The sequence below is a fragment of the Caretta caretta genome, chromosome 9 (genome assembly GCF_965140235.1).
Source record: "Caretta caretta isolate rCarCar2 chromosome 9, rCarCar1.hap1, whole genome shotgun sequence".
Classification (NCBI taxonomy): domain Eukaryota; kingdom Metazoa; phylum Chordata; order Testudines; family Cheloniidae; genus Caretta; species Caretta caretta.
The window spans coordinates 44,184,244-45,128,201 of record NC_134214.1 but is presented as its reverse complement, the minus strand read 5'-3'; the positions used below and the strand labels follow the sequence as shown (position 1 = coordinate 45,128,201).

The following is a 943,958-nucleotide window of genomic DNA, read 5'->3' as shown; positions in this document are numbered from 1 at the left end:
GGGGGAGTGAGGGATGCTCCCTGGGTGAGGATGATCCTCCAGCAGAGAAGTGGTGGGGGATTCTGGCTGGGAAGAGCTGGGTTTCATCCAGCTGGCTGTCCTGGCAGAGGGACAGAAGAAGACTGAAAAGAGCGTAATTGTGGCAGAAGACACTGGAATATGGTATGGAAAGACTCCCAGCAGAGAACCTTTGGGAGAAATGGGGGGTAATTCTGCTGGGAAGAGTGGGGTTTCAAGGACCACATGTACTTGGTATGGGCTGTATTTGGGATTTTTGTTGGGGGTTATTTTAACTACATTTGGTAATAAACCAACCGTAAGGAGGGGTGTTATTTAAGCAAGAGAGTTTGAAGTGAAGTTGCTGGTGATTCTGAAAGGGGAAACTGGGGCCAGCAGGCCTGTTCTTCTGCACGAGGGTGCTCCAGGAAGGAGCCAAAGTTGTTTTCACAATTACAGTAAATAAGCAAAAAGAAAAGGAGTACTTGTGGCACCTTAGAGACTAACCAATTTATTTGAGCATGAGAAGTGAGCTGTAGCTCACGAAAGCTCATGCTCAAATAAATTGGTTAGTCTCTAAGGTGCCACAAGTACTCCTTTTCTTTTTGCGAATACAGACTAACACGGCTGTTCCTCTGAAACCAGTAAATAAGCAGTGATGCTGAAGTCACTGAGCTTGCTAAGAGACATTTGGTTAATGTATCATGGTTATTGACAATGTCAAGGTCAGCACTGGGGTTGGAGCTACAGTAGTTATCAGCAGGTATTAACATACAGTATTTTATGAGCCTTCCAGCTGGCAGGCCATTTAGACTGGGGTGATGTGCTGAGCATTGCTATCTGTACCCAGTCACAGCCTTGCAGGCTCCAAGGTACTGTGTAATAATGACAAACTCCTCTCTCCCTGGGTTTCTGATTTTTGGACAGGTGATTATTAATGCTTTCAGACCATCTGTTCTGGCTTAGTGGTGCTGAGCCTATACTACGATGTTATAGATGACTTTTCTTAACATGCAGCCTCTTCTCATGAATAGCAGAAGCATCAATGATACATGTGATAGTGTGGTCGCTGGGAGACAGGAGAGAATGCTGGAAGTACATTGAAAGCTGAACTCACCTGGGGATGGGAAAGTGGCAATATATTACTCTGGTGTTGGCTGTATGTCCTTCCTGCTTTTGTTAAGAGATGTAATGTGCCACTACAACAAGATATATGTTTTATTTAAGATAGCTTTATTTAAGAAAATAATAATTATTTAAGATAGCTTTATTTAAGAAAATCACTTAGAAATGGGTTTTGGAGCTTGAAATACATTGATCCTGGGACTTCTTGCCCTACAGATAATGTACTGTGGCCAAAGTAGTCAAATGTGTGTTTTGAGTACCTCAGTTTCTGGGTATCCAATTTAAGATACACTTATGACATTGCACTCTATACGATTTTATTAATATATGCTGATGAGTATGACTATAATGTAACTGGAATAGGCTTCATGCAAAAGGTCTCTTGTAAGGTATCATTACAAAGCTTATAATCTACTGAGTGTGATCATTCTATTTGTATAAATGTATCACTCTTGTATCTGAAACTGGAAATATAACTCTGAGGGCCTATTATAATTATGCAAAGTGTGGGCCATTTAATGGTGTTTTGGAATCTTGATGCTTCCCATCAGCCAGGACAACTGATTGTGGATGACTCTGTTTGCAGGCAGGCCTTCCTGTGAGTCAGGCTGGGAGGAACGAAGACTTGGGGCATGGCTACACTTACAGCTGTAGAGCACTGTGAGTTAAACCAGCCCTCGGAGAGCACAGTAGAGAAAGCACTGCAGTGTGCCCACACTGTCAAATTCAAGTGCACTGGCATGGCCACATTAGCAGCTCTTGCAACGGCCACAGAGAGCAGTGCATTGTGGTAGCTATCCCAGCATGAAAGTGGCTGCAACATGCTTTTCACATGGGGGGTGGAGTGTGACAGGGAGTGTGTTGTGTGTATGTGAGGGGAGAGTGGGTTTTGGGGGGCTGAGAGCATGTCAGCACGCTGTCTTGTAAATTCAGACAGCAACAGACCCCCCCTCCCCCTGCCTCTCAAGCAACATTCCACACTAATGCTTGCTTTGTCCCGGAGCAGATAAGCATGCCGGCTGTAAGAAACAGATCTTTGAAAGGGCATATCCACATTCCTCCAGCCAATTCCAAACAATGACAAGAGTGGCCACTTGACTTAAGGGGATTATGGGACGTTTCCTGAGGCCGATCAGAGGGCAGTAATGCAACACCTTATGCACACTGATGCTGGGGCCTTTCAGGCGAGACGCACCAAGCATTATGCTTCTGGTGGAGGTGGATTACCAGGAGCACTCCCGCTGCAGAGTCCAGGCTCTCTAAGTGCCTTGCCAGTGTGGACAGGTTGTGAGTTAGGGTACCCGGGGCTGCTTTAATGAGCTGTTACGCGCAAGTGTAGCCAAGCCCTTGGAGTCTCACAGAAAATGTGACCAGTGACCTGGAACTGAGATCCATCTTAAACCTGGTGCTTTTCCATTGAGAAGGAGGGGTGGGGACCCAGAGAAACAAAAGATTCCTGCCTTGTACCAAAGCCATGTAAGGGTGTGGAACAGAACAAAGGGGGCTGAAGTCATGAGAAATCCCCTAGCTACAGCTACTGAGCTGGAACAAGGGCTGTACCAGGGGAAAGGATTGTGCCCAGACTAGGAAGGCATCCAGTCTGTGAAAGAAACTTATTGAAACATCTCTGAGGGTGAGATTTTATCTGTATTCAGTTTTATTACTGTATTAGGCTTAGACTTGAGTGTTTTGTTTTATTTTACTTGGTAATTCACTTTGTTCTGTCTGTTACTACTTGGAATCACTTAAATCCTACTTTCTGTATTTTAATAAAATCACTTTTTACTTATTATTTAACCCAGAGTATGTATTAATACCGGGAGGGGGGCCGCAAACAGCTGTGCATATCTCTCTATCAGCATTATAGAGGGCAAGCAATTTATGAGTTTACCCTGTATAAGTTTTATATAGGGTAAAACAGATTTATTTGGGGGTTTGGACCCCATTGGGAGTTGGGCATCTGAGTATTAAAAACAGGAACACTTCTTAAGCTGCTTTCAATTAAGCTTGCTGATTGTGGACGTGGTTCAGACCTGGGTCTGTGTTTGTGGCTGGCAAATGTATCTGGCACAGCCAGGTAGGGCTCTGGAGTCCCAAGCTGGCAGGGAAAGCAGGGGCAGAGGAAGTCTTGGCACATCAGTTGGGGGTTCCTGTGATCCAACCTGTCACAACCCTAAAGAGGTGCAGTTTTTCAGAAGGCTGGGAGCCCAGCACTTTCTAAAAATCAGGCCCCTTTAAGATATGTCAGGCTGGACCCCAAATATTACTAGCTGGTTTTGAAAATCAGGCCTTGGATGCATGGCTTTGTACTTCAGCAATGTTTTTCATACTCCAAGAGCTCACAAATCCCTGAGCTAGAGTGGTCATATATGGACTGCGTAGTCAATAGCTGCAGACATTATGCACTCAATATTTCACACAGAGCCTACACCATTTGAACCTGACTGAGGGTATGTCTACACTACGAAATTAGGTCGAATTTATAGTAGTCGGTTTTGTAGAAAGCATTTTTATGTAGTTGATTGTGTGTGTGTCCACACAAATGCTCTAAGTGCATGTAGTCGGCGGAGTGTGTCCACAGTACCGAGGCAAAAGTCGACTTTCGGAGCGTTGCACTGTGGGTGGCTATCCCACAGTTCCTGCATTCTCCGCTGCCCATTTGAATTCTGTGTAGAAATCCCAGTGCCTGATGGGGCTAAAACATTGTCGCGGGTGGTTCTGGGTACATATCGTCAGGCCCCCGTTCCCTCCCTCCCTCCGTGAAAGCAAGGGCAGACAATTGTTTTGCGCCTTTTTTCCTGAGTTACCTTTGCAGACGCCATACCACGGCAAGCATGGAGCCCGCTCAGCTAACCGTCACCATATGTCTCCTGGGTGCTGGCAGACGTGGTACTGCATTGCTACACAGCAGAAGTTTATTGCCCTTTGGCAGCAGACAGTGCAGAATGACTGGTAGCCATCATCGACGTAGTCCTGGGTGCTCTTTTAACCGGGCGCCTGGGCAAACATGGGAGTGACTCAGCCAGGTCATTTCCCTTGTTTCTTCTTGTGGCGATTCAGTCCTGCACTGTCTTTTAATCTGCAGCTAGCAGGAGATGATGGCCAGCAGTCATACTGCACCGTCTTCTGCCGAGCACCCAGGTGTTGACGATGGCTAGCAGTCTGCTGCCAGCAAGATGCATAAAGATAGATAAGGTGGCTCAAAACAAGAAATAGACCAGATTTGTTTTGTATTCATTTCTCCTCTCTCCCTCCCTCCGTGAAATCAACGGCCTGCTAAACCCAGTTTTGAGTTCTATCCTTGAGGTTTTGAGTTCTATCCTTGAGGGGGCCATTCAGTTTCTCGCAAAGCCACCCCCTTTGTTGATTTTAATTCCCTGTAAGCCAACCCTGTAAGCCATGTTGTCAGTCACCCATCCCTCCATCAGGGCAATGGCAGACAATTGTTCCGCGCCTTTTTTCTGTGCAGATGCCATACCACAGCAAGCATGGAGCCCGCTCAGATCACTTTGGCAATTAGGAGCACATTAAACACCACACGCATTATCCAGCAGTATATGCAGCACCAGAACCTGGCAAACCAATACCGGGCGAGTAGGCGATGTCAGCGCGGTGATGTGAGTGATGAGGACATGGACACAGACTTCTCCCAAAGCACGGGCCCTGGCAATGTGGGCATCATGGTGCTAATGGGGCAGGTTCATGCAGTGGAAGGCCGATTCTGGGCTCGGGAAACAAGCACAGATTGGTGGGACCACATAGTGTTGCATGTCTGGGACGATTCCCAGTGGCTGCGAAACTTTCGCATGCGTAAGGACACTTTCTTGGAACTTTGTGACTTGCTTTCCCCTGCCCTGAGGCGCAAGAATACCAAGATGAGAGTAGCCCTCACAGTTGAGAAGCGAGTGGCAATAGCCCTGTGGAAGCTTGCAATGCCAGACAGCTACCGGTCAGTTGGGAATCAATTTGGAGTGGGCAAATCTACTGTGGGGGCTGCTGTGATGCAAGTAGCCAACGCAATCAAAGATCTGCTGCTATCAAGGGTAGTGACCCTGGGAAATGTGCAGGTCCTAGTGGATGGCTTTGCTGCAATGGGATTCCCTAACTGTAGTGGGGCCATAGACGGAACCCATATCCCTATCTTGGCACCAGAGCACCAAGCCAGTGAGTACATAAACTGCAAGGGGTACTTTTCAATAGTGCTGCAAGCACTGGTGGATCACAAGGGATGTTTCACCAACATCAACGTGGGATGGCCGGGAAAGGTGCATGACGCTCGCATCTTCAGGAACTCTGGTCTGTTTCAAAAGCTGCAGGAAGGGACTTTGTTTCCAGACCAGAAAATAACAGTTGGGGATGTTGAAATGCCTATAGTTATCCTTGGGGACCCAGCCTACAACTTAATGCCATGGCTCGTGAAGCCGTGCACAGGCAGCTTGGACAGTAGTCAGGAGCTGTTCAACTATAGGCTGAGCAAGTGCAGAATGGTGGTAGAATGTGCATTTGGACGTTTAAAAGTGCACTGGCGCAGTTTACTGACTCGGTCCAGATGATGAAGATGTCATCAATATAGCGCAAGTAGAGTAGGGGCGTTAGGGGACGAGAGCTGAGGAAGCATTGTTCTAAATCAGCCATAAAAATGTTGGTATACTGTGGGGCCATGCGGGTACCCATAGCTGTGCTGCTGATTTGGAGGTATACATTGTCCCCAAATGTAAAATAGTTATGGGTAAGATAGTTATGGGTTTTATGGCTGATTTAGAACAACGCTTCCTCAGCTCTCATCCCCTAACACCCCTACCCTACTTGCGCTATATTTATGACATCTTCATCATCTGGACCCATGGAAAAGAAGCCCTTGAGGAATTCCACCATGATTTCAACAATTTCCATCCCACCATCAACCTCAGCCTGGTCCAGTCCACACAAGAGATCCACTTCCTGGACACCACAGTGCTAATAAACAATGGTCACATAAACACCACCCTATACCGGAAACCTACTGACCGCTATTCCTACCTACATGCCTCCAGCTTTCATCCTGACCACACCACACGATCCATCGTCTACAGCCAAGCTCTGCGATACAACCGCATTGGCTCCAACCCCTCAGACAGAGACAAACACCTACAAAATCTCTATCAAGCATTCTTACAACTACAATACCCACCTGCGGAACTGAAGAAACAGATTGATAGAGCCAGAAGAGTTCCCAGAAGTCACCTACTACAGGACAGGCCTAACAAAGAAAATAACAGAACGCCACTAGCCGTCACCTCCAGTCCCCAACTAAAACCCCTCCAACGCATTATTAAGGATCTACAACCTATCCTGAAGGATGACCCAACACTCTCACAAATCTTGGGAGACAGGCCAGTCCTAGCCTACAGACAGCCCCCCAACCTGAAGCAAATACTCACCAACAACCACATACCACACAACAGAACCACTAACCCAGGAACCTATCCTTGCAACAAAGCCCGTTGTCAACTGTGCCCACATATCTATTCAGGGGACACCATCACAGGGCCTAATCACATCAGCCATACTATCAGAGGCTCGTTCACCTGCATATCCACCAATGTGATATGTGCCAGCAATGCCCCTCTGCCATGTACATTGGTCAAACTGGACAGTCTCTACGTAAAAGAATAAATGGACACAAATCAGATGTCAAGAATTATAACATTCATAAACCAGTCGGAGAACACTTCAATCTCTCTGGTCACGCAATTACAGACATGAAGGTCGATATCTTACAACAAAAAAACTTCAAATCCAGACTCCAGCGAGAAACTGCTGAATTGGAATTCATTTGCAAATTGGATACTATTAATTTAGGCTTAAATAGAGACTGGGAGTGGCTAAGTCATTATGCAAGGTAGCCTATTTCCCCTTGTTTTTTCCTACCCCCCCACCCCCCACCCCAGACGTTCTGGTTAAACTTGGATTTATGCTGGAAATGGCCCAACTTGATTATCATACACATTGTAAGGAGAGTGGTCAGTTTGGATGAGCTATTACCAGCAGGAGAGTGAGTTTGTGTGTGTGGTCTTTTTTTTGGGGGGGGGGGTGAGAAAACCTGGATTTGTGCTGGAAATGGCCCACCTTGATTATCATACACATTGTAAAGAGAGTGGTCACTTTGGATGGGCTATTACCAGCAGGAGAGTGAGTTTGTGGCGGGGGGGCGGAGGGTGAGAGAACCTGGATTTGTGCTGGAAATGGCCCAACTTGATTATCATACACATTGTAAGGAGAGTGATCACTTTAGATAAGCTATTACCAGCAGGAGAGTGGGGTGGGAGGAGGTATTGTTTCATGCTCTCTGTGTATATAATGTCTTCTGCAGTTTCCACAGTATGCATCCGATGAAGTGAGCTGTAGCTCACGAAAGCTTATGCTCAAATAAATTGGTTAGTCTCTAAGGTGCCACAAGTACTCCTTTTCTTTTTCCACCAGATGGCGCTCAAAATTAAAGATTGTTTTCAGTGTCACCTTTAAATATAACAATCATGTCATGGATTTGAATATCACTTAGTGGCTTAGCTTTTATCTGTACTCTGAAAATGCGCACTTAAAAGTTCTGTTTTGCTGTTAATTATTGTACTGGAAGCTGTTGGGAGGCTTATAGATATATGTGACTTACAGATGATCTTGTAGCTCACGAAAGCTTATGCTCAAATAAATTGGTTAGTCTCTAAGGTGCCAAAAGTACTCCTTTTCTTTTTTTGATAAAACTGGTACACGTAATAAAAGCTATTCTGGAACATGTACTAAATAAAGTGCAATAAGTTCAGAAGCAATGTTGGCTCTTCTTGCTAGCCAACAAGATGGCTTCTGATCTGTTGCAGAAGTGTTTTAACAGGTTTTTTTAAGTCTAAACTAGAATGATCAGGTTGCTTATTGCTAGGTTAACATATTCTCTGAGAGCAAATGTAATAAATTGGTTAATAGCCCAGAGCTGTGTTTGCTGTTTGTGCTGCTAGGAAGTAGGCCTTGAACATGCAGGCATTATCAAAGAAGCTGTTCTGGCAAAACTATTATATTAATTTAACACCTGAAGTGCTAAAAAAGCAGAACACAAGGAAAGCCCCCAAGGGTTTCAATGTGATAGGAAAGGACCCCACAAAATGTTTTTTTTAAAAAATCTATAGCATTGTGTGCCAGCGTAGAGTCCTTCTCTATTCTGGATCTGGCACACAGAGAGAGTGTTAACTGGTGGCTCAAGTCCCTTGCAGTTGACACGCATGCAGGAAGAAAGGATTGGCTTAATGATCATGGTACATCTCTCCCCGCCCCCTCAACTGAGGATGATCAGAGACTGATTACCCCTAGGACCTCTATATGTATTGCAGTAAGGGAAAGAACTTGAGGTTCAGTGAGCTGGCTGACCTGGCAATCTTGCCAGTTGACAGCTTGGTGTGGGAGCGGCAGCGGCAGCCCTCTCAGAAGACCCTCCAGTACCCTCTGTTCTTTATGTTCATGTTGTCAAGTCTCCTTCTCCGCAGGGGCTCAGCACTGCATTTGCTATGCTTCTAGTTCCCAGTACCATGAGGGTGAAGGACTCATTCTGAGAGTTGAGCCCTGACCTCACAATATGCTACTGCTAGATCAGCTAACGTGAATAGTATGTGACTTACAAAATGTCCAGATGGTGTGCACAGCTTGAGCTAGCTGATGCTCTGTACTGGGGTCACACAATGGAAGTACAGAAGCTACCCCTTGTTTTGAATCTCCAGTTGCTTGATACAATGACAGGCTTGACTGTAGCTCACGAAAGCTGATGCTCAAATAAATTGCTTAGCCTCTAAGGTGCCACAAGTCCTCCTTTCCTTTTTGCATAATTGTGAATGTTACACCAAAGCTGTCAGCATGATCGTCGGCAGCAGATAAAGAGACATAGACGGGAAAGGCTGAGCTATATCTTTAGGGACAGGGCGGGTAATTCCGCAGCCATTGTTCTAGTACCATAGCCAGCACTAATGAATGGTGGTGATTTGAATGCTGTGGTGGAGAGCGGACATTTCCCAGTGGAACTAAGCATGTCAAGAGAGGAGAAATTGAGGAGCAGGTGGCATTAGTATGAGCAGTTCAATCTGAATGCAAAGAGCCCTCGTGGCAGTGCTCAGAGACCGGAGCCACAAAAGAGGGACAGAACCTGCAGAAGAGTGTGCACCTCTGAAACCGTATTGAATTGACCAGTAAGGACTGTCCCCTCTCCCCTCAGTGTTTCACAGATCATGGAAATTGAGACGAATAAAAGAGTTTTAAATTCTCTTTATTTGCAAGAATGTTTGCAATTGTTCTCATTTCTGTTGGATTTGGCACAGGGAACATTAGCTCCAGCACTTTCTCATCAGAGTAAGGGACTGCTGGATTGTTGATGGAGAAGGCTACTCTAGTACATGAATTTTGAAATCAGCGAGACTGTTTGGAGAAGCAGATACCAAAAATTGTAAAATTAGCCCCTGGTGTTAGTGGGTACTGACAACTCTTACGGCATTGCCTTTACAATCCTGAGTCAGATCGTGTGATGGGGGCCAGGAAACAGATTATTTCTAACAAGTATTTCTATGCATGTCACACCCTTATTACAAGTATCAAGTTGTAAAGAGACTGAAATGGAAATAAGATGGTTTTGTGATTAAGAACCTGGCTTGGGACTCAGAGGTGAGTTCAGTTCCCAGCTCTGTCACAGACTTTCTCTGTGACGGTAGACAATCTCTCTGTGCCTCAGTTCCCTAGCTGCAAAATGGAGATGATACTTCTTGTCCGTCTTGTCCCTGATACAGGCTATTTAGATTACAAACTGTATGTTGTCTGAAGCACCTGACACATCAGGGTCCCACTTGTTGTGGGCCACTAGGTATAAATGTGATACAAACAATAAGTAGCAAAGGAAGAGGGAAGCGAAGAGAGAGGAGGTGTTTGTGTATCCGGATCCAAACAAGCCCATGGTGCCTTTTTTTAATCAGAATAAATCACCAAGTAAAGTAAAAATAAAAACAAATCCATTTAGCACATGTCCATGTTTGTGAGCTGCTTTCAGCAACACTGTACTTGGGCTCAGTCTCCATCTGTCACCAGCTACAATTTCACCAACAGACAAGAAATGCAGTAAATGACTGACATAAGCTGCACTGGTGTAGGCAGGACCTGGTTGGTGGGAGAGCAGATCATTCAAGTAGTTACACCTGGGTGGACTTATTTTGCCAAGAAATCTTCTGTATTTCTTTGGCTACTATGGGAACATTTGCATTTGAATAAGTTTCTTCCCTCACAACCCTAGCATCCACTTCTGCTGCTCCTGCAATGAAATCAAAATCTCCTGGTTGACAGTACCTATGGGGCAGTGGCACAGATGCTACATTCAGAGGCCAATGGGACGACGGGTTTTGTGATTGGAAAAAAATCCCATTTCTAAATACACAAGCAGTGGAAAACTCGCCAGGAAACATTGGGAACAGCAGTTACTGTATGTTTGTGGGCAATACTAGATATTCTAAAGGTTCCCACAGTGTGGAGTCTTTCTTGATGTTAATGTAGGTTGTGATTCTCAGCACACTCTGTCCATTAATTTTTCACACCATATGTGCTGCCATACCTAGCACCTGCTTCAGCAGCATGAGGCCAGGTCATTGTCAGCCAATGGGTGTAGATCATTTGGAGCATCAACGGGGTTTCAGATTGTTGTCCAGGGACCATGGAAGTCCTCAGGCACAGTGCTGTGAGCTAGAAATCAGCATGTTGGCTGTAGCAGTGAAACGCCATCCGTAACTTGATGGTGCTCCGCCTGTATCTCACTCGTGCTGTGAAGGGAGGCAGAGCACACTGAACTGATCTGATGACAATCCATCATGTGAAAGGGCTTGACAAGAAGATTCTGCACAGTCGGAATCTTTCCTGTGCTTTCACTGATGCATCCCCTGGTTTTGTTTCCCCCTTGTTGCCGCTGAGCCTTAAAGAGACATTACTATATTACTGCAACGGTGTCTCAGAGCAATGGGACTGTTCCCTCCCAGTCTTGTAGTGCCTGGATATTGGATATAAGACTGGGGCTGCGCATAGATGGTACTCCATCAGCAACTGTGAGGTGGTACTTCCCCATTCCCTAATCACCATGCCCACAGCTCCAAGGGAGCGAGCTTTGCTCACACAAGGGGCCTTCTGCATCCTGTTAACCTTCATGGGTCTGCATATAGAAACCCCCTCTCCACACTACAATCCATTGAAGAGGATCAGCAAGATGCTGTCTGAAGTCCAGCATCACTCCTTCACTGGATGGAGGTGTCACCATGGAGTAGTTCTTCCCTTACCTCTGGGCACTCACTGCAGTGCTGCCTTACGACCCCGTTATCTTAGAGAGTGAAAAACCAGGTCTGGAAATGGAACCTTCTAACCAGCCTTCCCTCCCCTTTGAAAAGGGAAACCTTATATCATTTGTCTCTTTAATCAGTCTCTATTTTCCTGCCCTTAGGTGAGCCTCCCCAGGACAACTCCAAGCCACTGCATTGACTCTTCTGGTGGCGGCACTTTCTGTCCTACAGACCCTGTGCTGCTTTGGATTCTTCTCTCCCATTCTCCAGTATTTTCTTTCCCTCCATTTCTTCCGCTCACTTTCTCTCTCCTCTCCCCATTTTTGTCTGCTCCTGGGACCCCATCTACTGTAGTAGCTGAGCATCTCACAGTCATCAATGGATTTTATCCTCTCAACAACCCTGTAAGGGAGGGAAGTGGTATCCTTATTTTACACATGGGGCATGGAGACACAGGGTAGATTAAGTGAGTTGCCCAAGGTCAGCCAGGAAATCTGTGTCTGAGTCAGAAGCCTCAGTCAGGTGACCTGGCCACTAAACCACCACTACTACTCAACCTTTCCTTCTACACATTAATCCTATCCTTTCTCACCCAGGCTATTTCATCCATCTTCCAGTCACCCATCCCACTTGCCAAGCCTTCATCCTGCTGGGAAATCTTATCCCTGACAACCCCAACCCTTGCAGCACATCTTGTCTTGCATTACAAGAGAGACAAAACAGGCCAATGCTAGGCTGCACGGGATCCTTCTTCTGTCTGGAGCCTTCCTGTAACAATCCCATGCTTCCCTTCCAGTGGATGCTGGAGATTACCCCCACTGTGTGTGAGGCAGGGCTGAGCTGGAATAGCTCAGGTGCTAGCCATCTGCATAATGAAAGGGCCTGTGAGGAAAAGCGCTGTAATGGCATAGCTGTATGCATACACCAGCTTAGATCAAACTCTCGCTGGAAGGAAGAGCATTATCAACTAGTGATTAGAGCAGTAGACAGGAACCTCCTGATCCCATCGCTGTCACTGACTCACTGTGTGATCTTGGCAAAGCATTCAACCATATAAAATGGGTGATAATCTTCCACTATGGACAAATTGATGTTGTCATCTCTACAAAGCATATTGTTAGGGCCAGGCCATGGGCAGCCTGTGTGCACCGGTTAGCTACTAAGTTGCAGTCTGGAGATGAGTAGCAGGGTCAGGATACCAGGAAATCAGGGTCATGCACCAGCTTTGTAGGTGGCAAGCAAATAGCAGAGTCAGAGTTGGGCCAGCTCAGGATACCAGGAACTCAGGTTCAGGCATCAAGTTGCAAACAGCAGAGTTGGAGCCAAGTCAGGTCAGGATACCAGGAAGTCAGTCAGGCACCAGGTTATAGACACCACGCAAACAGCAAAGTTGAGGACAAACCAGGGTCAGAAGCCAGATTCTAGGGTCTATAGTGGTCTGGAGTACCACTCCAGGGTCTATAAGGTCTATAGGGTCTATAAGGTCTGGAGCAGATGCAAGGAAGCAAGCCGCACTGTGGCTCAGACCACTCCCGGTGATGGCTTTATGGTTTATATGCCAGCATAAGCCAGTCAATGGGCAGTGGGGGCTGTCACTCAGATCCCACGGGACAGTACTTCCTGCAGTGCCTACCTTCACAGGCTCCCCCAGCAGAAACCTAACTGAAGCTTCCAGTCAGAAGGCACAAGCATCATCAGCCCATAATCCCAGGTTCTAGTCCCACAGTTCTTGTGTATGTAGGATTTATACAGGTGCTTCCTATTAGCACTAACATGGGATTGATTGATTTTTGCAGTGCCATTAGAAACCTAAAAACATAAATAATTTCTTTATACAAATTAAGCTGCTTTAGAAAAGAGAGCTAATATTTTAAAAGGTTTCAGAGTAACAGCCGTGTTAGTCTGTATTCGCAAAAAGAAAAGGAGTACTTGTGGCACTTTAGAGACTAACCAATTTATTTGAGCATAAGCTTTCGTGAGCTACAGCTCACTTCATCGGATGCATGCTGTGGAAAGTGTAGAAGATCTTATTATATACACACAAAAAGCATGAAGAAATACCTCCTCCCACCCCACTCTCCTGCTGGTAATAGCTTATCTAAAGTGACCACTCTCCTTACAGTGTGTATGATAATCAAGGTGGGCCATTTCCAGCACAAATCCAGGGTTTAACAAGAACGTCTGGGGGCGGGTAGGAAAAAACAAGGGGAAATAGGCTACCTTGCATAATGACTAAGCCACTCCCAGTCTCTATTCAAGCCTAAGTTAATTGTATCCAATTTGCAAATGAATTCCAATTCAGCAGTTTCTCGCTGGAGTCTGGATTTGAAGTTTTTTTGTTGTAAAATAGCGACTTTCATGTCTGTAATCGCGTGACCAGAGAGATTGAAGTGTGCTCCGACTGGTTTATGAATGTTATAATTCTTGACATCTGATTTGTGTCCATTTACTCTTTTACGTAGAGACTGTCCAGTCTGACCAACGTACATGGCAGAGGGGCATTGCTGGCACATGATGGCATATATCACATTGGTGGATGTGCAGGTGAACGAGCCTCTGATAGTGTGGCTGATGTGATTAGGCCCTGTGATGGTGTCCCCTGAATAGATATGTGGGCACAGTTGACAACGGGCTTTGTTGCAAGGATAGGTTCCTGGGTTAGTAGTTCTGTTGTGTGGTATGTGGTTGTTGGTGAGTATTTGCTTCAGGTTGTGGGGCTGTCTGTAGGCAAGGACTGGCCTGTCTCCCAAGATTTGTGAGAGAGTGTTGGGTCATCCTTCAGGATAGGTTGTAGATCCTTAATAATGCGTTGGAGGGGTTTTAGTTGGGGGCTGAAGGTGACGGCTAGTGGCGTTCTGTTATTTTCTTTGTTAGGCCTGTCCTGTAGTAGGTGATTTCTAGGAACTTTTCTGGCTCTATCAATCTGTTTCTTCAGTTCCGCAGGTGGGTATTGTAGTTGTAAGAATGCTTGATAGAGATCTTGTAGGTGTTTGTCTCTGTCTGAGGGGTTGGAGCCAATGCGGTTGTATCGCAGAGCTTGGCTGTAGACGATGGATCGTGTGGTGTGGTCAGGGTGAAAGCTGGAGGCATGTAGGTAGGAATAGCGGTCAGTAGGTTTCCGGTACAGGGTGGTGTTTATGTGACCATCGTTTATTAGCACTGTGGTGTCCAGGAAGTGGATCTCTTGTGTGGACTGGACCCCCACCTTGATTATCATACACATTGTAAGGAGAGTGGTCACTTTAGATAAGCTATTACCAGCAGGAGAGTGGGGTGGGAGGAGGTATTTTTTCATGCTTTTTCTGTGTACATAATAAGATCTTCTACACTTTCCACAACATGCATCCGATGAAGTGAGCTGTAGCTCACGAAAGCTTATGCTCAAATAAATTGGTTAGTCTCTAAGGTGCCACAAGTACTACTTTTCTTTTTGTGAATATTTTAAAAGTTGGCATTATTTACCCAAGTCATTCCTGGCTGTTGCATAAATACCTCATTATAGGAGGCAGGAGGGAAGGAAAGATTATTAAATCAAAGCAGGAAAAAATCCAGAATGATTTCTCATAAGGCACTGTAATTACTTGTGTAAAAAATATGACCACATAAATCTGCTTGTTTTTGTACACCTCTAGAAGTATCTGAAGCCTGACTCATAATAAAGCATTGCTGGTTGAATCATGTAAGTCATTTCACACTGAAGGAAGCACAAAGATAGGAGAGGAAACCAGGTTTGCTTTTCATTGTGTGGGGCAGGAAATGAAGTTGTTTACATGGCTGCAGCTCCTAGCAGTGACCCTGCAGTAGGAGGGTAAACTGTTTGGAACCAAATGTGTTCCTTTTTTCCCCTCAAGTTACGATTATTTCTCTGACCCCATTGTTTCTTCCTTTATATAAATCTTTTTGAAAGACTTCAAAATATTCTTGTTCGTTCTGCTACCCAGATATCCCGTTTAACCTTGAATCTTGCACCTGCAGAGTCTATCTTCCACAAGACCTACCTTCACTTTCTGACTCACAATAACATGTTCTATTATGGCCCCGTGGCATTTGGAATTTAAAAATTATTCAGAGGCTTCTCTCTGAATCATCCTCTCTTCCTTATGCTGTCTCCCATTTCATTTTGGAGCCTCATCAAAACATCTTCAAGCCAGTCCTCCCCACCTTTTCTCTTTCTTTGTTCCAAGTTCCTTGACCTTTAAAATCATTGCAACCTGGACCCACTTTTCACACCTCTTTCTTTGCTGCTTTATTTTTAGCAGCAATTGTACCTGGTTTCTGGACTTTGTACAGCTGCAGGAAAAACTTGTGGGCCACTGTAGATTTAAGATCTTCTCACCACAGAACGACAAATGAGACACTGAACAGCTTTCAGTACCTCTGGGTGCAACAGGAGACAGAGCTAGCTAAAAGGTGGCGATCACTGGCAATAGTCCATTTCTTATTGTTCTTGGTAGTATAGTAACACCTAGAGACCTCCACTGAGATTGGGACCCTATTAAACGTACCAAGAGACAGTCCAGCCACCAAAGAGCATATAGCCCTGCTGCCCTCAACCTTTTCGCAAGCAAAATCCTCCCTCAAGCTACCAGGAACTTTGCCTCAGTGAGCACTGAGTGAAACCTAGAGAGCAGGTCCCAAAGTTCTTCCAGGGGAAATCTCATACCGTTGAAAACAAATTTGGAACCTAGCAGAAGTGTAGTTCTGTTCAGGTTAATTCTTTGTCTCAGCATTCTAATGGAACTGGCATTTAATTGCTGTTTGAGTCCTCCATGTTCCTCTCTCAACCTTGCAAGGGGCTGAGAGTCTTCAGTTGGACCAGATTCTGCAACTCTAGTAACTTCAGTGGGACTGGTCACCATAGAAAGACTCTGCCTCTTGATTTCAATTGTAATGGAGAGTTCTGAGCATGTTTTACCCAGTACCTCAACGGACTGGGCCCAGACTAAGCACAAAAGCTCAAGGCATTGCTTTGTGTTTAATGTTCCATTCAATCCTACAGCCAGCTTCCCTTTCCCCAGACTCTTGGAACCAAGGAGACTCTGGCAGCCCTGACATTGTTCTGATTAACTTCCCTTCCTCAGGGGAAAGGTAGCCAGTCAGAGGAAGATTTACCCCTAAATTAGGGTGTTCCCCCACTGACCTATTGGAAGCTCTGTAAACTTTAGTGTATGGGGACTGGGGGAGTCAGCATTGGTAGGTTTCCTGCAAGGTGGCAGCATAACCACCCTTGACATACACCTCGCCCAAAGAGGCTATCATCCCTCCAACACCCAAACACTCCTATATAATAGTCATCTCACAATGTCCCCCCAAAACTAACTAGCCTCTCAGGCCCTTATAACATTGTTACTTATACTGCGGTAGCACCTAGAGACCATGGCACCATTGCGCTAGGCACTGTACAAACACATAAAAGAGAAGGGCCCCGCCCCCAAAAGCTTGCAATCTAAGCACGTAACCACTGAACATGTGACTTCCCTGATTCACACCACTGGATTATGATGTTAGTCCAGTTTGTTCCTTCATTCTGCATGTAGAATACGTTTTGATATATGGCAGTGTGGATGTTTTGAATCAGAAGCTGTCATGGTAATTCTCAGGGTACCCAGGACCATGAGTCACTTTGTTAGCCCCCTGCCTCCACCTTGAGGGAGACTGGCTTGTGCTTAACTGGGTGTCAGATCCCTGACGCCACCAGCTTATTAGCCACTCATGCATTCTCCTTTGCTTTCTGCCAGCCCTTATTGTGCCTTACAGGTTAACAATCGGTGCATCCCAGTTCCCAAGCTCCTTTGAAGCATTCCCCTGTAGTGTCCAGCACCTTCTCCACTGAACACTCACGGAAATACCAGGTCTGCTGTCCCCAGGGGAACAGTGTACACACCAGCTTGTAGGATTCAACTCAGGATCACCACTTGGCTTAATACCCCAGCACTGAGATATATTTATAGTGAAAACAAGCATAAGTTTATCAAAGATTCAAGGGATAACGAGTGAGGAAAACAGGTTACATATAAAAACAAAATTGTACTATGCTTTCTAGAGACTAAACTTAACAGGCTAACCTCCTGTCTAAAGAAGTTTTATCTCACCCCAGGTATCCTCTGCAGCATTGAGATCACATTTTCATGAACATTAACACACTGTCCACTTACTTCCTAGGTGCAGGATAATGGGTATCTTTGTTGCCATCTACTTATATCCCCAAAATTCATCGTATTCAGATAATTTAAAAAAAAAAAACCTGTGATGGGCTATACCCCCGGGGTGAATCCTGGAAGCAGTTGGAACCACTGTGCCCCCTAACTATTCAGCTGGGTTGGGCTCTCCCTCTGCTCTGCTGGTGACACATAGTCAGCCCCTTCAGGCCCTGTTATAATCCAACATGACAGCGGGTTTGAAATACAAATACATAGTCAATATTCATAACTCCAGACACAAAAATGATACCTACATACAACTAGGATAATCATATTCAGCAAATTATAACTTTTCCATAGACACCTTACATCAGTGGTTCCCAACCAGAGGTACTTAGAGGTCTTCCAGGGGTACATCAACTCATCTAGATATTTACCTAGTTTTACAACAGGCTACATAAAAAGCCCTTGTGAAGTTGGTACAAATTAAAATGGCATACAATGACTTCTTTACAGTGCTGCATATAGTATACACTGAAATATAAGTACAATATTTATATTCCAGTTGATTTATTTTATTATATGGTAAAGTCAGCAATTTTTCAGTACTAGTGTGCTGTGACACTTCTGTATTTTATGTCTGATTTTTGTAAGCAAGTAGTTTTTAAATGAGGTGAAACTTGGGGGTACGCAAGACAAATCAGACTCCTGAAAGGGGTACAGTAGACTGAAAAGGTTGAGAGCCACTGCCTTACGTGACACACTTTGCTCAAAATGCATCATAATTATGTCATAATGCAGGCCGCCCGGGGGGGGGGGGGAGTGGGGCAATTTGCCCCGGGCCCCGCAGGGGCACCCACGAGAGTTTTCAGGGGCCCCCATGAGAGTTTTCGGTGGTACTTCGGCGGCAGGGGGTCCTTCAGTGCCGCCGAACACACCCAGAGTGAATGGCCGGCCGCTGCTTCTTCCGCTCTGGGTCTTCTGCGGCAATTCGGCGGCGGGGGGTCCTTCTGCTCCATGTCTTCAGTGAAGTGCCCCGAAGACCCGGAGTGGAAGGACCCCCGCCGCCAGAATTATCCCCAGGTCCCCTGAATCCTCCAGGCGGCCCTGTCATAATCATATTATAATCATACCACTGTGATGAATATGGGGCAGAGTGTCAGACACTTCCCCCCCTCCCGTCACTTGTTTTTCCTGTATCCTCCTCCTTCCCTGTTGAGTTCACATCCTTCTGCTGACATTATATGTAAATGTGCCTCCCTTGTGTTGCTTAACAGTGCTTAATGCAAAAGTGAATAAACCTCTTTTGTCTGACAGAAAATCTGTTTCTCCACCTCTGCTGTGACCCACAACCTAAGAACATATTTTCAATATACATAAATAACTGCTACATAGTATCTATATGCATAATTTCACAATGATATTAACAACCAGCATGATCCTGGCTTTCATTTTAAGACCTCACACAACATTCTTTGGTGAACTAGAATCTACATACCAGAATTAGGACATTCTTGCAACTCCCTTGCCAGTTGGCACTGAGGGGTTCTTGAGTCACAGAAGCCTTGAATTCAAACTAGTGTAGTGCTACCAGTGTTAATTTTTAGGCAGTGAACCAAAATACACTGGAACTGTGATGCATTTATTGCATCATAGTTGAGAAACTGGTTGAACAGGTGTGAAAAGAGAGTGCTTATTTGTCTCGTTCACTCAAATTAGCTGTTCCTGGGGCAGGGGACTATCTTGCGTTTGTCCAGTGCCTAGAACAATAGGGCTTCAATCTCCGATAGGGCTTCAATCTCTAAGCACTATTGTACTACAAAGAATAATAATGGATAGCTCTTTGTATTCTATGTAGCAGCATCTTATTACATGGCAACAGCATATAAATATACTGCACTGTCTCCAGTACTTGAATTATAGTATTGCTCATCATACACTTTACTTTGCACGGGCCTCCTGAATTCAACCCTATTGATTAGCTCCTGACTTGAAAATGCAAGAACGATGCAAAAGCACAGTTCACCTTGGCTTTCTACTGGAGACTCAGGTAAGATTACCAATAAATAAAGTAATTAATGGTGTGTGCAATTCAATACAGATTGTAAAATAGGAGCCAGAAGGGGAAGAATCTTTAATACTGGTTGTTCTGAACAAGGCAGAGACATAGGAAGTGCTTCTGCATAACATAAATTTACCGGAGAGTAACACAGATGAATCAATAACTAGAACATTGAGGCCAGGATTGCAGGAAATGGGGAGAATCATTCAGGTCGGCATCACAAAATATTGAGCATTCAATCACAAGCAGTACGTATGGTATTTTGGGACACAATGGCAAGGCAGCCTCCAAAATTCATTATCTTCTACAGGAACAGTCTTCAGTGCCTCTGTGTCCTTGGTCTGTCAAGCAACATACTGCAATAACATCTAAGCTTAAGGAAATCCACTGATGGTCAAAGAGGCTCAGGTACCAGCTAAGATATCTGCAGACCTGTATGTCAAGGCACACAAGGTTTTAAAAATCCAGCAGTCATGCATTGGGCAATTGTAGGACTCCTGTTAAAACTTGAGTTACATGACTTGGGCTAAGACCTGAGTCTGATTGTTCAAGTTATTTGCTATTTCCCAATTTTGCAAAACTTAGGCCTTGTCTAAACACACAAGTTGTGCCATTTTAACTACGTTGGCTTAGTTAAAGCACTACAGCCTTTCACAGATGTGGGCAACTGCACCTGTATTCCCCCTCTATGGTCCACCGAGGGCACCCACTGCCAGGCTTCCAGTTCCCCAGCCATTACCTATCTTGGGTGGAGACATGCGTCTCTCCCCTTCCTGACCAGGATTTTTCCAGGCTGCTCTGTTCCGTGCTTATACTGTGAGTTCCCCAGCAGGTCAAAGTGCATAAGTAGGCCTGCTTTGCTTTTTCTCCTCAGAACCTATAAACAGTGCAATTTCGCACAGTTAAATTACCACACAGCTCTTTCTAAGCAAGCACATTTATTCTGAAGGTAAAAGCATGATAGAGAACACAGATTAAGAACAATAAAAGGACCTACGCACATGCTAATAAGCTTACCGGAGATCACCTCAACCCCAACAAGGGCTCTGGCAAGTGAACAGTCCTTCAAACCCCACACAGGGGTTTTCTCTGGTTCTTGGTTCATAGTTCATAAAGCCTTCAAAAGATGAGCCCGGGAGCTTAAATTAATAACTTTGCTTGACATTAAAAATCTTGCTCTCACAGACACTGGATTTATGGCTTATTGCAACCATCTGTAACCCACTAACCCTCCTTTTTTTTTTTTTTTTGTCCTTTGACTTCAGGGTTGCTACTGAACCACTTCACCTTGAATGGTCCCTTAGAATATATGTTAACTACTTATGCTAAACAGTCTGTTCCACCTTGTATTTAGCTGTAACACTCTGAGTACCTTTCCCAGACCTGAAGAAGAGCTCTGTGTAGCTCGAAAGCTTGTTTCTCTCAACAACAGAAGTTGGTCCAACAAAGAATATTCCTTCACCCACTTTTTCTTCCCTGCTTTGACAGTCTGGTGGAAGCAGCCTCCTGTCTCAGCATATATTTAAGCCAGTAGAGCTCCCTTCCACAAGACGAACTCTGTTTGCTCTTTACAACCTGATTCTAGCCACTTTGCATCACCTGAGTGGCATAAAGTGGCCAGATAATGCAGAGCATCTAGCCCATAACATATACAGCTTTTTACACTGGGGAGAGGAACAGGTCTTCTACATGGATGCCATCTTCAAGGGTCAGGTGAAAAACCAGCTAGGCTCAGAAGGCCGAACTGTGCATTTACAGGAAAAATAAGGGCTTTCAGTGTATGGGTCTTAGAGCCCTGGATGTCAAGTAATAAGACTGGAGAGAGAGAAGTTAGTCCAAGGAATATCTTTTATTGGACCAACTTCTGTTCGTAAAATAGACAAGCTTTCAAGCTTACACAGAGCTCTTCTTCAGGTCTGTGTACAAGCTCAAAGGCTTGTCTCTCTCACCAACAGAAATTGGTTGAATAAAAGATACTACCTCCCCTGCCTTGTCTCTCTAATATCTTGGGACCAACAAGGTACAACAACACTGCATACAAGTAATAATATTGTGGTGTTACTCCCCAAGATGTAACTTTTTTTAATGTGATATGTACCATCAATCCGTGACGCACTAGGCTGATAAAGGCAGCCCTGTAAATGTGTGCATGTGCAACAGCTCAACTTATTTCAAATTTGTGTTGTTTTTTCCATCAGCTAAAAATGTGCAGCTGAGATGACAATGAGCAGCTAGCAGTTTTCACTGGCTACTTATCTCGGTGCCTAAATGTCGATTAAAAACCCTACATTTGGGTACCCATTTTTCTAAATATTGCCCATGTTCTTTTCACATTCACAATTAATTAAGTCTTATCTTTACCCTTTAATCTTGTCACACACAGGGCACTGAGTCCAATGTCTCAGGTTGCCCCTGCTCACCATAGACACATTGGGTTAAAATGAATCACCAGGAAATTCAAGGTTTTAAGAGAAGCTAGGCACCGTGCTTCTCCCCTGTCTTGTACATTCTGCAGTCACTTATGCCTGTGCAGAGCAGGTGTATTATATCGTTCTGATTTAGTACCATTTGGTCCTACTTTGCATAGGTGTAAATGACTGCATGGCAGTGGTGAGTCAGGCCACTAGTCCAAATAAAACATACCAATGGCCCTAATAAATAGCGCATATCAGCCAGTAGCATGTACCCTACTAATAGACATAATACTGGGGAGGCTTTTTTCTCTCCCCAACTATTTTAATCCCTCTTCCCCACTTAACTTTCCTTCCCAGAGTTGTCTCATCCAGCCACCTGCATCCTCTTTGCTATTCCCAGTTCTCCTCCCAAAATGGAAAGTTGAGACTGTGTATTTAAGGCCGCCAGACTCCACCTCTTTCCCTGCATGCTCTGTGGTTTACTCAAGCTGAGAGACAACCAGACCTTCACTTTCTATACCCTGTCAGAGTGGCTAGACACTCTGAAGTCCCTCTCATACCAGTCTGAACTGGGAAGCCATTCTGCTCTATGGGGCAAGAGCTGTCTTTGTTCTGTGTTTGTACAGAGCCTAGCACAATGGGATCTTGCCCCATGATTGGGGCTCCTAGGCACTGCCACAGTTCATTGTCAGGTAACAAGGTAAGCTGCCTTATTGAGACCCTTTGTTCAGTCTTCTCCGAAAGTTGGGAGGTCTCCAAACACTGGCGTGAAAAGGAGACTCTGACTCGCCTTTCTCTGAGCTCTGGGTCCTAGTGAGACAAGATTTTTAACAAGTACACTCTTTTCTTTCTGACATTTTCCATCCCCATTGACATCTTGCCCTGTCATAACAATACATGGGGTTTTTTTTATGACTGTTTACTGCCACTTAGGGCATCTGAATATAAAATACAGTGTACACACACTCACACACACACACACACACACACAATTTTCCTTTAGGAGATGAAGAACTTCTATGCTCAAAGGACAGCCTGCCCCCACCAGGCCTGTCCCCGCTTTACACTGCACAACCTGAAACAGCACCTATCAGCTGCAGTCTTTCTGACAGAGGAGAGATGACTGAACAATGCTCCACTCAGACCTCATGGATGCTTTTGCTCTTTCAGCCAGGTGAGGCCCTCTTGGAAAAAACATGAGGGGTTCCCTTCTCACAAACCAAGGGCCATATGCTCTGCTTTCATTGCACTCCAAGACCATATAAATGAGATTGAGATCAGTAATAGTACTTCTGCCCTACAAATGGCAGTGCAATGCTCTGTGGGGCAAAAACAAACAGGAATTAGCATCCAAATGGACTTTGGGATTGCATGCTGCAGTGATGTCCGTATATTGTATGGCACGTGAGCATGTGACACTGCTTATTTATAAAACTACACATCTAATCAACCATACACACTGGTTGAAAGTTTGTGATAACTGAAAAGGACGCAGTCTTTGTATCATGCTTAACAAAAACATGTCTGAGGAGCTGCCAGTCAAAAATGTGTACCATCTATAAATAAGATGATTTCATTAAACACACCCATCTTGACGCTATTTTACAACAGGAGCTAAGAGAGACGTTTTTACTGATCCCCTCAAATCAGTCAATTGTGCTGTTCCCTGTGAATTGATACAAAATATCATCTGATCACTTTTATGACTTTAGTACATCAGTACACTTGGAATGTCACTATCACATCTGTTTAATCAAGCTCTAGTCCATCTGTCTCTCTGGTGTGGTAATAGAATGAGAACAAACTCCAGTTGCTAATAACAAGCAACCCGTATATTTCCTGATCAAAGAGCTCACAGAGGGTTTGAAGTTTAAAGCACGGGAAAGTTTGTTTTGTTTCCTTACGCACCATTACTTTTTGCAGAAAGAAAAGAAAATATTCCACTTTGTGGAAGCACCTTTGGGCACTACAGAATTTCAGCAATCTGTCCTTGGGTCTTACCAGGGGATGCTGGTATTGAGTTGTCTACAAAAGGTTTTTTGCTTTTCCGGGCTCATTACATCCACTGCATCAGCTTTTGCAAGGTTAGATTCAACGCAGAGCTTGTTTTGTCCAAGTTGATCAGTCCTCCAAAAAATCCTAAGGAAATGAACTTCTTAGCCTGCGTCTCTGCAAAGATTCTGAATGCAACCCTGAGGGAGATTGATTCCAACAGGACCTTGGATTTGGATGAGCCTTCCACATACATGTTGCAAGAATGGATTATCTCCCCTCCATATATAGACATGAAAATGTTCCTGATCCCACCAGTTGTCTGCCTTGTGGCAGCCATCCTGGTAATTCCCTCCATCTTGTTTGTGATTTTCTCCAGCTTCAGCATCCGCCAGGAAACAAGGTACCTGCTGCTGGGGAATACTTTACTTTGTGATCTGATGTACCTAATCTTCTACACCCTCTCCGCCGTTCTCAATGGCGAGAACCTTACACTCCCCAAGTATGCTTGTGTGCTTCTGTTGTTTTTGCTGGCGGTGACTTACTGCGGGGGATTGCTCACAGCTGCTGCCATGGTACTGGATATATTTTTGGCCATTTTGTTTCCTTTGCGCTACGTTGCCATTTTGCCGCCTTCACGAACGAAAAAACTGATCATACTCATATGGCTCTCTTCTGGGGTTTTCCCAGGGATCATCTACTTGGTGCTGATGGTGACTCAAAAGCCCACACCGTGTCCCATGAACACATGCTCTGTGCCAATAATACTGGTCATGACTCTGAATGGAGACGATGCTGTGAAGCTCTGTTATGTGCTTTCAGTTGCTGTCCTCTTTCTCTGCTTGGCTTTAATACATGGTTGTTATATTATCCTGTATCTTAAAACAAGACAATCGGGCATATGGGAAAGCATTTTCTCTAGAGCTAGCGTGACATTCTTGATGCATCACACTATATTATTCTTTTACTTCTCTCCACTTCTGGCCCTTGTGGTGGAAACATTACTTTACATCAATGCTGTCATTGGACTACGGACAGGAATATGGATGTCTCTAACAATCTGCAATGTCCTGATTGTTCTGCCAAAAGCTTTGTTGCCTTATCTATATGGGCTTCGATATAGGGAGATATCGTCCTCTCTGAAATTCATTTTCAGAATGAAGCGCCTTAGTCTTGTGTCACCTGTTGCATCGCCATAAAGTGAGGCAGAATGTACCTACACGAGAGTAAGTTGAAAGGGGCTGTATTTGCCCTCTCGCAATAGGTAAGCATCTCACCAGCTACCTAGATCTTTATTTGCAGGTGTCAAAGGCTTTGCTGTGGTGGGGTAGTCCTACTGTCTCCTCACTATCAGAAGGTTGCACATCTTGACTACACCACAACATGGGACCATACTCAGTGCACTGCATGTAGAACTAGAGCTTGCTCCATTGCTGGAAGTGACATTCTTTGGAGGAGACATTAAACAGGGGTCATTTCTGCCCATCTGTATTGGAGGGGTCAAAGTTAAAAATAAAAAGCCAATGCAACAAAGACCAATGGCTAATCTTGGCTGGCTTGGCCAACATTGCCCCTCAATAAAGTGAGTGCCCAAGTGTGTGCCTGAAGGAACATGTACACTGCAACATAATATGATGTAGACACTCAAGCACAGGGTTTCCTAACACGGGTCAGCTGACTCAAGTCCCACTAAACATGGGCTTCCATTGCAGTGTAGACATACCCTGTGCTGGTGCTGTGTGCATAATGACTATTGCATTCACCTTCAGAGGAGTTACTGCAAGACTGGTATCCAGTTGACTGTTTTGTAAAGCACATTAAAATACCTTGGGTATGACAAATGCTCTATTCAATGACATCCTATGCTACTTCTCGTATGTCAATGCATTATCAGTCAAATGGATTAAGTCTAACAATGTACAAAACAATGGCTTTTCATCAAATGTCGTACAGAAGTGGAATGGTCTTGGATCAGCATCTAGCAGACAGTAATCAATGTGCAATGATGTTCTACAATAGTCAGTCTGTCTGTCTTTTAATTCTTTTCTCATCAGAGAAGTGCACAGGTGACTGACTACTGGATAAAATAAATGGATGGTATTTCAGATCTCAAGGGAAGCCAAGTCCTCTTAAGCAGACAAGCATTGGAGGCAGTGTGGGGAAGCTCTGTTTATCGAACTCTGTGAAAAGCTTCCAGTATTTCAAAAGATTATATTGTTTGAGCTTTTTAAATTTTATGTACACCACAATTTTTTGATTGGCTTTTAAAACACTGTACCTTGATTACACTCTGTGTGTCACTTGTCTCTGTATCAGTATACAGATTCTCCACTTTCTGTAGTTCTGTAGACCCTAATGCAAAAAGAGTGCAGCGTGGTAGCATTTTACAGCCAGAGACTCCAGCTGCTAGAGTAGCAGCAGCCCAAGCAGGGACTTCTGGACCTTCAAAGAACTTTCAATAGTTTTGACTGGACTTCCTCTGCCCTGTGCAGATTGCCTATTTGCTCCAACCTTCTCCCTTTCCCTGCCCCCTCCTTGACAGTCTATTCACTTCAGACCTGTCCCTCCTACCCTCTCCTCCCATTTCCTTTTCTTTCCATTTAGTTGAATCTCTTCTATCTAAACTCACACCAAACAAACAAACAATGTTTACCATCACATTGTTCACTCTACTTGTGTGTTCAGCGTCTGTTTGATTGCAAGTTCTTCAGACAGGCGCCATCTACTACTCTGTGTTTGTAGGGTGCCTAGCACCATGCAGTCCCATTCTTAGTTTCTAAGGGCTAATCCCTGGAATAAACATGACTAATATGTACTTTGCACTCACTTGACACAGCTGTAAAGGACTACACCAAGGGTGAGGCAGTGGAAAATCAGGCCCAAAGTATTCTGAAGTGAATAAACTCTAAGATATAGCAGAGTTTCTTTTATTGATGGCTGCATGTTTCTCTGGGTATCTTGTCCAAAACTGAACTTTAAAATCGCAAGTACTGGTCCACTGCAAATATCTGTTTGCGTAAGCTTTTCAATAAAAAAATTGCCTATCATATGCTCTGTGCTGAATGCTTTTATTTTTCCTTAGTTATAGATCCCATAGACGTTTATTGTACTAGCCACATTTGTAGAAAGACTGTCATTTAAATATGGAACCAAGTTCTTCAATAATGTGAGCAGTAAGGGTGGAACACATATTTTAAATCAGAATCTCCTGAACACTAAATATTAACAGAATCCAGGAGAGACCCTAATAAGAGGGTGGTAGTGTGAAGGTTTTACTATGTATCTGGGGAGAAGTGTTTTTCTCTCTAGCTACACATTGTTTTGCTCCAGGGTTGTCTGGCTTTTTATAGGGGATTTTTATAGTGGTCTATTAGCGTCCCAAGGGGGAAATTTAACTTTTTCATTAGGTTCTCTTGGGTTTTGCTGTACATTATAAAGAGGCTTGCCAGGCTTTGATTCTTGTGATTCTGACAGATAAGGTCAGTGCTTATTTTTTAGCATTTTTAATGGATTTCAATATTCAGAGTTGTGGGAAATTGGTCGGGGGGGGGGGTGTCAGACAATTATTTATTGACAGTAGACACTGAGATTCAAAGATTTAAAGCTTTATAGCAATTAAAATACAAATTATCATCATCCCAGGTCAAAATATACGAAGTAAATACCCTTAAATCAAACTTTACTAAGTTCTCAGGCAGCATTTTTCTTTCTTTGCCTCGCTGTGAATTGTGATTATCGATGGAGATGTTCTTTCACCTCTTTGTGCGTGTGTACAGTCAAATCAACGTTCACAGACACCTTCCAGTAAAAAGCCAATCCTTCCAAGACTAATGATAAATAAAGAACAGGCCTTTTAAATAAAAACCTCACCAACCAACCCCCCAAAACAGCTTGGAAATAGGTTTTGCATAGTTGGTCCACTTTCCAAACTGGTATGAGCACGATCAGTTTTACTGGGTTTTATTCCTGGCTTTGCCAGAGATGTAAGATGTGATTCTGCACTGCTCTGCACCATGTGCAATCATTTTCACCCATGCACAGTGGGTGTAAAATGCTACCAAATCACTTTGAGCTGGTGTAAATGACTACATGAGGTGGGAGAAAAGAATCAGGCCCTTCCTAGGCATGTAATTTTGGGCAAATAACTGCATTTCTCTGATCAGTCTCCTGTTTGGGACATGAGGAAATCCCTATCTACCATACAAATGTTAGGAGACCTAATTCATGACATGATTGTAAAGAGCTTAGAGATCTTCAGATTAAAAATATAAACTTTGTCTTCTGAGATTTCCAAACAACCTACCTCTTCTGTGAGGAGCTAGGCTCTACCCTGGTAAACAAGCCACACCAGGCTGGTGAGGATGGGAGTGCCAGGAGGTTAGGTTCCTGGAGGACCAACTGGCAGAAGATGACAGTGGTGAGGGGGGCCAAGTTAAGAGCAGATGAAGAGCCTTCACACTGGGTATTGAACTCTGTGTGTTAGCTCCTTTGTTTTACTGTGCAAGTATTGGTGGAGGTGACTTTGCAATAGGGCCACAATGGGATCAGAAGAAGTTAAAGGAGCTAGGACTGGGCCCAATTTATGTTAGCTGAAGAGTGCTTTATGTGATTTTTTTTTTCCTACCATGGAGATGGCTCTACCACTCAGTGTTCCTGCTGTCATGGGATGATAAAAGAAAGCCAGTCATCCCACTGTTTCACACTAGTCAATTAATTCAAATAATTTGCTATAGCTGGATGCAATTCACATAACATTACTGTGCTTTTCAGTAATAAAGCCAAAGTTTCCAGGACACCTAAAACAATACATCTGAATATTTTTACTTGAGAGATTTTTCTTCCTAAATTTATATTGCAGTTGACTATTATCTATATATAATGTGGAAATTTTGAATGAGGTCAGACTTGAATTCCTAGAGGTCATCTTGTGTCATCCATTACTTGAAAAATAATCCAATTAGTATTTGGAGTAATGTCTCAAATTTAGATCAATTTCAATGTCATGCGGTGTTAATAATAGCCATATAGGTAAACAATCATATAGTATTTTAAAAAATACACTTGTTAAAATTTTGCTAATTGCTCCGTTAAACTAATTAAACTCCTGCAGGTTTGATACTTTACATTAAGTGTGACTGTTCCTTGAATGGCTAACTCCATCTGCTGTCTAACTTCTGAAGGGAGATTTAACATAACACACCTCACGTTGACTCTGTCTGTGTGAACATAGTGTAGGTAATCTGTTTCTATCTAGCTGTATAGTTGCTGCCCACAAAATAAAACTCTCTAGGTTTTTAAATTAGAAAAAAATTAGATTTTCAGCTAAGGTAAGTACCTGTGTTCATCAGCGTCACACACAAATGGACAAATATTACTTTAAGGGCCTGCTTCTACTGAGATTGTAAGCTCCTTGCGGCATTTATACAGCTCCTGGCACAAAAGGGTCCTGCTCCAGGACTAGTGTTTCTAGGTGCTGTGAAACCACTAATAATATTAAAATCAAAACGAAAATCTCAATGACTTCAGTGGGAGCAGAACTGAGCCCTACACTTGCACCAAAGAAAATGTACATCCGAATGAAAGGATTACTTACTGTATCGCTTCGAAGAATCCTTTCAAGGCAATAACAAAAATATCGTCCATTAGTGGGAAGGAGAAAAATAAATAGCCAGTTCATCCTCTAATCCTTTGTAAAATAGTTTAGTTTCCTCAACCACATTAAGAATCAAACTGCAGCGCAGGAAGGGTAAATCATTTTTGGTCAATCCATTTCAGTCAGTGGTGCATATGTGAGTTTATAATGTTCTGTTGACACACACAGCTAAGCTAATAGCAAACTCATAAACCAGATTGTGGCAGGGTCTATATTAATACAGGGATGTTTCCCCATGGCAACCTGTCTGTCATTATACCAGTGAGGAACAGAAGAATCATTAACTAAACAGGTTTCAGAGTAACAGCTGTGTTAGTCTGTATTCGCAAAAAGAAAAGGAGTACTTGTGGCACCTCAGAGACTAACCAATTTATTTGACCATAACCTTTCGTGAAGTGAGCTGTAGCTCACGAAAGCTTATGCTCAAATAAATTGGTTAGTCTCTAAGGTGCCACAAATACTGCTTTTCTTTTAACTAAACAGGCTACAGCTTGCTAAAAATAGTGTTTTGTGGGGATTGTTTTGTTCTTGTCTGCTAAACAGAGCGAGAAATGAATGTGTTTTGGGATTTGTCTGGAAGCTTCTTTCTACACAACCAAATGTTGCTGCTGTTAGCAGAATGGCACAGTGTGAGCTAAACAGAGACACTTCACAGCTTCTGAACTAAGGGGTGCTATGGAAGGAGACCCAAAAAGGAGCACAGACTGGTGTCTGTTGTTGTAGGTCTCAGCCTCATGTGATGACATGTAGTTGCATCATCTTGTGGTGAAGGGATGCAACACACTGAGATTAGATGTTCCCATTCTCTTATCTTATCTATACTTTTATACCAGGACAATCAGTGCAGAGTGTAAATGGACCAGAGAGTGTATCTGAAAGGAACTTAAATTCCTCAGCACAGATCAGCTGCCAGTCAAGCAACGTCAGTGCGGGTGGGTGGCTGGGTGTGACTGTGCATCATTCCTAGCCCAGTTCTATAAACTCCAACATTTTAGCCTTGATCAGGATGAGAGGATCTGTACTGAAGTCAATAGAAATGAAAATGGCATCTGGGTAGGGTGGAGGCTACCTGGGAAAGTGTAATGCCCAGTGCAGTTTCCTGCACTGTAGCAGATTTTATGAGCTTCAATGTATGAAAAGTTTTAATTTTTGGTCTTCCCCCTGGAGGGGAGGGTGAGCCAAGGGGCAGCTGGGGAGCTCCCAGCAGGGGTACCATGTCACTTGTCAGATGCTAATGCTGCTCCACCTGCAAGCAGACTCCAGCTTATCCTGCCTCTTCCCACGTCAGGTCCCCCTGCCTAGTGAGGTTTCCCTTAACCAGCTAAGAAGTTTGGAGAAATTGAGCTACCCCTAGCCCACGCAGGATTCGGGGAAAGCTCTCTTGGCACTTAGCGGAGGACTGGGAGCAGTAATGGAAAAGTCCCCACCAGAGGGAGACTTCCCACACATTTCAGAGTAGCAGCCGTGTTAGTCTGTATTCGCAAAAAGAAAGCTGTAGCTCACGAAAGCTTATGCTCAAATAAATTGGTTAATCGCTAAGGAGCCACTAGTACTCCTTTTCTTTTCCCACACATTGAACCACTTACTCCTATAAAAATACCCTTTGCCTGGGGGAAGGAGTGATAGGCTGGCAGCCAGGAGTCCTAATGGCACCTCGGTCACCAAGCAGCATTAAGAACCCTCTGTACTTCAGAGCCTGTGTTATCGAGCAAGGCCTCATGCCCCTGCCCTCAGAGAGAGGGACGTATCGTTCCCAGCCTCTTGCTGCAAGGATAAGTGAGGACTACAGAAGTCCCACAAGGTCACTTCTGGTATAGCTGGGAATGGAGCCCAGCGCCAATATGGGAGACTCATGTTTTAGCCACACTGCCTACACTAAGGTAAGACCAAGGCCGTGTGCTTGGCTATGGTGTCGTCAAGCTCACTAAAGAACAGGCAGCCCCCACTCCCGACTGGATCCTGGGCCATATGGGTGAGGGGGTTGAGAGGGTTTACCATATGCAGGTTGGTGCTGCTACCTCTTCCCTGCAGAGAGCACAGTGCCTGGCAGAGGAGACAGGAACAGTGGGAGGAAGGAGTGAAGAGGGAAGAGAGCTCCCATGGACACTGGAGAAAGAAAGGGACCAGAGGAAGTAGGGATGCGGGGAGAGAGAGTGGAATAGAAAAGAAAGAAGAGAGCATTAAGGGTGAAAATACTGGGGGAGAGTTGGGATTGCAGAAAGGGAGTCTTGAGGGGAGGAGGGGGATTTTAGGAAGAAAATGAACATTTCTAACAGACTTTGAGGGGAAATACTGTAGTGAACTGGCCTGTGTGTGTGCTTGTGCGCGCTGCTGCCTTCCCTGGGACAGAGCTAACTGCTCAGCTGGGGCCAGGCTGTGCTGCTCACACCAGAAGAGGCTGTGTCTCCTTTAGCTCCAGGGTGAGGCCTGCCTCTTTGGAGCAAGAGGATTCCCCTGCTGTGACTGCGAGGTTCCAAGCAAGCTTCCAGCACAGTGACATCTCTGCATCCTTGGCAGCTACGGGTTTACCAGACAAACGGGCAGAAATAAACAAAAGGGCACAGCACTGTTTAGGGGGGACAGGGAGAGAAGACATTTAATCCGGAGGATGGTGGCTATCAGTGTAGTTGCTAATATAGTGTTTCACAGAATGTTTGCTTTGTTCCATGTTTGTATCTTTTTGATTTGTGACTTGGCTGTTTCCAGCAGGGGAAAAAACAATCTGAAAATGTTCCCAGCCTTTGGCTAGGAGCCAACCCAGCCCTGACCCCTTCCATAGTTGTTTTTGTTTCTGAACTGGCCGGCATGCTGTGCCTGAGAGATTCTGGCCCACCTGCCAGTGCTGCCTGTTGCCTTTTGTGTGCATGATCTCTCCATCTCCTGGAAATCGCATCCAGATCTGTAGAATTGTTTTCCTTCTCAACAGATTGTTCTGTTCCTTTGCATTCCAGGAAATAAAAACCTACAGAGAAGCAAAAGCCTGGTGTAATGCTGCCACCTACTGGGGAAAATGTGGAGATGGAAGCCGCTCAGAGACTGAAAATCCAAATGTACAGGAGTGGGCGACTACAGTGGAGGGAACAATCCATTTTGGAGAAGCCAGGATCCCCATGTTAACATGTTGCAAATATTTGCCCATTCATTTGGAAGTTAAAGTCATACCTATGAGTGCAATCATAGGGGAAGACCGGAGTTGAGGAAATGGTTCCTGTCCCCTAGCTTCCAGCCAGTCGGGAAAGGGAACAATGCCACTGTCCCTGCCAGCAGCATCCTGCCCCCTCTGAATGTCTCTCCAGCGAAGTCCCAGTGCCTACCCCTTCTATTCGCCCTGCTCTGCGACCTGCAAGGGGAGAGGAAACCTTGCACTAAGCCCAGCTGGTGCATTTCTTTCTCTTCCTGCTTAGGTGGTGCTGTGAGCAAACAGCACTAGTGGAATGTGGGAGGCAGGGTGTGGGAAGACAAGGACATTTGGGCAAGGGGGAGAAACAGCACTCAGGAGAAAGATGGGGGAGTTTTTGCAAGCAAGTTTTTGCACAGAGCGGAAGGTAAACAAAGACGAGGGGGGGTTGTTTTGCATTCAAGGATATTAACATAGCTTTTTATCTGAGTATATAATCTTGCTTCCTCCCCATGCAGTGCTCCATCCCTAAAACATACTGTCCTTTGGGGCCTGCAACTCTTGATGCCACGCAGCCAATTTAAATAGAAAAACCGGGATAATGCCCCCAAACAGAATTAAACACAGCCAGCCTGCCTGGCCAGTAACCTCTAGATCAAAAACAAAAGCCCATGAAAAACAACCAACCTCCCGTTGAATGCCATCAGCATTCAGTGCCCTTGGCAAAATGATGGTCATAGAAAGGTAAGTCTTGAAGTTTAACAAATGTAGACTCTGTTGTGGGAGTGAGTGAATTACAGATACAATCCTTCTGCCAGGTGGGGTCGGGGGCAGCAAGGGCCAGCTTCAGTATCTAGGAGTCTCTCTTAACCTTCCAAGATAGTACTGTCTTGAGCCCCCAGCCAGAAATCTGAGAAAACTAAGCACCATCCCTGGGCACCTCGACGAGCCAATGTTTCCCTACTCGCAAGCAATGAGTCTGTGTATAACAAAAGAAAACTTTTATTAAAAGGAGAGGGAACACAGCATCAGTTTGGGAAAACATCCTGACAACGATTCAAAAGTATGCAAACAATAAGTAAACACCTGCCCCACAATAGCTTGGGCAGTGGTCTTTTGTCTGTTTCCCACGTTGCAGTGTGAAAGTCTGACGGAGGAACATCCCCTTAACATGCCACTCCCCTTTCCCTTCACTGCACCCCAATCTCAGTGGGTTATCTGAGGCCAGTGAAGTCCCCGAATTTAGGAGTGCCATCATGGGGGTTCAGCACCCACCCCTGAAAGCAGGAGGCGAGCAATGCCAATGCCAATGCCCACCGCTATCACTGTTATCTCTGCAGTTTCAGCCTCTAGTGGCGATGCTGTACTCTGAGGTTCTGCTGCTGAGCCCGGTTCTTAGTGATTTCAGCTCTTAGTGAAGAGTGGAGAAACTCACTGCTGTTTCATCTGCCACACCCTCTGCATTGTCTTTTGTCACAACTCTCCCTGCACCTGGTCTAAGGTTCAACCCCCTAGACCAGCTTATTAGTGAATTCCTCTCTAGCAATCACTGAACAGCAACAAGGGTTTTAGACTGAATCTGATCAAATCTGTCTTTAAACACTGGTGGGGAAGGATCAAATGATATCTCGCACTTTTTAAACGCAGTCCATACCATCGGGTAGGAACACCTGTCCTGTCTTGTGCCCTTCTACCTGACGGGATCATTGCTGTTACTGTTATCCATGCTAGGTCTGTTTATTAGTTGCCATTCTGGGTTGTTTGTGGCCTGTTTTTTATGTACTTTCTAATTTTGTTGGGATTTTTTTTAGCTAGAAGAGTAAACAAATCCAGAGGTGAAATACATTGTTGTGGCTTTTATTGGTATCTCAGCTGGGATTGTCAGCCAGGGATGTCAGCTGGGTTTGATTTTTTTGGTGATGTGAAATGAAAGGATATCTGTTTCTAAAATGACATCCTTTTGCTGCATGTAACGTGCCATCCATCAAAAAGAAGTGTAACTTACAAGGAAGCCACATGAGTTTTGCTTGTGATGTAACTCTTCCATTCCATACACAACTTCTCCTTTTCTTTGGGTGATGCTGCAAGTCCAGTAGTCTGAGGCTAATAGTAATAAATAATATAGCAACATCAGGCCAGAGGTGGGCTGAAATTTGGCATGACTATCCTACTTGCAGTAGGATAAAAGGCAGGCATACACCTACCGATCATGTTTCCGTGTATGCCTGGAGGTTCTGTACATTAAGAGTAAACACCAGATTATCCCATCATTTTTTGGGTGGGGAAGGAATTAAGATAATTTAAGGCATGTCCTGTACAGAGGAAATGAGATTTCCTCCTGATTTCAAGGAGGCCGAGGACATATACAGCTATTTCCTGAAAGGACCCTAGTAGCAGTAGTTCCACCCAACACTCTTTGCATTTAAAATTATCTTTTCAATGCAGTTTATTCAGCCATTGTCTCCTTAGGGGAACTGAGGTATTTGGATATCATCTGTGGTTCTCTTTTCTCTCCCAAAGTCAGACAGAAACTGCTCCAGGCACTATCCTGCGGATGTGTGTGTAGGACTTCCTCAGGGTGACGCTGCCATGATGGGACACCCCACGAGGTAGGACGCACTCCTCTGTTAACCTCTGGATCTCGGGGTCCCAGCACAGCACCGTGGCGATGACTTCGTTCTTCTCATCCCGGCCCCCTGTGATGAACAACTTGTTGTTGCAAGGGGAAATCCCGCAACTTGCTCTCTCATGAGTGAACTGAGTCACTAGGCACCATGTGTCCTGAAGGGGGCTGTACGAGTACAGTGCTTTCATTGCTCCACCTGCAACAGAAACAGAAATTGGTTTGCTCCTGCCATTAGTTCCTCTAGTTCCTATCCAAATTAGACATTTCAACAGAGTTCCATCACTGACACTTATGAGAACACTTTACCCCCAAGGTAAAGTCAAAACAAGACTACAGGGCAAAACAAGACTGCTCTGAAAGACCTACAAAGGGCCACTTATTTTTCATAGCTCCATCAATTTTATGGGACCATTGTGATCATCCAGTCTGACCTTTTGCATAACACAGGCCAGTGAGACAATCTACCATGTCCCTAGGAAAGTTTTACTAATGGTTAATTAGCCACGCTGTAAATTTTTTTTTTTTTTTTGGTCTTATTTCTAGTCAGAATTTCTCTAACTTCAGCTTCCAACCACTGGATCTTGTTACATCTTTTTCTGCTAAATTAACGACTTGTGTACTATCATACTCTTGTGTACATATCGTACTCTTCCTTCATATAGGTATTTGATAGACCATGATCAAGTCACCTCTTAATCGTCTCTCGAAGAAACAAAACAGATTGAGCTGCTGTAGACTGTCAATGTAAGGCAGGTTTTCCAAACCGCTAATCATTCCTGTAGCTCTTTTCTGAACCCTTTCTCATTTTTCAACCCCTTTTTGAAAGGATTCTGACAACTAATCTCCAAGTATCCAAGGCAGGCCCTGGAGCAGAGGTGGGCACACTACAGCCCGCGGGCCACATCCGGCCTCCAGGACTGTCCTGCCCGGCCCCTGAGCTCCTGGCCCGGGAGGCTAGCCCCCGGCCCCTCCCCTGTTGTCCCCCTCCCCCGCAGCCTCAGCTCACTGCACCGCCAGTGCAATGCTCTGGGCGGCAGGGCTGTGAGCTCCTGGGGCAGCGCACTGCAGAGCCCGGCCTGACCCGCTGCTCTGTGCTGCACGGCGGCGCGGCTGTCTGTCCTGGTGCAGCGCACCACCAGCTACCGATGCTCCAGGCAGCACAGTAAGTGGGGAGTGAGGGGGGGTTGGATAGAAGGCAGGGGAGTTCGGAAGTGGTCAGGGGCCGGGGGTGTGGATAGGGGTCGGGGCAGTCAAAGGGTGGGGAACAGGGGGGTTGAATGGGGGCAGGGGTCCTGGACGGGCAGTCAGGAAGGAGAGGGGGTGTTGGATGGGGCGGTGGGGGGCAGTTAGGGGTGGGGGCCTGGGGGCGGTCAGGGAGAAGGGGTGATTGGATGAGGAAGGGGTTCCGGGGGACAGTCAGGAAGTGGGGGAGTTGGATTGGGCGGTGGGGGGCAGTCTGGGGCGGGGGTTCTGGGGGTGGTCAGGGGACCGAGAGCAGGGGGTGTGGATAGGTCATGGGTCCCCGGGGGGGGTGGCCGTCAGGGGGCGAGAAGCAGGGGGGTCTGATAGGGGGTGGGGGCTGGGCCACGGCTGGCTGTTTGGGGAGGCACAGCCTCCCCTAACCAGCCTTCCATACAATTTCAGAAACCCAATGCGGCCCTCAGGCCAAAAAGTTTTCCGGCCCTTGCTCTGGAGCCATATTTCCTCTCAAGACAATGGTACCATTCCATTTAAAAGGCACTGGGGGTCCTGCCTTGCTGTTTTCAGGAATGGTGCGCTTTCTCCAGAACTGCTCTATATGGAAGTGGTAGGTAGACCTGATAGTCTGGGTTTTATTGTCCTGCAATGTCCTGAACCCTTCATGTAGGGGAAAGGGTGAGAGAGGTATTTATAAACAGTTCTATTGTATGACAACATGATTTTGGTTGTGACAAAATCAGCCTAACAGACAACGTGCCTCCCGAATCCCTCAGTGTTGGCTGATTTCTGTCCCAAATAAAAACTCTACTGGGTTTCTGATTTAATTGGTGCTGCGGAAGGTTAGTGGGGGAGGGAGGTTCTTTTGCAAGTGCTTGCTGCTTTTCTTATTTAGCCAATTTTCCACAAAAGCCTGGGAGGGCAGGGGGGTTGATCTGTCACATGGCTTTTCACTTCAGAGCCTGTGGTACTTTGGGGACTTTCTGTGATGTAATTAGCATGCTATAACAGGTTGAAACAGTTGGTTTGTGGGCAAGATCCTATGCTACTTGGCGTTGAATTTTAACTCAGAGGCACAAAGACGTCAACTCATCACAAACTGGTGAGACCCGCTGTCTGTCTCTCTCACCCCTCCTGCTCATAGAGGGTGAATTGCATACTGGTGCATAGGCACAGCCCAAAGCTCTATATGCACCTCTGAAATCCTACTTAGGACCACAAAATAGGGCTTCAGTGATGCCGCAGGCTTTGTGCTAGGCCTCTGTATGGGGCGAATTTCACGCTGATTCAGTAGCGCTCTGTTCTGCGTACCCATGCTAGAAGAGGTAGCTGGAGACTGCCCAGAAAAGCAGTCACATTATTTTTAAGTATCCCCCTTTCCTACTCTCCTGCTTCCCTGTGTTCCACTGACAGCTCCCCCATCCTCTACCGACTTTGCCCAGAAGGGAGCAATCTCTGTAATGAGCTAGATGCAGCAGCGCTTCCTCATCTCCTGCAGTGGGATGGCTGTCACAGGAGACTGGTCAGTGCTCTGGGGTAACCCATCTTCCCATAGATATGCCCAGATGTCTGCGTACTGAACTCTTTGGCTGCTAGTGAAGTTGCAATATGAGTTTGGAGTGTTCCCACTGACATTTAAGGATGATATACAGTTTAGCTGATCCTCTTTCAACTTACATCGCAAATCTGCTAATTAGTGTAATCAACCCGGAATGTAATCTTGTGATGGAAGCTGGAGCATTGGGTCCTCCTGGCTCTGACCCCATTGAAGTCCATAGCAAAATTCACAGCCCAATATGCACCTCCTGCGCAATACATTTCCTATAACCAACTGTCTGCATCTATATTGAACTGTAGACTAGAGTAGGAGTAACAGTGTCTGAGTGTTCTGGGTTCCCATCTCCCATCTAGAATCTTAAAGAAGAGCACAGGGTAATGATCATTTGCTTATGCTTCTCTGTAGGGTTCCAGGAATTAGTCAAAAATAAGCTGAACTCAGTCTAGAGAAAAAAGAACATCACTGGTTTACCTACCCACAACATAGATGTGGTCACGGAAACTCACAGCATTGATGCATTTTGCTTCAACTGGCATGGGTGATTTCAAGCTCCAGTTGTTCGTAGCTGGGTCATAACATTGCGTTTTGTCTGTAGCTAGTTTTCCATTGGGTCCTCCCCCAATCACATAGAGCTTCTTCTTGTAGCTGGCTGCAGCAAATGAGCTCACATTGACCATGAGGGGAGCTGCCTGGGTCACCATTAAAAAACAAATAATTAACAATCCACTGAATAGTCATTTGGATTTCATGTCCTATAGGCTGGTGATTTCTTTTCTTTTGAATGTAGATAGTCATGCATTGCTCTGTATTCTCTCGGAGCCCACCATGCATTGGTGTTCCTAGAAGCTGCCATGCATTCGTCCTGAGAGGAACTCACACCACTGAGCTGCGTGTCTGTACTGCTGTCAGAGAGAAGAGGGGCAATAGGGAGCTCCAACTAGGGCACTCCCTGGAAGTCTGACTTTTGGGCCACTAGCTCTGGCTGGGGTCCAGACTGGGTCTGAAACATTCCATTCCTTCCCAGTGTATCAAGAAGCTACTAACTTTAAAACAGTATCACCCTGGGGAGCAGAATTGCGGTGCCAAGACCTTGTATGTTAGCAGGAATGGAGAGGGAGCAAACAGAATGGGAGGGGCGTCCTGATGAGCACATGCTTTGCCTAAAACCTAACACAAAAGAGAAAGATCTGATTTTAGGCCCGTCAACCTGGATGGTGTCCCTTTTGCAAAGGGTACACTTTGTTCAGATATGAAAAGTTAGGGTGCCAAAGTCTATAACGTGCAGCTTCAGCATTTGGGATTGCATTGCAATGGTGCGTGGACATGCTGCCCCATTGTGGTGTGGAGGGAGCAGAGGAGCATGGCTAAGCAGCTGGAGATGCACTGATCTGGCGCATCCCTACTGTAGCGGCTGGACCCACCCTTAGCCCAGTTGATTTCCTGGGATGTATCAGCATCCAGCTCCCCGTGTAGATGCACTCTCTGAAAGGGGAACCCCTGAGACGGCAATAGTGGACACATTACCTGTCCTCCCCCTGGGGAGCTGTGGCCCATGCTGACTTGGAGAGGTGCAGTTTGTAAAAAGTGCCTTATAGGTGCATCTCCAGTTACATAATGTACCATGTGCAATGGCAGGGGAATTTCCTCTGCTCTCTTGAACAGAAATACTGTAGCTGTCTGCGTGGATTATTGTGTTCTTGTTTTAAACTGACGTCAGTAAACGTTTTCCTTTTAAACCTGTTAGAAAATGAGTGAACTCCACTGGGACCCTAGCTGGAGGGACTATTAAGCTGGTGCAGTATGTGTAAAGTAATTGTTTTCAGAGGTTGAAACTGTTTCATCCTCCGTCGTCATCCTCAGTGCAGTGTCATACTTGCCCCATGCCCTGGGAATGGAAAGTAGGTGGCGGGAGAAGAGCTTAGCTGCATGGGGAAGCAGCACGGGAACATATTTCTGGAGAGCAGAGCTCCTCTGGAGCCATGTCACACTGGGATGATGATGCAATGCCGGCATGGAAGCACATGAACTGCCAGCTGGGGGAGGCTAGCCCCCAGCCCTGTCCCTTCTGCCCACGGCCCCACTGGAGCCCAGAACCCCCCGCCACGGCTGCCAGCCCCTGCCCCAGGCTAGCACCTGCCGATCGCCGGGAGGGCAGGCGGCACGGCCCTGGCCCCTCCAGGCTGCACAGCCCGAGCCGGGGCCACTGCATGGGGGAGCCGTGGAGGGGAGTCTGGGGGCGAAGTGTAGGCGGGGCCATGCCTGGTTGTTTGGGGAGGCACAGCCTCCACCAGCCTATAATATCCACCGCCCATGGATGCAAGCTACTGTGGTGCAAGGTAACTGCTTTGATTTCATCAAGTTTGAATTTGTCATGCTGAGTTCAGTTTAGTCTGTGGTCTTCAAGCCATTAGCCCAGCCTTACCCTCAGCTCTCTTTGACCGACAGTGGAGTATCAGCAGGTTTCAGGAGGCCAGCTACCACATGAAATAACCTGATTGCCTGTGTTTTCGCTGTGCAAAAGAGCCAGGTTACACAAATGGCCAGTTCCCAATCTGTGTGGGAAGTGGTTGGGTGTGATTTACTGGGCCTGTTAATTCATCTCCTCAAATATACTAATGGTATGAACAGCAAAACCGGAGCACTCACAGATTTCCTTAAATAGAAAACATTTTTCTTTCATCCCTTAAGGAGTAGCACGAAAGAAGAAAAGTAGAACAAGTGACCATTTCTGAGCGTCAAGGGACTTGACACTTATAGCAGTTTCTTTTTCAAGGAAATTTAACATCTGTTCTGGCCCTTTGAGATACAGTCCTAAAATACAACCCCATCCTACCAACTGCCCACAGTCAGTTGCAACCACTACTTACAGGGCAGCGTACATTTACATAAGTGAAGTGGTCACTCTATCTAAGGGGACTTCTTGAAAGCTCTTGTCCCACAGCTCCTCTGCTTCAGCTTGGACTTGGTCAGAGCAGCGTGTGCTGCACATGTTCTGGGTTGAAAGGCCCAGCACAAATTTGCTTTATCTTCTGCTTCTTTTCCCTTTTGTCTTCTGAGTGCTTTGGCTTTACCCTGGGTTATGTCCACCCTCATCTTTATCACCTTGAAAATTTTAGTCCTGTCCCATTATCCGTCTCTGCTTTCCTAAGTAGCCACAGATCTGACTCCCTTTCTATTCAGCTGAACCCGCTGGCCTTCCTTGTCTCTTTGGACTCTTACCACCATCTCAATGTTTAACCAAAACTCCGTGCTATCCATCCTGTGTGGGTGCAAAAATGGGGGACAGGCAGTAGAGGAGAGTGCAAGGAGGCTTCCTCCACCTTTGCATCTCTCTGCAAGGGTCAGGCACAAGCCCATAGGAGAGCAAAGGCCCTGACCCTGACTCAAAAGAGGGCTTGGTGCCCACTCAGCAGATTTGGGCTGCTGTAGGGGATGCATATCCAGCATCCGTTGAAACGGTGGCAGAGCTGTGGCTACAATGTGTGCTCCCTCGGAAGCTCAAGAGGAATTCTAAATGAGTCAGCCAGAATTCTTCCAGGTGGCTCCCTCTACAATGCAATATGCTCCTTTCCCCTCTCCAGCACAAGCCATGGCTTTAACACAATCAGGTCCTTTACATTTGTAAAGTGCTTTGAGATTCTCAGATGAAAGCACAATAAAAATGCAAAGCACTAGTAATTTTCCACGTAGTCAAATACTGAGGTCCCCAGCAAGTCATACATAAAAACAACTGGATTCTTCTGGTCTCTCTCCTAAACTTACACTGGACAGTGCAGCTGTAATGCACCTTCCTGCTATGATTTCCTGGGTCTGTGTTTCACCACTACCAGCAACTCCTCCTTGTTCCGATATCTCCTTAGTTGACCCATATAATGTTTATCCTCTGAGATTATTTCTAATCCCCAAGCCTGTTTTACACTTGTGTTGAAATGTATGAGATGCTGGTCTGCATATACCCTTCTAGAGCTAACCGATTAGTAGTTTCCTTTACACCTGCTTGGTGTCTTCCACAGATGTAGGGCTAATTCTGCCACCTTGATGCCTTCTGAGTATTATTTTATTCTGTGAGTAATCCCATTGGCTTCAAGGAAATGGTTGTAGTATAAGAAACTGTTCAGCAGGAGTCAGGATGGCAGAACTGATTCTTTCTTTGATCCTCCTTCCCTTGAAGTCTGCATTTTCAACTTGAATGAGCAACTACTAGATTCCGGGGGGAGGTATGTAGTAGAATTTAGCTCATTTATTTTGAGGTACAATAAATACCTAATAAAACTCCCTGATTTCAATTTGTTTCATTAGTGTTGCATGAAACAGAAAAGTGTGACTGTATTTTACCTCTGACCAGCAGTTATGGAAAGGATCGTATGTTTCTACGCTGTTGATTCTCTGTATGCCATCAAAACCTCCAACCACGTACACTTTGCCGCCTAGCACAGCCATTTTGTGCCTCCATCGCCCGATGTTTAAATATTCAATTTGGATCCATTTGTTGATGGAGGAATTGTATTTCCAGACATCATGTTGTGTTTCTTTCCCACCTGCGAGGTACACAATATATGTAAGTGACATAATTGGCATGACCTGTGTTTGCTCAGAACTTCTAGTATGTTCTATTTGTCATACAAGAAACAAAAACCATTGGTTCATGGCATTTGCTCTGGAAGCACATCTTCAGCAGAATAGTACTTGCTTTAAAGGAAGACAACTTGCAAGCTTAAAGTTCCTCTGGTTAAATTTGCATTACTATACTTTGGAGAGGGCAGAGAAATTCCTGGGGGTTATTTTACAAGTCATCTCTTTCCCAGACATGAATCACTATTCATGTTTCAGCTGTCCTACCACCTTTTCTTTCACATTTGTAACTTTAATATAGTCAGTGGCCGATGGCTTGTAATGATGTGCAGAAGAATCTCAGGAATGAGACTTGTTCCTGATTGTAGAATGTTAGACATAGAGTTTAAAGCCAGACGGGACCACCAGATTATCTAGTCTGACCTCCTGTATGTTGCAGGCCAGCAAGACCGCCCCACCCCGAGCACCTGCACACTAAATCCAACAACTCAACTGAGACCCACAAGAGACTAGACTATTTTATGCCACAGGCAGAGAATAGGGACCAATGTGCACCACTGCTGAGGCCCCCTCAGTGGCAGGAAATGTATTAAGTAAACCATAGCCAAATAATCCTGGCAAGTGGCCCACACCCACACGTTGCAGAAGAAGGCAAAAAACCCACAACGTCACTGCCAATCTGATCTGGAGGAAAGTCCCTTCCCCACCCTAAATATGGCAATGAGTTAGACCCTGAGCATGTGATCAAGAACCAGCCAGCCAAGCACCTGAGAGAGAGAATGGTCAGTACCAGCTCAGAAATCTGGCCTTCACCATCCTATGTCCCATCTCCAGCCATGGCCATCACTGATGCTTCAGAGGAAGGAAATTTGAGGAAAACAAAGAAAGCATAATAAATGGGAAGAGGGGGAGCCTTTCCTGACCACTTTCAAGGGGCCAGCTGAAACCCTGAAGCATTAGCTTTAGGAACATAAGACATCAACCAGAAGCGAGTCCCCCTGCACCACCACCATCACCATCTCAAGCAACTCTGTCATACAATTGCATTCATAAATGTGTCCAGCTCTCTTAAAACTAATTAAGTTGTTTACCCCTACAACTCCCACTTGGAGGCTATTCCAGAATCTCACCCCCCTGATGGTTAGAAAACTTCCTCTAATTTTTACCCTGAATTTGTTGATGGCAAGTTTATACTCATTTGCTTTTGTGCCAACACTTTCCTTTGTCTTAAATAACTCTTCACCTTCCCTGCTATTTACCCCTTAACGTATTTATAGAGAACAATCATATCCCCTCTCAGCCTTGTTTTTTTTAAGAATTGGTGAATAAACAAACATGATATCAATTAAAAAACTAAAGCTCTGCATCACATAGTCAGCCACTTGAGAATCCCCCTGGGCCAAGAAGGTCCTGCTGGGGACAGGTAAACCAGATTTGCACTGGTGGAGCTGCTATTACATAGGGATGATCTAGCCAGCTGGTCCACTGACTTCCAAAATACGAACAGGGGGCCTGATCCTGTACTCCATGAAATTCTCTCACTGAAGTCTTCCAGGAAGTTTTTCCAGAGTGAAAAATTCAGCATTGGATCCATTGTTTCTTGAACATGAAGGGGCCTGGCTGTGATCTCACGTCTCTTCATCTGACTCTGGGGCTGGCTACGCTGCAAAAAAAAAAAATAACTCGCAGCAGCGAGCCTCAGAGCTCAGGTCAAGTAACTCGGACTTGCACTTCAGGACTACAAATAGGAGCGTAGACATAGCCCGGGCTCTGACACCTGGCAAGAGGGGAGGGTCTCAGAGCCCTGGCTTCACTAGTATTAGGCGTAGAATGATTTCGGTGAAATTGCTCCTTATTTACACCAGGAGATCAGAATCAAGCCCAGTAGTTTAATCCCCAGAGTAGGTTTGCAAATGAGTCTCACTCATTCAAAAAGCCTAGCAGCATTTTCGCCAGTACGTTAGTTTCCGTGTCATTTTTATTCATAACCGGAATACAAACAGAACTAGTTGAGTGTGAAACCCATTGCACAGTCTGAGAAGCTTCACTGCATAACCTACAGTCCAGCTATGCAATCATTTCACAAGGAGGATTCATATTCTATTACAGAATTGTCTGCACTCATTTGTATGCTGTACCATAGCCAGATCACTGCAAATTGATGGAACTCATCTCTGGGCCAAATAACAGATTGAATAGGAGATAATTAGCATGCTAGAAAGATTCGTTGGTAATGCCTTTGTGTCTATGAATTTTTCATATATCTATGTTGTTTTTTTTGCGCTCAAGCAGGTGAAGTGTATGAATGCGGAATGCCAGAATTCTTATCTGCAGTAGTCTTCAGAGACAGCAGGTGTTCCAACCACACATTGTCGCAACCTTCCCATTTACATTACAGTTTGTTCTCTCCTGCATTAGAAAACAGCCCTGACAGGAATCTGAACTAAACCATGCTTTTGAATTCTGTCTACATCATGGGGGAGGGTGAGATTTTTGAGAGAACTGTAGGTATTTAAACGCCTTGTTCTAAACTTTATGGGAAATGGTGCATTGATATTCTCTCTTCATTAAGAGCAGTAACTGCAGTAAATGTGGAGATTGAGACCTCCAACCGTGCCCTGAGGGAAACCAGCAGGTAGAGGGATGAGGATGCAGAGATACTGAAGAAGTGGATAGCAAGGTAGAAAAGAACCAAGTCACAGAAGCCAAGAGAAGGAAGAATATAGAGAAGTAGAAAGTGATAAATGGTGTCAGAGACAGCAGGCTGATCAGGAAGAATAAGCATAGATAAGTGCCCCCCTTTGATTTAGCTAGGAGGAAACAATTAATAACCTTGGCCAGTGCAGCCTGGTTGGAGTAGAAAGGGTGAAAAGCAGATTTGAGGGGATCAAGGAGGTGAAGAGGTCAAGGAAGTGAGTAGATGAAGGGGAGGAAGGATGCTAGTTAGAGTGCCAGTCTGATCAAAGTAAGCAGTTCTTTCATAGTAGGGCATCTATAGGCATGTCTAGAGAAAGTTCAGTTTAGGAGATAGAAAGAATGAGAGAAGAAGCCAGAGATGATGGGAGGCAAAAGGCCTGGGGCTAAGGGGACAGACTGAGAGATTAAAGGCAGCCAGTAATGAGCTCTCTGAGTGCAACAGGTGCAAAGAATTGGGGGGACGTGTTTGTTAAACATTCCCAGTTGGAATGTTGGCGTTGATGCCCCCGCTAAGGACTACTGAACAAAGGGAGAAGCTCTGAAGAAATAAAGAGCAGAATGTAATGGTAGGATGAAAAGAGAACTTCCTTTCCTTAAACTAATGGGGAGTGAAGGAGAATGAATCCTGGCCCCAGAACAAGGAGATTTAATAAAGACTAAGGGCTTGGCTACATTTGCAAGTTAGAGAGCATTAAAGCAGGCCTGGGTGCCCTAACTCCTGAAGTGTCCACACTGCAAGGCACTTTGAGCGCCTAGACTCTGCAGCTGGAGCGCTCCTGGTAATCCACCTACACAAGAAGCATAAAGCTTGCTGTGCCCTGGCTGAAATGCCCAGGTGTCAGTATGGATGACATGTTGCACTACTGCGCTGTGATTGGCCTCTGGAAACATCCCATAATCCCCTGAAGTCAAGTGGCCACTCTGGTCATTGTTTTGAACTCGGCTGCAGGCATGCGGATATCCCCTTTCAAAGCTCTGCTTCTGACAGCCGTCATGCTTATCTGCTCTGGGACAAAGCAAACCATTACTGTGGAATGCTGCTGCTGTGAGTGTGTGTGAGAGAGAAAGGCGGGGGGAGGGGGGTCTGCTGCTGTCTGAATTTACAAGACCGGATGCTGATACACTCTCTGTCCCCCAAAACACACTGTCTTTCCCCACACACACACACACAACACTCCCTGTCACACTCCATCCCCCCCATTTGAAAAGCACGCTGCAGCCACTTGCACACTGGGATAGCTACCACAATGCACTGCTCTCTGTGGCGTTACAAGAGCTGCTAATGTGGCCACGCCAGTGTGCTTGCAGCTGACAGTGTAAACACACGGCAGCGTTTTCCCTGCTGCGGTCTCCGAAGGCTGGTTTAACTCCCGGCACTCTACATCTGCAAGTGTAGCCAAGCCCTTAGTTGGAGCGAGCTTGTTAAAATCCAGGTAGTCCTAAATGCAGACTGCAATGGGAGATATTTTAGACCAGCATCATCTTCTAGGCAGAATGTTCCCATTTGACACCCCAACCCTCCCCCACTCTCTCCCCCCATTCTACTTCACTCATTTTTGAAGTAAAGGTTGTGTTTGGGAAAGCTGCCTGATTGAGAACTCTGCAGAATGATGTCTCCTACCCACAGCACCAGGACAGTATTGGCATTGGCTGCTCAACTTTCCCCGCACAGCCCCACCCTTCATCTCACGTTGTGGAAACCTGTAGCCTCCATTCACTCGGTAACCTCTCCACTTGGACTGGCAACTAGGATGTGGCCGTTGTGAGGGTGGCTTTGAGCCAGTGGGCACCTTTCCCCTAGGAAATGGAATGAGATCACCAAATTCATTTCCAATAGGTCATCAAAATAGCTGCCAGCCGGTAACGAGTCACTACCAAGCTGACCTGCCTTTGAACCTGTGAGTTTGAAATACAAGGTTCTGTATTCCATTGCCAATCCCCTAAGCAAGCCAGAGTCTTCCTTGTCTTCATAGGGGTTAGTATGGAGCAGGTATTTATAGAAGTTACATTTCTCTTCTGAATCCATTCAAACTGTGATCCACAATCACACATTCACACTGCTGCCTTGTTCAAGGACTCTTGGGCCTCACGGCGGTAATGCCAATTAACTTTGCTTTCAGTAAACGATTGTTTTTTAGAGTCTCACCTTCTGCACTATTGAAGTGCTCCTGAAAATAGGATTTTCAATCCCAAGCAACACAATTACCATTACTGTTTGCAAACTATCAACTGTTGCTTATTCATGCAGAACTCCTCTTGGGGGTCTTCCAGAAAAGCTTTGCGGTAGCTACTGTTGATTGTATGCTGCATATGCAGCTGTAAGAGGCCTTTCTGTAACTATCATTCCTGACACTTTGGTATGACAACACTGGGCATGCACACCAATCCAGTCAAATATAGTTTTGCATTTGTTTGAAAACTGAACCCATGTTAATATTCTAAGAGGCTCAGCACTGCCACTACTCAGCCCAGTGCTTCTCAGTAGCCTGTCCCTCAACCATGGCAATGTATGTGAGGAGCCCCTTTCAAAGGCAATCCCTGAAATGCTCTAACGCTAGCTGTTTATGTCAATTTACAAAGCATAGTATATGTTCTGCATCCCTGGTTCTCAACCAAGGGCACATGTACCCCTGGGGGTACGCAGAGGTCTTCCAGGGGCTACGTTAACTCGTCTCAATATTTGCCTAGTTTTACAACAGGCTACATAAAAAGCACTAGTGAAGGCAGTAAAAACAAAAATTTTATACAGATAATTACTTGTTTATACTGCTCTATATACTATACACTGAAATGTAAGTACGTTTATATTCCAATTGATGTATTTTATACCAATATGGTAAAAATGAGAAATTTTTCAGTAACAGTGTGGCTATGACACTTTTGTATTTGTATATCTGATTTTGTAAGCAAATAATATTTTAAGTGAGGTGAAATTTGGGGTACACAAGACAAATCAGCCTCCTGAAAGGAGTACAGTCGTCTGGACAGGTTGAGAGCTGCTGGTCTTCATAAAAGCTGTACCTATTTCCCCTCCCTTGTTTATGAGACTCCTGTGTTCTCTTCTCTTAGTTCCATTGGCATTATCTTGCTCCTTACCTGATATGTAGACTTCATTTTTTAGCGTAATACATGCAAACTCCACCCATTTTTTATTCTCGCTCTCCATTTCCTGTTCTGTGATTGGTAATTTTGCCACCTCCAAACGGCTCCGCCTCAAAGGATCCAGGCAAGTTACTTCTGCGACAAATTTTTCATCTTTTGTGCAACCACCTATGATCATAAACACCTCGGACTGGAACTCATGCATCCGGGGCTTGGTTCTTTCTGAAATAATCTAGACACAAGCAATATAGAATGAATACTCAGGGTGTGTCACATGTGTGGTTAAAAACAGCATTATACCCTGTGGCATGAGGAGCTCACGAATTTAGCTCCCATTGGTTCAGTTCTTTGGCCAGATTTTGCCTATAGCACATTGAAAAGAGCTTCCTCTCACACGGTATTAGCCAGCCCCAGGAGCACAGCGCTCTATCCATAGGTGCTGACTCCGGGGGTGCTCCGGAGCTGGAGCACCCATGCAAAAAATTTGTTGGTGCTCAGCACCCACCAGCCACAGCGGTTTGGCGACTCACCTATCAGCTGTTCAGGGACTGGCAGGATTTGGGGGGAGAGGGCAGGAAGAGGTGGCGTGTGGGTGGGGCCTCAGGGGAGGGGACAGAGCAGGGTCAGGAAGTGGTGAAGAGAAGGTGGGGCCTGGGGTGGAGTGGGGGCAGGACATCAGGGCAGAGCAGAGGTGGACCACCCACCTGAAAAAATTAGTCAGTGCCTATCTTAGGTATTTATATGGCCCCTATTGCTGTGATACCTGAGCACCTCCCAGTCTTTAATGGATCTGTTCTCTCAACGCTTCTGTGAGGTAGGGGTGTACTATTATTCTTATTTTACAGGTGGAGAACTGGGGCACAGAGAGACCAAATGACTTGCCCAAGGTCACGCAGGAAGTATGCTGCAGTTCGGGGAATCGAACCCAAGGCTCCCAAGTCCTAGGCTAGAGCACTAACCACTCTGCTTCTCTACAGCCAGTGCACAAATCTAAAATGCTGTGTTGCAGTTGCAGAGTGATCCTGGTTCTAGTAAACTGTTCCTGTGTCAACGATAAAAGTGTCAAAGCTCTCTGCTGTTCCTAGGAGAATATTTACAAGGGGAGTTAGTCACGATTCTAAGTTGAGAAGTGTTATTGATAAGCTGCGTCTCACTGAAGTGCAGGTGGCATGACTTCCTTTGCTCCTAGTAGATACACCATTAGTCATATTGGAATGAATGCAGTGGAAATTTCAAGGAAAGCTTTTTATAGCATACAGGAATTTATCATTTATTTGAAATTTCTGCCCTGTCAAACAACACTCGATGTTTTTCTTGGACTTTTAAAACTAATTTACGGTGTGTTTCTATAAACTGGCATAAACAATCTAAATTAAAAAGCAGGGTCATGCAGATGTAAAATTCCTTTCTGTGTTTGCTCAGTATAATTTACTAAACTGTCAGCAAGTCTCAGCATCTGAGTCAGAGCTCTGCGGATGCCTCATAATCCCTATTTTAACCCCTCTGCCAGCCTCGCAGTCCTTCATCTTAGCCATCAGCATTGGACGGGACTTTCAAGAGCACACACATTCTGCCCCTTCAGCGTCCAGGGAAATACCTGTTGAGCGATGGGTGCCACTCTCTTTGCACAACCCCACTGGCCCAACAGCACTGCCATCGACTGCTGGCTCAGACAGCCAGACACTGGGACTGAAGACTGAACCCAGATCTCTAGCAAGGCAGTACAAGGCACTGCCATTGGGTCACCTGCTGGCTGGCCTGAATTGCTAATCACATTTATAGTCAGGGCCTGCCTGTGTTTTGCAATGCCCTATGCAGGCTCCTAGCCAGGGAGCCTATCTAGCCCCTTCCCCTCCAAACACAGGGTTCCACCAATATCTTTGCACCTGTGACAGACCTCTGACAGCCTGCTGCCCTCTCCTGACACTCCTCAGGCTGTGGGGAATCACAAGCACACTGTCTCTCTCATTCTCGACTGTGAAATTTTGACAGCTGATGACCCCTTTTTGTGGGCCAGGAAATAGGACTGAAGCGTAACTTTCCAAGTTGGGGAGGGATCAATTAGGAAATTCCTTTTCCACCTTTGCCTGTTACACCTGGGCTGAGGTGGGATCATGGCTGGAACAGGGTATGGGACTGTGGCTTGCAGGTTAGGCACAAGCGTATGTCACATCCTGTGCTAATGAATAGGCTATACAGACTTCTGTTTAGGATTCTGTCCCTGAGATCAAACCTGTGTTTTTCAGAGCTGGTTTTTCCTTTCCTTAAAAGGTTCCCTGGTAACTAATAAAGGTAGACACTGCATCTTCTCACACCCACACTGAAATTCTTGAGTGCCTCTGTCTAGCTGGCCCTGCGCAGGATCATTTCAGAGCAAATTTGAATAGCGGCCCTACACTTGAGCCTTTTTTGTACTATAAAGACAGCTAGCACTGCTTGAGCTGATGTGCTACACACTCTAATCAGTACAAGGATATACAATACATACACGGACAGCAGCAGGTTTTTAAAAAGTAACCAGAATCATACTTGATTTATACAGCCCCCATCCCAAGTATACAGGCAGAGTACAGCATGCTTCGAAAGGGAATCACGTCACCCAACACTAAGCAAAGCCATCTTTGAGGTGGAGCACACGTGTCAGCCTGCATCCATAACATCACACAACAGTTATTTAGGAGGGGATGTGAAGAATAACATACTCAAGAGGTTCCGTCTGGATAGAGGGTATGAGCGAAGGCATCGGCAGACGGTCATTCTCAAGAACACAGGGAATGCTTTAACAAACCTAGCTCATACGTATTTCCAGTCAGGCTGTTCCTCCTCTCTTATATTTTAATAGCTCCTACATTCTAAGGCCAGAGGGGACCATTATTATCATCTAGTCTGACCTACTGCATAACCCAGACCAGATCATTTCACCCAGGAACTGCTGCATCAAACCCATAACAATTTTATTGGCAATTGAACCTTTAGGCTCAACAGTACAACTATAAAGAGAGTAAATTTTAGCAGGGAAAGTAGACATAGATAACTGTTTATGTAAGTATGGTACTGCTTACCCTAAGTGATCCATTGGAATGCTTAGCAATATTTGATGTTATAGATGACTATTTTAATTGGGATACCAATATTAAATAAGAAACCAATGTCCAAAGTAATACCTTTGATTTGCCTTTTTACTAGGGAACACATCAAGGAATATTGATTAACCTTAGTTTGGTATCGGACAGAATTGTGTGTGAGAGGTTCTCTCTCCTTTCAGAGATTCATGAACATTTTCTGAAATGCTTTTATGTTAAAATAAGCTGTCTGGAAACCTCTCAGATTTCACAATTAAATCTCCACGGTAACTGATCGTGATTATCTTATAGTTCAGAAGTAGTAATTTGTGAACCTATCTTGTAAATATCTTTTTCCACCTCCAAAATCCATACTGAGTTCTGTGATTGCCAATCTGAAATATTCCTTAATTAGAATTGGTTCAGTTCCCCCCAACTCCCGTTTACTAAGTATTTTCATTTGTTACTTACCTCATTGCCTGACAGATGGTACATTCTTGCTTCTTGAAGCAGAGGGAAGACATCAGGACACTGTCTAATGAGTTGATCGGCTTCAACTGTCTCTACAAAATACCAAGGGTCCAGAAGCGGTAGCCGGACATTCTCAAGAACGTAGGGTAGGAGAGGAAACCGTTCAGACTCTTTGTATCGAACCCAGTTCATAACAGTCTCAAAAACCTGTGCCTCTTCAGTGACATAGAGGTCATCGCTCTTTAGCGTGTTGTAGAGAACGTCACTGGGGATCTCCAGAAATTCCTCACAGTGCAGCACTTGAGCGAAGTTCTGGATAATGTAGCTCTGGACTTGCTGCTTCAGATTCTCCAGAGAATGAGTGTCGGCCAGCCTCAGAATCCCAACACAGTTTTCCGGATGGAGGGCTTCGGTGAGGAAACTGGCACAAGCATCCACCATCCGCAGAAACTACAGACACAAGAGGCATGTAAGGTACTGTGCAGTTATTTTATATTTGTATTGTGGTAGCATGGGGGAGCCCCAGTTAAGGGCCAGGCCCCCCTTGTGATAGACACTGGACAAACACAAAACAAAGAGAGATCCTTGCCCTCAAGAGCTTACAATCTGAGTATAAAACACTAGATAATATCCAGATACAGACAGACCGATGAGCACAAGGAAAGAATGAGACAATACAGTAGGACAAGCAGCGGTCTCAGGGAGCGCACCAGCAGCCTAACCAATGTCCAGTTTTTTTTGTAGGTATCATAACAAAGGAGACTTTTAAGGAGGATAATCAAAGGTAGCATATATGGCCCTCAGCACCACAGAATTTGAGCACCTAATAGTCATGAGTGGAGTTTATTCCCACAACACTTTTGTGATGTAGGGAAGTATTTATCCCTACATTTATATTGTATACCCCAATTTATATTGTGGATGGGGAACTGAGGCACAGAGTAGATTAAATGACTTGCCCAAGTCACACAGGGAGTCTGTGGCTCACCCAGGAATTAAACCTGAGTCTCATGAGTGCCAGTCCAGGGCCCTATCCATTAGACCATTCTTCCTGCCCTTATCATTGTTTATTTACTTGGTGAGAATGCTTGGTAAGCAGCTAATGATTTAAATCAGGCGCAGACAATACAGCTTGGACCTATGAGATACAAAAATTGGTGTTTAGGGACTAGTGTTCTGAAGTGCTGAGTGCAGACAATGCCAGTTAAAGCTGGTGGGAACTGCTGGTGCTCACCACCTCTGAAAATCCAGGCCCATCACGTATGTAAGGCCTTACCAAAGGAAGTGAGTTTGAAGGGAGATTTAAATGGACAGAAGGTGACCAACTGGCTCACAAGGAGAGGGAGAGAACTCTAGGCACTGGTAGTGGCATAAGAGAAGGATATAAATGGGGCTTCTGAATCGGGGAGGTGCAGATGGACCTGTGAGAGTAACACATCCTGTGCTGATCCAGTTCTGTCACTTTTGTGGTGGTTTGGTGATGAGGCCATCAAATTAAACGTCCCTTCGGACTACAGCCAGGATCTGGGTGGAGGAAGCCATACAGTCTTTGAACTTTATTTGACAGTGTTTCATGAGACATTAAAAAAATGTCTGCAGTGGGACTGATTCTGATCTCAGTTACACCCATGGAGTACATAAAAACATAAAGAACGGCCATATTGGGTCCGACTAAAGGTCCATCTAGCCCAGTATCCTGTCCTCTGACAGTGGCAAGTGCCAGGTGCCCCAGAGGAATGAACAGACAGGTTATCATCAAGTGATCCATCCCCTGTCACCCATTCCCAGCTTCTGGCAAACAGAGGCTAGGGCCACCATCCCTGCCCATCCTGGCTAATAGCCATTGATGGACCTATCTATAAATGTATCTAGTTCTTTTTTGAACCCTGTTATAGTCTTGGCCGTCACAACATCCTCTGGCAAAGAGTTCCACAGGTTGACTGTGCGTTGTGTGAAGAAATACTTCCTTTTATTTGTTTTTAACCTGCTGCCTATTCATTTCATTTGGTGACCCCGAGTTGGTCTGTTATGAAGAAGTAAATAACACTTTCTTATTTACCACCATCTGACCCATTATTCTGAAACTGCTGTTTGTTTTACAGCAGTACTTTCATATGGGCTTCCTCTCCTACCTGGCTTCAGCTCTGTTTTAACCATGCAAGAATCACTGTAATTTAAAGGGACACTGTCAAATTGAAGAGTAAATCCCAGGTTCCGAGAGATCGCCCATTAAATAATATGCCCTGAATTTTTTTTTAATTTAAAAAAATGTGTCGGGGGTTTCTCTGCTCCCCTGCTGATGTCCCGAAGGGTCTTTTCAGGGAGGCAAAAATAGATGGGGCCAAAGAGCAACCCTAGCAGATGTTCCTCAGGCCCCCACCTTCCCCAGCACAACTTGTGCTTGCCTGATCAACAGCAGCACCACCATCACTGAAGGCATGTCTACACCTAAAATGCTACAGTTTGTCACTGTAGACACCACAGTGACGGGAGGGGTTCTCCCACTGCTGTAGTGAATCCACCTCCCTGAGAGGTGGCAACTAGGTTGACAGAAGAATTCTTCCATCAACTGAGCGCTGTCTACACCGGGGGTTAAGCTGCGTCTCTCAGGGGGTGTGGATTTTTCAGTGTACGTTTTCAGTGTAGACCAGCTCTGAGTTCCTCCTAGGATCTTCACAGTCTTAGAGAGTGGAAACATTTGTCTTGCGCTGCCCCAGCCCCACACGCCGGTTGCTCCCTTTGCAGGAGGCTGGGGGAAGAAGAGCGGGTCTCCTCATCTCCCCCACCACCCCCAAATTTTAATTGCTTCCTCTCCCCATCCAGGAATAAAGAAGGCTCCCTGCTCCACCCTGTCTCCACTGCTCTCCAGCCACAAGCAGAGGTCTGGGAAGTAAAGAAGGGGGTTCTCCCAGTCACCACCTTCCCTGGCTCCTGTTGCTCCATGCAACGGTCTCAAGAGAAGGAGTCACCTTCCTGATCCTAAGCTCAGAAATAGTAGCAGCTCTGCTGCTTTGTTACTGGCAAAAACCTCCACTTGGGCTGTGTTTACACTAGACTTTTGTGAGAGATTCTCCACGATTGCTGCCACCAGTTCCTCTCCGCCTGTTGGAGAGTTAGTGTGGTCGAGCTTCCCAGGGCTGCAGGCATTTCTAGCCCCTTGGCTCAGAGCAGGTCTAGATGACGTGGGGGTGGAAATGCAGGTGGCCACCAACACCCTGCCTACATTAGTACTCCCACCATTGCTGCCTTGCAGGGAAACTTTTGTCTAATAGTTCTAGTGGGGGGGAGGTCTTGCTAGGCCAGTGGAAGAGCAAGCTTGTGAACTCCCTTCTCAGCCCCGAGTGAGCATGATGTCATCTTGCTGGTGGATGAGACAGGAAGCGAGACTAAACATCAGCAAAACAGTGACCTTGACTTACAAAATGGGCTGTCAAAGGCACAGAGTAGACGCCCTGAGGAAAACACTAACCTCTAAGCGTTGTCATTTCAACAGATTTAAAAAACATCAGACAGAAATACGATTTTCTAGTTGACATTTTAAATGTCCCTTTAAATCAAAAAGATGATTCAGTAAATAAAGCATCAGAACTGCTATGACGGATGCCTTTTGACTTTTGCTAATTACCATTACATTAGGGCCCCAATCCTGTTAATCTCCGTATCCACTGACTATGATGTGAGCAAGATTAGTCTCCAGGTGATTAGCTCAACAAATGGACAACCCTTTCTGAGCACAAGTGATTGCAAATAACCCTCATGCTTTGCTTTTTCTTGCCTAGCTGATTTAAAAGGGAAGTAGCACCCTGGTATTTAACATCGTTCTGATAAAGAATGAGTGCAGAAAAGATAAATAAAAGGAGATACTATGAATAATTCAAAGTAGTGTCCTCATTTTTTTTCTATTTAATGGCAATAGATTGGCCATTTTAACTTTATTGTTCTCCATTGTAGGGAGCGTTTTATAACTGCAATTGAAAGAGAAAGAGAAGTGAAACACAGTAAACCCACCTTTAAATGCCATCATATTTAGATTTGTTTAAGTAATCAGGGCAGAATTTTCTGGGCAGACCTGTATCCTGTTGACATATGTAGACTGTTTACTAAAGTTGAAAAATTACAGGCATTGGTCACAGATATCTGGTTCCTGTTTTGCATTTACATGTGGTCAAGAGATTGGAGAAACGCAACTGACTAATGAACAGGGCTACATTAAAAATCAAAATACTGTGGTTGTTGCTACAGCTTTTGTTCTAAAAATGTCAGCAGTGTGCCATGACGCCACTCTAGAGGTCTATAGCTTCAGTGTTACCTTGTCTGTCCCAGGGCTATTGAATTTCTCCATTGGCCTATCACTGTCTATTAATACTAATACTTTCCACTTACAGTAGTGCTTTCCTCCAAAGATCTCAAAGCACTTTGCAAATACTGATTAACCCTCACAGCCTCCCCTGCTTTCTACCTCCCAACGGGCAGGTAAGTATTATCCCCATTTTACAGATGGGAGAAACCGAGGTACAAAGAGGATGAGTGACTTGCCCAAGATTACTCATCAAGTCACTCATACGGCTGGGAAAGAACCTAGAACTCCTGACTCCCCAGCCTGTGGGCTAACCACTGAACTATGCTCAGTCTATTTATACATAGCCTATTAAGTGTAACGTACATATGCACACAAGTGCACAAAAGCGATGTCAATAGGACGGTCTATATTTTGGGCCTAAAAGGCTCATGTGTGGGTGGAGAGCACTGTTAATTATACAGTGTGGTTGCATCTATTGACAGAAGGTTGCAGAAGTGTGTGGTGCATATAGGGAAAGCAAATCACACACAAGGAATGGAGAAAACTGTAAATCTTCAACAGGTCAAAATTATTTCAACCAGGATTGCCTCCTCCCCATTGCTCCAAACCCTGCCATCTGGATTTTGCACCTTCACTTAAGCCTTAATTTAAAAGAAAAATCCCACAAAACATCAATTTCCACCTTCTTGGGGACACTGTAGTTCCCCAAGGCTAAGTGGGTACCCAGGGTAATCAGGAGGACCACCCTCAGCCACCTCTGCCCTCGGAGATAAGGTTGTTTTCTTTGCTTCTGCACAGCAGCAGCTTCTCTGACAGCTCCCTGACCACCTCTTAGCTGTTCTGTTGGGAGCAGAAAGGACACCTGCTCCCAGCCCTTCTAACAGAGAGGTGTGATGCCTGCTGGGTACAGTGAGGGGCAGGGAGAGGCTGGCAGGAGCCCTAAGATCAATGCTCAGGGAGATTGGGTGACGAGGAGCTTTCTATCACAGCACAGAGGGGCAGCCGAGGCTCTGACAGCAACACGCAGATAAAACTACCAGCTGCTCATAGTCCTGTACATTGCGGTGAGATAAGGGGTAGGGCCTGGGACAGACTTGGAGGGCGAAGAGGCTGTTGGGGGGCTGGGACAATACCAAAAGAGAGACAAAAGCAACACATTGTGTTAACTCTTATACAGAACTGGAGTATTCTCCAGTCCAGCACCCATCAGTGTACATTAGTGCTGCAGCAGATTTGCAGGATGTAGCAGAATTTCTTCTAAAGGCCAGTGCCAGGACTGATTCTGTCCGTTAAACATTCTAGTTTGGAACTGAGGATATTACAGCGTTGTCAATTCTCAGGATTTTACCACAAGTCTCAGGATATTTGGTGTTTTACTTAAAGCCCCTTAAACTTTCATTTAAAAAAAAAGTGTCCTCAAGGTTTCAGATTAAAGCCTGAAAACTGACCCTGAGAGGTCAAAAAAACAGAAGAAGAATAAAAATAGCCCAGAATTTTTTTTTAAATGTTCTGAGTTTGTAATGCTTGGGGTTTGCAATACTGGAATGCTGAAAACATCTATGGGCCATTCCACTCAGGCCATGGGGTTGCGGGGAAGAGAGAGAGGGATGAGAAGTAAAAATTGCCTTTTACTAAAATTAAATTACCTTTTGCTGTGTGGAGGTACTTTCCTAACAAGCACGCCTCTCCAGAGTAAATACCAGCTCCTATTATTCTAAAGGTAATTGGTTAATCTCAGGACACATTTGTGAGATTCATAGATTTGAAGGACAGAAGGGACCATTTTGATCATCTAGACTGACCTGCTGAATAATGCAGCCCGTTTATAGATCCATCTGCATCATGATTAGAATGTAGTCCCACTAAGGCAGGGCAAACTTTTTGGCCTGACCACACATCGGGTTTCTAAAATTGTATGGAGAGCCGGTTAGGGGAGGCTGTGTCTCCCCATACAGCCAGGCGTGGCCCGACCCCCGCCTGCTATCTGACACTCTCCTCCCCCCCCACCCCACCCACTGGCCACTTCTCATGCCCTGACAGCTCCCCTGGGACTCCTGCCCCATCCAACTCCACCTGTCCCCTGACGGCCCCCAGGGTCTCCTACCCCATCCATCACCCCCTGCTCCCTTTCCCCTGACCACTCCTGGACCCCCCACCCGTGCCTGCCCCCTGCCGCCCCATCCAACCTCCTCTCATTCCTGACTTGCCCCCCGGGACCCTTGCCCCATCCAACCACACCTTCTCGCTGTCCCCTGACAGCCCCCGGAACCCCTGCCCCGATTGCCCCCTGCCGCCCCATCCAACCCCCCCTCTCCTTCCTGACTGCCCCCCGGGACCCCTGCCCCGCCCAACCCCCCTGTTCTCCTGCCCTCTGACCACTCCGACCCCTATCCACACCCCTGCCCCCTGACCACCCCCTCGAACTCCCCTGCCCTCTATCCACCCTACCCCCTTACCGCGCTGCCTGGAGCACCGGTGGGTGGCGGGCGACACTACACCCACACCACCCAGAGCACCGGGTCAGGCCGCAGCTCTGCAACTGCACTGCCCGGCCGCCCAGAACGTTGCGCCGGCGCCAGGACACCGAGGCTGCGGGGAAGGGGGGACAGTGGGGGAGGCGCCGCAGGTGAGCCTCCTGGGCCAGGAGCTCAGGGCCCACGGGCCGTAGTTTGCCCACCTCTGCACTAAGGGTATAATACCATGAGCTTTCAGGCAGCAAAATGGTCCATTAGTACAGAGCCCAGCACAATGGTCCTGGTCCATGGCTGGGGCTCCTAGATGTGACCGTAATACAAATAAATAATATGAAAGCCGAAGATCTCTAACGGGTGTGACAAATCAAAGAAGTATGTAGCGCTTTGATCATGTGTGCTGAATTGTAGCGTCCTGGAAGCAATGACTGAAACAACGTGTTTCCATTAGTCCATGTGCTGAAGGTGCTTTTTCACTAACCTGAAAAAGGCTGGCAGCTTCTAAGACTTTCTGTACGTTTTGCTTTGTGATCAGCACCTGGCTTGTGTAAGTGTAGTCCAACAGCATCTGCATGGTTGTTGCATCAACTCCTTGAATGATGATTTTTTCTTCATACTTCTCTTTTAAATCATTGCAGAACATGGCCCTGAAACAACAGCTGTTCATTGGTTACCCAAGAAGGATCACACATTCTGAAAAAAATATAGCTACCAGGTTTGAACCTACCAGTATCAATATGTTCTATCAATGCAGGATCCTTCTGATTGCTTTGTATGTACACAATTAATATTGTAGCAAAACTACAAAGAAAATTCTTTGTCAATTATTTTCATACCATTGTAGTGCTAGATTTTAAAATATATATTTGCCTGGTTATTATACAATGGAGCCCAGTTCAGAGAATATCTGATGATAAAAGCATAGAGCTGCTAAAGGGTCACACTCTCTATTCTGTAAAATGAAACATACAGTCTGCAGAAATAGACTGAAGCTTTTTTAAATAGACACTTGATTCAGGAGTAAACTTCTTAAAATAATGGCCTGCCAGTGCATCAGAAGATGAAATGAAATAGGCAGAATAGATCTGTTAAATCATAATGGTAATGATGATAATTCTTTATCTACGCTCACCAAAACACTTCACAAACATCAAGGGCTAAATTGTGCCTGGTCCAGAAGGAGGAGAGGACACAAGGAACTTCGTCATCTTCCATCCCTGGGAGAGGGACAGGCAACGAGTTAAAGGGCTGGGGAATGGAGGTGGGCCCATGGAACTAAGGAGGCAGGTTTGTCATTGGGCCAGTGAACTGGCCTCTGCACTAGAGGTGTGGACTCAGTGGGCAGCAGGTGTCAGGTGGGAGCCCCATTGATAGCTGCTGTAATCAGCCTCACTCTCCAGCACTAAACCTCAGTCTCATTGATAACTCTGCCTCACTCTAACTTCCCATCATATAGTTCCAAACACATATACTGTTACCCCCCCAGGGAGTAACAATCATGGAGTTTGTTGTGGAGTTGAGAAGTCTGTGTGTTTGGATATAAGGGTATGTGGACAGTAATGAATCTGAATTGTGGCTGGCTTGGCTATTAGTATTGCCTTAAATGGCAATTTCCTTAGGTCACTGATGTTATGTTTGAAGGGAAAGACACTTGTACAATCTCAATCCTTAGAGTATTTTGTGAGGGATATAAGCCACAGAATTACCTAAGAGCCATCTAGATGCGCTTTGCTTCCTCATCACTGTTTGATGATACATTTATCTTCCTTTAATTTTTTAATCCATCTTTTATTTTTGAGCCTCTCCTCCAGCAATTTTCTTCTGTAGCGTGAATTTACTACCAGTGAATGGTTTCTCACTCCCGTGTAATTCTGGTTTATGGACCTTAAATACCTGCTGATTATCCTGATCTTGATCACTGAGTTCAGATATCATTTAGAGGCCATGTGCCAGATTCCAAAGAAGATGCAATAAGTAGAAGATATGAAGATGCAGTAAGATTAGAAGTACCAGAGCCTGCTTTTGCCTAGAGCCAGAGGAAAACATGTGTGAGTCTCAAATGTAATTCTATCTGCTGTTAACCCTGAATGCCAAATCTTTCTAGATTAGTGAGGACTACAGACAGTGCAATGTTAGGAGGACAGTGTGTCATGAGAAGTGAGTAATTGTCTTGCGGGCCAAAGTCTTCAAGCCAGAAAAGGTGTATGTTTCCAGGGGCATAACGAACATAGATTATCTATCGCTCTGTAAAACCCTAGTGGAGACAAGGCACTGTAGTTTTTACCTCAAAGTACCTAGGTGAGGTGAGCCACAGGCAGGGCCTATGCTGTTGACCTCTCCTAGATACATTGCAGTAAAAGTGACTAGCACCTTGTCTCCACTGGGATTTTACAGCAAGGTAGTCAACCCACGTTAGTTATTCTGCTGTGTATGGCAGGGAAGACACAGCCTTTGAGCAGAAGGCTTGGGCAGATATGATATTGTAAGGAATGGCCACGTTCTCATTTTCACTGCACCGACATCACAGCTATTTAGCATTTTTCTGTTCACTGATTTCTACTATGGTCCAATCTTTCTCCCATTGAAGTCAATGGCAAAACAGCCATTAATGTCAACAGGAGCTGGAATTAGGCTCTCATTACATCTATATTTTTCACTCTGTCATTCTATAGCAGGGTGCTGCACTCTGATGAGACTAAATCTGGGGTGTTCCAAGCAGGCAGGCATTTGAGAACAAAAGCACCCAGCACACACTACAGAGAGAGGAGTTCTGTACAAAAAGGTAAAGAATTAAGGGGCACATACTGCACGTGTGGGTGGTGGAAATGCTTCTCATGTGAGTGAGAAACTGGCTGTTGTCCTTGGATGCAGCTGTTCTGTGCCCTCACTCCTTTATCTCATAGATCTGTGACTGCGGTCTTGTGGTAAGTTCATGGCCCTGATAGTCAGGGGAGACACAGCTCTGATCTCACGTACATCATCATAATGAAACTGGAGTAACTCAGTGGAGTTACAGTGGCTTTCCACTCCCATAGGTGAGTTCAGGATCTTGCTTTTGGATTCTTGCCCCAGCTGTGACACTGACTCACTGATCTTGGACAAGTTGCTGCACCTTTCTAATCTTTAAAATGGAGGTGATAATACTTCCCCCATCTGCCTCATGAGGGAGGTGGGCAGGAGACTTGTTCACTGTGTATGATGTGTGCTGAGACCCTGAGCTGAAAGGCACTGGGCAAAACCACATCACTCCTCCCTGAAAGTCATGGCCGGAGGGGGAGGGGGCGGGGAGGAAGGGATGTAACTAAAGGACTGCTGGCCTTTCCTACAGCACTCCTACTGTGGCCAGTCTCTCCCTGCTTGACTGACAGGAAGGGAGATATATTCCCAGGCAACTCTGCCTCCCCCTCACTTCCAGGGTCCATTGTAGCCCCAGGGCAGTAACTTCCACTGGGCCTGGGTAGGGATGAAGAGAGGAAGTTCAGGATCCATAGATAGTTTGAGATTCCTGTCTGCTTTGGAGGTTCCAGCTGCGGAGCTCCTGCTCCTCACCCCCTTCCATACCATCGTCTTCAGGCTCTTCAGCATGGGTCAGGCTGGTGCAGAACTCCCCTCTGTGGGATTGAAGGGCTAACTTATACCTCAGGATTTGCCTCATAATTACATGGCGGGGGGGGCATGATTGTAGGTATTTGTATATCTGTGTGCATGTATAGATACCGCAGATGTACATATGCAGGAGAAGCGGCACTTTCATTGATTGAGCACATGATTTAAAATCAGAACACCTGGATTCTAACCCCCACCATGGTCCTGATTTTCTGTGTCCTTGGCCAAGTCACTTAACACCAAATTTTCAGAAGTGGCCACTAAGGAAGGATGCCTCTCTTTTCTGGTGCCCAACCCAGTGAGCCATCAGAGGCCTGACTTCCAGAGGTGCTGAGCCCCTCTCAGAAGTAAATGGAGCCGTAGGACTAGTGACATGCTGTGACAGTTACAGGAAGGCATGCAGCAATTCACTTGCATGCCTGAGGCTGTCCAAAATGGCATCCTCCATGTGGCATGGCCTCACGCGAATACGGTGCGTGCTAGGTCATGTGATGCAAAGGATGCCATTTTGTTCTACAAAATGGTGTCCTCCATGGGGGCCAGACAGAAACATCCTGCAGGCTACCAGCTAGAGAATGCACTCCTGACTGGGAATGCAGGGCATACCTGACAGACATGGACAGCACGCCACTGCTTCGGACTCAAATTGTCAAAAATGGGTGTCTAAAGTAAAGCTTCCAAGTCCAAATTTAAATACCCAGGAAATGGGAACTGCAGTCTGCCCAGCAATTTTGAATATCAAACCACTTAGGTGCCTAAATTTGGATTTGCAAGTGTAAGATTAAGCACCCATGTTCAAAAACTTTGGCAAATTTTGGGCTCCCCCAACTACTGAGTGCTTCTGAAAATGTTGACCTTAACCTCTGTGGACCTCTTTCTTCACTACCACGTGCAAATCAGGTGTAAAATGCTACTCTTCTGATTTGGTGCCCTCTTTGCATCATTAACTTTGCGCAGCAGTAGTGCAGAATTAAGGCATGTTTCAGGATACAGGACTCCATCAGAAGCATTATGTTATGTATGCTCTTCAATAATAACTGAGGAAGGACTGAAGGTTGATACCTCTGCCTGGCCTCTGCTCAACTCCTGTTTAAAGTGTGAATTTAGCATTAATTATTTATATTATGTTAGCACCCAAAATGTGCTAGGCCCTGTACAGACCTAAAGACCCCAATTCAGCATGACAAATCAGTGAAATCCCAGCATAGGAATAATTCTGGGATCTATTTGTTCCCTGCAGACATTCAACATCCAATGAACCCTTGTGAGATACATCAACAAAGGCCTCATGGGCTTTTAGTTTCTTTGGGTATTTGTCTCTGCTCTTAACATGACAGCACCCAGTCAGTATCCACCCTCTTTTCATTGGGTCATCTTGTGAAATGTCCCAAAGGGGTGAGGGGGCATCATAGACCCAAGGGGCATTTCATCCTCCCAGAGTCCTTGGCCAACAGCAGGTGACTGGTTGACAGCAATCAGCTGTGTTCTATGCTGACAGCCGCTCGTGTTGCACTGGGGATCCCTCTGGCTGGAGGGATCTGTTGTCCCCCGATAACACATAATACTTCTTAACAGTTAACCATTTTTTCAGTTACATTATTTTAATTCATATTTTAATTCTTTGTTTATTTTCCCTTTTCCATATGGCCCTACTGTGAGAAACACTGGGGCACTGCTTTTAGCTGCATGAGTTTCACATGTAAATATTATTTTGTATTAGCTTTAGTATCAGATCCCTAAAATAGCACTTCTGTTATGATCTCTGTGAGTAAAATTTACTAAGCCTCCATGAAACTGGCACTTCCTACTCATATCACAAATGATCGTAGATTTGTTTCCCTCCAGTTTCCATTGTAGTCAGTCAAGAGGCCATCTCAACAGTTTAAAAAAAAAATTCTCAGTCATGCAAATGTGAAGGTCTAAATGATGATGGAAAAGGTGTGATATCCAATACTATGTTTCTCCACAGGTCTCAAATTTGTTTCTTTCAGTGAGTAGCGTAAAGTGGGCAATTCACTGTGGTTTTAAAAGAACTAAAGGTGGAGTCTTTGTTTTTTTAAAAATTCTTCCACATAGGGGGTTTCCATCTCTCAATTGATTTTACAGTAATCCTGGAAAAGACAGGATATAGGACACACATCTTCTTTCCTTCTCAATGGGTTTACAGAATGTGTGCTCTACTGCATAGTAATAGTGGGGTGGGGGGAAAAGACAACTTCCAGAAATGAAGTCACACTAAAATAAAACTACCCCATGATCGCAGTGAATCTTCCTCTTTGCCTGATACATGGCCACATTCAATGAGGGGTAACCACCAACAATGGTCAGAATATATGGCTGATTTTATTTTTCCATCGCTTCACCTGCCAACTGTTTTCTTTCCGTCTGTCTGTCTCAAGTACACGTGACAAATGTTGATACATAAAAATCCAATGTTTGACACTGTTGCTTTCCTAGTTTAAAGCTCCAACTATCAAAGGAGGTAAAGGAGTTAGGGGTCCAAAACCCACTGAAAGTCAGTAGGAGCTGGGCACCCAACGTTAGGCTCCTTGGAAATTCCCAGCCTAAATGTATTGAGTGAAAAAGGCTTTTGTTTTTAAAACTGCCTTACCTGAAATAATTGCTTGCTGCAGCAAGGACCACACGGTGGCAAGAGAATTCCATGCTGTCCACACACAGGATGACGTCTGTAAGAGAGTTTTCCAGCCTGAGGTTCTCCAGGCCATTCTGAAGCACCATAGAGAGCCCAGTGTCATCAAACTTAACCTTGTCACCACTTGAGACTTCCACAAGTTCCCCCATCTTCCTGGAGCACTCATTGTCCAAAGAGACCAAAGGTTCTTCAGAACTTTTCTCCACCATGTCCCCCATGTTTAAACCAGCACCGTGTCATTCCGTTGGGGCTTCGCTCTAAAAGAGTTCCTAAGCTTCAGATGAGTTACACTGCCGAAGTTAAGCGGATTTCCTGTCCAGGGCTCTCCGCTTATCTACAGCTGTCACACACACATAACAGGAAGCCTTGCACTTTCTCATCCTGTTAACACAAACAAAGGCTGTGGAGGGGGGAAGGTTCTGTGAATTTCAGGCAATATCGACATGCTTAGAAAAGACTTAAGATGCTTCTGAATGTGAGAAGATTACAAGTGATGGGGAAGACCTCTCTCCATCCTGAAACTGGCCCTTTATTATTATCCGGATCTACTTATCCAAAATGAAAGATGCACTTTATGGATACAAGGTCCCATCCACTGGCAGTGAGTGCTGTCAGTGTGAAACTTCTGTTGTCAGACCGAAATTCTCACTTTTACAATTATACAATTTATCATTTTAAATGCTAATACCTGAGCTGCCATCTATAACATGTTTACTTTATACTCACATATTCAAAAATACCAGCTGATGGGTACTGCTGCCCCTCATTAGGTAATAGATGCTGTACATCAGCAATATTTCATTTTTAGTTTCAATGTGAAGAAGCATTTGAATAAACGAGATATATGGAGCTAGATCCTCAGTTGATATAAATTGGCATAGCTCTCTCAAAGTCAATGGACAGTGTCAAATAGCACATATCTGATGATCTTCAAGGTAAACTGTGTCTTATCTCTTTTTTTTTTCCCTTCAGCTATCTGAAAATGGGGGCTGGGGGTGGAGAACTGCAGTTGTAGGGATAAGGAACTCTCTGAGGGAGAGCTAAGGTAGGTTATCTTAAATGGCTGCACTTAGGAGGAATTTTTAAACTATATCTACAGTGTCTAAAGCAGTGGTCCCCACACTTTTCAGGGTCATGTCCCCCACACCCGAACTGGGATTGGGAGCAGGGCTGCAGTTCTTGGGGGGGCACGGACAGGGGTAAGGGTGCTGAGGTTGGGGCCTCAGCTGGGCGTGGGTCTGGGCCCGGGAACAGAGCCATGGCCAAGTCAGGGGCCGTGGCTGGGGGCATGGGGCGTGCCGGGCACAGGGCTGGGAGCTGGGACCGTGGCTGGGAGCAGAGCCGGAGCAGAGCTGGGAGCAGAGTGGAGCTGTGTGGCACTCCCTCCACACCCCCTAAATGCTTTTTTTAGCATTTTTATAAATCTAAATAAATCAGTGGAACTGGGTGAACTGAAGAGCTGGCCCATAAAGCACAAGAAAATCTCAATAAAGGGTTACCCCCAGTATTTTTACACTTTATAGATTCCTCACTTTACATTTTGCTATTATGAAGCTGCGGGGCTGGGCCATGGAATAGCTGTTTAGTTTCATTGTGATACAATCTTTAAATTCTTATTCAGCTGTCCTCCTTCACTGTAGACTCATACCCTTGGATAAGAGACACTTAACTCAAATCTCTGAAGAATGATGATAAATCTACAAAAAGAAGTAAAGAAAAGAATTGGAACTTGTAGATTCTATTCCCAACCCTACCACTAACATGCCATTAGATCTTGAGCAAGTTAGTTAACCTGTCTGTGCCTCAGTTTCTCCATCGGTAACATGAGTATAATACCTAACTTTCATGGCTGTTGAAGCTTAATATTTTGCAAAGTACTTGAAGAGTTTACACACAAATATTGTTGTTTCATTGTGTTCCCTCATCTGCCTATACTCACCTATTGTCTCCTGCTTTATACCCAGATTACAAGCTCCTTGGGGCAGGGACCATCTTTTGGTTCTGTGTTTGTACAGCAGCTAGCACAGGGGGGTCCTGGTCCATGACTGGGGCTCACACGTGCTATGGTGATACCAATAATTGTATATATAGATACACACACACAGTGTTATTATTTCACTATAAATAGTGGTATTGGTTTCAAATCATCATTTATTAAAGGACTGCCAAAAGAACTACCCCTCAACCCCTCCAAAAGGAAGTATTCACACTACACTATCTTCTAGGTACATAGAAACCCCAAGTCTTTTTTCCTTTTCAGAGTCACACAGGAGATAATACACTGGCAGCTTTACTGAGGGTCCATAGTACAATTGCACCCACAGAAATCAGTCCTGGATTAACCAATGTGCAGAGGGTGCATTTCCATGGGGCTCCCATCTCATGCTTGGCCCAGCTGCCCCTCCATCATGATGGAGAGCTGGCCGGGCCAAATTTGAGTGAGTGGTGTTGTGGCTCTGGAGTAAGGAGCTGGGTCTAGCTTCACAGGACAGAAGGCACAGCTGTGGAGTGAGTGCAGGGCAGGTTCAATCTCTCCTTCCCCGGGCCCTCCCCTCCCCACTGGGCTGGGATTAGGGGTGCTCTGTCAGAGCATAGGCTACTGCTGCAGGTGGTTGGTTCCCCTTTAGCAAGGCAAGAGGAGACGTGCACCCGCTGAATTGGGAGGCTACATCCACCCATAGGATAATGCAGGAATGATAGATACTTGGATGCATTTTGAGCATGGAACTAGTTGAGCAGTAAATCACTACATCCTAGAGTCCCAGTCTTAGTCAAGCTGTCAGGCAAGTGATGGAATAGATTAATACATTCAGTGTGTCTTCTTGCTTTAGCATATCATGGGACACCAGAGGAGCCCAGAAGTCCAGCCAAGAGGGAACAAGAACCAGATAAGTAAAGTTGGCTGAAGTTTTTCATTTACAGCATTTTTTGATGAAAAAGAGACTTTTTTCCAAAACTGAAAACTTTTCTGAAAAGCTTTGTTGGTGGGTTTTGGGGTGCTTTTGTTTGTTTGTCTGTTTGTTTGTTTTTGGTTTGTTTTTTTTTTTTAGTTTTTTAATTCTTTTGTCAAAACCAATAAATTTTAGAATTTGACATTTTGAAATTTCAAATTTTTGAAATTTTAGTATTTTGTTTTTTCACCTTCCTCCCCCTTGTTTCCTTTTTTCTTTATTCCTTTTTGTCACTGAATGCAATAGGATGAATGGTGTCTAGGGGGTTTTCTATTTTTTCCTTTTCTCTTTTGCCACAGTAGCTTTTCCAAAGTGGAGGAAGGTTTGAAAAGTTACACAGTACCAGAGTTAGTTTCCATTTTCCAGGTGCTGTTTGAAGAGTCATCATCATTTAATACATTCTCTGATTCAGTAAATACACCAGAAGTTCACTAATTTCCTCTAGCAACGGAGGAGTCTCATTGAGAATTATTTTATTTTGAGTTACCAAGTAAGAGACAAATTCTTTTCCTGCCTCTGTAGCACCTGACAGCAATATGGGTGTGGCCTCCCCCTTACCCCCCAGGAGAGGATAGGATTATGGGGTGCACACCAGGAGCTGAACTGTATGCAACTCTGTGCCCCACAGGACACAAGGGGTTTTGGGCAGGATAGAAAAAAGCTGAGGAAGAAAGGAGTCAGAAGACTCACTGCTACACAGATCCCCTCTGTGTTCTTCACTTGTCCTTCTATCCAAAGTCTGTGCTAAGGTCAAAGATAGAGTTGGCTGGGAAAGGAAAATTTTTCCCTTTTTCCACTGAATACAATAAAGTGAGCGATGTCCAGGGCTTTTGGTTGGGATTTTTTTTTCTTCCATTTTTCCTTCTGCTACTTAAGCTTTTCCAAAGTTGAGGAAGCATCACAAACAGTAGCAAACTGAAAAAAATGAAAAATCCAACCCTATACATAATTTATTCTGCTGGTGCCAGGAAGGGGGAGAATTAAAATGGGAAACTTTTTTGAAACTTTTGAGGAAAAAATGTTTAGTTTTGAACCCTGCAAAATGGAAACAATTTCAAAAATGTTTGGATTTTTTCCCCCCTACTTTTTTGTTCAGCTCTAAAGAGAAGGCCTGAAGATGCTTAGACATTAGAATCCCTAATGGGAAGAACTTTAAGAATGGCATTTCTTTTTGGAGGCCTTCATGAACAAGGAGATGAAGACTGGTAAGGGTGATAGGTTGAGAAACCTACTTTGTTTGTAAGACTTCTGCTATAAAAATCTGCTTTTTAATTCTGTGCTTTTAATTGAAACTGAACTGCATTGCTTTGATTATCTGACCAGCACTCTGTCCACCAATCCATCTCTGCCAGAGTTACTACTAAAATTCCAAACCTCTGAGCCTCTTTAAGCAGACTCCAAAGAGATGTTTCATTCTTTCCTCTCCAATGTGGAATAGATTCCCCCAAAAATTACTGCTTTGAGATGCAGGACAGGCAATATTAGGCCTTAGACTTTGACAGGTTTAAGATCCAACGACTAGGAACAGAAAGAAAGATTTTGAAAGCTAGCTAGAGGATTTAGCCACAGCATCCAGTTGAAAGTAATGGGAGCTGGGTGGCTAAATCCTGTCATTGGCTTTGGAAAATCTCAGCTAGGAACTTTATAGCCACGGGGAACTGGGAAATCCTCCATTTTAATGTTTCTAACCGTGATAAGCACACCTTGAATCTGTGACAATGTTATTTACAGAAATGGTGTTTTAGAGCTTTAAGAGTTTAGAGTTTTAGGTTTCCAAAATGCATTAGTTGTTTTTCTCTCTCCTTTCAAGGTCTGGAGAATTGGGCCCATGCTATTAAAGGAGCCTGACTTTACAAATGGAGGGAAACGAACAGTAGTGCTGAGATAGGGCTAGATTTTGAGTGGCCCTTGTGCAGGCTGCAAGGGTGGAGAGAAAGGAAGCCAGAAATCTCCCTCCTCTTCTCCCCTGTCTGCTGCATTCATCGTCTGTCATTTCTACATAATTCTACTCATTCTTTATTTGCTCCTTCATGATCTCAGAGCAGAAATGCAGAGGTTGGTGTTGCTGTTGCTACTTCTTGTGGCTGTGAATTCCTCTCCACTTAGGCCCCATCCGTGTCACTAATACGCAGTATTGCCAGCTCCATATGTTCAAAAACCATGAGTCAGTCCCATAAAAATGATATTTTAACCATAATAAATGTTAGATTCTTTTTATTTACCTTCTGGTTTCTGACCCTTTCGGGTTCTCATTATCATGCTTTTCTCTATACCATGAGGGCTAGAAACTTTATTTTCTTTTAAAATGAAAGCTGATATTCTCATGTAAGCACCTGAGCCCAGGAGCTGGAGCTTTAAGAAAAACAGTAAACTTGGAGTTAAATTGCCAGGATGGGCAACAGTGAATACGACCTTTGGGTTAGGGTCCCATTAACACTACAAAATGAAACGATGCCATAGCTATAGGTCAGTGGAGAACAGTGATGTTACTAGCTCACCAAGGAGTATGGGTGACACGGGGAAGGCTCCAGCAGCTTTGGCGGTGTTGAATTGCACTAACATTGATTGGTATCTCTATACCAGTCTTATCTCCATCTATGCCATTGCCAACACATGTGCTGTATCTTCAACTGTTACAAATCTTATCTTTTCTACCAAGCAGCTCTCCTCTATTTCCTCATCACAGTAAGAGTCTGCCTTTGTAGGAATGCTTAATAGTGCCAGAATCCCTTGGTCCATGAGGAAAGATTCACACCAAATTAAGTGATTGGTTGTTCGTGGTTTGTGATTACTTGCATGGGCAGTAGCATCATCAGGCAGTTACACAGTAACAGATTACTGTAGATTAACGGAACAAAATAATCAAAGAACCATTTTTAAGATATCTGAAGCCATCCAGACACTTGGTTTTGCTTTGATCTCGTTAAAACAGGCTGGTTTTTAATGGTTTAACAGATCACCTGTAATTTCAATGAATGAGACCCTGTTATGTGACCTAGACCACTACAATGATCTATTCCTTAATCCTGGCCCATTCTTTCTGTGTTTACTTTCTAGTAATGGCTTCCAAAAAGAGCGCTCTCTTTTTGGCCTTCATAACTTGCTCTGGCTGCAGTCCTTCTTTTCTCATGAATTAACTAATTGCCATTTAAATGAACCTGTTAATTTGGTGGAAACTAAGATGATCTTGTCAATACTCAAGAACTGCTGAGTTCCTTGCCTGTGTTTTCAGTAGGTTTGACCCAACATCCACTAGCTGAAAATAGGTTTCAGAGTAACAGCCGTGTTAGTCTGTATTCGCAAAAAGAAAAGGAGTACTTGTGGCACCTTAGAGACTAACCAATTTATTTGAGCATGAGCTTTCATGAGAAAAAGATCTTCTACACTTTCCACAGTATGCATCCGATGAAGTGAGCTGTAGCTCACGAAAGCTTATGCTCAAATAAATTGGTTAGTCTCTAAGGTGCCACAAGTACTCCTTTTCTTTTAGCTGAAAATAGGAAGTCTCCATTTTAACCAGGGGGACACATGGGATTTTTGTAGGGGAATTGTTTTTAAAATTACACTTGACACTTGTGGATCTAGCTTTATACAAACTTCTAGTAATTGGCTTGTCTGAGTCATCTTGGAGTCCTTTCATAGTTTACTCTTTCTAACCTGGAGTCACTGTCCATTTTATGACCCCATCCTTGAGCCTTGTATTGAGATAGTGTCTGCACCATTCCTCTGGTCATTGTCTGAAGTTGTCAGGCAATTGTTCTTTTGTTGGTACGGGCCCTAACTCGCTCTGCCCCAAATTGCACCTCATTTTTGGCCCCCCTCCTCACTTTTGAAAAGCACACAACTTTTTTTTTTTTAGTATAATTAGCATTCCCAGCCGTACCTGTATTCCCTTTCCTTCCCATCTGTTTGCTTATGCTTGTATTTCAAGAGGTTCTTATTTCACAGTGTTTGTTTTATTCAGTTGCATGGCACCCAGAGCACTTTGGGTGGGGAGAAATACTGCTATAGAAATAAAATATATTGTTTTCACATTTAAAGAAGCAGAATAGCATTATTAATTGTTGTACTTGTAGCACAGTAGCTCCCACAAGCCACATTCAGAACCAGGAATCATAGAATCATAGAACATCAGAGTTGGAAGGGACCTCTGGAGGTCATCTAGTCCAACCCCCTGCTCAAAGCAGGACCAATCCCCAACTAAATCATCCCAGCCAGGGCTTTCTCAAGCCTGACCTTAAAAACTTCAAAGGAAGAAGATTCCACGACCTCCCTAGGTAACGCATTCCAGTGCTTCACCACCCTCCTGGTGAAAAAGATTTTCCTAATATCCAACCTAAACCTCCCCCACTGCAACTTGAGACCATTACTCCTCGTTCTGTCATCTGCTACCACTGAGAACAGTCTAGATCCATTCTCTTTGGAACCCCCTTTCAGGTAGTTGAAAGCAGCTATCAAATCCACACTCATTCTTCTCTTCCACAGACTAAACAATCCCAATTCCCTCAGCCTCTCCTCATAAGTCATGTGTTCCAGTCCCCTAATCATTTTTGTTGCCCTCCTCTGGACGCTTTCCAATTTTTTCACATCTTTCTTGCAGTGTGGGGCCCACAACTGGACACAGTACTCCAGATGCGGCCTCACCAATGTCGAATAGAGGGGAACGATCACGTCCCTCGATCTGCTGGCAATGCCCCTACTTATACAGCCCAAAATGCCGTTAGCCTTCTTGGCAACAAGGGCATACTGTTGACTCATATCCAGCTTCTTGTCCTCTGTAACCCCTAGGTCCTTTTCTGTGGAACTGCTGCCTAGCTGGTCGGTCCCTAGTCTGTAGCAGTGCGTGGGATTCTTCTGTCCTAAGTGCAGGACTCTGCACTTGTCCTTGTTAAACCTCATCAGATTTCTTTTGGCCCAATCCTCTAATTTGTCTAGGTCCCTCTGTATCCTAGCCCTACCCTCCAGCGTATTTACCTCTCCTCCCAGGTTAGTGTCATATGCAAACTTGCTGAGGGTGCAATCCACACCATCCTCCACAACATTAATGAAAGGTTTCAGAGGAACAGCCGTGTTAGTCTGTATTCGCAAAAAGAAAAGGAGTACGTGTGGCACCTTAGAGACTAACCAATTTATTTGAGCATGAGCTTTCGTGAGCTACAGCTCACTTCATCAGATGTTTACCGTGGAAACTGCAGCAGACTTTATATACACACAGAGAATATGAAACAATACCTCCTCCCACCCCACTGCTACAGTGCTAATAAACAATGGCCACATAAACACCACCCTATACCGGAAACCTACTGACCGCTATTCCTACCTGCATGCCTCCAGCTTTCACCCTGACCACACCACATGATCCATCGTCTACAGCCAAGCTCTGCGATACAACCGCATTTGCTCCAACCCCTCAGACAGAGACAAACACCTACAAGATCTCTGTCAAGCTTTCTTACAACTACAATACCCACCTGCAGAAGTAAAGAAACAGATTGATAGAGCCAGAAGAGTTCCCAGAAGTTACCTACTACAGGACAGGCCTAACAAAGAAAATAACAGAACGCCACTAGCCGTCACCTTCAGCCCCCAACTAAAACCCCTCCAACGCATTATTAAGGATCTACAACCTATCCTAAAGGATGACCCAACACTCTCACAAGTCTTGGGAGACAGGCCAGTCCTTGCCTACAGACAGCCCCGCAACCTGAAGCAAATACTCACCAACAACCACATACCACACAACAGAACCACTAACCCAGGAACTTATCCTTGCAATAAAGCCCGTTGCCAATTGTGCCCACATATCTATTCAGGGGACACCATCACAGGGCCTAATAACATCAGCCACACTATCAGAGGCTCGTTCACCTGCACATCCACCAATGTGATATATGCCATCATGTGCCAGCAATGCCCCTCTGCCATGTACATTGGTCAAACTGGACAGTCTCTACGTAAAAGAATAAATGGACACAAATCAGATGTCAAGAATTATAACATTGATAAACCAGTCGGAGAACACTTCAATCTCTCTGGTCACGCAATCACAGACATGAAGGTCGCTATCTTAAAACAAAAAAACTTCAGATCCAGACTCCAGCGAGAAACTGCTGAATTGGAATTCATTTGCAAATTGGATACTATTAATTTAGGCTTAAATAGAGACTGGGAGTGGCTAAGTCATTATGCAAGGTAGCCTGTTTCCTCTTGTTTTTTCCTACCCCCCCCCAGATGTTCTGGTTTAACTTGGATTTAAACTTGGAGAGTGGTCAGTTTAGATGAGCTATTACCAGCAGGAGAGTGAGTTTGTGTGTGTATGGGGGTGGGGGGGATGTGAGAAAACCTGGATCTATGCAGGAAATAGCCCGACTTGATTATGTAAAGAGTTGTCACTTTGGATGGGCTAGCACCAGCAGGAGAGTGAATTTGTGTGGGGGGGTGGAGGGTGAGAAAACCTGGATTTGTGCTGGAAATGGCCCACCTGTTGATCACTTTAGATAAGCTATTACCAGCAGGACAGTGGGGTGGGAGGAGGTATTGTTTCATATTCTCTGTGTGTATATAAAGTCTGCTGCAGTTTCCACGGTAAACATCTGATGAAGTGAGCTGTAGCTCACGAAAGCTCATGCTCAAATAAATTGGTTAGTCTCTAAGGTGCCACACGTACTCCTTTTCTTTTTGCGAACATTAATGAAGATATTGAACAAAACTGGCCCCAGGATTGACCCTTAGGGCACTCTGCTTGATACCAGCTGCCAACTAGACATGGAGCCATTGATCACTACCTGTTGAGCCCGACGATCTAGCCAGCTTTCTATCCACCTTATAGTCCATTCATCCAGCCCATACTTCTTTAACTTGCTGGCAAGAATACTGTGGGAGACAGTGTCAAAAGCTTTGCTAAAGTCAAGGAATAACACGTCCACAGCTTTCCCCTCATCCACAGAGCCAGTTATCTCATCATGGAAGGTAATTAGATTAGTCAGGCATGACTTGCCCTTGGTGAATCCATGCTGACTGTTCCTGATCACTTTCCTCTCATGTAAGTGCTTCAGAATTGATTCCTTGAGGACCTGCTCCAGGATTTTTCCAGGGACTGAGGTGAAGCTGACTGGCCTGTAGTTCCCCAGATCCTCCTCCTTCCCTTTTTTAAAGATGGGCACTACATTAGCCTTTTTCCAGTCGTCCGGGACCTCCCCCGATCGCTATGAGTTTTCAAAGATAATGGCCAATGTCTCTGCAATCACATACACCAACTCCTTTAGCACTCTTGATGCAGCGCATCCAGCCCCATGGACGTGTGCTTGTCCAGCTTTTCTAAATTGTCCCGAACCACTTCTTTCTCCACAGAGGGTTGGTCACCTCCTCCCCTTGCTGTGCTGCCCAGTGCAGCAGTCTGGGAGCTGACCTTGTTCGTGAAGACAGAGGCAAAAAAAGCATTGAGTACATTAGCTTTTTCAACATCCTCTGTCACTAGGTTGCCCCCCTAATTCAGTAAGAGGCCCACACTTTCCTTGACTTTCTTCTTGTTGCTAACATGCCTGAAGAAACACTTCTTGTTACTCTTAACATCTCTTGCTAGCTGCAACTCCAGGTGTGACTTGGCCGTCCTGATTTCACTCCTGTATGCCTGAACAATATTTTTATACTCTTCCCTGGTCATTTGTCCAATCTTCCACTTCTTGTAAGCTTCTTTTTTGTGTTTAAGATCAGCAAGGATTTCACTGTTAAGCCAAGCTGGTCGCCTGCCGTATTTACTATTCTTTCTACACATCGGGATGGTTTGTCCCTGTAACCTCAATAAGAATTCTTTAAAATACAGCCAGCTCTCCTGGGCTCCTTTCCCCCTCATGTTATTCTCCCAGAGGATCCTGCCCATCAGTTCCCTGAGGGAGTCAAAGTCTGCTTTTCTGAAGTCTAGGGTCCATATTCTACTGCTCTCCTTTCTTCCTTGTGTCAGATCCTGAACTCCACCATCTCATGGTCACTGCCTCCCAGGTTTCCATCCACTTTTGCTTCCCCTACTAATTCTTCCCAGTTTGTGAGCAGAAAGTCAAGAAGAGCTCTGCCCCTATTTGGTTCCTCCAGCACTTGCACCAGGAAATTGTCCCTGAGGACCATTGTGCTGATTGCTGTACAGTCAAAGTCTTTTACTCTGTGTTTGAAGAGTTTACCATCTAAGAGAAGATGCAACAAGTTGGTGGAAAGAACAGGGGTATGCGGAGGTAGATCAGGGAAACCGTAATAAGAAACATAGGCCAACTATATGACTGCAGATGTCCCTACCTACCAGCCTTCCCCACAGAGTGGTCTGTCCCTTCTCCTGGGAGGAGGAGGTTCTTTCCTCTATTCCTTTGACTTGCTACAGATCCTTGAGGAGGAGACATAGATGCTCCCCTTCCCTCGGTCTTTTAGGGCACTGGGTCTTCAAAAGAGAAAGAGCAGCAGTGGCGTCCCCGTCGCCCTGTGATAGGACAGTCTAATTGTGTGGGCCTTGTACTTGAAAACAGGAAGAGAAATGAGACCCTTAAAGTGAGGGCCACTTTTAAAAAAAGAGTGCAGCCATCTTTTGTTTTAAACTAGTCCTCAACGTGAAGGTGGCTCTTCAAACAATTTCTGCACTATGTGAGTCACAAACAGGCTCTCTCTTTAATATATGGCTCCCTCCTGCTTTAATTTATTTAAATACATAAATAACAAGCTGTCCCGGACACTTGTAGGGGTCCCAGCTCTCCAGGATTGTCCTGAAGGGTCCAGGAATTAAAGATTAATCTTTAATTAAAGATTATGTCATGTGATGAAACCTCCAGGAATATAGCCAACCAAAATTGGCAATCCGAGATGCTTTTCTAGTGCTAGCTGCCATGGCATCTATTTGGATTTGAAAGCAGCTGTTTCTCTCCCGGTTGCTGGAGCATGGCCACTTATGTTTGAATACTTCTTCCTCCAAATAAATGACACCTCTGATCTCTATAAGTGGACAGGAAGAGTTGAGGCCACACTGGGAAAAAAGAGGACGGTTGTCCTCAAGAATGGTTTGATTTTGTATTCCTTGTGCACCTCAAACTTTCATTGAAGTCTGGTTCTGGCCCCAAGAGTGAAATGTCAGAAAGGTAGCTCCAATAAGGAAAGTAAGTACAGCTTTGCCACCAGTTTAGTGATTGAGTAGACCACGCTCACCAGAACAGGAACCGCAGCTCTTCTGATGTAGGATGACCATATTTCCCTATATTAAATATGAGACACCTGGTAAAATTACTTGTATTCATGCAAGTTCAACAGCAATCAATCAGAACTATGCAGTGCAAACGTTCAAATTAACATCAAGTTGGCTGAGCCCCTGTTAAAAATAAATACTGCGTAGTTGGATTCTTTTTATTTACCTTCTTATCTTTAAGGCTTTCGGTTTCACACGGGGAGGAGGGGGGAAGGGAGGACCTGGCCCGTGTCTTTGCAGAGCTCATCTCTTCCCCCACTTCTCCCTCCCCCCCCCATCTCCTGTGGCTGGAAGCAGCTTGTCCCTTCCTGCCCACACATGTTGAAAGGCAGCTAACACCTCCAGGCTGCTGCTGACCACTGACATAACCCAGCCGCCTCCTGTCCCCCAACTACAGCGCAGGCAGGAAGGGGTGAAGCCCTATGGATGTGGTGTGCACTAGGGCCCAGGGAACTTGACTGCAGGGGCTTCAGGGAACCTGGCCAGAGACGTGGCTCAGCTTCTCCTCTCCCCACCACGCCACCCCTCCCCCACCATGCCGCCACTCCAGAACTTAGCTGAGGGGCAGAGAGGCTGCCCCACGCCAGCGCTGTGCAGGGGTTTGGCACGTGTAGGACTCGGCTCCTCCTGACCAGCGCCCCAGGCCACAGGGTCTTGGGCTTTCCCGGGGTACCTGCCCAGCCAGAGGCAGTGGGGGAAGGAAGGAGCCTGCCGGCCAGGCTGTTGGTGAGCTGAGCGCTCCAACCAGAGGCTGGTTCTCTGCACAGTGCTGGGAGCAGGGCATGCCCTGCTGGGGGGGATCTGTAGGAGCAGCAGGGTTGGAGGGCAGAGGAGCAAAGCAGGGAGAGGATAGTGAGAGGCAGAACACATAAAGGGCTGATGAGTGGGTAGCAGAGGTGAAATGTAACTGGCTGCTGACTGGCGCCTGCCCACACTCACCAGTCACCAAAGCTCACAGCCAGTGCCATCCGGAAATGGGATGGGGGGAAGGGCCCTGATGGCCGAGAGCTGGCATGCAGTGGGGGCTGAGCTGACAGACCAGCAAGAGGAGTGGCTGGCCATGTGCGCGGCATTTTCGCCCCACCACCAGCCTTGCACACCCACCCCCATCGTCAGCTACTGGACACCCCCACTCACTGCTGCTGGAATGGCAGCTGGCAAGCAGGGATCCAGCCAGCAGCAGTACCCACCAGTACTGATGGGGCGGTGGGGAGACAGAAAATAGGGATATTTGGCCCGTTTTAAGAAAAAGTCAGGACACCTGCTGGAGAGCTTAAATACGGGACTGTCCCTTCAAAAACAGGACATCTGGTCACCCTATTCAGATGAATAAAAGGTGGTATGTGTAGAAAGCTGTACAATGGAGGTGCTTGCAGTTTGTGATGAAGTATATGAATGTTTGACATTTCAAGAGGGAGTGTGATGTAAATGAGGGGAACTTGAACCCCAAACCACAGGAAACGCACCTGGTTTCAGATTTTATGGCAGAGCTGCAGATCAATCCTATGCTGAGTTTTAAGTTTAATTACTGTTTGTAAACCTCAGCCAGTTCTGAGCAAACTTACCTGTGTATCACTCTGTACCTCGTAGCAGCACTTTGGAACCCCCATATTCACCCCTGTAATATAATTATGATATATTTCATACAAAGCATGCCATGTAAGATATATGGAAGGTCATGATCTGCTGACACCCATTGTTCTGTCCAAATATGTATATCGTTAGTGTGTATGAAGTTATGAGATTTTGCTGTATGGTTGTTACTAATATATGTTGTAAGTTTGAGAGTCTCTACTGCTAGGTGGTGATCCACTCCCAGGAGGATGTTAAGTGACCACTAATCAGCAGGGGAGTTGTAAACAAGGGCTTTAAAATACTGTAATAGGGCTGCCCAAGCATCACACAATGGAGGATTGCTCAACCCTGTGACTCAGCAAAGCCCACCAGGACATGTCTGGGCTAGTGTTTTCCAGGCACATGGACTGAGGATATAAAATAGGGGACAATGGCATCATGCTTTGGCCTTTCTTTGCCCCCCCTCCCCGGCCCCCATACCTATGCTGGAAGCAGCAAGAATGCTGGGAAGACAAAGACAAACTGAGGAGACTGGTCCCAAGCTAAAAGGGGAAGCCTGTGTATGAAGAACTATAACCTACCTGCAACATCCAGTGGGGTGAGAAAAACTGCTTGATCTAAATACTGCCTAGTGTAATAAGGTTTAAGTTTTAGACTGTGCACTTACCTTTTATTTTCTTTGGTAACTACCTCTAACCTTTTGTGCCTACCACTTAAAATCACTTAAAATCTATCTTTCTGTAGTTAATAAATCAGTTTTATATTTTACCTAAAACCGTGTGTTTTGCTTGAAGTGCTAGGGAAATCTCAGCTAAGTTTTTTTTTGTTTTTTTTTTTTACAAAGGCTAGTGTGCCTCCTTGCCACATTGAGGGAGGGTTGGATGGGGTAATAAATTTATACTGGTCGGGTTTCTGAGCAGGGCAAGATGGTATATTCCAGGTGTGCAAGGCTCAGGGCTTGGGAGATTTGCTGGTGATTTGCTTTCTCTGTGTGATTCATGAGTGGCTCAGGGAGCATTTGTGCAATCTAGCTGGGTATGGGGCTTCACATGCAGTTGTGCAATGGAACCCCAAACCACAGGAAACATACCCAGTTTCAGATTTCATGGCAGACCTGCAGATCAATCCTGTGCTGAGTTTCAAGTTTTATTACTGTTCGTAAATCTCAGCCAGTTCTGAGTAAACCTACTTGACAGATGAGTTCACATCAAAAGTAAAACTCAGAAGTTTTGCCTATACGTTGCTTTGATTTTGGGGGTTCATTTGGCCCAAAGGTGTGACCACAGGCTTAAATGGTGTCACAGAAATGCTGGGTCTGTCATTGCCAGCTGATAGAATTTCATTAGTTTATAACAAAAGTTTCCAACTCCGACAGGCTATTTAGACACATTTACAATTACCTTGATTTGCTGAGGAGGCAAGAAGAAGGGAGGCCAATGCAATGCTCCATTTGCTATCAGAATATCACACTTACCAACATCCAGGCCGTGTATGCTTGAATCTGCCTTGGTGCAAACACACATGGACCAAAACCAAAGAAAAGGATCACATAGAGCCCAATCCCACATGACTGAAGCCAAATGGAAGTTTTCCTATTCAACAAGAATAGCATCAGGCCCATGAGCCCCTGTGACTAATGATAACGTACAATTTCATCATCATTAATTATATTTAATTGCTGTCTCCAGTAGGAGTAAAGTTAACTTGTGGTGCTAGCTAACTCGGGGTCACTTACATAGTTCCAGCCTCATTCTCTGAGAAACAAGACTAGCTCTACAGATATTAACATGCTTGGTCAGGTTTTTTTTAGTTGGACAATCAAATCTTTGGCTATTTAATGCTTCTGGCTTCCCTTTTTGATTTAATAAAAAGTGAAAACTGCAAGCTTCATAATTGTGGTGACTGGCTGTTGAAAGCTGCAGCAGTGTCATTGCTGGGGGAAAGTACAGGAGCAAAGAGGGGAAGGGGTGCATGTCCAGCCATGAAGCCTAAAATATTTAAAACAATAAACAGATAATTCTTGGTAGAAGTGCTGTTTTTAATTTGTGTGTCTGTCTGATTCTCTATTTATGGCATATTTCCCTTTATTTTTGCCTGTAGAGCTATTTTATTTAGCACTACATTATGCATTAAAGATCTTCAACTCGACAGTGAAGAGAATGGTCCAGTGACAAGGGCTCCTAGGCACTAGGAAAATACAAATAATCATAATAACTTAATACAATGAAAACAGATTATCATTCTTGGATAATTGTGGATTTTGGGTGTTTGGGTTATATGACTTCCAAAAAGAAACAAGTTCCAGAAAGTTTATAATACCTGTTGCAAAATAAATGTTTTTGCTGAAGAGGGTCTCCTTTGTTTTTGTCCCCCTTTTGCAAGGAATCTAACACACTTTCGGACTTGACCGTGGGTTACATTGTTACTCCTCATGTGCTCATTACTGGAATATCATCATACATCCATAGTATCTATGGCTCCTAATTTCCATTAAATCCTGACATACCTTTGTGGATTTGAGCCTATAACCCTAACTCTGACTCTACACTAAGAAAACAGTGCAACAAAGGACAGAGTAAATGCAGTACTTCACAACTTCCTAAAGTTTTTGGAGAAATGTAAGTACCATAATTAAACCAAAATACACACACACACATATATATATATATATTAGGGCTGTCAAGTTATTAAAAAAATAATCATAATTAATCGCACAATTAAAAAAATTAATCACGATTAATCGTGCGATTAATCACACTGTTAATAATAGAATACCATTTATTTGAATATTTTTGGATGTTTTCTACATTTTTAAATATATTATTTCAATTACAACACAGAATACAAAGTGAAGGACGTCCCATCACTCTCACAGATCTTCAGAGACAGGCCAGTCCTTGCTTACAGACAGCCCCCCAACCGGAAGCAAATACTCACCAGCAACCACACACCACACAACAAAAACACTAACCCAGGAACCTATCCTTGCAATAAAGCCCGTTGCCAACTGTGTCCCCATATCTATTCAGGGGACACCATCATAGGGCCTAATCACATCAGCCACACTATTAGAGGCTCGTTCACCTGCACATCTACCAATATGATATATGCCATCATGTGCCAGCAATGCCCCTCTGCCATGTACATTGGCCAAACCGGACAGTCTCTACGTAAAAGAATAAATGGACACAAATCAGACATCAAGAATTATAACATTCAAAAACCAGTGGGAGAACACTTCAATCTTTCTGGTCACTCAATTGCAGACTTAAAAGTCGCAATTCTCAACAAAAAAGCTTCAAAAACAGACTCCAATGAGAGATTGCTGAATTGGAATTAATTTGCAAACTGGACACCATTAAATTAGGTTTGAATAAAGACTGGGAGTGGATGGGTCATTACACAAAGTAAAACTATTTCCCCATGTTTATTCCCCCCCATTCCCCACTGTTCATCACACGTTCTTGTCCACTGCTGGAAATGGTCCACCTTGATTATCACTACAAAAGGTTTTTTTTCTCTCCTGCTGGTAATCGCTAACCTTACCTGATCACTCTCATTACAGTGTGTATGGTAACACCCATTGTTTCATGTTCTCTGTGTATATAAAATCTCCCCACTGTATTTTCCACTGTATGCAGCCGATGAAGTGAGGTGTAGCTCACGAAAGCTTATGCTCAGATAAATTTGTTAGTCTCTAAGGTGCCACAAATACTCCTTTTCTTTTTTTAAAGTGTACACTGCTCATTTTATATTTATTTTTATTACAATTATTTGCACTGTAAAAAACCAAAAGAAATAGCATTTTTCAATTCACCTAATACAAGTACTATAGTGCAATCTCTTTATCATGAAAGTAGAACTTACAAATGTAGAATTATATACAAAAAAACTGCATTCAAAAATAAAACAATGTAAACTTTTAGAGCCTGCAAGTCCAATCGCTCAGACAAACAAGTTTGGTTACAATTTGCAGGAGATAATGCTCCCCGCTTCTTGTTTACAATGTCACCTGAAAGCGAGAACAGATGTTCACATGGGACTGTTGTAGCCGGTGCCACAAGATATTTACGTGCCAGATGCGCTAAAGATTCATATGTCCCTTCATGTTTCAACCACCATTCCAGAGGACACATCCATGCTGATGACGGGTTCTGCTCGATAACGATCCAAAGCAGTGCAAACTGATGCATGTTCATTTTTATCATCTGAGTCAGATGCCACCAGCAGAAGGTTGATTTTCTTTTTTGGTGGTTCGGGTTCTGTAGTTTCCACATCTGAGTGTTGCTCTTTTAAATCTTCTGAAAGCATGCTCCACACCTCGTCCATCTCAGATTTTGGATGGCACTTCAGATTCTTAAACCTTGGGTCGAATGCTGTAGTTATTTTTAGAAATCTCACATCGGTACATTCTTTGCGTTTTGTCAAATCTGCAGTGAAAGTGTTCTTAAAACGAACATGTGCTGGCTGTGTCATTCTCCAAGACTGCTATGACATGAAATATATGGCAGAATGCAGGTAAAACAGAACAGGAGACATACAATTATCCCGCAAGCAGTTCAGTCACAAATATAATTAACGCATTATTTTTTTTAACAAGCATCGTCAGCAGGGAAGCATCTCCTCTGGAATGGTTAGGCATACGAATGTTTAGCATATCTGACATGTAAATACCTTGCAATGCCAGCTACAAAAGTGCCATGCGAATGCCTGTTCTCACTTTCAGGTGACATTGTAAACAAGAAGCGGGCAGTATTATCCCCTGCAAATTTTAACCAAACTTGTTTGTCTGAGCGATTGGCTGAAGTAGGACTGAGTGGACTTGTAGGCTCGAAAGTTTTACATTGTATTACTTTTGAATGCAGTTATTTTTTTGTACATAATTCTACATTTGTAAGTTCAACTTTCCTGATAAAGAGATTGCACTACAGTACTTGGATGAGTTGAATTGAAAAATACTATTTCTTTTACCATTTTTACAGTGAAAATATTTGTACTAAAATATAAAATGAGCACTGTACACTTTGTATTCTATGTTGTAATTGAAATCAATACATTTGAAAATGTAGAAAACATCCAAAAATATTGAATAAATGTCAATTGGTATTCTATTGTTTAACAGTGCAATTAATCACAATTAATTTTTTTGAGTTAATCGTGTGAGTTAACTGCAATTAATTGACAGCCCTAATATATATACATACACTCATTTTTATATTATTCTGTGTGGGGGATACACTGTGGAAATGTAAATCTTACCAATTATCAAAATAATAGAAATATTACTATCTTGATTATACATAATTCTGACTTATTGTTGGAAATATATTGTAATTCAGTAGTTAGTATCATTAAAGGAAGTGTACCGATACAAAAATGAAAGATAGAATTGCTGAAAAAGATTGAAATATTTCTGGACATAGAAAGGACATTTTTTGAGAATTCCTTAACTTTATATTTCTCAGATTGTAAGGCATTATTTATATGTTTTAATTTGATTAGAGTAACCTAAGTTGAGCATAAATGTAGGCTTTTATTCTATGGATATTATAGATTCATAGATTCCAAGACCAGAAGAGACCATGATCATCTAGTCTGACCTCCTGCATAACACAAGCTATAGGATTTCATACAATATATGAGAATGCCTGCCCACAAGTGCCACGGCTTAATTCCTGTTCTTCCTCCCTCCCACCTTGGCTTCCCTGTGGACCTACTGAAGTCCACAGGTTTTCAGCAGAATCTTAGTAGGTCAGCAGGAACTATGGACCTGATGGGGACTCCACTAAAGATTTTGTGGATCAAGAAGCCTGTAGGGAAGTAAACAGGGGCACTAGGACAGCTGCAGAAGTCAAGGAAAGACTATGGAGTTTAGGAGCTCTGCAAGTACTCTGAATTTTTAAACTAGTGATCGGCAACCTTTGGCACACGGCCCGCCAGTGTAAGCCCCCTGGCGGGCTGGGCTGGTTTGTTTACCTGCCGCGTCCACAGGTTTGGCCAACCATGGCTCCCCCTGGCCGCGTTTCGCCATTCCAGGACAATGGGGGCTGCGGGAATGGCATGGGCGAAGGGATGTGCTGGCCACTGCTTCCCACAGACCCCATTGGCCTGGAACGGCGAACCGCGACCAGTGGGAGCCATGATCAGCCAAACCTGCAGACACCAGCCGGTAAACAAACCTGCCCGGCCCACCGGGGGCTTACCCTGGCGGGCCGTGTGCCAAAGGTTGCCGGTCCCTGTTTTAAACTTAGGATCTCTCCAGGAGTACATGAAAGTGGAGCCCAGCTGGCTATGTTGAGAGTTGCTGATGCTCTGAAGTGATCAGCGGTGTTTCTGAGTAGGTGTGATTTTGAGGAGTTTCATTCCAGAGAGAATGGTGACCGAAAAGTCATGAGAGGCTTGAAAATGCTTATAAAATCTAAGGGCTCATCACTTCTAATCCATGTGTCCCATACTTAAAAAATGCTAAAAACATTCTCCTCCTAACTTAAATTGATTTTTAAAAAAGTAATACTTTTCCTGTTGAAAAGTAAGAGGGAGAGCTTTTTTTTTAAAAAAAAAAAAAAGTCTTCTAGTGGACGTTCCGTTTCTATGATAGCTGTCTCCAATGAGAGATTGGAAAGTCTGAGAATTTTATCCAGGCTGATAGATTCCCACCCTGTTTACCCTTCCTCATTGGAGAAGAGATGGACATTATTAGATTTTTTTATATTTTGTTTGTTCAAAAATATGTTTGTAGAAATAACAAAAATAAAACTACAACCATCTAAAGAAAGAAGACATAACAAAGCCATGTACTTGCCTTTTTATTGCTTCCTGTCTACAGTAATGACCTGTTCTTCATTTCACTTCCCCTATCCTTCTAAAACTACTAAAAACTCCTCTTTCACATGTACATAAAAGTTAATATTCTATAGCTTAAACAGCCAAGGAGTTCTATGCACCTAGTGATAACAATTTTTTATCTTCCGTTTCCTTCTATAGATTCAGCAACATAGTGATCAGATTTATATTGGAAAAGCCATACAGTGAACAATGAGCTAGCACAAAGTAGTGTTTTTTGTCAGAAATCCATACTGTCTCACAAATACTATTTTTAAAATTTTTCTGCCAAATTAGGCTGCTTTTGTATTGGATAGATCTGAGAAAAGAGTAGAATCAGACAGTAAAACACAAATTCTGTCTATTAAAAGCAGCAAAATTCCCACTTTTGTTAAATGTGTTTTTCTAGGATCAGTGTAGCTGCTATTTTCTTTCCTTTCTTCATATTACAAAGCTTTATTCAAGAGTGAAGTCCAGAAGTGACTAGGATCTGGCCCTGCATTTTGAAGGGAACTGAGGGAAGCAGAGTATTATTTTCCTTGGAAATATTTTGCACTCAGGAATCATTCAGATTAAGGCCCCAATTCAGCAAAACAGGTGCTTAAATCCCATTACTTCAATGCATTTCTGGACCCTAACTGTACCCTCAAACTGGGTCAGGTTGAGAATTTTGTTTGATTTGGAATTACCTGTTTATTATGATTGCATAAATCAACCAATTATACTGTTGTGCAAAAGCAGGTAAGTATTGGTTTCAGTAATTAACCAGAAAAAAAATTGCTAAAGGAGTATCATTACTGTGCTTTGATTTTTGTTGTTTTCATATCCAGCTGTCTCAAGTTGGCCAGCCACAAAATCAGTGGTAACTTCTGAAAATGTTGGCCTACGTGCTTAGCACCTACTTAGATCTTTGAAAAATAATAATTAATGAAGCTATTATAGAAATGAGTAATTATTAATCGTTGACTTCAACTTCTTAGGCAACATACAAATACTTATTTTGAGAGAAATGCTAAGGACAGCTTGAGAAATGCCAAACAAGCTTGGTAATGCAATAATAAAGGCTAACAGCAGCTAATAGCAACCCAACAAGATATTTAACGCAGGACAAGCAGCTGTAATTTCTGACAGGGGTGTGTGTGTGTGTATGTGAAGAGAGAGAGAGATGACATGAAAATCACCTTTATTCATATAAAATCACATTGAAAACTATTTTAAAATGTTATAAAATCACAATATTGTTTGTCTTTCTCCCACAGGACAGAAGTGACTTTGTCTGTACAAAGTGCAAGCTGTTCTCCATATTGGAAGAGAAGGTTCAAGGTCTGGAAAAACAAGTATCGACCCTGCGTTGCATAAGAGAAACTGAAGATTTCCTGGACAGATGTCAGGATACGCTTCTATGGGCACAATGTTCTGAAGATTCAGAGCAGGCTGTGCAGCGGGGACAGGAGGACGGTGAAGAAAATTGACAGCATGTGACCTCCAGAAGAAGAAAGGGGAGCATCCATGTACCAGCAGCGCAGATACAGGTAAGCAACCGTTTTCATGTTCTCTCCACAGGTATTAATGCAGAGAGTGGACTAGATGATACATCTGAGGGAAGGGAACAGAAGCAGACTCCGCCGATTGGAAGGCATGAGATGCACTGTCCTAGGGATGGGGGTTCCACGACCACCGCTCCCAAGAGGAGGAGGTGGGTGGTGGTGATCAGGGACTCTCTCCTCAGGGGGACTGAGTCATCTATCTGCCGCCCTGACTGGGAAAACCGAGAAGTCTGCCGCTTGCCAGGAGCTAGGATTCACGATGTGATGGAGAGTCTGCCGACACTCATCAAGCGCTCGGGTCGCTACCCCTTCCTGCTTCTCCACGTGGGCACCAATGATACTGCCAAGAATGATCTTGAGCTGATCACTGAGGACTACGTGGCTCTGGGAAGAAGGATAAAGGAGTTTGAGGCGCAAGTGGTGTTTTTGTCCATCCTCCCCGTAGAAGGAAAAGGCCTGGGTAGAGACCGTCGAATCGTGGAAGTCAACGAATGGCTACACAGGTGGTGTCGAAGAGAAGGCTTTGGATTCTTTGACCATGGGATGGTGTTCCAAGAAGGAGGAGTGCTAGGCAGAGACAGGCTCCACCTAAGAAAGAGAGGGAAGAGCATCTCTGCAAGCAGGCTGGCTGACCTAGTGAGGAGGGCTTTAAACTAGGTTCACCGGGGGAAGGAGACCAAAGCCCTGAGGTAAGTGGGGACGTGGGATACCGGGAGGAAGCAAGAGCAGGAGAACGTGAAAGGGGAGGGCTTCTGCCTCATACTAAGAAAGCAGGACAAACAGCAAGTTATCTCAAGTGCCTGTACACAAATGCAAGAAGCCTGGGAAACAAGCAGGGAGAACTAGAAGTTCTGGCACAGTCAAGGAATTATGATGTGATTGGAATAACAGAGACTTGATAGGATAACTCACATGACTGGAGTACTGAACTGGAGTACTGTTCAGGAAAGACAGGCAGGGCAGAAAAGGTGGGGGAGTTGCATTGTATGTAAGAGAGCAGTATGACTGCTCAGAGGTCGGTATTAAACTGCAGAAAAACCTGAGTGTCTCTTGATTAAGTTTAGAAGCATGAGCAACAGGGTGATGTCGTGGTGGGAGTCTGCTATAGGCCACCGGACCAGGGGGATGAGGTGGACAAGGCTTTCTTCCGGCAACTAACGAAAGTTACTAGATAGCAGGCCCTGGTTCTTATGGGAGACTTCAATCACCCTGATATCTGCTGGGAGAGCAATACAGCGGTGCACGGACAATCCAGGAAGTTTTTGGAAAGTGTAGGGGACAATTTCCTGGTGCAAGTGATGGAGGAACCAACTAGGGGCAGAGCTCTTCTTGACCTGCTGCTCACAAACCGGGAAGAATAAGTAGGGAAAGCAAAAGTGGATGGGAACCTGGGAGGCAGTGACCATGAGATGGTCAAGTTCAGGATCCTGACACAAGGAAGAAAGGAGAGCAGCAGAATATGGACCCTAGACTTCAGAAAAGCAGACTTTGACAACCTCAGGGAACTGATGGGCAGGATCCCCTGGGAGAATAACATGAGGGGGAAAAGAATCCACGAGAGCTGGCTATATTTTAAAGAATCCTTATTGAGGTTACAGGGACAAACCATCCCGATGTGTAGAAAGAATAGTAAATATGGCAGGCGACCAGCTTGGCTTATCAGTGAAATCCTTGCTGATCTTAAACACAAAAAAGAAGCTTACAAGAAGTGGAAGATTGGACAAATGACCAGGGAAGAATATAAAAATATTGCTTGGGCATGCAGGAGTGAAATCAGGAAGACCAAGTCACACCTGGAGTTGCAGCTAGCAAGAGATGTTAAGAGTAACAAGAAGGGTTTCTTCAGGCATGTTAGCAAAAAGAAGAAAGTCAAGGAAAGTGTGGGCCCCTTACTGAATGAGGGAGGCAACCTAGTGACAGGGGATGTTGAAAAAGCTAATGTATTCAATGCTTTTTTTGCCTCTGTCTTCACGAACAAGGTCAGCTCCCAGACTGCTGCACTGGGCAGCACAGCATGGGGAGGAGGTGACCAGCCCTCTGTGAAGAAAGAAGTGGTTCGGGACTATTTAGAAAAGCTGGATGAGCACAAGTCCATGGGGCCGGATGCACTGCATCCAAGAGTGCTAAAGGAGTTGGCGGATGTGATTGCAGAGCCATTGGCCGTTATCTTTGAAAACTCATGGTGATTGGGGAAGGTCCCAGATGACTGGAAAAAGGCTAATGTAGTGCCCATCTTTAAAAAACTGAAGGAGGAGGATCTGGCGAGCTACAGGCCAGTCAGCCTCACCTCAGTCCCTAGAAAAATCATGGAGCAGGTCCTCAAGGAATCAATTCTGAAGCACTTACATGAGAGGAAAGTGATCAGGAACAGTCAGCATGGATTCACTAAGGGCAAGTCATGCCTGACTAATCTAATTGCCTTCTATGACAAGATAACTGGCTCTGTGGATAAGGGGAATGCAGTGGACGTGTTGTTCCTTGACTTTAGCAAAGCTTTTGACACTGTCTCCCACAGTATTCTTGCCAGCAAGTTAAAGAAGTATGGGCTGGATGAATGGACGATAAGGTGGATAGAAAGCTGGCTAGATTGTCAGGCTCAGCGGTTAGTGATCAATGGCTCCATGTCTAGTTGGCAGCCAGTATCAAGTGGAGTGCCCCAAGGGTCGGTTCGGCCGGTTTTGTTCAATATCTTCATTAATGTTGTGGAGGATGGTGTGGATTGCACCCTCAGCAAGTTTGCATATGACACTAAACTGGGAGGAGTGGTAGATATGTTGGAGGGTAGGGATAGGATACAGAGGGACCTAGATAAATTAGAAGATTGGGCCAAAAGAAATCTGATGAGGTTCAACAAGGACAAGGGCAGAGTCCTGCACTTAGGACGGAAGAATACCATGCACCGCTACAGACTAGGGACCGAATGGCTAGGCAGCAGTTCTGCAGAAAAGGACCTAGGGGTTACAGTGGACAAGAAGCTGGATATGAGTCAACAGTGTGCCCTTGTTGCCAAGAAGGCCAATGGCATTTTGGGCTGTATAAGTAGGGGCATTGCCAGCAGATTGAGAGACGTGATTGTTCCCCTCTATTCGACATTGGTGAGGCCTCATCTGGAGTACTGTGTGGAAAAATTGGAAAGTGTTCAGCGGAGGGCAACAAAAATTATTAGGGGACTGGAACACATGACTTATGAGGAGAGGCTGAGGGAACTGGGATTGTTTAGTTTGCGGAAGAGAAGAATGAGTGGGGATTTGATAGCTGCTTTCAACTACCTGAAAGGGGGTTCCAAAGAGGATGGATCTAGACTGTTCTCAGTGGTAGCAGATGACAGAACGAGGAGTAATGGTCTCAAGTTGCAGTGGGGGAGGTTTAGGTTGGATATTAGGAAAATCTTTTTCACTAGGAGGGTGGTGAAACTCTGGAATGCGTTACCTAGGGAGGTCGTGGAATCTCATTCCTTAGAAGCTTTTAATGTCAGGCTTGAGAAAGCCCTGGCTGGGATGATTTGGTTGGGGATTGGTCCTGTTTTGAGCAGGGGGTTGGACTAGATGACCTCCTGAGGTCCCTTCCAACCCTGATATTCTATGATTCTATGATTCTATGAATTGTGACGGGGCAAGGCCAGATGGCTATGGAAAAGTAGGGGGAGATAGATATATTAGCTCCAAGCTAAACAAATCCCTGGTACTAGGATAAGTGAAATGGCAGCTGCTCCAGGTCAGTTAAGACACCTGGGGCTAATTAAGAACTTTCCAGAAGGCAGGTAGAAGGCTAGGTTGATTGGGACACCTGAAACCAATCAGGGGCTGGCTGAAACTAGTTAAAAGCCTCCCAGTTAGTCAGGTGGGTGTGCATGTCAGGAGCTGTGGGAGGAAGTTGTGCTGTTGGAAAGGCTGAGTAGTACACACCATATCAGGCACAAGGAAGGAGGCCCTGAGGTAAGGGTGAAGTGGAGCTTGAGGAAGTGAGGACTGCTGTGGAGGAAGTAGCCCAGGGAATTGTACATGTTATGTTTCTAAAAGGTCAGCTACCATAGCTGATACTATTAGGGTCCCTGGGCTGGAGCCCCGAGTAGAGGGTGGGCCCAGGCTCCCCCCCCACACACCTTTGCCCCCTGATTAATCACTGAGACTGGGAGGCAACAGAGACTGTGCAAGGAAGGATAACTTCTCCTCACCTCCCTCACTGGCTTATGATGAAAATGGCCCAGTAGACTGTGACCCTTGCCTCTAGAGAGAGAAGGGTTACATGGAGGGTCACAGTGAGCCTCTGAGGCTAGCAAAATCCGCCAGGAAATGTGGGACCCACGGAGGCAAGGACAGAGCTTTGTCACAGAATATACATAAAGAAAGATATGAATGAAATAAAACAAAACACATCTTAAGCAAACATTGAATATGGATCACTAAACCACTATCATCACTCATCTTACTCAAAATATTGTTAAGATGTCAAGTCAACTGAAAAGTGTACAGGTTATAAGTCAATTTATAAAAGGTGTAATCAATTCACAGCCGGGCCACCATCAGTGCATGGAATAGCCCTAGCACGTCACACCCTTCTATCTCAGTCACTCTGTTCTGGTGAGATTTCAGAACAATTAGTTTTGCCTGATCTAGCAGAAAGTTAGCCAGACAGGAAACCAGCTGAACACCAGCACTGTATCTCGCTCCCAGAACAAACAGACTGCTGCAAAGCTGGGCAAAAAATCAACAAGAGGAATCAAATGTGGGTAATGAAGGAAAAAATGAAACATCGTTTCTGAAGCTGGACGGAAAAGGCACTGTGCAGACACTATGGGGTGATATGGTTCACAAAACAATTGGTTGCTACAATGCTGTGCAGGACCCTCCACTGCAAGTCACTCCGAGTGCTTAGACAAAAGGAGGTTTATTACAGCATCCTTCAAGCCAGGGCCATAGAATCACTCAGGGACAGAGCCATCCTCCAGGTTGTATTGGGGAGATCACAGATGATGGCATAATGCTGCACCTTGCACACACACCGTAAAGCTGCTGCTTGGTCATGGCTACAAAAGGAACATTTACCAGACCCTTCCAGGACAATAATCTGGCTGGCTGCACAAGGATCTCCTCAGTGGAAGGGGAAACAATCAGTGAGGGGAACAGAGGATTCCCCGCAAAAGGACAGTCCTTGCAAAAACTCCCTGCAACTACCAGAGCAGCCCATTGAGGGAGCGCCGCCTGGAATTTAGTGAGAACCTTATCCAAAATACACACAGTCCAGATTCTGGTCTGAGCAGCAAGAGCTGCTGCCAATTTCCAGCATGACCCACGTGGAACAATCAGGTGGGACAGCTTGGTCAAGCCACCTTGAGTAAAGAAAGAAAAAGCAGCCTCCTGGAGGAAAGAGCTTCAGAGTGGGGAAAGTGGATTAAAAACAGTGTCTCTTCCAAGAGCCACAGGCTAAAAAAAGAATGGAAGCAAATCTAGACTCTGTACTTGACCAGGTGCTAACAAAAACAAGTAAAGGTCAAAACCCATTCCCCCAGCACGGTGGAGGAGAGAGGGCAAGGGAGTCAGAGCACAGCAGCTGTGGAACAGACCCCCAAAAAAGTGATTCATATGCTTCTGAATCTGGTCCAGGAGACCTGGGGGAGGTGTCAAGGCTGTTAGCAATCAAAACCCATCCCTGAAAAGAGAGTCCAGGAAGGAACCAATGCTATCTCTGCAGGTAGCCCTGCATCTTCTCCTCTGCACCTTCCCATGTATTGTTCAGATCAAAACAAAATCCCCAACACCTTAATCCCAGAGGTGCCCCATTGTAATTGTTGGGGCAGCAGTCAGGGACTGCTGTATTGCCAAGAGCTCCATAAAATCTAATTACTCTTACTCCAGGTAATTCAAACAGAGGACACTTGTTTGTATATTTGTGAACAAGCACAAAGCGCCTGCATGTTACCTTCAGACATGATGAAAACTGAGATGTCGTCTGCACAGGCCAACAGATAAACCAGGAAATCATCAGCATCCCTGGCATAGATCAAGCCAGTCAAACAGCTTCTAAGGAGGTGCAGAAATGGCTCCAGACACCGGGAATATAACTTCTCAGACAGAGGGCACCTTGACATATGACCCTCCAGACTGGGGAGCAGCAGCTAAGACCCCCATTAATCATTAAAACACTAAAAAAAGTCATGGTACAATAAAAATATGACATGAACACTAGCCCAATCCCTAAAGCGTCTAACATTTTTAAAAGATAACTATGGTTAACTATCAAAGACCTCCTCCTGGTCCACTGAAACAAGCCCTACATCCAGATTAGAAAGTTTGCTAACAATAAAAACATCATGAATTAAGAACAAATTATCAAAAATACAGCTGTTAGGAATAGGATATATTTGATCAGGGTGTATCAAAGAGTCCAGGCAGTCCTTCAGTCAGTTGACTACGACCCTGGATATAATCTTATAATCAGAGCAGAGAAGGGAAAATAGGTCTCCAATTCTGTAAATCACAGAGGTTCCCTTTTCTGTGCAACAGGAAATCACTGCTCTGGGGCAACTGAGAGGCAGCTCTTTCTCCTGGATACACTCCAGCACCAGTGGAAAAAAGTCAGGATCAATAAGATGTCGGAAATATTTGTAGAATTCAGATGGCAGCCCATAAATACCTGGGGCCTTGCCTGTAGAGAGCTGTTGGAGCTCTACCAGTACCAGCATATCACAGGTTTCGGACGAATACAGAGTACTGTAAAAGGAAACAGTTGCTTTCTGGATCTCAGCAGGGTCAGTCATCAAATGACCATCCAGCAGCCAAGGACAAGAGATCTGCTGATGGTCTGTTGTCTTTTTTTCTTCAACCTGTAAAAAAAACCTTCTGGGAACATGAGTATCATGTAGCTGGATAAAATGGGCCCATCTTAGGACCCCCTGCACCTTCTCTTCCAACAACTATCTCAGGAGTCAGTACATCTCATTTAGAGTTTGGTGAATCTGTTCCAAGGTCACCATGGTTGCCATCTGCAAGGTTGTCATGAAGGTCCAAGATATCTCATTCCAGGGCACTCATGGCCTGATGCAAGGACCATGTGGAGGCCTGGATATGCTGCTGGCAGAACAGTTGTATCTGGACCTTCTCGACACCCCACGGCTGTCTTAGGGGTTCGTACAGGGGCTTTTGCTGCCGCCAAGCTCCCAAACCACAGTGAATATCTGGGTGAAATTCAAGTCCTTTAATAATTTACTGTTAAAGCACCACTGAGAAGCACAGGCAGGAAGAGAGAGAAATACACTGATCAGACAAGTGAGTGGGAAATACCAAGGACCAAACAAACATTCACACTGTCCTTCATAGTATAAAAGTGATCTAATCTAGCACCTGAGTTGTGTTTGGGAGTAGCCTTCACCCAAGAGTACTGCCTAACAGTGAGGTGAGAGAACCTCCAAACATCTACTAGCCCAAAGGTCTGCAGGAGACAAGACACTTCCCTGGTTGCCTCAGGGTGTGGTTCCTCACGGTTCCTATCTAAAACATAATCTACATAGCAATTGAAATCCCCTCCCAGGACAATAATAGTATCGGGTTCACAGCCAAGCCTGGAATGGGCAAGTGTCTGCAGAAAGGAGAGACAATCTCACTCCACAGTAGGGACATACACAGTAAAAAGATTAAAAACAATGCTAGTATGTCTCCCCAGCTGGAGAAACCAGCCCTGCACAATCTTCTCTACAGACAGGATCTGCGCCCCTGCTCCCCAGGAAAAGAGAACAGCTACCACAGCAGTGAAATTAGAGTCATGGCTCAAGAAAACTTCCCCTTTCCATTCCTTCAACCAGTTCCCCTGATTATCAGGGTCTGAGTGGGTCTCTTGCAAAAGGACCAGATCAGCCCATTTTTGTCTGAGAAATTCAAAGAGTTGTGCCCTTTTATGACCCCCTGCAACCATTAATATTTAGAGAGCCAAGGTAGAGCAGCACCATGAAGACTGGATGGAGAGAGTCAAAGAGCAGAGAGAAACATTGGAAAGTGGAAGTATCTGGGAAAAAATGAACCACTGGGAGGCCAATATATCTTGAACAATCCCAGCATACTTCCTCACCTTGCTCAACAACTTTTTGAGAAGAAAACATTTCCTGCGATCAACAGAGGTATCTTTCAAGACAAGGGCAGCTAAGTGAACAAAGTACTGTAAATCGTAAGAACATAAGAATGGCCATACTGCGTCAGACCAGAAGTCCATCTAGCCCAGTATCCTGTCTTCTGACGGTAGCCAATGCCAGGTGCCCCAGAGGGAATGAACAGAACAGGTAATCATTAAGTCAAGGATTGACAACCTTTGGCATGGGGCCTGCCAGGGTAAGCCCCCTGGCGGGCTGGGCTGGTTTGTTTACCTGCCGCGTCCGGAGGTTTGGCCAATTGCAGCTCCCACTTGCCGTGGTTCGCCATTCTAGGCCAATGGGGGCTATGGGAAGTGGTGGCTAGCACATCCCTCGGCCACACTGCTTCCCGCAGCCTCCATTGGCCTATAATGGCGAACCATGGCCAGTGGAAGCTTCTGGCAAACAGAGGCTAGGGAAATCAGGGAAATAGGCCTCAACCTCAAATCTCCACTTTCCTTTAGTGCTATCCAAAAGGTCACTAATCTCTTGCATACTCTACGCACCCTTCCTAGGTAGCTGACTGGCTAGGGCATCAGGAACCAGTGACGAGTCAAATAGATCATCAACAATCTCTTCTATCTCCCTCAGACTCTGCCAGCTCAGAAGAACATTGAGCTAATATTGTAAAATTCTCATTTGCGAAGGAGAGAGATTCAGTAGGAGCATCTGGCGTATCCATTTTCCCAAGAGTGAAAGGCAGTACAGTCCCAGGCTGGAACATAGTGTCATCTCTGCAGTACGCATGATCGTGGACTTGAGGACATACCATCTGAGGGGAAGACAGCACCCCACTGAGAACTCTAGGCATGGAGCTATCCCCTAGCACAATGCTATCCTCCTTCTCAGGGCACACAGCTCCACCCTCAATCGCTATCAGAATCTCTTGTTCCTCCAAAGTCTTAGCCCAGAGGTGGGCAACATACAGCCCACGGGACCGTCCTACCCGGCCCCTGAGCTCCCGGCCCAGGAGGCTCGCCCCCGGCCCCTCCCCCATTGTTCCCCCTCCCCCATAGCCATGCTGCCACACGAGCAGCGTGGCTTGCACCCACCCACCTCCCAGGCTTTCCAACAAGCCAGTCCTCCTGCTCTGAGCGGCCGATAAGGGGGCGGGGAGAGGGAGGGGCAGGAGATCCCGGGGGGCAGTCAGGGGACAGGGGGTGGTCGGATGGGGCAGAGGTTCAGGAAGGGGGGCAGTCAGGAGACAGGGAGCAGGGGGCGTTGGATAGGGGGTGGGATCCTGGGGAGGGCAGTTAGGGACAGGGGTCCTGGGAGGGGACGGTCAGGGGACAAGAAGTGGGGGGTGGATGGGTCAGGGGTCCTGGGGGGCCTGTCGGGGGAAGGGGTGTGGATAGGGGTCAGGGCAGTCAGGGGACAAGGAGCAGGGGGGCTTAGATAGGGTGGGGGTCCTCGGAGGCGGTGGTCAGGGGACAAGGAGCAGGAGGGTTGGATGGGTCGGGGGTTCTGAGGGAGGTAGTCAGGGGGTGGGAAATGGGAGGGGGCGGATAGGGCACGGGGGCCAGGCTGTTTGGGGAGGCACAGCCTTCCCTACCCAGCACTCCATACTGTTTCACAACTCTGATGTGGCCCTCGGGCCAGAAAGTTTGCCCACCCACCTTAGCCCCTTTAGAAACAGTCCCACATAAATCCATCTCATCGGTGTACTCTTCACCCCCATCTCTAGAACCTGTCTCTGCCTCCTCTGCAGGGAGGTGCTCCTCGACCTCCAGGATTTGCTTCTTTCCAGGCACAAGTGATGGGATCACAACAGAGGCTTCCTCTGGGGAGGCTGCTCCCTAGACAACAGCAGATCACATATGGCGCGTGGGAGGATAGAATCTGGCGGTACAGATGCAGGCTCTGTCTCCTGCTGGTTTCTTGATATCCCAACCTCTTCTCCACTACCCCGGGATCCCACATTCTTACCAGGGGCCCCCAAGCCGGCAGTGCATGGGCAGGAACCTCTCAAATGACCAGGGTCTCCACGCAGGAAACATTTAATATTTTCAGAGGTAGCAAACACTGTATAATCTGTCCCATCTATGTGGTCCTTTAACACCAGGTTCAAGGGTGGTTCACAGTTACTTAGAACCAAATAATCCTGGCATTGGAATGACATATCATGCCTCCCATTTGGGTTCTTGCAGCCCAGCAGAATCATCCTGACAGCAGAAACTATGTTCCCATAATGGGAGAGATCAGGCACTAGGGTCACTGTGAAGGAAGGGCAGGGGGGCACTGGAAAAGCTACTTTAGTAGCAGAAGGAAACAAGAGGAAAACTAGAACAAAAGACTCCTTCATCCAGAGTCCTTCCTGTCTCAAATCATTCACAAACTGTTCGTGGGCCAGGAAAATCACTATAGATTTATTCATTCAAGAGGCAGATTTTATATTAGCACAGCCAATAACCTTACCTACACTCAGCAACACTTCCCTTCACTGTGCAGGAGACAGCAGGCACACCTCAAACCCCTTGCTTGTGGGTCCTGTGATTTCTGAAATTAGGGAGAAGCATCACTTGATCTGCCGTGTGTGTGATTCAGGTTGAATTCAGTCCCCTTTTATTCCTGTTGAGAAGGAGAATCTACTTTGCTTCTCTCTCTCTCTCTCCCCAGGAGAATGGGGCAAGAGAAAGATGTCAGCCTGCCCTCTTGCCACACTCCAGATACCCTCCATACTGTAACGTGTTTTTGTATTTGAAATAGAGATTATAAATTGTTTGTGCTTTAGAATAAGTTATACTTTATGCCTTTACATTTGGTTAAGGTATTTGACCATGTATTAGATATGGAGCCTAAAATTCAAAATGGCGTGCCTGCCAAACAACAGCTCGACTCCATCTTTGTTTAGCTTCTTGTTGAAGTTTTGCACCCTTTTGGAACTTTGGCAGGAACGGCAGCCAACGGTCAGCATAGAACTGGTTCAAACAGGTTCCAGCAGGAGAGCTGCCAGTTTTACCTCAGAACTTTGGCGCGCTTGTGGACCTGCTGCCTAGCTGCTGTCCGTCCTAGAGACAGCCATGGTATTGTTGTATTTGCGCAGCAACGTGGACCAGAAGATCAGCATCTGAAGACATCAGCATTAAGAACTGAGACTGTGCTTACCAATCTCTGAACTCCACATCATTTTCAGAGAAAGGTACAGAGGTCCTGTTGATCGCTCACCCTCGAGTGATCACAGAGCCAGGCCTCTCTTCAGCATCAGCACATCCTGTTGATCTCCCGCTAAGAAGTGGTTGAGACCCAGGATTCATCAATTGCCTGTGATAACGGTTTAGTACCATCTACTGCCTATCGACACCTAGAAACACTGCAGTATCTGGGGTATTTTATTTTAGGTTTATTTGTTTATTGCCAAGGTACCTATTTGGTTGGGCCTGGGTTTTAGACCCAAACTGTCAAACCACAACTCACTGTTATCTTTTATTAAGTTATTTGTTTGAAATAAAGCTGTTATCTGTTTACTTTATTCTTTTCTCTTCTTTATCCACTGGCATCATGGGATAGGGAAGTACACTATCTTTCCCTTCTAAGCCCCAGATGATAGATACCAGATAAGGATCCAAGATCCTGCTAATTGGCTGCAAGGTATAGCTAGCCCAGGGATCTGCAACCTTTAGCATGCAACCTGCCAGGGTAAGCTCCCTGGCGGGCCGGGCAGGATTGTTTACCTGCCGCGTCCGCAGGTTCGGCTGATCATGGCTCCCGCTGGCCACAGTTTGCCTTTCCAGGCCAAAGGAGGCTGCGGGAAGCCGCAGCCAGCACATCTCTCGGCTGTTACTGGTTCACTAGCACTGGTAGGAGGTGAGGACATGGCAGATTGTGAAGAGATGAGCATGAAAAGAAACTACTACCTATATATGACCAGGAATTATACTATTTCCTCTTCTCCCCATCTCTACAGAGTGGGAGGGAGAGTCTGAGTAACACCTTGGCCCCTGTTTTCCTCATGCAGTGAACTAGCTATGCACTCAGGTACCTTAGAAATCCAACAGTATCAGGGCAGTGTTGTTCTCACACTGTCCTTGGAGCCAACCTTGCCAAAATTACAGCTTTTCCTGAAGTGATCAAGAAAGAAAAATCCTGAAATTTGTGTTAAACACAAGTAAATCGACCCTACTGACAACACTTTGTATATTGGAGAACAGAGAGGAATTAGGGGAGACTGTAGCTGGAGTAGATGAAGTAAAGATCCTCTCTCTCTTTTCAGAGTAACAGCCGTGTTAGTCTGTAAATTCGCAAAAAGAAAAGGAGTACTTGTGGCACCTTAGAGACTAACCAATTTATTTGAGCATGAGCTTTCGTGAGCTACAGCTCACTTCATCGGATGCATACCGTGGAAACTTCCACGGTATGCATCCGATGAAGTGAGCTGTAGCTCACGAAAGCTCATGCTCAAATAAATTGGTTAGTCTCTAAGGTGCCACAAGTACTCCTTTTCTCTCTCTTTTGTTTTTTATTAAATATTTCCTGTTTGGGGGCCTATTTATGAGAGGATAGTTGCATGGACATTGCCATATTCATTAGTCAGATGTGTATTTTCCTAATATGTACTGGGTAGGCCCCAAAAGTAAATGTGTAGATTTCAGGGGACACAAAAGCATCACATAGAAAATGCAACAGCTGAAGAGAAAACAGTGCTTTAATTTGAAAGATACAGTACTGTCATATTTCAAAATTGTACTTGGGGTGAAGGCTAATTTTTTTTGTCAGAGGAGTAAAATATAAGTTGTTGGGTTTTTTCATTATAATCTTGATAAAGGGAGTTGAGTAAATTTTGAATTTAGGCTGCTATAATTACACGATAATTTTGTAAGGCTGCTACACTGTATATCAGTGGCTGTTGGAGAATATTTTTCACTGAGCCTCTCATTTTCTTCTTGCCTGTTCTGTTTCCAATTTCCTCTTCACTAGTTTTTTCTTCTTTCAACTAAATCAGTATTGAAACATTAACTATCAAACAAGAAATCTAGTTTAAAAATTTCACATATCAATCATTTCCCAATATATAATGTCCTAAACAGTCAGTAGTCTTTTAACAGTCAGAAAAAGCCAAACTACTGAAGGTCTCCTCCACATGTTAAAAGTTTGAATAAATGAAAAAGGGCCCAGGGGCATAAATCAGAACTTTTGTGAGCATTGATGGTTGCACTCACCAAGATTGTGGGCTCATTTTTGGAAGTGGCCTTCTGAAAATATTACCTCAAGTTACAACTAAGGACTAAATTCTCACTGCAGTTAGGACTATTCAGTTCTGGTTCCATTCAGAAAATTAATGTGTAAATTATACATGCCAACAAGTGCCTGGGTGTATCTATCTTTTAGGTGGGTGGTGCAATTATTTTCGGGAAGTTGGCCCCTTGATAGTTGCTAATGGTTTAAAATAGCAACTTCAACTCTGACCATGGACTAAAATGGGCAGGCAAACGACGTGACACGGATGTTTGCACCGCTGTGGTCTCTTTGAACTACATCTCCCAAGTACTTCTGCCGCTGTGATCCCACTGGCTGGCGTGTCACTGACATCATGTGTTTTGGCTTTGGCAGGTCACATGTTTCTCAGGGTCTCCTTTGTTTTGAGTTGAGCTGGAGCTAGAGACACAGATCTAAAACAAAAAAGGCAAAGCAAGAGCGCAAGCAGCAGCCCCACTTCCCAGCACCAGGAAATCTGCGGGAGGCAGGACTGAGAGGTAACGGGTGTCTGTGCGTGGCTGTCAGCAAATCACAGCGGCAGTCACCCTGTGTGTTGGGGGGGCTCTAGGGGATGGGGCCAGGAGCCCTGTCACAGCACACCAGGTTGCCTGCTGCCAGCGGGGACGGGTGTAAAGCAGCCTGGGGCAGGGACCGTAGACTTTAGGCCCAGAAGGAACCATCATGCTCATCTTGTCTGACCTCCTGCCCATGGCAGGCCACGGAGCCTCGCCCATCCACTGCTGTAACAGACCCCTAACCCCACAGATCATGGCCAAGGTAGCAGGAGGCTGAGCCGGCCGCTCTCTGGGAGCCTAGTAACGTCCCCCCTTCTCCACAGGTGGGTGTCAAGCTCCCCTCCCCCAGCATCCGGTGTCTAGGTACGGAGCGGTCCCCAGCCTGACGGGGAGGGGGCGCGGGGCTCGGCCGCACGGGGACACGCCTGACCCCAGGCGCGGGGCCACAGAGAACCGGGCTCCACGCCCGGTGCCACCTTGCGCCGGCTGTGTCAGCCGCGGCGGGACAGCGGCCGGGAACGGTGGGGGATTCGTTGTGGTTGAGCCAATCACAGGGGGGTGACCCTTTCTCTGGGGGAAGGGTGCTGTCCCCCCATCACATTAACCCCTCCGGGCCCGGCCAGGGTAGTGCAGGGCCTAGAGAGGGCAGTAACGTTTTTTCTTCCCCTCCCCTGGGTGTATGTGGACTGGGGCAAACCACAACGGAGGGAAGGGGTGGCGCTGCCTCCCCTGGTATTTAGTACTTTGGATCCTTCCTTCCTTGTCCTCCTCCTCTTAATAACAATAGTGTTGCGGGGGATTAAAGGTACTGGCGATTGGATAAAAAGGGAACAGGAGGCGGGACTTTGGTGCTGCCTCGGTCTGATTGGGCAGAAATATTCGGGAGGGGAGGTGGCTTGTCGCTAAGGCTGCCCCGGGTGAAGGTGAGCTGGAGGGCGCGCGCGTGCGCATACGTGGCAGCCCGTGATGCTGGTGGTGCCTTGAGGGAGCCCGTTGTGGTAATACGCATGCGCACACCATGCGGTGGCCTGCGGAGGTCGGGATGGTTATCGTCTCTGGCGCCAGTCTGAGGCGCCCCCTCCCCCACCCCTTGGTTCGCCGCCGGACGGTCTCCACCCGGAGCCTGAGGGAAGGGGGCGGGCGGGCCAGGCAGTAGCCCCCCCCCCCCAAACCGCCTAGAGTAGTTGTGTGGAGCGGACTTCGGCCGGGAAGTGCCAGCTGTGGAGGCCGTCTCAAGTAGGGGGGCCCGGGGCTGCTGTCCCCTTTGTGCCTCCCCCCTGTGGCCCCGGCAGTGGTACGCGCACAGCGCCTGTAGCTGCAAGCGCCCCTGTGTTCTGATTCCAGGTAACAGATTGCCAGTTACCTAGCTCGAGGTAAATACTAGAAACTCCGCAAACCTGGCTTTCTTTGACCTGGAACAACTCTTTGTGGAGAATCTAGGGTACGTCTTCCCTAGCAACGTTAAAGCTCTCCTGGTGCTATTAAAAAAACACCACCAGGAGGGGAACAGCTACCAGCACTGTGCTGCACTAGCTCTCTCCCAGCGCTGTGTCACGACTACACAAGCCACTTTAAAGCGCTTTAACGTTGCTGGTAAAGACGTGCCCTAGGTAAAACCTTGACTCTCTTTTGCAGAACAGAATCTCTCCGATATAGACAGACCCTGAATTGCATGTTAGTCTGAACTAGTTTGGAAATGCATTTGTTAGGTCTGAAATGCCATTTAAACCATTTTAAAAACGTATACAACTGTGCCTATTTAAAAAAGGGTTTTTTAAATTTCTAGTATAGACAAGTCCAAAGTGGGATTAAAAGAGTACTAAAGTGAGATATTTGGCAGTTCTTCTCAAAGCAGTTAAATGATTTCTGTCCCACACTGATTGTCCTAAATAATTCCAAATCACAGAGATTAGAACAGAGGGGTCACTTAGTTGACAGTGACACAGCAACACAACTGTGTCTCTTTAATATATATTGTTTCTATTGCAAATAATCTAGAGCCTGGTAAATCAAGCACTGGGAAGACTGGTACCAGACTTCTATTTTTGTAGTATTATTCATACTGACAGTACATAGAGTAAACAAGTTATGAGTATATTGCCTCAGCCTGGGAATATTGCCATATGGGCCTCACAACTCACTTAGGCAAAACTCCAGTTGACCTCGGTAGGCCTTTATGTTGCAATCCTTTGTAGCATTTTTTGACATTTCACTCGTGTGCGTGTCTGTGTGTGTGAGTATGGGGAAAGGGGGTGGGGAACAACAACCTTAAAGCACTTTTCGATTGTAACTGCTAGTAAGCAGTTAGCCCTCAGGGCACAAAGTATAAATAGAATCCTTCTGACAATACCTGATGAAATAGCACACAAGTTTCAGGAAATACATTTATAACATATGCAAAATATGTATTTAAATAACATTAGGGCTGTGATGCAATCAGACAAAAGCCAGGTTTCAGAGTAGCAGCTGTGTTAGTCTTTATTCGCAAAAAGAAAAGGAGTACTTGTGGCATCTTAATGACAGGTTTCAGAGTAACAGCCGTGTTAGTCTGTATTCACAAAAAGAGTACTTGTGGCACCTTAGAGACTAACCAATTTATTTGAGCATGAGCTTTCGTGAGCTAGTGAGCTGTAGCTCACGAAAGCTCATGCTCAAATAAATTGGTTAGTCTCTAAGGTGCCACAAGTACTCCTTTTCTTTTTGTGGCACCTTAGGGACTAACAAATTTATTTGAGCATAAGCTTTTGTGAGCTAGTGAGCTGTAGCTCATGAAAGCTTATGCTCAAATAAATTTGTGAGTCTCTAAGGTGCCACAAGTACTCCTTTAGACAAAAGCCAGTAACACAAGTTCCCCCATTGACTCAAGTGGCTGTAAACAGGAAAAAGTCAACAGTGTAAATTTAGGACCATATCAGCCTTCAATTTCCTGGCGTTTCTCCATTATTTTTACAGCCTTGATGGTACAGTGCATCTTTTTTCTATTTCTTTGTTTTTATGGGATCTTTTTAACAAAGAAATATTTAAGTGTATAAACATATGTATAAAACCAATCTTCCCATTGTTACACGCTCAAAACTACCACATAAGGATGTGACATAAGGAAATCCCATTGAACTAAGGCATTAGGAGTGGTTTTAGTGTACTGCACGTCAGTTCTTCAGTCACAGTTTTCAAGAGCATGCAAGACCTGAATTTCTAGTGTAAAATAACAAGCAGAAAAAAACTCTTAAAAATCCCTGAAACTTTTTAGACCTTTCTTATGTCACACAGAAACAAAAAAAAAGAAACATTTCCCCCCTTTTGCACATCACTTTTTAAAAGTAGACCCAACAAAAGTTAGAGAATATACTGCAGGGACAATCCTATTTGGTCAGAAGGATGGACTAGATGAACTGTCTTTTCTGTATGTGATTTATGATGTCCAACAATGTGGAATAAAGCACATCCACTGGATGTGTTTGTTAAAATAATCATTAAAATAATTAGAATGTGAATTAAAATGCAGTTATTAGGCTTCAGCATAAACACGGGTGGTTTTATTATTTATTTATTTGTATTACAATAGAGGCCAACCCAGGTCATTATACTGGGACGGTGCTACACAAACACATAAGCTTTATCTTGACTAGGATTAAAGGTGTGTTATTAGAAGAGGTTATATAACACCTAGTACTACACATGTTCCAAAACTCCTAGGGTGCAGCCAGACTATGGATTTGGATTTTGTTTGTTTTTACCATGTGATAGTAATGTGGTAAAAAAACACCTGTTTTCTTGGTAAGGACAAGGCTTCAGGCCATGTTTACATTAGATTACATTACATTAAACATTACATTTACACCTTGATTATCATGCACATTGTAGGGAGAGTGGTCACTTTGGATGAGCTATTACCAGCAGGATAGTGAGTTTGTGTGTGTGGTTTTTGGGAGGGGGGTGAGGGGATGAGAGAACCTGGATTTGTGCAGGAAATGGCCCAACTTGATTATCATGCACATTGTGTAAAGAGTTGTCACTTTGGATGGGCTATCATCAGCAGGAGAGTGAATTTGTGTGTGTGGGGGGGGGGGGGGGGTGGAGGGTGAGAAAACCTGGATTTGTGCTGGAAATGGCCCAACCTGATGATTATTTTAGATAAGCTATTACCAGCAGGACAGTGGGGTGGGAGGAGGTATTGTTTCATATTCTCTGTGTGTATATAAAGTCTGCTGCAGTTTCCACGGTATGCATCCGATGAAGTGAGCTGTAGCTCACGAAAGCTCATGCTCAAATAAATTGGTTAGTCTCTAAGGTGCCACAAGTACTCCTTTTCTTTTTGCGAATACAGACTAACACGGCTGTTACTCTGAAACCTGTCATTAGCTAGGGTGACAACATAGCAAGTGTAAAAAATCGGGACGGCGGTAGGGGGTAATAGGTGTCTATATAAGAAAAACCCACAAATACTGGAACTATCCCTATAAAATTGGGACATCTGATCACCCTAACATTAGCAACTTTTGCCAATGTAGTAATGTTGGTAGGGATATGATCTTTTTCTTATGACATTTCTATGCTGGCAAAAGCCCTAGTGTAGATGCAGTTATATTGGCATAAAAGTGCTTTTGCCCATGTGTCTTATTTTGCTCAGGGAACCAGTATAAGCTATTCTGACAAAAGCAATTTTTGCCAGGGCAAGCTGTATGTACACTAAATGGGTTTGCCAGTAGAGGTATACTGACCGTAGTCTTTCATTAATTTGGGTTGCAGATTATACAAGTCACTAATGACAGGTTCTTTAGTCAGATGGCTACTTTAAATTATTAATTACGAGATTGGTAGGTCACAATAGAAACTTGAATTATCCAAATAAATCCAAGTATAATCATTAGGGCTATCAAGCGATTAAAAAAAATAATCGCAATTAATTGCTCTGTTAATAATAGAATACCATTTATTTAAATATTTTTGGATATTTTCTACGTTTTCAAATATATTATTTCAATTACAATGCAGAATACAAAGTGTACAGTGCTCACTTTATATTTATTTTTAGTACAAATATTTGCATTGTAAAAATGATAAAAGAAATAGAATTTTTCAGTTCACCTCATACAAGAACTGTAGTGCAATCTCTTTATCAGGAAAGTTGAACTTACAAATGTAGAATTATGTACCAAAAAAAAACCTGCACTCAAAACTAGAATAATGTAAAACTTTAGCGCTACAAGTCCACTCAGTCCTACTTCTTATTCAGCCAATTGCTACAGACAATCAAATTTGGTTACAATTTGCAGGAGATAATGCTGCCCGCTTCTTGTTTACAATGTCACCTGAAAGTGAGAACAGGCATTCACATGGGACTGTTGTAGCCAGCGCCACAAGATATTTGTGTGCCAGATGCGCTAAAGATTCATATGTCCCTTCATGCTTCAAGCACCATTTCAGAGGACATGTCCATGACAGGTTCTGCTCAATAACGATCCAAAACAGAGCGGATCGACACATGTTCATTTTCATCATCTGAGTCAGATGCCACCAGCAGAAGGTTGATTTTCTTTTTTGGTGGTTCGGGTTCTGTAGTTTCCTCATCGGAGTGTTGCTCTTTTAAGACTTCTGAAAACATGCTCTACACCTCGTCCCTCTCAGTTTTTGGACTGCACTTCAAATTCTTAAACCTTGTGACAAGTGCTGTACCTATCTTTAGAAATCTCACGTTGGTACCTTCTTTGCATATTGTCAGATCTGCAGTGAAAGTGTTCTTAAATCGAATAACATGTGCTGGGTCATCATCCAAGTCTGCCATAACATGAAATATATGGAAGAATGCAGGTAAAAGAGAACAGGAGACATACAATTCTCCTGCAAGGAGTTCAGTCACAAACTTAATAAACGTATTATTTTTTTAACAAGCATCATCGGCATGGAAGCGTGTCCTCTGGAGTGGTGGCCAAAGCATGAAGGCATTTATGAATGTTTAGCACATCTTGCACTTAAATACCTAGCAATGCTGACTACCATAGTGCCATGTGAACACCTATTCTCATTGTCAGGTGATATAAATAAGAAGCAGGCAGTATTATCTCCCGTAAATGTAAACAAACGTGTTTGTCTTAGTGTGTGGCTGAACAAGAAGTAGGCCTGAGTGGACTTGTTTTATTTTTGAGTGCAGGGGTTTTTTTGTACATAATTGTATATTTGTAAGTTCAACTTTCCTAATTAAGAGATTGCACTACAGTACTTGTATGAGGTGAATTGAAAAATACTATTTCTTTTTATGATCATTTTTACACTGCAAATATTCGTAATAAAAAATAAAGTGAGCACTGTACAATTTGTATTCTGTGTTGTAAATTGAAATCAAATATTTGAAAATGTAGAAGAAACATCCAAAATACGAAATAATTTTAAATTGGTATTCTGTTGTTTAACAGTGTGATTAAAACGGTGATTAATCACGATTAATGTTATTAATCGTGATTAATTTTTAATTGCGTGAGTTAACTGCCATTAATCAACAGCCCTAATAAGCATTAATACATAGAAAACACATATAAAGAATAAAGTAGTCTCTGCTGACATACTCACAATATAACAGGTTTCAGAGTAGCAGCCGTGTTAGTCCGTATTCGCAAAAAGAAAAGGAGTACTTGTGGCACCTTAGAGACTAACCTTAGTCTCTAAGGTGCCACAAGTACTCCTTTTCTTTTCACAATATAACAGAGACTGGTGAAGATAGCAGAAACAGTCAGTGCAGAACATCATAAGTGGGGTGTAATGCTCCCGGCTTCCACCATCTGATCACCCTGATGCACACACCAGAGGTTGGCCATACATCTTTTTTTATACTCCTTTTCCTTGAGCACCCACACATGTAGGAACCATATTTAGATTGTTTTCCAGCCTAAGGTTCATGTAGAGCTATCCAGAAAACCATAACTGGGGTTCTGATTGTTGACACAAGCCATATGCCTCAGTACATTTCCTAATATTTCTAATGCATGAATGCAGTTAACTTTATGACTACACATACTAAAAGTCCCCCTAGTTTTTGTTCTTTTGCGGTTTACTTATTTATTACAAGATCTGTATTGCAAAAGTCCTTATAACCTAAACCAAACACTCAAGCTAACTTACGTCAACTGTTTATGCTAACTGCTAGGTCTCAGTAGGTCTACTGCTGATAGCAAAGCCTATTTGAAAGAATTCCTTATAGTGTGTGTCCCCTACCTTTATAAAAACTATTCTTAAGCAGCTTCGTTTATTTTAACATATGAATAACAATACAGAAACTCCTATACAATGACTTCCAAGATCAGGTCGGGCTTAGTGGTCAACCTGGCAAACCTTTTATAATGTAGACCTGGCCTTAGGGCTCGTCTACACATGGGCCAAGTCTACATTACAAAGTTTTGCCTGCACAACTTACGTCAGTTAGAATATGAAAAAATCATCCCCCTAGCCAACATGCTGGCAAAAAAACCCCATGTAGATGCAGTTTATCCTGCAAAAGAATCTTCATATGGTGTAGCTTACACCATTTAGGGAGGGTATATATAGCTATGGACACTTACTACAGCAACAAACAGGTTCTTCTGTTGATCTAGCACTGTCTATACTGGGCTTAGGTTGTTTTAACTACATCTTTGAGGGTGTGGCTTTTTCACAATCCTGATGAATGTAGCTAGGTCAACCTGTTTCTAGTGTAGACCAGCCCTAATACCACCACCCCGAACAACATCAGCTGTGCTGACAGAAGTACTCTTTGGTTGGAATAATTGGGTTTACACTGGACTGTTTTTTTTTCCAGCATAGCTGTATTGGCTATAGGTATGATTTTTTACACTCTTAGCCAATATAATTATGCTGGCGTAAATTTGTAGTAGAGATCAGGCCTACCCCATGGAGTTATTCAGGAACAGTTGTTCCTAAATCAGGCCACGTGTAACATAGCCCTTAGACAGCACAGACTTTAATATGTGCTAATGTAGTGAAATCGAAGCTTATGGGGGAGCTGTATGAGATGGTCCCTGCCCCAAAGAGTTTAGACGAATGGGGAAATTCACATCTCTCCAATCTATTGTTTCAGGTTGTCTGCAGACTCAGGAAAAGAGAAGCACAGTGGTTCACATTCCAGAAGTTTTCTTCACAACTGTAAGGCTAAACATTTACAGTATTTATTTTTTACAGAAAATGGTAGGGCCACCAGAAAAATGCCAGCTACAACAGTGATTGGTACTATATGAATACCAAAGATGAATAGATAAAAACAAGTTGGAACAGCTTTTTGCCTTTTTCAGTTAACCTTTGGCTAGGCTTAAGTAAAACTTTTTTTATTATGAAGTACCTGGGGTTTTCAAGGTTTTAGGTCCCCTTGTGCAATACAAGTAATTAAGATTATGTTAGGGAGCAACTTTCTTGCCAGTTTTAGTTACAGAAGCACAAAAAGTATGTCACATCTGTCAAACTTTTCCTTTCATATAATTTTAAACGTATCCAAATTATGGATTAAAATGTGGTTTAAAAAAATTAACCCACTACACAAATCTTATAAACCAAAGCAGCGTTTTACAGTTGATGTATAGTGCACTTCATAACACGGGATTATAAAAGTGACATGAAAGACTGCTGTACTGGAACAGTGAAAATTTATGAGCTGGGTTCTCCAGTGAGCTCTGCCTGGCTCCGGGGTTTGCCTACACATAGCTTATTGCAGGATCAGGCCTAAATATTAAAGTGACCTCAAAATTGATTGTTCTTTCTGATTCAGTAAATGAACATACCTTCTTTGTGCTGGTTTAAGGCCCAGTCTCGCCAAACCTTCCTCATGCAAGTCATCTTTACTCTCACAAGTAGTCCAGTTACCTCCATGTGACGCTCCATGTAAATAAAGATTTACACAAGGTTTTGCCATTATTTTCTTCTCTGCATAATGTCATTTTGGAGATGTAGGGGCTGCTTAGAAACTTCACTCTTTGTGGGATTGTTCTTTTCTGTCTCTTTAGCTTTAGTTAAAATTTGTTGCAGAGAACCTGAAACTCAACACTTAGGGTTTGTGTACACATGGAGATATTCAGGAATAGTGTGGTCACTCTTAAGCCATGTCTACACTACAGGCGCTACAGTGATAGAAGGGCTTTTTTACTATCACTGAAGTTAGTCCACTTCTCTGAGCAGCGTAGATAGGTCAGTGGACCTAGCTGCACGTACATCAGGGGTTAGGTCATCTTAACTTTGGCACTCAGATGTGGGAATTTTTCACAACCCTGAAAGATGTAGCTAGGTCGATCTAAATTTTAAGTGTAGACCTAGGTTTATTCAGGAACAATAGTGCCTTGTTCCTGTTTAGTTTAATCCACTTTGAATCCAGTAACATGGAGTTAGTCAGGAACAGCTGTTGCACTTCACATTCACACCCTAATTTACCTATGTTAACTTTCAAGTGTAGACAAGCCTTAGGGCCCACCCCCATTCTCCCTGTTAACACTAATGCAACTGAATGGGTGGTAGCACCAATGGGAGTATTTTTCTGATATTACCTAAACAAGGCCATAGAAAGGACAGTACGTATGGATTCTAGGAACTAATTCCTGTTCCCACTGCAGTCAGTGGAAATATAGCCTTTTAATTCAGCAGGACAAGGATTGCAATCTAATACATTTAAAAGCAGTGAATTCTAATATTTGTTTGTTGTAATTTGCTTTTCTCCCTAATTTCTTCCCCCCTTTGGTATAATTTGTGTGATATACTTTGTTAGTAATAATAATGTGATAAATAATAAAATACGGTTCATAAAAGTGTATGGTACTTTAAAAAAATGAAAGAAGTCTGGTAGCTCTTGAGAACATGTCTTTAAAGTACCATGCACTTTTATGAAGCTGTATTTTATTATTTATCACATTATTATTATTTTACTAATTGATTGCTGACTTTTGTCCTCATCCCTGTACAAAGTATAGAAGAGACACATTGCCTTCCTCAAGGATCGAACATTTTTGGTCAGGGGTTTTCAAACTGTGTTTCGGGACTCCAAAGTGGGTTGCTTCGGTCCCCATTCCTGGGGTCGTATAGTAATTTTTGTTGTCAGAAGGGAGTTGCGATGCAATGAAGTTTGAGAACTGTTGGTTGAGGTATATGGCTTGAAAACACAATGCCCCTTATTAAGCAATTAACGAGTGTTATGAATTACACGGCATATTGCATGCTAAAACTTAACATTGTCAATTTAACAAGAACCAAATCCTGCTTTCTTTACTTATGTGAATAATTCCATTGAAATCAATAAGATTGCTCACGGGAATAAGATGAACAGAATTTTACCCTGTTATGCTATACACGAAGGCCATGATTCTGTTTACATGCTAGTTTTACCTTGGTATAACTCTACCAGCTTCTTTGAAGTTATTTCTTATTTACATCAGTTATATCAAAATCAGGCCTTTAGGTTTATAGTTATATTCTCACAGTTGCACTTTCCTTTTTTACTGCTGATGTAAATCCCAATTCTGCCACACTTTCTTATGCTGAGTAGCCTGAATTTACTGTACAATTAGTCCCAATATGAGTAAATGTAGCAGGATTAGGCCCTCAATATAAGAACATAAGAATAACCTTACTGATTCAGACCAATGGTCCTTTTAGCCCAGTATCCTGTCATCTGACATTGGCTGGTGCGAGATCCTTCAAGTGAATTTAGCAAGTGATCCATCTCTGTCATCCAGTCCCAGTTTCTGGCCGTCAGAGATTTAAGGACACTCAGACCACAGAGTTGCATCCCTGACTATCTTGGCTAATAGCCATTGATGGACTTATCCTTCATGGACTTATCTAATTTTTTTTAACCTAGTTATCCTTTTAACCTTCACAACATTCCACAAGTTGACTGTGTGATGTGTGTAGAAGTACTTCCTTTTTGTTTGTTGTAAACCTGCTGTCTATTAATTTCATCAGGTGACCCCTGATTCTTGTGTTATGTGAGGGAGTAAATAACATTTCCCTACTCACTTTCTGCACACTAATCATGATTTTATAGACTTCTATCACGTTCCCCCCTTTAGTCATCTCTTTTCTAAGATGAACACTGTCTTTTTAATCTCACCTTATCTGAAAACTCTTCCATTATTCCTAATCATTTTTGTTGCCCTTCTCTGTAATTTTTACAATTCTAATATATCTTTTTGAGATAGGGCAACCAGAACCGCATGCAATATTCCAGGTGTAGGCATACAATAGATTTATATAATGGCATTATGGTATTTTCTATCTTATTATCTATCCCTTTCCTAATACTCTCTTAGCTTTTTAGACTGCTGCTGCACTTTGAACAGATTTTTTAAGAGGACTATCCACAGTGATTCCAAGATTTTTCTTGACTGCTAGCAGCTATTTAGACCCCATCATTTTGTAAGTACAGTTGGGATTATGTTTTCCAATTCACAAGAGTTTATCAACATTCAATTTCATCTGACATTAGGTTACCCATTGGTAGTTGTAGCCATGTCGGTGCCAGGATATTAGAGAGACAAGATGAGTGAGGTAATATCTTCTATTGGATCAATTTCTGTTGGTGAGAGACAAGCTTTCAAGCCACACAGAGCTCTTCTTGAGGTCTGGGAAAGATATGTCGAGTGTCCAAACTAAACTAAATGGGAAAAGATTGTTTAGCATAAGTAGTTAGCACATATTGTAAGGGACCATTGAAGGTACAGTGGCCAGTTAAAACTTCTGCAGTCATTGGACAAAATGAGGGGATTACTGGGTTACAGATTGTTGTAATAAGGCTACGTTTTAGTCACAGGTATTTTTAGTAAAAGTCACGGACAGGTCACAGGCAGTAAACAAAAATTCACTGCCCGTGACCTGTCCATGACTTTTACTAAAAATACCCGTGACTAAAACTGGGGGAGGGTGGCCTGGGTGCTGGAGTGGGGCAGACAGCGGCACACAGCTTGGGACCCCCGCTAGTGCTGCAGGGGGTGGGAGGGTTACGAGTTGCCTCCGCCCAGCGTGCTGGCTTTGTGGCTCCCGTTGGCCAGGAACCGTGGCCAGTGGGAGTTGCGGAGGTGGTGCCTGCAGGCAGAGTCAGGGTGCAAAGCTTCCTGGCCACGCCTCCGCGTAGCAGCTGAGTGATGGGGATGTTGCCGCTTCCAGGGAACCCCCCAGGTAAGCACTGCCCAGAGCCTGGCTCACCCTGTCCTGTGCCCCTGCCCCCTCCCACACCCAAACTCTGCTGCTGGTGGGTGGGGGCGGGGGCGGGGGGAGGCACAGTGGCCCAAGACTGCCTGAGCACCAGCTGGTACGGCTGGCGCAGGGGCTGCCTGAGCTGCCCTGAGCCAGGTGCATCGGCCACTGCAGAGGTCATGGAAAGTCATGGAATCCGTGACCTCCGTGACAAACTTGAAGCCTTAGCCATAAATCCAGTGTCCAGTTACCCAGTCATCCAGTTTTTTGAGATCCCTTTGTAACTCTTCGCAGTCAGCTTTGGATTTAATTATCTTTAGTAATTTTGAATTGTTTGCAAACTTTGCTACCACAATGTTTACCCCCTTGTCCAGATCATTTATGAATATCTCGAAAATCACTGGTCCCAGTACAGATCTTTGGGGGACCCCGCTTTTTGCCTTTCTCCACTGTGAAAACTGACATTTATGCCGACCCTTTATTACCTATCTTTTAACCTATTACTAATACATGAGGAGTTTCCCTCTTATTCCATAACTGCTTACTTTGCTAAAGAGTCTTTGGTAAGGGATCTTGTCAAAGGCTTTCTGAAAGTTCAGGATTATCAATGAACTGGATTATCCTTGTTTACATGTTTGTTGACACCCTCAAAGAATCCTAGTATATTGGTGGGCCATGATTTCCCTTTACAAACGTCATATTGACTCTTCCTCAACAAATCACATTCCTCTATGCATCTGATAATTCTGTTCTTTATTATAGTTTCAACCAGTTTGCGTGCTACTGAAGTTAGGCTTATTGGACTGTAATTGCCAGGATTGCCTCTGGAGCCTTTTTTAAAAATCAGTGTTACATTAGCTATCTGCCAGTCATCTGGTACAGATGCTGATTTAAGCAATAGGTTACATACCACAGTTAGTAGTTCTGCAATTTCATATTTTAGTTCCTTAGAAAACAGTATAACTGGTGAGTTTAATATTTTCATCTGGCCCAGGAGATGTCATTACTGGGTAAAACGTGCAAAATAAATTGGATAGACTATAGAGATACAGATTAGAATATCAAGTGACACAATATTAACTGCGTGCTTTAGCAGGCTTTATTGAAAATGTTACATTGAATTCAACAGTATTCTTTAGGCAATAAATTGACATGTAATCCATGTGTTAATCCAAATTAAGGATAATTATTTTGTAGCCTTGATATGACTTTATCAAAAGTATTTTCTACCTTGTAAATAATTTCTAAAGGTTTTCATTAAATTCTGTCTGAAATAGATTTGAGCCCTATGTAAAAGCAACAGTATGACATGTTTGGTATATTTATAGTGTTCCTTTTTAAAATTGTCTGAGTGAGGAAACTGTACTACAGAATACAGTCAAGAATAGTATCTTCTAAAAAGGCTTTATAAAAAGCCTGTTTAAAAAAAAGTAGGGTTCATTTTGTTCTATATTAAGAGATGGTGTAGCCAGACTTTGGTCCAGTAATATGCAGTTCTGAAGATGCTGGGCAGTCAGGAAATAAAATTAGTGTTAGAAACAGCATTTACTGTCTCTGTACTGTCTCTGGGGAATGAGAGGAAATTAACATAATCTCTTAGAATCCTTTTTTTTTTTAAAGAACCTTTTGCACAAGTTTTAAAATAATTTGAGACACATCTTCCTGGAAGTTTAAAAATAAATCCATGCACTTAGAATTATGGAAGTTAGTGCAGGAGTGCTTCCCAGTGGGGCGTGGGGTTTTTTGTTTTGTTTTGTTTGTTTTTTGGGTTTTTTTGGTAGGGCTTTAGTCCAGTTGGTTTTAAAAATCGGGAATCAAAAGATATACCAACTGAGCTATGCTTATAGGGATGATCATCACATATACTTTCACCATGTCTAGGCAAATTAATCGTATTATGTTCACAGGCTACCTTAATTCATTTCCTAACCTTTGAGTGTTTGACTTTGCAATCTTAATAATGTTCTTTCAACATAATTTGCGTTTGAGTGAGAGAGCTGTATATATTGATGATGATACAATGCTTTCGACTATAGTCTTTGCTTATAAATTTTAGATAGGAGTTAACTAAGGTCAGAAAACAGAAATTCTCCTTTAACTCACTAGGTAGCCCCCACTTCTTACTTCCAGATGCAAAGACTCCTTATTCATTTGCTTGCATAATGGATTTCTCACAAATATACATAATTATTATTTGATACTTATTCACGTGGTTGCCGTTTTTCTGCGGTATCTACATTATGCTTCAACATGAATTTTAAGTATTTTTTCCAAAATGCACATTAGCAACCTGTATTAATTTTTAATTTCACCTTAGCATATTGATTAACTGATTGTTTTGCTGATAAGAAAGAAGAGCTAAGACATTTGCATTTGCTGATCAAGAATGGTCACTTGGAAAACAAAATCATTAAACTCCATAGATTGCATTGTGGTACTGATGTATACTGAAGATGGAGATGTGATTTGTAGCCTCCCTCTGCAATTTTTCTAGTTTAAAATTTTCAGTCTTCTTTAATATTACTTTTATTAGCAGTATTACAGGAGCACCTGGAGGCCCTGAGATCAGAGTTACATTGTGCTAGGGGCTGTGTAAACACATAGTAAGAAGCAGTTTAAAAATCTGTATAGCAAAATCCGGAGGTCTTTACTTGGGCAAACTCCTGCTGATATCAACCGAGAGATTTGCTTGAGTAAGGAATTCAGGATTTAGCCTCTTGACATTTTTAAGCTTGATATAAGGGTGATACTTCAAGTAAACAAAGGCTAGGGTATTCATAATTATGGTTCCCACAGCAGCCTTAACTCTGTTCTTTGCGTGTATGCATGACAGTAGGATATATTTCACTGCATTGCATGATGTCACATATCATTTGTCAAATAACAACTTTTGACCTTTACTAGAGTAGTGTAAGTTACACTGATTTTAGACTGATCAGGCTATTTGTTTTGTATTATGTAAGTTTCATAAATTTCATAATTCTTTCATGGCATTAACTGTCAGAATTGATTGGTTGGATACTAAAATGTTTTAATTCTTCTAGCCATAGCACCGTAAAGAAGACACTCAGAAATCTTTTCTCAATGATTCTATAGTCAACGGATGTAACAATGGTACTAATACTGGGTCGCAGACTGAATAGAGAGGATAGCGGGGTCCGTGATTCCCCTGCAACCAAACGTAAAGTTTTTGAAATGGACCCAAAGTCCTTATCAAGTCATGAGTTTTTTGACTTCTCTTCAGGATCATCCCATGCTGAAAGCATACTCCAGATTTTCAATGAGTTTAGAGACAGCCGCTTGTTCACAGATGTAATTATCTGTGTGGAAGGAAGAGAGTTTCCCTGCCATCGAGCTGTTCTCTCAGCCTGCAGTAGCTACTTCAGAGCTATGTTTTGCAATGATCACAGAGAAAGCAGAGAAATGTTGGTGGAGATCAATGGCATTTTTGCTGAAGCTATGGATTGCTTTTTACAGTACGTGTACACTGGCAAGGTGAAAATCACGACAGAAAATGTGCAATATATCTTTGAAACATCAAGTCTCTTTCAAATTAGTGTTCTGCGTGATGCTTGTGCCAAGTTCCTGGAAGAGCAGCTGGATCCTTGTAACTGCCTGGGAATCCAGCGTTTTGCTGATACACACTCACTAAAGACACTCTTCACCAAATGCAGAAATTTTGCACTGCAGACATTTGAGGATGTTTCTCAGCATGAAGAATTTCTCGAGCTTGGGAAAGATGAGCTTATTGATTATATTTGTAGTGATGAGTTGGTGATTAGTAAAGAAGAGATGGTTTTTGAAGCAGTTATGCGCTGGGTTTACCGTGCTGTTGATCTGAGAAGGCCAGTGTTACAGGAACTTCTGACGCATGTGAGACTCCCTTTATTACATCCTAACTATTTTGTACAGACAGTGGAAGTGGAACAGCTGATTCAGAATTCTCCAGAGTGTTATCAGCTGCTGCATGAAGCAAGAAGATACCACATACTTGGAAATGAAATGATGTCCCCAAGAACTAGACCACGCAGGTGAGAGGTTTTTTTTACTGTTTTTCTGATATGCCCTAGAAGAACATTATGTTTGTATGCAGATTTTTTTACCTGTTTGTCTAGTGGATATGAACTGTAACCAAGACTGCAGCATAGAGAAGAAAAATTTGAAAGTGTCTTTTATTTTGTGTTACTGAGTTCTGCATTTTTACTGCCTTATCCACACAAAAGCCTGGTCACCTCACATTCTTAACTTTAAGTAGGCCGTTGAGTAATCTTATTCACACATATATGTAACTTTACTGATGAGTAGTCCCCTAGAATTCAGTAGGAGGGACTTTTACATCAGTAAGTTACTCACAGGTGTAGATGTTGGCAGGATGAGATCCTAAGCCCTTTCCACTAGTTGCCCAGTTAAGCCACTTGCAGCAGCTTTCATTCCAGCTCATTACAATGCAGCCATTAATCCACTACATTTCATAATTATTTCATTTTTACAGTGTAAAATAATAATGTATTGTACACTTATCAAGGAGCTGGGTGGTATTTTTCAGTCAGGGCAACAGCGACTGCTTTGAAAATCCCATTGTTACACCACAAAACACTTTACAGGTTTAATAAAACACTTTACAGGATTAGTAATACAGTTCTAGAATTATATAACAGATTTAGAGATGAAATAACAAAACAAATATATATATTTACAGAATTATATAGTAGCTACAGAAAATATTTTAAGTTTAAATATTGTAACCTGTTTTTTTTAAATTCGAAAACATTACTTCTTACTATCCCATAATAAAACTGGAAATTGCTGCTGTAAGCTACAGGAGGAAATGAGAAAAAATGCCAATGGTGGTATTTTGGGAACTGTTGGTTATGGAGATTTCTTTTGGATTCTGCCATATACCTTCCCAGGTAATTGCTAAAAACATTACATTCTTGAAAGAATGGTAAAGAAGGAAAACTAAAATGTTTAAGCCTGGAAATTCTGCCAAACATAACATAGGTACTTGAGAAGATTAGTTGGCTACCTGTAATGCTGCACTGGAGAACTGAAAAAGGAGACACCCACCTCCACTCCACTACTTATGTTTAACAGAGACATTTTCTGAGCAGGGTTTTTGTTACTAAATTTAAGACGAAAATAAACACTGAATCATGAATGCAGCAACAAGAGGAGTAATTTATAAAGAGAGAAGCTGTCTGGTCTCCCAGCAATGATTTTTCTCTGTATCTATTATTAAATTCAAGAGATAGTTCCTTGTCAAGGGATAGTTCCTTGTCATTTGATTCTGTTGCAAAAATGGATAAAGTTTTGTAAAAGTTACCAGATTCCTCCCAGCCTCCTCCATGCTTTCCCCTTCTATTTCTTCTAAAATGGGGTTTTGGTAGCTCCTTTCCCCATTCCCTCCCTATGTTCCATGTATTGCTGCCTCTTCTTTCTCCTGCTTTGCTTTTATGTAAACTTTGTTAGTGAGGAAAAAGCATAGAACCGACTGAAAGTTTTATATACCAGAATTAATGTTTCTACTCAAACTTTTCTGGCGAACTTTTCTGGGGATTGTGTGTGCATATGTATCAGTATGTTTCTATACTTAAACTGGTTTCTGACTAGCTGTTCAAAAACGGTGGGATTCTGGTCTGAGTTCTTTTGAAGCAAGAAAAATTTGAAAAATTGTCTGATGTCACTGCACGTTTAAAACTTGGTGTCATAAATATAAAGGGAAGGGTAGCCACCTTTCTGCATACAGTGCTATAAAATCCCTCCTGGCCAGAGGCAACCTCCTGTTACCTATAAAGGCTTAAGAAGCTCAGCTAATCTGGTTGGCACCTGACCCAAAGGACCAATAAGGGAACAAGATACTTTTAAATCTTGGGGCGAGAGGCTTTTGCTTGTGCTCTTTGTTTAGTGTTTGTTCTCTCTTGGGACTGAGAGAGGCCAGACAGAAATCCATCTTCTCCAACCCATCCTAATCCAAGTCTCCAATATTGCAACCGGCATAGGTAAGCCAGGCAAGGCAGATTAGTTTATCTTTTGTTTTATGTGAATTTTCCCTGTGTTAAGAGGGAGGTTTTTTCCTGTTTTCTGTAACTTTATAAGGTTTTGCCCAGAGGGGGATCCTCTGTGTTTTGAATCTGAATACCCTGTAAAGTATTTTCCATCCTAATTTTACAGAGGTGATTCTTTTACCTTTTCTTTAATTAAAATTATTCTTTTAAGAACCTGATTGATTTTTCATTGTTCTTAAAATCCAAGGGTTTGGGTCTGTGTTCACGTGTACAAATTGGTGAGGATTATTATCAAGCCTTCCCCAGGAAAGGGGGTGTAGGGCTGTCTCCAGGTGGTCTCTTTCCCTGTTCTTTGTTTAAAACGCTTGGTGGTGGCAGCATACTGTTCAAGGCCAAGGCAAAGTTTGTACCTTGGGGAAGTTTTTAACCTAAGCTCTTAAGAATAAGCTTAGGGGGGTCTTTCATGCGGGTCCCCACATCTGTACCTCGAGTTCAGAGTGGGGAAGGAACCCTGACATGGTGGCAGAGCGGTGGGATCATTTTGAACTAGAGATCATTTTGAACCAAAAGCACAGACCTGAAGAGGTTGTTTTTTTACGCTGAGAGCAGCTAGAGGGTTTTCTGTCTATTTGCCTGGAGACAGAGGTGTTAGTTTTTTTACAAAGGGATTTTTCTTTTTGAGCTGGAGTTTTCTCTACCTAAAGGCAGGGTAGTTAACCACCTGCAGGGAAATTCACAAGTTTTTTTTTTTTTTTCCCCCTAACTCTCGGGTATAGCTAGAGTTAAGTACAGAAAACAGGAATAAACCTCCCTCTTAACACAGGGAAAATTAACATAAAACAAAAGATAAACTAATCCGCCATGCCTGGCTTACCTATACTGGTTGCAATATTGGAGACTTGGATTAGGATGGGTTGGAGAAGATGGATTTCTGTCCGGCCTCTCTCAGTCCCAAGAGAGAACAAACACTAAACAAAGAGGACAAACAAAAGCCCTTCCCCGCCCAAGATTTGAAAGTATCTTGTTCCCTTATTGGTCCTTTGGGTCAGGTGCCAGCCAGGTTAGCTGAGCTTCTTAAGCCTTTACAGGTAACAGGATGTTGCCTCTGGCCAGGAGGGATTTTATAGCACTGTATACAGAAAGGTGGTTACCCTTCCCTTTATGTTTATGACACTTGGGTTGACAGCTGTTGATCCTCCCTTCTTGTCCTTTATGCCCCCTAAGCCAGGGGTGGTCAATTTTTTTTTCTCAAGGCCCAAATTTCTTGGTCAAGGTATAGTGAAGGTCCAGACTCCAGGGAAGAAAAATAATAAAAATAACTACAATAATGATAATAATAAGTAAATAAAGATTTTGGATTCTGTTCAAAAGTGTCTGATTGTCAGGATTTGGCCTGCGGTTGGCCTATTGACTACTCCTGCCCTAAGATTTCTTCGTAGAACAAAGTGGGGATGTGGGAGCCAGATAACTGAATACAGTTGCACTGACATCTTGAGGTTGTCTCTCATATTTCCATTAAGCTTCTCAGTGACATCTAGTGATTATGTTGCAGGGGTGGGCAAACTACGGCCCTCAGGCTGCTTCCGGCCCGTCAGATGTTCTTATCTGGTCCTCAAGCTCCCGCCAGGGAGCATGGTCATGGACTTGGCCCACTCGGGCACTCCAACCGAGGGTTGGGGGCATGCCCCGTTCCACCCACCCGGCGCTCCCCAGCCCCTGACTCACTATTCCATTAATGAGCACCATCTTCCAACACGCAGAGCCACACTGTGCAGGTGTGACTTCACTATGCTGTTTCCGGTATCAGAACCCCGCCCCTACGCGGCAGCCCCCCCCAATGCAGCAGAACGCCCAATCCCCTCCCGGTCTTCAGCAGCCCCACCCATCTCAGCTAGGGTGCCTCCACCCATGGCAAGGCCTGGTATGGCCGCCTTGGTGCCGCTGCTGGCAGGGCCCCTAGGAATCTCTGGTACGACACCACATAAGTCCCTCCTCCCCCCACCTCGGTAACATCCCTTATAGAGCCCTCCCCCACGTTACACCCCATAGAGTCCCCCTCCCCCACTAGACATTCATGGTCCACCATACAATTTCCATACCCAGATGCGGTCCTCAGGCCAAAGAAGTTTGTCCACCCCTGTTCTAGTGGGTGGACTCCTGTGTATTCAAAACAAAATATGAGTTGCATACCATAAGCTTTGAATATCTTTAGACTGTCTTACAGTTGTTGCTTATTTCAGTTCACAGACCCACTAGACCTGTCTAATAAAAATATATCCAGATGTACTTTTAATGGTTATTATCATATTATCCATTTCAACCAGTTCTTCTCAACTACTTTTTTTTTTTAAAGTAAGAATTCAGTAATTTTTTGCTCTTAAGTGAATTACTTTGTATTTAACTACTGCACTGCTGGCTATTATTTTTTATGCAGCACCCAAATATGGCGGATGCTTTAACAGACAAAATTCCTGATTTTTCAAAATCCCTCAGAATTTCTGTCTGTGGAAATTTTTAATTTTTTTTTTAACAGATTTTCTTTGAACTGATTAAAGGACTGCTACCCAGGCAGCCATTTGTTGGTCTATATTGTTTAATTCAGCTTCTTCAAATAATGTCATGAGAGCTGTATAGTTTCCTGTGTGAAGTACATCAGAAATCTGATTTTTAATTTCTTCTGTGAAAGCACTGGATTTAATTCTTTCCTGGGAATCGGCTGGTGAATCTTGCCCATGTGCTCAGGGTTTAGCTGATCGCCATATTTGGGGTCGGGAAGGAATTTTACTCCAGGGCAGATTCGAGGAGGCCCTGGAGTTTTTTCGCCTTCCTCTGTAGCATGGGGCACGGGGTCACTTGCTGGAGGATTCTCTGCTCCTTGAAGTCTTTAAACCACGATTTGAGGACTTCAGTAGCTCAGACATAGGTGAGAGGTTTTTCGCAGGAGTGGGTGGGTGAGATTCCGTGGCCTGCGTTGTGCAGGAGGTCGGACTAGATGATCATAATGGTCCCTTCTGACCTTAGTATCTATGAATGTTACTTTAGTAATGTGGTTCTCCATTTTTTCTATTTTGGGGACCACGTAATGACAGAGATCTCATGGACCACCTTCCATGCCATCTCCTGGGCCCACCCTTCTTGCTTCTCACAATATTTCATTTTCTAGACTGCCAGAAGAAATCTTTGGACTACTGCTGGTCCATAGGCCACAGTTTGAGAACCACAGCTCTAATTACCTCCATTTGCATTTTGTTTCAATAGTTAACTGTTACTATTAACAGCCTATGCCTAATTGTATTTTGTGCCTGCCTCTTTATTTTTGAATGTGATCCCTATTATCTTTATTCACAACACACTGTCCTACTTGCAAAAAATTCTAAGGTCTGGTCTACACTAGAAAATTAAGTTGTCTTAAGTACGTAGCTCGGGGTGGATTTGGGTATGAAAAATCCACCCTCTGTGTAGTGTGGTTAAGCTGACCTAACACCTAGTGTAGACAGTACTGTGTCAATGGATAAATTCTTCTGTCGACCTAGCTACTGCCTCTTGGGACTTGTCTGCATTTGAAATGCTACAGCAGCAGCACTTCAGTGTTGAGACTGAATATGCCAACAGGAGGCATTGTCCTTTTGATATAGGTAATCCACCTCTCTGAGAGGTGGTAGCTCGGTCAACGGAAGAAATCTTTCATTGACCTAGCTTAGAGCTGTCTATACAGACGCCTGGTCTGCACTAGATAATTAAGTTGGCAGGGGTGTGGATTTTTCATACCCCTAAATGACGTACTTATGTTAACCTAATTTTCTTGTGTAGATCAGACCCTAATCTCCACATGTGTGACCATCCAGAGGTGTGGTTTGTTTATTTTTAAATCCAGTTCTGGATTTAAAATATTTTAGTAAATCAGTTCTCCTTCAGAGAGAGCAAAACTATGCATCACCACTCTCAGGCAGTATTTTCGATCCACGGATATTGGCTCATTTATTTCTTAATTTAAAAAAGATTTGCAATCCTGTATAAGGATGCGAGTTGTCACGGAAGTCACTGATTCCATGACCTCTGTGACTTCTGCAGTGGCTGGTGCACTTAGCCCCGGGCAACTCAGGCAGCCCCTGCATTGATGTAATTACATGGGTGCAAATTTCCCTAAACTAGAGAAGCTTAAATGGAGAGAGGTTTTTATAGGTGGCTCATGAGCAAAAGTGAATTTGAGGGAGGGACTAATGATTTGGTAGGCTCATATATAGTAGCTGGTTGGTCCTTTCTATCCATTCATATATGGAATGAGATATTGTAGTGAGGTGTGTTTATTTTATATTATAACTATAGAAGTATAATCTGCAGGTACCAGGTTTTCTTAAGAATTTGACTGGAAAGTGAGCAGGAATATGGAGAAGAGTTAATGTCTAAGCTTCTTTAACTCTGCATTTCCATATTTTCAAATGTTTGGATTTGATATTGGATTTTATTTTGTTTTTTGGATAAGTGTAACATTAACTTTGAATTTGCTGGCTTTGGTACTTGGTTTTATTATTTCAACCTTCTTTAAAGTTTCCCTCCATTACCACACCCACTTTCACATTACTGATACGTATTTGCAACCATACATCCTGTCTAATAACGTTTTTATCTGATCCATAAGTTTAAAACTTTTTTAAAAATAAATTTTCTGTAACACTTGGAAGATATTTAGTTCTAAATTTGTGAAATATTAATGTGGTGTAAACTGTCATAGGAGTCTTTGTGATATTTGTAATTTTGCAGAAGACTGTTTTCAATATGATGGATTTTATATGAAACTTCCAAAACTGCATATATAAATTTCTCACACATGGCTTCAGCTTTACCTCTGATATTTCTGCATTTTCAGTCAGAGGAGGAAAACAATCTTCAAGTTTAAGGGCTTTCTTTTTTAAAAATTGATTTTTTCATGGAACAATCATACAATATAACTCCACCATTTATTAAAAAAAAAAAAAAAAGGTTACTTATTGGCATGGTTACCTGGCACACAGAACTACGGCTGGAAATACAGTGAAAACGCTTAACCATTTTGTAAGGAAATAATTATTGCTGTAGAAGTCAGTATCACATTAAATAATAGATTTTCAGATTTTAAAACTGTATGACCTTGGTTTTTCAAGCTGATATTGTTTGCTACATATGCTTTAATAAACATCTATTTTGTCTTTCTGTTTTCATTCTTTTAGATCAACTGGTTATTCTGAGGTGATAGTCATTGTCGGAGGCTGTGAACGAGTTGGGGGGTTTAATCTGCCATACACTGAATGCTACGATCCTGTGACAGGAGAATGGAAGTCACTGGCTAAGCTCCCAGAATTTACCAAGTCTGAATATGCAGTGTGTGCTTTACGGAACGATATTCTTGTTTCAGGTAAATAATTCCAGGAAGCTTAGTATCGTGATGACAGCAGGAACGTCCTTGGATAGTTTACAGTTCTTTAGGAGATCGTTGTGCTTTGAATTTCCAGAAGCTGCTGAAATGAAAATTTCACGAATTTCACCCCCTCTAGCCTATGTGTTGCTTACCAAATCATCTCCCTCCGTATGTCTTGAGCATAAACCCTGTGCCTATATTTGGTAGCCACAGATATTTTTCTCTTATTGTTTTGTTTTTAATCATTAATCATTACAGCCACGGCTGAAGTTTCATCAAGGAGATCTGGGGATATAATATTGATATGAGTGGAGCTTAGAGCTAAATGAGTATATGAACTGACCCACAATCCAATATGTTCTCCTCCATACCAGTTAAGTATGCAGTTTTTAAATATTAGTGCTCAGATTCTGCAGTGAAAACAGATCAAACCTTTTTTCAGCATAGAAATGCAGAGTAGAGGCAAATACCTCACCCTTCTTAAATACTGACCTGGAGATGCTGAGCACCTGCATCTCCCAGTGAAGTCAGTGGCAGTTGTAGATGCTCAGCACCTCTGAAGTTCAGACAAAAAATAGTTATTTGGGTCCATGTCTGTCATCTGGACCAATGGTGACAGACTTAACTGGATACTAACTCCTGTCCTGGAACTATCTATTTCCCCCATTATAGACAGTGAAACTGAGAGGGGGACATATGCATGAACGCTGTAGAGGAAAACAGCCAGTATTATGTACATGCCTCATAGCATATACATCTTAAAGATTTCCTTTCCAGTGGTTCATCCATGCAGTGGTGCTCAAAGAAGTCTAAAGAGTGTGGAGAAAGTCATTGAAATATTACCCAACATTAAAAAATCTGTTTGTGTGATGTCTTATCACCAAAAAATGCATGTATTTTGCTCAGCATATTATTTTGAAAGGTTTGCACAATGGGATGTATTTCTCATGTATTTTCATGTTTGAAAATATTTATTAATATTAACATTTCATAGAATCACAGAACTGGAAGGGACCTCAAGAGGTCATCTAGTCCAGTCCCCCGCACTCATGGCAGGACTAAGTATTATCTAGACCTTCCCTGACATGTTTGTCTAACCTGCTCTGAAAAGTCTCCAGTGATTGAGATTCTGCAACCTCCCTTGCTGCAATTTAAGCCCAGTGCTTCTTGTCCTATCCTCAGAGGTTAAGAAGAACAATTCTTCTCCCTCCTCCTTGTAACAACCTTTTATGTACTTAAAAACTGTTATCATGTCCCCTCTCGGTCTTCTTTTTCCAAACTAAACAAACCCAATATTTTCAATCTTCCCTCATAGGTCATGTTTTCTAGACCTTTAATCATTTTTGTTGCTCTTCTCTGGACTTTCTCCAATTTGTCCACAACTTTCCTGAAATGTGGCTCCCAGAACTGGACACAATACTCCTTTTGAGGCCTAATCAGCGCGGAGTGGAGTGGAAGAATTACTTCTCGTGTCTTGCTTACAACACTCCTGCTAATACATCTCAGAATGATGTTTGCTGAGTCTACCTCTCAGTCTACTTCTGAACAACTGCCTTATTGAAATGTAATGTTTTATGACACAGCAAAATGAGATCCAGTGTCAAAAATAGCTGATAATATCCTTCTCAATACTGACTTAACAATTAAGATAAAAGCGTTACTTTTTAGTATTAATTATCTGTGAGAGACTTATTAGAATTGTTTGTCTAAGTTATAATTAACAAAGGATCTGTTGTCTTAAAGTGGAGGACAGTGGTTATTTAGATTAAAATGCAGGCCTTGCCTCTTTGTTAGACTTTTCTCCAGCAGTGACATCTTCTAAGGAACCACCAACAACTAGCAAATAGAAGGCAAGAGCAAACAAACATGCACATCAGAAACAAAGGAGGCTTTGAGAATTGCCATCTAGGAAACAGATCTCTCCAATTTCTGTACAGCATGAAGATACCACGGTGATAGGTGCCTTATTTGAGATAGATCATGGGAGATTGTACTTTGTAGCGGGTGGGGAGAAGAATGGTGTAGATCATTATGGTAGATGGTATTTTGGGGGAAGGGGTTGGAAGAGATTATTGTTTTGGGAGACTTCACTTCATAAGAGATGCACTTCCTTTACACAGTGACCAAGAACATCTGAAAACCTTTATCTACTGAAATTTATATAATTACAGATGAGTCTACATCAGATGTATAGGATGTGACATTTTCCATGGTCTACTGCAGAGGAATATGTCAGTATCCAGCATCTCTTATTTAATAACTTCCTTAGTCAAAGATACATTGTTTTTTTCCTGTCTTTTTTCATAATTTTAAAGGTGGAAGAATTAACAGCCGTGATGTGTGGATTTATAACTCTCAGCTTAACATTTGGATCAGAGTTGCTTCCCTAAACAAAGGCAGATGGCGTCATAAAATGGCTGTCCTTCTTGGTAAAGTAAGAGAAAAAGTTTATTACTTATTGTAGCTAATACATTTCCCAAATATAAGCAAAACTTAAATGTAAAACGATGTGTAACTATTACAGTTAGACTGCATTCCCCATCAACTTCTATTGCTTTTAATAACCAGTGAATTATGGGCTCAGTCAGGTTGGCTGTGTCCATAGAAGTTAAACTGATGTTTCCCGAACTTTTGATTCTTCTTCGAGTGCTTGTTCATGTCAGTTCCAATCAGGTGTGTGTGCACCGCATGCACAGTCGTGGGAAAGTTTTCCCTTAGCAGCTCCCGTTGGGTCGGCTGTAGAGCCCCCTGGAGTGGCACCTTCATGGCGCTCAATATATGACCCTGCCAACCCAGCCCCTCCTCAGTTCCTTCTTACCACCAGTGACCGTTGCTGAAACTGCGATCACTTGCTTAGCAAGTGCTTCCCTTAGCGTTCTTTCGTAGAGTTAGCTTAGCCTAGTTTAGTTGTAGTTAGTCTTAGTTGTTAGTGTATATATTGTATATAGTGAGATTTGGGAGCGGGGTTTCCCCAAAACTCCTCCCCCCCCTTGGGCTCCAGGGCATGCCGCGAGCCCAAGGCTTTAAACCCTGCAGAACCTGCAGCAAGCCTGTTCCAGCAAGCGACCCCCATAACTCATGTCTGAAGTGTCTGGGGGAGGCACACCAGACAGAAAGTTGCAAAATCTGTAGGGTTTTCCACCTCAGAACTGAAAAGGAGTGAGAATTCCAATCGAAGCAGTTGCTTATGGAACTGCCCTTCATCCCCAGTCTGCTGCGGACTGCCAGGACCCCGCACCGAGTGCATCCATACGGAGTGCCCCAGAATCAGTACGTGACACAATTTCAAGGAAGGACTCTCGTCTAAGAGCTCTCCAGCACCTCAGGATGCACAGACAACCCGGCACTTCTCACATTCACCAATGCCACACAAGCGGCATAGAAAAGCTGACAGAGGATGCTCCCCAGAGCAGAAAACAGCGGGACCTGCAGGCACAGTACCAGGGCGTCCCGTGAAGCTCTCGTTATACAGACAGCAAGAGTGGGTGCCATCGACTTCAGTTCCCATGAGGGGACTGTCGAGTCTGGCACACAGCGACTCCTGGGATGGGCAGTGCCAGGTGGAGGAGTTGGAGTTACCCTCCACCCCGGACATTTTTGAAGCCTCCAGAGACTTACTAGTGATGACGGCTCCTCAGCCCCTGGTGCTCAGAGATAAGCCCCCGGCATCACCACGACAGTTGCCATCTAGAGGCAAGCCGGCCATGATACAGTGGTCACCCTCTCCTGCCCGGCACTGTTCGCCTCGGCACGGCTCCAGATCGCCATCCTCAAGGCACCGCTCTCCGGCACCAGACTCCATGAGGGGTTCCCCAGCACCAGCGGCACAACGCTCCCCGGCACCAACAAGGGAGCAGCAGCAATCTCCGGCTCCGAGAGAAAATCGGCACTGGACTCTCGGCACTGGTCCCTCAGCACTGGACCCCCCGACACTGGATTCCTGGTTTCGGTTCCCAGCCTGGGAATCTCGACACCTGTCCCTTGCATCATTAGCACAGGTCCCCAGCGCAGTACCATGCAGCACCACGCTGGTCATCTCAGTCGAGATCCATGTCTTTGGACTCAGATGGTGACTCGTACTATTCCCATCGCAGTAGGCATAGATTTGACAAGCGTTGGAGGGAGGCACCAATGGGAGGCCTCCGGCGCAATGGCCTTTTTGGACCCCCTGGGCTTACCATCAGGCACAGGGCTCCTTTTCCAGGGGCTTCCGTTTGGTGGCCTCGGAGCCCAGACCACCCCAGACAGGCAAAGGTTGGCCTATGCTCCGTGGTTCCGAGGCGACCTTGGCGCAAGCCCCACAGCTGGCCCAGGTCGCCACCAAGGCAACTCTGAGGCACAACCCATTGCAAGGCCAGGCTACAGTCGCCACAGACGCCCCAGATGCTGAAGAGGAGGAGGTCAGGGAGCCGGAGAGTCAGGAGGATCCCGTATCACCTCTGGTCTCCTCATCTTCATCCCCAGATGAAGCGGTGGCGGGATCTTCAACCTCGGGCCCTTCTCCAATTGACCACAGGGCCCACCAGGACCTTCGATGAAGGATTGCCCGTAACATGGGGTTACAGGTGGAGGAGGTGGTCGAACCCGAAGTCCCCATGGTCGACATCCTTGCGCCAGAGGGACCGTCCAGGGTAGGTCTGCCACTAATAAAATCTATCCAGAGCAATATTAAGATTCTGTGGCAGACTCCTTCCTCAATCCCACCCACCAGTGGGGGGGGTAGAGCACAAGTACTTCGTTCCCTCCAAGGGATACGAATACCTGTTCTCTCACCCATAATCATACTCCCTTGTAGTATTGGCGGTCAATGAGAAAGAGAGACGGGGCAGCAAGAGCCGGCCCCTAAATCTAAGGAGCCGAAAAGGATGGACCTTTTCGGCAGGAAAATCTACGCAACTGGGGTCCTGCAGCTGAGGATAGCTAACCAGCAAGCTATCCTCAGCAGGTACAACTTGGTCCTCCATGTTGAAGCTTAAGGAGCTGATTCCACCAGACTCCAGAGCTGAGTTCTCGGCTATCATTGATGAAGAGAAGGCAGTGGTACAAACCTCCCTCCAGGCTTCATTGGACTCAGCTGCCTGCACCCTTTCCTCAGGAGTAGCCATGAGGAGGAACTCATGGCTACAGGCAACCGAGTTGCCCCTGGAGCTGCAGCAAACCCTCCAGGACCTACCAATCGAAGGCACAGGGTTATTTTCAGAGCAGAATCCAAGCTGCACCGTCTCAAAGACTCCCGGACGACTATGAAGTCATTGGGTATGCACACCCCGGCAACCCAACGACAGCATTTCAAGCCCCAACTACTACAACATAGCCCATATCCTCCTCGGCCGAGTCAGGATTTTCATTGGCATAGGGGCAGGAACAACAGGCACAAACCTTCCAGTCCCACTTCAGGGCAGGGCCAAAGCCCAACCAAACCTTTATCTGGCTCTAAAAAGGCCTTTTGCAGGGATGCCTGAGGATGGCTTACTCACCATGACATTGGATCCTTCCCCCTGTTTTATGAATCGTCTATCCTACTTTTACCGTGTGTGGTCCCAAATAACATCGGACTGCTGGGTTCTTCACACGGTAGAAGTGGGATATTCTCTCCAATTCTGCTCCTCCCTCCCAACCCCCTTCCCCATCCCTCTTCAGGAACCTTTTACACGAGCAACTCCTTATCCAGGAGGTGCAAGTGCTCCTTGCAACAGGAGCAATGGAGAAGGTTCCTCAGGAGCTAAGGGGCAAGAGATTCTATTCCCATTATTTCCTAATCCCCAAAGCCAAGGGATGTCTCAGACCTATCCTAGACCTGCTAGGACTCAACAAATTAATGATAAAGTTGAAGTTCCGCCTAGTCTCCCTAAGTACAATTATCCCTTCTCTAGATCTGGGGGACTGGTACACTGCTCTAGACATGAAAGTTGCCTATTTTCACATAGCCATTCGACCGGCACACAGACGATTTCTCTGGTTTGTGGTCGACCAAAAACATTATCAGTTCACAGTTGTCCCCTTTGGCCTGTTAGCAGCCCCTGAATGTTCACTAAGTGCATGTCCGTCGTAGCAGCCTTCCTTCAAAGGAGGCAGGTGCAGGTATACCCAAACCTCGATGACTGGCTGCTCAGGGGCCACATCAGTGAGAAGGTGAAGTCTCAAGTCCAATTAGTCAGATCTACTTTCAACAGACTGGGTCTTCTCCTCAACGTGAACAAGTCAACCTTGTCACCGACCCAAGGAGTAGAGTTCATCGGGGCGCTGCTGGACTCAGTATGGGCAAGAGCATTTTTGCTAGAGACCCGATTCCAGGTCATGACAGACATTATTCAAGGCCTCAGGCAATTCCCGACCACCACAGCAAGGGGATGCCTGAGTCTCCTCTGCCACATAACAGCCTGCACTTACATGATCCACCATGCCAGATTAAGGCTCAGGCCACTCCAGGCGTGGCTCGCTTCGGCCTACTGCCTGGGACGCAACAGTCTGGATGTAGTGTTCATGATGCCAGGGCAAGTACTCAAGTCCCTCCAATGGTGGTTCGACCCCCGGGCAGTCTGTAAGGACCATTCATTCAACAGCCCCCAGCCCTCCTTGTCCCTTGTAACGGACGCATTGGCTCTGGGATGGGGCGCGCATTTGGGAGACCTACAAACACAGGGCCTATGGTCATGGGAGCAGCTTCCCCTTTATATCAACATCAAGAAGCTCAGGACAGTATGGTTAGCATGCCAAACCTTGCAGGCCCAGCTACGAGGTCAGTGCATGGCGGACAACACCACTGCCATGTTTTACCTCAACAAGCAGGGTGGATCCCATTCTTCCCCCCATGTCAAGAAGCCCTCCAGCTGTCAGAGTTCTGCATAGCCCACTCCATTCACCTGGAGGCGTCCTATTTCCCAGGAGTGCAGAACAAACTAGCAGATCACCTCAGCAGATCGTTCCAAAATCATGAGTGGTCCATCCATCCAGATGTCATACACTCCATCTTCCAAGGGTGGGGGTTTCCCCAGTTCGACCTGTTTGCCACCAGGAACAACAGGAAGTGTCCAATGTTCTGCTCCTTCCAGCATCACAGTCCTGGTTCAATCACGGACGCATTTCTGCTTCCCTGGGGAGGCCGCCTGTTGTATGCCTTTCCCCCGATTCCTCTCATGCACAAGATACTTCTCAAGGTCTGCAGGGATAGAGCAGGGGTATTTCTGGTGGCCCTGACAACAATGGTACACCACCCTCCTGGAACTGGAACTGTATCTATCCCATTGAGTTATCTCTGAATCCCGATCTGATCATTCAGGACCACGGTTGCCTTCACCACCTGGACCTCCAGTCCCTCCATCTCACAGCCTGGAAGCTTCATGGTTAAACCCCATGGAGCTTCTGTGCTCAGAACCAGTAAGGCAGGTCCTACCTGGCAGTAGGAAAACCATCTACTAGAGCCACATATCTAGCTAAGTGGAAAAGGTTCACTTGCTGGTGTGCCCAGCAGCATACACCACTACAGGCATCTATACCACTCATTCTAGAGTATCTTCTGTACCTGAAACAAGAATTACTGGCAGCGTCATCCATCAAAGTACATCTCGCTGCTGTCTCAGCGTTCAACCCGGGAGCGTCCAGTCGATTGGTATTTGCTAACCCCATGGTAGACCGTTTCCTCAAGGGTTTGGAACACCTACATCCTCAGACCAGACAGCCTGTCCCAGTATGGGACCTCAATCTTGTCCTCTCCAAATTAATGGGGCCCCCTTTTGAGCCAGTAGCGACTTGCTCCCTTCTCTATCTATCGTGGAAGGTAGTCTTCCTGGTGACCATCACATCAGCTAGAAGGATGTCAGAGCTAAAGGCCCTTACCTCCAATCCACCCTACACAATCTTCCACAAGGATAAGGTGCAGCTCAGGCCTCACCCAACCTTTCTTCCCAAGGTAGTGTCACTCTTTCATACTAGCCAAGACATTTTTCTACCTGTCTTCTATCCTAAGCCTCATGCCAGTAGTCGAGAGCGGAGGCTACACTCATTGGGTGTTTGGCAAGCGCTAGCATTCTACATCAAGCACACTAAGCCGTTCAGGAAGTTGAACTAGCTGTTCGTAATGGTAGCAGACCAGATGAAAGGGCTCCCTATCTCATCTCAAAGAGTATCTTCCTGGATCATGTCCTGCATCCACACATGCTACAAGCTGGCTAAGGTCCCAGCCCTTGCACTTACAGCACATTGCAGGAGGGCACAGGCCTCGTCAACAGCGTTCCTGGCCCAGGTCCCGATAACAAGAAATTTGCAGGGAAGCAACGTGGTCCTCAGTGCATACATTCACCACTCATTATACTATTACCCAGCACACTAGAGATGATGCAGCATTTGGCAGAGCCGTGCTCCAATCAGCATTTCCTTAACTCCGACCCCATCTCCGGGGTGGAGCTTGGGAGTCACCTGATTGGAATTGACATGAACAAGCACTCGAAGAAGTGCTTCTCATAACTGTTCTTCAAGATGTGTTGTTCTTGTCCATTCTACACATCTGATTGGAATGGACATGAACAACACGTCTCAAAGAACAACAGTTAGGAGAAGGTGAGTAACTGTTTTTGTTTGTTTGTTTTGCAATGGAGCACTGTTCTGGTACATTGTGGAAGAACTAAAAGGAGATTAAATGTTATGGGTACAAATGAGCAGCAAATTACACCTCTTCATAAACACAGAGGTTAAGCATGTGTCCAACAATGATTTGATACATAAAATAAAACTGGACCTCAGACATTTTTATCTGTAAATCCTTCACTTATGCAGCCACTAATTCAAATTGATCATGACTTTAGCAGAATATCAGGGCCTTTTTATTTAATATTCTGCATGTATATTGAACATTTAAATCAAAATATAAATCAATAAAGAAACTCTTATTCTTGCTGCATTTCCAAAGGCCTATTTTATTTATGAACAGGTTTCATTCATGAGTGTGAGTGGTGATATATACGCTTATCAGTTAAGTGTAGTATGTAACTTCTTAAAGATAACAGCACCTGCTTCAAGTTGGGATTGACCTGAGGTGAACAAATTGAGCAGAGACAGTATATTTGTCAATATGATAATGTTAATATATTTATGAATCAAGATAGTTAAGACCAAAGCAGACTGTGAAGAACTTCAAAAAGATCTCACAAAACTAAGTAATTGGGCAACAAAATGGCAAATGAAATTTAATGTGGATAAATGTAAAGTAATGCACATTGGAAAAAATAACCCCAACTATACATACAATATGATGGGGACTAATTTAGCTACAACTAATCAGGAATGAGATCTTGGAGTCATCATGGATAGTTCTCTGAAGACGTCCACGCAGTGTGCAGTGGCAGTCAAAAAAGCAAACAGGATGTTAGGAATCATTTAAAAAGGAATAGAGAATAAGACGGAGAATATCTTATTGTCCTTGGTACACCCACATCTTGAATACTGCATACAGATGTGGTCTCCTCATCTCAAAAAAGATATACTGGCATTAGAAAAGGTTCAGAGAAGGGCAACTAAAATGAAAAGGGGTTTGGAACGGGGCCCATATGAGGAGAGATTAAAGAGGCTAGGACTTTTCATCTTGGAAAAGAGGAGACTAAGGGGGGATATGACAGTGGTATATAAAATCATGAGTGGTGTGGAGAAAGTGAATAAGGAAAAGTTATTTACTTATTTCCATAATATAAGAACTAGGGGCCACCAAATGAAATTAATGGGCAGCAGGTTTAAAATAAAAGGAAGTTCTTCTTCACACAGCGCAAGGAACTTGCCTGAGGAGGTTGTGAAGGCTAGGACTATAACAGGGTTTAAAAGAGAACTAGATAAATTCATGGAGGTTAAGTCCATTAATGGCTATTAGCCAGGATGGGTAAGGAATGGAGTCCATAGCCTCTGTTTGTCAGAGGGGGAAATGGATGGCAGGAGAGAGATCACTTGATCATTATCTGTTAGGGTTTACTCCCTCTGGGGAACCTGGCATTGGCCACTGTCGGCAGACAGGATACTGGGCTGGATGGACCTTTGATCTGACCCAGTATGGCCATTCTTACTTTCTTATGAGTCTCTTTTTCTTAAACTTATGTGATAGGCAGCCAGGTAAGAAAATATGTGATCAAAAAGTAAATCAGAGGAAAGAATGTCATTTTAGACAGTAGGAAAGTAAGAAGTAAAAAATTGAGGAGAAAAGCGTTAAGTTAACATGGAGTTTTTTTTATTTCTGAATATAATTTGTAATATCAGTGAAGATAATCATAGAGATTTCTTATAGAGCATGTTCAAGTAAGAATCTAATGTCCATATTTGTAACATATGTTCAGGTGTCCATTGGCTCCAGTATCCCTACATACCAATGTATGGCTGCTCTCTTGAGATTCTTTAGCTCAGTATCTTAAAAGGCAATATTCCTGTTCTTCTGCATAGAAGTTTTCTGGGGGAAAAACCTATGCATTCAAAAATACAGCAAAACAGAACTGAGGCACTGAAGCTTTGAATGAGTTTAATCCTATACTTGATTAATTAAAACTGGAGATAAAGATAAAGAAGATGCTATTTTCTCTTTGTTTTGCATAGGTGTATGTAGTTGGAGGGTATGATGGGCAAAGTCGACTCAGCAGTGTAGAATGTTACGATTCATTTTCCAATCGATGGACAGAGGTAGCTCCACTTAAAGAAGCAGTGAGTTCTCCAGCAGTAACCAGCTGTGTAGGCAAATTGTTTGTGATTGGTGGAGGTCCTGATGACAACACGTGCTCTGACAAAGTTAGTTATTTCCTTTCTATGTATCTTAATAATACTGCTAAAAATGTAAATTATACAGAGAGATTTTTCAACTGAATTACAAATCTCCCGGCCCAGTCTATTGTCTGAATGCAAAGTATATATCTCACAGTAGAAAAAGCTAATTAAATAAAGCATAGTTATGCCATTAATACAGTCTTTGTCATAGTCACATCATCTTTCGCTTTGTGTATTAAGAGCTATTCAAGTTCTTAATGAAACTGCATATTTAAGTAAATAATGTAATATACTATATAATTTATTATGTAAGCTACTGCTGTTTAATATTTTTTGTTTTTAATGTTGTAGATGTACAGTAGGAACAAGGTGTATGTTTTTGACATAGCAATATCTTGAGTTACTTTGGGTTTTTTGTGAAGCACTCCAAATAGATAGTTACCTTTAATCTCTTTGAATCAAAACTTCTGTGTGTACTTCAGATAATAAGTTTGATTTTTGTTCAGTTGCGGTGTTAAACCTAAAATGTGTTTACTTGTTTTCAGGTTCAATCATATGATCCTGATACTAATTCTTGGTTGCTCCGTGCAACTATCCCCATTGCAAAGAGATGCATAACAGCTGTATCTCTAAACAATCTAATCTATGTTGCGGGAGGGCTCACCAAGGCAATTTACTGCTATGATCCAGTTGAGGATTATTGGATGCATGTACAGAATACATTCAGCAGACAGGTAATAAACACTAAAAATACTTGGAAACGTCTAAAAAATGTATTTTATCTTCCTTGTATTAATAATTTAATATGAAATGAGTTTGATATGAAACTCTGTTAAATTACATCTCTCAGATTCACTAGTTTTAGCTTTTCATTTATTAAGGTTAAGATTTTGTCATGGGTATTTTTAGTAAAAGTCACGGACAGGTCGTGGGCAATAAACAAAAAGTTGTGGAAGCCCACAACCTGTCCCTGACTTTCCAGCCCTGGCCACTGCTCCGGCCCCTGGCGGCTGAAACCAGCCCCCGGGTGGCTGCCCCAGCCGTTACCATTGCTCCAGCCCCAGCCACTGCTCCAGCCCCAAGGGGCTGAACCAGCCCTGGCCACTGCTGTAGTCTGGGCGGTGCTCCAGCCCCAGCTGCTACTCCAGCCCAGGCAACTGCTCCAGCCCAGGACCCAGTCCTGGCCTCTGCTCCACACCCAGCCCCCAGCTACTGCTCCAGCCCCCAACTGCTACTCCAGCCCAGCCCCTGTGGTTGCTCCAGCCCTGAAGTCCACCCTGGATGCTGCTGCTCCAGCCCTGGCGCTGTTCGTGCAGCAGGGCCAGATGGCTGCTTCAGCCCTGCTGCTCTGGTGGGGGCTGAAGCCAAAGAAGTCATGGAGGTCTGTTAAAGTCACAGAATTCATGACCTCCATGACAAAATTACTCATTATAGGCTAGACACTCAAACAAACCGTGAAACATCTAAAAGTAACACTTCAGGTGAGTGCCAGTATGTTAGAATGGGCAGTCTACTGATTGGAAACCACTACCCCAATTTAACACATCCAAACATGGATTTATACTAAATTAAATTGGATCCTTTTGCTTAGTCAAAATATTGTTTCCTTGAAATTGATCAGAACTACAAAATGTTGTAGGAAAATGTTTTAAAGAGAGCATAAAACTGGTCTGTTTAGATCTAAAAGCAGCAGAGAGCAGTGTCACAGCAATGTGTGAATGAGCCTTCTGAACAGAATTTCAGTGTGTGTCCTTCCCCTTGGGATACTATTTGTATGTCATGCTTTAGCAATAAATTTCATCATATTTTTTGAAAAGCTGCTAATGAAAAATGGAGGGGAAAATGCCCTCAAAGAGATCTGCTTCTGCCCGTTCCCCCCACTTTCCATCTCTTCCTTTTACCATTTTCTGCATAGTGTTTTTGCTTTGACTCCCTCTTTCTGTCTCTCCTTTAGGAAAAAATAACTCCTAGCCTCCCTTTTTTCCTCTAGAGCCCAGCATCTCCTTTCTTTGTCTCTTATTTACTCTATCCCTGGGTCTGTCTTCCTTTCCCTTTTTCTAACCACTAATTGTTACCTACTTCTGTTCCTTTAACCTCTCTCCCTGTTCCCATTCCACATTTGCTACATTTAGTCTTTCCACTTTTCTCTCTTCTTTCAATCCCTCCATTCTCTCCACTGTTTTCTTATCTTAGCTGCTTAATTGTACTATCCCCAAATGCTGGATATCTCATGTACAGAGTCTGAATCAGCCACACTTAGCTGCTTCAACCCTTCATAGGCCTGATGCCTGAATAGCCCAAGTCTTCAGGATTATCATGCTGCTACTTCCCCCAGAAGAGCAAAGGTCCTGCTTTCTCCAGTGGGCAGTAACAGAAGGAAATAATATAGCACCAAGCTATCTCCTTTTGGTAGCCAAAATGCTGTACCATCTCTCCAACCTTGAATAGGGTTTGGGTTTTGTAAATAGTCATGCATTTGTTTGTGTATTTGATAAACAGGAAAACTGTGGCATGTCTGTGTGTAATGGCAAAATCTATATCCTTGGTGGAAGACGAGAAAATGGAGAAGCCACAGACACCATTCTTTGTTATGATCCTGCAACAGGCATCATCACGGGAGTAGCAGCCATGCCCAGGCCAGTATCGTATCATGGCTGTGTGACTATTCATAGATACAATGAAAAAGGCTTTAAACTGTAAAGAAAGGAAATCTTATGAAAGAATGCAGTGCCTTGGTACAGGACAGGATTTCAAAGATTCCTAAAATGGGAAACTGGCTTTTCCCTCAGTGCCATATGAAACTAAATATCCATGTGCCTTTTAAAACAAAATGTTTTCAATTAATTAAAAGGTAAAAAAAATCTACAAACATATCCATGAACTGTTCAGCCATTTCTCGCATGATAGCCGTGAACTAATATTTACATTGTTTTCCCCTTCTTTGTGATCAGTAATTAAAATCTTGTATGTTGTGTAGGGAATGTGCCTTCACAAGTAGCTGTGCCTATATCTTAAGGATTGATGTCTGTATTATTTTTTCAGTTATTTCAGAGTCTATTAACTGAAAATATTTAACCAAGTCGACCTACAAAAAATGTGCTAGTTTAAAAGAGTGCATATCATTCTGATTCACAGGCATGATGCAGTGTTGTTGTAGCCATGTTGGTCCCAGGATATTAGAGAGACAGGGTGGGTAAAGGTAATATCTTTTATTGGGCCAACTTCTGTTGGTGTGTAAGTTCAAAAGCTTGTCTCTCGCCAGGAGAAGTTGGCCCAATAGAAGAAGATAATAGAAGATATTATCTCACCCACCTTGATGTTCTTTTATCAGAAAATTGCTTGGCTTACCAAATAGACTTTATTTCATGATCACCCACTACTATAGAATTTTTTTAATGTAATGCTTCATAGGAAATAAATATTAAAACCTTTGAGAAATAATTTTCCTCTGTAAATGGATAGGGAATACAGTGGCATCATGGTTGTTCATTGAGCTACTGCAAAAAGTTTCAGTAACTATCGTTTTCATAGTAACAGACCTTAGTGTTGCTAATAATTTATTAGAAGTCCTACAAATACTGGACTACATGCATATGGAAAAAATAATGACCCTTGCAGCATAGGCACACTTTTGTGAAGCAGTTTTATATCCCAGTTCTGACCTCCTTAAATTGTAGAGCTGAAGTCAGCTAATTCCTGGTATCGTTCTTCGCTAACTGCAAGGTACCTTTCATCATTCTTCTGCATGAATAGACCCCTAGTCAAGGGGATATTCTAACTTCATGAATTCTACAGTGTAAACTCTGTGTTGATAGGCCTGTAGTCCCTGGGTCTTTCTAACTCTGTTGTTTTATAAATTGATCTTTGTGGTACCTCATTTATGCAAAGTTCCAGGATATCTGCCAACTCTGTTTCTACAGATTTTTCAGACAATCACCTTTTCCAGCGCTATTGAGCTCCTGTAAACCCTATAGGGGGCATGTGTGGACCTGACAGTTCCCCCACATCACCAGAACACTACCCAGGGACCTGTCCATTTAGCCAAATGACTGTGTAAAGTAGCATATTTTTACTTGTTTTAATTTTGAAGGCTTAGAGACTTCCAAAATATCCTCCCAAATTTTGGCCCATTGCTTTTCAATGAAGCTGAAAATCTTGCTGAAGATATTCCTCCAATTCCTACTTAGATCTCTGTAACAGAACTATATGCTTGTATAGTTGGGGCACAAATTCATGAATCTGTACATAGCGCTTTGGAGTTTGCATGTGGAAGGGGCGCTTGCTCCATGCACCAATTTCCTACCAGAAGGCAGGGAGTGACACCATATCCTCTATCCCCGTAAAGCCTCTCCTTACCTTGAACTCCCTTTATGAGGAATTGTGAGGATAGCTGCCAGCTGGGAAAACAGACAATACTGGAGCAGATGAACACAAAGGGCCTCTTCAAGGACAACCCTAATCTCTAGCAGACCCAGGAGATTTATAGGTTCTGAACTCTTTGTTCAGTCTGTAGGAAATAGGAGCAAACCACATGTCTGGAACATAATCTGTTCTCCTTGGAATTTCTTCTCCATCTCCTTCCCACACGTTTTTCCATTAAATGGGTATTCTGGCTCTTGGTGTGGATATGTCTCCTTTAGAGAGTCATCATTTTCAGTACTGAGTTAGTGGTGACATTATAAAGGAGCACTGAGCGGTTAACTGCGCATTGTGCCATTTCTTTTGTAACCTCAGGAATGTATGCAGACTTCAATTGCTAGCAAAATACCAAACACTGATAGTGTATATTAGGTATATTGATTAAATAAAATTATATGCATATGTAACAATGCTGATTCTGGCAGGACCCAACTGAGAGTGCCAATTCAGGACAAATTGCTTAAAGCAGGGCAGTTACAGCCCAAGGCTGGGGTTTCTGTGCACACCAAGGCAAACCAAATCAGCCAAACAGAGAAGACTTTAGTTTTACTCCACTGGCTAACCACAAGTCACACAAGCAATTCCTTTAGACATCCCATTTCCCAGTATCACCACCAGTGCCACTCATTATGGGGACAAATGGATATGAAAACCAATACCCCAGTAAAAGAAAAAAGGTTCTCTCGATCCCAAAGGACCAAGCCCCAGACCCAGGTCAATATACAAATCAGATCTTACCCACAAATCACGCTGTTGCCAATCCTTTAGAATCTAAAATCTAAAAGTTTATTCATAAAAGGAAAATATGTAGATGAGAGCTAGAATTGGTTAGATGGAATCAATTACATACAGTAATGGCAAAGTTCTTGGTTCAAGCTTGCAGCAGTGATAGAATAAACTTCAGGTTCAAATCAAGTCTCTGGAGTACATCCACAGCTGGGATGGGTCTTTCAGTCCTTGGTTCAAATCTTCAGTGTAGCAAAGTTCCTCCAGAGGTATGAAGCAGGATTGAAGACAAGATGGAGGAGCTGCAGCAGCTTTTTATAGTCTCTTGCCAAAAACCTCAGAGTTCAGTCGATAGGCATGTCCCTGCTTACATTGCTGAGTCCCATGGCATGTCTGCCTTCTCTCAGTGGGTCAGTTGTATATCTGATGGTCCTTAATGGGCCATCAAACAGGCTAGGCAGAGCTGACACCAACTTGTCTGAGATATCACCCAGAAGCAGAGCACAAGTTTGAAATACAGACAGTATAGAGCCAATACTTATAACTTTAAATACAAAAATGATACATGCATATAGATCACATAATCATAACCAGCAAACCATAACCTTGTTTTAGACACCTCATTTGACCCCCTTTATACAATATTTGGTGCCACTACAGGACCTTGGTTGCAACAATGATCTATACGGTCCCAGTTTATGTCAGTAACGTCACAGCATATTACTGAGGTAACTAGCGAATCAGTCCATAAGTATATACACCCAGGTGGTCCTAAATTGGAGGAAATGGAGTAGTGTAAGAAAAGTGAATCAGATAAATTAATCCTTTTCTGGGTTTCTTGGCTCCCGGTTCACCAAGCCTGACTTTGAAAATATAATTCCAGCACCCGTGAATAAGGTCCATTGACAGCAATGGTAGTTGCACAGTAACTGTTTTGTAGTAACATGGTAAATAGTTTGTGCATCATTGTAAGTGAAAATGTAATTATGGAAGGAGCACTTGATTAGAAATAAGATAGATTTCCATTTCCCCCAACTTCCTTCCTTTTTGTATTAAGATACTGAATGTTGATCCTTATAGTAAGCTGTTCTGAAATGTTTTTTATTTTGTAGATATATAATGTTATTTGTGTGGCGATTACTTTTGATTTGTGTTCAGAAGACTCTGTAAATACAAACACATTGCTTTCCATGTGTATGAAGATTCAGTGTATAGTCTAGAATGTTGTCTTTTCTATGTTAACTGTTTACATGTATCTTGTTACTGTTACATATTAATTTTGAAAGTAGCTGTTTACTGTACCAGTAAATGCAGACATTTAGATGTAGAAGAAACTTTTTTGCATGCAGCTTTTAGACCCTGTACCAGTAATGGAAGAATTAGTGTGTTGAGTATAGCTGAAATGGCAGAAGTTATTTTTGCAGTAATTTCTTTTAAGTGAACAGTCAATATTTTATATTTTTGACTCAGTACAAATATAGTTGAAGTTATCACCCATTCTGTCAAAATAATAATTTTTAAAATGTAAAAGAAAACTACTTGTTATTGAAAATCTAACATGTTCTAGAGGGATCTATTATATATGGAACCACTTTCCTGGGTCACTTGTTCTCCAAGATATTTCATTTAGGGACAGATGGATTCAAAGATTCACCATGATGCAAACCCATTGGATTGGATCTTATGTGCCCTGATGGACAAAAAAAAAATCGATTTGCATTCCTTGAGAGAAAATACTGAAGTGCCTTTCAGTGTAATCAAAAGCTCTTCATGATGAAAAGTCACAACTTGTGCTAGCTCCCAGGGAATGAGATCTGCTCAAGGATATAACTTCAAAATAGCTATGCTTGGGAAGCAGGGCAAAATCTTTTCTAGCTGTTCCAGCTATTTAAAAACTCACTGTTAAGAGTTTACCTAATAGTTAGCTAACAGAGATAAGTAATTTCCTTAAATTCTCATAGCTTTAAAAGAAGCTAGATTAAATATTTTCCTTCTGAGTTTTGATGTTCATGAGCTTTGTCACGCCAATCTTCAGAATCTTGGCATTGACTGAAAAGAACATTGGTACTTAATTGCAACTTGACTGTCAAGAAGGTACCATCTAAATAATTTGAGTAGTGCATCCTAGAGAGGTCTACAACCTTTTGCTTTTAAACACACCATGCATGACATCAGTTTTATAGTCATCAGCACGTTACATTTCCTAGAGTCTAGCAGTTTCTCGTGTTCTGGTCGGTTCCTTCATACCCCATATGCCTTCAGGGTTGGCTGAATGTGTGGGACCTCTTCCATTTGTACCATCTGATAGTTCATCTTGCAGTGTATGCATCCTATATGATCTAAGGATTAAGCACTATGTTTTCTCTTCTAACAGTGGGAGTTCAACATATTACTGATTTTTGACTCATCCACTAATACAACAGCATTAAAAATTGCTTTGATATTCTTAGTCCTTGGCACACAGATGCCTTTAACTCAGGAGAGGTTGATATGGACTCCTCCTATATTAATTCACCCAGAATTTTTATAGGATTTTCAACACTCTGCAGCTTCGGGGAAAGGCTGACGATTGAGGAAAAGGAAGTGTTCATCTTCACAGAGGAGAAGTTCAAAGAGGAAACTTTGGACATCTGTGCTTGAAAGCAGGAGACACTGATGATTGTTAGCTATTCTAGAAGACAGACTGAGTTCACTGCCTTATCTTGTGTGATTAGTCAGGTTATCCTGCTTAAATGGATAAGTGCAAGGACACAAGATGAGAAATAATCAATTTCTTACTATTTAAGACTCTTCTCCTCCTCCACAATGAGTTGATGGTGCACTGGGCCTTCATTGTTCCCTACCATAAAGGGGAGGTGATGGAGTTATAAACTAATTCTCTTTCCAGTTCAGAAGAAAATTAATAGAATCTGAATAGATGGGTGGGAGAGGTAACAGATAAATTCCAGTGCATTCATTTGGTAGTTGAGGTTGCTCTAACCAGGACTTTCTAGACATTCTTACAGTTCATGATCTCAGATACTGACTCATTTAACAAAATGGCATCATGTTTAGCTGTTCATTATCTTCAGCTTCGGAGAAAAAGATGCACATGTTCATATACTTGTGATCCTTGTAGTGATGAAGCTCAGGAAAGACAGAAGGGTTGAGTTTTCTTACTTGCTCAATTTTGACAACATTTTCTTTACTGTTGAAGATGGCAATAGCCAATTCAAGAGGATTATAAAACTTGCTAGACTTTGTCATTCAGAAGCAAAGCAGATGTTTTCATTTGAACTTAGACTCTTTTGCACATGAGAAGGTACAAATTAAATTGGCTGGTGTGTCTGATTAAAAAGTCTCTGTCCTATGTACTGAAAGAGAATCTGTTAGGCAAGGTATAATTTTATGTAGAAGTTTGATATCTGGCATGGAGCCAAATATTTATAGTCATGTCTTACATACAAGTTTGGGGGTTTTTTTACATAGACTAGACTTCAGGTAGCCTCTATAAAAATCCACTGCAATCTTAGCTTTTTCTGAATGTCTAGATTCAATCAATACTAATGCAAAAATAGTAGCCAGCCTCCCATTGTCCCTCCAGGTCAGATTTGTCAGTCACAAGTTCTTAAGGCACTAACAACACATGGCAGCAGTTTTTCATAACTGATGTTACATACAAGAGTCCAGGTAACTTAGGAGTGTGTATCCATAGATAACATTGCCTGAGAGTTTTATTTACAGGAAATTCTCCTCTTTATCATATCATAATGCTTCAGTCAATATTTTTAATGATTTGTGTGTTTGTATTATGTGTGTGTGATTACATTTTCTGATCATTTTATGATACTGCTTATGACGATCTTTTACAAAAATGATAAATAGGTAAAGTCACTGTGTTGAGCATGTAAGTAGCTGTACTTAAGTGATGGTGGCAGATATGTAATTGCAGCTTCTTTTGTACTACTGGTTCCAAAGAAAAGAGTGTGTTTAAAGTTACCAAAATATGTGTGCCTTGAACTCACTAATATTTCATCTACTTTCAGTCTGAGCTTATATTGTTCCTGCTGAATATTTTGTGACTGTCAGTTTTACTGCCCAGAATAGTAATGTCCTTGTCAATGACAGCAATCTATACATTCATTAATTTAAAGCACAATTAAATCAGTTTATGCAGAATATGTAAACTTTGTTTTTTTAAAAAGTGATGGGGGATTTAATTGATGGGGGGATGTAATAGTGTGCTTTTTCCATTCTCTATTTTCTGTTTCCAGAACTCCCACTGTGACAAAGGAGAGTAATGTTGCTGTTTTTAGCCAACTGTCCTTAATGTGTACAGTGCATTTTTTATTAGTATCTTAGTTCAGGACATTGGCTGAAATTTCTGTCAGAAATATCTTGTTTAGGACAACACAATTCCCTCCCCTCTCCCCCCCAAAGAATGTAATATGAAGCAACTGTATAATGCAGCATGGCAATAAGTGAGACCAAGAGACTTGAATAAGATGTATTGGTATGCATTTCATATGGGTGAGCACATGACATAAGGGTCTATTCTCCTTTCAGTGCACACCCACATAATAACTCTGAGTCACATTAATAGGCATTACCTCTCCAGGGAAAGAGAATACACCCATTAAACAACAGATATATTTTCCTCACCTGGGGTTATGTTTTGTGTTTTCCTTTTTGGAAGCAGTTCATTGTTGTTTTGTTTTCGGTTGGGTTGGGTTGGTTGTTTTTTTTTCTTTTTTTGGTGTGGGGGGGGGAGTTTGGCCAGTTTCCTTATGTACAGAACAGTAAAACATTTTGTTCCTCCAAGAGCTAATGTCGTTTTCAGGAACAAATTGGTACAGCACAAATCAGATCTGAACAAAAGTACAGACCACTTAACATGTACCAGAATCAGCTGAATATTACCTTGCACAAACCCAATTTTAGAGATCTTCATATTATGTTGGCAGTGGAAAAAGATGCCTTTTTGTAATGTAGCAAAGAATTTCAATAACATGTTATGTACTTGTTATATTTAAATGTATTTCTTGCATAATTCTCTTTTTTTTAAATTAAGTTCTGTGTATCTAATAAACATTTGTCTTTTGAATATTGCTTTGTGCGTTGTGCTTAACCCATGGAAGAATCTACAGGAGGGGCTTCGTTGGGGAGGGAGGAAACTGCAGATCCCCCTTGCGGAGTTTTCCCCAGATGATTTAGTTTGGTGGTGAGTTCCCTCCACCTCTTGAATTGCAAACTGGACACCATTAACTTAGGCTTGAATAAAGACTGGGAGAGGATGTGTCAGTACTCAAAGTAAAACTATTTCCCCGTGTTTATTCTCCTCCCCGCCCCCCCCCCCCCCCCGCCTCCCCGTTCTCAGACGTTCTTGTCAACTCCTGGAAATGGCCCACGTTGATTATCACTACAAAAGGTTTTTTTTCTCTCCTGCTGGTAATAGCTCACCTTACCTGATCACTCTCATTACAGTGTGTATGGTAACACCCATTGTTTCATGTTCTCTGTGTATATAAAATCTCCCCACTGTGTTTTCCACTGCATGCATCTGATGAAGTGAGCTGTAGTTCACAAAAGCTTATGCTCAAATAAATGTGTTTAGTCTCTAAGGTGCCACAAGTCCTCCTTTTCTTTTTGCGGATACAGACTAACACGGCTGCTACTCTGAAACTCCTCCCCTCTGTCTGGCAGGATGACTTTCCCTGCAGTGTGCATGCTTGTGTGCAAATACACACTCTCTCTAAAAGGGAAGGAGCACAGAACACTTAATGCAGCCTCAGTCCACACACACACACACACTTAGGGTATGTCTACACTATGAAATTAGGTCGAATTTATAGAAGTCGGTTTTTTAGAAATCGGTTTTATATATTCGAGTGTGTGTGTCCCCACAGAAAATGCTCTCAGTGCATTAAGTGCATTAACTTGGTGGAGTGCTTCCACAGTACCGAGGCTAGAGTCGACTTCCGGAGCGTTGCACTGTGGGTAGCTATCCCACAGTTCCCGCAGTCTCCGCTGCCCATTGGAATTCTGGGTTGAGATCCCAATGCCTGATGGGGCTAAAACATTGTCTCAGGTGGTTCTGGGTACATATCGTCAGGCCCCCGTTCCTTCCCTCCCTCCGTGAAAGCAAGGGCAGACAATTGTTTCGTGCCTTTTTTCCTGAGTTACCTGTGCAGACGCCATACCATGGCAAGCATGGAGCCCGCTCAGCTCACTGTCACGGTATGTCTCCTGGGTGCTGGCAGACGCGGTACTGCATTGCTACACAGTAGCAGCAACCCATTGCCTTGTGGCAGCAGACGGTGCAATAGGACTGGTAGCTGTCATCGTCATGTCCGAGGTGCTCCTGGGCAGACATGGGCACAGGGACTAAATTTGGAGTGACTTGATCAAGTCATTCTCTTTAGTCCTGCAGTGAGTCCTATTGAACCATCTTATGGTGAGCAGGCAGGCGATATGGATTGCTAGCAGTCCTATTGCATCATCTTCTGCCGGGCAGGCAAGAGATGAGGATGGCTAGCAGTCCTATTGTACCATCTTCTGCCGAGCAGCCATGAGATGTGGATGGCATGCAGTCCTTCTGCACCGTCTGCTGCCAGCCAAAGATGTAAAAGATAGATGGAGTGGATCAAAACAAGAAATAGACCAGATTTGTTTTGTATTCATTTGCTTCCACCCCCTCCCCCATCTAGGGTACTCATTCCTCTAGGTCACACTGCAGTCACAGAGAAGGTGCAGCGAGGTAAATCTAGCCAGGTATCAATCAGAGGCCAGACTAACCTCCTTGTTCCAATAAGAACGATAACTTAGGTGCACCATTTCTTATTGGAACCCTCCATGAAGTCCTACCTGAAATACTCCTTGATGTAAAGCCACCCCCTTTGTTGACTTTAGCTCCCTGAAGCCAACCCTGTAAGCCATGTCGTCAGTCGCCCCTCCCTCCGTCAGAGCAATGGCAGACAATCGTTCCGCGCCTTTTTTCTGTGCGGACACCATACCAAGGCAAGCATGGAGGCCGCTCAGCTCACTTTGGCAATTAGGAGCACATTAAACACCACACGCATTATCCAGCGGTATATGCAGCACCAGAACCTGGCAGAGCGATACCGGGCGAGGAGGCGACGTCAGCGCAGTCACGTGAGTGATCAGGACATGGACACAGATTTTTCTGAAAGCATGGGCCCTGGCAATGCATGCATCATGGTGCTAATGGGGCAGGTTCATGCTGTGGAACGCGGATTCTGGGCTTGGGAAACAAGCACAGACTAGTGGGACCGCATAGTGTTGCAGGTCTGGGACGATTCCCAGTGGCTGCGAAACTTTCGCATGTGTAAGGGCACTTTCATGGAACTTTGTGACTTGCTTTCCCCTGCCCTGAAGCGCATGAATACCAAGATGAGAGCAGCCCTCACAGTTGAGAAGCGAGTGGCGATAGCCCTGTGGAAGCTTGCAACGCCAGACAGCTACCGGTCAGTTGGGAATCAATTTGGAGTGGGCAAATCTACTGTGGAGGCTGCTGTGATGCAAGTAGCCCACGCAATCAAAGATCTGCTGATATCAAGGGTAGTGACCCTGGGAAATGTGCAGGTCCTAGTGGATGGCTTTGCTGTAATGGGATTCCCTAACTGTGGTGGGGCCATAGACGGAACCCATATCCCTAGCTTGGCACCGGAGCACCAAGCCGCCGAGTACATAAACCGCAAGGGGTACTTTTCAATAGTGCTGCAAGCTCTGGTGGATCACAAGAGACATTTCACCAACATCAACGTGGGATGGCCAGGAAAGGTACATGACGCTCGCATCTTCAGGAACTCTGGTCTGTTTCAAAAGCTGCAGGAAGGGACTTTATTCGCAGACCAGAAAATAACTGTTGGGGATGTTGAAATGCCTATATGTATCCTTGGGGACCCAGCCTACCCCTTAATGCCATGGCTCATGAAGCCGTACACAGGCAGCCTGGACAGTAGTCAGGAGCTGTTCAACTACAGGCTGAGCAAGTGCAGAATGGTGGTAGAATGTGCATTTGGACGTTTAAAGGCGCGCTGGCGCAGTTTACTGACTCGCTTAGACCTCAGCGAAACCAATCTTCCCACTGTTATTACTGCTTGCTGTGTGCTCCACAATCTCTGTGAGAGTAAGGGGGAGACGTTTATGGCGGGGTGGGAGGTTGAGGCAAATCGCCTGGCTGCTGGTTACGCGCAGCCAGACACCAGGGCGGTTAGAAGAGCACAGGAGGGCGCGGTGCGCATCAGAGAAACTTTGAAAAACAGTTTCATGACTGGCCAGGCTACGGTGTGAAAGTTCTGTTTGTTTCTCCTTGATGAAACCCCCCGCCCCTTGGTTCACTGTACTTCCCTGTAAGCTAACCACCCTCCCCACCTCCCTTCGATCACCGCTTGCAGAGGCAATAAAGTCATTGTTGCTTCACATTCATACATTCTTTATTCATTCATCACACAAATAGGGGGATGACTGCCAAGGTAGCCCAGGAGGGGTGGTGGAGGAGGGAAGGAAAATGCCACACAGCACTTTAAAAGTTTACAACTTTAAAATTTATGGAATGCCAGCCTTCTGTTTTTTGGGCAATCCTCTGTGGTGGAGTGGCTGGTTGGCCGGTGGCCCCCCCACCGCGTTCTTGGGCGTCTGGGTGTGGAGGCTATGGAACTTGGGGAGGAGGGCGGTTGGTTACACAGGGGCTGTAGTGGCAGTCTGTGCTCCAGCTGCCTTTGCTGTAGCTCAACCATACACTGGAGCGTACTGGTTTGATCCTCCAGCAGCCTCAGCATTGAATCCTGTCTCCTCTCATCACGCTGCCGCCACATTTGAGCTTCAGCCCTGTCTTCAGCCCGCCACTTACTCTCTTCAGCCCGCCACTTACTCTCTTCAGCCCGCCACTTACTCTCTTCAGCCCGCCACCTCTCCAGTGTGGGAGGACAGCATGAGCTCAGAGAACATTTCATCACGAGTGCGTTTTTTTTTTCTAATCTTCACTAGCCTCTGGGAAGGAGAAGATCCTGTGATCACTGAAACACATGCAGCTGGTGGAGAAAAAAAAAAGGGACAGCGGTATTTAAAAAGACACATTTTATAAAACAGTGGCTACACTTTTTCAGGGTAAACCTTGCTGCTAACATTACATACATAGCACATGTGCTTTCGTTACAAGGTTGCATTTTGCCTCCCCCCACCACGTGGCTACCCCTTCAACCCTCCCCCCTCCCCGTGGCTAACAGCGGGGAACATTTCTGTTCAGCCATAGGCAAACAGCCCAGCAGGAACGGGCTCCTCTGAGTGTCCCCTGAAGAAAAGCACCCTGTTTCAACCAGGTGACTATGAATGATATCTCACTCTCCTGAGGATAACACAGAGAGATACAGAACGGATGTTGTTTGAACGCTAGCAAACATACACTGCAATGCTTTGTTGTACAATTATTCCCGAGTACATGTTACTGGCCTGGAGTGGTAAAGTGTCCTACCATGGAGGACGCAATAAGGCTGCCCTCCCCAGAAACCTTTTGCAAAGGCTTTGGGAGTACATCCAGGAGAACCGCGAATGCCAGGGCAAATTAATCCTTTCACATGCTTGCTTTTAAACCATGTATAGTATTTTAAAAGGTACACTCACCGGAGGTCCCTTCTCCGCCTGCCGGGTCCAGGAGGCGGCCTTGGGTGGGTTCGGGGGGTACTGGCTCCAGGTCCAGGGTGAGAAACAGTTCCTCGCTGTCGGGAAAAGCGGTTTCTCTGCTTGCTTGCTGTGAGCTATCTACAACCTCATCATCATCATCATCTTCTTCGTCCCCAAAACCTGCTTCCGTGTTGCCTCCATCTCCATTGAAGGAGTCAAAAAACATGGCTGGGGTAGTGGTGGCTGAACCCCCTAAAATGGCATGCAGCTCATCATAGAAGCGGCATGTTTGGGGCTCTGACCCGGAGCGGCCGTTCGCCTCTCTGGTTTTCTGGTAGGCTTGCCTCAGCTCCTTAAGTTTCATGTGGCACTGCTTCGGGTCCCTGTTATGGCCTCTGTCCTTCATGCCCTGGGAGATTTTGACAAAGGTTTTGGCATTTCGAAAACTGGAACGGAGTTCTGATAGCACGGATTCCTCTCCCCATACAGCGATCAGATCCCGTACCTCCCATTCAGTCCATGCTGGAGCTCTTTTGCGATTCTGGGACTCCATCATGGTCACCTCTGCTGATGAGCTCTGCATAGTCACCTGCAGCTTGCCACGCTGGCCAAACAGGAAATGAGATTCAAAAGTTCGCGGTTTTTTTCCTGTCTACCTGACCAGTGCATCTGAGTTGAGAGTGCTGTCCAGAGCGGTCACAATGGAGCACTCTGGGATAGCTCCCGGAGGCCAATACCGTCAAATTGTGTCCACAGTACTCCAAATTCAACACGGCAAGGCCAATTTAAGCGCTAATCCACTTGTCAGGGGTGGAGTAAGGAAATCGATTTTAAGAGCCCTTTAAGTCAAAATAAAGGGCTTCATCATGTGGACGGGTGCAGGTTTACATCGATTTAATGCTGCTAAATTCAACCTAAAGTCCTAGTGTAGACCAGGGCTAAAAGAGAAGGAGCATAGAACAGTTAATGCAGCACAGACCCCATCCCCTCAGAGTTCAGGATGCAAATGCAGTTGACTCCCTGTGTCTGAGTGGGCAAGAGGAGATCTGCGACCAACCCCTTAACGCCTTATTGCAAACTTCTTATAGGTTTGATTCAGACTAAGATATCTCCAGTGTGGGCATCCATAAATAGAAGATGTTGCCTTAAGAACTGCTGATTCCAGGATCAAAGAGTAAGTGGATTATATTACTAAAGTTGAACGAAGGTAGAAAAACTATGAAAAATAAAAACACAAGAGCTGTTTGTCTAAACACAATTTTTATAAATTACTGAACTTCATTGAGACCCAAGCAGCCATCATTACCTTCTCCTCCCTTATTTAATATATTTCAAGAGGTGGATTTACAGTGCTTGTAGTTCCAAAGATACCATTCCATCACTGCTTGGGACCTGACACTCAGTATAGTCCAAGTCATATCTAAAGCTAATACAGTCAATTATTGCAGAATTGATAATAGACACCATTTATATTGCAATGAGAGTAATTTAAATGCTGGTGCTGCTCTCAACCAAGAGCAGATGAAGGGCCTGATTCAAACTTACATCAGAAAATTTAAGTATTCCCATTTGTTTCTGTGGAGGTGAGTCAGGCCCGCTAGTGATATATGAGACTAAGTATTTTACCCGTCAGTTATATAGCATTTTTAAATAAATGTTTGGTAATGGGAACTATCAAGTTTGCCATGCCAGCAGTGTATCTGCTACCTCAGTGTTTCACAATGGGGCCAGAGTGTTTCCAGCATCATTTGTGAGAGCCAAATTAATCTTACTCAGACACTAAAGATGAATTAAAACACTCAGAAAATGAGTGAGCTCTGCACTGGCAGAAGTAATCTCACATGAAAGAGCAGACTGCTGACTACAAAGCGATGAAAATAAATACATTTATAGGTATCTGGGAACTGTTCTTAGAACACATTAAATCTTGAAAACAGCAGGCTCACAATGTTAATCATTTCAACAGCTCCCCGTATATCCCCCTCCTTTATCCTTTAAGCAGAGACTAGAAAGAAAATAAAACCAAACTAAAACAGGTTGATAACATTATTGAGGAAAAGGGTATAAACTAAAAAACCTGTCCTGGGAACATTTGTTCATTTGAATTGTTCCATTGCCCTTGATTGACTTCACTGGAACTAATCACAGAAATGATTGTGGGATCAGAGCCTGAGGGGCAGAACCTAAAAACATTTTTTGCCTGACTACTGAAGCTAAGTAGAGATTAAAGGGTTTGCAGGATCAGGCCCTAAATATCATATAATACAGCAGAATCTTTGCTGATCCCCTTTGCAAATTAGAAAATAAGGGCCCAATTCTCATATCTTTAATGCTGTTGGGTAACAGTTTATTCCGGAGTCAATGGGACTATTTGTGGAGCAAGGTACTGTTTGACATGATTATTGGTATCTGAATCTGGCTCTAAATGAAAGAAGGAAAAAAGAAAGAAGAGGACATCGCAAAATTAATCTTGCTGATTTATTCTGACAATTTAAGTTCTCATTTAGTATATTGTGAAGTACTATAAACAGTAAACAAAGTGTAGTATATTTTATAAGGAAAAAAATCTTTGTAATATGAGTTTGCTGCAATTCACTGCTAATAAGTCTTTGCAGACAAGCGAAGAGTACTACTTTTTGTGCAAATTACAGTGTGTGAAATAACAAGATTTTACTTTCATTTCCTGAGTAGATTTATGTCATGCACCTTGATCTGTATATACTTTATTTCCTATGTTATGTACTTTTTTAAATAATCATGTTTTTTTAATAATGATGCTCTTTCACTATTTCCTGTTTAAAAAAAAATTGACAATGTTGCTTTGAAATTACACTGATATGTAAAATACCTGAACCAAATATGACAAGGAGTCCGGTGGCACCTTAAAGACTAACAGATTTATTAGGGTATAAGCTCTGTTAGTCTTGAAGGTGCCGCTGGACTCCTTGTTGTTTTTGTGGATACAGGCTAACATGGCTACCCCCTGATACTTAAACCAAATATGCTTATTTTTTTTCCTTTCCTTTTTCTGGTCTTGAAGGATATTTATGCTACATAACTACTAGTCTTTACCTGCCTTTCACAAGTAATGGTGGACAATATGTATGCTACAAAGGCATTAAAACAATGAAGTCTGAATACTATGCAAAATTATCCTTTAATTTGGGATAATAGGTCCTGAATTACCTTTGTAATTATAAAGGAATCTTTTTATATATGTTTTTTTTCTATTTTCCAAACACTGATTAAAAAAGCAACACCAAACCAAATTCCAAAACAAAGAGGAAATTTAAATGTATTTAATTTGATACTTATATTGTGATGCTGGTAAATGAGGTGCCTGTTCTTGTCAAGGCTGTAGGTGTTAGCTGAGCACTGACAAATTCATAGCTGGAAACCAGAGAAGCTCACCTGTGTTAATATTGTTCAAGATAGGCATTAGACTTGTAAAAATGTGTGTAGTCTCTATAAAACATTATAAGTTGCTGCATGCATTAATCTTACTTGTAATGTCTGTATCCCATGCTATAAGGTAATATCAATGTTTTGCTTTATAATTGTAAAAATGCCTACTCTGAGCTTGTGAACCTAGGCAGGAAGAGTGGTTCTCCCCCTCCCATCCCACCCATCAAGAAGGACTATCAAGACTAAATGGGCAATTGTAGGACGAAAACTTTGTTGATTGCCCCATTCACCCATGAAAAAGTTATGGGCAGGAGCTCTCCTTCCATCCGTTTGAACTCTGGGGGAAGGGCATATAGAGATGCTCACAGAAGAAATGGTTCTCTCTTTGCTGTTTGGACTCTCGCAAGGGCTGGAGCAAAGAAACAAAAGAAGAGTTCTCGAGGATCAACCTGGGTTAGCCCTAAAAGACATTCAGAGGACAAAAAGAAAAGGAGTACTTGTGGCACCTTAGAGACTAACCAATTTATTTGAGCATGAGCTTTTGTGAGCTACAACTCACCGCTCACGAAAGCTCATGCTCAAATAAATTGGTTAGTCTCTAAGGTGCCACAAGTACTCCTTTTCTTTTTGCGAATACAGACTAACACGGCTGTTCCTCTGAAACCATTCAGAGGACAGACTACTACATCTCTGTCACTTTTTGGAACATAAGACTGTGACTCATCTGTGTTTATATGTTGTTTGCTTTAACCTATAAATAACTCTCTCATTTCTTTTTCCTAGTTAATAAATTGTTTACTATAGAATTGGCTACCAGCATTGTCTTTGATGTGAGATCTCAGGTACAAATTGATCTGGGGAAAGTGACTGGTCTCCTGAGACTGGGAGCAACCCAAGTATTTTCTGATTTTTGGAGTAAGTGACCATTTATCATTATGTCCATCTTGCCTGCGTGGCAAGATATACTGCAGTGTTCAAGGGGACCGTCTCTGACTCGATGGTAAAGCTGTTACAGTGATTCAGGAGTTACAGGTGCCAACATTTCCCAGCACTGGTGGGTGCTCGTGCCCCCCCCCGACCCCCCCCTGACTCCACCCCTGCCCTGCCCCCATTCCAACCCCTTCCCCAAAGTCCCCACCCCAACTCCGCTCCCTCCATGCCCCTATCGGACCCCTCCCCAAATCCCTGCCCCAGCCCCACCTCCTCCCCTGAGCATGCTGCGTTGCCCCTCATCCCCCTCCCTCCCAGCACTTGCTGCCGCAAAAACAGCGCAACCACTGGGAGCCAGGGGAGAAGCAGGACGTGGCAGTGCGCTCAGGGGAGGAGGCGGAGCGGAGGCAGAGGTGAGCTGGGGTGGGGCGGGGAGCTGCCAGTGGTACCCACCAATTTTTTCCCATGGGTGCTCCAGCCCCAGAGCACCCACAGAGTCGGCACCTATGCCAGGAGTTAACATTTGTTACTGGGTTGGTGAAATCTAATAATAGAACACACCACCAGTGTGGGGTGTCTGCCCTGCTTTTTGACAGTCTGCCCTCAAGTTGGCACTCATGATCTTGAACCACTCCAGACAGCATGACATATTATGAGGTGAATACCATTTCTTTAGTACAGATATTTATTCTTAATGTTGGCAAGAGGCTACTAGATACATCAGTGGCACATTTTGGTTATGTTAAAATTTGTTCATACTTATCATTTGCATTGTGATTGCACCGATGGGCCCTATTGTGGATCATGGCCCCACAGTGCAGTATAAACACAGAATAAAGAGACTATTCCTGACCTAAAGAGACAACAAGTGGTTACAACAAATAGACAAGTGCCACAAAATGAGACAATACTGGTCAGCAATGGAAAACAGTCGTCACACAGCACAGCGGATGCCTAACCACTGTCCTGTTTTTGTATGCATCATGTCAGAAGACAGTTTAAGGAGGGACTGGAAGGACAATGAGATGCTTTGCAGATGTTTACAGGGAGCTCCTCCCATGGGTGAAGGACAGCATGGGAGAAAGCAGAAAGGTGTACAGTTTTTCTTTGGGAAGAACTCGCAGTGCAGAAATACAAGCCTTATCTAATTTGATCAGGTCTGGAATAGATACATACATTTTCCAGAATGGTGAAAACCTTTGTGCTGCCTGGTGTCTCCACCAACCCCCCTCTTGACAAGAAAACATAAATTATTATCCTTATTTGAAATGTATCATCTGTCTCCCCTACTTCCCAATAAATCAGTTCCAAAGATTCCAGTATATGCTGCTGATCCTTTTAGAGAAAACATATTCCATGCTGTCAGTCCTAAACTCTTTTAACCAGCTTCTCAAAATGACTTCTCTTTATCTGTTCCCTTTTCGCAGTTGGACCCAGTGTCTCTCAAAGCCTTAGTATGAAGGTAACCTATGTCAGGAGAGATTTCAGAGTAGCAGCCACGTTAGTGTTACTTTTATGTGAATTAAACTAAAACATGCAACTAACTGTGGGGGTGAAAGATAGATTGTGGAGAGCAATGGTACTTAGCAAAAGTCATGTGAGGCCAGGAAAACCTTGAGAGAAGGCTGTGGAGGTCTGTCAACCAGTGGAGTTACAGGCCAGCAGCAAAACCTGGGGAAAGTGTAGGGCAAGACGAGGCAGAGTGAGACCTCAGAGCTGCAGAAACCAAGGGCTGGTCTACGCTACAAAGTTAGGTCAGATTAACTACATTGAACAGGGTGTGAAATTTTTCACGGCACTCAACGTCTAGTTAAGTTGACCAAAGCCCCGTGTTGACATCGCTAGGTCAATGGAAGAATTCTTCTACTGCCTCGTAGAGAGGTGAATTTACTACAGCAAGCACTGCAGCTGCAGCATTTCTAGTGTGGACATAGTCTGAGTGGCTGACATACTTGCATAGACATCCCTCAGAGGAGTATTGGGCACTTTGGGAGGGTCAGGGTCCGTATATGCTAGAAACTCTACAGCGGCACAATTGCAGCGCTGCAGCTATGATGCTGTGCAGACATATACTATGGTGACAGAAGGGTTCTTCGCTGCAGTAAATCCATCCCCCCAGAAGCTGTAGTTATGTTGATGGAATAATTCTTCCATCAGTTTAGCCCTGTCTACACTGGGTTTAGGTCAGCTTAACTACATCTCTCAGGGATGTGAATTTTTCACACCCCTGAGCAACATAGTTAGGTTGACCTCACTGTCTAGAGTAGACCAGCCCTCAGTTTATATTTGTGTCAGTTTCAGAATTGCCAGCCCTTAAACATCAACGAATCAGGCCTCAAAAAATAATGCATTACTTTGATTTGCCTTCTGGTCCAGCCATGCTGCAGCCTATATGGGGGGGTTTATGGCTGCTACTACAATTGTCACTGCTCACCATTGACTCTAATGTGAGCCCAACAATACAAAGCAGGATTAGACATGCAACAGGCCAAAATCAGATGTCTGGCAGTTGGCAGCCCTGCTTATAAGTCAAAGGTCTCTTTTCTGAGCAAAATATTTACTAGTTCCCACTCTGCCTTTCAGACAAACAACAAATCCCCAAGTCTCCTAACCCCTCCAGCCTGTTCCAGCAGAGTTCCTCTTGCTCTCCCACAATGGCAGTATTGATAGCTTTTAGAGGAAAAAAACTGTATGCGAGTGCAGCCATTATTTTTAAAGGAGCATTTCATGTGATCATTGTGTCCCTTGGTTGTTTTGTACTAGTAGAAGGTCAACCAGAGTGAACGAGGTAGAGTTAAAAAGGGATAAGCCAGGCTGCCAATGGCTCGTTGATTCACGGAGCAAGATGTTTATTCCCCAGAGAGAGAAACTTTAACAGTTCCCTTAAAATCAGTCTCCTGTGTGACAAGGGCGCTTTGCCATCCAGGCGCCGTGCAGAGCCGCGTTACCCCTTGCAGGGCCCTTCCTATCCTAACAAAGAGACTGGGGCTCAAACTCTACACTGGCCACGGCCGGCCGGTGTGTGTCTGGGGGCTTTTCCTGACCCGTTCCGGGGCTCTCCAGCAGGGCAACCCAGGAGCAGCGGCCCGGCTGGAGAACTCCTGGCTTCGGCCCAGGCCCCAGCGGGTCACGGGGGAGCTGGGGCCGGCCTCGATCTGCCCTGAGCCGCAGGCGAGGTGGGGCTGGCCGCGGCTCCGCTACGCCCGACCCAGGCGCCACGGCTCCCATTGGCGCCCCGCGGCGGCCGCCGGGCGGCTCGCCCCGCCCCGCCCCTTCGCCGCCGTCCGCCTGCGCGGCTCCCGCCCCTCGCAGTGACTGGCAGCCGGAGCCGAGCAGGGCGCGGGGCCGATGGCGGCGCTCGCTGCGGCGGCTGCTGCACTGGGCGGCCGGGGGCCGCGCTGAGCGCTCGGGGCCGGCGGCCGGGCGGGGCGAGCAGCGGAGGCCGGTAGGCGGCGAGGCTGCGGCGCGGGGCTGCGGTAGCACGGCGAGGGGACGGCGCGGGGGCGGCCGCATGGCTCGGGGGCAGCAGGCGGGGCCTGCCCGGCGCCCTGCCCCCGGTGTAGGCTCTGCAGGGGCAATCGCCCCCGGGCCCCTGCCCTGCACCAGGGGGCGCCCTGGCTCTCCTCCCCACCCCCCTCGCCCTGGGACTGCGGCCTGGGACGGGGCTAGCTCCCCCCTGAGGCTGGGTCGGGCGCCGGTCGGGTCCCCGAACGGGCAGGGGGGTTGCGGTACGTGCAGCTGCGGGGATGTGCGAGCCCATGGGCACCCCATGCCCAGGGCGCGCTGCTGCCCCCGCAGCCAGGAGACACAAAGGTGGCACATTTGCCTCCTCAGCGGGCGACGTGAGTGGCGGGGGAGGGTCATGCCCTGTTTGCAAGCAGCCATGTTCTCCCCAAATCCAGGGGTACGGGTAACCTCGTGGGGCCCTCCCTCTTTCTCTCCACATAAAGATCATCTAAGAATTTTTTTTCCCTTTCTCATTTCAAATTCAGGTCTTGTCTACCCCGCAAACTGTAAAGGCACCTGGAAGACTAGTGGTAACACACATCACAGTTGAAAGCTGAGTAATTGAAAGAAAGTAACTTCTATTCTGACTCTTTAAAACGGCTTTTGTTAATGTCCGTTTAACTTCGGCAATAAAGGGGACATCTGTTCGAGATTCAACACTCCACTCCTTGGAAAAGGGCAGAGAGTTTAAAATCCACATTGGACACCTCCCACACGTTCCCTAGCAAAGGCAGGGGAAACCAGACTTTACGTTGCTGATATCTCAAAGGTAAAAAATAAAAGCACATGCAAAATGTTTATTGTAGCATGTGGCCGAACTATGCAGCTAGAGATCAGCCATGTTTCTCGACTGTACCTGATTGTGAAAGGGCACTCATTTTAAACCTAGTTACAGTTGACACAAGCATACATGCTGTCATATAATTTTTTACTGTAGATTATTGAAATGAAAAATGCAGAGTTTTATGTTAAAGCAAATCCTTATGTAATTTCAGCTCTCTAATGGCTTGTCTACATGGGGAACTTTTCTAGTTATACAAGTATAACTCACCTTGTGAACTCTCTTATTCTGGAATAAGAATGACTTTTTTGGGCTTAGTTTAAACCCCATCCAGAGCAACATAAATGAAACTGGAAAAAGGCACTCTCATTTTGGAATAAAAGTATCAAATCGGAGCCTTATACTGGTATATCTACAGTGGCTTAAATTCACACCCTACCTCATACCTGTATAACTTTCCTAGCTTTTTCTACTGGTGTTGCTTTTTTAAAAATCTTTTTTGCTTATTTGGACCTCAGCAGATTCACAATTATACTTGCCCAGTTTGTTGATACCAAAGAATGAATCAATTTGCATTGAACAAATTACTGTATAATAATTAGGTGAGAAAGAAAGGGGATGACAACTGACATGCTGATGAGAATCCTAGCTTTATTAGAATTGGCTTGACAAAGCCCTGGCTGGGATGATTTAACTGGGAATTGGTCCTGCTTCGAGCAGGGGGTTGGACTAGATGACCTTCTGGGGTCCCTTCCAACCCTGATATTCTATGATTCTATGATTAATCAGTTAATCCCGACAAATTTGGATGTTCTCTAAACACTGAAGAAGCACAGACACTCCAGTAATAAGAGAGGATTAGATTCAGAGGATTAGAAACAGGATTTGGTGCCTTCACTTCAGTTGGTAACGAACATCCCTCACTAGTTTGTGGGAGAAAAGTTGGTGGTCTCTGATTACTTCTGACTGGCCAAATGTGCCTATTGCAAGTCCATGACAACTGGCTTCTTTGTTAGAAGTCTTGGCAAAGGGGCCAAGAAAAAAAAAGGTATGGAAAGTGAGCTCCTGTAAAGATGTTCCCTCCAGGTGAGGGATGAGATATCTTGCATTGCTGTAACTGTTCAGTGGCAAGATAGATAACGTCTGCTTTCTGGCCTGCCATCTCAGTAAAAAATTTACTTTAAAAAGGTACCACTGCCTGTGTTTGTAGAGAGAAACAAACCTGGATGTGGAGCTGCACTCTTGGATTGTATAGTAGTGTGTAACAAAATCAGAACAGGAACGATGTAGAGTTTTGAGCAGTTTGATAAATCACAGCTAGGAGCAATAAGGGAAACAGCCATTCAAAACATAGGCTTTCCTCTCTTACCAGTTGGAGGGCAGACTTCCCCTATTAAATCATGTGGCTTTAGAGGCCTGAAGTCAGTTCGATTGTCAATGTGGGTAATAACATGGATTTCTTTTTTTCTCCTCTCAGTGAAGCAGTCAAACTACCATGTCTGGAATCAAGAGAGTGATTGAGGAGAAGGACCCAGACTATGAGGAGATTTCAGTCACACATCCAAATAAACGTCACAAAGCAGCAGAACAGTCAGGTAGGAACTGTGTGTCATGGAATCTTATGGAACATAAAACTCTCCATGTACTGTACCCTATGGAAGACTGCAGGTATTGAGCTCTATTAGCTGAGCAGACAAACCAGCGTTATATTAGAGTTACAGTGAGTACTGATAAGGAAGCAAATAATGCATAAAAATTGGGAGAATTCTTCTGTCAACCTAGTGCTATCTGTACTAGGGTTTATGGCAGTTTTGCTACATCTCTGAGGGGTGTATATTTTTTGCACCACTGAGTGATGTAGCTAGATTGACCTAAGTTTTAGGTGTAGACCAGACCTAAGTAAAGAAACAAGACAGTGCTGACAGACAATGCATAGGCTCACACGATATAATTGGGTGGCAAACCATAGCTGGGAAGAGAAGGCTGTTGCTAATGTTTAGAGGTCTGAATCTTGCAGAAGCGGAGACAAATGATCATAATTTTGGCAGGTGAGGCCAATGAAGTGAAACTTGGAGAAGCAGCATAGGGGAGAGAGACTTGGGAGAAAGAGGCAGACAGGGAAGGTAAAATTGATGGAGGAAAGCTGGATGGATGGAAGAATACAGTGGAGAGTAGAGAAGAAGCAGCAGGGTGAATGGGTTTTCATTCAGCACAATGGAAAATGCTAAATTTGGGAACAATCCTATCGCCTGGCAGCTCTAGACAAGTTGAAGTGTTCTCTGAGCAAGTGAATGTTGCAGGACGTGGAGTGGGCTGAGCGACAACAGGCATAGCAGCTCTGAGCTGCTAGTGGGAGGGGAGGGGATGAGTGGAAGTAGAGCTGAAGGAACAGAATTGTCTGGGATCTGAGGAAGCTAAGGAGCTGGAGCAGAACAAAAGAACTGAGCTGCCAGGAGCGGGGAAGATGTTGACAACTATATAAGTAACTTGGACGTGAGACTAGGGGGAAGTGCACTAGTAGGCATGCCTGAGGCAGAGCTTTAGTTTGAATGTACTTGTCAGGTCTGGTTTACTTTGTTAAACTGGTGCAAACCCCTGTGTGGACAGTCTCCTAAATCTATTTAAACCTGGCTTATATCGATTTTTAGCTTAATTTGGTAAGCAATCCGAGTCAGTTGAAGTCAGTTTAAGAATGTTTGTTTGCACTGGTTTAACTAAGTCGGGTTTTAAATGGATTTACGTTAAACTAGTGCAGCTTTGAATGTAGACAAAGCTTAAATGTTCTTATCCGAGGTTTGGGTGAGTGGGAGGAGGAGAGATTGACCTGGACTTTCAGCTACAGTCAGTTAACTTGAACCCAGTTACTTTTCCCGGAAAGGCAGTTTAATTTTCCAGCCAGGCCAGAGTGCCGTGTTCCATTTGTAACATATTGCAGAAACTGAGTTGTGGGCTGATGTAGCGGGAATTAAGGGCACCCATAAGGAGATCACAACAGCCCAATTTGTGGGCACTGTATTTCCTTGATGGACTCAGTCACCGTTGTGGCTGAAGTCTCTAACTTTCAGTTTCAAGGAGAGTAACTCTTAGTATTTGAGGCTTTGCAAAAATTAGATGATGCTATGCTGGGACTTGCATTAATGAAAGACTACCCTGCCCTTTTATATTCAAAGTTAAATTACTTTGACATGCGGGTGTCTTACTGTGGTACCGAGCATCTGATGCCATACTAGAGATTAAGGTGTTTGAGTGGGTCTCTGGCTTCGCAGTGAACTATTGTTCTAATTGATCATTGGGCAACAGTGAGTAAAACTCCACTAGTTTCTTTTTATGAAACGTGTTCGTTAAATTGCAGTTCAATCAGCTCCATTTGCAGAGAGGCAGGGATATTATCCACTTTAGCAACAAAAGGATTTTTCAACAGTCAAACGTCACTTGTGTGTGACTTGAATTCAGAAAATTTGACCTCAAAATTCTCACCCAGGAAGTCCAGTAATTTTACCATTTGGGCTTATGGAACCGGAATGCTAATGTTTTCATCCCGACTGAGTTTTTCACAGGAAGGAAAGTGAGATAGTGTTCCTCTCTCTGGGTGTTGTCGCAAGAGTTTTGGGTTTGCTTGAAAGGCTTTTGCATCTGAGTATAATGGGAAACAAGCCTTTTTTTACCTTGCAATTTCAAATTGAGATAATTCAAATGGCTTGTTAAATCTGTTAGAGTTGCCAAATCCTACAACTACACTGGATCTAAGAGTTCAGATACATTTTTAGACTTCTCATTCGTGAAAATACTGATTTCATTCCGCAAGGTGAAGAAAAGTTTGAGCACATTTCCACGATTAAGCCAGCATACCTCACTAGAGTACAGCACATCCTCGTATTCTGAATCAGTTTTCTTGAGGAATGTTTGAAATGAGCAGTGATTCAACCCAGGTGCTCTAATCGAGTTTACAGTGGCCACCATGGTTGTCATTACATTTTCCAAGTTTAGAAGTTTTCCACACAGAGCATGTTGGTGAATAATACAATGCAAGGCCATTGGCCTTTCAGCGTTACATGAATCACCAGCCTTGTACACCAGTCCAATCTTGTGGCCTACCATGTTCTTAGTGCTGTTCATGTTACCGTGGCAAGTTGATTTCAAGACGGACGGAGTTCCCTAATAGTATGGGTAAATATCCAAAACAAGTCTTCACCAGTAGTTTTCCCATGAAGTGTCTGGAGCACCACAAACTCCTCAGTGTCTTGAAATGCCTTGTTTATTCCACGAATGACAATTAGCACCATCAGTAATGTCATTGCTTTCATCCAAAGCCATTGAAAAAATCTCACAATTTTGGATTTTTTCACAGAGCTGTTCTTTTAAATCTTCACCGATATCTTCTATTCTTCAAGTAAAAGTCTGGTGAGACAGACTTACTGCTTCAATAAGGTTCCTTTTGTTAGTACACGTTTCCTCCATAACCACATTCAGACACCTTTTTATGAACTCCCTGTCAGAAAAAGATCAACATTTAGTGCCCAGTAAATACACAATACAGTAGTTTGCCTTCACTTCTGTTGCATTTTCTTCTTGTTTTCTTAGCATTTGCTGTAAACTTCCAATTTCTTTTTTCAAAGACATGATCTTTGCAGTTTGTTATGCATCATACTTTTTCCTGTGTTTTGTGTCATAGTGTCTCTTGATGTTATATTCCTTCCACACTGCAACTGTTTATTTCTAAATGAGACATAATGATTGGCCTTGATGAGGACAAAAAAGAATTGATCGGTCCACTTACCTTGAAAAACATGACATTCAACGCTCAATTTTCATTTTTTTTTTTGTTGGAGGCATTTTTGTGCGTCATCTGCTTTTACCTGCCAATCAAAAGTATTGCATCTAGGGCAGACTACAGCTAATCTGTGCATGTCCAAAGATGTCTTCCTGAATTTTTATAGCAACAATCACTAAAGAAGTATATGTTTAATTGGTCTGGTTAGTCTGCAGCTGAGCTGCGAATGCAGAGAGTTATTTACAGGCTTGTTTTATATGAAACATGACACTTCAATTAAACAACCCATTCTTTATCGCATTTTTTTATACTTCCTTGTGTAAACTAAAATGATATAAATATGACAAGAAATACTAATGAATCAGCCATTAGTGTATTATGTTGAAGCGGGCCATGGGCCTTATGAAATGTTCTGGTGGGTCGAAGGTTGGGCACCACTGCTTTATATCATAGTAGGATACAGCCTTCCCGTACCCATCTGTAGACTTCCTCTTTGGTGCGTGTGTGGTTCTGCCCCGTCATCCTCTTTGTATTGTGTTTGCATATTGATGCATATGTTTGTTACAGTCTAACGGCTATGTTGTAGTGTGTGTGGCATTTTTTTCTCTTTTAATATTTACTACTTTTCAGATCTAATAGTAAACAGTGTCTCGTGACTGGTCTCCCACCTCAGTGCTTACAAGAAAAAAAAATCCTTGTAAAAACCAACTTACGTACATATTTTAAGAGAAATTATGTTCTGGTGCAGACCAGAAATAAAAAGAAATTGGCACTCAGTGCTAGAGATCCCTTTCATTGTGTTGTGCTCAGTTACTGTAAACTTTATTTTTCCTTCTATAACATTTCTTTTCACTTAGAACCTTTAGGATTGAACTATAAATCCTTGCCTCTGAAAACTTCCCTTTTACTTTAATGTGCTTTTTTGAACAGCTCGAGATGCTGCTGTACAGAAGATTGAGACAATTATTAAAGAGCAGTTTGCTGTTGAAATGAAGAATAAGGAACATGAGATTGAAGTCATAGATCAGGTATAAAGGTCTCTCTCTTAAAAGGAGATAAGTTAGAGGATCAGGAAGTATTGAAAAGTGCTGCAATAGCAGTACTTTATAATACAGTTTCTCTTCTTTTTATAGCGCCTGCTTGAGGCAAGGAGGATGATGGATAAGCTTCGTGCCTGCATTGTGGCTAACTATTATGCTTCTGCTGGTCTCCTTAAAGTTGGAGAGGTAAAAATTTATTTTTGGAACAGTAAAACTTCAGAATATTTGCAAAGTTAGACTGCATAGTTTAGCCGCTGTGTAGCTTTCCTGTTTTGCTTTTGTGGTACAATCGTAAATGCTTGAAAGCTGAACTGTAAAACAAACGTGGTAACTGAATTGCGCACAACTTGTGCTGCCACAAAACAGGCTGCAGGGGCATTCAGCAGAGACCGATTTTAACTACGCTGTTAAATTATTTTATCCCAGAAACACTGTTCCCTCCTCTCCGTGAAAAACCATCACCACCCATGTTTTGTTTTCTGAAATGTAGTGTCTTTTCTACAGTGCTCATCACGGTATTAGTACACAGGACTTCACAACTATTAGTGAATTTATCTATGCAACACTCTTTAGAGTAGGACAGTATTATCCCATTTTACAGATTAGAACTGAGATAGAAGAGGGATTAATGATTTATCCAAGGTCACACAGGGAATCTGGCAGATTTGGGAACAGAAACCCAGATCTCCTGAGTCCCAGTTAGTGCCTTAACTTCAAAACCATCCTTACTTTTACACATGGAGCCCACTGTATTTATGACTTCACAGAATAATACCTGCAGTGAACCAGGGAGTACCAAGGAGATGTAATAAATGGGAGAAAGTGAATTTAGAAACAGCTAGCTAAAACTTACTTCCATGCTATGTGCCCCTGTGGTCTAGCAAGTTGGACTGTCAGGACATGTGCTGTGTCTGGGTTTAACTGAAGTTTTGTTTTTGACTTGCAGTTCACCTTTAAATTGCTAATGTTTGGATTGAGGGTAATGTTTTATCTGTGTTCTAATAAAGGATGGAACTGCTGTGTCAAACTTTGGGTGTGTGGATGGAAACCATGGGTTTGCCTTACCTGCCTAGAGAATACCCAGATGCGTGGTTCTACTCAGCAGGGGTTGCTTTTGTTACACTAGTATCCTATTAGCACTTCCAGGTGGCTTTTTACAATTTTATTTTTTAAAATCCTACTCGCTTTTTGCCTCTTCAAACACATGTTGGTGAATTGGTATGGACAGAGAATTTGGTGGTGATGGGAGGAAAGTTTTTTCTGGATTTCTGTGTTGACTATTCTGGATGACTGAGCTACTTCTGATCTTCAAGTGCTCCCTCTAGTACCACGGGGAAGGCACATTAACAATGGGTTTGTACTGCCCCCTCCTGCTTTCTGTATCTGTTCTATCAGATGGAGAGTTTGTTTCCCCAATTTATCTGTGAGTCTGATGTGCTTCACAAATATTACATTCACTTCAGAAGTTGCTTAAGAAATCTTTACAAAAGTACAGCCATTGCCCCTGTTTTTTTCTACAGCTTTTGAGGTATGTGCTGGGTGCTGAAGTTCAGATGCATTTCTGATTGAATGTGAGTTTCACTCAAAGGGTCTAACTTGCATGTTGGCCAGACCAAAGCTCCTTTCATTTTACAAGGCTGGTAGATTTTTTGCCATCTATGCAATGTTTTTAAGTAAGGGTTTGGTTTTATCGGCAGCTACCATAGTTTTGCTTTACTGTCTAGTAAAGTGTGTCAGTCTGTTGTAGTTTAATTCATTGTGTTCCCTTTTTAAATACCTGTGACCTTCCAGCAAGTTGTGTTTACAACAGTCTTGATCTGCTGTAATTTAAAAATAAAAACCAGCTTTTCTGACCATGTGAACTTACTGCAGTACAGATGGGTTTTGAGATTTATAATTAAATATGGTTTCAGTTATTAACTTTTTTCCTGACATTTAGTAAGTCTCTTTGCTTAGAGGAGTATAAACAAAATGAGTTTTTGGTTATTTGCTCCTTTGATGCACAGAGAAGGCTGAAAGGTTTTTCATGGAATATTTTATGGGTAACTGGAGAATTAGTAGGATGATTACATCACAAATACCAAGGAAGTCAAAGCTCAGGATTCAGGAGGGGAAGAGAGAGCCTCTGACTGGCAATGTCTACACTAGCACTTTTGTCACTGTAACTTATGTTGCTCAGGGGTGTGGGAGAAAACCACACTCTTCTGAGTTTCAGAGGAACAGCCGTGTTAGTCTGTATTCGCAAAAAGAAAAGGAGTACTTGTGGCACCTTAGAGACTAACCAATTTATTTGAGCATGAGCTTTCGTGAGCTACAGCTCACTTCATCAGATGTTTACCGTGGAAACTGCAACAGACTTTATATACACACAGAAATCATGAAACAATACCTCCTCCCACCCCACTGTCCTGCTGGTAATAGCTTATCTAAAGTGATCAACAGGTGGGCCATTTCCAGCACAAATCCAGGTTTTCTCACCCTCCACCCCCCCACACAAATTCACTCTCCTGCTGGTGCTAGCCCATCCAAAGTGACAACTCTTTACATAATCAAGTCGGGCTATTTCCTGCATAGATCCAGGTTTTCTCACATCCCCCCCCACCCCCATACACACACAAACTCACTCTCCTGCTGGTAATAGCTCATCTAAACTGACCATTCTCCAGGTTTAAATCCAAGTTAAACCAGAACATCTGGGGGGGGGGGGGGTAGGAAAAAACAAGAGGAAACAGGCTACCTTGCATAAGGTAGGATATTAGGTTGGATATTAGGTTGGATATTAGGAAACACTATTTCACTAGGAGGGTGGTGAAGCACTGAAATGGGTTACCTAGGGAAGTGGTGGAATCTCCATCTTTAGAGGTTTTTAAGGCCCAGCTTCACAAAGTCCTGGCTGGGATGATTTAGTTCGTGTTGGTCGTGCTTTGAGTAGGGGGTTGGACTAGATGACCTCCTGAGGTCTCTTCCAACCCTAATCTTCTATGATTCTATTGAATGCAATTGCCTAACAAACAGTTGGGAGGAAAGAGCTTTATTACCCATGGGATTTTTCGAAACACTGAAGTGCTTCTCACTGCCCTTAAGCACTGTTGAAAATTCCATCCCCCAAAGATTCAGAACCCCCACCTCCTACCTCTTCAGTTCAGGGCTGAGAAAGTTATTGCTCCAGGTCTCTCTCTCTCTTCCAAGGAGAGCTCCTTGATGAGGCAGATTTATATGCTTAAGGTTAAACTGGCAAGCAAGAAAAAGCCTCCTAGGCTTCCTTTATACATAATAAAAAAGCCAAAAGAGGGGCATTAACCCATTGTTGTCCTTTGCAGGTCACTTATAAAGGGACTCTGTTAAGGAAGGTAGGTCTAAGATGAGATCTAGTATGCCTGGTTTGGTTTGCAGGCATGAGCAAGCATGTGACTCTTGACCCTCTGGTTACCTTCTGTGAGCAGGCAGGGCACTGATGCATGCAGCTTATCTCTTAGTCTTTTGCAGAATGCCAGTTGTATGAAGAATAAGAGTCTAATGCATTTAAATACCCTGCCTGACCACAGGAATAGAGCAGCATACACGGTGTGACGTTACCACCTGTGTTATGGGAAAGTACATGCCGGCAAGCCTAAAGAAGCCAGTCTTGGTTTAATGTCATCCTGCAAAGTAGTCTGGGTGTGTTGCAATGGAGATTTTTTTTTGGACCAAGGCATCTTTAGTGTTGGAGTAGGTTATTTGGCCCTCTTTTCTTGAGCAGTAGTCAGTTTTTCAATCATCATTTACCTATGATTAAATATTGGTTCTTTGTTTCTGTATGCTGATACTCTTCTCTTCATTTTCTGGCCAATTTTATTTGAGCTGGAAAAAATAATGGATCTGCCTGAACTTTATTATTGCAGGGAGCTAAGACATGCGACTCTATGGTTTTTAATCATCCTTCAGTCAAGAAGTTCTTGGAATCGCCATCCAGATCCTCATCTCCTGCTAATCATGGATCAGAAACTCCATCTGCTAACCATTCAGAAAGTGACTCATTATCTCAGCACAATGACTTCCTCCTGGAGAAAGACAATGGCAGTCTGGACATGGAAGAGCGATTGGCAAACAACCTGGATCAGAGACCAAGCAGAAATACCGGACGGGTAACGTAAAGCTGTGAAAAGGGGGTGGGCAGAAGGACAGAAGGTGTGTGTGGTCCCAGAAATTCCTTCCCAACTACCTGGAGGGCCTGTGCCAGCGTTGGCAGGGGACTAGGGTGCGGAGTATATTTTTCTCAACCCTGCTCTCTGGGAATATGTCTACATTGCAATAATAACCTGTGGCTGGCTTGGTCAGCTGACTCAGGTTGGCAGGCTGCAGGGCTATAAACTTGCAGTGTAGATGCTCAGATTGGAGCCCAGGCTCTGAGACCCCAGGTCTCGGGGCCCAGACTTCTCCCCGAATGTCTGTACTGCAATTTTATAGCCCTGCAGCTCAAGCCTTGTGAGCCTGCATCAGCTGACCTGAGCTCTGAGACTCAGTATGGAAGATTTTTTTTATCATGGTGTAGACATACTGTGGGGGTCCTTCCATGCCCCACCAGCAGGTTGTTCTGTTGCCTTTCGCTGATTGTGCAGACTTACTGAGGATAGGTCTTCACTACAGAATTAACTCAAGTTAACTCCTCTCAAGTTAGTTCCAGTGAGAGCGGCCTTGCTGTGAAATAATGCTTGAACTGCAGAGTGATCGGGTTGGCAGCTAATAAGTTAGACCAGTGGTTTTCAACTGGGGTACATTTGCCCCTGGGAGTGCTCAAAGATCTTCCATGGGGTACTCAACTCATCTAGATAATGTTTCTCAACCTGCGGGTTACAGCCCCCATAGGGGTCGAGGGATGGGTTTAAGGGAGGTCACAAGTGCAGGGCCAGCATTAGGGGTTGGCAAGCAGGGCAGTTGTCCAGGGCTGCACTCCAGAGGGGGTCCCCTAAAGCTAAATCACATGCTTCAGCCCCGCTGCCTGGGTTCAGGCTTCAGACAAGGCTCACAAGTGAAAAACAGGCTCAAGTATCACACTGAAATGTAAGTACAATATTCATATTCCAAATCAATTTATTTTGTAATTATATGGTAAAAATGGGAAAGTCAGCAATTTTTCAGTAAGTGTGCTGTGATGCTTTTGTACTTTTATGTCTGATTTTTATAAGGAAGTAGTTTTTAATTGAGGTGAAACTTGGGGTATGCAAGACAAATCAGCTTCCTTGAAGGGGTACAGTCATCTGGAAAGGTTGAAAACCACTGAGTTAGGCTACAGATCCAGTTAGCACACAGGTCCTTTAAGGCAGAGGTTCTCAACCTTTTTCTTTCTGAGACCCCCGCACAACATGCTATTAAAAACTCCAGGGCCCAGCAGGGAACGGGGGACCTGGGGCTCTGGGCCGGGGGGGTGGGGAGCTCGGGCGTAGGTCTAGTTTGACTTTTATTTTGGGTGGGCACAGGTGAGCAGGGATCGAGCCAGCTCTGCATGGCAGGGTATGTGGAGGGAGCGCCATCTCCACTCCCTGACTCACCTCAGCAGGCCACCTACCAGTCTGGGTTTGGGGTGGGGCTGCAACCAAAATTTTGAGCTGAGCCCCCATTTTTGAGTTATAAAAGTTTGAACACAGCTGAGGGTGCAGGCACAGGGGTACCTCAGGGAGTAGGGAGGGGATAGCTAGCGGCTGTGTGCGGGCAGGGAGTAGCTCAGGGTGCAGGGAGGGGAGTCAGCCAATTTGATTTAAAAGCACCACCACACTCGAGCTAAGAGGTTTGTTTGTGAACGGAACTCAAGTTAGTGGCAACGCTTGAGTTAACTGTGCAGTGAAGAAAAGCCCTGAGAGAGGGGGGGAAGTTTGTGGCTCCCAGCAGTGTTGTATCCAAGTGAGCATCCAAGTTGTCTTGCCAGATGGTGGCTTTCTGCTGGCACGTGCTGGAACGCTCATTGTTTTGGATGTGTCTCTCAGTGGTGCAGCTGCCTGACTGCTAGTTGCTATGGGAATTGCATCACTTACAGCAATTCTGAAGACTTCGTCTACTGTATCTGAGGTTTGATCTGCTCAGCACCCCTTTAGATAATATGATACTAACTGGCAGGGTGTCTTCATTGATTAAATCATCCTGACGGTGTTAAAGCAAAAACCATCTCCTTCCCTCAGAAAGGGAAGGAAGAGAAAGAAAGTTCCCTTTCCTACAACAAACACCAACTGTTCCCTGTTTTCAATGTGGTCAGTTGTCAGCTCATTTCCTTCAGAGGAATAGAAACAAATTAATTCACTTGCTCCTGGGGGTTGCAAGTTAACAAATTAACTCTTCTCTGAACAGTAGCAAATGGTGTCTTCTCCGGAGAAACAGATTCCTCGTAAGCAGCCCCAGTTAACAACCCTACACAGGAGAAAGGGGAATCTTCTCATCTGTACCCAGCTGCTTCTCTGGGAAATCATAATTAGCCTAACTTGGTATCCATTTCCTTTCTGGCTGCAGCCAGAATGCTGCCAGCAAGGTGGGATCTGTTTTTTTTCCACTGTTCCCAGGGAAGTGTTCAACTCTTTTATAAAATTCCCAGACTTAAGCTTATGAAGAATCAATAGCATCTTTTCACCTGAGGATCTCGGAGCCCTTTTTCAAATAAGAACTAAGACTTACACCATACCTGCGAGGCAGGCGGTAATTATTACTGCACCCATTTTACAGAAGGAAGTTCTCAGATTTGCTCGGGGTCTCTCAATGAATTGGTTGCATAGCTGGCAGAGAAACTTAGGAGTCTTGATTCCTGGTACCGTCCCCCACCCCCCCCCCCGGCCCTAATCATTACACAGCATTGCCTAAACCAAGGCATGATTGTTTAATAACATACAGACTAATAGAAATGATCCAGATCTGCCAGAAGAGTCCTGTAAAGAGTCTCTCCATTTCCAGCAGGAAAAAAATCAGAGCCCTGTAGTTACTATTATAGCAGAACCTCGTTAATCCATACCGGTGATGGGTTGACCCATTGAAGATAATTGAATTCCACAGTTTGGCAAGTAGCAGTAACCAGTGATGGAAATAACTGATTCTGTGTGGCACGTGAAGTTGAATAATGCCCAGCGGAATGGAGTAGTATGCTGAGCAAGCAGGGAGGCAGCCCAGAACCACCAGTCAAGTAGCAGGGCCCCAGCCCTGTTTTGGAGAGTTACTGACTGCCAGAGTGTAGCCAGATGGTGACTGAGTGCCCCCCAGTTAGCCTGCAGTAAGCCCCTTACTTTCCATGACAGGATTTCACTCGTCTGTTCTCCAATAAACTCAACACAGAATCCATTTTTATTGTAGACATGTGGATTGTCAGATTACTGAAGACCCTACCACAGCGGTTCTCAACAGTGGGGCCCACAAACCTTTTCAGGGGGGCCGTGGGGTCCTGCAGCTAGAACCCAGAGTCCAAGCCCCAGTACCTCCTGCATGGCTGAAGCCAGGATCCGCGGGGTTGATGACCACCCCCCTCCAGGGCTGAAGCCAGGAGCAGTGGGGCTGGAACCTCAGTGCTCCCCACAGAGCAGAAGCTCTGAGCCCATGGGCAGAGTTGGGAGGCAAGGGGATATTCTTCCACCCCCTCCAAAAAAACAAACAAAAAAAACAAAAACAAAAACAAAAACGCCTACACTGCAAGAGCAGGGCAGCTCCACACACATTTCCCACCCCCTGGCCAAGTCGGAAGCGGGAAGCCAGAGCTGGGCAGTAGTTGTTGCTGTGGCCGGGTGCCATGGAGCAGGCATCTGCAGCATTCCCTTGTCTCCTGTTGCTGCTAGTGCAGGGGCTTGAAGCTGTTCCTCAGCTCCCAGCCCCATTTTCTCTCACACCCGGTAAGAGCCTGTGGAGGACCTGTGGCTGGCAGAGCCCTCCGGGAGCAGAGACCACAGGAGAGCCCTCCCGGCACACAGCCCCTAGCTACCCCTCTCCCTGCACCCTGAGCTAATCCCCAGCTCTTACACAGCCCCTAGCTACCCCTCTCACTGCACCCTGAGCTACCCCCTGCCTGCCCACAGCCCCTAGCTACCTCCTTCCCTGCACCCTGAGCTACTCCTCTGTCTGCACACAGTCCCAAGCTACTCCCTGAGCTACCCCCATGCCCGCACACAGCCCTTAGGTACCCTTCTACCTGCACCCTGAACTGTTCTCAAACTTTTTGAGCTGAGTCCCCCACCTTTGAGTTATAAATTTTGGTGCGCTTTCCTTCCCTCCTCCCCCAAACCTAGACTGGTAGGTGGCCTGCTGAGGTGAGTCAGGGAGTGGAGGTGTCGCTCCCTCCACATACCCTGCCATGCGGAGCTGGCTCGATCCCCACTGGCCTGTGCCCACCCAAAATAAAAGTCAAACTACACCTATGCCCAAGTTCCCCACCCTGGTGCAGAGCCCCGAGTCCCCTCTCCCCCGCTGGGCCCTGGAATTTTTATAGCATGTTGTGGGGGGGTCTTAGAAAGGGCAGGGGTTCTTAACCTTTTTCTACTGTATTCTCAGGGCAACATTTTCAGCCAGTCAAGAGCCCAGAAAAGTATCTCTAGTCCCCTTGCAAATGACACTGAAGCACATACTGGTCCTGGACCTGATTACAATCTTACCTTCTCCTGTAGATTTGTCCTTCAGTTAATAAGTGATCGCTACAAGGTCACTTGGGTTGTTTGTGTTATACCTGATGATTGCTGCCTATTCACTGGCTTTATCTGGATGTTGGTGCTCTGTTGTTATCCATCATTCTTACTGGAGTAGGGCCATATTTTTCCTCCAGACACATATCTGGCACTTCCATTGAAGTAATTATAGAGGCCCTGGGGGGCAGAATTTGGTTCTAGAGATCAGGGCTAAGATTTTAAAAAAACAGCTACTGATTTTTGGATGCCCAAGTTGAGACTCCTGAAAGGGGCTTGATTTTCAGACACCAGGTGCTCAGCACTTTCTGAAAATCAAGTATCTTGAGGTGGCCATCCAAATTAATTAATTGCTATTGTAAAATATTGGCCCAGACCAATTGTGTATGTCAGATAACTGGACCCCGGCTTTGCCATATAGTGTTTATTTGCTGTATACATAAATTACTTGAAAATGGGCAGTTAGCAATTTGTGTGTGTCTGTTTTAGAATGTTTTTTTTTATTGGTCTACAGCAGCTTACTTTCTAGTACCAAAGAAGTCTGTGTTTGCGAAGTTGATTTTTGCTTTTTTTTTTTTTTTTTTTCTTTTCTTTTCTGCCCCTCAGGACACTTCTGGTGTTACAAGCTCTCACAAAACAGGCCAGCGAAAGGCCGGTCTGTTAAATGATGAAACTTCACGGCTTTATGTGAAGAAAACAATCGTGGTTGGCAACGTCTCCAAGTTAGTATCTAAGGTCTTACTAATTGTCTTAGTTGCTAGCCATCTAGTTGAATTGTGGATTAAAGTTAGGAAGTAACTAAAATTGAGGCACACTCCAAACAATAGCTATACCAGCACTCCTAGTCCAGTCCTTCCTTATTGGCCATGGGGTGTGAGCAATAGCTGTTGTGGGACCCAGGGCTAGTGCTCATCGTAATAACAGTTGTGGAGTTTGATTCTGCACTTGCTTCAAAACTAAGGTTTTTAGAAATTATTTTGAGCCATTCAGTTCTTCCAGCCCTACCACCTGCAGCACTGGGCCCTGATCCTGCAATAGGATCTGCCTGGGAAGCCCCTGAGACCCCACAGGGCTCCAGTTGCAGGAACAGAACCCTGCTTTGGTGAAGGTAGGAGTTAGTATTTGATGGGATGTGGTTCAATGAAGCCAGGATAGTCAGAGCTGGAGTAAGACCGTAGCACTGAGCTACTACGTGATTCCCACCATGGTAAGAGATGCAGGCTTAGTTAGTACCATAGTGCTGTATGGTAATTTTTGGAAATGTCATTGAATTAAGGTGAAAACAAATTAAGGAAATGTCATTTCATGTTTTTTGTGTCAGATTGAGCAGCATTTCTGTCAAAACCCTTGCAAAGCCACTTAATTTTGTCATTAAAGTTCTGGAAATGGGTGTGGCTAGCATAGTGCGGGCATGCACTGTGCGAATTCCCTTGCATCCTGTTGCTAGTGCAGCTCACCTCTAGCAAAAGCTAGTTAAAAAAACAAACACGGAGTCACAGAAATTTTGACAACCCAAAACTTGTTTTTAATTCCATTGTTTTCCAAAACCATTCCATTTTTCATTTTCCAGAACGTTTTAAATGTTTTTTTCCAAAATCAGAAATTTTTAAAAATGGGATTCCTTTATTCTGGATTAGCAAATCCCCCCCCGTGTGACTAAAATGACCAATCAAAAATTGACAGTATAAAAAGGAGGAAACCAGCCCCAAAATGTGGAAGGGGAGAGAATATACCTCATTTAGCAGAATCACCAAAAGTCTCCTTTTTTTTTTTTTTAATCTAGAGTTTCTGGAGAAATTTTTCAGAAAATGGGGAATTTTAAAAAAGAAATTGAATGTTTTCTCAAAGTTGAAGGCTAAGTTGTGGTGAGAAAAAAATTTTCATTTTGGAAAGCTTTGAACAGCTCTACTTCTGGCCATCAGCCCCAGCTGCAGCACTACTCATGTCCGGTTTTTTTCCCACAGAGTGTAAAGTATCAAATTGGTGGTGAATGTTGGATGTTGTTTTTCTTGCCATTAGAGATGGGTCCTAAAAACACCCATAAACACTGAGAAATCTGGGTCCAGATCTTGACTTTGTGGGTCAAGCCCTGTAGTTTATTATAAGTTAAGATTTATGTATATATTATGCTTGACTCTTACCATTCTTCAAGGTGATTTGTCTCCAAAACTGTCTGAAGAGGATTTGATAAGTAAATTTCTCTCACTCGTGAAGGGTTAAAATTAAACCCCCTAATTAGGAAACAAGGATTAGATGGTGGAAATTTACACAGAGCTATTTCACAGGAAGGGTAGCATGTATATATTGAGATACCAAGGAGTGCAGTTAAAGCAAAGAGTATAAATGTACATAAAAGCCATTCAGATTTGTTCCTGGATAAGGGGGTTTGAAGGGTTTGGTGAAATGTTGGACGATGCAGTTAAGATGCTCCAAATATGGCCAGTAGTATAGGCCTAAATTAGCCTTTTACTGTTCCTAAAACTCTTGCCAAATTGATCCAAAACCAGCATAGCAAAATCTTTTATATGTAAATTTATTTATTTATTTTTTACTTTTTCTGCTAGGTATATTCCTCCTGACAAGAGAGAGGAGAACGATCAGTCAACCCATAAATGGATGGTGTATGTACGAGGCTCTCGGAGAGAACCCAGCATAAATCATTTTGTCAAGAAAGTCTGGTTCTTCCTTCATCCCAGTTACAAACCTAACGACCTGGTGGAAGTCAGGTAATCAAGAATTACTTGAGTCTTTGAGCTTGTCAGGATTGAAATACTGAAATTCTCACCTTCTTTTTATGGCTGCATTGTTGGTATTTTAGCTTAACTTCTAACTTGGCTTAACTATAGCTAATTCTCCAGGTGTTTGTCAGCACTTGCTAGTTGTTATGCCACAGTCTTGTGAAACACATACCAAGTTGTTTTAACAGATTAAAGAGAGCCTTTCCTACCGGAGAGAAACTTGAAATGCTGTATTTCATATGAGCAGTATGGACTTGTGTATCTGTTATTTTCATTACATCACTTACATTGCAAGTTTGGCTGTACGCCAGACGAAACAGATGTTCTCTCCCACCCAGTCCAATGTGAAAAGTTCATTTTATTTGCCAGAGTTTTTAGAATTCCCATTTGTTTAAAGATACTCGTGTGTTTCAGTAAGGAGCTTTTTCCTGAAATGCCTTCCTCCTGCTCTCTCCTGTGGGCAACTCATAGTCTTGGGTTTAACCTCACGCTTTGCGGAATGACTACAATAGCGGTGTGGCTGTGTTGACACTAGAGAGAAGCAGTGCCAAATGTAGAAGTGTCAACATTCCCTCTCCAAAGCCATTGCTGAAAAATATTTCCCCACTGAGGTCAACAGAGTAAACGACAGGATTTTTCCCCCACAGTAGATTTCCACTCTTCTTTCTGCCACTAAGATAAGGGCATAACACACTCAGACTGATTAGGAAAGTAACTCCTATGTACATTGGCCTCACTCCCTCCGCAGGACTTGTCCAAGCATCTTTTAAAACACTGGCGTGAAACCACTGTAGATGGGGGTTTTTATAGGATCTGTTCCTCCCCCTGTCCCTTCTCTCCCTCTCTTGGGCTGTGTCTGCACTATTACGGTAAGTCGACCTACACTACGCAACTCCAGCTATGTGAATAAGTCGACGTACCTTAGTTTGAGTTACCGTGGGGTCGATGGGAGAAAATCTCCTTTCGTCTGACCTTACTCTTCCGTCTACCTTACTCTTTACTAGACCTTCTAAATCGATCGTGTAGACTTGCCCTTAGAAAGAACTATCTGACACCTATTTTCACCTTTTTCACACTCCCGCAATGAGAGTGTTGAGAAAATGAGGTTTGGGCAAATAACATGCACTATTCATTCCCTGCATTCCTTCCCTACTAATAAATTAACAACCCTTATTCCCTTCATTGATTTATGACCTGGAAATGTGTATACATGGCCAGTGTCCTTGAGACTGCATTGCTCTTGGGCAGTCAGGATTGAAAGGGTGGGGGAGGCAGGGCTAGCTATCTGTCCCAACCTCAGGAACTGATATAAGTTAAATAAAATCCCAGGCTACTATAAATTTCTGTGGTTTCCTTTTTTATAATAATCTCTCTAACATGCATCCCTTCAGCTGGGACATACTTATAAACTTACATATGTATACTTACATATACATATAAAAGGACAAACCTGCACTGGCAAGAGTGAGGGTCCAGAAGTATTCAGGGAAGGTGGTGCTCAAAATGAGGTTGCTTTGGTCTTGTCTACCAACACTATAATAATGTCTTTTGTGACTAGATAGATGGTAGGAGGGAAAGAATAGTAACTCTGCATTGGAAATTCAGCTTGCGACAGTGTCAGATGGTACTGATTTTCACTGTACTGACCATCTGACATCATGCAGCCATTTATTAAGGAACTGACTCTACTACTTTCTCTTCTGGCACAATGTTCACCATTTTGGCATCATTTTCTTTTACCTTCCCCCATGCACAATGAAGATGTGACTGTCTACATAGACTGCATGTTCTCTCTCTGGTGGAGAGTGGGATTGAGGATAATTAGCAGCCAATCAGGAAAGCATTCTTTTGTTTGAAGAGATGAATGTGGAAGTTGTAGTAGGGGTATCTGTAATGTGAATTTCTGTTTGTTTCCAGAGAGCCTCCATTTCATTTAACCAGACGAGGCTGGGGAGAATTTCCAGTGAGGGTTCAGATTCACTTTAAGGACAGCCAGAACAAGAGGATCGATATCATACACAATCTGAAGGTACTTCAATAGAATGGCTGGTACAGAGGGCGATAGAGTCAGCAAGAGAACCTATGGAATGTGCTGTGTTTGTGGCCTTCCTCTCTTGTGTTTGTGTACTGCTGCCCTCTGACATCTGACTAGGGGACATATGAGATGAAGATGGAAAATACAGCAAAGTAAGTGACATCAGCCATATAAGAGGTGATGATCCATTGGGGGCATCCAATGTCTAAGAAGTTGGAATTGACTCTGGTCAGAAAAGTAAAGTGTTTAGCTGCTCTCCCCTGTGATTTTGGATTTTTATCATCTTCTCATCAATTTTAACTTTCTAGGCTTTTACTAGGGGCATCTTTCTCTACATAAGGAGTGGTGTTCTATTGAGTTCCTTCCCGTGGTTTTACCTGCAGCTACCAAGGATCTGCAGCCTGACAATTCGACTTACCCTGTTCTTGAAGGGGTGAAGAGGGAAAACCCAGAATCCTCATTTGTTTCTTATGGGCCTGACTCTTCCAAAGGCTCTGGAATGCAGAGGATTAATGGGTGCACAGCACTTCTGAAAATGGCCATTACTTTTATTTTCTTTTTAATTACTTGAGCCCAACCCCAGCAGAATTCACTTATTACCCTTTCTTTTTCACTATTCTTAGTTGTCCTCAGAACTTTGTCACTGCACTATTATAGTTTGACTTGGGTCTTGTCTGTGTTAAGGAAAGTCTCACCAGTGTGACTACATCGATGCATGCTCATGGTTTAGGCATTAGGGCTGGTTGAAAACTTTCCATCCAGACTGGCTTTTGGTGGAAAATTTGTTTTTTGACTAAATGAAACTTTTCACTGAAATCCTGGAAAACTGAAATAATCCAATTCTGAATGGCCACAGCTGTGCCACGTGGGAGTTATAGAAGGGATGCCCCATACTCCCCTTCTCTGTGGGTGGGCCCCCCAGGTGCACTGCATCACCATGGGTCCTGGCCAAGTGACTGCCCTGATGCACCGCATCCCTTTACCTTGGGGAGAGACCCTGGTGCATTCCGGAAGACGACATCTGGCCAGTGAGCCTGGCCTGTAGAAGTGAATGGGAGCCTGAAGCAACTGAACTACGACTCCCTTGAGGCACCATTGCGATATTTCAGAATTGAAATATTTCTGGCTTTGTCCAAAATATTCTTGATTTGACTTTTCAACAAAATCTCATCTCCACCTAGCTCTAGTAGACTTGCAGTTTACTGTGGTGCAGCTTAATCTGGTAAATGAACCAGTTAATCTGCATCAGTGTAAACCCTGCTTTGTGCTAGTAGATCATGTCTATGTTAAGAGTTTGCACACTGGTGTATATGTCCTTAATGTAGACAGGGCCTTAGTCTGCTAGCATGAGTTCTTCTGAAATTTGTATGGCTCAGGCAGTCTCTGCTACTGGGTTCTTCTGTCGGCTGGTGTCACAGTTTTCATTGAAACTTCCTGTCTCTTATCTACTGATGGGGCACTGGGTAAGGTGACCTCAGTCGGTTAGTTGGCCTGAGGGTAAACTAGCTAAGCAGTAACAAAAATTCCATGTAATGATGCTGTTGCATTTAATTGAAATTGTTTCATATTTGTTTGGGTTTATGCAAAGAATAAAAAGGACACTTGTCCGAGGATAGAGTCACTTGTACCTTAAATTATTTTTATGTAATTAATTTAAATTAATTAGAATTTATTCTAGTTAATGCAGAATGCCAGTCTTCCCTCCCCCTACAGATTTATACGACGCGCACCCTACCTTCCTCCCCTCCTAGCAACAGCATGGTTTTTCTGCTGACTACAAAGTGCAAACGATGCTACTTGCCAAAGAAAATGTGATCTCTAGCTTTGGTAAATTTGATATATCACTGCTCTGCTATGGAATCACAGTTTATAGTAGTTAGGAGCTTGCTGCTGTTTTACTATTTCAGAAAAGATTAGTTGTAAACTTTAGCTAAAATATTAATATTTTAACATGTTACAATGTACTCACTCATCTAATCGTTTTCCACAGTTGGACAGAACCTATACTGGCTTGCAGACACTTGGTGCAGAAACGGTGAGTTACTGAGCTGTAGAATGGAAATGCTAGCTGTTATATAAAATCTTTCATGGACTGTATATCCCAGAACACTTAGCAAAGTAAGAAGTTTAGTACTGGAATTGTAGTGACTGTAGCCAAGTAAAATTTTACCATAGTTTTAACTTTTCATAATAAAAGCATGGAAACTCTTTTTAAAAATGGCTGCATGAGAAGAAATATTATGCTTGTAGTAAACCCACAAACTCTGTTCCACCTTTTATTTAGTTGTGACACTTGGAGCACGTTTTCCAGACCTAAAGAAGCGCTCTGTGTAGCTCAAAAGCTTGTCTCTTTTTCAGCAACAGAAATTGGTCCAATAAAAGACATCAGTTCACCCGCCTTGTCTCTCTAATATCCTGGAACAAACACAGCTACAACAACCCTCCAAACTACCTTTTCTTGTAACAATAGATTAGATTTGTATTACAACATGAAATGATAAAGTAATTCTGGAAAGTGACTTGGCTTGATGCAGTGCCCTTAAGTCGCTGATGTTTCATCTTCGTTATTTTCAAGAGAAATGAATTCAGATATTTTTAAGAGAAGCAAACTTTCAAGATATAAATAGTGTATGTGTATATTTGTTAGAAGATCAGTTGAATGAGCTTAACATAAAAATAACACACAGAAAATCTAGCACACAAGTGAAAAATGAGTTAAAGAACGGAATGAATTTAGAGCTAATAGTCAAAATAGAGAATAGTGAAGCCAGTGGCCAGCAAATGAACTATCCTCTTGATTCACAGTGATTTTATGACTTGTTCACTTTTAGCCATAGTTGGGTGAACTCCTTCCTGTTGTGCTTAGATGACTGTTTTCTGCAGTATAGGCGGCACTGTAATCTAGTGGTTAGAGCTCAGGACTGTGGGATTAAAGACAAGATTCTATTTTAGACTTGGGATAAGTCACTTAACTTCAGTCATAGTTTATCATCTCTGATTTTGATTTTTCTCCTCTATTTTACTAAATTGAAGGATTTTCTGTGCAGTTGCATAATCTCAGCTTTTCAGTGAAGTAGATTTTAATATGGGCTTCCTCAAGATAGTGAGGAACATTTTTGAAGAGTAAACAAATGCTGTAGTGTATGCTTCAAGGGATTTCCAAACCAAGCATACAAGGTTAGCCCTTAATCCTGCTTTGAGATCTGAAAAACACATACCCCTGCACCTATGTGGAATCCCACTGACTTTAATGGGACATCACACAGATTAGTTGTTCAGGATCTGGTCCTGAGTTTGTGGGAACTTTGACTGATGATGTTCACTGTTCAGAATTCTGTAGGGGTAGATATGTGCTATTTTGTTGTGGTATTTAATATCACAAATCATTGTATTTTTCTAGGTTTTGTTGTAGGCCTGATCCTGCGAGACATTTGCCCATGCAGCCTCTTTTGAAATCAGTGGTAGTTCCATGTGCGGAGGGCTTGCAGGCTTTGGCCAAATTAAGGCGTTGTAACTCACAATATTTGGGCTGCCAAGTGCATAATTTATCATAATCCTTTCACCTCTTTCTGGAAGGTAGTGGATGTTGAGCTACATCGGCATTCTCTTGGCGAGGATTATCTCTTTTCCCAGTCTTCTGAATCTGACCTTTCTGATGTCCCCACGTCTTTACCATTACCACTAAGTATACCAGCGCCAGTGAAAGCTTCTTCACCAATTAAACAGTTACTTGAGTCCATTCCAGATGCTTCTGTGGAAAAAGGTAAAGCAAACTGGTATTCGTGTATTCTCTTTTTGTTTAGAATATGTGGCTAGTACTGATACTGTCACTTTTAATGGGTTTTTGGTTTACAAGTTACCACACTCTTACTTCAAGCTATATTGAAATAGCCCATAAATCATCTGACTGGCACCTGGCTGCTAAGTGTATTGAGGAAGCAACAGGCTTGTGACAGAAATTGAATTCAGAGAAGTATTATTTATCAAGAGTTCATTGAGTAGGTCATTCTGCAAAACTCAGGAACAGAAAAAGCCTTCTGCAGCACATACACTTGGAAAGGGTGACTTGGCGAATAGTGCTTTCAGTTATGCTCTGTGCATTTCAGGTAACTTAGACAGGTGATCTTCTCAGCCTGTTTAAATGTGTGAGCCTTTCAGGCATAAATGTACATTTATGAGTACTGGGATTGTACTGAAGATTCTGTGTTGGCTGCAGAAAAGGACTGCCTATGAAGGTGTTAGGGAAATGGGAAGGCTGCAGTATTTGTGTCCCCTCTTGTTTCGGTATCTGAGCATCTCCCATCTTTAATGGCTTTTATCCTCACAATATCCCTGTGAAATAAGGAAGTGATGCTATCCCCGTTTTACAGATGGGGGGCTGGGGCACAGCGAGACTAAGTGACTTTGCACAAGGTTCCCAAGGAAGTCAGTAGTGGAACAGGGGAATTGAAACCAGGATTCCTGATTTCCTGGCTAGTGCCTAACCGCTGGACCATCCTCTAGTGCAGTGGTTCCCAAACTTTTTCATGCTATGATACCCTTTGGGGCTCACCTCTGTTAACACAACCCCCAGTGGTTACAAAAAGGAGGGGGGTTGTTAGAGAACGAGCTTACCCTGCACTCACCCCACAGCAGCAGCTCCTGTCCCGCAGGGCTGGGCCCAACTCTCTACTCTAGGTGTTGCATCCTAGCCAGGTTAGGCACATACATCTCTCCATAGATGGAGACAGAGGGGCTGATGTCCCAAACCCAAGTGGCATTGCGATCCTATGTGGTAGGTCACAGTGCCAATCAAATGTGGCCCTCTGCCTCCGAATTTGATTGGTGTTGCAACCTAGCGCATGGTGATTCAATGCCACCGGGTTTGGGACATCCGCCCCACTCTGTCTATCAAGGGGCAGATGTGTCAAGCGTCAGGGGTGTTTTCTTCCCCTCCCCCTGCCCTCAAATGTATGATCACCTCTCCTCAATCTGGGGGTCGTAATCCACAGTTTGAGAAACACTGATCTGGGGCCTTCTATCCTGGGATGTTGAAACACTTCACAAACATTAATTTTGCCCCATTATACCCCTGTGAGTCAGGGAATTATCTTTATTTTACAAAGGTTAAGGGAGTTGTCCAAGGAAATGTGTCAGAACTGGGAATATAACTCAGATTTCCTGACTTTCTGTCTGAGCCTTAACCAGAAGTTCCTCACCATTTGAAGCAAATGCCTTCACTAGGCTTAAATAGAGCAGTTTTTGCCATACCCCTCCATGCTGTCTGCACCTTCTGTGTCAGTCATGATTCTGTCACTGTTGATAGCATATTTCAAAGCCAGGACCTATACTTCTCTTACTGCTTAAGCAGGAACATAATTCCCACTTTCAGGGGCTGTTCCTCTGGGATAATCTTTTAAGTGTCCTGGGCACTGTCAAAAATAGCTGCCACTTTTTCTTTGAACATTTGAGCAATCTTTACTTCGGTGTATCTTACAGAAACTTTCATTGTCCAAATAGCCTAAATTAAAACATTCTTCCTTAAGCACGGTTTAGTCTTATTTAAACACCCAACTTTTTGCATCATTAAAGCAAGTTATTTTCTGTTATATAACAAAAGCTACCATGATCCTGCCCTACATTCAGACTCAGATTTATAAAGCCAGAGGGGACCATCATGATAGTCTAGTCTGACCTTCCCGCCCATCGCAGGCCAGAGAACCTCATTCATCCACTCCTGTAATAGGCCCATAATCTCTGGCTGAGTTACTGAAGTCCTCAAATCTTGATTTAAAGACTTTGAGTTACAGAGAATCCACCATTTATACAGTAGTTCAAACCAGCAAGTGACCCGTGCCCCATGCTGCAGAGGAAGGCAAAAGAACCACATGGTGTCTGCCAGCCTAATCTAGGGGGGGAATTCCTTCCTGACCCCAAATATGGTGATCAGTTAGACTCTGAGCATGTGGACAAGATCCACCAGCCAAATGCCTGGGAAAGAATTCTGTGCGATCTACCTTTTGTAAAATCATGGTGTATTTTATCCCAGTTACCATTTACCTCTGTCCTTAACTACTGTATTTCAAAATTTGTTTTAACACCATGTATACAATTGAATTGAAACTAACAGGCCTGTAGTTTCCTGGATCACTTTTTTTCCCTTTCTTAAATATAGGTACTGTATTTGCAATTCTCTAATCATAGGGCGTGACTCTAGAGTTTACGGATTCATTGAAAATCTATGCTATTGGGCTTGTAATTTCATGTGCCAATTCCTTTAATATTCATGGTCCCATTAGCCACCTTGCCACTGCCCCCAAGCTCTTCGTTACCCTGAGTAAAACTGAGGCAAAGTATTTGTTTAGGTGTTGGGCTATACCTTGATTATTTTTAATCTCTACCCCATCCTCTATGTTTAGCACTCCCACTTCTTCTTTCCTTGTTTTCTTTTTATTTATATAGCTAAAGAACCTTTTATTTTGTATTTAATTTCATTTGCAAGATCCAACTCTGCTTGGCTTTTGGCAGCTCTCACTTTTTCCCTACACTTTCTGACCTCCAAGGGTATGTGTACACTGCAGTTAGGCACCCACAACTGGCCTGTCCCAGCTGACTTAGGCTGCGGGGCTGTTTAATTGTGATGCAGATGTTTGAGCTCAGGCTGCAGTCTGAGCTCTGGGACCCTCCCTGAGCCTGAATGTCTGCACGAGGGACCCAGAGCTCAGGCTGCAGCCTGATCCCAAATGTCTGCACTGCAGTTAAACAGCTCCTTAGCCTGAGCCCTGCATGCCCTAGTCAGCTGGCATGGGCCAGCCGTGGGTTTTTAATTGCAGTGTAGAAATACTCCAAGAGAGAGCCTACAAGTAATGGATCAGCAAGGAAAGCTTTCTACTTTCTCCCAATAACCTGTTTGAGATGCTTGTTCATCCATTTTGGTCAGCAACTCTTCCCTATAAATTTTTTCCTGTTGCTTGGGATGCAGGCTGCACCTAGTTTCTTCAACTTTAGCCTTGTCTATACTTACATCTAGATCGGCAGTGCTGCGATCGATGCAGCGGTGTCGATTTAGTGGGTCTGGTGAAATCAATGGCTGAGCGCTCTCCCGTCGACGCCTGTACTCCAGCTCCCGGGCAGTTGGCAGGAGAGCATCTCCCGTCAACACAGCGCAGGGTAGACACTGCAGTAAGTGGACCTAAGTTGCATCGACTTCAGTGACGTAACTGAAGTAGTGTAACTTAGGTTGACTTACACCTGTACTGTAGACCAGCCCTTAGACTTAAAGTAATTCCAAGCCACCTCCACATTCAGATCCTTGAGTTCTTCAGTCCAGACCACTTCCCCTAACTAATTCCCTTAATTTTTTTAAGTTTGCCCTTTTGAAATCAAGGACATTAGTTGCAGACCATTTTTGTTTTTCCTTCCATTTAGTTTAAACTGGAGTAGGCCGCTCCTGATCCCTCAAACCAAACCTGTCCTCTACAACCAGCTCTTCTATGAGGTCCTTGCTACCTGCCAATACTAAATCTAAAATGGCATCACCTCTTGGTGCTTCAGTGACTGTTTGGTGAAGAAATCTGTCTGCTATCACATCCAGGAATATCTGAGTCCTACCATTATTAGTAGCACTTGTCCTCCACTCTATATCTGGGAAATTAAAGTATCCCATGATCACACAATTCCACTAGTATTTACTTCATTAAAAATATGAAAGAGGTCTCTATCCTTATCCACGTCAGATCCTGAGGGTCTGTGGCAGACCCTGAGCACTATCTTGGTGTGGAGCCTCTGTTGCCTTTCTTTCCCACTCTGATTTTGACCCAGATTCAGTTTTATCCATTCCATCACTTCTAATTTCTTTACACTCTACCCTGTCATTAACATAGTGTCTTTTCTGATCAGCACACCTTTCAATATCTGTACTTCAGTCATGAATACTATTCTATCATGAAAAGTAAAGGAGTACTCTGAAACCTATTCCATCATGTTTTTCTTATCCCTATAATACCTAGTTTCACTTCCTGCACCAGTAGTTTTAGTTCCTCCATTTTGTTACCCAGGCTCCTTGCACTGGCGTACAGACATTTTAGTTGTTCCTGTATGGCTTCTCCTAGATTCTTTGCTTGCGTAGACATAGTCATTTTACTGTGAGTATTGCCTACCTGACAGTTACTGTTAATGATATTGACATTGTCTTTTCTTCTTATCCATTCTCCTGCACTCCGTTATTCCTTTCTCCATCACTGTATCCTCTTTTACTTGATTTTACTCCCACTCGGGTTTTAGAATCAGACCTGGAGATTAGATGAGCGTCTCCCAACGGTCTCCCCCGAATTCCTAATTTAAAGCTCTTTTAATCAGTTTTGCCAGCCTCCAACCCATAAGTCTGTCCCTCCCTGCTCAGGTGAAGTCCATCCCATGAGGACAGTCCTGTGTCCCTGAATGCCTCCTAGTGGTCAAATATCCCGAAGCCCTCCTTATAGCACTACTGCCTGAGCCATCTGTTGATCATTCTAATCTTGTCTCGCCTTCGCTGTCTTCCTTTAGGGACAGGTAGAATCCCACTGAGCCTCCATTCTTTTAAACATCTTCCTATAATTGTCATGTGTGCCTTTGCAATGTTCCAACAATTGAGATTTTAAAATCATTTGAACTGGGGGCAACAAACCATTCTGAGGCTATCTGAGCCCAGCAGTCTGGTCTTCAGATTGCATAGCAAAACAAAGGCCGACCCTGTTGCCGTTTTACTTTTTCATGGGTGTTGTGGTATCTGGTCTTGTGGGACAATTATTTTTCTTAGCTGGGATGAAAAGAGTGAGAAACCCTTTGCTTTCCTGGTTAGCATCTGTATTCCAGTGCGCAGAAGTGTGTAATGAGAGGGAGCGATTTATGCCCCACAAAATGCTCAAACATGGAGTGTTGGCTTGGCTCTGGTGGCTGTAGCTCTGAGGCCTTATTTACCCTGACATCTCTGGTAAAATCTCCTGATGCAGCTCTTCCAGTTGTGGGAGTGCTTGTGTTTGTGGCACAGCTGTCCTTTCCACCCATGTCATCTACTCCTGCAGTGTGCTGTGGCAGTGGTTCTGAGTTAGGGGGATGGGGAAGGCGAAGGGGAGAAGGTTCAAGGTTTCAGTGAGTGCTTCTGATGGTCTCACACCAAAAAAGGAAAATGCAGGCCTTTGAACTATCAATACACTAGCATTTTTCAGACTTGAGCAAAGACACTAAATACATCTGGAGGGACAGCCCATAAAGCAAATTGAAAATAGGAAACCTACTTTTCATCCCCTGGGACCTCTACACTGGCGTCTCTGTTAGTGGCCCATTATCCATGAGTAACTGAGCTCCTTAGTAATGCGGCTTCTGCCACACCAGAGTAGACTATGGGCCAATATAAGAGGGCAGTAGTCAGCTCTCTTACCCCTAGGTAATTATTCCTAAATATGCAGGGACAGGGATTTTCTTCAGGGGAAACTTCCCCTCCGCTACATTGATCTATCTGTCTTATGAACACTCAAAACTTAATAGTTTTAGGTAAGTCGATGTGACTTTGAAAAATATGCCAAAAGCGAATGTGCATGACTGCATATTGGGTAAAACAGTATATGGTTAGTCTGGGTCTTAATTTTTTGTTCAGGATGTATCCAGCAAAATAACAAATGAAAATGCAAAAAATCATAACCAAACCCCCACTTTCTTATGCTTTATATTTGTGGACATGTTTGTCATATCTTAATTTTTGTCTGTGTAGAGAAACGCAACAAGGAATTTGATGAGTCAGCCTGAGAAACATTTCTCTTTTCCATATTTTAATCAGGATTCCCTGTGAATGCTGAAACTGAAAGACATACCACTTTTTATTCCCTGCCATCTTCAATAGAACGGACTCCCACCAAATTGGCAACACAGAAAGTAACCTTTGGCTCTCATGGAAATTCAGCTTTTCAGCCAATTGCAGCTAGTTGCAAAATAGTACCTCAGGGTCAGATCCCGAGCCCCGCAGAATCTCCAGGAAAATCCTTCCAGCCCATCACCATGAGCTGCAAGATTGTATCAGGTACATTTTAGTTTCAGTATCATACTTTATACTGAACGATGAGATTGAACTAGTTGGTCTTGCTTTGTGTCCTTTCCCGTTTTTCATGCTAAGATTACACGTTAGGCAATTGGGAGATCCAGTGTAATGCACTAAACAAGATTCCATCTTTTAAAAAAAAAAAAAAAAAAACTTATACAAAATGATTAATTTGTGAATTCAAGATTAAAAGCAGGATGGGAACTAGTTTTAGTCTCTCATTGGGCATAAATACGACCAGCAACCCACTTGAGATCACTCTTCAGTAAGGCTGCTACTGCTGCTAATGGGCTCAGGCGTGAAAATTGTTAGTTCAAAACATAATATTGAAATGCATCTTGCATGTAAGGGTGTGTGCATGGGAAGAAGGGCTTCTTCCCTTTGCAAATTGCCAAACAACTGGGCTGGGTAAAGTGGGCGAAGGTGTTTCCTTTTATGTTATCAGGGAAATTACAGGGTTTAAACTTGTATATAAATTATTTTCCTAGTAACAAAGTCCCCTCCTTAGAATCAAACTGCTTCCTCTCTTCCCCATTGACAGTAATTCCCTGTTTGTTTAGATAAACAGCTGATTGCAGTTGGCAAAATGATTTCCTTTTAGTAACTTCTCAACCAGACAGTCATGCTACATTTGCCTGTACTGTTAACTCTTTTCACCTCTAGTCCCTCGTCTGCCAAACATAATGTGCATTCTCTTCATTGACGCAATGCCTTACACCGGGCTGTATTGTTGCATCAAAAATTTTTAATGGCCAACCCTGCTGGGTCACTTGGGAAATTGGGAGCCTTGTCTGTAAAGCTCCACCTTCATCTGAAGTTCATATAGAGAATGAAGAACCAGGGTACCAAGCAGGGTGCTACTGATGATCTCTTCCCAACTTGGCTTCTCCTGTGTGTGGTTGTATTTTCTCTTCTGCCAGTAGTCGTCCTTGCCATCTTAAAGTAGTACCCAGGGCACCAGCAGCTTATGTTTGAATGTGTGCCAACTATTCTTATCATCCTAAAGTACTGTCCCACTGCTCTTCTTTTCTTTGTCGCATGAGTGAGACTCTGATGCTTTCCAGTGGGTGAGAGTTACAGAGCTGTCTTGCCTTCCTTGAAACCCTTCAGCTTTTCTATATCAAGCTTTGCTGTTCCAGATGTTCCCCTGCTTAAACATTTCTTAGGCTCTGCTAATTTTTTCATGCTAAGACCCCAGACCCCTTTCGGTTTGTGATAGTCATGATAAATCATCAGGGTCTTCCTGGATTGAGTGTTTCTGCTCCTTGTTAGCTGGCAGTCCTCCTGCCCTCTCTCCCAAGAGAGCAGATTATTGGAGGATTGCCTTCTCCCACACACAGCCCCCTTGCTCTGTTCCCTGATGCAGTGGCTGCCCTCTCTTTTCCGTCTATGATCTCACTCTTCCATCTTTTTTTCTCTGCTCCCCTTTTAACTCATCTGTTTTTTTGTCTCCTCCTTCCTCCACCCCCAGTTTAATCCCCTTTCCACTTACCAAGAATCCACATGGTGGTACTGTAATGGCTCTTGGGGGCTCTTACATTTGAACTGAGTGTAGGATAGAATAGAGGCTTGGCCTAGTGGTTGACTGCCTGAGCCTACAGCCCTTTATTCATGAGCTGTTCCTGTGGTGGGCTGTAAAAGGGGGCACTCTAGGTGAAGGAAGATGAATGGCTTCACGGAGCTGTTCAGCACCCTCATCTACAGGAGCATATTGACAGTGCGAGAGGGGAGGTCTGGAATCATGCAGCTTTACCTACCCCTGCAGCCCTGGCACCCCGCTCAGGCTGGAAGTGCACCGTGAGCTAAATGTCCGAACTACAAGTCATTTTTTATTATTGCGTTTTTTTGTCCTTACGAAATTTGAGATGGGAAGTGTTGGACTCTCTTCCTTAAGGTTCTCCAATATCGACCCCAAGCCCGTCTCCACTACCTCGTACCCCAACCTCCACTCCAGTGCACATGAAGCTGGGGTCTGCTAGTTCAGTCATTAATAACCCATACGTTATTGTGGACAAGCCGGCACAGATGGTCGGAGCAGCAACCCCAAGCACAGGTGCGTAATTTGATCTGTAGAAGGTAGCAGGTTAGTTTTAAACATTCAAGCTTATCTTCACTTAGATCTGTGAAGATCTGAAAGCCTTTTACAAAGGAAGAGCAGTATCATTGGTTTGTATAATTAATGTACAGAATGTGTCTGTTTAACGTCAAAGGAATTTGCTTTCAGCCGTGACAGAAAAAGTAAGGCCAAATAGAAATCACACATTCTTTTCCCCAGGGAGTGTACACATTTCATAGATGAGAAGCGAGGAATGTGAGGCTCTGCTACACACTGATAAAAAGCAAGGACGCTTAAAGCTGTGCCTTTGCCATGGCCAAAGTGCTCTCCCCGCCAGCTCCCCATCTTTAACCCAGAAGTGTGACCTGCAAGTACTAGAGATTCCAGCATGCGTTTCTCTAACTGTATCGAAACAATAGGTCAATTGGATTAAGATGGTCTGGAGAAGAGATGTATCAACCTTTGTGCAACTGTGAACTTTCATTCAGCTGCTTCTAGCTGGTTGGCTTCAGGATCACCCCAGACTCATTTAACTGGATTCCCACGGTGCTTCAGAGGTGACGCTAGGGCAGGGGTGGGAAATCTTGACCCGAGGGCCACATCAGGGTGCGAAATTGTATGGGTAGGGAAGGCTGTGCCTCCCCAAACAGCCTGGCCCCCTATCCGCTCCCTCCCACTTTCTGCCCTCTGACTGCCCCCCTCAGAATCCCCAACCCATCCAACCCCCCCCCCCCCGCTCCTTGTCCCCTGACGACCACCTCCTGGGACCCCACACCCCTAACTGCCCCCCCCGGGACCCTCTCCATCCAACACCCCTCCCTCCTCCCCGGTCCCCTGACTGCCATGCCCCCTATCCACCCCCCAGCCCCCTGACAGTCCCGCTGGGACTCCCACACCTATCCAACCACCCCCTCTCCCTGTCCTCTGACCATCCCCTGCCCCATCCAACAGTTCCCTGTCCCCTGACTGCCCCCCCCCTTATCCAACACACACACACCGCCCCCTTACCATGCAGCTCAGAGCAGCAGGAGCTCACAGCCCTGCCGCCCAGCCAGAGCCAACTGTGCTGTCCATGAGATCACGTGGCTGCGGAGGAGGGGAACAGCAGGGGAGGGGCAGGGGGCTAGCCTCCCTGGCCAGGAGCTCAAGGGCTGGGCAGGACTGTCCTGCGGGCCGGATGTGGCCCGTGGGCCGTAGTTTGCCCACCTCTACGCTAGGGGAACCTATGCAGTGAATGTCTGTCGGTCTGGGGTACAGACTGCAGGAGACAGATCGAAGGCAATAGGAGCCAGTTGGAAACCCTTGCTTGCATGCTGAAGGAAAAATAACTGTTTGTGAGTCCATTATTAGAAACAGACCAAGAACTTCCTATCTAAATGCACGTATAGGTAATTATATATAGGTGTGTATAATAGCTTCTCAAAATGACACTTGGAGCTGACATAGTATGTTCATCCTGGTTACAGTGATCTATGTAGTATGTGTTTTTCACTAGACATAGCTGAAAAAGGGGGAAGATCTTCATTAAAATGTGTCCCTTTTCTTTGTCAGAAAATCGCATTTTTTTCAGTGAGCACCCCCGTACAACTGTGTGGGAGGAAAACTGAGTGGTGGAAAACCACTGTATGTTTTGCAGTAGCTGAATTTCTTTTAATCTCTGTTTTTGAGTTCTCTTGGGTAAATCCGATGCAATTTGATAACGAGTGGAATTTTCAAAAGCACCTAAGTGGCTTAGGGGCACGAGTTCCATTCGAAGTCAGTGAGGACTTGTATGTCAGAGTCACATAGGTAGTTTTCAAATTCCCACCCAGTATCTTAATTTTTTTAAAAGAGGGTAAAACAAAGGGACACTACGAAGTCAGGTGAAGTCTGAAACAAAGGTTTTGTAGAAGCCAGCTTTCACAAAACCTACCCTCAATAGAAATATCTGTATAGTTTTGTTTTTAATATAAATCTAAACAGTTTATAAATAAACACTGCAAGGGGATATATTATATGTGCAACCCACGTGTTGCAGAACTGTACCATTGATTGAGAATCAGAAAGTGAAACTAGTTTTGTTGAGTGGAGTACAAATGTAAACTCTTCAAACAGGGAAGAAGCAGATTTTAAAAATGTGTGTTTTAATATTCAAAAGTACTTGAAGAAGAAAAGAGATTTTTAGCATTATGTTTAGAGAGGTCTTGTTCCTTTAAAGAAGGGATGTTTAGTTTGTGTTGCTTTTGACTATACATTGTCTTCTGTAACAGAACACTAATGTAACTTGTCCCCATCCTGATCTCCCCGATCATGTCTTCCTTGTTTGATGAAAAGCTGTATTTATTCAATGGTACCAAGGACTGAACCCTTATGCTGAAATCTGCCTTATCTTCCAATAGAGAGACAAAGTGGGTGAGGTAATATCTTTTGTTGGATCAGCTTCTGTTGGTGAGAGAGACACGCTTTTGAGCTTCTGGGTAAGCTTGAAAGCTTGTCTCTCACCAACAAAAGTTGGTCCAACAAAAGACGTTACCCCACCCCCCTCATATTCTGTGACCGACATGGCTACTACAACACTGCATAAAACTTATCTTCCAATACACAGGAAGCCCAACAAGCAAACAGACAAGTGTCTCTCAAGCCTCTCATGGAGCCGGATCTCCAGTCTCAAAGATCCATGGAAGCAGCTTGGTAACATCAGCTGTCAAGGTAATATTCTTGTTAGGTTGTCTGTTTCCATAAAGAAATAGCTTCATGTGGAGCAGGCTTTTTTAGCATCATAAATGTTGATTCCAGACAACTTCATGTTTTCTCATTAGTGCATTTGAACGTTTACTCTGTCTAGCCGCCCTAGCACAATTGTTTATATGGTATGATAGTGTAATTCCATGCAGCTCTAATTAGAGTTGTGAGTACTTCTCTGAAAAGTGCCAGTCTTTTGTTAGCATATAAGGAAATCATTGGAAGGCACAGTTATCGGTACTGTCAAAATACCTCATCTTTCAAAGACTCTGTTCTGTAAAAGACTCTGATCTTTTTTGGCTTGGTTGGTGGTGATATCAGATTTAACGAGAGGTGCATATTTTTAAAATCTCAGTTCCAAATTTTCTGCATGACTGATACATTCATATTAGACCAATAGCTGACATTCGGTGACTTTACAGCTACCTCCATCAAAAAAATGTTCATGTCAACAACTGGGAGATAAAAAGAGCGCCAATGCGCTAGCGACATTGGAAGCTTTAGCTACAAAAAAGTATTTGCCCCAGACAAATGTGGAGTCACTGACGGTAAATTGAGAATGAATAGGGTCTGTGCTTTACAGCTGGAAAGCTCTAAAGGTATGGAGCTGGGTTAGTTCAGACAAAATCTTTCCCATTTTCTTTACAGAGAAGGGTATTTTGGCAGATTAATGGCATCAATGACACCCCCTTTTGAAAGTAGTTGGTGGAGCCTGGGGTGTGCTGGAGCTTTGTCAGCATTAGCCTGTTCAGCACATGCAAGAATAATTGATTTTAGGCTGCCTGGATAATTGCCATTCAGTCTACAGAGAAGAGCCTCTTGGTTTTTTTAATTGAGATTCAGAACGTTCCTTTCCAACCAGGTCTGTCTCTGAGAATCTTTAGAATAGGAATTTTGTCACGTGTGTACATATGACAAGATTTACTCCGTAAAATGAAGCATGTATTCCCATCTTGTATTTTTATCATAGTGAGAGATCCAATCCATAGACTTTGTCCCAGAGTGATCGTATCACTTCTCTTAGGAAACAAGTTTTTACATATTTGAGGGAGCAAACGTGGAGCAGCTTTTTTAACTGTGATTTTTGCACCCCCTTATTCTATTTTAAAAACAAACAAAAAAAGTCTGTTCACAGTGACTGCCATTAACAAGGCTAAGATTAACTCTTTATTTCACTGGTTCGGAGCAGTTACTTCTCTGTAGTGTCAAACAAATCAGAGTAGATCCAAAGATGCACACCACCCATACTGAATGAATTACATATTTTCAAGGTGACGCTGTTTAGAAATCGGAAGTTAATTAGAAAAATAAGTGGAAGTCTGTTCCCTGTAAATCTCAATGTGTCTTCCACTGGGTTGGGAACACGTAATTTTGGACAGGTAGAAACAAATTCTGTTGTATTAAAACAGTCCAGTGTAACATTTCAAAGCATCGTCTGTTCAGCATTTTTCTTCATCTCTTCAATAGTTTTCTGGCACAATGACTGAAAGTAAGAATTTATGTTTATTGAAAAGAGTATGGAACGAGTCAAAAAAAAATTTGACTCATCTACCAACCTCCACAGCTGGAATGAAAGAAACAAAATTTTGCAGATCTAGGTGTGTGACATACATAATGTAGGTAGAAAATATCGCTACTTCTGCACAAGCCTGCCAGTTCTACTATGAAGTTTACGTGCCATCGGAATTTTTTACTTAAAGGAAAGAAAAATGTATCTGAAACAGAACTTTGTTTTGTTTGCAACTTTAAATCAGCAAATGGTTTTCCAATTTTTTTTCTTTTAAAATGTGCTCCCAACTCTTAGATTGTGTGTGCCAGTTTTTAGCCTAATTTAAATTTAGAACGTTTAAAGAATGGAAAAATCTAGGCTTATTATAAAAACACTTGAGCATGCCTGTGACTATAGCGATCAGTCCATTTCTATCCGCTAATTACCATACAATAATAAACATTGTTTTAGTTGCTGGTGATATAACTTGCAACAAAAAAGTATTTGATGTTTGCAGGTGCTTATATTGTTTGGCAGGATTCCATTGTGTTGGTCAGTGCTGGGCAACCTGCGGTCCACAGGCCACACGCAGCCCGTCAGGGTAATCCGCTGGCTGGCCATGAGACAGGTTGTTTACATTATGACAGGTTTCAGAGTAACAGCCGTGTTAGTCTGTATTCGCAAAAAGAAAAGGAGTACTTGTGGCACCTTAGAGACTAACCAATTTATTTGAGCATGAAGTGAGCTGTAGCTCACGAAAGCTCATGCTCAAATAAATTGGTTAGTCTCTGAGGTGTCACAAATACTCCTTTTCTTTTTGTTTACATTGACCATCAGCAGGCACGGCCGCCCACAGCTCCCAGTGGCCGAGATAATATCTTTTACTGGAACAGCTGCTATTGGTGGAAAGAACAAGCTTTAGAGCTTCACGAGCTCTTCCTGAGGTCTGTAGAGGGTAACCAGAGTGTCTAAGCTAAACACAAGGTGGGACTGATTGTTAAGCATAAGGGGTTCAAACACACTGTAGGAGATCACTTAAATGAAGTGGGTAATTAAGGGTTCTGCAGGTGGTAGGGTGGGTTACAAATTGGTGTTGTAATGAGCCATAAAACCAGTTGTAATGAGCCATTAAAACCTTAGCTACCTTGTGTCTCTCATATCCTGGGATCAATATGGCTACAACAACAGTGCAGATAAGGAATTCAGGGCACTCTGTGTTATCAGTAATGTGACTACAGGAAGTCATTGCTTTATGTTTTATATTGTATGTTCCACCTAATTGTGTGTCATATGTATTCATCCGTAGCAAGAGGATTCTCTATTTGCAACCATGCCGCCCCTTTGTCCAATTGGGAGTCATTCTAAGGCGCAAAGCCCTAAATCTGTGACAGGCGGACTTGGAGCTTTTACAAAGGTATTTGATTTATGTTCTTGGCTTTGTATAGGGCTGCATGTTCTGGTAGTATCACTGCACACTGGGTTTCGTCACAAAGCGTGTAACTTTTCTAGTGCATGTCATGGTACCATTGGGAGTGAGTTCTTGGGGCCTGACTGCCCTTTCCCTTGTTACGTGAGTAGGGAAATGAAAACTTTTGCAACTGTCAGTAGATTAGTCTTCATTTCCATTCTGTTCTGTTGGCTTGATTGTTCCTCTGCCCTCTTTCCCTTTTCTGTCTCCCTTGTTCCATCTCATTCATCCTTTTCCTTGATGAACCGCTGCCATATTCTAACAAATCTTAAATTGCTTTTATTATTATTACTTTTATTGCATAATACAGTAGAACCTCAGAGTTACAGACCCCTTGGGGAATGGAGGTTGTTCATAACTATGAAATGTTCATAACTCTGAACAAAGTGTTATGGTGGTTCTTTCATAACCTTACAAAGCTTACAACTGAACATTGACTTAATACAGTTTGAAACTTTACTTTGCAGAAGTAAAATGCTGCTTTCCCTTTATTTTTTAGTAATTTACATTTAACCCAATACTGTCCTGTATTTGCTTTTTTTCCTGTCTGTGTTGTCTCTGTTGCTGCCTGATCGCGTACCTCTGGTTCCAGATGAGGTGTGTGGTCGCCTGGTCAGTTCGTACCTCTGTTGTTCATAACTCTGAGTTTCTGCTGTACATGAAAAATAAACTGTGGTGGTCTGAGACTCTAGGCTATTTTCCCTGCCGCCTAGTACTTTACCAGGGTTTCTGACTGTCCAATATTGGTGTTTAAGTGCATTTCCCTAGGTGTCACTTGTCCAGATTTCCTTTTAACCAACTGTAGTATCACTTGTCGTCTTGTGAGCCAGTACTCTGCCCACTCCTTGCAGAGGAATGAATAGGATGATCTAATAGAAGAGGATTTCCATTTCTAACTACTGGCCCTGGCATCCAAAGTTACATGTTTATCCCAGAGCTCTGAGCGGCTGCCTTACATTCTTTTACATTGTGAGTTAATTTGGATGAGAGAGGAAGGGTGGTGAAGTGTTTACGGTGCTAGTCCGGGACGCAGTCTTGCTCCGCAAGACTTCCCGCGTAACTGTGACAAGTCACTCCAGTCTCTGAGCCTCAGTTCCCCAGATGGGGATAATAACAGTTAGGGGGATAATACATTCAAGTTGCTGAGACCCTGTGGTAATAGGGGTCGAAACTGAAATGAATAAGGCACACCTTTTACATAATGTAGCAGGATAGAAAAGGATTTATCAACATTTGGAGTTTTTTCTTGGGTACAGGCCATATTTGGGGCAGGATCCTGGATGGGAATTAAAAGCCCAGAGTACTGCTCAGCCCTGAGCAGACAAATGCATAGTTGAAGCTTCCAAACAGAACAAACACATAGTTAATATTAATAATGACACTTCGCACTTGTGGCTTTCCTATCACTTTGCAAACACTAACTAAGCCTCATAAGGCCCCTTGAAAGTTGGCAAGTATTTGCCCAATTTGACAAAACAGGAAGTGAAGTCAGAGTGGTTCAGAGGCTGTGCGGTGGGAGTTGGTGTCAGAGCTCCAGAGCTTTTGGCTCTCTGTGTCGTTCTCAGCCCGGCAGCTCCTGCCTCTCTCTGAAGACTGATGCTTGCAGATGATGATTTCTTTTGGAGCACAAAGCAGTTTGTTTACTCCAATTTTCCTTATGAAAAGGTGATAATAAAGCAGGAGCCTGGAGAGCTGCCCCAGCAACCACAGCTACCGGTGACTGGGACAACCTCACAGGCCTCAGGGCAGCAGTATGTCACTGTGAAGGGGAGTCACATGATAGCTTTGTCACCTCAGAAGCAGATCGTGAGCACGGGAGAGGGGACCGCCCAATCGAAGGTATTGAATGTTTTGATATCTTAAACTGCCTGGACTCACTGCAGTTTCACTGTCGCATCCCTACCCTGCTGCTAGCACAGAACTGGGGGGAGAGCAGGCAGCAGTCAGTGCTGCTTCTCTTACAGCCATTGAGTTTGGGGGAGGTCATAGGAAATCAGCTACCTCTGTGCTGCTGCCTTAGAATGCTGGAGGTACTATGTGTAAGGGAGTGCTAGGCCACAGGTTCAAGTCCAGCTCTAGAGGTAGATTTTATTCTCTTATTTTTCATAGGTAATTTTACTTACATGGGGAAGTTAAGGGGGTGGAAACAGCTGCACATTGTTGCCTGCAGGGAACAACCTCCTGCTTCCTATTTACTCCTCCGTTGCAAAGGTTTAAGAGAGAGAGAATCAGGAAGAACTAGCCCAGAATGGAAACTTTATTTTGCATCAGTGGAACGAGAACGACAGTAGATTTCAGCGTGATGTGTCAGTGAGAGAGAAGCAAAGCAGCTGGGGCACGCTTGGCACTTAGCAGCTCCATGTGTAATGGCTCAACAATCCAGGCATCAAAAGGGTTACTTCCTGCCTTTCTACCCACTCTGGTAGAATAGGTGTATACAGTGAAATCTACCTGCCAAGCACATGGACCAATGTATGCAAAATATATTTTCGTATATAAATATATATTAATATTTACAAATCAGGTAATTGTTCTTTAAACTACCTTTTTGCCTAGTCTGGCAGGTGCACAAATGTGATACTTCCCTGGATGTGTTGTCCGTGTACAAAACTGAGGCTGTTTGTTAGTTCAACATTGGGGCCAAAGTTTCCAGAGTTTATTTTCATGAGTCAGTTGAAACTTAAGTTTCTTCAGAACCGTAGGTCAGCATGTTATCCCCCTGCCTCAGCGAGAGAGACTTGCTGGTGCCAACCTGTGTCAGTTCCTGGACACTCAGCTAGCTACCCCAACAAACTCATCAGAACCCTGCCAGCCCGCATTTTACTTTGCAGATTAACACCAAGTGTATCCCAGGCCCAGAACTCCTCAGAAGCATCCCCCTGTGATGTCTAGCCCCTGTCACTGGACACTCTCCGTAATTGCCAGGTATGCTGTCCCCAAAGAGACAGTGTGCACACAGCTGGAAGGTTACAATTTAGGATTGGGTCCTTTGTAATAACACAGCACTGTAATCTATTTATAGTGAAAACAAAGAGAAGTTGTTTAACAAAGAGCAGAGAGTTATAGATTCAGGTGAGTGTTGAACAAGAATAATGGAAACAGAAATGGTTACCAACAAAAGTATAACGCTTTCTAGAGATTAAAACTTAGGCTACAGTCCTTGTCTAATACAGTCTCTCACCAAAGCTTTTCTGCAGAGCTTACTGGCTTCCAGTCATCACCACAACCCAGACTTTTGTGAATACCCCTATGCCCTCAAAGGGGTTTTCTCAGCAAATGGATAACAAAGAGGTTCTTTTTCCTTCCTCTTATGGTTCAGTAGACCTTTGAAATGCATCATTTTGAAGTGCACTAACAGATAAGACTCTTCGCCCCTGTTGATTGCTCTCCTGTGTGCTGTGGCCCATGCTGAGTCCAAATTCTCCACTACACCACCCTGTCGTCAACCTGTTTTTTTCCTGTTGACTACATGCGGATTGGGTCAGCTTTACTGTACTTAATTTATATTTGATAGAGAGCTAACTACCTTCCCTCCTGGTTCTCCCTTTGCTTGGTTACAGACTTTAAGGCATAATATCAATAGGTATACATAACTCCTTCTATAGTGTTAGTATAGACATTTTACAATGATATTAATGACCAGGGTGTCACTGGCTTTCATTTGATACCTCACAAGACACTTTTTGGATAAATACTATGAAAGTAGTGTGTTTGTTTGTCAGGCCTGATAAGAGTTTACTGATATAATAGTGAACCCTTTGCCAGTAGGCATTGAGGGCTTCCTTGGGTCTCATGGCTCTCTGCACTTCACTAAGGCAAACTTCAGGTTCCTTCTGAATGAAGCAGTTTCCTGTGTTGGGGAATATTGAGGGTCCTTGGATAAGTGTGTCACACTCAAATTTTTAATGGGCATTCTGAAATCATGGTTGGTTTTATAGTTATTTTCTCACCAGTGGACTGAACAGGAATGGTTGCGAGTTGATCAGTTTTTTTAATAGTCTCTGACTCTGTTGGTCTTAGTTACATTTTAATGTGTTTGAGTCCCCATTACGTTAAGTTTGTTGTTTCAGAATGGGTAACCTGGTAGCTTGTTTAACCTCTGAAATGCCCTGAAATAGATACTAACTTCTTGGGTAGCCCACCAGGTGGAATGTTAATTCTCTCCAGGTGCTGTACCATAGAAACCCTGCATGAAGAGTGTCATCGGTTGCTTATTTATTACAGGTCGTTGGGGTTCCAGTCGGTTCTGCTTTACAGTCAACGGTGAAACAAGCTGTGGCTATCAGTGGTGGTCAGATACTTGTGGCAAAATCCAGCTCTTCAGTAGCAAAAGCTGTTGGTCCAAAGCAGGTTGTAACCCAAGGAGTAGCAAAAGCCATTGTGAGTGGAGGTGGTGGAACAATTGTTGCCCAACCTGTGCAAACTTTAACAAAGGCTCAGGTGACTTCGGCAGGGGTTCAGAAAAGTGGATCTCAAGGTTCAGGTAAAGTTTCTTTACAACTTGGATTACAAAATTCAGATTTCAGAGTAGCAGCCATGTTAGTCTGTATCCGCAAAAAGAAAAGGAGAACTTATGGCACCTTAGAGACTAACCAGTTTATTTGAGCATGAGCTTTCGTGAGCTACAGCTCACTTCATCGGATGATTCATTTTGGAACTTTGTCATGCTCCAGTATTATTCCAAACACAACTATATTTCAGAATGAGATGGAAACACCTAGTCAAAACAACATGCTAAGAGATCTGTAGTAAAAATTTATTAAAATTACTAGTGTAGTGTAGTTATATGTAAACTGTCTTCAACAGAAGAGATACCTAGTGCTGTGAGCACAGCATTCTCATGGTTATGCACAGGTTTCAGAGGAGCAGCCGTGTCAGTCTGTATCTGCAAAAAGACCAGGAGGACTTGTGGCACCTTAGAGACTAACCAATTTATTTGAGCATAAGCTTTCATGCATCCGATGAAGAGGGCTGTAGCCCACGAAAGCTTATGCTCAAATAAATTGGTTAGTCTCTAAGGTGCCACAAGTACTTCTGGTCTTTTCATTGTTATGCACAGTCTTCATTGGTTAGCCACTATTTTGTTCTGACTTTATTTCAGTTGCCCAGGTTTTATTATGAATCCTACTCTGCAAAACTGAATTTTTAACATGGTTTTCTGTTTTTTATTTCGTTTCTAGTGATGGCTACGCTGCAGTTGCCAGCCACAAACCTGGCAAACTTGGCTAATTTACCACCAGGCACCAAACTGTACCTTACCACCAACAGCAAGAATCCTTCGGGAAAAGGAAAACTGCTTCTGATACCCCAAGGAGCCATACTGCGAGCCACAAACAATGCTAGTTAGTCTTGCAGGGAAATCTAATGAGTTAAATAATGTAATCATTTTGTAATTAATGTGTTAAGCATTTTTCCTTTTATTCTGGTACTTTGGGAGTTAGTAATAGACAAGTTTCTTCACTAAAAAAAGAGAAAAAAAGGCATGGTACTGTTCAGTGAGGGGACCCTTGAGAGCTTTCATATAAGTCATCCCTTGACCCCCAGGTTTTTTTAAAGCAAAAACTGCAAATAGTGATCAAGTAAGAAGAAGATTCCAGCCAGTCAGCATGCTTTTTTTAACCCTTCATTGGTAATCCGGGAAAGGGAATGTACAGCACATTCCTGAAACCTGCAGCTGACATTAAATTGAAAGCAGTTGTGAAAACTCGTGACCAATATTAAAAAGGGACTGAGAGAAGCTGGTAACATGAGCAAAAAATAAGAAAAAGAAGATTCATCTTGGAAAAGGGCAGGCTGTTCTGGCTGAGGGGGAAATAATCTAAAACACAAATGCTCATATAGGATCTGATCCAAAGTCCAGTGAAGTTGATAGAAAGACTCCCATTGAGTTGAGTGGACTTTGGATCAGGGCCATAGTGAAAAAGCTGGGAAGCAGTACTGCTAAGAGTATTAGGTTGATGATTAAGTAGATATTAGTTTGCAGTGTGTCGTGGCTACTATAGAAAAGCCCAGTGCTCTCTTAGGCTTCTTATGCAAAGATGTTGCATAATGTATATGACGGGGCTGGTTCAGTTTTGCCTAGAATACTCCTTTCGTTTTTGAACACAAAAATTAACAGAGAGAGAACAGCTAGAGGGAATTGGCAACAGGCAACAAAAATGGCCAAGGAGCTCAAGGGACCAAATTATACAGAAAGCTCAAAGGGATGACAGGGGTATCTTAGCTTTGCAACACCTGAGAGAGCCTGGTGTCAGGGGAGGGGGGAGATCACCTTGACAAGTTTATGAACGATATTGACTGGAGCTGGTCAAAACTTTTTTAATGGAAAATGGGGGTTTTGACTAAATGAAATTTTTTTTTGCAGAAAAGTGCCTGTTTTCCTTGATAGTTTTCAAATTTTCATTGGGAAACCCAAAAAAATCAAAATTGCCAGAGGGGTGTTTGCCCATTTTCTGATCAACTTTGGTATTGACACCATGAAGGCAGAGGAGGAGTTTGAGTGCAGTACACGAGGCTATAACCAGAAACAGTGGGATGAAGTGTTTTAAGATAAATGTCAGTGCTGAAATAGACCTTCCTAACTGAGGTGTTTTGGTCTGTGATATATTGCTGGGAGCCCCATTGCTTGGGACTCTCAGAGCTAGGTTGGGCACAATCCTGCACTAGCAGGGAAATGGACAGTATAACCTCATAAGTAAAGCAAACGTCTGATTCTTTGGAAAAACAGTAACCATTTTGCCCACTTTAAGAGACTGAAAATAGGACTGAGTTCACGCTGCTCTCAGTATAAGCTCAGTAAGCGTATCCAAATGCAGCCTTAGATTATCGCTCTTTGCAAAGTAATCATTGGTGAGTGCTCTGTAACGACTCTGAAATTATATTCAAACACTGGTGAAGTGTATCTGATGTAAAAGCAAACTCAGTAGCATGCAGGGTCATTGGTAGGATTTCACATATGCATAATCTATAAGAGGCTTTTGAAAGAGCTAGTAAATTGCTGGTTTGCATCTGCCTCTGACTGTAGAGACGGCAGAGCAAAACAAAAAAGACTTCCGTGCACCCACAAGCAGCCTCAGTCCCTTTCAGTTTGTTCCCAGAGTCTGCTGAGGTGGAAGAGCACAGTACTACCCCCAGAATCATGCTGTGCCCGCTGCATTGGAAAATCAGTGCATAGATGCTGCTCACTTACGAAGCGCATGGCAGCCTGCGTCACACAAGGCCTTTAAAGTTATATGCACATAGATACCTCAGCTGCTGTCTCTGTGTACCTGTTGAAGAGCTATCATAGAACCCACCCATCTGAGGACAGACATGTATAAGAGAGGAATGCGGTGTCGTTGGAGAGAAGCGAATTTCTGTGTAGTTTCACTGTTGAAATGGTGTGGCTGCTCAGCCTCTGATGCCGAACTCTGCAGAGTCATTGTTTCGATTTTTGTTACAGGTCTCCAGTCAGGCTCTTCTACAAGTGCAGGGGGAGGAGGAGGAGGAGCAGCAGCAGCAGCCCCTGCCCAAAGCACAAGTAGTGGTTTATCCCAGCATCTCACCTACACGTCCTACATCCTCAAACAGACACCACAGGTCAGAGTTGTACTGCATTTTAATTGATCCAGGGGTGCCCAGACCTTGTGCTAGCATCCGTGGTCCTGTAATAGTTGAGTTTCAAATTGAGGGGGAGCCAGACCCTTCTGGAGGGCATGGCCACCTCTCTGCCCTGCTGGCCATTCCCTCTCTCTTCTCATCTCTGCTGCAGCTGACAGTATGCTCTGTGCCACTCTCCCGCCTGTGAGTTGTGTGGTGCAGTTTTCTGCTCCCTGCGGGCTATTGCATGATGCAGAGAGCATTGTTGTTTGTTGTAGCACAAGGGAGTAGTAGGAGGAGAGAGAACATGCACCAGTGAATGACTGCAGGGAGCAAGGGTATTCCCCAAAAATGGGACAGGAGGGGTAGAAGCAACCTCCAAAACAGAGGTGGGAAAGGGGGGTGTTGAGATGGACACACCAGAAGAGCTAGAGATCAGGGAGGCAGCCCCAAGGGGGAAGAGAGAGCACTAGAAATCGAAAGATGGAGGAGGGAGGTATTGGGGAGAAAAAGCAAGAGTGAGCCATGGGAAGCAAAGCTAGAAAAGGGGTGGGGGGGGCGGCTGGCGAAGAGGCCAATGAAAAGAGCTAACAGAGAGAATGGACAAACAAAACAGGTGAGAGGTGGCAATTAAGTCATGGTATGTGGGGAAGGACTCTGGGGTCCACAGGCTAGTCTGTTAGAGTGGGGTCTCCAGCTGCTGTTGGGTCTAGCATGGCTTCAACTCTGTTCTAGGTGTGACCTTTGTGGAATTAATTAGGCTTCAGAGCTGAAAGGAAGACTGCCCCCGGTCCTTTTCTCTCCGCCCAGCTGTCTCTGAACATTCAGAAGGGAAATTGTATTTGTCACAATGAATAAACTGTGAAGTATGTGAGGCTTATTAAATTACAGTGGATGTGTCTGAGCAGATTGGAACCTGGCTTGTGACCTTTTCTTCTGAGGTTCTCTCACTTCCAGTGTTTCACATAATGTCGCTTTACAGTGAGATGAGAGTGCTGCCTCTAGCAAGAACATCCACTGTAATTAATTGCAAAATGTTTTTTTTTTAAATAATCTTTGTGGTAGGAAGTGCTTTGAGCCCTGTGTACTCTCACTGCTGCGGAGAGTGAAGATTTCCTCTAAGACCCTTTGAGGTCAGCAAACAAGATATATGGGCTTTCATATTTCTGTTAACTCCAAACAGTAGCAAATCTGATTAGTCTGTGCAACCTGAAGGACAAGAAATCTTTGTTTAAAATAAAATCTCAGATCAGAGAAAGCCGTTACAAATGTCACTGTCACGTTACTGGTGCAGAATTCAATTTTTTTCATACCATTTGATTTCCACTCAGAGAGCCTAACCTAGGTAACTTTTTTATTTTTGACCAGGGCACGTTTTTAGTTGGTCAGCCATCTCCCCAGCATTCTGGAAAGCAGTTGACACCAGCCTCAGTTGTTCAGGGCAGCGTAGGAGTCGGAGCATCTTCCACTCAAGGACAGCAGGCATTAAAAGTAATAACTGGACAGAAGACTGCTTTATTTGCCCAGGTAACTTTCAAATATCTTGTTTGTCTCTATAGTTCAAACTATATGTATTGTCTCATGATGAGGGGAAATAATGTAACACTTTTACAAAAAGTTTAGCCCTCTTTTGGTTTAGGTAGGCAAGCAACAGGTTTTGTATTTATTCCATAGTTTCATTGCAACAGATTGGTTTTCAAAAAAAAAAAATCTAACTAGAAGAAAAAACCTCCAACTTTAGGCTTAGCCTTTTAAAAAAAACAGAAAGCATGCTTGTACTGTATGTGAAATATTGGGCCAGATTTTCAGACAGTGACCCCTGCATATGCATAGTGCAAATAACTGGACACAATATTGCACCTTGTTTTATTTGGATCCACAGGTTGAGTCTTGCAAATGTCCCATGTCCCTGCATTGTAGACCTGCTTAGAGACTTCTTAGTAACTTAAATTGCAGGTGCAAATAAATTCAGGTTCTCTCTGAAAAGTAGGTTCTTTTAAGGTGTCTCATGTTGGGGACCCAAAAATTGAGAGACCCATAATCATTGGGTCACTTCTGAAAAAGTAGACTCTAATGTAGACAATGAGCAGCTTATAAACAATTGTCTCAAAGTTAAGCTTAGTGATCTGGCTTCAAAAACACCTCTTCTTCCCTCAGAAATATTCTGATTTTTTCTGCTCTAGTACAAAAAGCAGCTGTTTTAAAAATTACTTCATTGGAATGCTTTCTCTTAAACTGAACTCTCTCTTTTGAAGGCGGCTCCTGGTGGACAAACATCGCTGATGAAAATATCAGATGGTTCGTTGAAATCAGTGCCTGCTTCCTCACAGCTCTCCAAACCCGGCACCACCGTGCTGAGAGTATCAGGAGGGGTGATCACTGCAGCCACGACCCCAGCCATGTCCCTCCCGGCAAACGGAGTTGCACAGGTGAGAAGAAGCATTGCTAGTACATGGTCACAGGAACCTAGAAGTCAAAAACAAAGCATCCAGGAGACGCATACGTACAAGACATGAGCACAGGAAAGGGGCTAGCATGATGCTTGGAGACACTTCTGCTCTAATCATCTTTATCTGTGTGCTTGCATGAGTAGAGCATGAATTTGGCATGGAGTATGCTATGCATGTGGACTCCTCCTAGTTCAGTTGCTCATGACCTCTAACGGGAGGAGGAACAAACTTGGTGCTTTGTCGACATGTGTGCACTGACGTACATGCCTAACCAACTTTATGTTGGTACAAAGATAAAAACTTTACACTCAGGTCTCTGCTGACGCAGGTGTCTGTAACGATATGCAATGTTTGGTTCCTAACCAATGTAATCTTAAAGAAATAATTTGCTGTTTTTTCCCCGTCAGTAACCTTTTTTCTTCAACATTATTAGTTCTCTTGTGTTTTCTGACATCTGCTTGTGTTCTTGCCCAATTTTATGCTTGACAGGAAACTCAACTAATTTCTGTTGTATTTTTTGCCATTTGGGCATATTTTATCATTTTACCTGTGGACAGCAGAAGAGGAATAAAACAGCACAAAGATGGACAGAAATCATTGTAACTAATGCAGCTTCTGTTAAAACTGCCTCTTCTTTGAGTGTTCCAGTGCTAATCATCATCTGTTATCTGTTGTGGGGTTTTCTATAATACCCATCATTGTAGTATCTGAGCACCACACTGGTAAATTAGAGCAGCACAGTGAGGTCCCCAAAAGACTGATATGGAGTGATTTGTTCTCTTCATTTTGCAGGTTCAAGGGGTATATGGGTTATATGTATCTCTTTTTGAAATATAGAATAAATCCAGTCATGATGGAAAGGGTTTGTGAAAAAGAAGGATCTTGCAGCATGCCCTGAAAGAGGTCAGACTTTGGGTTACTCTCCTTTCAAATACACATACTGACTTTGGCTGAGAGAAGACCAGAAGTTGCAAAGTGCTTAAAAGTCTCTATACAACAGGGCAACAAATAACCAGCAGCTGTTACTTAAGTATTGGACATTTGAGATCCTTGACTCTCTATGAGCTTTTTGGTCTCTACTCTGCTGTGAACAGATCTCTTTGAGGGTGGAAGCCTGCAAGGTTTGTGGTCCTGTGAATTTTCAGCATTCGAAGTTTGACCCTTCTGTTTGTCCCTAAATAAAGTGATGATAATGCAGTCCCTGTCAAGAGAGGCATTCCAGAGTGGCAGAGTGAGCCTGAAATAAGGCATTTAAATTCCAAAAGTGTTGGGAAAAAGGAGAGCCAAACATTTTGGGGTTCCCTCTAGGCTTTCTTAAGTAGCGGTGGACCACTGCCAGTTATATTCTAATTTATGTAATTTAAATAAAATCTACTGGTAAAAATTTCAAAAACACTTAAGTTCTATTTTCAAAAATGAATGAGGCATTTAGGAACCTAGATCTCATTGAAAATCTTTGGGACTTAGGTTTCTGAGTGTGTAAGTCATTTTTGAAAATGAGACTTAGCCACTTAAATCACTTAGGTGCTTCTGAAAATTTTACTCTACCTCTTTTTTTATTCTTCTTTCAGTCCTGCTGAAATTGTAGTACTTGTGCTATGAAGGACACGTAAAGCTGTCCTAATATGGTCCTGTCAGGAAAATAAACTTTAACCCCTCTATTGACTTGTCCCTTACACTGCCATTCCCATTGTGTACTACATGATGTTACAGCTGAGTGAGTGGAACAGCAACATCAAATCTGAAGCAAAAATTGGCAGTGATAACTCCAACAGGGGAAAGAATAGCGAGATATTTGGCAAGCTTAGTGGACACAATCAATTTGCAATCAAGTCAGTTTAAAAAAAAAAAAAAAAAAAGTTGAGTAGTTACTCCTCACCTGCCACTGAGCTGAGTCCCCTGCCATTTTATAGTTTAATTGTGTGTGTGTGTGGTTTGAATCTCATTTTCCTATTTTTTTAAAAGGATTTCTCTCTTCCCTCTTGCTGTGTGAAAGATCCACACAAACAAATGCACAAAGAAAAAGTTATATGTTTTTCCTCTAATCTTTCAGTTATAATAATCTGAGGTGTCACTTTCCACCTTTGCTAGACACTCATTCACAACACCACCCACCCACAGTTTGTCTCCAAAAGGGAGAAGAGTCAGAGACTCTATGAAGTCCGCTAAGGACGTTGATGTTGCCTGTCTATTTTACGCTGAAGCTGCTCAGATACTATGGTGAATGGTGGCAGTACAAAACCCTAAAATCACAAAAGGAACAAGTCACACTTCTGTCTAAATTTCTTTACCTACTATTAAGTTACCAGTGTCCCTTTTTAAATGAGTCACCTGACTGAACAATGTACTGTCGCTAAGATGTGGATAAAGCATTAACAAAACCATTATCTGTCAGTGGAGGCATCTATAAGATGAAACTGACAAAATGTTTTCCCTTTTTCTGCTGATGGCTCTAGAGCAGTGGCTCTCAACCTTTCCAGACTACTGTACCCCTTTCAGGAGGCTAATTTGTCTTGCGTACTCCAAGTTTCACCTCACTTAAAAACTGAAATAAACTCTGAAATAAGATAACACACTGTGAAATAAAATAACAAAAGTTTCACAGCATGCTATTACTGAAAAATGGCTGACTTTCTCATTTTTACCGTATAATTATAAAATAAATTGCGACCCCCAGGTTGAGAAACACTGATATAGTACATAGAGCAATATAAAGTCGTCTGCATGAAATTCTAGTTTGTACTGACTTTGCTAGTGCCTTTCATGTAGCCTGCTATAAATCTAGGCAAATACTTAGATGAGTTGATGTACCCCCAGATGACCTCTGCGTGCCTCCAGTGGTACGCATACCCCTGGTTGAGAACCACTGCTCTAGAGTTCTGACCAGCCTTGAAATATTCAAGATTCTTGTAAACTTTTGTGCTGTGCTAACCTCAACAAGGAGGTAAGCCTCCTGTGTGAATAGGGGACTTGGTTCCTGAGAACGTTGTTCGTGAAGTTTCAGTAGCAGCACAATAGTTCTTACATGTATGGTCTGTTTCATTCCTGCTCAGAACTCCAGGGTAGTTGCAGGGAAACTGACCCAAAATGTGTATGTTTTGGAAATATTTTTAAGAGCTTTGCTTTGCATGATAGTATTCCCTAAAGACAGACAGTAGGACTGTGGATAGATCTAGATGCAGTTGCTTTTATTTCTTTTAAATGCTTCTCTCTAGCAGTATGACAAATTATTTTAAATGCTCAGTAAAATAAAACCGCATTTGACACTGCCATGTCTCTCTCTTTAATATAGCAAGCGGATGGTGCAGGTTCCAGTTCATCTTCCACTGTGGGTCCTGTGGCAAAGACATCAGGACAGCAACACCAAATTTGTATAAACCAGGGGCAGACTGGTGCATCAGGAGCTAGTAAAACTGCTGCTTCTACTGTTGTAAGTGTTGCTTCCTTGATGACTACACCAACCCCTGTTTCTGGCAAAGCTGCTGTATCAGGTAATAAACTTCCTTTCTGCCTTTTGTTACTGGAATTTAGACTTGGACTATAACTCCTTCAGATACCTTGTACAGTAAACAGTAAAATTCAGAGCACTTGCATTTTTGAGCTCTTATCAGAAATTAACTGTAGATTTAGCAATTTCCTCTAGTTTCTAAAATCTGTCTTAGTAAAATGACTTTTTGATTAACAGAAAGAAGGTTGCGAAAAGAACAATGAAAAGAACAATTTGAAATTTGACTTCCTAGGTTATTTGCATATTGAGTGTTTCTGGTTAGAGTAATGACTTTAGCTTTCCTTCCATTAGTGGTTAGTGAGGAATCTCTGTTTTGATGCCAAGTTTACTTTCTTTTTACAAAGATGCATCCCACTTGTCCAAGTACATGGTTGTATCAAAGGGAAAACACCAAAGAGATTTGAACACTAATACTGCAGACATAGGACAGTTTGTACCCAAACCATCAGTTCACTAACGATGGCTCGTATTTCCTTGGTTTAATAATTCAGTTAGTCCTAAATGCATAACATTTTAAGAAACAATTTTTTTCTTATGCATCCCAGCACATTTAAGGTAGTTTCATTTTATTTAAAAAAAAATGAAAACTGACAGTTTTTTGCATTCTTAATTGAATTCCAATTACCATCCAAATGCATCTTGACGCAAATCCTAATTAGAGAACTGTCATCTAGTAAATAAGGAAGGAGTCATTCACCATTTTCTAACATTAAAAAATAATGTAAAAATTAAGAATTGGAATAAATGTGTTCTAAGCTAGATAATTGCTTAAAAAAACATGTATAGATATATTTCAGAGGAACAGCCGTGTTAGTCTGTATTCGCAAAAAGAAAAGGAGTACTTGTGGCACCTTAGAGACTAACCAATTTATTTGAGCATGAGCTTTCGTGAGCTACAGCTCACTTCATCAGATGTATACCGTGGAAACTGCAGCAGACTTTATATACACACAGAGAATATTCTCTGTGTGTATATAAAGTCTGCTGCAGTTTCCACGGTATACATCTGATGAAGTGAGCTGTAGCTCACGAAAGCTCATGCTCAAATAAATTGGTTAGTCTCTAAGGTGCCACAAGTACTCCTTTTCTTTTTATGTATAGATATAGTGTATTCTCCTGGTTAGAAGACAGAAATACCGACTTTTTAGTGTAAAAGCTATACTTAGTTGCAAATCAACATGTTTTAATAATTATACCAACCAATGAGAATGGACTTCTCTTTAGGAAAATTCAAATGAAAAACAAGATTAAAATTATTACTTAAATCAAGGTTTCCTGCCCGCTTACTTAAATCATGATAAAAATGATTATTGAAATCAATCCCCCTTGTAAATATGCTATATGCTCCTATTAGCTTTGTTTCTCAAGGCAGTCAGTATTTATTATAAAAGGGCTTGGGAGACCCAGGTTCAGGTCCATTCACCACAAACTTCCTGCATGACCCTGGGCAAGTCACTTAGTTTCTCTGTGTCTTAGTTCCCCATCTGTATAATGGGGATAATAGCATGGCCCTGCCACACAGGGATGTTTTGAGGAAGACTGTGATGTGCTCAGATCTACTGTAATAGGAGCTATATTGGTAGAATATAATTTACTTCATTTACAGGTTATGTTTATCAGATCCCTAAGAATAAGTTCAGGAAAAATATCAGGGGGTACCTGTGTTACTCTGTATCCACAAAAACAACAAGGAGTCCGGTGGCACCTTAAAGACTAATAGATTTATTGGAGCATAAGCACCACTGGACTCCTTGTTGTTTCAGGAAAAATGTAAGTCAAGACTTTTGTCTTATTCTGACAAGAGTCCTTTGTGCTGAATATCTTGCCGTGTTCTTTTAAAACTCTATAGGTATTAACACAACACCTCAGTCTCTGTTTAAGATTACTGTATTATTTATAGGTTTCATAGTAGCAGCCGTGTTAGTCTGTATCCGCAAAAAGAAAAGGAGGACTTGTGGCATCCGATGAAGTGAGCTATAGCTCATGAAAGCTTATGCTCAAATAAATTTGTTAGTCTCTAAGGTGCCACAAGTCCTCCTTTTCTTTTTGTGTATTATAAATCTCACCTCACAAATATCAAAGCCCTGTGCAGTATAGTTATATAATGTGTCTGAGTGTGTTGGCAACTATCCAACTCAGCAAAAAACTTGTTTAACAATTCAGTGTGAGCATGGGCTTGCTAAGAGGTTAGCAAAGCATAACTTATACCATCCTGTTTCATGCAGAAAGAGGGAGAAATATTAGGGGATAGACTGAACTAAGCATTGTCTAAAATGTCTCTTTCCCCCTTCTTTTAGGGTTGCTAAAGATCCACTCAAACCAGTCGAGTCCCCAGCAGGCTGTGCTGACGGTACCCAGCCAGATCAAACAGCTCAGCGTAAATACAGCATCTGGAGGTGTTCAGACTATACTGATGCCTGTGAACAAAGGTAAATGCAGTGGAGGGCACTAGATGGTGTTTGACATAGCAAAGAGCTCAGCCATTCTTGCCATACAGCAATACAAGGCTTACACACACCCAGGAAGAAAGCATGTAGTGGGTTTCAGTTGTTCCCAAGCTTTCATGTTGCACACACAATATAACTTGCTATCAAGGGTTAATAAAACTATCCACCTAAAACAAGGGTGAAGCACGAGCTGGGAAGAGTATCTAGAAGTATGCAACACATCATTTTTATTCTTTTCCTGTTGTCCTTCAGTGATACAGTCGCTGTCTACCAGCAAAGCGTCTGCTGCAACTGCTGTAACTGCAGCTAGTACGGTTGTACCCATCCCCTCTACAACATCTGTCACTAAAGGTAAAAAAATGAATTTGTCACTTGTCAATAGCACTCTCAAAGAAACTGTTTGTGCCTGAATGAACATGGCTGCCTTATGGAAGTGTTCTGACCCCGTTAGTAGATCCCAATGCCTTTGGTTCTGTTTTCCGCTATGTCCATCAATTAGGCTGTAATAGGAATAGAATCTAGGGGTTGGAAAAGTGAACAAAGACACTATGCCCACAACATAGGCCATGGGATAGACATGTACAGAAGAGGATAAAAGAACTTAAAGGAGGATACTTTGAAAGGTTCCCATAGGTAGTAAAACTTGCATGGTGCCAACCCACCACTGTGGAAATGTATGCAATGCTACACTATTCATAGCAGTGTGTGTTAATCAAAGCATGAGCACTACCCTAAGAATGGTAATTCAGTGGTGTAATCATTTGGCAGTGCTTCCCAGCAACACTAAATGTCAATGATTGTGCCATCCCAGATCTTGCAATTGACAGAAAACCAAGGGATGCTTGCAAGCAGTTCCATTGAAATTGGATCATCCTACACAAAACCCACAAGCTCCTGATGCTGCAGACATGAATATTTCTTACAAGAAGACAACTAAGTGTTTTTGGGTATAGAGTGAAGCTGTATTTCAGTCTCTCTCTCTCCACTGGATGAAGGATGAATGGCCAGCAGGGCAGGGTTGGCTTGTGCTGAAAGTGTAGAATACACACACAAGGTGGGGTTGCATTGCCAGATGTGTGGGGAGAGATCATCCACACATGCAGGTTGACAATATTCCCTGTTCAGTACCGGTCTTTGGAATGTGGATGTGGGTATTCCAGGTGGTTTTAATCATTCTTCCCCACCTCCCTCCTGCTCCCAAATAGAGCCGGTCTGATCAAATGCATAGCTCTAGTTTTACTGCACTCTCAGTTTTATCAGGCTTTTCCCAGCTGACTATCAATGACGCTGTCATTTTAAAAATTTGTTCTGTTTTTCTCTGAAGTTAAGATGGAGCCTGATTCAGCGGGACAGAACTGCAACTCTCTGGTCTCCCAAGATGGTCAAGCAGCAGTAAAAACAGAAGAGAGCTCAGAACTTGGAAATTACGTTATCAAGTAATTGTTCTTTCCTGTCAAAAGAGCTATATGGCTTAGTCTTTGGGCAGGTTATAAGACAGTACACAACAGTATCAGAACACTGGCTGAGGAGTCAAGTGATTAAAATCGGACAGCCACCGATACATTCTGTAGCGTACTATAATCTAGGTAGTCTGTTGGTTGACATTCATTTTCAGACCTCAGTTACATCCATATGTGCAGGATATAGTATTAAAATACTGATTTTTATGAATGGTCTTGTACTCGGAACAGCTAAAAATTAAGCTGTTTAATGGTGCTTAATCATTTTTGGGATTTGCTATGAATATAATCTATTCACTCATAATTCCCACTGCAATTGCGTGTTCTGATCAATGCTGGGCTATGATCCTTGGAATACAACTGAAACTAATTGGGAAGTGATAATTTGATCCTCCCTCAATTTCTTTTTCTTTAGAAAACCCTGTTCATGTGTGTTACCTCTCTCAATGTTTGTCTGGTTGTGAATGTTATTATTCACATATTGCTGTAATTGTCAAGAGATCTTTCCACATTCTAACTTGGGAGTAGGCCTGGGGATGTGATATCTGATTCATTGTGTCTTAAAAGCATCTGCACTTCTGATGTCGTGGAAGAATCTGGGGACTTCTTTGTGATGCCATCACAAGTGCTTTTTTGAAGCTCTTCACCCAGAGCTTGACTGGCAAAATAACTTTCTGTAGAAATCCCTGAATGTAGGAGATCTCCCCTCTGCTCGCAATCCTGCCAATAACTTACATTTTCCTGTTACCATTTTTTAAAATGTCATAGTACTCTCTACTCTGGTGGAGACTTCCATGGGAATGCTAATATGTAAATCAATCAGAAGCCAATATGCTCTTTAAATTTCACTAGTTGGTCTTATATAACTTCAAGGAAATTCTAGGGAAAGGTCATATTTTTTAAAAATATGGTTACTGGTTAAGTTTGTACCTAAACTTCTACATGTTCTGCTACCAATCAGTTGTCATGTCCTAGTGTTTATCAGACGTGCTATTATGTGCCCGATGTTCCCTTGTCTTTCACTGTAATAAAGCAGCGTAGGAGAGGGATACGAGGACCAGCAGCATCAAAGAGTTTGGTGAAGTATAAATCTTGCAATACTGTGAGCACGTTCCTACTGTGAGAACTTACAGAAATAGCGTCTTGCTGTCAGACCTGTTTGACGCAGTGGTGTCATACAGCGACTGTACTGTTAGTAGACATTGCTTAGGCATTACTGCAAGGCCTGTTCCTGAGATTACATCCCAGCAGGATGCAAACCAAAAAGAGACGACGACTGCTTTGAGTCCTGATCCTGGTGGGTGGAACTTTATGCCCACATCGAGAACCCATTCGTTAATTTCAGTGGGGCTGCATATAGGACTAAGGAGCCGTCTATGTGCATACCACTGTAAAATCAGGGACTGGCATGGAAATATTTATTCAAACCAGTGTTGATGTTAACGCATTTTTTCAGGATTTTTTTTAAATTGATAGTGATGTTAGAATCCTGTATATCTGATTTATCTCTTCTAAAAAGTAATTACTCTTCACTGTGGTCTTTCTCTTTGCAGCATAGAACATTTGGAGAATGTCCAGCAACTTTTAACAGCAATAGTGAAGAAAGTTCCATTAATTGCTGAGAAAAGTAAGATCTGTATGAAAACAATCAGTTCGTCGTTCTTATAGCAGCAAAGGTGTGCATGGCACTTTGCAGCTGGGAAAATTACACATAATGGAATGAAGTGAGACCACTGCCTCAGAACACTTACTTTTGGGTTTTGTTGCTTGCAAAATACTTAGGAATCTAAATCAGTCAAATCCTGCCAACAAAACATGGCCTGTTTTTGGCAGTTACTGAGAGCTAGTCTACACTACAGCTGTAAGTTGACCTAAGTTATGCTACTTCAGTGACGTAAATTACTGTAACTGAAGTCAACTTAACTTAGGTCAACTTACTGCGGTGTCTACACCGTGTTGTGTCAATGGGAGATGCTCTCCCGCTGACTTCCCTAACGCTTCTTGGGGAGTTGGCGTACTGAGTCAACGGGAGAGCGCTCTGTCATCAACTTAGTGGGTCTTCACCTTCCCCGCTAAATCGACAGCGCTGCATCAGTCGCAGCACTGCCGATCTAGCCGTAAGTATAGACAAGCCCTAATATTTCTTGTCTTGCCTGTATGAGAGAGACAGGGTAGTTCACACTAGAATATTGGTACGTATCTAACCAATGATGGCAACTTTTAGGCAACCATCAGTCCGTTTCCTTTGTCATTGATCAGGAAAAGGTCCTTTTTAATTGCACACCCACACACCACTCGTGATTGGGAAACATACTACTAATGAGGTTTCCCTAGTAATGAATTTACTTCAGTGAGGAGAAGCTGCTGGAGACTGGAAAGGACAGACTGAATAAAATCAGTAACATGAGCAAAATGGTGGTAGTGGGTTGTGCAGTAAAGCTTTCATTGCTTCTTATTTTAGGAGTCCTATATAACACTCATGGATCTGCTGATAGGGAGTTAATACCCTCCTCCTAAATTTGTGCCAGTAAAAACTTCTTGAGATGTCCTTTGCTTTATTGTTGCATTTTCTATTTTGTGTTTATATTTCTAATTGTTAGCCAAATAAGTGTTTTCAGAAGGAAATTACTTCTGACAATAGCAAAGCACCACTGAACTTCTTCAGTCGCGTTTTGTCTTATGGGAGTTTAAAATATGGTTGGTCTCACATGTATCAGCCTAACTTGACAAAGAGAGAGAGTGATTGTACAACTAAGAACGTACGTGCTGTGTGCAGGGAATGCGCCCACTCTTTATAAGAGCATAGAATTCTTTGTGCTGTGGGGACTGCACACAGAGAGCCCATTTTTCCCATTCTCCCCACCAAGCACAATGTATCCAACGAAAACCTATTTGGGGTTTTCAGAAATTGCCAGCAGCAAAGTAGATTAGATTTCAGAGTTATTAAAATTTAACTCCAGTTTTTTGGCTGTGCTCTCTTTAGGTGAAGATGTCAGTTCTTTCCGTGCCAGTTCGGTGGAACAGTATTACAGCTGGAATATTGGAAAACGAAGGGCAGCTGAGGTAATCCGCTCTTCACATGTTTGATAAGCACTGGGGAAGCTTCTGCATAGGGAAATCTGGAGCTATTCCAAAGTTCTTAGCTATGACAAAAAACACTCTCTGATATATTGGAAATGGAGGCATGTTTCACAATAATTTGCACGGGCTTCTTTCCATGTAGTACCCCAATTTACTGTTACAGAATTAATTAAATGTAAATAACCTTAAAGGTCAATTTTCAGTTGCTTCAACTTAAAATCTTTTTGGAATATTTTTAAATTGCTGGGCTGTACAATATAATGCAGTGTTTGCATAGCCTCCTTCTTAAACATTGTCTCCATATGCCATCATTGTGTGGCATAATATTGTCTCTAATTTCTCCAAATATATTTTCACTATATTCTCAAAAAGAACAGGAGTACTTGTGGCACCTTAGAGACTAACAAATTTATTAGAGCATAAGCTTTCGTGGGCTACAGCCCACTTCATCGGATGCATAGAATGGAACACATAGTAAGAAGATCTATATATACATACAGATAAGTTGGAAGTTGCCATACAAACTGTGAGAGGCTAATTAGTTAAGATGAGCTATATAATTAATATTATTCTCCTGCTGATAATAGCTCATCTTAACTAATTAGCCTCTCACAGTTTGTATGGCAACTTCCAACTTATCTGTATGTATATATAGATCTTCTTACAATATGTTCCATTCTATGCATCCGATGAAGTGGGCTGTAGCCCACGAAAGCTTATGCTCTAATAAATTTGTTAGTCTCTAAGGTGCCACAAGTACTCCTGTTCTTTTTGCAGATACAGACTAACACGGCTGCTACTCTGAAACCTGTCACTATATTCTCTATCCCTGCCTGTGCCTTTCTATTATAATTGCTCTGTATCATGTTCGCTCTTTGTAGGAGGACTGAGTGAGTTCTGTTCTCAGGCAGAGCCATTATTGAACTAGATTCTTAATTCATTGTGGAGAAATATTTTGCATAATTGTTTTGGAGCTATTTTTATGGTGTTGCAGTTGCATTTTCCTATTGTTTACATAATTTTTCTCCCTTTGTTGCTATGTGAAGGACCTGTGTAGGAAACAATGCGGCTGACTAGATGCAGCACGGTTCTGGTGCACAGAATTAAACAGGCTGCAAAACAATAGAGATACTTATTTCCCTCTAATGGCTTTCAGTTATTGTGATCATAGGTGTTGCTTATAACAATAGAAGGCTGAAGTTCAGCCAGAAGTGTGATTGATTATGTTGACTATGTACCTAACTTATCCGCTGTGAGGTAGGGATCTTTCAGTTTGACACAGATGGTGGGAACAGAAACAGAGTTCAAATTACCTGTCCAAGGCTACAGAATGACTCAGGATCAGGACCACCAATCCATGCTCATTCTTTCAGGTCATGCTGCTTTCTGAGGAAGTACCTAGTGTAGTCACAGTCTCCATATTCTTAGGACCCTAAATTACTGCACTTTGCCATGTTCTGGTCTCCTAGAACTCGAACGTAAAACACCTCGGCTAAACAAAGCACTCACTTTGATTTCCCACAGTGGCAACGAGCAATGACAGTGAGAAAAATCCTACAAGAAATCATAGAGAAGCATCCCAGATTTCACAGCATCAGCCCCCTGAAAACCAAGCATGTGGTGCATTGGTGTCGATGCCACGGCTACACTCCGCCTGACCCTGAAGCCCTAAGGAACGAGGAAGATTCAATAGAAGATGTGCTGACTCAAATCGACAGCGAGCCAGGTGAGCATTTGAGGGAGGCCAGCTCCAGTGCCCTTTACCCCCAAAAGACATTGCCTGGTAAACACCCCACATCTCTCTCCCACTTTATTCTCCAGTATATTCCTGAAGCTATTTTCACTCTGTTGGAATTGCAGAAATTAGAGATCAGAAAGGCCTAATAGTACATCTGCCCCTTCCTCCTACCAAACCAAATTGTTCCTTACTGTTTGTTTTCAATGCTCTGTGCAGCCTAGTTGTTGACATTACAGTAGCATAGAGAGGCCCCAACCAATGTCAGGATTCCATTGGACTAGACACTGTACCAGCACAAGGTGAAAGACAGCCCCTTCCCTGAGGAGTTTACGGTCTAAGACAAAGAGTGGTGGAATGCTGGGGTTTCCATCGCTGCCTTGTGGATAGTATTGCACAGCTGAACACATTTCACTGTCAGGAATCTTCTCCCTACAACATTCCCCTTTCTCCCTACAATCTTCTCCCTACAAAATTTCCCCTTTCTGAATTTCATACCACTCTTTCCTGTGCTGCTCCTTTGTATCACTTTCAAATAATCCCTCTCAAAACCAGATCCCTCTCCTAAAGCTGGATTCCTCCCCGGTCTGATCTCACAACGATTTTATTGATCTGTGAAAAGACTGATCCTGGGTTGCGCCCCTGGCAGTGTATTGTGCTGGATCGGGTATGCCTGGCTAAGTGCAGCTGAGACCCCTGGCCTCCTGCATGATTAGGCATGTTACAGAAGTGATGTGCTTGTGAAATAAAGGGAGTAGAGACTGAAGGGTCGTCAGATTGATCTTTGCTTTCCGATCACTTCCTGTTGGCCAGCATGATTCTGGGACAGTAGTCTGAGGACATTAGACCTTACTGGTTTTGCCTTCCAGAATGGAGCATGCTTTCCCAACATGGAGTGAGTGAGACACAGTTAAAGTGGGCCAGGGAAGAAGAAGCAGTCCAAAAATCAGTGAAACAGTAGTCAATTATTTAACATTAAGAGCAAGGACGCAACCAATGGTGGCAAGACAAATAATGAAATTGAGTGTTAATAAATCTTTATAGTCTTCTTCCCCAGCAGACTGCAAGCGTGCATATAGAGCCAGCTCTCTTGGTTTAAAGAAACTCCATGGAGGGTTTAATTTGCCTAATTAGACTGTGTGTCTTTGAAAGGAAATTTGTTCAGAGCATGGGAGGCTGTTCTGCTGCTGGAAAATAAACCCAGGGTGAGAACATGAAACTGGCCTAACTCATGGGAGGCCTGGGGGAGAGGCACTGCTTACACCTACACAGAAATGAGCCTTCCACCTCTCTGCCACCAGGCCGTCCATAACCACGGGACGGCTCCCTAGTGGGACTTAACAGCTTTGATTTTACACCACAAATGCCACTTGTGAAGATAAAATATCAGCTGTCATGGGCACAGGGGTAACTGCACATCTGTCCTTTTCCTGAACTCTGAGCGCAGCCCCTCTGGTGTCAGGCCTCAGGCCTTTACCTCTCTAGCATGGAATTCTGCAGTTATCCCACTCTCAGCCCTGGGGTACAGTACTCTGTGTATCAGCTGTGCTTGCCTGGCAGATCCAACTGGGATCAGACACCATGGTTCTTCCCTTTGGGAGTCTGTGACCAGTGGTATACAGTGACCAGGACAGCCTTCTCAAAACCAGCAAATTATTTTAACGGTAGGACAAAGCATTAGAGAGAGGGTGTTCAGAGTCCACATGTATCTATCTTACCTCATGGCTTACCATCCCCAGTAGTAGCTTGGGCAGGCCTAACTTCTTCAGACACCCCCACAGGGCCTGCATGTCAGTCTAGTCCCCCAGAACAACTCCCTAGCAGCTGCCTCTTCTCTTGAGAGTGAGTCCCTTTTAATCCAGCCAGAGTTCCTTTGCGCTTGTCAGCTCCCAGGTTTTGGTCCTGCTTGTCAAAACCAGTTTGGTAGGCTCAGCAGGAGGTCAAGACAGACTCCTCAGAGAAGGGGTAGTCAATTGGCAAACCACGGGCCAAATCTGGACCAACCGTTGCTTTTGAACAGACCGCAAAATTTTTTTATTTACTTACTCTTACTTTCATTATTATTGTGGTATGAAAAATGTTTCTGTAGAGTCTGGACCTTGACAATACCTTGACCAAGAAATTTGGATCTTGACAAAAAATAATTTGACTATGCCTACCTCAAAGACTGGCTCTGCCATTGTCCTATAACAAACAATCCTCAAGCGTTAGCGGGAGGGGGTTGTTATCTTGAGCAATTCTTCTGCCCATCCTGCTTGTTTTTCCTTACAGCCTGCTGTTCAGCTAAACCAACATATTCATACAGTAAACATCCCAATAACCACGTCAGCGTACAGTATTCATCATTTACTACAGAGTAGCTCCATGGCCGTCACAGAATTTAGCCACTACTGCCTATCTTAGTCACGTAAATATTTGTACTGTGACTCCTGTCTTCGCTCATCAGTAAGGCTGCGTGTCTGTCACAGAGGTCACGGCCCCTGAGAAGATCAGGCAGCCCCGGGGCCAGCCACACCAGCTGCTGCTGGGACAGTTTGGGTGTGGGAGGGGGCTCAGGGCTGGAGCAGGGGATTGGGGTGTGGGGTGGCGTCTACCTCAGGGGAGGAAAAGCGGGGCTCCCTGGAAGCGGCCAGCATGTCCCTGCAGCTCCTAGGTGGAGGGGCCAGGGGGTTCTCTGCCCTGCCCCGCCCAGAGGCACTGCCCCCGCAGTTCCCATTGGCTGCAGTTCCTGGCCAATGGGAGCTGCAGAGCCAGAGCTCGTGGCAGGGCAGTACCTGGTGCCCACCTGGCCTTCCCTCCCACTAGGAGCTGCTGGGCCACATGGAGCTGGGTAGGGAGTTTGCCCCTTCCCCTCAAGAGCGACTGCGCCACCGCCCCCTCCCCCCCGGCCCAAGTTTAGTTAGTTTTTGTTTACTGCTCGTGACCTGTTCATGTCTTACTAAAAATACTTGTGTTCATGGAGCTAATAAAAGAGCATGATTGTACTTTTCTATTTCTCACTCTGAAGCAAGTCACAGTTCAGCCAGCTTTGGCATCCACAACTTGATGTTTTGTAAAATTTGTGCCTGTGGAAATAAACATGTTGTGCTTGAGCTGGAAAATGGGGTGGTTCTTTGAGTGCTTGCTCCTGTCGATTCCAATTAGGTGTGTGCACGCCGCGTGCACGGCTGTCGGAGAATTTTTACCCTAGCAACACCCGGTGGGTAGGCTGTGGAGCCCCCTGGAGTGGCGCCTTCATGGCGCTTGATATATACCCCAGCCGACCCAGTGCCTCCTCAGTTCCTTCTTACCGCCCGTGACAGTCGTTGGAACTGTGGAGCTCGGCTTTGCTGCTCTCCACTCTCCCTAATGTATTCCTCATAGTTTAATAGTTAATACTTATAGTGGTAGTTATCGTGTTAATAGTTATAGTTGTTAGTGTTAGTGGGGTTGGAGGGGTTTTCCCTCTTTCCTGTTCTTCTCTTGGACTCATGCCCAAGGCTCCAGGCTTTAAGCCCTGTGGTTCCTGCTCTAAGCCCATGCCAACAGGCGACCCCCATGACTCTTGCCTGAAGTGTCTGGGGGAATCTCATCAAGCTGAGAAGTGCAGGATCTGTAAAGGGTTTCATCCCCGGACTAAGAAGGAGCGGGACTTCCGTTCTAAGACAGCTCCTCATGGAGGCGGCTCTTAGCCCTCAGTCTCTAGCGGCACGCCAAGATCTGGCACCGAGTGCCTTGGTGCGCAGCTCCCCGGCAGCAGCGGTAGGAATGGCACCACAGTTGGACTCTGATAGAGACCTGTGGCACCAACGTTCCCCAGCACCACAGCCGACATCATCGGTCCAGCACCGCTCACGCTCTTCTGGCCAGAAGCGGCACCGGAAACCAGAAAAGGCTGACCCACCTCAGCAAGCTCCAGCATCCCTGGAATCGCCCACAGAGTCGCATCCCATAGCGGAGTGCTATGGGGCACAACTAGCGGCTTCAGCACCGTTGACTCCGACCCCAAGGGCGGAGCCGTTGAGTCTGGTGCGACTGGACTCCCCGACTCGCAACGTGGTTGAGGTCCAGTTGCCGTCTACTCCAGATACCTTCACGGCTGCAAGGGATCTGATTGCCATGACCGTGTCGGCATCCCCTCAGTAGACCAAGGCACCAGCACCGGTTCATGTGGCACCGTCCCGGGGCAAACCGGCACTTACCCACCCGCCAGCACCATCGGTCGAGCCACGGCACCGATCCCATTCTCGGAACCATTCCCGCTCCCAACACCGTTCACAGTCTCAGCACCACTCTCCATCACGGCGCCGGCCGTACTTGCGGTGCCACTCCGACTCCCGGCACTGGTCTCGACACCGCTCCAGTCGCTGTGAAGGAGTAGATCCCAGACCCAACGCTGCTCTCAACGCCAGTCATCGTCACGGCCTAGATCCAGATCCCGGCACTGATCCAGGTCCCGGCACCACTCCCCAGCGTGGCAGCACCGCTCTCCATCATCTCGTCAATGGGACTCGGTGCAGACCCACTCAGCACCACCGTGTCCATCACGTTTCACCTCTCGTTCGTCAGGGTTGGAGGCAGAGTCGCACTTGTCAGACTGCCGCCATTTGGAACTCAGCCGCCTCGATTCAGGGGCTGGATATTGGCAGGCGTAGGAGCAAGGTCCCGCTCAAGGGTCTACTCAATGGCCATTTTGGACGCCTTGGGCATACCACCAAGCCCAAGGTGATCCATCTGGGGCTTCTCGATCAGCCCCATCCGAGCCGTGAGTACCAGAGGCTACCATGGAGACGGTGGTGTCTTCCCTCCCGGCTTCAGGCCCTCCTCCAACTCCAATTCCTGGTACTGGCACCAAGATTGCTGGCACAGGGCTCTGCAAGAGGCTCCAGATGACCCTCTTCCTCCCGTGGCCGGCTCCTCATCCTCACCCGATGAGGTGGTGGCGGGCACTGCAGTATCGGGTCCCCCTCCAGTAGACCTCCATGCCCACCAGGACCTCTTGTACAGGATGGCGCAGAATGTGAACCTTCAAGCGGAGGCGGTGATAGAGGTGAAGGACCCTGTGGTCAATATTTTGTCCGCTGAGGCTCCATCTAGGGTGGTCCTACCCCTTGTTCGGACCATCCAGACCACCGCCAGAACAATCTGGCAAATGCTCGCATCCATTCCCTGACTGCTAGGGGAGTGGAGCGGAAATGCTTTGTCCCCTCTAAGGGGGACTATCTCTATACGCATCCACAGCCCTGTCAACTGGTCGTGGCCTCAGTGAATGAAAAGGAGCGGCATGGTCAGCAAGCCCTGGCACCCAAGTCAAAAGAGGCCAAGCACCTTGATCTGTTTGAGTGCAAGGTTTATTCCTCGGGGGGACTTCAGCTCAGGAGTACAAACCAGCAGGCGCTCCTGAGCCGATACAATGTTAACTCTTGGAACTCCATGCTGAAGTTCAAGGAGTTAGTACCTCCGGAGTCCAGAGAGGAGTTTGGGGCTTTGGCGGAAGAGAGCAAAACAGTGGCACGGACCTCATTGCAGGCCTCATTGGATGCCGCGGACTCTGCTGCTTGTACCTTATCTTCACGAATCGCAATGAGGCATATCTCTTGACTGCAAGCTTCTGGCTTGCCACCTGAGCTTCAGCAAACATTGCAGGACCTCCCCTTTGATGGAGAGGGTCTGTTTTTGGACAAGACCAATTCAAGGTTGCAACGCCTTAAAGACTCAAGTGCTATAATGAGGTCACTGGGCATGCACACACCAGCTACCCAGCAGAAGCCCTTTAAACTTCAGCAGCCTCCACAATGCTCCTATCCCCCTCTTCAGCCGAGGCAGGATTTTTATAGGAGATGGGGGCATAACGGCAGGAGGAAACCCTCCAACCACCAGTCTGGGCAGGGCCAGGGCCCGTCCAAACCCTCAGCAGGTTCTAAACAAACCTTTTGAAGGGACACTCGAGGACGATGTACCAGACCTCGTTCAGGATCCTACCCCACCCTTCTTGAATCTTTTATCCCGTTTCCACTGCTTGGTCCTCATAACCACGGACCATTGGGTCCTTTGCACGGTGGAAAGGGGATACTCTCTCCAATTTTCTTCCCTCCCTCTCACAGACACCTTCCTGCTCCCCTGGACAAGTAGTCTATTCTACGCCTTTCCTCCATTCCCCCTTGTGCACAGGGTCTTGCACAAAGTGCGCAGAGACAGGGCGCAAGTGATTCTGGTGGCTCCGGCGTGGCCCAGGCAGCACTGGTACACGATGCTGTTGGAGCTGTCTGTGGATGCCCCAGTCCCATTGCCTCTTCTTCCAGATCTCCTCATCGAGGATCACGGTCACCTCTGTCATCCCGACTCGCGATCGCTCCACCTCACGGCATGGATGCTGCATGGCTGAACCCTTCAGAACTTCTCTGTTCAGAATCTGTGCAGCAGGTATTGATGGGCAGTAGAAAGCCCTCCACTCAAGCCACATCTACAGCTAAGTGGAAGAGGTTTTCATGCTGGTGCACTTAGCACATCGCGTCCCCCCTCCAGGCATCCGTGCCTCTCATTTTGGAGCATCTCCTGGACCTAAAGCAGCAGGGCCTGGCAGCATCCTCAGTCAGAGTTCACCTGGCGGCTATCTCGGCTTTTCACCCAGGTGCGAATGGCCACTCTGTCTTTGCCAATCCCATGGTTGGCAGGTTCCTCAAAGGCCTGGACTGTCTCTTCCCACAAGTTCGACAGCCAGTCCCCACATGGGACCTTACCCTGTTCCTCTCCAGACTTATGGGGCCCCCATTCAAGCCGCTGGCCACCTGATCTCTTCTCTACCTCTCCTGGAAAACGGCTTTCCTGGTCGCTATCGCGTTGGGGTTGCGTGTTTCCAAGCTGAGAGCCCTTACCTCGGAACCACCTTCCATGATCTTCCATGAAGATAAGGTGCAGCTTTGGCCTCACCTGGCCTTTCTTCCCAAGGTTGTATCGGCTTTCCTTATCCGCCAGGACATTTTTCTTCTGGTTTTTTATCCAAAACCATGCACCAGTCGCCAGGAACAGTGGCTGCACTCCCTCGATGTCCGTAGGACCCTTGCTTTCTACATTGAGCATACAAAGCCCTTCAGGAAGATGACCCAGCTCTTCGTTGCGGTGGCGGACCGAATGAAAGGCTTCCCGGTCTCCTCTCAGCAGATCTCTTTGTGGATCGCATCCTGCATCCGCGCTTGCTATGATCTGGCCAGTGTACCGATCCCGCCCCTCACTGCTCAGTCGACAAGGGCCCAGGCTTTGGCAGCGGCATTCCTGGCCCAGGTGTTGATCCATGAGATCTGCAGAATCGTGACTTGGTTCTCGGTACACACTTTCGCTTTGCACTATGCCATTGTCCAGCATGCCAGAGACGATGCGACGTTTGGTAGAGGGGTCCTACAATCCATGTTGCTTCACTCCGATCCCACCGCCTAGGTAAGGTTTGGGAGTCACCTAATTGGAATCAATATGAGCAAGCACTGTAAGAAAAAAAAAAAAACAGTTACTCACCTTTGTAACTGTTGTTCTTCGAGATGTGTTGCTCATATCCATTCCAAACCCGCCCCCCCTTCTCCTCTGTCAGAGTAGCCGGCAGGAAGGAACTGAGGAGGCACTGGGTCGGCTGGGGTATGTATCAAGCACCATGAAGGCGCCACTCCAGGGAGCTCCACAGCCTACCCACTGGGTGTTGCTAGGGTAAAAATTCTCCGACAGCCATGCACGCGGCGCGCACACACCTAATTTGAATGGATATGAGCAACGCATTTCGAAGAACAGCAGTTACAACGGTGAGTAACCTTTTTTTTTCTTACCACAATCCTATGATGGGGCTTTTTTTGTCCGTTCCACGTGTAATTATGAATTGAGTTCTGTTTGGATGTCTCATTGCTTTCAGAAAATTTGTACATTTTACAGTTAATATAATGACAAGTTTGTGACGCTTTTGAGGGTTTATTGGAAGTGTCAGGCTTTTAAGAGGTAGAAGGGCAGTGGGATTAAAGAATGGAATGAAGATATGGATTTTCCCAAAGAGAGAGAGGCAGCTGTGGAACAGTGCGTGATTTCCAATCTCTCCAGACAAATATCAAAGCAGCAGTTGTAAGCAGTGTCGAGTAGGGCTGGAAAGCATCTGATAAGTACAAAAGGAAAGGTCAAAAATGTATGCAACCTTTTCAGTTACTAATGACTGGCTGTTAGGGGGAATAATACATGCAGGAAGGAGACAGGATAGTTCAGAGGAATGATAATTGTCATCTTTTGGCAGGGCTGTGGCTAGATTCTCATACAGAGAAAATAGAGCTATGCACATTTACACCAATTGAGAATCTGCCCCTCTGTTTTTTTTTTTAATTAGATCATTACATTTAGCAACATGATTAGTATTCAGAGCTGTGTGCATTTCTATTTCTCAAAGTGGTGAGGGGGGAGTATCCTCTAGTTTACCAGACTTTTCTACAAAAGAACTGCTGGAAGACTTCTAGTAAATCCACATTAGTCTGGTAATGTTTGAAGTGCAGCCTCTTTAAGTGGCATGATTAGCAGGAACTGGTGAGTGAAAACACTTTGTACTGTAAACTTGCACTTGTCATTAAAGAGAAGAATCTCAGGTAGTATTTGTTCTTTCTTCAGCCTTGTGTTCTTAAGCATGGAGTACCAACATGTGCCCTTTAATTACCTGAATTTCTCACTAGACCTTGGGCATGTATCCATTTTTAAATGCTTTTCCCATCATGTCTTAAGTAAGGTTGAATGCTTCTCTTTTAGAGTGCCCATCTTCTTACACCAGTGGCGAAGAACTCTGCCAAAAACTGGAGGAGCTGCAGCAGTTTCTGAAACAAGAACCAGAGAATGATGAGGAAGTGGATATCCTCAGCTTTACTGAGCCACTGAAAATAAACATTAAGAAGGAACAGGAAGAGAAACAAGAGGAGATGAAATTCTACTTGGCCTCCCTGCCTGCATCAGAGTTTGTGAGGGACATGGCACAGAAGGTATTGAAACATGATTCACAAAGCTAATGAACTGCTACTGAGCTAGTAATTACCTTATATTTATAATAGTGTATTTTGTCCAGATGGATCCTGTGGTGCTTAGTTGATGAAGAGCAAGCGATGTATTTCTTCATAGTAGTGGATTGGGGAGAAAGGGGAGATCCTCTGTGTAGCAGCAGGGGAGAAGAGAGAGCTTTTCTCCTTCCAGTCCCATCAGCCAGAGGGGAAGAGGGTAAAACTTTTCCTTCTTGCCAGTATCTGAGCAGAACTCCATATGCAGACCATGTGCAAGTCATGGCCAGCACAAAAGGCAGGACGTTGGGGGCTGAAATAAAACTATTTAGTACAGATTCAATCTTCACAACCAGGAGAGGACAGAACGTGAAACTAGTCTAAACCTAGGCTAAATATAGGTACAAATTTAACAAGGGCTGGGGGGCTTTTGCTCCCCAAGTGCCCCCAAATCAAAATTGATTTAACTTTTTCTGCGTTTTAGATATGTCCCCACAGCCATTTGTCTGATCGGGTTTCACCTGCACTGGATATTCAGATCTAAACCCTGAAATTATATTGTACTAAAACTTTACAGTGTTTATTTGTTTTTTCATTGTAACTAGTTATTCCCGAAACACATTGTTCACTGTCATCTTATCCGTAACAAAGCGTTATCTGTTATTGGTTATTTTATTTGACGTTGTAATCTGTCAGATTAAAAATTCTCTCTCTCTCTCTCTCTCATTTTATAGATAGGGATTTCTTTTCAGCCTGTTGAGCTGCACAAGAACGTTTATGCATCAGTAATAGAAGATATGGTTTTAAAGGTAAGCTATTATCTGACAGCGATTACATGTCTGTAATTGTATTAGACCCAGTAATATAGATTAATGATCAGTTCAGAAGACTTGCACAGAATCAAGTGTTCAGTCTGTGTGCGTGCGTGTGTTTAAAACCTCCTAACTGTAGTCTGTTGGGAGGGAGACAGTACTATGATCTAGAAACACCTAAACTCTAATCCTCTGATATTTATTCTGACACTGAATCACTCTGTAACCTTGAACATGTCACTTTGAGTTTCCCAATCTGTAAAAAGAAGATACCTACCTACCCTATAGAGATGTTGAGGATTAATTAGTGTTCGAAAGGGGCTAAGTATTTTTTCCCCAAGTATTGCTGTCCCTTTTTCGACTGTGATGTTAGGCCATCTGGATGTTAGGCTGCTGGATACCTGAAATGAGTGGTAGTTCTCCTTCATACAAGAGTATGATACCAGTATATGTCATTTGCAACTTCGGATAAAGCAAAGAATATACTATTTATCACCAGAGCCCTTTAACAACTTGAAACTGGGAAGTCCTAGTGGTATTATATTTAGGGCTCATACAAATCACTTTTAGCAGGGCTTTGTTGGTCTTAGGACAACAGAATCTTTTTCAGGTTGTTGGTACAGTTTATAGTCTATTGGCTGATCAATTTTATAAAAGCTAACTGATTCCGGAGTTTAAAAAAATAAAAACCAAACTTTTGACTGAGCTGCTGCTTATTTATGAAATTGAAGTCAGATAAAAATAATATCCATTGCTTAGTCTTTTCACATGTCGTCCCCTAACACTGCCTTTGTTTTAGGCCACTGAACAACTTGTGAATGATATCCTAAGGCAAGCACTGGCTGTTGGGTACCAGACAGCTCCTCACAACAGGTACAGTGACTGACCTCCTTTTTATCATTTATGCCATTTACACACAAGTTTTACCTGCTTTAAGAAATGGTTAAAACTTCACATAGTTCATTGTGAGCAATGAACCCTCAGTGTATAGAATCACAGAAATGTAGACCTGGAAGGGATCTTGGGCAGTCAAGTCCAGCCCCCTTGCTGAGGCAGGACCAGTTAAGCCTAGACCATTCCTGACAGGTATTTGTCCAACCTGTTCTTAATGCTCTCCAATGATGAGGATTCCACAACCTCCCTTGGAAGCCTTTTCCAGAGCTTAACTATCCTTACAGTTAGGAAGTTGTTTCTAATAGCTAACTTAAATCTCCTTGCTGCAGATTAAGCCCATTACATCTTGTCCTACCTTCAGTGGACATGGAGAACATTTGATGACTATCCTCTGTATATCAGCCCTTAACATATTTTAAGGCTGTCATCAGGTCCCGCCTCAGTCTTCTTTTCGCAAGACTAAACCTGACTAGTTTTGTTTTTGTTTTTTAATTTTCTCAAAGGTCAGATTTTCTAAACCCTTTATCGTTTTTGTTGCTCTCCTCTAAACTCTTTCCAGTTAGTCCCCATCTTTCCTGAAGTGTGGTGCCCAGAATTGGACATACTCCAGCTGAGACCTCATCAGTGCCAAATATAGCGGGATAGTTACCTGCTATGTCTTACATATTACATTCCTGTTAACATACCCCAGAATGATATTCACTTTTTGTGCAACTGCATCGCACTGTTGATTCATTCAATTTGTGATCTACTATAACTTCAAGTTCCTTTTCAGCAATCCAGCTGTCTCGGAGATCATTGCTAACTGTTCCGAGATTGCTTCAGCTAGTTCCTTCAGTACCTTGGATTAATTTCTTCAGGCCCTGCCAACTTGAATACATCTAACTTATCTAAATATTCTTTAACCTGTTCTTTCCCTATTTTGACTTGTGTTCCTTCTTCTATGCTGTTAATATTAATTGTGTTGAGTAACAGGTCACCATTAAGCTTTTTAGACTGAAGTAAAATAGGCATGAAATACCTCATCCTTCTTTATGTCATCACTTATTAGCTCTCCTTCCCCGCTACGTAGAGGACCTACACTTTCCTTTGTCTTATAGCATGCACACTTTTGGTCTTTGCAGGATGTCTGTTACCTTTGTTAAATTGTTTATAATTTTATTTTATTGTTACTACAAGAATTACTGAACAAAAATCTTCACTCCGTTGCTGGCTTGTGTAAGGGGTCCCACTTTCATTGAAGGCTGTCTTCCTTTAAAGATGACCAGTACACATGAGGGTGTAAAGTTATTGGTCGCCTGAAAACTAACTTTAAAGTGATCAGCTTAGACTGTAAGTGTGGGCCCAGTATTTTCACCAGAAGAACTTCAGTTTTACAACTGTTTGCATTCCATTCTTATGATTCCTGGGCTGGCAGGGGCTCGAGTTTTCTGTAGAAGCAGCAAACTCATCCTCAGTCAGTCAGGGAGGGAGAATTAGCGAAGTGCTACTTTTCGCCCTTGAGCAAGTGAGGGGCCATGCAAGGACTTACAGATGAAAATTAAGGGGGAGGCGGCTGTCTTCAGGATTCTGGGATGGATGTGGAATATTTGATCTACCCTGATCAAAACAAGTTGACCTACAAATGATCTGCCAGTGGCCTGACAAGACCCCAGTAGCCTATGTAGTAGCACGGGAATCAAGTAGTTCTTACAGTAACTCCTGATCCAAACACTATTCTCCTTTTGTTTAGTTGATTTAGGGAGTCCTTCACCCTGTCTTCATAGTGTTCTAGCAGAACTTGAAATTGGGGAAAAAAAAAAAAAAAAAAACCCTTAGTGTTTAATATGTGCAAGCAAATGGCTTAATTAAAATACTGCCTGTTCCACAAAACTGATACTTCAGCACTTCCCTTTAATTTTCGTATGCTTATGCCTAAGGAGTATTCCTCCAAATTTTCTGATTAGCATATATTTTGTGCTAGGGCATTTTAATACATTTTCTCTGAAGCTGTAACACTATTATCCTTTTTTGCTTTTTCCCCCCATTAGTAAATTTATTGGCCTGGCACTTCAGAGTCAGTTGGCTTTTTGCATACTGTAATAGTTTCTTTGATTCGTTCTTTGCAGGATTCCAAGAGAGATCACGGTGATGAATATTCACCAAGCCATCTGCAATATTCCCTTTCTTGATTTCCTCACAAACAAACATATGAGGATATTAAATGAAGAACAGTGAAATAACCTGAAGATGCTGTAGTAACAATGGATTGAAGAGTGAAGTATTTAATGACAATTCCACTGTCTCTGTGGGACACTATTATATACATTTTATAATGTTGGGCTATTAGATCGTTACCTCCAATTAAAGATGCACCTTAATGCAACAAAATGATGCTCTGTTCCAAATCAAGTTGTTAGATTGCAGTGTTGTTTAGTCAGTAAGTGGATGAGCAGACTTCGTCAGTTTGCATTCAGTTGCTAGCTGAAAAAGACTTGGCAGCGAAATAAGCCTTCTCCAACTGATGACTGGATAGCTTGCTGAGGTGATGCATTTTTAAGATGGAGATGATTCTTTGGCACTTCAGCTGCCTTTGAGGCAATCCACAGACCAGTACAGGTTTTGCTCTGAGCTGGGGGGCCATTGGAGACCATTTTCCCGAGGTACTGCGAATACATGCAAAGCAATAGGCAGCTTTGGAAGCTGGTTTGTTTGGAGGCTGATGTTGTGGTGAGCGATTTGTGAAGATATAGTTGAACACCGTGAACGTGGCTTCTGTTACATAGCAGGATCAACCATACAGCTAACTGTACGGTAACAAATATTTCCTTCCTTTAGGAGGGACTGAGTGAGCACCTCAGACATCCCAGTGATGGTAGGTTGGGGGCATGGCCAAGATGAATAACTAACGTCAAATTTAAAGAGACTAACTGAGCATGTGATCTATGTGAGGGGAAAAGTAAAGTGACTTGGATGCATGGTTCATTTTACAGAGAACTCTGTGTCAAGATTTCTGGGCATTGATTGGCGAGATCCTTTGCTTTCCTAGCAAGTATTGACCTTTGGTGCTGGAAGAATCCTAGTTAGTGAGCTGGAGAGCAAGCCACTAGCTCTGTAATACTTGTTTAAATCTTTGGAGAACATTAGTCAATGATCAGCACAGATTGTGAGGAACTGACAGCAACAAAGCTTTGGTTTAAACTCTGTATAGCAGAAAGATGCCCAGTAGGATTGGGGAAAACATGGGTACTTTGGACATGGGAGCATCTGATGCCATGGCTGTGGATAGAACTTTTACTTCCGGTCCCACCACTCACGTACATTAGGTATTACCATGTTCTCCTTCTTGTGAATGCCACATCTGACAGGTACACCTGCAGCCTTGTGAATGCTAATTGTCGTAAGAAGGTCTAACCGGGAATATAAAAATCTTCCCAGTATGTATTTGGCAATATTGTAAACATACTGTCAAGGTTGAAGGGTCCAAAATTTGACTATTACTTTACCAAGCTTTCAAAGTCCTTGTCTTTTTGAGGCAGTACCACATAATAGATTGAATGAGGGCCTGGGAACTGGGGACTCCTGAGTTCTGGTCCCACCTGGGTCACTGATTTGCTGCTTGGGCTGGAGGAAGTTGTGTCACTGCTCAGTGCCTCAGTTTCCCCACATTCAAAATTAGGAATAAGGATATCTATCTCATAGGGGTGTTCTGAGGCCTAATTAATATTTGTGCAGCAATTTCAAATTGTAAAGCATTTTAGAAGTGCTAAATAAGCTTATTTTGTTGGGGAACAGGGTGTATTTCAAAACTAATACTTGAGTGCTTTTTTCAGTAGAAAGCTTAATAAACTTGATGCCAGGAGCTCTGCAGTTAAACACAACTATGTGCATGATTGAGGGAGAGTGGTTCAGCTGAAAAAAGGTGGTTTCAGACTTTCAAAGAGCAGTTACAAACCAGAATAAAATTAAATTAGTTTTTAAACTATAGACCCTTGACATTGTCCTCCTCAGGCCAGAATTGGCCATTGGTGCCCACTGTGAAGAGAACCTTCGTCTGCAGATAGCCCCATTGAAATCAACAGGACTAGAGTCCAGTACTGCTCCGTTTGCCCTTAACATTGAAAATGGGACTGATGAGAGGGAATTGGAGTCGGGCTCTGAGATGAAGCGCTTTGATGGCATTGGAGGGGATGTTTTAAACACTCTGGAGCCCAACTGTGGAATTCTCCCTTGTGCTGGTGAGCACCCAGCAAGATCCGTTGCATGAGAGCGCGCTTGCTGCCTTAGGAACAGCTGCACAGTCCGGCCCTTGCTCTACAATAGTCTGAAGTACTCTTGCTGTGGGGACTCTTGCTAGAGCACAGTGGCTGGGCCAGTGCTGAGAGCAGAGCGGAATCAGTTTAATTTAGGAACGTCAGGCCCTATCTTAGCTTCCCAAAGTGCTGTTGCAGCCTGGCAGCCTCTCATCCTTGCTGTTTTATTTGCAGGCTGTAGGGAAGTCAAGCCTCTGGCACCTTTTAGATACTCTTGTACACAATTTCTAAGTTAGGGAAGAAGATTTTATGCAGCCTGGGATGGGACGACAGAGCCTATGTGGCAGTTGGCCTTTTGGGCAGCCAGTGCACTGGTGTTCTGGAGTGACACATGCACTTCCATCCCTTAGTACTAAATTATTCATTGGTTGCCTGGTTTTCAAAAGTGCCGAGCACCCAGCACCTCCTATGGATTTAGGAGCCCATCTTTGGGCACCTGCCATTCAAAGTCTTGCCCCAACTGCTTGAGCCACATGATCTTTCTGTAACACTAGAGAACGAAGTGTTCAGCATTTGAGTTCTAAAATGGCCCCTAAACCAAGGCATCTATTCTATAGTAGTCTGAAGGAGCTACGATTGAGTCTCTTGATTCATTTCTGAGCAAACCCAGGTTAATATAGTTACCCCTAGGAGAATAATCCAACGTGAAATTTGCTAAGAACAAATTATCCATTGAAACCAAAAGCAGCTACCAGTAATAACATTCGTTTAGTCCTCCAAATGTAGGACATTTTTGCAAAAAGGTCTTTGAATTTTCAAGAGTGGTGGGATAGACATTTCTTCATGAGAAGATAATCTGTTCCATAAGAACTGAAGGGAAGAAAGTTGTGTCACATCAAGGGGAAGGCTGTAAAAATTGGTAAACCAAGTTAAGTGTGGAAGAAATTGGAATATTTCTAAATATTCCCCTATATCCTCTGTGACTTTTTTAAAGAGTCTTAATGTCAGTCAAAGGTCTCCTTACAAACATTGTCCATATTTGAAATGTTGAGTGTTTAAATCCTCCACATTCTGTATTATAATGTAAAATTGTGTAATATACATAAGTTTACAATAAATTCTTTTATTAGTTGTGATGACATTGTCTGACTTTCACCTATTACCCAAATACAGTTTTTCTAAACTGTCATTCTGCAGCATACACCATTGCACTGCATGTGTCACATAAAACAGGTGTGCAAAAAGAAACAAACTCCTTTGTGCCTGAAGCAAAACTGGAATTTTATCTTCTGTTGGTTCTGCAGAAAACTTGACGGTTCTTTAAATGTGTCCAAAGCAAAAGGTAGCTTTGCCTTTGAGGTTTTTTTATGGTTTATTGTGAACGTTTCGTTCTTTTGAAAGAGGGAGCCAGGAACTGAGCAAAAAAGTTTAATCTACCCCTGTGGAAGGTTTAAGCTACCCTTCATGTGCCCGTGCAAACAGCAGCAGATTTATTTGCCCTTAGAAATGAGCGAAAGTTGAAAGGGAAGGGAAGAAATCAAACTGGCTTTGAGCAGGGTGTTAATTTTCTTGACAGGAACGGTAAAAATTGTCAATCATCATGTAGTTCAGAAGATGAGAGCCTTGTACTGTCTTTCAGAATACTGAAGTCCTGATTCTCATTTATAGTAGGGTCTTTAGTGTAAATGAGAATCAGGCCCTGGAAGACTAACCAACAAATGGACAAAATTGTCAGGTTACCAATCTCCGTTATTAACACCCTAGAAATATTTTTGCTAAAGCCTTCCCTCATGCTGATTGACACATTTATAAACATATTTATAGGAAATAAATATTTCAGTTGCAGAAGATGGAAAATGCATTCATACAGAACACTTACCACATGTGTGTATTTATCATGTTTTTCTAATTTTCTATTACCATCCCTTCCAGTAAAGAAGATATTTCCCAAACATCTGGCTGCAATTGTATGTGATGTTCACAGCATGCTGTGAATATCCCAGGTGGCAGGGGCCTGACATTGCTATGGAATCGTTACACTGACTTCTAATTGATGCTTTACCCCAACCCCTTAAAGTGACTGTGGTGCTTGCAAAAGGTGCTAGATTGCTAGTCCTTGAGAAATAAGTTCTTTGTTTTGGTACAGAACAGGTACAGCAAGGAACCAGCAGTGAGCGTATCCCAGTGTGCCTCCTTCCTGATCACCTCCAAACACAGGCAATTCAGTTCCTCTGGCCATTCAGTTCTTGCCATTTGTGCTGTGAAAGCAAACAAACCTCCGCTTAGACAGAGATTTGCACTAAAACCATGAACTGGACTGATCCCATTAACTTACCTGACAGTGATGACCTATATGAAGAAAATATGAACTGTTAACCCAATATGCCGCATATCCTGTTGCCAGTCAAATGAGAAATTCTCGTACAATACACGGGGAAATTAATTTATAAGGAAACTTTTTTACATCAAAGATCACTAAAATGTTACTCAGCTTTTTAGTTGATCAGATCAAGTTACCAGAGTTCACTCAAACAACTGAACACGCAAAAAAGTCTATTCAGACATGCAGAAGTGCAAATGTTCCTCGCTTCCCAACTAGAGCAGTGGAGACAGTGTTGCAAAATGGACATACACCTCTCAGCCTCCAGACAGGTTGGGTGACAAGCCAGCAGAATGTGGAACACCTGTGCTTCATTCATTGCACATCATGCTTATAGGACATGGATTATAATAGGTCATAACTATAGAGTCTGTTTTTAAGGGATATTGTGTGACTCAAATAAACCACTCTTACAATAGGATTCACAGAGAGAAAGGACCATCGCTGGTTTTATAGTTAAAGACTTGATAATCTGGATATTGTGGCATAATATGTAACCCCTCTCCTGCATCACTCCTCTCACAAACAGCGCTCTTTATCTTCTCCTGCTCTCCCCTGCTTCCACCTTGTCCCCCTTACTGCTCCCACCCTTTCCTCTGCCCTTTTGTCCACCTCCTTTCAAAACCAGCTGTTGACCCCATGCAACCCCGAGATAAGCGCAGAAAATATAGCGCCGCAGAGGGCTCCCCGCTGGTGGAGTCCTGCCTGGTCAGCTATCCTGAATGACCAGAGTCCCCTGCAACCCCTCTGTGCGTCCTAGGGGCTCCCCGCATAGATTGGAGCATAAGTTCTTCCTTCAATAAAGCGTAGTTTACTATTCTTAGGCCTGAGCATCCTCCTTTCGCTGGTATCTTCCCCACCACCCCCGCAGGCACAATTGGTGTCATGAACAGGATACCAGCGGAGGGATGCCTCTTAGGGGAAGGAAGGATTATGGGGAGGGAGAGAGCTGCATCCCCGGGTGGCCCTCCACGGGATGGTGAGCATCAGTGGCTCGCAAGCTGGCGGAATTGGTTGCCCCTGCTGCATGGCCGGAGCTCGAGCAGGAGCCGGGGGTTACCCCAGTTAGGCTGGAGGAACTGATATCCAAGCTCCGGCTGGACAAAGTAGGACCCACGGAGTGAAAAGCGGCGGGGGACCTGGGATGGGTCTTCCTGACTGCTCCGTGCAGTGGGCAAGGCGCTGCTGGTTCAGCGCCAGAGGATAGGAAGATTAGAGGTTGATTTGCAGCAAGCAAACGAGGCCCATTCACTAACCCAAGAAGTCATCGCTAGTACGGCTGAATGGGTCGAGCGGTTAGAGCACCGATACAGTTACGGCGGCTCACATTACGAAAGGGAGGTGGTGGTGAAAGGGAGGACGGCAAGATGTGCGTCCCCTTGCCATAGGCGCACTGGTACGCAAAAGCGATTGGGATCCAGAGACCTGGGATGGGGACAGTTGGGAGACAAGCAAGGCGAGTCCCCCGGGAAGGGGGATGGCAGGAAGGCGGGGCTGTACCCACAACTGCCTCCTGTTGTCGAAATACGAGGGACCGCACAGAGAGAACAATCAAATGGTAGGAAGGGATTCTATCCAGGAATTGAAATCCTGAGCTACAGGATTTCATGCAGCATCCCAAGGAACCGCTGCTGGCCTGGCTGCTACTGTTGTGGGACGATGGGGTGGATGCTTTTACTTTTACCCCCGCTGAGTTAGGCAGGATGGGCTCACTCACTACAGACCCCCTCCTTCACAGGAGTCTCAAGATAGGGGCCAGCTCGGAGGCAAATTACCTGTATCCCTCCCTCATGGCACGGTTGACCATGGCTGTTAAAGCTAGCTGGAGCTTGCCTGCAGACATGGATGATGGGTTGGAACAGTAGGCCTCCATCCCAGAGGGGGTTAGCCAGCTCCGACAGCTGGGCATGCTCACCGGCATATTGTCCGAGGATGTTGAAGGGCCTGATGTTGTAGAGCTGACCTGTACCATCCGCACCTGGCTTCTGCGGAACGCCCCCACACACACACACACACCTGATCTTGCCGATGGTTGGGGGGGCCGTAGGGTCAGTGGGAGATGCGGCACAGCTAATGATGCAATTAATGGAAATGGACGGTATGATGAAAACCACAAAGCCGCGGCAGGTGAATGTGAAGCAAAAGGAGAGGGTTAGCCACAATACTGTGTTCAAAGACCTACTGAAAGTAGGGATTCCTCTGAGGGAAGTGGATGGGAAAACCAATGCTGAGCTGTTAAAACACTGGTTACAGCTTAAGCCGAAACAGCGTACCAAGGAGAGGATGGGGGCCTCGATGAAAGAGGGGCCCCAAAACAAGGTTGATGGCACCCCCCAGCAGCCCCAACCGTCTGCCCCCCCGGCAGACTATATTGAACAGAAGCTGCCCACCCAGTATTGACGGGGTGGTGGGTCCCCCTCGCCCCCTGCCCTAGAGGTAAGGTGCTATGTAGTGGGGGACCACCTCCCTTAGGTCCCAGTGGAGACCTACTGGCCTAGCGGAGGACGACAACAAGTAATGGCTCTTGTGGACACAGGAGCCGAGGTGACTATATTGCATGGCACCCCTCCCCATCAGGGCCGGCCGCTAACTGTGAGCAGCCTCGAAGGGGCGGACGTTCAGGCCATGCCGATGCAGTTACAGCTGGCCATCGGGAAGGTGCCCCCCCCATATGAGTCACTGTTTTAATTGCCCCCATTCATGAATACATATTGGGTATAGACCTCCTCTGAGGGCAGACCACAGATACCGAAGGGGGACCCTTTTCCTTTGGGTGCCAACTGTATGACCGAGCGGTTGTAGCCATGCTGTGGGGGAACCCCGTGGTGCTTCTGACCCCCACCACAGTAGTCAACACCAAACAGTAGCGGATACCTGATGGGCACGAGGAAATAACCCCTACCATTAAAGGTCTGCTCCAGGTGAACATCATTTGCCCCGCCATGAGCACATTTTACAGCCCAATTTGGCCAGGCTGTAAAAAGGACAGAACCTGGCGCATGACAGTAGACTACCACAACCTAAATAGGGTCACCCCAACCCTGATAGTGGCAGTTCCTGACATGGTCTCCATCATGGAGCACCTCGCAATGCGAGTAGGGCAGTGGCATGTCATGCTGGACTTGGCAAATGCCGCCTTCTCCATTGCCATTGTCCCACGGAACCAGGATCAATTTGCCTTTACATGGGAGGATTGGCAGTACACATTCACTGTGCTGCCTCAGGGCTACAAGCATAGCCCTACCATCTGCCACCAGTTGGTTAGCTGAGACCTGGAGCCGGTGACTCTTCCAGAGGGAGTGGTACTAGAGCACTATATTGATGATGTCCTGCTGAGCAGGCCCCATGAGGCGGCACTCTCCAAGGCCAAGAACAATGTGTTGCAGGCTCTGGCGGCCTGGGGATGGGCTGTCAACCCTGGTAAAATTCAGGGGCCCAGCCAGGAGGTAATCTTCTTGGGTATACTTTGGTTGGGGCCTCAACGTAAGATCCCACAAAAGGCCATTGAAATAATTACCCACTTCCCAGAGCGCACTAGTGTAAGCCAAGCCCAAGCTTTCCTGGGCCTCCTTGGATATTGGTGCACGTTTATTCCCCGTCTAGGGTACATCTTGCAGCCCATACAAGCAGTAGTCCAGAAGAAAGCCACGTTTAGTCAGGGGGCCAAGCAGCATGCCGCATTCCAGCAGGCTAAAGAGGCGCTCAGCCAGCACACAGTGCTGAGCCCAGGCAGACGGGGCACCCCCTTGGAACTCGAGGTAACGGTGGTTGACCATGTGGCCTCGTGGGGGCTGTGGCAGCAAGCTTCGTCTCAAAAGGAGCCCATAGGGTATTGCTTGCGATCCCTGCGAGGCGAGGCTGAGCGTTATACACCCCTTGAACAGCAGCTGCTTGCAGTAGTATGGGCCCTGCAGCAAACTGAGCCCATAACGGGCGCGGAGCCTGTAAAGGTGCGTACCCCGCTTCCGATTATGGATTGGGTCCGGGACGAAAGCCCGCTCACACGGACTGGGGTAGGCCAGACCCAGACCCTATGGAAATGGAAACACTACCTGCAGCTGCGTATGCAAATGACCCAGGCAAGCGTTACCGATGCGTATGCGCAGCTTCGGGGTGCTGCCACCTTCGAGGAACTGCCTTCCGGAGGCCAGCACACTTCTGCCCCCCCGCGCAAAGTGCCTCAACCCCCCTGTACGGAGGCCCCTCCCTACGCCTCCTTAACCGAACAATAATGAGAGTCCGCGTGGTTCACTGATGGAGCGGCCTCGTACGGGGGGGCAGAATGATGGTGGCAAGTGGCAGCATGTAATCCCTGCCTTGAGGAAATACTGTTCGAAACCAGCCCTGGCCTGTCTAGCCAGTGGGCTGAGCTACGAGCAGCGTTTCTGACCATCACAGAGAACCCAGGGCCCCTTTAGCTGTATACGGAGGGCAGTCTACAAAGGCATGACACAATGGATGGCCGTCTGGCATGTGGCTGGCTGGAAGGTGCATGACAAACCCCTTTGGGGTTACACCATGTGGCCTGCCGTTTGGGATGCCTGTAGCCAGAGGTCCATTGCTGTTTGTCATGTAGACGCCCACCTGATGGGGGAATCAGAGGAGGTCCGATTCAACAGAGAGGTAGACAACATAGTCACAGTATATGTAGTAGCTGCCCCCGGCCTGGCTGAGTGGATACATCAAAAGAGTGGTCATCTGGGAGGGGAAAAAGCAATGCAGTGGGCCACTGATCGTGGCTTGCAGACCATGATCGGTGCACAGCGGGACGCCCGTCAGCACTGCCCACAGTGTACCAGGCTCTCCCCCCAGTGCTTAAAAGCAGAAAAGGGGTACCTGAAGCGAGGCCAGAAACCTGGGGAAGTAGGGCAGGTGGACTACATCGGCCCGCTGCCTGAAAGTCAGCGACATAAATACGTGCTAACTGCAGTAGACACGTATTCAGGTCTGCTCTTTGTATACCCATGTGCAAGCACCCCACAGGAACAGACTATAAAGGGGTTGGAAGAACTCATCCGCTACTACGGATCCCCCTCGAGGTGCAAAGTGAGCAGGGAACCCATTTTACAGGAATGGAATTAAGACAGTGGGCTAGGGGACGGGGGATTGCGTGGGTGTTCCACATCGCATACCACCCGCAGGGCGCCGGGCTTATTGAACACATGAATGGCTTGCTTAAAGAACGGTTATGCAAACTATCTCCCACTGAGTCCCCGGCCAGGTGGAGCCATAATCTTCACCAGGCCATGGCTGAGCTCAATGACCGCCCTCTGTACGGCTCCACCCCGTACACTAGATTCACGGGGGAGGTCATCGAGCTGCCCAGTGTGTTGAGAGTGCAGCGCCTGCACCCGCAAGCCCACCTCCCCATTCAGGCCACCCCGGGAAGTGCTGGTCTCAATCTGCGGGCCCTCAAGAGGGCCTCACTCTACAGCCCAACAGCCGGAACCTCGTAAGTACTGGCTTGGCCATAGAACTCCAACAAGGCTATTATGGGCGCATTGCCCCATGCAGCAGTCTGGCCCTTAAGGGCATAGATGTTGCGGCGGGAGTAATTGACGCTGACTATACCAGGGAGGTGAAGGTGCTTTTGGTTCACAACAGCCTGCAGGCAGTAACCCTTTCCCAAGGCGAATGTATTGCGCAGTTGATTTGCGAGCACATTGGGTCGCCTGATGTCCAGGAGGTGGATGTGCTTGCACCCACCACTCGAGCGGGAGGGTTTGGCTCGACTGGACTTGTAGTTTGGGTTCACGACCCCATCAAACATAACCCGCTCGAAGGGGAAATCCTAGCTGACGGTCCCCGGGATACTCATCTTGTGCTGATAAAAGGGGAAGATGCCCCAATTTATGTGCCCTCTAAGCGTCTTTCTTCCAGGCAACCATAACTGCTGCACTGAAGTTCAGGCGGGGTCCATGGAGTGTCCCGGTTGCATCACCCGAAGGCCGACACTTGCAATGGCCCTACAGTGTGTTCTCTACGGCATAATCCTCGAACTAATTTTAGCTGCAATAGGTGACCAAGCCACATGGCACCGGAACTTGGCCGTCCAGTGGATGCAATCGGTGGCTCTAGCAGATAACAAATCAGACTGTTGGTACTGTGCACATGCCCCCAATTGGCAAGTGCTGGTATTCCATGGGCCGCAGTGCCATGGAATGAATCCTGGGTCCTTAACGACACCACCTTTCTCACTAAGTATAATGAAACGCCCCCTTACCGGCACCCAGGGACACCGGTAGTGGTACTGGGAGACACATATTGGTGTGTTCAGCAGCTTTCGGCGACGGACGCCTCTCGTTCCATAGGAGAACTTCCCCTTTCCTCGTGTGCAGTGATAGCAGAATACCTGCCAGACACCGGGCAATTTAACGTTACTGCTGGCCCACCCGAACTGCACAGCGAGTGGATGACTGGAGAGGTGTGGGTCTCAAGTAACAATTGCTCCGGTTCTTCCAAAACCAATTTGACTTATACCTATGGCACCACCCTTCGCCATCGGTGGTGGCGTTGGGGCGAGTGGGGACTACATATCTGTGGTTTTCTGTATTCCTACAATGCCAGTGCCCCTGTATGGAGAACGTTCCTCAGCACAGTTAGGTGCATGCAAACCCTGCGTGCACATTAATGGTCTCAGCATAACCAAAGCTCTGATAGTTGGTGTCACAACACCTCAGATAGCACATGGCTCCCCACAGCAGGGTTGCTGGGGCTGTACTGGCTATGCGGCCGTTGGGTATATAAAACCCTACCCAACCAATGGTGTGGACCGTGCACATTGGGACAGCTCCTTCCCTATACGTATGGAATGCAAACCATGCACGCTCATGCAGTGCAGAATTACATATTGGTGGCACGTCCACGACGGAGCCCAAACCCCATTGTGCAGAGACCCATGGGCTTTCATCAGTTTGTCCGCGCTTTCCTCCCCTGGCTAGGGGTGGCTGAACTGGAGGGGGCTAGTGTAAATATTTCAGCCACAGTAGAGGTTACAGAGAATAATGCCATAGATGCAATTCAAGCCTTGCAATTAGAAGTAGCTTCTTTGTCACAAGCTGTATTACAAAATTGTATGGCGTTGGACTATTTATTAGCCGCTCAAGGCGGCATTTGTGCCTTGATTAATGAAAATTGTTGTTTTTACTCAAATCAGGATAAGCGTATCGAGCCTGATGTTCATAATATGATGGACCACTTGAAGGTGTTACATGACATGGGCTCTGAGACTTCTGTATGGGATGACCTTTGACAGTGGCTAACCGCCTGGCTTCTGGATCTGGACACCTGTGGGAGACGCATCAGGCTCCTGCTATTGATTGGACTACTGTGCTTTGTATGTGCATTTGTCATTCTTCAATGCTGTGTGAATTCCTCCTCCGCCCTCCTGGCCCAACCAGCAACCCCCAAACCAGTGCGCACGCTCACCGTGCACTGGTGACAGTAACTAATACACCTCAGTCTTCCAAGGGGTGGAGTGTAGGGGCAAGGTTGCGGAAGACAAGCAAGGAGCTAAGTGGTGGACTGAGTACGTGACTGGACGTAAGCGGAGGATGCAGGCAGTTTCAATGAACTTTGTCTGACAGACCCTGCCAAAAGATATCTTATCATAGCTCAGCATATGTTTGCTTGTGAACTAGTTTGTGTAACCCTTCTGCCCATCAGAGTTGGCAGCAACAAGGGCTGGGTTGAGTATCTAGGGGTTCCATTCCAATAACACAACGCAAAACCAGCTCGAGCCCCATCCACTGACCTGGGACAAATATATACCACACCCCCGGGAGCCTCTAAGAGGCAATACTTCCCCTCTCGCAAGCACAGAGTCTGAGTGTAGCAAAAGCCTTTTAATAACAGAGAGAAACAATGTGGCATTATGTTGGGAAAATACCACCAACAGGATTCATAACACAACTCATGAGCCAGAACTCACCCCAAGCAAATTGGGCCATGTCCTTTCCCTTTGGTTCTTGAGTCCAGCAACCCAAAAGTCACCCAAAGTCCCAAAAGTCCAACAACCCAGAAGTCTCTGTCCCTGGTCAGTGCAGCCCCAGAGTTCAAAAGTTTATCTGCAAAGTTTTACCTCCCAACCTGGGTAGAAATAGGGGAGGCTAAGGGGTACTTTATGTGGTCCAAAGCCGACTGCCCAACCTCTCCATGGGGCTCCGCTCCACCAGCTGCCCCACAAATTGTTCTGCTCCTCCAGCCATCCTGCAAACTGCTCCACAATATATCTTCAGCCCCCCCCCCCACTACTTAACACAACACTCAGTGATTTCAGTTCTTAGTAATTTTATCTCTTTAGTGATTTCAGCTTGTAGTAGGGGAACCTCAGTGCTGGTACACCATTGGCCCAAAGTGAATTCAGCTCAGCAGCCTGTAACTAGACTCATAGTGGAATCAAAACTAGCTCTGATATTCTACCATAGAGAGAGAAGAAGGTGTAATTAGCATATAGGGCCCTCATCAGGGGGCCCATACTACCTAATATTAATACCTATCACACAGCCTCTCTCAATTCACTGGGTTTTGGAACCCATGACCCTTGCCTAGTGAGTGCTGCTTAGTTGATGGTGAGTCCCTCCGTCATAACAAAAGGCCAAGTACAATTCCACTGTCCTTGATTCACATAATCAGAATAATAACAGTTTATTCTTCCTGCCCCAATAACAGAGAAACTGGGGTTCCTACAACAGCCAAAGTGACCATCTAGGCGGGGTGGGTGTGCCTATGCAAATGAGATCAGTCCCTGAAGTTATTTTCCATAACCCACCACGACTCACCATCAGATGTCAGGGTAGAGCTCATCCTGACTCTGCTTACATTTGTAGAACAAGCATAAATCATACACGTAAGAATATAACCAGCTGTTGACCCCATGTAACTCTGAGATAAGCGCGGAGAACATAGCACTGCAGAGGACTCCCCCCGCAGTGGAGTCCTGCCTGGTCAGCTGTCCCGAATGGCCAGAGTCCCCTGCAGCCCCTCCGCGCGTCCTAGGGGCTCCCCGCGCAGATTGGCGTGTAAGTTCTTCCTTCCATAAAGCGTAGTTTACTATTCTTAGGCCTGAGCATCCTCCTTTTGCTGGTATCTCATCCCCCGCCCTTGCGGGCACAGGAAGGGTGCCCCATAGAGTCCCCCACTAGCTCTGCTGTTGATTATGCTTCAGGCTGTGAGCAGGTGGAAATTTACAGGAGTTCATTCTACAGGCATCAGCATGCATGTATGCATGGTGATTGTAAGCACCATGAGGTGCACTGCTCTGCAGGGGTGTCTCCTTCCACACCCACCCTCAGCCAGCATCTGCTGCCCTAGCTCCTGCTGCCGGCGAGAACATGGAACCTCAAATGGCTTCAAAGCAAAACATGCCATTCAGTGGGGTAGGGCTGAGGTGTAAAGCCCAAGAGCAATTAGAGACTACGCAACTGGAAGAGCCTTACTAAGACAAGTGGGGGAGAGGAGACAAATGGTACAGAAGTAGCCCCTCCCCCTGCTAGTTCTCTCTGTGAAAGTTTTCCCTCTTATAGGAACTTTTTCCCAGCATGCTGTTCTGGGACTGGCCCTTTAAATTGGGCAGAGACAAGCTGCTCTAGCCCTAAAGAGGCCATTTTTCAAGGGACTACTGCTGGCTGCATTTCCCCTTCTTCTCCAGCTGGGAAGTAAGTGCCTGTTAAGTTTTCCTCTGCTTTTCCTAAAGGCGTGGGGTCCTCTCATACAAGGTACCTCTGTGGGCAGTTGCAGCAAGGCTGTATTTTGGTGACCTTCAGCATGCTTCTGGGGCTCAGTGGAAAGGCTTGGCTTTTCAAAGGTACATTGTGAGCTGGACGCTGCCTCGCCCAGAACAGAGCTTGTTGCCGTGTGGGTGTATCCTATGTAAGAGTTTGATGGTGTTGGCCACCATTATAAAGCAATGACTACTGTAAAATTCCCATGTGATAAGTGTGTTCTCATGATGCAGGTGAGACCACAAGGCCCGTGAGGTAAAACTAAGCAGCTTTTTTCTTACTGGGAATGTGATACTCTGTAGTTAGCGTGGAAAAGGCGCTCTCAGGAGCGTGCGTGTGGAGATAGAGGGTTAGATCTACTACTATTTATATTACTGCAGTGACTAGGAGCCACAGGCCAGGACCCAAACAGAACAAAAAGGCAGCCCTAAAGAGTGACAGACTAAGTGACAACAGATGGGATACCGACAGACTGGGTAGTACAAGGAAAGAAGACAACATGGCCCAGCTAGATCGGACAGACACAGGGTTGGGGGAAGGAGTCGAACACACAAGTAGATGGAACAATGTAGTGGTGGTGGCATTTGCAGTGGGGGGGAGGGGTGTTACTTAGTAGGGGATCTGCTAAAAGGAAAGGTAAGGGGGAGAGAGCGGGGGAGGAAGGGCAGGTGTGGAGTGAAGCTGAGGTAAAAAGGCAGGGAGGAAGGAGGGTTGCGCAATCAGCAAAGGGCAGAGAACAGGGTAGCATCACCAGAGGTCCTGCCTCCAACTGCTTCTGTTCCTACCAGCTGGAATTTCTGGCTGCCTGGATCCTAGTGCCCTCAGAGTGGCGGTGTCTTCCTTGCACAATTCTGGGTCCAGGAAGGTTCTGGCAGAGGGGTGGTCCTGGCCCCCTTCTACCCTCTCCCTGGCAGCAGGAGTCTCTGGCTGTCAAAGCCATAGCTGAGGCTGCAAACCAATTCCAGGGATAATCCTATGTTCACACACGTTATTTTCTGAAACGATCACCCGTAGGTTTGAGGAAAATCCCATAAGCTGCAACGAATTCTGCAGCTCAATGTTTTTCCTTTTTTAAAAGGATTGTTACCCACTTCACCTAGTATACAAACACTGCAGCCTTGGAACATGTAAATAGTTCTGCCAGTGGCCTTGCATCTGCATCTAAGCTTGAGAAACAATTAGTTGGCTGTTTATGGTTATGAATGATTGAAAGTCAGCTGGGAATGCACAGGGAAGAATTGTATTAATCCTGAGATGCTATGCTAGGATTCACTGCTTCTGTCTATGCGGCCTGGTATTTGTGGGGTTGGTAGGGTTGCCAATTTTGGTGGGATGGATTCCTGGCAGTTTTATCACATGACATAATTTTTAATTAAAGATTAATCTTTAATTCCTGGAGATTCCTGGAGGGTTGGCAACCATAGGGAGTGGAGGGGTAGAACATTTGCCAGTGTCTGATTTAAGCGTGTACACACCTTAGGAACACTGAGCCCTCCTGAAGAACTAACCCTAGGAGAGGAGATGGGAGAAAAAAAGCCATGAGGCCCTAGTCATGGATTTTCCCACCCATCAGGAGAGGGGTAGGGAGGCTGTTCAGGGTTCTCCTGGTGGCATGAGCCACACACACACACCTCAGCCCCAAACTCTGCAGATCCTGAGTACTTCCCTGACTAGGGATTCTGGTTCCTCTCCTCTGCTCTCTGATTGAATTCTCCCCTCCCTGTCTCCTGCGCAGAGAGGAACAATATGGACCTTAAGATGGCTGACGTGAATTTGCTACTTCATAGCAAGTCGGGATGTGCACCTCTCTCCTTTTCAAAGAAACTTGATACACTAAGGTGTAAAGGTTGCATAGTTAAAATAAGTCAAGAAATCCAGAAGTGACGTTTCCTACTGCATGTGAACTTGGCCTCGCTGTACATATGTGGTATTTTTAGAGCTGTGTTAAATATCTGCAATAAACTAGTATCCATGGCCAATGTAGCCAGATTAACAGACATCAGGGGATCTTAATTCCTGCATCTTCTGACTTTGAACTCTGCATCTGCAACATTTGCATTAACAAAGCTAATTTTCAAGGTAATCAACACTGGCAAAAAAAAAAATTAAAACTTATTACTATCCCCACAGTGTTCGAACTGCTGAGAATTCCTGGTGCTCATTCGACAGTAAATATTGTGAGGTATAAAACATCTAAAGCAACTGAATTACATGGGAACATGTTATCTGAATATAATTGAGCTTGCGCCTGAACTAACCAGGGTGGTTTTTTATAAAAACACATTTACAATCATCTGATCAAATGTTAGCTCAATGCAATTACAAAAAGGGCAGAGAATTAAGTCTGAATATTGCTTACTAGAAATTATAACTTTTGTCCTTAGTGCTACTTCAGTGACGTTGCTCTTGGGTGACTTGTAAAGTGGTGATTTTTTCCCACTGCCCATATAAGTTGTGATGGCTTTTTTTCTTTTTCCCTTGAGGATTTCTGAGGGGTTCTGCTGATGTGCAGGATTTTTTTTAATCTTTCCCAGTCTGATAGACTGTGGCATTCCAAGACAATGATAACATCGACTGAGTGATTCCACTTCTCTCCACCTGTCTAATGCTCAGCGTCATTGTTCTAGGCAGGCTGCTCAGTTCTATTATTTTGGACTTCCTTCTTTGTTTTGAGTGATTTAGGAGACAGTCTGTCTTCTGGATCAGTATGTGTCTAAGTACACATCTACACAAAAATAGTTACAGATCTTTTTGTCGAAGGTCGATGTGCAATGCTATGTTTTACATCAAAATTAAGATTAGAAAAAGAACCAGTAGCCAAAATACATTTTATTAAATTAACTTTCAGTCCATTTGATAAAATACAAGCTTCATGTATTACCAGTTTGTTTACAACTGTTTTGTAGAAATATAGTAAATTAAGAAAACAAACTGAGTAGGCAGTATGTGTTGGGGTTTTTTTGCTAATAGTAAAATCCAAGAGTGAAATTAACTGAACTGTTAAAAACTTTATAAACAGATTAATCAAGCAGACTATACATTTTTTTTCTTAGAAACATTTAACATGCAAAACATTTAGTGCAGTTTGAATATTTGTCAGTTTCCAGAAAAAATTATGATTCCCCCCCCACCCCAAAATGAGATAGATACATTTTTTTTTCTGCAAGTACTGATGTTAAATACTGCAGATTCATCTGGCAATAAGTCCCAACATAAAATCTGAAGAGTGCAAGAAATTTCATCCCCCATCCCAAAGAAACTGACATTAATGGGCATATTATCTTTACTCACGGTTGAGTCTTAGTGGCTCAATCGTACCAGCTTTAATGGAACCGGCTCCATTAAATTCCTATCTAATGCAATGTACGTTCTAGATACATTTCAAATATAGTCCACCAGCCTCCAGTTCAAGAGTCGTTCTTATGGAGATGATTGGCAATGTGACTGTGTTTGTATAGTCCAAAGGATCACTAAACCAGCCTTTGACTTGAGCTGGGAAAATGTTGAGAGAAAATTTCTGTAACTTCCCATTTTATCAAAGTCAGTTTCGTTGCAGATGAATGAATAACTGATTACTGGTCAAGTCTGAGGGTAACATTTCCTTTCATTCTAATAGACAAATTTCTAACACACAAACTATAACTTTTTTCTATATGACATTTTTGAAAGAAAATTAGGAAAAATGTTAAATTAGAAATAGATTAACTATATTGCATAAACGCTTTAGATAAAAACTCTAAGCTTATCACAATCTAGATGAACGAGCACTAGGAAAGGGTTATTAAAACAGAATGAGTAAAAGTTAATTCCACATCAGTTATCTTTTAAAAAAAAAGGTAATCTTTAGAATAATTAAATTTAAAATGGTCCATTTTTAAAAATGAAGGTGTGAATTACATTCTACATTCTGCTTTTTTTTAAAATAGCGTATCCATGTAACATTCATCTCTGGTTATTTTTAGCACTAGCATTACCAATATACAGGCAATAATTCAGTAGTTTCAAGGCAATATATTTTCCATCTTGCATAAGCAAATAGTATTTAATAAAAGTTTAAGCATATCCCTTTATTAAAGAATCTTCAGATTCCATTATGCAAAATCCATGTACACTATATACATATACCTTAAGCATGACCATTACAAATTACATCCATAAATATTTTAGATTCTGGCCCATACAATCCACAGTAGTTATCTGAGCTGACCTAATGAGTTTGCTGTCAGACAAGAGCCAAGTTGAGGCATTGTTTTTCAGGACTTTCTTGATTCTCTCTCATGCTATTGTTTGTTCTTTAGAAATTCAAACTACACCTAAGGTGGCTTTCCAACTTTGAAATATTCAGCTTTCAGCCACGAAGCCCTAGTGACTTTTTGTCTGATTTTTTTTTTCAGCGTATTATCATGCCAAAAAACTTCTAAAACACCACTGAAATCCATGCCAGCCACGGAAGTTATACTATTTGGTGTAGTATTTCCATGTATGTGTGAGATGCTTTCTTGTTTATTTCAAACTTAAAAAAAATAAAAACAAGTTCAAAAGTCAGCTTGGATCATTCACCATCTCTTTCACTGACCTACTGTAGACGGGTCTGTTAAATAGCACTGGTTTTGGTTTTAGTTATAATTTCCATTTGTGATTTTTCCCCCCCCACAAATGCAGCTAACTGTAGGGGCATTGTCTGCAATGCTGTCTTTGCTGCCCAAAGTCAATCTCCTAATGTGATACCAGCTGGCATAGTAATGAGCCTGTTTCTACAAAAACTAGGTCATCCCTTGCAGTCTGTTTTGCCAGTTCCAAATCAAGTGCTTCGTGATTTGTGTATTCACAGATATTATGTATATATCATTACTCACTGTAGCTGCTTTTGATAATATTGTTTCTTTGATCTTAACACCCTGCATGAAAGTTGCATAGCAGGACATTTTTACAAACAACCCACATTTAAGCTGCCTGGACGTGAACCAGATCCAGGTTCACACGTTGAGGATACGAGAGGGAGCCTGGAAAACCGCAGAAGGGTTGCGGGAAAACTTGGTCTTCGCTTCTGGAATCTAAAAGGGGACATAATATGCATTAGCACCACTTCTGGGTAAAGTAATCATGTTGGTTCTTGGCCCAAATGTGTCTGGTCTCCTCTCCACTGTAAAATAAAACACGTTGGAGGACTGTGTCATACAATAGTCCCCTGACACAGGTTGGTCTGGAACTGTAGATGAGACTGAACCATTTTTATAGCACAGTTCCAGATCACTGTAAAAAATTGGTTCAGTCAGATCCACACTGCAAGACCGGAACAGTTTGGATGGGCTGCTTCGTTGTAACTGCGTCCTTCAACACAGTTAAAGGTTATGGTGCAGGTAGGACTTGAGGCTCTGTCTACAATAGCAAGACAAGCATGTTTGAGTGATTCTTGCTGGCAGGTTGCTAATGGCTTCCTAGCCAATGTGCACAGAGTGAACTACTGACTCTTTCACAAATCTTCGCTAACATTTGTTTCACACAAACATAAAGGCAAATACATAAAGGCCTAGTGATTGGTTAAAGTCAGAGACTGGAGAAGAGGTCTGCATGGTGCAAAGTCGGAACCGCTTGGAGGACACCAACAAGAGACCTCTCTTCAAAAATGTCTGAGCTCAGTGCTTTATGAAATAGCAAGTGTACTGCAGTCTGGGCACACACATGCAGCATTCAGGAAGAAAAGTTAACTATTCTGAATATTCTCCTTGCTTGGTTGTGATACCTTACCTCTGGTAACATTGTATGCTCTTCAAATAGGGACTGTGAGAGAGATGGCAGAGATGACTCCAGAGCAAAATTCCTATTGACTTCAATGGAGCCAGGATTTCACCCTAAGTGTAGTATCACTGTGGTGAACAGATGGTAACTACTGATGCAGGATAGCTGAAGAGCCTGTCTCTTAACATAATAAGAGACTAACTGAATTTAAATGGAATTGTCTTTACTTGTGTCTCCTGCCCAGGATTCAGAAGGTAGCTGGCCTCAAACATAACTATGTAAGTTTTGTTTGGTCTTAATTACTCTAACAGTGCTGCTGGAGGAGTGAGGAAGAGGAGCAAGGAAGAGGAGCATAAGAACAGGACATGGGAAAAAAGGAAATTAGCTATTGATCTGTTTTTTTCGCATTCCTCTGGGGATGAGTCTTAAATGCTGGTGAAGAGAATAATATCACAAACAAAGCCACTGTGGAGATCAAAGCTGGAAAACCCAAGCTAAATCCTACGTACAGGTTATTGTAAAACCATTTGTGGAACTCATTGCTAGGGGATATTGTGAAGGTCAAAAGTATAACTGGGGTCAAAAAGGAGCTAGATAAGTTCATGGAGGATAGGTCGATCAATGATTTAGTTGGGGTTGGTCCTGCTTTGAACAGGGGGTTGGACTAGATGACCTGAGATCTCTTTCAACCCTAATCTGCTATGATTCTATGACTGTTAGCCAAGATGGTCAGGGACGCAACCCTATTCTCTGGGTGTCCCTAAGCATCTGACTGCCAGAAGCTGGGACTGGATGATGGGATGAATCACTTGATAATTGCCCTGTTCTGTTCATTCTTTCTGAAGCATCTGGTACCAGCCACTGGACTAGATGTACCCATTGGTCTGACCCCGTATGGCTATTCTTATGTTAACTGAATCACACATGTGTAGCAAAGCCAGGGCTTGGGCAAAAGGAAAAGCCTGAATAGTTTTTAAAGGTCTTCTATGGCCGAGTAAACACGAGTGACTTCAAAATGTATCTTCACTCTATATGATCTAGCTGTTTCCAAGCATCATCTTCATGCCAAGCTATTGTTTTCCTCACAATAATGCTGTTTGCTTTGCTGGGTATGACAGAAAAGCCTCTGTACTCTGCTGTTCTGGGAGACAGGGCCATTACTGGCTCAGTCTGGAGAGCTTCAATATTTTGTGTCCTTGGTGGTTTCTCTCTATGCATATGTGTTTCAGATTTTATCTTTTCCTCCGATCAATAACTGAAGTTATTGATGCCGACTTCCCCTCTACCCGGAGGGTGCTCACCCCCCCACACCCTCACTTCTTCCCTTCCTCTAAGCCCCCACCCCATCCCACCTCTTCCCATCCCCGCTCCACCCTCGACCCCATCCCTGCTCCACCCTCGACCCCGTGCCCACTCCACCGCTTTCCGACCCCATCCCTGAGCACGCCCCAGCCCCTCTCCTCCCAGTGCCTCCTGCAAACCATGGAACAGCTGATTGCAGTGGGCAGGAAGAGTTGATCAGCAGGGCTGCTGGAGGCGAGAGGTGCTGGGGAAGAGGGGAATTGGCTGCCAGTGGGTACTAAGCACCTGCTATTTTTTTCCCCGTGGTCGGCGCCTATGACTGGAGTAAGTGCTGTTTTGGGTCTGTAACTGGTCTCTCCCACGGCATCCATAGGTCACGTGGAAGCACTGGAAGTTTTTTTTGTTTCACTGCAACATTTTGGTCAGCTTTGTGCTCTGTTTGAGTATTAAAACCTATGCTTGCAAGCACGGAGATTCTAGCAGGTCTTTTCCCCCCTTTACAATCCTGCTGTTGCTGTCCGTCTCTTTCCTCTTTTTTCAGCAGGCCCAGAATGCTCCCGTTCAGCAACTTATGACCCTTTATCTTTGCATTCCATAAGAATGTCAACTCTTCTAATAACGTCTGATGGGGATCACACAAACTGTGGCCAAAGTTTAATATTCAAACACACTATGAGTTTTAACTCTGGTCTATGAAAGACTCAAACAAGGCAAACTACTCTGATCCTCATTTGGAGAGTTCTTTGTGGACTTCACATCCACTTGTTTTCTCTCTTCTTTAATCTCTTGGAGTCCTACTGCTGATACCACATCCCAGGCGTTGCTTCTCCGCTCCAAAAAAAGTTTGGCTGTATTGAAACACTTTGTACTTCACTGAGAACAGGACTGAAGCTGACACAACTTTATTTGACATTTTAGACTGAGATATTTTCAAGCTGCCTATGGGATCTGGATGCTCAACTTCCCATTAAATGTTTTGGGAGTTAATAAATTGTTTCAGCTTCAATCCAGTTCTCAGCAAAGCACCAGAATCAGGATATGGAATCAGCTAATTAGTGGGAACTGGAAGTCCAAATCCTCCAGGTGGCTTTGAAAAACTTAGCCTTAATATTGTGCACCATTCTCTTCTCCTCCCTTGCTATGGAAAATCAACAGTCTCTGGCGCTCAGCTGTAATGCTTTCTTCTTTGCCCCTCAATCAGCCCCTTGTGATGACAGTGCTTCCTGTGGTACCATCTGCCTGCTATTCTGACAGATTCTGTAGGCCAGGCTCCTTGTACACAAATGTCCAATTGACCTAAATTCTGCTGAAATGCCTGTTCATTCTGCAGTACCCCAGTGCAACAGACTGGCGAGTCAGTGGCATCTTTAAGTAAGTTTTTAAAGGGCTAGAGGCTGCTCTTGAATTAAATATGAAAATGAATAATACAAGCAGAACCTTGTCCCTTGTGTGGCCTTGATATTACATTCAATTTTATGCTGTTCCTACATTTGTCATTTTCAATGTGCTACAGAATTTTGTACTGCAAACATATAAGTGCACTGCAGGGGTTGTCTGAGGCAGGCTGGAAGTTTAGGCCGCTGGAAAAGGGGAAGGCAGTTTGCAATTACAGGATAAGCACATTAGCTGTATGTTCGTTAAAATCATCCACAGTGAAATGGTCAAGTGTTGACATTTAAATTGCCCCCATTTGATTTCTAAATTAACATCCCCTGGAGATGAATGGGACAGTCACCACCAGGGAGACTCCACTGCAGCTATTTAATTGGGTTCACAGTTGGAAGGCTTTCTTTGCAATGATCAGGGCTACAAACGTATGTATTTATTTACTTTTAATCAAAGCTGGAGAGCAATTCTGTGGCCAGGGCTGGATTCTGCAATGTTGCACAATCCATTTCTTCACCTAGCTTCCCAAGTAACCCTTCCTCAAATGGCGGAAAGGTAGAGAGAGCCGTACAGAGATCTGCTTGTGTCCACTTTGTGTTCAAGTTGACCAGATGCCACCGTGCCAGTGGACTCGGCAGAAGAGCAGAAAGAGATGTAAGCTCTGCAGCACTGCTTCTTGGCACCCCTACCGCCTCTGCCAGATTTAGATTTCTCTACATGATGTTGCTGTATGGCCAGTGTCTCAAGTTTATGGCCGATGCTGGTTGTATTCAAATGCAACAGCAATGGATCAAATATGGATCTGGGCCTCCTACAGAAATAAAACACAGAGCAGATTTTTGAAGTTTGAAATTTTTTTCCGAGCTCCTTGGCTTTTAATTCTAGTTCTAGTTGTTGGGGCTTCTCTCAGCTCAAGGCTTGGGGGAGGGGGACCTTTTTGGTGAACAGGAAAAAAGTAACTTCATCTTCTGCCATCTGTGAGATGAGAGGGACTCCAGCCTTAAAATGCATCGTTTTAATGAGTCTACATCACTGATCCTTCCCATTTTGTTGCACCACAGAAACCAGGAGAAACCTTCCTATACCCCTCGGAGCAAATGGGAGAGAGGGAGGTTGACAGAGTGGGTTTGCCTTGCAGCAGTGTTGAGGCTGTCTTGCCTGTTAGAGCATGTCCATCTACTGTTCAAGGTCGATGGTGCAGCTTGTGGCCAACTTTGGGGTTGGGCTCTAAGTACTGTAGCATTGCAGAAGGCTGCAGAGTGGGGTATTGCTCACATGTAATCTGTTCTCAGTTGGCGGGATGCTGTTTGCTTTACACATTTAAGGAGAGACTTAGGGAAACTCCTGAACAGAGAGAATGTTTGCTTGTAGGTTTTTCAGCATCCCTTGGAATTGCTTTGTAGGCAAGGAAGTGTAAGCTTGTTATATAGTGTAGTACAGTGTCTTATAAAGAGGATGAAAAAGCTCAGGGAATCCTAACATTTCTAGGATCCCAGCTTCTCTGTATCTCACTCCCTGCTTAGAACAGGTATCTTGATATTACTGGAGACTGAAGTCTCTTTCTCTGTCCATAGATGCTCAGTTCTATTTTTTATTTATTTATTTTTTTGGTGGTGGCCCCAGTGTCCACCGTCACTCTCATGCATACCTACAAACGTAGGTTTGTGCACACAATGCGGTATTAATGTCAGGGTTGAGATTTTAAATGCACAGATCAGGAAATTCAAAGTTAGATGTGCTTCACAGCAAACCCTAACATCAACAGATAACATCGACGTTAGCATAATTTGACTACACTGCACATGTACAGATGGTATTAAATTGATTGTATACAGTAACACAGTACTACGGACCAAGAAGATGTCTGAGTCAAGATTACTGTGGGAACCATAATTTTGAACTTCCTGACTCCTGTGTAGTTTAAAATCTTGTCCTTAGCATTGAATTAACGGTTATGAAGACTCTCCGCCAGGTCTCTCTGAAAACAAGAGGTGACTACTGTGCAAATGAGGGAAGAGCATTTGCTCAAGTCATGGCTTGGTTTCTAACCACAATACATTGGTAATATGTAAGGGGTATGGAATTTTCTTTGGGTTCTCTTCAAAAGGCCTCCAGGGTTTGTAAAAAAGTATAATTACCTTAAAATCTGCCCTGTAGCTAGTCTCTTGCACAAAATGATCTTCTGGAATAATGAAGCCTTGCTTTGTCTTTATGGGCTTCGACGGTTTGGCTCCGGTCCATGGACGATACTCCTGCCTGAAACAAGTTGGTAAAAACAGAAGGACCCAGAATACAGAATTAGTGCAGTGTACAGACAGCAGGCACCTCTGCTCAGTGTGAGAGCAAATAAATACAAAAGGTAAGTTTGGGAACTGCTTACTTATAATTAGGGTGACCAGACGTCCCAATATTAGGGGCTTGTCTTATATAAGACTCCCCTCTGTCCTGATTTTTCACACTTGTTGTCTGGTCACCCTACTTATAATTTCCAACACAGTTAAATCAAACCAGTCTGCTAAGTCCACTTTTACTCCAACACCTAATAAAAGTAGACTCCCGAGCCAGCTCTGCATGCTGTATTCCTTAAAAAGCTGATGCTCAATGAAGGGTATAGAACAGCCTAGATGGACTAGGTCTGACTGCACTAGTTTCATCCTATACCTACTTGCTGGAGCTTTCATTCTCCCTTTTAGAGCCGCTTGCTGATTTCCTCCTGGAAAAAGTTGTTTTTCCTGCCTCGAGCATCTTGATTCTACACCTCAGCCCCATAGCGTTTCACTTGCTTTCAATGAATGATTTTCTTAATGTTTCTTTATCTGGTTTTACCCCTCTTGGATGCAGTCACATCTGCCAGTGTGCAGTGTTCTCCCTATTCATGTGTCAAAGCTGCACCTCCTCTTTGCCTCATTATGGATTATCTGATGTTTCAGCCGTTATTTTCATGTGGCTAAGAGGTTGGAAAGCTTGGCTCATTAAGACTGAAGGAGAGGAAGGAAAAGGTTGTGTGAGCATGGAGTATGGCTGTGTTTGATAAGATGGGTGCAGCGGCTGCCATACCTTGCTTGCAGTGTTCAACCGGGTTCAAAAGTGGCTATTACGGTGTCTGGCTTATCCAGTAATTGGCCCTCCACCATGGTCCTCTGCACCTTTGTCACAGGGTTAACTAGTGCTCTCAATTAGGCCATTCTGGAGCCTTCAGAAGTAGCCAAATGTGTCTGCTTGTTTGGAATAGGATTAAGGGAGTCTGCTGTGTGTCTTCTGCTGTAATAATGGGAGATAGCTGGCCAGCCCCAATTGTGTGTCTAAGTGTAGAAGTGGCAGATAAAGGTTTATAGGTGATTGGAACACTACATAACAATGAATGGTGATGGGAAAAGGTACAAAAACGGAGACAGACTGAATTAGCCCAAACAAAAAGGGCTACCGATATAACTCATGGACTATGCTGAGATTGTGCCTGGTAAACAAAGGAGTGGGAAACTGGAGATCAGTGGACCAAAAATTGGTGGGTCAGAAATTAAGCCTGATTAGTCCATCCTCACATTATTTTATTCACCATTCTGCTCATCACCTCTGGTCTTGTGTGTCCTGTGTATCCTGATCAATACATCACCAAACTTTGGCATGGATTTTCTAATGGTTTTTGCCATGATATTAAGCAGGCCAAGGTGTCTGTACTCAAAACTCTGAGCCTTGCTGAACTATTTAAAGTTGTACAGTGACACGGTCATGGACTCTCTGGGCCCATTTATTCTATCAAAATCAATTCAACAGTCTTAAGCAAAAATTATGCTAACTGCTACTGCAGCAAAGGCTACAGTTCAGAGTCTTAAGCCGTGTCTGGACTTGGAGAATAGATTGTTTTTTACCAGGGTTTGATCACAACCAACCAACTCTTTTTTTTCAACATGACTGCCCTGTTGATATTAGTTGGGAAGTGCTGTTTAAAATACTGATAGTTAAAATGCATTGCTAAAGCTTTGTCTAGACTGGGATTTAAAGGTGTGTTTTTAAAATGTGTAGACTTATCTTGCTCAGCTAAGCATGTGATTAAAATATACACTGCCTGGTTCTACACTAGACTTTTAAATCTAGATACAGCCTTAAAACACTACATGTTTTCCTAGTCTCAGCATGCTATAAAGCTTTAGGGTCCAGGGTACTTCAGTGCTTTGCTATCCTATGTTTCACTGCTTGGCGGATATTCAGATGAGGTGACTGCAATGAGTTCTTAAGTCTGTTCAGGACCAGTGATGGGTCTCGTTCGATAGAGGATCCTGAGGTATACAACTCCGTTCCAGGAAAGGCATACCTAGGTCTGTGGAATACAAGCTTAAGAAATCTCTGTTTCCAAACCCGTGCTTGAGTGTCCACACTGTCTTGTAAACTTAAGCTTCCAATTGCTGGACCCATGTCTCACAGCCATGCTAATGCATCCATGCTACACTACCCAGACCTTCTGACTTGGGTCGGGCTTGAGCTGCCTACAGACTGCAAAGTGACAGGTCTTGGACCCAAGTCACAGTGGGACTCAAGCTCTGACCAACCCTCCTAGTAAGGTCCTAGGACCTGGGTCCTAAGTGCATGCTGACCTGAGTCAGACTGATGTAGTGACACTAAAGGAGGTTTTGGAATTAACTGAGAAACTTAACAGTAACAAGTCACTGGGACCAGATGGCATTCACCCAAGAGTTCTGAAAGAACTCAAATGTGAAATTGTGCAACTATTAACTATGGTTTGTAACCTGTCCTTTAAATTAGCTACTGTACCCAATGACTGGAAGATAGCTAACGTAACGCCAATATTTAAGAAGGGCTCTAGAGGTGATCCTGGCAATTACAGAGCAGTAAGTCTAATGTCAGTACCTGGCAAATTAGTTGAAACAATAGTAAAGAATAAAATTATCAGACACGTAGAAGAACATAAATTGTTGCGCAAAAGTCAACATGATTTCTGTAAAGGGAGATCATGTCTTACTAATCTATTAGAGTTCTTTGACGGAGTCAACAAACATGTGGACAAGGGGGATCCAGTGGACACAGTGTACTTAGATTTCCAGAAAGCCTTTGATAAGGTCCCTCACCAAAGGCTCTTACATAAATTAAGTTGTCATGGGATAAGAGGGAAGATCCTGTCATGGATTGAGAACTGGTTAAAAGACTGGGAACAAAGAATAGGAATAAATGGTAAATTTTCAGAATGGAGAGGGGTAACTAGTGGTGTTCCCCAAGGGTCAGTCCTAGGACCAGTCCTTTTCAACTTATTCATAAATGATCTGGAGAAAGGGGTAAACAGCGAGGTGGCAAAGTTTGCAGACGATACTAAACTGCTCAAGATAGTTAAGACCAAAGCAGACTGTGAAGAACTTGAAAAAGATCTCACAAAACTAAGTGACTGGGCAACAATTTAATGTAGATAAATGTAAAGTAATGCACATTGGAAAAAATAACCCCAACTATACATACAATATGATGGGAGCTAATTTAGCTACAATTAATCAGAAGAAAGATCTTGGAGTCATCGTGGATAGTTCTCTGAAGACGTCCACGCAGTGTGCAGCGGCAGTCAAAAAAACAAACGGGATGTTAGGAATCATTAAAAAAGGGATAGAGAATAAGATGGAGAATATCTTATTGACCTTATATAAATCCATGGTATGCCCACATCTTGAATACTGCGTACAGATGTGGTCCCCTCATCTCAAAAAAGATATACTGGCATTAGAAAAGGTTCAGAAAAGGGCAACTAAAATGATTAGGGGTTTGGAACGGGGCCTCTATGAGAAGAGATTAAAGAGGCTAGGACTTTTCAGCTTGGAAAAGAGGAGGCTATGATAGAGGTATATAAAATCATGAGTGGTGTGGAGAAAGTGAATAAGGAAAGTTATTTCCTTGTTCCCATAATATAAGAACTAGATCTCATCTAACCTGATGCAAAAAATAAGTTACAAAGGTACTACACCTGATCAACCAAAGCCCCCTGCTAATTGGTGTCTTTTTACATCCACATTTGCCTATTTTAAAAAATGTATTTCTTCTTCCTGTTCCTCTGGGGAAAACCCATAAGTACAATCACAGAAATGTGAGATGTTGCCGTTTTCATAGTGTAATAATACTGTAATGATAAATAATAATTAATAAATATTGTGTAATAAGCATGTCATAAAAACAAATTTTATATTTCCAAGATCACTCCTTTTATAATTTATACTCAGGTAAAGGAGAAAATCCCTGGAAATATTAATTTTTAGGAGGGGGTTCGTGAGACTTGACATTTTAGTGAAAGGGGTTCACAGGTTGTTAAGGTTTGGGAACCACTGCGCTACAGTATATAAAAATTAAAAATGCTTAAAAATAAACATGGATATTATCCATCAACACTATAAAAAATAAAACTCAAATTCTGCCAACCCTATTCTTGTCTCATTGGTACATCTAATTATCTGGGCTATCATGTGGTAGAACTACCTGATCTAGCATGAATGATTGCAAATCCAGACCAGAGTTTCCTCAAGCAAAGTTTGATTGACACACTCAAGAGAGCAGAAATCTACTGGCTAAGCCACTGCAATGTGACAGTTGACATACACTCTCTGCAGCCTCTAGTCTGTTAGGTTTTTTTCCCCCCAAGTTAAACTGAAAACACTGACATGCTGGTAGGTGATCTCTTGTGACAGATCCGTAAGGATATTAACAGTCATGTTCACTACAGTAGTGCCTGGGACCCATCTCAGGTCCCAACCCTAATGTGCTAGGCACTGCATCATCACAGACTTGCAGACAGTCCCTACTTCAAGAGTTAACAGTCAAAACAGACACACCACACAAAGGGTAGGGGAATGGGCAATGGTGAGCTGGAGCCGGTTAGCACAACTGGTTGTTAAAATTAGAAGCCGGTTTAGAACCGGTTGTTAAGGGTTGGGCAAACTCCGACCTGCCTGAGCTCCCGGCTGGGGAAGCTCCCCTTGAGAATCCCTTTTTACTCACCCGGCGGCACTCCAGGTCTTTGGCAGCACTTCAGTGGCGGGTCCCTCCGGAGACCCGGAGCGAGTGAACGACCTGCTGCTGAAGTGCCGCCGAAGACCCAGAGCAACTGAAGGAACCGGTTCTTCAGATTTTGGCAGTTCATCACTGGGAATGGATATAATATACAGTGCATGCTCAGCTCCCAGGAAGCAGCCTGCCTCCTCGATGACTAGAATTAGAGCTGGTTGGAAAAAAGGGAGGACATTTTGCAAACACTTTTTGAAGCACCCTCCCCTTTCCTTTTTTAAATGCATTTGAAATTTTTTGACCTGCTTTAGTTAGGCTCTACAAGGAGGGTTGCCATTAAACGTTTACTTGGCCATCTGCAATTGAAAGGAGGTAGTGAGAGCAGTCCCTGTATTGTGTGTGCTCTCCAACTTGGGCTGATTGTGTTGTCACTTCACTCTTCTGTGTTTAACCCACCAGCGTACACCCAGAATCCCTGACAGTAGGCCATGGCAAACAAGCCATTCAAATACCCAAATAATGGTTGCACTATTTAATTTTGCTGGGTGCAGTATTCTGCACAAAGTGCAGCTCATCACCCACAGACTCTGAAATGTATTTTCCAATAAAGTGTCAACCTTTCTGGGGCTACCAGCCAGACCTGCAAAATAAACACCTGTGACAGCCATAATGGGGGAAGCAGGGAGCAGTGTCAGAGACAGTAACTTAGGAACAGATCCTCATTTAGGTGCCCAACTTCCATTGATTTCAATGGGAATTAGGTACCTAAATACCCCTGAGGATCTGGGCCTTAGAATTGAAGCAGCTTTAACATCAGTAGTTTTACTCTCTGCTGTTTTGGAGTAAGGGTGAGGTATTCAGAGCTATATAAATAGAAATGACCAAAGCCATATTTGTAGGAATTGCTAAAAACTTACATTTTACAGGTAAATCCAATTATTTTAAATCCTTCCATCAACTCAAGAGCCAGTTTTCTAGCCCTAAATGCAACAGCCTCCCTGCTGTTCCTTGACAGCTGAATTGCTGTCAGAAAGTGAAATTAAGGGTTGTTTCACAGAGGAGTTTCAGGAGACGATCCTGGTGTTTTTCCAAATGGTTATCCAACAGGAGTTCTAGACAGCTTTATAGATCTGTCACAATTATCCCTCTCTTCATCCTTTAACGTGGGAAGGGAATCTGTAAGACTCATCTAGTACTGTCATGATGTGTTAGGACATGAGTTGCCTGTGGAGGGAAGCCCTGAATGCACTTTGAAGGGGTGAAAGGCTCTCTATGGACTGAGGCCTACATCTAGGGAGGAAACCTCAAATAGGATCCTTCTGTTCTGGGAGAGACGAACCTTGCTCTGGTGATTGAAAGGGCACTAAGATGGGCTAGTGGAGAGGGAGCTAGAGTATATAATATAAATAGAAACTGTTGTAGTTACATAAGGCTTGGTGTGAATTCCAATTTTAAGCCTGAATAGAAATGTTTCACTGAACTGGTTAGTAGGCACAGCTTGAGTCATAGGACACTATGGTGCTAACACCTAGTAGACCTCCTATAGCCCATGTGAGGGGGTGGTTGCTTTTGGAAAAAGGGATTTGAGTTCTTCCCCTATTACCGGTTCTTCCCGTCATGAAGTTCTGATGGGGTTGGGGGGGGGGGGGGTATATAGAACAGCGGTGAGTGAAATCATCTCTGCATTGGTGTTTCAAATTTGGCTTAGATTAGGCCCTCTTACTTATCTGGTCCAAACCCTTCCATATCCAGTAGAACAGTATATGCTGTCAGACTGGCCTTATGCTGCATCTTTTCCAGTGAAAAGGCAAGAGTGGCCATTAATGCTGCTAGGAAGCAGGCTGGCTGTAGCCCACAAAAGTGGGATTATTAGTAGCTAGTTTCACTGTGTCCTGGGCAGTTTTGGAAGTCAGCTGTCACCAAGGCTAAATTGTCACCCCTCTCACCTGGCAAATCCCATTTCCCTTAACCTGGCCTGCTGGCACAAGGAGTAAAGCAGGACTCAGCCAGGGCATAATTCTAATAGGGATTTGGAGCTGTGTCACACTGGAAATTCAGTGCTGTGTGTTGGGAGTCAGAATGATTTGAAAACCAAGTAAGGAAGAGATGACAGTTATGAAGCCAAATGAAAACTCAATAACCCCCACACTTAGGGATTTCCTAGGATGAGAACCTGCCAACTTCTATACAAGCTGCATAGCTCATTATCCCTTCTTGTCTTTGTGAGCAGTATATTTAGTGGCCATGCAATGGAATTTTTAACACTACCTGACACAGCAAAGTCACCCTGGGAAGTGGCTGCATACCAGTGTACTTTTAGTAAACAGTCTGCAAGATTTCACCATATGCTTTTGAAATAATAAACAGGCTTTATCTGTGAGATACAAAGGAAGGTTCTACCATTTGCTCAAAATGTAGGGCATCATGGAATTTCTTTATCAGGTATAATAATCCACTGAAATTCTGTATTATAAATATTACACATCTGCTTTTAGACAGTGCCAATGTCTGTATTTTAATACTCTACTGTATGTACTGCCTGAAACTGATGCTGTGAAAACTATATGAAAAGTCTATTTTTGTTTTCACTCTTTTTGGGAGCAGTGCATTTTTAATATTATTGCTGGTTAAAAACAAAGTAAATACAAAACGTTGAAATATTTTATGCATGGATTCTATTATTGTAATGTTGGGGTTGTCTCTTTTTTAACTTTGCTTTTCTTTAGCATCTGAAGCATAGATTTGACACATTACATTCCTATCACACTATTCACAGTTTACATTTGTTTTCAGTAGTATGCCAGGTACACTGTTCTTGTTTCACTGGTTTCTTGGCATGAATAATTTACCAGTGTCATTCACAAATGTCGCATTAAAATTAGCATTGCTCAACTAAAAAATAAAGAGAAAAGATCACACCAGATGGGAGAATGTGACACTCAAATAGTTACAATATGTCTGTTCTCTTCTGCATAGGATCTTACACTGCTTCATCGATGTAATATCTGAACACCTTCCAGTAGAGCTTTAAGTGACATGATTAACACCTGCAACCTGTGGTTCATTCTCTCATCTTCTCCCCAGAGGAAGAATTGTGTAGGCGTTTGTTTTTTAAATGTATACACTGGTCTGTGTTTATATAGCAACAGCAGGTTAAAGAAGTGCGCCTTGCACTTGGAGTGGAAGATGGCGAGGTCTGTGATGGTCCTTCGTTTCTGGTGAGGGAAGTTCATTCCACAGTTTCAGACTGGTCCCCAAGAGAGCTCTGTCTTCTGCTCAGATGAATTTTGCCCTTATGGTCAAAATAGGAAATTCCATCGTGCCTGAGCAGCACAGGTGCAACCATGGTCTTCACCCTGGAGCTCAGGCAGTCTTTTTGATATGCTGGCTTCAGGCCATTGAGCATCTTGAAGATAAGGACCGAGATCTTCCGCTCTGTGGGAAGCCAGTATAGAGAGCAGAGGATGGGACTGATGTGCTGGCAGTAGCCTGTGTTGCTTAGGAGACGTGCTGCAACATTCTGTACTAGTTAGCATTTCCTAAAGGCTGATGGTTTCACTCCAGATACACTGCATTGCTACAGTACAGACAGGAGGTGGACAAAGGCATGTATAACTGAGGTCAGGTTGTTGTCTGTCAGGACTGGACGCGGTCTCCTAGCCCATTGGTGATGACAGAAAGTGTTACTCCTTGATGCTGCTGGAATCCAGGAGCACTCCTAAACTATGGACTTGCTAACATGGCCTCCTATCAAGGCTAATTCAAATACATGTAAAATTCTAAGGGACTTGCCAAAATCTCTATTAATTACATACACAAAACCTATGTTAAAAGAACATTATTAAGATTGCAAAGTTGAACACTCAAAAGTTTGAGTGGGATTGTATGACAAAGTTGCTTGTGGGGGTGGGGCTCAGCAGCCTAGGGCTCATTTCTGGTTTGTCTTATGTTCCTAAAAGCTCATGCTTCAGGGTTTTAGCTGGCCGTTTGCCCAAGTCAGAAAGGGATGTCCCTCCCACCACACGCTATATATCCAGGAAGTGGTTTTTAAATCTTCCTCTGAAGCATCAGGCTGGAGATGGGACATTGGGCGGAGAGAGCCAGTACTCTGAAGTGGTATCAAGCATTCGCTCTCTCAGGTGTTTGGCTGGCTCTTGCTCACATAGTCAGGGTCTAACTGATCGTCCTGTGTGGGCTTGACCAGGAATATTTCCCTAGGTCAGATTGGCAGTGACCTTAGGTTTTTTTTTGCCCCCTTCTGCAGCATGGAGTGCAGGTCATTTGCCAGGATTATCTAGCTATAGCTCACTTAATCACTTCCCTACCTTTGTTGGGGGCTCAGGCACTGATGCACCTCGGTCCCTCCTGTTCTCTCCCTAGGGCACATAATAGTCTAGTCTCCTGTGGGCCGTAACACTTCAGTCTAATTTTGGCTGTTGGGTTTAATGTGCAGCTGCTGGGTGTGGGTTGCCTGTGATATACAGGAGGTCGGGTAGTCAACAGGCTGACCGTGGGCCAAATCTGGACCGCCAGGTGCTTTTGAATGGACCCCAAAATCTTTTTACTTATTATTGTTTTTTATTATTTTTCTCTGGAGTCTGGACCTTGACTGTACCTTGACCAAGAAATATGGACCTTGACAAAAAAATAATTGACTACCCCTGGACTAGATAAGTAGGTGGTCCCTTCTGGCATTAAATTCTGACAGGAAATGCCAGAATTAAGGTTGCATGTGCAACCCCTTGTGTGTACACATTATGATACAGTCTTTAATTACATAAATCCCAGGACCCAGCCTCATTCAGTGCACAAGATGGATGCTCACTTAATGGTGCTCACTTAATGAACAGCTATTCAGTATTTTGTTTTTGCCTCATTGTTCAGTGTGTGGCACCAGGCCACATTTTAAAAACACCCCTGTGAGGTGAGGGGTGATTATCCCCATTTTACAGATGGTGAACTGAGGCACAGAGAGATTAAAAGTGTCCACGAATTTTGAGTGCCCAATCTGTGACATCTAGGATGTGATTTTTCAGAGTATTATATAGCCCTTCATATGTTCAAAGCAGAGCTCCGTTATTTCAGTTGCATCTCTGAGTGCTCAGAACTTCCACAAATCAGTCCTCAGGGTCTCAAGTCAGGCATCCAGAAAATGAGGAACACACAATTAGTGACCACTTATGAAAAGTTTGGTTTAAGTGACTTGCCCAACATCACACAGAAATTCTGTGGCAGAAGCAGGGAAAGAATTCAGTTCTCCACGGCATCATCATTCAACTGCCTAAGCCACGAGACCCTCTTTTCTCTTTCTGAAATCCCGTCTCACTCAGTGTATACCTTCCAACTGTTGCAACAAATGTGGCAGGGGTCCTACAGACAACTGTCCACTTCACTACACAACCCTGATGCATCCCCAAAACAGGTCCTTCCGGTGCACTGAAAGAGGCAGGGATCCTATGAACAAAACAGTATGTGACAATGTACTTAGTCAACTGTATCAGAATGCGTATGCACAAGCGGGGCCAAATTAAGGTTTCATGGACTACCTTAATTTTGGCATTTCCTAACTTTTGAGTGTTTGTCTTTGCAGCCTTAGTAATGTTCTTTTAACACGGGGGTTTTTTGTGTAATTTGCTAGGTTTTTAAAAAGGCAAACTGAAAAACAAATTTCATCATGTGGCAACATATTGATGATACTCAGTTCATCAGCAGGCTTGGAACCTTCATATCAACCGCACTTACCTCTGCTTCTGGGGCTAATAGAATAACTGATAGCAATAGTAGGTTATCTTCTATGTGGACCAGCATTAGAGGGGGTCAGACACTTTGCCACTGGGTTTCACAGATGTTGGCTTGGGTTCCTTTCCCAGGCAATGCCTGGGGATGGGAATGTGCTCTAGTAGGCACAGATTCTTCTGCCCATTCTCCCTAAGCTTCACCCCATCTCCTCCAATCTACCCCAGTCCTGTCTCTACTCCACCACGGGCTCCTTGTCCCAGTCCCTTTCTCCTCACCTAGCCAGTCCCAGGCTCCTTGTTCAGTAAGTTATAGTCTCAACCCTCCAGACTTCCCATCCTAGTCACTCTCAAGCTCCCCCCATCTCGTGCTCCCAATCTTGTTGCCTAGCTGTTCCCAGGTCCCTGCAGCCCAACTCCTGTCTCATCCCCAGTCTCTTTACCAAGCCAATCCAAGTTCCTTCCTCTGCTCCCTGATCTCTCTCTCTCTTTCTCTCGCTTGCTTACAATCACCTGTCCACATCCACATTCCCCATCTCCGTTCATTCCCGAGGCTCTCAACCAATCTCAGTGTTGACATTTCTCTCAGCACCTTGTCCCAGTTTCTTTGTCCAGATAATCCCAGATCTTCCCCTACATCCCAGTTCCTTGTCAGATCTGGTTCCTAGCCCTTCTGCCCCACTGGTTCTCAGTCTTCTTGCGCTGCCAGTCCCAGTCTTCCCCTCCCCTGCTCCCAGATCTAGTCTGCTCAACCAGCCTGTCGGACTTAGCCGCCTGACTCCCAGTCCCAGTCTCCACCCCACCCGCCGTGCCAGCCTCCAATCCCAGTCTCTGCTCCCAGGCTCCTTGTCTCAATCTACTCCCCCAGTCCACCTTGCAACTACCTAGCTTTAGCTTCTCTCCTCTCTGCATGTAACTCTGACAGCTTCCTCCTCCACACTGCTATGATGTCAGCTGGGGGTTAATGACAGCATGGGGGATCAAGCTCCCTGCTCTCACTTCCAATTCCCAGTCCCACCCCAGCCTGGAGCAAACAGGAGCAACTATTGCAGTGAAAGTCTGTCTTTGCCCCTCCAGCCCTAGGCTGGAGCATGCTCAGTTACTCTATGGGGATAGTCTATGTGCAGTCTGATCACACCTAGGAGCTGTGAGAGGCTGAAGCATGTTCAGTGAGGACAGAATCTTCAGAGATTTCAGCTGCTAAACTCTAGCAATTCTCTTCTAAGCATGTGTGAACTTCAGTTTTTCAGAGGCTTACAATTTAGCCAAATGTGGGCAGATTTTCACAGGGTTGGCAAAAAGCACATCCCTGACCAAAAAAAAAAAAAAAAAAGACCATCTCCCTGCCTAATTTCAAGTCGCTGTTCCAAAGCATTGGGGCATTAGCACTTTCCAAAGAAAAGGTTGCCAGAATGTTTGTAACATTGAAAAAACAATGTGTTTGCCCCTAGCCTCATTCTCAGAAATGGTGGAACCAGTTTGGCTAACACGTTCAAAAAAAAAAAAAAAAAAGAAAGAAAGAAAAAAAAATCACAGAGGCAGAAACCCAGCATGGAAAATTTCAGCCCAAATGGTTAAACTCTGGCAAAGTGAAAACAGTGTCTTATAATGGGAGGTATCAGACAACCTTAATAATAGGCGGTGGTAGCAAACCCACCTATAATATGCTGGAATTCTGGATAGCATCTTAAACGCTGCCCTCTTCTGGATAGAATGCCAGTCCAGCTCCTGTAAGAAATATAATGGTGCCTTCTTGTAGCATAGTGCTGCAATCTTCAAAGAAATCTAACCCTAAGGAAGGGAGGTTGGCTAGAGAGAAAGGAGGAGCGATATAGGAGGTGGAGAGAAGGAGAGGTGAAGGGAGAGAAGGAAAAGGAATAGCAGAGGAAGACGATAGTGGGGGGAGCAGAAAAGTGGATGGTAACAGAGGAAGGATGGTCCAGTGATTGGGGCACTAGCCTAGCACTCAGGAGACCTGAGTTCAAGTTCCTGTGCAGTCACAGACATCCTTTGTGACCTTGGTTGTGTCACTTAGCCTCTCTCTGTCTCGGTTCCCATCTGTAAAATGGGGATAATAGCACTTCCCTATCTATTCCATATAGGTTCTTATACTGCACTCATAGCTGTACTATCTGAGCATTTTCACAGGGGTATTGTGAGCCAGTCAGATACTATGGTAGTTGGAGCCATGTAAGTAAGTTATCTAGATAGCCAGAAGAGGAGAAGCAGCAGAGAAAGGGAAGGATTACCTTTATCATAACAGCATCATCCCATAGGTTACCAGGTAGTTTCCTTGAAATCACTGTTGGATGCACAAAGAAGGTGTGGTTCAGCATGTGAATTTAGCTGCTGGGAAGCTACATTACCTTTCTCAGTGGATTATGTGGAAGGACTCTGTGGATAGGTGACCCTGGCCGTTTGGTTTCTGTAATGGTTCTTTTATCCCCCTTGGCTAATCCAGCCCATAGTTTTGGGCGTAGAGTGGGGAGAAGGGATCTGTTCCTCCCAACAGCATGCAACAGGATCCAGTTCTCCAACCTTTCCACGCTGCAGACCATTTCATAACAGAAAGAGCCTCTTGTGGCCATCTGCCCTCCCACCACCTTGCTGTGATCTGAAATCCTGTGCACCTAGACTGCTGGGAAGGTTTTCCAGATCACAGTCTGAGAACCTTTGCAACAGAGCACCTGAAAGCTTGCATCTTTAATGGCATGAAAGTGAGGGCTTCAGTATTAATGGCCCCATCCAGCAGAGGACTTAAGCAAGTAAAGGTAACTTTAAACATTGATTATAATGGGACTATTCATACGCTTACGTGTCTTGCTGGATCAGGCTGAAATCCACACCACCACCACCACCCCCGCTACATTAATGCTGCCTCTCAGGTATCTGTCTTGATCATGTGATGTGTGTTTTTCCACTTAAAAAAAAAAGTTCTATTTAACATGAAACAGCCCCCATAATTCACCTTGTTTACACAGTACTGCAGGAGCAGTATTCAAATGCAGGGGAATAGCATAGTCAGTAAAACAATATACTACCCTCATGCATCCATAGATACAGAGAAAACCCCTTCCTCTTCATTCTGTTCCATCCCATTTGCTGAAGAGCTTGTCACGTTGCTCTGTTCTGTGTGACCGTGCAGTGACAGAATACTCTAAATACTCCCACACAAGAAGGCAGAGGTTCAGATACCCGAGGAGCCTTTAACCCGGACATTCCTGATGTATGTGTGATTAGTGCATCAGGCTTAGCCTTTCATTACTCTGCTTCTCTGCATATAATTTCTGTTTTCTCCCAAGATAAAAATTAAAAGGCAGTTCCTGCTCAGTGCTGGTCACTTTACACAGGCAACAGTACATGCTGATACTGGGATCCCACACAGCCCTGCCCTCTCATGCACAAGTCTTCTCTGTGATGCTAGTTTGTGGATAAGTACCAACTCAGGATGATGGAACATTTAGTTCCCATGATTTCTGTGGATTATTATTTGTCTTCCAGTATCACCAAGAGGTTCCATGTGCTCATTACTATACTTACATGGAGGCAATCCCTGCTCCAAAGATTTTATAATCTAAATAGATGAGATGAGGAACAGACACCGAGAGGCAAAATGACTTGCCCAAGGTCATACAGCAGGTTAACAGCAGAGCTGGGACTAGAACTCTGGTCTCCTGATTCCTAGTCCAGCAGTTTATAAACTGGCGCTCATGCCCCCCCCAAACTAGAGAGTTACTTCCAAACTAAAAAGATGAGGGGAGTCCAGTACCTGACTAATGTAATGTGTACATTGGGTAGAATCCTGAAACTCCAAATCATTCCTGCTGCTAACCTCTGTCATTGCAGGACACTGTGGAGCTAAACAATAAATTCACATTGCTTTAAATGCCTGTAAAATGCAATCAAAATGCCACATTACAAAATAACTGATGTGTGAAAGACTCCACTGTGTCAAATGTGGATTTAATGCCAGTGGGGGAAGGACTTTTACCATGACAATAAGGGCCCTCTTTAAACTGGAAGTCACCTCTGTGGAAAGAGTAGACCCCCGCCTGACTTTTATCTCTGTTAAAACTAATAGGATGTGGTAGCCACTAAGATCTTTTCAAAATTGGAGCATCTCCCACTCCTGCCTTTTTATATGAGGTTTATATTGATCTGGCTTGAAATACATGCTGGAAGTTCAATTTGATTTTGAGTTCATCTGGGACCTAATGCAGCTCCAACTGAAGTCAATGGAAAGACTCCCACAGAAGTCAGTCTGAGTTGGATTGGGCCTTTCCATTGATCATTGTTTCCATTGGTTGATTTGTTCTGCAAAATGGTAGGTCAGGATGACTTGCTTCATACTGTAAGGGAAAGAATACAGCCTGTGTTGGTATGGTGCTGAATTTCCTTCTGTACTCAGTAAGAGTCTGCTGTTAAAAATGTTGGGAGAGACATGGAAGCAGAATTTGCCGAGTGAAGTTCCTCAGGAGATAAAATAGTAGCATCAGCCTGGTGCACACAAACATACTATAGAATATTTCATCTTTACTGAAGGTTTATTGTCATGTATTTGAAAAAATGTATGAAAACTAATTTACAGTGAAAATTCCACAAGTCCCATTGAAATGTGAAGCCAAAGTTTCAGAATCTTCAAAAATAACTAAAATTTCAAAATTTACACTAATAAACCAGCCAGAAAATGCAGGGCACACTGAGTACAGGGAATAAGACAAGCTGAATCTGAACTCTTCTATATTATCTGTTCAAATCAACTTTTCTTTCCTGGGGAGGGCTTCTCTCTCAATACTGAGCAGGCCCAGCCAGCTGCCTCCAGCTTCTGAGAGCTGCCAGTCACTCTAATGGCAATATGGTTGCTGGCTACTGACTTTGTCTTGTTCACTTTACAGAGCTATCTGTGCTCGCCTTGTGAAATCTGTTTCAGTTTGACCTGGTTTGGTACAGAGTTGAGCTACAGCATCTATGATGGGGATGATTCTAAACAGTGTTCACTGTGGGATGGGGGGGAGAAGAGGAGAAAGAAGAGACCTATGGAAAGGGACCCTATTCTTTGAGTGGAGGAGAAGTGGGAGTATTCCTGTCTGCGATCCCCAGCCCCTGAATGAAAGAGAAGAATTCTGCTCAGAGATCCCCAGCTTCAAAGCTGGGGAGGAGAGAGGCGCCCTGGCCAGCAGCTCATCCTTCAGATATGAGATGAGACAAACCCCACCCTGAGCCTGGGAAGAAAGTCCTGTTCTACCCATTCCCCTGGCCAAGCAGGAAAGAGAATCCCCTCCTTGTGCGGTCTCAGTGGCTCTCCTTTGATCCCTCCCACACAGGCCTGTACTCTCCCCTGGTTCGTCCAATCCTTGGCTCTTCCCATCATTTCCTCTCTTCTATGGGTGGCCTAGTGATCCTCAGTTCCCCCTCACTCCCATTGTCTATGTTTGGGCAGAAAGTACTCACCTTTTCTGAACTCTTTGGGGGAAGATAAGGTCCAGTGCCATCTAATCCACAAGTTCAGTCTTCATCAAGTGACCAGGTCACCAATCTGCTTCCCCATTCAGCAGAAACAAGGAATTTGTTCTGACTCAGCCCACTGTCGCTACGGCAGAGCCATTCATACTTCACCACGATTTGAGGACTTCAATAGCTCAGACATAGGTGAAAGGTTTTTTGCAGGAGTGTGTGGGTGAAATTCTGTGGCCTGCGTTGTGCAGGAGGTCAGACTAGATGATCATAATGGTCCCTTCTGACCTTAGTATCTGTGAATCTATGAAATACTAGTGTTGTCGGCTTCCTGTAGCCTCAAGGAAACCTGGGCTGAACTGCTAGGCAGGCTTCCCTGAGCATAACCTACAAAAGGCAATGAAGTAAGAGCAGCCAGCAGGAGGGTGGATCCACTATAGCAGGATGGAGGAGCAAGTGAGGGTTGTGTGTCTGCTGCCATGAAAACTGACCCTATGAACTAGCCTGACCGTATCGTCCACCCTAAAAGAAGAAAATGCAGGAGTCCACCTGACCATCTTGGAGGTCATGAGTAGGGAATGAGGCTTGCCAGCCATGCCCTGAAGACAATAGAGGGGAAGGGGTTAAAAGGCCACCAAGGTGCCTTCAAAAGACTATAAAAAGTATGTGGTGGAGGAGGCTGGAGAGTCATGGTCGTGAAAACAACCTAGCATTAGGGGATGGGCAGTACTGCAGAGGGGTTCCTCTATTCCAGGGTTGGCTAAACTGAGGCTCGCGAGCCACGTGCGGCTCTTATACAGTTAACGTGAGGCTTGCAAGCCCTCCCCCTGCCGCCCCATTCTCCACCTACCAGACTGGGAGGGGGCTGCTCAGGACCTCTGCCTTGCAGTGCGGTGGTGGGGTAGGAGCTTCTGTCCAGCGGGGAAGGGGGTCTTGGGGTTTCATCTCTGCGCGGTGCACATGCTGGGGCTCAGGGCTTCAACAGGAGTGGGGCTGAAGCCCCTAACCCGAGCTCCCGGCAGGTGTGCACTGCCCCAGTCAGAGTATAACAACCAGACTAGAACATTAGTCATTAACCCATCCAAGCTAACAAAGCCCAATCCTGTGAGCTTTAAAAACCAGACATTCACAAACTCATAAACTTTCTGCTGTCAAGCAACCATTCACTCTCTCTCTTACTGTCATTTACTGTGACTCCTATAATTTATCTTTGAAAGCACGTAGCTATCTTTAATTTTATCTGAATGTCTTATACCTAGTAACTTTAAAATGTGATAAATTGTTGCACAATGACAGTTGGAGAAGATAGGGACAATTATTTTAGCAAGATGGAGGCTGAGCAGTGTTTGCCCTGAGTATAATGGTAAACTAATGTGCTGGCTAGTGCATGGGTAGGTTCAGTGATGAGCTGCCAAAATCTTAACAACCGGTTCCTTCCTCACCCCACGAGGGGGTTGTGGCCAACTCCTGCCCCATCTAACCCCCTGCGTTCCTTGACGACACCCCCCGCCCCCGGAACCCTGCCCCATCCACCCCTCTCTCCTGTCCCCTGACTGCCCCCAGAACTGGGCAGGAGGGTTTCGTGGGCCACCATAGTGGGTGTCAGCCCCGCCCCTAAGAGCCAGAGGGACCTGCCAGGGGGCGAGGTGGGGAGTCCTGGCGTTGCTTACCTAGGGCAGCTCCCAGGAAGCATCCGGCAGGTCCCTCCGCCCGCCTAGGGGCGGGGGCCTGTAGTTAGGGGGGAGCAGCCGCTCCTCCTCACTGATCACATCAAAAGTGGTGCCTTAGGCGCCGACTCCATGGGTGCTCTGGCGCTGGAGCACCCATGGGGAAAATTTGGTGGGTGCAGAGCACCCATCGATAGCTCTGTGCCCGGCCCCAGCTCACCTCACCTCCGCTCCGCCTCCCCCCCTGAACACGCCGTCCTGCTCTGCTTCTCCGCCCACCACCCCCACCCCCCACGAATCAGCTGTTCGCATGGGAAGCCTGGGAGGGCTGAGAAGCAGGTGGCAGCTTCGGGCTCAGGCCCAGGGAGGCGGAGGTGAGCTGGAGCAGGGAGCAGTTCCCCTGCGCCCCCTCTGCCCCCCCGGGTTACCTGCTGCGGCGCGGGCGGCCCTCTTCCCTCCACCCCACCCCAGCTCAACTCCACTCCGCCTCCGCCTCCCTGGGCCTGAGCGCGAAGCCACCGCTTGCTTCTCAGCCCTCCCAGGCTTCCCACACGAACAGCTGATTCATGGGAAGCCTGGGGAGGGGGTGGAGAAGCAGAGCAGGGTGGCACATTCAGGGGAGGAGGCGGAGGTGAGGTGAGCTGGGGCTGGGTGCGGGGCAGGGCGGGGAGCTGCCAGTGCACGCTCTGCACCCATCAAATTTTCCCCGTGGGTGCTCCAGCCCCAGAGCACCCATGGAGTCGGCACCTAGGGCGCCACTTTTGGCCAGTTGCTAAATTTAGAAGCCCTTTTAGAACCGGTTGTCCCTCTAGCGAACCGGTGCGAACCGGCTCCAGCTCACCACTGGGTAGGTCTGTTTGTACCATTTGATCTCTAGTGGATAACCCTAGAACTGCTTAAACATTTCATAGGTCCTCACACTGATGCAACTACTCCAGTAAAAGGCTGTGGCTTTGGGGCAGTGTGCTCTATCTCTGCAGCTGTCATGAACCTAGACATGGATTTCTTATAATATTGCTGGTTTGGTTTGCAGGTTGGTCTATCCCCCTTGCTCCCTGACTACCTACTTAGTCTTAAAATGTACAAGCTTTTCTGCATTTGGAGGATGTTATTTGAGGGTCCTGCACAAGAATTAAGCAGTCAGATGGAAGGATGGTGTGAAAGGTACAAACGCACTGACAACTGGAAACACAAATCTGTGATTGTAATGAATGCTTACTATGCCCTTGGTTTTGGGGTCAGATAGAATAACCAGAAAGATATTTAAAAAACAGAAATTGAAGATGGATGAGTTTCTAATTGGTCAACCTTGCCTACGTCATTTTATACTGTTTGCTGGTCTAAGGCACTTTTTGTTCTGTTTCAAATTGCCTTTGTCTATTAACAGTTGTCATTTTGCAGGGCCTTTTTCTATATTATGTGCTAGGCTTTTTGCTGTTTTTAATAAGCAAGAAAAGATACATGATCAAGGTCAACTGCTGCACAGTTGTTTTTAAAGACTTTTTTTTTATATCCACATCTATATTGTGACAGCTCTCCAGGGTATGGAGTGATAAGGTAACCAATATAAATGCACATGGTGGACTATAATCACGCCAAGGGATTCAAATATTTTTGTCTTAAAAGCATTTAATGGCATATTTACCTAATCAGTTGTAAAAGAAAGCAATATGTCTGGTGGGTAAATAACACATAATGAAAAATGCATAAATACCTGTTACCCAGTTATAATAAGATTAATTGCTCTATCAATATACCTAAAAGGCATGTTTAAAAACTGCCATACCTGTGATTATTAGAGGCCATGAAACAGTTCTTCAGCAGCCATTCTAGTGAACTTGGCACATTATTTAATAACTACATTATTTTTAAAGGCTCATATACTCCAGGGATAGACATGGAGGGAGAACTCCAGAGACCAGAACTCCGAAGTAGCCAGTCTCATCTCTTGTTCCAGTAAATAAATGTTTATAACAATGCAGGAAAGACAAAAGGAAAATAAAACAAAATAAATCAATAATTTAAAATCATGTAAATCTAGGTGGTTTGTGACATAATTTTAAATAATCATGAACTTTCCTGGCATTAACAGCTTAAATATCACCTTGTGTGACCTTTTAGACATATGCCAATTACATTCATGTTTCACAAATGTTTTGGGGATACATTCTGTGGTCCCCAAATTCACAGTAAATGCAGTGCCCCAGGGGTTAAACATTCCAACAGTTATTGTCTTAATCCTAATGTAGTTCAGTGTAACCATTTTGTTGATGTGTACCTATGGGTCCTGGTTATGCTCACTGTCCTATTGTATTTTACAGTACAGCACTTATGGTATTGCAACTGTAGTTGGCATTATGAGTTCTGCAGCTGTTTATACTAGTGCTTTCTTTACTCCTGTTATTCTTTGGCAAAATCAAATACATACAGTGACTTGACTTGCAGTTATGGCTGATAGTACTACACATACTGTACTGCCTCAGGACAGTGCACATTAGCACTGCAAAATAAATACAGGGCTGGCCAGGGGTGCTGGAACAATTTTTATAGTAGGGGTGCTGAGAGCCATTGAACCAACCTATAAACCCTGTATAGGATGGAAACCACTGCAAGCCAGGGGGTGCTGCTGCACCCCCAGCACCCTCAGTTCCAGCACTGATGGGGCTGGCATAACCTGGAAGAAGGTGATGGGAGATGACTTAAAAAAAACCTGAGATTTTTCAGGGCCACATTTCCAAGAGCAACTAGAGGTTCCGGGTGCCCGCTCTGAGCCACCTTGTCAGGGTCATCATCCCTTTCTGAACAGCATCTCTTAGGGGTTTCAAGCCGGGCACCCCAAATCCCGGCCAGGTTTGGAAACTCCCGCCCCCGTGTTTCCCTGCCAGCCGTTCTGCAGCCCCCTTGCCCGGGGTGGGGGGGGGGAGATGTATGGGGCTGGGGGGAGCCCCCGGAGCACTGGCCCCGCCCCAGTTTACCTGTAGGAGGTGGTGTTGGCAGCGCCCTGCGGGAAGCCGCCCAGCCGGCTGCTGGCCTCCGGCCGCGGGTCCCTGTCCCCGGCGGGCAGGACGTACACGGACCTGGCCGGGGCGGGGGGCCCGTCTCTCCTGCCCTCGCCGGCCCAGGGGCAGGCGTCTCGCGGCTGCAGGGGCCAGGCTCGGAAGTCCTGCCGGTACTGGGTCTCGGCGGCGAAGGGCTGGCTGCCGGGGGGCGCCGCCGGGCCCCGCTTGTGGCTCCCCCCCTTCCACGACCGCTTGACGGCCAGGCTGTCCTGCGAGGGGGGGGGCCCGGCCGGCGGCTCTCCGCCGCCTGCCCGGGGGCGGCCCTCCGCCGCCGCGCCCCGCCGGGGGCCGCCCCGCGCCGGGCTCGGCGCCTCCTCGGGCTCCTCGATGTCGGAGTAGCTGTGGATGGTGAGCGGCACCGAGAGGTCGGACTTGTCCAGCTGGCTCCAGAAGCGGGCCAGGCAGCACACGCGGCTGATGCAGGGCCACGCCATGGAGCGGGCTGGGCGGCGGCGGGGGCGGGCAGGGCTCGCCCGCTGCGGTGCGCTCCCAGCCGGCCGGGGAGACGCGGACCCCGGCGGGTACTGTCAGCGCCGCCCCTTCCCGCCCCCGTGAGTGCCCCCACCCCCAGGCTGGGGATGACAGCCCGCACACGTGATCCCTGCCCGCCGCGGCTGCCAGCGAGCTCTGCAAAGCGCCCCCCCCCCTCCATCCAGGGCCGGATTAAGACATTTAGAGGCCCTAAGCACTTAAAAGATTATGGTGACCCCCCCCCCATATGTAATTCCAAATAAAAACAATATTATCCCGTAAAACAAAATTTTATTTTTCGAAACAACAAAACCATTTACATGTATGCTGAAATTAAAATAGCTTCTTTCTAGCTTTTGTGATTGCAAAATTCTGGATAAATTCATCGAAGCTGACTCGAAGAAGCATGTCCGTTTCCGTACACAATAGGGAAAGTGAATCAAGTCTGTCCTGACACCTTGTTCTCTGAGGGTTTTTTTCAGCTGAGAAAAAGAGCATTCTGCGGAGCAGTTAGTAATCATCAATGTTAGAAAAATAGGTAGTGCGAGCTCTACATTTGGAAATACACATTGTATTCCGTCTTTCAATATTGTGTCATGAAGATCAATGTGACTGAATTTCATTTGTCCTATTTCATTAAACTTTGCGCGCATATAACAGTGGAACTGCCGTAGTCCTCCACAGAGATTCATGTTCCAGTCAACAGGGTATGAGTCAACTAGCTTTTGGGAACCTTGTGAATATTGTTCGTCAGATAAGTCCATGTCGTTTAGAAAATAAAATCTACTTAATATTTCTTTGTACACTTCACCTCTCCTCTTCATAGAAGCTTCAAGTGTATCCATTGTAGCGTAGTAAGTAGATATGTGATATTTTGTCTCTAGGATTCAATGCTGTTTCTGTTGCGCTTGTTTTTTTGCTTGTTTTTTCCTGATTCGCTTGTGGGACTGGGCTTCTTTGTAGTTAGTATCAGGCAAGATATCTTTTGATATGTCTTCAAATCTTTCGAAATCATTCCTCAAAGTGCGTAAGTGGTCTCCTAATGATTGACAGAGGTCTGCACATGTTTTCAAATCTTTTTCTTGGAGAGCTTGACTTGTGTGGTAAAAGCGTTGTAAAATTTCATTCCACATGGTCAACATGAATACAAACTCTAGTCCTTGCATCTTGTTTGCAATGTTTTTTGCCTCTCGTATAGTTTCTCCCTTTTGTGATTGGTCTTCAGCTATACTTTCTAATGCATCCACAATCTTTGAGTAGGACTCCAGAATTGCACTTGTTTCCACTGCATGTGCCTCCCAGTGAGCATTAGAAAGAGATTTCAACACACAATCATTGCCCAAATATGTTTTAAGAACTGCCCATCGGTGTGTTGAGGCAGAGAAAAATGTATAAAGTAACTGGACTGTTGAGAAAAAACTTACTGCCACCGGACAACAATCAACAGCACCGCGGCCAACAAGACTGAGAGAGTGTGCAGCACGTGGTATGAATATGGCATATTTGTTCTGTTCTAAAAGCTTCGTCTGCACTCCTTGATAACGCCCTGACATGTTGGCAGCGTTGTCATAAGATTGACCTTGCACTTTGAGAAATCTATTTTGCAAACTTGGCACAGATAATGCAGTACTTGATTTGCCGTTTCTTCACCCGTGTGGCTTTTCAAATTGAGGAATGTTATAAATCGTTCAACTGGTTTTCCATCTGTAGGAGACACATATCTTACTACAATTCTCAATTGATCAATATGTGAAAGATCAGGTGTAGAGTCGACAGATAAACTGAAGTACCCAGCAGTACTTATTTCATCCACAATAGCTGAACGAACTTTGTCACTCATTAGACCAATGAGTTCATCACACATTGTCTTGGATAAGTATGATGGGTTACCTTTGCAGCATTCCCATATTTTGAGATATGGCCTGCTAAAAATGGGTCAAACTGAGCCACAAGCTCCAACAATCCCAAGAAATTTCCATTCTGCAATGATCCAAATGTGTCATTTGATCCCCGGAAAGGCAGACCACGTTCAGCTAATGTTTGAATAACAGCTATAACACGCTGTAAGACATGTTGCCAGTATTCACGCTCCCCTTTAATTTGTTCTTCCAATTTTTGTGTCAATCCAAAGCCCTGTCTTTGGTTTAAATATGTCAACACTGAATCTCTGTGAAGTTGTGCTATTTTCATGTTGTTCAATTAAAACAGTATTCTGCCCATCAGTAAATCCATCTGCAGCAAACCGGGATGTTTAAGGTTTATATGCAAGAAGTTTTCAAACAAAACAGTATACAGACCCTGTTGATGGTGAATACAGTAGCCATTCTCGAGTATATTTCTCACCATTCGCTTTCATGCCGAAAAATATTTTTTGTGGACAATATCTTGTTTGTTTGCCTGCCATTGGTAAAAGTCTGATGTGATTTCTCAAATGGCCCAGTGTGGTGTTGACAGTCATTTGGTCCACGATCTATCCAGTAAGCAACATCATCGGTACTGAAATCAACCCACATATAGGATCTTTTCTCCTGTTATTTACAGCAAGAGCAGGTTCAGTCTCTGAGACATCTACACCTTCTAGAACAATGTCTGTTTTACCACCAGGAGTAGGATGATCAGTTACAGTCTCTGACACATCCACATGTTCTGGAATGGTATTTGTTTCACCAACAGAAGAAGGGTCAGTCTCTGAAACATATACAGGTTTTGGAACAATGTTTGTGCTACTGAGAGAAGATGTTACTTCTGATGGATTTGCTTTGGAAAATGATGTCAGCTTTGGAAGATTTTGGAAAATTTCACTAATTTTTTGTTTCTTTTCTTCCACCTGTTTACGTTTCCATGCTCCACTCAGTTGGTTATGTTTCATCCTGCTCCTTATCTCAGTTATCTCAACTTAAAAAAAAAAACAAATTACACAACATACACTATTTTTATGTGTGTATATATATAAGAAAAAAAACCGAATCAAGTACGTATAACTCAGAAGAATATATCGATAATAGAACATAAATTTATTGCAATACATGACAGGATCTGATTTCCTCACATTATTTGGATCTACGTTAGTAGGACACCCCCCTGGTTTAGGTGGGGATAAGTAATAAAAAGAGAACAGAAAAACAGGGGAGGAGTGTAAGGAAGTCTAACAAAGTTGTGATTTTTCCCATGATGACTACTTCAATGCTTTTTTTGAAATATCAAATATCAATTTTTTTTTAAAAAAAAAATCTTTTTTTTTTTTTTGGTGCCCCGTGCTTTGCTGGTGCCCTAAGTACATGCTTAGTCTGCCTATTGGGTAATCCAGCCCTGATCCTTCCTCCTTCACTGTTACTGCTTTCTTGCAATGTTAGGTTGGCTATAATAATCTGTGGTTACACTGTTATATGATGTATAACTATGATAATATGCATGAAATAATATGCAGAATAAACAATAGCTAGGCATACAATAAGAGCCATTTCTTGTTAATCCAGGGTCTTTGCTGACATGCTACACTATGAAAAGAACCACTATGAAAAGAATAGTAAAATTAATAAAATAGTGATTAGCCCACCACTTTTTTCTTTCATCTTTGGACTGCCTTCTATCCTTTCCTAATTTACAAGGTGTTTCAGTGAAATATTTAAGAATAGGTTTTTAATTCATAGTACAGGTAACTTGTTTGCACTTTATATTTTTGATACTTGCCTATGAACCAGATCTAAACGTGTAATGTATATTTTATACGTTGTATGCGGCAGGATACATGATTTAGGGTTTGCTAGTGACTGTAAATTACATCCCTGATTCAACTCCACTGAAGCTGATGAAACTACATCAGGGATGTAATTTGGTCTTTTTAGAATTTAACATCTTATGTAATAAGTGGCTACAGGCTATAATATCATGCTACAATTTATGATACAGAATCTTTTGTAATGATATACTTAATCATTATAGTTCACCACACTATCAAATACCAGGCTGTAAAATTCTGACACTTATAGGGCTAGGTTCAAGTATCTATGTATTATAAAATCATATAGTTAAAGGCTAACAGGACAGAAACCTCATTTTAGGAAGCAATAATCTATTTCTAAGTGGATATCCAAAGTGGTCAAATCAGTGATGCATAGGTGTGCAGTGAAACTTTAGGAATAGAAGATTTACCATATCAGATGAAACCCTTAGTTTATTTTGTGACAGGATCCCCAGGGTATAGCCTGGGACTGTGGGACCACTGTGCTCCCTTAACTCTCTCCAGCCTGGGCTGTCTCTCACGATGCCTTGCTAGTGACAAGCAGCAAACCCCTCCAGGAGCTGTGATCACTCAGCACAACCGCATGTGGAGCCCCACACCCAGCTAGATTGCATGAATGCTCCCAGAGCCACTCATGAGTCACACAGAGAAAGGCACCAGCCAAATCCCCCCAGCTCCCAGCCTTGTACCTCAGGAACATACCATCTTGCACTGCTCAAGACGAGCACTGCAAATTTATTACTGGTTCACCACTTCATCAATGAAAAGTGGATATACACCAGCCTTTGCAAACCTGAGCAGATTTACTGCACACTTCAGGCAAACTCACTAGTAAAGATAAACAGTAAAAGAAGTGTATTGATTACAAAAGATAGATTTTAAGTGACAATAAGCGATAGGCAAAAAGTCAGTTAGTTACCAAAAGAAAAGAAAATGTAAGCACGCAGTCTAAACTCTCAACCCTATCAGACTGGGCAACATCTAGTTAAACAGTTTTTCTCACCCCACTGGATATTGCAGTCCTTAATATATAGGAGTAACCCTTCTGCCCATCAGAGTTGGCAGCAACAAGGGCCGGGTTCAGTATCTAGGGGTTCCATTCCAATAACACAATGCAAAACTGGCTTGAGCCCCCACCCAGTGACCTGGGACAAATACATACCACCACCACCCCTGGGCGCCTCTAAGAGGCAATACTTCCCCTCTTGCAAGCACAGAGTCTGAGTGTAGCAAAAGCCTTTTAATAACAGAGAGAAAACAGTGCAGCATTATGTTGGGAAAACACCACAAACATGATTCGTAACACAAACCATGAACCAGAAGACCCATGCCAAGCAGATTGGGCTGTGTCCTTTCCCTTTGGTTCTTGAGTCCAGCAACCCAAAAGTCACCCAAAGTCCCAAAAGTCCAGCAACCCAAAAGTTCATCTGCAGAGTTTACGTCCCAGCCTGGGTGGAAGAGGGGGAGGTATAGGGGCACCTTTCTCTGTGGGGGTCTGCTGCAGCCTTCACCGCGAGCTGCTCTGCTCCGCCAGCCGTGCCGTGAGCCGCTCTGCTCCAGCAGACACCCTGCTAGTCGCTCACCAATATATCTTCAGGCCCCCCCACAACTTAACAACACTCAGTGATTTCAGCTTGTAGTGGGGAAGCCTCAGTGCTGGTGCACCATTGGGCTAAAGTGAAATCAGCTCAACAGCCTGTAACCAGACTCCTAATGAAATCAAAATTAACTCTGATATTATACAGCAGAGAGGAGTAGAGTAAAATTGTTTTTTAGGGCCCCCAGCACAAATACCTGTCCCCAGTCTCTCTCTCTTCACTGGGTTTTGGAACCCATGTCCCTTGCCTAGTGAGTGCTATTTAGTTGATGGCGAATCCCTCCAGCATAACAAAAAGCCAAGTACAGTTCCACTGTCCTTGATTCACATAATCAGAATAATAACATTTTATTCTTCCTGCCCCAATAACAGAGAAACTGGGGATCTCACAGCAGCCAAAGTGACCATCTAGGTGGGGTGGGTGTGCCTATGCAAATGAGATCAGCCCCTGAAGTTCTTTTCCACAACCTGCCACAACTCACCACCAGATGTCAAGGTAGAGCTCATCCTGATGCCGCTTACACAGGTTTGTCCCTTAAACCTGGGCCAGTCTCCTCTGTTGGAGTCTTCAGTGTTCTGACTGCTTTTGCTGTTTGCAGCATAGGTGGAGGAAGGAGAAAGGCCCAGCATGGGGCCACTGTGTTCTATTTTATACCCTTAGTCCATGTGCTTGGAGAACACAAGTCCAGGCATGTCTGGTGGGCATTGCTGAGTCCCCAGGCAGGGCTGACCAGTTTCCCGGTGTAGCCTAGGGTTGCCAACTCTCTGATTGAAGCTATTCCAGGAAATTTCACGCTCCTACATATCCCCCTGGCAGGGCATGCCCCATCCCAGTACTGTGCGGAGAACCAGTCCCTGTTGGGAGCACTCAGCTTACCAACAGTCTGGCCGGCAGGCTCCTTCCTTCCCCTACTGCCTCTGGCTGGGCAGGCGCTCTGGGAAAGCCCAAGACCCTGTGGCCTGGGGTGCTGGCCAGGAGGAGCCGAGCCCTGCATGTGCCAAAGCCCCGCACAGCACTGGCGCAGGGTAGGACAGCCTCTCTGCCAAGGGAGGGAGAATGGGGGGGGGAAGCGATTTCCAGCCTGTTCATGCCCTGAACCTGCAGGTTCCACAGTAGCCCCCAGGGCAGGGGCTTAGCACCACCTTCGCCTGCCCCTCCACTCGTGTCCTGCTCCTCGGGAGTGCGAGGCTGCTCCATCCTGTAGGCACCCTCCTCTGCTGAGCCACCTCTCTGGCTGGGTTCCCTGAAGCCCCTGCAGTCAGGTTCCCTGGGCCCTGGTGCACAATGCCCCCTTAGGGCTTAACCCCTTCCTGCCCATAGTGTAGCCAGGAGACAGCTGGGTTACGCCGGTGGCCAGCAGCAGCCTGGAGGTGTTAGCTGCCTTTTGACATTATGAAGACAGGAAGGGACAAGCTGCTTCCAGCCACATGGGAACAGTGCGGGTGGGGGAAGAGATGACCTCTGCAAAGACACGGGCCAAGTCATCTCTTCCCCCACTTCCCCTGCCCTGCAACTGGAAGTAGCTCCCATCCTTTCCCTCTCACAGAGTGCCTAAAGGTTGCTGCTGGCCACATTCTGGTGTGAACCCTGTCAGAAATCTGGGGGGGGGGCAGATGACCCTGCACAGATACCAGGAGAGGCGGGTCCATACCAGGGGCCCAGCCAGGCATGGAGGGCAGAGAACACAGGGCATGGAGGGTCGGGTCAGTCAGTCACCCCCACTGTGTGAGAGAGGTTTACGAGAGTGTGTGTCACCCCTTCCCATGTGAACTCTAAAGCCTTAAAGGTAAGAAGGTAAATAAAAAGTATCCAGCTACGCAGTATTTTTTTTTTAAACATGGACTTGGTCAACTTGATGTTAATTTGAAACTTTTGTACAATTGCCATTGAACTTGCTTGAATATAAGTAATTTTACCAGTTGCCCCATATTCAGCATAGGAAAATATGGTCACCCCACAACATGATGTAATGTCATTTTCTTAAAATAGCCTACTAAACTCGACCACATTGCTTTCAATAGTCACTGGGAGACTGATGCCAATTCCAGGAGGCTCCAGGCCAATCCTGGAGGGATGGCAACCCTAGTGTAGACTTATGCAGGTGAGTCATTGAATTGTAGCTCTCTTGCAGGACAATGGTTGTTGATGGGTTGTTTGACACCTGCCCAGGTGTTAATTACTTTCCTTGGCATTGTCTCTGAAGAGCTAGTATCTGGGTGCTTCCCAAACCCATAGCATATTTTAGTGACAACCATACCACATGTATCTGACGAAGTGGGTATTCACCCAGAAAGCTCATGCTCCAATACGTCTGTTAGTCTATAAGGTGCCACAGGACTCTTTGCCTCTTTTACAGATCCAGACTAACACGGCGACCCCTCTGAAGCCTGAAACCATACCACACATTCTCATAACTGCATATGCATTAATGATATACATATTTATATAGAAAAATGACTTTCAGCAGATCATAACCTTTCTCCTGATACCTCACACAGCCTGCTTTATATGCAAGATCACAATTATATATAAATGAGGAATATGGGGGCTACAGGGCTCTCCCCCAAGATATAGAATGTCTCATATCCATTATTTACTATTTATATTACAACAACACCTTGAGACTGTAATCAAGATTGGGGCTGGATTGTGCTGGGCACCATACACATATAGAGGTAGACACGATCTCTCTCTATCATCTAGTCTAATATTCTGTGTGTCACCCCTCAAAATGCCAATGTGCACAGAGGAATGCTTTCCTGACCCCTGAGGCAATCGTCTCTCATCCTACAGAGTGAGACTTGGATCAAGATTTTCAGACATGACTAGTGATTCTGATTGCTTCAATTTTTGGTCACCCAGTTTACAACACTTTAAAGAAGCCTGAGGGAAGTGTTATGTACTCTCCCACTGAACAATTAGGTCCCTGCGAGGCATCTCAAGTTAGGTACCCAAAAATGGAACCAACCAAAATCACTAGTCACATCTGAAAATCTGGCCCCCATTACATCAGTATAGGTATAATTACAAATGCTATTGACTTACTGAAATATAAACAATGCATATTACTAATGAATGTCCTGGTGCTGGGGTCTAGAACTAATACTTACTATTCTGTGTGTAATGACTTTAAAAATAAATAGGATCTGGCTCAAATACAGAGTACTTTATCCTGCGAAATAGGGTGACCATCTGTCCCGTTTTTAATGGGACAGTCCCGTATTTAAGCCCTATTGCAAGTGTCCCGCCTTTTTTTAAAAAACAGGAAAATTGTCCCATATTTTCTGCTCCCCCTGCTGGGCAGTCAGTGGTCAGTCAGTGCAGCCCCAGCCATGTCTTGTTTATGGCTGGCGAGTGAGTGCGAACAGGTGGTGGCTTGTCAGTGAGAGTACATGGGGTGGCCTAAGGCTGGGTGAAGAGGCAGGAAGATGACATGTCAGGAAGGACGAGAGGCAGCCCCGTGTGTGAGGGGCTAGGGGTGTGTGTCACCCTTCTCCATGTGAAACCTTAAGCAGGGGTTCTCAACTGAGGTCTGCAAGCACTTTCAGGGGGGTCACTGGGCACCGATGGTAAAACCCAGAGCCCCAGCGCCACCCCATGGGGCTGCAACCCCAATCCCCAGCACCCTCTGCGGGGTGGAAGCTGGAGCTGGGCGGGGACTGAAGCCCTGATTCCCGGCACCCGCTCCAGAGCTGAAGCTGGACTCGCCGGGTGTGGGCTGAAGCCCCAGTTCCCAGTGCCTGCCACAGGGCTGAAACCAGAGCTGAGGTGGGGATGGAAGCCCTGATTCCCAGCGCCCGCTGTGGGCTGAAGCCAGAGCTGCGGGGCTGAATCTTGGATCCCCAATGCTCTCCATTGGGCAGAAGCCCCCTGAGCCCATGGGCAGAGTTGGGGGGCACTGGCAATGTCACCACCCCAAACTGCAGTGAGCATGAAGGGATATCCCGGGGGCAGCGCCACACTCTCCACTTCTCCTCCTCTCTGCCCTCTGGCTGGTTCGGAGGCAGGAAGCTGGAGCCGGGAAGTGCAAGGCAACTGCTCCTCTGGCTGGTGCCATGGAGCAGGCAGCCATGGTGTTTCCTCCTCTCCTGCCGGCTGCTCCTCAGCTCCCAGCCCCCTTTTCTCATGCAGCCACTAAGAGCCGCAGGGGTGGGGCTGGCAGAGCCCTCAGGGACTGCTCCTTACACCCTGAGCTACACCCTGCCCGCACACAGCCCCTAGTTACCCCCTGCCCGCACACAGCCCCCAGCTACCCCATTCCCTGCACCCTGAGCTATTTTCAAACTTTTTGAGCTGAAATCCCTGCACACACACACCTTTGCATTATAATTTTTGGTTGGTCCTCCCTTCTGTCACAACCAAGACAAGCTGGGTGGCCTCCTGAGGTGAGTCAGGGGTGAAGGTGGCACTCCCTCCCTGGACCTGTCCTGTGGAGCTGGCCTGAGCCCTGCTGGCCCCTGCCCCCCCCCCAAATAGAAGTCATACTACGCCTATGCCCAAGGCCGCCCCCCCCAGACCTCCCTTTCCCTGCTGGGCTCTGGAGTTTTTATAGGGTGTTGGGGGGGGCTACTGCATAGTTCTGATTGATTGCTGTTGAATACGAGTAATTTTACAATGTGTCCCGTATTCAGCATAGGGAAATACGGTCACCCTACTGCTAAATGGATTTTATAATGAGGATGAGGAAAACAGGACATCCATTTTATTATATATTTTCACTGGCATACTACAAATGATGCTCTGATCCCTATTTCTAGGCCTGGCTTAGAAAAATGTGTGAGAGAATCTAACATCTCCTCTGTCCTCATTGTGCCTGCCACTTCCTAGCACTGAGTTCAGCTTTGACATTGTGCATCTCAGAGAGCACCTACACCATCAGCCAATGCTTTGAGCTGCTGCTCAGCACTGAGTTTGTCAGCTGGAATTGGCACAAAGGGTATCTCACAGAACAGGAGAAGCCAGAAGACGTTAGATTAGAGTTAAAAGTTGACTGGATTTGGAAGCAATTCCTCATCACTAAAAGATGGCAAATATATATATATAAACTGTAAGGCAAATCAGACTACGCAGCATCAATTGTTGGGGGAAAATATCTCAAAAAACTGTTTTATGATTTTAGTATTAATGACTTATGAACTATTTAATTAAAGAAACATGCATGTTTTCAAGCAGGATGCTCTTTAGACCTGTCATAGCCATGGCAGATTTTTAAAAAAGCAAGTGTACACTTACATTTTCTAAAACCCCTTAACAAGGTTCAACATAAGCTAGTTTGTGCTCCTACATGATTAACCATGACTTTTTAATAATTATTGCCATTGTTTCCTTAGGCATAACACTGTCTGGTGTCTCTGCCGAACATCCCTGTAACTATTACATTTCATTTTTATTTGAAGTAAGCCATTTTAGTAAGGAAATAAGTCTTCCCTTTTGGAGCTTGAATTCAAAGTATTTAAAGGTGTAACTGTATACTAGGAGATTTTGTGTGTGAGTACATACACAAGCACCTCTACCCACACACATGCTAAATTTTGAAGGAGGGATTTCTTTGCCAGAATGGTTGTTTGCTTACACTAGTGAGTTGTCATAACTTTGGGCCATTTCTTCACTAAACAATCCAGTATTGACTCATATACTCCAATTTTTAAGACTATTTTTTGAATACAGGGCAATTCTCATTTCCTGTGACAGGACCTCAGGTACAGAAGGCAGGCAGGGAAGGGCTGATCGGCTAAATGAAAGCGATCACAGACCTTCCTCAGAGGAAATCAGTTTCATACTACCTTAACTCCGAGAATCTCACAAGGCTTTTACAAGCATTAATGGTTCAGACTCTACGCAGCCCCTGGGAAGTAGATAAGTGTTACTAACCCCAATCTTGCAGATGGTGAAACTTAAGCACAAAAAGGACCAAATGCAGCCTCTGATTTTGGGTATCCAATTTGACACCATGGGGTTGGTTTTCAGGAGAGTTGAGCATCTGCAAACCCGGTTGTGATTGGGAGCTGCAGGTACTTCGCCCCTCTGCAAATCAGGCCAAAGATGGCTCAGTGCCTGTCTGCATCATTTTTGCAGGTGAAGAGGGCATAGAAATACCGTAATGGATGCAGCAAGTCTAGTGGGTAGAGAGCATAGGAAGAGCAACATTCAATTCTCTGCTCTGCAAATGACTTAGGGCCTGATATTTATAAGCGGGAGCGCCCAAAACTCCATTTAGAGCTGTGGGCACTCAGTTTCTCTGAAAAGATCAAGTCTTCATGGTATAAGTTTAGGCATTACTGTTAACCCCCGCAGAACTGATTTTCTGTATCTACAACTATAGTAAAAGGCTAGGTTTGCATATCTGTCTTCATTAGGTTGCATATATACACCACTGGATAGATAGTACAACACTACTGGCTATAATATGTGGCTGCAGCCTAGAGGGGGTACCTAAGCCCTATCTAAAAAAAAGTTGAGAAGGTAAAGAAATGTGGGAGAGAATGGAGTAAAGATGAAGTAGGGAAGAAAAAAAAGGGAGATGGGCAAGAGCAATGGAAATCAGAAGAGTGGAACATTAAATGGGAGCCAGGGCCCATATGGAAAAAGTTGACAACCACTGCTGTCACAAGCCCCAAAACCAAACTTCACAGATACTAAGTCATAGAAGGTTAGATTTGCAAGTCTGTGTGTAACTACTTGGAGGGTGTTGGCTGCAGGCTGTCGTCCTGCCACCCCCGCCCCCGGCCACATTTTGTTTCTGGGTGCAACATAGCTTCTCATTAGATGCACTATTGCTCTCTACTGGATATAACAGGTATGGCTGCAGCCTGAAAAGTGTGTATGATTTAATATGTTAACGAAGAACCCTAGGAAGAGTAGAAAAAGGAGGAATAAACATGGGAAGAGTACACACAGAAAAGTGAGCTCCCTCTGAGTCACGTGAGTCAGTAGTACCAGTGCGAGAAACATTCATTAGATCCCAACATTAGACTAAACTATCACTTTCTGAGAGTTTAGAATTAAGATTAACTTGTTTTTTTAATCCTCAAATTAGTCACGGGTGTATTTTTCATCACTATATAAACAACCTGTGTTTTATAACATTAAGCACCAAAGACTGTAACTGGGTGTTAGCAGCATATGTTGGTAAGGAGTTGACATCAGTTTTGTGCTCCACCTTTTATTATGTTTGGTGCTATTTAGCACCATCTTTAGTTCACCAACAGGAAAAGTAGACATTACATGTATTTTCTACAATGCCTCATTACAAAGTAAAAATGTGTACGTTTTATTTATGCTTATTATAGTCACAAAAGACATTTTCATTCCAGTGTAACCCATCTAGTAAAGATAGGTAACTGGTTTATTAGGGCCTTGATCCTGCAAATTACTTCTCCCAGACAGACCTCTGTGCCCCATTGCAATTAGGACTGCTGGCACGAGTGCACCTGGCATGGCTATGATTGCAGGATTGGGGCCCACATTAGTCGTTTGCAAAACAAACCCCCCCTTCCCCTCACAGACCACCAGTTTAGTGCTGCACAGTATTTACATACTAGGAGCCATTTTGATTCTTGAGTCAAACCCCAGATCAATCTCAAATTCATCCAGTTATCAATGAGTGCCTGTGATGAGAAAAACAGCACAGAAGTTTCTGCTGCAGCTTCATGTTCTCATCTTCTCCATCCATGGGCGAGCTCAGAGCCATACGCTACTATTTTAGAATCCTCAAAATAATGCTAAATGAAACAATAGGACAGGAAAGTTTTGTTTTTTTTTTTTAAATGAATGCAGTTCACTGGGAGAGAAATGCTGAAGGTGGAATGTCTCCAGTGAGAACTCGTGGCAAAAATATCCAAACTAACATGAAACAGGCCATTGTTCTAATTACATTCACAGGACAAAAAAAATTCTTCAGTGACAAATTCTAAATGCATTGTTTGATAATGTCTTGGAAGTAGAAAGAACTGAAAGCTAGAATACATTGAATAAGAGCCTGCCATCAGAGCATGAGCCAGACTCTTAACATTATTAATGTAGTTTGGCTAGGCGTCAGTGCTACTGTACAACTAACATTTAAATGAAGGCCAGTATTTTTCATAGATTCATAGAATTTACGGCAAGAAGGGACCATTAGATCATCTAGTCTGACCTCCTTTATATTACAGGCCATTAAATTTCACCCACATATGCCTGTACTGAGTCTAATACCTTATTTGGCTAAAGCATATCTCCCGAAAAGGCATCCAGCCTTGATCTGAAGATATCAAGAGAGGGTGGCTCCTTCCCTTGGTAGTTTATTTCAATGGTTAATCACCAACACTGTTAACAAAAGTTGTGCTTAATTTATTGTTTGAATGTGCCTGGTTTCAGCTTCCAGCCACTTAAGTAAAAATGTTTCTTCTTGTCAAATAGTTTTTAAAAATATGATGCACACCTTTACTTCATAAACCAATCAGATATAAACTTTATCAGTTCATTCTCTGCTGAACTGCATTTATTTGCAAGGGTAGTTTACATTAGAAATTACACATCCTAAGTGGTGTTCTGTGGAGTTGCAAAAAAAATTCCAGAACCAATTCACTTCCATGTCTTCAAGTAGCACACCATTTTCTGCATAAGCAGGCGGTAAAATTAGAATCAGTGAGATCCTCCACCTCCTTTTCCTCGGTTCTTAGACCTCATTTCATGCCAAGCCTTCACCAGTGGTTCTCTGTTCTTCCATATGAGTTCATGGCCATAAGTTACATACCACCTGAAAACAAAAACAAAATTTCAACTGAAATTAGATCACGCAAAGCTAAAGTTAAGAAAGAGATAGAACAATGATAACTGCAATATCTGTTAAACAGCGTAATAGATGGGATAACCCAGAAGAAGCAGTAATAGAAATTAATAGGGTAAGTAAGTTTGATAAGCTTTTGGAAGAAAACACCAACAACTTTAGGTAAGCTTTCTGGTTCCATTTACTCCTAATAACTTACACAGTTCTGCATCAGAGGGGTAGCCGTGTTAGTCTGGATTTGTAAAAGCAGCAAAGAGTCCTGTGGCACCTTATAGACTAACAGACGAATTGGAGCACGAGCTTTCGTGGGTGAATACAATGCATCCGACGAAGTGGGTATTCATCCACGAAAGCTCATGCTCCAATAAGTCTGTTAGTCTAAGGTGCCACAGGACACTCTGCTGCTTTTACACAGTTCTGTACTTCCACCTGCCCCCATGTAGTTGAACAGTAGTTAGCACCTCAAATTTCTATCTCCTGTAGCCAAAAAAATTGCACCAAGTACTACTCCACTTAAAAGAATATTAGAGTATAGTATATATTGCTTATGTCAATGCATTCCAACTATATTGCCGTAGAGGCATTTCCTGATATGCAAATGAGCTCAGAAAAAAAAATCTAGAATAGAGTCACTTCATTTGAAGCAAACTGCCTCCTCTAACTGGATGGGTGCAGAAGTAATCCATTGGAAGTAATTTTTCTGGCATAACACACAGACATTTAAATGAACATCAGCACCATGCATTAGCAGAAGATTATGGTGAAGTTAGGGACCATGTAAGGGAGAGACTGACAGTGCTAGATGAACCCAGGCAGAATGTTCTCCCCACAGTTCTTTACTAATGCATCTCAGTCCTGACTTGCAATAGCACTTTTGTACCAGCCCTCAACTTCTGCTGAACAGACTGCCGGTCACACCAAGCTATGTGGAATGGACAATTTTCTACAAGGGATTATGCACATAACACAATACTCATTTCACCTGTGACCTAATTAGAATACAAACCTAGGTCTTCAATGGTGAAGTGACTGGACTGATTATTTACAAGTCTAATGAGTGGGTCTGTGTGAGGGAGGGACAGCAAAGGAGAATGGGAATCGGTCAGTGCACATGTGCTTTTGAGACCACTTTTACCCCAGTTGCCTTAATTTTCTCTCTCCTGTGTGTAATATCAGAGATCTGTCAATGGTGTGTGTAGAAGCTGTATTATAATGAACACTGATATAGACAAATCAAAATGATATGCTAACACCAAATGCTTTAGTTAGTGATTTAAGAGAAGAGGTAGTGAGGAGAATGCGGTAGCTCAGAATTTGCTAGTGTTAAGGAGTCCAACAAACAGCAAAGAGAAAGAAACTAAATTTGCAGGCCAAGATGAAAGCATTCACTGATTCCTTTAGATTATATGAATTTCTAACTGGCCATTTTTAGATAACAAGAACAATCATTCTGATTACAGTGCTGTCAGCTAAGAGGCATGTGGAAGGGGCTGAAAGGGATAATTTATAAGTTTCTTCAGGACTTTTTAGATGTTTTGATGAGCTAGTTGTAAAACTGCTGGGCAAACTTTTGCCATTTGCATTGAGTTCTTCATGCTCTTATACAGCTATACTAAGTATCAAGTAGGGTTTTATTTTAAGTGTAATAAGGTTCTTACTGTTAAGGGTGTAAGTTAGACCAGTGGTTCTCAACGGGGTGTCCATGGACCCCTGGGAGTCCGCAAGCCAGTTTCAGAGGGTCTGCCATGCAGGGCTGGCATTAGACTGACTGGGGCCCAGGGCAGAAATTTAAGCCCCGAGCTCCCCTGCCCAGGGCTGAAGCTGAAGCCTGAGCATCTGAGCAGTTTTTATAGCATGTTATTTTGGGGGGGTGGAGAGCAAGAGCCTGGGGAGGGGCTCAGAAAGAAAAAGGTTGGGAACTCTGGAGTTAGACAAGACCAGAGCTCTATCAGAGCAAAGAACAGAGAGACAGATTAGGTAATTAGTTCAACACCTCACAATGCCGAATTGTTTCCTACATTTTCTAGTGCTTCAACCCAATTAGCGATAATCTTTGAAGGCTTCACACAGGGAGACAATGCAACCAAACGAAAAAAATTACTAGCTTTTCAATGGAATTTGACCTAGCAGATCTCACAGTTGCTCACTAGCCCACCCACACTGATAAGAAGAGATACATTGAGACATGGGAAGTTTTACTGAGCTGTGCAGTTGAAAAGATGTTTTCATTAGTCCAGTGTGTCCTCCATTAAACTAATGCACCAGAAGGTTTTAAATATTTTCTCTTTTTCTAATACAGAATTGTTTGCACACAATCAATAAAGTTAATAGATAACAAAAACTTACATTCCAAATAGAGCTCCCCCAAGATGTGCTGCATGGTCAAAAAATTTCCAACCCAAAACAAGTCCTGCGGTGTCCATTGCAATAATGGCTTTTAAAGCCTATAAATGAACAAAGCATTGTGTGAGCAGAATCTGCAGCAGTCTCTAATATCCAGCAGTAGGAATGTGTCATATTTACCATTAAGCAAACATTTAAATAACAGAACATTCTCTATGACATGCAACAATACTTACTACGTAAATAAAGATTTCTCTTGAGACAGGAGCAGACTCTAGCCCTGCTGTTTTCTCACCAGACAATATACATGAAGTCTACTTCTACCAGAAGCCACAGAATAAAGGAGGCTAAGAATGTGGCAGTAAATATAATTTAATTAAAATATTCTACAAACCTAAAATGTGCATTTATTACATTTTAAAAACATATCAGCTCTATTGCAACGTCAAGCCAGAAGAGGAGGTAAATCACTGGTAAAAAGGAACATTACATACAGATCACACCAATCAAGGAAGTGTGGCAAATATCTCATTCACAGGTCAGTTCTATATAAGCCATAATCATTCTATGCAGTAACAGCCTAGATTTGTGTCTGTGCTCCCAAATACTGCCCCCTCCAACCATGTTGCCTTTGCCTCTACTAGATGGAAGGTGTGGGACAGCATCCTCAACCTCTCACCCACTGAGTATTTACTACTAGTACCGATGCTGGATGAAATATCAGACCTATTTAAGAGTAGAAGAACAGGGTATTCTAGAATGGTTATTACTGTATAAGCAGAAGTACTGATAACAGTATGTCACCCTTTAGTGGATGCAATTTACTAACTATAAGCCCTAAGACTTATACAAGTGTGCATGTTTCTTGGGTTATACACTAGCAGTAACATGGAGAAACAGTTTGCATATTTACCACAGTATTAATTAGAATAATTAGTACCTAGTTTATTGCTGAGTACATATAATTAATTGCCTTCAATTCTGAGAGTCAGAATTACATTCTCACATTTGGACTATTATGGTTAAAGGGTTTTTTGGGGTTTTTTTTGTGGCCACAGTGTAATTAAAGAAACAGTGGGTGAGGTGATATTTTATTGGACTAATATCTGTTGGTGAAAGACAAGCTTTCAAGCTATACAGAGCTGCTCTTCAACTCTGTGTAAGCTTGTCTCTTTCACCAGCAGAAGTTGGTCCAATAAGAGGCATTACCTTACTCACCTGGTCTCTCTAATATCATGGGAGCAACATGGGTACAACACTGCAGACAAAGGATAATTAAGTTTCATGAAGGAGCTACTTTTTTTAATAGTTTTTTTAAACTCTAAAGCATGAATTAATTAAGTTTTAGGTGTACATTAAGTTTGAAAATGTAACTAAATGATAAACTTGTTGATGGAGGCAGTGTAGGAGATTAAACTAATCTGAGGTTTTCAGTGAAATAACTCAGATACGGTTACACTGTTTTAGAGTTCGAGTGAAAAAACACCCCCCTGAGCGCTGCAAGTTTCAGTGCTGTAAAGTGCCAGTGTAGACCGTGCACCAGCACTGGGAGCTATTCCCCTCGTGGAGGTGGTTTTTTTAGAGCGCTGGGAGAGCTCTCTCCCAGCGCTGTGCCACAACTACACAAGCCACATTAAAGCGTTGCCGTGGCAGCGCTTTAACGTTTCCAGTGAAGATGTGCCCTAGGTAGGAGGTTAGAAAAACTCATTAAATAAACTAGTGGCATTAGTGTCTCAGGGTGTAGCTAAATGTTTTTTAAAACCTGTTTCAGGAAAGAGATCATTGAAGCGTTGATGCAAACTACAACACAGATCTGCATAAAAAACCCACAGTAAGAACAAAAGTTCCAAGACTTAAGTTTAAAGAAAGACTTGAAGGTTAGATTAGAGGTGTGTCTACACTGGTGGAGTTACAGGGCCGGCAGTTACAGTGCCACTCAGAGAGCGCTAAAGGGAAACCGCTGTTGTGTGTTCACACTATCAGCTGCCTGCGCAATACCATGTTCACACTTGCAGCGGTATTCAGAGCGGTGCACTCTGGGCAGCTCTCTCACAGAGCACCTCTTCCTCTTCTGCCGCTAAGAGTTATGGGAAGATGGAGGGGGTCGCGGGGCATCCTGGGTCCTGTCCCAAAGCCCCATGATGCATTACTTCACATCCCAGCAATCCCTGTGCTTCCGTCCACGTTTGGTGCCATCTTTCTACAGTTTTGTACTGTGCACTCTGCTCTGCTTCTTTGGGCTGCAGGAATGGATCCTGCACTGTTGACCAATACGCTGCTTGCTCTCACTAACACATCACGAGTGGCAGCGGAGTTATTCCTTAAACAACAAAGGCAAGAGCACTTCGAGATTGATCTTGCCATGTGTAGTAGCTACGACACGAGATTGCTTGTGGCATTCACAGAGGTGCTGACCACAGTGGAATGCCGCTTTTGGGCTCGGGAAACAACCACTGAGTGGTGGGATCACATCATCATACACATCTGGGATGACGAGCAGTGGCTGAAAAACTTTCAGATGAGGAAAGCCACATTCATGGGACTGTGTGATGAGCTTTCCCCAGCCCTGCAGCGCAAGGACACAAGAATGAGAGCTGCCCTACCTTTGGAGAAGCGCATGGCGATTGCACTGTGGAAGCTGGCTACTTCAGACTGCTACCGTTCGGTTGCTAACCAGTTCGGAGTGGGAAAGTCGACCGTTGGACTTGTGTTGATGGAAGTGTGCAGGGCCATTAATCGCATCCTGCTCCAAAAGACCGTGACTCTGGGCAACATGCGTGACATTGTGGCTGGCTTTGCACACATGGGCTTCTCTAACTGCGGACGGGCAATAACTGGCATGCATATTCCAATTCTGGCACCAGACCACCTAGCACGTTAATCGGAAGGGGTATTTCTCTTTGGTTTTCCAGGCACTTGTGGATCACTGTGAGCATTTCACGGACATTAAAGCAGGCTAGTCCAGAAAGGTGCATGACGCACCCATCTTTCGGAACACTGGCCTGTTCAGGAAGCTGCAAGCAGAAGATCACCGTAGGGGAAGTTGAAATGCCCATTGTGATCCTGGGAGACCCTGCCTACCCCTTAATGCCGTGGCTTATGAAGCCATACACGGGGCACCTTGACAGCAGCAAGTGCAGAATAACTGCTGTGCTTTTGGCCATTTAAAGGCCCTCTGGCGCTGCCTATATGGGAAGCTGGACCTGGCCGATGACAATATTCCTATGCTTATAGTCGCATGCTGTATGCTCCATAATATTTGTGAAGGGCAGGGTGAAAGCTTCACTCAGGGCTGGACCACTGAGGCTTAGTGCCCGGAGGCTGAATGTGAACAGCCAGAGACCAGGGCTATTAGGGAGGCACAGCACGGGCCATAAAGATTAGGGATGCCCTGAGGCAACAATTTGAATCTGAAAGCCACTAATATTTGTTATTATGCTCTAGAGTGCAGTGCTTGTAATGCTAGGAGGTGATTGTGATTGGTGCAGACGATGCACCCTGAAGGTTTAAGAAAATTGCCTGTTGCTTTGCAGGACTGTTTGCTTTCAAACCAAAACAATTCTTTTATTAAAAAACAACCACCGGAGGAGAGAAAGAGACAACCCCCTCCCCCCACACATCAGCACTGAAGGGGATGGGGGAAGGGAGGGTCCCAGGAGGAGGTGGGGTCCTGGAACGGTTAAAAGATTTGTGTATGTCCAGGTATCATTTCCAACCTTCTCCTGTGGAGTACAGTGCAGTGGGTGCTGTACTTCAGCAGGGCCAAACTGCAGAGGGATGGGTGTTGAGTGCAGTGGATACTGGGAGTCCGTATTGCTGGACTGTGATGGGGGAGGAGTGGAATGTAGTGTGTACAGACTGGAGCTAGGAGGTTGATAAGAGTGTGTTGGCGGTGTCTGGGGTGGGGGGGGCGCATGGGAAAGAGTTTTGTGACAGCGGCTGCTGGGGAGGGCAAGTAAGGAGCTGCTTGGTTTGCAGTGCTAGTAGCACCTGGAGCATGTCTGCTTGGCGCTCCATAACGTTTAAGAGCCACTCCGTGGCTTTGTTCTGGCATGCCGCGTTCTCATTTAGGTCTCTCTTCTTGCCATCCCGCCACTCCTTCAATTCTTGTTTTTCAGCCGCAGAGTGTATCATGACATCATACAGAAAGTCCTCTTTAGTTCTTTCTAATTCTGCGCAGCCGTTCAGCTGGAGATAATAGAGAGGGAGGCTGGGCTCCCAAAGTCATATCTGTGAAGCCAAAATGCAACATTTTACAGAATCAGTATTGTTTGCGACAGACCACCAATTCAATGATTTAAAACACAGCTGCTATTCACATACCTATCAATAACTGGCTGACCCCTGGCAAGCACACAAGCCACAAGACCCCCAAAATGGTGAGTAACCACAGGGGCAGGGGAAATCAGTGTTCCAGGACCATACTGTATACTGGGCACGTGGCTCTTGGGGAGAGCCAGCACTGTAAGGGGGGAGCGTTATCATTCCTGTCCCCACATTTTCCACAGGCTGTGTTCATTATGGAAGATATCTTGCTGCTGAGGGGGAGCTGGGAATCAAGGGAGCGTCTTCTCCAAGACTGCGGCTTGCCTGTGTGCAGCAATGGTCCTGTCCTGTCCCCCCCTTCCCCACATGACGGCAGATTGGCACGGGAAATTTACCCTTAATGGGGCAAGAAACAAAGCAGCTCTGCCAAATGCTGCAGTGGATTGCCCAGTATCTCCAGGAGAGTTTTGTGGAGATCTTTGAGGCAGATTCCTGTGATGCGAGGGAGTCAATCAACAGCCTGTTCCACCGCTCAGACTAGGCATGTGGTGGTATGTGCATCATACAGACATAACCCTGCTTTCTGCAACCCTCCTGCCCCCAACATCTTCTCTTCAGTGATTCCCAAAATCAAAGCCACTTACCAGGGGCCTCCTTTCCTGTTTGCACTTCACCAAGCTCCAACAGCTGTGACTGGCTAGCCTCCTCCAGGGTAGAGAAGAGCTCGGGGCTGCATGCATCTCTGACCTCCAAGGTGTCCTCTGCCTTTGGGCCCCTCTTCCCCTCCACATCCTCGTTCAAGATTTCCTCCTCCTGTCTTGGTCCACTCCAACTGGCATGTGAGCCACCAAAGTAACCACAGTGGCCTTTGCAGTGGAGGTGGGGTCGACCCCGAGTATTGTGTCCAGCTCTTTATAGAACTGGCAGCTTGTGGGCGCAGCACTGGAGCAGCAGTTTGCCTCCCGCGCCTTGTGGTAGGTGTTCCACAGCTCCTTCGTTTTGATCATACACTGCAGTGTATCCCAGTCATGGCCCCTTTCTGTCATGCATTGTGAAATCTGTCCGTAGGTATCATAATTCCTATGGCTGGAGCGCAGCTGGGACTGTGCAGCGTCCTCTCCTCAAATGCTGATGAGGTCCAGCAGCTCAGCGTTGCTCCAAGTGGGGGATCACCTGGTACATGGAGCAGGCATGGTCACCTGGAAAGATGCGCTGAGACCACTGCATGCATCACCGAGCAAACAGGAAAGGGACTTTCAAAATTCCCAAAGAATTTAAGGGGTGGGGATGACTGTCACCTGAGGGAGACTAGAAGAGTTCAAACCGATGACCAGAGAGGTGAAAACAGGCATTGTGGGACACCTCCTGGACGCCAATCACTGCGCTGTAATCGACCAGGGTGTCTACACGGGCACCACAATGCTATAGCCCCAGCACAGAAAGCTGCATGCCTCTCGTCGGGGTGGTTTTTTTACAGCACTGCAAATGCACGGTTTCTGTGCACTAAGTGGCCTGGCACTGCGTGCACCTCGGGAGTTACAACTGTGCAGTAAAGAAAGCTGCTTTACTGCACAGTGTAGACAAGGCCTAAAAAATGCTTTGAAATTTAAAACTGATAGAAATCTCAGTAAACTCATTCCCTTACAGTGCATATTTTAAACCCAGTTGTCTTAAAATGGGTTTAAATACAGCAATTAAGCTATCACTTAATTTTGTATGCTACTGAACACTAAAACAGTGTTCAGTAGCATACAAAAAAGATGACTATGCATCTTAACTCAGGAGTCAAGATATATGAATGAGTTTCTAAAATATATATATTTTTTAAAAGCGGGGAAAGGAAACAAAGAATGAGAATATTAAGAATATGCCACAAAAGCCCCAGGGATTTATTCCTGTTCCTAAAACTTATGTTCTTAGACACAGCAGCAGGAAGCGTCTAAAGCAGGAGACAAGCATCTACAGCAACGTGATTAGAAATGATTTTTTCTGGAAAATTAAATTCTCAGATCTGCCTCTGCAGATTTCCTCTTTCTTATTCGCCCCCAAGTTATTTTTCACACAGTTCATTTAAAAGTTGCCTGAAATAAGTAACTAGGTCCTGCAGTTTATCCCTAACAAACATAGCCATACACTATGTGGCACACTTTGAATGACAATAGGTTCCCACAGTGCATGTACACAATTTTGTTATACTTTCTCACAGGCATCGGGTTCCCTTTCCCTACCCCCGTTTTCTGCAGCTTTAAGAATTTGGTGTGAAATACACCTCCAGGAAGGAATCTAGAAGTTAAGCTCTATACAATTTAAAAAAAACAACCAAGAGACAAGCAATTGAAAACAAGCCAGATCCTTGATTGCTCTGCATCTTGTCTAGTCATTATACACGAGAATAGAGTCAGTGCAGAACTCTACCAAATGAGAATGACAACATTTTATGCCCACTTTGCATTGGTGTAAATGACTACATAAAGTTCAGAGCAACAGCAAATCAGGCCCTAAGACTTCAAGCCATGACCATGTATTTAAATAAAAATTAGATATTGTTTGTATACTCATATTAAAAGGAGACATTCAGATACTATTGGAGTGTAGGGAAAGGAAAATATTTAAAGTATATAATTTCATCTGATATTCAAAGGCACTTACATTTCCTGCTGTAAATGTGAACATTGGAAGAAGTATGATGGCTAGTTTTGCTTCTGGCATCTTCGTACATACTGCTGCAAGGACAGTCATTATAGCTCCTGACTGAAAATACATTAAAATACATGAAAGTGAGCTGAGATATTACCCAAGGGAAATTTATTTTTCCAGTATGTGGACCTATTTTGCTTGCTGCCTTTCTTTTCCAATGCAGCCCTATGACAAGTCCCAAAGCACAAAGCAGTATGGTTTGTTTAGTATAGAAATAAATCAAGAAATCAGGGCTTTATTTTGAGATCTGAATGTATAAAAGCTGAAAGATTTGCTTCCTATGTCCTCATTGTCTGACCTCTAAAAAACGAGTTGTAACCTTTTCTGAAAACCATTTCATTTGTAATGATCATAAATAACCGATGTTAATATAGTGCCTTTCATCCCAATGAATTTTAGAAATATAATCTAGTACTGCTGAAATATAACTGTAGCTAAGGTGAAAGCAACCACTCAGTTTAAAGCATGCTGGACATCAGCAGATGACAACTTTTTTGGCCAAAGAAACTGGAGCAAACCCCTCCTCTAACAACATAAGCCCATTGGATCTTCCAAGTCCATGCATAGACAAGACCTTAAACTGTATGTCAGTTTGTGTGGTAATATCAATACCTGATCAGTGAGAAAGTTACTCTGTAGCAAATACAAATGATTTGCAGGATAAGTGAACCATATGTATATGGCATTAATTGAAATTCAACTTATCAACTGCAGCTCTAGTTGTCCAACAAGTTCCTTCCTCTGTTTGAAAAACAAAATGTTTTTTTAAAAAAACCAAAACATGATACAAATAAAACCATAAATCTTGATCTAGCAGCAAGTTCACTTTATCCTTACTATAAGTTGGTTGAGTGCCTTAAAACATCCCAAAGCTTTGTGTATTTTTATTTAGAAAAAATGTAAGCAGAAGAGAAAATAAGCATACCACTCCTGCCAATTCTACAGAATTCAGAAATTCTACAAATTGAGTGTGCTCAAGCAAAAGTTCTATATTTTTGGGAAGGAAGTTGATGGGAAACATTTCACCAGCATTACTTGTTAATTTCTACTGTCCCTGATCGTATGATCTCTTGTGACCTCTTCAAAAAGCATACGATTTTCAATAATTAGAGCATAATTATGCATTACAGTCTCATGTAACAATCTTTATAAAACAGTGAGTTCAGTTCTACAATTTATCTACTCAGTGACAAGAGATCCTGCTGCTAAGCACTAGTTTACAACCCATTAGCATTTAGCAGCATTAGTTCTGGGCTGCTGGTACCAAGGGCTTGAAAGGATGGCTCAGTTCTTGCACAGGAATGACTGACTATTCTCAATGCTGATAACTCCTGCCTGCCTTCCCAAGCCAACATATCCCTGGTTTCTAAGAAAGCTGTGGAATACAGTGCTTTGAAACTGGTTTTAGTGATGCTATGAGATATAGTATTTGGGGATTTTAAAACATATGCTACTCACAGCTCCAAGTGATGGTCCAAATCTTCCAGTAGTTACTTTACTGATGTAACTGACAAATGTGGAGATAACACCTAAAAAAGGTGAAATTACTGTCAGAAACCATATCGGGAATGTAAGTGAGGTGCAGGAGGTGCCAAAACATTGCCTAAATCTTTGCATGAGGTATCTTGTACACTAACTTTTTAACTTAATTTTTCAAGGAGGTAGGCATGGAGACGAGAAACGGTTGTAGTTTTGGCTGTCATCTCAAGGATGTCCTAAGACATTGTTAAAAACTAATAGTTCAGTGATGAAGCATGACTTTAAATACAAGGCTTGCACTCTGACAGCCTAAAACGAAACATTCCAATGTGATTAGTGCTCTGTTCTGCAGCAGTTCTTTGCGGGCAGGGACCATCTTTTTGTTTTTTGTTCAGTGCCTCACAATGGGGTCCTGGTCTATGACTAGGGCTACTAGATACTACGGTAATACAAATAAATAATTAAAATAAGCACCAGGGTTGGCGTATGACAGCCTATGGGAATGAAGAATCAGTGTCTACAGCTATATTAATCTTTCTCTCACTTCCTACCTGCATAAATATGGTCATGACATTTATTTAAAGTATTAATCTTTTGAAAAATTACCTGCAGAAAGGTACACTGCTATGAACTGCTCACGTCCCAAAAGAGAAACTATACTTGAAGAAAAACTCCACAACACATACATATTTGCAGCCATGTGGAACAAAGAGAAATGACTAAATGTAGAGAGCAGCATGGGAGAGCAAAGGACTCCTACAAGAAGAAGAAAACTAGTGGTTAATGAAGAACAAATACAGGCCATTTTAGTATTTTTATTTTCATTTGTGTGCATAAGTACTTACAACACAAGCAAGAGAAAATATAGTTATCAGACTTCTTAAATATTTCATAAGCTTTAAATGTGTAAAATGCAAGAAGTGTAATGAGCATCAGATTCAGTGTGGTGACTGCTAAAGCATACAACATTTTTTAAGAAATCGGTCACCCATGTGAAATAGTACATTAAAGATTTCCTTGTGGAGAGATTACATGGATTTTTCAAAAGCTTCCACACCATTCTTTAGAGAGAGTGGGAAAGCCGCTTTTTTTCCATTGAGGGTTGTGTCCAATTATTACTGCTTAGGTTAAGGTACGAAGGAGAATCTTAGCTTTCATTTTAAAAAATGTCTAGTCCTATTCAGTGCAGTGGTAAAGCTAAATAGATAGAAACCAATCTCTAGTTCAAAGTCTGAAAATTTCAGAGGACCCTAAGTCAACTGGGAGTCCAACTCCCATTGAAATTCAGTTAGTTGTCTAATTCCCTTAGGCTTTCCAAATCCCAACCTACAGGCACAAGCATCTGGTTTCCACTTCTACAGCAGGAGTAAGGGGATGGGAGGTACCAGAAGAGCCTCCTCCCTCATGTTCCTCCACATCCCTGTCTCTATTTTGGAAATGGACCCCAACTGCTTGTGCCTTTAGATCCTACAGTTAACATTTTCAAGGCTATTTTACCACGAATGAAAGCTGAGATTCTCCTTCATGTGGAGAAAAGGCCCGCTCTGTGGCAAAGGACTTGTAGGAACCCTCTCATGCTCATTGGCAAGTATACAATTGTTATACAGTGATAAGCAAATGCACACCATTCTGCATGTGTGGTGGTGTCCATCTCCCCTGCACTCAGGCCACTAATTCCTATCAGCAGGGAATATTAATGTTAAAAATCAAGAACAACTTTAAACAGCTTTTTTAAGAACCATAAAAATGGTTTGTTTCCTCCCAAAAGACCAGGAAGAGTACTAATCGGGACTGAGCTAGGACTTCATTCCACTATGAGAGAAATCCCCCTTTGCAAAGACATAAGCCATTTGTTGTTCCGCGTGGCACACTTGAAGATACTGGACCTTAAAACCTTGACATTATAATCTCTAGCAAAGATATTTTTGGGAAAAAAAATTATAAGTTTCTATAAATATATTATTTATAATTTACCCCTCCACAAGACCCGCCTGTTGAATTGGACGGACAGACATACTCACACATAGTACACTTACTAGAGGCTGGATTAGATGTGAAGTAAGTTATCATTGTCCGCTGCATAGAAGGGATTCTCCATAAACAGAACACAAAGACATTTGCAGCTATGATACCTAGTAAGAAAAAAATCCAATTTAGAGACAAAGTATGAATATAACATACAAGAACAAAGCACTTGGTAGCCAAGTTTCAGAATTTCAGGGCCATGTTTAAAACAATATCTGTTTTTTTCTTTGCTACTCCCATATAAAAATGGCAATTTTAAATTTTATTTTCTGATTTTAAGAAAAATGAACTGGAATTCAGAAATCTTTACACAATGAACACCCTTTTAACAGAAGTCACATTTTGTATCTAAACCAGCATTCCTTTAGTTGCACAAAATACACACATGTATATTGTCCAGTGAGTCACTTCCAAGAAATCTGCAACTAACTACAAATTTGTCTTTGTAATTTACAAACTGTTGTTTACTTACTAAGTTTTAATTCTGATCATGTTATAATTTAGATAAGAATGTAAATGATTGAGAGCAGACAGATGAAAGTTTACATCCTTGCAGGTTTCCAAGTATTTGCAGACACCTAAAACCAAATTAAAATATAGCTTTGGCCCTGGAAAGCACATAAAGCTGTTTTTAAAGATCTGAATGGTTTATATTATAAATCTGGCATTACTGGGGAGGGGAAGATAATGTCTTTCCTTGTAAAAACTTAGATTCCTTATTTTCATGACTTATCTGAAAGACTCCTGCTGAACTCAAACGAGCTGCTTTTAGCTTTAAGAGAGAGCCTATCCTACGCTACAGTGCTTTCTTATTAACCAAGGATTTCATTATGTGGTCAACAACACCAAGTTATAGAAGACCTCGACAAGGAATTTTTGCAAAATAATTCCAAATCTGTTCTGGTGCAACATGGCAGATAAGTATGTTTGAAACGTTTCAATGTACACCAGTTAAATTTACATGTAATATGTACAAGGCCCTATTTAATTTGCAATATTGTGGAAATTCAATTTTGACAATGGGAGCCCTGGGCGGCTGCCGACAGTGGAAATTTGCGGAACAGTAACAATGGGCTTTATTACTACAAATAAGGTCCGTTATTACTTTTCTGCAATTTTCCATGACTTGTCTGCAATTCAGCCGCGATTTTTTGACAACCATCCTGCAGTTCAAGTAGGGCCTTAAATATAAATATTAACCCTATATTGAGACTCACCACAGAGACTATGCATGATTAATTTTCCACCTCATTTTTCCAGACAGAACATTGGCATAATAAAAGCTTAAACTGGATGTTAAGAGTAATCCAAAATATTGTATAAAAACCAGTTGATGGGACCTTATATTTAGCTGAAATTCTTTAATGTGGCTATAATTGCCCTAAACATTCAAGACTTAAGTGCAATTTATTTTTAGACTACTGAGCAATCCTTTAAAATGAGGTAGAAAGTGGTTGAAACCAATTTAAATATTTTGTCCTTAAAGATTTACTTTTTCTATATAAATATATATTTTATGACAAATGGAAACACTGGTTATTTAGGCTCCAATATGGTTAATAGAAATCTGCTCAGGTACTCAAATATTTTTACATACAGCATACATAACATGGAGCATGTTCTAGATTAAATGCCATAAATTAGCTATTTCTCATCTATTTTTCTCTTTAATCTGAATAACTTTGTGAGATGTCTATTAATGGGATTTCAAAAATTCTGTATTAAGCAGATTCCAGGTTATTCCTGTTAAATATAAATACCTATATATTATGTAACAAAATCTGATACACAACAAGATAGCTACCTCCTGTTTGCAATATTGTGTATGCAGTCGTGATACATTAACAGGAAGCAGTGAGTTTATGCTGCAACACATCAAGAAAAATTACAATATGTTTCCATTATTTCTGGTTATGGTGCATAAAATTGCATGATATTCCTTGGATGACAAAGAACATTTCCAGAAAAAGGAAAAGATAGCTATTTTACCCAGTAGTACACAGTAAATCTGCCTCTCACGAGAAAGCTGTTAACTTGAAGGACAACTACTATTCAACACAGTTTGTGCTGGTAGGCTCTGGCAAGGTTATAGAAATTCTCTACTATGCTGCTTCTAAGGGTCCCTCATGCTCAATTTTTACTGTACTTCTATACATGTAGTAGAAAGAAGATTCTAACACTGCACAATATTCCAAACAAGTTAGTGGAGATTTCATTTAACGTACAAGAAATATGTTCTGTGAGAAGGAATGGGTACCAGAGGCAGATGGGGAATGAAAATAGCGTGTACGTACAGAGATTTGCTTTGTTTCTTACAATCGATAAGCATGGTATGAAAGCCATCTATTGTGACATACTGTACCTGTTTGCCATAATTCTCTTCCTGTGAATGTCTAATACTTGTAAGCTAACACAAACCTGTCACAGTCCGCTGACCCTCACTCAGGCTATTCCACCACATGTTAACCTGAAAGAGAATAAGTAGTATTCACAGACCTCCCAAAATAGCCAGGATCTCAGAACTATTTGAAAAATCACATAAGGTTCCACTTAAATAAATACATAAAAATCAAGTTCTTTTTAACAGAAGGATTGAGTAAATATACGTTTCTAATATTCATTCTGTTAGTTTTTTTATAGAAAAGTTAATTTTCTGTTCATATATTTTTTAATATCTCCTCTTTCAGTTAAATATCCTGTTACAGAAAAAGATCCAGTCCTTACATGGTATTAAACAGCATAGCTCCACTGAATTCCAAAGAACAATATCAGTTTATACCAATGAAGATCTAGCCCACAATATTTATGTTTATCTCCTAGGCTGAGCCTCTTGCTGACAGCTATTTGTGGTCTCACACCACCCACCTTTGAGAGTCCACCTTTGTGCCAGAGGTCATTTTTTACAGAAGCAGCTCACAAGATGTGACAGTCACTCCCCCTTGTATCCAGTTCAGCCCATCCCTCCCTCCATCTCTAAGAAACCCTCTAGAAAAATTTATTATGACCTCAGGCAGCTCTTAAATGTGCTTTTTTCCCCTCTGTCCCCTTCTAATAGTCCCTTTTAAATACATTTTTTAAATTGTTGGTTTGATTATACTTAGTTTTAAAACACTCCGAGGTGCTACATATATTATTTCTAGAGGCTGGACAAAAAGTGACCAAATAAGATTTCAGTTAATTGTTCAAGTCATCACTCCATCTCTCCCCATTTCCTTAATTATCTGGCTTAGGATCTGGATAAACCCACATCAATATTTTCTCCCCATCATGTCCTCCAGTATGGCCATTATGCAAACATGATTTTGTGTAATACAAAAAGCCTACATGCCTTTACAAACTAGTACTGGATGCTGAATTTAGGATACTTGTATTACCAGATGGAGATAAGGGCTGGGGATTTTTTTAAAATGTATTAGCAATGACATAGTAGTTTTGTTTATTATATTTTAGATAGTTAATTAGAATCCAGCAACCCTTTCCTATCAGATAGTTTAGTACTAAACTTGTTTTCTTCACAATGTCTAAATACTCTTAAGGGGCAGCTTTCATGTTACATCTCATTCATATGAACACAGATGACAAGACATGCATTTGGACAGGAGTACTACAGTGTATTCAACTCACATCACGGACACAGAGGGTTCCTCTGCATCCTGCTCAGGGCACATTGCCTCTGCACCTGACACTCACCTCTACTAATAGTGGAAGAAACAGACCAGGACTAGGAATCAGATCTGCTCTACTGCTTGCCAGGGAACCAACCTCTCTGTGGACATAATGTATAGAACCCATTTCTTATATTTTAAATGAAAATATTACAGTAAAGTGCAAGTGATTGTGTTGCCAACTGATACTTTTATCATAAGTCGAGCAATATTTGGTCTTTGTCTTAAAGTCACAAATTCTGGAGTCAGGTGTTTACTTGGGAATTTATTTTTTTTTAATGTTCATTTATAAAAATGTTTCTAGTCCTTATAATTGCAAAGAAAAGCTTGAAAACATGAAACTTAAAGGCTCAAAACCAAGAAGACAAGAATCTCATATTTATGCTTTTTAAAAAAAACTCATGATTTTTAAGCCAATGATTTTTGAACACTGAGGGTTGGCAACACTACGCTTTCTAACACGATAAAAAAGCAAGTGGCATTTTAAGATGTATTAGATATACCAAGAACTATTGGTCTCCTGTCCATTTTTTTGGGGGGGGGGCAAGAAGCAGGCTGCTATTGTATCTATTTGATAGCACTCCCAAATGCTTAGTTTTCATCTGTGCTAACTGTGAATCAGCTTCCTTTTGAATTAACATATAGCACACTGTAAACTGCAAGCCTGTCTCCCCCAGCCCAGAGAGGACTAATGCCAACCCCAAAAGTCTGTTCAGGCCCTTCCTTCAGGGTCCAGTTTCATTCTTTAAATACAAAACTCAGAGTAACACACACAGTTATCCTGCAGATCGAAACAGTTTGGATGGCACCAGTGGCCTTTCCCCTTGCATCTCTCCCCACACATCTCTCCCCACTGCTCCAGAGCCAGCCAGGGGAGCCAAATTCCTTCCTGCAGCTCTCCTAGTCCTTTATATAGGAATCAGCTGACCCATTCCCAACTGGGTCTGATAATGGAACAGGGCAGGCTGCCCAGCCCCAACCGCCCTGACCCTTAAAGGGAACAGACCATCCTGTTATGCAAACCTGTGTCATTTCTGCCATACAGCACTAATTAGAAAAGTTGTTATAGTGTCAAATTCTTGGCACTTTAAAATAAGACAGACAAATATCTATTACTGTATTCAACCAATACTAGAGAGGCATCAATATACATGCCTGATTTTTACTTTGTTGTATCCAGCGTTGACCATGTGGCAGTCGTCCAGGATTACATTACTGAGGTAGGTCAAGCATCATATTCAGTAAAACACTAAGCACACTATTCATATGCAATACATGTTATTATAGTCCTATAATCACTGTACTGACCACATTTAAATTCACAAGATAGTTATGTTCTGTGTACCTGCTTTCTGAAGTCCCCACTTTTCTGAGGTTGTAACTTATCCATCCAATCTGCTCGAGCCTCATCAAAATAGTTCTGGACCCGGGATTTTAGGTATTCATACTGCCAAATAGCAGCTGATCCAAATGCACAACCTGTAAACTATGTCACATCAGATGCATTCAAAACCAAAGTCTAATATGGAAGACAAACTCTTACACAATTTTAGGTTAAAAAATATAGCACGTGGTCCTACTGCACTTACATATGAATACTATTAAAAACATTCAAAAAGTGAGGTTCTCACTGAATTATATATTACATATTGTCTAATACAATCAATATTGCTAAGAGCCTTCTTTTTATGGTTATTTTGCCAGACATTGCAGGCTACTGCCTAACTGCCAGTTAGTGGCAGGATTAGATAATACTGTGCCACAAAAATCAGTAGTCTTGTTGCAAAATTTAGGGTCAGTGTGCTAAACCTTCCGCTCCTTTCTACTTTGTTAGGAGAGGTCTTCATTCCCTTTCTTTCAGGCTGGAGGGAGAAGGGAAACAGGTACCAGAGGATGGGACACTGACTGGGATGCAACAGGAAAGGCACTCTGACTTTCAAGGATGATTCAAAAAGGCTGTAGAGTATACGAAAACAGCTAGCAGTTTGTTTAGCTTCAGGATGATTTTTTTTTTTAACCTTACTCGGGAGAGGGAGAAGTACTGGCAACACTCAGGACTCAAGAAGAAGCTAGTTGAATAGTATATGTATGGGAAATGTATTCAAGAATATTCTCTCCCTTTGAAAGGGATAGCAGCTCCCTTAGGACTGGCAAGCAAGACACTGTACAGATTATAAAAACACAGGACTATTTAAGTAGGAATTCCCAGATTAATGGGGTAACCATTTGGTAATACTGCTCCTGGAAGAAATCCACCAAACCCACTGAAGATAGTGAGTTAAAATAGAAAAAAAAATGTTCTGAGAAAACGGTTTTAAAAAGTTAAGAAAAGGTACCTTGATGGTGATGGGTATACAGCCTCATGCAATAAGCTTCTGTGATTTTATTGCATTATTTTTAATGGAATACTCTCGTTTATCATGCACAAATTCTATTGCAGTCACCTGCACAAGTAACTCCGCATCAAAGCTACTTCTAATACATGTAACATGATGGCACAAACAATTACCCCAATTGTGAAAAAGAATGGCTTCACAAGATGCTTCAGTGAAGGGGAAGAAGTATAAAAGATTGTTTCCTGTACTGGAGGAGACAGACTACTTTTGTATGGTTTGGAGCCAGTTTCTTGGTCTGGTTTTCGAGGTTCAGTCTTTTGTGGCACTCTTTTGAATCCATTTCTCTGCTGTGTATATAAAGTAAACCTGGGAAAAGAAGAAATGGGTGCCATATACAAAGTCAATTTTGACTAACTATCGCTATTTAAACCCAAACCGTCTTATTATCTAGATGTTACAGAAACTTTTTGGTAGGGAGGGGGAGATAGATCAGCTAACTTCTTTACACAACTGTAAAGAGGTGTGTTCTTCACCTGCATTCCACTGCTTCAGGATTTACGTTGCCCTTCACAGAACGGGGAAACTAGCTATTGTGTGTTTCAGCCTCTTATTTTCCAGTCTAGCTTGCATAAGGATACGAAAATACAATAATCATGGTATCAGCATACTAGCTAAAAGTTCTGGCAACATGGTTCAACTCTGTTCCTCACTGTGTTATGAAACCAACTCAGACCATTCATTTCCCAAGACTGGGGAGCTGCTGGGAAGCAGCTTAAGTTTCAGGCCCTGGAACGGCCAAGTTAATTTTGTGTTACTTCAAGTGTAATCCTTAATGCAGGGGTGTCCAGCCTGAGCCCGAGAAGGAGCCAGAATTTAACAACGTACACTGCCAAAGAGCCACAGTAATATGTCAGCAGCCCCCCATCAGCTCCCCACTCCCACTCCCAGTGTCTCCCACCCACTGGCAGCCTCACTGATCAGCACCTCCTGATCAGATGTTTTCGTGGCATGGGGGGAGGGGGGCAGAGAGAGAAGTGAGGACAGGCAGGCTCAGGAGAGGGTGCAGGAAGAGGTGGAGTGGGGGAAGGGCCTGTGACAGAGCCAGGGGTTGAGCAGTGAGCACCCCCTGGCACATTGGAAAGTTGGCACCTGTGGCTCCAGCCCCAGAGTCGGTGCCTATACAAGGAGCCGCATATTAACTTCTGAAGAGCCGCATGTGGCTCCAGAGCCACAGGTTGCCACCCCTGCCTCAGTGCATTACCTTGTTATCAAGTAATATGGTTAAAATAACACCACAGGATGGCAGTGCGCTTGAGTTAATGCTGAAGGAATTTCAACTTTGGGAATTTCCTCATTTTAATGCTCGATCTTAGCACTGCACTACCACCGGGGGACGTATGTACCGTTACAGACAGTCCTCTCACTCGGTTAAATGCCCCGGGGTGTGTCTGAGCCTGTCCTAGCCAAGGGGCGCCAGGTGCGGGCTGGGAGACCCGTAGGCCCAACACTGGCTCTACACAGCCCGGCTCCACTCCCTGGACGGATTTTCAAGAGATTTTCCGCATTTCCTCTGAAACGCGCCCCCGGCCGAGCCTGGGCCATTTCGCGGCCGGCTGCAGAGGCAGGGCCCCGCCAGGGCACAGGGAGATGGGCAGAGGCCAGGTTGGGTCTCGCCAGTCGGAAGCCCCCAGCTCGGAGCCGGGGCGCTCCTCACACAGCACGGGGACTGCGCAGAGCCTGAGGGGTCCGGGACAGCCCGCAAGGCGCCGGGGCCCTCCCCACCTGCAGCCACCGGCGGCACGCCCCCGTCCCCTATGCCTAGCACCCGGACCCCCCACCCGGCTCATCGCACCGGTCTCAGCCGGGACCCCGTCCCGGGCGGGCCGCTCCCCCCCGTACCTGTGGCCCCGAGAGCGGCGGCCGCTCAGCGCCTCTCGGCTGCAGAGCCGGGCCCAGCAGCTCCACGCCATGTTCCGACCCTGGCCCGCCCCGAACCTCAAGCGCTTCCGGAGCACCCGGCAGCCTCGGCCGCCATCTAACCGGGAACAGCGCCTGGCGCGTCACAAGGGGACCGGGAAGGGCTGGATCCCGGCCATCCTACAGTGCGGGGGAGGACAGCCCTCCCCACGGACACACGCTCCGCCGTAGCTGGGACAGGGCTGGGCCTGGCCGGCAGCTACCGAGCCGCAGACACTGCACGGTTGCTCACCGGACACCATGTTGAGAGGGTTATTTCTGGTACTCCGGTCAACAACAGCCGCCATGTTGAGAAGGATATAGGCCACAGCCCACTTTAGCCGCCATGTTGAGAGGGTCATTGCCTGTCTTTCCCAGCTCGACCTCCGCCATGTTGAGAAGGGCATTTCCGGTATTGTCCGCTCAGCCTGGGCCGCCATGTTGAGAAAGTCAATACCACGTGACCACAGAGCTCCCCATTGCCCGCCATGTTGAGAGGGGCATTTTCGAAGGCCGATGTTACCTCTTCCCCCGCCTTGGTGCTTAAGTGAAAAGCTGTTTTAAAGATGGTGGCCATCAGAAGGCCCGCAGGGCTGTGGTGTTTGTGGACCCCTGGGGAGGGCTGGAGATCCTGCTGGGTCTGATACTGAGGGGTGCTGACCCTGGGGTAGGGTGACCAGATAGCACGTGTGAAAAATGGGGACAGGGGATGGGGGGGTAATAGGAGCCTCTATAAGAAAAAGCCCCAAATATTGGGACATCTGGTCACCCTACCCTGGGGGCTGAGAGTAGCAGCTACTGTAGGGCTGGGGGAGGCAGAAGCCCAGCAGCAGGAGAGCTTGGGCCTGGGGGAGCTCCATGGCAGCTCCTACATCCTCTTCTAGGCCCTGCAGGCCTGTGGGGCTTGAAATCTGATGGGGCTTGGCTCCTGCAGCAAGGCCCAAGGCATGAGAGCCTGGTTGGCATAGCTAGACTAGGAGGGAATCAATTTATATTGGAAAACATTGATTTCACCAAATGCACGTGGCAAGCCCTGGGGGAAAATATTTCCATCAGTAACAATCAAAATGTACAGCTCAGACAGGGGAAGAAAAATGCTATTTGGGAACATATTAGAGGTTGATTTAAGGATTTTTTACTTGTATATGTTGACAGATGATGGTGTCTGTTTTTGTGGCAAAGCTTTAACTTTTTGACTCTCGACAGCTGTCATTAAATAATTATTGTCCGACTCCCCCATAATTTCCTGCACTGTGAAAATGTTAATGGATAAAAAGTTTTGTAGAAAAATCTTTAAAATACATATTGATATCCATCAGAATTATAAATAAATAAAAATCAAATTCTGCTAAGCTAGAGCTGGGGGCTTGTTATACTCTTGCAGTTTTTTATCCTGGGGCTCACAGTAGTTGTGTTATTTATATATGTATGTATATGTGTGTGTATAAACCCATCTTCTGAAATCTTCTGATTATGTGACAAGCTCATCTTTCATTAATAAAACAGAAAGCAGCTTCTCACAGTTCTGTTGTGGAGAAAAGCTTGAAAACATGACTCAAGTAAAAGAACATAAACTATAATTAAATAAATATACTTTATTTTAAGTCTCATGGTTTTTTAAACCGATCTCATGGTTTTTTAGACCTGACTTGCAGCTTTTTATTGCTTGATGTTAGCAATACTGAGGAGAGACTCAGTGATGGTGTTAGTTTTGGGGAGAAGGAACGGGGCTGCAACGGGAAGTGGCAGAGTCTGAGATGGCTTTTATAGTGCCTTCAGGTCCAAATCAGGGACCAAAGCAGTGTACTGGCAAGTAAAACAGTCCCTGCCTGGCCCTAGAGAACTCACAATGTAGGACTGACAAATCCAATAGATGGATAAACAGAGACATGAGTGTAGGGTGATGGGCAAAGTAACAGTAATGATGAATGTCATTTGCGTATATTAGTGGTTTGATCATATGAATCATAAGTGGTCACCGGCCAAATAAAAGTATTTTCAGTATCCCCATCAAATGTAGGGATGGGGGCAGGAAAGCAGACCACTTGAGGATTGTGGGGAATGAATTAAGATTTGTTTCCTTTTTTGAATTTGCATCTTGTTTAACTGGATGGGGATTTTGTCTGCTAAGATGAATACTAGACAGTGACCTGAAGCAACCTCCTTAAGCCTCTCCTTAAGCTTGCGTGTGATTCTGCTTTGTGTGTTCATATATTGCATTTTGTTTTAAATCTGTATTTTATCTCTTTCTAATCTGCACTGGTGGTCATGGGTCATCCTCAGAATTTGCTTGATTTAAGCAAGAAGCAGGTTCCAGGCCATATATTTGTTGTAAAAACATTTATTGCAATACTTTTAGAAGTGAAAGCAACATTGTAGTCAGTACTGTTCATTTATATACCTCCCCTCCCTGTCGTTGAACAATACAGCTAATCTGGTAAAAAGAATAAAAGAGAATTGAGTTTCATAATGTGAAGAGTCTTGCACAGCTCATATTTCCTCTTGTTTCATGGTGTGGTTCTCCCCTCCCCATCCCCAATAACATTTGGAAGCCTTTCCAGGGTCTTACCAGAATTCACTAACTTTTTTTTCCAGCCTTAATATTTTTCTTTTATAACCTTTACTGTCATATCTGCAATCCACTTAAGTTTTTGGTTAGGAAGTTTCTAATCTCAAGAATGTTCTTTGCCCTCCTATAAGGCTTGAAAAATCTTTTCACTTTTATGCATCCGATGAAGTGAGCTGTAGCTCACGAAAGCTCATGCTCAAATAAATTGGTTAGTCTCTAAGGTGCCACAAGTACTCCTTTTCTTTTTGCAAATACAAACTAACACGGCTGCTACTCTGAAACCTTTCATAAAGTTGTAGTTCTTAATTTGATATGGTCAGCAGAGCAGCCCCTGCTAGATGATTGGACTCTTCCCTTGATTTTATTGTCAGAACATTATGCCAAAGTCTTGTTTGGATAGTCCCAGAACAGGTTTAATTATTAGAGAGACAAGGTGGGTGAGGTAATAACTTTTATTGGACCAACTTCTGTTGTTGGAAGGGACAAGCTTTTGAGCTTTATCCAGTAAAAGATATTAGCTCACCCATCTTGTCTCATATTCTGGGACCAACACAGCTACAACAACACTGTAAACAGTGCTTAATTATTCAATTATTAGCATTTGTAAATGTCTCCATTGCAAATGCCTTCATAACTTAATTCTAGGGCTGTCAAACAAGCACTTTTCACAAACATTTTTGTATAATTAAAAGTACAAGAGCAACAACAAATCAGCCATCAAATCCGGCAATCTTGTTGACACTGAAAAGCTATAGAGCTTGGAGACCGAGCTACTTTGTCACTTTTGGAGATGGCTTTCATAGCAACATTGCATCATAATAGCAAGGCAGGGAAGGGGTGGTGTGAAGGTGACTCTTCAAGAAGGGTTAGAACAAGAGTAATGAGAGTCAAAAACCACTCCTTTGATTTCAAAAGTAATTGACTAGAGTGGCATCTGTTGAAGTTGTAGATGTTTGAATTTCTGCAGCCTTTCAAACGATTGAGAATATTTAAAACTTATTGTGGATTGTTACGAATTACACCTTGTAGGACACGCACACAACTGCTGCAAATTATACCTGATAGGACACGCACACAAGTGCTACGAATTACACCTTGTAGGACACGCACACCAGTGCTGCGAATTATACCTGATAGGACACGCACACCAATGTTGCGAATTATACCTGATAGGTAACGCACAGTTCGAATCTAGGCTGAGGCACAGAAACAAAGTCCACAACTGCAGAGTTCCCAAAAGACACTAAGTTTATTACGCTCGAGCGTGGTGCCCCCCTGCTAGCCAGGAGGGGACCCTGAATGCAGATTATACAAAGGTTATATACCTTTTAGCAAAGCATGTTGCCCTCGTGCATCGGAAACCTTAGCCAATAAACAAACCCTTGTCTTATCTACCACCTATCCCTGCTTGGTGCATTCCTCGTGCTATACCAGTATGCTAATTACAAGCATGGTCCTAAAGCCATGCATCAGTAACTTTTATTATCAGGATGGGAGGCCTCACATCAAGGCCAAGAGACAGGGAGTTAGAGACTGACAAAAACCAGATACTGGGAGTCAAGGCAGGCTGGAGACAAGGAGGAGGATTTTCACAGGGATTCAATATCTAAGGATTAGTCCTGGTGTATGATGTGCTGGCATTTAAACAATGGTGGGCCCCAAACCAAAATGGAGTCACATGTGCTAACTTTTCCTTAACAGGATTAAACTCTATCTACTATCTCTTAAACAAAACCTCATTGAATGCTGCAGGTGAAAAATTAAATATTTGAAAGATAGGAAACTCTGGCCTTGTTTCCCCACCTACTGCCTACTATAGGAGACCTCTATATTTCCAGTAAGCGCTATAGACCTCTTCTATCTCCTGCCATATTACATATTAACCTGTGACCAACCATCTGACTCCTCAACATTACTTGGAGACAAGACACGCCTCTTACTTACTCATTCTTCAGGAGTTACAAATATCAGCATCCCATTCTTAGGATAGCTCTAACCCCCACACCACTACCTTTTTCTCTGCAATGGTCCAAAGAGCTAAACATCTTTTATCTGATACTCACATACCTCGCCACTCAGAGAACCCAGTCTGTTCCATCCACCTTATATCTATCCACCCTGCTAATATGACTGATGCTACATCCTCCAGATTCAGACCAGACATTCACTTTTATTCTATTCAGTCTACAAATATTGTTTGGAGCTGATGGTATCACATCCATCCAACATGGAGTACTAATACTTATAGTCACTGAGGTGAAAAGATTCTTAAAATTGTACTTACATCTGTACTAGGAGAAGGCTGGGTGTAGATATGGGGTTAGAGTTTAGGTTGTTTGTAGAACCTAAACTCAGAATTTCTTGACTTTCAAAAATCTAGTGTTTTGAATTACTGCATTCTAATGAAGGTGGATATATGTCCAACTTTGACTAGATTTAAAAATGTTGGGTAGGGCATTATATAAAGTTTTAATCTTATGATCCTTACTATCAAGCATCAATAGTGATTGCCTGGGTCCATAGCTATGTAGCCTACAAAACCCATTAATCTGGGTTATTGGTCTGATTGTTTGGTGTAAAGCCTGTTTGATCTCGTTGCATCTATTAAGCTTATAATTTGTTGCAAATTTTCTTAGTGGATCACTAAATATATTTATTTTAATAGATTACAAAATGTAGAAATGTTTGGAAGAAAAATGTTCCTCTCTGAAATGTAGAGCTGAGCCTTTTTAGTGGAATAGAAATATTTTAAAAACAGAATGAGCCTAATCCTGTTTAGCTTGTGCAACCAAACTCCCAAATAATTAATGGGATCTGAGTACATAATTATGGGCCAGAACCTGAATTTTTAATCTGTATAACAGGGTGTGAATCTACAGTGCACTGGCTTGCTGCACAGTAACATAACAGTTTTTCCTTGGAAAATTATTACTGGGGAGTAGAGCTGTCAAGCCCACACCCCTGTTAAGCGTGTGATTAATCACACGTTAAACAATAATAGAATATTATTTATTTAAATATTTTTGGATGTTTTCTACATTTTCAAATATATTGATTTCAGTTACAACACAGAATACAATGTGTACAGTGCTCACTTTATATTTATTTTTATTACAAATATTTGCACTGTAAAAAGCAACAAATAGTATTTTTCAGTTCACCTAATACAAGTACTGTAGTGCAATCTCTTTATCATGAAAGTTGGACTTACAAATATAGAATTATGTACAAAAAAGGCATTCAAAAATAAAACAATGTAAAACTTTAGAGCCTACAAGTCCACTCAGTCCTACTTCTTGTTCAGCCAATCACTCAGATAAACAAGTTTGTTTACATTTGCAGGAGATAATGCAGCCTGCTTCTTGTTTACAATGTCACCTGAAAGTGAGAATAGGTGTTCGCATGGCACTGTTGTAGCTGGTGTTGCAAGATATTTACATACCAGATGTACTAAAGGTTCATATGTCCCTTCATGCTTCAACCACCATTCCAGAGGACATGCATCCATGCTGATGACGGGTTCTGCTCAATAACAGTCCAAAACAGTGCAGACTGACGCATATTCATTTTCATCATCTGAGTCAGATATCACCAGCAGAAGGTTGGTTTTCTTTTTTGGTGATTTGGGTTCTGTAGTTTCTGCATTGGAGTGTTGCTCTTTTAAGACTTCTGAAAGCATGCTCCACGCCTCTTCCCTCTCAGATTTTGGAAGGCACTTCAGATTCTTAAACCTTGGGTTGAGTGCTGTAGCTATTTTTAGAAATCTCACATCGGTACCTTCTTTGCGTTTTGTCAGATCTGCAGTGAAAGTGTTCTTAAAACAAACAACATGTGCTGGGTCATCATCAGAGACTGCTATAACATGAAATATATGGCAGAATGCAGGTAAAACAGAGCAGGAAACATACAGTTCTCCCACTAGGAGTTCAGTCACAAATTTAATTAATGCCTTATTTTTTTAATGAGCATCATCAGCATGGAAGTGTGTCTTCTGAAATGCTGGCCAAAGCATGAAGGAGCATGTGAATGTTTAGCATATCTGGCACGTAAATACCTTTCAATGCTGGCTACAACAGTGCCATGCGAACGCCTGTTCTCACTTTCAGGTGACATTGTAAATAAGCAGGCAGCAGTATCTCCCATAAATGTAAACAAACTTTTTTGTCTTAGCTATTGGCTGAACAAAGAAGTAGGACTGAGTGGACTTGTAGTCTCTAAAGTTTTACATTGTTTTGAGTGCAGTTATGTAAGAAAAAACAATCTACATTTGTAAATTGCACTTTCACGATAAAGAGATTGCATTAAAGTAGTTCATATGAGGTGAATTTAAAATACTATTTCTTTTGTTAATCATTTTTATGGTGCAAATATTAATAAAAAATAATAATATAAAGTGAGCATTATACACTTTGTATTCTGTGTTGTAACTGAAATCAATATATTTGAAAATGTAGAAAAACATCCAAAATATTTAATAAATTTCAATTGGTATTCTATTGTTTAACAGTATGATTAAAACTGTGATTAATCACGATTAATTTTTTTAATTGTGATGCATTTTTTAGAGTTAATCGTGTGAGTTAACTGTGATTAATCGACAGCCCTATTAGGGCGTATTAAACATATTTTTCTGTCTTTTAATGCAATTTAACAGCAAGAAACAAAGGGAAGCTGACACCATGTGAGCAATCAGCTCTTACCTCAAGTGATCCCCAGAATAGTTTGAAAACCTCTGGCAATGAGCTTCTCTACCATTATGATTGATTTTAATTTGTTTAATTTAATTTGTTCATATTACTGAAGCTAGCCTGTAGTGTAATACTATGAACTCTTATCCACTAGTCAATGATCTGGCAGTGAGGCCTTGATTTTTAGTACAGGGGGGAAGGTCCTAATACAGTGCAAACTTTGTGTTTGACCAAACTGAGTCTCACAAAGTGCTGACATTACCATCTAGCAGAAAGGCAACTGAAATAAGCAGAAAACATACAGTATCTGTAAACGTAAGTGTCAACATTATTTTGTTTGAAATTTGAATCTATGTAGTGTAATGTGATAAAGTATAAATTGATTCAGTTTAATTATTTTTATTCTTGTATTTGATTGCCTTAATTTAAAAAACAAACTGAGTTTGTAAACTAGTGAAATGGCAGTGTTGTAACAAGAGACACATTGCAAACTCAGAGTATTGGAGTATCTGTTTTTTATGGTAAACATATAAAGATGTAGAAACCTAACAATATGGAACAAATGTCATGGTTTAGTTGGAATACTTTTACTTGATTTCCAAAGAAATGATCAAACTTTAACTATCAGGTATACTGTAAAATAATTTTGCTAATCTTTTCACTGTTAGCTTGTAGTTTACATGAAGCATAGGCAATGTGACTAATGTAAATATAATCTGATCTATTGCATGTATTTAAACTATTTTAATAGGTTTCTGATATCTGAATTTTGGGGGGCTACTTTGAAAACCAAGAAATGGCATCATCATCTTTACAAATCTCTGCACTGCTTCTGGCTTTGGCGGGGCTCATCATTTTACTTGTTACGACTGTGTCCAACAGATGGAAAATTTCCAGTACTGCAACAGCAGTTATTACTGCAAACTGGATTTACGAAGGCCTCTGGATGAACTGTGCAGCTACTGCCTTGGGTTCGGTTCAGTGCAAGAAATTTTTCTCCTTGCTGAGTTTAGACAGTAAGTGTATGGTTTACGTATATAAAATACTACGGTGCAATTTACCTCCCACTTTGGGTACGGAGTTAGACAAGTTAGGGGACAGAATTCATTATGAACAGGCCAAAAGGCTTCAACCCAACCTCTTTATGGCCACTACTGTAGTCTATGGTCTAGAGTAGCTGCAGCCCTCTTCTAACTCCCTACCCCCCTGTTGCAGTGGAACAATTGGATCCCACGGTTTCCCTCTTTCTCCAGCTGCATGCATGGAGACCCTGCAGTGCACAGAGTGGTGCTCCTGTGCATCCAGTCTACATGCAGTATAAATATCCTAGCTCTTTGCATGGAAGTGAATTTTACCCTTACAGTTTTGGAAGAAATACAATCTCCAATACTTAGTTTTTGTTCTTAATTATAAACATATCACATCTCAATGTATTTGAGATGTTCATTCATATGTTGACTTGGGATATAACTTTGCTGGTCCTCCAAATCTGTGTGTCATAATCAGATCATTCAAATATTTTTTTCTATTTGTCAGAATAAACATTATTTTCAAGAAGGAACTCACATACTAATTCCATAGTTTAGATCAACCTAGAAAAAAATCTTGACTTTAAATATCTAACTTCAGATTGACAGAATTGTTTACTTGAAACTAGGATTTGCTGAAAGTAATTTCATTTCTGGTTAGTGCTACATATCAAAGTGTTTCAGGAATTTTGATTACTCAAAGGTGATAGTTTTAAAATGAACAAATTTTAAAATGCTTCTGTGTGTACAACTATTTAGGACAAAACATGATAGTGTGATAATTTAGCACCAAGTGTAGCAGCAGAATTGTTACATCTAGGGATTGAAAAATACTGTGGTTTGAATTATTCTGGGTTTTCAGTATTCCTTCCTGGAGCCAGTTCCAAAAACCCCTGCTGGACTGAAGGCACAGTGAAGGACTGACATACATATAAATTCTTACCTCACAAAGAATTAAGAATAGAAACAACTGCTGTATACTATTGAAAGGTTGGCACTTTACGGCTGTTCTGTGGGATGCAGCTGTTTTCAACCGATTAGCACAAGATGAGATACTGCCTTTTTTAATACTACAATACCTCTTTCCCCTGCTTCTTGAATCCTTCAGCCACTGTATTAGTTTCATACTTGAAATGTACAAGACAATGTTTTATTCCACCTGAAAGTGGAAAAAAATGATGCAAAGGTGCTTTATTTGTGGGACAGTAAAAAAGGTTTCAGGATCAGTAAAGCTTTCTGAGCACAATATGTTCACTAAAAGAAAAGGAGGACTTGTGGCACCTTAGAGACTAACAAATTTATTTGAGCATAAGCTTTCGTGAACTACAGCTCACTTCATCGGATGCATTCAGTGAAAAATACAGTGAGGAGATTTATATACACAGAGAACATGAAACAATGAGTGTTACCAATCACACTGTAACAAGAGTGATCAGGTAAGATGAGCTATTACCAGCAGGAGAGCGGGGCGGGGGGGGGGGGGGGACTTTTGTAGTGATAATCAAGGTGGGCCATTTCCAGCAGTTGACAAGAACATCTGAGGAACAGTGGGGGGGGGGGAAATAAACATGGGGAAACAGTTTTACTTTGTGTAATGATACATCCACTCCCAGTCTTTATTCAAGCCTAAATTAATTTTATCCAGTTTGCAAATTAATTCCAATTCAGCAGCTCTCGTTGGAGTCTGTTTTTGAAGTTTTTTTGTTGAAGAATTGCCACTTTTAGGTCTGTAATCGAGTGATCAGAGAGATTGAAGCGTTCTCCGACTGGTTTTGAATGTTATAATTCTTGACGTCTGATTTGTGTCCATTTATTCTTTTACGTAGAGACTGTCCAGTTTGGTCAATGTACATGGCAGAGCGGCATTGCTGGCACATGATGGCATATATCACATTGGTAGATGTGCAGGTGAACGAGCCTCTGATAGTGTGGCTGATGTGATTAGACCCTCTGATGGTGTCCCCTGAATAGATATGTGGACACAGTTGGCAACGGGCTTTGTTGCAAGAATAGGTTCCTGGGTTAGTGGTTCTGTTGTGTGGTGTGTGGTTGCTGGTGAGTATTTGCTTCGGTTGGGGGGCTGTCTGTAAGCAAGGACTTGCCTGTCTCCCAAGATCTGTGAGAGTGATGGGTCGTCCTTCAGGATACGTTGTAGATCCTTGATGATGCATTGGAGAGGTTTTAGTTGGGGGCTGAAGGTGATGGCTAGTGGCGTTCTGTTACTTTCTTTGTTGGGCCTGTCCTGTAGTAGGTGACTTCTGGGTACTCTTCTGGCTCTGTCAGTCTGTTTCTTCACTTCAGCAGGTGGGTACTGTAGTTGTAAGAACGCTTGATAGAGATCTTGTAGGTGTTTGTCTCTGTCGGAGACAAACACCTACAAGATGTTCACTGACATCAGACCACAGATCTAGTCTGGTATCCTGCTTCCTGTAGTTTAGTTGAAAACAAAATGATCTTCTTCTGTAATACATCTAGCCAACATAGTCAATAACACAGGAATTCTTCTTAACTAGCTTATCCCATCTTTAAATGAAATGTTCGAATTTTACTAGGAATTGCATTTACTACAAATTTCTGCATTTAGTACTTGTACTTACTTGGGATTTCTTACATGGTTGTGACATCACTGACAGCCAGCTAGAAAGCTACATCTGCACTTAAAATTTCAGGAAATCTCAATGCATTTGAAACATATTTTGGAGTAATTTTCAGTAATCATCTGCCTGCATAGACCACCAGAGACTTGTAATGGAAAGTAACTAGAGTAAGAACTAATAGTTCAGCATTTTCTTCCTGCACCTGTTTGATTTTCAGTTCCTCTCCCTTTTCATGTGAGGAAATGTACTTTAACAGGTAAGAGCTATAAAGGTGATGACTTCTGCTCTTCTTCTGTTACTGTGTTAGTCACCACCATACAAATCTGCTGTTGCTCAGTAAACTGGATGTTTGTATGATTTAGAAGGAATTTTTTTACCTTTTAATAATTGTCCTTGATCCCACCCCAATCCCTTTTACATTTTTAAACATTAAAGTTCTTCAGTATTCAGATTATTTTTTCCATGATTGTACAGAGCTATTTATTTGGGTCTAAATATAGTGAGCAGTATGCAGTATTTTGTTTCTTCCTTCTATTTGCTTGATGTGTAGAAATGTTAAAATAGCTTGAGTTGCTAATAAATATCTGCTGTTGTAAAACTTGTATAGACTTCAGGGGCTCAGACTAAGGATGAAAGATTCTTGATTTGCAATACAAATTTTTGAAGGTACATTAAACCTAATGCTTCAGATTTTAGAGATTAGGATTAGACCTCAAGTGGAGCAGGGGAAGGCAGATTATCCTACATCTATTTACTGTTGGATTTTTTACACCTTGCTCTGTGTCACTGTCAGAGACTGCTTTGAAAACTTGCTCTGGAAGGAAACTCCTCAATCACAGTCTCAATATGGGAGTAAGCCTCTATTGTTTTAGTTAGTTTAAACTACTTAATAAAAGAAGGGAAGGGTTCATTTCACTTGACAGAGATAAAACTACCTGAAATGCTAAGAAACCCAGAGATGTCTAAATGTGTTTATTAGACGTCTAAGATGTGCGTTGTCTACATGTCTGTGGGTATATTATACAATTTAATTAACACCTGAAATTACCCTTTTACAAGAGGCAAATGGACATGCCCAAACATATCCCACTCTCACCCAAACTGTAACAATATGAAAGTGCTAGCAGACACTTTCAGGCAGCCTGCTGTTTCCTGGGGGAACTGTTTGGAAGTGACATCTATTGAGGATCTGTCTAAGAGGCCATGAGGCTGAAGAAGCCCTGTTGTAAGCAGCCACAATAAAGCTGGAGTTTGTTAATTAACCCTGTGTCAGAATGAGATCTTATACGGCAGATGATCCAAACACAATAAAGTGTAAAACATGGTGGCAGTGGTAATAAAGTCCTAGACAGCCAGAGACACCACTGAGAGTGTGATGCTGGCAGACCAGATGCTAGCTCATGCCATGGCCCAGGGCTTCAATGAACACTAACAAATACGTATCTAGAAACCAGTCTGCCTTATCTGTGGGTTAGTATAGTTACACTAGATATTAATATTATAAGAATGTGTTTAGTGTTTAGATTTTATGGAATGCCTGTAGGATGCTGCATGTATTAATCCTACTTATAATATCTGTATCCCATGGTATAAAGTTATATTGAGTGTTTGTATTTTAAACATCTGTAATTGTGTAACTCAGTAAACAGGAAAAGAAGCATTACTTAAAGTAAAATGCTTGACCTGCATACAAGAAGGCAAATGAAGCATTGTGTAGCATCATAGGACTGAGACTTTGTTGATTGCATTCCTCACTCCCTCCAGGAAGAGGAGTCCTGCACATGAACTTACCCCATCAGCTTGGATTCTGTGTTGAAGGGAGGATAAAAATCCATGATAAGGAGAATCTGGGTCTCGTTATGCTGTCCGGACTGTTGAAGGGCAAAGATTCCTAAACATAAGCAAGAGATTCACATGCTGGTTGGCATGGGTCAGCCCTAAAGAACTTACAGAGCTGCTTATTACAGAAGCTTATACTACCTTTTTAAATTGAAGACTAACACATTTGTGTATGTTTCCTGTTTTAACCTTGCACATTACTCTCTGATTTCTTTTCTTAGTTAATAAATCTTTAGTTAGTTTAACACAGTATTGGCTACAGGTGTGTCTTTGGTTTGAGATCTGAGTACAGCTCACCTGGGGTAAGTGACTGGCCCTTTAGGACTGGGAGTAACCTGAATATTGATGTGATTTTTAGGAGTAAAGTGATCATCTATCATATGGTCCAGCTTGCCTGGGTGACATGATAGACTGGAACACCCCAGGGGACTGTCTGTTGTAGTGCTGTAGGAGTTCATACTTGTTACTGGGTTGGTGAAGTCTAGTGACAGAACATACCACCAGTTGGGGTTTCTGACCTGCTTTTTAATAGTCTGCCCTGAGGTTGGCACTCAGGCATGAGCCACTCCAGACAATATGACAGAGAGCTGCACTGTGTAGAGCGGAATACTTCTGTGAGTACACAGTTTGTTTTACAAGACAAGGCTGATAACAGAAATGGAGGGGCTGAAACCTCCAGGGGCATTAAACTTGCAAGCTAAGCATTTAGCTCCTGCATGTAAGAGCTAGAAAGAGGAATTTAATCTCTATGTAGATATTGCTATGGCAGATAAAGAGGATGCTGTGAAAATAAAACTGTTTTGTTACCAGATTGCAGAATGGGGGATAGAGACAATTCAGACACTGTGTATGGAAATTCCCCAAGCTCACCACAACTTAGACTATATAATGAGCTGTTTTGATACTCACTGTAACTCTAGGAAAAATGAAACTGTGGAAAGATGTAATTTATTTTCTTGGGATCAGGCAGCTGGGGAGGCTATAGATGAGCTTAGCACCAATTTAAAAGTGCTAGCAGCCAGCTGCAATTTTGGAAATATTAAAGACTCATTGATAAAAGACCAGATAATGTGTGGGATATGACACTCACAAGTATGAGGGTGGTTGTTGAGGGAAGCTCCCAGTTGGGAGAAAGCTGGGAGATACATAGGGATGCTGAGCTATCCAGAGAGGGGATTAGAATTCTGGAAGGGCAGTCAGCAGAAACTGTCCATGCAATATGGAAAAATAAATCAAAACCAGATACAACACCAGTAGGTGACAACAGTACAGACACATGCAAATACTGTGGTAGAAAACATATAAGAAGAAAGAAAAGTGTCTGGCTTGTGAGAAAAAAATGCTATATCTATGAGAAATTTAATCATTTTGCAGACAAGTGTTTGTCCAGAAAAAAGAAAAAACAAATCCAAGACACAGACAGTAACTGAAGAGAGCAACAGTGAACATGAGGACATTTTGTGGGTGACTGAAGAGCTGGTAAACACAGTGCAGATAGACACCACTAAGCACCAGAAACACATGGGCATCGTGTGAGCCCCCCTTCAGGGAGGCTAGCCACGCAGCCCCGCCTCTTCTGCTCAAGGCCCTGCCCCTACCCCCTGTCCGCTGGAGCCCTGAGTGCCTGACTCCCACCCCACATCCGCTGGAGCCCTGAGTGCCCGCACACCCAGCCAGAGGAGCCCTGGCCAAACCGCCCGGGCCACTGGCCAGCCCCAGTGCTGGGCTGCCTGCTGCCCCCAGCACTGGACCCCAGCACTGTGTCCGCCTTAGCGCCAGCCCTCTGTGCTGGGCTGGGCACCGATTGGGGGAGACGGTGGAGCGTGGGCGGGTCCAAGGTTTGGCTTAGGGGAGGCTTAGCTTTCCCTGGCCTATTATACCCACTGCCCATGCAGAAAAAGTCGCATGCAGCCATGTTACTTGGGAAGGAAGTGGTACAATTTCAATTAAATAGTGACACAAGTTTTAAAATTATCCAGATTGGTCTGGTAAAACTAGACATATGGTTGGAGGGAATTAATCAGCTGTTAGCAGTGTAAAACCATACCACATTAAAACTCATGGGGAAATGTAAAATTAAATTAAGAAATCCAAGGAACAAAAGGAAATACTGACTGGACTTTGTGGTCATAGATGATGAGACAGCAGTATCACTTCTGGGCATCAAGACTGTCCAAGCCATGACCCTAATAAAAGTTCCAGAACATAATGAAAGTGCATGGCAGGGTGACTGAAAATACCTTGGACCAGGAGATGATACAGAGGGAATATAGAGATGTGTTTCAGAGAGATGGATGGCTAGATGGAGACTGACACCCAAATAGAGACTGACACCCAGTGCTTAATTTGTGCCAGGACTAATTTGTGCAAGGGCATGCCAGGGCTGAGCCCCGGCACCTCTTGACTTGGCTGTTCATAGCCCTGGCACCTCTGGACTTGCTGCATCAGTTTTGAAAGTAAAAAAATTGTTTGAGTCCCATTACCTAATTGCTTGAGCCCCGATGCCTCTTTCATTACAAATTAAGCACTGCGTACACCAGTGTGAAGCCAGTTAAATTGCCAGAAATAAAAATACCCATTGCATTACTACAGTTGCTGAAAGAGGAACTGCAGAGCCTACAGAATCATGGAATTATACAGCCCATAGAGAAGAGCACAAACTGGATAAGCAGTCTTGTGGTGGTAAGAAAGCCATCCGGAAACTGAGGGCAAGTCTACACTATGTGCTACATTGGCGCAGGTGCACTGATGCAGCTGCACTGCTGTAGCGCATCTGGTGAAGACGTACTGTGCTGACGGGACAGTGCTCATCCACAGGCATAACTACGTGAGAGGTGGAAGCTATGTTGGCAGAAGAGTGTCTCCAGCCAACATAGTACTGGTGTGGACCACTTAAGTTGATGTAACTTGCATCACTCATGGACGTGTCTTTTTCATTCTCCTGAGCTATGTAAGTTACATCGACTTAAGCAGTAGTGTAGCTCAGGCCTGAGACTATGCATAGACCCAAAGCCTTTAAACAAAGCTTTGAAATAGAACCATTTCCCTCTGTGTACAATTGAGGACGTACTACCAGATCTGCCTAAAGCAAGACTTTTTACAGTATGTGATGTAGAATCCAAGCTTACTTGACAACCTGCGCAACTCCATTTGGGCAATACCAGTGGTTAAGGATGCCAATGGGAATCATTCCAGAGCAGATTGACCCAAGCATGATGGGAATCCAGCAATAGCAGACAATGTGCTGCTAGTGGGAGAAGGTGACAATCCAGAATAAGCACAATGAGATCATGACTACAAATTACTACAGTTTTAACAGAGATGCAGAGAAAAAAATATGAAATTGAACTTAGACAAGCTCAGGTTGAGAGTAGCCGAGGTGCCATATATTGGACATTTGTTGACCCCCAAAGGCCTAAAAATAGACCCGGAGACAGAGAGGGCAATTAGAGAAATTCCGAGACCCAGCAATGTTAAAGGAGTCCAAAGATTCCTGGGAATGGTCAATTATTTAGCAAAGTTTTGCAACCATCTGTCTGAGAGCTGGGAGATCCTGAGGCAGCTGACAAATTTAGACACCCTATCGGAGTGTACAGACCAACGTGAGCAAGCATTCCAGAAAGTAAAAGATAATTGGGAAGACTCCCATTTTGAAATATTACAATGCAGAGGAACACCTGGTGCCACAATGTGATGCATTCAAGTTGGGTCTAGGGGTTACCAGGCTGTAGGGGGGGGACAATCTGGTGCATTCAAAAAAGCATTGTACGTGACAGAGAAGGGCTGTGCTTAAATTGAAAAAGAGTTAGCAATTCTCTTTGGAATGGAAAAATTTCACCAATACACATATGTGGACGTACAATCTGACCATAAACCTCTCAAAAGCATTTGGAGAAAGCCATTACTAAGGGCTTGTCTACATTTAAGAGTAATGCTGTGGAGCAGCTGCACCATTGTAGCACTTAGTGAAGACACTATGTACACCAATGGGAGAGCTTTTCCCATCACTGTAGGTACTTCATCTCCCCGACAGGTGGTAGCTATGTCGATAGAAGAGCTCTCCCGTCAACTGTCTACACTAGGGGTTACGTCAGTATGTTAAAAGAACTATGTCACTCGGGTGTGGATTTTGTGAGCGATATAGTGCTACTAACATTAGTTGACAGTGTACACCAAGCCTCCGTGCACCAAAAAACTTACAATGGATGATGCTGAGCTACAATATACAGATCAAGTATTCCCTGGCAGAAACTTGGTGTTGGTGGACACCTTTAGCTGTGCATACCTGCCAGAACCCAGCAGGAGGAGTCCGTAGAGGCTGAGGTAGAGACAGTAAATATGGTACAGTATTTATCTATCTTGGAAGATAGGCTGAGAATGATACTGAGAGGTACAGAGCAAGACAGAATGCTAGAGACATTGAAACTCATGATCTTATAAGGATGGCCAGTGACAACAGACCAAGTACCTAAAGAGGTAACACCATTCTTTCAGATAAGAGACAAGTTGTGCATACAGAATGGCATTATATTTTGGGGAGAAAGAGCGGTTATTCCAGCAGCTTTTTCAAATGAAATTTTCACAGCTGGGTATTGACGGTTGCTTAAGGCGAGCCAAAGAGACTGTATACTGGCCAGGAATGAATGAGCAATTATGGATGGTCATGGAAAAGTGATGTATGCAGATCTTGGGAAGACCATCAACCAAAAGAGATCCTGTGGTGACACAGAGTTCCAGAAAGACTGTGGGCAAAGGTGGGAGTGGATTTGTTTACCTTTGGAGACAAAGGATAGACTGTTTACCAGATACAGGATCCAGACCAGTCATATAGAAGATTAAAACACACTTTGCACAGTACAGGATACTGGATACCAGGTACCCAATAACAGACCATATTTTGTTTCAGGAAGTTCAGTAAGGACTGGGGTTTTGATCACAAAACATCTTCACTGAGGTATCCTCAAAGCAACAGCAAAGTGGAAACAGCAGGAAAAACTGCTAAGAAACCGTTGAAAAAATTGAAAACTGCAAAGGCAGACCTATATGCAGCACAACTAATTCTCAGGAATACTCCCTTGCAAGGCCTAAATTTTAGTCTGACACAAAAATTGGTGAGCTGGAGAAAAAGGACACTTTCCAACAAGTGGAAAATTTTTAAAGTCTGGATACTCAGGTGCTTCACTTGGCAAACTATGGAGAAACCAACAGAAATAACAAAGCATTTTCCTACCACAGATCCGTGAGAGATCGACCAGATCTGGAGCTGGGTGATGAAGTGCATATATAACAATTAACAAAACAGGATAAGTTTTGGCACAAAGCTGTAGTACTGCAACCAGGAAATCAAAGATCCTATCAAGTGCAAATGGACAATGGACAGATAGTGAGGCAAAACTGTAGGTACCTTAGGAATATAAAAGAAACTTCTAAGGACAGTATGGACAACGTACATCTTAGGGCTCTACAGCAGGAGAATCCTGAGCCAGAGTTGTTAGAATAGGACAATGTCGGGGCATATCAGAGGAAAGACAGGCAGAAGAGGGTGTTTCAACGGGAGACTCCAACAACACAAAGCCTAGAGACTATGGTTGACCAGACAGGAGGAAGACAGCACCAAGGAGGCACCAGTGAACCATACTGTACTAGGGGAGGGTGGATTGTTAAAAGACCTGCTCATCTAAGGGAGTTTGTGTGATGGACTTCTACGTTTTACAGGCATATAGGTAGACAAACTAATACGGTGATGAACAAGAATGGTCAGCATCTGAAAGGAATATGTTAGATTGCATTATCAGTTGTTGCTGGGGCGTTTGACAATTTTCTTTAAAAGAGAAGGGATGTAACAATATGAAAGTGGAGCAGACACTTTCAGGCAGCATACTGTTTCTAGTGGGAACTGTTTGTTTTATGAATTACACTTGTAGGTCACGTAAAAGTTCGCTCCGAGGCTGAGGCGCATTAACCAGACAAGTAAAATGGAGAGTATTTCTCAATGAGACAAGTTTAATAATGCTTAAGCATGGTACCCCCTCGCTAGCCGGGGGGGGACCCCAAAATGCCGATTTACCCTTTCTTATATACGCTGACTCATCACGACCCGTCCTCGTGCCCGATCCCTTGCATCCAGTCATGTTACAGATCGTTATCTTCCACTAACGGTGTGCTGCCTTCGTGCTTGTGTTCAGCTCCTGCTTAGTGCATACTACAACAACAGGATGTATCTATAATAACATGTTTTTTTCCACTGCCTCAAAGGTCAAATTACCACCACAACAGCTTTATTACAAAATTCACCTTACATACAGACTATTATGCATCAAGTATCGAATCACATGCTGAGACCAATTAACTAACAGTCCCCCCTTTTCTTTTGGACGTCAGTAAGTTATATTGGAGCCGAGTAACTGCGATGCAGGGTTAGCAGTTGCCTACAGCACATAGGCATACAAACAATAACACAAAAGCAATAACAGTCAAAAGAATTAAATACAAAATACGCCGTCCCCAAGCACCCACGTCCGGTAGCCATGAGGTGAGCCAGTTCCAGACCTCCTGGAATCCAGCGCTGGTATTGTCAAGGCTGATGTGGTGGAATAGGACTGCGGGCTGCATGAGGATGTGAATGTCAGTTTCCACCCTGTGATTTACAAATACACAACAGCTTGAGTTAACCAGAACACAAACCCCGCCCTGGTTTGCAAGGAGATAGTCCAGTGCTAAGCGGTTTTGCAGTGTAGTTTGGGATAACTGAGTTACTTCAATTTGAAGGGCAGATAAGGCGTCTGCAGTAGCATTTGCCATTAATTCCAAAGCAGCTGAAATGTTAACTGTAGCTTTTTTTAGCTCGCTTACTCCTAACCATGGCAGAAACCAACGTACAAAGGAGTGAAAGCCTGTGGGCTGTTGTGAAAGAGGGTTTAATGGAATACTTCGTCGGTTTCTCAATACTAGATTGCGGATCTCTCCCTGGGTCAGGGTCTGGTGTACTGTCACGGTGGGTACTATAGCCCCTAAGGTACATGTACCACACCATCCTGCCGGGAGAACCTTATAGGCTGTGTGATTGCATAACCAATACCAGCCAGACCCCTCAGAGACTGGCCACGGGGCCCCGGAGTAGGTGGAGGGGCCTGCCCCACCAGAGCTGATCTGGGTGGTGTCCTTGCACCCCACAAAATTCCCCACAAAAACTGTATTTTCCATGCCCTTTCGTCGTGACACACATAAAGCATAATTACCCTGGTCCACCATATCAATAGACCATCTTTGGATTGTAACATTCCAGTTAAATGTAGTGTTTGCCCAGAACTTAGCTTGGAGTGTTCGATTAAGTGGCATAGGTACCCCTACCAACGGGGCCCCCTGACCCAAGTATGTGGGGGTATGAATACAAATCCAACACTGCGTTCGATTTACACCCTGTTTTATGGCGTGGGTTAAATTCAAAAAGCTATTGCCCTCCCATCCTTGTACTGGACTTGGGAATAGGGAGAGGAACCCCCAGGCAAACCATACCAATGTCGGCATCCTCCTCTATAGCATACAAAAAACAACACCACCAATGTAAGTCCAATAAACAGAAATACAAGAAGTCCTGGTGGGCTGTAAAGGTCCCTGTCAAGGTTCCTCCCCCACTCTGAACTCTAGGGTACAGATGTGGGGACCTGCATGAAAAACCTCCTAAGCTTATCTTTACCAGCTTAGGTCAAAACTTCCCCAAGGTACAAAATATTCCACCCGTTGTCCTTGGACTGGCCGCTACCACCACCAAACTAATACTGGTTACTGGGGAAGAGCTGTTTGGACGTGTCCTTCACCCCAAAATACTTCCCAAAACCTTGCACCCCACTTCCTGGACAAGGTTTAGTAAAAAGCCTCACCAATTTGCCTAGGTGACTACAGACCCAGACCCTTGGATCTTAAGAACAATGAACAATCCTCCCAACACTTGCACCCCCCCTTTCCTGGGAAATGTTGGATAAAAAGCCTCACCAATTTGCATAGGTGACCACAGACCCGAACCCTTGGATCTGAGAACAATGAAAAAGCATTCCGTTTTTTACAAGAAGACTTTTAATAAAAAAATAGAAGTAAATAGAAATAAAGAAATCCCCCCTGTAAAATCAGGATGGTAGATATCTTACAGGGTAATTAGATTCAAAAACATAGAGAACCCCTCTAGGCAAAACCTTAAGTTACAAAAAAGATACACAGACAGAAATAGTTATTCTATTCAGCACAATTCTTTTCTCAGCCATTTAAAGAAATCATAATCTAACACATACCTAGCTAGATTACTTACTAAAAGTTCTAAGATTCCATTCCTGGTCTATCCCCGGCAAAGACCCAGCATACAGACAGACACAGACCCTTTGTTTCTCTCCCTCCTCCCAGCTTTTGAAAGTATCTTGTCTCCTCATTGGTCATTTTGGTCAGGTGCCAGCGAGGTTACCTTTAGCTTCTTAACCCTTTACAGGTGAGAGGAGCTTTCCCCTGGCCAGGAGGGATTTCAAAGGGGTTTACCCTTCCCTTTATATTTATGACAGTCCCAATAGCTGAAAAGCTCAGTCCATGGGTTGGTAGTGGCGTTCATTCATTAAGTGGCTCTTCTGATGGCTTGTCAGGGTCAGGTGGGGGTCCCAGTGCCAACTTAACGTTGCTATGACGGATCCAGGAACCTTTACCTGCAAAGGAGTGGTGGCAGATGGAGGGAGTAATGTTCGTGGCTGTAAGGCGTTTTTGGTATTCATCATCCAGAAGACAATTAGGGAGGACAGTGCATTCTGATGGTACTTGCCCACAAGCACAGATTCCAGCCCCTGGAATAAACCCACCCCACCACTTCACTCCACATTCCCAAGAATACATCCCGCAACTCCCTCCCTGCCAATGTACAATGCTCCATCTTCGCCACCAAGGCCAATTCTCAATGTCTTTTGTAGTCAGGAATCCTTGGATCTTGGTGGTTTCAGCAGAGCAGGTGTTCCTTCTTCTCTCTTGAACAGTCATGGTTTTGCATTATACAGGGGAGAGGTTACTAGCACGTCACCCTGTAGTGCTTTGGTTTCTTTAGCAAATACTGAATGCAAGTTAGCTCTGTCAGTGGACAAGGGAGAGGTTACTAGCACTTCACCTTGTCCTTTCCCCTGCTGTCCAAAAGGAGGAAAGAAAAAAACCCAGAAGGAGGGACAGGCTGATCAATAGTCGAAGTGAAGTCATCTCGAGGTGGAGGGGCCTTTTTGCAGTAAGAAGCATGGGTCCAGGCAGTCAGTCCTTTGCACTTCACAGCGGTGTTGGTAGTTAGCAGGACTTAATAAGGGCCTTTCCAGCATGAGGCCAGAATAGTTTTTCGTTGATGGACCTTTATGTAGACCCAGTCACCTGGTTTTAACAAATGGCAGGTTTGCTCAGGATCCTTGGAGCAGGACTTCTTTCACCTGTAAATACAGAGACCTAACACATTTCATTAATGTCTGGCAGTGTTTTGCAGATCTCACAGCTGCTTGGGCACATTTAAGCCCCCCTCTTTCTTGGCTGTCAGCCAAATCCTAGCTGTGAGTAGTGTCCTTGGGCAGGCCAGCGTCTTATCTTTGGATCGAGCCAGCCAGCTACAGCGTTGAATTAACTCGTCCTCCATTCTTTTTCTTCTCCCCTTCTTGGCTTCTATTAACCTACAAATGAAACTTTCACTTTCCACTCACACACCTTTGTTCAAAAATGAACACATATACATTGCCCATTATACAGCACTTTAGACTTATTGTTCAATGTATGCCACATACACCCTTTTAGTAAAATGACTTTATTACCAAGCTTTGGAGCAACAAGCCAGGACAAGCACACCCACTTTTGATGAGTACACTTGGTACAACGTCCAGTGTCCAATAGCTTTCCTCCCTCCCCAGCCCTCTGGCTAGAAATTTGAGGTAGCCAGAAGGATCCCATGTATAATATGGGGAGTGGGTTAACCTTTCATGTCCTTGCTTCCAAAGACTGTTGGTGTGCGAATTTTAACAGCAATTTTTTCAATTAAAAGGTCTGGCCAATGAAATTTCTTTTTCTTACTTAAGCAAATGTATTAAACTTTAGTATATCACATTTTCCTGATATTATCCAAACACTTTGTATTCCAAGTTGAATAAAACAAGTATCTGCATTTTGATTTAACCCTTCTATTTAGTTTTAAACTAAACTGTCCTATGAAAGATGAGACACAGCAATTCTGGCCACAAGACAAACACAAGACAGAACATAGAACTCAGAACATAATTCCTATTGTGCCAGTAAATTCATGATATATTGAATTAGAATCATAGAATCATAGAATATCAGGGTTGGAAGGGACCTCAGGAGGTCATCTAGTCCAACCCCCTGCTCAAAGCAGGACCAATCCCCAATTAAATCATCCCAGCCAGGGCTTTGTCAAGCCTGACCTTAAAAATTTCTAAGGAAGGAGATTCTACCACCTCTCTAGGTAATGCATTCCAGTGTTTCACCACCCTCCTAGTGAAGAAGTTTTTCCTAATATCCAACCTAAACCTCCCCCACTGCAACTTGAGACCATTACTCCTTGTCCTGTCCTCTTCTACCACTGAGAATAGTCTAGAACCATCCTCTCTGGAACCACCTCTCAGGTAGTTGAAAGCAGCTATCAAATCCCCCCTCATTCTTCTCTTCTGCAGACTAAACAATCCCAGTTCCCTCAGCCTCTCCTCATAAGTCATGTGTTCCAGACCCCTAATCATTTTTGTTGCCCTTCGCTGGACTCTCTCCAATTTATCCACATCCTTCTTGTAGTGTGGGGCCCAAAACTGGACACAGTACTCCAGATGAGGCCTCACCAATGTCGAATAGAGGGGAACGATCACATCCTTTGATCTGCTCGCTATGCCCCTACTTATACATCCCAAAATGCCATTGGCCTTCTTGGCAACAAGGGCACACTGCTGACTCATATCCAGCTTCTTGTCCACTGTCACCCCTAGGTCCCTTTCCGCAGAACTGCTGCCTAGCCATTCGGTCCCTAGACTGTAGCTGTGCATTGGGTTCTTCCGTCCTAAGTGCAGGACCCTGCACTTATCCTTATTGAACCTCATCAGATTTCTTTTGGCCCAATCCTCCAATTTGTCTAGGTGCCTCTGTATCCTATCCCTGCCCTCCAGCGTATCAACCACTCCTCCCAGTTTAGTATCATCCGCAAATTTGCTGAGAGTGCAATCCACACCATCCTCCAGATCATTTATGAAGATATTGAACAAAACCGGCCCCAGGACCGACCCCTGGGGCACTCCACTTGACACCGGCTGCCAACTAGACATGGAGCCATTGATCACTACCCGTTGAGCCCGACAATCTAGCCAACTTTCTACCCACCTTATAGTGCATTCATCCAGCCCGTACTTCTTTAACTTGCTGACAAGAATACTGTGGGAGAGCGTGTCAAAAGCTTTGCTAAAGTCAAGAAACAATACATCCACTGCTTTCCCTTCATCCACAGAACCAGTAATCTCATCATAGAAGGCAATTAGATTAGTCAGGCATGACCTTCCCTTGGTGAATCCATGCTGACTGTTCCTGTTCACTTTCCTCTCATGTAAGTGCTTCAGGATTGATTCCTTGAGGACATGCTCCATGATTTTTCCGGGGACTGAGGTGAGGCTGACTGGCCTGTAGTTCCCAGGATCCTCCTTCTTCCCTTTTTTAAAGATGGGCACTACATTAGCCTTTTTCCAGTCATCTGGGACTTCCCCCGTTCGCCACGAGTTTTCAAAGATAATGGCCAATGGCTCTGCAATCACAGCCGCCAATTCCTTTAGCACTCTCGGATGCAACTCGTCCGGCCCCATGGATTTGTGCACGTCCAGCTTTTCTAAATAGTCCTTAACCACCTCTTTCTCCACAGAGGGCTGGCCATCTACTCCCCATGTTGTGATGCCCAGCGCAGCAGTCTGGGAGCTGTCCTTGTTAGTGAAGACAGGGGAAAAAAAGCATTGAGCACATTACCTTTTTCCACATCCTCTGTCACTAGGTTGCCTCCCTCATTCAGTAAGGGGCCCACACTTTCCTTGGCTTTCTTCTTGTTGCCAACATACCTGAAGAAACCCTTCTTGTTACTCTTGACATCTCTTGCTAGCTGCCGCTCCAGGTGCGATTTGACCCTCCTGATTTCATTCCTACATGCCCGAGCAATATTTTTAGACTCTTCCCTGGTCATATGTCCAACCTTCCACTTCTTGTGAGCTTCTTTTTTATGTTTAAGATCCGCTAGGATTTCACCGTTAAGCCAAGCTGGTCGCCTGCCATATTTACTATTCTTTCGACTCATCGGGATGGTTTGTCCCTGTAACCACAACAGGGATTCCTTGAAATACAGCCAGCTCTCCTGGACTCCTTTCCCCTTCATGTTAGTCCCTCAGGGGATCCTACCCATCCGTTCCCCGAGGGAGTCGAAGTCTGCTTTCCTGAAGTCCAGGGTCCGTATCCTGCTGCTTACCTTTCTTCCCTGTGTCAGGATCCTGAACTCAACCAACTCATGGTCACTGCCTCCCAGATTCCCGTCCACTTTTGCTTCCCCCACTAATTCTTCCCTGTTTGTGAGCAGCAGGTCAAGAAAAGCTTCCCCCCCCCCCCAGTTGGCTCCTCTAGCACTTGCACCAGGAAATTGCTTTTTAGCTGGCATCAGTTTTCTCTGATTTTCTGAAAGACAAAAAGAACATAGATCTACCCATTCTGGGCAGTCAGTCGTTGCTTAAAATATTTCCTTTTTATATAAATACCCTTTTAATTGCAGGCAAAACAGAGGAATTACCCATATTTTCTTGTATTTGTTCCATAGGCAGCCTAGGTTTCAGTGGCTTCTACGTTATCAGTTAGGTAATTTACATTAAAACAAATGCTTTCCGGCTTGCTTTTGGATCCACAGCTTAAAGATTCTTACTTTAAAAAGGGCACAATAAACTTTACCAGACTTTTGATTGCCTTTTACTTTTAACTCCTGCTGTCAAACACACAGCGACCTGAAAAGGAAGACACCACCTATTGTAGCCCCTTGCAGCCTAATAAGATATTAATTAAGTAGCACTGTATAATTGCATTCCTTTGGAAGAGGACCCATTTTCCTCAAAGTGGCTGCAAAGAAACCAAGAATTGTTTTTCTTTCTAGTATTTCACAAAGTTCAACTGCTTAGTTCCCTCCAGCAACTACAGAGTTAACTTCTCACTTTCCTTTCTTAAATCACTTGTTTATCTCCCAAAACGACACCCAATCAACTTAGATTTTACCATTCCAAGTATTATCACTATGCCCTCCAAGTTTCCAACCTGTTTTCCAATCTCTCTATCTGTTGCCTGACCACTTGGGCCCAATCCTGTTTTTCTCTCTGAACTGTCCCTTCTATGAGCACTAGCTTTGTCCCACTACCAATTTAACAAGGAGGGTGGGCTTCTTAACTAGCCCCCAGCCCTCCTGGTCTCTTCTCTTAAATATTCTCACTCACAAGGGCTACCCGAGTCCTCCCCCGTGAGGCTTGTCACCTGGACAGAACGCACAGCCAATTGGCGGTTTAACTATTTAATTTCCTCTTATGGCAGACACACTGTTGTTACGACATATGCTGAGCACAAATGGTTAAATTTTGACAAGTCTTTGAAGGACTGGTACTTGCTTAGCCAGTGCTTCCTTTTCTGCCTGGAAGTCCTGTCTTAAGGCTTGCAACTGGTCCTGGGCATAGGTCAGAAAGCCGAGGGTAAACTGGAGGAGGGGCAGAAGCAGGCATAGCACAGAGCGGGGCTGGAGACCCCTGACATGAATAAGAAAAGGAGGAGAAAAGAGGACATCCTTTCGCACGCGCATAAGCCCAGCTGTCCCAAAGATACCAATAATCCATCTGGGCTGGAGCTTTGTCCTCCAGCCTTTTCCTAAATGCTGTTAATTTTTCCCCAGCAAAGGACCCATCCGGTGGCCATTCGAAAGGTGTTTGAGTTGTTAGTGCTGGCCACACAACCTTGCACAAGATTACAGCTTTCTTTTTACCTAACCCATGGGTACCAGAAATATTCCCCCAATTCTCAAGAATTTCAGCCAAAGGAGTCCCCTTACTTACACTCTGCCCAGAACCCATAATGGGTTATGTCATAAATATAAAGGGAAGGGTAAACCCCTTTGAAATCCCTCCTGGCCAGGGGAAAGCTTCTCTCACCTGTAAAGGGTTAAGAAGCTAAAGGTAACCACGCTGGCACCTGACCAAAATGACCAATGAGGAGACAAGATACTTTCAAAAGCTGGGAGGAGGGAGAGAAACAAAGGGTCTGTGGGTCTGTCTATATGCTGGTTTCTGCCGGGGATAGACCAGGAATGGAGTCTTAGAACTTTTAGTAAGTAATCTAGCTAGGTATGTGTTAGATTATGATTTCTTTAAATGGCTGAGAAAAGAATTGTGCTGAATAGAATAACTATTTCTGTCTGTGTATCTTTTTTGTAACTTAAGGTTTTGCCTAGAGGGGTTCTCTATGTTTTTGAATCTAATTACCCTGTAAGATATCTACCATCCTGATTTTACAGGGGAGATTTCTTTATTTCTATTTACTTCTATTTTTATTAAAAGTCTTCTTGTAAGAAACTGAATGCTTGTTCATTGTTCTTAAGATCCAAGGGTCTGGGTCTGTGGTCACCTATGCAAATTGGTGAGGCTTTTTATCCAACATTTCCCAGGAAAGGGGGGGTGCAAGTGTTGGGAGGATTGTTCATTGTTCTTAAGATCCAAGGGTCTGGGTCTGTAGTCACCTAGGCAAAATGGTGAGGCTTTTTACCAAACCTTGTCCAGGAAGTGGGGTGCAAGGTTTTGGGAAGTATTTTGGGGGGAAAGACGCGTCCAAACAGCTCTTCCCCAGTAACCAGTATTAGTTTGGTGGTGGTAGAGGCCAATCCAAGGACGACGGGTAGAATATTTTGTACCTTGGGGAAGTTTTGACCTAAGCTGGTAAAGATAAGCTTAGGAGGTTTTTTCATGCAGGTCCCCACATCTGTACCCTAGAGTTCAGAGTGGGGGAGGAACCTTGACATGGTGGCATAGTGGTGGGATTAACCTGAAATCATTTTGAGATCCAGTTGAGATTTTTTGAACTAGAAATACAGATTTTAAAAAGGAAAATTTTTTTTTTCCTTTGGAAAGGAAGTCCAGAAAGCAGCTGAAACTGAAAGCAGCTTGTTTTTTCTCTGCTTTGTGGCCAAGCAGAGACAAAAGGGGATTATCTTTGTGAATTGCAGGTTTTCTTTGCCTGGAGGCAGGGTACTTAACTCCTGCAGGGAAATTCACAGTCTTCCAACCCAGAGGTTTTTTTTTCTTTTCTTCCTAAAAGTAAATAGGGGGTGTGTGTTCTACCAATTTGCTTTTTCTTTGGGCTGGGTAAGCAGGTTTCCAAGTAGTTGGAGGTTTTTTGCTTTGATTTGGGCCCAGAGCAGAGACAAGGGAATTGTCTTTTTCTGTAGGCTGACAATCACTATCAGAGAATAGGTATTCTATTCCAGCACAGCAAAATTTTACAGCCAAGTTTTGTTTGTTTATTTCTAAACCTCGGGTGTAAAGTTAGTTAAAAACAGAGAGGTTAGAATGACAAAATCCTCAGCTCGACTACAGCTGGAATTAGCCAAATTTCAGGCTGAGGAAAAACAAAGGGAACATGAAAGACAGATAGAACTCATGCGGCTGGAGAAGGAGGTACAGGAGGCTGCCCACAAGAAGGAAATGGAAGCAAGGAAGCATGTGGAGGAGGAGAAGGAAAAAGAGAGGAAGCATGTGGAGGAGGAGAAGGAAAAAGAGAGGAAGCATGTGGAGGAGGTGGAGAGGATAAAGGCCCGGCAGAATATACCAACAAACCCTAGCAATCCTTCTCCAGGTACCACTTCCCATCCCAGAAAGTTCCCCACCTACAAGGCAGGTGATGATACTGAGGCCTTCTTAGAAAACTTCGAAAGGGCCTGCCTTGGGTACAACATCTCTACTGACCAATACATGGTAGAGCTGAGGCCGCAGCTCAGTGGACCCTTAGCTGAGGTGGCAGCTGAAATGCCTAAAGAACACATGAACAAGTATGAACTGTTTAAATCCAAGGCGAGAGTCAGAATGGGGATAACACCCGAGCAGTCTCGTCGGAGGTTCAGAGCCCTAAGGTGGAAACCAGACGTGTCATTTACCCGACATGCCTACCACACTGTGAAACATTGGGATGCCTGGATATCAGGAGCAAGTGTTGAATCTCCAGTAAATTTGCCCTTCCTAATGCAAATGGAACAATTCTTAGAGGGTGTTCCTGAGGAAATAGAAAGATACATCCTAGATGGGAAACCCAAAACTGTAATCGAGGCAGGAGAGATTGGAGCCAGATGGGTGGAGGTGGCAGAGAAGAAGAAAACTGGTCGCAGTTGGAGTGGAGACCAGAAGGGACCACCCCAGACCACACCCTATTACCGGGGGCCGCCCAAAGCCCCACCTACCTCCCAAAGAACCCTCCAGACCCCTTATCGTCCCACCACCCCATTCTACAGCAACCCACCTCGCCCCAGTGACCCGTCAGCTGGATGATGTTTTAAATGTAACGAGCTGGGGTATGTAAAGGCCAACTGCCCCAAGAACCCCAACAGATTACAGTTCATTGCACCGGAATCACACCAGAGGTCCACAGGCCCAGATACCCTTGGAGCGGAGGGAAACTGTGAGTGTGGGCGGGAAGAAGGTCACCGCGTGGAGGGACACCGGAGCACAAGTGTCAGCTATCCATGCTTCCTTAGTGGACCCCAATTTAATCAACCCAGAGATCCAAGTGACGATTCAACCCTTCAAGTCCAACTCTTTCAATTTGCCTACAGCCAAGTTGCCTGTCCAGTACAAGGGCTGGTCAGGAATGTGGACTTTTGCAGTCTATGATGATTATCCCATCCCCATGCTGTTGGGGGAAGACTTGGCCAATCATGTGAAGCAGGCCAAGAGGGTGGGAACGGTCACCCACAGCCAGGCTAACCAAGCCGTGAGGCCTAGCTCTGTTCCGGAAACTTCTATCAGGACCCAGTCAGAGGTGATGGACCCGGACCCCAGGCCAATGTCTGCAACAGCAGTAGTGGATCCAGTCCCAGAACCGGAACCAGCCGAACAACCAACACCAGACCCCGTGTCAGCACTGAATCCAGTACTTGCAACCTCAACACCAGAGGGCCCCACCGAACCTGAACTGGCAGCAGCCGATAACTCTACACAAGAGGCTCAGCCGGAGACTGAATCCCAACATAGTGCACCAGCGGAGAGCGGTTCACAGTCAACAGAAACAGCTCCATCCCCTATATCGCTTCCAGAGGGACCAAGCCTAGGTCCACAATCCAATGAGGAACTGATGTCTCCAGCATCAAGGGAACAGTTCCAGACCGAACAGGAAGCAGATGAAAGCCTCCAGAGAGCTTGGACGGCGGCACGGAGCAACCCACCGCCTCTCAGCTCTTCTAATCGATCCAGGTTTGTTGTAGAAAGAGGACTTTTATACAAGGAAACTCTTTCTGGTGGACACCAGGAAGACTGGCATCCTCAGAGACAGTTGGTAGTTCCAACTAAATACCGGACCAAGCTCTTGAGCTTAGCCCACGATCACCCTAGTGGCCATGCTGGGGTGAACAGGACCAAAGACTGTTTGGGGGGGTCATTCCACTGGGAGGGAATGGGCAAGGATGTTTCTACCTATGTCCAGTCTTGTGAGGTGTGCCAAAGAGTGGGAAAACCCCAAGACCAGGTCAAAGCCCCTCTCCAGCCACTCCCCATCATTGAAGTTCCATTTCAGCGAGTAGCTGTGGATATTCTGGGTCCTTTTCCGAAAAAGACAGCCAGAGGAAAGCAGTACATACTGACTTTCATGGATTTTGCCACCCAATGGCCGGAAGCAGTAGCTCTAAGCAACACCAGGGCTAAAAGTGTGTGCCAGGCACTAGCAGACATTTTTGCCAGGGTAGGTTGGCCCTCCGACATCCTCACAGATGCAGGGACTAATTTCCTGGCAGAAACTATGGAAAACCTTTGGGAAGCTCATGGGGTAAATCACTTGGTTGCCACTCCTTACCACCATCAAACAAATGGCATGGTGGAGAAGTTTAATGGAACTTTGGGGGCCATGATACGTAAATTCGTAAATGAGCACTCCAATGATTGGGACCTAGTGTTGCAGCAGTTGCTCTTTGCCTACAGAGCTGTACCACACCCCAGTTTAGGGTTTTCCCCATTTGAACTTGTATATGGCCGTGAGGTTAAGGGGCCATTGCAGTTGGTGAAGCAGCAATGGGAGGGATTTACACCTTCTCCAGGAACTAACATTCTGGACTTTGTAACCAACCTACAAAACACCCTCCGAACCTCTTTAGCCCTTGCTAAAGAAAAATTACAGGATGCTCAAAAAGAGCAAAAAGCCTGGTATGATAAACATGCCAGAGAGCGTTCCTTCAAAGTAGGGGACCAGGTCATGGTCTTAAAGGCGCTCCAGGCCCATAAAATGGAAGCATCGTGGGAAGGGCCATTCACGGTCCAGGAGCGCCTGGGAGCTGTTAATTATCTCATAGCATTCCCCACCTCCAACCAAAAGCCTAAGGTGTACCATATTAATTCTCTAAAGCCCTTTTATTCCAGAGAATTAAAGGTTTGTCAGTTTACAGCCCACGGAGGAGATGACGCTGAGTGGCCCGAAGGTGTCTACTATGAAGGGAAATGTGGTGGTGGTGTGGAAGAGGTGAACCTCTCCATGACCCTTGGGCGTATGCAGCGACAGCAGATCCAGGAGCTGTACACTAGCTACGCGCCAACGTTCTCAGCCACCCCAGGACTGACTGAACGGGCATACCACTCCATTGACACAGGTAATGCTCACCCAATTAGGGTCCAACCTTACCGGGTGTCTCCTCAAGCTAAAACTGCTATAGAACGGGAGATCCAGGATATGTTACAGATGGGTGTAATCCGCCCCTCTGAAAGTGCATGGGCATCTCCAGTGGTTCTAGTTCCCAAACCAGATGGGGAAATACGTTTTTGCGTGGACTACCGTAAGCTAAATGCTGTAACTCGCCCAGACAACTATCCAATGCCACGCACAGATGAACTATTAGAGAAACTGGGACGGGCCCAGTTCATCTCTACCTTGGACTTAACCAAGGGGTACTGGCAGGTACCACTAGATGAATCTGCCAAGGAAAGGTCAGCCTTCACCACACATCTCGGGCTGTATGAATTTAATGTACTCCCTTTCGGGCTGCGAAATGCACCCGCCACTTTCCAAAGACTTGTAGATGGTCTCCTAGCGGGATTAGGAGAATATGCAGTCGCCTACCTTGACGATGTGGCCATATTTTCGGATTCCTGGGCAGACCACCTGGAACATCTACAAAAAGTCCTTGAGCGCATAAGGGAGGCAGGACTAACTGTTAAGGCTAAGAAGTGTCAAATAGGCCTAAACAGAGTGACTTACCTTGGACACCAGGTGGGTCAAGGAACTATCAGCCCCCTACAGGCCAAAGTGGATGCTATCCAAAAGTGGCCTGTCCCAAAGTCAAAGAAACAGGTTCAATCCTTCTTAGGCTTGGCCAGTTATTACAGACGATTTGTACCGCACTACAGCCAAATCGCCGCCCCACTGACAGACCTAACCAAAAAGAAACAGCCAAATGCTGTTCAGTGGACCGAAAAGTGTCAGAAGGCCTTTAACAAGCTTAAAGCGACACTCATGTCTGACCCTGTACTAAGGGCCCCAGACTTTGACAAACCGTTCCTAGTAACCACAGATGCGTCCGAGCGTGGTGTGGGAGCAGTTTTAATGCAGAAAGGACCTGATCAAGAATTCCACCCTGTAGTGTTTCTCAGCAAAAAACTGTCTGAGAGGGAAAGCAACTGGTCAGTCACTGAAAAAGAATGTTACGCCATTGTCTACGCTCTGGAAAAGCTACGCCCATATGTTTGGGGATGGCGTTTCCACCTGCAAACCGACCATGCTGCACTGAAGTGGCTTCACACCGTCAAAGAAACTAACAAAAAACTTCTTTGGTGGAGTTTAGCTCTCCAAGATTTTGATTTCGACATCCAACACATCTCAGGAGCTTCTAACAAAGTGGCTGATGCACTCTCCCGTGAAATTTTCCCAGAATCAACTGGTTAAAATCGTCCTTGAGATGTGGAAAATATTGTTAGTCTTTATGTACTTGGTAGTATATTTAGAGATGCATGTGTCTTATTAATTCTGTTTTTCCTAGAGCTCCAGGAAGAAATCCCAGCCAGTGTTTCACCCTAGCTGAGATTTGGGGGGCGTGTCATAAATATAAAGGGAAGGGTAAACCCCTTTGAAATCCCTCCTGGCCAGGGGAAAGCTCCTCTCACCTGTAAAGGGTTAAGAAGCTAAAGGTAACCACGCTGACACCTGACCAAAATGACCAATGAGGAGACAAGATACTTTCAAAAGCTGGGAGGAGGGAGAGAAACAAAGGGTCTGTGGGTCTGTCTATATGCTGGTTTCTGCCGGGGATAGACCAGGAATGGAGTCTTAGAACTTTTAGTAAGTAATCTAGCTAGGTATGTGTTAGATTATGATTTCTTTAAATGGCTGAGAAAAGAATTGTGCTGAATAGAATAACTATTTGTCTGTGTATCTTTTTTGTAACTTAAGGTTTTGCCTAGAGGGGTTCTCTATGTTTTTGAATCTAATTACCCTGTAAGATATCTACCATCCTGATTTTACAGGGGAGATTTCTTTATTTCTATTTACTTCTATTTTTATTAAAAATCTTCTTGTAAGAAACTGAATGCTTGTTCATTGTTCTTAAGATCCAAGGGTCTGGGTCTGTGGTCACCTATGCAAATTGGTGAGGCTTTTTATCCAACATTTCCTAGGAAAGGGGGGGTGCAAGTGTTGGGAGGATTGTTCATTGTTCTTAAGATCCAAGGGTCTGGGTCTGTAGTCACCTAGGCAAAATGGTGAGGCTTTTTACCAAACCTTGTCCAGAAAGTGGGGTGCAAGGTTTTGGGAAGTATTTTGGGGGGAAAGACGCGTCCAAACAGCTCTTCCCCAGTAACCAGTATTAGTTTGGTGGTGGTAGCGGCCAATCCAAGGATGACAGGTGGAATATTTTGTACCTTGGGGAAGTTTTGACCTAAGCTGGTAAAGATAAGCTTAGGAGGTTTTTTCATGCAGGTCCCCACATCTGTACCCTAGAGTTCAGAGTGGGGGAGGAACCTTGACAGGTTACCTTAATGCGCCACCTTACCGCCCTTTGTGCACGGATAGTTCCCCACTCCTGGAACTCCCAAGGTGAACTCACCTTATGCCAGCGGTCAGGATCTCCAAAGAGGGGAGTCCGACTCTAAGTATTGAACGGGCGGGCCTTGGGCCCCACGTTGGGCACCAAAACTGTTATGAATTACACTTGTAGGTCATGTAAAAGTTCGCTCCGAGGCTGAGGCGCATTAACCAGACAAGTAAAATGCAGAGTATTTCTCAATGAGACAAGTTTAATAACACTTAAGCGTGATACCCCCTCGCTAGCCGGGGGGGGGACCCCAAAATGCCGATTTACCCTTTCTTATATACACTGACTCATCACGACCCGTCCTCGTGCCCGATCCCTTGCATCCAGTCATGTTACAGATCGTTATCTTCCACTAATGGTGTGCCGCCTTCATGCTTGTGTTCAACTCCTGCATAGTGCATACCATAACAAGATGTATCTACAAGAACATGTTTTTTTCCACCGCCTCGAAGGTCAAATTATGACCACAACAGCTTCGTTACAAAATTCACCTTACATACAGACTATTATGCATCAAGTATCGAATCACATGCTGAGACCAATTAACTTTTGGAAGCAACATCTCCTGAGAAATTGTCTGAGAAACCAGGAGGCTGAAGAAGCCATGTTGTAAGCAGCTATAATAGAGCTGAAGTTTGTTAATTAACCCTGTGTCAGAGTGAGATCTTGTATGGCAGATGATCCAGACACAACAAAGCATAAAACACAAACTACCCTCTCAAGCACATGTTTGAAGAGAGAAGTCTTGCACTGTGCTCTACAGGTTAAGGTTCAGATCTCTGAGCATCAAGGAAAGCAAAATGACTCAAGGCCCTTTCATTAAACACAAGTGATCACTGTTGCTAATATAAAAAGTGCCTAACTGAATTCAGCCGTGCCAGAGGTAGTCTGAGGAGCGGTAATCTGTCAGCTAGTGAGGATCAAAGCCAATGTAGGGATAAATGAGCCTGAAGTTCTCCCTCTTCTTTTTTGGTAAAAATAGCAAGTTCTTCAAAAGGGATATAAGCACTGCTACAATATGCTGATTTAAAGTCCCATCACTTTAAAACTGTAGAGACTCCCTGAGGCAGAAGTGCAGGATTTGGTAGGATTCTCTTGAGAAGTGAAATTGTTACCACAATTTTTGACTCATACCTCATGAGGAGCAAATCCTCATGGCCATCTCAGAGCTTTAAGATTGCCTTTCAAGTGCAAAGGCACAGGTGAGCACAGCAAGTACTGCAGGAAGGCATTTAGGATATGTCTACACAACAATTAAATACCCGCAGCGAGCTTGCGTTAGCTGACTTAGTCTACAATGCAGTTTTTCAGCCCATTAGCCCAAGCCCCACAAGCCCAAGTCAGCTGACATGGGCCAGCCATGGGCATTTAACTGCTGTGCACACATATCCTTAGAGTCCCAAATCTGCTCTTGTCTAAGTCAACAGCAAAACTCCCGTTGATTTTTATGGTAGCAGAAGTAGGCATATTGTGTTCTAACATCCCTTTGCAACCAAACCCACCCTTCTACAGCCTAGCCACAAAATGGCCAGAGAGGTTTGATGAGCCTATCTAAAAGAGCAGACTCATCTGGTTTACTAAGAATTTGTGGCACTTGTGATGTCCTTTTGGGAGTCTGTACGTAAAATTTACATAATGCAATCATTTTATAACTGTATTATATCAAGTTGCATATCTACAGAATTCTAACACAACATAAGGATCTAGTTTGTAAAGAAATTTTGCTTTCTTTTCAAGGTGAGGTAGAAGCAGTTTACTACCTGTAAAAGATGGTTAAACCCATTGATATTTGCAAGGAGTTTCAGTGACTAAAGTCATTAAGTGCCAGTGCACATTTCTTCTGTGGAGCTAGCCTGGGATATGATTATACCCTTAGTCAGTAGAACTCTAAAAAAATAACAACCTATGACAAACTGAAACTTTTAATAAATTGATATTGCTATCCATATAACTGTTTTCCAATTGTGATTCAATCCTCCTGAGACTTTGTCTTATTTTGCTGTGATTCGGTGAAACTTGTGTTGTCATATTTTCATTTTCCAGTGTGAGTGGGATGCGGTTTCATGAGGATATATCACTTTAACTAGAGATCAATAGTCTGTAAAATATTAATGTTTACCTTTTATCCATAAACTTTAACATCCTTTGAAATACTCAGTATAGTAATATAGTAGCTGTCCATCTTCACTAAAATATATTTTGTGATGGTATGATTTATAGTTGTACATAATAAACTTCCAAAAGTACAGAAAGTGCTGTATGTACAAAACAAAGTTCCTGCTGTTGAATTTACAATCAAATTTTATCTTAAAGCAAATAATATAAGAACATTAAACTTTCAAAGCAGCAATAAAATTCCAATAGTAGCCTTATGTAAACCTGTGATTGATAAAAATAAGATAGAGATTTATGAAAATCACAAAAATTTACCAGTCTCAAACACTTCATAAGAGGAGTGATAGTCAGAACACTGGTTAGACTTTCTGACTCTGGATGCATGATGGGCTCACTCTGTAACTTTTAATCACAAAAAATGTTAAATAGAATTTGTAAGTTTATCAAATTATTTCAATTAACATCTTTCCCATAAATTGCTCCCAGATATTACAGTCATGTACAAAAAACCTTATCACTCTGTGGGTTGGGCAAAGAGCAAAGGTAGCTTCATTTTGGAGTGAAACCAGAGATAGAACAGCACGTAGTCTTCTGAAGGGAGCAATATTTGTATACACTTCATTTTAATAAAAGATAGACATAGTTTAGTGTGTTAATATTCACAAACATGTCTGCTGCTTTGGAAATCACTGGCTTTCTGCTGAGCTTATGTGGGTGGCTAATTGAGGGTGCCACTTTATCGAATAGTTACTGGAAAATCTCCACCATACATGGGAACGTAATTACAACTTCTAGCTTGTTTGAAAACCTGTGGAAAAGCTGTGCAGAAGATAGCACTGGAGTCTTCAACTGCAGAAAATTTGATTCTGTGTTGGCACTGCCTGGTACGTCTCTATTTTTGTGCAATATTTTTTATGTAATAGAAGAATTTGTTGGAAAGAAGTAATGTCAGTTATAAAAAATTCAACCCTATATCCTGTCTAGTAGTAATGGAAGGTAAAGGTGTGATGAATTGGGACTATGTCTGTACAATTTATGAATTTTGTGTGAGATTATTAACCCTATGTGTCTGTATCAGGCTGTAAACTTCTGAATGTTCAGCCTTTGCCTCCTCTGTTGTCCGTTTGGCCTTGTCTACACTGCCACTTTACAGCGCTGTAACTTTCTCGCTCAGGGGTTTGAAAAAACACTCCCCTGAGCGCTGCAAGTTTCAGCGCTGTAAAGTGGCAGTGTAGACAGTGCACGAGCTACTCCCCTCATGGGGGTGGTTTTTTTACACCGCTGGGAGAGACAAAAGACTGGTGGTTCCTGTCCAGAGTAACTGAGTTAGCAAGGGGAAAGTCACCTTGGTAACAGAGTCATCTGCGGGGTTTGTGCTCATTTGGTGAAGCTGACAAAGATGTCACCTGATACAGGGAACTGAAGGTTGTAAAAAGACAGAGGCTGGTCTGCCCCGGGGGGGGGGGGGGTGGCAATTTTCTTCAGTCCATGAGGGAGAGACCATTCACTATATAATAGTATGCATGAGGCAGGGACACCCTGCCTGCCTTCTGGGACCCAGATGGTTCCCCAAGGACTCACAAAGGAAGGGTGAGCTAGAAAGTGAGGGACATAGTAGTTTCAGGTGTTTATTATTTTGTATGATCTGTACTCTGTGCTTTACATGATTAAGTATAAAAGAGAATAAAGGTGTTAGACTGTGGTGTGTGTGTGTGTTCTTTACAGCTGTTGCATGCTCCTGAGAGAGTTAAACTGTAAACCAGAAGTGGAGTTCTGTTTAAGTAACTGGGGTATTCAGCGGTCAGTGCTGGTCATGGGGCATAGGGCAGGTGGGCTGAAGACCCCCATTTTTTGAGAAGGGGTACGGACTCAGAATCAGTGCCTAGGAAATGTGCCAGAAAAGCCAGGAGAGGAACTAATGCTGCAGTCTGCTGAGGCTCTGGAAGCTTCATACCCTAGGGGATCGAGAGCACAGAGGCTTGGATTCTCCTTACATCAGTCCTAGTGAGTGAGCAGGAGGGGGTGTTCACTGGGAACTGTGACCAAAGGTAAAAATAGATATTTTTGGTCAATAAGGGCTTCTCAGACTATTGCTCTAAAATAGCTGATAAAGCAGCAGAATGTGTCAAACAAAGCACATTAGAAAAAGCTATAAAATAATATATATCAACTCACTTAATCAGGCAGTGATTCTTTTAATAGGCATTTTAAATATAATGTAATCTGCTTTCTGACATCCTGTGGAAAGATAACTGGATATTGTACCATTTCTAGCCTTAATGAGTGTCTTACAGTGTGTGTTTATTTTTTTCAGAGAGATATTTTATAGGCATAGTCTTAATATTTGACTTCAGTATACTGCATTGGGAGTTTTTTAATATAAGTAGGTATGAAATAGCATTTATGGTAAACTGCATATTCAGACTAATACATTGTGTTCTGAGAGAAATGAAAAAAGCTATTAAATATTATTTAAATTAATCTATGTATTAGAAGTAGAGGGTTCTTTTCTGATTGGATTTGGTTTTAAACTTCAGAAATCTGAATTGCCGTGTATCTGAGTTAAATATGTAAATCTTCAACAAAATCTTTCTTTAGATTGTTCTAAAGTTTTAATTATGTAGTGACAATATTCATTATATTGTAAACTGCAGGCATAAATCATGTAGATTTATGTACTCTAAATCTAAAGGCTTCTATACATGGAGTTATTCTGGAATAAGATTGCTTTTTTTCTGGTTTATCTTCCAAAGTGGATTAAGTTAATTTGGAAAAAGGCAGTCTTGTTCTGGAATACGAGTGTCTGCACATGGAGTTATTCCACAGTAGCTATTCCACTTTAAATTCACACTCTACTTTAAACCAGAATAAATTTAATGTGTAAACAAGCCCTAAAACATACATTCTAATTTAGAAAAGATTTTAATTACATTTTAAGAACTTAAGTTACAGTACACTAAAGGTAAAAGGTAACTGCTCCTGCTAGTGGAGATTTATAATTTCCTTAAACTATTTTTCTCTCACAAGCAGTTTTAAAATGGTTTGTGTAGTTTTCTTTGTATTACTTTAGACTGAGAGGAACATAAAATGTGGTGTGAATAAACTTCTTGCATTCTGCAATAACAGTTAGGATAATATCCACCTGTTTTCTCTCTGCAGGCTGCTTATTTGAGCATGGATTGTGTTAGGATATAAATCTGCCACTGGACTGGGCCTCATCATTTAGAGCTTCTGGCTCCACATAGCATCTTATTAGTAATAATTTATATGGCACTATAAATTTACACAGTGGTGATACCAGTGGGAATTTTTTTAGAATTCCCTACTCAGTAACACAGGACTGTGTCACTGATAAGAAGGTAAGAAAGCCTTTTGGAAGATGTGGCTTTAAAGAAACTCAGAGGAGGCACACAAGAACATCAGGAGTGAGGATGCAAAGGCAAAAGTGGGAGGAAAGAAAGGGAACCGAAAGAGGATTTGGAGGAGGATGAGAGCATAGTAGGGAGTGGGAGTGGGGGACGGGGTCTAAGGGAGAAATGAGAGCAGACATATAGGAAATTTATAGGTAGGGCTGGTGAGAACTTGAATCTTAAATTTGATGCAGTAAGAGGAAGTGAATGAATATATACAGAGGGTGGCTCTGTGGTTAGACCAGCGGGAAGGGAATGTTTCTTAAGCAGAAGTATGTTGGATATCCTGGGGGCTGTAGAGTTTGCAATATTTGAGACAAGAAAAGAGATGAAGATAGTAAGGAAAAAGTGGATTTTCTTATAACAGAGGAAAAAAGCAATAGAACTTGGAGACACTGGATTTATGGAAGAAAAGAAGAGTCAAAGATGAGAGTTTCAAGCCTGGGAGACAGGAAGGATAGTGGAGTTGTTATGGTGACAGATCAGGAGGGTGGAGAAAAATGGTTTGGAAAAAATAAGTAGCTCAGTTCTGGAGATTAAGAGAGCAGCAGGACATCCAGAGGATTCCTGAGGGAGTTGGAAGCATAAGATCGCACAGATGAGGGTCAATGTTCAGCTCCAATGTAGAGGTTATTCAGGAATCATCTGTACAGAAATGTAGCTGAAACAATGAAAATGAATGAGATCAGAGGTAGAAAGGAAGGGCATCTTTGGTGATGGGCTGTTAGAGCATGGTTTTAAAGAGAAGCAGGAGGAATCTCTTGAAGGTCTCTGCATTGGCAGCCTTAGCTGGTTAAAGTGCCCTCTGATATCAGATTTAGCTCCCTTTAAATCAGGTTTAAAACCTTTTTTTAGATCAGTAGGACTTCACTTAGTATATTAATTTTGATTTAACTTTTACATTTTCATCTATTGTATAAGATGCCTTGAGCTTCTTTGGACACCTAATACAATTATTTTTGAAGTATGAAACTTTAGAAGTAAAGGAGTGTTATACAGGGTTTGGGGACTGTTCAGGAAACAAAAACTGATAGTGGAGATAAGATATCACCCAGTCAGGTGCCTAAAAGTTATGACAGCCAAAGTTTATGTGAGCAACTGTAAATGGGCAATTCACAGCATAGTAGATGAAATAGTCAGTATTGAGAACAAACTAAACTTAACAATCTGACCACAGTTGATGCATATATAGAGGGCAGGATATGGCCCAGAATCTGTATTTGTATAATACAGATACAGTCAAAGATATCTAGATCCCTTTAACACAGATAAGTGGTTTGATTGAATATCTTATTTTAGGCACTGCTAATTCAGAGTGTGGTGCATAAGAGATCAACTATATTAAAAAGAAAAGGAGTACTTGTGGCACCTTAGAGACTAACAAATTTATTTGAGCATAAGCTTTCGTGAGATACAGCTCACTGCATCCAATGAAGTGATCTGTAGCTCATGAAAGCTTATGCTCAAATAAATTTGTTAGTCTCTAAGGTGCCACAAGTACTCCTTTTCATTTTGTGGATATAACACGGCTGCTACTCTGAAACCTGCAACTATATTAAATTATTTATGTATTTAGCACCTGTGTTACAGCTGATAGATCAAGCTTTTGTCACTAAGCAGTTAATCAGCTGCCAATTTCTATTTGTATTGGCACTTTAAACTCTAGTTTTATTATTCTTGAGTTAAGATTCAGTGTCTCTGCTTCAGATTAGAGAAGTTAATCAAGGCTTCACATAAGGAATATATTTATGGAAATATAATGCAGTAGAACCTCAGAGTTATGAACACCTCGGCAATGGAGGTTGTTCTTTCAAAAGTTTACAACTGAACATTGACTTAATACAGCTTTGAAACTTTACTATGTAGAGGAAAAATGCTGCTCTCTCTTTATTTTTTTAGTAGTTTATGTTTAACAGAGTACTGTACTGTATTTGCTTTTTTGGTCTCTCCTGCTGCCTAATTGCGTACTTCTGGTTTCAAATGAGGCGTGTGATTGACTGGTCAGTTTGTAACTCTGGTGTTCATAATTCTGAGGTGCTATTGTAGATACTTTGTATCCCATCATTGCATCAAAGGAGGAGATTGAAGTAGGTAAAGAATGAACGATGTCCTGGAAAAAGAAAACTGAACAAAGAAAATAGAAAAACAAACTGAAGAGCAGATTGATGAAAAACAAGAAAGGTGAGATGGTGGGTCCAAGAGATAAGCTACTGGACAAAATAAGTGCAGAGAGAGAATCTAAGAAGGCAAACATCAAACAGTTTTGCATGGAAAGAAGATGAGCTGCTCAACAAAAGGCCTAAGGATGCAGAAACTTGTTTTGCAGTATCTAAAAGGAGGATTCCAGGACCTCAAATTGGGTGATGAAGCCCCAGAAGGTGAAACTGACCAGCTTGCTTTCTTCAGCCACCTCCTACAATTAATCTATTTTTGATATTCAGATTCACATTCTTTGGGATCTTGTATGTGAAAGCACTTTGGACTAAAACAGAAATTGTATTTAATATGTTTTTGGCAAAATAAATTGAGATTCAGCTATCGCCATTGACCATTTATTTACATACTGATCATCAGCCTTAAAACAAGACAGGAATTAAATTCCCCTTTTTGGTGTTAAAGTATAAAGAATACAATTCATACACAGAGGATGCATAAGCGTTAACCTACTGGGCTTCCTTTTATAAGTCTTAAATTTTAAAAACAGGTTTGGCTTGAAGGTTCAAATATTTACCCAACAAGACTGACTGGAAAACAACACAAATTTTAATCACTATTATGTGCTCTATACACAACCTCAAAGTGGTTCACTCTGAATGTTCTGTCCACCATATATATTATCTAATCTTAAACATAAGTAACATATTTTCATCTAAAGTCATCATGATGTAATGGTTAGAGTGGGGGACTGGGAATCAGGTAGTCACGGAGTATCTGTGCCTCAGTTTTCCTGTTTATCAAATGGGAATAATAATTAGCTTTCTCAAGGTCTTTGACAGATGCCATTTCTGTGCAAATTGTTGCTACTTTCTCCAAAGCTGGAAGTGGAAAAACTACAGCCAAGCAAATGTTAAGCAATAACTAGGATATTGAACGGATGTCAGAAGGTCAGAGACTAAATATAAATTAAGTTGAAAAACAATAAAACTATTGTGTAATGGAACATTGGCAATGAAACAGATTTAGGTGGTGGAATTAGCTCTGTGCCATCTTTGATGTAGAATCATGTGCTGCAATTACTATTGATGTAAATTAGCTTAGTTTGTAACATGATAAAAAATAAAAAAGTCAAAATTGAGAGTAACCCCTCCTGTTATGGAATTAACTCTAGCAGCTCCATAGTTAAGGTTGTTGAGATTATTATAATGTGATAAGGGGTGTAGTAGTAAATCCCTTTGTTAGAAAATAATGTAATCATTAAACTTTACATCAGTTACCCTAAAGGTATAATTTAATCCTCTGGTAAATTACAAGTAATCCTGTTTAATACTTTAGGAGTTTGAAAGAACTAAATCTTAACATTCTTTGAGCATTGTCCATATGGATCCCTATCTTTAGTGATGCACAGTTCCGTGTCATGCAACCCTAAACTTTCCAGAAAGGTGTGTCTGTTCAGGCTGTGCGCTCACCCTTTTTACAAGCCCAAATAGCTTATACAATGAACATCTGATAAATGCATAGGAGAATTTAAACATGAAGATCCAGATTTCCAAGGTCTCCTCTAAATTAGTACCTACTCTTTTTCACACACCATTTTTAATGGACACAAAAACTTACATTTGGCTTTACAACAAGCAATGGTTCATATAGTTCTGGTGATCAGATAACCAACTCACTCATTTGGGTGTAATTTTTCAGGTTAGCAAAAATCTCTATTAGGTGTTATTGAAACTGTTAACCCCATCACTACTAGTTAATCCAGTTCAGCATTAAAGTTTGCCACCTCATTAATTTCTATACTGCATAAACATTCTGACTTTTAGATGCTTCTGCAAACCAAATATCTACACTTTGTAAGCTTCACTCATCACTAATTCTGATAATTATTTGATGTTTTCTTTGATGAACATATACTTTCAAAATGGAATTTTGTTAAATTACTTGTGCAGGAACTGATTTTTTTTGTCCCGCTTTTCTAATGCAGCTTACATACAAGCATGTCGTGCTCTGATGATCATTTCCATCGTCTTGGGTCTCTTGGCTACTGTGCTGTCATTGTTTGGTTTAAAGTGCACACAAGTTGGGATGAGTAATGAAAATACAAAAGTAAAGATTTCTGTAACGGGGGGAGTGATCTTCATTTTAGCAGGTAAGATACCATCATTGTGCATTGAGACTGAACTTAGGACACTCAATACTGAAAGCTCAATACTGCTTTCATGATTAGCAAACTAAGTGAAAAGTACATCTATTTTCATAATTTAAAGCTGTAGAACTATTTAAAGGTTTATTTAAGTATGTGCATTTTGAATTTTTCTCCATAGGACTCTCATCTATGGTGGCTGTTTCTTGGTATGCTGCAAGGATTACTGCTCAATTTTTTGACCCACTGTATGGTGGAACCAAGTAAGTTAATGGACCTGGTGTATCAAATTGCTGAATATTTTTAAGATGGCATCAGTAATTTCAGTGGGCAGTTTCCTGTAAGGGTTTTCCAGGACCCTGTAGTCTGTACTGGTCAAGTTATCCCATCCTGCTTAAAGAAAAATTTATCAACAACTGAGTCTTTGAAATCCTCTTTCCCACTAGATGGAGGAATTATTGCCAGGTGGAAGGACTGGGCCATGACCTCACTTTCAAGGAGTCAAGGAACATGCAAGCCATAGGAGCCTCAAATTCTCAATCATGGCGCATTGGCACAGAGTGTATGTCCCTCTGTTCTATTGCCAGGCTCTCCTGTCATTGATGTGCCATTGCATCAGCTGTCTGTGACCCTTTTGGGGCTCTTAGAATGCAGAACCAAAGTTAACGTGACATGGAGCATTTACCAGCAAGAAATCCTTGAGATCCACAGGTGTGCTTGCTCCAAAATGGCTTTTCTTTGTTCGATCCATCATGCTCCCTAAAATTCAGAGCCTCTCCTATGTGGCCAGAGATTTTTGAGGGAAGGTGGAACACACAGAATAGGTGGTGCTGTGCAAAGGACTTGGTTTTATTAATAATTATTTGTATTACCATAGCACCTAGGAGTCCTAGTCAGGGAACAGGACCTCATTATGCTAGGTGGTATACAAACTCGGAACATAAATACAGTCCCTTCCCCAGAGAGCTTACAATCTAAGTAGAATGGATACAGCTTAAACTGCATTTGGAACATCTTGGAAGCCTATTCATAGAATAGCAGTAACAGCTTTGGAGGATATGACAATGATGGACATTTTGGTATCCTGGCTTCCTGTCTAGAGAATAACGGTGTAATGATATGTTCCCTCAGAGTAAATGGAGTTTGGTTAAGAGTGTCTTAAAAATAGCCACCACCAAATTTGAGTATAAACATATTATATAATAGAGTGACTTCTGCCCACTCCAGGATCCTTTTCTCTGAATGTAATATAAATTCCAAAGAAAGAACTTGAAGGTAATATATTACATTTTCAGAATAACATTAACAGTTTAAAATTGAGAAGCATCCAGGAAAAATTCCAGGACCTCTTACCTTTGCTCCATATCCCCACCCTTCCTCTGTCTCTAGGCTTAAAAACTTACTTGTTGAGTATGGCAATAATCCATATTCATCTTTCCAGGCTATCCTGTATACAGAACTATCTTCACTATCTATTGGGAAATGTTAAAGTGGATAAAGGGCAGATCTTTGGGATTTACACTTTGCAATGGGCAGGGCCCAAATTTGTCAGCTTGTAGTACAGAGCCGATGGTGGATGTCTCAGCCAGCTGCCTTGGTGACTCAACTGAAAGAAAGGGGAGGGCATTTGGAAGCTGGCTAGTGCATGCTTCCTGAGACATTAGGAATCTATCAAGCATGGCCTTTATGCTGCTGGTCCTCTGAGCTTTGGGAACCTTTTAGAAAAGCAGTATCTGTTGAAGTTGCATGAATGCCTCCTTGTAGCACTGGCTATTTGGAGCTGCAGCTGAAGCTGTAAGAAGGTGTGCTGTACCTGACAACCTCTGTTCTTTCATTTCTTGGCTAGCTGTGGGTATATGTTGTGTTCCTGTCATCCCAATTCAGTTTACTCTATAAATTTCATTACAGTGCTCTCTATTCTTTCTTCCATTTAATTAATAAAGCTGTTACATCAAACAGATCCTAGCAGATACCTATGGGACACCCCTGGCCCCCCTGATCACTTCATTCCCTCCCTCCCACCTCATACTTAGTTCATTGTTTATCATTACCCTTTGTTTATGTACCTTTATGTTTATTACCCTTTCACCAGTTTTCAATACATATTTTTGAGTAGGAGGAAGTCAGGAAACTCATTAGTTTTTCCCATCTTTGAGTTAGCAGCTGGCTCTGTGTAGATATTTTTTTCCAGTTTACTTGTCCAAGACTATGTCTACACAAGAAACGCTTCTGTAGTGCTGAAGTGTAGACCATTACTACAGCGACAGAAGGAGCTCTTCTTTTGCTGTAGTAAATCCACCTCTCTGAGAGGAGGGTAACTAGGTCAATGGAAAAATTCTTCCATCAATCTAGTGCTTTCTACACTGATGGTTAGGCTGACTTAACTGTCTCTCCAGGGTGTGAATTTTTCACATCTTTAGGTTGACCCAGCTACATCATTCAACTTTCTAGTGTAGATCAGCCCCAAGCCTTTCTCCTCTTCAGTGGGCAGCTTCTCAATACATATTAGTTTGTACTAACTCATAATGAAATTTTCCGCAGCTCCTTTAGCGATCAGCCCTTTCTCCCTAGCTTTACTTTGTCTCATTTGTTCTTGAAGTTGATGATAATGCCAATATTTTGTAGAACTTATCTCTGCTGTTCCTTTTTGAATAGTGTGGATCTCATTTGTACTTTTTATTATGTTTCCTAGAAAACACAAATCTGTCCTCCCTTGGCTTCTATGACTCCATCCTTTCCAGGTTTTTTATTCTATTTCTCTGATTCTTCTGTGTGTCCTTTAGAGCAGGAGGGGCTATGGGATGCTGGCTCCAGGAGGAGGCTGGGGGTTGGGGTGCAGGAGAGAGTTTGGGACGCTGGCTCTGGGAGGGGGCTCAGGCCGGGGGTTGGGGTGTAGCCTCCTGCGGCTCCCGGTCTGTGGCACAGCGCGGCTGCTGCTAAAAAGCAGGCTCCCTGCCGGCCCCGGCCCCATGCCACTCCCAGAAGGGGCCAACATGCCCCTGCGGTCCTTGGGGCGGGGGCACGTGGCTCTGCGCGCTGCCCCTCTCTGCAAGCATCGCCCCCGCAGCTCCCCTTGGCCACGGCTCCCCGTTCCCGCCAAGGGAAGCTGTGGGAGCAGTGCCTACAGGCAGCAGCAGTGCGTGGAGGGAGACCCCTGCTCCCACCCCCCAGGGCCATGGAGGTGGCTAGCGGGGGGTGGGGGCAGAGATCTCCCTCCGCGCACTGCTCCTGCCTGCAAGCACTCCCCCCCGCAGCTCCCCTTGGCCGGGAACGGGGAGCCGTGGCCAAGGGGAGCTGCGGGGGCGATACTTGCCGAGAGGGGCAGTGCGCGGAGCCACGTGCCCCCGCCCCTCCCCAAAGGCTGCGGGGGCACGTTGGCTCCTTCTGGGAGTGGCGTGGGGCCGGGGCAGGCAGGGAGCAGGCAGGGAGCATGCCGTACCACGCTGCACCATGGCCCAGGAGTCGCTGGAGGTAAGTGCTGCCCGGCGGCAGACCACACCCCAACCCCGAGCCCCCTCCCAGAGCCAGCACCCTGTACCCCCTCCTGCGACCCAACACTCTGCCCCAGCCCAGAGCCCCCTCCCACACCCAAATTCCCTCCCAGAGCCCGCACCCCCTCCTGTACCTCAGGCTCAGCCCAGATCCCCCTCCTACACTGCGAAACCCTCGGCCCCAGCCGAGCGTGCACCCCCTCCCGAACCCCAATCCTCTACCACAGCCAGGTGAAAGTAAGTGAGGGTGGGGGAGAGGGAGCGACGGAGAGAGGGGGGGATGGAGTGGGGTGGGGCATTGGGGAAGGGATGGGGTAGATCCTGGGTTGCCCTTAAATTAAAAAAGTGATCTTGGGCGTAAAAAGGTTGGAGACCACTGCTTTAGAGGGTTCTCTCCCATCCCTTTCTAACATTATGTTGGAGTTCCACTGGGCTCTGTCCTTGGTTCTGTTCTCTTCTCCCTCTACACTTTATTGCTAGGTAATCTGTCTCACAAACACAAATTCAACTACAATCTCTGTGCTGACTACTCACAGAGCTATCTGTACTCTGGACCTGTCTCCTTCTGTCCAAACTAAACTCTCAGCTTGTGTCTAGCTGTCAGTTCAAGTTCAACCTGGCTAAAACAGAACTCCTAATTCCCCCCTGAAACTCTTCCCACTGTCTCCTGTTTCATACACTGTAGACAACACCACCATCCTGCCAGTCACTCTCATCTGTAATCTGGGCATCATCTTCAACTTGGATCTCTCTCTAGGTCCTCACATCCTGGCTGTGTCTAAATCTTGCAGATTTTTTCAGCATAACGCCACTAGGATACAGCCTTTCCTATCCGTCCACATAGTTCAGCTATCATCTTGTGTCCCAATTACTGCAACATTCTTCTCTTTGCCCTTGACATATGCAATCTTTCCCCATTCCTATCCATTCAGAATGCTGCTGCAAAGATCATTCTCCTTACCCATCACTTTGACATGTCACCTCATTTTTTGCATGGTTCTGACTCATCACTTTCCATGCCTATCCCCAACCTGTCTATCACCTCTCATTCATTATTGAAGGGTCAGCTCCTGATTCCAATCTGCAGCCATAGCTCACTTGTTAAATTTTCAAACAAGCACTTTCGTGCTTTCTCCCATGCTGTCCCTTACCCTTGGGAGAAGCTCCTTGTAAACAGCCACAAAGCTACAGTAGAACCTCAAAGATACAAACACCAGAGTTACGGACTGACCAGTCAACGGGACACCAAGTGAAACCAATCAGGCAGTAGCAGAGACAAAAATTTTTTTTAAAAAAAGCAAATACTGTACTGTGCCTGTATTGCATCTTAGAGATAGGCACGTCTGGGATGCCTGTCCGCACCCCCGTGCACGGGGCAGCCACTAACAGCAAGGCGCTGGGGCTGCCAGCCCAAGGCATCTGGAGCCAGCCAGTAGAGCAGGAGCAGCACTGGGATCTGCACCGCTTTCACTCCTTCCCCACTCCCCGGGGAGGGGGACAGCTGTTTTTACACACACACACCCTGCCCTGAGTGGGAAAGCTTGCAAACTCATGCTGGTGCTGAGTATGGAGCTCAGCTGCTGCTGAAACTGGGCCTGGAGTGTCAGCTGCTGGATCTGGAGTCTGAACTGCGCTTTGTTCAGTATTACAAACATTTCAGAGTTATGGACAGCCTCCATTCCTGAGGTGTCCGTAACTCTGAGGTTCCACTGTACTTCATTATCCTCCTTCAACTTCCTCCTTCAACCTCTCCTTTGCCTTGATGCCTACAAAACATGACAGCGGTTAGGCTGCAGGTGTGCCGAGACCACAGCATGTCGTGCTGACCAATATTGTCTCATTGTTTCCTTGTACTCATCTATTTGTCTATATCCATCTGTTGTTTTATATTCTAATTGCAAGCTCTTTAGGGCAGGGACTGTCTTTTTTTCTGTGTTTGTACAACATCTGGCACAGTGGGGCCCTGATCCATGACTGGGATTTCTAGGTACTGCTATCATACAAATAATAACATTAAGCTCTCCATTAAGAAGAAAAGGGTGATGGGTTTGTATCTGGCATTGTGAAAGATTGACTAAACCAGTCATTCTTGACTATTTATTACTGATGTTCAGGGTTAGTCCTCCTTACTGTTACCACTTGCTGGTAATACCAGGTTAGATATGAAAAAGCTGGATGTGAAGAGAACTCCAGTTGACTACATAGAGTTAAGCCCTTCAGGAAATCCACCAGCTGTTATTAGAATATAAGGAGAAGTCTAAGGGTAAAGCAATCTTGGAAAAGCAAAGACTAGACTGGATGAGAATTTATATTCAGACCTGGTATGAATAGGCAGAAGTTCCTTTACTAGAAGGAAACTAAGTTTTCTGCATTACAACAAGAGAACCATATCTACAATATGCACCTATAACATTGCTGTCTTTGAGATTTTTAAGGTTGCTACTTTCAGATCAGTTCACACTTTTAACTAAACATTTTCTTGGTAGGAGTGCTAGACCAGACACTACTTGCTTAGCTGTTTACTAGTCTTCTACAGTGGGGATCTGTATTGGTAATTCTGTGTAGGAGAAAATTATTACTCTGAAGAGATAATACTGAAATCTCCAGATGTAAGTGGATAAGTGCAGTAAACCTTTTCCCCCTTTTATCTTCAAGCTGTTGCTCCATGTGTTCTGTTCTCAGACACTGTAAATATCTGTCCTTTATGACCAACTCTTCAGTATTTCTAAGCAATTACCTATCCCCCTTTATCTCCATATTGCTTATTAATTTTTTGTTCTTTAAATCCCTGATTCAGCAAAGCACTTAAGCAGAGATACAAATGCTTACATTATTGGCCACATCATCTATTATGTAACATTTAATTGGGTACTGAAACTAAACTGCCTGGTTTATAATTCTCTACATTCTTTACCAAGAATGATGCTAGCTTTTTATACAATTAGCACATCTTACAGCTAGTACAGTGTAAAATGTATTACTGCTTCATACAAACTATATAATAATATAATGGAGAAAGCTTTAAACCTTCTATGTGTGATCCTGTTGTATGATGCTTCCATAAAATCCTTCATATTCCAGGTATGAACTAGGAGATGCACTGTACTTAGGCTGGGCTGGATCGATTTTGTCTATGCTTGGTGGGATCTTCTTGACTTGTTCATGCAGAAGGGGAAAAAGAGGAATGCACAGGTAGCTCTTCATCTTAAAGGTCAAAATAAATGATATACTTCAATCAGTGCCAATTTATGCATAGAAAGTGGGTTTGTCCCCAATTATCCACTTCTGTATTGTGTACATGCAAAAACTAGAGGCTAGGACTGTCGATTCAACACTGACTCTTGCCATAAACTCGTGATGTAAACATGTATATACTTTTTACGCCTATCCTTCTGACCTCTAACACTGGCTTGTAAAAATTTAAAATAATCAGTTTTATATTTTTTATAATTATGGGCAGTGTTGGTGCTTCTAATGATCGTACAATGGAATTGTGCCAGGGCCGGCTCTAGGTTTTTTCCCGCCCCAAGCTCTGAGAGCGCAACTGCCCAAGCAAAAAAAAACAAACAAAAAAATGGCTGGAATGCTGCCCCTGGAATTGTGCCACCCCAAGCACGTGCTTGCTTTGCTGGTGCCTAGAGGTGATCCTGAATTGTGCAATCAAAGAGCAGAGCTTCCTTTGTATTGGTAAAACTGCAATACAGATCTTTAACTTTTTTTTGTATTGTGGCAGTAGTGCCATAATTTTCTAATCATATTTTCACTACCATTAAAAGGATCTAATTCCATTTATCTTGCAGAAAATAAAATCCTTTTCCCCCAAAGCAACCGATACAGCTTAAGAAATTCTGAGATTTTTCGTGTTTCTCGGAGAAAGGTTTGTTTAGCAATATGTCAGATAAATCAAGTTTCTGGCCTGACTACTTATCCTTTTTCATTGGAAAAATATAATCTTTATTTGAAATAAGTCAGACATGCAGCAGTTGTCTGGGAAATGGTTGCAGCTGTCAGAAATAGCAGGTCTGTGCACCCTTGAGATGTCCAAGCAATACTAGGTCCAAGTACATATAAACCACATTTATGTAAACCTTTAAAAAAAGGTGATGAACAGAAGGAAGAAGCATGTTGGATGATGCTTTACTTAAACATTAGAAAAAGCTGTGTGAGAACAGCCAATGAGGGACAGTATTACGTTGAGCATGATATACTATTGCATATTGAGCCTGGTCCAAAGCCACTGAAGTTGATGGACAAATTTCAGTTGACTTAATAGGGCTTTGGATCTGACCCACAATGCACTGACTCTCTAATTTTCAAATTTGATTTTAGTAAGTCCTTCAGTGAAATCTAGTACAGAATTTAAAGCTCTGCACTATGCGTGAGATCCCAACAGCATGAACCCAAGATAATTTCCAATTACATTTTTTATCTTATTGATTTGTGTTAAAAATTGCAACTAGCGTAAATAAAGACTCCTGCTTAGATCAGTTAAACTGATTTTGTCAAAGAGCATGTGGATGTATAGTACTTAATTATTTACAGTTCATTTTTCTTAATTACAGTGACCGCAAGTATGACTACTCAGCTGGCCAGGCAGCTCATCAGCCATGCATTTACACCAAAAATTCTGATACAGTCATGACATCCAAAGATTATGTGTAAACTTTTTATTTTTTTAATTGTTTGTACGTTAACATCTTGTCAATCCAAATAAAAAGATAAATTAATTTTGAGTGTTCTAGTTCAGGTTGCAATCTTTATCTCAGTATTGAGGTTGTTCTATGTTTTAATACTTCCATCTGGGAATATTTTGAAAATCGAAACAGTTAAGTTTCTGGAAAGATATTGCCACATGGAGATTTCCTGTTCACTGACAAACCAAGCAAAACGAAGCCATAATGTATGGTGTACCTTGACAACAAACCAAGAGTAATTGTTAATCTATTTTTGACTGGCTCAAACAGGGAAACTGACATGCTGCAACTAATCACAGCCTAATAAAACTACAGTGTTGTAAAATGTACTGTAATTTTATTAATACTTCGCTTTGTATTTTTTTAAAAATGTTTTAGCTTTTAAGAGTAAATAAAAATTAACCCTTGTGTGATTTGCAGTTCTGAATTAAAGTTGTTATGGATAGTATTAATGAAATGTTAATTTTATTATATTTGCACTTAAAGACATGTTTTATTGATACATTATGTCTAGTACAGAGGTTCTCAAACTGGCACCCACCTAGGGTGTGTGGAATGTATTTGGGGTGGGGTGAGAGGCTTTAGGGGAAAAAAAAAAAACTTACTGTGCACATTTTACCCATAGCGATGAATAACTAGCAAAGCTGATTCCTCCAGACATATCAGGCACTGTGCATTTAACTGTAGATGACTCTGTGCATTTTCATGGATTTCTGTTAAGTTTGCATTGGATTATAAAAAGTCATGGCCATCTCTATATTAATCTGTTTGCTATGATGTGATGTGCACATTTAATTGTAAAAACAATGAGGAGTCCGGTGGCACCTTAAAGACTAACAGATTTATTTGGGCATAAGCTTTTGGGTTTTTTACTCACAAAAGCTTATGCCCAAATAAATCTGTTAGTCTTTAAGGTGCCACCAGACTCTTAGTTGTTTTTGTGGATACAGACTAACATGGCTACCCCTCTGATATTTAATTGTAAGCATGGACCACAATCAGTTTTGCTTTTGCTCTTATTGCAATGGATCACTGGCTCATTTGTGCAACAGAAAACCCCCCAACTCAAGTGAAAAACAAAGAAGCCAAAATTTGATTCAAGTGAAGCACTGCTGCCACATACATTGGTATAGGTACTTCCGTGGCATGAGAGGGGGCAGGAGTGTCACAAACTATTATAGACACAAAGCAGGGGGGGCGCAATCAAATAACTTTGAGAACCACTGGTCTAGTATGTGGGATTTGTAGTGGAACTTTTTAAAAAAAATTGCAGAACACAACACACTAAAATCCTTGTCCAGTGGATGGCAAATATACAAATATAATAATATACAAGGGATACTGCAAACAGTCAGGAATGGAGAAACCAGCTGATAAAGGGGTGCATTATCTATTGGATGCCTTATTCCCAAATCATTGATTACATTTTTACTTATTGTTTTGTGGATTTAAAAGAAAAAAAAACCACTGAATTAGAATTGTCTAATTCAAACTGTTCCACAGTGGCTCTGTTCTGCAGTAATTTTATGGTTGTAACTTTCAGTCATTAGCACTTTCATCTCAAGTTACTCTGCTGCTGGGAATACCCTTTGTATTGTATAAGCATTTAGTCATTAAAGATTAGCTAACCTTTGTAAAAATTACATTGGTTTGCTGAGCAATGCCAAATTAAATTTCACATTGACAGTTTTACAGCTTTCATAGTTGTTTTTTAAATTTCAAATGTATTAAAACAGTTCAATAAAATAATCCTCTACTTTTGTTGATTCTGAGCCCCATGATTAAATTTAAATGTAGCCCAAGTTGCAAATTTTATCTGTCTCCAATGTACCCAGATAACATATTTCCTATGAAATCATATAAGGGCTCTTAGCAGAAACACTGTTTTGTATGTGTGATATAGAATGTTTTTATACCCTGGTGATCTATTCAGTAAGTCAGTTTGGGGACTGTTAAATCTCATTTGTTTTAGTAAATGGTAATAGAATGGATGGAGATTACATTATAATGCCAGTTTCTTCCCCTGTGTGTCTTTTAATTGTTTTAATATTGTGATGGATATTTCAGTACTGCTGAAAACAAGGAAAAGCTCAGCTAATTCAGGCATAGAATGAGCAGTAGCTGTGTAAGATCCCACACAGAACTCTGCCAGTATTCAGCCTGTGGTCTACAATGCCCCTCTATTCTAGTTCTAGACCTACTCATGAACAAGTAGGTGAGGGCTGTCAAATTTATTTTGTGGAGAGGCCAGATTGCACTCTTAATTATTGCCCAATGGATGGGGTACAGATTTGAACTATATACTGTTCTAGGCACAGTAGTTCTCCCACTGCTGTCATTGGGAGCTTTGTACCAAGATCAAGGGTAGAATATAGCCTGTATGTAGTAATGAAAGGTTATTTGTTCAGCGTCCTATTTAGAATCACTCAAAAGGGAAAACATGCTCACCATTAGGACAGAGCCACTTTTTTCCCTTCCCTATCTGTTCCGTTTGTCCCTCTTCATTTCTCTTCCTTGCTTCACTCGGTACCTTTTTCCCTGCAGCAATTTCCACCGCCTGTGGGCTGCTCTCCTACCCCTTTTCATCTGCTAAAATGATCAATAGTTAAATACTTAGTCTTCATTAGGCTTTAAAGTTAGCACCCCACTGAGCTGAATGGAGAATCAGGAAATTCACACCTCATGTCATTGTTGTAGGTTTATACAGGATTGGGGAAAATAATACTGCTTTGGTTATACTGTTCATATTTGGAAGATTATCTTTACACCCATAAAGGTTAGAATTTTTTTTTTAAATCTGCAGAATCTGAATGTCATGCAAACCTCAAAAATACATAGAGAAGGCTGGATGTATTATGTTCTTCTAGTTGGTTTTGCAGCCCTGCTAGGCCTTTCAGAAGCAATTGTGTTTAACTTTGAAAAAAAAATTTAATCAGAATTATATTTGGAAGAAATCATTTTTTCAGAAGAATGACCCAACTGATGCTGCATCTGTAAATGTTCTTCATATCTCTGCAGCTGAGACCAGAATCCTGTGTTGGGCTCTACTCCTGGTCTGGCAGTCTTCACAGTCTAGAAGAAGTGACAAACATTGCATGTGTAGTAGAAATTGTGCAGGAAATCAGGCAAGATATTTCTCCCCTCCCCAAGACCTCTGAGAAAGTTGATTTTGATATTTATGTGGGAATAATTACAAAAATATACAAAACAAGCACATTTCACATATGCCAAAGAATATATGTTATAATTTTTTGAGTAATCTGATCTGTTGTATCTAGGGAAGTGAGGGTTAGTCCAGTTCCTAGTGAAGTGGCATCAACATGACAATCATCTTAATTAGTAACTTTTCTGGTAGGTCTAATAAAGGCCAAGGGTGAAAGCACATATAGACCGAGCCCCACTTGGAGGGCATTCCAAATCAAAGTTGAGGCATTATTAGTATGTAAGGGACTGTTTATCAGGAACAATATTGTCTCTGTGCAGTGTTTGGCTATTACATAGATAACACTGCTATGAAGGAGATCAGGATTAATACTGCCAAGTGATATCTGCACAGATTTGCTTGATTTTTTCCACTGAGTGGCTTTCTCTGTCTACACCTCATTTTATGTTAGTTTGCCATGGATTTGCAAATGCAATCAGGACTGTTCACAGAAACAGCCAGCTTTCTTTGACTATTCTACTGTGTTTTCTTAAAAAAGATTTGACTTGGTAATTGTATTTGTTCCAGAAGCCTAATTTTAAGAGCTTCCCTTGTCCAGTCAGGGACCAAACAGTTAGCATGGGATTGTGTCCAATCATAACAGCTCAAATTTGGAATGCTGAATATTCTTAAAACTGCTTACAAACTACAGTCCAATAATACTCACAGGATTTCAAGTGAATACATTTGAAAATGTTCATACAATTTGTGAATAAGATTGGAAAAGAAAAAAGCATGATTTGCTCTGCTTTTATATATAATAAAATGGGCTAAGGACACTAAAATGCAACTATAAAACTACATCAGATTTTGTCAGTATTATCAATAATGGCACTCCTTTGTGTCCAAGTTCAGTAAAGCAATTTAAAGAGTTTTATCTCCAGGTGCTTATTTTTTTCAGATAGGAATGCTGTCTCCTATGTTGTTTATTTCTTGTGGTCTTAGGAATTGGGTCATTATTCATAACATAATTTGAAATGAATTTCTTATCAAACATAAGAGGTATAACTTTCAAGCATAAGTACAGTACCTCAAAGGCATCCTTGAGAGTGAGATTTTGGTGTCTCATCAGATAGGCAGTGCAGATTGCTGCAGATCTGCTGCGGCCATTTTTACAGTAAACTAAGCATTTTCCACCACTTCGTACTGTGTCCTCTATGGCATTGCTGCACTGTTCAAAATAGTTATACAAGTCCTCCAAAGGGTCATCAAAAACAGGAACCCGCAGGCTTCGAACTTGGTGAAGGCCTGGGAATGGCTGCTGCCTGGAGACATTAATACAGAATGTAACTCCCTCTTGAGTGAGGAGTTCTTTGTTGCAAGCTGATCTAGAATTACTGATTAGCAAAGAATCAGTGATCTTACAGAGCTGTAACATTGGCAACAAAGGGTGGAGTGTCACCACTGCCCTGTGACGCTTTCATAGGCTGCTTTCCATGAGAATCATTAAGGACTGTGGCAGAACACAAAATGATACTTAAACCCTGATTAATTGAAAGTGCAGTTTATTTCTAGCAGCACTTTGGCTTGTTTCTGCTGTCCTGTGCCTTAGCCATCTGTGCTGTGCTATATTTATTCTACACTTACTGTACCAGAACTAAAGGATTCCTTCAGGTCCTAATGCCCTCTTTAGTGGGGTAGAAACATTTGAGAAATTAAATCACAGAGCAGAGCCCACAGAGCAATCTTAGAACAGTTTAGAAATTTGAATAGCACCAATTCCTTCAACAATTTTGTAGTTTCTTAACACAAAAATAAATTAATCTGCCCCAGGACTCCTGTTTATTCAGAAAGTAATGCTACTGTAACCCCTGAAATATTGACCAGGTAGGAATAAAATGAACTCAAAGCAAATAGAATATATTGCACCAAGTCTGGAGCAGTGGATTGTTTTTAGGAGCTTGGAGTATTTTCTAAATTGTTAATGTTAATAGAAAACAGCACCCCCTTTTGCTGAGCACAGCTTTCTGAAGCTTGCAGAATGTTTGGGGGATGAAAGTTTTCAATAATTCTGCACTTTGTGGATAAAAAGTGAGCAAAGAAATGATATAAAGATATTGATTATTATGTCACAGCGTGAGACTCACCCCTGCAGTGCCTGCTACTGGTCTCTCAGAGAATTAGCTCTTCCAGCCTCCAGAGCACCTTCTGCAGGCCAGTGTCTCACTGCCACTGGCCCCCCATGTCCCTCCCAGACCCTGGTGCCCGTTGGTAGTACCCCCACAGATCTGGGTCTCCCCCTCCCAGGGAAACCCCCACCCACTATCCTCACCTCGCCTCAGACTTTGGCTACTGCCAGTCACCATTGAGCCCCCACACACTGGGGCAGGCTACAGTGTATAAGCCAATCATCACAGGCAAGGGGGTTTTGGACCTGCTGTCTCTGCCTACCCATGGGCTGCCCCTGCAACCCCAGTACCCTGTCTTAGGCCATCTGCCAGGCCTGCAGCCTGGGGCTTTTCCAGTCTGGAGCCTCCCAGCTCCTCTGGCCTTCCCCAGTACTGCTTCACCTCAGATACCATGGTACACTCCCCAGCAGCCAGGCCTGTCTCCCTCCATGACTAGAGGAGACTATCTGCTCCTGGCCCACTGCCTTCTTATAAGGGCCAGCTGAGCCCTGACTGGGGCGTGGCCACATCTGAGCCTGCTTCCCCAAATCAGCCTGGGAACTGCTTGCTCCCAGCCACAGCCCTCTCCTGGGCTATTTTAAGGCCGGAGCCGGTGACCACCCTGCTACACACACATCCCCTCAAAACCCCCACCCCTGGGGGAAGAGGGACCTCTTGGCCCAGGCTCCCTAAAGTTGGCACTCCAGGGTCACCCCTCCAGGCTCACACACCTCCTCTCGGTGGCCTCCCAGCTTCAGGTCACCTCCCAGAACTGGGCCTCTGCCTTCCGACGGGCCAGCTCCGCGGCCTCCAGCCGCGTCCGTAGGTCGGCGTCTCCCGGACCCCCTGCTTGCAGGGTCTGGGTCCACTTGGTGGCTTGTTCCTGGACCACCTGGCCCCCAGCCTCTTGCTGGGCCCACTCAGTCTGAGTTTCCCCATTGGCGACCGGCTCTGCGATGGTCTGGGTCCCGACTCCCTGTTGGGTCCCCGCCATCTCCGCCTCTGTCGCCTTCTCCAAATCCAGTGTGGCCCCCTCCAGGCACCTCCGTCGTCCAACCCTCAACTCCTTTGAGGGGGTAGTGCCTCCTAACGTGTCCTGGGATATGGCAGCCCCAGCAGGCTCCCCATCTCTTTGCTGCATTCGCTCCCCTTCGGTCCCTCTCAGGTCTCACCCTTCCACCAGGGTGGACCTGGACCCTCTGACTTGGGCCTGGGTCCACTGCATGTGGCCCTTCTGCCCACAGGCCGGCAGCCACCTGGGTTTTCTCACCCAGAGGACTGTCCCCAGAACTTGCCCCTCTCTGTCTCCTGGGTGAGGCGCCTGGCCCCCCACCCCAGTAGGAACAATCCCTCTTGATATGCCCGCGCCTCAAACAGGCATAACATGTCTGTCCCTCGGCCACAGGCCTCCTGGCCCTGGCTCTCAGCCTCTCCACCACTCCTCTGAAACCCATTCCTGAGGAGGTTTACCAAGGTTCCCTTACCAGCTGGCCCAACTGTTCCTGGAGGGCCTCCTGCACCTCCTGGGCCTCCTGGATTCCCTGCAGGTGATCAGCCCCCTTCCACCGGGGCCCAACCAGGGACTCCACATAGCCTATGTACCTGGGATTGCTCAACCTTGCCTGGAGACTCAGCAATGCCCCCCAGACATGCCTGGACTTCTGTTCCCCAAGCATATGGGACTGAGGGTATAAAACAGAACACAGGGGCCCCATACTTGGCCTTTCTCCTTCCCCCACCTATGCTGCAAGAAACAAAGACACTCAGAAGAAGACAAGACTCCAACACAGGAGACCGGCCTGGTTTAAGGGACAAACCTGTATATTAAGAACTGCAATATCCAGTGGGGTCAGAAGAGCTGCTTAATCTAGATGTTGCCCAGTCTAATAAGGTTGAGAATTTAGACTGTATGCATATATTTTCTTTTCTTTTGGTAACTAACTAACTCTGACTTTTTGCCTATCACTTAATATCACTTGAAATCTATCTTTTGTAGTCAATAAATTTGTTTAACTGTTTATCTTGACCAGTGAGTTTGCCTGAAGTGAGTGGCAAATCTGCTCAGGCAAATCTGCTCAAATCTGCAAAGGCTGGTGTATGTCCACTTTCCATTGATGAAGTGGTGAACCAGTTAATAAATTTGCACTGCTCATCTTGAGCAGTGCAAGATGGCATCTTCCTGAGGTACAGTGCTGGGAGCTGGGGGGATTCGGCCGGTGCTTCTCTCTGTGTGATTCATGAGTGGCTCTGGGAGCATTCATGCAATCTAGCTGGGTGCGGGAGCTCCACATGCAGTTGTGCTGAGTGGTAACAGCACCTGTAGGGGTTTGCAGCTGGTCACTAGCAAGGCATCGTGAGGGACAGCCCAGGCCAGAGAGACTTAAGGGGGCACAGTGGTCCGATGGTCCCAGGCTGCACTCCGGGAATCCCATCACAGTGGCGCAATGAGCTGGTTGAAATACACAGCTTGTACTGAGCAAGATTTGCACTTCATACACTGGTGTAAAGATTTAATTTGTATAAACTTGTCTTAACTAGGCACCTCTCTTAGATTTGTTGTTTGCAGAGAAGATGAATGTAGTGCCATTTGCCTTCTTGTCCAGTCTGGGTCTGTGATTGTCCATGTATCCTGGGGGCGGGGGGACAAGGACTAGCACAGGGCTCATGGTGTCATTCAGCCAGGTCTCAGTGATGCAGCTTATATTGGGTGCTTTGTCACTGATGTGGTCATGGATTGTTTCTTGTTTGTTATTGGCAGATTTTGCATTGATCAATATCATCTTTAGTTCATGTTGTTTTGTGTGTTCTGCTTCCAGCCCATGCCTAGTAGTGGTCTTGTGCAGCATATAGGTGTTAGATGTCTGGAACTTGTTTCTTATGTCCATTTTTCCATTGAACTGAGATAGGTGATTATGTGGATTGTGCTAGGGAATAATCTGAGTGGAGGAAGGATTGGCTGGATATCCAGATGCCATGGGAAAGGCATGTCTATTGGATATTTTTTGGAACTGTAACCTCGTTGAGTCCTGGGAATGGGTGGAGCTGAAGCAGTGTGCTCCTGGAGTGTTGGTGGCATAACAGCAATGGAAATAACAGTAATGACAATAATAATAGATAGGATTGAGGCCAGTAGAAGGAGAATGTGTGAATGGCATCATAAGAATGACCATATTGGGTCAGACCAGTGGTCTTTCTAGCCCAGTATCCTGTCTTCTAACAGTGGCCAGTGCCAGGTGCTTCAGACGGAATGAACAGAATGGGGCAATTATTGAGTGATCCATCTCCTGTCGTCAAGTCCCAGCTTCTAGCAATCAGAGTTTTAGGTCCACCCAGAAGATGGGGTTGCATCCCTGACCATCTTGGCTAGTAGCCATTGATGGACCTATCCTCCATGAACTTATCTAATACTTTTTAGAACTCAGTTATACTTTTGGACTTTACAACATCCCCTGGCAATGAGTTCCACAAATTGACTGTGCATTCGGTAAAGTAGTACTTCCTTATATTTGTTTTAAACCTGCTACATATTAGTTTCATTGGTGAGCCCTAGTTCTTGTGTTATGTGAAGGGGTAAATTATATTTCCCTGTTCACTTTTTCCACACCAGTAGTTATTTTATAGCCCTCTAACGCATCCCCCCTTAATCATCTCTTTTCTAAGATGAACAGTCCCAGTTATTTTAATGGCTCCTCATATGGAAGCTGTTCCATACCGCTAATTATTTTTGTTGCCCTTCTCTGTACCTCTTCCAATTCTAATACATCTTTTTTGAGATGGAGCAACCAGAACTGTATGCAGTATTCAAGGTGTGGGCATACAATTGATTTATATCATGGCATTATGATGTTTTCTGTCTTTTTATCTATCCCTTTTCTAATGGTTCCTAACATTCTGTTAGCTTTTTTTGAGTCCTGCTGCACATTGAGCAGATGTTTTCAGAGAACGATCCATGGTGACTCCAACATCTCTTTCTTGAGTGGTATCAGCTGATTTAGACCCCATCATTTTGTATGTAGAATTGAGATTACATTTCCCAATGTGCATTACTTTAACTTATCAACACTGAATTTCATCTGCCATTTTGTTGCCCAGTCACCCAGTTTTGTGAGATCCGTTTGTAATTCTTCACAGTTAGCTTTGGACGTAACTATCTTGAGAATTTTATGTCATCTGCAAATTTTGCCACCTCACTGTTCATCCCATTTTCCAGATCATTTATGAATATGTAGAACAACACTGGTCCCAGTACAGATCCTTGAGGGACTCCACCATTTACCTATCTCCACTGTAAAAATTGACCATTTATTCCTACCCTTTGTTTCCTATCTTTTAAGCAGATATTGATCCATGCGAGGACCTTCCCCCTTATCCCATGACTGCTTACTTTGCTTAAAAGCCTTTGTTGTGTGATGTTGTCAAAGACATTGTGAAAGTGCAAGTATGCTCTGTCCACAGGATCACACTTGTCCACATGTTTGTTGACTCCCTCAAAGAAATTCTACAAGGTTGGTGAGGCATGATTTCCCTTTCCAAAAGCCATGTTGACTCTTCCCCAATACATCATGTTCATCTATGTGTCCCAGTATAATTCGGTTCTCTACTATAGTTTCAACCAATTTGCCTGGTACTGAAGTTAGGCTCGCCTCTGGAGCCTTTTTTAAAACCAGTGTCACATTAGCTATCCTCCAGTCATCTGGTACAGAGGCTGAGTTAAGTGATAGCTTCATACCACAATTAGTAGTTCTGCAATTTCCTATCAGACAGCCATTTACTTGATGTTTGTCATGACACCCTAGTGCTCTTACTTACTTTTGGAGAGAGGTGGTTTAAGTGACTTGCCAGCTGGCATCACACAGGAATTCTGTGGCAGAGGCAGGGTTAGAATCCAGTTCTCCAGAGCAGCATTCAACTACTTTAACCATGAGACCTTCCTTCCCCTTCCTGCAGTCCCCTGCCTCATTCACTGCTTCTGCAACAAATGAGGCAGAAGTCTTCCAGGCACAGTCTCCTTCTTTACACAGTTGTGGTTCATCTTCAGAGCAAGCCCATCCCGTGCACTGAATGAGGCAGGGATCCTGTGGAAAAAATAGTATGTGATCATGTAATTAAAGACTGTATCATAATGCATACACACAAGGGGGCTGAATTCAAGTTGTACAGGCAATTTTAATACTATCATTTCCTCACTTTTGGGTGCTCCAATCTGCAGCCTTAATAATGTTCTTTTAGCTTTTGTGTGTCTAATTTCCTATTTTTTTTTAAAGCAAACTGAAAAAAACAAATTCCATCATGTGGCATCATATTGACACTACCATGGGTCATCGGCCTGGTTGGAACATTTAGATCTACCACGCATGCTTAAAACTTATTTTTCCCAAGTCTCATTCTTGGAAATGTCTGAACTGTTTTGACTGAAGCTTTCCCAAAAAAAATCAGGCTGAGGCAGACACCTGGCATATAGAATTTTGGCCCCAATGGTTAAAGTTTGGCAAAGTAATAAACAACTGAAAACAGGATCTTATAATGGGAATTGTGCAACCTTAAGAACAGGTGGCACTACCAGCCCCGCCTATAGTATTTTATGATCTTTAACATTTTGTAAATAATGCCCACATATTAAGGTGATTGGTGCTCTTACACTAAATGAATCAACATAGTGTGTATTGTTAATAAACTGCTTTGGGAGGAGTGAAAGGTGCAATATATTGTGGAATCCGATAGGCAGAGATAGGTTAAAAATAAAAGAAGCAAGAATTAATATATTACAGGATAGAAGCACCAAAAAGAGTTTCTATATATTTAAATGTATGAGTTGACAAACAGAAGCCTTTAGCCAAATGAAATAAATGATTGTTTACAGAGGCAATATGTGGAATCCGTTAATCTCTTCGAAGATAAGCACTTTCCTACATGACATCTATCTAAAGCTCCAAAAACAGGAACAAGACTAAAATGATTATCTCTTTCATATATATTCAGATATTCCCTTCATTCTTGAGTGACAGCCCCTCCCCTTCACAGTCACTTATGCAACATTGACAGGGTCATTTTGAGGGAGGTGGAAATGAGATTTTAAAAAAATTGTGGGTGCTTTTTTGTGTCATAGTTTTTGAACAATTATGGTACACTTTGGTAATATTTTCAAGCTTTTCTCAACAACCATGAAGGATAGAAACTTACTTTTCTATTTACACATATGCTGAAATTCTCACCTAATCACATGCCTCCAGGAACTGGGGCGTTAGGAAAAATGCCAAATATCATGAGAGTTGGCCAAACTGTCAAAAATTAACATGAGTCTGTTGTTAGAGCCTGCTTATTCTGGCTCTCTGGGCTCAGTCGTTTCTGATCTTTGTTTTAGTTATTAGGCCCGGGGTACTAGGATGAGGCATGGTCTCTTATTTTGTAAAAATATTTTAAAAACAACAAATAGATGGTTCCTGTATGAACACTGGTTTGAATTCACTCTTGAAGCTCTGCTGCTATTCAAACACAGCTCTCACTCCACTCTTTTTTAAGTCAACAGAGCCACCTTGAGTAAATTTTAATCTTTTTGGAACATGGAGATTGTTGGATTGAGGTTCATTTACTCAGCTGATGGGTCTAATAAATATTTATTAAGACAAAACTCATTTTACTCAGATCAGTTACTCAGAAGTGGGAAGCTCATCAGGATGATCTCATCACAGTTACTGCCAGCACCGGACAATACAGATTCAGCTTCCTTTTGTTACACAAAACTTATAAATATATTTTTGTTATCTTTTCTTATACATATGTATTCGTCTCTGATTTCCATGTTAACTCTTCTACCCCATCAATACCGGTTTAGTGTTAGTTCAAACTGGTCTGTTCTAGCTTTTTAGTTACTTTATCATTTTTTTGTTCTCACAAACATGATTACTCTGCAGTTTCTGACACATGCAGAACACTGAACATGATTATTCTGCAATTGCTTACACATACACAGTTCTGCATATGCTTATGCTGTTAAATGTTATCAGAACAGACTCTTAAAATCTGCAGCATGCTTCTGTCAGGTCTAAGTTTGCCTTCGCTCCCAACACTCCCCACCTTGAAGAAGCTGTGGAATCCTTTCTAGGTTGTCATCAAAGCCTGTATTTCAGATACATCTCTTCTTTCCCAACTGCCTGACCAACCTCCTAACCTTCCAAATAAATACACTTAACACCACTACTAGTATGGCTTGGACAATAACAAAGCCCACTGATACCATGAATGGTCCCCAATGTTGTACACTAACTTCCACCATGTGGCATTTCCCAGTGTATCTTTATCACTTTGAATACTTCGACTCCCCTGTCTCAAGGTCAAGAAATGTTCTGGACATCTGCTCATTAAGGCCTGCACATTTAAACATAATGGTGGTGTGACTTGGCCTAACTGTAGCACAGAATCTAGGGCAGTGCCAATCAGAGGGGCATCAGCTGATACATTGTGGACCTCATGCTGGGGAACTGGAAAAATTACCTTTTCCTTTAATCAAGTAACCTTTCTTGGAACTAAACAGAACACTGGCCAGTCATAATAATATGTTTGTGTTCCATATTGGAAGTGTCCAATCCAAGAGATTACACAATATTTGCCTTATCCAGCCCTTGAAACCTTGGCTTGACCTTATTCCTATTGCCTCAGCTGTACCGTGCTATTTCAGGTCTCTTCGTCTTAGGGGAACACACATGCTGGCAATGCACTTTGGAGTACATCACAATGACATAACGAGGTAGTATGCCTCTTGGAACAACATGAGGTATCTGGAGCTTTCCAGACTTCCCTTCCTTACCAGAATCTGAGGATGAGTGGCATATACCTTTAAGATGTAACCTGCCATGATAGGTTCCTGTGTACTATGGACTGAGGCCTGTGGGCATTGGTATTGCTAGTACCATAGGAAGGATCCATGTTTCATCAAGCTTCCCCTTTTCTCAGCATAATAGATCCTTTAGTAGTGCCTACCAACCCAACATCGATCTACTTCTTTTATTTTTTTCCCATTGTTCTAGCATCTTATTTGTTATGAACCTAGGCACTTTCCCACCTGAATTTCCTTTAGTCCTGCCTGTAGGTCCTGTATTAGGAAGTTGCTAATTGATACATTAGGATGGTTGATGATTTTTCCCATTTCATTGATTGCTGCTTCCATTTCCCTAAACCTGTTATCCTAGCATCCTGAACATCCTTTAAATGCTCCCCTACATGCTCATTCTGTTGTTTGTTTTACTTTGTTACCAGGTTTTGTAATTGAACTCTCATTTTGTGATTTTTCTTCCCACAATACTGTGATATCCATATGATTCCATGCTGAAGTTCTCGATGCCCCAACTCCTAATACTGTTCTTATACCTTTATCTCTCTTCCCTGACTCTTTCCCTTCTCAGGCAACCAGATTTCCCACAATTCCATCCCATCTATTGACTGTCTGAAATTTTGCACCCCTTTTGCTATCAATTGCATTTAGAAGTGCATAACATTTTGCATGACAGAGCTGCTGTGGTAATATAAAATTGGTTAAATTCAATGCTACAGGTATCATTTGGTACTGTACATTGTTATACATAATCTCATGTTCACGATTTATCACTAGTCCATTGCCAGGTCCTGCTTCTGTTTCTGGACATGGTTTACCATCTTGCTTCAATTCCAGAGTAGGAAGCATTGTTACTCTAGTGTGTTCAGGAGTGGTAGTGGTACTCTGCCAGTCCTTAATCACATTCAGAGAGAAGGTCAAAGTCTCAATCATTTTCCTGGCATGGTAGGTGGATTCATGGGCAGTAGTTCGATGATCTGCTAAAGTAACTGTAATATTTCCAGCATGTGTTAGCTGCATGCTATAAATGGTTAGGTTAGCCATTACCATCCCATTTAAACACACAGCCTCTTTTAGGTCTCCCAGTCCAAGTGCCTGTTTCTGCGAGTTGCTTGTGTTTGTGCAGGATCCTCCACCTTGGCTGCAGTCCAGTCAGTACCAGAACACTGTAGGCTTTCCTGCATGATTACCTAGGAATCATAAGGCTAGAGTGGCAGTTTCCCCTCATGTACTATCACTGTCTTGTTCCTCTGCTGTATCCCGAATCCCACGGACCCCAACACAGTGTATATTATGCCTCTCATGGTGATCAACACCTGAAACAAAACAAATAGTCTCCTTTCCTCTTTTTACATCAGTAGATTCACTTCTGTTCTTTGCTCCACATGGTTTCAGCTGCATAGCATGCAACCATTGATTCACCACCCCTTTTTCATCCTATACCCAAAACAGGTATACTGATGGACTAGTCTTGTCCATTGTATATTAGGGATCCTCCCAACTGGCTTTTGGAAAGAGCTGGTTAACTGAGACATACGACACAAGTTCCTGATTTCCCACTTCATACTCCTTTATCAGAAGCTTGGCCATCAAAATATCTTTTAATTTTTCATTGGACTTCCTCTGTATTAAGCAGCTTATATTTCTAAACTGAAATTTAATTTTTATATTTCAGCTTTGAATAAATTTTTCATAAGTGAGAACTTTTTTTTGGGTTAGGCTCTATTAGCTGTTGTATTTTAGCAAGGTTCTGTTTTACTGCTGATTTGATTTCTTTATTCTTTTCTGAGTCTCAGCCAACTTAGATATCGGTACCCCTACTTTAAATGAAACTTCTGATGGCCGTGAATGTTTGACAGATGATTCACTACTTTTCTTTGCAGACCTCCCTGGAGCTGGAGAAAGATGCTTTCATTGTTATGATTTGTTCTTCCAAACCTTGAGTAGTTTTGTTTCTATCCCCATCTTAAATTCCAAAGTTTTGGACAAAAGGATGTGTTTCACTACTCATAGTAGTAATATAGTATATATATATATATATATATATATATAGTATATATAGTATATAGTAGTAACTTTTTAGTGGAAATTTTCCCCTTTCTTCTAATAGCAAATGAAGTAATATGATTTTGACTTATACTTAATGCTCTGCTCAGTAATAAAAACAATTTGATTTCTGAATGAAGTAATTGCTAATTGTACATTGAAACTGCATCTTATATAGTAAGTCTATCTCAGATATTTACAGGGTGCCTCTCACCTTGATATTTAATGCAGATCTAATGGTTTTAGATTATTACTGGTTTGCTGGTCTCTCCTCCTGATAGACTCACTCTTATGGATTTCCATCATGAACTTTGGCTCTGGAGATTATAGCCTTTACAAAGTAATTCCAAGTGGAATGTCAGAGATTCATTTTGGGATTGTAAACTTTTATAGAGAATAAAAAAGGGATTATTAATGTACAATGTTATAAACTCAAGTACTCTTTCAAAAAGGAGTTCACCAACCTGGAACTGTTCTTACATTTGAATTGGCTCCCCACCCCACACCCTGCATTTAAAAAAAATATCTTTTCCCCCCACAAGCTCTTGTCCACAATTAAGACTGAAGGACCAATTTTACTGGCCTTACTCTTGTGAGCAATCTCCCCACCTTCAGTAGCAGTACTCTTGTAACTTAAACAGGATTTAACCTAAATTAATTAGTAGGATTGTTCATTACTAGTTGAAAATCTAATGCTGTGAGTTTTCTTTAAAAAATGGCCCGTGTTAACCTAAGAATGACATCACACTAAGGATAGACCACATGCATGCTGAGTAACTATGACCTCTCCTTGCCCTACTAAGGAATCATGTGTGGTTTCCTAGCAACCTAAGAATTTGAGGCTTTACTTTCTAGTCTGCAGTTGCAAGAGAATCTGGGAGGCGGCACTGTTATCTATAGACTCAACAGAGAGAGCAAAAGCAGCAGCAGATAGAGGTTTTCTCTCTCCACCTGCCCTTTGTTACCTGAAGGAGAAGGTGTTACACTTTTCATTTTTTGTCATGCCCTCTGCTCCCAGATCTTGGCCTGGAGAACCAACGGCTATGTCTGGAATGCCCCTTAATGCCCTCCCAGAAGGTAGAGCATGGGGTGCGTGGTTTCCCGGTTTCTGAGAACTCAGGAAGTTGAATGGGGCAGCAGGGGTTAAAAAGAGGGCTCCAGTTTTCTCCAGAGGGCACTGATAAGCCAGAGCGAGAGGCATTTGGGAATAAGCAGAGGAATAGAAAACTTTTGAATGTGGGCGTGAAGTTAAAAATAATAAAATAATGGCTGCTGAATATTCCTTCAGTGCCTAGTTTTGTGCCATCATTAAATCTGTCCGTCCCCCTAGTAGTGTAATAAACGAACGTCTGTTCAAAAATTCCCCGCACCCCTCGCAGCACGGGCCAGCACTGGGTGGGGGCGGGGCTTGCTGGGCCGGGGGGGCCAATGGCAAGCAAGGGAGAGGCCAGTTTCACAAACACACACCTGGGTCTCCATGGAAACCCGGACTCTGGCACAGTCCATGTGGGCTCGGGGGACGGGGGGAGGGGTTGGAGCGCCCTGTGCTGGCGCCGGCGGGAGGCGGGTTAAGTAGCTCGGTGTCCCCCTCCGCGCTGGGGCTAATGCTGGACTCGCCGCTCCTCCCCGCGGGACCGCTGCTCCCTCGCGCCCCCGCCCCAGCAGTGGTCGGGCCCGCGGCGCTGGCCGGGGCTGCGCTGGGACGGGCTGATGGAGCCACCTGCCGCTGCTGGGTGGGTGCCGGGGGGAGCTCGGGGTTTCCTGTGCCGAGGCCGGGGTCATGGCCCGCCTGCAGCTTGGGCGAAGGGCAGAGAGCGCAGTGTATGTATGTGTATGTGTGTGTGTGTGGTACTTGTGCGTGCCGGGGCTTGGAGTGTGTGTCTGTGTGCACAAGCGTGTGGGAATGGGCATGTGAAGTACTTGTGTGTGCGCAGGGACTTGGAGTTTTCGTGTGCCCACGCGTGGGAGCGTGCATGTGTGTCCAGGAGCGCGGAGTCCGTGCATACACACGAATGCACGTGAAGTACGTGTGTATGGCAGGGTTGGGGTGTTTGTGTGTGTGCACGTATGTGGTGTGCAGGAGCTTGGAATGTGTGCATGCATACACGTGTGGGAGCACACATTTGTGCATGGGCTTGGAGGGCATATACATGGGGAAGTGCAGTTGTATACAGGGATTCCAAGTGTGTGTGTACATATGTGGGATGTGTGTATGCAGGGATTGGGGTGCTTGTGTGTTCACATGTGTGTGTCAGAGGGTGTGCAGGAGCTTTGAGTCTGTGTACATGCATGTGCCATGCTCCATGCATAGGTAGGGTTACCAACTTTGGTTGGATGAATTCCTGGAGGTTTCATCACAGTGACATTATCTTTAATTAAAGATTAATTTTAATTCCTGGAGACTCCAGGAGAATCCTGGAGGGTTTGCAACCCTATGCATGGGATGTGTGAAGTGCATGTGTTCAGGGGTGTGTATGTCTGCCAGTAGGACGGTACCTTGGGGCGTGATGTGAAAGTGGGATTGTACATGTGAGGGTGTTGGGTATGTCATGATGTACGTGAGAGTTTGTATATGTATGTGTTGGGGGGAGAGAATATACACATAGTATTTCGGTTTGTCGGTGGCAGGTGTTAATGATGAATGTGTTCTAAAAGTGCATTGTCAAAGGAATCTGCATTTCTTATATTCTTAGAAGCTTGTTTGACTGTATGTGTTTGGGATGGGAGCCATGCTTCACCAGTTGCAATGGGGTTTGTGAGAAGTGTATACCTTCAGCTCTATGTTGCTTTTACTTTGGTACTAAATTGGAATGGTTATCCAAAGTACTTACTCGTTTGTCATCATTTTCATACATATCTCCTATGTTTGATTAACTCATTTATATTAACAAGAAGACCTATTCTTCTCGTTCTATAAAATGGCCCATTATAGAGGTGCAGCCTGTTTAGTCTGGACTTCTGGAATAATATTTTTCCTCTGCCTTCAGTGTGTTCTTTGATTTTATATACCATCAGTATTAGGTATTATGCAGTAAACAGTGTGTGTTTGGAATGGTTATATTGGAGTTAGATTTTTTTATTCTGTGTGAAGCAAAATAGTTGCAGCTTCATATGGTGTTAGTTTGGGACTCTGATTTGAATTTTGTGTCTCTTCTGAGTGTAGTTTCAGGCTGATCAAAGAAGATACAGAAGGTGATTATGAACAAGGTTCTAGTCTGATCAGAGAAGAAGAAACAGAAGACTATGTTGAACAAGGTTCCAGTCTCTTGGATGAAGAGAGAGAATCTCAGACGGAAGAAGATGGTGAACAGTTAGTGAAATTGACTGAAGATGACATTAGCAGTAATAGCATCATACTTACAAGTGGCATTCAGGAATGGCCAGATGGTTCCAGTTACAAAGGGGAATTTGGGTTTGATCTAAAGCTTGGTTATGGAGAATTCTCATGGGTCAATGGTGAGGTAAACTGGTTTATTCTATTTAAAATTTACATTAAGTGCATGTCTATCTGATGGCAGGTTTGATTTGTACATAATGATGTTAAGGAACACACATTGGTAAGTTTATCACTCTTCAAATCAATATACAAGGTGTAATAAATAAATAAGTCTCTGCCTGACAAATAGGATGTATATTTTTGCCTTTTACAAATGCTGCATTTATGGTGCACAACACAGTATGCTGAAAGTTCAGCAAGCACTGCTCCTCATGCTAAAACTGGGAATTCTGTTAAAGTTATTAACATAAAATAGGTTTCAGAATAGCAGCCGTGTTAGTCTGTATCCACAAAAAGAAAAGTAGTACTTGTGGCACCTCAGAGAATAACAAATTTATTTGAGCATAAGATAAAGTGAGCTGTAGCTCACGAAAGCATATGCTCAAATAAATTTGTTAGTCTCGAAGGTGCCACAAGTACTCCTTTTCTTTTAACATAAAATAGGTATGTCAGTATGTCCTATTGGCAGCCACTGTGTTGCCAAATAGTTACAGAACGAAACATTAACTGCGTGGGATCCAAATATCAGAAATTGTAAATTAGTTTGCATTTGCTTTGGTGCTTGTAGTTTTTAATATTGGAAGAAGAACTTTTAAGGTTTAAACATTAATTCAGTTTTAAGGCAGGATGGAAATTAGTTTACAATCTGATATTCAGACATCATTTTGTTAATGCCAATATAAGTTTGGCTAATAGTCATTTTATGTAGCTGACATTACTTGTAGGCTACCATCAATGACATTTATCAAATATTATCTTATTTCTGTGCAGTATCAGCCATTTTAGTAAGAAATCAAGATTTTACTATGGTATTTCCTCCTTTGAGTGCTAGCAGTTTGATCATGCCACCGTTTCATCTTTTAGGCCTTGACTTTCATACTGTCCTTTTGCACTTTGGACTTGAACATTCAGTCCTCTAGTTGCCCTACTGTATTCTCCTTTCATAGTCCATTCTAAAAATCCAACATCTACTTCTTTGTCTTGAATTTAATATAGGAAGTTGTGTTGTCGAGCAGTGCCTTTTTGATATACCAGTCTGATTACTCTAAATGGGATTGAGGTCATCCCATATGTTACTTTTCGCTGGAGAACTATGCTCTAAAAGTTAATACTTCTAGTCCTTCGGGAAGTTTGCTCAAATTCGTGTCTGCTGTGGAGAAATATTACATTGAATAAATCCTTCTCTCACTGATACTGGCATTTTATACTTGGTCTGACTTTGTGTGACTAGACTTTCAAAAAGTTTATTGTGCAGTGGATTAGTCAAACATAATCACAAATTTACCCCTGTTATACAGTTGTAATATACTAGACAGTCTACTTTTGCAAACCCATCTAGTGAAGAAGTATAAGGGAACATGCTACAAATGCAAATGTTTACATACATTTGCATCTTTCTGATACTCTTACTTACACCGAACTAGATAGATAGATCCAGCTTTTTTTTAAAAAAAAAAATAAGCAAGAAGAGGTGAAACAGGTGCTTTATATTTTCATATTTATATTTTTATTGGTGGGACATTATAACAGTCGAGAACTCTCAATGTCACACTGTTACTTCTTAGAATGGTTCTGTCTCTCCACCTGCTGGTTAGTAATATAATAACAGTAAAAATGAAACAGGATTCAAAGTTGCAGGTAAATCAATTTGTTCTGTTACTTCTAAGATTTAGCATGGCCTCAGTCTGAGTATCTATAGATTTATCATATTAGAAGATGATTGCATTGTGGTGGGAAGATGCCAGGTTCACTTAGTGGTACCTGCTGAATTTGTGAAACTTATTAAAATGCCCTCAGATATTTACATTAGAAATTGCGATGGAGAAACAAGAACCATTTTTTGTTGTTGTGTGCCTAGCAAAATGGGGCCCTGATCTAGGACCTGGGGCATAGTCAGTACTGCTCTAATAAAGCAGTATTTTCTAGTTGGCTGAGATTGGGAACTAGGAACTCTGTGTCCTAATCATAGTTCTGTCATTGGCTTGCTGTACGGCTCTGAGTACGTCAGTTTGGTCCCTATCCTATGCTCCTGGCAAACCCAGATATCCCAACAGCTTTGCTGGTAGTTTTGGGTATGCACGGGCACAGGATCAGGCTGTTTGTCTCTGTGTTGGTTTCACTGTCTGTAAATAGGTATAGTAGTATTCTTGTTATGCAAACAAGTATTATGAGAATGAATCATAAGATGTCTATTTATGCTTTAAAAATGACTGTAATGCTCGCTTACTTCATGCGGATGCTGTGACAAATGATTAGCATTTGTCCATGTGTTCAAACTGTAAAGTGCTATAAATAACAATGAGAATATTTACTAAGTGCCTAATGTTACTAAAGAGTGAGACATGGGAGAAGTCCCTGCAGCTGGTAGCAGAGTGGAAGGCCCAGTGAGTTGGGGGAGGGAAAGGAGGGGCCGCTGTCCATGGAGATGGCTCCTGGGTCTGTAGATCTAGGGAGTCCTTTCTCCATGTGTCTCCACAGCCTGCATGGCTGAGAGGCTTTGCCCCTGTAACTCTGTAGGCCCACTAGTCATTTCCCTGTAAGGGGAAGCCTCATAGAAAATCCTGCAAGAGCAAACATACATTTTTCTAACCACCTGCAGGGCTAGTCTGTCCCATAAATCAAGTAATACGTGCAAGCAGGTAGGTCTTGCTGTGAACTGGAGAACGGCCTGAACACTGTAACCCGTATTTTCTTTATTTTTTTCTTGCAATTTTCAATATATTTTTCCTGATAATAATACGTAAAATTTCCATGGCCGCCGGCTACTGTGTAGCTTATTGGCTCTTTCAAAGCTAGTGACTTCAAATCTAGTTAAGAGTGTATTCTGTTTATATCTCTTCCCTTTGTCCAATAGATCACTACATTTTTGATGTGTAATTACATTTAATCATTTAGCAAAAATATTAATTTTAGTTCCAATTCAGAGATATGCTGAGCACCTTGCAGAACCACTACTTTTGATTGAAGTAAAAACTAATATACAGTAATAAGTCTAATTTTAATGAAATTTTGCAAGCAGATAGATCCTGGATTGGAGTGGGGAACTCGCCTTGTTTGAACGTTATCTCTTGTGCTCCATTTTTATTAATGTTAGTAATTCTCAATATGTTTCTATTGCACTCATTGATCAGGTGAGCTGTTCTCTTGCTAATTTAATCACTGTAATTTCCCATGGATGTAGCCTAGTGGAGAATGTGTCTATCTGCCTTATATTATAAAGGTGGTGTGTTCATACCTTGTGAAAACATAAAAATTAACATTTCTCTTTCCTTTTTTCTGTGAATATACTGAACATTATCATGGAGCTGTTGGAGTTTCTATGCAGTTAGTCATAACTTGCTATTTCTTATCAGATGGACTTTGACCCTGTTAAATTAGATGTGAAAAAAATTTCTTGAGAAATTTCTCATATATGTAGAGTTGCCAATTTTCTAACTGCACAAAACCGAACACCCTTGCCCCAACCCCTACCCCGCCCTTCCCTGAGGCCCCACCCCTTCTCCGAGGTTCCCCTTCCTCTGCCGCTTGCTCTTCCCCACCTTCGCTCACTTTTACTGGGCTGGGGCAGGGGGTTGGGATGTGGGAGGGGGTGAGGGCTCCTGCTGGGGGTGCGGGCTCTGGAGTGGGGCCGGGGATGAGGGGTTTGGGGTGTAGGAGGGGGCTCTGGGCTGGGGCTGAGGGGTTCGGAGTGTGGGAGGGGAGAGGGCTGTGGGCTCCAGGCAGCGCTTACCTCAGGTGGCTCCCGGAAGCAGCCAGCAAGTCCAGCTCCAAGGTGGATGGGCCAGGGGGCTCTGTGCGCTGCCTGCACCCACAGGCGCCTCCCCTGTAGCTCCCAGTGGCAGCTCCTGCATCTAGGAGCTGGACATGCTGGCCACTTCTCGGAGCTACGTGGAGCCAGGGCAGGTAGGGAGCCTGCCTCAGCCCTGCTGCGCTGCCGACCAGACTTTGTGGCCTGGTCACCAGTGCTGACCGGAGCTACCAAGGTCCCTTTTCGACTGGGTGTTCCAGTGGAAAAATAGATGCCTGGCAAACCTACATAAATGGCTGCCTGCCTGAGGAAAACTAACTTAGAAATTATTAGAAATCCCCATACCTGAAGAAGAACTCTGTGTAAAACTCGAAAGCTTGTCTCTCACCAACAGAATTTGGTCCAATAAAAGATATTACCTCACTCACCTCGGTGTCATCTGTCTAAGAATCTGTGAGATTTGTTGCACTAGTTGTCTTGGAGATCAGAATATTTGATAAATCAGTGTTTTCAGGTTTTGCTGTATATGAATTAAATTAAATCTGTTAGGTTGATGACTCTTCACTCCTGGGCTGTGGCCAGTGCCGAGTGACTAGAAGGCTTTGGTACCTTTCTGTACCATATCTGTGCGATCTTTTGAAGCACCAATACGAAGGTAAATTTCTTTTCCTTTGAGACATTGGGTTATAAAAACTGCAGTGGCAATATGTTCCCTTAAGAAAAGAAATGTAATATTAGTAAGAACAGTTCAATACCATCTTTCCTCCAAGCACATAGCAAAGGTGGTGTTTAATATGAGACCCCCCATCCAAGTCTTGGTTGCTGCCATCCTTTTTTCTTTCCACTGGCCCTAAATGTACAAAGTGAAGCCTTCCCAAAGGGCTTGGGCCCTTTTTAGAGGAATGAATTTGGGAACATTGACCTACCTATTAACCCTTTCTCTGGATCAAGGAGAGTAAAGAATGAAATAAGAGTTACAATTGTTTTCTCTTATGTTCTCTTTAGGTCCCCTCCTTGAGATCAGCCTGCAGATGCTCCGTTCCCTCTGGCCATTCAGTGCTCTTTTCCCTCTCTGCTCTTGGCAGACTCCCTGTGCTGCTCCTTCCCTGGCTGCTCTTGGACACTTCTTGTGCTTCACTGGGTCACTCCATTTTGTCAGTCTTAAGTGCTCATTTTCCTTTGGGCTGTTCTCTTGCTGTCTCCTGGGGTATTTCACTCGTAGCTTTGCATGGACAATTCTGTACTCTGCTTTTTTTTGGGGTCCTTGGGCTGAGTCTCACCTCTTGATTTTCACTGAATTTCACCTTTGTTTCTCTGTTGTTCCTTAGGCTGTGTTTCAGGCGCATCCCTAGCTCTTAGTCTTTTTCTCAACTCTCTTCTTTTCACTGTTCCTTTCTCTGTACAGTTGAATGCCTTCTGTAGGATTAACCACCGCAGCATAACAGAATCACTTTCACTATCTCCAGCAGAGGTAACGCAAGCCCTCTGCCCCCAAATCTGCTTCTCATTTCTCCTTTTCCTGCAGAAATGTCAAAGGCAGTTTTGTACTTGGACCCTACTGCTCTGTACATAGTTCAATTGGTTCTGCAGGCCTGAAAGGTTTAGTACTTGAATATTGGGCTTTATCTGTGCTTCCTATCAGCTCCCCTTGGACATAGTTTCATCTGTGGCAATCATGAGTGTTGCCCTGTAGTTTGTTCAGCAGGGGATTCCGTCAGAACAATGTAATCAGAAACCTCCATTGGGGACTCATTACCTGGGGAGAGGGGGCATCTGAGGTGCACCCCTGTGTTCCTGCAACACCCAAATGGGAATATATTTAACTTGTTCCGTCTGCATTTCTTTAGAAGTTCATTTAACTGGCTTTATGTCACCAGCTCTAGAAAAAGGACCTCATTCTAGTAAACAGATGCGGCTCAGACTTTGGCACTGTAAGCTTTTTCACATCATTCACCAATGTTCCTCACCCTTGACCTGCAAGGACCTTCTCAAAGAGCCCATTTGGTCCTTTGTCTTTCTCCTGAGAGTGCCAACAAATGTCAGTTAATGCCTGTAGTGGTGGCTCAGTGTCTTTGGTGATGCATACCTCTGTTCAGCTCCTACTGGACAGGCATCAATGATTTGTTCCATGGAGAGTAATGATTTTTAGTCTCTGTCAATTAAGGTAGGACTCAAATTGGTGACCTAGAAGTGAAAGGATCCATGTCAGATTCTATTACTAATCCCCAAACTATCCAGTCATTTTGTCTGGACTATAATAATTTTACTGAGGATAGTCACAACATAGTCCACATATCAGTGGGACATTAGCAAGCCATCTGGTGCTTTGATGCACCGGAAATTGTAGAAACATCATATAGGGGAGAATGGGTATGTTTTAAGGTGTTGAGCATCAGGTAATTTTATCTCCAAATTACTCAGAAAAGAGAAACAAGATATGGTAAGCCATATCTTAATGACTATCTCTCTTAATTGTCCCTTAATGATTGTCTTTGTACTACGCCTTAAGGGATGCTATGATTAAAGGTGAGCTAAATCCTCAGTTATAACATTAGATAATTGGATTTAAATAGAAAACATTTGCAGATTACACCAAAGAAACTAATACCATTTAAAGAAAAGGAGTACTTGTGGCACCTTAGAGACTAACCAATTTATTTGAGCATAAGCTTTTGTGAGCTACAGCTCATTTCATCGAATGCATACTGTGGAAAATACAGAAGATGTTTTTATACACACAGACCATGTAAAGTATTTAAAGACTGAACAAAGGTTTTACGTTTCATTGTGTTGAGTAACCAAGAACTTCTTAAAACAATTCCCAACTATATATGTTTTCCTTATCATTAAAAGAATTAAGACTTTTAGAATGTTTATCAAAGGAATGGGTTCAATAAGAATATTCTAGAGTTCTTTAAATAGGGGTGAGTGTGTGAAATCTTAGGTTTTCCTCTTTGAAATGAGGAGGGTGAGACAAGGGGTGATAAAGAGGTTTTTACATAGTTTTGTAGCCTTGATATACTACATGCTATGTGTCACTTTTTTCTGTTAGGTCCTAGGAAAAGACATTCTTTAAGAATGGGGAGGTGCCTGGTCTTTGAGAGGACATTCCTGGTGGTTTTTAACTTTAAACCATATGTCTCTCAAGATTACAATCTGCAGTATCTTCACCCGCTGTTTGCAACCGAAAACTCCTACCAAACACTGTATTCATGGCAAAAAATCACAATAGCCAACATTTTTGTAGTCCTTCAGACAGAATATACAATATTAAAGCAAAACAGAAATGCTAAAGCTGCATTTAAGAGTCTGGTGAAATATGCTTTCACAGCCCAGAAGATGTCATTCTCCTTGACACCTTTTGTGCCTGCAGAGGTTTCCTAGTTTTATTAGTTAGCTTGAACATACTTTAATAAACACTCCTTTAATAAAATAAACACCCCAAAACATAAGAATGTGATCTATCCTATTGTCCAAGAACATGTAGGTATCTTCTAAAATTCAGTCAAGGTGAGCTTGTAATAAACTAAAACTGTCATAGGGCTTCTGTTTTTTGAGTTTATTAATTTCATTTTTCAGGAGTTATTTTTCACAATTTTTGAATTCTACATAATGTCCAAAAACTGGGTGTTTTCAGGGCTTTCTCTTTGTATATACATGTAGCACTGTTTCAAAGAGCACTACATTAAAATGCACTGGGGAATCTTTAGTTTTCACCAGCAGGGTCTACCTGGACCAATTAATGCGCAACACATTAGTGTGCTTTAGCAGTCACACCCCTGTAGTCTGTATTACTGCTCCATGTATACAGGTCCTTGGATGGTAGCCAGGGAGCCTGGACTTCACCTGTATAAACAAGCTGCACTTGGGCAAAAGGTGAAGTCAACATGAATTGGATGGGGCGGAATAAGTAGGTGTGATATATCTCCAACTTTAAAAGGCTTTTTGATACTGTCTCACATGACCTTCCCATAAGCACACTAGGGAAATATAGACTAGACAAACCTACTTACTATAAGATGGGTGCACAACTGGCAGGAAAACTGTACTCAGAGTAGATATCACAGTTAAACTGGAAGGTTATATTGAGTGGGATCCCACAGGGATCTGTTCTGGGTCCAGTTCTATTCAATAACTTCATCTATTATTTGGATAATTGCATAGAGAGTACATTTACAAAGTTTGTGGATGATACTAAGCTGGGAGGGTTGCAAGCACTTTGGATGACAAGATTAGAATTCAAAATTATCTTGACAAACTGGAGAAATGGTCTGAAATAAATAGAATTAAATTCAATAAGTACAAATGCAAAGTACTACACTTAGGAAGGAATACTCAATTGCACAAATACAAGATAGGAAGTGACTGCCTAGGAAGGAGTATTGCTGAAAAGGATCTGAGGGTTATAGTGGATCACAAGCTAAATATGACTCAACAGTGTAATACTCTCGCAAAAAGGCGAACATTCTTCTGGGATGTATTAGCAGGAGTATTGTAAGCAAGACATGAGAAGTAATTCTTCTGCTCTACTCAGCATTGATAGGGCCTCAGCTGGAGTATTGTGTCTAGTTCTGGGCACCACGCTTCAGCAAAGAGTTGATAAACTGGAGAAAGTCCAGAGGAGAGCAACAAAAATGATGAAAAGTCTAGAAAACATGCCCCATGAGGGAAGATTGAAAACATTGGGTTTGTTTCGCCTGGAGAAGAGAAGACTGGCGGTAGGGGACATAGTCTTCAGGTATATAAAAGGTTGTTATTAAGAGGAGGGTGATAAATTGTTCTTCTTATCTACTGAGGACAGGACAGGAAGTAATCGGCTTAAGTTGCAGCAAGGAAGATTTAGGTTAGACATGAGAAAAAACTTGCTAATTGTAAGGATAGTTAAGCTTTGGAATAGATTACCTAGGAAGGTAGTGGAACCTCCATCACTGGAGGTTTTTAAGAAACAGGTTAGATATACACCTGCTAGGGATGCGGAAGCTCTATATATTAGAGTTTCATTAATCATTTTTCATCAATATTGAGGTTTATCCCCCTACAAAAACGAGAAGGCTCAATTAGGGGTTGTTTGTTTTTTGTTTTTTTTTTTAATATGGTGGTTATATTAGAAGAATAGGTAGGTTCAATGTTAAAGTTGTAACCGGATTTTTACCTCCTCTTCTCATGTATCCGTGTATAAAAATGTATTACCTTGACTAACAGCTGTTATGGTGAAAGTCCTACCCACCAATTCACCCTTTATTTGTTAGACTGGACTCTCTGGAGGTACAGGGACTGTTTTCTCAGGATTGCACACTAGAGGGAGCCAGCAGGTCCCTCTGGCTTAGACTAGCTCCAGTGGGAACCAACTGTTGGACTTTATAATAGGATTCAGGGTCAACTGTGTACCTGGGGCCTTCTAAGAATAGCTGTGGGGGAGCAGAGGCTCCTTCTTCCAGGGGTTAGTGGCCTGGGAATCTGATAGGAGAGAACAGGGTGATGGATGGATGACTGACCTGCCAGGGAGAGATCAGTGAAGGATGAAGGGCCTGGGGTGATGTCTCTTTCAACACAGGGCTTCTCCAGGTTAGAGTAAGTAAGTTGGAGACAGCTGCTCCCGGCAGACCCATCTCTGGTCTGCAACTGGGCATACATTTATAGCATGGGCACCTGATTTTGAGCCAGATATATGTTTCTGTGGATACTCTGGATTTCCCTGGTACTGCAACTTCAATACCTCCCTATTTCATATGTACACACAAAAGAGCTGGGTCAGCTGCCGAGCGTTTAAATAGCTACTGGCTTACTCTGTGTCCCATTGTGACTTGGGGCACTTGAATGTGTGAACATTTGGACTTATCTCCTTCTAAAGTGTTGGGAGTTACAGGCCCTACCATATGTCACTGGAAAAATAGTAGGTGAAATCCTGGCCTAGTTGAACTTGAGGGGAGTTTTTTCATTGGCTTCAATGGGGTCACGATTTTGGCTAGTTTTCCAAAGATGCGCAATGGCTTGACACTCTGTATATACCAAGATCTTGTGTGGGCGTCTTCTCTAGTATTGCTCCATTGTAGTGAGGAACAATTACAAGCCACTTATTTCTCTTCCCTCAGCTGTATCATTTTCCTCTTTTTCTGGTGCATCACAGAGGTATGTGGGGCAGTTTTACAAGGACCATCGCCATGGCAAAGGGACGTACTTTTGGCCCGAGAGTTCCAAATTTACCGGATCATTTTATCTTAGCCATAAAGAAGGATATGGGACCATGGAATTCAAGGATGGCAGAAACTATCAGGTAACAGGATGAAATTGACTGTATTCTAATGACTGATAGCACTAACAGAATATGAGTTTGTGCTGCCATCATGGTCTCTGTGGCTTTCTCACGAAGCATGGGTGTGAAGGCTGGAATGTGTTTCTGAAGTATGTGTAGATCATTAATGGCTAAAATTTGCACTCTGGTAATAAAATACCAACAAGAAAAAAAAAAAAAAGAAGCTTTAAGCTTCTAAAGTAGTTGCTCTAATTCATGCCTTTTACAGAAATGACCAAAAATAGGAGCCTCAATTGAGCCAGAGCTTCAAAAACCATGTGCCCAAAGCAGATATCACTTTGGAGTGTGTCTGTTGATGGGCAGGGAACAGGACAGCTGGAGCTGCAGGTTCTTGTCTCTGAAGGTAGCAATAAACTTGGGAGCAGAGTGGCCCTGGTGTTATGTTCCTTTAAGAAGGAAGTGACCAGGCAGCAAAGGCCTGAGGGGAGAGAGGGAGGGAGGTGTCTGTATTGTTTTTATGTTGAGGGAGCAGGAGAGCAGAGTAGGTGTTGCTGTTTTCTTTTTCAGGCCATGTGGGTGAGCTGGGGAGCAGAGGGCCAGGCTGCCACTGCTGTCTGCATGGGTGGGAGTGGGAGGCCAGGAGCTGGTGGAGAGGTAAGGGGCGGGGGCAAGATGGGCAAATGAGTGATTGAGAGGATGTGTTTAAAGAGCAGAGAAATATTTGAGGGAGGATTGGGGAAGATGACGCACAACAGACGTAAAGGGGCAGAGGACTGAACCCAGTGTAGGGAAGGAAAGGGGAAAGGACGTAAGGAGGTGGAGTGGGAAGGAAGAAAGGAAGAGAGGAAACAGTGTGCACACAAAACCGTGCAGCAAGATGCACAGAAGGAACAAAAGAGGAGTTGAAGCCAAGCAGGGACAGAAGGTGTCCCAAAAACACAAGAGGCAGGTGACGTTTATTAAATAGAAAATTGACTGGCAGTCTTACACAGTGGGTGATCCTTGTGTGTGTGTGAGCTAGTATTTTTCATCTCCACTACTAGGCTTAACAAATGTCTGGTCATCTTAGTTGGGATTGGGGCTCCTGTTGTGCTGGGCACTATACAGACCTAGAAGAGTGACAAAACCTGCCATGAAGGTGGAAAGATATCAAAGGGTAGCGGGGGGGATACAACATACCAGCAATTGAATCCAGTAAAGAATTGGCCCAGCTTGCTTAGCTACATGGATTGTAGTTTTCTTTTTAAGTTGGGGATAGAGATGAGGAAGAAGGGCATAAAGGAATGAAAGAAGGGAAGGAGGGATAGTCACAGCTTGTCCGCTGTCTAGCCATGATCAGCAATCTGGGTTTCGAGGCATCGCAGCGGAAGGGAGTCACAAGGAGGATGAGGTAGTGTCCCCGCAGATTTATTCATGGAGTTTTCCCCCAGGCATAAGGGGCAGCGGGAGAGAAAGCAAACATGGAGTTTTAAAGCAGATGCTGACTCGTGAATAGTAAAAGCTGGAAATGCTGGTGGAGGGAAGGCTAGGATCAGTGGCATGATAGGTTAGTAAATAAGCTAGCAAGTGTAGGGCTATGTTGTGAAGGACCGTACAGTTAAAGACAAGGGGCCAGGTCCCGAACTGTTTTAAATCCGTGTAGCTCCACTGAAGCCAATGAAGCTATGCTCATTTAACATCGGCTGCGGCTCTGACTTAAGAAGCGAGAGTTTGGTGTGAAGGTGAAGGGGGAGCTGGTGGAGGGACTCAGAGGGAGTTGAGCAGGTCCAGGTGATGAGCCAGGAAGATGACTTTAGCAACAATAAGAACGGGAGGACTTGTGGCACCTTAGAGACTAACAAATTTATTAGAGCATGAGCTTTCCTGGGCTAGAGCCCACTTCATCAGATGCATAGAATGGAACGTTTAGCAACAATGTTCTTGAGTAGAATGTTCAAGCCTGGTTGACTCTATTAGAGGTGGTCGAATTTCTTATTGCAAACCGTATAGTCAGAGAACTGATCCCTTCTGTTCAAGTTGTCCACAAACTGATCATAATATGGACAAATTTGTTTCATTCAAAAGTGAATAGTTTTTTATGAGTGTATTTGAGCTAACAACTGCTTGTGGGAAGTAGTGTGTAGAGAGGGCTTGATACCTGGGCTCTGTGACAGGTCAGACAGTATTTCTGAATGACCTAACCTTTGTAAACTGTTTCCTTTGCAAACTAATTTCACGTACTCATGAAACAAACTTGGTTTCTTGATTAAACAAAGCTACAAAAGGCTGAAATTAACTTTCTGCGAACGCTTGTAAGAACAAAGCTTGAGCTGTATGAATATTCTTCAACAGTGAATAAAAGCATCTCAGTGGTCCTAATTAAAACCTGTAGCTTCATTGCCTTCATTGAAGCCACTCCTCCTACCTTACTTCAGCCAATGGGTTTCATGCATTACCATTATTAGTGCAGTTCCAGTGCGACCAATCACAGTGAATACAACAGTTGAGCAGCTTGTCAGGTTCTTAGATTGCTCTAAATGTCGCTAGGCAATTGACACTGGAACAGTAAGGTCAGACCAAGGAAATTTGGTTTTACACTTTTTAAATGGAAGCTAGGCTGTAAGTTGTGTAGTATGTCTGACATATATGTCTTCTCTAATACTATTGCTCTCCTAAGGGACTATACAAGGCCGATGAGCGGTTTGGACCAGGAGTTCAGAGCTATCCAGATGGCTGTCAAGATGTTGGCTTGTGGCTCAGGAATCACATAATTAAACTGTGTACTGAAATACCTGGACATTTTTGTCTCTCGAATTACCCAGAACACTGCAGCTATTTGGATGCTGATTCCCAGAGAGAGTGTCTTTCTGATGAGGAGATTCCATTTTGGGATCTGAATGAGGAACAGGACCCATTTTTCTACAACTACAAACTTCTCCTTTTAGATGACAGTTACACATTGCCTGAAAAAATGTACATCTACTCAACTGATACAGATCACCTTCCCCTGACTCACACCTTCTGTAAAGAGTTTGATTCCCAATATTTTCAGAACAACAAAAAGTTGTATGATGAAGAACCATGGCCTGTTAAAAACACAAGCCCTTTAATGGTTAGAATGCAGAAGCACATCTATAAATACAGGTAGCTACTGATTTTTTGTGTGTGATTTGTGTCTGTTGGGATATATATGGGATTTTCTTTGTAGACAATTGCAAAGATCATCTTTAGCACAAGTTGTGGTACAGAAGTCATGCTTCACAGAAAAATTTCTACTGTCCATGGCTAAGTTTAGAATTTCATTTGACAAACTGCAAATGAGGTTTTGTGAAACAAACAGTATGTTCCTCTCTCGCTTCTTGAACTGAAAGGAAATTTCTTTCATTGAAATATATCATCAACTTGGGTCCTAGTATGTGCCTATAAAAACATCATTATTATTCTTAATTTGCATTATAGAATGCCTAGAAGTCCCAACCTAGATCGGGCACTCCATTATGCTACAGGGTTGTACAGCAAAATAACAGAGCCCTATCTGCTAGATTATGCAAAAACATGCTCCAAAGTGTCTTCAGCTGTTGGTGCACAAACAGCTGGCATTCGCTATATATGTGGACAGGTACTTGTACATGCAAATACTCTCTTACACAAGAAAATACTCTGTCTGCATGCACAGGTATGTTTGTGGGAGCAGTGCCAGCATGTGCACATTTTGCAGCCTCAGCTGAGGCAGCACTGTTTGGAAATGTGGTCCATAATGCAGATGAGTGCCTTGTATGCTTTCTTTAATCTTCTAAGCACACTATGTGGCCTTTTTCAACCTTGGAGAGCTTGGTATTTAATTTTTACTTGCAAACATCCAGATTCTTGGGGCTGGATGTTTTTAACCCCTTCCCTGAATGTGATTAATGTCCCCCATACCACAGCTCTTGGACCATTTTAACACCCTTATGCTCTGTCCATGGAGGGAGCAAAATTGAACTGTCTGAAATAGTTTTAAAAAATGGTTGCCATCCCTCTTCTCCCATGTTACCTAGCAATGATCTTTATTATCAGTGGCTTTTTTAAAAAAAGCTCTATGATATAACAGGTGTCTGCTGCATCGCTGTTTAAGTTAAATGTGGACTCTCCAGCTGTTTAATGTTTTTCTCTTTCCTCTGCTTGAGGCATTGTCAAACAGAGATCAGTTGGGATATCAACATAATTTTGAATGGAAGCCGAGACACCTTTGGACCCAAGGGCCCCAAAGAGCTTGCTTCGGAGCAGCTGATTCAAAAGGCAACAGCAGGAGACTTCAATAGAATTTATGAGATTCTGAGGGACAGCTTAGCTCATCCAGATGTAGCTGACACGCATGGATACACTGCACTTGCTGCTGCTGCTGTAAGACCCCAAATGTGACTCTTCCCTCTGTGACTGACCATTTTTTTTGTTGCTACTGCATCTGTCTCTCTCTCTCTCTCTCTGTTATACAGTAAATGTGTGAGACTCAATAAAAAACATCTTTAAGGAAAGACAGCTTGCTGAGCAATATGCTAAAAAAAATCTGTAAAATGTATCCCTCTGTAATATTAAAGATGATTCCAAGCCTAAAATTCCAAATCCTTCCACTTTGGGTGTTGCACTGGGCTGGATTTAAATCCCTGGATCTGAAACTGCTCCTGCCTTTCTCTCCCCCTCTTCCCCCCCCTTTCTTGTTCCAGGCTGTATTCAAACCCAGAAGGGATCTGGTTTTTTTGGGTGGGGGAGGAGTTATGATGTATGCATGACTTCAGTTTATCTATGGGAAGAATTTGGCTCCTTATTTAAACATCTATCAGTGCCCAGCCTAGCCTTCTGGGCACCTTACATCTATTTAAAAAACAATCACTAGCAAAAATCAAATTAATTGTTTAAGTCCCCAGAACAAGAAAATTAATTTCATATTAATTTAGAACATTATAGTTTTTTCTCTTTTTGTATAGGCCTCTCATTGCATGAGCTTTAGTTATTTTGTAGACATTAGTCCTCTTCCCCCAGCAGTTCTGTGACCATACAGTAGATTTTGGGGGGAGAGTACTGAAGGCACAGGGGTTAAGTGACTTGTCCACCATAACACAGAAAGTCAAAATTGAGCATACATCTGAGGACAAAATGTAACCTAATGTACATAGACTGTTGCCCTTTACAGTGTGTGCAATGTGGCAGTTACAGTTGCTTTGGCAACAATCACTTTGAATTTCCTGACAGTTTTGATTTTGAAATCCTCACTGCCAAAATGTGGTATTAATACAGCGTATTGTTGTATTTGATTCCTGAGTTCCACTGTAGTGTGCTTTACAACAGTTATATCTTCTCTGAAAACATTAGGCCTTTTAAAAGTCAGCATGAAAAAATATTTTATTTAAATGAAGTGCGTTTCTCAGGTAGCTCACTAATGTAAGAAAAGTTGAAATGCCTACCGGTACTATCTATTCCAGTTTAAGAGGTCAGATTTAGTAGTTGTTGTAAGTGGGTGAAACTCCATTGACTTCAGTGTAATTACAGACCGTCCATCAGCCACAAAGTTTCTAAGGACCAGCAGCAACAGGCAGTGCAGGACTATATTTTGGATCAGTGGTGCATTTCTTGGCAGGTAGTTTCTCTGAATCAGCTCTGGAATGCCCCTCAGAACAACCATATGAACTGAAAGATCCTTCTTTGTTACAACAGAATACATTGTGATCGGGGTGGTTTCACTTATATCTTTACTGTTGGGGCTTCTTTAGCTCCCTTGTGTACCTCAACATGCCATCTAGTCATGGATTGCCCTCTTTATCATCTTAATGGTAAATGGATGCACTTGACATTTCTGGATGCTGCTGCTGTGATAGTGGTTACATCACTTACCCAACATCTAATTCTTGGTTTGTGCCATTAAAAGCCATACACCGGAAGAAATGCAATTATACACCTGCCTTACATTGGGCGTACCTAAAATAGTTTTACCTTTTTTGAAAGGTTTTTTATTGGTTCTGCCAGCCTTCCCCATTAACTTTAAGACATACTTGAAGCAGTAGAAACATTTTGAGATCACTGTTAATTTATGGGCCAAATTCAGCACTGGAATAAAAAGAAGAGAGAGTGAAATCGCAAAGCTACTGAAACCAATAATAGTGTTTTGAGTCTGTCTTTAGTGAGTGTCTTTTTGTTTTAACTTTAAACCCAATTGTGATTTCAGGTAATCTCACATGGAAGACTGAAATTGTATTATATACACATGTACTTGTAAAACAATCATCCAAATGTTTTACTCCACAGCTGAATTACCATGACGACATCGTTAATCTTCTTCTTGATAATGGAGCTGATGTGAATAAATGCAGTGATGAAGGATTATCAGTGCTATCCATGTGCATTATTCTTTATTACCCAATAGAATCATTTAAGGCTAATGTTGCTGAGAGGAACTTTAAAAAAGACGAGGTCAGTATATTATTAATCTATAACTGTGAAATCAGAATTCACCGTGTCCTCAAATGAGCCACAGGTCTGCTTTTTAAAATTACTTTGCTGGGAGTGTTCCAGCAGTTGGAAAAAGTCAAACAGCTTACCTCCCTTGACCCTGCAAATTGCTGAGTGCCCTTGACTTCCATTGGTAGCTCGCACTGCACAGCATCAGGCTCCAGAATAGTAGCAGGGCTACTCTGCAGTCAATGTGTCATATTAGTACCAGAGACTTTGGGCCAAATTTTCCAAGGTATTTAAGTGCCTTAAGATACAGATAGATAGGTGCGTAGTGGGACTTAGATTTGTAAGCTCAGTGGGGCAGGGACAGTCTTTTATTCTGTGTTTTGTACAACACCTACTACAAGGGTTGTGGCCCATAAGTGGGAGTCCTAGACAGTATGGTAGTACAAATAATAATAATTACAAAAGTGTCTAGACAGATTAAGCACCTGATTCCCATTAACTTCAAAATTCTCTCGGCTGCTGCAAGAAAGGGAGACAGAAAAAAATGTACACTACTCTATCCCTCCCTCAGAGCTCAGCACAAACCTAGAAAACTTCAAGGTAACTCTTTCAGATTCTAGCTTTAGGTTCAGGTCTTTATTAGTTTGTGTGCTGATGTGCAAATTGAAAATCAAGAAATGTCCCTGTCTGTTTTGGAGCGTTTATAAAGTGAGGGAGTACCGGTTGAGATTTGAAGGCTCCTAAGAGGGTTTTATTGACAATGGAGGTTAAAAAACCAAACACACACACTATTCAAAATGTTTCCTGTGAATGGTGGATTAAGACTGAGTAAAATGATGTTCTACCTTAACTCAGCTGTAATATACCAAATTCCAGTACTATTGTATACATGCATATTGATGATGTCCAGAACTGATGTTGATATGATGATTCTCATTGTTGAAGAAAGGATTTTCCATATTTTCTTCATTTTTGTCATTTTAATTTTTAAAAATCTTTAAATAAGGATGAGCAGTTGGAAGATGGATCTGCACCACTTCCATTGGCACCAGCAAAACAGAAATGCTTAACTGGCCCTGTTCGTCAGTCAGCTGTGGTACCTCCTATGCCTGGGGAAAAGGCAGAGTCTGTTTCTGATGATAGAAACACATTGGATGAAACGGACCTTGCAAGTTTAGAAAAGAGGACTGGCTCCAGCACTGAATCCAATTTTGAGTCGAACTGTACTGTTTTCAACTACGGAATCAAGGTTTCTCTAAAAGCTTTGCAGCAGAGTGCAGATGCCTTCAGCCAGAGTTTGCTGAGAGTACCCTCCTATGCCTATGTCAATGGACATGTTGGGGCTGACGGCACCATGAGAAAAATGGCGTTATCAATATCTGAGTAAGTGCTACTAAGAAAAACTACTGGCTCTGTGTTCTGGAAAGGGTTAGACAAGCTCCACTGAACCCTATTGCACAGAGAAAGTAACAAGAGTAGTTTTTCATGTTTGTGGGGAAGAACGACCCTGCATTTGCTTGGGATAGATCAACCAGGCATGCCTGATCAAGGGGCATTCCATGGGTCCTTACCTGACAGGGAGAAGGCCTGAATTTCACTCCTTAAAACCATTTTAATAAGATGACCCACCGTTTTGTCTTTTTTTTTATGACTCAGCATTATATTGTGTGTGTGTGTGTGTGTGTAAAAAGAAACTATTTTAAAAATCCTGTACTGTGCAATAGTAATAGTAATTCTATATTATCTTCATAAAAACATTTCTGTATTATGCAAAACTAGTCTGTGCTCTACTGAGTATTGCTGTTACAGCCTGGCACCTCTTTAAAAAAAACAAACCTGGATATGCTGCCAGGGCCAGATGAACACACAGACAAACTGCATAAGTGCGTAGGGCCCAGATTAATGTGGAGGGGCGACGGCCCCCCAAATCACAGGCCATCATCCTTCTCCTGCACTACCTCCTCTCTTTGCCCTGCGAGGTGGCATTGACCACCTCCAGGAGCACCCTTCATCCTGACGCTGCAGTTCTCTTCCTGGCCCCATGCAAACAGGAGGCCCTGGAAGGCACTTGGTTGGAGAACAAGAAGTTGGGGTTGCAGCACAACTCAAGTTTGGCCCAGCTGCCTCTCTGTCATGATGGGCTGAGGGGTGGCTGGACCAAATTTGAGTGAGTGGCTCTGTGACCCTGGGTGCCAGGTCACAACACCCAGAGTGAGGCGCTGCGCCGAGCCCTGATGGAAAGGAGCTGCTTCTGCGGGGTGAGTGTGGGCCGGGCTTGGTCTTCAGACCCTCCCCACTCACCCATCCCAGGGCCTCCCCTCTGTACCAGGCCTGCAACCCATCTAGACCCTTCTTGCAACCCACTGGTGGGTTGAGATCTGCTGTTTGGGAAACATTAGTCCTGCAGTTTTTTAGGACAAACACTTATAGGCCAGATTATGGCTCACATGTGCAAGGTGTGGAAGATGCAAGTAACCTTCCCTTACCTCACTTGTCCATTCCCATGCCGGGATCTTCTACATTTGTAATCTCTGGGGTTTCCTGAGTATGGGGTCTGCTCTTGCTAGTGTCCCTTGGGATTCAAAGTGCTGAGAGGGGCTGGTATAAGATAGGCCATGTTACCACCACACCCTCTGCATGGCATAGCATTGCTGTGTGGTGTACATTACAGTCTCACAAGGGGTGGTACAGCAGACGTTCTCTCCCTGGGCCCAAGTACCAGTTTGCAAACCTGCCTCACAGCATCCTAGAACCCAGGCACCAGCCCAAGCCCGAACGCCTACACTGCAATTAAACAGCCCCTGAGCCTGGGTCAGCTTAAGATCCAGCGTTTAAAAATATTTTAGTGTGTTTTTTATGAGTTATTGACAGCTTATTCTGTTATTTGCCATGTTGACTTTAGACACCGAAAGAGATGGACCATGGTCAAACTACTTCTACGCAGAGGTGCAGACCCCAATGTTTGCAGGATCCCTCTGCATGTCCTATTCTTTGCTGTTAAAGCTGCAGATGTAGGAGCAGTGAAACTACTATTAGCAGCAGGAGCAAAGACTGACATACAACTTCCATCCAGGGTAATGGATAATAATTACTAATAACAACCAAATGTAATATTTTAGAGTGATCAGCGATACAACTTTAATGCCCACTTGTAAAGTGTCATAATTCTAATGACAGTTCGACTGCCTGATTTCAGCTTTGCAATTCCAAAGGAGTAATTCAAAGCAACTATCCTATTAAAATCATTTGACTTTTAAAAAAAAATGTCCTTACTCTAGTGAAGGTCTAGTTCTATGTGTGTGTTTCCCTGCTGACATAATGCTTACCCATTGTAAATGGGCAGCAGATTTAACACAAATAAAAGGAAGTTCTTCTTCACTCGACGCACAGTCAACCTGTGGAACTCCTTGCCTGAGGAGGTTGTGAAGGCTAGGACTTAACAGGGTTTAAAAGAGAACTGGATAAATTCAAGGAGGCTAAGTCCATTAATGGCTATTAGCCAGGATGGGTAAGGAATGGTGTCCCTAGCCTCTGTTTGTCAGAGGGTGGAGATGGATGGCAGGAGAGAGATCACTTAATCATTACCTGTTAGGTGCCCCAGAGGGAGTGAACCTGGGATTGGCCACTGTCGGTAGACAGGATGCTGGGCTGGATGGATCTTTGGTCTGACCCAGAATAGCCATTCTTATGTTCTTAGGTTCTTGTGGTACTAAAGCTGAGAGTATTTCAAAAGTCAATTTTATTTCCCAATATTTATTCTGCTTTTAGTGTTAGCATTTCTCTTTACTTGGGAAATGACTCTCGAATGGTCAGCATGCTGTGCATTCATAGTCTGTTCTCTAAAAATACAGTTTGTGCTAGATCTCTGCACTTGGTGAGTGTGCCTGCATATGGCCCAGGTGGGAACTCCCCAGGCTCAAAGTTACATACCAACTGTTTCAGCAGAAGGCATCTTACACTAGCTCCTGCACTGAAATGTGGCTGCCCCCTTTATATTCCATCTTCCTATTGCTTTCTGACTAGTCAGTGAAGAAGTTCCCCTGGCTTTTTAGCTTGACAGGCTATACCTGGACATCATCATCTCATCTCACCTCAAATATATACTTCACTACAGAGTGTCCTGTTTTGCGTCCGAGTGCATTAGCTGTCAGTACTTTAGTTTTAAAGCTCCATCTTATTTTGTTTGGAGTCTGTGGATAATAGTGTAATAATAGCTAACTCTTTTATGTAGTGCTTTTCTTCAGTAGGTTTCAAAGCACTTTACATAGGAGGTCAGTATCATTATTTCCACTTTGAAGCCTGCCCTGTAGCTCCTGCTGGGGCCTTTGGGTACCTCTCTGCCCTGGTACCAGTGAAAGCTGTCCTTTCTCTATCCCTTTTGTACCCTGAGGGTCTGGAGAAGCAGAAGCCCAGCAGACTGTCTCAGGATTCAGCAGCTGTGCCTGTCTTGTCTGGTTGTGCTGTGAGATTTACTCACAGGTGTCAGACAGAAGGCTCTCCTGGCTTTCTCCATTGCTTTCTGGAAGTCCAATGTAGACTCTCAGTCCAAGAGAACGTAAATGAATCAGAGTAGAGCCCCAATGGGAGTAGCACCAGCAGGTGTTGACGTTCCTGTGTTTATGGAACCTGACACCACGCTGGGATTGCTCAGCAGACTTCCAAACAGTGTTTCACAAGATAATGCATGTGACCCATCAGTGTGTACTGGCTTATGAGTCAGGGGCCAGAAATAGGCTCTCTTCCTTTTTGTATCTTATATGGGTGCAAACTGGTGATGTAAGAGTGGTTTTAATGCTTTATCATATTCTGTTTTGGCTGGGCAGTGCCTGCGGGAATATTCATGATCGCAGTGGGTTAGGGGTGAAATGGACGTTGGGGAGTAGTAAGCCAAACATAATTTAAAGTAACCATAAACACAATTCTTTGACTCTACTTCTAGGCTAACGTAGATGGGGCCTGAGGATTGATTATTGGAAAAATATCCAGTACCTTAGTTTTTAGAAGTTATTTGTGATAGACAAAAGAGTCTTAATGCCACATTTATTTTTCAGCTGGGAGGTTTAATGCCTCTTCATATTGCTGTGGCCATTCCTGGTGAAGAAGGGGTCAAGATAACGGAATTAATCCTTCATTCAGCTACAGATCCCGATGCAAGGGCAGGAGACGAAGATGATGTATATGCACCAGACTGGGTATGCTGCATCATTACTCCATCCTCTTCCAACTGTTTAGGTGTGGCCTGTGGGACACCCAAGCAGGGAATTGGTTGCCTGCCCATTGAATTAAAACCTCTGCGCACTGTTGGAATAATTGCACTTCCTCTGAAAAAACCTGGCATATCACTGACATACATAGAGGGTTACAATAACACTTATTTATGATTTGAGGTACCAGGCACTTTTGTGGAATCCTGATGCATGTTAGGCACAGGCTAAAAGTCTGCTACATACAACTGAATAGATGTAGGTGACGGACAACTGTAGTATTGAGCCTAAATCACTCTTCCTCAGAAAGAAACATTTTTGTGGGCTGAATCTGCTTGTTCCAGCACTATGGAGGCTGCTTAATTGTTTCTTCCTTCCTCTTGAATCCAGACTCCTCCTGCTGGAACCCTGCAGCACTGTGCTCTGAATCCAGAGTAGTATTAGGCCAGATCTACACTAGAAGCTTTTGCCAGTATATCAGTGCTTAGGGGTGTGATTTTGTTTTTGAACAAAATTTTTATACAGGTGGAAGCCCTAGTGTGGATTTGTTAATATCGGCAAAAAAGTGCTTTTGATGGCTCAGCTTATTTCATTCAGGGAAACGTTATGCTCTAGGCTAGCAGAAGCACTCTTTTGCTGGTATGAGCACTAGGAAGGTTTACTGGCAAAACTTTTCTAGTGCAAACAAAGCCTCAGATGTACAGCTGTCTGCAGCAGAGTGCTTAGTGTATGTGGGGGGGTTCTTTCTCAAATTGTTGACAATTTAAAATAAATTTAAGTTCCAGTAATTGGGAATCCATTGACCTTCCTGTTAGGTCATCCTGAGCTCCCTATGCGCTGAATATCCATTCCCTTTGACTCCTTCCCAATTTGTGTCCCAGTGGCCTAGCCCAGACCATTATTTCAGCACATCTTCTACTGGCTTCTCTCAGCAATGCAGAAGAGTGGCCCATCCCAGTGGCTCTTAACCTTTCCAGACTACTGTACCCCTTTCAGGAGTCTGATTTTTCTTGCACACCTCCAAGTTTCACCTCACTTAAAAACTACTTGCTTACAAAATTGGACATAAAAATACAAAGTGTCTCAGCCACAGTATTACTGAAAAATTGCTGACTTTCCCATTTTTACCATATAATTATAAATCAATTAGAATATAAACATTGTACTTACATTTCAGTATATAGAGCAGTATAAACAAGTCATTGTTTGCATGAAATTTTAGTTTGTACTGACTTTACCTGTGCTTTTTATGTAGCCTGTTGTAAAAGTAGGCAAATGTCTAGATGATTTAATGTAGCCCCTGGAAGACCTCTGCATACCCGCAGGGGTGTATGTACCCCAGCTGAGAACCACTGGCCTTTCACCTACTGCCATCCTTTGTGTGCCAAGAAACCAGCCAATAGCTGGGAGCTGCAGGCAAAGCAAGCCTGAATTCTCCCCTCTCTGGTTCCTCTTTGTGTGCTTTGCAGTGACCATATTTCCCCTGGTACCTTAATGGGCCTACCTGTAGCTCTCCACAGAGCAATACAGCAGATACTGGCCTGTGAGTTCATACCACCAGCTTGCCAGGGCTGTTAGTCAATCTGGCCATTTTGTTCTTTTGGAGTTGGGAAGTATTTTTTTAACTCTGCAGGACAGAGCTCAACACAGTGTATTTTTGTTGGTTTAGAAATCCGTAAGCACAAAGAGAAACCTGAACATTTCCCCTTCTCCTCTGGAAAATCCGTCTAGACAGGAGCATTCTAACTATAGGACAAAAAGGAGCACCTTAGAGAATTTGCTTCTTTTCCTTCTAGCCTCTTGGCTACTGAAGTTATTAGTAAAAACAAAGAAATAAATTTCTTGAATCACAGGAGCCATAATCCCGGTGTCATCTCTGGAACCTGATCCATGTGTCATCTTGGGTTGCTGGCAGTCCGTAGAATACGGGCAGATTTTATCCTTGTTCAGTCTATATCTGTAACGGAATGGAGATTTGAAAGAGAAAATATTGCACATTGTTCTTAGTAGATCTCAGGAATCTTATCCTTCCCCATGAGATGTGGTTGCCACCATTTTCCTGTCCAGTTAAGAGGAATCATAGAATAGAATCATAGAATATCAGGGTTGGAAGGGACCTCAGGTCGTCATCTAGTCCAACCCCCTGCTCAAAGCAGGACCAATCCCCAATTAAATCATCCCAGCCGGGGCTTTGTCAAGCCTGACCTTAAAAACTTCTAAGGAAGGAGATTCTACCACCTCCCTAGGTAACGCATTCCAGTGTTTCACCACCCTCCTAGTGAAAATTTTTTTTCTAATATCCAACCTAAACCTCCCCCACTGCAACTTGAGACCATTACTCCTTGTCCTGTTCTCTTCTACCACTGAGAATAGTCTAGAACCATCCTCTCTGGAACCACCTCCAGGTAGTTGAAAGCAGCTATCAAATCCCCCCTCATTCTCCTCTTCTGCAGACTAAACAATCCCAGTTCCCTCAGCCTCTCCTCATAACTCATGTGTTCCAGACCCCTAATCATTTTTGTTCCCTTCGCTGGACGCTCTCCAATTTATCCACATCCTTCTTGTAGTGTGGGGCCCAAAACTGGACACAGTACTCCAGATGAGGCCTCACCAATGTCGAATAGAGGGGGACGATCACATCCCTCGATCTGCTCGCTATGCCCCTACTTATACATCCCAAAATGCCATTGGCCTTCTTGGCAACAAGGGCACACTGCTGACTCATATCCAGCTTCTCGTCCACTGTCACCCCTAGGTCCTTTTCCGCAGAACTGCTGCCTAGCCATTCGATCCCTAGTCTGTAGCGGTGCATTGGGTTCTTCCGTCCTAAGTGCAGGACCCTGCACTTATCCTTATTGAACCTCATCAGATTTCTTTTGGCCCAATCCTCCAATTTGTGTAGGTCCCTCTGTATCCTATCCCTGCCCTCCAGCGTATCTACCACTCCTCCTAGTTTAGTATCATCTGCAAATTTGCTGAGAGTGCAATCCACACCATCCTCCAGATAATTTATGAAGATATTGAACAAAACCGGCCCCAGGACCGACCCCTGGGGCACTCCACTTGACACCGGCTGCCAACTAGACATGGAGCCATTGATCACTACCCGTTGAGCCCAACAATCTAGCCAACTTTCAATCCACCTTATAGTGCATTCATCCAGGCCATACTTCTTTAACTTGCTGACAAGAATACTGTGGGAGACTGTGTCAAAAGCTTTGCTGAAGTCAAGAAACAATACATCCACTGCTTTCCCTTCATCCACAGAACCAGTAATCTCATCATAGAAGGCGATTAGATTAGTCAGGCATGACCTTCCCTTGGTGAATCCATGCTGGCTGTTCCTGTTCACTTTCCTCTCATGTAAGTGCTTCAGGATTGATTCCTTGAGGACCTGCTCCATGATTTTTCTGGGGACTGAGGTGAGGCTGACTGGCCTGTAGTTCCCAGGATCCTCCTTCTTCCCTTTTTTAAAGATTGGCACTACATTAGCCTTTTTCCAGTCATCTGGGACTTCCCTGGTTCGCCACAAGTTTTCAAAGATAATGGCCAATGGCTCTGCAATCACAGCCGCCAATTCCTTCAGCACTCTCGGATGCAACGCGTCCAGCCCCATGGACTTGTGCACGTCCAGCTTTTCTAAATAGTCCCTAACCACCTCTTTCTCCACAGAGGGCTGTTGTCCTTTCATGTCTATGTGATTTGGAATCTCATCCTATAATGTTCTCCAAGCTGATACGATCTTGATAGGCCAGATGAAGAAAGAGTACATTCATACCAGTATTACCTGGATGACTTGCTGCAGAAAACTTACTTAAAGGAAACTCCTTTCTACATAGTCCAGTGCTAACCTGTGCTAACCTGATTCCTAATTAACCAAAAATACAAAAAACGCCGTGTATCATCTCTGCATTTATTCATCTCTGAGCTGATTTTTTAAGATACCTCAACGGGTAACACTCCTATTATTCTCACTTCTAAAATTACAGATTTAATCCTTCTGCTCAGCTGCTTGCCTTCAAGCGTCTGCAGTATTTACTCATAGCAGCATTGAGCACATACAAACCCAGTGCAATGCAGCACCCCTAAATCCATCCATTCTTCTTCCTGACTAGAGGACAAAAACTGAAGACTGACAGTGCCTCCAAAGCTGATGGCTTTGTCACTGAAGTCCTTCTTCAAACATTTCCCAGCAGCATCTTCATATCCCACTTGGAGAGGTCAAATGGGCAGTGGTGATATATGCACACCGGCAAGTAGGAGCATAGGGCATAGGTCTAAACCATAAGGCCACAAAAATCTCTTCACTCCTGTGGAAGCGGGGCCTGTCTACTAGAGCAACGTATGCCTAGGGCACGGTTGTGTGGCTTGGTTGACACATATCTAGATTTTTTTTTTTGTGATTTGAAAGCAGGAAGGTACCATTTATTTTATTCTCGTCAATGGAATCCATAAGCACAGAAAATACCTCTATCTGTGGGCAGATGTACTCATGTAAAGCTTCCCCATCTTCTCTAATGGTCAAAATGGTTGGAGGGAAATAGGACTAGACGGAGCATTTGTAATTCTAACCAGACTGCAGTTCCCTTGGCTCAAAGTGATGATAGTCTACAAACCTTGGAAGCATCTAGTTTTTCCAACACTCTGCTGCAGCTGGACCCCTTCAGTCATCCTGAACTTCACACACTAGTTTTATAGCCTCCAGCAACATGGATACTGTCAGGAGCCAGTTAACCTTCTATTAAAATCTTAAGCTTCCGTAAGCAGTGTTTACAAAAGCACTGGGAGAATTTATTCACTTCAGACGTAGATCTTAGTTTAGCTGTGCTCCAAATGTCTGACAGAGACCACTGATTTCTCATAGGTGGCCTTCATAAAGGATTAAGCCTGAGTTTTATCTAAAGTTTCAATTCTCTACTTTCAGGGTTAGTAGTATGAGATTTCTTGTGTCAGTTTTCTCCTCACATCTTCTGTTTCTTCAGAGCTGTTGCACTACAGAGACTTGCAGGGGAACTGGGGCACTTGAACCTTGGCACTGCAGGCTCTGAGAGTCTACTTTTTGATCCTCTAGAGAAGGCCTTGCCATATTTGTTTGTCTTCTTCTGTTATAGCAATTGCATGAGTTCAGGGAGTGAACTGGGAGCTGTATCAGTTTAAAGAATCCTATCTTTAATTCTTCCTTTAAAAAGATAGTTCTTAAGATCGGTCTTGACTTTGTACAAAGCCACGAAAACAAAACTAAAACTAAACAAAAGCAAAACAAATCACCGAGCTCCACCTAAACCAAACAATTTATCTCCCTTTATTTTCCCCCTAAACTCAAATATTAAAAAAACAGCCTCGTAATCTGGATGTGAAATGGACCAAAGTGTGGAGAAGAACCTAATTCAGTGGAATCTTAAAAATGTCTGAAGGCCTGCAGTACTACTCTGCCTCTTAATGGGTCTAATCAAACACTTAGCAAGCATGGAAAGCATCCAAATAAGACCCCTCCTGGAGGTGTCAAAGTACATTCTTCAAGGGCCTGTGGGTGAAAATCACAGAGCTTTTCAATGAAGTCACTTGAGAAGCAATTCTATGAAGCACTCATAAGACTCATTTTCTCTTCTCAACTGATGCAGCATTTGGTCCTTTCAGCTCCCTTTGATTTAAATTATGTAATGAAATAAAATAAAAAATAAATCAATAAGATAAACTTTAATTTCTCCTAGAGAGCTTTATGTGGCTCTTGTATTTGATTCCTTTGTTACTTATTTGCTAGTAACACGCAGACCAATGCATGCCCCATGTTTACGAGAAAGAAAATTCATCTCCTGTCATAACTTTTATTTCTCAAAATGGAATACATTCATTGGGGTAGGAAGCCCCTCTGTGTGTATCAATGTTTGTAGATGTTAGAATGAAAGGTATCTTAATGCCACTGGCCTACAGTGGGTTTTATGTTTTTCAGGATGCAATGCTGAAGCAGTCCAGCAAATGGAGCCTGAATCTAAAGAAGGAAATGGGAAGGGTGGAGGTTGCTTATGCTGTGTCTACTGTGTTGTAATGAGCAAATCTATAATAGTGGTTTATGTACAGACCAGTGGATTCCTGGACCAATGTATTTTCTATTAGCTTATCTCTAAGCAATACTGAAAGTGTGCGTATCTGTTTCTTCTGACTTCTTTACATTCAGAATGAGCCTGCCGAATCACCAGTTATTATTGCCATGAAACTTAATAATGAAACTGGACCTCCTAGTGAATACTACTCATCTTCTAGTCTTGTCCCAGAGGAAGGTGGGAGGACTCCTTTGCATATTGCCTGTGAGAGAGAGGATAACCCGAAGGTAGGAGCACAATGGAACTGTAGAAATGTCCCTCCTTTAGGCTGTGGTTTTGCTCCTGTAGAATACACACAATTCCCAATCTTCAAATGACATATCTTACCCTACTGGGGAATCCTCCATAGGATCTGATTTCATGTGGCTTCTGTGGAAGAAATAAAACTCTCATCTCTTTTATGGGAAGGGTCTGATCCTTTAGTATGTGTGATCTTGGCTGCTCTGGGGATTTTAGCTATGGGTGGCCAGCCACTAGTGTAGATGGTCTGGTGGCCCAACAAGAAATGAACTGAACGAATACGTCAAAAACCCTCTATTATGATGCGTGCATGCTCTAATTGAACAACTGTACCATGTGATTTATAGAACTGCCCTTCCTGACCCAGCCCCTTTTTGTTTGTTCTTTTCCTCCTGTCCTGGCCAAATTCCACATTGTGAACACTTTGAGGCAGGGATGTTATTTTAATACTTGTTTTGCATGAGGTGCTTGTAGGCATGACCAGAATCAATGGCAGTGTTTAGCCTGGTAAATTGACTGAGGGTTTTTTGAACTCTGCTTGGTTTATTTTTTTGGTCTGTCTAGCACAAAAATTTATCAGCACCCAGTACAGTAAACAAATTTTTAATCAGAAGCCCCCTTCAACCCTGCCTTCCCCAAAAGTCAAGCCATAACTAATTGATTTCCATTACACGTTGTCACTTACTATATCCCGTTTTCTTCCTCTGATAGTCTATACTGCCGCTTTGATCTTGCGGTTCTACATATTAGGATTCTTTCACGTAACTTCATTCTTTGACTTTCGACCTCTTTTTAATGCCTTGCCTTAAAGCGGATTCTAAATAGAAACAGTGTAAAGGTTTCTATTATCTTCTTCTTAATTACATTTGATGACTGGCCCTATGAAATTTAGCAAATGTGAAAAAGTCCCATTTACTATGCCAGGATGTGTTGCGTTCAATACATTGTGTCCTTTCAGGAGTTGATTGCTTTGCTGACATGCATTTCTTACCAGGCAGGTTTTTTATGGTTGCTTTTACATACAAATAAAAAGTCAATAAGCTAACCTTACCTCTCGATCCTCTCTCAAAATCATACATAATTAAGAATTTTAATTACTGTAGATCTTAGTTTCCAGGAATTCCAATCTGTTTTTATCCTAAAGTTGTTTTGAAGCTATTGAGTATTTAAAGGTTACCATTCTTGTATAACTAACCTCTATTGTAGAGCTCCCTTTTGCATTTACGCTGTCAGCTCCTGCATTCAAGGATTTATATTGTAATGTATGATTCCTTGGTATATGTTATAAATTCTTTGCTTCATGGGGAACTATTCTGGAAAATGTGATTGAAATTGGGGGCTGTTAGGTTTTTTCATGCATATGTGTGTGCTTATGTATGTATATATTTTGCAGGTGGGACTGGTAGCACTGCCTTTTACGAAGGCTGCCGAACAATTCCCATCATAAGACCGTCTTAAGATGCTCATAACTTTGCCATGCTTTCACTATTTATGCTGAAATTTTCCATGCCAAGTGTCTGCCTTTTTTGTGGACTATTTCAGCCAAAATGATTCATGTTTTTCTGAGAATGAGGCTAGGGAAAAATAAGTGGGTTTTGCCCATGTTAAAAAATTCTGGTGGTTTTTCTTTGAAAAGCTCTAGCAATCCTATGCTTAGAAATTTGACTGGGAGTGCCTAGAGACAAGGGGAGTGGGGAGAGACAGGTGAAAATGAGGCCCCTGGGGATTGAGGAGAGAACTGGGAATGCTGTGCAAGGCATGAAGGGAACACTGGGTCAGGGAGATCAGAATGGTGAGACTAAGACTTGCTGGGGAAGGAGTCTGGGGCTGGAATGAGAATACTGGGGCAAAGAGATGGGACAGGTTGGAGGGGATGGGGCAGAAAGGGTCATGCTTGGTGGGAATGGGCGGAAGGGCCTGTGCCCACTAGAGAGCACACTCCCCTCTGGAGCCTGGGATGGAACCAAGATCTCTGAACCTCACCAAATATTTAGGAAACCCACTTGCAAAGTGTCCCATGCTCGTGTAGTGCTGGTCCACATAGAGGATTAGAATCTTCTGCTGCTATCAGTTGTTATTCCATTAGCTCAAGTGGCAGTGGTCTGTGCGGTGGATCGATCGGTCCCAACTCTGCTGATGATGCATGTCGGGGTCCTCGTACAGCCACAGGACGAATTTCTGTTTTCACTGTGCTTTATTAAAAAGCTAGGGAATTATATGCACAGAAGATCATTAAAAGGCCATTATTAATGTTGCATTCTGAAGCACTCAAAAATTAGGAAATGCCAATCTTTAATTACATGATCACATTCTATTTTTTCCACAGGACCCCTGCTTCATTAAGTGTACAGAATGGACAAGATTTACTTAGCGAGTTGCTATTCAGTACTTTTTCTCCTAATTCGGTCTATGGCCCCAGGCCTTACTTAGTGCACAGTCTTCAAATCCTGCTGTGATGGCTGAAGTATTAATTTCCTCATGAGATTTTCTGTGGCGCTTATCACTATAATATTTGAGTGCTTCACAAACATTAATGAAGTTAGTTTCACAACACCACTGTGAAATGAGGTATATTATCTCCATTATAGAGATGGGGAACTGAGGCACAGAGAGATTAAAGTCAAAAGTAGCCATTAATTTTGGGTGCCCAATTTGAGATGATTAGGACCTGATTTCTCACAGCACTTAAGTTTATAGAGCATTCCACATATGGAAAGCGCAACTCCTGTTGACTTCAGTTGCAGCTTTGAGTGCTCAGCACTTCTGCAAATAGACCCCACGTTCTCAAGTCAGGCACACGGAAAATGAAGAATACTCACTTAGTGACCACCTCTGAAAAGTTTGTCATAGAATCATAGAATATCAGGGTTGGAAGGGACCCCTGAAAGTCATCTAGTCCAACCCCCTGCTCGAAGCAGGACCAATTCCCAGTTAAATCATCCCAGCCAGGGCTTTGTCAAGCCTGACCTTAAAAACCTCTAAGGAAGGAGATTCTACCACCTCCCTAGGTAACGCATTCCAGTGTTTCACCACCCTCTTAGTGAAAAAGTTTTTCCTAATATCCAATCTAAACCTCCCCCACTGCAACTTGAGACCATTACTCCTCGTTCTGTCATCTGCTACCATTGAGAACAGTCTAGAGCCATCCTCTTTGGAACCCCTTTTCAGGTAGTTGAAAGCAGCTATCAAATCCCCCCTCATTCTTCTCTTCTGCAGGCTAAACAATCCCAGCTCCCTCAGCCTCTCCTCATAAGTCATGTGTTCTAGACCCCTAATCATTTTTGTTGCCCTTCGCTGGACTCTCTCCAATTTATCCACATCCTTCTTGTAGTGTGGGGCCCAAAACTGGACACAGTACTCCAGATGAGGCCTCACCAGTGTCGAATAGAGGGGAACGATCACGTCCCTCGATCTGCTCGCTATGCCCCTACTTATACATCCCAAAATGCCATTGGCCTTCTTGGCAACAAGGGCACACTGCTGACTCATATCCAGCTTCTCGTCCACTGTCACCCCTAGGTCCTTTTCTGCAGAACTGCTGCCTAGCCATTCGGTCCCTAGTCTGTAGCGGTGCATTGGATTCTTCCATCCTAAGTGCAGGACCCTGCACTTATCCTTATTGAACCTCATCAGATTTCTTTTGGCCCAATCCTCCAATTTGTCTAGGTCCCTCTGTATCCTATCCCTCCCCTCCAGCATATCTACCACTCCTCCCAGTTTAGTATCATCTGCAAATTTGCTGAGAGTGCAATCCACACCATCCTCCAGATAATTTATGAAGATATTGAACAAAACCGGCCCCAGGACCGACCCTTGGGGCACTCCACTTGATACCGGCTGCCAACTAGACATGGAGCCATTGATCACTACCCGTTGAGCCCGACAATCTAGCCAGCTTTCTACCCACCTTATAGTGCATTCATCCAGCCCATACTTCCTTAACTTGCTGACAAGAATACTGTGGGAGACCGTGTCAAAAGCTTTGCTAAAGTCAAGAAACAATACATCCACTGCTTTCCCTTCATCCACAGAACCAGTAATCTCATCATAAAAGGCGATTAGATTAGTCAGGCATGACCTTCCCTTGGTGAATCCATGCTGGCTGTTCCTGATCACCTTCCTCTCATGCAAGTGCTTCAGGATTGATTCTTTGAGGACCTGCTCCATGATTTTTCCAGGGACTGAGGTGAGGCTGACTGGCCTGTAGTTCCCAGGATCCTCCTTCTTCCCTTTTTTAAAGATTGGCACTACATTAGCCTTTTTCCAGTCATCCGGGACTTCCCCGGTTCGCCACGAGTTTTCAAAGATAATGGCCAATGGCTCTGCAATCACAGCCGCCAATTCCTTCAGCACTCTCGGATGCAACTCGTCTGTCCCCATGGACTTGTGCACATCCAGCTTTTCTAAATAGTCCCTAACCACCTCTATCTCCACAGAGGGCTGGCCATCTCTTCCCCATTTTGTGATGCCCAGCGCAGCAGTCTGGGAGCTGACCTTGTTAGTGAAGACAGAGGCAAAAAAAGCATTGAGTACATTAGCTTTTTCCACATTCTCTGTCACTAGGTTGCCTCCCTCATTCAGTAAGGGGCCCACACTTTCCTTGGCTTTCTTCTTGTTGCCAACCTACCTGAAGAAACTCTTCTTGTTACTCTTGACATCTCTCGCTAGCTGCAGCTCCAGGTGAGATTTGGCCCTCCTGATTTCATTCCTACATGCCCGAGCAATGTTTTTATACTCTTCTCTGGTCATATGTCCAACCTTACACTTCTTGTAAGCTTCTTTTTTATGTTTAAGATCCGCTAGGATTTCACTATTAAGCCAAGCTGGTCGCCTGCCATATTTACTATTCTTTCGACTCATCGGGATGGTTTGTCTCTGTAACCTCAACAGGGATTCCTTGAAATACAGCCAGCTCTCCTGGACTCCTTTCCCCTTCATGTTAGTCCCCCAGGGGATCCTGGCCATCCATTCCCTGAGGGAGTCGAAGTCTGCTTTCCTGAAGTCCAGGGTCCGTATCCTGCTGCTTACCTTTCTTCCCTGCGTCAGGATCCTGTCTTATGTCACTTGCCCAGCATCACATAGGAACCTTGTGCAGAGACAGGGGTAGAATCCAGTTCTCCAGGACAGCATTCAGCTGCCTTAATCTTGAGACCCTCCTCTCTCTTCTTGCAATCTGTCTCCTTCACTACACACCTTCCAATTTCTGCAACAAAAAAGGCAGGGGTCTTCCAGACAACAGTCTTCTTCACTATATAACCCTAGTTCATCTCTACCATGTGTCCATCATGTGCACTGAATGAGGGTGGGGTCCTATGATAAAAATAGGAGTACTTGTGGCACCTTATAGACTAACAAATTTATTTGAGCATAAGCTTTCGTGGGCTAAAACCCACTTCATCGGATGCATGCAGTGGAAAATACAGTGTGACACAAGTACTCCTGTTCTTTTTGCGGATACAGACTAACACCGGCTGCTACTCTGAAACCTGTCATTATGCAATGATGATAATAGTATGTGATCTTGTAAATAAAGACTGAATTTTAATGTGTATGCACAGGGGGCCCAGTTAAGGTTGCACACACAACCTTAATTTTGGCAATTGCCAACTTTTGAGGGTTAAAGAAGCAGCCTTAATAATGTTCTTTTTTAAATGTTTTTTTTCTATGTAATATGTGTATGTGTTTATAGCAAGTGTTTAATGCTGTTGTTTTTCATAAGCTTAATGTCTTGCTTTTCTTTTTTATGATCTAATTCTACCTTTTTCCCCCCCTACCCAGCATGTCAGAGATGTTGTCCACCTCCTCTTAACTCATAAGGCAAATCCTAACACCTTGTGGAGTGGCCATTCGCCACTTTCCCTGGCAATTGCCAGTGGGAATGACTTGGTGAGCATCATCTAATTCCTTCTTTCTTTATTTACTTGGTTAATTTTTGCTTTGGTTCCTTCCCGGATAGGAGCCAAGATGGCTTGTGTGTTGGAGTGACCCATGTTTATTTCCAATGAAAGTATCTAAATTTACTTTTCTTTCAAAGCTATGGACATAACTTGAGTTTTCCACTGTATTAAATGGGGATTTCTCTTTATGGATTGGTGGCTAAGAGCTTAGCAGGATTCAGAAAGGAATATCTATCTATATGGATCATGAGAACATCCACTTACACTGTAGGATACCCTGAAAATATTACAAAGAACATAAACCGTCATACTTTTGCGTTTAAGTCAAGCACTAACTGGTGGGATTAGGAAGAATCTTCCTCTACAGACATTCTGTAACTGTCCACCAAGTTACTACTTGTACCTTCTGATGCATCTAATGCTGGCTATTATCAGAGACTTGACATTGGAATAGATGGCTCGCTGGTCTGATTCAGTAATGTAGTTCCTATATAAAACAGTTTGGTTTGAAATGATCAAAACTACTAACATCTGAAAATGCTGTATTGAGCATGCCCTTTATAAAATTTCCATATAGATGCACTATCCAGGCATTAATTGCTTTGGAAATAAGCACTTTTTAAGAACTGCTTAAGAGAGAACATTTCAGCCACTGTATAGATGATTCCTCTTGACCTGGATCCTCCTCATCTGCTCCTGTTAGTGTGTGTTTGAACCTGGGATCATTAGAATACACATTCAATTTTAATTGCCCATGCTGCGGGACTTTTGTGCCTCCAGAATCTAGTCTAGCAGATTCACTGGAGGTCTGAATGTGATTTTTTGTAAGTTTCGCACTAGTACTACTAAAATCTGCTCTCTTTAAAGTGTGCATGTATTATTATTTTGCATTTAATAAAGACAATAGGGCAATACTTAAAAAATCCCACAGTTGCTCCAGGAGGTGTACATTGTTGGGGTAATTTCTCCTTATTTTCTCTCTCAATAAAAGAAACTGTTGGTTGCAATAAAATGAAAAGGAAAGGTTTTTAGATTTTAATATAAAGTTTTGAATAACTTCACAAAAGGGTTGGGTTTTACTGTATTATAGAGATCTCTTGATTTTCTTAATATAAAAAAGGGCTAAAGTTAGTTCTGAAGCACAGTGTAGGAAATTCTCATCTGAAGAAGACTGCTTCGCCTGACTTGAATTTTTTTTTTTTAAATTAAATGCACAAAGAAATGGAAAGGAAACTACTGAAAAGTATTTGACTTTGTTAGCATCCTTTAGCTATTTCCAGGTAGAATGGTCACATATTGATTCTCTATATAGCACTTGTTTATTCTTTAATTAAAGTCTCAGCTAATATTGTACTGAGTCCACTTGGTGCTAGCTTGTTAGCTGTGATGCTAAGGATCATGTAATGACCTAAGTAGCTCTTGGATCTGGACTCCAGTTCTTTGGCACATCCGGCACAGTGCTTTACAACTGGTTAATCTACAGTGCTAAATACATTAATAATAGCAGTATTAACTCACCCACGTTGCATGTGGGCAGTATTCTTCATTACTTGTTAGCCCAGTAAATGTAAATCCAAATGCAGTACTGCTCTGTACAAGGTAGTTGAGTTCTCAGGGAGGGAAAGTTGTATTGGAGACACTGGGTTTTGAGGGAGCTGTATGCTTGTTTGAGAATCCAAGGAGAACAGCTGAAATCCCAGAAGATAAGAAAAGAACTAACCTAAGCCTCAGTCTTGCAGTTGGCTTTGGGTGAACAGATTCCAGTGCTCGCACGGAGCCCCATTGACATTGGTGAAGCTCCTTGTGGACACAAGGGACCATTTATTTTATTTTATTTTATTTTATTTTATTATCTATCATAATTCCCCTCTTTAAATAAAAGGAAATTAGGTGAATTATGGAGCAGGGAATTATGGAGCAACAAGTTTAATTACAATACACTGCTAGGCCAATTGATAAAGCAGTATTTATAACCACTCAGAAGACAGAGAGGGAAGTGCTAAGCAATAGATAACATGAACTCATCAAAAATCATGTCTGATTAACTGGCCTCATTCAGCTCAAGGTATAGTATCCCTGGTCTCCCAGTCCATGCACTGTACCAAAGCCCATGGATAGAGAGTCTGACCCAGGCTTTTCTCAAGACACCTTTGATTGTCAGAGAATGGGTTTGTGGGAGTCTTGCACTGCTCACTAAAGAGAAAATAGTTGAATAGAAGGGGCTTCTTAGACTCCTTTGGCTTAGAAAGAGCTTCTATTCTGGGCTAATAATGGCTGCTGTTTGGGTTAAAATAACAGAATTCAGTCTCATGTTTGAAACATCTGAAATCTAAGTCGTGGAGTTTATGAACCTGTCTGATGCAGTAATGGACCAGTAGGCCACAAATGTACAGCCTGTGCCATTCTGTTTTTCTGGTAGTGCACAGGCTTTGTAGTTTAGAAAAGCATAAAAGAAGATGACTTTTTTAACACTACACTATGAAGCAGTTGACACATGGCTGTTCAGTATGGATCTATGATTTTTATTGTGCTAAAAATGCAATACAAAGCAAGTGCAAAAATTATTCTCCTAGACCAATATTTAGATGTTATTACTTTATGCCTTTAAGTTACTGAAAAATACTAGTATGCATTCCTGGTATATTATTGTAAACACTGTAAAGTATCGACACAGATATCATTGTACATTTTGGATCTCACAATCCTGCTGTAAAACTATCTAAGACGTCATCATTCATTGATTTCTCATATTTAACTATGCCTGTTTGCAGGCGGTGAGGGAACTCTTAGCGTATGGAGCTGACCCCAATCTTCCATTAAGCAACGGTATAGGTAGTGCCCTTTGTGCTGCAGTCAACACTACATATGAACAGAAGAGGACCATAGCAAACAGGATTTTATTGGTAAGAAAACCATATGTTGTTTTTTACTTCAATTTTCCAATTAACTTTTTGAGCAGGTGTTTTGAATGCTGGTTCTTCTTTGTGATTCAGTTGTCTTCTTTCCTAGTAACCTTCAGTGATGCAGGTTTTTTTCTGAAAAAGAAAAGGAGTACTTGTGGCACCTTAGAGACTAACCAATTTATTTGAGCATAAGCTTACATTGTAGGGAGAGTGGTCACTTTGGATGGGCTATTACCAGCAGGAGAGTGAGTTTGTGTGGGAGGGGGGCGGAGGGTGAGAGAACCTGGATTTGTGCTGGAAATGGCCCAACTTGATTATCATACACATTGTAAGGAGAGTGATCACTTTAGATAAGCTATTACCAGCAGGAGAGTGGGATGGGAGGAGGTATTGTTTCATGGTCTCTGTGTGTATAATGTCTTCTGCAGTTTCCACGGTATGCATCCTGATAGGGAAAAAACCCAGAAAACGACCCTATAATCATGTAAAGCTACGCTGCTGTCTTTTTTCTATGCTTATCTGTCCTTTCTACTTTGTTTATGGATAGAAAGAATGTGAACTGTGTGTAACCTGCACTCCCTGCTTTTGGGAAGAGAATTCCTTATACAGATAAGCCTCCATGCTCGTACCTACCCCAGAACTTCAAACCGACTGGGTTAACCGGTTCGAACTGGAAGAGATATCACAATGTATGCTGAACCAAGCTATAAAAGCTCATCCCTGTTCTTTGTTCGGGGCTTCACCATTTTTCTCTGAAAAGGAATTGGTGAGCCCTTCAGCTGTCGTATTTGCTAGCAATAAAGTGCCTCACTTTATCAAAGAGCCAAGACTCTGTGTTTTGTTTGGCTAATACAGAAGTCCAGGGAAGGCTACCCTCCTAACCCTAGACGGGAGGGAAACCCGTTTTCCCTAACAATCCAATGAAGTGAGCTGTAGCTCACGAAAGCTTATGCTCAAATAAATTGGTTAGTCTCTAAGGTGCCACAAGTACTCCTTTTCTTTTTGCGAATACAGACTAATACGGCTGTTACTCTGAAACCTGTTTTTTTCTTAGTAACTCAGTGATTCAACTGCCAATTCCTTTTGTTTCTGTATCTGAGTCTGTGCTGGGAAGATGAACTGTGTTGTGAAACATGTTAACATGTTTTAACTAGCATGGAGTTACTTGCCTTCTGCACAGAGGGGCAAGTCATGTTTGAATTATGGTAGGTGATTGTGGTTAACTTTGGGTCCCCTGCAACATCCAGGGTTCACTGCAAGTAACTATCATATTTTTAAATGCAGCTATCCTTGTCACTTTAAGGTGAAAATTGTGTTGAACGCTCACTAAAATCACATTAGTTGACTGGATGCATTTTCCCAGTGTGGACAAGACCCAGGAGAGTGTTAAGCCTTATCTACCTCAGGGATTTCCCCCAGTTCTAGCCCAACAGCATAGCCAGTGCAAACTCAGTTAGGGGAAGGCAGCCACAATCTGCATCAGTTGAGTTTACACCAATTTCAAGCAGAGGTAAAATCAAGTGGTGCAAATCACTGCTTGGAGCAAATTCCCAATGTAGACAAAGCCTTAGGGAAGGAGGTTAGTTTTGTCCTTTGATGATTGCTTTTTGTGCTTCCTAAGGTTGAGGGGTAAAACAAGGGGAAGCCAACCAAATAAAACAAGAATTTGGGAAGTGACTCATCCTCGCTGACACTTCTGAAACTCAACACTAATCTGCAACTACATAAGTAGAATTCTGTGTGCCATTCACTGTATTTCTTATCCCTTGTTCTCTAGCAGGAATTCCACCTTTCTGATGTCTGCTCTCTTGCAATCATAATTGTTTGACACCATAATCATTTTTACAGCACCCAGTTGTCATATCACAAGCAGGATATGGTGGGCAATAAAAATGCAGGAACAGATGAATTGTGGGCTCCTCTGAATCCCTTGCATTTCATACGAGACTAATGCAAACCATATTCTTGGTATAGCCCTGATCAGCATGTCTGGAAATGTATATATTTTACATTTACATCAGGGTTCTGCCTGATGTAATATATTCTAACTTTTAGGATTACAGATAAACAATGAGAATGAAAATGTGTTTCCATAGATGCCTGAACAGAAGTGGGGATTGGGTGAGATTGATATCTCTGAAAATCAGGGCCATGATTGCCTACATGAGTGTTGGAACTTTCACGTGCAAAACCCTTCTGGACATCCGAATGCTCATCATTAGAATCTAGTCACACCCAGGGGTTTATGTGAATAAAGCATGCACTCAGTTGTGTTCTTACAGAGTTGCATTTGCACAAGTAGAGACCAAGGTCTGGTGATCAGTCCTTTCAGTTTAATTATAACAAGTTTAATTATAACAGTTTGGTTGAACGTCCTGCCTTTTCTAATGTTTTTCAATTTTGTTGTTTTGCATTTTGTTTTTCTTTCTCCAGATTGATAAACTAATTGAGGCTGGTGCAGATATGTTGATGCCAATTACTCTTAACCAAGGGAGGAGAACTGCAGTAGGAACTGTAGTAGACTACGCATATTATAAATACTTTCAGGTATCTCTTTGACCACTAGAATTTAAAATTAATGTTAATATTAATCATGTTCTTCAGATCCATAAATAGAGACAACCAGATTTTCTAGTTCTGCACCTGTCACTTTGTCAGGGGTAGATGCTAAAAGCACCAGCAGACTCTCTTTTGTCCAGTTGTCTTGAGACTCATTCCATTCACCACCAAACTTTTAGCCCTATAAGGGTGACAGAGGTCTAAAAAGCCCTGGTAGTTCTGCCGTGGGAGAGAGATGATTTGGTCCAACTTTATATTAAGATTCCATTTATAGGTGGTTTATAAAGAGTTAATGAATGATTTATAGACGTTATAAGCATTTTACAGACATGATTAGTATATATTATTTGAGAGAAGCACATCAGTAAAAGGTGTTATAGATGGTTATAAATTATTACTGGAGGCATCTTATTGAGTGGTTGAACTTTAGAAGAATCTAGCACAGGGCTGGGCAAACTTTTTGGCCCGAGAGCCACATCAGGGTTGCGAAACTGTATGGAGGGCCGGGTAGGGAAGGCTGTGCCTCCCCAAACAGCCTGGCCCCCTCCCACTAGCCACTCTCTCCCCTTCCCGCCCCCTGACTGCCCCCCTCAGAACCCCCAACCCATCCAACCCGCCCTGGTCCTTTGTCCCCTGACAGGCCCCCCGGGACTCCCAAGCCTATCCAACCCCCCCCCTGTCCCTGACCACTCTCCTCCCCATCCAAACGCCCCCTGTGCCCTGACTGCCCCCTGGAATCCCTGCCCCTTATCCAACCCCTCCCTGCCCCCTTACCATGCCGGTCAGAGCGGCAGGACTAGCAGCCATGCTGCCCAGCAGGAGACAGCCACGCTACCAGAGCGCTGGTGGCGCGGCAAGCTGAGGCTGCGGGGGGGGAGGCCAGCTGTGGGAGGGGCTGGGAGCTCAAGGCCTGGGCAGGACAGTCCCGCAGGCTGTAGTTTGCCCATCTCTGACCTAGCACAATGGATTAACTGTTAAAATATATTAAAATTTATTAACCCTTTGTGAAAGGAACCTTAACATAAAGTGTAATTAATTCTGCTTTCTCTGGACTTATTTGCTTTAAAGAGCTGCTAATGCTTCCTGGAAATCTTTGAGATAATTTCTGTTTAGAAACATTGCTGGCTTGGGTCATCATAGTTTCATAGTGCTTAAGACCAGAAGGGACTATTAGATCATCTAGCCTGACCTCCTGTATATCACAGGGCATTAAATTTTACCTATGTTGAGCCTGATGACTTCAGTTAAACTAAACCTTTTTAGTCATCAGGACAGATTAAGGTGCCACCAAAGGGCCCCTGCAGTGGCAGGGAATTGTTGTGGTGAAACATTTCCACAGGATCCTAGTACTCAATCCATACCCCATGCTGCAGAGGAAGGCAAAAAAAACAAAAACAGAAATACCCAGGAGAAAATTGCTTCCTGACCCCAAATCTGGTGAGCAAGATACAGCAGTCAGGCGCCTAAGAGGGAGGAGTCTCTGTACCACCTCCGGTTTCAGAGTAGCAGCCGTGTTAGTCTGTATTCGCAAAAAGAAAAGGAGGACTTGTGGCACCTTACAGAGACTAACCAATTTATTTGAGCATAAGCTTTCGTGAGCTACAGCTCACTTCATCAGATACATTCAGTGGAAAATACAGTGGGGAGATTTATATACACAGAGAACATGAAACAATGGGTCTTATCATAGAATCATAGAATATAAGGGTTGGAAGGGACCCCAGAAGGTCATCTAGTCCAACCCCCTGCTCGAAGCAGGACCAAATCCTGGTTAAATCATCCCAGCCAGGGCTTTGTCAAGCCTGACCTTAAAAACCTCTAAGGAAGGAGATTCTACCACCTCCCTAGGTAACGCATTCCAGTGTTTCACCACCCTCTTAGTGAAAAAGTTTTTCCTAATATCCAATCTAAACCTCCCCCACTGCAACTTGAGACCATTACTCCTCGTTCTGTCATCTGCTACCATTGAGAACAGTCTAGAGCCATCCTCTTTGGAACCCCCTTTCAGGTAGTTGAAAGCAGCTATCAAATCCCCCCTCATTCTTCTCTTCTGAAGGCTAAACAATCCCAGCTCCCTCAGCCTCTCCTCATAAGTCATGTGTTTCTAGACCCCTAATCATTTTTGTTGCCCTTCGCTGGACTCTCTCCAATTTATCCACATCCTTCTTGAAGTGTGGGGCCCAAAACTGGACACAGTACTCCAGATGAGGCCTCACCAATGTCGAATAGGTGTGTCGAATCATACACACTGTAAGGAGAGTGATCACTTAAGATGAGCTAATACCAGCAGGAGAGCGGGGGGAGAGTGGGAGAAAACCTTTTGTAGTGATAATCAAGGTGGTCCATTTCCAGCAGTTGACAAGAACATCTGAGGAACGGGGGGGGGGGGGGGGGGGATAAACATGGGGAAATAGTTTTACTTTGTGTAATGACCCATCCACTCCCAGTCTCTATTCAATCCAATGTATCATCAAGGATCTACAACCTATCCTGAAGGACGACCCATCACTCTCACAGATCTTGGGAGACAGGCCAGTCCTTGCTTACAGACAGCCCCCAAACCTGAAGCAAATACTCACCAGCAACCACATACCACACAACAAAACCACTAACCCAGGAACCTATCCTTGCAACAAAGCCCATTGCCAACTGTGTCCACATATCTATTCAGGGGACACCATCATAGGGCCTAATCACATCAGCCACACTATCAGAGGCTCATTCACCTACCTGCATATTTACCAATGTGATATATGCCATCATGTGCCAGCAATGCCCCTCTGCCATGTACATTGGTCAAACTGGACAGTCTCTACGTAAAAGAATAAATGGACACAAATCAGATGTCAAGAGTTATAACATTCATAAACTAGTCTGAGAACACTTCAATCTCTCTGGTCACTCGATTACAGACCTAAAAGTCGCAATATTACAACAAGAAGACTTCAAAAACAGACTCCAACGAGAGATTGCTGAATTGGAATTAATTTGCAAACTGGATACAATTAACTTAGGCTTGAATAGAGACTGGGAGTGGATGGGTCATTACACAAAGTAAAACTATTTCCCCATGTTTAATTCCCCCCCCCCCCCGTTCCTCAGACGTTCTTGTCAACTGCTGGAAATGGACCACCTTGATTATCACTACAAAAGGTTTTCTCCCACTCTCCCCCCGCTCTCCTGCTGGTATTAGCTCATCTTAAGTGATCACTCTCCTTACAGTGTGTATGATAACACCCATTGTTTCATGTTCTCTGTGTATATAAATCTCCCCACTGTATTTTCCACTGAATGCATCCGATGAAGTGAGCTGTAGCTCACGAAAGCTTATGCTCAAATAAATGTTAGTCTCTAAGGTGCCACAAGTCCTCCTTTTCTTTGTACCACCTCAGAGCACTGTTCTGCTTCTTCTCCTCTGAGGGAGTCCTGCCCAATCAAAAGAGTAGCAGCTAATAAAATTGGTCAAAATATTAAATGTGATTATGTTCCAGCTTGCTCCACTGTGTTGTGTAAAAATGGCAGGTGTTTGGAGAGGAGAGGGGATCCTGTCCCTTGGCATAGGTTGAAACTGCTAGTTAGTATTTAGCAGGGCTGATACGGTACCATACATGATTACGTCTGTGTTGGGCATCCTTTCATCTAGTCAAGTTTACTTCCTGCTAAGAATAATATGGAAGCACATTTGCCATGTTAGATGTCTATTCCCTATGTCTTCTTGTGTGTGAATTGTGTGTTGCAGGATAAGAAGATAGCACATACTCCATACCACGCATTATTGCCGCCGGAACGGGAGATTTTCAATGCGCGCAGGGAGCTGCTACAGTACATTAGTGACCGGCTTCGCGAGCATGTTGTCTTGAAAGAGAGAGAATGGGATAGAGAAGAACTTCGGAAATCCAGGAAATGTGAGTTCAAGCTAAGCCTGCAGTCCATGTAAATATTGTATATATCGCTGTATGGGGATTTACACTTGTAAATTCCTATGCTGTGGGATTAAATTATAGCCCCTAATGATGAATTTGTTCCCCTCTAACGCTTTTCATTCTGGGATCCTTGTGCTTTACAGAATCCCATTGCCCTTCTAGAGTAAGTGGGTGCCATTCTCCTTTTATAGCTAGGGACACACCTAAGTACACTGCGGTTAAGTGATTTGCTCAAGGTGTTGCTCAAATCTGTGGCACTGCCAAGCATAGAACCTGCATCTCTCCCTGATACGTGTGTTTCAAGCACAAGATAATACTGCCTCTAGAGATTACCTAAAATGTGATAAGTGAAATGTGGGATTGTTACCTTCTGCAATTCACATAACCTGAAATTCTATGGCTTGTGTTATGCAGGAGGTCATAATAATCAAAATGGTCCTTTCTGGCCTTAAAAATCTGTTAACCTCTGTGTACCTCAGTTTCCCCATATATAGACTGGGGATATATTGCCAACCTTTGAAGTTCTTATCTTAAAACATTTTAATTTAAAAATCTGAGACAAGCCCCGCTCTTGTTCTTAGGGAGCAGTGAAAATCCATGATATATTTGTCTGTGGGTGTCACATAGTTCTCATTCCACTGAGTCCCAACAGGTGACCCTCGTCTTTAAGATGTTTTATGGACTCCGAATGAGGGATATCCAAAATATGGAGTAGGATGCTGAACATTACTTGTATGATACAGTGTTTTCTGTAACTTCCATTTCAAGAAGAAACTGTTCTTGCCTCTATAACATGGGCCAGAGAGTCAGATGTTGACCAGTGAGTACATTTGTGGCATATGCAGTTTTAATGGAAGTGGCCCTGGTGACCAGCGTGCTTATTCACAGACTCTAACTGTGAGGTCTAATTTTCTCATTTACATGTTGGTACAGTAGAGGCAAGTCCTCGTGCTCCCTCAGCTAGAAGAAAACATGTGGACAAGCGTGCTGCAATAATGCTATCACGGGAGGAAGTGAGGTATGCTAAAGATGCTGAACAGAAACACTTATAATTTTTTAGCCAAATATATCACTTCATGGCTCTGCCTCACCTGGACCACTGTCACCAGCATCCCTTCTTTGGCCTCTCTGACTTTCCCCTCACTTCTTCAATCTATCCGCTTTTCAGCAGCTAAAATTATCTTCCCCTCCTGCTCTGAAGTTAGCCAAAGTGGCTGCTATGAATGGACAAAGATGTTACAATTTTCTGGTTGTTGACAGATTGGTCATTTATATTCAGAGCTAATAATTCAAAAGAAGCCAGTCTAACCTTAGGCTTCCCAGACAAATTCTCCTGTGGCCCAGCATATGATGCAGCCATCTGCAGAGATCTTTTTACAAAGTCTAGAGTTGAGTCAAAACTCTTACGAACGTAGTCCCCCTGCCCAGCCTTGCAATCTGATCCTCGTGCCCCCTCAGAGCCTCATTAAGGACTTCATGTGTACAGGGGTTTCCCCCTAAGTTTCACATTGCAGGATCAGGGCCTTAGTGAGGAAGTCACTACTTCAGTTCCATAATACGTGTGCAACATTATGTACAGTGGTTAAAATTAAAAAAAGCCAGTGCCATCAGTTACCATACACTGGTATTGGGGAAAATATTGTACTGTTCCGGATAGCACTGTCTTTTATCTCTTTATAACAGATTACTCTTTGATGGTGGCCATTGTGTTTGTGTGTTAGTATAGGTTATTTACTTGGCTGTGCATGTTCTTACCCAGCATGTTGGTAAAGCGAAATATAGAAAATTCTGAAGTCCTAACCCTAATCTCTGATGCCCTGCCCCAATATTTCTTCCAAACTGAACTGAAGATACAGGGCTAGATTTTCAAACCAGATAGGTACATAATTTATGTGGCTAATATGGACACATAATTATTGGACCCATACTTATTTAGGAATTGTAGTCCTTAATGTGAGACGAGAAGGAAATGGAAGTAGTTTAGGAATTTACAAATGTAAATCTACCGGCATTTACAATTTTTAATGCTTTTATTTTAGAGTCCATTAAACACATTAATAGATATAATCCAGGCCCGTGATCAATAAAGGATTCAACATTTCCCTTACCTGACAGTTCTGACTTTGGGTGTACTGTTGCAGAAAAGCTCTAGGTCCAGTGGTGTAATGTAACACGGACACAACCTGGTCGTCAGCGGGCGGGATTGAACCTGGGACCTCTGGAGTTTATTGCATGAGCCTCTACCACTTGAGCTAAAAGCCATATGGCTATTAGCTAAGGCTATAGAGCGGACACTCACTCTTGGGCTCTCTCGGGTCTCAGTGCCACTAGATGGGATGGGACAGAACACCACACCCAGGAGGTGTGTGGGTTACAGTAACAATGGAGATAAACTTGCACACTTCCCAGAAAATGAGAAATGGAACTATGTTTGTTAGAAAAGAATGGGAAGAATTAGTTGGAGCCCAGGTGGGATGGAAAATGGAAGCCAAAATTATTCTTTGCTTTTCCAGAATGTATTACTTTATTATGTTTCCAAGTTTCCCTTGATCCCCAAGATTACAGAATGGATGCTGGCTGGGACTATTCATATTAATACTTCAAGGGCTTGCTTAGATCTTTTTTTTTCTCCTGCTGTGCCATTTTGTTAACAGTATTGATTGTATTAATGATGCTGACACTGAAGAGACTGAAGCAAGACACTAAGAGAGTCCATGATACACTGCCAGAAATGCTATAAAAATCAAAGCCCTCAATGCCAAAGATGTTGGATGATCCCATTGCATCCAGTATTGCCTTTAGAAACAGTTAATGAAAAGCTGAGGCATTGAAATACTTAAAAATTATATTAATCCTTGTGGTGCTTTACCATGTACAATGAATACCTACACTAGCTAGCCTGTAAGCCATATCTTGAGCTGTTATCTTGTCAAATCTCACAAGCTAATCAGGGTGAGACATGCGAATACCGTCAAGGAAATCACTGCTGTAAAGAGTTAGTGGTGGAGAGTCAGTAGGCAGTGCTTTTTTGTCTGAGTCCATACTGAACCAATAATCCAGCATGGTGATCGGCCATCTATACTGGGGTGAGGTTAGGTGATGAGTGTGGAGTGGGAGGGCATCTTTGGGATGAGATGAACAGAGGTTCTGACCACTTGTGGTTCTTAAAGATCCCAAGATGCTTTTAAAAGTTACAGGGGTATTTATTTCTAGTGCCTAGGCCACATTGCAACCGAGGTAAGTACGTTCTGCCTATCTAAATACCTCCTGCAGCATCAGTGGGATAGAGCATTCTTCACTTCTCGTCCTAAACTGATGGAGAGTTGCTCTGACGCAAGCAGTGTGCTCCAGCAGCGGCTGTGTTGTGTTCCTCAGTAGTAACGAGGTTTTTACAAACCTTCTCCAAATCTGAATACTTGTGTTTGTGACCTGCTGTCAGATTTAATATTGCATAGACACTCACTCCTACATTTAGTACTGGAGAGCGAGCCAACGCAAGGAGCTGGCTGGTGCACAGTGAATTGGCAAATGAGGGGGCTTCAGTGTGGGGCAGGCTTTGGGCCTGTTGCCTTTTGGGACACTTCACTTTGCACTGCTGCTTGTGTTCGTTCGTTCCCCAGATAGCAACATAAGCACTGTGATCCACCACAGTGCCTCGCTCCTCTTGGTTACCCTGGTGGATGAGGGTAGATTTTTACCCCTGGATTGTGAAACATTTTGATTTCCTTTGCTATGTAAAGTGTAAATATGTTGGCAAAGCCATGAAAAACAAAATAATAAACATGAACTCTCCTGATGGCCCTTCTCATGCTATTTCTGTTCCAGACAGCCCTTCTTTAAATACTGCTACCAGTGTGGGCGGGCTATAGGGATTCGACTCACTCTTTGCATACGCTGTTATGAGATCTTCACTTGCAGCAAGGCTTGTAAAGTCAAGGCCTGGAATGAGCGTCACAGGCGCGAGTGCTTTGGAGCTACAGGTAGGCTTGACTAATGATACCCCATAGAGTGCAGGGAAAGCAAGGCATGTGGGACATGTACGTTGAAATATGTTGCTTAATTGTATGGCCTGTTTTTAATGGTATGTATGTTAGTTAAACACTAAGGTAAGATCAAATTCATAGGTTTAAGTTAATATATCAATTGACCTTGAGTGGGCTCATACTTATTAAAATGGTAGATGTAAGAAGCTTGGTATAAGTAGCATTATCATTGATTTCAGCCTAGGAGACTTTTTAAAGGTGAACGGCAAAGCAGAAATAAAAGTTAAGTTACAGTGAGCACAGATTTCTGTGCCTCAGACACCCAATAAACCAGGTTATATGGGCCTTTCAGCACAGAAATAACCTTTTGCTGACCTTTATGCAATTAAAAATGAAAAGATTGTGAAATCCTTTTCTTGGTCCACTGAATCACAAATACCATGCCTCTCACTTCAGCCCTTATAATCTGCAGTATTTGTATAATAAGTATAAAAAATATACACGCTGATACAAGAAAAATGTTCTACACATCTGTAGAAGACTCGTGTAATGAAGCGATACCAAAAAGCAGACTTGCTGTCACCAGGCCAGATGCTCATATATTTGAGTGAATGAGAAATCTCTCGAATGTGAAGGCACATATACATAATGGTGCTGCCATTCTATGACTGAACTACATTTGAGTGGCAACTCAGTACATGACTCTTCCCTCTGGATCTATATTAAACTGTGGCTTGGGAAAATGCTAAGTCTGTGCTGTCAGTGACCAACGAAATGGAAAGAGTGCACACTCTCACTTGTAGCCTCTAAAGATCTCTTGGATTTCTCACAAGCGAGGTTTCACCTTGTTGTCCAGCCAAATTACAATATAGATTATTAAGTTTTGTTTACTTGTAGTAAATCCCTTCTTCTTTTTTAACAGGTGTTCTTCGTATCCGATCTTTAAGCTGTCGTTACATTGCTGTGTGCTGTTTCTGTATTTCATTCTACAGATGGCAGCTACATTTCTTTTGGCGTATACACTTGATTGTATATGCCTGTGCCATATATAAAATGTGCATGTGTTTGTAGATGCTTTAGAAACCCTGGGGATAAAGGAAATATGGAAGCGTATAAAATGCTATATCATGACTGCTAGTGCTTCAGTGCGTATGATGGAAGAAGAAGGAAATGCAGGAAAGAACACCAGTTGCAGTGCACATCCCAAACCACCAGATGGCAATGAAAACTATCCAATAATATGGTAGACGCAAGTTGAAAAATCAATACAACACAGTAAACAAAAAGATATTAAAGTTTCCGAATAAGAGCTTGACTACAAGAAAAATAAGTTCTTGACTAAGGTGATGCTGACCTTGCTAGAATATGGTCATTTTTTTTGCTCCTTCATCACTTTGACCAGCCTGCTGTTGCATATTGACCACAGCAAACAAGTCAGGACAGTGGGAGGGACCTCTTCTGAGATGGTACCACCTCTCCTGTGACCGTACTAGTGACTACTAAATGCAAATGAATTTTTTCCTTCCCGTGTGAATTAATAATAAAGACGAAAAAGCAACAACAAAAAAGCCACATTCAACCTCATGGAACTTGTTTACGTCTTAAGAAATATGACTGCAGCATGATCAGAAAAATGAAGGGTTAAGCATACAGCTGAGAGATGATTAAATAATATCCGGGCAGTCAACTGCGGGGAAGTTACTGTTGTGTTGGCTTCGGTACATGTAGTTGTGCTGGAGGATTCTGTTGGGAAAAACATAGACCTGCTGCTTTAGAAGTGCCAAACATCTGAGATTTCCGCTAAAACTTTCAGGAGGATAAGCCTTCAGTCCAAGCTGTTCCTTGAGTCAAGAAACTATATGTGAGCGCTACATTATAACTGGAATGTCAGTGATGGAAAAATTCTTCTAAATCCTGTTCGTTCAAAAACTAAGAAATTCTGGCGTTGGCCATCCGAAACTGTTTCTACAAATCCCAGAATGTCCTTTTAATAATGGCTGCTTATCATTTTGAAAACAAAAATTGTAGCTTGGGTTAGGAGCAATCAAGACTGAGCTCAGCAGAATTACTTTGATATTAGTACTCTGCACATATTCACTTGCTGAGCTGTTGCAAAGGAAAAGCTCCAGATTGGCCGAGAGAGGTCTCGTGACTGCCTTGGTGAGCTGTGATAGCTCTATTGTAAAATGCTGCCATTCATCTCATCTTCTCAGAACAGCAAGACCCATCTAGAGACCTGCCTTTTATTTATTTATTTATTATTTATTTATTTAGTCTTTTATTTATGTAACCAAAATGTTGAAACACAAATGGGAAGTTGAAGAAAAATGTCTAATTAAAAGTGACGGAAAATGTTGTGCTTAGCAAAAGAAAGTTAAGGGCCTGGCGTCAAAGGCCAATGTTATTAGTCAGCTTCCAATGGGAATCACTATTGATAAATAATGGTATCTGCTATAAGAGTTAGAGATGCAGGGAGTAACCATCAGACTCTGAAGACAAAATGGTGGATTGGCACCACAACAGCCTTCAAAAGCAGAATAAGAGTAATACAGGCTCTGTGGAAAAGAGCAGAAGACTAAGAAAACACTTGCTCCCAAGACAATCTACTGTATGTATTTTATGCATACCTAAGGACTTTGACAAATTCTAGTATTTCCAAACCTTTTAAATGGCATGTGTGGGTTGCATGTTGCAAAGCTGGCCTTTGGCAAATGCTTTTTTAATGTATTTGCTATGCCTAGTCAGTGCGTAGTGCTGGTTATTGTAGATGTTTCTTTTTAAAGGTTTTATTCTGCCATGAAAAATGCTAAAGGTAGTGTCTTGGAGATTACGTTCAGCTTGTCTGCAAGAGTGGTACTGTATGGATAGTCACCGTGAAAGCGAGTTAATCTCTGAGCCCAGTCAGTGTTTAATCGCTACTGAAAGACTGTCATTAAAGGGTTCCAATTTGTGCAAGGTGCGGCCATGGTTTGTGGAGAGCTGACTTGTTCCGTATGGCCTGGACTGAGACTACAAACTCATTTCACACAGGCCAATAACCCTCTCTTGATAGGAGCGATTTTTCAGTCATGCCTAACTTGGCGAGATTTCATATGGTGACTTGTAGATGAAAGGCTCCATATGTCATAACCAGATCTATGAGCAGAGCCAACCTGGAGGATCATTTTAATTGTTTTTGAAGGAGCTGTATAGAACCTGTCATGAAGTTCTGATACCTGAACATGTTGTGATACGGATTAATGGTACGTACCCATGATGACGTTCCTTTAGATCAGAGGTGGGCAAACTACAGGCCGTGGGCCGCCCGTTCTGCACGGCCCTTGAGCTCCTGGCCCGGGAGGCTCGCCCCGGCCCCTCCCCTGTTGTCCCCCACCCCCGCAACCTCAGCTCACTGCTCCGCCGGTGCAATGGTCTGGGCAGCGGGGCTGTGAGCTCCTGGGGCAGCACACTGCAGAGCCCGGCCTGACCCGCTGCTCTGTGCTGAACGGTGCGTGGATGGCTCCAGCCGGGCAGCATGGCTGTCTGTCCTGGTGCAGCTGCGCCGCCAGCCACCGGTGATCCAGTCAGCGCAGTAAGGGGGCAGGGAGTGGGGGAAGAGGGTTGGATATAGGGTGACCAGACAGCAAGTGTGAAAAATCGGGATGGGGTGGAGGGTAATAGGAGCCTATATGAGAAAAAGACCCAAAAATTGGGACTGTCCCTATAAAATCGGGACATCTGGTCACCCTAGTTGGATAGAGGCCAGGGGTGTTTGGGGGTGGTGGTCAGGGGGCAGGGGTGTGGATAGAGGTCAGGGTGGTCAGAGGGCGGGGAACAGGGGATTGAAGGGGGGCAGAGGTTCTGGGGGCGGTCAGGGAGAAGGGGTGGTTGGATGAGGCGGTGGGGGGTCCAGGGGTGGTAAGGGGACAGACAGCGGGGGGGTGTGGATGAGGCAGGGGTTCTGGGGGTGGGAATGTCAGGCTATGGAGGGGTTGGATGGGGCAGGAGTCCCGGGGGGGGGCTGTCAGGGGGTGAGAAGCAGGGGGAGCCGGGCCACGCCTGGCTGTTTGGGGAGGCACAGCCTCACCTAACCGGCCCTCCATACAATTTCTGAAACCCGATGAGGCCCTCAGGCCAAAAGGTTTGCCCACCCCTGCTTTAGATGGAGGAAGTGTTCACTAGTCTGGAGTGTAGAAATCATACAGTTAGTTGATTATGAACCAGTACCTGCATGCTGTAGATCACTCTAGACAATGGAGACTGCAAGGACTCTTAAAGATCTCCTTAGCTCTGATTTTCCCACAAAGTAATGAGTAAAAACTGGAAGTGCCATCAGACATAATCCTTACCCCACCCCCAAGAATTCCTGTGTGATGGCTGTTTTTTCCTGCAGTGAAGAAGAGTAGGAATCTGGTGAAGACACGACAATGCCATCCACTGCTCAGTGGTAGATCACTGAGAAGTTGGCATGCTCTCTTTTTATCTTTATCCAGAGATTTCTTTTTAAAGACCTGTTCCTTGTGTCGTGTTTACAACTTATTCTGTATTTGAACATCTGTACATATTCTTTATGTTGAAGTTATTGTACAACTGCAAATGTATATGCATACTGGGAAATGTAATGACTTCTTTGTGAGCAAGTGTTAATAAAATAAATTTTATTGGTATTTATGGCTGGTAGCAACTTTTAAAAACTGCTTAGAGTGCAGTAGAAGTGGTTGGTCCCTCTAAGTAGTCACAATATAATCTCACAAGCGACTATTCTGAAATGTCTTTGCACCTTGTTTTATTGCGGCTGAAGGTGATTCACCATTAATGGACTCTGATCAAGACAACCTACAGTCTGAGGTTGATGGTAAGTCGGTTTTGACTATTAACATCTTTTTCATCACTAAAAAACTGTTGCATACACTTGTTGGCCCTTTTCATCTCAATCCAGCTACTAGCTCAGTGGTACCAGGTCTCACACATTGGCATTTAGTCCCCGAATAATTCAGAAGTTTAAATTAGTGGCATTTGCAGGCATTTGTTTCTTATAGAAGCAATAAGTGAGACACTTGCTAGTGAAGACTATGTACTTGCTAAAGAGAGAGCTCCTAAAATAGCCATTGTCGCAGAACTGTAACTGCTTGTAGCTCATGGAGCATTATGAGAGAGAAATTGCTGTAGCTGCTTTTAACGAAAAGACAGTATTAAAGATATTTAATTCCAAGGCATATGGGACAGCAAGTCCATCTCAACACTGCCCCGCCAGTGTTTCTCTGCAGTACTGAATAATAAACTACTCATGTCCCTGATGCCCCTCATGTATGTGAAAGGTACTGGATCAAACTGCTTCCATGGCAGACCAATAAGCCAGACTGAAAATTCCAAAGACTTTCAGTCATAATTTCCATAGAAAGTGTAGCGCAGCTTGGCCATTTCTTCATCACTTGTAATAAATTTGTAACAAAGACTGGTCTAATAGGATATTTGTAGCTAGCTACACTGATTGCTTAAAAGGGACCCCATCAGAAGTATCACAGTACCACCCTTCTCTAAATAGTAATATGACTGATCAGTAGACTACAATCTCTGGGAACTTCTTGGGGTAGGGGAATGAGTCTGACAAAAGAGGATCCCAGTTGAGTAGCCTATCATGTAAGTATATACACCCCTAGGGGCAGAAATCTTTATAAACTCGAGGAAGAGCTAGTGGTCATGTTTCCCATTCAGCCCCTTTTTAAAGTGCTAGCAAGTCTCTGTTGTTTGACTTTCCCTTTTGCACATGGCCTGTCCTTCTTTTGGTCCCCCTCTGTGATGTACACAGACTTACTTAGCCAATAACTTAAGCAAGTGCAACAACATGATTTGACAGGTTTCAGAGTAGCAGCCGTGTTCCTTTTCTTTTAACATGATTTGAGTTATAGGTCTGACTCAAGTCACAGATTTTTTTGACAGCATTATCTATTGAAGCCAGGACAGGTGCTTGGATACTGTCTTTGTACCTGCTTCAGTTGTCACAGAGAGAAAACTGAATGCCTTGCTTTAGCTAACTGGGCCAACTAAGAGAGTTGGAAGCTTTTGGGGTAAAGCTCCCACTACTCAAGCTTCTTGCTGCTTATCGGTTGTCTTTAGTATCTCATTTCTTCCACTTCTGGACTGATGCCCTCTCAGACATAGTGGGCTCACACTATTTCAACTGAGATAATAGCATATTTTATTGGAGGGGAGGGTAGCACTCTGTCTGTATGCTTTGCCATCTTTTTATCTTTACCATTGTATTTTGTTGCATTTATTTAAAGACTGGACTAAAGGGGCAAAGTAGCATTATTATTGTATGCCAGGACTCAACTACCAGTGCAAAGTTTTGCTTTTTTAAAGTAGCATGATTATGACACACTCACACACACAAATAAAGTGAGCACCAGAGCAAGGCAATATATGTTTTTGCCATCATTGATGATTATGTGAGATAATTTTCTCTTTTAACCAGAATCCTCATTCCTGATTCATTGTCAAGTGGTCAAACCTGTTGTTCTTGATTTGCCTTGCTAATGTAGCTTCTACATTCTAAAGAAGAATGGTAGCCTAAACTGAAGAATCTCGTGGGTGATGTGCTGTCGTTTATGGTTTAGCTTTTTCCACACCTACTGGACTTAGACACTTCTTCTATTTAAAATGAGCCGATGTCTAAATAAATTCCTTGGACTACTTTGAAAATCTCAACCTGTACGTCTTGCAAGCTGGTTTTCGGGTGCTCTGTGGTAACCTAAACTGTGTTTAGGAGAATTTCATGGTTATTTTGTGCTTTACTTTGCATTTTAAACACAGTGATGTTTTTGATGTGGTGGTGATGGCAGTTGAATTTTGAGCTAACTACCTAGCAATTACAGGCAAGCTCAAGTTAATGCTGACCATTTGCAATTCACTTTTACATTAAGAGACTCTCAGAAGTAATAATGGAGGGGGAAAAATACAAACATCAATGCCCTACACTATCCCTTTAAAGGCCAGCAGGTATGTAGTTTCTGTCATACTTCCATGTTGCTTGTTAAACTGATTCAGGACTCAGTAATTTTGAAGGCTTGCAGTTGTGTCCAGTTTACTGTTCCAAGAAAACCAGTGTTCCTTCAGAGGCCAATCTATTATTTATTTTTACAGAAAAGCATCAACTTAAGACTAAGTCGGGCATTTCAAGGGAGAGGCAGAGTCCTGCTGGCAGAAAAGGAAGCGAGGGAAGAGGCAGAAGAGAGGTCTTCAGGAAAGACGACAAGAAGCCAAGGCCAGGAAGACTATGTGCAGTGGCCGATGACATGCGTCCAAATCTTCCTTACACTGGGAATTACAGTTACAATTAATCCCACTGTAGAAAAGTTGTCCTGGCATCACTTGCCTTTATCTAATAAGTATTATATCAAATAGGAAGCGATAGGATACTAATGATATGCGTGTAATGACAACTTAGCCAGCCAGAGTAATTTTCCAGTGGCCTTCTCTATTTTTATTTGAAAATACTGATTAGCATGGATGCCTCTAACAGTTAGACATGTAAAGAGAGAGCTGGATGATAAAAATGACTACTGTATGGGGTAAAACTGTGTAACAGCTCTTCATGCCACTGAAATAGCATCTGCAATGTGACTTTATTGCATCGCTCATCAACTCCATGAAAATGTCACTCTCCTCTAGTGTGAATTGCCACATAATTATACTATGATTGGTGGGGGGCAACGTGGCTGTTACACTGATTTAGTTAGCTATTCAACTGACCAAACCTTCTGAAAAACAGATTATGCTCCAAAGCATGAAAAATGTCACACAACCTCAAAGCTCACAGTGTTCAGCAAGGAGAACTTTCTGTCTGATTGGGCATGCTCTCGCCTCCCACCCCTCCCTCAGCTTCATTTATTGGCAGCTGAGGATGAGGATGGTGAAAACTTTAGCGCTTACACCTGTTCAAGTCGAAGGGCATTTTGCTGTTGACATGAATGGAAGCAAGATTAGGGGATATTTGCTCATATGGCAGACAGAGGTCACCATGTGGAAAAGGAGGCAATTTTCTGGTTAGGTGTCTCATTTTTAGCGATGCTGAGCACCTACAATTCCTATTGGATCCAGTTGGGGAGGTAGCTACAGGTACTCAGCACCTCCAAAAAGTAGGCCCTGTTTATGTGCCTGTCTGTAGTGTCATGTTTGAAAATTTTGGCCAGAGTACATAAGGACCAGAATAATGTAAGTCACATGGGTGTGAGGAACATCGGGATGCATGGATGTAACTGAGAACAGAAGCTGACCCTTGGATTGTATATAGTTTGAGCATGTTAGTTTCCCAATGTTTGGCCTACCAATAGCTCATTTGCAAATGTGGGGTGTGTTCATAAAGCTACAAAATTGGATAAAATTTTTTTTTCCGTTTTCCTATTTCTTTGCTAGTGGCAGTTATTTTAAATAATACAGAGAGGATTTACAGGCGATGAGTGAATTGTAGTTTGTATAAATACTGTTCCTTGTACAGTACCCATGGATAAATTTAGTTCTGTAGAATATAGAGATCAGCTGTTTAGCGCTGTGTATATAAAATAGAATCTAAACTCCTGTAACAAAGATTTTAATAAATACCAAGTAAACTGGTAAGCTTTACAGAAACAAGAAGTTGATTAATTTCTTTGTTTGGGGGGATGGAAGGAACCTGGAATTCTTTAGGTGCTGTTTACCTCCAGTCACGTGCACTCCTTCTGTCAGTATCTGATTACCAGAAGTCTGGGGCTCACCCCCTTGGTATCGTTACCAAGTTCACCAACCTCTGGAAATGGAATTGTGTATATATAGAAAAACAAAACCTATTTCATTCAAAGGGAGCAGGGTGGTGGATTATTTAATTCAGAAAGGCTCTCTACTAGGACCAGAATGCTTTCTTCTTTCAGTTAACTTTTCAAGAAGCAGTATCTTGAGTGCAATAGTAAATAACACTGTGCTTTACATTTACAAATATTTAGTTGTAAATCTAATCTTTTAATTTCTCTCCATTACATCCTCCCCAGTCTCTCTCTCAACAAACTTTAGTATGGTAACTTTTTAAAATATCAAATAAATTTCATCTTGTTTTTAAGCATTTCCTATACCTAGAGGTGACTGCTCTCCGCCACACATTTTTGAGCAGGTGAGAAGCTCACAATGGCCATATGATACTGTTGTTAGTGGGTAAACCAAGGACTGAGTGTGGGGCTACTCACAGTTAGAATTAAAATAGTGATTTGTAACAGTGGGACAAATATAGATTTAAGTCTCCAGCCTTTTTATTTATACAAGGATTCAAAGAACATATTTCAACTTTAGATAAACAGTGCAAGATAGTTACAAGTACCTTGGTAACAGAAAGAAATATATAACTGGCCAGCTATGCCAATAAGTGAAATAAATCTTAATCCTCCAGCTAGAAATGCATTTTTTAAAGCAAAGGTGTACTTCAGATATTTGTTATACCTTATCCCCTACCAAGCCCACCAGAAAACAATAGGTTGTTTGTCATTTGTAAAACGATAAATATCTGTGCTCTCAAAGCCGCTAATGATCCCACCCGTAGTTAAAACATACAAATTATGGCACAAAAGAGCAAGTTTAAAGACAGAGATGCTTGTAGATCCACTAGTCCATTTTTCAGGGATGTGGGTGTTTAATAATTCAGATAAGAACAAACCCCAAAGTATTTTTTCCTTATCAAAACACTGAGCATTCACCATCTTGCTAACAGAGAAGCGAATGGTCCTTTTTCCTCTTCCCCGTCCAAAGCAGCAAATCTAAAGTGAGTCATACTCCCTTGATATGGGCTATACCAGTGGCTCCCAGCCAGAGGTCCAGGGCCCCCTGGGGGGCCGTGAGCAGGTTTCAGGGGGATCCACCAAGCAGGGCCAGCGTTGTACTTGCTGGGGCCCAGAGAAGAAAGCCATAGCCCCACCTGTAGGGCCCTGAGCCCGGGCAACTTGCAGGGGCAGGCCTGTGGTGTGGGGCCCCCAGACAGTTGCCCTGCTTGCTATCCCCTAATGCTGGCCCTGCCTTTTATATGCAGAGAACCAGTTGTGGCAGAGGTGGGCTGTGGAGGTTTTATAGCAGGGGGATGGACGGGGGGCTCAAAGAGAGAGGTTGAGAACCCCTGGGATATAGCACTTAACGAGACAGTCCCCCAAGGCCATGAACCGTGTGTGAGTGCTCCAACAGGCTGCAAATACATGATAATGAGATTATTTTTTTCTCTTCCATTGTGTCGAGCCACAGGTGACTAAATATTTATAAAACTATTGACTGTGGTGCTCAAATTTCTTTCATTTAAAAAAAAAATCTACTCCAATGCCCTTTTGATGTGTAACATTTTCCATGCTCCCTCAGAAACTGGGTTAGGAGTTACATAATAGAAGGCTCATTTATACATGTAATGGCAACATGGGCTAAAAATCACTGCACTAGACCAATAAAAGCAAACCTGCCTGAAACTACACCGCAGATTATGATAGGCCCAGTAATTTCTTCAATTCAGAGCCAGATAATTTAAATCGAATGGCAAGGTAAGCCTCTGGCTCAAGTTTAGCTTTAAGAATTAGTGGCAGCTTGGGAATACAACACCAAAATGATCTAAAATTGTCTGTGCAGAAGCAAGGTGTAATGTGGGACAATAACTCTCCCATAACTGGCCTAAACACAGTCCACGTTTTGATACAGAAGTATAAGTGTCAGCCCCCATTACGTGGCTGGGTTAGGAAACAGTGGTAGTTGTCCAACAAACTAGGAATTTTAACTCAACCAGGGGCATAAGGACTTCACTATACTTGCTTTCTTGCAACATCTCTCAACATTCCTAGCGCTCTGATCCTATAGTTTTACCTTAAATTGCACATTCCATAAACAGTGACAGCACAAATCAAATTCTGCTTTTCCCAAATCTTTTGTTATGAACCAAAACACATTTTCGCACGTAACGAAAGACACAGCAGTGTTTAAAAGTTTGATAAGCCTATAAACGTCTTAAACATAAGATATGCTTTCTCCCCAAAAATAAAAATCACAATATTAATAACAGCAGAGCCTAAACTCATGGTTCCCCATTGCCAAAAACAGTCAACTGGACTGTATTGTTACTCTAGATAAATTTCCTAGAGATACTTTTCCAAACGATGTTTACTGTATCTGCGAATGAGCTAAGCCAGCTAGGGAACCAAAGTGCACAGCTCTGTAAACACAGACACCCCGAACAGATAGATATGTATGTGTGTATATTTATATATATATCGTTTGTTGACAAAAACAAAACCTTTAGTTGAATCCACTCCTGGCACTCATGTAATGAACTACAAAAAATTACTGGCTAACATTAGGAGGCTGTGCATCCATTGCTTAGAGCAGAGGACGGGAAGGTCTAGAAGCATCCTGATGATCCACTGACGCAATGTGTGGCTGTAGCTCAGATACTGGACAGTTTTCATCTTTAGTCACTGCAGTGGTGAAGTTGGACAGGGGAGGGAGGGAAGCAGGCATTCACTTACAAAGAACTCTCAAAGCCCAGATTATACATCTGAGCCATTTTCCTGGGCAAACAAACTGCCAAGTGAAGTAATAACCCACTGACTCCCAATACTGTAACTTATTGCTTTAGGCCTCATAACTCTATGTGTATTAATATGCAATTAGTATGCAAGACTTCACAAAATAGCAATTTGCAACGACCCCTTTGGTAGAAGGTTACTGTTGTCTCTGTCATTAACAAAGAGCCTCAGTCTCCTGTTGGAAACAAACCCCTCAAATGACAAATCTCAGCCTGCATATCGTGATACTGGACGGCAGGTCTAGATTAGATCATTAATAGCTAACTTCAAAGGTTTCCAAATATCACGCAAAATCTAAATCTCACTCCCATTCACTTTAAAGTAGGAGCATTATTAATTGCCACTGATGGCTAATTTTAGTAAACAAAACTACTTCTGTACTTGTAAGTGAGAGGACTGTTGCATTTTAGTTGCAAACGCTTGGATAAGGAATCCCATTGCTAATCGAGTTTGTATTAGCATAAGGAATTATTTGAAACACCTACATCCAAGAAAATGAGTGAAGGATCATCTCTCTGCCTGCTTAAGAAATACAACAGAAAATTATGAATGAGCTCCTGAACATAATAGAGTGCTTGCTGCTGTTGTCAGTCCTAATTTTAAAAGTTGCACTGTTCTAAACCTGTCGGGCTTTAGATGTTAATGGGTAAGTGGCATTCTTGGCTACGGTTGTATAACAATATTAGGTTAACTGCATATTCCACTGCAGTCAGTCAAATGGTGACTCTCTGGAGATTGTTTTTTCTTTTCCCCCTATCTGCAGAGGCTTGTTTGAGGCCCCAAAGAGCCTCTTTGTGGCAAAACAATGAAATAAAAAATGAGGTACGGAAAGAGGGCCCAGCATTCAAAAAAGAGCAAACAAGGATGGAACAGCTCTAGCACTGCCAGATATCACAAACAATTGAGACCTTTTTTTTCTCCCTCTTTCTTGCCAAGATGAATTAAATATTGTCCCTTTTTTTTTTTTTTGGCAAAGTTAAGACCTCAGCCACAGTCTCTTTCATGGCTGTGCAAGTAAGTTACCGCCGCAAGTACTGCGTTGCAATAACAGCCACAGAAAGGAAGATTAGGAAGGAGGAAGGCAAAAATTTGTTGCTGGCCCCCTTTACGCCACGTCCGGACTGGTTAGGAATAGCATGTACTTCTGGCTGCCTGGTGCTGGGGTTCTTGGAAAGTCTTTTGCCGCAGACTTCATCAGGGCAGCCATCACCACTCCCAGAGCCACTGATGTCATCACCTGTACACAGAGAGAAACTCAGGGTGAGACTGACAAATCAAACTTTGTGCTCAGCACAGCACAGGACAGCCACTGCCTCTAGAGGCTTACAAATTCAACCAGACCAGGAGTTTGGAGACGGGATGGCGGGAGAATCCCAGGGGAATGAATACTGCGACTGACTCACTGTGTTTCCTTTCATATGTATGGTCTGGAATATATGTATTGTATTCCTTCACTTGGTGTAGTTGAATGAACCTGGGATGGCGTGGAGTGTTCACAAGCCCTTGCAGTCAGGTGGTTAGCTGGCTCTGTTAGCTGTGGCCAAGGCTTGAGTCAGTCAGTCAGGTCCCTGCCAAACAAGGTAAAGGCTGTAGAGCACACTAGCCCTTCTGTACTTGGTCTCACATTGATGTTGAAATGGCCTATTGCTGTAGCAACTAGATACTGATTGGAAAATTTTAAAACGTGACAAGACCACCCACTGTAGGCTGCTGCTTGTGCTTTGGAGAGAGAGAGTTCAGCTTTAAACCAAAAGCTCAGGTATTAAGAAAGAACATCTTACATCACAGTGTGGGGCTCATGAGACTTAATCTCTGAGGCATCGTCAAGGGCGGTCAACTCCAGACATACACAGGGCTCTTAAGGATCAGATCCAAAGCCCCTGGAAGGCAACTAAGACTCCCCTTGACTTCACAAATCTTTGACTCAGGCCCAGAGTGAACCCAGTCCTAGACTGTTTGACCCCCAGAACTATCATGGATCTCTTCAGCTGAACATAACTGCTGCATCTGGGTACAGGATGAGTTGTGGACGCTCAAATAATCTTTAGAGATTAATTCAATGTGCTGTGGATAATGAAGATTGGTTTAAAGTGAAAAGAGGCTTGAGCTCAGGGGTTGTGCTCACAGCAGTCCGCACCTCTCAGGGGGTGTCCTTAAAGTGTAACTCGAAGTAGAGCACATTGCAATATTCTACGCTGTCGGTGACAAAGATGGGTAACCCGTTGCAAGACTAGTTTTCTATCAAATATGTTTGCCCTCAGCAGGGTTGCATGGGGTGTCTGCCAGGGGAGCATTTGACCCTGTGGAAACACTGTACAGAGCTGTGCAGTACAAAATCAACTTGCTTAAGGTTTTGACATGTCGGCCCTAGTTCATGATGGTTTTTCTGATCACATAATTGTTCTAAATGGGCTACTGTAATTGAATATAGTTATTTAGAACAATGAAAGGAAAGCAAAGCCCAGGTCAACATGAATGTTCACCTGAAACACAAAATGTATGCCAGACATCTTGTCTTTGTTTCTACTTTACTTAAAAGCCTGGCTCTACATTAATTATTTATTTATTTAGTGAGAGATACTCATAAAAAAAGGTTAAAAAGGCAGATTTTCTCTTGAGAGTTCTGTACTTTATGTAGAATTATTTTGATGGCAAATCTAAAATGAACCACAGACTTTAGTGAGACACACTTCTGCTCTGTGTCTTTCTCTAAAGCTTTATCACACCTTCCTCTATGTAAATTAAACACTGAAGGGTTTTCTACAATGAAGCTGAAAAAGACAGACTGCAAAACACTGTTTCTCTCAGGTAGATTTTTTATCTTGCCCAGATGAAGAGCATAGACAATATGGGTTAGATTGTAATGATGGTGTATGGGGTTTTCATCCACAATTACAGCGAATTTCATGGTGGCTGCAGTGTCCTATGATTTATTTAAAAAGTATCCAGAAAGATTGTGATTCCATTGCAATCTGGGGGGCTGGGGAGTTCTAAATTCCAAGCTGCTGAATAACACTCTATGGGAAGAATTCCTCACAGGTGAGTTAATGGTTACACAAACATGGAAATCAAATATGGCCATGGGAAATCGAAAACATTTCATCCCTAGCCACCAGGAGGTTGTGCTTTAGCATAGCAATAGCTCCATTTTGTTTGGCCACCCCAGCAGTAAATGGAAGCACACACAATGCTTGCTGTGTAGCCTGTGATCTTACATTGACTTACACATCTCTGGTGCGCACACGAGCAGAACGGGTGCAGGTTCTACAGTCTTGAAGGGAATGCTGTGCCTAGCTCTGACCACACATGATTGTAGAGCTCGGGAGATGATGCTCATTAGTCGAGATGTGAAATGGAAAGCTTTTCCCATTCCCTACGAGCTGTTCAGGGGACAGCTGAAGATCACATGGTCTTTCTTGGGGAGGGGGAGGTTAAACATCCTGGGTTGTGGCCAACATCCTTTCCAATACAGAACAGGCTCTTAGGTGGCATGTGGGGTGTTGCAGGACACAAATGGTGACTGTTACCCTGAGTCAGTACAGTACTTTCAGCAGTGCACCTGATTCTGTTATTCTAATGCCCTTTCGGATGCGGGAGTATCACAGGCTGGATGCAAACCCGCACTCCATTCTGTTCCATAACAAGGGCCAGCAGTTGTTATGAATCAGGCCCTGTACTCGCTGTAGGGCAGAGACTGTATCCTCATCAGTGTTTGGAAAACATTAACCCATTTTTTGTGCAATCTAAATAAAAATACCACCACAGGACGCATGTGGGCATTTAGTCTTCTCTCTCGTTTTATCATTCACTGCCAGGAATTGGGATTAATGGATTTTTTCCAGCTGTCATTCAGAAATCACTTGGTATTCACGGTCTGTCCTCATCCCTTTCCCATTACTTGGGATTTCTGGTGTACTCACTAGCATCCTGGAAGTCCACATCATTGCCATTGTAAGCATTGCGCAGTCGGTTTGTCATGATCTTCAGCTGCATGATTTGCTGACGAATGGTCATATCTGGCTTGGTGATGTCCACCTCTACCTCTGGATTATTAATCTGATTGGCCAGACCATCTCCCATCACCTCTGGCAAATACCTACACAGGAAATCAATTCATTCACATTGCTTTTCCCAAACAGTAAATTCTCCTTTTGGTATTACAGGTGCCATTACAACTGATTATCTACCATCTACGAGAGGGAGAGCTTTGCAGCTTGGTAGTATCACAATTGTATTTACTCGTGTTCCAATCGCAGCCTCGTGTTTCTGGTTCATTTGTCTTTCTGCTCATACTCCTGCACTAGCGTAAGGTGCAATCTGAGCTCCCAACTCTTTGACTATAGAGATCTCCCTGGCAGTGGTCAGAAGAGGACAGATCCAGGCAGCCCACACAAGGCACTGAGCTGTGCTGGGAGGTCCATGGTTGGCAGGGCAAAGGGAGGAGGCCAGTGGATTTGCCACTGTATGTGCAACCCAGAATTTACAGCAGGGGTAGGCAAACTTTTTGGCCAGAGGGCCACATCAGGGTGCAAAACTATATGGAGGACCAGGTAGGGAAGGCTGTGCCCCCCAAACAGCCTGGCTCCCGTGCCCTATCCACCCCCACCCACTGACTGCCCCCCCGGGTCCCCACTCCCATCCAACCCCCCCCATTCCCGGGCTCCTTGTCCTCTGACCGCCCCCCCCCCCAGGGACCCCACTGCCATCCAACCCCCTCTGCTCCCTGTCCCCTGACTGCCCCACTCCCTATCCACACTCCCGTCCCCTGACAGGCCCCCAGGGATTCCCACACCTTATCCAACCCCCACTGTTCCCCGACCCCTGACCGCCCAATCCCCGGAACCTCCACCTTATCCAACCGCCCCCTGCTCCCTGTCCTCTGACTGCTGCCCCCTTACCATGCCGCTCAGAGCGGCAGGAGCTTGCAGGCCCACTGCCTGGACTGAGCCAGATGTGCTACCCGCACAGTGGCATAACTCCGGGGGAGGGGCTGGGGTCTAGCCTCCCCAGCCAGGAGCTCAAGGGCTGGGCAGGATGGTCCCGTGGGCCGGATGTGGCCTGCGGGCGATAGTTTGTCCACCTCTGGCTTACAGTGTGCCTGTCTCCCTCTAGTGGTTGGACCCCCTATTGCTACCGACCATGCACTAACAGACTTGGGTATTTCAGCTGAGGCAGTATAGCCTCATGTTTTTAGAGCCAGAGGTCTCAGACTCTGTCCCACGCTGCTGACAATGACCTCAGGGGCAACACACAATAGAATGACCCCCGGGGTCTCTATTTAAGGCTACTTCAGCCCTAGGGTAGCTGCTGTGGAGTGTCAACTTCTGAAGGGTAGGATGCCCCACCGCCCAAGTGCCCAGGTCAGCTCTGTGCAAGGCTGAGGATCTGGTCCCATGCTGGCACCAGTGGCATAGCCTGCGTGACATCCAGCCCAAAACACAAGAAAGGGGCTCATCACCACATGGAAGATTAGGAAACTGACACATTATGACCTAGTCCATGACTGCACTGGAACTACTGGATTTACCTCCTGATATGATTAACAAGGCGGCTGGCAAACCCTTATACCCAATCAACTGGGAGCTGGCTAGCTAGTCATTAAAGCTGCATTTCTCCCTGCTCAGTGTCACTGTCAATCAAGCACTTAAAAAAAACCTTTGGCATTTCAGGCAATGCCTGAAAACATTTTAAAAACTAAGGCCCAGATTCCCAGCTGTCACAGATCAGGCTACCCGGGGATGGTAACAGAGGTATGATGTTTACAACAGCTGAGGATCTGGCCCCAAAACAATGTTTTAAGTGTAAACCATGGGCATAATGTATTTCTATGGTGGCAGAATTTGCAAGGGGTGAAGTCTGAGAGGGAACAGTGCGTGAATGGGTAACTAGATAAATGTTTGCAATTCCCAGCAGTGCCTCTGGGTTTCTTCCAAAGCGAATCTGTCCATTCTACTAACGGCATTTAATGCCTAAGCGTGTGAAGATTCTGTGCGTAATTTTTTAGCAAACGTGCTTCAATGTCTAAAAGTCTAAAATGTGGGAAGAAAGCAACACATTTTAAATTCAAGGCATCCACTTCTCAAAATCTGCCTCTGGAAAAGGGTTAAGCTTTGCACTTGTTCCTGAGAGGCTGGGGCTGAGCCCTTTAAACTGATGGGAACTGACAGCAGGGCCAGTTCTATGGCTGAGATTGAGAGGACCACAGGGGTGTGGTAACCACAGCCAGACTCCTAAACAAGCTGTGCATTGGGCTGACTAGCCCTGGTGGTGCTCAGACCAGGGCAGAAGGAAGGCGGAGGGGATCCGCCCGTAACTGTGGTGTGCAGCTGCTCAGGGGTGCAGAGGAACTCACGCAAAGGAGTTCCTGACTGCCCTGATCAGCCATCAATGGATCCTGATCCCCACACTGCCCCCTGCTGGGGCCGGGGAAGTTACTGTGGCCTTACCAATTCCTAGTGAGTAGAGGACACAGGATTAGGGTTGAAGCAACTGAGGGAGAGGCCCTTGAGGGCAACCATATTTTCGTGAAATGTCCTCTATAATGGAGTTTATGTCACAGGCTGTAAAGCGTCATGGGGCAGGGATGTGGGAAGAACTAGCTTCTCTCTGCACCTACCTTTATCTTCTCTTTCTGGTAGCAGCTTTAAGTTTAGTATGGAGAGTTTTTGCTTTGCTTCTCTACACCCCATCCTTACCTCCCCTTGGCCATTCCGTTCCAGCACTTGTCCTCGTTCACCGAGCCGGATGTTATTTTCTCATTGCAAAGTGTGCTTGGCAAGGCAACCCAGTAATCCTTGATATCTCTCAGCTTCCCTTTGGCATCAGAAACCTGTAAGATGGAGGGAGAATCTTGGCCCAAGGAAACATCTATTAAACCCCAGAGGCTGGGTCGTCCAGCTAGATGGTTCTAGCTCAAGGGTGGCCAAACTTTTTGGCCTGAGGGCCACATCAGGGTGTGAAACTGTATGGAGGACTGGGTAGGGAGGGCTGTGCCCCCCAAACAGCCTGGCCCTTACGCCCTATCCAAACCCACCCACTTCCCGCCCACTGACTGCCCCCCTCAGAACCTCTGACCCATCCAACCCACCCCCTGCCAGGCTCCTTGTCCCCTGACCGCCCCCCTGGGACACTACCCCCATCCAACCCCCTCTGCTCCCTGTCCCCTGACTGCCCCGAACCCTATCCACACCCCTGCCCCCTGCCAGGCCCTCCGGGACTCCCATGTCCTATCCAAACCCCCCTGTTCTCCGCCCCCTGACCGCCCCACCTCCAGAACCTCTGCCCCATCCAAACGCTCCCTGCTCTCTGTCCTCTGACTGCCCCCCAGGACCCCCTACCCAATCTCCCTCGCAGCCCTGCGCACTGCCTCTGCCCCCTTACCACTCCGCTCAGAGCGGCAGGAGCTTGCAGCCCCACTGCCTGGATGAAGCCAGCTGTGCTACCCACATGGCACCGCAACTACAGGGGAGGAGCCGGGGGCTAGCCTCCCTGGCAAGGAGCTCAAGGGCCGGGGAGGACAGTCCCGCAGGCCGGATGTGGCCCACGGGCCGTAGTTTGCCCACCTCTGTTTTAGCTCATTTATTTTATAACTCCGAGAGAGCATTGTTGTTTTTTCACATACAGGAAAAGAGCACTAACTTTACCTTAAATAACAGCCCTCAGCCCAAGGAGCTGGCCAACTGAGGCCAACATTTCCATGTGAAGGACTGTTCTGCTGTGTTCATCTGTTTTATAACACAGTTGATATTAAAGCCATGTATCACAATGATGTGCTGGCTCCTTTCTAGCCACGCCCCCAGCCACGCCCATTGCAACAGACAGGAGGGAAGAGATTAGCTCAGCAGGGCCACAAACCATTCTTTAAGCAACAGCGAGTGTTGTGTGATCCTGGAATGAGGGCCCAGGGAGATGGTGTGAGAGTGTGGGCAGGCCAGGTAACAGGTTCTGATGGGCAGAGACAGACTCAGGAGGGCTGGGCAGGAGAAGCAGATCCGGTAGGGCAGAGGGCTGAGCAAGGGAAAGCAGCCTAGCAGGGAGGCTGGGAGTGATCCAGGGAGCTGCTGGGGAGCAGGTGCTGTCATCTAGTGCTGAGAAGCTGAGCCACAAGCAGCTGAGGGTCAGCAGGGAACAAGGCGTTCGATCAGCCTGTCACAGAGGAGACAGGATGATCACAGCCTGTTGCCCACAGAATCAGAAATGTCCAATAAAAGACAAGGACCAACAGTGTAGCAAAGCTGCAGGGAGACAACATTGCAGCTACTCCAACATCACCATCAGGAGATGTTGCCCCAGAACACCAATGGCAGAGCAAGACCAGGTCTAAAAAACCAAGGGCCGGACCTTCAGAGAGAGAAGCAACTAAGAGTGATGAAGTTCAGCAGGGTGATGCACAACTGCCTGTGTTGGAGAAAAGGGCTGGCTGGCTTTGTTCCATTCTGCTACCGATACACTTAGGGACCAAACATCTTGACAAGCTTGGGGAGTTCCACCAGTCTGGTGCTACGAAGCTGAAACTCAGCAGCCAGAATCCTGTCTTAGTTGGGTCTTCAGTGGGACAGCTATAGGTCAGTAACTTTTTCTACTTAATAGGCACATCTGAGGGTTTATTGGGAAGGCACCAAAGGCTAGAGCACAGCCGAGGGCTTGCTCTGAGCTTGTGTTATACAGAACACACCACCTGATCCCAAACAGGGTTGGTGCCCACTGCTCTCAGTAGCACCCTGCCATTGGGTCAGCAACGATCCCGACACATGACACGGACAGACATGATAAGCCCACTATTGGGGCAGGCAGTTTTAAATATTCCAATAGGGGAAATGTTTTATAAATTCAGAGAGACACTTACTAGCTTCTCCAGTCCAAGCCCTGAGGATTTATCGTCGGTGACAGCTTTTCCCCTTCTTTTCTTATCCTCTCCACTGGATGCTTTTGTGCTGATTTTGGGATTTCCACAACCTTGGAAAACCTGAAAAAACCCCAAACCAAACCAAACCTTCCTTTATATTGTGGTTCAATAGCTTTTCCCATTAACTAGTGCTGTGTGTTTATTACTTTTCCTGTTAAATAATTCTGTCTGAATTCCCCATTTCTCCCACTCACCTGATCTTTTTGATTATGACATATTTTTTGGACCTGTCACCATAGTCTATATTAAAAAAAGAAAAATATCTCTAGCAATTTTGCATTCTCCTTCTATGATTCTAAAAATTCATCAGGCCTTAGAAGAAAAAGCAGGCAACCCTCCACCTTTCCCTACAACACAAAATGAAACCATCCCAGTGTACTGTACAAACAAGCCACACGTGCAAATGGCAGCTATGCGGTAATTTCACTAGACCAACACTGCCAATTTAACACAATAACACAAATCATCACTAATTCACCCAGTAGTTCATGCTGGTAGCATCACCGTCTGCAAGGACTGTTACCAAATTGGACATGGAAGCTGGATATAAGAAGAGAGGGAGGGACACTTACTTTCTGTTCATAATTACACAAGAGCAATTTTGAGACATTTGTTTCTAATGCACCTTATTGGACTCTGGCAAGAGCTGCATGGCAGCTGATTGATTACCCCGAGTGCTGAGGTACAGTCCTGTAATGCTGGGGTCTAGCTCTCTCCCGCAGCTATTCTACAGAGTGCACTTTTTAACATTAACCTTTGAAAATTTACAGTCAAACATTAATATTAAAATAATTAACAATTCACATTTGCTCTCACTGACACCAGTGAATAGTTATTAATGGTTTATTCTCTGCTATGGTTTATGAAGCAATAAATTGGTCCAAATAGTATATTACATATAGGATAAAAGATGGCCTTGTATTTTTACAAGCTGGTGAGTAAGTAAAGAGGTCTCAGCTACTTTTACCAGAGTATCAGATTACATTTCAGGGCCATCTATTGTTAAATTTTAAATGCATACAAATACTGACTGGAATAATATAATGCCTGGGGTTGAAATATCTGATGACTGGGAGAAATATCCCAAATCTACCTGATCTGCAAATCCAACTAGAATAGCTCCACTTCTGAAGGCAGAAGTGTTCAATAAATATTTATGTTCTGTGTTTGGAATGAGGATGCTTAAGTACTTCCCAGCCCATTACGAAGGAAGATGTTAAATAGCATCTACTAGGACTACATTTTTTAAATCAATAGGCCCAGATAACTTACACCCAAGAGTTGGCTGAGGAGATGTTTGGCCCACTGATGTTAATTTTTTAATAAATCGTGGAATACTGGGGAAATTCCAGAATACTGGAAGAATGCTAATATTGTGCCAATGTTCACAAAGGGCAAGCAGAGGTAATTATTGGGTGGTCAGCCTGAACAGCAACCCCAGGTAAAATAATTGAAAATCTGACATAGGATTCAATCAATAATGAATTAAAGGATAGAAATATAATTAATGCCTATCAGCATGCTTTTTTTAAAGGAAAATAGGTCATCAAATAAATCTGATTTTATTTCTTGTTTAGATGAATGGACTTCTGTAATTTGTTTGAACTTTATACTGTACGACATTCAGATTGAAAAATTCACACTATGCAATATCAATAAAGCACACGTTAAATGGATTAGAAACTGGCTAATTGGCAGATCTCACGAAGTAATTATCAATGGAGAATCAACATCACATGGGGATACTTCTGGTGGGGTTCCACAGGGAGAGGTTTTAAGCCTGCCACTATTCAATATTTTATCAATGATCTGGAAGTAAAGATAAAGTCACTGCTGATAAAATTTGCAGATGGCACAAATATCGTGTGAGGAGTAAATAATGTTGAGGACAGGACAGGAAAAACAAAGCGATCTGGGTCCCTTGGAAAGCTATGGCCATTGAAACAAAATGCATTTTAATACAGCCAAATGTAAGGTCCTACCTCTATGAACCAAGAATAGAGGCCATAGCTACAGAATGGGGGACTGTATTCCGGAAAGCTGTGATTCTGAAAAGGATCTAGGGGTCATCATGGGCAAACAACAGAACATGAACTCCCAGTGCGATGCTGTGGCAAAAACAAACACTGGATGTACAGAGGAGCAGTGAGTAGAAGCGGGGGTGGGGGTGATTTTGCCTCTGTATAAGGAAACTGTTGAGACTGATAGTGGATCTGTATTTGCATTTTAAGAGGATTCTGAAAAAACTTGGAAAGGGGACAGAAAAAGCCACAAAAATGATTGCAGGGTCGAAGGAAATACTTTACAACGGGGACTCAATCTGTTTAGCTAATCAGAAAGAAGCTCAAGAGGTGACTCGATGACAGTGTATAAGTACCTTCACGGGGAGAAAATACCAGGTACTAAAGGGCTCTTTAACCCAGGGAGGAAGGCAGAAGAACCACCTATAGCTGGATGTTAAAGCCAGACAAATCTGAATTAGAAAAGAGGCACACATTTTTCACAGTGAGGGTGATTAACCATTGGAACAAACTGCCAAAGGAAGCGGTGAAGTCTCCATCTCTTGATGTCTTCAGATCCAGACTGGATACCTTTCTGGAAGATGCTTTAGTCCAACACAAGTTACTGGGCTCAATACAGGGGTAAGTGGGTGGAATTCTCTGTCCTGTGACATTCAGGAGGTCAGACGAGGTGAGCTAATGGTACTTTCTGGCCTTAAACGCAATGAATCTGTGAGATTTCCAGCGTTCGACTATGGCTTCTGGGCCAGATGAAGAAAGAAATACTTCACAACAATACATTCTACGCTCACTAGGTGTTCAGGTTTGGTTCTTACTTCATCCAAACTCCCATGCCTCTTTATTCTCCTGTAAGTACTTTTGCAGAGGGACAGAGGTGCTGCTGACACCACACAGCTCATATTGGTTAAGCAGTGACTATGTGACTAAGCGGTACTCAGCACGCATGAGGACACAAAGGAAACCATGATCCCTGCGCCAAGGAAATTACAATCCAGACTGAGAAGTGGTGAAAATCAGACACACAGTGTGCTAGAGGGGCTAGAGGAGAGTGCTGTGACAGCAGACATGCTTTAAGATATTGCAACTGGGGATTTTCCAACAACTTCAATGGCCTTCATTGGATCAGAACCTTTACGAGTAGGTGACAGCATACGTTGATATTTTTTGCATAAGAAATGAGTTTAAGGAAGGATTTGAGTAGACAGAAGGTGGCTGGTCACGCACTCTGGGTGAGAGTGCTGCAAACCAGAAAGCCCAGTAGCTTGAAGTATAAAAAGAAAATTATCCTAAAAATATCATCAGGCTGTAAAAAAGGCCAAGCCCAAAGTTATTTGCACTATGAGGAAGAATAACACTAGTGAGTGCAGTTTAACAAGAAAAACAGGACTCAAGATGCTGAAAAGCAAGAAAACAAAGTCTCTAAATATCTGATCACTGTTTCCTTCACCCAGAGGAGGGAGCTTTGATTAGTTACATCTGCATAATTACCTAAACACTCCATGTTCTAAATGGATTAAGAAAGGGTCTAAGATCTATTTCCATATGTACATATGACCTGCAGCTACCCTTACAATAATATTACTGAGGTACTAGAAGTGTTCCTGACAGAATTTAAAATCATCTTTAATCCAGAATCTTAAAAGAGAATCTCCTCAATTCTATTCTCAGCTTTGCCATTAACTTCCACTGCAGCCACGGGCCACTCATTTACTCTCTCTGCCTCAGTTTCTCTATCTTGGGAGTGATAATACTTACTTATTTGACTCACAGGCATGTTGTGAAGTTTAATTAGTCAGGGTTGACAAAGACCATTGCTAATGTAGGCTACTAAGCATTAAGAATATTTTGCATTGAACTGGGTCAGAAGAAACTTTTACAGCATTACTAAACTGACGGCCTGATGCCTCTCTGCATTCCTGTCTTTGAAATAGGAGATCTGCCTCTTTTGGCATTTTTATTCCTTTCTGCATCATCAGTAGGGATCCTAGTTTTCTGTGATGATAAAACCAAAATTCTCCCTTTCTGTGGATTGGTTGTCTGAGATAAGCCACTGTTTCCATTTAGATTATTTAGTATCACTGGCTGGCTGAGTTCATTTACTTGTGTATCAGTATTTAATGCTGCTGGCTGGATATCATTGTTATGGCATGTCTAGTTACTAATAGGATGCTCAGAGCTTTTTGTAGGAGTGTTTTTGATTATTAATAAAACCAGCCAAATAAATAAATCAATACAAATGAGCTCTGTGGTAGCCAATCCTTCCCAGAAGCATACCCTCATCCTTCCTCAAACACCCAATCAGATCAATGGTTTCTGTAGTGTGCTTGGAAGGTCAGCAAATTCAGGCTCCCCCAGATCAATAGAACAGATGTCTGGAGATTTGAGCGGCCTAATGAGGAACCAGGTGCCTTGATTTGGACCTGCGAAATTGTAAATTGATAAATGAGACAGGTGAATTGAACAGAAGAATTCACTTGGTTTTTGACAGAAGGTCTGTGGAAGTAGGGTGTTTCTTGTAATTTTGGTTCAAGAAACATGAACATTTTCAAAATAGGCCATTTGCTCTTTGGGTGTCTTTAAATTCAGGCTAGTTGCCTATTTAACCAAGTATGAATTTGCAGGTAGAAGCTATCAACAGATCCTAAAATAATAGTACATTAGCACACAATTCCTTAATGCAGAGATATCAAGCACTTGAATGTTAGCCAACTAACTGAAAGTGCCAACTCATTTCACTCCAGCAGCTGAATGCTCTTTGTATGCTGAGAACTTGTAGTGAGCTTAAACTGCAGCAAGGGCATTTAGGTTAGATATTAGGAAAAACTTTCCAACTGTAGGTGTAGTTAAGTTTTGGAATAGGTTTCCAAGGGAGGTTGTGGAATCCCCATCACTAGGGGTCGGACAAACACCTGTCAGAGACGGTATAGGTGTAATCAGTCCTGCTTTTGTGCAGGGGGCTGGACTTGATCTCCCATAGTCCCTTCCAGCCCTACATTTCTATGATTCTGTGAACTCTCTGCTAAGACCTGATTATAAGAAATTACCTAGACGGCAGAGAGAGTGAGCCCCATTAGCATTCCTGGTAAGCATCCACTCCTCCTGCCCTCAGTCCAGAATCTTTCTCTTCTAGATATATTGTCCTCTTAAACAGGTGCAGGTAGAACACATATATTGAATCATGCATTGTAATGGCAATTCTGTGGCAATCCAAATATTTCATCTGTCTACTTCTTCTGGTGCAAGATCTTTAAAAATTATACATAACATATTTAAAATTTTGTTTTATAGAAATGAAAGGAGTCCAATTTCATTGCTGTAGTTTACCGTTTATAGTCCTATTACTGTGGTTATTATGAAACAATTCTTTCAGGGATATAAAAACACAGAGGAATAATGAAAAACACTTCATGGCATTTATAGATCCATTCATTCCTCTATTCTCTTCCTTATTATAATTGATTACTCTATTTCTGTGCTCTATTAGCATTGTGTTTTGTGCTGCACTGGTATTTCTATCCATCTCTCTGCTTGGTCTGTCATTGACTTATCTATTTGCCAGCCAGCTTCAGATTAATTTTCCATCAGAATCTGTTAGTTACAGCACTTCAGAGACATGGGAAATGCAGCTGGGGTTCAGGAAGACAAATTATTCTGCTGTTAACATCAGCCTCAGTGGGTTGTTGAGAACAACATTAGAGAAATGATGCCAGAGTGAATTCTCTCTAGCACAAGTTGATACATGCAGCTAATGTGTCAAATTCTGCTCTGAGTTACAGCTGTGCAAACCTTTACAGGCAAAGGGTGAATGGTTGTAACTGGCAAGGAAATTTGGGCCAATTGCTACGATGGGCAGGAGGCTATTTTATGAACATGCTTACTGTAAAGATGAGTCTGGTCTAAAACTTTGACTTGATCATAGACAGACAAAACTGCACTGCTCAGTACCTGAGAAAGGGATCTCCCCTCCCCTGCCATATAAAATGTCCAACTTCTCTGGAAAAATTACCTGAAAATAGCAGCTTGTGCTAACTTTCCACACACTGAAACTCCATTTCCCCCCCAAAATGACTGAAGCATCTGAGGATGCTGAAAGACAAATAATCTGAAATCATTTTATAAACCTGTCTTTCATACAGTGTTACACCAGGGATGTGAAATCACAGCTCCCGCAAGCAGAAAGCAACAGAACTAACCTCCATACCACTACTATCTGGACATCAGAGAGAATGGCAGATCAGATGCGGGCAAGCAAATTGGGTGAACCTTGGCTGAACCCTTCTCGAGCAGGTATAGAATCTCAAACCTCAATGTGCGTTTTTCAGATACTAATTCTAGCAGCCTCCTATTATGCTAGTGAAGAACTTAAATATTTGGATGTACCCAGACCTCTGTAATATACATGGAAGTTTAAAAATTAGCCATTTTGGCAGATATGAGATGAAGAAGTAACACTCACTCCTTAAGTCAAAAAGAAATCTTCAGTCTAGTGTATTTCCAATGCTATATGTTACATTGCAGGGTCTAGTCTCTTACTGAACCAGAGGATTTACCCAAGTAATTCTCCCAGCGTGCTAATTTACACTAACAGATGAATCAACAGACTCCCTTTATGCAAATAGCAATTTGCAGTCTTTTACAGTTTATACTGTCTGAAATCCAGGACTTAGTTGTCAGGAGTGAGGGTACAGATGGGAAACAGTTCAATACCCAGCCAAGAAGTTTCCCTGAAGGGAGAGGGGTAAAAGGAATGGTGCCGGTTATGGTGCTGCTGGGTTTTGTTTCAAAAAATGAGCATTGATAAAAAACAATGACACTGTTTGCCGAACATGACTTAAAAACTGTAGTGAAACAACAAAATGATGAGTCAGATGTTGGTTCTGGGAAATTCTGTAACTATGGCAATATGCACGCTTTCCTGGTTAGGACATCAGGCTGGCATTTGGGAGTAGTTGTGCTGTGGGATTTCACTGCTTGCAATGTTGTTTATTTTCTGAGTAGTTTTATCCTGGCCTGGGTGGATCAGATGACATTAGGGGAGATGTCACCACACCTATCAAAGGACCTTGTTCTGTGGACCGGATATCAAAAGGTCTCTTTTCCCACCACCAATGCAAGAGGGATTTACCCCGATAGTAACAGTGGTAGCTAGGTGCATCACCTCCTTCTCAGGTAACCAGCCTTATCATTTGTGGGTAGCCCTGTGAAAAACTTATTAGCCACACCCCTAACATGATTGTAACCAAGTGCTGGCCACCACAATTGCACCATTATGCACAGACCCAGCCTAATGAATGGGGAGCATCAGCCAAGATTACTGTTTGGATACATTCCAAAATTAACTGACCCACTTTACACATGTGAAAGACTTTGAAGTCCCTTCATCCCAATTCCTACTGATCACATTTTCAAGGAGAAGTGCTAAAATACTTACATTAATTTCAAATGGAAGCTGAGAGTCTCTTTTCCATTTCTTGTTCCCCCAAATCGGCCAGAACTGTGGTTGCAGGCTTTGCTGGGTCCAAAAGCCACCTCTGGCTCTTCCCGTGAATGAGAGACTTCAGGTTGTGATTTTCAAAAGCACTCAGTGCTGGCTTAACTCTGCTCCCATTTAAGTCAATGGTAAAATTCCCCCTTGACATCTATGAGAGCAGAATTGGGCTAGTGCTGAGCACACCTTAGTCTTTTAACTTTGCACTATGTTAACAGCCTTTGTGCGTGTCCAAACCAAAGTTATCTTGGACCAGCTGAGCACTGCAGTGTGCCACCTCTACATATCAGAGAAATATAATGGACCATATATGACTGCATGATGTGTAAATTTCTACCCTTTGCCTGGAAAGACAGATAACCTATGGGCATATCTTCTGTATATTTCCTTTTTTCCCTGGGTAAGAAAATAAATATATCGGCTGTTTACTTTCAAACTTTAAATAAAGCCTTTGATATGGATGATCAACTGCTGATAGTTCAAAGGCATTGTGACTGGCAGTACCTCAAGAGCCTTGGCTGATATGTCACAAGTAACCACTTTAGAGAAACACCATGTGTAGAAATGAACCAGATGTGATCCAATTTTTTCCAGTGATTTCAAACTGTGCTCACAGACTGAAGTGGAAAGGGAAGCGGTGTGGCTCTTAAACCTCACTTTCCTTGCTCTCTCTATCCTTGATCCTTCCCTATTTGTCACACTCATCATCTCAGCGATTTGTCAGCTCCCAATCTCTGCTATTTGGCTCCACGTGCAAATACAGTCAAGTGCACTTTGTTACAAGATCCAAGTCAGAAAGCTTGTCAAATGCACTTTGCTGCTCTAGTCAAGTATGGATTGGAATAGAGTATCCACCCCCTGTGAACGCCTGCATTTACAACAGGGGGCTCCATCAGTGCTTGTTGCAGTTCAGATGATGTTCAGTTCAGATGATGTTCTACTTCCCCATATGATGAACACGCTTTTTAGTCCCGAATAACAATGACAGGTTGGGAGGCTTGGTGGTATGTTTGTGTGAAAAGCAGGAACCTGGGAAGATTGTTCACTTTGCCAAGGCTTCTTACACATGCAGCTGTGTCATGTGCTTGTGATTAGTGGATTAAATGTGCTGAAAGTGGTGATCAATAAAACAGCACATGGAAATGTAGCTCTTGTGAGATGCTGAGCACCAGCAGAACCTGCTTCACAGGATGATTGCCATGTAACAACCCTACTCCATAAATACAACCAAGTAAGCCAAATGTTTCCATTTCTTAGTGTTCCCTGTGGCTGTCGAGAGCGGTTGTCTCCTGGGTCAAGTGTAAGGCAGCCCACAAACTTGCAGTCCGTAGCTCAGCTCAGTGAGAATACAAAAAACCCCTCGGCTACAGAGGTTGACGCACCATAATACAATGCCACCACACTTTCCTCAGGGATTCAGAATTCAACACCAGGCAGTATTTGGTCCATACATATCAAGTTGGTTGGCTGGAGGTAGAGATGGGGAGGAGTTTGAATCAGAAGCATTTGACAAGCTTTGCCTGTATGGGGTGAATGGTTTCTTTTAATTAAAAGAAGCTGGTATTTAATCTCTCTGCCTACTGTATGTTAAGGCAGTTGAATGGTATTGGAAGAAAATGCACAAGGCTGTAGCCAGAGCATTTTCAACTGATTTAATATCAACTTTAGACACAGATCTCAGCTCCTTACCTTGGCTGTGATAGACTCTCTGTTTTCCTGCATGTTAGAAATGGCTTCAGCAATCCGGGTGTGAATGGTACCAATTACAGTGTCTACATTGGATGGTCCATCAAACCGGTCAGCCACTAGCAGCATAGAATCTAGTAAAATAAGAGAGATGGAGACACCCTTTAAGTACATACTATACAAATCAAATTATAGTGTAACTTAAAATGTACATATATTTGTATTGGGAGGAATCAAACATTTGCCCCTCAGTAGATGAAGGCGTTGAAGAACATCTTCCAGGTACTTGTATTGTGTGTATATTTTCAGTAGTTCCACACTGAATTTGGCAGCATTCAAAATAAGGCCCAAATGCATCAGTAAGGGAATCCATAGTTCCAGATGAACACCATAGGGAAGTAACAGCTATTACAGCATCTCTTTGCAGACTACCACTACCTCACAAAATGACCAGAGAGCATTGGGTGTTCTATAGAGAGAAATCTGTGCAGAAATATAAAGCAAGGATCTTGCTCTAACCCTCCCCTATTGGCTTGCGTTCAACTTTCAACCAAGTGCTGCTAGGAATGGAACTCTGGAGATGGTGGTGTTTACACAAAGTGCCCACGGAAGGGTTTTATGAGTAATAGGCACGTGTGTGGCTCCCATAACGGGGATGGAGAAAAAAAACTTCCTCCCAGTGAATATTTCCCATGCACCATTTTAAATCTGAGTGCTCTGGCAGGATGAAGCATGACCAGCAAGGGAAAATGTCTACCTCACATGTGGAACAATAGAGCACAACACATGCAACTAAACTGGTAAGAGAGGAGGTGAGGGGGGTGAGGAGTGGGTGAAAGGTGTCCAGTGCTCTAAGCTGCTATTGATTTCAGCACCTCACAAGCTCTGGAGCTGAAATGACAATGGATCAGAGCAGAATTCATCCATGTTCTAGAAGTTATTTACTGGATTTATGCCTTGCTGGATTTTACTGGCAACACAAGCTAATGCAGAAGGAAATTTTATATACGTGCATGGTACTGGAGATCAAAAGAACATAGTGTGTATACAGACTGATACCCTGAATGTCCAGAGACCGGAAACAACCAAGACCTTAGAGGTTAAAGGAATGGATTAAAAATGGGACTGTTTGTACACCGCCATCTGCAGGCTCTTAACTACTGACAACTGCCATCAAGTTCAGATTCTTCTTTTGAGAATTGCAGTGCAAAGTCTCCTCTTGATGTCTTTGTCTTTACTAAGAGATGCCATTCACCTTCCTAGAAATGCAGCCCCTGCTCTATAAACATTGTATTAGCCTCTACGTTTATTTAATTGTATAGATCTGTGAGTGGAGTATAGCAGCGCAAGAGTGAGTGGACTACCAGCACTGGATGGCTTGACAAAAGCACAGGTTCGCATAGGTTCCCTTATTCCACCACTGTGCATGCTCTGCCAATGCACCTCAGCCCTGTTCTACGATATCCACTGCTTTCCAAAGCAAGCCCCCTGCACTTCCAGTTCTGCCACTGCATTTAAATCTTGAACTGCAATCTTTCCACTCTTTGCTATTTCCTCTATTGAGTGCTCCAAAACAATAAATGGGATGACCCCAAAACTGAGTCACACACCAGAACACTACACATCCAGTGCACAGGAAGAGACAGTGTTGTAAGTGAAAAATCCTGAGGTTTCTAATGAATCCTGTGTGGTGAGACCATCATACTATAAATAGACTTAACAATAATGTCAATCAGCATTGCTTTTATTTTTAACCACATAGTTTGACATAAAAATATCTCATAACCACCTATTGGGCATTGACACCTGTACTGATTTCAATGCACTTTTGTTTAACAAATAAACTAGACCACTGAACTGGATAAAATCAGATTGTGGAGGAAAACGGACGATGTTAACAAAATGCTTGGAATCCCTGCTATCTGCCCATACAGAAAAATGATTTGTCTGCCCTAAGCTGTTTTTTCTTCCCAATATATAGAGGGTCAAATCCTGAGGTCCTTAACTCAAGAAAGCTACCATTCACTTCAATGGGACTGAGCAAGGTCTATTCTAGTTCTTCTACTCTACCCATCAGTTGGTACCCAGACTGCTCTCAGGGGATGGTGTGGTGTTGTACAAAGGCTTACTCAGCATGAGTATGTATTGCCAGCATTATTCACTCCACACCTCAATGCATTCTGTACCTGTCACATGTTTCATAGTGATATTGTTTTACAGAACTTACATTTATTTCTATTAGTACTACTTTCTGTGCTTTAACCTGCAAAGCCAGGCTCCATTATACCAGCACCAAGAGTCCAACTGTGCAGGGCTCAAAGAAGGAACAATTAATGCTTTTTATAGAAACCAATCTGGGCCCAATCCAACACTCACAGAAATCAATGGAACAACTCCCATTGACTTCAAAGGGCTTGGGATGAGGCTCTTTCAGACACATACAACATATGGTGTCCCTAGCCTCTCTTTATCAGAAGCTGGGAATGGGAGACAGGGAATGGATCACTTGGCGATTGCCTGTTCTGTTCATTCCCTCTAGGGCACCTGGCATTGGCTGCTGTCGGAAGACAGGATATTGGGCTGGATGGACCTTTGGTCTGAGCCAGTGTGGCGGTTCTTATGTTATGTTCTTATGGGGGCAATGTCCATAATAAAGGGCCTGATCTAAAGCTCAATGCAATTGGTTTAATATCACCCACAACTCAGCTGACAATATTCTCTATATTGTACTATCTAATGGTTATACTGTGGTAGCTCCTAGAGGCCAACCAGGCTGGGGTCGCATTGTGCTAGGCACTGCACAAACATACAGAAAACACAGGCCGTGCCCCAACATGCTTACAGTCTAAAAGACATGACATAACAGGCTGACGAGACAAACAAGCAGGCCAGAGCAGAGGGTAACAAAAATAACAGACTCTGCTCAAATCTTACCCAATGACTCAGGAACAAAGATCACAAATTGTTACTTGCCCATGTCTACAGTATGGGATATGGCAGCTGCAAAGCCAGGGAGGGTTAGCTTGTCAGCATTTCTTGTTTATCACCAAACTAAATGAACTGTTTTAGCTGTTTTTTAAATTTAATCAAGAACTGAAAAAAATTACCGTAGTTTCCCCATTACAATTTTTTTTTACAGTAAAAGCCAACAGCTGCTTTGATATAGAAAATCAAACATGCCGCATAATGGTGTAATGGCTTTTTGGTATTTTCTGCCCCTGCTGCAGTACCAAGGATCTGAAGTTTAACTCCTGCTCCTGTTTAGGAGTAGTAACAGATTTTTCAAGAAAACTTTTCTGAACAATTTTAGCTTGTGGATGCATTAATTCTGGGGACACATATTGATAGATGAAAGGAAATCCCCAAAATCATTGATAAAATTCAATCTATCACTCACTGTAAAACATCTCCTTTAACTTGACCTGCCCTGCTCTGACCATATAATACAGTAGCTACATGTTTGTCATTACAATTTCATGTTCAACCACAAACAATGGGGTAAGAGCGAAGGATGCAGAGTGGCAGTGAATTTCCACTGTAGTGAGGCGGTGTGGTTCCCTGCTGCCCTGGAGAGAGACGAGCCCCTTCAGACACCAGAGTGGGTGGAACCAGGGAGCTCTGAGCCTGCCCCCCCAAAGGGTCAGGCGCTGCCCCTGAAGTATAAAGGCCTGACCTCAGGGCTCACTGTAGAGGCAGCCGACGGGGAGGCCAGACGCCTCCGACCTAGCTCGCGAGTGGGAAAGCCCAGCGGCCTGCAGAAAACCTAAGGACTGGCCTGGCCTGCCCCACGCCACCTACCCGGAGGAGTTGCCAAGCCTGCCCCTGGCCAGCTACCCCGAGGAACCCATGGTGCTGTATCCCCCTGAGGACACCACCCTGACCCAGGTACCTCAAGAGGGGGAGTTGAAGTAGCCTGGGGGCAGACGACCCTACTCTGGCTGCAGCCCTGCGAGAACCCATGTCAGTGTGTTGCGGCCAGGATCCCCACTGACACAGCAGCGGGTCTTCTGCTGCTGCTAGGGCCCCGGACTGGGACTCAGTGGAGTGGGAGGGCCTGAGTCCCCCCCTGCCACCCAACTCACGGGTGGCAGTCTCCCCCTCTCCCAGGCCCTTTGGAACGTAGGGCCTGGACCTACTGTTACTCTATACTGTTACTGCTCAGCCCCGGCCTGACTCACCAGTGCTCCGCCCTGACCTAGGGCCTGGGCTTACCATTAGATACTGTTACTGCTCAGCCCTGCTGAGGGCCTGAGCGCCTGACTCACCAATGCCCCGCCCTAGGGTCACTGTGCTTATTTTGTACCTTCACTAAGGCCATAGAGGAAGACTGGCGCGGCCGGACTAATTCCCCGCAAGAGCTGTTCCCCAAGGTAGCGAGGCGGTTTGGTCCCCTGCTGCCCCGGAGAGAGACAAGCGCCGGCTAGCCTCTCTACACGTGGTGGAGAATGTGGGCACGATCCCTCGACACCTGTGAGAAGGGGTATGGCGGGGAACATACCCCAGAATGAGCCATGGATATGGACAAACTTACCAAGCTCCTGACCGAGAGCCAGGAGCGGCAGCAGGCGGCCCAGCTCCAGCAGCAGCAGCAGCTGGGAACACAGCAACAGCAGCTGATTCGGGATCTGGGGGTTCAGAACCAGGAACAACAGCGGCAATGCCGGCAGCAGCTGGCAATGGCACTGCCGTGCCCCGCAGAGCCCCAGCCGGGAGACGTGGCCGGCTCACCCCGCACCGCTGCGCCAGTGCGGCTGACCAAGATGGGACCCGATGACGACCCTGAAGCTTTTTTGGTAACTTTTGAAAGAGTAGCACTGGTTGCAGGGTGGGTCCCTGACCAATGGGCCACTCTCCTGGCCCCGTACTTAACCAGGACAGCCCAAACAGCGTACAGAGGGCTGTCTATGGAGGATACACAGGACTATAACCAGGTAAAGGCAGCGATTCTGGACGCCTTAAATGTCAGCCCGGAAACCTTTCGGCATCGGTTCTGGAGCTATCCCACCGGCACCAGACCCCGGTTGGTGGCCCAAGAGCTGAAGGAAGCATGCAAGTAGTGGCTACAACCAGAGAGGAGGACCGCGGACGAGGTCCCGGAACAAATTATTTTAGAACAATTCATATACATCCTCCTGGCGTGAGGAAGGGCCTGGGTGCTTCGCCATTGGCCAGCAATGCTTGCCGCCGCCGTCGCTTTGATGGAAGACTTCCTTGCGGCCGAAGCACCGGTGGGCCCAGCTACTAGAGCCCACTCCCCAGGACCAGAGTGCCCGAACCCTGAAAAGAAAGGGGGCGCTCAGACCGAAGTGTGGAGTCTTCCCCGTGGGCAAGAGGCTTGCTTAGGGCTTTGGGCTAGACGCCCTGAACTCCCACCTTGACAAGGATCTGCGCCCCCTGTGCCAAGTGTCCCGTCGGAGTCCTCCCAGGGGCCCAATGGGAACCCTCTCCCCCGCAGGGTGGTCACCCGGAACTCGGGCCCTGCTTTGTATGCAGGAAGTATGGACACTTACAGCATGACTGCACTGAGGTGGACTGCAGCTTCGGCCACATCTGTGCAGGAGAGACCAGAGCTTGGCTACCACAGGTCCCCAAGATCACGGTACTGGTAATTGTCGGGGACCACCCAGCCCTGGCCCTGATCAATTGGGGCTGTGGCCAGACGCTAATCCGTCAGACCTTGGGGCCTCGGGCCAACCCCCACCTGTGGACGATCCGGCTGCAATGTATCCACGGCGACGTGCGGCCATATCCCAGTGCCTGGTCCCACTAATGGTGGCCAGAATCACACGATGGATGGTCGTTGGCCTGGCTCCTCGACTAGCATACCCAGTGATTCTGGGGCGAGACTTGCCGGCGTTCGAAGAGATCCTTCGCTCGACCTCTGTGCTCGAAGGAGATTGCCCTGAGGCCCAACCGGAGGAGGAAATCCCAGATCCCGAGGGAGGGACCGAGGAACCCCCGTCAGGGCCGGCTATCAAACCCCGACTTAACACAGGCTTTTCCTGCAATCAAAGAGCAGTCCCCACCTTTAGTGGGCAACTAGCCGCTGTCGATGGGGCTGTGATCGACCTGCATCGTGCAAATCAGTGGCCCTGGTTTGAGCTACGCCATGACCGTCTTTACCGGGTGGAACAGGATCCCCGCATGGGAGAACCACGGTCCCAGCTGCTGGTGCTTCAGTGCCGCCGATGAGCGGTAATGAAGCTCGTACATGACATCCCTGCCGCAGGGCACTTGGGCCATGAAAAGACTCTTGCCCGGATTTTGATACGGTTCTTTTGGCCCGGTGTGCACCAGGAGGTGAGGAACTATTGTAGCTCCTGCCTGGAGTGCCAATTAGCGGCTCTCCCACAAGTACCCAAGGCCCCTTTGGTTCCCATGCCCATAGTGGAGATGCCATTTATGTGGGTGGCCATGGACTCGGTGGGCCCGCTCCCAAGAAGTGCTGCGGGATTCCAGTGCTGGTCACCGTGGATTATACCATGCGTTTTCCCGAGGCTGTGCCATTGTGGAGCACCACCGCCCGGACCATCGCCGGCGAACTAGTGAAGGTCTTCGCTCAAGTGGGCCTGCCCCGGGAAATCCTAACGGACCAGGGTACCAACTTCACCTTCTGGCTGTTGCAGCAGGTATGCGAGCTCCTGGGAGTTAAACAGTTATGCACCTCCATCTACCACCCACAGACTGACGGACTGGTGGAACAATTTAATCGGACCCTGAAGGAGATGCTGTGCAAGTTCCCCGCAGAGGAGCTACGCCGGTGGGACAAGCTACTCCTGCCCTTACTGCTGGCAATCCGTGAGGTACCCCAGTCATCAACAAAATTTTCCCCGTTCGAGCTACTATATGGCCGCCGCCCGCGGGGCCTATTAGACTTAATGCGGGAGACATGGGAGCAGTCTTCGTCTCCAACCCAGGGCCTCCTGAAGTATGTTCTCCAGCTCCAGGAGCACCTCGCTCAGGCCGGAGCCCTAGCATGAGTAAACTTAAAAGCTGCACAAGCCCAGGCACAAACCTATAACCAAGAAGCGCGGGTCCGTGCCTTTGAGCCAGGTGATCGGGTCCTGCTCCTCCTACCATTGAGTGAACCGAAGCTGCTGGCCCATTGGCAGGGACCCTATGAGGTGGCCCGGAAGGTCGGGCCCGTCACCTATGAGGTCCACCAGCCCGACCGGCACAAGAAAACCCAGCAATATCATGTGAATCTATTGAAACCATGGCGGGAGCGGGAGGGCCTAATAATTAACCCTTACCCACCGGAACCAGAGGTGGGTCCCCGTGCGCCCCTGACAGAGGATACTGGAGGCCCCCAGCTCGGCGACACACTCACAGAGAAGCAGCGAAAGCAGGCCCAGTGTCTCCTACAGGCTTTCAGGAGAACCTTTGCCCCACCCTGACCTAGGGCCTGGGCCTGTTGTTATATACTGTTGTTGCTCGGCCCCTGCCTGAGGGCCTGAGCGCCTGACTCACCAATGCCCCACCCTGATCTAAGGCCTGGACTTACCATTAGATACTGTTACTGCTCAGCCCTGCCTGAGGGCCTGAACACCTGACTCACCAGTGCCCTGCCCTGACCCAGGGCCTGGGGTCACTGTGCTTATTTTGTACTTTCACTAACGCCGTAGAGGAAGACTCCCGCGGCCGGACTAATTCCCCACAAGAGCTATTCCCCAAGGTAGTGAGGCGGTGCGGTCCCCTGCTGCCCCGGAGAGAGACAAGCCCTGGCTAGCCTCTCTACACCACCCTTTGTTAAACATCCTGGCTATGTGACTTGCTTGAATTATGACCTTTAACATTACAGTGTGCAAGTATAATTTAAATACTGATCTGCTTTACTCCTAGTGGTCAGCTACTGTCAAAAACAGTGTCTCTTGGGCAAGAAGAACCTGGAACAAGTGCAAAAAGCATACAGAAATACCACCTAATCAATCAATTAGACTTGCAGATTGACCTTTCAGGAATGGCGGCCAGTCATTCTGCTGGGGCGAGATGGAGTGCAATGACAGGTAACAATTGGCTTGTCCTTGTCAGAAAGGCCAATGCACAAACTCCAGGTTTAAAACCATGGAGCAGATGCTGTCTCCTCTCCCCCACTTCTTTTAACCGGACTCACTAACCATTCTACGGGATTCACTTCCAATTAGTTGTGGTAACCTGCCATCTGGGTCATTAGAAATTAAAGCTAATTAGCATAAACTAATATGGATAAAAGCTGGCTGATGATCATATGTAACAGCAGCCTAGGTTCAGCTGAGCAGTGATTCAACTTTTACTTTGCAACATTCCACTGAAACAAGGAGACATGGCATGCATGCGTGTTTTAACAATAGAAGGCAGTAATACTGAGTAGAAAGACAGCTGAATTGTAAGAACAAGACAGCCGCTGAAGAGTCTGACAAGAAAATACAGTTCTGTGAGTGCATAAAAGGGAGGAAGAAGAGTGAAAAATCTAGTTAAATGGACTGTGTTGAAATGCATATGAAAGATCTTACTTACTCATGTGCTATAATGATGGGCTACCACGATACTTTTCCTCTTCGAACTTACTTTATTTTGCTCTAAATCTGCTAGCTCGGTCAGGTCCCAATCCAGCAATGAGCTGTGCGTGGATGGTTCCCTCCAGCCAGGGGGACAATGAAACTCTGCAGAGAAGTCTGACCTAGTCGAGTTCATTGCAGTATCAGGGCCATAGAACCTAGTAGGCTCCTCGTACGTTCAGAGAGACCCAGAGAGAGGGCGGTAAACACAAGAATAGCTGCAGTGCTTGAGCATGGCAGGTTGAAATAAGCACAGAATTTGACCATCAATTGCCAGTCTCCTGTGGATTTTGGCAAGACTTATCATGCTATTTTAAACACATTTATTTTTGTGTCATTATACTCCCAGGAGGAGAGTGAAACCTTGACAAAGGAAAGAGGGTTAATGTCATATGGTAGAGGGCTATTAAATAAGGCTTTACAGCTTTTGAAAGTCTCCTGGATGTCCTCCAGGGTTTCCATGCTGACCTTGGAGCACCAAAACCGAAGGTAGTAGCTGCGATTGTAATTTGTTTGTATAAGCATTAAACTGCTAAGAGCCCTTGACCAGCTGACACAGAGACATTAGTCTATATTTACTAGTACCAGAAATTAAGGAATACTCACATGGCATGGCTGATCTACGTGGAAGCACCACAAGTATTTTAGCTCTGTCCTCACCAAAAAGGAAACCTGAAAATGATTTTGGCCTGTGCACTGTATCTGGAAGGTAATTGTCACAACGGATGGCGTTGAGCAGTAGTATTACTGTGGAATTAGAGGAAGGAGAGAAGACGTACGGAACGACTAAGCTCAAGTGACCCAGCTGTCCTGCCAGTGCTGCATAAAGTAGCTTAGTCAGAACCACACAAGGGAGGCAGTGTGGTCTAGTGGCAAGACTACACGATTGGGGAAAGGAGGGCTGTAAACCTTACCTGAACCGCTGGCTCATGTGTTTGAGCTCAGACAAGAGCCTCAAACTGTCACAGGGCTCAGTCTGTGAAGACTTATTAATAGGAAATGGAGTCACTGAACCATACTTGGAAAGGCGCTGCTTTGTTCTAACCAAGGGAACCAAGTTCTCCCTTTCTAGATCTTGCTCCAAGGAAAGGGGACGGGCTAATGGCTAGAGCAGATGACTCTGGAGGCTCTGTCAGACTATGCAGTGTGCTCTGGCATGGATGCACCTCCGTTCTCCAAGGGGATATCCCGCATTGAGTGTCCTCTGGTGACACTGTCTGGCCACTGATACCCATTGCCTTGCCCTTCTCTGGAATGACTGGTCCTACTGCATGGTGTTGAAGAAAAAGAAAGGGATTTTTAAATTTATCCTCTCTGTGTTCTTAGAAGTTAGGAAAGCGCTTGCTTCCTGCTTTCGAAAGGAACTGGCTGAAAAAGTCAGGGGCCTCGGAAGGTTGCTGCACTAGGTGGATTTTTGACCCTTGGGCTGGCCTATGAGTACCTCAGCGAGTTAAAAATTTTTGAGTGCTAAGGGTTTTCAGCATGATGTACTGGCAGCACGAGGCCCAGGAGTGCAAATCTTGCCTTTTAGAGAAGCAGAGTTATGAGGCAGTTAGGAGAAAGTGCCCTGAGAGCAAGAGGAGTTGTGTGGCTGGAAGCCAGTTTTTCAAAAGTAGGCCCCTATGCCTTGCCCTATGCCCAGAAGGCAACAAACAAGGGCTCTAGAGAAATTACTTCCACAGGCCATGACCCCTTCAGTCCTGTTGCCAGCTCCTTTCCTTTTAAACCAAGGGGCTTCTCATTTGAGTGCTTCAGCTGTGTTCTGTTACCACGGGGCCACATAACGAGAGGACAAACTCTCGCATAGCCAGGACCCAAACCAGGGTAGGTTTGGCTTTCTGGTCAAAAACAAAACCTTGGCTTGGACCCCTCCAAATAACATGGCAGCCAGCACTGACTAGAGAGCACAGGGCTAATGCCTGCCCTGCAAGGATCATCATTAGCTAAGCAGCCTGCAGCATTCTGAACAAGGAGATGTTGGTGACTAGCTTTTAGGTGTAGCTAAGCCCCATGACGAGTGCAGTGCAATAACCTATGGTGGAGGTGACACAACCAAGGACACAAGATCATTCCATTTATAGCTGTATTGGAGCCTTACAACTGGCGGATAGCAGAACTAAAACATCCTTGAAATGAAATGAACATGTATTTTTTAAAAATAACTTTCAGCTAATAGGCTGTTAAGGCAAAAAAAAAAAAAAATTAAAAAAAGCCTGAATCCCAATTTGTGAGTGTTCATTATTATAGTCACATTGCCTATTACCTTATGTTTATCTCCATTACGTTTCATTTCCCTGGTGTTAAACCAGTTATGCTGAAAATAAAAATCTCCTAGATGTACTTGCTGCTTGCACCGTGCTCATTCACCGCTCAGCCCCACTTACATGTAATCAGTTAGTTTATCTGCAGATGCTGTCCTTGGGCTTATTTGTGAAAGTCAATTAGGAACAGCAAGGGGTCCTCTGACTTCCCACAGAGCTCCATTACTTCCAGTGGCAAGCAATACACAGATTCTGTGTCCCCCGCCCTGTCACTTCCCTGAATCCTTGTAGTTCACATTTAAAGCAGTAGCTTTTTATCACAGGCTTTCTGAAAATCCAGCTTAATTATATACATTGAATAGCTTTCCAAAAGAGATGCTCTGGCTCAGCCAGCAGGTATGGGCCAGAGGCAGGAATCACTGGCTGAGGTTCTTTATTATTATGCATTATGCAGGAGGTCAGTCTTGATCATAATGGCTCTTTCTGGCCTTAAAATCTGTGAATCATACCCTTAGGTAGACATACAGTCCACTTCATTGCAACAAGGCTTGTCACCGCCACAAAGTGAAAGATGCAGGATCTTCCTGTTGACTGCTGACCCATGACCTGATCGTCAAGGGTTTATAGTTTTGGCTACCATATAATTCCTTTGCTAAGTCTTTTTAATGCAAGTTAACAGCGAGTTTACAGCAAGAAGGAGAATAAATAACCGAGTTATTAGGTTTGTTATGATTACAGGCCTTTTGTATGAGCATAAGGGAGTACTTATTAAAGGCTGGGATTTAGCTGAAGAGTGTATGCCTCAAGAAATAACCCCAGGTCAGATATTTTGCACTCTCCTTCTAAGAGACAAATGAGTAACTCCACAAACAGGTACAGTACACCACAGGATTCCACAAGAAGGGAGCTTTACAGGGCTTTGCCAATTATGTTGCTATGAAGTATTAAGCAGTTAGATTGCATTTACATATAGAAATGATTAAGAAATAAGTGATGTACATCATGAATATTAATGCTTGATGTTTAATTATGGACATCCTAAAGGCATGGATAGGGCCTGTTAATGACATTATTATAATCAGGATAAAGAAGCAAAAGTGGTATATATCTGTATTACCACCATAAGGAAGGGTATAAAATACCACACCCAGGTCCTATTTCTGTGGGTTTATCAGCTCCCCGAGATGGTGTAAATGGAATCAGAACCTCCCTTCTGATGGGTTACACCTTACTTACCCTTCTGTCTTTGTTTCCAGAGGTCTCCATAAGTTGTAAACATACACAATACAAGATTGTAAGTATAAACAATATACGAAACCACTTAACTGCACTTATCTTAGTTATATAGTTGTACATATTGATCCTTTCCCATGATTCCAATTATAGTTGTCTGTACTAAATAAAGTTTGTCTGTGCGTGTTTCACCAAATTATGTCTTAGAATCATAGAATATCAGGGTTGGAAGGGACCTCATGAGGTCTTCTAGTCCAACCCCCTGCTCAAAGCAGGACCAATCCCCAACTAAATCATCCCAGCCAGGGCTTTCTCAAGCCTGACCTTAAAAACTTCTAAGGAAGGAGATTCCACCACCTCCCTAGGTAATGCATTCCAGTGTTTCACCAACCTCCTAGTGAAAAAGTTTTTCCTAATATCTAATCTAACCCTCCCCCACTGCAATTTGAGACCATTACTCCTCGTTCTGTCATCTGCTACCACTGAGAACAAACTAGATCCATCCTCTTTAGAACTCCCTTTCAGATAGTTGGAAGCACCTATCAAATCCCCCCTCATTCTTCTCTTCTGCAGACTAAACAATCCCAGTTCCCTCAGCCTCTCCTCATATGTCATGTGTTCCAGTCCCCTAATCATTTTTGTTGCCCTTCGCTGGATGTTTTCCAATTTTTCCACATCCTTCTTATAGTGTGGGGCCCAAAACTGGACACAGTACTCCAGATGAGGCCTCACCAATGTCGAATAGAGGGGAACGATCACGTCCCTCGATCTGCTGGCAATGCCCCTACTTATACATCCCAAAATGCCATTGGCCTTCTTGGCAACAAGGGCACACTGTTGACTCATATCCAGCTTCTTGTCCACTGTAACCCCTAGGTCCTTTTCTGCAGAATGGCTGCCGAACCATTCGGTCCCTAGTCTGCAGCGGTGCCTGGGATTCTTCCGTCCTAAGTGCAGGACTCTGCACTTGTCCTTGTTGAACCTCATCAGATTTCTTTTGGCCCAATCCTCTAATTTGTCTAGGGCCTTCTGTATCCTATCCCTACCCTCCAGCGTATCTACCTCTCCTCCCCGTTCAGTGTCATCTGCAAACTTGCTGAAGGTGCAATCCACTCCATCCTCCAGATCACTAATGAAGATATTGAACAAAACCGGCCCGAGGACCGACCCTTGGGGCACTCCACTTGTTACCGGCTGCCAACTAGACATGGAGCCACTGATCACTACCCGTTGAGCCCGACAATCTAGCCAGCTTTCTATCCACCTTATAGTCCATTCATCCAGCTCATACTTCTTTAACTTGCTGGCAAGAATACTGTGGGAGACCGTGTCAAAAGCTTTGCTAAAGTCAAGGAACAACACGTCCACTGCTTCCCCCTCATCCACAGAGCCAGTTATCTCGTCATAGAAGGCAATTAGATTAGTCAGGCATGACTTGTCCTTGGTGAATCCATGCTGACTGTTCCTGATCACTTTCCCCTCCTCTAAGTGCTTCAGTCTTGTCAATTAACTTTAAATAGCCACCTAGGAAAAGAACCTGTTATCTGTGACAAGTGCATATTGCACCCCAATATGTAATCTTATAAATGTAATAATTGTTCAGGCTACATTCCTTGACTGATTTCATTCTAGTTTTCTCCTAGTGTTGATTGTTTTGCTTGGCTGCTGAACTTGACCCTGCCCCCTCCACCATGGCATTTGTGTTTAAATATAAAGCAAATGAGCTTTATTTTCCTTTATATATGCGTCTCATTCCTCCAAACTCCATCCCACCCTTTTTGTTTTGAAGGAGCATTGTCAGGGTTGAAAGTCCTCAATTCTGAGTATCCCATGGAAACAATTTTATTACTTTTCATTTCTACAGCACCTTCCACAGAAGGATCTAAAAGTGCTTTCCAGTTTAATTTAGTTTACCCTTGTACTCGTGGAGGACGGTACCACTCAGCCAGAAGAAGGGTGATAGAACCTGGCCCTAAGCCTCAAGAGATGGGAAAGGCACAAGAATTAATTGAGTTGTTTTAATTGGTTTAATTGGAAAGAGTATCGGTCTCTTGACAGGATCACGGGTCTTGTTAGCCAGTGTAGCACATTCTGTGTAGTGATTTGACTGAGCCCATTACTCAAACACAGTAAAATGTCTTTCCAGTCCTTTTACAGTCCAGCGCTGAGGCAGAGGAATTTTAGCGTAAAAGGGTCTTAAGCCCTTTTAACTGTTCTAATGGCACTTTATTCATTCTCCAATCCCTGTCTCACAAAGACTGAATATGAGCTTTGGGGTGTGCGGGGGGAACATGTCATAAACTCAACAGTTTTACTGGTACATAACTAGCTCTCCTTACCAATCAGGTTCCTCCATTCCGTGTCCAGGTCTGCTTGATTGGCTAGGCAGCCCTTCATGACGTTGTGGCAGTAGTTGTTGCACGGTTTCACACTAGAAATGCCCCGGCAATACGGACAGTACACCAGCTTCATTATGGCACGAGTGCACTCATGGCTAAGAGACACCTAAAAGAGGTGGAAGGGGAATTATTAATTATGGAAACAAGTGAAAGACTCTCATTAAACAGGAAATTATACGGTGCATTATTTTAAAGCCCTAGTCAGACAGATTAAATTATACTGAACCAAATTCATGCCCCTAACTAAATGATTTAAAATGTTTTGTGATCCAGTGGACTCTGGATTGAGGCAGGATTCTATTTTGGGTTGTGCCACTGACCTGTTGTGTGTCCTTGAGCAAGTCACTTTGTCACCCAGTACCTCTGTTTCCCCTCCCACCCTTCATCTTCTTTGTCTATTTAGACTGTAAGCTCTTCCAGTCTGTTTTTAGACAGTCTTTAGACTGTCTCTCACGGCGTATGTCTTAATCACACCCTGTGATTACAGCACAAACCTACCCATTGTATATTTGTGCAGTACCTAGCACAATGAAGCCCTAAGCTCAACTGGGGCTTCTACACACTACCTTAATGCAGCTACAGCGGATGATAAAACCAAAGTAGCAAAAGAAGTGAATTTATATAGAGATGAAAATATTAGCTAATGGGATGGAATACAAAAATGTACCAAAGATCATATTAAATAATCAAATGATTATGACTGTATTATGACTTGTTTAGAAAAGTTCACAGTTTATGTTACAGCATGTTAGCAGCGATATTACATTCCTATTCCTTCCTTGAGCATCTGCAGGGTTTCACAACCAGGGATAGCCAGTTTTATTAACCTGGCTCTCTCCTTTCTGTTTTCACTGCCCCGTGTTGTGACCGTGACCTGTAATTCTGCAACACTGTCACATGGTAACTCCTGCACTGGAAGAATCTTTTATAAGCACCAGCAGGTTCTTTTGTTAGGTAAGTTTTTTTTGTTTCAACCATCTCGCTGATGTGTATAGCCACAAGCTTCCTCCAGGAATTTTTACTGACTGCACTGACAGTTTGCTCCTGAAACGTGTACTGCCTCTTGTGTGAGGCTGATCCCATGGGGGAGCCCGAACATTACAGTCATTCTGCTGGTGTCATAGGAAAGGAAGGTGGGGTGAAGAGCTTGTGAGGGTGATCCACAGGGTCAGCCTGAACCATTAAAATACCTGCAATTTGGGGTACTCCAAACGTTTAAAGAAATTGTACTTTTAACATATTTTTGTGAGCCTCAGGGATACACCATTTCTGGAAGAGATGGCTAACCAGCATCCAGATACGGGAGAAGGGGATGATCAGCATTATGGGAAGGGGAACCCTCCATCTATAATTTGGTGCAGAACCAGATCAAGATGCTCCTGAGAGCATCCCTGCAGAACACTCACCTCCAACCCACTACTACAGTGCTGTGCTGCAACCATTAGCTCAAATGGGACCTTGGCAAACCTGGCCAGTCCATAATATTAACTAGCATTACCAATTTTTTTGGCCAATGTCCATTTGCAATTTCCTTGTTAGTCTTTATAGGTGATTGAAAAGAAATGGCTTAATGTTCCTTTTTCAACCAACTCATGAGAAAGTATGCAACAGCAAGAACAAACTAGTGTGTAAGTGTGATGGACGGGGAAATGCTCTGTCTGGAAAGAGATCCAACTTGCAAGATTCAGTTTTGACAGTAAGATTTTTTTCTCCCATATATTATGAAAAACGTGTTGAACAGTGTCCTTTTAAGCTTGCTGTGGTCCAAGAATAAGCAATACCGAGGCAGCTTTAGAAGAGCGGGAGCATGCTGAGCCCACTGTTAGAGGTCCAGAGATAAAATCCATAAGGTTTGTCTTCCTCAAACATTCTTCTCTCTAGCCCTTTATTTTTAGTATGCCTTGAAAAGGATATCTCCACTCTGCTGCGTTTTTATTTTGAAGGAATGAATTGAACGGCCGCATGAGAAGTTTTCCTGAGGTTCAGATACTGTACAGACATCCAGAACTGCTCCCCACGTTAAAAGTTAGAAGTAGGAGGTTTCAATTTCTTTGGTTTCTATAAAATGAAGTTTATAAACCTCAGAAAACTGATGGGATAATGTAGAAAAATTCTCTCTCTGTACACAACAAATATCCACAGAAAGACCAGAGCCCAAATCCAAATCATTGCACCTAACTTTTAGGTGCCTAGTCACTTTGGCTACCTGAACACAGGGATAAAAGACCCTCTACCCTTGTAGGATCCTGGAGATTGGGCTCCAACCCAAGCCCCAACATCAACAGAGTGATTTTTCAGCCCTGGAGCCTAAGTGCTGCGAGCCCAAGTCAGCTGACTCTGGCCAGCTGTGGGTTTGTTATTCCTGTGTAGACACAGTCCCAGTGGAATCCACAAACCCTGAGTGAGGCCCTTTAGCTCCCTATACAATGAGTGGGAAACAAGGCTGCCTGACAATGGGATCCACAAAAGCCAGCTCACTGGGCAGGGAACTGCCTAAACTAGCCAATAGGAGATGATGACAAGAGGTCTGAGTCCTACACCCGGCCACTCCCATGGAGTTAGGAACCTGTCTTGCTTGGGATCCACAGCCAGGAATCCTCATCTACAGTCAGGTGCCTTAAGTGGTTTCTTGGCAGAACAGCAGCAGCACGTACCTAACAGCAAACAGAACGACTGGAGGGAGGAGGCAGCCTCCCTTATAACCTCTAGCCCAGTGGTCAGGGAACTCAGCCCAGAGGCAGGTTCATTTCCCCACTCTGCCCGGTGACTACCCCATCATTCTCACTGTCGCTGGCCCAATGTATATTTTAGTTATTTATACACCAAGTGGAATGGCTTCAATGGGGAGGGACAACATCAGACTATCCCCTAGCTCAGTGGTTAGGGCACTCACTTGAGAGGTAGGAGAAGCCAGTTCAAATCCCTTCTCATCAGGCAGAGGGGGGAACTGAAGTGGGTTCTCTCACATCCTGGATGAGTTCCCTAAGAACTAGGGTGAAGACAATAAAGGTAGCTTCCTTTCTCCCTCCAGCTGTTTTCTGCAGAATTAGATGTGATCGGAGCATGCCTACCAGATTGGGTCCTGCAGGTGATACAGGCATTGTCTTCTCCTGGTTTCAGGATCATGCTATGGTTCAGATGGGGGTCTGGGTGGCTGCCTGAGGCAGCAGTGCACATGCCTACAGACAGAAACTTAGGTGCCTTGGGGCCTTTTTACAGTGAAAATTTAGGCACCAAATGAGTTTTGCCAACTACAGGACACCTGTGATTGCAGTGGTGCCTAAACCTAAGTCCCTTTGTAGATCTGGGCCCTAATGCTTTAACTCTGGCAGATAAAGTACACACTAACCTGCCACAGAAATACTAAGACCTAGGGTGACCAGGTGTCCCCAAACGCCTCATCCCCAGCCCTGAGCCTGCAGCCAGAGCCCTCACCCGCTCCGTGCCCCAACCCCCAACTCAGAGCTCCCTTCTACACCCCAAACCCCTCATCCCTGGCCCCTCCGCAGAGCCCTCACCCCCTGTCGCATCCCAACCCACTGCCTCAGCCTGAAGCCCACTCCCACACTCTGGACTCCTCATTTCTGACCCCACCCTAGAGCTTGCAACCCAGCTGGAGACCTCACTCCCCTCCCATACGCCTGCTCCCTGAGCCGGCCCAGTGAAAATGACCGAGTGAGGGTGGGGAGAGCAAGTGACGGGGGGGGGAGGGGAGGAGAGGGATGGAGTGAGCAAGGGCGGGGCCTTGGAGAAGGGGTGGGGCAGAGGCGGGTCAGGGTAGCGGGCAGGGCAAGGGTGTTCGGTTTTGTGTGAGTAGAAAGTTGGCAACCCTGCTAAGACCTCAACCTTGAAGAAAACTGCAAAAGTTTAAAAGCTTTGCTCTCTCTTTTAAAAGAGCTTCTTCTTTTGTTACCACTGCAAACACACACAAACAGAACCAAAGGGGTAAAATTAGTGCACTCATTCTTCAAATCCCTACTACAAGGTACTAAAATGCATATTTAATACCTGGGATTAAATTGGTTTAAAACATGTAATGCTCCCTTCATACCAGCAGATGGAGCTCTTACCCTACAGATGAGGAAAAGTTTGAGAAACAAACCAAAACTCCATCCACCACTTATTAACCTAAGACAACAAGAAGTTTCAATAGAAATATCATTTAAAATGTAAGATTTTCTTATAAATCATAGTGCTTTAATAAAATGCACTGAATGTTAAATGAGGGGACAACAGTTAAGAGTAGATGAAATATAAATGCATGCTATAAAGAGCTAACACCAGCCAGAAGCAGACTATTCAACTTGAAATACTGGAAATTCAGTCTGGAAGGGAGTACTACTTTTTCTTCTAATGAGTCTTCATAAACCAGAGGTGTATTGTGAAAATCCAGTATAAGAATTCAACTTGCTATTTTTCCAGACCTGCAGAAGAGCTTTGTGGAGTTTGAAGGTTTGTCCCTTTCATTAATAGAAGTTGTACAACAGAAGATATTACCTCACCCGCCTTGTCTCTCTGATTACTTAACTTACTTATGGATATTTTTCTTTTCAAAGTGAATTTAATGCTCATGAAGCCAGTGAAGACTGACATACCCTCTTATCCCCAGGACAGCCCCAGGAGGAGCAGCAATTGTGCAAACTCCAGACTCTCCAGGATGCTCTGCCTCTGCACAGACTTTCTAAGACCATCTGTGTGTGAGAGGGTAGTTAATGCTCCATGTTAGTCACTCCATGTCCTCGCTGGCAAGATTGGCCAACAAGGGTGCAACTATTGTTATTTCCTGTGACGTGGACACCTATCCACTGTCCTGCAACCAGCTTCCTATAGGCCACTCAACAGCTGTCAGAGGGTCATGGCTTGGCTAGCCAGGCTAATCATCATACACGATGCAGAAACATCCTAAAAAAGCAAGTGCTTGCTTACTGTTCATATCTGCCTTTGGATGGCCGTTTCAAATGATGTACTAGGCACAAAGAACACTGCCTGGAGTTTTGAGCTAAGCTCCTGAGAGGAGAAAAAAACCTATGCCTTTACCGCATAACTGAGCGAACATGACTTGGATGTCAGACAGAGAATATTTGTGCATGGCTAATTTGTCATTCTTGCAAAGTGACTTTTTCCACCAGAGGGACACTTTAATGCCACATCGTACGAGGCAGCTTGGAGGCAGTGTGCATAGCGCAGTACGGTGCAATATCCACACATTTAAACCCTTCTTGGAGAACGCTTCTGCATTTACCTGTCCTATGTCTAGACTTGGCAGAATTCGATTTTTAAAAATAATTTACACAGATAATATCAATGGATATTTTTAAGCAATTTAAAATTTTTTTTATTAATTTAAATTTTCACTGTTGTGGGAAATTATGGGAGGTCAGACAATTATTTAATGACCGTAGGAACTGAGATTCAAAAAATTAAAGTCAAAATCACATGTCAAAATATACAAAGTAAATATCCTTAACTCAAACTCTATTAAAAGTTCTCAAGCAGCATTTTTCTTACATTGCCTATCTGTACATTTCAATTATTATTGACGAAATATTTTTTGAGTTTGTGTGTGTATGGTGACATTGGTGTGTACTAACATTTACCCATAAAAATGGAATCCTTCTAAGCCTACCTATGTTATCCCTTTCCCTCGTGCCTGTCCCTGCTATATAAACAGTAGGTGATTTATTCATGCACCAACTGTTGATGTTAAAATGATCGCTCCCTTAAATCTGTCAGATTGTGAGCGTTCAACTTTATCTCTGAGCAGCAAGGAATAGTGGTAGTCTCTGCTGGTATCCAGATGACTCCAGGTTCTTGTACCCCTTTAACCTGCTAATTATTCCACTTGTTAATGATCATGCTCTTCCAATTTTGTAGACAGAATGAGCAGATGTGTCTAAAATGGACACCAGTGTTGCTCAATGGCTAGGGATCTTCCCGAGACTAGGAGGGTGAGATTATGGAAGTGTTTTCCATATGGACTTTGCCTTGATAGCGCTTAATCCTACCGTCACTTATACCCATGTATAGGGCTGGCCTTATCATGAGGCGAACTGAGGTGGCCACCTCAGGTGCCAGACTGTGGGGGGGGGGGGGGGGCGCCTCTAGGACCCAGAGTGTAGAAAATTGTGTCTGCTGCTGGTGCATATGTATTCTCTCTGCTCTAGATACACAGAGATGGTGGAGTGCTGTGCTGGAGGAAGGAGGGCACAACAGACATAACAGGCAGACAGGAGAAAAGGTGAGAGGGAATAACAGAAAGCAGCAGGACCTGCAAGGAGGGAGAGGAGGAAGAGCCTCTTATGTACCTCTCTAGCACCCCCAGGAGCCTGGACTGATTAACACCAGCTTCTCAGGGAGCTTCCTGTTTCCTGCTGCTTCCCTGAACCCACGTGAGGAGAACAGGCAGTCAACTGAAGTAGTAGGAGCCAGTTAGGCCCTTTAGATGCTGATATCTTCCCTCACTTAGGCCCTGCTACCAGCCTGCTAATCTGTCCCCTTCAACTGAGTGTTGAGACCCACTATAGCTGGCACAGAACAGCAGTCATGAGGGAAAGAAGAAAACGCCCCTCTGGGGCAGCATTCAGAAAAAGAAAGAAAGCAAAAGAAGCTTTTCTATCCAAGCAGGAAGGAGATCTCCTGAGATACATAGACACAAATGTTCACGGCGAGCCTTCTGGCCCCAGTGAGGATGTGAGTGGTGAGGAGATGCCTTATTTTCCAGTTAGTCAGAGTGCAGGTGACCTGGCAGCTACTGCAGCATCCATATCTCCATCTCAAATGGATGTAACCATGCATATTCCTGAAGAAAAGTGTAGATCAGAGAAGAGTGTGGTGGAGGCGCAAGGAATGCTGCTGCTGAGTTTAGTTCCTTAAGTCTAGATGATCCAGGACTGTGGATCCACTTGAGTAGTAGCCTGTGGGACTTCCTTGTACTGCATGGGCCACAACAAGTAAAAAACTTCATGTTCCCCAAAGACAATGAAAATAGAAGTTTCCATCCAACACATTACTGGTGTGAAATCCCCAATGGTGCCAAAGTGGAGAGGCCATGGCTTATTTACTCAAAAACTCAGAATTCTGCATCCTGTTTTTGCTGCAAACTCTTCCAGTCTAATGTTCCAGCCACATTGGGTTCTACAGGAACAAAGGACTGGAAAAATCTGGCTAGAAATCTGGCATGCCATGAGAACGCAGCAAATCACCAGAGAGCATTCCATAGGTGGAAAGAGCTTGAGAGGAGACTAAGATTAAAGGCCACCACAGATGATCAGCGTCAGAGTCTCTTTACTGACAAAATGTTCTAAAAAGGCTCATTGCCATTGTGAGACTGCTTGCTACCCAAAACCTAACACTGCGTGGCATTTCAGATCAGCTGTATGTGCCAAACAATGGAAACTTCCTTAAAATTATGGAGCTGATGGCTGAGTTTGATGCTGTACTCCAGGAGCATCTAAGAAGAGTCACCACCCAAGAAATGTACACACACCATTACCTTGGAAAAACAATTCAAAATGAGATCATACAGTTACTGGCAACAAAAGTCAAACAGAAGATTGTGGCAGATCTGAAGTCAGCAAGATTTTACTCTGTTATTCTGGACTGCACACCTGACATCAGCCATACTGAACAAATGACTTTAATGGTGCGTTTTGTAACAACAACAGAACCTAGTGAAAATGTCCCTGCAATGGTGACTGTCAGAGCATTTTCTAGAATGTATTGACATTGATGATACTACAGGAGCTGTATGACAAATGTGCTTCTTAAAAAGCTGGAAGATACGGGAATTGCGATAGCTGACCTGAGAAGTCAGGGCTACGATAATGGTGCCAACATGAGAGGAAAGAATAGAGGAGTGCAGACACGGATCCAAGAGTTAAACCCTCAAGTTTTTTTTTGTCCCGTGCAGTTCTCATTCATTGAACTTGGTGGTCAGTGATGCAGCATCAGCTTCTAGTGAGGCTGTTGAATTTTTTAATGTAATTCAAAGCATCTATGTATTTTTCTCTGCATCAACTCTTTGATGGCAAATTTTGAAGCAACATCTGGGAACATCCTCTCTGACACTGAAACCACAGAGCCACACGATGGGAAAGTCGAGTGGAGGCGATAAAGCCTATCCAACACCAAACTGGGAGGATAGATGATGTCATAGTTGCCATTATGGAGGATAATGCTGTGACAGGAGCTGTTCGTGGGAGAAAAGTGGCAGAGGGAAATGGAATCACCAGAAACATACAGAACTTAAAATTTCTGTGTGGCTTAGTGTTGTGGCATGACATACTGTTTGAAATAAATGTTGTAAGCAAGAGACTCCAAGGTGTTGACCTTGATATATCTGGTGCAATGGAACAACTGGATAAAGCAAAGTCATAACTATAGATGAGGGATTTCAAAACGTTCTGAAGAGTGCACAGAAGTTGGCAGAGGAACTTCACACTGAAGCTATTTTCTTACCCATTCAAGAACAAGAGTCACTGAAGAAGACATTTTGATTATGAGGCACGGGATAATCCCATGAGAGACCCCAAACAACAATTCAAAGTTGAATTCTTTAACCAGGTGCTAGATTGTGCAATACAGTCAGTTGAAGAACGTTTCATGCAGCTCTAAGAACACAGCAGTATATTTGGGATGTTGTATGATATTTCAAAATGCCTCACTATACGTGAAGAAGACCTACACCAGCAATGCAGGGCACTAGAGACAGTGTTGACACATGATGACATGTGTGATATTGATGCGAGTGATTTAGGTGATGAACTGAAAGCCCTTTCAAGATACATTTCAGCAGGATCAACGCCAAAGGCTGTTCTGGAATATATGTGCACAAATAAGATGACCACACTTTTTCAAAATGCTTTTGTTCCTCTGCGCATACTTCTAACGCTTCCTGTAACAGTTGCCAGTGGAGAACGCAGCTTCTCCAAGCTTAAGTAAATAAAAACACATCTATGCTCCACAATGACAGAGGAGAGGCTGGTCAGCCTTGCAATCATCTCAATAGAGCATGAGCTGGCCCAGACTGTGGACCTTCCGGAAGCAGTTCAAATCTTTGCAATCAAGAAGGCACAGAAAGCACCATTTTGATTACTCAAACAGATAAAAAGGCCAGTGTTTACTATGCAGACAAGAAAAGTTACATTTGCTGTTCAGGCGTTTGAAAGTTAAGTGTTACTTAACATTTTTGAACAAGGCATTTTAAGTTGTTAGTTTTCCTTTATTGAGATAGGTAGCAGAGCACTACCGTGAGAGAAGTAGAACAGGAAGAAGGCAGAATTGAGACCTTTCAAAGTTCTGGCCCAAGCGAGGGGGAATGGGAGCATCATTTGATCTCCCTGCCTCAGGTGCCAAAATGTTGTGGGCCAGCCCTGCCCATGTAAATCCATTAACTTTCACGGAGTTTGTCCCACTGTACCTCTGTGAGAGGAGAATCAGGCTCTTGAGCTCTAAGATGCAGGTTCCTCAGTCTGCTGTTGCTTCCATCTAACATACACAGTGATAGGACTGCTCCACACTTGGGCTCACTGAGCTAAAATGTAGAATCCGGTAGGGGACTGTCTGAAGCCTGAAGGGTTCGATTTAAAATGTGTTTAGGAACTAAGCTCTCCCAATTCAGCTAACAGGCTCTGGAGGCACACTAACCCTTGCAGGTTATTTTGTTGAATCAAAAGGGGCTTTGAGGTGGTGAGCGTAGGGTAAGGGCTGGCTGATGCCCACAGGGCCAGCTAGGCAAACAATCCCACGCAGTTTTTGAGAACTTGGACAGGAGATTTGCTAGCACACGGCACCTTGAAGTCAAGGTTCAGGAGGATTTGATGTGAACATTCCACATAGCTCTAATCCTAAAGCATTTGCTTAGATCACTTGTCCAAATGTCTCGATACTTTGTCCATTGCCGAAGGAGACGCTACCCAAGAAATAAAGGGGACTGATTGCTTTCTTCCAGCGAGCGTCCTAATTGCAGATAATATTTTGAAATTTCTCTTTTTAAAATATGAACTGCATGGAGACTCTTTTCCGACACACAGTACTTATTAGTGGTGTTGAGATGTCTAGCTTTGAAAGGAGTCTCAGAAATAGCTTGGAGACATTTAATCAGAAATTAATTTATTATCTTTATGGACTATATGTTGAGAGCTTACATCATACTGTACCAAACAACTGACTATGAGAATCTCTCTCTAGATCTCTTGGATATAGTGAGGTTAAGGGATGGCAGCACTAATTGTTTGGGCTGTCTGCCTTTTTTGCACTCTTGTGGCTTTGTGCTTGTAAAGCTATTGTATTGATAACACATTGTGACCTTTTTCTTCTACTGTAACATACACATCCCTGACCCTGTGAAGAAAATCTCGATAGGGAGCAAAAGGAGAATGGACAGCATTATGGGTACACCTCCGCAACCAGTAGTTGGTATGTACTCACACAACTAGACTCCTTGAACAAAGGGAATGGCACAATCGGGTCCAGAAGTCAAGATACTCAAAATGAAGAGCTAATGTTATGCAAGTGATGGAGAAAACTCCCTGACATCCCTAAAGCACAGATCTGCAAAAGGGCTGTTTGAGTAATGCATGTTGTTTGCATTAGAACACCTTATTGAGTTATTTGGAAAGACTCCAGGGAAGACCAGGAAGGAAGATCCAATGAGGGTTGCCAACTATGTAACATTTAAAAACCGGACACTCCAGCAAGAGTAGCGGCACCTACCCTTCCCTGCCCCGTCCCATGAGGCCCTACCCCTACACCCCTACCCCTGAGTACCCGCCCCTGCCCCACCTCTTCCCCCGAGGCCCTGCTCTTGGCCTGCCCCTTCCCCCTGAAGTCCCCGCCTCTGTTTGCTCCTCTTTCCCCCTCCCTCCATCACTCACTGCTTTTCCCCTCTCCACCCCTTCCTGCGTGGGTCAGGAGGGATTCGCCTGCAGAGCCGGGGCTGGGAGCTGTAGCTGCCCGATGTGGGTAGAAGGTGGCCCTAGCTGAGTAAGAGCTGGCACGGGTGATGATTTGGTGCCTCCCCCACCTACAGTGACCGGACTTTGGCTTTCTGGTCAGTAGATCTGACTGGATACCATCAGGTCCCCTTTTCAACCGGACTTTCTGATTGAAAGCTGGACACCTGGACACCCTAGATACCAACGGCCAGGTACGCAGCACAGAACTGGTTTCCCCTTTCCATCTTCTCATTGCCCTTACTTTACAAAACAGAGACATGGACGTTTCTACTGTGGGGCCACGTTTAGAGGCATTTCCTTTGGAGCCAGGGAAAGCCATGGTGTTTGTCACTGGCCATGGGACTCCAATTTTGTATGATGAGGGAGGCCTTGAAAGTGCTGCTATTTATATCCTTACACAGGATATTGTTAAGGGAGCAGTACTGCAGCTCCCCGTGAAAGACTGCTTTTTTTATTTGGTGGTGACCTTTTTTTTCTGCTTGGCTAGTAGTAAGGCGGGTAAGTGTTTTAACAGGGAAAAATAAAATATATATGTAAAGGGGGCAAAACTTCATAGAGAGGTGGAGGTGGCTGATTAGTTAAAACCAATAAGGGGTGGAGCCAAGGGACTATAAAGCTGGTCTCCAGCCTCAGCAGCTCATTCCAGCCTAAGAGTTCAATCCATCTAGAAGTCTGCTTCAGCCTGGGAATACTCAGGTTTACAGGCTCAGCTAGACCAAGGAGTTTGATCCATGTTAGGAGCTCAGCCCCGATGAGTGCCTAGATTTAGATGTCAATGTCATCTTAAGGATTTTTGCAAGATGTTTCCTTGCCCCCCATGGTAGGGTGTTTATTTCATGTGACTATTGCTATTGGAACACTGCAAGTTAAATTAATAAGATTCATTTATTAAATTAGAAGTCCCTTATTTTATTTCTTTATTGTGATATTTACAAAGGATTCCTACCTTCATCTCTCCACTCTACTCAAGAGTCTGGTACCACATTTCCCCTTTTACAACAGTAGTGTGACACCCAAAGGACCCTATATATGTATATCCTGTTATTTAGACGTGCTGAACTGCCCTTGACTTCAACTTAAGCTGCTAGGTGCTCAGAACTTCTGAATATCAGCCACTTGGGTGTCTAAAACTCAACTCAGGAGTCTAATATGAGGCATCCACTTTTGAATATCTCAACCTATACATTTTGTACCTTTGGCAGCAGCCCCTGTGGCACAGATTTTAAACGGATTCATTACTATTACCCTATGATTTGCACTTAAAAAGTCCACTAGAAAATTTATCTTGCTCTTCTAGGCAGTGGCATGTGTCTACGTATACAACGTTTTCATTGCATGCCCCTGAATTCACAAAAAATGTCCAACTGGCAGCCCATGGGGCCATTCTGTCCAGCTCCTGAATGTGCACTGTAGAACAAAATTGTGTCCTCTGTAAAGCATGACCTCGCACACACCATATGCGCAAGTTGACACTGCATGGACGATGCCATTTTATGGAACGTCACTAAAAAGTCTAGACCACCTAAGGCAGTAATTCTCAACCAGGGCTATGTGTACCTCTGAGGGTATGCAGAGGTTTTCCAGGGGGTACATCAACTCATCTAGATATTTGCCTAGTTTTACAACAGGCTACATAAAAAGCACTAGTGCAGTCAGTACAAACTAAAATTTCATACGGACAATGACTTGTTTACACTTCTCTATGTGCTATACACTGAAAAGGAAGTACAATATTTATATTACAATTGATTTATTTTATAATTATATGACAAAAATAAGAAAGTCAGCCATTTTTCAATAACTGTGTGCTGTGACACTTTTGTATGTTTAAGTCTGATTTTGTAAGCAAGGAGTTTTTAAGTGAGGTGAAACTTGGGCATACGCAAGACAACTCAGACTCCTGAAGGCGGTACAGTAGCCTGGAAAGGTTGAGAGCCACTGCCATAATGCAGGCAAGTGTGGAATTGAAATGTCCATGACAGAACAGAGCTAGTGGTGCAAACTCTTCATCAGGATGGAAAGCTTAGTGCAAAATTTGTTCACTAAAAGTTGTTGCATGTCTTATTAAAAGCACGCCTCAGCTTCCAGGCCAAAGAGAATTGATATTATACTGTGAGCATAGGAACAGATAAGTCTGAGGGCTGCAAAAGAAAGCTAGGAATCAGAGAGATCTGAAGAGAAGTATTGTGCTGGACTGGAATGTCTCCAGGGGAAGGAGAACAGATAATCTGGAGGATGATGTTAGGAGGAAGATCTTGAGGATGAATGTGACGATCTAAGACAAGTTAGTGTATTAGTAAAAAGTCAGTTTAGAACTTCTGATTCGAGTAACAATTAGTGTTTGCCTTTTATTTTTAAAAAAAGTCAACTTGCTTTTAAAAAAAAAAATCATGTCCCCCCCATGAATGTCTACAGAATAAGGAGAAAAATTCTGCAGAACTTGGCAACATAGGCACCAACTCCGTGGGTGCTCCAGAAAAAATGGTGGGTGATGAACACCCACTGGCAGCCCCCTATCAGAACCTCCCCATCCTCCAGTGCCTCCTGCCTACTGGCAGGCCCTGCCAATCAACGCCGCCTTCTCCTCCCTCCCCATGCCTCCTGCCCTCAGCAAACAGCTGTTTTGCCACGTGCAAGAGGCACTGTGGAGTGAGGGAGGAAGCGAGGATGCAACACAGTTGGGGTGGAACAGGGCAGGAAGAGGTGGGGCAGGAGCGCAGTAGGGACGGGAAGAGGTATGGCAGGGCAGGAGTGGAAAGAGGTGGGTGGGGTGGGGCCTTGGGGGAAAGGGTGGAGTGGGGCAGAGCTGGGGGTCGAGCACCTCCCAGCATATTGGAAAGTCGGCGCCTGTGCTTGGCAGTATTCCTATTGCTCCTACAAATGGGATAGAGGGGGTCTGATACAAATCCCACTGAAGTCAAAGGAAAGACTCTCATTGACTTCAGTGAACTTTGAATCAGGCCCATAGGACCTTCCATCACTAAGTTGTTGATTGTGTCCCAGTCAGTCCTGACTGATCTGATGAGTGCTTATTTTCCTAACTGAAATGGGCTGAAGTTCTCAGTCCAGTTCCAAATGGATAGTCATCACATCACAGAAACTACTACAATTGGCCCTACAGTAGAACCTCAGAGTTATGAACACCTCAGGAATGCAGGTTGTTCGTAAATCTGAGCAAAATGTTATGGTTCTTGTTTCAAAAGTTGACAACTGAACATTGAGTTAATACCACTTTGAAACTTTATTATGCAAAAGAAAATGCTTTTAACCATCTTCATTTAAATGAAACAAGCACAGAAAGTTTTCTTATATCACATCTTTTTTTTTAAATCTTGTCAAATCTTTCTCTTTTTTTTTTTAGTAGTTTACATTTAACAATGTACTGTATTTACTTTATTTTTTTCTGCTGCTGCCTGTTTGCATACTTCCTGTTCCAGATGAGGTGTGTGGTTGACCGATCATTTCGTAACCCTGGTGTTCGTAACTCTAAGGTTCTACTGTAATTAGCTCACGTGTTGGCTATCTCAACGGACACACCAAAGACTGAACAGACTTGGTGACTGAACCCAACTCACCCCCAAGGACATTTTCTTTCAGGTCAGGGTTTAGGCGCGTTGGTGGAACTGCATAAAGAAGTTGCTTGGGCTATACCTGTTATGTCAATAACTCTCAGGAGCACTAACTTTACACACACACACACACACACACACACACACACACACACACACACTCTCTCTCTCTCTCTCAAATAAAATGTAAAACATGTACAGTACTCATTGGTCTTGATATACTAAGGAAAAGCCTGCTTGTGAATTTCCATAAGGATCAGTTTTTTTAAAAAAGTCTCAGTTCTGATAGCTGTAATTTCATTAGTTTCCCTTCAGGTGAAAAGTTATTTTATTCATACAGGCAAGACGAAATATCCCAAACCAAGCAGTTTCCAATGTCCTTTCTCTTTCACTCTAAACTAAAAAGCATTTAAAAATTACACCTAACTTCCCATTCAACATCTGACTCCTCAAACATCTGGTGCCAATTAAAAACTGGTGAAAAACACTAGGTTTCCAACTAAGATTTGTAATAACTGATAACTATGAATAGTCAAAGCCAGCTATTAATCACAAGGTGTCCCAAAATCAGAAGCATGCAAACTCCTGAAGATTAAGTAAAACATCATTTGCTCATCTTTAAATGTAGCACTGCATGAAGACAGCACATGACAATTATCGATTTATCTGAGCACTATTAATCTGTCCCAGCCTGTGCTAAAGTACAGGCTGTTGAAATACCTGGCTGCACTCCTGTCAATGGCATTTTTATTACAATGAGAATTTCATTAGAACCACTTCATGAGAGAACAAGTCATCAGGATTCTGAAGTCTTTTTTAATCTCAATCGACAACTCAGTCGAAAGAAACAATGCAGCCTTTATGGAAACAAAGATCTCTAAGAATTCTTCCCCATCTCACCCGTGCGTTCTCTTGCCTCACCCCTCCCACTTGATTAGAGGCAGGAGTTGCTGCAGGGGTTAAGAGTCTGTGCTCTGACACCTCTCTCATTAAAATATGTTCGTACATGTTCTCAGAAGGCAGGTATGGAGTAACATGCTGGCAGACATTTGATATTTGTCTTTACATTTTAATGGAAGAGAATCAGAGACATTTTCCAGGAGTAACACTGGGGAAGTGATTTAAGCTGTTCACATTTTTGAAGTTTTATTGGTGGAGAATCTCTAAATATATATAGACAGCTACTGATATATCTCGATACAGAGATAGAAATAGATATTGATATGGAATAAATAAATAATTCATAGAAAGTAAAGATCAATCCCAATGTAAAATAATGATTTGTTTATAATTTACTTTTTTTTTTCCAAATTAATCCCAAAATATTCTTGTTGTGACCTTGTTGTGCTCTCCTCTTGTGTTCTTATCTGTTCTCCTCTGATGGAGCCACATCCTGATCCCACTGAAGTCTATGAGAGTTTTGCTGTTGACTTCATTTGGACCAGCATTGAGCCCTGGGAATTTTTCTTTCAAGACCTACTTCTACATAGTATAGTTTAGCTGCAGATCTTCTAATATTAGAGCTCATCCAACACAGATGTAATTTCCAGACATGTGAATTACCTCAATGGCCTTTAGTCTCCCTCCCTTCCTGGGTCTCCTTCACCACTGGTATCTATTGGAGTCTTTTCTTAGTACTGTGACTCAGAAACTATGCCAAGATGTCAAGAATAGATTCACAATAGGCTGTGTGACCTATCCCCCAAGAATCTGAACCTATCCGAGTCAAATCAAAGTCATCAGTAGAAATATTTACTGAAAAACACAGATTTTAACTTGGAATCAATGCACTATTCAGTCATTTATCAGATGCAGAAATAAATATATAAAATGCAACTAAGAACAATTTAAAAATAATTATTTTAAATACTACTAAGTAGAAATCACATGCCCCATCCTGCTCCCACTTTAATTATGTAAATGGGAGTTTTGCTATTGACTTCAATAGGAGTAGCCCCCCCCCATCCCCACCCTATTCATAAATCCAGGCTAAAAATGGCAAAAATGCTTAGTATACAAAATAGTATTGTGTGGTATGTCATTTTAATTAAAACAACCTTCCGGCTGGGTATACAGTGTTTGATTTTAGTGGCAATGAGGTAATCCAATGGAACAGAAACTCCCCCTGTGAAATGCATTGTTCCACCAAAAGCACCGACATTTCGAGAAGGCTGTCATCAGGTATTATCCTGCAATTGTGGTTTAGACCAAGAGATGAACTCTGTGCTCCTCTGCGGCTACTTCCCTTTCTGGGTTGACTCCATTCTTTGTTGATAAAACCACTTTGCTCCTCCACAGCAAGCTCCTCGCCTGGACAATCTTTTAGAGAACTCGATGTCACATCTAGTATGGAAATAGAATTCAAAATTTTGCAACGCTCACGATACAGGCACACTAATGTGACTAATGGACTGAGACTCCCTGTCTGACTGTTCATCACCAGCATTTGCAAAACAGACAGCAGATCCTTCGGGGAGGACAGGTGCGCTTGGAGAGAACACATCAGAAAACTGAGAACACATCATAATTCTCTGCATTCAAAGTGGCATTTGTTTCCTTTATTTCTCTCCCCTCCTGAGCAGCGTCTAAGTCAATTACTGTAAAATTAATGGTTTTGTGAACAATTCTCGTGGGGGGGGGAGCAATTTTTTTTTTTTTTTTTTAACTCTCATGCAATTTAGAAAGGAATCAGTTTGGAAGAACTCTGACAAAAAACGTTCCTTGTTATTTCATTGATTGTATGCTTTTGTGCACAGTTATAAATCTTTAAATAATGAGCGCTGCACAGAAACTATCTGTAGATTGAGATAAGTAATCAATTAAAGGGACATCATCAAGTAGGTAATCTCGTGGGGAGGGTCCCTGGGATTCTAATAGCTCTAGTCTCCTCATGGTAAACATACTTACTGATAACAGGTTAGGCCTCTGATTCTTCATTTCACTGCCAAAAGGAAGTTTATATTTTTGTAGAACATGGAGGAAAAAAGTCAATCTTTGTTTCCCCTTGGTGCATGTAAAAAGCACAAATCACCCATTTGTGTCCCCTAATGTATGATTTACATGTACAACTTGAGTGGCCACCATTCAACGTACATGTGCACATCCATGTGATGCATTTCTCTTGCATCCATGATCATGTCACTTTCCTCTTTCCACTAAACCACCTACATAGGTTTTATTGGAATGTTCCAAACCCATGAACAGAGTCAACCAGCTGTCATTTAAAACAACAAGGCTGGAAGCTCAGAGCCTGGTGCAAACCAATGGGACAGAGAGGAGACAGCTCCAGTTGGAATAACTGAAAACCGCACCAAATACTGAATAAAGCAAATAATTTTCCTCCTCTGAATAGGGGCCAGGGAGAAGTCAGGAAAAAGACATACTGTTCAGATCTTTCCAAGCTGCAGGGGTTAGGGCAGCAGTGCAGCACCCTAGAGCTGTATTGCCCCTCTGAAATGATAGCAGAAGCCTGAAAGGACCATGAGAGCTCTTCCAAAAGAGATGATGTTGGTCCTACACATTAAAGTGGGGGGGGACTCTAACAAAATCTGCCTCCTTACTAGATAGCCACTTTGCTCCCACTGATGTCAATGGCAAAAATCCCATTTGACATCATTGTTACAGGATCAGGCTCTAGAAGAAAAAGGTGGAGTCATTTTTTGGGGACACTGCCAGCTTTAGATAGAAGTGTTTCCACTACAGAGCGACCATTAGCAGCACACGGAATCTGAGCTCATGGAAATAAAGGAAACTTCAAAAGAGAAGTCGAACTTACAGAATCTCTTATCGAAAACAATTGTTTGCTGTGAAGGAGATCAGAAACATCAGAGAACAAAGTCAGGGTTCCATATATCCACACCCTTGGAGCCCCAGGTTTTACTGTTCCTGAACCACAGAACGGAAAAAAAGCACAGTCCTACACTCCTGAGACTAGAAGCGTCAAACAACCCCATTATCTACATGAGAAGGAATTACAGGATCTCCATAGTTAAAAAACAGAACAACTACTTTTGTGGCAATTGGATCACTACTCATACTTTTCACTCACTTTTGGGAAGAGCCCAATCATGGGAAAAGATGCATTTTCAGCAAGTCATGAACACTGGAAAATCAGTATCTAGCAATGACTATACCTTTCCTGTCACACACAGCCCCATCACCTGCTGTTACACACAGGTTGGTAGCAGTCAGAGACAGATATGGTCAGCTACCAGATGCCAGTCAGATTACACTCTCACCATTGCCAGTTACAAACAAGAGCCCAAATCTGCTGCTGTTAAAGTCAATGGCAAAACTCTGAGCGACTTCACCAGGAGAAGGATTTGGTCCGTTGGCCTGAGGATCTATAGTCAAGTTACAAACGTTCCCTTCTGAAATGCTGATTCTGAATAGCAAAAATAACCCCTTTTTCCTTTTGAAGTCTGGCTTGAAAGGAAAATGACAATCTGCATCTCTGTTGTTGCGGGCTGAGGCTCCTCAGGCTTCAGCGGCTTTTATGTACATTTTAAAGGCATTTAATAGCAGTAAAGTAAGCACAGATCTCTCAGGTATTTTTCGTACTCTTCTCTCCCCACCTCCCAACACACTCATCAGACTGGTATGAGACAGAGACCAGCACTTGGACACTGAGGTGGTAGGGCTCCTTAGAAATATGGATGGATAGATGGGATAGATTTTTGGATGGATAACGAGGCCAGTTGATAAATATACAGGATAACATTAGGCCAGTTTGGCTCACAACTGTGATCAGACTACCAGATTGGCCTCTTGAGAGGACAATTTGTTTGGCTGATGGCAAATGTAGGCTACACTACAGATATTTGGCCAGATCCTTAACTGGTACTTCGCTCCATTGACTTCTGGCCAGAGCAAGCCTCCACAGACAGATGCCTTCTTGCCCTTCACTATTTCATATGGCTGCTCTTACTGGAACTCTGCTAAACGAAAACATACTTTTCATGGGATCTGACCTTAAAAGTTCATTATTTTGCTATTTATAATGGACTACTGACTTCCTCCAGCCTTACCTCACTTCGCTTATCTATGACCCAGAGTTTCCATGCTACACGCTATATGACAACACTATTGGAGCTACACTATTGTCAGCAGCTGAAGTCCTGCACCACAGCATGTATCATCCTCAGAGAGAGGACTTACCGCACACCTTAATAGATGGGGCCAGGACAGCACTGCGCTGCTACCTGAAGCAGAAGCAGTAGCCCAGGCTGTTTTTTCTATCTGGCTTCACATTCTGTCCTTGAGGCTGACAGGAAAGCAGTCGCCTCAGAGCCAGGGCTCAAGCCTGCTCCCTTTGCGCTACCTTTGAGTTTTCCCACAGACTTAAAGGGGAGCAGGATCAGGCCCAAAGTGAGGGAGATACCGGTGGGGTAGAAGGAGAACTGGTCTTTAATATCCCATGGAACCTGATTCTAAAGGGACACCCACATGTGAGAGAAAACTCACAATTCACTAAGTGACTATTTCACTGTCTTATCTCTACCTAGTCTTGTGAGCGTGTGAGGAGGAAAGGAGGGAAAGAAAAGATAAAAAAAAGGTTCAAGTGACTTTGTCCCCCCCTCACTAAGGGCCCTCAAAATCCTAAAATCAGCCTTGAGCAGGAGCAGAGTGATCTTCTGCTAATTTCCTACATTGTTGGGATTGGCCTGTATCCTGATAGTGATATCCTACCTCTCAAAGTGCTCCTCCTTTTGTTGTCCTCTCTAAAAAAGAAAGAGAAGTAGCAAAGCTCTGTCTAGCATGCCTGGAGTAGCTCTCCTTTGTCAGCGTTTGTCCCCTCCAAAGGGAAGATGAAAGATGGTCAGAAAGGAGAGATTTTCACTAAACAGCAGCATCACTAGCATTCTAAAAGCTTTATCACATTCTTGCAGCAAGACCAGACTCATTGCGCGTATGCCAGATACCTACAGCTCTCAGGTTACTTCGCCAGCATTGTCCTCAGAGAAGCAACATGGATCTGAGGTGCGTACATGCACACACAAAGACATGCATAACAAATTGTTCTGCTCCCCTTATCTCCAGAAGGGTGGTGTGAACATAAATACCTATACATATAGCAAATGTAATTAACAATATTTCTTTACTAGCAGCCTCATATTAGCTGAATTTTCTTTTCCCCTCCTCTTCTGCCAACTTCTCCAAGAAGGGCTACCGACTTCTGAAAGACCAATTCAGCCTAGACCAGCATCAGCACAGCCGCTGGACTCATGCCTGGATTTGAAAATAAAGCCCCACTTTGGAAGATGGGGAGCTATGGGCTTCAAGGGACGCTCTCTAGATCACATGCACGCTTACACTCTGGATTACTAATGTGACCCTATTTTAGATAGGGACAGAGAAGGCTATTAGCATCTGTACCTAGGCGACTCTACAGTGGAACTAAGGTTTTACCATGACTCCTGGAAAGCACAATTTTTTGAACAGATTTTTTTTTTTAACTCACGAGAAGGCCATTGACTTCAAATAAGGGGCCGGTGCCTGTACATCAGCAACCCCGCCACTAAAAGCCCCCTACTTGAAAGTAACGCCCATTTGTCAAGAGGACATCCCAGATGTGGCAAAGTCATTGCGTTTAAGGCCAGAAGGGACCACCAGAACATCTAGTCTGAGCGCCTGTATATCACAGGCCACTCTGAGGACAATCTTCACACCAAGCCAACATCAGAATCAGACTAAAGGGTTCCAGGCCTCAGGAGACTAAAGTATTGTGTGCCACAGTCAGAGAACAGGAGGAACCAAGGTGCGCTAATGCAAAGGTCAGTTGGCTACTGTATACAGTTGGCTGTGCAATAATAGTGGCTCTTACTAGCGCTATGTCCATCTCTACTTAATTCTGTGCACCCATAAGGCAGCTGTTACAAGTGGTGACCCAGCATTAAGGAGTGCGGGGGGAGGGTTTCTGAGTCATGGAAAACACACACAGGGGCAACGTTTCAGAGAAAGGAGGTAAGCTTTTCAATCACTGCGTCTGGCTGGGTGAACCAGAAAATGGTGAAGAATACAGGCTGGTGTTTAGATAGACCCACTCTGATTACCCACAATCCAACTGTCTGAACTGTACAGTTAGAACAAGGTTGTCAGGGGCAGGAACAGCAACTGCAAAAACAGGCCCTGGAGAGAGCTGCTGAGCACCTTGGACAATGAATGGATAGACTGGGGACTTTGTTAAAAGTTAGAAAGTCTCTCTCACTTTCTTGACACCCTGATACCCTAAACTTGGGGAGAGCAGACACATGTTCATCTTTCCACCAGGGAGGTGACCAGTCACATGTTTGGAGGTACTGAAACATGGAAATTACCACGGTGGCAGCTTCATTATAATAACACCACTTAGTATTTACCTAGCGCTCTTCATGCGAGGATCTCAAAGCACTTTACAAAAGGGGCTGTGTATCATGATACAGATGGGGATTATACAGATTATACAGATGGGGAAACTGAAAATCAGGCTACTTATCTCTGCCCAAAGATAATGAGTACCCAATTGCCCATTAAAATGAGTGAAAACTGAGGATATTCTCTGCCTTTAAAAATGAGGCCATAAAGTGACAAGTCCAAGCTCACAAAGTGAATAAGTGGCCAGCTTGTGAAGGCACACTGTCAGCCATTGCTTTGTACAAGTCTATGCCAGTCTTTCCATTCAGTAATTAGCAGCTTGGTGTGCATTAAACGAGCCAAAGTTTCCACCCTTTCAGATTAAAATTCTAGAAGAAATAGCTGCCAGGTTCACACAAATAGGATCCTTTTAAAGTCTGCTGCTCTGTGTAATCATTTGAGTCATCATTTTGCATCTTCTTCACACAAACAGGTGGTAATGAGCCCATGAGAACATTGTGAGTGAGCTGTAAGCATTATCCAGCACATCAGTCAAGAGACTGAAAAGTCGCGAACTGTATTTTCAAAACATCTTTCAAAGATCAGAAACTAAGCAGAACCCCCCAGCAATGTTTCAGGCAATCGTGATGTTGAGTTTCATCAGCAGTGTCGGAGCCCTGCATTGCCGCAGCCCAGGCAATACCTATCTGTGGACAGAGACAGGACTTTGGTGTCTACTGCTGTCAAGCTTGTTCCCTGCACCAGAACTTTAAAAAAAAATCCCAAAGCCACCAGGTTAAAGTTAAAAAGGGTGAATTATTATTAGGGGTAATCACACTACAGCATGAAGACTCATATTGGCTCAGGAAAAGAACACAGACCAGTCACCATGCTGTTCAGTACAACAGAACAACTGGGTTTTATTTTAATTGACATTAAAATAGAGCAGAATGAATCACAAGTTCAGTTCCCAGTAGCAAGTTGGCTAGGAACCACGATCATCATTTTGAAAAGGCCCTTAATGAGTTTCAATTTGAACTAACTTTCCAGACATCTGGAGACCACTGGCTCCATCTCCCCATCACTTCAGCCATTCGGCTTCCTCCACCTTTCCATGTTTAAGAGTATAGTTCTGTTGATTCCACCTCTTCCTACAAAAGGAGCAGATAATCAAAACCACTTAATCATGTAACATTTGCATTTCTCTATTATTTCCTATTAATCTGATGCAGTTAGCTCCAGCTTTGGAATTTCAGATCTTTCGAAAAAGAGACTCATTGACTTTCTACCATCAGGGGAAGATGTGAGACATACGTTCATGTTTGTCTATGATATTTGTATAATTTATCGGCGCTTCTGGTGCATATGCTATTTTATCTTTTAAAAAACTAGCAGTTTCTTGTCCTTAGGTGTTTACCATCTAAATTAATATATGTGAAAAAAGAGACTAAAAAAAATAGGATGAAAAAACAGTGTGGGGTGGGTGGAAATGTAAACCCATCCCAACCAATCCTGTTTGAATTTGTCAAAACAAATACAAACTCCACAGAGCGGCTAATTCCTGGTAGGTGTCTGGCAAGAGAACACCGAAAGTATTGGGAAATGGCAAGCAAAGAACCACCCGAATCCTGCAGCTCATTTCTAGAGGGTGGAGATAAAGCAGCCGGCACTTTCCCTGATGTGGTTGGCCTGCTACCACCGTCCACTCTCCAAGGACAGTCCCTTGTAGCTCTCCTGTGTATGTGCAGACATATCATCACCATGAATGTAGTCTTGGTTTAGCTTTGCCAAACATCCACAGGGTGGGGAGTTTCCACAGCGCAGAGAGGAGTTGTAGAATATGAAATAATAAAGCTCGGCATAAACTTTTTGCACAATGTTCCCATTGCTGATGAGATGAAGCACCTTTTATATCTCACTACCATCCTCTGCCTGTCCACCTGAGGAACCCAGACCCCAGGAGGGCCACCTGCCACGGCCTAGAATGGAGGTGATGTCATGGAGGTGATTCCGATCCTTGAGAGCTAATCATCCCCCAGAACGTACAACCCATTCAAGTCCTGCCTTTAAACACCAACAGATAAATACAATAAAACAGCATGGGCTTTATGTGCTGAGATCTGCAAGAGAGGCCACAGAGAAATGAAATGTCACTTGCTGCCATGTTATATAGATACTGTACCCTCCTGAATAATTGTGGAAAATTTCACCTCAGTTGTTCTTGAAAGTGAAACACCAGCTTTTAAAGAGGGGGGTGAGGAGTTCTTGATGGCAGAGATTACAAAAGGGCTCTAATACTGCTGGAATCTTTATGCAATAGGCAGCCTTGGGGCAGAACAGCAGTACAGCCTGGACTCATGTTTTACGCTCATAAAAACGGCCATATTGGGTCAGACTGATGGTCCATCTAGCCCATTATCCTGTATCTGACAGTGGCCAGTACCAGAGTTGCAGGAGAGCATTCAGAACAGGGCAGCTGGAGTGATCCAGCCCTGTCTTCCCTTTCCAGCTTCTGACAATCAGAGGTTTAGGGTTGCTATGAGCATGGGGTTGCATCCCTGACTATTCTGGCTAATAGCCATTGATGGGCCTATCTTCCATGAACTTATCTAGTTCTTTTTTAAACCCATATTTTTAAACCCACTTTTTGCCTTCACAACATCACTTGGCAATTAGTTCCACAGGTTAATTGTGCATTGTGTGTAAAAGTACTTCCTCTTGTTTGTGTTAAACCTGCAGCCTATTCATTTCATCTGATGATCCCTGGTTTTTGCAGGGTAAATAACACTTCTCTCCATTTTTTCTACACCGTTCATGATTTTATAAACCTCTGTCATGTCCCCCTTTAGCCATCTCTTTTCTAAGCTGAACAGCCCTGATCTTTTTAGTTTCTCCTTGTATTGAAGCTGTTCCATACCTTTGATCATCTTTGTTGCCCTTCTCTGAAACTTTCCTTGTTCCACTATCTCCTCTTTTTGAGATGGGGTGACCAGAACTGAACACAGTATTCAAGGTGTGGGGCTATCATGGATTTATATAACGGCATTATAATATTTTCTGTCTTATTGTCTATCCCTTTCCTAATAGTTCTTAACAATCCTTTAACTCTTTTTGACCGCTGCTGTGAACCGAGCGGAAGTTTTCAGAGAACTATCCCCGGTAACTCCAAGATCTCTTTCTCGAGTGGTAACAGATAATTTTGAACCTAATCACAGATGTGCCTGTGTGGCTACATTTAAACTTATTTAAAGCAACAAGCAGATGCACAGCAGTCTGGTCAGCCAGCCAGCACATTTGGTTTTGCCAGCACAGCTCCAAGCAACGGCTGGCTCATTTGAGGCAGCTGACGCATTGGGAAAGGGTACACAAGAACTCTGGGTTTGCAGATGTAAGCTAGCGGCTTGGGTTTATTTCTTAAACAATGTTTCACAGCAATGTAATAACAGATCTAAACGGCACAATGATGGCTTTACAGTGAAAACAGAAAAACTGCACTAGGAGAGAAACCTACCTCAGTGAGGAGGCGCCTACGCAAAGGTCAAGTCAAAGCTATGACACAGTGCTCAGACCAGGTGTATGCTGCTGGTTATAGAGAAGAGATCCCGTAGTGAGAGAACTTTGTTCTGGTTTCTTACTGGTCTTTGTTTTATATTGATATAGCACCTAGCATAATGGGGCCCTGGCCTCTAATTGCTACCTCTGTACAAACAAAAAATGATGGTATTTCTACCTGGCTCAAAAGTGAGGTTATCAAGAATCCTACACCAAGATGGGAGAACAGCCAATGCAAAGGAAATGAAATTTTGACCTCTCTTGGATGTTATAATGTGAGAGCAACAATGCCACCCAATGCTCAATGAAGTAATCATCTTCACTGGTAATTTTTATGGTTACAGGCAACATGCAAGCTATTGAGGCAAGCCTGACACTCTGGACATCAAACACTATTCCCTGATCCTACTTCATCTACAGGGATGCTTGCACGCTGTCCAACACGCAGACTGCGAGCTCTCTGAGGGAAAGACTGTCTTTTCTGTTACCTGTCTGCAAAGCACCTAGCCCAATGGCCCCTGGTCTTTGACTGAAGTTCCTAGGCACTACCATAACACAAATAATAAACATAATCCCGCACTGGAATAGTCCTGTTCCTCACATTGTGTGTCTCTGCTGTTAGTTTCTACACTTTTTCATACAGCTGTTTATCTTTTACTTGTTTAAATCTAACTTTCTAATTTTGCTTCCTTTTCCCCATGTTATCGACATTATTTTTCTATACTGTGATTTGTTTTTAATTCATTTCCCCATTCCCCTGCATCATCAGGCCAAGAATGGCAAGCACTAGGAACAAGTGTTGTGCCTCTGAGCGGCAACTGGCAGCCTCTGCCTAAGCCTTCCAAACACAAGACTTCCACCTGTTCAAATGAAACTCTCTCTGAGTCACAGCAAATGCTATTTTGGGGCAGTTGCCAATCCCATAAAGAAAGAATGAAAGAAAGGAATCTTAGATAGAAGTGAGATATTTCTTCTCCCTTTCACTGGCATGCAATCTACCATCCAGGCTTTCAAATACTTGTAATGCCATAATAGAGGTAAGTGGGACCTCTCTCATATTGTACAAACCCTATCTTACAATAAAGGAGAGAGTTATAGTGAAGGGTGCGTGGCTGACAGTCAGGTAGAATCAAATTCTCTAGCCACAGACCAGATATAAAGCTGGAAGCAGGAGTGCAAAGCTTTTCCACACTGCACATTAATATGCACTAGCTCTGAAAGAGGACTATCAATCTTCACTTCTGTTCAGCCCTTCATCTATCTGCTGACACTGCTAACAAGCATATCCACTGTGCATGTTGCATGCACACCTGGTCCACTGGCCAATGGACGGAGACTTCCAAAATCATTTTACAGAAGCCACTGAACAGGTAAGTTTTCTATCACTATCAAGATGGAGCCATGTTTGTACCAATAACCAAGGAATGAAAAGCTTCAGATCCCATTGCTATGGTTCAAAGTTTGTCTCAGAGATTATCCCTTAAAACCAAGTGTGATTTACAGTGACTGTAAGGAGAATTAATGGTTATGCCATTTTCTGACAGGCTACTTGCTCCCACCAGACTTCCTATCTCCACTGGTATGTGCAGTTCCTGCTCCAAGCAGGCAGCTTCTATTCCACTTGCATCCCAGCTGAACCTGCCCATCATGTACCTTTCAATCACAGCTAGAGTGGCTGCACACAGAGCCTGCTGGGAGACAAAGGCACAGGAATTGGCTGAAGTGTTGGGTGGATATGAAGTTTTGCAGCTGGTGGCAAGAGAAGGAATGCAACTTTGGCAAAGTGGGGAGGCAGCAGTCTTCAGAAATTACAGAATCCTGCCTGTTGTGCAGTCAGAGACAGTCTGTCTCTCTCTCTCCCCTCCCCATTACGAAGCTCCTCGGAGAGTCCAGTCTGAAAAGCACTATGCTTTCCCCAGCATTGTTTGCATTGCATTTTAAGAGAAGGCATTGTAACAGCTGTAATGAGGATGAAGGATACAAAGATGATATATACTGGTACTGTAAGAGCAGACAAAACAGGTCAAAACCAAGAAGATCAGAGAGGGATCTTGCTCTAAGGGCTCCATCTTGCAATGAATCTCAGGTGGGGCCAGGTCCACTCGTGTGCAGCAGCTTGCAAGTCAGAGGCCAAAAGAGACTGCCAGCTCAAAGAATACATACAAATAAACTTTCTACTATTACTATTCACTGTGTTGTTACTGATCACCTAATTAAACGTGCATCTTACTGAGGAAAACTATGCACTATGCACACTTAGAATACACTTATTGTCACTTACAACGTCACTGCTCTTTAACAATTATTTTTCAAACTTAAATGATTATTCAGAGAGGACTAGCCACATGATAAGACCTCAGTTTAACAGAAATCAGCAGCTTTTGTTGTTTTGAGTACAAAAAAAGTCAAAACAATTCCTTAAAAATACAAAAAATATTAGTGTATACTAGGGCTGTTAAGTGATTAAAAAATTATCCACGATGAATTGAACTGTTAAACAATAACAGAATACCATTTATTTAAATATTTTTTGATGTTTTCTACATTTTCAAATATATTGATTTCAATTATAACATCCATGCTGATGACGGGTTCTGCTTGATAACAATCCAAAGCAGTGTAGACCGACGCATGTTTGTTTTCATCATGAGAGTCAGATGCCACCAGCAGAAGGTTGATTTTCTTTTTCGGAGGTTCGGATTCTATAGTTCCGCATCAGAGTGTTGCTTTTTTAAGACTTCTGAAAGCATGCTCCACACCTCATCCGTCTCAGATTTTGGAAGGCACTTCAGATTCTTAAACCTTGGGTTGAGTGCTGTAGCTATCTTAAGAAATTTCACATAGGTACCTTCATATAAACAACATGTGCTGAGTCATCATCCGAGACTATTATAACATGAAATATATGGCAGAATGCAGGTAAAATAGAGCCGGAGACATACAATTCTCCCCCAAGGAGTTCAGTCACAAATGTAATTAATGCATTTTTTTTTTTTAAACGAGTGTCATCAGCATGGAAGCATGTCCTCTGGAATGGTGGCCAAAGCATGAAGGGGCATACAAATGTTTAGCACATCTGGCATGTAAATACCTTGCAACGCCGGCTACAAAAGTCCCAGGCGAACGCCTGTTCTCACTTTCTGGTGACATTGTAAATAAGAAGCAGGCAAAAGCATTTTCTCCTATAAATGTAAACAAACTTGTTTGTCTTAGCAATTGGCTGAATGAGAAGTAGGACGGAATGGATTTGTAGGCGCTGAAGTTTTGCATTGTTTTGTTTTTTGAGTGCAGTTATGTAATAAAAAAAAATCTACCTTTCTAAGTTGCACTTTCATGATAAAGAGATTGCTCTACAGTACTTGTATGAGGTGAACTGAAAAATACTGTTTCTTTTGTTTATCATTTTTACAGTGCAAATATTTGTAATAAAAAATAATAATATAAAGTGAACAGTGTACACATTGTATTCATAGAATCATAGAATATCAGAGTTGGAAGGGACCTCTGGAGGTCATCTAGTCCAACCCCCTGCCCAGAGCAGGACGAATCCCCAACTAAATCATCCCAGCCAGGGCTTTGTCAAGCTTGACCTTAAAAGCTTCTAAGGAAGGGGATTCCACCACCTCCCTAGGTAACGTATTCTTTGTTGTAACTGAAATCAACATATTTGAAAATGTAGTAAAACATCCAAAATATTTAATAAATTTCAAATGGTAGTCTATTGTTTAACAATGTGATTAAACGGAGCTTAATAGCAATTAATTTTTTTGAGTCAATCACATAAGTTAACTGCGATTTGTTGACAGCCCTAGTTTATACTTGTCTAACTCAAACTGGTCCAGTGTGTTTTCCATAGAGTTTCTGAGCAAAACATCCACAATTGGTTTGAGACCAAGCATGAAATTTCAGTTCAAACATTATTTTTAAAGGAAGTTCCTGGCTGAACAGGTTTTTATTCTCAACCTTATTCTTAGCAAAAACCCTATCATCATAAAAACAAAGCAACATAAATCATTTGTGAAATTAAAATTCTGGTTGAAAAACTTGTTCAGATTAAATGGGATTAAAAATTCAGATTAAAAGGCCAATAATCTGAACTGCTCTTTATTTTTGGTTAATGGGGGAATCCAACAGATCACCTGGAATTGGGAATAAATTGAAAGGATCAAATAATTTTCAGGTTAAATTTGCACCCTGTCAGCAAGTTATTAAAAAAGAATCACATCAATGCTCTGACAAAAAGTATTGATAATTATGTACAGTTCGATCGGCCAGATTCTCCACTGCTTTATCTATCCCTTATGCAGTCATTTACTCCTGTGCAAAGAGAGTGCATTTTACATCAGCTGAACACAGTGTAAATGCCTATGCGAGGTGAAAAGCAGTGGTGAACCAGGCCCTATGTTCTCTACATAACTACTGAATATCAAGATATTTGTGAAGCAAAATTTACGTGTCAGCAGTCCAGTCTCCACCTGCCTGTCCTTCAGTGGCGCTACTAGAACTATGCAGAAAATTCCTGAACAAACAGGTGAAACCTGTGGGTTTAATTACAAACTGAACACTTGGGCTGGATTTGCTGAGGTTTTTGAGCTGTTCAGCAAACCAGACCAGTTTTAGAAGTTTCACATGGATGCTGTTTATAAAATAATGATCATATTTTAAAAAACAGTGGGTTTGATGAGTTTTGTTTTGAAGGACAAATCATCCAGGTTGAAGAAATTTGCATCTGGAGAAGGAACGGAGAGAAGGAAGAGGCAGTGCTACCTTCTCCAGAAGTTCATACTTTTATCAGCTGATCAGAAAGATGATCATTTTTCACACAGTTTAATTGTACCTTGTTTCATAAAGTGCTGCTGAAATGATTAAGAGAACTTAGAAGCATGGCAGTGGAATCAAACACTCAGAGTTTAAAATCCACATTGTACATATGAGAGTGTGTAAAAACCGATATACATCAACATAACACAAAATGATATTCCATTTCAAAAACAACTGGTGCTGAAAATGAATCAGTTTATGAACAGCTATGGCTGCGTTTATGCAAGGAAAAGAGAATGGGGAACTCCAGGGAAAAGGAAAAGGAAAAAAAAACTTGTCAGCCACTCACCTTATCCCCTCAGACCCACCTAACCAGGGCTAAAGTTAGATTCGGGTGCATAAAGCTGAAACTCTCAGCAGTTCAAAGGATTTATGAAAAAATATTTTACTTCTGTCTCTTTTAATGTATACCATTTTCCTCTTATATCTGCTGTAAGTGCCATGAGAGTGCAATGTTAATAAGATGTGCAAAGGCTTTTGTGTAGCTGAACAGTTTTATAGTAACGCATTGATAAATAAAAGGATTTGTCACTGTTAACACATTAACATGTCTCTCTGAGATCTAAGTCTGGACTCACTGTAGCAAATAATGCTGTCCTCTTCCAAGCATTTTCTTTCCAGGAAATTAATTGGTATTTCAATTTTTGCATTCATTGTTTAGTCACACCCTGATCCGTATCCCTGCCAATTGCCATCTTTACATGAAGTATGCAAGTAATTTTATAAAATGGATTTTCCAGTTTTCATCTGTAGACCATGGAACAACTACATCACACTACCTCTGTAAAAAGCCTGAATACCTTGTGCGAGTATGATAGGCTCCCTCCTGCTCTGAAAGGTTCCTCTTGTACCAGAGGATGCATACAATTTTATCCTACAAAAACGTCGCATTCAATAGCATTAATTTACATGTATAGCGCACCCTCCATCCCCAAAGACCCCAATGCACTTTACAAACTTGCCCTCTCTGTACATACACTGTATAAATACACACTGCTATAGATATGGACATAAGAATCACCCCCCACTGACATGCACCTCCTGCACGCATTGCCAGCATGTTCTTTGAAAGTCAGTTTTCCATGCTTTACATCATATCACCACCAAGGAGGAAAATAACACAATGTGATGTAAAGGCATGGCGATATCTTTGCCAGGAAAGTCCGGGGAATATATACAAGCAACCCAACAACTATACAATTTGGATGACTAAAGCTTCCCTGGCAGCATGCCACATAGGTTAAACTGATGTAAAGTCTGGTTTGTGGGGAATTGCACCTCCATTCTCCTACTTTGTCAGTATTTATAACAGCCCCAGTTTACTATTTGACAGATGACCCTCAGTCAATTGTTTATACAAGCAAAGGATGTTCACTATCAACAAGTCTGCCTGCTTACTAACGATGAAGATTTAAGAAAAACAGCACAACAATCCAATACTCGTCAGCAGGAAAGAGGGTCCTGGAAGTGTTAGGTGGGGAAGGATACTGGGGTGGATACAGAGAAGATTTGTCTCATGACCTACCTGAGAGACCTTTCTGACAACATCACTGCCCACGCTAAGCCCTTGTACATAGGAGCGCACTGCGATGAAAGCTCTCGTCGCCTTCAGCTTCAGGTCCCTCGGAATTTCTCCAAAGGGTTTGTGCTGCTCAGAGTGTTTCACCATGCAGTCCAGGTACTCGTCAGTGATGTGGTACTGGGGATTCACCAGCTTGAAGAGGCGCTCCAGCAGGCGTGTCCAGAACTCGTTGAGGGCCTCTTCCAGGTTGATGTTGGAGCCCCGGTAATAGCGTCGTAGCTCACTGTACAAGTCCTTGAAGAGCTTGATGTTCTGGCTGTACAGCTCTCCATACGTGCTAGGAAAAGTGTCATAGAGGGCTTTCTCTGACTTGTTCAACAAATCCTGGAAATAACCTGCAAAAAGAGGGAAAAGAAGAGGGTGACAGATCAACAGGAGAACTAGAAATCTCTACCAGGCCAGTCTAAAGACACCTATTTGGTTGCACCACTCAGGAGGCTGAGAAAAAGGAGCCAAGGGCAGCTTTTCCTCTTATCTTTTGAGTGAGCTCCTCTTCCATCCATAATTTTAAGTCTTGAGCTGTTGTTAAAAGGACAGAGCAGGGTATGCACCACAACCAGCATGTAAGAGTGGTCTGCTGCCACCTTGCTCCTTCCCTCTATCAACATCTAAAAAAATATGAAGTGCAAGCTCTGGATATGTTCCTAAAAATCTGCTGTGCAGAGTGCAGTGTTCTGCCACTAAGCTTTCAGAGTCACATTTCTCCTTGGTTACTGCCTGGCCAAGCAAAGCAACCAATATAGCTAGGGCAGAAGTTAATGGCCAAGGGGATCCACATGGAAGTGCCCATCCTCAGCCTGCAGAAGTTCTTCTGAAACAATGAATGGTTACAGCAAAATGAAAGTTCAGTAATCCTACTTCTGTCTGTTTAATTGCTCTGGGTAATGTATATAAATCACTGTTAAATCAGTCTGACAAAGGGCTGTCAGGACTGAAGATGCTAAAAGCTTCTCTTCTGTGCAGCCACTGCGTGACAAGAACTCGTATGAACAAGTTAACAATCCCGTTTCAGAGACTGCACCAGAATTAACACACACACACACAAAATTGTTCAAACAATTCTTGAAACCTGGATGCTTGCTCAGAGTTTGAGAGATGCAAGACAAGTGCTTGATACAGTATAAAACATTTGTATTTGATAAAAGCCGCAAATTAACTTTGTATTATCCGTGATCTCATTAACAATAAATGACAACAAATTTTATATTTCTTTCAACCCATATTGCCACAATGCTTCTGCAGTTAAAGCTGAGATTGTGTTTTCTTTCAAAGAATTTGTAGGATATTAAATATTAAGGCCCCAAACAGCAAGACGCTTAAGCTAGGATTTAACTTTAAGCACATGAATAATCTCTTCCATATTAGCAAACCATTTAAGCACATGCTCACCTGAGCAGTAACTTTAATGTTGACTTCAGTGGGACTACCCAAGTGAGTAAAGCCACCAGCGTTTGACCCTCAGGAAGTAAACTACTGCATAAACTCTCATTCACTTCCAGAAGATTTTTAAAAATTATATAATTTTTTCAGTAATGCACAGAAAGCAGGGTTGCACATTTAAATTAAGTTAGTAAAGATAGACTGTCCTAACAGTTGTCAGGTAAATAGGAAAAACTGGAAGTAGGGCATTCTATAAACACATAAATCTAGTAACATTTGGTAATGGATCTCAGCCACCATCGATCTCAGGAATTTTTTAATCCATTAAGGAGAATGTTAATGTTTAATGATGTTAATGATTAAAAAAACTAAAAGATCATAGAATATCAGGGTTGGAAGGGACCTCAGAGGTCATCTAGTCCAACCCCCTGCTCAAAGCAGGACCAATCCCCAATTTTTGCCCCAGATCCCTAAATGGCCCCCTCAAGGATTGAACTCACAACCCTGGGTTTAGCAGGCCAATGCTCAAACCACTGAGCTATCCCTCCCCCCAAGATCTCTTTAAAAAAATTATTGCCATTAATTAGGTTAGCACCCCAAACTCCCTCCTGCACCCCAACCCCCTGCCCCAGCTCTGAGCCCCTCCCAGAGCCAGCACCCCATACCCCCTCCTGCACCCCAAGCCTCAGCCCTGAGGCCCCCTCCTGCACCAAACCTCCTGCTCCAGCCCTGACCCCCCTCCCAGAGCTTGCACTCCTTACCCCCTACTGCACCCAACCCCCCTGCCCTAGGCTCAGCTCAGAGCCCCCTCCCACACTGCGAACTCCTTGGCCCAGCCCAGAGCCCTCACCCCCTCAGAACCCCAACCCCCTGCCCCAGCCACCGGTGAAAGTGAGTAAGGGTGGGGGAGAGCAAGCAACGGGAGGTGGGTGTGTGGAGTGAGTGAGTGGGGCAGGACCTCAGGGAAGGGGCAGGGTAGATCCCTTAAATTCAAAAACTGATCTTGGGCATAAAAAGGTTGGAGACCACTGGGTTAGACTAACACCTGTTAGGCATGGTCTAGGAGCTTTACTTGGTCCTGTCTCAGTGCAGGGGGCTTTAAATGTCATTAAATGGCACCTGGAGACTCCAGAAACAGAAAATGAAGACTATATCCAGTTCAGGCAACAGGAAAATGTAGATAAATGGAGTGTACTGCAAATATTCCTTTAGGAATATGAGTGGGGCACCCGAGACACCACCCTTCTCATTTCCAGACCTCAATTTTGCATTTCATTCAAAAGATTGAACCTCCACAACCAACCGTCTCCTCCTAGCACCATGCCAGAGCAGTGACTGAGAGGTTACTAGAGGAAAGATTCCCACCTCCTGAATTGTCAACACCATCTTGTTTTCCCCCTAGAAGTCTCCCATTCATCCAGCTACTGTCCAGGCTGGACACTGCTTATCTTGGGAGCCCTAACAAGATCCCTGTACAATATAGCATGTTCAAGTCACACACAGCATGGTGATGTGTACCAATGTGCCTGAATGGGACGGAGCCCTTACTTGTCACAGAGTGCACTTGTTCAGGATGGTACTTGACCTTAACCAGCTGGTGATCTTTCCCATTCCTGCTGTCGCTACACAAAACATAATTGCTAGCTGATCCTCTCCATGTGACTTTAACGTTTAAAGTTTCTCTTTGGTACAGCAGTGGAACCTGAGTGATTAGGCTGATTTCCTATCTATCCTTCCTCTCTGCTTGTTTTCTGCTTCTACACTCTACCTAACAAGTATTCCTGTTGTGCTTCAGGTCATGTGGTTTGATGAGTGTGTTCTGTGACCTATGAGGATGGATGGGTAACTGAGAACTGCAGAGATTTCTCTCTATAAAGAATGTTCAAATTGAGTATATATGTGGCACAAGTCATTTATAAGGAGGGACCTATAACTGTAGAACTGTGGATTAACAAAGTAATCCAACCCCCCGGTGGAACGTACACACGCAGAGGTCACTGGTCATCCTGTATTCATTAGTGTTCTGTGTGCAGTAGCTTTGACAGGAAGAAATATTGCCAAGTCCAGAGAACTCAGGGGCTCTGGTAATTAGGCTTCCGAAGTGTAGTTGACTAATGGGCACCTTAGCACTGGCTAGAAATAACTACCTGTGAAAGAAATATGGGGCACAGGAGAGTGTGTCGAGATAAAAAGCTGGAAGATGACAGTTCTGCTATAGGAAATCAGGGAGAATGTTTTTAAAAAATACCTGGTCTCTCTTCCCAAGATTTAAATAACTAGAGTTCTGAGCAGCAGCGTGTCTAGTGGGGAGAGAACAAGACAGGGGCCCATGAAGTACCAAGTTCTGATCCAGACTGCTACCGTCTGCTACTTCTATTCTACCCTCAGATAACAAGTGCTAAATCTCACCTGTGCATCTGATGAGAGAAATTATGTTTATGAAGGCGAAGGAATACGAGTGCAAAGGCATGTGCTGGTGTTGGCTGGCGCTGTCTGAGGGAGGTATTTAATCTCACTCTATCACTCTCATCACCATAGTATCTGAGAATGTCACAAACATTATGAATTTAGCATCCCGAGCCCCTGTGAGGTAAGGAAATAAGTATCAACATCCCCACGTTACAGATGGGGAAAGTGAGGCAGAGAGGGTGTGACCTGCTCAAGATCACATAAAGTGAGCGGTGCAGATAGGATGAAAACTCAGGCATTTCTGGGTTATAATCTTCTGCTCTGTTCACTAGACAGCTCTGTCTATCAGCACTCGAGATATCTAAACCCTCGATAGGTAGGGCAGATGTTTTAAGTACTTTTCTTTTTTAAAAAAATATTGTCATGGGTGGTTGGTGCAGAAAGGTTTCAGCATCCGGAGAGGAGGTCTCTCTGAAGAAGTAGTGGGGGAAGGCAGCTCTAAGTTTGAGATGAAATTGCTTGTTATGGGGATCACTGCAAATGGTCTTAATTCTTTCCCTTGCCCACCAAGTGCTCTCCCAGGCTGTGTTGGTGCACTCTCCATCTCATTCTCCTTTGAGTCCTGGTGCTCCTTTCCCTCTTTAAAAATAATCTTGGAGCTCAGCTGTATCTGTGCCGCACAGTGAAATGCATACAGTGGATTTTGCAGAGCTCCAAAACTCACAAGACTAGGAGCCGTGGGGTGTCAGAGGCTCCTTTTTGGGACAAGTCCTACAACAATTCACTGGGGCAGTGCTGTGCCAAGACTAAGATCAGACACAGATGGGTCTGGGGATTGATAGCGGGGCAGTAGCTAGCCAGCCAGCGATACTGAAACTGGAAAACAACACCATTTCAATGTAATTGTCTGTGACACCCATGCAAAACTGGGACATTCCCAGGGAATTAAACTATCTGGACACTCTAATGTTTGGCTTTGCCTCAGCAGAGTCTGTCAGTCATGTTCAAATATTTATTAGCAGCCACATTTTAAAACCTGGCTACTGACTGTGAGTGACTCACTGCCTGGGGGCACCACGTGAGACACTTAAAGGCTGATTTTATCCAGAGGTACTAAGCATCGGCAGCTCCCACTGACCTAAACTGGGATACTCAGCACATCTGAAAAACAAGCCTTAATGTCTCAAGCTGGGCACCCAAAACAGAATCACTCTCAAATCAGTGGCCACTACTTAAAATTTCCAGCCTAGTTTTATATGATTTAAATTTCTCTAGAGACTATATGGCAACCCCCATTTTCTCATGTTCTCTGTATATATCTATCTATCTTCCTACTGTATTTTCCACTGCATGCATCTGTTGAAATGGGCTTTAGCCCACATAAGCTTATGCTCAAATAAATTTGTTAGTCTCTAAGGTGCAACAAGTACTCCTCATTCTTTATAGAGACTATGAGACTCATAGACTTTAAGGCCAGAAGGGACCAAAATGATTATCTAGTTTGACCCCCTGCACATGGCAGGCCACAGAACCTCACCGATCCACTCCTGTAATACACCCCTAACTTCTGGCTGAGTTACTGAAGTCCTTGAATCATGATTTAAAGACTTCGAGTTACAGAGAATCCACCAGTTATACTAGTTTAAACCTGCAAGTGGTCCATGGCCCAGACTACAGAGGAAGGCGAAATAACTCCAGGCCATTATCATCATTTAATATATAAACTGCAGTAGCACCAGAGGCCTCTTTTTAAAAAAAATTATTAATTTTATACCCTGGTTCATCTCACCAGATTAAAATCTATTCCTTTCTTGAAAGATATCCTCTCAATGCCTGTGCGCAGCCAACATGCTGCTAAAGAGCCCTTGCAGTCATCCAAGGCATCTGTAAAAGTAACTCGTAATGGAGGGTCCTTGACATGGAGAAAAATCAGATGCTGATCCCATTAGCAAGTGCTTAGCTGAAGATCTCATTTTAATGAGTAGTGAAAGGGCTTTACGAGCTGGTTGTCCTAACACATAGTTTATCAAATACACTCACCTTGAATTGCTTATCAAGATGAATAGCAATTCAGCTACTTTCTTCTTCTTGTGGCAATCTCCCACTGAAAGATCCTCATTTCTCCTTTGTTTGCCCTTATCACAAGAGAGGCGATGGAGGGAAGCTATCACTCCTGAGGGCAGGCTGGGCAGGCCTGGGTCTACTATCTCACCGCTTGTGAGTCTCTGGAAGCTGTTTATAATTATAGTTGCCAACCCTCCATGATTGTCCTGGAGTCTCCAGGAATTAAAAATTATGTCATGTGATGAAACCTCAAGTAATACGTCCAACCAAAATTGGCAGCCATATGTTTATTCTGTAACTTTGCCCTTTAATAATTTTATTATTGCTAGACCTTCAATGGTAGCAAATGATGATTTTATCTCTGTTGTCATAAAGTTATCACTGTTTCTGCATCCTGCCAGTGACCTGACGGCTGTTAATGGAGGTATTAAAGTTTTCATTTCACTGAAAGGCCTTGACCACACTGACTGTTCCACTGTGAGCAATTAAAATGTTAGTATTGGCCTGTGCATAATGGACATGAGCTTCCATACTAGTAATTCCACTTCACTTCCATTTATCCACCCTGCTATGTCTACATGCAGCAGTAAAGTGCATTGCTCCCAGTAACCTATAACAGAAGCTTTGGCATAACAGTGGTTTCTGGGAGATTTCACCCAGTGGCTTGTGCACTGTGGGACGGCACTAACAGGACTACTTACAACGTGCCAGTGCTTCTCATCTACACCAGCCGAAGTGAAGAAGTCAATCATTATTTAGAGTTACTCGCAGCAGATCTAACAAATGGTCTAAAGCACACACACCTTGACAATGTTGTAACAAATATCTGCATAGAGGCTCAGTATGCTAGGGACAACGGATGTTATTTAGCATGAAAAAAATTCTCCAGGGTAGAAGAGGCCTTAGGGAGGGAGTATGGTCTAGTGGCTAATGCATGGTACTGAGAGTAAGGTGTTATGGCTTCTATTCTTGGCTTTGCAACTAACTCCGTGTGGTCTTCGGCAACTTATGTAACTTTTGTGTTCCCTTTTTTTGCTGTCTGTAAAATGGGTGGGCTAATATTTACATTTCACCCACAGAGAGGTTGTGGAGTTTAATTGATGCTTGTAAAACCAATGGAATTTAGAAGATGCTCTGTAAGCTTAAAGTGTTTTTAATGTAAAATTTCAAGTATCCATTTACAATTTAATAAGATTGCATTCAAGCTCTCCTTCTTGTATAATCAGTGTTCTTTTTGTGGCAACTGATGTTTGCTGCACAAGTTGATAAGTGATCCCGGTATTAAATGGCAACTTGCCATTCATCACAAGAAGGAAAACAACAACAAATGCAGACCGATTTGTCAATTCAAGGAAAGGCTGCTTTTTCTGTTCACTACAAGAGAAACAAGATGTATATCTTTCTGTCAAAAAACGGGAAACTGCTCCTTGAAAAAGTCCAATCTAATTAAGAGCTGATGAACTATTACTTCTCACCTAGGTAGGAAAATTCAAATTACAATTAGCTCATTTGCAGAAGGTTTAAGTTATTCTGGATTTCACACACTGATAAAAAATACCTACATTAGTTAGGGAAAATTAATTAGCAATTAGGCCCAAACGTGTGGCTGACAAATAGCCAATCTGGCACAGAACGTAAATGTCCACCTTGCAGTGTGTATTAGGCACTCAGGCCTCAGATTTGTCAGGAGAGATGGTACAGCAGCTTGTATTAATTACCACAGTAATCAGCTCAGTCCGATTTGCTCAGGCATCCTAAATCATCCAGTATATATTGTGCATTGCCTGCAGAAGTAACACAGGTATTGTCATAGTAGCATTACATCTTCTCATGAACATAGCCTCTGCCCATACTAGTAACTAGTAACCTTGATTCAGCAAGGTATTTAAGCATGTGTGTAGTCCCAACAACTTTAATGAGAGCGTTAATATGTTTAACCACCTTGCTGAAACAGGACCTAGAGACACTAATCCGTACTAATTTCAGATAGGGACACTAATTGATACTACTGCTTTTAAAAAAGAAACAAAACTCTCTAAAATGATCTGAAACAAAAGGTCAGGCTACCTGAACCATGGGTAAAAGACGGCTAGGGAAATAAGGTAATTAAACCCAACGCCTTCCTCAGCCAAAGAGCTCATAAAATGTGCTGCAGGTGGGTTTCCTCTACAGTATTGCCAACTTCAATCATTCAAAAATCGTGAATCAAAAAGAACCACAAAATTGCCTTAAAAATCATGACATTTTTAAATGATATATTTTGAGTTCTGTAGATTTCCCTTCTGATTCTTGAGCCTTTAAGATCTGCATTTTCAAGTTATTCTCCACAAGCAAGAGAGCTAGACACTATCTTTTTAAAAAAGAAAATAAAGAAGAAAACTGATTGACAGGTTTCAGAGTAGCAGCTGTATTAGTCTGTATTCGCAAAAAGAAAAGGAGTACTTGTGGCACCTTAGAGACTAACCAATTTACTTGAGCACTTTAGAGACTAACCAATTTATTTGAGCATAAGCTTTTGTGTGCTCAGCTCACGAAAGCTTATGCTCAAATAAATTGGTTAGTCTCTAAGGTGCCACTAGTACTCCTTTTCTTTTTGCGAAAACTGATTGAGATTCTCAAAGTCTCAGATGACTCCAGAACTTGGGACCTTAAGAAAAAACACCAAATATCACAAGATTCAGGATGAAATTGCAAGAGCTGGCAAATTTTGAAGGTCTCTATCAGTAAGAGACACTCCTGCACAAGTCAAGAGGTATTTAAGAAAGTTTCTCTCCCTCAAACTGTAAGAGCTCTGCAGGTGGCAAATGTACTTTACTCACAAGGCAAATCTGAGTGGGGGTCTCTCTTGTATACATCCTTACCCTCTTCTAGTCTTAGGAGGCCTGCAAAGAATGAGACACGGGCTCCTTATCAAGTATCCAGAAGCCCTGCCTCAATCACATCACAAAACCCTCAGGCTGAGCCCCTGCCATTCTTAGAGATTTCACTACATAGCTAAATTAACCGAAGTGTTTTCCTTCAACTCACCTGTTGAAGGCCTTGATTTAGTTGCTGCACATTTACCAAAGTTTTCTCTATGGGCAAATCCTTCCTCAATCATGAGCTTTATGAACTTAGCAACAAAATAACTCACACAAACTCAGTTGTAGGGGATTTTCTAAAGCTAATAATTCAGACAAATGAAACCCAATTTCCTCTGGGACAATGCTTCTCAGCGAGGGCTATTTGTGTCCCAAACTTCACCGTTCAAACTCCCGCTGTAAAACTGTTAAAAGGAAGTCACCAGAAATGGAAGTGGGTCCCCCCCCCCCAACTCTCGTGCTCAAAACCAACAATATCATTTTTGCTCAAATGAAATTCAACTTTAGACAGATGCTAAGTCTGGAAAACTATCTGAAATATAAACGTCCAGAAACTTACAAACAAAAGAAAACTAGGGTGGTACATTGGAAACCACTACGCAACCTTGACTAGCGCCACTGTAGGTACTCCTGCTGTCATAATGACAGGAAAAGATGATTATTACAGGATTAATCTTTTAACCACAGTGTCACGGAGTCCCTGGGCGATGCTCTGGAACTGCTCCCCATGAAGCCAGTCAGGACTCTGGGGCAGTCGCCTTTCTGTGAGCAGCCTGTCTTCAGGACACACAGCTCACACAGCTTCCACCTTCCTGGGTCTGACCTCGGAGCATTCAGCATCCTCTGCCCCTCCGTGCGCTTCCCCCAGCGAGTCCGCTCAGGCGGGGCTCCTGGGGAAGCCAGAGGGTCCTGCACCCCAACTTCGCAGTCAGACGTGACTCTCAGCCAGCCAGTAAAACAGAAGGTTTATTAGACGACAGGAACATTGTCTAACACAGAGCTTGCAGGTGCAGAGAACGGGACCCCTCAGCTGGGTCCGTTTTGGGGGGTAGTGAGCCAGACAACCACGTCTGCACTTCACTCCATGTCCCAGCCAGCCCCAAACTGAAACTCCGCTCCAGCCCCTCCTCCTCTGGGCTTTGTTCCTTTCCCGGGCCAGGTGGTCACCTGATTCCTTTGTTCTCCAACCCTTCAGCTCTCACCTTGCAGGGGGGAAGGGCCCAGGCCATCAGTTGCCAGGAAACAGGGTGTCGGCCATTCTCTGTGTCCAGACTCCTGCACACACCTGCCCTCTAGGGCTCTGCAATGATCATACACCCTTACTCCACCCCCTAGATACTTAAGAACTGCCTGGGGGAAACTGAGGCACCCCCACACTATTCAGAGGAAACATTAAGAACAGTCCCACTTTGTCACAACCACAGTCTGTAACCTTTGCATTTGAACAAGATTGCAAATCCCTACCTGTGTCTCCAGCTCACAACTTCCCAGTGTTCACAGTTCATATTTTCAAAGCATCCACATTTTCACAGTTCTGAGTTCAAATTGGAAAGCTGTGAACAGTGAGGCAGGGACTCTCTGTAAAGACTGTAATTAAAAAAAACACCCCAGGGCTAAGTACTTTCTTCTGTCTTTTTGATGTCATCTGATAATTCTACATAGGGATCCCACTGAGCTTACTGCAATTAACAAGGTGGGGGAAAAAAAACCCAAATGGCTCTCACTTAGGCAGAAAGAGACTAACTTTCTTTAAAGCACACACATCATTTTAGAAATAAACCATCAAAATGTGAAAAATTGAGAAAACTGTATTATTGCTAAGATACACAAATTATTAACACCTCAATAAGGAGGTTGTGATCTAGCCAGTGCAACCAAGTAAGAGAAAATAGCAGTTTTGAGGAGCGGGGATCTAGCAATAGGAGAATGTAGTAGTCTCACAGCTCCACACAGGAGGCCATCGATAGGGACTTATCTTCCTAAAGAAACTGAATCAACACTGTGAAAACCGTCAGCCCAGCCAGAGAGTTTGCATGGAAAACTAGCCTATGACTCCTAAAACTGCAGATATAATCCTGCCAAGTTGGTTGGTGGGAGGAACTAGGTATACAAATCAGGAAAAGTATCAAATACTGTATCACAATTTCTCAGGTCTGACCGAATGCATGAATTTGTGATGAAATTCATATGGGCATAGAGTCAAGAAGATTTTCTGCTTCTAAGTTTGTCCCCTACCGTGAAAGAGAGGGCACGTGAAATACGCTCACTATGAATGCTGCTGTCATAGTTCAAGGATACTGCTCTAAGAATGAGAGAAACAAAAATAAGTTGGTGGTGTCCTGTACAATGTTAACAAGGGCAAAAGAAATAGAGTGGTGGGTTTTATTCCTAATTTCAGAACTTCCTTCTGGAGCTAGATGTATCAGATTGACTGGGGACCTGGAGTAGGCATACTGTCTTCTAGTGATGAGTTTCCATTTAATATACTGTTTTACACTCCAACGCCTTCTTGTCTGACTTCCACAGCTTCCACAGCTGATTTTAATGCTGTCCCTGCAGCCACAGAAATATTAGAAGAGAAATAATTCAGCAAAATATTTAAATTTGTTAAAATCTAAACTAAATGCTTATTCAAATCTGTTGCATTTACTTTAATGTGAGTGGTAATATTTTATTTAAACCATTATTATTACTCTAGGGTTGCCAGGCGCCTGTTTTCAACCATTTTCGACTGGGTTTTGGGCCATTAAAAGTCCAGTTGGCGGTGCAGCGGGGCTAAGGCAGGCTCCCTGCCTACCCTGGGTCTGCACAGCTCCCGGGAAGCAGATGGCATGTCCGGCCCCTAAGCGCAAGGGTGATCAGGGAAACCCCGCATGCTGCTCCCGCCCTCAGCACCGGCTCCACAGCTCCCATTGGTCAGGAATCACTGGCCAATGGGAGCTGCGGGGGTAGCGCCTGCAGGCAGCGCATACTGCACAGAGCTGCCGGCCGCCCCTGTGCCTAGGTGCCGGACATGCCAGTTACTTCTGGGAGCTGTGTGGAGCCAGAGCAGCATATGCACTGTATGATACTACTGCTTTTAAAAAAGAAACAAAGCTCACTAAAATGATCTGAAACAAAAGGTCTGGCTATCTGAACCTTGGGTAAAAGATGGCTAGGGAAATAAGGTAATTAAACCCAACGCCTTCCCTAGCCAAAAAACTCATAAAACATGTTGCAGGTGAGTTTCCTCTACAGTATTGCCAATTTCTAATAGGTAGCATAGTCCAAGGATACCTTAGGTCCCTATGTGCCAGACCCTGCTCAGGAGGCTGCCGGCAAACTTCCAGTGCTAGAACACCCCTTTTACGTGGTATACCCTTCTGACTGATGGAAAAATAGCAAGATGTGCATAAGAGCAAGTGGCAAAAAACATGTAAGCACCTGTTTTGAAAGTGATTCCTGACCCTAATAGATGGACAAGCTGTATATCATCTCAGCAGAGAGATCCATGCATATAAAATACCTTAAACTTAATACAGCTGACATCTAAACCATTTGCACGGATAGCTTCTCGATTGTTTAAACCTTTTATTTCCTTTTAGGGACGTCTACCCCATTATAACGCTAATGCAGGGATCAGCAACCTTTGGCACGCGGCCTGTCAGGGAAAATCCACTGGCGGGCCGGGATGGTTTGTTTGCCTGCAGCATCCGCAGGTTTGGCTGATGACAGCTCCCGCTGGCCGCGGTTCGCCATTCCAGGCCAATGGGGGCTGCAAGAAGTGGCGGCCAGCACACCCCTCAGCCCACGCTGCTTCCCGCAGCCCCCATTGGCCTGGAACGGCAAACTGCGGCCAGTGGGAGCTGTGATCGGCCGAACCTGCGGACGCTGCAGGTAAACAAACCGTCCTGGCCTGCCAGCAGATTTCCCTGACGGGCCGCGTGCCAAAGGTTGCCAATCCCTGCACTAACGTGAGGAATAAAGCATTATAAAGAGATGGTGCTGTTGCGGTAAATTTCCCAAAGGCTTGTTTCCACTAAATGTGTATGAAACTGCAAGCACCAAGTGCTGGCGTATGCATGGGAAGTCTAAATGTTCAAACATGCACTTTTAATAGTCTTAACAACAGGGCAATCTGAAGTGTGTGTTTGCAATTGGTCTTTACAGCTGCAAAATGGTAACCCTTGGTCAACTGAAACTTTTTTCATTACATTGAATAGTCACACAAACAACCACAATCCTACAAGCAGATCCAGGCACGTGGACTCTGGTGCCTGGGCAGAGCCCTGCTGAAGTAAATGAAAAGTATAAGGTTCTGCCTATATACAGCCACAGGCGGGATCAGAACCTCAGATTGTAAGGTCTTTGGGACAGGGACTCAGACTATTTTGTAAAGCTCCATTTGCATTCATGGCACAATAAGCAATCAGCAGCCATAATAAAGACTTTAATACTTTTAAAATCTGGTCTTCATTTCCTCTCATGCATTTTAGGTGTTTGGTATTTATTTAGCAAGGGATATTTTTTAATCTGGTCTCCTCTTAAGTATGTTTCTACTACAACTACCGGTCTATTGAGACTAGGGTACCACAAAGGGACTTATTGGAAGGGTATCACAGCATGAAATAACTCCTAATATAAGGTACTTCACAAGGACAAGGGAAGGATTGAAGAGAGAGTCTTAAATTAGCTCATTCACAAAAGGCTGCTACATACTCCTCCCCCGCACCCCGCCACCTCTGTAGCTATGCAGAAAATCTGCTGGAAGAGTCAGGAAGTGGCAGTATTCTTTGAAGACAACATGTTTTTTATCTGAGCAAACCTATATACAAAGGCAAGTCAACTGGCATAACAGCTATTACTGACAGGAACAAGAAGAGTGGTAGAATTAATTGTCAATATTGCCTCTTCCTTAACAGACTTATTCTACCAGAGCTAAAGAACCACATTTCTCTAACCGCAAAACAAGCTCAAGAACAGCATGAAGTACTGTGAATTGTTGACAATTTTCTTTATGATGTATATCACCTCATAAATGCACTGTGTGTATTTACACCTTTGCGGTCTTTTTTTTTTTTTTTTAACTCAGGAAATAAAAGTGGCTGTTTTCTACTGTTGAAATAGACAATCAGTGACATACAAAACATGCTCACATGATTATATATTGGAAGGACATGGTCAAGGTAACTTTTGTAAGTATATATAAACAGACAACTACCGTGTTTGTGGAGTTATAGCTATATGACAAATTGGAGAGGCATGTTATAAATTGCAGAGGCAAACTGATCCACTTATCAGATGCCTGTGCAGTTTATCACATGCTTCTGACCACATTACTTGCCTGCTAATCAATCTCACTGGGATTTATTCTAACATTCCAAACCTTTCAGCAGCTTCAGACAGCTGCTGCCGTTTCTAAAAGTCAACCTGGTGGAGAAATTGTTTCCTCCAGATCTCTTCCCAACCCACCCCCAAAACTAAATTAAATTTAAAAAAATATAAAAAATTAAACAAATTAAGAGATTGACAACTTTTCTTTGTTTATAACAACCTCATAGATTACACCTCCTAGGTTCCATTTCCTTACTTAAACCAGTGCATGATAGGAGAATTTCTTTTATCATAGGGATCATCTTTAAAACCAGGGCTCTTCACTTTGACTTTTGCTGTTCAAAAAACACATCAACAAATTATTAGTTTTTAAAAAAACACAAAAATATTTACAGGGACTCTGCAAAAAACAAAAACCCTGTGCCTATTCATCACTGACATGTGTCCCTTTCGAAGAGGGACTTTTGCACTCAAACAATTTTTGAAACCCTCAGATCAATAGACTTCCTATGTGTTTAATAAATCTGTAGACTCCACCCCACAGTAGTAGGTCAGAACTGACTTGTGCTCCTCAATTAGTACTGCCCTCTGCTCAAGGTGCCCTTAGGACAAACTGTTCCTTGCGGGTTAAAAAAAGACGACTTGCCACTACATTTTTGCTACAAAGAATATCTAAGACACCCAGCAGCTCTTTCCTGGGCACGAGGAGGACAGAATTCACCAACTGTTGAAATAACATTTCGATACAGGCCAGATTCTCCTTATCATGTTATTTCCATAATTGCTCAGTTAAATCTATAAACAATTTTATCTGTGGTTTCCCTTCCTCTCCTGCTATCAAAATGCATTCCACCTGTCTTCTTGAAAAAACCAGCTGTCTGTGAAATCCCCTCTTATGAAATTATTGTATTCATAAAGAAAGAAAACTACCACAATGCAGTTATTGTTACTTGTCCCTCTTCCAAAGCGTGGGGGCGCCAGAGTTTGTCTAACCATTTTATATTTAATATGGGCTATTTTTCCTAGCCTTGTTCTCTGAACGGCTCAACTGTTTTGGCTGAAATTTTCCAAAAAATGTCAGGCTGAGGCAGACACTCAGCACAGAAAATTTTAGCCCAAATAGTTGAAGTTTGACAAAGTTATAAACAACTGAAAAAGGGGTCTTATTATGGGAAGTGTCATACAACCTTAATAATAAGGTGGATGAGCCAATATCTTTTATTGGATCAACTTCTGTTAGCCAGCTCTGTTGGTTCTTCCTCAGGTTGAGTTTTATGAAGCTCAAAAGCTTGTCCCTTGCACCAACAGAAGAAAACTGAAAGGATATCCTCTCCTATTAATGCATATTTACATCACTAGTGCTATAAGGGATAAGTGCAGTCCATGCATTCCCTTAACTGGAAAAAATACTATGGTCTCCCTAAGTATGGATAGTTAAAAGGATGTGACTTTTTTCTTTTCTAAAGGAACAGATATTGTTTTTACCTGTTGCACTGAAATTTAGATCCCAACACAATAGTCTGATTTCTCTTCCATTTGAGGACTTCTGTTCTGGTTTGGTCAGAACAAGAGCTCTTCTTAACCTTCATCCAGCCCTAGAATCTAAAATTTTCAGACCAGATTTTAAAAAGCATGTGCCCTACAATTAGCCTCTTGTTCAGTTTTAGGACCCTAAATAAGCAGACACCTACACTGCCAAAAAACCTCCCTGACCCCCTCAACCGGCGGCAGCAAGTCTCAGCACCTGGGTCAACTGGTTTAATAACCGGTTATTAATAATGGGTTAATAAACTGACTCAGGCTCGTAGGGTCCATGGTACTGGGCTAAAAACAGCAGCATAGACAGTCATGCTTGGGCTGCAGCCCAGCCTCTGAGACCCTCCCTGTTTGCTTGGTTTCAGAGCCCAGGCTCTAGCCCAAGCAGGAACACCTACGCTGCTACATTTAGCCCCCGTAGTGCAAGACCTATGAGCCCGAATCAACTGATTCAAGTTCTGGGACTTGCTGCCACGTCGTAGGGTTTCCCCCCCGCCAGTGTAGATGTACCCTGCATGGCCTGATTTTCAAAACTGCTCAGAACCCATCAACTCCCACTAACTTTTGCAATTCAAGCCACTTTGAACAAGTGCTTAAATATGGATTTAGAAGCTTAACTTAGGCACCCATATCAGAGAACCGTAGCCCTTGTAGTTAAATACTCATAAGTGTACGATGGCTCAGTCTTCTAAGCCTTAAATTGATCTTAAAGTTGAAAGGCATTCAGTTTTTTTAAAACTGGGTTTTTTAAAGATAATTTCAAAGCTAAAATGACTCCAAACACTGGATCACTTCAAACTCATGGCCATCTAAGCTTTACGCATAATTTTATAACACTGAACTAATTTTCCTTAAAGTTGGCTGGGTTATTACATTTCACTGAGATTCATAGAATAAGTAAAGTTTAAAGAAACTTGTCCAGTATTCAGAAGTTTTTGAATTATGCCTGAATACATTTTCTGCCGGGAATGGTCGGGAGAGATGATTGATTGATTGTTAAATGTACATATACAACACAAATTACTAGACTGATTTAGTAGTCATATAGAAACCATTTAAAAAAATCACATCACGGCTGAGCCAAACATGGAAAATTTTGACCCAAAAGCTATTTGTTTCAGAAATTTGTAAGGTAAAAAGAATGTCTGTGGATGGAATTGTAATTTAACCTTAATTACAGCTCCGACTGCTTTAGAAGTGATATAACTCTCATGTTAAAGACTTCTTACTCTACTGCAGTGGATGGTGAAATGCTTTGATCAGTAGCCTTATTTCCCACCACCTCACCTCTTTACAGAAGTGTAATCCCCAATATAGCCTTACTTGGAGGAAGATTATGTTTTAAAGGACAGGGAAGAGGCTGGGCGAGGTGCAAAAAATGAAGCTAGAAACCTTCCTCCCTTCTCTATCCCCTTTTTTATTTACACAATTTATGAGAGTGAGACAAAAAAGCCCTTTGGGATGTTGTGAACTATTCAAAAACCGCACACTTGGGGACACAGGGAAGCTCAGGTCTACAGGCAGGACATGCTGGTGATGGCCATAGATTTCTGGAAGAAAATATTAGCGGAGTAACAAGGATTTTAACCACCCTTCAGACTGTAATTATGCATTTATTTACCAAAATAGGAAAAATACAGATGTTTTGTTCTTCATTTAATTTAAAATAAATAAAAACCACTGGCTGCTTTAAGATGTTAGAACTGGCACTTTCCTTCTGCAACAGCTGAGATTTCTGTTGCATCTGTGGCTCAGGCTGAAATTTTTCTGAAGGGAGGAACTGAGACTTTTACAAACTCTTAAAGCCTTAAAACTCTTATTTTTTCTTTACCTTTTTTTTTAAATTTTTGGCAAGTCGGATTCCCCCTCCCCAACCCCCGAAGTGCTCTGCTTCAGTGAACCTGATGAGTCTAATAAATTCTGACTTCGTGTATGCGGTCTCATATCAGCATAGGTTATATGTTTTGTTAGCCAAGTGGCTAAATAAAGCGCTTAGCTGTACAAATTCAGGAAGGCTGTAATTGGTATGATCTGGAGGTATTATGGTAGCTGAAATTCTTGTTTCAAATATGATGTTTGTTTTGTCCAACTGGGGGAGATACATTCTGTTTTCACCAATGCCAGGGCTTTCATCTGTCAGTACACAAACATTTGCTTTTAATACCCTCAGGATGCTACATTTGGGTTCAGATTAATAGCCTGTTCAGCTCTCATGTTTGGCTCAAGTATGCTTTTAACTTGAAGACTATAGGATGATTAAATAAAAGCTTTGGTGTGTTCATGAAAAATGTTTGCAGTCAAGCGATGTGAATTCCACAAAAATTTATTTTGTCTGGGTAAGCCAGGTTTTGATTCTTTATGCAATTTAAAGAGACTCCAGATATATCTCCACTGCAAAAGAATACCCAGGTCAGCGAGTCTCAAAGCCTGTCAGCTGACTTGGGCTCCCGGGGCTTGCACTATTGGACTAAAAAGAGCAGTATAGATATTCCCACTTGAGCTGGAGCCTGGGTTCTGAGACTCTCCACGATCACTGGGTTTCAGAGCCCGGGCTCCAGCCCAAGCGGGAAAGTCGACCCTGCTATTTTTAGCGCATTAGTGTGAGAGCCCTGTGAGCCCAAGTCAGTGGACCCAGCCTCTGACACTCACTACTGCAGGTCTTTTTTTCCCAACCACCACCAAACTTGGAAGGAGTTCAAAATCAAAACTCAGCTCTGAATTCTGCAAATGGCTCCTATGTGGGATAGGAGCCATGTGACTTGGGTTCTATTCCCACCTCTGCCACTGACCTGCTGTGTAACCTAGAGCAAGTCACTTTAAGCATCTGCTTAACTTAAACATTATTTAAATTTACATAGGTCTTGTACAACTGCTCAGCTGCCTATGATACATGAATCCACTACTTTTTCCTTCAGTAAATTCAATTAATGAACAATTTAAATAGCAACTTTTGTGCACTTTTAGGTTTTACATAAGCTGTGTTCATGGTGATTTTTTAAAAAAATTGGTTAAATATTATTAAGTAGCTGAAGCATCTCAGGTTCATTTACATGACTGATCATGCAAATTCATCACCTGTGGAGCACTGTCAGCTCCCTCCATTATGCTCTAGAGTTGGTGTGTGTGTGTTAGAAGTTTTATAAAATGCAGATTTCTGCCACACAAATGGGTATGGATACTGTGGCTTAAATTCCGCAATGGACAGTTGGCACAGATTTGCCACTAGAAAATGATGGCAAAGAAAGAGCAACAGCACCATCCTACCTGAAAAACCATAGATAAAATAAGTCTATTACAATGAATAACCACAGTTTCAGGCCTTAGAGACATCTGAACTGATCTCTCCTTTTTGGCCACTATATACACACTCACTCTCAGGAGTTTTGTGAGTTATCAACATTTGTCTAACTGCTTCCACTGATATCAATGGGAGTCTCACCACTGACTTCAATGTCAGCAGTTAGGCCAATGCTTGCTGCTTTTAAATCCCCCATCCTTAATATGTTAGACATCATCATCTGTGCGGTGTGTCTGTCAGCGTGATGGCGCATAGAACCATGAGAACCAGAACGAGTCTTCTTTCCCTTGCAGAGCCCTGCATGCATAGTCTCACGTGGCCAGATTTTCCAGAGGGCAAAGCATCCAGCAGCTACGCTGAGAACAAAGTTAGCTCCTTGGTGCTGTGACCTGTTGGGATGACCTCCATAACTCATTTGTGGCTTCCAAATTGAGTACTGAGGCCATCCCAAGCCAATGCTAATAAAACCTGTACAGCACACCATTATGTGTTTTCTAATATAAGAAACAGATACGGAAATATCAGTGAAATGAAGCAACTTCTACGGTGGGACAAAGGATTTGTCTTATCAGGACTGAAGTCTTTGTAAACTCCCTCTTCAAAAACTAGTCAGTTGTTCCTGATAGAAGTATTCCTCTCCTTACAGAGTTCTTGGAGGATGATGTCAACTAAATGAGCTAACCATTTTAAGACAACTATCTAAAGAATGATGAAAAAGGAAAGGTGAGCAGATCCAGAAAAAGCCCCATGAAACCCTCCTTTTCCTCCTCACACACAGACACTCTTCACACTGGCAGGGATGCCCCTAGCTATTCTGGGGCCCTATGCAGCCCCCCCGGTGGGGGCGAGTGGGGGTGGGGCCCCAGGCCACCGTGGGCGGAGAGGGGGAGGACTGGCCCCAGGCCTCTGTGGGGGGGGCACTGACTTGAGGGGCAGGGGGCAACCGACCCCTGGCACTCACCGGTGGCATGGCGGGGGCCGGGTCGCTGCACTGTCCCACTGCCGGTGAGTGCAGGCCTGGCCCTGCTGCTGTCCTCAGGGGATTGGGGGTGGAGCAGGGGCAGGAGAGGGCAGGGCTGGGGCAGAGCAGGGCAGGGGCTTTGGGGAAGGGGTGGAGTGGGGGTGGGGCTGGGGCGGAGCAGGGGTGGAAAGAGGCAGGGCTGGGGTGGAGCAGGGGCAAGGGCCCTGGGGAAGAGGTGGGACAGGGGCTGGAGCAGCATGCAGCTGTGCAGGGCGCCTCCTGATGCTCTATGCAGCTGCGTACTTTGCGTATGGGTAGGGATGGCCCTGCACACCGGGCACTGAGAAGCAAGATTTCTATTGTTAACACATGTGGGTATTGTTAAAAATGCCCTGGGAAAATACACACACACCTTTCCTTCAGCATAAAAAGAAAGGCTGGCTGCTAGCATCTGATAATGGTTGGCCAGTGTCAGTCATCAGTGGGAAGATCACAGTCTGGAAAAGTGGGGATGGGAGGCATTACACAAGTGAATTTGAGGCACTGTTTAGTCTTAGGTAGGATCATCATGTAGCTCAAACTCTTATTGTTGCAACAGCTGCAACAGATAAAGTACACAGATTCTTCCTACGTAACCTAATTGCTAGGCTGTATTTGGTTGCCAGATTTTAATGGCTTGTTTAGATGAGGAAGTTTTACCTGTTATACAAGTATAGCTATACTGGTATTGTTAAACAAATATAAATCCCCATGTGAACACTTTTTCTCCTGAATAAGAGTGGCTATTTTCAGTTTAGTTAAACCCTTTTCAAAGCTATGTAAGCTAAACTGAAAAAAGGCATTCATGTACCAGAATAAGAATCCTCATGGGAGTAATACAAATACAACTGTAGCACTTCAAATTCATATCTTAATTTATACCAGTATAACTTTCCCATTTAGACAATCCCTGAGTCTCATACCTGGTATATCGAGACTTCAGTGAGATGAGTTAAACTGCAGGAGAAAGTTGGACTATTGCACTCAAACTATTGAATGGAAGTTGTCTTTTTTTTTATTTATTTTTGATTTATTTTTTCATACTATATCTAACTCCTACTGATCGGATGGTACCTGCCTACTGTCCCTGATTATATGTTATTCAAATGTATGTAGAAAGAAAATAAAGGCAGTCTGCAAACTTGTTTCTGCTCCAATTATTAGCCCGTTCAATCTGAGCCTCTCTGCATTGCTCTTACCAGTCCAGACACTAACGAGGGAATTTTAAAAGGCCTTTGTACAGTGATACAATTCAGCCAGCAGAGAAGCCACTCAAGCAGCACTTCAACACAGGTTGCAGAGCTTCATTAACACTGTACTGTTTCTCTTTGGTGTTGGCGAAATGGGAGAAGAACCTGAAAACCTTTGCAGTTCTTTCAGTAGTCTTGAAACTCACTGGCAACACTCTTCCTTGAACTCTTGCTCCATTCACAGGCTGTTCGCAGTGTATCTAAGAAATATCTCAAAGCAAGGCGGAACATTATTGGGGATGGACAGACTGACACATAGCAAAGAGATGGGAGTAGGAGAAAATAAAATGGTAAGAAAAATTTTGAGCCATGAAGAGTATGTCAAAAACAAACAACCGCTTTTAGTCCTGCCCATCAAATTGCATTGTTTTCCTTTACACTCCATTAAAACATTTACGTAAAAAAAAGTTTATTAAATATTGATAGAAAGGATGTGACTGTCCAGAAGATAAGATGAGCCACAACCTGTGGGACAATCCAAGAAGCAGGATCTGTTGGATAGGATGCCAAAGCAGGTGCCATTCCAAGTTTACCCAAGGTGAATGTAAAGGCAAAAGCAGTGTCTTTAGGGACTGCCTAGAGCGAGACGGTGAACAACACTGTTAAAGGGTATACTTTTTCCCTGATCAAAAAATTAAGCTAAATTCCTTTTTTGAATTTCTTGTGAGTTTAAATACCTACATGTGGATCCAGGAGGAAACAGTTATGCTTATACTGACCCAGCACTAGATACCTCTACAAACTGCATAGGAAATATTTAATAATTACGTTGCAATTCTCCAACAAAGGGGAATAGAGAAATTGCCTTAAATCTAATTAAGATGCACCCAGCCCCCAGGGGGTGGATCCCATAATCAGGTAATTTAAAATTAGACCAGTAAAGGAAGTCTGACCAATGTCACCTGACTTCGTTGGTGTTTCAAAGATGTAGTGGAGGGGGGGAAGGACATACGGGGAATTTTAGTGTTTAAATAGAGAAAGCCACGTGTTTGTTTTCCATTTCTCTACAAGCAAATACACTGGCCGAGAGAGAGAGAGGTCCAGAAGAGATCTCTGAAAGAGGCTGTAGATCTTATTGAATCTTTATTCTCTTATTTTTGTAACAACTTTCTGGTGAATTACCTAATGCTTTTAGTTAATTTTTATTAGTGAGTTTTCTATTGAATCCACAGTATTTCTATTATTTTGCTTTTTAAATAAGCACTATTGTTCTAATCCTTTTTGAATATGCTGTTTCAGGGAGTTCACTCAGGGTCATCATTTAGCGGCATGTTGCTAAAGTACATCTATTATAGGCAGACCTGTTTGCTTTTCATTAGCAGAATGCAATTAGAAGGTAATCAAGAGAGAGTCTGAATACAAGTGCCAGTACCACCGAGTTTATAACAAGCCAGACAGTATGCACCGCTCTGATGTAATGCTGGATGTTTGTTATTCCTCTCCCTGTAAGTCAGGGTGAGCATGGAATGGCTGTAGGGTGGCAAGGAGTGGAGAGAAATCTGGACAGATCTTAGAGTTAGGGCAACCAGGTAGCCAGGGTGAAAAATTGGGATGAGGGAGGGTAATAGGGTCCTATTAGGGTGACCAGAGGTGGGCAAGTGTGAAAAATTGGGACGGGGGTGGAGGGTAATAGGTGCCTGTATAAGAAAAAGCCCGCAAAATCGGGACTGTCCCTATAAAATTGGGACATCTGGTCACCCTAGGTCCTAGAGAAGACAAAACTAATATTAGGACAGACATCCTGATTTTATCAGGACTGGTCACCTTACCTAGAGTACTCTGGCTGTCAGAGCTATGTGAGTTTGAAGGGGAACTTCTTTTCTGCTATCTCTTGGGATTTTTACTTTGAATGATTGAAGCCATTTAAAATTGTTAGATGTTAAGGATTAAAACAATGTAATTTTCACCCTTGCAACTCTTCTTGTGGCTCCAGTGGCTCTGAGTAGGTTTGAGGGGCTTTTAATGTCCAGAACTAAGTGTATGCCACAAGATGGGGTATTTAAAACAGTAAATTCTTCCTGTTACTTAGGTGGTTTATTTGTCTGAGGCTGCATGTACGACATGGGCTTTGAATGGATTTCTAAAATATCTGAGTGGTGGTAGACTTTGGGAATAATTATACAGACTTTTTTGGTCTGCAACCAGCTGTCTTCTCAAATATAATAAAGCTACTGTATTCTCATACCCTCCCCAGAGAGAGCACAGTTAGTTTATATTTGAACTTTTCTTGTATCTGAGAACATGTTTGCTGCCTCCATAAAGCATATTGGACTTAATATACTTGGACTTCCTCTGCTCTGTTCTCGCTGTGAAGAAAAGCCCTTTATGGTGATGTGACACTATAAAAATCCATAATCCTTAAGTTAAAAATAAAATCCTTAGCAGAGTGCGTGCCAGCTGAATATGATGGATTTCTCCCCCTTTAGAATCATATCCTGTTCCTAAACTAGTATTTAGATCTACTACGCATTTTCACATTTCTTTTCAACACCTGAACTTTCTTAAGTGTTCAGAGGCCTTGAAATAACCACCTGTAACTGAATATACCATCACCCTGTATTTATTATGCCAGCAAGACTGCACAAGCCAACAGGTTAGTTTGCTTCATAGGTCTTATAAAATGCATGAATTTGCTTTTTATGATTTCGAAATTGCCACCCTACAACCATGAAACCCTACAGTCTGCTACCATTGGCCTTCTATACACAGGAAGCTGGGAAAAGTGGAACACACTCTTTGACGTGTGTAGCAACCAAAGGCCCCAATCAGGATAATGGCCCCATTGTTCTGGGTGAAGCTGTAGGCCTTGCCTCAAAAAGTTTACAATCCACGAACACCAAGGGAATAAAATACCCTAATAAAATCTTCTCCTGCAACAGTAGCAAAAATGATAGAAGATCAGAACCAGCTGCATCTCACTCCTTCCACTCAGCCATATGTATTGATAAAGTGCATGGAGGATCAATGGGAACAAAGAACATGTTTTAGAACTCTATATTCAGGGTGCTTAAGGCAATTGCAAGTCCTACTCTTCCCATAGGATTTAATATTTGACCATCCAATAATTTCCCACTATGTAAAAGATCGCTCATCCATAATATAGGGATGAGCAGTAGCAGTGCTGGAGTTCTCGTCTATAAACAAAGCAAAAAAAAAGAAAAACGAAAACCAAAATGGTTACCTGGTTTTCGTAACTGTTGTTTTTCAAGATGTGCTGCTCATATCCATTCCACTCTAGGCGTGCGCAGCAGTTAGAGATTTTTGCCTTAGTGGTTCTGTAGGGTCGGCTGTAGCGCCCTCTTGAGTGTCACACTCATGCATCGCTATATTAAGTGCTGCCAGCCCTACCCCCTCTCAGTTCCTTCTTGCCGGCTACTCTGACAGAGGGGTAAGGAGGGCAGGTAATGGAATGGGCATGAGTAACACATCTCAAAGAACAGTTACGAAAGGTTGGGAACCGTCTTTTCTTCTTCGAGTGCTTGCTCATGTCGATTCCCTTCTAGGTGACTCACAAGCAGTATCCCTGGTGGCGGGCACAGAGTTCATGGTTGTGCGGCTTGCAACACTGCTCTGCCAAAGCCAGCATCGTCTCAGGCTTACTGGGTGAGCTCATAATGAGACGTAAACATATGGATAGATGACCAGGTGGCGGCCCTGCAGATATCCTGAATTTGCACCTGGGCCAGGAAGGCTGCCGATGAAGCTTGCACTCTAGTCGAATGGGCAGTCATGGTCGCCTTTGCCAGGTCATAGCAGTAACGGATGCAGGCCGTGATCCAGGACAAAATCCTCTGCGCAGACATTGGGCGACCTTTCATCTTGTCTGCCACCCCAATGAACAACTGTGTTGACTTGCGAAACAGCTTGGTCCTGTTGATGTAGAGGGCAAGCAACCTCCTGATGTCCAGGGCCTGCAATTTGCACTCCTCTTCCAATTTTTGAGGCTTCGGAAAGAAGACGGGTAAGTATATGTCTTGACCAGTATTAAACTGTGGAACTGCCTTGGGCAGGAACGCTGGATGCGGCCACAGCTAGACCTTGTCCTTGTAGAACACCATATAGGGTGGCTCTGAAGTAAACGCCCTGATCTCAGAAACCCTACCGGCAGATGTTATTGCGACCAGGAAAGAAAGTTTCAGGAGGAGGAGGAGGAGAAGGGAGCAGGAAGCTAGAGGCTCGAAGGCAGGATCCAGGAGCTGTGACAGCACGAGATTCAGGTCCCAGGAAGGGACGGGATCCTTGACGTGGGGGTAGATATGCTTTCAAGAACTGGAGCGGAGGGTGGAAGACTGAAATAGTGGCCCAGTGGACTTTGACTGATGACAAGGACAAGCCCTGCAGTCTGAGATGCAGAAGATAGTCCAGGATCGCCTGCAGCGAGGCCTGCTCAGCCCAGATACCCCGACACGTGGCCTGGCACATGAACCTCTTCCACTTGGTCAGGTAGGTTGCTCTGGTGGAGGGGTTTCTGCTACCCAACAAGACCTGTTGGACCCAGGCTGAGCATTCCAGGTCTTCTGCATTTAGCCATACAGAAGCCACGCTGTCAAGTGTGGCATCGCCAGGTTCGGATGCAGAAGACTGCTGTGGTTCTGGGACAGCAGAGAGACAGCTGCAGCGGGGCAGCTACCGAAAGGTCCATCAGCGTGCCGAACCAGTGCTGCTGAGGCCACGCAGGAGCTATCAGGATCACCTTCACCTTGTCCTGTTTGATCTTCATACAGTTCAAACAGTAATAAGTCACGAGGGCCAGATGGTATTCACCCAAGAGCTCTGAAGGAACTCAAATGTGAAATTGCAGGACTACTAACTGTCATCTGTAACCTATCAAGTAAATCAGCTTCTGTACCAAATGACTGGAGGATAGCTAAAGTGACACCAATTATTAAAAAGGGCTCCAGAGGAGACCCTGGTGATTACAGGCTGGTAAGCCTGATTTCAGTGCCGAGCAAACTGGTTGAAACTATAGTAAAGAACAAAATTGTCAGACACATAGATGAACATATTTTGTTTGGAAATAGTCAACATGGTTTTTGTAAAGGGAAATCATGCCTTACCAATCCACTAGAATTCTTTGAGGGGGTCAACAAGCATGTGGACACGGAGGATCCAGTGGATACAGTGTATTTAGATTTTCAGAAAACCTTTGACAAAGTCCCTCACCAAAGGCTCTTAAGCAAAGTAAGCAATCATGGGATAAGAGGGAAGGTTCTCTCATGGATTGGTAATTGGTTAAAAGATAGGAAACAAAGGATAGGAATGAATGGTCAATTTTCAGAATGGAGAGAGGTAAATAGTGGTGTCCCCCAGGGATCTGTACTGAGACCAGTCCTGTTCAATATATTCATAAATGATCTGGAAAAAGGGGTAAAGAGTGAGGTGGCAAAATTTACAGATGATACAAAACTACTCAAGATAGTTAAGTCCCAGGCAGGCTGCAAAGAGCTACAAAAGGATCTCTCAGAACTGGGTGACTGGGCAACAAAATGGCAGATGAAATTCCATGTTGATAAATGCAAAGTAATGCACTTTGGAAAACATAATCCCAGCTGTACATATAAAATGATGGGGTCTAAATTAGCTGTTACCACTCAAGAAAGAGATCTTGGAGTCATTGTGGATAGTTCTCTGAAAACACTGACTCACTGTGCAGCGGCAGTCAAAAAAGCAAAGAGAATGTTGGGAATCAGTAAGACAGGGATAGATAATAAGACACAAAATATCATATTGCCTCTATATAAATCCTTGGTACGCATACATCTTGAATACTGCATGCAGATATGGTCGCCCCATCTCAAAAAAGATATTTTGGAATTGGAAAAGATACAGTAAAGGGCAAAAAAAATTATTAGGGTATGGAATGACTGCTGTATGAGGCGAGATTAATAAGACTGGTATTTTCAGCTTGGAAAAGAGACGACTGTGGGCAGGGCGGGGGGGAAAGACAGAGATCTATAAAATCATGACTGGTGTGGAGAAAATAAATAAGGAAGTGTTATTTACTCCTCATAATACAGGAACTAGGAGTCACCAAATGAAATTAATAGGCAGCAGGTTTAAAACAAACAAAAGGAAGTATTTTGTCACACAACACACAGTCAACCTGTGGTACTCTTTGCCAGAGGATATTGTGAAGGCCAAGACTATAACAGGGTTCAAAAAAGAACTAGATAAATTAATGGAGGTCCATAATGACTATTACCCAGGAAGGACAGGGATGGTGTCCCTAGCCTCTGTTTGCCAGAAGCTGGGAATGGGTGACAGGGGATGGATCACTTGATGGTTACCTGTTCTGTTCATTCCTTCAGGGGCACTTGGCATATGCCACTGTCGGAAGACAGGATACTGGGCTAGATGGACCTTTGGTCTGACCCAGTATGGCCGTTCTTGTATTCATAAGGACCTTGTGGATTAGCGGCTCTGATGGGAAGGTGTACATCAGAACACCTGACTATGGGAGCAGAAAGGCATCTGACAAGGAGCCCCTGTCCAATCCCTAGAATAAACCAAACATGTGGCATTTCCTCTTCTGATGGGATGTGAACAGGTCCACCTGGAGAGTCCCCTATCTCTGGAAGATCACACTGACCACCTTTGGGTGGACCAACTACTCATGGCAAGAGGAGAAGGTCCTGTTGAGGTGATCTGCTACCATGTTCTTGGCCCTGGGCAGATGCGCAGACACCAGATGGATAGCATGCCGCACACAGAAGCCCCAAAGGCGGAGAGCCCTTGGCAAAGGGCCAATGACCTGGCGCCACCCTGCCTGTTGATGCAATATATTGCTGTGGTATTGTCTGTCAGAACCTGCACCACTTGCCCTTCACGTGGGGCAGGAAAGCCTGGCAGGCCAGGCAAACAGCATTGAGCTCCCTGATGTTTATGTGGCGGGACAGATCGTCCTGTGACCAGCAGCCTTGCATGCTGAGCTCGCCCAGGTGGGCTCCACAGCACAGGTCCGAGGCATCGGAAACCAGGGTCAGCGATAGGGACGCGAAGGGAACTCCCTCCAACACCAATTGGGGGTTCAAACACCAATCCAGGGATGATCAGATGTGAACCAGCACCCTGTCTAGATCGAAGCCAGCCACGCTTGCAGTGGCTGGAGATGGAGCAAGGCATGTTGGACCACATACGTACATGCGGTCATGTGGCCTAACAACCCCAGGCAGGTGTGAGCAGTGGTGTGTGGCAGTTTTTCACATGGGAGATCCTGTCCGACATGCCCTGGAAACACGCCTCCGGAAGGAAAACTCTGGCTCGTGTCGAGTCAAGAACCACCCCAATGAAATCTATTTGCTGCATTAGCCTTAAGAGCGATTTCTTTTCATTTATCAACAGGCTCAAGTCGTGGCAGGTGGAACAAATCAGATTGAGGCTACTTTGCAGTTGTTCCTGAGATCTTCCCTTGATTAGCCAATCGTTGAAATGGGTAGATCTGAACCCCTCGACACCTGAGGTAAGCGGCCACTGGTGCCATACATTTTGTAAACACTCTCGAGGCAGAAGAGAGACCAAAGGGTAATGCCATGAACTGGAAATGGTGCCCGCCCACCACAAAACAAAGGAATTGTCTGTGACCTTGGAAGATGGAAATATGAAAATAAGCATCCTTCAGTTCAAGGGTGGTGTACCAGTCTCTCAGATCCAGGGCGGGGATGATGGAGGCTAGGGAAACCATGTGGAACTTCAACTTTTTGAGAAACTTGTTTAGGCACCGCAGGTCCAGAATGGGTCTTCGACCCCCTTTCGCTTTTGGGATTAGGAAATAACAAGAGTAGAACCCTTTTCCTCTTATGTCCCAGGGCACCCCCTCCATTGCCCCCAGCTGCATGAGGATCTCAGCCTCTTAAATGAGGAGTTGCTCATGGGAAGGGTCCTTGAAAAGGGACAGGGACGGGGGGGGAGGGGGGGCAAAGCCGAGAATTGCAGGATGTAGCTCTGAGATACAATCTCTAGCATCCAACGGTCTGAGGTGACCTGTGATGAGGCCAAACGGTAGGGACAAAGACAGTTGAGGAAAGAACGAGGTGGATCCAGGGAGTTGACACACCTAGAATGGAATCAACATGAGCAAGCACTTGAAGAAAGACATTAATTGCTTTTACAGTAAAAATATATTTTTGGGTTTCAGCATGGGATTGCCCCACTGGAAGCAGAAGCAGTTCTGAAAAGGTTTGTTTCAACAAGCTGGAAATGGCATACATACCAGGAAAATGGGACGGCACTAGATTTTTGAGCATAAAAAAATTCCATAGGTCCCAAATATATTGGCTTCCTCATTATAGTCCAATACACCTTTAGAATTTCCATTGTCTTTTGATAGGAAAAATACTGTTTTATCAAACCACTCCAGTACTGAATTCTCTGATGACTTCATCATGCTATTTTTTAATTGCTAGAAAGCTATTGACTTAAAACCAGTGAACAAACAACAATATCCTTCGAAGTAAGCCTTTCTGTGTTTTTATGGGGTTTTTCTTTTGCGAAGTTATTAGCCACTAGAAATCAACAGCAGTCTGGTAGAGAAACACAACTGAAGCGCTAAATCCTGCAGTACTCACACTGATGTCTCAAGGACTACAGGGGTTTCACTTAATGTTCATTCCATTTTTAGAGTACTGGCTTCAGCAGTATTCATCCATTTTAGGCATGGGGAATATCGCTCAAGGCATTAGGATTTTTCAAGATGGAATGAACTTTTGAAATGCAGCCCCTTGTAATCAGTATAAATTTCTTTCTGTAGAGAAAAACAGGATGGGGAGGAACTCTGTTTGAACCTGCAGATTTCTCCATGCAGATTTCTCCATGCAGGATTTACAGCCTCAAGTGTGCTTCTAAACTGGCAGGCAGAGGGAGTTCAAATGCTGCTTTACACCTCCTTTGTGCCGTCCAAATTCTGGATGGTTCAAGGGGCCAGCACACTCCCTAGCAGAAGCTGGAGGAGCCTGAGGGGCTCCCTTAGCTTACAGCCAGGGTGGATAAAAATAATGGTTTCAAATAAATAAATAAAATTTTAAAACTTAAATCATGATTTAAAAAATAAATTCTTTTTTTAAAAATTAAATCAGAACATTTTATTTGTAAGTTGCTGGTTCTTTACTTTCTTCCCATTTTATAGTCTTAAATTGCTAGAGTAGATGTTTTCTACTTGTTTCTCTAATTAGTTGCCTGTTAGTAGAATTTTATATTTGACATACAGTTTTTTCTACTAGAAGTTTCACATTTAAAATGTTCATCTATGCTGAGAAAGACTAGTCCAGGGCCTCATTAACATCCTTATTGTGAAAACAAAGCACAAAACTGATAACTAAATAACCTATGCTGTATTTGCAACTAACACCCATTCTGGTCTACTGAACTTTTCCTCAAGTCATGAAAACTGGAATGCTCCATCCAAGCTACACTCCTCTGTCAGTGGGACTTGTGTACCTATGTCACTTAGGGGTTTTTGCAAATACCATGTGGAGGTGGTCTAGCTATGGATACAGGCATCTAACTTTAGGTCTGAGTGTACTAAAAATGTACAATAACTTGGCTAATATATTGATGTACATGTATTAATGTAAAGTCTAACATTTTATTGTTAACATAGATGCAATTTTGCTTTGAAGTGACATTTTACACCATGAACAGAAAAGTTCATAGCAAAAATAAAATTTTAGCTGTAAACAATTATGCACATGCTTAATTATGCACACTGGTGGTCCCAGTGAAGTCAATGGGACTATTCATGGGAGTAAAATTATGCTTCTGCTTAAATTTTTACACATATCGGCCTTAATTTGCAATATTTTTTTCTGTCTACAGTAGTTTTGAAAAATTCAAGTAAAAGATTCTACTAAAAGATCTACTAAAGATCTACTAAAAGATCTTCAAGTAAAAGATCAGTAGTGGCACTAAAAACAAAACAACCGCAACAGTGCTTATAATTTAATTAAAATTTTTAATCTAAAGTTGCAATAACATACATTTTCCAATTAGTTTTGCAGAGCCTCAAAGATTTAAATCAATGATTTAAAAACAACAACGACCATCCAGCAAGAGGTTTAAATCCCTTGATTTAAATTGCTCCACCCTGCTGACAGCACTCTTGCAGGGCTGCCTAGGGGCTATAGCATAGCCAAGAAAAATCAGAAACAGAAAACTCTGGTCACTCCCCTTCCTGTCTCCTCTCTGCTCCAGCCCTATACCAACACTGGGGCTGTGCAGGAGGGCAGCATAGGCTGCTTACTTCAGCCTGACCCTGTGTTACAGGGATTTTTTCTATCTTTTGGTCCACATGGGTTTAAAACACAATCAGCAACTGTCACAGAGCAACGAAGCACTGAGGTATAAAAGGGTCACATCACAGGGTGTCACCTAGGATGACCGGAGAGCAAGCGTGAAAAATCAGGACAAGGTAGGGGGGTAATAGGAGCCTATATAAGAAAAAGACCCAAAAATCGGGACTGTCCCTATGAAATCAGGACATCTGGTCACCCTAGTGTCAGCTCTGTGCTAGCAAGCACCATTTCAAATATGCTGATTATGGACTGGCTGAGCACCGTATCAAGTGCATAGGGTAACAATGCACGACACGGGGGAAGGGCAGAGCTCTCCCTCCCTGAAGGTGCTGCCACCAAAGAACCCGTAGCTTCTGCTGCTCTGGGGGCAAGATTTCAAATCAAACTCAGACCTCGTGCAGAGAAACAAGATGCTAGTCATAGGGCCATGGATAGAGTACTAGACTGCAACTCAGAACCGAGGCCTGGATTCTATTCTTGGCTCCACCACTGGCCTGCTGGGTGACCTTGGGCAAGTCACTCCCTGCTCTGTGCCTCAGTTTCCCTATCTGAAAAATGGGGATAATGATACTGCCCTCCTTTGTAAGAATTGAGATCTAGTGATGAAAAATGCTACACAAAGAACTGGGAATTAATTATTACTCCTCCCCCTCCTCTAAACTCCACTACATACTTTACTAACAGAAAAGTGAACTGATTGTGCCTCCCCTTCTCTGGGCAATCTAGAACTTTTGAAAATAAATGAGGGGAATAAAAACATAGGAGCTGCCACTCCAGTGGTGTGATCACACCCAAACAGCAGTTATTTGCTTGCAGCCTGTGTCTCCTGTTTGTGCACAGAAGCCCTCTGACTGCACGGCTGAACTCTGTATGCACCGCAGTCCAAATGTAAACACTGATAAAAGTGCTATTTTAAAGTGGCCCTTTGTTTTGCCAAATATTGGCAACATGGGGGAAGGCTTTTCAGCAGCAAGCAAGAGAGAGAATTCCCTCCCTAGTGATTCCAGGCTATTTGCTGCATTGGCAAAGAACAATAACATCTACCAAAGCATCCTTGTGAAAGTTTCTCTTGCAAATGTAGGATCAGCAGAGTTTAAAATAGTTTCTTCCTTCTTTTCCAGTTTCCCCCCATGCTTCATCTATAATGTTATGCCTAATATATATATTAACGTATTGCAGCAATGTTTACATATTATATTAATTGTTATAATTATTATTAATAATACTATGGAAAGGCAGACCAAAAGCCATGTCAGCCTAACTGGAGTAACTTACTTGCTGCCTACACATATTGCCTCTGCAATTTCAGCTGATTATGGTATTTTTCCTTTATTCCCTGCCATAAAATTAGAGTTGTGTGCAAACAGCTGCTGTACTCTACCCCAGAGGTGGCTGCCCTTCAATGCTGAGTAAAGTGAATCCTTACAAGGAGACTATAACATGCTTTGCTGTATAAATGAAGGATATTAGTGTGAATAATAAATCTATTTGGTATTTTCAACCCTGCTTTATTTATCGTTCTCAAGGTAAGGAAAACTTTGAACTCTGAAAGGGCTGATGATGTGTTTGTGCATACATGTTTTCATTACTCTGGTGTACTGGGACACAGACATTTGCCTTTACACCCCAAGTGGTTTACATTTCAGCATAACTCAATTTTTTAGATAATCAGCAATTTTTAACTCCTTAGATACAGTCAGAGTTCATCTGCTTGACATGTAGCCACAGGCTGCTGGAATTTCAGTGCTATTCATCCCTTACGGTTAATTATTTATTCTTCATATTGTGAAACTCTTTCAACACATTCTTCCAGTGTTACCTCTTGTTTTGAGAGATTTTGTCTTGATTCCCTCAGTGTTTCCAAAAATCCACGGGTCTGTTGTTTTTGTGTGTGTTTGTGGATGGGGAAGCCATCAGATTCTAAGGGTCTGTGAACTATTTATTTTAAAAAAACCCACAACCCCTGTTGCTACTACTGGCAACTTGATTCAATATAAAAACTCCTTCTGTCACTCTGCTCTTGCTTATCTTGTAGCAGAATGCATGGCAAATGGCAGTATTAAAGAGGCCTCATTCAGAATAGGGATGCTTTCCTAAACTGGGCAAGAGAGAAGAAAAAGAGAACTTACTTCTTAATTTATAGCTTTTCCACTAAGGAGAAAGTAGACGGATTTCTGTGAGTGAATACACCTTGTTCAGTTCTCCCCTTTCAATCAGAAGATTTTTAGGGAAAGGAACAGAAGCCACAACTAGAGCTAACCCCCATTGATTCTCATAAGTTTTGCAGAGGTTTATTATCCCCTTGAAATACATGCATGCATGACCTTTTAATGGGGATAGGGTATATGTGTAGGTTAGAAATGAAGAAATCCCCTTGCTGAAACATCACTGCAGGAAAGGTTGTCATGCTCCTTTTTTGGTTTTCTTGCAACACATCCCAGGAGACAAAAATTCCCAACTTTAGTTTGATCGGATATAAAATACTCCTCCCACAAAACAGTCAGAGTGATAAGAGCTGTTCCTCAGCACCAAAACAGTTCAATTGAGACAACTACAATGTCAAGTCATCATCATGTTTCCTTGGGATTAGAATAACGAAGTGGCTACTCTGAAGTGCATTCATTGCAAGAGTGTCTCATATGTTGCAAGCTTTGGGAAAGGTCTAACTGAAGAAACAGAAGGTGGGGGTCAATTGAAATAAGCATACCTCCTCCCAAACATTCTCTTTGGGAGCCAAGGCACAGTAAGGAACCTTCACCAGAGGAAGAGAAAGTACAGTATTTCAACGACAGCTCTCAAGATAATGGGCAGAGATCACACCAGCAGTGGGAGATGTGTAATCTCATTGTTTCTTCCAGGCTCCCTGCCCAAGGTTTGAAATTCTTCCAAGCCTCCCTCCCAAAGGAATGAGATGAAATTTTCTCCACGGGGGCCTTTTCTCCTGGTCCTGAATGTGTTTTTATTGCTGAACGGAAAAAATGTAGCAAATCTGATGTTGACTTCTGGTGGAGCTCAATTGTCTCTCTTGGCTCAGAAACATGGTGGATTAATTTGGGTCGAGCAAATACAGAAAATACACTGAAAGTCTGAGAACATGAGAGGGCTGATTTTATATTAATTCATCTAAATGAAAAGAAAATACTCTGCTACTTAAAAACAAACACCCAACAGAGCACTTTCAAATATCCCCCTGTATGAGAAATACCCAGGTCAAACACCAGTTCAGCCATTCCCCTCTCCTCTAAGGAATCCATGTGCAAAGATTTCTTGGTCATTTCTTGGAACACATCTTCCTTTTTCTGGGAGGGTGTGGAAATGAATTACATTTGCCACTACTCAAGTGGCTGGTCAGATTACCCTTTTTCCAATGGATTTTGAGCATGCTGTTCTCCACAGTTCATCTGGTCTTCACATGCCCAGTATCCAGGACGCCAAAGGAGGTCACTATCGGTGTCCAGATCTTCTTGTATTGGAGAACTTCTGGCATATTCAGTTGGAATTACCACTCCACAATCATTTTGTTTAATAGATCACAGATTCTCAAAGCCTCTTCCACAGATGGGGCCCCATCATAACAGAGCTTGTGATACACTTTACCAAACCCCACAAAATTATTAGTACTCGTGTTACAGCAGCACCAACAGGCCTCAGCAGAGACTGCAGCCCCATTGTGGGGCCCTTTACAAACCTAGCATAAGAGACTGACATTGCCCTGCGGAGTGTGCAATCTAAGTGGACAAAACAGACCAAGGGTATGGTGGGAGGGATAGAATGCACAAGCAGAGTGCACAAGGTGATGGTTTCCAAGCACTGTGTTAGTTTCATGATTTATTTATTTTTTGTTTGAATTTGTTTTGGTTGGTTGGGGGGTGGGTGGGTTAGAAGAACATTAGCAAAATGAAGAGACAAAGGAAGGGAGATGGGGACTTTGAAAGAAAGGAAGTAAGTGAGATGGAAGAAGAGGAAGGGAAAGGGGTAAGAGATCCATTTTAGCAAGAGCTCAGCTGAAGTTACGAGACTGTGGAAGAGCAGTGGGAGTGACCAGGAACAGATCCAACTCCCCTCCCTTTCTTATATTGTAGAAAAAAATACATTTCCCCCTAAGTATGGCACGAATACTTAATACTTAAAAAATACATGAAGCTATGTATTTTAACACCTTTCCTCATTTGCAGCAACAACAAACCAAGCTTCTTAGAAGTTGGTAATCTGGTAAATTATCAGAGTTTAATTTGTTACTGTCCACATCTGATGCAGCTTTGATCTTGTTGATATCTTAGAAATTGTCCCAGGGTCAAACTTTGTCAATTACCTTTAAACTGTTGACAGGTTTTATTATATCACCAACCCCGTGACTTCCAACTGCAAGTCTGTTCTTTAAAGTGCAAATTACTAAATGGAGAGGAGACTAAAAGATAGAGTTGTTTGAAGGAGCTTGTGTGTGTGGACAGGGATCAGTGCTTATACTTTTTTTTATTTTTCAGCTACATATGTGCAAGTGACCTAATGTAGCAAGAAATTCAAAGATGTGACCAGGGTAAGATTAACAGACATTTGTAATGGTTGGGCATCCTAAGCAACTGGGGGTGATGCATGACAAATCTGACCACATTTAAAACAGCGGCTGGGGCTAGTCTTGTGGGGAAGAAAACGCAGGCTGAAGCAAATTGCTTATTGCGAAGCAGATGTCAATGGGAAGTAAAATAATACAGAGGGAGAGGTTACTTCCATATTCTGCTGAAATGTGTAACACTTTGTGAAGTTGTGCAAAAGCTAAGAAGAACAGACTAAAACTGGTAGCTCTGTATTGCATTACAGAGTAGAACATCAAAGAACTTGGCCACAATCCAGAGAATGTAGAGAAATGCAACCTATGTTGGTCTTTGGGGAGTAGAAGTAGTTCTGACAGACAGCTATCAGTTGGATTGCTGCAGCTGACCCTATTTCTTGGTAGCCTATCAGTCCTGCAAGAAAGATACTAACCCAGAGCTCTTCAAGGTTCTTTCCATCTGTTCACATCACAGCCGTCAGTGCTTGCATACTAGCCACAGCTGCCCCACACAGCTGGTCCCTCCCGATACGCATTCTCTGCAACTGTCAAGGCTGCTCTCGGCTGTAGCCTGCTATCAAACCCCACACAGAATGTCTCCAGGGCAGTGGCACTGACCCACTCACAATACAGTAAGCATTTCGGAATTAATGTGTTCCAACTGTGACAACCAGTGAATCCGAGTCTGGCTTTTTGAACTAGCCCCAACACCGCAGAGAGATTAAATCTTTATTTTAACAAGATTATTATGGTTTCCTAGGCAATCCAATGCATACAAACAATGGAACTAACAAAACAGCATATAAAGACGGATCACATTAATTCTCACAGACTGTGAAATATCACTTGCCCTAGGGGAACTCTGTAGGCAAGATGAGAATATTTCAAGTAACTTAACCCTGATTAAACAAACTGCAGACTTGAAGTCTGAAGAGTGTGAACAAGTTAGAGATTGTACATACCATCTCCATTCTCATTGAGCAATCTGCTCTGCCTCTGAGCAAAAAGTTTTGTCTGAACAGCTTGAGGTCTTACTAAAACATGCTAAAAACAGAAAATATACATACACACTCTTATATCTTTGGATACATAATTCTGCCCCTGAGGCCCTACTTTATAACTTTAAAATGGGCATGGGAAATCATGGAGCTAACTTTACTGCCACCTCACAGCTTTCATCACCAATAGCTAGAGACACATTCTCATTAAGAAATACATACAAAGGTTCATGGTACATGATGCCAGAAGCCAGCAAGTAGCATTTGTCCAGTGAGCAGCCTGCAAATGTTGTTATACTTTAGTTCTGTTCCAGGAAAACATAAAAGTTACTACTTTCTGGATCTTCAAGGCCCTGATTGCATAAGTTAACAGGATGCTGATCTGCTCCCTTTTGCACCAAAATGAACCAATCCTAAGGAATAAGTGAATAACTCTCTTCCTACTCAGCCAAGCGTTCAACCAAACCTGAGCATAACTCACCGAGAAGGAAAACTGGTGTTTGGTCCCATCATATAGAAGCAGCCCTGAGAAATACTTGCGTCACAACTTGTGAAATGGATATGTGCCCTGGCTGCTAAAAACCAGTGAGGAACAAGGAGGCAACTGCTAATGGAAATTATTGGCTCCTCTTTCACAGAAGCGAACCTGCCAGCCTCACTGAAAAAAGGAATGGTCTAGCGCAGTGGTTCTCAAACTAGGGCTGCCGCTTGTTCAGGGAAAGCCCCTGCCGGGCCGGGCCGGTTTGTTTACCTGCCGCGTCCACAGGTTTGGCTGATTGCGGCTCCCACTGGCTGCAGTTCGCCGCTCCAGGCCAATGGGAGCTGCGGGAAGCGGCACTGGCCAAGGGACGTGCTGGCTGCCCTTCCCTCAGCTCCCATTGGCCTGGAGCGGCGAACCGCGGTCAGTGGGAGCCGTGATCGGCCCAACCTGCAGATGCGGCAGGTAAACAAACCGGCCCAGCCTGGCAGGGGCTTTCCCTGAACAAGCGGCACCCCTAGTTTGAGAACCACTGGTCTAGCTGATCCAACTCAGAATGCAGGAAACTGTTCCATCTATTGCTTTATGTCCAGCCTTCTCTTCCGTGACAAAAATGGTTATGAAAGTGGTGACAGCCAAGCTCTGGCAGCATGTAACATCTGCCAATATCCTGCATACTTTGCAACCAAGGCTTCAGGGTGGGGCACAGCAAGGAGGCTACCCTAAAAGCACTAAAAATGACCACCTTATAGCAATTGATGAAGGCTACTTATCAGTGCTTATACTACTCAATCCTTCTGCAAGAATCCAAGAGTTGATCTCAAAGTGTTGCTAAGGGACTTACCTGGCATAGCTAGAGCAGACGGAACAGCATTAGCATGGCTTCAGTCATTCTTCTCCAATCAAATCAAAGAGCAGTGATGAGCAACTTTTCCCCAAAAGCCCTCACCTGCAGAGTCCCATAGGGAGCTATCCTGTCCCTTCCCCAGTTCTATATCTATAGGACACCAGTTGAGTAGTGGCAAGACACCCTGGGCTCTGCTGCCAACATTACACTGACACTGTATATTTCATTTTCAGCTAATGAAATCAATGCCATCACAAGTAGGCTACAAGGCCTTCCAGAGAGGAGAGCCTGGATCAAGGAAAGCTGACTCAAACTGAACCGAGGCAAGACTGACTGACAACCAGAAAGAAGATATGCTTCAGAAATTAGCCAAGACACTGATTTCCATCTAAGACATCTCCCCTCCTCCCTGCGCTCCATTTATCATCATGGTGAAAACTTCAGTGACCTATTCATCTCCTTTCAAACAGTACCACATGAACATGCATGAGAGAACCCTAAGAACAGGCCAGCAGGGTTAAGACAGACAGTTAGTGCACAACACATTGGTAGCACCAGAATTTACACTCCTGCTGGTGCGCACGCAGGCAGACAAGCCCTGATAGAATTTTCCTACCGTTATCAGAATTTTTAAAAAGATTACTTACACCCGAAGCAGAACTCCCTAAAATCAAGGGAAGGAGAAGAGCAGAAGACTTCATGAGTCAACTAGGGAACTTGCATAAAGATCTAACTTACTTGGGAAACTGAGGGCATGTCTACACTTACCTCCGGGGCGATCGATCCAGCGGGGGTCGATTTATCGTGTTTAGTGAAGAAACGATAAATCAACAGCCAAGCGCTCTCCTGTCGACTCTGGTACTCCACCGGAGTGAGAAGTGTATACAGAGTCGACGGGGGAGCGTCAGCAGTCAACCTGCCGCCGTGAAGACACCATGGTAAGAAGCTCTAAATATGTCGACTTCAGCTGCGCTATTTTCGTAGCGGAAGTTGCATAACTTAGACCGACTTAGCTTCCTCCTCCACCCCGCCCCCCGCACTGTACACCAGGCTTGAGTTATCATGATGAACACTATAGAAAATCTAAACTAGACAGAATTGCTGTTGATTGATGTGAGACACGCCCCTGCCTGCCAGAACTGAGTGTGCTGCCTACACGTTAATTCCATCTCTTGCTGGACAAGGGCACTGAGAGACCAGCTTAGTCACTTACCTCTCTGACCCTCCAGAATTTCAATTTAATCACTCAGTCAGCATTGTTGGTTCTAACAGAGCTAAGGTTCAAGAGTAAATTATCTCAGCATTATGCCCTAAAGATGGCTCTGACCAATGCTATCAGATGTTAAACCAAGGATCTCTCCTGCAATTCTCTAGTGGGTGACCTGGTAGAAGTTAAAAATCCTATGTCACATGTCATAAAGAATAGAGGACATCTTTGGTATCCCAGCCTATATCTTCTCCCTCCATCCTCTCAATAAAATAGGTTTTACTGTCCAAGGCTATGCATGAGCTCAGAACATAACAGCTATCAGCCTTGACTGTGAAGCCACTATATCACCAGCATTGGTCTGAATACTTAGCAAAGAACGTTGGGATATCTGATTATGAAGGGAGCTGTTTAAATCAATCAGGAGCAGAAGGAATGCTGAAAAAGAATTCAAACAACAATGTGATTGACTAATGTGCAAGTTATTAATTCTCTAGAAATATCTCTACAGACCATCTGCAACTGTATCAACTATAACAATCCCTCCTCCCCAATAAACCAGCACCATACACCTGTGTTTTATTATCCAGAGTGGTAATGAGCTCGTTCAGGGTATTTCCAATCCCTGGAACCACCTGCCCTAAGAAAGTAAAGGCTACTTCTTACTTAAAGCTGTGGATAGATCATGCCTTGATTAAAATTGACAGAAGAGGCAGGATCTATTCATAGCATTATGCACAAAGCAGTTCTGACAAACTCCTTCAGGCTCAATGTATTGGACACTGTGCTTTACAGAGCATAGGTTCCCCAAATGGTGTGTGCTTTGGAACCCCTGCAGTCTACTGTGTGGTTAGGTATCCCCCATAAAGAATCCACATACAGTGAAAGGGCCATACACCCATTACTGTGCTTTTTCCATTGATTCATAGGGCCTAAGGCCAGAGGGACCATTAGATTTTCTAGACTGACCTCCTGTATATCGTAGGCCATTACATTCCACCCAGTTACCCCTGTACTGAACCCAGTAACATGTGTTTGGCAAAGGCATATCTCCCAGAAAACATCCAATCTTGACTGGAAGACATTAAGAGATGGAGAATCCACCGCTTCCCACGGCAGTTTGAACCAACAGCTAACCACCTCTCTGTTAAAAATGTGTAGCTTATTTTTAATTTGAATTTGTCTGGGCTGCCAGCCATTGGTTCTTCTCATGCCTTGCTCCACTAGATTAGAGCCCTTTAGTACCTGGTATTTTCTCCCTATGAAAATATTTTCTTCCCTCTTGCCTGCTATTGCTTCTGCACATCCCGTTGCTGATGACACATAACTTCCCTTTCCTGCCAAGACCCAGTGGAAAATTCCCTTCTGTCCACTAGTGACAAGGCAGATATGTAAAGCACAGGGAAGCAGAATGATGATGATGAATTTGGTGGCCTTTGAACTAACCATGGCAGATTGACTCTTGGTAAACCATCAGCATAACACAATTAAGATCCATACACAGTTGAGTCATGTGAACAAATTTCATAAATATATGCTGGAGTGATAACTTCTGTGGGAAGAGGCTCATCTAGTAGTTAAGCAGAAAGTAAAAAGCTTCATTTCTTCATGTTCAAGTGGAATATTTCAGACATCAAGAGCAGAGTCAAAGCTCAAAATCCTAAACTTGTATTCTAAGAAATACGTCTTGTGCAATCAAACTCTTCAACAAGCTCCTACACACTTTCTCCCAGGCCATCCCTTAAGCATGGGAGGAGCTCCCTGTAAAGGGTCACCACATTGTCCTCCTTCAAATCCCTCTTCACAACTTACCTCTGCCATGCTGCCTAGTTAGGCAACTGGTGGGCTGTGACCACTGCTTGAACATAGATCACTGTTATCTAGATAAGAGGTGGGCAAACTACGGCCCGCAGGACCGTCCTGCCTGGCCCTTGACCTCCCAGCCAGGGAGGCTAGCCCCTGGCCCTCTCCTGCTCTCCCTCCCACCCCCGCAGCCTCAGCTCGCCGTGCCGCCAGCAGTCTGGGAGGCAGGGGTGCGAGCTCCTGCCGGGCAGCGCAGTGGTGTGGCTGGCTCCGGCTGGGCGGTGCGGCTGCCAGTCCTGCTGCTCTGAGCTGCATGGTAAGGGGGTGGGGAGCAGGGCACAGTTGGATGTGGTGGAGGTTCTGAGGGAGGCAGTCAGGGGACGGATAGGGGGTGGGGGCCAGGATGTTTGGGGAGGCACAGCCTTCCCTACCCAGCCCTCCATACAGTTTTGGAACCCCGATGTGGCCCTCAGGCCAAAAGGTTTGCCCACTCCTGATCTAGATGATCACAGTGGTCCCCTTCTGGCCTTGGAATCTATGAATCTTGTGTTTCCCCCACCCCCCATCTGTTTGGTGTATCCACCTTTGTTTGCCAGAAGCTGGGAATGGGCAACAGGGGATGGATCACTTGACGATTACCTGTTCTGTTCATTCCCTCTGAAGCACCTGGCATTGGCCACTGTCGGAGGACAGGATATTGGGCTAGATGGACTATTGATCTGACTCAGTCTGGCTGTTCTTACATTCTTTGTCTCTTGTCTTATGCTTAGACTATAAGCTTGTTGGGGCAGGGACTTTCTCTGTTACATGTTTACACAGTGCCTAAAACACTGGGGCTGGGATCTCTGGATGCTATCACAATATAAATAGTTAATAAAATAATAATAAATAACAATAAGGCACTTCTTCTAATCCTGTTACAGTGGGAAGGTCCCTGAGCAGCACAGCACACAATCACTCTCCTGCACCACTGTGTATGAGTATATTTATTTATTTTCCCTGGCACGATTCTTGTTGAATTTTCAACATACGTTCCCCAGTTCTGTGGCAAATGGCATCGAGGAAGGGCAGAAATGAGTTTCTCCACCCTGTCAGAGACTGAATGCCTCCTTGCCCCTCCAGAACAATGCTCCAGCCTCTGTGAACTGTAAGAGCAAGAGTGCCCGTGGTCATTACAGAAATATTCATAATGCACACAGTCTGCCAAAACTGATGACAGCTCTATAATCTAAGTGCAATCAGATACACAGCCATGGTTAATTCAGCTGGTTTGTGTTGGAGGTTTGGATGCAACATGTTTTCTAGCTGAGGTAATGCTCTCTGTTCTGACTGAAAACTGTGTTTTTTCAAACTCTTCTAGAGCAGAGAGGTCAAAGAAGCAAACCTATGCTTTTCAGACGCTCCATAGCCACCAGTGATGGTTTGGGGAAGACAGCCACAGAATTCAGAAATTTCAAGTGGTCTCTGGGCACCAGACAGAACACTTGTGCATGGAAAGCCAACTTTCAGCAGTGACCAACCCAAATTGCTGTCTGAATATCAGAGATTCAGCCATTAGAAGTAATGTAGATTCACCAACCAAAACTAAGTCCCTCTGACCAGTTAGCTGCAGTTTTTATTATATAATATTAACAGGCTAGTAGAAGTATGAAAAACAAACTCATTCCACTCTGGAAAAATGAGTATAACACTCACTTGTGATGCTCTGCTATGCATGTGTACATGTCCCCTTCTTGCCAAATCTGCCAGTACTTTGAATCTTTCTACTTTTTTAAATCTTCCTAAACCCCTGTCAATCTTTTTCTATTTGCAGCTGCTGATCTCACTGCCATCCCAACTCTCCAAGACCATGTGGTTTTCTTTGAAGTTACTGTGTCTTCAATGTCACTTTCTTAGCTGGCAAACAGGTTAGCTAATGCTTCTCTCTCTGCACCTTACCCTAATGGGCCAGTTACAGATCCAACTATCTCAATTACTTTTGTTTCAACTGATTTAACTCTATTCCCAGCTCTGCCACACACAATCTAGGAGTACGAACAGAGCCAAGTTTCTTAAGTGCTCTGTGCCTCAGTTGATCTATAAAAGGGTGTTGGAAGGGTTAATTTATTAATGTTCATAAAGTGCTTTGAACTTCTCAAAGGGCAGGTGTTTTATAAGTGCAAATTTATTATTGCATAGGTGTTGTCAACCAGTGATTTTTCAGACAATATTTAGTGGGAATGGTGCACTTCTAAATAAAATCTGTATTAGTCCAACAGTTGGTAGCTGGAGAATTTTAGCCAATTCAAAACTCTAATATGCTGTGTAGTAGACCTAAGATGAAGTGACATCACTTTCCAGAATCTACCAAATAAAAATCAGAACCTCCTTTTCTCCTCCTTTTAAACAGAGAATTGGACAAAACTATAGGATGCTTTGTTAGTAATTGCTACTGTGTTCAAAACAGCAAAATAAAATTTTCATTAGTTACCTATGCACACTACTGTCAAGGGACATGTAAATCCACAGTAGGATAAGCTTTAAGTGCTGTACAAATGGATTGAAAAGTCTTAATTACTTTAATCCTACTTTTAAAAAATACCTTTTTTAAACTTTAACAGGTACAATTTTCACTCATAACAGTGGTTAAAATATGTAAAATAACACCTTACCAATAGAGCACAGCTGGCAGACATTTCAGAAATCAGAAAAGGTTGGCCTCTTCTTACTAGGATATTACTAATGTTGGTCTTCATCAAAAGGAAAGCAGTTGCCAAATCTCTATGGAACCCTTTCTCAGAGCTGAATCTTAACACCCTTCACGTGAAAGCAGAAACTCCATCATATATGATCATAGACAGACAAGCTTCTTCTAGAACTGGAAAAGTATTCCCCCCCATTCCTTCCCTTCTTGAAAATGGCTGGACCATTTTGATACAAGTTTTCGGAATCATTCGCTCCTGGACTGAGAACAAACCTGTCAAATTTCAGCCAGAACGGCAAATGACTGACAAACATTATAAGCAACTGAAAATAACTCCTCAAAATAGAAACCCGTGTGCAATTTTAACTATAGGTGTTGCTCTACCTATATTTATACACATACATATTACACTTACCCTGAAAAGTCCTCTTGAGATTACAACAAAGTTTTAAATACATGTGCTTGTGTGCATGTGGGTGAGATATGTATCTATATGTATAGCATGCACAGAGCGTATGTTTATATCACGTGGGTGAAATTTTCCAAAATGTTCACGATTGGCCTTACTGTGCTCCTATTTAAGTCAATGACTGACTTCAGTGGGAGCTAAGAAAAACGAATACTGAGCACTCATGAAAATCCCACCTTAATCACATATTCACAAACAAAAAATGCTGTTCTGATCTCAGGAACAACTTCCAAGTAATGTTATATGTATGTATTTATTTTGTATACACCCTACTTCAAAGATTTATACAAATGTATACAGATAGATCTGAAGAGGTGAGGATCCATAAAGATTTAGGGATATAATGACCCAGGGTTTTGGTTTGGGCCCATTGTATGTGTATATTACATGTAGTAGAATCATTTAAAAACTTTAATGTAGTCTCAAGATGATCCATTGCAATATCAAGTGATACCTGGTACAGAAGACTGCTGAGAAGACCAAAGTGGAGACTAGACGCCTCCTATTATGCTTCTGTCTAGTACTAAAATACAACACCTGTTGGGGAAGACTTACCAAATTCCCTTACAGTGAATGAGTCAAAAGACACAGCCAAGCAGCAGATTCCAGGTAAACAAATAAAACAAAATAGTCTAGCTCTAAATCTGCCAAGGCACTGTGAAGCTTTATAAACAATATCAATCCTCCCACCCCACCACACCCCACCCCACCAGATCCTTAGGAAAAAAAAAAGATGACTCAGAATTCAGACTACAAAAACATGTTTCTTAAGAAGTCAAGTGTGGTGACATGATGCATTATTTTTTCTTCTGTCAGTAGGAAATCTGGAATTTGATGAACACTGTCCACTCTCTAAGACAAAGAGTACTAAGATCTGTAATACAGAGTAACATACCATTCCTGTTTTCATTAAACCACTTACTTTTTACATTCTTTAAACTCAGCTTAGTTCATTTTAAGCACCAGTCTCCCCCGCCCCCAAACTTTTACCTACTTGAGAAAATTAATTATATTGAAAAATATAAAAGGACTTTTGGGAAATGTAACAGAGGAATAGAAAGATTATGTAACCTTAGAAATACTTTTCTTCATACTAGTGTTCCCATGTCAACATAGATCCCCCGCCCTTTTTTTGTAATGCTCGGAGATTTGAACTCACATTTGAACCTACATTTTCCATTCTCAAATGTTCAAAACATTTTTCATAACTAAACTCAAGTGGTGCCACAGTGGAAACCACTTGAATGACGACTTGCTCTAGAATTCAGCCTGTTAAGACGAATCAATTTGTTATATATCAACTTAGAAAAATAAATCCTGTATTCATGGCACAACCCACTTAAATAAATATTGTATTAGGTACGTTTCCCCAGCACAACACTCACACGCATTAGGTGCCTGTTTTTGCTGAGAAATCTGATGGATAATTGCTGCAACAGAGAGAAGTTGTAAAGAAAACGGTTCTACCAGCACTAAGAATTGAACGAAGTTTAACTAAAGGTAAAAACCTGATGAGCTTCTCAAGTCTACTGAATATGTTGAAATCATATGCACAATATTGTACTCACAGTGTTATAGAGCAGTACAAAAGTATTTTTGGACAATGATTCTCAATACAGGTCAAGGAAAGACAGACATGACTCTGAGGCCTTGTCTACACTACAAAATTAGGTTGAATTTATAGAAGTCGGTTTTGTAGAAAGCGTTTTTATACAGTTGATTGTGTGTGTCCCCACACAAATGCTCTAAGTGCATGTAGTCGGCGGAGTGCGTCCACAGTATTGAGGCAACCGTCGATTTCCAGAGCGTTGCACTGTGGGTAGCTATTCCACAGTTCCCACAGTCCATTTGAATTCTGGGTAGAAATCCCACTGCCTGATGAGGCTAAAACATTGTCACGGGTGGTTCAGGGTAGATATCGTCAGCCCCCCCTTCCCTCCTTCCCTCCGTGAAAGCAGCGGCAGACAATCGTTTCACGCCTTTTTTCCTAGGTTACCTGTGCAGACGCTATACCGCGGCAAGCATGGAGCCCTCTCAGCTAACCGTCACCATATGTCTCCTGGGGGCTGGCAGACGTGGTACTGCATTGCTACACAGCAGCAGTTTATTGCTTTTTGGCAGCAGACAGTGCAGCATGACTGGTAGTCGTCGTCGACGTATTCCTGGGTGCTCTTTTAACTGACCTCGATGAGGTCAGGAGCGCCTGGGCAAACATGGGAGTGACTCAGCCAGGTCATTACCCTTTTAAGTTTCGTCTCATGGCAATTCAGTCCTACCGGCAGTCCTACTGCACCGTCTTTTAATGAGCAGCCAGGAGATGACGATGGCCAGCAGTGATACCGCACTGTCTTTTGCCGAGCACCCAGGAGATGACGATGGCTAGCGGTCATACTGCACAGTCTGCTGCCAGCAAGATGGAAAGATAGATGAAGTGGATCAAACCAAGAAATAGACCAGATTTGTTTTGTATTCATTTTCTGCCCCTCCCTCCGTGAAATCAACGGCCTGCTAAACCCAGTTTTGAGTTCTATCCTTGAGGTTTTGAGTTCTATCTGTGAGGGGGCCATTCTGTTTCTCGCAAAGCCACCCCCATTATTGATTTTAATTCCCTGTAAGCCAACCCTGTAAGCCATGTTGTCGGTCACCTATCCCTCCATCAGAGCAACGGCAAACAATCGTTTCATGCCCTTTTTCCTGGATTGCCCGAGCAGGAGCAGACACCATAGCACAGCAAGCATGGAGCCCGTTCAGCTCACCACAGCAGTTATGACCATTGTAAACACCTCACACATTATCGTGCGGTTTATGCAGAACCAGCACCTGAAAAACCAGGCGAGGAGGTGACGGCAACGCAGTGACGAGGACATGAACACACTTTTCTCTAAAACCGCATTCCCCCGCAATTTGGAGATCACGGTGTTAATGGGGCAGGCTTATGCCATGGAACGCAGATTCTGGGCCAGGGAAACAAGCACAGAATGGTGGGACCGCATAGTGTTGCAGGTCTGGGATGACTCCCAGTGACTCAAACTTTCGGATGCATAAGAGCACTTTCATGGAACTTTGTGACTTGCTGTCCCCTGCCCTGAAGCGCAAGAATACCAAGATGAGAACAGCCCTCACAGTTCACAAGTAAGTGGCAATAGCCCTGTGGAAGCTTGCAACGCCAGACAGCTACCAGTCAGTTGGTAATCAATTTGGACTGGGCAAATCTACTGTGGGGGTTGCTGTGATGCAAGGAGCGAACACAATCATTGAGCTACTTCTATCAAAAGTAGTGACTCTGGGAAATGTGCAGGTCATACTAGACGGCTTTGCTGCAATGAGATTCCCTAACTGTGCTGGGGCTATAGACGGAACGCATATCCCTATCTTGGGACCGAACCACCAGGGCAGCCAGTACATAAACCGCAAGGGGTACTTTTCAATGGTGCTGCAAGCACTGGTGGATCACAAGGGACGTTTCACCAACATCAACATGGGATGGCTGGGAAAGGTTCATGACGCTCGCGTCTTCAGGAACTCTGGTCTGTTTAGACAGCTGCAGGAAGGGATTTACTTCCCAGACCAGAAAACTACCATTGGGGATGTTGAAATGCCTATAGTTTTCCTTGGGGACCCAGCCTACCCCTTAATGCCCTGGCTCATGAAGCTGTACACAGGCACCCTGGACAGTAGTAAGGATCTGTTCATCTATAGGCTGAGCAAGTGCAGAATGGTGGTAGAATGTGCATTTGGACATTTAAAGGGTCGCTGGCGCAGTTTACTGACTTGCTCAGACCTCAGCGAAACCAATATTCCCATTGTTATTGCTGCTTGCTGTGTGCTCCACAATCTCTGTGAGAGTAAGGGGGAGACGTTTATGGCAGGGTGGGAGGTTGATGCAAATCGCCTGGCCGCTGAATACTTGCAGCCAGACACCAGAACAGTGAGAAGAGCACAGCAGAAAGTGCTGCGCATCAGAGAAGCTTTGAAAACCAGTTTCATGCCTGGCCAAGCTATGGTGTGACACTTCTGTTTCTTTCTCCTTGGTGAAAACCCGCCCCCTTGGTTGCCTCTAAATTCTCTGTAAGCCACCCACCCTCCCCCCTTCAATCATAGCTTGCTTGCAAAGGAAATAAAGTCACTATTGTTTAAAAAACATGTATTCTTTATTAATTGATTATAAAAATAGGGAGATAACTCAAAAGGTAGCCTGGGTGAGGTGTGGGAGGAGGGTAGGGGGGAAGGAAAAGGCCACTTTAAAACTTGTTGAATGACTGCCTTCTGTTGCTTGGGCTGTCCACTGGGGTGGAGTAGTTGGGTGCCCGGAGCCTCCCCCCAGCGTTCTTGGCCGTCTGGGTGAGGCAGCTATGGAACTTGGGGAGGAGGGAGGGTGGTTAAGCAGGGGCTGCAGCAGCAGTCTGTGATCCTACTGCCGTTCATGAACCTCTACCAGACGCCGGAGCATGTCCGTTTGATCCTGCAGTAGCCCCAGCGTTGTCTCATGTCTCCTCTGATCTTCCTGCCGCCACCTCTCCTCACGTTCATTGGCCACTGTCCTGTACTCAGCTATTGTGTCCCTCCACACAGCTCTGTCAATGCTGGACGACTGCATGAGCTCAGAGAACATTTCATCGCGTGTGCGTTTTTTTCACCACCTTATCTGAGATAGCCTTTGGGATGGAGGAGGGAGGCTTGAAACATTTGCAGCTGCTGGAGGAAAAAAAGGGAGTGAAGTATTTAAAAAGATACATTTTACAGAACAATGGCTATACTCTTTCACGGTGAACAACACTATTCACATTACACAGCACATGTGATTTAGGTCCCAGGTTGCATTTTGCATCTTATATTGAGTGCCTGCGGCTTTGGTGTTAGAGATCACACACGCAGTGCCAGGCAACAGAATTCGGCAGGCAGGCGGCCATGGTAAGCCATAGTCTTTCAGCTTCTGCAACCTTCATAACAGCAGCGCCCTCCTTTCCCATACCAAGCAAAGCCCGTTGAGTTGGCCACTTAGTGCTGAGGTTTTCCTGTTAACGTGCAGCAGCAGAAACCAAACTAACCCCCTCCCCCAATCCAATTCTCTGGGATGATCACTTTTCTCCTCCCCCCACCACCTGGCTGGTATCAGGGAAGATCCCCGCTAGCCAAACGCGAACAGTTCCATGCCAATGCCCCTCCACCCCCCAACTGCGTGGCTAACTGCGGGGAGGACTTCTTTTCAGCCACAGGCAAACAGCCCAGTAGGAATGGGCATCTCTGAATGTCCCCTGAATGTCCCCTTAATTAAATTCTCCTATTTCAACCAGGTTACCATATCACTCTCCTGAGCATAACAAAGAGAGATAAAGAATGGATGTTGCTTGAATGCCAGCAAACACTGGGACCATACGCTGACAGGCTTTGTCATGCAATGATACCAGATTACTTGCTACTAGCATGGTGTGGTAAAGTGTCCTACCATGGAGGACGGAATAAGGCTGCTTTCCCCAGAAACCTTCTGCAAAGACTTTTAGAGTACCTCCAGGAGAGCTTCATGGAGATGTCCCTGGAGGATTTCCGCTCCATCCCCAGACACGTTAACAGACTTTTCCAGTAGCTGTACTGGCCATGAATTCATCCCAAGTCCTCAAGGCTACTTAATCATTAAAAAACACTTGCTTTTATAATGTGTATTATATTTAAAAAGGTACACTCACCCAGAGGTTCCTTCTCTGGCTTCATTGGGTTGGGAGGGTATTTCAGTCAGGGTGATAAAAAGATCCTGGCTGTCGGGGAGAACGATGTGCTGTGTGCTCTCCCCAAGCTTGTCCTCCTCATCTTCCCCATCTGCAAAATCCTCAGGCATGGCAGAGAGTACCCCATCATCGGAGTCCACGGACAGGGGTGGTGTAGTGGTGGCGCCCCCCTCCCGCCCCCCAGAATTGCGTGCAGCTCAGCGTAGAAGGGGCATATCTGGGGTTCTGTCCCGGAGCGTCCGTTTGATTCTTTGGTTTTCTGGTACGTTTGTCTGAGCTTCTTAAGTTTCACGCGGCACTGTGTTGCGTCCCTGATGTAGCCTCTGTCTCTCACGGCCTCGGAGATTTTTTGAAATGTTTTGGCATTTTGTCTTTTGGAACGTAGTTCTGATAGCACGGATTCCTCTCCCCATACAGCGATCAGATCCAGGACCTCCCGTTCAGTCCATGCTGGAGCTCTTTGATTCTGGGACTGCATGGTTACCTGTGCTGATGAGCTCTGCATGGTCACCTGTGCTTATGAGCTTGCCTGGCCAAACAGGAAATGAGATTCAAAAGTTCCCGCGGCTTTTCCTGTACACCTGGCCAGTGCATCCAAGTTCAGAGTGCTGTCCAGAGCGGTCACAATGGTACACTGTGGGATAGCTCCCGGAGGCCAATACCTTCGAATTGCGTTCACACTAACCCTAATTCGAAACAGCTCATTGGGGAGGAGTACAAAAATCGGTTTTAAGAGCCCTTTATGTCGAAAAAATGGCTTCGTTGTATGGACGGGTGCAGGGTAAATTCAGATTTAACACTGCTAAATCTGACAAACTCGTAGTGTAGACCACTGAGGAAAAATGTAACATGCTGAAGAAAACAAAATTGCAATCAAATACTTAGAAATTTTTCTCTAGATAAATAGAGAATATTCAGTAACAGCTAAGGGCCTAACTTAAAGCTAATTGATATTAATGGGAGTCTTTCCACTGACTTCAGTAGGCTTTGGGTCAGTCCCCATGTACTCAGGATGCTGTAAGCCACCATAAAACCAATTTAAAATGCATTAACAATCATTAACAAAATCCCACCATTTTACAGTTCACCAAATGGAAAAACACAGAAAAACAAGGAAAAGAAAAGTAAAAAGTACAGGGAGTATTTAAATACAAGACTGAGTTTTTTAACACTCAGTTAATTAAAACAATGCAAAAACCTACTGGAAATAATACAAGAAAGGGAGAATTCACTCAACAAGATCTAATACTTAGGATGGGAACTACTAGAGTGAAAAATCCAAGTTTAAAAAAAATAATGTACAAGCTACCAAGATAGGGGATTTAAATTGGTGGTGTTGAACAAACCTTGGAAGTAGAGGTAGGCTTGAACCAAAACCCCAGGCTCCATACACCCTCATACTGTGGGGAAGCTAAGATCCAAACAGTCTTCTTGGCTCTGGCCTGTTTCTATTTGGAAGGTTGGTTTCAGAGAAGCATCCAAAATTTTGGTTGCTTATTATTCATTTATCAAAATTTACCCAAATTTCTTTGGTTATAGCCAAACAAACTGAGAGGACAGTTTCTTTGTGGTATTTTTGTATTTCCACTTCCTGATGAAGGCAGGAGGACACACCAACTTTTAATTCTCAAAGCTTGTTTGAGTTCAGTTCAGTTTGAGTGGGTTCTTATTCTATCCAAACCAGTTTGCCCATCCCTAGTTGCAATCTTGTAATGCATCCTCTGGACCTTGTAAATTGTGTTTAAACAAGTTAAGTAATTAAATAAACACTCATAACAGTGACTAAGTACTGTAATACCAAAATATTATGAGAGAGAGAGAAAAAAAACCTCCTCATTTGGGATTTGAATCTGTTACCTTTTTACAGACTGGGGTTTGAGGACAGAATTAGAGAACTGCTACAATTCTGAGCCTGTATTAGAGAGACCAGAGTTTCTAATAAAGTTTCAGTGAAGTCTAGCTGCAACTGATATGTTAGAATTATAGCACAGTCTGTGGTCGCCAGCAGATGTTATTACACAACATCAAAGTTAAATACAAGTACAGAAAATAAATATTCTTTTGTACCAAGAAAGAGATTAACACATCACAGCCAAGTCCACAAAATTAGTATCTAACATCTAATTGTGGCTCCCAGATTTAGTGTTATAATTGCTTATTCATCAACCATGCATGCACACACACATACCAAAACAGTTGTTCAAATTGCTGGAAGAAAATAACTATTTTCAGAGCACTGGATTATTCCATTTGAAATTGTACAATCTCATGGCAGGCACAGTGATTAACTACAACTGAAAGCGAGAGAAAAGTTGTGCAGAGACTCTGTTTGCAGAATTGGTTCAGTTAATACACACACGCCAAACTCACACGCTATTGCTATTTAACAATATAAATGGAAAGTAATGAACTGCAGTTTAGCCCCTGTACGTAAAAGAAAGTACCATTCAATAAATAAGAGACTAATTCTGTCCATACATTTCTCAACATTATAATCCTTTGAGAATAGATGCATTATAAAAATGCTGATGCTGTGTTTGTGGTATGCTATAAAAATCAACACATGCATGTTAAGTTATTGTAATGAAGAACTTGTTAGAAAGGATTAAATTCATTATTGTAAGTTATTTCCATTTTATAAATTATTTCTTTGGGGATTTACTTTAATTTTCTTTGGCTGGCAATGCCACTCATTCTGTTCCTGCTACTTTGGAGATGAAAGTTTGGAACATTTCACATACGCAGAATGCATAAATATCACTAGACAGGCTGGGAAAAGCTGTCCTGTTCATCAAGCGCATTCAGTAAAAGGAAATTTGGAGCTTCTCGCACCATCTGTGCCCCTATCTACATACGTACACTCTATCTGGGTATGGCACGGAAGTTACAGTCTTTGAGACAGATTCTCACTGTTGTAACTTGGTACATCTTGATATTGAATTCAATGGAGCAATGCTGATTTATATCAGATGAGGATCTGGCCCTTTAACCCTTATGCCAGTATGCATTATATATTCAGGATGTTTTACCTCATTCAGATGATGGATGCCTGAAGAAGACTCAAGATATCCTGAAAAGAATTTGTTGCCAGAACAAACAGCTAGATGAAATTCACTTGACATGGGTATCCCAAAATAGAGCAAAGAAAACTCTTTCAATATTGCATGGATTTTAAGTGCATTTAATATGTTTGTAACCATTGACAAAGGGGACAAGACCAGACAATGAATAGTTAATTAAGCAGGAGATAAAACTGAAGACATAAAGGTAGGGTAGAAATTTGAGAACCAGAAAACACAATCTTGTTGGTTTACGATGAAGCCAAACTGGGAGATAGATAGATGTTACATCTGGAAAGGCAAAATTGGACAGGATGTGGAGTATTTTACATGGAGTAAAATCAAGTGATACTTGATACTTGGGAAATGATACTTGGGAAAGAGACAAGCAAATGAAGTGTAATCAAAGAAAGAGCATCACATTCACAAAAGCTGTGTGTGCAAGTTAGTAATTAAAGGCCTGATCTAATATTTCCTGACACAAGCAACCCTGAGTCCAACTGACTGTAATGAGATGACATGCATGAGTAAACATTACTTGAAAGAGGAAGGTTGCAAAATTAAGTCTTTATATTGGCCCATTATTCCCTCAATAACATCAATGCAATCCCACTGCTGTAGCTCTATTGTCAAGGGTATTGTATGGTGCAAAAGTTATCTGTTCCTAAGGCTGTCGATCTTTAATATGTATCTGACCAACGCAACCTGTGTCTTGCCCTCTCATCTCTTATACTGTGATTTGGATTTCAGTAAAACCATCCTATAGATTCAGAGCTGCACAGGTGGAATTTTGAGCTGTATCTGCTCTATGAAGCTCCCTAGGGTCAAAAACCTAGTTCCCAGTGGCCTTAAAGAGTCATATGAAACACTGAAAATCCAGACATTCTAAATTACATAGGGTAAATTATATATTAAATAATATAGTAGAAAAAGTATATTTTTCTCACTTTGAGAACTCTAAAATGGCTAAACCAATTTTGCTCAAACTTTAAAAAAAAATAGAGCCCTGGGTTAAAACTAAATTGACCTCTGAGAAATTAGAGCTTTTAAGAACTTTAAAAAGATATGATAAGAGGATGTTAAAAGGCAAGCTGTGTGTTACCTTAACTAGTGTTTGCCATACACAACATCTATAATGATCAAATTGGTTGAGATACATATGGAAAACATATGTCACCACTGTATCTTTAAAACAAAGAAAAAGAAACTGGGTCGATAAGATCACAAAATGACATAACCATGTGGAAACAAGGTAGCTGTTGACATGGGATAGTAATGAAACAGCAAGAAGTAGTGGGCTGGAAGCAAGGAGCAGCGTTGAATAAATTTCTATAGAATTTCTTTACTCTGAAAAAAGAAAAGGAGTACTTGTGGCACCTTAGAGACTAACAAATTTATTTGAGCATAAGCTTTCGTGAGCTACAGCTCACTTCATCGGATGCATTCACGGCTACTACTCCGAAACCTGTCTTTACTCTGAGAGTGGCTGGAATGTAGAATAGATTGCCCAAGTCAGCAATATATATATATATATACATAAATGTGCAGTAAATTTTCTCAGGATGAAGTAAGATACAAAACTATTCATTTGATTTGGAGGTGTTATGCTGAGAACACCTGGAGCGGAAATAGGCCCCACAGTCACAGGAAACCCTGTCGGCCAACCTCCTCTCCCTGGTTTTGTAGATGCCCATTTTGGTATTTATGGGTCGTACATTATTCATTCTTTCAAGGGCCTTTTCTTGTTGAGCTTCCTAAACTCAACCTGACAAACTGGAGGTGAGGGCCCTGGGCAGGATGGAGAACCCAACCCTAGGCTTCTTCTGTGAGCTGTCAAAGATGCATTTATGACTGCTTCTGCATAATTATTCATATTCTTCCTAGAGTTCCACGAAGAGCTCACGGGGGCTCTTAGTCACCCATTTTGAGAAGCAGCTGGAGTTATGTGCTTAAGCATAAAGTACCAATGTATGGCAAAAGTAAAAACCTCTGAACAAGAACGTTCTTCCATTAGAGAGTTACCAAACCAAATCCTTTAAGGTCCCACTAAGTACTAAGTTAATTATTCAAATCTCCCTCTAAAGAATAAGTCAGGCATTTTTGTCCCCGCCCCCCCCAACCCAGTGTGAATAAGCTGACAACAAACAGCATTTTGGGGGGAGGGACTGAAAAAAGAAAAATCAGAATTCTAACCCCTTCCCTCCGTGAAAATATTTCCCCCTCCACTCTGATGAATGTATTTATTTATCCCCTCTTCTACAAGCGGTTCCCTCTCTTCTCTATTTGAAATACACATACTGACTGTGTGTGGTGGAAGCCACAGGGCCCTGCTGTGATTGGACCACCATGATCTAAAGAAGTTCCAAGAATATTAGCATTTGGCATTCTTATTAGTGCTGGGTTTCCTCATGCCACTTCTTCCATGGCAAAATCATGGGTTCATGCCTCATAGAACAGCTGCAGAGGAGTCGGCTATGATCAAGACCAACAGGGAGCAGGGCAGATGGAGAACCCAGTCTGATGATTAGACTTACGCTACTTGTAATCATCCCAACTTTCCCATGCCATGATGGAAATGCTGCCCTTTGTAATATAAATCTCCTTCCATGGGAATAACTATTGCCAAAGTGTAATGCAAACGCTTGTAAATTGTTATTTTATGAATGTGGATATTTTCACCCTTATAAATACGCATCCCCCATCTGCTCATTACATGCATATTATTGAAACTTCCCTCTCAAGCAAAGCAGCAAGCTTCCACTCCCTGCACAACCAACAGTGTGGCTTCAGCACCAGGACTCTGCCAATAAGTGAGGCAGGCAGTTCAAACTGGGCTCAAACTGCCCTGACTGTTAGGCAGCAGGAGCTCTGGGACCCTCCCACTCCACAGGGTCCTAGGGCCCAGGCTCCAGCCCGAGCCTGGAAGTTTACACAGCCATGAAACAGCCCTGCAGCCAGAATGTGCCAGCTGCAGGTGTCTAGTTGCTGTGTAAACGTACATGAAAGGCTCAAGTTCACCCAGAAGACCTACCCTGTTCCTCACTGAAAAAGAGCACCAACAGGGACAAACTGAGCTTTTCGTAGAGTACTTGAAGTCTGGCAGAAGCAGCCTCTGAACTTTTCAAGAGCCTGATTTTTACACCTGAAATACGGTTTCCAGTCACTCATGACTTTCACTAATACCTTTGGGAATGCAGGTGTAGGAGTAGGATGTGCCCCCAGATTGTGTGCACAGGGGTCTGTGTGTGCGCAGACGTCACACCTGTGGAAGGGAGCTCTGCTGCCTGCATGGCCCCGTTTTTCTTCTCCCGAGGGCTCTGCAGACAGCACTCTGTGGGCTCATGGAGTCATACAGGGCCAGACCCAGTGGGCTAAAGGGGGGACACAGAGATTATCCATGTGGAGCTTACACAGGACAGATAATATAGCTCCCAGTCATATCAGCTCCTCTGTGGCACCCCTCCCTGGGCTGTGGGGGTACCCCTTCAAGGAGAGTCTAAGGGGCTGCTGAAGCAAGGGGTTATAGCTTTAATGTAGCTCCAAGGAAGCATTACAAGATAGTGGGGTGGCGGGGGTGGCCAGAATGTATGTGTGGTTGGGTGTATGCCAGGGCTGCTGAGTTTTTGCAGAGGCAAATGGTATCCAGGTGGATAGCCCTGATTTCCCACTGATCCTCTGGGATTCCAAGGTTTGGAGATGGGCACATGAGGCTGGTGGTGGGCGAACCCCGACCTCTCAGCCCTATCTGCCAGAATGGCGTGAGGAAATCTCTGTGAGTGAAGCCTTGAGGAGGCGGCTTCCTTCTCTCACCTCCCTGGGGTTCTGCCAGCCAGAAAGGTGGGATCCAGATGCCTTGAGGTGACATAGTTGTTTTCAGCCTGTATGTGACAGGGAGCAAGAGCGACACCTGAGCCCAAAGAGCACAAAGGATTAATCCCAGCCTCTCTTTCAGATGTCCTGAAAGGGCTTTCTAAAGGCGGCTGGAGAAACAGAAAGGGGAGAATATCTAGGGTTTGGCAGAGCTCCCTACCCCAGTTGAGGGAGTTTTTGTTTAGCTCTTCTTGGCTTATGTTACTTTGTTTGGCCTATGTCTGTGAGGACTCCCTGATGTTGACCAGCCTTTCCCCATTACTGTGCTCTGTTTTTGCTGCATCAACTGACCAACTTTGCTTTTGGAAACCTAATATTCTGTTGAGTGAGCATAAAAGATGTACACTTTCCCTGTATGCTTGAAGCAGATCACAACTGTACAAATGAAAGCTAGCTAGGGGACCAGATCCTCAGCTGGTGTCAATCATCATCGCTCTGCTGACATCAGTAGAGCTGGGCTGATTGACACCGGGTGGGGATCTGGCCCAGCAACTTTAGACTTGGCTTATTTGACAGTCCTCCATGACATGTAAAAAAAAAACAAGCCCAGTGTGAAGTTCAGGATTTTTAAAGATGACAAAATTTTGAGTTGGCTTTTTCCTCTATTTGCATTAGAAGAAATCATATGATTATTCTATTTGGTTCCTGCACACATTTGAAGGAGATCTCTATTAAGGACAGAGGAGTGAAGAAAGCCTTAGAGCCAAAAGCCAAATGGGCCCAGAGCGCCTATACTATGCAGGATTGCAATCTTGCCCCTGCAAAGTCCTAACCTACACAGGACTGTGATGTTAAAAAACAAAACCACCAACTTTGGCTTTCTGCTTGCTGCTAAAACAGGACCCCTTTTGAGTTCCTCAAGCCAAACAGCTTTCCTTTTTAAGAAAAAAAGAAAAATCAGGGAAACTAAAATTGAAAAATTAGTATCACTAAAATATTAAGATGCAGAAATCAAGCTTTCAAAAGCCTGAAAATATCAGACTTTGAAGCTAGTCTTGCAATGTTAACTCAGCCATGTTACACACACACATTATTTTCTAGTCCTGTTTCTGCTGTTAAATAATAATACTTTAAAGTTTACATTTATGGGCCAGTCTTTGTCTTGCACCCAGGCAGGCAGGTACATAACAAGAGAGATGCACACTCTTTCAGATAGGCAAGTGCAAAGTAAACGGTTGGACAGACTATGAAAAATGTCAGACTTCCATGCCTCGGACTTAGTAATACACAATTTAAGCTTAGTTTTTGTACAATTACAGGGAGCACCTGCAGGTGGAGGTGGTTTATTGTCAGCTCCCTGTAAGTTGCCTGATCAGCCACTTCTATAGGAAAAAGAAAAGGAGTACTTGTGGCACCTTAGAGACTAACAAATTTATTTGAGCATAAGCTTTCGTGAGCTACAGCTCACTTCATCGGATGCATGAGCTGTAGCTCACGAAAGCTTATGCTCAGATAAATTTGTTAGTCTCTAAGGTGCCACAAGTACTCCTTTTCTTTTTGCGGATACAGACTAACACGGCTGCTACTCTGAAACCTGTCATTCTATAGGAAAGAGGCATCAGTTGAAGCAGGGACACAGACTGTACTTGTGTTTGAGGGAGAGAAAAACTCAATAACGGCTTCAGAGAGTTTAAGAGAGAGGAGCCAAAAGAATCAGGGTCAGGGAGGAGAAAGCCGGAGAAGGAGGAGGGCAGAAATACTGAATCTCTATTCAGGGAGATGATGGAATGAATGAAGTAGACAAGAGACCCTGAGGGCAAAATTAACGATGTCACAGAAGCAGCGACTCCAAAGGCACAGGCTGAATACACATAGAATCCATCACTTCTGTGGCTAGGAAGAACCTGGAGGGACAGACCCAGCAGAGGCATGCCCTGACTGTGGAAGTCAAGATCATACGGCCATAGGAGTGAACCATCACAAGCACCACAGGAGTCAACCAGCCAGTCAGCTCCACATGCATAGGCCAATTCTTGGGCATGCTGTGCAGGGGACCTCGTGTTTCCCAAAGGGAGGGAGAACAGAGACTGTGAGATTCCCAAACTCTTGCTGCTCTCTCTTCTGGGGGAAACTGAGAAAGGAAAATGTCTGTGCCCCTACCACTGATTTCTGGGTTCCTGTGGAGCTCTCTCCTCTACAGGTCCACTTCTCTATCCCAAAAGGTCCACATATCAGTTTCCTAGAGTGGGTAGACTGCTGCCATCTGGCTTTTCATACATGGTGTCTAAAAAGCATGCAAGCGTATGCTAATACAAACATGATCATTAGCATATGCATAATACTTTCATATGCTAAAATCGTAGGACTGGAAGGGACCTCGAGATGTCATCTAGTCCTGTCCCCTACACTCATGTTAGGACTAAGTATTTAAGACCATCCCAATGTACCCTCTTAACTGCATGCCCAAAGCTATGAGCGTGCTGACCACCCTCAACTACTACGGAAGCCAATGGTAGCAGAGCATGAAGTCCCTTGCAGAATCAGCCCCTGAACATTAAACACAGTATATCTAGGCCCATCCACTTAGCCTGACGTGCGTAGAAAAAATACATACATACATAATTTCTCAGAATGCCATAAGGATAAACATTAAGAGGGTAGCTACACAACTCCCCATTAAAAAAAAAACCCAAACTATTGCAATGGATCTAGAACACTACAGTTGTATTGGTGTTCTGGGCTTCTGCTATTGAATGGTATTTCTTTTATAAGGGAAATGCTAATGGTAGAACATTCTCTCAGACAAGAGCCTCTGAAGGTACAGTACACTCTCTAGGACACAGCCTGGCCCACTCTGCGTCTTAGAAATATGAGCTCTGGATCATTTCAGATGCTACAAGCGCATGCTGCTTGCCAGACTAACTTCCCGTGCTAAAAATGTTTGTTGAAAGAAAAGAAAAAGGAGAAAATAAGTTTGTCATTTACAAGCAGAACTGAATCATCACACGTGAAAATCTTTACAGCAACGCATCTTATAAAAAAAAAAGTCATAGTCAAATATGTGGTAAGAGCCAGAGTTGCTAGTGACAGTCTTCAGTTCCATCATATGGGCTTTTTTTCTGTAAATATTGAATCAGTTGCTAAGGGATTTCAATGGACAATATGATATCATTCTGTTACTGCACTGGTGGCTATATTTCATCCCTGGAAAACAAAACTGTGTTGTTCAACCAGAACTGAATTTCTTGTCAATACAGCTGTGGTGGGAAATTCTCAAGAATCCATTTTGTAAGCCAGTTCTTGTCAGCTGCTGGACCTGCCCATATTGTTTGGAGCAAAAAGAGATTATGATATTTCTCTGTCACGATGGGGAAATCCTAGAACACAGTTCAGTGACCACACTGCCTGAACAGCAAAGAGTAATACCCTTTAAAACTAAGCAAATATACAAAAGCTTGTATCAAAAGGAATCTGCTACTTAAAGTGAAACTTTCAAAGAACAAAAGCAACTGGAACAATTAAATAATATTACCTTTTATTTCGTTACAAAATCTTAGATCAATAATTTAAGATACTTGTTATGGAATAGATCTATAAATACTAGAAGTGAGAAAATAATTTAGAGAATTACTTGTTCAACAAGTTTAGCCTCTCTGTGTTTGAAGACTGCAATTTCTTTGAATTTATTATTTGAATCTACGCAATGAATTTTTGGCCAGGTTTTTTTAATTTATCAATTTATTCCAAACAGTTTGCAAGGAGTGTCTGATACTTGACATTTGAAATTCCGAGCAGCACTGGTTAGCTGTGACAGGTCACCCAAGTTACATGGTCTCATTCCTGTTCCCTAAGTGGATGAGAGGGCAGGTAGAAGACACTGAGGCATTTAATCATTCAGAGAGAAGTAACAGATAAGTAGCATTAACAAACTTTAAAAGTTGTGAACTTTTTTCCTTTCTCCACCAGAGACCTTGACTGAGGCATCATTCCTAGAAAAATTAGGCTTTTTGTAAGATTTGTTGTCTGCGTGTAGTCTTTTTCATTTTTTTTGCATAATATTCACAGCAGGTAATAGCTTACACATGTGTGGTCCTGGTTGCAAGAGGGTTTTGGAACGCTGCTTTTAAGCAGTATCCCATCCCATCCCATATAAAACATACCAGCACATTGCACTTATGTGACTGTAATTTTCCCGTCAGTGATTTTCCCGTCATCCCCACACTGGCACAAAATAACCGCATGTGTGGTCCTAGCTGCAAAGGGTGTGGTCAAGTTCTAGTCTGTTTGAATTGCCACTGTGCCAGGCCTCTGGTTGGGGGAACTTTGTTCCCCTGTTTTGTTAAGCAGTGTCCCCTTGCACACAAAGAAAAAATGCTACCGCCAATATGAATACTCAAGCGGGCAAGCTTAACATTAATTTTCCACAAGTACTTTTGAAAATAAAACAATTTCTTGATTGCCTGTGCAAACGAAGCTCAGAAGAGATTTGAACACGGCTAAACTAAATTCATTTTTAAATCTGAATGCATACTAATAGAAATCTTTTTACTGTATTCACCTAGCTCTAATAAATAGCATACCATATATACTAGTGCATAAGATGAAACATTTCTGCCCAAGTTTCTAGGGAGCTTTTGGAAGGCCAGCTTATGTAACAGTTTGGGAAAAGGCTACTTTTGGCTCTGCAGCTTCTCTCTTTCCATCCCAAAGAGATGGATTCCACTGGCACCTCCTCTCTCCATCCCATCCATTGCATGGGTCCTTTGATAGAGAGCAGCTGCTATTCACTGCTAACTGATCCAAGCAGGCCCAGAGAGGGAGGGCCACTCAGTTGTGTTGAGTTGCCCTATGTGCCTGTCGTTCAGTTTATTTATGATGATGGGATTGGCTTGTATGGGAGCTGGTTTATAACGGAGTATATATCGTAACTCACTGATGAAGGATACATAATTGGTGATAAATAACCTCCTAGAATGACCACCACATTTGTTCTTAATTTGCCTCTATTCACATTAAAATAAATTTATGTTATCGCCATTAAAAATCATTGCAGAGGACAATCAATATAAAGTTATGATGAGAGCCGAATAGTAACAGAGAAGGGGTTATGTCTGAATTTTTTTTAAATTATCACACTGTATTAAGATGACCTAGAAAAACAACATTTACATTTCCAATATTCCTTCTTCCTAGAGAAACTGTTTTTATTGGTACATTTTGGCAGATCTATTCCTAAACCCCTCCCTCCAAACACTGAATGAAAATTATTCAAGATGACAGATATAATTAGTATTCCTATATTGCTGGAATTTGTATGAATTTTTCCATCCTCTTCCTCCAGGGTAAAAATGAACCCAAAACAAAAACAATTCAATGTTATTTAAGGTCTAAATTCACAGTGCAGCTGTTTGGAGCATGCGTCTTAGGCAGATATGCAGCTGTTTGATTTTATGAAACACTAGGTGTTACACCATCCGCCCACCAGGATTTATAAGATTAAATTAACATTTCTGCACTGATGCAAAGCAGTGAGTTTTGCTGGGTGAGGATTAGAAGTTAAACAGCATGAAATTCTTGCTGTTGAGTCAGGACCAAATGGAGAAAATAATTTAGCTATTTTACATGCTTGGGAAGAAAACTCTTTCAGACACTGAAGACAAACAGGGTTTCTCTAAATCATAGAATATCAGGGTTGGAAGGAACCTCAGGAGGTCCTCTAGTCCAACCCCTGCTCAAAGCAGGACCAATCCCCCATTTTTTCCCCAGATCCCTAAATGGCCCCCTAAGGGATTGAACTCACAACCCTGGGTTTAGCAGGCCAATGCTCAAACCACTGAGCTATCCCTCCCCCCTTAAATCAAACATATGAAAACTCACCAGACCTTTCATGGCATTTATCATGTCCAAGTATACAGCACTTTGAAGGGTTAATGCTCTAGAATGCTGGTACACAGGACACAGCTTCCGCTGTTTTGAATTGCAGCATTTCAGCAATAAAACACATTCAGGTATAGCAACGTTAACAGTTCAAGAGCCTCCTCCTCCCCCCACCCCCAAGAAAAAATTTGATTTAAGCTTATTATTATTAATACTGACAACCAAAAAGCATAATTTGATCTATAAAAAGAAAGGACACATACCCACCTATAGCATGAGGTTTTCAAACCTTTTCATGGCATGGACCAATGCTATGGAGAATATGTATCAACAACATTTCCCATTCGTGTTTACAGAGACAGTTCCCCATCCCCAGCTGTGTATCATCGCTATTACAAGTACAGCAATTGCTTGCATGACAAACGTAATATTAGGAAAGTATCTCTCTCTATATTATCTTCATTTTAACAGCTGGAAAGGAAGAGGAGAACTGGCACCATATGACTAGCTAGCTTTCTGCAGATTACCAGTGGCCCATGGATCATAGTGTGAGAACTCTATGTTTACACACCTTTAAGAGACTCCAAGTTTACACACCTTTAAGAGTATTATACATGGGTAATTAAAAGTATGTGCAATGTTTATGTTAGAAACAGAACAAATTTAAGGCACACAATCCCCTCTAATATATCAACAGCCATAGCCCAGAATATGGGTGGGCAATGGGAAGAAATATACCTGAGCTGATTAACTTTTTATTGATTTTCAGAGCCAATCACAGAAAAATATAATCAAAACACATCTAACATTCATTGAAAAGTTCACTAGGGAATTGCAGGTTCAGCTGTTTGAACTCATAAACCAGATTTATATCAAGACAAACTAACAGAGACATCTTGAATTTATTAGTGAAACTGAAAGCAATCTACATTTTTAGTTTTCAAAAGGAATTTAATAAGATTTCTTTTTTTCCCCTGTGAGAACATGGGAAACATCCAATAATGCATTACCAATGCACTTCTGAAGAGTTCCTGTCTCTTATTTACAGTATCTAGTTCATAATGATTTTATCTTGATTCTCCACACTAGTACATAGTCATAATCTAAATTATTCCAATAGCTAAGGGTTTAGTTCTTACAATGAAGGAGAGTTACTTATTTTCTAACTAACAAAGCACAAGCAAATACAGTTTTTAAGGACATCTGTTGGGCATTTTGAAATTTCTTCTGAATGGATTAGTTAACATTTCCATAACCCTCTACTAAAATAACTAGAATGAATTACGAAACATTTGAAATTGTGTTGAATTAAGTGGGCCTGGTTAAAAGTTTTCCATTGAAACAATTTTTTAAAACAGAAAATTGGATTTTTGACTGAACAAAATTTTTCACAAAAAATGTCTGCTTTCCACAGAAAACTTCAAATTTTTTCCCCCCAAAACAGCCAAATGACCCAAAAACTGAAATATTTCCATTTGGATATTCTGCCACAATTCTTCATGGGAACTGTAGTTCAGTTTCCTCATGTCCCCATTCTTCTCTACGGGCCACATTTCCCAGGTGGGCTACATCTCCCAAGATGCATCAGGGTCAAGGCCAACTCATCATATAACTGCCTCCTGTCACCATGAGGGAAGACTATGATGCATCATGGGAAATGTAATTTGAGCAGGGAGTCTAGTTTGTACAGGAAAATAGGATTACGAGGCACATGAACTACTCCCATTAATCAACACAGCACTATTTCCAAATTGAAACATTTCCATTTTCGGCCCAAATATTTCAGTTTTTGATTTTTCACCAATATTTTTAACCTTTCTATGGCAAATTTCAGCAAAAATTAATTTTGTTCATTTTCACTGACATTTTCCATGGAATAAAGTCCATTTTCCAACCATCTCTAGAATTAAGAGTTTAATACACACTAACCTGACTACTTGTTGAATTATTCAGACAGTAGCCCCCCGCACACATTTGTATCAAGTAGGAATTCCCATAGTATTGCGAGAGCAGACAGTCTACCAGGCTGTGGCATCAGAGAATATTCAGATTTAAACTGACTCCAAGATGCTAGTCTAACAAGCCATGATAGCAAGCAATATTTTTTCAGATATAGTTGCAAAATATCTAACAGGAGACTGAAAAATTAAAGTGAAGCTTGATTCAGAGCGATTAACCCATCCATCCAAGCCACAGTTCTAAGAGACAGAATTAGACAAGGAAGTAGAATGCATGAAAGGGCAGGGATGGTGTCCCTATCCTCTGTTTGCCAGAAGCTGGGAATAGGCGACAGGGGACCGATCACTTGATGATTACATGTTCTCTTCATTCCCTCTGAAGCACCTGGCATTGGCCACTGTCAGAAGACAGGTACTGGGCTAGATGGTCTATGGTCTGATCCAGTATGGCAGTTATTATGTTCTTATGATTTTGGAAAGAATAAATGAATACATGAATGTTACAAATCACCAATATTAGTTAACACCAAGTAAAGATAGTCTATTCCCATGGAGTTTAATCTTGAACAGAGTACTAGTATTTACAGCTGAGTGAGCAAACTTTTCATGCTGTAACTTGCTTCTTCTCAGGTTATTTTTGGCAATAAGGTGTGAAAGATAATCATGAATGAAAAGCTTTCAAAATAGACATGCTCCCCATGAGAAGACTATGCCAACTACAAGAGTGCTCTAGTAGAACACTTATGCAGTAAAAGGATGCTTAAACCAGATATAAGATGTAAAAAAGAGACAACACACAGATGGCTCTTTCAAGCATACCAGGACACAACAAGAATTAAATCCATGCCTTGACATTCTGCAACAAAAAGCCAGTTTCTGAAAAACATTTAGCTACTGCACGTTTACCTCAAGTAACTGGCTAAATTCTCTTTTAGAATGGCACAAGTCCTGACATCTTTGCTATTCATATATTCTGAATATTTTTGGAATTCATATTCAGAGATTAAGAGATTTTTACGGCCAAAATAGACCATTGTGATTACCTAGTCTGACCTCAGGCATAACACAGTCCAATTAATTAATTCCCTGAATTAATTCCTGCTTCAAATCCAATAGTTATAGTTGAACTAGAGCATATGTTTTAGAAAAATATTCAAACTTGATTTAAAAATTTCCAGTGATGAAGACTCCATTAAAACCCTCGGTAAATTGTACCAGTGGCTAATTACCCTTGCTATTAAAAATGTGCATCTTATATCTAGTCTGAATTTGTCTAGCTTCTACTTCCAGCCATTGAATCTTGTTATACTTCCAGCCATTGAGTCTTGTTATACCTTTGAAGATAATAGAAGAGCCTTCTATTATCAAATTTCTGTTCCCCACATAGGTACTTATAAACTATGATCATGTCACACCTTAACCTTGTCTTTGATAGGCTACTCTTTGTCTTTGAGGAATTCAGCAAGCAGGAACAAAATGTTTTGGTCCATGACTATAGAATATTTTACAAAGCTAATGGCAGCTGTACTGAATGCAAGCTCCTTCTGTGTACCTCATGCTTGTTGATATCCTCCCACTGCAAAGCTAGTCTACTGGAGAAAATATACAGCAGCTTAGTAACGCTATGGTCAGTCACTGTCCCTATGCTCTCTGAATAAGGATAACACCATTGCAGCAGGGTGATACCACAGCTACAAATGTCTGAGACTCAAATCAGGAATGAAAATTTCAGTATCTTTTTACGACATTAATCTGAGGAGAGATGCCAGGGAAGAAAGGGATCCACAGGAACAAGATTACAAAGAGCTGAACAAATTACCTGTCACTGATGAGAAACTTAAAATTCGCACACGCACACACACACTCACAGAGGGAAATTCAGGCTGATGTTTAAATAAAGTTGTTTTTCCTCAAAATCTTAAGTCTCTCCAGATATGGAAGATCTGCAGGCTATCAGAAATGATCTGTTGGTCAGATGTGAGAAAAGGTCAAAGGAAAAAAATGGCTTATCTCTAATCCCTGAGACCTAAGGGACCAAGAACACATGCTGGAGGATGTCACGCAGCAGATAAAGTAGCAGCTTTGAAGGACTCCAAAGAATGCCATGGACAAGCCTTCACAAGAAGGACAGTGGATGTGACATGGGGTCTTGAGTAAACAGATGAAAAACAGAATGTTCTCAAGGCTTGAAAAAAGCCCAGGAAAAACTGTCCCATGCAGAGGTGGCATGAGTTTCCAAATCAAAGGGTTGGTATATATGTAGCACAAATAAGGAAAACCAAAAGGCAGGTCAAAAGCAGCAACTTACGGTTTCCAGAAACACACTGAAGAGGCCACAGCAACTACTCTGTTCAGCTCTACGTAGAACGATTAATAACATTTCATCTGAAAACAAGCAACTTCTAAAAATCTTCTTCCTAGGTCAGAGCAGCAGCCTATAGTGCAGCGATTCTGCTTGCACGAACAGCACGGTTACAGAATAGCGTTTGCTTTCCGTATAGAAAAATGATGACGATGAAAAGCATCACTTATTCAGCAGCTGTTATAATCTCTGTGCGTCTCTTAAATATACTTGGGACTAACTGTAGGCAACTTGGAGAACCCCACTAAAGCATGCACAATAACTGCAATACAGCTTGTCTGTTTCACCCACAATTGTCTTGGCACTTCCCCCAGTTGCTCCACACATATGTAACATCCTTGTATTTTATTTCTTTAAATATACCTTCCATACTGCCCACTAGCCCATGCTAAGCTACCAAGTTACCTTAGTGATATTTCCTTGTTCTCTCTCCATTAATTACTGCCTTTCGGTGGTATAACAACATGTCCTTTCCTACTTTGTAAGCTCTTCAGGGCAGTATATCTTTGTTGTGAGATGCCTAGCACATTTTTGGGTGATGTAAGAAATTATTTAAAAAACTGCATGACACATGTACAACCCTCATCTTTTCAAATAAAGTAAAAAACTTTTCTCATAGTCTTGTTTCAAAGGTCTGTTGACGGCTTAAACACAAAAACATGCACAAGCTAACAGCAGGGGTACAAGCGCTCACATACTGCAGTCTAACTTATCTTGTAAGTACAGCCGAGCTCAAGCTTTACAAAGTCTGGATTTATACTGTACAGAGACTGTTCTATCTTGGAGGTTTGGTTTGGGCTTGTCTTTACTTCCAACACTGTGAGAACAGTAAAACATTGTTTAAAGTTTAGCATGCACTGTAAATGTAACATACACCTCCCTTATTTCCTTCTGATGTGGACATGCATTCACCACAGTACGAGCAGCCTTTCCCTTCCGTCATGTCTGAGGATTGGCTGGGTGACTGCCTTTTGGATAAGGTTTCAAGGAGTGTCACTACAATAAGCGATGCAGTCTGTCAGCATCAGATATCTGTGCTCTTGAACAGAAAACCTCTGACAGAATATACTTCAAAGTTAGCGTTCAAATACAGCACCTCCTAAGGGTAAGAAAGACCTTAGAAAGGCATCTTCTCTAGTCATTCTCATGAAACGGATAGTGTGAAGTTTAATTACTCATCTTTTAAAGTAGTTTCTTATTAACAACAATAATTTCTCTACCCTTAGAATCCGAGCACATCCTGAGTGAAATAGCTGCACTAAAGGGAAACATCTGCACAGCTTGGGACATGGAATTTTAGTCTTCAGTAATATTAAATTTCTAGTTACCTGCTCAACTAGGTCAAAATTTAGCTACCAAGACTCCACCATTACAACACGGACCACTGTTTCCATTCTCCGCCGAACTGTCCCATCCCTATCCACACCTCCCTCCTCCACAGTCTGACGTTCAGACTATGCATGTCTCCCACACATCTCTCAAAGTAGGATGCTTTAGTGCCTCCTCTGCAAACAACTCACAACTTTTAAACTGTTTATGGCTCTGAAGTACGCACACTTCAGCACTTTGCCATATTGGAGATCAGTTGTGTCTGACAGACATGATCTAAATGACATTTCAGCCAATATGTTCCAGACTGCTCCCAGGTTGAAGGAAAGAGCAACATGCAGTAGGAACATTTGAGGAACAAGAGAAAGCCAGAAGGTTCCTTAATCCTTTGGTCTTCTTTTTACCCTCTGCTTCTCTCTTGTTCCCTATCTTCTTCTCACATCCTCATCCTTTGTCCTTATAGCTCACATTTCCCTTACCATGCATTTACTTAGTTGGGTACTTTTTACTCCCTTCTCTCTCCTACCAGATGTGCTCCCCTGGTTACCTTTTCCAAATCTGAAGAAGAGCTCTGTGTAGCTACAAAGCTTGTCTTTTCCACCAACCAAAGTTGGTCCAATAAAATATATTACCTCGCCTACCTTGTCTGTCTCATATCCTGGGACCAACATGGCTACAATAACACTGCATACAATGTATAATTCTTTATCTCCTGATGTGGTCATTAATAATCTGAACTCTCATTTTTCTCTCTCGCCCCCACTCCCAACAGTATAACCTAACATGTGGTTCCCATTATTGAAATATGGTTCTTCAGAAAACAGAACAGTGTTTTTAATTCCCCTCCTCACAACAAATTAACATCCGTATGTTAGAGCCATACATTGCATTGTTAGCTCATCCCTCAAGTGAAATATAAAAGGTCCTCCATACCAATCCTGTTTCCTTTACATGGAAATGAACGGATTTATTGCTAGCCATTTTTAGAGCATATTAAGTCAAACCATAACTAAGTACCTTCCAGGGCTTATTAGAAATCATCAAATTCTGTCTGAAGAACAGATAGGCACAGGTATAAGAAGCAATAATACAAACCTTATGACAACTCTTGATTTCAAGACTCTTGATATATTTAGGTAATATGTTAAAATGTTCAGGTCAACTTAACAGAGCTCTCTGGAAGCTTTTAAGAGGCTGACTGAAAGCTAAACACTTTTGCTGCAATAAAGAAAATATATGTGCAATATAACATTAAATGATAAACACCTGTTACAGTGAAATATTTTTAAATGATTTTACCAATTACTTTTTCAGTAAAAAGTCATTCACAAAAGTGAAATAACCAAAAAGGACACCTATTTATTTATTTTAACATGGGTGAATATATGGTAAATAGTGTCTATGAAGTAGCAGTCAGTATCTGGCCCTGATACAGGAAAACATTTAAGCACATGCTTGAGTGCTCTCTCCTGATTAGGAATGCTGCACTGAATGGGAGCCTGTATGCTTTGTGAAATTACCTCTAATTAAGCTATTGACAAAAGGTGCTAAATATAAATAGGCATTACAGCATTAGAGGAACCCAGTGCCTTTTGGAGCAAACTGACGATGGTACAAATGGACTCATATGATAATTTAGAAGCGTTAAGTCAAGATAAGTTACTGAGAAAAACCAAATACCACCACTTACTATAATGAGAAAAAATTCCTGTAAGGCATGAAAAAAGCAGCTATAGCACCCAACCAATTAGACTTTAAAAAAACAAACAAAAAAACCGTTGGCATCTGGTTTCCATTTACACTACTTTGGCAGTGCAAACAATCCTTAAAATGCGTGTATCTGTAATTTACTTCCACTTTCAGGCACCTTTATACTGAGAAAGAGAAACAGGCTTTGAAAGATTTCTGAACTGAGGTTTACCGTAGATTGCCAACTTTTACAGATACTCATGCTCTAGATAAACTAATGTTAATAAGCTCTCGTTGACTATTATACATGACACTACAGACCTATTAGTGTTTATTTTGTCAGGTTACTTTGAATCAATGCATATTAAAGAGAGCTAACATACAGAATGTCCATGGCACAGAAAATCATTGGCAGCAAGCAAACGTATGTATGTACATACATACGTACGTACGTGTGTGTGTGTTTTCTTCAAAAATGTCTGGTAAGTAAGAAACCAATTTCTGTTAATCTAAAATCATATTCCCAAGAGTTAATGTGGTTGTTACTCAACCAGGGTTAGTGGGCCTGGAAATGGAATTATTTATATTTACATTTCAAAGGATTCCAGCAAAGGCAGAGATTTTCAAACATTAAACTTGCAACATAGGTTACTGCCATTAGACCTGTAAGATAAGCTAACTGTTTTGCCCCCAGGAAAAGTACGCTGGTCACTTGGAATGCCAAGCCTCCTGCCAGTGAAAGCCCAAAATATGAGAATATAGAATCATAGTATATCAGGATTGGAAGGGACTTCAGGAGATAATCTAGTCCAGCCCCCTGCTCAAAGCAGGACCCAATCCCCAACTAAATCGTCCTAGCCAGGGCTTTGTCAAGCCTGACCTTAAAAACCTCAAAAGAAGGAGATTCCACCACTGCCCTAGGTAACCCATTCCAGTGTTTCACCACCCTCCTAGTGAAAAAGTTTTTCCTAACATCCAACCTAACCCTCCCCCACTGCAACTTGAGACCATTTCTTCTTGTTCTATCATCTGGTACCACTGAGAACAGTCTAGATCTACCTTCTTTGGAACCCCCTTTCAGGTAGTTGAAAGCAGCTATCAAATCCACCCCCCCCCTTCTCTTCCATAGACTAAACAATTCCAGTTCCCTCAGCCTCTCCTCATAAGTCATGTGTTCCAGTCCCCTAATCATTTTTGTTGCTCTCCGCTGGACTCTTTCCAATTTTTCCACATCCTTCTTGTAGTGTGGGGCCCAAAACTGGACACAGTACTCCAGATGAGGCCTCACCAATGTCGAATAGAGGGGAACGATCACATCCCTCGATCTGCTGGCAGTGCCCCTACTAACACATCCCAAAATGCCATTGGCCTTCTTGGCAACAAGGGCACACTGCTGACTCATATCCAGCTTCTCGTCCACTGTCACCCCTAGGTCCTTCTCTGCAGAACTGCTGCCGAACCATTCGGTCCCTAGTCTGTAGCAGTGCATGGGATTCTTCCTTCGTAAGTGCAGGACTCTGCATTTCTCCTTGTTGAACCTCATCAGATTTCTTTTGGCCCAATCCTCTGATTTGTCTAGGGCCCTCTGTATCCTATCCCTACCCTCCAGCGTATCTCCTACTCCTCCCAGTTTAGTGTCATCTGCAAACTTGCTGAGGGTGCAATCCACTCCATCCTCCAGATCATTAATGAAGATATTGAACAAAACCAGCTCCAGGACTGACCCTTGGGGCACTCCGCTTGATACCAGCTGCCAACTAGACATGGAGCCATTGATCATTACCCGTTGAGTACGACAATTTAGCCAGCTTTCTATCCACCTTATAGTCCATTCATCCAGCCCATACTTTTTTTAACTTGCTGGCAAGAATACTGTGGGAGACCGTATCAAAAGCTTTGCTAAAGTCAAGGAATAACATGTCCACTGCTTTCCCTTCATCCACAGAGCCAGTTATCTCACCATAGAAGGCAATTAGGTTAGTCAGGCATGACTTGCCCTTGGTGAATCCATGCTGACTGTTCCTGATCACTTTCCTCTCCTCAAAGTGCTTCAAAAAAGCATTGACTACATTAGCTTTTTCCACAGCCTCCGTCACTAGGTCGCCTCCCCTATTCAGTAAGGGTCCCACACTTTCCATGACCTTCTTCTTGTTGCTAATATACCTGTAGAAACCCTTCTTGTTACTCTTAACATCTTTTGCTAGCTGCAACTCCAAGTGTGATTTGGCCCTCCTGATTTCACTCCTGCATGCCTGAGCAATATTTTTATACTCCTCCCTGGTCATTTGTCCAATCTTCCACTTCTTGTAAGCTTCTTTTTTTATGTTTAAGATCCGCAAGGATTTCACTGTTAAGCCAAGCTGGTAGCCTGCCATATTTACTATTCTTTCTACACATCGGGATGGTTTGTTCCTGCAACCTCAATAAGGATTCTTTAAAATACAGCCAGCTCTCCTGGACTCCTTTCCCCATCATGTTATTCTCCGAGGGGATCCTGCCCATCAGTTCCCTCAGGGAGTCAAAGTCGGCTTTTCTGAAGTCCAGGGTCTGTATTCTGCTGCTTTCCTTTCTACCTTGTGTCAGATCCTGACCTCAACCATCTCATGATCACAGCCTCCCAGGTTCCCATCCACTTTTGCTTCCCCTACTATTTCTTCCCGGTTTGTGAGCAGCAGGTGAGAGCAGAAGAGCTCTGCCCCTACTTGGTTCCTCCAGCATTTGTACCAGGAAGTTGTCCCCTTCACTTTCCAAAAACTTCCTGGGTTGTCTGTGCACCCCGCTGTATTGCTCTCGCAGCAGATACCAGGGTGACTGAAGTCCCCCATGAGAACCAGGGCCTGTGATCTAGTAACTTTCGTTAGTTGCCTGAAGAAAGCCTTGTCCACCTTATCCCCCTGGTCTGGTGGTCAATAGCAGATTCCCACCATGACATCACCCTTGTTGATCACACTTCTAAACTTAATCCAAAGACTCTCAGGTTTTTCTGCAGTTTTATACTGGAGCTCTGAGAAGTCATACTGCTCTCTTACATACAGTGCAACTCCCCCACCTTTTCTGCACTGCCTGTCCTTCCTGAACAGTTTATATACATCCATGACAGTACTCCAGTCATGTGAGTTATCCCACCAAGTCTCTGTTATTCCAATCACATCATAATTCCTTGACTGTGCCAGGACTTCCAGTTCTCCCTGCTTGTTTCCAAGGCTTCTTGTATATGTGGTATCCTTCCTGGGTACAGGTTGTTCCCATAAATCTTGTTTAGCTCCCCTAAATCTGCCTTTACTATCAGATAACACCTCTTCCTTAGCTGATCAAATTTCCTGGTGCCCTACGCACCTGCGTACTTTGCGTATGGGTAAGGACAGCCCTGCATACAACGGCGCAGTGAAGGCCTAATTATATATATAAATACGTAGGTGAGAAGTACATGCTACAGTCAATACAACAGAGTAGGGTGAAGAACAGTAAAAAGGCGACATTAGGCGGAGAGTAAGCATTTGGGGAAATAAAGGATCAGGGAGCAAAACCTTACTGGTTTCAGAACAAAGCAGCTTGGTGCAGAGAGATCAAACAAGCTCTTGGTAAGGCCTGACGTATGTTTATGTTGAAGGCATCCTCATGAGAAACCTAAAGGCTGCGCATACATCAGGAAAATAAGTTTGCAAGAACACTGCCTGGCTGCACAAGTAATTTACAGTCTCTCAGCTGCTGAGACTGTGAACAGTGGCACTTTGTAATCTTACAGGCAAATGCCATCTGGTTGTGTGTTTCGGGCCAAGATCACTTAGCACAGGCTGTGATGAAAAGTTGTGTGTCCTCCTAAAAATCCAAATTATGCCAGCTGTGCCACAAGGTCCCTTGTGCATTCAAGGAGCTCAGCTGTCACTACCCCTTTTTGAAGATGGGAAGCAGGCTATCTTGACTCAGTAAGGGATCCTAAGTAGTCTTAAGTTACTTCTTGTGTTGGGGGAAAGTCCCAACTGAAATGCAAATGCAGTTCCCTTCCATCAAATGCTGCTAAGAACTAACAAAGGAGCATACAGGTATTGGTAGGGTGACCATACGTCCCTTTTTTAAGCCCTGTCCCAGCCGTGCTGACTTCTTTTGGCAGATCTGGGCATTTGTCCCATTTGCTCTTGCCAACTGATCATCAGCTGGCAAGAGCAAGCTGGACAAATGCAGTTTTGCCCAAAAGGTGGGGTGCGACCCCTAGTGGGGTGCAAATGAATGTGGGGGGGCGGAGAGAGGGGTGAGCGGCAACGCCAGCCCTGCACAGAAGGGAGAACTTGGGAGAGAAGCTTGGGCTGGGCCATCACCACACAGGCGGCCGGCTGGGTGGGCTTGGGCTGGTCCCACGTGCGGGGAGTAGAAGGGGGCCTCAGGTCAGCCCCACCAGAAGCTGGCGGGGTGGGGGGCTTGGGCCAGTCCCATGCATGCGGGAGATAGGGCCCTCGGGCAGGCCCCGTGTGGGCAGGAGGTGGAGGGGGGGGCTCTCTGTGTTCCAGAATTAATGTGAAATTCACACTCTTCTTCATTTTATTGTTATACTGAGTTTCTTATCCTATGTATGAAAGCAACTCACAAAAACATATCTAAACAGCACTATGATGTGTGGTTGTCTGGAAAGACCTTGATAAGTAAGTTTTCTTTCTAGTATATATGTTTTCAGTCTTCCTACCCAAAATATCAACTATAGATAAAAAGATGAAAGGTATAGAATGCTTTGTTTCCTATAGGTTTATCGTTTCCTTTTAGCATAGTCCATTTACAGATACACTTCAGATTGTTACTTGTACTTCACATCTTAGGAAATGTCTTAATTGTAACCCTTGTGCCTGTCTCAGCCTGTTTCTGCTCTCCAGCCTCACTCAAAACTCCCGTTGACTTCAGTGGAAACAGAGTGTAGAACAATGGCAGGACTAAGCACATTACTTCTACAATCCTGCTCTGAAATTAGGAGGAAAGGAAAAAAACATGTCTCAGGCCTTGTCTACACTGCCACTTTACAGCACTGGACCTTTCTCGCTCGGAGTGTGAAAAAACACCTCCCTGAGCCCTGCAAGGTTCAGGGCTGTAAAGTGGCGGTGTAGACAGTGCACCAGGACTGGGAGCCACACTCCCAGCGCTGATAGCTACTCCCCTCGTGGAGGTGGGTTTTTTATAGCACTGGGAGAGCTCTCTCCCAGCACTGGTGCCGCGACTACACAGCCATGTTAAAGTGCTGCCATGACAGCGCTTTAACGTTGGTAGTGAAGACATGCCCTTAGTTGTAGATTCCAGTCACCAGGATAGTGATAGGAAAGCGCAGAAAGTAAGTGGCTGTGAAAAGTGATCACGTGCTAGAAGCATGACTATCTCACGCTGCAACTTAGCCACCCATGAGAAACCAGCTCCTCTTTCTCTTACTGGATATTTGTACATACATGTATTGAATCTGCTTTCCGGTTATTTTCCATGTATATGAAAAAAATAGTCACCTGCTTTAGCTTGGAATGGAGTGGGAATAGGGACAAATGCAAAAGAGAAGAAGAAGAGGCATGTGTGCACAAAAGTGCTGTTTCTTAACATGATCTCCATTTGTTACTGCACGAATCAACTCTTTTTTTTATTTTTTTAAAGCAGGGACAGCCTATACTGTAATGTTACCATTCATCCATCCTGTCCCTTCCCGCCACAAAAAAGACTACCTACTTCAGGTACCTATATAGCCCCCATTAGTGCACCTCCCAATCTTTAATGTATTTACCCTCACAAAACCCCAATGAGGTAGGGAAGTGCTATTAGAACGGAGACACAAGGAGACTAAAGGTTAGGCTAGGCTCAGCATGGCAATGCCTGTCTTTAGTTGCCATGCTGTCCAGTGGAATCCACAGCCACAAGTTAGGCACCCTGGACACTGCACAGGGAGAGTTAGGTGCCTAAGAATGAGATTCACAAATGCCAGCATGCTCAGTAGGGAATCTCCATGGCCAATAGGAAATGCTGTGGCCTAAGACCTGCTCCTCAAAGAGAGTTAGAAACCTATCTCCATGCCAGAGGGAGGTGCCTATCTCCACTCAGGATTCACAGTTGTGAACCTCTCCTGGAGTTAGGTGTCTAAGCCAGGTCAGCCCCTTTTTATGAAAAGCAACAGTGGTGATGTGACACTACACCCCATATTCTTCATAGAGATATTGTTATGATATGAATATGGGATAACTAAGATGTGTTCTGGCTCATGTGAGATATCATTGGAAAGGTTATGATTTACTGAATATGATTATCCAATTTGTATGCATGTATCATTTCTGTGTCTGAAGTTAGGAATATTAACTCTGTAACAATTACAAGTGGGTTTACATCTGGGGAACGCCCACCAGACAATCAGTCTGGATGGGCCATTAGGGAGAACAATAGGACTTTGAAGATGCTAATCTTCCACCTTCCTGGGATGCTGCAAACAACCTTTAATTCATGGCTAAGGCTGCGAGTTTGTCACGGATTCCGTGATCTCCGTGACTTCTGCAGCGGCCAGTACATCTGGCTCAGGGACAGCTCAGCCCCTGAGCCAGATGTACTGGCCGCTGCTGGGGCAGTCTCTGGCCCCCGCATCCTCCCGCCGAGCAGTAGAGTTTGGGTGTGGGAGGGGGCAAGCAGTTGGGTATGGGACGGGGTGCGATGGGCTCTTGGTGATGAGCCCTGGGGGCTCCCTGGAAGCGGTGACATCCCCCTCGCTCAGCTGCTAGGCGGAGGTATGCTCAGGCAGCTCTGCGCGCTGCCTCCACCCAGAGCGCTAGCTTTGCAGCTCCCATTGGCCGCAGTTCCCAGAGTTGTGGGGTGGTGCCCGCAGGCAGAGGCAGCGCGCAGAGCTGCCTGGCCATGCCTCTGCCTAGCAGCTGAGTAAGGGGGATGTCACGGCTTCCAGGGAGCGCTCCATGTAAGCGCTGCCCAGAGCCTGTCTCACCCCATCCTGTGCCCCAACCTCCTGCCCCCTCCCACACTTTAACTCTGCTGCTGCTGGGGGAAGCCGGGGGGAGTGAGGCACAGAGCGAGGTAGGGAGCCTACCGGCCCCGCCAACCCCCATCCCAGCACCAGTGGGGTTCCCAGGCCACAGGCCACCGCCCGCACCCCACTAGCATCCAGGCCGCCCTCCCCCAGGACCCGTGGGCTGCCCCCCTCCCCAAGTTTTAGTCACAGATATTTTTAGTAAAAGTCATGGACAGGTCACAGGCTGTGAATTTTTGTTTACTGTGCATGACTTTTACTAAAAATACCCATAATTAAAACATAGCCTTACGCACAGCTGCTTTGACACTGCAGGTCATGTGATCATGTCACCTGGTACTAGACTCCATCTTGGACTACTAGTATTTTTCCACTAATAGGGGGTGGGAATCAAACTGGGAAACAAAGGATTCCCGGCCTATGTAAATCCTATTTAAGGCAGGGAAGTGAGTTAATCAGGGTTCATTCTTCACTGAATCCCCATCTAGGATGACTGCTGGAAACATTTAAGAAACAAAAGAGGGGGAGAAGAGCTGAGGCCAGGCTGGAAAAGGTGTCTGGCCTGTGAAAGAAACGTTTAAAAACATTTAGGGTGAGAAATTACTACTTGTAACCACTTTCTTTAATGTATTAAGCTTAGTTTGCATATTTGTTCAGTAATCTGCTTTGATCTGTTTGCGATCTCTTATAATCACTTATCTATCTTTTGTATTTAATACACTTGTTTTTGTTTTCTCTAAAACCAGTTTGCGAAATTCAAAAAGCTCTGAATATCATCCTCCACATTAAGGAAGGGGGCAAATTTCAATTAGTGTATGCCGTACAGTTCCCTGTGCAGCGCAAGACAATACAATTTTGGGTTTACACTCCAGAAGTGTGCACTTGAGTGCTGGGTAATTCCCCAGTTGAGTCTTCCCATGCAGAGATAATCTCAGTGTTGTGTGTCTTTCTGCAGCTGGTTGTGTCCCTAACTAACTGTGTTTGTGCTGGAGGAGGCTTGAGGGCCTGGCTCAGCAAGGCAGTGTACAGGATCACAGGCGGGCTCAGTGGTACCCCAGTACATCAGATGGCACCCAGGGGTCTGGGGGGGGGAGGGTGTCAACCCATCACAGGTGGTACCACCATGTGCCCTTATACCAAATAGCTCAGTGGTTAAAGCCAGGATGTCAGCAACCCTCCTTGGCCTGATATGGAATAGGAACTTGAACCCAGGTTTCCCATTTCCCAGGTGAGTGCCCTAACCCCTGGGCTAGAGAGTCAATCTCCATGTCTTTGGTGCAATGAATATTTAAGTATTTTGTATGAAGTGGAACAGCTTCAACAGGAGAAACACCCCACCTCAGACTGCCTCACAGTCCCTGTGGTCAGAGCACTTACACGGGATGCAGAAGACGTGGGCTCAAGTCCCTGCTCCACAGCTAGCAGAGGGGCGATTTGAACCCCAGTCTCACATGCCCTAGATGAGTACTTGATCTACTGCGCTATTCGGTATGAGTCCTTTGCTAGCACTGTTTTGTGTGGCATTTTGGAAAGAAAAAGCATGACATTCCTTCAGAAGTCTGAAGGAAAACTAAAGAAGTCTATATATCAATGATACCTCGATACTGGTTCCAGGAACTTTTATATCAGTTCCATGTATTCTTAAGAGTCTAAAACCAGTGAATTTGTATTAGGTGCATACACATTGCAATCATAATTTTGGGAGTGCGTTGAAGGGGAAAAATTGAGCAGAAGAACTACTCCTTAGATAGAAAGAATTTTCTCTACAGATTTCTCTTGCTTACAGTGGAGGACAAAAACGTTGGTTGTGTCTCCGATAGACTAACATGCTACTAGGTTCACTACATTAGTCACACAAAGCATGGTGTACTCATTTTGCATATATTCATTCATTCATATCTGTAAATAAGCAATTATAAATTCTTCCTTGGATATTAGTTTCATTAATTTTATAGGATATTACAGAATAATTCATTGCTAACGGGAGTTAATGAGCTACCACTTCATTGTTGAACTATCTGTATCCAGCAATCTGTAATATTAGTTACATTAACTTGGGTTTGGTAGAATGAATTTCTCGTCAGAAGAAAAACAACCCCCAGTACATGTTTTTAAACCATTCTGAATCTCTAGCAGCACAGAAAGAGCATGGGCTGCTTCCAGATGAACCTTGCTATGAAACGTCTTAATTCTGTGTTAACTTTACACATGGGTGCTTGATGTTTACATGCAGAGTGGCTAACAGTACAGATAACTAATAACATTTATTGTGGTGATTGGCTGTAAGAATGGAAACTTATTGGATGGATTTGAACTGATGTAAATTTGCTGCTGGAAGCGGCAGGGTTCACGGGTTGTTTGGGAAGCTTTTGGTATACAGCACAGAAAATACCAAACAGTCCAATTACAATGATGAAAGTGCTCAATCAACATGCTGTGGCCCATCGCTCTGGTAGGAAAACATTTTCTCCACATAACAGTTTGTGGCTTGCACAGATAGCGGCTGTTATCTCAAACGGTTGTCCTTTTGAAATACATTGCACAACAGAAGGACGCAATTTTTGTGACAGCACAGATTCCAATCTTTTTAGTCCTTTTAAGGAAAATTAATTATCGTAGCCTTCTGAAAGGGAAAAACTGCCCACTGACATGCTGCTGCCATTCATTATTCCTTGAAAGGGGCTATTCCTGGTCACAAGGCCATCTCCGACTACAAATCTCAATCTATTCCATAGCTGTCCTCACACTACCACTGCTGATCAGGCAGCTTCTTTGTGGCTGCTGGTTCCCAGTTCCTTCCTACAGAGTCTGAATTGTAGATGGATGTGTGTGTGCGTAGGGTGCAGTATCGGAGGGGTGATTATACATATATTTGTTTAGGTTAACTGACCTCTCAATACAAAGAAGAGTCACTTTTCACCAAGCTTCCTTCTGAGCTGTAAACTAGGTGCCCGCATAATGTATAAATTTCAGCTGTGATGGGCAGGATGGACAGAAAATTAAAATCCACTGCTTCATAAACCAGAAGGAATAAGTCAAAGCTGTTTTTCAGCTATTCATTTAGGGCCCAATACAACAGCCATTGAAGTAAATGGGAATTCTTCCACCGACTCCAATGGACTTTGTAGCAGGTCCTTACAAATAAATTTTCCTATTTAAGTAAACAAAATGACTTTTTTCTGCTATATAAAAAGGATAATCAAAACAATGCTGTATCTCTCTATTTACAAGTAAGGGCAGAAAGGTTATAAAATATAGGAGTTGCTATGCCTGATCAGACTCTTGATCAATCTGCTTCATTACTCTCTCTGTAGCAGTAACCTATTCCTTATACTTCAGAGAATAGAGAAAAGCGAAAAGCACAATACACCTGGCCATATGCAATTCTGTAGCCTGGGAGTAAATTGCTTCTGGACATCTGCATACGGTCATCTTGCAACCTGAAGTTGAGAGAACTGGTTACCAGTACAATTGTCATTGGGACAGCTGGCAGTACTAACGGTCTTATAAATTTACCCCCAGTATTAGCCTCTGACATTGTGAAGCAGTGTCTTCCACATCTTTGTTACAACAATACTCTCTAATGCCATTCACTTGGAGATAGATTCTAAAAATGACTAGTATTCAGTTCTAGATTCATTTATACTCTTGAAGTACGGCTATTTAGATGTCACTGTGTTCACTTAAAGCCAGTATTTCAATGATCTGTGCTTGCCTGGATTTTTCTTTTGGCCTTTGGAATTACAGAAGGCCATGGACTTATGGACTTCCGTGTGTGATGGCTTCAGAGTCTTCCAGTCTAAATTTTTGACTCCCACTATACCTACAGTTTCAGCCTTTTTAGGAGTTTCTACCAACGTCACTGATTATATGGCACTGACCATACCAAACCTTGGATTTGGTTAGATAACCTGTCAGATTGTCACAATGGCTACAGAGAATGGCCACGAGTGAACATATATAACAGATGTAACATCTTACTGTAATGCACGCAGACCTAGATGCCCTTTAAAATTAGGATTTAGAAGTCAATAGGGGGGTTTAGAACTAACTACTAACTCAAACAATAGAGCTTTTTTTATAAACTCTTTTGCTTTAGCTCAGTTGACCACTAGCTTCTTTCCTCTGTTTTACATTTGTTTGTTTTATTTTCTTACGTTCTGGGAGCTGCAATTTTACAGTCTGATGTAGTGCACCCAATTTTCCCTGAACTACACAGTGTCTCAGCTTTATTATTGTGTGCAAACATGAAAAATAATCGACCAAGCTCTGTCTCTTACATCAATAGAAACCGAAGTTTTCTATTGATGTAAGAATTTTGCCTAATTTTATAAAAAGGCTATAAGTGTTAATCCAGTGGCTGACAGACAGCAAGAACAAGGTTACTGAAAGAAGGATTGTTCACTTCTTATGTCACTGCACTTTTTATATTTGACATGGGTCCTCTTTGGCTAAAATAAAACAGAATTGTTTCAGACAAACTGCATTTCAGCTATTTAAACTTTTTTTTATTTCCATTTTTGTTTTTAGAAACAAAAGGGAAATAACAAATACAGTCCAAGTATAGCCTTCTTGTTCATGACTAAGTTGCCCATGTAATTAAAGGTAATTGCTGGGTTCTTAATACCTTTGTATTTTTCACTGCAACTTCTAAAGAAAGAAAACTACTTAAAGAATTCAAGATGAAAGAGGTATGGAATTTTGAAGGATGAATGCTCATTCAGTGTTTTCAGTTGGCATTTTCTTCTTGTATTAAAGCCAAAACAGTAAGTAATGTAGGCAGAAAAATTACAGAGCAATTGCTCACTGGTGACCAAAGGTAAGAAAGGTCAAATGTTTATATCCTGTGTTGTTCCTATGGTTGCACTGCCCAGAATCTTTTAATTATATTTCATGGCACTCTGAACTTATAAAAGACATAAAACATATTTATAGCTCACTTAAACTTCCAGTAATGAAACAGCCAACCTTCATGGGACCTCTGATAATCAACTGAAGACTTTCTGTGTATTAATTTTTAGAATTCATAAAGGTAATTATGCATTTCTGTGGAGGACAAATACCTATCAAACTTGAGGAGGAATTATAGGAAAAGTAAATTGTTTGTTGATTGCACTTTGGTCTAAATCAATCCAGCTGAATTTTTGCATTGATTGAAAACAAACAAAAAAACCCAGTTCTTCTGCTATTATTATAGCACCTACCAGCCAGTCACATTTCAGTAAGACACAGAACCACCACAGAAGAGGGATCATCTACATGGGGAGTTATTCTGGAACAGTCATTTCTGATTCCCTGAGCGGATGCTCTTATTCTGGAGTAACAGCATCCACACATGGAATTAATCAAAAATATTCTGAATGATCTTAATCCACTTTGGAAATTAATCAAGAATAGTTAAGCCACTCTATGTTTACACACCTCATTCTGGATTAATTTTCATGTGTAGATAAACTCATAAAAAGATTAACCCTGCCCCAAAACATTTACAGCCTAAAGAACGTGTCATTTTCCCACCTCTAGACAGCAAGAGAGTTCGTTCCACAATAGAGTGAATTTCAAGGTTTTTAAAAGTTTCATTTAACCAATGGAGCTTGATGCAGGTACTGATTAGTAAACCAGAGAACTCAGTGAGCATTCTGCTGCAGTAATTATATTATGGCCAGGACTGGCTGCACCACCTAGTAGTGAGATTACCTACCACTTCCGATTGTAAAACATTTTTGCAGTTGTTTTTAACTTTGTCAACCATTTGGGCTGCAATTTTCCATGCTGGGTGTCTGCCTCAGGGTGAATTTTTTGGAAAGTTTTCATCAAAATAGTTCAGCTATTTCCGAGAACAAAACTAGAGAAATTTACATTTTGGAATCCTCAAAAATTCTGGTGACCTTTTCTTTAAGAAGCTCTACAGCCCTGATGTTTTGAACCAGGGACCTGAAATTTGACAGGAAGGTGGCCTGTGGCTTTTGTTATTCCTCTAAAAAAATTGCACAGATTTGTCCAAATTATAAGCCTTTGGAGAATTTCAGACTGCATATGCTCAGCAGAGACTTGCTAGAGTTTAACAGATAAAATCTTTGAAGATTGCATCTTCCCTGACCATGCTTAAGCTTCTCACAGCTCTAGTGATGACCAGATGGTACATGCACCATCTCTATAGAACTGAGCATCCGTCATCTCCCATGATTACAGTGGTAAGGTGGACTTTCTCTGTAATTGTAGCTCCTGGCTGCTGTCCAGACCTGGCTGGCATGCACTTAGGGCTCAAGTCCTATTGCTTTTGCAGTGTAGATGCAGCCCCACTGGACTCATGCTCTGGGCGTCTGACAAAAATATCCCACAGGCCAAATTTCTTTTATCCTCTGGACAGTCAAGTTTTACCACACAGCAGCATGAACAAAGGGCTAGAGCAGCCATATTTTGGGAGTATGCTAGGAAGTCAGGGATATGTGTGGCTGGACTTTGGCCCACATAATGCAGTGTAGATGCTGAAGTCTCAGGCTGGAACCCAGGATTAAAATATTTCTAACCTGGGGTTACAACTGAGTGTAGATGCTCAAACCCTACAATAACAAACCCCAGATCTGCTAACTTAAGTTCTACCAACCCTGGGATTACACTGCAGAGTAGACATACCCTCAATTACTTCTGTGCTGGTGCCCAGGCAGCATAGAAGAGGAGCCTGCTTGACTTGAATGCAGAGTGGACAAAAGCGGGACCAGGAGATGGGAAGAGCAGATTGGGACAAGGAATCTGGTGAGACTGGGACTGCAGATTGGGTGGGAAGAGAGAAACACTAAGTGGGAGATGTGAGGAGAAGCTGGAATCTGAGGTGGGAGGGAGACTGGGATTGGCTGGACAAAGAGACCAGGACTGATGACTGAATGGGGAATGGAAGGGTGGGACTAGCAGAACAAGGAGCCGGGGGGTGGGAGGAGAGAGAGGGGAGAGTGGGATCAGGATGAGGAAGAAACAGGACCGGGACAGGTTGGAGGGGATAGGGCAGAAAACTTTGGGGAAAATGGGCAGAAGAGTCTGTGACCACTACAGCACACTTTCCTCCATAGCCTGGAATGTAACCCAAGATTCCAGAGTCTCACCTCTGTTCACAGCAGATATCTGTGATACCCACCAGCAAAATGTGTCTCTTCTCTTTCTAGTGCTGGTCCACACGACCTGTTGCTATCAGTTACCCTGCAAGCTCAAGTGGCAGAGATCTGTGGAGAATATTTAAAGACTCCGCCGCGGATGATTAACTATGTGGATGTCAATATGATGCCAACATGACAGAACATCATTTTTTCCATTTGTTTTTATAAAACCCTAGGAAATAACCCACAAAAAACTATGTTAAAAGAGTTAAAGTTGCAAAGTCCAGCACTCAAAAGGTAGGAAATACCTGAATTAAGGTTACAGGGGTCCTGTGGAAAAAACAGTATGTAATCATGTAATTAAAGATGGTATCATAATGCATATCTACAAGGGGGGCAAATTAAGGTTGCTCAGGCAACCTGAATTCTGGAATTCATAACTTTTGAGTGCTTGACTTTGCAAACAAGGTTCTTTTAATGTAGTTTTTTTGTATGTAGTAATATTTATTGTTTAGAGAAAAATAAACCCTTAGAGTTGGCCTAGTGCCTGCGGGTAATATTCTGAGTTAGCATGGGGAAGATACCTGTTGGAAGCCCCAGTCCTAAAGACCTCTTAGAATGAGCTTCAGAGACTCATACCTGGGTAGGAAATGGGAGTAAAAGCTTAATAGTACTTGACAGTATTTTCTCCAGTGAATTAAGTGGTGTTTAAAAGCAGGTAAAAAAAAAAAATAGCTCCACAGAAAACAAAACATCTTTCAAACAGGGTCTCATAAATGTTACTGAACTAATTTGAGATTTGAAAAGAGCCACAATCTTCCTGGGCTAGGGTAAAAATGAGTCCAGTGTTAACAATTCTTGTAGCTTTTATTTTATTTACTTCTACATCATTGAATTAGGATATCCATAAGAACAGACAGGGTAGTGGGGGAGGGGTATACAAATAATTCTGAATGCCCCATTTGTAAGCCCCTCCCACTCAACTTCACACCTTCTGTTCTGTCCTTGGGGGTCTCTGCTTCTCGATCTGTGACCCTTCTCTTCATTCAAATCCTTCCATACAGTTAACTTTGTCCTTTCAATGCTGCAACACCAAGCATTATGCAGATAATTAACACCAGACAGAAACCCTATTTAAAGCTTATTAATTCAACCTGTGCTTTTGAACAGTATTGTCACCAGGTGATTTTAAAGTGTAAGATTCTTGGGGCAAGGACCAGGTCTTTCTTCAGCTTGGTAAAATGATCTGTCCCACCCTAGTCACCCAGACGGAAAAGGATTCAGTGATTGGAGTATTACCCACTAGGGACAATTCCACCCCTCTTGTTTCTTGAGAGTTTCCCAAGCAAGCGAACCTGAGCATAGACTGGAAGGCACATTGGCATGTTCGTGTCTTCTTGTCTAATCTCCTTACTAAACTGCTGAGTGATGGGATGAGAAGTGAGTCAGGGAACCCGACATGGGTATGGACAGATGGAGCTGGAGTAGCTGAAGAACGCAGTGCTCCTTTTCCAGTGGGACTAAATACTGGCCATGTCCCCTGTGACAAGTTGAGTATATGCGGCAGCACAATGTGTTTATAGGCATTCACTACTCCTCAAGGGCCAACGTATTCATTTTTGTGACATTGGAACAGGGCTTTATGCTTTAAAAGCAAATCACTATATCATTGGGGCCATCAGAAACAACTCCATTATCTCCAGCATTTTAGAAGTTGAATTCAGACCCGATATTAATGTTACAGTGTAACAAACATTACTTCCCGGCACCTTCATTAATGGATGGTATGACCCCTGGTTTGCAGCTGTCCAGCTTTTTTTGATTACTGGTATACAGCTTGAAATACAGTCAAGCAGAGACAGACATTCATGAGATGCTTAGTGATGCATTACTTGCAAGACACTAATGGAAATCAAAACAAAAGGTTAAAGGCCTAAAATAGTCACAAGGATTTTGTTTCCCTATTGTTTCAGAGTTCTCCTTAAAATGGTAGATCTTCACTTATATTTTAAAAGAGCTCCAGATCACAACTTAACTCATCACATATCCTTGGATTTCCATGCTCTTCTAAAGCCAAACTAATGGGTTCATTCTCCTCCTACCAGATCCCTAAAATAAGGTTTAACGTATGCACTATTTTCAGCTGTAATCTTCAGTTGAGCCTCAGGAAGTTAAGTGCCCAAACCCTATGAATTTCAATGCAAGTTGCGCACCTAACTCCTTGGGTACCTTAAAACACCACAGTCTTAATTCTTATCCAAAACAACCTGTGAACAGTTTTCATTGCTCACGATATGATCTTTTTCCTCTTTTGTCCAATCTCCTTAAAGACTATCCTTTAGAAGCCACTGAAGGAGATTTTGTCTACTGTTGTTTTAAGCAGCAGAGGAAATAATCAATGCTGAAATGCATGCATTAGAGTTGGAAAAGTGGTTACAGCAAAGGCAAAACAATGCACGTTAAACTAAAGCTTCAAAAACCATTAAAGTAGTTTCAGAGGAGAAATAAGAAATCCTTATTTCTTTCCACTAGTGAAGAGTGGGGTCTTCCATATCCTTAACAGAACGTTTATCCCTCTACATACAAAGGCGCCATCCTTCTGGTCAAGGTCTGGGTGACACTGTGTTCTGATACTCTTGCTACTTTTCGTTAATTAGCCAGGGCCACTGTTGAACAATACAGAGCCCTCTATCCCACTTAAGGGTAGATCATGAAGTCTATCAATAGATTACGAGTCAGAAGTCTTTACTGCCGTGTAAGGTTTGTAGCCTCTGAAATAAAGCTAATGTAGTTGAATTAGTCCCTTCTACTGAATACTGAGTTATATTTTATATTTCAGATACCCCCAAAATATTTTTGTGTATCCTTTCTGTGACTCCACTTCAGCAAAGCATGTAAGCATGGGTTTAATCAGAAGCACATGTTTAAATGCTTTGTTGACTCAAGTCAACAGTTCTAGTCTCCATTCTCCAGACTGTGGAACAAACATTGTACCAGTGCTGTCGTGGCTAACCCATAGCTTTACCAAAGACGTATTATACCAGTGATCACTTTTTCAAATAGTCATGAGCGGTCAGATAAATGGCGTGTGTTATTGTAATGGGTCATTTTCAGCAAATACAAGACAGAACCAAAATTAGGCCCCCAAATAGCCCAGGACAGCAGCAGTCCAGTTCCAGGAAAGACCCAGGACAGAATATATTGCACTAGCTGTGTTTTTTAAGCCAAGAAGCCATGTTAGTTGATTACAGATGCTTTACTTCCCTCCTACTACTACTTCTCATTCCATGTTTTCCATGTTACATTGTGGTGAACGTAAAGGACTCTTTCCACCAAAAAACTGACAAAGCATTACTTAACTTCTGGTGTGGGTACCTCAACCATTAGCTTGATCCTCAAAGGTCCTGAGCACCTGGAGCTCCCATTGACTTTGCCGGTGTTTGTGATGTTCTGCATGCCAGAAAATTTGGCCACAAGACACGGCCACAGCCACCTCTTGTAAGGAAAGTCTTTGTTGTACTGTACCCTCAGTTTGTATAACAGGTTTGCAGACTTCATCAGTTCTCCTGTTCGGAAGGCCTTACACAAAAGTGGTACCACAGCCAAATGGTGTATTTCCCCATCTTAGGGAGTGGGACTGTCTCTTCCTCTCTGTAATACAAGTCTGAATTAGCAAAGCCAGTAAGGAATGGGATGATATTTTATAGCCTGTACTCTTAAAGGGGCATACCTCGATAAGCAGGATCTTTGCAAGTTTTGGAAAAGAAAGAGGTGTGGTATAGTAGAGAGGGCCTAGACTGGAAGCCACGGGACTTGGGTGCTATTCCCAGCTCTATCACTAACTTAGTGTGTGACGTCAAACAAGTCACTTCAGGTCTGTTTCCCTTTCTGCCCCTAGTCTGGCTTGTCCATTTACTGGATGTTATACAGTAAAGAAAAACCCACAAATGGCCTGTGCCAGCTTACGTGGGTTCACAGGGCTTGGGCTGCAGGGCAGGTTTCATTGCTGTTTACATTTCCAGGCTCAGGCTGGAGCCCTGGGATCCTCCCACCCTGCTCCAACCTAAGCCTGGAAGTCTACACAGCAGTGAAACAGCCCTGCACCAGGGATGGTCTCTCAGTATCTGTATGTACAATGGAGCCCTGATCTTAGTCCAGGCACCTACTTGCTTCTAACACAATAAATAAAATAATAAATAATAATAATAAAATATAAAAACAACTGCTTGTAATGAGCATAATTTTTGCAGAGAAAAGAACCTATATCGCCCTGAATGAGAGAAAATACATGAACACCCTACAAAAAATCAAATGTAATCTGCTATGCAGAAACTTGCCATATTTTCTGGTACTATAGTTTCAACTTTACTATATGTGCCAGGAACCCAGGTGGCACATCACCTCTCATGCCCAGTTTTTGGAACCAGGAAGACAGCTAAATTAGAACTTCAGCTGAAAGATGAAATCCGGAAAGATGAAAACAGAAAGATGAATCTGGAGAAGGACTGAGTTGTACATGCAGACCTTCTCGGGATTTGGCTCATACAGCATAAATGTCATTGCAACAGAACTGCCTGAAGAAATTCTACTTCTTTACTTTTCTGAGAAAAACCAGAGTGTAAGAAGGCTGAAGGATGGGAGCTGTTCCAATTGAAAATTATTTAAGTTTCATTGGCTCACTGTATGTTGGTTCATATACTAGGCTCCTCTGAAAAGCCATACAGAAAAATGTCATCTATTCGTCTCTCATTTCATTGTTTTGATCTCAATCCGGCCATGTGAACACAACTGCACTCAGCATAATGGTTCTTCCATCACTGATGGTGACATCCAGCATTTATTATAAAAGCTAGACTGATTGACTGTATATTCTGTGAAACTGGAGGTTTTCAGAAAACCATGCATTAGGCCCTACACATTAAAAATAAAACCCATCAACACTGTCTTCTAAAATGACTGTCAGGACATCACTAACTTCTTGGTAAATTATTCTGTACCATCCAATGTCTCAGAGAAGCAGGTGATTTCTTTCATGTCCCAAAACAGATGTGCATTTCACTGTTATTTAAGCACTTAGAAGAGAGGTTTCAGAGTAACAGCCATGTTAGTCTGTATTTGCAAAAAGAAAAGGAGTACTTGTGGCACCTTAGAGACTAACCAATTTATCTGAGCATAAGCTTTCGTGAGCTACAGCTCACTCACAAAAGCTTATGCTCAAATAAATTGGTTAGTCTCTAAGGTGCCACAAGTACTCCTTTTCTTTTTAGAATAGAGGGGGTTTTTTGGGTGGGGACGGGACGACAAAAGATGGTAACATCTGTTGTTTTATTGCATATGCTGTAACTGAGACATATGCTTTACCTTTCCTACATAAATCTATGTATCATAAGCATGAACAAGCAGCTCATAATACCTTCGCTTTTGGGTCTGTTAGTCCTTGTACACGGCACCCAAAAGCAGTGTGCTTTCTCATCCAGTCAGCACTCCCCCCCACTCCTGTTTTATAGGAAAGAATATTGTGCTTGTGTCATTCTTTAAAGTAAACTGCTGCATGCACACTAAAACATACCCTTCAGCATACAATGGATGTTTGCAGCTTCAATGTGAAGAGAACAAGCCGTAAGGAGAAAGAAAACGCCAGGTGCTAAAACTGTTATAGGTGAATATAAGCATTCACTTCCCGAGGCAGCTACCTGTGAGGCGTCATCTCTTCATGTTCTGGAATGCACTTTTGATAGGTACCCCACCCCATTCCACTAAAACCATAAATACCAAGTGAGATGCCCAATACTGTACATGAAACAAATCTGCAGACAGCAGCAGCAGGACCATCATAAATCATTCCCAGTTGTTTGTGTTTTCTTAAGGTGGTTCTGTATCAGAAACAAACAGCAAAGCCACTGATGGCTCCTTTCACCTCACTTCTGAGAGGAATAAAAAAGGGTCTTTTGTTGTGCATTTTGTTGTTTCTTTTTCCATATGCCCCAGTTTTGCCACCTCTTCAGGACAACTCCCTTTTCTTGTCGGGTTCAAGCTGTTTTGCACAAGCTGCCTCAGCATAGAAAATCATGATGAATCCAGAGAATTGCATTTGATGCTCCTTTTCAAAAGCATACTCATGCACTAGCCACATCCTGCTCTCAGTCATACTGAAGCTGCTCAGGTGACCAAGGGCAGAATTTGGCTCTGTCAATTGAACCCCAAAACTATTTTTCCCCAAAAGATTTTAGTGAATCAAATAGTAAATCATTTTGTTTCAGTGCTGAACTTTTCCCTTTTTGACTGAAAAAATACAATTAAAGGTAATTTCAAAAGGAAAAGTAGTTTCAAATCAAAAAGTAAAAACATTTCATTGAAAATAGTCACAATGAAACACCGCCTTTTTGATATTTTTAAAGGTTTTATTCAACTGAAACAATTTGCCAAAATCTATACAAATTGACAAAGATGGGTATTGAATGTATATTTTTTTTTAATAAGAGTTTTGCTTGAAAAATGTCTCCCTGCTCTAAGTGTAACTGAGGGCAAAATTTGGCACATGGTTTTTTAAGTCGGTGAGCATTTACCAAATACACTGTAGTTAACTGTTACAACAATGCAGGGTGAAGCTTAAAAGCACATTTAGCTAATTTGTTAGCTCTTGGGTTTTTTCCTGCTCATAAAGGTTTGTATTATCATATCTCAGACCAAAATACACGTTCTCTCTCTCTCTCGACTTTTCCATAGATGTTGGTAAACTTTTCACACATCTCAAGGTTTTCTTGGTGTTGTAATTCTGTTTTTCCCGCCAATTCTAGGAATCTTAAGATGTTTCACTGAGGCAAAGTTATATTTATTTATTCTTTTAATGTATGTAGAAAAATATGTCTATACCTCAAGTTCTGCAAGCCCCAACTATAAGGAAGCGTTCAGTCACAAAAACAGTACAGCCACCCAAGAGCACATCTCCAGATCCCAATCAAATAAATGGCTTCCAAAGCATGTCCTGAAGTTCAGCAAACTTAGGCTGGTTTGGATCAATCGGGAAGCAAGTTCCAGAATCAAGCACAGTCCTCTGTCTTGGCTCCAGGTTCAAGCTTGAGAGCTTCCAGCAATCTCAACTGCAGCATCGTGAAATTTGGAGATCTCAAGTAGAGGAGTCCTAGGCCAGTTAGGGGTTTGTAGGTCAAAAGCAACAGACTAAAGTCCCAGCTGTGCACCAATAGGCAGCCAGTGCAGATTCCAGAGCACTGGTGTCATGTGCTCCCAGAGAGACACTGCCTACTAAGCATCAGCTGCAGTCTCCAAACGAACATGAGTTCAAGGCATAGTCCCACACAAAGTGCATGTTCCATGCATAGCGATTCTGATGGTTTCGCAGTGAAGCTTTGTGTGTGTACCTATCTTATACTTAAAGATGGGCTCAAGCCACAAAATTCAAATGCCTCTAAGTTAATCAGTGTTGAGATCTGGAATTTTCGTTCTGCCTGTTAGAATGATAGGAAATATTTGCAAAAGTCCGGTCGTGGACAGGATTTTGACCCCAAAATTTAGCGGGGGGAAAACAGGCTGAACAGCTCTCTGTCCATCTGTTTTGTTACAACAGACGCTCACACAAGCAGAACTTTCTCCAGCAAATCAGAAGTTGATTTGATAAAATGCACTTAAATATGTACTTACGGTCTTTAAGCTACACTCCTAACTCCTCTCTTTGACTGTATCCTAAAATAAGTGAATTCCTTTTACAAAGAAACATTTGGTTAAACTTAAAATAAGACAGAATAGCAGAAAACACAGTACTTTAGCAATCCCCTAAATGGTTAACCATTGTCTCATGACAACTTCCAACACTCTCCACACCTTTACAAGTTAAAAGAATGATTCATTTCAAAAGAAATATGTAATTGTCTAAAAATAACTCCAAAGTCATGTTCTTAATTATGTACGTTGCGTTGTGTCACAACATACTTGTTCTCCAGCTACTCATATTTGAAGTTATGTAAGCTTGTAGAGTATATCAAATATTCTAGTAGGTAATCTACTATAATTTTATGTTAAATAAATTGTGATTGGTGCATCTTAAAAATATTGGACTTTATGTCAGTTTACATCAGCTATGTGATAGGAAAATGTAGATTTTCAATTTTACTTTTTGATATTCCCTTAAAAGGTCTAAATAATTATAAAAAGATTTCCTGGCTCACAGCTAAAGGTCTACAGCCACACAAGCAGTGTTGCTAACTGCACTGAAGTGTTTGAGAAGAAAAGACTGGCACAATATTTCACTCCCATTTAAAAGTGATTTTTAAAAAAGGGAGAGAGGGAGATAGATTAGGGTTGAAACAATTAAGCTTTGATTAAAACCATAAGAACAGCTTTGTTCCTTTCTGTTTGCAGCCCCTCACTGTCACTGCCCATTGACACTTGCTCTTATTCATTGTTTTTACATATCTATGCCAGCAGTGTTTAGACTATAATTATATGCTGTGCGAGTCCCAGGGAAAGCTTCTTAGATGAAGGGGTGGAGTAGCTATCCTACAGGCAGTTACAGAACTACAGTAGCTAGCATCACCTATATAAAAAAAATGAGAAGTATAAATGAGTTGAGATGTATTCTAGATAAGATGTAACCATCAATATATAGCAGAATGCTATCAGATCTTTTCATTTGCCTTTTTCAGGTGGATCAGAGATTTACCAAGAATTGGTTTTAATCAATAACTGATTTGAAAAACAACAACTTTAAGTTTTATCTGAAATCTTGAAAAATGTAAGATTTCTCAACCTCTTAAAAATACTCCATATTTGTGATGGAGAAACAACAAAGAACAGTAAAAAGAACAGGAGTACTTGTGGCACCATAGCGACTAACAAATTTGTTAGAGCATAAGCTTTCATGGGCTACAGCCCACTTCATCGGATGCATAGAATGGAACATATAGTAAGAAGATATATATATACATACAGATAAGTTTTAAATTGCCATATAAACTGTGAGAGACTAGTTAGTTAAGATGAGCTATTATCAGCAGGAGAAAAAAAATTGTAGTGACAATCAAGATGGCCCATTTAGACAGTTGACAAGAAGGTGTGAGGATACTTAACTTAGGGAAACAGATTCAGTATGTGTAATGATGCAGCCACTCCCAGTCTCTATTCAAACCCAAGTTAATGGTATCTAGTTTGCATAAAGAAAAGGAGGACTTGTGGCACCTTAGAGACTAACCAAATTATTTGAGCATGAGCTTTCGTGAGCTACAGCTCACTTCATCGGATGCATCCGATGAAGTGAGCTGTAGCTCACGAAAGCTCATGCTCAAATAAATTGGTTAGTCTCTAAGGTGCCACAAGTCCTCCTTTTCTTTTTGCGAATACAGACTAACACAGCTGTTACTCTGAAACCTAGTTTGCATATTAATTCAAGCTCAGCAGTTTCTCCTTGGAGTGTGTTTTTTGAAGCTTTTCTGCTGCAAAATTGTCACCCTTAAACCTTTTACTGAATGGCCAGAAAGGCTGAAGTGTTCTCCTACCGGATATGATATGATAACATATCATAACATTTAAAAACCGTTTTTTCCTGTAGCCCACAAAAGTTTATGCTCTAATAAATTTGTTAGTCTCTAAGGTGCCACAAGTACTCCTGTTCTTTTTGTGGATACAGACTAAGATGGCTGCTACTCTGAAACAAAGAACTGTGAATTTTGCCAAAGAGGCTTTTACAAATAGAATGGCTGTTGACTGCTGTTGGCATGACTCAGGGAGTTTGTTGGCTAACTACTGCTTTCCAACCAGCAGAGAGAGCACTACACATTTTTTGCAGTTTTTTGTCCATGTAGGGGGATTTTTTTCCCCCCATTTAGGTATCAACATTTTATCCCTCCCCCCTAGCCCTTCAGACTACATCAATTTTAAAGCATGGTAAATCTCAGATTAAAATCTATATCCTTTTGAAGTGTTTGAAATGTAGACATTTTTCTCAATCTCCACAAATCCCCCCCACCCAGACAGTCCCAGTTATCTTCAAATTTCTCCTTCAACAACCTGAAATACAGAAACAGGGCAAGATTTGCAGGTAAATGAGCCACAAGAAAAAGCTAACTGAGCCATAACTAGTCTTCCTTATAAACACACTCTGAGTAGGCCATATACATCTCTAAAGTCCATTGCTCCATTCCATATCAAGTTAAACTACCCTGGGAATCTAGAATTCAGATAAATAATATGCAGAGGACAATCAAATTTTAGGATTGCAGGAACAGAGTTCAATCCCATAGTTATGTTTTTTAGAATTCAAATTTCATGCCTACATACTATTTTGATTTTTGTCCTATAAATACCTTCAGAGTTTGCCCCAGGAGCAGACAGTGAGAGTGACATGGTGGATTGTAATTCCTGCAACTGGGCAGAGGTGATTTTTCAGATAAGAGGCTGTCAGACCATTTGGGGCTTTACAGACAAAACTAACAGGCTGAATTGCTCCCAAAGCACCTTGTGGAACACCAGTATATAGGACAGTACTAATGAGGTGGGCATTTTCTAGATGAAGTTTCTGGGTCCTTTACAACTAAAAGCTATTGCAGTGATCAGCACTGAGATTACAAAGACATGATTTCCTGTGAAGCAATCTGCAACAGAAAGGGAAAGTGGTAGCCTCCAGGCTACCAACATGCCATTCTAACAGGAGAGAATCTGTGAATAACGTGACCTCCAGGCTGTAAATAATATTAGCAAAGCGTACCCCATTCCAAGGGAAATTACACTCACTATTCTGTCCCATTCCCTCAAATACTTCCCTCCTATAACAAAAAAAGAGATGAGGCGCTCAGGGTTATGCACACACTGATAACCCTGCAAGCCAGAACACAGCACTCTCTCTCCCCTACAGGTCAAAGATACACATCAAACAAGAGGGATGAAAAGATGAAATCTTGCAGAACTCCATACCTGAATGACCGGGGGGGGGGGGGGGGGGAAGCACTTATTACCATACTTTGGGATATCTCCCAAAGGAAGGGACAAAGCCAACGAAGGGCCTTTCCACTGCTTAACAGGTAATTTATCAAAACCTAGTAGTTATTAGTATTGGAAGCGGCTGATAAAGTAGATCTAACAAAACCTACAAGGACATTTATATCTGTGTCCAGCACCGGAACGAGCATAAATTGGGCCCTAACAAATTCACAATCCATTTAGGTCAATTTCACAGTCATAGGATTTTAAGAATAGTAAATTTCATGATTTCAGCTATTTAAATGTGAAGTTTCAAGGTGTTGTAATTGTAGGGGTACTGACCCGAAAAGGAGTTGTGGGTGCGGTCACAAGGTTATCGTGGGGCGGGGCTGCGTTACTGCTACCCTTACTTCTGTGATGCTGCTGGCAGCAATGCTGCCTTCAGAGCTAGGCAGCTGGAGAGCAGTGGCTGCTCCTGGGAGCTGAGCTCTAAAGGCAGTGCCGCGACCAGCCGCAATGCAGAAGTAAGGATGCATGGTGTGGTATTGCCACCCTTGCTTCTGTGCTGCTGCCTGCAGAGCTGGGCCCTCAGTCAGCAGCCGCCACTCTCCAGCCACCCAGCTCTGAAGGCAGCAGTGCAGAAGTGAGGGTGGCAATACTGTGACCCCCTAAAATAACCTTGCAACCCTCTGCAACTCCCTTTTGGGGTCACAACCCCCAGTTTAAGAAACACTGGTCTGCCCAGTGAAATCTGTATAGTAGTTCAGGGCAAAAGCACACAAAAGACCAGATTTCATGGGGAAAGACCAGATTTCATGGTCCATCGTGCTTTTTTCATGGTTGTGAATTTGGTAGGGCCCTAAGCATAAACTTCCAGTTTGAAGCAAGAGAAACGCCTATATTTGAGGCTGTTTAATAACATCTCTCATGTGTGCAAAACATTTTGTTAACTGTAAACCAGCTGGCAATCCCAGTGGTTGAGGATGCATTTGTTTCTACACCATTTCTGCAAATGATCTCCCCCCAACCCCCTCAACCCACTGCAGCTTCAACTCCTTCTATCTGAAATTTCCAGTGAAGTTGTAAAGTCAAATTTTGCTCCTAGGCAAATTCAAACCTGAAATCATAAATACGCTTTTGCATCACATGTCCTGCATAAATCATAAGCCCAATATTGATTGCAGCAGTAGTTAAGCAAACTAAAAAAGATGTAATGGGAGCAGGAAACATCTTCCTGGGCCTGAGGGCTCAACTGAGGTTACGCCTGCCACAAAAGAGCAATGATTTGTACATTATGGTTTGATAAATACTTTGTTTTTTTGAACACAGATACTGCTTGGGGGCCCAAGAAAAATGTTAGATGTATGTCTTAGAGAGATAAAAGGAATATTTTTCTCAAACACTGGAAAACAAATCATAAAGAACATCTGGGTAGCTCCTATCAGAAATTTAGAAAGAGAAGGACCCTGATTTTGTTTTTTTAAAGCCAACAATAAAACAAAATTAGGTTTATTAAAGTGTTTGCCTACTGGGCAATCTGTTTGTTAGTGCAATCCTCAATATTTTGAGCCAAATTCTATCTCAGTTACCTCCAGGATGCGGCATTGTGTTCAGTCACGTGCCCTGGATGTGAGGGTAAGAGTAAGCATATGGGCCATGATTTTCAAAAGTGCTACTGAATATTACAATATCTGGGTGCTCAACTTAAGGTACTGTAACGGGGCCTGATTTTCAGATGGCAGCAAGTGTGCTCAAGCCTTTCTGAAAATCAGGCCCTTTTACAGTGTCAAACTGGGCAAACAAAATCACTAGTCACTTTGGAAAATCCGGGCTTTAATCTTTTCTCAGGGCAAAATTACAAATTAATCCCAGACTTCAAAAGAAAGCCTCTGCTATGGTCAACTTCAACTATGCAGCTGCAACGCACAGTGTAGAGATGCATTGTCTTGGTTTTTTTCCTATTCAGTGAAAAAGACCTTAATCTTGGCTATCTGCTTTGGAAGGTCAGGCCAATTTCTATAAATCTGTGTGTTTCTTGAAATCTCCAATTTTACCCTTCTATCCATTATTACCTCCCTCCCACACACTGTGCTTTTAACTATAGCTCCATATGACAATCGTTGATAAAGGTAAGAGGACTGTGATTCTAAATGCCTGGCCTTTTTCAAAATAGGTATTGCTGATAATAGATATGGTTCCAGAACCATAGGTCAGCTCTATTTTGCCAATAAACCACTTATTTCCACTGGCCTTAAGACCTCAAAGCTTACAGCCTGCGCTGCAAAATTGATTCCACTGGCAACAGAAGCAGCCAGCCAGCCAGCCATATACTTTGCTTAGTGCTTTGAAAGTGATGCTGCATCCCTGACACCATACTTCTCCACAGCACTGTAAGGGTGAGTGCTGCATTAAATTTCTGTCACGAGCATCTGAAGGCAAATGACACTTGCTAACCTATTTTTCATTCAGGAAACTAACTACAGATCAGAGTCTTCCCTAGCACCATGATTTTCACCTACAGCTCAAGTAATGTTGCCAAGCTTCTTGTAATTACCTCAGATGTTATGCTGCTGTGTTAATACTCTATGTTGTTATGGGTGTCTTTAAAAGCCAGTTCTGTGCCTATGTATACCAGTCTTAGCTACATACGGATGTAAGACTCCTGAACGGTCCTTAATAAAAACAGATTTTCTAAGTAATTCTCTAGTGAAAATGCAACATGTGCTAGAACTCACATTGAAAGCCATGACACAATAACAGCTACAGAACACAATACACAAAGATAGAGCCAGATGGCAAAAAACAAAACAAAACAAAAACAAAAACCCCTGAGTCCAACAGTTAAAGAGCAACTAGCAAAACTGGGGTAATCTGTATGTTCTTTACTTACCATCAAAGTTTTTGTACTGAGATGTTAGGGTCACCTGTGCTGAGCGGCTGGCTTCTGTCATCATGTCTTCAAATTCACTTTGGCTTTTTTTTGCGAAATTCTCCTCCATCTCACTGGTGCAGCAGGTGTAGCCCTGCGGGCAGATCCTCAGGTGTTCCCCTAAAGTGAGAAAAAACAGTAAAAAAGGGTCTGAAAAAGAGATTTCATCCAAGATGACCTTAATTTCAAAGTATCCAAACAACGCATAGCAAATCCAATTCTACCCTCATTTAATTATATAACTGAGGGCAGAATTAGGTCAGCCTTCTTAGCCAATAATGTAAGTTACTCCATTTTGCTATTGCAGATGCTCTGTGTTTGAACAGGAATTTTCTAATTCATAAGCAGGGTGTGTGGGGTGGAGGAGAGGAATAGTATTGCACTCTATTAAAACTCTGCCCAGAATCTCAAACTTTACCCAGAACCCCAGAAGAGATGGATGTGCCTGATCAAATGATAATATTGAAATTGTTGTCATCAGACTTCAGAATTAACACACTGAAAACAAATGGCAACAGCTCATTTTTCTTAGAGCAATTGTTTGAGGCTCCTAGCCAGAACAGTCAGACAGCGTGACCTCACTTCCCATTCTGGAGCAAGTTTCTACTACCATGACCAAACAGGGGGAGTTTGAAAGTCAATAGCATTTAAGTGCCAAACTCCCCTTTGTGTCTTTTAAAATCTCCTTCTTTACTCTTTTTAAAAATGAAACTTTATAATTCGCTGAAGCTGACAGTATGAGCAGAAACACGCCAATATGGCATGTTCTTGCTCAATATGGTCCTTGCTCACATGCCAGCTCTTTGTTCTACTAGACCCGCCTTATGTTTGACAAAGTGTATCAATAGGGGAAAAAACTGTGCTGCCCCAAATTTGACACCATCACTTCCTGAGAGGGAGAGAAGAAGAACTCTGAAGGTGAAAAGCCTGTTTTAAACACAAGCCTTTTTGATAAGTAGCAGCAATAACAATAAGATCTGAAATGTGAGAGAATTCGTATTTTAAATTTGATAATTTAACAAAATTCTATAATAGGCATATCCCTCCAGTGCCTCCTGCAACCTCTCTGCTGGGGCAAAATAAACGTTTGCACAGACACAGTTGGCAGCATCATTTAAACAATTACCTGCTTTTTTTTCAAAAAGAAAAGGAGTACTTGTAGCACCTTAGAGACTAACCAATTTATTTGAGCATGAGCTTTCGTGAGCTACAGCTCACTTCATCAGATGTATACCGTGGAAACTGCAGCAGACTTTATATACACACAGAGATCATGAAACAATACCTCCTCCCACCCCACTGTCCTGCTGGTAATAGCTTATCTAAAGTGATCATCAGGTGGGCCATTTCCAGCACAAATCCAGGTTTTCTCACCCTCCACCCCCCCACACAAATTCACTCTCCTGCTGGTGCTAGCCCATCCAAAGTGACAACTCTTTACATAATCAAGTCGGGCTATTTCCTGCATAAATCCAGGTTTTCTCACATCCCCCCCACCCCCATACACACACAAACTCACTCTCCTGCTGGTAATAGCTCATCTAAACTGATTCTTGAGAAAGGATTCTTGAGAAAGAGCCATCCACCTGCAAACACGCCTTGGATATCCCCCGGCTCCCAAGCAGAGTGCAACTGAACGTAATCAGACATTTTTTCAAAAATCTTGTTTTAACCATGCACTGAGATAATCCAATTACACTGACGTCAACATATTTAATGTAATTTGATTGTGATTGCCAACAATTTTGCTGGCAATTTTAGAGGATTGCTGCCTTAATGTCATAGCTGAGCTGAAACATATACTTTAAACCAGGTCTTGTCTTGTGTTTCTCTAGTCTGTGTTAGAGCCTGATCCAGCAAGCCCTCCAAATGGAGAATGTTCCATTAAAATCAGTGAGAGCTCCTCATGTATAAAGCTTACATGCTATAAATTCTTCAGGGCAGAGAATGCATCTTACCCTGTTAAGCACAGTGTTAATTAGTAGCACTACAGAAAATATTTTTGCTCCTGATGTTTGTTTTTTTGGATAGATATCATCCACTATTTGTTGGTGTAAGCCTGCATAGGCTCTATGTACCCTGCCATACACAGCAGAACCACACTGGCTCTGCTGCCATCTTTGCAAGGTGAGAGGGCAGGATTTTGCCCGTAGCAGACAGACGACATGGTGGATGCTCGCACAGTGCGTTCAGGGCCTGAGCCCATATAACTGGAATCAGTGGGAGTCTTTTCATTAGGTTTGGCAGGACCAGGACAACTCCAGCAAGGTTCTATCTGAACTTCTGCCTCTCTAACCTGCAGCCACACCATGTTGCCCAAATGTGACTTGCAGTTATTATCTTGAGTCCTGTTCTTTCAGAAGCCCTTCACCTACGCTTCTACTTCACTGTGTTGCATAAGACTAGATAAGACTACATTAAATTAAACTTCAGCGCCTGAATTTCCACCGCTGGCCTCCACTTGCTCCTGCCTTCCCATCTTAGGGAAGGCAATATCTCCTATAAGGTCTCCTGAGTCCAAGTGGTTCTTTCTCTTGGCTTCCCCCAAGGAAAAAGACACAAAAGAAACCAATTGGCCCAGATAGGCAAAAGAGCAGGAGCAGAAAGATCCCATTTCAGAAGAACCACACACAAACACCGTGTAACATGACACCCCTGCCAAATAAAGTTTTAACTGTCTTTCTTGTCTAACATCTTTCTTGCCCCAGTTTTCTCTCTCATTAACTAGACTCTTACAATCCATTTCCGCACCCTGCCCCATACTTATAAAACTACATTTGTATGAAAAAGCCAGTGTGAGGATTACTGCCCTGCTTGGGGGCAGAGGAAGAGCTATAGGTTCTCACCAAGACATACCCTTGTTTCCTGTCATGGAAAATTAAAAACTTGCTTCTTGCCAAGATTTTTCAGTTACTGGCGTACACTCCTCTGACTCACATAGCTTGTAACAAGGGATTTGGTTTTATTTACACTTCCCCTTCTGGAGTACACATCCATTAAATACAGCATTACAGCCTTTCCACTTCGCCTTCACTTGCAGTCAGTTTGAGGTGAGGTCTTTCATTTAAGGGTCTCCAAACAAACTCAAAAGGCTGCCTTTACCAATGCACGGCCTTGAGTCAGGACAGACTTTGAGATAATCTTAGTTTTGCTTTAAAAGTAAGGCTTCATCCTGCACACACTTAATAATATGAGTAACTTTACACAGGAGTAGCCCCATTCCTCCTGTGTGTAAAGTTAGTCACAAGCTTAAGTGCTTGTAGAGACAGATGAAGAGTCATTAGGAACCCTTTAAAATCCTGCTAATAAACCAATGTCTTCCCACCACTCCAGGCAATATGACCTGGCATCTATTTCAACCCCCTTCTTTCCAATGTAACAAAAAGGTTTCAGGCTGTGGAGTGGGTACAAAACAACAGCCCCCTTTCAAACATGAAACTGCCAAGCTGGAAACCATGGCATGCATGCTTCATGGCTCCACTGAGGAGACGACTGCACACAGGTCTTGCTTACCATGAGGCGAACTGAGGTGGCCATCTCAGGTGCCAGACTGGGGGGGGGGGCGCCTCTAGGACCCAGAGTGTAGAAAATTGTGTCTGCTGCTGGTGCATATGTATTCTCTCTGCTCTAGATGCACAGAGATGGTGGAGTGCTGTGCTGGAGGAAGGAGGGCACAACAGACGTAACAGGCAGACAGGAGAAAAGGTGAGAGGGAATAACAGAAAGCAGCAGGACCTGCAAGAAGGAAGAGGAGGAAGAGCCTCTTATGTACCTCTCTAGCACCCCCAGGAGCCTGGACTGATTAACACCAGCTTCTCAGGGAGCTTCCTGTTTCCTGCTGCTTCCCTGAACCCACGTGAGGAGAACAGGCAGTCAACTGAAGTAGTAGGAGCCAGTTAGGCCCTTTAGATGCTGATATCTTCCCTCACTTAGGCCCTGCTACCAGCCTGCTAATCTGTCCCCTTCAACTGAGTGTTGAGACCCACTATAGCTGGCACAGAACAGCAGTCATAAGGGAAAGAAGAAAACGCCCCTCTAGGGCAGCATTCAGAAAAAGAAAGAGCTTTTCTATCTAAGCAGGAAGGAGCTGTCCTGAGATACATAGACACAAATATTCATAGTGAGCCTCCTGGCCCCAATGAGGATGTGAGTGGTGAGATGCCGCCTTATCTTCTAGTTAGTCAGAGTGCAGGTGACCTGGCAGCTACTGCAGCATCCATATCTCCATCTCAAATGGATGTAACCATGCACATTCCCGAAGAAAAGTGTAGATCAGAGAAGAGAGTGGTGGAGGCACAAGAAACAGCTGCTGCTGAGGTTAGTTCCTTAAGTCTAGATAATCCAGGACTGTGGACCCACTTGAGCAGTAGCCTGAGGGACTTCCTTGTACTGCATGGGCCACAACAAGTAAACTTCATGTTCCCCAAAGACAATGAAAATAGAAGTTTCCATCCAATACATTACTGGCGTGAAATCCCCAATGGTGACAGAGGGGAGAGGCCATGGCTTATGTACCCAAAAACCCAGAATGCTGCATCCTGTTTTTGCTGCAAACTCTTCCAGTCTAATGTTCCAGCCACACTGGGTTCTACAGGAACAAAGGACTGGAAAAATCTGGCTAGAAATCTGGCATGCCATGAGAACGCAGCAAATCACCAGAGAGCATCCCATAGGTGGAAAGAGCTTGAGAGGAGACTAAGGTTAAAGGCCACCACAGATGATCAGCATCAGAGTCTCTTTACTGGCAAAATGTTCTGAAAAGGCTCATTGCCATTGTGAGAATGCTTGCTACCCAAAATCTAGCACTGCGTGTCACTTCAGATCAGCTGTATGTGCCAAACAATGGAAACTTCCTTAAAATTATGGAGCTGATGGCTGAGTTTGATGCTGTACTCCAGGAGCATCTAAGAAGAGTCACCACCCCAGAAATGTACACACACCACTACCTTGGAAAAACAATTCAAAATGAGATCATACAGTTACTGGCAACAAAAGTCAAACAGAAGATTGTGGCAGATCTGAAGTCAGCAAGATATTACTCTGTTATTCTGGACTGCACACCTGACATCAGCCATACTGAACAAATGACTTTAATGGTGCGTTTTGTAACAACAACAGAACCTAGTGAAAATGTCCCTGCAATGGTGACTCTCAGAGCATTTTCTAGAATTTATTGACATTGATGATACTACAGGAGCTGGTATGACAAATGTGCTTTTTAAAAAGCTGGAAGATACGGGAATTGTGATAGCTGATCTGAGAGGTCAGGGCTACGATAATGGTGCCGGCATGAGAGGAAAGAACAGAGGAGTGCAGACACGGATCAGAGAATTAAACCCTCGAGCTTTTTGTGTCCCATGCAGTTCTCATTCACTGAACTTGGTGGTCAGTGACGCAGCATCAGCTTCTAGTGAGGCTGTTGAATTTTTTAATGTAATTCAAAGCATCTATGTATTTTTCTCTGTATCAACTCATCGATGGCAAATTTTGAAGCAACATCTGGGAACATCCTCTCTGACACAAACCCCTGAGTGCCACATGATGGGAAAGTCAAGTGCAGGCGATAAAGCCTATCCAACACCAAATTGGGAAGATAGATGATGTCATAGTTGCCATTATGGAGGATAATGCTATGACAGGAACTGTTTGCGGGAGAACAGTGGCAGAGGAAAATGGAATCACCAGAAACATACATAACTTCAAATTTCTGTGTGGCTTAGTGTTGTGGCATGACATACTGTTTGAAATAAATGTTGTAAGCAATAGACTCCAAGGTGTTGACCTTGATATATCTGGAGCAATGGAACAACTGGACAAAGCAAAGTCATAATACAGTCTTACCGGTCAGATGAGAGATTTCAAAACGTTCTGAAGAGTGCACAGAAGTTGGCAGAGGAACTTCACACTGAAGTTATTTTCCCACCCATTCAAGAATACAACAGTCACCGAAGACAACAACATTTTGATTACGAGGCACGGGATAATCCCATAAGAGACCCAAAACAACAATTCAAAATTCATTTCTTTAACCAGGTGCTAGATTGTGCAATACAGTCAGTTGAAGAACATTTCATGCAGCTCTAGAAACACAGCAGTATATTTGGGATGTTGTATGATATTTTAAAACTCCTCACTATACCTGAAGAAGACCTACACCAGCAATGCAGGGCACTAGAGACAGTGTTGACACATGATGACATGCGCGATATTGATACGAGTGATTTAGGTGATGAACTGAAAGCCCTTTCAAGATACATTTCAGCAGGATCAACTCCAAAGGCTGTTCTGGAATACATGTGCACAAATAAGATGACCACCCTCTTTTGAAATGCTTTTGTTGCTCTGCACATACTTCTAACGCTTCCTGTAACAGTTGCCAGTGGAGAACACAGCTTCTCCAAGCTGCAGTAAATAAAAACACATCTACGCTCCACAATGATATAGGAGAGGCTGGTCTGCCTTGCAACCATCTCAATAGAGCATAAGCTGACCCAGACTGTGGACCTTCAGGAAGCAGTTCAAATCTTTGCAACCAAGAAGGCACGGAAAGCACCACTTTGATTATTCAAACTGATAAAAATGCCAGTGTTTACTATACAGACAGGAAAAGTTACATTTGTTCAGGCGTTTGAAAGTTAAGTGTTACTTAAAATTTTTGAACAAGGCTTTTTAAGTTGTTAGTTCTCCTTTATTGGGGTAAGTAGCAGAGCAGTACCATGAGAGGAGAAGAACAGGAAGAAGGCAGAATTGAGACCTTTCAAAGTTTTGGCCCAAGCGAGGGGGCATGGGGGCGTCATTTGAGCTCCCCCCCTCAGGTGCCAAAATGTTGCAAGCCGGCCCTGACTCCACATTCATCAAAGTTACAGGTCAAGTAGGTTCCTTTGCAATGGATTTTAGAAACAAAAGAAAGGAACAAAACTTGAGGCTTTCCAGTCCAGAGGAGAACAGTGTCTCCCCTTGGGGAGGAAGCAGCACTGAGAAACAGAACCCAGCACAGTGTCAAAGTTTCATTACACACAATGAGAAGCAGCAAAAGTTTGAGAGTCACTAATTAAAACATGACATGACCAAACAAAAATCTCCACCCTCCCATCCCTATCAAATGCATGGGGCACATTTGAGTAAATGGCATCATTCCAAAACCTTTCTGTGCTAACAGAGCACCAAACAGCCTCCAGCTAACGCTTTTCAGAGAAAAGGAATGGAAGATTCACAGAAAGACAGAAAAGAAAAACCTCAAAGCTAAAATTGCTTATTTTTCCACAACTTTTGTGGTTTGAATCTAAAAATCTATTTTAAGCACTTTTAACCCAAAGCAGATTCAGTTCTTTTTAAAACAATATTTATTTTCAACAGCACAGTATTTTATCTCACTGGGAGAGTGATGTTTCCAGCATTCCTCTTTTTGCAATTCAAATGCATTGCACAAAAGAGTTTTAAAGCCCTGTGAAAAAGCTGTGCTTTGGTTTTTAATATGACCTATACTTGCAGTCATTATTTATTTATGGGCTCAAACTAGGTGTGCTACACTTTGTATTTTTGCTTTCCATTTATTTCAGAGGGCTCATTTGCTAATTTGCCTTTATAATGTCATTTTCTTCTTTGCTGAAGTAGTGTTATAATGATCTCTATATACATTTGGCAAGAAATTGCCTACGAATATCTAGAGTTAACAGCCAGGTATAGAAAAGTACTGTAAGGAGTAAATCCGTGAATATGTGCTTCTTCCCCATAGAGCTCTTAGTTAAGAAGCTTCTCCTAGTATAAAGATGATGCACATTGTTACCATTCTGTTTAACATCATATTACTCCTACCTCCCAAGAAAAGCTTTACAAAGTGGAAGCAGAGCATTACAGAAGCAAATTTAGAAGCCGATTTACGGCCTAACCCAAACCCCAATGACTGCAATAAACTTTGGATCAAGTTCTAAGAGAACCGACCTTTCAATTTCAGAGGCTTAGATTCCAATAGTATCCAAGATCACGAGCCTGGCCATCTCTTCCTAACTCTGGTTTGTCCAAATCTCCAAACCACTACAGCACTGTTGGCAAGTGAAGTTCAGGAGTGATGTGGGACAGTTATGATGTCGAGTCAAGCGTGAGCTGCCTTGGCAGAGCTGTGTGGCGAAGTCTGCCCGGTATCTGCCCACACTGTGCTTGGCTCAACCCAGGGATATTAGCTCCTCGCTTCCTTAAGTATTCAAAATTCACTCCCATATTTTTAATAAAGAGAAGATATAAACTCAAAATTACATTCTATACGTTAAAAAAATAACACAATCCACTTGCCTGAGAGTTCAATTGGTAGTACAACACACCGTCCTACAAAAGACACAGATTTCCTGAAGAAATTCTCATTCTTCTTATGCCAACAGAACCTTGGAAAAGCCAAAGGGCCAAACTCTCTGCCACAGTACACACTGGCTTCAAGATATGTGCATGGTGTGTAACATCAGCACAGAATGTGTCCCACAGAGTTATAACCTCTTTATAACAGCCTTTAACATATTCAAAGGCTAAAAGGCCCCTCCCTCAGTCTTCTTCTCTCAAGACTAAACATGCACATTTTTCCTAACCTTACCTCACTGCTCACATTTTAAGCCTTTTATCATTTTTACAGCTCTCCTCTGGTCTCTCTCCAATTTGTCCACATCTTTTCTCAAAGTGCGGCTCCCAAAATGGGACACAATATGCCAGTGGAAACCTCACCAGAGCCAAGTAGAGTGGAACTATTACCTCCCATGTCTTACATATGACACGCCTGTTAATACACCCCAGAACGAGATTAGCCTTTTTGGCAACAAGATCACATTGTTGGCTCATGTTCCATTTGTGATCCATATAACACCCAGATCCTTTTCAGCAGTACTACCATCTAGCCAGTTTTCCCCATGTTGTAGTTGTACAGCTGATTTTTCCTTCCTAAGTGTAGTGCTTTGCACTTGTCTTTTTTTAATTTCATCTTGCTGATTACAGACCAATTCTCCAATATATCAAGGTTGTTTTGAATTCTAATCATGTCCTCCTAAGTATTTGCAATCCCTCTTCCCCCCCCCCCCCCGGCTTGGTATCAACCGTACATTTTATAAGCAAACTCTCCACTCCATTATCCAAGTCATTAATGAAAATATTGACTAGTACTATTTGTATACTAATAATGCTTCCCTATCTCAAAGAAGTTGAGAGATTTAATTAATTGTTTGTAAAGGGCTTTGGGTTATTTGGATGGAATGTATTTTAGTATATAAATGCAAATTTCAAAATTATTTCCCCAAGAGGTTCATTTATTTCAGATTTATTTTAAATCAATTGTAACTCTTCCCCTGGTATTTGAGGCCATATATTTAGGTGTTCTCCAATTCTCTTCCAAAAACTCATTTTATTCTTCTAGATTAGAGGTTCTCAAACTGTGGTCCGTGGACCACCAGTGGTCCACAAGCTCCATTCAGGCAGTCCGCGGATAGTTCCCTGTAAGGTGCACACCAGGGCGGCCGCACACGAGAGAATGAAGGGCCATCCACCTAATTAGTGGAGCCGTGCAGGTGTGTCTCCACTAATTAGATGCCTAGACCCTGAAAAAGACGCACATGTAAGGTGAGGTTATGGCCTTGGGGGGAATAGGGAGTAGGTGGGAGGGGGCAGTGCGGTGGGGGGAATTTGGGACATGCAGGGCTGCGGTGGCTAGAGAAAGACAACTTTCCGCAGCTCCAGGGCTACGGCTGCTGGGGAGAGACAGCCTTCCTTCCCAGCCTCAGCTCAGGGGCTGCTGCCGGGGGGGAGAGAGGGCACATCCATTGCTTTAGAAAGGTAAGACTACTGATATTAAAATATGAGTTGTGTGCTTTTATTTGTAGAACAAAAAGAGTTAATTTTTTTTATGTAGCGAAGTGCTTTACAATAGTTAGCAAACAGCACAAACAACATTTGAAAAAATCATTAAGTGGTCCACCATGACCCTCAGCAATTTTCAAGTGGTCCACAAAAAAAAAAAGTTTGAGAACCCCTGCTCTAGACCAAAAATTTCCTAAAAAGTGGCCACTAACTGCATGCATCAGATTTTGGATGCCCAATCTGAGCACTGCAGCTCCTTGGTGTTCTCAGATTGGGCACTCAAACATTGAGACACCTACTCAATTAAAAATTTGGCTGGTCTTTCTAATCTTCAGGTTTGCTGTAATTAAGTGAAATCTCAAATACATCTCTCCTTCAGCCAGCTTTCTAACTGTAGCTGTAAAATAATTCAGGGGCATCAAAAGTTCAGCCCATTGGTCAGAGTCAGCGAGTGAATGGTTTGATCCAAACGGCCAATGAATTCCAAAGTTATCCCACTTACTGCCCCTGGTATACCTCTGTATTTCTGCCCGCCTAATTCCTATCAATGCTAATGACAGTCAGATGCGGGCACTGATGGAAGAATAAAATAGTCAGCCAAAGTGTACGCTGCTGCTTTTGCAAGTGTCAACGTAATTGCAGCAGGTGAAAAGCAAGGCAGGAGAACAACAGGACATGTCAGAAAAGTTGCGAACATCTTGCAAAGAAGCAGGACAACAGAAGAAAATCCCATGCCCTGTGTCTGAGGGTCATTTCAGAGCCTTTTCATCTGAAAGTGATATCACCACCAAAGAAGCAATTCTCTGATGAAGGGAGGGAGCCACAACTTACTGCTTCTACTCTTGCACCTATATTCAGTCGGGCCTGTCACCTGAGGATCTCAAAGCACCTCATGTCAGTCAGCTAGCTCACATCTATTCTTATGGTAGTAGTACCATGTCATCAGCTCCCATTGCTGCCATCTCAGAACTCCAGGCATGCATAAGGAGACAACCAGTGCTCTGGGATGCATACACCCTTGTCCTTCCCACAACCAACAGTCTCTGAAAGAGGGCGCTCCCCACCCCCAGCTCTTCCTTATCCTCTCCCGGTGTCCCTGGCTTCTGGGGCAGGTGAGAGAAGAATGTCCTCATATGCTCCGCAAGTGAATCCTGCCCCTCGACAGATATTCCGCAGAAGAGCAGTAGGCTGTCAAAGCATGTGGGTGCTGAGGAAGAGCACTGGTTGACCCTGCTAGCAGTAGACCCAGCGATCAGCACAAAGTTACAGGTCAGAGAGTGTCCCCCCCCCCCGCACCCCATTCACTGTGTAAGGTAGCTAGCTATCATTATACCTGTTACAGAGAGCCATGGATAGGTTCAATGACCTGCCCAACAGCACTGCTATCAAACACAGCCTAACAGTGTTGCTTACTAAACCAGAGTGCAATAGAAAGCTATTTGTATAGGAAATCAGGATCTTAGCCAACCAGGGTAAGTCTTGTTCCTGCCCTTTAAAAGGTTTGTCTGTCAAAACCAGTTACTTTGTTAGCCTAAAGGGTAAATACGAGGTCATCTAATTCTCTGCTGATTGCTTATATTGCAAAATGCTGGTTTATTGGTTTTAGGTTTACACTTAATACCAGTGGAGTCACTAAAGTGCTTGCACATCATATCCACAGCAGTTCCTTCATGTTCTGCCAAAATACTTTGGGCTACATTTTCCCCTCTGTCCTCAGAAGTAAATGGGAGGACAGCATGCCTGGGGGCAGGCATGGAAGGGGAGCACTAGTTCTGAGGGATGGGTAGGGAGGATCAAGGAAGGGGGAATGCCAGCTCAGACACAGAGGGTGGCGCGCCATGGAAGGTGAGCACCAACTCAGAGATACGGGGCGGGGTGGAGCAGTAGTGCCAGTTTGGATTTACAATTTCTCTGGCTCCTTGACTCCCAGGGACTCTCTACAGATTGCGAGGTATGGAGAGTATGATGCAGCTGGGAGCCTCATCTGTCTGTGGCCTGCCCCATTGCAGGCTCTGTGAATATCTGATAGGACATCTGATCAGAAATTAATGCTGCAGGAAGCAGGAACTCCTCTACAGCTGTTAATATACAGCTATGGAGGGAGACAGGTGATAAATGCCATCAGTGCAGCTGTGCTGAGATATGCAGGCCTCCCTGGGTGTCTTGGGATTCATGTGGCTCTACGGAAATTCACTGGCTTATGAGGCCAAATGCTGCATGGAGCAATGCAGAGGAATCTCAGTGGGAAAAATTCTCTGCTAGGGTAATTCCACTGCAGAAGGGGTTACTCACTTTGTGCAGTAATGGTGGTTCCTCCAGATGCCTGCCCCTATGGGTGCTCTACTGCAGATGTGCATGAGTCTCCCAAGGCCTTGATCAGAGATTTTCAGTTACCAGTGTCCTTTCAGCCCGCACATGCACCCTATGCCTCCTCGTGCCAAAAATCAAGGTAGTATATGGGTGTGTGGGCATACCACCCTCAGTTACTTCTCCACCCAAATATCCCCCAACAAACAGTCTGAAGCAGAGGGGAAGGAGGGCGAGTACTGGAGCAGCCATAGGGGGACGCATCTGGGAGAACCACAGTTACTGCACAAAGTGACTAACCGCTTCTTCTTCTAAGAGTCGTGTGCCAACGGGTGCCCCACTTCAGGTGACTTTCAAGCGGTATCCCCAGATGGAGGAGATCCTTAGTTAAGAATTTAGGGTGTGGATGTAAAGAGCAGGGACTCCAGTTCATCCATTATTGAGAGATAATGTATATCTAAATTCTTGTGGTGACGAGTACAGTACAATGTGGTAGCTGAGGTCACCAAAGCAGACGATACCACTGATGGTGTCTGGCGCAGTTACTTATTTGATGCCCTGTGTGCTAGGTGCGTAGGTACGGTGGCTGGACTGAGCGCATAGGTACCGGTGGCTGGGCTGAGTTCAATGGTGACAGTCCTGACTGTGTATGTTCATCCCCCTTGCTCATAGAGGGTACTGAGGCCCAACTGAAGCTGCTTCTCTCCTTTGAGCTCCAGAACATTGTGGCCCCACTGGCACAAGAGGAAAAGTCCTTCGACACAAGAGTACTGAGTCGAAAGGTCAAGGCTTTGGAGACCATAGATCTTGTCAGGGACCTGAACTTCGGAGCTGAGTCTGTAAGGTGAGAGTCTGCACTCCTCTTTTTAGAAGCCTCCCCTGGCACCTCCAATGTTTTCCCTTTCTTAGGGGAAGCCTGTGCTAAGGTTGAAAAGGCACTGGATCTGACAGACAGATGTATAGGGTGTCCCCTGACCTGATGAAGAAGCTGGCCGAAGTGAGTGTTCCATCATTAACAGTCCGAGTTTAATCTCCCCGTTTTTTCCTTGCCCTGCATTTGAGGGCCAGGAAGAAGCCGTCCTTCTGGGAGAGGTGGGATTCCCCTAAGCAAAAGGACACACTTGGAGTGGCTGTCACTCGTAGCTATAGCCTCTTGGCAGGAAAGGCAAAGTTTGAATCCTGGCAAGCCAAGCATGCCCTGCCAGGTAAAGAAGTCTCCTGGAGGGAAGAGAGCAGAAAAAACCCAATCCTCTCACTATTATAATTAGTTAGCTAACTGTACTAACTAACTAATCTTAACAACTATAGAAAAACTGAAAAGCCGAGGCACACTCAAGGTGGACATGCTAAGGTTCCAGCTCAGGCTGAGGTGGCTAAGAAGGAATGGAGGGCAATTTGCCTGCACAGCCCTATATAGCAGGAGGAGGCATCTGGCACGTGCACAGGATGAACGGACACTGCTAATTGATTATATCTGATCAACAGCTTGAGAGGCACAAGTGCACCTGAAGTGGAGCACCAGAGGGACACTACTCAAAAAAGTAGTGTATCATTATTTCAGTTTTTGTCATTCACATTAAATGGAGTTATCCAAGCAGAGAATATGACTCAGGAAGTTGAAATTGTTTCTGCAAAGAGGAGAATATGGCCCTTTATTTTTGTTAGAGCCAAAAACTCAGATCAGAACAGTACAGATCTGGATCCAGATTCAAACTTTGTAGCTCAAGCCAATCTAATTATTTTTGAGGTTGACATTCATCTTGCTATTGGGATTCGACCCTGTACAGGAAATAGTGGAGGCATGCTTGTATTTGCATCACTGAGTACCAATGAGTAATTTTTAATAATGTGGGTTTCATTCCACATACAGTAGAACCTCAGAGAGTTACGAACTGACCAATCAACCACGCACCTCATTTGGAACCGGAAGTATGCAATCAGGCAGCAACAAAGACAAACACACGCAAAAAGCAAACACAGTACTGTGTTAAACATAAACTACTAAAAAATAAAGGAAAAGCAGCATTTTTCTTCTGCATAGCAAAGTTTCAAAGTTGTACTGAGTCAATGTTCAGCTGTAAACTTTTGAAAGAACAATAACATTTTGTTCAGAGTTACAAACATTTCAGAGTTATGAACAACCTCCATTCCTGAGGTGTTCGTAACTGTGAAGTTCTACCATCCACCCAACTGTCAAACTCACTACACAAAATACAACAGCAAATACTGAGTATTCTCTTTTCAATCTAAACTCTATCACATTGCAGTGTTGGTGTTAACTGGCTGAGAACTTTTGGAAAGAGCATGGGCCAATCTTGCCCACCTTACCTCACAGACTTCAGTGGTGCTAGTGGTGTGAGCACGGTGATTAGGATTCGACTCTAAATTGATATTCTACTGAAAATGAAATATAATTTCTGTTGTTCCCAATGGAGAGTGACTGAATGTCTTGGGGAAGGGGGTGGTGATCATGAGAATACAGGTCTTTTCCAACTCCACACCACTGGTCTGAATTTGTCCCACATCAGCAGCATTTTTATCTCCTTACCATTTGATGGTTCCTCAAATAGCCAGCACTATCTGCAATCAGATAATATTCTCATTTCAGATAAAGAAAACAAGCCCCGTGCTTTGCATCTTTTAACATCAATGCTAAAAAAACCAAAGGAAAGAAAATGAAGTCCTGGATATGTTTAATCAGTCTAAGTACTACACACCATAAGCATGCGCACTAGCAGGATACTTCTGACCAACATACACACCTGCTTTCGACCAAGAGAGCTTATAGATAACCCAAAAGACTTCCTCCTACCTTCTTACTCCTCCTACAGAAGGACTTACTAAGGGTATGTCTACACTACGAAATTAGGTTGAATTTATAAAGTCAATTTTTAGAAATCGATTTTATATAATCGATTGTGTATGTCCACACTAAGCACATTACATCGGTAGAGTGCATCCTCACTACGGTGGCTAGCATCGACTTTCGGAGCGTTGCACTGTGGGTAGCTATCCCCCAATTCCCACAGTCTTCGCTGCCCATTAGAATTCCGGGTTGAACTCCCAATGCCTGATGGGGCAAACACATTGTCGTGAGTGGTTTTGGGTATATGTCGTCAGTTGCCCCTCCCTCCGTGAAAGCAATGGCAGACAATCGTTTCGCACCTTTTTTTCTGTGCAGACACCATACTGCTGTCAGCAGATGGTACAGTGGGACTGCTAACCGTCGTCGTCATCCACAGCTTTCGCTGCAACTCTGGTCTCCTGGTGCCATGAATCCACCTTGCAGGTCCTCTTGTCATTCTGTATAAATATCTATTCTCGTGGCATCCGGCATCATCCACCGCTTCCGCTGCAACTCTGCTCTCAGGCAGACGCCATACCACGGCAAGCATGGAGCCCGCTCAGCTCACCGTTGCTGTTGTGAGCATTGTAAACACCTCGCGCATTATCCTGCAGTACGTGCAGAACCTGCAAAAGCAGGCGAGGAGGCGACGATAGCGCAATCTCTATAGTTATGAGGACATGGACACAGACTTCTTTCAAAGCACGGGCCCTGGCAATTTGGACATCATAGTGGTAATGGGGCGGAACACCGATTCTGGGCCAGGGAAACAAGCACAGACTGGTGGGACCACATAGTGTTGCAGGTCTGGGATGATTCCCAGTGCCTGCAAAACTTTCACATGTGTAAGGGCACTTCCATGGAACTTTGTGACTTGCTTTCCCCTGCCCTGAAGTGCAAGAATACCAAGATGAGAGCAGCCCTCATAGTTGAGAAGCGAGTGGCGAGAGCCCTCTGGAAGCTTGCAACTCCAGGCAGCTACCCATCAGTCTGGAATCAATTTGGAGTGGGTAAATCTACTGTGGGGGCTGCTGTGATCCAAGTAGTCAACGCAATCACTGAGCTGCTGCTATCAAGGGTAGTGACTCTGGGAAACGTGCAGGTCATAGTGGATGGCGCTGCTGCAGTTGGGGTTCCCTAACTGGGGTGGGGTGGTAGATGGAACGTATATCCCTATCTTGGGACTCAGCAGCCAGTACATAAACCGCAAGGGGTACTTTTCAATGGTGCTGCAAGCACTGGTAGATCACAAGGGATGTTTCACCAACATCAGCGTGGGATGGCCGGGAAAGGTATATGACACTCACATCTTCAGGAACTCTGGTCTGTTTGAACAGCTGCAGGAAGGGACTTACTTCCCAGACCAGAAAATTACTATTGGGGATGTTGAAATGCCTATAGTTATCGTTGGGGACCCAGCATACCCCTTAATGCCATGGCTCATGAAGCCATACACAGGCACCCTGGACAGTAGTAAGGAGTATTTTAATTATCAGCTGAGCAAGAGCAGAATGGTGGTACAATGTGCATTCGGACGTTTAAAAGCTTGCTGGCGCCGATTGCTGACTCAGACCTCAGCGAAACCAATATTTCCATTGTTATTGCTGCTTGTTGTGTGCTCCACAAAATCTGTGAGAGTAAGGGGGAGACGTTTATGGCGGGGTGGGAGATTGAGGCACATCGCCTGGCGGCCGATTACGCACAGCCAGACACCAGGGCGATTAGAGAAGCACAGCTGAGCACCCTGTGCATCAGAGAAGCTTTGAAAACCAGTTTCATGATTGGCCAGGCCAGGCTATGGTTTGACAATTCTGTTTTTTTGTTTTCCTTGATGAAAACCATCCCCCTTGGTTGACTCTACTTCCCTGTAAGCCAACTGACCTCCCGCCTTCGATTACCACTTTCAGAGGCAATAAAGTCATTATTGTTTCAAAATCACGCATTCTTTATTAATTCAACACACAAATAGAGGGGAAAACTCGCAAGGTAGCCCAGCAGGGGTGGGTGAGGAGGGAAGCACCGGGTGGGGTGGTGGATGAGGGGAGGCGGGAAGGACAAGGCCACACTACAGTTCAAAACTTATTGAATACCAGCTTTCCGTTGCCTGGGCAATCCTCTGGGTGGAGTGGCGGGGTGCCCAAAGCCACCCCCCCCCCACGTTCTTGGGCATTTAGGTGAGGAGGATATGGAACTTGGGGAGGAGGGCAGGTGGTTATACAGGGGCTGCAGCAGCGGTCTGCGCTCCTGCTGCCTTTCCTGCAGCTCCACCAGACGCCTGAGCATGTCAGTTTGCTCCCCCATTAGACTCAGCATTGCATCCTGCCTCCTCTCATTGCACTCCTGCCTCCTCTCATCGCATTCATTTAACGCTTTCCTGGACTCTGCCATTGTTTGCCTCCACGTATTCTGCTGAGCTCTTTCAGTGCGGGAGGACTGCATGAGCTCTGAGAACATTTCATCGCGAGTGCTTTCTTTTCGCCTTCTAATCTGCGCTAGCCTCTGTGACGGAAATGATGGGGGAGCATAGAAACATTTTCAGCTGTGGGAGGAAAAAAAGGGAGAGTAGTATTTAAAAAGATACATTTTAGAGAACAAAAGAAAGACTATTTCACTTTGAAACAAGTGATTCACATTACATAGCACATGTGCTTTTGGTACAAGGTCACATTTTGCCTCTTATATTGAGTGCCTGCCGGTTTGGTGTGAGACATCACCCACACTTGGCTGGGCAACAGAATCTGGCTTGCAGGCAGCCATGGTAAGGCAAAGGGTTTCGGCTTCTTCAATCTTCATAACATGTGGGAACGGTTTCAAAACAGCAGCACCCTCCTTTTCCATACCATGCCTGTTAGGTTGGCCATTTAAAAGGAAGGGCTGTGGTTTTAGGGTGAATGTGCAGAACAGCCCCCCCCCGCCCCCCCCCCCACTGCATGGTTTGCATCATCTCTGGGATGATCGCTTCACACCCCCGCACCGCGTGGCTAGTATTAAGGAAAATCCCTGTCAGCCAAACGCGAACAGCTCAGCATGAACGGGCCTCCCCCCACCGCGTGGCTAACAGCGGGGATGATTTCTTTTCGGCCAAAGGCAAACAGCCCAGCAGGAACGGGCACCTCTGAATGTCCCCTTAAACAAAATTTCCCGTATTTCAACCAGGTGACCACGAAATATATCACTCTCCTGAGGCTAACACAGAGAGTACCTCCAGGACAGCTTCATGGAGATGTCCCTGGAGGATTTCCGCTCCATCCCAAGAAACATTAACAGACTTTTCCAGGAGCTATACTGGCCGTGAATGCATCCCAAGTCTTCAGGGCAAATTACTCATTAAACATGCTTGCTTTTAAACCCTGTATTATATTTACAAAGGTATACTCACCAGAGGTGCCTTCTCCAGCTTCATGGTCCGGTAGCCCACCCTGGGAGGTTATTGGCTCCAGGGTGATGAACAGTTCCTGGCTGCTGGGGAGAAGGGATTCTCCACTTGCCTGCTGTGCGCTATCCTCAACCTCCTCCTCCTCCTCCTCTACAAAATCCTAATCCCTGTTGCATGAGACTCCCCCCTTGAGGTGTCCATGGACAGTGGTGGAGTAGTGGTAGGGGCCCCCCTTAGAATTGCATGCAGCTCATCATAGAAGCTGCATGTATGGGGCTCTGACCCGGAGTGACCCTTTGCCTCCTTTGTTTTTTGATCGGTTGCCTGAGCTCCTTAATTTTCATGCAGCACTGCTGTGTGTTCCTGGTGTAGCCTCTGTCCATCGTGCCGTTGGAGATTCTGGCATATATATTGGCATTTTGTCTTTTGGAACGGAGTTCTGCCTGCACGGATTCTTCTCCCCATACAGTGATCAGATCCAGTACATCCCGTTTGGTCCATGCTGGAGCTCTTTTGCAATTCTGGGACTGCATGGTCACCTGTGCTGATCAGCTCACCACGCTGGCCGAAGAGGAAATGAAATTCAAAAGTTCCCGGGGCTTTTCCCGTCTACCTGGCCAGTGCATCTGAGTTGAGAGTGCTGTCCAGAGTGGTCACAATGGAGCCCTTGCTGGGGAGAAGTATGTAAGTCAATTTTAAGAGCCCTTTAAGTCAACAAAACAGGCTTGGTCGTGTGGACGGGTACAGGGTTAAATCGACCTAATGCTGCTAAAGTTGACCTAAACTCATAGTATAGACCAGGGCTAAGACCTCAAAACACTGTTGGTCACACCTGGTTACTGCACAGAGTCAGAACTGTACCAGGTTAGCACCACCTGATAACTGCTTTACAGTGAAACTGTGACATAATGAATACATTGTGTGTGGGAGGTGGGGTGGAGGGGTGAGAGTGGGGGGGGGGGGGGGGACTGCAATTGGCCCCATTAGCACAGAAAACTTTTAATGGATATAAAGGCATCCGAATTACCCTTCCAGCCACACGTGTGGCCCATTTGGGTTAGGGGTCTGGACTACTGCAAAATGGTGGGGCAGCGTTTGGAAACTTTCACTGTCTGTTCTCTACTTGTTCTGTGATTCACTGGAGGACTTCAGTTTCCAGGGACTGTCAATCCAGCCCCATTCAGATGCACTGGAAGTGTGGCACTCATTTACTTCATTCAAGCCCCCAAGGAGGGAGGCAATTATGGGGAATGTTAACATGGCAAAGAAAAAGTTAATTAACAAAGACAAGGGTAAAGACCCTCACCATGCCCTGGAAGAATATTAAATATAGAGTGGATAAGACAGAGGCTACAAATGAAATGATACTCTTACAGCTTCTAAGGTCATGTGTGCACGTTTCAATAGAAAATCTGCTAAAGAAATGGACTGTAGAAAATGCCACATATATTGACAATGTTCTTGACTCTGGCTGAAGCAATCTGTGTTAAAGCAGTTTACCTGCCTTATGTTAAACTCTTTATTCATAAACTTTTCCAGACCCTAGCCAGGATACCACACTTATTTCTCTATGTAGACCTCAATTCCAAAAACTTAGTTACACAGTGTGACCACACCACTGACCTGAATGGGTGCTGCATGCATGTATCTGAGGGCAAAATAGGACCTAATGAGTTGTTTGAAGCCTGTGCTTTTGGGTAAGGTAGGAGATGCTTGATGATTTACAGTAAACATCTTTTTCAGAGGTTTGAGACAGGGATGAAAGAATGATTTAAGTGTCAAATCCACATATTCTGCAGGCAATGAAAGCACTAAATCTAGCAGAACTGACATAGTTACTCCTGCATACCAAAGAGCATTGCTCCCCGGCATCTCTCTCCACAGCACTGATTCTACTGGCCTCAGGTACACGGACTCTAATAATGGCTCCTGAGCAGCTTGCTCCTTGAGGGGGGAGGAGAGCCATTACATAAGGCCCTGTGATGGAGTAAAGGGTATGGTCTTCAATTAGCACCTTAAGAGTAAACCACCCTTAGGAAAAAAATCCAATTCAAACTAGAAAACTTTAAAAATATTGTGTATGGCTGGTTACAGAAGAGACACATAGGCAGTTTAGTATTATGCTATTTTCTGTTAACATCTATGAAGACAGGAAGCCCCTGTAAGGCATGTTAGACAAGGCAAGAATTATCTTCTTTTTACATAAGACTTCTGAGGAAATATTGATGCTCTGTTCCATAATCCACTGTTATTGACCACTTTCAGAGTTGTTCTGAGCATAACAATGTTCTGGTTTGCAGTTTTTTAAAGAAAATGACTTTTATCCACAGCTAGATCTTATACTACATTACAGAAAAATGGTTCCTATACTATCACATGAAAATTAATCAAAGTCTTCTGGACAACACAAATAAATATGTGTTGGTCTTCATTAAGTATGTAACGTCCTTATGCAAGAAGGAAAGCAATTCATTAAGCAGGATCTTTCTCCATTTCTTCTTAGATTAATACTGAGCATTCTAGTTATTTGAAGTTATGACATTAATTACTACATCAGGTCTTCCATCTCTTGCACTGGCAGTTTGCTACCTAATGGGAGCATATTCCCGTAAAGCACCACTACAGTAAACTGAAGGTTAACCAAATGATGAGTTTCCTACAGAGGTGTTTTAAGGTTGAAGGACCCCTTAAAGTTAGATGTTGGTTTATGCCCTGAAGCAGGAGCATTTATTTCCCTCCCACAACTCTTGGGGGTTGTGTATGGATTGGTTGGTTGGTACATTTTTCACCTTTGGAACTCCGGATGTTTATCATCATCATCCATATATAGGTCCAATTTTCCCTTCACTTTTTCTTTTTTGTTTGTTTAATGCATTCACCCTCCTTTGTTTTGATCCGAAGTGAAAGTGCCAAAAAGCTGCAAGTGACTGTTCTTACTTTTATTTCCATCCCAAATGGAAGAAGGAAGTACCAGAAATCTTGTGAGAGAGTGAATTTCCAAGATTTGCCAGGCAAAGTTCACATCGTTGGTATAAAATTTGGCAGAAATATCTCAATGCCTGCATGATTATCAAAATCAATCTTGGAGCCTCTGAAGATTAATTCACCACTAGCGTACAGCAACCTTTTCAGGACGACTCATGGTAGAAGGAGAGCTGGTATCCTCCTTACATTTCTGAATGTCCAGTTGAACACTGGTGTAAAGGAAAACAGATGAAATCTGTGTCACTGCTTTTCTTTTTACATTTCACTCTGCTCGTTTGAATTATACATCCCTGCAGATTATAAAACCATCTATTTATGGCAAATGGTTAAATGAAGTAAAGATTCAGTGGATATCAAGACTGAGCTATTCTTTCACCCTTACGGCTGATCCATGTCAGTGTGTGCTGAGGCACACTGACAGGGCAGAGTGGGGGAGTCTGGCCGTGCTGCAGCTGGTAGGTGGATATATGACTTCTGTCTTCGATACTGTCATTTCATCACCTTTCACCACCACTCAGAAAATAAAGGACAAGCTTTAGATAGCAGTGAGTGCAACTCCATCGTCTTGCACCAGGTCTGTATTTGATCCAACGCATTTACACTTTAAGAATAAAATCTTACTAGGGAAACTTATTTTAAGCAACAGCTCTTTGAATACTTAATGAAAATGTGCTTTGTCTTAAAATATAAAAAGGATATAAGTCGTTCTTCCCTCAGCATCATCTACATATGACCAAGAAATGTTGCCAGTATCTGTCTTTTAGTAAGATTAGTGCTGGGTTTGTGTGGTATCCTATTTTTAACTTTGACAAACAGCTCACCCAATCATTTCATAGTTAATCACAGTTGTCTGCTCAGTATCCTTCAGAGAAATGTTTATAGAAAAACATGTGCCAACCAAGTACGAACAAAAGGGAGCAGACCACATACAAAAACAGCTCCCAAAACCATCAAACAGCAAATGCTCACAAGCTATATAAAAATCAGGTCTTGGTAAATCATCTAAGGCATAATTATAGTGTCTCCATTCATGATACTGTATAGTTATAGCTAGTCAGTGTTTCCACTGTAAATCCCTATTTTCAGAGGGGCTTACAGCTCAGCTGTAAAGAATTAGTCTGGGATGGCACTTGGCAGTAGAAGTTTCAGTTCAGGATTGCTTCTATGTTGCTTTTTAAACTGTATAAAAATGTTTTGCCCTTTTTCTGAAGCTGTAAAAGAGCAAACAAACCACTTCTGGCTGCTTTTTTGGTACACACCTGTGTAGTTAATGGAGCCAAAATATGCCAATGCAGCTGAAGCTTTCAAAGTACAAGAAAATCAGAAAATTCAAAGTTATGGTCCCCACATCAGCCATAACTCAGCTCCCTCATGCATTTGTATACATTGCTGTATATGGCGTTAACTCGTATGCATGAATTAAGGGACCAATCCTGCCCTTGCATTTGGTGCCAAAGGTGCTATTATGCTTTGTGAGATAAAGCTGTTGCTGCTTGCTTTTAATTTCCCGTTCTTTGAACTGAAATTTTCCAAGGATTCTGAGAGGAGGGAACTTCGGCAAGTGGGACTTGGACTATAGGCCACTGCTCCACATGAGTACACAGCACTTTGGATTCGGGAGGTAAGGAGGGCTGGTGAAGGGGACAGAGTGGGGAAGTGGAAGGAGCAGAGAAGCATCTTTTATCTTGAAGAGCTGTTCACAGTTTTCTTTAAAATATCAACAAACAATGAAGATGACATGTTTGCATGAAAAACATTTCCCATTTTCCAACTCTCTCTAGTGCCAAGGCATCTTAGAGACTCCGCTTTCCTTGATGTGAATGAGAGAGTTTTACCCGCTGTGTACAGAGATCACTCTACATTTAAGCGCAGCAGGCTCTGGGGTGGAGCACAACTGCCAATCTATATCAGCAACACGGCCCATCAGTGTTAAGGAAAGCAAGCAAGCAAAGGAATAACTTCTCCAAATGAAATTGCAGCAGGAATTAATTTTAGATAGGTAGAATGTAGCTCCCCATTGGAAAATGGCTAAAGCTGTGGGGTTAAAAAAAGTGCCATGGAATTTTAATCACCATGAGTAGTCTGGGTGTCAATGAGGAAGGGGGTTGTTTGTTTGTTTTGTTTAAAGACCTGTTTATCTAGGTATTTTTAGTTCACCCATCACCAGAGAAGCTGAGTGTGCAATCGATGATGCCTACTATAGCACTGTGCTCTAAACACTGTATTCTCAGATCACTGGTTCTTCACTAACATCTTGCAGCATCCTGGAGGTTTCCCATCCAAGTGCTAACCAAACTTGACCCTGCTTAGTTTTAGAGGGCTGACCAAGTGACCAAGTGTAGTGACTCTGCAGATCTCAGATGTTGGAACATTTTTAAGTAAAGCCATAGATGTAGATTGTGACCTCACAGAATAAGCTCACATGCCAGCATAAGGTGCAGTGCTGGGTGCTGTACTCATCTCAAGCATGGTTATGACTGAGAACCTAGAATTCATTGAGTGCCTACCTAAATACATAAAGCTAGGGAGAAGAAAATCTCAACAATCTCAGGAATTTATTACTTTACAAAGGTACATTCCTGACATTTTGGCCATCGGGCCTTTTTCACATGAATGTTGCAGAAAAATTGCAGTTGCAGTTTAAATATTAACAGCATAGGAGACTCTCTTTACATAGCTGCATTATTTTTTTTCCCCCTTTTCTTTTTCTAAGGTAAGTACTCAGTATTCTGTAGCATATAACGACTATAACTATAAGTCTGAAAAACATTACTACATAATAGCCTATAAAGGCTCCTAAAGTGTATCATTTTTAACTACCGGTATTTGTTTAATACTCCTTTACACAACCCTATTTCATAACGCACAACATGCTCTTCCCCTATGAAAAAGTGCAGAATTTCAAAACTGTGTCTTGTGTATCAGGTCTGAGACTCTTAAGTCAGATGCCTAAATCTAGGTATCTAAATAAAAGTGGCCACATATTCAGAGGTGATGAGCATTTGCAGGTCCCATGTTAATTCCACTGATCTGAGTTAGCAGGCCATTTTTGCTATGGAGGAGTGATGCTCCCTGTAGATTGGGATATATGTGGTTACCAAGCTTTTTTCTTTCTTCTAGTCTGTATCTACTGTCCTTCCCTCTCAAGTCCCAAGCTAAGAACCACACCATAACTTCTTGCTTTTAGGTACAAAAACACACCTTTATTAGAGTCTACAATCAGCTATAAACAGCAGGAAACTGTTGGAGAAATGCAGCCAACTATCATCTTTAAGATTCAGTGCACTAGTTCCCTGCCTTTGTGTCTGAACTCTACTGGCACTGGCAAGAATCTAACCCCTGGTATTAAAAAGGATTACCATCACTTGTTTTGTTTGATTCTGATATGTGATGAAGATGCAATTTCAGGCTGATTTGCAGTTGAACAGTATTTTAGAGGATAATAATCATAAATATGTTTTTCAGCAATGACTCCTTCTTGGATTGCTTTTTACTTCCCCTCCCCCCCCCCCGTTATTGTGCCTCTATGTCTGGGCTGCTGATACAAAATAAAGTAGAGGCTTGGACATCAACATAGAGAGCAAGGCTTCACAGCTAAGTGAACTCTCCTCATTCTACACCCCCAAGTTAATGGGCAAAATCAAAACGTACTAGTCACCAAGAAATTAAAGATCTTGTTTGTGTGTGGGTGAGTTCTATACTGAAATCACGTAGGACAGTGAATACATGACCCACATCCACAGAAACCTCCTCTGGTTTCCTGTCCGTTTCAGAATCCCAGGCAAAATCTCCTTCCTAATCTTCGCAGAGTAGTGAATCCAGCACACAGATTGTTTATCTCCAGTCCAGCTAACTACCCAGTCCTTGGCTTAACAATTTGTATAGACTGTTGAAGGATGTGGGCAGTTTGCCAGCAAGTAGGAAAGAAGTTGTTCCTCTGGGCTTCTATCAAATAACTATAAACAGTTCTCTTGCTCTCCATGAGTTACAACAAAGGGACACTATAGACTTCAAGTTTTTCCATGGTATTCAGTCTCTCATTCCATCACTCCCTGTTCTCCAGTCCACTTGCACACACAGCTTTAATACTAGTCACTAATGAGCCTCAATAGACTTGGTCTGAAAAATCAACGTGGCAATCTCATTAGAAGTAGCCCCACCACTTGGGACTTTTAAAACCAGGCTGAACAAAAAGCTATAAAATATACCACAGGGAACAATCCTGTATTTGTAGGTAAAGAGACTGGATGACCTGAGAGGACTTTGCCCTTCTCTGATTTCTAGGATGCTATGCGATTTCCGGTACTTCCTTGTTTGGGAAGGAATATCTGCGATCACAGTCTGTGGATCACACACCTCTTCTGTGGATAAGGACCACAATTCAGTCACTAGGGCTGTCAATCTAGCACATTTTACATGCCTACCTTCAAGAAATAAAGGAATGCAGCAAGCACCGCACATCTAACTGTATTCCCACCCTTTATGCCAGCTAAAACTCCAAGCTTGGAGTTTTATTTATTTCACCTCAAATAAGGTTCATTCTGTTCACTTCAAATTCTGTCCAAAGTTTTGGAGTTGCTTGTTTTACACAATCATTTCTCCATGTTGAGAATAATTCCTGTCAAAATTCTTAATGTTCCCCTCCCTGTCTCTGTGGAGTGGGAGGCAGACACCTCCCACTATGTGGAATACCTCCCATTCTGCACATGACTGGCTCCCCAGGTTTCTTCAGATCTCATCTCAAGACCAATCTCTTCTCTTTGGCCTATGGCCAATGAACTCCTTCTCTAATAAAATAATCTCTCTCAAGCTGTGTTTCAGTCAATGTCACTGAAACTTGGCCTTTATATCTTTTTTTAAAATCTCAGCCCTGTAACACCTACAGGCGCTATATAACTGATATACTATAACCCACAATTCTACATGTCCTTATATAGGGCTTTATCAGCTGCAAAGCATATTTGCATTACTATACAGAAGTAAGTTTGTGCGCTATACCTGTGGCTTGACAATTTTCTCATCCTTTTCTCTTCACACCATCTCTTTATTCTCACTTGAACCGATCTATTCACATCTGTACACTTATCACCTTCTTCTCTTGCATGTTTCTCTTTCATTTGGCTCTCTCATATTGCTTCCTTTAGCAGTTGGGAACAAGGAAGCAGCATCGAGGTAGCAGTGGAAATCCCATTAGCACCTGTAAGCTCAGAATCTCTGGTTTCCCAGAAAGCCCACTAACTTCCCTTCCCAATGAATTTCAGTCCACATTGCTTACTGTAACTGATAGTGATGAATCTTCATCATTTTCATCTTCAGTATAGCTTCCACCTGACAAATCACTTTTTCCCTCCTTAAGGAGTTCTAAGTCTGTCTTGATAAAATATTTATTAGGGTGCACAAATAACAAAAACTGTACTTTGATCAGCAGTTGCCTTAAGCAGATAGACACACTGAATTACTGACTCCCAAAGAGGCATCTGACAAGGGGAGCAAATGGGAATAGATCAGCTCTCATTACAGAGGAGATGCTTCACATCATGCTGAAAAGGAGCAGGATTTTACAAGGCATTTACTTTAACTTCAAGTGGTTGTTCACCTGAGGCCTGAATCTGCCTCCACTGAAGTCCATGGTGAAACTCCCACTGACTTCAAAGAGGGCAGGATTTGACCCCTGGAGGTTTCAACTACTTCGTAATCTGGCTGCACATTTAACAATAATTTAGCCACATTGGGAAAGGCTTTAAGATCCATCTTTAACCTTTTCTGAATAGGGAAGAGAGAACTAACTTATTTTACCACAAACATTATACAGCAACTTTAACTGGTGTCAGTGGTTAGAACAAAATCAGGCATGCTGGAAATGTGTGTGGCCAACAGGTTTCCAGCTATGACTTATTAACAGGACCCATGATAACTGAAAAAAAACCCCAGAGATCAGCTTCCTTCTTAAGTCATGACTGTGTTTCACTTGTCTACTCTTTGCCTGTTAAAAGCTCTGGGCTTCCCCTTGGAAGCTGATCTCATTTTCAGTATCCAACATGATAACACAGTAAAGTGATTCAGTGGTCAAGAAAAAACACATCTAAGCTCATGAGAAAACTTTAGCTTGTGGTTCCTAAAGCAACCAAAAAGTTGAAAGCTGCCAAGTAGTTTCTGAACAGAAAGTGGTCTCAGGTCCTTTCTGTTCCACCACATGAACAATTTTCAATCTGTACCCTTGTTCACATGATTTATTTCCTTTAATCCCCAGTAAATTCAGCATTCACTGCAAGCATGTATCTAAAGAGGAAAGCCAGCCTGCAATACAGCAGGAGCACAGGTACTGTATTTTTGCAAGAGTACTATACTTCTGGAAAATTATTATTCCCTTCCCCTATGCATTTTATGGTACAATTTCCCAATTCCAACAGATCCACTTATCTTTTGAAGCATTATTATATACTTAAATGTTGCCTGTGGAAAATATTCTCTACCACACACACATTAATCTGACTTTTATGCTAGAGAAGAACTGATATACAGAACATTAAAAAAAACACTGATTCAGCAATTACGCTTGAGTCAGGAAGCACATAGCACACAACATTCAGAAAGGAAATTAAGTCAAAGCCTTTAACCGGGTAGGACATTGTTCACCTCATCTCTCTGACCCACCACTGAGCCCAACCTTGGTTCCTCCCTTACTTTTCAAAATCCTTTTGTGGGACCCAGAATCTTTGCCCTGGGCCCTCCATGCTCTTTGTTTTCACTGATCCCTCAAACCAGATTCCAGACCCCCCCCCCCCCCAAAAAAAAAGGCTTGCATTACATCAACGCTAAGTGTTGTTCTTATGATCATTCAATAGTTTCAGTAAGGAATACTGTGCAAACAGACCGTGATGTTATTTAAAAGAAAAAGGAATGAGTATTGTGACAGACCCAGACCAGTGGGGTACAGGAGTCTGGTAGAAGGTAAATATACTCAGGGCTTTGGAGGGGAGCCTGGAGCTGAAGCGCAGAGCAGTGGAGCTGCAGGTTTTTGCCCGGAGCTGGAGCAGAGCACAGAAAATCTGGACTACTCCACTGCTCCAGGTTTTTTTTCCCATTTTCAATCCAAAATGAATGATATTTAGCAAGAAAGTCCTAAAGGTGCCAAAAAGTTTCAGGATTGTATAACAATTGATATTAACATTTACTTTACGTATGTCAGAGTTATTCTCACTTCAGCCGAAATCAAGATTTAATGTACAGATACAAAATTACAAAGTTTTTTGGAGATGTTTTATTAAAAAAATGAGATAATTATCAGACATCCGGCAACACTGCAGACTGCTCCCACCCTTGTGCCAAGGTTATGTGAGTACGTACTCATGTAGATTAGTATGTGTTGATACTTCTTTTGTAAGGGTTGATCAACGAGACACGCAGAGTGCTGTGATTACAGAAAAGTGTGACAAGATGCAACATTTAAGATATCAAACAGGTATATTGCAAAAAAAATAATGTTTTTGCTTATTGATATATTAAGATATCGCAAGAGATATTAACCACTGAAGCTCATTTCTCACATGGGCTCCCGTTACCTGTACATTTATTCATTTGTACATGCTCCCGTATCACTCTAGCGGACTTATTTTATATGTCATCTGTTCATCAGTCTTTTGGTAGTGTTGTTTGTAATTTTAAATTTACTGAAAAAGTCGCGTGTAGTAGGCATATAAATATACAGTAAACATTCTTGCATAAATTAGGAGTGATTTTTGTGACATATCCAGAGTGATTGGAAAATGTCCAACACAACTTTGGGGGTGAATCCTTAGGTCATTTTAAGAAAAAACGTTTGTGAACACGTGTCCTAAAATTCTTCCTAAGGGAGCTACAGTCCCTTCAAGGAGGTGATGAACAGCTAATTTCTGATTAATATCTCAAAAACGCTTTAATATAAAGTAATGAAATTATGTGTGTGTCTTAGCGTTAGTATGTGTTACCATATTACATTATCCAAAATTATTTAAACCATAGGCATCCCGAACCGGCGGTTGGTCATTTTTATTTCATATTTCAAGAAAGGCTTGTCGTCGACTGCCCCTGGCTACGAGCGGTAATATTATGTTCTATAATACGTTAATAATTTTTGGTTATTATTTATTATTACATTGAAAATGTATGGTTCCAAAGTTGAAAAATAAGTAAAATTGTTTGTATAATTCTAAGCATCTAAGCAGATTAAAATTTTTAAACAGTTTTCTCGGAAACAGTTAATTATACAAAATAAATTAAGAGTACCATTTTAATGCATGTTTTAGCATTAAATCATATTCCAGGGTCGTATCTGTTAAATAGTAGAATATGTAAAAAATATTTTAAAAAACTGGCCCAGTCCCCCCAGTTCATGTCGCCTGTAGTTTAAATAATTTTATTTGAATGTTGTATGATAGAACATTGGAAATAAACTTTAACGGGAAAGTGGATTCAAATTGCAAGCACAGTCCTTTTAGTAAAGAGAGCAAATTTTTGGAAATATGTTTTTCTTTCATCAGGCTGGAAACGATATACAAGATAGAACCTGTTATTTGCTCTATCTTGTATATTGTTTCCAGCCTGATGAAAGAAAAACATATTTCCAAAAATTTGCTCTCTTTACTAAAAGGACTGTGCTTGCAATTTGAATCTGCTTTCCCGTTAAAGTTTATTTTCAACCTTGTAATGTGTAGCCTCGTTACTTCCCAACAATTAATGTTGTAGAACAGTGATAGCATGTACTAACGCTACGGCACATACCAAATTTAATTGATATATCTATATTAAAGCGTTTTTGAGATATTAATTAAAAACTTGGAAAATATTTAGAATATTTTGACCACAAAATTTCATAAGAAAAACTGTCAATTTATAAATAAAAATTTATATTATGTATATTAAAAGACTTCTTACTTCATTAAAACTGCAAAAAACACGTTAAAATATTAAAATATACTTTAATAATAATTTTGTATAAAAAGAAAATGCGAACATTTTTGTCCAGAAAATCCAAAATAAATTCGAAGTACCTTAAGTGGTTAAGATATCACAAGCAGGTACATTATAAAAAATGTAATGCTTTTGTTCATTGCTTTTTGAAGATCATAACAAGAAACATTTGGATGCGGTAGCAGCACAAGAAGATTTGGCCATGGCTTCAACAAAAAAATCAAATCTGCCCCCCATGATTGATAGCTCGTTTATGGAAAAGGATCTCAACAACATCTTTACTTTTGAATTTGAGAAGCCCAAATTTGCGCTTTTGGGAAAACCAAAGAAGAAATTGGCAACGTGCAAGGTGGAAAAGGAAGTGAATGGCAAGCTCAAACCACGTAGCTTCAAGACAAGTGAGGCAAGTGCCGTGAAAAGTTTCAACCCTTGGCGGCATGTAAAACATAACCATCCTGAAAACTATACGGCTCTGGTTACCAAAAAGGACCATAAAGATGAGGCAAAACAGAAAGCTGATGCGGCTAAACGACATTCATCTGGCTTTTTGAAAACTTCTGGAGAAAAGATTTTTTGTGGTGCTTCATCTGAAAAGAAACCCAAAATTGAGCAAACAAAAGTTGACTCATGTTTGAAGTCCTCAAAGGTTACAGTCACCATGGATGCCAATGCTTTCTGTGAAGGGCTGATGAAAATGGTTTACTTGAGTTCAACACCGCTCACTACCTTCAGGCTAAAGAACAAAGGATTCCAAAAAACTGCAGGTGAAATGGATTAGCAGCTTGGTGTTTCGACGGGGCATGATGCGCTTCATCATTTAGTTGTCAGCACAGCTGAGTCTGGACATGAAGAGCTCAAGAAAGCTTTGGAGCAAAAATTGTGCTACCTGAAAATGGATGCGGCAACCCGTGGAAACAGAAATTTCCTTGCACTCAATGCTCAGTACTACAAAGAACGAAAAGATAAAGCTGTGGTAAAAACCTTGGACATAATCGAAACTGAAGGGCGTCACAATTCTTCGTAAGTGAAAAGTCAAGTAAAAGCTATTTTAGAAAAATTTGGGATCAGTGAAATGCAAGTGCTGAGCATCTGCGTTGACAATGCAGCAAACATGACATGTGCCATAAAAAATTTCAGCGAGGACAATGAAACCATTTCTACCTCTGAGAACAGGAATGTGGACAGACCTGAAGATATTTTGCCTGATGAAGGAACTAAAGGAAAGGATGAAATCGAACTCAACATGGATGCTGCTGCGCAATGGGTTAATGACCATAGTCCTATACTTCCAACATGGCTTCATGAGGAAGACTCAAAAGTCCAACTGATGAGGTGTGGTATTCACACTTTTCAGTTGGCAATCTGGGATGGACTGAACAAAAAACAAGTGAAGAAATTTCTGGCAAAAATTCAACAAGTCGTCATCAAACTATGAACCCCAAGTATTCAAAGTGTTCTGCTTGATCTACATGGGGTAACTCAATCATTGGATACTGTGACTCGCTGGAGTTCAACATTTGAGATGATTGATCGGCTTCTCGTTTTTCAATCTTACCGTGAACAAGTGGCTGCTGCTGGAACAAGAGAACTCAAGTTAACAAAAGCTGAATGGGACGAAGTGAAGAACCCGTGAGACCTCTTGGCAAAGCCAAACCAAACAACCATGAATCTTCAAGCTGTCGATGTAACCCTGGGAGTTTTAATGAAGGAATGGCGAACACTGTCAAAATTCTTGCAAGAAAATGTTGGACAAATTGCAGAAGGAATTCTATCCTCCATGCAGAAACGCAAAGAGAAGCTTTTTGACAATATTCATTTCCTTGCTGGAGTTTATGTTGACCCATGGTATCGGATTCTTCTTACCTCAAGGGAAATACCAAAGGCAAAGGAAGGGCTCCTTGATATTGCTCGATGACTCGAAAAACAAAATCTATTGCTACATTTGAACTCTGTGAAAGAGGTTGAAGAAAACGAAACACAACAAAAGGAGTAATCAACAATCGAATTTGCGGTTTTGAAAAGTTCACATCCTTCTGAAATAGCAGGCTGTTCTCAAACTTTCGAACAAGTTCAGAGTGGAGATGGGAGTCCATCCCTGAGACGTCTTCAACCATCACAGGGAAACGGAGATAATTCATGCACCAATTCTTCAGTAGATGACGCCTTCAAAAAGAAATTGGATAAACAAGAAAGACACTGGCGAGTTTCTGCGATTCATAATTGTAATGAAGCATTATTCGAGAGAAACTTTCGGGAAGATTGTGAGGCGATGGAGTCTATTGGTAGACTAAAAGTTAAGTGTTTTTGAGGCCATTCACAGCTACTCACACCACATTCAGGCTGCCTGTAGAAATGCTTCGAGCATATCAACAACTCAAGCCAGTGTAGAGCGACTCTTTTCGGCTTTAAAGTTAATTTTAAATGATTTGCGGCAGGTTATGAAAGACTACTTGATTGCTGCAATAATTTTTTACAGACTGAATTATGAATATTCTAGTTTGTATCATTGTTGATGACATTTAAATTGTTTTAAAAGTCTGAATAAAAATAATGTTTTTTCAAAATTACAGTATGCACTTTTTTATTTAATTAAAAATTAATTTGAGTCAGAGCACAGCGCGGAGTCGGAGCGGAGCTGGAGCAGTCACTATTGGTGCCGGAGCAGAGCAATTCAAAAATTTGATTGCTCCAAATCCTTGAATATACTGGCCATTAGATGAACAGTTTTCTGTTCCCTGAGTGACAAGAGCAGGGGCTGCTCTAGAACAATCAGGAACCTGCTAGAACCAATTAAGACAGGCAAGCTCATCAAGACACCTGGAGCCAATTAAGAACTTTCTAGAATCAATTATGGCAGGCAGGCTAATCAGGGCACCTGGTTTAAAAAGGATCTCCCCATCAGTTAGTAGGGGGGCACACCAGGAGCAGGGAGTGAGAAGGTGTGCTGCTGGAGGAGTGAATAGTTCAAGTGTGATCAGGCTTCAGGAGGAAGATCCTCCAGTGAGGATAAAGAAGGTGCTGGGAGAAGGCCATGGGGAAGTAGCCCTGGGAGTTGTAGCTATCACGTAGCTGATACAGGGAACATTGTAGACAGCTGCTATCCACAGGGCCCTGGGCTGGAACCCAGTATAGAGGGTGATTGGATACAGGAGGAGTTGACCTGGTCTGTGAGAAACACCAGAAGGGAAGGTCTAAATTGGAAAGGGATCTGGCCTGTCCCCGACCCACTAGGTGGAACACAGAGACTGCGGGGATTGTTCTCCATTTCCCCCATGCTGGCCAGTGATGAGGTTAGCTGAGTGGACGGCAGGTTTCAGCCACGAGCAAAAGTGGCCAAACTGAGGGCTGCTGTGAATCTCTGAGGCAAGCAAATCCACCAATAAGCCCAGGACCCACCAAGGCAGAGGAGGAACTTTGTCACAGTATCTAAAACAAGCCTGCAGGTAAAGCAGATCTTTAGGGCAGTTTCAGGTACAGATGTGTAAAATGCAATACCATAAACTGGGAATTGCAGTACTCTAAATGTTAAAATGATTAAATGAAAATGAAACACTAAGTGAGAAAAACAAACACCAGAAAGAAAGTTCACAAATCCCTGTGAATATTTCTTAAGACTGGTGGTGGAAACAATAATGTCTATTATAAGTAGCCAGGTGACCAGTACGTTATCCTGGAGCAGTCAACATTTGCTATTTGCAGGAGTTGGTTTCAATCTTTCCATCTCTCCCATCTAGCCAGGACCTCCTTCCTACTTAGCAGCATGGGAAGGGCAGAATGGTTGCAACAGTCAAGTTCAATTAGGAATTAATTCAGGGGAGTCCTATGAACTGTGTTATGCATGAGGTCAGACCAGAAGACCAGTGGTCCCTTCTGGATTTATCAAATATGAATTAATCCCCTGACACCCGTTCCTGACCCTCAAGTCAGGTGCCCCCAAGTCAAGAACACCTGGTTTACAGCAACCAAGAGCTCTCTAACAACAATTTAACTTTTTCTATCCCAGCAAAGTCCCTTTCCCTCCCCTCTTTCCTTGACATCATTCTGCTCAATCTCTCTTCAGATCTTTAATACATCATCCACTCCTTTTCTTTCTGCCTCATAAACTAGCAGTGGCAGTTTGACAAAAGTGTGGGAGCAATTTTTATTACCTGAATGTTACAACTGAGGTCACTTGCCCACTAGGTGGGAATAAAACACATCAGTTTTGCTGTAATTAGTTGTGTTCCTCAGGAACATGGTACGTGCATTTCTGTACTGCTTATTTTTAATAAGAAGGTTAGCAATATCTCAGAAGGAACATTTATCACGGTGGCCTTGCTATAAGTCTGCATGTTGAACTGAAAGGGGGGGGCAGTGGGGGGGAAGAGTGGATACTGTAGCAACCAGAAAATCCCACTTGTCTTGTTATAATCTCCCTTGGAGATTCAGTAACTTAGTCTCACTCCTTTGGCCCTTGTTATAAATACGAGAGAGAGAGAGAGATTTTAGTCTTATTTCACCTCCTCTTGCATTTACATGGGGAGGGTATCAAGGTTCCTTCTCCACTCTGAACTCTAGGCTACAGATGTGGGGACCTACATGAAAGACCCCCTAAGCTTATTCTTACCAGCTTCGGTTAAAAACTCACCCAAGGTACAAACTTTGCCTTGTTCTTGAACCGTATGCTGCTACCACAAGCGTCTTACACAAAGACCATGGAAAGAGACCACTTACAGAGGTCTTCCCCCAAAATATCCCCCCAAGCTCTATACCCCCTTTCCTGGGGAAGGCTTGATAAAAATAGTCACCAATTAGTACAGGTGAACACAGACCCAAACCCTTGGATCTTAAGAACAATGAAAAAGTAATCAAGTTCTTAAAAGAAGAATTTTAATTAAAGAAAAGGTAAAAATCACCTCTGTAAAATCAGAATGATAAATACCTTACAGGGTAATCAGATTCAAAACATAGAGAATCCCTCCAGGCAAAACCTTAAGTTACAAAAAGACACAAAAACAGGAATATACATTCCAATCAACACAGCTTATTTTACCAGCCATTAAACAAAAGGAAATCTAACACATTTCTAGCTAGAAACTTACTAACTAACAGAAGTTCTGAGACTGCATTCCTGATCTGGTCCCGGCAAAAGCATCACACAGACAGACCCTTTGTACCCTCCCACCCCCAGCTTTGAAAGTATCTTGTCTCCTCATTGGTCATTTTGGTCAGGTGCCAGCGAGGTTATCTTAGCTTCTTAACCGTTTACAGGTGAAAGGGTTTTGCCTCTGGTCAGGAGGGATTTTATAGCACTGTATACAGAAAGGTGGTTACCCTTCCCTTTATTTTTATGACAGGGGGGAATTGGAATCTATCTATGGTGTTTATATGGCTTCTATTACTGTAGTTTCTGAGTACCTTACAATTATTAATTTGTTTTTCTTCACAACTCCCCTGTGAAAGAGGAAGTGCTATTGTTGTCCCCCTTTTACAGATACGAACAAAGGCTATCGCTACCCTACAGGCGGCACAGCTATGGCTCTGAAGCATAGATGCTACCTACTGAGATAGAAAGGCTTTTCCATCAATATAGTTAATCCACCTCTCTGAGAGGAAATTAGGTAAACTGGGAGTTAGGTCAGCTTAACTACGGCACTCGGGATGTGAATTTTTCATACCCTTAAGCAAGGCACCTAGGCTGATTGACACTTTAAGTGTAGACCAGCTCTAAGGCAGAAAGAGTGCGCACACTACAATAAAACACTTGCAGCTGGCCCACATCAGCTAACTTAGGCTCCTGGGGCTCAGTCTGCAAGGCTATAAAATTGCAGTGTACATGCTGGGGCTCAGGCTGGAATCTGGGCTCCCTTGGGACCTCATGAGGGCAGAGGGTCCCAGAGCTCAAGCTCCAGCCTGAATGTCTACACTGCAATTTTATAGTCCTGCAGCCCAAGCCATGTGAACCCATCAGCTGACATGGGCCAGCCATAGGTGTTTTATTGCAGAGTGGACATTCCTAGAGAGACTAAGTGACTTGCCCAAAATCACACAGGAAGTCTGTGGCAACATCGGGAATTGAACCTGGGATTCCAAAGTTCCAGGCTGGCACTCTAACCACTGGGCCATCCTCCACTCCAATTCAATACACCATGTGTGGATTTTGCAGGGGAAGGGTAGTTTTGACAGTGTGGGTGGCTTTACTCATATGTGTGGGTGTGTCTGGATGCAGATCCCAAAAAGGCAAGGATGAGGAGAAAGCACCACGGCATCTTGAAATCTCATAAGGAATGGTGCTTTCTCCTCCAAAATTGCCCTTTTGAGATGTGTGTCAACACACACACACTCACTCCCCTTTCCCTCTCCTCTCTGTTCAGTTCATTCTATTTTTTTTCTCCTCTTAGGTAAATTACCTAAGAATCTAGCAAAAAATGAGCACAATTTTTATGCCTCATGCCAGAATCTCATTAAATGGAGAGCGTGAATCTAGAGAAAATGCTAAAAAGCAAGCAGTATGTGACCACAATGCTCCTGATGTGTGTTGCAGCCCAAGGAAAACACGGAGTCTTTTTGCAATCAGAATAAAAATACAGCTTTCCTAAGGAACAAGGATATTAATTATAAACCTAAGCAATTTTAGTAACATCTGCTATGTTTGAGTCCAACACCACCACACATGAGCATATCAACTTCATTCCTTGAAAGTATTAGATATTATAAACCTGGTTTAAAAAAAGGTTTTGCATGTATGCCACTGGAAAGATAAGAAACAACCTGACTACACTCTAGGACATAATTGTTTCAGGATGTAGCCATTGAAAATACACATTTTGTAGCCTGCTGGGATTTGAAGATAGCATCTTTTTAAATCACCCTTGCTGGAGCCCTTCAGATGTCACTTAACAGCTCTATTCAAACCTAGTGAGCACAGTTCTGGATTGTCTGTCATTCCTGCTTGCAGTCACTATTCATTACATGTTAAAGGGACACTGACTGCTAGGCTGGCCTATATTTTTTCTTTATCCTACCTGAAGAAAATAAAGGCTCTGAGAGGCATTTGAGTTTACAAGCACTTATAGGCGGTCATTCCCAATGGCCTGTCTAAGAGTTTGCTTTTGGTTCATCTTTCACCAAGATCCTACTAGCTGCTTAAATAGGGCCCTGTGATTATGTCACCACCTGGCCACCGTATTACACATCCGCTTTTCTGCCTGATCCACAGATAATGCACGTCTGTTACAGCCTCTAGCAATGGAGCTTGGCTATTTAGCTCAAGGTCTAGAGACTCATGCTTTTAGTCCTAGAGGCACCTGGTTTAATCCCTAGTGTTGGCTAAGGAGGCGGCTCATCTAGGATTTGAACCCAGGGCTATGCACCAACCAGTGTTACAAGTCACATTCCCCCTTCCTACATATTCACATAGGTCCAGAGGCCCTTTGGTCACGAGAGAGACACATTCCCCCCGTCCCCTCCGCTGTTCTCTAGCATTTCCACACAGGCGCCAGCCACAATCAGGATGAGGCTGCTAGGCGGTGCAGCAGAATTGTACCTCTAACAGTACTAGCCTCCCTCTGGGGATAAAAGTGAGACACAATGCCGTGTGCACAAAGCTATTGAGCTGAGCCACTGTGAATTTACAAAAATCTAATAATCTTGCCTCAGGCACAATAGAAATATTTCAAAAGGGAGCAAGCCTTTTGTGGTCAAGAGGACAGGAGCAACCAGTTCTTTTCTGTGAGTTTTTGCTAGTCTGTTTCAACTTAGAAATCAGCAAAAACACAGCAGAATCTATTGAACGGTCTATACGCAACAGACAACTGGCCGCAGCCTTTGGAGGTCCTAAAGTGAAAATGATTAACCAGGGAAAAATAAGTGATATTCTTTCTTCCATTTTCCCTGGACTTGTTTGCCTCTCGCTGGGGAGAGATGTTTGGCTCTATTGTGATGTTTTTTCGATCTAACATTAACATCCAATACCATCCATTCCAGAACATATTCTAGCTTTCAGTTCACCTCTAGATGCAATTCAAAGTATGGTTTGGATCTATAAAAGCTTTTTACAGTTTGAATACTGGAAACAATCCAGTAGAAACAATCCTCTGTTCAATAACCCACCAGTTGAGATCAGCTGAAATGTTTGAGCCTACAGCCTCTAAATGTATGTTTCGGGGGGGGGAGGGGCGGTCCGAGCAGGTACTTCTAAACAGAAGACCCTTTGTTCTGGGATTCACTTGTCCTCTTTGTTCAACACAGTCAAGCCTCTTGACCTTCCAGATGTATCACAAGGCATTTCCACTCAAGGCTTTCAAGAATGACTTGGGATTCTGGGTGGCCATCTTTAGACATCTTGAATGGGTTTGATTTTCAGAAAGTTCTGAGCACCCACCTTGGAAAAATCAGGCCTTTTTAAAGTTGTATCAGATTGAGCACACCAAATGAAGGCAGCTAAAATAACTAGTCACTTTTGAAAATCTTGGAGTTTTTTGAGGGGGAAGGAAGAGAGATATGGGTTTTAGCAGGGGTAGTGAAGTCTTTCTACTGTTGTTCTTTGACACTGTGCTAATTTAGCTATTCATTGTATTTATGTTTAAATTCTTCCATACAAGCTGTTGGCATCCTGATGCAGCAAAGCTGTGCAACTGTACTGTGATCTCTGAGGTTAAGTTTCTAAATAACTCAGACTTATCCAACTAGTACTAACTAGCTGCCATGTTAATGACACAGGTTAGACCTTCACCAGGTGAAAGGGGTTGGACTCAGTAAAGCATCTCTGATAGAAGGTCCTTGGGAGAGGCCCTGGCAAAATGATTCTCTCTCCCACCTAGCAGAAATAAGATGCCAAACTTAGGGTCTTGCTAATGGGACTTTGGGGTAAGGAGGCATAAGATAAAATCTAAAGGAAGGAAGGTGGTCACTGGAAAATAGACCCTCTAAAGAAGAAAACAACTGCCACTTCAACATTTGACACTCTGTCTCAAGTACCCTGAGCAGTAACAGCAGCAGTTTGCTATGAATTGCAAAAGCCACTTTCAGCTGCGAAAGAATGAGCACAGTAGCCATTGGTTTGGTCAGGGCAAGGCTTCTGTTTGGCTTTCCAGTTCAGCTGTTGCCTTTGAATAACATGGAATCCCAGCAGTAGTGTGTAAGCTAAACAGTCGAGACACTGGACAAAGGAGAAGAGATAGACTACCCTGCCTACACTGTAAAACAGAGCAAATTGAGACTCACAGAACCATAGAAATGTAGGACTGTAAGGGACCTCATGAGATCATCCAGTCTAGTCCCCTGCACTGAGGCAGAACTACATATTATCTACACCATTCCTGACATATGTTTGTCTAACCTGTTCTTAAAAACCTCCAGTGATGGAGATTCCACAACCTCCCTAGGTAATTTGTTCCAGTGCTTAACTACCCTGACAGTTAGGAAGTTTTTCCTGATGTCTAACCTACCTCTCTTTCTGCAATTTAGGCCATTAGTTCTTGTCCTGTCCTCAGTAGTTAAGGAGAACAATTGATCACCCTTCTCTTTATAACCACCTTTTATGTACTTGAGGACTATCATCATGTCTCTCCTCAGTCTTCTCTTCTCCAGAGTCCATAAACCCAATTTTTTCAATCTTTCCTCAGAGGGCATGTTTTCTAGACCTTTCATAATTTGTTTCTCTTCTCTGGACTTTCTCCAATTTGCCCACATCTTTCCCAAAGTGTGGTGCCCAGAAATGGACACAATACTCTAGTTCTGAAGTGTGGTTACAACAAAGTAGTCCTCCGGACTGGGTAGAACATGCTTCTGTATAGATGGGACTGAAACTTGCTTTAACCATGTTCCCAAAATTTAATGTTATCCTCCAAAATTCCAAAGGCCCCCAACAGAGTGGGATTTACAGTGAAAGTAGAACCTATAATAATTGTCTAAGTGCATTCAGTCTCTGGCTGGCAGGCATGACACACCTCTTTGTATGAATACGGGCAGCATTTTCTGTACTGATCTGGAACAGCAGATGTTGCTCCAAGATGACAGAGAAAACACAATGTGACATCTCTTTGAAAACACTGGGTATTGTAAGGACAGTTTGTATCTTTCTAAATAATGCTGCTGTGACTGACTCACATTGTTTGTGCTGATCTGAACAGCTAAGTTGCTCTTGGGTAAGGAATATGCAGCACAGCAAACTGCAGGATCAAAGGAAAACATCACCCACCAATGGATACAGAAATCTAGCCAGCTGAAAGAGCTATCTTTCCCCCTCTCCATTTTGTCCTCCATGCTCATTGGAACCATCCATGGCATTTCAATGATGCTTTAAAATTTCTTCAAATAACTGCCAGGTCTCTGCAGGGCATTCTGCTATCCTCTTATCTGCTCCTCTGCTGACACAGTGTGGGAGATGAGTGAGTAATTTACGTTCTGTGAATCACCACGTGCCATGTTCCAAAAATGATGCTGCATTTGATCTCCTCCTGACAACTAGTGGCTGACAGTTCTATCATGGATGTGTGAGTGGGAGAGAGGAGGTGTGGGTGGAAAGCAGTCTGGTCCAGCTGAAGCAATCATTGAGGTGTCTGGACATCTGCAAGTAACTTTCAATTGTGTGCAGTACACAAGAGCAAATGGAATATAAGCAGCCGACACTGTGTGCTTTACATAGCTCGTATCTGGAAAGATTGCTTTGCATGTTCATACTACAGTACACAGACGTTTATTCTGCAATGGGGCTACCGCTGAGAGACAATCGGCAATTTCATCTGGTGCAAAACGCAGCTGCCCATTTACTGAACAATGTTTCTCCCAGGAAGCACGCTACTCCTGTGCTGTGTAGTCTGGACTGGCTTCCAGCTCATCTCCAGATGCAATTCAATGTACTCCTTAGGATGTACAAAACCCTAAATGGTTTGGGTCTCTATTATTTTAGAGACCAATTCCCTTTCCACATGCTACATGACAGCTGAGATTTGTTGGGGTGCTTGTGCTAACAGTCCCTGCCCTGTTTAAACAAGACTGGGTGGGGGCAGTGCATTTTCAGTGAAAGGTCCTTGACTTTGGAATTTGCTACCATTCTTTATTCGTCTAACAGAGCCCATGTTTGCTGATGTGCAGGGCAGGCTGCCAGGCCTATTTCCCCAGGTTTATTTGGAGGGGATGAGTTGAATGAGAAGGGCTGGAGAGGCAGAGATTTGAAGTCTAAATAGGCTGAGTGTTGATTATGCAATTGGTTAACGTTTTATTATGTATCATTCGCCGGCTGAGAGCAGCAGGTTGATTTAATGAACGAAAATAAATATTATAAGCACACTGCTAAGATAATTAACATACATCTCAACAGCTCCTAGATATAATTTTCTGGGGGTTTGAACAGACTCAACGGTACCCCAATACTATGGGTGTAGCACTGTTTTCTGAGTACAGAGTGGTGGTAGTCTCATACTGAATAGCAGCAGCAGCAGCAGCAGCAATCACCTAATAAAAGCCATCAAGTCGGATTTCAAAATGACTGCCATTCAGGGTAACATATGATAGGAAACGGAATGAGGAGTTTGCTTTTCACGATTTAGGCTTATGCGTAGGAATAGCTATGGGAAAGCGTATGCAATGGAGACACTGACTTCTGCACGACATCCCTGTGGGAATAGCTATGGGAAAGCGTATGCAATGGAGACATTGACTTCTGCACGACATCCCTGCAGCTGATGTCTGAAAAGCCTTCGAGTCCTTTTCTGAGGTTTGTATTAAAGCAACAATATACTGATACCAATGCAGAGAGTGCCTGAGTCCTAATAGTTGCTCTGATATTTTTGCAGCCTCAACAACTCCAAAGCTACAGAAAAAGGCATCTGAAAAAGACTTTAGGGTCAATCCTTCATTAGAATAAAGCAGTGCAACTTCACGGTTGTCAATGGAGCTACACTGATTTACACTAACTCAAGATCTAGCCCTCTAGAGTGTGTTACATATACAGAGACAAGTCCATGCACCATTGCCATTCTGATTCCCAAATTTTCTTAACTAAACCATCATGCCAGGAACTACAGAAATAATTCCCAACCCTTTTTCTTTTTTTTTTAAAAGCAAATTCCTGTGCCTATCACAAAACAGAAGTTCTTCCCGGTACAACAGTGAAAGCAAATTTTGATGACCTACATAATCCTTGGTACTGGGTACCAAAGTTAGGGCAAATTGCTTGCTCACTGAAATCTGTTGAACCTTTGGAAGCCATCTCAATTGGTCTTGAGGGTTTATAAGCAGGAGGGGTCTGAAAGATGAAAACCAAACACACCATTTGTTTCCAAAGTTATTTATTTTTGCTAGTATCTCTTTTCACTCAGCCATTCACAGGACTGAATGCTCCACAGACAGCCTGGCAGTTCACTTCTAACACCATGTGCAATGGTGCCTAGAAATATCTCTTCAGACATAGCAGGGACCTTTAAAAATACCATTTTAATCCACTGCAATGGCCAAAAAAGTTCAAGAGCCATACACATGATCTCCCTCTTTTAGCCATCCTTCCTCTGACCTCCTTTCATCTTCCCTACCAACCATCACCAGAGTAATCTTAGAGTCCACATTCAGATAAAAAGGCATGCCATGGAGTCTTCATGTTTCATTCAAATCATTCAAGTGCCAGCATTCCCATGGAATTCCTAGACCCCAAAAGCCTCCTCCATTCAGCAAAAGCTGTCACTTGTAGTCTCTGATTTCCAAGGTTTTTAAAAACAGAATTCACCTTATGGAGTACATCTCACGGTCACCTTTCTCATCACCTGTTTTACTCGGAAAAGTGATACTCTACAAATTGCTTTGTGGGCTCCCCAGTTTATAATTAACTAGGTGTTGAGCCCAATTATTCTTCCTAACTTCAGTTTTTACCACAATAAATCCATTGCCTTTAATGGAGTTACTTACTCCCAATTTACACAGATACAAGTTGCATCAAAATCAGGCAACTTCTTTCCTGTACATCCAGCCTTGCAAACTCAGCCTGGTTTACAGAGTCAAGCTGGGTTGTTGATTCTCCCACACATTTTGTAATAAAGATTCTGCAGATCAAATTAAACTCTCAATTACACCACTGTCTCTAATCTTCAATGAGAACAGATGTAATTGACTTGAGCTTAGTAAACAATTCATCTGATGTGTGAGAAGGAGAAGAAACCAACTCACTCTCCCATAAGCATGTTGGCTCAACAGCTAACAGGTGTAACCAGCAACTATTTTTGTACCTAAAGCCAGCACCTCTGGCTTCAAGTACACCACGGATGCACCTGAGTAAGAAGGTTCCATTTTTACACTGTCTCTTTTCAGACTAGATCTGTACATCAACAGCTTGACATTATCACTGAAGTGCAATTTATTAACCATTTTGATTTAAAATTAATCACTTTGTAATACATGGAGTTTTCTAGCAAGCCTAAACTACATTAAGTAGTTATTGAATGGCCTACTTCTAGAATACCTTTTTCACTCATACAGGGGCCCACGCACTGTCTTTGCTAAGTGACTTTTGTGACTGATTTCAGAGTGGTAACCCTGTTAGCCTGTATCAGCAGAAAGAACGAGGAGTACTTGTGGCACCTTAGAGACTAACAAATGTATCTGAGATTAAGCTTTAGTGGGCTAAAGCCCACTTAATCAGATGCATGTAGTGGAAAATACAGTAGGAAGATACACATATAGATACACACACACACACACACACACACACACACACACACACACAGAGAACATGAAAAAATGGGGGTTGTCATACCAGCTCTAACGAGACATCGATTAAGGTGGGCGATTATCAGCAGGAGAAAAAAAAACTTTTGTAGTGATGAGGAGGTGTCCATTATTATCTATTATCATTATTATCTACTATCTATTAGGTGTTCATTATTATCTCAACTATTATTGGGAGTGGACTACATCCACCCTGATCAAATTGGCCCTGTAAACACTGGTTCTCCACTTGTTAGGTAACTCCCTTCTCTTCATGTGTCATTAATATAATGCCTGCATCTGTAATTTTCACTCCATACATCTTGGTTTTTTACCCACGAAAGCTTATGCCCAAATAAATCTGTTAGTCTTTAAGGTGCCACCAGACTCCTTGTTGTTTTTGTGGATACAGACTAACAAGGCTACCCCCTGATAACTGAAAACCGTTTTCAGAAAAACCTGAAGACGGGAGCCGTATTTCTGGACCTGACAACAGCATATGACATATTCTGGCACGTGGGACTCTTACTCAGATTGTCAAGAGCACTCCCAGAACGGGTAGTCAGTGTTCTTTACCTTCTCCACCACAGGAGATGTTATCGAGTGCACATGGGAGACACGGTCAGCAAGCAACAAATAAGCGGCCTATCCCAAGGCTTCGTACTGGCACCGGTGCTTTTCTATCTGTACACATACAAACTTCTGCTCACCCAGTCTTGTAAGTTCACATACGCAGATGACATTTGCTTAGGCATCCACACATGGTCATTTCCAGAACTAGAAGATGACCTAAATGCTGACTTGATTAAGTTGGCTGAATATTGTAGTCAGTGGCATTCACAACCAAGTGTGCCAAAGACAGTTTCAAGTGTGTTCCAACCTTACAAGGACAGAGCAGATCAAGAACTGAATATCTTGTTTAATGGACATCACTTGAAACATGAATCCCACCCAGTTTACTTCAGAGTAACCCCAGATAGATCTCTCACATATCTTAACCACCTGAGGAAAACTGTGGGTATGGTGAGGACAAGTAACAACCTTCTAAACAAATTGGCCAGCAATTCCTGGGGAGCAAATGCTCAAACTCTCCAATCACCTGGTACCTGGTATAAGCCCTCTGTTATTCTGCAACAGAATACTGTGCTCCTGCCAGGCTCAATTCGTCTCACTTCAAGTTGGTTGACACAAAATACACTCAACTATGTGCATCATAACTGGGATGATGCAACCCACACCAGTACTGTGGCTCCCTGTGTTAAGCAACATCACTCCTCCACACATCTGTCATGAGGATCACACAGCCAGAATGATTGAGAAGATCAGGGCAAACCTAAGCCTACCACTATCCACAGACCTCTTTGACCATCCAAGAGCACGCTTGTCATCAAGGCACCCATTGTGGGCCCCTTGCCCTGTCCATATTTCTCTGCAACTTTGCTGTGAAGAAAGATCTGCAGCTGACATCAGAAACCAGTCTCTTATAACTTACCTGAGCATGCATGTACCCAGCTTTGATTTGCCACACCACTCATGGGCCCTTCTGAAGCAATTTCCAACAGGCCAGGGTCAACCTTCACACCTGGGGCCAATCAGAGGATCCCAAATGTGGCTGTGGCCAAAGACAGACAGACAATGTCATGCATCAGTGATGATGGCCCTCTTACCAGATTTCATAGTGGTCTGAGGGCTCTGCACCTCACTGATGCAGCTGCCACAAATTGGCTTGGAAAGCTCCGCTTCCGATAAGATGACAACTCAACCACAATCATGGAAACTCAGCAGACTAGACAGTAGCCTTGAGTCACTAAACACTGTGGTGAATGTTTGTTATACTGTTTGTCATTGTTAATTTATCATTCTTCTTTCAACACAGCCAACAATATTCCAAAAAGTCACCAGCTGCTAACATCGTTAGTACTCACGCTTCCTATCTGTATATTTTTTTTAAAAAAAGGCTGAGAGAAAAGTGCATCTACTCTACAGAAGCTACAGAGTATGCAAGTCCCCAACCACTAAGTACTTCATCAGACACCACTGAATTACTAATGCTTATCTGTTTGGAAAAACACATTTGAAAAAGGGATTCTGATTTCGTTTAGTTGGAAAACTTTGATCTAAATCAAATCCTACCACTTTTGGGATAGGAAGATGAAAAGAGTAACACTATTGGGGAAAGCTTATGGCACCTTCCCTCATCCAGACCTCAAGCATCTTAAGACACTTGCAACATTCATAATTCTTCAAAATAGCTTTGGTTCTGAAACAAGTGCTCTTTTGTTTGTATGTTCCAATTAAAAACGCAGGGCCAGATTCTCAGGTGGTGTAACACATCTACTAAGCCTAGAAATACTTTTCCCCAAAAAGCCCATCTTCCGTTGATGGCACTAATAAATCTCCCACCACTGACCTTTTTTTCCACCAGTGACAAGTAGATTTTCAAGCCCTGGTTCACATCATGCCTTTCCTGTCCTATATGTCTGTCTGCTTCATTTTTGTGAGGTGACAGATTACTCAAATATACAAGACCATGATTCTCATACAGTTCAACAACCTGCCTGTTCCAGAGAATGAGCAGACTGATCCTGTGGATATGATGTGTGCATCCGAGATCAGAAACACACTCAGAATCCTTTGGTTTGCTATCGGAGTCTGACCCAGCCAGAATTTAACTTTTTAAAATTTCACTGCCACCACTGTTCTGAGGAATTTAAGGAACCTGAGAGAGGTCATTTTTCAAGTAAAAACTGTATTTCACAAGTTTTCAATTTGGGGCTTAAATCTAGGCCTTAACAGACAATGGGCTAGATCTTCAGCTAGTGTCAGTAGATGGCTTCAAAAAAGCTACATTGATTTACACCAGCTGAAGAACTGGTCGTAGATTGCTAGGACTCATTTCCTCCTGTAATCCACTCAAATAACTCTAAAGGGGAAAAAAAAGAAATACATAAATCTCTCTTAAAACAAGGGCTAATCCCAAATAAAGTTTCTCCATGCATTTAGCAAGGGAGACCATGTAATAAGATGAATTTGCAACCACATCAGGAGAAAAAGGTGGCTCTTGGCTGACTGGTAGCAGCCTGGTCAGAGGAAGGTACTTGTTCCATTACTTGACCCTTGCAGGACTAGAACAGGAGGGGTCTTGGGATGGAAAGAAAACAGTGGGAAAATTCTTTAGTCTTATTATCATTATCTATATTCCAGTAGTGCCCAGAGGCCCCACCCTAGACTAGACTCTCACTGCATTAGGCGCTGTACAAACACACAGTACTTATTTATTCGTTACTGTAAGAGACCATCTCCTCCCTGAAGATTTACTACCTAACAGAGAAGACAGGAAGAGGGTGGGAGCAAGGAGGTTTTGTTATTCCTATTTTGCAGACGAGGTGCTGAGATACCAAATGTCTCATTCAAGAAGTAGTCTGCATCAGAAAACTGAATCTATATCTCAAGGCCCAGCCCAGCCCCTGAATCACAAGAGCATCGTTCCACTCTAGTCCCTCTGCATGACTCACAGCAGAGCAGCAAGAAGGCCCATCAGTAAAAGACAAGATTTTGAAGCTGGGTATGCTTCATTTTCTAATTGCCCATCTTTAAGCAGGAAGGTCCTGGGGATGTTAGTATTTCTGTATGATCACTTTCCATACAGTAGATTGCTTTTGAAGAGATAAAAGACAGTTTAAAGCTGGCAGGGAGTCTTGAGTAGTCCCAATCCCCTGCATCTCTCAACATTTTTCATTCATGTGATTTTTTTCTTTTAAATACATTTTGTCAAACTCTGATGCTGGGGGGAAAATTCCCATTGCAGCAAGTCGAGCTCCATCCCCAGAAGAGACGATGGAGTTATGCCCACAATGAGCCTTGCCCTTTTGTGTCCAGAATTTTATTGTACCATATTAAAAGCCAAATTCTATTGGTTTTTAACTTTTCATGCTCATTAAACCTGTAACAGGCCTACCACCCATACCACCCTTATCGTGGGTGAATTCTTCAGCTTCATCTGAAATATCAGATGAGAGCAACAGCTCTCCATTGACAGAACAAGTCTACCATGTGTTTACCTATTCACAATATTATTATGTGGGGTAAACAGAATGATTCTATGCAATTCTAAGCATGTTACGTGGCATCACTTTAAAATACAACATTGCTGCAACAAGAGGGCATAAATGAAGAAGTAGCCTAAGAAATCTACCCCACATAAAAATTCTCTGCCATGCTGCAGATTCAAACTATCAGCAATGTCTCTAGTATTTCAGTAGCCCGGACAAAAGACCTGAAATAGAGCATAACAAGAGAAATGATCACAATATTTAGTGCAATAGCCAAATTCATAAAACCATCTTGCAGCACTTTATGGTAAGATAAAGAATGAGAAATTTGAAAGCTGTGAGCAACTGCATTGTCCATTGTCCAAGGAAAACACTGATTCCCACTCTTTGGAAACAAGAAAAGCATCTCTAGAAGTCCAGCTTTTGAGACAAAAACCATCTTTGTAAGTTCTGCGTGGTTCACATGGTACAAGCTAGAGTATTTATGGTGTTCCAATTCCAGAGCCAAACTCTTAATTCAAGAACAAACAAGATGTAACCAGACAGCAGACAATGCCAAAGTCAGATCACTGAAGTAACCTTTTCTGTTGCAAAAACAAGTTGCATAGGGGAATGGACAGATCATGGGGCTGGTAATGGGACAGTGAGACTTTCACATTCAGATCAACATGTGTCTTCAGCCACAGACATCATCCTGCAGGCTCCTAATACAGAAAAGCCCTGTAAACTTCAAGGGGAGCCACGCGTATGTGAGAGCTGCAGGATCAGGTCCCTAATGTTCCCTTTAGGGAAGTTTCAGCAGAGACAACTAGGCTGAATTGCCATGGAGACTTACTTCGAGGAGCACCTCCCCCACCCCAAGCCATAGAATGGGATAGGGTTTTACTGCTGTCCTTGAAGCTGGAAAGTTGCTACTCTGGTATTTTAAAACAGTTGGTTCTATAAACATGAAGTGTCAAAGTGCGTGGCAACAGAGCAGCAATATAAATATCTAAATCTATATATTTGAAAGAAAAGATTACAGGCTCTTTGTATCTGAAACTAGCTCATTTCCTCTACCCATTCCTGTGTGCTTTCTAGATATTATCATGGTCATTCACACAACAGTGTTTGAGAACAGTGTAACACTACTTAGCCTTTTCTGATCCAGAACAAGAGCATGGTATCGTATGCAACTTGCATCCTTCCTATAGGTGTCAGTAACTAGAAGAATGTTAGACACGAGTAGATTAAACCCCAACTCTAATATAAATTGATGGGTTTGGTTTTCAGTGGCCAGACAGGCACAGGAAATATTTTGTTAGTCACCGGTGTTCTGTAAAAGCAGTATCACAACAGAGTTTTAAAGACTGACTCTTAATCCAATGACTTGAAGAGCTGTCATTTCTATGTAAGTGGGGGAATAGTCCCGCTATTGTGGGGAACTTTCCTGGCTTCTGCACTACCCCAGTGACGTAGGCTAGCGAAAGGATCTGAGTCCTTGCTCCCACTTCCTTTACCCAGAGGCCTCCCTGCCCTTGAGGGCTCCCCTTCCACTCTCCTGTCCGGCAAAGTCCTCGTAACCCCAACAAGACTGGGCCCAGGATTCCTGAGGGACTTGACCCCCAACCCTGCTGTGGTCACCTAGGACAGGGGCTAGGATGTCCCCACTCTGGGGTACGCTCTCTGCATTGGGCACTTCTCTGACCCACTGACCATTACATACAATTTAAAGCAAATGCAAGTTATTTAATCAACAATTAATTTTAAAAAGAATAAGGAAAAATGGGAAAGGTTAAAGGAAACATCACCCCGCTCTGTGGCAGGGAACATCACAAACAGTGTCTCTGGAATGTCAGGGCAGTTCACAGTCTGTTCCTTGTAAGTCCCAGGCCTTCTTCTCAGGCCCTGGCTGTGCTGTAGGGATGCTGTGGGTTGGACACTCGCTCTGGTGGTGGCCACATGCTCTCAGGCTCTAGGTGGCAGGGCCCTTCTTCCCAGCGTTGCCCCCTCCCTGTCGGGGTTACCAATCCCCCTCCAAGTCTGGCCTGCAGAGCCTCCTGGCTGAGGCGTCTCCCTGTGCTGGGCCTGCTGCCCAGGGTCCCCCCTCGCTTTCCCCAGGTGTGCACGACACCCGGCCCCGGACTGCTCCAGCCCCAGCTCCACTCTGTCTTAGCTTCAGCCCCACTCTGCCTCAGCACGGCTGCTGCTCTGCCTCCAGCTCCCTGGGCTGCTTCTCTGGCCCCTCTGGCTCTGGTTGCTGAAGCTCTGCTCCCAGGACAGGTCTGCTCTCTCCGGGCTGTGCCTCTGGCTTTGGGGCTGCAGCTCTGCTCCCAGGACAGGATCTGCTCTCTCTGGGCTGCTTTTCTGGTCCTCTGAATCTGGCACAGCTCTGCTCCCCAGCTCAGTTTGGGCCCCTGCTTTCCTCCTTAGCTCGGCCCCACTCTGTCTGACCCAGGCAAATCCAGCTCACATGGAGGACAGGACCTCCCTGGCCTCCTGACTCCCTGATTAGCCTGCTCGCCCTGTCATTCAGGCTGACCTGGAGCATTGGCCTCTCCACATTGTTCCTGGGGACTGTCAGTCTCAGGGTCCTGATTCCCCATCGACCCTTCCCCTTTTAGTACTGGGAGCTAGCAACTAAAACACCCCCACTGAATACTAGTAAGGGGGCAACAGTCCCCTTACATCAAGATTGCTCACCATTCTCCTAGATCATTGTGTTGGGAATTTGGGACAGTCCCAGGAAAGCCAGGACACACAGGTAGTGTATTTGAGAAAGCACCTGATCAAACTTGGTTTTGTTTTGTTTTTTAATTTCCTCCCACCTTTTAACAAAAACAAAACATGCTTCTTGACTTCTCCGCAGGTGGAAACAACATGCAAGCCCCTCTTACTCAGCCACCTTTTGCCTTTTCTTGGAGAATTTCTCCACTCTCTGCTGCAACACACTCCAAGTTGCCACATAAACCATCAGTGAAGTCTCAGATTAACACAAGTCACAAACACACTTGCCCTAAAGGCTGTACAGGTTAGGACTAAGGAATGGGAAGCAGGCAGAGCCAGGATTGTTGATTTAGAATGAGCATACTGTGTGAGAGACCCCATGCAAACTGGTTGTCTCACTCCTCATGCAACCCACCTTTTAAATTAGGTGAAAACCTTACTGAAAGCCTGATGTTATACTGGGGCTGAGAGATCCCTGGAGAAATATATCATGGTTTAACACTCTTGAGCTGCTCTGTTTCTGGAGAGAGAGGGGAAGCTTACAAGGGACACTGAAGTATTTCTGAACAAGAGAACACACACACTTTATATCAGGGAGCAGTCTTATGAAGGGGTGGACCATATTTCTAAACACTATCAGATCCAGGGTGGATAAAAATCAATTATTTTTTTTTTTTTAGATAAAATGCTTTTTGAGGAAAAAACCCATCTAAAGATAGTTTTAATTAAGATACATTATAGCTCAAAGATATCTCATCATGGAATAGGGCTTGTAAATTCTAATTCTATAGCATGAGACAATATATTCACATAATGTTCAAGAAAAGTTTTGGAAAATAGTTCCAATAGTTCATGGATTAGGGACCCAATTTTATGGGGTTCCACAGGCTTCTGTATAGATTATTTAGGTTAATCTTTCTATCTACCCAATAGGACTCAGTACTCAGTTTAGAAGATACCATCAGAGATGCTTAGTTTTGCAGTTCTCAAACTGTGGATTTGTCTCTCCAGAGGTAACATGCTTGTTAACAGCAAAAATGTTTTTAAATAAATAAAATAAATAAATAGAGGTGAGAAATAACAGACCTCAACTCTATTATCCTTCTGCAAATTTGTGTACACAGAGTCAATCCCTTACCTCTCTCTAAAAATGCAAAGTTTCAAAAAGTTCAATGAATAGAAGATTGTTGGGGTGGAATAGATCTCGACAATAAGAAGTCTGGAGATAAATGTGAGAAGCGAGGGACATATGCTTGTTTTGTTAAAATACTGTATGTTTGCTGTTGAAGAAAAAAATCCAAAATACTTAACTTTGTTATTTTAGTTAAATAAAACAATTTAAATGTCTGTCTGGTGATATTCTCCTCCTAATACAGCATGGCAAGAAAATCCTCCAAATATTAATGATTAACCTGTTGAACTGGAGATAGTTCACCTCCCAATGACTTCATAAATATCTGCTTCAATTACCTTTGGTAAATGAAATAACCAAACAGTCATTCATTTTCTGACATAGCTGTCAAACTAATCTGAAAAGTTTTCAAAATAAATCAGTTTAAAAATGTATAGTGTGTACCTTTTAAAAATGAAACCTACATCTAACTCTGACTTGTGAAGAATATGTATCAAGGTTATAACAACCAACAAGAATGCACATTTATGTAGAAAACCATGATTATATCGAGTCTTCCTGACTAGTGATTTAAGTCAATTTGATTTAAATCATGATTTAAATCAAATCCACCCTGGTCACATCACATAGAAACACAGTGGGATGTTCAAGGAATAGAGTGGGCCAGATCTTCAGCTGGTGTAAATCAGCAAAGCTCTGGCATTACATCAGTTTAAAATCAACTGAGGATCTGACCCTAGGTCCCAAACTCCAAGCAGTATAATAGACAATCGCAAGTACAGTTTCCAGATTACTGATGGCCATACACGTTGTAGATCAGGTAAGGAGAAACTATAAAGCAACATCTTAAACAGTCTAACAAAAAAAACCAACATACTTCATTGTTTGCACCTCAACGGCCATAAAAAAGCAATTTTGTTTTATTTCCTTTGGTTTTGGGGGGTTTGCATAAAACAAACATTTTGTAGAAACCCTAGAGATTTAGTTTGATTCTTAATTCTTTTGATCAGCACAGCAAACAATTGCACAGCATTCCCCTCTCCCCTCCAAATATCCAGAAACTGCCTGAAAAATCCATTCCTTCTCTCCTCAGGGCACTGCTGACTGCTTCACGTTAACGCTACTTGTATTTCAAGTGAAATCTTCGACAAAGCATCCCAAAACAGGAACGGCGCTAACATCTGCAAAGGGTTTTAAACCTTAGATGAAGCAGGACTTTTGTTTCTGAGCCCATCTTGTTCATGAATGGGGAGATCATCACAAAGGAGGGGGTAGGAGGGAAAAGCCCTCCACAGCAACATGCCAAGCTAAAGCCTCTGTACTTAATATGACAAGGCACCTGCTACTGCAAAAACAGCAATCCAGATGCAAACACCTGCAACCAGTCCCTACACTCAGAAAAATCTCACCAGATCAAACCAACAGCAGGTTCTAACTTGACCCAGATCTCGGACTGCAGCCAACATTTTTATCAGCTGGTGTAAAACAACGTTTTTTCTTTGAGATCTCTCTTCTAATCAAAATGAAAATACCAGCCATGCCCTTTCAGAATCAAGAGAAGTCCAAGGGCAACCTATCCCAAGAACTCTTAGGGCAAATTCTCCCCTGTTGTAACCTGGCCGATTCAATGGAGCCATGCCAGTTTACACCAGTGGAGAACTTGACTCACCGTGTTCAAAAGTATCCTTTCAGTTTACATTAAAATAATGATGTAATAAGAACAGAGAATTACATTTCATTCCCCAGCCTGAGAGCTAAACACAGCGGACTAGGCTTTATAATGTGCCAGAAAGAACCTTGGAAGGAAAGCAGGGAAATCTGGCTGAACCACTAGGGGCCCCACTGTCTCAGCTGAGGGATGAGGGAGAATACATCTGATAAGTCCTTATTGTACTGGTGTGTTTGCACTGCTGTAATCAAGGCCATTCTATTGAAAGCCATCTTTTTTGAGGGGGTGTGGCTATGCTGATTTATAAACCAACTGCTTTGCGCAGCAATCTCGCATCTGAGATTTCAGAATGTTTTTTTAAAAATTATATTGGGTTTTGAATGACCTCAGCTGCTTTTGCTTTTTATGTCGCTGTTGTTCTGCATTTAGCCCCCCTCCCAGAGCCATAAACAGCACATGCACACGATTATGAATATACAGGTGAATGTTCCCAAAGATTAGCTCAAAAATTCAATTTATTTTAAAACTTTTACAGCAACTTTATTGCTTGTAAAAGGCATTAGGTTGCCAGCAAACATAAATCAGAACCTCCTATTTACTCTCAGAACAGGAGCAGCTCCTGTATGTAGGCTTCCCCATGTTGCTGCTGCCCAATAGGATACAAACCCTGAGCCTAAGCAGCCCCCACGAAATGTGGAAAGGTGGGTCATTGTCCATGCCCCGCTGTGCCTGATCCAAAAGCCAATGGGGGTCTTTCCTTTGACTTTAATGGGCTTTGGATCGGGCCCTGAAGTCCCTGGCCTCTTTTCCGAGGTGTCCAACAAGGAGACCAACAAGCCATATGTCACTGTGGCTTCCACAATGTGGATTGAGAACAACAGCTCATTGCAAACTGGTGTCACATTTGAACCACTGCCTCAGAGGGGGAAGGCTGACTAAAAATATTCCACTATTAGCCCTGTTAGGTAGGTGTCCAGCTTACTCGATTAGTGCTTGTTAAACAGTCTAATACATCCTTAGCAAAGGCTAAAGAAAAACAGAGAGAGAGAGAAAATTTAAGTATCAGGACAGTGAATTAGACCCAAGATTCCACTGGCTGTGATGAGAGTTCTTTGGCTAGAACCCTACATAGCTCTCTGGGAGTTTACACAAGTTCGTCAGCCAGCACGGTAGGCATTTTAAAAAAAACAAGTAGACTTTAAGCTCATATTTTGGTGCCATCATAAAACAGTGCAGGGCCATGGAGTTACTTAGGGAAAGGATAAGAGCTTTTTTCTGAACCCTCCCTCTATGCTGGGGAAGCCGTCTCTTCAAGTTCCCCAACCTTTCAACTCTTCCTCCAGTGCTTGGAAAACTCCACGGAAAACAATGGAAACCAGAGGCAACCATTCAGGGCGCTCCATCACAAATCACTTCCAATTCCTCCTGGACAGGTAACATGCTGTTATACTGCAGAGCTCTCCTAAGGGCGGGTGAACTTAGGCAACGCCCTGTTGCCCATGTTGTGAAATAGACCCTAGTTGAGTGACAGAGAATGCACGGAATGGTTTCCTGACCTCCCACGTTCACATCAGAACCCTGATGTCACATTAACATAGACTCGTCCACTGTGTTAAATTACAGAACAGGTCAATGCAATAAATAAAAGATGCTGACAGATGTCTGGCAGTTTGGGGCTGGGCCAGTTTATTTCAAATAAGAATCGTCCAGTGAAAATTCCTAAGTCTTCTGCTGTATTCTCTAAAGTGGTCTAGCTTTTATCCTACTGGAGAAACAGCGCTGGCTTACAGGGCTTCTCTGGTCAAAAAAATAAATGGTCATCATTTTAACATCTAAGTATTTCAACAGTGCACTTTCAAGGGAAAACCTAAAAAGATGACCTTCAAAGGGAAAATAATGGACTTGTGCCGTTTTTAAAATAATGGACAAAGATGATCTGCAAGGTTTTAAAAAATAGAGAATGTGGGGTGAGAAGAGTTCTGCTTGGGGACTTTGTTTTACATTAAAAATTTAGGTCTTACTGAGCCTAAAAGTCTCCATGGATAACTGGAGAATTGATAAGAACAAGGCATCACAGACACCAAGGAAGTGAAACCCAATTAATTGAGAGAAGTGTTTTTATTCATATGTGTTTGAGACTGATATTTGTTTTGTTTTTGATAACTCCTAACACACTTGGGAGAAAACTCTATTGTGCTTTCAGCAACTCTGCCCCTTTAAGTCTGAGAAAGCTCTCGACATACATTTCTCAAAGATCAAAAGGGAAGGACTCAGATTATAAGGCCAGAAGGGACCACTAGATCAACTAGTCTAACCTCCTGTATAGCATAGGCCAGAGACTTTTACCCAGTAACCCCTGACTTGAGCCCTATAGCTTGTGTTGGATGAAAGCATGAGATAAGCCTTCATATTTCTGATACTTGGAAAGAAAAAATAAGCAGGATAAAAAAAAATTAACACAAAACCAAAAAACAAACAAGCAAAATCCCTAAAGCCTGGGCCTGCTTCATAAGGAAGCTAAAAATGGGCCCTGGAAAATTACTTTATTCCTCTTTAACAGTCAGATCTTAAGACCCCATCTCTGAATATAAACACACACAGCTAACTAACTAAATCCCAGTAATCAGACAAAAGATTATAGCCCTTGAGTGCTCATTGCTAGTGCTGTTGGGCAGGACAGTTATAAGGCCTCCTGCTATCTTTGCCATATAACTTGTATGAAAATATTTTCATACCCCAATGAGTTTACATATAAAGCAAAGAGAAGCCATGAGGACTGCAGGTTAGATCAGTTGAAGCGATACAGCACTCTTCAGCACGACCTTAGAGTATAAATACACAAGAGTAAATCAAAGCTTCCAATACAGATTTCTGCTTCCTTGGTCAGAAAAAATGTAAATTAACTTAACAAAATAAACGAGTGGATTTTAGTGCCAAACTTTGTTTAATATCATCCTCTGAGGATGACATCTAAGCCAATTCTTCTGCTTGTGGCCTGATGGAAGCCCTGGACAGCACCCATTTTACAACTCTCACTGTCAAAGATCCCTCTTTTTAATCCACTCTGCATCAGCTTGGTTAAAATTCCCAAACTATCTCTGGCACCCAAACTTCTCAAAATACATTCAGAAGCCACACAGCTGCTGCTGAAGGCCTGGGCTGGTCTTAAGTCACTTAGTAATGCCTAGATAGAAAGGAGATTTGTTTTTAGAATGTATCACAAGTAAACGTGTAACAAAGTTGTAGATACAAGGTAAATGTAATTGTTTCACAAATCCCAGCCCCCATATTTCCCTACTAAACCAATAGAACCTGTCTCCCCAACTACCTTCCACTCACTCTAATGGTATCTGCCTCTTTGCAATAAGTTCTTTACAGCTGCTCCATTGGTTCTAGATCAAATTTAGTCTGCGAGACCAAGTCACCATATACTTGTGTTTTACATTATAACATTCACCCATCAAATAAAAAGTTAAAGAACATGACTCAACCCAAAATTGAAATTTTGGGAACAAGGCCTGTCAGGTAAATTACTACTAATTGTTGTGCCTTGATTTAGACATATTAAATGACAAATACTTGTACCTGTGAGCTGTGCTTTTTCAAAGCTACCAACGAGGATTCAGACCACAAAGTTCCCAATTATATTAATGAGAACCGAAAGTCCAAATGCCTCACTCAGCTTTGAAAATCCCAACTGTGGGGTTTATACTAAGACATCCAAGGCCTGGCCCAAAACCCACTAAAGTCAATGAAAGTCTTTCCATTCACTTCAGAGAGCTCTGGATCCAACCCAAAATGAGCTGACAGACAAGCAAGAGGAGAAAAGGAAGACCGGAATAAGAGATCAGAAGCAAATGAGCAGAGAAAGGGAAGGGTTGCCAAGGCAAAGCTATAGGTGGAAGCTGTATCTTTGTGGTAGATTTTTTTAGGTTAGTTTATGTTTTATGATACAGTGATTATGTGAGCACAAGTTACTACTTAAATAGTATAATGCAGTGGTTTTCAACCTGCGGTCCGTGGACCCCTGGGGGTCCACAGACTACGTCTAAGAGGAGTATGAAAATGAAGTTTCAGATCCCAGAAAAGGCATTCCGTTTTTCTGATCAATCAAAAGTATGTGAATACCCCCACCTACGGTCAAAACCCAGAAGTGTTGTCGTTACCATAGAAGCCCACCATTTAACACCCTGTCTCATGCTGCATCAAATGCCATGCTGAGCATGTGCAACATTTATAGTTGAATTCTGTTCAGTCTGTTTTCAGTCTAAGATTTCTATGATAGGGGTCCACAGACCACAGGGTGAATATCCAAAGGGGTCCACACCTCCATTCAAAATTTTTTAGGGGTTGAAAAAAGATTGAAAACCACCGATATAATGAAATATTTTTTCTTGTTCTAATAAGGAAAAAAAGTCATTGTGAAGGGGAAAAAAAACCAACCAAATTTCACTCTCCTGGCTTGCAAAAACCTGGCAAGAGGCATGCAGATTCCATAACCTGAAACTATTTGGCTAGACACCTCTGGAACGCCTTGTCCTAGGCGCTTCAGGAGATCTGCAGGAAAAGCTTCTCTCCTCTACGCCATAGGAGGTCCAGAGGGGAGAACTTCTCCCCTGTTAGCTTTAGGATCTATGCAGCTAGGGAAGACAGTCTGAGCCATATTCAATTGTATCAATAGGAGTTTTGTGCATGGAATAAGAGAATTGTATCCTATATTAATTAATTAATTATATTATTTATCCTAATGCAGTTCACATTACATAGATTGTAATCGCTCCAGCACCACAGAAACGTAGCCCCTTTGGAACATGTCACCCAACAGGCATAACAAACTACAATATGTAGTATCACTACAACAAGTTCCTCTCTAATTGTTCATGGACTGTCATAGGCTTTAGTGGGACACTTGAAGGATGAAGGGCAGTCATGTAAGTGATGCGGAATAAAGCCATTTTTCCTGTTTAGAGCTATCAGAATCCACAAAATGATTTTCCTCCTAAAAAATTTTGTTAACACAGGAAATGTTCTAGTAGTGCTAAACCAGGACAATGTCCTGTGCCTGTATCATTCCACAAAGCAGCAGTCACCTCTGTCTCCACAATCATTTGAAAAAGAGTTAAACTGTTATAAATCCTTGTTTATATGCTGAGAGAGTACAGAAATGGAGTGTGGTATCAGATCTAGTACTCACAAGGAAAAGCCTATAAGGGGGGAAAAACGTGTCATTAACATTTACTCTGCAAACGGACTGCTTTGGTGATTGTAAAAAAATGTTTCTCATTTCTACAACAGGGTTTGGAAAATTGGACAGACATCGCGGCTCAGACAGCAGCTATCTGGAAATCAAAATCTCTCTTTAGATGCACAATGCTAATTTAGCTCAGCCTTGCTGAGGCAAATTAAAGGTCAAATATAGATCTGAAATCTTGTTTAAGCTTCTTACAGCCTGAACAACACAGAGATGCTGGAGGGTTTTCATCAGCAAACCTCTTGTGTATAAACTTTCTCCAAATAAATTATTTCTAACAGCTCATTACTCCACGTACAAATGGTGAGGTAGAAGTTACTTGTGCTGCTCTGTGGCTGTCAAGGTTCCTTCCCCACTCTGAACTCTAGGGTACAGATGGGGGGGACCTACATGAAAGACCCTCTAAGCTTATTCTTACCAGCTTTGGTTAAAAACTTCCCCAAGGTACAAACTTTGCCTTGGCCTTGAACAGTACGCTGCCACCACCAAGCGTTTTAAACAAAGAACAGGGAAAGAGACCACTTGGAGACGTCTTCCCCAAAAAGTATCCCCCCAAGCCCAATACCCCCTTTCCTGGGGAAGGCTTGATAATAATCCTCACCAATTGGTACAGGTGAACACAGACCCAAACCCTTGGATCTTAACAACAATGAAAAATAGATCAGGTTCTTAAAAGAAGAATTTTAATTAAAGAAAAGGTAAAAGAATCACCTCTGTAAAATCAGGATGGTAAATACCTTACAGGGTAATCAGAGTCAAAACAGAAAATCCCTCTAGGCAAAATCTTAAATTACAAAAAGACACAAAAACAGGAATATACATTCCCTCCAGCACAGCTTATTTTACCAGCCATTAAACAAAAGAAAATGGAATGCATTTTCTAGCTAGATTACTTACTAATTTAACAGGAGTTGGAAGGCTTGCATTTCTGATCTGTTCCCGGCAAAAGCATCACACAGACAGACCAAACCCTTTGTTCCCCGCCCCTCCAGATTTGAAAGTATCTTGTCCCCTCATTGGTCATTTTAGGTCAGGTGCCAGCAAGGTTATCTTAGCTTCTTAACCCTTTACAGGTGAAACGGTTTTGCCTCTGGCCAGGAGGGATTTTATACCACTGTATACAGAAAGGCAGTTACCCTTCCCTTTATATTTATGACAGTGGCCCTAATGCAAAATTAAAAAATATTCCACAGAGAACACTAGTGGCTCCTCAGTATCCTGTGAGCAGAATTAATGAACCGAGGGAAAATAATTTAGTGACAAACTGTTCAAACAGGAATCTACCACGTTTCATTTGCTTGCTGTTAAAGAAAAAACTTGCACATGTTTTGCTAATCCTAACAGTTAGAAAGTTCACCCAACAAGGAGCACTTGCCATCATGAATAAACAGTGAAATTTATTTTAAATTTATATCTTAATTAAATTGTTCAATTCAGAAGTAAAGCAACATAGAAGTTTTCAAGGTCAGGCTTGACAAAGCTCTGGCTGGGATGATTTAATTGAGGATTGGTCCTGCTTTGAGCAGGGGGTTGGACTAGATGACCTCCTGAGGTCCCTTCCAACCCTGATATTCTATGATTCTGTGATGTGTACCATGCTGAGGCAGGCAGGCAGCCATCCCAGGCGCATTGTTTGGCATGAAGGCAAGTGTTGCAAGCACCCAAGAAATCAGAGATTTGTACAACTCTTGGAAATCAATCACCACTAATTTGGGACTGTAGCAGGGCAGAAAGCGGAGTATATTGGCTCGCGAACTACACCTAAAGCACGGCACTTTTGATGCACAGAACTGGAAGGCGTGTTCAAGCCTGTTTGCTGTCTTTGTATGCAACTTAAGTGACAAGTCTGAAAATAGGAGTGAAGAGGGATATTTCTGTAGTCACAATATAACTACACTCAGGCACCAAATACAAACACCACAGGGCCTTGCTCTAGTCCAGAAGTTTCCCATCCTGGAATAGAATAAATAAATCAATAAATAACTAACTAACCCAGCACAAAACAACGCTGGAGGCTGCTATCCCATGTCAGCTTCTCTGACAGAGCTATAAATAGATTCAGAACCATTGTAGAGGCAATGAGAACTTGCAGCTGCTGATGCCCCCTGTGCTCATCGCATTCCAGACAACACTCTCATCCACACTAGTGGAGAACTGCAGAGACACCAATGATAATTCAGCCTGGAGGCAGAAAATGGAAGTAGTTTGTTCCAGCTTAAAACTGGAGGCTATTATGGGAAATGATTTTACCTACTGGTCGCTGAAGTAGATGAGGGCCTATACACCCTATATAACCTATAGAGCAACAATTCAGATTCCCTCCCACCCCAAAAATCTGTTTAGCAAGAGGAAAGTCAGACCACTGCCTGCAAGATATGCACTTTTGTATAGAAAAGTGGAAGGGATACTGTGTACTGATCCAGCCAGAGGGGATGTCACACGCTAAATACTTTCCTTACAATGCACTGGGACTGGGGAAAGTTGGAAGAATCGTGTTTATTCTGCTCTTCAGTTACCACCTTAATCTTGAAAATGGGTTTTTCCTCTGCTGCAACCGACTTGAATATAGTTTCTAACCCTGACAGAATCAGACAAACTAGGGGAGAAAAATACTTCATTTTACTTATTTACCCAACTGGTTTAGTTATTTTTGGTAGTGGGACTAATAGGCACAATCTTGCTGCTTTTGAAATCAATGGGAGTTCTGTCATTGGCTTCAAATAGGACCAGGTCCAATGTTAATTATGGCTGGACCAGGGACAGGGGAGAACACCACAAGATATCAAAGTAACACTCAGAGGGAAAAGCACAGTATCAGATACCATGGTGATGAGTGAGATAGACATGCCTAGGGAGAGTACATTGCCGCTGGTACAAGCCTGGGTCTAGCACAGTGGTGGGCAACCTGCAGCCCGCAGGTTGGTCTAGCACCTAACCATAGATTCTCAGAGGATGGTTGTGTAACAATGCCCTTGGATGTGTCATCTGCATGGATAGAACCTGAGACCTCCAGATCTTAAAGCAGGAGCCTCCACTGCCTGAGCTACAGAATGGGAATTCATACTTAGGAATGCCCATAAATGGTCTACCCACTAGAGGGAGACAAATTGCCACACTGTATTAGCATGGGTTACAGGTGTGCATTCCTTTTGCCATGCTAAAGACTGCTAGGGAACTATATGATCTATTCCAATCTCCAAATCAGTGATGCATGGCATGATGCCGGCTAAGGTTCTCTCAGAATAGGTGATGAGATACTCTGTTTTATTTGATCAGTTAGCTTAAACCCTGCTTGACACCAATAACACAAAGGTAAAGTTTATTGGAGACAGGAGGAAATGTCCATTGTATTAACCAGTTTGATATCTCATTTAAAGTTGTGTTTTTATGGTGGATGAAATGAAGAAAATTCCCTCATTTATATAATAAAGAGAACATTGTGAGCTGAATTCTATGTCCTACAATTATACACAGCTTCAGGACTCAAAGAGCAACTCTGTGCTACTGGATTTTCAACAGTTAGTAGCCTTGGGTTAATATTAGTGAAAATACTTTTATAACTTATTCTTTTATTAATATGAGCTCATGGGATGACAATTAAAAGCTGGAAACTGGGGGAAGGAACCATCTTAAACTTAAAAGTTGGGGGTAAAAAAAAGAAGGAAGCTAGAAAATTTAAATATAGGAAGGAACACCCATTCTCTAAAATGGAAGTGGTCAGGTGGTACAACCATATCTGTACTGTTTATGTATGTGTATACATTAAGGCAAATCAATTAACAGATTTACTTGTGAGTTCTTAGAAAATTAATTCAGTACCTTAAGGAATAAGTATTGATGTTTTGAAGCGGATATGCTTTATTTTTCATATGTAACAAAGAGGTTGAATCCATACTTAGAACTCAACTCAGCCTTAATTCTGGAGCTGCAACTTGTGCCTCCAGAATACAGCCCTTCATACCACTCAAAGAGAAGGCACAAGAGTACAACAATTCAGGGGAGTGAGTGCAGCTGACCCGTTGGGCAAGATTCTGACCTTAGTTACATCACTTTAAATTCAAAGTATCTCCACTGAAATCAGTGACACATCAGAATTAGGTTCTTTGGCTCTAGTTGGGTGGGGTTTGGGGCTTCTTTTTTTACAAACTTCCTGAACTACACACATGGAGATTAACTACATGGGGTTTTTTTGTGCAACCATGTGTCTACCTTAGAGACCAACCCTCTCTCCATTTGATTATGCAGGAGCTGAGATGCTCCAGCTAACAATCCACCCTGATTTAAGTGAGAAGGGGCTCACCAACCCTAGAACTAACTTCTCTTTTAACCTGCAACTAACTTCCATTAGCTCACACTGCCAGATCTACCTGCTTTTTCTAGACTTCCTGTTCAGTGCTTGAGTAGGTTTTTGGAGCAGATGTTTGGGGGAAATAGATCTTTTCTGGGATTGAGCCAATTACAATTGTTGTGCACCTATTATTTCTAATTTCTGTTCATGAGCCAAGGGGATTACTGATTAGTACTGTTTATAAACTCAAATATATAAAAAGCTCTCTGCCAAAGTTGTCACAGACACCAGTATTACCAGTACAATATAAGACAATCACATTTCTCTTCACTTATGGAACAGACATTATAGCACTCCTTTAGCTTGGTTAACAGCACACTCACTCCTAGACAAGAAAACAGAGTTCACATTGCATCACGACTTGGGCTTCCTACAGGAAGCAACACAGTTACCCATGCTTCAACTGACATTGCATCTCTTTGTGAGATGAGGTCTCTCAAATACTCCCTTGCTGGAGTAAATCAGGTTACAATACTCACGCCTGCGTGCAAGCTATTACAGATCTGATAACTGGTACAGGAACTGCAACTGGTAAATTTACCCTACTTGTTAGTCTGTTAAGCTATCTAATGCTTTCTTATCAGTGTTGAACTCATTACTCAGTAAAACTATCTGATGTACATTTAGTATGAAACGTGCAATCTACAACTAAAAATCTACTGACATCCTGTCATGAGAAGGACTTGGGTTCAGTTTAGCTAGCTCTGGCATAATTTCCACACTGGCCCACAATCATCATTCATGCAACAAACATTCAAAGCAATTTTAAACCCAGAAGTAGATTTACTTGAACACTGTGAATTAAACCCTCATCCTTGTTCATCTTTTCTGAACACATGTCAATTGGATTTTTCCCAGAGAGGGGAGACCTAAGAAGAAAGGATTATTCCGAGGGCCAATAGACAAAGATGAACACGTCTATGGTCATCTCAATGCCTTTTGGAGGGCATGTCTTGAGAGAAGTATACTGTACCATACCACTTTAAAGTTTATAAATAAGCAAATTATATTTATGCTGTTAACTTAGATTTAGTTTCTCAAATGCAGTTCTCTAGAGCTCCCTTAAAGACTGTAAAATAAACTAATTTGAGACTTTCAAACACAGGAGCCTAAACTTAAGCTCTTCAATGCATATTTAAGATAGAAGGGAACTGACGGGTGCTCAGTACTTTTGAAAATCAGGCAGGTGCCTATATTTGGATCTAGGAGTGTAACTTTAGGCTCCTTCTGACAGGGTGTACTAGGTGTGTGCTGCCCCCCCTCCCCCGAGGCCCTGCTAGGTGTGTGCTGCCCCCCCCCCCACCTCACCAGAAGAAAGTAACCTTCTGAGGGAAAAAGACCACCACCTTTAGTTCTTCAGGAGCTGCCTAGAAAGACCACCCAGGATCAGCTGCAGGTGGAACCAATAAGTATCAGCAGCTAGAAGAACAGGGAGTAGGCACCAATCAGGGTCCTACAGGCAGGAAAAAAGGGGCTAGCTGCTTCCTCAACAGGCCAGTTCTGGGTGACTCTGGGACCAGAAAGGAAGGCTCTTCCCCATCTTAACCCAAGAAGCCTCTCCTAGTTGGGGCCTATCTCTGACAGCACCTTTTAGTTTGAGTCAGTAAAAGATTAACAGATTTATTTGGGCATAAGCTTTTGTGGGTAAAAAACCCACTTCTTCAGATGCAAGAAGATGCAGATCTGAAGAAGTGGGTTTTTAACCCATGAAAGCTTATGCCCAAATAAATCTGTTAGTCTTTAAGGTGCCACCGGACTTATTGTTTTTGTGGAGACAGACTAACACGGCTACCCCTCTGAAGCAAAAGATTGTTTTACTTTATGTAGGGTAAAGCGCAGGCGGGCCATCCTGAGTTGAATTTGACTTCCATAAGACTTGGCAAGCTCACTCCATGAGATGCTCCACTGGCTTAGGTGACCCTGTGACACTCCTATTTTTGAAAACCTGTACAGATAAATTCATTATGTAAAACATTACTGAAAGCCAAAGAAAGCCAAAGTTCAAAGCCAAAGAAAAGGTGGGAGCTGAGTTTGAGTGGGATTTTCTGCAGCACCCAAGCATTTGCCTAATTCTGTTCCCATTGAAAGAGAACAGTTAGGCCACCTTTGAAAGCTTTCCAATATCCCAGTCCAGAGGAATTGTTTGGGCTTTTCAAAGCTTCTATTGAGGTAACAAAACCGCTGCAGCAACAGATCAGAATTTCTTAGGCTAGCACCGGGACTATCAGAAACGTGTTCTGATTAGACAACAGGCCAATCTCCATCCATTTTAGTGATTACTTGTCAGGGACAGAATCATCATCCTGTCGACACTCATCAGCATCACCATCCTGGTGTATGGTACTGCCACCAAATGCCAAGATTTACAATCATGCTATCAATCCTGGACAACGTTCTGGCTCCACCAAAGAGAGGAAACCAGACAGCTCTATCTTCATGGCTGTGTTTCTACCAGAGCTGGTCAGAAAAAAAAACTGGATATAATGGTCATCAAAAGACGTATTCCTTTTTTTAAAGTCAAAAATCTAAAATGTCAGTGAAAAATTTCATTGAAATTTAAAAAAATGTCAAGCAGCTCTAGTCTTGAGAAATTCCTCAGATGTGACCTTAAGTCCCCACTTTCCTCCCTCATGTGTCAATTTCTATTCCATCATATTCCTCCCACCTCTTTGCTATCTTTTTGCCTTTTCTTTTCCAATAAGAGTCTAGCTTAGCCAACCAGGACAAGTATCATTTTACAACACTGAGCTGCGACCAATCTGGCAAGCTGACACCAAAGTTGGACTAGCACAACCTGCAGCAAAAGTTTTGGCTTCTATAGACTACTGAAAGGATAATCAAGGCAATCTATACAAATGTTGTCGAAAGCTGGGCTCCAGGAATGACTAATTGAGTCATGCGACATGTTCTGTACCTGCGAGCTCTCAGACTCACAGACAAAAAGTTGTATTTTCTTATCTTTCTTTCTCTTCTTTTCAATTAAGCTTTCTCTGTGCAACTGTCTCGTTTTGTGATCAGGACAGCCAGGATCAGCAGACAGCAACAAACTGTGATCTACCACCTCAAGTTGCCTCACTGTTTTCATTAGGAACAACAAGCCACTTGAGAGATTTTCAAGAAAGGTTTTTAACATATAGAAGCTACATAAATTGCAAGAGCTGGAACAAGGAAGTTCATGGGCCAGATAATACTTAGCCCTTCCATGAGTGCAGGGGACTGGACTAGATGATCTCTCGCGGTCCCTAGGATTCTATGATTAAAATTAAGACTTACTTGTAAGATTGTTAAATGTTTCACCTAACTTTGTCTTTTACTTTAAAATCTTGTGTATGTTTAATAAACATCATGAATTTCCCTGTGGAGTAGTGTGCAAAAAGTGAAAACCCCAGGTAAGAGATCCCCATGCTGAAATTACTGTTAATGCTGTGGCAATATAAAAAAGGGAAACTTAAAAATTCTAGGCCATCTCCTCAAATGGTGTCAATGGGTGTAGCTCCACTGAATCTAAGCTGACTTACACCCACTGAGGAGCTGTCTCTAACTCTCTAAAGGCCCCTACCCAAGGCTCACAAAACATAAGCAGCTTCTCCACCAAACACAACAGCTTCATGAGGCATGTCTTGTAGCAGGGGAGCACAGCATGTCTCCAGAGAGATTGAGATAAAGGGAGCAGACACAAATAGCAGTTGACTGTGTTTTCACTGCTGGAAAAAGAACAAATAGTTCACTTAGTATAACACTGCTGTCAGACCCGAGAAGACTTCTAGGAACTGAGCCAAATAAGCCCTGGGGAGCTGAAGGAAAGGGGAACAAAGTGCTGCAGAAACTAGTCCTGAGGGAAACCTCTGCAAACAATCTTCCAGTGAAAAACACCTACACTTAAAGATACATAAATAATTAGGGGAAACCCACCCACCCACCCCACAAGTGCTAGGCAATCCTTTTGCTCTTGCCAGTGCTTTTTAGTTCCTTACACAAACTATTAAGTACACTATGTGGAAGAACAAACCACCTACAACTTGTCCCAGCACATTTTTTCCCAGCAAATGTCTCTTCTTGTTAGTTTAAAAAAATAATTCTTTCTAGCAACAAGGTTGTGCTGCTTTTGTCTTCCCACAAGAAAACTTAGTATCTTGGGAAAGAGGGCGAGCGTGTTCAGCTATCTTGTAAGCAAGAGGTGGGCTATACTGGACCAGGATCAGGCAAAATTTCTAGGCTGCCCTCAAAATCCCCTACACACTTCCTCCTCAGCTGAGAGGCTGAGACTAGTGGGGCAGAATTATGCCCACCATCCCGCACACCTCCCCCCACACCAACACCTCCAGCTGTCGAGAGCTAGTGTGTAGTAGAGTATGTAACTTCCTTTCCCCTCCTTATTGCTGAGGGTCTCCTCTCCCTCAAATACCGTGACGGAGGTCTAGGCATCATATTCTCATGCTGCCAGCTTACATGAGAGGTGGGGTCAACACAGCCATCCTGTAGTTTTGCATGTGAACAGAAACCCCACTAGCTCCAAAATGCTACCTGTTTTTTTGCTCAGCGCTGCAGTAGGCAGGCAGTTTCCTTTGCCTGCTCTTAAGCAGAGGGAAATGAGTGCCTCGGCGTTCTCTTGGCAGTGAAAAAGACAGACCCATGTTTTGAGGTGCTGCTCCCACCACACCTAGCTCAGCTTCCTGGGAGTCCAGGATTCCATGGTGCCAAACATACAGGGCCCCTCCAAACTTTGGGGCTTCCATCCAGCCTTACTCTCCTTCACACCTCCAGAATTTAGTCATTCTACTAGTATTTTTTGATATACTTGTCCAAGATTTCTTATTACCCATCTCCACCCATGTCGCCATTTCTCCTTTCATGTCTTGGTACAGCAGTAAGAAGCATTGTATAAAGATATTTTTCTGTTGTATGTTCATTTTAGGATGCTAACGCACTTTGCAAACACTGCGTCAATGCACTATCATAGTAAGGAATAACTGGAAATACCATATCAAGGCAGGAGTCACCTCTTTTGCTCTCTATATAAAATATGCCTAGGTACCTGAAAACATGGTGTAGTGCTGAAATAAAATCCAGTCGTCTATGGGGACTATATCAAATCCAGGTCTGCCACACTAAACAACCAACTGGCCTTTCTCTTCCTGGTCACTAAAAGCTGGGAGCACATTCTCTTAGGGAAAGCAACTGCATAACACGCAGCCTCTCCTGCCAGTTACAATGCGACACCGATGGTGTTCAATTCAATCCGCCTCAGATAAGGCTCTGGTGGCTACAGCATGGGCGTAAGCCACCTAGGAGACTGAAGAGAATACTCAAAACTTGGGAGGGAAGACACTACTTTCTCCAGAAAATATCACAAGCCTTCCAAATAGATTTTCCAACAAAGGGCTTTGCTGTATCTTTTAAACGTGTGGGGAAGGAAGGAACGTGTTATGGGGAGCATACTTCGGAGCAGCCTTTCTATTTAATCCTAATTTTAATCCAAATTCTTCTGTCATCCCATCACCATGGTATCTAGGGGGGAGGGATACCTCAGTGGTTTGAGCATTGGCCTGCTAAACCCAGGGTTTTGAGTTCAATCCCTGAGGGGGCCAGTTAGGGATCTGGGGCAAAAATTGGGGATTGGTCCTGCTTTGAGCAGGGGGTTGGACTAGATGACCTCCTGAGGTCCCTTCCAACCCTGATATTCTATGATTCTAGGATTTCTTTTTGGTGTTAGCGTGTGCTTCTCCCAGTACTAGCCATGGATAGCCAGCCAGCACATGCAGAGGTGAGTCCCTGGCTACATCCCATTCTGCTCATCCAATTCCCACATTTTGTGGCACTTCTAACTGTGTTTTCACCACTCTCCTGTACCCCGCACTCAGGTTGGGCAAGAATCAGGATTCTAGCTACTCCCTATCCATGTACACAAGAGGGGTGGAGCTCCTTGGACATATCTTTCCCCCGCCCTTACTCCCAACACCGGGGCAGCCAGAATTTGACCCCAAATGGTTCATACTTGATAGGTAGTACACGTGAACCCCCAGCTGCGACTTACTACTTAATGCCATCTCTTTATCAGCAAGTGTCTCAAAAATGCCAGTGTTATTAGGTTGCCCCTGGGAATTCTAGCTATTACATCAAAAGGAGTATTATTAAACCGGCACATAACCAGTTGCTATATTGATGGTCATGGACAGCCTGAAACAAAATTAATCAATGATTTCCTAAACTTTTTTTATTAAAGATAATTAGCATTCATTGCATAAGAGCTTCCCATGACCCCAATCTAATTATAAAATATTCTGTAAAGACAAAAATGTAAAAGTCGGGGGAAGGGAGGTTACTGTACGTAGCTTCTATTTTTTTCTGTTGCCCTATTATCCCTGTGTGTAACTGTGCCTCTGACTGCAACACATGCACAGCACACTAACATGGGTTTATTTAGAGATATTTTTAATGTGCTTGTGTTGTGGGTTTCTAAGGCTACAGACCAAGACAGGCACATGTAAACAACTAACTAACTGCAAATTCCTAAAGGGGCAGACAACAGGGTTTAGCTGCTGAATGCATCTTAGTCAGGAGAGACGCTGGCGCTGTTTTAATTGTTCATCAATCAATTAACAGGCCTCTCAAATGTCTAATTAAGCAGACAACTGGAATTAAACACAGGACATCTTTGAAACACCAGCCCTCTTAATGAAGGCAGTTCGTACATTCAAGTGAGTGCTTGATTAAGGTGTGCTTGCTTGGAGAGGCGTGCATAAGAATACTCAGCCACTTGATCAGAATGCCTCTAAGGCAAGCATATGAAAAAAAATCAATTCTTTGTCATGCAATTTAACCTTCACATCCACAACTGAGTGCTTGAGAAAGACTGAAGTGCAAAACGAATTAGCCTCACTTAGCGCACAGAAGGGCGGCACAAATGTTGCAATGCCCTCAACCTCTATGCTGGAGTTGAATATGGGGGGGGAGGGGGGAAGAGATAATGGCAGTGAGGATCACAGTTACAGTAACAGAGATGGTGAGGATGCCACTGAAAACGAAGTGAACCAGAGGTTCTGTTCAGCCTTGCTCAGCCCCCAGTAGCATGTGCCTTCCCCTTCTAGAAAGGGAAGCTGGCAAGTCTAAAGCAAGAGGCTATAAATCGGTGACTTCCCCGACAGGGGCAAGAAGTCTCGGCAATCGCTGGTCAGGCCATATCAATTCAAATGGGGCAGTGAGGGGGGAAATTCTGGTTGTCTGATATGGAATTGCTGATCCAGGTGAGTCACTCAGGAATCATTCCCAGGGTGAAAATAAGATGGTTATCTTGATGGAGGAAGGAGGATGACACAATACTTATGACCATGGCAGTTCAGCTCTGGGTGATTCATGTCAGACGAGCGACTGATGAAGATAACATTGCGACCATCAGTTTCCCATAAGTTGGTGGAAACCCCATGTAATGAACAAAATATGAGGTAAAAACAGACGAGGGAGGATGCGTCAGAAAGATTCAAAGATTTTTCCCTTCATATACAATGCTCACATGATAGACACCCAAAGTACATTATCACCTGCTCAAATTCAATGGCCACTGTGTACAATAGGATAGGTTCACTATCTGTTTTTACCAGAAGGGTATTTAATATGACCACTTCTACAGCAGCTTCTGACAATTTAAAAATTATAATGCTTGTAGGTTTTTTCCCCCCCTTCAATATTGGCCAATCTACAGTGAAAGGCAGGGCTGCTCCCATCTACCAGAATTAATTACAGAACACCTGATCCACCAAGAGGAAACAAAGAAAATACTTCTGGTTGAAAAGAGGAAGGGGAAAGGCCTAACTCATCCATGTCCACACTGCAGAACTGAGGCTCTCTTGCTTAAGAAAGAGTCACATTTCAGAGCCTGAGTTATTCTGTAAGAAGGAGAATCACAGAAACAAATCCACAAAAATTGATCACGCAATACTCAAAATCCCCATTAGGGACCTATGCCTGAAGTTCCTGCTTAGGACAAATTTTCATTTACATCAACTGTCTGGGTATCTGAGTGTGTGTTTGGTGAGAGGATCGGAGTGTTTGTAGTGAGGGCAGCTTGAAAGTTTGAGCGAGTGCTTGATTGGTTGGCTGAAAAGGGCAGGAGTTGGGAGTGTTTTGTTTCAGGTGAGCCTGGCTGTTTAAAAAAGCCAGCACTCCGCGAACGGCGGGGAACCAGCTGAGCAGCGGGGAACAGCAGAGCAGCAAACAGCAGGAGTTCGCCTGGGAGTTCGCCTGGGGTGAGCCCACTGAGGCTTACACGCTAACGACTTCTCTGAGTAATTACTGCATCTCCTGAGGAAGCTCATAGTAGGAAGGTAATATGGATGGGGAGTGTTCAGTTGTTGTAACCTGCAGTGGATGTGCCATCTTTGTCTTTCTTCCAGAGGACAGAAGCGACTTTGTGTGTACAAAGTGCAAGCTGGTCTCCATATTGGAAGAGAAGGTTCAAGGTCTGGAGCAACAGGTATCGACCCTGCGTTGCATAAGAGAAACTGAAGATTTCCTGGACAGATGTCAGGATATGCTTCTACGGGCACAAGGTTCTGAAGATTCAGAGCAGGCTGCGCAGCAGGGACAGGAGGACGGTGAAGAAATTTGGCAACATGTGACCTCCAGAAGAAGGGGGAACGTCCATGTACCAGCAACGCAGATACAGGTAAGTAACCGTTTTCATGTTCTCTCCACAGGTACCATTGCGGGGAATGGCCCTGATGATACGTCTGGGGGAAGGGAGCAGAAGGAGACTCCACCAGTTGAAAGGCATGAGATGCACTGTCCTAAGGTTGGGGGTTCCATGACCACCACTCCCAAGAGAAGGAGGCGGGTGGTGGTGGTCGGGGACTCTCTCCTCAGGGGGACTGAGTCATCTACCTACCGCCCTGACCGGGAAAACAGAGAAGTCTGCTGCTTGCCAGGGGCTAAGATTCACAATGTGACGGATAGTCTGCCGAGACTCATCAAGCCCTCGGACCACTACGCCTTCCTGCTTTTCCACGTGGGCACCAATGATACTGCCAAGAATGACCTTGAGCGGATCACTGCAGACTACGTGGCTCTGGGAAGGAGGATAAGGGAGTTTGAGGAGCAAGTGGTGTTCTCCTCCATCCTCCCCGTGGAAGGAAAAGGCCGGGGTAGGGATTGTCGAATCGTGGAAGTCAATGAATGGCTACGCAGGTGGTGTCTGAGAGAAGGCTTTGGATTCTTCGACCATGGGATGGTGTTCCAAGAAGGAGGAGTGCTAGGCAGAGATGGGCTCCACTTAACGAAGAGAGGGAGGAGCATCTTCGCGAGCAGGCTCGCTAACCTAGTGAGGAGGGCTTTAAACTAGGTTCACCGGGGGAAGGAGACCAAAGCCCTGAGATAAGTGGAGAAGCGGGATACGGGGAGGAAGCACGAGCAGGAGCGTGTGAGAGGGGAGGGCTCCTGCCTCATACTGAGAACGAGGAGCGATCAGAGGGTTATCTCAAGTGCCTATATACAAATAAACAAAGCCTGGGAAACAAGCAGGGAGAACTGGAGGTCCTGGCAAAGTCAGGGAATTATGATGTGATTGGAATAACAGAGACTTGGTGGGATAACTCGCATGACTGGAGTACTGTCATGGATGGGTATAAACTGTTCAGGAAGGACAGGGAGGCCAGAAAAGGTGGGGGAGTTGCACTGTATGTAAGGGAGCAGTAGGACTGCTCAGAGCTCCAGTATGAAACTGCAGAAAAACCTGAGAGTCTCTGGATTAAGTTTAGAAGCCTGAGCAACAAGGGTGATGTTGTGGTGGGAGTCTGCTATAGACCACCAGACCAGGGGGATGAGGTGGACGAGGCTTTCTTCCAGCAACTCGCAGAAGCTACTAGATCGCACGCCCTGGTTCTCATGGGCGACTTCAATCATCCTGATATCTGCTGGGAGAACAATATAGCGGTGCACAGACAATCCAGGAAGTTTTTGGAAAGTGAAGGGGACAATTTCCTGGTGCAAGTGCTGGAAGAACCAACTAGGGGCGGAGCTCTTCTTGACCTGCTGCTCACAAACCGTGAAGAATTAGTGGGGGAAGCAAAAGTGGATGGGAACCTGGGAGGCAGTGACCATGAGGTGGTCGAGTTCAGGATCCTGACACAAGGAAGAAAGGAAAGCAGCAGAATACAGACCCTGGACTTCAGAAAAGCAGACTTTGACTCCCTCAGGGAACTGATGGGCAAGATCCCCTGGGAGAACAACATGAGGGGGAAAGGAGTCCAGGAGAGCTGGCTGTATTTTAAAGAATCCTTATTGAGGTTACAGGAACAAACCATCCTGATGTGTAGAAAGTACAGTAAATATGGCAGGCGACCAGCTTGGCTTAACAGGGAAATCCTTGCTGATCTTAAAACACAAAAAAGAGGCTTACAAGAAGTGGAAGATTGGACAAATGACCAGGGAAGAGTATAAAGATATTGCTCGGGCATGTAGGAATGAAATCAGGAAGGCTAAATCACACCTGGAGTTGCAGCTAGCGAGGGATGTTAAGAGTAACAAGAAGGGTTTCTTCAGGTATGTTGGCAATAAGAAGAAAACCAAGGGAAGTGTGGGCCCCTTACTGAATGAGGGAGGCAACCTAGTGACAGAGGATGTGGAAAAAGCTAATGTACTCAATGCTTTTTTTGCCTCTGTCTTCACGAACAAGGTCAGCTCCCAGACTACTGCACTGGGCAGCACAGCATGGGGAGGAGGTGGACAGCCCACTGTGAAGGAAGAAGTGGTTCGGGACTATTTAGAAAAACTGGACGTGCACAAGTCCATGGGGCCAGATGCGTTGCATCCGAGAGTGCTAAAGAAATTGGCGCATGTGATTGCAGAGCCATTGGCCATTATCTTTGAAAACTCATGGCGATCGGGGGAAATCCCGGACTACTGGAAAAAGGCTAATGTAGTACCCATCTTTAAAAAAGGGAAGAAGGAGGATCCTGGGAACTACAGGCCGGTCAGCCTCACCTCAGTCCCTAGAAAAATCATGGAGCATGTCCTCAAGGAATCAATTCTAAAGCACTTAGACGAGAGGAAAGTGATCAGGAACAGTCAGCATGGATTCACCAAGGGCAAGTCATGCCTGACTAATCTAATTGCCTTCTATGATGAGATAACTGGTTCTGTTGATGAAGGGAAAGCAGTGGACGTGTTATTCCTTGACTTTAGCAAAGCTATTGACACGGTCTCCCACAGTATTCTTGTCAGCAAGTTAAAGAAGTATGGGCTGGATGGATGCACTACAAGGTGGGTAGAAAGTTGGCTAGATTGTCAGGCTCAACGGGTAGTGATCAATGGCTCCATGTCTAATTGGCAGCCGGAATCTAGCGGAGTGCCCCAAGGGTCGGTTCTGGGGCCGGTTTTGTTCAATATCTTCATTAATGATTTGGAGGATGGTGTGGATTGCACCCTCAGCAAGTTTGCGGATGACACTAAACTGGGAGGAGAGGTAGATATGCTGGAGGGGAGGGATAGAATACAGAGGGACCTAGACAAATTGGAGGATTGGGCCAAAAGAAATCTGATGGTCAACAATGACAAGTGCAGAGTCCTGCACTTAGGACAGAAGAATCCAATGCACCGCTACAGACTAGGGACCGAATGGTTCGGCAGCAGTTCTGCAGCGAAGGACCTAGGGGTGACAGTGGACGAGAAGCTGGATATGAGTCAGCAGTGTGCCCTTGTTGCCAAGAAGGCCAATGGCATTTTGGGATGTGTTAGTAGGGGCACTGCCAGCAGATCGAGGGATGTGATCGTTCCCCTCTATTCGACATTGGTGAGGCCTCATCTGGAGTACTGTGTCCAGTTTTGGGCCCCATGCTACAAGAAGGATGTGGATAAATTGGAGAGTCCAACGAAGGGCAACAAAAATTATTAGGGGTCTGGAACACATGAGTTACGAGGAGAGGCTGAGGGAACTGGGATTGTTTAGTCTATGGAAGAGAAGAATGAGGGGGGATTTGATAGCTGCTTTTAACTACCTGAAAGGTGGATCCAAAGAGGATGGATCTAGACTATTCTCAGTGATAGATGACAGGACAAGGAGTAATGGTCTCAAGTTGCAGTGGGGGAGATTTAGGTTGGATATTAGGGAAAACTTTTTCACTAGGAGGGTGGTGAAACACTGGAATGCGTTACCTAGGGCGGTGGTGGAATCCCCTTCCTTGGAAGTTTTTAAGATCAGGCTTGACAAAGCCCTGGCTGGGATGATTTAGTTGGGATTGGTCCTGCTCTGGGCAGGGGGTTGGACTAAATGGCCGCCAGAGGTCCCTTCCAACTCTGTTATTCTATGATTCTACGATTCTTTGAGCTTGGACCCTAGACAATTAACACACTCCACGCTAACGTGATAGCTTTTTCTTTTATCTTTACTGGTAGTTTTCTTCGCTGCCCTAAACAGATATTTGTAAAAAGAAAAGGAGTGCTTGTGGCACCTTAGAGAGTAACCAATTTATTTGAGCATAAACTTTCATGAGCTACAGCTCACTTCATCGAAAGCTTATGCTAAAATAAATTGGTTAGTCTCTAAGGTGCCACAAGCACTCCTTTTCTTTTTACAAATACAGACTAACATGGCTGCTACTCTGAAACCAGATATTTGTAAGGCTCTTTTTCTCTCCCGCCAAAGAAAAGCAGTATTACCAAGTCCATGTGTTCAAAAATCAGGAGTCAGGCCCCCAGATCTCATGAGATTTTTTTTTTTTTAAACCAAATCACACCAATTAAATAAATGCTCAGTTCTTTTTCTTCTGTTTGAGCGATTAGGGTTCACATTTTCACGCTTTTCTCTACAGCAGTGGTTCCCAAACTTGTTCCGGCACGGGCCAAGGGACTTACTGGCTGCCGCTTCCAGCAGCTCCCATTGGCCTGGAGCAGCGAACTGCGGCCAGTGGGAGCTGCGATCAGCCGAACCTGCGGACGTGGTAGGTAAACAAACTGGCCTGGCCCACCAGGGGCTTTCCCTGCACAAGTGGTGGAACAAGTTTGCGAACCACTGCTCTACAGCTATAAAGGTTGGAATGTTTTTTTTTTGTTTGTTTTTTTACACAATGAATACTCAGATCCAGGAATTGAAAGTGCATTGAGATTTATTGACGAAAAGTGCTATATTAGAGATGGATAACATATTATCACGTATTAACATGATTCCAGGAGCTGGAGATATATTAAAAAAACACCAGATACTGTAAGTCTTGGAACACTGGAGGTATGATCTGAGTACAATTATTTCCTTAAAGCACATTATCAAAGTTGGAAAGGCCTAGAATTTTACCTCATTTGCTTTTTCTTAAAGCCATTTTCAAAAGCCCAATTATTATATGCTTTTTCCTGAATGTAAAACACTTGAGGGAAGGGATTCCCCCTTAAACATAAAAATGTAACATCCTGTGACAACAACTCAACCCTCCTGTAGAATCCTACAACAACAGCAAATCAACCCTGTGGAAGCTGTGAAACTGAGCAATCAAAAATATGGAAATGGACACAAATTTCAGTTTCAACCTTACAAAAAAAAATAGAAAATGAATTCTAAAAGGATGAAACCTACTTTTAAAAATGTCCTGTAAGGAAGAAAAGAGTAATTAAATAAAAAAGACATCAAGTTTTCTCTCTCACACAAAAGATTATCATCAGAACTGATGCTTCCTACCATGCAAAAATACCAATAAGCAATTATCTCCGTATATCCACAGCAATCTCTGACATTTCCATTATTGGTGTCATCCTGTCCTTAGAAGAATAAAGAGCAAGATAGAACAGAAAAAGCAGGCTCCTGAAGTAAAATTCCTATCAGTTCTTAACTTAAAAACCCTCCTTGGTCAGTTGGTAACTGAGCAATGATTCCCAAACATATAGCCAGGGGAACACAGAGGAAAGGATAGGTTTGGAGAGAATCGGGACACTAATGTGAAATTCATGGTTGGAAAACTGACTCTAGAATAATAATTTGATAAATTATTTAGCAGATCAATTACAGGAGACAAACTGCATAGCTACACCCAACCCAGTGCCATAACAAAAGCTAATTTTCAAGAGCTGAATTAAACAATTGCCAGTAACTGCATGTAGAAGCACCGCAAATGTTCTGAGAATTAGAACTCCCAAGACAGTGTTTTATAAAAGAAACTATGTTTATGTTCCACAATGGAAGGCTGCAAGGAAAACAGTCTCCTTCTAATCCTCCCTTTAAACCTCTCCACCTAGCACACTGATTAGCTTCCTACTGTCATTGTAATGACTACCATACAATATGCTGCCTGTCAGTGTTTAACACGAAGCACCAGTGCCAAAACTTGAGTGCCTCTTCCTGGCTGACAAACAAATTCTTTATTTAAGCAGTATTTCTGGGAGTCTTTGCTGGCTCATCTGCAGCCAATCTTAATTCCCTTGAGGAAGCAAAAGAAATTGCCCTCTGACCTTCCACCATACATTCTCTCTTTCAAAAACAAACACCCCCCTCCCCATTTATTTTCCTCTCTTTCAAATTATGGGTCAGATCCTCTTCCCCTTGATGTCAATAGCGAAACTCTCATTGAATTCACAGGAAGCGAGATCAGATTCTGTACATCAATTTAAATTTAAAAAAGGATTAAAAAAAGTAGTATTGTAATATCTTCTGTATTGTGAAACATCTTTACTAGTAATAATAGTCCACTAGAGGAAGAGTCTGTTGATTTTGCATTATAAACTCATATCAGTCACAATCTGCCCAGGACTGAAACTTGATACAGAATCAGGGAGTGGGGTTTTCTAAAGTGTATTTTAGTAATTTACCTTGTTAATACAGATGGCTCCAGAAATCTTTAAGATCCTTAATAGCAAAGACAGGGCTTCTACATATAAGCACAGAGGTGCAGACCTCTCTGAGGGTATGTCTACACTACGGAATAAGGTCGAATTTATAGAAGTCAGTTTTTTAGAAATCGGTTTTATACATTCGAGTGTGTGTGTCCCCACAGAAAATGCTCTAAGTGCATTAACTCGGCGGAGCGCTTCCACAGTACCGAGGCTAGAGTCGACTTCCGGAGCGTTGCACTGTGGGTAGCTATCCCACAGTTCCCGCAGTCTCCGCTGCCCATTGGAATTCTGGGTTGAGATTCCCAATGCCTGATGGGGCTAAAACATTGTCGCGGGTGGTTCTGGGTACGTATCGTCAGGCCCCCGTTCCCTCCCTCCCTCCGTGAAAGCAAGGGCAGACAATCGTTTCACGCCTTTTTTCCTGAGTTACCTGTGCAGACGCCATACCACGGCAAGCATGGAGCCCGCTCAGGTAACCGTCACCCTATGTCTCCTGGGTGCTGGCAGACGCGGTACGGCTTTGCTACACAGTAGCAGCAACCCATTCCCTTCTGGCAGGCGACGGTGCAATACGACCGGTAGTCGTCCTCGTCGTGTCCTCGTCGTGCCCGAGGCGCAGGGACTAAATTTGGAGTGACTTGACCAGGTCACTCTCTTTAGTCCTGCAGTCAGTTCTATTGAACCGTCTTATGGTGAGCGGGCAGGCGATACGGACTGCTAGCAGTCGTACTGTACCATCTTCTGCCAGGCAGGCAAGAGATGAGGATGGCTAGCAGTCGTACTGTACCATCTTCTGCCGAGCAGCCATGAGATGTGGATGGCATGCAGTCCTTCTGCACCGTCTGCTGCCAGCCAAAGATGTAAAAGATAGATGGAGTGGGTCAAAACAAGAAATAGACCAGATTTGTTTTGTACTCATTTGCCTCCTCCCCTGCCTAGGGGACTCATTCCTCTAGGTCACACTGCAGTCACTCACAGAGAAGGTGCAGCGAGGTAAATCTAGCCATGTATCAATCAGAGGCCAGGCTAACCTTCTTGTTCCAATAAGGACAATAACTTAGGTGCACCATTTCTTATTGGAACCCTCCGTGAAGTCCTGCCTGAAATACTCCTTGATGTAAAGACACCCCCTTTGTTGATTTTAGCTCCCTGAAGCCAACCCTGTAAGCCGTGTCGTCAGTCGCCCCTCCCTCCGTCAGAGCAACGGCAGACAATCGTTCCGCGCCTTTTTTCTGTGCGGACGCCATACCAAGGCAAGCATGGAGGCCGCTCAGCTCACTTTGGCAATTAGGAGCACATTAAACACCACACGCATTATCCAGCAGTATATGCGGCACCGGAACCTGGCAAAGCGATACTGGGCGAGGAGGCGACGTCAGCGCGGTCACGTGAGTGATCAGGACATGGACACAGATTTCTCTGAAAGCATGGGCCCTGCCAATGCATGCATCATGGTGCTAATGAGGCAGGTTCATGCTGTGGAACGCCGATTCTGGGCTCGGGAAACAAGCACAGACTGGTGGGACCGCATAGTGTTGCATGTCTGGGACGATTCCCAGTGGCTGCGAAACTTTCGCATGTGTAAGGGCACTTTCATGGAACTTTGTGACTTGCTTTCCTCTGCCCTGAGGCGCATGAATACCAAGATGAGAGCAGCCCTCACAGTTGAGAAGCGAGTGGCGATAGCCCTGTGGAAGCTTGCAACGCCAGACAGCTACCGGTCAGTTGGGAATCAATTTGGAGTGGGCAAATCTACTGTGGGGGCTGCTGTGATGCAAGTAGCCCACGCAATCAAAGATCTGCTGATATCAAGGGTAGTGACCCTGGGAAATGTGCAGGTCATAGTGGATGGCTTTGCTGCAAGGGGATTCCCTAACTGTGGTGGGGCCATAGACGGAACCCATATCCCTAGCTTGGCACCGGAGCACCAAGCCACCGAGTACATAAACCGCAAGGGGTACTTTTCAGTAGTGCTGCAAACTCTGGTGGATCACAAGGGACGTTTCACCAACATCAACGTGGGATGGCCGGGAAAGGTGCATGATGCTCGCATCTTCAGGAACTCTGGTCTGTTTCAAAAGCTGCAGGAAGGGACTTTATTCCCAGACTAGAAAATAACTGTTGGGGATGTTGAAATGCCTTTATGTATCCTTGGGGACCCAGCCTACCCCTTAATGCCATGGCTCATGAAGCCGTACACAGGCAGCCTGGACAGTAATCAGGAGCTGTTGAACTACAGGCTGAGCAAGTGCAGAATGGTGGTAGAATGTGCATTTGGACGTTTAAAGGCGCGCTGGCGCAGTTTACTGACTCGCTTAGACCTCAGCGAAACCAATATTCCCACTGTTATTACTGCTTGCTGTGTGCTCCACAATATCTGTGAGAGTAAGGGGGAGACGTTTATGGCGGGGTGGGAGGTTGAGGCAAATCGCCTGGCTGCTGGTTATGCGCAGCCAGACACCAGGGCGGTTAGAAGAGCACAGGAGGGTGCGGTACGCATCAGAGAAGCTTTGAAAACCAGTTTCATGACTGGCCAGGCTATGGTGTGAAAGTTCTGTTTGTTTCTCCTTGATGAAACCCCCCGCTCCTTGGTTCACTCTACTTCCCTGTAAGCTAACCACCCGCCCCTCCTCCCTTCAATCACCGCTTGCAGAGGCAATAAAGTCATTGTTGCTTCACATTCATGCATTCTTTATTCATTCATCACACAAATAGGGGGATGACTACCAAGGTAGCCCAGGAGGAGGGAAGGAAAATGCCACACAGCACTTTAAAAGTTTACAACTTCAAAATTTATTGAATGACAGCCTTCTTTTTTTGGGGCAATCCTCTGTGGTGGAGTGGCTGGTTGGCCGGAGGCCCCCCCACCGCGTTCTTGGGCATCTGGGTGTGGAGGCTATGGAACTTGGGGAGGAGGGCGGTTGGTTACAGAGGGGCTGCAGTGGCAGTCTGTGCTCCAGCTGCCTTTGCTGCAGCTCAACCATACACTGGAGCATACTGATTTGGTCCTGCAGCAGCCTCAGGATTGAATCCTGCCTCCTCTCATCACGCTGCCGCCACATTTGAGCTTCAGCCCTGTCTTCAGCCCGCCACTTACTCTCTTCAGCCCACCACCTCTCCTCCCGGAGACACTGCACTCTGACATTATTTGCCTCCACGCATTCATCTGTGCTCTGTCAGTGTGGGAGGACAGCATGAGCTCGGAGAACATTTCATCGCGAGTGCGTTTTTTTTCTTTCTAAGCTTCACTAGCCTCTGGGAAGGAGAAGATCCTGTGATCATTGAAACACATGCAGCTGGTGAAGAAAAAAAAAGGGACAGCGGTATTTAAAAAGACACATTTTATAAAACAGTGGCTACACTCTTTCAGGGTAAACCTTGCTGTTAACATTACATACATAGCACATGTGCTTTCGTTACAAGGTCGCATTTTGCCTCCCCCCACCGCGTGACTACCCCCTCAACCTTCCCCCCTCCCTGTGGCTAACAGCGGGGAACATTTCTGTTTAGCCACAGGCAAACAGCCCAGCAGGAATGGGCTCCTCTGAGTGTCCCCTGAAGAAAAGCACTCTATTTCAACCAGGTGACCATGAATTATATCTCACTCTCCTGAGGATAACACAGAGAGATAAAGAACGGATGTTGTTTGAATGCCAGCAAACATACACTGCAATGCTTTGTTCTACAATGATTCCCGAGTACATTTTACTGGCCTGGAGTGGTAAAGTGTCCTACCATGAAGGACGCAATAAGGCTGCCCTCCCCAGAAACCTTTTGCAAAGGCTTTAGGACTACATCTAGGAGAACCGCAAATGCCAGGGCAAAGTAATCCTTTCACATGCTTGCTTTTAAACCATGTATAGTATTTTAAAAGGTACACTCACCAGAGGTCCCTTCTCCGCCTGCTGGGTCCAGGAAGCAGCCTTGGGTGGGTTCGGGGGGTACTGGCTCCAGGTCCAGGGTGAGAAACAGTTCCTGGCTGTCGGGAAAACCGGTTTCTCCGCTTGCTTGCTGTGAGCTATCTACAACCTCATCATCATCATCATCGTCCCCAAAACCTGCCTCCGTATTGCCTCCATCTCCATTGAAGGAGTCAAACAACACGGCTGGGGTAGTGGTGGCTGAACCCCCTAAAATGGCATGCAGCTCATCATAGAAGCGGCATGTTTGGGGCTCTGACCCGGAGCGGCCGTTCGCCTCTCTGGTTTTCTGGTAGGCTTGCCTCAGCTCCTTCAGTTTCACACGGCACTGCTTCGGGTCCCTGTTATGGCCTCTGTCCTTCATGCCCTGGGAGATTTTGACAAAGGTTTTGGCATTTCGAAAACTGGAACCGAGTTCTGATAGCACGGATTCCTCTCCCCAAACAGCGATCAGATCCCGTACCTCCTGTTCGGTCCATGCTGGAGCTCTTTTGCGATTCTGGGACTCCATGGTCACCTGCAGCTTGCCACGCTGGCCAAACAGGAAATGAGATTCAAAAGTTCGCGGTTCTTTTCCTGTCTACCTGGCCAGTGCATCTGAGTTGAGAGTGCTGTCCAGAGCGGTCACAATGGAGCACTCTGGGATAGCTCCCGGAGGCCAATACCATCGAATTGTGTCCACAGTACCCCAAATTCGAGCCGGCAACGTTGATTTAAGCGCTAATCCACTTGTCAGGGGTGGAGTAAGGAAATCGATTTTAAGAGCCCTTTAAGTCGAAATAAAGGGCTTCATTGTGTGGACGGGTGCAGGTTTACATCGATTTAACGCTGCTAAATTCGACCTAAAGTCCTAGTGTAGACCAGGGCTGAGAGAATGGGTAGCTTAGACAAAGGGCAAAGCATTATGAAACATTTAATCTCTGCATCACTCTTTTTTGTCTCTGGTCCAGTTGGTAATCACTTCCTAAAGGGTATTTGTGAAAGGAGTTGGTACGCTAGTTGTAGTTCTCCAGGGAGCACAGTATGTCATTGCAACAACACAGGACACCTTGTATTTCCACTTTCATAGATTCATAGATTCATAGATATTTAGGCCAGAAGGGACCATTATGATCATCTAGTCTGACCTCCTGCACAATGCAGGCCACAGAATTTCACCCACCACTCCTAAAAAAGACCTCACATCTATATCTGTGCTATTGAAGTCCCCAAATTGTAGTTTGAAGACCTCAAGGAGCAGAGAATCCTCCAGCAAGTGACCCGTGCCCCATGCTACAGAGGAAGGCGAAAAACCTCCAGGGCCTTCCAATCTGCCCTGGAGGAAAATTCCTTCCCGACCCCAAATATGGCGATCAGCTAAACCCTGAGCATATGGGCAAGATTCATCAGCCAGATACTACAGAAAATTCCTTCCCGGGTAACTTGGATCTTACCCCATCTAAAAACCCATCACAGGCCATTGGGCCTATTTACCATGAATATTTAATTACCAAAACCATGTTATCCCATCATACCATCTCCTCCATAAACTTATCGAGTTTAATCTTAAAGCAAGATAGATCTTTTGTCCCCACTACTTCCCTCGGAAGGCTATTCCAAAACTTCACTCCTCTGATGGTTAGAAACCTTCGTCTAATTTCTAATCTAAATTTCCTAGTGGCCAGTTTATATCCATTTGTTCTTGTGTCCACATTGGTACTGAGTTTAAATAATTCCTCTCCCTCTCTGGTATTTATCCCTCTGATATATTTATAGAGAGCAATCATATCTCCCCTCAACCTTCTTTTAGTTAGGCTAAACAAGCCAAGCTCCCTGAGTCTCCTTTCATAAGACAAGTTTTCCATTCCTCGGATCATCCTAGTAGCCCTTCTCTGTACCTGTTCCAGTTTGAATTCATCCTTCTTAAACATGGGAGACCAGAACTGCACACAGTATTCCAGGTGAGGTCTCACCAGTGCCTTATATAATGGTACTAAAACCTCCTTATCCCTACTGGAAATACCTCTCCTGATGCATCCCAAGATGACATTAGCTTTTTTCACAGCCATATCACATTGGCAGCTCATAGTCATCCTATGATCAACCAATACTCCAAGGTCCTTTTCCTCCTCCGTTACTTCTAGTTGATGCGTCCCTAGCTTATAACTAAAATTCTTGTTATTAATCCCTAAATGCATGACCTTACACTTCTCACTATTAAATTTCATCCTATTCCTATTACTCCAGTTTACAAGGTCATCCAGATCCTCCTGTAGGGTATCCCTGTCCTTCTCTAAATTAGCAATACCTCCCAGCTTTGTATCATCTGCAAACTTTATTAGCACATTCCCACTTTTTGTGCCCAGGTCAGTAATAAAAAGATTAAATAAGATTGGTCCCAAAACCGATCCTTGAGGAACTCCACTGGTAACCTCCCTCCAACTTGACAGTTCACCTTTCAGTAGGACCCGTTGTAGTCTCCCCTTTAACCAATTCCCTATCCACCTTTCAATTTTCCTATTGATGCCCATCTTATCCAATTTAACTAATAATTCCCCATGTGGCACAGTATCAAACGCCTTACTAAAATCTAAGTAAATTAGATCCACTGCGTTTCCTTTATCTAAAAAATCTGTTACTCTCTCAAAGAAGGAGATCAGGTTGGTTTGGCACGATCTACCTTTTGTAAAACCATGTTGTAATTTGTCCCATTTATCATTGACTTCAATGTCCTTAACTACCTTCTCCTTCAAAATTTTTTCCAAGACCTTGCATACTACAGATGTCAAACTAACAGGCCTATAATTACTTGGATCACTTTTTTTCCCTTTCTTAAAAATAGGAACTATGTTAGCAATTCTCCAATCATACGGTACAACCCCTGAGTTTACAGATTCATTAAAAATTCTTGCTAATGGGCTTGCAATTTCTTGTGCCAATTCTTTTAATATTCTTGGATGAAGATTATCTGGGCCCCCCGATTTAGTCCCATTAAGCTGTTTGAGTTTCGCTTCTACCTCAGATATGGTGATGTCTACCTCCATATCCTCATTCCCATTTATCATGCTACCATTATCCCTAAGATCCTCTTTAGTCTTATTAAAGACTGAGGCAAAGTATTTGTTTAGATATTGGGCCATGCCTAGATTATCCTTGACCTCCACTCCATCCTCAGTTTTTAGCGGTCCCACTTCTTCTTTCTTTGTTTTCTTCCTATTTATATGACTATAGAACCTTTTACTATTAGTTTTAATTCCCTTTGCAAGGTCCAACTCTACTTGACTTTTAGCCTGTCTCACTTTATCCCTACATATTCTGACCTCAATAAGGTAGCTTTCCTTACTGATCCCTCCCTTCTTCCACTCCCTATATGCTTTCTGCTTTTTCTTAATTACCTCTCTAAGATGCTTGCTCATCCAGCTTGGTCTACAACTCCTGCCTATGAATTTTTTCCCCTTTCTTGGGATGCAGGCTTCCGATAGCTTCTGCAGCTTTAATTTAAAATAATCCCAGGCCTCCTCTACCTTTAAACCCATAAATTCTTCAGTCCAATCCACTTCCCTAACTAATTTCCTTAATTTTTGAAAGTCAGCCCTTTTGAAATCAAAAACCCTAGTTGCAGATTTATTTTTGTTAATCCTTCCATTCAGTTTGAACTGAATTAGCTCATGATCACTTGAGCCAAGATTATCCCCTACAACCATTTCCTCTATGAGGTCCTCATTACTCACCAAGACCAAATCTAAAATGGCATCCCCTCTAGTCGGTTCAGCAACTACTTGCTGAAGGAATCCATCAGCTATCGCATCTAGGAAAATCTGAGCCCTATTATTATTACTAGCACTCGTCCTCCAGTCTATATCTGGGAAGTTAAAGTCTCCCATGATCACACAGTTTCCATTAGTATTTACTTTATTAAAAACATTAAAAAGGGCTCTATCCATATCCAAATTAGATCCCGGCGGTCTATAGCACCCTTCTCATCCGTTGTATATATCTAGGGAGGGTCAGCTGAAGTGACAGAGCAGATGAAGAGAGAGGTGGACACTCAGGATATAGACGATTAAGTGCTTTTTGGGTCAATACCAACATCTTGAATTGCTCCAGGAAACCACTAGGAAGCCAATATGGTCTAAGAAACATCTTTATAGGTACAGCTGCCCAAGTACCTCATATGTAGGTGAGCAGCTGCCTTTTGCAATTGATGAAGTTGGAGTTTCATTCCCAATACTTGTCCTGTGGCTACATAGAGAACTTCACAGTTGAGATTCACTGGGATACAAAGCGGACTGGATGCCTCTATGGTAGGAGATATAGTTGGCAGTGTAATCTAGTGACTAAGGCACTGAACCAAGGAGATAGGAGACTTAAGTTGTATTCCCAGCTTAACCAGTGACTTGTGTGATCCTGGGCACCTCTTTCCTTTCCCATCCTTTGTACATTTTGTCTATTAGACTGTCAACTATTCAGAGTAGGGACAGTATCTGACTGTGGGTTTCTACGGAGATTAGCACAATGGGGCACTGATCTTGGTCAAGGACTCTGGATATTACCACAATACAAATTAATAATCCACATTAGGGAAGGGGATGATACAATGCCTTCTCTATAGTTATGTTTTGGGCAGACTCAAGACCAGTGTTCTTCCTGGCAGGTAAAATCATGTGGGGAGACACTGGTCTACCAGCATCATAGAGAATCAACACTTCCCTCTAAATAAGGAATCACATCAGCACTCAAGAGATTGGTAGGTTTATACTCTAGAAGCCATCTTCTCATGCCAACCATCTTGCTAATTATCAACAAGTCTCAAACTTTGTTTTTGGGGACAGTATTCTCAAGAAAGTTCTGGCAAAGGAACTGAAATTATCTGGAGCCTTTAAATTCCTTCAGTCTGGTTATGGGTCTGGGTATGGCACCAAGGGCGTTATTCTCCATATTAAACTAGGCTTTATAGTTCTGTAACTTCAGTCACCTCCAAAAGAGCTACCTCTGATATACACCACTGTAAATGAGAGCAGACTAAGGCCTACGCAACTGCACTAATCTTGTTAATAAATGGAGCTGTTAAAAAAAGTGAAAAGTACTCTGTACTTTGTTTTCCAACCTTCTTCTCACCTTTTTTTTTAAAAAAAAAATGATGTAAAATTTTTACCATTACTACAGTTTTTCAAAAGAAAAAAAGGGGGGGGGGAAGAGGTAATCAACCTTTGTCCCGATTTCCCCCTCAAATTTGAAAATTTTGAATGTCAAAATTTAACTAGCTCTATTGCACAAACATCTCCTTGCAATGGGCAAACAAGTTTGATTCTCCACTGCCTTGCTCTCGGTGTAGGTGCTTACACTTGTGCAGTCATCCATACCTATGTCAGCTCCAAGAGTCTTTCTACACAATGCTATACTGGAGATCACTCCAACTTCATCAATTGCAAAAGGCAGCTGCTCACCTACATATGAGGTACTTGGGCAGCTGTACCTATAAAGATGTTTCTTAGACCATATTGGCTTCCTAGTGGTTTCCTGGAGCAATTCAAGATGTTGGTATTGACCCAAAAAGCACTTAATCGTCTATATCCTGAGTGTCCACCTCTCTCTTCATCTGCTCTGTCACTTCAGCTGACCCTCCCTAGATATATACAACGGATGAGAAGGGCAGTGGGGGAGCAAGGCAGTCTCAGTATATAAATAAATGTATCCCTGCTAATTTAAAGATGTAACTTTTCCCAGAAACAGATATTTTGTTTTACTGACATGAAACAAAATGTAAATCAGCAGACATAACAAATCAAGTGAATTCCTTGAACAGAACAACAGAAGATGCTGCTTTATATTTTTCAAGGATAGACTTATAACTATAGCAGGTACTGCTTACAATAAAAAGTCTTACATGACAAAGCTGTAGAATCAGATATTAAGCTTAGCAAACAAAAAAATGCAATGCCAGCTATGTTCTTTCTTGCAGGGTTCCCCCCCTCCCCCTTTCCATTTTTCAGGGAACTGACAATAAACACTGTAGCATAGCGAGAGAATTTCACAGCTTCTAAACTACGAGACCCGTGCTGGAGCATCGAGCACAGCCAAATGGGAAATGCACTACATGTTGCTCTTTATATACATCACACCCATAGGCACTTTAGGATTTTAAGAATCCCATTCTTAAGATAAAACATGTGTGATAAAGATGTTGAGAAACAACATGACTCACTATAAAAAGCTAAAAGGTTACATTCAGTAATAAAAGTGAAAGGTTGGCATATACTTTGTCTGCCTCTGTACACACGCACACGTGCACAGGGCACAATCCTGCATCTCACAGCCCCAAAACTCCCAGTGAACAAGTGTGAGAAATGGTAAGATCAGATCCCCAGTGACTTACGCCTAGACTACACCAGAAAAGGTTTGCCAGTATAGCCACACCAGCAAACCCTCCCAGTGTAAGGCAGTTAATAGCAGCAAAACAATGCTTTTGCTGGTATAGCTTGAACTAGTTCCCCAAACAAAAATCAGATCTGCTGGCAAAAACACTTTTGCCAATTATAACTGTGTCTACAATAGGGCTTTTTCCAGGATAGAAACGTCATGTGCGTGTGTGAGGATTAGACATGGTGCCATATTCTGATTTTCTTCTCAGTGTCTCTCCTATATTTTGGGTGAAATATGTGCTAATCTCAAACAGCATAAAATGTTGAAAGTAACTTTTCCTTTCTGTTTGCTTCCTTCTCCCTGACTGACTTAAGCAAACAAACATTTTGGGCTAGATCCTGCTCACACTTAGGAGTGGCGCAAAAGGAACTTAAAACTGACCTCAACGCTGTACGGGTGAGAAGGGTCAGCGTTGGGAGTCTGATGCATTCTAGTGATCATTGCTAGAGCAATGGCTCTAGAGGGCCAGTAAAAGCCAGCACAAATTAGTAGTGACCTGAGGCATGTCTAGCTTGTGCTGAGGGCAGTCTGCAACCTTTTGCCTTCTTCTCATCCCCATTTGCATCCCACTTTGCTTTGCTTCCCCATACTGTGTTGCCCAGTGCAGCAGTCTGGGAGCTGACCTGGTCTGTGAAGACCGAGGCAAAAAAAAAAAAAAGTATGAGTACTTCAGCTTTTTCCACATCATGTCACTATGTTGCCTACCTCATTCAGTAAGGGACCCACACTTTCCCTGACCACCTTCTTGTTGCTAACATACCTGAAGAACCCCTTCTTGTTACCCTTCACATCCCTTGCTAGCTGCTACTCCAGTTGTGCCTTGGCCTTCCTGATTACATCCCTGCATGCTCTAGCAATATTTTTATACTCCTCCCTAGTCATCTGTCCAAATTTCCACTTCTTGTAAGCGTCCTTTTTGAGTTTAAGCTTACTGAAGATTTCACTGTTAAGCCAAGCTAGTCGCCTACCATATTTGCTATTCTTTCTGCACTTCGGAATGGTCTGTTCCTGCACCCTCAATAAGGCTTCTTTAAAATACAGCCAGCTCTCCTGGACTCCTTGCCCTCTCATATTAGCTTCCAGGGGATCTTGCCCATCAGTTCCCTCAGGGAGTCAAAGTCTGCTTTTCTGAAGTCCAGAGTCCATATTTTGTTACTCTTTCTTCCTTTTGTGAGGATTCTGAGCTCAACCATCTCATGGTCACTGCTGCCTAGGTTGCCACCCACTTCTACTTCCCCTACCAATTTTTCCCTGTTTGTAAGCAGCAAGTCAAGAGGAGCATGGCCCCTAGCCGGTTGCTCCAGCACTTGTACCAGGAAGTTGACCCCAACACTCTCCAAAAACTTCCTGGATTGTCTGTGCACTGCTGTATTGCTCTCCCAGCAGATGTCAGGGTGATTGAAGTCTCCCATTCGTACCAGGGCCTGTGATCTGGAAACTTCAGTTAGTTGTCCGAAGAAAGCCTCGTCTACCTCATTCTTCTGATCTGCTGGTCTATAGCACACTCCCACCACGATGTGTCTGTTTGGAACCAGAGAACAACTGCACAAGATGCAAAAATTAATCTAAGTACAGCAACTTAAAAGCTTTTCATTAGGAGAAAGAGAAAGTCAATACACAACATACGTAACTGTGGAGTACTCCCCCACCAAGAGATTGATAAAATAAATTTAGCTTCAACAGGCTCTCTCTTGTAATGAGCTGACATTCAAAAGATTGGCCTGATATTAATGGTTGTGCAGCAAAAGGAGAATACAACACCACGGTCTTCCTCAACATCAGATGGTCTAAAGGAAGGATCTAGAACTGAGAACTTGAGTCAGATTATTGGGCAGGCTGGATGGAAGGGTTCTGGATGGAAAAAGCAGAGAGATTAGAAACAGAAAAAGGATTTTTGAAAAAAGTGAGACTTGAAATGTTAGTCATAGTTTTTTAAATATTTTTCCTTAAATTTGGACTGGAGCCATATTAATGGCTAGTGAAGTCATCTCTAGCCAGAACTTGATAGTGACGAGCCTCTTCTTAGGGATTTCTGTATATCACACAATCATGGTGTTATAATATCAAATGACAAAAGGCAGGTGAACAATGCTGCTGTATTGAGACCAAGAGTTGTTTTGCTACAGCATTTGCTACACTGGCCAATAAGATGGGCACCGATAGTTCAGTATGGGTAACAGTAATTCCATGGAGGTAAAACTAGGAGTAATATGGTAAAAAATAAGCAATGGAAAATTTAGGATGACCACCAGGAAAAGCGTAGTGGTGAGATCAGTTAGGCAGTACAATGGAGTTCCAAGAGAATTGGTGTCAGTCAAGTCATTTAAAACTGGACATGACAAAGAACTAAAAAGATAAACTTTATGGTACAGTCCTGCTCCAGACTGAGTGTGGTCTAGGAACTTAATAGGCCTTTTCAATCTGTAAAATCTATGATAGTATGAAGACTCTGTGTCTACTCGCTCCATGACTGCTCTTCAAAGGCTGTCACTAAAGTGTCAATGAGTGCTGGTTGTGGTGGAATTTTTGCTGGTGTTTTTCACCTCTCCGTTAGGAACTGACTTAAGCCCTCTAACTCATTTCACAGACACAGCTGAATAGCTGTTACATGGCAACAACTTTCCACCACTGTTGTTAGGAGCAAGTTTTGAACCACTGATTTACATCAGAAAAGCTCTAACCTGTATCCAGTCGCCCTAAGCAGATATTCCCCATATTTATATGAATTCAATTATTTCTCCTCTTTATAATCAAACTTAGGAATATTGGTTGCATAGTTATTGATGATTTGTACAGATAGGAATGCCCAGTGAACATTTAATATTTATATTCTATTGTATGTAGGTTCTTATACCACACTCATCACTGTAGTATCCGAGTACTTTCTAGTAGTGCATTAAGCAATGTGACTAACATCTGTCACGTGTTTGTTCTCATCCCCTTCCCAGGGCGAAAAAGGTGTGCAGGGGAGTGTTTTATTATGGAATGTTTTAATTATACACACGTCTCTCTATAATAATATGTATATACAGAAAGAGACATACATGTATTTACACATACACTATACAGTAGCACCCAGAGATCCAAACAGAATGACAGCCCCATTGTGCTAGGCACCATACATACATTTGAGCAGTAAAGAGATTCTAGTCTAAAATCTACCCTATGAAAGAGTCAACTGCAAGATGGAGGTCTAGGACATGTAGTTACACAAGCATTGTCAGCACATGAAACTATTGTAATGAAACTACGGCATAAGTTACAGCCACATGAGAACAGCTTGGACATTTGTTATATAAACCCCTCTTCCAACCTGTGGGCTTCTTATCTGGATCATATATTGAGGGGTCTGATCCTGTACCCCTTTCCTCATCTGCTAATAAAAATAATAGTATTAATCCTGAACATTTCCTGCAACGCCCCCAGCTCACACTGACGTCAGAGGATGTGGGGAAAGGTGGTAAGCACTTGCAGGATCATGTTCTACATCATCACATTGGACAATCTGAACAGCAACTAAATGGGATTTTAAAAAATTGTCAACTAGGACAGGTGTGTGTATGTTGTAATAAATATTTACTGTAACATGGAAAAAGAAGACAGCAGCTCATTGAGAAAAATCTAGGTGGGCACTTCTCTGCACTGCAATCTAGCAGGATCTTAGAGACATGGTCTAAAAACCCAGTATGGAAACAGTAATTGGAGGCAATACAGATCACAGACTCTGATGCAGTGCAACAGTGACACAATCTGGCTCTAAGGCTGGCCTACCCAGTCCAGGGAAGATTGCCCCAGTGTAAGGTCATGTAGAGCCAGCTTGTACACCATGCTCCCTCCCTGCTGCTGCTGATCCACCGGGGAAACAATGTAGCTGTAAGGAAAGGGGCCAGGATACCCTTGCCCTAGACCAATTCTCTGCTGCAGTAATGCTCATTACACTGTCCAGGTGCAAGCCCTACACAGAATCTACAAAAGGGTCAGAGGAGTGCAAAGAAGAGCTTTAAAGATACCCTTTGCATGCATATGCACACACGTATGTTTAAGAGCGCACACATTCCCACACTCACAAACACCTCCCCCCCCTCACCCCACCCCAACCTTTGTAGATCAGCCATGCCCCTCCAGATCTGGCCCAAAATGTACAAAGACCTGTTATAACCCTATTGCAATTAAACATCCTTAGACAATACTCCATAAAGGAAACAATTAGTAGATTTGGGAGGACGACACTCTGGGAGGAAACAGGCCATGAATTTTGAGAGGAAGGCCAGTGATGTGAAATTTCAAAAAAGATTACACTCTCCCTATGAACAGGGAGCATAGGAAGCAAGCAACTGATATTTGCTAGAGATCCATGGTCCCGCATGATTACAGGGCTAGTCAGGCAGAGGTGATAAGTGAGCTGGGCACAGCCATTAAACATCACGATCTGGAAGAGATTTATTCAGGAAAATCAGAAGGAAATGAGACAGGACAGTGTGACCTGACTTGAAATAATCTTCCAGAAAAGAATAACCAAGCCCAGGAACAGCATGGAAGCAGGTGAAGATGCTGTGACTGCAGATGCAAAACATGGTGCACAATAAAGGACAGTGAGCTTCAAGGACTATGATTGGAGACTGGCTAAAAGGGAGTTTGTAATTCCTCCTTCCGGGGAGCTACCATATTGCTTTGTCATCTTCATAGGTGTCCTCCACTTGGTCACATTTACTGGGTTTTTAAAAATATTTTACTTTGCTTACATTGTCCTGTCTCACTAGATTTAAGGCAGAACTTCACCACCAGACCCAATCCTAGGGAAGCAGAAGAGTGTGGCCACATGTGGCACGTCTTGTTCACAGCCCAAGCCCATTGCAACCAAAGCATTGAAGGGGCTGAATGATGACAGCCTCCTAGTGCAGTGGGAAGGCAAGGACAGGATCTGAAGAAAGTGGTGCCCACCCAGGAAAGGCTTGAACTTCCTCTAAAAATATGTCAGACCAGCACTGCTCACCACATGCATGGCGATTTGTGGCCACTGGACCTCTGTAATCACAAACTGATTGGCTGTATCCCAATCCTTTGTTTGACCCACCCAACAGCCCTATTTCCAAGGGTGACCTATCTGGAGCTGGTACATATCATCAGTGGGGGAGCGGGGGTGGTGTAGGGGGGGGAAGAGGGGTCCAGACTGCAGTCATTCCACAGGCCCACACATGCTATGTCGCGGAACTGCTGGGTTTGGAGACATTCTGCAAACCGCCCTCTTCTGGGTGAGCTTCACACTAAAAAACTGCAGTTCTGAACAGACTCGTTATGGGCTCTAAATGCCATCGGGTTGGGCTCTCTCATTTTCAGCCACCCTTTGGCTATGAACATGCAACACAGTCAAGATTCAGAACACTGGAGAAGGCGCTAAGCCGAGACATTTGTCTTTAGGATTTTGTTTCCATTTTTATGTAGTACGAATATTACAAAATGCAAATATAGGGATTACACAGAGCAGCTCACAGTCCAAACGAAAATGGAACTTTCCTGGCATACAGTTATGCAAACATTCTGAAGGGAAAAATGAAATTGATCCCAAACTCACACTGATGTTCCTCTAGCACAGGGGTTCTCAGGACAAATTATTTGGTGGCCTCAGAGTGTGGCCACCAACTCTTGCTGGTGGCCGTTCTCACACCTTTTTCTAAAATACTTAATTAGCTTTAGGAAAAACAAATAAATATGCACATATACATGTTAAAATCATTGTAATTTAATTTATTGCTAGCTAGTAAGTCTGCTGTGAAAAGTGATATTAACAAACATACAAGTATCACTTTTCACAGTAGACTTAGCCCTGGCAAATCTGGGGACAAATTAAACCCTGGATGAGGGATCGGGGGAGGCAGTAGGGGCCAGGGGCAATGGGGGTGAGTGGGTGGGTAGCCACAGGACGCAGCAGGGGGCCAGAGCCTGAAGCCCTGCGGCCAGAAACTGCCTCCCTGCCCCCCCAGGGCTGAAGCCCAAAGCTTGAGCCCCATCACCCCTGGGAAGGTGAGGAACTCACCGGCTGCCTGTTCCTCCAGCATCGTGCCCCAGGTGTCTCCAGAGAGGGGCAGGGCCCAACCCCCTGCTGGTGGCCTCAGCAACCAACACCAAGGTTGTGCCCCCAGGAGCACCAAGAAGGGGGAGGGCCTGCTGTTCTCCCCCCAATCACAACCCAGAAGGCTGTGTCCGCAAGAAAAGCCCCTGGTGACCGCATTTGAGAAACGCTGCTCTAGCATGCTTTCCTAACCTGAAAGGGAAACTCAATGGAACAGTCTTCGCTAGAGTAATGCTGGAAGCCTGGTCTACAGTAGAAAAGCCAAACCACTTTAACGAAACTAATTGAGTTTAAATCAGCACAAACACCTAATGTACACAAATTTATACCAGATAAACTCTTGTTTAGATTGTTTTAGCTTCATTCAGTAGTTTACTAATGCATGCAAAATGGGTTTAAGCAAGGGTTACATCCATTTTAATATGTCTATTTAGGTATTTGCACCAGTTTAAACTAGAAGGATTTAAAATCCATTTAGTTCAACTAGTGCACATTTTCTAACACAAACTTCTCAAATAAAGGAGACTACTGCTGCATATCAATTCTTCTGGTTTCACAACTGAACTTAAAAGAAAACCTACCTAGAAGAAAATCTGTACTTACCCTGACATAAAGCGTGACATTTCCTGTTAAAGGAATTTTTAACTTCAATCCATCTCTTTTTAGGAGCTGGTAAAGAGATAAAACATTAGGTATGGACAATTCTGACTATCCCGGATCTGGCCATTTGCCACAGTTACTGCTAGAAAGATAATGACAAACTATCATTCCAATGTGTTTAGATTTTCAGATTTTAGATTTTGTTTTAAATAATTCCTTCATGAGACACACCCTGTGTGAAAAGAGGGCAGGGGACCAGATTCTGGAGAGGTTTTAGGGCGCATGTCACACACATACTTTTCTACACGTTGTGACGCAGCAGCACATAGTTACAGCCCACACTGTTCCATTAACATTCTTACAAGCCATAACTGGGGGTGGCTTTTATGCGCTACTGTAATATAAGTGTTAAGTGACATCTGCCACTTTCAAACTAACATCACCATTACATTCACACTCTTCCCAAGTCAAAGTCTCTTTTCTTTAAAAAAAAATACAGAGATTCACCCTTGGAGAGAGATTAACACACAAATTCTAGCTGCCCTTGCCCTTGCCCAAAGGAGATAGAGAGTGCAGGCAGGCTTTTATCCCGAGTGCACAAGTGCGGTACCAGTCAGCCTTCAGATGTAGCACTGCCTTAAGAACGAAGCTGCATGGCTGTGCCATGAATCTGGTAGTGCTACCAGTGTTAAGGTCAAAGCAATAGGTCCTTGCAATCCTTGAACATCTACTGGCATATATGAGCGGGTTCTCTGTCGGGAACACCACCACCTTCTTTAACAAGCAACTATATGGAGCAAACCTCAGTGTGCTGCCCCCAGGCCCTCCTAAACTTGTATTTTTCCTGCTCAGGAAAAACAGCTCCAGCTCTACTCCTTTCTTCACTAGCTCACTGATGGCAAGAAGAGCCAGAATTTAGCCCTTAAATGTTGTAAGAAATGTCAGTGCATCTCTAAGCGATTGATTTAGTTGTTAATATTGTCACCAGCCCACGCAGCAGCCGATGGGGAAAGCTCTGCCATGAAAACAGGGACAAATTGGTTAAGAACTTTAAATAGAAGAAAGCAAGCTGTTCTCTTGCTCCTATTTATTAGAGCTAGACAAGGAAGAAAACAATTCTACACTACCCTGATCATCCCCTGCATTGGAAAGCAGGAGGAGGAAAAAAACGAAGACCAAAAAGGTAGAAAGCATGTAGGTGAAGAGCTGGTGTTATATTTAACAAGCTGCTGCCAATAATTTAGAGTGGCTGCAAACCTGACGCACAGTTCAAGACTAAACAGCGAAGGATGGTTCAATGGTCAGAGCAATTGCCTAGGACTTAGGAGACCTGGGTTCAATTCCCTGTTCTACTGCAAACTTCCTTTGTGACCTTGGGCAGGTCGCTCAGGGTACGTCTACACAGTAATGAGGCTCAGAGTACAGGGCTAGTACTATGGCACTAAAAATTGTTTGTAGACATTCCCCCTGGGGCTCCAAAGCCTGCCCTCTTCCCTGAACTTCAGACCCGAGGCGGAATGTATAGATTGCAGACCTGGGCTTTGAGACTCACTGTTGTGTAGACGTAATCTCCATGCCTCAATTCCCCTTAAATAAAATGGGGATTGTAGCATGTCAACAGCAAAACTCTCACTGACTTCAATGAAGCAGTATTGCCCCCTATATTCCATGCTAATTTTGAATATAAGCTTTAGCACCCAATTCAGCTTCCCAGAACTGAATCTGGCCTCAACGCCCCTACAGCAGGAGGTGAGCATGTATAGGTTCCACAGAATAAACACCACATCACCATCCAGACTTACCCTTTACCTCAACATTTTCCCCAAACTTGGCTATTCCTAAAGTCTTCCCTGCAGGACTTCTGTGGCCCAGGCCCTAGTTCACTCTGCTAGGGAGCACAAAGAATCTACTAGTATGTTTCAGCATTAATTACTCTGTGTTAATGCAGTGGTTCAAACACCCTACATCAGGATGATTCAACTTATGCACGGTCCTAAAATCTCCCCCTCCATTCCAAACAGGTATTGCATTAGGTAAGAAGCCAAATACTCATCAGATCAACACTACTTGCCTAGCAGTGGAGGAAAAAGAGAGCGGTTACAAGGCAAGTCACCCTAAAGCGACGAACACTTTAAAAATAACTCTTGCAACCAGAGGTTAAAGCAAAGGTTTATTTTTTAGAAATGTCTACCTGTGTGCACAGTGCTTCAACAGCAGACCAGAAAACAAGATCTGTTCCCCAAGGAGTGTACAATCTTTTCTTTCATTTAAATGTCTTCATTAATTTTGTCATTTCTCTTCTCTTACCAGTTTTCTCCCCTTTTCCTACCTTCTCTTCCACTCATCCATTCTTTTGTCACTTTTCTCACTTTTTTCCCTATTCTCTAATGAGTTTTCTTCCCTGCCCACCCCAGTTGATAAACTCCCTTTTGAGTCCTTGTCATTATCTTGTTACTTCTGATTTTCTTCTGCCTTCCCCAGACAGCTTTTGATTGTGTCTTTTATACTAATTCTGTCCCTTTAATGATAGACCACTTGATTATAATAAATAAAATAAAATAAAAATAAATAGGTATTATCAATTATTTGTGATGTGGTAGTGCTTACAAGCCCCAGTTGTGGGCCATAACCCCATTGTACAGCTTCTGATACAAACACAGAACAAAGAGTGGATCCCTGCTCTAAAGATCTTACAGTCTAAGATACAGCATTTCTTCTGCATATTGGCTCAGGCTTTCTACATGGTATCAGAAATCACAACATGACACTCATGCTTAAGTAAGGAGCTGAAGTTTCATAGAGCATGTGGCAAATGCAGCATCTTTACAGAAAGCAGGTTCTGTGGCACGCTGAAGGTAGTCAGGCTCTTATAGAAGCAGTGCTGAGACAGATGTCAACCTCCATTGCCATTAGAACGGATACTCAAACTGTAGTATTTTGGGGGTTCCTGAGCAGACATATAAAGGCACTGGATATGTGGGAAGAAGGAGAATATTACTGCTGTCTCTTCAGAGAGCAGGTGCTGGTTATTCACCTTTATTTTGTGTCCTTTAACTCAGCTGTAATCCATAAAAAACTAAAATAAAATTGTGTGTCAAGGAATCTGAGTCACCATAAGGGGAGAATCAAGGTAACTAAAAAAGATAAAAATAATCACATAAAATAAAAAATAAACCCTAAAATCTCCTGCTGGAAAGTAAGGTTAGAAAGCACTCTGACTGGGAGATTAATAAATGTGTATAAATGATGTGCCAGCCAAGGTTACTGATGCAAACCCACCAGAGTCATTCTAGAAACAAATTTGATGGCTCCTTGAGGGAAATCATGTATCAAAAAGACCAAGTGTTAGTGACTAAATAGCTTTCCCTGCTTATTCCCAGTATTTCTTACTACTTTCCAATAATCATATAACACTCTGCAGTAAAATAGTAACTTGAACTCATGGAGACCTTTGATGCGTGAACCTGTAGCACTAGCATTTCCTATTCTCTTTCTGTACAAGGAAGGCCAAGACTGAATGGAACTATTCATAATTGTGTTCTGCAGGGAGGCTTTTCTCACCAGTGGGCTGTGGTGCCCCCTAAACTATACATTTATACTGCACTCCATTTCCAATACCTACAGGCTGCTACAAGACAGCCCACGACCACCCTCTAATTCAGAAACCCATGACTACCACCATTCCCAGCATCCAACACGCCATCTTCAGAGAAGCCAGCCTGCACCTTTATACTGAAGATTAGGATGCTGCAGTCTGCTTCTAGGCTATGTAAATCAACCACAGGCCTGAGGTTCACGGCATTTTGCCAATGCGGTCTTCACTTGGGAAAAGTCTGGGCAGCCCACCTCCCCTTGGAGCTAGCTCACTCTAGTTACATTTAAGTGATGGCAGCAGATAGGAAGAACGGAGTGCAAAGTTAAAAAAGTTTGCTTGTGCACTCCACCCTCAAACAATCACAGCCACATATGATATGACTGCTACCCCAAGGCTTCCAACTATCAAGTTAATTCCTTCTCTTCCAGGCACCCTATTTGAATAGGCAAAAGAAACTCTTCAAAGGGTTTCTTCTGAGGGTAACTTCTCTAAATTTAAATCTGACAGTTGGTGGGTCTCAAGAGAAAGCCGGTAAAGCACGGTTTCACAGATGATTGTCTTCAGACTCCCCAACAAGCATCTGTACTAACAATGCATTTGAAGTTTTCAGACCTCCATATGGATGCTGCCAACTTCTATGGACTTAAACAAAAAGGTAGATCCTGCAGTGGAAAGCTTCGTCTAGAGAAAGAGAGACCTTGAGAATCTAGGATTAGGCCACAGAATGTGAAATACAGCAAAACATGCTTAGCATTTTTTTATCCCCTTGTAAAACACAAGAGAAAGTCAGCAGTGAGACGATGTCTCCTTTTAAGAGGGAAATTTATTCTGCTGTAATTCAAAATGCAAGCCCTATTAAAGGTATAGGCTTCACATTTTATTCAGCCCTAATAAAACTCCTGCCCTTGTTTGTCGTATCTCACAGAAAAGTTACTTGTGTCAGTCAGCTCTGTAGTAGTGATGCAATGCACTGCATGGCCAATGGGGATATCCAGGCCTAGAGGCCTAACAGAGCACTGTCATTAGGGAGATCTGGCTCCAAAGCACCACATTGCACTGTAAAAAATTATGGGTCCTACCTAGCTGTAAACTGAAATGTTGAAAAAGAATATCCCAGAACCGGGCCCTTTGTTAGAAGGATTTCAGATCCAACCACGTAATTACACTGAAGTCAGTGAACCTATTCACCCTCAGTAAGGACTATCTAAACAAGTAACTTTGCAAGATCGATTGCTGTAAACTCCTTGAAGCAGGTACCTTGGCCTTGATCCTTCTCCTGCTGGTGGCAACAGGAGTTCTGCCATGAGTTCACTGACAGCAGGATGGGCACCCTTGTCTTAGTACCTGCCTGTAAAGTGTCCATCGCATGGCTAGAATCATGGGCCTGAGTTTGAGAGATACTGAGCACCAACAACTCCGGAGGAAGTCAAGCAGAGTGATTCTCAGATCCTTTGCAAATACTAAATAATAATTTATCATCATCCATGTTCCTGAATTACCTTAACAAAACTAAAGCCTAGATAAATATCTACTTATTCAAAGGAAACTGACTTTTCATTAAAAATGCTCAAACGTTTTTCTGAACAGCTGCAACTTCAGTGGGTTCACCATTGCTCAGTTAACTTTGGTGGAAAACTTATTCATCTGGTATATATCAACCCCACTCCCCCAGGACTTCAAGTCAAGGTGGCTCAATACAACATTCAAAAGTATTAAGTCTGAACGTTCCCAGCAAACTTGTCGGCCAAAAGACACCATGAATCTCTCTGGACAGAATAATTAACGTCACTGGGTCTATATCCAACAACTTCAGACATCTACTCCTTTTATTTTATTAAATGTTGAAATTATTTTGCTGCTTGTTGAAGGTGACACATACTTGAGATGAACAAATAAAGTTCATGGACCTCATTCGTGATCTGTGTAACTCTTTGCAGATAATTCAGTTTTCCAGTCAATCTAATTATAGTCTGATGTTATTGCAGCAAAGACTTTCAAGTACAGAGAAATAAGAACCACTCTGGAGTGAAAGCCATTCATTAATCTCAGACTAGCATTAGCAGAAGTGGCTTTGAACCTTTAGGCCGTTTCTCCACCTTGAAATTTAATTTGTATCTCACCTATTATGTGAATCAGGTAGGAAATATGTTACTTTCTTTAAATAATGGTAATACTCACACTGGTCACAAAGGTAGTCACACAGGTACTTCATTGTATTACGCGAATCTGTGTCTGTTTCTTCTAACATCAAAACCTCCTGCTAAAACCTATTTTAAGTGACATTGTGGAAAGAAGCCTGGAATAAGAGAAGTCCCCTGTGTAGGAGGAGATTTTGCCCTACAATCTCTCTTAACAGCGAAAACCTTCTCATCTCCCTTTACTTTTCTCTGTCATTTGTATAAAGAAACTGCTTCCATCACATCACTTTTTGCAGTAATTTAAATTCCTAACAAACTAATCATGATCACAATGTATTTTTCAGCCAGGACGACCCATGACTTTCTTATTGAGGCATAATTGGCTCATTGAAAAAAAGTAGTCGCAGGCACAAATTTTGCTTCTTTTTAATTGTTTGTATTACACATTTAGACAGAAATTTTCAGCTGTCCGAAAAGTGCAACGCCACTGCTTCGAAAATGGTAAGAATCAGACTTGTACAATCAAGGACTCAGGATGAGATTCAGGAAGGGCAACTCTCTGCAGCAAGCTTAACCTTTGCTATTTGAACAAACTCAGTGCTTGAGAGTTTCCCATTCATTTTTTTTTTAACCTAACAGCAATTCCATAGCAAATTCTTCAAAATTTCTTCCTTCTAATGTGCAAGCAAGACAGTCAGAAGTTTGTAAGTCTTGGGGAACATCAAGTGGAACAAAACTAGCAGAACATCAGTCAGCTCTTTCAAAGTGAAGTGCCAAACTTCAGTGTTCTGTAAGAGCGCAAATCAAAAGCCTTTTACAGTTCAGCTTTTATTAAGTACCTTGGAACATCGTGAGCCGTCAGACACAGAAATGATTGCCTTCATTACTTTGCATTCGTAGATTCAGCAAAGCAGCACAATTCCCATCTCTCTCTCCCCTCCTCACCCCATCAAAAAAGCAAGAACCAAATCTTTTATAACAAATCTTTTGTAACAAAACCTATGCTATGAAGCAGAGCTTTAGACAGAAGCATCAAGGGGCGGGGCACAGATCAAACCTCACACATAATGAACAAACCAGAAGTGAGCACTACTTAAGCTGAGCTTTTAGATTTTTCCATCTTCACTATATTTGTTAGGTAAATTGACAGCAGAATAGCTTGTCTTGCAAAGGGCTGAGAGAGCCAGTGAGGAAACAGCACAAACACAACCACGTCAACAATTCACAAACCATATTAGTGAATGTGCAGTATTCCAGTTGCACAGTATGGCCAGTCATTTATGAATGGTAGGCAAGTAGGTTAGGTCTGTGGAATTCTATTTTGACCCTTTTGAGCAAATCTTTAAACAGATCGTAAATGAAGCCTAAAATGTTGTCAAAGTATGCGGTCACATTTACTTTAAGTACCAACACTCGGGGCTGCACTGAGCTACACCAATTGACACCAGCTGAGGATATGGTCCCTTGTTTTTAAAGGGTAAATGGATAGCTTGGAGGATTTATTAATGAGTTAGGGAGCCTTTCATTTCTAGATCTCTCATCTGCAAGCAGATTAGGTTGGTAGCGACCAGCAGCCTCTACCATTTCACACCCTTATGGTGGCTTATGTGAAATACATTCTTGGTCTTAATAATGCTTGGTCCAAAAAGATGCCACCACTGTTGATATTGAATGATACATATCAGTGTCAGCTTATGGTCTATGTACTGGATGAGCCCAAAAAGACTTAGCTAACCTCAACCCCAGGAACAGATCCCTCCAGGTCACAGGTGAGGTCAGTTAAGGGCATGATGAGGAAACTTGCATAGTCACTTCTCACATTGTGTGTTAAGAAATTTGTCTCTTACTTTGGTCTTTAATGGGAAGAGTTAAGCCAAAGCTGAGTGCTTCTGAAACAAAACAAAAAAAAACCAAAACACCACACCCATAGTCTACTTTCAGTATTGGTCATCGATCAAACTCTCCCTTCACACATGTACCTACCCCGCCTCCTGAAATAATATATTGGCTGCTTGCAGTTCTTCCCTTCTACCCCCTCAGCCCCACTTAGCTTTTATATCAATAATGAGCAGATATGATGGTGGATTCAGCCATCTGTACACGACAGACTCTCCTGCCAAATGTTTTTCAGAAACTGGGGAATTCTTCAGCGAAAGAGAGGATGACTGCCTGTCAATCTTGACCAAAGCGTTTATTTCAGAGATGATGTATTTGAGATAGAATACCCTGTACAGTGGTTGTTATTTAGACAGTGGAGGTCTGTTTCAATGCTGATCGGTAGCTGTTGAAGGCTTTATATTAATTTATTGTCCCACTCTTGTTGGGGGTATTCTTTTTTCCTCACTTTAAAAGTTTAGTTATTCCACTGTTGGCCTCACAGAGTCTTGGGTGTATGGAATTTGGACACAGTATAAATTCATCTTAGAAATTTCCTCATTATGGTAAAGACAGCATTTTTCACACAGAAGAATGGCTATCTGTGCCGATTATGGACAAGTTGCAGAGATCCAAAAGGGAAAGGAAGTTATTTTTCCACATTCAGCTATGAAAATGCAAGGACACCAACATTGCCTTAGCGCCTGACTGTGCAATGAGCTCTGTGTTGGCAGTGTTGCCTGACTCTTTAGCAGTTACAGATTGGCTGTAGCTTACGAAAGCTTATGCTCTAATAAATTTGTTAGTCTCTAAGGTGCCACAAGTCCTCCTTTTCTTTTTACAGATACAGACTAACACAGCTGCTACTCAAACCACAGATTCTTGATTTCCAATTAATTACTAAAAACAAACAGTTGGGGATTGTAGGGTTCTAGTCCCAGAATCAGGATGATCAAGTTCAATATCTGGTTGGGAACCCTGATGTGCACAACAAAGACACTCACACGGACGGAAAAGCAAAGTTTTAAGTTATTAGCACAATTAGTAAAGACACACACCCTCCAAACCACATTAAAAAATAGCAGTAATACAGAGTTAAGATAATATCTTGTATCATTCTTCCCATATATGCACAGCCTTTCTTGGGGATTTGATGGTAAGAGACAAAGGTCCTGCTCTGTCCCTGGCATGCCAAACAAGTCTGATGGTGCAGATCTTTCTTTACATTTTTGGTCTGACTTATAACAAGGCCTAGGGGCGGTCATGAGTATTCATACAAATGCCCAGCCTCCTTTGTCCATATCTAACTTCCTCACCCTAATAATGTTGGGGTGTCCCTAGTCTACAGGCTAGTATATTAACAATCTTGATCTATCATCATTGAAGTCAAATATACTGCCAAGGCAATCTTGTGGTTAAACATCTACCAACATTACTATCCTAAAATATCCAAGCCTAGTATCAGTTCAGCGTTCCTGGTAACCTGGTATCACTTTGTATAGAATTCCCAACCTAAGCACAATGTTTCCAGATCTCCAAAACTCAGGGTCACTGTTGGACCACTTATTTCTGCTAAAGTTCACAGGCCTCAAAGCCTTATATGCCAACTGCTTCAGCTATGCCTTACAGGATAAAGGCCAGTAGATTTTTTTCATTCTTTGTTTAGCAATGTGAAACGAGAGGCATCTTCTCTCTTAAATTAAGAATACCTGACTACAGCAATCACAAACAGGAATATGAAGAGAATTTTCCAATTCCTCAAATATGGACAACCAGCAAGATCTGCCAGGGGAAGTGTTTTCAGTTGACTTTGCAAATTGATACTTTCTTGAAGAAAATTGGTCTTTATCCAAAATATATATAACCAAGAATTTCACACAAAACCATCTTACACCATTTAGCATTCTTCTTCCATCCAGGAGGAAGTTTTTCCATTAAGGCAAGATGACTAGACCTGCATCTTCACAGATGAATCACTAATCAGTCACATGCAGGTACTTCAAGGTACCATGCGTCTCCTTTCACAACTGTCACCTCTGATGCACTGTAGCATAAACATAAAAGTCTCAGTTTCATAGTTTATTGCTGGTGCTGCACAACAAACCTAAGATACAGGGAGAAGGCAACTGGATCATGTCTAATTCTGCTCTTCGAAAATGGCGGCTGAGAGTTTTAGTTTGTTTCATAACTGTTAATCTGTCCTAGAAGATGGATAGATTTTCCCTGCATCTTTCTCACTCAGAAAAAGAAACAAAAACAATCCTGTCCCTGAGATTCCAGAATACGAACAACACTTCAGTTTCAATTACAGTATTAAGCCCCTAATCCTGCAATGAGTTCCATGAAGGCAGGCTCTATGGAGCCCAACTGACTTCAATGAGTTCTACATGGATGCAAGGGCCCCAGTACCGCCAACCCAAGCATTCAAAAAGCAGAAATCAGGCACCTCAAAAATCACAAGATCACTTTAGATCTCACTATTTTTAAGCCCAACTGGTCACCCCAATACATTTTAAGTTCTTTTTGTTTGCCTTGCAGCATTTGAGCCTTCAGGGTAACCTGGGTCACATTCTCCTTAAATGGGAGGCTTTGGTGTTTTGTTTTTAATTAAAGCGGAGAGTCTCACATTCTTCACATAATTCCCAGAGCCGAGACTAAGAATAACCACTAACTACCAAAAGAGTTATGATAAAATCTGAAGAGTTGACCATACAGGGTCCACCCCTCACAGAACTCACTGCACAATCAGACCTTAAAATTTCCCATTAGAGCCCTGATTCTGCCAAAACATCAACAGAGCTATATGCAGTGCAAAAAAATTAGAATATGTGTAAGTCTTCATAGCATCACCATCAGCAAGAGCATTAAGGGCATTTCTTTACATTAAAAGCAAATAACCTTAATAACTGCACCTTGTATTTTTTGACAAGCAGGTCCAAATTAAGGCTGTTGCAATGTTTATTCTGCCTCCAACAGAAACTCCATATTAGAATATTTTATGAAGTAGCATTTTAATTACTTCAGAGGACCAAAAACATGCTCAAATTAATTCTCTGAAATCTGACCTCCTCTTTTTATACCATCTAGACAAAAGGACTCAAATCAATACAGGAAAGAAAAAAAATCGTTAAAGTAGTTACAGTATACGCTTATGTAAAAACCCAGAATTATGGCTGTTTTTTTCTTTTTATTATTTTAACTAATTATTCATAACTTTAATAAACCACTGCAGTTAGCTCCAAAACAAGAGCAATAATTTATTAGTATGGTACATTTATTGTGTGTCAAAGTTACTTGTATAAACTAAAAAATAAATTACTTTTCTGATTTATTGCATGTAGTTAAGCCACCTGTTATAGTTAAAAAGTTCTTCCATTTGAAAAAATTCCCCGACAAACTTTCATTCAATATGGACTGTATTGCAAACCGATCTGCTTTCTGGTTTAGATGCTGAAAGGCAAACAAGTTTAAATGCTAAATGTCTGTCTTTGAGGCATTATAACTACACACCCATGTTTAGTTAATAAAAAGAAGAAAATAATCCAGCATTTATTTGTAAAATAAGATTAGCTGAAATATGCATCTTGCACGGTGTTCCAGAATCTGCGCTTTTTCACATTCATTGACATGGATGGAAATGTGGGATACAGATATCAGGAGAATGGCAGGATGAGTATATAGTATGTGTCAAAATAGTTGAGAAAGAAAGCAGTTTGCTCCCCTGGTCTGTAGTTAATTGTTATATAATCATGCTTTGTCACCCAGTCATCTATCACTTTTACTGTTCTATCTGTTGCCTTCTAGGCTTCCGAAGTGCAAGAATCTTTCTGTTTCTAGTCGTTTACTGGACAGAGGTGATGACAATATACCGGGATATATCTACAAGTACAATGTACAAATGCTTAGCCTTCCTTTGTTGTACTTTTTTTTTTTTTTAAAAGTTACTGAATAGCAAAAGAAAGAATATTTTTAAACAGATGAGACTATAAAAACATAGCTGTGTAATTTCCCCCCTCCCTCACGTCATGCAGGTTTTCTAATGTTCTTGGGACCAAGAACTGTGAGTGCAAGCTGTGAGTTCACAAAAGTCCCTCTGAAATTGATGGGAATTCTACAGAATGGGCCTGGTTTACATTGCTTTACTCCAATTCCATGCCACTGAAATTACCAGTGTAAAACTGGCATAACATACCAGTCAACCAGGCCTGCTGAGTTTTTGCAGGATCAGAGCCTTTCTATAAAAAAAGTAAGGTCTGAGCCATAGCTTGACGTAGGCACAATTCCCACCGAAGACAAACAGAGTTCTTGGTGAATGAGGAATCTGTGAAGCAGTTCCTAATTTTCATTCTAGGTGCTGAAACTACTAAGCTCTGTGTATCACTAAACTCGTTACGACCTATTCTTTCTGCTGGAATTTCTGCTGTGGTGCCTTGTATTGATATGACAGTCACCAACAGGTCTGAAGATTTCTGCACGCCTGGGTTTATATGAAACATAGGAATAACAACAATAATCAAAGAATTGTACAGCTGGAAGGGATCCTGAGAGGTCATCAAGTCTAGCCCCCTGAACTGAGGCAGGAACAAGTAAGCCTTACCCATCCTGACAGGTGTCTGTCCAATCTGTTCTTAAAAACCTCCAATGATGGGGATTCCACAGACTCCCTTAGAAGCCTATTCCAGAGATTAACTACCATTATAGTTTGACAGTTTTTCTTAATATCTAACCTAAATCTCCTTGCTGCAGATTAAGCCCATTGCTTCTTGTCTTATCTTCAGTGGACATGGAGAACAATTGATCACAGTCCGTTCCTCATAAAAGGTTTAGAAAACCTGACCTATCATTTTTATTACTCTCCTCTGACTCTCTCCAATTTGTTCACATCTTTCCTAAAGGGCGGCACCCAGATTTTTACACACTACTCCAGCCGAGGCCTCACCAGTGCCAAGCAGAGCAAGACAATTACCTCTTGTGTCTTACATACAACACTCCTAATACACCCCAGAATTATATTACCCTTTTTCGCAACTGCATCACATTGTTGACTCATATTTAATTCATGATCCACTATAAACTCCCAGATCCTTCTCAGCAGTAGTCACCTAGCCAGTTACGCCCCATGTTGTAGTTGTGAGTTTGATTTCTCCCTCTTAAGTGTAGCACTTTGCACTTGTCTTTACTGAATTTCATCTTGTTGAATTCAGACTTTCTCCAATTTGACACGGTCATTTTGAATCAGTCATGATGTGGACACATGGCTTTTTACCTGTATAGAAGTCACAAGCAAAGGTCAACAGCTGACATTTCTGTGGCCTCTCATGCCATAACATATCAATAGTCTTCCTTTCACCAAGCCATTCAAGAACATTCCATAGCAAGCAATCCTGCACTGGGGGTGCATAGCCTAGATGAACTAATAGGAAATTTCCACATTAATTCCTATTATTCTAAAAAGAGGGGATGGCAGGGGAGATGAAGCCTTCTCAGGTACATGAAATGCATACATTTCTACTTTTTCCTGTGATGGCCACCAAATGATTTGGGTTCAAGTGTTTAAGGAACTGGCCTTGGATTCAGGGGATATGACTTCAATTTCCTGCTCTGCCTCAGGTTCCCTGCATGACCTCAGGCAAGTCACCTGGGGGAAGATTTTCAAAGGTGCAAACGGCAGTTTAGTGACTAACTCCCAGGGATTTTCAAGGGGAGTTAGGTGCCAAACAGCCATTTATGCCCTTGAAAAATCTGCCCCTAATTAGTCTCTCTGTGCCCGGAGTTCCCCATTTGTAAAATAAACAGCACTGATGTACCTCACAGAGTGCTGGGAGGATAAATGTATTGGAGGTTGTGAGGTGCTCAGATACTACAGCAATGGGGGTCAGATACATACCCAGGCACACAGAAATCCAATCAGCACCCCCAAAAGTATTTAAAAGTAAGCCTAGATCTCTCTTTTCTGAAAGAACTCAATATGCAATTGCTTCTATTAAGTGGTTTCATTCAGAACCTTCACATTCTGACCCCATCCACTTCATTACAAATACACACGTCATCGCGGTAGATTTAAATACAGAGCATTATTGGCTGCTCTTGGGGTTCTTCATGAGTAAGCAGTGAACTCACACGGGAATAAAGCTGCCTCTAGAGGAAAAACTGCCATCTGTTTACACAGCTACACAGGCCAGATAAAATGCTTGTAACTTTCTATTATATACAAGATAGGAGGAGGAGATTGTTTTTTCATCTCATCACATCAAGTTTAAGTTTCCAGTCCTCATCTTCAAGGTTCTTCATAACACTGCCCTTCTTTACTCGTCTGCTCGTTTTTCTCCTTGCATTGCCTTTCTTCTCTGCCGACGATGCCAGCCTTCTCTGACCATTTGCCAGCTTCTCACATAAATGTGTCTGAACTTTCTTCCACCGTACTCCTAACGAAAGGAATGCTGTCCCAGAACGGAGCTGCACTGCTACCGCCCTTTCCTCCTTCACATCCATTCTTCAGGCCCACTTCTGCTGCTATCCCTAGAAGAGGCCAGCCAACTCACAATGGCTGTGCTAAAGGACAGATGGGGGTAGCTGGCATGTATCTATTACATAAATAATCATGTGCCAATGCATGTATTTGTACAAACAAATACTTTATTATATAAAGTATATCACTTGTCTTCTTAGGCTCAAGTCCTGCATATATTTACAAACTTGCTTAATTGTACACGTGAATACTCCCAATGGAGTTATTCATGTACATATAGTTTAGCACATGGGTGTTTTCAAGAGAGGGGACTTTAAGTGCAAGCTCTGTGGGACAGAAACCATCTCTTTGTATGTGCCAGCACAAAATGGGGATGTGACCTTCCTTGTGGTGGCTGGACAATATGGCAAAATAAATATTAAATTTAAAAAAAATGGTGGTTAGAGGTCAAGAAAGAGGCTGGCTGGTGGGGAAGTGAGTGAGATACGTATCAGGGCAAGAAGCCAAAGGGTTAGTCCTGGACTTAAAACCATCCCATCACCACTTTTTAATATTTTATTTCAATTCACATAAAAACCACCATGGACAACTAGAAGTCCGACAACCTTGGGTTTGCCCCTCTTTAATACTACATTTAAGGGAGAAAAAAGGCCAGCGTACACATTTGTGGACCAGACTCTCAGCCTGCTTAAGCCAGTATGGCTCCATTGAAAACAACAGGGCCACGCTGATGTACACCAGCTGAGGACCCATCCCTGGATATTTATATGTCTGTTTATTAGCATGTTTGATACTGAAACTTAATTAAGATCTATGAATGACTGTACCACAATCTTCCTATTCAAGACTGGTGAAGAGGCAAACTGTCATGGAGATATTGGTTCTTGTTGGCCTCACCCATCCGTTAATCATGTTGGCACTTAAAATGCTCCTTTAATCTCTCCAATTTTCGTTAGAAAAGGCTGAGCGAAAACAACGTCCACTGGGTTTGGATTTAAACAGAAATAAAATAATCATTTTTAATAATGGAACTTAGAAACTGGTATATTGTGTAGTAAATAAGACAGCATGAGCAGACAAGTTAACTGAGATGTGGATATGCCCATAAAATAACTGCTTTCCATAATGGTTTCAAACACAAAATTGAGGTTTGTGGTACAGTGCTATTCGCAAGATGCGAATAAGCACAATTCCATTAAGTTTGGCTAAAACAATAGCCACCCTAACTAGTCTTTCAAAGATGAGAATTCACAGATTGTTTCATCCCTCTGGACTGCAGCAACAAGTCCTCACAATACACTGCAATTTTGCACATCAGGACTACTACATAATGCAAGCCTCTCAGCAAAAGACCAGTGTGGGTCAATATACAGTTAGGGCTTGAACTGGAGCAATGCTCAGCACCTACCACCTGCTCCCAAAATAAATGAAAGCACCTCTCATCAGGCTGTAAAAACGCTAACATTTAATATCCAGAGAAAGACCAATGTTACTGACATTCATACAATATATATATATGACCTCTATGGCCTGAGGCTGTCACTTGGGCCACGGCTAAGGTGACCAGATGTCCCAACAAAAATCTATATTTTGGCTACTTTTTTCAGTCCTTTTTATCCAATATTTAACTGTCCCGATATTTAACTCCTTGTCCCAACCGATGTACGATTGGGACGTCATTTGTCCCAATATTGCAGGGTTGCCCGGCGTCCAGTTGGCAAGGGGCTGGCAGGCTCCCTACCTGGCATCATGCAGCTCCCAGGAAGCGGAGACATATCCCTCTGGCTCATAGGAACAAGGACAACCGGGGGGCTCTACATGCTGCCCCCACCACGAGCACCAGCTCCGCAGCTTCCATTGGCCAGGAACCCAGCCAATGGGAGTTGTGGAGGAGTGTGCCTGCGGGCGGAGGCAGCAGCAGTGTGCAGAGCCGCCTGGCTGCACCTCCACCTAAGACCCAGAGAGAGATTTACTGCTTCCAGGGAGCTGTCTGAGGTAAGCACCACCCGGAGCCTGCACCCCCTCCCACGCCTCAACTCCTTGCCCCAGCCCTGAGTCCCTTCCCCCACCCAAACTCCCTCCCAGAGCCTGCATCCCAAACCCCATCCCATGCTCCAACCTCCTGCCCTAGCCCTAACCCCGCCAGTGGGGCTGGAGCCAGGGCTGTGTGCCCCAGACCCATGGCATGCAGCAGGGGCTGGAGCTGGGGCTGTATGCCCCCCCAAGCAGCTTCCTAGGGCTGTGTGCCCCTCTCCCCCATGTCGCCAGTAGGGGCTGAGAACCTTTGGCTGCTCCACCGCCCCAGATGTGTCCAGATCTTGTACTTGTGCAATCTGGTCACCCTAGCCGCAGCTGTGTGCTGATTGGGCCAGTGGGTTGAGAAAAACTGCCCTAGATAGTCTCCATGGAGGACTCCAGTATATAATACAGTCAAAGAAAAAAACCCAAAATCATACAAATACAAGGAAGTCACACCATAATATCAACTTTAAAGCAATAAAAAAAGCCCAGTTTGTCCCTTAACTCACCATAATGATGCCTGAGGTACTGCAGTACCTACAGAGGCACAATTTGTTTGATCAGAACTTTTTGTGTAAGTCAGACAGGCCACGGCATCTGACATTTGGCCACGGCATCTGACATCATGCACTGCTGAGACACTCCTTAAAACTCGTTCCATTCTGGCTGGGGTTAAGGTCAAAGTAACAGCTATAGCTTAGAAGTGCCTTGCTTTTGTCAGCTCACATTAACCTGTTAACATGTTTTAATATTCTCCCCCCTCATCCCATCTTTAGAAAAGGTGAACCACGGTGATGGCTGATGCATTGGCACACAAGGTTAGGCAATCTGCAAGAAGTGTACTACAGAGAAAGTTGGGTAAAAAGGGCTGAAAAAAAAAGTAGCCAAAATATAGTTGCTGGCTAGTTTAGATGATTGAGAGGAGAATTAGGAGACCAACTGCTCAAGAAAAATAAAATGTTTGTCTGCCCCAGGATCAGAATGTTAAACTGAACCCGACAGTACTGGGACTAAAAGGAAAAAGCCCGCAACACTGAGACTTTCAGCTACTTTATGTAAAGGCAAGAGACTGAAGTTATCTGCTGTGTTCTCACTTTAGCAAAAATCTTCAGGAGCTATGACATTGGCCAGGTCAGACTGAGGATTTATAATATGAAGGATCCCAGAGGAGGAGGACTGGCAGTAATGGCAAGTTTTGGTATTGGGTCTGCAGAAATACAAATATTTTGGCTAACATAACATAGGCAGCTTGGACGAAAGCTGAAGAGAAACCTGAAAAGAAAAACTGGAGCATTTTTCATGGGGGTTTAATTACTCAACTATGAACTAGGGTATCTATGCAAAACAACCCTAAGGGACACCACTTCAGAGGAACCGTAAGATTCCTTTGCACTTTGTCATGCAGCCTATATGACCAGAGGCTAATATAAGCCAAATGCTAGAACAGGCATAATGAATCATGTTGAAATTAGGAGGGCTCTAGGACAGGGCAATTTCAACACCATCTGGATCTAAAATATTTATGGAGGAATACAGTGAACCAAGAAACCCCAAACCTTTTGGTTTTAGAAAATGTAACCCGCCCTAAGAAATTCTGACAAATTCTATAATGCTGCTGAAAAGGTAGGAAATACAGTATATCAGAAACAGTAAGAGAGGCAATAACTGGAACGCAACCCAGTATCTGGGGAAGGCAGGGCAATACAGATAAAATGGATGTAGCTCAAAGCTCCAAATGCTCTGTCTCTATTTCCTGGTAGGGAGAAATAAACTCCACAGAAGAACCAAGAGAGAATGGTCCCTTTATTAAGGGCCCTGGCCCATAGCTCACTGAGGTCACAGAGTCTTTCCATTGGCTTCAGTGGGCTTTGTACCAGACCCTAAACGGATTCCAAGTATGCAACAGGTAAATATATTTGTCCCCAGGGGCAGGGAGGAGCGGAGAACTGGAGGAAGAGGTTAAAAAAATACTTATGTGCCATTTCAACAAATAGCTATTTTATTTGTCTTAACACATTGCGAGTGAACTGCAATATGGCTCAATGAACACGAACTGCCAGGAGCAGCTGCAGCTCATACACCTGACTCCTTAAATTCTTGGAGTCTTGTGCAAACGGAGCCAATTGCTAACACAGGTGACTGCAGGTTATTGCCTCTCCCCCTTTAGAAGGTATTCTGCCCACCCTCCTCAGCAGACCAACGAAGAGTCACTACAGAAGGAAGGAAGAGCGTGTGGCAGAAAGGAATAATTATCATCATTCCCCGTTTTACGAATGGGAAATGGAGGCACAGAGAAATGAAGTGATATGCCCCAAGTCACAGAGGAAGTCTGTGATGGAGCCAGGATTTGATCCCAGATCTCCTGAGTCACTGTCCAGAGCCTTAACTGCAAGACCACCCTTTTTCTCTAGGACAGAATAAGGTTGATCACAGAAAGCCACTTGTTTTCTAGGATGATGTCTTTAGCATCATTCAAATAGTAGCACCTGCCATCAGGCTAATTTCTGTCAGTCACTTTTGAAGTGTTTCATTGCACCATCAAAACAGAGTTAGCAAAGAAGAGTGGGAAAGACAGGGAGAATAAAAAATGAAGATAGTGGCAACAGAAACTAACAGCAGCTACAGTAACTGCCTGAGGACAATGGGTAATTTAATATATTAAAATTAAAGACGACACTTTAAAATAATGGTCTAGTTAACTGATGCTAAATTACAGTTGAAAGCCTGTGTAAGTACTTATGACATCTGCATTACAACCAGTTGAGTTCATCAGGATTACAGTTACTGCAATTCATGCCCAAATTAATAAACATTAAAACTTAATTTTAAAGTTTCAAAGTGACACTGTAAAGTACACATCATCCTTCACCAAAATGTTTGGCACTTGTGAAAAGCTTACTAAGGAATAGAAGTGTTTTCACCATTGGAATGGGTGCTATTGGTTTCCTGCTACATTCTGCAACCAATCTCAATTCATGCAAACCAGAGAGTAAAACTGACCAGACATGTCATTAGCACGTGCCTAAAAGAAATGCAAAAAGTTTACAAAACGTATGATTTTAAGTTGGCTGTGTCCCCTTTAACAAAAGCAAAACTTGGTATATCACCTATTGGCTGACTATTTCAGAGAGAATTAAAGTAAAAACAAATGTCATTTATCTAATATGATTTTAGATGATGGATGTCTAAGATTCCGACTGGCTAAGCTGAAGTCATAGTGATAAAAGAACCAAATCCTGTCCATCTTCCCATTCCCCATACAGAGCCCAGTTCTGCTATGGAAACTGGGGCAGGATTTTGGGATTCCAAGATGATACATAACTGTGGAGCTCTGTCCACGGGGACCCTCTTGACCCAGAACATAGTGCAGCATGGGCAAGGACAGTGGATTGACAATACTCAGGTTCACCAGCCAATTTACCTCATGAAGAAGACTTGCCTCATCTGCCATACAAACTACTGCAGCACTGAGGCAACAGCAGTAACTTCATAGCAGTTCTGTGTCTTGGAGCAAAGAATTCCGCCCCGCCCCACACCCTCTCACAGACATGCCCAGTACATTGTTTGGCCGCTGAGTTCCAGAATTTAGCCTAGAGAATATATGCCACTATCACCGATAAGTATTATATTTCCAAAGCACTACGCAAGGAGTTACATCCTAAATCTCATTAAAGTTTAACAGGATTTGTGTTCTTAACTTTCTGCTTCAAAAATTAAGCCCTTAGGTCAGGTGCTCAGCATACTGTATTTTCATATATTATATGGCCTTCAACCCAGAACTGCATGCCAGCAGAATAATTTAGTGGAGGACACATCACCCTTCACTTTCCACAACCTTCTTTTTGCTAAATTATCAGAGATTATTTCTTTTTGGTGTTGATTTTCTTTTAAACAAGGGTTTTCCTCCCCTCTCAGCCCATGTTTCCCTTCAATTAGATCCTGAAAGGGAGACAATTACAAGGCAAGAATCACACCAGTGCCATACAACTAGGAGGGGGCGGGCAAACTTTTTGGCCTGAGGGCCGCATCGGGTTTCGGAAATTGTATGGAGGGCCAGTTTGGGGAGGTTATGCCTCCCCAAACAGCCAGGCGTGGCCTGGCCCCCGCCCCCATCCCCCCACTGCTTCTCGCCCCCTGAGCCCCCCCCGGCCAAGGACTCATGCCCCATCCAACCTGCCCTGTTCCCTGTTGGGCCCCTCCCAGGACCCCGCTCCATCCACCACCACCCCGCTCGCTGTCCCCGACTACCCTTGGAACCCCTGCCCCTGACTGCACCCTGCCACCCCATCCAACCCCCCTCTCCTTCCTGACTGCCCCCATTCAACCCCCCTGTTCCCCGCCCTCTAACCGCCCCGACCCCTATCCACACCCCCACCCCCTGACCATCACCCCGAACTCCTCTGCCCTCTATCCAACCCCCCCTGCTTCCTGCCCCCTCCCTTACAGTGCTGCCTGGAACACCAGTGGCTGGCAGCACTACAGCTGCGCCGCCCGGCTGGAGCCAGCCACGCCCCGTGCAGCACAGAGCACCGGGTCAGGCCGGGCTCTGCAGTGCGCTGCCCCAGGAGCTCGCAGCCCCGCCGCCCAGAGCATTGCACCTGCGGCACAGTGAGCTGAGGCTGCAGGGGAGGGGGAACTGCAGGGGAGGGGCCGGGGGCGAACCTCCAGGGCCAGGAGCTCAGGGGCCGTAGCTGTAGCTCACGAAAGCTTATGCGCAAATAAATTTGTTAGTCTCTAAAAGGTGCCACAAGTCCTCCTGTTCTTTTTGTAACAATAGTGTGTCAGGCTGTGCCTCTGAGACTCAAGCATGGAGGAGACAAGGCCCTCCTTGAACAGAAGCTAGCGTTCACTAGTGGAAAGGGGTAAGTGACCTTCCCCATACCATCCTTTCCTTCTCAGGATGGTGGGGAGAGCTCACCACTAGGGTCACGGGGCACACCCCCACCAAAAAGATATTGGAGGGAGTTCTGAAAGAACCAAAAAAAGTTATGAGGAAGCATTACAAGGAGAGATTCCCTTACAAGGAAGCATTAGAAGTCTTATTTGGCACTCTTATTCAAGCAAAACTCCCAACTGCCTTATCTGCCAAGTGAGCTTTGGCAAATCAGATACCTCTGCTTCCCATCTGTCCGCCTTATTTTGAATGTAAATTCTTTGGGGCAAGGACTCTTTCCTCCTAGGAGTTGATAGTGTCTAGCATAATGGGGGTGTTTGGCACTATCCTAATACAAACAATAAATATTACTACTAACATTTGCCTAATAAGCCATCTGTTTCAACAGGGAAGGAGAATGGAGAAAGACATTAAAAGAAGTAAATTTAGACAACTTATTAGACTGAGTATACCTGTCAAACAAAATACATGATGGCATGAGGCACTATAAAGTTTTGGGGCTGATTACTGCCATAGAAATAACTCTAAGTCACCTGTGACTCTCCGTGAGTAACATGATACCACTAAAACCATGCAAGAACAAAGTTTGTAACACCCACACCATCACGTTCCCTGACTTTTGCTCTCCGTATAGATACAGATGCATATTTTACTGAATATTTTAAAATATTTTGAACATATTTTAAAAGAATGTTAAAAAATGAGTTGAGAGTGTTAACTGAGAGAGGATCCAAAAGGTGCTTTAAATGAGCCTGACAGCATATTGAATCACATGAAGATGGGAGGACATTCAAACATTGTTTTGAAAACCAAGGCTCTTTTGTGGCTTTGAATGACAGTCTTGCATTCTAAGATGAACTGTGCTTACTACTTCCCAGAGTTGCCATGTGTGGGGGAAGAGTAGGTTGCTGCTGCCCCTCTCAGTAGGGGCAGTATATGCTCCCTTGCATGCCTGGCAATCCCTGCATGTGGGTGAAGGGGTGGGAATATGGCCATGACTCCTACTGCTCCACTGAGTGAAGTTACTCTGCAGCTAGCCAGAGATGTCAAGAGTAACAAGAAGGGTTTCTTCAGGTATGTTGGCAACAAGAAGAAAGCCAAGGAATGTGTGGGCCCCTTACTGAATGAGGGAGGCAAACTAGTGACAGAGGATGTGGAAAAAGCTAATGTACTCAATGCTTTTTTTGCCTCTGTTTTCACTAACAAGGTCAGCCCCCAGACTGCTACGCTGGGCATCACAAAATGGGGAAGAGATGGCCAGCCCTCTGTGGAGATAGAGGTGGTTAGGGACTATTTAGAAAAGCTGGATGTGCACAAGTCCATGGGGCCGGACGAGTTGCATCCGAGAGTGCTGAAGGAACTGGCGGCTGTGATTGCAGAGCCATTGGCCATTATCTTTGAAAACTCGGGGCGAACCGGGGAAGTCCCGGATGACTGGAAAAAGGCTAATGTAGTGCCAATCTTTAAAAAAGGGAAGAAGGAGGATCCTGGGAACTACAGGCCAGTCAGCCTCACTTCAGTCCCTGGAAAAATCATGGAGCAGGTCCTCAAAGAATCAATTCTGAAGCACTTGCATGAGAGGAAAGTGATCAGGAATAGCCAGCATGGATTCACCAAGGGAAGGTCATGCCTGACTAATCTAATCGCCTTCTATGATGAGATTACTGGTTCTGTGGATGAAGGGAAAGCAGTGGATGTATTGTTTCTTGACTTTAGCAAAGCTTTTGACACGGTCTCCCACAGTATTCTTGTCAGCAAGTTAAGGAAGTATGGGCTGGATGAATGCACTACAAGGTGGGTAGAAAGCTGGCTAGATTGTCGGGCTCAACGGGTAGTTATCAATGGCTCCATGTCTAGTTGGCAGCCGGTATCAAGCGGAGTGCCCCAAGGGTCGGTCCTGGGGCCGGTTTTGTTCAATATCTTCATAAATGATCTGGAGGATGGTGTGGATTGCACTCTCAGCAAATTTGCGGATGATACTAAACTGGGAGGAGTGGTAGATACGCTGGAGGGCAGGGATAGGATACAGAAGGACCTAGACAAATTGGAGGATTGGGCCAAAAGAAATCTGATGAGGTTCAATAAGGATAAGTGCAGGGTCCTGCACTTAGGATGGAAGAATCCAATGCACCGCTACAGACTAGGGACCGAATGGCTAGGCAGCAGTTCTGCAGAAAAGGACCTAGGGGTGACAGTGGACGAGAAGCTGGATATGAGTCAGCAGTGTGCCCGTGTTGCCAAGAAGGCCAATGGCATTTTGGGATGTATAAGTAGGGGCATAGCCAGCAGATCGAGCGACGTGATCGTTCCCCTCTATTCGACATTGGTGAGGCCTCATCTGGAGTACTGTGTCCAGTTTTGGGCCCCACACTTCAAGAAGGATGTGGATAAATTGGAGAGAGTCCAGCGAAGGGCAACAAAAATGATTAGGGGTCTGGAACACATGACTTATGAGGAGAGGCTGAGGGAGCTGGGATTGTTTAGCCTGCAGAAGAGAAGAATGAGGGGGGATTTGATAGCTGCTTTCAACTACCTGAAAGGGGGTTCCAAAGAGGATGGCTCTAGACTGTTCTCAATGGTATCAGATGACAGAACGAGGAGTAATGGTCTCAAGTTGCAGTGGGGGAGGTTTAGGTTGGATATTAGGAAAAACTTTTTCACTAAGAGGGTGGTGAAACACTGGAATGCGTTACCTAGGGAGGTGGTAGAATCTCCTTCCTTAGAGGTTTTTAAGGTCAGGCTTGACAAAGCCCTGGCTGGGATGATTTAACTGGGAATTGGTCCTGCTTCGAGCAGGGGGTTGGACTAGATGACCTTCTGGGGTCCCTTCCAACCCTTATATTCTATGATTCTATGATTCTACTCTGTACTTACACTGATGTAACTAACAGCAGAATATACCCCAGGATATTTCAAATGATACAGATTGATTTAAACTTCTTGGGGACAGGGACATCCTTTTAGTCCTATGTTTGTACCGCACGTAACACAGTGGGACCCTTGTATATGATTAGGGCCACAAGGCACTTACCATGACACGAGTACTAAATAAGAACAGATTACATCAATGCTTTCACGGTTTACTTCTCACTTTCTCTGTCAAGGTTCCTTCCCCTCTCTGAACTCTAGGGTACAGATGTGGGGACCTGCATGAAAACCTCCTAAGCTTACTTTTACAAGCTTATGTTAAAACTTCCCCAAGGTACAAACTATTTTACCTTTTGCCCTTGGACTTTCACTGCCACCACCAAATGTCTAACAGGTATATTATTAGGAAAGAGTCCGTTTGGAAACGTCTTTCCCTTCCAAAATCTTCCCAAAAGTTACCCCCCGCTCCTTTCCTGGGGAAGGTTTGATAAAAATCCTCACCAATTTGCATAGGTGACCACAGACCCAAACCCTTGGATCTTAAGAACAATGAAAAAGCAATCAGACTCTTAAAAGAAGAATTTTAATAGAAGAAAAAGTAAAAATAATCACCTCTGTAAAATCAGGATGGTAAATACCTTACAGGGTAATTAGATTCAAAACAGAGAATCCCTCTAGGCAAAACCTTAAGTTACAAAAAGACACAAAAACAGGAATATCCATTCCATTCAGCACAGCTTATTTTCTCAGCCATTTAAAGAAATCAGAATCTGACGCATATCTAGCTAGATTACTAACTAAATTCTAAGACTCCATTCCTGTTCTGTCCCCGCCAAAGGCATCACACAGACAGAGAGAGGTGCTTTGTTTCTTCCTCCCCCAAGATTTTGAAAGTATCTTGTCTCCTCATTGGTCATTTTGGTCAGGTGCCAGCGAGGTTATCCTAGCTTCTTAACCCTTTACAGGTGAAAGGGTTTTTCCTCTGGCCAGGAGGGATTTTAAAGGTGTTTACCCTTCCCTTTATATTTATGACATTCTCACTCATTAAATTCTTCACACTGGGCACTATAATTCAACCAGTCTGAAACACAAGACATGTATACAAGACTGTGACGTACATTAACTTTTAGTATGTGTAATGGAACTAATTGGACATTCAAGGGCTAGCCAAAGTATTATAAAGGAACAAGATACTACGATCCAGTTTGCCAATACTAGACAAGATCCAGTGGCCTCTAGTTGTGGCCAGCAGCTCTGCAGCCCACTTCTGCAAGGGAAAAAGGAAATTCTGCGCAGAAAATTAATTCTATGCAAATTTTGCATTGCGCAGTGGCACAGGATCCCCCCAAGAAAGGGAAAGGGTATGCAAACAGTTGTATGTGGTAAATAGAAAAAGCTACTTCTTGCGGCAACACTGAATGCAGCAATTCTAGTATGCCTGGTATGTTGATTCACATATATCCACCTCAGCTGTTTTTCAGCAGTGCTGGCTAGTGAGTTCTGGGACTGAAAGTAAAAGGTTGGGGTATTCTTGTTTATGGAGAGGACTCTACTGTGTCCTACAGGCAAAACCTGTAGCTGGTTTCTCCATACTGTACATGCAGAAGCAACTGAAAAAAATAAAGTGTTTATTTTTCTTGGTAAATATAAAACAGATGAACAAATATCAGATGGAGACAACACACACACTGGGCAAAGAGTGGTGGACCAAAATGCCCAAAGTAACCTTTTCTTTTCAAGTGTACTAATGCAGCAAGGATATAAATTTGCTCAGGGTCTACAACTCCCCAAATGTGATACACAGAACACACATTTGTACTAAACCGGTAAAGAACAAGGATGAAAAGTTTAAAAAAAAAACTCATGTAAACAGTAGGATTGATGTGAGATTAAAAAAAGGATTAAATGCTTAATCTGGGGCAATAAATAGCCCCGCAAATGTTTAGTGCAAGATTTGCTGGCTCTGGCCAGCTCATGTTCCCTTTGCTTTGAGGACAGATCTTTGCTATTAGGGAAAAGGTCCTATGATTTTTTTTAAATAGACTAAAAAGAGGACAAGATTTTCACCTCTCCTTTTTCCACCCCCACCCCTCCTTTGTTTGCTCTGGTGCACAACAACATAAATAGATCTAATGCCACCTCTGGTATTATGACAAACTGCGGTATTTCCATGGTGTTTATCTTCCATGGACTTCTCTACATCTCATCTGCTATGTGACTGAAATAATTATGTCCTTGAATACTCTAAGATCATACAGTACATTGAACGGACTGAATTTATGTTGTATGTTCACTCCTAGAAACAAAGAGCTGCTATGGCCCCCAAATCAGAGCCATGCCTCCACAGCTCACTTTGCAGCATATTTACCAACAGCTCTGTAGGATGTGGCTAGCCCCTCTGTTGTTTTTAATTTATAACACTCCATAATGACTGTAATTAGTCACCATTAAGTAAAAGAGCTGCATGCTCATGCTGCACTACAACAGATTTTTATTTCTTCTTTTGCACTGAGCTATATTTATTAGCCATCTGGATTGCCAAATTATTTTAAAAATCGGGTTGTAAACCCTTTAAAAGCACCCAAGTATGAATGCTTCCTTCTATAGTAATTAATACTGATTTTAAACATTCAGGATTAGGGAACAAATACTTAATTCTCTCCTAATCCTTTCGCCAGCACGACTGTGTTCAGTGTTCACGAATATAGATTAACCAGCCTGAAGTTAATAGCATTTGAAGGACAGAGCTGATCAGCTGTGCATAACACCATGATATTGCAGTCTGCTTCTACCACAAATTTACTGTAACCTGTGGGATTAGGACAGATTCAGGAGACTGCCATATTTCTGTTTTATGCCTAATGCAATTTCCAGCTTTCACTATAAACCCATGTTCAGGGAGATTAAAGACATTAAACCCTTAAAAAGTATCAGATCGGATGATGTCTTGTAATAGCACTGAATAAGCAAATATATTTAAGATGGTGTGTTATATAGGACTCATTTAATATCAACAGAACTATCTTCGTGAGACTAGTTGTGATCTTCAGGAGAGACGCATTCAATTCCCAGCTCTGACACTTGACCTGCTGAGTGACCTTGGGCAAGTCACTTTCCTTCTTTGTGCTCCTGTTTCCTCCACTCTTTGTCCCAACTTGTCTATTTAGATTGTAAAGCAGGGTGTGTCTCTCTCTCTCTCTCCTATTTTTGGGGCAGGGGCTGTCTCTCATGTGTGTTTGTATACCACTGAGCATAAGGAGGCCTGTATCTTGGTTGGAGCCTCCAAACCTTATTGTACTTCTAATAACAAATAATCATAACACAACACAACTATATGGTAGTATTAACCTCTGTTTCCAGTTCTGCTTATATGGAATACACTCTGCTTTGGAAGCTAATGGGAAATCAATGCAATGTTCAGAGACTGTTACATCATAGGTCACTGGTTCAATGAATTCCATCTTCTCTACCCCTTGCTATTAATGTCCTTTCTGTTCCTGTCTGCCACTTAAGTGCCAATCTTAAAAACAAAAAGCTTTCTGGATCTAAGCAGATTTTTAAAAATCAAAAGTTTATTTGCTGCAGCAGTGTTTTTGGAAAAAAACCTGCATTTGAGAAATAACCAAAACCTGATCTCAGCCAAAGTGCTGAAGAACTGCCTTCTTCCTGGACTGTCTCAGAGCAATTTCTAAAAGCATGAACACAAACAAGGCCAGCTACCCAAATACAGCAGAAAGGTAGGCTGCTCAAATCTGCAAAGGCTGCCGTTTGCTACCATGTCTTTAATCCACACATAAAGAACCAAGAAGAAAACAGTTATACGAAGACAAATAACGTACTTCAGTCTCTCTTATCTGCTGGTAGCTCTCATTCATCTGCGGGTATGTCTACACTGCAATTAGACACCCATGGCTGGCCCATGCCACTTGACTTGGGCTGGCAGGGTCCAGGCTTATGGACAGTTTAATTGTGGTGCAGATGTTCTGGCTCGGGCTGGAGCCTGGCCTGTAGGACCCCCTGAGATGGGAAAGTCCCAGAGCTCAGACTGGAGTCAGAGCCCACATATCTACACTGCAATTAATCAGCCCCGCGAGCCAAGTCAGCGGCCCAGGCCAGCCACGGGTGTGTAATTACAGTATAGACATATCTTAAGTGTTGGGTGGAACTCAGTGTGTCAGGGAACATTAAAAAAAAAACCTATATCAAGTGCTCCTTTTTCTGCTGCAAATAAACAGGTATTTTCCCTCATTAAGCAGCACATAGGGTCACCAAAGAATTAGCACTTCATTTAATATAACCACCAGTTCAAAGATTTCTTGTATACTAGAGTTTATCTTCGTCCACAATACACACATGTGAAGTTCTGCCATGCTCACTGTTCTCTGGATGGTTTTTCACTAAGGGCTTGTCTACTCCATGCAGACTTTAGCAACAAGGCTGTGTCGAAACAGCTTTGTCACTAGAAGTCAGTGTGTGTAAACACTTTGTCAGAATTTTGTCAGCACTTTTGCCGACAAAATACTTCCAGCCCCGCAAGCGGTGTTAGCTTTGTCGGCAGGACAGTGCTCCTGCCGACAAGTCCACGTTCACGCTGCCACTTGCGTCAGCAAAACTTTTGTCTTTCATGGGGGGGCTTTTTTAAGTACCCCTGAAAGACAAAAGTTTTGTCGACAACTTCGCCGTGTAGACAAGCCCTGAGGGTCATCTACATTGCGGCAGGGAGTGTGCTTTCCAGGGCACGTATACAGACACACGCTAGCATACTGAAAATCGCAGCGTGGCATGGTGACAGCTCAGGCTAGCTGGCCAAGTGCATACCCAAGGAGTTGGGTGGGACTGTACATGGGTGGCTGAGCCGAGAGGCTACCCATTCTGCCACAGCCATGCTCCTATTTTTAGTGTGCTAGCTCAAGCAGAGCTCACACGTCTACTTTTATCCAAGCTAGGAATTGCATTGCCCAGATGCTGCACAGACAACCTGTGAGCTCCAACTTGCTCTCAGATATATGAGGTGGAGGGAGCATGTGTGGAGCTGTCTTTTGCTGGGTCTTCTAAATAATCAGACTATGGCATTTTACAGATTTAACAAGACGAAATACGCACTATATGTACACCCACCACTGAAGTGCAGGCATCTCAGAGACGAAGTGCAGACGCTGCGTAATAGTACACAGAAACAGTTTACGGCAAGAAGTGAATACCACTCTATTCACCTGAAACTGCGAGGGCATTAAGGTACATAAAACGTAATCATTGAAATTCTGACTGAGGCAGGATACCAGGATTCCTACGAAAGTTGCCATGGAAGCTTTAATGACCTAAAGGGTTTGTGATGTTCAGCACAAGACTTATCAGGAAGACAGACACCAGCAGCCCAAGGACCCAAAGTGCAGCATACGGGATTGACTAGGAGAGAAGATAATCACCACTGCCTCCTTTTGTGTCACTTAGGGTATGTGTACCCTGCAGGTGTCATGGCAGCATAAGCAGACATACCATGCTAGCTGTAATCTAGCTAGCACGAGTACCAAGAGCAGTGAAGCCACGGCATCCAGGTCTTTGGCACAGGCTATACAAGCCTACCTAGGAATCTGGGTATCGACTTGGGCAGCTAGCTTCACTGCTAGTGGTATTAGTGCTAGCTAGGGTACAACTAGCTCAGGCATTTGCACCTCTGACTCCACTGTAGACACACCCTTAGAGATTTCATGGCAATTTCAGGGACGTTTTCCATCCAAGCACTGACCTGGCCTGACACTGCACTTGCAAACTGTGACAGAATCGCACTAATGCTATTCAGCATTCACATTATCAAAGCTCTGCGCAAATGACGACTAATTAATTAAGGTAAAGCCATCCTTACGAGGCACTTATCATTGCGAGCGTCTTAAAACGTATGTTCTAGGCCATCTATTGCTCTAGCACCACACAAAGAACTCCCACTGATGTAGATGGAAATTGTAAAGACTGGGATGACAGAATGCCCTTTGACACTGCACTTTTTCCACACAGTTGCAGTACCTGAACCCCCACAGAGGTGCTGGAAGTATGCATGCAGCTCTGATTGGCTCCAACGGGAGCCACACAAGTGTAGCCAATGCAGAATGCGTTCTTTGTTCACACTCCGTCCTTCATTCTGTCCCTTCAGGTACTTTTGCCACTTGCATAGGAGAGCCTTTCCTCCGCAGCTGCTGCAATCAGAACTAGCCTTCTTATCTTTTTTCACCCAATTTTCAAACTGCCTCCAAAAACATCTCCCTTGTGCCTTGCTTAAACAGCTTCTTAATTTCTCTTTCCTGATGCTATTCTGATTTGGTGATTTTAATTATGGGAAAGGCACCCAGAGGACAATAGTTACGTGCTTTGTTTGTTTATCTGTAGAGACTCCAACAAATACAATTTCATGAAAAACTTTACCCAAAATAAAGCTGTGTACTGTATTCATGCGACCCAATATCTAATCCTAAATGTCTGTTCCAAGGAGTCAATGTACAGTGGCAATTTCCTTCCCAAAGTGCTTGTGAAGCTTCTATTAATGTTATTGAGCAATGCAGGAACAATCAGAAGGGACTACTCTCCATTCCACAGTTTAAGAAGCAGGGTTTATTTGGGGGCAGTTTTAAAGCAAAATGGACAGATACTCATGTGAGAAAGATTCAAGCCCCTTCATAAAGTTTCACTTAAATTAACTCCAAGTCTCCATCTAGCTGCTGAGAGCACCGTAGCCTACTTAGCAAAATGAGTCCAGTGCACAGTTCCAGGCAATTTAGAATTGGTTGCTCTCCCTGCTGAGGCTATGCATGTGTAGCTCAATGAATGAGCTTCTTTCTGAGAGATGGAGGATGCCTACAGGTCAGGGTTGATGTAAATAACACAGACACCTTTGTATGCCCCACTCTTTCCCCCCACTGGAGCTTCTGGACAGACACTCCAGGGATCACCTTCTTCAGCCAGTCCAACGTAAGCGGGTGAGATTGCTATATACAGGCAGAGATTTAACAATTCAGCACTTCAAAAGCAAACATTGCTGGAAGACCAAATTTCTACCAGCATTTAAATGTTTGTAAGCAATGTTACACATGGCACATGCTGAGGTCTAATCGAAAAAAATCCCCATGGTACTCCCTATTCATACACACAAAGTAACCCAATTTTAAAGTGTTGCAGACACATGTAGTATTAAAGGAATGATATAGTCACTTCATATAATTCCACCAGGAGCAAGGATAACTCCCACACTAACCAATAGTGCTGTCAGCGTCCAGAAGTCTCATTTTCTGTGCCAAAGGCAAGTCCTAAAAGTGAAAAGCAACTTTGTTCTAGTTAGCCACTTCAAATGATGAGTTAATCACCCCCTCTTCCTTTACACAGTGGTTACAGATATTAACTTTCCAGTTCTGCCAAAAGTAACTAGGTAACTTTACTTCAGTATTCTGACATGGTGGCTCAGCACAAGATGTATGTAGGGAATCTAATGGCACTGAAGATTTTAAGCACAACCTCTGAAGCTGGAGAAGGCAGAAACTAGCGTGGGTGGGCTATATACTATTTTTCCTAAACCCTCAAGTCAGTGGATTGAAACCTTGCAGAGTGCATAACTGCAGAGAGCTCACTGTTCAACAGTTTATTCTCAGGGTCAGCTAGGGATTTTGATGTGGATGCCATGTAGACGGATGTCTGTATACTCAACGTGAGCAGACTGGGTGGCACAGCTGACTAGACTCTGAAATTCAGTGGCTCACATATTTAGATCACTGGCTCATTACTACCACCAGTGCACAAGTGGTTTTAGTGCACAAGCGTTGCCAGCACTGCTTGCAATAAGTGGCATCATTTTGGTAAACTCAGCAGAAAGAACTGAAACACCAGGGAGAATGAATCCCAGTGTCATCAAGTGGCTGCCTCCTGCACACCCCTCACTCCCTAAGGTCACTCTACAGGCCAGCTCTCTCCGTTCCCCCCTTCAAGGGGATCCTTAAACTCCATACAGGCTTTACTCTCCAATAATGCCCTTTCTCCCAGGTTCTACTGTACTGACATAAAACAATACTCAGACCTGGGGCTTTTCTTCTCCCACCTTTAACTCTTTCCAGCACTTCCCTGCTTTGGCAGGCTGCTCTCAGCCTCTACCTGGCTAGAATCTTTTCCTACTCCTGTGTTGTCTGCTTTCCCTGGCCCCCAGCCCTCTGGCTTCCAAGCCCAAACCCTTCCTCCCAGACACACGTCTCCTACTCTCCTGCGCAAGCCTCCTGCTCACTGCAGCTGTTCTAAAGTCTCTGTCACAGCCTCCTGCGGTTGTTTCCCCCTCAGCATCCCTCTCCCCCCAACTTCTTGCAGCTCTTTACAAGGGAATTAGCTGATCCCTGTTCAGATACTCCCCTGAGTAACTAGGGTTGGCTGGCCCCAGGCCATTAGTCCTTAAGGGGCAAGATGCACTATCACTCACCCTCTCATCTATTACAAATAGTCCCTCTAGGTCAGCAAGAGAAACCTTCTATTGCCATTGCCCACGTAGTACCAGTCCCCAGCACAGTTTGCCAGTCTGCAGTACTGTCAATACAGCAACTGTCACAAGCAGCAAATTCATTTAGGGCCACACCCCAACACCCTTATTCTAGGTTAGTCCCACTGGCTTCAGCAAAGCCCTGACAGAGCAGACACTCAATGGATGTGTCTCTCCTCAACATTTAAACTCAATGGGACTCCTCACACGCTTAAAGTGCTTACAGGACTGGGGTCTGAGGGCCAGAGTTTCCAAAGGATTCACGCACCTCAGGATGCAGACAGGCACCTAGTGAAACTTTCAAAAACATCTAGACGCCTTAGGCCTTGTTGACAACCCTACTAGGCACCTATCTGCATCTTCAGATGCCTGAAGACCTTTGAAAAATCTGGCCCTACATTACTATTCAATGTGAGCCATGATATTAGAACATGACGACTCTTGACTTAGGAATTGTAAAAAAATTAAATTGTGAGAAAATACAGAACTTAATCGATTTCATATAAAAATGCATGTCTGAAAGGTAAATGTTTGTCACATACATTAGCTTTTACTCAGCAGTCCTTGAAACCTGTGGATGCTACTTGTACATTAACAGATCTTAACATCCTGTCTTAGGATAAAGAGTTGAGGTAGAGGATCAGCTAACAGTAAACACAGATATTTGCATAAAGAAATAGTAATAATAGTATCAGTGGGCATCATAAATATTCTTAATTATTTACCCCAAATTAAAGGCAACAGGCAATGAAGAGAAACAACAGCCATTCCCCAGTACCATTTCCTTACTGCTGTGACATGGGGTCAGGCATCCACTACTTCAATTCATCAAAGGTCTCTCGTCTAAAAAGATAATTTTATAATAAGCAAAAAGATTGTTCCCTTATATCAGATTATCACATATCACAGGACAGCATATTCCCAGGCCCAATGAGCTAGGCTTGCTACTTGCTATTCATTTTATTAGTGGTCATGAATCAATGAGCAATTCTCACTGCAAAACATCTTGTGATGATCTAATGAAGGATGCCAGGTAAAAATAAATTATATACAGTAATAATACCTCCTGCAATGCAAATCTGGAAGAAGCATGGAAAGATCTATGTAAAGTAGTATTTTTTTAACCACAGGATGTCTGCAATGGCAGAAATTCTGTTAACCATCCACCACTAGTTTTAAATCTACTTTGGCTTAAATAAAGGACGGAAATAAACCACTGTACCAGTTACTCTTAAAATAATACAATTTTACCTTCCTCTTTCAAATGATACTGTTACCCAGTGTTTCCCTATACTTAATATTGGGAGATCTGCAAAAGACTGCAGTAATGTTATTTACAAAGGCAATGGAAATGTTAAGGGTAACCACTATATGGACAATTGTTATTTACAGAACAAAGTGGTGTGCTTTACACTGTAGAAATGCAGAAGACGTTGTCCATTCCCTGGAGAGACTTCATTTTACCTCAAGCAGAAACAATATAGAACAGTCAGAGGAACATACAGAGAAGAAAATAAATCTGAACTGCCTTTATCTATACGTGCTTCTATATGTCTATGCTTAAAATATATACATATTTTATATCAGCAGCTGTCTTCACTAGACTTGGTGGTCTGAAGTTGAAAAGTCTCTTTGAAGAATTTTGAAGTCAATGTCACAAAACACTAAATATCATTAACTCAATTCAAGACACTGGATTTATGGCTCATTACAACAATGTGTAACCCACTAACCCTCTTTGTCCTAGGACTGCAGAGATATTAACAGTCTACCTCATTGTGAATGGTCTCCTGCAACATGTGTTAACTTCTTATCTTAAACTGTTCTACCTCGTATTTAGTAGTGACATTCTGAGTACCTTTCCCAGACCTGAAGATCTCTGTGTAAGCTCAAAATCTCATCTCTTTCACCAAGAGAAGTTGGTCCAATAAGAGATATTACCTCACCCATCCCAGTCTCCTAGAAGAAATACAATTTAAAGGAGAAAATTTTACATAATCAAGTATTGTGTACATCAACTTAATTAGGTCCTAAATTGCTATGGTGACAGATGCCCTTGAAAGACCTAACATTTGACATAAGAACTGTTTTAAACTCCCTAGCTGTAAAAACAAAGACAGTTATGCAGAGACTAAGAGAGATGAAGGAGAACCTCAAGGCTACAAGAGCTGATGTCACATGAACTCTAAGCACAGGTCTGAAAGGCAGCAGAGCCAAGTATCCACTCATGTCCAGATCATTTGTATTTATCTATAAATGCATGCACTTTACCTTTAATATTTAGTTTGTAAAGTGCATAAAAATTGAGTATAAATGGTTACTTCAGCACTCCTAAATGATTTAAGGCCAGGATTTTCAAAGGAGCCTGAGAGAGCCAAGTGTCCAAATCCCACTGACATTCAATGTCTGCATTTGATGCTAGGCAGTGTATATTGACAATTTTATTACCAGTCAAAGGGTATGGTTTAGAGAAGAGAGCATAGATAACACTTGCATCCCAGGCATGATACTACATGGGTCTCTGTGCAAACTGCAACCAACTGCATTTGTTGGCTGATTCTCAGAAATTTTAGGGGTACTGGTTATGCCTCCAGTTGCCATAAGACAACATAACACGTGTTAATGCTCACAACAAACCTGAAATCTCAAAACTCCTCTGGTTTGGGGTTTTGATACAAAATTCACAGTTGATTTACTCTTTCCTAAAAAAACATGCAAAATCTGCAAATTGACACAATTTTGCTGGATAATTCTGCTGAACCAGTTTCACTCTGTCTTGGGTCTGAGTCACTTGTTTGTGACAGTTCAATTATTCCCCCAGATAAAGACAAAGACAAAAGATAAAAACCACTAGCTCTGGCTAACACTGTTGCTGAAGTACCGGAGGGAGGCTACTTGCTTCAGTTGCTAGAACGTAGGTGCACTGACCTCTTCTCTTCTCCTGAGACAGAACATTCCAAATCAGACAGAACAAGGGCCTCTGGAAAACCTCAACTGTGCACAATTTAAAAAAAATACTGGGCAAATCCTGCCCAGCCTCCATGAAGTCAGAAGTCCCATAGATGCTGCAGAGCCAGTATTGTTCTGTTCAATGAGATAGGAAGGATTTGCAGAAGCCTGTGCAGCCAAGGGAGTATAAAGCATCACTGCAGATGGTGGACTTCAGTACTGGAGACAGGGAATCCACAGACCCCACCCCGTCCTCCTGTCCGCTGCCCTTTTCCGAGCAGAGGCTGAGAAGCCACAAAAGCTACCAAAGCCTCCATACTGAAGTACCAGCCACACAGCATTTTAGGGGAAAGCATTCTTTCAGACAACTGCCTTTCCCAGCAGAGAACCCCTGGACACAGTTCAGCTGTCTGTGCTTCATGCTGCTTCTCAGGATCTGGGACTTCCTTAAGTACTGTATATGACTGGTCATTATTATTTGCATTACTACAGGACCAAGGAGTACCAGTTATGGACCAGGACTCCATTGTGCTGGGAACTGTACAAACAAACACTGAACAAAAAGACAGTCCCTACCCCAAAGCACTTGTGCATGAGCTTTAGTCCCTGCAATCTCGAGGAGAAACCTGCACAAAATCCCACTAAACCAAACTAGTAGCTGTAGCTGGGGGAGTGTTCTGTCCTCTATTAATCTTTGCAAGTTAAGGCCTTTTTTTTTTTAAATTATTCCTTACTTTTTTGTTATCATGTAACCTGACAACTGCAACTTAATGTGATTGTAAGAACATCTCTTAAAAAAAAAAAATCACCATCCACCGCTGTTGGGTTATGTGAACTTTGTAGACCTATTCATGGCTTTAAAAGCTACAGCAGCAAAGAATAATTAATTGGAGCAGATATCTGTTATAACACTCCATTTAAAAAATAACAATCAGCAATGATTATAGGTGCAATGCATAAAAACAACCACATCCCCTGCATTATGCTAGGTACTGAACAAACTCATTATGAGAGTCAGTCCCTGCCCCAAAGAGTTCACAGTCTACGTAAATAAACCAGACAAAAAGATGGAGGGAAAACAGTCACAGAGAGGTGAAGGGACTTGCGCAAGGACTCGACTGAGAACAGAACCCACATCTCCTGATTCCCAGTCCAGTGCCCTATCCAGTAAGCCACACTGCCAAGTTACCAATTTGTCATAACCACCATTCACAATACAAAGGCTATTGGTATAATAATCTCTGATCCTGAAAGATGATGATCTCCAGCAACAAGACTTCAATGGGAGTTACCAGTGATCAGCACGTCTCAGGACTGACCCTTAAAGATCTTACTAAATACATTTGGTTTTACCGAGATTTTAAATCATAATCATAGCCAGGGCCAGATTCCCCACTTCTCTACTCTGATATATATATCTGTGCAACTCTTCCCAAGTGAATGGGTCAAATGGTAACAAGACTCCCAAGGCCTCGTGACATGATTTATCCCGAACAAATAATACATTCTTTTATTTTTATTTGTCACCAATTCTTCCACTGTGTTCTCTAGTTGCATTTGTATAATTAAGGGTCTGATTCTCCACTGGGCTTGCATCTTGTCTCATACAGTCATGCAGAGTGGGTGCAAATCACCACCAAATCTGAATAGCAGTGCCTTACACATGCTTTGTATTCACCCATCCAGATGTAAATAATTGCGTAAGGTACAAGACAGTGGAGAATCAGGCCTGTATTTTTTCTTCTTATTCACAACATACACATTATTCTTTACACACACACAAATTCGTCTAATCCAAATGATTTTCTTCACACGTAGGGGACATAAGCCTGAAAGCACACACATGAAACTGTCACAACAACTGAATGAATCCATTCCCTATGTGGTCTATGCCCTCTATTTCAACTGTCCAAAGTTTATGGGAGGACACAAAAATCAGAATTCAAACCATTCCAAACTCACCTATCCCTGGATCTCCACATTTTATTTATTTTTGGTGACCTAAGAACTCTCCTGAGCATCATCTACAATTCAAGAAAAGTGATCACTCAGGTCCTGATCCTGCAAACAGTATTCTATGGCCAGTAATGCAGGAGGTCAGACGAGTGGATTCTCATGGTCTCTTCGGCCTTAACACCTATCAATCCATGAGCATTTATGTACATGCTTAACTTTACACACACACACACACACACACACACACGTAGTTCTACTGAAGTGCATAACTATGCATGGACAGAGCTCCTGAGCTTTCCTTGTATTCAAATGGCTATCTACTCTTTAAGCTTGTTATAGCTATTGCCATGTGATAAGGCCATGTACGAAGCAGTCCCCGTCCCCACCCCCCACCACCAATGTACTGTCTCAGAGGTCCACTTTACATCATTATGTTAGAGATATGTATTTACTGGAATATACAAGTTTTTTTTTTTTTAAAGGACATTTTATTAAATGGAAGTCACTGTTTTTTCCTCAGAGCAGCTGGCCTATGGAATTAACTCAGTCACCAGACCAGATTGGAAAGGTTCTCTCTTTAAGATACATGACAAATTGGGCATTTTTGTGGATATCCAATCTGCCTCTCTCATGCTCTAGGATTACTTGATATATTATTTCTTCAGTTCTAGATTAACTGAAATGAGGATTACACTTCTGATATTGCCTTTCTTCTCTTCCCCTTTCCCCCCCCCCCACATACTGCATGTGCATAAAAAACAAAAATGTTTTTCATTGTTCCTCTTCAATCATAGATGAATTTCACTACCTCCCCCTGTAGTTATTAGGAGAAAGAATCCACCCTTAGATCATGGGCAGGATTCTACAGGCCTCTGCAGCTGGCCTTCCAACCTTTAAGCTGTCACATGGGTCCACCCAGTATGAGAGTTCATGGTAAATGCAGCTGCATGTAACCATGGACGCAGTAGCTACAACCTGCACGCTTCCCACCCATGAACCTGATTCCAAGCTCCCATCTACAAAGCTATGCAAAGCTGTCACAGAACCCCCAACTCCACCCTGCTGAAAGGGAACAGAGTTCCCCCGTGTGACTGCTACAGCCCTCTCCCCTTTCCCCCTGCCCCAGTGGAAACACAGAGTATGTCTACATTGCAATAAAACACCTGCAGCTGGCCCATGTTAGCTGCCAGGGCTTGTCGGGCTTAGCTGTGGGGCTAAAAAAACTGCAGTATAGATATCTGGGTTTGGGCTGGAGCCTGAGCTCTGGGACCTTCCCTACTCACAGGCTGCCAGGGCCTGGGTTTCAGGCCAAGTCCAGACATCTACAGTGCAACTTTATAGCCCCGCAGCCAGAGCCCTGCAAACCCAAGTCATCTGACATGGGCCAGCCACAGGTGTTCTACCACCCTGTAGACATACCCACAGTGACTCCACTACCCTAGCACCCTGGAGACCTTCAGCAGTCCTTCTGCTAATCAGTGAATTTCAGTCTGTTTTTAAACTACCTGGAAAAAAGGCTCTCTTACCATAAAAATGTTGACTAGCAGCTGTGATTCTTTATCCAGAGCAATGGGCATGGCATTTTAAAACACAAATAAAAACCACAGCACTTTTCCCAAACACTGACACCCATTGTGATGAAGATACAGAGCTGGATTGCTGGTCTCTGCAGAAGCATCTTTTACCACCATGAAAAATGCATCACAGCCACAAAATGCTCAGTCTCCACCATCCTCGGCCTCAGAACCTACAGTTCCTTCCTAATTCAGGGAGACTCCTGGCCACCAGCATGGCCTCTCAGGATTCTCAGGCTGTTCTCAGAGTCGAAACACTGCAGCAATTCACATCCTGTACTAGGCATTACTACAAATCACATGTTATGCTACAACTTATGTAATACCTAATGCTGCTCACTTAACATTAATTAGTGGTATCATGCCAATTATTCAGCAGTCATGTTATGCTCATTTGCAGCTCAGCTTCTATCTTGCTGGGGCCCTTTTTCTTCAAGAAGCATCAGCGGAAATTTTGGCTTAGCTGGTCTAGTCAGCACATTTGGAATCACAAGATCAAACGCTAGTATAGCTAGACTAAGGGTACGTCTTCACTGCAATCAGACATATGATTGCAGCAAGTATAGACATACCCAAGCTAGCTTTGATGTAGCTAGCTCAAGGGACAACAGTGAAACCATAGCAGCATGGGCTACCTGTTCAAGTTACATATCCAGGGTCCCGGATGGGCTTGTACAACCCGTGCTGCTGCAGCTTCACTGCTATTGTTATTCGAACTATCTAGATCAGAATTAGTTCAGGTACATCTACATGTGCTGCAATCACACCTCTGATTGCAGTGCAGACATACCCAAGTAAGCAGCCTTCACCTCCTGATGTAAAGTGACACATCCAGATTTAAATTATGCTTCCTCCCTAACACAAGACAAGATTAAAAGCAAAATTAAATCTGGTGCTGGTGCGGGAGATAGAGGGTAAAGGAAAGGAAAATAAGATTTCCCACTGTTCTTTTAGCAGAAACATCCTAATTTTATAACTTATTCAAGTTGACCCAATTACTTGTCTCTTCCCATTTATTGTCACTGCAGTTTCATGGTAATTACCGTTGTGAAGCAACATATGCACAGTTAAAGGAGACCACAAAGAATGAAGCCACGCAAAGGAACTCAAGAAATGTAATTCTAAACACTGTGCTCATTGTGTGACCTTGGCCAAATCACTTAACTTGTCTGTGCCTCAGTTGCCCCATCTGTACAATGGGGATCATAAGGCTTAGCCAGTACTTTATATAAAGAGCTTTGAGATCTTTGGTGATAGACACTGCAAAATTCAGGATGATACGTATTAGTGTATCTAGCAGTTACTCCTATCCCTCAATCTGCTCAGTATCTAACATGACAGCAGAACAACTGCAATACTTAACTCAAGAGTTACATTAAGGCCAGTTCAGTTGCTCTACCTGTATAATAATGTGAGGCCCTTCTCCTTACAGCAGTCTTAGGGATTGGCCACAAACACCATTTCATCTCTTAGAACATGCACAATTATAGTGGCAGGTCATGATAGACAGCATTTGTCATGAAGCAGCAGGTTGAGTCTATGTCCCCTCTGGGATGTAGCATCATCAACAATATCATCCCCAAAGGAACCTGTCAATCTACCCCACAAACCCTTCCCCTACTTCCATTGATGTCAATGGAAAATCTCTCAAGGATTTCAGTGAAGCAGGAACAAAGCCGTAACATGCTTTTTCGCCATCAGTTAAAGATTTCCTCAAAAGAATTCCTAGTGAATTAGATTTTCAGGGCACACTGCAGGATCTATTTGTTTCCCTGGCAGTTGAGGAAATTTAAGAGAGAACAAAGAACTGTGGTGAGAGTATATGTATTTAGAGCTGCTGCCTGGTAGAAGGAGCAAGAAGCTGACTGAAATCTGCACTTAATTTTGTAATTTTAAACAACTGTCAGGTGGCCCTTGTCAGGCATATTGGCCCTTTCAACATTTCAAACTGAAAGAAAACAAACCAGTAATCAGCCATGCTTCTCAACACATTCAGTTATGGACACAAGATAACACAACTTCTACTTAAAAACAAGATGGCAATGTACTATGAGCAGCTGCCATTACAGTGGCTCTCAAATTATTACTACAAATTACTCTTTACAGAACACAGATGAAAACGGACAATCTTTGCCTTCAGTCATGTGCTTAATCAGAACACTGTCCAACTCTGCTTCTCTAATATCTACCAAACATGCCAGCCTCTTCAGAAATCTGTAATATGACTCCAGAAAGAGTTTGGCTGGGTGGGTACAAGAGATCAGGTTTGAAATCCAAATGTCTCAATCATTGGTTAAATGGAACAAAACTGCATCATCCATTCCAAAGCCCTAGACTATGATCCAGATAGGCAAACTTCACAACTGTTTGAAGTTCACGTTCCTTTTGGAGGAGCATCCAAAAGCTAGGATGTTTATTCAAATGTGCCTTACTTCATGAGAGTACAAAATTGGGATGGAAATCTCACAAAGGACAGGTTCTATCACGAGGCATCCAATACTTTTGCAAGAGGAACATTTCCCACTGTATTTTGGCCCATTCCAGTCATGGAAGCCAAAAGTAAAGAAAAAACTAAACAAATAATATAGAATCTCAAAAAAAAAAAAAAGTTTCATTTCTAATTCAGTTCTAAATTCAAGGGCAGATAGGATCCTATTTCATCTGATGCGCCTAATTCATCTTCAGCATTGTTCCTAATACCAGCAAGTGCCATCCCAGCTTTGCTAAAATGTTCTGCTACTCTCTCCCTTTGAACACATTTTCTAACAAGCAGTCTTCTGGCTATTATACCGAAAAACAATGCAGGGCCTAGTAAGTCTGCCAACAATAGAACAAATTTCCACAGATAAAAGTGCTTGTTCTGGACCACCCACATTTCTTAAATGTTGATTCTGGATTTGTTTTCTAGAAGAACTTTTCCCACTTTTCATTACTCCTGGGAGACAGGAGGCCAGGACTTGTGTAGGAAGCTCAAAGACAAGGGAAGGCTTTGGGAGCTGGGGAGGGGCAGAAGGTGGAAACACTATCAATAGAGAAAATGTAAGAACCAGAATCTATAAGTGTTTTTGGAAAGCACAAATCAAAAGTCTTCCAATGCATCTTCGACATTCAGAAGAGTGAGTGTGCAGAAGTGCTTTTCATTCAAAACACTCATTGGTCGCACACACACTCGAAGAGAGTAGATAACTGACAACACATTTGCTTTAGGTGCTTTTGAAAGTCCCATCCTGCAGGACGTAGGAGCACAAATCCTTTTGACTTTCAGTGGAACTTGTGCTCCTACGTCACTGAAGTACTTTTGAAAACAGCACCACTAGAGATCACTGGCATATTAATTTTAAGCACCAGATCAGAACTACAAACAGAAATTAACAAGTAAAAAAAAAAAAGTAATTCTGAAACATTAATTTATAATGTTGGCATAAAACACAGGGTAGTTTTAAAAGGAATGAAACCAACACATTTACTAAGCACCTCCTACCGGGACACCCCTGACAAACTGCCAAACCACCTACAAGTGTTTGTAGTGCTGACTGTCCAGGGAATAATTAAAAATAAATTAGCAAAGAAAGTCATTACAAGGGTAATAATTCCAACAAACTGGAGTCTCAATCACAAAAAAAAATGAATAAAGCAATCAATCTCAGGCAGCAGGGCAAGAAGACAGTGTATCTGACAGTCCATTTTCTCAATAAAGGAAACACGAATTGTGAAGAAGTCAAGTAGTCAGCATGCAGTAAAGTTGCCCTAAAAAAGACTATTATTCCCCCTGTAGGCTACAAATGACTTCAAGCTTTCCATTTAAACTCAAACAAACATGATCTGGTCCCCTGAAATCCATAATCACGGATTCCCTACAGCCCAGAATAAGGTTTTTGTGTTGTTTAACTGTATTGCTTTTGCACAATTAAGAAGGAGACAGAGACCCACTTCCCAGGATCTGCTGCTCAGAAAGTTACATTGTGCTTTTCAGTGACTGATGAATCTTCTAGGAAGGAGGAAATTCACGGACACTGTAAATTGAAGTGAAATGTGAAAACATTGCTACTTGCTAGCCATAATTCCACATAGTGGAATTGGATATTTTAGAATTATTGGTTGTTAATCATTTTGTGGGGAAAAGGAACACGCTGTAGGAGATGGAAAGATATATACACAGCAAAAAAGTACTGAACCAATGACATTGCAAACTCCGACTTGATTAGGGAAATTTCTCACATTCCATCCTAGACTCCTTTTCCAGTAACAATGTCCATCCTTTGCCATGTATGAATATTTCCCAGATTTTACAGCATCCCACAGTTTCCATGACACTTTCCTAGTTACAGCCAGTGCTTACAGAGCTGAACTGAACTGCGCAGCTCAGCACAGCAAGGAAATAACTGGTGCTGAATCCAGCAGTGCTGACTAAATTCTCCAGAGCATGAATAACTCAAGGAAACTGCCTGACTAATTTCTATTAGAGAGACAGCCATGCCACTGCCAAGAGCTGCAGACCACATAAGCCTTGTCAAATAAAGGGCCTTAACGGTGGAGATGTGTACTTTTTGTTCTGTCACTGATTAACGAGATGGAGGAAATGTGTTCAGGATGCACAGATGTACACAAACCACAGAGAGTTCATTTGTGGAACAGTTCATTCCTAACAACAGCCAGCCATTCCATTCCTGGAAGCATCCAGAGGACTTTTCTCAACCCTGTTTCTTTAACATACCCCTGCCCCCATGCTTACAGCATCTTTCTATTGACTCAACATGCATTTGTCCCAGGGCTGGCTTGTAAGCAGGTAATTGTAAACAGAACACAAAACTGATTGGCTTTCCTTGCTGATGGCATCTTGACACAGAGAACCAGAACTGAGGCTCATGCAATCAGCATTGTTTGAAAAACAGCCACGCTTCATTCCAATGCATTATATCTCAATCCTACAAAGTATAAAAGCCAATCTTCACCTGTTGTACAATTCAAGGTAAGCTGCCATGGTTCGGTTTATTCTGTTGCAACAGTAGCGTGAATGATGCTGAATGGTGACATCCCAGTCAAACAGTAAGCTCTTTGGTTTCAATACTTATTGGTGAATACTACATGGATCCACATTTAATACAATGCTGTCCGAACTGGTAAACTTGGGCTTCGAATTAGACTGACAGCTACTACCTGGGCCCCAGTATCCACGAGGCTAATTCCATCTCCACTTTCCCCATGTGCCTAAGGGAAGGGTTATGAGCAGGGCTGTGGAGAGACAGAAAGGGAGAGTTCCTACAGGACATTAGGGTTCCGTAGGCAGGGGCTGTGTGGTCTCTCGGTGAGAGTACCATTTTGTTAGGATTCTTTTGCTCCTACAGACTAAGAATTTGCTCCTGCTGAAGAATCCTGATGACTCCCGGTGAGACTCCTCATTAGCCTCAGATATACAAGATTTGCTTTAGTTTACAGGCACACATGCAGCGCTGTCCCCCCATACTGACAGCCCACACACACTTGGGACTCTGGATTCACTGTATATAGGTCGCACAACAGACTGATTTCCATTTTACCGACTGTATGTCACAGAGTTTATTTTCAGGGACAGATAGTTTTTCGAGCAACAAAAGGACGGTGGAAATGAGACAAGCATTTGGAGACCGGATGACTCAAGTAATTGGAACCAGACAGGAGGCTTTTGCCTCTAGGTCACCTATTGGACTGGAATTTTCAAAAGCACTCAGCATTGGCCTAACTGCTCCCACTGAGGTCAATGAGAGTTTTACTATTAACGTCAATGGAAGCAGAGTTAGGTCACAACTGCGCTTTCGAGAATCTCCACATGAAGGCTTTTTCCTTCGGAAAACTGCTAGGCTGGCCAATCTGAAAAGAGTTGATTGCTTCAGCCCATTTGCTATGATACACGTGTACACATCACTGAAACACTCATAGAATCATAGAATATCAGGGTTGGAAGGGACCTCAGGAGGTCATCTAGTCCATCCCCCTGCTCAAAGCAGGACCAATCTCCAATTAAATCATCCCAGCCAGGGCTTTGTCAAGCATGACCTTAAAAACTTCTAAGGAAGGAGATTCTACCACCTCCCTAGGTAACGCATTCCAGTGTTTCTCCACCCTCCTAGTGAAAAAGTTTTTCCTAATATCCAACCTAAACCTCCCCCACTGCAACTTGAGACCATTACTCCTTGTCCTGTCATCTTCTACCACTGAGAATAGTCTAGAACCATCCTCGTTGGAACCACCTCTCAGGTAGTTGAAAGCAGCTATCAAATCCCCCCTCATTCTTCTCTTCTGCAGACTAAACAATCCCAGTTCCCTCAGCCTCTCCTCATAACTCATGTGTTCCAGACCCCTAATCATTTTTGTTGCCCTTCGCTAGACTCTCTCCAATTTATCCACATCCTTCTTGAAGTGTGGGGCCCAAAACTGGACACAGTACTCCAGATGAGGCCTCACCAATGTCCAATAGAGGGGAACGATCACGTCCCTCGATCTGCTGGCTATGCCCCTACTTATACATCCCAAAATGCCATTGGCCTTCTTGGCAACAAGGGCACACTGTTGATTCATACCCAGCTTCTCATCCACTGTCACCCCTAGGTCCTTTTCCGCAGAACTGCTGCCTAGCCATTCGGTCCCTAGTCTGTAGCGGTGCATTGGATTCTTCTGTCCTAAGTGCAGGACCCTGCACTTGTCCTTGTTGAACCTCATCAGATTTCTTCTGGCCCAATCCTCCAATTGGTCTAGGTCCCTCTGTATCCTATCCCTGCCCTCCAGCGTATCTACCACTCCTCCTAGTTTAGTATCATCCACAAATTTGCTGAGAGTGCAATCCACACCATCCTCCAGATCATTTATGAAGATATTGAACAAAACCGGCCCCAGGACCGACCCTTGGGGCACTCCACTTGATACCGGCTGCTATCTAGACATGGAGCCATTGATCACTACCCATTGAGCCCGACAATCTAGCCAACTTTCTACCTACCTTATAGTGCATTCATCCAGCCCATACTTCTTTAACTTGCTGACAAGAATACTGTGGGAGACCTTGTCAAAAGCTTTGCTAAAGTCAAGAAACAATACATCCACTGCTTTCCCTTCATCCACAGAACCAGTAATCTCATCATAGAAGGCGATTAGATTAGTCAGGCATGACCTTCCCTTGGTGAATCCATGCTGACTGTTCCTGTTCACTTTCCTCTCATGTAAGTGCTTCAGGATTGATTCCTTGAGGACATGCTCCATGATTTTTCCGGGGACTGAGGTGAGGCTGACTGGCCTGTAGTTCCCAGGATCCTCCTTCTTCCCTTTTTTAAAGATGGGCAGTACATTAGCCTTTTTCCAGTCGTCCGGGACTTCCCCCGATCGCCATGAGTTTTCAAAGATAATGGCCAATGGCTCTGCAATCACAGCCGCCAACTCCTTTAGCACCCTCAGATGCAACGCATCCGGCCCCATGGACTTGTGCACGTCCAGCTTTTCTAAATAGTCCCTAACCACTTCTTTCTCCACAGAGGGCTCACAGCATACAAACACACTGGTTTTAGATGTCCATGCCAGCCTGTCAGACTGCTGTGGAGAGTGAATAGGCAATCTCCCATAAGAAAGTGGTTAAATGAGACCAAAGAAGCAGGAGTGAAACAGCTTGGCAGATCTTCTGAGGATAAAGCTACAAACCCCATTTATTGAAGGTCTGGAGGCTTGAACACTGACATTTAAAAGATGCTCAGCTATCCTGTCAAATCTGCAGACTCGCCATGCTGGGCCCAGCTGCTGCTATTAGTGTCTCCAATAATGACAAGTTCCTGGAGAAGCTAAGCTTTAACAGCACATCAACTATATCTGATGAATAAAGGGTAACTTATCTGTTATCCGCACAACACAGGTTCAAAAATTACACTATATTCACTACCAATGTGATATATGCCATCATGTGCCAGCAATGCTTCTCTGCCATGTACACTGGCCAAACCGGACAGTCTCTACACAAAAGAATAAATGGACACAAATCAGACGTCAAGAATTATAACATTCAAAAACCAGTCGGAGAACGCTTCAATCTCTCTGGTCACTCTATTACAGACTTAAAAGTGGCAAATCTTCAACAAAAAAACTGCAAAAACAGACTCCAACAAGAAACTGCAGAACTGGAATTAATGTGCAAACTGGACACCATCAAATTAGGCCTGAATAAAGACTGGGAGTGGATGGGTCACTACAAAAACTAATTTCCCCATACTGTTACTCAGACCTTCTTGTCAATTGTTTGAAATGGGCCACCTTGTTTACATTGACTTCATTACCACTACAAAAGTGATTTTTCCTCCTTTGGTATTCTACTGTTGAGAATAGCCCACTTCCACTTTAATTGAATTGTCTCGTTAGCACTGACCCCCACACTTGGTAAGGCAACTCCCATCTTTGTATGTAGTGTGTGTGCGTGTGTGTGTACGTACACACCCCTGCCTACTGTTTTTCCCCACTCCATGCAGCTGATGAAGTGGGTTTTATCCCACGAAAGCTTATGCCCAAATAAATATTAGTCTCTAAGGTGCCACAAGTACTCCTTGTTGTTTTTGCTGATACAGACTAAACACGGCTACCATGCTGAAACCTGTCACTATATTCTGTATGATCAATTTTTTAAAAAATATTTCTGGTTCTAGGTCAGTTGCAACTGTTACAACCCTGTAATCGCTTAAAAGACATATTTTATTATTTTTCCTAGTTACAAAATGGCTTCCTTTTTGTTTCTTGCCAGTCACTTGCACTGCTGTGTAACAGCTGACCAGAGACAAGACAAGGAGGGCATTTATTAACCATCCCATCCCATCCCCTACAGACAGACACACATACACACTCACACAATCGATTAGCAATTTTTTTTTATAGCTGAATTCCTTTCATTGGCACTAGTTGCACTTGTTGTCACTCCAGTCCTGAACTGAGAGGTTTTTCTACAAGAATTAAAAGATATGGTTACTACTCTCACAGTACCAAAGAGCCTGGTTATCAGCGGTAGCACCTAGGTAACTGATTCTTCATTGAGGCTTGGGGACTCAAACAGACCCGAAGTTTTCCTTAACTTCCAGTTTGACTACCATAGCCAAGGCTGCCTATTGCCTCCACACAGGATCCCCTCAAGTCCTTGCTTGGGTTAGAACACTGAATAGACAACTGAGTAGAATTTGTCCTTGTGAGTTTCCCACGATAATTTTTATCCTTACAACACTGGATTCATCTTTCTTAAGGAATGTGTGTCTTTCGATGGTACTTCTATAGCCCTCATCACTGTACCATGTGAGCTTCCCACTGTTATGAGTAGATTTTATCCTCACACCTCTCTGAGGTAGGGAAGTACTATCCTCAGATTTTTTTTTTTAAACCAACAGGTGGGGCATTGAGGCACATGGCAGATTAAGCTACTTGCTCCAGGTCACACTGGGAGTCTAAGCCTGAGCCAGAAACTGAACACAGGTCTTTTAAGTCCTAGTTCAATGCCCCTACCCACTAGACCAAATTTATTCAATCAGGCACCCTTTCTTTGTGTCTGTAGTTGTTTATGCACCCCCGCCAGCCCGAAGAACATATACCACCACCCAACTCTGAAAGCAGAGCAACAAGTATCACTTGAGGGCCTGAGCTCAGATGGCAGGGCTCCAGCTGTTCCCTTTATCCCCGCCCCCTGGATGTGCACAGCCCTTCTGCATGAGCCCCAGCCACCTCGGGCTGACAGCCAGAGCTCTTTTAAAAAAAAAAAAAAAAAGCACACAGCTTGTGCCTCCCTTGACAGGCCTGCGCCATAGTCTGAGAACTGCTGCACTAGACCATCCTTCCCACCCTGAATGAAGAAAAGAATTCAACTAGCACATTAATTTACTACTAGTAAGTGATCTACTTCATTATCACATGTTCACACTATTGGAAAAGAGAGAGAGTAGGAATCTGGGAAGGAGCGGGGGACCTCATGATAGTTTCTACCTATATTAAGCTCTCCAGCGCCTCTCACTATTTTGCCATTTTCCCCCAAGGATTTTTATGAGCTAACTTTCTGACCAGTTCTAATCATAGTTCCTTCTCAATTAGCTTCCTTTTTAAATTTAAAACCCTGTCATTCATATATGTAAGGACGAGATCTGTCAAACCGATGGTTAGCCTGCAGGGGTATTTAACGGTTCGTGCTATTGTTAACTGATTTTAAACAGAAGGGGACAAACCATAAAAATCAGACCAACATTTTTGGGCAAACTTCAAAACAAAGCCTTTAAGAATCAATGAAAAAGACTGTCAAAAGAGCAGGGCTTTTTGCAGCAGCAAATTGTTTTCAAACAAACAAAAAACAAACAATGTCTGAAAGCAAATTAGCTAATCAGGAAGAATGTTAGTTGAAGAGCAAATATTTAAACAGAGCCAACATCTGTTAAGAGGTAGACAAAACACAAATGATCACCAAAGAGACTTCTTTTCTTTAGCAAGAAAGGACAATTATAGGGTTTGTTAGTACTTATTGCTTACTTTCTGCACAATTGTGTATACTCAAGTCATCAACCTCTGGTTGGCTCACCAATACAACTGCATTGAATCTTCATAGTCTATTCATATTCTAAGCTGAAGTGGATTTCTTTCATGCAGCTCCTATTTTAAATGTACCTCCTTACCCCCACCTCTCCAACTGCCATCACGCAATCCAAGTTTTGACCCTAAGAGACAGATAAAACATTTACTAATGCCAAGATTAATGCATTTCCAAAAGAGCAGTGGTTTTCAAACTGGGGCATGCGAGCTCTCATTGGGGAGTATGCAAGAAAAATCCTGTAATGGCAGACAACACACTTTATTTAGTGAGATTTGACAATCTAGTCCTAGGTATATGATGACCCGATCTCAGATGGCGGTACGCAGCCTAAAAAGTTTGAAAACTACTGCCACAGAGGAAGCAGTGAGAAGTGCAGAGGCATGAATAGTCCAGGTACTAGGGACAATCTTCTGTTTCACAAAGTACCCAGTTTGCTCCTCTTTGGAACTGAGATACTCAGACCACTAGGCATTTCTAGGTCTTATCCTGTGAAGTGCCAAGGACCCCAGGAACTGATGGTGTTCAGTGCTTAGCACCTCACAGTACTGAACCCAGGCTTTACAACCCAACAAAACATACACAGCACTGGGGGGGGGGGGGTGAATTCCTAACTGATCATTTTCTTTCTTTGCAGTTTTCTAGACCAACACAGATACTTGCACTATAGTTTTCCCCTACCTACCAGGTGGAGACAGAACACTAAGAGGCAGGTCATTCAGTTCAGCCAAGCTGTTCTCAGTGCAGGAGCAGACAGAGGTGGCCAGGAAACACCTGGGTGGCTGTACAACCCTGAGACTACCCAGGGGCCACCCCAATCCCCCATGTAACTTGAAGCAATTGTTGTGAAGCTGTTCTAGAGTTGCATCAGGCTGTCAGCAGCCCCAAGGGAGCCATGCTGGCAGCCCGAGATTGCCTTTTTCCCTTTGGGAATGCCCCCTTACCCTGCATCCTGGGAGGTGGGGTGGGGTGGTGATGTAGCAAAGAGCCAGTTTTACACTGGCTTCACGTCACCTGGAAATTCCCCCACATCTACAGTCATTCTTTGCTAGCTTCTTCCAGGGGGATTCATTTAAACTAAAGTGATTTAAATCACCAAGCAGAAAGCCTTGATTTAAATAATTTCTACTTCAGTTATATTCTTGAAGAATGGTTGCCAACCAATGAGAATCAACCTTTAAAACATGTTGATTTGCAACTAAATGTTTCCTTTATACTAAATTTAGTGCTTCTTTTTGTTAACAAGGAAGATAACACTAAATCTATACACATTTACTTCAGCAATTATATAGTTTAGCTTACATTTATTCAATCTTAATTTTTACAGTTTTTTATGTTAGAAAATGGTGAATGATGCATTTTTTATTTACTAGATGATTAACTTGTGAGTTGTGTGAAGCTCTATTCGGATGGAAATTCAAATTAAATCAAAAAACAAAACCAGCATTTTAATATTTGTATTAAATAAAGCTCTCTTAAATGTGCTGGATACACAAGAAAAAAGTTTATCAAAACTGATTCATTAAACAATTTTATATTGTGACGGGGCAAGGCCAGATGGCTACAGAAAAGTAGTGGGAGATAGATATATTAGCTCTAGGCTTAACAAATCCCTAGCACCAGGTTAAGTGAAATGGCAGCTGCTCCAGGTCAATTACGACACCTGGGGCCAATTAAGAACTTTCCAGAAGGCAGGGAGAAGGCTAGGTTGATTGGGACCCCTGAAGCCAATCAGGGGCTGGCTGAAACTAGTTAAAAGCCTCCCAGTTAGTCAGGTGGGTGTGTATGTCAGGAGCTGTGGGAGGAAGTTGTGCTGTTGGAGAGACTGAGCAGTACACACTATATCAGGCACAAGGAAGGAGGCCCTGAGGTAAGGGTGAAGTGGAGCTTGAGGAAGTGAGGGCTGCTGTGTGGGGGAAGCAGCCCAGGGAATTGTACATGTCATGTTTCTAAAAGGTCAGCTACCATAGCTGATACTAATAGGGTCCCTGGGCTGGAGTCTGGAGTAGAGGGTGAGCCTGGGCTCCCCCCCCCCCCCCCCGCCACCTTTGCCCCCTGATTAATCACTGAGACTGGGAGACAACAGAGACTGTGCAAGGAAGGATGACCTCTCACCTCCCTCGCTGGCTTATGATGAAAATGGCTCAGTAGATTGTGACCCTTGTCTCTAGAGAGAGAAAGGTTATGTGGAGGGTCACAGTGGCTAGTGAAATCCACCAGGAAACGCGGGACCCATGGAGGCAAGGACAGAGCTTTGTCACAATATCTAAACTATTTATCTGAGGTTAGTGAATTGAACTGATTTTTTCTGGTCACCGTGTCCTTCAAGATTTAGAACCAGTAGATCTCATCCTCGCATACTTAGATTTTATTCACAGACAGGAAGAGGAAAACAAGGTTTCCTGCTTTTTCAACTCACAATTGGTTTCAGAACTTAAAATTTAGAAGTCCTTGAACTGAATACATTGAAATGAAGAAAATACTCTCTTTACACATGCAGAAGAGGTGACTGCTGTCAACAGCTGGTTTAGCACAACAGCAAACTCTGGGTACTGGTACTTAGCCAGAGACTTCCACAAGTTCAGTGGTTTATATTTCTTTAAAGTTTCAGCAAACTTATTCCGTTTAACAGTGTTTTATTTAATTTAACTAATTTTGATAGATTAAAATAAATTTAGGCCTTAAAGTAAATTGTCAATGTTAAATAAAACCTTATTTAAATTAAAAAATCCAATGTTGTTTTAATTATATATTTTTATCTCCCCATGCCTCTTCTTTGAAGTCTGAAGCATTCACAAAACTTGGGTCTAGTAGTAAAAGCCCCTCCCTAAAGTGGTGCAGGGTCTGGATTCCAGCCACGTGCGGGGGGTAGAATGGGGAGACAGACAGCTGGGGTATGTAGGTATGATGGCTCAGAGCATCAGCACCTTATGGAGGAGGCAACAGTAGCCACATCCACTGGGTTCTTAGGCCTCTGTGGCCTACTTCACTCTCTGGATGGGCTGCGGGATACAGGTCATCCACTTGCTGGAGAGAGAAATAACTGACCTTATCTGAGTTGGCTAGACTCATATAATGGATATATGAAATCATCGGAAGTGCTAGTGGTCTGCTTCCACCTGTTGGTTGGGAGGAACAGTAACACAATCTGACTGGCATAGAATATGGCAAAGAGAATTCCAATCTTGTTTCACCTTGCTTGAATTCTTTGTACACACTTTAAAAATATAAAGTACTGTCAGACTGGGTAAAGCATGCTCCTTACAATTCTAGGAAACCTGAGTTTAAAGAGGTTGGTGGTCTGAAAATAGCGGCTGGGAAAAAGAGTGACAAATATATATCATACAAAATTTAGCACAAATGACTTAAAAAAAAAACAAAAAAAACCCACTAGTGAGGCCACATCTGCATACCTAACTTGTGTGTGCAATTACTGCAAAAAACAGTGTGGATAATTATGGCCATTTGCATGCATTATTACCTGTTTGCACATGTATTTGTGGTAACTGCACATTCTATGTAGGCATGCAAATATATGAGCATTTTATGAGCCTAACTAATTAAAAAAAAACAGGCCTTTTCTATTTAGGAGAATCCCATAATGGACTAGCTAGAAGAACAAATTTTAGAGTATTATTAAGCAGTATCTCCTAAAGGTTGCCACGGTAGATGCAAGTGGCAATTCAGGATGGGAAAGTTCGTGCTGCCACTGCTCTGCTGTATTTAAAGATAGTCAACAATATACTTCAGCAATTTCTCAAAACTCAATTGTTTACAAAGACTGTTATTATAGTGTTGTGAGCTATTCCATAGTATGATGCTTTTACAAGATGTTAGATTATCCTGTGGATTAAAAACCAACTTCCCTTTCCACTTTAACTAGTGCCTTAACTTCTCAAACACAAACGATGCTAATAAATCCCATGTTAGGAAAATATACAGGTAATAGGGCTATGCAGCATATCAAATACATAATGCTAAATGCCCCTAGTTATTGTGTAACTTTATATGCGACAGCAGATTATAAATACACTAAGAGAGCTACCGCCACATCTCAATAGACGTTATTTAGTCAGTGACTGAATTTAAAAATAGGGATGACCTAGCAGGTTGGCTTCAAAATTCCAAGACAAAGTCTAATAGGGACAGGAAGCAATGAGACCAGAATCTCCTTCCCCCAGCACACCCCCATCACAAACTGGCGTATGGTGAGGGGGAAGTATCCCTCTGTGCTGCTCTTGGAACACTGGAGCTGCCCCTGTTTTTTCAGCTATTTTACAATTGCCATCCTCAGGACCTCACATCATGGCTGCTATTACACTGGTTGAGGAGGACTGGACAGTACTCCCTCCAGAGTCCCTTTAAGTCTGTAGAAGACTGATCAAAAGTTGGCCCAAAATTATTCCTGCAAGCCACATATATTGTAGCCAAGCCCGGGCAACACTGCTGTAGTTCAGGTTAGTCAGCATTTTCATTTGACCCCCATCCCCTGTAAAACAGAGTTTAGAGCTCAGCCTTCAAAACTTGCTCCAGGCATAGAAAATCTCCACCCAGGAGTGGATTAAAAATTGTAAAGGGATAAAAATGAACCTATAATACAAGAGTACAGTAATAATTTCCATAAGGATGTTTTACTTTGCTACAAAAACAGATAAACACTTTTAATATTACAAAACCTTTTAAAAAGCAAACAAACTCCCCTCCCTTCTGCTCCCCCACATTCAAAAACACTCAGAAGAAACCACTACACTCTAATAAGGTAAAATATACTTTTATCATCTCTTTGTAGTGTGGAATCTGAAATCTTTCAAAGTGAACATATTACTCATTAGCTCATAACTCTAAAGATCTTATGTCACTTCTCCCAGCCACGATGAAGGAGATATTCCCTCTCTTTTTTATGAACTGAGGTACTGCTGGTACAACCTTAGGCGTAGTTAGTAGGCTGCTGTCTAGGATGTCTGACCTAATAGGGTATTGCTGGGATATAGCACTTGCAACACAGCAGGCACTCACCACCAAGCTAAACTAGGACTACTCTACTTTGGTTGTGGAATTCCTCGGCCTTTCTGGTTTCCACATCCAAAATGGTAGCCTGGTTTCTGGTCATCTGTATACACAGTGGATGTCTCTGGATCTTAGAGGTTTTCCAGAAAGCTGTGCATCAGCCACCACCACACTTCCTTTACAGCTAATGCAAAAGATTCTGGGATGAATTTAGGAACTAAAGCATGCAACTTTGAACTGGCCCCAGAAGATTATGTGACACTGCCTTCCCCCATTCCTCCATCTGTTTGCCTCACTCTGGGAGACAGAGGCCTAGCACACAATCCTTCCTGGGAGAGGCTGCAGTCTCCGACTCCTGGTTTTGGCTGCAGAAAAGGCAGAGGCCTCCATCAAAAAGGAGTGAAATTTTTCACCATAGCCCCTTGCTTGTGAGGGTTTGACTTCACTGCAGCATGTAACACGAGTGTTGCCCCAACCCAAATCCCATCCAGAGCAATCTCTAGCTCGTGTTAAATTGTGCTTTAAACTCGAGCTAGCTGGCCTGTCAAGAGGTATGGGTTGAAGCTTACTTGCTGCTGATACTCAAACTAGTGATGCAGTGTAAATGCAGCTACAACTCCAGTTAGCACAACTCACGAGCAGCTAATCCAATCACTCTGCGAAGCTTGAGTGTTGTTTCATAGTGTGGCTGCCATCACATGAGCAAAGCTAAGTCAAGGGTACTAACTCAAGCTAACAATTTTATTAAGATAATGTTGAAATAAGAAACGGTACAGAGTTACGTAATAATCTGCAATCTCCCCGACTGGGGGTAAAAGTTTAACCCGTCAAAGTACAGACATTGATATATGGGGGTAAGTTATCCACATAACGGCTATGTTCAGGTGCGGAGTATAGTGAGTGGATACAATGGCGGGGATGGGTTTACCCTCATTTGGTGGGTATTTAATGTTCAGTGGGTTTATGGTTCCAGTTCATACGGTCCAATGGGGAAAGCCTCTAAGTCCCTTTCCCACAGTGGGTGCACGATGTCGTATCAGCTCACTCCTCCTGGTACTGTCGGTGGCCGGTGATGTGCTCGATGTAGATGAAGACAAGCCCTAAGATTGTGAGAGGAGACTAACTGCTGAGTTACTTTAGGAGAAAGTTTTGTTCCAATCCAAGGGAAGAATACTTTGTGAAATTGCAGGGCTACCAGCCCTGAAGAGCCAATGAAGAGCTCAATATATTCATTTTAGGCAGGTCAAGTTGAACAACATGCAAGACAAAAGGGAACCCTAAGCTCTACAGTGTGAAGCCTGTTTCCCACCTTACTACTGCTATGCAGGCAGACAGAATGAGACAGGCTCTCCAGGTGGAGAAACACAGGCTTCAGTCAGTGACTGACAGGCCCATCTCTGCCCCCCAGTGTTGCAGGCAGGCTGAAGGCCCCACCTCAGACTCCGCCGGGGAACCTTGCCTTGATGAATAAATAAACTTATTAGAGCATGACCCTGTGTCCTCTGCTTATCTCAGATGAAAAGCAGCAGAGAGACTGTGTTAAGCACAAGGTAAGCACTCTTTATTTGCTTAAGTAGAACTGCTCATCAAATGAGAAATCCTGATTTACTGCAGAACTGGTACAGGTGGTAATTGCAGAAATATGGCCCTGCGTACTTGGCCAATTTAGGGGTATTTTTTTTAAAGAATCATTTTTCCTCCTGCTAACACAAATCATAGAAAATAAGGAAAGACAGAAGCTTCACATAAGGATACTCTGCCAAATCTCTCAGCTGCCAGCTTTTCCTTTCTTCAGGGAGGGTTTTAAATTAAAACCCAATTGTCTTCATGAGAGTTACCAGAAACTCTGTAACTGCCAAAGCTGACAGAAATGCAACCGTGATTTGCAAATTTGAATGTGTTATATTCTCCTCTCCTCTTGATCCAAATGGAGGTTGGTGTCATTAACACTAAAATGAGCTGTGTGGGCAACAAGGGGCAAGTAAACCCCCCCTCCCTGGAACTAAAAGAAAGAATGTCTTCTAGAGTATAAACTTTAAGACAGATTAACATTCTAGTGCTGGCATTGCTGTTTCTAGGATAACATAACATGAACTTGATGCTGAGAGTGGGTCAGACACTGGAGTGCCTTCAGCTGTCTTCCTCTGTTGACCGGACAGGATACAGTAGCAAGGCAATAATACACTTTTCATGCAAGCCTTCAACAAATGCACAAGTCCCAACCTTTTTGTGAAATGCTGCCAGTTCAGAAACAGTGCTATGTGGTGTTCCATTGAAATGTCTCCATTCTCTTTGATTTAGTCTAGCTGAAAAAGCTGATCAATACACTGATGGGAAAATTATATTTCTGCCAACAGCAAGTGTATTTGCAAGCCCTCAAGGTATGCTTTCAGTGTCTTAACCCTGGCAAAAACTGGTGATAAGGAAAAGTCAAGGAATCACTCTCATTCTCCTTTGTGTGTGAGAGTGAGAATAGCTGCAGAGTAGACACACAGTCATTATTCATCTATGAATCAGCATGTATAAACACAATAGCAGACAGCAAAGGGTGAATATGGTGATAATTTTTAGAATAATCATTTGACCCACATTTATTGCTCCCTCACCGTTTGTGTTTTAGATCCCCTCTAATTTTCTGTGTTGTAGTCAAAGGAGGATGGTTGTATTATGTTAATTAGTAAGTAGAGTGTTTAAAAATATTACTGTATTTTAATTTGTTACACAGCACCCCCCAAGTACCTTGGCCCAGAGGGTTGAGTGGAATTAATGCTTTGAAAACAAAATTACTACTGCTACCACGCATCTGTATACAGTAACTCCTCACTTAAAGTCTTCGTTTCATTGTTACCTTGTTGATCAATTAGGGAACATCATCGTTTAAAGTTGTGCAATGCTCCCTTATAATGTCTTCGTTTGGCAGCTGACTGCTTTGTCCACTGCTTGCAGGAAGAACAGCCCATTGCAGCTAGCTGATGGGGGCCTGGAATCAGAGTGGACCGGCAGCCCCCCATTAGCTCCCCGCAGTTCCCTGTGCAGCAGCTGCCCAGCAGGCTATCAATTGCCAGCAGTTCAGCTGTCCCTCCCCGCACTGTCATGTGCTGCTCCTGCCCTCTGCCTTGGAGCTGCCCCCAGGAGCCTCCAGCTTGCTGTGTGGGGAGGGGCAGGGGGTGTTAATGTCAGCGTGTCCCCCTGTTCCTGCACCCTGCTTACCCCTTCTCCATATACAGCAGGGTGGGGACACGGATGAGAGAAACACAAAGAGCTTGGGGCAGCAGCTGCTGTCTCAACTTCCTGATAGACTTAAAAAGACAATGTACTTAAGAGTGGGGTCAGCGTACTTAAAGGGGCAATGTGCATCTCTCTCTCCCCCACAAACAGGGTGTGTGTCTGTCTGCTACGCTGTCTCCCCTCCCTGCATTCGTGCTGCCTTGCACTGTATAGCGTGAGGCTACATTAACAACGTGTTAACCCTTGAGGGCTCAGCCAAAAGCTAGTTCACCATTTAGCAGTAAGGCATTCCCTGGGAAATATCCCACCCACCCTCTTACTTCACCACCTCAACCAAGCTTCACAATCATCACTGTGTACAGTATTAAATCGTTTGTTTAAAATGTAGAGAGAGAGAGTGTGTGTGTACACACACACTTTTTTGTCTGGTGAAAAAGTTTTCCCTGGAACCTAACCCCCCCTCCCTCCCCCCATTTACATTAATTCTTAAGGATAAATTGGATTCACTTAACATCGTTTCACTTAAAGTCGCATTTTTCAGGAACATAACTACAACGTTAAGCAAGGAGTTACTATATATTCTATTCTGTTCAGATTCTGATAACATACATCAAAACAGTATTTGAGTATCTTCCGGTAATGCTTTAAGAAACAGGACTAACATCTGTCACATGTGGCTGACTGGACTTTTCATGATGAAAGTAAATTAAAATAAACAATATTTTTAAAAAAGCAATGACGAACGCATAGCATGTGTTGCTACTACAACGTGGCATGTACTTTTACCAGCATGGAGTCAGAGACCATAGCGCCACTACCACTGAATGAATTATTTATCCCCCTGGCTCTGCTTAAAATGGGAAGAATAAACTGTTTAACTTCATCGTGAGAAGTAGTTTGTCACATTAAATGTTACCATAGTTTCATACTAAAAAGCGGTCTGTAATAATTAAGATTCAATTACATGAAACTCTCTTAGACACTGTTATATCAATATAAAAAACAGATTACATACTACTCGGTGGCTTCAAAACTTGCTAAAAACAACACAACAAATGTAATGCAACTCCAGGCATGCAACCAACTAAAATAATTATTAACCTACATTCAAATCTGCAAAGGTGACGTCTGCACTCCTCATAGCTAAACCTGACTCTCCATTCCATAGTTAAGTATTCAAGGACTCTAGAATTTTGGCTCCTGACTCTGACCAGAGTCTCTGGGGACGCATGGAGTCCAGTTTTATTTTTCCCTGAATGTATGATTTCTGCTCTAACACAGCTCCTTCCCACCTCACAATGAGCCAGAGTTCATCACCCATTGAATTAAATGTAGAGTAATGAATTGGAGATAATTAGAACAGTGGTTCTCAAAGCCAGTCCGCCACTTGTTTAGGGAAAGCCCCTGGTGGGCCGGACCAGTCTGTTTACCTGCCGCGTCCACAGGTTTGGCCGATCGCGACTCCCACTGGCCATGGTTCACTGCTCCAGGCCAATGGGGGCTGTGGGAAGGGCGGCCAGCATGTCCCTTGGCCCGTGCTGCTTCCCTCAGCCCCCATTGGCCTGGAACGGCTAACCGCGGCCAGTGGGAGCTGCGATCGGCCAAACCGGTGGACGCGGCAGGTAAACAGACTGGTCCGGCCCGCCAGGGGCTTTCTCTGAACAAGGGGCGAACCAGCTTTGAGAACCACTGAATTAGAAGACAGAAACAAATACACATTAGAAGAATTTAGTAACTGAGAACAGAGTAAGTAAGCTGTTTGGATACCTGAAATCAATGAGTAATGATAAAACAAAAAAATATAGCCCAACAACATGCCCATAAAAATCTGTTCAACAAATGTCAGAGTTTACACTCAGGTTTAACAGTATGGAACTCTATTCCACAAGTAAATAGCCCCATTGACTCTATTCATAATAAGTAAGGCTGGGAGAATCTGGCCCAAAGCAATGTTATTGTTTGGTTTTTTTTTTTACTACAGCATGACCTAGAGGCCGCAAAGGAGATCATGGTCCCACTGTGCAAGGGACTATATATTCATATAGTAAGAGACAGACCCTGCCCCAAAGAGCTTATAATGCAAATACACAAACACAAAGAAAGTTTTATTACCCCCCACTGACAGATGGGGAACTGAGGCATAGAGAAATTAAGCAATTCACATCAGAAATCTGTGCAAGAGCAGAAAATTGAACTCCGATCTTGAGTCCCAGCCAGACTGTGCCTTAACCACAAGACCATTTCTTTGTTGTCATGATGTGCCATATTTCAGACACATTAGAAAAAAGAAACTGAGAAAAAGATTTTATTTTAATTTTGCTAACTAAAAATGCTGTATACCAACAACAGAATGGACTTTCTTCCAACTCCCAAAAGACTTTCATTAGGGATGTGGTTTTATCTATCAATGGCCCAGATTTTGCCAGTGTTTCTCTTTATCTGAACTTTATTCTAACATATTAAGTGGGGTTTTTTTTTGAAGGGTTTCTGCATTTCATTTATGACATTTTACCAGTCACCATAATCTGCAAATTAACAAATGGATTTTTTTTTGGGGGGGGGGGGACTGTTTCTGGCACTTTATTTTTTTTTTTTTAAATAGTATTGTACATACAAACTACATGAGCAAGGTAATTCCAGAAGTCTATTCCCCTCTTTGGCACAAGGAAAGTGAATGCTCAGTAACGTAACATGATGAAAATCTACTAGTGATGGCATGATAATACAGGGTATCACTTATACTGGATATACATACACCAGTAAAATTGCAGATATATTTAGGAATTTCAGCCCTAAGTGCTGCCATTTAACGTATCACTAACAGGAAAAAATATTTAATTTATGACTGACAGGAGATTGCTTCACTGCAATATAAAGTGCAATGTTACTTATAAAGACAACTCAAACCCCCAGACAGCTGACCCAGAATACTGCAGCAAACAATACTGCACATTAAACACAGTGACTCGCGCTCTCTTTTTTGGTTTAATACTAAAATGTGCCCCAAGTCTGAAAGTATTCACTCTATTAAATAAGAGCAAACTCTCACTATAGTCTTTGCTCATTTACATTTGCTAGCACCTATGCAGATTTAATTTAAAATTTACTTTAACCATGAAAAAAGTGCTACATTTGTTTGTAGGTTTGTATTTTCCAGGAAAACCCAAAAGCAGCAAAATCAGTAGAGTCAGAAATGCAGTGATCTCCATAGCAAAATTATTTTTGCATCATGGAAACATCTGAGGCTTTAAATGGTTCTGTGGCCGAAAAGGGCAGTAAGTACGGACAGAGGAAAAACAAGATGTCCTCTAAACTATTACCCAAACTGTGATATCTGGTTATACAGCAGGCTGAACGTGGTTCTGGTTTGTATGTAATTGCTCACCTTCATCTTGAAGCAGGGCTAACTACTACAAAACTCTTTTCTTGAAGAGACAATAGGTACCAAATTCAAGCCTTGAATACTTTTCACACAGACAGGAGAACAATAAAATTGCACTGTTAACAGCCAGCTCAGGAGTGGGCGATCACCCCAGTACAGCTATCATGAGTGTGATTAATCCCAGCAACAGAAGGTGTATACAGGGAAGAAGGCCAACACTAAACCATGTGGGCCAAATCCCTCTCCCTCATTCTGGAACTTCTCTGGGATTATGAGCTCTGTAGAGTCTAGGGTACAAAAACTGGACCTCATAATTCCCCTCCCAGCCATGGCTTTAAGGTCATGTGCCTATGTACTGCCCAGGGGCTGCATCTAGCCTATAGTTAATAAAGACTTTACCTACTATTTTGGGATTATTTTATACAGTAGAAATGTGAAACCCAAGGCAGCCATATTCACCATCCATTTTGGGAGCAAAACTACTATTGATACCAATGGGAATTTAAAACAAAACCAAAAAAAAAAATAAAAAATCAGAGTATGGGCTTCATTAGCGATACACATGTAGTATAATAATCTTTAAAAAACAACTTTATAATCAGCTCTTAGAAAATCATGCCTGTATGTGCACAGGAGAGTACAAGTCACTGTAAAGCATAAATTGGGCTATCAAAAAGCTATTTTGGGCAGTCCACTCCTATTATAATCCATAACAGATCACATATTTAAATTGATTTCCCTGAAAAATAAGTAATTTACAGTACCATATTACTACTTCCAACTCGATAAATCTGGAATCATTTAGGCCACCTACTAAAATTCTGTAGCTTAATAACAGTATGACCTGCACTACCAATTTGTTCAGCCTGGATTTGTATATTTAACAAGCAACAATCATGCATCATCATGTAATACAAATTAACAGTACCCAAATTAATTAAATTAGTTAGCATTCCAGCATCCATTCTCCTTCTGTGCTTAATTGCTGCCAGCATGTAGCAGAGATTTACAAACAGATCTGCTTTTAGTCATCATCTGGTCACTAATTATTAATATTATTATTATAATTAAAGAACACTGAAACTGTTTGTTACATGATCAAATAAACTTGCATGCCACAGCCTGGATCTAAGTGCAACTGCTGTAAAAATCTTAATGCAAAGTACAAAGAGAGAACAAAAGAACCCAGGAAGATGTTTTGCACGATAGAGCAGACACGCACCTGTACAGATCAGCTGCAAAGATGGACAGGGTGATTATGCAAGGAGCCTTCCCCACTCCTTGCACTCTCTGCATGGGCTCCACCCACATCCCCATACTCTATAGCAGTAGTACCCAAACTTTTTCTGTCACCCCCTCCCTTCCCAGTAATGGAATCTGTCCGAACTCCCACCCCATTACTGCACAGTTGGCTCAGCAGTGGAGCTTGGGCTGAAGGCAGAGCTGGGGATGTGGGAGGAGCTGGGGATAGAGGCAGAGCTGGCCTGGGGCCGGAGCAGGGCAGTGGCTAGGGCTTGAGTGGGACTAGGTGGCACTCCCTCCCTGCCCCCCATGGGGGCTGGCCCAGGCCCCATTGTACGCCACCCTGAACGTTCCTCCGTGCCCCCTCTCCCCCAGTGGGGCATGCCCCACAGTTTGGGGACCACTGCTCTATAGGCTCCCATCGTGCAAAGACTTATGCGTGTGCTTAACTCTAATATTAACTTCAATGAGACTTAAAGTCAAGCATTTAGGACGTCACTAAACCTCTGTTGCTGGTAGCAGCTCGAGCCAAAGGCTAACGGAAGAAAGTACGCTGAGACCCACTCCCACACTCTGCTGCAGTTGCCAGTAGAGCTGAACCAGCACCAGTGGGCAGAGCTCCCACCCCAGCATGGGCTAGGCCCCAGTAAAATTCTGGATGAGTTGGGGAAGTCCACCCATTACAGTGCAGCCCCTCCTCAAACTCCCAGTGGATGTCTTAAAGCCACAATATGGCCATATAGATCCAATTCAATAAAGATACTCTGTTCCCACAATGTGGAAGCCTATGTGAGACCTCCCAGAAATGAAGAGAGTTTTAGCAGGGATTATTTGGAATTCTGCAGCAAAGCCAAACAGATGTTTGTAAACTGGGATATAGTTATACAACCATTTTAAACTCATACAGCTGGGTAAAGCCAAGCAACTGCGTCAGAAAGAGAGCAACACTTTGAGATGGCTAGATGGAAGGCGCAATAGAAGAACAAAGTGCTCTACAATTCAATAAATTAAGCTCCACAACCCTCCCACTTCCCATGAGATAATTAAGAAAAAACATCCCCATTTAACATTTACAAATGGGGAAACTGAGTCACAGAGGGGCGAGAAGTGAAGTGAAGTGAAGTGACTGGCATGCATTTCTGTGAAAACTGGGGCCTCAGGGCTGGGAACAGAACCCAGATCTCCTTCCTCCCACTCCTATCCAAGTAACCACAAGACCTTCCTTCTGCAATTTAACTCATTTATTGAGACAGGTGGAGCTAGAGAAATGCTGACACAGTTAATATCCTTTCAAGCCCCCATTTATGCCAGTACAACCCCAGAGACTTTACTGGAGTGGCACAAGTTAAACTGAGGGCAAGTTTCTTTTTTTTAAATATTGTCAACACTCAGGCATCTCAGAAGAGACTAAAGCACGAGTTCCTTTCAGTTTTTATACTAACTGTACAGTTAAGCTTAATCGCCAAACACTCCCTCTATTGTACTTTTCTCCCATCCAGAAATAGACTGAAAGATGACAGTAATAGCTTTTCTGTTTTTTATCTTGTCCCCTCCCCCACACCCGTCAGAAAACAAGAAGCTTGTGCAAAATAAAGACCTAGGAGATATTTTGAAAGAATTATATAGTATAGTTTTACAATGCTATAAAATACCATTTTTGCAAGTCAAAACTACTTGTCATACAGTATCTGCATTTTAATCATATAAAGTACTGAACGTTGCATAAGTGCTATCATGTTGTTCATTGAAACCATACTAAATATTTTTTTTTATAAAGTGCTTTAGTAGAATGCATGGTAGTTTAAAAAAATAGTTTGTTCACATTGCCAGTTTAGGAGTTTATAAGAGTTGGGTAATTATGTACTTCTGATTTAGACTGCATTGTATATGAAAGGACCCAAAAAAATTAGTTTTATAATGTCAATACAGTCCACACAATTGTGATTAATGTATTTTCTTTTTTTTAAAAAAAGAAAGCCACACACACACAGAACCAGTGTTTTTTGGACAACCATCGCACAGCACACACTGCATATTCAAATCACAAGGAAACAAGGGAGTTTTTTATGACTGCAAGATTGGAACTAAAATGGAAACTGGGCAGCCATCACTGACCCAACTTGCAGTTATGTCATGTACAGACAAGCATTTAAAGTGTCTACATTCTAAAGCTTCATTATTTTTCACAGAACTCAAACTGTCAATGGAGGTAATCTGATCCCCTGGGAATCAAATGTTACTTAAAGGCATAGTTACAACTGTCAAGGACACAACATATTCGGAGTAGCTGGATGTTGGTGTGTAGAGACAGAGGAGAAAGGAGTTGGATGTCAGATTTAAAAAAGAAATCTTTGCTTTAATCAGAGTTGGGGGGGGGGGGAGTTAAGTACCAGAGAAGAGACCCTAACATGACAGTAAACAAGCAGCTGCTCTTGCGAACACTAAATGACCAAACATAGTGTTGACCATCATGAGTGATCATCTCAACTGATTTAACTGGAACTAGTCACAGTACTAGGAACTATCTAGGTAAGGTATTTCTATGCCCCCCGTTACCACAGTAACCTCACAATCTTTCAATTTGTTTATCCTCACAACACCTGGGAGAGGTAGGTAAGTGCTATTATCCTCATAGGACAGAGGCATAGATGGAGGCATAGATGAGCAGATTTTTAAAAGGTATGCAGGTGCCTAAAGATGCAGAGACTAACAGACTTGTCCCAGGTCAGGGAACTGCACCTGGGTCTCCTAAATCCCAGGTTAGCATCCTACCCACCAGACCATCCTTCCCCTCTCATTACTACACCCAATAGTAACTGTCTGCAGGAATGGCCTCCAAGATGGACCTCCATCAGGGCTGAAAGTGATGGGCATGATTCTCATCTTACTTACTCCAGAGAGGCTCCACTGAAAGCATGGAGATACACCACCATATAAATCATTCTAACAGACAGAGCCAATGCCTCTAAAGACAGCATCCCTCCTTCATCCAGGATTTCAGTACAGGACAGCAGAAAGCAATTTAAAAAGTATGGTTCTGTGTTCAAAAAGCAAGAGGTGTTTTGGTGCTTAAAGATAAGCTTATAGCTCAGAGTGTTTTAGCCTAAGCAAAGGAACAAATGGGGTGGGCACTTCTTAAGGGAAACCCTGTACGGTGGAACAGATGGTGACATAACCATGCCTGGGAATGTAGTTTTTTAAAAAGTAGGATTGTCGTTAAGCCTTAGGAAAAAAAATTCACCCTAACCACATTAACCTGAACTTCGGAAATTAATTTGCTAATGTACAGGATAGCCTTGCTTGCTTTTCTTAAGGACTATCATGCAACAATATAATATTCTGAAAGGATTCAGTCCATGCACAAAGTTTAGGAGAGTCAATATCATACAACCATCTCCTAACTTTAAGTGTCATCCTACAGGAATTAACGTTCAGTTAAATTCAGTTCTTCCTAAGGAGAACAGAAACCTTACCAGGGAGAAATTCTTTCATATCTATCCCAAGAATAGTGAATTTTGTGAAATTTGCTAAATACGTATTGCAATGCAACAGATTCAAGAAATACTGAGGGTATTTCATGTCTAATCCAAAACAGAAGTAAACCAAGATGTTACAAGCAAACAGATGCACACCACATGGAATGGCAGGTAGCTAGCACAAAAGATACCCTGCCATTGCTCTGCTGAGCAGGTGCAATTCATGTACACACCATCTTGTAAGCTAGATACACCCTTATTAAGCTAGAAGCCCTGCCCTGTTTAATCATCATGGTGTATACAGTTACCAGTGCCTAACAGTGCCCCAGGACAGAATGTCCTCTTGCTACCTGCATCATATATAATATTACTTGCTTGCCCGATATTTGCTTTTTCTACCCCTTCTTTCTACTTGCATTTGCATGTTTCAGGACAAGATATATAACTCTGAATATACTAAAGCAGCTACGCTGGAAAGAATAAGAAAAAGCCTACCAATAATAGTATTATCTAAAATAAAGGAGCCAGGCTAGAAAATGGCAAATAGAGGCTGGGATTCAAAGCAGCCTAAGGAACTACAGTACCTACATGCCATCGAATTTCAATGGAATTTGGGACTCCTTTACATTTGGAAATTTAGGCTGGGAATTTCAATGACAGTTAAATCTTAGCTGGCTCCCCACTACCAGTGACCATCCCCTCTCCCAGGGTGCAGTTTCATAAACTCACTTGAGAGCTCTGAAGCAAGCTACAAGAATTCTGAGAAAGTTGTCAGTTCAATGACTGACTGACACACAGGAGTGTTGTCAAGAGACAGCACTTTCTCCCCTGGCCCCAGTCAGATTACATTAGAACCCGGTCACGTGGCAGGCTCAGTATTACTACTCTGACCTTAAGGTCTTTTGGGGCAGGGACAACACAAGTAATAATCCACTGACTCCAACAGCAACTGCGAGTTAGATTAGGTTCCCATACCCATCAGAAAAAGGTTCACAGTCACTACTAGTGAGCAGATTTTTCAAGCCCTCTATTTTTAATAATTAATGTTTTGAAGTAATGTCTGGGTCTGAACTCAATATTTTCCTAGCAAAGTCAGCAACCTATTTTTAAAAGTACAAGCACAACTAGTCATTTAACTTAGCTGCAGGAACGAGTCTATACGGTCCTCTGAATGCAACTGGTAAAACAGAACCACCTGCTTCACTCCTGCCAAACCTAACAGCTCCATCATCTAAAAGCTGCCCCTCTCTGATCTTATCAAACATATCTGCAGGTCATGAGATTTCACGGATATTAGACTCTCTAGACAAAAACAGGAGAACTGAACAGTCATGTGGCAAGACCAGAGGGGAGAGAAACAAGGAGGAGAGGCTATGGATTTTCAGACAAAAGGAATTCAAGCTATACATGCATTCAGATTTTCTTGGGGGGAGGGGGAGAATCAGACTTTAATCGTGTTTTGCTTCTCCAACAAAAGGAGTTGTTGAAATATTTTTGTCAGACGCAGCTGATAAAGATAATTATGTGGTGAGAACTTAGTCATCCAACTCACACTGAAAGAAAGGCAAATCCTTTAAAAGAAACATTTTAATATACAACCTTCTAGATTTTAAATATGAGCGAGGCAGGCACTAGGGGCCTGATTTTTAAATGTATTTTGGAATTGCTCTGTTCAGCATTGCAACTCCTAACTGAGTCTATGTCTATACAGCAGCTGGGAGGTGTAATTCGCAGTTCAGGTAGATATACTCGTGGTAGCTTTGCTTGAGCTAAAAATACCAGCGTGGCCATGGCAGCATTTATGGTGGGCTGGTCAACTAAGTATTGTACCCAGGGAATCAGGTTGGAGAGTATTTGGGTGGGTAGCCCATGCTGCCGCCGCCCCACTGCTATGTTTAGGGTGCTAGTTCAAGTCTACCTGAGCTGAATACCACACCTCCCAGCTGCTACCTAGACATACCTTCAGAGGCCTAGGTCTCATTTTCAAAAGGGACTTAGCCACTTACAGCCCACTGATTTCAATGGGAGTTAGGTCCCTGAATATCTTTGAATATCTGGGTCTTAGGAGTCTAAATCTCATTTTCAAAAGGAGCCTAAGTCAGTTACCTGAGCACAGCAACACCTAAATACCTTTCAAAATTTGGGCCTCAGTCCAGTAGGGTACACCATCTTTGCTTAAACCTATGGGACCTAGGTGTCTAATTAGCAGGGCCCTACCTAATTCATGGTCCATTTTGGTCAATTTCACAGTCCTAGGATTTTGAAAATTATGATTTCCATGATTTCAGCTATTTAAATCTGAAATTTCACAGTGTTGTAATTGTAGGGGTCCTGACCAAAAAAGGAGTTGGGCGTGGGGTCACAAAGTTATTGTAGGGGGGGCTGCAGTACTGCTACCCTTACTTCTGTGCTGCTACTGGTGGCAGCACTGCCTTCAGAGCTGGGCAGCTGGAGAGCCTCAGCTGCTGGCCAGGAGCCCAACTCTGAAAGTAGAGCTGCTGCCAGCAGCAGTGCAGAAATAACGATGGCATGGTACAGTATTGCCACCGTTACTTCTGCCCTGCTGCTAGCTGGATGCTGCCTTCAGAACTGGGCACCTGGCCAACAGCTGCTGCTCTCTGGACGCCCAGCTTTGAAGGCAGTGCAAAAGTAAGAGTGACAATACCTTGATCCCCCCTAAAATGACCTTGTGACCCCCCTGCAACTCCCTCTTGGGTCAGGACCCCCAATTTGAAAAACGCCGGTCTCCCCCGTGAAATCGGTAGAGTATAGGGTAAAAGCGCACAAAAGACCAGATTTCATGGGCCATGATGTGTTTTTCATGGCCACGAATTTGGCAGGGCTCTACTAATTAGCCACCAGAGGGAGTTTGTTCTGTTAAGTTCTCAGTACAATATGTATACACACATACTTACTTACGGAACAAAACAATCACCAAGCAGAAAATATGTAAACATATCAATCTTTTAAAAAGGACTTTGGCATGAAAAGGATCAAATTCAACCAAAACCTGTTCCAATATTCATACCAAGATCATTGCCAAATTTAGTAAAAACAGGACACAATTTAGTGTGTGTTGCTTCTTCAGAAGTACTACCACCAAGTGTGCAGGACCAGGAAAATTTTTATTTCTTTCAGCTAATCTCATTTCTTCGTAACAAGCCCACCAGTACTGTAACATAATTAGCTGGTATGGCTACAACACAAAGATGATATAATAAATTCGGCTACTACTACTGGTAGATAATGGAGATTCACCTTTAAATCAAGTGGCAGAGACCTGCGGTTTGAGAACAGAAAATCCCACATTCTATTCTTTATATCTCATCTGTAGTTTTACCAGTTATTGTGCCTGTAGCTTTATTACCGCAGGTCTCTAGAAAAACTCAAAGAATAAAATTCCTATATTTGTCATTAACACAGTAACATCCTGAAATCCCCATCAAATTAGGTCCTGCAAAGAGAGTAAAAGAACAGTACTGCTCAATTCTTAATTTAGCTAACATCCCTACAATGCCTCTCATACATACACTTGACAATGTCTCTCTCACAAAGAGCATAATGTAGTCACAGGAATAGTTTGTGGGAGGCTAGAAGATTTGAGAGATGAAAGCAAGTGGTTCTGACTCAGACAAAGTAAGCACACAGTAATGCACAGGGTTAAGTGATACTTACACGGGTGAGTAGCAGAATTGCCTTGAAAAGTGGGTACCCACGCTAGCTCAAAACGCACAGAAAATAAATTCTGCAGTTTGCTCACCGTTTGCCCGTGATACTCCCATCTCATACAACCTCTGTCTCAGCATGAGAGGGAACCAAGTTTTGAGAAGCGATGTCTTGGGGTAAATGAATTCAAACATATTGCCCTCTCACAGCAGCCACATTTAAACACATAACCCTGCTCAAGAATCTGTGTAAAGGGCCCCAACTCAACTCAGAGTACCCCAGGCAATGGACTAGTGATGAGGGGGGTGGATATTTCACAAAATTTTGTGGTCTTTATGGGGTTTAAAAGGACAATAAGTCTTCAGGCAATGAGTCCTGCACTGGGAATACACTCCAAATGGCAGGAAACCTGTGCCCATCCAGTTACCAACTGAGTAGATGTGGGCCTGGCGATCGTTGCCAACTGCACCATGTGCAAGGGGGGAGGGAGTATCTCCCCTTAGTTTAGAAATCATCCCTAAAACATATTTATATGGGAATCAGGGGGTCAGGTTGGGATGCGGAGATTACTGATACGGGTAGATTTTTTTTTTTAAATGTTTGGGAGTTTTGCCATTGACTTCAAAGCCATAAGATTTAACACCTTGTCTTTTTCTAAAGCACATTTAATAATAGTACCTGACATATTTAGAGTGCTCATACATGTTCAATGCATTGTACAAACATTAATGTAAAGTTAGAAACCCACCCTGCACATTTCATGAGAAAGCCAGGGGGGCTGGACTCTTTCCTTAATCAGATCTGTATATGTTGATGAGCTAACAACAACAGCATAGTCACCTCTCTAGCTGCTTTGTACTCTCATAAGCAGGAACTACCATCAGCTGAGCCAAGGTGTTTCATATTAGTCATAATCCTCTTAAATCATTAAAAATTGCAGATTAAAACGTCTGAAGTGTGCTAAAACCAAGATAAATGCAGCTAACTCATTCTGAGTCATAGCCTGCATGACTGGTACACCCTCAACTTCTTCTGAAATCAAGAGGCATTTGGGGGTGTATGGGCCCTTTAATGATACCAGACTCCTGAGCCAGCCCTAACAATCCAGGAGCAAGGTGGCCACCCATAGTTCTCTCTTGGCAGCCAAAGCCATGGGGCAATAAAGCAAGTTCCTCCTTTGCTAAAGAGGAAGACTATGGGAGGAGGAAAACCAGTAGGAGCTTCTTGGAGAAGAAGAGGATAAAGTATAGTTAGTTGCCGCCAAAGAGTGAAGAACTGGTGGCCCTTAGGGCGATCCTTGCACATCTGACAAGCCACAAGATTGGCAGTGGGAAACCTCTCTCACAGGGACTCCAGTAAAAGCAGAGCCAGGTTGCTCATTACTAAACTACCCCAATCAGCACTTCTTACTAAACTAAAATTGCTCCTAGTGTTTGTTGTTGTGTAGACATTTACAGAAGTAACTGGAATCTTGAGCTGATCAGATTTCTGTCATACAGATTACAGTGGGTAACTGAAACAGGTTTCACTGTATTTAAGTGACCACTCAAAGGGACAACAAAATTTGCTGGCTTAACATAAGTGATTTGCTTATAAAGGTGGAGCTGTATTCTACCCAGTACCTTTGGGAATGCTATAAAAAGTGGTCTCTTAAAACAAAATGTTATCTATTATGGTTTCTTGCTTAGTTATCATTGAAAATCTATTTAAAAAAACCTTTAATCTGAAATAATCTAAACAATTAGTACATCCTATATATAGGATAGTCAAACCAGAAGCATACACAGTATATACTCTGTGCCCAATCAAAATTGCCATGTGCATTTTCACAGTCAAATACATTCACCTTTTATCTTTATTATATTGATATTAAGAGAATACAGACGAAAGTTTCTAAATTCTAAGTTCTAAATTCTTAGAAGTCTGAAGTACATATGACAGTCACCAACAATGAACACAAAGGGTTCTCATTTTGAAGTACACAATTGGCTGTGCTATCAGGAGAACATTCACATGTGAAGACAGCATTCCCCCATATTTTCTCTGTTCATTCCACCAGTTTTTACAACAATAGTTAACTGTACAGTTTCACTGTTTACAATACTATATTGTCAAAGGTAAACAGTTTGATACTATATTTTCAATCATTATTGCTTAAGATTGCAAACATGAATGCAATGGTAACCATTTAGAAATAATAAATGTGGTTCCTAGAAATCTGTCTTTACTGATCTCAACATTTCTAGGTACAAGAAGTTTTATACACAGTGAACCAGAGAACACAAGATATTTATATCTTATGCAATTCATTTCACACAATTCTAAAATATGATCAACACTGAAGCCTGTACTACCATCATTTCATTTAGGGTTTCATCCACTCCCATGTACTCACTCTCCCTCTCTCATGACAATACTTCTTAAATGTTTACTCCCTTGAAGACTTTATAAACTGCATGACATATTTAAACTCTCCCTTACAGATAATTTGTAATCAAGTGAAAAGAGTCTTTTTTCCTTCGCTGGATTCATTGCCCTCCCTTAAAAAAAAAATAGCCCTCTACTGAAATTCTCCACTATTTCACACTCAGAAACCTCCCATTTTACTTTAAAAATCCACCTTTCAACACAGAAAAAGTTCACATTTGTATGGATAAAAGTTCAGCCTTCTCCATTTGTATGTCTTATGATGATGATGATGATGTTCCCCATAAAACGACACTATTGAAGTATATTCATCATAAGAAATTCTGCAGCTTAGAAATGAACTACAAACTGCAGTCTTGCTGAGATGTCCCTGCAGGTTGGCTCTGGCACATAACGCTTGCACATCTTATGCTTTGTCTAAACAGGAAGCACCCACAAGTGAGCAAGAAAGCTCTCAGATAGGGGTCACAAGTCTGTGAATCAGAACCTAGGCAAAGCTTTAAAAATAAACAAACAAAAATAAATGCAAGTCTCAGCAGATATTTTCCCCCAGGGTTTTCAAAAACCTAACCGGGCTCTTAAATATTGTTTATGTTTCAGAGATTTTCTGAAAAGAAAACTCTGTATTTGCCAAAAAACAGAAAAACAGAACCCTCCCCCCCATTTAGTTTGTATTCCAAATACAGTATTAAGGAAGCAGGAATAAACTCTGATGTAGGTGGCTGGGGTTACTGCCCTGTTTCAAACACCTGACAAAGGTCATTTTACTTACACTTCAATATTTAACTGACAAATGCTTTTTAAGCTGTTTTTCATCCAAAAGAAGATTAGAAAAAAAATCAATTCTTCTCTCTTGTAAACCTTGGGACACTTTCTAGCTTTGAAATCAAACCCATGGGATTTTGACTATCCTGAGTTCTGACCCAAATCCCCTAGATCACTGCAACGGTACAATAATGAAAGGAAAAAAAAAGGGACCGCAATCACCTGATTTCTCACAGCCTTTTGACATTAAACAGGTTTGTACCACAGAGAATCAAGTAAAACCTTGTATATCAGGAGACTTTACAATTGCTAAGAAGGGTTAGGTGTGGCACATCCTGCTCCTGAAGAAATCTAAAGTCTGACTTTTCACCACTTCCCGACTTTTAACTAACTCCCTTTAAAAAAAAAAAAAAAACCCAAAGCTACAAGAAATCTTTTTTCTCCTCACCCCAACACTGCAGAACAGACTACCTGCCTATGCAATAAACACCAACTTAATTGCACTGGTCATCTGGAAAGGACAGAGGAAATCACACCATTATTTGGATGAATCACTGTTGAATGAATTGGTGGGTTCATTCGTCATTTACTAGAAATCTGATGGGAAGAGACGGGGACGCCCTAGAGTGTTGTATAGAAGGGTGCAGAGATTCCCTTTATTTTGGGGAAACCCTGCCAATACCTCAGGAGCTGGTGCCCAGCACCCCCAGTTTGCACACTTCTGCAAAGCACCATCCTGCCTGAGTCCCACCTTCCAGCCAGCCACGGACCGTGACAAAGCGGAGTCTCTTTGTACAGGGAGCTGGGAGGCTGAGTGCCGGAGAGGCGAGGAAGCTGGGCTCCTAGCAGAGGTTGCCCTCTACGGGAGAGCCTTTGCAGAGCGCTGCCTTGTGTTACGGGGGAAGGGTCTGGGGGTGAAGAGAGGCTCACCTGAGATCTCCGCCTGGGGTACCCCGTGCAGGCTGAATCCTTTGGTCGCATAAAACTGCCGGACCTCGGTGCAGCTCTTCGCTTTGCTGCCACTGTCACCCCGAGCCGAGGAGGAGGCGACACACAGCAGCCAAAATCCCCACGGGAAGAAATGCATCCTCCTTCTCTGCCGAGCCCCCCGAACCTGCAGCGCAAAGGACAATCCCAAGGTCCCGCTGACCGCGGGCTGCAAAGCGGGCTCTCTCCCTCTGCCCGGCGCTCGCTAGCTGTTTGCAGGCACGGTGCACGGAATGGGGGGGAGCTCAGTCCCACCTTCCCCCTAGCATCCCTGCCTCCCCGCCCCACTAGAAAACAACACTCAGGGGAAATCAGATGGCAAGGGGGCGGGGGGTAAAAAAAGTCCCCAACCTACAGGCAAAAATCACTGGGACCTAGGCAGAGCAATGCAAGATCTCGGGCTGCGGAGAGAGCCTGTGACTTCCAAGCGCTATTGCACGAAGAGGGGGAAGAAGAAGAACGGGGGGGGGGAAATCCTGGCTCTTCTGGGGCTGACTTCCCAGGGATGGTGCAGCTGCCGCCACTCAGAACGCAGGAGCTCCTGGGGGATGGAACCCGGCCCCGATCCCAGCAGAGGCAGATCCCACTTGTGTGTAAACGCTCTGGTTAGTGCGGAGGGCACATCTCCCCCAAGCTCAGGCAGGGCGCTGCTGTGGGGGACGGTTGCGATGCAAACGGATTACAGCCCGGAATGGGCAAAGTTTGAGGCCGGGCGCTAAGGGAGAGCGTGGAAGCGGCTGGGGCGGGGAGGCGGCGCGGCTCTCCTCGGGAGCAGCAGTAGCAGGAGCGCGGGGCGAGCGCGCGTGTCCCCGGCAGGAGCAGTGAGCCCGGCCGGCGGCAGCGGCGCACCACCTGCAAAGAGGGCGAGGGCGGGGAGGCTCCGCTGCAAGGCAGGGCTTTCCCCCACCGGACGTGGCATCATGCAGCCCCTGCGCCAATCAAGGGCGGGGAGCTGCCCTCCTCCTGCCTTGCCCCCAGGCTCCTCCCACGCCGACCCGGGGGGTTGCTCCGTTAAACTCTGCGCCGCCTGCTCCCCGCGTGGTGACAGCAGCTGCCGCCGACACCTGCTAATTTCCAAAAGTCAGGGCAGCGCGCGAGGGCAGCCAGCGCCCCGACACCGTTCCGCAGCCCCTGCGCCTTGGGCTCCCTTCAACGCCGGGCATCTCCTTCGGCCACAGGCCGGCGTAAGCCCAGCGCGAGCTCGGGGCCGTCTGGCCGGTTCCGCGGGCAGGAGCCCTCTGCACAGTAAAAGCAAAGCCCGGCATGCAACCTGCCATACCTGGCGGAGCATGCTGCCTGTGCTCCATTATAGGGCCAACGTCCTTCTGCAAACTACAGCACAAAGCCTTGGGTGCTGGAGAGTCAGTGGTGCAGGCTGAGTGCCAGGCTTTGCCCTGTATTTTTCAGAAGACCCAACCCTGCTATGTAATAACCAGAATTGCAGTAACTTTAAAGCATCTTTAGGAAAGATGGTCATGGAGCAAATGTAAGGGGACTGTTGCCCCCTTACTAACATTCAGTGGGGGTGTTTTGGTTGCTAGCTCCTAGTACTAAAAAGGGAAGGGTCTATGGGAAATCAGGACCCTGAGACTGACAGTCCCCAGGAACAATGAGGAGAGGCCAATGCTTCAGGTCAGCCTGAATGACAGGGCGGGCAGGCTAATCAGGGAGTCAGGAGGCCAGGGTGGTCCCCTCCTCTGTGTGAGCTGGATTTGCCTGGATCGGACAGAGTGTGGCTGAGCTAAGGAGAAAGCAGGGGCCCAAGCAGAGCTGGGGAGCAGAGCTGTGCCAGATCCAGAGGGGCCAGAAAAGCAGCCCAGAGAGAGCAGACCCTGTCCTGGGAGCAGAGCTGCAGCCCCAAAGCCAGAGGCACAGCCCAGAGAGAGCAGACTTGCCCTGGGAGCAGAGCTGCAGCAATCAGAGCCCGAGGGGCCAAAGAAGCAGCCCAGGGAGCTGGAGGCAGAGCAGCAGAGACAGAGTGGTGGAGTTGGGGCTGGGGCTGGAGCAGTCCAGAGCTGGGTGTGGTGAGCAGCTAGGAAGACTGAGGGGGACCCTGGGCAGCAGGCCCAGCACAGGGAGATGCCTCAGCCAAGAGGCTCTGCAGGCCAGGCTTGGATCGTAACCCCGACAGGGTGGGGGTGACACTGGGAAGAAGGGTCCTACCACTTAGAAACTGAGAGCGTGTGGCTACCACCAGAGCAAGTGTCCAACCCACAGCATCCCTGCAGCACAACCAGGGCCTGAGAAGAAGGCCTGGGTCTTGCAAGGAACAGACTGTGAACTGCCCTGACATTCCAGAGACACTGTTTGTGATGTTCCCTGCCACAGAGCGGGGTGATGTGTTTCCTTTAACCTTTCTCATTATTCCTTATTCTTTTTAAAATTAATTGTTGATTAAATAACTTGCATTTGCTTTAAATTGTATGTAATGGTCAGTGGGTCAGAGAAGTGCTCAGTGCAGAGAGAGTACCCTGGAGTGGGGACACGCTAGCCGCTGTCCTAGGTGACCACAGCAGGGTTGGGGGTTGAGCCCCCCCATGAATCCTGGGCCCAGCCTTGTTGGGGTTATGAGGACTCTGCCAGACAAGAGAGTGGAAGGGGAGTCCTCAAGGGCAGGGAGGCCACTGGGTAAAGAAAGTGGGAGCGAGGACTAGGATCCTTTCACTAGCCCACTTCACCAGGGTAGTGCAGAAGCCAGGAAAGTTCCCCACAGTAGCGGGACTATTCCCCCGCTTACACAAGGAACATCTATTGTTTCAGTATCACTTAAACCAGTGGTTTTTAAACTTTTTTTCTGGCAACCCAGTTGAAGAAAATTGATGACCATGACCCAGCAGAGCTGGGGATGAGGGGTTTGGCGTGTGGGAGGGGCTCAGGGTTGGGGTGAGGGCTGCAGGCTGGGGCTGGGAATGAGGAGTTCATAGTGTGGGAGGGGGCTCAGGGCTGGGGCAGGGGGTTGGGGTGTGGGGGGGGTCAGGGCTCTGGGCTGGGGGATGAGGAATTGGGTGCAGAAAGGGGCTCTGGCTGAGGGGGCAGAACTCAGGGCTGGGGCAGGGGGTTACCTCAGGCGGCTCCTGGTCAGCGGCACAGCAGGGGTGCTAAGGCAGGCTTCCTGCCTGTCCTGGCACCGTGGACTACACTGCGCCCTCAAAGCGGCCAGCAGCATGTCCAGCTCCCAGGCAGAGGCACGCAAGCATCCCCACACAGCTCTTCCCCCCCCAATCCCCACCCCGAGCTCTTACTGGCCAATGGAAGTATGGAGCCAGTACTCGGGGTGGGGGCTGTGTGCGGAGCCCCGTGGGCCCCCCGCCCACCTAGGAGCAGGACCTGCTGCTGGCCACTTCCAGGGCCCGGTGTCAGGCAACACCGCTGATGGGACTTTTAACGTCCCAGTCGGCAGTGCTGACCAGAGCTGCCATGACCCAGTGCCTTACATTCCGTGACCCAGTACTTGGTCACAGCCCACGGTTTGAAAACCACTGACCGAAACCCAGAGCTTTGGCAGCTGATTAACAGAGGAGTTTCTGCATAAATTAATCTCAGCTTCTTGATCACACTCTCAAGCTGCTGGAATAACACTGACACTGACTGAGCACATAGAATTCCTCCAGTCCTGGTCCCTGCAGAGTGATTTTCTTGTAAGATCAGATATCTAAGGGATACTCGGGGGGGGGGGGGCATTTATAAAGAAGGTATTCAAAGATGGGCCCACAAATGCAAAGACACAAGCTGTCACTGTCAAGCCTGAATCCCCACTCTGTCACTTCGAGTGCAGAAGGTAGGGGCCCGCAAGGATTCTAAAAATTAATACTGGCCACTCCAGGCTTGTATTAAACTCCCAAAGTTATAGCTTTTCTCTGACCTTGGCTTGGTAAATGCTGCCACCACCCAAATGCCAAAAAAAAAACCAACCTGGAAGGAGCCCTTGGGCATTTCTCCCTGTGGGGTACCCTCAAGCCCTTTCATCCCCACCCCTCCAGGGAAGAGCTGAAAAAGAAAACAAAGGAAATTAGCTGTTACCACCAGCTAATCAAACAGCATATGCACAAACCTCTTAGGACACCAAAAATCCTGTTCTTAAGAAAGGTAAATTTTATTAAAAACAAAAAGGAAGAAAATACATTTGAAACAGGCTTTTGCTAGATTTTAAAAAAACAGTTCCAAAAATTAAGTATCCAAAATAGCTTTCTTGGGGTTCATCTTAAAGGTTACAAGCAAACAAAAGCATCTGGGGTTAGCACAGAGGAGATCCACAAGCCAAAATAAAGAAATAAACCTGACTGCATTTATCTAAACATTCCCTATCCAAATTATTCCTTCTAGGTATGGAAGATAATTTTTCATACCTGGTTCAAACCTTAAACAGCATTCCTGCTTATAGCATTGCTGCTCCATGTTCCTGCATCCCAGAGAGAACAACAGAACAAAAGGAAAGTTTCTTTCTCAATTTTAAAAAGTTCTAGCCTTCTCATTGGCTTTTTTGATCAGGTGCCCACTTTTTTTTTTCCTTTACCTGGGGGACTTTTTAACCCTTTACAGGTAAAGCAAGTAGAGAACAGCTACCAGGAGGGATTTTACAGCTAACTGGCTGTCTGGGTGTCCATCAAAGGGAGCTACCTCCACTTCATTTATCACATGGGCCCACAAATGCAAAGACACATGCTGTCACAAGGTTAGAATATGTATAATTTTTATCAGATTGCAAGTTATGTTGTTGCCCTGACAAATCTGTATTTGAAAAGTTGAGTGTGAAAAATGGAGCCAGTTTTATTCTATTCATTCATATATCACACATCAGAATAAAATTGTCGTTAGTAAGGTTATTATTCATTTGTAGAATGGTGGCAGTTAGAGGTGCCAACTGAGTTCAGGACCCAGCGGTGCTACATGCTGTACAAACACAAAGGCAGAAATATTCACTGCCCCACTGGTTTGAGACAAGACAGACAAAGGAGGTTAATATTAATCTCACTTTACAAATAGGAAATTGAGAGATCTAGTTGTATTGCCTAGCATCATGCTGTCAATCTGAACAGGGGTTGAACCAGGCCTACCTGAGTCTCAGTGCACATAGGGTATGTCTACACTGTGATAAAAGACCTGTGGCACCAAGTCTTAGAGCCTGGGTCAGCTGCCTCAGGCTCACAGTGTGCTAGGGCTGTCACAAGAAGACAGGTCATGCCTCCTCATTGTTGAGACCTGGTTAGCTCCTTCACAGTAGACAGTAGCAGGTATGTCTATACTGCAATAGAAGACCCACAGCTGGCCTGTGTCAGCTGACTCAGGCTCATGGGGCTCAGACTGTGGGGCTATATGTTTTCAGTGTGTCACTCAAGCTGACCAAAGGGCAGCTCCAGCACAAGCCCAGACATCTACACTGCAGTTTGATAGCCCCGTAGTCTGAGCCCTGTGAGCCTGAGTCAGCTGACCCAGCTCAGCTGCCGGTTTCCTACAGCAGTGTGGATGTACCTGTAGATGTCCACTGGGGGGGAGCTAACTTGGTCTCAACAATGAAGAGACATAACGCATCTCCTTGTGATATTTTGACATCCAGTGAGGTACTGGGAGTTAACAGCCCCCTTGTTAAACAAGAAGGGTGGGGGGAGGCAGGGCATTTTCAGGCAGAGGGTCTCAACTTTGGAATTTGCTTCCCAAAGCCTGAAGTTGCTGAGCTTTACTTCCCAATGAAACACTTATCTATCAGACAGATACTCTGGGCACTGCCAAACATCCATCAGATGGGACCAATTTATAATCTCTGCTGAGATGAACAGGATATAAACTAGTGACTAACAGGTGAAAGGCTCAATAGCTCATTAGCAACATCCAGTCCCCGTAAATGCTAGTGTGTTACACCTTTGCAAATGAGGCTAGCTTTTTGACCTTTCTGGAGCTTTACACAGACACAGTTTTCCATTCTGTAAACCCAGGAAAATCTCCCACTCATGGTCTCAAACACAGTCTGTCACACCCTGTTTCTAAAGGGACAGCTTCTATTAACCACAATATAAACACTAAAAATGCAATAGTAAAACACATTAACATAACATGTATATTTAATTCTAAATACATTTTGCAGTATAGAATCAGCAGTTACTCCATCATTCTTACACTAACTTTTTGCATCATCAGGTTTTGAACTCAACACCATCAGATCTACAACACAGACTTTAATTCAGCTATAGGAGTAACTAGTGAGAAGTAAAGCGGAAAGCCATTGGTTTGAGGGAACTTTAACTTTTGATTGTAACTTTGGACATCAGTATTATTCTTGGTTTCCCATCCTGACTCTGGGAGCAGGTAGAGGTCTAGTAGTTACAGACAACTGAGACAAAGATAACAAAGCCTGTAGCAGGGGACAAAATCATTGTCACTCATGAGAAAAAGGTAAGTGACTGCAACTTGCACTCTGTTTATTCAGATTCCACTCTGCTATTTCCCGGGTAAAAGATCAGAGTACAAAAGTCCAATGCTGACTGCCTTGTGATTAAAGCATTAGATTGGTCAAAGGAGTTACTAGTTTAATTACCGGCTCTGTCACAGGCTTCCTGTGTCACCCTGGTCAGGTCACTTACTCTCTGTGACATAATTACCCATCTGTAAAATGGGGATGATACTTACTTATCTCTCCATGCTGTTGTGAGAATATATTAATACATACATAAATGATTGTGAAGTGCTCAGACACTATGGTGATGAGGGCCAAATAAATAGACAGATGCATTTTTGACTCTAATCTCTTCAAGGCAAGAGCCATCTAACTTTAAATACTGTACAACTTTGAGAAAACAAATGTAAATGCATAACAATGATAAGGAATTGTATATGTCTTTATTGGTAAAGCTTGAATATGCACCAAGACTTTGGGATAGGCACATTTTAAGCAATTTGAAAACATACTTTAATGTATCTTACAAAATATACAGGAAATTAATTTCTTCCCTGTGCATATCTGAGGGTCAGATTCACTTTGTGAACACTGATTTTTTTCAACATTTTGAATTAAACAAAGTAGATAGGGTCAGTTAGTTAATGTGAAAAAGAAAAACAGCAGATCCCCTATTTGTAGATTCCAGAAACCTGCAGTCATTTAAGGAAAATAGTGATTGAGCAGGGCCGGTAGGAATAGAACCAGATGAGCAAGGAAAAAGACTAGAGTAAAACATATGATGTGTAGATAGAATGCAGACAAAGGAACACAGAGTGCCAACAACTTAGGCAAAGAGAGAAAGAAAATCCATCCTGCCACAGATACCCTCCTGTCAGTCACAGACCAAGTGCTGCCTCCAGAAAAGCAAATTCTGGCATGGAGGTGTGGTACAGGTGTTCAGGTGGCAGGTGTGATATAGAAAGGCAAATTCACCTGGCACAAGGTAAGAATTAAAAAATGGGAAAAACAGTTGGAAAGAGAGTAGGGTTTATATCTCATTGGCATTCAGTGGTGCAGAATCAGGCCCCAGATATAGGAAAATAAATACTTTCTTACTTCTGGGAAAGAAAAAAGGAGGCAGTGGGCCTCACAGATGGAATATGCAGCACAATAGAACATAAGATACACAATGTAACATTGAGTGCAAAGAGAGCAGTATATATGTCTGCAATTCTGGTCTCCCATGTCTAGGAGAGATGAAGTCAAACTGGGACAGGTGCACAGAAGGGCTACTAGGATGATCAGAGGAATGGAAAACCTACCTTATGAGATGAGACTCAAAGAGCTTGGCTTCTTTAGCCTAACCAAAAGAAGACTGAGGAGAGATATGATTGCTCTCTATAAATACATCAGAGGGATAAATACTAGGGAGGGAGAGGAGTTATTTAAGTGCCAATGTGGACCCAAGAACAAATGGATATAAACTGGCCATCAAGAAGTTTAGGCTTGAAATTAGATGGTTTCTAACCATCAGGGGACTGAAGTTCTGGAACAGCCTTCCAAGGGAAGCAGTGGGGGCAAAAAACATAAGTGACTTCAGGACTGAGCTTGATAAGTGTGACGAAGTGGGACTGTTCTTAATGTTTCCTCTGAATAGTGTGGGGGTGCCTCAGTTTCCCCTAGGCAGTTCTTAAGTGTCTAGGTGGTGGGGTAAGGGTGTATGATCATTGCAGTGCCCTAGAGGGCATGTGTGTGCAGGAGTCTGGACACAGAGAATGGCCGACACCCTGTTTCCTGGCAACTGATGGCCTGGGCCCTTCCCCCCCTGCAAGGTGAGAGCTGAAGGGTTGGAGAACAAAGGAATCAGGTGACCTCCTGGCCCGGGAAAGGGACAAAGCCCAGAGGAGGAGGGGCTGGAGGGGGTTTTCAGTTTGGGGCTGGCTGGGACATGGAGTGAAGTGCAGACGTGGTTGTCTGGCTCACTGCCCCCCAGAATGGACCCAGCTGAGGGGTCCCGTTCTCTGCACCTGCAAGCTCTGTTTTAGACCATGTTCCTGTCGTCTAATAAACCTTCTGTTTTACTGGCTGGCTGAGAGTCACGTCTGACTGCGAAGTTGGGGTGCAGGACCCTCTGGCTTCCCCAGGAGCCCCGCCTGAGCGGACTCGCTGTGGGAAGCGCACGGAGGGGCAGAGGATGCTGAATGCTCCGAGGTCAGACCCAGGAAGGTGGAAGCTGTGTGAGCTGTGTGTCCTGAAGACAGGCTGCTCACAGAAAGGCGACTGCCCCAGAGTCCTGACTGGCTTCATGGGGAGCAGTTCCAGAGCATCGCCCAGGGACTCCGTGACAACTGGTGGCAGCGGTGGGATGTACTGCGCCCCGTGGATGGCGCTTCCTGCAGTAAGTGACTGGGGAGCAGTAACACGAAGGGGGATTGCCGAGGACCAGGCCTGCTGAAGGCTCAGAAAGGAGCGGTTTCGGGGGGCGGTTAACCCCTGGGAGTGTGTGACCAGCGAGAAGTACTGTGCAGTAATGGGGTCCCCCTGGGGACTGCAGTGAGCAGTCTCAGGGGCGGAGGAGTCTGCAGCTCGACCCTGGCAAAGAGGTGGTGACCTCGAGAAGGGCTGGCACACTAGGGGTTCTCCCTGGAAACCGTGGGGAGCTGAGAACACACGGGCCTGTGAGTCCACAACAACTTGGGAGGAGCGGAGTGATGGCCTGTCACCGTCTCCTTAAGAAGGACATTGTAACCCTGTGCAGAAAGAGAGGGTTGAGCATTGGAAAGTTCACCAAAGCAGAGTTAATCGTGCAGCTGGAGGAGGATGACCGCTCTAAGGAACAGATTCCTGACCCCAACTGGGGCTATAGCAGGATCTGGGAGCAGCTGAAGCGGGAGCCAGGCATCCCCAAGACTCCTGTCCCCGACCAGACGGGGGTCTTCATGATCGGGTTCCCCATCGGGGGATCGAGACGGACGGGATTGGAGCTGAGTCTGAGAGAGCAAGAGGACCGTGGGAGACAGCGAGAGCCCGAGAAAGAGCTGCAGAAGCAGCAGCAGCATGAACTGGCGGTGGTGGGGCGGAGAGGCCTAGGGGACCTCCCCGGGGTGAGTGGGGATAGATCCCGGGGGGCCAGTTCCGCAGGGAACCTCGAGACTAAATTGCTGCCCCTGGTTAAGGAGGGGGGGGTGTGGATGCCCACCTCACTGCCTTTGAGCAGGCTGGCGATTTGAACCAAGGGGACCCTGCGGAAAAGCCCCGGTGTCTAGCTCCCTTGCTGGGTCCCAAGGCCATAGACTCCGTCAGCCAGGTGGTTGGGGATGTGGACAGGCTCCCACTCCTGACCCCAACCTATATGTCTGTGTGGAGTTTCCTGGGGCCAGGCCCCCCGGACCTCCAGTGGGAGTAGAAGGTGATGGTCAATGGGGAGACATTCTTGGGGTGGCCAAAGGGCATGGGCTGCATAAACCTTCCCACATGCGGCCTGCGAGTGCTATTGACCACCCCTGATCTAAGGGAGGGCGTGAAACTGGAAGGGCCTGGTGTAACTCCTACCAAGGAATGGGAGAGATGCTGGGGCATCCATGGGAACGTTGGTGGCTTCGAACTTCCCCAGGTCACCGGCTAAAGTGACCCCGCTCAGTTCGATCTCGAAGGGGGGAGAGATGTGACGAAGTGGGACTGTTCTTAATGTTTCCTCTGAATAGTGTGGGGGTGCCTCAGTTTCCCCTAGGCAGTTCTTAAGTGTCTAGGTGGTGGGGTAAGGGTGTATGATCATTGCAGTGCCCTAGAGGGCATGTGTGTGCAGGAGTCTGGACACAGAGAATGGCCGACACCCTGTTTCCTGGCAACTGATGGCCTGGGCCCTTCCCCCCCTGCAAGGTGAGAGCTGAAGGGTTGGAGAACAAAGGAATCAGGTGACCTCCTGGCCCGGGAAAGGGACAAAGCCCAGAGGAGGAGGGGCTGGAGGGGGTTTTCAGTTTGGGGCTGGCTGGGACATGGAGTGAAGTGCAGACGTGGTTGTCTGGCTCACTGCCCCCCAGAATGGACCCAGCTGAGGGGTCCCGTTCTCTGCACCTGCAAGCTCTGTTTTAGACCATGTTCCTGTCGTCTAATAAACCTTCTGTTTTACTGGCTGGCTGAGAGTCACGTCTGACTGCGAAGTTGGGGTGCAGGACCCTCTGGCTTCCCCAGGAGCCCCGCCTGAGCGGACTCGCTGTGGGAAGCGCACGGAGGGGCAGAGGATGCTGAATGCTCCGAGGTCAGACCCAGGAAGGTGGAAGCTGTGTGAGCTGTGTGTCCTGAAGACAGGCTGCTCACAGAAAGGCGACTGCCCCAGAGTCCTGACTGGCTTCATGGGGAGCAGTTCCAGAGCATCGCCCAGGGACTCCGTGACAATAAGTTTATGGGGAGAGGATGGTATGATGAGGCTGCCTATAATGGCATGTAGCTAATCTACAACTGGCGCAGCAAATATCTCCAGCAGCAAGCGGTGGGACCCTAGAGCGGGAGGGCTCTGGGTTACTACAGAGAATTCTTTGCCAGATGTCCAGCTGGTGGGTCTTGCCCACATGCTCAGAATCTAACTGATCGCCATATTTGGGGCCAGGAAGAAATTTTCCCCCAGATCAGATTGGCAGAGACCCTGTGGTTTTTTTCACTTTCCTCTGCAGCATGGGGCACAGGTTACTTGCAGGTTTAAACTAGAGTAGATGGTGGATTCTCTGTAACTTGAAGTCTTTAAATCATGATTTGAGGACTTCAGTAACTCAGCTGGAGGTTACAGGTCTATTACAGGAGTGGGTGGGTGAGGTTCTGAGGCATGCAATGTGCAGGAGGTCAGACTAGATGAATATGATGGTCCCTTCTAGCCTTAAAGTCTATGCGTCTGTAGCAGGATGCAGATTACTATTTCCAATAGACTACCTCCCTTTAAATGCAATGTTAAATCCCATTGTCAGTGGTTGTATTCTGTAGACTGAGACTGTGAAAAAATGTAAGATTCCAGGTAGAAAAATCCTGGATCACACCATTCAATGGCAGGTTTCAGAGTAACAGTCGTGTTAGTCTGTATTCGCAAAAAGAAGAGGAGTACTTGTGGCACCTTAGAGACTAACCAATTTATTTGAGCATGAGCTTTCGTGAGCTACTCACGAAAGCTCATGCTCAAATAAATTGGTTAGTCTCTAAGGTGCCACAAGTACTCCTCTTCTTTTTACCATTCAATGGTAATCCCGCTCTACCCTTGGAAAACAATCACCCAATTTACCAACATTGACTATAGCCAGCACTAGGCATAAGCAGATTAAGCAATTGCTTAGGGACCCTAGCAGTTCAAGGGGCCCCCTATTCACTTTTTATTATCATTATTATTAATAATATTGGCGGGGGGCAAAATATTACTGCTTAGGGCCCCCAATGGACGAGCACCGCCTCTGACATTGACATAAGAAAGGAATACATCACTGTAAAGACCAAAGTGACTCCATCCTGTGTTATCCTACTGTTACTACATATGAATCAGATTTCCCACTAAAAAGAAAAATTTGAAGGCAAAAAAAAAATGCTGTAAAGTCACTGAAGAAACTGCTATTAATTGAGGGCACTGCAGGACATTTATTTCATCCTGTTATCAATATGTCTTTCTCTAAAGTTCCCCCTGATAAAGAGTACTCTAGTGGTCTAAAATATAGACACAACATAGGAATGGTCATGTGCTTTAAGTGCAGTGCTTAACTTGATGGTATACAGTAGCCTGAGACTAGCACACATGTTCATAGGCTACAGGTGCTTGATTTCAGCATGCCATTACTACGGAGATGATTTTGCTCAAATGCTACAAAAATGCAATCAGACCACTCCCACTTTTTATCACTCAGAAATACAATGTACCAGAGACCAATACTTTTGGAAAGAGATTTGTGAAATAACCGAACAGGATATCCCCAATTCTTCTCTTGTTGGATCTCATGCTTTATCCTCCTGGCACTGGTGTGGACAATGACACTGCAGCACTTAGCAAGAAATGTATTCTATTTTTAGTAGTACTAGCTAGAAAGTGCGTACTCAAGGGTTGGACCACAGCACGTTGTTCAACCTTGGATCAGAACAGACCTACATTGGTTTTCTAGGCAAAAAAATAGAAATAAAGCCTTGAATAAGGAAATCTGCAGAGCAGCAACATATGCATCTCTTGACTGTAGTGGAAACAATGCAGAATTGATGCTTTATCTTCAACCGATGCTACATTCAACACTACAGACCAAAATAGCATAACTAACTAAAACAATTATCTTATGTTCTATTCAAGTGTTTATTACCCCTCCCACAATCCAATTACATACAGTAGAACCTGTTCATATAGGGAAATTGGTTAGAAGGAAACTGATTATGATTTAATGAAAATTCCAAGTGGCTTCAATGCATTAGCATGGACTTTCACACTTCTCAAGCCTTGTCTACACTAGGATAATTACGTGTTGATAATAGCAGGTGTCAGCATGAAGTGCGAGTAAACTGTGGCCAAACATAGTTTCACTGCAATGACAAACATTGCTCAGCACCACTTCAAATACCATGGATATAACGTTGTTTTGAATATACCCTTATTTTGGAAATGACTTGTCACATAGGATTTCTCTAGGCAAATAATACAAGGTATAAGCTACTAAATGACACATTTTTTTTAAATGGCCCAAATTCATCGTATAACCCCTCTCAAGTCAATGGAGTTGCATCTGGGAAGGAATTCATCCAGTATGTTTTTCATTTTTCAGTTTATGCATATTGTGAGGCAAACACATCGCATGAAGGGAGACAGAAAATTCATTATGGCCGCATAACAAGTTAAGGTGTTATTTCTGGGCCTGACCCCAGAGGGTGTAAACTGGTGTCGCAATAGAGCAGTGCTGCTTTATTGCAGATGAGGATCTCATTCCTAATCTAACATGTGTTGCCATGTATCCTGAAAAAAAATCTTCTGCCAGGACCAAACACGCATCCATAGTGTTGGATTTTTCAAGATGCAAGATGACGCACATTCATGTTCTTGAGATTAAAATAGAGCTCTTAATCTGATTCCCATCTAGTCGAGCTCCTAATGAACAGAGGACATGAACAGGAGGAGAAAAGCAGAGAAACCCTGGAGTAAGAATAGGTCAAACTCACCAGCACACCTTTAATTTTTGTCTTCAAGTTTTACAATGCTGCCTCTGAGCATTGATGTGAAATTGCTTGTAATTTTTGCCCAAAGCCAGGGCTTCTCTCTTGTGGCTAAGGAAGCAAAATTTAGTTCCACTGCCTCTGTTGTAAAGGATGCCAGGGAAAATGTCTTTTAAAAATACTTTAAACAGAAGTTAGCTGGAAAAAAACTGAACCTGGCTTTCAAACCTTCCTTGCTGCTTGACAAAAGCTAAGCAGTCAGGTGCAGTGACTCACTCATTCTGACATTTTTGGAGAGAATGCTGTCTTTTATAATAACATTGATATTCCCCCAGTGATGTCTCAACACTGGCCAATTTAGAAAAGAAACAAGTGCAAGGTTTAGTGCAAGGTTGAAAGGTTATAGGCCAGCCAAAGAACTTAGAGATCATGGGACCATGAAAGAAGTACAACCTTTAAAATAAAATAAATAATAGCCATAAAAAACAAAAACAGAAACTTTCTAAAGGCCAAGAATTGAATTTGAACTTTTTCTTCATGTACTGTACAAATATAAATTTCACTGCAAAAGCCACTGAGGGGGTTCTGAAGAGTTTCCCTCCAGAGGTCACATTAATCTATATTGAATGGAAGAAGGGGAAAGGAAATCTTCCATTCACTTTTTGAAAGCTGTCAGGCTTCTTTAGACTCCAATATTTCCATTGTCTGACCAGTACCCTTCTTAACTTATTCTCCCCACAGTCTGCAATGCCTCTGCAGCCTAGTGAGTGTGAAATTAAATTATGAAATATTTTATTATTTGTGGCTGTTGCATTCTGCTCCATCCGCACTCATTTCTATTCCTTTCTCAGTCTCCTGTTATTTTTTTTTCTGATGGAGACAAGGGAGACAAGGGGAAAAAACAATGCCTGTAATAAAATACATATATTTCTCCAGTTTTAGATGGGCTGATGTTTGCATCCCAATTAGATTTTAGGATTCTGATTTGAGACTAACTCAGCTAGATTGCCTGACATCAAGTCCTTTCCATAATCACTAAGCCACAAAGCATCCTGATTTTTTAAAAGGACACTAATACCATTTATACCTAATACTAATTTTATCTAAAATAGTTATAATCTGATTAAGAATATCCTTCAGATTCTAAATAAAGCAGATTTTAATACCTGCTATGGTGTGGGACCTCCAAAAACACCATAGGACTGAGGTGTTGTGCTCTCCTATTTTCTCTGCAGTAGCAGTTAACTAAAAAATATTATTTGCTGATGTAATATACATAAACCAAGTTGCTTTGGTGCAAGAAGCTGTTATATAAACTGAAATTATTAGGCAAACAGATATCTTAATTGCAGCTCCACTTAAACTAGAAAAAAACAAATGGTTTCCCAATGGAATATGGAACAGATAAGGGAAGAAATTATATTTTCAAGGTTCATCTCTTCTGAGTGTAAGAAAATAAAAAGAGGAAAAGTTAAAGACTTGATCCTTCAGTGTAGTTGACTCTGCATTTCAGGATCTGGGCTTAACTGACTTAAGCACTTAATCAAGAACCCCATACGGTACTTCCCGATAATTGCCTGGGTTGCTCCATAAGTATTTCCTTTTTTCCTGTGAGAACTCCATTAAGTACCTCTTGTCTCTTAGAGAGTGCAGGGAATTTTAAACATCCCTTTTCCCCCATAATCTCCCTGTTTCCCTCCATGTTTCAAGATTACTCCAATTAATTACACACATGAAGAGTCTGTAAACCAGAAAAAAAGAGGGAGGGGAACCAACCTCCCAGCACCCATCATCTATCTACTGCTAGTGATCCTTGTTTCCTCTTCTTTGGAACTCCGCCACCTGAACCAGATAATTACTGGAGATAATAATTGTAGCAAGCCATAAAATCCACATAAATGCTATCTGTCTACCTAAGTAGAGACTCCCATGCCGTGCCTGACATGTGACTTTTCTACCAATGCCTGAGAAATTTTCACGGAAGCCTATGCATGCACTCTACACTGCATAAGGGTAAATATAGTAGGGGGCTTCTGAAGCTGAGGCAGATTTGTTTGTTTCTGAGTTAAGCCCTAAATGAACAACTGAATTAGCTTAGAAAAGAAAATATTGTCATTTAGCACTTCCCACTGCTTCTGCTGGGATGGCCACTCCTAAATCCTCAAAGAGGTAGAAGAGAATTTAGCTGGATTTGACTCCTAATAGCTTTATTAGGGCAGGTCTACACTTATAGTGCTGCAGCAGCACAGCTGTACCGGTGCCTCTGCAGCACGTGTGGTGAAGACACTCTGTGCCGACGGGAGAGCGGCATAAACCCCATGAGCGGCATAGCTGTGTCAGCGGGAGAGCTTCTCCCACTGACATAGCAGTGTGCACTCTAGCGCTTATGTCGCTTCGGGGGGGTGGAATATTCACAATCCTGAGTGACATACGTTTTGCCGACGTAGGCAGTAGTGTAGGCATAATTTAAAAGTCTTATAGCTAAAATTGCACAATGCTCTAACAATATACCTCTGCGATATTGATATTAAGAACACCAATGCCTATAAAGTATTAATAAATTATAATGACATGCTAACTAATCTCCTTACACATGCTTAAGGCAATTTCCCGCTCATTTTCGGCATCTTTATAGATGTCTGTTTTACCTAAACAAGAAAAATAAGCCGGTGAACTCCAGAGCTCATAACTCATTTTTAAAGTGGAAAAATGGAATTTTCCCCAAATCTCCGCTTACTAATGTTTTGTGAAATGAACTGTTCAAGACTATCCATCTGAGAAAGAACTGAAAGTCCTCCTCCTCGTCCTCCAAAAGTGGCATAATAAATGCACAGCTGGTTTCTCATGGGTTGTGTAGTGTAGCCCATAAGAACTTGGGTTCTGTTTCTTAATACATAGATTTTGTGGACATCCATTATGCATTCTGTTCACATGGACTTACTTAGCAGCTTTCTTTTTCTTTTTTGCCTTCATCCTTTTAACTGTGGCTTTTATACCAGGAAAGAAGAATGAGAAGTGGACAAAATCTGAGACAAACAGGACAAGAATTATTCCTTGTTCAGATCACAGACAATAGAGACTGATTGCAAACTCTTTTCTTAGGCAAAACACCCAAAATGGGAATTTTGCCTGAGTAAGAAGTGCAAGACTGCATCTGTAAACTTTACACTCATACAGTTATAAACCCTTTAAGGTTAGCCATAAATCATTGGGTTAACATTTTCCAGCCCAGGAGCCCACAGCTAGGCTCCCAACTCCATATTTAAGTGCCTCAATGGAAGTGTCTTGATTTCCAGAGATGCTGAGCACCTTGACAGTTCTGGGGGAGAAGGGGATTTGCAGGTACTCAGTACTGCTAGGCAACAGGCTCAGGGTTCCTCAAAGCTATTTCAACGCCTGTCCTGAAATGTGCCAAGTGCCTTCTGTGTTGTCAACTGCTGTGGACCTCGGTGGGAGAAGAGGGCACTCAAGCCCTGCAAGAGCTAGTGATAAACATTACACAACTGTAGATACAAGGAAAGTGAGACAAATTAATAGTTTATGGTGAACTTTTCCAAGACTGTCCTTAGTGCTACATATTATAAACCTATCATGATACCATTAAATAGTTCAAAGTCAGAGACACTGAAGGAGGTCAGGTGGGTGCACTAATCTCCCCCATCGCTGTCCTGCCCTTAAACATCTCTGCTGGAGCTCTGAGGGTCATCCATTTTTCTTGCTGCTTTATCCTCCTCAGCTCACATGCTCCATGAATGCAACTGCTTTCACAGCCTGTCAGCAATGCTCTTTAATCAGCTGGAAGGGTTAGCTACAAGACACTCCTTTTCCTTTTGAGGGCAGAATGCTTTGCCTCCCTAATGTGCCTGCAGACCCTGCTATCCAGGGAGCATGAGACTGACTAAAGGAACTGAGCTCGGGGCTTCTGAATGACAATGAAGAGCACTGTGACAGATGACCTTTCAGTTAACCTGTTTTATATTCATGTTGCAGTGTAACCCCCATGGTTTAACTGGGGAAGGCCTTTTGTTTGTTTACAACAATAGTCAGGGCTGGTACAAGAAAATCAAGGGCTCTCTGTAAAGCCCTGAGATTGGCTTCCCATTTTTAACACCTCTACTCAAGGTCCTCTACAGCCACAGGTTTGATTCAGCCCCGGTAACAATTCCTGGGGATACCCCACAAAAGCAAAAGAAAATAAAGCCAGATGACTAGGCATCTCTGTAGTTCATTGGTTGGGAACTAAGTCTGCCTGCTTTTAGTTTCATATAATCAGAATGCATGGACTTAACTTAATAAGAATTCTTCAAATAGTAATTAAAAAGAAAGAAGCAGCTAGAGCTACAATAGCTGCCCCGGAGGAGAAGTCAGAAATCTTTAGTTTTAGATTGGGTAGGCATGGAAATTAAGGCAGCACCTGTCAAGGATGGTCTAGATAATACTTAGTCCTGCCTTGAGTGCAGGGGACTGGACTAGAAGATCTCTCAAAGTCCCTTCCAGTCCTATGATTCACTGGAGAATATCAAAGGCAGCAAAATATTGAGAAATGCCTCCAAGTTTTACACCTGTGATAACCACAGGTAAATCTCCTATTGGAGTTACATATCTGCTCCTCTGCTACGGGACCCTGTTACCATCTTGCAAGACGTGAGGAGAACAGCAGTTATGGAAAAGACCCCCTTTGGTCATCTAGTCCATTTTCTGCCAGTGCAGGATTATCCCCTATTGTATATTTATACATACACTAAGTTTCTGCAAACGTATAACAGGTTATCAAGCTGGAGGTTATTAATAGGTCTCATGGAGTTGCAGTCACCTTGCCCTTCCCATATTGCTAAATAGGAGGAGGGTCTTGTGGAGAAAACAGTCCCTCCACAGCACCGCACATTTTTACATTACACTTTTTGATTAAGACAGAGACATGTTTTACTATGACAAAGACAAACATCCCAGGGATAAAACTACACGAGGGGTTTGCTTATTAGTGTTTTAAAACCCCAGTTTTGTTAATCTAGCTATCTATTGCGCTGCACACTGTGATGCCACCTGAGCTGAGTGGAGATCTAGACAGCCTGTATTCTTTTAACCTCAGCAGGCTCTCATTGGCTTTTGATATAGCAGCTGTCTCAAAGCTACCACTAGATTTCAATTAAAACAAGCCTGCATTTAGGGTGACAATAGGGTTATTTTAACTGCCAGACCTGCCAACTTTTATTCACTCTCAGTAGTAGTAATTTTATTTGATACCCGGATTTTAAGCTGTGCCATCCATAAAATTAAAAGATACTGGGGTTGTGATGTATTTTATATTCACATCACCAAAAATCCATCATTAAAAGAAGCACTTCTACTGAGAAAAACATGCTTAAATATGAGAAATAATAAAATGCTCTCCACTTATAGCCAATATTGCTAGCATAGGCTTTCAGTGGTAGTGCGATACAAATGGCTTTCCTATGCCAACAATATTAAGCTCAATACACTGATCACAAGGGCCCATTTCTAAGAACATTAGTGCTCCAGAGAGGGAGCTGGCATGTGGCACATGGGTATAACACCTTTTGTATTGCCAGACACAAGTATTTGTTTTAAGAGCAGGTCATATGATCCAAAGTAAAATAGTTGTCTCTTAGTGTTTCCTTTTCAGCTAGTGAGAAGTTCCCTTCTCATGCTACTTATATTATAAAAGTCACATTCAAGCAATAGTTAATACACCAAATTCTCTGCTGATGTAACGCCACTTCAGTAGAGTTATGCCAGCAGAGGACTGGCCCCAATAACATTTAGGAACATTTCTAAGGGATAAGGCTTTTAGCACTTATTATGCTTTTTTGTTTTGCCATGGTGTGTGGAAAAACAAACAAACAATAAATGTGCAGGATGGACTTTAGAATTGCGATGAGCCCCACCTGAGAAGTGCTGATCTCCCTCATATCCTGCTAACATCAAAGGAAGTTGAGGGTGAGCAGAACCTCAGAGAATCAGTCCTTAAATGCTCATGATGTCACAGAGACAAGGTGGGCGAGGTGATATCTTTTATTGGAGCAACTTCTGTTGGTGAGAGAGAGAAGCTTTTGAGCTTCCACGGAGCTCTTCTTCAGGTCAGGAACATGTACTCTGAGTGTCACAGCTAAATATAAGGTAGAACAGATAGTGAGGCATAAGTAATTAACGTATATTTCAAGGTACCATTCAAAGTGAAGTGGTCTGTGAACACCTCTCCAGTCATAGGGGGAAAGGAAAAGAAAAGCTGAGCTGGGGAGGGTAAGTGGGTTATAAATTGTTATAAATAAATCATAAATCCAGTGTCCCTATTCAGTCTTTGATTTTCAGTGTCTAGCAAAGTTATGAATTTATACTCCCAGGCTCATCTTTCAAAGGTGTTGTGCAGATTTCTTTTGAGAATGAGGACTGAGAGGTGACATATAGAGTGACTGTTTTGTGAAAAGTGTTCACCCACAGGTGATAAGGTATTTTGTCTTCTATCATTTTTCGGTGTGTGTTCATTCAAGAGTGTAGTGATTGTCTTATTTTACCCACATGGTTGTTCTTGGGGCATTTAGTGCACTGGATGAGGTACATCACATGTTGTGATAGGCATGTGTAGGACCTATGGATTTTGAAAGGTGTGTTATGGGGGTATTAATCATTATAGCATTGGAGATATGTCTCCAGGTTTTGCATCTGTTGTTTTAGCAGGATCTGGTGCTGCTTTGAGTTGGTGTGTCCTGGTCTGTGAGGAGCTTGTTCTGATGATAAGCTTGGAGAGGCCATAGGAGAGGGATCAGGAAAGATTTCTCTCAGGATGGGGTCCCCATCAACTATGGGTTGTAATATGTTTGATGATACCCTGTATAGGTTCTAGTGTGGGGTAGTAGGTGACAACTAGGGGTAAGCAGAGGGGTTTGTTTTTTTTTATATTGAAGCAGGTTCTCTAGGGTATTTGGGTGCCCCATTCCATGATATGATCTACTTTGCCTTCTCCAAACAAGGACATTCCACCAGAAGTTCTAAGTGTGTTAAGATGTATACTCCAGACTTTGCCTTGGAGCATATTCTGTGGTATCTGCATGTCTGGCTGTAGATAATAGATTTCTTGGTGTGTTTGGGGTGGTTATTGGATCTGTGAAGGTAGGTGTGGTGATCTGTGGGTTTCTTGTATATCATTGGCTGGAGGCTATTGCTGAAGCTGATCGTGATATCCAGAAAGTTGATGCTAGTGTGGGAATGTTCTAAAGTGTGTTTAATGGATGGATGGTGGTTGTTGAAATTGTGGTGGAAATCTATGAGGGATCCTCCGGATCTGAGATTTCTATGCTGGCAAGACTGGCAAATTCTTCCATAGATAAGACAGCCTCATTGGCCTCTCCTAGCCATTTTCCTACAAGACTATTCCAGGAGTATGTCTCCAGTACCTCCAGTGGAAGAGTTTAAACAATCCATCTCCCTCAATTGGAAGATCAAATTTTGCTCTCGTATCAGGAAGCATTACAGAAACCACAGTCATGCATGTCGTCAAGGGATATAGCCAAAGCTATTGCTCTAGCAGAAGTATCTGAGGCATCAAATGCTGTCCTATGTTTATGTTTGGCCACATTTTGGCCCTCCATCAGAACGGTAGTAGCCAACTTCCTCTGATCACCTTAATGAGGGAAGTCACCCTATTCCAAAGATGATAATGATAAGGTGGCATGACAGCTTGGTAATTGGCTATCCTCATTCCTGAGGTTGCTGAGGAAAAGATTTTCTTCCCCCGCACATCCATTGTTTTACCTTCTTTATCAGTGGGCATAGCGTATACAGTACCACTCTTTGATCAATGAATTGATGCTACAACTACCAATGAATTTGGGACTCAGTGATTATGAAACATCCCCAAACCCTCCTGAGGGAACTGATATAGTTTGTTAGGCTTTCTAGATATGGGTTGAGTGGATGATGCTGTGGACCAGATTGACTTTGCTGGCTGTGATAAGCCATCCAACAATGGTAGATCACTGTCACTCTAGCTGAGGAGCTCAATTTGTGAAAGACTGGGTGAGAGACTGGAACTGAAGGCAACCCTACAGTTTTCACCATTTTCTTAAACAGATCTTGAAACACATTCACAACCTCTGAAGAAGACAGATCCGAGTTCACCCCAGCATTAGCAGGAAATGTTTATCATTCTGAATTAGGCTCTACTTCTTGCTCAGTTTCAGTCAGCTCTAGTTCCTCCTTTTCAGAAAAAGTATCATGCACAATAGAAGGGGTCTTGCCCTTAACAACAGCTTCTATTCTCATATCCAAACTCCTCAGATCTGGAGCTCTGAAGTTTGGAAAAGATACTTAATGTGGTCAAATCAGAACTATACTCCCTGTACTGCTCAGGTTCTTCAGGTTTTGTAATATCTATTGTTTTTTAAATCAACTGCGCCATCGTCACCTATAAGAGTCCATGTAGCAGCGATATCTGCCTGTCATTCATGGGTTAATGGCAAATCATTGTTTGTGTATGATTTGGTTAAAAAGTTTCTCAAAGGATTAACTAATTTATAATCTGTTGGTTAGCTCTCCATACCGACCTGGGATCTTAACCTGGCTCTTTTAAAGCTCATGTTGCCACCATTTGAACCACTGGTCAAATGTGCACTGTTTCACCTCACGAGTCTCAGAAAGTTTTTTTCTTGTAACCATTACCTCAGCAAAAAGCGATAGCGAGTTACAGGCTTTAATGACCGATCTCCTACTTATGGTTTTTCATAAAGATAAGGTGGTCTTAAGTTCACTGCTAATAAGAGTTCCTCCATGTCAGCTGCACCCAGCTGGCACATCCCGTGAGTATGAATATGCAGAGCCCATCGTGAATAACTCCAGTGACAAGTAAGTAACCTTCATTTTCTTTTTCTTCATTGCATTTGTTTAGATGCTCAAAATCCGACAGTCAGTTGACAGTTTCAAGCATGGGACCCAATCCTGCAGCTCTTACTCACATGACTAATGCAACTGAACATAAAGGAACAGCTCACATGAGTGAAGGGTTCCAGAGCAGAACAATGTCCTGTCCTGTAACTGTACTGAAGGTGAACTATCTTTTACAAAACTAAGCTTCACACCTTCCAAAATATACAGCTTGCTTATTTTTGTGGACAGACTAGCCCATCAGCAGTCATTAAAAGGCTGCATTGTATGTAGTCTTACTGTAGTTGTGATTCTAGCCAGGTAGTAAGATCCCAGCATCTCTATTCTAAAATGTGAGAATAGCCCACATTTTTAGATAATATAATTATCTCCACGAAACTGATGCTGGATATTTTGACACAAACAAGAAGGAAAATCTTATTTATTAAAGTTGTCTAAGATTTAGTATGCTACTAAGGTAACTAAGACAAAAGAAGGGAGGTTTGTTCAGTCAAGAAGCCAGCTCAGTGACAGTCCATTTTAGCTTTTTGCCTCTTGTTTGAAGATGTGGATTTTATGAAGCAGAGGGTTGTTTCTAAAGAGGGGTCCTACGGGAGAGGAAATTAAAACCAGCCTGATCACATCTCGATATCTAGTTTACATAAAATGTTGTTTGTGTAATGTATGAAGTGCCCATTCCTAAAAGGTGATCAGTGTTCTCAACTCCAACTGAAGTCAATGGAGCCACTGGATGCTCAGAACATCTCAGAAGGGCTCAACATCTTGCAGGATTGGGCCTTAAAGTACTTTTTTCCTGACAAAATGTGCTGGTGGAGCCATGGTAGCTGCCACCCCGGAGGTATATACCATTATTGAGACTGTTACTGGAATACGATGACCAGTTCTGGCATCCAGTCTCTAAGAAGGAAGTTGATAAGTTGGAAAGGATTCAGAAAACAGCTACAAGAATGATTCAAGGTCTGGAAAACCTGCCCTGCAGTGAGAGAAAAAAAAGACTAAGTTTATTTAGTTTATCCAAGAGAAGATTAAGAGATGTCTTGGGCACAGTCTACAAGTACCTACATGGGGAGAAAAATTTTCAAAGCAGAGGACTCAATACCCTGCATCACAGCCATCATTGTTTGGGACAAGGACTGGATGGGACTCTTTGGAGCCCTTTGGTGCTGCTCATTAATTAACCAGAGGAATCATGATTAAATTGTGCCAAACCTCTCTTGCCCTTGGGGGTGCTTTCATACCAGCAGCTGACCAAAGATCCAGAAATGGATCTAGAATGGATATAAGGCACGTACAATCAGGCCCCCTTTTAGAGTGCCTCATCCTTTTAATAGGTACCAACAATGACTTTGGAAAATCACCGATGCTCATCTCTCTGCATCACTATCACTAGGCTACAGGAATAGTTCTATTAAACCTCACACATTCACATCGCACATATTGAAGTATGAATCAGTGTTGCTGGTTTACAAGCTCTATTCTCATTTGTTCTCAATTTTAATAAAGTCATCTTTGCCTCTCCCAATTTTGAACTCCTTTTACTTCCTCCTTTTGCTGCAGTTTAGCCCCATGCCTGGTCTCTCACTGTAATTTGACATTATTCCTGATCTCTTCACCTCTCACTATAATTTAGTACAACTCCTGATTCAGAGTCTTGTGTCAGTTTAACAACACTCTTGATGGTTTTTTTACCTCTCTCTAGGTTTTCAGCATTCTTGAGTTCGAAGGCGCTCACAGTTTTCCGCCACTCCTTGTCAATTTATTCTGTTTCTGATCTCTGTGTACTGGCTGCCAATTCCTCCCACTCCTCGGCGTGAAATTGACAAGGAGCACAGTAAAAGTGACATGAAGAGGCACAGAGATCATGCATGAGTGGTATGAAATTGACAAGCGGCAGTGGGACAAGCAGCAGTGACCAGGTTTTAACCCTGAGATCTCATTTCACATTTAATGTTCTATGAAACTGTGTCTGAATAAACAGGTATTACAGTTTTCCTCTTTTGTGATGTATATTATGAAGGGTGAGTAGCAACTCCAGAGCTAAGACTGCATTAAGGTTTGGACTAAGCCACCTCTGTTCTACAATTTCACCGTATAATTTAATATCCAAATTTGGCACCATAACTGGGACAATAGAATTTCTGATGTTATTTTAACAAAATATTTGTTTAATGTCCTCTGCAGAATTTTAATATTTTCTTCTTTTTGGAAACGTTGCCCTATTTCCTCAGATTTCCTTGCATTTTGCAAGTTATAGAATCATAGTCCTCAAAAAACTCACACACCAACTATGCCCTGATAATATCCAAGACTGAGGCCCCTCTTACATCATGCCCATTATTCAGAATAACCTGAGTTTCACCAAGATCAGCTGATGGAACTGTCCAGACCTCTAGGCTATTTCTCTCTTCTGACATGGTCATTCTGATTAACCAGAGTTTCTCAGCACAGAGACCCTGCCCATCCCCAGAGAGAGTATGTGTGGCCACTGCTGCAAGGTCTCTCACCCCCCACACCTGCCTGTCGCTTCCTCAGCAATTAATCCTCCTCCCCTGCATCAATTCTTCCCCCTGAGACCTCACATCATTTCTCTTCCCCCCAGACCTCACATCATTTCTGCTCCCACATCAGTTCTGGTTGTTGCACCCCACCCCCACATGAGCTCAGCCCACCAGCAATTCAACCCCCTTACCCTCTACAACTCCCGCTCAGTTCAGCTCCCGCCCCCAGCCTCATCTCTGTTCTTCACCTCCTCTTGGGGAGACTGCAGCAGGGCCACATTCTCCCTCTTCCAGGCTGGGAGGCAGCTCCAGGGGATCTTTACCCCCTTCCTCTTCCCAGCTCAAGTGCGGCAGGGGGAGGAGGAGAAACAGAGGAGCTGTCTCTGTTGCTCACCAGAGGGGAGTGAAGGTGCAGTTTGCTGGTGGATTCTATCTCCCTCTTGCAAGAATGGCCTCTCAGCAACATGAAGAGGGGGAGAGAGCTGTCCACAGCTGCTCTAATTGGTAGTTCTACCCCAGAAGGTGGGCAAGTGGAGCAGGCAGCCAGTCAGAGTGCTTAAATTCTCAGTTAGGGAAGTTTTTGCATAGGAATTACATATATGTATATTGACAGTATGCTGTATGTGTATGTGCATCTGTCACGAGTGGGGATCTGTATGCAGCTTATGCATTCTGGTTGAGGTCTTGGAACTGCAGTAAAACAAATGCCTCCGTGTGTATGGAACCCACCATTTGCTGACAGAGGCTGTGTCACATACCTGCCAGGCCAGGGACAATGGTTGGCTGTTACATTTTAAGGGTTACCTATTCAAGTGGCAACAGCTTGGGACTCAGGGGTGGCAGAAGCTAGGAGAACTAGTTCCTCCAAATACTCTACAGAGAGAGGGAAATGCAGAGTGCAGGTCCAAGAGGTGCAGGTCCACGTGCAGGTCCAAGAGGTAACTATAACAGGACTGCTTGAAAACAGTGACCATAATATAATAACATTTAACATTCCTGTGGTGGGAAGAACACCCCAACAGCCCAACACTGTGGCATTTAATTTCAGAAAGAGGAACTATGCAAAAATGAGGAGATTAGTTAAACAGAAATTAAAAGGTACAGTGACTAGAGTGAAATCCCTGCAAGCTGCATGGACACTTTTCAAAGACCCCATAATAGAGGCTCAACTTAAATGTATACCCCAAATTAAAAAACACAGTAAAAGAACTAAAGAAGAGCCACTGTGGCTTAACGACCATGTAAAAGAAGCAGTGAGATATAAAAAGGCATCTTTTAAAAAGTGGAAGTCAAATCCTAGTGAGGTAAATAGAAAGGAGCATAAACACTGCCAAATTAAATGCAAAAATGTAATAAGAAAAGCCAAAAAGGAGTTTGAAGACCAGCTAGACAAAAACTCAAAAGGTAATAACAAACTGTTTTTTAAGTGCATCAGAAGCAGGAAGCCTGTTAAACAACCAGTGGGGCCCCTGGACGATCGAGATACAAAAGGAGCACTTAAAGACGATAAAGTCATCGCAGAGAAACTAAATGAATTCTTTGCTTCAGTCTTCACGGCTGAGGATGTTAGGGAGATTCCCAAACCAGATTTGTAGGTGACAGATCTGAGGAATTGTCACAGATTGAAGTGTCATTAGAGGAGGTTTTGGAATTAATTGAGAAACTTAACAGTAACAAGTCACTGGGACCAGATGGCATTCACCCAAGAGTTCTGAAAGAACTCAAATGTGAAATTGCGGAACTATTACCTATGATTTGTAACCTGTCCTTTAAATCAGCTACTGTACCCAAATGACTGGAAGATAGCTAATGTAACACCAATATTTAAGAAGGGCTCTAGAGGTGATCCTCGCAATTACAGACCAGTAAGTCTAACATCAGTACCGGGCAAATGAGTTGAAACAATAGTAAAGAATAAAATTGTCAGACACATAGAAGAACATAAATTGTTGTGCAAAAGTCAACATTGTTTCTGTAAAGAGAAATCATGTCTTACTAATCTATTAGAGTTCTTTTAGGGGGTCAACAAACATATGGACAAGGGGGATCCAGTGGACATCGTGTACTTAGATTTCCAGAAAGCTTTTGACAAGGTCCCTCACCAAAGGCTCTTATGTAAATTAAGTTGTCATGGGATAAGAGGGAAGATCCTTTCATGGACTGAGAACTGGTTAAAAAATAGGGAACAAAGGATAGGAATAAATGGTAAATTTTCAGAATGGAGAGGGGTAACTAGTGGTGTTCCCCAAGGGTCAGTCCTAGGACCAATCCTATTCAACTTATTCATAAATGATCTGTAGAAAGGGGTAAACAGCGAGGTGGCAAAGTTTGCAGATGATACTAAACTGCTCAAGATAGTTAAGACCAAAGCAGACTGTGAAGAACTTGAAAAAGATCTCACAAAACTAAGTGACTGGGCAACAATTTAATATAGATAAATGAAAAGTAATGCACATTGGAAAAAATAACCGCAACTATACATACAATATGATGGGAGCTAATTTAGCTACAACTAATCAGAAGAAAGATCTTGGAGTCATCGTGGATAGTTCTCTGAAGACGTCCACGCAGTGTGCAGCAGCAGTCAAAAAAGCAAATGGGATGTTAGGAATCATTAAAAAAGGGATAGAGAATAAGACGGAGAATATTTTATTGGCCTTGTATAAATCCATGGTACGCCCACATCTTGAATACTGCATACAGATGTGGTCCCCTCATCTCAAAAAAAAGATATACTGGCATTAGAAAAGATTCAGAAAAGGGCAACTAAAATTATTAGGGGTGTGGAACGGGTCCCATATGAGGATAGATTAAAGAAGCTAGGACTTTTCAGCTTGGAAAAGAGGAGACTAAAAGGGGATATGATAGAGGTATATAAAATCATGAGTGGTGTGGAGAAAGTTAATAAGAAAAAGTTATTTACTTGTTCCTATAAGAACTAGGGGCCACCAAATGAAATTAATGGGCAGCAGGTTTAAAGCAAATAAAAGGAAGTTCTTCTTCACTCAGCACACAGTCAACCTGTGGAACTGTTTGCCTGAGGAGGTTGTGAAGGCTAGGACTATAACAGGGGTTAAAAGAGAACTGGATAAATTCATGGAGGTTAAGTCCATTAATGGCTATTAGCCAGGATGGGTAAGGAATGGTGTCCCTAGCCTCTGTTTGTCAGAGGGTGGAAATGGATGGCAGGAGAGAGACCACTAGATCATTACCTTTTAGGTTCACTCCCTCTGGGGCACCTGGTATTGGCCATGATCGGTAGACAAGATACTGGGATGGATGGACCTTTGGTCTGACCCAGTATGGCCATTCTTATGTTCTTATAGAGTGGAAAACAAGCAGCAGCAGGTGTTGGTGATGGGTCATATAAACTCCCAGAGCATGCACAGGAAGCTTTTGGGTAGAATGGAAGATTGGGGGAGCATGTGGAGGGTTGGGGGAGGGGAAGAGAGAGAGAGAGTGAGACACCCATGATTCAGAGAAGCAGCCACATGCAGGAGGGAGTACCTGGACTCCAGCAGACTCTGCCCTAAGCCCAAAGAATGCTGTAGAGCAGTGGTTCTTAACCTGGGGTGCACACATCCCCTGGGGGTGCAAGATGCCCTTTCTGGGGGTGCGAGACATGCCAGATTTTTTTAGAAGGTAAATCATCGAAAGCACAAATTAAGCACAGGCACGTAAGTACAACTACTTTGTTTCATTAAACCTATGTATTTATTAACATTATATATATATTTTAACGATTACTGTAATATACAAACAAAAATATATCTAGGTTTAAAGAACTGACCTACTTCCAACGATTTTTGATAAGGGGTGTGAGAACATATTTTGAGAACCAAAGGCTGCAGTAAAGATTAAGAACCACTGCTGTAGAGTGATGATGCAACAGAAGCAAGGAAATGCATGTGTGTGTGTTTTATTTGTGTCTGGCTCTAAGTAACTGTGTTTAGAAACTCTGACAAAGCCCGTGTGTCTCTGCTTCTCACTGTCACATGCCCCTGAAGAGTAAACCCCAGCTGCTGCACACCCTTTCCCAGAGCTCCCCAGCTTGGAAGTCTGAGGGGTGGGCGTGGGGGGGGAGGGTCAGTACTGGTTCTGGAGGTTTCGGGGCAGCTGGGCTGTGTGGTCCCATTTTGGTGAAGGAGTGACAGACAGCGCTCATGTGCCAGAGTCATCACAGGAAGAAAGAGTGCTGCAACCTACTTGGAGCAAGGGGTTCTTTAAGCCCACAGGGGGCCAGGGAGGTGACTCCAAACACCAGCTTGGTGAGTGTCCAGCTGGGGGAGCTCAACCAGGAAACTGTGTGTGACAACATCATGTTACACAAGCACACGCAGCTGTGTGTGGTGCTTTTGTAAAGCTCTGTTTTATGTACATGTGGACACACCTATCTCTATGTGTGCGCATGTGGGTTTGGATATAGAATCACAGAAGTGCAGGACGGGAAGGGACTTCAATTGTTCATCCAGTCCAGTCCCTGCACTCAAGGCAGGATTAAATAATAACTAGACCATTCCTGACAGGTGTTTGTCTAACCTGTTCTCAAAAACTTCCAATGGTGGAGATTCCACAACCTCCCTAGGCAATTTGTTCCAGTGCTTAACCACTCTGAGAGTTAGGAAATTTTTCCGAATGTCCAACCTAAACCTCACTTGCTGCAATTTAAGCCCATTGCTTCTTGTCCTGTCCTCAGAGATTAACAAGAACAATTTTTCACCCTCCTCCTTGTAACTACCTTTTATGTACTTGAAAACTTATGTCACCCCTTAGTCTTCTCTTCTCCAGGCTAAACAAATCCAATTTTTTCAATCTTCCTTCATAGGTCATGTTTTCTAGACCTTTAATCACTTTTGTTTTTCTCCTCTGGACTTTCTCCAATTTGTCCACACCTTTCCTGAAATGTGTTGCCCAGAACTGGACACAGTACTCCAGCTGACACCTTATCTGCACGGACTAGAATAGAAGAATGTCTCATGTCTTGCTTACAACACTCCGGCTGATACATCCCAGAATGATGTTCGCTTTTTCTGCAACAGTGTTCACTCATATTTAACTTGTGATCCACTATAACCTCCCTTTTCACAGTGCTCCTTCCTAGGCAGTTGTTTCCCATTTACTATGTATGCAATTGATTTTTCTTTGCTAAGCGGAGTACTGGGGAGACGAATAGCTCAGTGGTTTGAGCATTGGCCTGCTAAACCCAGGGTTGTGAGCTCAATCCTTGAGGGGGCCATTTAGAGATCTGCGGCAAAAATTGGGGATTGGTCCTGCTTTGAGGAGGGGGTTGGACTAGATGACCTCCTGAGGTCCCTTCCAACCCTAATAATCTATGATACTTTGCATTTATTCTTATTGAATTTCATCTTCATTTCTTCAGATTGTCCAGATCATTTGAATTTGAATCCTATCCTCCAAAACAGTTGCAACCTCACCCAGCTTGGTATCGTCCACAGACTTTATAAATGTTCTCTCTATGCCATTATCTAAATCATTTATGAAGATACTGAACAGAACCAGACCCAGGACAGATCTCTGGGGGACCCCACTCGGTACGAGCTTCCAGCTTGCCTGTGAACCACTGATAACTACTCTCTGGGAATTATTTCCAACCCTAGTTTAGTCTAACATATGCCTTGGCCTTTCTAATTTTGTCCCTATATTCTTGTGGGTTTTTTATATTTATCCTTCAAAATTTGACCTAGTTTCCACTTTTTGTAGGGCTCTTTTTTGAGTTTCAGATCATTGAAGATTTCCTGGATAAACCAGAGTGGTCTCTTGCCATACTTCCTATCTTTCCTACACAGTGGGATAGTTAGCTTTTGTGTCTGACACAGATAACTGCAGAAATGTATGTTACAAGCAGCCTATGGTTAACAGCTTAAAAGCACAAGTTTACAAAATGCCCAGTTTCTAAAGGCTTACAGCTGTTATCTGTGCAGTAGCCTCTGTATTCAGAAGGAAAGGAGTACTTGTGGCACCTTAGAGACTAACCAATTTATTTGAGCATGAGCTTTCGTGAGCTACAGCTCACTTCATCTGATGAAGTGAGCTGTAGCTCACGAAAGCTCATGCTCAAATAAATTGGTTAGTCTCTAAGGTGCCACAAGTACTCCTTTTCTTTTTGCGAATACAGACTAACACGGCTGTTCCTCTGAAACCTGTATTCAGAAGAGATTTTGTATTGGTGATGCCTAAGGTGTTTCAGTCCAAATTATGCTGGTATGGTGACATTTTTTAAATGAATGGCAGTGGGCTGGAAGTCCACTTACAAAATATGCACAAGTATTGTGAATATATGAATTGCTGTTGTCAGTGTGTATAGAACTTGTTGAACTGTGCAGTCCACCCATATTTTCAACAGAGATCAGTCCCTCTTTGGAGCTCTGTGTATCCCCTTGTGTCAGAATGAGAACTGACGCAAGAAAGAAAAGGATAGAACATATTTTTTAAAGTGATTTGTGTAGAAACTGCACAAAAGTCTTCATTCCACCCTTTCTCATCATAAAATACTGTATAAATCCCATGAAAACAGGACAGGTATCTTGTTTTGCTCACTGTAATATCTTCTGCCCAGCTATAAAAGTTTGGTAATTATTTAACCTCTATTTTATTCTTTATCCTGTAAAAATGAAGGAAACTGAAAATATACTTCCCAATGGATATTGGGAACTAAACAGGATTACTTGCCTTTATGAAGATACAAACATCACAAAAAAAAGTTACATGGAAGAGCTAAACTAGATTTACTGAAAAAAAAATCAATGGATATTTCTCAGTAACTTGCACTTTTGAAATGCCAGGATTACATTTATTTTTAAGAATGGCTCAGAAACCATATTCCAGGGGCTTAATCAAAGTACTGATTGTGGCACAATACGTAGGAACTAGGCATAAATGCTCATATTATGCCTGGAGAAGCAGAAGTGCTGTATCCAGGAGTTACCTATGCAGGACAATTGTGTGAGATTGCACCAAAGAGATCTTACTGTTGTGAACAGTTAAGTTTTTTTGAGGGGGAGGGCCTAGTCCAATATTAACCTAAAATCAGGTTTGTGGTGATTCACCATTTAGTAGCTTTATTATTACTTCTTGTATTAGCATTGTTATTAGCACTAGCTTACTCTTAAAGATTCTTGTATGGTGAATCCTTAAAGCCACGGGAAGATTTCTTCCAACATTTTGGTTTGGATAGTGGGGGGTACTGTATTTTTCTTACAGCAAACAGAAATCAGAGAGGGGAGAGAGGGAAATGTATGAAGAAAAGTCAGAAGGGAATTTAAATTATTAACATGTAGATGACTCTACAAGGCTGTACCATACAGAAGCTAAAGTCTTGTTTTAAAAAAAGAGCATGCAAAATGTACTTAAGGCCTGATCCAAAGCCCAGAAAAATCAGTGAGAATCTTTCCCTTGACTCTAGTTTGCTTTGAATCAGGCCCCTGGATTGTAAGCTTTTTGGGGCAGGAATTTTCCTCTTACTATGCATCTGTACAGCACCTAGCACAATAAGGACCTGATCTTTGTTGGAGTCATTAGGCACTAATGAAATCCAAACAACAATCACCATGAGGTTCCATTGCCCATCACCCAAGGCAAGCAGTGTATTTTGTATACATGGATTAGAAAAGTGACACTTCAGAGAACAGCAGAATTCAAGCACTGTTCAGAGAGATTTGTTCCATGTCACATTCATTTCAGAGAAATCATGAGCTAAACAAAATTTCCCTTCTTAACACTAAGCTCTAGCCTCAAACTACAGTATCATTATATATTAATTCCACAGAGGATTTAAGGTCATATCGCTCTAAATATGCTTTTAAAAGCTAAATTATGCATCTGTTGAAAAATTAAAGCCCAAATTTAAAAACTCAGTAACTTCAGTTACAGTAAGTAGCCACGACTTCACATCTGATGGTAAATTGACCTTCCTGTATTTCTTACCTTATTCTTTGTAATAAGGTGATTGGTGGTTAATTTATTAGCATTCAAATAGATGCAATATGTAGCTCTTTAAGAACTGGTTTCAGAGTAGTAGCCGTGTTAGTCTGTATTCGCAAAAAGAAAAGGAGTACTTGTGGCATCTTAGAGACTAACAAATTTATTTGAGCATAAGCTTTCGTCAGCTACAGCTGCATCCGATGAAGTGAACTGTAGCTCACGAAAGCTTATGCTCAAATAAATTTGTTAGTCTCTAAGGTGCCACAAGTACTCCTTTTCTTTCTTTAAGAACTATAATTTAGCATTAATTAACATCCACTTTAGATAAAGTTAACAGCCAATCTAGTTGTCTATTAAACAAATTAAAATGGAAATTAGAGTCTAATTGTCAGAGAAGGGGGCTAGAGTGAATCTGGGAGATGTAATTTTTGAAATTTGATTTAAATCTAAAATCAACATCTAGAAACACAGTTGTGTTAGGAAAACCTTTTTATCCTTCATGTAGAGCAAAGTCTAATACACCAATATTTTTCAGTTTAAATGTTATAAGGAAATATCCACTGGCCTAGCTTAGTATAGCCTGGTGGTATTAATGGAATACTAATTAAGAACCGCCAAACAATTCTCTCCTCTATTTTAACAGGAGGATTGCACATACTGGACATTAACTTCAGTGAATATCCAGTCTGAAATAGGGTCAGGTCTCTGAAATTGGTAAATTATGCTAGAAATTCCCTCAATCATCTTAAACCTCATCTACCTGAATTTATCCCATGTTCCCCATGACACTTAGACAATCAAAGTTGTACCATATACAGATAACACCATTGTGATGTTATTGACATGAACTGTGACCATATAGATCATTGTTGCAACCAGGGTCCTGCAGTTGCACCAGGTCTTGTAATGAGGAGGACAAGTGGGGTGTCTATGGAAAGGTTGTAGTTTGCTGGTTATGATTATGCAGTGTGTATGTGTGTATCATTTTTGTATTTGAAGTTATGAATATTGGCTATGTACTAGTATCTCAATGTGTTTGATTCTAAGGCACCTCAGTGAAACAGTTGGTCAGCTTCCTGAGAAAGGGCTATTCTCAGTAAGTGCCCAATCAAGAAACACTTAACTGACAATGGACTTTGAGAGACGCCAATCCCCATCTGAGCTTTCCTGGGAACGATCAAACTAAGATGTAAACAATGGCGTCGGCCTGCAAAAAGCTGAATCATTCATGGACATGTGACTTGCCCAGGTGGCTACAAACTCCATCTTGTGGTTGTGATTTTGCACAGGAGAACAAAGGGGTTTCTGTTCATAAGAGAGGGAATATAAAAGGGCTAGGAAACCCCACCATTTTGTCTTCAGCTGGCTCAAGAGATGGCCTCTCCACCCCAAGAGATGCCTGAAAGAAACTGGAACAAAGGACAGTAACAATGGGGGTGTGAGTGATTGCTGGACCCAGAGTAGGAAGGAGTCCAGTCTGTGAAAGAACTTATTGGAACATCTCTGTGGGTGAGATTTCATCTGTAATCAGTTTCTTAATGTATTAGAGGCTTAGACTTGCATGTTTTGTTTGATTTTGCTTGGTAACTTACTTTGTTCTGTCTGTTATTACTTGGAATCACTTAAATCCTACTTTTTATACTTAATAAAATCACTTTTGCTTATTATTTGACCCAGAGTGAGTAATTAATACCTGGGGGAGCAAACAGCTGTGCATATCTCTCTATCAGTGTTATAGAGGGCAGACAATTTATGAGTTTACCCTGTATAAGCTTTATACACAGTAAAACGGATTTATTTGAGGTTTGGATCCCATTGGGAGCTGGGTGTCTGGGTGCTAGAGACAGGAGCACTTCTTAAACTGTTTTCAGTTAAGTCTGCAGCTTTGGTGTGCATGGTTCAGACCCTGGGTTTGTGTTGGAGCAGACTGGCGTGTCTGGCTCAACAAGGCAGAGTTCTGGAGGCCCAAACTGGCAGAGAAAACGGGCTCAGAGGTAATTCCAGCACATCAGGTGAGAGGCCCAGGGGGTCTCTGTGACCCAACCTGTCACAACCATACCGTTAGTTTCACTGGAACGGAATTTCTGTTATGCCTTTAGCTCACTGAGAAATTAAAACATTTTCCCCTTCAGTATCTTGCTTATTAAATCCCCAGTCCTGCATTCTGATCTACATCAGATCCTTATGAAAGTCTGTGGGATTTCATATTGGTGTAGGCATCTTCCCATGGTAATTAGTTGGTAGGACAGGGGCCCAGGTGTAAAATTCACTCCAATGCAGAGGGACTAAACAAGCTCCATTTAAGCCATCAAAGCAGGATAACATAAATTGGGTTGAAGTGGTGGATACGCCATTGTGTGGGCCCTTTCTGCTGGGATGAATATCACAATAAATAAAATAAGACAAAGTGCATAGTAACAAGAACCAGGGAGGGCTACTGTATTCCAAGAACTGTGATTGCTTTGCGCGGGATTGGAGCCCCTGGATGGTGATGTCGCTCCTCTGCTGCCCCTCAGGAGTAGCTGGAGGAGGAAGCTAAGGCAAGCATAATCCCTCCCCACTGCTCCAGGAGGTAAAAGTACTTTGCTACAGCCTTTTTCAGGGCACAGCACACTCCTCCTCTCCTCCACTTGTCCTCTTGCCTAGCCAACTCTGCTGGGCTGTGTGCCAGGGGTGAAGCTACAGCTCTGCCCCACTCCTTGTCTGTCCTTCTACCCATCTGCTTGAAGGGGTACGGTAGGCCCTGCTGTTCTCCCCCACTGAGCCCAGAATCACAAAGCACTAACACAAGAGAGGGTTTACTCCCATTTACTCCCCGGTGTGGCTGCATTAGACCTGACTACGACTGACCCCACTATTACCAAGGTGTGCGCTTTTAACCTTCACTTAGTGTATCAGATCAAGAGGAGATATTTTGCTACACTTGTCTTTCAAACATAGGGTTTTTTTTAAGTGACCATTCTACAATGACAATTGCAAACCCGTTCTGGAATAGTGAAGGGTAATTTTGCCTCAGTGTCTGTGGGCTATGCCAAAAGCATCTAGTCCCAGAGACTGAAAAGCCTCTATACCAGAGTACTAAGTGTCGTTACACATCTGTCCTTCACAGAGGACACTCTTTAGGAGTTACAAGGGGAGCACAAGTGTGCAGGTCCAGTTGCCCCATCCAGTTGCATGCACTATGGGGTGTGGCAGTCTGGCAGGGCCAACGCTTAGCCCTCCAGCTGAGCCCTTCCGGCTGTTCCTTCCCCTCTCAGGGTCCCAGAGGAAACAAACGCAACAGCCCAACGTCAGCAGGCAAGATTCAGTAAAAGTACAAAGGAAATCTGTAGGCAGCTTCCATGAGGATATTAGCCTCTCTCACTTCTGAGGGCCATGGCAGTGTCACCGTATGCCCCACAGCTTGCTGGGTCTCTAGTATAACAACTCTCAGTCTCTTTCCCCTTCTTAGCCCAGGGGATCTTTTTCCTGTCTCTAAGGTTGAAGCTATGTTGGCTGCCAGCCCTCCCTCAGAGGGCTCAATAGCACATGCCTTTCCTGGCATGATTTGCAGGTGCAGAGAGGTGAGGCCACTCCAGCCCAAAGTGGCTCCCTTTAACCCCTTCCATGCTGGTGCAGTGTTTATATACCCTATCACAACTGTTGCTGGGACCTGTTCTGTACTAGGGAGTACTATCATTACCCAACAGTAAGGTACAAAAGACAAAAATCAATCAATCAGTAACTTAAATCTAGTATATTTTAGATTTTCTGTCACTGGGTACAGCCTTATTCCTAATGCTAAAGCAGGTAGAATATTGCTATTTGCAGTTCTGGTGTTTGGTTGGTTTTTAACAGCACCAGAGATTTGCCCTGAGACAACTATGGTAATTAAGTGAATGCTGTCAGCCTGATCTAAATCATTAACAACTAAGAAGCAAGGATTCCACAAAGCTGAAGTTTAGCAATGGATTTGGTTAAACAAGGACATACTGCAATTTCTTTGTATTGTTTGTTAATTGGGGTGTTGTCTCTGATTACCCCTTACAGAGGAAAACGTTCTCTGAATGGAGACTTTCACTGCCATTGTTAGGGGGCTTGGAGCCCAGGATAAAATAAAATCGCATGTATGGAAAATAAAGGCTATGGAAATGTATCCTTAACACTGGTTAACCCATCAGGACCGGCATTGAGGAGACTTTGGCTTCAATTCCTGGTTCTGCCACAGACGCTTGCATGACCTTGGGCAAGTCATTCTACCTCTGCCTCTTGGTTCCCCAACTGTTACCTGGGGATAACTATATTCCTTCTGCCTCCCTCTCTCTGTCCTGTCCATTCAGATGGTAAGTTTTTTAGGGTAGGGACTGTCTTTTACTGTGTGTTTGTACATTGCCTAGGACAATGGAGCCCAGTTTGGCTCTTCAGCCACAACTACAATATACTTAATGAGTCCTCTCACAAAGTAGTGTTAAATTAATAGTGGTGGAAAATTATCAGTGTGCTCAGAATCATAAAGCAATTATTGTATTTTGCGACTCTACTCCCCCAATAAAGAGAATTAATGAGCTAAGTTTTACAACTGAAACCATCTATTGTTTTCTCTTGTCAATATTCTGAAATATTCCTTAATTCTCCCAGTGAATCCTACATGAAAAGGAAACAAAGGATCAGATTTTTGTTTAAAAGCAGGCCTAATTTACATGCATAATTAGTACAGTTGTGTTCCCAAATCAAACCATTACTGACATTCCTCAAAGAGTGAGAGAAAAAGAAATTGACATCAAGCTCAAAATTAACAACCAGAATCAAACTTATATTCCTGGGGGAATTCTGTGCCACTGCACGTGTGCAGAATTCATGTCAACTGCAGATTTTTTTGCTTCCCCACAGAAAATGACTTTCTGACAGGGAAGCAAAGGGAAGCCACAAGAGTGGTCCCATGCCCCTCCACAACACTGTGGGTGCTTTGTTTCATAAGAATAAAAGAATAGCAATACTGGGTCAGAAAAATGGTCTGTCTAGCCCAGTATCCTGTCTTCCGACAGTGGCCAGTGCCAGGTGCCCCAGAGGGAATGAACAGAACAGGTGATCAAGTGATCCAATCCCTGTTTGTCACCCATTCTCAGCTTCTGGAAAACAGAGGCTAGGGACACCATCCCTGCCCATCCTGGCTAAATGCTATTGATGGACCTATCCTCCATGAATTTATCTAGTTCTTTTGTGAACCCTGTTATAGTCTTGGCCTTCACAATATCCTCTGGCAAAGAGTTACACAGGTTGACTGTGCATTGTGTGAAGACATACTTCCTTTTGTTTCTTTCTTTTAAACCTGCTGCCTATTAATTTCATTTGGTGACCCCTAGTTCTTGTGTTATGAGAAGGAGTAAATAACTCTTCCTTATTTACATTCTCCACACCAGCCATGATTTTAGCGATCTCAATCGTATCCCCCGTTAGTTGTCTCTTTTCTTAGCTGAAAAGTCCCAGTCTTATTATTCTCTCCTCGCATGGAAGCTGTTCCATACCCCTAATCATTTTTGTTGCCCTTTTCTGAACCTTTTCCAGTTCCAAATCTAGGTGCCTGGAGCAGCCAGCAGAGAGGTAAATCACCATGGGGAGCAGGGAGGGCCAGGGCTGGGGACCCTGCAGCTGGTGGCTCTTACCCTGTGTTGAGCTCAGCTACTAGTCCTGGCTGGGTTCGGGAGGATAGAACTTGCTCGTCTCCTGCAAGGACAGGCCAGAATAGGTCAGACCCACCCCAGCTCCACATCCCTGCCCCCGTTTCCTGCCCCCATCGCTCTCAGCCATGGGGGGAGGGTTCACTGTGTGGGGATCTGCTCCCCTGTCCGCTCAACCCCCGTGCATCTGGACCTCCCATACCCAGACCTCCCCCCTGAGCCTCACTCCCCCTTGCACCCAGTCACCCCTACTGAGCCCCCTGCACTCAAACCCCACCCTGAGAAGCTGCACCCCCACTGTACCCAGACCCCCTCTCCACTGAACCCCAATTAAGTGCACCCAGACCCCCACCACACCAAGCCCCACTCCCAAAGCACGTGACCTCCTATTAAGTCCCCCCACATCCAGACCTCACCACTGAGCTCCAACCACCTCCACCTAGACCCCCCCCCCCGCAGAGTCCCATTGCCCCTGCTCCTGGAACCCCCCAATGACTCCCTGTTCTTCCATATCTCCCCACACCCAACCCCCGCATTGAGCTGCCCACAGCCAGATTGCCTCACACAGAACCCTCTCACCCCACACCTGGCCCCTACACTTGGATCCTGCCAGGCTGAGCTTACCTGCCCACACCTGGTTTCTGGGGAAGGCCTTGCACTGTGTTAGGGTTGGGTGCAGTTTTACAGTTTGCCTCAAAGTACTAAAAGAAAAAGAATAATTGAACCTTCAGCCCCTCTGGGTTCAGCAGGCAGGCTGAGTTATCTCACCTCTGAAGTTATCTCTCAGGAAAAAGGCTTCTGCAGAGCCCTTCTTCAGGATCTTGCAGGGTAGGTCTCTCTGAGCTGTCTGGCTCCCTGTAAGCTTCCCCTCCAACTGGAGCATGCTGTGCAGGTGGGGTCACCTGGGGCAAGCACTGATCCTGAACCTCTTCAGTTCCAGTGTGGGGTTTATACACATCACTCTCAGGGAGGCTAGACCTAATTTATGTCACCTTCACACATTACCTGTCAATTGAATCCTGCCATCATATGGTTTCTGCTATATGGTGCCTACTTCTGTGATATCCGACTACCAGCTGGCATGTAACAAATGCACAGAAAGAAAATTCATGTATGCAAAATGGTGGAAATATTCATCCCATGCAGTATGGCATTATAAACATAATAAAATAAACTTTAAAAATGCTGTTTTCATTAAAGCTGGACTGAAATGGCGGGGTTTTCTTACAGCTGTGATTACTCCCGCTCCCCCCCCCCCAAGAATATTTTAAACTTGTTTTTACGTGATCCTTTAAGCTAAGCTATTGAAGGTATTCGGCATATCAGTTAAGTGGATTCTTGAGTACTTTCTTTGTAGTTTCCCTTTCGTATTATCAGTTTTTGAAGGAAGACACTTATAACCCATTATATACAGATATCTTTCACATCTTCTAAAGAAAGACTCTCTCAGATCTTTTTGCACACTAAGTTTCAATACATAATTCGCTTTTAAGGCTATGTTATAAACTCTTGAAAATAGGTGGTTGTTTTTTAATGAAAATTTGGCAGATCCTTAACTACAGTGTTGCTAGGATGAGACTATAATAGAGATTTAATATGGTACTATATTGCTACGTGCAGCATTCTATCATGAAAACTGCAATTACTTTCAACAGAACAACTGCAAACCAGAAATCCTGACCTGACATTTCTTCTTTTAGGAAAAGCCTGAATCATGTTCTGCACATCACAAAATGGAAAGGAAGATATCTACTGATATAAACGTTCATCTAGGTTTTAAAATACGGTTCAGAGTGTAAATAGTTGATCAAGTTAAGTCACAGGGCCAGATACTCAACAGGTGTAAATTGTTATTGTGCCAATGGATCCTTGCCAATTTACATAATAAAATAAAGATCCGATGAAGATCTCGGCCATAGTCCGATATATCTCACGTATTAAATACCAGTGCTTGAGTCAATGAATGCTCTCTTGTAATTTCTTTCAGCAGGTATTGTGTGATACTGGGTAGATTACCTCTTATGCTGGTCTGATGTACTCAAAGGCATAAAACTCTGACAGCATTCCAGCAGAGGAAATGAAAACATGGCTTTGAAAACATTGTTTGCTGCATTTCCAATATATTTCCACTCCGTGCATGGCTAAGGAAGGAACAGCAGCACAGCCTCCCTAAAATCCCTTCTGAGGGACTTTTGGTTATATCAGACTGTAAAATTAACAACATATAGGGGAGAAAAATAAAGCTGGTGAATATTGATATAGTACAATATATAAGTCAAAGTTTCAAAACTCTGACCTGTTCATTTATTTTGTTATATAGCACATCATGAATATATACTATTTAATATGTTTGTGTATATTTTTAATATTTTTGTATAGTCCTATGTATTGTAGAGTTGATATGATTTTGTTTTGACAGTCAAATACAGTAAAAACAGTTTTATCCAGCAAGTCACCAACTGGACAGCTCTATAAACTGGCATTTCTGCTCTTCATTGAAAGTCTGGTTTATAGTCTGATTGGCGTGGGGCCGGCAGAGGGTTGGGGTGTGGGAGGGGGTGCAGAGTGCATGCTGTGAGAGGGAGTTTGGGTGCAGAAGGGTGCTTGTGGCACAGGAGGAGGTGTGGGGTGCTGGATCCAGAGGGCGCTCACCTTGGGCGGTTCCCCACAAGCAGCGACCTGTCCTGGCTGCTCTCAGGTGGAGGTGAGGCAGGCTACTTTCTGTGCTGCATCTGCCCACAAGCGCTGCCGCTGCAGCTCCCATTGGCTGCTGTTCCTGGCCAACGGGAGCTGCAGAGCCAGCTCTTGAGACGTGGGCAGCGCTTGCGAGGAGCCGCCCAAGGTGAGCCGCCCCCCCAGCCCTGGATCCAGCACCTGGCACCCCCAACCCCTCCTTGCACCCCAAGCCCCATCCCACACCCAAACTCCCTCCCAGAGCCCGCAACCCCTCCTATGCCCCAACCTCCATCCCTGCACCCCCTCCTGCACCCAAACTCCCTCCCTCTTAGTTAACTGGCATTTTTCTATGTACCAGCACCCTCCATTCCCCCAATGTGCCAGATAAAACAGCTTTTACTGTATATAAGAGAAGATTCACTGTTTTATCATGAATATACGTGAACTTTTAACATGTACTAACAAATCTCATTCATAACCTCTGCTTGTTACCTTTTACAAGACCCATTTGTTGTATATACTCTATATCCAATTCAGTACACACATACACTCAAGAAAACTCATTTCTTATTGCCCTCACTGCTCTTTAGATGGGAGGGCTGGTTACCAGAAGACATGGCTTTCTTAAGGATGATGCATACAATTTCTGGTCTGCCATTTATTGTTACTCCGATGACCCCACAAGTTACTTCAGCTCTGATTTGGAGTATTTTTTTTAAATACCAAAAAATAGACCTGTTTCTTCAAATTATTCTACTGCACATAGCCATTCTTCTTCACAACAACTCTTCAGTGTGTATTCTTGCACACAGTTTTGTTTACCAATGCTTTCATGAAAAATATATGGGTCAGATCCTCAGCTAATTTAAATTGAGACACCTCCATTGACTGAAATGGAGCTATACCAATTTGCATCAGCTAAGAATCTGGTCCATAGTATGTAACTTGTGACAGCCCTCATTCAGGGTTGGTAGAGGAGCGCTGCCTAATGGTTAGGGCTTAGGCTGGTGACATGCAAGGAGCCCAGATCCTCCCACTCCACCAGGCTCCAACCCAGGGCTCTTTGAGGGCTATCAGTGCTCTGATAGCTGGGGAGGCTTTAGGCAGCCCTCCCTGGGCCACATCCTACCACCTCCTGGCAATTGTCCGAAGGCTGCCATCTGGGGGTAAGGCAGCATGAGGGCAACTGCCTCCTCCTAGGGCAGCTCAGTCCAAGGCTTTCCCCTGCTGGGGCAGTCCAAACAAAAATAAAGGGGATCAATCCAGTTCAGAGTTCACAGGAGAGGGCAGTGCTTCCCTCTCAGTGTGCCTCTGCAGCAGGCCCCTCCTTCCCTCAGGGAAGGGCCTTTGGGCTACCGTTTGGGGAGAAATTCTGTCTTCCCTCAGCTCATCTCCTTGAAGCTGCAGTTTGCAGGTCTGCTCTCCTGCCTGGTCTACCCCCAAATGAGCTGCTCTCCTACCTTTTAGCTCCTTCTCCAGCGGCTACATTTGTTACAGGCATGGCATGGTGGGGCTGGCTGAGTCCAGAGTAGTTCCTTAACTCCTTGTTGCTCAGTGTGGGGGTTGTACACCCCATCACAAACATGAACAGAAAAAAAGTAAAAATAGAATTTACAGCTCTAGCTATCTAATCTATTTGATATATAGTGGAACCCATATAGGGAACCATGCCTATATAGTTGAGACAGAGAGGAATCTGATATTGTAGAGGTATATAAAATAATGAAAGGTGCAGAGAAGGTAAATCACTTTGCTTATTTACTGTCTCAAAACACAAGAACGGGGGACATACAAAGAAATTAAATGACAACACATTTAAAACTGATTAAAACAAATTTGATATAATTTAACTTATGAGTAACTTGCAGAACTCAAGTTAAGTGTGCATACATCTTTGCAGGATTGGGGCCTGGGGTACCCAACTCCTGGCCCCCAAGTTTGCAAATGTTGCTTGCATTAACCCAAAATCAACTTGGGTGCCTAGTTAGTGACAGCTTAAAGGACATGATTCTTAAATGCTGAGCACCGACCCTCTGACAATCAGGTCACTTCAAGGCATCTCAGTTTACACACTCCAAAATAGGATCACCATTAAGGCTATTAACTGTAACTTCAAAAAAAGAAAAGGAGTACTTGTGGCACCCTCGAGATTAACAAATTTATTTGAGCATAAGCTTTCGTGAGCTACAGCTCACTTCATCAGATGCATACAGTGGAAAATATAGTGTGGAGATTTTATATACACAGAGAACATGAAACAATGGGTGTTACCATACAGACTGTAACAAGAGTGATCAGGAAAGGTGAGCTATTACCAGCAGGAGAGTGGGGTAGGGGGACCTTTTGTAGTGATAATCAAGGTGGGCCATTTCCAGCAGTTGACAAGAACGTGTGAGGAACAGTAGGGGGGGAAATAAACAAGGGGAAATAGTTTTACTTTGTGTAATGACCCATCCACTCCCAGTCTTCATTCAAGCCTAATTTAATGGTGTCCAGTTTGCAAATTAATTCCAATTTAGCAGTCTCTCATTGGAGTCTGTTTCTGAAGTTTTTTTGTTGAAGAATTGCCACTTTTAGGTCTGTAATCAAGTGACCAAAGAGATTGAAGTGTTCTCCGACTGGTTTTTGAATGTTATAATTCTTGACGTCTGATTTGTGTCCATTTATTCTTTTACGTAGAGACTGTCCAGTTTGGCCAATGTACATGGCAGAGGGGCATTGCTGGCACATGATGGCATATATCACATCGGTAGACGCGCAGGTGAATGAGCCTCTGATAGTGTGGCTGATGTGATTAGGCTGATGTGACTATGCTGACAGCTTGTGCCACACACTCTCAAAGAAACTGCGGAACCGCCTGATCAACATCCTCTACAGCAAACAGGGAAAGATTAAGAATGAGCTCTCAAAACTGGATACTCTCATAAGAAAACCAACCTTCCACACAAGCTTCCTTATGGCTGGACTTTACAAAAACTAGACAAGCCATTTACAACACACACTTTGCTTCTCTACAAAATAAAAAGGACACTAAACTATCTAAAATACTACATGCCACAAGGGGCCACAACAGTGGTTCCCTTAACCCACCCAGCAATATTGTTAACCTATCCAACTATACTCTTAGCCCAGCAGAAGAATCTGTCCTATCTTGTGGCCTCTCCTTCTGCACCTCTACCCCCAAGAACATGATACAGTTCTGTGGTGACCTAGAATCCTATTTTCGACGTCTCTGACTCAAGGAATATTTCCAACACACCTCTGAACAACATACTAACCCACAGAGACCTTCCTACCAACACTACAAAAAGAAGGATTCTGGGTGGACTCCTGAAGGTCGAAACAACAGATTGGATTTCTACATAGAGTGCTTCCGCCGACGTGCATGGGCTGAAATTGTGGAAAAGCAGCATCACTTGCCCCATAACCTCAGCCGTGCAGAACACAATGACATCCACAGCCTCAGAAACAACTCTGACATCATAATCAAAAAGGCTGACAAAGGAGGTGCTGTCGTCATCATGAATAGGTCGGAATATGAACAAGAAGCTGCTAGGCAGCTCTCCAACACCACTTTCTACAAGCGATTACCCTCTGATCCCACTGAGGGTTACCAAAAGAAACTACACCATCTGCTCAAGAAACTCCCTGAAAAAGCACAAGAACAAATCCGCACAGACACACCACTAGAACCTCGACCGGGGTATTCTATCTGCTACCCAAGATCCATAAACCTGGAAATCCTGGATGCCCCATCTTCTCAGGCATTGGCACCCTGACAGCAGGATTGTCTGGCTATGTAGACTCCTTCCTCAGGCCCTACGCTACCAGCACTCCCAGCTATCTTTGAGACACCACTGACTTCCTGAGGAAACTACAATCCATCGGTGATCTTCCTGAAAACACCATCCTGGCCACTATGGATCTAGAAGCACTCTACACCAACATTCCACACAAAGATGGACTACAAGCCATCAGGAACAGTATCCCCGATAATGCCACGGCAAACCCTAATGGCTGAACTTTGTGACTTTGTCCTCACCCATAACTATTTCACATTTGGGGACAATGTATACCTTCAAATCAGCGGCACTGCTATGGGTACCCACATAGCCCCACAGTATGCCAACATTTTTATGGCTGACTTAGAACAACGCTTCCTCAGCTCTCGTCCCCTAATGCCCCTACTCTACTTGCGCTACATTGATGACATCTTCATCATCTGGACCCATGGAAAAGAAACCCTTGAGGAATTCCACCATGATTTCAACCACTTCCATCCCACCATCAACCTCAGCCTGGACCAGTCCACACAAGAGATCCACTTCCTGGACACTACGGTGCTAATAAGCGATAGTCACATAAACACCACCCTATACTGGAAACCCACTGACCGCTATTCCTACCTACATGCCTCCAGCTTTCATCCAGACCACACCACATGATCCATTGTCTACAGCCAAGCTCTACGATACAACCACATTTGCTCCAACCCCTCAGACAGAGACAAACACCTACAAGATCTCTATCAAGCGTTTTTACAACTATAATACCCACCTGCTGAAGTGAAGAAACAGATTGACAGAGCCAGAAGAGTACCCAGAAGTTACCTACTACAGGACAAGCCTAACAAAGAAAATAACAGAACGCCACTAGCCATCACCTTCAGCCCCCAACTAAAACCTCTCCAACGCATCATCAAGGATCTACAACCTATCCTGAAGGACGACCCATCACTCACACAGATCTTGGGAGACAGGCCAGTCCTTGCTTACAGACAGCCCCCCAATCGGAAGCAAATACTCACCAGCAACCACACACCACACAACAGAACCACTAACCCAGGAACCTATCCTTGCAACAAAGCCCGTTGCCAACTGTGTCCACATATCTATTCAGGGGACACCATCATAGGGCCTAATCACAACAGCCACGCTACCAGAGGCTCATTCACCTGCACACCTGCACATCTACCAATGTGATATGTGCCAGCAATGCCCCTCTGCCATGTACATTGGCCAAACTGGATAGTCTCTACGTAAAAGAATAAATGGACACAAATCAGACGTCAAGAATTATAACATTCAAAAACCAGTCGGAGAACACTTCAATCTCTTTGGTCACTCGATTACAGACCTAAAAGTGGCAATTCTTCAACAAAAAAACTTCAGAAACAGACTCCAATGAGAGACTGCTAAATTGGAATTAATTTGCAAACTGGATACAATTAACTTAGGCTTGAATAAAGACTGGGAGTGGATGGGTCATTACACAAAGTAAAACTATTTCCCCTTGTTTATTCCCCCCCCCCCACTGTTCCTCACATGGTCTTGTCAACTGCTGGAAATGGCCCACCTTGATTGTCACTACAAAAGGTCCCCCCACCCCACTCTCCTGCTGGTAATAGCTCACCTTTCCTGAACACTCTTGTTACAGTCTGTATGGTAACACCCATTGTTTCATGTACTCTGTGAATATAAAATCTCCACACTGTATTTTCCACTGTATGCATCTGATGAAGTGAGCTGTAGCTCACGAAAGCTTATGCTCAAATAAATTTGTTAGTCTCTAAGGTGCCACAAGTCCTCCTTTTCTTTTTGCGGATACAGACTAACATGGCTGCTACTCTGATAACTATAACTTGTGACTTTGCTGTTGTTATAGATGTCACATGGAAGGGGCTCAGATATAATGGTGATGGGCGGGAGTATAAAACCCTAAAATAGATAATCTGCCCTCATTAATCAGTCTCTCCATTACACTTACGTATTTTTGTTGCTGTCCCATTTTATCCCTGCACTACACTGCAGAATAATGTCACCCTCCCCTTTCCCCCCCACAAAAATCTATCCCATTCCCAGTGCCTTCTTTATCTATTTGGAAAAGAAGTGTTGAACATTTTCTGTCTTCCGGGATGCTCATCAGTCAGCGATTCCTTAATCTAGGTTTATTTTCCAGACCCTCAATTCCATTTCTCTAAGTGTTTGAGCCCTTCATGTTTTTTTCTTGTGATTGTATCTGTTCACTGGGGGCAATGTGAAGTGGTGTTTTTCTAGGTCTTATGAATATTTAGTAATTTGCACAAATCTCTCACAAACAGAAGATGGATATTATCATAGTCATTATTCCAGCAGCTGTATGTTTGCTTTACGGTTTTCATATTTCTCTGGCTAGTCTAGAGTTATACGTTCCGTACAGGAGAGATTGTGTGGTCTTGATATTTACAGATAATTGTACTGTAAATTCTCTTCCAATCTTCTGTTATTATGTTTATCTGTACACTTGCACAACCCACTAAAAAGATTATGTATCTAAGTCAGTCCTGGCAGAATTAGATACAACTCTCACTGAAATCAATGCAAGTTGCATCCAGTTATGCCAGGGCTAAATTTGACCCTACATTGTCGACATCAATGCCCTACATCCTTAGTTAATTTATAAGACCAATAAGAGGGCTAGACATCAGATCCTGCCATGATAACATATATTAATTTGTTCATTTTGAACCTTCATTTCATTGTTCTGCTCAATTGGGTCAATAACACTGATTCTCAGGTCTTAGTCATCTCACGATTTGCATCTCCCCCCCAAATTTAGACTTAGAAAATGATGGCTGGCTTCATCTTGTTACAGATTTTGTATCTTGACTTTTTGGAGGAATTGTGGTCAAATTTGTTAAAAAGGCTGGAATAAACTAGAACTGGCATGAATAAAACAATCTAATGAAAACCATACGGGAAATAGGTGAGCGCACTGGCTAGTGGACAAGTGATGGAAAATGCCATTTCAGTAGCAATGTGTTCCTGTCCCATGTGAACACTAAAAGTCTGGCCAAAGCCCTCTGAAGTCATTTGCAGTCTGTCCATTGATCTAAATGGACTCCACATCAGGCCCTAGATTCAGGTCAGAACAGATATACAGACAACCCTGAGGAGGCAAATGGTGTGCAAATGACATACAGGTCATCATAATGACATTTCATTTAAAGACACATGGCACAGAACATGTTTGTCTATAACATCTCTGGACTCCAGACTCTGAAATACAAAAGGAAATGGCTGCAAGTTTAACAAACAGAACTGCATATTGTCACCTCTGGTGACCTTTGGTAAAATGTACGTTGCCATATCTTTAACCTAAAACTGAACAGATTAAGGGAATAGGGCCCGAGGCCAAAAGAAGTTAATCATAACAAAAAAGTTTCACAGTGCTCCAAGGCAACTAGAATTAAAGCACTTCTATACTGAACACACTGTACTGAAGAATCTTGACTGCAACGCTGTACAAAATCAAACTTATCTACTCATATACAAGCTATATCAGTAAGGAGACAGACTGCAGCACTTCAGGTTTCAGAGTAGCAGCCGTGTTAATCTGTATTCGCAAAAAGAAAAGGAGTACTTGTGGCACCTCAGAGACTAACAAATTTATTTGAGCATAAGCTTTGGTGAGCTACAGCTCACTTCATCGGATGCATTCAGCACTTCAGTGCATCCTACAAATAATGACACAAGAGACTTTGGCTTACTAGCATTAAGAACAAATGAAAGGAAACTGTGAATCCCAAAGCTCCAGTTAATAGAAGTGTAAAGGAAAAAATTGGCAATTTTGCAGTTAGTCAGTGGGCTGACTGCTGCCATCGGCAAGGCCTATAAATAGATATTTTCAAAGAAAAGCACTGGTATATTTTATTACATGAAAACACAATATGCTTCTCCTACTTTGGGTCTGTAAAGTACATAGATTTTTTGTTAGTGAAGTGAGCAATGCTCTGTAAAAGTTTGTCACAATATCAGATTCAGTCAGTCCATTTCTTTTTGACTCCCCCATGTGCTTCAAGCATCCGTTCCTCTTTAATTTAAAGACTTCTGTGTATGTAGCGTTCTAACCTTTCCTGGTGTGGATGCACCATGGAATTGTATTTATAAGGGATGCCCCTTTTACAACCGAACTACTTAAGTTCTATTTCTAAACAGTATGTGCCAGGTCTTCAGCTGGTGTAAACTGGTGTCTCTATCCTGATTTCAATGGAGCCATGCTGATTTACACCAGCCGATGATCTCAGCTCATATGTTTTATGAGCCAGCATCTTGCACTCCTTAATCAAGCAAAAGATCCACTGATGCCAAGAACTATTTTACCTGAATAAGGAGTGGAGGATTAGGACCTACATTTACACATACTTGGCCCATGAGTTAGAATTATTGATGTTTCCCATGGCTCAGTAGTGGCTCAGTAACATTAACACCCATGCCACTTATACATCAAAAGATATTTTCAGATTAAATTGTATCCAAAGCCTTGCTGAGGTAGATTATTTAGCATGTGTCCTATGTAATGCTTGTTCTCCAGCCATGACTTTGGACACTAGCAATAACCATCGCTATGGGAGGAGAAAAATTGAAAGTGATTGTTGAAGTAATGCTTTTACATCTTTAAAAATAAAGATTTCCAGATTAAAGGGGAATGCTAACCTCTCAGTAGACAGCTGTACCAGGATCCAAATAACCCTCGAACACTTCGGGCAGGATTTTCAAAAATGCTCAACATTGGCCTAACTCTGCTCCCACGGACGCATTGTCAATGGAAGTTTTACTATTGACTTTAGTAGGACCCATTTTCAGCCAATGATGTGTGACTTTGCACACATTCATAGAGAGACAGATTCATAAAATCCATGACCAGAAGGGACTTCTCAGTGATCAGCTAGTCTGACCTCATGTGTAACACAGCCCATTGAATCTCCCCGAAATAATTCCTAGAGCAGATTTTAGAAAAACTTCCAACCTTAATTTAAAAATTGTCCATGATGGAGAATCTACCACGACCCTTGGTAATTTGTACCAATATAATAAGATTTCTCATTCTGCCACAATAAATAAAATCTAAAGACATCTTAACATAGCAAATAAAACTCTGTACATATTCAGACAATCCCAGCTCCGCAAAAGCTTGGGAGAAAGGGTGGGCACAAAAAGTATATCATACTGTCTGGTACCTTATTATGAAAGGCCAGACAGCCAACACATGGGAAAAGCTTATTGTATTCCCCTTTACAAAATGCTACAGGTCCAAATTCTAATACCTTAATTTACTCTGAGTAGTGCCTTATTCCTGGACTATGGATTGCAATGGGATACTTGAGGAGCTTTTGGTGGGATCTGGTATCTACCACAGACACAGAAAATGATTGAAATCAATGGGACTGCTCAAGATGTAAGATACTAGCCAATGAGAGTAAGGCCCATTGTTTTTTAAAGTCTTTTGTTTGTATGTGGGTACATCCCCTCAGAAGTGACCATCTTCAAGGTGGCAGATACCTTGGGAAGAATCATAGAAATGAGATGTATGAGGCCAAGCGAAAGGTAGAAAGTGAAGGATAGTTAAAACAGATGCAAAAGAAGGTGGGGTGAAAAGGAAGAAGCAGAAAAAGAGAAGCGTGTTAAAGAAAGAAGAGAAGTGGAGGATTAGTAAAGGTTCAGAGTGGAAGAATGGTTGTGAAGCAGAAAGGAAAATGGGAGCTTCCTAACGTAACCAAATTCTTTCTGATTTGCAAACAAATGTGTTGATTTGTGTCTAGTCTTTTTACCTTTTAGAAACTAACAGCCGTCAGTCTTGAGTCTCAGGGCAGAATGCAAAGACTTCAGAACACAAGTAATAAAAAAAGAGCAAAGAAAGGAATATTGTATTGTAAGTCTAAATACACTGTGGTGATGAAAATCATTAATGAAGCTACAGCCTATGACGAATCACAGCAAGGTGATATTACAAGAATGAAATCAAATGAGTGAATATTGTTGAAAAATTCCTGGAGTTGTTCTTCTCTGCTGAACACAAGCTAGACACTAAAAGCTCAGACTCTCTTCTTCACAAACATTGTAAACAGAGGAGTTTACTGCTAGTCACTTCCTTAGGGTCAGATACCCCAGTACTATACTTGGGCAAATTTCTCTCAGAAATCCGTCCCATACACAGGGCTTGTGGCAAAACCACAATTTAGGCAATAAAGTCTTATGCTTGTATTACAAAATAAACTAGAATTAATTTCTAAAAGGAGACTTGGTTAAGTGCTATTCTGATTACACATTAAAGCAACATAGTGATGAACTCAGATGATGACTCAATGGCTACTCATACATTGGTGGAAATAATACCGCTCTGAACACTTTCCAGTGTAAAGCCACGATTAAGGGCTGAAAACAGCCTACATTGCAATCTTGCCAAACCAGTTCATTTGCAATGGTTGCAAAAAGGGCTGGCTACATAATTTTCACCGGAACATCCAAATCCAAGTTTTGTTTTTTAAATCAACGCTAGTGCCTAAGAATCTTTCCACTGACTCCAGTGGGCTTTGGATCAGGCTCCCAATGGTATGTTTATCAGCTAGCAAGCCACAGAGAGGTTTCAGGCTAGAGAGAGACCTTAGCACAGTTTATTACAGAACCTGCATTCAACACATCATAATGCTATTCACACTTCTTCTCCACCCCCTCCAATGGAAATAATTCTCAATATTAGACACAGTGATGGATCATACAGCTCTAGCATTGATGCACACCATAAAATGATTCATTCCTGGTGTAACTCCATGAAATTGGTGGAGGATGAATTTGGCCCATATGCATTAAGCACTTGAGGTGTAGAGGGAAAAGTTTCATTTGCCTTTAAGGCAGAAACTTTCCACCAGAGCTGAGTGATTTACTGACCTTGGAGCCTAAGGCTGATTGTCTGGTGCTCGTGAAAATGAAAAATTCATCATCATGTACCAAAGATTTTTGATTGTCCTAGAAAAACCAAATATTAATATGGTTTAATACAGTATGATTGAAAACCCTGAATGCAGTAAGACTTTCATATCATGCTAGTCCAGGGATTTCTTTTTATTATTCATGTAGGTAGTGGAATATCCTTTCCTTCCTATTTTGAGTCTTCCTTTCCAGGGCTGGAACAAAAAAAGCACTTCTTTTGGTGTCTTTAATTGTCCTTTCAGTACACAGGCTCATAGGTATTCACATTCTTTTGCATACATCTTTCATTCAGCTTCTTGCAACCAATTCTACTTGGACAAACTCCAGAATCCTCTGAAGTGCAATTTTAGGAAACAGTCCTACAGTGGTAACACAGGCAAGACCAGTGCATTGGTCTATGCAGTGTTTTGGCATCTAAAATAAATCCACTTCAGCAGGAGAGCTGAGGTAGGAAACGGGGGCCTTCACCAAGACAGCTGCTGGTGACTCTTAGGGTTTTACAGCTCATAGAGTTGGTAACAGATTAACTTCATATGATCAGTATAGGTGAGACCAGAAAAGACTAACTGTGAAAGATGAGTAATTCTGTCTTATATAAGCTGAGACCAGGATGTCACAGAGGAAAAGACTGATGGCATACCTGAGAATAGGGTAAATTATGAAATGGCCATAGGTGAGTCATATTTCTTAATTAAATGCCAATTACAATCAGTTATGAAGCTATAGCTATTGTGGGCTTGTCTATACCACGCAGCTTTTAGTGACAAGGCTGTTTACACTGCCACTTGCGTCGGCAAAACTTTTGTCTTTAGCGGGGGGGTGGCTTTTTTAAGTACCTGTGAAAGACAAAAGTTTTATCAACAACTTTGCAGTGTAGACATACCCTCAGTGCTAATCATGGAAAACCAGGTTATGGCTGCCATATCAGGTGCTGGATCATCATTTATTTCTTTTAACCACAGTGAATTTAGGGTTAATAGAAGGGACTGGAGTGGTATCACTGGATACTTGAAATCCTCTGTCCACAGAACAGGTGATTCCGAGCCAGAGGCAGTGCATGTGTCCCCACACTGCTCTTTGAATGTTGCCTCAATGTCCAACTGCAGCAGCCAGAATTGATCCATCTCCATGTCCCTTCACTCCCTGTCTTTTCTGCCAAGGTGTGCCAGTTAGTATTGATGTTTTAATTTTATGGGTACCTTTCATAACACCGGGTGATAATTTGACTTCATATCAGTAAATGATGGAGGATGATACCAGGGAAACCTCACATCATAAATCTCAGTGTTTTCCTCCCCGCACCCCCATCCTCCTCTCCTGCAGGTCTTTCTGTGGAAGGTGGTGATCTAGGCTTAAGTCTTTGAAGATCACTGAGTTTAAGGTAAACATTCAGTATAGGGTTTAAGGTAAAAAAATCACTTAAATTACCTTAGGAAAAAGCAAGCGTGGCAAAGATGTGTCTTGCAACTTCCCATGAAATACACATGGTAAGTCAATCAAAATATTTGAAGTTGACATTGTTTGAATGTGGTTAAGTCCTTCTTCTTACTCTTTAACTTGTTTCTCCAAAACATGGTCAAGCTAGGCACTCACACTCCATCCTCACACTGTATCCATGTTTTCCCCATGCTGGTACATTTCTATGTCCTCATTCATCCCTTTCATGAACGTCTGTCATGTCACACAGCACTACAGGCCTGATTCAACAGCCCCTGGAGTCAAGTAATTCTTTGCTGGGAACACTTAATAAATGGCCTGTTTAAGTTGCCATCCATGTGTTGTTCACATGTTTTCAGGAAATGATGTTTGAAAGGAATTAAGAGTCCCCCACAGCCAGGACACTTAGTAAAGAGGCAGCTAGTAGACTGCAGATCAAAGCTAAGGTACAAGCTTCTCAGGGTATGTCTTCACTAACCGCTGGATCGGTGGGCAGCGATCGATCCAGCGGGGATCGATTTATCGCGTCTCATCACGGTAAGTCGATCTAAATACGTCGACTTCAGCTAGGTTATTCACGTAGCTGAAGTTACGTAACTTAGATCAATCCTCCCCCTAGTCTAGACCAGGCCTCAGTCTTATTGGCCACTTAACTCAGGCCTGGTCTACACTGGGGGGGAGGGGCAGGGATAGATATAAGTTGTGCAACTTCAGCTACGTGAATAACGTAGCTGAAGTTGACATAATTAGACCTACTCACAGCGGTATCTTCACTGAGGTGAGTCAACTGTAGCCACTCCCCCGTCAACTCTGCCTGCACCTCTCGCGGCGGTGGAGTACAGAAGTCGACGGGAGAGTGCTTGGGAGTTGATTTATTGCATCTAGACTAGATCGCTGGATCGATAGCTGACCGCCGATCCGGCGGGTAGTATAGACATACCCTTAGACGTGTCTTGAAAAGGCTTTCTAGTCAATTTAGTGCTAGATTGAATAGTGGTGGCTGAAGTCTGATTTACTCACAACCACTGATGCTATCAGCACGACACACCTCTTTGCTCTATAAATTCCCCCAAAAGCCAGAATGGAAGAAAACCAGACGATTGTGCTTAGTAACAACACAGGATTGAACCTGGAGTAGGAACAAGAACTTACATTGCATTCAAAGTCAGGAACCTGCATTACATGTAGAACTTAATGGAGATCTGATCTGACTGCCTGTACATGACAGAGCACTTAAGAACATAGCAATTGCCAAACTGGATCGACCCATGGTCCATCTAGTCCAGTATCCTGCCCCCAACAGGGGCCAGCACCAGATGCTTCAGAAGACAATACAAGAAAACCCAGCAGATGTGGGCTAATCTATGAGGTACTTACATGGCTCACTACCATGAGGTTTTATATCCCTTCCAAAATTTGTTAGCTTTTATAACTTTTATAACTCTGGATATTGCTTTTCATATAAATACCTGATCCTCCTTTGAATGTTGCTAAATTCTTGGCCTCAATGACATCCTTAAGGTTCCAGGCCTGCAATGAACTCTATGTGGCTGTGACCCCTAAGTACGATTGACTTCAGTGAGTGACTCCATATGGCTGCTGGAGTTTGCCTGTGTGGAACCTATTGCAGAACGGAGGATGGTGATACATGCCTTATAAAGACCTAGAGAGAGCGAGAGAGGAGGCTAGAGATTACTAGTCTAACAACTTGCAAAATTTCATTAAAATGTAATTGTAAAACCCAGAACCCTAAAATTGTGCTGATGTTTATTTATTTAGGCAATTTTTTGCTCTCATGTAATTTACAGAAAGACCTAGCCAGGCCAGTACTTTTTGTTCAACATGTGTAAAACAAGAAAAAAGAACATATTTGCCCCAGGCTTGAGCTGAGCCTTGAAGTCTTTCTGACTGAGGTACACATAAACCCTCTGAATAGGAATTCATAATAAAAGATAATGATGCCAGACTCAATAACCAGAGCAGTACAAACTGTGCCACTGTTAGTAAAGTAGCTTGCATTTTGGGTTTTAATTGCAAAGCTTCCTATCCCTCGCTAGGACTGAGAGAGAGAAAACAGTAGTGGCTGCAGTCAGTGCTCTTAAGAGTAACTGCGTTATTTAGCTCCCCTAATTTACCCTCCTTTTATTGTACTACTTCAGCCTCCTACAGCTGAGATTCTGCAAAAAAGGTCCACAATCATTCCCCTAGCACAATTTATTCCCCATATTTCACATTCTGGGCTGTACCTTGCCAATGAAACCTATGGTCTATCTGTTTATGTACCTAAGTACAGGGCCAGATTAAGGCAGGAGCTTTAGGGGCTTCAGCCCAGGGCCCCAGCTCAAGGGGGCCCTGCAAAAATAAGTTACAGGCAGCGATCTCCAACTCTGGGCTGCTAAAAGTCCTGCGGTGCAGTGGGGCGCTCAGGCAGGCTGCCTGCATGCCATGCCCCCACACTGCTCCCAGAAGCAGCCAGCTCCCTGTGCTGCCCCTGCCCTCAGCACCGTCCCCGCAGCTTGCGGGCGTGGGCAGCACATGGAGACATGCTGTCCCCCTCCTCCCCAGGGGCTGCGGAGACGTGCTAGCAGCCAGCCACTTCCGGGAGCAGCGTGGGGCCATGGCATGCAGGCAGCCTGCCTGAGCCCTGCTGCGCCGCCGGCCGGGAACCACCTGTGGTAAGCGCCTCCTGGCCGGAGCCTGCACTTCAAACCCCCTCCTCCATCCCAACCCCCTGCCCCAGATCAGAATCTCCCCCTGCACCCAAACTCCCTCCCAGACCCTGCACCCCATCCTGCACCCCAATCCTCCTGCCCCAGTCTGCTCCTGCACCAAACTCCCTCCCCAGGAAAAGGACGTACATACAGGGGCCCCACAAAATCTAATAGCCTCGGGCCCTCAAGAGAGTTAATCCGGCCCTGGCTATGTAGCCACTGTCAGAGAACTGGAACACCTCCTGCAGTATCTGAACATCTCAATGGAGTCTCACAAATGCCATTGTCTCCTCCTGAGCCACCTGAGATGACAATGAAGACACTGGAGTCAGTCAGCCTGGGTCACTGGAGTGGTATGTCAGTTCCCTTACATTGACTCTGAAAGCATCTGGCACATGAAAAAGTAACAAACTCCATGAGTTCTTGCTAACAGAAAACTTGTCTGTTCATTTCCAATAATGACAACTTTGTATGTAAAGGTGCACAGTCAAGAAAGGCAAGAGGGAAGAGGATTTGAAAAGGCCTGCTCACTACAACAACCAGTTAAGCTTATTATAGTGTGAAAAGATCACTTTTTTAATGTATTTGCCTGTATATAATGGAATTACATCAAGGATGAATGAGCCACAGTAAATGCCCTGGAAGTTACTCTACATATATTCTGGCTATATGACCAACAGGGAATTTTTGAAGGGAGTTTCATTCTATTAAATTCAGATGTGTATGTTGTACTGTAAATAATTTGTTACTTACAATGTAAAGGGACATTATCAAGTCAATTTGGCCTAAAATTGTGATTGTGTTAAAAAAACAGTTACTTATCACACTGTTTCAGATCACAATTTTACATCTGTAGAAGCAGGAGCAAATAAGCATTAATCTGTAAAATAGTTCCACCACTCACAAGTATCAAGAGTGGTGGGAATTGGAACAGACATAATGTGAATGGCAAAACTAAAAGGCTAGTTTTGAACTTCCATAGTGAAAACAAGTGTGTTCCCAACATGTACCAATATATCCCACCTGGGATGGAGCAGGTATAACACCAATTAAATCAGATGCCATAGATGAAAGGGCTTGACTCTGCTTAGCAAAGGTTTGAAATGTTGCACGTATAAGCATGAGGTAAAAACTGAAGAGCAGGATAATTATGGTCATATGTTCAATGCTGGCAAGGACACAGACTATATAACCTCATAGGTTTCTTCCACCTCTAAGTTATTCACCATGGGAATGAATTATAGGGACACTATATGCAATGCATACAACTGAATGCAAACAGTTATGAGGGAAACATCAGTCCCCTGCAACTCTTATATACCATGAGAATGTTACTTCTAGAAGGAGGCTTGGGTCTCCTTACAACACACTGGAAGAAAGTATATTTTGTTAACTGACTTCAGGATGACAGCCAATGGCTTATTATAAGCTTTGGCCATGTCAGTCTGCCAAGGCTATTTATATCCATTAGTACAATGGAATGCCATTTTTAATTTTTTTCCCAGCCCTGGAAAAGAATATGAATGAGAGAGAAAACATGTCCTTTCAAAGTCTTGGGCCATTAAGTTGCCCCACCTTGATGAAGGTATACAACAACAAAACCAGGGTGGAACGTATCACTGTTAGAACTCCACCAAAACCATACACCATAGAGGAATCTGGCCTGGACACTAACGGCTCGATCCTGCACAGTGCAGGGGTGAACTGTTGTGTACATCAGTGCAAGGTAAAGAGTGGTGAAACTGTGTAATGGGAAAGCTGATGAGAGGTTGCTATTGAGCAGATCAAAGACAAGAACATGCAGCTATGCATTGCACTAGGATACTGAGGATCACACTGAAGCCCATGTCTCCTGACACTTGTCTATTTGCCACCTATATCTCTACATTTCCTTGAGATTAAGTGAATGGGAGTGCAAGGAACTTGAGACTGACTTCCACGCATTGTGAAGGAGCAAATCTATGCTCAATGTTATTTCCCCAGTGCACAGTCTTTGTGCACCACAAAAGGAACTGCAGGCTCAAGACCATATTTCTTAGCCAGCCATAATTAATACATTGATAATATATTGATGTGGGAGCAGTTTAGAGACGAGAATTACACACAATCGGTCTAACACTGCAGTCCTCACTCAGGCAAAACTCTTTTGGCCAGAGTAAGCTTTGTAGGATCAGACCCATTGTGTCATCAATTATAGTTGTTAAATAGAGATTCCAGTGGTGAGGTTTGTTAGTCACACATCGTCAGTTTTCACTTGGCCACTATATAGTTCAGATCCTTGTAGTCGCATTCTCCACTGCAAATTGCTAAGGCTATTCCGAAAGACCCGCTCATCTATTTTGCTTCTCTGTAAGGACAGTAATGTAGAAATTAGTTTTGTATGTGGAATTTCTGGGAAAGTAATTTTGCTTCATGCTACACTTTACACAGCAAAACTAAAAGGCATAATTAATTGATTATCTACTTAAGACTTTAAGTATTCATATAAAGATCTAATTAGGTGGTTGGGAATAGCAGAATTGCAATAGTTCTTGGATTTTTTGTATCCTGCTGTACATGATTAAGTGACAAGCGACTGAAATGTAGAGAAAAACTGGATGTTACTAAACTGTCTTAGTTGCAAGAAGGCCCAAGAAAACAAGGTTAAAAGAAACTACCCTGTTAAGGGTATAAACTAATCCTAAATATCATATTAAAAATATTCCTCCATATATTGGAACATTCTTTATCCAAGGGAGTATTTGTGGAAACATATTTGAGGCTCTGTATTTCCCCATATCTAAAAATAACTCAGGCCTGTCCAAACTGATCAGTGATTCTGGTATTGCAAACATTTGTGTGGTATTTGTTTTGCATTTCCCCATATCATTCCAAGGAAGGGCATCATATTAGATATATGATATTGGCAGCCAACTAGTTTAGACTCAGATTTTTAACTGGAGGGAAAACTGAAAATAAGTATAAGTAACTTTAGAGTAAAAATGTTACCAGAGTGGGGTAAGCATTAGAAAAACTCAGAAATTCAAGAAATTCAGAGTTAAGTTTAATGTACCAGAAGCTCAAATATTTGAAAGCATGGAACAGGACAGGCAACAATCCCTAAAAAACTTTAACTCTGGTCCTCTAGTGATGCTGTTCATGTGGTTTCTGGAGCTGGCAGTGACCATCTTCTGTGTAATGGATGCCCAGTGAGAGCTTAAAACTACCCTCCCCTAATGGAGGACAGCTGCTGTACCTCAGGGCAATTCCTTACTTGGGCACAAGAAGGGTGCAAATTTCACCTCCCTGCACCTCTCAACAGAGGGATGACTTCAAGCCCACCATTTCCATTTCAGTGTATGTAGTAAATGCAATTCACCTGCTAAGGGCTGTGCTTCTAAGAGGAATAAAAATGCAGAGCACCTTCAGGTACCCATGGTTTCCAATGAAAGATACAGGTGGAGATTTTCAAAACAGTCTCGGTGTTTAGTCCATTGAATTAATGGTTCCAACCAGGGCAGGAAGCAGAAGTGCCAAAGTACCGCACTTAGCAAAAGGCTGGTCTCAGGACATTGGCAGTCCAGCTGGAAGTGGGATATAAGTCTTCAACAAACCCCAGTTCGAAGAGGTCACCAGCCCAGTTTTGTGGACCCATTAGGATGGAAGAGTTTGGTAAGCAACTGAACTTTAGGTGCTTGTCCAAACTGAACTGAATTCTCCATTTGAGGTCCCCTCCCTCTGTCTTATTTCAGTGCCTCCCATCTCTAGTTGAAACAAAATAAAACACCTGTACAATGCTCTCTTCTTCCTCCAGTGAGTTGTTTCAGTTCTCTTATTTTGGCTTTTGTCACCTCTCTCTCTTTAAAATTAGTAGCAGGAAGTCTTTCCTACGTTGGTGCTTAAAAGCTACTCTGCCACTTCATACATTTAGCCATACACTACATCTATTTTATCTTCTAGTCTGTCTGTCCTTTTATTGTCTCTTGACAGCCTTTGTCCCTATCCGCCTGCGTTTTGCACCTCTGGTTAAATGGTGTCAATTTTCTGTCAGTTCCTCTTGGGAAATGTTCAGCAAGTACTTATTTGTCCCAGTTCTCTGACAGTCATGCAGTAACTGCAAGTAGTAAAAATTATTCAGAGAGATTTTCTTTGACAGCTCATAACAAAAGTCTCTGTTCTTTCCCACATAGAACAAACTTGCTTATGCTGCACTGTTAATTACAGCAAAAATGAACATATGCAAATATGTCCTTTAATTTAATGCAGAGTTACACTACCCCAGTCATTAAGACCATATCTCAATTTCTTTCCCCATGACTAAATTGTGGATCTCATATGAAATAAGAACTGGTTACAACAAACTTAATTGCTGTTTGAACACTGGAGCCTTGATGTTTGCTAATGTAACCAGTGGTTAGAATTTATCTTTCAGAGAGAATTATTGTTTATTTTCCTCCAGCATTACCTAATATTAGTGAATTTAGCCCATCTGGAAATATAGCAAAGGGAATATTTGAATTCCCATGCCCACGATCAGAGTTGGTCAAAATGTTTTGCTGGAGAAAAAGGATGATAGGGTGTGAAAGACAGAATGTTTCATTTCTTTTGAAAGGTTCTGGTTTTTAAAATGTTCTCAAGAAAAACAAAGAAAAAATAATTTCTCTCTCATTTTTTGGCAGAAACAGTCCATTTTCTGACTATCTCAGCTCATTGCTCTTGTACAAAAGCATCGGCATTCCCTCAATCCTCTTACTTTCATTAGTGTGGATCCACCTTTTAGACTGAGGTCATTTTTATTTTGTTGCCTCCCCACTGTGGCCAGTATGAATGATTAATGGGGGTAGGGGGTCTCCTTTGCTTGACAAGTTTCCAGTCTGAGGGGCAGCATGAGTCAGGCTAGAGCTATTTTGCATGAAAGTAATGCAACCTCCATTTGCCCTCTCTGACAACCCTCATGCAGGAAGATGTGTCAGTTTGTTGGCTGAAGCCATCTCGTGCTATCAGAGGAAAAAGCATATTGATTACAAATAACTTAGATAAATATTCTTTTATTACCTGCCTCCATTCAGAACAAGCCTGACACAAAAATGGGGTCATTTCACCTATATACAGTTACTTAGAGTTTTAGGATTAGATTTAGATAAGCATGTGTGTGTGTATAGCCACATATACTTACAATTTAAAGGAACATGAAGATTTTGATTTATTTTTTGTGCTTTCTGGCTCTTTAGTATTGGTATGAGATTGCTGCTTGTGTGTCAGAAGCACCTAAAGGCTCTAGATAGGGTACTTTCAAATCTAAAGAAAAAATCTCTGTATACGCTATATATTAATTTATACCTTAATTTCTTTTTTGTTGTATACTTACTTAATCCTTACCTATACTACAAAAGAAAACATCTGTACTATGTTCTAATTTCAGTTTTACAATACATTCATTATAGGCACACACATATTTACATATAAACTATATGTATGATATATATGTGTATATAAAATATTTGTGTAGGTTTTAAATTAGAATGTAGAGATGTAAAAATATGCACGTGTGTATGTACACATTAAATTAGAAAACCCTACAGCTAATAATTGACTTGGTTTCCTAATGTATTATACTAATATCATAAAATAAAATTTAAGGTATGCAATAATGTATGTAGCATTTCTTGGTGAAGGGTTACCAGGTAGTTAAACAGAGGATGTAGGCATTCAGCACACAGTATAAATCTATCAGCATTAGATTAGGGCTGTAGATTTTATAGGAAGTTTCCAGATGATTGAGCTCCTGAAAGGGTCCGATTCAGACAGTGATTTTGTGACACAGGATTCGAGACTGACTACAACCCCAGGGAACAGGGCTGAGTCATTGGTGGTGATGAGGAGGCTAACTCAAAGCCTGATTTAACAAAGCACAAGGGAAGACACTGGGTAGGTTTACTATTGTACTACAACAAAATACCAGCATTTGCACTGACTTGCTTTCTAATGGAAAACTTGGGCCAGGTCTGTGTTTGTACAGCACCTAGCACAATGGGATCCTGGTCCATGACTAGGGCTCTTAGGTGCTACAGCCATATAAATAATAATTGTGATATGATTTCATCACTGTTTGTGTGACTGCTGATTATTTAAATTTTTTTTGGTGAGCTAGACTAGCTTTTTTGATCATTTACTATAATGTTTCAGCAAGTCTGCATACCTGGACGATAGTTACGCTGATAATCTATTTCATATATCCTTACATGACAAGGCATGAAGCAAACCCACACAATGTTATACCAAATGCTCTAAGGGAGTTCTTCCAAGTATATCATGTATATAGACTGCTTAGCATAGTGGAAAGGCATCTCGGTCCTCTTCACAGTTGTTTCTTCCATGTCTAAGTGCCAATGAAATTATTACCAGTCTCTCCAGTTCAGCTTTGTTGCCACTTTTGCAGTCTGTGGAAAATTGTTCCAGAAGGGATTCTTTATTTAGATCCTATGTTTACTTTGACATGGCAGCATGTGCATCAAACATATAAGGAAAAAGGCTGCTCAGAAGAATTAGCTGGAAAAATGCAGATGTCAAAGGAGACCAATGCTTTGCATGCATCTGGAGCTGCTAGCAGCTAGGTCTGCTGTGCTAATGAGCAGACCACTAAAAGGTCAAAGGTTTGGTTGCAACAAGCAGTGAACGGTTTGACTGCTAACACAAACCTGAAATATTGAGGCTCTCTGTTACTTCTTGTGACTTCTTCTGGAGCTTGTAGCCACTAACTACTACCTGACATCCCATAATAAGCCCTTTAATTCTGCTGCCAAGACACCTGAAAACTTCTTTGATCTCCCAGATGGATCCCCAACACCTACTAATCTCTTTCCATCAGTGTCTGAGTACTGGCCAGCTCGCTCTCTACCTCCATGACAAACTCCAAATTCCTAGCCCCTCGCACTCAGGCATCCCAGCCATTGTTAATGAAGCTGAAGGCTCAGCTGTCGGAGCAGCCTTTCCCCTCGAGCTGATGAATCTCTCTTCAGATTTTCCATGTATCAGGGTCTCTCCTATCCTGGGCACACAAAGCATGTTGCCCTTCATAAAGAGTACAGTTTACCAGCAGACTGCTGCAGCTTCACTGACACTTTACAACAGTACTGGGGACTTCAATGAAGGGTACTTCCTTTACGTGAAATGGTCTGAACCCTAAAGAGACGTGGGTTTGAATTTGATCACAGACTGGGCTGCTAATGATCCCAATTTAGCTCAGACAATACCAAGTTTTTGCCCTTGGTCCTAGATCTTCCTGTATGTCTTAGGAAGCTGGGACCTGGGTGGGAAAGCACTTTATTCACAGTTCTTGCCTTGGACTAGTTAGTAGAACCTGTCACTATGGCTATCGGAGCCTGCAGCTCTTGGTGCTTCACTGCCGTGTTTGTTGCCCTCCCACCAACTTCACTGAGGGAGGGAGAGGAGGAAGCTGCCTTGCTCATCAGTCACCCTTTGCAGTAGAAGCTGCTTCTTCTCCCTTCAGGGAAGTGGGTAATGAGAGAGAGGGCACTGAGATGGGAGATACCCTTGGGAAGACATGACAACTGGCAGAAGGGGTGTGGGGAAGCTTAGGAGAGGAAGAGGAAAGAGATGTCCCACAACCATGTTGGATGGAGAAGATGCCCCTGAAGAAGGAGGAGTGGTGGGCAGTCAGTTCAGAAATGAGATCTTTATGAAGAGGCTGAATGCTGCATCTTTAGCCTGAGGATATTGATACCCCTCATAGAGCACGTGCAGCCCTCTGGTAGCCCACAAACTCTGACTTATTTGGATTTGGTTCCTGGGAATTTTTTCCAAGTGTTGGCAACAATGAGTTTGGGCTGGCTCTTATTTTAGCCAGCCAGCTCACCCATCATTTTTCTAAAACCAGAAAGGACGCACCAACACTTTCTTCCTACCACCATGGTTCTCTGTTGAGATCAAGAGACACAAAAACAACCCCAAATCTGCCGTTGATTACAACAAACTCATAAACATGGAGTGAGTGGCTAGGACAGCAGGACAGATGTGCAGAACCATGTTTTGTGACCAGAAAATTCACTGTGTATTATGAAATCTAGGGGCTCATGCGGTCAAGTTAACCAAGCATAATGTGTTTGTTGCATACCAACAAACAGCTATCGGAAGGCTATTTTTGTATTTCCAGATGTCTGTCAATTTCAGTCTTTTTGTTTTACTTGCTGTTAAACTACCAGATGCTGAGATGTTTGCCATGATTTGCTGAGTGGAAGCTCTTCCCCAGAAAGAAAACATTGAAAAACTTCCTTCCCAAGCAAGAATGTGCTGTTTAGAAAGTCATGCCCAGACATACAATTCCATACCCAAAATCTCTGATTTGCTTCTCCCTTGGTCCAACAGAACCGAGGGGCCAGATCCTCAACTGGTGTAAATTGCATAACTCCACTGACTTTAATAGAGCTATGGCAGTTTATGCTAGCAAATGACCTGCCAAGTCTTTGGATCTTCAGGTCATGCTGTAAGGCGCATCTGTTATCCTGCAGTCTTGGAGGAGAAGGGACAAGCTGGAAGGTGTGTGATTTTTGAGGGGAGTGGGTCTTAATAGTCTGGTTGAGTATTGATAGTCTCAATGAGTTGGTTATCAGTAAGGACTAGACAAATATTTTATTTGTTTAAAAATACAAAAAGCTTTGGTAAGATTAGGGCTTATTTTATTGTACCTACATCAAGAGTACAGGCATGCATTTTAAAAGACTAAAATAGATTACTAGAAAGGAGACTGTCTAGTGAAATCACAGAAGGAATACTTAGCTGAAGAAGGCCAGAATTTTTTGAAAAGTGTTTTTGAAATACTTTGACAAAACTGAAAAAGTTGGGTTGTCAGAGATTTTTCTTTTTTTCAGAGGAAAAATGGAGAAAGAAAAAAAAAGGGTGGGAGAATACAACTGAGGGGAAAACTGAAAAGGGAAAGATTTTTACATATTGTGTCAAAATTGAAAACGTTTCCATGAAAATTCTCGGGGGTGGGTAGTAGGCTAAACAAGGCTCAAATGAAAAATTTGGATGAGCATTAATATTTAATATTACTGTAAATGTACAGTTTATGTTTATGTCTGGCAGCCAATGGGGTGCAAGCATGGGAGAGACCTTGTGTTCCATGTGCTTGAAATGGACATGGAATGTAGGAAGAGAATTGGGTCAGCAGCAGTCATCTGGCCTGCGTGAATGCCCATAGCGAGGACATTTAGAAACATCTGCTTGTCGTAGAAATAATATGATTGAACAGTATTCCTCAGCATAGTTTTATATTTTCCATAAATCATTTTTGGCTGTTTAAAGAGCTAATGAAATGCTACCAACGAGTAGCAAGTAGTTTACAATATGAACTTTAATTACATGCAAGGTGCTTTCATACACAGGTAAACACCCACACTTTGCACATGTGCATAGTGGGTTTTGATGTGGGTTACAGCAGCACAGGGAGGGCAGTTTATAGACAGTTCAATTCCGCTGGCTGTCAGGGGTGATGTAAGAGGCTAATCATTTTGGTTTTATTTTATCCAGCGCTCTGGATAGGTGCTCCTTTATTACAGCAGAAATCCAAACAAATCTATAAAATACAGAGAGCACAAGTCCCCTCCTGATTGAAATCAGTGGGAGTTTCACCATTGCCCTCCATGAGAGCATTACTGGGCCATAAATCTGTGTAAGTTCATTTTTAAAAGTAAACCCTGACTGTACAATTTGTTCTGTTCAGGTGGACACTTGCACCCATATGGTACATGAGTCAAGATACTTGTTTGCATTTGGCTCATATTTTCAAGGTTATCTTCACAAACCCCATGGCTAGAGACTTAATTCAAGCTTGGGTCCTCGAGAGACTCAAAGATGAAGAACTAAGTCCGCAACCTGGTGTAATCTGGGCCAATTTGAGCCCTGTGGCAGGTGTGACCTGCCAGTGTGACCAAGGCAGTCAGAGGATGGGATGATTCAGCATGTCCTTGTTGCAGTCTCTCCCCCAGCTGAGCATTTTTGGATCCCCAAGCAAAAACTAAAGTTGCACCGGGCACAATTCTTGAAGAAGACAGTGGAATGCTCCTTTTGGCAGTTAAATCCCCTTGGAAAGCAGTGGGCACCTCTGGTTTCAGGGATGAGATTTACACCTCCCTGCACTGGGGGTGGTGATGGTGAATCTGGCCTTGTTTGTTAGCTTAAAGCTTTACGTTTCTCTTTTAACTTAATTAAAAATGTAAATGAATTAAATGTAAAGAAATACATTAGTGCCACATGGAGGCTAAGATATGAATAACACAAAGGCCAGCAAATTCAGAGATTAAGTTCCCTCAATGGTCTTAACCTTGCCCCTTGTGCATGTGACTTTTGCCATTATACAACGAATACTAACTAGAGGTTGGGAAAAAGGAAGCAGGTGGTAGAATTAAGGCTACTGTGGGGAAGCCAGAACTCTGATTATTCCAACTTTAGTGTAATGAAAGCATCAGTCTTAACCGTGCATTAACATAGTGTACAGTAGAAAAGATGCAAAACTATGTGACACTGTATGGAATCTGGGGGACACTTGAGGATATTAGGAATATCAATATTGTAAAATTGCGATGATAAATGCTGTGATAAATGAAGTGGGGGACATCCATCCAGCCACTTAGCTATAAAATCCCTCTTGGTAGCTGTTCTCTACTTACTTTACCTGTAAAGTGTTAAAAAGTTGCACTGCAGGCATAGGTAAAAGGAAGTGAGTGGGCACCTGGCCAAAAGAGCCAATGGGAAGGCTAGAACTTTTTAAAATTGAAACAAGACTCCCCTTTGTCTGTCTGTCTGTTGTTCTCTGGAGAGAGGAGACGCAGAGCAGGAACAGCTAAACTATGCCAGAGAAAGCTTTAAGCCAGGAATGAAAAACCATCCAATCATACCTAGAGAGTACTTATCTGAAACCCCAGATATGTAAGTAAATCACGGAATGTCTAGGAAGATGCGATTAGGGTTATTTCTTTTATTTCTTATTGGCTTGTGGATGCCTCTGTGCTAACCCCCAAATTCTTTGGTTTTGCTTGTAACCATTAAGCTGGACCTCAGGAAGGTTATTCTTGATGTTTAATTTTTGTAAGTGGGTTTTTAAACTAAGAAAAACCTAAGTTCTAGATGAATTTTCTTTTTGTTTTTAATAAAATTTACCTTTTTTAAGAACAGGAGTGAGCTTTTTGTGTCCTAAGAGGTTTGTGCACATGTTGTTTAATTAGCTGGTGGCAACAGCTGATTTCCTTTGTTTTTCTTTCTCAGCTCTTCCCCGGGCGTGTGGGTGTCTGTGAAAGGGCTTTAGGGTACCCCACAGGAAGGAATTCCCAAGCGTGCCCTTTCTGGGTTCTCAAAAGGGGGTTTTCGCACTTGGGTGGTGGCAGTATTTACCCATCCAAGGTCAGAAAGAAACTCCCAAGGTTACAGCTTAACACAAGCCTGTAGTGGCCAGTATTAATTTTTAGAATCCTTGCGGGCCCCTACCTTCTGCACTCACAGTGCCAGAGTGGAGAATCAGCCTTGACATATGCCATGTAAGAGATCTACAAAAATGTTATAATTTGCCAGATGTGATAATCTCATGTATGTGTTTGTATCACCTTTGTATTATGAGTTATAGATATGTCTGTATTTGAAACTTGTGCTATGATTCTGGGTGATAGCTCCAGACAGTTTGGCATCAGCTCTGCCTAGCCTGCTTGGTGGCCCATTAAGGACCATCAGCTATACAATGAACCCATTGAGAGAAGGCAGAGGATATACTTATGACTCAGCAAGGCATGCATGGGCATGGCTATGGACAGAAAAGGTTTCTAAGCCCTGTGCTGGGGAGCTTGTGTTGGGAACAAAGGAAGCACAGGCTATATGGCAAAAGACGATAAAAGTCAGCTGCATCTTCTCCATTTTGTCTTCAATCCTGCTTCTCACAGCTGGAGGAACTTTGCTACAAACTGAAACTCTGAACAAAGGACTGAATGACCCATCCAAGCTGTGGATATATTCCAGAGGTCCTTTCAAGCCAGCAAACTCACCACTACTGCTAGAAACCTGATATATGGACTTTGAAATCATTGTAGGTATGTGGCTGTTTTACCATTTAGCATCTCTCTTCTTGTTCTTTCTTTATAATAAAGCTTTAGTTTTAGACACTAAAGGATTGGCTCGCAGCGTGGTATTTTGGGTAAGATCCAAACCTATACTGACCTGGTAATGTGGCTGACCCTTTGGGGTCTGAAGAATATTTTGTATATGTGAGCAAAGTTATTTTAAATAACTTTGCAATGTTCTGGACCTATGTGCTAATTGGGAGCCAGAGAACTGGAATGCAATAAGGGGGCTGTGAGATTTCCTTTTTTGCTTCTTGATAACCAGTGTGGGGAAATCAGAAGCACAGTTTGACTGGTTGGGGAGTTTGACTTCAGTGTTACTCACCTGTCTTGGGAGTATCTGCTCTCCCTTTTGCAGCCTGCGCTGACTTTGACATTTCCAGTGACGACTGACTCAGGCACACTGCATCACACCATATACATTCGTGTGTGTGTGTAAAATATATAAAATGTAGAGGCTGCATGGTCTCATGGACAGTGTAGGTATTTGGGAGTCAAGGGCCTTGGATTCCATTCCCATGACTGCCCCGACTCACTGTATGACATTGAGTAATGGGGCACATGGGTAGGATTTGCAAAACCTCCTAAATGACTTTAGCTTCTAAATCCCCTTTTAAAACTGAAATAAGGAATTAGGAGTCTAAATCCCATTGCCATCAGTGGGAATTAGGTGCCTAATCTGTTTAGGCACATTTGTAAATCCTCAATAGGTGCCTAAATACCTTTGCAAAGTTGGCCCCATGCCTCAGTTTTCCCACCTGTAAAATAGGGATCTTATTTGCCCAATTTTTGGAGCTCCTGATGAAAGGCACAATGCAAGTGCAAAGTGTAATCCCTTTTATATAAAATTTCCAGTTAACAAAATCCTAGTTAACAAGAAAGATGGTAACTTTTAATTTATATGAATCAGGCAGGTTCTTTTTCACTCAAACTATAAATTGTAGTTTATTTTACAGCTGATAAATATTTCCCAATAGAATTAATGTTACTGAGAACCCTGTAGGCAAGCCATGCCATCCTAAGCCTGAGTTGCTTCCAGATGTTAAATAAAGTCTTAATATACAGTGACTACCCTAAAGGTATCTATCTCTGCATATATAAGAATAATTTAACATACAGTGCAGTACTGTCAGCATGAATGGTATATAACATATTACCTGTGAATATGCTGTGAAAGTTTTTGATAAAAGAACAAACAAAACAAGAGATAAACAGCTTCCATGAGTTTCTGCAGCTCGGTTTATTTAAGCAGTTGCAGAGACAGCATAATGGCTTGCCGTTTCTCCGCTACCTTTTCCATTTCATTATATATTCTCTATAAGCCTGAAAGATGTATTCCACATTAATTTATTTTGCACTGATGATCTAGAAGAGCTATGTTAGCATAGGAACCTGGTGAGTCTCAATATAGTATGCTGTCTTAGCATTGCTGCATAAACATTACACCTATAATGCTTTGATGAAACCAAAAAGATTTTAGCTTTGCACAGAATTCCTCTTTGTTTGTATAGATCCACCAACTCCTCCCTCCACTGAAAAATACATATATATTGTGGTAGAAATAAGCGACTTAAAAAGTGGATTGCCTAAGAAAAGCTGTTGGACGAGCCCTGGTTAATTCTACATTTTATTAATTTTTGATGGGAAGAACTGGGGACAAGTAAGGGGTTTAATAATTCAAGATGGTAGTTTACATGGAGTTACTCCATGATTTTTATTTTATTTTTTTAAGAGAGAAAAAAATGTTAAGGGAGGCATGAAAAAGCACTGCTCTGATGGCAAAACAAATCAAACCTTGATCAATATTGCTGTGGTCATGTTGCAGTTTAACAGACACTGCTGATGTGTTTGGAACACAGTATGAAATAGAGCCACATTCTCCCCTGCTTTCCTGATGTTTTGTGGTAATGAAACCCATGTGAAGTCATTTTTGAGTCAAGAAAAGAGCTGACCTCATTCTACTGTTTTCTTTTCAGTCACAGCCCGAATGATTGAAGATGATCTAAAGCCATCCCAGTGAGATCTGCAGGACTTAGAAATGGGATTCAAGAAGGAGTTAGTCAATTAATATTTTGGGACATTGATATTTTCCCCACACATACACAGGCTAAAAGTGATGGAGTTAAGAAACAACCAACCAACCAATCTATTTAGATCATCATAGGCTCTTGCGTGGTGATTCTATCACTGACGAATTTTCTATCATATATAAAAGACTTGTCTTTCCCTTAACAGAATTATTTACACCCATTTAAACCTTTCATTTGCTCATTCATGTCATCAAACAAGTGTAGTTACTCAGATTAACAGAGTTTGTATGCAATGTAAAGAAATTCTCTAATGGCTGGTTGGGTGTCAATTATTAGGAGACAACCACCACATGTTTGGTGGTTTGGAAGTAGATAGCTGTGCTGTCCCTATCTTACCAGGTGGAAGCCTCAACCAAGTACAGGGCCCCATTTTGCTTGGTACTGTACATATAGAGTAAGAGACTGTCCCAGCCATGAATAGATTACATGTTAGCCAAAGCTGGCAGGGTGGGATACAACCTACAATACAAGAAGATGGGGAACCTAGGTTCAAAAAGATTTAAGGACTTGGTTGAAGTCGCATAGGAAATCTGTACCAGAACAGGGAACTGAAACCACATCTGCTGAGACCCCATCTAGTGTCTTGACCACAAGACCATCCTTCCTTTATAGAGTTCCCCAACTCCCTCAATCCACTCAGTGAGCTAAAACCACAATCTAGCTCATAGTGTGGATAAAAACATACCTCTTTGCCCCCTTTTGATTACCTGCTGCTATCACTTTGGGTAGCAATACATTACACACTTGGACTAACAGTATTTGCACTGCAGAAAATTAACACTAAACATGAAAGCATCCATCTACTTTCAGAAGATTATTATTGCTTGAGAAGCCATTCCTATGGTGCACGCATACTGAACAATAACATCCTCCTTTGGGTTTGAGCATAAGAGAAGCAATTTTCTGCAGTGGGTGGTTGTAGATGAAAATGTAGTGGTAAGCAAAAAACCTAAAGTATTTAAAACACCCTGAATTTTCTTCTGAGTCTTTAAGCTGTGGAACTTTCTCCCTCTCAACTTCAGCCAGCTGCAAGCTGTGTTGTGCAGAAGTAATGTGATTTCCAGGCTGTAGATCTGGTTTCTGCAACCTTGAAAACTTGATAAAAGGTGAGGAATGTTTTTGTCTAAGAACTACGATCTCCAATGGCTAGATAAACACTCAGCTAGACAACTGCTCCCCATTTCCATGGAAAGCCAAGTGGACAACTTTAGAAGGAAAGCCTAGAGAACAGAAAGTGAGTCAATAACCCTTCCTGTTTTCAGTGCCACATTAGCAAAAACATACCTCATTACAAGGAATAACATTTGTTGACACCTTGTAGACTTCTATCCTGTGTTGTTTTTATAAACATGGGTCTTGCTGCTGGAAACTATCCATCAAGAAGGAAAAGATACAAGGCTATATTTTCAAAAGTGACTAGTGATTTTGAGTGCTTCAATTTCTGAATGCCCACCACTGAAAACATCTTAAAGAGGCCTGATTTTCAGAAGGTGTGTTTGCAGTCCTTTTGGAAAGTCAGGCCTCTTTAAAGGGTCTCAGTTTAAGCATAAGTGCAGGATGAGGGAGACCAAGGGACAGAGAATCATCCTCTTCACATGACAATTTAGGGTGACTGCCCAGATGAGCCATACCAATTTTATTGTTTCCTGCTGCTTCATAAACAAAACATATTATAGGGGACAAAGCCCCTTGAAAGTTAACTTTTTGCATTAGGAAACCAGCCCTATGTGTAGGAGGAAGTTAGAGAAGGCAATTAATTGTCAGCCCTCTCTAATCTGAGGCATTAGAATCTATATGAAGTGTATCCCCATTTATTGGGGCATGGTGTATTAGTTTAAAGTATAAATGGTGTAATCTAAGCTGATGATTTTTTAAGAGTATGTAAGTAGCTAACTTCTCACTGAGGCCCTGACTAGTGCACATGCTAAGATAGCAGAGGGGAGGGAGGCTGGAGATAGCTGAAATTTGTGGAGAACACCAGAGCCATAACTAGGAAGTTTAGCAACCGGGACAAGCAAGCGTATTTACACCCCCTAGAGACTATGCATGGGGTGCATGTGGGCTCATGAGGCCCTCTAGATTTCTGCCTTCCATTTAGCACAGAGGTTTTCAAACTGTGGGGCATTCCCCATACGGAGGCAAACCCCACAGTTTAAAAACCATCGCCTCCTGCCAGGTGCTGGTGGGTCAGAAGCTAGTGGGAGCCGTCCAGCTCGCTTGGCCCCTGGCTCTCCATGCCGTGGGAGCTGGGGTGCTGGCTGGATGCCTGCTCAGCAGCACTCTCTGACCTGCTCCCCAAACCAAACTGCATCTGCATGGCTAGGTGTTCCCCAGGCAGGGTGGGCAGCGCAGCTCTGAGCTGTGCCCCTGACATGCTTTTGCCTCTCCCCCGAAGGAGCCTGGTGCCAGCCAGCAATACACCCCAGAGCATCAAACAGTTTGAAAACTTCTGTGCTAAATGGAAGGCAGACATTTAGGGGGCACATGACCATTTTTCCACCCGTGGCTTTGTGCCCTGGGCAGCTGCCCCACTCACCCTGCCCCGGTGAGCACACAAGTTAGGATCTATTTATGCAGCTTCAACTAAAGACAAAAGGTGGTCTTGTGGTTAAGACACTTTGGATTTAGATGATCTATGCTAGATTCCTAGTTCTATCCAGACTGTGTGATCTTGTGGTAGCCCTGTAATCTCTGTGCTACATTATCCCCATTTAACAGAAAGGGAATGAACACTCTCCCGCCTTGTCTATTTGGATCGTATGTTGCTTGGATCAGAGACTGTCTTATGATGTGCACATACACTGCCCAGGCCTGGGCCCTGGCTGGAGCATCTAGCCATGACTGTAATACAGGTAACTAGTGCATGTGCACTGGGATATTTGCATGAACAAGTCCAGTGTGTGCACTTTCAAAAGGTTGGGCCTACGTGTCTTACTTGTAAGAAAGACATTCAGAGCTACTTCTCACTTTGCCCTTTTAGAGGAAGATATTGATTGTTGGATAAGGATCAGGGCCTATGCATTTGTTTTAACACTCTCCACTTCTGAGATTTAAAAAAAAAAACAAACTTTTTTTTTCTTGATTTTTTTTTTAAACTTTCTGCTCGTGATTAGTGTTGTACTGCTCTTACTAGGCTCTCCTCTGTATCTGTGCTACAGAATTCCCTCTTGCTCATCACATGCTGAGACTGGCTTGGTGGATGACAAACAGCCCCAAAGAAGAGATCCCATAAGTTAGTTAATGATTAAACTGCTAGCCAGGTGGCAGTTTAACTGAAGTCAGTCCAGAAAACAGACCAGGGTCAGGAGATGCAGACCACCATCTGTCAAATGTTAAGTTGAAGATGCTTTATTTTTCTGGGGTGGATCCTCTTAGCACCCATTGGGACTCTGCAGAGTCACAGGTATCTTTAGCCCCATTTTTGTGCCTCCCTTCCAAAGGCTTCAAATCACAAGGGCATTCCCTTCATCTAAGCCCTGGTCTACACTAGAAGTTGAGGTCGAATTTAGCAGTGTTAAATCGATTTAACCCTGCACCCATCCACACGATGAAGCCCTTTTTTTTGACTTAAAGGGCTCTTAAAATCGATTTCCTTACTCCACCCCCAACAAGGGGATTAGCGCTGAAATCGGCCTTGCTGTGTCAAATTTGCAGTACTGTGGACACAATTAGACGGTATTGGCCTCCGTGAGCTATCCCAGAGTGCTTCATTGTGACTGCTCTGGACAGCACTCTCAACTCAGATGCACTGGCCAGGTAGACAGGAAAAGGCCCACAAACTTTTGAATTTCACTTCCTGTTTGGCCAGCGTGGCAAGCTGCAGGTGACCATGCAGAGCCCATCAGCAGAGGTGACCATGCAGAGCTCATCAGCAGAGGTGACCATGAGGGAGTTCCAGAATCGTAAAAGAGCTCCAGCATGGACCGAACGGGAGGCACGGGATCTGATCGCTGTATGGGGAGAGGAATCCGTGCTATCAGAACTATGTTCCAGTTTTCGAAATGCCAAAACATTTGTCAAAATCTCCCAGGGCATGAAGGACAGAGGCCATAACAGGGACCCGAAGCAGTGCCACGTGAAACTTAAGGAGCTGAGGCAAGTCTACCAGAAAACCAGAGAGGCAAACGGCTGCTCCAGGTCAGAGCCCAAAACATGCCGCTTCTATGATGAGCAGCATGCCATTTTAGGGGGTTCAGCCACTACCCCAGCCGTGTTGTTTGACTCCTTCAGTGGAGATGGAGGCAACACGGAAGCAGGTTTTGGGGACGAGACAGATGATGATGATGAGGTTGTAGATAGCTCACAGCAAGCAAGTGGAGAAACCGTTTTTCCTGATGGCCAGGAACTGTTTCTCACCCTGGACCTGGAGCCAGTACCCCCTGAACCCACCCAAGGCTGCCTCCCGGACCCGCCAGGTGGAGAAGGGACCTCTGGTGAGTGTACCTTTTAAAATACTATACATGGTTTAAAAGCAAGCATGTTTAATTATTAATTTGCCCTGGCATTCGTGGCTCTCCTGGATGTACTCCCAAGCCTTTGCAAAAGGTTTCTGGGGAGAGCTGCCTTATTCCATCCAACATGGTAGGACACTTTACCACTCCAGGCCAGTAGAATGTACTCGGGAATAATTGTAGAACAAAGCATTGCAGTGTATGTTTGCTGGCATTCAAACAACATCTGTTCTTTATCTCTCTGTGTTATCCTCAGGAGAGTGATATCATTCATGGTCACCTGTTTGAAATAAGTGCTTTTTTTAAGGGGACATTCAGAGGTGCCCATTCCTGCTGGGCTGTTTGCCTGTGGCTGAACAGAAATGTTCCCCACTGTTAGCCACAGGGAGGGTGGAGGGGTTAGCCACGTGCTGGGGGAGCCAAAATGCGACCTTGGAACGAAAGCACATGTGCCATGCAGGTAATGTTAACAGCAAGGTTTACCGTGAAAGAGAATGTACCCATTGTTCTATAAAATGTGTCTTATTAAATACCACTTATTAAATACCCTTTTTTTCTCCACCAGCTGCATGTGTTTCAAGGATCACAGGATATTCTCCTTCCCAGAGGCTAGCGAAGATCAAAAGGCAAAAAAAACGCACTCATGATGAAATGTTCTCTGAGATCATGCTGTCCTCCCACACTGACAGAGCACAGATGAATGCATGGAGGCAGACAATGTCAGAGTGCAGGAAAGCACAAAATGACCGGGAGGAGAGGTGGCGGGCTGAAGAGAGGGCTGAAGCTGAAAGGTGGTGGCAGCGTGATGAGAGAAGGCAGGATTCAATGCTGAGGCTTCTGGAGGATCAAACTAATATGCTCCAGCTTATGGTTGAGCTGCAGGGAAGGCAGCAGGAGCACAGACCGCTGCTACAGCCCTTGTGTAACCAACCGCCCTCCTCCCCAAGTCCCATAGCCTGCTCACTCAGACACCCAAGAACACGGGAGGAAAGGAGGGTGGTTAGCTTACAGGGAAGTACAGTGAACCAAGGGGCAGGGGGTTTCATCAAAGAGAAATAAACAGAACTTTCACACCGTAGCCTGGCCAGTCATGAAACTGGTTTTCAAAGCTTCTCTGATGCGCACCACGCACTCCTATGCTCTTCTAACCACCCTGGTGTCTGGCTGTGCATAACCAGCAGCCAGGCGATTTGCCTCAACCTCCAACCCCGCCATAAACGTCTCCCCCTTACTCTCACAGATATTGTGGAGCACACAGCAAGCAGTAATAACAGTGGGAATATTGGTTTCACTGAGGTCTAACCGAGTCAGTAAACTGCGCCAGCGCGCTTTTAAACGTCCAAATGCACATTCTACCAACATCCTGCACTTGCTCAGCCTGTAGTTGAACAACTCCTGACTACTGTCCAGGCTGCCTGTGTATGGCTTCATGAACCGTGGCATTAAGAGGTAGGCTGGGTCCCCAAGGATAACTATAGGCATTTCAATATCCCCAAAGGTTATTTTCTGGTCTGGGAATAAAGTCCCTTCCTGCAGCTTTTGAAACAGACCAGAGTTCCTGAAGATGCGAGCATCATGTACCTTTCCCAGCCATCCCACGTTGATGTTGGTGAAACGTCCCTTGTGATCCACCAGTGCTTGCAGCACTATTGAAAAGTACCCCTTGCGGTTTATATACTCGCCAGCTTGGTGCTCCGGTGCCAAGATAGGGATATGGGTTCCGTCTATGGCCCCACCACAGTTAGGGAATCCCCTTGCAGCAAAGCCATCCACTATGACCTGCACATTTCCTGGGGTCACTACCCTTGATATCAGCAGATCTTTGATTGAGTTGGCTATGTGCATCACAGCAGCCCCCACAGTAGATTTGCCCACTCCAAATTGATTCCCGACTGACCGGTAGCTGTCTGGCATTGCAAGCTTCCACAGGGCTATTGCCATTCGCTTCTCAACTGTGAGGGCTGCTCTCATCTTGGTAGTCTTGCGCCTCAGGGCAGAGGAAAGCAAGTCAAAGTTCTATGAACGTGCCCTTACACATGTGAATGTTTCGCAGCCACTGGGAATCGTCCCACACCTACAACACTATGCGGTCCCACCAATCTGTGCTTATTTCCCGAGCCCAGAATTGGCGTTCCACCGCATGAACCTGCCCAATTAGCACCATGATGACCAGATTGCCAGGGCCTGTGCTTTGAGAGAAGTCTGTGTCCATGCCCTCATCATTGCGCTGACGTCGCCTACTCGCCTGGTTTCGCTTTGCCAGGTTCTGGTGCTGCATATACTGCTGGATAATGCATGTGGTGTTTAATGTGCTCCTAATTGCCAAAGTGATCTGAGCGGGCTCCATGCTTGCCATGGTATGGCGTCTGCACAGAAAAAAGGAGCGGGACCATTGTCTGCCATTGCCCTGATGGAGGGAGGGGCGACTGACGACAAGGCTTACAGGGTTGGCTTACAGGGAATTAAAATCAACAAAGGGGGTGGCTTTGCGAGAAACTGAATGGCCCCCTCAAGGATAGAACTCAAAACCTCAAGGATAGAACTCAAAACTGGGTTTAGCAGGCCGTTGATTTCACGGAGGCAGGGAAGAGAAAATGAATACAAAACAAAGCTGGTCTATTTCTTGTTTTGAGCCACTTCATCTATCTTTATACATCTTGCTGGCAGCAGACTGTGCAGTACTACTGCTAGCCATCGTCATCTCCTGGGTGCTCGGCAGAAGACGGTGCAGTATGACTGCTGGTCATCATCTTCTGCTGGCTGCTGTTTAAAAGACAGTGCACTGCTGGTAGGACTCATTCGCCATGAGACGAAACTTAAAAGGGAAATGACCTGGCTGAGTCACTCCCATGTTTGGCCAGGCGCCCCTGACCTCATCGAGGTCGGTTAAAAGAGCACCCAGGATTACGTCGACGATGGCTATCAGTCATACTGCACTGTCTGCTGCCAAAAAGCAATAAACTGCTGCTGTGTAGCAATGCAGTACCACATCTGCCAGCACCCAGGAGACATACAGTGATGGTTAGCTGAGCGGGCTCCATGCTTGCCATGGTATGGCACCTGCACAGGTAACTCAAGAAAAAAGGCGCAAAACAATTGTCTTTCCTTGCTTTCACGGAAGGAGAGAGGGAAGGGGGGCCTGACGATATGTACCCAGAACCACCCGCAACAATGTTATAGCCCCATCAGGCACTGGGATTTCTACCCAGAATTCAAATGGGCAGCAGAGACTGTGGGAACTGAAGGATAGCTACCCACAGCGCAACGCTCCAGAAGTCGACAGTTGCCTTGGTACTGTGGACACACTCCGCCGACTACATGCACTCAGAGCATTTGTGTGGGGACACACACAATCAACTGTATAAAAACGCTTTCTACAAAACCGACTTCTATAAATTCGACCTAATTTCATAGTGTAGACATACCCTTAGAAGGGCTGAAGAAAGCTCCTTCCAGATCCTGTCAATGCAATTCCCTTGTCATGCCAGAGGAGTTGTTACAGAGCAATAGGAAATGCTTCCATCACCTGCAAAGGACAAAATTTGGACCTGCAACTATGAAAGACTGAATGCATCATAAACATGCGCAGGGGTGAGGACACTCATTATCCCTATTTGGTTAGCACCATCACTAGTTTCTCCCTTGCAGAAGACTGTTTTAGAGTGGTGACAGACGTGATTTTCAAAACAAACCTGAAACTTGGCTCAGATTCAGAGCTCTTTTGGGAATATGGTGAGAATCTCAGGTAAATTTGGGGTGAACCTGAACCCAGGTGAGGGACTGTTGGAATTTCAGTAGGTGGTAGTTTTGACTCAACCTTGCTTTGACTTTATGGGTTCATTTGAATGCTAAACTCAAAGCAAAATTTTGAGTGGCGCAAACCAACTGAAAAGATGTGGGCACCTCTCTGACCTGAAACCAACAGGTTTTGTGCAGCTCTGCTCCACTCCTTCCTGCTACTAGGGCAAATCACATCATTTGCCCAATGTTCAGCTTGCAAACATCAATGTGTTCAATGAAAAAAACTCCTGCAGCTGTGCTTTTTTCAAACTGCATTTTTAATATGGCCATGGGTTTACCAATGCAGTGCTAATTACTTAATAAAATTCTCACTAACTTTTAATTCTAATTGTACTTCTAATAATTCATTTTCAAAGTTATTAGTTTTAGATGTAACAATATTCAAGAAAAGCCCTCTTCAGAAAGAAACAAACTTCAATATTATGCCACGTACTTTCCCACAAAAGTCTTTATGATACTTGTTTTTATAAGCCATATTCCTAAGAGTAAAGAGATGGGTCTGAAATAAAAGACCCAATTCCAGAGTCTCTGAATTGGGGGATAGATTGGAAACATCCCAGTTTCACAGCTAGCATTTCTTTCTCTATAATGGGCTGAAACACTCAATCCAAACTCAGCCAGATTGTGAGTGGTATAAAGTCTAGATCTATTGTTACGGGTCTTGCTCATCCTACTTGGACAGGCTATAACACTTGCCTCACTTTCCTGTTCTAGGTGTACATGTGGAGTCGGTCATGTGATAGTAGTAAAGAATCCCAGAAAGCCTGGTCAATGTCTTGCCTCAAGGCCGGTTTGGTTTAGTTGATTCACTTGCATTATGAAGCTGAGTTGTGTCTTTTTGGTCATTTTGTAGGACTCCACCTTTCATTTCAGCTCTTGCCTCCCATTGCCTCACCATACCCGCATTCTGGCTCACTCATCTTGGGAACCACTGAAGCCCCTCATGTACCCTTTCCATTGAATCAACCTGGAAGGGACTTTGTGACTACAGACTCAGTCACTTTGTTCCTAACAATGAATGAAGAAAATTTTATAATTCCTAAACTTACTATGTCTGTCTCTGCTTCATTGTAGAACACTTGCCAAGCTGTCCTATTCACCCTGACTTCCTGCTACAGATTTAAAGAACAAATCTGCGTGAAGATGTGTACGATCAAATGATTTAGTAAAAGGAATTAAGTTCTCTTTAAGACATCACCTTATTTACTTTTTGTGGGGGCTCTTCATACAGCATTCACACTATTTCCTAGATTTTATATAAATAGTCAGGGGCAAATTTTGCTCTCCATTTAGCTTGTAGAACCCCTACTGATTTCATATAGTACATTATAGTACAGCTACTTTTCTACTGGAAACAAAACCATAAACTTTTCCTAGTGTTTGGAACATCAGTTTGTGACCTGAAATTTTCCTAGTTATTAAATTATACTTTGTGGTTGAAGAGTGCTTGTGACTAGTTTGGATATTGTGCTAGAGGACAGTCATTGTGAGCCAACACTTTGGGATTCCTAATCCATAAATGTGATAGATCCTGTTACAAAGCAGATGTTTAACTCTGGTTTCACATCAGAATTACAGCATAAAGACACCATTACAGAACCCATTCCATTGCACAGGGCAGCACTTCCTGAGCAGTATTAGGATGGGAATGTTCAGCCTATCATGTAGACTCAGATTTTAAGGCCAGAAGGGACCATCATGATCATCTAGTCTGACCTTCTTCACATTGCAGAGCACAGAACTTCACCCAGCCACTAGTATAATAGACCCAGTAACTCTGCCAGGGGTTTTGAAGTCCTCAAATCTTGATTTAAAGACTTTAAGTTACAGAGAATTCATCATTTACTCTAGTTCAAACCAGCAAGTGACCGGTGCCCCCTCCAACAGAGGAAAGTGAAAAAAAACACCCATGGAGTTGGTGCCTATGCCTGGGAAAGAATTCTCTGTAGTAACTCAGAGCCCTCCCTATTTAGGGTTCCATCTCTGGCCATTGGGGATATTTGTTAATAGCAGAGAGAGCTCAGCAGTCTCATCATACCATCCCCTCCACAAACTTTTCAAGCTCAGTCTTGAAACATGTTCGGTTTTTTGCTCCCACTGCTCCCCTTGGAAGGCTGCTCCAGAACTTCCCTCTGATGGTTAGAAATCATTGTCTAATTTCAAGCCTAAACTTATTGATGGCCAGTTTACATCCATTTGTTCTTGTGTCAGGACTCGCCCTTAAAATAAATAACTCCCCTCCCAGCTTGGTGTTTATCCCTCTGATATATTTATAGAGAATAATCATATCTCCCCCCAGCCTCTCTTTGGTTAGGCTAAACAAGCCAACCTCCTTATGTCTCCTCTTGTAAGGTATGTTCTCCATTCCTCTGATCATCCTAGTATCCCTTCTCTGCACCTGTCCCCGTTTGAATTCATCTTTCTTAAACATTGGAGACTAGATTTGCACACAGTATTCCAGGTGAGGTCTCATCAGTGCCTTGTATAATGGCAACAACAGGTCCCTATCTTCACTGGAAATGCCTTGCCTGGTGTATCCTAGGATTGCATTGACCTTTTTGATGGCTCAGAGTCATCCTGTTATCAGCCAATATACCCAGGTCTTTCACCTCCTCTGTTGTGTCCAACTGATGTATCCCCAGCTGTAAATAACAAATTTCTGCCTGGCTGTAGATAACAGATTTCTTGGTATTAAACTCCCTCAGATTTCCACCACAACGTCAACAACTACCACCCATCCATTAAAATCACTCTGGAATATTCCCATACTAGTATCAACTTCCAGGACACCACAATCAACTTCAACAATGGAACCCTACAGACAACCATTACAAGGTCACCACACCTACCTTCATTGGCCCAGTAACTGCCCCAAACACACCAAGAAATCTGTCTACAGCCCAGCAGTCAGATACCACAGAATATGCTCTGAGGAGAAAGTCCGGGATATACACCGTAACATGCTTAAAACCACCTTCAAACAAGAACACTGCACCAGAGAAAATTGCATCATGGAAAAGGCCACCCAAATAAGCAGAGAGAACCAGCTTCAATACAGAAATAAAACTTTCTGACTGCACATCCCTAGTTGTCACCTACTTCTCCTCACTGGAACCATACAGGGCATCATTAAACAACTACAACCCCTACTCAATAGGGACCCTTCCCTGAAAAATCTTTCCAGAAACCTCTCTTCTGGCCTTCAAACAACCCCACCCAACCTCTCCAAGCTCATCATCAGTAGCAAACTCCCTGCAGACCAGGAAACACCAACTCAAAGCAGCACCAGACCCTGCCAGAACAATAGATGGAAAACCTGCAGACATATTACCACTGCTACAATAATCAGCACCCCCCAAAATGCACCTTTCTAGATCTATGGGTCCTACACATGCCTCTCACAACATGCGGTGTACCTCATCCAGTGCACTAAATGCCCCAGTAACAGCTATGTGAGTGAAACAAGGCAATCACTACACTCTCAAATGAATTCATACAGGAAAATGATGAGACAAAAAAAACCCTATCACCTGTGGGTGAACATTTTCCACAAAGCAATCACTCTATATCTGACTTTCAGTCCTCATCCTCAAAAGGAAATCTGCACAATGCTTTCAAAAAGACAAGCCTGGGAGCTTAAATTCATAACTCTGCTAGACACTAAAAATCATGGACTGAACAGAGACACTGTTCAGATTTAGTATCATAGAAGATTAGAGTTGGAAGAGACCTCAGGAGGTCATCTAGTCCAACCCCCTGCTCAAAGCAGGACCAATCCCAACTAAATCATCCCAGCCAGGGCTTTGTCAAGCCAGGCCTTAAAAACCTCTAAGGATGGAGATTCCACCCCCTCCCTAGGTAATCCAATCCAGTGTTTCACCACCCTCCAAGTGAAATAGTGTTTCCCAGTATCCAACCTAGACCTCCCCCACTGCAACTTGAGACCCTAGCTCCTTGTTCTGTCATCTGCCACCACTGAGAACAGCCTTGCTCCATCCTCTTTGGAACCTCCCTGCACCCTTCAGATTGTTGTAATAAGCCATAAATTCAACTTTCTGTAACCCACTAACCTCTTTTTGTCCTATGACTGCAGAGGTGTTAACGGCCCATTCTGTCTTAGAATGTGTGCTAACTGCTTATGCTAAAAGAAAAGGAGTACTTGTGGCACCTGAGACTAAAGTTTATTTGAGCATAAGCTTTCGTGAGCTACAGCTCACTTCATCAGATGCAAGGTGCCACAAGTACTCCTTTTCTTTTTGCGGATACAGGCTAACACAGCTGCTACTCAAACCTGCTTATGCTAAACAATCTCTTCCACCTTGCATTTAGCTGTGACACTTGGAACACCTTCCCCAGACCTGAAGAAGAGCTGTATGTGGCTTGAAAACTTCTCTCTCACCAACAGAAGTTGGCCCAATTAAAAAAAAAAAATTACCTCACCGACCTTGTCTTTCTTACTGAAATCCAGGTAGATTAGATCTACTGCATTTCCTTTGTCTAAGAAAATTGGTTATGTTCTCAAAGAAAGAGCTCAGGTTGGTTTGGCATGATCTAACTTTTGTACAACCTTGTTGTATTTTATCACATGATCTGTTTGGCTGAACATTACTTTGTATTTCTTGCTCAGTTAATTTCCTCATGAGTCAAGATTAATGTTTTACCGTTGGATTTTCAAAAGCATCTAATGGGATTAGAAACCCTAATTCCCACTGAAAGACCATGGGAGTTAGGTGCTTATCTTCCTTGCATGTTTTTGAAAATCCTAACCATAATTAATGGTTTTGTGATTGCAGAAGTGTAACATTTTCAAAAGCACCTACTAGACAAATGGGAATAAATCCTATTCATTTTCAATGGGGACATATGCTCTTTTAAAAAGTAAAGTAAGCAGAAGTTTAAAAACATAGGAGCTGCTACCCTGGGTCAGACGATGGTCCATCTTGCCCAGTATCCTGTCTCCAAGCAGGGGCCCATACTAGAGCCTCAAGAGGTGTGTATAGAATAGGGCAACTTCAGTGACCAGAATTGTCAAAAAAAAAATAAAATAAAATAAAAAAATTGAAGCTCTGAAAGCTATGTGAAACAATTACTGTTTTTAATATTCAAAAAATAGCCTATGGTCGAAGGCATAACTAAGTTTAAGATTATCTGAACCTCATATCAAGGAATTTTATACAGATTAGGTAAACCAGCTGAGCTCTGCTTCAGTCACATTCCTTTGATTCTCAGCAAGTCCTATCGTGAAATAAAGTGTAGATTTGCCAGCAAGCCAGAAAAACAAAAAAAGATACTAAAGAATGAATAACGTTAGATACATCTTTAAGTTGAGTATACCAGTAAAAATCAGGCTTCTATTTCAGAGTTTGATGCTGCAAAGACTTATTCACATGAGTAATCCTTAAACACCTGAATAGTGCCTGTTATAGTCAGTGTGTGAGCATGAAGGTCTGCAGGATCTGGCACATAGTGTCTATTTTGGAACACCAGATGTGCAGGTTGAGCATTTGCTATTGTAGAAGTGGGCTCAAACTCTCTTGCTTCAGAGGGTGTTGCTGACCTGACATTAAAGAATAACCTCTTTGTGGATGTCCATAGAAGTGCAGCTCTTCCTCAGCAGCATCAGACTACTCCCAAAATTTATACCTATGTGCCATTTACACATATTTTTAATAAAAGTTTTATATCCATTTGGCCCCACATTATATATGGCAGACAAGGCAAAAAATAAACATTTTTCACTCATCTGTATGTTTAAGATGCTAGAATTATGAGCTAGATGGTCGCAAGTCTGTCTTCCCTTTGTGTCACATGCTCAGACTCCAGCTAAGAAGGCTGTCCTTGTAGTCAGAGGCATGAAAAGCTCTGCCACCTCTCCATATTGAGCCATGGAGAAGAGTATGCTGTGCCCCCTCAATGGGCAGTAGGATGGGCTTCATTCCCTACAAGTGCTTGGTTGCTCTGGGAAGCAGTTTCTCTTTCAAAGCAGAGAACCTCCTAGAGATCCTAGAAGGGAGTCAAGAACTGCTGAAGGGCACATGTGCCATAATTTAGCACTGATATAGCTATAGTGTATATAAAGCTGAAAGAGTGTTAAACTTTAGCGAATAGGATTTCATGACCTTTTATGTTATTCTCTCAAAGCTTCATTTCACACTAGGAACATAGCCATGCTGGTGACCATGCATTACCATAGCAGATAAAGTTAATTAAGTTAGTCAATTTGGAACTCATCAGCCTCTCCTGAAAACTGCAGTGTAAACACTGTATGAAAATCCATATCATGTCAACAGATACTCTATGGATCTTGGATGCTTTTAAAAAGCATCCTGGAGTCAGTCATATATGCTGACAGGATATAGATTTTTGGCACTAATTGACGAGCTGTAAGTCAGACGGATGAAGCTGCTATTTTGTTTTTTGGCTGAAATTGACTACAAGTGTTCTTCTCCCTCACATGGATTCCGTCTGATTGTTCAAAAAGAAGCAGTTGTATTTTTATTACTGTAACCAAATCTGAGAAAGAAATCTCACGGTGCTCATGGCATTGTACAAATAGAGCTTGAAATCAAAATAGACAAAGGGGAAAGATACCAAAAGAGGAAGAAACTTGCCCAGGCTCTCAGCACAGGCCAGTAGAAGAGCCAGGAATAGAATCCCGCTATCTTGGATCCCAGTCTAGTGCTCTAGCCACTCTTGTATAAGAGGATTTTGGCCGCTGCTGGAGGTCATCTGGCAATGAGGGGGTAAGCTCCAGTCCTTGTGCTGTTTGCAGCCCTGCCCCACTGACAGGTTGACTCTCCCTTTTCCACCTTCAGGGGAAGAGCAGCCAACCAGGGCTGCCCCAGGAAGCAAACAGAGCTCTCCCTGCTTCTTTCAGAAGCCAAGAGGAGTTTTTAGGTAGGAGTGTGGGAGAGGAAGTGGACAAAAACATTTTTACAGGAGCAAAGTGCAGAAAAAAGGGAACAGAAAGTGTCCACCAGCTCAGGGTGGCTGTATAGCCTCCTTCGGTTTAAAATGGGTCAGTCTGCTCCTCCTCCAACTCCTCTCTCCATCCCTGCCACTTGGAAGACTACCACCTCACTGCAGTTGTTCCCCCAGGCCTGGGAGAAAGAGTGAAGAACTCCTGGAGCTGCAGGAGGAGCAGAGGTGTGGTGAGGGCAATAGGTAGATATGGGGCTGAATGATGAGATTGGGGGAGGGGAAGGGACCACAATGAATTAAAAAAGTTAGAAGTTTGGCGAGAAGCTAGATGCTCCACACCGACAGGCAGCATTTCATGCAAACCTGTGTAACTGGATCTCAGTTGGGTCACCTAGTGAGAACTTCTGCAGTGTTGGCAGTACTCACTGTGCACCCGCACACCCCCGCCCCCATCCCAGGGTGGCGGGGAGGGAAGAAATGGAAAGACACCAAAAAGCACTTAAAGAAAGAAATTGTTTTTGGGTCAATCTCGTTGTCTATCTCATAATCTTGGAATGTCTGGGGTTGTATCTCACTGCCTCTCTCATCACCTAAATGTAATTCCAGTCTAAGAGAATGGATTTTCAGAGTCTGAGTACTGGACAAGTAACCATGGACTTTTGGTCTTCCTCCTCATACACCTTTAAAAAAAAAACTCATTTGGGGAACTGGATGTGATCAGTGAAAGACTCTAAAAAGATTCACGTGGTTCCTTTCCCCTATGAGGACACAACTTGTGGACAAATAGTGCTTTTTGAAGCAGTTCAGAGAATATTTGCTACTCCTGGACAGGCTACTGGGTCTGTGGGTTTTCGCCCAATTTCCTGTTCTCTATTATTGTGTACACAAGGTATAGCATCAGCAGTGACCCTGTGCTGCAAGCCACAGACCAAGGTGGAGATATACAAAGACATCAACAGCACACTGCAGTATTATTTTTCAAGCCTAGTTGTTTAGCTAAGGATGTATTAAATTTAGTTGTTGGCTTGTGCCTCTCTTTGGGGAGAACAGGTTTTTTCCTCCATTTATCCTGGAAGATGGATACCTACCTATGGAAGTGCTGAGAGTTCTGCCCCTACACCAGGCATGCTTTCTGGTACTGTCTTTGCAGACTGCATGAGTTCTCTGCAGCATATACAGCCTTCGTCTGAATGATGGGTTTGTTAGATACCAGCCTTACTGAATCATTTCCAAACAGGCCGCTCCTGCTTTCACTGAAGTCAATGGTAGATTTGCCTCTGACTTCAGTGGAGGCACGATTGCCTCCCCCTGCCCCCAACTCTTACAGAATGTTTAGCAATTAGTGACATTTACTAATTCTCTGTGTAGAGAAAACATTATGAAAAATGTAAAGCTTTATACAACCCTAGTTAATCTTCTGCTTTTGTTACATTTGCCGGTGGTTTATGGGCCTCTGAGGAGAATAAATGAGCAGGGCATGTGCTCACATTGTTATTTGTCAGGGTAGAAATACACATGCTCAGCACTAAGCAAGAGTTATTTTTCATGGATAATGTAGCTTTAGGACTTTTCAAGGTCAGGAGAGAAAAGCGGCAAGTGACTGCCTCATTTGCTGCCAGCTCTCCCCTTTTAAGCAAATTCTCACTGAAGTAGCCTGGGGAGGTCTTAAGAAGACTAAGACGCAGCAAGGAAGAGTTGCTACTGTAGGAGGTACTTCTATTACCATCCTCATATTAGCATACTCACTTTAGTACAATACTCTGTATGGGTGAATGGTAAGTCTATAGAAGTATGATGGTCAAGTTTGCGACTGATGCGAACTGATAGCTCCAGCTTCTCTGTTGATACAAATTAGTGCATTGAAATTGTCCCATGATGCATTTGGTGTATTGAAATATCCCCCCCCCCCAAAAAAAAAAAAAAGGAGAAAGGAGCCCATAAAAAATGTGAACACTTTGGCCCAGATGCATTTGGATAACAGGAAGAAATTTCTAGATTTTAAGGTCCCCTGAATAGGGACCACCATATCTCAATATCAGCACCTAACGCTTTGTGGGCACGAGCATATTCATGCTAAGTGACCTTGTAAATTACAGAGCTTTTTGTGGTTGAGACCATTTCTTCATTATGCATGTACAATGCCAAGCACAGCAGGGCCCTGATCCCTGATGTGATGCCTCTGTTTGCTAAAGCTATCGAAATAATATCCACTATAAGGACAATTCTAGTTATAGCGCTCATCTCTCTCTGTATATTTAAAAAAATATCACAAATTGATAATAGTGCAGTTCAGCATTTCTGAAACTTTTTACTCTAAATATAGAAATTCAGTAATTATAGCTAGAATAATTATTTATAATTTGAAAGCTAAAGATTAGAAGCACCATGTGTTTAACTTTGACAAGCCACAATAGCTAGCATTTGTCCCGTTCAGCCACCACTATCTACTCTCTATCCCTGAAGTTGGTCTTATTTCAGTGAAAAGGCCTGATCCAAAGCCCACCAAAATCAACGGGAGTCTTTCCATCACCTCCTATGGGCCTTGGATCAGGTCCATATTCCTCAAAGAACCTTGATGAAATGTAAAACATGGATTCAGTGCCATGTAAAATGAAGGAGGGAAGTGAAACATGTTGCCAAAGTAGATATCAGATAATGCCAAACTTTTGCTGTTTGAATCCTCAAAACAAAGACCCATTTATTCAGAAGGTGGTATCAAACACACTAATACATGCCGACGAGCGCTGACCTCCGGGGGATGCGTGCATTTATCAGACAGTAACAGAGCAACTCATATTCACACCTCTGAGTTATCTTTGTTCTGATATTTTGTCCCTCTTTGTTTCCAGTCAACTAAAGATAGCAAGAAAAATTATGATAATGAGTCTTCTCCCAAGTCACTGTCTGGTTAAATGCATTCCTTAAGGTAGTTTTTGCTTTCAGAAAACGGATTTTGAAAACGTGTGTCTCTACTACAAAGCAGCCTTATTATAATAATTCTGACTTATCTCCCAGAGCCATGAGGGTAAAATATATTTGAATCCAACTTTGTTATCTAAACATCATGGAGGAGACTGAATAATATTTTCAACATTGAATCTGTTTTGGATAGCACGTAGTTTGCTGAGGTTGTACCACGTATATTATACTCCTAAGCATAAAATATTATATTTACACACAAAGCAGTCAGATATGAATTTCTCAATTATCACCTATACAGAGGTTGCCATAAAGGAAACAATCCATTGCCATATTATTGTTGGCTTGATCTCTTTTTATGTGACTATGTTTTAATTGAGGGAAGAGAGGTCTAGAGCAGGTGCCTTCTATATTATATTGAAGTAGCTATTAAATGTCCACCTGGACAAATTTACTTCAGTAGGATTGCAGAGGTGTAAATAGGGAAGAATTTGTTCTATACAATTCAGAGATGGTAGAGATCTACTTAGTTAAACTGCTCTTTACAGTATATTTTATAGAGTTTTCTCCAGCTTTGTGTTAAATATCCGAAGTAATGGCACTGTCATCATTTCCTCTGGGAGACTACAAATACTCATTGTTTTGAAACATTGTTAAGAGAAATAGTAAAATGAAAAGAATCCCATTGAATTACAATCACATGAAGGCAGACAACTAAATATTGAGAAATTATATAAAGTGCTTGTATACAAATGCTCGAAGTCTAAATATTAAGATGGGCAAACTAGAGTGTCTGGTATTAAATGAGGATATTGATATAATAGGCATCACAGTAACTTGTTGGAATGATGATATCAATGGGATATGGTAATAACAGTGTACAAAATATATAGGCCTGTAGAGTAGATCATGCTGATGGGGGAGAGGCACTATATGTGAAAGAAAGGATAGAGTCAAAGACAGTAAAAACCTTAAATGACTCAAACTATCCATAGAGATTCTATGGTACAGAAAATTCATGCTTTAGTAATAAAAGTATAGCAGTTGGGATATACTACCAAGCACTTGACCAGGATGATGGTGGAATGCTCCAGGAGCTTAGAGACTATAAAAATAGAAAACTCAGTAATGGTGGATATCAACTATCCCCGTATTGGCTGGGTACAGGTCACCTAAGGAAAGGATGCAGAGAAAAAGTTTCTAGACACCATTGACTACTTTTTGGGCAGCTAGTCCTGGAACCCACAAAGGTAGAGGCAATTCTTGATTTAGTCCTAAGTGGAGCACAGGATCTGGTCCAAGTGGTGGATACAGCTGAACTGCTCGGTAATAGCAACCATAAGTATAATCAATTTAACATCCTTGCGGGGCGGGGGGGAAAGAATACCAAAGAAGTACACCACAATAGCATTTAACTTCAGAAAGGGGAACTACACAAAAATGAGGAAGCTAAATTAAAAAGAAGAGTCACAAAAGTGAAATGCCTGCAAACTGCATGGAAATATTTAAAAACCATAATAGAAGCTCAAATTAAATATATACCCCCAAATTAAAAAACATGGTAAGAGGACCAAAAAAATGCCTGGCTAAACAGAGTAAAAGAAGCAAAAAGGCATTCTTTAAAAAATGGAAGTGAACTCTCACTGAGGAAAACAGAAAAGAGCAAGCCAAAAAAGAATTCAAAGAGCAATTAGAATTCAAAGGCTCAGAAACTAATAATTTTGTTTAGGTACATCAGAAGCAGGAAGCCTGCCAATCAATCAGTGGGGCCACTGGATGACTGAGGTTCTAAAGGATCACTTAGGGAAGACACGGCCATTGAGGAGAAGCTAAATGAAGTCTTTGCATCAGCCTTCACTGAAGAGGATGTGAGGGAGATTCCTACACCTGGGCCATTTTCTTTAGGTGACAAATCTGAGGAACTGTCTCATATTGAGGTGTGATTAGATGAGGTTTTGGAACAAATTGATAAATTAAACAGTAACAAGTCCCCAAGACCAGATGGTATTCAAGCAAGAGTTCTGAAGGAACTCAAATATGAAATTGCAGAACTGTTAACTGTGGTACGTAACCTACACTTAAAACAGCTTCTGTATCAGATGACAGGAGGTTAGCTAATGTGATAATTTTTTTAAAAGAGGCTCCAGAAGCAACTCTGGAATTAAAGGCTGGGCATAAGCCTAACTAGTACCAGGCAGTACCAGGAAATTTGGTTGAAAATGACACTAAAGAACAGAATGATCAGACACAAAGATGAATGTCATGCCTCAAATCTATTAGAATCCTTTGAAGGGGGTGGGGGGGGTCAAACATGGGTGATCCAATTGATATAGTGTATTTGGACTTTCAGAAAGCTTTTGACAAGGTCCCTCACCAAAGGTTATTAAGAAAAGTAAGCAGTCATGGGATCAGAGGGAAGGTCTTCTCATGGGTTGGGGGGAGGGATAGCTCGGTGGTTTGAGCATTGGCCTGCTAAACCCAGGGTTGTGAGGTCAATCCTTGAAGGGGCCATTTGGGATCTGGGGCAAAAATTGGGGATTGGTCCTGCTTTGACCAGGGGGTTGGACTAGATGACCTCCTGAGGTCCCTTCCAACCCTGGTATTCTATGATTCTATGATCAGTAACTGGTTAAAAGATTGGAAACAAAGGGTAGGATTAAATGGTCAGTTTTCAGAATGGAGAGAGGTAAACAGCAAGGTCCCCCTGGGATCTGTATTGGGACCAGTGCTGTTCAACATACTCAAAGCATTTAGAAAAAGGGTTAAGCAGTGAAGTGGCAAAGTCTGCAGATGATACAAAATTACTCAAGGCAGTTAAGTCCAGCGCAAAATGCAAAGAGTTGCAAAGGGATCTCACAAAACTAGGTGACTGGGCAATGGCAACCAAATGGCAGATGAAATTCAATGTTGATAAGTGCAAAGACATGTACATTGGCAAACAATCCCAACTATACATGCAAAATGATGGGGGTCTAAATAAACTGTTGCCCCTCAAGAAAGAGATCTTGGAGTCATTTTGGCTAGTTTGCTCAATGTGCACCAGCAGTCAAAAAAGCTAATAGAATGTTAGGATCCATGAGGAAAGGGATATATGAGACAGTAAATATAACACCGCTATATAAATCCATGGTATTCCCATGCCTTGAATACTGTGTGCAGTTCTGGTTGCCCCATATAAAACCCCCCAATATATTAGCATTTGAAAAGTTAGAGGAGGGCCACAAAGATGATTAGGAGTATGGAACAGTTTCCATATGAGGAGAGATCAAAAAGACTGGGACTGTTCAGCTTGGAAAAGAGACTATTAAGGCTTGATATAATAGAGGCCTATAAAATCATGCCTGGTGTGGGTAAAAAGTGAATTACTCCTTCACTTAACACAAGAACCTGGGGTTACCCAATGAAATTAATAGGCAAAGGTTTAAAAACAAACAAAAAAGGAAGTACTTCTTCACAGAATGCACTGTCAACCTGTGGAACTCATTGCCAGGGAATATTGTGACAGCTAAAACTAACTGGGTTCACAAAAGAATTAGGTAAGTTCATGGAGGATAGGTCCATTAGTGGCCATTAGGCAAAATGGTCAGGGATGCAACCCCATGCTCTGGGTGTCCCTAAGCCTCTGACTGCCAGAAGCTGGGACTAGATAACAGGGGTCACTGATAATTGCCCTGTTCAATTCATTCCCTCTGAGATTCTGGCATTGGCTACTGTTGGAAGACAGGAAACTGGGCTAGATGGATCATTGGTCTGACCAAGTATGGCCGTTCTTATTTTATGTTCTGATGTTTAGTCTAAGATTTATTTTCCTTTATTGCATCCCATTACACCTTGGTATACCTCTCTTGCCTCAACCTAGTAATTCCTCTCCCTCCTAGAAGGTTGCAGTCACCACATTTTTGGAGAAGATAGTGATGCTTAGCCACACTCTATTTTAATGTCCCCCCCACACACAAAGAAATCTTTCCATTGCTGTTTCTGGTCTCTGGCATTACTCCAATTTGCTTGAATCTTTCTTGTATTAATATGCCTAGGACAGCTATTCTCACTTCTGGAAAGGGACTATCACCTCCTTGCTTGGATATGATGCCGCTGATTACATAGAGAATTGCCTTGACCTTTTTATCTGCCTCATTGTCTAGTTGAATCCATCAGGTGTTCTCCTGCTTGTTTGTGCCACAATAACGTTCTTTGTTTAATTCCTCAAAGCCTGGAAGGTCCAAACCCTGGGCTGACTCCCCTGAATGCTTAATTGCCATGCAAATGAAGGTAACTCCCCCTTTCAGGCTAATTGTTGCATAGCAACCTATAGAACACCGAAATATTGCACTCACTGTCAGATACACTTCATGTTAGACATACGAGGCTGCACACACAGGCACGTGGGTTTACACATGATAGACAAGGAGACTTGTTAGGAACGGGGCAATTGGCAGAGAATGAATCTTCCTGGCCACAGTCCTCCCCTTTACTCCCCTGTGCAGATTGTAGCAGCTTCCCTGTATGACATCCCCTCAGGGCAGCCCTTTGATGGTCTGCCAGGAGGGACAGCCCCATTATCCTTTCCCTAAGCCAGAGATTCTCAACCTTTTTCTTTCTGAACCTCCTGCCCTCCAAACATGCTATAAAAACACCACAGCCCACCTGTGCCACAATAACTGATTTTCTATATATAAAAGTCAGGGCCAGCATTCAGGGGTGGCAAGCAGGGCAGTTGCCTGGGGCCCCATGTCACAGGGGCCTCTGCGAAGCTATATTGCTCAGGCTTTGGCTTCAGCCCTGGGCAGCGGGGCTCAGGGCCCCGGGCTTCAGCCCCATGCTGTGGGGCTTTGGCTTTCTGCCCTGGGCCCCACTGAGTCTAATGCTGGCCCTGCTTGGTGGGCCCTCTGATACCTGCTTGCAGTCCCTCATGGGGCCCTGGACCCCTGGTTGAAAACCACTGCCCTAAGCTCCCTTATCAGAGCAGGTGTCTGTCCCCACACTTGCATGAGACAGAGTGGGGCATTTGTTGGTAGCAGTCCAAAGGGTCACACAGGAGAGAAGAGTAGACTGTTAAGTCAGAGGCTACAATCTCTGTTGGAGAAGTGGGAGGCAGTTTGGAAGGGGGCTTCATTCTGCCAGCTGCACCCTCCCTCCCCAACAGGCCACTTCCTCCTTGTTTTCACCCCCCTCCCCAAGGCAGTTCTTATCCCAACCTTCTTAAACAGGCCAGTTCCTTCACCTTTCCATTTATTCTGGGCAGAGCACCACTCCCCAACTTTCGTATTTGGACTGATGTTGTAGTGTAAAGTAGCAACAGCCTGCTGCTTGTTCTGCCCCAAAGGCTGATATACCAAACTCTCCATCATCTTACTAGGGCTTGAAATTAGATTTACCAGATGGGAATTGCCAGGCTTTTTGAATTCCACTGTTCTGAGACATGCACAAATGATAGATGACCCTCCCACCCACCTGAAATGTGTTATGGGTCAGAAATGAACCTCAGAAAAGCAAGGCAATTCAGAATCCAGACACACTGTTCATAAAAGCTTCTGGAATGCTGGATTTCACTAGAGTAATGAACATCATTTGACAGGAATAAATGAATCTTCTGGCAGTACAGACACACTCGAGACATAAACTCAGAGAGAAGGAGGGCTACATAAAGCTCCTTTAATACTCTAGTTTTAGCTTAATTTTTATGTTTAGAAAAGCAGTGTTAAAGAGCAGGACACCCAGTAGCAGAGGCCAAGCTACTGGAGAAGAGGCTTTCTCGCAACCCCTATGTTGCCGCCACTTACCCTGTTTACACTAGAACATCCAGGCAGTCTGTTTTTTTTTGGGGGGGGGTGGGGGAGCAGGGGTAGCAAAATGATACTTTTTGAATTCTGTGCAGATGTTCAATGTTTTCCTAAAACAGGACACCCCTTGGGATAACAAGATGCAAGTGCTGATGGACTCTGGCACACAGAACAGGCAGTTTGTTTCAAGCCTTGTCCCAAGTTTTTTTCCTTTCTATCCAACCTGACATTGTCCCATAATCTCCCAGATCAATTTAATAGTCCTGTCACCGGGAGTTTCAAGCTTCCCCTTTCTACCTTGACTTCCTAAAGCCTCAGATTTCAGCATGCTGCATCTTCCATACACATCTCATGTCTCAAACACCACCACTCAGCAAACTCATGCTCTGGACACAGCTTTCCTTTATGTTATAACCAGTTGAAGTCACTGGCACCTTCTCCCATTGTACTCTGAGACAGAGCAACCCTCAAGTCTTCTTTGCCCTGTCATGATTTGCATCTTTATTGATCCTTGTATGACAAATATCAGCCGTCGTGTCATACACAGAATTTATTGCTAGGTCACAATAGGTCTGCCACACAGACTCTAATTTCTGTATTTCTCACTGAATTTCATTGCCAAAATTCAGTGGCATCGTTGCTATTTTGGTTCCCCTTCCCTGGAACTACCTGTGTGTCAAGTGACAAAACAGAGGGTGTGTGGATGTGGCATTCGTAGTCAAATTCTTTCTACTCTTATTTCATAGTCATTGCCATGTCTCTCTAGTGCCTTTCAGCTACTCATTCTGTATGTGGAATTCCATGTGTTTTATCTCGTAGCAAAGGATGGGTTCCCTTCCCTTTCCCCTTATTTAAATGGATAAATGCCTAGATCCCACCCAGACTGCATGACACAAGTTTGTAGGTCCTTTCATTGACCTAAGCTCCCTCCTCCCACTCACACAGTGGGTGGGCACAAGTCAGAAAATAAAAGTTGATGTACATTATTCTTTTTATGAACCAAACCTCTAGGTCTCTGCGTGTGCTTAACCATCTAATTTAGTTTGCTTCTAGCTCTTCATCATTACTTGTAATACAGCAATTAATTCCTTCCTAATTCCTCACTACACTGATGGCTGTGCTTGTACAGACCTAATCACTCACGAGGAATCCATTCTGTATGTACAGTGTGCTCGTTTTGCTATAATGGCCTTTTTTATCTTACTGACAATTGACATGTTGATGTTGTTAAGGTTAATGACCCACTGATAAATACCAGAAAACACTTTTACAATCAAATCATCTCTAGCCATAGCTGCCATGAAACAAGAATATTTTGTGCCTGAATTTGCAGGCATCTGGGACAGCACTTCCCAAATATCCCAAGCCATCCTTCTAACTAGCAAGATGGCGTCCCTGATAGATTGTCTTGAGGTGGTGTATGGGGTTTGCATGTGAGCTGGCTGGCTTTTCGTTTACAATTTTTAATGATTTGTACTGCATGTTCAGTGTGCTGCACAGATGCCTTCGATTTGCACCTTACAAATGATTCCATCAGTAAGAAAGCTAATGGAACATAACGGCCAGACTGGGTCAGACCAAAGGTCTATCTAGCCCAGTATCCTGTCTTCCAACAGTGGCCAGTGCCAGGTGCCCCAGAAGGAATGAACAGAACAGGTAATCGAGTCCATCCTGTTGCCCATTCCCAGCTTCTGGCAAACAGAGGCTAGGAACACCATCCCTGCCCATCCTGGCTAATAGCCATTGATGGACCTATCCTCCATTAATTTATCTAAATCTTTTTTGAACATAGGGCCTGTGAGAATTTTACTGGGGTACAATAGCCTGGAAGGACTGGTGTCCCTGATCAAATGCATTCTGATGTGGTGACAGGTTTGCAAGAGAGTACATTACTAAAAATTGACTGATTTTCACCATGGAGACACTGATCTACTATTGGAGACACTGATCTACTATTGCTTTTTTGCATTGTATTGTTAAATAGTAATGTAAAAAAACAAAACAAAATGAAAACAAAACCCCCCCAAAAGACACAACATATGCTTTATCTACAAGTGTTAAGGAAATAACCTGCTCTGCTTTAGGGTTTACTGGCCTTGACATTGTTCCTTTAATTCCAGAAAAAACAGCCACTGCAGAAATAGCTCGTGATTTACAAATGCTTTTTGCTGTGCATTGGACATGTCAGAGCATACAGGTCAAATTCTACGCTCAGTTGCGTGTGTGCACACCTTGAACTGAAGCCTAAGGCCTGAGGCTGAGGGCTTTGATAAAGATGTGGGTGGGGGCAGACTTGTGGAAGTCTACTAGAGCAGTGGTAGGAAGTATACTGTAGTGTAGGACAGAAGCAAGCAAAATGCTTCCAGAGGCTCATGGGATAGCATACTGAGGAATGGCTCTTACAGTTCTTCTTTGAAGGTACATAATAGGTTCTCTTAAAAGGGCTGGACTCTGCTACTCCTGTGTCTATTCACCAGGTAGTAGTCAGACTCATGGCCAAACCCTGCCTGTACGGAGTCTGTAGGTAGATGGCTCATCTCTCCCCTTTACCATAGGCCCTTTGGTACATGTAGCACCACTATGGATGCTAGACATTCCAGCATGTCTTTCAGCCAAGGGGCACAAGCACTGGGATTCTGACAGCATTCATTGCAGGCGCACAAGGGGTAAAATGCCTGGCCTCATCCACTTATGTAAACAGAATCCGGTCCTGTGTGTGAAGGAAGGGGAGAGAGCTGCTGCTTTATGTTTTACCCTCTTTTCTCGCTCTTCTCCTCATTCTACACTCTCTTCTCAATCCAGTGGTTAATTTGCAGATCTTTACTACATCTGAAAGGCCCCCTGTTTTGTAGCATGGGGCTCAGACAAACTGGACAATAGAGAGTGGCATGCATATAACTGAGGGCAGAATGCAGCCTGTAAAGCTGCTGTAATACTATGCAGGGGAGGGGACCCTTTCCAATTTAAAAATTTAAAGGAATTAGTGCTCATGAAAGGTGCTGGATCGATAGCACTGCAGTCCAGAAGTATTATCCACAGAATACACACAGTATGGGCAAGGGCACTCTAAGCATCTCTGCGATTACCAGCCAATGGGCCTTAACTCTCTTCTGGAATGTTCTATATTAAAAATGTTAATATACAAGCTTTAGCAGACTCATTAATGCCTAATACTCTTCCTACTCAGCAGTGTCATCTTTATCCTGTGCTGCAAAAGAGCTCGGCATATTAAGAGCGCATCGGCGTTAGTAACAGCTAGGGAAAGAGGAAAAAGCACTGTGGGGGAAGGGAGAAAAGAGAAAGGCGAAGCAACAGTTTAATCTTGTCTTCCGAACTCAGTCTCTGTTTCTGCTTTTGGCTTGAATAAAAGGTGGAAGCCATCGGGTTAAAGATGTGTCTAGATGAGCAGCTTGCATTGCTGTAGTTATGCTGAGGGGCTCCGGCAGTTCAAACACAGAAGGGAGTCGAAATGCATCGAAGGAACCTATTCCTGTCTTAAGAATTACAACACTAGCTCCATAGTATGGATTGTAAGAGGCATCTGGAAGTACAATAATAAAGCAGTTTTCCTTTTGCTTTGTTTTCATATAAAGCACACTATTAAAATTATAGCGATTTTACCCATATAGCAGTGCCCAGGTAAAAAAGACACATAATAGAAGCATATGCTGTACACACTGTATATTCTATATCCACATCTTATGCATGGGTATGCATACATATGCAAAAAGCAGATTTGGGGAGGAGGGACCTATTTATTACGGAGTTCTGCTGTCTCAAGCCTGTACCAATCTAGGAGAAGTAAGGCCGAAGAGTCTAACTACTAACTAGCTAAACATCTTGTGGGATCAGGCTGTTAGTTTGTCTAGAGTTATTTCAGAACTGTGTTCATCTTCTGTAACTGCTAGTTAAACTTCCAAAAAGAAATGCTGCCGACAAGAAGTTTTGAACAGTTTGCCCAGTCCTTGACATCAGCCAGTAAATCTCAGAGCAAAATGAGAGTATCAGCTTTCAGGAGAGAAAACAGTAGTCCTTAATGAGTGCCTTACCTTAGACATTGCTGCAAGGGATGACCAACAGGTATCAAAGATGTCCCAAGATGCAGACGATTCAGGTTGTAAACAATCAGTTCAGATACACAATAGCTGATGGATCCCTGAAGGCAAAAAGGAAGGGGAGGGGGAGGAATTGAGGCTATAGATTAGAGACACAGATGCATAAACTTGGCATTGCTCTATGGAATTCTTGGATACACTTGAAAGGCTCTTCTCAGGAATAAAGTACAATTTCTATTTGTTTTGAACCTTGAATAATCTGACATCACTTCACATCTCAGACTTACTGCATAGTTTCTTCTAAGGGGCTGCCATTGCAACTAACTGATCAGAAAGCATACGGCATGATTGTTTCTGTAGACTAATGGTTTTGGCTGATAAATTACAGCAAGTTAAATTAAATGAAAGTTATCGTTGTCAGATAATTAGCTGCGTGCCAGTTGCCAGGAATTTAAGAGCAAAGTCTGTCAGGCTCCCTACATCATTCAGATATTGGAGAACTGGATGTAAAGCATCATTATATAGCTTGAGAACTACTCTCTTGCTTTACTGTTCTTATCTTCACAGCACGGGTGTCCATGCAAGGACTCTCTCTCTCTCTCTCTCGCTCCATTGACTCCAGCAATGGCGACCCTCACTTATCCTAGGCAGTGACTAATGCACAGATTTAGCCTAATTAGTGCGGAAGCCTATAGTTTTAGGATTTCCCCACCCCAACCTTCATTGAAAGCCCTCTCTTTCATTAGCCTCAGAATGACCAATGCCTCTGCCAATACAGCTACTAGGGGTTACTGGGTCACAAATATACTCTAGAGATACTACTTTTGGGTGTCTGGTTTGGAATATTTCAGGCACTTTTTGCCCAGTTTTGTTTTAACAGACATCAATACTGTGGTCAGAGGAGGAATCAGGGACCATAGCATAATACCAAACACTCACTGGGTTGTTTAAAAGACTGTTAGCTATAGAGGGTGTCACCTTCCAGGTGTTGCATGGGAAACATGGGCTGTAACCAGAAGGAGTGAAGAGATGAACAGAAGAAGATGGCATTTTAAATAACAAAATAAAATTGTTTTTGGTCAAATGTCCCATAAAAACATTTTAGTTTAACTTACAAGATTCCAGTAACAACACTCCTGCAAAATAAACACCCTTTTAGAAAATTCATCTTTAAGGACAAGGAGGCTTCTGGCTGAAGTCTAAGCAGCTCTGGGGTAGCTTCTAATACTGGGGCAAGCTGCTCTACTAGGTAAACTTCAAGCTAAAATTAATTCCTACCTCTGGATATCAGCTTTATAGGCCTTCAGCTCCTCCCCCTTACCAGTTTTAACCAATCAGCCACTCCCACACCTCCCTCCAGGTTAAACGGAAAGCTGCTGTGCTGCCTCCCTTACAATGCTGCATTTCTAACACCAGAGCATCACTTAAAAACGCTCTCCCATGACCCAGCCTGGAGCCTAACAGCCAGCAGCAAATACTGCTTCTGCAGAAAATGCCAGAAGTGAGAGCGGTGTGGTGTTGTGTGTGTATGTATGTATGTAATAAAGTTAAGGGCAATTAGTGGAAGCCAGCTCTGTAGATAGAGTCTCCATTTTTATTTTCTAGTGTCATTTTGTATACAGCTTAGTAAGGAGTTTCAAAACACACAACTCAATTATTTCTTTCCATCATCTTCCTTGTTGTATCACAGGTATCAAGCTGCACAAGTTTCAAACCAAAAAACAAAAACAAGGTCACAGAAATCACTTGTCTTAAATGGTTGCCCAACCCTAAACTCTATTTTGCACGCTTTCTTATTGCTATTTTTTCCTGCTCCCCTTCCTCTCTCTCAAGCAGAATATGAAGCTGCTAGTATTTAAGTTGGAGTATAACTTTTCCTCCCAGGCTATTTGAGGGGATTTGAAATTGGTCAAACATTCCCCATCTTTACTATAAGCTGATCACGGATGGTTTTCAACACACGCGTTATAGTGCAAAGTATTCTGAGTTCCCTGGTGGTATTTTTGTAAACATTGAATACTGCTGATGGGGAGTGTGGAGGACAGCAAAGGGAGGGCAGCTGGCTTCAGCAGTGTTACTGAGCATGCTCAATACAAGCCAAGTAGCAAATCTGGATTTTTTTTAAAAAACAGGACAGTCGTTTAGTGATTCTTCCCAAACTGAAGGACACAATGGTTCTCTACATAACAAAGGTATATGATGGGAAAGTTCCGCACACTGTGCTGTTTACTTAATGCACTATAAGGGTCTATTAGTTTTATTGTCAATGTTACTACTTACAGCACAGGTGTTCCCCTGTGCAATCAAGTTGTGCCAAACCAGTAAGCTATTACTTGGTTATTGCTTTCCATCTGTCTATTTCTCTTTGTTTGGTTTGTCTATATAGATTGCAGGCTGCCCTGGGCAGGGACTGTCTCACTCTCTATGTATAATGCCTGGATCCGGATCTCTAGGCACCACGACACTATTCATTATCTATTATTTGTACTTCTGTAGTGCCTAGGACCCACAGTCATGGACAAGGGCTGTACAAACACAAAACAAAAAGATGGCTCATGCTTCACAGAGCTTATAGTGCAAGCAGTAATAACATCAGCAACTATAGAACAAAGAGCACCATTATGAATCAGAGATTGTGACAAGATATCAGAATGCAAGATCTTTGGGGTAGGGACGGTTGCTTTGTTCTGCTGTTACACACTGCCAAGTGCAGTACAACCCTGATGTGGAGGCCTTCCCCTAAAAAAAGTAATAAGTGTATGAATTTGTGTTGTGTTGTGTTTACAGTGTTATGTTTCTATACCTCACTGGTCTGATCAGGAACAACAAATTCTGAACTTGTGCTACTTCCATTTGTACCTATATTAATGATTTTGGCCCTGTAACCAATAAATGAGTCACTATTACAGAATTCTATTACGTTCTCTAAGAGTCACAGAGTGGGGGAAATTCCTTGGGGAGTGAGTGAGCGGCCCTAGAGCATACTGATGGCTTGGTATTCTAATGGGTCTAATGGTATTCTAATGGGTCTCTCTCTCTCTCTCCAGACTAATCCTGATGTTGGATAGGTGTTTCTAAAAAAAGAAACTGCCAGGGGCATGGTGCTACTATTCTATTCTTATCATTGTATATAGCAATGGAGAGGCTGGAAGAGGCAATGGGATGAGGGAGTCAGTGGGGGAATTGGGAAGTCCCTGCTATGGTAGAACTCATGAGAATATACCCCCTCCTACCTGCCAAGTTCTCTCCTTCATAGTGCAGGTGAGCGCAAACCCTGCTATGCTTCCAAGACAAGACCGTGGCTTCCAAAACTCACATCTCCAGGAATTAAATCTCTTGATCTTCCCACACTCATCTGATTCCCACCAAGCTGCCAAAGTCCTGCAACATCAGAAGCCCTGCACCTCATCCTGTATGCCAGAATTGTTCTTTAATTCCCCAAAAAAGCTGCACCCAACCCTATTTCTATGATATTGCTTATTGCTGGAGGCCTGGATTGGATTCCTTTTAGGACACACCACCTTACTTCTTATCAGGGTTGATTCAGAACATGATGTGCTCCCTCATTTGAGATACAGCATCTGCAATGCATGCACTTCTAGACAGCTGGTGGAGTGAAAGACTAGACCAGGAGGTAGTACCTGGCAATGAATGACATTGACCACAAAGCAGAGATGGCAATTACTCTTCAGAGATACTATTTGCTGCTGCTAACAATAACTGATTAAAATGAGGGTTAACTCTTAGAATCCTAAGTAACAAGCTTTCCCTTGTCTTTGGGGTTCAAACATGCAGAACATTATCTGAAAAAGCTCCCATCTGTCTCTTCTCTGCCTATCTGAAACAACCTTCGCCCCTCCCGCACCCCTGCACCTTACTGAACCGCCGCCTGTACAGACCTTCCCTGATTCCTCCAGGAGCATTGAAAAGAGCCAACCTACCAGGCAGAAAGCTTCTATCTCCCCACCTCTGGCCTGCCATGCTGGCTGGTGTCTGAACATGAAGATACTACCTGGCTTTATGCTCATTCTGCTCTGTCTGTGGCTGTTGCTGCTGCTCTAAGCCACATGCTCCAATCTGCTTCCCAGTGTAGTTTCACTAGGGTGAAAGCATCAGAAGGAGATTCAGGAGAAGGCTGTACAAAAGAGAGGGGTCATTCTTGGCAGGGAAGAGGCAGGACTGATTCCTCAGGACAGGATTATCCAGTATCTTATTTTTGTCAAACTTTCCTTGGACAGGAAAGGAAGAAAATTCTATGGCAGGAGAGAATGCTCTGAGCACACAAGTTTAATCATGATTTCTGATCACCTGTGGCCTTGCTGATCTGTGCCCTTACTACTTTCCCAGGCAGTCTGTTGCCTGGTCACTTTCAAAGGCTGGTGAAATGAAGCAGTAACCTTCAGTCACAAGAAATCCAAAAGGCGGTGAAGGGATGGTGTCAGATGGAGGAGTTCAATGGCTAATTATAACTAAGCACAGGCAGACTGGCTACAAAGTCAGTGTGTGTTCTGGATCACTCATATCCCTCTTTCAACTTATCTTTCTACCATGGATAGCATTTACAACTACAGTGTCAGTTCACGTCACATTAAATTATATCTCACATTGTTCAGCAGTAAAATGATATGCCATGACATAAGTTATATTAATAATATCTGTGGCATGTCAAATCCAAAAAGTTATGATATTTAGTATATTTTATATAAATATACAGGGGCCTGACCATCCCATCAGTCTCTCTTACACCCCTCTCTCTGGCTGAAGTTGATGAGAGTTGCATGTGTCAGGATAATCAAGACCCAGAAGTGGAAGGAAAGATGAATGACAGGCGATCTGCAGTGGTTTATTTACTACCAACATTTATTTCAGTTAACCTAGCATCTCTAATTCTCATCGGAGTCTGTGGAGCATTCCCTGTTGTCAGAATGTCAGTTAATGCCATTAAGCTTGGCTAGTCACTTGCAAAGTCTTGAATGAGCCTAAGGAATAATAATGAATTGCTTTAAAGCTATTCACTTTCTTCATTCTCTAACTCCGGCAGCTTTCTGAAAGGTATCCAGAGCAAGCTGCTTACATTTCCTCCCATGAATTCTTCTGTCTCTAGGTCTGTATGACAGTGCAAGACTTGGTTTAAAGGCGGCAGAAATTCAGCAGGCACAGCCCTTTTTCTGACATGAGACTCACCATAATTATAGCCTTACGGTGCTTTCCACAAGGAAGGCTTCCTTACAACGCAAGGATAAGCCGTGCCAGAAGTTCTGCCTGGGGTCCAACCTGGACCATGTTCATACCAGCAGCTGTTAATTTTCTCTGTCCTGAGCACTATTTTTAATATATAAAATCTTGAGCTGATGACAGGGTAAAATTAAGAGATGCATAAATGTGGCATCCATACATAATAACTAGCATGTATACAGTCCCTTCTATTTTGGGAAGTTTTTAAAGTTTTTAAGTTTTTGGGTAGTTTTTAAAACCCAACTACATATTGCGCTGTTTCGTCTAGGACTGCAGCACAGTCAGCTCTACATTGAAATACAACGAGTGTTTAACACACGGCAATGCTGCATGACAGTTTATGGCAGGATCTATAGAATACCACATGCAAAAAAACCTTCAGGAATTTAGCTGGGAACGGTGTAATACTGAGTTGGACTATGGCTGGGCTACTCGAGTTCATAATCCTGCCCTTGCACAAAGTGCCTTGGAATCTGTAGTTCTCACAAGTGATGAGGATTTCAGCTTTTCCTGTTCTGGAGATACACCTCAGCAGTTACTCAGCATACAGCCAGGAAGATAGTGAGATCATCTGTTTCCTTCCCCTCAGCTTGTCTGGGCAGAACTCCTTTGAGGATCAGGAAAAAGGTGGGTCACTGTGGGGAAGTAAAGCACATGAGGTACGTGGTAGTAGTGGTGGTGATGTTGCTGCAGTTTCCGTGTCATGTTCAGAGTTCACTGCCACACTTTCTCCAGAAAGGAAATGTCCAATAGAGTTGGCAACCTTGTCCCATCAAACTTTCCAGTCAAGACCAATGTCCAGTGGCCCACAAACACCCCCCCCCTTTCATCTTAAAAGCCTGACAAAACAATTTTGTAACTTCTCCAGAAGCCTTCAACTCCTCCTTATTTATCCAATCAAGAGTTTATTTTATTCAGACAAACTGTTTAGATCACCTTTGGTCCCATTCTGTGCTTTCTCTCAACCACTTTACAGGTCATGTTTAGAGGTTATGACCTTCCTACCACCCTTCATCCCTTTCGGGCAATTTAAGTTTTCATGATTCAGAAGAATAGTCAGTCAGCAACAACGAGAAGATTTGCATGTTAATCACTTTGTAAGTAGAATGAACATTTGTCTCAATTATAAGAATTTCTGATTCGTTCAGCATATTTCCTACGTCCATTTCAAAGACTGTCTCAGCAAACTTAACTGAGCTATGCAAAGAAAACACAGGACACAGCAGGAGGATTAAGCAAAATAAAGACATTAGTGGGTCCTATCCCACTTGTGCAGTACCCCAAAGGACTGGAGGATAAGCTCACCTAGGCACCTAAAGGATAATAGCGTGCTAAGTAAATAGCCAACATGGATTTGTCCAGAACAAATCATGCCAAACCAACCTTATAACAGGTTGGACAAACACCTGTCAGGGATACTTGGTCCTGCCTCAGTGCAGGGTGCTGGACTTAATGACCTCTCAAAGTTCATTCCAGCCTTACATTTCTATGATTCTACAACAGATGGATACAAACAGGGGGAGTACAAAGAAATGAGACAATATTGGTCAGCATGATAGGCAGTGGTCTCAGCAGTTAAGGAGGCCAAAGTTTCTTCATTCCACAAGTCTTGATGCTGTCCTTCCAGGAACTCAGTTCAGTATGTTATAATCGGGGCATTCTGCACAGGAGTTTGGTGCATCTCTTCCCTTCACCTGACTATAAATCAAATCTTCCCTTAGGGGACACATTATCCGCATCTGCCTAGCAGGAAGGTTTCATGCACTTTCATCTGAAGCATAAGGGATGGTACTTGGTCCTGCAGTGAACGCAGGGGACTGGACTCGACCTTTCAAGGTCCCTTCCAGTTCTATGAGATAGGTATATCTCCATATTAAAAATTTTAAAAAAATTAAATCTGGTACTGGCCACTGTTAGAGGCAGGATACAGGACTAGACAGATCATGGTTCTAATACAGTATGGTAGTTCCTATGTTTCTATGGTGCCAGGAAACAAAGCATCATTCTGCTGAGTTCTACCTTCTGGCCTGCAGTGAATTCCACAACCGTATAGTCAGCCAAAGTTGTTTTGTTACAATAAAAATGGTCAGACTAAAAATGATCTCCTTGAACCATGAATACAGATAGTCCACATCCCTGAGCGATGTAAGTTACACCGACCTAAGCATCAGTGTAGACAGAGAGCTTCTCCAGCCAACATAGCTACCACCTCTCGTGGAGGTAGGAGTAATTAAGTTGACGGGAGAGCTCTCTCCTGTCGGCTAGGAGCGTCTTCACCAGACGTGCTATAGTGGCACATCTACATCAGTGCACCGTACAGCTGCACCACTGAAGTGCTGTTAATGTAGACTATCCCTTAGTCTTAGACTCTAATGTGGAAATGGAGCAGAAATTATCCACAAGAACTTTGAAAAATTGATCCCCCTTCCCAACGGCTCAGAAAACCTGATAAATGGCTTATTTGCCATTGAACCACAGCGTTTGAAACCCTGACCATCTCAGGGAAAACCTGATAGATGACAGCTCTCGCAACAGTATTTGGAAGCCAAGGCCCTAAGCATGATATTACCTTCTGCATAAAATAGTTACAGATTAAGCCAATGGATACATTTAGGCATGCAGTGGTTAGAGTGCATTGTAATGCATTGGTAACTGGCATTTAATTTCTGGAATAACAGCTTAAGCCCAGCCATAAAATTCCATTTAATTAAATGTTTGCAAATGATTTTTAAATGTTATGTATCGCTCAGCTAGCCATTGCTAATGTTCTACTGTATCTAGCCACTGCATAGCTGTAATTCATATAATAAATCCCCAATGCTTTGTCTATTTTGGGGGGAGTGTGGGGGAAAGGTGGTATCAAATGCAGCAGCCTTTGTTCACAGAAGTCTGAGCTGCCTTAGAAAGTCTCTCTCATTCCTCACATTGTCACCATTCTTCATCACCTTCCATGGTGAAGATCAATTGCCCTTATTCCAGTGAAGTAATAATTTACAATCGCATCAGCTTTGCTTCACTCACTCTACTGTGGGAATCAACTAGTCATTACCATTCTCGTGCCTCTCCTCCCTTTGATTTCTACACTGGAGACAATTACTGTCTCCTGGTAGGCCCTGATCCAGCAAAGCATTTAAGCACATGCATAACTTTAAAGACTCCCACGGACTTCAGTGAGCTTTGGGTCCATCCCATTGCTTTTAATAGGGCTACTCGGGCTTAAAGTTAAGCACATGCTTAACTGCTTTGCTGGATCAGGGTATCTTCTTATTGGCAGCAGGAGGCGTCTCCCAAAGCAAACTATTTTAAAGGGACCATCTGAACAGAAAAGCCTTAAAACATATGATTGCTACCTCACCCTAATTAGTTCAGCTGCTTGTGTCACCGTACTGATGCAGCACAGGTCAAAGTTATTCCAGTTGTAACTCTGATTTTGTTCCACACAAACAAACAGAAGCATCCAGATAGAAACATTATCTACTAATTTGGCTGAAAGTTAAAGATGGAAAAATATTTAGTGTTTCCTTAGAACTGCAAGCTATTCCATAGGCTGCTTCAGGAGTGATTTTTCCGCATTCTGATTTGGCAGCAAATGCTCTAGAAACCTGAGTATGACACTTGGGCTTGTGTTGATCAATTGAATCTTAGAAATTTGAGGGGAATCAACAGTTTAGAGACCTAATGCCATATTTAGGCTCTTGAATAAGTGGCCTGATTTTCAGAATTGTGAAGTGCCCAGAAGCAGGAATCCTTGGGTGGCTCAGCACTGTGGAAAACCAGGCCACTATGTAGGTACCTAAAACCTGGGCATAGATGTCTCAGTTTAGCCTCCCAGTTCTGGAAAAAAAAAATACAATCCACACCTTATGCAGAGCAGAATCCAGAGACGCTAAGGGCCATGGTATGACTCTACAATATTCTATTTTGCTTTGAACTGAGTTATGAAGAAAACATCCTGAATTGCCATAAATGCTGCTGAGCTAGATATTCAGAGTTAATAAGAGGGCTGCTATTTGTGGAAGCCTTGTTGGAAGCGCTTCTGTTTCTGAACAAACCTTGTCTTTGTTTTTTTACAAGACACATACAATGTAAACATACAGAAATAGTAACAATGACTGAGTTTCTCTCTGATTAAAATCTTATGAACAATTATAAGCACATTGGGTGCATATCTTGGGCTCCTTAGACATTGCCAATATAGCCATTGGTGCTATAAGACGGATTCCACTGGCCCAAATAATTCATAGTGCTCAAGCAGTATGTTTCATCCACAGAATTTTAAAGTCCCTTACAAAAAGTGATTACATATTAATTATCCCCATGGGAATATGGAGTTAGAGAGGTTAACTGATTTGTCCAAACTCACAGCAAGACAGTGGCATAGCTAGAGACAGAACAGAGTGCCCTATACATAGAACCTCCATACACAGTATAATAGCCACCATTGAACACGTGCTACATAATTTGCATTGAAATGTTGAACAGAAAGAGACCAGCTTGTGTATGGAGCTCTTCAGCACAGTACTACAGAGCTGGCAAGCGAACATATATATTTTTTGTATTCTAAATAATTTAACCAGTAGTGTTGAATAATAAATGATTTTAAACATTTCATAAAATGTAGCCATTAAACTTTTTAAAACTTTCAGTACCTTTTATCTTTTAAGTATTTATATTCATTGGCTTGCTCTAAAAACATGGTCTTAATTACCTCCTAACTGAATGTTTGCAGCAAAAAATGTAAAAGAAAAATCACAAGTTATCCCACCTAAGGTGTTTAATGCACGTGAAAGCAAAATATATTGGTTTGTAATTTTAGATTGTGCATTCTTTACATTCTTTCTTCAAGTTTGAAAATAGTATGATCCTTGGGGTGAGTGTGTGTGTGTAAAATTATTCCCTACCCCAGAGGAATTTGCTGCACTTCAAATGGAATTTCTTCTATTTAAAAAAATAAGTCCCATGCGTAGTAATAAGGAGTTCCAATTATTAGAATTATCTGAACGATAATTTTTGGTCATGGATGCTTCCAATGTTTGTGAAATATACAGCATCTAATGAAATGAGATATTAGTTTAACTGTTTCCTTGTTTTAATAAAATGTATTGATTATTTGGGGAAGATCGATGCAGATGGACAAGGTCACGTGTTTAGACTTTTTTACTTTGCAACAAAAGTTCATTAAAAATTCACAGCTAAGAAATAGCTGAATAATTTACATTGCCTTAACTCACTGGGCAGCATAGTTGAGATAAAAAGACTCTGGTCATTCAAGCAGCAGAAAGAGTATGTCCTAAGAAAAGTATATTAAAGGCATGTACTTTTAAATGGTGGGTTAGATGGTTTTTATGTTTAGCCAGTAATTGTAGGTTCTAAAAACAGTAGGTTTCCAATTTTAAGAGTCTACTTTAGAAGTGATTTGGGTCCCAACCCAGCTGTTCACACTGAAGTCAAGGGAAAAGGAACTTGGGCATTTCAAATCTTTGCCTAATATTGACTTGGAGGCTCACAGAGGTGTACTCTTAATCTGGAAGGCGAGATGCCATTACATTTTCACAGCTGACCTTGTAATGTTTCATGGCTACACAGCACATACAGACATGATGATGGCCAGGCACATTACAACGCAGCTTGGCGTATAGAACTCATGAACTTCAGCTTTATAAACACAGATCTCTAATTAGTGGGCAGCCCCATGAGTTAAGCCTGTGAACATATTGATAAACACTTCAGGAGTTCTAATGTAGTCCATGGAATTATATTGGTATTAGTTCTGTAAGAACATTGGGATTTTCAAAGCTGCCTAGAGGATTTGGATGCCCAGCTCCCAGTCCTTGTATTGTGAATGCAGCATCTAAATCACTTAGGCTTTGAAAATCCCACCCTTAATGTTGTTCTTACAGAACTAATACCAAGCTCTGCTTGGTCTCCAATCAATGTGAGAATGGAGGGCTGCAAAGGAGTGTAGGTTTGAGGCATGAGGTTCCATGCAAATCTGCCAGTGAAAGAAACACCTGGCAATATGTAGAAAAATCAGAAAAATATTAAGCCTTTATTATAGAAGCTTGAAATTGTAATGGAGTTTAGTTTTTCTTTTTAAACTACTGTTGAATCCATGAAGCAGAGATGAAAAACTGGAATCTTGATTTTTCAAAAAATAGAATGAAGTGAGCTATAGCTCACGAAAGCTTATGCTCAAATAAATTTGTTAGTCTCTAAGGCGCCACAAGTACTCCTTTTCTTTTTGAAAGAAGACCGGAATCTTTAGTTCATGCCAGGACAGTTATAAACTTCAAGAGTAGCCCCACAAAATACACACACTGTTACCATATTAAGCCTGGACCACATGTTGTCAAGTGCCATTACTTCTACAGAGACGGGTTAATTGATTAAGGTATCTTAATCAACCTCAAGCTGTTGGACAGACAATATCTGAAAGCTGTAAACTGGGCAATTTACAGGAGCAGAAGGGATATGCCTCACTGAAATACAGTAGGGATAGGAGGAGGGACAGGAGCAGTAGGGATATGCCTCATTGAAATACATGGGAATCAGTGAATTTGTAGATGAAGTGAAACAATGTTACTACTTTGGCTAAACAATGGCCCTCTCCTTTCTAAATGAAAATACTGTAGTAGACATGTATGTTGTAAATATACTCTCCACTCTGTTTTATATGTGCCAAAGGCACGTAAATTATCCAGATTCAAAACTGATATAGGTACAGATTTCCTACACAAAATGCTAGTCATATTCTAAATATTTCTACAGGACATATTTTGGCAGAGGCTCAAATAAAGTGACATTTACAATGCTGTAAATCTGGGGTGACTCCACTGAAGTTATTGGAGTTACACTAGTGTAACTGAGTGCACAGTATGTCTCTAAAGAATTATTTTAGGAAGCTTGTAATATCCCAGATGGCTTATCTGAAAGCTGAGTGGCAATGTAGCAATACATCATAAATTAAGATCCTGGATGAATAATTATCTCCAAGATAAGCAAAGCCCAATAAAGATATCCTTTATTAACGCCATCGTACAAATTTAGGAAGAAAATAGTTACAGTGTGATTTTTGAGTAAAAAGTAATAGTCCAGAATTGCACCTGACATCTTAATTAGATTAGTACAAGAAACAGCACATCCATTAAAATCAACCTTCTGGGGTTGTTTTTCTGAAAAGGTTACAACAAATTGTGCATCTTTTTAATAAAAGTGTCAAGCACTTGTAAACCTAAGAACTTCTGCCCAGCTTCCACGAGCCTGAGGACCATTTACGTTTTTAGAAGACAATTTCTGCAGGGCTGATGTGGCCTGGAATATTGGACATGAGGCAGATTTAGCCAAGTGTTTTATTCCTTTTTTTTCATGGAGTATTTAGCTAGTCATAAATGTTCATGTGCTAACATTTTGGGAAGTAGTAATATATAGACATCAATGGCAGTGCTGCCACTATTAGCCTGAAAATGCTATTAAGTAGGTGAGTTTAGCATCCTTATCAGCTCCAAAGAAAAATTCCCATTAAGGGCAGGTTTTGTAGCAAAAAGATTAAGGCCAACATTTTCAAAAGAGAGTTCCTTAATATAGGCTCATGCATTTAGGCATCTAATTAAAAGAGTCAATTTTTGATGGTGCTTTGCACCCAGTAGCGTCCACCAAGGATGTCATCATTTCATTAGCTACATACTTCACCTTTTAAATGTAGAAGTTGCCCTGCCTGCTGAGAGGCAGCTGTCACTTTATGGAACATACTGTGTCTGAACGGAAACAGAATGTGTGCTCACTCTCTCTCTTATGGAAACTCTTATTTTCTTTAGTCTGGAATAAATTCCATTTAGACTGAAAATACATGCTTCCCAATTTGTCTAGGATACATTTTCAATTCCTGTCACTTCACTACAAATGGAGCTTGCAATTCTCAATACAGGTAAACTCTGATTATGCTCCTCCTCTGGGTTGGGGGCGGGAGAGGGAGGAGATAGCTGAAACCTTTAGCCAATCAGAGTTTAGGATAAAAGGAATTTCCTATATTAATTTTGGACACTGAGCAGAAATGAAATTTGGATAGCTGGGGTTTGCTTGTATTAACATGAAGGAGTCAATTACAAGAGTGACTACGACATGTCAGGTCAAACACAGGTCTAAATGCCCATTGAAATCTAGAGTTGCATCTAAAGCTAATACCTCAAAGTTAAGTTTTGGGGTTGAATTCATATTTATTGGCCACCAAAGTATGAAGGCTTTAACAGAGCTTTGTGCTTCTGACCAGCCATGTGTATAAATGGAGTAAAAATGTTCAAATAATGCAGCAGACCAGGACCTGGGTCATGGTTTTAAACCATACCATGTACTTAGGCTTTACACAGAGTTGGAACTTGTATCCTCTTGTCATAAATATAAAGGGAAGGGTAACCACCTTTCTGTATACAGAACTATAAAATCCCTCCTGGCCAGAGGCACAACCCTTTCACCTGTAAAGCATTAAGAAGCTAGGATAACCTCGCTGGCACCTGACCAAAATGACCAATGAGGAGAAAAGTTACTTTCAAAGCTGGAGGAGAGGGGGAAACAAAGGGTCTGTCTGTGTGATGCTTTTGCTGGGACCAGGTCAGGAATGCTCTTCAGAACTTCTGTTAAGTTAGTAAGTAATCTAGCTAGAAATGCGTTAGATTTCATTTTGTCTAAATGGCTGGTAAATAAGCTGTGCTGAATGGAATGTATATTCCTGTTTTTGTGTCTTTTTGTAACTTAAGGTTTTGCCTAGAGGGATTCTTTATGTTTTGAATCTGATTACCCTGTAAGGTATTTACCATCCTGAAATTACAGAGGTGATTCTTTTACTTTTTCTTTAATAAAATTCTTCTTTTAAAGATCCTGATTTCTTTTTCATTGTTCTTAAGATCCAAGGGCTTGGGTCTATGTTCACCTATGCAAATTGGTGAGGATTTTTATCAAGCCTTCCCAGAAAAGGGGGTGTAGGGCTTGGGGGGATATTTTGGGGGAAGACGTCTCCAAGTGGGCTCTTTCCCTGTTCTTTGTTTAACACGCTTGGTGGTGGCAGCATAGGGTTCAAGGACAAAGCAAAGTGTGTACCGTGAGTAAGTTTTTAACCTAAACTGGTAAGAATAAGCTTAGGGTGTCTTTCATGCAGGTCCCTGCATCTGTACCCTAGAGTTCAGAGTGGGGAAGGAACCTTGACACCGCTGATGAAGGATGAATTTGAAATACCTACAAAAAGTAGGTTAGCCCTAAATTAGATTTATTCAATACCTCAGTCAGGGCACTGGTTGAATGTGTCATTCCTGAATATATTTTCAGTGCATTTGTTATGATGCAGAAAGCTAGTGTGACAGGGTCGGGCCAGATAGTATAGGAGAGTCTTTTTTTTTTTTTTGAAGCAGAATGAAATTTTATTCGTATAACACACTTACAAAAAAAATCACCAAAAAGAATAAAACAAAAACAAAACAAAGCAAACGCAAGGTATAACACAGCAACCTTCGGGAGGGAGAAAGTGTTCAGGCTAGCCTGGGCCCAGAGTGGGGGGGCTTCCTCGACACTCATGGTCTTCCACCCCCTCGAGTTACCTAGTGCCACGCCCAGTGTCACCGACTGTTCCTCTCCTGAGAGTGCCCAACAAGATGGGCAAGGCTGCGGGGTGGGCAGTTTGGGGGGGGAAGGGAGGACGTACACCCACGGGTGATAGGACCCCTCCTAGGTGACTGTGATGATGGTATCCACAGCGGCAATGGCTGAGGCTTGGGTCTCTCGCTCTTCCCCTCAATCAAAGGGTCAGACAGAGAGAACCGGACGGGGTCACTGAGCAGAGAACCTCACACAGTGCCCACCGCTCCTCGAAGGCGTCAAGGGAGTCGGTGGACGCCGCCCAGAGGAACTCCGCCCGGATACGTGAATGTACTGAGGATTGGAAAACGGCCCTACAGTCGCAGGAAGCTTCATTGGACAACCTCCTCTCTCTGGTTTTATAGATGGCTGTTTTAGCTAGGCCTAGGAGGAGGTTAACCAGGAGATCCCGCGACCTTGTGGGGCCACGGATGGGGAGTGTGTAAATAAAAAGGTGAGGAGAAAAGTGCAGCCAAAAGCGTAATAAAATATTCGCGAGGAGACGAAAAAGGGGCTGCAGCCTGGCACACTCTAAATATACGTGTGCCAGGGTTTCCCTCACTTTGCAAAAAGGACAAGTATCTGGGATGGGGGTGAACCGCGTTAAAAACACGCCCGTGCTCACAGCTCCATGAAGGAGCCGCCAACTGCTCTCCCTGATGGGCCTCGGGACCAAGCTGGAATAGAGACTGGCCCACCGGCGCTGCTCACCCTCCAAAGGTGGCAGGAGGTCCTGCCACTTTGTATCGGGGAGGGACACCAGGGCGAGGGTGTGAAGCATGAGTGTGTACAGATGTTTCCTTGGCACGGTTTGGAAGCTGACTGGCTGCAGTTCATGCAGCCAGCTCGCAGTGAAAGGGTGAGGGGTTTGTTGGGATCTATGGGGTAGGGGCCCAATTGAAAGGTCAGGCGGGCCTGGGGTAGAGGGTGGGCGGAGTGTGCCCTCGCGCAGGGCTCGGCTGAGATAAGCCCAAGCAGCGGGCGTCAAAGCGGCCTTCACTTCCTGAAGTACGCGCCGGGGTGGGGTACGAGGTCTAGAGAGCCCCATGCGCCGAGCGAGCGTCAGGGGATCCAACCAGTCTCCCCGGTCGTAGTCCAGGAGGTCTCCGACTCTCGTGACTTCCACCAGGACCAAACTCTGGTGCACGGAGCGGGACTCCGCCACCTGCACACGGAGTTGGGGTTGTGTAGCAGGGGCTCCGCGAGGAGATCTGCTCCCACGGTGGCCGCCGCGGGCCTGGTCTTTGAAAACAGTTTCCAGGTCAGGAGGAAGTCCTGGTAGAAGACCGGCAGCCCGGAGAGGTCTCGCAGAAAACCTCTCGGGAAGAGATAAAGGAGCTGCTGGTCATATTGGAGCCCTTGGAAGCGGCGCAGGAAGGCGTGCGCCAGTATGCTCCACGTCAAACTACCTGCACTATAGAGGAGCCTCTGTAGGGCCTGGAGGCGGAAGACACGGACCTGAGTGTGCAGACACTTCAGGCCCTGCCCTCCTTCCTTCAGAGGTAGATGAAGAACCCCAACAGGGGCCCACTGCATTCCTGACCAAAAGAACTCTAGAATCGATGTCTGGAGGTTGGTCAGGAAACCCGGGGCCGGGACCAGAGTGTTGAGCCGGTACCAGAGCGTGGACAGGACTAGTTGGTTAAGAACCAGTGCTCTCCCTCGGAGGGAGAGACATCGGAGTAGCCTCATCCATTTCCGGAGCCGCTCTATCACCCCGCCTTCTAAATTTTGCCAGTTCTCCGGTGGAGAAGGGTGTGTGGCAGAAAGGTAAACGCCTAGGTAGAGCAGCAGACCCACGCTCCACCAGATGGTTTGAAGCACGGGTGGGAGGGAGCTCACCTGCCGCCAGTCCCCTTCCGCCAAGCCAGAGCTCTTGAACCAGTTGACTCGGGCGGAGGAGGCTGCCAAATAGATGGCCTGGCAAGCCTCCACCCGCGCCAAGTCGCCCGGGTCCTGGACCACGAGGAGCACGTCATCGGTGTATGCCGACAGGACCAGCCGCAGCTCCGGCTCCCGCAGCACCAACCCTGTCAACCTCCTGCGGAGGAGACAGAGGAAAGGCTTGATCACCAGAGCGTACAGCTGGCCCGAGAGGGGGCACCCTGCTGTACTCCTCACCCAAAGCTGACCGATTCGGTCAGGGTCCAGTTGAGCCTAACCAGACACTCCGTGGAAGCATACAGCACCTGGAGAAAACTCACAAACTGAGGTCCAAATCCAAATGCCTGCAGAGTGCCCAGGAGTTACCCATGGTCCACTCTATCGAACGCCTTCTCCGGATCAAGAGACAGGAGGGCGAACGACAGACCATCTCTACGCCCGAGTTCCAAAAGGTCTTGGACTAGGAATAGGTTGTCAAAAATGCTGCGGCCCGGGACAGTGTAGGTCTGGTCTGGGTGGATCACGTCCGCCATCACGGACCCTAGCCGCAGTGAGATTGCTTTTGCTACGATTTTGTAGTCCGTGCTAAGGAGCGAGACGGGACGCCAGTTTCGTAAATTGCAGAGGTCCCCCTTCTTCGGCAACAAGGCGAGCACTGCTCACCTGCACAAAAGAGGGAGGAGCCCGCCCTGCAAAAACTCGGCCCAGACAGTGGCTAGGTCTGGACCAAGGATGTCCCAGAACGCGCGGTAGAACTCCACGGTCAGCCCGTCCATGCCCGGAGATTTATTGGTGGGCATGCGATGGAGGGCTTAGAATCATAGAATATCAGGGTTGGAAGGGACCTCAGGAGGTCATCTAGTCCAACCCCCTATTCAAAGCAGGACCAATCCCCAATTAAATCATCCCAGACAGGGCTTTGTCAAGCCTGACCTTAAAAAACTTCTAAGGAAGGAGATTCTACCACCTCCCTAGGTAACGCATTCCAGTGTTTCACCACCCTCCTAGTGAAAAAGTTTTTCCTAATATCCAACCTAAACCTCCCCCACTGCAACTTGAGACCATTACTCCTTGTCCTGTCCTCTTCTACCACTGAGAATAGTCTAGAACCATCCTCTCTGGAACCACCTCTCAGGTACTTGAAAGCAGCTATCAAATCCCCCCTCATTCTTCTCTTCCGCAGACTAAACAATCCCAGTTCCCTCAGCCTCTCCTCATAAGTCATGTGTTCCAGACCCCTAATCATTTTTGTTGCCCTTCGCTGGACTCTCTCCAATTTATCCACATCCTTCTTGAAGTGTGGGGCCCAAAACTGGACACAGTACTCCAGATGAGGCCTCACCAATGTCCAATAGAGGGGGACGATCACATCCCTCGATCTGCTGGCAATGCCCCTACTTATACATCCCAAAATGCCATTGGCCTTCTTGGCAACAAGGGCACACTGCTGACTCATATCCAGCTTCTCGTCCACTGTCACCCTTAGGTCCTTTTCCGCAGAACTGCTGCCGAGCCACTCGGTCCCTAGTCTGTAGCTGTGCATTGGGTTCTTCCGTCCTAAGTGCAGGACCCTGCACTTATCCTTATTGAACCTCATCAGATTTCTTTTGGCCCAATCCTCCAATTTGTCTAGGTCCCCCCTCTGTATCCTATCCCTGCCCTCCAGCGTATCTACCACTCCTCCCAGTTTAGTATCATCCGCAAATTTGCTGAGAGTGCAATCCACACCATCCTCCAGATCATTTATGAAGACATTGAACAAAACTGGCCCCAGGACCGACCCCTGGGGCACTCCACTTGACACCGACTGCCAACTAGACATGGAGCCATTGATCACTACCTGTTGAGCCCGACAATCTAGCCAACTTTCTACCCACCTTATAGTGCATTCATCCAGCCCGTACTTCTTTAACTTGCTGACAAGAATACTGTGGGAGACCGTGTCCAAAGCTTTGCTAAAGTCAAGAAACAATACATCCACTGCTTTCCCTTCATCCACAGAACCAGTAATCTCATCATAGAAGGCGATTAGATTAGTCAGGCATGACCTTCCCTTGGTGAATCCATGCTGACTATTCCTGATCATTTTCCTCTCATGTAAGTGCTTCAGGATTGATTCTTTGAGGACCTGCTCCATGATTTTTCCGGGGACTGAGGTGAGGCTGACTGGCCTGTAGTTCCCAGGATCCTCCTTCTTCCCTTTTTTAAAGATGGGCACTACATTAGCCTTTTTCCAGTCATCTGGGACTTCCCCCGTTCGCCACGAGTTTTCAAAGATAATGGCCAATGGCTCTGCAATCACAGCCACCAATTCCTTTAGCACTCTCGGATGCAACTCGTCCGGCCCCATGGACTTGTGCACGTCCAGCTTTTCTAAATAGTCCCTAACCACCTCTTTCTCCACAGAGGGCTGGCCATCTACTCCCCATGTTGTGATGCCCAGCGCAGCAGTCTGGGAGCTGTCCTTGTTAGTGAAAACAGAGGCAAAAAAAGCATTGAGCACATTAGCTTTTTCCACATCCTCTGTCACTAGGTTGCCTCCCTCATACAGTAAGGGGCCCACACTTTCCTTGGCTTTCTTCTTGCTGCCAACATACCTGAAGAAACCCTTCTTGTTACTCTTGACATCTCTTGCTAGCTGCAGCTCCAGGTGCGATTTGGCCCTCCTGATTTCATTCCTACATGCCCGAGCAATATTTTTATACTCTTCCCTGGTCATATGTCCAACCTTCCACTTCTTGTAAGCTTCTTTTTTATGTTTAAGATCCGCTAGGATTTCACCGTTAAGCCAAGCTGGTCGCCTGCCATATTTACTATTCTTTTGACTCATCGCGATGGTTTGTCCCTGTAACCTCAACAGGGATTCCTTGAAATACAGCCAGCTCTCCTGGACTCCTTTCCCCTTCATGTTAGTCCCCAGGGGATCCTACCCATCCATTCCCTGAGGGAGTCCAAGTCTGCTTTCCTGAAGTCCAGGGTCCGTATCCTGCTGCTTACCTTTCTTCCCTGTGTCAGGATCCTGAACTCAACCAACTCATGGTCACTGCCTCCCAGATTCCCGTCCACTTTTGCTTCCCCCACTAATTCTTCCCTGTTTGTGAGCAGCAGGTCAAGAAAAGCTCCCCCCCTCGTTGGCTCGTCTAGCACTTGCACCAGGAAATTGTCCCCTACGCTTCCAAAAACTTCCTGGATTGTCTAGGCACCGCTGTATTGCTCTCCCAGCAGATATCAGGAAAATTAAAGTCACCCATGAGAACCAGGGCGTGCGACCTAGTAGCTTCTGCGAGTTGCCAGAAGAAAGCCTCATCCACCTCATCCCCCTGGTCCGGTGGTCTATAGCAGACTCCCACCACTACATCACTCTTGTTGCTCACGCTTCTAAACTTAATCCAGAGACTCTCAGGTTTTTCTGCAGTTTCGTACCGGAGCTCTGAGCAGTCATACTGCTCCCTTACATACAGTGCTACTCCCCCACCTTTTCTGCCCTGCCTGTCCTTCCTGAACAGTTTATAACCATCCATGACAGTACTCCAGTCATGTGAGTTATCCCACCAAGTCTCTGATATTCTAATCACGTCATAATTCCTTGCCTTCACCAGGACCTCCAGTTCTCCCTGCTTGTTTCCAAGGCTTTGTGCATTTGTAGATAGGCACTTGAGATAACCTGCTGATCGCCCTTCATTCTCAGTATGAGGCAGGAGCCGTCCCCTCACAGACGTTCCTGCCTGTGTTTCCTCCCGGTATCCCGCTTTCCCACTTACCTCAGGGCTTTGGTCTCCTTCCACCGGTGAACCTAGTTTAAAGCCCTCCTCACTAGGTTAGCCAGCCTGCTCGCAAAGATGCTCTTCCCTCTCTTCGTAAGATAGAGCCTGTCTCTGCCCAGCACTCCTCCTTCATGGAACACCATCCCATGGTCCAAGAATCCAAAGCCTTCTCTCCGACACCACCTGCGTAGCCATTCGTTGACTTCCACGATTCGATGGTCCCTGCCCCGGCCTTTTCCTTCCACGGGGAGGATGGAGGAGAACACCACTTGCGCCTCAAACTCCTTTATGGCTTCCGAGAACTCGGCCAGGGTGAGAGGCAGCTCTAGTCGGTCTCGGTCGCCCACGCTGACCGTGGGGAGTTCCTCCCAGAGCACCCTGAAAGCGCCAGGATCAGTCCGATCCAGGGAGAAAAGGCTTGTGTAGAAGTCACGGGCCCTCCCACACATCTCCACCAGATCCGTGAGGGGGGCGCCGTCTTCTGCTAGAAGGCAGGTGACTTGTTTCTTGGCCCCCCTCGTTTTCTCCAGGGCGTAGAAGAAACGGGAGCCGTGATCCATCTCCCGAAGGAGGCGGATGCGGGATCGAACAAAGGCACCTCGGGCATGATGGTCCTCGAGGGCCTGGAGCTCCTCCCGCTTCTCCTGGCACGCTCCGCAGAGGAACGGGTCCTCAGGGCTGGCGGCCAGACGCCTCTCCATCTCTAAGACCTCCCGTTCCAACTGCTCTATCGCTGCATTTCTCCGTCGGCTGGTGCCCCGGGTGTAGTCACGGCAGAAGAGCTTGGCGCGCACCTTCCCTAGATCCCACCATCGCTGCGCCGAGGGAAAGGCACACCACTGCTCTCGCCAGGCCAGCCAAAACTCCCGGAAGAACGTCACGAAGCCCTCATCCTCCAACAGGCTGTTGTTAAAGTGCCAATAGGCCGGCCCCAGCCTCTCTGCATGGAGGGAGGCTGTTATGGTGGCTAGATGATGGTCGGAAAATGGGGCTGGCCGAATGTTAGAGGAGTGGGCCTGTGAAAGATGGAAACGGGATAAATAAATACGGTCCAAACAAGAGTGCTGTGACAGATGGGCCTCCACCCAGACAAAGGTGAACGTGGAGGTGTCATCTGGGTGGTGGTCATGCCAGACGTCTACTAGGGAGTGATGTTCAACTATTTCTCGGAGAATGTTCGCAGCGGCCGGGGTCAGCTCGGCCCCTGAGCGGTCCTGTTCCTCGAGGGTGGTGTTAAAGTCCCCTCCCAGGACTAAGCAGTCGTGAGAATCTAGGGTGCCGAGGAAGTTGGATACCCGCTGATAGAATTGCGGCCGCTTCGGGCTAGTTGTCGGGGCATAGATGTTAACGAGGTTGACCATGAGCCCCTCCATACGGACTCGGAGATGCAGCAGGTGGCCTGGCATGGCCTCAGTGATCCCTAGCACCTCAGGCCGTAGGTTGGGGGAGAACAGGGTCGCCACTCCAGCTTGTCGAATCGTGAAGTGGCTAAAGTAGACCTCGTCCCCCCACTCCAGCCGTCAAGCTATCCTTGGCAGTCGGATCCGTATGAGTCTCCTGCAGGAAAACTACAGAGTACCCCCCTTCCCAGAGGTAAGGGAGCACCTGGGACCTACAGAGAGCCATCCTACAGCCCCTGGTGTTCAAAGTTGTGATAATGAGAGGCATCATGCTCAGGGCTGGGGAGGTGGGGGCTCCTTATTGGCGGGGGTGTTTGCAGCCCCCGACGGGTAGCACAACAATCCGTGACCCATCCCGTAAGTGAGTAAAAGCATCACGGAAGCCGCGGGCCCGCCCGTAGGCCGTGGCACCGTGCCTTCCTTTCCCTCTACCCTCCTTTATAAGGGCCCTTGTGGCCTGGAGGAGTTGATCAAAGTCCCCCCATAGCTGGAGAGCCAGCTGTACCCTGTTGCGGGAGCCACGGATGTTTTCTAAAAACTCCCGCAATGCTTTTCGCAGCTCATGGGGGGGGTGGGGTTACGATTTCTGGGTTATTCCCTGGTGGGGCTCTTAATGCAGCCTCGTGGTCCGCTGAGGTGGGCAGGCAGGGTGCGGACCACCAACGGGGCGTCTGACAGGCTAAAGTTATTAGGTCCATCTCATGCCTTGGGGTAGAAGGGGATGGCGGAAGGAAAATTGCAGCTCCTAATGGGTCGCGGCAGGAAAATGCAAAGGCTGCTCCCTGGGGGGAATCTGCAAAAAATGGGAAAGAAATAACCCCAGGGGTGGCAATAGCATTGCAGGAGAAGGTGGATTGGGCAGGGACGGGTGGAGGCGGGGTCAGAGGCAAGGCTCTGGGCTTCGGGAGGCAAGCAGCTAAGAGGTGGCGCCTCCCGAACAGATTTGAGGGTTGAGGAGAATGGGATGGGGCTCCCAGTGATGCTAGGCGCAGGCTCTGTGGTGGATTTGATGGCCTTGGCATCAGGTGGTGGACCACCTTCTGTAGGGTGCCCGCCCGGGAAGGCGGTTAGGGGGAGGGAGCATAGGGAAAGGGGGACTGGAGTGAGGTTGCCCAGATCGAGGCCAGCCTGCAGTAGGTCATCCTCTCCCTGGGAGACCGGGGTCAAACCTAGGGCCTCGATCTCCTCATACATGGAGGAGAGGTCGTCTTCTGCCACCCCGGGGGGCCCTCCTCTGGCGCCCACCTCGACGGTCGCTTCGGGGTTCGTGGGGGGTTCGGGTGGTGTCCGGGCAGAAGGGGCTTTCTCAGGGGTCTCGGAGGGGAGGGTCTCCCGTGGAGGGGAAATCCTACCTCTCAATGCTATTCTGTCTTCTTCTCCCGACACCGGCGGATGGATCTCACTCGTGGGCATAGCGGAAGGCTCAGTGTCAGTGTCTCCCTTCCTGGTCTTCCGGGGGGCCTCAGCATCGGATGTGCGCAGCGGAGCTCAAGCCTTCCGCTTTCCTCGCTTCCCCTGGACTAGGGTCTAGCCCTCCATAGCATCATCTGGGGGCTGGTTAGCAGGGGTCATATCGGGGGACAGAGGCGATGGTTCAGGGGTTCGGGGGGGGTAACGGTGAGGCAGCATGAGGGGCGGGGGGTTCTCCTTGGGGTGGGCCCTCTCCTATACCCGGTAATAGCTTTGCTGCACCCTCCTCCATAGGCTCTGCCAGATTGTTAATAGCAAGGGTGGGACTCCCTTGCTCGTCTGGGCATTGTAGGGAATGTGTCTCCTGGGCCCGGACGGGAGCAGCGGTGGATCGAGCAGGAGGAGAGGTGTTTTCAGGTGTCAGGCGGCCAGGGGCGTCGGCAACGACGGAGCCGATGTCCTGCCGGGTCTCGGGTGCCCCTCCCCGCTGGGCCAAAGGGCAGTCTCTTCAGACATGCCCCGCTGATCGGCAGAGGTAGCACCGGGCCTCTCCCGTGGAGTAAAAGACCCGATAGCGGGCTTCCTGGTAGGGGACTAGGAAGGACCCCTCAAGCGCCTCTCCATCACGCGCCGCCGCCGGTGGTAGAAGCTGCACTTTCCGGCGGAACGAGAGGACGTGACGGAGGGTGGGGTCCTTGCAGCCCAACGGGAGAGGGCTGATGACAGAAACGAGTTTCGCCAGGGTGGAGAGAGCGGGTAACAGGGCGGCATTGGGTAAAAAGGGAGGAACGGAGGTGAGGACGAGGCGAAAGCCCAGGTCTTCTAGCGGCTCTAGGGGGACAAACACCCCCCCCCCCACTGCCAGGCCCTTCTCCACTGCCTCCTGGGCGGCAGCCTCTGAAGCTAAGAAAAAAACGACCTTCCGATACATTTTGGAGGCCGCCACAATAGCCATGGGTCCTACCACCTTCGCCAACACCTGCACGTATGTCTCCACATGGGGCGAGGCGGGCACCAGGAGGCAACAGACACCGTGCCTCCTGGTCAAGGTGGGGAAGGGACCCCGGCCGCTGGTGATGGTAGCGGAGGCAGTGGGTGGGCGAGATGACGAGGTGGCAGGCAGGGGGAGCCTGCCACTGCCCGGGCATACGTCCTGGGGGCCAGGGGAGGGACGTTCGTAGAGCTGGTGGAGGGAACAGCAGGGGGGGGCGCCACGGTCGATGACAAGGCCACAGTGGTGGGGGCAGCCCCTGCCATGGAGGGCCTAGTGGTTTTAGCGGGGCCCTTTCCTTTCTTCCCGCCCTGGCCTTTTCAGCCAGCTGGGGGGGGTTCCTAGAATCTGGGGGGGGGGGGGAGCGGTAGACGTAGCAGTGGCAGTAATCGCCCCGGTGCCTCCTGCTGCCGGTGCCCCAGCGGGGGTGGTGGCAGTATTTTGACAGTGGTGGTGGGGGGGGGGGGGGCTCGGGGGTTGGGTGGGGGGGAGGTGGGGGAGGAACAACTGATATTGGTAAAGGGGCCTCGCCCCTCTCATTCCCCGCCATTGTGAGCGGGGAGAGACGGGGAGACACCGGAAGGAGGAGGGGGAAGCAGATTAACCGCTCCTCCCTGCTGGGCTGCAGGTGGGGGGGGGGTGGTGGTACCAAATGGGTTGGACTGGAAGGGGGGGAAAAACAGGAATCGGGGTCCGGTGATAGGGCAAGCTGTGGGATAAACAGTCCGGGGGAGGGGAGTGTGGACCCACGCACGTTTGTCCAAAGAGTCTCATTTGGTCGGCTCTTATGTCCGGTCCGAAAGGCAAAGTTCAAAGCAAACAGCTGGATCCGAGGCAGATGGCAGGTTGCCAGCAGGGACGGACGGTGGGGGGCCGTGACAGTTGTAATAATGTTGGGGGGGGCACCGATGGATCGGGGGGCAGCTCCGTGCCACACCCCCTGTGCCGCCACAAACACAATTAAACCACAGTCAGACTCCCCCCCACGAGAGTATAATTCAAAAAGTTACTCAGTCTTACGGCCCCCTCCACGATGATTTGTAGCTTCCCTGGGTGAGTTCTTCTGTCTGCTATCTTCTTCTTCTCCAGCTGTGTTGGCTGTGTTCCAAGGCTTCCGGCAGGCCGGGAAAAATTGCAGAAATAAGCTGACAGCAAAACGGCTGGGTCTGGGGGCTTCCACTCCCCCCCTCCGGATAGCGGGTCGGCAATCTTCCCCCCCTCCTCTAGGGGTTTCAGCTGAGGCAAATAGCTGCGCCCAGGAGCAGGCGTGGGGGGGGGTGCTGATGGCAAGTTGGCAGCTGACCAGCACTCAACAGCAGCAGAAAACGGCAGAAAGACAAAACAAAACGAAAAAGCGTCTGGCCCAGTTGGGGGGGAGAACTAGGGCAGGCTCAAAAAGTAAGAAAAATCCAGGCCAGGGGGCTTTAGGAAAGAATAGAAAGCAAATAGCTAAGGAGCAAGCAAGGGACGTCCCGTTTCCCAGCAGGGAAGGTTGCAGAACAATCAGGAACCTTCTGGAGACAATTAAGACAGGCTAATTAGAACACCTGCAGCCAATCAAGAAGCTGCTAGAATCAATTAAGACAGGCTAATCAGGGCACCTGGGTTTTAAAAAGGAGCTCACTTCAGTTTGAGGTGTGTGTGTAAGGAGCTGGGACCAAGAGGCGCTAGGAGCTGAGAGTGAGAACACGGACTGTTGGAGGACTGAGGTGTACCAGCATTCTCAGACACCAGGAGCAAGGTCCTATGGTGAGGATAAAGAAGGTGCTGGGAGGAGGCCATGGGGAAGTAGCCCAGGGAGTTGTAGCTCTCGGACAGCTGTTCCAGGAGGCACTCTAGACAGCTGCATTCCACAGGGTCCTGGGCTGGAACCCGGAGTAGAGGGCAGGCCCGGGTTCCCCCCAAATCCTCTCAACTCTTGGTCAGACACAGGAGGAGTTGACCTGGATTGTGAATTCAGAAAAATGGCCAAGCTGAGGGCTGCCGTGAAGCTCCAAGGCGAGCAAATCCACCAATAAGCGCAAGACCCACCAAGGCAGAGCAGGAACTTTGTCACACTAGATTAATGTGTGAATACATCCTGCCTGCTGAAATTCTCATTTTAACTGGGTAAGGTATTTCACCTTGCTTCCTGCCCTAGAAAGTGTTGTGAAGTATTGATGATACCTTCATAACAGAACCGAGGCTGCTGCATCTCATTTCAGCCATGGTTTTTGTTTCATGGGGGATGGCACGATCGCTGGGTTTATAGAGTTTGTAATTACGTAAAGAACCTTGATGCTCCCAAGAAGTGCTCTAAACATCAATAATTATAATGCTAAGCTATAAACAATGAGCTTGGGCTTATGGCCATTGTTATTTAGGACTAAGAAATAGCCATTTGATATGACGTGAAACCCACATTCCCCTGCTATTGGTTTAAGGCTTAGAATAGTAGATTGCAGAGAGTTCTTCACAATAACTTGTTGCACATTTTTCAGAACTGAGCACTGGGGTGAAGTAGATAGAATAGCATGATGTTCAACCAGTCTTGGCATTCTCCCAAGCATTTTTGCTATTCTTCTACACATCAGTAGGGACTAATCTGATCACTTTCTGATCTTTCTTGAGGATGCCTGAGCATGTTGTGTAAAAAATTACAGAATGCATTTTGCAGCAGCAATTATACAGCATGTTGTTCTATCCTCCCAATCCCAACTATCAATCATATGGTACAGATTTTAAAATGCTTGGTAGAGTGGCCATGTGAAGACAATGCTATTAGATCGATATGGATTTTCAAATTGCTCATATTGCAGCTTTATAGGCTGAATCAGTTGATGCAGCTTGTCTTCTCCAGTTTTGGGCATTTCTTGCCTTTGTCCACTCACGGAGCTGTCTGAACAGTTTATTGCCTGCACATCACAGAATTTCACCCACACCTTCTTGTAACAGGCCCTGTATTTCCACAGTTTATTTCATTCCAGTCAATTTTTCAATTGCTCAGCGGCCACAATTGGGTCTATATTTTAAACTGAGCTCTGTTCCCATAGGCACCAAATGTGGCCATATTTTCAGAACAGCTCTTCAAACAAGCAGCTGCCATTTAGGGAAGCTGAGTGGCACAGACAGTCTGGTCTTCAAATTCAAATGGCGTCAAGTATTTTCTTTGACTTTAGTCACTAGTTCTGCTCACAGAATGGGCCTGATCCTGAAGCTTCCAGTGAAGTCAAGAACAACCGCCCCCATTACCCTGGAATTGAGGGGTGAGTTACCCTAGAATTGCAGCCATATTGTGTGCATTCAGCCACCATGAATTAATAAAGGAGACCACCACATAGTTAAGGGTTAATTTGGACAAGCAGGGCTTTTGGAGGCAAGGTCAAATACTAGCAGAAACTGCAAGCCTGCAGCTAATCAGCATAGGAGGAGGGGAGAAAAATTATGAGACAAAGAAAATAAGTGGATGGAGACCTTGAGTTTGGGCACCTTTGATATAGAAGCTTATTATGGCTAAGATTGTTCTGAATGTTTTGTTGATAAGTAGGTGGAGTTAGGAGAAGTGATGACCCAGTAGGGGTCATTATGAGCTATGTGTTTTGTAAAAATTAGTTACAAGATGACTAGATATAGAGCACTTTCAGGATAGCTTCAGAGAACTGCTCCAAAGACATTTTCCTGACACCAGACTCCCCAGCGGGAGGTGACTGGCCATTCCTAACGTGCTGCTAATTACTCAAAACTATCTCAGATTTTAGATAATTATTTTCTAAACCTATTGCTTAATCTGTGTGTGCTTAAATCTAATAAACAGTAGCTTTAGATAAGAGCACGCTTACTTGTATCAACCTTTCATCAACTGGAAGTGCTGTGTTCCCATTGATTTATTACTGACACTGCCTGGAGTGAAACAGTTAAGTTACCACTGCTTTGGGTTCTGAAAACTCTGGGTAACAGCCTTTGAAATTTTCAATTTAGTCATCAATATTTTGGCCACCTCTGGACAAATCCTAAGAAATGCAGAGCTGCATTATAATTAAAGGACCCTGTTTGACATTTCTGAATGGTTTCCAGTGGCAGTGTGTTCAAAAGTTATATAAGCCAGACTGATTTATATAGGTTTCCTGGTAATTAGAAAGTTTATAGAATTCTGTAGCATTTTGAGATAATAGTTTTGTAACGGACTGAACCATTTGAGAAAATTATGTCACTCTTCACAGCAGTCAACATTTCATTTCTTTTTATAGAAACATTAACTGCACTAAAATACAATACAACTTGAATACACAATACTTCGGTTTTTCCTTTGTGTTGACAGAAAACAGTACAAATGCAATGAAAAACTGGAGTCAAGGACAGAGCAGCTGAACCAAAATTTGATCAGACTCTGAACTTGAATCACTCAGTAATCTCTACCACACTGGTCCTGCCAATACCTCCCACTTCACCCTCCCCCAGTGGAGGGCTGTTTCCTTCCCCTATTTAGCCATTCACTCCTTCCCCAATGCCCCCATCCCTTCCCCCCACCCCCGCCTTTAGGGAGATCCTGGGAAATTTTGACACGCACAACGAAGGGCAGTTGTGGTAGAGGACAGTCTGTTAGCTTTTCATTGGCGCAAGAAACTTCAACCATTAATCTCTGACTTTCTGTGAGCATGGGATGAGGTTTGTGAATGCCTCAAACATCACACGTAAGGCTCAGTTCAAGTGGGGCTTTGTGGTTTGTCAGAAGTATTTTGCACAGCTTTAGTAAATATTCACAAAGGGAACTTATTACAGTGCTAGCAAAATGTCACTTGAGAATAACTATCAGGTACATGATATCTAAATGCTTGGTAAATTTTTAAAGAATCTGATTGCAGCAAATAGGTTCTAAGAGATTAAAAAGAAATAAATTATCTTATATTAGCATCTAATATTTATCTAGGATAATTCGATCCGCTAATGTAATCACTTAACATTTTCATTATCACCACATTCTTGAGGATGGCAGGTTGGAGGATGTTCATTGGAAATATTAAGTAATAGTTGCTTATTTGAGCTAAAGTAAAACGGTATTAAAACACAGATGATTTTTCCAGTAATATTATAAAATAGTCACGTTTCCATAGTCTGACGAGAGAACACTCATTGTGGACAGGGAAACATATGTTAGTAATATTTACCACTGAGAGCTCTACAAATTTTAACTAAATTTTCCACTATCCTACATTGTTTAGATGTGACTAGTGCTTCTAAGTGCCTCAGTTTTTTGGTGCTCAACTTGACACCTTGTAGGGACCTGAGATTGAGGGTGGGTGCCTAGCACTTTCTGAAAATCAGGCCCCTTTAAGGTGCTTCAAGAAGGGTCCCCAAAACAGAGGCAGCCTGTGAACAATGTGAAAGGAATTTTGTTTGGTGAGGATGAGCTAAATGAGAAGGTAAAGGAAGGGAGAGGACATTGAAGGGAGGGAGGTGAGACCCCGGGGCAGAGAGAATTGGAAGGGAAGGCAGGAGAGGAACTTGAAAGACAGGTGGAGTGAGGCTGACATGAAGAAACTTGGAGGCAGTGGAGGGAAGGAAGAGGCTGGTACTGGGGAAGAGAATGCCCAGAGTAAATTCTCAGAGAAGACAGGCTGATTACAATCAGTGACCAAAGGTGCCTCTCTCTTATGGCTTCTGCTGATTCAAAGCTTTGATTCTGCTCTGGAATTTCTTTTGCTCCTTGAACCCATAAAAGGGTGTTGTGTGCATGGGAGGGGGTATCATCTCATCTCCACATCCCTTGATACTTCTGTACCTGCTGCAACTGCTTGAGTCTCTGAAATCTTGGCCCCACTGTTGTGAATGACATTTAAAAAAACCACAGTTGACTTTAATGGGGTCAGGATTTCACAGTCATTAGTGACTTCTAAAAATTCAGGTTGGAGAGTTGGACTTTCCAAGACTGCACAGCTAATAGTAGCAAATCTGACACTGGGACTCAAGATTTCCTTTCTCTAAGTTGCCTGCTTATACTACTAGACAATACTGCCTTTCATTTAATCATATACCCTCTCCCCAAGTGAACTTTTGCCATTGCACCATTCCTTGCAAGATGTAACATCTGATTAAGTTTTCCTTCAACAAAAGACACTCACTGGTATTACTGCAATTTTTCTTCAGCAAGAACACATTTAGGAACTGATTTCAACAAAAGATCTTTATCTTCCATTAGCAGATATTATAAACTCTACTCTTAAAATCTCATTACTCCTAGCCAGAAAGTGATCCAATATTTATAGCTAACCACAACCCACCCCAACATTAAAATTAAGCTTATTAAAAATTTTATAGGTACTAATAAAATTATTTAATTGCATTTTATTTTTCTTTCCATATTCTTTATGCCAATTATTTCCCTCACTTGTAGTTACCAGGCAAGGTGCAGCTGATACATTTACTACAGATAGCCAATAAGTAAGCCTTAAGGTTTTGGAGAAGGGAAGAAAGGTAGTGCTATCAACTAATGGAAAACTGAGAAGACTTGGGGGGGGGGGAAACTGAGTTCAGTTTTCTAGGCTACATTAAGCTTGTCTAACCCACTGGTTAGTGTGTTGTGTCTCTCTTCTTCCCCCACCTGATCCACAGCTCTAGCTCAAGCTGCAGACACGCTTTTAGCTCTGGAGGGCCCCTCTTCAATCTTTGGGGGTCAGCCAAGATGGCAGCTGTCACTTCCACTGAGGGCGAGCCACCCAAGTGTGAGAGACTATGCCAGAATGAATTGCAAGAGACCAGTTATGAATGGAAAAGCATAGCTGAATCATCAGCATAGAGTTGCTGTTTGAACCCATGTGGGTTGATGAGGTCACATAACAGGTGTAAAAGGGAGGTGGTAGGCAAGACCTGGGGGACTCAAAAAGAGGAGGAAGTTTAGAGTATGAAGAGCTCCAAGAGATGTACAAAAAGAGCAACCTGACACTTGCACCCCTACCCTCCAAAAACAGCAAAGCTTCTTGCCACAATCCTGGGTCTCCTTGAACCCAGTCTCAGATATCTGCTGCCACCACCAAGCTTCTCACTTAGAACTTTTAACTGAGGGCACTCCTCCCTTTACTCCCCTGTTTCACGGGCTGTGTTCTAGGAGTGGGGGTCCCCTGATAGGTAATTATGGATGTTCACAGGCTACTACAGAAATCCCCAGACTCCAGAAAGGGGTACAGAAGTCTGGTCTAAACACACTGACAAATTGTAGGTTAGTTTTTAAAATAAATTAATGCAGATATACAAGTATAAATAGGAAGAAAAGATGGTCCAGTGGTTAAGGATGTGTTCACAGTATATCTATTGCCCAAGGGGGTTGGGGGCGGGAGGAGAGAAGGAGAGAGAGAACTCGAAATGACAAAATGGAAGAATAATGTATTCCAAGCTGGGGAAACCAAGGAGGGCAATACACATTTGAATCATCCTAATAGGTCTGAAGAAGAGACATGGAAATATAGAGCACATATTGAGTAAGGTAAAATACATTATAGAATGGAAATCCAGAAGTTCTAAGCACTAGCTTTTAAACATCAAAATAAAACATATTTTGAGTATAACTTGCTCCAAAATAAGAATCTTTGCCAAGCGCTACTCTCTGGGATCCCTCTGTTGCCAAGTTCCCCCTTTGTGACCATCACCTGGCAACATCTTTTGGCAACACCCATCAGCCCCTCCTTCACACCCCATTCAGAATCCACAAATTCTAGTCCATCAGCGTTGGCTACTTCTCATCTTCTCTCAGCCCTCTTTCCTTTCTACCATTGTTGACAATCTCCATGCTTCACTCTTCTCCGCTCTGACTTCTCCTCCTGTCCCCGCCCCCAGCCTTCAAGAACTGCCCTGGCTCAGCCCCAACATCAGCTCCTGTGCTCAGGCTACAGAGCATCTTTGGTGAAAATCCCATGACCAGGCTGACCTCCTCCACTACAAACTTGTTCTCCCCTTCTTCAGTTGTACCATCTTTCTAGCTAGGAAACTCTGCTTCTCCAATTTAAGTGAACCCCACGTCCCCAATCATAGCCACATTTGACCCATCTCTCAAACCCTCCTGCTTCCACTTCTCTCTTCATAGGATCTTGCTGATTTCCTTTGAGAGAAAACTGACCAAATATATGACAAGACCTTCCCCTCCCCCTTCCTCTTCTTACAACTCCTTCCTTCACAGTCAAACCAAGAAGTTGCTCATCTTCTCTTCCTCTAAAAATCACTCCATTTGCTACACTGAGCCCATCTGGCACCCACTCACCCCTCAGCTCATTGTAGACAGTGCATTCAATCTCTCTGGAGTTTCTCTTCCAATTCCATGCTAGACCCTCTCCAACGCAGCTTCCGTCCCTTGCAGTCAACTGAAACTGCTCGTCAAAGTCTCCAGCAACCTTTTTCTAGCCAAAACACTATCTTCATCCACCTTTACCTCTCAACCACCTTCAATTCACCATGCTCTTCTCGTTGAAATTTTGTCATCCCTTGGTTTCTGTGCCTGCCTTCTCCTATCTCTTTAATAGCTTCTGCTGAGGATCCAGCCCTCCTGCTTTCTGTGAGGGCTCCACAGATCTGCCCTTCTCTGTTCCTTCTACACCTTGTCTCTGTCTCTCACACAGAAACACATTCAACTACTGTCTCTGTGCTAACAACTCTCAGATCGATCTCTACTCTAGGCCTTTCGTCCAAACTAACATCTCAAGCCTGTTTCTCTGACCTCTCCTCATGAATGTCTACCAATTAGTCAAGCTCTACATAGCCAAAACAGCTCAATCTATACTCTCCTCCCCACCTCCTTTTTCAGTCACTATGGACCAGTGGTCCTCAACCTGTGGGCCGCTTGTGGAGCAATCAGAACACAGCTGTGGCCCATTGACATCATCAAGCCCATACAGGTAGCATAAATATTATGGGGATGCGGCCCACATCACATGGCCCACCTACAGATGTGGCCCACAATCGTAAATGGATTGAGAACTACTGCCACCATCCTGTCTGTCACCCCAACTCAACCTGGGCATCATCTTTTACTTGGACCTCTCTCTAGGTCCTCATATCCAGGCAGTGACTAAAACTCATCTGTCCTTTCTGCATCACATCTCTGAGATGACCTTTTCTATCCATACACAGCTAAAATGCTTGACCAAGCTTTCATCATCTCACATCCCTATTACTCAACAATCTTGTATGTGTCAAGGCCAGAGAAAATCTTGCCTTGGTCATATCCATTCAGACTACTGCTGCAAAGACCACTTTCCTAGCCTGTTTCAAGAATATCTATATACATGTGTCAGGGATGGGGAAAGTGAAAACCAGAGGAAATAATTCCATTATTAAAGAGTGCAACACCTGTCTTCAATTGCTGTTTACTAGTCTGCAGATAAGAAAATAGCTTTCTTCAAAAAGACGCTAGCTATTAAGGAAAACATGCATTGCTCTTGTTTAAGTCATTAAAACCACAAATTTCTCCATGGGTGGCATGTGGCTCCTTCCTCTTTTTTCACAGAGAGGCCATCAATCATTTTTCTATAGTGTGGTGCCCACAGTTTTCCTGCCTCAAAGCACCAGACTTTTATGTGTACAGTTTCAAGCCATCCTGACCACCAGTAAGAGACTTCTTATAATTTATCATGTTTTAAACCCGGGGGGGTGGGGGGGGTGTTTGACTTAAGTCATTCGCAGGATGGAGCAGAGAAAAATGAAATTAAACAAAAGCTTTGACATTTTTCTATACTCTGAGAACCCTTTGAATAACTGAGCACAACAATGAAACTTTTCCAGGTACAGATTACTGAAGTACAGGAAAGGCATTATTTCTTGAACAAAAGCTCTTAATACCCAGTATATTTTATGTTTTCCATCTTAAAATCAATGGGTGGGTGTTTGTGTCTTACCTTTTGTGTGTTTAATGCTGGAGCTTGACAAGAGATTCTCTGTGGTGCGTTCAGTTTGTTTAACAAGCAGATTTCCTCAGGTCATGTCTATTGTTTGTACTTAAAGATTTGGCTTGACAACATTTCTGAGACGCAACTTGTACCACCAGGGGCCGGGTTAATGAATTTAGTTGCAATGCAACAAACTACTCTCCAGTCTACACTGTTTCTGGGAAAGCGCCTCTCACTCTGGATCCATAGACTTGTGTTTAGCAGGGTTTCAGCTGCACTGTAAAATAGCCACGTAGGCAGTGCTTTGATGTTGTGGGTCAGACACTCAAGCTCACCTACCACCCCCGCAAGGCCTCAGAGCCCAAGCTCCAGCCTGCGCTGCAAAGTCTACACAGCTACTTTTAGAGCACTAGCCTGAGCCCCGCTAATGCAAATCTTCGGACCAGAGCTAGGAGGCTTGCTCCCAGATGCAGTGCAGACATGCCCCCTATTGGTCTTGAGAATGTCCATTCAGCACCCACCCATAGGATGCAGCTGAAGCTCTAACACACACACAGACCGCTTCATTCTGGGGATTATCCTATTCTATGGGTCTGTTTTGGCACATCTATACTGCAAAACACCATGGCAGCAAGTCTCAGAGCCCAGGTCAACTGACTTGGGCTCAGAGGGCTCATGCTACAGGGCTAAGAATAGCAGAGTAGATGCTCAGGCTGGAACCCAGGCTCCAAGATCCTCCCCGCTTGCTGCATTTCATAGACTGGGCTCTGCTTGAGCCCAAACCTTTACTCAGCCATTTTTAGATCTGCAGCATGAGCCCTGCAAGCCAGAGTCAACTGACCTGGTCACTGAGACTTCTTGTTCTGGCGAGAGGGTTTTTTGGGGGTTGCTGCATAGACATACCCCTAAATACATTCTCCTCTCCACCCAACTAATAAGATCAGAGAAACAATTTATAATGAACTAGTAACCTCTTGGTTAACATGCCTCTGAGGAGAACTACCCCTAACGTAAGACAGAAAAAGTTAATTATAAACACACATTGGAAAAAGCTAAAGGGATACTAATTGTGAAACATGAAACAATATGAAGTCCGCATACAGTGTGTTTAACAACTATCCAGTGGGCAGTTTTCTAGTAGCATTAATTACAGGCAAAATTAGGTCTTTGAAGATCAGAGAAATGTAGTAATCTGTAGAGGAGAAACTCACCAGCCAATGCACCCCTTGTTGGTGGGGCATGCCATAGCAGCCTATTAACCTGGTCCCCCTGCCAACAGTCACTCTGGTCATACAGTGGTCTGCTGCTTCTTCTGCCTCTTAGCCCTCCAGCCAGCTCACTTTAAAGTGTCACCCCTTCCAGGGTGCTGTACAAACAGTGTCCCACACAACTCTAATGATCAACAGCATCTTTCACCCATCCTGGGCTCCTCTGCAGCATTCCCACTCTTCTCTTGGTAGTAGGTTTTCAGGCTCTCCCCCACAGAATGCAAAACCCCCCTAGACAAAACAAACCCAGCTAAAGCAACCTCCTGCATGTCAGAGTTTGAGCTTCTAGTCCTTCTGGGTTCTCCCCAGCTCCCTGTTCCAGAACATGGACTCCCTCTGCCCAGGGCTACTTCCCCAAAACTTTGCCTCTTTCCCAGGGGCTACCACTGGGCACGTCCTCTCTTACAGCTGCCCATGGTTCCTTTCCCAGAGTGAGAACTCTAACAATCTCCCTGCTGTGTCTTTGTCCTGGGTCCTTTCTCCTAGATCTTTTCCCAGGTGTGTCCAATTAACATCGATTAAGCCACCCAATCAGGATCACTGGGAGATAGCAGCTGTCTCACAGGCAAAGCTGAGCCCAACTGCCCTTAAAGGACTAGCCAGCCCCTGACACCATCCTTAAAAAGCATCCTTGTAACTTTTTTCTGAATTCTTTTGAATGTGCTGTTTATCATGAATTGTATTAAGGAACCCATTTAGGTGCATTAGCCTATTGGGTTACCTATAACAATCTTGCTGCTTTGTGGCTGGCTATTACTGACACTACTCCACTCCCTGTTCATTGTGGGAAAATATGGGAAACGGGGTAAGGAAAGTAAAATAGCCCTTACTCTCCAAACCCCCAAGTTTTCCTTCAGAATTAACACAAACAGATGTAGCAGCAGCTACACTTCCTTCTGCATTGCACCTCTCTAGCCCCAAGGGGCTCTGTCTCACCTGAGGTAGCGAAGTGCACAGAATGATTAGTCCCACATAAGCCAGCAAAGAAGAAAACAGGAGTGATGATGCAGTGACTTTACAGCAAAGATATGAAGCTTTTCCTTGCAGAAAAGCCTCTTAAACTCAGCACTGTAGTAGTGATCCTTTTATAATGAAATCTAGTTCTTTCACCCATAAACCTCAGAGCACTTTGCAAAGGTGATCGTATTATTACCATTGTGCAGCTACGGCAGCTGGGGCACAGAGGGGTGAAGTCCCCTGCCCAAGGTCGCTCACTAATCCTGTGGCTGAGGTGGACTAGCACCAGGATCCCAAGTCCTAGTCTAATGCTCTGTGATTTTGGGTTCTGTCTTTGTCTCTAAGTGGTCGAAGAAAGATACAAAGCAAAGGGCAGTTCAGCTTACAAGTGCTTCTTACATGGATTACTATATTCAATCAGCCTGTGGTTTACACAAACTTCTTTTTACTCTGCATTTCCAAGAATTAAAAGTCAGTGATTTACATCCTCCAGTATTCATTCATTAAAACATGCTCAGCTTAGTGATCTTGACTAGTAACAGGCAGAAAAGCATTGAAGCGAAGCTGTTGATTCTGTCCAACATTTCTATTGCATTGATCTTGCTTTCCTAGGCTTCACAAATGTATTTTGTGCTTCCGTAAGTCTGTGAGCTAGGCCCACCTCTACTGCAAGAGCTGTAAGAACGCATCAACTAAAGGATGGCCCAGGAAGCTGTGTTTGTTTTAAAATTATTTTGAAGCCATCAAGGTGTATTCCCCAATTCAGGAAAGCACATGTGTAGTCCCACCCGAATCAAGTTCTGCACTTTGGAGCTTGATTTGACTGGTTTTTAATCAGACCATTTTTGGCTGCAACTGAAAAACTGCACAGATAGAATGTTAGTTTCTTGGAACTAGGGGGCAGAGCATTAGCTCATGTAAAGAGGCGGCGCTCCCCAACTTCAGTGGAGCTATGGTCATTTAGCAATGTGGATGTTTTGAGTTCATGCATTGTATTATAATCTTTGTAAAGAGTAGAGTTAAGGTTCTCTCTGTGTACTGTCTGAAGGATTCAAATATCTTGGAATGACCTTCAGATGATTCAAGGTGATCTTCAAATGGGAAAAACTGAGTTTGTAACATTTTGCATCTTTGCTATAAAGAGACCACCTGAAAAGTGTTTAAAGCCTTTGTGAGTTTACACACTGAAAATTCAGTCCTCTTATCCTAGAGACTGATGCCTGGAAACCTAGTGATTGACTTCATCATAACAGTTGACAGTGAAGGAGGAACAAGTAAAATAGGGAAGGGATTTTTAATAAAGACTATAATCAAACTTTTTCATGGACTTATGGCTATTTTACATCAATGGCAGCTTAACATTTTGGAGAAAGGACATTGTGTTAAAGTTTCACCAAATTCATATCCTCCAAAACATTTGAAAAGTCTTTCAGCAAAACCAAGACTGACCTTACTAAGGTTAACAAAAAAAAGTATTTAAGAAAAAACTTTAGAAACCAGAAACTAAGGAGCTGTAATCCAAGCAGAGAATTGATTATACCATGGTCTTTTCCCACAGTAGTAACACACACTATTACATGTGTGTATACAGAACTAGACAGGGAAGGGCAGAGCTGGATTATATGAAGATTTCCCAATGAACTGTAATAATGTGAACATAACCCTTTCTACTGTGTTTATGTTCATACATTTAAGACTGCTCTTTTTAGACACTATTTCACTCCCAATAATTACCTTTTCTGAGACTGAGTTAAGCAACACACTAACTGAATGCAATATGTGATGCATAAGCTGATGATTCCTTTTAATACAGTTTCAGAAAAGCTATCATCTCTTCTGTGTTCTTATTCCCAGGTGATTTGGTGCATGCTTGCATTTAATGGAGCATACTTTTCCTTGAACTAGCCATATGCATTTCACTGCCATAGGAGATTCCTATGTTACTATTTTACATTTTCTAACAACTTTCATACATTCAAGAGCATTTTCTGCATGGAACAGGGTTGGAGTTGAGATCCAGCATTTGTAAAGGGTACCTGTTCTAGGTGAGTGTCTGACATTGTTAGCCACAGCCTCCTGGCTGTCCATCTCTTTTCTTTACATGGCCTGTTTCTATTGGCATTTGTTTTTTTTTCTAAATAGCTTTTCAACACTGAGGTCTCCAGGAGTCCACTCCCCCCGCCTTTGCCTAACTCAGCATATACTTTTTTTGGATCAGTGTTTAAAACAACCCTGTCAGGTTGTTGATTTACTTGGCATTGTACCTTGTGGCAGCAGTGGATGGTCAGCAAAACTGTCTGAAAGCAAAAATGAACTTATGGGTTTCTAGGAGTGACTTTGCAGTGTGACTCTTGAGTTGTTTTACTCATGCACCCTTATGCACGGTGCAGTGTAGCATGGAAAAGAAATGATTGAAGTAGCAAGAAATCCAGCAGCAGCACCTAGAGCAACATCCTCATAGTGATTCACAGCATCTGGATTTCACCCCCCTCCAGTGAGACTACCAGACACATGAGAATAAAAAAAAAAAAAAAAAAGGAAATTAAACATATGCTAATAGTTTGCATAGCTGAGACTTTGCACCCAGACAGGCTGGAATCTACTACTCATTTCTTGCTAGACTCCTAGGGACAGGATTTGGGGTATGGCCAGGCTGTGCTCAACTCCAGGACCTGAGGATGGTTAAGTCACATTTATGCCTCCTCTATCCTGGGCATAAACCTGGAACTGATCCCAAAACAATTTGGAGCATTGTCAGGGCTGCTCTTTACACCAACTGGTAAGCGCTTCTTAGGGCAATTGCACCAGCCAGGATCACTACAGCACAAGGCATTCTGTGCACACACCCTTCCTGCCTCTGATTACACTGCCTACATCAGGGAGTCTAGGCGTAGATAGTGTATACAGTTGCTTCCATCAGCTTTGTGCCATCTGCCATTCCCCTACATAAGGGGGATCCCTAGCTGGCTGTTTAAGTGGCACAAAGAAGATGGAGTGGGGACAAGGATCTGGCTTATGGTTCATGTTTTTAGGTATCTTCAGTGTATCTGGATGACTTTTTATAGTTCCCCTTCCCAGATATTTAAGTTGTGAAATGTAAACCACTCTACCTACCTTTTAATATCTGGCACCCTCCTTAGCACGCATATCTCCCACTAACTTACCCTGGAGTTGTGGGTGCTCAGCAACTCTGGGAACCAGGCCCTGACTGTACAGCATTTCATTCCATTCTTTCATACGTTAATTTACTTGTGTGTTCATAGCTTTGAGCATAAGATGCTTTTTCTGTGGATAGGAACCTTTCCCTCCTTCCAGTTCCAACTCATTCCATCTTATTTGCTCATTTCCAAACCAGTATATCCTCCTCTGTAGAAAGCTCTACTTGTGCTTATGTTTGATGGCTTTCCCCTTCCTTTGCTTAGAGCCCATAAAGGAGGCAGCAACTATGACCATAAATCAAGTGCATTCAGATCCAAAGGATCTATCTGAAATAATGAATGTTTAACACAACCAGTCTCCATCCTCCATTGAGCTAAGCAAGCACCCACATTGACATGGTGAATACATGTAACTTGGAGTTGCTAGTCCACTACAGAATCCTGAATCTAAGAGCATTGAATTTCATTACCCCTCTTAATCTGTTCCCTCAAAAACACGATTTTAGCTAACTGAATTACAAATAGCAATGTTTCTTTAGAAGCTGCATTTTTGGAATTACACAGGATGTGGATATTTGCAAAATATTGCAAAGCTTGTTTTATCATTCGGTTCCACATTCAGAAAGGGTTGTAGGAGACCAGCTGATATTTAGTAGACCCAAGCAAGATGACTTCCCATTAGGCTTTGAGGTTGTTTGGACAACTAAAATTGAGGCAGAGATGTTTCATTTTGTGTATTAGGACTGGTTACCACATATCACAATTTTTACCAAAAAAGTTCCTGACAAAGGGATCGATCCTGCTGCCATTGAAGATAATGACAAAACTCCGAGTGACTTAATTGGAAACAGAAGTAGTTTGGGCATGAATTTTCAGAGTCAAACGAAACACAGCTCATATTTACTCCCCACTTTCCATCCTAAACTGTTTAGCAGTACACAGAAATACCTCAAGCACTGTACAGGGCTGCATTTTACTGCTGGGTGAAGTGACTCTTAAAATGTAGGACAAACCCTGACATCCTTACTCAAATTCACACTGACTTTTTAATGATAGTTTACTTGAGTAACAACTGAGCATAAACTGAGGGGTGGTTTACTGCTTGATCCTTTGGCAGAAAACACACTGTAAAAACTTGTCTACGGTATTTAAAACATAAGCTCTTTGGAGAAGGGGCTGTCGCTTGCTGAATGTACAGTGCCTAGCACAATGAGAACCCACAACGGTTGAGGCCTCTAGGTGCTAGCACAATATGAATGGTTAAGATTTGTATATTTCTCTCACTATCATTAGATTAAACAGATAAAAATGAAGCATCATGACCATTTCACACAAGCCTATGTAGGCTCAGCCTTCACCACATATAAGGGGCTCATTACGCTGCTTCTTCCATTATGGAACATTTTAATACAATCTGTTGACAAATCCATTATCTATGGAGTAATATTGCTTACAAATGAAGCAATCATTACTTTGGAAGACATGTTTCCAATAGTTTACTAACGAGTTTGTCAGCTATAGTCACAGTGATGTGAAGATGGAAGCAGTTAACATGAAATAGCTTGGTGGTTTGACTATAGCAAGGCTCAACTTTGAAGTGACTATTTCTGTTATAGGCTGCCATTTCATTAAGGATTTATGAAACTGCAATATTCCTGTTAATAAAACACAACTGTAGCCTCAGAGAGACTGATGTATAATACTTTGCTTCTTTTATGATGTAATACAGTGGGTAACTGGTAATGTCTTTTGATAGAAAATGAGAGAAAAGATGAATGATCAAGACAGCAGCTTTGGCCTCAATTATGCATCTTACAAGACAGAGTGAGCAATGAAGATATGCAGCCCAAGCAAGGGTGCCTCAAGGCATTATTTCCACACAAGGAATGATGCCTCCTGGGCACTGTACGAGCACACTGGCTACACAACAGGCTGGAGCAGAGCTTTCCAAGTGTTGCTCTGTTAGCATGTTGGGAGCAGTGAGCATGCACCCTTTACTGGAATATGTTGCCCCAGGGACCTGATGGTAGCAACAGCATAAACCATCTTGTCCTGAAACTTTTTCCTCCCTGCAGTCTAATTATGATCATCCTCTACCTATGTAGCACTTCCACATTGGAGTGGCCAGGGTCAGGCCTTTGGGGTGAGAGTTTCAGAACACTTAGCACTGGCCCAACTCAGCTGTAAAAACTGCAATGGGACCAGAGTTTGGCCAAGACTGAGAGCTTTTGAGAATACACAAACATAGGCAAGCACAGAAAAGGCCTACAGCTGTATCTGAGAGCAAAGTCGAGAGTATCTATGGCTGCACTGAGTCAGGATGCGACTCTCTTGACATTTTGGTCAGTTACTGTATAGTCTGGTCTACTACTGGCATTCACTGAATGCAAACAAAAGATGAGGATGTGATCTTCGTGGACTTGCTCTGTCACTGGGATTTTCCACACTGAGTGCTGCTAAGCCTTTTGATTCAGGGCTGTAGCATAAATCTACATGCTCAATGCGGGTGTTTTCCATCACCACCTCCCCCCAAACACTATGCAGATATATATGCGTGGGGGGGGAGAAGAGTCTCTCCTACCCTATGATGGTGAACAGGTCCCTTCTACTGACCTGGGGTGTGTGTTTGTGGAGGGAGCTAAAGGAACAGTCGTTGGCAGCTTCCTGATAATCAGCAGGTGGGAGGAATCTGCCATATGGCCCAGACAGGGCTGTGATAAAGGGGGTGGGGGGAGAAATGATCCAGACTCCCCACATCTGAGGGGTGGCTTAGGTTATCACCACAGCAATCTCTGACACAAAACAGCTCACAGTCCTCACCATGAGGCTCTGCAGCATCAGCTGTAAACACTACACTAGTGTTTCAAGCTGTCCCTAGTGGAGTGGGCTCCTATGTGAGCCAATGGCAGTGGCAGCTTGGGAGCCTGGTGTGAACTGACTCTTCTGGCAGGGCTGCAGTGTGGGGATTTCCATTTTCATGCTGGCACAGTCTCTCAAGAAATCAAGCTGGCACCAGTCATCCTGTACCCCCCAAGCCCATACAGCCCCTCAACACAGCCTGATCCTGAAAAGGTACAGATTTCCATTGACTGGACTGGGAGTTGGATTGGGCTCTGCAAACATAAATGCCATGTATTTCATCTAATGTGAATAGATCAAAATGATTTGAATTACCCAATGCATCCTTCTCTGCTTCCTCCAACAAGTAAAAGCTAACCTTTGTGAATCAAACATTTCTTTGATAACCTAGCTGGCTTACTGATCACTTTTGCCTAGTCCTAGGTGATGGGTTTTTCAAATGGTGTTCACTCAAGAGCAGCAAACTGTCCTTACCAATACACCCCTCTCACCTCAGACTCTTGTGGGTAGTTTATAGAAAGGAAATGGACATTTTCCTCCTTTTTCAGCCCACCTCTTTGGTCTCTTCTGTTTCTGATCTCTGCTCCAAATCTCTTAAGTCCCCTCCACTACAGCTAGCCAGCCAGCATATAGTTTCTAAACATTATGTATTGCTCATGAAGCACAAAGTGCCCACATAAAATCAGCCTTCCTAAAATTGTTCAGTACATTTAGTTATTGCCAGTGGAGAGAGAACCCATGAAATGAGCAAATCAGAATGTCATTGGTTTAGTACATCATATACCATAGTCATTCCAGCCTGCCATATTTAACAGATTTTTTGAATCAAGGTTACAATTATATGGAGTAAATTAAACAAAACAATAGATTGACAAAGCACCATTATATTGCAGCAGTGCCCTCTCCAATAATTCTTGATCCTGAAAAGCTGTATGTGCTGAACTTTATGCAAGACTTCAGTGGAACTACTCAGTGTGCAAAGTTAAACAGATGCATAAGTATTTGCATGACTGTGGCCCTAGTTGTCTCTAACCTTGGTTCCACTGAAGTCAGTAAGATTTTTGTCATTGACTTTAAAAAGGAGCAGGATTGCACATTTTAATCTACTTATCAAAGGGGCAGCACAGCCAGAGAGCCAAAAAAGAAATGGGGGTAAAAAACAACTGGTTAGAACAATAAACCTACCAGATGGGTAGGTTAACGCTTATGACATTTATAGAACCAACTACCAAACAGCAAGAAGTATTTCCCAGGGCAGAACGAGACAGTTTGGTCAGGATCATTTAGGTTATACGGTTTAGTTATGAAAACTCCTTTGAGCAACAGAACGGAAGCCCAAGCAACATCAAAGATTGGTTTAATATTATCCACATATTTTCTTAGCCAAAATAGTATGATTTGAAAAACCTATTCAACATTTCTGTAAAACTTTCAGCAATTAAAATATACTGTATGCAAAACAGGACTTGAGACACAAAAATCATTCTTTCCAAAAATAAGCAAGCAAATGAAAATTAGTTTAACCTGAAAGCGTTAGTTGCATCTTCTCTTTTGAGCTTTAGGTAAATAAACTGAGAATTGAACTTCTGGCTTTATTTGCCAACAATGTATACGCTGCCTATTAAGTATACTTAAACATACAGCAATTAATATTGCAATGCTAATCATGCTGGAAAAGAGACGAGACTGAAAGAAATATGAAGGAAAGATGAGAAATTAGGCAAAGTGGAGAAATAAAAAGCAAGAAGTACGCTAGAGAGTTATACATAAAAAAGATAATTTAGAGTGCAGAAATATAAAGTATCTACCTATAAGGCCAACATTTTATAATGTGCTCATCACCAGGGAATCTGTTGGATAAAGAGCAAAGGGAAAGCTGTAGCAAGCAGTTAGCTAGCAGATCCTAAAACAAAGGCTATATAGAACACAAGAATCCAACATAACATGCAAATGTTAAAAGTTTAAGAACTAGCTGTTTACCCAGACTCCTTTCAGGATTTGTCTTGCCTACCCCCAAGTTTCCCCTCACATATAAGCTACTTGTTACAAAATCAGACCTAAAAATACAGAAGTGTCACAGCACATTACCGAAAAATTGCTTACCTTCTCATTTTTACAATATTATAAAATAAATTGATGGGAATATAAAAATCATACTTACATTTCAATGTATAGCATACAGAGCAGTATAAACAAGTCATTGTATGTGTGAAATTTTAGTTTGTAGTGTCTTCGCTAGTGCTTTTTATGTAGCCTGTTGTAAAACTAGGCAAATATTGAGATGAGTTGATGTACCCCTGGAAGACCTCCAAGTACACATACCACTAGTTGAGAACTACTGGTTTAGACTACATGATTTAAGTATCTTCTCCTTGAACTGCTTCCGTTTATTTTTCTACCTATCTACACTTCTGATTCTTTCCCCCTGTAGGTAGAACCAATTAGGCTAAGATTTTCAAAGTGATTTGGCAGCTTTAGTTCTTGGTGCCCAACTTGAGATGCCTTAAAAGGGCCTGACTTTCAGTGAGCAGGTGCTCAGCACTTTCTGAAAAGTGGGCCCCCAAAACAGAGGCAATCAAAATCACTGGTCACTTTTGAATATCTTGGGCATAATGGGCTATCTTTTACAACTGCAGACACCTGATAGACTTTATAAGGAGTTGTCATAAATATAAAGGGAAGGGTAAACCCCTTTGAAATCCCTCCTGGCCAGGGGAAAGCTCCTCTCACCTGTAAAGGGTTACGAAGCTAAAGATAACCTTGCTGACACCTGACCAAAATGACCAATGAGGAGACAAGATACTTTCAAACGCTGGGAGGAGGGAGAGAAAGAAACAAAGGGTCTCTGTCTATATGCTGTTTCTGCCGGGGAAAGACCAGGAATGGAGTCTTAGAACTTTTAGTAAGTAATCTAGCTAGGTATGTGTTAGATTATGATTTCTTTAAATGGCTGAGAAAAGAATTGTGCTGAATAGAATAACTATTTCTGTCTGTGTATCTTTTTTGTAACTTAAGGTTTTGCCTAGAGGGGTTCTCTATGTTTTGAATCTAATTACCCTGTAAGGTATCTACCATCCTGATTTTACAGGGGGGATTTCTTTATTTCTATTTACTTCTATTTTTATTAAAAGTCTTCTTGTAAGAAAACTGAATGCTTTTTCATTGTTCTCAGATCCAAGGGTTTGGGTCTGTGGTCACCTAGGCAAATTGGTGAGGCTTTTTATCCAACATTTCCCTGGAAAGGGGGGTGTAAGTGTTGGGAGGATTGTTCATTGTTCTTAAGATCCAAGGGTCTGGGTCTGTAGTCACCTAGGCAAATTGGTGAGGCTTTTTACCAAACCTTGTCCAGGAAGTGGGGTGCAAGGTTTTGGGAAGTATTTTTTGGGGGGAAGACGTGTCCAAACAGCTCTTCCCCAGTAACCAGTATTTGTTTGGTGGTGGTAGCGGCCAATCCAAGGACAAAGGGTGGAATATTTTGTACCTTGGGGAAGTTTTGACCTAAGCTGGTAAAGATAAGCTTAGGAGGTTTTTCATGCAGGTCCCCACATCTGTACCCTAGCATTCAGAGTGGGGAAGGAACCTTGACAGGAGGAATCCACATATTTCAGGTACCTGGTCCTCAATTTCTAGAGACCAAAGGAATTTTTAATCAGTGACTGATGGTTTCAGAGAGACTCATCTTTTTCTTGTGCTGGATTATGTGGATTTGAAAAGGAGGCTATCAATTCATAATTTGAAGTGTAGCAGTGTCAATCAATGGTAATACAGGCAACATTACATTTTTAAACCTCACTTACCAGAAACAATTAATGTTGCATACATTGAGTATTTATTCTCCCATATAGGACATATTTGCCAAGTGGCCACTCAAAGCTAGGGGACAACATTTCAAAATCTAAATGTGCTCTGGGCACCTAGCATACATAGCTAGGACCTTGAGAATGCTGCTCTTTATGCCACATGCTTTGGACACTTTTGTGGTTTTAAATTTTGGTGAAATACAAAGTTTTTGAGATGGACACTATACAATCCCTCTTCCCCCATCAAGAGTGTGCTTTATTTTTCAGGGCCTCTATATTACTCAAAGGAGTTTGTGTGGCATAAATAAAGACTGAATTCAATATCAATAATGCAGTTGAAATGCATGGCATCCAACAGTCCAGGCAAAATTGAGACCAAGGATCTTCCAGGATGTAGAAGACCAACTTTTTAGATACATAATAGGCAAGACTTTGCGCAGTGTCCTATACATAACCTTAGGTATAGGTATCACTTCCAGATCAGCCTATAGCAACTGGAAGCCAAAGAAAGATTGGCTAGACTAGATGTGCTGTGATGAAGAAATTTAGACTGTTACAATTTTGTCTCCATGAATTCTACACATGCTGAAGGTGATTTAAAGAGTGAGGAGAAGTATCAGTTAATGTGCTCTAATAGTCAAGTCTAGGTGAGACCAAGGTATGAATCAGATGTAGAGGTGCTTGTCAAATGGTAATGTGAAGTAGATTGAGTGTTTCATGGTGTTTTTTTGAGATAATTTTGAGGGGGAAAAACCCAGAAACAAGCCAACCAAAACATATATTTCTAACTGGCTCCCATCAGTGGAGCCAAATTTGGCTCAGAAGATGTAGGGGCAAATCTTTGTTCTGCTGACGATTTCAGCAAAACCACCATTGACTTGAATGACAAAAAAATTAGCCAATATGAAGAAGCTCCAGCAACTAGGAAGAACCAATAAAAAGAAAATATTTTTTTCCAATATTAAGCTTCAGACTAAATGCTCAGGCTTAAATCTTGGGCAAATAAATAGTAAGCCATAAAAGCACTTGAGCATATAGTCCAGAGGAACAGATACTGTCTATTAATGCAGATAAGTAGATCTTAATAGATGTTACTCACAGCCATGACTGTGATGGCCAAACCCATATCTTTGAAAAACAGAGTCACAAACAAAGGGCTTGTGAGATTAAACTACAAAAACAGGACCACACTATGCCATTTTGATCAGCTACCTTTTCAAGTTTAACTGGTGTGATCCCTACAAAAATAATGAGTCTAATTGTATGTGTTGATATATCTAATTGTATGCAATATCCTCCTGTGATTCAGTCTCTTTTAAAAGTATAGTATATCTTGTTTGTGCACATCACAGTCTCTGCATCTGACCATCTTTTTCCTCAGTGAAATCTCACCTTACCACCTCATGTGTATCTGTGAATTAGAGCATGCTACCTTCCTTTGTGAGAACACATTCTCATTCACAACTTGACATTACAGTACCTCCAGACTGCTCTGTGAAACACAAACTTGTGTGTGTTGCACACAATCGTAGCTTGCTTATATTAGTTTCCCTCAAAATATTTAAGATTAAATTAGTGAAGCTTGTGTCTGGGACAGCTAACTTTTTAAAACTAAAATTGCTTACACATTCGCCCTCACTTTCATACTCTCCCCACTAGATCGCACCTCCTTTCTAAATTTCTGAGTGCTATGGGGTGCAGTTGCATTCATTTCGAGTTAGAAATGCATTAACACATTTTCTTCCAGGCAGTAATCTACTCGAATTGCATACCAAGAAGATATTGTTAAGGTTAATGACCTAATGATTAAACTGCACATGACACCTTTGCAATCAAATGAAGAGCAGTAGCTGAATTACTAAGAGTCAACAGTGAACTCTGGTCTCTTTCAGTTTTGTTCATCAGCACGTAATGGGCAGGAATGACATCTTCCTGAATCATGACCTGCCATTCAACAACTGCCTCTTTAACCTAACGAATGTTGTGACCAGGTTTTATAATTTTTATGAGGAAGAACTGCTATTTTAGTAACAGGGAAATGATTTCTCAAAATGTAAGACAGAATTGGCAATTATACCAGTAAGCTTTGAAAAAGGTTAGGGAGCAGCAATAGCTACAGGTCAGGAGAACAGTGGACTACCAGCATTTCAGAGGAAAACTGTACTCTTATCCACAGATAATATCACTGACGGCAGATTCTAAATCATCTATGATCTGCGAGTAATGGAAGCAGCATGGTTTTGGCCCTGGAACTACAATAAGGTGAGGTGATGAGTGATTTAGCTCCATACAGGCCTTGCCTGCATTACATTTTGACACCTGACAGCGTAGGTGGCTGCTTTAATCGTTGTCTGTACCTGATCTGAACAGGGGTAGATGGCGCAGAAGTAAAACCAGCATCCTGTCTATGCAGTGCTCCTACTGATGGAGCTGTCCCACTGATAGTGGAACAGTGTGGGAGCTCTGGGTGAAAAATTCTGTCCCATGAATGTTTTCAAGATTTTGAAACTTGTCCTGATTTGCATCAGGACAAAACCAGACCTTTCAAAGTTTTCTGCAGAAAACTAGAGTACCCCCTCCCAAAATAGTCAATAGCCTGGTGGTTAGGGCACTCACCTGTAATGTAGGAGATCTAAGTTCAAATCCCTGCTGTGAATCACTCATGGTAGAGCTATTCCACCTCTTACAAAGATTTATTGGAGCAGAAATTTGAACTTGAGTTTCCATATCTCTGCTGAGTGCCCCAATGAATGGACTCGTGGGGGAAAAGGGAGGGGGAAAACACACACCAGTTTAGACCAGAAATTTCATCCTGGACCTCAAAAACCTTTCCTGACAATTAGTTTAGTCAAAACTGGAAGGTTCCTGAAAAGTTCCAGTTTTAATTAATCTTCATTTTCCAACGAAAAACTTGTCAAAAATTTCCTGACCAGTTTACTCTCCATACAGTCTGGTGAGGACATAGCTACAGAGTCCTGCAGACCTTCCCGTCCTTCATCTTGCCCACTTGCAAAACTCCATGTCACAATCACCACTATGGATTCAAATCTAATCTAGTTTAACCTACAAAGTTATGTGTTTGTATTAACAAAACACAAGACTATGATTCGTTACTGAACCTGATGTAATCCTTCTGCCAGATGGAGACAACAGCAACCAGGGCCGGGCTCAATATCTAGGAGGTCCTTTCCATTGACACAACACAGAACCAGCCTGAGTCCCCACCCACTAATCTGGGAAATTTATACACCACTCCTGGGCACCTCTGCGGGGAAATACTTCTCCACTCGCAAGCACAGAGTCTGAGCGTAGAAAAGAAATTTTTACTAAAAGGAGGGAAGTAACTGGGTGTTAATTTGGGAAAACACTGCAAACAGGGTTCATAAACAAACCATGAGTAAAAGACCCACCACCAAGTAGGTTGGGCAGTGTTCTTTTCCCCTCAGTTCCTTAAGTCCAGCGACCCAAAAGTCCCTTTCACATGCTCGACACTTCTCTGCACCCCACTCACAGTTGCTGTCCTTGGTCAGTGCAGACCCAGCGTTCAGAGGTGCATCTGCAGAGTTCACCTCCCCCCGGGTGGAGTAAAGAGGTACCTTACTCGCTCTGCTGCTCGGGCACTTGCTTGCTGCCCCTCTCTGCCTGCCAGCCACCCTACTGGCTGCTCACCAGCTGCTCCTGCCAGCCACCTGCTCGTTGCTTCCGCCAGCAGCCTGCTCTCACTGCGTCTCTCCACCAGCCAACCTGGTGGCCACTCATCATGCCTCTCTACTGCACCAGCCACTCATTCACCATCTGACTGTCAGTCGCCTTCTACTGCCACCTCTGCACATCAGTCTTAGTAATTTTTAGCTCTTTGCAGGCTGGGAACAAACACTGCCCCATCTCAAGTGATTTTAGCTCTTTGCAGGCTGGGCAGAAACACAGCCTTACTACAACTGATTTCAACTCTGATTGGGCATTTAACATAACGAAGAGGCTCCTAATGAAGCCTGTTTAGCGCTATTCTTTTAGTAGTGGGGAGGAATAGGTTAAATCAGTTTAGGAGGACCCCTGGGGATGTGCAGCCTCCTGGCTGGGGATACCTGTCCACAGCCCTCTTACTTTCATAAGACTCTGACATTTGAGCCCCTGGCTTAATGAGGTTCTTTCAACTGAGGGTGGCCCCCTCATTTGGGACAGGTTAAGCACAGTCCTGCTTTCCTGTATTCCTACAATAATTACAACATTGGTAACCATATTTCATGTATCTCTGCATTCAGTTCTAAGGTGATTTGAACCTAACGCCAGCCAAACTTGATCATTTTGACGCTACTGTAGCTGATGAATATGAAAACAGCAGGAGCAAAGCATTCATTCAGACCCTGCTTACACTGGCATTTGCTGTTGGCAGTGCAGTGCACTCCCACTAAACCCTGGGGCTAGCCAAAGAATCAAATCTGTAGCAGCATAAACTGAACATGAACAAATGTGAGTACTTGTCAAAAAGTAATACAATAGCTAGCTAATGCCATGGTAGGCATGCTAAAATAACTGGACCACTGCATAGTATATTCAGGATTTGGGCTGGGTCAGTCCTGGGGGGTGGGGGAGTGTCTAGGTGTTCACTCTGATTTCAAAATGCATTCACAATGGTTGTGTGTTGTGTTCACTTTCCATAGGTATTGAAACAACCTAGTTCTATTCAGGTTGAATGGTCCATGGAAAGGGAGTTTTAAAGCTTCTGTACATGAGTTTTCCTGTCAGAAGTGGTATATATTAATTGGGTTGGAACAGTACAGCAGAGGTTCCAGAGACCGGGCAGAGAAGCAATCAAGAAACAATCCCCCTCTCACACAGAGAAGGATAGAACCACACCCTTCACAGCAAACATGCTCCCAGTTATTGTGTTGGGTTGTATTGATGACAGTAAATTAGACCAGTACATGCATGAAATACACAGGATGAGAGATTATTCAACATGGTAGAAAACTACCGTAGTGAATACCTTAAGTATGCGAAGAGACACTATTTCATAGTGGCAGGGGTGGGGAGGGCAGAGAGTTCCCAAATCCCCACACCAAAGCCCCAATATCAAGGCTGTCAAATAGGAAGGGAAGGATTCTCTCTCTTTCTGACACCCTTCCACTCCCCACTTGTATGTGACCGTGATGAGAGAAAAGTCAATTTAAACTCTCCACACAGCCAATGAACCTAGTAGCCTGTCACAGGGCACAGCACTCACTGCTGTTCTCACTCCTCCTCCTGGTCTCTCTGGGAATTAACTCTGAGGTAGATGTCCACTTCTGCAGATTACACATCATCATGCCAACTCTGGTCTGCAGCTCCTCTTGCTCCAGGACCCACAGTATCTTCTTCGTGACTTAGCCCTGCAGCTAGGTAATTCAGCATGCCCCATTCCAGGGTTCAGTCCATCAGCAGTGCTAGGCAGTCTTCCCATTCATTGCCTTAGTTTTATGCTATTCCTTCAGTGGCTGGTAGGGGAACTGAGGCCTGCCCTCTGCTCCAGGTTCCAGTCCAGGGGCCCTCAGCTCAGAAGTTCTAGGCTTCCCCCCTCTGCCCACACTGCTCCTTTCCAGGACTGCTTCCTACCACTCTGGTTCCCCCATCTCTCTCTGGGTGCACCAGCTCCTAGAACCCTCCTCCCTGGGAGTGGTGATGGCTGGGCCTTGCAGCCTTTCCTAGCAGCTCCCCAATTTCCTAGTAGGCTTCCCCCAGCAGTCACTCTGTGGCCTGTTACCTAGCTTTATAGGCTCTGCCTGTTGCTGCACAGGTGAGCCTCTCTCTAATTAGTTGCCTTCTGCCAAGAGCTCCTCTGTTGGCAGCCTCATTAGCTGATTGGGCCCACCTGGCCTAATTCAGCTCTTGCAGGGCCAGTGTGGGGGTGTATACCGCATCACATAGCCTAAGTTTCCTAGAAATGATGCCTCTGGCAAGGCCTACATGTGGCACAAAATTATTTATTTATTTATTTTACAATTCCCCAATTCTGCTACTAGAACTGCAGCAGGATCAGGGCATTGTGAAGGTGAGCTTTAATTAATCTATGTGTATACATACCCTCACCATGTACAGATCACCTACATCTGAGGATCAGTCTCCCAGTCCATATTTCTCTCTCTCTCTCAGGATGAGAATTACTGGGTGAAACATAGCAACTGCTTAACAGTGCATGATGACTCTTCACAACAATGTAGGACAGAGTGAAAACTGCTGTGCCCAACTGAAATTGCAGGGAGAATTTTGCCAATGAGATGATAACAATCCCTATAGGAATTTGGTCCAGGTGTCAGGGCTAACACCCACTTTTGCAAAACATGCCACTGGAGTTTATTTGCCACACTGGTAGTCAGCATTCAGCAACCTGGCTTTACACCTTCCCCCAAAGATGCCCGACAGGATAAAGTCTGCAATCAGCAAGAGATGTGAAATACATTATGCACAGTAAAATAGGCAGAGAAGGGGGCTTAGCTATTATTGCAGGGGTCTTTAAAATGCATTGCCGGTAATTTTAATCATATCATTAAATAAGCCTGTTAAAGGACAATCCCCTGTGCCCACAGGAACCTGCCAAAAGAGGACTTGGTGGTGGGGGAGAAGGGAGTGGATTGTGCTTTAAAAGACTACTATTTAACGCAGTTGCAAAATATCTCAACAGCACTTACAAACATGTTAAACAGTCAAATACTCTGTGGTTGCCAGTGACTAGCATAGGTGGAAAGAAGTGCTGCTCTTTAGAAGGCTGCCCTTTGTGAAACTGCTGTATGTAGTTGTGTGTGAAGGTACCTTCTTTGTACATTGTAGCAGATTAGGTACTTACATTGTACAGGAAACTCTTTATATCAAGGAACGTAAGGTGTGTCCGATAGCTGTGTGAGCGCACCCGGGAGGCACTTAAGGGCAAATCCACTAGAGGGAAGGATTATATATGGGAGAACTGGTATGTATGGGGCTTCCACAGATGGGCTCCATTAGAGCTGTTTGAAATGAGAGGGGTTTTTTGTGCTGAAAAGTGAATTTTGTCTAACTAGTTTTTCTTTTCCATGCAAAAACTTCTTTTTTGAAGAAAATATATGGGGTTTGCGTGAACAAAAAAAATTTTGGCAACAAAAAATAAAAATGGATTTTGGTTTCTCAGTGAAAACTCAACTTCTCACAGAAGAATTTAAATGTACATGAAAGATTCTTTGTCAAATTTCACTGTGGGGGGAAGGAAGGGGAACACATTTTCCTGGGCAGCTCTAGGCTCTATTGCTTGGAAATGTTCCCCTGGGATTCCTGACACCTCAGCCTGCAGGAAGCTTGGAGTAGGTTTGGGTTAGTAGATCCACAACTAAACAGACCCATCAGAAGCTCCCCCCTTATAGAAGGGCCCATAATGCTGTGCAATGTTAAGGATGCAGTAGCTCAGCTAGAGCTCCACAGCCTGGGGAAGCAGGGGTGGGTCCTGTCCTCTGCCGACTCTACAAGACAAACTCCCTCCCTGTGCTAAGTGACTTGGCAGGGAGTTGGGCAGGGAAGACTGCCCACCTCTGCTTTAAGGGCAAAACTACGGCCCCTGGGCCACAGCTGGCCCCCGGGACCATCCTACCTGGCCCCTGAGCTCCTGGCCCAGGAGGGTAGCCCCCTGCCCCTCCCCTGCTGTTCCTCCTTCCCTGCAGCCAGGCCGCCGTGCTGGCAGCGCTCTGGGTGGCGGGGCTGCATGCTCATGCAGGGCAGCGCGGCAGCATGTCTGGCTCTGGCCGGGCGGCATGGCAGCCAGACATGTTCCTCTGAGCAGCATGGCAAGGGGGCTGGGGCTGGGGCATTGGATAAGGGCCAGGGCATCCCAGGGAGCAGTCAGGGTACAGGGAGTGGTTGGATGGGGCGGAGGTTCGGGGGGGGGGAGAGAGTCAGGGGATGGGGAGCGATGGGGGGGTTGGATAGGGGGTAGGATCCCGGGGGGTGGTTGGGGCGGGAGTCCCGGGATGGGGTGGTCAGGGGACAAGGAGCAGGGGAGATTGGATGGGTGAGGGGTTTTGAGGGGGGCAGTTGGGGGCGGGAAGTGGGAGGAGGTGAATGGGAGCAGGGACCAGGCTGTTTGGGGAGGCACAGCCTTCCCTACCTAGCCCGCCATACAGTTTTGCACCCCGATGTGCAAAAGGAATGGAAAATAATGGGTGTTGTATCAAGTTGAAACAAGATTAGAGTCACTCTGTATGAAGTGTTGGGAAATATAACTAACAGCTCTAGGTACGTGAGTGTCAATAAAAGCACTCATAGGGGTCATGTGAATCACAATTCTTACTGCATACTGCTAAGCCAGAAAGGGAAGTTTACTGCTACCGCACACTGGAAACCAGATAAACTCAGGCTGATTGCTCATTAAAGTGCATTGTCTTAGAAAAATAGACTTTGTGGAATCTGCAAATCAGCACAAGGACAAAAATATATGCAGCCTCCAAATTCATACACTCTGAGAAGGTGAGGTGGCCTGTTTTATATCCAACATTTAACAAAATATCAAAGACCTTGTTTGCCATCTCGCGTTCTGTTTGCACAGGTGGGCCTGGCATGCTCACACTGTTTTGGAAAGGAGCTGGGTCTTTTGGGAGTTGCAGATGGCACTACTCCAGTATAATATGTTTTTCAAGCAATAACATGAAAACCCCAAGACAAAACATGCATACAGTATAAGTCTAATATCAATATTTCATCTTGGGTTGGTTCCAGCATACGTCCTTCCAGGAATGGACACCAGTCCCACTGGGCACCCTGACTAAAGTAGGTCACTACACCTTTGAGATGAAAGTGAAAGCACAGACGTGAAGAACCAAGGTGGGGCGGGGAGACATGGAGAGGTGGGGCGGGGAGACTATTTTCCATTTAGTAATAAAACACTCTGCAGATGAAGACATCACCACCCTTGGGGTTGAATCTGCAGTTGCACCATCCCATTCACCACAGAGAGTATGAAGGCAATAGTTAAAAGCTTTACAAACCTCAAAAGCAGCACATTCTTTGCTGGTATCTCCAAGGCTGCTTAAATTAGTTATCTGTGCTGCGGGGCAGTCAACAAAGCCTTGCATTGTAACAGAGCTCTGAAATCTCTGCTGTAGCAGGGCAGCTCATTTAAGCATCTATAAGTTTCATACGCCAACCACTGCCGGCACAAAGCAGGATCGTTCTGATTTGACTGTTGCTGTCTCTGCCATAGTTCAGTCTTTGTGGCTGAAGGTTGTGGCACGTATACTATATAAACTCAGCTGGCTCTCAGGCCCCTGCAATACTCTAGGCACAATAGGATGAATTAAGGATAGAGTGACAGTGCCAAACGAATCTTCTTGCTTTTGGCTTTTCAAGTGAGAGGTTAAACGCCATGTTTTCAAGGACGTATCTGGGATTAAAGTCGCCGGCTGTTAAGAGGATAAATCCCATGACTGAAAGTGGAGGCATTACTTTTATCTGAAACATTAAAAAACAAAATCTGCTTTCTCCAGTTTCTCCGGTTACTTCAGTGCATTCTCAAGCTATCTAACCCAGTAATTCAAGTGCCCACAATAGGATTTTTACTGGTGTTTCAAACAACTCAATAAAAGTTATAAAGCTCACCAAAGCGGCTTTAGTGCTGTTGCTTTGACACAAAGGGACACAGATGCTTCTCTTAGGCCAGCTCATCTGCCCCCTATCAAGCTTGCAGGGTTTTCCCCCAAAATGGGAACACGCGTAGGGGGGTCAGGTTTTTACCTCCATACCACTGTTTCCTCACCCCTCCCCTAGTCAAGTCCCCTCCTTGGAGGTCAAGGATCTGCAGCACAAATGGAGTCAATAGGGGGAGTGCTGGAGTGACACGCTCTGTCCTTCTACCACACCCTACAGAAAACCAGACAAGGGAACTTTTTTTGGGGGGGGAGGGGTGGAGCTACAGCCCATTCCATAAGGGGGGCAAACATTCTCTGCTCAGGAATTGATCTTGACCCAACCTCATCCCCGTTTCTGTGGGCCCCTGTGCCTATTCAGAGTTGCAAAAAAACCCGTTTCTTTATAAAACTTGGAAGAGGGGTGGTTTAGATTTTGAGAGAACAATGCAGGCTGGTTTACCTTGAGCAACACGCTGTGGATGCTGTCTTTCCACACGTAGACAGGTAGAGTTAGGCTGGAAAGAACATGAGGAAATTCTGAGCGCCAATGAACTGTAATTAAAGGCATTAATTTTTTTTCTATGTACACAGAGCTGTACCAAGCAAATACAATATTGCCAAATACACCTGCATCTTGAGAGCATGCTGAAAGGCTGCTGCCAACTCACCAATTTTCCCTTATTCAAAATGGGCACCTGTTTTGAATCTCCTACTATGGTCAGTGAAGCTGGAACCAGCAAGATAGCCACCATTTCCCCACAGTCTTTCTGCATGTGAATGTCACGTCGTCCTTAATAAAATTGGCTGCTGTGTCCCATTGTTTTCAAGGAGATTGAAGCCACGACCACAGACAAAGTGGCTGCCACTCTATGGCTCAGGAGCTAGATAGGACACAGGGACTGTGAGGAGCAGAAGAGACACTTGGGGAGAGTGAAGGGGAGCAGGAGGCAGATTTCAGGATTACAAGGCAATTGGGGGCAGGAGGGAGGCTGAAGGGGGTGCAGAGGATGGTGATGGGGTGGGAGATAAAGGGGATAGAATGGCAGCTTCCCCAGCCTGGGGGTAGTGGTGGGGAAATCTCCAAGCAGCCAGGGGAAGGCAGTTTGACCATATTGCAATACCTGAATTGACCATGAATCCTGGGATTTTGGAGCCTGCAGCAGGAGCTGTCATGATGATGTGAGAAGCTCCTCCAATTCTGCGATTTTTTGGGCCTGGACAGAGCTATGTGCAAAAGTTTGGGACTAATATCACAGCTCTGCCTTGTCACTGAGTCCTGCTTTTTATGTATTGCCCTATAGCAGTGAGAGGGTCCCAGGGCAAGAGGAGAAATGGAGTGGGGAGAAAGTTGCTGCTGGGTTCAGAGCCCCAGACCCAGGGCAACACTTCCGTGCCTTGGAACTTCTCCTCTACATGGGATCTGGGCAGAGGAGAAGCTATGGGTTGCAGCAAGGGAGGAGGGGAGTCAGGGAAGTGGCAGACCCAGGTGCAAGGAAGGGGAGAACCCCAGATGGGCAGCAAGGCAAGGGGAGGAGAGGAGGGTAGATGATGCTGCCAGGTCCGGGGAGGGGGTGAATTCCAGGGACAGCAAGGCACGCGTGTGTGCGTGGGATGTCAGGGAGAAAACCAGAGATAGTAAGGTGGTGGTGGGGGAGTCAAGACAGAAATAAGGGAACTGCCAGCCATTTCCTAACCTGGGGGTGAGGAGAGGATAAATGGGAGATGCATGCTTGTAAGGTTAACTTTTGAACCTGAAATTATCACACACATTCACAAAGGAGGGAGTTAAAAAGGTAAGAGACTAAAAAACATGGTTTGATGTTTTTAAACACTCATGATTTGTGGTGTCAATCTCGGGATTTTTGATATCTTGCAGGGGTCCATCTCATGTGTTTGGTCTCTTGAGATCAGCAATACTGCAAATCGGAAGATGAAGTTGCTGCCTACAGAGCATAGCGCCAGATTTTTAGCACTATTGAAACCAGTGGGAGTTAGGAGCTTGAGTATCTTTAAATATCTAGCACTTGGCTTGACTCACGCAAATAAGATGAATGAGACCTGTCACTGTATGGGGATGCTGCTAGTACAAAAAATTGCAAGAGACGGTTCTGTGTGGAAAAGATTTTCAGGAGGGGAGTTGAAGGGGAATGTAGAGAGGGCTTGGCACACAGGAAGCCAAAGGCTGGTCCAAGGCTAGAGGGATAAGTTGAAGGAAGGAGAAATCAGATATAAAATATATGAGAGACAATATGTGACTTCTAGGAGTACACTTTGTTAAAAGAGCAAAAGTGTCTTGAGCTACCAATGTGGATCATTCTGTGTACAGATGTATGATGATGTGAATCATAGAATCATAGAATCATAGAATATAAGGGTTGGAAGGGACCCCAGAAGGTCATCTAGTCCAACCCCCTGCTCGAAGCAGGACCAAATCCCAGTTAAATCATCCCAGCCAGGGCTTTGTCAAGCCTGACCTTAAAAACCTCTAAGGAAGGAGATTCTACCACCTCCCTAGGTAACGCATTCCAGTGTTTCACCACCCTCTTAGTGAAAAAGTTTTTCCTAAATAATATAAAATAAAATAAAACAGGCAATAGCTTGGCAATCTAAGTGAAAAAGCTTGGCAATCTAAGTGAAAAACCTTGCATCAAGAAATATAGTTCAATGGTGCAATAATTATATAGAAGAATATCTTGTCCTCTTGGCAAAAGAAATGCCAGAATGTTTCCCCATATTTCTGCTTTAGTTAATTCTGGTGAAAGAAATGGCCACAAACTAGGTAAGGATGACACATCACTGTAGATAAAGCCTGCTGTGATGGCTGATCAAAACTGACTCTTTGGCACATTTTGGAATATGCAGGATTCCAAAATCATGTATGAATCTTGCTGGGCAATGTGTGATAAGCTTTAGGAACATGCCATTAGGAACAGTTCATCATGCTGAAATTCTGGAAACTATATTTGTGCCCGCAGGGGTAAAGTCAATTTAGTAGTTAGCCTTATGGGGAGATAGAAAGTATGTCCATAGACCAAAATGAAGTGTAGTTAACATCAAATCAAAGCACTGTAGTCATCTTGATTATAAAACCAGAGATTTCACAGCAGCTGGAGGTGAACAACAACATATTCCCATAATACAGCTTTTCAAAAAAAAAAAAAAAAACCAACCCACGTTAGTATTTTACAAGTGATTGAATGATGAGCTGTAAACAAGCAGGACAGAGTCACACAAGCAATCTAGTGGGAAATGTTGGTGATTTAATATTACATTAAGCTGATTTGGATAGTTAAGAATCAGTGGGTGCACTTGCACCACAATAAACATGCAATAAAATTAGCAAACAAGCAAATAAAAACATATAATCCCTTCAGTGGCTTGACAAGTGGAAGTAAACAGGGAGAAGATTTCATGTATGCACTGATGAGATTATATAAATGCAACCAGATGTCTTATGCTTCATAATATCCTGTAAACCTGTGAGACATCCATAGAAAGTGCTTTGAGGATATCATTTTGAAATTCTGCCTTCTGCTTCCTTTTTACTAATATTCTGTTTCCCTTTACAATGGGCAGATTTGCTTGAAGCAGATGTTCAACTGGTACAATTCAATTCTCTTTATTTTAACAGGATAAGGAGATGGAAATAAGTTATGAACTTAGGGGTCCTACAGCAGTAGTTTCTTGCTTGAGTAGTGCTTGCACCAAACAGAATTATTGTAAGATTAAAAATGTGAAACCTGCTCTCTCAACACTATGTATGTATTTTCAGTTTATTTTTAAAGGCTTTAGAATCGAGGATTTCATGATACAGTGTTGATGGCAGAATTTAGCTACCATGGTGACTTTTTTTTATTCTTCCTAAGATTAATATGAACCTGGCCATAGAGGGCTGGATCGTTTAAGGCTCGTTCCTGAGGAATATTGATAAAATTTTGCCATCCATTCCAAAACCAGATAAGATAATCCTTTTAGGGGGCTTTAGCACAAGAGTTGGCTGAGATTCTAACATATGGAATAGCACCATTGGGAAGGAAGGAGTGGACAAGACCAATTCCAGTGGCATTCTCCTACTCAGCAAATATGCAGAGCACAACCTTGTGATCACAAATACAATCTTCAGACAAAGCAACAGGTGTAAAAAAAACTTGGTAACACTCCCACTCAAAACAGTGTGGCACCTCCTAGATTATGTCATTGTAAGAACACAGGATCTAAGAGATGTCCAAATCACCTGTATCATGAGAGGAGCCAACGATTGCTGGACTGACCAGCACTTGGTGAGGTCAGTCATGTCCATCAGGATTGCACCGAAACATAAGAACACAATCCAAATCACACAGATGGCAATACCGCATCCAAACACTTCAATCCTCAGTGCACCAAGAGAACTTCCAAACACTACACAGTGAAAAACTGTCCATATACACTCCTGGAAATGACAACACAAGTGTTGAAGAAGACTGGGAAGCCCTAAAATTGACCATCTGTGAGGCTTGCGAGGAATCCATTGGCCTTGCTACCCGCCACCATCAGGACTGGTTTAACAACAACAACATTGAGACTACAGCCCTTTTGGACCAGAAGAGAAAAGCTTTCTGCGACTGGCAAAAACAACCACTATCCAGTGAGAAGCAGAGCTCTTTCCATCAGCTCAAAGCTGAAGTTCAAAGGAGGATCTGAGAAATCAAAAACAAATGGTGGGAGGACAAAGCAAAAGAAATCCAAATATTTTCTGACAGACATGATACGTGGAGCTTTTCTTTTGAGAGACAAAGACCCTGTACGGACCAAGCTTATGTGGCCACTCACCTCTGAGATCTGAACATGGTAATGCCCTTCTTAAAGATAATGAATCCATCAAAGAGTGCTGGAACACTACCAAAAGCATCTATATCGAGAATCGACTGGTGACACCATCGACTCCTTCCCTCAGCACACACTCTGGGAAACTCTTGCCAACCAACTGACACCTGAGGGGGTCTGCAAAGCAATTAAACAAATGAAGAATAATAAAGCACCAGGTTCTGACATCATACCAGTTGAAGTACTGAAAGTGGGGGGAGAAACACTGACTAACAAGCTTCATTTGCTGCTCCTCAAAATCTGGTGCACCAAAGAAATCCCTGCTGACTTACTAATGTTACCATCATCACCATTTTCAAAAAGGGAGACCGGGCTGACTGTGGTAACTATTGAGGCATTGCCCTCCTCTCCATTGCTGGGAATATTCTTGCTAGAATCTTACCGAATTGCCTGCTCCCTCTTGCAGAGGAAGTACTTCCAGAGTCCCAGTGTGGCTTCAGACCATCACGAGGCACAACCGACGTGATTTTCACAGCCAGGCAGATTCAGGAAAAATGTCAAGAACACCACCAGGAGCTGTATATGGCCTTTATCGATCTGACCAAAGCCTTTGACTCTGTCAGCCGTGAGGGTCTGTGGAAAATCATGTCAAAATTTGGCTGCCAAAGCAAATTTATCACCATTGTAAGACTCCTTCACGACCAGATGACTGCCTCTATCCTGTGCACTGGTTTTACCTCTGAGCCTTTTGTCATCCGAACTGGCATAAAACAAGGCTGTGTACTGGTATCCACTCTTTTCTCCATTTTCCTAGCAGCTATTAAAACATTAACACAAGACCATCTACCACAGGGCATTGGCATCCAATATAGGGCTGACGGCAACTTCTTCAACCTTTCCTGTCTCCGTGCCAGAACTAAAGTAATATCAGCAACAATAACCAAACTCCAGTACGCAGATGATTGTGCTGTAGTTGCACACTCAAAGGAGGATCTACAAACAGCCCTTAATTGCTTCTCTGAAGCTTACAAAAGCCTAGGGCTAACTCTGAACTTCGGAAAAAAAAAAGTTCTCCACCAGCCAGTCCCTGGTCAATCATCAGACCCAGCAAGGATGATCTACATTAACAAAGAAGAACTGGAAAATGCAGTTCTTGCTATCTTGGCAGCCATCTCTCACAGAGGGCAGACACAGACATCGAGATTCAGCACAGAATCCACTGCATCAGCCTTGCCTTTGACAGAATGTCTCACCAGGTGTTCAACAATCACAACATCAGAACACATGCTAGCCTTTTAGTTTATAAACAGTGGTAATCCCAACTCTCCTCTACAGCTGTGACCTATAGAAAACACCTGAAAAACCTGGAACACCAGCACCAGCATTTTCTTCGGAAGATCCTCAACAGAAAGTGGGAGGATCGTCGCACTAATGTTAGTGTCCTCACAGAGGCCAACATCTTCAGTGTTGAGGCCCTAATTATTCAGCACCAGCTGAGGTGGAGCGGACACTGTGTGTGCATGCCTGATGTATGCTTACCAAAACAACTGCTGAATGCCCAATTCACCAAAGGAGAAAGGAAATGTGGAGGCCAAAAGAAACACTTTAAAGACATCCTCAAGATAAACATCAAGAGACGTGGCATTGACACCCGACACTGGGAGACAGCCGCCCAGGATAGGGATAACTGGCAAAAACTTGCCAGAGAGGTTTCAGAATAGCAGCCGTGTTAGTCTGTATTCGCAAAAAGAAGAGGAGTACTAGTGGCACCTTAGAAACTAACCAATTTATTTGAGCATAAGCTTTCGTGAGCTACAGCTCATCTGATGAAGTGAGCTGTAGCTCACGAAAGCTTATGCTCAAATAAACTGGTTAGTCTCTAAGGTGCCACTAGTACTCCTTTTCTTTTTGTCAGAGAGGGAATGTCCACTTTTGAGGAAAATTGCCTTGCCCTGGTCACAGAAAAATGCCAGAAAAGGAAGGAAAGACTACCGTCATGCAGCAATCGTGGCCCAACCCTGTCTTCCAACAAACACCACCTGCAATGTCTGCCAATGAGCCTCTGGCTCAAGGATCAGAGTCCTCAGTCACCAAAGGACCCATGAAAAATAAAACCTGTGAAAGAGATCATCCTCAACCTCAAGGAATTGCCGATGATGAGTTCAATGTATAGCATATAAGCCACTTGGATCAATTGTAGATGAGCTAGTTGCAGCTAAAATGGACATGAATCTGATTGTTCATTACTCAGACCTGAACACATGGGATGTGAAACTCCTATTAATCTGTTCCCAGCACCCCCAGACTTCAAATGGTGTCTTTTATTTAAGTTCACAGTTAAAAATACAGCTAACTAATATCTGTCAGTAAACAAGGGATGGCCTCTGTCCTGAATTGCTCATGTGGCAGCTCAGACTCAAGGAACTGCTAACTGGATTAGGTTCTGCTTATGTTTATATCTGTAGGTTCATCTCCACCTCCTTTCTGAATGACTGGCAGAGCCTACTAGTGGCTAACAAGAGGTGTCCTACTCAACCCCAAATATCTATTTTACTCCAAGGCCTTCCTCCAAGGCTTTGGAGGAAAGTGGAATAAATTCATGAGTGGAGAATTGTGGAATAACCCACCCATAGGGTATTCTTCTTTCTACCCCTGTGAGCTGGTTCTTGTCTTAAGTCTTGAAGAATGGGTGGCTTTTTTCAAATATGCAATGTAAATGATGTGATGATTAGCCATATAAAAGTGTCCACTTATTTTGAATCCTGACAAACTCCTAGACTCCAAGATACCTTGTGGCAGTAAGTTCCACAAGTTAATTGTGCATTGTGTGTTTGGGGAGGAGGGCAGAAATACTCTTATCACTTTTAAATTTGTTGCCTTTCACTGGACATCCCATTCTTCTTGTATTAAGAGAAAGGGTAAACAGGTGTACCTGACTAACCTTTTGCACACCATACATTAATTTTTATACTTCTATCATATAAAGGAAACTGTCCTGATTTTTTTTCAGTCTCCCCTAACACAAAAGTCTCTATCCTATGCCTCTGATTCAGTTTTTGTCTCCGGTTTCTGGACACCATGTTCAGAAGAGGTGACCAGGAATTATTACTGCAATCCAGTTGAATTGATTTCTGTCTTGGCATTATATCTTTAGTAGTAGTTTTCATCCCACTTGTTGAGCTAGCTAACAATTGAATGGTTCTTACTAGCTCTGTACACCGATGATGCCCAGGTCTGTTTCCTGAGTGGTTAGTTACTGTAGGACCCAGCTCCACATGGGAGTAGTCCAAACTATTCCTTCTAATAGGCAGCAGGAGCTAGGGGAAGGGTCTTTTCTCAGTTTCCCGCACCTAAGTTTTGGATGGCATGGTGTTTGTATCTCTGTGGAATCAGTTGCAGAGTCTCTACTTTCCAGTGCCATCAGCATCCTGCTCCTAACAGCAACCATCTTGGCCACAGCTATCCCAAGACCCAAATTAAATGGAGATTCACTCTGTGGAGGGTGCACTGTGGGAAAGAATTATCATGGATCAAGTGGAGGAAACGTGTCCATCCACTGGCCCCACCCCCGCTCAACACAGCACTATTTGCTCCTCAACCCACTCAATCCTTGTCCTATGTAGACATCTCTGTGGGGTCTGGAGAAAGGAGAAACAAGACCGTGGAAGTGGCTGAACTCCCTCATTCCATGTTGGAGGGGTGAGAAATGCACAAAGCTCAGGGACATGATCTGGCTATACCCTGAATTTCATGTGTCTCATTGTCCAGGGGCCTAGCTATGTTAAATCCCTCAGGAAAGCAGGAGAGATTGGGGAACAAGGAGGGAGAGAACAATTTTGAGAATATCCCAACAGGATAACTTTCTTTTAAACCAAGCAAAGACTCTTTTGTTTGGCCTGGATGGTTAGTTTAGCCCAATACAAAATGTCTTCCCCAGTCCGCAAGAGGAGACTGCCACCTGCAAGAAGGGAAACCTGAGGTTTCACCTGATGCCAGAAAGGGAGGTCCCTCTTCTATGCAGAGAGGCGCTGAAAGATTCTGCTTTTGTTATTGACATTTCATATTACCTACACAGGGAAATTCACAACCCTTAAAGAAAATGTAATGAGACCCCAAAGAACAGAAGCTCGATTTTTTGTCCATATTGATTAATATGGACAAATTGATGTTAGCTGAGGGAAAATATTGTCTAATAAGAGTACTGACTATGGTATTTAAGGCTGGTTTGTGGGTTCTACCCTTTTCTGGTAGGCTTTACCCTTTTCTTTCCTAAATTCAGCCCAACACAAACTGTACCAAGGAACAAATTTGTTACTCAGTGCACTGGAGAAGAAAAATTGCCACCATAATAGAGAGGGGCTGAGGCTTTTGAGGAAGCTGTGAAACTACCCCATGTTTCTTTAAAGTAAAAGAAATCCAGACTCAGTAGGAAGTGACAATTCTTTATCCGAAGAGCATGTGTCCATGGGAAATGGAAAAGCTGTGTCTGCTGGAGCTTATGGCCTTTGTGGATGATGACTAATTGACCAATGAAAGAACAGGATTCCCAGCCCTCTAGTTAATGAATGAGTGATTTATTCCTGTCTGGACCCTAAGGAGACCTATCCATGGGGAAAGAGCTAAGCAGTGCACATACACTATGGTAATGTGAACCCAATACACACTCAACTTGTTTTTTAAAAACATCCATACATGCCCTTTGAAATTGTCCTCCTGAAGAACTTCCTTTTGGTAACAACCCATGCTCTGTTGGGAATGACAGACAAGGGGGAAAGAGACTTATTTGATCAGTTCTTTTTGAGGAAGGTTTAAGGTCTTTCATCTCCCCTCCAAGTCTTTATGGTCTCCCTGTAGCACCCCCTTTTTAAAACACTCCTGTTGGAGTGAGGGTCCTTCTTTTACAGAGACATCAATACCTAGCAGTATGTACTAGAGATAGTGCTGGGGCCAACTGTATGTGCTAGTAAAAACTGGCTACATGGATTTTTTTTTGGGGGGGGGGGGGAATCACCATAGGGCGGAATTTAACCCAAGAGAACTAAGACCTAAAGGAAAAGAGGCAGCAGAGGGTTAAGTAAATATTGTGATAGACGAGAATGTTTGCCTTCATTTTGGACACTTTGGCAGCAGCATGGGTGCAGCTCAGATTTAAGCATGAAATTGAGTTAACCTCCCCTCCTGAGCAGAAGGCAATGAAGCAGGAGCAAAGATGGGCAGAGAGCAGAAATCCAACAGGATGAACAATAGAGTAGAGATTGGACAGAATGGAGAACAATATAGAGAGCCCATGAGGAAAAGAATGAGGTGAGCGAGAGAAAATAATGTAAAACTATATATATATTAGTATGGATACGGGTGGGAGAAGCATATTTGAAAATCCCTCTCCAAAAATTATAAAGGCCTTTTAAAAAGGGAAAAGAAATTAAATGCTCTATAAATTTGCAATAAGAGTTAGCCACTAGAGCTGGATATAATATTTCAGCCAAAACCTTTTTCACCAAAAATGAGGATTGGGATTGACTGAAACATTTGTGAATTCAGGTTCACTGAACTGGTTGTTAGAAAACAAAAACACTAAACTTCTGACAATTGAAACTCTTCACTTTGACATTTTCTAAAGAAAACAGTTTGATTTGAAAGTACTTTGTTTCAAACTGTACTAAATTTTATTTTAGTTTTTTAAAAAGCTCAAAAATGAGAAAACACTGTTTGACCCAAAATGATTTTTGTAAACTTTTCAGTTCGCTGAATTTTTTTTAACAAAATTGTTTCATGTTGACCTGAAACAAGGGTGGGGTTTTGTTATATATATTTGTTATATATAATATGCCTAAAAAATCTGTTTTTCCCACACAGCTCCTTTGACCACCGAACTCCTCTAGGCCTCTTTGAAGTCCCAGTCAAGGGGCTTGAGCTACTTCATGGTGGGCTCTTCGATCCTTAAAATTGTACACTTAACACTAGGCTTTAGCTAGAAAAAAACTGTTTTGTTCTTCTTTCACTCACTTAAAAGACAACTAACTACAACTCCAGTTTCACTTACAGGAAGAAAGGCTTGCAAACTCAGACTTGCTTTGTGAACTAACTAGTGAGGTTCTCAAAACCCCAGGCATCCATCACAAAGTTTGCCCATCCCTAGTCATAATGCCCTTTCTGAAAACACAGACCATGGACCATAGAGTGCAGCTTGCTTGCAAAGCACAGAGATGCATTTTCATTTAGCAGCTTTAAGTGAGGAGCAGTTTGGCTTAAAATTTTTTAAAAAGCCATCGTGTACGCTCTTCCCCTTCTTCAATAGAAAACCAAATACAAATGGGATGGGGAGTAAGCACAAAAGAAATTAGAGCTCACACTCCAGCAAGAAAATAAAACACTCAATGTAGAAAATAAAATCCTTCAGGACACAGTTTTCCCTTCAGCACAGCTGAAGAAATTTTCTGGCAAGTCATTTTCTTCTTCCCTAGAGTATTTCCTGAGAAATTGTCCTTGATTTCCTTGGACGCTTGACGTTTGAATGGTTGTTTCTATAAATTAAAGGTATCTCAAAGGAAAAGTGGCTTCCTCTTCTGATATTTCAAGCATTCTATGTGTAAGCAGGGGAATAGTCCCACTATTGTGGGGAACTTTCCTGGCTTCTGCCCTACCCCGGTGAAGTGGGCTAGCGAAAGGATCTGAATCCTCGCTCCCACTTCCTTTACCCAGTGGCCTCCCTGCCCTTGAGGACTCCCCTTCCACTCTCCTGTCTGGCAAAGTCCTCGTAACCCCACCAAGGCTGGGCCCAGGATTCCTGGGGGGCTCAACCCCCAACCCTGCAGTGGTCACCTAGGACAGGGGCTAGGGTGTCCCCACTCCGGGGTACTCTCTGCACTGGGCACTTCTCTGACCCACTGACCATTACATACAAGTTAAAGCAAATGCAAGTTATTTAATTAACAATTAAATTTAAAAAGAATAAGGGAAAATGAGAAAGGTTAAAGGAAACACATCACCCCGCTCTGTGGCAGGGAACATCACAAACAGTGTCTCTGGAATGTCAGGGCAGTTCACAGTCTGTTCCTTGTAAGACCCAGGCCTTCTTCTCAGGCCCTGGTTGTGCTGCAGGGATGCTGTGGGTTGGACACTTGCTCTGGTGGTGGCCACACGCTCTCAGTTTCTAAGTGGTAGGACCCTTCTTCCCAGTGTCGCCCCCGCCCTGTCGGGGTTACGAGCCAAGCCTGGCCTGCAGAGCCTCTTGGCTGAGGCGTCTCCCTGTGCTGGGCCCGCTGCCCAGGGTCCCCCTCGCTCTCCCCAGCTGCTCACCGCACCCAGCTCCGGACTACTCCAGCCCCAACTCCACCACTCTGTCTCTGCACTGCTGCTACTGCTCTGCCTCCAGCTCCCTGGGCTGCTTCTTTGGCCCCTCTGCCTCTGGTTGCTACAGCTCTGCTCCCAGGACAGGTCTGCTCTGCAGGCTGCTTCTGTGACTCTGCTCCCAGCACTGACCTGCTTCCTGGGCTGCCTTTCTGGCCCCTCTGCCTCTGGTTGCTACAGCTCTGCTCCCAGGACAGGTCTGCTCTGCAGGCTGCTTCTATGACTCTGCTCCCAGCATTGAACTGCTTTGTGGGCTGCTTTTCTGGCCCCTCTGGCTCTGGTTGCTGCAGCTGTGCTCCCAGAGCAAGTCTGCTCTCTCTGCTCCCAGGACAGGGTCTGCTCTCTCTGGATCTGGCACAGCTCAGCGTAGGCCCCTGCTTTCTCCTTAGCTCGGCCCCCCCTCTGTGACCCAGGCAATTCCAGCTCACACGGAGGACATTCAGGCTGTCATTCAGGCTGATCTGGAGCATTGGCCTCTCCCCATTGTTCCTGGGGACTGTCAGTCTCAGGGTCCTGATTTCCCATGGACCCTTCCCCTTCTAGTACTGGGAGCTAGCAACTAAAACACCCCCACTGAATGTTAGTAAGGGGGCAACAGTCTCCTTACATATGTATTGATGAGTGTCTTATGCTCTTCCGTTGTGTTCGCAGAATGGGTTCTCCCTTGATACTTTGCTTGTGAATATAAGTAGTCAGATTCTAACTTCACATGGGGTAAATCCAGAGTAGCTGTGCCTTAGCCACCAGACAATTCTTTCTCTCATCCTCCAGAATTCTCATTAGATCACGCACCCACAGCACCACTAGACATGGCAGTGGTGTTCTTGGGAACTTCAAGGGCTAAGATTGTCCTAATAAACAGGGCTCCCCTCTGATTTTTAGTTTGATACTTTCCTGAGATGATAAAACTTTGATTACAGAGATAATTGGAGAGATTGGCCACAGTAATCAGAGATTGGCCACAGTAATCATGGCTCCTACCCAAAGCTCTGCTCAGACTTGGACGGTAGGATTCGCTGTGTCTTGGCAAGAAGCAGATAACTGGGAAGCTTTAATTTTGGGCCAAGAAACCTCTTCTCTCCCATCCTGGCTGGATGCTTTTCTACAATGTGTTAATCTTTGGCTGCTTCCAAACACAGAACCATTTCCTCTGCAGTCCATTACTTAGTGTATAAGGTCAGGGATAAGCTCTGGGCATCTTCTGATGTAACCTATGCTAAACAGAAAAATAAGCCTAATGTTCAAAATTCTGCTCTAACTCTTATTTGAGTCCACCTTAGTACTGTTTCTGTCTTTCACTTTCTGTGTTGGTCTGCCTGCCTGCTTTCCTTCTTGAAAGTTTGTCTCTCACCAACAGAAGTTGGTCCAATAAAAGATATTACCTCACCCACCTTGTCTCTAATATCCTGGGACCAACACCGCTACAGCAACACGTCCTTCCCAATGACAATAGTCTGTTACTAGCCCTCGCGATTGTGCCCTCACTTGCAACCAAAATAAGTTCTTGCCTGGAAGTTAAGTAGAAGAGGTGCTTAAATGGCCTCTTAGCTAACTTAATCACCCTACTTTATTTCTCCCAGTGGGGAAGAATCTGCAAGTGTATATAGGAAATGTTCTGCTTGAACAGGAGTCAAGAGTTTTTGCTCTGTGTGCCTCCCCTTAGCATCCTTGAAACAGAGCTATGAACCAAACAGACACGTTTTCAGTGGGCTCCACCAGCACCATTTGGTATTGCATCCAGAGGCTGACAAGTTAAACGTTACCATACAATGCTCTGGGTGCACGTGTGGTGCAGTGTTATCCCTAATTTCTGAAAAATCAGTGTAATCAAAATATTTTGTAAATTACATGCTAGTTGTCAGCTATTTTAGTATTATCAAAAATTTGAAGATGTGTTTATCAATAGAAATAACACTCATTATTGCTTTACGCTCATATTTAACATTAACATACTGCATGTAGATAATTTGTTGTGATTCCAACATGCTGTAGATTCTGCTTTGTTGACGCTTTATATCTATTTGGAGGAATTGCCTCCAACCAACAGCAGCTGTACTATATTTGCCCCCATATACATCCATAGGTCAGCTAGTCCAGTTCCCTGCACTGAGGCAGGACTAAGTACTATGGGGTTTGAGGATACCTTAACAGTTGTCTCCCGCTCCTCACCCCCTCATAGGGTGATCAGACACCAAGTGTGAAAAATTGTGACAGGGGTAATAAGAGCCTATATAAGAAAAAGACCCAAAAATCGGGACTATCCCTATAAAAATCGGGACATCTGGTCACCCTACCCCCTCAGAATAGAATCCCAGACCCTGTCCTATGTTTGCTGATACTAGTGATGGTTTCCCAGTCAGAACCATCTCCTAAGAGTATTCTGGCTTTCTGCTGTAGTTATAACTCATTTATTTAACCCTGCAAATTTGATCACCATGAGATGAGTTATTGCCATGAGAAAGTGTTTGGCACATTTCAGTTGATTGTCTGGACCAATTACATGTCCCCCTGCTATGCCAATTAGATTCACAGAGAAACCCTAAACCTCATGAGAAATAGTTCCTGTCCTATTAAGAAAAGACTCTTGAACCCTGTCCCTTCTACATCAATTCTGTAGTCTTGGCATTCAGCAGAGATCACAGTAGCCATACCTGCATATTTAAGTTAGAGAGGGAAGTTTGCCCCACATACTCTTATATTTGAAGTTTGATATTCCGTATTCAGCAGCAAAAGGGTTCCCTAATTTGCTCCTGCAGAAGTGGCAATGATTTGCCTAAGCTAAGATGAAAATGGAGTATGTGAAAAGGGCATTGCTTGGAAGCATTGTTTGCCTTGTTCCCGTGGCTGCGTGGCTGGCTGGTATTTAGGTAGGACTGAAACATATTTCACATTCTTATTTTGCCATAGGGTGGGGGGTATATGGCAGCATCAAGGAGAACTGGAATAAATACTTTCCTGTTATATATCTATGACTGCTGCCAGTACCAGGGTTGTTTTGCATTTAAATTTTCTATTCTGTAAAAAAGGGGCTATTGCAACTTACTTACATATCTGTGGCTGTGGACATAATATGTAGATGCTATTAGAACGTCAACATTTGCCAACACAGTTACCACTGAGATTTCCTGTTTGGAGTACAAGTAGTCAGCTACCACTGGATAGTAACTTGGCACATGCTGTCTCTTTAATTCCTAGTCTGTTTTCAGATAGTAACTATGGTAAATATTATTTCCACTTTACAAGCAGGAAACCAAAGTTTCAGAGAAGTTAATGAACTTGTCTGTGAACATTGTGTTCTGTGAATTATGCACAGGACTAGAAGCTGGACATCAGTTCAGATTGTGGTTCTGACACTAATTTATGTGACCTTGGTGAGAGTACAACTCTCTGAGATCCATTTTCCCAGTCAAACAATGACCTGTGGTCACTTCTCTGAAGCTGGTTACTTTTTCCCCAGGTGGTGTCACCACTGTAGCTTTATTTGTATTTAAAGAAAGGCCATAATGTAACTGAGGCACTAAAAGTGGCTCAAAAGCTTTACATTCACTTTAAGATAGAACCAAGAGTTGAAAGAATTGAGATGACTGACTGCTAGCTGAATCCACTGGAGGGAAAAGCTGTGATCAACCAGTCATGAAGGTGGGAAGGCCCTTGTGCTTTGGCAGAACCGCTATCACTATTACTAGTACCTTGTGTCAACTTTTGGTGATATACAGTGAAAGCAAGCAATGTACAGTGTTGGTGTAGCAGGGGGCTAGTTATTGATAGGTGAGTAGAAATCCACATTTAAATCCAACAAGATTAAGACACTTTCTGGTTGTGCAGATCTGAATTGCTCTATAACAAAATGTTAATTTTCAACACGGAAAATCTGACCACTTCAGATTGGGGAAATGGAGGCAGACTCCTTAGCATTTTGTGTAACAAAATAAAGGGAGCAGACTCTGGAGTTATCTTGCTGCTTCAGAACTGGGGATATGGTTCAAATCTCCATCAAGTGCTGGGATGTCTGAAAAAGCCCCCCCCCCCTTTTCTAAAGGATTATTGTAATGCTGTGGAGTCTCCAAGGAGTTAGATCCCATCCACTTCTGGGTGTAGGGGACTCAACAGTAGTGTGGGAAGTGCAGGTCCCATGGCAACAGCATTCCTGTTCCTCTTAATCCCATAGAACACTAGTTCCAGTGTAGGGATTGGGGATGGTGGCTTACAGGGCAGCAACAGCGTTGTGCCATGTGGCATTCCCCAATCCTCAGTGCAGGTCACACTCAGGGGGAAACACTAGCAGCAAGGCTAGCTAGAGAGTCTGGAAACCAGTTACATAGTCCCTTGGATCTCCCAAGATCTGTGAAACCAAACTCCAGCCACTTGCATGAACCCTAGCCATTTCCACAGTGGAACAAGCCTGGACAACCCCAGTGGAACAACTGAGTGGTAACCTTGTGTAGGGGAAGTTGCTTTCTCTCTCCTGTGTGAATATTTTCTCCTTCAGGATATGATCTGGGCCCAACTGAGGCATGTGGGAGAAGCCTTTAAATAGTTACTGAGTAGCCACTGGCAATGGACAGACTACAGTTGTCCAGGTTAATCTCCTCCTCCTTTCTTTGGAAAAATAAATCCTTTCATAGAGATGGCATTTCTTCAAAAAGGGGCTGCAAGAAGTGACATGGTAATTTGTGGCTTTAGATGCAAATTTAGTGTGTGGGTTATTGTTGCCATTGGAGTTCAAAACCTTCTTATTTGTGTCCTCTAAAGTTAACTTTGACTCCCCCTGGAGAGTCAATAAATGTAAATAAAATCAGTCTCTGCTCATGGAAGCAGAAAGTCTTTTGGTTTAGTCCTTGGGGGAGGGCAGGAGATAATTTTTGGTTTGCAAATCGTTAGGATGTGATGAGCATTCTTTCCAAAGTGTCTATTTGTTTCAAAATGTGAAGCTGGCAAGCACAGTTTGAAGGAAAATCTTTGTACAGAAAAGAAGCCAGACTACTCCTCTATTACTTGCCTTATTCGGGTAAGGCCCTTCACCGCGTCTAGAGTTGTATCACAGTGGAATTTCCAGGGTGAGGGAGGCTAAAACAGCACCTTTTTTTTTTTGGGGGGGGGGGGTTCCTGCACAAAAGTTGGTGTATGAAACATGCAGACAAATGTCACTATTCTGTTAAAAAGGAGTTATTCGGGCCCCTGCAGGGACTGTGACAGAGGCCTCACGCTGTTCATACACTGTTACAATAATTTCTGTCACTAGAATAGCAGGAGGGTATGTTTCTCTGTAGTGTTGGACAGTTTGGGCCCACCATTAAGAAGAACTAGCCTTCTGATCACACTTGCAAGGGGGTTGTATATTTTTTGGGGAAATGAATATTGAATCAGAAGAGAATCAGGCTTTTAAAATAACGTTCCTATCTTGAAATGTAAAAGGAAACATATTTTTAATGTAATCAGGAAAAAAAGTCCTTTGAAGTGAAACGAGTCTGGACTTCAGAATTAGACACCTGCTTAACTGGAGGATGAATGTGAGAGCTTTCAAATTAAAAGGCCTTTTACAAACCAGT

General features: G+C 43.4%; 11 protein-coding genes and 2 long non-coding RNA genes across 35 annotated transcripts; 6 read left to right on the top strand and 7 right to left on the bottom strand.

The window, feature by feature from the left end:
- Window positions 1-24,204: 24,204 nt before the first annotated feature.
- On the top strand, window positions 24,205-25,248 carry GPR148 (G protein-coupled receptor 148). The gene has a single exon (XM_048864604.2). It carries the CDS (start codon window positions 24,205-24,207, stop codon window positions 25,246-25,248), a length of 1,044 nt encoding a protein of 347 aa, XP_048720561.2.
- An 8,558-nt stretch (window positions 25,249-33,806) lies between these two features.
- Window positions 33,807-65,425, bottom strand: KLHL6 (kelch like family member 6). 2 transcript variants are annotated; one of them, XM_075132241.1, is made up of 7 exons: window positions 65,094-65,425; window positions 59,358-59,535; window positions 52,106-52,555; window positions 48,567-48,804; window positions 42,537-42,739; window positions 38,677-38,890; window positions 33,807-35,642 (listed from the first exon to the last, which is right to left on the bottom strand). In XM_075132241.1, the coding sequence occupies exons 1-7, from the start codon at window positions 65,351-65,353 to the stop codon at window positions 35,341-35,343; spliced, it is 1,845 nt and encodes a 614-aa protein (XP_074988342.1). In that variant the 5' UTR covers window positions 65,354-65,425; the 3' UTR covers window positions 33,807-35,340. The 2 variants fall into 2 exon arrangements, with proteins under 2 accessions (XP_074988342.1, XP_048721237.1); XM_048865280.2 differs by having other exon boundaries at window positions 59,358-59,523.
- On the top strand, window positions 52,443-98,767 carry LOC125643125 (uncharacterized). The gene is made up of 4 exons (XR_012669907.1): window positions 52,443-52,579; window positions 67,967-69,291; window positions 86,960-87,232; window positions 98,258-98,767. It is a non-coding gene; the product is annotated as an uncharacterized LOC125643125 (long non-coding RNA).
- A 2,142-nt stretch (window positions 98,768-100,909) lies between these two features.
- KLHL24 (kelch like family member 24) lies at window positions 100,910-145,592 on the top strand. 4 transcript variants are annotated; one of them, XM_075132240.1, is made up of 9 exons: window positions 100,910-101,056; window positions 109,143-109,207; window positions 112,359-112,456; window positions 116,278-117,264; window positions 124,446-124,630; window positions 126,949-127,067; window positions 135,200-135,388; window positions 135,910-136,098; window positions 137,864-145,592. In XM_075132240.1, exons 4-9 carry the CDS (start codon window positions 116,345-116,347, stop codon window positions 138,062-138,064), a joined length of 1,803 nt encoding a protein of 600 aa, XP_074988341.1. In that variant the 5' UTR covers window positions 100,910-101,056; window positions 109,143-109,207; window positions 112,359-112,456; window positions 116,278-116,344; the 3' UTR covers window positions 138,065-145,592. The 4 variants fall into 4 exon arrangements, with proteins under 4 accessions (XP_074988341.1, XP_048721239.1, XP_048721238.1 ...); XM_048865282.2 differs by having other exon boundaries at window positions 112,351-112,456; XM_048865281.2 differs by lacking the exon at window positions 112,359-112,456.
- A 12,209-nt stretch (window positions 145,593-157,801) lies between these two features.
- YEATS2 (YEATS domain containing 2) lies at window positions 157,802-234,054 on the top strand. Of its 5 annotated transcripts, XM_048865273.2 has the most exons (32): window positions 157,802-157,910; window positions 158,458-158,741; window positions 160,231-160,348; window positions 164,455-164,552; window positions 164,658-164,750; window positions 168,446-168,688; window positions 173,789-173,904; window positions 175,747-175,908; window positions 177,838-177,949; window positions 179,946-179,990; window positions 181,532-181,718; window positions 187,749-187,988; window positions 189,901-190,059; window positions 192,647-192,750; window positions 195,579-195,686; window positions 197,406-197,579; window positions 199,965-200,223; window positions 200,921-201,082; window positions 203,182-203,318; window positions 204,687-204,845; window positions 205,574-205,747; window positions 209,061-209,259; window positions 211,574-211,705; window positions 211,976-212,074; window positions 213,048-213,159; window positions 214,737-214,810; window positions 216,167-216,246; window positions 217,789-217,990; window positions 226,742-226,968; window positions 227,715-227,789; window positions 228,592-228,665; window positions 230,795-234,054. In XM_048865273.2, exons 3-32 carry the CDS (start codon window positions 160,249-160,251, stop codon window positions 230,901-230,903), a joined length of 4,215 nt encoding a protein of 1,404 aa, XP_048721230.2. In that variant the 5' UTR covers window positions 157,802-157,910; window positions 158,458-158,741; window positions 160,231-160,248; the 3' UTR covers window positions 230,904-234,054. The 5 variants fall into 5 exon arrangements, with proteins under 5 accessions (XP_048721230.2, XP_048721231.2, XP_048721234.2 ...); XM_048865274.2 differs by lacking the exon at window positions 164,455-164,552; XM_048865277.2 differs by lacking the exon at window positions 187,749-187,988.
- Window positions 234,055-247,831: 13,777 nt separating this feature from the next.
- Window positions 247,832-276,911, bottom strand: MAP6D1 (MAP6 domain containing 1). Of its 10 annotated transcripts, none has more exons than XR_012669903.1 (5): window positions 276,272-276,911; window positions 275,083-275,243; window positions 268,425-268,477; window positions 267,833-267,903; window positions 255,686-255,703 (listed from the first exon to the last, which is right to left on the bottom strand). XR_012669903.1 is itself a non-coding variant. In XM_048864254.2 (3 exons), the coding sequence occupies exons 1-3, from the start codon at window positions 276,787-276,789 to the stop codon at window positions 249,997-249,999; spliced, it is 714 nt and encodes a 237-aa protein (XP_048720211.1). In that variant the 5' UTR covers window positions 276,790-276,899; the 3' UTR covers window positions 247,832-249,996. The 10 variants fall into 10 exon arrangements, 4 of the variants coding, with proteins under 4 accessions (XP_048720211.1, XP_048720213.1, XP_048720210.1 ...); XR_012669906.1 differs by lacking the exon at window positions 275,083-275,243 and adding an exon at window positions 269,945-270,524; XR_012669904.1 differs by lacking the exon at window positions 255,686-255,703 and adding an exon at window positions 263,861-263,875.
- A 12,401-nt stretch (window positions 276,912-289,312) lies between these two features.
- Window positions 289,313-311,790, bottom strand: PARL (presenilin associated rhomboid like). 2 transcript variants are annotated; one of them, XM_048864135.2, is made up of 10 exons: window positions 311,644-311,790; window positions 309,918-310,110; window positions 308,754-308,894; window positions 306,162-306,210; window positions 303,755-303,850; window positions 302,325-302,474; window positions 301,698-301,768; window positions 300,192-300,293; window positions 293,280-293,377; window positions 289,313-290,903 (listed from the first exon to the last, which is right to left on the bottom strand). In XM_048864135.2, exons 1-10 carry the CDS (start codon window positions 311,712-311,714, stop codon window positions 290,789-290,791), a joined length of 1,086 nt encoding a protein of 361 aa, XP_048720092.1. In that variant the 5' UTR covers window positions 311,715-311,790; the 3' UTR covers window positions 289,313-290,788. The 2 variants fall into 2 exon arrangements, with proteins under 2 accessions (XP_048720092.1, XP_074988340.1); XM_075132239.1 differs by lacking the exons at window positions 289,313-290,903; window positions 293,280-293,377 and adding an exon at window positions 298,187-298,715.
- Window positions 311,791-319,753: 7,963 nt separating this feature from the next.
- Window positions 319,754-363,786, top strand: LOC125642961 (claudin-19-like). Its single transcript, XM_048864977.1, has 5 exons — window positions 319,754-319,973; window positions 355,404-355,568; window positions 355,744-355,825; window positions 362,135-362,245; window positions 363,616-363,786. Exons 1-5 carry the CDS (start codon window positions 319,754-319,756, stop codon window positions 363,713-363,715), a joined length of 678 nt encoding a protein of 225 aa, XP_048720934.1. The 3' UTR covers window positions 363,716-363,786.
- On the bottom strand, window positions 363,706-368,502 carry DUSP28 (dual specificity phosphatase 28). The gene is made up of 2 exons (XM_048864978.2): window positions 367,980-368,502; window positions 363,706-366,819 (listed from the first exon to the last, which is right to left on the bottom strand). The coding sequence occupies exons 1-2, from the start codon at window positions 368,325-368,327 to the stop codon at window positions 366,676-366,678; spliced, it is 492 nt and encodes a 163-aa protein (XP_048720935.1). The 5' UTR covers window positions 368,328-368,502; the 3' UTR covers window positions 363,706-366,675.
- An 11,959-nt stretch (window positions 368,503-380,461) lies between these two features.
- Window positions 380,462-438,062, top strand: ANKMY1 (ankyrin repeat and MYND domain containing 1). 4 transcript variants are annotated; one of them, XM_048863474.2, is made up of 18 exons: window positions 380,462-380,664; window positions 382,095-382,392; window positions 392,303-392,449; window positions 395,085-395,551; window positions 396,574-396,790; window positions 398,687-398,851; window positions 399,846-400,222; window positions 401,742-401,913; window positions 403,891-404,031; window positions 410,219-410,371; window positions 416,163-416,270; window positions 419,053-419,184; window positions 421,618-421,731; window positions 425,483-425,648; window positions 426,600-426,684; window positions 429,492-429,646; window positions 434,430-434,483; window positions 436,772-438,062. In XM_048863474.2, exons 1-18 carry the CDS (start codon window positions 380,642-380,644, stop codon window positions 436,966-436,968), a joined length of 3,171 nt encoding a protein of 1,056 aa, XP_048719431.2. In that variant the 5' UTR covers window positions 380,462-380,641; the 3' UTR covers window positions 436,969-438,062. The 4 variants fall into 4 exon arrangements, with proteins under 4 accessions (XP_048719431.2, XP_048719432.2, XP_048719433.2 ...); XM_048863475.2 differs by lacking the exon at window positions 434,430-434,483; XM_048863476.2 differs by lacking the exons at window positions 434,430-434,483; window positions 436,772-438,062 and adding an exon at window positions 430,572-433,389.
- An 822-nt stretch (window positions 438,063-438,884) lies between these two features.
- Window positions 438,885-870,506, bottom strand: GPC1 (glypican 1). Of its 2 annotated transcripts, none has more exons than XM_048863480.2 (9): window positions 870,433-870,506; window positions 603,679-603,837; window positions 505,489-505,880; window positions 473,675-473,840; window positions 459,308-459,438; window positions 450,050-450,169; window positions 447,900-448,033; window positions 445,125-445,300; window positions 438,885-442,441 (listed from the first exon to the last, which is right to left on the bottom strand). In XM_048863480.2, exons 2-9 carry the CDS (start codon window positions 603,785-603,787, stop codon window positions 442,224-442,226), a joined length of 1,446 nt encoding a protein of 481 aa, XP_048719437.2. In that variant the 5' UTR covers window positions 603,788-603,837; window positions 870,433-870,506; the 3' UTR covers window positions 438,885-442,223. The 2 variants fall into 2 exon arrangements, with proteins under 2 accessions (XP_048719437.2, XP_048719436.2); XM_048863479.2 differs by lacking the exon at window positions 870,433-870,506 and adding an exon at window positions 772,167-773,102.
- On the bottom strand, window positions 620,622-623,014 carry LOC142073279 (uncharacterized). Its single transcript, XR_012670082.1, has 2 exons — window positions 622,080-623,014; window positions 620,622-621,239 (listed from the first exon to the last, which is right to left on the bottom strand). It is a non-coding gene; the product is annotated as an uncharacterized LOC142073279 (long non-coding RNA).
- Window positions 684,476-686,521, bottom strand: LOC142073278 (myb/SANT-like DNA-binding domain-containing protein 7). The gene is made up of 2 exons (XM_075132655.1): window positions 685,535-686,521; window positions 684,476-684,946 (listed from the first exon to the last, which is right to left on the bottom strand). The coding sequence occupies exons 1-2, from the start codon at window positions 686,079-686,081 to the stop codon at window positions 684,813-684,815; spliced, it is 681 nt and encodes a 226-aa protein (XP_074988756.1). The 5' UTR covers window positions 686,082-686,521; the 3' UTR covers window positions 684,476-684,812.
- Window positions 870,507-943,958: the final 73,452 nt, after the last annotated feature.

Coding starts and splice junctions, on each gene's coding strand:
- GPR148 (XM_048864604.2), top strand. CDS start 24,205: ATGAACTTCTTAGCCTGCGTCTCTGCAAAGATTCTGAATGCAACCCTG.
- KLHL6 (XM_075132241.1), bottom strand. CDS start 65,353: ATGGGGGACATGGTGGAGAAAAGTTCTGAAGAACCTTTGGTCTCTTTG. Junction 48,805..52,105: donor ACCATCTGTCAGGCAATGAG/GTAAGTAACAAA, acceptor GCTTGTGTCTAG/ATTATTTCAGAAAGAACCAA. Junction 38,891..42,536: donor TCCATAACTGCTGGTCAGAG/GTAAAATACAGT, acceptor ATGGTGACCCAG/GCAGCTCCCCTCATGGTCAA.
- KLHL24 (XM_048865283.2), top strand. CDS start 116,345: ATGGTACTAATACTGGGTCGCAGACTGAATAGAGAGGATAGCGGGGTC. Junction 135,389..135,909: donor ACAACACGTGCTCTGACAAA/GTTAGTTATTTC, acceptor ACTTGTTTTCAG/GTTCAATCATATGATCCTGA. Junction 136,099..137,863: donor AGAATACATTCAGCAGACAG/GTAATAAACACT, acceptor TTTGATAAACAG/GAAAACTGTGGCATGTCTGT.
- YEATS2 (XM_048865273.2), top strand. CDS start 160,249: ATGTCTGGAATCAAGAGAGTGATTGAGGAGAAGGACCCAGACTATGAG. Junction 164,553..164,657: donor AGATTGAAGTCATAGATCAG/GTATAAAGGTCT, acceptor TTCTTTTTATAG/CGCCTGCTTGAGGCAAGGAG. Junction 200,224..200,920: donor AAGTGGATCTCAAGGTTCAG/GTAAAGTTTCTT, acceptor TTTCGTTTCTAG/TGATGGCTACGCTGCAGTTG.
- MAP6D1 (XM_048864253.2), bottom strand. CDS start 276,789: ATGGCGTGGCCCTGCATCAGCCGCGTGTGCTGCCTGGCCCGCTTCTGG. Junction 267,904..276,271: donor GCCAACACCACCTCCTACAG/GTAAACTGGGGC, acceptor TATTTCTTACAG/GAGCTGGACTGGCATTCTAT. Junction 263,876..267,832: donor AGAATTCCAGCATATTATAG/GTGGGTTTGCTA, acceptor GGCTTCCCACAG/AGCGGAAGATCTCGGTCCTT.
- PARL (XM_048864135.2), bottom strand. CDS start 311,714: ATGGCGTGGAGCTGCTGGGCCCGGCTCTGCAGCCGAGAGGCGCTGAGC. Junction 302,475..303,754: donor CACATCTAATCCAGCCTCTA/GTAAGTGTACTA, acceptor TTCTTCTTGTAG/GAGTCCTTTGCTCTCCCATG. Junction 293,378..300,191: donor TCACATTTACAGCAGGAAAT/GTAAGTGCCTTT, acceptor GTTCATTTATAG/GCTTTAAAAGCCATTATTGC.
- LOC125642961 (XM_048864977.1), top strand. CDS start 319,754: ATGGCATCATCATCTTTACAAATCTCTGCACTGCTTCTGGCTTTGGCG. Junction 319,974..355,403: donor CTCCTTGCTGAGTTTAGACA/GTAAGTGTATGG, acceptor TTTCTAATGCAG/CTTACATACAAGCATGTCGT. Junction 355,826..362,134: donor CCACTGTATGGTGGAACCAA/GTAAGTTAATGG, acceptor TTCATATTCCAG/GTATGAACTAGGAGATGCAC.
- DUSP28 (XM_048864978.2), bottom strand. CDS start 368,327: ATGTTACAGCTCTGTAAGATCACTGATTCTTTGCTAATCAGTAATTCT. Junction 366,820..367,979: donor CTCTCAAGGATGCCTTTGAG/GTACTGTACTTA, acceptor CACTTCTTCTAG/ACTGTGAAGACTGCCAGACC.
- ANKMY1 (XM_048863474.2), top strand. CDS start 380,642: ATGGAGCCACCTGCCGCTGCTGG. Junction 392,450..395,084: donor AGGATGGCAGAAACTATCAG/GTAACAGGATGA, acceptor TGCTCTCCTAAG/GGACTATACAAGGCCGATGA. Junction 396,791..398,686: donor CTGCACTTGCTGCTGCTGCT/GTAAGACCCCAA, acceptor TTTACTCCACAG/CTGAATTACCATGACGACAT.
- LOC142073278 (XM_075132655.1), bottom strand. CDS start 686,081: ATGGAGTCCCAGAATCGCAAAAGAGCTCCAGCATGGACCGAACAGGAG. Junction 684,947..685,534: donor AGGCGGAGAAGGGACCTCTG/GTGAGTGTACCT, acceptor TTTCTTCACCAG/CTGCATGTGTTTCAATGATC.
- GPC1 (XM_048863479.2), bottom strand. CDS start 772,323: ATGCATTTCTTCCCGTGGGGATTTTGGCTGCTGTGTGTCGCCTCCTCC. Junction 459,439..473,674: donor GGAATGGAGGAACCTGATTG/GTAAGGAGAGCT, acceptor TTATTTTACTAG/ATTCTATGCTGCTAGTGGCT. Junction 448,034..450,049: donor GGCTTGGACTGGAGAAGCTA/GTAAGTGTCTCT, acceptor TCCATCTTACAG/GTTTCTGATGCCAAAGGGAA.